This window comes from Camelus ferus, chromosome 1, assembly GCF_009834535.1.
Source record: "Camelus ferus isolate YT-003-E chromosome 1, BCGSAC_Cfer_1.0, whole genome shotgun sequence".
NCBI classification, from domain to species: Eukaryota; Metazoa; Chordata; class Mammalia; order Artiodactyla; family Camelidae; genus Camelus; species Camelus ferus.
The window spans coordinates 52,667,759-53,554,799 of NC_045696.1; the positions used below are offsets into that span (position 1 = coordinate 52,667,759).

At 38.3% G+C, this 887,041-nt stretch overlaps 2 protein-coding genes, 2 long non-coding RNA genes, 1 other non-coding gene and 1 pseudogene across 7 annotated transcripts; 2 read left to right on the top strand and 4 right to left on the bottom strand.

Annotated features, from left to right (window-relative positions):
- The first annotated feature begins 13,481 nt into the window (after positions 1 to 13,481).
- On the top strand, positions 13,482 to 105,422 carry GAP43 (growth associated protein 43). The gene is made up of 3 exons (XM_006176531.3): positions 13,482 to 13,707; positions 61,887 to 62,496; positions 104,731 to 105,422. The coding sequence occupies exons 1-3, from the start codon at positions 13,678 to 13,680 to the stop codon at positions 104,817 to 104,819; spliced, it is 729 nt and encodes a 242-aa protein (XP_006176593.1). The 5' UTR covers positions 13,482 to 13,677; the 3' UTR covers positions 104,820 to 105,422.
- Positions 75,619 to 75,690, bottom strand: TRNAS-AGA. Its single transcript has one exon. It is a non-coding gene; the product is annotated as a tRNA-Ser (tRNA).
- LOC116663664 lies at positions 86,468 to 92,344 on the bottom strand. Its single transcript, XR_004319929.1, has 3 exons — positions 91,687 to 92,344; positions 87,029 to 87,034; positions 86,468 to 86,478 (listed from the first exon to the last, which is right to left on the bottom strand). It is a non-coding gene; the product is annotated as an uncharacterized LOC116663664 (long non-coding RNA).
- A 54,023-nt stretch (positions 105,423 to 159,445) lies between the features above and the next one.
- Positions 159,446 to 731,294, bottom strand: LSAMP (limbic system associated membrane protein). 3 transcript variants are annotated; one of them, XM_006176532.3, is made up of 9 exons: positions 730,641 to 731,292; positions 412,239 to 412,471; positions 350,215 to 350,340; positions 204,579 to 204,713; positions 195,445 to 195,565; positions 194,804 to 194,952; positions 188,303 to 188,338; positions 170,696 to 170,728; positions 159,446 to 164,521 (listed from the first exon to the last, which is right to left on the bottom strand). In XM_006176532.3, the coding sequence occupies exons 1-9, from the start codon at positions 730,793 to 730,795 to the stop codon at positions 164,424 to 164,426; spliced, it is 1,086 nt and encodes a 361-aa protein (XP_006176594.1). In that variant the 5' UTR covers positions 730,796 to 731,292; the 3' UTR covers positions 159,446 to 164,423. The 3 variants fall into 3 exon arrangements, with proteins under 3 accessions (XP_006176594.1, XP_006176595.1, XP_032346317.1); XM_006176533.3 differs by lacking the exons at positions 170,696 to 170,728; positions 188,303 to 188,338 and having other exon boundaries at positions 730,641 to 731,291; XM_032490426.1 differs by lacking the exons at positions 159,446 to 164,521; positions 170,696 to 170,728 and having other exon boundaries at positions 187,816 to 188,338; positions 730,641 to 731,294.
- LOC116666608 lies at positions 642,398 to 655,988 on the bottom strand. The gene is made up of 3 exons (XR_004323550.1): positions 654,968 to 655,988; positions 646,369 to 646,371; positions 642,398 to 642,407 (listed from the first exon to the last, which is right to left on the bottom strand). It is a non-coding gene; the product is annotated as an uncharacterized LOC116666608 (long non-coding RNA).
- A 37,931-nt stretch (positions 731,295 to 769,225) lies between the features above and the next one.
- LOC102518636 lies at positions 769,226 to 770,423 on the top strand (annotated as a pseudogene).
- The last annotated feature ends 116,618 nt before the right edge of the window (positions 770,424 to 887,041 follow it).

Sequence of the window (887,041 nt, forward strand, 5' to 3'; positions counted from 1 at the left end):
GAATCATTCAACTCAGTTCTGGCCAGTGAGTCATAGGGCAAATCTGCAGTGAGGATTCTGGGAGAGATGTTATTTTCTAATGAAAGGGACAGATGTCAGCACTGCCCCTTCTTCCTCATACCTGCCTGGAAAGTATCTGTAATATCTGAAGCTGCAGCAGCCATTTTAACACCAGAAGCCATACGTGGAATTGTGGGGAAAAACAGGTAAAGATGGCAGAGAAGAAGAGTGGGCCGAGGTTCCTCATGGTTCCACCCATGAGATGAATGAATGAAACAGTCATCTCTTGTTATAGAATACAGCTCACCTCTTATTTTTAAGTCATGATTAGTTGAGTTTAGTTAGTTATTATAGGTCTAAAATCTTCTTGATTACACCCGTTTTCTCCTTGGTTTTGTATTATACACATACATATACTCCAAAAACTTTTACCCAACAATGATAATTCCTATGTGAATGACAAAGTTGTGTCTGTAGTATTCTTTCTGGGACAGAAGAGTTGGATTTGGAAAAAAATTATTTCTGTTTTCAAAAACTAAAATAAGGAGAAAAAATTTTTATCCCACGAACTAATATGTTTAGTATTGGTGTATTTATCTAAAGTTGAATGTTGAAAATCTGGATGGAGAATATAGACTGTAAAAGTACTGATCCCAAAAAGCCAGCATTAATTCACCAAGAATAAATCATGCTAGTTTCCACATTACTTTCTTTGATTGAGGTATAAAATACTAAATAAGGAAAAGTTACTCATTCTGTGAAAATATAGTGAGTTATCTAGAATGTGCTGGGCCGTGTGCTAAGAAGTGGAGATACAAAGAGAGATAAAATTCAATTCCTTTCCTGAAGAAATTTGTTGGTTTCTTAGTTTCTGTATAATGATGAAAATAGGCAGGTAAATAAATACTGTCACTAATGTGTGGTAAGTGCTGGACAAGGGCCTGGACAAGAAAGAATAGTAACATTGAAAAAATGGTGGCATGAGGAGAGTGGTCATGTTTCACAGAAGAGAGTTTACTTTAGCTGTTACTTGGAAGAGTGAGAATTATTTCACTAAAAAATGGGAAAGTTATTCTGTGAATTGAAGTCAGCAGGTATAAAGGTATGGAGATAATTAAGGCATAGACCTCTTTGGAAAATGCAGTAAATTAGGTGTTTAGGGGTGTCATTGGAGAGATGGGTAGGTAGGCTGTGTGATGGTGAGGAATTTCAACTTCTTCCTGCAGTTAACTGGGAGTTACTGTGGGATAGTAAATAGAGGGGTTTCGTGATCTGGTAAGGTTGTTTTGGAAAGATGACTCTGGCTGTGTGTAGAATATAGATTCAAGAAGGGAGACTGCAGACAGGGGGAGTAATTAAAAACCTATCACAAAAAATTCAAAAGAAATGAGAACCTAAAGTATTAACATCTAGCGGGTTTCATGACATATTGAATGTGGGTGAAGAGGAAGAGAAAGTTTTCCAGCACATTTTTTTTTTTTTTTTTTTTGCCTAAACAAGTGAGTAAGTGGCCAGTCCTACAAACCAGAATAGGGATTACAGGAGGAGGTGCATATTTTGGTGAGAGGATGTAGGGGGAAAGATAAGATGTTCATTTTGGGAGAGTGAATCATGCATATGGAGATCTGCACTTGAAGCATTGTTCCGACAAGTTCTCAGCTGCAAATACGGAACTGGAAGTCAGACAGCAAGATGTGGTGGTGGTGGAAGCCGTGGGCTGTGCTGAGGATGCCCAGACAAGTGGTGACTGAGGAAGGGAAATCTGACAAGAAGAAAGCGAAGGCACTTAGAGATGGAGAAGGAAAACTAGGTGAGTGAAGTGTCGTTGAAACAAAGATAAAAGGAAATTAAAGAAAAAACTAAACAGAAGTGGTTAGTCTTGAAGCTTCAGAGAAGCCTTATAAGGTAAGAAATGAAAAGGTGTGTATGTGTGTGTGTGTGAGAGAGAGAGAGAGAGAGGCAGAGGCAGAGAGGCAGAGGCAGAGAAAGACAGAGAGAGAGGACAACTGTGAGTTTCCTGGTGACCTAATTAAAGCCAATGGATTGGTGAACACAACAGGCAAATTGCCAAGAGCTGAGACTTTGAAGAGGAGATGAAGAAGTGAAGATGGTGGGCAGAGGGACAGTAAGATGCAGAGCTAGGGTTAAAGGAGACTATTTTCTTTATGAAGAGGTGGAAGAAGCTAGAGTCTCTTACAAGAAGAAGCTAATGATTCCGTTGAGAGGAAGACGATGATACAAGAGAAGGAGAGGAGGACTAAGTTCTCTGAGGAATTTTGAGATGGCATTCCAAATAATCAGGGGAAACTTTCACTCTACTTTGCCAGGTTCGGGCGCATATAAGTCTGAATGTGGCAAAACAGCAGATGGGTGGAGTTCCTGCCTGAATGCATCTACTTGCTAAATGAGAGCAAAGACACGGTGTTGGTCATGCTGAAAATAAAGAGAAGAGATGGAATAGTAAGCACAAATAAAGTGGAAAAAATGAAATAGGCAATCTTCCAAATGGAAAAAAAAAAGCAGAGTGGAGAAATGGCACTGTTTATATGCTAGTGGGGTAGATGGAGATTGAAAGACGAAAGGTGGCATAGCTGATGGATCCTGGAGAAAGTGATCAGCTTTGCTTAAGAGAAGTGTCATCTTTTTCTCTGACATGGGAAGGAAGAAGGTGAGGGTTTCTGGACTTAAGTCATACACTTCATAAATAATGTCTTGAAAGTCTTATAGACATGTTGGGAAAATTTGGACTAAATGCAAAGGCAGTTCAGTAGAAAACTACCTCGCTGAATCAATGCTGATTAATAGTTTCATGCTTGTGTGGAGGGAGAATTCTATTTGCATGGCCAAGGATTCTGTCCTTGGCCCTCTCCTGTCAGGCATTTTTTTAAATTCAGTGCCTCAGATAAAGATATATAAGGCTTGCTCATCAGATGTGTAGATGACATGAAGCCAGAAGGGATAAAGATGACAGAAATGTGGGGTGACAGAATTAGGATCTAAAAAATTATTGACAGGGTGAAATGATTGGTTAAGCTTAACAAGACGAAAATAAACAAGACTACATTCATATACAACATTTTACCCAGATGAAAAAGTAAAACCAAAGTTAACAACAGAACTAGACAACTTCTAGACACAGCCTTCAAAAAGTTGTGAAGGGTACTGGGTTTAGTTTAGCAGAATCATACGTAAATGTTTCAAAATTTTAGTTGGAGTAAAGAAGTGGTATGCCAGGTGCCATGTGAGCTTTTGCAAACAGATCGTTAAATTTCCAGGAATTTTGCAAGCCAGTAGTTAAACACAGCATTATTAAAAATTAAACTACTTATAAACTAAAAATTAAACCAATTATATGAAAAACAAATACTCAAAACATATCACTTCCTAATTTTTAAAATGTTTTATTAGTGCACTTGAGATTATTTATGTTTATTTTATCTATATGGTGAAAATACAATACAGTGTTGTTTTGCTGTGCGACTCTCCCCAGCTTTGCACACTGATGCCACACTGCAGTTTGGAAAAGGCCACGGTAGGAATATTTACACCAAGGAAATTGGCAAATGGTGCAAATAATGTTTCCCCCATCCCCAGCCCCTGGAGAATCAGTTGTTAAACATACACCAGCACACCACTGAATAGGCTCACAATTCATTGGTGTGGTGGGACACACACACACCACACACACACAAACACACACACAGCTCTTACAGTTCTTTTATGTTTTAATTGATACTTAACATCTAAAAGTATAATTATTAGTTAGAGATGTTACATTTTAAGGGATATAAACAAATTGTAGTGTTTTGAGGAGATAGAAGTCTAACCAGAATGAAAGGACTCAAAATCTCATTAAGTGAAAAACAGCTTGAGAGATGTTTAGTGTGCAGAAGACTCAGAGAGGATGGATGAATTGTGTTTAAATACTTGCTGAAATAATCTGTGAAAGAGGTATTTGTGGTAGCCCCAGGGACTGCAAACAGGACTACCAGGTGGGCCTTAGAGGGAGACAGATATGAGTTTCTAAAGGAAAGACTATCCCAGCAGTTGTCAAAAGTTGAAAATGAGAAGCTTTGGAAGTAACGTGCTTTCCTTCAAGCACAGAGTGTTTTAACATTTGGAAACATCAAATGGAGAGTTTGGGCCAGATGACATTAAAGGTGTCATCCAGCCTCCCAGGATCTTTGAAGTTCAGGGACAGACAATGCACATGATTGAAGTCATGCAGGGCCTGACATCTGTGAATCTGATTACTTGAAGACTTATTAAGAGGATGCACATAGCCTTATTGTCCAACAGACCATTAAATACGTTTACTCTGATGAAGGCCCAGAAGATGACAATTTGCTAATATGAGGAAAAGAGAGACTCCCAATATATCAGACATCAGGAATGAGGATGTAAAACCTTAATGAGAGATTGCCCCCAGTTTAACAAAAGCAAACAAAACTTTGAGATCATTAGTTAGTGTCAGGGAGACAAACGAGATAACATTCTCGGGCTCCAATTTCAATAATTCTATCTTTCAATGCTGTGTAATCTAAAGAATTGGATTAAAATATGTAAAATAATATAAATATAATCTCACCCTCTAGTATTAAACATTTATATGTGGACTAGGGAGAATGTGGTGTGGCCTGAAGTGTAGTGCACTTGAAGATAGCTTGGGAGAATTACTTGCTAATTTTGTCTGGGAAATTCAGAAAGTGGTATTTCAGTCAATGAAAAATCTTGAAAAGCCTGAATGATGGAATTATTTCGTTGACTTTTAGAGAAATTTGGGATTTTGAAGTCCCAAAAGAAGGAAGAGACAGAGAAATCGGAAGGAGAAAACCAAGTAGTCTGCAGAGGAGTTTGGGAAAATTTTATAGATACTGGGAGGAACTTAAAGGATGATCAGATGAGGATTATTGGGAACATACATTTCAGAACCTTGAGGACAGAGAAGGGGGAAAGTCTGTTCAAGAAAATTCTGTGGATGGAGTGCATTAGACACTGTAGGTGTGCTTTGATAGCTTCATTGTGAAAAAGTTTGATGTAAAGAAGAGTAGACTTGGATTTCAGATAGAAAAGGACCAAGTTTGTTAAGCAAAAAATCTCAGTTCTAAATTTGATGGAATCATAGTGGAGTGAAGAAAAGGAAAGGGGAGAAAACAACCCAAAAGGTTGAATTATAGGATGAGCTGCTTGGTTTGAATGAGAGTTGAAATTGATAATGTTTCAGTTAAACCTATCAATGCTTCAAGCCAAGATGAGCAAATTTAGTAATTTGAAGGTATATATCTGAAATAGCTTTTACTATCCAACTAAAAATTGAATAGTACATGAAACCTCCCAACACTGCCTCTGTCTATATAAGATGGTGCATTTTAGAAGGAGGTGTCATAAAGCATCATAGTAAAAGAGGTATCATGAGTCAGGGGAGAAAATAAACCGCGATTAGTTTTGGGATATCGTCTTTGGGGAAGGACAGCGCCCTGATTCCCCAGGTGATGACAGTTAACATTTAATGGAACCCAGATGGGAAACTTGATGTTTGGAGTTCATCAGGAAGCTGCATTTTGTCATTTCTCCATACCGTGAGCATTCCAGAAGAAAGTTCAGGATGGGACAAATTCAGGATCCACAGGAGTGGAAATGATGAGAAACAAAACCATGTCTGTGTAGAACAAAATAACAATTGCAGGTTGAAATAGTTGGGGATCCTGAAAATCGATGTTTGAAGTTTTCTTCAAACCTCCTTCCTCCCTCCTTTTTTCCCTTCCTCTCTCCCACCCCAGTACTCTTCTGGTACAATTATGCATTCAGGACTCAATGGCTCTGAACTAAAGACTGGAAACCAGAAGCAAATTTACTGAGATGCTAATTCAGATTAAGCTCCAGGGCTCCTCACTTGCATGGGCCCTGGGCCACATGTTTGTGCCTCTGTATAAAGTTTGAGATAGTAAGGTATTTTAATAGCAACCCATTAAGACTCCTACCTCTTTCCACTCAAACTTTCCCTCTGCAGCACTCCTCATATCAGGTTGTGTGGCAGGGCAGTGGGCAATTTTGGGAACCAAGCAAGATGAGGTTGTGTTAGTGCTACATTTATATTGGGTTTAATGGGATATATTTATGTTGCTCCTAGGGACTTCCATGTAGAGTTAAGTTGATGCTAGCCATCCATGGCTACTGGGAATACCAGGTGCTGACTCACAGGACATGGCACCCTGAAGGGCAGGACCAGAAGCTGAATTATAATACAAACAGCACCTGGCCTACATCACGTGCACCTGAGTCATGTGGTAAAGATGAGAAACACAGCTGGAAATGAATGAAGCCAGAAGCTAGTCTGTAGGGAAATGCCTCCAGGCATCAGCTATGTCCATTTTTAAGTGGGAGATTCGGTTCTTACCAAAGCCTGACCAAAACTGAAGTTCTTTTCTGTCAGGAATAAATTTGATAATGGCAAGTAATTCAATTATAAATATATAATACCGATGTCTTCTCTTTCCAACTATTTCAATTATTTGAAATAGAATTTTTCAGAATTCCTGTTTTTGTATCACTGCTAGTGCCCTGCACTAGAAATACATCTGTATTTGGAGTCTCATGTTTTAATCCTCCGACTATCAATCATAAAAACAATTCCAATGAACTGTGTTAGACGAGATTATCCTTTCCAGTCTCCTTTAGAATATTATATACAAAGTCATTGTCGTACAAAGAGATGATCAAAGAACACGTAGTCAAAAAAAGAATTATAGAGATGTTAGTTGTTTCAAAATATTACATTTATTTTTTGAATGTTATGATGTGTGTAGTATATATCAATTTTTGAAATATATAATTTGTGATTTCTTATTCCAAATAAATATTCACTTTCATACTTAGAGGCCCCCCCAAATCATATAAGTTTTAGGTCTCATAAAACCCATATATGCCCCTGCTGGAAACACCAGAAATAAACCAAAAGAAACTCCAAAAAACAAAAAACTAAGAAATAGTGCTTGCCATCCAGAAATGTGCGTTTCAGGGAGAAGACTGGCTGGTAAATGAACAACTCCAATACTTTGAGGGGAACAGAAAAAAGATATGTGGAAAATTCTGTGGTTCCTTTAATGATCAAACTAGATGAAATGTTCTGATTTCAATCTCTGATGGTGGAAGTTTGTGTAATATGATGGAATCTTTCACATCAGCCACTTGATACTCTGAGTAAACCGCTGAGTTAGATTTGGTCACACAGGCAATCTCAGACTTTCTTGGTGGCTGCGTGGCTACTGAGTCTTTGCTCATGGGCTGCATACCTTTCTTCTTCTCTTCCTTTGCCACCAGCACATGGTTCCCTCCCTGAGATATCCTTGTTCTGGGATATTGACTACTCAGCAATTCAAATGGCCTTCAGAGTTTGCTGGAAGGAGAAACTCTTGAGAGGATCTGAGGCAAGTCTGGAAAGATGGATGGAGATTTAGAGGGTCCTAAAAATGATCCAGGTCTTAGCTTCAGACTCTTGTCTGCCTGTGGGAAGCAAGATGAATTCTGGCAATGAGGCTGTACTGAAAAGCTCTCAACCTAATGAATATGGTGACATCATATCACAGAGGCTTGCCTTTCCTTGGAATGGGATGCAGCGTGTCTGCCTGGAAGACTTTGGCAGGCTCCGACAACTTCAGTCTTCTTTCTTACAATCAGGTTCTGTGTTGCACTTGAACATTTCAAAGCCTCCATAAAATGAACATTTTCAGAACTGTCTCATTCCTTACCACACCAGGTCCCTTTCAGGGTGTCCTCACATCTGAGCTTTGTATTCTCATTCTCCAGGCTGCCCAGGTTCAATCTCCAAGCCACTTTCGGTTCTTCCATTTTTCTCTTCCCTCAAGATATTCTTCCATGATGTAAATGAGACAGACCATGTAAAGCATAAAATCTGTGATACATGGAACATACTGGGCGCTCAACAAGTGACAGTTCACTTTCTCTCCCACTGTCCCTTCCTGATCTAGGCATTAGAACAGTTCCATCCTCCTCTCCCTGAGCCCTGCTCTATCTGTCTCTCCATTCCATACTCTGCAACATTGCCTTAGGCATTCTCAAAAATGTTCCTACTCACAAAGCTTCTGTCTGATCCCCTGTAGTAGGTTGACTTGTGTTCCTCAAAAAGCTGTATCCAAGTTCTAGCCCCCAGTACCTGTGAATGTGACCTTACTTGGAAAAAGGGTCTTTGCAGATATGATTAGGTTAAGGAAATGAATATGAGATCCTCCTGGATTTAGCTGGACTCTAGACTCAATAACAGGTGTTCTTATAAGAAGAAGGGAAGACAGAATGAAGATGGAGTTAGAGATTGGAGTGATGCATCTTCAAACCGAGAAATGGTGAGGTTGATTCACAGCCACTGGAAAGTAGGATACAGGAATGGAATGGATTTTTCCCTCAGAACCTCCAGAAGGAACTAATCCAGCCAACACTTGAAGTTTAGACCTACAAAATGTGAGAGAATACATTTCTAGTGTTCTCAGTCCCCGAGTTTGTGGAAATCTGTTTTGGCAGCCCTAGGACACTAATAGACTGTCATTGCCTGACCCTCAAGATCCTTCTTAGTTTGAGTGTAACCATCCATCCCTTCTCAGGTTCTCTCTTCCTACTCTCCTTTCCAGGTCCCCCTCTTCTTCATATTGACTGACAGTCCCTCGATCAGGTGGTGATTATTTATGAATTTTGCCTTTTCTGATATGACCTTTTTCTAAAACTTGTTGCATCCTCTCTACTTGTTCAAATCCTAATTATGAAGTAGAAGACATATCCTAGTCCACAGTGATTTCTTTCCTATTCTGAGTTCTTACAACACACATTTGACATTGAGTTCTATTTTGTTCAAATAGCATTTGTTTTGCTTTTTACATGTGTGTATCTCCCTGAGGGCAGGATGTTTTTGCAACATGGGAAATGCTGAATAAGTGAGTGAAGTCAGAAAGTACTGATGGAGAGTGCAGATGTCAGGGGCTGAATTGTGTCTCCTCAAAAGCCACATGTGGAAGCCCTAACCCCAGGTACCTCAGAATGTGACTGTATTTGGAGATCGGGCCACTAAAGAAGTAATTAAGGTTAAATAGTTTCATATGGTGGGGGCTTCTAATCCAGCTGGGCTGATGTCCTTTAATAAGAGGAAATTTGGATACAGAGAGACACCAGGGTGCACGTGTACAGCGGGACCACTTTGTGAAGAGGCAGTGAGAGGGCAGCCCTCTGCAAGCCAAGGAGAGAGGCCTGGAATAGGCCCTCCCCTTAAGGCCCTCAGGGGAAGCCAACCCTGCCATCACCTTGATCTTGGTCTTCTGGCCTCTAGACCTGTGAGAAAATAAATTTGTGTTGTTCAAGCCACCTGGTCTGTGGTATTTTGTTGTGGCACTGAACACTAATAGAGCAGGTAAAAGACTAAGACTAAAAGTTAAAAGAAAAGAAACTCCTGCAAGGGGGAGAGAAAAGGTGAACATAGTCTGTACGTGATTCAATGACACCTTTCTCTCAAGACCGGTCATAAAGTGGCAGACTATCTGACAGAGCCATTCATAAGGCCTAGTAACTTCTGGGTTTATTATAACAAACAGGGTCATTTTAGTATAAAATTCAAAGAGATCTGAGGCTAGAACTAGGACCTGGCCCTCACCACTCTTCACCTTCTTCTAGAATGATGTTGTTGCCTAACCTGAGGTCAGGAAGTTACCTGTTACAGACCAACAGGTAACTTCTAAACTAAAATTATTTAAGAACTTAAATTTAGGCATCTTCTGGGATTAGGTATAAGTGGATCCACTGAAGAGTTGGCTGGGGATCAGGACAGTACTGGTTATTTTATTTATTTTTATTTTATAAATGTATTTTCTTTTTTGCCAAGATCACATCAGTGTCTACTTTTCTCTTCCTCATTCCTTTGCATTCCTATAACCTCCATTGCTTAGAGGAAAAATCATGCATTGGAATTTATTTCATGTTATTTAAATTAAATTTGGAATCTTGAGCTCCCTTCTGGGAAGTAGTTTTTAAAGGCTCATTGACAGACTGCAGTATGTCCAGAGGGAGACATCCAAAATGGTGAGAACTAGGGGGAGGGTATAGCTCAGTGGTAGAATGAGTGCTTAGCATGCACAAGGTCCTGGGTTCAATCCCTAGTACCTCCACTTAAAAAAAAAAAAAAAAAAGTGGTGAGGACTCTAAACACTGAGGCAGCTGAAGCTGGTTGAAGTAGGTGATGTTTGGTCAGTAACATACAGAGGGCTCTCTGTTGGATTAAAGTATCAGCGTGTTCTTCAAGGCTCTTGAGGTAAATGCTGGGCCTAATAGGTGGACCTTTCAGATCGTGGCTTTCATTTCAACACAAAACTTACACTACGGAGTCTAATCTCCAGAAGTGATGAGGTATAGAAGCCCACTGAATGTACTTTAGTGGTTAACAGGGTTTCAGAGTTGTGGCTTTACCTCCTCTTAGCTCTGTATCCTAGTCTAGGTATTTAATTTTCGTAACGTTAGTATCCCCCTTAAAATGGGATTACTGATTGCACCTACCTCATTTTGAGTATTGGGTGAAATAATGTATGTAAACTGCTGAGGAAATGGATGCTAACACAGGTGGTTTAACATGTTAAGTCACAGAGTTCATCCAGGCCTACGCCTGGTTTGGAGCTCTAGACTCTGGTTTAATTATGCCACGTTGTTTTCAAGTTTCTCTCTGATAAATAAAAGGGTGAAGAAGATATAAATGGGAGGGCTAAGGGGAGTACATTGAAAGGGAAAGGAGTTGGCCTCTTTCCACAGCCAACTGTGTTCCTTAAGTTGGACCACATAGTTGACAAAATGATCTTATGTATGAATCTGTTTTTCCTCCCTTTCCCCCAATACCACCTCACCCACTTCTTCCCTTTCTTTCCAGCCCCCTCAGGCAGGTAGGGCAATCCTAATCCACAACAGGAACGGCTCTGACAAGGTTGCTTCTTACCTATTCTTTGCCCTCTTCTATCACTGACACACATAGATGGCTGTTGTTGAAAGCTTGGCTCTGACTGAGCTTGTTGTAACATTAAAAAAAAAAAATTAAACTCAGAACTTAATTTTTTTTTTTAATCTTTGAGTATGAAAACTAAGAAGCAAACTGAGAGGAATAAAAGACCAAGTAAGACTGGCTCTGAAGCAGGTCATGCTTAGGAAGACCTCTGTGATAATTTATAACTGTTACCTACTGAGTATCTCTCTGAGATAGTGCACTCTGAGGTGAGTGTACCTGGGATTTTGTCAAAATGTATTGAGTACCTATTAAGCTCAGTGATCCTGATAATATGTATGATAATAAGCTGTCTTGTTGACATGTATTAACTGGGCTCATATCAAGAGGGGACTAGAAAGACCATGAGCTGTTTAATTGGGGATGCTTGTCGTCACAATGAACAATAAGAAAGGGTTTGAAGAGTTATTTGAGATACTTACCTGAAAATATCACCAAAATTTCAGAAGAGTACGCTATCTAAGGTAAAGCTGCTATGTATGGAGAATGACTTCATTGTGCTTTGCATACATTATATTGTTCAGTCCTCACAGCATGTTGGCAAGGTTGATATTGTTATCTCTATTTTACAGCTTAGAAAACTAGGTGCAGAGAGGTTCACTAACATCCCCAAGATCACACAGCACTGTATATGGAAAAATTATGTTGTATATACTCTTTTTAAGTCATATTTTCCTCCATCCAAATTATGAAGAACCACAGACAGAATTGAAGAAGTAAAGCTTCATGATATATTTTTTCTTCTGATAACAGATGAGTTTACTTTTATTCTTCTTGCCCAAACTGTAAAATATCATTTTGGGCATGCCAGCTAAAGAATGTCCCTCGCCACCTGGCCCTATAAGGATTATGTCATTAGCCAGTGCAGTTGCTGATCTTCAACACACCCTGAAAGGGGTCGGGTGGAGACTAGGAAGGAGACACTCTGTCCTCTGGGAAAAGTGGCAGAACAGGCCTTCAGATAGGTATTTTCAGGGGAAAATTTTTAAGAACATAGATTTTTGCATCTTCCCATACTTATAAAAGCACTACAAAACAGAAACAGACTCACAGACATAGAAAACAAACTTATGGTTACCAGGAGGGAAAAGGGGTTGGAGGAAAAAATTGGGAGTTTGAGATTTACAGATACTAACTACTACATATAAAATAGATAAACAACAAGTTTATACTGTATAGCACAGAGAACTATATTCAATATCTTGTAGTAACCTGTAATGAAAAGAATATGAAAATGAATATATGTATGTGTATGTATGACTGAAACATTCTATACACCAGAAATTGACACAAAATTGTAAACTCAGTATACTTCAATTAAAAAAAAAAAAAGAAAAGCACTAAAACCATTAACTAAGATATCTGTTCCTCATGATGAGCAGTAACCTTTTTCCAAGATGTGTGCTTGATTGCAACCCCTTCACCAAAATCACATATATGTTGACCTCCCCCTTGCCTCTTCTGAGCAGTTCCTCAGATCTGAGAGGCTATCTCCCAGGCTATAGTCCTCAGTGAGTCCCCAGGTAAAATTGAAACTCAGAGCTCTCACTTTGTACGTTTTTATTTTAGTCGACAGGCACCATTCATATTACACGATTTACTGTTCAAATGTGCTTAGCTTTTTCAGTAAAATTAGAAGAAACTCCAATTTTCAAACAGGTATATGTGCAATAAGAAACAAAAAAACTACCATGTGATTTTAGATACAGATGCTAATTCCTAAACATCATTATTTCTGAACTTGAGTGCTTAGACTGTTTAAAATGCAATATATCTGCATAGATTTTTCGAGGATATTGGAGCATATATGAGATACGTTGTGCACATCTAAGTTTACATATATGTATTTATTTTAGGTTAACTGAATACTGAGCACAGTGTATATACAGGGTATGACATTCACATGTTATTTCATTTTTTGAGAGAAATTAACCCACACAATTATTAACTGTGCATAAAATCTAAATAGCAGATATAACATATTATATAGTTCTGACTACTCAGTCAGAATAGATACTCTTTGCTTTTGTGATATTGGGAAAAGAGTTAATAAAGAAATAGAAGCATTCCTCAAGCCCCTCTTCTCTAAAACATACTCCCTGCAATCTCCAGAATGGCTGGAATATCCTTCTCTGCGCCCACCCCACCACCCTCTCTCAATGCAGTGGGAAAGTCGGTGGGTAATTGGGTCCAGATTGGAGGTGTTTAAATATTCATGAGGCTGGCAGGGGATGGGGAGGGGGTGACTGTCTCGAAAGGGGGTGGGGGCTGGGGGAAGTGATTAGTCATTGAAAGCTAGGGAACAATTCTGAGAAAGGGACCTAGAGACAGGGAAGGAAAAGAGAGATAGGCAGAGAGTGGGTGGGGGTGGGGGTGGGTAGAAAAAAGGTGAAGAGAGGGGAGAGGAGAGAGAGAGGGAGAGAGCATGTGCGGCGAGCTATAGCTGTGGACCTTACAGTTGCTGCTAACTGCCCTGGTGTGTGTGAGGGAGAGAGAGAGAGGGAGGGAGAGAGAGAGCGCGCTAGCGCGAGAGAGCGAGTGAGCAAGCGAGCAGAAAAGAGGTGGAGAGGGGGGGAATAAGAAAGAGAGAGGAGGAAAGGAGAGAAGGCAGGAAGAAGGCAAGGGACGATACAACCATGCTGTGCTGTATGAGAAGAACCAAACAGGTAGACTTAAAGATTTTTACTTCTTGCTGTTGTGAAATGACCAGAGTGCAATATTTCCCTGTAAAGGCAGAAAAAAAATGTTTTAACTGCTTCTTCTCTGGCCATGGTGCTCGCGTTTCCTTAGCATATGGTAACTGATGCTTGCATCCCAGCTTTTATTCTCTTTTTCCACGCTCTGGTTTTGGAATGCTACTGCTAATTAAGATGAGGTTAGAAAAAAAATACGCCTTTTTGGCTAGAAAAAAGATTTTTTTTGGCTATCAGTAAATGTTCAGCATTTTAGGTCTCTGGTTTTGCGTGTGTGGATATAGAGAGGGGTGTTGGGGGAAAGATGTGGGCTCTACCTACAAGATGGGGAGGCAATCCTTTTTTATATATTATTTGCCAAAAGCGGGGTTGAAAGGATAATATCCAGTAATGAGTATTGCTTGTTCTATGGTACTATGTTCTCACATGTGCTGCGGAAGAAGCCTTATTTCCTACATGCATGAGCTTCAGATCGGCGCAGGTATTAATGGAAAAAAACATGTGAAGGTTTAATTATTTATTTTTCAATGAATGAAACTGTGATTTGGGAAGTTTTTAAAAAGAAAATCTAAAGACAACTGGGGCTAGCGGAGAAACTGGCCGTGTAGGAGGGGAAAATCCCCTTCCCAAGCTCCAGTAGCCGATTGTGCACCAGCTGGTTTGAAGAGAGGGTGGACCACGCCCCTAGGAGCTTTGAGCTCCGATGGGATGGCAAAGACCAGCCGAGTATGACCTGTTGGAAATCAGGTCTTTTCTCCCCTTCCTGTGCATCTTTCCTGGAATTGTAGTGACCAAGGACGGACTAACATTCCGGATAATAAGCATAGTGACTCATTTTCATCAGGTAGAGGGACACATACGAGCGAGAATCCGAGTCCCCTCCCTCTCTGCACCCCCGCCCCCCCCCCCCCGCCGCCCGTCTCGGCTCCCCGGCCTTCCCGGCCTCCCCGGCTCAGGTTTTTCTTCCATTTCAAATTCCTCACTTATTTCTTGAAAGACATTTTAGAAACTTGATTGGGGTGAGGGTGGGGAGGAATGGCTAGTACCGTGTTCTGCAGCAACGGACAGCGCCGTGGCATTCTCCAAAATGAGCTTTCAAACACTGATTGGAACACGTTTGAGCGATTTTGGCGAAGGTTAAGGAGAAAAATGGCTGTGGGATATGGGTGAGTGTGTGCTTGTGCGTGTGTGTGCGTTCCCGTGGGTGGGGAGGCAGTCTTGGTCAAAAAAGCCCTTTGCACATTGCTTGCCTTAGGGTGGGGTGCAAGAGATAGGATTTGGGCATCATTCCTGTGCAGGTATTGGATATGGGGCAATTTGTAATACATTCGCTGAATCCAAAGGGGGTGGAGGGGGAAGTGGAGAAGAAACAGGCTGCCAGCTTTGCACATTTAGCCAGCGCCCTGGTAGGGGGATGGGGGTTGGGGTGGAGAGGGTGGGGAGTGGAGTAGTGAGGACTAAGGAGAAGGAAGAGGAAGGGGAAGGGAGACAGAAGCAGAATCTCAGAGCAGTGGGTGGAGAGGGTGGAGAGGCATGACAGAAATAAATAAGTAGATAGATAGATAGATAGATAGATAGATAGATAGATAGATAGATAGTCACAGGCACTAGGGGTTTGTGTGTGGTTTGTATAAGGGTGTTTGGGGAAGAGCATGAGAGCCTTACATGTGCCAGTTCCCTAAACTGCTCTGTGGTTCTAGAGATTGATGCTTCCACTGGCTCATTTTTGAAACCAAGAAATTTCCTCTCCTTGTCTTCCTTCATTCCAATACACAAATGCCATAGATACAGGTGGCTGGGCTAAGCACACTTTCAAGGAAAGTACTGAGGTTGCTCCCCTGGTGAGCTGCAGAAATAAAATTTAGGAGGGCGGAGCCCTAAGGAAGTCAGTGCTACTCATTAAATAAAGCTTTAATGTTGGAAAGAAAAAATATGCTGGTTTACAACTTTTTGCCACCCTATGTATACACATACATGTATACACACGCCCCCCTCCTTGACAAAAGAAGCCAAGCATGATTTTTCGAAAGGGAACTGAGGCTAAAGAAATTCCCTTCCTCAAAAGGGAACAGCTGGCTTCACTTGGGTCCTCTTGCTGACAGCCCCAAGTGTTCACTAGGATATGTGCAAAGTGAAGAAGCTGAAATTGTGTGTTTAGGGAGTTGTAGAAATTCACATGCAAGTGTATATAGTATCTGCATACTTCCCGTACACAGTCATGCATGTGCTCTGTATGGTTTCCACATGCCGGCATGTGTTTTAGCATAATTCATATTCAAGAGAGAAATTTGAATATATACAAATGTTCCTATTTTGCCCATACATTTTATAAGCGTGTACTTGTCTGAAATGTTCAAGTCCCCTATTGACCACAGCTGTATGTCATTCACATAAGTCAGTATTTAGGATGCTGTTAAATCAAACTGAAGGAAATGGTGTATTCAGGGCGTGGGCTCACATTACACTGACTGGCATTTATATAGCCTGGGTACTTAGGTCTCACCCAGGTTTCTTGCTTGTGGGTGAAATGATCCTATATCATTCATGGCAGAATCCGATTGTGATTATCTTTCTTCTGCCATCTATGCATCATCCTAGTCCTTAACAGAGAATAAAACAAGGGCAAAAACCTGCAAAGGTCTAAACTCTGCCACACCCATGAAATCCGGCAGAAATGTGGGAGGGGGCTGGCGGGATTGCACTTCCTTCCTCTTCCACTTGAGCTGCATAAAGATGTGATCCTGGATTTCCGAGTTGTAATACATTGCCAATGGCTGAGAAGAAAGCATAAATGATCTTTATTAGCCATTAATTACCACTATAGATTATTATAGTGGGAAGAAGGCAGTGAGAGTGGGGTAGAAAGGAAAAGATGGTAAAGGAGTGGTCAAAGGAGGAATAAATAAAAGAATCCCTGAGATTTTAGTGGCTTATGATTTTCAAATATCTTGGGGCTAACTTTAAATGGCTTAATTACCATGCATTTTGTAGATGATGAAAAACTTGCAAGATGTGATATGTGTCCACAAAGCAAGAAAACTGTGAGGTGTTTCTTTTGTTTAAAAATAAGGATTAATTTGTAATTGAAGTGTAAAGAATACCAGTGCAAGCAACAAGACCCCCTCGCCTCCACCCCTCAACCCCACCAACATCTGCCTTTCCTCATGGAACAAGTGATTCTTATCTTAGAGAGAGTGATCTGTGGTTCAGAATTCCAACCTGACTGCGCCTTTCCCTTGCAGTGTTGGAAAGGTGTGGAAGGATGCTGCCTTGCTGCTTGGTGCAGAGGAGTCCTCCTGATAAACTAGATTCCTCCTAAATTTCACTGAGCCACACCCAGTGTCACCCAGGGACTAAATGAATTAATTAAATAGAGGCATTCTCTCTTAATATAATTAAAACTGTTCATTTTTTTAAAATGGTGATTTCTACCACACATTTCCAAATTTAAGCAGAAGATATCATTTAAAGGGCAATTTTTTTCCTGCCAAATTATCTAGACTTGCAGAGAATCTTAGAAAATTAATGATGAATCTAGAAATGCATTAATATCTGGTGACTGTAATTCCTTCTAACCCATGCCAGGGTGCGTGCGCAATCATCCCTGCTCTCTCATGCTGACCGTCTGTAACTCAGGTCCCCTCCCTCCTCACCCATGCTAAGGTAATTGGGATAAGAAAATATAGGGTTAATTTTCTCTCTTGCTGAGATGGCAAAACTACAGAAACCTTTCATGTTTTATGCTAAAGGGCAGCGCTCTTGTTCGCTGAGAGGGAGGGTGACTTAGGGTCTCCTTTGCCTCCATCACAGTGAAATTGTCAAGTGTTAAGACTGGGGCTTATTAATCTACATACTTCAGTTTTACCTGGCTCTGAAAGGAAAGGGAGGAGGGTGTCTTTGAGGCAATGATAGAGCATATTAACCAAATGTTTCTCCTTGTCATATTGATAAAGTAAGACAAGTCTGAAATCTTCCTCTAAAAGTAAAGGGACATTTCAAAGGATGCACACGCTCAGGTCTTCTCAAGAGAAGATACAGCATGTAACTAATCACTTCCTTATTAACTCCATAGAAGCATTTGGGCAACCAAGTGTGTCTATTGTTAGTCAAAGAAGTGATTGTGGGCAGGAATTCTCCCTTTAGAGTTTCTCAAGTGTGGCCTGGTTGCCTCTGCAATATCGCATTGATCTTCAGAACATTCTTTGTGGTGCGGGGAAGAGCACTGTGCTGAGAGTCCTTTGTTTATGCCACTTACTGATTCTGTGATCTCAAATGAACTGCATGGTCTTGGGCTTCAGTTTCCTCCCATAGAATGGAGTCTAAAAAACAAAAAATGAAAACAAACAAAAATCCCACCCTGTACCTTAAAGGTTTTTGTAAGGAATCAAACAAAATGTATGTGAAAACAAAGATCAGTACAAATGTAAGAAAAGTTTCAAGGTTTGCATGTGAAGCTTGGCTTAGAAATTGCCAGTCTTTCAAGATTATTAAGTGCCTACTATGCTGCGTTTTTCTGTTAGAGAGTAGTTCCTTCTGCTCATAACTGATTCCTCCTCTTTATCATGCCTCGTTCACTATTACATTTACTTTAATAAGGCTTCCATTCCCATTGAAACATATTCTGAAAAAGACACCATATCCAGTGACTCTTCAGTTCACATTTCATTTGATATCTCTTTGGTATTTTGTACTGTTGTCCATCCCTCTTCCTGAAACTGTCTCCTCACTTGGTCCCATGACAGCTCTCCTCTTTCTCCTCCCTCTTGGATAGGTTCTTTTCTGTCTTCTTTGCTGACTTCTTTCACTCTCTACCTCCCCAAATATCAATTATCTCCTGGTTAATGACCTTGACCTCTTTCTCTTCTCATTGAACACACTAATTCCAGGGTGATCTCATCCATGTCCAGAGTTATAGCCACCTGTGTGATTTCCAAATCTGTAGACTGGGTATCACTCCTGAGCTCTGATCCGTAGATATCTCTGTCTAGATATTTCAGAGACATCCATGCTCGTTATGAACAAAGCCAAACTCAGTGTCTTTCATTTTGTACCATTTGGTCTTCCTCCAAATCCCCACCCTTATTGTTGTTAAACTGTCTATCCAGCTTCCGAAATCTAGGAATCTGAGAGTAATCCTAAAAGAATTCTTCTCTTTTAGGCTCCACATCCAGTTGTGAAGTTCTCTGATTCTAGTTAAAAAGATTTTGAACTCATCCTCTGCTTTTTCAGCTCCACCATGAATAACCTTGTTCTGACTTTCATTACCTCCCATCTGGGCAAAGACAATAGCTTCCTGCAAGGACTCCCCACCTCCATCTTTCTCACCATCAATTCTTGCAGATAACCCTGCTCTTATCTTGACTTAACACAAATCTGGTCATATCATTTCCTTCGTGAAAAATCTTCTTAGGGTTCTCTGTTAATGGAAAGCTAATGTACAAACTCCTCAGCATGGAGGACTTGATCTAGTCTTGCCTGTCTTTCCAGTACCATCTTCAAACACCTGTCCTCTCAGCTTACACCACCATGCCAATATTTTAGGCTGTGGTGTCCTTGCTCACTCTGTACTCTCTGCCCACATTTCACATCCCTCTCAGCCTAGAAAATTTCCCTTCCTCCTGTAAGAGTCAGCTCTTTGAGGCTATTCTTGACCTCCCTGAGATAAGTTTTCTTCTACCTGCTTTGTGACTATGCTATAGTCTGTACAATCACTGTTAGATCACTTGTTACACTATACATATAGCATTTGTTTTTTCGCATACTGGTGTCCATATTGTGAGCTGCTTAAGGGAAAAGGTGGAATCTTAATTACTTTTCTATCTCCAGTGCCTACTACAATGCTTGGCACATAAAATAATGGATTTTAACTGTGAATAATCTATTTGCTAAATTAATATAGAACTAGGTTTACAGTCTTTCCGTAAGTTGTGGCATGTCTAAATGGAGAGAACCACCATGAGATTTTTTTTTTTAATCTATTGTTACCAAATTTTGAAGTGGAGCTAATCATCACTGATTCTTGCTGTTGACCTAGAGATATGAAAGCTATCAGTTTTGAATGAAATCGAGCATAAAATGCAAAATGAGCCCGTTGATACTGTGTTTCTCCAAACTACTTCCTTTTACATCCTCCTCCCCCACGAGCCAGCATCTTAGCCCCACTCTGAAGTTAGCAGAGTCCCAGGTTAGACACGTGGTTACCATAATCCTAGACCTTCTCATGCCCTTCCTTTTAGGCCCTAAGTGCTGACACATGTTACTTTGCTCCACAGCTATTTCAAACAGGCCCTGACTTAATCCCTCACTGCTCTTATTTGATTTATTTCATTGATTACACAAACTTCAAAAAAAATACACATAGCCTTGGCCTTTGCTCAGGGGCTTATGCTCAGAATTAATTTTAGGTTCATTTAGGTTTCTTTTCTTCCCACTGAACTATCCACATAATAATATTTCAAAAAGAGAAATCTTACATGAAGGTAAAAGGAGGTTGAATGGTAAGTAGTCCCTCAAGTGCCTGGTGAATGACTGAGAATCAGATCAAGTTTATCTTACTTAGGTTTGAATAGGTTGAAGAAATTTGGATTCTCAAGTAGGCCAATTGTGGCCAATGTGGGGCACATTGTGACCACAGCTTTATAGGAAAATACTATTGGCCAGACTCTCGGTAGTGCATTTTCTCTGACTGAGTTGGCATGGCCTTGAGAAAACAGTAAGGCAAAATGATCTAGAGATGAAGTTGAGTAGTGTCTCCCAGTCTCCAAACCCTTCTTTTATATCTTGCTCATTGCTCTCAATCTCTTTCAGTCTCTTTCTTTGAGTTTTCTTATTTTTTCTCCTACTTTCAGGTCCAAGTGGAGTTCTTCTGATAAGTAATACCAGCTCATGCTAATGTTAAGTGGGTCAGGCCATAAAGGAGAAATGTAAGAAAAAGTCTATACACTCCAACTTTCTAAATAGGTGTTTTAGACAAAGCAGGTATATTAAGCTATGTCTGGTACATAGTAGCCTCTCAATAAAAAAATATTTATTGAGAGAATAAAAGTAGGAAGGGAGGAATTATTATGATGGACCATTAAGGGATATGGTTTGGTACAGAAGACCATTCCTATGTCCTATGTACCTATTGAGAGCTGGCTCTGTGTAAATGCACACTCAGCTCTTGGTCCTCCTTTCAAGGTGGTTGTGGCCAAAGTTGTAATTTCGTCTCCTGTCTACTTAGAACAGAGTGGCACACTTGCAGTGAGTTCAGGTTGTAAATGAGAGTGTGTCTCTCCAGATTTCCTGTTCTTAATTATTTACAGAACTTATTTCTTTAGATGTTGTTTGTTTAATGTCCTGTTTCATGTCTTTGTAGTGGAATAAACCCTTCCCTGGGTTCTAGACCTGGCTCTGCCAATTGCTTGTCGTGTGATCTTGGGTAAGTAACATAAGCTTCCTGAGCCTCAGTTTATTCATCTATGTAAGTGGGTGCATAAAAAGAATACTCCAAATTCAGGCTTGCCTTTTCTATTGTGTTGGTGTGAGGCTCAAATAAAGTGACAAAAATAAAAGCATTTTGCAAACAATGTGTTTTTCAAGTGTAAAGTGTTGTTGCTTGAGGAATTCCACATATTGAAACTTAAAAGTATCCCTGATTCTCTACAAAAAATTACCCCTGCTCTCTGTAGAATATATGTACATTTCCCTTCCCACCCTTCCTCTCCTATTCTCTATACAGTAAATATTAATCTTGCTAATGGATGGAAACATAGCATATCTTTATCACTTCCTTTGAAAACTTCAATGACAGAATTTAAATAAGCAAATATTCAAAATTGTCATGAGACCCCAAGGATCAGTTCAAAGGGATTAGAAATATCCACTATTTTCCTTTGTTATCTTTTTCTGTTTTAGTCTTTTCTTCACATTGTGATTTCTCTTCTCCATTTGCTAAATTGGCTGTTTCTCCCTCATCTCCATCCCCACCCCCACCTCACTTCCACACTGGGTTCTCAGCACTAAGATTATCAGGCATGCTGTGCTCACATCCATCACATGAGGGCCCAGTCATGCAGAAGAGTAGAGAGGGAATGCACCTTGACTGAGAGACTAAAAATGGGGATGAAGTTTGGTTGGGGAAAGCACAGTTCAATGACCACTTAAGCACCGTTTCCATGCAACCTCGGGGTTCCTCAGTGCATCAGGAACTAACCTTGATCAGAAGTGGTATAAACCCCTGAACCTTTTCCAACTCAGCTGATGCCAGATATAATTTAAACTCTCAAGATCTCTACAAAGGACATTTCAGTTCTCCTGTGTCATTAGTTAATTGGGATAAGTTATCAATTTAATAATACAAATTTTATCAAATTCTCATACAAGCAATAAACTTTTGCAACCCAAAGAATCTGATTTCTTAATTTACGGATACTATTCGAAAATATTTTTAAGTATAATAATTGGATCGTTTTTCCAAGAGATTTGTTTTTCCTAGAAGCCAAAAATCTAACATAGAAAAATTAGTATCGTGGATATTTTGAAAAATACTTTTACAAAGGGGGCTTAAATAGAGTTTGATAGAAAGATACATTAACTGGAAACTTGGGGAAAAGCTGGTCATCCAGAGGGAAGCAATTATTTTTTAAATTTTACCTACGGTTGGTTAATGATCACTTTTAATCTTTCACTCTAGCTACCTCTCCCTGTCTCTGTCTCTCTCTGTCTCTCTCTGAGTGTGTCTCTCTCCACACACACATACACACACACAATCACACACACTTACTTGTATTACTTATGTGTCCTTTGATTGGGTACAAGTAACAGACACCACCTTTAAGGGTCTGTAAAAGGGATCTATTGAAAGGAAGCTAAATGTCACATGAAATTAAGAAGTTAAACAGCCAAGCTTATGGGAATCAGAGTAGATCTGGGAACTTCAACTTAAGGAATTCATAAACTTTCTTTCTGGAGCCCTGCATTTAAAAGACTCAGTTACTAATAACCCCAGCTTCTCTGCCTCTCAATTAAAAATTCTAGCTGAGAGATAGAACTATATCTCTGTATATATACACACACACAGTGAGAGAGTGAGAGAAAGACAATATGAGAGAAAGAATGAGAGTAAATGAATCTGATTGGTCCTTCTTGAGTCAGCTAGTTACCAACAGAACAATCATCTCTGTCTGGAGGAGGGACCAGGTCACATGGTTTAGACAATGTTTTGAAACCCACACCTGCAATTTAGTGAGAATAAATTGGCTGAGAGTCTCCTACATATATACTTGTATGTCCACAATAGGGTAGCTCACCAGATTAGGAGGGACTGACCTCAGATGTGGTAGACCACTATTTTCCCTTTGACAGTTTTCATTTTGGCCTGTATTGCATATTCTTATTATTGGTAAGGTTATCATCACTGGTGATTCTTAAAGGAAACTTAACCACACTGATCTCATGAGCTTTTGTATCTAAAAAAGAAAGTTGGGGCAAATCTCCACACCTAGAGTTGACGGGCACTGGATGTTCCCTGTTTTCCAGAAGCTGAACTCTGCCGGGTACCACCTGGCTAAGAGGAATATCAGCTACCATATATTCTTGCTATTTTTATGTGGCATAGCTTTGATCTGACTTTTCTTATTTTGGTTTGTGGGATTCATTTCTGCTACAGGATTGGGCAATAATGGGTGTAAAACATCTCCCTTGGATTTATATCAGAGAAATGCTATTCCTTGATATTAGTCATCTCATTTTGAATGTCCTTGAATTAATTCCAGCAGTAATCATCATATTTATCTATTTTTAGGAAATTGGCACTTTCTAAAATATTGAGCTGTTGGCTCCATATACACCAGTTTGCTCTAAATGTAGGCTTTTGGTAATTAGCTTTACATCCACTATTTGTAATCCCAATTCCAAAAACTATTCAGTGTTATTTTTAAGTGAAAATTTGAAAGATCCTAATGTCTTCCCATTAATGACTACATAAAAGAGCTAGATGAGGCAAGAAAAAAATAAACGAAATGATCTCCAAAAGTTAAGCAAACTCAGAAGTTAGCTGCTTTTCCAAATGGTTTCAGAACCTCTTGGTCAGCATGACTAGCCTAGGAACTAGCCTAGACTAGGGGCTGTTAAAATGCAAATCCTCTTCCCACTCTTACTTGCTTTTTGGTTCAGAAACCAATTTACCAGTTTGGAATAAAAACTGAGAAGTAAAAGTTCCTCTTAATTGCCAAACTAGATCCTCAACAGCTATTCCAAAAGATGCATTCCACAGTTCTACTCAAACCCCAGTGGAGGCAATTGTCTCCCTTATTTACTGAAGAGGGGGGAAAATCAAGGCAGAATTTCTTTAAAGAGAAATTATTGGCTTCTAAATAATTAACTTGCAATTGGATTTCTAGACACATACTGTATCGAGGGCAGCCCACTTTGGCTATCAGACTCTTACAGGGTTCTAATGAGGGAAGGAAATAAGTGTTGAGGCTGTTTAGGGCAAACATTGCATTTCAAAGTCCCATTTCTTTAAATATATATATAAAAAAAGTAATGTTTTATTTGAGAGATGTAAAGGAATAGTGAGACATTATAAGTAATCCATTGCAAATGTCCCCCATTTCATTTTCACCATTAGGCATTTGGAGAATTTTTCTTCCAATGTTTTTTTGGATTAATATTTCTAAAAATTTCTGAGATTTTCTAAAGGAAGGGAAGAATATTATCTCACTTAAAAAATATTGGCTCTTACTTAGTTAGATCTGACCTAGGGGGTTGATTTATTCAAATGTAGTTTTTTTTTGTTTGTTTGTTGGTTGGTTTTTTTTTTTTTTTTTTGAAGATTAGGTACCATTTGCAATCTTCCCTTAACCATTGCATCTTAAGGACTTATTTACTCCAATGAAAGAGGAGGTGATTCTGTTTATCACCTTGGAAATCTACCCTGGAGAAATCAGGTTGGTATTTAGTATTCATCTGAATAAATCTTTCACGCTAATTTAAATTCAGTGTTCCTCATGGCTTTGATTGCCTTTGATTGAGAACACAGAGTGATAGCTTTTGGTAATATCCAGATTTGTCCTCCATACTGATGGACAGTTGACTGGAGAGCTGTATAGAAAACGTCAACAAGATCTAGTTTCTTGCATACTTTCTTCCATCTTGAACTGCATACTTTACACCAGCGGAGTGAAACCAATATAGAAGAGGAAATGGAGATTACTATCCTTGAAAAGGGAGGAAGAGTTATAAAATAGAATTACTGTTTGGAATTGGGCCATTACCCTCTAGTGAAAACTGTCAGGGGAGCATTAATGACCACAGATAGTTCAGACTTCACTTCTGAACATCGTATGGAAGATACAGTAAGCCCAAGAACAAAAATATTGAGAAAAGAATCCAAGAAGTTTGGGCACTAGTATACTTAAGCATACTTAGGGCCGAATTCATTTTTTATCCTTACTTAATTAAAAAGAAACTTGATTCTTGGCTAAAAAAAGACGATGTATCTTTCGGTAATTTTGGGTTTTCCTATAGGCTCTGTAATTCCCCAATATTCTCATTCTAGTGTCATTGGAAACGGATTGGCTCATGTACAAACTGAAGTTTATTTTACTAAGTATATCTTATCATAATTGTTGCTTTTACTGAACATGGGTGTATTGTAAAACTCCATTCATTAAGAACCAGACTATAAGAACCACAGGAAACCAATAGAAAAATAAAATTTCCCATAATCCAAGATTTTTAGATATTAAAACATTATTATTTTTCCTTTTATTTTTTGTTGTTAACCTTAGAAAGTGTACCTTTTAAGTTAATTATCTTCTCCGTAGATTAGACCTCCCTGACAATATCTTTTTAGAGATACCAGCCATTCCAGATTATCCAGCTCATAATATGGAAATAACTACTCTTTCCTCCATCATTAAGGCCGTACTATCAGTTACCAAATTCTATTTGCAATGTCTTTTACATCTGTCTTTTCCCTCTTCTGCCAGCCTTCCTCAACCAGCATTCTAGCAGAGAACCAAGCCCTAATACCCTAAGGCCCTGAAGCCCATAAATGTACTCAATGAATTAACCTCTTTCCCATGCATCTAGACCAGTACTAGTTGTGTACCATCCTTGGCGGAATGAAGAAAACACTCAAATCATTTTTATATATGTTCTGTGGTTCAAATGAGAAGCCTCTAAAGAGAAAGGCTGGATAGTCACCAAAATTCCTCGCTTTTGGCATTACTTTTGTACACTGCCTGGTGGTTAATCTTACTTTTCACTCCCCTTTTCCTCTGAATTGCAATGATTTCTCTTTTTTTAGAAGGTTAATTCTAATTTGTATTTATTTATGATTGTTTTTCAAGGCTTCTTAGAATCTGGTACCAATCTCCTATTCTTGCCTTACTTCCTCCTGGCTCTGCCCTTGACTAAGCTTATGAAATGTAATCTCTCTGGGTTATCATTTCCTCCATATAAAATAAGAGTAGTGAACTAATTTGTCTCTAAGGCTTTCCAACTTCTAAAATAACATGTTCTATAGCAAAGCTCCTCCTCCACTTTGGCATTTTATCTCAGCCAGACTTAGTATGAATTTAAGGATTAGTTTCCCTGTACTTTTGTTTATTGTCATTTCCGCTACTTGGAAAGTCCCCTTTTTGCCTCTAGTTCAGTTTCACCCAACCTCTGAAGGCTGAGTCAAGAGTTATCTCATTTGTGAAGGCTTTCTTGACGACCACAGTTCTCCGTGACTTCTTACCCGCTTAGATCTTCAGTAGCATATACTGCCTGTCCTGTTTCTTCATCATTCATTAAACAGAACACTACTTGGTTATCCATTTGTATTTGTATGTACCTGATTTCCCCAAACTTGTTTCCAAACTCTTTGAAGGTAAGATACCGAGTTCAGTGCTGGCTCCAGAAACACATATTGATTGTTTTTGAGGGAGTGCTCAAGACAAATAGAAGGCTCTGTAAACTCTCAGAAAGGCAAGTGGAGCTGTGCATGACCTCTCTGGGACATTTGAAACCATGATACATGCCTTCTCTTTACTTCCTTGGCTTTTGTAACACCCATTTCTGCTGGGTTTTCCCTTCTTTATCTTTGGTTTCACATCCTTTCTGCCCCACGTCCACCCCCAACTTGGCTCCCCTTTCTCTGCGAACCTCTGAAAAGTAGATGTTACCCAGGCTTTTGTCCTTATTCTTGCATGTTCTTGCTCAACAGAAGCTCCAAAAGTAATCTGTACCCACAATTCCTACCTGACTAATGGGTTTCAAACTCTCCTAGCTCTCTAACCAAATCTTCTTCCTGGGCTCTGTATACCTCACTGTCCATCAGAAATCTTGTTCTGATGACCCACAGGAGCCCAATCTCAACATGTCCTAAAAATAAAGCTTCATCTCTTGTTCCCAAATCTTTTTTTCCCTTCTCCTCTAGTCATCTAAATGGAAATGGAACCCTGATTCATTTCCCCAGTCTTCCTTTTATCTTTAGATGCTACTACTTTTTCTAGTTTCTATAAGTAAAAAACAAAACATCCTTTCATTCTTTGCCAGCCCTCTCTACCTCAAAAATACGCCTTGTCTCTCTTCCCTTTTCTTCATCTCCACTATTGTCTCTAACCCAGTTGTCTCTCATGGAGACTAACACAATAGCTTTTCCTTCTAATCTGCTTTCTTTTACCCTCAACCCCTTACGATCATTCTCCTCTCAGGAAAAAGAGTGATCTTTTAAAAAGTATCTATCCCATCATGTGTTTCCACCATTTAAAAACCTTTGATAGTGTCCTATTCCATGTAGGACCAAAACCAAACTCATTATTACCAAGGCCTATAATATTCTACTTGATCCAGGACTTGCCTCCTTCTCTGAATTCTTCTCATAACCATACCCCTCCTGCTCACCAAGTCTACTGGCCTCCTTTTAGTTTTTAAAACACACCAGGCACATTGCCTCTTCAAAACCTTTGCATGTGTTACTCTCTCTACCCAGAGTGCTCTTTCTCTGACTCTTTACTTAAGAGGCTTCTGGGACAAATCCATTTAAATGGGGTCCAGGTCACTTTCTAACACATTACTTCACTTCCTTTATTTTCTTTAAGGATAGCTCTCAGTCTGATTTTTTTAAAAATTCACTTGTTAATTTTCTGGTCCCTGCTTATCTCTTCAAACTTGAAAATATACTGCTCGTCACATCCCACACTCCAATGCAACTGTGCAGTAACTCATGTTATTTCATCCTTTCCCCCTTTCTAAACACTATTCCTTTTGCCTGGAATATCTTCTTTTCCCGTCTTTTCCACATAATACATTTCTAACTTATTTCCACAGTATGGCTAGAGTTGTATTTTTCTTTGTGGAGACTTCCTGATCCTCCAGGCACATATGTTCATATTCCCTTTGTGCCATCATTGTATCTAGTGCCTGTCTATACTACAACATACAACAGACTTTATTATAAGTACTCATTTACATGTCTGTCTCTTTTGCTATATTATAAGCTCCTTTAGGGTAGAAATCATATTTTATTTATTGTCTCATGTATATAGCCCTAGTTCAATGTTTTGCATATAATAGGCTCCCATTAAATAGAAGTTGCATAAATGAAGCCCACACAAATGAACAAGTATCAGTGTCTAATGAGTAGTACGTGATGGCAAAATTTGGTTAAGTCTAAAGCAAAGGTTGCCCAATTCCCACCAATTAATCATGGGGCCTGCCCACTCTGGCACACTTTATAGTTAGGCACCTGATAGATCTCTCACTGCACAGAGCTGAAACCGCACAGACCTGGATTTCACCCACGTGGTACCAGCTTGTTGCTTCAGCAAATAACTGTCCCCATTTTGTAGAGAGATTCTTCAACACAGACAGAAAGATAGCCATACTTGACACTATAAACTTATGATCTGGGCTAAGGATGACAGCAGCTTAAAATATTATCGCTATAGCCTTTTTAACCCATTAATATGCCTTCCAAGCTTGGTGCTAAATGTTCAGTCTTTTCATTATATCTAAAACTGGTGCCTTCTGAAACCCGTCTCACAGGAGACATGGTCAAGTTCATATACTTCCTCTTTGTTAATGGTAACGACTGCATGTACACACTCACTCCTTTTAAGTTCTTTAATTTCTAGTTTGAAAAAATATGCACTATGATGTTTAGTTGTTGTTGTTTTCTGGTGCCTGTATATGTGCTGTGGAAGTATCCATCTGTCTGATGTTGTTGTATGTATCCCCAAACTGATAAACAAAAGGAAAGATTTTCCTACAGGGGAATAAAGAAACAAATGGCCAGGTAATCATTGACTTAACAACACCTACCATATGTCTGTTACACACAAAAGTAGGATTCCTTCTGGGGAGTGGAGCCAAAAAGGAAGATACGTTCTTCAGTGTAGTCTATTTCCTTTTCAAGAATACGTATGAGAATAAAGAAAGGAGAAGAATGGTTCATGATCACTAGGTAGCTGGGTCCCTCTGAACTAAAGCTATATAACATAGAGATTGAAAATACTTTTTTGGTTTGGATGGAGACTTAAACACTCCTGTAGATTTATTTCTTCAGGAAATGATATTCTAAGTTTCAAGCTGCTAACTTGCAAGGCAAACTTTGGAAACATCTCATTTATAGGTTGGGGTAATGCTCACTCCAAAATCAAATTTAAGAAGCACCAAAAGAATATAATTTTCCTGTTTAGGGAATGGATGAGCATAAGGAAGGCAAGCTGAAGCAGACTTCAGCTGAAAAAAAATGAGTCATTTTTCTCAGTTGTACATTTTTTATTTCGGTAATTATGTGGGAGGTGGAGAAGATACATGAGGAGTTTAGGTTGCTGAGAAAGTAGATGAGAGAAGCAAGTATTTGACATTGGAGAGGTTGGATTGATGGGATATGGCAGAACTCTGAAAGACCCAGCAGACATGGGAGGAACTCTTGGAGCCATTTCAGAAAGAGAATTCATTTTTCATCCCACTGATCTAGCCATACATTCTTTTGTTTCCACTTTCCACAGACTTTTCCATAGGTTATTTTCTCCACAGAACCCTTTAAAGAGTGGAAAACCATTTTCCCATGAAAGTTCTTGACTTCTCAATTGATACATACTCAGAGACACCGCAGTGTCAGGCCACCATAAATTTAAAGCTGCCAATAATCCCATCATACTCCAAGAATAGCCAACAAATCTGGGTTGTTCAGATTAAACGAAATTTGAGCCAAATTCTCTGGAACTAAGGAGGGAGCTTTCTTAGGATTCCAGTACAGGGTCAATAGGTTAGACCTAAGTTGGTACAAACAGATTAGAGAACAGACTACTTAGACTAGGGGATAACAAAATCTACCAGGCACTCACTAAATATACGTTTTTATTACCTCTGAACTAACATTAAGTGCTGCTGTCTTCTCCACCTGAATGTTTTCTTTCCTCCATCTGCCAAACTATGTTCTGCCTCCAAAAATTCTGCCGAAAAATCAACTCTTTTATAGAATCATTCCAGACATTTCCTCATTCTCCATCTGTATCCATACTGCAGTCACTGTAGTCACCTCCTTAGTGATTCCTCTTCCCCCATATCATTTTTGTGTGTGTGTATATGTTGCACATATATATGTATACACACATAGAGAGAAAGAAAGGAGAGAGGGCATATTTATATATGTTTTCTACCTATTATCCTTTCCTGTTTCCCCAGGCACTGCTTAACTTTCAGCACTGGGTTCTCCGCTGTTTTATTTTATTTTTGTTATTTGTAGTGTTTCTTTGTTTTGTTTTTAAGGATTTTTTTTTTCTTTTGATTGATGTATAGTCAGTTTACAATGTTGTGTCCACTATTTTATTTTTATTTATTTATTTTAATTTTTATTTCTTTTTTGAGGGGATAATTAGGTTTGTTTACCTATCTATTTATTTTTAACAGAGGTACTGGGGATTAAACCCAGGACCTTGTGTATTTATTCTAAGCACTCACTCAACCACAGAGGTATATCCTCCCTCCCATCCACTGTTTTAGATTTCACAAACCCGTGTACAATGCTTACTACTAACTGCCTTCTTATTTAATCTCCCAGGGAAAAGCTGTCATCCTCTTTCACTGTATGCCTGATGGTAATAATTATCATTGATTAGTAGAGCTAAAGGTATCTTAGAGATTATCTAGCTTTTATTTTTTTTTTCTTGACTTCTTTTTAGCCACAGAACTTTTGGTCACAGATAATTCTCAGAATCCAAATACATAAGATAGATAAGAGGCTCTGTTTGGCTACAGCAGAGTTCGGTGGCCCAGACTTCTGTCTTGTCAGCCCCCCCTTCTCTCCCCTGATGCCCCACTAAGGAAGCCCAGGGAGCAGAGTTTAGGAAGCACTGACCTATGTGCAATCTATCATGGTGTAGATGGTGGAAAGTGAAGGTCATTCAGCTCAGAAAGGGACTGAGCTGGACTTCCTTCCTATATCACTGCTACTTCTTTCAGAGGGGTCCATATCCCTGTACTCTGGACATGCATATCCCTAAATATTCTAAATTTGTGAAGTCAGCATTTATGTGGTTCATCAGTGGACAGGGTTCTTTTCTCAACAGAACCCTTTAAGGAGTAGAAAACCATTTTCCCATGAAGGTTCTGGACTTCTCAATTGATACATACCCAGAGACACCACAATGTCAGGCTGCCATAAATTTCAAGCTGCCAATAATCCCATCATACTCCAAGAATAGCCATCAAATGAAGACTCGAAGTTTTTGTGTTTTCCACTTTTTGACTCATTTATCTTATTTTTCAATTCTCTTTGTCATCAGGACTAATATTGGGAGAAAATATTTTCCTCAAATGGTATATGGAAGTCATTTATTCATTCAATAAACATTTATTAATCATCTACTGAGCCAGAAATTTTGCAGAGTACTGAAAATATAGGAATAATTTTCTTTTAAAAAGAAAGACTCTCTACCCTACGGCAGCTCACAGTATAGTGCGGTAGAGATACCTGTGTCTATTTAAAAGTATGTATTCTAGGATGTGCTCCTGGATAATTTTATTACTCTCAGGTGTGTTTTCCTAATTGTTCAGGGATGTTTTCACTGTAGGAATACACCAGTGTTTCTTCTCATGTAGCTGTGACTATCTAATCTGACTTGGAGGCCTGGAGGGTGAGTTTTATGAATAAGAGAACATTGATAGGTATTAAGACTTAAAGAATACAACTCCAAAGGATTTTTAATGTATGTACAGTACCTAGATCTGTACCTGGCATGTGGTGAGGACTCAGTGTTAGCTATTGCTTGTTACTGATGTTGGTGATGATGATGCTGCTGTGTCAGTGGTGAGTGAATCATATGTCAAGATATCTTTAGGTAGGAAATCCTCAAGGACTAGTTTCTGAATCTTGGGTAGTGTGTGTGTGTATATACATGTCTGAGGTTTAATGAACATACAGTCAGTTAACTGAGAAATGAGATATCAATGTCACTGATTTAAATTTTGTACACCCTGTGCTCTCAATGGCCTTTAGGGATAATATACATCGATTATTGGACATTGGAACTCAGAGATATAATTAGCTATCTCACAGATGTGGCCAATAAAATAGAAATAGAAATTTGAGGCTGCCTTGCACGTGGAAGCTGGAGAGGCTCATCACTTCCAGGCAACTGGAATGCGAGCATCTCAAGACCTAGACTCAGCCACTTTCAGTCTTCAAGGAGTGATGCAAAGATGCAATGGCAGTTATAAACTATCCTCCGTGATGGTGGCATTTGGGGTCTAGTGTCTATGGTGCCCACAAACTGATGTCCTAACCAGTCAGTGGTTTCGTCTTGACTGTTTCCTGGGTCTAGCTTGTATTCCTTGGTTCCTTCCTATTTTTTGAGCCTTGTTCTCTGGCCTTCCCATCAATAATGTGAGCTCTGATGTTATCTTAATTTAGTCTAGTTTCTATGCTTTCGAGTAAAAATCTGACTCATAGAATCCAATACTTAAAAAATCAGACCAAAGCTACTAATATGTTTCATGCATATTATTGCAGCAGCCCCAGGGCTTTTGCACTCACTATTCCTTCTGCCTGAAATGCTTTGTTCACACTTGTTCTCGTGACTTGCACCCATACTTGCTCAGGGCTCTGCTGAAATCTCACCTGGGTAGATCTCATCAAGGAGGCTTTCTCTTATCATCCTATATAAAGCAGACCCCACCCCACACTCCCTTTCTCTCCCATTTTATTCGCTTTCATTCTTCTCACTAGCCCTTGTATCCACCCAAGATATTTATTTACTATTATCTGCTAACACCAGTGGCATGTAAACTTCATGGGGGTTCCCTGACTCTTTTAATCACTGATATTTCCTGACACCTAGTGGAGTGGCTGGCAATATGAGATGATCAATAAATAGTTCCTGAATGAATAAACGACTTTAAATTCTGCTCAGATGTAATAATAACAATAAGCTAAAAATATGCTATCACTAATACATTCATTCCACCTTCTTCCATGTTCTTGACTTCTGTCCCTTAATCTCGACCAGCAGCATCCCGTATATTTCTTTTTGCCTGTCTGTCAGTATAAATATGTGATAGAGTAGATTTGCTAAGAGTAATGAAAGAGGAATTTGGTCCTGCCTCACCACTACAAAATGCTTGTTTATCTCTCCTTTTACATTTTAATTGTTTAAATATTTGGGGAGGATTTTCCTGCTGTGGTAAATTTATACTCATTAAATTGTCAGATGCGATGATATTATTTATTTATTTGTTGCAGGCACTGTAAGGGGAAATGCTCGCTTTTGCCATTGGCACCATCTGGCTTTGACTGATTATTGTATTTTACCTGATAGTCTTTGGACAGGACTATCAGGGTGATGAATGGGTGAGAGTGGGAGGAGTTCAAACACTGGTTGAGAAAGGATAACAAACCTGTAGCAATAAGTCAGACACCAGGAGGCATTCTAAAACATTGAATAAGATAGACCATCCATCGCTCCGTCATTTGCATTCCAGGTTAATCTTCAAAGAGCCAACATGGCAAAAACATTCCAAGATAAAAACAGCAAGATCTTCTAGAAAAGATTTCAGTTACAAGGCAAAAAGAAAAATCCTTTATGGTTACTGAGTATGCCAGTATTCCACATGGTTGTGGTTGCAGCTAGAATTCTGCATATATCTTTCCTCAGCATCAGTAACTTACAATCTCATGAAGATTTCAATAAAAATGAACCTTCTCAAGACATTCGAACATTCTAAGAGAAAATATGATTTGTGGGAATTAAAGAATAGAATGTACATTAGCAAAGAATAGCCAATGGCCAGGCACTGGATTCTGTGGTTACAACCTGACCTGAACCAAAACCTAATCCCCCTGGCATCCTTGAAGCCTGAGCTTCATCAGAGGCTTTGTTCCAGACAGAAGTGAGGTGATAGCTTAGCTGATGTGGGGCGTCTTCAGCGTGCCTGGATCCATCTGACAGTCTTGTTGAGGCAGAAAGCCTAAAAAAGCTACTCCAACCTTTCATCTTTCCCAGGAGAGAGACAGCTTTAACGTCTGTGTGTGGCCAGCCCCCATGTCATTTTGGTTTATCAGCTGGTCATCTATCACTTTCATAGTATCTCTGAGTTAAAAGAAATGTTAGAAGTCACCTTGTCTAGGCATCATTTATTTATGCATTAGGAAATATTTATTAAGTACCTACTAGCAACTAAAAGATACAGACTGAAAATCTATATGTATCACATATGATTGTCTCCTCTATAGGATGCATTAACTCCTCTTCATGACATCCTTGTTCAGTTGGAGATCAGCCGTCCCTGAAGTAGCTCCAACATTTTGTGTGTTGTTGCTATTCATTGACAAGCCTCCTTAAACAAGAGAAAGCAGGGTAACCTCACTTCAAAGGGTAGTAGGGCCCAACCAAAACTTTGCTTCCCCCTCATCATTCAAAAAGTCAGATGCAGAATCCTTGAAATCCAAGTCCAACACTTGAAAATCTGAACAGTTCATTTAGTGAACTCTTTTCACCTTTGTCTTCTTGTCTTGAGCCCTGTCTGACTTCACTGTGCCTGGCCATTCTCCCTGATCCTCCAGAGATGTGAGCTGAATACCAAGTTGGGATATTTGTAACCCAATGAGTTTCAGTCTCTTGTTGCCACAAGAAATATTCCCAAACCTCTTAATGTGTTTCAGAACACTTTCCCTCCTTCATCAGTGAAGCCTCATCAGCTTGGTTTAGTTCCATTTGCACAGAAAAATCAAGCTTTGGAATAAATCTACAGTGTTAAAACAAAGTTCCTACATTTGTAAGATGCTTTGAAATATCTCAAGAAAAACATTTCTTGAGGCTTTCAGCATTTGGCATTGGCAAGAATTTAGGTATTAAGAGTTCCCACAAAATAAAAATTAAAATGGCATGCAAATATATAGATATACACACAAAACCTAAACTATGGAATTTTAAGGATTTTTGAGATTTCTAGAATGGTCAGTTGTCACTTAGAACTGTGATACCACTCTTACATGGAATCTTAAAAAAAAAGACACAAATGAACTTATTTACACAACAGAAACAGACCCACAGACATAGGAAACAAACTTGTGGTTACCGGGGGGTAAGAGGGTGGGAAGCGATTAACTGGGAGTTCAAGATTTGCATATACTAACTACTATATATAAAATAGATAAACAACAACATCCTACTGTATAGCACAGGGAACTATATTCAACATCTTGTAACCTATAATGAAAAAGAGTATGAAAACAAATATATGTATGTATATGTATGACTGAAACATTCTGTACACTAGAAATTGACACAACATTGTAAACTGACTACACTTCCATAAAATAATAATAATAATAATTATAAGAAATTGAACACTAAACTAACTAAAAATGTGCTACTAAAATCAAAACATACTAGATTATGCCTTTTGATAAGAATATTCTTAAACCATGATTTAAGATTCTCCTAATATTCCCTCACTGTCAGGGTCCAGAAACTCAGAGCCAAGGGTAAGTCAGCCTTGGATAAACAGATTGTCTGGCCTAGGCCACCAATCTGTCCAACATTTGTGACCTATAAAGATTCTTCCTGCAAGCATCTCTGCTTACGCCAACTGTTTATATGCACAGTGGAAACTTCCAAAGCTTCTGTTCCCAGGTTTGCTTTGCTTATACAACTAACTGTTACTGTACTGGGACATTGCTTTTTCCTTTTTTTCTTTCTTCCTTTTTCCCTTTCTTCCTTTCTTCCTTTCAGAGCCAAGAAAGGCTCAATTAACCCATATCTTTGATCAAGGATAGAGGTTGAAGCACAAGACCTGAAGGTTATAGCATTTACACTTTGCACAGTGTCTTGATGATGGAGCAAAGACTCAGGGTTGGCTACTATAGGTGGAGATTCAGAAAGGGTCTGATGGAAGAGCATGAGAAGGAGATCACACATATGCTTCAAATCACTCTGAAGAAATGGAAGAAAATATAAATAATCTAAGACAAAGGAGGGGAAGCTCTCTACAGGTATTCTGAATTAAACGTGGCCCCTCAGAAATATTTGCAGTGTCCTAAGTTAGTAGATTGCTGTTTCTTACAGAGAAGATATAATCAGGAAAGATCTCAATCACCAGAGACCTCTCCTTTGAGAATAATTTGCAACTAGGTGCCATATTGTATGTCAGAAGCCCTTTTCTCATCCTGTTTTATATGCTAAGTGCCTGTTTCCAGGAAACTACACAACTAACTTATATTTCCTGAACCCCTACTGTGGACCTAACTCTGTTACTAACACGTACCATGGGACATATTGTGATGGGAAGGGGAATATAAACCCCACCATCAACAAGGGGAAAGAAGACTGATGTTTAAGAAATACATATGAACTAAAGAATAACACGCATGAAAACAAAACAAGGAAGTCTGTAATTAAAGGATATGGGTGCTGTAAGAGATTAGTGAGGGGTCACTGGAGGAGGCAGAGGAGCATGAGGGCTTTAAGGGTGGGGAAGGCAGGAGAGTGTTTAAGATGAGGAGAAAAGACAGTATTCTAGCTAAGTGGGACGACCCAGGCTTGTGGGGCCTTGAGGGGACCATCCTGAAGAAAGTGAGTGTTCGATGGTAAGAGATAGGGGCAAAATAGGAGTGCAGATGAGGCTTAGCCAAAAAAAAAAAATTAGCCTGCTGTGGTAAGAAATTTGTGCCTTTAGCAGATTTTGACTAAGGGAGTGACATAATGAGAGAGGTCTTTATGGTACGTACTTGGTATTTGTGCAGGATTGCATGGGGAGACTGGAGACAGGAAGGCAAGGTAAGTGGTTATTTTTAACAAAATAAGAATGAACAAATAAAGCCTTGAACTAGGGAGTTTACAACTGGCATTGAAATGTAAAGCTAATTACAGAACTTTTGACAAAAATGGAGCATTCTCAGTGCCTATGGGACATGAAGAAAAGTCTCTGGATACATGTGCTCTGCAGCCCTTCTCATTTCTCTGACCAAGTGATGTGTGGTATGGGCAGTATGACAAGCAAGTCATAAAGCAGTCCTGGTTTTAGGCAATTACTACCAGTCCTGCTGCAGATCTATTTGCTTTTCATTTTCATTGCCCTGGTTCTTGGAGTGCTAGCTCTCTAGCCCACCCTTATTTTCTACTTCTGACCCCTTCAGGTGGACCTTATCAAGTATTCCCCCTTGGCCTCTGAGATGGGGGATCCCTAGCCACTGGGCTCTCAGGCCTGCCCTCCTCTCTAGTCTCAGACATCACCTCTAGCATGGAACTCCTACATCATTCCATTTCAAACCCAATGAACTCTACAAGCCATGCCAATCCCCCCAGTTTGCTCTGTGATAGGTAGAGAAATGAAATATGATTGTAAGAGTTCCAGCTTAGATAGTGGAGTGGAAGTCCCCTTGGCAGAATGAACACACTTGAAAGGAAGAGCTGGTTTGATAAGGAAGGCAATGGTTTTAATTTCCATTGTGATCAGTATGAATGAGGCATCCAGAAAGAAATGCCTAATGGAAGATTTGGAAGTGGCGGGAGAGAGACCAGGTGCAAGTGACTCAGAGCATGGCTGAAAGCTTAGTCATTTTCCTGGGCTTCAGTCGAGGGGGAGTTTGAAAGCGAAGCATTGAAGGGAGGGTTTACGCACCCTTCAATGGCAGAAGATACTTCATTAAAAGAAACAGAAAGATCAACTAGGAAAAGAACTAGCATAGAGAATCAGAGAAGCCGGTCAGGAGAAATCTTCAAAACAGAATGGTGAACGCTAGTAAAGCAGAGTGATAAGACAGATGAGAATAGAGAATAGACCACTGAATGTAGGATGACCATCAGTAACCTCCCGGTGAACAACTTAGTAGAGTGATGAGGATGAAAGCCAGTTTGCAGGGGTTTAGGAGGTACTGAGGTGGAGAAATGCAGACAGTTGGCAGAAACCACACATTTAAAAATTGGGGCACTGAATAAAAGAAGTGAGACTGTAGCAAAAGGGTGCTATTTTTCAAGCTAGGGAGAGACCTGTGTTAAGCAGAGGGAAGAATTGAGAAGGGTAGGTGGAAAGGCTAAAGGGGGAAATAAATGTTCACATTAGTGAGAGGATGGGTTCAAATTAGATTTCAAGAGGGTTCCTTGTGGAAAAATAATATCCCTTTGAAATAGAAAGGAGAAAGAAATGGATGAGAGGTTTGTTGAATTGGGATGGTATGTTTAGGAGATCTTGCCCAAATTTTGAACCCCCTTCCCTTTTTTTTCTCAGTGAAGAACTTTGGTCAGCTGCTCAGAGTGAAAACGGAGAAACAAACACCTTCAGGGGAGTTTACTAAGCAGCAAAAGCAGCACATTCCCAAGCGGGTTATGGATCACCTAGAGGGGCTTTTAAAAATGAAGGCTTCCAGTGGCAAGACCTCTTTTACAAGCTCCTCACATGATACTTATGCCTGCGAATGCAGGAGCCAGGGCCTTATTGGGAAGTGCAGCCATCCTGAAAATACTGTCTAATTGAGGAAACTAGTAAGAAGCTCCAATGTCTCTCATCCTGTGGCCATTTTAATCTTCACGCCCCTCCCAGTGCCCTCTTCACGAGGTATATTTCTGTGAGAAAGAGAGTAAAACTCATGCCAGCATAAACGTGCAAGAGCTTGTGGTTAGATCCATAATATCTGGGAAAGCATTAAGATATGCCTGTAACCAAAAAGGAAACCTCAATACTGATCACGTGCTGACGTGAAGTTTACAAGTTGATGTAAACCACTTATTTTTTCCACTTACTTTTCTTCCAGTCCATTAAGAGTTTGCTTCAGGAAGGCATCTGGGCGCCCCTTTCTTTCTTTGGGTCCCCTTTCTTTTCCCTTCCCCACACCCACTTTCTCCCCTTTCGTCCCCCCCTCCCCCGCCCAGTTCCAACCTGGACCTCAGGCGGGACGTTAGATCTTTATGGTTCCGTGCATTGCACCGTGTTCTGTTCTAGAAGATCAGCTTTAGAAGCTTCAGAGATTTGGTCCCTAAAGCTTTCAAAAGCTGTACCTACAGAAGAGCAATTGACATTTGCTTGCTAGCCTTGACTACCTCTTGTAACCTAACTTTGATACATTGTTATGTATCAAAAATAGTCACTGTTTCTTAATCTAGCCTTACTCCTCATGAAGAGTAAAGGGGAAATAAAGAGTGTAGAAGAAACTAAAATCCAATTCTGCCACACTGGGATACCTTTTATTATTTGGGACTCATATATCGAGAAGCCCGCAATAGGGAAGCATAGGCCTAAGTGATGGAGTTCGGTCAACTGTAGCACTGAGTTTCCTGCCAGGTGAAGGCTCAGTTCCTCTGTCTCTCCCTCTCTCCTGCTCACATACACACACACAGAGGCATACTCACAAAAGAGCTGTTGTTTTATTTTGTTTGAAAAGTTAGGCTTGGTATTGAAAATTATCTAATTAGTTTTTAGTTTGTTTTATTGTTTGGGTTTTTTGGTTTGTTTGGCAAAAAAAAAATATATATATATGTATGTGTGTATATATATAAAAAAATATATATATATATATATGTATATATGTATGTGTGTATATATATGTAAAATATATATATTATTACCAGTTACCCAGGGTGAGAAGGAGTCCGCACTGAGTGCCACAGCATTGAATCAGACACTGTCAAGAGTAAACATATCCTAAGCTCATTTCATATGTAAATTGTGTATTTTTCTCTCCATTCCACTTTATTTACCAAAGCAGAAATGGAAGGTTTTAGTTTCTCTCTTTCCTTCTACCAGTATATGATATATTCAAAAGACCATAGTAATTTTCTCCATTTTTATCTGGCCTTGCTTTTTTTTAAGCACATGTACTCGGTACCCCCTCCCCTGCAGTGACCTCTTCATTTCCATTTCCAAAGTCCTTTTCTCAGTCTTCACTTAACATTTTAACCTAGTTGGACTCTGCTGGACACCCCTTTTTGGTACCAATTCTCTCTTCTCTTGGTTCCTACTCTGGCCCCTTTCAATTCTTACTCCTTGTCTAGGCTAGCTTTCACTAGATCAACCTTCTAATTTTGTCTTCTAAATGCAGATATTCCCCAGAACAAGAGCTTAATCTTTCTGACCTTTTACCTCTAATTTTAATTAGAAATCTTCTCCACCTTTATAGCTTCAACTATCAACTTTCCATGAATATAACTCTCAGGTTATATTTCCTGTACAAAATGCTTCTTACTGGATATCGCTAGTTGGATTCCCCCTTCCAAATGTTTATAATTGAAAGTGAGCCATCACCTTTCTCTAAATCCATCTTTCCTTTTGAACTTCCCCCTTTCTGTTGATTCTTCCAGTCTCGGTGATGATTGTCTCATCTTAATTTCTAAAGTGCACATTAACTGTACTATGCATTTAATTCTGAATATATGCTAGTTTGTTACCTATGTAATCCTCTAATTTTATTTCTTGTTACCATGCATAAATCATAGATATTTTGAAGGCAACAACTGCATTTTTTACATCTCTGTATTTCTGATTACTACCCAGTGTTCAATAAATGATTTTTAATGTTAAGATGTTTCAACTAAGTTGATAATATTTTGCATCTATCTCTCTCATTGTGATCATTTTTTTTAAGAGTTGACAAATTTTGATGAAAATTAGTAGATATGAAGATTTCATTATGGTTCAGACCACTATCTGAAGCAAGACGGCTGCTAATAAATTTACTGATAGGAGGTTTTCTCTAATATTACTAATAGTGGGTTCTGTACAATTTTATACATGTTTGCACTGAATGTGTCCTGCTATTAGGAGCCCTTGATAGAGCAAGTGACCAGTCAAAAACTTTATGAGGCAAGTTGAAGGATCTAGAGTCAGGTTAGGTTATGCAGATACCCCAAGGAAAGGTAAGGGTGAGCTAAAAATCAAAAACTGGACATCTACACCCCATTTGGGAGAATACTTATGTCAGGGAGTATGTAGTTTCTTACTTTTTATTGACCAAAACATAATGCAGCTTTTCCATTGTCAAGAAAAAGATTTGAAGAATAGTTTCTGCTCTTACTTTGTGTTTTATGCCATTAGTTCACCAAGATAACTTCTGCTTCTTAAACTCCTATTTCTCCCAGGACAAGGCTTACAGATTCTTAGAATTAATGAGCTGGAAAGAACTTGACCATCTGGTTGAAACCTTTTGTTTAGAGATATGCAAGTTGCTTCCTCTGGGCCTTATCCCTGAAGTCCCGACTTTGTACTGGCCCTAGAGTTTGGTAATTCCATCCAAATGGAAATGTTGCCATTATAGTATAAAATAACAGTTTTTGCCCTGTTCATGTTTAATATATTTTTCCCATGAAAAACTAGATTCACTTTTTACTTTTTAGACATTTTTCCCATAAAAAAAGATTGATTTCTCACTTTTCAGACACTTAACATTTGAAATTTTAAAATTAGCCCTGAAGAATAGTTTCCAAAATATACAGAACGATAGTAGGGAGGAAATACCACTCTCCATTTCTCCCCTGTCGGTTCTTCCCTCTACCCCACATCTACTACATTTAAGCATGGATGCATTGCTTCCACAATAAGAGAATCCTGCCACTCTTAAGGCTGGAAAACTCAGTTCAAAACTCATTAGTTTGAAGTGATTTGCTCTGATGTAAAATAGTCTATCTCTCATGTATTCATTGTTTTAGTGTATCAGTTGGCCACTATCTGTACAAAGCAGAATGGGTGCTCAGAGCAAAGTACAAAGTCATTTGAACACTGACTGTTACATTCGTTTTTAGTATGACTTTAAGCAAGTCATATACTTGTCCACTTATCCACCTACAGTGGATGAAACAGTAAATTACAAGAGTTTATCTGAAAAGTTCTTCTCTAGAGAAAGACACTTAGGAAATATAAACTCTCCTTACTGAAGAGCCCAGCTCTTCCCAGGATGATCTGAGAAAATGACCACAAATCCAATACTACTTCAGCACATCTCTCTCCTAGTCTTTTTTTTTTTTTTTTTTTTTTAAGCCCTGTTTTATTTGAATACTACGTTCTGGAGTCAAAAGAGTGCTTCAGCAAAATCTGCCTTCCTGGGGGCAAAAGCAGTCTCACACAGTCACACACTCTCAGAAAGGCAGATACTGCTGAACGCTGACTGGACAGAAGATGGTTTTCTTTTTCCTCCAGCAAAAAATTGCTCAAATTACTTGAGGAAGAGACACAATATGATGTTTATTCCTGTTTACAGATGTTTAACCACTGCCCCTTCAGAGGGTCATGTGTCTACAAACAGCATCATGGTAATTATATCCATTGCTGCAAAGAACAGATGTGGAAATTGGTGGTTTCTTGGGGGAAAATAATACCAAGTCCACTTTCCAGAAATGCATACAGTGCAACACAGCTGTACCATTCTGTGCTTACATTTAAAGAATATGGGAGTTCAGTGGTTCCTTATTTTAAAAGCCTGTGTTACCTTAGATGTAACAAAAAGAATGAGATGAAATAATTTCTACTAATGAATTTATTGTATTAAAAATACTTGCTTTTCCTCAGGATGTAAATTTATGTGAATATATGGAAATCAATATTATCCTTGAAAATTAAAACAAAGCAACACTAACCAAACAAGCTAAGCTTATTGTCTTGAAAGAGTTTATTGAACAGGTCTGTATTCCAAGTATATATATAGCACTATAAACTTCACTACCTTTTCTCTGTATAAATGTTCTTTTCCTCTTAAACTGTGTCAAATATTGTGTGCAGAACCCTGTACAGAGATCCAGTATGTGCCTACAGGATGAGATTTCTCCTGGACCAAGGCTATCTGTGCCTTCACATGTTCCAAAACTTTACAGAAGACAATACACATCCTATAACTTAGTCATTGTGATAAAATAGTGGAAGTTAATTTGTGTTTACATTGCATATAATAGTATGCAATGACATTATGCCTAATTTGGGAATTTTGCTTCTGGGGCAAAGAAAAAAAATGTAATCTTCTTTTTCCAGGCTATGCTTTTCTGCTTTTCATGATTCCACACAAACTTCCCAGCAGCACCAAACCCACTGTCTATGATTGAAATGTAACAGAGGAGCAATCTAGTCTGCTAATCTGGGTCTTTCAGGCCCAGAATGGAAGGATAATAAAGAGACCTCCAAGTGCCTTTGGCCAGAGCAGGCCTTTTGACACTCCTGATCTAATTCAGCTCTCTACTTTGTCCCGATTTCAGCCTGCTCATTGTCTGTGGCCTAGGGACTCAAAGGAAAACACAGGAGGTGAGGAGGTCTAGCACCCACTCTATCACTGGTTATCTCACTCTCCAGGTCTTGGTTTCCATGGCTACGAAAGGTCATGGTGTGATGATCTCTTCCCGGTCTCACGTCTTGGGTTGATCATGTCTGTGCATTTTGGAATTTGAGAAAGGGATTCTTGGTCATATGTGTGGGATAGCCCCAATTATCTCCAAACTCAGGAGGCAGTGGGGTAAAAATAGAAGATTCTGACGGTTGCTTGACATAGACATTCTCTTCTCTTTTCTTTTCTTTTCTTTTCTTTTCTTTTCTTTTCTTTTCTTTCCTTTCCTTTCCTTTCCTTTCCTTTTCTTTTCTTTCCTTTCTTTTCTTCCTTTTCTTTCTTTTGATATAGACAGTTTCAATAAAATCAAGGAAGCTCTTTGGAAAACAGGAACAGGAATGTGCCTCAGTTTATCATCCTCATTGTGGTCTAAACCCACTAGGATGCTTATTAAAATGCATTTCAGGCCCTCTGCAGCCCTACGCCAGACTTCCTCGGTCAGCATCATAGGAGGCAGGGCCATGAATCTGATTTACACAAGCACCCTAGTGGTAAATACATACACTGAGGTTGGAAAGCCTTCATCTAGGTGAATGAGAACTTTTTCTGCCAGTCTGTAATTTGATTGGGAGAAAGTCATTAGTCTATGCTAAATTTCAGTTTTGTAATAATGGAAACTTTATCTGTCTTTCCCATTTCCAAGAAAGTGTTAGTATCATAATAGGACAGCCTCTTAGAAAACAGATTCTTTTAAGGGCAAGCAATTTCTCAGCTACAAATGGCTTGCTTTTAAAAAGTAAATAAACTTGAAACTTAAAAATGTTTTTTGCCAGAGAAACAACATAAAATGGTGTTAATGTTTCCAGAGCTGCCTATAAAATTAGGCTGATCCAAAATGTAGTGGAATTTTTACATTTGCAGTGAAAACGTAGGAGAAAACAGTATCATTATTCAGTCTGGGGAAGTAACAGAACCAGTTCTTTATATCTAATTTCACACACACCTCCCCTAAAACTTCCCTTTTCTGATCTATAGCTGTTATGTCAGCCCTATTCAACAGTAGTCAGAATGGACATTATAGCACAATTCCTGTTTATTAGGTAACTTTGGGTCATGATAGGATTCTCAAAAGGAATGAAAAGACGGATTGATAAAAAGGAAATTTCCCATGCTGATTCGGCAAAAGTTTGAAGAAATGCCATTGTGGGGAGGTGAAGTCAGGGCAAGGGGAAGACAGAGAATAAAGGAGAGGAGATTAGAGAGGAAATGAGCGGTTTATGTGATGGTTTAGGTGATGACCTGAGTGGAAGTGTAGGAGAGGTGAGTTGCTTAGGTCTAAGGAGAAGATGTATGGTCACCCCCGAGGCAGAAGAAAGGAACACTGGGTAAGAGATTTTATCAGTTACCCATAGTTTCCACCAGATGGCGCAATTGATCCCAGGGCCTCTTGCTTCCTGGTCAGTTTATCAGGAAAAGGGGAGAAGAATTATGTGCGTCACTTATGTCAACTGAAATAAAATAACACAACGTGAGAGTTGTGGGTTAAGTTTTATCTGGGGCAAAATGAGGACGATAGCCCAGGAGACAGTATCCTAGAAAGCTCTGAGAAACTGTTCCAAAGAGGCAGGGGGAGAACTCAGTATTATATATGATTTCAGTGAAGGGGGTACATTCAGCAAAGCACACGATTTCAGTGAAGGGGGTACATTCAGCCAGGCACACATTTAGGCAGAGGCTTGCTGCTAGTCACAAGGAGCAGATGTCACCGTTAATGATTTTAGTGCTTTTCTAGATGTGAAGAGACACAAGAATTGGGCTCACAAAATCTTCTCCTGAAAATATCTATCTGAAGGCCTATTCAGCCAGTTTTCCCAGAATATAGAGCTCCTCATTCCTGACCTCCATCCTGAACTCTTTTCGGGGAGTGTTGGAGGTCAGCGGCTCATTATTTAATCTGAGCAAAGGTAGATGGCAAGTACCAACGTGATCCAACCCTTGTAGAGGCAGATGGCTAGTGCCAATTTTTAGTTAGCACTTGGTAATTCATTCATTTATTCCACAAATACTGAGTGCCCACTATGTCTCATGAACTATGCTAGGAACGGATGTTGAAATGGCCAATCCGACAAAGTCCCTCAGTTAACTTACAGTTGGGTAGAGATCCAAACAGGCACAAAAATGGCTCTAGAATATTAGTTAATATTCTTCTTACAAGGGGATGTACAGGCTTTCCCCTCTGGTGACCTGCCTCAAGGTCAACCTAGACAAAACTAAAGACAGACAAAGCCAGTACTTTTTCTCCACGAACCCGCCCACAGCTGGGTGACTGCCTCCCAGCTTCTCCTCCACCCTCTTGATCATTCATGATCCAGCCTTCAGTCGTCCCTCAAATAAGAATGTACTAGCCTCTGGCCTCTTGCCTTCAAAGTGTTTATTTTGGCTAGGTGACCGGTATTAATTTGATTAACCAAGAGGGGAGATGTTACAAAACTCCTCTCCTCTGCTGTCATACGCAGTTTAGGTGGGTTTGTTGGGTTTTGGTGTTTTGGGTTTTTTTGTTTGTTTGTTTGCTTCTTTTCACAGTGCTTCCCAAGCCTAGTAACATTTAACTTTTTTTGGTGACCTCTGACATTCTTAGAAAAGCTATGGACATTCAACAGTACAATAATCATATACTTGAACTACAAGGCATACTACTTCAGATTCAGGGACATCCTGAAGCCTGTTCCTAGACCATCTCAGGCATTTTTTAAAACATCTATCTCTTTCTATGTATCTATCATCTCATTCCAAAAAACTGACACAAATGTGGGAGCTTGTGGGACATGTTGGGGAGCAGAGGAAAGGTTTTAAGCAAACTTTAAAATTTTTTCCTAAGCAGGATTGGTTCTGATTGGTGTCTCTCTCCTGTTTCTGTCCAGTGCATACAACTGACAGCTAGGTCTCTCTTCCCCAAGTCACTCAGCCTTTGTTTCCCGGCCCCCTCCCCCAGCATTCTGACTCGGGTTTCCATCCCAAGGTCCCTCTTCCGACTCATTTTCTGCCTCCTTTAGGCGTTGCCTCCGGTCTCTCTTCAGGGTGATCTCATCCCTTTGTTTCTCCTGGGCTGCCACCAGTCAGCTCCTCCCTACGCCCGCGTCCCCGGCTGCGGGCGTGGTCCGGCCGCCGGACCCGAGGGACCGCAGGGCGTGGCTCGGACCGCCGCCCTCGGAGCCCCTCCTCCAAGGCCCCAAACCTCGGGGGAGGCTTCCTGCGCTCCCGGAACACCGAGGAGTTCAGTTTTATCTTAACGAACCTGCACGGACTCTCGTTTGGAAGATAATTGCTCCTTTCAGTGGCTCGGACAACAAAAGCATCAGCCCGTGCCCCAGGGCTGTCCGTGGTAGAGCATCATCGGAGCGCGGTGCACGGGCCCCTCCCTCGCCCTCATCAGTCCGCCTGCCTTCGCCTCCCCGCGGCGGCAGCACAGCCGCAGCCTCCCCCCGGCGACTGAGGCCCCTGTCGCGTCAAGGTTACACAGTGGGTGGGGAAGGAAGAGGAGAGAAAGCTGGTTCAATTGCAAGTCGCATTCTTGTCACTCCCAGTTTTTCCTTGCTTGGGGGCTGCAAAGAGCACATTAGCTTTGCTCCGGCTGTTGGCGCGTGTTTCTCTATCAGAAGCAGGGGAGACGCTGAGCAGCGGGCAGGCAGGGAGGTTGCTGTACGTCAGCAAGAAAAGCCCTCTGGATACCATAAAGGAATGGCCTTGTCATTAGGGTACATCAGAGGCGAGAAAATCAGCTAAGGTCAGGGCCGCAGACAATGACCCTTTATCACTGGAAAAAAAAAAAAAAGTTATCCAGGCTTCTTCGTTTGAGCTTTCCATTTCCCAGGATGAAATACAGGCTCCATAGACAATTGCAAACGAGTTTCTGGGGGGTGGCGGTGGGGAGGGTAAGCGGAGCAGGTGGAAGAAGTGCAATGACTTCTGTAGATGTGGCCAAAGTTACACTGCGTGTGAGATTCTCTCTTAGCCTGGAAACATGGCACCAGCATACATTTGCCATTCATTCAGTAATATTGTTAAAAATTATTACAGAAGATAATTTAATGATACAAACAAACTTTATTTAACACTTCATGAAGACAGCGGTGTCTGGTCTCAAGGGTCCAGACAACTGCAAAACTGGATAGAAGGCAGGATGCTTCTAAGGGGTGAAGAATAAGGACCAAAGATTTAAGTATAGAGCCCAGAGTTGGCTCGTTGTTTGGGGACTGGTTACAATGTGTTCCTGGTCAAACGGATCATTTACAGGGACCAGAAAATTAGCTAAGTTTCAATTGGCTGACATAGTGCCCTGGCTATTTCTTGAGTGAGTCCATCTTGACCTGGGAGAATGGAGGAGCTGCAGAGGAAGGAAGGTCAACCCCATTTGCAAGTGATGAGGGTTAGGCAGCTGACAGGAGTTAGAGCTTTCTCGCCCTGTGTTCTGACCTCTTTTTCTGGTTTAAATAGGTTGAAGCTGACTGTGGCAGAGGATGAGTGATTTGCATGTCTTATTTATTTATTTTTAGCAGTCTTGCTTTTTTCCACCCCTCCCCCCAACTAGGACGGGAGGTTTCATTCAGATTTTCCATACAGACTGACAAGTTGGCTTTAAAAATTGTCGAGTAAGGCGTTCCTTCACTCTCCTGCAAAGGTTTTGGGGAAGGTACAGCTTTTTGCTGACTGATGAATGATGTGTCCCTGCATCCTGAGAGGGTTGGAATTAGATGCTTAAAGGAAGGTGGTTTCTGCTTTCCTAATGAGGTGGGTCATTTGCTAGCTTGCAGAAGCATAGAAGTAAAGGCAACTTGAACTATGCAGAGTCAAGAGTCTCTGCGCAGAGGAGGCTGGCCAGCGGATATATCCTGTGTGTACTCAGTAATCCTTCCCGGGGACTGGCACATTTGAGAAAGATCTTAGTCTCATGATATGTTCAATGTACTACGTAACTAATTATAGAAGGTAAGTCACAGTAGAGGTTAAAGTTTGGGGAAGAGACCCTGTCCATTCTGAGTAGGATTAGGTCACAGTCAGCTTCTTTGATGCTTGCTTTTTTCAGGAAAGAAGAAAACAGAACATATATACATTCGCACACAATTAGGACTTTGATACTTTGAATGTTTGAATCTTAAATCTCCTCATCAATTCCCCCAGGGTACAGACACAGAAACCGAGGCCCAGAGAAGTGAAGAGACTTCCATGAGGTTGGGTTGGGATGGGATGTGTCAGATTTACAACCGTGGTCTCCTGATTGCCCATCCTGGGCTTTTGCTAATTTACCTGCTGCTTCTTATTTCTCTAAATTTCATAATAGAGGCACATCTGAAATTGTACTCTGGTTTAAGGAGATACTCAAAAGGAACTGAGGATCTCCCAGGACAGGTGTGTTTAGTCTGAGTGTTACAGGCCAGTACATTTTATGCTGTGATGTGTAAAAGATTTGTGAAAATGCAGATCCTGAGCAGTGGATCTGGGGCAGGGTGAGAGGGCCTTGCTGTCCAGCTGTGGGAGGTACAGATGCTGCTGCTCCGTATCTGAGCAGCAAAACTGTGGACACCATCTTTCCTCCTCGCCTTTCTTTTCTCACTGATAGAACAACCTGGGGATTTAAGGAGCCCTTGTTTTTTCTGTTACCAGGTCCCTGTGCTCCCTCAGCTAATCTAGCTGCCTTCCCCTGCTCTGTCTCACCCAGACCCGAGGCTGTCAGAAACAGTCCCTAGAGACAGGGTTCTTGAGCTGGAGGGTGTGATCTTTTGTCTAGTGACTTAGCACCATCTCACTTGCTTCCACAAAACCTTTTGCACATAAGCAACTCACTCAACTCTGATGGTTAAAAAAAAAAGTCCTTTTTCTGTCGCACAAGTGTCCTCCCAGCTGCAGCTCATTTCTCTCCTTCTGGGAGTGCAGCTGGCACGCTGTGAGCTCACAGGCCTAGCCCTGCCCCTGGGGCTCAGCAGGGCTCTCTGTGCATCTTCCCAGGGTCACTTGGGTCCTGCACTTCTTCTCCAGCTGCGTGTGATACCCGGATGCAGGTCTGAGTGCCTCTGTGCAGTGTCTGAGTTAAGCGAACAGCTGGGCAGTGACAGGGCAGGGCCCTTGGAAGGCAGGGGAGCTTCAGTGGCACCCATTTCTCACTTCTCTGAAGACTGCCTGCCTCCCAGTGCTCTGCCCGGCCTCTTTCAGTTGCTCTGTGAGCTCTTTTTCAGTCTTTCTTGTTAGAAGCTGTTCTCAGGAAAGAAGCAATTTAATCCCAACTGTAACACACGTTCACCAGGCTTTTATTAAATCCTTAGTATGTGAAACAGTGATAGAGGCTATCACTCTATACATGTGTCTATATGGCGTGTATATATGGTAGAGAGGGTGAGCTCTGCGGTCTGCCTAAATAATCAAATCATAGCTCTACTCTTACTAAATATAGAACCTCCCCAAGTATTGTTTTGTCATCTGTGAAAATAATAATGCCGCTACCTCATACATTATTATATTTATCGTCATACCTACCTCATATGTTTGTTATGAGATTTTCCTGCAAAACATTTGGCTCATGCCTTAGCAAAGTGATCAGTAAATGTTAGCGTCTTAAAATTAGAGTCCTGAACCTTTTATAGAATAGGTTCTTGCCTTGCCCAGAAAAAGAATTCTGTCTCACTCAGAAGGGGAAGCAGCTTAGGAGATACACACTGCACAGCAGAATGTGGGCCATCTCAGAAAGGTGAAAGAAAGAGAGACTGAGAGGTGGGAGGATGTCTAGTTTAAAGTAAAGGAAGATACACACTCCATAGACAGAAAGCGGGGCCGTCTCAGAAGACGAGAGAACGCGACCGCGACCACGAGGTGCGGAGTTGTTAGGTTTTATGGGCTTGGTAATTTTATATGCTAATGAGTAGGGTTATTACAACTACTTTGGACAAGGGGTAAGGATATCTGGGAAACAGACTCCCCCCGCCCCCCGCCTACTTTTTGACCTTTTAAGTTCAGCCTAGGAACTGTCACAGTGCCTGTGGGTGTGCCATGAGGCTCAAGGTCTACTGGAAGTCAAATCTTCTGCCATCTTGGTCCTAACCAGTTTGTCCTGTCCTCAATTGCTGCCATTCCTTCAGTGGTTGTGTCCTGCCCCCTTTCCTCCTATTTCAAACCCAGTGCCATGTGGCGGTGGGGAGAGGGGCATACCACACTACCAGCAATTCTCCAGACATCAGCTAGGTGTCCTACAATTCATATCAGTTCCACCATTATCTACCCAGAGACAGCAGATTCCACTGGTAAAGTGCTCAGTCCTGCAAGACGCCCTCCACTTCAGACACCAATCGCAAGCTCTGATTGTTACCTGTGATTCTGACTGGCTACAAATTGGAGGTTCTGACAACCCTCTCCAACTCAGGATGCCAACTGCAAGGCTACGTTATTACCTGTTCCTCTGAAAATGGCTGTAAGTCAGAGGTTCCCATGACCCCCTCCTCGGGTTTGATTAATTTGCTAAAGCAGCTCACAGAACTCAGGAAACTCATTTACTCGCTAGTTCACTGGTTTATAACAGGATAGAACTCAAGAACAGCCACATAGAAGAGATGCTTAGGCCAGGGTATGGGGAAAGAGTGCAGAGCTTCCATGCTTTCTCTGAGCACGCCACACTCCTCAAATCTCCACATGTTCACCAACCTGGAAGCTCTCCAAACCCTGTGCTTCTGGGTTTGTACAGAGGCTTCATTACACAGTCATTGGCCATTGGCCATTGGTGATTAATTCAATCTCCCGGCCTCTCTCCTCCCAGGAGGTCAGAGGGTGGGACTGAAAGTTCTCCTGGCAACCAGCCCCTCCACCCCATCACCTCATTAACATAACAAAACACTTTTATTGCTCTCATGACCAGAAATTCCAAGGGTTTTAGGAGCTCTTTGCCAAAAATGAGGATGAAGATCAATATATATTTTTTATTATAAATCACAATGTCACAGTCTCTATTATTAATAAGACAATATTCCTGTCCTCAAAGAGTTTATGGAGTAATGAGGAGTTCGAAGAATAGCTAACGTCAATAACTACAATGCAAAGATAGAGAGGCAGATGGATAGATAAGCAGAGGGAGATGTTTGAGGAGGACCAAATTGTAAGTGAGGTCACAGAACTCAGGGAATGAGGAGCAGTTTTCAGTGAGCAGCATGTGGAGTTTAACATAGATGTAAACCCTGTCCCAGGGACTGGCAAACTACCCCTTCAGGCTATGAGTGGTTTTTACATTTTTTTAATGGCTTCCAGAAAATCAAGAGTAATGATATTTCATGATCCCTTACAATTATGTAAAATTCAAATTTCACTGTTCATAAATACAGTTTTATTGAAACACAGTCATGTTCACTCATTTATGTTGCAGCTAAGCTTATTTCACTCCACAACAGCAGAGTTGAACAACCAGAACCATGTGGCTCAGAAGGCCAAAAGTATTTACTCCCTGGCCCTTTGCAGAAAAAGTTTGCTGACCTCTAGGCTGCCCAAGGAGGAGGATGTGAGAAAACTCTCCAACCAAGACGTGAGGATTGGGATGGGTTGTGAAGGGTGTGTGGGGTTCCAGCCAACACAAAACACAGAAAGGTGTTTGTGGAGAGCCAACCTGTAAGTGAGTTCACAGAACCCTCGGAATGAGGAGCGTGTTCAATGAGCAACATGTGGATTTGCTTGGCTAAAGTAAAGAATGTGCTCATGAGAGAAGCAAGAAGGACAGGCTGGGTCCATCCTATAAATTGCTCAAATGCTAAAGCAATTCATAACTTCTTAGCCTACTAAGCAAAGGGAATATTTAAAAATTTTTGGAGTGGGTGGGGAGTTGGGCACCTTATGATAAAACCCTAAGTATTTTAGCTTAATCTGATAAAATATGTAGCCTAGAAGGGAAGACAAACCAGTTTAGAGAGCTTCTATAGTGTTAGCTTTCAGTGTCTGTTTTAAACCTTAAAATAAGGGAATGATGGTGAAATTTCAGACAATTGGTAAAAGGAGAATCTTTGTCTAAGTCTCTTTTGCACACCCCCTCCACCACTGCCACCAGTACCTCCTTGTTACCTTGATTCTCCACAGTGATTTAAATCATCTGTTGTGTGTTTCTGGGGTGATTCTCTGCATTGCCACAGGCAGGCTGATGTGCACGCATTTACTAGAGATGCAGAGGTACCAGGCTTTGACATAGCTTTTGCTATGAGTTCAGCCTGGGGAGAAACTAGCAAATTATTCTAACCTGGAGTCACTGAGTTGCCCCAACCGTTGGGAGAGGAATCCCCTAGGAATCTTTTATTCCTATTCTTGGGTCTAGTCCTGAACTGACACAGGAGGATGAAGAAATCATTGACTTGAGTAAATCCAAATTGTGGGCAGAGTGGTTGCATCATCCTGTCTTCCTGGAACTCTGGAGTTCGGAACAGTCTCCAAGGCTTCCCTGTGTTATAACCTGTCATTTTTTGGAGTTTCACAGTGCTGGACACAGACGTCGTGTTCTGTGTGGCACTTGAGTCACACAAGAGGCTTATGACACATCTCATAGTTGTCAAGAGGAAAAGAAAATAATTTTCATTGACTTCAAGAACTCAGAATCAGGCTTAATACCTCCTTATTTTTACCCAATGAACCTAATGGCTCTGGCTCGGAGATCAGGTTATCATAAATCCTTGGAAAGCAGGTTCATCTGGATTAATCTAGAAGGGGTAGAATTTGCTTGACTGGTTTCAAAAACAGAAAGGAGAGAATTTTCTCTTCAATAGCTCCAAAGGGTGCACTGTTTTCTCCTGGCAGAGCCACAAAGCTGGTTCTTGGTGCCGTGATGAACACTGTCACTAAACTCTTCCAAGGAGCTGTGTGGCATAAGTAGTATGCCACTTGGGGGGGGGGGGGTTGGATATAATCAGAGCAACAAAAATGGCATCCATGGAATGGTTCTAAATAGATTTCCCTATCTACCTCCACACAACTGTGAAACAAACAACAGGAATAGTTGGTTCAAGAAAAAGGTTTTGTTTAGTTCAGGCACTCTGGCTGGATTTGAGTCCTCAGACCCAGGAATAAATCATAAAACCAGCTCTTTGCCACCAGCTCAGCCCCCGCCCCCTGGTAAAAATAAGGGTGCCTCCACTTTATTCATCTGCTTTTCTCATTTAATTAAATAGCAGTAATTCCTGACCTGAGGCCCTCCTCTCACACTTCCCCCAGTGTTGCTCTCTTTGCTCTGGATATGTTCTCTCTCCTGCTTTCAGAATTAATAGGAACCTAGTCTCTGGGCTATTCTCAGCCTCTCAAGTGTGAATCTTCCCTGTCAAAATCTTCACGAGGAAAATGAGTCACAGCATCACCTGGATGATGAGGTCATGTTACCACAGCCCCTGCTCTGAAAATGTATTTGTACTTTTCGATTGTAAAGGGATTTTGACAGGGGAAGATGAAATCGGGCTGACAGCTCTGAAGCCAGTTCCTTTAGACACTGGTAACTAGCTCAGCAGTGGCAGGCACTGAATGTGACCAAGCCGTGCTCCGGATTCTCCCAGCCTGCACTCCGCTTGTCACCTAGCCTGGGAGCCGGGAGGAGAATCCTGCAGAGAGTGGACCAGCTCTGTCTTCCTAGGGTCATTTGCCCTCACGTGGAACCTGTACAAAGTATTCTGAGTCCAAATCCTGGCTCTGCTACTTACTAGCTATGTGATTTTGAGCAAGTTATTTAATGTCCTTGTGCTTAAGTCCCTTCACCTGTAAAATAATAGTACCCATTAAAGGCCTTATTAGAGCTAAATTTAATAAATATATTCGTGTGTGCATATATATATATATATATATATATATATATATATGATATAATAAAGTGCTTGGAAGAGTACTTGGCACATAGTACTGTATAATTTTTCAATTTGTTATTAGAATTATTTTCTGCAAAGACCTGAGGCTATTTTAGAGTACCTTTAAAGAGTTTTGTTTTTTTTTTTGAGAAGAGCATTTATTAATTTTATGAAATATTCATAGTCCTGAAAAATTCCTTCATGAGCTATCAGAGAGAGAAAACCATAAAATATTGATCAAATAATGCACCCAATCCCTAGTCTCCAGAAAGTAGCAATTTTCACTTCATTTGTATTGTTTTCTCTCAGGCAATTATTTATAGAGTTTTTTAAGTACCAGGCATTTTACAAATACTATTTTCTTTCATCCTCAAAAGATTCTGCACAGTAAGTATGAGTTTCCCGACATGAGGGAGGAAGAAACTGAATTCTAACGAAATTAAGGATTTACGTCAGGTCATATATTTGAGCCATGGCTGAAGCAGGATTTGAACTTAGATCATTTGAGCCAAAAGCCCTGCCAGGGAGCATGTCGTCAGTGTGACAGTGCCAGATGACCTAGAGAGAGCTGGGTGCCAAAAACAAAGGGAGGGACAAGAGAAAAAGAATGACAGGAGTAACAAATAGCATTAGCAAACTTAGACTTTCTAGAGTCTTGTGTGTTTGTCCTTAAACTATCCAGCAGCTTGGGGATAGAAATCCAGTTGATTAAAGTCTGTCCGGACCCTGTATGCTATTTACCTGACATTCCCAACAAAAGTTCAATCAGTTTTTCCACACATGGAAGAATACAGCAACATATCTTCTAGAATCAGAAAGAAAACAACTTTTCAGAAACAAAGAAATTTTTTTTCTTTGTATTTCTCAACTACTGTTTGAAATGGGCACTTACCTGGTGATCGATACAGAACATGAAAGCGCGTGCAAATGACCGTTGCAGATAGCAATGCCCCTGCCGAAGCATCCTGCCGTCCGCCTCACAGAAATAAGCACACTGTACAAGGCAGTATGCTTGCTGTCCAAGTGCAGTTTCAAGCAAAATCACCTGTTCCCCTCTTCCGAACGTGTTCCTGCCCCTAATCCCTTCTATATAGGGATTCTGGAGCCACCTCTGTTATAAGCCCTGAAATGTAGACCAATTCTATTCATTAAAAAGTACTTTAATTCGTCTTAGTGCTGATACTAGAATTGCTACTTATTCAGGGACACTTTCTGAATGTTTAGTGTTAAATTCTCAGATTGAATTCTCTGTTAGTTTCCTTAAAATGTCAGTGATTGGGGGCCTAGGTTTAAGACCTGTTTCCTCATTTGTGGGGCTTTCCACAACCTGTTTCAGTTTCTTCATTTTATAAAGGGGATTAGCACAATTGCTCAGCCTACTTCACTGTAATTCATTGGGGAAATTTCTATGAGGTTGCAAGTGCTATGTAAATATAAAAATTCAAGTTACTATCATTTATTTTTCCAAGTAAATAACGTCTTGAGTTTATTTCCATCTCACATCATCGCCAGGATTGCTGGTATCCCCACCCAGGCAGGGAGAGTCCAGTACCTTAACGCTACAGAATGGGGCTTCCTTTCTTGAATATCTAAGGAACTAGTCATCTCTAGCCTACAGCCTTAGGCCATGGGGTTTGTTATAAAGATTAAGTCAAAATAGAGGGAAGGAGAGAGTCTCCAACAATCCTCCATGAATATTTTCACTTGTTTAACTTATGAAAAAGCAGAAATATATATTTGAAAAATAATACACTTGATATGATTCCAGCCAACTCACAGATGAGTATGTTAGGTGTTTTATCTTAGATTTATTTCCTTTTCTAAGTGCTTTTAAAATTATTATTTTAAATGTCATTTCTGTAGTTTTATATCTTCTCTCCTTGTCTGACCTCTTTCATTTCTATAGTTGTTTTCTTTGTTCAGCCTCACTGTATAAAGTCAGTTATTCGGTTAGGTGCTGGCGAAACCTATGCCTGTCTTTGCCACGTGCTCTTGAAATCCATCACTGGGAAGTGAAAGATTTTAAAAGTTGACAAGGTGGGATTCCAGATTAATTTTCCTGTCATCATTTTTCTTAAATGGAACTAATTGTGAGGTTCAAATTTTGGATTTATTCCACAAAATTAATTTAGCATCTACTGTATGCCAGGCACCATTCTAGAAACTGGAGATTCAGCTGTGAGCAAAATAGGAAAAGTCTTTCGTGTGCTGTTTTTTTTTTTTTTTGTCTGTTAGAGGGTACCAATTATAGTGTGCTCTTTGCCTTTTCTCCATCTATCTTTGCAGGACAAATAGAGTTATGAATATACAGAATAAAATAAACGATAACTCTTTTGAATGGAAACAGAGTTCCCCATCAGTAGTGCCTTATACTGTGTTGAATATGCCACCTCATACTGTTTAGAAAGTAGCTGGGCTGCACATGTTAAATAATTACTATATGAAAAAAATTACTATATGAAAGTGAGCTGAAGACCCATTATCTTATTCTCTTATTTCTGATCTTGGACTAGATTTAAATCAAGTACAGAAGCTCCACTGATAATTTCTTTAATACTTGGGCATTTTCCCTAAATTATATGCTATCAACTATGATCAAATCAACTATGCTGAAAAATAGAAATATTCTTACATGAATTTCACCCCCATAAATTATTCATAAATATAGAGTGAGCTGCAAGTAGGTATTTGTTAGATTCATACATACCCATCCGCACTTTATTCTGGTTCTTTCATGGGCTGCAAAAGATTCCGATAGGCATGAAAACTGTAGTGTGTTAGAGAAAAGTTTGCTTAGGGTATCTCTGGCCCTTCAGTGTTGCTTCCTGGAAATATCTTTTGCTCAGTCAGATGGAAAATATTTTGGTTTACTAAAAATGTTCCTAGCAAGAAGAACTGGTCCACATCAGTGATTTTTTTTAAAGCATTTAAAATTCAGTCCTCTTCGTGAGAAAATTTGAAATATTATCATAGTAGTACTTAGAGCTAGTGGAAGTAGATTCAGGGTCAAATTCCTCTATGCTTGGAAGATTGAAGTATTCCTATGATAATTAGAAAAAAATAAATGAATCGAAGTGTCCCAATTGGAGGGATGATGTTATTTTAGTCTTGAAAGTTAGGCATTTATAGATTTTTGCCTAAAGCTCTTTTGTAACATAATGAATGCAAATGTTTGGACATCTTAGACTGAATCCTATGTTGTCCACTTCCTCTTCCCCCAGAGGAAAAGGAAACTATTAACCAGAGCAACAATGTTGGGTATTAAATAACTACCTCTTACACTTAGCTTTCTTATCCGTGATTCTTAAATATTGATGAAAATTACTGCCCTTTTACTTAATGGATTTTAAAATTTGACTAGATCCCAACAAGTTAGTATAAAGATACCCTTCATATTCTTCAAACCAATATTCAGCCAAGATTTTAATCTTGGTTGAAAAGTTAAAAATTCCCATGCCTTGGTTTCCTCTAAGATTTTAGAAATTACAGGACTCCCAAACAAACTGGTCAGTAAAGACTCTAAAAAGATTCTAAACTATAGCCATGAAGATTTCTGACAAATTATGGTGACTCTTCCTACATATAAGGAACTGTGTCGGCACGTCCACCTTTGTTAATTAACATATAGCAACAATTCCATGCAGAAATGAAAGAATTTCATCAGAGCTCAGCATAAAACTTATTTGTGGCAAGATTGAGTTTAAAAAATAAATCTATCTTAATGAGATTATAAACTGACTCTTTAGCCATTAAATACCAGGATCGCCTTTTTCTGGACCTTCTGCATCCATAACTGACGTATTGACACTTGGCCTTACTTTATAAGATGGGTGTAATGCCATCTCATCAGGTGTCTCCTTGAATTCCTGGGAAATTATTGATTATAAATACTGTGAGGTTACTTTTTAAAGTGTATTATAAAAGGAATCCTGTGTGGATAGATCCCTTTCTCTCTGTTCACTAGGGTTTCTCTAGTGCCTGGCAGAGGCACTCAGTATTGTTAAATGAATAGGTGAATGAGGATGTTGACACGATGCTTTATGGATAATCTGCTGCAAGAAAGACTAAGCTATTCCAGGTCACTAATGCAATAGAATTGGACTTGGGGTTGATTGGCTGGGGAGAAGACCTGAGTTCAACTACAAGCTGGGCCACTGACAGACTCACTCACTCTATCAATTGAGGCAAGTGACTTAACTTTTCAGGGCATGGCTTTTCCATTTAGAAGCTGAAAGTGTTGTGCTGAATGTACCAGGTGATCTCTGCTATCTCTGGGCTCAAATATTCTTTGTTTTAAGGAAGCACTTCTTGTTTGTGTGTATATATTATATACATAATAATATATATATTATAATAAAAATGTATATTTTTATTGAAGCATAGCCAGTTTACAATGTTGTGTCAATTTCTGGTGTATAGCATAATACTTCAGTCATACATGAACATACATATATTCACTTTCATATTCTTTTTCACCATAGGTTACTACAAGATATTGAATATTGTTTCCTGTGCTGTACAGTATGAACTTGCTGTTTATCTATTTTTAAGGAAGCACTTCTATTTCCAGTTGGGAAAAGATCTATGTGGTCTGACACCTTGGGGGTACCCTAGCAGCCAGTCTTGGAAAATGTTCTCGTCCTTCTTGTCTCCTCTCTCAGCAAGATACACTCCTAGTGCAATTACCCCCAGTACTGTGAAAGGAATTTTACCAGAAAATGCCTGTAGTTTAAGCCATATTTATGGAGTCAATTATAGGTACAAAAAGAAAGAAACACACACAATCTGGCATTGTCTAGCTCTAGATCCAATTTTTACTTAAAATACTTTCCTTTCTGGGTACCTCTGTTCAATCATTTAAGTTTGAGCTCATCTTAGGCTGGTTTTTCCCTCCCTCCCCCTCCTTTCTCCCCATTCTCCTTCTCCCCTTCCCCCTCCATCCCTGTCTCTCTGTCGCTCTGAAAAAATTTGTATTAGTTGTCTATTTCCAACCTATCCCTAAAATCTAGTTCCCCTAAGTTTCTGATGATATTAAGTGGGCCAGCATTCCTCCAGGAGGAGCTGCATCATGCCTGTGGGGTACTTGCAGCACCTCTTTGGGTGTGTCCACCTACTAGGGTACTCTGCTCTTCTTACAGGATTGTCTCACCTCTCTCTTAACTATGGTCTTTCATGATTCTCTCCCTTCTTGCCCACCCCTTCCTCTCTTGTGACCCTTACACTCCTGAATTGTTCAGGTGAGCCTGATCCCACAGTCTTGGCACCCAAATCTAGTCTGAGCCTTTCTAAACAGTCATTTTAACATAGAGCCTGTGCACAGAAGTTTAAGTCCTGATCATTTGGAAAGTTAAAGTGGCAGATGATCTGAGAAACAGAGAGAAAGAGGGAGAGACAGAGATGGCTTGGGGGTGGGGTGGAAAGAATTGAGAGGGGCACTTCCTTTCCATGTAAAGTATCTTCTTCATGTCATTCAGACTCTCAGATTCCTTCTTTTTATGGTTTCCAGGCTTTTCAAGGGTTTTATCCCCTTTCCTCTGTGCTGTTAAAGAGAAAAGAGTGATGTGTTTTTTCTTGAGTCACTGGAGATCTTTTCTGCTCACCTGCCCACTCTGAAATAATTGGTTTGTTCACATTCATGAGGAGCAGTATTTGTGTTAAAGAACCACTTGGCATCAGTACCCAACTGCAGATGTCTTATCATATAAGATGGTGCCTCATTCAGAAAACTCAAGATAGAGTAAAATAAATTAACAACATTTTGGCTGCATGCTTCATTCACAACTGTTAATTTAACAGGGTTATGCATCCATCTCTGAGCAGAGAGCTCCTGGCAGGGACAGCTGCTCCCGTGCCCCAGATTGTGCTGTGTGCGTCCCAGTAGGAGTCAGTAAGAGCAGCAGGAGAGCAGGAAGGTGGTAGTGCATCAGTGCATCGGAGCACTGAGCAGTGTGGCAACAGTGGCCGGGGGAGGAGGGAGCAGGATGTGCCCCTCCAAAGTGCTTTCATCACTCCTTCATTCTTTGTATGGGTACATGCACAGTTAACAGAAGAAGAAGAAAAATTTGTCTTGGGTTTTACTGGAAATTTGTCAGTCCTGCTTTTACTCTCACATACAGCTTATTTTCAAAAATACCTTTGTATATCTACTAGCATGTTGATGGACCTAAGCAATACAGACCCATATGCTTGTACAAAGAATGCCAGACAGGTCTACATCATGATGAACAGGATCTGGGTCACTGGGGCAGAGCTGGCATGACAGGTGGAAAACATACCTTGTGTTGGCCTGCTGCAATTTGCATCCTAAACTAGAGCAAAGGCCAAGGTCAAGATTGGGGCCAAGCACAGGACTTGGTACATGATAAGCATCCTTTAATTATTGGTCTTTTGAAGGAAATTTGCTGCATTGTTCACTGCTGTATTTCCCCAGTGCCTAAAACACTTCACTAAAGTTAACTAGACATATTGTGATTTTTTTTGAATATATACAAATATTGAACCACTATGTTACACACCTGAAACCAATATAATGGTTATATGGAAACTATAAGTAACCACATTGGGGTGTCATGGTAGGCAGTGGAGCTATATAGAATTTTGAGTATTTGCCCAGACATTCCTTTTCATGACTGTACCTTCTATTCCTATCCTCTGATTTAATTTCCATGTGGGAAAAAGTTATTTTCAGCCTATGTTATGCTGTAACATGATCAAATAGTAAAGATTTTGTATTCTAGTCTTTGCCTTTAGTACTGGGATGGCTCTATTGATAATATAAAACTCATTTTCAGCTTAAACTGCTTTCGGAATAAGAAATTGTGGTTTAGTGAATATGTGCCACTCTTTCAAAAGTGGAAGCAGTGTTTTCCATTCTTTTTTTAAAACCCAGGAATAATGGCCATTTTCTGAATTCAAATTTTGAAGGTCTGGTATGCTCATTACTGATTTTGGACCACGTACAGAGGAAAGCAGACACCATTTTGTGACCAGCACTCTGAGTTGTCACATTCTGAATGAATCCCTCAAAGGCCTGGACTCATTTGCGTTTCACACAAGACCCTGATGGAATTTGCTGTCTAAACCTTGACTATACTCTTTACCCCAAATTGATTGGTTTCCTCAGACTTGAAATCTTGGGGAAAAAATAGACTTTTCCGTAATATTTTTTTTTAAATCATAAAGTTTTTCACGAAGTCGCGCTCAGAAACCTTAAAAAATCAGTATCTTTCAGAGCACTTTGATCAAGACCTAGGGTGAGTGTGATTTGAATTTTCAAGATACGTCTACAAAAGGGCTGATTTAAGTTTGACAATGGAGGGACACTGAGCTGGGGAAAGAAATACGTATAAAACCATGCCAGTGATTCTGGAAGGCCAAAAGGACATTAATTTCCCCATAAAATGGTGTGTTCTCTCCTAAGTTCTTCACCTGGGAAAGAGGGGGCTTGGTCTGAATTTCCAGAGTATTGTTGATTTCTTAACTCCAAGCACAGTGCCTGGCACAAAATAAGTCATTCAACAAATACTTGTTGACTGCTGTGATCTGAAGGAAAAGAACATTATTCCATCTCTCCTTTTTCCCTCCTTCTCTCCATAAAGGTTGAAAAAAATGATGAGGACCAAAAGATTGAACAAGATGGCATCAAACCAGAAGATAAAGCTCATAAGGCCGCGACCAAAATTCAGGCTAGCTTCCGTGGACACATAACGAGGAAAAAGCTCAAAGGAGAGAAGAAGGGTGATGCCCCCGCCGCCGAGGCCGAGGTGAATGAGAAGGATGACGCCGCGGTTGCTGATGGCGCCGAGAAGAAGGAGGGAGACGGTTCCACTCCCGCTGAAGTGGCCTCAGCCACCGGCCCCAAGCCCGAGGAGGCCGGCAAAGCCGGCGAAACTCCTTCCGAGGAGAAGAAGGGGGAGGGCGCCCCCGATGCTGCCACAGAGCAGGCAGCCCCCCAGGCTCCTGCCGCCTCGGAGGAGAAGACCGGCTCGGCTGAGACAGAAAGTGCCACTAAAGCTTCCACTGACAACTCGCCGTCCTCCAAGGCCGAAGACGCGCCAGCCAAGGAGGAGCCTAAACAAGCCGACGTGCCTGCTGCTGTCACTGCTGCTGCTGCCGCCACCACCCCTGCTGCAGAGGATGCTGCTGCCAAGGCAGCAGCCCAGCCTCCGACGGAGACTGCGGAGGGCAGCCAAGCCGAGGAGAAGATAGGTGAGCGACCTCCGGGGCAGACGCTGGTGCTGGGTGGGCCAGGGGGCCTGTTCGGAAAGAAGGGCCACCTGCGCCATCAAGGGAGACGGGAAATGTCCAGAAGGTGTTTTCAGGAAATTCAGGGAAGCTTCAGTTAATTCCCAAAGTGGTACGTCTAAGAGTTAACTCTGGCCACTTAAGTTCTCAAATTGTCTTCAAGCCTGAGAGAGAACTCAGGCAGGTCTGTGTAGCAGCCGGTACTAAACAAATCTAGCAATTACCTTCCTAACTGAACTGGCATAAAGAGTAAAACAAGGTAATCCTGGTTTAAAAAATATATATTCTGTGTGCTGGATAGACTTAGTTTCATAAGAAATTACTGAAGCTACGTATATTTTGTGGATGGGAATTAGCTCATGTGATTATTTGGCTCTAGGAAGTGCCTGGTATAAATGCAGCCAACTCCTTACTGATTCAGATGATCTAGTTTGTGAATTGCCGGCAGCAAAAACATAATCTCAGACCACCTTTCCCTAGCCCACAGTATGTTTCCAGGCATTCTCCCCACCGACTGGTGAGCAGTGTGCGTATGTGTACGTTCGCTCAGAGAATGTTAATTGTGACATTAATCGAGGTCAGGCTAATTAGGAAAATAAGTCTGTTGATGTTGCCAAAAACAAAAGAAAAACCCCAAATATAGAACATGTTGTGAAGTCAAACATAAATTATCATTTTATTATTGAAGACACTACTTTCTGCCATATGCATACATAATCGAGTGTTGACTATGATTACAAAAAGGTACTGGATTCTCTTTGGCTTGGAGCTCTAACTTGGAGTGTTTTCACTGTTACTGCCCAAAGAGCCTGTGCAGAATTGGAACAGAGCATTCCCAGTGCAAGATGAATTTAACAGAATTTCACCCCTGGACATTAGACCTTCCCCTCACCCCAACCCATTCATAGTGGTAAAGGAGACTAGCAGTCTCCAAGGTCTTTCTCTGGCCTAGTATGACCCATGAATACCCTTCAGCCCCAAACCTTGAAGATAAAGTTGCTTCTGTGCCAGTTTAAAAGGTTGGGTTTACTCCTTGAGATTTAGTGATTTAACCCACGATGTGTCCAAGGACTCAAATTTGGCCTGGACCACATTGTGCCCTTTGGAAAGGACCTACTCCATGAGAATGGTCTGGGAAATGTCTTGTTATCTGAACATTAGATTGAGAAAGTAGTTATTGGACATTTGCCATGATACCCATTTCTCCAGATTAGGTACTGCAAATTTTAGACATTTTCAGGTCTACTTCTTCCATCTTCCCCCAAAATTCTGTGAGGAAGAAGCCCAATTATATTAATTATTATTGTTATTAGCATTCTCTAGCTTCAGATAAATCACACACCTCTTTCTACCAGTGACTCATTTTAAATCTTTATTCCAACTACATACCTGCCCCAGGGGCCAGACCTTGAGGTTAAGAAGATGGGAATATTTCCCTGGAAAAGGTAAGGCATGTGATAAGAATGGTTTTGGTTTTCATTTACTCAGCAAAACGAATCTTGTTAACGACTCTTCTTAAAGTTTGAGTTCCAGCCTTAGAGATGATGGCTGGAAATCATTTTGCATATGACAGACTACCTTTATGTAATTTCCATAAATCTTAAAAATTAGTCATAATTTTAAATATAGAAAATATTTGGCATTGCTCAGATCATATTTTATGAACTGGGATTTCTGAAATTGTAAGTAGAGACAGAAAGATATAATGTGACTTTAGGTATATGCTCATGATTTGGCTTAACAGAAAGGAAGACAGCTTTAATCAATGAAGTCTAAAAATAATATATTTTAAAGGAAATTCAGTTTTATTATTTCTCAAGTTATGATCATTCAAATGAATTAATAAAATATTTTATGTAGTACATGCTCAATAAGTGATGAATGAATGAAAATCGGACAGATTTAATTTATAGATAATAATTTGTTTACTCATTCATAGATTCTTCCTGCAGTCTTGCTTATTCCATTCAGTTATTTGATTAAAAATGTGTCTGGTCAGTGGAAGCAAATAGAGATTGTGCTCTGTACTAAACAATACTGATTCCGACTGAAAAATGTCTCAATTAGTCTGAGTTTAATATGTACACTGAAAGGTAATTGAAACGTGTAGATGAAGTTCAACTTGAAGGTAATCACAAAGGGCGGTTTATTTTACATTGTCTCTGAGCTTGGGTAGGTATTGTCCTCTTGGATAGATTTTGAAGTGCTGCCTGTAGTCTGTTTCTGGACTGATGTAACTATTATCTTTGTCTGCTGTATGTGACAAGCACAAATTACCCAGGTATGGTGAGTCTCATGGAATCACAGAAACTGGAGGTGACAAGATCTATTACAACATCTCAAGCCCAAATTCCCAGCGGTCCTGTACCACATTTTCCTCTATCTCCTACTGAATTTCATTCTAATCCATGTTAAAATAACAATATTTCCGGTTGAGCTCTACTATTTGGGAATGAAAGGGTCCTGTGATTGCCTGGAGGGGTGTAGAGAGACATTCTGAGAAGGTGGAGTGGGTTGAGGGCAGAACAAGCCAAAAGAGAGAATTCAGGACAAAAACTGCTGTCAGTAAGAGGATCCAAAACTTTGGACCAAATCTGATCACTACTGTAATACAAATGGGAATTCTTTGTAAATTACACACATTTTGTTTATTTTACTTCCTTTACTATTAATGGGTTTATTAAAGGTGGATGCCATTTGCATTAGGACCTTTGGAATTTTTTTTTTTTTTTGCCTTCTTTTTTTTAATCCTCCAACCATATCTCCTTATCTCTGCTTTGCCACTCTGCCTGCCCATATCTCTGTATGTTTATGGCCAAAAGATTTCAGTGCATCTCTGATGATGATTCCTTTATAGGAGGAGGAGTATTTATAGCATCTTCAGCACACGGCCTCCTTTCAGCTATGAGGAGAGAACTTCCAAGCCTCTTTTAGCGATCATGTGTTTGGTGTCTCCTGCTGGATAGTGTCACTGTGCTCACTGGGCTCCCAGTGAAAGAATTCTCTGCTCTGTCTCTTCTCCATGATAACCTGTTGACTTTCCCCAGTGGAGAACTCTAAAGTTTCTGCCATGGCTATATTCAGTGATGTAGTATTACCAAAGTAACACATCCAGGAGGCTAGAAATCAGCGATGTTGATGAGTGGCTTCCACAGAATACTCCACTAATACTAGTAAGAAGTGTAGCTCTGGGTTACCCTAGATTTTCTGTATGTTGATTTTATTTTCATGGTCTCTTTACTTCTTTCTAATTGGGGTCATCAATAATGATCTGGGAAAGAGATGAGTTCTATTTATCATTCCTCTGAATAGAAAAACAGTAACTCAGTGTCTCTCTACCTCTTTTCCTTCTTTTTCTGCCTCCTTCCTCCCTCCCTCCCCACATCCCTCTCTCCTTCTCTTCCTCGCTCCCTTTGTTCCTTCCTTTTCCCCTTCCAAATAAAATAAAATATAAATATATTAACTTTCTACCATGCTAGGCTTTAGGGTCACAGAACTGAAGATACGGTCACTGCCCTTAAGGAGTTGGGAGTGGGAGTGGGATGAAATGCAGGCAGTGGATGTTGAAAACAATCACAGTAATAACCTCAACTCAATTAAATTCTACAAAGAGATATGGGGTACCTCTATATGCCAGTGCATTCTGGAACAAAATATTGATGAGACAGTTCTTCAAGCAATTTGATATGTGCTAAAAAGGTTTTTATATAATATGTGTTTCTAGAGCCAAATTATTTAGCAAAAAGAATAAATGCAGTTTCTGGAATGCTAATTATGTGTTTAAAAAAAAAAGAAAGAAAGAAATTCCCAGCCCATGTTCCTGGAGTTGGAAAAATTCTTTACACTCCCCAGAACAAAATTTTCCTAAGGCCCAAGTAATCATCCATATTTTTAGCCCTCCAAAGGACAGATCCACTTCTACTGCTCTCTGTGTCATGTGTGAGATTTCCCAAGGATATTTACACTTATTTGGCAGGGTGCCTCATAAGCGGTTTTGATTTGATATGTGGTTTCAACCACTTCCCAAATTTATACACAACTCATAAAGAGTGAAAATTTGGGTTATGAAAGTCCATAAATGCTGTCCATAAAACATGGGCACCCTGTCAGCTACTCAGTGGCATGCTGCTTAAATACTGTTGATTATTAAGCATTTATGGAAACATTTTTATATTGCTAGAGTAATCATTTTTATTGGCTTTCCTTGACAACAATCCAGTGGCATTTGATAATATTTTCCTTTCCGCCTTTACATTCTGAGAATTAAGGCAAAGTAAATGGATATTCTGCCCACAGACAGTGACAACAGGGGTCAACTGATAGATTCCTAAAACCTCACCTTCACCTTAGCCTTGCAGTTATTTACCTTCCTTTTAAGGTGCTATGTTTTATCCCAGTTCCTGCATTTCCTCTTTATCAGTTTCTGATTATTGTCAGGAAACACCAACCAGGTCCTAGGACATTCTCTGTCCTGCACACCTACTAAAATAATGCCAAGGAAAGAATGTTGGACTCAGATAAGGAGACCAGGATCCTAACCTCAATATTTTTATTAATCAGATGTGGATCTTAGGAACGTCATTGGTTCTCTCTGAACTTCAGTTATCTCATCTTTAAGACGAGGACTAGGATAGTTGGTTTTTAAGTATTTTTCATTGTTGAAAATACACAGTTTCTAAAAAAATTACATAGTTTCTATAATAAGTAGCACTTAACTGAGCATGTGTTAAGTGTCAGACCCTGTGCTGAGTGCTATGTGGAGATTATCCCATTTGATCATCAGAACCATACTGTGGTGTAAGTGCTGTAATTTCCTGTCCTGTTTTACAGATGAGGAATCTGAGGTTTAGCGAGATGGAGGCACCTAAACTTCAACAGCTGGCAAGTAGCTAAATCAAGAGCTGAACTCTGACAGCCTGATTACAGAGGTCATGTATTTAACCCTGACAGCCAGGAAGAAATGAGATGAGCGGGATGTCTAAGAACATCCCCTCATCCGTATGATCGGGTACTCCAGACTCTTGTCTGGGAATCACTAGCGATCGTATTTACAGACAGGTATCCAGTAACGAAGCATACTCCTTGGTCATAGTTTCCTCACAGCCCCATCACTCCAGAATTATTGGGAATATTAAACTAGTTCTGAAACTTGAGCTCTCAGTTTGAACATCCTTCAAATATTGTTTATTAGACTAAGAGAGCTATGAAGATCAGTTAGAATTAGTTGTTTTTAACGGGATCACTGCTGGCTCCATTAAACATGTCGGGAGAACAGAAATTTAGAAACTGAAATTTTCGGAGCTTAATCAGCTGAAAGTGATTTCATGTATTCTAGACAATTCCTGTCCTCAACTTAGCTTATCAGAATTAGGATCTTTTAAGTTTCTAGTTTATATCTTGTTCCTCCTTTTTGGTGAGTGCATTTTCAAAGGACCCTGATACCTTTACATTTGTAACTAAAATAATGTAAAGAACTTAATCAGTAGGGCAGTGTGGAGAGCAATCACTATCTCGTCAAACAAAAACATTTAAGCAGACAATAGAGAAGAAGAGATGTGTTTTAGAGTCAAGAAATTCATACTGTGAGGCCTTTTATCCATTCTTTCATTACTCATGTTTAATAACTACTGTCACCTTATAAACCAATAAACAGGCATGTAAGTAACACCTCTGATTTTAAATGCTGAAACTACATTTGGAATTGAAAATCAAACAGTATTTCTTAAAATGTGGAATATTTTTCAGGTACTAATGCATATTCATCAAATTTTTTTCTCTTTTTTCTCTACATACATACATGCACACACACACACACACACACACACACACACACACACATACATATACACATAATTCCAAAAGGATTAAAAGGAGGAGGAGGAAGAACCAAGAGTAGCCAGAGTTACAGAAAGTCAGTGCATTTCGCTAAACATGGAGACAAAGCAGAGCACTTGATGTAATGGACTAGAAAGCACTGAGTGGTCATTCCTCTTATTTTGTTCCTGACAATCATAGCTTCATTAAATAAAGAATGAAAAGCTTTCTGTAACCATTCATAAAAGGAAGGGAAGAAGGAAACCAGTAGTGCTGCTTAAAGCTACAAGACCGGAGCCCTTGACGATCTCCCAGGGCTGTGTGGTTTACAGCATGCGTAAAGAGGAGGGAGAGGTTTGAAAAGATGTGTAAGTTTTGCCAGCCCTCTTAGTCATGTTTGGATTTTGTGCCATAAGAAAGTGACTGGATCAGGTGCTGAACCTCAGAGCAATTCATATCATCAAGAAAATTTGAATCACTGCCTTCTTCAAAAAATCTTCAGCATTAATCTCACAGCTTGGCTTTCTAAGCAAATAATTTACTTCGAGGCTTATTTACAAGAATTTCCCATAAATAATTTTCACAACGATGATGAATAGCATCATGTTTTTAATAGATCCAGTATCTTATAGGAAGTACATAGTGCAAATGTTCTGTATTTTCAGCATAACAGACCAAACACTGCCTAAAATCAAGGGACCTAGGTTCTTGTTCAGATTCTGCTAATGATGTCAGGACAGCTCTTGGCACTCTGAGCCTAGTTCTAGCACCTGCCAAGTAAGTGTATTCAACTAGGTCTTCTCTGACTTCTAGCTTCAAAAGGCAAGTATGCAATGGTAGACGAGAGAGGGATTTTGAAGAGGGGGTATGTGGCCTCTTACTCAACCATTTTCACTTTCCCGTAGTCTCTTATTTTATAAACTATTAAATAGTGGGCTTAAGGGACAGGGCAGATAGTACAGAAGCCTGGATAGATAGGCAAAGATTTCAGGAAGAGACAGCACTAAGAAAGTTGACGGTTACAATGGAGGGTCAGGAGACTGCAAGGAAATCTCAATGAAATTTGCTAACCCAGCTTACACTTGAGATTTAAAATAAACAGTTGACAGTGATATTTTCTGATATGATTAGACACTTGCTTTTAACCTCCCTGGGATGGAAAACTACAGCAAGTGGTGGCTGTAATTTACTGTCAATAGTTATACTTTCTTCTTAGACTTAATTTATTATTAATTTATTTTTATACCTATCTTATTTCATGAAAATAATTAAAACAACTTCAACAGTATATAAAGCCTTGGATTCTTGTGTAGAGCAATAGATGCCTTTGGCAGACAATTGTGGTTGATAAGCTTTTTAAAAGATTTTGTCAGGAGACCATCATTAAAGTGTAAGAATTATATAAATAGGCCTAATCCTCCAATTCTCTTATTCACTCTACAGTCATAGGAATTGGCTCTTTGACCACCAGTGAAATTGGCTACCAGGCCTACGTGTCGGAATTGGGCTGCTGTACATCCCAGGAACAGGTGGTGTGAATGGTGCACAAGTTAGGTGCGATCGCTCAGCAGTTCTCACACATATTTTCAATCTTCAGACCACAAATTAAAGGATTTTGGAAGATAAATAATTATTTTTTGGGGGAAAAAATATACAGCTTTATTAAGATATCAATCACAGAACATGCAGTTCGCCTATTAAAAAATGTACAGTTCAATAGTTTTTAGTATATTTGCAGAGTTGTACAACCATCGCAACAATTTGAGAACATTTTTATTATCCCCGCAAAGGAACTCTGTACCCACTAGCAATCAGTCACTTACTTTTCTTTCTTCCACCCCTATCTTAACCCCAGGCATTACTAATGTAACAGATGAAATACGTTAGTTCAATCATCTCACACCATTCTGTTCGGAATGGAAACTGCAGTATCTTCAGGGGAAAAGAAAGGACCCTAGGAGGGCTATTTGCCTTTCCTTATAAATCATGTTCAATATTAATGTTCTTTCCTGGAGGCATATATATGGTCAAGTAAGTCCGGAGGCTAGTTTTTTGTTAATATTTTTTTCCCAGTATGAGTTGGTAGAATATTTTGGATTTTGGAATAGAAACTAGAAACCACTCATCTAAATGGTCCCATCTGTGTGTGTGTCTCTCAGAGTGGAGACAATCATGCTTACAGCCCTGCAAGAATATTCTGTTTGCCTTGGGGTATGAAGAAGTGAAGAATATGATTCAGATATGCTCAAGCACTGTATCCGTGCCTATAGCGTACTTTTCTGCCAACTCACAAACACATATGGACACATACAAACACACACACACAGACTCAGTATGTAGCGAAAGGCCTGTCTAGGAGTTCAGGCCATCGGAGAAAGTCTGGAAGAACAATGAACTTCATGCTTTTTTCACTCTTCAGGTCAACAAGAAGTGAGGTGGGGAGTGGCTCCAGGCACCTCTCTCTGTCTCTTGGAGGGTGTGTGTGAACACTAACTGCTCCTTTCGCTGCTGGTTGTGTTATTGAGATGTGTTTGTGGATCTACAGCGAGATGGAAAGAGTGAGGGGTTAGGACTAAGGCTACCTGTGATGAAATCTATAGTGGATGAAAATCAAAGCCTGCTTAGGCTAATTAAGGGGAGATAGTCCAGGAAGACTTCTTGGTGTAGTTACTGAGTCTTGAAGGACAAGATGTATCTAATAAAAAACGGTGTCTTTTATTTTTTAAAAAAAAGTTGAGAAACCACCTTTCATTCAAATTAACACTGAAATATAAATAATTTCATTCAAGTTGTAATTCAGCAGTAGCTTTTGAAGATTAACCCAGAGTGGGAAAAGCAGCGCCAGCATATGTGTTGTTTATTGTGGAATCCCCCGCGCCTTTTTCAGTGGGAAACAGAAGGCAACCAGTAAGTACTTGATGAATGAGTTAAGGATGAATGAACAATGTTATCACAGTAGAGAAAAATCCTAAGCTGACTTAAAAGACTAGATTCTAACCTTAATCTAATTCTAACTTTGGGCACGTAAATTATTTGAATTCTTTGAGCGTAAGCAGACCCTTTCATGAAACAAACATGTTGGACAGAGGATTTCAGAATCACTGCTATTTCTAAAGTAGCTCGACAGTGCCGTTACGACACATCCCAACCTTTCTGCTGATTCTAAGTGACAGGGGGAGGCAGACACTGGCTCAGGCAGAAAGCTGTGCTGCTGCCAACCTTTCTTCTGTTTTGGAAGCTGAATACGGAAGCTCATTGGGAAGTTCTGTGGTTACTCAGGGGCACACGTCACCCCCGAGGTAGCCAGAATTCAAACCACTGAGGGCTTCAGAGACCACGGTGAGCATTTTGCATTCTGTTCAGAAACATATTGAGAACTAGAGGAAACCAAAGCTGCTCCCTTCTGAAAGCAGGTGATTAATTTCATTTCAGCCCCACGAGTGACCTGTGTGTGGCTCTTGCCAGTGTGTGACAGGTACACCCAGGGAAGGAATGCTCTGCCAGGCTTCTTGGCTCCTTTTCCTCATCTGACATGTTTAAGTAATCTCTGCAAGGTGTTCCGAGTCTGCTGAACCTGCTGAGCCCCACTATAGGATGAATTGTTAATATGTTCCCAAACCCATGGTGTTGGGACAGAGACCAGAAAACAGGCTTTCCCTCTCCTGCTGCCCGTTCTCCTTTTCCGCAGTAGTGCAAACAGCATGCGTGTACAGCTTGTGAGCCGTTCACACGGCAGGCCACAGGGGACGTTGGGCTGGGAGACTGAATAGACTTCTCCCCACATATAAACTGTAACTTGAAGCAACTCTCACGGATTTGATAAAAAGACAGAAAGGACTCCACTTTGTGAAACTGTGTCCAGTTCAATTTAAAGGGCTACGCAAGGCCAGGGTTTAGCAGTGTGGTTGCAGCCCTCTCCCCTCTGGTGTAATCAGATCCTCAGAGAGAGAAAAGCAGCCGTGAAAGATGCTTGTCTCCCTCCTTCCTTCTCCTTTAGTGCAGATGGTTTAACTGTAGTAGGTGGGAGAGGAGAACCTGGCTTCTATTGGAAGACAGAAGCCAGTTTCCTCTTTCTAGCCAGTTTTTTTAAAAAAAGAAAAACAGAAGGTAAAAACCAAAGCAAAACCCTGTCACATTCTGATTAGCTGTTTGGGTATGCTTCCTTCCCAGTAGAAAAGTAGACACTTGAGGTGTACCAGTGTGTTTGTAGTGCTCTGAGAGTGGTCTGGCTAGAAGTTGGGTGCGGTTGTCAAATTACATACTGCTTTTGGAAAATCTATGAGGGGAAACCCTTCTCTGTTTTCCCAACATCCTGATAAAGCAGGTTTTTGCAAGAGTACCACACAATAAATGAAAAAATTGTTTTTCACATTCAGAACTAATCTGGATTTCTGGTTACATGCTTATCACATCAGGAGTCTCCACCAAAAGTTACATTTGACATTTGAGTTAGAACAAGCATTTATCACAGTTTGGGCATTATTAAATAATATTTCTCTTTCCCATTCTCTCCCTATATTTGTTTTGGTCATTGCCTGACCATTTGCCTTGAGGTATATGATGATTGTGACTATACATGGATACATATTGCAATTTTTAAAAAAGCGTAAAAGATAAATCATTTGAGGTTGGTGGTATGGTTTTAATCAGATGTCTCCAGTGATGTGCTGGTAAACTGGCTCTCAACAAACAAACAAACAAACAAAAACCTACAAAACCCCAATTCAGAAAGCCCTGATTTGTAATGTTTGTTGTAAACACTCCCATCACGGCTGATTTCAGGCTACCAGTGTATTGTCACTGAACTCACAGTTGGGAAGTGATGCTAACGACTTGCTCTCAGTAGCCAACAGGAGTCAGCTCCATTGTATCCCAAATCAATATATTTTAATAATTTAATACACTTTACTTTTGGTAACTAAAATACCAGAACAATAATTATCAGTACCCAAACACATAAATACCAATTTATAACACCCACTTATATACATATATGGATGCCTTTAGAACTAGTTTTAATATCTGTAGTGATTTCTGTTGTGCATCGTACACTTATATAAAGGTTAAGAAAAAGGGTAAAGTTTAGAATTGTAAAAATTAGTACTGAAGGGATGGATGGATATCGCCTCAAAAGTGTGATCTGAGCTGCATCTTTTTAATGAATTGAAAGGCCTTTTATCTTTTCAGAGATGAGTGCAGCATTCAGACTGAATTGCTGGCCATGGCTGGCTTTTCTAACTTCTAATGCAGAGGAGGGGTGACCTCTTTCCTTTCCTCAACGTAATTTTCAGTGAAATGATGCTTTTAATTCTAAGTGGAACATTGTGAAATGATGAATTGACAGGCAGTAGAATCAGATTAGTAATTATTAAAAAGTAAAGTTTTTAAAATTTTTAGCCTGGGCATCATTTGTTCAAGTAAGTCTCAAATATACATACTGAACCCTGGGCAGAGCTGAACTGTTTGAGAATGGTGGGGGAATGGAGATGCCTGGAGAGGCCCAGAAGTCCTTTTAACTCTGCTTCTATCCCTCGCCTCTAAATGGACCTTCTCTGGGCTCTGAAGGATAGTTTGAAATATACAAATTTAAGAAACTTCTCTTACTGACTTATTTCCACATGTGGCCAGAGAAATGGTCAAGTTGGACCTGAACCTGTCAGTCTCACTCACTGAAGCTGGTCTTCACAGTGAGTGTGGCTGACTACAGCCACGCTGATTAAGTAGTAAATTATGTATACTATTTAGAAGGTCAAAAAACTCCCCATCCCCATATTATAGTCCAATTGTTCGTCATAGATAGGTTTGGTCTGAGTAACCTCTAGGCACAGTGTCAGGTACATTAAACTATGTTCTATTTTATTTTGGTTCCAAGTAGTATGGAGGTCATGCAAAATTTATTTTATAAATAATATACTTTGTATATATTATTTATTTCTAAATAGCTTTATTTTATTTTTATTAGTAAAATTTTATTTTCTAAAGCCTTGTTTTAAAACCCTACATCAGTGAATGTTGGGTTGTTTTCCTTGGAGCCCTTAAATTTCCAGGGAGTAGCACCACGGAAGTGGTTTCTGGGAACTGGGTTGTCTTACAGAGGCCAGGTTGGTGGAGCTCTGGGTCCTCCACCATCCCATAATCCCCTATTCCTCCACTGACTATTTCTGGATCTTAGGAAAACTCTGGCATTTTAACTGATAATAATTGAAAATTATGTTGTAAACTTAAGGCCAACCTCAAAAGTCCTTGAGTTGTGGCGTGATTAAAACTCAACTGGGCGTGATTCAGAACTCAGCTTTTCATTCAGGCATCCACTCTATGCTCTGATTGAATTGTTCGTCTTACTAACTGATGATCTTCCCAGACATATTATAGGACTTGTCTAAATTCTGATTGTTCAAATTCAAGTAGAAATTGTTCGGATGGTTCATATTCTATAATCATTGATTTATAGTGCAAATTGTTTTAAAAAGAAAAAGAAGAAAGGAAGTTAGGTGACTCACCCAGGATTACTAACCAAGGCTAAATAAAATGACGACATCCATAGCTTCTGGGTCTTTAAGCAAAAGAAACAGATTAACAATGCAACAATATTTTTTATTTCTACTCCAATTGGCAACATAATTGTATAAACAAAACATTCTACTCTGATGAGCTACCACTTAAGGAATTCCATCTATGTAATTTTGAAATATCCACAAAAATAAGATTTCTAGAAAGCTAAAGCCTAAAATCTGTCTCAAGAATTCTAAAAAATCCATCACCTTTCCTTCTTCCACTCACTCTGCAACCCCAGTGAATAATAGCTGTCTGTGCCTCTGTCTAAGAGGATACCAAAAAGGAAACACCGTGTGCAATAGAGTCAGAGATTAACATCCTAAATGTCACTTGAATGATTAATATCATGTCAAGAAACAGCCCACCTGGGTGAAAGGAGTAGATCCAATAACGGCACAATAATCTCAGGCTTAGGGTTAGAAAGGCTTTGACTTCTTATAATTTCCAACAGACTGCTTGAAGACCACTCATACAAAGTTACAGACTTATACCTATGCATACAAATACCCTATGCAAAACCTTTAAGCGCTTACCTTTGGAATGAAATCTCAATTATAACCATGGCCTACAAGGCCGCATTGACCCAACTTCGGCTTCTCTCTCTGATCATGTGTCCTACTCTTCTTCTCTCTTCCCCAGCGAGCCCACATTTCTTTTAATGTTTTCTTTTTTTTTTTTTAATGGGGTGGGGGTAGGTAATTAGGTTTATTTATTTAATGGAGGTACTGGTAATTGAACCCAGGACCTCGTGCATTCTAGGCATGCACTCTGCCACTGAGCTATACCCTCCCCTCCTCAGCCACATTTCTTAGGGTCTCCTGAACACACAGCTTGTTCCTATCTCAGGGCCATTGCATTTGCTTTCTCCCTTGGTCTTCCCATGGCTGCCTCTTAGCCCTGAGGTCTCCATTTGCATACCGTTTCCTCAGAGAAGGCGTTCTTGACCATTTGACCAGAACAGCACCACCCCTGCCAGCCCCAACAGTTCTACCACGTTATCCAATTTGTGTTCTTTGTATTACTCTTAGTGCCTAAAGTGATGTATTTATCAATCTTTCACTAGACTTTCCGTTTCCTGAAGGCAGGGGCTTGGCATCCTTCAGCAGGGTATTCCCAGTGCTCAGAATGGACCCCAGCACAGAGATAGTCCTTAATGGACATCACCGATTAACTCATAATGTGAATTTCCTCTGTGGAGGGACTTCTTTTCATATGTAGTTTGGGAATGTTGCCGCAAAACCGGCCTCTGCACCCCGAAGACGGATTGAGACTCGGAGGCCGAGTTTTGGGAGGATTAGAAAAGAACAGCTGTATTGCTTTGCCAGGCAGAGGGATGTCACAGCGGGCCCGTGCCTTAGAGGCTGGGGATCCATCCTGGAGTGGGAGGTCTTGAAGTCTTACAGAAAAAAACTGGATGGAACAGAAAAGGTGATAATCAGGTGCTTCGCAGGGTGCTGCTACATTCCGCTTAACCTCCATGAATCTCTCTGGTCCTGGGGGAACTGCAGAGGGTCTGTCCATTCTTCTGAGATTATCGTCCCATTACCTTCTTCCCCGGGCATAGCCTCTGGGTTAAAACTATTGTATTGAAGTTCGGAGGTTACTTAGCACAAAAGCAGTGAGGGGGAAAAAGCAAACTTCAGGGTTTCTTAGAAGGAATCAGCAGTTTTAGCATCAGGGAAGTTAGTTTGTTTCTTACTCCTTCAAGAAGTGGAATCATTTTATTTTTCAAATGTGAAGACCCACCAAAAAAGCTAAGAATTTTTTAGACAGGAGTATGATTTTATTGCTTACAGCCCAACTCTCATAGACTTTAAGTAAATCAGCAACCTCTTTTCCATGACCTATCACCCAGGCACCCAGACACCCAGACACTCTGCATCTGGGGGAGGCTGTTTGGCTCAGAAGGGAAACTGGTCAGAGTGTTAGAAGTTCGGGTCCCTAGGAAGCACCAGGTGGGGCGTGGGTGGCGGCTTTTTACTGAATAAAGAGGAAAGGTGAAAGAGAAGGGATGAAGAATGGAGTAGAAAATGGGAGAGGGAAACGGAAGAGGAAAAGTAGAAGAGGACAAGACGTGGAAGCTTCAGAGGAGGGAGAAAGAATAAAAAGAAGTAAGGAAAGAAGAGAAGGCAGAGAAGAGAAAGAAGCAGGAGCCTGAAGCCTGGGGAAAGCAGGACTGGCGGGGTGGTGACGGGGGCAGAGGAGAGGCACTGAGCACTGAGTGATGTGGGGTCCCTCTGCGGCTAGCATCCCCTGTGGAGTGAGCAGGACACTCTTACCTTCTTCTCTGGTAAGAGGGTAAGGTTTTCAGGTGTCCAGCACTCTATTCTTGACTTCACAAATAGCAGGCCCTAAAGGACTCCCTGGCAAGTGGATTTTCTGTCTCCGAGCAGATCTAAGTGGCAGATGGAGCCCGGCTCCCCAAGGAGAAGACACCCCCCACTACACACTCCACTCACTGTTGCTGGAACCCTTCTGCAGCATCAGTCCCCCAGCCAGTGCAGCCTCAGCAAAGCCACGGGCCCTGCCTCTGCTGGCACCCAGGCACAGAAAGAAGAGGCGAGGTGCGCTTCACTGCCCCACAAGTTTAAAAGGAGGCTTCTTTTCATCCTAATCATTCTGTATTCCAAGGCAGGTTTCAGAAACATTTTTTACTTTGAACGCATCCTAGGGAAAGAGTTTTGGAGTCACAGCATCCTGGGTTCTCCCCATGTGCCTTTCATGATTTGTTTAACTCCCCAGTCTCTTTATGCATAAGATGGAGATAATAACATTGCCCTCAATAGTTGTTGTGAGGATTTAATAATGTAACGTATTAAAAGAACCTGATGCAGAGTAGGTCTTCAGAGAACATCATTCTGCTTTACCATTTTTTCTGATAACCTGAAATACTCCCCTCTTCCCATATGGAAATCCTCTGGACAGCTCTCCAAATTGGAGATAGTAAAAGCAGGGATCTTCTGTCATATTTTCATGCGTAAAATAGTTGGTGGAAAAGATTCTTTTGTCCAGTAAATAAATAACCACTTTTTTCTCTTTTTTTTTGGTGAACTAAAGTAACATATATCAGAGCATAAAGTACTACAAAAGAAAAGTGCATTACTTAATGGATACTGCAAGAGTTGACAGAGAATTGCAACAGCTGAGGATTTAGGCAGCTTCCTTCCTTGGAGGACTGCAGTGCAAGGGGAAGATCATAGACGTTGGCACTGGACTGCGTACGTCTGAATCAAAGGCTTTATACTACTAGCTCAGCATCAGTTTTGTCATCTGTGAAATCATATAGTATCTTTGCTGCTGAACTTGGTAGTTGCTGGTACTAAGTAGACCCCATGTAACGTGCCTACTATGATATTTTATTGAACACATAGTAAGATAGTAAGTGTCTAATAGAAAGTCACCATTGTTTCTGGTTTCTTTCAACAGAAGCTGTTGGGAAACTTTTTTTTCCCTTGGCACTACACCTCTGATTTTATAAAGAAAATGAATGGGCAAATAGGACATGTTTTATGGCCGGCAAGAGAGACACATAATGATTTGCAGTCTCTTCTGGGAGTCTGAGACTTTTCTATTTGTCTTACCTTGTAGCTCAGAAAGATTACAGGTCCTCACATTATCAGTAATGATGGAGCTTGGAAGTCAGCCAAGGCCACCAGGTAGTGATGTTAAGATTAATTTAGGCTCCATGTAATTGGTCCCTGAGAAACTGCCATCTAGGGATTCAATAGAAAATCTTGGGGTCCCTTAAGGGATATAGCTAATACACTTTTTCTAGGTAGATATCAGCTATAAATTGTTACATCTTGGATTTCAATCTTACAAACTTAGACCTACGAGGGAACTTAAAAATCTCCTATACCTGGGAACTGGGTGGTCTTCAGAAGAGGCCTTTAAACCTCTGAAATTATTTGCAACATGTTATACTGTGAGTGAACATGGATGATATTCCCATGACCTTGTCTTTCATCAGATACTCAGCTGGGACCATGACACACAAAGATTAAGATCCACTGTCCTCGAACACTCTCCAGGAGATGTTGTATTGTTGTGTATTTTAACGTAAGAGGAAACACGCTCTGGGATTCAGTTTGCATGGTCTGTCCGTGGTCACATAATGAGTTAGCTGCAGAAAAAAGGAGATAAACCTAGATGTCCCAAGACTGTCTTTACTTATTAATATGCATAACTTCCATACTGCACTAGGCACTGTGGGGGATACAGACACATAATAGTGAATACCTGTTGTCATGGAAGTTGCAATCTGGCTGAGAAAAAAAATAGGAATCTTAAAAAAAATACAAGACCAGTCAAGACCAATATAAGTAAGTGCATGCTTGCAGGCTGCAAATTGTGATTGCAAAGAAGGAATTCAGAGGTCAGGATGATGGGTAGGGGCCAAAGGAAAGAAATGAACATCATTATGGAGTGTTGGTGAAGATTCTGGTCCAGTCACTCATGTCAGTGTGGGAAGGTGGGTTATACTGGGCCTGCTTATTAAAAAGCCTTAACGTGGTTAGAGGACTTCATTCTTCGTGCAGCAGTTAATAGAGGGAGAATCGAGGGTGACTGAAGTTTTTACTTTATTGTAATATTTTTGCTCCAAGAATGCTCTGATGTTTCTACAAGGTCTACGCAAAGCAGTCTACACTTACTGATTCAGTTCAAAGACCAATAACAATTTTAGTTTATGCGTTAAAAGTGGCTTCAGTGAACAGCACTTAGACTGAGCTTTTAATCATTGCTAAAGGACGGAAAAAGAAAAAAAATGTCAGGACAGCTTAAAAGTAGAACCAATCACAGTAGGTTGTTCCAACCCTATTGCATCGCTCTGTCCCTTGCCCACAGCCGTTTCTTCCTGGAGAGCGTCCTGACTTTGCCTTCCACCCAGGCTCCACGGCTGGGAACGGAATTACGCTGGTGCCCTCTGCTGGGGGGAGATGGGAAGTTCAGCAGGAAACAATGGTGTCCTGGTCTTTGCACCTAGGGGCTGAATAGGTGCTTCTGGGCCCACAGCAGCCTCCAGGCTGGATTCATTTAGTGCTATTTACGGGGCATACCAGTCAGGTATGGTCTGGCACCATGCCCAAATTCATTAACCAGAAGGAGTAATCAGATTTTTATTGTAAGGAGATTGTCAGCTAATTTTTAAAAGTAGTCCAAGGAAACACTCCCCTTTGACAGTTTGAGAGCTGGACACTCCTTTCACTGAACACAGTGCCATGACTCATGGTGGGTGGTCGCCATCGTGCTACCAAACAATACCTCCTGAGAGGCCAGTGAGACTCTGAGGCCATTTTTTAATCCTGTTCAATTATTATTTATTTATTTATTTTAATGACAGGAAAAGCACATTGATATTCATCACTGAATTCTTGGCTCAGCTAATCAGAATGAATGCCGTGGTGTTAAATTAGATTCTGAGCGTCTATTCGGGTGTTCCTGTAGTACCCTGCTCAGCTGACTTTTTGCTAGAGGTGAAAAAACATTCAGTTGTAATTAAGAAAGGGGTAGGGGAGTGCTGAGAAGGAGACCAAAGGAGAGAAGAGTTGTGAATTCTCCTGTGTGCAAATTGGAGGTGAACTTCTAAAATAAAATGATGGGGTGGGGGAGGAGAGCATGGATTATTTCCATCACACTATTATTTTATTTTATTTAGGATCAATAGCATGGACATGGAGGTCTGCCTCTGGTTTCCATAACAACCTGGCTTATTGAAAGACTGCCGGCTCCACAAATCCCCAATTATCAGCCTTGCAGGGCTTATTAATGGAGCTGAGGATCCCAGTGAGGCAGGCAGCTCATTGCTGGCACGTGCTTGGTGGGCCGGCGGGAGGGTGGAGGAGATGGGAAGGGGCTTTTGTGGTGAGACAGCAGCCATTTGTCCCCCTGTCACTGAGTGGGGTGCAAGGCATTCAGGAGACCATGTGAGCGTCTCCTGAAGCCTTGAGTGGCAGGGACAGCTGTTGTAGGCAGCCCAGAAATCGAAGTGGAGATTGTTATTTCCAGGCCCACCCCGAAGCCATTCATCTGGAATAAATCCATATGAATGTATCACACGCCCCGTATGTTTATTGAGCTCCTATAATTAATTGAGGCTTCCTCACAAAGACAATGGTGACTCTATATTTCTAATATTAACTCAAGCTTTAATTAACATGTGAAGCCAACCTAATGCATATTAGATAGCTTTGAATTACTCAGTCTTTGGTCTGGTGTTGGCTTATTAAGTCCTCACCATTGAATAACTGCAATAGCAACAATCATACTGACGATGATAACAATATAAACACCATTTACTTGTCTTGTGCCAGGCTCTCTGCTAAATGCTCTACGTAGGGTTTCTTGTTTAAGCCTCATAATAACCCAATGATGAGCAGCTTCATTGTCCCTTTTACTGAAGTAAGGGAACTTAGAGGACTTCTCTCAGGCCACATGGCTAGTGAGTGTGAATACATCGGAGTCTCATTTCTGCTCCCTGCATATAACTTCTTTTATTTTCCTCTTATTATTTAATTTGGATGGCCTCGAGACAGGAAAGGAATAGCATGTTTATAGTAAATTCTGTGTTCTCCAATGTGATTGGAGAATGGAACATTCTGGTTAATCAAATGTTTTGATTAATAATTGCCATCTGTGTCATTATTGAATTTCCAATTGGGAAAGGTTTGGGATATAATAAAATACAGACATTACAAGTATAGTAATCATAGTCATAAAATGCTTTAGGACTATTATACAGATGTCAATTTTTATTGTGATGCAAACATGTTCATTGATAAATATGTCTGTTTGACAGAATGCCAGATTTTTTTTTTTTGTAGCAGAGAAAGAGCAATGCCTGAACACTATGAATTTTATATATTTCAAAGTACTTTATGTGAACCACCACTGAAGTGCCATGTGATCAGAAAAAAATCTTTTGGGGTCTTTCAGAGTTAAAGGATATCAGTGCTTGGAAAACTTCAAACTCATTAAATACTCTGGATCCCTAGACTGTGTTTTTATTAAACCAGAACCTTACACTATGGAAAATGAAATACGATGCTCCCTTGAGGTGGTTCAATCCAAATCTGTCATAAAGCACTATGACAGGAAATCCAGGTTGGCCGAATTTTCATCATAGCTGCTCAAACGATTTTTTTTATGCTTTTAGTCTCCAAAACCAACAATAGAACTTGTTCACAAGGACCCTGTCTTATCAAGGATTAAGAGAAGGGCTGTTTTATTTCGTACTTACTGAGCGTATCATCTAAGCTTTTTAGGCGTCTCATACTTCATAACACCTCTGTGAGGTAGGTACTATCTCTACTCTATAGATGGAGAAATTGAGGTGCAGAGAGCTTATACAACAGGCTCAGAGCATCCCCTCTGGGACATGGTGGGTTCTCAGTGTGAACTCAGGTTGTCCAGCCCTGAGTCTGTATTTCTAACCAGAGCTGTCTATATTCAGTGTGTCAAATCTGCGTCTTCCTAGTCTCTCTTAAATTCACAGCAGTCACACCTACCCTCCCAACTTTCTGCTGAAACAAATTTTGCCAAAGTCACAAATGACTTCCTCGTTGCTAAAATCCAGCACTCAGTTCTGTGGCCGCATCTTCTTTGACTTACCGTAGCATTTCATAGTTGATCATTTTCTACTCTTTGAAATATTTTAGTTACTGCTCTTCCAGCCTATTACTTATTCTTGACTTTTCTCCTGACACATTGACCATTCTCTTCCAGTGTCCCTTGCCCTTGCTTCTTCATCTCCTGTTTTCTAATTATTGGAGTCCCCACAGCTCAGTCTGGGGCTTCCTATTCTCTGTTACGTCTGGTCCTTTGGTGATCTCTCCCAGGTCACGGCTTCCAATACCGCCTACCACCTGGTGAACCCGTGTTCCACCTGTGGCCCAGACCTCTTTCCCCACTCCTGACAGCAGCTTACTCAACTTGTGTATCTAATAGGCACCTCAGACTAAACATTTTGAAACCAAAACTCCTGTCTTTTCTCCCTAAACCTGCTCCTTCTTGATTCTTCCTCGTCTCAGGAGATGGCAAGGCTGTCTTTTCCTGAGGCTCAGATCACATCTCTTGGAATTATCACCGACTTCTTTCTTTTCCAGTATTAAATCTGTCAGCAAATCTTGTTGGCTCCATGTTCAGTGTCTGTATCTAGAATCTGAGCACAATTCACTTTCTCTTGCACTCATCTGATGTCAATAAAAGCCAAGTTCTTAAAATGGCCACCAAGCCCTCCATGACTAACACACACATGGGTCCCCACTTGGAGTTCATCTTCTCCCTTTCTTGCTCTCTTCTAGCAATACTGTCTGTGCTACAGCTCCACCAACCACAAGTGCTCACGTCCAGGGCACTTGTACTACTGACCCTCTGCCTAGAAACATCTCCCCTTTCAATGCTCATATAGTTCACCCTCTAACCTTCTTCAGCTCCTGTTCACACATCACCTCCTCAACGAGACTTTCTCTCATTCTCTCGTCTCCTTCCTGACCACCACCTAACATGCTATATATTTTACCTATTTATTTATAGAATATTTTAAGTCCCGTGACACATGAACAGGGTATTTTTTGTTTGTTTGTTTGTTTTATTGTTCTTTTGTGCACGGCTATATCCCCAGCAACTAGAACAGGTACAGAATACTCAATAGATGTGTGAGAAGGAAGATGCCTGCTTAGTCAAGCAGAGTAGCTGAGTCAGTCTCCACTCAGCACTTAGGTGGCAAAGATGCCCCTAAGCCACTCTCACATTCAGTTGGTTTTCTCCTCCTTGCCACTGAAAAAGCTTCCCCTCTGCCACCCGGACAGACATTCCCCCATCTTCCTTCGCCTTTGCAGTTCCTTGGTGACTCCTGTGGTTCTCACATGTAATGCCGTCCCTCCTAATGATTAGAAGATATTGGCAGCTGAGCAATGACTGTAACTGGGCACCAGGGGACCAGATCTGTGTCCTAGTCTTCCTGCTTTATAGTCACTCCCTACATGGAGCACAAGACATAGGGAAGAAAGTGGTTTCATCTCCCCATACAGAGGATGCATTTCTAAAAGAGAACCATTTTAGCAATTCCAAACCCCTGGGAATTCTGCCCTGACTGGAAATAGGTGATACAGACACATCTTTGCTTAGGAGTGAGCTGACTTTCTTCCAAGTTAAGTCATTAAATCAAGATCATAGAAGCTTTAATGTCTAATAAAGAATTTCTGGTGGATTAAAATGTTCTATTTACAAATTATAGTTAACTCAGTATTTACCTATTTGTCGCCCTTTTTGAGTATGTTGAATTTGCCTGCATGTTGATTGTAGCTCAACAGGATTGGAACATTTTTTCATACAAGAGCATTTCTTTGGAGGAACCACTGCATAAAAAATTACAGAATAAATACATGTGCATATATATGAATATATATGTGTGTGTATCTGTTGTTTTGATCACTCAGAGTCCAAGGATTAACTCTCATACCATCTATTAGCTTTGCACAATTAGAAAACAGTTTTATGACCCAGATAATGCCAATAAAACCAGCAGGTCCTCTGTTAGATTCTAGCTGTGGTGGGTAAGATTGCCTGAGTAAAGGCAAAACACTGTGAGACACACAATAAATCTAATTTGCATAGTTGTAGACAAACTTTGGTGAGAAAGGGCTGCTCTGCACTACCAAAGGGCCTGGAGGTCCCTGGGGGTGTATTTGGGTGTGGTGGTACTTGGTCAAGGAAGTGGAGTGGACAGATGTAGGTAGGGGGTGGGAGTGGGCACAAAATTAGGTGATGGGGAGTGGGGGGTTGGGGTGCCAGTGCTACTTAAAAATTCCCATCCAAAAGAAATGTGTGGTGGAAAGGGACCATGGATATGGCAAGCAACTGAAAAGCTTTAAAATCTATGGATTGGAAACCTCTGATGCCAGGCATCTGTGTATGAAAACAGCTAAGTCTGCATGGTGGATGAAGTGGCCCTGAACTGCTATCTCTTCATTTCTCACTCACTGTGCCCACCACCAGCCTCCTTTGTTTGAACCCGCAGCCCAACCCTCGCCGATGACAAGGGGAAGGGGGAGCAGCAGGAAGGGCGAACGCTTCAGGTACGAAGAGCTGTGATTAGTCTGCATTGCTGGGCGCCTGCGAAGGTGGCAGCCATTCTTGGGGACTGGAATTTCCCACTCCCGAGACTTCCTCGGGCAGTTGTTGATGGCGTGTGTTTACTGTGGAAAGCTTTGGTTGACTGAGGAAGTGCCTTGGCACCAGCAGGAGGCTGATGGGAATATAATCATTCCAGCTCAGCTATTCATCTTCAGCAACCTGTGTCCCGACACCTGCCGGGAATGGCAGATTTGTACCTTGTCACCACGTGTGGAATGTGCATGAGAAAAATGGTAACGAGGTTAATGCTCCCCTTCGCAGAGAGTTCTGTTTTCTCTCGTTCACTCCGGTGTTACTCTGACACTCTCTGCCATTACTCCCAACCTTCCTTCCTCTACCCCCCACCGCCAAGCTCCCACCAGGATCTCCTGAGAGTCGTTACTCCTCAGCCCATCAGCCAAAGTTGTGGGTTTCCATGGTTACCCGGCAGCTGGTGTCTAGACACTGAGAGATGCCTTGCAATTGAGCTTCGGATCTAGCTTCTGTCACACACACCCTCTCCTCCCACCTCCTCTTTCCTCCCATTTCCGCTGCATTTACAGCAGGCACTAATGCCAGCACAGGATGGAATTTCCTCTTGACAGGCCATTAAAGGAAGGAGGGGAAGAGAGAGGGTGAGAAACCCAAACTTGCTGTCCCGTCATATCAGTGAAGTGAGAAAACAACTGAAGTGACAGACCCAATGCGGCACGTTCTTTCCTCCTTAGGAAGGATTTTATTTAATTAAAATATTTTAGATTAGGAAACAGTGCCACTAGTCCTTTGGGAGCCATAAGCATCTTTAATAGCCAGTAAAAGCCTTTCAGGATATGGCTTCAGTGATGACACAGGGCTGGGGTAGAATCTGTTCACCATCTCTGAGCAATCAGTGTAATTTCTCTTTCCACGCTCTGGGGAGTCGCCCGCTCATACGCATTACTAGCTGGAGAGCTCTGGAGTGGGATACAGGCATATCCAAGGAAGGGCCTTCACAGTGACACCTCAGGTCTAGAAAAGGCAAGTTTAATCTCTCCCCTGTTTCTCCCGCAGCCAGGAGCTGGCCTGGCACTTGGAGATAGGCCTTAGTATTCTCCTGTTAACAGAAGCAGTTTCGTAGAACACCAGTGTCAGACTTCGTGTGATGGTTCAAGACACAGGACCGCCATAGTCACATCCGAACACAGACGAAGTATGGACATTGTCTAAACCACAAGTTGGCCAGATATTTCCCTAGCCTGGCTATATGAATGGTGATGCTTACCTCCGTCTTCCTTCTAGATAATATTTATTGAGATGCCCAGCCATAAAAGGACACCTGTTTCATTACAGCATCCAGTAAAGATTAAAGCTCTGCTTCCTTGACTCCACCTCTGCATCCCTTAGCACAAGCCTTTCTAAGCTAATTGGTCCTTTCTAACCCCCTCCGACTGCCGTGCCTCGCGGTTCCCATGGTGTGTGCTCTTCCTGCTGTTAGTAAACCCAGCTCTGTTCAACTATGGGTAGGTAGTCTTTTGCTAGACTTTACCATATAAAATTTCTTTCTACATTGTAATTTACACTCAAATTAGCTTCAGTAAAAAATTAATTTTCTCCCACATTTTCTGAATATTTTCAGTACATCATCCCCACATTTATCACAGTTCTCCCTGAGTTCACCAATACTCCGTCTAAGCTCCCATAAAAATCTACCCTAGAAAACAAAATTAACTCCAATTTGTTTTTCCTGTCCCTAGTCTTTTCTAGTTTTTGGTCTCAGTATCTCGACAAGATGGCCCAGGTCCTTGGATGAGTTTAAAAGCCTCTGTACTACTCTTTGGGAATTCTGTGACCTTGGTCAGCAGTGATGGCAAAGACACGTGGGTCAAACAGACAGAAGACAACACACGTCCAAGCAAAATTATAGTGAGACTATGACAAATTTTTTTTATTTAGTACACTTTCATTTAAGTCACAAGGAAAGTCATGTTCCCTGTTTCAGACTCAGTGATGTCAGATCATTTGTTGGGGCAGCAACCATCTCCTCTCCCTTTTTGCATTATCATCTGTAGGCTTTCAATAACTATTAGAGCTACCACTATCAATGACAGAGAAGGAGCTTGCAAGAGGGCCACTTTGGAAGCAGAAAGATGTGTTCAGAGATGACTACACTGGTTCAGACATTAGTGTCTCCACCATCCACTGAAGGGCCAGCTGGGTGCACCGTATGTCTCTCTAGGCCACACCAATGAGGTCACTTACCATCTTTCTTTCGGGCTGAGTTCTATGTCTGGTTCTGGAATCAATGTCATTCTCATTCCTAGGCTATAAAGAAAGAACTCTACACACAGTTGACTCAGCATCAAGTCAGCTTATGCCCAAACACCAATAGTTGGCCTCTCACTTGGGAGCAGTTCTATTAACTAGACTTGAGCTTGGATTGCTTTACCTAAGTCCCTGTCTCATGCATCTCATGTGTACTCTGCTTTACCTGAGACTGAAGCCCTGCCTTATTCTCATCCATTCTCCTAGAAATGGACATCTTGTTCTTGGTCCCATGATTAAGGCTGAGAACATGTCCATGGTCCATCGATACTGGCCTCTTTCTAGACACTGTGTTCTACCAGCCTCCACTGCTTGTTGGCTAGTCCTGCTATTTACCTTCTGTTTGACTCTTGCCCTTAACCATGAACTTCAGGTATCGTGTTAGTCTTACCCACCTGTTCTTCCTTCTACTGCTTACTGGCTTCATGCCCAGGCTGTGGTAGGATGGCTACTGTCCCCTTTGGGTTTGGCACATTTTTCATCAAGTGTTATCAGTACTTTTTAAAATTTGTTCTTTCTGTTTCATGGCCTCAACTAGAAATATGTGTTGCTGAGAAAGGAGAATGAATAGATTTAGATGGTGCACATGGAGAGAGAAGATTTTAAACTTGGGTCACTGAAAGAATGATAAGACCAAACTCATTATATTTGTAGTGATAGTGGTGGCATGATGTCCAGTATACATTGAGATACAGGTTTGGAGCCAGGAGGAGTAGAGTCAAGGATGTAGAGAAATATTTGCAGTCGAAATTCGAATTTGATATGTATGAGGCCAGGAATCATTAAAGCCTGTGTTAAAGAAAGTAATATGCTTACAGTGATGTATAGGGATTCATATTGTGACAGTGATAATATAAATGTGGTTACTTGGTTATGGGGTCAGGGTTGAAGCCATTAGAAAGAATGAGTTATTTGATGCAGAGCCTGCAAAGAGAATGTAGAATTGAATCTTGGATTGTGTCATGTTAGGGAATAGGGAGTAAAAACTGGACCCAGAATGGAAAAAGAAAAGCTAGGAAACAGCAAACATAAATCCAGAACCTAGTCTTCAGTGAAGGTAAGAAAAAGGGACTCTTTCAAGAAGATGTCAAAAACAAAAATACAGCAACGATGAAGAAGATGATTTTATTCAGGCTATCGCAGTAGGGACCCCAGCTCCCACAATCTTGGCAGGAGGCTTTCTCTTAGACTTTTATAGGGGGAGTAGACAAGTTACAGTTGGGGTGATTTACAACTGGGGTTATTTTGCAATCAGGGAAATTCTGGTCAGTACGTTGAACAAGACTTGTTTATTTCTGTGTCTACCTTGTTTCAAAGGCACAAACAATTCTAATCTCAGCTACTCATTCATGAAACAAAGAATAGAAAATTCAAGGATCTGCGCCTGATTTTGTCAGTAGGTTCTGGCAAAGGAGGAAAGATCTGTGTTTGGCCTTGTGACAGGTGAACAAGGGAGTCACGCATGAGTCTTCTGGAGTCACGAGAAAGAGTGGACAGCAGATCACATGGAGAAGGCTGCTTTACAGTAAGCCCTTTCCTGGAGCATAAAAGGGTGGGGAGACTTAAGAAAACAAAAGGTTGGGGGAATTTCTTCACTGCCACTGTTCTCTGGAGCATAAAGCTCAACATGTCCAAAGAAGTAGTCAGAAAAAGATGAAGAGCAATGGTAAATGAGAAAAGGCCTTAAGATTTGGTATATATATATATATTTTTTTTTGGGGGGGGTGAATTTGAGGACAGCACTGTTAGAAAAATGGTAGGTTAAAGTCACCTCTTAGAGAACTAAGGGAGGGGAGATGAGGGAAAGATGGCATAATTACAGCTTATTCTTTCATGAAGTTTGTTGATGGAAGGGAGAAAGAACAGCTTTGTTAAGCTTTGCTGTTAGCTTTGCATTTTTGAACTGTCTTGTACCAAAGAAAACATATTGAGGATATATTTTGTTCTGTTGTTATTCTAGAAGAAGGAACTCCATAAAAGCTTAAGGGAGGTAGATTTTAGATGAATATCAGGAATAATTTACAAGTAGAGCCGGAGGGGCCTGTAGAAGTAGAGCTGTCCACCTGCTAGGAGGATGCTGGGAGATTCCTCCACTGGACGAGTTGTTGCGGGTGGGTCTCCAGAGCCCCTTTCAATGCTCAGGTTTCTGTATATAGTCTCATTAGTTTCAAATAAATAGGATTTTGAAAGAAGGAAGACAGTAGGAGGTAGATTCTAGACATAAGGCGTGTCTCAGAAAATGGCTTTATTAGAGAAAAAACACTGGGTGGAGAAAAGAGAGAAAGCCTTCTGCAGGGTGATTGTTCAAATGGCAGCAGGAGATGATGGACAGAACATACATGATTCCACAGTTCTGTCTCAGGTGAGCTACAGACTCACCATGAATCTTTATTTTTTAACTTCTTATTGTCCCAATGTCCCAAAATAGCTGAGGATATTACATTTTTTTTTTTTTTGCCACTAAATGTAAGTAAAAAGCTTTGAGATCTTTGACTAAAAAGAGAGAAATCAGTACAAATATGAATATTACTTTTTCAATATAGTTCTGGTTGTGTTCCAGTAAATGCTATTGATTCTTAAAGCAATTTTTCACTCGAAGGCAGTGCCATAATTGGACAGGCCCCAGGAAGCCAAAACACACAATGAGTGCAAAATGAATTGTCCCGGTGAGAGACAGGGATTGCTTCTGTTTACCCGCAAGCAAGCATATAACACAAACACCTTTTATGTGGCTTTCTTGTTGCAATAATACTTTTGAATTAATTTCAAAATGGAGTTAAACCTCAGATGGCTTTTTAACACTCTGCTTTCATTGGGAAGGGGAGGGGCTGTAGATGGCGGAGTGACATGCACTTTTATTTCCTCTCCTCAGGACATAGTACTGATCTCTTACGGATTCCTAAGGATGACAGCATTTGTAGCCATTTAAGCTACTTCTGGATTTTCGTTATCCAGTAACTGTTTAGTCATTTAGTTTATGTAACCTACCATAGTCAGTAATAACTATTAAGCCTAAGCCACTCGTTTTAGAGGTCCTCATTTTTCCCTCTCTTTGCATAGAATACCCACTTCTCAGAACATACCTCTGTGCATAATGTGTTGAAGTTTGATACAACAGTAATCCTCAATCCTGGTTCTGCAAGCCTCCAGAGAACTTGAAATTACTTCTAGTAGACCTTAAAGGAAAATTATATTGAGTTTACCTTTTATTTCACAAAGTAGAAAAGGAATGGAAGCATTGAAGAAGAGTGGTGGGGGAGAGAGGGAAGGGGGAGGGAGAGAGGGAAGGAAGGAAGGGAGTGAGGAAGAGAAGGAGGGAGGGAGAAAGGGAAGGGAGAATGAATAGATTTACACAGTGCATTTAGGACTACTGGGGAGAAATGCAAGTTAAAATCAAGCAGTAGAATTCATCATCTCCAAAGGTTGCGAGTGGCATTATGGTATTATGGGAGGGTCACTGAATTCTAATTAGCTGTGAGACTTTGGGCAAGTCACAGAACTCTCTATATTCAGTTTTTTTCAGAGGGAGTGAGGGGACTGAGATCAGATAATCTCTAACATCTTCTTTAGCTTTCATTATTCTGTAATTTTACAAATAATTATAAGCTCACTCTATGACAATATATACAGATTTTGTATTTTTGTCCTGAATTATGTGGTTTAATCCTTTTTCTTTGATAAAATTAGCAAGACAACTGCCAAGTCTGTAGTTTTCCTTGTGCTATGTAAATACAGCCATAAGGGAAAATTAAACAACACAGATAAATAGCTGTCTAGCTAATCTCAAGTACTACCCAAACATATCATGGTGAGAAATGGCAAGGCATGAGCTGAATATGACTCATAAATGTAGTAGTTTATTTTAAAATTTAAATGTTACCCAAGCAATAGATATTCCTAAGTAAGAAAATTTTTTAGGCAGCTGTAGTCGCTATGGGAGTGACCCTTTCAGAGTTAGAATTATTTCCAGTTTGGGTTTCTGTATTTTAATTGTGGAATCAAATCACTTAATCAAATATCAGATCTTGAGACTGGGCAAATCTAGGTCTGTTCTTGCTTTCAAACACAAATGTTGAAAATACAAACTTTGTAATAAGACATATTAATATGTTGATTTAATGTATGTTAAAACATTACAAGTCATTAGTTGAATTTTTAAGTGAAAACCAATATAACCTGGAAAATAGTTCACAAACTTTCTCAAGGTCTAACAGACACAAATTACTATACTTTTGTAACTGATCACTAGATAAGATCGAGGATGTCCCATTGTTGAAAACAATGAGTATAACAGAAATACCTAAGGAAATGCAATCTTTTGAAATGGCAGATACAATATCTAAGCAGCCTGTTTCAGTAAGTGTGAAAAACTTCAAGAAAGAATAACTAAGAGAGCAGATTCCATGAAAAATGACCAACAAATGCTGTTAGCCTGTTAGATATTTCCTCACCTCCTAAGTATGGACCTAAATAATTAACATCAAATACATGCGGTTTGATTTTTGGAAAATTATTAACTTCCTCCAAAATGCAGGAGGAGGAATTATAGATAATCTTTAGGGGGAATAATGCTAACTTCAGTTATGTTTGATCAAGATTCTGAAAGAAGTATGGCATTTTTTGCCTGATTTTTTTTTTTTTTAGAAAGCGGCCACTTCCTACTCCATCTTTAACTCTTTATTTTTCAAAATTTGCTGGAATTCCCTGCTTGAGAAGTCCCAGAAATAAGAGTATTGTAGATAGGCAGAAAGAATAATCCCATCAGAGCAGGCTTCCTCAGGGCCAGTAGGGATTTTCTCCCCCTAAATATGCCCTGTCAACATGAATGCAAGCCTTCCTGGAAATGTAAAGGTCTTTCTCATAATAAAGCTGAAAAGTCTCACTGTATCTGATCATTTTCCTTAAGGTTAAGGGACAAGAATTCATAGGTTTCTTTCAAGTTTTGAATTCAATAATTGATACTGAATCAGGGAATTAAAAAAATTGGATATACTGTCTTTAGCTTGGAGAATTGTCATCCCCTCTGTAAGTTGCCTACTGGACACAAGATTTACTGCACATTTGCAAGCAGGAGGTTCTGGCGCATTCAGTATATAGTAAATGTACTTTTCCTAAAAACTTGTAGGGAATCAAATGGAGCTAAGCCCAAGGATGAGGTTGTTTCCCTTGAAATCAACTGACTGATATTCTTTAGATATGAAATAGAGAAGATCATCCTGTTCTTTTTTTTTTTTTGCCTTTAAATATAGATATTTGTTTTATTTTATTTATTTTTTAACATTTTTTATTGAGTTATAGTGATTATACAATGTTGTGTCAATTTCCAGTGTAGAGCACAATTTTTCAGTTATACATGAACATACATATATTCATTGTGGCATTTTTTTCACTGTGAGCTACCACAAGATCTTGTATATATTTCCCTGTGCTATACAGTATAATCTTGTTTATCTATTCTACATATGCCTGTCAGTATCTACAAATTTGAACTCCCAGTCTGTCCCTTCCCATCCCCCTCCCCCTTGGCAACCACAAGTTTATATTCTATGAGTCTGTTTCTGTTTTATATTTATGTTCTTTTCTTTTTTTTTTTTTAGATTCCACATATGAGTGAATCTCATATGGTATTTTTCTTTCTCTTTCTGGCTTACTTCATTTAGAATGACGTTCTCCAAAGACATCCATGTTGCTGCAAATGGTGTTATGTTGTTTTTTATGGCTGAATAGTATTCCACTGTATAAATATACCACCTCTTCTTTATCCAGTCATCTTTAAATGGACATTTAGGCTGTTTCCATGTCTTGGCTATTGTAAATAGTGCTGCTATGAACATTGGGGTGCAGGTGTATTTTTGAAGTAGGGTTCCTTCTGGATATATGCCCAGGACCAGGATTCCTGGGTCATATGGTAAGTCTACGCCTAGTCTTCTGAGAAATCTCCCTACTGTTTTCCACAGTGGCTGCACCAAACTGCATTCCCACCAGCAGTATAGGAGGGTTCCCTTTTCTCCACAGCCTCTCCAGCATTTGTCACTTGTGGACTTTTGAATGATGGCCATTCTGACTGGTGTGAGGTGATAGATACCTCATTGTAGTTTTGATTTGCATTTCTCTGATAATTAGTGATATTGAGCATTTTTTCATGTGCCTATTGATCATTTGTATTTCTTCCTTGGAGAATTGCTTGTTTAGGTCTTCTGCCCATTTTGGGATTGGGTTGTTTGTTTTTTTCTTATTAAGTCTGCTTATATATATTCTGGAGATCAAGCCTTTGTCAGTTTCATCTTTTGCAAAAATTTTCTCCCATTCTGTATGTTGTTGTTTTATTTTGCTTATGGTTTCCTTTGCTGTGCAGAAACGTGTAAGTTTAATTAGGTCCCATTTGTTTATTCTTGCTTTTATTTCTATTGCTTGGGTAGACTGCCCTAGGAGAGCATTTTTGAGATGTATGTGAGATGATGTTTTGCCTATGTTTTCTTCTAGGAGGTTTATTGTATCTTGTCTTATGTTTAAGTCTTTGACCCATTTTGAGTTTATTTTCATGTATGGTGTAAGGGAGTGTTCTAGCTTCATTGATTTACATGCTGCTGTCCAGGTTTCCCAACATCATTTGCTGAAGAGACTGTCTTTATTCCATTGTATATTCTTGCCTCCATTGTCAAAGGTTAGTTGACCAAAAGTTTTTGGGTTCATTTCTGGGCTCTCTATTCTGTTCCATTGGTCCACATGTCTGTTTTTGTACCAATACCATACTATTTTGATTACTGTAGCTCTATAGTATTGTCTAAAGTCTGGGAGAGTTATTCCTCCAGCCTCTTTCTTTTTCTTCAGTAATGCTTTGGCAATTCTAGGTCTTTTGTGGTTCCATATAAATTTTATTATGATTTGTTCTCATTCTGTGAAATATGTAAGATCATCCTGTTCTTAAGTAGAGTCCATAGCAGAGAAGTTCTTGCCTTTTGAGACATTACTGTTTAGCAGCCTTGATTCTTGCATTATAGAATCATGCCTCTCAAGTTTGGTCAATGGTCAGCTTTGCCTTGCAATCATTTTTGGATGTCAGCCCTTGACTTTGAAGCCTTTTTTCAAAATTTTTTCTTTCTTTCTTTCTTTCTTTCTTTCTTTCTTTCTTTCTTTCTTTCTTTCTTTCTTTCTTTCTTTCTTTCTTTCTTTCTGTTTTTTAACTTTACAAGCAAAAACTTCATAAGGCACAGACTTTTCCTTTCTTGGAGTACTTGAAGACAGTTTCTCTTTGGCTATGGCCTAAGGATAAATAAGCATGAATTAATGGAAAGAGAGAGAGAAGATAACTCATTTTTTAGACACATAGGTGAGCAAGGTAGTGGCACTGTGTTAGTTTGGTTTTTTCCTCTCATTTAGTGCTCACCACAAATCTATGAGGTAGATACTATTATTATTCCCAGTTTATTGATGAAAAAATAGGAAATCAGAGATGATATATATTAAATACCAATATGTGAGAGCCCTTAGCACAATGCTTGGCACAAGGTAAACTTTAAATCAGTGTTAGTACCCTTCCAGTCACTTAATAATAATAGTCAATATTTATTGAGCAGTTACTGAAACATGCCATTCATTATTAATTACTTTAAACAATTAACACATTTGAATGTTATAACAACCCAGTGAGGTGGGTACCAATGTTAACACCAATCACAGGTAAGGAAAATGAGGCAATAAGAGGTTAAGTAACTTACTCCAAGTTATTGTTAAGTGTCAGGGATAGAATTTAAATTCAAGCAGGCTGACTAGAAACAGCTCTCTTAACCACTACTCTGTGCCATCTAAAAATAGTTAATGCTTATAATAGGTATCTATTTTTTACATTTAGGTTTTCTATATCTGAATAGTTTGTTATAAAATTAGAAAACATAAAATTAAAATTAGCCCCAAAATGGGAAATGATGGAATAATGCTTTCCATTCCAATAAACCAGGATAATATTAGGGCTTCTTTTTATAATCCAATATTTTGAAATTCAGACAAATATCTGATATTTGGTCATGATAATAATACAGCTCCACAATTTTTATGCTTGAGGCAATTAAGGCTTTATCTACATGACACAAAGCATATTTGAAATTGTCCCCTTTTTCCATCACTTTCTTCTCTCCTATAAATATTAAATGTCAATCTTGTGATAAGCATGAATCCAGGAGTTGATGTTACTGTGGATGCCTTGATTCATTAAAAATATATATATTTGCCAGGTACTTTTCTAGGTATTTGGGATTCATCGCTAAACAAAATTAAAAATCTCTTCCTTTGTGGAGTTTAGATTCTTGCAAATGTATCAGACTTCTCATTTGAGAAGTTAGTTCACAGTCAAGAAGACCAGAAAAAATACCACAAACTATCATATAATGCAAGGGATATAATTTACTTACCAATGAAGAGAAGGAAGTGATTAATTCTGCCCAGGATAGGTTTGGAGGTGTGGAAACAACATTTAAGCTGGGTCCTGAGGGCTGACTAAGCAGCAAACCCAAAGGATTCAAACCTTGAAGACTTGCTATGTACACTGACTAAGGAAATTGACTGGCCTGCCTCCCAACTCCAGTCCTTAATTTTTGGTTAAAGGATTAACTTTGGTCCCATTCCCCAGAATTAGAGCCTGAGAAGAGACTCTTGTGCAAATACTTTATTGGTGAAAATCTGTAAGGAAATGAAGAGAGAAGAGAGGCCAGGGGAAGAAACCAGGCAAAGTGGATTCAGGAAGTGGATTCAGGAAAGTGTGGTCTCAGCCTGGTCCCATGGAGAGCACTGAAACACAAGTTGCATCACAGACAGAAACTGTGTCTGGAGTCATAGGGAGCAGTGGGGGCATGGCCTCTCAGGCACCTCAGGTTGAGGTGGTTCAATTTACATCCCCTGCCCAAGGAGCAGGTGCGGGCTCAACACCTCCAGCAGCTGGGAGATGGGGACATGGGTCTGGTAAAGGGGATCTGAGAATGTTGCCAACAGCATCTGTAACAAGGAGCATAGGACATCTGGAAGGCATGGGTAGGGATGTAGAGGTGTTGAGAATATTTGAACAGCAATTGAGGAGAGAGATAATATTGAGAACTGGACTTTTTTGGTATCACTTTTTGCTTTGGCAGGCCATTTATAAAACCTCAAATAGTCATTATTTAATTTTTACTTCATTCACTAAAAAATCTTGAGATGTGAATATTTTTGTTTTATTTTTATTTATATTTTTTATTGAGTTATAGTCAGTTTACAATGTGTGCCAATTTCTGGTGTACAGCACAATTTTTCAGTCGTACAAGAATATACATATATTCATTTTCATATTCTTTTTCACCGTGAGCTACTACAAGATCTTTAATATATTTCCCTGTGTTATACAGTATAAACTTGTTTACCTGTTCTATATATACCTTGTCAGTATCTACAGATCTCGAACTCCCAGTCTGTACCTTCCCGCCACCTTCCCCACTGACAACCACAAATTTGAGATGTGAGTAATTTAAATTTAGCAAAATGGAAAAGATCACACTGTTACTTAGGGCTCCTGATTTGGACTTCTTTCTTGAAGACAAATACAGTATGACTATCTTTTATTCTGACTAAAGGGAACCTCTTCCATAAGTCAGACTCCAGAAATGTATCTTCCTGATATAATTTAAGAGTCTTACTCCAGACACTCTGCTTTCTTTCACTTTTCCAGCGATTGTGTTAAAATTCTAAAATGCCTTTAGGCAGTGCCTGCTCTCTCTAATTCTCCATGGACCCCACCACTGGATTTACCTATGGCCAGATTTACACATTAATATTATCTGCCTGACTTCTTAGACATTGAGTTTGCAAAGGCTGGAGAGATGCAACTGAGATCTCTCCTAGCTAGATTCTCCTCACCTGAGATACTGTGAAATGGAAGGGGAGATGCAGAGTTAATCTCTGGTCAGATGGGATTTTGAACTTTTTAGAGAGATATATAGCCTACAGAAAAGCGGAAAACAATTTCTAGGCTGAACTGCTTCTGATAGTCACTGTTAGCAACACTCGATATCACAATATCACTTTTCGATCCCTGACACGGCCCTTCTCAAAATCTCTCAGTGTCATAGGAGCCGTCGTTGTTTATACTGACTCCTCATCCTTCCACTCCTCCCACATATTAACTGGAAGCAATGCCTCCACAGATCTACAGATTCAGCTGCCAGCTCGGCTTAATTTAGCTGGGGGAGGGATGAGGGAGTGAGTCTACCTGACTATGACGCTAGAGTGGAAATATTCCCAAATTTTTATTTTGATACTCAGCCTTTAAAAGTTGATTTATTCATTGTAATAATGGTAAGAAAATAGTGTTAACATCATTTAATTTTATTTATTTATCCCATCTTGTTCTAAAAATAATTTAGGGCAACTATGCAAGCCAGCTAAAGTGTAATTTTTGACCTTTCTGCATATTTCTAACAGGGGAAGAAGACAGGACACTCATTTTTCATGATTTGATAAACATTTTGTATAGGGGGTGTTTAAGAAATTTTCAAGGCCAGTCAACTTGTACCTTCCTTGACTTTTGTTTTAATTTAATAAAAAAATCTCCAGGTCATTTCTGTTTCAGAAAAAAAAAAAAAAAAAACCCCACTAAGTTTCGTTCCAAAAGTTAAAAATCTTAGATTCTTTCCCAATTTTTTGTAACACTAGTTCTATTTAATTAATAAATCACTGTGTCCTTATTTTCTGATCAAAGTCAGAGACTTTACAGGAACATTCTAGGGGAGAAGCCCTCTAAATTATTTACCTTGGAAAGATTTTTTTTTCCTTTGGGAGATTGCCTTTTTTCTCCTGGGGTGTGAAAGTTACACTTGATGGGTATTTTTTTTACCCAAATCCCACATGTTAGATTAAAATCTCAGCATACTATATTCTTCACTTTAAATTGTAAAGTACTTCTAAATATCTTCCTTTAGTCTCCAAACAACCTGCAGTAAGTTGGGGCAGTCATGATTAGCCATATTTTTTATAGATTAGGAAACTGAGGCAAAGGAAAAGTAACCCCTCTGAGGTCATACGACTAATTGGTAGCAAGGCTAGATACAAATCAGCTTGGTTCTGGGCCTAAACTTTGAGAGAAGTAGACATGTATATGTATGTTTCAAATATCACTGGGGCCCCACCATGCGGCGCTGCCTCTGAATTTTCTCCAAGGTTAGGTTTTTGTTACTCTTTGAAATCCTTAAGTGAGTAATGTGATAAGCAGTAGGATTATTCTCTCTCAAAGGCTCAGAAAGCAAGGAGTTGGGGGCATAGGGGATATTTGCCCTATTCTGCTGACACCAAAATGGTGCATACTGGCTCAGCGCTTTGAAAAGAACTTAAAATGTAAAACATGGCAAAAACAAAAAAAGAGCAAAATGTGACCACCCAATGCCAGTACCATGCTCCAGACTGGCATCTGGTGCACAGCTTAAGAGGAGGGCCATGTAAGTAACAAAAGGACATGTGTGACTTAGCTACAGAATTTTTTAAAAATTACTTTTACTTTGAGCCTTTGCGGTGATGATGCTTAATATTCAAGAAAAGTGAAAATAAAAAGGGAAAGGAAGTAAACACGCTAGCCCAGTGGTGATTGGTTGAGTAATTGTGGGCGTGGCCCCAGGATGATCGCAGCTTCTATTTAATCAATGTTGACAAGGCTGGGGAGAGCTGGGCAAGTCCCAAGAGGTAATGTTTTACTCGGAAATCCACTCAACCTAATTTCAGTAATGTAGGGCTGTGGAGGGGCCTGGACGGGAGCCAGTAAACAGGGCCATTAGAGCTCAGTGTAGGCGATGGCAGCTGGGAACACCGCCATCCCTCCAGCAGCACTGCGGCCGGGCTGCCTGGCTGAGCGCACACGCAGCGGCTGCTGCATATGCTCCTGGTATTTGCTCACCAACAGAAGGCACAGACGTGCTATTCTCACCCTCTCGAGGAAATGAATGGATGCATAAAGGCAAGAGCTGCTTCCAGAATTGATTTCAGCAAGAATCAGAGAGCCAGTTGGACATACATCTTTCAAGGCCCACCGTGGAGTCATCCACCCGGGTCCCCTTACTCTTTTAAAGACACCACCACACTTTTTCAAATGGAGATCGAAATGATTTCCATCTTTATCACTATCTTAATGTGGTCTTGATCTTTCTTAGGATTTTGTGGTTGCAGGTCAAGAATGTGAAAACTACTAGAGTTCTCCATATTTCACAATTTACCAGATTCATTAGCACTACTCAACTTTGCAAATCCAGAAATGGCCCAGGAGAAAGAACGCTCTTTAGGACCCAGCTGTTCTGACCTAGCTATTACTTTTCCCCTCACTACCCCTTCTCCCACAAACAATACACATGACAGTAATCACTAGCATGTAAGTTCCAAGAATGCAGAGATTTTTGCTTGGTGTTTTCATTCCTCTATCACCATTGCATTGCATGACACAGTGTGTGGTACGTAATTAAGGCCCGGGACCTTTTCCTGAATAAATAAATGAGTGAATGAATGAGTACATTTTCTCTTCCCTTTTGAAGCATCCTTCAACTCTAGAGCATGAAGAATACATGGCTTTACTGTCCATGATGAACGTTCTCTTTTTAAGGTAACACAGACCAGTTTTTAGACTGCACGGTCTCTAGGCCTGCACACCCGTGGATCCCCTGCTCTGAGCCCACTGGGCAAAGGGGCGGGCAAAGAGAGCAATCTAAAACAGACACCACCTGGATGTTCTGTCCTAGGTTGAAATTCACTGCTGCCCTTCATGAACAGTGTGGCCTTAGATATGTTACTTTATCTTATTGTGCATCAGCCTCTCCAGCTGTGAAATGGGATGATTAAGGTAGCTGTGAGGATTAATGAAATGACACAAGTGTGCTTAGAACTGTTCTAAACATATAGTAAGGGCACAAGTATGTTAGCTACAGCTAAACACTTTATACAAGGGGTTGGGAAAGCCATCATGCATGGTTCTTTCCGGGCAGTGAGCCTGCTGAATAGAACAAGCAGGAAAATGTAGATGTATAACCATATGCTCAACATGATTTATTAGCTGCCCTGACTTGTCTAGAGTTGACACTAATGGAACAGGGAGCAAGTTAGCAATATCCAGAAGCTCTCTCTGGCATCCAGTCTCCATTGGACCAATTTATACATAACTAAGATTGTGTTCATAAAAAGTTCCCCTTTGTCTGAGGTTAAAACTTACCCCAAATTCAAGTGTGGTCTCCCATCAGAGTAGATCTAGCTAGAGCAGGTGTGTGGTCCACATCTGATGACTGTCTCCTTCATTTGTATGTAAGTTTTTGGTTTTTTTTAAATATTATGATGAGTTCTTAGCTTACTTTACTTTTGTGGTTGTGAAAGCTTGTTACTTTAGATTGTTTCCTCCTTCTATATTTTTCCCTCCCCATGAATTTCCTGGTGGCCTATAAAAATTTCACTGATTTCATGGACTTGACGTATCTTACTTATAGTAACTAATCACCCCTCCATCTAACACAAAGATGATCCTTTGTTCAATACTCAGTAACATCAAACAAGTAGGAAATTACTCTTATCTCATGTAAAATACAATGTATGTATAACTGTACATGGTCAGCTGACCCGAGTTCCAGCCAACTGATTGATATGTTTCCTTATGGAGTCATCTAATTGAATCTTATCAGTTTTAAATTTTACATTTTGGAGCCAACAATTTGGGGGTTTTTTAATTATATTTTTTCAGCATTCAATTTTTTATTTTAGTTTAGTTTTTCTTTTTTTTTTACATTATTTGTGGTTTGTGGTTTTATTGGTGGGGAGAGGTAATTAGGTTTATTTATTTATTTACTTGCTTATTTATATAGTTATTTATTTAAAAATGGCAGTGCTGGGGGTTGAACCCAGGCCCTTGTGCATGCTAAGCTTGCACTCTACCACTGAGCTGTACCTTCCTCCCCAATTTGTTTTTAGTCTCAGAAGTTTTGTCGTTTTGTAGACTCTAGCTACCCAGTTTTAGTGCTGAAATGAATAAAACAGATTTGACCTTGACCTCCTCTGGGTGAATTTGGCCATCTCATATAATGGGGCGATCTGGGCAAGTAGAAGACCTGGATTTTAGTCCTGGCTTGTCGTGAGCCAACTGTGTGATTTAGGGAAAATCTCTTTATGTATCTGAACTTCAGTTTCCTCATCTATAGAATGAGGATGTCTATTCATTCTTTCATTCAGCAAATATTTATTGAGGGGCCTTTCTTGCATGGGGTTCTGTGCTGGACGTGGGGGGTTCAGAGTTGAGCAAGAGTAGACACTGTCATTACCTTTGAAGAGTTATGGTTTAGTGACTGGGTGATCTTAGAGGTTCCTCTCATTACTAATTCCCTCTAATTAATGGATTTCACTGTCTATTAAAGGTATATAATGAAAGGCTTAAACACAAGCAAGGATATTTGCTGGGTTTGTTTTTTTTTTTTTCACTTTTCTTCTCAATACCTAGAAGAATGTCTGGCACATTGCAGGAGATCAATAACAATTTATTAAACAACTAAATGCATAAATAATTATATTTCAAATACTTTGAAGCATTTGAAAGAATATGTAGCTATTGGAGCTCTTTTAATGGTGAATAGAGAGCAGTGACTTCCTGTCACAATAAACAGATGCATGTGAGGTCTCACCTCTTCTCCTGGGGCCACGCAAAGGATGACAAGAGAAAGTGAGGGAATTTGAAAGAATTTAACCATATTCCACTCGAACAGGTGATAGAAAGTGTGCTGCTTCTCAGAATTATCTGGATCTTTATTCTTTTGTTTTCCCCTTTTGAATTATGTTCCCTATTCCATAGGTATGTCTTTATTCTCACCTTACCCACCCTACTTTCACCTTTTCACTTGAGTTTCCTAATCTCTTTCAAATCATACATAATAGCTCCCAAGTTTTTATTTTAGTAAGAGAGGTTTGAAGTCTCCTCTTGCTCCTGCAAGCTAATCCTTCTGTATTCTTCTGGATAGTTGAAATTAATATTCTGTTTCTTTTGCAGTTTGAAGAAGGCACTAAATCTGTTGTTTCTTGGAACTGGTAAGGATGGTAAACCACCTTGGGCATACTTGTAGTAGCCAAAGGTTTGGGCAGGGATAGGGAACTAAATAAATTATCTGGAAGAATTCTAAATTACTATAAAAAGATCTAGCTGAGATAAATCTGGAACTTTTCTTCTGGTAGAAAATTAAATGATTCATTAGTGTATCAAAGTTCTGTAATCATGAGAAACACTGCTGGTACATAACATATTACAAAGACCAGCATTGAGTTAGTTTCATCCAAAAATTTTTTTTGGAAAACGTGATCAGTGTGCTGGTTCTTCAAGAGTTAATAATGGTCACCTTGGAGGGCTAAAGCCTTAAAAAAAATCTTTATAGGTAGGAGATAGCCTCACTAGAATAACTACATTTTGTAAATAACTTATAGTTAGTTGCAAACCCCACATAATAAATCAGACTTTACAAAACTTTGGTCAAAAGCAAGTCATTGTAAGATAAAATGACAAGTCACTGTAAGATAAAATCATAGTTGCTACCTTACCAGACTAGCTTCATTTGATTCTAAAAACATACTTCTATTTTCAAAAAATAAACATTTCCTGCTACTGAAGAGATTTAAAAGAGTATTATTAGATAGGTGTTCCAAAGAAGGAATTCCAAAAAATAGATTTAGCAACAATGGTCTTGATTAGATATAAATTTTTAGCTTTATCTGAGTATAAATATATAGCTGACTGATTTTAAAGAGACGTACATTTTTATGAGCTCTTCTGATGGTCTCCTAAAAGCCCCCCCATTTCTCTTATCTCAATATCTCTCAATTCTTAGAAATACTTGTTTGAAAAATTGACCCTGGGCTGGCATCTGGGATCTTTGATTTTGAGAGGGTTCTCACCATTCCCTAAGAGTGTTCAATGTGCCTAAACTCTTTGGGCAAATGGTGTGGTTTATGCTGGACACTCGTTTTCCTCCTGGGAGTCTGGATTTGGTACGTGCTAGATAGAGGGTGCCTACAGGACCAGCTTCCAGTAAAAACCCTGGGTTTGTGAGTTCTGGTGCGCTTCCCCCGTATATGACATCTCTCACGTGGCACAATTCATCGCTGGAGGAATTAAGCACATCTTATACAACTCCACGGGGAGAGGACTCTTGGAAGCTTGTTCCTGATTTCCTCCAGACTTCACCCTGTACAACTTCTCCCGTAGCTTTTTTTTTTTTTCTTTATATCCTTTCACTGTAGTAAATTGTAGCCATGAGTAGGACTATATCCTGAGTCCTGTGAGTCCTCCTGGCAAATCACTGAACCTGGCGGTAGTTTGGGGACCACGACGCAGGAAGTTTAGGTTAGTAACTGATGTGATATCAGGGCAAATGAACTGTTTTTACATTAGCAGGCATATTAGTAAGCTGTCTATAGTATGAAGTCAGCTGACTGAGTTCTATCAGGAAACCAGGCAGATGAGTAATTAGAAAGTCACCTCTTTCCTGAGAGGAAAAAATAATCCTTTAAAAAGACACAAAGTCTTTCTTATTAAGCAAAACACACTTGCTTTATGGATAAGTGTATTTATTTGGAGTGTTTTTCACGGCAAGAAACTAAAAACTCCTACAGTGGCTTAAAGAAGTTAGTTATTTGTCTCACTTTAATAAGAACAAGTCTGAGGAAAAGTGTCCGGAGTAACGAGGTCGATCACAAGCAGGTCTTTTCCTATCTTTCTGCTTCGCCATCCTTAGGGTATAGTTTTTGTCTTCATGGTCACAAGGTGGCTGCTACATGACCAGGCATTGTTCGATGTCACAGTCATTAGGAACAGGAGAAAGTAAAGGGCAAACACGTCCTCAGGGGACCTCCCCGGGGAACTGTCTCTCCGGCTGATTGGCCGTCACTGTGTGAAATGGACATCACCAGCTCCAGCGGGAGCTGGAAAAGCAAGTACTTCACTTTCCAGTGTTTACAATGCTGGAAATAAGGGGTGAGAGAGTTGGAATGGATGTGGAATGATCCACGTAAAGTGTCTGTCACAATTAGTCTGACACTGATGGAAAAGAGACACAAGATCGTTGTGGATTCCCTACATTAGGAGCCTGTGTGTGGATACCCTAATGGTAAGGCTGAGGGATTGAAGACCATGACAGTTTCTCTTTAGTGGACTTCTTGCTCACGTCAGAGCTTTGTTCCTGAGCAATTTCCTGCATGTCACTGAACAACCTTCTGGGGGCAAATGCTTCTGAACCTGGAAATTATATTACTGAGGTAGCAATAAACTCTTTTTAGCTTAAGTCTTTTATGAAGTGGTATCAAAAGAAGAAATACTTTGCTCTAAAATCTGAACAAATAAGACAAAACACTAACTCTCCTCCCCCCACCCCCCACCCCATCTGTTTCCTTCCTCAGAAGCTGTAGATGAAACCAAACCTAAGGAAAGTGCCCGGCAGGATGAGGGTAAAGGAGAAGAACGCGAGGCGGACCAAGAACATGCCTGAACTTTACGAAATGGCTTTCCACACCCCCACCCTCCCCTCTCCTGAGCCCTGTCTCTCCCCGCCCTCTTCTCGGCTCCACTCTGAAGTTCCCCTTCCCGTCCTGCTCACGTCTGTGAGTCTGTCCTCTCCCACCCACTAGCCCTCTTTCTCTCTGTGTGGCAAACATTTAAAAAAAAAAAAAAAAAAAGCAGGAAAGATCCCAAGTCAAACAGTGTGGCTTAAACATTTTTTGTTTCTTGGTGTTGTTATGGCGAGTTTTTGGTAATGATGATCCAGTCATTTGGGAAATTCTTGCACTGTATCCAAGTTTTTTGATCTGGTGCGTGTGGCCCTGTGGGAGTCCACTTTCCTCTCTCTCTCTCTCTGTTCCAAGTGTGTGTGCAATGTTCCGTTTATCTGAGGAGTCCAAAATATTGAGTGAATTCAAAACCATTTTTCTTTTCCTCCTCTTCAATGTGATGGAATGAACAAAAAGGAAAAAAATTCAAAAACCCAGTTTGTTTTGAAAATAAATAAATAAAGCAAATGTGCCAATTAGCGTAACTTGCGGCTCTAAGGCTCCTTTTTCAATCTGAATATTAATAAACCATGAGAGTAATCAAACTCCAGCGGCTCTGTGTTTCTGTCCCACCTTCTCATTAGCGTTGGTTTGACACATTAAAGCACCTATGTTTTGTCTCTTTTCTGGCCTCACAGTCTGACACCAACAACCTTGACCAAGAGAAGACGGATGAAGCCAAAAGCTTGGGTCAGAACTAATGGCTTAGGTCCCTGCTGGCCCTCCTGGAGCTATTTTATTTTGCTAGGGCTGCTTAACAAGGCACCACAGACTGGCGGCTTAAACAATGCCAGAAATTTATTTCCGAACAGTTCTGGAGGCTTGAAGTCTAAGGTCAAGTTGTTGGCAGGATAGGTCTTTCTCAGGATTGAGAGGGAAGAATCTGTTCCCAGCCTCTCTTCCTGGCCATCTTCTTCCTATGTCTCTTCACATCACCTGTGGGTATCTCTATAGCTGAATTTTCCTTTTTTGCCATATTGGGTTAAGGCTCACCCTAATGACATCACCTTAACTTTATTACTCCAATCAAGACCCTATCTCCAAATGAGGTCGCATCCAAAGGTATTTGGGTTTAGGATTTCAACATATGAATTAAATCAGGAAGGACACAATTCAACCCACAACAGGCACTAAGACTTGCCTCTACAAAAATCACCTCAGAGTATTTTCGTGACTCAGAATTACTCAGTGGAAGGTTATTCTAAGTTTTGCTAAGTTAAATAATGTAGAGACATGTATAACTCTTAGAAACCCAGGCTTTTGTTTAGATAATTTATTTTAACCCAAGTATTGACCTGGTCCATTTGATTTTTTTTTTTTTCAGTTTATTAACTTTTATTAGATCCCCACACAAGGCAGCTGACAGGCTTTTGATTAGTTACAATTTTTGTTCCTGCCAATGGTGATAGTATACAGAGAAAAGGTTTACACTGAGCACATCCATCCTTTTCAAATTTCCTTCCAATTTCTGTTTTCTAAATACCCTCTATTAGAAGGTAAACAATTCCCATAAGAAACAAAGCAATGCTGCCAGATCTTGAAGCATCTGATGCTGTTCCTTTCCCCTCTAAATTCCTAAGTTGATTCTGATAAAAATTCTGGACAAGTCATACTCTGCCCTGATCCTGGTTTTCATAGATGAGCTTTGCCAGCTGACTCTTTAGTGTTATGCATTCACTTGCATATAGAATTTTCTAGCAAGGAAGAGAAAATTGTATCAAAGCCTTCAAAATAATGAAGATCATGGAAATAAGTGATCTTAGGAGATACAACCTACACCTTGGTAAGTCTGCTCAGGTATGTGTGCAGCTGCTTTCCACAAGAAAAAGGTCTATAAGGAAATGCATAAAAAAGTCAAAAGGAAAGCATCAACAACATATAAAAAAATGTAAGCAGTTTTAATTTATTCTGAGTTGGCCTAAGTCCCACAGAAGACTTTGCAAATATCTGGGACTCAGTCTTGTTCTGATTATGTTCTCATCAGATGTGAGATAAGGTGTTGGAAAAAGGTCATCCAGGTTGGAAACATATTGGCAGGATATTACTTTAGGAATTCTGTTTTACCCCAAAGATTTTTTTGGTAAGATAAATGCTTTAATTTCTTTCCCAGATCTATGCTTCAAAGCAACATGCCTATGATCTGATACTGACTGTACCAGAATACTTTGAAGAAGTTAAATATAGGGATTACTGTTTAAAAAATAAAAAACTAGGTTGAGGACACATTAAAAAGGCTTTGACCTTGACAAATGATTCTTTCAAGTGGTAATAAGATCATATTCTGGGAATTAGGCCCAATATGCAATTGACAGCAAAACCACAGCCATGTCTGCATGAAGTAAATTCTTTTGACCGAGCTGTAATATTTGGATCTAACATGTTCAGTCATGATGTAATACAATTTGATCTCTTTGAAGATGAAGGGTTTCTAGAATAGAACGTTTTGTTCCCACCATCCTACTCACACTTTGCTCATGCTTCAGTCTTTTCTGCCATCATCCACCCAGTGGTTTTGTTCAGAAATCTAGAAAGCACCCTGCTTCCTCTTTTTCTCATGTAGCATTTAATTCATAAGCAAACCTGCGGATGTGGATTCCAGAAGAGAATAAGGATAAAACTTGTGTCTGCTCCTCTGACCAAGCCTACACTTTCCTTAGGCATTTTGAGGCGATCTAAGGTGTTTCCCCCCTCCCCCATAGTGGTCTCTTTCCATATTTGGCTCAAAAGATAGATCAAGGAGGGATTGCCAAACTCTCTGTCTCAACTCCCTAGGGAAAAGCACATTGGAGCTCTCAAAAATGCATTATTTCCAATCTCAGCCAGCCCCAGGAAGGCAGGTTCTGCAGCTGGCATGAAAGCCTGAGCAACAGGAAAATCAGATTAATGAATGATTTCCATACAGCATTCCTAAGATCACCACAAATTCCATTAACTTTTTTTTTTTTTACCTTCCATACATTGTCTGTTGTCATGGAAACACAGCTTCTGCTAAGCCACCTATAAAAATAATTTAATGATTGGTGACCCTTCTAGCTAAACGTTAGCTAATGAACATTAAAAATGTGGGCTTTTTTCATTTCAAAAAACCTCACTTTTTTCCCCCTAAGTGATTGAAACTCAAGCCTGCCTATCATGTAGGAAAAGCCTGCATCCACACTCACCACCTCTTTCGGTCACATATCTACTCCTCCTGTGTAATTGTGATTTTGCCCTTCCCTCCTGGAAAGAAATTCACAGTCATTGTGAATGAGGACAAGATTACAGCTACGAGAATGAGGAGTCATTAAATGTTCTTGATGAGTTCTAGTAAAGTGGCGAGGATGTTTTGAACGTGCATTTTCTAGCAGATTGGCTACCTGATTTCTTTTCTTATAGGTATATTGTTGATAATTATAGCATATTTAGTGTCACAGATGATACCTTACTAAGTACATTTTTGATGAAGCAAGATGCCTCCATACAAAGAAGAATGTTGCTGGTTATTATTACATCACATATAATCAGGCTATGAAGGCACGTGGGATTGTCACAAGAACATTAAAGTAATTTTATTGTTTCATTATCCAAAGAATACTCTTTCATTGTAGAAGAGTAGAAAATAGGAAAAAAGAAATTAAAACGAATCTACAGTTTACCACCTGGAATCGAGCATTTTAACATTTAGAGATAGAAATTCATATAGTCTGCCTGCCTGCTTATCTGCCGCCCTCCCTTCCCATATACTATCCACTTATCTATCCGTCTATATTCACATGTGTATATTGATATATACTTAAAACTAAAGTAGGCTCGTGCGTACATACTATTTTGTAAACTGCTTTCCACACTGCAGACACTTTCATACAGACGGCTAAGTAAGAGAGGACTTTAGAATTCATGGTTCACATTGCTGCTTCAGTGAAGCCTGAGATAAAAGGGAAAATGTGCAATTCTGTATACACTTATTAAAACATCATCCTGTATTTTGAACCAAATGGGAAGGTTAATAACAGCTCTATGATTAAAAAAAAAAAACTATATGGAAAGTGCCACTCTACCTGACCAATTGGCACACCAGCACCAGTTAGCCCTCACAAACCTACCTGCTGATAGGGCCAGAATGCTGAGGGCTGATGGGAAAGGGCTGGCACTATTGGGCAATCATGCAGGGTCCTGAAACAAACAAACAGCAAAAACAAACAAACAACATGTTTTTTAATTTGAAATTTTGATATTTCATTTATCATAGACACTTTTTACATTCATTTTGATTTTTAAAATATTACATTAATTTTGATTTTAAAATATTTCAAAATAAAAAATATTTAAAATATTAAAAGTTCAATATTATTTACCTTGATTACTAATTTTTTGAGTCACCTCACTCACCTCACCCTAACCCGGCCCTGGTGTTCCCAAAGGGAATGCTAGAATTGTGTTCTCTAGATGAACATTTTCTAATGACAGTTGGACAGCTGTGATTATGTGAGGTCTTTGTGATCCCCAGGGAATGCAAGACTAGAGAGTGGGTTGGTGCCTGAGGACCTGGGAATTAAGGGTCTAATATTCCTAGAAGTTTCCTTGCTTTCAAGAGAAGGTATAGATGATGAAACATCTGGATGTAGACAAGGTGGAGTGGTTCCAAGCTGATTGGGGCTGGGGCGAACTGGACAATTCATGACCTATCTAAACATTCTGAAAATAAATTAAATAGTAAACAAGAATAACCCTGGGCTGCCAAACCGAGCCACCAGTTTGCGATATCTGGTGGGTTTTATCACCTGTCGGACCTGCATTTGTCTGGGAAGAGCATGTTATGAAGCAAGACTCCATCACTACAAAGCTTGTGTTCATGAAGGGCTCACTGATGACCACACCGTGGGTACAAATTTGTTTTTAAACTATAGATAAGGCAAAGACGGATATTTCATTTCATACATCAAAGTAAAAAGAAGGTAGCTCTCTCTTTTGGAATTTTTTTTTTAAGCACGTAGAGAAGAATTATGCTTCTTAAAAATTTCTTTTCCACCGTGTTGGGAAAGAAAGACGCAGGGTGGAAACAAGTGGAGGAAATTTTGTATGTGTCTTTCTTTGTTTTTCTACCCATTTGGTCCTCCCCTCTTCTTCTTTACTAGGTAAAGACAGGGCCTAGAGGGCCTGGAGGGGGATGTTCAGTGGCACTTGAGGGGGTGGGGTGGGGTCCCTGGGTCCCAGCTCTCACAGCAGCAAGAGTCAGACTCTAACCATCACCTCCACCTGGCGGGGAACGGGCCTCCAACTTAGTGTAGAGGGATCACGACAGAGCTCTGCAAGGCTGCTCCTGCTGACTTTCTGACCTCCCGCCAGTCTGGATTTAAGAACCCTGCCTTCCCCTCCCTGACATAGCCCACCCTGTCTGCATGGACAGCTCCTGCCAGGCTGTAAACGGCTTAGATGAGGGATTTTTGTCCTGCTTAGTCTTGTACTCTAGTTACCCAAGTGTCCGGAAATAGCAGGCAGATATGAAATAAATGCTTCAAGAACGCATGAATAGATTGCATGCATAGATGACTGAATAATGAATGAAAGGGCTTTGACTCTTGCCTGTCACTCTACCTCCTTTTCCCTTCCTTTGGTTTTTGCAAAATTCGCATGGGAGCTCCAAGTTGCAACCAGGCCCCTTGTCCAAGAAGAGGATGAAGTATTTCCCTGAGAACCTAGCAGTCTCAAGGATCAGACCCAATGATGAACTTGAGTAGCAATGGCCAAATGACTTTCACAAGTTTGGACTCTGTCCCTAAATGGTGGCTGAATGACTCCAGTCACATCTCATTGTCCCTCCTTGCTCCACTCTTTGCAGCTTGGTCCTCCATTGCTGCTTCTGCCCTCTCTGCTCCCTCTGTTCGGAATGCTCTTCCCTATATGCCCACATGGCTCTTTCAGGTCTTTTCTCAACTGTCACCTGCTCATCAAAGCCTTCCATGACCAGCTTGCCCAGTATTTTCTATCACTCTTTCCTATGAGAGTATTTCAAGTAGAGATAAGTCTCGTCTCCAATAAAATTTCACCCAATTGCTTTATTCTCCTGTCTTACATCACTAGACATAAGTTTCATGAAATTAAGAGCTTTCCCTGTTTTGTTTCAGTCTCCAGCTGTTAAAACACTGCTGATATCAAGCAAGATCTCAATAAGTGGCAAATAAATAAATCTCAAAATAGTAATTACACATTTTACTTTAAGCCTTTTACTCGGTTCTTGAATTTGGTACATACTTTTTGATCTTCTCACTTTTAAAACTAGTCCCTCCTAACAACAGCGTTATCCATGGACCACTGTCTCATAACATTACTTAGCAGTGGGTGTCTTCTTCCTGCCCACCCAGTGTCCCTTCACAGTCCTCTGGCAACAGGCAACCTCTTTCTTATGTTGAATCAATGCTGTTTAGTCTCAGTGGAGCTGACCCTGAATCTTTTCTTCTCTTCTGCAACATAGAATAGACACAAGAAGCAGGCCTGGCCAATCAGACTGTACATCTCCTGGACACAGTGGTTTGTTTAATTACAGGTTTGTGACTTAAAATCAGTCCTCCTGTGGAATCTTTTCCAGAGCTAGCAGGAAAAAAACCTATTTCCTGGTAGGATGCCTAGACAAGTGATGCATTTCACAGAAGATGACTGTTTTCTCACTAACTGGAGAGAGCCTGCTCCCAAAATGGAAAGAGACAGAATCCTGGTAACATTGTTTGGTCATCTAGTTTTAACAACACCTGAAGCAAGTACTATTATTCTTGGGCTTTTCAGTTACGTGTGTTAATACCCTTTTTTGCTTAAGCTAGTTTGAATTGCGCTTCTGTGGGGTACAATTTAAAAGATTCGTGATATATCAGACCCTCCATCCTTGTCCCAGCCCAGATAACCTCCCACCCAGCTGGTCCTGGTTTCTTGCCCCCTGGACTTTTTCACACTATCAATGGCATAAGCATGGTGATCTGCTGCCCAGTGTGTATAGCATATCCTCATCCTTTCCCCACACGTTGGTCAGATATTTTCAAGATTTAATGCACAAACTGAAAACGCTGAGAGATGACACCATTATGTCTACTGAGGAGAAAAACATGATAATATCTGGCTAAGGTCGGAAGTGAGGTTCAGTGAGGTCAGTGATACTTTCCTCATCTCAAAGCTCTGAGTGAAAGTCATAACGATGTTATATGTTTAGAAGAACGGGATACTGGCTGTGATCTAATCTTGAAACCATAGGTATCTCCCTCAGAAATTGAACCTTGCTTTACATCAGAACAGCATATGGTATGAAAGTAATTATACATCTTAATTAACACAAATCATTTCCTACTAGCAAACTATGTTGAACAAATATTTTTAAATATTTACTCTCGGCATATTACTGTTGTGCTCCAATAGAGTGGGTGTTTAACGAAGTAAAAATTAGTATAACTTTTTTTTTGCCTAGAGTAGAAAACACTATATATGCACAAATATATGTATATATGCATATGCACATATATGTATACATACATATTTAATATGCACATGGTACATATATATACATGTATATAATAATTTGATAAGGCTGTAGAAAGGGAGATAAGAGGTAAAAATTGAAAACAAAAATGAAAACAAAAACCTCACCTTAACAGCTATAACACAGAACCAATTGTCACTAATATCTATCCTGGATCTTTTCCAAAGGAATTAGCATCTAGGAAGAGCTCATTTTACCAGGGCATCACTTAAAGCAGGGATGATGAGCCAGCACCCCAGGCCTGCTCTGGAAAGGGGCTTTACTGTTTTCCTGAGCAGGCAAAGTCGTGTTGTTCTTTCCTCTCCTTCTTGCTGGTCTTTTCTCCAAACAGTCTGTGAGGCATACGTTGACGCTGTTGCATTATGTTGTGTATTAATAAGTTCAAGTCCTTATCTGCTACTTCCAAGCCATTACCAGGGCAACTGAAATGAACTCACTTTTCCTACTTACACATGCTCAATTTTTGTTTTCTGACTACTCCACAGGAGCCTAGAAGCTACTACAGGTTCAAACCATCATCAATTGATGCCACAGAAATGTATCACACATTTGTTCTGCCCTAAACGCAGGAGGCAGCACAAGAAATAAGACACGGTCCATGCCGATAAAGGACACTGACGTGAGATGAGGGCAGCGCAGGCTTGTGAGGGCTGCCGCAGAGGAATCAGCGTGCTGTGAGAACCAGCTGCAGGTGTGCCTAAACTGTGCGGAGACAGAGAAAGGCTTCCTGGAGAAGGAGAAATCAGAGGTGTTTAGTCTTAAGCAATGAGGAAGCATGTTGGATGAAGAAGTAGGAGAAAAATATTCCAGCCAGAGAGACCACCCTTACACCGACCTAACGACACAAAATAATTTGATAGAACTGTAAATGATAAGAGGTCTGTATGTCTGAAGATTAGATTACAAGGGTGATTCTGAACGCAAAAGAGGCTGGGAAAAGTGCTGGAGCTATTTGTAAAACGTTTAGAAAACTGACTAAGGAGTTTGGACTGTATCATATAAATAATTGGTTTATAGGGACTCGACTATTAAAATCCATCTGGGATGGAATTCAAGGGGTTTGTAAACTTATACACGGAAAATAAAATATATCCTTATTTTACTGATTATTATGTGAAACCTAGTGTATCCTTCCTTCTGTCTTTGTCTCCTTGGACTGCTAAAACAGCATGCCAGAGGCTGAATGGCTTAAACAACATTTCTCGTAGATCTGGAGGCTGGGAAGTCCAAGGTCAAGGTGACAGCAGATTTGATTCTTGGTGAGGGCCCTCTTCCTGACTTAGAGCTGGCTACCTTCTTGCTGTATTCCCACACGGCAGAGAAAGAGGGAGCTCTGCTGTCTCTTCCTCATCTTATAAGGGCACTAATCCCACTGCAGGGGCTTCTCCCTCATAATCTCATTCAAATCTATTTGCCTTCCATAGGCCCAACTTTTGATACTGTAATGTTGTGGGTTAGGGCTTCAGCATATGAATTTGGAGGGGAAACAAATACTGTGTCATAACACCTTCTATTATTAATGTAGCTAACAAAATACAGTAGTACTGGCAATATCTGTGACCCTGTCATCAAAAGAAATCATCAAAAGAAAATTTCATATTACACTTGTTACAGATATCTTAAAAAATGTTTATGCTAATCACATCTTCAAAATTTTGGCAATGAGATCTACTGCTACATCTTGTTATTAACAAAGGAACACATTGATAATTGTATCACAAATTTTAGAAAAAGTTCAATAATGTATTTCACAATAATTTGTGCCTTAAGTGCATGCACATTATTTTATTATTTTTTGACAATAGTTTGAGAAGGGGAGTAAAGGGTGCTTATACTTAACAGCTGACAAAGGAGCTATGGAACAAAAAGGGCTAAGGACTTTATATTAGAGATGGAGACTGAATTTGTGGTTTAAAAAGGAAACTGACAATACTGCAGAACACAGGGAAGCTGTGAAGCTGTGAAGCTGTGAAGATGAAGACTTTATTTATGAGGCTAAAGGTATTGTTTAGGTGAGAAGTGATGGGGAATGAACAGAAACGCAGGAGGTAAGAGTGAGAAGAAGGAAGCTGCAGGAAGAAGTGAGGAGGAGAGGATGAGGCAGTGGAACCAGCAAGTACAAAGGCCTGAAGTTCTAGTCCATGTTCTAGGAAACAGAAACAGAGGAGTCTGGCTAGTGGTGATGAGCAGAGGGGAGGGTGGGACAGTGTGAAACCGTCAGGGTAGAATGGGCCAGGTCATTAGGTCATTGTAGCCTCGATAAGGAGATTGTACCTGACACTAAGGAGAGTGGGTAAACACTTAAGGAAGTCGAAGTCAGGGGAGTCAATGTGATTTGATGTATCTTATAAAAAGGGAACATAATTATGTAAAGGGAAGGGAGAATGGCAGGCAAAAAAGAATGGAAGTGGGAGGCCAAGTGAAAGATGATGGTGGCTGGGACAGGGGAATTGGTGGTGGAGAAGGAGGGGAGAGGTTAAATGTGGTGTGATGGTTTAACTGTATGTGTTGACTCGCTGGGCCATAATGTCCGGCTAATTTGACAAACATTATTCTAGGGTTTCCATGAGGGTGTTTTGGGATGAGATTAACATTTACATTGGAGAGCTCTGAGTAAAGCGGGACACCCTTAAAACTGTGGCGGGGCTTCATCCAATCAGTTGAAGGCCCAAATAGAACAAAAATGATTAACCCTTCCCCAAGTAAGAGAGTGTTCTCCAGCGGACAGACTGGACTCAGACTGGAACATTAGCCCTTCTGGGTTTCCAACCTGCCAGCTCACTGCAGATTTTGGACTTGTCAGCTTCCATAATTATGTGAGCCAATCCTTATAATAAATCTCTTTCTCTATGTACATATCCTATTGGCTCAAGTTGTCTGGAGAACACTAACTAATACACGTGGTATGGTTAAGGGTTGACTGAACAAATCTTGCTGATCGACTCCATCTGGAGAGCAGGAGAAAGGGGACTGTTTGAGGATGTTCCTCAAACTTTTGTCGGGAACAACTGGGTCTACAATGATGCAATTCTCTGGGGAAGCAAAGAGTGAGGGAGAAACAGTTTCAAAAATTAAATGAGTTCAGCTTGGATATGTTAATTTTGAGAAGCCAGCATACATTTAATAGGAGATATCCAGAAGGAAGATGCATTTCTGGATTTCTAACAGGGAAGAAATTGCTGAGCTGGAGCTATAAGAGTCATATACTGTAGATAGTATTTCAATCAACCTGGTTAAGCCCTGGGGCGTTCATGGATAGGAGTCAACAAAGCAAACCAAGAGGCAGCACCTAGAAAGTCAGGAGAAAGGCCATGAAAGCGTAAACTTCTTGAAAAAGAAGAGTGTTTCAAGAAGGAAATGGGGTCCAATTATTAAATATAAACTTTAGGGATGTATAATATACATATAATTAGATGCATGTATTTAACTGTGCTTACTCAATAAGCTTTGGCAAATGCATACACCTACCACTCATTAACAATCAAGATATAGACTAGTTTGATTACCCCTCAAAGGTTCCTTTTCTGCCCTTTCCCAGTCCATTTCTAACCCTATCCCAACTCCCCAGCAACCACCAATCTTCCTTCTATCACTATGTATTTGTCTTTTCCAGATTTTCATATAAAAAGAATCATATTGTATGCACTCTTGTGTCTGGCTTCTCTCAAGCAGCATCTTTTTGAGATTCATCCTGGTTGTTTAATGTACCAGTAGCTCATGCCTTTGCACTGCTGACTATTATTCTACTGTGTAAATACACTATAAATTGTTAGCCACTCACCCATTGCTGTGTATTTGGATTATTTCTGGTTTGAGGCTATTGTGAATTAAATTGCTATTAGCATTTATGTACAAGTCTTTGTGTTAACATATGTTTTTTATTTCTTTTGGGTAGTTAAATAACTAAGAGTGACATTGCTGGATCATATAGTAAATGAATATTTAATTTTTTTAAGAAGCTGACAAACTGTTTTCCCAAGTGGTTATATCATTTTTTATTCTAATCAGCAATGTAGCAGAGTCCCACTTGCTCCAAATCATCCCTCACCAATGCACCTGATAATGTCAGTCTTTATAATTTTAAACATTTTAGTGGGTGTGTAGAGGTAGCTCACTGTACGTTTAATTTGCCTTTCGTGGTCAAAATCCCAGCACGTTCTTTAGGGGAAAACTGACAAGTTGATTTTTAAATTTATTTGGAAAGGCAAAAAGACCTAAAATAGGCAATATAATTTTGAGAAAGAATTAGCTTGTACTATGTACTATAAATACAAATGTAAAATTTACTATAAAGCTGCAGTAATCAGGACAGTATGGTATTGCCACGTGGACAAGAACGCTGAATTCAGAAGTAGACCTATAGTTATATGTTCAGCTGATTTTTGATAAAAAGTCAAGATAATTCAATGGGGAAAAGGATAAAGGTTTCAATAAAAGGCACTAGAGAATGAATAACTGAATGGAATAAAATAAATCTCAACTCTTACACCAGATCACATACAAAATTTAACTCAGACTGTATAGTAGATTTAAATGTAAAAGCTAAAATGATAAAACATCTAAAAAAATAAGAGAAAATCTTTGTAGTCTTGGAATAGGCAAAGGTTTCCTACATAGAATACAAAAAGCATGATTTATAAAAGAAAGAATTGGTTGAATGTCATCAAAATTTGAAACATCTGATCTCCAAAGACTGTATAAAGAAAATGAAGAGACAAAGTACAGATTGAGAAAAATATTGAGAGAAAATTCTAACAACTTAGTATTAAGAGTACATTTAAGATATATAAAATATATATAATATATAAATGATCCAATGAAATGCTGGCCAAAAGATTTTAACAGGGATTTCATGCAAATAGCCATCAAAATAGCTCTAAATAACAGCTTCTTTTATAAATAAGTAAATAAGTAAGTAAGTAAATAAAGCAACATTGTCATGTTAGGTACATACTTTACTTGAAAGTGAATCTCATTTTAGAAACATTAACATACGAAAATCCACATTTTAGGAATCAGGAAACATAATATGCCCCTACCCATCTTCAAATCGTCCACCTTTCAGGTTGTCACTGTCCTAGCACTCAGGGAGCCCCTCCCCCTCAGCTCCTCTATAAATCTTTTTCAAATATATTAAAGAGGACCATTTCCTCCCATTTTCTATGTAGATTCAGAACTGATAACTGTTCCTCCTGTTACCCAAGACTCCCTAAAATCACATATTGGAGAATCTTTCAAACATCTCCAACCTAGTTTAGAAGCCGTCTTCCAGGTTTACTGTAATTACTTTGTATTTAGTTAAAATGAAATTGCTTAGAAAACTTGAGTAAATATAATGCCACTTGCAAAATGGTGCCTCCCTCCCTGTCTTTGGCATCCTGCTGGCTGCATGGGTCAGCCCTTACCTGAGAGCATTCTCAAGTTATGTAAAGTAATAGAAAGCTGAATCATGCATCACTGACACAATTTCCAGATCATTTCTAATTGCTTGGTCTTTGTATCATACTTCATCATAAGTAAAGGGAAAAGTAGCTGGATTTTCTGCTGATGATAAAATTTACAATGCTGACGACTGAAAAAAAGAAAAGAACATGTTCTGATTGGTATGACCGGGTTGAACAGTTAAGAGAGTGAGCAGAGCATAAACCCAGAGTCCTCAAAATCTGTATTAATACTCTATCCTTATTCCTTTTTCATCTCTCTCCAATTAAGTTGGCTCATTTAGCAAATGAAAGTGGAAATGTTTTTAAAAAGACAAAAACCTCTCTTACATTTCTGTAAGATGCTTAAAGAAGGAAACATCTGCAAGGAAATGCTGAAGCATCATTATTATAAGTAGGGATTCCTGTACCATTATTCCAGCTCCAGCTTGCACCTTCAGAAACAATCCTTCTTCCTTCTTTCTTAGCCAGCACTAGACAGAGCTAAACCAGCAGTTGCTGAATTTGGGTGAGAGAAATAGCTCTGCCCTATTCCCACAACATAGACTTCAGCTCTGCTGACAATGAGGGGACACGTATATTTCAGTGACTTAAGCATATCAGAGGTCCACAATTACACCAGGCAACATTCCTTTCCTCCAGACAACCACCCTTTTTGAGATTTGGTTATGTAGTGGACTCCTGAGAAATAGGAAGAATTTATCACAAGTGGGTGATAGATTTCCAATGAGAAGTAAAAGGTGAAAAAGAGAAAGAAATTGAGGGTGGCTGTTGGGTTGTGAGTCTGAGAATTTAGGAGGGTGCTGGTGACAAGGAAGACAGATGGAAACGTGTGATCACGGGGACATTTGACATTAGATAAACAACTAGGCTGTTTGCCTCTTTAAGCCCAATTTATTACTACTTAAACTGCATTGATTTTTGCATGGCAAATATTGACTCATCTTTCAAAAGCCCCAGCTAAAATGTCACCTCCGTGGAGAAGCCTTTCAGACACTCCCCAGGCGTTCAGTTGACTCTCCAGGGCCCACGGAGTACACAGTGCATATGCTGCTCATGCTGCCATAATATTTCCCATGTTGTAATTTGCTGCTTAGATATTTTCTCTCTTTGACCAGTGAGTCAGCCTGGCAGGGTGAAAAGAGCACTGCTTTGGAACAGACAGACCTGGTTCCAATCCTAGCTCTGTCACTGTAACATAGGGAACTCAGAGAAAACTAGGTTACATGTGGCATGGGGACACTAGTGATTTTGTGGGATTGTGGTGAAGATTAAATCAGGAATGTACCCAATTTTTGTTGTTGTTGTTGTTGTTTGTTTGTTTGGTAGGAGAGAGGTAATTTGGTTTATTTACTTATTTTTAATGGAGGTACTGGGGATTGAACCCAGGACCTCATGCATGCTAAGCATAAACTTCATCACCACACTATATCCTCCCCTCCAAGAAATGTACCTCAGAGCTTGGCACAAAAGTGGCACTTAATTCATGCTCTTCTGGTCTTTTTCATTATCTTGTCAAGATCACGTGCTGCTTGAAGGCAGGGACTGGATTCTTGGGATCCCTGGTTCCCGACACAGTGTAGGTGCCCGATAAATGTTTCTTGAATGAATAAGCTGCTCCACTGTGTCCCTTAACTCTATGAATGACATTTTCTTGCAGTTACTGTGTAGCCTTTATATGTCCATCTTCACTACACTAGGAGACCCCAAAGGCAGTGGACTGTTAATACCTGTACCGCCAGAACACTCCTCTGTTCAGCAGCTCTTCATGGCTCTCTGCCTTCTGATCATGTGCTAGGATTGTACTTCTTTTGTTTTTTTAATTTTATTTTATTGAGTTATAGTCAATTTATAATGTTGTGTTAATTTCCAGTGTAGAACACAATTTTTCAGTTATACATGATCATACATATATTCATTGTCACATACTTTTTCACCTTGAGGATTGTACTTCTTATTCTCTGAGTCTGGGTCATGTGACTAGTTCTAGCTGTTGAGTTGTAAGTAGTAGTGACTTCCTGGCATAAGCAAATACATGCCCATGTGAGTCTCTCAAATTCTTTCTTTCTGTCTCTGCAACTGGTAGTACTCAAGATGACCAATGTCTGAGTTACTACAGAGCAGAGCTTCCATCTCCCACCTATAATCTGGGAGGGACAAGTTAAGTAATTAAGAATATAACGTAGTTGATTTAAGTCACTGAGATTTGGGGGATGTTCGTTATCACAGCCTAATCTCACCTATCCTGACTGATACAGGCAGCAAAGGATAGAATGTCTAGTATTATATATTCAACAAAAGGCAGTTATCAGTAGGCATATTTAATAAACCAAATTTACACTACTTTACTATTTAAGAAGCAGTTTAGAAGTATTCTATTATTAACATTACATAATCCCATGAAATGGCTGAAAGAGGGGTATCACCTTCAACCCCCATCTTACAGTTGAGGCAACTAAAACTGGCAATTGATATCCATGAGAATTTTAATAAGGCAGGCAGAAATTTTCAGAGGCAAAAGTAGATTCCATGGTTTTGCCTTTCAGATAGGTGACCTTTGACAGAGCCACACAGGAAATATTAGAAATAAATAATTCACATTGATAAAAACTCTTACTCTTGAGAAGCTTACAATTTCACTGGGAGTGAAAAGAATTGAAATCATTGTAAATCATCAATGAAAGCTTTGGCTTTGTTTAAGTTCTAAATTATAGGTATAAGGGAGTGAGCTGTAGGAGATCAAAACTAAGTAAGATTAATTTGCAATAAAAAAGTTTGGCAGGAGCCTTCATAAAAAGATGAGATTTGAGATTAGGTATACACTACTTTATTTGAAAGAATTTGCTCTGATGAAACTACAAATTATGAATTGTATCAGACAATTGGTTAATTCTTACTTATATTTCAGGACTCAGTTTAGATGTGGCCACCTCTGAGAGGTCTTTCCCGACTGTTGCCATCTGCTTTAGGGGCCCTGTTGCCATGACACTTAACTGCTCTGCTAGCACTCCACTATATTAAAACCACCCGTTTAATTGTTAGATGCTAACTTCAGTTGTCTATTAAACTCTAGGACACTAAGGGCTGGGATCAAGTGTTTTTTGCACACCTGCATCTAATACCAAGGTTGACGATTCAGAGGTCACGCAATAATGTTTGTGTTGTGGACTGAAAGTTCGTGTCTCCCCAGATTCATATGTTGAAGCCTAATCCCCAGTGTGATGGTATTATGAGGTGGGGCCTTTGAGAGGTGCTTTGATCATAAGGGTGGAGCCCTCCTGAATGGGATTACTGCCCTTATAAAAGAGGCTCCACAGAGCTCCCGAGTCCTTTCCACCATGTGAGGACACAGGGGGAAGTCAACAGTCTGCAACCAGGAAGGTCTTCACCAGAACCTGACCATGCTGGCACCTTGATCTTGGACTTCCAGTCTCCAGAATTGTGAGAGATAAATTTCCATTGTTCATAAGCCATCCAGTCTGTGATATGCTGTTATAGCAGCCTGAACTTACCAGGACACTATGAGTAGAAATTAAAGTATTTTTCAATGGCACAGAGAAAATTCTATAATCTGGAGAATGTTTTACAGATTGACTGATTCCAGAACATCTTGGTCAGTGCCTCTGCCATCTCTGCCCTTAAGATATTTACACAGAGCCCATCAGTGGGAAAATCGTTCCCATTTCTCCTACTCCAGTAATGTCAGCATTCAAAAGAGACGCCCATTTGAGCTCTGAGTTGATAATGACAAACAGGGATGGTTCTGACAACTCAGAAGTGATTTTTATATATCCTGGAGGTGGCTAAAGGAAGGGAAAGAGAAGAGGTGTATTTCCCCGTCGGACCAGAAAGCAGAAGGTATCGCCTGTTACGCATCTTCTGACTTAACTGGTCCTGACAGCACAGGGGCCATTAATAAAGGCTTTCTAGCCTGTCGCATGCATGTGTGGGCTTAAAAGCCCTGTTCCCCCAGGGCCATTAGAAAGAGGACCAGGTCTGCTGCACATATGCATCTGCCAGGCAGACGCTGGCTGCCAGCCACTGGAAACGCCAGACCTGGCTGATGGGGCCAAGACCGTGCACAGCTGTGGTCTGGAAAGAAGTTGGGAGAGGAAGATAATTTCTATGAATATAGGGGAAAGGACGGAAGAGGAATACATAACAGAAAGAAGAAACATTTATTAAGCGACTCATCTGTGTGCTTTGATTTAGGTGTTTGGCTCATCCCACGACTCTAAAGTGAGTGCTGCATCACCCTCTTCCTGATCCCGCATTTCTTCATCTTGGAGACAACAAGGCAACGCCAGTCAGTGTGAGAGACGGGACTCTTAGACTAGAAAGGCTCATCTTTAACCGCCGTGCAATTTGGCCTCCCGTGCCTTTCGGTGGTGACGGGGCAAGAATGGTGGGTGTCTGACAGGACTTGCCAAGAGAGGCCAGAGGCCGGCGGACAGAGAGCAAATGGAGTCTGTCGAGGTGGGAAGCACTTTATTTCCTGTCTGCCTGTTTCGCTCTGAAATGGCCTCAGTACCTCTGCGCATTTCATTATACAGCTGTCTCCATTTACAGAAGCGTGTTCAAGGTTTAATGGAGTCCCTTGGCTCTGCATTTTGAAATATTCATGGGCCTTTAGCAGTTCCTTTCATGCTCACCTTCTCCTCCATTAGGGAAGAGACCTTGGAGGAGAGAGCTGAGAGGAAGCCAGCGCCCGAGGAGGGATGTGCGCGCGGCGGGTGCTTACCCAGCTCCAGGGGCCGAAAGGAAGTGCTCTTCCCCAGGGAGGGTGCCTGCCTCCCCGGAATCTGAAAGGCAGGGAGGGAGGAATGGCACATTCTGGGAATTGGCCTTGGACTGGTCTCCGCCAGTGTCTGCCCTCCGCACTAGATAAGCGTCTACCACAGCTCAAAAAAAATTATGAAAAGTTGCCTCCCTGAAAGGACTTGGGAAGGGTCAGCAAACAAGAACTACCCTTTGCTTCTCAGAATGGCACCTTCATTGCCGCCCTGGGGCCCCTGCTCCACCTTCAGATCTGCCCACCCAGCTCCTTCCTATTATCATCAGCCTGTTGCCTCTCAACCACAGGAGGAGCACAGCATCACACAGTGATGTAGCAGGGACCCTCAGGGATTTTGATCCTGGCTTACTAAAGTGAAAACAAGAAAAATATGTATATAGCTTGCTTTTAATACCACTGCCTATCTACCAAACACGAGTCCTTTTCTAGAACAAAGTCTAGCTCTTTTAATAGCTGTCCTCGGCAGAGTACCTAGTACATGCTGGGTACCGTAACTATCTTGTCAGGTAAATACAATCCTCTTTGAGAAAGAAGGAAATTGAGGCTCAGAGAAATCAAATGACTTCAAGCCTCTCTTGGATGAGCTGAGATTTGGACCCCACTCTAATTCCAAAGCCCAAACCTTCTTCATTTTCTAGCTCTCTTGCTAAAAGTAGTTTGAGAGTTCCAAGCCTTAATATTACTTTTAAAAATAAACAAAAATATGTTTTTCAAGTAGAATATAGATACTCTAATTTTAAGCTTGGGGGATTCATGAATAACCCCAATTAAGTGAAGAAGTTAAAAATAAATTAAGAGAATAAATTAAATAAAAACCATTAACAACTGCTCATTGTAGGCTTATATAAATATTATGCAATCAGACATAAATCATATTAAATGGAGAAATTCCTCTGGGAAGGAATTATGAAACTGCATTCAAGTGCATAAAGGAAAAGCTAGATAAAAGCAGAGATGCAATAAGCAGGTAAGATAGGAAAAGCATGCCTAGAACAAAAATAGATTGCTTATTAATACTGTTTCTTAGGTCTTAAAAATTGTCCTCCCCTTTCCTAGGAATTCTTCCATTTAACATAAGCTGTAGTCAGATTACATGATATTAATATAACATCTTTTTCTATTCACTGAATATATATTTATTGACCAATGATAACTCATATTTATTAAGTACTTATTATGATCTCAGCCCTGATCTAAGTATTTTATATATATATATATGAAATATATATATATGAAACCACATTTAATACTCACAATGATATGACATTATTTTTATTCTCATTTATAGATGAGCATGCAAAAGCACAGAGAGGTTATAACACTTGCCCAAAGTCACTCAGCCCATGGCAGAAACAGAAACCAAACTCAGGAAGTCTGTTTCCATACTACATAAGATATCTGTGCTAACATTCTTCCCCACATCCATAGATGTGTCTTTTGTAGGAAGTGCATGGCCAGATCCCAGTCTCTAACCCACTACCCTACGCTACTTCTCAGCGAAAGGTTAGGCACTGCACTAGGCCACGAGATGACCAAAGCCCATCTATCCTCTTCCTAAGGAGCTCACAGTCTCAGAGGAAACAAAGCCTGGGATCAGTCATCTCACCCGTGACCTCTGACCCTAGGCTCCCAACTATCCAGCCTTCCGTTGATGTTTCAGTGAAGGCAGGCCCCAGAAACCCAGAAAAAATAAGTCGACTCTCCAATTAGAAGCCAGCATTGAATTGCTATAGAATTAATTATGTAAGAGAGGTCAAATAAGTATAAAAGAGCATTAAAGTGTCTTACACCAGTCTCCTATAACACACTCTCCTGGGGGAGAAAAGGAAAACTTGACATTAGGTCTAAAAATGAGCTCTGATTTTATCTGAGAAACCATTTGGCTCGCTTGCGCTGATACGCTGAAAAGGCAGTTCCGCCTGGCCATGCAAAAATAGAGCCCCCATCCCCGCTCAGCTCTGTAAGGAGCGAGTAGGGCTCCTGCTGTAACTACTGAGATAAGAGAAGCAGAGATGAGAAATGAAACAGCAGGTTAGATGGCGCTGGTGCAGGGCCAGAAGCAGAGTTCCTGTCCCTCATTGCTATGTATTTTTTCCCTTTACGAAAGTTAACTTTTCCAGCCGGGGCTTTAAAAAACACACAATGACGCGATCATCCCAGCTGGGACAGAGGGTGGGTAGTCTTCCTTGCAGCCTCAATTAAGTAGATCACCAGGCAAATTTTCCCCAAAGGTCAAACGGGTAGAATCTTCTAGTTTCCCATCTCTGACGCCTGAGATGGAGCTGAACAGAAGCATCAGGTATCAGCTGTATGCGCCCCTGGTGTTAGGATGTGATAAATGAAGCAGGATTAGTCTGAAAGTGGGCTGTGAGATGGAAATGAAACTGACTCTTGCATGCCACCTCTTCTTTCATAAAACACCTTCTTCTCACAAAATCAGTACATTTACACTTCAATACAATCTCACTGCCAAGCTGGTAATGGCCTCATCTGCTGCTCGTTTAAGTTAAAATATTTATCTGCAAGTTTTGCCTGCAAGCTGTCCCTACACATCATTAGCAACCCATTTTATATCCTCTGGGATCCCTGTGATTCTTTGTTTTCAGTAAAATGTAGCTAATACTACATATTTCCTCAGATTATTGTGACAATTACATGAAATAATATATGTAAAAATGGTAAGTAAATAGATGCCTGGATGTGGTCAGTCTCTTGCAAAAATGGTTGCAGTCCTTGAGCCCATTATGCGGCGTGTCCTTTGTCATATGATTTTAGAGCTTCTCCCCTTAAAAGGTAGAGTCTATTTCCCAGTCTGGGTGAGTACTGGCCTTGTACTTGCTTTGGCTGATAGAATGTGGCAGAAGACATGGTGTGTCTCGTGGGCTTTGGCTCCTTCCATTGTTCCACTGCCTTTGCCATGAATAAGCCTGGACTACCCTGCTGGAGGGATGTAGGAGAGACACGGAGAAGAACCAAATCTGTCCTAAACCAAAAAACAGAAAGCCAACAGCCAGCAGCCCCCAGTCGGAGAGGGAGTCCATCCAACCCCAGCAGAGCCACAGATGCGAGAGTGAAGCCAGCTGAGACCAGAAGAAGTACTCATAGACTTCTGAGCAATAATAAGTGTTTGCTGTTTTAAGCCATTATGTTTTGGGGTGATTTATTGTGAAGTAAGAGTTTAATGATATCTTATAATTTCCTTGATCTCCTGGATCAGAAGACACAGTGGTAGAACCCAGGCTTTTCCAACTTTATAATATCCCAACTCCAGGCTGGTTAAAAAAAATGCACATTTCTAGGCTCTATCCCAGTCCCAAATCAGAAATTAGAGGCACAGGGAACTGGAACTTGTATGTTTAACAAGCTCTCGGGTGATTCTTAATCATTGGTAAGAACCAATGCTCTAAGACAGACTTTTCAAACTTGAAAGTACATGCCACACTTTGAGTGAAATTATCTCTCTCTAGCTACAGTCATAGCACGATGACGTCAAGCTTAGAAATAAAGTCTTTCAACTGAATTAGGAAGGAAAAATGTTACAGCTAAAACGATACAATAGTTTATAAACACACACCTTTACTTATAAAAATTCATGAATTAGATTTTGGCGAGATTGAGTGACAAGGTTCAAAGATCCAGGATGCAGAGCTTGGCTGGTCCCTGGAATCAACTATGGAGCCTTAAAAACTGAGATTGAGTCCAAGCTCCAGAAATTCTAATTTAGTTGGTATACGATGTGGTCTGGACACTGACATTTTTAAAACATCTTCAGACAATTCTAATGGGCAGCCAAGTTTGAGAACAACAACTCTAAATTCTGCTATTTAGCACCATTTCCAGTTAAATGAGAAACAAAATTAAAAATTAAAATAACTCAAACAAAACAGGTGTGTGTAGTGTGGTCATTAAGGCTCCCTGTGACAGCCCAAATTACCTACTCACCAGGAAGCCTTGTAGGTCAGTTGACATCATTTATCAGCAGCTTGTCTTTATCTTAATATAGATTTAGAATCCTGGCATGCAGAAATCTGGCCAAATCCTTTCTAAATTGCTAACATATTAAATTTTCTCATAAGGTTGGATGATTTAGCCATTGAGCTTCCTAACTGTATATTTTTAGAAATATGCACCTTTTCCTGGGAGTATTTTTCATCGTATAAGTGCCTAACATTAAGTGTATTGGCAGTAACTGTGACTGGAGCACAGATTTGAGGAAGTATCTTAGTTTGAATAGAGAGTGATCCTGCCATAGCCTTGAGTGGTTTTAGTCTGGGCTGACAATGGTCCAGCTTTACAAACATCATCATGAGAAGATACTTTGATTACAGTGTCAACATTATCACTAATGCGGTGTGTTGATGTGTTGCTCAGGGCTGTCTCACCCCCTTCCCTTACTACCAGCAGTCTAGATTGATATAATTTCTCAGCATAAGCAAGGATAGGAGGAGAAAGAACATGGCAAACAGGTTGATGCTTAAAATTTTTGCTGACTCATTGTCTGATAACTAAGCACTTTTAAAGCTATGGTTTTAATTAAACAATCAAGCTCAGTCTGAAATAGCTTTTCTTTACTGGGTTGGTTCTTTCCTGCTGAGTCCTGATTGTGAAATAGGAATTTAAAGATATCCATGCTCATAATTGCCTTATCTGTGATGATTAGGACAATATAAAACACCAACAAATACAAGACAATTATTGAACACTTACCATATTCTAGGGACTACACTAAGGTCTTTATAAGCATTAGCTTATTTATGTTAATTCTTACAGTTGCCTTGTAAGGCAGGAGCTATTATTATGATCTGCATTTTATACATGGGGAAACCAAAGCAGGAAAAGTTAAACAACATCCACAAGGTCCCTCAACAAATAAGTAAGTGAATGCAGTGGAGTCGGGATTGGATCTTTGGCTGATAGACTCATTAATCGCTAAACTAAATTGGTATTTGTAGCACGCAATGTACTGTAATGGTACTTACAGAATCAGTGTATGTGTAGAGTTGGATAGAAATTTAGAGCTTATTTCCAAATCCTCTGCTTTATTTTATGGAAGAGAACAAAAATCCCAGAAAGATAAAGTGATTTGTTCCAGGTCATTGTGCAAGTTTCTGGCAGCAATAAAATTAGGATCCATGATTCCTTAGAAAATGTACTGATAGCTCCACATTTTAAAGAAAATTCTTAAATTTTGAATCATTATCCATAAAACCCAAGTTCAGGGATATTTTCATATTCTTCACACATATGCAAAATGATCAGCTTAGTTCCTTGCACACAGTGGGTGCTCAAAAAATATTAGTACTTCCCTTGACATTTTTACTAAGGTGCTTGCTTTCTCTATTAATTATTCAGAAGAATAAAAAAATACTTGATCTCTATCTAGTACACGCTCCTGAAACTCTCTCTTCTTGTCTTCTCCTGATTACTTTCCACCTCTAGAAAGGTCACTTTCAGTCTTCAAGGCTTTTTTCTTCACCTGTTCCTTAACGCTAATGTTTCCAGCTCTTGTCTTCAATTCTCATCTCTTCCCAGTCTATACATCCTCCTTAGGCAATTTCCTCCTTGTCAATTGCTTCATCTATGTAATGTGTGCCAGTGAGTTACAAAACTGTATCTTCAGGTAAGACCTCTCTCCTGAGCTACAGTGCTACAACTTAAACTGCCTACTATATACCTAGATGTCATCCTTTCTGAGATTTAGAGACAATGTGACTCAATGTAGAACATTTGAGAGGAAGGTGGTGATGCCAGATATTTGTCTGGGACAACTGAGGTTTTCAACCCAGTTGTCTGAAATGGATCACCTGCCCTCCCTGACATTTAACATCAAAGCAGACTAATTCAAGACTACAGAGATGTCCAGTGGGCTAGCCTACCCTGCTTACAAGTAGTGTCCAGAACTCATCATTTCAAAGATCTATTTTAAAGCCTCTGTATATTTTAAAATATAAAAGCCTTTTCCTCTTGTTTCATTTTTGCCTAGGCATAACTATATATTCATGTGGGTGTGAAAGTGTATGTGTGCACTATACATGCACACCTCTATACACATATATACTTACGTACATTTATAAACATTCATATGTTCCTCCCTTTCATATACATTTCCCGCCTTCTCATAGCGTGGTGGAAAGGTCGTGAGGTAGGGTGTGGATGGAGGCCACAACACACATATTTATTCATAGCATGAAAACATTCATCTGACCACCTACACACTCTCCAAGAGTGAAATGTTTATCAAAGTGTTCACAGTTTGTGCCATGCTGCTATGAAATCATCCCAGTGTGCCCAGAATCGTCGCAATTACCGGGTATTCATATGCCTCCCACAGATCTTTCGATAGGGGCATGTCACTGACTGAGGCGTCTTGTTTCTGTCTGCCTGCCTTCCGCAGACACAGAGCCATCTGAAGCCAAATCACTTGAGCAGTTGTCTAGGGGAAGTGAGGAGCAGACAGGACGAGGCACTGCCCTGGTGAACCGCACAGTAAACTCCACTGCTGCCCCACGCTTTAGTCCACAGGGCTGGAAATGCTCACTTACAGGTGGCATTCAGCACACAGATTTAGCTTTATATTTTATGACGGCATTATTTCTGAGTCAGATTTTCATTTTCACTCTGTGGTGGTGCATATTCCTAAATTTAATTTCCTATAAGCACAAAATATATTACCTTGGTTTTACCATACTCTGAAGATGGAAAAACATATAAAGGAGGCAGACAATTCTTATTTCTACTTCTCACCTCAATTTATCAACCAACCTCCCCACCCTAAAATAGAAATGTCTTAATATTAGTATTATTTCAAATTTCCCCAGAATATGGATCATTGCCTATACAATTGAGTGCTTAATTAGGGCTATTATTTTATAAAATTCAGAAAACTGCATGTATAAATTCTATAATTAAAGCTCTCCATGAATTAGCATTCGTTATATGTATATAATTAAAACTTCTCTCTTCTTTAGGTTTTCAATTTTCACATATAAAATTTTACATTAATTTTAAAAGCTTGAAATCAGTGCAACATAGTAGGAAGGGTATGAGGCACACAATGTTTGGATTTTAAACTTCTTTTGCATTTGGTAGATATGTGACCTTGGCCAAGTTACTTTCCGTCTTTTAGCTTTAGTTTTCTTACATGGAAATTGGTAATAACAATGCCTACATCTCAGGATTAAGTTAAATACCTTCTAGACGTTAGTTCAGAGCCCCTCACCATCTCTAGGGCACAGGAGCAAGGGTGACGTGGACCCTCATTCTGTTCAGTGTGGCTGGATTACGAGGGAGAGAGAGATGGCTTTTGTGCAGGTGCAGCAGGACCTCAGCCAGTAGGAGTAACAGTCATTTGATTTACTCAGTTCTTCAGATCCCAGCACCACTCAAAATCTCTCCCCTACTAGTCTCTGAAGTTCTCCCATCTGCTGACCCCTCTAGCCCTTCAGTTCCCCACTCTTGGCTGATCCCAATAGCTAACTAATTTTCAAGAATTGTTTTGAATGAAGGTTCAGGCACACCTTTTTACTTTCCCCAGGTGTCCCCCACAGCGGGAGGAAAAGATGATGCAGATACAACCAATTTGTAAGAAACCTGCTAAAGTAGCGGGTCTGTTTTGTTGCAGAAGAGTTTTGTTAATGTGGACGCATTGAAAGCACACAGTCTCTAGACTGTAGCAAGAAAAAGAAGGGACAGCAGGCTGAGCCCCAGTTGTAAATTAGTAACTGAAAAGCTGGCCCTCAGGGAAGGAGGTGTCCAGACTGAGCCCCAGCCTCGCTCAGGTTTCACTCCTGCAGGATGGAGCTGGACGGCGATTTTGCTGGTGGCAAGGCAAAAGTAGAATCAGCTCAGTAGTGGCTCAGCGCACCTTCTCCTTGACCACAAGGCACAAAAATGGTGGATTCTTAAAAGATTTAGGAGGACCAGAGAAGGAAAATCTGCAAAGGAAAGTCTTCTGAAAACAACAACAAGGCCATGGCATAGAACCTGATGTACAAAACTGCTTGTCACTGGTTTAAACTGTCTCCGTAGCACATGGCTTTTTATTCTGGATGAAGTGGGCTGTAGAGAAGCTGATAGGTGACTCACCCACCCTGACAAATTAGAGCTGGGGACTTGGTGTCCTGAGGTAAACCAGAAAAGATAAAAAGATGGGAAAGGTAAGGCCACATTAGTTCACTGCAGGGGCTTAGGTGGAGGGTGGAGGGGGCGGAGATCTCGGTGAATTCTTTTTCTCATGGTAGCCTCTTCTCTCATTGAGCCCCGAGACCAAGGAGCAGACAGATCAGAAAAGCGACTTCTCATCCCACTCTATTCAGCATTAATGGCATAAAATCCCATTAGTGCACTCTAGGGGTTCATTTCACAACAGACAATGGCCTCTGAATCAGTCTGCCATGCATAATCATCTGGCAGTAGGGAAATTACACAATCAAAAATTTCACGAAGCACCGTGAAAGGCAGCTATATGAGGTCAGGCCCATCCCTTCTTTTGTGCAGACCAGAGGAATCACATTAAGGCCAGCAAGATGGATTTTTGCTTCCTGGCCATGGCTGAATTCTCATGATCAGGCCAGGAAAGAAATCTTATATTCTTAAGAAGAGAAAGTACAAGGAAGGAGTTTTGTAATTATTTTATAAATAGGTAAAAATAATTTTACCTCCCCCCCACCCCCGCCCTTAAGAGGCTCCTATGGTCCTTAGCAGCCCTTTTAAAGGAAACCCTCCCACATTCCCCTCTACTGCAATCAGGTCCAGGATGATTGTCCTTCACTCTCTCCTCAGCTCTAGACCGGTTTTTTCAGTAGGTTGTCAGACTTTATCACATGCATTTCCTTGAAATGCTTGTCTGGTAGCAAAATATCATCATGGTGTATCTCATCCTTTATTTTCAGATACATTCATCGCTACATTTATGCAGTTCCTTTCTGTTCTTAACATGAATTCATATAGTACTTTATCTTGATTCCTACAACGAATTCTATCAGGAGTCTCTCAAATCCTTCTTTCTGTTTCTATTCTCACTGCCATCACCTAGCTTAAAATCTTATTATGCCAAGCAAAGGTTATTGCCATCTTTATTCTGGTCTTTGTGTCTTCGGTTTTTTTTTTTTTTTTTTTTTTTTTCCAATTTCTCCTGCTGCTAGAGTAATCTTATAATAGCAACCCTTGGTTTAACACTCTTTTGGTTAAATGGCTTAAATGATTGGCTTAAATAAATGGATTAAATTATTTATCATATTTTAAAAAGCCCTTCAGCCTAGCGTTTACAGCCCTCAATGAAAAAAGCCCCAGTTACTTTTTTTACCTTTGCTTTTATCCATCATTTCCCATCTGCCTCTATACTTCATTCTGTGAAAGCTTTCTGAGGAGTTCACTAAGCCAGATCTTCCTGAGTAGCCCTGGAGCCCCACCCACATGCCCACAGATGATTGGACAAGGGGTAGATAGCTAGACCAATCAGATTCTCTCTGTCCACAGAATTTGGATTTAGGAGACAACTCGGTTGATTATATGATATTCCTGGACTTAGATGGTAACATCCATGCAAGAGTGTGTGGCTGTCATTTTGCCACAGCTATCTGGGGCCTATGGAGGCTAAGAACTGGATGAAAGGAGCCCTCTGCAGAAAGAAGCACATGAATGGAGCCAAAATCCAGAAAACAGCAAAAATAAGAAGCCCAGAGAGAGAGAGAGAGATGAAAAGTAGATGTCTTGGCCCTTGAAGGCACACCTGCTCTTAGTTCTACACAGATATGAGGCTTAGCTGGTCTTCCTGGCTACTCCAGTGCTTAGAATAAATACCCATTAGCTTAAGCTGGTCTGAGTGAATTTCTACTTCTTAAACTAAACAACCCCTGTCTAATATTCCCTAGGGACAGCCTGATTAGCCTTCTTGCCAGGACCAAAATATATCTTGCCATTTCTCACACCATCTGTCAGAAAGGCCCTCAACTTTCCTTTTCTCATTCTTCAGCATTCACTTCAATGCCATTTCTTTCATCCACATGCCCACAATCATCCTCCTTTCAAAGAAAGAACAACTTTCAGCAATTCTGCAATCTGAAAGTTCCAAGAGAATTTCAGGAAATGACTTCTGATCTACTGGGTCTTTCCATAAATTGTTCAGGAAAGAAAAACTAGGACAATCTTCTGTTTTGTTTCAGAAGAAGGGAAAAAACCCTCTGACTCATACTTAGGGACAAACCAATTCAACAAATTAAAAGGCATTTGGGGCATTGAACTAAATCTTCCGGCTTCTGTCCCCAGTTGGCCAGTGCCTTGACCTTACCCCCTGCCTCTCTACCAAGAACTAATTTTTACCTTATTTTAATGATGTCATCCCATGACCCCAGATTAGTGGTGCTAAAGGCCTGCAGTGAAGTAGAGTTTCCCAGATACAACCTCCCCAGGTGGACTGGAGGGGCCAACTCTTCCCACACCTCCTCTGTCTTGTAGCCCAAACCGGCCACTTCTGAGTGCCAGCGCACACTGAATTTGCTGCCACTGTCCCCTCAGGGCCTCTTTCACTGGCTTTAGTGTTCCCTGTGCACCTGCTCGTTGAGTGTGTGTTGCTCTGGATACTTCTCCCAGATGATTCAAGCTGAAACTCATTTCCCCCTGTTTTCACGGTCCTGTTTTGTATTGCAGAACATTTTTCCCCCTCTGATCTTGTGCATTAATGAAGCCTGCTAAATTACAGGCTTCAAGTGTTTGGCCTTGGCTTTGCCCTGGCAGCTTGCAGGTCTAACAGGCACCAGTTTTGAAGCAGGTTGTTGGAGTAATGTCTCCTTCATCAGAGGCCTCAGTTGAAGAAGTCTCGTTTGAGTAGTTTTTTTTTTTAATTGAAGTATAGTCAGTTTGCAATGTTGTGTCAATTTCTGGTGTACAGCACAATGTCCCAGTCTATTGTGAGGCCTTGCTCCCTTCGCAATAACTGAGCCTTGAATCTGAGCTCAACCATTCATCCTTTTTTCTTTAGAGAATTTGAACAGGAGAAGTAGGAGCATCATGATTACATGCCTGTGGGAACAAGTCAGTGGAGAGCAAACATCCGATGAATCAGAGGATAGAAAAGGGAACTTGCTGGTTCAAAGTCTTTGAGTAGACAAGAATGAATAGAATCTAGTCCAATAATAGAGAAACTAGCTTTGGATAGGAGAATAGAACACTCCCTCACACCATGCACAAAAACAAACTCAAAATGGCTTAAAGACTTAAACATAAGACAAGCCACTATAAACCTCTTAGAAGAAAACATAGGCAAAACATTCTCTGACATAAATCTTAGCAATGTTCTCCTAGGGCAGTCTACCCAGGCAATAAAAATGAAAGCAAAAATAAACAAATGGGGTCTAATTAAATTTATAAGCTTTTGCACAATAAAGGAAACCATAAGCAAAACAAAAAGACAACCTATGGAACAGGAGAAAATATTTGCAAAAGATGAAACTGACAGGGGCTTGATTTCCAGAATATGTAAACAGCTCATACAACTTAATAAGAAAAAAATAAACAACTTAATCCAAAAATGGGTAGAAGACCTAAACAAGCAATTCCCCAATGAAGACATACAAATGGCCAATAGGCACGTGAAAAAATACTCAGTATTGCTAATTATCAGAGAAATGCAAATCAAAGAGGTATCAGTGAGGTATCATCTCACACCAGTCAGAATGGCCATAATTAGAAAGTCCTCAAATGATAAATGCTAGAGAGGGTGTGGAGAAAAGGGAACACTTCCCTACTGCTGGTGGGAATGTAGTTTGGTGCAGCCATTATGGAAAACGGTATGGAGATTCCTCAAAAAACTAAAAATAAAGTTACCATATGATCCAGCAATACCACTCTGGGATATGTATCAAGAGGAGACTTTAATTCGAAAAGACACATGCACCCCAGTGTTCACAGTAGCACTATTTACAATAGCCAAGACTTGGAAATAACCTAAATGTCTATCAACAGATGACTGGATAAAGAAGCTGTGGTAGATTTATACAATGGAATACTACTCAGCCACAAAAAATAAAATAATACCATTTGTAGCAACATGGATGCTGAAGATTGCCACTCCAAGTGAAGAGAGCCAGAAAGAGAAATAAAAATACCATATGACATCACTTAAATGTGGTATCAATCTAAAAAAAAAGACAAATGAACTTGTTTACAAAACAGAAACAGATTCACAGACATAGAAAACAAATTTATGGTTACCAGGAGGGGAAGTGGGTGGGAAGGGATAAATTGGGAGTTCGAGATTTGCAGATACAAACTACTATATATAAAATAGATAGACAAAAAGTTTCCTCTGTATAGCACAAGGAATTATATTCAATATCTTATAGTAACCTATAATGAAAAATAATACGAAAATGAATATATGTATGACTGAAACATTATGCTATACACCAGAAATTGACACAACGTTGTAAACTGATGGTACTTAAATTAAAAAAAGAAAAAATAAATATGCAGACCAGAAAAGATAAGAAGAGTATAAGAATACCATGTACTGTGACAGGAGGGAATTGGTGTATGTAGGTATAGATGCCGGTAGATGACAGTGTAGTTGGATATTCACTACTGGTTGTTTCAGCTTTCTCAGGGAGCAGGAAATAAGCCACCACAGGAGGGTAAGAATGGGCAAGAAGACGTTGGAGGTTAGAAAAGATAAAATCTGAGTAGTTGTAGAGGAGGTTGGGAGAGTGAAGTGAACCATACAGTTTGACTGCCTGCCAGTGGTGAGGGCCCACTTGGGATTCAAGATCATAAATTTGAAGTGTGGTTGTGTATTTTTCTCGAGCTCTGTTCAATGACACAGGTGCAGTTTGAACTAAGCAGAGCTAGATTCCACCATGGAATTTAATTACACATGTACAAGGAAGCGAAAGGTGGAGGGTTAAGAAAGTGACTTTGTAATGACTGAAGAACTTAGCCGGAAAAGGAGGAGTGAAGGCATCAGGAGGGCAAGAAACAGTAACAGGTGGTAGGACCCTCCCCCCCCCCCAAAAAAAGCTTCTAGAGGGTCTGCAGTTAGTGTAATGAAAGGTATGTGAGAGTGAGTGATGGAGGCTGGGGCAGAAGGCAATACCTGGAGGGAAGGAGTTTAAAAATCTGAGGTGATTGGAAGGATCATCCAGGTACATACAGAGATCATGAAGAATAAAGGGAATCATATTATTAGAGAGAGTTACAATGAGTCGAAAGTGCAAACAGTCAAGAAATGAGGGGAAAATGGCTTAGATGTTGGTAGCTGTAAAGGACAGTGGAGGATATAACCTAACGTCATCGGATCCAAAGTTGGGCAAGTCTTGGGAAGAAGGAGAGAAGAATGGTCTAAAGGTGGCAATGGGGAACAACCACTCAAAATGAGTAACTGACTAAAGCTTATTGAGCTTATGAATTGCCAGGCACAGTTTTAAGGCACTAATATGTTTCAACACATTTAATCCTCACAACCATTCAAGGAGGTAAATACTATTATTACCCTTGTTTTAAGGGTGAGAAAATCAAGGCACAGATGTGTAACTTGCCAAAGCTCATAGAGGCAGATTGGCTCCAGGGGATGTGCTTTTTTTCTTAAATTTTTTTAAAAAAAACTTTTCGTTTATAAATAATTTTAGGCTTACAAAGGTGCAAAAATAGTACAGAGGGTTTCCATATCCTCTCGACTCAGCTTTCTCTAATGTTAACACCCTGCATAACTATGGTGTACTTATGAAGAACCAGGACATGAATGTTGGATTATTAACCAAACTGCAGACTTTATTAGAATTTTACCAATTTTTACCCTAATGTCCTTTTTATGGTCTAAGATTGAATCCAGGATCACTATTGCCTTTACTAGTTGTGTCTCCTCAGTCTTCTCCAGTCTGTGACAGACCAGCATTCTTTCCTTTCTTTTATTTTTCTCATTTGCTCTTTTTTTAAATTGAAGTGTAGTTAATCTACAATGTTGTGTTTGTTGTGTTAGTTGTGTTAGTTTCAGGTATACAGCAAAGTGAATTCAGTTATGTGTATATATATTCTTTCTCAGACTATTTTCCGTTATAGGTTATTACAAGATAATGAATACCGTTCCCTCTGTTATCAGTAGGTCCTTGTTGTTTATCTGTCTTATGTATAGTAGTGTGTATGTGTTAATCGCAAACTCCTAATTTATCCCTCCCTCCCTCTTCCCTTTCCCTTTGGTAACTGTAAGTTTGTTTTCTATGTTTCTGAGGCTATTTCCGTTTTGTAGATAAATTCATTTGTATCCTTTTTTTTTAGATTCCACATATAATTGATATCATATGATACTTGTCTTTGTCTGACTTACTTCACTTAATACGATAATCTCTAGATCCATCCATGTTGCTGCAAATGACAATATTTCATTCTTTTTTGTGACTGAGTGATATCCATATATATTTTACATGTTTATATATATATATATACACACATACACTATATCTTCTTTATCCAGTCATCTGTTGGACATTTAGGTTGTTTCCATGTCTTGGCCATTGTAAGTAGTGCTACTGTGGACATTGGGGTGCATGTACCTTTTTGAGTTAGAGTTTTCTCCGGATGTATATATTTCCTTTTCTTTCATGATCTTGACACTTTGAAGAGCCCTGGTCAGTTATTTGTAAAATGTCTCCCAATTTTGGCCTGTCTGGTTCTTTCTCACAGGTAAATGAAGGTTATATATTTTGGACGTGACTATCACAGAAGTGGTGCTGTGTCCTTCTCAGTCATCATTTCAGGGCTACCCTATGTCAAGTGTCTTATGACTGGGAATATTAATCTTGAGCACTTGGCTAAGGTGGTGTCTGCTAGGTTTCCCTACCGTAAAACTGCTATTCTTTTCCTTTGTAGTTGATAAATATCTTGGGAGATACACTTTGAGGCTATGCAAATATCTTGTTTCCTCTCCACAAAGGATCTGCTCTTGACTACCATTCTATATTTCCCCTAATCAGAATAATTTCACTGGAGAATCAGGGATATGTGCATAGAAAAGAAAGTATTTAATCTGAATCAGAAAGAAGCTAGATTTTAGTAGGCAGACATGACAGGGAGGAGTGTTCTTGGTTGAAGGAACAGAATCAGCAAAGGCTCAGAAGTCTGAATAGGCAGGTTGCATTCAGTGAGACTGCTGTGTAGGCTGTATGTGTGGAGAAGGTGAGAAATGAGGATTAAAACATATAGGAGCACAGATCATCCACGCCTTGAATTCTCTGCTGAAGAATTGTGACCTTTTCCCACATGCCTCGTATTCCTCAGTTTCCAACAAACTGCAATTTTTTGGCAGGGGTGGAGGAAAAGGAGTCATACTTTTTAGAGCCTATATCTTCATCTGTAAAAGGACATTAGATAATCTCTAAGGCATTTCTCACTCGTGAAACTTTATGATTCTATGAATTGGTAACATATTGATTCTTTCTATACCATTGTATACATAGCTTAGTGGTTTTCAGAAATCTATCCCATGAGGCCACTTTCTCTTCTCCTCTCAGAAAATCACTTTCACAATCTGAGAAGGGCTTCAGCTGAAAAGAACTTATTAGCCAGACTCTCTCCCGTCACCCTCCACCATTGTCTCCAATCAAAAACAGGAAAAGAAAGGGAAGGGTTTATCAGGGAGAACGATGGGCTCCAGTTTGGTCATAGCTGCACGGAAGGGGTAACAAGATTTGTTTTCTTTAATCAGATGCAAAATATAGGATTAGCTGTGAGGATTCCCCCGCTTTACTGTTCAGTCTGCCGTGGATAGGTGGCAATGAAGTTAGAGACTGAAAACAGCTTCCTTCTCTTCGTACCATATTATTCCAAAATGGTGGTAGACTGAAAAGAGGAGAAAAATTTACAGGGGAAAATTGGAAAAGCAGGGAGGGATGTGAATAAACTGACAGGAAATATAAAAAGCATTGGTTCTGCTGTGAATTTAGAAAGGCTTCAGAAAGGTCACCTTGATCCCTTGAGCCTTCCCTTAGGCTTCAGAAAAAACGATAAAGGGGTGCTCAGATCAGCAGTTAACAGGCTTCCTAAATTCACTCAATTCTATTAGCAAACGTGGCTTTGTAGCCAGACCATATTGATAAAAATAATTTTACATTGCCTCCTTTTTATTACTGAGTGCCGTTATGCTTTATAGGAAAGTCCCAGACTGACGTTAAATTCCAGATCAATAAGAGACAAACTATGATGGATTGTCACTCGGTGCTTGGTGTTCTCCGTGAGCTTACTCTGTAATGCCTCTCTGTGTCCTGGGTGGGGCTTTTGATGGCTCCCCGATGTAGAAATCTACAACAGTTTAGAAACCTAGCCAGTTCGCTGGACTTGTGATGTGAGATCACTTATCTCATACTAAAAACTAGTTCATAATTTGTGTGAGTTTAACCATTCTAATTTTTTCAAGTGTATTATCATAAATATCATCACAGTTTTTGCTTTCTGGGTTATAATATTTGGGATACTTTATTTCACATCTGCTTTACTCCAGAAATGATGTAAGATGGCTTCAGGGCACATGCAAACATCAAGATACTGTAAATTAGAAGCAAATGAGAAAGAAAAAGTTAAACAGCGGGTCAGGACAATTAGAATCACAAATGAAAGTGATGCAAAAACAAATTCCTATTCTACGCTTTTTAGTATTCATTTACAGAAATTCTAAGACAAAGGGGCTTAGCAAACAAGTTTTTCTCAGCAAGGAATAGGTTTATTACTTAGACTACAAAAACATTTCTCCTGAGGGTTTTTACGAAAAGGATGCCATACTATCGGGAACAATTTTCTCAACAGCATTTTTCTGTTTGAGGCAATGCATATTGTACAGCTGCTTCTTAAAAGTTCCTCAAAAAAAAAGGCTCATGGTATCATACCAAACACAATTTTGAAAAAGCTACCCTATGGGGCTTCGAAAGGGTTTGGCGATGCAAAATCCATCGTGTTGGCAGCTCTGCTGGCTTGATTTAATCCAGAGGCTGATTTTTACTGTATCTGGAGAAAAGGATGTACTGTAAACCATCACATTTTACCTGCTCTCTCAGCTAAGTTTGTGATGGATATTGGGCAGCGATTCTGCCATGGTCAGGGATACTGCTCATTGGAGGGAACAGAGACCCACATTGCTGGTGCAAGAAAATATTGTAGCGATACAGAGAGGACTCTCATAATTTAAATATAGGAGGTAAAGAACAGCTGGGCTTTGTGGGAAATGTATCTGGGCAGCACAGAAGCAAAAGCTGTGATTTATCTGTCTTCTTCTCTGGGCTTAGCCTGTCGTGTCCACCTCTGTCCTTTTATGTCTGCTGTTTTCTTCTCTCTCGAGAGGCTTTGCCACCGTGGTCCAAAGCAGCCACTCCAGCCCTCAGAATTAACAACTCAGCATCCACAGATGATAAACATCATTTACTTGAATTGCCCAAACCCAAATTCCCAGGAAAGTAACCTGACCCAGCTCTTCCTTTTGACCTGCCGTAGACAGCTGTCCAGCATTAGAGAAATGACCTTTGAATCAAGTGTTTCTTGGTCCAAGGAGCACGTCTAGAGCTGTGGGGACAGTTGGTACAGATCTTAGCTGTGACACTTCAGCATAGGAGTTATACGTGAGGAGAGGCTCCAGATGTGACCAGACTATCACTCCGATGTGGTGTGCTACCCAGCTAGCCACACTTCTTAAGTAAACAGCGATTGCTTGGTCATGCGCGATGTCTGCTAGACTGGACAGATTGGTCCAGACTAATTCAGAATAGTCTCTTGGGGAAAGAAGAGAGATTCATCTGCTGGTTCCTTTCCATCTTGTCTCTCCTTAATCAAAGCTAGCCCCATAGAATACAGACTGCCCCACATTCCAATTTCTGTTACCCACATGCTCCCATGCTCTGCAGCTTCATTTAAGTCCAAAAGTAGTGAGAGTAGCCACAGTCCTAACTGACACCGATTTTTATCACGACTCAGTCCTTAGCCTGTTTTTCCAAACTAGATGCCCTTTTCATTGTCTGGTTGTATAAAGAGAAAGCACCTTACGTCCAAAGGGAATTTGGGTACGGTCTTCGCTCTTCTTATCTTTTTTGCTGTACTTTCTGCCTGGGGTGTGGGTAATAGAGGCGGGGGTGGGAGATAGGCCACAGAGCCGCCATTCCTTTCTCGTCCCTTCTTTTTGGTCATACCAAAATCCAGAACAATTTACTGGAATTTAGTTTAATTGTACATTTTCTAACATTTAGGATTAACCTTTCTATCTATTAAAATATTTTAAAATAAATGTCTATTCACTTAAGCCAGCAGCCTCCAAAGTAGAGTACGTACGAGCTGATTCAACAGAGCATGAAAATACCAGAATTTCTCTTTATGTATAAGTCTTATTTCATCTTTTAAAAAGATTTATTATTTGTGTATGTTTAAAATTATATATGACGCACTAGCACAGAAAGGCAACTGTGCGCATCGCCAGTAAATTACACATGTGTGAGGGCACGTGCTCAGATTGTTTCCTAGACTGGGTACATGAGCTAAAGTTTGGAGCCCACTGGTACTGAAGTCTCGGGGAATACGCATTACATTGCGGTTTTTATTTTGAGAGAAAGATGAATAGCTCTCATTTTGGGCTTGTGACCAGTTCTGACTGTAACTTCCTCATAAAGACCTGGTCCCATGACATATTACATTATTCAGCACATTATACTTTCAGACCTCTCACCCTTTATTTAAATATTTATTGTGTATGAAACACTGGGAGACAGATTAGATTATGGTAATACATTTATGTATTTAATTTTTTTCTTCTTTTTTTTCCTTTTTCAGTTTTATTGTGTAGAATTATTACAGTTTGATTGCACATACACATTATATTGCATGTAAATACACATACACAGTCTACCACACTTTTTTTAGTTTACATATATTTACTAATTATTGTTTCTAAGAACAGATCAGATCTTTAGCTTTTTAATTTTACACAGTTATCATGGAATAAAGCATGTATTTAATTTTGAGTCAGAAGTTTGAAACAACAAGTCCATGATCACCACAGGGTGAGGACCAGCCTCTGAGTGTCAGCTTATATCAGCTTACAGAGTTCCTTGGGATCCTTGTTAAAACAGTGACGTTTTGAACAGGGAACCAGATGTGCAGATGTTTCTTGTGACCACTGAGTTAGATGATATGTACCTTTGGGTTGTATCATATAGGTCCTCCACATGTATTATGATTCTTTCTTCCTTTCGCTCTCTCTCTCTCTTTCTTTTTTATTTATTTATTTTTAAAATAAAGTATAGTCAGTTTACAATGTGTTAATTTCTGTTACACAGCATAGTGATTCAGCTATCTATCTATCTATCTATATGTTCCTTTTCATATTCTTTTTCATTATAGGTTATTGCAGGGTGTTGAATATAGTTTCCTGTGCAGTAGGACCACAGTAGGACCTTGCTGTTTATCTATTTAATATATAGTAGTTAGTGTCTGCAAATACCAAACATCCAATTTATCCCTCCACCACTGTCCCCCACCACCACCTCCACCCCTGGCAACCATAAGTTTATTTTCTATGTCTGTCTGTAACTCTGTTTCTGTTTTGTAAATAAGTTCATTTGTCTCATTTTTTTTAGATTTCACATATAAATGGTATCATGATATTTTTCTTTCTCTTTCTGGCTTACTTCACTTAGTATGACAATCTCTAGGTCCGTCCATGTTTCTGCAAATGGCATTATTTTATTTTTTATGGTTGAGTAGTATTCCATTGCATATATGACTTAAACATAAGGCACTATAAACCTCTTAGAAGAAACATAGGAAAAACATTCTCTAACATAAAGCTTAATAATGTTCTCCTAAGGCAGTCTACCAAGGCAATAGAAATCAAAGCAAAAATAAACAAATGGGACCTAATTAAATTTATAAGCTTCTGCATTGCAAAGGAAACTATAAACAAAATGAAAGGACAACCTACGGAATGGGAGAAAATATTTGCGAACAATATGACAGATAAGGGCTTAATTTCCAGAATATACAAATAGCTCAAACAACTCAATAAAAAAAAAATAAACAACCCAATCAAAAAGTGGGCAGAAGACCTAAACAAACATTTCTCCAATGAAGACATACAAATGGCCAACAGGCACATGAAAAGATGCTCAATATTGCTAACTATTAGAGAAATGCAAATCAAAACAGCGATAAGGTATCACCTCATACCACTCAGAATGGCCATCATTCAAAAGTCCACAAATGACAAATGCTGGAGAGGGTGTGGAGAAAAAGGAACCCTCCCACACTGTTGGTGGGAATGCAGTTTGGTGCGGCCACCATGGAAAACAGTATGGGGAGTCCTTAAAAAACTGAAAATAGACTTACCACATGACCCAGCAATCACACTCCTGGGCATATATTCAGAGGAAATGCTAATTCAAAAATATACATGCACCCCAATGTTCTTAGCAGCACTATTTACAATAGTCAAGTCATGAAAGCAATCTAAATGTCTGTCAACAAAACAATTGGATAAAGAAGATGGGAAGTATATATTTATTTATTTAGATGGAGGTACCGGAGATTGAACTCAGGACTTTGTGCATGCTAAGCACACACTCCTTCATTGAGCTATACCCCATTTCCCCACAATTCTTAATATATGTAGATGGTCAACAATTGTTGAACTGGGTGAGGGGTGAAATTCAAAGATCACTATTTCAGTGGTTAGTAAAGGAATGGAGGAGGAGGACCACGGGTATGGGAAGAATGGAAGGGCACTGATATTTAGGTGAGCATGTTCCATTTTATTCTTACAAAGATCCTATAAACTTGGTGTTACTATCTTCACTAGACAAGTCAGTCCTTCTCTAAGAGCCTCAGGTTTCTCATCAATATCATGTCACCTTGCTTATAAGAGGTAGAGTTAGGATTTGAATTCATGACTTTCTGACTCCAAAGACCATGGACTTTCTGTGGTGGCACCTTTCCTCTCAATAGTTTAGATCTACTCCAGGAACCTCCTGTTGACATCCAGGATAATGCTAATAAATAGAGAGATTACAAACATAATTTCTTAGTGTGATTCATCTATTTTTATTAGCATTCTGGCTGCTGTGCAGAAAGTGGATCAGAAAAGGAAAAATGGAAAACAGGAAGCCAGTTAGAAAATCATAGCAGGAGATCAGGCTTGTGTTATGGTGGTGGCAGTGAGGTTGAAAACATTCAAGATGTATATCGTTGATAGCGTTGACAAAGCTAGTTGATGGAATGAATGAAAGCGAGAAATCAGAGTTTTTGCCTTAAGAAATTGGGTGGATAGAGGGTCAATGTCAGAAATGGAGATGTCTGGGAGAGGGGCACGATGTGAAGGACTAGACTGAAGGACCAAATTAAAAGTACAATTTTCAACATGTTAACCAGCTTCCAGCATCGCTGTTAGTGGCTGGTCTTTTCTGAGTTTGCTGCTTATGCCAGACAGATGAGAATAGGTGATTTTTCTTCACATTTTATTTTCTTTGTAACTCCTGAAGCTGACATTCTATTTATCTTGTAAGCCTTAGTGAACCCCCTTGTCTTATCTTCTGTTGAAAGGCGTGGCTTCTGTGACTCCACCCAAGTCGGCCTATCTGGAGTCCATGGTGCAAAATCACCTACAGCACCATCTTCCTTCCTGGTCTTTGAGTCTCCATAGTCTCCAAATTAGGAAAGTAGTCTGATAAGTAACTAGGAACTATTGGAGGCTATAGATCTGTGATTTATTTTTGAATATTCAAAATACGCAGCCTTCTCGCAAGTAATAAATAGAGTGACTTTAATGCTACAGTCCTGTATGTACAGTGGCTTTGTGCTATGCCTACCTGGCTAAGATGAAACCACATTTCCAAGAATTCCTTTTGTTTCCAGCTTAGGACTGGCCACAGGAGAGATTGTATGAGATCTGGAAGGCAGAAGAGAGGCACCAGCCAGCTTTCTGCTCTGAAGGTGGGTGTAGGTTACAGGTGTGGTTACAGCTCATGCAGGTTGGTTTAGTACAATTTGAGAGTTTAGCACAAAGCTATTTTTTTCCTCTGAGCCACTAGAGAATAAGTTACCAGCACAATACTTCATAATCCCTGACTCCTTTATTGTGTATTTCCCCCAAAATTCTCCTACATAACCACACTACATCATCAAAATCAGGAACTGACACTGATACTTTACTCCCATCCCATTCTCAGATACCATTCAAGTTTCACCAATTACCTTAATAATGGTTCTTACGGCAGAAGGATTTAGTTCAGAACTTGAGTTACATTTAGTGATCACTACCCGATTCCTTCAAACTGGAATAGTTCCTCAGTCTTTCCTGGCTCATGATCTTGACCGTTGTGAAGATTACAGGCCAACTATTTTGTAGAACGTCTCTCAGTATGGGCTCATCTACGTGTCCTCATGGTTATGCATATTACAGAAGTGATGCTGTGTTCCTTCGCCACATCCTGATCCGTAGCCCGTGATTTTGATTTACTCCCTTATGGATGATGGTCGCTTTGATCCCTTGATTAAAGTAGTGTCTTCCTGACTTCACTGCACAGCTCCTCTTTTCCCTTTGTAATTAATGCGTACTTGCTGCACGTGTGGTGGGGGCAGCGGTGGGGTGAGGCTTACCCTGAAACTATGTAAATATCTCCTTTCTCACTGAACTTTCAATTTATTTGTTCACTTATTTATATCAGTATGGACTCATCTATTTTATTCAATGATTTGTAATCTGTTGCGATCATGATTTATTTTAATGTTCAGATCATCTCAAGTTTGGCCAGTGAGGGCCCTTTCAAGCTGGCTGTCTGTCTTTTTCATGTCTCTCTCATTCTTTGAGCTTTTAAAAACATTTTTGACACAATAAAAATGCTCCACGTTTATGTTATATTTTGTATGCCCCGACCCTGGCACCAGTCATCTCTCCAAGGACCCTGGTTCCTTTTATTGGAGATCAGCATCTGAAAGCAAGCTCCGGGAGCTAAGTGAGCTCGTTACTTTGGGGTGTTGCTGCTCTTAGTGGACAGTGCCCAGATGCTGTCTGTGTGCATACACAGACATGTGCATACATTTACATCTGCATTTATCTACTCTCAGCCATCTATCTTTCCATCCTCTACCTATCTGTCATCTTTATTTGTATCTGTATCGAAAATTGAGTTCACACCAATACCTCTGAGTCCATCCTAACACCACAGAGTTCATTCTGTTTTCAGTAGTACCACTTCTGTTCTCTGACAATGGGAAACTTGGCTTTCATCGTCCTCAAGATGCTTGTTTATTCAGTCCGTTCTCCCCCGTGCTACTGCTTTCCCACTGCTGTGCCCACACTGTGGCACTCAGCTTCAGGGCCTCTCACGGGTGTGGACCCCTGTGAATGCTGCAGGTTGTCAGGGGTTCTAGGACCTTCTTAATGGGAAGTGAAAGCCAGGTCATAATCAGGGCTATTTTGCATGTAAGCATTTTTGATAAATTGCCTGAGGAATTCTCAGAAGAAAAGAATCTGAATGTTGAAGCTTTCTAATATTTGTTGGAATCTTTTTTCTCATTCTAAATAAACATTTACTTTCAGCAGCTAGTTTTTTAATAAAAATTGTATATTCTTCTTCTTAGATAAGGTCCTCTAAATTGAATAAATTTAGGAATGCCAAGTTCTGGATTTGCCTGTCTATACTCTGTATTTTAAGTGTATTGTTTGATTTAGATCAGGGCCCATAGTTAACCTCTGAGGCAAGCATTGTGACTGTCAAATAAAGACACTGAACCTCTGACAACCTAGGTCATTTGCTCAAAATCACACAGCTTAGAATTTGAAGCCAGCTTTTCTGATGTCAAGTCCACTGCTCTTTCTAATATATTATACATACGCCCTCATAGAATATAACCTTGATGTGATAATGGCTTGGGGCTGAAGAGCTACTTTTTGAGGGCACAGACAGTTTTTCACACTTGTTGAAACGTGAGAAGGCAAAATATCTTTGCTTCTTCTGGACTAGGACTGGCTAGTTTAGGTCTAGAGGCAGGAAGTGCCTGCAAAGTATACAGATTAGTAGACGCTAGAGAGAAGTTGACAAACTGCAGCCCACAAGCCAAATCTAGGCTGCCTCCTGTTTGTTTTTTGGTTTTTTTTTTCTGTCTGTTTTTGTACAGCCTGCAAGCTAAGAATGGCTTTACATTTTTTAATTGTTGAAAAATAATTTTAAGAGTAATATTTTGCTTCAAGGGAAAATGACAAGAAATTTACATGTCAGTGTTCATGAAGTTTTATTGGGACACAGATGTGCTCATTCCTTTATGTGTCATTTCATGCAATAAAACAGCTGAATAGTTACAACGGAGACTGTATGGCCCACAAAGACTACAATGTATCTACTCTTTGGCCCTTTCTGGAGGAAGTTTGCCAGCCCCTGGCCTGGAACCACACACTCACCTGCACTTAAGACTTGGCTCCGCCATTTACTAGCTGTATGACTGTGAGCATTTTATCTAAATCTCGCAGTCTTATTTTCCTCAGACAGAAAATGAGGGTAACAGTGGTGTCCACTTCAATGGGTTATTACAAGAATCAAATTTAGCGTAAGAAGCCCTCTGTAAATTTTAGTGTTCCAAATATATGGATGTTAAAAAATTACATTTCTTTATTATCTAAGACAAATTAAATGACGGCTCAGCTCCCACATATCAGGATTGGCAGGTAAACTTACTGAGATCATTTTGTGGAGGCGGGGGCCCCTTCCACCTCCCTTGGGATCACTCAAGAATCCCAGGAGCTCCGGAACATCACTAAAATTCCTTGTCAGTGGTCCCTGTTCATCTCCCCCATGCAGCCCACATGGCCCATCCTGCCCATATGGCCCATCCCCAGGTAGGGAGCTCTGCTGGTGTCCCCATCCATTGCCATCACATGGGACCTTCACCAGCTCCTATACCTGGGGCCCCAGGTATCACAACACTCCTTTCCCAAGCTTTGGCACCCCCTGGGCACTGTGTGGAAATAGAGTGCTGATCTATTGGTGACACCCTTTATCAGGCAGTTCTTGCCCGGCTCCGAAATCCAACTCTCCTCAGATCAACCAATCGCTTTCTCTTCCACCGAGGGAGTCTCCTTCTCTGATAGCTCAGTTCTCAATCTCCACAAGCCATGGGTACACCAGGAATCTCACGTTCAGATGTCTCACAAGGCCGTGCAGGTGAAAAGGTAAAAGCTGAGTGTTAAGACAATAGGGCGAGGTGGGTACTGCTGCAAAGCTGACCCTGCTCCTCAGCCCCCACTGATGGTTGCCATTTAGGACCAGTGTCTCCAGATGTTCTACTTGTTCGAGGGAAGCTGTAAATCTGGACAGTTACATGAAAATTTCCATTACAAAAATACATTGTGGAGGAAAACACTCTGGAGGCTTAATCCCACCTAAAGTTTGCTAAATAACCCTAGCTTCTCTAAGAGCAAATAAATAAGGCTTCTAGCTCCTCTGGAGGTAGGAAAACCCCAGACCTAGCTACCTTCTTGGAAGAGAAAAAAAAAAATCTCTCATTGCTCTCAACCTGAAACCAAGGAAATAAGATAGAATTAATTTCTCAGTCAATGTTATTTTGGCATATTTCTATTAGTTATTGTTATTTTACTACTATTCACATAAAAACAGCACGTGCCTAGCACACAGTTATTAGCCCTCAATAAATATTTATTATTACTATTTTATTAATGTTATTTTCCCTGTCTACTCTGTTTGGGAATATGTTAGAGGGAGCAGAATCTCAGCGGGACACCAGGGGAGAGAGACAGACAGACAGAGTGTGTGTGTGTGTGTGTGTGTGTGTGTGGCAGAGGGGCTGACCTAATACAAACACATTCACAGCTGCAGTTCCTGCTAGAAGCCTGCAGCTTGACAGGTAACATTACTGCCACCTGCCGCCCAGTTTGCCAAACTGTCACTGCTCACAGCCGCACCCGCAGGGCAGGGCTGCCCGCCGTTCTGGGCTGCAAATCAATCTTCCCCCCAACAACACACACACTCGGCAGGCCGGCTCCATCGCCGCCTGGCCCCCCGGTGGTCAAACAAACTATCTTTTGCTTCCTGCTGATCCGGCAACAGGGGTGACCTGTCCAACGACCAGGGGAGGGGGACTAGGAGGAGCACGAGCAGGAGCAGGGACTGCAGGGGCCCAGAGTGAGAGCAGCGATCAGGCACGTCGGGTACATGCCCAGCTGCAGCGGGCCCAGCGGGCTCGCCCAGCTTTGCCTCTTTTCTGTCCCTTATCAGAGGAGCAGGACTCCTTTGTCTGAGGAACAGATATCTGTAATAGCCCGAGGCGGAATTCACCCTGCCTGCACTCATAGAGATTCGCTTGTTTATTCGCTGCACCCAGGCGTGCTAGCCCGGGACGCGGGCGGAATCCTTAGGCGGGCTGTCAGCCACTGTGATGGGTGACACCGAACCAGCGTCCTTCCGAGGCTGCCTTCCAAGCGCTCCGGGGTGTGCTTTGCAGTGGCGCGCGGTCGCAGGCGCGCACCTCTGCCCCCTCGTGGCGGGTGCGGGCATCGCAGCAGCGCCCGCACCACCGCCCACTTGCGGCCCCCGCAGCGTCACCTCTGGGTGTTTTTCAAAGGCAGCATTTTTACAGCTCCATTCAACTGCTGGGGATAGGGGATGCGGTTCTCCGGTTAATTACTAATGAATGAGAAAGGGTCGGGGTGTGCGTGTGTGTATGTGAAGGAGGGGGGAGAGAGAGAGCAAGCAACTATAAGAGCATGTTTGTGACAGGATAATGGAGAAGAGAGAAAGGAATAGGAAAAATGGAGGAGATTAAGAAGCACGAGAGGCAAAGTGACAGTGATGAGGGAGTAGAGTGACAGTAAAGGATGCAGAGAGAAGGCAGGGAGCAACAGTTTGATGGGAAATGGGAGGGGACTTATGCATGAGAAAGAGGGGAGGATTTGACATCTGTGAGAGGTAAAGTTTCATTTTGGTGACATGACCCTTGTGAACATTTCAATATACCTCTCTCCTATTTTACATCCCATTTTGTTTGGCAGCTGCTCGAAATGAGTTTCCATTTTTCTGTCTTGTTTTAATATTCGCATGTCTCCCACATCACTAGATCGTTAGAGGCAGAAACAATTACACCATACATTTTGTGTGTCTGACAGAACCCCCGGTGCCCGCTGGCTTATTAACTCCCGCCTCGCCCAGCCGCCGTCAGCCACATCTGCTTTTGTTATCTGATCCAGGTTTCACGCTCACTCTCTCTCCACTGACCTCTATGGGCTAGCTCGTCCTTTGGGAAATAGACCAGTAGCTGCTCAGAATCCAAATATACATGACAGACACTCTCACAAAGGCTTCCGCCACCCAATCATCAACAAATAAACAAAACCAAGCCCAAAAGCAACATACAGCTTCAAAAATGAGTTCTTTTGAATCACATCTCTAACCCTTGACCTAATCATCTTTCCTAGCAGTTGAAAACAAGAAGAGAGATTTTGCCAGGTCTGTGCTAGCTATAGCTGGGTACAAGTGGTGTAAAGGTTGAAAAGGATTTTTCCCTATCCTGGTCTCAGTTACTATTTTGCCAACATTACCCAATCTTGTTCCAGATTTGGGGGAGGCGGAGGTCACATTTAGAAAGCCTGGCTAGGATGATAAAAACTGTTTTGGCAGGAGATAAATCAATGCATATGGGCGTGGGCAGTGATGCCCAAACTCCCTTGCCACAACAAATGGTTTCATGAAAATGTTTTGGTCAATACAGCTTATTTTGCCATATGAGGAGTGGTTGCCTATCTGTGTGATCGAATGGGGAGGGCATGGGCACCTCGTGGTCACTCAGAGGGAGCTCTCAGGGGACTGGCCATCTTGGTGTTTGACCCCTATTCTGGGACAAGCTGGGGATATTCTAGGAATGCAGTTTGGAGATAAAACATTTCTCATCGAGGTTAATGGATTGTGATGCAGATAAGAAATAGGAAGAGAAAAATGTGTTGGACCCTGAAAAAGCAAAGCCTTTTTGTAAATGGGGAGACATATTCCTGTCTCATCTTATGAGGTTCAAAAGACGCTCTGCAGAGCCGAGGCAAGACAACACTGTAGGGGACAAGCGAGTTTGCCACAGGTTTTTCAAAGATGCATCTTCAACTCACAAAATAATTGTTTCATTATCTTCCTAACCTTTGAACATCTGCACTTCACTTCCTCAGTTTCCTTTTCTCTCCTTTTTGATGGTTCTTTCTGCTTGAATCTGCTGGGTGCATTTTCTCTCCCTCCTCCAGCAGAGGCTCAGTCAGGGCATCCAGCCCTCAGCCGGCTTTCCCGGCAGCTGTGGCGGGGGAGTCTGCAGCAGGGGTCAGCGCGCTGCCCCGGCGCGGCTCGGTGCTGTGCCGCAGTGACTGCTCCTCACACGGGGTTCGGAGCGACTGCGGAGCTGTGCTGGGGACTCGCGGTGGGAACCTCTCTAACTGTATTTTCTACTGAGAGTGGAAATGTGGGGTGTGTGCGTGTATGTGTGTGTATAAATTCTCACAGTATGTGCATTAACCACCCCCCACATACATACCTACTAATGTTTCTTACCCTTTGCCACTTTATTGGCCTCAGATGTTCACCTCCAGATCTGTCCCTATAGTAACTGTCACCCTAGGGTTGAAAAGTGGAGACGTTTAGAGAAAGCTCACTTGGACCTGTAAACCTGCCCTCTGTGTGAGACTGATGGGACTGCCGCACCAAAGCACCACAGGCCACGTGGCTGGATTGGCCGAAGTTAATTTCCTCACAGAGCAGGAGGCTGGATGTCTGAGGTCAAAGCGCCAGCGGGGCTGGTTTCTCCTGAGACCTCGCTCCTTGGCTGGCAGATGGCCGCTTAATTGCCACGTCCTGAAGGGTGCTTCCTCTGTGTGTTTGTATCCCTGGTGTCTCTTCTTTTCATAAGGACACCATTCCTGTTGGGTTAGGGCCCCACCCTTACGAACTCATTTAACTTCGATTACCTCTTTACCTCTTTAAAGGCCCTGTCTCCAAACAGAGTCCTAGGCTAAGGTCACAAAGCAGGTGGTTTAGGGCTTCAACTATGAATTTGGAGGGACCACAGTTCAGCCCATCACCCCTCCAAGCAGAGTCTCCTGGGTTACTGAAGTTGGCACTGAATGTCCTCCTCCAGACAGGTTCCACAGGGAGAGAGCTCTGTAGCGGAAACGACACCGACATTAGAGCAGACGGCCTGGGGGTCTGGAGCTGGGGCACCGCTGCTCAGCCAGCTGCATGACCTGGGCCAGGCAGTCAATTTTCTGAGGCTTAGTTTCCTTATCTATGAAACATGGACCAATCCTTAATGTCCCACCATTAATTATTACTGCATTTATGACTACTATTTGGTGCCCTAGGATAATTATGTAGAGGAGTTCTGTGACATGATATGTACCGGTTCAATAAATAGTATTTTTATAGTGAATCTCCCAACTGGTGACTTTCCTTTGTGCTTGGAGATGGTGTGGTTAGTGGTTGAGAGGTACCTGTGGAGACATACAGATCTGAGTGTGGCTTCCAGTCTATTCATGTCCTTTGGGCCATCATTTAACTTTGAAAAATTCAGTTTCTTCCTATACACGTTGGGACCAATAATATAAACAATTGCCTAAAATTCATATGATGATGAGAGAAAATAATACACATGGAATATGTGGGCTTGAAGGTAGCTTATTTATCACCACCATCAACAATGTATTTCTGTAAAGCCTTTCCCACACCACCTTAACCTCCAGACAGAGTTCAGCCCTCCTCCTGACTTGGGGTCCCTATAATCTCCCTGATGCCCTTTTGTGCCAATGACAGCAGCTTATTCTTCTGTAGGTTCTCTCTCCCTGTCCTCCTCTCCCACGACCAGCTTTCAGTGGGGTGGACGATGGAAGAAGTATTCATGAATTTTCCTTGCAGACCCGTCACCTCCTCTCCATTAGAGCAATCCTTTGTCGCATACAGGAGCGTCACAGCCGTCCCCTCCAGGACGCAGTGTTGAGTTGCTGCCATGATTCCATCTCACTTAGCGCTCTGTCAGAACATCCTCTCAACCTGAATCTTGAGGCAGCAGGTAGAGAGGGGGACCGAAAGCCAGGATCGCCGTTCACTTGCAAGGGCCTCCCGGCACCCAGCACTGTGCCAGCAGGTAGTGAGAGCCCACTGATATTTGGGTGCTGAATGAATACATGGATGGTGTGTTGACAAGAGAGTAGCTGAAGCACTAAATCTGTTTTTCAGTGACGGATAACAAATGAGGAAAACTCCAGAAGGGGTAATGATGGAGGATAGCGTGGTGCTTAAGGTGGAGGAAACACTGTGTGTGTGTGTGTGTGTAGGGGTGTGTGTGTGTGTGTATGTGTAGGTGTGCCTGTGTGTGTGAGAGAGAGACAGACAGAGAGAAGCAGGAAATACAGGTCAGAATCAAATAGCTGTTGTTTTTTAATTGAATGAAAGAGTCTTTAAATGCTATAGTGCTTTATAATTTAGTTTCACATGTGATTTTTTATAATCTCGTAATAACCCTCTTTTTCCCTACCCCTATGTTGCCCTGCCCCCATCGCCTCTCCCTAAGAATCAGAGTTTGCAAGGAAAAGGAGCAAGTAGGACCCTGCACATGGTAAAGAGGTCTGAAAAGCTGCCCTTTCTCATCAGCTGTTCACAGCCCTGTCTTTAGGGATCCCAGCTCTTTTGGACCCAGTTCCTGGCATACAGTCTTTTTGGCCCAATAGCAGGGCTCTGAGGTGTCAAGTCTGTCTTCCCAGCCAGATATGAACTCCAGAGGACAGGAATCTGCCCTCGGGGAGCAAGTGACTAACTGAGCATGGTGCCTGGCCCACTGCAGCTTCTTCGCAAAGAGTTGTGAATGAACAAACCAATGAATGAATGAACAGCCCAGTAATTGGCATCTGTGTCTTCACACCTCTCCAGAATTTTTTCCTGCCACCCCCATTGAACGGCTTGTTAACCTTGCATCTGCAGCTGCCACGCCCTTCTGCCTGAGCCTCCCTTTTCAGCTTGAATTTTGCACCTTGTCAACAAATGGTGGTTTTCCCTCACCACCCTGTCTGGCCACGGAGGTCTTGGTTAGCTCTCCTTTCTTCTCATCACTGCATCATGCCCATCTCCAATTAGTTCCTTTGTTATTTATGTGATGATATTTTAAGGGCGTATTTATCTCAAAAAGGATAATATATTTAGCAAATGTTATATATGCAGGAGGTTTTAAGTGGGACTAAATGCAGCGATTAATGCTAATGAGTCTGCTGTTAAAATGTAATATTCTCGGTGTTATAATCATGCATCGCCGGATGTGGAGCCTCAGTGTGTTCAACAGATGCCGATCTTAATGGCCACATTCTCTTCCTGTGGCTAAGTTAGCTTTAGTTAAATGTACCATTAAAAATAACCATCTAAACTGTTAGTGAGGACAGAGACTGTGTCCACCAGGAATTTTTGTTTTAACCTCTGCTTTATTACTTCTCATTTTCAAAAGGACTCCGGGAAGGTGGGAAGCTTATTGCCTATCTAGGGTGCTTTAAACAGGAAGAACAGAAAAGAAAAGCTGAGTTCACTGCAGTTCAGATGCAGTGTATACAAGTGAGGGCAAGAAAAAGGGATTCACGGGGAGGGACGCAGGCTTGTGCTGTTAACACAAACCACACTTGGAAAGTAACTCTCCTGTGTTTTCATCTCTTGTTTCTTCTCAGTATTTGGTATTCGTTTAGGATCTGAAGCAGAGTTGGGTAATTGGGGTTCTTGGCAGTTCAACTAGTTGATATTCAAAAATCTTGTCTTCCTGAAAGTACTGTTATTCTCTCACAAATTAGGATCAAAGAGGGGAAAACACCAGGAAGTGCCAATGTAGGACCAAGGATCTGATCCTTCCCCGACAGCAGGAAGCCTGGTTTGGGTTTTTGCACAGGAAGATGGAGTTTGTATCCCAAAGGATTAATGGCTGCCCAGGGAGGGCTCTGTCCGGTTCTCCATCGCATCTCAAGTCATGCCCTGAGTCCCGTTCTCCAGGTCTCAGAATGGGGCTGCATGACGACTGGAGGTGGGTTCAGGGGTGTCTGTGTCTTGAGAGAGCCCATGTGTATTTAGTGGGTGTGACCCTGGGCCTCCTCTTGGCTCCATGCTTTCTCGGCTACACAACTCTCCAGGGCAGGGATCAGTTCAGGGCCGTGTAACTTGTGAGACTGGGGAAGGGCTGAGTGGGGAGGGACTGGCCAGACCTGGGCCGCATGTTTATGGAGCTTTTTCCAGGGCACAACCCTACTCTCTTGCTTGTAGGAAGTGACTCCATCCAGAAGGAGTGCCCAGTCTTTCCCCCTGGTGAGTCCTCTTGGGTCTGGGAGGTTTTGTTTTCTTTTTTCTTTCAGAATTTACTCAAATAATAATGTACCTGGGTGGACTGACGCTACATGAAGGCTATGCAATCTCAGGATTGCTGGTTCAGTGCTTGGGAGTTTACATATTAAAGCAAAAATTTACTAGTGCAGGTTAGGCTAATTGTCTAGGAGCCAGAAAATAATAAAAGGATGGAGAGACGTGTTCATAGTCCAAGGACTTGGAGTCCAAGTGTTGATACGGGGCAGGTCTATGGATGGAGCCGGTGGTCGCCGTAGCTGAGCATCTGCGGCAGCACTGGTTTCATTGACAATTGCCTGGGAGCTTTTGATGACTCTTAAGCTGGAGCTGCTTGGGAGTACAACTGCTCCATTTCTCTTAACCAGACCAGCATCCTTCCCCTTTCCTGGGTTTCTGATCCAGGTCCACCTCTGGGGCTTGCTCCCGTAAGTAGGAACATCTCCTCCAGGCAGACGGAACCTGGGGTGGAGGTTCTTTGGGAAATAGGAGCCTTTACTACTAGATCAGTGGATGTCTAATTTGATCTGGGAGGCAAGTCAGGGGCAAAGTGAGCAGGTAGAATGATATAAAGATTACATGGCCAGTCAAAACTTCATACTATCTTATGGAATGAAAACTAATGTCTTGCTTTAAAACACGTGCCATGTCAGCCAGCACCTTACTGAGAATGGCTGGGTCTGTAAGAGGTGGTTAAGTTAGAGGACGCACCCCCGCCATGTGCGTTCTCAGACAGTTTCCAGGGTTTGGTGTGGATCCTGAATAGCTTGAGAGTCTTTGGTCAGGAAATAGCTTTGACTGATGGAAAACTACCCCAACTGGCCAGTCACCAGTCTAGGGAGCAGAAGAGAAGAACTTAGCTAGGAAAGTGTAGAGAGGACCTTTTTCTCATTGCAAAGAGCCTTCAATTAATAAAATGTATCAAGATAAATTTCAGATTTATTTTCCTTCCTTCCCCTGTCTGTCCTGTGTAATGCTATAGTGTTTCTACAGAGATTCTGAAAATGTTTTGCGAAGGTAACAGCTCTCAGCAAGAATAGAAAACCAACCGCTTTTTTCATATTAAAAACAGGGTGGCTTTAGAAGGTAATATATGTCCTGCTATCAGGTTGTGTCTTGTTATAACTAAACCTTACAGAGAACCCCTGTTATGGAGACTTTAAAGAAAGAGTATACTCCCTAATGATTTGGCACATCACATCCTAAGGTCTCACTCAAGTGTAATAAGTAAGAATTCTTAACATTTTATCCCAATGGTAATTTTTGCTTATTTCTTATGATCCCTTGAGGAAGAAAAAGAAAAACTTACAGAGAACTCTTTGCTTAGATGAAGACAATTGTTATATTTATTTATTTACTTATTTATTTTTAAATGGAGGTACTGGGGATTGAACCAGGACCTTCTGCATGCAAAGCATGCACTCTACCACTTGAACTATACCCTCCCCCCAAAGGCAATTGTTATAAATACCACATTCCCTTCTGTGACAGAAGGGACTTTGATTGAGGTCCTTCAAGTGATTCCTCAGTGTTTGGTCCACGCTTTCTTCACATAACTTTCATTGTCATTGACTTCATTTCCTATCTCAGTCATGAAAAATTTCCAAGAAACACTAGTCAACCACAAGATCACTGACTCAGGTCAACGAAGACACATCTCCTTTTCACGTTTATTTCATTTTGTTTTAAGATCACAGAAGAGCAGAGCATTCATAAGTGTAAAGTAACAGAAGAGAGAAACAGAATTTAAATATATTTTAAAAGAAAAGGAAAAAAGCTTTTTTTTTTAATTTTCATTTTTTTTTTAACACACACTGCGCTTTTTATTTTCCTTCATAGAGCTAGTATCCAGGGGAAAAAAAAACCACACAATAAACAAAAATGGAAAAATCCTTGAATAACCAAGAACCCAAACAAAAATTGGCCATGAGTTTGTACCATCAAGGAAAGTTCTGTTTATGTCTTTAGGGCTGAAAAAAAAGGAATGTATTTATATATATATATTTATATGCATATGACACCATTAATAAGGGGAAATCTAACCAAAAGCAGGACTTATACAGCTTTCAACAGAGCAGTGGGAAGGACATTGAGGTGTTCTGTGCTTCTCTCCCTTCGGCAAGGTCCTCACTTTACCTCTCCTCCTCCTCCCAGTGAGGAGTTAGGGAGCAGAGCTTGGCCATAATTCCCCAGGGTGAGATTTTTACATTCTCTGGTGAAGAATGAAGATTCAGGGAAGTGAGTTCAAAAAAAGCTCCAGATAGCTTAGAAGGACAGCCACATGCCAGGAAGCTAGTGGTTCCCAGTGATTTTTGTCTTTTGCAAGAAGCAGATTTCTACTCTGTGCCTGGCTTCACGTGGAGAGGGCTTGTGCGAGGAAGAGTGCAGGGGCAGGAGCTGACCCAGGAGCACCTCCCAGAAAGACACACCGCTGAAATCACCCTGGAACTGGGACGTTGTCCTATGGGCATGTCATTCTCCCACGTCAAGAGCTTCATACGTACTCTAAGCACGTGGTATAATCTTATCTACATAAAATGATACTAATTCTGGGAAGCTTTGAGTAACCCCCACTCTTCAGTGTACCAGAGACTTGGATTCTCTCTGTCCTCCTAGGCAGTGCATGAAAAGCTACCACTGGACAGATACACAGATGGGGAGGCTGGGTCAAGACAAGTGCACCTGTGCTCCTTCCATCTGGAACGTGGATGAGATAGTAATTCCTCATGAACCACCTGAGAAACCATCGTCTCTACTTCCCTTCTTTTCTGAGAACTTAACTTTCATACTGATTTTGGCCTTCACCACCACTCATTCATTATATTCAGCCCTGTAACCTGCTGAAATGTGGTTATTTTTGCCCTGTTTTCCACTTGTCTTTTTGAAATGGCGTTGACTTGTACTTTTGGAAAATGAGGTTTGTTTTCACTCCATCCACTTACTTGACTTCATAGTCTGTAAGTCCAGGTTAGGGAGACTTGGGCCATGAGAAATTCCTTCCAAAACAAAATATATAATCTCGCCTGTTTCTCACAGAACAGCCTTTTGAATCTGCCTGGGACCACACGCTCACTGCTGTCAGCGCAGGCAGAGTTTTCAAGGACACCCACTTAATGTAACGAGGCCCTTGGCCCAGGATGAGAAAAAAAAGGATGTTTCCCTTCACGTGCACAAATTCTTTGCTTGGTACCTGCCTAATACCCAACCCGGCCATTGTCTTCCTATGAAAAGTTATCAGAATATAGCTCAACAGTTAGATTTCATAATATTTTAACTAAGGATACAACTGTCTCAGTGCCATCAGCATCATCTGAATGTGTCCCTTCTCTACATTGCTAAGAAGTTTGGATCAGAAGAGAATTACAGAGCCTGTCCAGGGACCCTGTATACTAGAAGTTTTGGCTTTTGAAATGGAGATGATAAAATGAGGGTTCTGAGAAGTGGTGATCAAAGTAGAGGCAACAAATAGCTGCTTAGAATGATTAGCTGGGCACAGCACTACATAAGGATTAAATTCTTATTCAGCATCAGGGAGTCTTAGAGATGTCAGAGGTTTTAGAGATATCATCCAAATTCCTCCCTTCCAGGATGAGAAAACCAGGACTCAGGAAGGTTAGCTAATTTGCCTAAGGTCACAGACCCAGGGCTAGAACCCACTTCTCCCGACTCCCAACTCAGTACGCTTTCCTCCTACCCCACTTCATAAAGTTGTCATTTAGCCTGGGTAGAGGAGTGTACTTTAAGCGTAATATTAATCTAACCTAAATTTCTTTCTATAACAGTCTTTGCAGAAAATTCCTGTGGTCCTGGAAGTCATCCCTTTGATAACACTCTAAGTACCACTTGTTCAGACCACAGAAAACATAGATCTGTCATCCTGTTAAACACATCAGACACTTCAGAAAGACACCAAGAGAGCATGCCTGAGAGAGATACTCCCAATTAAAGTGATTCTGTCCTCACTTGCAATATTCAGGATAGTTATATAGAAAATAGGTCTACCAGATTAAGCAAAAGTAGTTATCTCCTAGGATGATTTAGCAAGACATTTCTCAAGGATATGGCAGTTTTTGTATCCCTCAATTTCTTAGGATCAAGGTGACAAAGAAGCTATCCCGATGTCTTTGTTGGATGGAAAAGAAAAACTGAGTAGTGTTTTACTCATCAAGGTATAGGTGACTTCCTTGGAGCTATTTAAGATAGTAAGTAAGAAGGAATAAAAAGACAGTTCAGAGTGGATGCAACACACACACAAGCCCTTAAAACTCTGCCCTCGGTCTCTGCACTTCCCCTGCTTTGGGGTCAGGTCCCGAAGGAACCTAGAGGAGGCCTCCTGTGACTTGAGCAGGATGTGAACCTTTAACAGTCCCCTGGGTAGGCTTCCTTTTGCTGAAGCAACCTCCTGTTTGCGCCATTAGTCACACTGCTTCCCATTCTGACCTGCAACAGGCTTTGGTTTTTATTTACTTTTATTTGATCTTTTTTTTTTTTTTTTTTTTTCAGATTCGTAGGTTTAGCTGAACTTGGTCCCTGCATGAAAAATGAAGTTTACATAGTTTATGTGATGTACATAAACTACTGATTTACATTGATTTAGACATGATTGGTGCCTAATTTATTAATCAGCACACAGTATGTAAATGTGCTGAAAGGAAATCAAGGTTTTAAAATAAATTTTCCATAATATCCATTAACATTTAGGCTGGTGTAAATGTTAAACCCACACCTACTGTTGACACCAGCCTTCTGGCCAATGGGATGGTCCTGTATGTTACTGGGTGAAGACAAATGTTTTCTTGAAATAGCAGTTGGCGGCATTTGACAACATCGCTCCCTGCAAAAGAGAAGAGTTTATGTCTCTTCCACTGTATGCACATAAATGTAAACTCCATTTTCGCATTTAGTGAGGTTACAGATATTATGCCAGCCATGATGAGAAATGTACATCACTGGAGCTAATGCAGTCTTTGGAGAAGATATATTTTAAACACTTAAGAGAGAAGGAGGCTTCCTAAACTGGATTTGTATTTCTTAACTTAGGGTCTTATCTCACCATTTTTGTGGTATGTTTAATCTTTGACTTCAAAGTATTAATTGTTTTTGTAGGTCAGATAGAGCATTGCACTTATGTTTCTATTTTAAAAAATGAGAGTTATTGAGAACCAAGACTAAATTCAGGCTAAAAGTTTATGAAGTTGAAGAGAAAAATAAGGCCATGGTTAATCCCATGGGACATAGTCTATCAGCAAATTCCTTTTAAACAGCTCATAGCAAGGTGGAAAAAATGGGGCCCCACGTCTTTCTAAATGAAACATAGCTCTTTTCTTTAAACCAAATTTGATACTTTTCTTCCTTTTAAATTTAAATTATTATTGTAGATTTGTCTTATAATACATACAATATTGTAAATATAGCATCTGCAAAGATAAGATTAAAAAAACACATACACATATATATTATTTTTTCACAAATAATTCAAGACTGGCAAAAACAAAATGGGAAATTCTGGGAGACAAGCCAATAGAAACAATCAAACCACAACCAACCTGGGGCTGGGGTCTGCAGCTCTGGACCGGTTAAGCAGCTAATAACTCAGTAGTAACAACTCAGGAACAATTTCATGCTAAGGAGTTTAGTTTTTGTGTGCAAAGGAGGTAAGTCCATTTCTGGAGGAGAAACAGATTTTTGTTTCTGTCCTCCAAGAACATGAAAATCACGAGTACTTTCACAAGGTCTCTAGGAATAGCCCCAATTGTCTGAAGATGTAGTTTAAAAAAATGCTCATGGCAAGGGTGATGTCTGTCTGACTTGGAAGAGAAGGCAAAGTCAATGGGACAATTCTTCCCCATAGAAAATGCTAGGACTTTTCCCTAAGCCTTAGTTCTTTTAGGGCAGAGGGATTTTATGTCTCAAAACCAGTAAGACTGTTCCTCCAACAAAGGCAAAACCTTCTGGTGAACAAAATTGCACAGAGGATGTAAGTCCGTGGTTGTAAAATCTAGGATAGTTTTCATTCTTCAGGAAGTGCCCTTGGTCAACGTCATTTCTGCTTTAGTTAACTGCAAGTCGGGTCTAAGGGTTTTGTTTTGTGAATGGTGGCATTTCATTTTGCATACAAAGGACATTAAATATATTAGCCATTCAGCTTCATTGATGCATTTCACTCTTCTCAGTATATTGTTTCCAACCTGTTGGTTCTTTTCGCTGCAGGGTTTCAAGCTTTGATTATCAATGGGCAAAATTCTTGAAGAGATTTATAGCACTATGATGAACTCAATTCCAAGAAGTCCCACGTTCAGTCTCTTGGTGTCAGTCCTCTGGCTCCTACCTTTCTCCTGACCTTTCTCCAAACAATGTTCTCCTCCACTTTTCACATGGCTTAAAGACATTTTCAAACCTATGAGTTTCTTGGGGGTCAATAATTCCTCTGAAACAGGAGACAGGACAAAATTCCCAGATCCTACCAGCAATATATTCAAACACCACAATATTCAATAAGTGTTTAATTACGTTTAATATATGGACCATTATAATAAAACTCAGGGAACAAATGGTGCTGACATGGCAAAGACATTCCTTTCAATGGAGAATCTCCTTCGGTAAAACCAAGACCTTGTCCTTGTGCTAGAGACAATAAGAAATCTAGGTGTATGATTAAAATCTGTGACATGCCATGGGGATCTGTTCCTGAAACTGACACTAAACTGAATTAACTCCTGTTACTTTTCTCTTTTTATATATCTTTAAATTAGCATGCACTCCTCTAAAGCTTCCACTTAAGGTTGTGGCTGACTCTTCAAAATATGGGGAATATGTATCACCAAGGATGATAAGCTTTTATTCCTGGACTAAGAAGCCTAAACTGTTAGAGAAATCCCTGATTGTCCATAAATTGATGCTGCATAGGAATGTGGCTCACCTTCTCTATATTTTTGTAGCTACCATCTTGGATAAGAATTTTGGTCTTATGCCAGGATCTGCCACAAATACTTTTACCCACTCTCAAGCCCAATGTGTCCTTTCAGTTTCATGTCTAAATTGCAAAATCGTGAGAAGTCTGGTGATAAGCTTTTAAAACAAATGACAGAATCCCCTAGAAGAGCTTAAAAGTACTGCTCATCAACAAGACCTTTCCCTTCGAAGATGAGACTCACTGCAAAGAGCCTTCAGTTAATAAAACGTATCAGGGTAAATTTCAGATTTATTTTCCTTCCTTTCTTCCTCCTCTCTCCCTTCCTTTCTCTCTTTCTCCCTCCTTTTCTTTCTATTTCCTCCTCCCTTCCTTCTTTCCTCCCTTTCTTCCTTCTCCCTTCCTTTTCTGATTTGCAGTTATGAAGTTTCCTGTTGTATATCACGTGACAGCTACGGTCCAGGCCCTAAGACTTGGTGAGGTCCTGTTGGCTCTGCTGAAATACATTCAATGATGATCTCAGTAACAATCCTCTGTCCTTTCATGAACTGAGCCATTTCCAGTGCTTCCCATAGTCTAAGTGAAAGCAATGGTTGGTTTCCTGACAAAGATATTTACACACAGAGAGCCAACACTCTCTGTAAGGTGTGTCCTAAGAAAATCCTTCCGGTGTCATGCTGATGCCAAGCTTCATGGGATGTATACAAATTTTGCCTAAATTATTACAAGTTTCCCAGCTCTTCTGGTTAAGAATGAACTCACATTTCAGTGTTAATGGCAAGATGACTCTTGTGACTGTAAACTTAAACACCGTATCCCCCACTGTCTCTTTTTCAGGAGACTAGAATGAGCAGGAAAGGTGGAATATAATGCCGTTCCTAGTGGCCTGGCCTTGGATAATGATGGACCACTATGAACAGTGGTGCTGTAAACACCACTGGTGGACCAAAAGGGAGACAATGGGGGCAACCAAATAAAGTATTAGCCTAGAACACTAGGACAGAGGTCTGCAAAGGAGCACAAAGAGTGGATTCTTTTTTGTTACGGTCAGTGCTTTGTGCTGGAGCTCTGACAGTATTTATACCGTGAGTAGGGACCCGGGCATCCTGTGTTTCTGCCTTGCTCACTCTCACTGTACTTTATCTGAAATCGGGGGGAAAAAAATCTCTAGTCAGGGAAATCTGTGGGGCAAATGCAGTGTTATCTGAAGATCAGGGAGGGGGCAAAACAGGGCAAAACAGCCACGTGATCTCCATGCAACTCATCACACTTTCCTTAGACGTTAATGCTTGGAGATCTTCCTGCTTCAGGGAATTTACTCAACACATGCTACTCATTCCTGCAGCTGAGCAGGACCAAGTCTGCAAAAAGCCAGGAAATACGTGAATCCCTCAGACTCGTGAAACAAGAGTGAAATCAGAAACCTTCTATCCTAGGTCACCTCATCCACATCACTGATCCTTTCTGCTGTTTGCTCACCCCGTCAATAGTAGGCACTTTCATTTACAGTGATAATCTGAGTGACTCTGGACTGGGTTCTGATGACCGGACTAGGAGGAGTATGAGGTCCTGCCCGGAGGCGGGGCACAGCTCGGTCTGAACACACGCTGATGTCCCGTGAGCGCCGTGATGGGGGAGGGACCCTGCTCCTTGCCTCCTGCCCCACCGCGTGCCCCGGCACCGTGGCACAGCCGCATCTCAAGATCACAAAGAGGGACAGTATCTACAGCACAATGAGTCTATGTACACGTGGACCATTCCCTCGGCATGCTTTACAGAGAGACGCACACGCTCACACGCACACGCACACACACCCACGCTGAGAGCGAGAGACGGCCGGCGCGCGGAGGGGAGAGGTAAAGCGCACGCTTCCTGGCATCTGCGGCGTGGCTGGTGCCCCGGGGGCGGCGGGAGCGAGGGGAAGCGGCGGGGGGCCGTGAGGGCAAAAGGGGCTATCCGGGGCAGCTGTGCGGGAGATAGAATGCCCTGGAGGGAAAGGAGATGGTCTTAGAACTTGGAGAGAGAGTGGAGGCAGGAGAGCCAGCTAAAGGCTCAACGCAGGACTCCAGCATGGATCCCAAAGATGGTCTGAATGGCTACGAGTCAGCTCAAATAAAAAACAATAAAATGAGGATGGAAATACAAACACCAAAGGCAAGACCTTATTTTTTCTTTCCCCACGGATGAAAAAGGATGAAGGAAGGAGTAAGTGTGTGTGTAGGGGGTTCATATCCATCTGGTGCTTCTTATTTTTACAACGCTGGGATCTCCTTACCACGATGGCGTCTGTATACAGTGTACATTTGCTTAGATACACACATACCCTGGGAGAACTTTTCCCACCCTGAATTATACTCCAATTTTTATTGATGGACTGTGAAATCGTTTTAAATGCTGTTTTTTCTCCTTTGTTTTCTTATTTCCCCCTTCATTTACAAACACACAAAGTTGTGAAATAAACAGTCTCCCCCCATCTCGCTCTCTCTGTATCCTGTGTGACGCATTTTTGTGTGTGTGTGTTTTTAATTATTTTTAAATTTTTATTCTATTAACATTTGCTGAGAAGGCAGAGCAGAGATGCTGCCAGCAGCCACAGTGGTACGGCCAGACTGATGGATCCGTTGATTCCTCTCACCGACCCAGGTCCTGCAGTGCAAAAGAGAGAGAGAGAGAAAAGAGAATAGTTACATCCAGCCCACTCTGTGTTACAGCTGACAGTGCAGAGGGAAGACTGGGCCAGGTACCAGCATCTCAATGTCAGGGCACTTATGCACAGCCCAAGAAGGGCTCACGATCTTTTTGAAATCCTTCTCTTTGAGCTATAAGGATCTTAAGGGGTATCTTTGGTTGAAACACTTCCAAATACAAAATGCTTTCGCCGAAGATGGCCCTAAAGCTGGCTGTCACTGAGGTGTGTCATGATGTGGCAGCCTCCTCTTCATCCAGCCTTCTCCTGTGGTGGCTCCACACAGCGGGGCCATGCTGGCTCTGGTTAAAATTCCAAGCACTGGTGAGGGTCCTTCAGCAGCCAGACACGGGCTCCTCCAGCTGATTCATCACAGCATCTCCATTGATAAAACATGGAGCCAGTCTGTGACTCTCATTTCTCAGGGGGGAGTCAGTAGTTATTCATTTGTTAATGGAGAGAAGAATTGTTTCAAAGTAACATTTATGGCTGGGTGGCACCTTAGCTGCAAGGCAGAAAATAAGTCAACTCATTGCGGGGTCTCAAGAAGCAGCAGGGGGTCATCTGGTCCAAACTCTTCATTCGATGCTTTAAAAATAAAAATCAAAGACGACAATAACCACAAAAACAAAACAGCCAACCCAGTGAGGCAGGTCCCAACCAGAAGCAGGACTGAGACTTGGGCTTGGCCAGAGTTCATCCTGGAGGGGCCAGCTGTGGGTTTCCCACTACCTGGGTTTTCCCAGCGTGGGCACAATTTGTGGGATGTGGGTGTGGGAATGGAGAGGAAAGTGGAGAAGAGATTTGTGTGCCAACGGAAAGAGGAGAATTGAGGCAGAAGACGTAGGAGGGAAGAGCTTGTTTCCTATGCTTTGCTTGTTCTGTTGTCTCCTTTTGTATAGTTCTGTTTGTTTAGATCCATTACAAGAAGATATTAGTATTTTTCACAACAAAGACTTTTGGATTTAAGACTGTATGCTTAGACAATGACATTCAAGAAAGAAATTAGTGTGACAATAATTATGGGTCACTTTGAAGTTTTGAGGGCACATATGGAAATCAATGTATGTGTGAGTGTGTGTGTGTGCATGTGTGTGTGTTTAAACCTATGATGGTTTTCAAGTGCAGTGGAATCATCCTCTGGTATGTGAATGTTTCCAAAATTGTCTACCAACATACCAGGTCAGAGGTAAAATAACAGAGAAAATGCTGAATTCAAGAATGTTCTCCTAATCTCTGTTTCATATACATAATAAGAGGAACAGCCACAACCAAACACAACCAAGAAATAATTACACAGCACTTACTACAAGTACTGTTACAAATGCTTCACAGATAGAAGCACATGACCATGCTATGAGGCAGGTACTGAATGAACCCTGTTTCCTAGTGAGATGAGGGGGCACAGCAAGGTTAAGCCCGTCTCATGAGTGCACACAGCCAGTAAGCAGAGGGGCTGGGGCTCACCCCAGTGGCTGGTGCCGGGCCTTTGCCTGTCCGCACTGCATGAGGTGAGGCTACACCGGGAAGGGGTGCTGGTGAGTCTCCTGTCAAACATTCGGCAAATGAAATCTGGGTTTAAAACAGTAGCCAGGACAAACAAAATGACAGGAAGCCATCCATTATCTTTGAAAAAATGATTTTCAGCAGAAGATTTCTTTACTAGATTGTCTTGTTGAGAATATTAAAAAATATGACTTAATATAAAAATATGAATATATACAGAGTTTGAATAGCAGAGTTATGATATAAAATGAGCTTTATTATATGCAAAGCTAGGGAAACACAGAATAAGTAATTTAAATATTCAATCAATTCCTTAATTTTCTGAATGGCTGCAGAACCATATTAATACAAGGCACTGTAGCTGCCCTCAGGTTCATGCTTATCTAGAGGAATTAAGGTTCAGGAAGATCATGCATCCTGCATAAAGCACCTGATTAGTAATTATTGACCAGGCACCGGAATCCAGGTGTCCTGAGTCTTAGCTCAGTGTTCTTCCTAAGCCTTTTTGGCTTTTGGGGAACGTTAAGCTTTTAATGGCAACGTCCCCGGGCTTCCGGCCTGGCGGCAGCGTGTTTCCCTGTGGTCTTAGTTCCTCTAGACGCTTTAGATGTCATGAGCTCTTTGGCACGTTTGTTTGGATTGGTGTGTCCGTGACACTTCTGAAACAGAGAAAGACTGCACACACATTGAAGGGTTAAGCAAGACTGATTTTTGTTTCGCCCCAGGGATACTGTGAAGCAGAAGGTTTTCAGAAGGAGTCAGTTCTGCCTATTTCCTTAATCTCATTTTTAGTGCTGGGACAGGCCAGATTATCTTTCAGACATCTTGGAGTTGAGTGGTACCTGGCGGAATCTGAAAAGTCTAGTCTTATCATTTTATTTGAAGGGTAGTATTTGAAAAAACAAAAACTCCATCATTGAAAAATATGATCTATGCATATATGAACCTAGATATATATGTTCACATATAACGTTCTTGCTGATGTATGTACATACATATATGCAGATAAATATCTTTTATATGCATATTCATATTTACACATATGATATACATACGTTATAGGTCTTTTGATGTACACAATTGAGAATTAACTGTCACTTTCACATGCTAGTCTATGTTATATATATAGGGAATCCCAGTATGACTGTTAATAATCTTTCATTTTATTTTTAATAGAATTATTATTACATATTTGAAATGTATTTAGTGGATCTGTTAAAGCTATTTTCATCTCTATCAATTATTATTTATTAAGTGCTCTCATATAGCTCTTTGATGTGTGTATATGACTTGTTCTTTTCATAAATGGTTTTGGGAGTAAATAAATAGGCTTGAAAAAATACAAAGATAAATGGCTGATAGCTGGGGAATCAACACAAGTGTGTATGCAATTATATATATATATATATATATATATATGAGTGCAGAGGAGGCTACTTCGGTTAATGGCTAGTCCAGGGAAGAATAATCAGCAAAATCATTAATTATGGTTTAGTTCATAGTTATGAAACTTCTGCTTATTTGTGGAAATGCAAATGATAAATCTTATTTCCCACACCAGATGGCCACACTCAGCAAGTGCTTTATATACTGACAGATAGAATGAAAGCAAGAGTCTGCAAACATAAATCAGCCTTAAGAATCAATGGGCAAATAGATCCACAGTTCAAAAATTGCTACATGCTTTTCATATAACAGACAAAAGTCATATCCTGGATTTTAGCCACATCCTATATGTGGGTATGTGTGTTTATCTAGTAAAGGTTCAATAAGTGGTAACATTGTCATTATTATTATTAACTATAGAAGTCTGGATTACAGAAGGGCATGAAATACCCCTGAATCAAAGACATTGGTTTGCGAACGGGGTCAAGGCTTTTAATGTTTGACCTGAGGGTGCAAAATTTAGCCGCAGCAGGATTGGGAATCTTGAATTACCACACCAGGTCCAGGTTCTGAACCCCAGGACGGGATGACAGCTGAGACTCTGTATCCATGTGAACGCTGGACTGACTTTGCTCTGCCAATGCTTATAAAAGGGAATTTGCGATTAAGGGTAAGGTTGATAAAACATCCTGAAATTTCAAAATCTGAGAATTTGGGGGCACGTCTTTACACTTCAAATCTGATGCGGGACGCTAAGCCAATTGATTTGTCGTGAGTAAAATCTCCAAAAAAGGACAAGGTGATTTTTCAACACCTCCTTTAGAGAGCGTGTGCGGGGAGACACTTTGTGATTCAAATCTGGCCAACACATTTCTGTTGCTTCTCCTGAGTGTTTTGGGCTCTTTTCTGGGATTTGGGACTAGATTTATTCAAAATAATCACACCCTCAGTGACGCCTGGGCATTTCTTCCAGCCACTAAAAAAATCCAGCCCATTCGTAATTTTATTCCTGTACATAGTTCAGCCATACAAGAAAAGAAGAAAGGCCAGATGAGTTGAGTTTAAGTTTGAATTCTTCTTAGAGTTATTAAAGGTTGACCAAGTAACTAAAAATAAAACAAAATCATAAACAATATACAAAACAGTTGTCAAGCAAAGGAGAAAAAAATCTCCTAACTGTCTCTCAAGCTCTTATCTAGATGTGCAGACTGAGGCCCGAGTGCCGGGAGCCATGTTTCAAGGGGAAAAGACTGACTTTGGCGCCACCTGCTGTCCATTTTCCACCAGCACAGCTTCCTCTGGGTGAATCAACTGGGAGTAAGAGCCTATAATCTCCAGACTGGAGCCGACTGGAAAGGAGGATATATTGATGTTTTCTTTGAGTAATGTGTCTTAGAGTTAAATCTGGGTTCCTCCTACATAATCTTTATGCATTATCTCCCCCTTCTATAAAGTGAGTCTTGGGTAAGGCTAAAGTATTCTCACAGTAAAATTGGAATTATCACATGTTTTCCATCAAAACAGCATCCAATATTTTGAAATGCAAAATTCTGAGATTTTTAGGTCATTTCTTGGAATTCCTGTGGGCAACACTAGGAATGTTTCTCATTGGTCTTTGAAAAAAAAATCCTATAGCCTATTTTTCCTTACACACCAGAGCTGTGAGGTATCATGTTCTACAAACCCTAGCTACTTAAGATGCAAATATAATTGATAATCATGGCTTTGAAGGGAGAAGAAAGGTTGAAGAGGGCAGTAGTTTATACTTCTTCCTCTCAATAATTTTGTTCCTATGCATACATTTCTGGTTACCTCTTTCCAGCCGCCTTCTGTGAGGACTTGCTAGCGCTGATTGTGAACAAGGTACTGGCCCTTTCCTGGGAGTAACCAACAGAGTGTCCACAATCGCTGTGGCTGGTAGGGTCTACGTACCACAAGAACAGTTTTCACTACTGAGAATGACCTTGGTAGTCTCGTCCCATTTGAGACTCAGGGAAGAAGACATCTTCATATGAGACAATCACCAATCCAAGTGGGTGGCCACTAGGATTTAAGGAAAGTGGTGTCTGCCAGGCAGATTATTCTGTGACTCTGGTCTGGGGACAGACACGGTTAGGAACTTCTGTTGGACTTATAAGATGGCACCTCAGGTTGGGTAACTGCTTGAATCTTAGAGTCCATTTCGTGAAGCTTTGACCTGGTTGCACTGTCTTTGTAGGGGCAAGAATGTGAATTATGTGCCACGTGGCTGAGGGAGGTACGTGGGGGCAGTGGAGGGCACAAAAAGACAATTTCCAGCAGCCCGGGTGGAGTGTAGCAGGGTGAAGTGACAGGAAGACCTGGGGGGATGCTGAGGCAGGAGGGAATAGTAAATGTTCAAGTGCTTCATTTGAGGAGACCCTGCTCTGTTTCCTTCAGTAACATATCTATCTGAATAGCCAACAAGGATGGCAAAGTGGACGCTGTGTTCCTTCTAAGAGCCCTGTCATCAGGCGGCAAACATTTCCAAAAGTCAGCTCTACAAGAATTAACCAAGAACACTTAAGATAAGAAAAGTGGGAGGCGACAGGTACCAGGATGGCCCTCGGTTGCAGTCCAGAGCACTTGCATAGGCTGTCCCTTGCATCATGTTTGTATGGCTGTCAGAGCAGCAGTGCCCTGGTAGAACAGAGCTCATAATCAATTTTTTAACCATCCTTAATATATTATTTCTTACTCTATTGTATCTCAATTTATGCATCTATATATGCACATATGTATAGTGCTTTGTTGTGTGTAGATGTTTGTGGGTGAGAGGAGCATGTGCACATGTTTTAAATCACTGAGTCCATGAGTCAGACATAGCTAAACATCACAATTATCTAGGAACTTTTTAAAAAAAAATGATATACCTTATTTAAATCACTACTAAACCTGTCTCATCTCCCCCATTAACAATAAAAAATTCATATATACCTCAAAAAAAAAAAAAAAAAGAAAAGGAAATTGGGAGGAGGGTATAACTTGCTCAGTTCTGGAGATTCAAGAATAACTGTCAAAAGCAATACAGGGGTCATGGGTTGGATCAGGGGCTTTTTGTGAATGAGAAAGTTCACAATTTGGGAAAAAGAGTGGCAATGTGTTATGGAAATTATTACCACAAATTATTGATATGAAATAAACTCAATGGTATTAGCCCTCGATATATTGCTGTGAAACCTTAATGTTAACATACATAACATAATCAGAAATAAGAATCATACCTTTTTGCTTGAAGTGCACGGTGGTGCCAATTTCTAAAAAGGAAACATTTAGCAAAACAAAACAGGTAAAAAATCCTTTATCAGTTGAGAACAAGCACAAAGGTAGCCCGGTACTCTCCACGGAAAGGAGCATGAGCAGAAAGGCGGCAAGGACGCTCTAAGAGGAACACGTATCAGTAGAGGTTGAAAGAAAGGCACATGGAAGGAGGTTGTTTTGTTGGAACAAATGTTGTGCAGTTGGAGGTGGCAAAAAAACAATGTGCAAATACCAATACTTGATGTGACTTGTTATGTGTGCAGACAGATTCAAGAACTCCGAGTACGACATGTAAAAGTACTCCTGACTGCAATTTAATGTAAAGATAGGATGTCTGGCCCCCACCAACCCCATTCTCCCAACTGTCCGTGTTTGCTCTACTCAAGCCAATTGGCTCTCTTCCTTTTCCTTTCTTCCTTTTCTTCTAACCTACAGTCCAACTTGAAAGCCTTTGCACTCACTGTTTCACCTGCTGGGAATGTGCCTCCCCCAGATCTCTGCACCGCCTACTCGGTCTATGTCACTCAGATTTCTGCTGAAATGTCAACTCAGGAAGGATTTCTCCGATCACCTTATCAAAAATGGTCTCCCCTGTTACTTTCTATTCTTTTCCCCTGATATTAATATTAATAGCATTGACCACTACTTAGCATCATGTTATACACATACTTACTTGCTTGTTCAGCGTTTCTCTCCATCATTAGAACATACTCGCCATGAGGGCACAACAGTTCATGTTTTGTCAACTCTTGCATCCCTGGTGCCTAGATTAGAGCCTGGTATGCAGTATGTATTCAATAAATAATTGTTTATGGGTAAAAAAATCTCAGGGTTGGAAGAGCTTCCATAGGTCAATAGCCTAGACTCTCTTTCAAGTGTCCTTATTAATTAAACCACAGTGCTCTCAGATCTTTAGGAGTAAGTATGGAAAATTTCCAGAGGATACTTTGAATCTCAGAGCCAACTGAATGATTCATCTGCTACAGGAGCCCAAAGCATGGCTGTCGGAAATGGGTTTTCTTCTCTTGGAAGATCAGGATGTAGCCTTGCATCCCTGAATAACATGTTTGCACTTAGGAAGTAGAGTGACCTCTGAAGCCAGAGAGAGCCTTCTGATCCAGACATCCAGTCATCTCACTGTCCTGCTTGAAACTTGCTTATGCTTTCTTGCGGCTTCCGGGATAAAGAGCAGCATGCGGCTCGGCATCCGTGGCTCTGCCCTTTCACCTCCCCCCCCCCCCCAGTGCTGATCATCGCTGCATTCCAGCCAGCAATCCTACCTGGCGCTCCACGCTGCCACTCTTCTCTGTCGGGAGGCCTGTGGCCTAGTGACATCTCTACTAGGGATCCCACTCGTCCTTCGACATTCGTTATAAATTCCACAGAGAAGCCTTCCTTAGTCTCCCTGGTACAGTTAAGTCCCTTTAATATAAACCCTGTCCTCCTTCGTAACACTCATCTCCATTTTAATTTCAAATGCGTTTATCTGAGGTTTTGATTAATGCTTATCTTCACTCCTGGCCTGTGAGTTCCATGGAAGCAGGGGCTGTGTCTGTTACTGTTCCCTTTGTAGCACAGCCAATGCATGAAGGCACCTGAGCACATCACGGGCTAAAAGCGAGGATCCAGAATCACTGAAGTAATGAGAAAAAATAAAGATATGCCAAGCATTCACCTAACAGAGGATCTGAGACTCTGTTAAGACAACAGAGGATCTGAGTAGCTAAACTTTATTCTGATTCAGCCAAAGGGGTCAGATCTTCAGTATCAAGTCTGCAAAGTTTCTGAGGTTCAGTGCGATTTACTAATCCCCTTCCTCAGAGATTTTCCATTTGCCCATCCAAAGGAGATCACAAGGAGAAACTCTCAAACAGCATGTTTTCTAGCATTCTTAAGATGATTATAAGAAAGGCACAACTATCCTAGTGTCTGAAGTCTTGAAAATGTTTGTCTACAATTCAGCATTAGCAAAACTAGTGTCAGCCAGGCTGTTCACAGTGCAAGCTGTGTCTAGGTGTAGGGACAATTCCCCTAAACTAGTCAGATGTGGGGAGGGCGGGGTGGGGAGCCACTGTGAATGTTCTTTTACACCATGATTGCTGGTGGTCCTCCAGATGCACTTCTGAAGATGCTCAAAGTCACTGGCACCTGCCCATCTGCCCGTGAAGAGCTAGTCCATTACGGACAGAAACTTGGAGCAAGAATTCTGCTCCTCTCCTAGCAGAAGCCAGCAACTGATTTCAAGCTCACCTGGGAAGTGAAGCCAGATTCTACCAAGATATAAAACGCCAGTCTCCACTTCTTGACCACACTGATCGTCGGATCACAAACATTTCAATTGTGTATAAAATACACAGGCATCTATTTTCCTTCATAATACTTGTTCTCACAACTTTTCTTTGAAATCAATATATTTCCTTAAAAATTCTTTAAAAAGGCACTGTAGATAATGTGCTCATTATAATCTAAGGAAACTGAGGCCCAGAGAGGCTAATCAATTTCCCTGAGGTCACACAGAAAGCGAGAGGCAGAGCTGAGACTGAAATTCAGGGCCCCCAGCTCTCCAGCCAGAGCTCTGTCCATGATTCCCATTACCCCTCTGGAATTTTTAAGAAAGCAAGGCTGTGTGAGTACAGCCTGTATAACTCTAGGGTCATCACTGAGACATTGAAATTATTCAATATCGACTGGGGAAAGTTTGGTTCTGCTCTTGTGCAAAGTGCAACTTTCCCTTCTTTCTTTGGTTGATCACTCTTTAGAATTTACAAGGACCTCTCAGTCAGAGTGATGCTCTTCACCCAAAAGGGCTTAGATTCCCAAGGGGACCATCTCCATGTAAAGAACACGTAGTTTCTGCTGCTTCATTCCTGGTCTCATGGAATAATTCCAAGCAATTGTTCAGGAACCTGGGCAAGCAGGAAAACCAATAATAGCTCTGCTTAAGCTAGAAGGTATCACTTAACTTCTCTTTGCCTCAGCTTCATCAACCATAAAATAATCTCAATTAAATGCTTCTTATAAATTTATTCTATCAATTAGATAAATCATCATACTACTCATCATATGTATAATATACATCATACTATATTGTCAGGTTTATGGTAACATCCCTTCTAGAGAGGACTGTCAATGAAAGTTTAGTGGAAAAAGGGAAAAATAGATCTTAAAAGTAAGCCATGATGGTATCAAAGAATAAAATTAAAAGCAGTATGGATGAATGAAACAGGATGCTAGCACACTGAAGTGACAGGGAAGCAGACTGACTAGGCAGCATTTTGGTCAGAACAAAACTAGCAGTGGGTCCACCCGTCGCTGGCACAAGCCTGGGTAAGAGTCTGTATGCTCTGAACGGGTATCTTAGGGAACAGACACTCCCCTGCTAATCAATCAGACTTCATTAAAAGAAGAATTTAAAAACATTGCTCAAATGTTACACTCTATGAAGAAAATCTCATAAAAAGTCAGATAAAAATACACATTTGTTTAAAGTATCTTTAAAAAACAAACTAGCTTACCAGGTAAATTTTAGGAAGTCTTCCCTAATGTAATAAATGAACTGGTTTGTGAAACACTAATGATCTTAAGACTTGGAATTCCATTTGTATTTAGGAAAAGAGAATGGAGTGCTTATTTTGTACTGTTACTTCCTACCCACCCTCTTCTGTTGGAACATTCTCTTTTGAGGAGAAAACCTTAATTTTTCCCCTGAGCCTGGCTCTTTGAAAACTTGGTTGTGTGCTGCCATCCTGTGGTCATACTAAGACATGTTCCTAGGTGCCATCGAAAGTAATCACCTTTGTCCACTAGGTGGCAACAGTGAAAAAAATTTTTTTTCAATCAGAGCAGGCATGAAATGTTACTTTTCAAAAACGTGTCTTTTCTACTATAGACAAGAAAGACATATTTTGGTCCTTAACAACTAAAAATTGTTCTCTCTTTTCCAACGTGAAGGTGATCTCAAGTTCTTGGGTAAAATTGCCTTGCCAGGTATATCATTTCTGTAGGGATTCCCTGGACATACTTGTTAGACTATACCTGAAGTCTACCATTTTTATGTTTCTTGGGAAAGCTTCTCTCCACACATTGATCTTGTTTTAGCAAATACACCTAACAAGTGAGCCAGTGCCAGCCTAAATAATAAAGCAGAAAGATAAATCTACTACAGCAATACAGTAAACAGAATTTGGGAGAGGTCTAGTACAGAGAAAGTTCTAGAATTCTGTGGAAGCATCTTGTCATATGTTTAGATCTTAGCTCCTGATGAGGGGGTACAAGGAAGCAATGGGGAAAATAATTTAATACTAGAATAGGCAAGACCTTTGACAACTTTGTTTATGCTAATCTGCCTTTGACTTTCAGATTCTTTGCACCCAAAAAATGTGCAGCATCAAAAATTGCCAATTCAGCCTTTCCTCTTGGCATAGACAATGTCTTCCTTGTCCACTATTGTAGCCTCAGCTATTTCTCTAGCACAGAGTACGTGCTTAATAGATCTGCTGAATAAGTGTTTGAGTCCATAAATGAATGAGTGAATGAGTGAGAGAATCAATCAATCAATCCCTTGAGAGCTGCCTTTGCTGAGATTCTGGGCAGGGGACAGTGTTATTCTTTTGAAATCACCATGCCTTAATGCAAAGGCAAAATCATTGTTGGGAATTCACAGCCATTCGAAAGGCCAAGAGGTCCTTTCATTAGCCCCCAGATCCCTGGCAGGTAGAACATTTTCTGGAGGGTTGAGCTTTATTTAAGAATCTCCTCATGACTCAGGATATTTAAACCTTAAAAATCCAAGCTTTTTGTTGTTGTTGTTGTTCAAAGGCCAGAAGATTTATTCTCACCTCTCATCTCCCATTATGTGGTATGATTAGGCTTATCTGTCTCCAGAATTAAAGTGAGTGGTGTGAAGCTGAGAGATGCTTCATTGGAAACCCTCAGACTTACAGTTCGGTGACTCCCTTAGCACCTGAGGAAATTTCCGCATCTACGTTTATGAGCAGTTTGGGCATTTTGCCTTTTGTGGACTCTATCTGGGAGAGAAGATGAGGGCACAACAAATCCCTGAGGAGGAAAACTGATTTTCAGTCCTTTGACTCCTAACAGTTTACCTCCACTCCTCTGCTTATAAGCATTCATTCCAATCCAGAGGTAGGCCAGGTAGATTCTGGGGTTTCCACGAATGTTCTAACTCCAGTGTGTTTACGTGAACATAAACAGCTCACTTTAACCTGCCGCAGCCATGGGAACAAGGAAACATTCTCTGTTGTGTACAGAACAAGTGTTTCTATGAGGCCAGTCTTCTGAGGGGCCACAGGGTTTGAAAATGACACATTAGTTTGAGGACTTAACATAACTAATTGCATTTTTTTTCAGGGCCAGAATTAATAGGAGTGTATGTTCAGGGGAGAAGGAGGGTCCACATTCAATAGGGATTTTATCCTCTAGTTGCCAGGAAAGGCGAGAGAGGGACAGAGTTAAAACCATTAAGAAATTTAATAAAGGAAATGAATGAGAACATTCGACTTGCAGCTTCGTCCTCCCTCACAGATGCTGAGGACCTGAAGCGTGACGTCTGTAAGTGTCCTCCATGGGAGTTTATGGTTTTTTGTGCTCCTTTGTGTGTGTGTGTTGTTTTGTGATTTTTTTTGGCCACAGTTTGGAAAAATAAAACCTTTATTATTATAGTGGCTTGAAGGGGGGCATTTTTATTAATTCAGTTTTCAAAGCCACACTTTGAAATTGTTCATTTCTTTTTCAAAGGTTTCTCCTCCCTCCTTGGAGGCTTTAGGGATTAGCAGCTTGTCCTTGTAAGCATTATTATTATTTTTCCTTTTGACGTAGAAAAAAAAGCTACGCATACGATTTCTCTTTGGATTGTTAGAGTTTTTTTTTTTTTTCCTTCCAGGAATAGGATTTTAATCTTAATAATACATTATAGCTACAAAATTACTGTTCCACCTTCATACTAAATGTAACTGGAGACTACTAACTGTTCCAATATAGGATTACCTCAGAATTTCTTATGCAAAGGAAAATGAATAGAAAACAAAACAAAAAAAAAATCATTTGAAAAACTCATTTGGATTGTTAGAGTTTTAAATTTTCTCCCATGTACTATATTCATGTTGTATAAACCCTAATGCCTCAGATATCTAGAGTAATGTTCTCTGAGAATCCCAGTAGTCATTCTGGGTCTAGTTTAGGAGCAAAAGCCAAAATACAGAAGTCGGTCTAATCCTCAACCTTAAGGTTATTCCTGTTTTCTTAGTTCATAGGTGGATCATTACCCTGATGAGTAGGACAATACATCAAACTGGCTGGGAAAAGAAAAAGCCTTGGCAGGTCATCAGTGTTTGAGAAAGGAAGTTGGGCTCCCCCTTAGCTGGATGTGGGTCAAAAAGGAATCTTACACTTTAACTTTACTTTCAGATTCTCCTAGGGGCTTTTCCTGGTATAGTTGATCAGTGACCAGGAACGGACTTCAGGTATTCGATGCTGCTTTGGAGTGAGTCAGAGACATGCATGACTTCCCAAGCTTTTTGCCACCCTGGACAGATGGTGATAACTCCTTGCTGAATGAATGAATAAATCCAAACCAAAACTAATGCTGACATACCTTCTCATTATGTGATAAAATAATTGAGACTCACTCCTTATTCTCGTCAATTAATGAACTAACCCTCTTTATAAGCATTCAGTCCAGTCCACAGGCAGGAAATGTAGAGTCTGGGGATTTATATTGTTTGCACGAATGTTCTAATTCCAGGGTCTTTACATAAGCTATGCTTTATACTAAAGAGAATCAGAGAAAATACTTTTTAAAATAAAAGGTCATTTCATTAAAAAAGGACAAATTTGTAAAAGGGAAAATATTAATACATCAATCTACAGAGAGAACGTAAGAGGTCCCCCATCTGAAAGGGGGGAGTCTTACTGGGAATCCTGGAGGGGACACACAGGAGATCTCCTGTGAAGTGAGTCAGGTTTGACTCAGGAGCTGGGAGAGCGGAGTGTTTGCTTGTCCCTGTGGAGAGAGCACTGGCTTGGGGCAGGAGCTGCTCCTGGACCTGCATCTTCTGTGACCTTGAGCAAGTCAGGCCCAGCTTGAGAGAGGGCAGAACATGTAGAACGGGTTAGGTGTTCTAGCCTGAGTATTTCATAGTACACTGACAGCTCAAACTTTCAGACCAAACATTTGTTTATATCATATGAATGGTGTTATCTCTGAGGAGAGAGATTATATATAATCTTTATTTCTTCTTTACAGTTTCATATATTTTCAAATTCTTCCATAATAAGAATGCATAACATTTATTGTCAGAATGGAAAACTATTTATAAAAACAAATCAATGCATTTTTTTAAAAAACTCTATAAATCTGGGGAAAAGAAAATAATCGTTTTCTGATTAGTTAGCTTTGGGTTGACATGATTACAGGGGGACTGAACCCCCCCCCCCCTTTTAGTCGGCTGGTGTCAAATAGTAAAACTAAAGAGAAGGTAAGCTAGGTGAGGCAGAATTTCTATAAGGAACAGTCTTAACAGCACGACATGGCAATGCAATAAAAATGTATTATATGGGTTTATGAGGTCCTTCTGGCTGCAGGCATGAAGCGATAGCCCTGAGAAGCAAGTACAGATGCACGAACTGACTTTAAGTGCTGCTCGGCAGAGATGTGGGTTGTTACAGAAGTGCACACTCACTACGCACCTCCGATGTAAAGAGAAGGCGTCCTTAATCTCCTACAGTAAGTCAGTCTCCTCAAATCCTGCAGGTGTCTTATTTAGCCTTAGAGGTTTAATTTTTAATAATCAGTGAATTAAAATGTTAGAATGCCCAAGGGGCTAAGTTTAATAAAGGAGTTTCCCTGGGCCACTCCACCTAGAAATATGGGTAAGGTAAGTGTGTTTGAATCAGCTGTCAGTCAGGTATTAGGGTCAGTCATGCATTTTCTGTCTTAAAGAAGAAACAAGTGCTTTTGCCCTTGTGCCTAGAACGTGTCTCCACTGCACCTCTGGGTAAAACCCTGGCCTCTGCCCCTTGCTGGAATTCAAGAACAGTCATCTGATTGAATAAAGAGCTACCTCCCAGACCCAAGTCTACTTATTCTTGGGTCAAAGTAGATTACATTTTGTGTTTAAAAACGTACGTTTTATGAATATTTTGAAGCCTGTTGTGCCTTCATGTATTTGACTTGCTAAAAAGGATTTTAAAAGTGCAGGTTTGGGTAGGTCTCTAGTGGTTTTCATCCTTTCTGGTTTTCTTCCTCTCTTTCTATTTCCTAGCCCTAAACTGTGACTTGCAGATCCGTTTTAGAATACATTTTAGATTTAAATTCTAAGGGATTCCAGACCGTCTTTAATCTGCATAATGTGTGTTTTCATTTTGTATGTTTCCGAATCAAAAACATTCAAATACCATGAAGCAAGGTAAGTAGCCTGCGGAATTTGAATGCAGAGATAACAAGTACATTTGCGAGAGATTTCCTGGGGTTTTAAGGCTCTTGGAAATAAGAAGATAAGGGATTTAAAAGTGGTGGTAGGCTCCGAGTTACCCTTGGACCTACGTCTAGGGCAGTAACCACCACAGCGCAGAACTTGGTGAAGGCGGTTCTGCTTTGGACCCTTCGCTGGGACTTTATTACCCAGAGCGCCAGGGGGCCTCAGGGATTTGTCTACAATTCTTGCTGTGCCACTGACTCCAACATGGCATCATCACCAGGCTCTGGAGCAGCTCCTGGAGGACACTGGAGAGTCCGTACAACCTGACCGTGCCTACATCTAAAATAAAAACCCACTCGCAAACCTCCTTGTGGAGAGGCTGAAAGCTTTCTCCTGCTGTTCTGCTAGGTGACAGGCTCTCTGCATCCTCCAGAAGGCCCAGGCGGCTGGATAATGCCGCCCAGCACGCACTAGACGCCGTCCGCACAGCTCTGCGCGGTTACCCCGGCAGGCGCTCTCCTTGTCCTACACGTTTTACAGGAATAGAAATGCTCATCTTCTCTCTTTTAACTCCACTGGTTTTTCTTTTCTTTTCTTTTTTAAACAGATCAGATGCACATAAGGAAAAGTCAGAAACTATTAGGGCAAAAGGTGATTTTTTTTTCCCAGATTTTGAAAATTAATCAGGCAATATTGTTCCATCTGGTTGTAGGCCTCTGCATTTCTGGAATGTTCTGCCTACCTCTCTCTCTTCTCTCCTTTCTGATTTAGTTTTAAATTTCACTTTCACCTGGAAGCCTCCTCTGATCAGTCCAGGACCTAAGGTGCCCTGTTCTGTGCGCTCCAAACCCCACACAGGTGTCCTCAACTTCACCGTTTCTCGGGATTGCTTACTTCACCGGCCACTGCCCCGTCTGGTCTGTCAGCCCTGTTCGCGCACAGGCCCTGTCTGGCTTGTTCTCCACAGCCCTCCCCGAGACCCAGCTCAGAGCTTGGCACGTGGAAAGTACTAGCATGGTATTTTTTTTTTTTTTTTGGAGTGAATGAATAGTGTAATTAAAAATATTGTGCATTGTCAAATAAACTTAATCTAGGCCAGAAACTAGTTGGCACTGCCCATCGAGAATGAAGTTTCTTTCTTGTATTTCTAGTGGTTAGAAATCAGAGGAAAAGAAAACATGAACTTTAAAAGAAATGTTACAAAGCAAAAGCAAGTGGAGAGTACATCTAACGCAGAACAGTAAGAGGAGCTATTCACTTAATGACGATGGGAGGGCTGATCCTTAGGGAAGACCAACCTCCAACGGGTGAGAGCATGCCATCTTGTCCAGCACTGCGACACTAAGCAAGCAGCTTTCAACGATGAACTTACCTGTGTTCTGGAACTCCAGGGAAAAAGGCAGAACAAACCTCCTAAATTACTCTCTAACTTGTGACTCAACAAAGAGAAGTACAAGCGACTGTCCCTCCCTCCCTCCCTCCCTCCCTCCCTTCCTTCCTTCCTTCCTTCTCTCTCTCTCTCTCTTTCTTTCTTTTTTCTTTCTCTTTCTTCCTGCCTTCCTTCCTTTCTTCCTTCCCTTTTCTTCTCTTTTCTTTCTCCCCCTCCTTTATCTTTCTTTTTCTCTCTTTCTCTCTCTCTCTCTCTCTTTTTTTCCTTAGCTGTTTCTGCCCTCCAAACATCCACACATATAATCAGAATGGCCAAGCAACTTTCCAACAGAGAACATGGCTGGGAATGCCTGGTGATGTGTGGGCTGGAGGATGGGATGGTACTCAGGATGGCCGCTCAGCCAAGGCACAGCCATCTCTTACTGCTTTTTTTTTTAAATCACAGGATGTTACTCAGACAATGTCCTCAATGTCCTCTTAGCAGTTTTTAAAAATCCTACTGCAAATGCAAGGTTTAGAAGGTGAGTGGTGAAGTAAGCATCTCCCATGTGAGTATGGCACAGATAAAGCAGAATGGACTGATAGCTGTGATTTATAATAAAGACACTCTGTTAGTGGTCATGTCTAGGTACACATGTGTTACAGAGACGTGGGAAGTGTTTTCTTTCACGACCAGCATTGTGATAAGTAAAACAGTGCACTAAACTATGATGGTGCTCAGCCCCCCAGGGTCCAATTAGGAGTCATGATCCAATTGCAAGGTCTCTCTCCCCACTAACTTGCAGTGGATATAAGCTGACAGTTCTTAGTGGAGTCCTAGTGAGTGGTCTGCCTACCCCCGTCCCATATCTGTGTACAAGTGAACACCTTATACAGGAATTCCAAGCCCACTGTGACAAGCTGTGCTCTTACTTGGCAGGGGAGTTTCTTCACAGCAGTAGACAAGGGGAGATGTGAGGTGGGACCACTTAAGCTGATTTTTCCTCCCTAAGGAAGTGCTTGTTTAGTACAAATGACTTGTGATGATGAAAGACCATTATGGGGACAGAGTGACTGTACAAGGGAAGTTGTTACTAACGTTAATTTGTATCTTGCCTCTTCAGAAGCAGATGTTTCCTCTAGATAGATGGGATAATGGCTGTGTGGTGCATGCATGGCTAGTGTTTAGAAGTGAATGGTAATACTATCAAAACCTTTTCTTTAGTATATATGTATATGTATAACTGAATCACTTTGCCGTACACCTAAAACTAACATTGTAAGTCAACTATGCTTCAGTAAAAAATTAAAAAAAATTTTTTCTTTGGTTTTATTCGAAAGATGTCAAGGATAAACTGTAAACATAATGCAAGGTGAATATGGTAGAAAAGTTAGAGAAAGAGAAAATCAAGAAATTCAGATAACAAGAAAAAAATTTCAGGTGAAAAGGAAAGAGAGAGCCTACGGACAGGCTAAAATGAAAGATCATATTTTTGCAGGGCTATAGTAGGAAATTTGTCAGGGGCTGAGACTGCAGTACGATTTAATTCTTGGAAGAAAACGTATTCTTTCTTTTTGACTTTTAAGTAGGGCCACTTCCTTTAAGAACTCTTGGTCAGTGTAAAGTCTCTGAACCTGGAGCAAAGGTCCCAGAGAAAGCACCTCCTTCCTGGCTACACCCCGTAATGTGCCCTACAGCAGATCTGTACCCTCCTGCTAAACGCCACCCTGATGCAGATACCAAGGCGAGCCCTGCTGGGGGTGTGCTGTGAAGGCCAGGGGGACCCGCATCAGCATTTTCTGTCCGTTCAGGATCCTGGTCTTCTCACCCTTTGGGGCCACCTGCCAACATCTTCTGCCGCAAATCTCACTGAGCTCTTCTTAGGGAGCTTTATTCCTTTTAATTAAAAAGACAAGACTGTCAATTACTTAAACTTAATCCCCAAATGTAATTGTTACTTTGAAAGATATTTTTTCCCCAGAAAGCTCATAGAACAGAAATATTTCCATCAAATTAAAATTTAGTGGGAGCTTGGATTTAAAAAAAAAAAATCATCTTCAGATCCCTGCTGGCTCCAGAAATCTAAATAGCACAGCAAGGCATACGTACGGGGGATCACCAGGAAAGGCTGACTGGTGCAGGCAGACCCAGACTAGGAAAATAGGAAAAGGCATTAAAAACAGTCCCAGGACTAAAGATTCCCTTACCTTTAAATTGATGCTGTAGGGTTTTTAGCCGTTTAGCTTGAAGCTAAATGTAAATTCTGAGAGAGGTAACACTTCCAAGCCTCTGTTGGACATTTGAATAATCGTGTGAATAAATTTCAGATTTATTCTTGATAGAACATTTTAACAGGGAGGGCAAAAGAACTGTTTAGGAAACAGAGCAGAAGGAAGAATGAAAAGGTGAGAAAAGTAACACACAGAAGTAGAGTCAGTGGACAGAAGTGCTTGGTACAACTGGGTCTAATTCAGTGGTTTGGACCACCTATTACGGTGGAGTCTAAATCATTGGACTAGCAGGTGAAGTACTGGTTCTGGGTGAGGTATTGACTGACTACCTGACTTGGGATAAATCGGGAGGAAGTCTGATTCTTATTGCCATTAAAGGAGTTGGGAGATGGTTATCAGGTATTAATGTCAGCTCTCAATTATCTTCATGTGGATTAATCAGGGCCCATGATTTTGGTGTAACTTTGTGCTGACAGGACTGCCTAGCTTCTATCAACAAAAACAAGTCCCTGGTTTCTGCTGGCTAGTGGGGAAGGAGCAATGTACTTAAACACTGAAGCCTTCCCTAGGACATGCTTTACATCTTTGAGCAGGAAAAAGGGGAGGTTCTTGAGGTTGATACTTATGGGTTAGTGTGACAGGTGGTAATGTGCATATGGGCATCCACTGCAAGCGTGTGAGTGTGTGAGTGTGCGCCCCACAGTAGGGAATGGGGCTGCCTGCAGTGCCCCTTAAGTGTAATACTATGATGGTGCTAAAAAACAAGGGAAAGTCTTCTGCATTTGGCCTTGGCATACTTCTGTATTTACACTTGTTAGCAGTCTGGGCATTTCAGACATTCCTAGAATCCCAAATATGTCAAACTATGATGAAGCCACACCAAACTTTTAGCTAACTAATATCCAGGCAACGTGATACAAGTACACCTTTAAATATAAGCACCTTGGAAAATTAAGACATCTGTGTATCTGAATATGATTGTTTTGAACTCAGCAGGTTTTCTTTCTAGGAACTTGAAGCTCTCTTTTATATATTATTTAAAACACCACTTTGAGCTTGCAGGCATGAAAAATGTAATTTCTTTCCCATTTCACAGTTGGAAAAACTGAATTAAAGAGAAGAATTTTAGTAATTATCCATGATTAATAGAGGTGTGTATGTAAATCAGCCTGAATAAGTGTGTGAAATTAGATGTGCTGATGCCAGATAGCTCGGCTTGTGTTTCTGAAAGATGAGTGCTTTCATATAAATCTCTGTATGAGCTGGGCATACATGTCCACGTGTTGAGCACACGTGGAAGTGGACTTTGTAAAAGTGTATGGACATTAAGGTAACTGAATATTATATATTATAAACATAGGTACATAAAATACATAAAATAAATTAGATAAGTATTTAAAATTCATTAGACAAATATATCTAATATGTATCTAATGAGCATCAATGCATACATAATGGTTATTTATAATGTACCATAGAGTTATGTCTGTGCCTGGGTGCACACAAGGAATAGACTGGAATCTGAGTGTACTGTGATGGTGGAGAGTGTGGGAGAAGGTGCATGTTAGTTTCTTAGGGTTCTGGAGATTAATTGGATTTATACGTGCGATACTTGGTTCATGAGATGCCCACTCTTTATGTTAGCTGCTATTATTATTACCATTATTATTATTACTATTAATAATATTACAATCATTAGTAGGTAAGATGAAACTGCTGTCATGATAAGGAGCTGAAAACAAGCATTTTCTCATTGATACCTGGGATAATAGCCTACAGAAATAGATGAGGCTGAAAGGGTTGTCTGGTTATCTTCACAGCATGGGGTATTTTTAGGATTTTTCTCCCAGTTTTCCTCCCATCCCAGTGGAATCTGATTGGAGAACCCATTTCTGGGAGTGCCAGGTGAGGGCGGGTGCATCGCTTCCTCTGTCTGGCTGTTCTGATGCTGGCCCACCTACAGCAGCACCAATCTCCCTGCAGGGGGAAGCAAGCCAGGTGGACTGCAGATTTCTGCAAGCCTGGTTAGTTTGTGGGTTGGGTTTTAATTTTTTTCAAACTTTGATTTGTTTTCAGAGAGAGCTTTAGACAGCTGTATTAATCATGCAAACCCAGCCATGTGCAATGTGTTTTATCAATGGAGAAACAGGAACGGAATGGCAAGCAGCTGTGAACAAACCTAGTGCAGTGCCTGAACTTGGAAGATAATCTCAACATTTCCCAAACCCATTCGCCACATGGGGTTAGTGAATGGAAAGGCTGTTCACTGGGGATAAATAATCAGATGCGAGGCAAACAAGGGAGACAGATTCCAGGGCTGTTAACTTTTTTTTTTTTAAAGTGGCAGTAATCAGAGGATGGGCTGATTGTGGCCAGAAAGCCCCGAGCTCAAGGGAATTCTTCACTTGCAGGTGATAAACACACAACAATGGTGGTTTGTCCTTGTCCTTTTCTCTTCTTTCCCTTCATTTGAACTTCCTGAGGTGGGTGTTGTCACCTCATTCTGCACCTGCGGTCCTAAATGTGAGAGCATCTCTAGTGCACAAGTAAACTTATGGGGAGGAGACAGGCGCAGTGTTACCACTTCTTAGGATTCCAAGGCCTCAGGAAATGATTTGAGCTTAACAAAGTGAGAAAATTTCCCTCAGACATTTAGAGCTGGCTCTTCCGTCATTTTGACAATTCAGTGGATTTTCTGCAGTGATACAGTCAGGGGTAGTTATGCAAATATATGCAATTCAGGACTCATATCAGAATAAATAAACCTAAATTAAAATTAATGGGGAAAAAAACACCTATCAGAAACATAAAAAATGGAACACTATTTGTTTTATTTACTTATATATATGTATATCTTTTAAATTAGGCAGCAGGGAAGCATGGTGGTTTATTTTGTTTGGTTGGTTTGGTTTTGTTTTTGGCATAAAAGGAAAGGACATTTGAAAATTTCTGATTGGCCACAGACAATGTAAATTATCCTTTGGTGTAATTCCAGTATTATTATTATCACTGCAGAAAATCAAGCAATATGATGAAGGAAACCCAAGGGAAAAACATTTGATTTATTGAGCCTTGTTTTTGTTTAATCACAGCTTGAAGGGGTTTAGACGGCATTCCTGCTGCGATTCTGCTGTTTATCCCCAGTCAGCTTGATGAGCCGTAGAGTGGGGGTAGGAGGGGTGACCCGCCAATGAGAGATATTAACAGTGAAGCAGCTGAGATTAAACTTGCGTTTCTGTTAATGGAAAGTAGAAAAGTTCTCTCTTTTTTTTATGATGGGAGGACAGAAGAGGAGCCTTGGGATTTTCAAAACACCTTAAGGAAATTAATTGGCTCAAAAATCCTTCAAGCCATTTGCATCAACCAACTGCCTATAGACACCTTAACACTTCAGGGTGGAATGGTAGGATTCTACATAGATGTTGACAATATATACTATTTAATTAAGTGAAAGTGTTTCATGCTTTAGTTATGACCACAGTGAAGCAGGCATTTTAGATGTTTTGGTACTCCAGGGGCACTATGAAAAAGGTTAAGGATTCCATATGTTGAAAGTTTTTTTTTTTCCATAAGAAACTGCATTTCACATGGGTTGCCAACTTGATTGGAAAGAAGAGGAGAAAAGAGTTTTGATTCTAGAAAGTTAAAGTCCTCGTGAGAAACAGGGAAGTTGAGAGGGCACTGTCTTTCTATAATAACCTCTCACACCAGCTACCCCCAAGTCTCCATGAACAGCTTTTCAATTTCTACTAGCAGAAGCCCTCAGTATTAGTAGTAAGAGAAACTATATTCTCTAAAACTATTGGCTCTAAGGAAGCTATCTACAGTCTATCTACAACACAAAACCAAACGAGGGTCATTCTCCAATCAACAATTCTGTTTGTGGAAAAATATCAAGTTCAACAAAACCCCACATGCTCTGTCCTGATCCAGACTGTTTTTCAATATCAAACAGCTGTCCTTTGTGAACAGTGTGTCTGGCTTCATTTTGTTCAGTGTCTTACATTTCATAAAGACTGATCAGATAAAATATTTGAGTTGTGGCTGCAGAACTGCTCTCACAAAGGACACCCTGAGTCACAGTGACACTCTACAAAGCTCATCTTGGATGGAGCACGACCTCTTTCAAAATGCTATCCACTGGGTACAAATGTGTATGTGTGTGTGTTTGTCACATCAAGATCTCTGCAAGATGTCAACATGATAAAATGGTGTCAATCTCTGCAGCAACACCAGAAGATAAATGTCTTAAAATAATTGTGGCATGTCAGGAATTCAAAATAGGATACTTTCCATGAACACTAAGTTTCATGTCAAGTCTGAAAAACAGGCACATTTTAACAGTCTTATTTTTAGTGGCGGGGATAAGTAACAGATTTCATCAATGTTTCAGGGAAGAATTTTATTCAACAGAGTTCTTCTAAAAATAGTTTGGGCCCTACTTAAAATTTGAAAATAACTTTTATTAAGCTGTCGAGTTCATCCTTGAAACCTTGCACTTCTTATTTCTAATATAATTAAAATAAGTTTGCATATACGTGAATGTATACATATGCAAAACATTGTATTATTGACACTCTGCATATCTACACCCCATTCTGGCCTAATTTTTAGTTTGGACAAGTGTTAATGAAACACGATCTGTCTCCAAACTTATAAAACAGCAGCTTTCTACCTTTAATTCTGAGCGCATTTCCCTTATAGTGTATACAATAATCTTGTTTAATTGGATTTATTTTTTTCCACACTAGGCCCCACATGGCCTACTTCCATTTTTTCTCAGGTCTTTGAGTGTCACTTGCAAATCACTTTTCTTGAACTTAATTTCATTGGTAGGGTTGGTTTTATATCAGATTTTTTTTGTATTGTTTTAATTTTATTTGCCAATTTGCCTTTAAATAGCCTTAAGCCAGAAAGTTGGGGCTGCAACTTGCATCTTAATGTGATGTAGGAGGCAAAATTTAATTTGAGTGTGTAGAAAGTTCTATGATAGGGAATACAGAATGACTACTTTGTTTTTTCATTTGTGTTTTCTAAAATAGTTATGTTGAAAAGGAAAAGCCCCCAAATAGACCAGGATTTTAAGAAAAAGTAATGTCCGCTGTGGTTTAGTTCAACCTTTGGTAGTAGATAAATTCATTTTTACAAGCAATACCAGTGACCTCAGATTTGGATTGTATAAGCCTACAAATGCATGGGTGGTCAGTTAGAGGAGTCATATTTTTATGAGCTACAGACTTTAACTGGCTGTGTTTCAAATATGTGAATTCATGGTTACCTGCAATAAATACTAACTGAACAAAAATTGCTTTCTGAGTTTAGCATTGTCTCCCCAATTACTGGGACCTGTTACCTGCCTCTCAACTAGGGTGAGGGCAATTGATTGACCTTTGGAGGAAGGTTTAAAGAAAAAAAAAATGATTCCTATTGTCCGTGAATTTTGTAAACGTGTTTCCCTTTGTGGGTTTTGCCCATTATAGGTGATGGAGAATGACCCAGCAACAGAGCTACAACGATAAAAATCATACTGACCTTGAATGGGGTGGGGGATTGTGGGTAAAACACGCTCTAAAGGGGAAAAAATAGTAAGCGTCACAGAGAATTTATAAAATAGATATAGATATAGATACACCTTATTCATGTTTAGCTACTCAGGCAATTATAAAACAGACGGATTCTCATGCCTATAGGATCACATCTCCCATAAAGCGTTTCTCTGTCCTTCCTGCCAGCAGTAAATTATCAGAGAGCTATTGGGAAAATTTTAAATCCAGAGCCTTTAAAAAAAATTAGCTAGAGTAGGGGTGACCCTACAAACAGGACCCTACCTTCTTCTGGAAAACCCACCAAAAGTATATATTTCTTGGAGGGGTGTGGGGTTGAGAGTGTTTAAATTAGTAGTGATCAACTTCAGTTCATGCGTCTCGGCCCTGGTTCTGGGCTCCTTCACTGATGACAGATGGACCTATGGCAGCTAAGGACTCTGTTCCTCTCTCTAAGCCCTGCAGCTCATATCAGCTTTAGCCAAGCATACTTCTCTACATTCCTCCCAGTAGCTTGGTTGAAGACCAATGGCAAATGAAAATCAACAAAAATCAAAACCACACCATAAAATGAAAAGCACAGGTGCATATTCCATTCTGATCTGCCTGCCGTCTCGTATCATAAGCTCAGAAGAGTAGATTTTGCCTGGAATTTGGGCACTCCGTGTACCTGGACAGGACGTTTCCTTGCAGAATGAGCTTTCTAGATGAAAGTTATGGCTTAAATGCCAAAGTTTCTTAAGTGCATTAAGATGGAGCTGGTCAATAGCACATTGAAAAATTGTATCTTAGTTACACAAGTGTCAAGGGAAAAAAAATGTTTTAAACCTCCACTGGTTATTTGGTATTAAGTTTCCACTTTGAAAATAGATAGTTAAAACTGCTCTCAGTATTTATATAGCAGTTGGAGACCACTGTCCTGTATTATACTCTATCCTATTTTATTTTTATTATTACTATTATTATTCAGACTGTTTCAGTGATTCAGCTTAGTATTTTCTCATCACACTGTTTGCAGCTGGGTAAATGCACTCTGTCCTCATTTAGACAAGACCATTTATATTGCTAAGCCATCTCACCCACCCTCCTCTCATTGCCTCTTCAACGGCTTCCCAGCTTATTATTACCGTCTTAGCCCCACCCTGTCATCATCATCTTAGCCCCATCACACCCCATTAGTTCCTCTCGTTCTCTTAATTCCATCCGATTGACTTATTCCTCCGATACTTCCCCATCCCAGCTTTTTATCTTTATTCTTCCACCATCATTTCGCTGTATTTTATGTCAGGGTTTGCGGGCTCTGGTAAGAGTACAAAGTGAAGTAAATACCACTTAAAATAAAAAAAGATATTTCCAACTTTTGATATTCAAAGTAGGGGAGACCAGCAACTTTGGTGCTGTGTGCCCTGTCCTTTGGCTGCTAATATTCGAGGAGGTCAATATAGCTTAGCAACCGACTGGGAGGTTTTAGGAACAGAACGCTGAGGTTGACCCCTATACTATCTGCTGTGGCTCTTAGTAAGTCTTAATTCTGCGCTTTAGTTTCTTATCTGCTAAATGGGGTGGGGGTGTTACCGGCTGATTCTGCTGGGATACGGTGAAAAACATTAAAAAAAAAATGTTAAATTGGCATTAACGCATCACAAGAAACCTCTCTGAATTAAAAGCACCTAAATGACACAAGCTGGAGTTGAGGTTAGAGTGTGTCTATAGAGGTAATTTGTTAACTTAGATTTGGTTTTCCTTTATTTTCCAATGGGTATTGCAGGTGTTCAATGTTCTTTCTGGAAGTAGGCATATTCATCGCCTGCTTTTAAAACAAAAATGAGTCTTGCTGCCCATCTATTTCCTACTGTATCCGCAGAGAACCCTTATAAGGATTTGGAAGCCAGTCTTTCAAACTACACGTACATAGTGTTCACATAAGTGCTCAAACTGCTTTATTATGTGGCATCCAGAAGTAGCTGGTTAAGAGGCTTTGCCAAGTCTTAACTAGCATCATCAAGAGTTGTATGTTTAAGTTCTGGGTCCTAAAGATAATGACTTAAATTGGCTTCTGAAGAAGCGGGGAGGCCCTCATTTTAAGGGCTCTCTCCAGGGCTGGGTTGCTTAGGTAGTACTTGAGATTGAATCAACTATAGGTTTATAAGTTCATGATTTTTTAAACTTAAAAAGAAAATTTAAAAACCTCCTACACACTGATGTGGTGTGGCACAGAGCAGATTTCTTTGTATTTTTATTCACTGTACTCGGTAGCCTCAAAACACCTGACCAAGCCACACGTTTCTCTAAAGTAGAAGGTAACTGATCCATACGACTGTCCTTCTTTAACATGTTGACTATTCCCCTCTTAGGGTCAAAAGCTGAGCACCAGGCTGGAACATGTGCTCAAAATCTCAGTGTGCTACAGATAAGCCAACGGTCCGACTAATGGAGTGGACCCAGGCTGATGAGGGGGATGGAAATGGAAGTGGGAGGTGGCAGGAGTGGAGCTCGGGGGTGGGAAGGGAGATAACAATGTCTAGTCAGCGAAAAGACCTCACTGTGGGAGAAAAGGAGAAAGAAGTTTGCCTCTAAACTACAAAATTTACCTCTAACATTTTCCCCACATGTACAAGTCTAGACAATGTGTTAGTCTAGAGCCTGGAGCCTGAAAGGAGATTACCTGAATTAAAATCCCAGCAGCATTACTTAGTTGCACTAGTTACTTAACCTCTTTGTATAACAGAGGAATATGAATACTTAGTGAGGTTGTCCTGATGATTAAACGGGGTCATGTATGTTGTGTCCAGCACATGCGCAGAGCACCTTGTACATACTCACTTGACAAGAAGTAATGACACTGAAATCACCTCCCTTCTTCTTCCTCCCTAACTGTTGCTTTAAAAATAACTCAATGTAAGCAACAAAACAAGATAGGTTTCCTTTGTGGGTGCCTTGCAGTCATCAGTGTGGATACAAGGAATTTGTTATGTTATGACAATGGAACTTCTCTTGGCATCACCAAAATCCAAGTCTTCACCCATGGGATGTATATTCCCACATCTGACAGAAACTAAGGAGCTGAATCCTTGCCCATACACATTGTACCATCGGATTAATGCGTTCAAGAAAAATAATGTAATGTACATTTTGCCTGGGATGAAGAAAAAGATTTAAAAGGCATTACTTGGATATATGGACTAAAGGACTATGGATCCATAACAAACAGAATGCTAGACTGCATGGAGAACAAGACAAATGAGGAAGGAATGCTTCCACTGGCTCAGGGAAAATCTCTGTGAATACAATGCATTCTTGCACTCTCATTCAATTATTTTGACCCCTTTGGAGATCAATATTTGCATAGAAAGTGAAGAAGCATATGTATGTATGTGGTGGAGGACAGGATGTATCGGTGACCGCAAACTGACACTGTGTACAAAGTCAGCACATGTCACTGCGGTGGACACTGAAAATGTGCTGATGCACCAATGAAGCTGGATAATCGTGAACTCTTTGGGGGCTCTGGCTCTGGGTTTCCACCTGCTGCTGCCTCTGGCTGGCAGCAGCTCACCAGCTGCCTTGTCTGCTCTAGACTGGCTGGGTCAGCAGAGCACCCCGCTGCCCACATAGCGCTCTCTGTCACGGGGGCTGGCTGCGGCTGCTCCTCCCAGCATCTCTCCCCTCCTGACCCTGTTCTGTGGAAAAGTACCGCCACCAATAGTGTCTTCCTTCTTCCCATTAAACCGATGTACTTTGGATCAAGGTGATGGGCAATCTATTCACACATGCACTTTCTTTTTTCCTTTATCTTCCCTTTCTCTCCCCTGCCTTCTCTTTCTCTCTCTCTCTCTCTCCCTCTCTCAATTTCTTGCCAGTGGAAAATTGGCTACCATAGGGCCTCATTCCCAAGGATCTGCATTCCCAAGCTTTGAAGCTGTAACGACACATCTCCCAAACCCAAATCCTGGCGGCAGGGCAGGCATGGGGCAACTACCATTCCTGTTATGTAAGGAGCAGAGCTTCCCCCTTAAAATGTCCGCACTTGGGCCTTAGGTCTAAGAAATAGGGCAGTAGATTCACTAATTTGGGGCGATTTTAATAGCTTCTCTTCACCTCAAAGCCCAGTGATCCTTTGTGTTCTATTCTTCTCTAAGTACAACACCTCCTAAGCTTCCCATAAGGTGGGAAAGCGATTGCAAGGTGAATGCTGAGGCTTGCGCTGTCTCTGTGCTGCTCAAGGCAGAGCTGGTGCCTGGGTCAGCTGCTCTGCAGGGGTGGCGTGTGCCCACCGGAAGGAGGCGCACATCATTAATCCTGGCCCCGAGCGCTTCCCAAATAGATAAGGGAGGGTGACTTCTGTAAAATCATCAAGGGCAATGTGATCGTGAAACACTTGCCCAATTTCTTGAGTCTTAGTTTACAAACAGAAATCCTATAAGATTCTTGATATTTCTTAATTTTCCTGGGTAGAGTCCTTTAAGTGGGCTTTTGTGTAGCAGTGGTATTTTAGGGACTGAGACCTTTTACCCCCACGAGCTGACCAGCAGTATCCCTACTATATCTGATCTAGACCAGGCTCTCTCTTCTCCTCACATATTTTCTTTCTCTCTCCTTCCCTTTCTCTTTCTCTCTCTCTTTCGTACTTGTGTGAAACAGGCTACCACAGAGCCTACTCCATCCCCCCTCCACTTCCTCTGTCTCGGCCTATAGGTATCATTTTATTTATTTTTTGAAATATATCACTAGCGCTGTTCTTCTTCTGGGTGGCATAGGAAGAAAAGATACTTTAAATGCAAATTTATAGTTGCTCACTTTCTCTAATCCAATTATATCATTTTCTCTTTTCGAATCCCCAGAAAACCTCTTGTTAAGTGTATGTTGTTCTGTTTAACCAGGTCACCTGAGATTTGTCAAAATCTCAAATTCATAGCTGAGGCTATGTTTTTGCCCCCTATCTATGGAATCCTCAATGTCAGGAGTGAAACAGGTAAGTACATTTCTTAATAAGTATCTTCTCAAGTGTCTTGAGATATTGATGTCTCCAGCTAAAGCAAAGAACACTGATGTTTGGTTTTTGGAGACAAGTAAACAGAGATATGAATTTTAAACTTCACACTGATGCAGCCTTTGTAGTATAGCTGCATCCCGTCCATCACACTTACAGACTGAAGTCAGTGGGAGTCCTAAATGAGAATCTGAAGGCCAAATACACAATAGTTTGTGGCTGATTTTTAATAAGTGGAGTTGGATCTTGAGCAGTTTTAAAATGGCTTTTAATACTACATTTCAAGGAAAAATCTCACCTAAATTGGTTTTTCTCCAAAAATATTTTTTTTATTAAAGACTCATCTAAACTTAAAAGAAGATAGAGCCATTTCTCCTGACCACAGTATTTCTAGATTTTTTCCAACTGAGTGTGTACAGAAAAACAAACAACAAAAACTTCCTAGTGACATTATTGCAAAATAATAATAATAATAATAATAATAATAATAATAATAATAATAATAATAATAATAATAATAATAATAAATTCTTTGGACTTTCTCCTTTAGTCCAAATGAACTTTCTGGCACAGCATGTGCTAGCTTTTTGGCTTGTTTTACTCATTCTGATAAACATTTCCCTTTTCTAAATGTCATCCTTCCCCCTGATCTCACCCATCATGCTCTGTTTCTCAGGAGGCATTTGATTCTATGCTCACAGCTAACAGGCCACCAAGGCAGGGCTCAGATGTCTGACTATCACATGATGCTCAAGAGAAAGGCCCTAAGGTGGGCTCTCCCAGTAACACCAGTAACTTAAAACAACTTGTCCCTCCTTCATCTGCCTTGTGGAGCTTCTTTGGTCTTTGGTAGAAGAAGCTTTGCTCCTCTCTCTTAACATTCTGACCCACCTTCAAAAATATATCAGACAAGCAATGTTTCCTGCTGTCACACAGAAACGTTTCTGCAACCATTTTTCCTCCTTTAGATTTTATATAATGTTTTAATCATTCATTCCACTCTTCCTCTTGTGTAGTTAAAAATACACTTTCTTTTTCTAGTCTCTCTCTTATCCCAGCACCTTAGCCATCCTCACTGAATACCTCTTCCCCAGTCCCTCCCATCACTGCCAGTTTTTAACTGTGATCCCTTTTCTAGGATCTTACATCATCTCTGCTCCTTACAGAGGCCATCACCAAAGAGATTCTGTTCTCTGAATATTCTTATAGTTTAACTAACCATGAAAAAAAAATTAAAGAAACCCAAACATAAACAAACAAACAAACAAACAAAAACAAGGCAGTTATCAAAAGCAAACCAGATAAGGGAGGAAAGGTATTCCAGTTGTAAGTCTCACCTTATGCACAGGGACTGAGAACCTGTGTTTTTGCTTCAGTGGCTACACTCTGATTTTTGTGTAAGTTTACTTGTAAGAGCTAAGGGAATGATTTTTGAGTTTTCCAGGGAAGAACTCCATGGATTTGGTTCTTACAAGCTGGGCCCTGCTTTGGCATACTTACTGAAAAGGACGAGGCTGGCATTGGTGACCCCCAGGTTGTTGGCAGCCACGCAGGTATAGTTGCCATAGTGCTCCTCAGTGACGTTGGTCACCGTCAGGGAGGACTGGCCCTCCGTGCTCTTAATCTCGAGGCCATTGGCACTGTTTATCCTAAGGGTTCAAAGACAGAAGAGTCAAAGGAAACATTGATGAAGATGTGGCATAGTCATTTCCTTCTCATCCTTATATTAGAGAAAAAGAAGAGACAGGAAGTACTTGGAGCTTGTTGTTCCTGCTCACTTCCTCATTTTAATCACACAATCCTGTATGATCTAGAATCAAAGTACATGGATGGAGAAGACTTGGGAATGGATGGATTTTACTGGCTCTGGTTTCTGCCATAGGTGAGAAAGACCCGCAGGTGGGAACTACCCACTGAACCACCTACCTCACTCTCTGCAAGTAACCTGAGTGATTTGGGGCTTCAGTCTAAGAGCTATGGACCCCAAAACACTTGGTAAAAAGCCTTGGAAAAGGAAGAGTCTAATCCTGTAGGCCTACATAATTACTCCCGGGCTTGGTTTTGTCATCAGGGCTTCTGGTCCCCCTTTTCGAGCACGGAGACCTCGTGGAGCGGGAGCGCACAGCAGGTTGGGCCCATACCTGGTGTCATCCCGGTACCACTCAAAGTCGGGCGCGGGCACCGCCGAGGCCTCACATTTGAGGGAAGCTTTTCGCCCTGTGGTGGCTTCATTGCTCTTGGATTCCGTGATAGTGGGAGGATCTGTGGGAAGGACAGGAATACAGTTTGCAGGGACATCAGAGGGTGCTCCAGAATTTCCATGCAAGAAGGAATTAGAAAGGACAATCTGACTGAAGAGGGAGAGGATAGGAACAGTCTTAAAGCTCCATTTACATGAATTTTGTGATCAGCTGAATACGACTGATTACTAGAAAACTAAAAAAAAAAAAAAAAAAAAAGAGAGATTACTGAAACTGTAGACTTGGTTTACTTAAACGAGACACTTAACAGGGTTTTATGGAAATGAAATCTAGGATTTTTTTTCCCTTCCTCCAATAGACCATCCATTATTCCAACCATAGGTGGGAATATGTGTACAGTCTTTTTTTCTTTTCATAAATTAGGTGGTGATTCTAAAAGGGATTTTAAATGTATAATTTGAGATTTTTCTTTTTCACCATCATCATGATTACTGTTGTTACCTTTTGAGATGGCAGTAAGAAGTCTCATGAAAATAACAGAGCGCTCAAGTCCTACCAATCCAAGCTCAGCCTGATACTGTTGCAGGAATTTAGGAAAAGAAGCTAGCAAATATTAGATGGTTACTTCACTTTTTCCCCTCCTCTGTGTTCTGTTATTGCTATCACCCAGGTAAATTTTGTGTTTATGTCTGAGAGTGCAGCCTGAAGTCCAATCTGGTGCATAAACACCTTCCTGGGCTATCAGTCTTCTATTCTCTCTGTCATTTGTGCACTTGATTTTTTTTTTTTGTTGTTGTTGTTGCTTGGAATTAGGCCTTCAAAACTGTAACGGGCTTGAAATGAGCTCAGAAGCACATCTGATGTGCTAATTTGCCATGATTTTTTAAACAATCCTATGGAAAGTGGAACAAATGTTTATAGGTTGACAGGACTGAGCTAGGATGGAAGACTTGAGCTCTTGGCTTGATGATGCTGTGTTTGTGCAGGTTATGGACCTTCGAGGAGAGAAAGAATTTTCTGTCCAATGGTCATTTGCCAGAAAATGGCAACTTGGCTGTGTGAACATGGAAAAAATAGACCCAAGCCATCTGTCTATATTTTATAAAGGAAAAAGTTTATTTAGGTAAATTAGTAAAGCAAAATCTAGTATACAAAATTCATTAACTCGGCTCTTCAGCACCTGGTTCAGCCCCCTTATGTTTGAATTTTTGTCTTCATGTTCAAAACTATTTTCTAAGTTTTCTGCCTATAGCAGACTTGGATCCTCTTAGTTAAAAATGATGTACAAAAGCATCAGATGAGTCTGCAATTTTCTCCCCCATTTCATTTTCACAACAGCTTGGACATCTTCAAATCACTGTCAGAGAGGGGAGGAGTTAGAGCACATTTGGATAAGCACCACCAGCCCGTGTGTGAACAGGTGTGCCAGAGTGGGTGGTGGTGGTTGTTTGGATTTAAACTTACCTGCTTATGTTTGTATAGACACAAAAAGACAACGTGATGAGTGGAAAGAACCCTAGATTGGAAATTAGGAGTCCTGGGATTTAATTTCAGTTTGGTTGTGTGGAATTTCCCATCACACATTTTATCTTTCTGAGCCTTGGTTTTATTATCTATAAAATGAAGGAACCACACATTAATGATCTATATAGCATCCCTTCCAGCTGAAAAAAATCACCAATCCTAGCTAAAACTGCCCATTCTTCACAAATGGGCAGTTAGTAGCATTATGACTCAAGTGTATTTTCATACTCATGGCTTCTTTAATCCTTAACCCTTAAATTGCTGACTTCAAAATTCTAACTCATTTGTCTATTCCATAGGTTGGGAGTCAGGATTGGTAGTCAGAAATAGGACAACTCAGGTCTGATTTTGACTCTTCTCTTAACCAGAACTGTGACCTGGACAAGGGTCTGCATCAGTTTGGCTTTTTCTTTCTCACCCTTTAAGAGAAGAAGTTAGCTTAAAATGATCCACAAGCTTCCATTTAAAATTCTTTCATTCTATGAATGCTTACGTAGCTCATCAGAGCATATTAGTTCAGTGGCTAATGCAGAAATTGGTGGCAGTGGTGTGGATGGGGGAGATATTTGTGGAGAGACGGGGCATCAAATCAAAGTTAAGACCTTGGATTTAAAGTCTGATAGACCTGAGCTCAAATCCAGTCTCTGCTTCTCATTGTCCTCGCTCATTAGAGAGTTCAGTGCTTTGTCTATAGAGTCACATTGCGTCAGTTTCATCATCTATAAAATGCTGGGACCAGAGGCAGAGAGGCCCATTTGGAGACTGCTGAAGGAATCTAGACAGGACTGCACTGGGTTTGTGATAAAGGAGCTGGAAGGGAGTGGACAGATTTGAGACTGAGAGATTCTGAGCCTCAGAATCCACAAGATTAGGTGTGAGAAGTAAGGGAAAGGAGGATGAGTGTCAAAGATAACACCCAGGATTATGGCTTGGGCATCTAAGTGATGCCATCCACTGAATAAATATTAGTTTTCCGTCCTCATCTCTTCACTATATTAGGTTCTTAAACTGCCAATGACTCTTCAATCAGTAGCATGTTGGCTGGAGAGATGATCTTGCTTGTGATTCTATAGATTTGTTCAATTTCTCAATTTGTAAAATGAGTTTTAACAAGCATTTGTGAGTTTCTGAAGCCAAGTGGATAAGAGTGACAAATCTTTAGTGATGACTACTACTTTGCTAAACCAGCCCCAACCTGGGCCAGAGTCCACATCTTCCATCACCTCCACCTCTGGTGCTCAAAGCTGGGGCACCTCAACATAATCCATGAAGAGGGGGGAGGGTACAGCTCAAGTGGTAGAGCACATGCTTAGCATGCACAACGTCCTGGGTTCAATCCCCAGTACCTCCTCTAAAATAAACAAACAAACAGACAGAAAGACAGACAGACAGACCTAATTACCCCCCCACACACACCAAAAACAAAGTTAAAATAAAAAAAAATTCCATGAAGGTCTTGTAGGACCAGGGACACAGGTCCCGGCTGTACAATTTTATGGGAGAGTTCTTCCTTACTCTGGATATTTCCTTCTATGTAATAGAAGACTAGTGAGCCTCCTTGCTCTGGGACCCAGGGAGAAGGAATGATTTTTCTAACTGAAAAATTGGGAATGAACAAACTAGGACAGACTTTCTTTTCCTCACCTCTTCCCCTTCTTCCTTCTGGGACCAAGTCTCTGGTAGGGAACCAGGGTTCTCCAGGGCTGCCATGACTGGAGAGGTCGGTTGGCCACTCTAAGCTCTACCTCTCACTATCTTGATCTCTAACAACGGGTGCAGCTGGGCCTCCCATATGTCTCCTTTACTTAATTTCTCAAGTTGTTTGGAACCTGAATAGCTAAGTAATAAGCTATTTATTAGCTACTCAGAGACGCCAGCATGGGAAGGGTGGCAGTGAACTAGGGTTGAACACTCTTAAGTACATTATTCTTGGGACGGGATGACATTGGTCAATTACAAAGGCCAAACACTTGCTTCTCTCCTTGAAAATCTAGGAATTTCCTCATACCAGGGCAAAGTCAGAGACAATGATAAATGTATGAAGAGCTCGTTGCTTCTAATATTTCTCAAATAACACAATGGTGTAAGTCTGTTCCAGAGCTTATTGGAACGAACATTTCAAAATTTATTTGTAATGAATTCTGTATAGGTGAGGCTAAGAAAAGTTATTACAAGGCATGTTGTGGCAGGCTTACTATAGTTAAAATAATAGACGGCCTTGCTCAAAATATGGTTATAATTAAAACGTGGCTTAATAACAGTGCTGCACAGAGGTCCATTGTTATTCTTTACATGACTTTGGAATAGCTTACAATTGTCAAAGGACTCTTCCAGTTTTTATTACTTTCAAATGCTGGGTTCTGAAAATGTTAGTAAGGGCTTTCCTCTTATATCACCAATAACAAGACTCTTTCAAGTAGAATGAATAGGATAACAATGACAGTGACCTAGCAAACAGAGTATCATTCACTTCATCTTCCTAATGTTCGGAATAATAGTAAAAAGGAACAAAATCCTGAATAAAAGATTCAATTTATAGGTATTTACCATTTGTCAGCACTTTACGAGGCTTTATTTATTCTCTTTATCCAAACAGTAGCCCTAGGATGTAAGGATTATTAACCTCATATTAGGAATGAAAACATAGACCTGCAGAAGGTTAGTAACTTGTCCAAATGCACTCAGCCAGCACGTGATGGAGTCTATATTTGAACCCATGTTCTGAAGCTCATGCTTTCTGCACTTTCATTTGAATGAGTTCCTTTATAGAGAAATTAATTCCTAATAAGGAAAAATACCATTTAGAGGAGCATGCTGGTAGCTTAAAAGGTAAATTTTTTTCCCTGCTATTTCTGCTATTACAGGGTACCAAAAATGGTACAAAATACAGTGGCGTAGTGGATACAGATCCACATTAGAAATCAGGAGATCTGGGCTCAGCTTCTACCTGTGCCACTCAGGTTGTCAGCTCCTGAAGGCGATGTGTTGACCTCCCGCAGCCCATCATCTTTGAATGCTTATGAAAACACCTGCCTACCTGCCTCACAGATTTGATGTAAATATCACATGAAATCTTGTATATGAGAGCACGTTTAACACCTGAAGTGCTTACATTTATTATTTTTATTACTATTACTCACATGGTATCTTGGAAGGAAAGAGGGCCTTGGAGTTAGACCTGAGTTGAGTCCCAGCTCTACCACTCACAGGTTCTTTGATTTTGTGGCAGAAAATGCTTACATTCTCTGAGCTTTGGTTTCACCCTGTGCATGGAGTCAATTTGATTATCTTCCAGGTTAGTGTGTGATGGTGGACCAATGGGGTGAGGACAGAGAACTCAGGCAATAAGAAAGGCATTGTTTCTAGAGAATTTAAAAACAATAATAAAACTAACTAAAAGTTGTATTTTACAAAAAAAAAAAATCACCATGTACCAGCAATACTAAACCAAACATGCTAAACAGTGTCAATGATAAAGTAAATATTCCTCGTACTAGGGCAGGCCAGGCCCCAAACACCTCCCTCGCTGGCTGGCCAGTGTTCGTGTGATGATTACAGTGACTCATACAAAATCTCTAACAGAGTCTTGGTACTCTGAAGGTTCTCAGAAAATGATGGTTTTGTTCAAGTTACAAAGTTATAGTAGAAAATAGCAGTTCCCTGGATTCTTACTGAATATTTCCTCTGATGATCCCATAACAGATTCATAAACATTAGGATGCATCTTTATTGACATCATCCCAAATATAACAGTAAACTAAAGACTGCCATGGAGAATGGAGAGGTGCAGCCACGAACAGCTAGTGAAGGTAGCCCATCTGGTTCCATATTGAGCAGTTATTTTCCTAAAGTTTTATCACTAGGTGATTTTTGAACCAAAGCGTAGAAGAGTCCAGTAAAAATATAGATGTATTACCTGGAAACGACAGATGTCTCCAGTCCTAACTGTGGTTTCTATGGCAGGTAACCTCTGCTTCCTCTAAATGAATGTCTATCACATGTAAGGGTGAGCTTTAGAAATGCCAGTGTCCCATGTCCCCCAGCATCTATGTTGGGTTGGTTAGCTCTGGACACTGGAGCAGAGGCAGAGCGGAATTCAAAGGGACACAAGAAGAGGAAAAAAGAGTCATAAAGAGTGATGATGTGAACCTGGTTGGAGAGATAGCTGTGGGAAAGTATTAGCTGGCCAATGGGGTAGAGGGTAAGCTTGAGAGCTAGGGGTGGCTTTTGAGATGGATTTCTCCAGGAATGGGAGAAACCTCCAATGTAAGAAGAGTCCAAATAAAATTAAGTCCTCATTTATTGAACATTTACTGTGCACTAGACATTGGGGATACTGGACAATAAGATGAGACAAATCCATTAGTAGCTACTTTTAATGCACTGTGAGAAGTAAAATTGAGGAATTACACCTAGAACCTTGAAGTGAAAGGACAGTTGCCCCTAGGGCTGGTATCTGGAAGAAGTTCACAGCTATACTGTAAGATACAAGAAAACAGAAGTCCTGCCTACTGTACAAAATTTTACTAAGCTTATTTACTTGAGGAGGTTTCAGGTCAATAACGCAGCTTCTGTAAACTCCAGGACCCCCTACCACTTAGAAAATAGATGGTGCCTGTCAGCTGGCTATGCACAGTGCTGTAGATCAACTGTGGAGAAGGATTACCCCAGAGAAGTAAACAGGGGAGACTGCAGAATCCAGCTTGTGAGTTAAACAGGAGAAACTCTTCTGTCTCTCTTATTTACTGCCCTAGCTTCTCAGTGCCCTGCAACAAATATTTGTTGGCAGTTGAGTAAATGAATCAATGAAGTGCTAGTAGGAGAAAATTAACAGCACTGAGTTGTTGTTGTTTTTTTTAAGTGGTACTTTGGGTCTGTTCCAAGATGATAATCTATTTAGCCATTATTTATCTTAGCCATCTTGACCCCCTGACCTAATTCCAAACCTTGTGTCTTGAAAAGGAAGAGGAGTCAGCTTAAATAATGGAAAATTTACATAGGAGGCAGGCTTATAGAAAGTGACAAAGGTGATGCCAGATATTTTTCAATTTGCATGACTTTTGCTAGCCAGACCTCGTTCTGTAATTTCATCTCGGACTCTTCATCTACTTAATACAAGTACATTTAAATAGGATGAATTGTTTGAACAGGACAACAGGTGCACTGGCTAGTTGTTTTAATATAATATAAACAGAGCTTACAAAGTGTTAGCAAAAAGGTGATTCCAAAGGAAATTGATTCAGAACATGCTTTCTGATTTGTGACAAATATCATTTGCAAAGTTTGGAGAAATGTTAAGAGGGCAGTTTACCTGTGAGTTTTTCCCGTATTCATTCAGTAAACATTTACTGAGCAATTTTTATAAGGTCAGGCATATGCTGGGTGCTGCTGGTTAGGATACACTGGCTGTTTGACTAAGTCCATTATAGATTTCTATGTAATTTGTTATGACAAGTCTTTTTAGAATCTCAAGGGTCTGTCCATATTCTTCTGTGGTTCACTCATTGTGAGGAAAAGCTCACATTTTTATAAAAGGCTTTTCTTGAAAATTATCAGTATTTTCATCTGTTCTAAGTTACACTTTGGGGACAGTCAAGAAGGAGCAATGTCAGACTAATTGCTCTAATAATAATAGGGCCCAGGCGGCTGGCTTTGATCTTGGGAACCATCTGCAATGCAGACTGCTTTGATGTTTCACACAATGGAAGTATAAATATTTTCTATGTTCTCCATGATTGGACTTTCAGAAATCTAATTAAGATGAAGGTCAATTAAAAGAAAATAAAATCTTAACTCCAAAAGTCAGAGAAGAGGTGGAAGATGATGGCGTGGCTGTGTACACATGAAAGAAGCTAACCAACCTAATTATAAATTTGTATAAACACCCAGAGAAACTGCCTTTCATGTGAAAAAAAGGTCCTAAAGCATTTTATAACATTGAGATCATTAATGTGTCTTTGAAACACACCCAGGACTGGAAAAGAATAGTAATACTGGCATTTCAAAACTCCATTACTTAAGAAATAGCAGACAGCGACGGGATAAAAGCCCTTCGGACCTCATCAAATGCAGCCCCTTGCTTCTTGGAAATGAGCGCCATCAATGCTACTGCAGTATCCTGTCTATTGGATTCTGCTAGATCTGGTGTGAAGGGGATTTCGCTTTCTGTCTCTGAAGGCTGCTAAGCTGGAGAAAGGCCCCAGGAAATACTGCAGCCCAGCACAGACTAGGTCACCAGAGGCAAGTTTCCTCAGCTCTCTTTGCCTCAGTTTACAAAATTTTAAGGTCAGATTAATGATGATCACCTCATGAGTTTAGTGTTGGGACTAATGACAAGTGTTAATCCCTTAATCAGTGCTTGTACATAGTAGGTACTGAAAATTGAAAACTCTCCTTTCAAATTCCTTTCTTTCATAGTTGCTTTCTGTGTCACCTTGGAAAGGCAATTATCTTTCCTTGAGCTTCAGTGTCTCAAACTCTAAAATGGACTCAATTACATCTACTTTGCTAAGGACTTTATACAGAATCTCTGGCACATAGGTTAATGGGCATGGAGGGCTTAAGATAATGGAAAGTAACTTATCGTCCAAAGCATATTTTCAAATACAGATTAAGATGTTTATGCACGTATGTCTGTGCACCTTTGTGCATGTGTGCATGCGTGTTGTATGTGCATACATGTGTATATATATGTGCGGATTTGTGTGTGTGGCTGTGTTAATTGCACCAGAGGGAAGAACTGTCAGGACATCCCTTTGTCCCTATCACTAGCCACAATTATGTGATGTGGAACTTGAATTTGAATGATGTGGAAAGTCACTCCTAACTGAACATTCGAACTGAAATGAATTCTCTTTATTCCTTTGCTGGGTGACACACATCATATGGATCTGCCCCCTCCCCCCATCTTTTGAACTACATCTAAGGATCCTTTCATCTGAGAAGTTCAAAGTATGCCCACTTACCTATGCATCTTAGTGAAATCTTCCTTTCTAATGCCCAGGCTTTAGGACAAATAGATAACCAATATTAACCTATCAGGTGACCCTGGTAGTCATCAGGGACAGATGGTATCTGACCAGAGTGGCTTGAATTTGTTCCCAAGCCCAATTAGTTAAATAGCAGGGGATAAGGTATTATCCTGAATCATTCCCTTTTGACAAACAATGCATTAAGGTGGAAATTCCAGTTAAAGCAGATAAGGAATTGTTGATTTTTCCAAAGTGGTACGATCCTGCTCTCCACAAAGACCAGAATAGTGATCACCAGAAATGCTAGGGCTACCTGATCATGTTTTCTTAATTCTGTAGTCTGAATAAAAGACAGAGCATATTGTTAAATGGATGATGGGTTATATTTAGAGTTGGTAGAGTTGATTTATCACATTCAAAGGCCAAATCCTGCCCTTGAATGTGTCCGATGTACAAATGTGCATCCCTGACCAGAGGGGCATCTGCTTGAAATGCAGTGTTCTTTTGCTCACAGGATTTTCAGAGCTGGCTGAAAGTGGAGGTGGGCTCTGGGCACCTGCTGGCTCCTGCCATACTCACAGTTCACAGTGACCTTGACTTGTTTGACGTCCGCCGAGGAGACCTCATTGGCAGCTTTGCACTCGTATTTGCCTGACTGCTCCCTGGTGATGCCGAGGATCTCCAGATACTCTTCTTCTCCTTCAAACTCTCTTCCTGAAAAACAGAGGTTTGCAAGATTTTTTTTGAGGTTTAAAATATGCAGCAGATGACCTCTTTTTTTCATTTTAGAGGCAATAAATCTACATGGCTTTTCAATAATTTGACAATGTGCTTTGTCTGAGGTCAGGTTCTATACAGGCAACCCCCAGCCAAGACAAAAAATCATGTGAAAATGATAAGGAGGAAGTGTTCTCAGGAGAACCTGGAAAGGGAGTGGGAAAATGGGATTTTTGTTGCTCTCTGTGGGGCAAGACCTGGCATTGCACCACAATCCCTGAGGGAGCTCTGGGGACAGCACAGGTCCCACTTCACCGCTGTCCTGACCAAGCGTCAAGAAGCTGGAGCGTTTATACATCACACTCATCAGCCACTGGTTAAAGGCTCAGAGCAAAGTGGGGGTTGGGAGGAGGTGCACACAAGTTGTGAAGGTCAGCCATTGAAGTGCTGGCATCATCAATTACACCATGCTGCAAAACACTCTCTCAACCAAAGTTGTTATGAGGACAAGTGGCTTCCTTTGAGAAACTGTCATTCTTCTCCACCAGACTATGTGGAATTCTGTTTGCAAATTTCATATTTGAAATCCTGTCTTGCAGTTCAGTGTCAAACTACATCATCAACGAGGCTCTTGGGCCATGGACCAGATCCATGAGAATGTGCTGTTGCTGGTGCATTTTGTTACGTGGGGGTGGAGGGGAAGGGAGCTAAACATCATTGGTTTAATCAGGAGGGATTAGGGGTCTGGAGGTGCTTTTTGGAAAGTTCCACAAAGTTGGATGTGTCAATTTTTGTAAAGAAATCTCAAGATAGGAAAGCTTGTTTAATTCCCTGATTAAATTTCTTTCTTTGGGGGTGGGTGAGGGATGGAGTTGGGGGAAGGAAAAAGGGAAAAAGAAGGTGAAGAGGAAAGGAATCTGGGCTTGGCCAGAAAGGCCTAATGACTGTAGCTAAATTCAACTGCCCTCACCCTCAAGTTACAAGCTGCACTGCTGTGGGGTTAGGACAGAGCACCTGGGAGGGTACTAAACAACACAGTCCTGCCACCATGCAGAAAACTTGCTCCTGGTCATCCTATAGCACTAATTAATAGCTCTGTTCAAATGCCACAAGCTGTTTTCCTTTTCTGGAAATTCCCTCATGGCCAAATCAACGTAACAGCCAGCCAGCATAGAGGCAACGTCCTTGTCTAAATATGTCAGCTAAGCCTGCTAACTAGGCTCCCAATAGAATCTAGATCCTCTTGGATAACATTCTATATAACACGACTGTCAGGAATACTCCAAGTTCAAGTCTTCTGTCAATTGTCATGATTGCTAGTTTTGAGGAAACGTTGCAATCCCAACAACAAAAAGGTGGTAGTTCCATAAAATTATTTGTTTCGGAGTCCTGCACATTATCTAGCACACACTTCTACTGAAAGCTTTTTAGAATTAGTCTATAAGCATATAGCTGCATATTATTATAAAAGTCTATTTTTTCCCTGTCTGTATTTTCCCCTTTTTTTCTTCTCTACACTCATGAAAGTAGTCAGACATGACTTCTCATGCCACAGAAGTAGAATGTGGTAGGAAAGAAAACAGAAATCTTGGAAAGGGTAATAGTCTACTTTATTGGTTTCGGTGGGAAGAATTTGGGCATGGAGGGAAAACAGATCTTTCCTGAATACTTGCACTGTGAACTGAGAGCCATGCCAGCTAATTGATGCTAAGAATCTTCTAGCTGAATATAAATACCCTGAAGACAAGTGGCAACATTGACAACTGGAGGCCAGAATAGGTAGGTGTAAGCTCATTAAAACTCTAGAGTGCAAAGGTGGGATTTACAGTAAGACAGCATTATTGATTTTGAGAAAAAAGAGTTAAAGATGAGTTCAGAATGGTTTAGGATTTCTGCCCTGCCCTGCTTCCCCATCCGTCAACCTCACTCCTATGTGGGTACACAGTTGTTAGCAGAAGAAAGGGAGAAGGAGCATGGGCTTCCTGGCGAGGGTCAACAACACTGACTTCTTCTCACTCCCCATGAAACACCTAGAAATGCTCGATAATGGATTCCTATCTTGCATTTTGAATTTCAATTTGCATTTTGAAAGATATAAGCCAGTACCAGGAGAGGGAAAGATGATTTTTAGCAACAAGCAAGACACTACCCATTTGGGAAGATGGCACCTATGAGAGTAAACATGAAGGTGAACTAAAGGAAATAAAGTAGTATTTATTGGGTTTGGATTTATTCTTACATGAGGACTAAAGTGGGTATTCATCATCTCATTTTTGCCTGATAAGCAGATAAAGAAACAAATTTTCACAGAATGAGTTTTCAAGTCTCTAGAAAGAATTTCCCCCAATACTCCTTGAGGATGAAGGAGGAGTTTCCCCTAAATGCTCCCCACTCCTAAGGCAGACAGGGCGTTTTTGCGTCTCCCATGATCGCTTTCCTTCACTCTGTTGGCCGTCGCTATGTCCAGCACACAACAGACACAGCTGGTTCACTACAGCAGTGGAGTCTCAAGGTGCAAACCAAATACAGGTAAGAAAAACTAGCTAGTCTTCCTTCATCCAACAAGCTTGACAAGAATGTAAAATATTAAACAACACCTCTGGGCCCTTTTTGTCCTTCTCCCTGTATCCCTTGGACCTCTCAGTTGAAACTCTTACACTTCCTGGCACTTCTTGCTAGTCTGTTTTTCTTGTACCCGCAAGAGACTCGGCCCACAACACATAATCTCTCCCGGTTCACTAGAGCATTTCTCACTGATCCACAGTGATGTGAGAGGAAATGGGAGCTTTTCTGTTGCTTGAAAGCAAAAGAACCAGATTGTAAATTTTGGGGGTACCGTGTCTTGCCATATCCCCATGCACAGGGCAGGGTGTGGTGCAGATTAGTTACTCCATAAATTTTTGTTGAGTTGGCTGAGCTGAATTAAGAAACACAAGCAGAAACTAGAGTCTGATTCAACACAATATAGTGCTTAAGAGAATGAAGTGTGGCGTTATAAATCCACTCCCTTTTAATGATCCTAACAAAGTCCCCTTCACTGGGGAAGGGTGGGTGCGCTGAGTACCCTGCTGTGGGAAGGCGGGGTGGGGCCTCTCTGCCCGAGGATGGATCTGCTATGCAGATTTATTAGTTTAGGAAAAGGTGTGGAGACGCCAGCAGAGCCCCAGGTGGAAATGGGCACAATGCCATTCCCTTCATCTGACCAACTGCAGTTTCTTGTTTCAAGGCATGGAGCACACCATGTAAATCTTTGGGTCACAGAATTTTAAAATGCACTCGGATCCTCTTGCTTGTCTCCCTGTGCCCCCGTCTGTCGGTCCCCGTCAGGCACACTTCTCCCATTCTGTCAGTTCCCACTGACTAGCTGCTTTCAACCCAGGGGTCCTGTCACCATCTCCCTATACTCTCGCAACTTTAAGAATCCTCTTAGACCAGAATCTGACACTCAATCTCTTGCTAAATTCTCTGGTGAAATAAAGCCCTTTGGCTAATGGTGGGCCCTTCTCTTGTTCCTCTCTATTATTTTCTGCCCTTGGATAAATGTGTACTTGAAATGCAAATTTTAGTATTTTGGTATTTTAAACATCTCAACCTATTTCCACAATCTTGCTCACATCGCCGAATGTTATATTTATTCTGGGATCCGGTGTTTAGTTTAAACCTCCCTTTGCTTAATGTGCTTTTGTGTCTCCTGGCAATATTCAGCCACCAGGCTAAATAACTCCTCGGCCTCCTCAGTGTATGCATCTTTCAAACTCTTCACGTCATTAGCATATCCCCTCTCAGCCACTGTTTACTCAGGTTGTACATATTAGTTCTTTTAATATTTCTTCCTAAGTCAGAAGGAAGAGCCCGGAGCTAATGGCAAGAGGAAAGTGTTCTCTTCTGTGCTCTCTAATGTAGAGGCAAATCAGTCAGGAGTAACTCCAGTTAAAGCACGCCAGGTGCCACCTTCTGAGTCCAGTGCCTTCAGAGTTCCGTGCTTTGGTGGAATCCCTAGAGTTCACATCCAAAACACTGAGTTATTTAGATTTCCAAGGTCAGCCGGGTGTTTGGAAGAAAGCAGCTACTTGAAATTAAATACATTTCCTTGGTGTTTCTCTCTCTCTTTCTCCCATTCTCTCCTTCTTCTTCTCTCTTCCCCAACTCCTGCCCCCATCCACCCAGGCACATGCATACATTCAAACAGCTATTAATTCACACAGAACCATTCACTCTAACTTTAAAGAAATAGCATATCAATTCACTAACTCCTAAATATTTGCTCATTAAACACAGCAGGTAAGTGTATTCTTGAATATTCTCCAGGATATGACAACAGTGCCCTATTTGGAATTGAAAAAAAAAGACTGCTACCTTAATAATCATTATATCCATCTTTCTCTTCCTTTATTTGAGATACAGAAAGTAAAATTTAGAAAACGTGTTAAATTTGAGTGTTTTATGACTTTAAAAATGTAGAATTTTGAGGATTATTATATGTTGGAAAACAGATGAAGCATTTACCCCCCACTATTCTGAGAAGAGTCTTGAAAGGATAACATTTCTGTAGATCATTCTTTTACAGAAGGGAAGATGGGTTTTAAATGGAGTTGACATTCCCTTTTCTCACCTAAATTTGAATACTGATAAGTAAGTGACTGTAAACACATAGGCTAGAAACACAAGTGCATATATAGATTAATGAAGAACAAAGAAGCAGCCCTTGCAGGGTAGATGTGTACCTACATGTGTGTTCGTGTGGATTTGTGATTGGAAAGGGGAGCGAAGAGGGTGAGCAAAAGCAAGCCATGAAATTCTACGTCTAAAAATAAAAGAAAAAAGGATTGCGAATCAGTGATGCCATTTGAAGTTCTCTGAGCTGACTTCAAATGCTGTAACAAGTTTCTTATGGTACATTTCATGTTTTCTTTCTTTCTTTTAATCCTAAGGACATACTCATCTGTTCCTGGCTTTGCTTCCTTCCCTCCTCTTTTTGCACATCACGTTCTATACAACCACGCTAAGAAAAGGAAGAGAGAAAGAAATATGAGAAATCCAGAAAAAATGCTTGTGATGGGGTTCTGTTTGTATTTCCAGCCATGTCTCTCTCTAGATCCTTTGAAGTTTTTGTTTCTCAGCTTCACATCCCACCTGAGAGATCCTTTAGTGTTGGACAACGTTTCTGTCCAAAGGTGGAAGCCACTTCTCATCCCCACCTCTCATCACCCATCAAGGGAGGGGTGAAGAGTGGTAAATGATCCACGACTGAAAGATGGCAGGGGTGGGTGGCAGACACGGTTACCAGAGCAGCAATCACAGGAGAATACGGAGACACAGGGAAGAACAATGTATTGAAGAGAATGAGGTGGAAAAAACTGAGACGAGTGATATAATGAGCACAATTACAAGGAAGAGTTAGAAGAACAGCAATGGAAGAAGAGAGAGCTCTACAGAGAAAGAGAATTTGACGATGAAGATATTTGAACCTACGTGGAAGGGAAGGGGTTGGTTACTCTGCTGGAGAAATGTTCCCTATTTGAACAGTAAGACACAACAGGGTGTGGATTATGCAAATTGGCCCCATGCCTCCGGTAGCCCCAGAGGGTGTAGTTAGTACCTAGAAATCAGAGGCAAGCACAACGCCAGGAAAGATTCACAACTGGCTTTGGCTGTATGAATGAGCCTGGACCAAATGAAGAAGAACGCCCTGGCATTATGTTTCCTGGCATCCAGAGAGATCCAATTCATTACGGTTTGTGTTTTTGCTTTCACAAACAAAAAATCAGCTAGCTGACATAGTTTGAGCTCAGCATCCAACTGGAAGCTGCCATCCACACATTCTTCTCACATCCTTCCCAGCCCTGGGCCATGGCATTCCGTCATTGTGCTCATACTTAACCGTTACCCTCCACTTGGTGCCAGTTTTCAGAAACTGTTCAGCCTTTCTAAATGCTAGGCTTGGAATCAAGATCCCCCATGTTTCGTTCTCCGAAGGGTAATTGTATTGATAACAGCTGATCTTCCATTGTAGGGACCACATGTGGTTTTGCTCCTCCTTGTACCCCCAGTGCACAGCAGGATGCTGGATGCTGGAGTGCACAAGAAATACTGCAGAGTGCCTGTGGAAAGAGCGGCCACTTAATATACCCAAACTAGGCACTTTGCTAAGTGACTGAGATACTATTTTATTTAATTCATAGTGCCATTAAGATTAGCTTACAGAGGAGGAAACACAGGAACCCAGGTTAGAGAGGACCTTTAAGGAACTTGCCTAAGTTTATGATGTTACTAAGGAAGACCTGAGGTTTGAACCAGGTCTGTGGACCTTTGGAACCTGTGTTCCCAACTAGGCACAACTACTTTTATCATGAGAGATTTTACTTAGCTGAATTCTTAGCTTTCAGAATGTGCTCTATTTCTGTCTTCTGAATATAAAATGTGAGGTTGAGAGTGGGACACTTGGAAAATTTCCAAAATAATACAGCTCAGTTATAGATAAAGAAAGTAAAAAGACAACTTACAGCTTTTATAAGGTTTGTGTACTTAACTTCCTCATCGAGAGAATAAAATAAAGCAGTAAATGAGAAAAAAGCTGGCATTTAAAAGTTTAGCCCCACCTACTTATTTATAGAGGTCCCTCTGAAAGCAATATAAAGCCATTGGTGCACACACATGCCGACAGGACAGGAGCTACAGGAACGCTGTAGACGGCACTTATATTAGGAAAGCCTTCCCTGGAGAAGTGAGTTTTCAGGAAGTTGAAAAACACAAGCGAGAGAATCAGAGCCAGCAAGTTGTAAAAGGGTGTGGCAATCTGGTTTGCCTGCCTGAAATAGAGTTCTCTGCGCAGGAGAAATGAGCAGCATGATGTGACAGCAGGACACAGGCTAGCGTGTGAGGGGTGGTGCGAAGATTCTGGATTCGCTATGTTCAGTGTCTCTGCATCTCAATGAAGATTCGGTGGAGCCTGCTGGCACCCAGAAGGGACTGAGTAAAATGGCATTTAAAAAAATAATTTGTTTTAAGCTTTCCTCCTGCCATCGATCCTTCCTTCCTTTCTTGAGAAAACTTGGTGGATAAGAATGGAATTCCATGGAAATTGTATTTGTTTAAGTCCTTTGTATATCAACTTACTCTTGGTGCCAGTTTCTTGGTACTGAGTCCCAACATGTATTGTGATAATCTGCCCTGTGAATTGCTCTGAAAGTAGAAATGGTTCTTCAAGGTTGTCAAATAGTCATCATCAACTCTGACTAACTGGCAGTGGCTACTTAGAGCACAGTGTTGAGAAGGATGCTGGGGCAGAATCTGGACTCAGTGGGAAAGAGCGGCAACGTCTATGAGGGCAAAAGGGGATGTGTGCCACATCCTTGGACCCGCACCTGCCCTGGGGTCTCTTGTAGTCCACTTGAGTTTTCTTGGATATGAAGAAATGTATCCTAAATACAGCATGTAGGTTGAAATCTAGTGACTTCCTGAGTTTGATTGCCATTAGTACCATTTGGGAAAGTAGGAAAGAATGCTTATTCTGGAGTGAAGATAATGAGTTCCATGCTTGACGTGGTTGGTATCAGGTTGGAACTACCTGGGGAGTGCATTCCACAGGCACTCAGAAATATGCTGCTGCTAACAGACGAGGGCTAAGTGTGGATTAAATGTGTAACATATACATTGGTAGTGATTCAGGCCACTGTTGTAGGGACTATGGGACATTTGTATAATGTAGCATCATGTCATAAAGCAAGGAGTCACTGTCTCACTACTTTCTTGTTATTCTGGGATGAGGGGAAGAAGAGGCAAAGAGGTAAAAGTGGGGAAAAAAAAAAAACCCAAAATACTTAGAAGACTCCTTAGGAATAAAATAGACATAAAAATTCCTGCAGGTGTTGATTGTTTTCTAAATTATTTCCTGAGAAGGGGGCGAGGCAGAGATTAGAGTTGCTGGTCAGAGGCAGCAACAACCACGATCTTTCACCATTGTCATCAGAACTGTGGGGGTCTTCCCAGACCTGTCATTAGCCGACTCTGCCCTGGCCGAGGATTAAGTATGAAGAGAGATGAGAGCACTGGCTGCTGTTTTCAAGAGCCACATAAATCAGTTGGCATTTCGTACGTGAATGTGTTAAACTCAGCAGGGCAGCTGCGCTGTGGAGGGAACGCTCTGCAGAGTTTTGTGGCTGCCACAGAAGACTCTGAAAGGTAATTAAAACAAAGCAGGCGATGACCGTATCTGGCCCTCTGTTCTTTCATCATGGGCCCTGATGTTGCAGTGACCTTACTGGGGTTCACCCCCAAATCCCAGCCTCACTTCTTCAGCTAGCCTCACTGCTGAAGGAGCCATTCCATCCAATGTAGAGAAATGTTCTTGCTAAAAGTCAGTAACAAAGAGAAAAATAGTGGGTAGAGATGGGGGTAGACCAGAAAAGAAAATGGTTTAAGCAGGAAGCCAAGTGATGTTCTTAATATGTTCCCATTTGACATGAGGTGGGCGGCTCATTTAACAAAAGGTGGGCTGCTCAGGAGTCAGCACAGATAATAGTAAGGAGTCTGGCCATGTGCTTCTTGCTTTTAGACCGAAGCACATGAATGAGGAATTACTCCATCAACGTTCAGTTTGGGGTGCAGCCCTCTGTGTACCAGCACCCCTCAATCCTGGCCCGGGTATTTCAGCCTTTCTGTGGAGCAGATGGACTGCGAGGGGTGGGGAGTGAGGGTCCTGGCTGCAGAGTTGGGAGTGGACTGGAGAGGAGAGACCAGGAGGGAGCCCATGCCCGGCCCACTCCTGAACGCAGTCGCCCTCCCAGGCTGGGCCCACGTGCTCCTGGAAGGCTCCGGGGCCAGTGGGCCAAAGCCTAATAGGAAAACAGCAGCGATTTGTCGCCACTGCTATTTATGTTTCAAGCGCATGACAGGCTGTCGGTGTGAGTGAGGGTCGCTAAATTTACTGCCTTTCAGATTACTGCCACGGTCTCTGACTTGACAAGTCACTTCATTTAAAAAGCACCGATGCGGATGTTTCCTCCACTTCTTTTTAAATAAAAACAAAGGGAGAGAGAAAGGCCACCACTGAGGTTTAAAGGACTGAAATGAAGAAAGCCCACAAGACTGCCTTGGCCTGATGGCAGGGCGCTACTTTCACGGACTCCACTCATTAAAGTGGCAAGTGAGGGAAAGGCATGACCCCAGAGGTCTTGGTTTGACTGATTTGTGGACTGGATGATATTTTTATGTGGTGGGAGATGAGTCATAAAATTAGTTGTTATCCCTGTTGAATTTGAATGCTTAGAGGATATTCAAGTGGAGATTCCTTCTAAACAACTGGATATAAATGAAGAATAAAACTACATCTTTTTTGACACTTCATTTCTTTATTGGTGCATTTATTTTCTGAGGTCTTTATAAACAGAAGGTAATTATAGCCAAAAAGAAAGAATTAACCATCAAGGGGGTACTAGGGGATAGAGAAGGGGTACCCCCAGATGCTGAATAAGAGTAACAACTCAAAATACACATTTTTAGTATAAGGAGACCTAAATACTTAAAAATACTATGCAAGTGGACTGTGATCTGAATAGTAGAGCGTGGCTTTCGAGTACAACTGTGTACAGTCATTTGACAAATATGTACTGCTACCATGTGCTGACCAATAACTTAAACAGGAAGTACAAGAAACAGAGGAAGTAGAAGAAAGATACTATCCCTAGCTCTCATGGTATTTACATTCTCATCAGGGACAGACACAATGAAACAGCTCTGGAAGGTCTTGACTTCGTTTCACCTGAGTGGGAAATGGATTAAAGACTTTGGGGATTATATATGCTTGAACTAGTTTCTATTAATCATATTTCCTCAATGATTTTAAATGCTACTCCTAATTATAACTTGGTTTACTTCTTGATTCTGTTTTTTTTTATACCTTTTGACTATTCTTAGGCCAGCCTCCTATTATGTTAATTACCATAGCTTTTAATCAGTTTAATTAAAGATATGAATAGTCATTTATCAGAATTTTCCTTTTCTATCTATTTTTTAAAGTGAACTTTAGAATTATCTTCTAAATCAAACAAAAAAATTAGTATTTGGTCTTTTTGCTGGATTTATATTGGATTTATAGGTTAGTTTAGAAAGATGTATCTCTACAATCTTGATTCTTTCTATGCAAGAACAAGATATCACATTTAAGTCTTCTTTATTCATCCATCAATTGTTTTTTTCTTCCTAAGCCCTAAGAATTTTGAATTAAGCTTATTCTAATATATTTTATGTCTTCTTATTACTAGTGAACAGGGTCCTTTTTGCCATTATCTAACTGATATTAGTCGTATTTAGAAAAAACAGTTTTGTATGTCAATACTGTAACTAGTTCCCTGTTGAATTACCTTTTCCTTATTGTTGCTAGAATGGTGTTGAAACAACAGACTATCCTCATTTTGAAAAAATAAAAAGCCCTTATTTTATTCACCAAAACAAATTTAGATAAATTAAGTTATTCAAAATTAAATTATAAGAATATTAAAAGAAAAAACAATGGTTTGTAATATTGAAGAAAGGACTATACATAAAAAGTAAAAATTTTTCCACAGCACAAAAACTTCATCAACAAAGTTAATACACAAATAACAAGATGAAAAATGTATTCTTAATAGATATGACACAAAAGGGCCAAATTCCTTAAAAAGTTGAATTATCAAAGTCAGCAGGCTGGACTGACAATTTTGGGAGACAGTTTGACAACATCTGCTAAAGCTGAGGACTCGCATATGATCCAGCAAATCCACTACTATGTGCAGTGACAGTCACAGTAGCATTGGAAGCACCCACATGGTGTGGATGGTAAATAACTCATTGCATATTCATATAACAGAATACCATACAGAAAAGCAAATGTAAAGATGACAGTTATGTGTGGCAAATGGACAATCTCCCAAACATAAATCAAAATAAGTGCAGTATAAATCCCCTCATGTGAAAATTAGACAAGCAAAACTAATCCATTTTTTCCATGATCGCTGTATAGTTGTAAAATTATAAAGCAAAGTAAGGAACAGGTTATCACAAAATATTTAGCATTCTTGTATCTAGCATTTATTATGTGCTTACTATGTGTCATGCTTTTTATAAAATGTATTCACTTAAGAAAATTTCATTCATGTAATATATCTATCTAGTCATAAAAAACTATATTGGTTATCAAATACTATGTGTATTATATCTTCTTTGTGTCATAAGAGCTATATATACATAAATGCATATATTCATATATATGCTTTTTAACACACTTGCTTATATACATACATACACTGTGTCTACACAATATTGGTAGCAGTCTGACTTCTGGATAATGGAGTCAGGAGAGCCAGAAGTGTGTGGTCAAGGAAGTTCTCTTCATTTTATGCCCTCTTACACTGCTTGAATTTTTGATATAGATCATATATTACTTTTATATTAAAAGTTTCTTAAAAATGGGATTGGAGTTAATAATTTCAGTACAGGGGAAAGACATACCCACCTTGTGGCTGTATCCTCAGGGAAGGTTTCTTATAATGAAAAAGAAAATCTCTGAGATTTTTCTATTTCTGGCATAAGGAAAGAAGAATTAACAGGAAAATATGACACCAATACCACATGACAGGAGGAATGGTAGCAAGGAAGCTGATATCACATAAAATCAGAGCAGTTCTCTAATTAGTTCAGCAGTGAGGAGTTTTAATGACTGGTCGTGGGCATTGTCTGTTCCACTCTACCTCCCGTACTGTGTCTATTACAGACTTGTGACCTGCAGACCCAATCCGCCCTGAAGCAGTGAGACTCGAGCCTGGCCAATTGTTAGGAGCTCTCTGCCCACTGCTGAGAGGGATCTGGACTTGTGTGCTGACCCTGAAGGTGGCAGGCACCTGTATGCACAGTCAAGTATCTTTTCCCTTCCTATGCTGCATCCACCCTGCATCCCAGTTTGCTTGATTGCTCTTCCATCCTTGTCCCTGGCTCTCAGACTGCACTCCAGTCCCCAGCTGGGACTAAAGTGGGGCTAAACTATGAACTTGACCCATCACCTAGGTGTCAATAACTCCATTCCTCCCAGGCTGGAGGCTTCTAAGGACTCTCTTTCTGTCACTGATTGATAGCCAACCGGCCTTGACGCAGCACTGTTACCCAGAGGTCTTTGTGCCCTGCTAGCATCATAGCCATTGGACCCGAATATTCTAAGAACAATCCCAACCTGATTTTCCACAATGATATGAACTACAAGTCTCCTAGGAAAGGGGAGGAGGTCCGAGGTGTGGGTAGAATAAGCCCTCCTTCATCCTACTGTGTTTCTTCTCTTATATTCCTTCAGCCCAAGCAAAACTTCGCTTATCTTCTTTTCTCACTGGGAACGTCTACGTTCGCTAGTGGCCTAGCCTCCCCCCCCCAACCCCCCACCCAGGGCTTAACAGGCAAGAGCCATAAAATCACTACCTTAAAAGTACACAATTTATAGGGTCTATGCGGAGACCTTTTATGGATGGAGAGAGCAGGTACTAACTAATACCTGTCATGCAAAAATATTAGGTTCAGCATTTTTTTTCACAGTATATAGTACAGAACTTTGTATCTCAACCAAGCACATAAATGTACTCAATCATGTATTTATATCACACAACTTCCCAGCCCTGTGTTGAAGCCATTTCATCTTGCTCTAGGAAGCTGATCTGTCTGTTTAGAAAGCTTTCCTCCCTCACTTCCCATCCCCACCTTACAAGGATCTTAACTGCAATGCACAAAATAACTACAGAGATTCAGTTGCTAACTAATGGATTTCAACCTAGGGCCTGTCAAATGCTTGTTTAAGACACTTGATCATTGTAAGTTATATTGTTATGGACTGAATGCTTGTGTCCACTCAAAATTCATATGTTGAAATCCTACCCTACAGCTATCTATGAACCAAGAAACAGGCTCTCACCAGATACTGAATCTGCTGGTACCTTGATCCTGGACATCTCCACCTCCAGAACTATGGGAAATAAATGTCTGCTGTGTAAGCCGCCCAGGCTATGGAACTTTGCTATAGCAGCCTGAACTGACTGAGATAGCATCTCTACTCAGTATGCTGCTATCCATTTATTTCAGAGTTTCTGGAAATGGAGAAGAAACTGAAAATATGTATGCATGTGTATGTAGGTGGGGAGGGTGTAGCTCAAGTGGCAGAGTGCAGGCTTAGCATGCACAAGGTCCTGGGTTCAATCCCCCATACTTCCACTTTAAAAATAATTAAGTAAATAAACCTAATTACTTCCCCTTCCAAACCACTCCCCCCCCCCCAAAAAATAAAAAAGTATGCATGTGTATGTATAACTGAATTGCTTTGCTGTTCAACTGAAAGCAACATTGTAAATCAACTAAACTTCAATAAAAAAAATAACAAGGGAAAAAAAAAGAGTCTCTGGAATCTACCCAAGGATCACATATTTAGAAAGCAGGTGACCTGGACCATGAGTATTTATGCACTTCCAAGAAATGGCTTCACCAAAGCGAGGCCACGGGCTTTCCTATAAAGACTATTAAAACTTATCCTTTTGAACACATTTTCTGTGTATTTCATAAACTTTAGTCCAATATATTGTCTAGTACATCAATACCCTTGATAAGTGGCCTCTGTGCATTTTTGCAAAAAATTATGTCTCCTCAGATGGATTTTTAAACTTTTCCCACTACTTTGAAATAAAGTAGTTAGGTTAGTCAATGCATTTTCCTTTTTGTTTTCACTTTAGAAAAATTATGTAAATATTGTGCCCGGGAGTAGCAATCAGGTTCCTTATCTCAGGTTCCTGCCAGCATCCATTCCAGCGCTTCCCAATGTGTGATCCACAGATCACCTATGTGAGAACCACACTGGGAGCTTAACATCAAGGCAGATCACTGGGTCCTTCCACAGACTCAATGAGTCAGACCTGCTTGGGGTGAGGCCCAGGAATCCACGTGCTGATAAAGCTCACTAGGTGATGCTTGGGAACACCTACATTTGGGAACCACCCATCTGATCTTAGTCGTCTGACATTCAGAAGCTTATCCCTTTGTTTCTCTCAAGGGACTTCAAATAACTGCAGCTGACAGGTTTAACCTTGGCCTGGGATTGGGAATCAATTCGGTTTTTAGGTCAGGGGAGACTGAAGGAGAAAAGTTAAATTATCAAGAGAAGAATCCATGTTCTGCATTGAACTTGACACTCTAGTCTCATTGCTGAGCTAACAAACCTCTTTGTGTTAGTACCACTTTGTGACACACAGGCTCCTTACATATACTTGTTCATTTATCTATGTGGGCATATTCTTTTTTCTTTATTTACAAATGAAACTACTTAGCTTTAGCAATTTCCCAACATCACACTGATGGTAAATGGCAGAGCTGAGATGTCTGTGTGAACCTAGTGTTGTTAACCATTAATCATAGTTTAACAGTCTCACCTCTATTTCTGGAACTAATCTCCATCTTGCCTGCCTACCTACCTACCAGTACTAGACACTAGACAAAAGCCAATGCTGACTACCTGCTGGCCTTCCTGGAACTCTAAACAGAGCCTGTGTCCCAGTTCCCAATTGTCTGCTGTCCTTAATTTTCCTCTCTGTCCTGCGGTTCACTGTGTTTTGCCTGGCATTGTCACTAGATTTTCACATTGTAAAAATCATCAATAGGTCATTTTTATGCAAAGTTGGACAAGAAAACACAAACTGTCTGTCCTACCTCCCTTAAGCGTGAATTTCATCACAAAAGCACTTGTGATCAGTAGACAAGCTATCTGTGAACTTGCAGAATGGCAGATGGATGGCTCCTGACCTTCTCAAAGATTAGAAGGTCCTTTAAGAGTAAATTTATCTGTAAACAGTTGAGAGATTTTATTTCTTCGGATCATGTTAGGTAGGATTCCGAGCTACCTATCCCACCCTCTTGTGGTCTGGTTGTAGAGCTACACTGAAATTACATGCTGTGGGCAGCATGAGCTGCAGGCAGATGAGGTGATGCAAGGCAGGGGCTGCCTGTGTGGTGAGACTTTACAGGTTGCCAGGCAGGATAAATTGCCTCAAAGATATCAAGCTTTAAAGTTTAATTATTTTCCCATTAAGACTCCATTAACAATGCAAATATTAATGCAAGTGGTTATACCTTTTATCAGAGAATGTCTTAATTTTCAATGAACACCTAAGGGACTTGTCAGCCTGCAGGCAATCAGGGTGGGTACTTGTGGGCAGAAGTTCGGAGGACCTGGAAGAACAGGACAGGAGGAAGAGGACCGCTAGGGAAGGAGGAGGGAGTCACCGTTCAGATGTCACACTGAACGCACTCTGGCTTACTGCATCTAAATGTTGGTGGTGATACTGAGACAGAAAATCAGTCTCACTAATATCTAAGTCTTGGTGTGAAATTAGTTGCAGATATGGATAAAAAGGTCCCGGCTTATGACATATATAAATATGTCAGTCTTGGAATAGGTATAAAACACACTAGGGGGGGTGCGAGATATAACTCAGTGGTAGAGCGTGAGCTGGGCATGCACGAGGTCTTGGGTTCAATCCCCAGTACTTCTGCTAAGGGGAAAAAAAACCCCAAAATCAAACAATGAAAAAAAAATTAAACACAAAAAGTCTTTTGGTGCATTTGAGGTCATGCAAGGTGGGTGGTCTTTTAGGCTTGCTGATCCCTATCTTGATGAGAGCAATAATAGCCAGGTTTTCAGAAGATAATTGGGTAAATTTTGAGCAGGAGGTCTTGGAATGTCTTCAAAAAATCACTACTCTCAAATCTCCTCAGCCTTCCCTTCCCTGGATACTATTCTAAAATACTGTTAGTTTCCAGAAGGCTAAACCTGATTATATCAATATCTCAACATAACGTTTACTGATGAAATTTTAGGTTCCTGGTCTAAAAAACCTCGCAATTTCAAGGTGAAAAAAGTTAAGCACCTCAAATCATTGCCTTTGGACAGATGGTTTCACCTGCTGGCAAACTTAGCCATGGCTCTCGGGCAACACTGTCTGACCTGCTGTGTTCAGGGGCAGAGGAGACCACAGGGAAGGTGGGAAGGCAGAAAACCATGAGGGGGAAGCCCTGCAGCAAACAAGAAGGCAATAGAGAGGGGCACAGGGTGATCATAGGAAGAAATCCAGAGAATCAGACCATGGGGAAGGATAAGAGCAGGAAAAAAATGCTATCAGAATTACAACAGCCTAGAGCAGACTCACAGATACTTACAAAATCAGCCTGCTGGCAGTCAGGGCAGGCAGGTTTATTTTGGTTGGTTGAGCCTAAGCCTATTCACAACACGACTTCATTTGGATATGACATAAAATAACCATGCTAAGAAGTGGTTACCTGTCATTCTACCCATCTGAGAGTAAGTGAATAGATAAGCATATGATTGCATAAGTGGCTGGGTATAGGAAAGCTCAAGGGTCACAAAAGTTTGGAGTGGTCATTTTGGACAACATAGTGATAACCTTTAGTCCTCCTTAAAGGACTGGGAGGGGCTCAAACCATTTTTTTTAACCAGTATCCCTGGTCTTGACATAGTTCCAGGTAGTCTAAGGGCAGGTTATCAAGGCATTGTCTTCACATCGGGGATAATGAAAAACTTGTGTCCCTATTTCAATGCTTATCTAATGGAAAGTCTATCTAGAGAGTTGTCAGGTGCTATCACGGAAGACAGCTATCAGTCACTGGTGTGGGGAATAGGGGCACTGGCCACAGATGAACTGCATGTGCCTCTGACACCTTGGTTAGCACATGACTAGGTTGGATCCATGCTAATCAAAAGAATAAAATTCCAAAATGGTCAGGTGTCTGACTTCCGCTTCCTCTAATCCAATCTGTTCCTCTTTCCATCAAGGAGTCAAAATTGAAATATCTTGTACTGGTTTTTTTTTGTTTTTGTTTTTGTTTTTGTTTTTGTTTTTGTTTTTTTATGAAGGGGAGGTAATTAGGCTTTGTTTCTTCATTGATTTCCACTTGGAGTAGGTACTGGGGATTGGACCCTTGACTTTTCGGGTGCTGAGCATGCACTCTACCACTTGAAGCTATACCCTTCCCCCAAATTGGAATATCTTAAAGTGACTTAAGAATGAGAGGTATTTGGAAGAAAACAGAAGTGTGTGTGTAAAAAAATATGTTTACAGACAACTAGAGAAAGGTAAGTGACAGAATTAGGATTAGCAGGAACATTGAATTATTCCTCAACCTGGCAAAAATATATTTTTCACTAAAGAGTCGAAAATATAAAACTTGAGGCACACATATTTAAATGAAGTTTAGCTGAATGAATGTTTAAAAGTAATTTCACTAAATGTATTCATATAGATTTAATTTATTTTCTGAAAAAGACACTAGTAACTTCTCCAAATTACAATCCAGGACACAGGTCCTCAAAGTTTCCAGGTAGCAGAGCACCAGATAATCGCAGCACTCTTTGTCTAACAATACATGCAATTACAAGAAACTAAAGTTTGATTAGTGACTTTGTGTTTACCCTATATTGGATTGTTAGATTTTAATTTTAAAAAATCATATAGACATCAAAAAATCTGAGAATGTTTTATGGGAAAATCTTCAATCAATAAAATTCAATCTTATTCAGTAATATTTCTCCTCTATGACTCAGTAAAAGAATGCTGATTTCCATTTTAGCAGCAGAACCACTAAGTTTAGTTTCTGGAACATCAGTGTTCATTAGCACACAGTTTGAAAGCCATTGAATGGCTTCAAAAGGACAGATTATTGCAATGGTGCTCAAGAGATAGACTAAAATCAAGTAACATAAAGGGATCTCCTGCCAAACTTCGATAGCCATGAGTGAAAAGCCAAATATGATCAAGAGAAAGAGACTCACATTCTTGGGTTCTTCATAAAGCTGAACTTTCTATTTCCTGCTACAGAGAGAGAGGGAGAGAGTCTACAAATACAGGAAGGGTGGCTCCCGTTTGTAATGAGTATCACCCCCTCAGAATGAAAGGTATAGTAAAGAATTTAATTTGACAACTATTACACATGCAGCACTGGGCTGAGAAGATACAACAAAGCATAAGAAGACAATACTAAAATGTAAAGAGGATGTAACTATTTAGGAAATCATTATATTAATGACAATTAATTAATGATGAGTTAAATTTGCTTTTACTGTTGATATCATTACTTTGGATGTTCTGGTTTCCAACATTCGAGTACAATGACCAGTGCCCAGACACAATCAGCATTCATTAAGAGTTAATTTCTTTTTAGTCTCTTATTCTTTCTGCCACAACCATCTCTAAGTTTTTACCTTTTAGATTCTGCATGATCTGTCCTATATCTGATGTACCACTTATAAAATGTTAAGAGTGAAGATTTAACACAGATGTCTTTTCTGAACAAAAATCTTTTATTGCTGATATATATCTATATCGCGAGATATCTATCTATATCTGCCTATCTATCTATCCTATTATTTCATTGATAATCAAAAATGTTTTTGAAAAAAAGAATTTCCTGAAATTTTGCTTTATGTTTTCCAAGTTTGTCTTAATTTGGAACCAAAAGAGGTGCAGAATAGGGGTTAGCAAACTATGGCCCTTGGGCCAAATTTGACCTGGTACCTGTTTTTGTACAGGACATAATGGTTTTTGCACCATAAAATATTTTTTTAATTAAAACATGAACAATATTTTGTGGCACATGAAAAGTATATGAGATTCAAATCCTAGTGTTCATAAATAAAGTTTTATTGAGATACAGCTGTGCCCATCTATTTACTCGCTGTCTATGACTGCTGTCAGCTACAACAGCAGAGTTTACTTGCAACAAAGACCATATGGCCTGTAAAGCTTAAAATATTTAGTACCTAGTCCTTTACGGAAAAAAATTTTGGCAACCTCTGATATAAAGGAACAAAATCTAACACGCAAGTCCAAAGAACTTCATTTTTCATTGAGCTAATTTTTTTCCCATTTTTTTTAAACTGGGGAATATAGTGGATAATAACAAAGCTGTATTTCAGAATGTCCTATGATCTAGGATCTAAGCAATTATTTTCAAACAATTATAGTATCAGTATTGCTGAGTCCACCTTCATTTTTTGGTCATTCTAAATATCATTCTAAAGCAGCAGTTTCCAAACTAGGAAAAGCCATCCAGGGAACTACTTAAAAAAAGATGATTATCAGGTCCAGCTCCAGAAGTTCTAGTCCAGTAGGTCTGCGGTGAGCCCCAGGAATCTGCATTTTAACACCGTGGGGGTGATTCAGATGTATACTCTCACTGCCAAAGCTTCACAAAGGCGCCCCAGTTCACAGCCTCCTTTGCCCCAGACTCAACAAACCAGCCACAATGTAAAGAAAGCTTTCAAAGCTCTGGCTGTAGGTATGAACTGATGCAAGTCTCAGCTTGCATCCTGAGACTTTCTAGAGAAGAGAGTCCTGCACTTGCCCAGAAGTTGCTCCTGGGAGAAATGCAGTAAGACTTAGAACTGTACTAACAGCCTCATACTTGTTTCTTTCTAAGAAAAGGCCAAAAAGGCCCCAGGAATTTCTTTTGCCTGCTGGAGAGACAGTGATTGCAAACCCATTAGGTGCACAGCATTTGGGTTCTCACAGCAGAGAAAAGCCATTATATGAAATCACACACAAACATCCAACAACAAGATGGGAAAGAAATGCACACAAGAATTGGTCACAGAGCTTTCAAATTATGAAACTAGAAATTATATTTCCAAGAGTTGAAAAGTTTTCCCAAATGAGAGTAGTAGTAACCCCAATTCACAGTAAACCTTTTTCTCATTTCATGCTGCCTGGGAGTTCTTAAAATTGATGGATTCTAGAAGAAATGGCATGACATTCTCATAGGGACTGGCAGCCTGGAATGGCCACACTGTTTAGACCCTGAAACCCAGACATATTCATCCCTCCCACCCTTTTAAATGGTCCTCTTTGCCCTGAGTCAAAGCTCAAGACTAAGGCTAAGTCTATTCAGCAGGGACAGGGAGAGAAAGGCTGCAGGGAATCAGAAGACAGTCATCCTTAGAAAGGTGCAGCCCTGGGAAATCAACCTCACCATCAAAGATCCTCAAAGCCCTACAAGGTCTCGGGGAAGGCAGAGGCTTAAAGAAAAAAAAATATGTATATATATTAGCAGTGTGGTCCTGAAATAAAGAAGGTACAAAGACAGGATATCCCTGTTTAAACAGTTCCAGTGCACAAAGAGCAACTCTACCCGAAGAGAACCAATGTGGAAGCTGTGTGTGTGTGTGTGTGTGTGTGTGTGTGTGAGAGAGAGAGAGAGAGAGAGAGAGAGAGAGAGAGTCTCCAACTTCCTACTCCTTTACATTTTTCTATCTCACCTGAAAGTGCCCTATTGTCTGACTTTCCTGGGATACTGCAGACACTTTGTAAGACTCTAGGAAGAAATAAACATTTATGCGAATGAGCAGAGCAGGAACAGCATCTGCTTTATGCAAGCTAGAAAAAGTATGGCGTTCACCATCAATCCTTTTGCCTCAGGACATAAAGCGATTACCAGCTGGACTCAGAAACATCCCTGTACCACGTAGCAGAGGGCCTTGTGAGAAGGAAGAGTTACAGGCTGCTCAGAACAAGTGTGCAGCTCGGCTGATACAGTTAAGAGGTTGCTGGTTCTAAAAGTATTAAAATGTTCATGCCTAGTTGTTATTTATATCTCAGCATCTCTCTTTTTATGTCCTTTTTTATTTCTTCTTAGATTTCTATTGACTTACATACTCAGTTATTTCTGAAGTCCTGAAAATGAGTGAAGGAAAATTGAATAGAAATAGAAAGCTAAAAGGACTCACAAGAATGAGTGAGGAAGTGATCACATGCATAATTCCTGGGTAGGTTCCTCTGTGTGTGTGTGTGTGTGTGTGTGTGTGTGTGTGTGTGTGTGTACATAGAAATGTGGAAGAAGGGGAAGCAAGAGGACCCTTACTGTTCAGTATTTTTGTTGTTGTTGTCTCCATTCTCCCAAATCAAAGACATCTAAATCATTTATTCTTCAGTGCTTGGAACAGCTTGTGGGACTTCTCCACCTGCCACCTTAGACATCACCTGGTTTCTACTCTAGCTCTTGAAGAGCTGGCAAAGGCAAGGGGAAAGGCATCAGGGATCAAGAAGGGGGACCACCAGGGGGAGAGCAGGGGAATATAGGAAGTAGTAATCTGAGAAAGCAGAGAGGTATGAGTGCCAGGAGAAGGGCAGCAATAGAATGTGGGAAAGAAAACAGAACTGAGATTCTTGAGGATTGAAAAATGAAGAAAAGAATTTAAATGGTGTGTGGAATGCAAATAAGAAAAGGTAGAGGAATAATCACAAGCATTTACTGAATGAAAACTATGTGCTAAGACTCTCACATTAATCACAGTATTTAACTTGAAAACTCTGTAATACAAGTATTATTAAACATACACATAATTTAGAGATGTGTTAAGGCACGGAAAAGATCTGAATCAGTTTTTCAAGATTTTAAAGCTAATACGTGACAGGATCAGGATTTGAATTCAGCTCTGTCCAGCTCTGAAGTCCACGTTTTTGAAACTAGAGCAGAAATTCTATTTCAGAAATAAGGAAAAGGGATTAGCCTGAAAAAAAAAATCAATGACTTGATATAGAAGAAATCTAGAAAATAAAGAAAAAAGAGAGCTGTACTCTAAGACATGAGATATTTGGTGATTAGATCAAATATAGTTAGATTAGATTTTAAAACTTTTTGATATAGCAAGAGATTTAGAAAATTTACCTTAACATTTACATTTGATTTTTTCTGGTCATTCTACCTTATTTCACCTGTTTTGTTTCATTTTGTTTTATAAAATAAGTAAGCCTGTGTGGTATAACAGAATCTTGGAACTGGATTTAGGGAACTTGAGTTTATAGCTTTGCCATTAACTTTGGGAGAGTCATTAAAACTCTTCAAAGTTCACTTTCCTCATCTGTAAAATAGAGGTCATAGTACCTTTCTTGATGACCTTATAATATGGCCAAGAAATCTGAAAGAGATAATATATGCAAATTACCAAGTACTATATATTTATAAGTAAATGCACATAGTTAAATTTCATAGTATTCCTGTCTAGACTACTGAGATCTTTGAGCTGATGCCCCCTTTGTCCCCTTTGTAGATTATCCCAGAATTTGACCTTCCATGTAGGAATCAGTCCACAAAGGTATATGCCCAAAGGAGCTGACCACTACCCATTGCATGTGCCAGAGCCTGCATGTCCTTAGAAATGTTTTACACTCTGAGTTTCTGCCATCTTATGGGTTTATTCTTCCCGCTTGGAGCCTTTCCAGAATTTTTATTGTGTATTTAAATCTAATCAAGACTTGAACATTGCCTCTGACTATTGCAAAACATCAGTTTGTTTTGTTTGCCATAACAGAGTTTGAGCTTTTAGATTTCAGTGTACTGATGAATGCAAACAATACATGCTGTCCCTCTTCCTTCAGAAGGACATTCTCCTCCTCTCTGTCTGGGCTTTTTCTAAGCCAACTCTCAAGAACCAGTCCACATGACATCTCCTTTATGAAATTTTTCTCAGCATCTTTCCCTCTGCCTCTTCCTCTTAATACCTGCTTGAAACTACCCTTATTCTCAGCTCAAGACCTTTTTGGTCTCTCTCTATTCTCCAGTAATTTTGTTCATGCAATTATGGTGGCCTAGATCATGTTGCACTGACATCATCTGTGTACATTTCCGTCTCCCCAACTAGACTATGCAAGTCCTGAAGTTACGTCTCCAAGCCTATTTATCTTTATATCCTTGCCCCTCATTTGTTTATTGATTTGTACATTTATTTATACTTTCAACTAAATGTATTATTGAGTACATGCTACACGTCAGACACTGTGCTGGGTGCAAAAGACACAGAGGTGAATAGAACCAGCCTATTTTCACTTTCATGATCTTGCCTCTCCAATGTGCATGCGTGCATGTGTGTGTGTATGTGATTATTTGATTAAGTCTAAGTTATGACCCTGTTCAGTGCTAAGAAGGCAAAATCATCTAAAAAAAGCCACTTAAATTAGGAGTTTAGGATTAACAGATATACACTACTATATACAAAATTGATAAACAACAAGTACCTACTGTAGCACAGAGAACTATATTAAATGTCTTGTAATAAGCTATAATGGGAAAGAATCTGAAAAAATATATATATATACATATGTATGTATATGTATAACTGAGCCATTTTGCTGTACACCTAAAATCAAACATTGCAAATGAACTACACTTCAATAAAAAATAAAATTAAAAAAATAAAAACACAAAAAAGAAAAAGCCACTTAAGCTGAGATCTCAAGATTAAGTATTTTATTAACAAGTAAGAAGTTCACAGAACATAGTATGTGGTTAAAAAACAAAATGGAAAGCAAATGAAAGCCCTCCTCAAATGAAACAGGTAAGTTTAATAGAAATGACTGTTATTACTACACGGCTCTGCACACACACCTGTAGTATCTCAGGAATTTCTAGGAGAGAATATTATTGCTTTTATTTCTTTTTGTAACAACTTCAAAACAGAGAGATTAAAATCAGAGAGTGAGTGAAATGTAACACGAACGGTCTACTGTCAGTCCAAATCACAAATTATTCTGGAGATCCTCTCCCAAGTATTTTTCTCGGAAGAGATACTATCCTTTTCCTTTACAGCAGGGAAAACAAGTCAAGTAACCTTAATCTACCATTTGAATTTATTTGTTCCAATTGCATTTTTTATCTTCACTTGGCAAATAAGATTTCCTCCTACCCTCTCCAATCTGTACTGAAATATTTAATTGAGTGAAAGATTCGAGTAGGGGTTTTCTAAGTAGTTGCAGTATTTCATTTTAACAAATGTGATGGGTTGTAGCCATATCTCTACAAACAGACACCTATTACCAGAGGGCCCAGAATAATTTAATATTATCCCAAAGATCACTATGCACTATGCCTGTCACATAGTAGATACTCAGTAAATGATGATGCCTTCTTAATGATGAATTGGAAATGATTTTTCTTTGACAAGCCATTGCTGTTGTGACTGAGTAGTTATTCAAGGGTTCACTGCCAGGGTTAAAGACTGTGGTCAAAGGACAAAGTGAAGCTCGCTAGCTTGTGGGACACCGTCCTTGATGTTCTGACCTCATTAGCATCAATCGCAGGGTTCTTGAACCCAGTACCAAAAATAGGCCTTATGACTGCATTAAGGAAAATTTCAGTTCCTCTCTACGGGAGCACGACCCCAGGGAAGACTGCAAATATGCATATAATCTGAAGTAACTTTACACAATGTGACCCTGGATGAGCTTTATACAAGAGTGTTTTTCTTCTAAAGTTCAGGAACAATACTCCTAATTCGTACGACGCCTAACAACAGGCTGATGGTATGTTTACATAAAGGTTAGATGCTCCCCTAACAAACAGGTGATTGATTTTTTTTATTTGAATTCTTGGAGCACTGAAGAATTCCTTTCTGTTCCAAACTACAACGAGGGCTCTTTTTTGGAAGATTTGTCTCTGTAGCTAATTTTTTATGCTAATCAGTCACATGGTTATCTCCACTTTAACACCCCTACTGATCCAGATCTTTTGCACAGATTATCTGCATTAGCCCTATAGAGGATTTCAAGCTTACCCAGGGATGTCTTGAGTTCCTCACTGACTTTTGCTAAAACAAATGGTTCTGATAAAGAAAGCTAATTGTTCTTTGAAGCAACAAATGATACCCAGAATTTCATAGTGCTCATACTCATTAATTTTGCCTTGAGGAGGTCTTATTTTCCATCAGATATTTTACACACACTGACCAATAATGCATTCAGACTCACAGTTAAGAAATAAGCACGTGTTGGCAGTGTTTAACTATGAGGGGGCCCAAGAAGCCAAATGCTTTCTGCCACAGAATATGAAGTTACTATTGATTTCTCTCTTATTCAGTTGCACCACTGATTTGATTTCTGTTGTAATCCTGCCACAGGTCTATTCTTTGGACCAAGACTCCATGATGACAACCGTGTGCAGAGTGGCTTCACCCATGTTCCTGTCATCATGATCTTACTCTTAAGGTCTCACCCAAGACTTTGCAGTTACCAGGTGCTGCTCATTTTCACCACCCCCAGCAGTTTTACTTGGCCCTCTTCCATTCTATTTTTTTCTTCCTTTATCCTTTATTCCTCTGTGGTGATCATAAACATGTGAGGAACAACATGCTGGGATTTCATAAAGTCCCTGAGTTATGAACTGAGAAGACATGGATACTTCCCCAATTATCAGGGGAGCAGTTTTAATTAGCTTTTCTTCTAATAGTTCTTCCTCATTCTGTCCACACTCTCTCCCCTCCCTAACTCACCCCTTTCTCTTTGGAAGCTTTCCAGCAATAAAGCAGAAGGAGGCAGTCTGAGAAAGGTTAGGCAAACACAACAATATTACCGGAATAAGTAACATATTGCTCATTAAACATTTAAAATCAACAGTTGCTCGCTCGATCTGCCAATATTTTGAGAAATGCCAGTTTTACTGCTAGGTGCCACTTGGCTTGAGCTGCTTAATTCATGATTTGTGAACTGACATCCAATAACAAAACCATATTCCAGTTAGTCGAGAGGGAAGCTGAAATATCACAACACAAAGCTCCCTGACTGTTTCCCTCTCCTTCCCACCTCCCTCTTCCTCTCCCTCCCTCCCACCCTCGTGCCTCTGCCTTCATTCCAGAAACAAATGGATGTGTTAAAACAGTGAAATGTGTTTGTGGAAGATAAATAGTTTATCTTAAATATACCGTTGTAGTGTCAAACTGAGTCTCAAATACATGTACATATTTTATTCACAGACATAACATTTCCAAATGAGTAGCTTTTCCCCCCCTTTTCAAACATTTATACATGAACGTGATGTCTACAAAAAATAAGAAAGGAACGACAGTGTAGCTCAGATCTTATCAGTATTATGTGCCAATCTCATCAAGAACATGAGCTCAGACTGTAGTATTTTGTTTCATAAAAGACACCCTTTCCTGACTGGCAGCAGAGAGAAATCTCTAGATTTTTAACACATCTCTCTCCTTCTACCATTTTGAAGTTTTGCTGAATTTTTGTTTTGCTGCCACAAATGTGTCCCTTCATGGCTAAAGCTTCCAATCATATGGTCATGCTCTGTGTTTACTTTAGCAAGGAAATCCTTTGGTCAGTTGGAGCATCAATAACTAAGTTCCAGGACCTGTACTGTTTGAGGGAGAGGAGTTGTAAAAACAAATAAAATGCGGCTCCCACACTTAGGCAGATCATAGACTGTGGGAGAGACAGCTAAGCAAACAAATGATGATGGTGTGCTGTAATCATGCTGTAACAGAGGTGCTCTGATCTTCTGCTACAACTCAGGCTTCTCAACTCAGTGAGACTGGATGTGTGCCATCAGGCCAGTGAGCTCCACGTCCCTGAGCCATACCCACAGGTGCCGTTTTCTACCACAATTATGAGGTGTGTGGTTGCCGATGCTGACGTAGCAAAATGACAATTTTCAACATCCACAGAGTCATGGGGAGATGATCATGATTAGAAGAGAGAACCTCACAGGGAAGTGAGACTCTTCATGAGTGTCCCCTCAGAACAGTAGTGTGTTTCGGCTTGAGAATCTAAGATGGAAGGGAGCAAGGAAGAGATGATGGAGAGCACTTTGCACAAGCCTAATACCATTGGTCATGGGATACCACTGTGTATTGAAAAGATGCAATGATGAAGCATTTTTGTTCTGGTTATAAAGAATGACAAACAAGACAGAGGCAAAAGAATGCATCCTTTGCATTCATTATTAACCAATACAAGATTTACTTGGTACTTTGAGAACACACTACTGTATAATAGAATTGTAATAATAATGATGATGGTGGCACATGTTACCATCTCCAGAAGTAAGTGAGAATTGCTTGGGAATGGATCTACAAGTATGGCAGCTAAAAAAGGATTTGATGAATCCAAATAGCTTTGGTGAATTACAGGGTCAAATTGAGTAGCAGAGACTGATGCTTCTGAAGCCTTGGTATTTGCACCATCTGCAAGTTGAATACATTACTCCAAATCTGCAGTACCCATATCTCAAAATTTTGATGAAAGCTACATGACAGTGTATTTATGATAGGCCCTAAATTACCACTCTCATGCCTTTGGGGCTGCAAGTTCAGTCAAGTTTGCATCATTATTACCATTCCTTGGGCTTATAGAGGGCAAATTTTATGATCCAAGAAGTACAAGTCCAGCCAAGCAGGTAAGTGGGTTCAGATTTATTGTGAAGATGCACTATTCTACACTTTTCTGCTGCCCATGATATAGGTCCACAAGTGAGTGCATTTGACAAAATTAATGGAAACTGTCAAGTTCAAATTACCCAAGCCATTCGATGCTTGGAGTATCATAAATGAGTAAATAAAACCCAAAGATAAAGCTCAAACTTCATATTGCTAAAAATTTCAAATCCTACCTTCATCACTGAGGCATTTATTAGTTACCATTTGGTGGAAAATCTGACAAATATTGGTTTTATATGCCTCTTTTGAGCTTTTACACAGTAATTTACATTGCTACTAATAAACAAAAGCTGACATTAGAAGGTAGGAAGAGGAGATGTCATCCATTCACTCATCCATTCAATAAACACACCATTAGTGCTTGTAATATGCTCCACTAAGCATGGGGCTATACAGATAGAGGGCAGAGCTCCTACCCTTCAGAGGCTCACATTTGAATGACAATTCTAAGAGGAGACAGCAAGCCCTGAACAACTGAGAATTGGCTGATTGGCTAAGCCAATGTGTACATGAGAAATAATGACATCTCATTGAGAAAGAGGCCAACTTTTCAGAAAGGAAGCCCAGGTAAAACTAAGAGCCATTGCATATGAGCACTGGATACCACAAATCTAGTCTTTGTTTTCTGGCCTTTCATTAAAAAAATGTTTTTATGACAACACTTGTATCACAGATCAAATGCTTAATTTAATTTTAAAATGCTAGCATTAAACACAATCTTGGTGCCTATGAATTTAAATTCATTTAATTCTATATTTAAAAAGTCTGAATTAGGTGTAAACATTAAGACCCATTAAAGAAACACGTAAATAAAAATGAATTTAAAAGCTCTTATAGATTTGAATATACTGGTGACCACAGACATCAAGGGAAAAACTCTACTGCTTAAGTCAACATAAACTGAATGGTTGCCTGGACATCAGTGATATTTCTGGTGATCATTTCTGTGTCACTAGCCTCTGGACAGGCTGACTGATCCCAGAGGGAAAAACGACTTAGGCTAGACTAATAAACTCTTCCCTGGAAATGTGAAACTTGAATGGAGTCTCAGAATGAGATGTTTCGTTAATGACATCATGCTACAGAGAACTGTCTCCTGCTTAACAGTTGCTTGTATGTCTTCTGCTCACTTTGTTTATGATCCCACCCATCCAGCTTATGAATCTTGTTGCCTCTACCCTGCCAATGAGGGCTTTACTAAAAGCAAACATTCTTCTACTGCTTCGTGACTTGCTCTGTTCTTGGACTTGGTAGTTGTTTATATTCACTTGCTACTTAAATGGGGGTTCTAAAGTGACACTGATTAAGAAAGATGGGACATGGGTAGTATGATGAATGAACTTAATGGCCATAAAGAAAAATTGGAAAAATATCCAATTCCTATAAAATATGAAGTAGGATCAGATTGGGTCATGCTCATCTTTTTCACTCACCTAATAAATATTTACTGATTACTGAAGTCTATGCTATAGGTAGTCTAGATTCTCTTTCCAGATGGTACAGCTGCTGTGAGAACTATGGGTTGCAGCTTATATTTGTGGCTTTCTTTGGAGAATTTTTGGTGGATGGGAACTAAGATGTCCAGAAACCTTTGCGTTACAAGTTACTTGTTCCCAAGTGATTAAGGATGGACTGTTTCAAAATTAAGCCCAGCCCTTCCAGATGGGACAATCAAGAATTTGTACCTGATATAGGGAGAATAAGGCAAGTTGACTGAATGAGAAAGAGAAGTGAAGTCAACTCCTATTCCACTAAATTCCAAAGGATTATTTACATTTTCAGATCCTAAAACCCTCTTTCATTTATTACCACTGGGAACAAATAGACAACTGGCTAGGGTTTGGGAGTGTCTTTATTAAACAAAGGATTTTGTTACACTATAATCTACTAGAGGAAATTTGGGTAAGAAACAGAGAACTGATTCAAAAGGATGAGAAATATGAAGGTCAGAAGGCAAGAAGATAAATAGAAAGGTAAATGAAAGAAAAAGTGGTCTAGGGAAGAGAGTCCTGGTATGACTGTACTTTGATGGAACCAGGGCTGGGAAATACTCGTAACAAGACTGTGTGGGTATTTGATGGGCAGGGGATGGGCATATGATTGTGCCCATAGTGTAGATGGCATAAGCATTGTATGCCGATAGTGTACATGTAGAAGTTCAGGTACAATGAATAGCTGATTGGGTCCCTAAGCAAGCTGGGGCTCTGTCAGAATCTTAGATCTGAATCAAGTGTAGGGTGGTAATCCTGGGTATTCCCTATTTACTCACTACTAAGCCATTGTTTACATAAAGAAATGAAAAGAAATTATAACTTAGAAGTGAAAAAAAGAATACTATAAAAGGAGAATGAGTCAGGATTGGCACAAATGGTTAAAGCTAAAATGAAGTATTTTTGAAACTTCATGAGGGGATACGAGGGTGGAGAAAATAACTGATGAATGGAGTCAAAAATAAATGAGGGACATGACATTAATGATAAATCCAAATGGCTGAGAGACTCAACTAATTTCTTAAATCTTGTTTTAATAAGAAGACAATTACCGTGTATGAGTAGGATACAATTAACTTTCTGCAAAAAACAGCTCCTAAAAGCAGAGAATGGAGTAATTGGAAAATTTGGACATTAACAAATCAGTGACTCTGGGTATATAATGCCTACAATTGATCTGATAGTTGCATGTCACAGTGACTGAATCTGATTATTGCAAAGGTATGAAGAAAAGAGAGAACTATATATATCCAAAAGATGTAGTAATAATAAATGAATGGAAATAATCTTCATAATGGGTAAAAAGAGAATGATTTTGGAGGCTGATTTAAGCAGTTCTTAAATGGAACAGATGTTTGTAGAGAATCATTTTAAACATCAAGATGACAGGTAAGCAATATTATCTCGAGAAGAACAAATGGTGGACATCTTTTCTGGTTGCTTTATGGTGGACAGAATCATAAGCAAGTAAAAAAGTCACCACAGGACAACTCGTATAGTTGAATTTCAATAAATAAGAAATAGAGAGTAAAGATTTTAATTTGATTCAAATTCAGTCTGAAATTAATGCTATTGTTTTGTCAGTTAGTAAAGATTTATCATGAGTGACCAGAGATCTAGTTCTGGTGATCTCTTTAGAGGCAGTATTATACTGAGTATCATTGTATACAAGAATGACTACAGAGAAATTGCAGATGGCACTAGATTTAAAGATATTGCAAATGTCAGAGAACTGAAAAGAATGCAAGGAATGCCAACACATTTACAAATATAAACAGAAAGCATCTAAAATAAGATTGAACTTGGCAAAAATAAATGTTCTAGCAGAGGAGAAAACAATCTAACAGACACACATATTCAATAAGAATATGAACCTAGAAATCAGCAACACTGAAAAAAGAACAAGCATGAATGATTATAAGAAACACAAGTATATTCTGAGTACAGCAAATATAAACAAAGAGCTCTTCTTTTAGATGCTGATCATAAGGAAGCACTCTTCAAAGGTCACAGAGGTGCTTGCAGATACAATACAGGAAAATTGAATAAAAAATGTTATTTAATACCTAGTATCTGCAAAATACCAAGCAAGACTCAGAAGAAGGTATATGAAACATGGAAAATTCATTGAATATCTTTATGACCCAAATATTAAAAAATTGAAGAAATTTAGTGAAGAGAAGAGCAAGAATTAATGAGATGGATAAACTGTAAGAATGCTGCAAACTCAATTCAACAAATACTCAAATTTAACATCTGCAGTGTGCAGTGCAATGTGCTTGGTGTTAAAAAAAAAAAAAAGCAGAATTTGCATTCATCTGCTCCAGCTCTCCAGTGTTTTATTCTTCTTTGGGAGAGAGATTTAAATACACCAGAACCTGCCTTGTATTCAAGAATTTTAGGAGTTGTAAATGTGGAATAGTGAGAAGGACACTAGAGTGAGCAGAGATCCAAGATCTGTTATGATTATGAGATTATGTGGTTGGGTGAGATGGTCCCAATTCCTTTCTCTATGTTACAATTCCATGGTTTTCAGTTCTGAAGAAAAGACTAGAAGACTAGAGGGGAAGTGAGGCCATATCAACCAAGGAAAGAAAAGAGTGAATTGAAGGAGATAAGCTTAGGGGAGGGTATAGCTCAAGTGGTATAGTGCATGCTTAGCATGCACAAGGCCCTGGGTTCAATCCCCAGCACCTCCTCTAAAAAAATAAATAAACCTAATTACCTCCTCCCCTCAAATTAAACAAAACAAAAATAAAATAAAAAATACAATAATGAAGGAGACAGGCTTAATACCAAAGGAGATAAGCTTAATACCAATTATAGGCATGAGCAGCTGGTCAAAAATCATGCTGTAACCAGCACAGGTCAAGACTGGAAGATAAAAATCACATTTTGGGGAGCAAATATCTGCTATGTAGTGTGAGATACTCCGTTATCTCATTTCAATCAAACTGGATATCGGAAGCAACTTATAAAAGCAAGGCCCAAATTAGCACCAAGAACCATGCAAGCTGATGCTGCCAGGATCTGAAGCAGTACCATGGAGAGCTCCCACTATGTCAGTGGGCCTGAAGCCAGGGTTGCCCTGTCATCACATAAAGTTCCCCATCAAATAGAAAGTGAGCATTTGTGTTCTTAAAGTATCCTCCAAAAAGAGTAATGTCAGAGTTTTCATCTGTAACAGAGCTTTGTCTACCAAATATGGCTTTTAGTGGAGGGCTGGTTTTTCTAAGTCTTTGGCAGAGATTTATTCTTCAAGTCTTTTAGTCTTTGCTGGAAATTTATCCTCTGAGAGTACAGATCTGTTCCAAGTCTTATCTTTTGACTTCTTCTTGGTAAAGGAGCTATTTAAAAGAGCACAAAGGAGTTACTATTCAGCAAGAATAGCAGGATGAATATATAATACCAGCCCATTTCTTCCTTATTTTTATTGAATATTTTATAATTTTACTATGCCCATATATTAAAATGTTAAAATAAAAACTATAAGATAACTTATTAATTTCTATTCTATAACACAAAGTCAAAATTGAGGGAGAGTCTTATTTTAACAAAAGTTAGATAAAATGTTGATAATTCAGATATTTTCTCTTTATGTTTATATGCTTTATGATGTCTTACAGGCATCAATTTTAAAGGTTAGGATGAATAAATGAATGAGGAAAAGTTAAGGTAAAATATTACAAAAGTATATTCAAAAGTCAAAAGAATATTTAATAGAATCACAGAATGTTAATTATGGAAGGGACCTTGGAGATTTAATTTAAAGTCCTTATTTTACATTTGAGATAACTGAGACCAGAAAGATGAAGTTAGTAGTTGACAGTAGCTCCAATTAAAATTTAAATCTGACATCTATTGCTTTGCAGTCTTTTTCTTAAATTACATGCTAATCGTCACTACTATTCAAAATGTAATCTGTGAATTTTTTTACTGGTTCACCAGGTAAGTATGCTTATCCAAATATTTAATCTCAATTTCTATATTTATCTCATAAATATATATATTTATACATGTATAGTGCATATTCATAGGCAGTTAATATTTTACCAACTGGCACTGGTCCATGGACCGCACTTTGAGTAGCAGTGATGTAAATGACAACATGCACCATCTAAAATTATAACAAAGATGGTTACAGAGTGGAAAGATGCTATGTCCAAGTAAATGAAGGTCTACAATTCAACTTTAAATTCTCCCATTTTTCCCTCAGACTTGAAACATTAGTGGCATTCTGTTCCTGGATTTTCCCCAAACAAAACTGTTAATGCTGCTTTCAGTTCTGACTCTCAGTATCTCTAGTCTGTTCTTAATCCCTTTTTGAGTGGTTGTCAGAAACAAAGTGGGCAAATGGTACTGGCTGAATAGGCTAAAGCTTCATCTCCATAAACCCACTTCACTTATGACCCAAGATGAAATGGAGCAGCTGTCTCAGAGGATAGGATAGATATCATTTGCAGGTTAACAATGTGTTATCCTTTCTTATGTATTTTGGAAATTGGAAACCACCTTTAGATAGTAAGTCAACTTTTTTTACTCAAATTGCTGAATGTTTCATTGCTGCCTATGTAAACAGAATTCAGCAATAATGTTCCCTTGGATAAATATGCTCAACTTTAATCATTTTTTAAAAACCATTCTCCTGTGACAGAGACCTCATACAAATGCCAAGCCAGCATCAGCAATAATTAACATACAAGAAATGTTATGTGTTCTTGATATTAGAACAGTAGGTTTTCTTTGAACCACTTTGACCTTAAAACATGGGGCAAAGTAATAACCTACATAAACAGGAATGGCTTTCATTAGAACTCAAATGAATATTTTTATCAAACTTTTAGCAAATTCAATTAGTTTTTAAGTAGCTGTTAATACTTTATAATATTGAATAAATACTCTATGGTAGAGCTGACTATAATTAGAGTGGTGACTATATGAGAGCTGCCTTTCTCCTTTCTATTATGTACATTATTAGTATGGTTTTATTATGTCCATACATTTATGCAACTATCAGACACTATAAGAACAGCTTGTTGACTTTTTAATCTTAGAATATAAATCAAAGTAAAGACAGATCTTATTTTAATAAATAGCAAAAAGCAAAGTTCTACATATATTAAGACCATTTCACTGCTCTTGATAAAATGAATGAAATGTTTTAATAAATATCTGCCATTTATTAATTTCATTTAACTCAGCTCTTCTGGTTTTTCATTAAGTAGAACAATTATATTAAATAAGTTCATGTAGGAAGATAAGTATTTCAAATGATGTTTGACCCAGTCCTTCCAAATTGCAGCCAATTTTGGGGAGTAGGGACAGGGTGTTTTGTGTTTTTCAGAGCCATGGCCAGAAACTGAGGTCACTGTCATTTAATGAATTATCAACTCAGCAAGCATTTGATCTCTATACATATCCATAGTATTTTAAGTGACAAAGGGGAGAGTGGCCAGAAAGTAGGTAGGAATTTAGAGTAGATGACCTCAGAAAGATTGGTGAATTATGTATTCTGCTTTAAAAATTGCAGGTGAACTGAACCTGCTTCATGTGGCTACAGTAAGCTTAATCATGCTCAGAAGCCACAGAAGTGAGGTACTGATTGATATTTCTCAGGCAGTAAGTACCATAGGATACCGTTTTGCCACTGAACCTAAAATCTTGACCTATTTTGTGGGCAGTATGGGAAGCTCCAGCTCTCATGTCTCAAGGCACTTCACTTTACAAGGAGGAAATACCTGGGACCTTAAGGTCCCATGGATCAGAATTTTTTTTGGCTTTGTTTTGCTTACAGCTGCAGTCATCTGATGCTAAGGGGGCTGGGGTAGGGTAAAAAATACTGACTGCTCTTCATTGTTGTTACAAATTTTATTTGAGATGAAGGGCTATGAATCCTCATTGTTTGTAAGGTGACTGAACTAAACCAGAGAAAATCACAATAGCAGATTGGAAATTAGAATGGTGGTTATTAGGCAGTTTACTGAATCAAAGAAATTCTATACTCTATTTAGATTAAAAAGTGGAAATATAAAAAATAAAGCCAATCCTACTAAGAATTTAATAGTAAGTACCAAATATTATTACTTATATTTATAAAGGGTATACAGGTGTACTTCAGAGATGTTGCAGGTCAGCTCCAGACCATCACAATAAAGCAAATAACATAAAAAAAAAAATCATATGATTTTTTTTGGTTTCCCAGTGCATATAAAAGTATTTTTACACTATATTATAGTCTATTTAGTGTGCAATAGCATTATGTCTAAAAAAGCAATGTACATACTTTAATTAAAAATACTTTATTGCTAAAAACTGCTATCATCTGAGACTTCAGCAAGTAGTAATCTTTTTGCAATAGTAACATCAAAAATCACTGACCATAGATCACCATAACAAATACAATAATAATGAAAAAGTTGTAAACATTGTGAGAATTACCAAAATGTGACAGAGACATGAAGTGAGCAAATGCTGTTGGAAAAATGGCACCAACAGACTTGCTTGAAGCAGGTCGCCACAAACCCTCAATTTGTCAAAAATGCAAAAGCGCGAAGCACACTAAAATGAGGCATGCCTGCATTTATGCTTATAAAGACTTTGCTTAATCTATGCTTTGTGATATTCTAAGCACTTTCATCTGTGTAGTCTTCCTGTATTTCAGCTCACTCCCCTAGGCCCCTTCCATTTGCCATGAGAATAACATGTTTTGCCCCTGAAGCCCTGGCTCTGGCACAAACACATGTTAAGTTGACTTGAACCCAAACTGCGGCTGGACGCCAAGCCCCCTGAACTGCAGCCTGATGCATAGTCACACAGCTGGGCCTCGCCTAGATCATATGAGACACAGTTAACCTGAAAATCTATGAATAGGAGAGTGAATGCCTCTTTTTGAAAGTACAGAGTCTGAAGGTGGCTTGTTATGCAACATTATAGAGCCAAGAACTAACTGATACAAGTATTAAGCCTGAATTGACTGAAGCAATCACTGGCTAAATGGTGGATAGTCTCTCAGGAAAATACAGCCACATTCACCTTGTCATTTGATTGGATTTAGATCAGGTGTTGATGAATAAAAAAGAAAATATTTATCCCTTCATATTTTCACTCAAAATACATGTATGTGTGGGGATGTGTATCTGGCTATGTATATACACACACACACACAATTCTGCTGATTTAGAAAGCAGAATAAAAACACTTATTCCATTTTTTTCTCATAAACCATGAACTATCACAGCAAGACTTAAAAGAAGTAAAAGCTCTTAAGTGCCAATTAATTATCTTGTCATTGACTTAGCTGTGCTAAGAGCTGCTTCTCTTAATACATTTGTGTTTATCTTCCCATTACCCCCCTAGGCTTTTTCTGCAGCTTCTAGTCCCATCTGTTCCCGAACTTAGCTTTTATTTAGAATGCAGTTGTTAATTACATCTTTAACACCTCCCTGCTACTCTACACAGCATCTGACCCCACACAACACCCAGTGTATCCTGGTGTAGATCATCCCTTCTGTTGTTCAGAGTTCCAAGTCTCCCCGTTTTCTCTCTCAAATCAAAATCTTCCTAATACATTGAAAGAGAAGCAGGGAATATACTTAAACTGGTTCTAGTCCACTCCAGTCCATGTCCATTGTTCCACTGAAACTCTGCTCTCTTTGAGAATCAGACTTTCACACTTACTGCCTGGTCTCTTGAAGCTCACAACCTTTCTTTTGGGTGTTTTGTAAAATTCAAAGAATGCACAGGTTGAACAGAACTCTGTTTCTTCACAGTCCCTTCTTCTTTACCACCCTTATCTCAGACTGTTGAGAAGTATAAGTTTAGAAAAGAGGAAAGTCAACTATGTGGCACATTTTTTGGAAAGGAAGCCTTGCCTATCCTAACTCATTGGCTGGAAGAAGGGAGTCTGGGAGAACAAGAGACAGCCACTCCACACCAGCCCTCTGAGCACTAAGGATGTCAGCCCCTCTCAGAGCCAGACTCTGCCTTGCAGCCCACAGAGCAATAAACAGGGATTGAAAAGAAGGTTCTCCCCTCCACTCTGCCAACAGTCAGCTGGAATTGAAAGGCTGCTCTTGAGGGTGGGCAACATTCCTTGTGTTGGAAACTGGAATGCAGCAAGCTGTCATTCTACATAATGGACACGTTGCTCTTTTAGAATTAAGTGTAAAATATGAGGTTGCATAGCTGTGTAATCTAAATATCTTTAATGCCAGATGTATTGGTGAATTTTCAGAGTTGTATGCACTGCTAGGGGTATGTGTGTTTGTGTATAGTGTTTACTAAGGAATAAAACTTGGATTCTGGTGCTCAAACTGGGGTTATATTTAGATGAGGTCTAGGACCTTCTGAGGGAGTCAAACTACAAAGTCTGGGAAAAACTGACATTTCAAGTATGAATACATCACTGTATTAAGTCTCAGAAGGCCTGATTTTCAGCTCTGCTTTGGTCTCCAATTAGGTGTAACTCATAAATGGAGATGGTGGCATTAGAGTATCAGTGAAATGGCCATAGAGGGGAAAACGAGAGTGAACTCTAGCAATAGCCGTAGAGATTAATATTCTATAACTCTATTTGATAATCCTATAAGAATAATTTACTTCTTTATTATATCTGAATTCTCTATAAACAATGTAACATTAGTAATTCTGTTTAGGAATCTCTACCAGGCTATTGCCTAAGACATAGTCCTAAAAATTGAACACTATGAGAGAAACCCTGTCCATATCTCCATCACTACTAAAACAATGCAAAAAACATACAAATCATATTAAAAGCATCTTATAATGCATTTAAATATAGTTACAGTGGAAGAGATAATTTTAGGCACTCCCTCAGAACTGGCAAGAACATCCTCTTTCGCATCACTCCCATTTGTTATTGTTTGCAGACATAGTGAGTACCTAACACTTGTTTTATGTAAACAAATAAAAAACTCAATAAACAGTACCTCCCTTCATACTCTGCGGCAGTAAACTTTCATTTTAATGAGATTTGGATTCAATACAGTGATTTCGATTTCTCTTCAAGTTGCTTAAAATAAGATTCTACCTGAATTTCTAAATCTCAAAAGCACCCATAGCTCTACAGACAGGTTCAATGCAGAAAATGTTAATGCGCTCTCTCCCTGAGATGTTCCGCAAATAATTCCCTAAACTTGTACAAGGCATGGAACATCAACCAGGTAAAATTATTAATGACTTTACAGATTAATAGTCACATGACTCTACATGATAATCCAACAAGAACGGTTTACTTTCCCACTATATCTAAACTCTCTGTGAAACAACATGGCACTAGGAGCTCAGGCCAGGCATCTCTTCCAGGGTACATTAGTAGTTTGGCATGAGGACACTGCTCACTTTTCCAGTCAAGGATAAGATGTCACAGGTAGAGAAGACTGAATCCAAATTATGGAGGTAATTTGCTTTTTAAGCCCTCTCACTTCTTCTCTACTGTTTTTTTCCTGTATTTCCAGAGCACATCTCCTGCTCTCGCCTGAGTAAAGCTTTTCACATGTCTATGTGAAATACACAGATGAAAATGAAATTTCAGTAAAAGATGTAGTGATTAAGCCTGTAGAAACTCATGTGTAAATGACTGATGATGCTTATTATACTACATCCCCCCAGAGGTGCTTCCATGTGGAAAGAGTTTCATACCCCAAAGGGATGAGCATCTAGTGAAAGGCTGAGCAGCCTTGGTCCTCTAGTGAAGCTCTTTACAGCCAGTGTGCTGGGTCACACACATGCGACAGGAATTGGTTTCAGGTGTGAAGAGAGATTGAGCCCCTTAGCCCTCAGAGAACCCACTCAGTTTCCCCATCATCATGAGCAGCCCAGTCTAGTCAGCTGTAAAGACATCATCATTTTCCATGAGTTTCTTGATGTGAAAAGAGCTTGTGTGAAGCTCAGTTAGGATGAAGGCAGACTTTTTGGATGGGGAGATAGGTGTTTCCATTGTGACATAAATTATATGATAGTGTGCCCTCTGTATACTTTTCTCATCCAACACTAGCTTACTCTTAAAGACACTCCCAGCTGTGTGTGGAGGGAAGGCAGGGAACCAGAGGTGGATTTACCAGATACTTTATTGTCATGGAATGGTGGCCCCAGTCTTCCTCCTTTCCTTATCCACACTCCTCGCTATGTTGAATGGAATTTTGTAAGCCCCTCCCACTTCTGACTCTGGGCTCAGCCAGATGACTTGCCTTAACTACTGAGATGTTAGACAACATGATGCACCCTGGGGCTTGTTCTGCTCATGTTTTCTGCTACTGCTGTGAGAAGAAACAGGCCTGGATGGGCCTGATGGAGGATGAGGGATATGGTAAGAGCTGAGTCATCTTAAGACATGCCAAAGCCTTCTTAGATCAGTTGATCCCCCCAAAAAACAAGTCATCTCAGCCAAAATCAGCAGAGCCACTTTTGCCAATTACCCCACACACATGAGCAAAATACGCTATTGCTGAATGTCACTGAGTTTGTGGTTGTCTATTATATGGCAGTATTCAAGCAACAGATAATAGATAGTCTAACAAAGCCCATGCTTCATGGTCCCTTACTAACCAAGGATCCTTTCTAAGGCCCTAGGGGAGGCCTTAGCTGTTCAATTTGGTCAGATGTTTTGTAAAATTTGCAAAGTATGATTTTTGATCCCAACGGGTTATAACTGTTGACTTCTTTCACCCCTCTTCTCCATCACACTCTTCCTAGTTGTGGGTGGCATTGTAGTAGCTCCAGTTATCTTGGGACTCCTGCTAAGGGGAAATGGAGTTGGTGCTGCCTATCGTTAGGTCGAATGGGATATGTTTATGAGGTTCACAATTGATTCCTTGAATAGTATATTATTCACACCCTAGTGTAAGAATTACCTTCCTTCCACTGTTTCATCTTATTCAGTATTGTAGGGACAAAAGTTGTAATATGATATGAGCATGTCTTATGTCACTCAACACTAGAATTACGTAAGTAGTGGAGGACAAAGTTTGAAATGTTCAAATCCAAAAGACAGTGAATTATAAATTCTCCCAAACATCAGACCTGTAAAATTTAAGCAGAGTGGTTCAGCTGCTTGTGAAAACTATTTAGCAGAATCTACTGAAGCAGAATATTTGCCTACCCCAGGACCCAGTTCTAAAAGCATAGCCAGCATAACCAATAAGTCCCACTCCTAAAACACAGCCAACAGAAATGAGTTCATGTCTTTATTAAATGACATACAGGAGAGCATTCTCAGTGGCATTATTTACAATAGTCCCAAACTGGAAACTGCCCAATATCCATCAGTAGTAGAATAAATTTTTCTAATCATGGCATATCCGTACATTGGAAAACTCAACAGCGTAAGAATACACTATCTGAACTATGTGTGTGTCACAAACACATTAAGGGAAAGAAACCAAACACAAAAAAAAGTATTATGGGGATTCCATTTATACAAAAGCAGGCAAATAGTGGCTATTCTTATGGGTGCAGTGACTGGAGGAAGGCAAGAGGAGTGCTAACAGTGCTCTATTTCTTGATCTAAACACCTATTTCATGGACGTATATCTGTGAAATCTCACTGAGCCATACGTATATGAAAGGGGCACTTTTCCTGTTTACACTTCAATAAAATATTTGAAAAACTGTAAACAGGATTCAGCTATCACCAAAATGGAAAACTTTTCTTTTCAGGAATATTCTGATCATGTAGTATATATAATCATGAATACTATATATATAAATTATATATATGTATTTTTAATGTAAGCTGGAGCCATTTATCAGCATTCTTCTTTTTAGGAAAGTAGTCTGTCATATTACTACAAATACTGGGTATGGCTGTGTGGGAAGTTATCTGTAAAATCCTGCCATATCTCTGAATCAAGAAATACTTAAATTTCTTGTCAACTTTACACAAAACACTAGAACCAACAAAGATAACATAAAACTCTTAGTTTGCCACTAGAATGAAAACATTGGTCACATTGTGGTTAAAGACTGTTGTCAATTCAAAGAATATTTAAGAGTAGTCACTGTATGGGAAAACTTGAAGTGCTCTTATATCTTATAGCTTAGAAATGAGAGGATCCCAGTGGAATTTCCCTTATCCCCAGTTGACAACATTCCTAAACACTTGTATGATACTGCCAATAACAGCTGTGAAACTTTAAAAATTATCGATACTATAATACAAACTTTGATCATTTGTAGCAAAGGGGAAATTAAATTGCCTTTCTATGTCTGTAGACATAGAAAACAAACTTATGACTACCAGAGGGGAAGGAGGTGGGAAGGGATAAATTGGGAGTTCAAGATTTGCAGATACTGACTGGTATATATAAAATAGATAAACAAGTTTATACTGTACTGTATAAACTGTATTCGATATCCTGTAGTAGTTTACAGTGAAAAAGAACATGAAAACGAATATATATATATATATATATATACTCATCTATGACAAGCATTGTGCTGTGCACCAGAAATTGACACATTGTAAACTGACTATACTTCAATTAAAAAAAATACAAAAATAAATTGCCTTTCTGTATGTTCTGTAGGAAACGTTACAAAAGTGTAGTCTTAAAAAGAAGCCATCATAATATATATAACCCAAAAAAAGTAGGGATAAAAGTATTAGATATATATCAGCAGTTAATTAATAAAGTGATGATATTCTCTTGTTTTTTTATGTTTATAGTATATACCAGTTTTTATAGTTTATAATTTATAGTAACATCTATTTCTACTTTAAATAAAAATTGATTTTTATATCCAAATTGTATTATTTTTTTCAAGAGACCTCCCAAACGATGAAAGTTTCAGGCCCCATCAAACCCATGGCTGGGAACCACCATGCATATTCCACAGTTGTGTGCCCCAATTGCAGGGCTGTCTCCTGCCAGGCAGGTTATCATTGCTTCAAACCCCCTTCCTCCTTCTAACTCCTCTATGTTGTAGGTCAGTCAGGCCTTCTTTTCTCCTTTCTGACTTTCACTTTCTTCTTTTGTTCTTTCTTACTCTTATTTATATAGTCCCAATATGCACTACAATCTGCATTAAAGAAGTATGCATGAATACCTCTTAATCGCACCAGTCCTTGCCCAAGAATTTAGACATCTCTCTTCTAGTGCAATTGGACAACGGTCTGTGATGTAGGGCAATCATATCCAGATCTCTGATTTATCTAGCTGAGTCCTAACATTTTCCTCACTACCTACAACTCATTGCCTCTGGCCACTGTCTATACCCTAACCCCCTTCTGTATTTAGACTTTGCTCCTACTTACATGCAGCATCTAAGAGCAAGGGTGATAAGCTGGGAAATACAGTATGTGCTAAACATACATGAGCTCGTCCAAGACCCTCGGTACCCTCTGGATGAAGGAATATTCTCACATTGAAATGCTATGTGAGTAACGAGAGAATAAGCTCATTCTGAGCTTTCTATGTTTATGCTGGAATTTGGGAAGACGGATAACACAATAAAGTAAAAAGTAAGGGGCTTCTTTGACAGACCATCTTATTTAAAACTACCATCTTCTGGGTTAGGACCACTAACTCAGCATTCAGATTTAATTCACTGTTCATGAAAAATGAAAACCACTGAAACACATTTTTCCCCCCACAAGGAATTCAGAAAAAAGTCTCAAGTCACTGAAAGAAGGATTAATTTGCCTGTAATGAAACTGACACGCAGGAAAAATTTAAAATCAATCTTGTGCTTAAAAGCAGAACAACACTGATGGTGTCTCCATATTTTCTCCCTCTTCCCACTGCTAGCTTGATACCAGTGAACACAAATTATGCATATTACCCACAAATCTTTCCTCTATTTAAATTAAAAAAGGAAACACCATGTTTTTAATCAATCTATTTGCACTTGGCTGTCAAAACTCACAAAGACACTTTGATTTCCTTTCATTATTCTTAAGAGAACCAAATACAGATGAATAAAAAAGAATGAAAAGGAGGGCAAATTAAGGGTTAATGCACCTTGCTAAATTCAGAAAAATGTAAAAAAAAAAAAAAAAGAAAGGAGAACTGTGTTTATTCATGGCCTTGAAAAATCTGTGCTATGCTTTTTCCCAGTGACAATTACCAGAATCATCAGGTATAAATACAGGCTTTTGTTCTTTAACTATCAGGTTTTTCTTCTATGGCTTTTTTTTTCCTGTTTCATAAGCCGCAGCTCTTGACATCAAAACAGTCCAATCCCTTGACTGTGAATTACAGGGTCCTAGTGGCTGGGTAAGACCATCCCTAAGGACTTCAGGGATGTATCATTTTGATCTTGTTTGTCAAAGATCTTCTACCAACAGTCAAGAGACCAAATGCTCATCAAACGACAAGAAAGGTAGAGTGAGATGACTCCTAGAAAGTTCCGGGTCCTGGGAGCAAGGCATCTATGCAGGAACAGCAGAAATTCCATTGGTTACACAAACTGGCTGGTTATTAGAACTTCCTGAGTACAGTTTCCAGATTTAGCAAACAAAAATACAGGATGTGCAGCTAAATTTGAATTTTAGATAAATAACAAATCACTTTTTCATATAACCACCTTTTCTGGAAGTGCATCAAGGGGTGATACGTTTCTTTGACTGGATCTCTGGAATGTGGGAGGAGCAGGTGGATGGAAGTAGCATGAGAAAGGATGCGTGTGTTTAATCCATAATAAGGACATATGACACACTTGTAATTCCCTTTCAGTATCTTTACTCCTGGCAGAATAAAAATCTATCTGTAAGGCCATATTTATCCAAGACTCTTTGGAAACGATTCCTTCCAGACAGCCAAGTTTTTTGTTTGTTTGTTTCCTAATAGCTAGGGAGTGCCATCTTTAAGCAGTAAGATATTTTACATTTTAACTTCTTTGGATGGAAATCTTTCTTAAATGTGTCACACATCTATTCATGCCATTTTAAACAGAAAATATTGCTACTAATTCAACTTTTTTTCTTGAAGATCTAGGGTTATAACTATGAGCATCTATTATTGTAATAGATTTTGATATCTTTAAAATTCATTGAAGGATCTGTTGGACTGTTTGCCCTTTCACTAAATGTCTTTATTCTGCTCTGAGTTTTAAATTTTTCACATCTGCTTTTGTTGTTTTTCTGTCTTCTGGTCAGGCTATTAACTATTATCCTTCCTCTTTTCTAATTTTCCCAAAATTCTTTCTCCCTTTAATTTATTCCTCCTTAACTCCTAAGGTTTAAAAAAGACAGCAAAGCATTAAATTCAGTTCTTAGCACTGTATGATATTTAAAAGAGTCCCATATTAAGGTCCTAGTGGGGTCTCCTGTGAAGAAGGTGCATTAACAGCTTAAAAAATGACTATAAGCTATCAAAATAGTTGCTACATAGATACTCTACTCAAATTGATGGCTAGCTAGTACCAGGGAGATATAGTTCTAAGGTGGGTACTTACCTATCCTAGGTAGGTAAGTAAGATGTAATATACTGCCTCTGGACATACATGGTAGTGTTTGAGTTAAAAATTGTCGTGGTAGAAAGGAGTGTAGAAAAAGATGGGACCAGTAGCTGTAAGGCAGGTGATCCTGGGTCCAGGAGACAGTAGACACAGAGACAGTGTATAGAGAAATCATCTGGTCTGCCATTCCCAACCTTATATGATGTTTGACCATTCATGTATCATCTGGTGCCTTGGTTTCTTCATTTGTAAAATGATGCTGATAATTAATTCCACCTTTAGGAAGAGAGGAATACTCCTGCTGCTGTCATCATTCTAAGCTCATCATAAAGGAAGCAGTGTCTACTATTTTCCCATGTGATACACACCTCATTGGCCTCAATGGAAGGACTTTCTAATCTAATGGAACACAACCTCAGTTCGTTATGGTCATGATTTAAAGGTGCATCGTTTCCTTGCCCTGAAGGTGGTTTTCTGGTCTGCCTGGCACTTTCGTGCTCATGCAGGGGGGGCTCTTGCATTCCCTGGAAACAGATGCTGAGCAAGGCCTGCCATTTGGCTTTGGACCTCCATGTCTGCTTCTATGCCCATTCCTTTCCTGTGCCACTGGTCAGGTAAATGCAGACCTAGACTTTTAGATGTGGTGGGTAGAGTGGGAAGGGAATAATTAAGAAGTCCTACTTATGACTCTAAGTTTAAGCTTCCCACTGGTGCCTCTTACCTGCGAACCCTGAACTGCACAGGGTTGGGCTACAGTGTGTGTAGGGGAAAGAAGGGGTGTCAGAGGGGTATTCCTCAGATGCTTGTCCAGCTACATATAAAGCCACTGATTTGTCTTCTTATTTGTTCAGTGTTACTGTTGCACATAATTTTCTCTATGGCATACTTGGGGAAGGGAGGGCAGAGCAGCACAAATCTAACCCAAGCCCTAGGGATTATGGTGATTACATGATATAAAAGCTTGACACACAGTATGCCCTGGGTAAGAGGGGAGGGACTGAGCAGAGAAGGATAAAATGGTAAAAATGGTAAATCATAGTGTTCTACCTAATAGGGAGGCTGTGAGGAATAACTAATGAATGATTGTAAAGCCTTCTGGAAAGATAAAGTCTATAGAAATGCAAAATAATTATATCAGGGAAGTAGAGATGTCAGTTGAATATAAAAGAGACAGCTTTTATTCCCATACAGATATCTTGGTCACCATCAGCAGCAGTGGAGAAGAAAACAGGGAGAAGAGAATGTGACAGTTTAATAGTGTTTTGTTAAAAATAGGACACATTTTATGAGTGTCTGGACTTTCTTTAAAATGAAAAGATGAGACCTGACTCACTGCTTGCTGGAATAGGTTCAGAAGTGCCTCCGGCAAAAATCACTGGGCTTTCCCACCTCTGATTTCTTACATTAATTAAATTGGGAAGGCATATTTGGTTTATGAGAGGAGCGATGTCAGGAAGCCATGCTGGTAGGCAAAGTATCACTTCATGTGGGAGCAGTTTGTGAGTGTCTGCCTCTGAGCAGCACAGCCTTCCACCCTAGATCCAAATCTCACTCCAGATCCAAATCTCTGGCACATCAAATTCCTCCTAAGGATGTCCTAAGGGTTTAGATAAGCTCAAGGAAGACCACTGGCTTAAGGACTTACATTCAGGAACCTGGGATGAGGGGGAGCTCTTGGCTCTATCTATGAGTGTTTAGAGTTGTTCTGAGGCAGCATTGCCTCAAATTTTGAATGATGATAACTGCCATGCAAAAAATAATTTCTATGGCAAAGTCACTTTGGGAAACACTGGATTAAAAAAAATACAACACCATCAACAGATGATTGGATAAAGAAGTTGTGGTGTATATATATAATGGAATACTACTCAGCCATAAGAAAGAATGAAATAATGCCATTTACAGCAACATGGATGGACCAGAGATTATCATACTAAGTGCAATAAGCCAGAAAGAGAAAGACAAATATCATATGATATCACTTATATGTGGAACCTAAAAAATGACAAATGACACAAATGAACTTATTTACAAAACAGAAACAGACTCAGACATAGAAAACAAACTTATGGTTACCAGGGAGTAAAGGGCAGGGGAGGGATAAATTGAGTCTGGGATTTACAGATACAAACTACTATACACAAAATGGGTAAATAACAAGGTCATACTGTATAGCACAAGAAACCATGTTCAATTTCTTGTAGTAACTTATAGTTAAAAAGAATATGAAAAATATATATGTATGTGTGTGTGTAATTGAATCACTAGGCTGTACACGAGAGACTGAAACTTTGTAAATCAACTATCTTCAATAAAAAAATCTCAGTAAGATATCAAAAAAGGAAAAAAACAGCTTATTTTTAACTCCAAGAGGTTCTAAAACATTTAATATGTTAGCATGTATTGTGAATTTCCAAAAGATAAAGGCAGTATGTTCCCCAAATTTATTTGACCATGGAACTGTCTCCCAGAGTGTTTAGCAGGGCAAGACATGGGGCACACTTTGGGAAATACTGTTCTGGGACCACTTACAGGTTTTTCTTTCTGGCTTAGGCTTCCTCAGGATTTTCTAGAGAGCTGAATTCCCTGAAGAGCCAACAAAGTGAACTTGAGGATTCCGTTTCAGTCTGAACAAGCTATTTAGGTTGCATCTCAGACCAGTTTAGGACCAATATATGATTCTCTAAATTTGTCCTGGAGCCTGCAGTTTGCTGTATACATTTAGGTACTCAAAAGGAAGTTCTTTGAGCTTAACAAGGTGTAATTAGATTGAGACCGACATCGTGATTAGCCAATGGTCCAATCTCCCTCGCTATGCCTGAATCAGGCAGGCCTCACTTAGAAGAAAGCTCAAGACATGGGGAACATGACACTTTCTTATCGGAAGACTGTGAGAAATCTGCAGTGGTGACCACCCCACTAAATAGCCACAAAGGGAACTCAAGCGGGGCAAGAGAGGAACTAGTGTGTGTGAAGTTCCCTTGGCCACTATGAGCGCACTTTGATTGTGGGCTAGAGACCAAGGAGGAGTCGGGAAATGATCATTTGAAGCCATACATCAACATGTAAAGCCATGGGCATCTCAGATGGCACTGTGGTATAAATATTGACAAATTAGTTCCATATCTAGAACTCAAAGGAGAGAACTGTGCTGAAATCATGGAGGAGGATAAAAGAAGCCTCATTTGAATATGTTAAACACACATGCACACAACTAAGGCGGCCAGTCTGAAGCAGAGGCAGATGTATTCAGGGAATAAAGAATAACATTTTTAGCTAGCTCGGCTTCCTTTCAAACAGTCTTTCTCAACAGTGAGAGCTTTCTGAGAAATGCATTTATATAGGTACAAAGCATGTGTCTCTGTGACAGCAGGAGTCTTTATTTGCATCAGATTTACTTTAACACCTGTTTGTTTCAGAGGGCACAGCCTTCCTCGGAAACACTCCAGAAGAGGAATTACATAAGGGAAGGATGCCTTACTTTGGAAAGAAGAGGCAGAGCAGGGCATTCACAGTTCCTATTAATCACTGAGTCTACTTTTCTTGGTGAATATGAGAAAGGTACTTTTAGAAAATTATTATTAGGAGAGCTGTGATTACGCTTGTGGGCATACTGCCTGATGCCTATTTTTAAACCATGTCCTTGGAACACAATGCGTATTCAATAAAAGGTGTAGAGTGAACTATTTCAACAACTCAATCCTGCACATCCACTAAATCTTATTTGTCAAATTGCCATGAAATCTAAATGTGATGCTGTTTTATTCTGTTGATTAGAATGATTTGGTATCTATCTCTATACATAGTCCAAACAACTTTGCACAGTCAGCAACAATCTAGACTTTTAAACATCCGAGAAGGGGACATGGCATCTGGCTCTGCTTTAAATTGTGCTTACTATTGACGACACAATTCCCTAAAAATGGCACTGCAGTCTATATTTATTCACATCTAATTTATTTCAGAGGGACAGACCCAGTTTCCAAACTGAAAGATGGTCTTCCTGATGACCATTAGGAATGTCCTGCTTTCTTAAGATGTGAAAGACAGAAAGATGATGAAGGACCGCTATATATTACAATCTTTTATCTCCTCACAGTGGTGCTCTAAGCATGATAAATAATTTGGATGTAGAATTACGCTTATTTACCCTTAGGATATCAGTTTCATTACTAGTCTTCCCTAAACTGAACAGGTGAGAGAATTTCAGTGTGGGTTGTAGCCTTAGAGATGATTACTTTTTAAACCTAAATGCTACAGATGTGAAAGCTAAAGCAGGAGGAGCTTCATCTAAGCTCAAATTGTTATTTGATATCAGGAGAGCATTTCCCACAAATTCTGACCCTAAGTCTCAAAGACCAGGGATTTGAGGATCACCGACATGTGCTAATTTTCTGCATGGTGATAGGACGGAAGGATAAAAGAGCAGGTATACAACCGAAAGGAGAGAAGTTGGCTGCCCCATTGATTCGATTCCTGTTTTTTGTTTGTTTGTTTGTTTGTTTTCAGTATCAAGGGAAAAGTTGAAAGTAAAATAACAATGGTGAACTAGGGAAAAACGTTATTCTCTTATTAGGTGCTTCCTGGGCCCACGGCACTAATACAGTGGATTCTGCATCAAGGTAAAAACAGCTGATTTTGGCTTATGGCTATAGATCTTGGAGTCAAAAATGTCTAGTCTAGTATAAACTATTGTCTTATTTATTTGGAGGAATTCTTCACTGAGAATTTTATCTCCTGCTTTCCCGATTCTGAGAAGGCAAAAATTTCTGTGTCTCCCACCCACGTATATTCTCCCCACCCTCCTTGTGGTCAACTTTGCCCTAGTCATGAGTAGCAGGCTCCTCTTTAAACACTTAGCAAGAGAAGCTAGAGCAGCAGGAACACATTTATGGACCACTGTTAGCTTCTCTGGACAAGCCTTTGGAGCTTCTGCTACAAGAAACATTCCGGGTCTGAGTCTGGGATTAAACTGTCAGCGATGGCAGCCAACAGCAACTTACATAATCACTGTCTTTTGCCAATTTAGCAGCAAAATACTAGATAGAAAGGCATGTGAAGAAGGCATATGTATAATAATAATACATTTTTATAGGTTTCAAAGGGTGTCCTTGGCTGCCTTCTCTTCTCATCCTCCTTACTTTACTTGGGCTGCAATTACCTCCTCCCAAAATAGTGTTTCAAGGCCAGGCCTCTCTGCTGAGCTACAGATAACATATTTTCAACTATTTTCTACACATATTAACCTGGATGTCGCACTAACATTCCAAAAGCAACATGCCAAAACTCAACGTTTTCGTCCTATTGGCACAAGCCAGTTATCCCCCTGTATTTCCTATCTCAATGTACTGCGTCTAAATCCACTCAATAACCTAAGTCAGAATATTGTTAAATCATCCTACATCTTCAATTTCCATAATATCAACATCCAATTAATTATTAAATAAAATCTTCTAAATATAGTTATAATACATCTTTTCTCTATCATCATGGTCTTACAGCAACTAAAATTAATTTCTAGCAGATAACAGAACATCATACCTAACAAGTGGAGAATACAAATTCTCCTAAATACAAATGGATCACTTACAGAAACTGGCCACGTTCAGGAATAAAAAAGCAAATCTTAATAAACAGGACTGTTGTTTACAGATCACAGTCTCTTGTCAAAATGCAATTAAAATTATAAATTAGCGACAAAATTTAACTAGGAAAAAGTTTTCCATTTAGAAATTCTACATAACTCAAGGGAACAGTATGCATCATAATAAAATAACAATGAACAATAATAAAAATACAACAAACCAACTCCTCTGGGCTTCAGTTAAAACAGTTCTTAGCAGGTGATCTATAACATTAAGTGCTTATGTTATAAAGAAATAGATGTTGAAGATTAAGGCGCTCAGCATGTCCTTTTAGAAGTTATGAAAAGAACAACATAAAAAACTCATAGCAAGTAGGAAGAAAATGATAATATATATAAGACCCTAAACTATTGTAAAATGGAGCAATAGGAAATAAATAACAGAAAAGGTCAATAAAACTATAAGTTCGTTCTTTAAAAAAAATAAAAATTATCAAGTCTCTGTCAAGAATGGTCAAAAAAGAAAAAGAAAAAGAGAAAAGAAGAAAATACTAGGAATAAAAAATTAAAAAGACTATAGGTGCTAGTCAAAAATTGAATTTTCATTATAGATGAAAAAGATGAGGGATTAAACATTTTCAGGATTATTTACTGGGAAATTAGAAAAATTTGTATTAAGTGATTTTTAAAAATTTAGATGAAAATGTCAAATTTCTAAAACAATATGACTTACCAAAATTTATTCAAGAAAGAAAAAAAACTATTTGCAGTTTTACAATCATTTTAGAAATTTATCTGATTCAAATCTTCCTACAAAGAAAATACCATGCTCAGATAAAACTATACAAAAAATTAGAAAAACAATCTAAATTTATCATACTACTTCTATATTCACAAACACAGGAAATGCTTTATAATTCACTTTATTAGACTATAAAAATCTGAAATTTAAATTTCCTAATCTGTGTCCCAGTATACTCTCTCACTTTTCCCAGATCTGTGCTTCATTCTCAGCATGATTTTTCTAAAATGCATATCCAATCATGCCAAACCTTTGGGGATACTCTTTAAGCAGTTTCTCATTACCACCAGGATAAACCATCAAAGCTCCTTCCTCTGGTATCCTGCTTCCTCATTCATCTCTTACCTGCCTTTCCAACTTCATCATTTAACACTCCACATGCATTTTTATTGCACTCTTCCAAAGATGTCATGTTTCTGCACTTCTCTGCTTCTTCACTTAGACAATTAGTTCACATTCTTGTCTTGCAAAACTAGATTTAGTGGTCCCTCCTTTGCACCCCCAGAACAGTTCTGCATGTCTTCTTCACAGCATCTATCCCACCACATTGAACTCTGCTTTTGATAGTAGTTTGTCTCTTTCATGATAATGTGAATTCTTTGAGGGAATTTATTTATGAGAATTCAGCGCTCAGCATAAGACTGGCACATGGTGGGTACATACTATATACAGTTCAGGAATATCGTGGATGAAATGCTTTTCTGTATAGCCTGTTCTGTAATTTAATTAAGTAGACTCTTATTTCTATGGGGAAGTGCATTCCAGGGTACAAAGAACAACCAAAAATGCACTTTTGGAATACAACCCATTTACAGGTTGGGATCTACCTCTATTAGCTATGAAAAGTTTCTCAAAAGTTTAGGACATGGGGAGATAATAAAAGCATCGCCTTCCTCTCCTAGGTACTTCAAGAGACACAAGTTACGGTTGCTTTAATATGAGATACTGATGATATTGGGAAGCATTCTTTAGTGCACAGACACATGGCATCCTGGAAAAAAATCAATGTTTTACTTTACTCCCTGCTGGGTTTCATTTCACAATACAGAGCTATCAATACAAGCCTCCAAAATATACCTGTTCGGTTTTTCATCTGTGAACCACATTACACTGATTTCAATTAAATTCCAAAATAGATACTCCAGAGTCCTCCCTAGAATTTTTAATATTTGGCCTTTAATATAAGCTGATCCTTTGCTATTGAGTCAGTAACACAAAACCAGGAAAAGGCTTTGAGAGTTATTAAACTCCCAGGCTGTGCAGTTGTATAGGACATACTTGAGGACACACGCTGTAGAAAATACAGCCCTACATAGGGAAGTCACATATTTACAAGACATCAAAGGCCTGGCATGAGAACCGAGCAGAAGATGCCGAGATGCTCATCCCCCTCAGCTGCACTGGCACTTGCAGATCCCAGCGAAAGAGAAAGCTTCATCGTGGCTGCCCCTCAGAGCATCTCTCATTCTAGGGTGTCAGCAAGTCAAGAGCCTATAGAATATTTGTGAGGGGCCTCTGGGAGTGAGAAAATACTGGGCATTCCTATTTTGCAAAATGCTAGGGGTGGGGTGGTGAGATGAGGTCAGTGAGAGCCAGAATTCCCAGGTTGTGAGGCTACGGCAGAATTGGAAATAGCAAACACAACTTTTGGCATTCAGTCTGTTCATCTGACCACTGGACCCTGGAAACAGGTGCTGGAAACTTATGGAAAGCAATTAGAGCTCCCATCCAGAATACAGGCTTTTGCCAATGTCAAAAAGAAGAAAGAGCTGATGAGTTACCAGTCCAGGGAATTTTACTCTGTGACTCTTGCCTTCGGTCTTGTGCCAGAAATGCATTCAGTGATGGAGTTCCGCCATTTAGAACATGTGTCACTTTGTCTTTGGGAGAGTGGAGGTAACCAGGTGAAGTTACTTTTATTTATTCCATTTCATCTATCTGAGACCAGCGTTAATTAAGCACGGTACTGAGATTACACTTGATTTCCCCTCAGTTTTCTTTTATAGTTTTTTTTTAAATTTTTTTTATCGAAGTCTTGGGGAAGATAATATTGCTCTGGAGAACAAATGACTTAAATGAATCAGATGTTATCTGGGTGGAGGAATTGCTATGAGATCAACTTTATTATTAGCTGTTATCATAGTTACTGCAACATGTAGCCATCAGCAGAGTAAACCAAACAATAAGCAGTTTACAGCTCTGGAATCCAAAGAGGGAGGAGCATGGAAAAGCAGGACCTTCACTTTGGAATCCCATTTCTTTCTTCTACTGGCTGCATATCCAGGAGTAATTTCACTTCAAACATTAAATCCTTAATTTATTCATCTGTAAAGAAAAGCTAATAGCTTTGTTTGTTGACGGTTTTAAATAAATTACTGTGTATAAAGAGTTTGGCACAGTTTTTGGCACATAGCAGGTGCTTGTTGCATGTTAAGTCCTGTTCCTTATTTTAGACATGCTTTTCCAAAAGAGCTCAAAGATAAGATGTGGTCCCATGATCAGGTATTACATATTAAACTGAATTAGAGAAGGCTAATTATATCTTTGCTAGCTTGATTTCAAAGAATGAGCAAAATAACTTTTGGGGCTTATCCAAATTCTCAGTCAGGTTCTACATAGAAAAACCCAAGAGGTAAACAATAAATCTAATAACTTCACGTGAGCACCAAACCAGAATAATGGGAATATTAAAAACAAACTCCCTTTTCTTCAAAAACTGCACCGGCAGGGTGGTTTCCCATCTCAGCCTCCCGTTGTTAAACAATGCCCACACACCCGAGGGAATTTGCTACCGTCACCCTCAAGTCTCGTTGCTAGCTTCCAGCTCGTTCCCTCTTGGAGCTCCACCTGTTTAGTTTATGACCTTGGCTCTAGTTTACATTCCTGCTTACCTGTATTATATATCCTTCTGATTTTCTGTTCTCCCTCAAGCTTGCTGTAGGCTATTTCCCCAATCAGATCTGCCTGACTACACGGGAAAGAAAACTCATATAGGAAGAGTCAAATAACAAAAGGTAGTTCCCCAGTAATTGGGAACTGGTTTGTGAATATAATATAAACTCAACAGTAAGCAAGTTTTTCAATGAAATTATTTAGCTTGTAACCAAAGCAAAGTCACAGATTTGTATCCGAGGCATTTTGATGAAGAAAAAGAAAGGCATCCGTGGAGCTGCTGCAGAGTTAAGACATGACACCGGGGGTTACTCAAAGCCTTCTTATCCTGAAAAATACCGCGACACTTGCTGGCCAGTTTCCACTCAAACAGCATAGTTTGTCTCATGTCACTGCTGACTTCCACGGTCTACAGATGGATCTTTAATGTTAAAAGAGGGCTAGTGACCTACACTTAATGCATGGGGAGATTTGAAGCCAGCATATGAAACCCTGGTGTTTAACCAAAAGGAGATGATAAAACTTTCCTTATATTTTCTTTAAAAAAAGGAACCACCACTCAAAACCTACCTCCCTACATCTAATCTAATGATTTTAATTCATTCCATACCTTAGAAAATTATGTTGTACCAAGCTTACTCAATTACAGACTTATCCCTTATCTTACTATTGTCTTGCTAACATGAAATCTCTAGTATAATCTGTCTATCTGTAAGGATCAGAATAAAACATTGCAGATGGGCAGATTTGCAGAAACCTGAACACAGGAACCTACCGTGGTATTTAACAAAGTGAAGGATGAGATGGACTCCTATTTAGATCTTCCATATGCCTAATTTTGAAGTTGTTCATATCTTGACTTTTTTTTTCTGTAAATTTTCAGATATTCAGCCTTTGATATTTATATAGAATTTATTCCTACCATGACCAGAGCACAGAAGAGAAATATAAAAAAAAAAGGACAAGAGGTAGCATCACTACTCTGACTGATGTTAATATATCTTTTAGTGCAAAAAAAAATTTGAGTCATCTCAGACATGGAATTTGCAGGAAATAAATCTACATCAGAGCCTTTACAGCCTACTTGCTGAAGTCTTCTCCACTTAAACGGCCAGCTTGTCTTCGTTTCCAACCTACCTGGAAGATCAGCCTTGCCCCAGGCACCGAGTCCCTCCTGCCCTCAGTCAAGAGTGACATAAGGAGCTCTAACTCACTCTTCAGGATTCCAAACCAAGTCACCCTTGCTTTTTGTTTTGTCTCCCATGATCTTGTACTTAAATTTAAATAGTATAACTTTTGCCTTTTTCTGAAAGCCTCAACTTAGACCCTAACTCTAGTTAAAAACTGGGTTCCTGTGTTGTTCTATAGACACTTTCTATATCCTAATGGCCTGTCTAGATTCATTATCCTTTTAGAATCAGGGAGTGAGCTCATTTTAGACAGTCTTCTGGCCTCATCCCTCATTAGCCTAGATCTCTCCTTTACCATCCCAATAATACAGATTTCTGACGCCAACTGTGTTCTGGTATTCCAAGTGTTTTGGTTCTAGTTTTCTGATTCTCTGCCCACTTGCCAGATCTCATATTTCTGCTAGGTCCCCATCTTAGCTTCTCTGAATCTGCACAATCATGACAGTGGTCCTTTTTGTCTTGTCCTTGGAATGACATATGAGTATAAAAAATCATTTGAAAGATCTCCAAATGAATGATTCAAGTGTCAAATGCCTAGGTGTTTATTTTTGTTCCCTCGGTGTAGTCATTCACCCGGCTTACAATAGTACTTGTTTTTTCTTCAGGAGCAATATAAAATTCCCACCACTCCCAACCCTGAAAAATACACCTTGGCTTGGAAACTCCTATTTCTAGGTGTTGACTCAATCTGTAGGTTTCTATGTCCCAACTGTTTGTTTGTTTTTTTTTTAATCAGAAAATGCATCGCTTCTTAGAATGGGCAGTATTGGTTCAATAGGTCGAAGACCTCCATCTGTTCGATTTCGGGGAGATGGTGCACAACAATAAACCTAAAATGTCCTAAACAGCTGAAGAGGTGTCACTGGCGTTCTGTCAGCTCTGGGTCAAAGGTACTAAGAGACTAGTCAAGATAAAGACACTTTAGTGAGAAATTTGCTTTGCTAGAGAGGAGATAATTTTGTTTTCATCTAGCTTGTTCTACATAAATTTATAGTACTTGTGTTTTACTCTTCTAAGAAGCCCACACAGATATATTTATCCTTCTATTTGCACTACAATGTTTAGGTTAGTTATTTTTTAACTTGTTAAGACATATCGAAATCTTTGATACTGTGTGCTTATATGAGTGTTTGCCTTAATAATAAAACTACTTTTCACTTTATAGATACATTTTCTCTCATTGGATCCTTCTTATAACCCTGGAAAGAAAGTAAGATAACATTTTTATTATTCTCCGTTTACAGAAGGTCAGAGAAATTAAGTAAAATATTTAAAGTCCCAGGGCTAGTAATCCAACTATGTCTCTAAATCCTCCTTCTTTCCACCTAGCACTTCTCAAGGCTTTTCACTCAAGTATACTGGGAAATGGAATCATGAAAATTCTTGTTCCCAGGAGTCTGCAATATTGTTTCAAAAGCCTATTGCAAATGTAAACTGTTTTGATGTTTCATGTTTTACAAAAATTCAGGCAAAATACCCATAATATATCAATGTGTGTTTTAATGTAAGCAATGCCTTCTCTAACTTTTCCACCCTCCCATTTGATTTTTTAAATTAAATTTTAAAATTTTGAGTTAATTTTAAACTTCAGATGTAGTTGTAAGAATAAAGCAGAAATCCCTATGAAACTTCTACTTAGTTTTCCCCCAGTGGTGAAAAATATAGCACAATCTCACAGTCAGAATATTGTCACTGATGTAGTTAAAGATACTGATATTTCCATCACCACAAGGATCTCTCACGCTGCTTTTTTATAGCCACAAAACTGCCCACTTGTCCCCACCTCTTGCTTAGCCCCAGAAACCACTAACAAGTTCTTCATTTCTATAATTTTGTCCTCTTAAGTGTTACATAAATAAAAGTATAGGGTATGTAACTTTTGGTATTGGCTCTTTTTCAGTCAGTATAAGTCACTGAAGAATCATCTAGATTGCTGTATCAATAGTTTATTTCTTTTTATTGCTGAGTTGTGTTCCATGGAATGGATATACCACAGTTTAACTATTCACCCACTGAAGGACATCTGGGTTGTTTCTGGTTTGGGGCTATTACAAATAAAGCTGCTATAAACATTTGTGTATAGGTTTTTGTGTGAACGTAACTGTTCATTTCTCTGAGATAAATGCCCAAGAGTATGATCACTGGGGCACATGGTAGTTGTATGTTTAATTTTTAAAGAAAATGTCAAACTTTTTTTCAGAGTGGCTGTATCGTTGCACAATCCCAGTAGCAATTTATTAGTACTTTGGTTTCTCCACATCCTCACTATCGTTTGGTATTGCAGTATTATTTATTTTAGCCATTTTGATAGGTGTATATTGATACCACACTGTGCTTTAATTTGCATTTCCCTAATGGTTAATGATGTTGACCATCTTTTCACGTTTATTTGCCATCTATACACACTCTTCAGTGAAATGTCTATTAATTTATTTTTTTTCATTTTCTGAGTTGGTTTTTTTAATTTGTTTTTTTTACTGTTAAGTATCGAGAGTCCTTTATATTTTCTAGATACCAATCCTTTGTCAAATAAGTAGTTTCTCCCACTCTCTAATTTGTCTTTTCATCCTTTTCAGAGGTTGGTTTCACAGGGCATGTTTTTATTTTTGATAAAGTCAGATTTATCAATTTTTTTCTTTGCATGGATTATGCATTTGGTGTCAAGTCTAAGAAACCTTTGCCTAGCCCGTAGGTTATGAAGTTTTTTTTCCTCAAAAAAGTTTTATATTTTATATTTAAGTCTGTGATCCATTCGGTGTTCATTTTTGTATAAGATATGGGATTTAGGTTGATGTCCAGGTGTTTTGTGTTTGTTTTGTTATTTTGTTATTTTCCATATTTTGGCTTGTGGATGTCCAATTTCTACAGCACCGTTTGTCCCATCTGTCTGACACTAACTGAGCTATGGAATTAGAGGGGCTCACGACTGCTGGGTGAGTGTGGAAGTCCAGGCTCTCCACAAGGACTTCACTGACACCCAGGGAGTAGGGTGGGGATTCATAACTGCCCAGTGGGAGTAAAAATCTCAGCTCCCTATTTGGCCTTCTCTGATGCTACCCTGGCAGGGGTATTGTGGTGCCTCATTACAGCCACATAAGTGTAGAAATCTAGGCTTCATACTTGACCTTTGCTGGCATGAGTAGGGTTGCAGCCAGTTCTTTTTTTTTTTTTTTTTTTTTTGGTTGGTATTTGGCTGGAGTAGAGCATTACTGTCTACAAGTTTTCTGTCTTCCTATTCTGCCCCTTTCTTGGTCCTTTGGCTAGAGAGAGCAGGCTCTTCTTGGGGCTCTTTTGGTCTACACCATTGGCATTTCCAGGTGCCAGTTTCTACAACTCCAAGTCTGGGATATATAAAATAAATAAGCCAAAAAAAAAAAAAAAACCCCACAAAAAAACAAATAAAACAAATAAACAAAAAAATACAGGGAACTTATAATCTGTGTTCTTTGCATCCTGAGGTCCTAACCTAGTTTGCTTCTTCTCTACAACATTTAGAGTCTTCTGTGTTTGTTTTATATGCAATATATAGGGTTATAATTCTATTTTTCTGGAGGAAGAGGGATAAATAAGTCTACTCTATCTTTCCAGAAGCGGATATTCCTCAATTTGACTTTTAAGTAAAACTTGATGGTTTAGAAAATATGTCATGTTTATTCTGGTGGGCAAGGTATATTATTTTAATATGCTCTTCAAAGTCCATAGCACAAGGCTATAGGGAAGACAGATGCTTCAGTAAACTGCAGGATTTTCCTGCTGATGATTTTAAAAATGAGGGAGAACCGACCTTCATCAGCTGTGTAAGCTACGCGCTTAATGACATCCAGGGGAGAGAATATATTTGACACTATTTTTTTTTTCTCTCCGACTTTATACTCCTCTAGACTTCTAGTAACTTGTTTTTCAATGTTTTTCCTCCATCCCACTCAGTTGGTTGTATGGACATCTCCAGCTCACAGGCTGCATGACAAAGGCACATCCTTACTGACCTTCAGGCTTCTGTCAGTCTACAAACATTTAGTGAATGCCCCCAGAGGCAGAGCCTTGTGCTGGGTGCTTAGCAGGCTAGCAGCAGCCAGTGTCCTTTGGCCTTCAGCTTCCCTAGAGCAAGGACTGTCAGACAGCTGAAGGGTGCACAGGTGTTTTTGGTTAAAAAAAACTGCCCTGGAAATGCCTTTCTTCAACAAAACTTCTTTGAAGCTGAGTCTGAGTATTATCTTCAGAAAAGGGAAAAAAAAAAATGTAAACTACCTTTCCATTGATGATGGATCTCTCTTTGACATGGGAATGGAAGAAAAAAGTGAGTAATGCCTTATTAATGTGGGCTCTTCCCTGAAACATCAGTTTTTCCTGAAGGACAGGAGCTGCGTCTTCTTCATGCACGTCTCCTGGCATGGTTCCTGGCACAAAGCAAAGGCTAAAATCCACCTATGTCACATTGAGCCTTAATCTTGTGTAAACCCATGTAAACCTTGAGAAGGGGATGTCCAGGGAACTGAACTCCACAAATCCAAAAGCATTTCAAAAAAAGAGAGAGAGAGAGAGGGAAAGAAAGAAAGAAAGGAAAAAAGGAAGAAAGGAAGGAAGAAAGGAAGGAAGGAAGGAAAGAAGGAAGGAAGATAGAAAGAAAGAAAGGGAAAAGAAGAAAGAGAAAGAAAGAAGAAAGAAAGAAAGAAAGAAAGAAAGAAAGAAAGAAAGAAAGAAAGAAAAGAGGGAGGGAGGAAGGAAGGAAGGAAAGGAGGGAGGGAGGGAGGGAAGAAAGGAGAGAGAATGTAGGAACAAATGACCATTAAACCAGTAAGTTTCACAGGATCACTGTGTGAAATGGCAGTTCTGCAAATATGAGTTAGAATGACTTAAAAAATGAAGGCCCCCAAGGACATAGAACATTCACAGAACTGACAAAGACTCTTGTTATGGAAAAATTATTCATGACACTTATTAAAGGCAGTAAGGCTGACTTTATTCAAGATCACAGAGATAGACGTGGGGACCACTACAATGGTGTTCTGCAGTAGGGGAGAGAGACTGGGCTCAACTCTGAATACAAGAAGGAAAAGTGGGAATTTATAGCCAAGTAGCAGGATGGGGGTCAGTGGATGGAAAATTAGTAAGAGGTAATAGAAAATTCTGGCTAAATCAACCTAACAGAATTCTTGCTGAAGGCAGGCCAGGGTGATCAGACATCACCTGGGAGATGGCGGAGGATGAGGAACCTGATCCATCAGGGATGATCAGATATTGAGGAAGGTGGGGTGGGGATTCTGGCTAAACTGACTTGGCAGGATTCTTGCTATGACTGGACAGTACAGAGATGAACATGAAGGCCCAAAAGTTAGAGCCTTGTCAAAGTATGAGCTCAGAAGAGCTTGACCAAAGTTTGATCACGGAGAGACTCTTTGCCACTCTTTCCTTGACCAAACTTCAGTCAGGTTTCTCTGACACATCTTCTCAACTTGGCCCCAGCCATGGCCTCTGTATGTGCTAGGACTTCATAACCAAGTTTTAGCAAGAAAGTTGCTAAGTCAGTTTAACCAGAATCCCTCTACCCTAATCACCCTCAACATCTGGTCAAATTCCTTATCCTCTTCTATGCCACCCTTGATATCTGGTCATCCTGGCCTGCCTTTAGCAAGAATCAAGGTAGGTCAATTTAAACATTAGGGAATTCCTCTTATTTGTATCATTATTTAAGATTCCACCATTATTTAAGATTTAAGTGGTATCATACGATATTTGTCTTTCTCTGTCTGGCTCACTGCAACAGAAACAGACTCACAGGCAGAGAAAATAAACTTACAGTTACCGAATGGCAAGGGGGCAGGAGGGATAAATAAGGAGTCTGGGATTAGCAGATACAAACTACTATATATATAAAGTAGATAAACAACAAGGTCCTACTGTATAGCACAGGGAACTATATTTAATACCTTGTAATAACCTATAATGAAAAGAATATGAAAAAGAATATATATACATGTATAACTAAACCACTATGCTGTACACCAGAAACTAACACAACATTGTAAATCAACTCTAGGTCAATAAAATAGTTTTAAAAAAGAAATTCCTCTTAGACTTTGATGTTTCCTCTTAGTAATTTTTATCTGCTGACCCTCCCTCCTATCCCCCAATCCTCTGCCCCAGCTTAGTCCTTGGCTATAAATCCCCACTAGTTCTTGTTATATTCAGAGTTGAACTTGGTCTCTCTCCCCTGCTGGGGTAGTCTTGACACCTTTCACAACACTTCCGAATAATGCCTTCCTTACCATTTTAACAATGTCAGAATAAGCCTTTCTTTAACAGAATCTAAAACTAGGGGAGGACTTGAGAGGTAGCTTCTTTTATCCTCCTCTCTCTTATTATATTCCTTTTTATTACTCCCAAGAGTTAGAAAAAATGAAGAAATAAGCATCTCTCTTACAGCTACCCCTAATTCTGTGCTTTGTAGCTGCATAAAACCAGACTCTCTGTGTCAGGAAGAATGGGGCCCTAAATGCTGTCAGGCAGAGACTGGAAACTTCATTCTTCCTAATCTCTTAGGAGTCTTCTGCACTGCTGGCAAGTTGGAGCTGGGAAGTATATTTTTATACTTGAAAGGCCTGTATCCTGGGTTTGACTCAAAAGGGGGTAAGACAACAATCACCTTGAAAGGGGCAGGGTAGGGGGAGCAGTGCAGGAAGTGGGGACTGTTTATTTCTTTTATTTACTGGGAAGCCAGAAAGCAGTGAGAGGCTGGCGCCTTGCTGTGATATAGAAACTGTCTGAAAACGGGTGTCCCCTCACCCTTTGCTTGATGTTATGTAAGTGAAGCTGGTGTTGGGACACCCAGGATTCACTGCACCATTCCATTCCCTGGTTCTTTTTTCTTCAACTGTGACTGAACACCTGAGTGAAAGTTTGATGTTCCTCACCTGGCTGAGGCCACTCCCCCGCTACTAAATATGGCTGATTCAGCTCCCTTACACTGGGCAATGTCTGTTGACGACTCAAGTGATAAATTTAGAAGTGGAGAAATGAGATGGGGTTTCTCTGGTGTCTGCTTGCTTAGTTCTAAGTGGTTTGGCTGACTACAGAATTTTGCTGCTGGAAAAGACCTTTGAGATCAACTAGGTCAGCTCCTCCCTTATTTCATGGATGAGGAAAAAGCAGTTTAGAAGGGTGAAACAATATGACTTAGATCATCCACCTCATTAATGGCCGGGGTGGATCTTGAATCCAAGTTTTCTCACTCCCAGCTTTTTCTTCTCTATCACTGTATGAAAAACTCCTGAGGTCACCTTGCTGCAGCCTTTAAATGTTGGTCTCGGGAAGCGATCTGGCGATGGGATTACTTTGTACTAGAGAAAACCCGTAGAATATTACGCTAACTCTGGCCCAGAAGGGAGGGCGGTTTACATGCAAGTCACCAGAAATGCCTTGGGAAGACCATCCTATTTCCAGTCATTCTCATTTGACAGAGCATGAATGAGATGTGTTATTTCTGGTTTTTTGGTTTGTTTTTACTTTATAGATGAATGAAGCACATCTGAAATGTAGGCTATGAAAGCTTAAGGTCCAACACCAATCATCCAACAGAGAAGTAGATGGGAGTACGTATAAGAGGCCACAGAGGATGCCTGGCCCTGCTTATGGGGATGTCTCCCACCTGCTGCTTCTCTTCAAAACCCACTGCCTAATCAGCAGGGGCTTGAACTGTGTGAGATACAGAATGTAAAAGAAATGGGGAGCTTTTAAAGGGCTCAGCAGCCAAGAGACAAAGTAAATTGATGTTCACCATGAGGAAGCCAGAACATCTGAAACATACGATAAACATGCAGAAATTTAACTTTCTATAACATCTGTCAAATATCTCCACTTCCTCTAAAGTGTAAAAACTCTTCTCATCTAACAGATCTTAATTGTTCTGTATGCCTCAGATCAAGAGCATAAAGGCCATTCAATCATTTATAACACTGGTGTATACGATGTATCAAACTAAGGAAAATCTCTATAGTGTTTAGTGGTAATCTTTTTTACCTTCTCTTACACTGATTTCTAAATCTGATGGAATAGATACTATTCTCATATTGCAGATGGGAAGGAAAACTAAAGCTCTGAGATTGTAAGTCACTTGCCCAAGGACAGAAACTACACCCAAGTCTGTCTGTCATCAAAGCACTATACACACTGCATGTGTATCTTTATATTTCTGGAGACCTGGGGAGGATAAGGATAGAAAGAAATGAGATAGCAAAAAGTGGTAATATTCGCCTTATAAAGGGTAGCTGCACTTTTCTATGAATAAGATTCCCAACGTGTATTCTACTAAAAAGTCTAAGCGAGAGACCCGTAGTTCTGCAAAATACCGAAGAGGGGAACAAGGGCCTTTACTAATGATTTCCTGAAACTTGCCTCAGGCTTGCAGCTGGGAAGAAGGAAATGATTGAATCCCACGGCACACAGTAACTTACCGTGGATGGTTTCAAATATTTCTTAGGTTGGGAATCTCATGGGGAAAATAAAATATTAAGGTGAGGGTTGAACTAGGACATTAAAAAATGCTCAGTAGCCCTGGGCAATCCCTGGACACTTGCTTCCATACTTCTAACTTGCAGCCAAACCTTTGGTTCCACCACTTTAGCTGATTGTTTATTACTTGTCTTGGCTCATATATTGTTGCTGCCTTCTAAAATAAAACACTTCAATTCAGCGGTCGTGGCCACAGGACCAGTCTCTCAGTGATTTCTTCTTCATCACTTTTCCAGAGGTAACTCCCACGTTGGGTTATTATCACTCTCTCTTCCTTCCTGATACTTCTAAAACAGATTTCCCTTTATTTTCTCCCATCCTCAAAAACTGCATAACCCACATTTCTTTGTTTTACACCATCCCTAAATGTCACTATACATTTTTCATATTCTCTTATCCACTTTTTTCATTCCTTCTCATTCAATTAAACACTCTTTCAATTTAATGAACATATTTTTCATGTTCATCATAACTACTAGATATCTGAAAGCTTGCTTTGGATAAGAATAGTTTTCCTGGTAGGAAGAAGGGTTAATTTGGTGTCTGTTGGGTATTCAAAATGGAATGACATTATCTCCACTTTCTCCATTTTTACAATTTGCCTGAAAATTTATAAAACTATTTATTTTATTAAGTACAGTACATTAACCTTGCAAAGATGCTAATGACTAAAAATCTGCTGCCTTGGCAACTTCCCTGAATATAAAAATTAGCTATGTTCATCAAAGAGGTTTTAATTATATATTATTATTTCCTAAGAGCACCTCCTGGTCCAAACTGACGCAGGCTTCAAAATGTAAGTATTGTTCTGTGAAAGCTGCATAAGAAGCCAAGCAGAATCTGCAGCTAACATTGTAGCTGTGGGCAACGGTCAAGTTCAACTGCCCATTCCTATCTGCTAACCTCTACGGCTCTCTGATCATTCAGGTCAGTGGTCATTGACTTTTAGAAGGGGACAAAGAAATGGTTTTATTCTTTGAGTGCCATTTAGACCCAGGTCTGTTTGTGGATTCTTATGTAGGGACATTCCTAGCACAGGTCTAGGATAAGATCACATTATTCCAAGCAATGCAAAGGTTAAGGATTACTCTTCTTGACCATGATAAAAAAAAAATCACCAAGTGACATCAAATGTTCAAAGATTTCTCTCAAAGCTGAGAAATGAATGATGCTATCTGGTATGACATTATGTGTTCCTTTAGTAAAACAAATTCAGATTCAGTCATTCAAGGGACACTTTCTGAGATCATGATAACCATTTCGGATAGCCTGTTAAATTTTGAGGTGTGGAGGAGGGCTTTTTATTTTGCGTCTGGCCAAGACTCCTACCCATGTCAGTCTCCTAATGGTATGGCTGTGATGAAAGGCACAGGAACGGCCCCACAGTCGGCTCAATTACTCCGGCCCTGACTGCGGCTTTGCCTGGGTGATGATGAACTGCCACTCGCAGTGGCTGCTCTGCTCGGAGTAAATCCCCAGATGGCTTTATTTTTAGATTTGGGACAAGATCCAAAAAGACAGCATTTTGTCCGTACTTTCATGGTGCTTAGAGCTCAGAGATGAGGTTGGGGGTGGGCGAGGCTACTCTTAACTGCCTCAAAAGTAGTTTGGAATGAGTTAAATTCGACCAGATTAGATAATAGCTATCGATTATTTAGTGCTTTCTACCTGTCAACCATTGTGTTAAACTCCTTTCTTACACACATTATCTAATTTAATCTCATAATCTTAACACAATCTACACTGTCTCCCAGGATAGGTGAAAAGAGGTAAATTATCTGCTCTACAGGAATTGATGCTCCCCTACTTCCTGTAGCACAGACCACACGGCACCTGAAAAATTCAGCTATTTTTTTCCCCTCAAATGTCCTGCTCAGTGCTGGGTTGTCAATAGGACATTCTAAATTTAACTTCCTGAATCTAGAAATTAAATGCCAACACGATCCATTCAGAGTCACATTTCTATATACCTGGGTTTGTTTAGCCCTGAGGGAAAAAGTTGCAGGTGACCTTTCTTTCTTGTGCTTACTAGACTCAAAAATACATGTGGTTAAAGTAGCTCCACTGGACCAGCTCAGCGAGAAGCACATACCTGCCTCATAACAGGCCAGAGTTCTGCCGGCTAACACTTCGTTTTCCACTACAATTCCAGAGGGCCACTTTGGGTTAAGTGTGCATATGAGGTGTGTGTGTGTGAATGTGTGAGTTCTAGAGGGCTGTTCTGGGTTTTGTGTGTGTGTGTGTGTGTGTGTGTGTGTGCACATGAATATGGATATATGTAGTGTGTGTCTGAATGAGTGTGAATGGGGTGTCTGAAATGTGAATGGTTAGCATCTACTTTGTTTACTTCTTTCTTTCCTGCATCTAGAAATGCTACAGAATAGGTTTTGTTATTTTCCCCACTCACTCAAGTTTCCACAGAAACCTCAGGTTGCAAGAGGTAGGTGTTGATAGATTGAAGTTGGTGGATTCTCTGGAGTAGTTAAATCTGGGGTTGAAAAACTGAATGTACTATAATCATTTATCCTTGAAAAATAAAAATATATCTTTCATATATATTACGTATGTTCTCTCTCGATCTCTATCTCTGTCTCTCTCTACACACACAAACACGAACACAAACACACACATGCACACATTTCAGTTAAGTTTGCTTCAACCTGATGAGTCGGTGATTCTGGAAAAATGCAAACGCCTCAGCCTCAGCGAGGTATATGAGAGGTTTTATAACATACTTTCTGAAAGTCATTTAACGAAAAGAGACGAGAATAGCATAGTAGTCTAAAGCATTCTGGAGGCTAACTGGGTTTAAATCCCAACGTCACCACTTGCTTGCTGTGAGGTCTTATAAAAACTTGGCCTAAGCCTCAGAATTCTCCTCTGCAAAGCTAGAGATAGTAATGGTTATTTGTAGGATCATCGTAAGTATTTTTGGAGTATTGTTAAGTATAAGCACACTGTTGTAGAGCAGATCTCTGGAACATTTCATCTTGCACAACTGAAACTCTATATTCATTGAACAGCAACACTCTCATTTCTCCCTTCCCCAGCCACTAGTAACCATTATTCTACAGTTGACCCTAGAACAACATGGGTTTGAACAGTGTGGGCCCACTTATACACGGACATTTTTCAATACTAAATACTACAATACACATGATCTGCGATTGGTTGAATCTGTGGATGCAGAACCGTTGACACAGGAAGAACCATGTATAGAGAGAACGGACTATAAGTTATAAGTAGATTTTTGACTACATAGAAGTTCAGTGCCCCTAACCCATGAATTGTTCAAGGGTCAACTGGATTTTCTGTTTCCATGGATTTGACTACTTTAGATACCTCATACAACTGGAATAATGCAGTACTTGTTCTTCTGTGACTGGCTTATTTCACAGAGCACAATGTCCTCAAGGTTCAATTATGTTGCAGCATGACAGGATTTCCTTCTTTTTCATGGCTGAATAATATCCCACTTTATGTATATATCACATTTTCTTTATCCATTCAATGACCGACAGACATTTAGATTGTTTCTACCTCTTGTCTATTATGAATATGGCTGCAATGAACATGGGGGTGCAAATATCGCTTAGATACCCTGATTTCAATTCTTTGGATACACACCCAGAAGTGAGATTACTGGGTTATATAGTAGTCCTAGTTCTAATTTTTTGAGAAAACTCACACTGTTTTCTATATTGGCTACACCAATTTACATTTCCACCAACAGTGCACAAGGATTCCAATTTCTCCATATCTTCTCCAACACTTCTTAGTTTCAGTTTTGTTTTGTTTTGTTTATAATAGCCATCCTAATAGGCATGAGGAGCTCCTCACTGTAGTTCTGATTTGCATTTCCCTGATAATTAATAATGCTGAGCATCTTTTCATATACATGTTGGCCATTTGTATGTCTATCTATGTCCATTTAAAATTTTTTTTCTGTTTAGTGAGATCTCAAATTTGTTAAGAGTTGTTTTGTGATCTAACCTGTGATCCATCCTGGAGTGTGTTCTTGTGTGCATGAGAAGAATGTGTATTCTACTCCTGTTAGGTGGAATGTTCTACATGTGTATCTGTTAGGTCATTTGTTCTATAATATTCTTCAACTCTTTTTGTCTCTCTGGATCTTTTGTCTGGATGTTTTATCCATTACTGAAAGTGATATATTGAAATTTGCTACTATTATTGTGTTGCTATCTATTTCTCCACTCAGTTCTAGCAATATATTTGCTTCATATATTTGGGTGCTCTGATGTTGGGTGCTTATGTATTTGTAATTAATATATCTTCCCAGTGAATTGACTCTTTTATCATTATATAATGTTCTTCTTTGTCTCTTTTGACAGTTTTTGACTTAAAGTCTACTTTGTCTAATATAAATAAAACCAGCCTGTTTTCTTTTGATTACCAACTGCATGAAACATATTTTTCCATTCTTTCACTTTCAGTCATATGTGTCCTTAAATCTAAAGCAAGTCTCTCATAGCCAGCATATAATTGAATCTTGCCTCTTTATCCATTCAACCACTCTATGTCTTTTGATTGAAATTTAATCCATTTACACTTAAAGTAATTATTGACAGGGAAGAGCTTACTATTGCCATTTTGTTCATTGTTTTCTGCCTGTTTTGTAGCATTTTTGTCCCTCTTTTACTCTTTTGCTCTTATACTGTAGCTTCTGCCTAGAATGGCCTTTCCTACTCGGTGAACTTCTACTTAGCCTTCTAGAAGAAGTCTGAATGTAATGTTAATTGTAAGTCACCAAAGAAAAACACCCTCTTCTAAAATATTCATAGCATGTTTCACATTTTAACTTTAGAACACTTACCACATACTATTATAATGAGTTTCAGTATTATTTGTCTTGGAAGTTTTTCAGGAGAGGGATACTACCTAAACTGATCTGTGTTTCTATTCCTGACACCTGTCTTCTCTATTTTCTGTCCAGTATCCAGCAAGGTGACTGGCATGAGGTGTTTATTAAATGTTTGCCAATTGAATTATATAGGGTAGCCATGCTGCTTTCCCTGAATCCCTAGGAAACCTGATTCAGTTTTACATTAGCAAGAGATAATAAAGTTTTGTTCTTTCTTAATTTTAATTTTTTGGCCTTGACTAAAATTCTCAGCAAAAAAGAAATGTCAGTGGATTTATTCTGTATGGTTCTATAATAGGGAATTCATAAGCATGGCAAAGAGAATGTTGAAATTAAAAGAAACCTTACTGATTGCCTAAGCATTACTTCTCATTTATTACAGAGGTAAAGCAACTTATCTAAAGTCACTTAGCCTTTTAGGAAGAGTGAAGACATTGCTTCATTTTGGGTTTGGGTGGAAGGTAATTTTGAAAGATTATTTCATTGAACATTACCTAGGCTGATGAAATAGGGCAAATTTTCTGTTGCTGTTGTCCTACGGAATTCTTCATTAAGTCTCTTAGGAAGGCATTATAGGGGAATACAATACCTTTTAAAAAACTACATTAGAAATTATGCATAGATAAACTAGAAACCCATCTTACTTTATTCCATACACTCAAATCCTTCTAAAACATAGTCTTATTTCTCTGTTAGTATTGCACAGCACTTAGGCCCAGGCTAAAGAATCTCCCTGATGTGGGTCTTACCCTTCAGCGGGCCCTGTTCTGGCCCTTTTCTGGCCATTATGCTCTTCATGAGACAAGGAATCCATGGGACTAATGGGACATGCCTTCCCACAGCCAGTATCGATTACCCCACAACCATCTAGACAACGCTCTAGGTATATGGGACCCCAAAACCCCCTGCCCATATGGCTCTTAGTCTGCTCCCAGGCTCTGCCTAGGCTTCCTTCTGCCTGGTTTACCTTCTTTGGAGGGTAGGCCATGTATTAGGTATGTGTATTCTTAAACCCAGGTGGTGGACAAAGGACACCTCTGTATGGGGAGTGTGTATGGATATTGGACACATGGGCCAGGGTGCCACACATGTGTTTGGAAGGCTGTTTGTGCTGTGAGGCAAAGCCAAGTGTGGAAAGAAGAGAGGAATGGGCTATGAGCCAGGACCCAGATTCAGCTCTCAACACCACCACATTCTGGCACAGAACTCTGAGGTATTCAAGAATTTCAAACTTGGCTTCCATACCTTTTAAAAATAATTTTGTAAGTTAGAAGATACAATTTTTAAACTTTTCTTTTAGCTTTAAAATATATATCTATTAGGTTATGGGCCTCCATTTGCATTTTTACTACAGGACCCAGCATTAGGGGATGCCCTACCTGCTTTGGTAAGTATTAAGTATCACAAAAAAGACTAGATTTGTTCTGATAATTGCAACCTGTACAACAATATAGATTAGAGACATTATAAATATTTTTGGAGTGTAGCTAATATGAACTGACCCTGAAACTTACCTTGAAAGTTCTTCCTAATTAAATTCTGTTATTTGCTCATTTATTTCAAATTTTGCTTTTTATTCTAAACATGGAATGCCGCTGATTGAGTGTTCCAGTTAATTGGGTCAATCAACATTTTTCTGAATAACATTATTTATGAACTGATAGAAGATGTTGACATGCATAGTGCAGGAAAACAAGAAGAGGAGAGGCTGAATCAATGGGAGGAATTTTATAAGGCAAACCAGATGCATTTAACCATGCTTCTGGGAAAATAATAGGTTCAAAAGGCAAAATGGTGGAAGAAAACTGAACAACATAAGTGGTAAGCACATAAGATACAAAGAAAATAACAGAAAAGGATCACAGTACATCCTGGAGTGCATTAAAAAGAAAAAACTTGCAAGGGAGTATGTTGAACTATTGTGTGAAATCTATGAAGAAATGTGGAAAACAGGCGCCTGGAGATGAGCCGATGCCTCCAAGACCACAGGCAATGCTGTGTAAATTCTGGGAACTGCACTTTAAAAGGAGTATGAGCACTGGGAGTATGTTTAAATGAGGTGACTGGGATGATAACGAGGGATCAAGAGAAAAGTGCTGTCTTCAAATACCCGAAGGACTGCCACATGCAAGTAAACTTCTTCATAGTCCCAGAAGACATAAGGGCAAAGAACAGGAAGCCACAGGGAAACAGGTTTTGAACAAATATATACATGAACAAGCTCCTAGCATTGGGAGCTCATCTACACAGTTCCACAGGACAGAGAAAAATGTTTGCTGTGTTCACAACTGGATCACAAGTGTAACAGTTCTTAAACCTGGTTGAACAGCTGATGGAACTTTTTGGAAAAACAGGCATACTTAGCTCCCATTACCAGAAATTTGGATTTATGCAATCTTGCAGGGGTATGCTCCCCTGAAGTCTTGAACTGTTCCAGAGGAGTGCTTATGTGTATTATGAGTCAAGAATCCTTGTCCTACTGTGATATAGAAGGCCTAGCACATGCTAAGAGCTTATTCATTTATTGACTCTGAACCTTTGCACTCACTGTCTTCTTTGCTTAGAACATTATTCTCCAGACTTCTGAAAGTTTTGCTCCTTTGCTTCACTCAGATCTAAAATAGGCCCATCTCACATTCTCTCATCACGTCCCTTTGCCTTGCTTTCTTTTTCTTCTTTGTACTTACCCCTTACCTGAAATTCTGTTTGTTTATCTGTCTTTTGGTCTCTTTGCCACTAGAATATAGGTTCCACGAGAACAGCACCTTTGTTTTATTCACTGCTGCATATTCATGGCTTAGAAGCCTGGGGAATCACAAATGCTCAATAAATATCTCTTAAATTATTAAAGAGTAGATAAAAATATTAATGAGGGCTTGTTGATTGGTCTATGGTTTGACTGACAGATTGAGAGACAACCCACCCTCCCTCAGAGGGGAAGTTGTTCAAGCAGAGGCTAGCTGACCAGTTTTTGAGGATGCTTTGGGGGAAATCATGCATCATATGGAAGGTTGATCTCAAAAGTTTCTTCCCAGCCACAAAGATTAGATAGGGGAGGGTGAAGAAGAAGACAAGGAGAGATTCTGGCAAACAAGGCAGCAGAATTAAGAAGGAACTAGAGAGCATTGGAGTGAAACAGCTTGCTGAGAAGCTGGCTACTGCAGCTGACTTGCTGAAATATTCACCACACTCTGAAATAACAGATGCGCACCGAGGGATCCGTGCGAGCATTTGTAATCGGCTGCTTTCTATGCCTTTCTCCTCCTACCTGCTTCCCACACACAGCAGCCTGCTGCCTGTCCGTCCACTCCCAGAAAGCCTTTTTCCTTCTTCCCCAAAGAAAGGACTAGTCTCACCCCACCTAACCACGGTCATATATTATTCCATTCTTGAAGCAAAGGACCTGCACTCCGCCTTCCCTCAACTCATTGTCTTTCTCTCTTTCTTCTCCTACTCCTCACCCTTGCTCACTCTTCTTGGCCTTCTTTAAACACGCGAGGCCTGCCCTGACCTCGGGGCTTCACTCTGGCTGCACTCTTTGCCTAGGAAGACCTTCCTCCAAAGGCCGCTTGACTCCCTCCCTCCCCTGCTTCTCTGTTCAAATCTCACCATCTTAGTGAGTCTGATTTGACAACCCTATTTAAAACAGCAACTCTGCCCTCTCCACAAAGTCCTGAGACCATTTTCTGGCTCCTTATTTTTCACTGTTCCATGTACTTCTTGCTTGGGGTGGGGCTCCAACACCAGCTTCATCCATTTTATACTTGGGTCTGATGCATATTTAATTAAGAAAAAAACCTAATTCAGTCAAAATTGCAGACTTGTTTTTGAGACTCAGAATGCAGCCTTTTAACCTTGTGGCTCCATAGCTAAAAGAAAGAATAAACACCTAATAGGAATCTATCATGGGTCAAGCAGAGGGTTAGGTGCTCTGTTTTCATTCTTTTTATCTGAGCACCTTCTTTAGGAGGGATGCTGGGAGAGTCAAGAGTAATAATATTGCTATTATGTGGTTAACACGCTACCAGAGAAAGGAGGGAATTTCTTAGGGAAGTCTCCCACTAAGTACATTCTTAGGGAGATCAAGCTGGGAAAACCAGGCTACAACAAGGAAAAATATACGAAGGAAGAAAACTCACTCCAGCTGAGTGGGACTAGCATTTATTATCTTTATTTCTTAATTTTGTATCACTGAGAAGCCCACAGACCAATGAACCTTTGTGAATCTTTTGGTTTGAACAGCTTCAAAGCACAGCAGAATATTTCATTGGTGGCCTAGGCCTTTGCATTTTCCACTTTGACAGATGACAGATTAACAGTTACCTCTGTCTTTGGAAGTTTCTCCCCCTAAACACTTTGATATTGTGGGGTTTTTTCCCCTGGCTTTTCCTGTTTTGGGGAGGTCATCTGGTCCTCCATGTCCAGATACGAGGGATGAGGATGTGAGCCTGAAAATCTTGAGGGCATATTCTGTTGCTTTTTTTTTTTTTTTTTGCCTTAAATTTTACAAAGACAGGAAGACAAAACAAATTTTACCTTAAATCAAAGCGAGTCTCAGGTTCTTTAATGAACACTTCTGTTCTTGCAGAAAATGCGATAAGGTCAATGTTGACTGCAGATGATGAGCAACCAAGTTGGGTGTTTATTCTGAATATATCACTGCCAGTACTACCCTTGGCAGAACCTGCTTCCTCCTTTCATCCGGGATTTCCCACCAGATGGGGAGAGAGAGCTCATTACTAACCAGGAGGGGAGAGCTGCTGCTAACACCCACAGCAGCAGTTCAGTCAACCCCTTCATTACTCTTCCTTCTGCCCAAACTCCCGGCAGCCTCCAGTGAAAACCTTGGCCATGGCACGCTGCAAATCCCAGGGCCCCTCAGTAATGCCTCACTTTTCATGGAGGTCATGACTAAGCCAAGCAAGACTTTCTTTGCCTGCCCCCAGCTGAGTGACCTGCTTTCACAGCAGCACGATTTCTCTAATGAGATTGTTTCACAAAGAGAAGAATGAAATCAAATGTCAAAGGTTGGATCAAAGTGATTCTTATACTCTGAGGCACAGGGTCAGACTGCAGGTACAAATCAGCTCTTGGACCAGAGAGGGTCCTGTTGAGAGCACCCGCTGCCCCACCACCCTAATGTCTCTCCTTTCTCCTTGTCATGACCCACCTTTAAAATTGTAGAAAGGATCTCCTATGCAAATACTTCAATTGATTTCAAGAAAGATTCATGGACTATCTAACACATAGCTATTCTTTTGAGCATTTAGCACATCTGACACACATTCCTGTATTCATTCCCACCAGGTAGGAACTATTATTACTCCAGGTTTATTAAAGGAAAAACTGAGGCTCAGAAGTGTTGAGTAATTTGCCCCAAAACACTGTTAGTAAGTAGCAGAGTGGAGATTTTAATCCAGTTTCAACCTTCTCCAAAATTTATGAGCCCAAACCCTAAGACACAGCAAATAATAAAAATCTAGCACTGAGCTGGGCAACAAGGAGGGTGCAGAGAAGAAAGAGACCAGGTTGTGGCTTTGAACATATGACAACGCAGTGGTTGAAATAGATATGAACTTAAATTATAGAAAGACAATATAAGGAAGAATGTGAAAATTGTGGGCCTGAGTCTTCTGACCACAGTGCCCACACTCTTAACGTCTATGTATTCTGACTGACAGGGAACATTTTTATAGAGGAATTGCAATTTTAGCTGGCCCTGAAAGGATATGGTTTTTATAGGAAAAGTTTCTTTGGAAGAAAAGGGTGTAGGTCATTCCAGGCAGTGAGAAAATGTGTACAAAGGCTCAGATGTGGGATAAGATTGCAGGGTGGATTCCAGAATCACTGACTATCATGGATAGAAAGGAGAAACGGTTTGTAGCTAAAGCTAAAGCCTAAAGAACCATTATCCAGATGCTGTTTTGTACACACAGTACAACTTATACATTAGAAAGATCACAGGGTGGTCAATCTGGAGGAAAAATCAAAATACATGGTACAGTTCTGTACATCATCTCTAGATAGTCTATGTTTATCAGTTCTTTGTCTTTTCTAACATGGTAGTCATTTAAAGAATCGTGTCTATATCATTACTTCATTTACTAGGGGAATATTCATCCGATCAAAAATATTTTCTGATTCCTAACAATGTACAAGTCACTGGATAAGTAAGTGAAATGGCCAGGGAATGCACATTCAATTGAAGAAATACAATTCAATTCAAATGAAGAGATAAATCACTGGCACAAACAACATGCTGAACAATGAGCACATAATGAAGATAGGAGGTGATACGGTTGTTAGATGAAAGAGCTGAAACGGAACCAGTCCTTGAGCATCGCTTTAACTGATAATGACTCGGGGGAAGAAAGACAAAACAAAGGAGGGGGATGAGAGTGAGTGAAGTGAGAGCTAGTAGTTGAGGAGGGCCAGAGCACAGAACTCACAAAAGGGAGTGATCTAAGTCTGGACACGGATGAGAAGGTGCTGTCTCTGTCATGCATGCCAAACTGAGTATGGACTCTACTAGGACAGCAGTGGGAAACCACTGAAGGTTGTTCATGGTGTAGTGACAAGAGGAGAGATTCAGAGCATTAGAAAATTTGACTCTGCAGTGCTAACTTTGAATGGTTTGGAGATGGAGAGACTGGAAGTGGGAAAGATCAGTTGCAACTCTACAGCTATTGCTCAAGCAAGTGGTAATGATAGTGACAATGAAAAGGATGGGATGGCTTGAAAGCTGTTACAGAGAGAAGATTAACAGGCTTTGTGGATGACTAAATTTAGGAAACAAAGGAGAAAGAAAAATCAGGATAATGCTAGAAGAGTAGAGAAAGAATTATTAATATTAAGAGAAACTAGTTGTCATGCAAAAAGATCTACTGGCCATGTTGAAACTGAGGTATCTGATAGACACCCAGGTAAAATAATCAGTCAGCAGAGAAATTCAGGTCTAGAGTTCAGAACAGTCTGCTTTTAAACTCTGGACTTTATAGGCATAGAGCAGCTCTGGAAGAACATGTAGGGAGAGATCACTGGCAGAAAAATAAGGAGTATCTATATTCAGGTGACAAGGAGATGAACAGCCAGCTAAAGAGTTAGCAGAACCTTGGCGAAGTGTTACAGGACACGGAGAGGAGTCAACAGTGTCAAAAGCTGCAGTGCTGTTGGTGTTGGTAACTTTCTAGGGAGAAAACAGTAGAGTGTTTGGGACAGCAGTCAGCAAGTAGAATTAATATGGGCCAAGGAAGCAGGGATAGTAAATCTAATCCATCCTTTTCACAATGTTGACACTAAGGAAAAAAGAAAGATGGAGCAGTAGCTTGAGGCACTAGCAGTGTTCCAGGGAAGTTTTACAATGGAATACATAATTCTACCAATGTCTTTTGAATATGGCCTTGGAAATCAAAAGTTTACATTTATTCACCCTAAAATAGTTCTCCCAAATGGTTTCCTTAAATGTGTAGTTTACACTGTGTTCTAAATGTATTATTGAACCAAATAAAAGTCCTATGTAAAATACAAGTGTACTATATTTTATTTGAACCTTTGGACCCTGAGAAGTTGGACAGGGCATTATGTAAACTAGCAGTACTTGATGAACTAATGGTTTGAGCAGATAGAGTATGTGTTCTGACATTAAGTCAAACTGTTTTCTTTTCTGCACAGATTACTTAAGTCTGACTCTGCTTCTATATGTAGAGGAATTTTGTAGGTGATAGTCCCGGGTATGTCACTGACCAGCTCTGTAGCCTGGGACAAATTAATTGGCTTATATGAGCCCCTACACCATTTTCTAAAAATAAAAATTCCAGACTCAATCTCTAAGGTACATAGCAGCTAGAACATGTTATGTTTTCCCTTCCTTGTTCTAGCCATATTTGGGGAATGGTATTGAAAGTGTTATGTACATATGATGGGTAGGATTAGAAAATTGGTCAGGCTTTAAGAGAAAAAATTGCAAAAACTGAGCACTGAATTATGTATTTGGAAATAAGGACAAGGTGTGGATGAGACCAAATATACCAATTTACCAATGGGGAAAAATTCACCAATGGAAAAAAAAATTCATCAATGGGAAAAAAAGAGAATAATAGTTTCTGGAAAGTTAAATGTAATCTTGAAAAAGAAAATAATATAAGAGGATAATTTGATAAACAAAAGATGGAAGCATAAGTCTTTATGTGGTCATACTACACTTCCAGACAAGGGTTTTCTGTTGGTTTAATGAATCAGAATCCCTATGGTAGTCTTCCAATCCATAATAATTTTGCCAGACAGCTGACAGACTCTTTGGCTGTATCCTATTTGGGAAATGGGAAAGGAGAGAAGAGGGAGGAAGGAAACAGAGGAAGTAAATCTCATTTAACAGGCAATTTTGTTACCATGCTCAGTTTCAGATGAAGAAAGTCTTGATTCTGAGGATGATGGATGAGCTGAAAATATGAGAGGCCCAGAGAGATGACTCCTCTGTTTTCCGTGAAAATGATGTGGGATAAAGAGCACCCTGAGAAAGTCAAGTGGAAAGAACCACAAACAATGGCAAACTGTAATCTTGCCTTCATGGTTCTTGGGAGGCGGTGGACAGAGTGTGTGTTATACTTCACATGCTGCTGGTCCCAGCAGAATGGAAATCTTTTAGCCATAGGTGGTGCTATGGTCTGAATGTCATCCCTCCCCTCAAATTATATGCTGAAATCTTAACCCCCAAGGTGATGAAATTTGGAGGTGGGGTCCTTGGGAGGTGATCAGGTCATGAATCAGCCCTTGTTAACATAATTAGTGCCCTTGTAAAAGAGGTACTAGAGAACTCCATTATCCTTTCTGCCATGTGAGGTTGCAGTGAAAAGATAACTATCTAGGAAGCTGGTTCTCATCAGACACTGAATCTGCCAGAGCCTTGATTTTGGACTTTGCAGCCTCCAGAACTGTGAGAAATAAATAAGCCACTCATATTATAGTGTTTTGCTATAGTGACCCAAATGGACTGAGACAGCTGCTCTGCTATTTTCTACCAAGTTATATCTTCATCCCCTCTCCACTGCCCTGGGACAGGATTTCAAAAGGCCTGTGTTATTAGGAGTTGGTTGGGTAGCTGCACTTCATTTCTTTCTGATTTTGAGACATTGCTCTCTCTCTGCTCCTGCTGTATTTTACATGAGAAAAGACTCCCATCTCAGAGTGGCAGAATGGGGGATGTCTTTGGGGAAAGTAGGAAAGGAAGAGACAAGGATTTTTCACATCATGACAATTTCAAGAAACAGCAAAATGTTTTAGTATCTGTAAAAGCTAGCAAGGTGTCATGACACTTCTCAGCTGTAAATAGCACCCTTTCAGAACCCGAAACGTGATTTGGGGTGTCCTGCCAGTCTCCATTCTTTCCTTCTCACCACGCACGCTGTAACATCTGTCCCAGGCAATCCCATCAGCTGTGACTTTGTGATCTGACCAAACCTTCACTATTCTGGTATTAAATTGGATTTGAACTTGGGTCTCAATTCAGTACAGTTCAATTAACATTTATTGAACACCCACCAGGCAAGGTCTTTAACCTTCTCTGTAAGTCACATCCAAACCCCGTTAAACAAGCAAATTGAACTGGAAGTCTGAAAGAATCATACTTTCTTAGCATCCACCTGGTATCTTTCAGTGTTTTGCTGCTTTAAATACCTCAGGTTTGCTTTAGAGAGCAATATTACTCGGTAGCTGAGATTGCTGAGAGGCTACATTTCATGTGGACCTTTACTCAGGTCAGGAAAGTGGGTTCTACCAAAGATCCTGTCTGTCAGATTTAAATGGTAGGTCAAGACGAACATGGTCACAGATTTGAATTGCTGCTACTGGCACTTCAGATATCAAAACAGTGCTTCATGCTTTTATTAATTGGATGCTTCCCCTCTTTACTATTTATTAATCAATTTTGAAAATACAGAGAGAGAGTGAGGTGTCATGGAAAGAGAACCTTTCATCGGCCATAAGATGGTTGTGGAACTCTGGACAAATTACTTGATCTTACCTGTATTCCTATTTCAGTAACATCTATCACAAAATATCTAGCACATTGGATGGTCAATTCTTAAATTTACATGGGTCATTAAATGATGTCCTTTATATATATAAAGAGAAAATCATTAAACTGGTTCTGTCCTCTCTATTCAAATGTGTTTTAAATGTTTAGTTTGTTTGAGAGAGTGATAACATTATTACCACAGCAATATGATTGCCAAAATAATATTTTCTTGATTGAGGGCAGTGGTCAGAAAACCAACAGAGGATATGCTTGACAGCCTCCTTTTGACTTTAGTCTTGATAAAAAATTGGATGTGATGATAAAAGGTAATTTTTGCTCTGGCTTTTCAGAGAGTTGACAAAGACCTATCAGTATTCTGCAGAGTTAAGGAAGATAAGTGAGACTTCTAGGCGATAAGGGAAAACAGCAATCTAGAACACTAGCCTTTGGGAACCAGAGTCAGGGGGTGGATTTTTTAAGCCAGGGAAAAAGTCATGTCCAAAGGTAATTTATTCAACTCATTTATTTATAAAATATTGAGGTCCTACAATATTCTGGGCACAGTTCTAGATGTGGGAAATACATATAACAGATCATACAGTAGAGTGGCCACGCTGAAGTTAGCTAAATTAGGGAACTCCCAACCCCAGGCAGGAAGTTTGAGGAAATGTGCAAACTATATCTGAATAATTTTGGTCTTAGATAAAACTGCAGTTAATAGTTCTCATCATTTAATTAAGTATATAAACTATAATCAGAAATTTTAATAAATTTTGTTTCTCCACATTGTATCTCTTTCATATACTCATGAAATTATACCAAATATACCAAATTATATACAAAATACTCATGAATTATACAAAAGATGGCATGAAGATAACATTTATTGTTAAGATGTTTTAGATCACAAATCACAATGGTACCTGAAAACATGTGCCCTATTAATTTATTTTTAATCTTTTTTATGTCAAATTTTCCTTTGAGGAGAACCTACCACTTTTTCTTCCAAACTATTAACAGCAGCGCCTGGAATCAACTTCTAGAATTTCAGGCACAATTAGTAGACAATATAGTTTAGTGCAATAGACTTTCATGTGAATTGTAATTTAAAAAAAATAAAATGTGGTGGCATCAAAAAGGAATGTCCTGCATTATACACAAATTTTAAAATACAGTGGTGGATCTTTTAATCAGCCTTCACTTTACAACATCTGCCTTACTTAACACTCTACTCTGTGAAAAGGGATGCCCACAGCATGTGGAATGGTATTGGCTAATACTGTATGGTTACCTATTTCTTCCACCTTTAAGTTGTATGCTTACTATGACATGTTTGTGTTTATTACCAAACCTATTTCTCACAGTTGTATAGCAATTGTAATTAAGTAATTTAATATTATATAGACTGCTAAAATACATGTGTGAAATAAAAGGTATTTATTTAGACTATACTCAAGACACTGGAAATATTCACTAACGGAAAGTTGTTCAAAAAGTACTATTGCATTGGATGTGGGCAAGACAATTGTAAAAGAATAAAGGCAACTGTAAAAATGCTACACTCAGGTTATTTTACAAAGGTCTTTAGGTTTTCACTGCACTTAAAAGAATATAAAACAGCAAATTGAGGAGAATTTATTATAGTTGTGGTTTATGAGAGAAAAATGACATTGAACTCTAATGAGCAGACCTACACTCACAAAATACTATGATCCCAAATCAAGAGATAAGGGTAGGGTAACCTATAATGAAAACGAATATATGTTTGTATATGTATGACTGAAACATGATGCTGTACACCAGAAATTGACACAACATTGTAAACTGACTATACTGCAATAAAAAAATACATAAATAAAATTTTAAAAAGAGATAAGGGTATGAATGTATACCTTATTTGTATATATTGAAATACTAAAATATTTATGGGTTTTTTTTTATGATTTCCATGTTTGAATTAACTTTTGCAATGACTAACCATTTAGATTTCCTATTATATTAGGTTCCTTCGGTAATGAGTATCTCCCAACACATTTAACAAAAAGTCAAGAATACTATTATATCAGAGGTGGCATACAAACTACATATAAACTACAAGTGGTATTTATGTTTTCATAACATGGAGGTGCCACTTTAGCTAAGCAAAATGTCAATTCATGCCATATTTGGTAGGATTAGTCCTGAATAATGTTAGTTCAACTATAAAAAGGTTTTCTCTTAAAAAACTTACATAAAATGTAGGAACAAGAAAAGATGCATAACACAAAAATTTAATTGTCTAGATATATCTTACTAAATGTAGACATGTCAGTATAGAAGAATTAATAGTGATTTTTCAGTATGTGAACACTTGCAATCATGTAAGACTGCCAAAACGAACACTTGGACTAACATCCATTCAGACTGAAATACAGTTTTTTTGTTTCTGTGAATATATTCATTATGAGATATTAAATTCATCCATTTCAGAAAGTTGCTTTTTTTAAAAATATCTAGCACCAGGACAGTAGGTATTCCTTAAATATTAATTTATTATAAGAACATATAACTTGACAGTTCTTATTCTATCTGTTTCATTGACTTCCAGATTTTGGGTCAATGAATTTTGGTATATACAGGAACAAAATAACAAAGGGAACATTCTTTGACCTTAAAAGCAGCTATGGAGGTCACAAAATGACTTGATATCTGTCACAAGATGTTTGTTGTATGTGAATACAGATGTCCCACACACAAATAATAAAATAAATTTAACATTGAGATATAGATTTCAATGAAAGCCCCGTCTTAGTTTCTCTATTTTCAAAGGACATAAAATAAAAAGTGAGGAAGAAATACGTAAAATATGTAACCTAAAATAGAACAAAACAAGTAGGCATTAACATCATTTCAGGGTTTAGCATCATGCTCCTTTCTACATCAGATTGCTTCCTGAAGGATACTGTTTTATTTCTTTTAAAAAATTATTTTCTTCTCTTTTCCACTACATTTTCCCTAGTAGTTGTGTAACAACTTGATATTTATTTAATAAACTCTACTAAAAAGAATATATTGCAAATGAGAACCAGTAATCTGGCAAGTTGATGAAAGAAAAAATAGTAGGGTCATGTGGTACAAAGATAGAAATGGAAGGATAGGTTAAGGAAAGATATCAAAGATGCAAATAGCTTTGCAAACAAATTTAGTGTCTCTTGAGCTCCATCGTAAGTGTTGTCCAGCTTCAAGTGTTTGTCTTTATTACTTTCTCCTTTATATGAAAACCTAGCTCTTTAAAAAAAGTACAAGTATTTCCCAACACCAAGGGTCATAATTCTATCAGTATTCAAAGGAGCAAAAGGGTAAAAACTCAGACAAAGCTAGACTATGATGATTGAGTCAGTTTCTCCTCTAAAAGCTGATAATTATCTCACACTGTTACAGAAGTAGTCACGTGGTGGAGAATATGTACTTTAATAAGAATGCAACATTCAGAAAAGTGTTCTACTGTCTTATATACAAAATTTGAACTGCAATATTTCTAGTTTCACTCATATCTTGTTTTTGCTTCATCTTATAATCATCAACATGATGATTCTATCATCTCATTTTCATATGTACTAGAAACTCTCAATATGCCTGTTAAAATGCATATTTCCAGTCCTCTGCCCCCCAAGATTCTGATTCAGTAGGTCTATGGCAAGGCCTAGGAATGAGTATTTTTAAAGCTCTCCAGTAAATTTTCATGCAAATCATCTGCAGACCCCATTTTGGAAACTTGGGAAAAAGACCTAGCTTGAACTTTTAGGTTTATATTAAAGGGGAAAATAGAACTGTACTAGCAGCCATGGCTTTAACAGCCTCCTTGTATATGGTTGTCAACATTTGCTTTCACAGATTGATTTTACAGTCTACAGAAAGGAGATGAGCATAGATTCAAACAAGCATAATACAATGCAATAAAAAAGTACTCAGTGAATTGCATGGATGAACAATGCCAGTTAAGAAGAGCTCAGATGAAGAAAAAAATCATTTTCAGTTGTATGGTTCAAGAGATAAATTCATTTGAAATGAGATTTGAAAGCGAGCATCCATGTTGGGGAGAAAAGCATTTCAGTAATGGAGTAAGTTATGAAAAAAACACCTGGAAGAAGGTTTCACCTGTGGTACAGCAGGGAGTCAGGGGGCAGAAGCCTGGGTGCATGTCAGAGAGTATTGGGGGTTGGGGAGGTTCACAGGGCTAAGAATTAGATTAACTGACTACTCATTCTTCTTTGATTTGGCTCTGACTTTTCTTCAGAACTCTTCAACTGGATTGGCTCCTCCTCTAGACCAGTTGTACATATGCTTCCCTCTTACCCTGGAAAGTCGAAATGAACCCCTAATTGAGGTGACCACCTTTAGTGAAAGAACAAGTCGGATGCTGGTTTCTTACTACTCTGCTTCTGTTGTTAGGTTGTTATCCCCTAAAATCAATCAAACCCTGAGCACCTGACAGGTAGGCTGTCCACTCAATTCCTAGGATTTTACTTCCTTAAGCCCCCTGAGGAGATTTTCCTTGAGAAGAGACAGCTGCTCATCTTGATTAAGTCCTTCTCACTTGCCCAAAAGATGCTATTTTACCTTCTCAGGTCTAACATGATACCTGAGCTGAACTGCACATATGGAGATTTAGAGCTTTCTGTTCTTCATCTGCCCTCATTGCCGCCTCTGGAGAGCCTTTGGAGGGATCTGGGGGTTGTGGTAGCTCTGAGAAGATCCTACTTTGCGAAGAATGTCTGAACCAGCCCTGAAACAAGCCTTTGGGGAAATTCCCAAGTGCCTTCTAACTGCTTGTCTCTTTCCCTAAGGGAGAATGCATCTCCTTCTAACAGACTTATTTAGGAGCAAGTTCCCAGAAGCTATCCTTCTGGTGGCTCAAAATCTAGAGATTCTTTAAGAAGAAAATGATATATAGCCAAATCCATAGATTTCTAGTGTTGTATTAAACACAATCATTAATATCGTTTTCCCACAGTACTTAATGAGGATGACAGCTGGTGGTAATGCTACATTTCTGACTGTTAACTCTTCCCAAGAGCCCTCTGGGGAAGGGAACTGCTGCTGGCTGAGGCATTTAGAGTTTGCACTAACTTCTTCTCAGTAGGAATGCCCTTGTTGATGCTGCTGAGGAGATGAAGGACTGAAGATGAGGTATTAGCTCTCATTGAAAGTAAGAACATATTGATCATAGGCTATTAAAGACAATCTCTTTGGATAGATGCATTGTTATCAATAAAGCGAGTTTTGCCTATTTGAAATTCAGCCTCATGTTTCACACTGAACCCCTGGGTGATTGTCCGTTTGAAACTTTAAAGAGGACTTGATCAACTAAGTTTCAGATCCAGGAACTCCACCCTATTATAGTTTAATTGTTCCTAATGGAAACAAAAAAGGGTGAGTTCAAAGGCTCTGAGACCCCAGTGTACCTCATTCTGCCAATACTGAAATAATCTTAGCTACTACTCATGGAGTGCTTATGTGGCGAATACTTTATAAACTTTCTTAGTAATTGTAATAGCTCTTTGTATTATTATCATTATCCAACTCTTACAAATAAGGAAATTGAAACCCAGAGTTAAGATACTGTTCAAGGACACATATCTTGTAAGTGACAAAATCAGAATTTGAACCCAAGACTATCTAACTCCATAGCCAGACCTTTCGAACTCACTCTGTATTATAGTGCCTCTCTCCAGTCTACTGGGCCCACCCATGTCTCCTCCCACTGTGCATTTCATCAGACTATTTGTGTCACCTGAAGAGTTCTCCATCTGAAGTCCCTTCTTTCCCCATATCTGCCTACCAAAAGAATATATCTTTATTCAATGCTGATCTTAAGTATCATTTTCTCTATAAAGACTATCCCAATTTTCTTTTCCCCTTTTTTACACTCCTCTAACTAGATATGGGCTCCATTTTTTAATACTCTCAGCAGCTTCCTTATAACTGGCTATTTAACTGCAAACTCTCAAATTCTGGCTCACATTCAGCCCTTGAAAGACTTAACTGAATATTTTCCATATGACGGATGTTCAATAAATACTTATGAAATTTAATTTGCTGAAAGCATTTCTATGATTCATCTGGATCATGGCTCAGACTAAGGACCTGTCCTACTAGGTACTCAGATATAGAGGCCTGGAATTATGGGTCTCTGTCTCCCATGTGTAGGTCTGAAGACTGTGATTTAAGTTTCTAGGCTCTACCAGGCTTCAGATATTGTAAAGATGTAGAGGATGAGAGTCAGGACAAAGTATTTACCAAAGGTCATGCAATTTTGAAGCTTTAGAGCCACTGAACTATGACTCATATCACCTTTATACTAGTGCAATATCCTTTTTGCTACATCATGCTGTCTCGAACAGAATAACCAGCAATATTTTAAATATCTTGCCATCATTTTCTCTGGTCCTAGAGTCCAACAACTTCTCTTTTACAATGTGATTGGAAGCTTTAGAAGAAACCAGACCTCAGCTTTGAAGAGAAAATTATATAATAGCTTTAAAAAAACCAGTTTCAATTAATAGAATCTTTGCTGTTAGAGAAACTCTTGCTCAAGTAGATACCCCTCAATTATTCACAGATGGATCAAGAAGAACAAACTTCACTTTCGAGTTCTTATTGACATTCTCACCTATTCAATGCAGCTAAATCCTTTGTTAAGGCAACTTTAGTGTATTCTTCTGCTGAAGTTTTTTTAATACAATGAGAGTTTGAAGAAAAGGCTGTTTTAAAGTCACACTTTTTAAACAGAACATTCTCTGAAAACTCTACTTACATATTTAATACATTTTGATTGAACAAAGCCTCACAAGTCAATGTGAAACTTAATGCTATGGGACTACCCATGTCTATGTATGACAAAGTAGTTGGTATTATATTAGTTCTTCTGTTGAAAAAAATCATAGAAGTTGGATTTTAAAATATCTGACAAAACTCTTCGAATTTATCGGAAAGCAAGGGAGATAGCTGGAAATGTGTGTCGGGGGTAAGATCCCAGAGGGAGGACAGAGATTGAAGTAAGTCCCATATCTGCAGCTATGATTTTTTTTTTTCTTTTTGTCCTTTAGAACATTTGTTGATTCAAAGTATGGGCAAAGAGGCCAAGAGAAAGCAGCAGTCTCTGAAATGGAGATTCATACACACACACATACATACATAGTGCTACCAAAGTAGCTAGGACGTGAGAAGCCATGGTCTTGGGATCTGCAAGGGATTTTCCCTAATGTATATGTCTCCCCCCCAAGATGTATATGCATTGGCAAGATGTCAAGAAACCAGGAAGAAAATAGCTGCTAAGAGAGTAGAAAATCTAAGCAGAGATTTTGTCATTCTCATAGTACTGAGCCATGATAATTAAAGTCCAACTTGGTAAGGGGCCCTTTAAACAGCATAGGCTTCCAGCTGAGAACTTTGAAAGACTATGCCCCAAGTGTAATAACAACCATGAAATAAAGTAACTTTGATTGGGTCAACTTGATCTGCCCATTCTCTAACTGCTACAGATTGAGAAAACAAATCCTACTGGAAGAAGACAGCATCGCTCCAGGCCTCTAAGTAGTATTGTTTATTATAATTTCTGGTATCCAATAAAACATTACCAGACATAACAAGAAACAGGATTCAATGACCAGAGACTAAGACAAAATATATCTAAAAACATTCTACAAAAAAACAGATCAATAGGTGATCTGCGTATTGATGCTATCAGATGTAGAAGTTAACACCTTATAATTAGTGTTTAAGAAAACAGAAGACAACTTGGACAATCTTAAAGCAATGAAATCTTTAAAAAAACAGTAAACTAGAAATCTCAGAATTTGAACTAATCCTCAAAAGACAGATACAACAATGAGTAGGGACACCAGAAGACACGTTGATCCATATTTAAGCAGAGAGAAATTTGTTTCATGAAAGGATATACAGCAATGGGTGTACAAGAGATATGAAACACAATAGAAAGTTTACATAATTCAATTGAAGTTCTCAAAGCAGAGGAGGGAGGGAAAATAGAGCAGAAGCACTATTTAAAGAGATACCAAGAAATTCCCAGCAGGAACAAAAGATAGCAAACTATCAATATAGAAGCTCTATAAACATTAAGAAGTGGGTATTTAAGAAAACCACATCTAATCATTATCATGCTATGACTGCTGAAAATCAAAGGGAAATAGAAAGTTTTAAAACACTTAGCAGGGAAAGACACATTACCTTCATAGGAGCAACAAAAAGACTGACAGATACATTCTAAACAGAAAGCATGGAAGCAGAAGACAATGGAATGTCATCTTTAAAGCACTGAGTACTCAATGCTAAAGAAAAGTACCCATCAATCTAGAACCCTATACCAGTGAAATAACCCATTAAAAGATGAAGGCAAAATGCAATTTTTTTCCAAACTAAACTGAGAAAATTTATCAGCAGGAGAACAACATTACACAAACAAAAAAATACAAGTAAGAGTTCTTCAGTCAGAAGGCAAATGATTCCATACCAAAGCACAGTAGCACTAAAGAAATAAAGAGCATCCTAAAAGATGATGCATGGTCAATTTGAGTATCTACAGTTTAAAACAATAATATCTTGCAATGTTCAAGATATATGTTACATTAAAATATGCTATCAAATTAAGGTGGGAGGTAGGCAAATGTAGTTAAAGGGTTGTTTTGTCTGGGAAGTGGTAAAAATACTAATTTAAAGTAAATTCTGGTAAGCCAAAGATGCACATAGTCAAAGATGCACATTGCCATCTTTATGGTAACCATTATAAGAATATTTTATGAAAGGGTATAGTGAGCAAACTAACAAGTGTGGAATAGTTTTTAAAATACATGATTAATCCAATGAAGGTATGAAAAGAGAAAGGAATAAGACTTAAAAAAAAAAAGATGGGACAAAGAGGAAACTTAATAATATGATGGCATAAAACAACAATAATTATATTAACTATAAAAGTGTGGAATATTGCAACTAGAAGATATAAGATATAAGTCATTTATTACAAAAGCTCTTTGCAATTAGGAATAGAAAGGAATTTTCTCAATCTGATGTCAGGGGGTCAACCAAACATCTACAATAGACATTACAGTTGATGATGAAATATTGAAAGTTTTCCTTTAGAAATAAGAAATGAGACAAGGATTTCTGCTATCCCTTCTAATCATACTATACTGAGGGCCCCAGGTAAGGCAATAAAGCAAGAAAATTGATGAAAGTTATGAGAATGATAAAGGAAGAACTAAAATTGTCATTTGCAGATGACATGATGATGTAAACTGCACATGCACAAAATACTGAGTGAAAGATGCCAAACATGAGAGAGTACATATTATGGCATCCCATTTTATTTAAAAAAGAGAGAGAGAAAAAAACCTCTTTCTGGTAAAAGAAGAAGTCACAACAGTGGTTACTTTTTTTGGGGGATAATACTGAGGAAAGGCACAAGGGAGTCATCTGGGTGTCTGTTAATTTCTGGCAATTATTTCTTGATATGGGATGTGGTAACACTAGTATATTCACCTTGTGGAAAGGCATCAAAATGTGTAAGATTTTTAATCTGTATTGTATGTATATTATAATTCAATTAAAAGTTTATAAAAATAATTTTAAAAATTGCCTAATAACCCATGCCTCTAACAGGCTTATATTCAAACTGACAAGCTGGCAATCACGTATGATACGTGTTTGTGAATGAACTGGTGGGAGAGCAGAATAAACTGAGAGGAGGATGAACTTGTAATGACCCAGCCTCAACTGGTAACATACTACCAGCCACGTTCCTGTGCCTCCTTGTCATCTAATAGCTTACTCAGGAGTCTCCAAGCCTCAAACTGGCTGATGGGAGGGCCACTGTTAGGAGACTGTCCAAGGATTGCACATTTACGAGAGTGTTCTGGAGCAAGCTCAGAGAGAAAGTACATCTATGTGTGGGTGGGGCCTTTGACTGAGCTATGCAGAAGGATGATGTTCATCTTACTGTAGCATTTGAATATGAAACAGAGAAAATCTTGGAGTCAGATAGTCAAGACCAAAAGCATTTCCTTCTTTTATGGAACAGGTCTTAACAATAGAGATAACCTAGTTGAAATGATATGAATTTTAAAATACACATCCTTATTAAGTAACAAATCATATTACAAAGACAAGGTTTTATTGAATGAAGATTTCGTTCATTTGGTTTCCAGTTCATACTCCACCTCCCTTCTCTGCTTATTCAAAGTCTTGGGTGTTCTCTCAGGCTCAGTAGCTTGTTTAGGGCCTGATCTCTTGTGGAACAGATTTAGGAAGAGGATAAGGTGACAGCAAGGTATGTAAATTCAAAAAACAACAGACTAAATGAATTTGAGATATAAAGACAATTATCCTCATAGCAGAAGCCATTACTGGATGCTTATTGTATACTGTCTCTGTGTGAAGTGCTTTATTATTTAATTTAATCTTTACAAAAACACTATGCAAAAAGATTGTTAACCCCATGTTACAGACGAAGAAAGTGGGGGTTAGAGAACTGAAGTAATTTATCCACAGTTATAGAGATGGTTGGTAATTGGTAGAGAGGGGATTGGAACTTCTTTCAATGTGATTAAGAGCCTCTTCTCAACCATGGGAGCTCACCTGTGCTCCAGTAGAGACAGCCATAGGGGATGTCCCTTCTGTTTGATTCTCAGATTGCCTCATTCAATTCGGCCCATTTTTCCCTCATACATTTCTCTTCTACTTAATTTTATCTTTGAAAAAGGAGTGTAATCAACTTCGATTATTGAGTTGATTTTCTAACAAATTTTCACCAAGCCATTTTCTACACATCCCAGTGTATGTATGCAGTGGAATCAGACCAGTGTTAACTAGCAAAACTGATCGGTGAGACAAATTTAATGGGATGAAAGAGTAATGTTGTCTATGTTTATATGTACATGTACCTATGATCAGCCAAATACAAACTCCCTTTTAGCGCAGCACTTTGGGGTTTTCTGCAACACTCTCTCCCATTGTGGTTTCTTTTCCCCCAACCTTTCCCTCATCAGGATAAATGAGCTCAGTGTTTTAGCTAGCAAACTCTGCTAACAGTAGCGGAGCCACCATAAATATGACCTAGAAGAGACTAAACACTTAACAAGGGTAAGGTTGCAAAGAATCCTAATAAAATGGGAAGATGATGAAATATGCATAACTCCTTACCTTGGCCTACAAGTCCTTGCAGCATCTGGCCTCTGCCCACCCTCCAAAGTCTTCTTATGGCAGGTGGCTTCTTCCCAGTGTTTCACCCACATTGTCCAGCTTTCTATTTCTTTAGTCCTTGCCTGCTCTGGGGCCTCCGTTGGTCCTCCTGATCCCCCTGCCTGGAATGCCCTTTGCCTGCTTCTTCCCATGATTGGCCCATTCTTACCTTTTAGGTCTCAGGTCAAATGTCTCCTTCTGTGACAGGGAGTCCCTGAGCTCTTCTGCTAAAGCAATCATTCCTCAGCCCTTGACCTTTTCTTACATCATCCTAGTTATTTCACTTCTTTTGTATCACATCTAATAATCTAAGAATATCTTGTTCTTTTGATTTTTAATTATTTTCTGTCTTATCCTCCAATCCCTCTTTCTTTTTCTCAGCTGACATATTATATTCATAAGGTGCTTGATGAATATTTGTCCTTTCCTTCCTTCCTTCACTTAATTTTCTGAGCCTCCCTGTTTGGAAGATCTGCAACTTCTCCCCATCCATCTCTGGCATCTGGACTGCAGTAGGCAACCAACCTGGGAGCACAGCTTTACTGCAGACAAACCACAATGGGCTTTTGCTGAAGGACAGGGCCTTGCACCTACTCCCCCACCCTCAGGCATTCATGTCCTTAGCTCTGTGAGATAATACAGAAGGGATGAAATGGGCCTGCCTGTTTCTCCAGATATATAGGTATAGGGATACTGCCATGGGAAGCAAGAAAACCAAGTTCTAAATATGCAGGGATGTATTCAGCACAGGGCCAGATAAGTTGAAACGGACAAGACAAATGCAGAGAGAGAGAGAGGACTGGGGAAAATGTTCCTCTTAGACACATCAGCTGCAGCACTGAGATAGAACATGGCTCTAGCTGCACTAAAGCCAAGATCTTTCAATGTCGGGACCAAATATAGACTAGAATATAAGGGCAATGTGTTTTTAATAAAATGCGTGACTTTAAGATGGCTGGCAAAGAAAAGGTATTCTTTTACTAGAGCCCAGCATTTATTAGATGCTCTACCTTTATGACAGTCTCTGATCAAAGAGGAAGACACTGACTCAGTCTTTTAAAGTAGCTCCATAATTCTTCCTCTTCAGTGCATCATATCCTGCTGCCAGATTGGCTTCTGCTGGTTCCTAACTTTATGAATCCACCTGGTCCTTGGTACTTGGTACTTTATTCCGGGCCTTCTGTACTTGATTTTGGCTTTGCTCTTCTACCTGTTTGCTTCTTAATGTTTCTGATATTTTATCTTATAACTGGGTGATAAATCTTGACCTGAAGCTCAATCTTTGCATCTTGAATAGGATTTATCTGTGGGGTTTTTTTTTTTTTTTTGGCTACTTCTCTAGAATTATAATTGTTTTATCTATGTTCCTGGCTTAATCCTAGTAACTTCTTTACTAAAACAGCTCAGTAGACCATGTTTGAATCCTACAAAAATAGAAGTGGTATCAGAATTCATTCATTCCCTTAACCCATCCATTTATAAGTATTCATTAGGCATCTACTGTAGACTAGACACTATATTAACAATGAACAAAAGCAGCATGGTACTTAACCTCAGGGAACTTACAGTTGGGAATGGGAGAAGATATTTTAAAAAGTCATTGTAATATTGTCAGTGGCAGAAGGAGTGCTAACCCAGCAGGCAGGTGTGTGTGTGTGTGTGTGTGTGTGTGTGTGTGTGTGTATGTTATCAGATAAAACTTTCTGGAAAAAATGCTACCTCAGTTGAGATCTGAGGCATATGCTGGAATGAGCCAGGTACTTTGTAAGAACAACTGCAACAAAGGGAAGTCTCTCTTCTTGCTGCTCTGATGGAACCTACATCCTGCCTTCTTGGCTGGACAGGGAGCTTATGTAACTCGAGTTGCCTCCAACACAAATCTCCAACGTGAATCCTACTGATTCTGAAAAGGTGAGTGGCCTCTTTTATTCAACTACTTGAGCAGGTCAAAGGAGCAAAATCCTTGCATAAATCCCCAATACCCTTATTAGACCAGCATCAGACCTTTTTTTCAAGAGTTTTATTAGAAAATTCAAACTACTGCCAAGGAGGAAAAATTAAACTGTGTCATATATCGGGTGTAACTCAGTTCAAATGTTGGCGACAGTGATATACCTTCTTGCCCAGAACTTCACCTGGAGACTTAAGACCCTCTACAATAACTTTCAGGAGGAGCTTGTGACCTCTCCCATGATTATTATCTCCATATAGCTATATTGGAAAACTTACAATCTGACCGGAGGGGAAGATTCAGTAAAGCACTGAAGTATCTGAGATCAGGAGTTTGGAGCCTGCACCTGCATACAGAGTTGTGCAAGAAAGATCTTATGTAGTAGGAGTCCTATCTAAGAATGAGTGACTCTGTCATTATGGAAAAATAACCCTAAAAGAGAGAATCTTCTATTGTAGTTCAGCTAGTCACTTCCAAATGACCTGAATGCACAGAGGAGAAATGCTTCTTAATGTTTGTGATATTTTCAGATCTGGCAATCTGGCTTGCCCGATTGACACAAATGAGTGTCTAACCCTGCTAAATCCACTATTTCTGCACCATAGACTTTACTTGACTCCTGACATCCAGCTGCCTGCCCACCTCTACTCTTAGATAGGAAACATTTTTTGGTAGAAGATACTCGTGTTCTAAAGATATCCCTTATGAAAGATTCACTGAAGATTTGGATTTAGGTCCATGTCAGCTTGCTTCCACGATAGAAGAAATCCAAAAGGCAGAAAGGGAAAGAAAATGTTGGGGACTTATAGTTAAAACCTTTGCAATTCTTTAGCTACTTTCCAATAAAATATATCAATCTAGATTTAACTCTAGCACATAAGAATCTTCAAATGTTCCTTGGATTAAAGATATTCATGCCTTCAGTCCCCAACTCCCCTTACAGACTTCTCAAAGAAGTCAGTCCAATACCCTTCAGATGCCATAAGCCTTCTGGAACTTGTAAACCTACTTTAACTCAGCTTTTTGAGAGGCCCAGTCTGACTGTATCCCTAAGAAACATTTACAATCAAAATTAATATCTTAGACATTTACAATTGTCCAATTTCATTTTGAGTACCCTGAAGCTATCTCCATTTTTTGTGTGTGTTAATATCTTACAGAAACTTAAATTATCTAAGTAATTTATGAGGGATAAAGATACTCATGATGGGCATTAGGTGCCTGACATTTTTATCTGAAGAAGTCTAGTACCCATAAGAGGTCAGAGCTCATATGAGAACACCAGGAAGCTCTACTGACGCAGGATCCATTCCACATGACATTCATTCCCAAGGGATACAAGCGACTGTGTAAATGGCTTATACTGGAAACAGAGCCTGTTTAGGAAATTATTAACTTGAGCACTTTGTGGCCATTGACCCACCTAACATTCAGTGAAACCTTGTCAATTCTATCCTGTCCCCAGACTTCTTCCTAAGTGTCTGGAGGACCTATCACCAATATATTTACTTTTTATTTTTAATCTCTTCTTTGTGAAGACCTAAGCCCAAATACACCTGTGGCAACTGGACAGAACCATCTGACCCTCCCAGGAACACAGGGGACAATAGCTAATTCACCAGTTTTCTTGGTTTTTTTTAATTGAAGTATAGTCAATTTACAATGTTGTGTTAATTTCTGGTGTACAGCATAGTGGACCTAGAGATTACCATACTGAGTGAAGCAAGCTAGAAAGAGAAAGTAAAATACCATATAATTTACCAATATTTTTTGCCATTACATGACAAGTATGTCAAAACTGTGAGTTCTGTGTCAGGACAAAGGGGCTGAGGAATTTTTTTTCATATCAGTTTCAAATGCCTGTGTGGTATAATTTCAATGAACGTAATGATTCAGTTGCTTCTATCTCAAAGCCCTGGTAACATCCTTGTAGCTTAGTGTATATGGCAAGACCATACCTTTTTCTGGAAGACATGGTGACCCTCTTATAGAGGACAGCTTTCAAAAACACTCTCCTAAACTATATGATTTCCAGCTGTAACAATCATCACCTCGTTATGGAAGGTTCTTGCCTACTACCTCTATGTCGCCCCCATCTTTGGTCCAATACTTTCAGGTATGTGGTGCTCAAGTTGCCCAAGAGCAGGGTGAGAGGGGCAGGGAGCTCTTTTGGCCCCTGAAAGGGAGAGGGTAAGGAAAACTCTACTATTGCCAGAGATGTAGTAATAACCATTTCTGAGCCTGTTACACTGTTTTTGAGATGAAAGTAATTACTTTTTGTGTATTCATTCCTATGTATATGTATACATACATACTTTGGATCATTTTATGAAGAATCTGAGGTGTTGTGTTGAGAGTTGATTCTAACAAATCTTATAAATATTTTACAACTAGATAACAAATGACTGAAAGGTAGGAATCTTTTTTTTAAGGATCTTTGTTGGGTTTATAACAGTGATTTTAAAGGGAGGGCACTTAAAAGCTTCAAAGATATTTGTGGAATTCTACACCAACATTGTTAGTATTTTCCTCAGTTTGCTCAGACATTGTAAGTCATGTGTGACAACTGAGCAGGAAATGGAGGGCAGCATGAAGCTGATGCAACTTCCCTGAAGGTCAGCCAGCAAGCTGGGGGGAAGGACAGAATTAGAACTCACACCCCTCCATTTTCCAGGCTGTTGCTTGGCCCACTGAACCCCACTGCCTCTGACTCAGTGCATTAATATAGACTGTGAAACACAGATTGCCTGAACATATGGCAGAGAGGATGAGAAGATAATATTCCGTAGCAGGATTCGTTTCTGCAGACGGGTGGCTGCAAAGGCTGTTTTTCCTGCAGACGATTCAGCAAGTGAAGCGTTAAGCGCTTTTCTTATTTTTATCTCCAAATGAAACAACTTTTCCCCTTGAATGAGATCAATTCCTGGGCGTTCCTACTATCAGGGGAAGCTGGTAGAAGTGAGGCCAGGAGGTGTGCAGGCCTCCCCATGGGCTACAGGGAATAAACGATAAATCCCACACTGAGCACTCAGCGCTAGACCTGGAGGGGTGCCTTATAATTGCTCCCTCTCCTTCCTCAGCAAACCACATCCTGTATTTAGGATACGGGTTCTAGAAAGGTCTCTCGATCTAGATGCTTATATTCTCCTTAGCAATAATCTACAATATTCTATGCTCTTAATTTGGCCTCGCTATTTTATTTCTGTAACTAGATGCCACTAATAATCTAGTTTAAGGGCTGCATAAAATACATTGGGCAAGTTATTATGGATTTTAGCCCCAGAGTCTTTCTTGAGCAAGATACAGACATATAAGTTTTAGAGGGGAGAGAAGGAAATCAGAGCAGATGAGACAGGGTTCAAGGCTTTCAAGGAAGAGATTCCAAAAGTGGAAGGACTTAAGGCATGATCTGGGCTGTGGGGCTGTGGTTTTCAAATGAATAGATACGCCAAGAAGATGGGGAGACAGCATGGACAGGTTCTGTATCCCTCTCCTGACTTATATATTGTATATCTGTGCAATATAATAGAGCTCAATGTAAGAAAAATAGAGGGTTTTGTAATTAGAAGACAGTTTTAAAAGCCTGATTTAGGAAATGGTTTGTCCCATACAAGAAAGTGTAGCAATTAAGAGCATGGCAATTGGTTTAGGCAGAACACAGCTCTGCATCTAACTAACCCTTTGAACTTGGACCAGATACGTAGCCTCTCTGTGCCTTCATTTCCTCATCTATAATAATATGGTGATAATTCTGTCTACCTCATAGGTTTGTAATGAGGCCGAAATGAGATAATACATAGAAGTATTTGGCATTGAGACAGGCACACAATAAACACTTGCTAAAAGGTAGCTGCTGTTACAATTTTATCATTGCTAGTACTATTACTTCTGCTATTATTATAGATCTATTCCAACAAGTTGAACTCATTGCCTTATTGCAGTCTGGAATTTAGGTAGAATGCCATGGGACTCCAATGATCTGACCATGAATGATAGGTCCCCCACTCACAGAGAGAGACACTCCATGAAATGTTCTGGTGGCCACAGAAACAGAAAGAGTATCTACAGGGAGCTAGCGTTTCAGGCTCTAAACCATGCTGACTGGTTAAACATGCCCCACACCAAACTAAAGATTTGTATCCCTTACTGTTTGAGGCTGAATTGTGAGGGGTCTGCACCTGCACCCCCAACCCACTGCCCTGGCAAATTCATATGTTGAAATTCTGACATGCTATACCTCAGAATGTGACTGTATTTGGAAATGGGGTATTTAAAGAGGTAATTAAATTAAAATGATATTAGGGTTGGCCCTAATCCAATATGACTGGTGTCCTTATAAAAAGGAAATGTGGACACAAAACATACAGAGGGAAGGTGAGGTGAAGACACAGGGAGGAAAAAAAAAAAAGCTAAGGAGTGAGGCCTGGAACAGATCCTTCCCTCACAGCCCTCAAGGATCCAGCTCTGCTGATATCCTGATGCAGATTTCTGACCCCCAGAACTGTGAGAAAATAAATTTCTGTGGTTCATATCACCTCGTCTGTGGCACTCTGTGATGGCAGCCTAGTAACCCTTAAAGATTTCGTATTTTAGTTTAATTCTGAAGGGTGGCTTTTCTTTACTAATCCAAATGCAGGGGAAATGGGCGGGGCCTGGTACGCCTTTGGAATTCCAGTTCTACTCTCACTTCTCCTAAGGAGAGTGCTCCCGGCACATGCTGGCTCTTTTAGGCACCCCCCAAATCAGCACTTACCTTTTCCAGCCAGCATGTTTCAGCCAGCTTTCCATCCGGTGTCCCCCACCACCCCCATCCTTTAAGAGACTTCACAGTGCCATTGCCAGCACGTGGTCGGCACTGCTCTCCAGCTGCACCTGACGCCCAGCATATTCACCATCTAGAAGAGGGGCTTAAAGAGTTACCAGCAAGGGTTTAACCAGACAATGTAATGCCTGTCAAAATATTGCCTCAGGAATACCCTAGAATCAACTGTTAATAAAAGGCAAGCAAAGAAAAAAAAAATCATTCTTTTTTCTCCCATAGAGGAAAAAAAAATTTTTTTTTTAAATCCAGCTGCACCCAAAATGAAAGAGCTATCAAAGAAAGCGCCCCCATTCGCTGTCAGTTCACAGCAACTTCAATCAGCTAACGTGCCTGCGCCTGCGGTAACACCTCCCCAGCAGCCTCCTACACGCCAAACTTGACTGCTCTGTGCGAGCCACGTTAAACCTGTCTGCCATCAAGCCCTAGGTCTCCTGTGCAGCAGCAGCTTAACTAGGTGAAGGAGCTGGCATCACCAAGAGGCAGATGATATTTTAGAGGGACCGAGAGGAGCTGAGAGAAGAGCGGTGGTGGAGAAAATCTAGATCTAGGCCATTAAACAACACGGTTTTTCTCCTGAGATCCTCTCGTGTTGTCATTTCCATGCAGATGTGATGTTTTGGAACTTCTTAACATCAGAACATGCAGTGGAAAATGAGCTAGGAAGCACCAAATCACAGTGGGCTGGCCACCCTCGCACTATTTTATCTTATGGAGAAACTGAAGGACACTGTGCCAGTATCTCTCCACGCCCCTCCTAGAGATACAGACCCATGTCCATCTTCCAGGATGGGCCACAGCTTCAGGTTGCGGGCATCTTTCAGAATTCACAGTGAGACACACTAAGAAAAGCATGTTTTCTTTCAGATGGGTCTGACTTGAAGCATATTCACAGTGTATATCACCCCTAAGGAAGCTGATCTAGCTTTGCCCCCATCCACCCCATGCTGCTAATGAAGGAGGCCTCATTTCCAGCAATAGGACCAGAAGGAGAAGCCACTCAGTAACTAAACACAGTCCCTAACCGACTCTGCACTAGCAACCAGAATACCACATGGGGTATCTCTCCTCCTTCACTCCCTTCCTGGAGGCCAGTTTCACAGATTGCTTGAAGACCACAGCAGTGCTGGATCTGGAGAGGCTTCTGGGAATAGAAGCTGAACTTCTATTTGAAATGCCTCCCTCCTGCTGTTCTTAAATAACACTGACAACAATAATAGCCATTTATACCAATAGAGTCCTTCAGAACCTTTATTAAATCCTTCCAAATATACTCTCTTGCTTCTATCCAGCAAAGATAATGTGCTTTGTGACAGGTGCCCAGAAGATGGCTGCATAGCTTTTGGCTACTGGAACTACCCGCTGTCTAAAATAACTCCCTTATTTGTGTCCAGGCTCTGACAAATGCCCAGAAAAGGCACTGGCCTGGAATTTTTTTTGATCCAGTAATGTGGTATGCTATGCTGTTTTAAAACCACAGAAACTCAGCAATGAGACCTTAATAATCCACTTGCCCGATCACGCATTTGAGTGTGTGACATTTGAATACGTGACTTTAGAATTGGCACTGCAATCAAGTAGTCATCCAGTCTGGGCTTGAAGTCCTGGGATGGAGAATATAAAAGTAATAATCTCCTCCATATTGGCTCTCATTGAACACCATTTCCCCCGTAGTATGTTTAAACTCTCTTTTTACTAATTCCATCTAGCAGATTCCTTTCCGCAAAAGCCATGAATATAATGGCAGTTTGTGCAGAAGATGACCAGGGTTGGAATAATATCATTTTCTTCATGTCTTTTATTATATAATTTGGGGTAATTCCCTAATGACACAAACTGGCATAGTGAAGATAGATAAGACCTTGAGTAAGAAGATTCAGGTATGAGTCCCAGCTTGATCAATTACCACCTTGTAAATTGGAAGGCCTATCAATCTATCTATTTATAAAATGGGAATTGAGCGGCGTGTCCTCAAGAGGGTTGTTGAGAGAGTTAAATGGGATAATATATGTGAAAAGAATTTGTAAATGGTAAATTGCTACATATTCATAAACTGTTCATTCCTTTTTCATTTTTTTTTAACTTTTAGGTTACTCCTTGGAAATTTGTGCCAAAGAGGGTAAAGAAGGGAAAAGGGTGAGAATGCAGTGATTTAATTAGATCCACAGGACATTGCCTTCACATGAGTAGTTTGAACCCCCAGCCATTTGGATTTCAGCACATTGAGATGTGGTAACTTAATATGCAAATGAAAGGCCTCAGAGGGCACTCAGTCTCCACATGTGCCAATTAATCAAAGGAAACAGTATCATCCTCTAATTCCACTAATTAGAGGATCATCCATAAGCTACTAGGTTTCTGAGCTACTGAGGTTTGATAAATTTGCAATAAATTATGAGTAATACATTAGCCAGGGACTAAATTGCTACTGAGCAATATGAATGAGAGGAGGATGCAGGTTATCTGTATATTTAAAGGTTTTTTCTTATTTTCCTTTTCATTATTTTCCTCCCTAAAATGACCTGAACACTTTGGTTGTGTGAGGCCAAGGTCCCTATGGTTCACAGTAACAAGGAATCCAGAAATAATACACTTTTAAGTGCAACTATTAAGCAACATGATGTAATCTTAATAATTTTTGCAGATGTATAATTCACACATATGGTTGCTGGCTTTAAAACAGACATGTTGTGAATTTATACACTTGTTCTAATGATACCACCATTGCTAAAAATTAGGGAATTCTTTGAGAATTGCCCTCAAAGACTCATTTATTCACTTGAATTTCCTCAAGGGTGGCAAATTATCACCTGAGGGTAGATTTGAATTTAGAGGCAGCTAAAAGATGTTTGGATATACTCTAGTTACTAAGGTAGGTGATCAAACAGAATGATCTTATTTGTCATCACACGAAGGACCCATCTCATCACCTATATGCTTATTGAATTTGAACTTCATTATAAGACTGGATTTGAGTGAGGGTATATTGGATACGTCTAGTTTCAATCGGTTTAAGAGGCTTTTGGCTTTTAACCTTACTCAGAGTACAGGTGCAAGAGATGGAGGCCTTTGCTCAGGCTGTCCCTATACCTATGACGTCTCTTCCAGTACAAACCCTACTCATTCTTTAATGTTCATCTTATATGCCTTTTCAATTACAAAGGTTTTCCTGATAGTCTCCAATTGGTAGTTTTTGCTCTGTTCTTTGAGCTTTCATTATACCTAAGTGAACCCCTCTTATGGTACCTATTACTCTCTGTGTCTTATTGTATTTGGTTTTTACATAGCTTTTATCACTTCTTATAGATAGTAAACTTCTAGGGGATAGGATTTATGTCTGATTCTTCTTTAAATCTCACAAAATCAGTTAAGTTTTGAATATTATACTTATCAAGCATTAGTTGAATAATGAGTTATGGAGCAGTCTGGAGATTTAATTTATGTCTATGTCTACGTCTATCTATACCTATCTATATATCTAGCAATAACCATACGTAAAGAAGGATGTCCAATTAAGTACCTAATTTACTTACATAAAATAATCACTCTTAATGGTGAAGTGTTAAAAAGTATTTCCTTTAAAATCAAAACAACGGCAAGAATGCCTTCTATCACTACTTCTACTCAGCATTATGGGGAGATCCCAGCTGGCACCACAGGACAACAAGAAAAAGAATGCAGTGATTTAATTAGAAATAGAAATAGAAGGAAAAAAACAAAAATGTCCTGTCTGCACAGAAGATAAAATTGTCTATATGGAAATCCAATAAACTATGTACATTTTGAGAATTAAGAGAGCTTAGAAAATTAGATACTTAAATATGTAGAGAAAGTTATAGATATAGGAATAGAGAACTAGTTCTAAGAAATAAACATTTGTTTATAAGGAAACTTGTAGATGATTGAGCTGGCATTTAAAATTAGCAGGGAAAAGTTAGACTTTTATAAATGTGCTAAGACTGTCTTAATTATCCATGGGGAAATAAATTTATTCCTATTCAAAAACATATAAAAATATCAATTCTAATCCACTAAAATACACATCTACAAAGATAAAGCTTCAAAACTTTTAAAGGAAATTGTAAGACTATCTTATAATCATGAAGTGAGGATTTCTCAAATAAGATATAAAAAGTTTAAATCATAATGGAAAAGACTAGAGGAATTCAACTGTATTAAAGAATTACTTTTATCAAACAATATTTTGGGGAAAAAAGCTAAGATACCAACAAGATTTTTTTTTTTGCCATTTATATAACTGTTGAAGGGTTATTATTCAGAATAAATACAAAGGTCATAAAATCAGTAAGAAGGTAAACAGTATAAAAATGGGAAATACATGAACTGGCAGCTCACAGACAAGGAAATCCAAATGATGAATAAATATATGAAAAGATGAAATTTTAGTATTAATCAGATATACATTTTTAACTGGTATTATAGTTAATATCTGTAATTTTGACAAAAATGTAAAAGTCTGATAATTTTAATTGTGCCAAATATGCAGAGAAACAAAATCTCTCTTAATCTTCAGGTGGGGATATAAATTAGTACAACCGGTGTGTTAGAGACTGCTGAGTATCCCCCAGTATGTCTTTCTTTTCTTTCTCGGTAATAAGAACTCTGTTTCCAGCTGAATCTCTGACTAGTTGGAATATAGACTTCATTTTCCAGTTTCTCTTGTAGCCAGATATGACCATGTAAGTTCTGGCCAAGGGAATACAAGTAAAGAAGTGCTGTGTGCATTTTGCAGGAAGGGGCCATGTATGCACTTCTTGTTTCTTTCTCCTCGCCAGCCAAAATATAGATATTCTAGCTAGAACTTCTAGACCTTGAGATGACCATGTGGATGAAAACTGTACATCTGAGGTGACCGATAAAATGGAAGGAGCCTGGGTCTTCGACACTTTGCCTTACCATTTCTGAACTGGCCACCTCCAGAGTTCCTGAACCTGAGATAAAAATGCATAGCTTTAAATCACTGTGATTCTGGATTTTTAAAATTACTTCACAGCAGTCTACCCTAACCCTAACCAATACTACCTCATTAGGAAAAGGTTTGGCACTATCTCATGAAGCTGAAATGTGCATGAGGCTGTGCATATCCTGGAGCTTAGCAATGTACTCTCCTAAGGATATGCCTTAAAGAATGACATCCTTATGTGCACTGGGAAGCATGTACAGAAATGTTCATAATAACATGACTCTAAGACTAAATATTAGAAATAATCCAAGGGGCCATAAATGAAAAAGATAATTCACTGTAGTGTTTTCTTTCAATAAACTACTAATACACAGCTAGGAATAAACTCAGTCTTTAAGGAAGCCATCAGTATGATATAATTTACAAAATTCAACAGTATGGAAACTTAAACAATATATTCTTTAGGATTACATACATCAATACAATTTACAGGTAAAAGCAATGGAATGAGAAATTCAAATATAGGATAGTCATAGTCTCCAGTGTTGGGGGAGTGGGGCTGCAATCAGGGAAGGGCATCGTGGAAGCTTCAAAATACTGATAAGCTTCTATTTTTTTTAAATGCTAGGTGCTATTTACAAACATATTAATTTTATTATTTTTTAACTTAATTTATGCTTTAGGCATTCTTTTGAATGTACAAAAATTTTTACAATAGCAGTGGGAAAGGGAGTAGGGAGACAAAGCGGTGCTTGATTTTTGAGGGAGGTGTGTGTGTGAAGTAAATCTATCTCTGGGACAAGAAGAAATTTAAGCCAAAAGATTTAGGCTTAAGCAAAATTGCTTTAGCAGAGCATAAATACACAAATGACTATTAGTCCAAATGGACGAAGGTGACCACCCTTCTGGAAAGGAGACAGAAATCTCATGTCTAATCATCACTATCACAGCTGTCTCCACCGTGGCTACCACTCTCTTGATATCACTACTTTGTATTAAGTCTTTCATGTTCCTGGCATTTTACTGGGTGCTTTATATCATTATCTCAATAATCCTCAACAATTCAGTGAGCTAGATATAATTAACCTTTTATAAGATCTACTCGAGGTTAAGCTCAGAGGGATAAATGAACAAGCCTTGTCATAGCTAGTAAATAACTAGTAAATGATAGTGCCTGGGTTCAAATGCAAACCTGTTTTCAAATTGTGTCCTCTCAATCATCATGCTGCTCTCTACAGCCCTTATTTTAAATACATTTAATTATTTATTTTTTTACTGTCACCCCTTCAGTTACAATAATGAGTACCATGGCTCCTCTGAAGCAATATTCATAGAGATGTTTTACAGAATTAACAAAAAAGGAAGAATACAGTGAATATATGACTGATCAATGACAATACTTCTGAGAGGTGGAAAGATGAGACATTGAGAGAAGAGAAGCAGGACATTCTGAAAAACTGAGCGTGGAAGGATGGAGACAGAGTAGGACAAAAACCAGAGAAATAGGCAGAAAAAAAAAAGGATCAGGAGAATGAACAGAAAATAATAAGACCATCCTAAAAAATTTATTTTTTCTTTTCCCCAGAAGCCTCTTTCTTCACCTTGGAATAGGTGTTTCATCTTTTGAAATGAGTTGGATAAATAAGAAGAAAAGGTTGAAAAGTAATTTCAAGTCCACAGAGCAAACCCCAGGATAGATTGTTTTTCCTTCATAAGCCTTTCATCCATAAAACTTTAATGTCTCATGGCTTTGGCAACAATTATAGCAGTAATAATACTACTACTGCCTAGCTGGTGTCTTCCCCTTGGCAGTATGTGTGTACCAATCAGTTTGTCACAATAGTATTTCAAGTTCACACTCTAATTTGCATGAATCCATTTCTTAGTCTACAGAAGTAAGGGCTCTTTCATGCCCTTGGACCTCAGTGTATTTGGTGCCGTCTATTTGGACATCTCTGTTAATGAGGTACTTTTAGGTCAGAACAAAGAAGTTTTTGCCTTAACGTATTATGTATATTTGAATATTTTAGCTATGCACTTAAATGTATACATCACAGATATATGTAGACACTTCTCTGGGGTGTGAAATCTCAGATTGTTAGGGTGAGAGCACGACACTTCATATTTGTAAAAATTCTTTAAAAATAGAACATTTACCTATTATTTAAAAAGGTAATTCTGGCACTGCTGGTTAGCAGGTGGAGTGTAGCAGAGAATCCTTCCTTCTCAAAATTCTGTGATTTTTGTGTTGCCATGAGACCTATTAGCTGTATGTATTATCTGGTTTTTATAGCAATCACTGTACATTATAATTCATTTAATCCTTCTATTTAGTTTAATGATGTTATAGGAGTTGAGGATGTGAGAGAGGAAGAAGGAGATAAAGTAATGGGAACAGCTCATTCAACCTCTCCAAGGCATACCAGGGCCAAAGGTATATTCAGATACTTCTGAGGCTTGAGGATTAATCCTAGGCAGCGTATATGTGCTGGAGGCAAAGCCGTGGAGCAGTGGACCTGGAGTCAGGAAAAGGGTGCCAAACAGGTTTCTTACTCTTCATTATAAAAGGTCAAAATGATGACTATACAATGTTGATGAGATGTACTATTATGATAAAATATGCCTGTTCCCTACCCCCACCAAACAAAAATTTCACAAGAAACAGAGGTCAAAATCCAGTTGATTTTATAAACTAGGACAATGATCTGTTGAGACTGTAATGGTAGGGAAAACTATTGTTAGAATTTCATGATAAAGCTCTTTAAAGTGGCTTTATCTAATCTTCAAAAGCCCTAAAGTGGAATACTTTCTCATTTGCTTTCATATTACTTGCTTTTATGTGAAAAATAGTTCTCATTTTTAATGTACTAATTGACTTAATAGTACTGAAGCTTTAAAATCATTCTGGACATCAAGTCTTGTTTTCCTAATTGTTACTATTTCATTGCTAATGACCAACAATAATATGCTAGACATTATCTTCTTAGCACTTCCTAAAAGTTAATAAAAATATAAAGGTTCTCTACCCTTTTGATGACTCCCAACACTTCATTGTCAAAGTCATTATCACCCTCTGGATTTCCTTTACATACTAGATATGAAGTGAACCAGTTAGAATATCTATCAGAAGGTAGGTTGCTTAAGGAAAAGACTCGTATTTTTCACATAGAAGGTGCTTAATAAATGGCTATTGAATGAAGGAATGGATGGATCACTTATTTGTATAGGTTTAACAGGAATTTAGCTTTCTGAAAAATGGATTCTATGCTTACATTTTCCCTGATGATTTCAGTCTGAATTGTCTTGAAGTATTATTTGAGAAAGTATATTTTCTAGGGCTTTTGGTGGCAATATAACAATATAAATCCTACAAATTCTGTAGATCCATTAGATAAAGATGAAGAAAATAATTTTCAAGAACACAGATTTCATTAGGTTTAGGAAAGTATTGGAAGGATCCAAAGGGAGAAAAACTATTACTGCTGGCTATAATTGCAGACTTAGTTTCTCGTTCTATGAACAAATTGCATCCGTTCATAAAGAAGGATTTCAAGAGTTACTAGACACCAAATTGAAAACATACAGCATTTCCAAAGAAGAGCAGGGTAAAGGAAAGCCAAAAGCTGTTGGAACTAAATCAAACTACTAAGAAGAAGTGCAAAAATAAATCACCTGATTCTAAAGGGAGAAAGTTGGAAAAATAAAGATATAAATGCCAAATTAATAGAAATGCTCACTAAAAAGGGTAAATTTTACTCTTTGTAAATTATACCTTGATAAACCAGACTAAGAAAAAAGCCTTTTTACAGTATCTAATGTCATTATTAAAAAATATCTCCCATTACTATGGCTTCAGTAGAGTCATGGAACTCATTAGCAAAAAGGGTGATTCTAAAATTAAAGATATTTGGATTAAGGTTAAGAATACTGACTTTGAAGTCAGACAAATATGGAAAGCTGAGCTATGTTATGTTACTTTGGGCTAATTTTAAAAACTGATACAAACACTAGCTTATGTATTGGTAAAACTTAGAAAAGGGTAGATATGTCATAGGATTACTGTGAGAATTTGGCATGATAATGTATATGACATACTTAACATATAGCTCCAAAAATTGTGAACTATATATTACTTTCTTCTAGGGCAATCAACAAAGGCCTCACAGAGAAGAGTGTGTAGAAAGGATGTTACTGGCAAATTGAACAGAATGAACAACGGGATTGAGACAGACAGGAAAAACACATGTTGTAGTTTGAATGCAGTGCTGGATCTCTGAGAGGGAGAAATGGAAGAAACATCTAGAAATGTGGGGTATCACCAGATGGTGGATGGTGTTAAATGTTATTTTAAGGAGTTTGGATTTTATTCAATGGGTAATAAAAAGCAATTAAACATTTTGGAATAGTAGAACAACATGATTTAAATTGTATTTTATGAAGATTAATTTGGCAACAATCTATAAACAGATAAGAGATGAGAATGATTAGATATGGGAAGTTGGTCTAGGAAGTGAATACCACACAGAAATGACAATGAGGTCTTGAATTAGAATGGCGGTGGTGGTGATAGTAATAATGTAAAATGTATGGATTTGGGGGATGCTTTGTAGGTGGAACTGATAGGATTTGGACTTGGAAATAGCGGCTAGTAAAGGGCAAGGTAAAGAAATAAGTCAAAGCTGTTTTTTAGGTTTATAACCTGGGCATAGTGGAGTGGTCCTGAGCCATTAAAGAGATTTTATTAGAAGATTATTGGTTCTACTTAGGATACTTCGTGTTTGAGATACAAACATGAGAGACATCCAGGTGGTCTTTTTGGCTCATCTATTGTAAATACAGGTCTGGAATTAATGAAAAAGATTGTGATATAATTTTGGCATTTTTCTTATCTATAAAGATGATTGAAGCAGAGGATTGAGAATAGAGCCTTGGGAGATTATTGGCATTTAGAAAGCAAAAGGAGGAAGCCAATGACTTAGAGAAGAAAATGTTTTCTGAGAACCAACTTCAATAATCTATAAAAGCAGAAGCTTGATTAATGGAAATTCAAGAGTGTGAGAGAGACAGGAGATGATGGTGTACAGATAGAGGACAGAGAAGACTTATTCAAGAGTAAACACTATCTTCTTGACTTCTGTACTTATGTGCCCACCCAGTTATCCTCCTACTTTTCTAACCATAGAGACTTCTAACCACCAAACCACTGACCTTTTCTTGGTTACAGATAAGCTCTCAGTAACCATCCTATTATTGACCTCTTGAAAGTCCTTAACTAATACCTTCTATATAAATAAAGCACAAATCTGTATTTCTAATCCTTGTCTTTCCCCCAAATTCTAGCCTTTCATTTCTAACCATCTTGCAAGTCATTTTCACATGCCTATCTACCTGACATTCAAACTCAGCATGTCCCAATAGTCCCCTCTATCCAAAGCAACTTCTATTCTGGCTTCATTTCACCATTCTCTCAGGTAGGATGGTTAATTTTATGTGTCAACTTAACCGAGCCACCAGGTGCCAGACTTTTGGTCAAACATTATCCTGAGTGTGCCTGTAAGGATGTTTCTGGATAAGACCCATTTGAGTTGGTAGACTCAGTAAGGCAGATGTCCTCCCTAATGTTGATGTGCCTCATTTAATTAACAGAAGAGCTATACAGAACAAAAAGGTGAAGTAAGAGGAAACTTGGCCTCTTCTCTTTTCCTTGGAGTGAAATTTACACCATTGGCTTTCCTTGTTGTCAGGCCTTGGGACTCAGCCTAGAACTACATTACTGGTTCTCCTTGGCCTCCAGCTTACGAACTGCAGATCTTAGGACTTCTCAGCCAATTCCTTATATAAATATATAAATATATAAATATATAAATATATAAATATATAATAGTTCCTTGGTTCTGTTTTTCTGGAATCCTAACTAATATACCAAATCACTACTGTTTGAAATCTTTCAAGGAACTTTGATTTTCTCTTCTCTTTCATGTTAATCATTGCTAAGTTTTTCAGCTTCTGTCATCATTCTTAACACTCTTCTCCATTTCCTTTGATATCACTCCAGGGGGCAATTGAAGTCTTCTTCAAATTGCATTCCTGTTTCTCCTCATTTCAATCTGTTCTACATGTGGCTGCCAGATTAGTCCATCCAAAGAAAATTTTGATCATGTCAAAAATTTTCAGTGGCTTCTCACTCTCTACTTAATTAAATGCAAATTTATTAGCCTTTCAATAAACATTCTCCATAAAATAGCCCCAGTCTGTAAGAGGGAAAAAAAATTCCCTATTTAGATTCAAAACAATTAAGTACACAAGAAAAAGATAAGGGGAGATGGCAAGGAGAAAGGGGTATAAGGAAGAAACTAGTTTAGCAGCCATAAAACCAAGTCAACTTATTTTATTGGAGGCATACTATATATGTGATGAAAAACTCGATCCGATCAAAAGTGGCTAAGCAGAAACAACAAACAAGAAAGGGACTTCCATTTGAACAAAAAGATTTCAGAAGATACTAGAAAAAGATGGTCTCTCAGGGATGGATAATACAGTATTATTTTATCTTGTTTGATCAGGATTCATAGTGAATATGTCATTCAGGGCTTGGTATTATCCTGTAAAATGGATATAGAAAAAATGGAGAACATTCTTAGAAGAGTGAGCGTAATGTTGAATAAAGGAAATGAACTTTATGTTATTAAAGTCCATGTTACATATCATGTTATATGAGATATTGCTGAAGGAACTGGTGATATTTTACGTGAAAATGAGATTTAGAGGGACTGAGATATCTTTTAAATATATAAAGAATAATCAAGAAGAAAGAAAATTTAACTTGTATAATATGACCCAGATGAGCATATTAGGACCAGTGGGTGAAAAGAAGACAGATTTATACTCAATGCAGAAAGAAGTTTCTCATAGTCAGTGCTGCTAAAGGTGCATTGGGTTGCTCCAGGAAAGAGTGTGTTCTGTCATCAAAGGTTTTAAATTTATTCTGAGAAGAATATTACAGGGTTAATTCAAACATCAATAAAAGAGTGTTGAATCCCATGACCTCTAAGGTGTCTTCCAAACCATGGCATCTAAGATTCCATCTTTCTAAAGCAGATTCAGCATAATCCCTTTAAATTTACCATAGGTTCCTGCCAGACATGGTTACTCAGAATCTCTTGTGTTTATTACCTTCCCAACTCAATTCCTTTGCTCAGGTTTTGTCCTTTTCCTGAAATGATCCTTGGCTGATATACTTCACCAGCTTGAATTGTACCTAGATTATTATTCCTTATTGAATGTCTCCCAACTTAAATATCTTCTTCTTTTTGTCCACACTACTAGGTATAATGTTTTTAAATGAAAGAGTGGGAATGAACATAACAGAACATTGAAGAATCTTTATCTCATTTCCTCCCTCTCTCTTTCTTTCTTTCTTTTTCTTCCCTTCTGTTTTTTTCTTTCTTTCAAGGTTAAATATAAATACTTGAATGGGCCAAGTTCCAGTGGTTCCAGTTATGAAGAAAGGAAAGAAGGCCAAACCAAAATAGAAAGAAGACATCATTTTTATAGCCTTGAGGATCTGAATAACTTAAATTCACTTCACGTTATTAATAAATTGGTGGATGTTATGACAGATGCAAGAGCTATCATTTTTGAGTAGTCATGGAAGGTGAAATCCCCAAGGACACAGCTATTGGAGGGGATTTGAAAGGGCACAGTCTCCCGCCTTAAGGCAAGGAAGTTACAGCCGATCCCTCCTTATGGCTGAGGAAAAGCTATACCCCCTGTAAAAGGGAAAGGTAAAGGCCAACTTTGGAAATATGCAGATCTTTTTAACATTGGTTCCCAGTAGGAATATGATGGATTGAAATAGTACTTTATTTAACATATACAGATGTTTTTATGTACAACTTGTCATCTGATGATCACAACAATGAGGTAAGCAGACAGTCTAATCCTTATTTGCAGATAAGGAAATTATCAGGACCTTTAACATCCAGTAATATCCTCCTCCAAATAAAAAATTATTCACCAGTAATTTGCAATGAATTTTTGAAAAACTCTGGCACCAAGCAATAAATTTTCTTCTTTCCTGATAGTGGTAAATTACAAGGAGAAAATAAGCTTGGAAATGTGGTGTTATTATTAATAGTATTCTTATTAAGTAAACAAACTCTGTCTTTTGAAGATCTCAACTAACAAGGTAACAAACAAGCAAATCTCATCCCATTTCACAGATGGGAAAATGAAAAGGAGTCTGTAAATTTTTTTTAAAAAGGTGGTTAGGAAGAAAAAAGAAGAAGAAAAGAAATAAAAAAGAAAAGAAAAGAAATAGGGCTTAGCAGTGGATTGCTGATGGAGGCTTGGTTTTTAAGGAGGAAGGGCCTGTTGAAAGACTGAGTACTACCATAAAACAAGTAGAATTATTATGATGCCAAGGTTTGCTTTTGCAATTAGGAAGAAACTAGTAGTTGCCAAATTTAATTGAAAGCAAAAGAGATAACTAAGGAGATAAAGTCCACTGTTTTGAGAAACCTGGCTGCAAAGAAGAAATTTGTTTATTGGTAGAAAAAGCAACATTGTAAAACAGAAAAAAAAAATCAATAAAACTGAGTCATGCATTTAAGGCAGAAAGCTAAGAAAGAATAGAGAGATACTAAAAAGACAAAAGAAGATCAATACTAGAGGGTTAAAGAAGTCGAATATTTAGAAGATAGGAAAAAGAACACAAAGATGGAGAAGGAGGAAAGACAAGACTAGGCAGCGGGTCTTACTGGAGCTCTTGCATCAGTCTTAGGACACTGTTTAGCTTGTACCTGTTTAGGCTGTACTAGTATTTGCTTTAGGATGGACAGTTTGAAGAGAAGAAAGGGGAGGATGAAAATGCTGATTAAGGAATCAAGCTTATGTGGCAGAAGGAAATGAGAAGAAGCCAAGAATACTGTGGGATTTGCAAGCTTGAAAACAATGGGAAATTCTTGTCATATCTATTATGGAATGTATATGAGATACTTTGAAAGAGTTAGATACAAGTATTTCCTAGCAGCAGCAGCAGCAAGGATTCAGTTGATATAAAACAGTACGGCTTTGATGGTTCTATGATTTTCTTTAGAAGAACCTTTGTGCCCAGGAATATAAACAGAAATTAGATAGTGGCTATTATCCTGATCAGAGGTTTAGAACATAGTTTCCTGATATAACCTTGGAATGAGCTTCCAAGGGAGACTAACAAATCTCCCTTCCCTAAAATCTCCAAGAACAGAATAAACAATGAAGTTCCTTGGAGTACTGTGATTCCATGAATAATAATTTTGATCACCATCCATCAGATTTCTCTCCTCTATACAGATAAAGAAAGGACAGAGATCATTCCTTCTAATCATGGTGTATTTTCCATTAGTCCAAATATTAATCATGCAACAGCTATTTAGTAAATATTTGCTAAATAGTTCTAAGGCTTTGGAGTGACTGAAGCACATTTAATGAAGCTTATGGTTTTTCTGCTTAAAAATACCTTTTCATCACTAGCATATTTGTTTCACTATTTCCTTGCATATTCTACTAAGCTAAATGCATATACTCTTTGGCCCTAAAACCAATGTATATTTCCATTTCAGTAAGACATGGTACCTGTAATTCAATGCACCTCTATTTTAAGTTAAGCTTGTCATATAAAATACATAAGAATCCCTGTTAGATGCAGGTTTTATTATAGACTTGGGAGAGGTTTTGATATTTTAAAAAATTCTCTTCAATATTCAGATTATTAATCCTTTGCCCATTCATTTCCCCCTTAAAAAATTATCACTTCATTTAAACTGTAAATTTGTTATCATTTAGTTTTATAATAATACCAAAAAAAGTAGATTGTAGTTTTTTTTCCTCCTACTGAATTGAGCTGTTGAAATCTTCTCTTATAATTTGGAAATTTTCCACATTTCTTAGAACTTCTGAGTAGATACAGTTTTACAATTCCTCAATTTTTTTCCATGTAAAAGAAAAATAAGCCTTACAGTGATCCTCAGTTCGGAGTTTTTTTATTCAAGGGTAGAAAAAGATAGTCTTAATTTTCACTTTGAGACTACAGATGGAAGGAAACGTTTTCATAATAATTTTCCACACATATTCCATTCAATCCTGATTTTGTAAAAAACATAATGGAAAATATTAGAATACATTAAGGTGGCCGACACATTTTGGAACTCTTAGATAGCCTGAATAATTATTGAGACCTTTGGGTTATTATATGTACCAAGCCTTCTGAGGTTCATCCACCTCTATTTTTCATCTAAAGGAGACGTTGGTCCTTGTGACTTCAGAAAGGACAAGTCCCAAAGTCCCAGTTGTGTTTCCCTTTTATCCCCTAATCTGAGTCATCTCACTCACTTCCTAAGGCCACGTATCTCTTGCTGTTCTCTGTTGCATGAAGTGGCCTTTATGATTCAAAAAATTTAAAGGTCATTTTCCTTTCTTTGAAACCTCACAAGATTTTGTTACTTATAGTGTCAGTTTCAGTAAAAGAAAACAGAGAGGTGAATTGTTATTTTACTGGTGACAACCAGAGCTTTGAGAAGTACCTCTGGGAGCTGTTTTCAATCCTGGGTCACAATGCCAGTGTCCCAGGCTGAGTTCCTTTCCCTTTTAACCATAAACTATAACCCAACAATGGCATGGTATTTCCTGGTGTGAAATGAGAGTTGTTCCATAAGAAACTGCTTCATCGTAGAAAACATTTATAAAGAAGAAAGGAAGTGAGCTCACTGAACAAGCAGTGAAAATTAGGACAGGGCTAAATGACTTTGCCCTCCAAAGCTGAGTTTTTAGAAAGACTCTGGGAAATTAACATCCATTACAGATTTATAGAAAGAGTCTTTCTAAAAGATAAGTCATTAGATATTTACCTAAAGTGGAGCCTTCTGTGCTAAACAGAAAGCAACAGGTATTATGTTATAAATTCCCTTTTATTTGTTTGTTTTGGACTTCTTTTCTACTGTTGATAGTAAGATCTTATTTAAAAAAATTGTATCTTTTCTAAAGCTGCAAAATGCATTTTCCAAGCCTGTTAACCCCATAGCTCTGTAAAACTGCACTCTGATCCATTATTTTATATTCAAACCTGAATGCTGCCTTTCATCCATTTTCTAACATCATCTGGTTACTAATCACATGACATGAATACTGACTGGACGACATGTGTTTGCCATGAATTCTGATTGGCTAGTTGCTCAGAAGTATTACGGTCACTTGCTGAATTGTTTTTGTCCTTTAGTCAATATTGTCGCATGTTCTCTTGCAGACGTGATTTCTGAGAACATTATTTAACAACAACAACGACAACAAATCCACACATCAGAATTCTAACCAAGAGCCCTTGCTTCCTCCCAGCCTCCAAGGCAGAACTTCAGCTATGGAAATTGCATTATTCTTTTTATGGCACTTTTCTAGTGCCATAGGCAGTCACACAAGAAAACTTTCACATAGATATCTAAAGAAGCACAACCTTTGTGTGACTGCGTGTCTAATGGTACAGATGTCACTAATGATGGAAAAGTGTAAATTGGAGGTCCAAAGTGTACTCATTTCAATCACTTTTATGTTCTCAGTGAAGTGTTTGTTCTTTAGAAAAGAAAGGCAATTTGGAAACATCAATGCCTTCACATTTTATTCCTCTTTGAAGGAGAAAGGATCTGGAGAATAAAACTTCCTCATTACTATCAATGTATTCTGCAGATAGGGAAGAGATAGAGTTGAGACATTCTACAGCTTTCATCAACTGCTATTAGTGAACGAAAGTCAGTTAACACCTTTATGCAACTGGTGGCTGTGCACAAAGGGTGAACTGTGTATAAAGAAGAAAACATTTACAGACAGAAAGGCAGGGATGGAGGCAACTGCGGGAAGTGCAGAGGGTATGACTCCTGTTCAGGAGACACATTTGCCAAGTTCTCTAACTTCATATTTTAGGAACTGAGCTCCCAGATCATCTGGTTGCCTACTGCGAGCTCACACTGATTCTGCACTTTGTCTCATAAGAGAGAGATTCTTTATCTAAGTATTTATTTATTTTAAATAGAAGGGGGACAAGTCCTCCAAATTACCCATGATTCTTCTTACAGAAGTTAAGGAAACAACTGAGGAGTGAGATTCCCGGAGGCTCTCTCGATGTCTCAAATTCCCATTTTTCGATACTCTTTAGTTTCTCAGGTCTTCAACCCCTTCCTATGTTCAGTTTTCCCCTTTATTGTTCGCCTCTTTGCTCTTCTTTCCCTCTCTGAGCCTCCATCCCCCATCCTTCCAGCCTCTCCAACTACCAGCAATGCTGATTGTATTTCTCCTCTTTCTCTTTTTATCTTCCTCACAGTCTCAGCCCGGGCTTTTCAGGTACCTGAGATTTTTTATTTTTAACTGCTTCCTCCTTTTCTGTTTATCTGCCTGTCACTGTCTTCGCTTGTCTCAGCCTCCTCCTGTGGGTGAATCGTTATCTCGTTATCTCGTTTCTCTATCTTAGCCAATCATTGCCCATGGAGGTATTTTTCTCTTTTTAAATACAGTCTAAGGCAAAGTATGATGAGTTTGTCAGAGAGGTCATTTGAGATTCTATTTTAAAAAGAAGCTATAGAAAACAAAACTTTTAAATATCCTTTTCTTTTTGCCCCTGCCAAAACCAAAATATAACAAAAAAACAAAGCCCCAACTAAAATTTTGGCTTTCTGAGACACAGAGAGGAAAACAGAGGTAGATCATTTCGATCATTATATAAGGGTCCCAACATCTAAGGTGACGTTTAGCAGTATAAAGTAAGTAATAGCTAAATCACAAAATACAATCTGTTTTTAGGTTTTGTGCTCTTCAGTGTTAAGATTTCTGATGATTATGCACTGAGTCAACATGTATTCACAGAGAGGACTGCCTATAAGCAGGGCTTTCCAGGAGAAGTAGTTAACATTTAGTCAGAGAAAGGGCAATGCAGAGGGAAGGGCAGAGCACGTGAGAGGATGGTATCTTCCAGGGACTGCCAATTATTTGCGGCCTGCCTGGAGAAGGAGGACAGGCAAGAGACATGTCTCTAAACAGGGCAGAACAACAGAGTGTACTCTGTGTCAACAGAAAGGTAATTATGCTAACATGAAGGGTATGAGAAACTACTAACGGTGCTTAAAAACAGAATGGCACATGGCTAATTCATGCTGGAGAACAATCATTTCATAGCTGTGGAGAGAAGGAACTGGAGGCAGGGAAACCAGATAGGAGGCTCTTGAGGTAACCTACACAAGACATCATAAGAAATTGGGGGGAATAGTAGAGAAATAAGAACAGTTCAAGAGATACATATCACAAGCTTAGTGACAAGTTGAGTATAAGGAGTAAGAAAATAGGAAGAGTCTGGGATGACAACTCAAGCTTCTGTCTTGGGCAAACTGTGGTGCCGCTCACAAAGAAAGAACATGCAAGAATAAAAATGGGTATGGAGGGAAAATGTGATGAATGCAATTTTATACATATCAAGTTCAAGCTTATTTTCAAGCTTATTCATGATTTGAATGGAGATTTTTTTAATCAAAGAGTTAGCCATATGACCTAAAAACTCAGGGTAGGGGTCTGGACTAGAGTTCAGTTTTTGGAAGGCATAGAACATAAATGGAGATGTAAATAAATTGATTTACCCAGAGAGAACAGGTACAATTAGAAGAATAAGCCTTATTCATTCATTTTACAAGCACTTATTGAAGGTCTACTAACAGTACAAGATTAGGAAGCTTAGCTTTATGGTAACGATAGAAAGAAGAAGAAGAAAAAATAATCCTTGTCATTGTATTCATATTCACTTCTATATTCAATAAATATTTATTATATGACTACTACTAGGAATTCAACTGCTTCTTGATCCCAAATAGGAGGAGATGGAATTTTAAAAGACTGAATACCAAAAGGCCAATAAAGCCTCTTAGTTGATTAAAGAGACTCAGGGCAGAAATTATATTAAGTGTGGGCCTTCAAGGTAGCTACCGTTAAGTTTAAGGGCGAAGGCTATAGAGCTTAGAAAGCAAAAAGAACAAAACATGTTTGAGCACTAGGTCCCCCAAAGAACATTAAGCATAGTTATTAGCACGTGTTGATGACTCGAAAAAAATAGATCAGAAACCTACTAAGATATTGAGGGAACTACATCACCAAAGAAATCATGAATGCAGGCTGAAAAAAAAACAGAATTTCTGGGGGGGGGGGAGGTAGCTTTAGAATTTGAATTTAATTGAGAAATTGGCTGAAGAATGTCATTGTTAGAAACTTTTTAAAAACCTTGGGCCACCATGAGCAGAAGTTGAGCTGCAAAAGTTGTCTAGTCTCCAAGGAGAACATATTTCCAAATTCTCACTTCAGATTTCATCAAGAAAATGGTGGGTGAGTGATGGCCTCCCCTCTCCACTACAGGGCAGATTTAGGCGCCACTGAGAAAAAAGTGGGCAAGAACACAGAATCAGAGAGGCTCAACAACCACCAGGTTGGGGTGATGGGGCTTTTATAATTTAATACCCAGTGGAATTTTGGAATTGTGTTGGCCCTGTGACCAGTATGTATCTCCCATTCATTCCACTTCCCAGTGAAATGTTCATTGTAGTTATACTACCTCTGCTGCATCACTGTGTATCAGGGGTGCACATGATGGGAGAAGGGAGGAGACAGACAACTTATCTTTTTACTTTCTCACTTGTTGGACTTGGAGGAACAATATTTGGGCCTCATGAGGAAGACTGTGGAATCTGAGGTGGATACAGTGACTAGGTTGTCTCCCTTAGGGAGGGGGTCGTGGTATTCTGCATGAAAAAAGAAGTCTATGACTACCTGGAGGCCAAAGGGCCAACTGTGGCAGAGGAAATGCTTTGTGTTTACTGTATCTCATTTCATTTGCTTCTTCCTGGGCACAAATGAGACCACATTTTTAGCCTTCTCTGCTGTTAGGTAGGGCTGAAGGAGGGTGTTCTGACTGATGAATTGTGAATGGAAGTGAAGTTTGCTTCTTCTGGGCTGAGGCAGTTATGAGCTAGTAGCCTACCCTGTTTTCTCCTCCTTCCCCCATCACAGTGATTTGCAGGCCATGTTTTAGGATGGCAGAGACACAAGGTGGAGAAGAATCATACACATAGGACTGTAATGTGAGGGAGGAATGCATTTTTAATGGGTTAAGCTACCGAGATTTCAGGGACTAGAGTTGCAGCTAGGGTTAATTCTGACTGATTTAGATTCCTTTCTCCTCTCTTCTCCTCCCAACATAAGAATAGTAAAAATGCCTACTAAATAAATAATATTACTAGGATCAACATCCTCAAAGTCTAGGAAATATTAATCATATAGAAAATAGTTTTACAATGTTTCACTTATATAAAGATTTCTTGGATGATTTATGAATCATGTTTATGCTATCATAAGACTATGTATTAGTACCCATTTTATCTGTATATCAAGTTCTGCATCACACCTACAAATGATATTTTGGACATGAGACCTTTAATATATTTTGCAATCAGGAGAAACTGAATACAGAGCTTCTTTCTATTTAAACAATTACATGGAAAGGCTCCCCTATCACTGCGTATGTAAAAATCTTTAAACCCTTGAAAGTCTTCCAGCAAGCCAGAACTTGTACTTTCCTTCTTAGCTTTTCTGGATATAAGGGCAATATAAAATGGTGTCTGTAATTTTTCTAGAGCCAAATATGTATTTCTAATCACTCTCTACTCGGATGACTTCTGTTCTGACCATGTCTATATTGTCCCTTCTCCTCTACAAATATGAGAAGATCCATCTCATCAAAAAGCTTTCTAACTACAAGGAAACCAGATAAATGTAAATCACTACATTGGGTAACTTCTTTATTTCCTGAATTTAGTGTTAACAAAATTACATTGAAATTTCACTTTGAATGCTCCCGAATATTACATGGATAACTTAGTTTCATTCTGAGCTGTTTGTTATATTTCCCTTAAAATGACAGAGTTGATTCTTTTTTATAGCATTTAATTTGGTTCCATGCACATGCGGAAACAACAAACATACCTACAAGAGTAGAGCAAGGCAACAAGTGCTCTCCTAAGTGTGGTTCTGGAACAAGATAAATATTGGTGATCAAAGCAGAGAATAGAATTAGCCCTACCATGAGCCATTCTCGATAGTGATTAACTGTGGGTGGATTTAGCATGAACCCTTTAGAAAGAACATAATCTTCAAAATTGGAGAACTATGCATTTAAATATATATTAGCTTCTTTATATAGTTTTCTGGTTTTCTTTCATCTAAATTAGGAAAACAATATTTCCTATTATCAACATGGCTTATATTGTGTAAACTTGGAGTTGATAAGGGTTCTTGTAGTCGAATTACAAAAAAAAATGTCATCCAGATATCCTGGCTTATTTTCATCAACATCATCTACCTTGTTTTCTTTCCTATGTTGTTATGACAGTCTAAAAGCATGCTTGAAAACAATTAAAAGTCTTTCACCCTTCAGGATGTTTTGATTCCCTTTTTCTTGCAGTTTCCCCTTCTCTCCAATAAAACTACAGCATTTCTCTAAATGAGAGGAGCACAGTGACATCAAACACTGACAATTCATTTCTTAAAGGGCATTCAATTTTCACACTAAATGAGTTGTTCTGAGGATGAGAGCACAGTTCAAGTTATGTGGTAAATAGAGCTGAAGAAAATAAAAGAAATACATAGGGAGAGAAAAGAAGAAAAAAAGGAAAAAGTGAATAGGTTGTGTTCTGTGTTCGATACAAATAGAGAAAATAAATGCTGGCTACATTCTTGGTGATTTTCTGTTTCAAGGAAACCACCACCACCACAATTCTAATTTTCATCATACTTCATACAACATATCCGGCAAGAACTTCTTTCCAAGAAGATATTGGTAATTTGACAAATATCACTATTCAATAAATAGTATAAACAGTTTGTACTAATGACAAAGCTTGATGCTACAGATGAATCTTGATACTGGACACTACATTAGTATTATACCTGGCTACCAACATCCAAAAGTACACATAAATCTTGTCTGAGCTCTTTCTCTATGCTCTTTATCCATCTGTCAATAACTGAAAAGTATTCTATCAAGAAATTAGATTCATTTAATCCTTCTCCTTTACAGTGCTAAAGAAAAAAATCCTTGACTATGTGCTGGGATTTCTGGGTGCAGCCTGGTATATCCTTACTGTCAGTGACCCAGGCATATCGTGCAAGGGTTTGTAGCGTGTTTATTTCCGGGAGGGAACCCCTGTCTTTCTGGCAATGTATTTTGACACCAGAGTTATTTTCTTCAATTCTTAGATGTAAGACAGACTGGATAGGACAGATTATTTCATAGTCCTGATTTTTAGCAGTTAATATTAGTAATGATAAGTGGATCATTACTACAAATCTAGGCTGAGAACTCAACTTGGAGCAAGGTAGAGTGACTCAGAATAAATCCAAGTATCAGATAGAGGAATCTGATATTTAGCAAAATGATCAAAAAGAGTATTTGATACGTCATTCAGGGCTATAATGTAAATGGAGAGAAGTCCTTGAGTAGGATGGACATTTAGGATCAGTGTTAAGATCTGGAGAGGTATCTGAACTGAGTGTGTTGATATGATGCACAAAGAGGTTTGCGTGAAGATCAAGAGAGTCTAGGTCCTAAGCAGCTTCCACACAGGTGACAGTGGTTTTAAAAAACATCCCTTTTTTGATTCCTCCTTGAAACATAATCCAGTCTGTGAGGTAGAAATCTCCTTACACTTGAGTCTTATTTGTCATAATTATGCATCTTTAGGGTTTCATAATGACCAATTTAATCACTTTGCCGTTTAGAGGACTATAACAGCCAATCATGATAATAGGTTTGGTATTTGGTAGGAACCATTTAACGCCCAAGAGCCCTTATTCTGAGCCTCTTGATGCTACTTCAACTTGACAGGCAGCTTTTGATTAGCACACGTTGCAAAACCTTTGGTAAAATGCTCATTTCTTTTAAATAAACTCTGTGACCTAGTAGTAGGCATGTTGTCTTGCAAACAAGGTCACCATGAGAGACAAGTTTTCTCCAAAATGTTTATTCTCTTCCTACTCATCCATTGTAACAGTCTGAATACACTAATCAGCTTCTACTTTCTCAGGAATTCCACCTGTAGCTTGGTTCTGCCTGGCTGCTGATCATGCTCCAGGACTTCTACAACAGGCCCCATCATTGTCATTGAGTGATAATGGGAAAGACAGTGTGCACGCAAACCTTACCAAAGGAATCTTCCAATAACTTGTCACACTAAAATGATGAGAAACAGCAGGAAATCTCAGGGCATTTGTTCTCCACCTTCAGGGGCCATAAGGTACACCCAGAGAGTATGCTTTAAATGTAGACTCTCGGGGCTTATCCTCTGAGGCTCTTATATATTATGTCCAAGATGGCCCTAAGAAACTCCATTTAACATGCATCCAGGTGATCTTCATACAAGTAGGCCTGAATCACATCTTGAGAAATATTGTAAAGCCAATTATTGGTAAACTGGCTACTGTAGGTAAGGATATCTCAGCATTTTATCTAAATAAATTGATAAAAATAGTTTTCTTTAAAATTTCCTTTTCTGCCTATGCCTCCATTTCCTAACTAAATAATTACTTTTCTAAATTATTTTGTAAATGAATGTTTGAGTGCATTTATTTCCTTAGAAAAAAAAGAAGGTTAAAAAAATACAGAGCTTTTGTGTTTACATTTAAAAATGAAGAGAGATTAGACTTTGGAAGGCTTTGCCAAGGTTATAATTCACAATAGAGTGAGATAAGATGTGGGTTCAAGTACCATCTATGGCACTTATTAAATTTTAGTTGACCTTCTAATCTTCAGTATCCTCATCTGTAAAATAGGAATCATGATATATATCCTATAGAACTCCATAAAAATTAAACACAATTATATATGTATATATACATGTAAAGTATACATATATATGTATGTATGTGTGTAACTTAGCAAAGTACTTGACCCAGAGTAATCTTGTATCTTCATTGCAATCATTAAGGGACTAGAAAGAAATGTTAACATCTTTGAATGCCTTTATCTACCTAGGAAAATTAAAAAGTGGCTTCTAACCAATCTCTCTAAGCAAGCCTCCTAGTCTTTCTTAGAAGTAAAAAGAGCAATAAACCAGAGGAGAAAAAAGTGCCACTTAAAGACGGACAGGCTGCAACTCTGGAAGGAATGCCACTGGATGGCATTGCATGTGGCTAAATGTGCTGAGATTGGCGGGGGCCCAGTGGCACCGCCAGAAGCTCAGATGGCAGGAATAGGGCGGTGCAGCGCTTCAGGGTAAAGCAGATCATCTGGAACTGTCTCCTTTTCCCCACCCATGTTTGCTCTTGCATATGCTACCAGATTTTTTTTTTCTTCTCACAAATAGCCCCGTGTCTTGTTCTGAAAAGGGACAGGTGGATAATATAGCTGCAGGAACTAAGTTATTTTCTTCGCCATCAGTACAGTTTGGGAAGAAAATGTGCAGCACACACAATTTTGTTATGACATACTTCACAAAGTGTGTTAGCTGAAGAATAATACTTTTGGTTTGTTTTTCCCAGATTAGATGTCCCCATCCCCCAGCTCCAACTCTGCACCAGCAGCCGTCTAGTGTGACACAGATGGGGACCCGATCAAAATGGCTGCCTAAGCCCTCATTTGCAACGACAGCTGTAGTTAATGAGGGCCAGAAGGTGGGTGCAGGCGATGGAGTGATGATTCACAGAATTGCAACTCTTCCTGGGGTCAGAACTCTTTTCTGCTGCAGTGACTGCTGGTCTTCTTGCTCTATGGTTTTGAAGATAGATGTTTGGGTTCCTGCAAGTGTGTGGGATGATCAAAGACACCCCCTTTCCTCTATTATCAGGATTAAAGTCAGCATGCCAAGCAGACGATGACGCAGAGTGGATGTGGTCATCTGAAACCTTAGAGAAGCATTTTCTCATAGAATGCGAATAAATACTGAAGGATTTATTTTGTAAAATGTTTTCTTCATAGAAAACTTTGCAAAAAATGCATTTATTTTATGTACTGATGGCCCTTCCTTTGTGGAAGTTTATGACATGATGACATAATTCATAAAGATGACTAAAGGGTAACAATGGGATAACTTGAAGTAAAAGTAAATTTATAGCAAGTCACTGCTGTCTTGAGATGGATAATTAAGAGGTTGCCTTGACGTGACTACTCATAAATTTATCTGCCGCCTGGATTAATGCTGTGTGTCAGGTTACCACTGACCTCCTGCAGGGCTCTCTGCCTTTTCAGTCACAGGACTTTGAGAACTTGGTGGCGCCCTCTTTCCTGCTTCTTTTCCTCTCTATCCCTGGATGACGCTTGTTGTATGAAGGGTGACGATTCCTCCAGCACTTGGTTTCAGGTTTCTAAAGCTTGATACGCAAATATCTGGCCTCAAAGCTATGAACGTCTCAGTGTTTTATCCTATAAGCAGGGAATAATTTTACATTTCCCCTGCACACCATATAGGGTTATTCTTATTATTTATAAGTTAACATTTGTAAAGCACAGAGATTCTTGAAACAAAATGATAAATAAATGTTTAGAAAAAGAAACAAACAACAACTCCCTAAATTTATCCAGTGACAGTTTGAATATGTGGCATAAACCTGGGCTCAGCTCCACTGTAAAATCCAATACATCCTTTTGACAGCCTTGAAAATGTTAGGAAAAATTCATATTTTGTTTTTCTTTTCAACTGCTGTGTTACCTATGGACATGAACTCCTCTGATCTGTGGTACACCTAGGAGATGTAGGGAATTTAGCATTCCATAAAAGAATCAATTCCTCAAAATTTCTGACTATATTGCACAGGTTCAGATCATCTGATTAACATTTAATGATTATGTAAACTAAATTCACCTATTCCTCTATTGAAATTTGCTCATGACTTATCTCTTAAAAGTTTTCTAAGTCATGACACTTCGTGCTAATTTAAGTTTTTATTTTCATGACTATTCTCTCTGTGTTCCTAAAGGAACAGACTTTATTTTTCATTACAAAGATTAATATACATTTTTTTTAACCTGTTGCCTGGAAGATTGTGACACTTCTGCCATGGTGACATTTTTAAATTTTTTAATGTAAAAAATGAGGTATCTTTGTAAAATGTAAAATAATCACATTTCTCCCATAATTTTACCTTTTCTTATTTGTATGCAATATTTTTACTCCTGACGAATGAATGAATCAAAGCAAGAATGTTGATTTATCTCAACCAAGGCATGTTATACTTGAAAAGAACAGTGTGGATGGGTCACATGAGTGGAAACTCTTAGAAAAAAATACAGAGATTGTCTTCCAGGTTTGAGTTCTGTTTTGAGAATCTAAAAATTATGAGCTCAAGTCCCAAAGTTTCCATATGGAGGAAGTTGGGACAAATGAACTTTCATTGTTGTTTTTCCTCCCACCCTTGTGATATGAACCTGGCCTTTGGAAATGACCAGTGGCAACTCAGCATTGCAGTAGTGACGATAACAATCAGGAGAGTGACTTCCAGGATGTCAAAGTGACTTCACCTCCCCAGATCTCCTGTTCTTAATGGTGGCACATTACCTTTGATTTCAAGGAAAATCTTCAGGGAATTGATGTTTTCTTTAAACTTTTGCCTCAAGAATTTCAGGATCATTGCCTTATTATAATACTTCAACAATAAAACACATCTACTAAGATTGCATGTAACAGGGATAGATTCAAAGTCCTTTCCCTGACATTAAGAAACAATGATGTAAATTCAAGATGGGAAATAGATGGCTCATTAGACTTGTGTGTGAGACCATTCACAAGCTTTTCATTTGACTGTGATCTCACAGACACTGGTGTGGCCGTAGGCAAAAAAAAAAAAAAAAAAAAAAAAAAAAATTCCACCAAATTAATTATCTTGAGGTTAAATTCCTATAGGATTTTACTTACCCTTTCTTTATTCATTTCTCATTTTACTGTAATTTTCTCAGGAAAGGTCATTTCCTCATCACTCCTTAGGCTTCCTTCAATTTTCAAGAAAAAACAAACTAGGTCTATTCAACCTCCAGGTCAGGATAGATTGGATTCCTGGTAGAGTCATGCTCCAGGCCTTCCTCCCCATCTCCCATCCTCAGACATAAAACCAAAGACCGGATTCCTGGTCTCTTTCTAGCAGGACAGAGGAGAAGTGGGTCTGCTGGCAAGATCCATGTGTAGGCTGGGGAGTAAGCACCTCCCTGGGGGGTCACAGGTGTTAGTTAACCTGTTACCTAGTCTAGTGGAACTCACACTTTTGTGTGTATAGAAATCACAAGGAAAGCTTGTTAAAATTCCTGGACCCCACACTCAAGAGATTGTTTCCGTAAGTCTGAAGTGAGGCTTAGAATTTATATTTTTAAAAATATATAACCAAGAAGATTTAGTGTGTTCATTCATTTGCTAATTAATTCAACATACATTTTTGAGCAGTAAATATGCCCTGGGCACCCGTCTAGGATACAGCAGCATCACTGAGGACATAACTGTGAACAAGATGGACAAAGAGCACATCATCGCGGGATTTATATTCTACTGTAGGGCTACAGATTTAAAATCTCATAAATAAGCAAATAATAAACTTTCAAACAGTGACAGTGCTACCAAGGAAAAAAAAAAAAAAGCACAGTGACAAAATTGTAGCAGAGTGTGTGCTATTTAAGCTAAGGTGATCCGAAAACAGCTTTCCATACATGCTGTATTTGAACTGAGGACTCAGTGATTAAAAAAAAAAAGCAAGTGTGCATGTATGTGTGTGTGTGTGTGTGTGTGTGTGTGATGAGTATGAGGCATAGAATGTACAGCAAGTGCAAAGGCCCTTGAGGTAGGAAGAGCCTTAGTGATCCTGAGTAACAGATAGCAGGTCATTATGGTAGAGCAGGGTTTCTCAAAAGTAGAACTACTGATAGTTTGATTTACACAATTCTTTGTTGTGTGGGGATTCCCTGTGCACTGTACGATTTCAGTAGCATCCCTGGCCTCTACCCACTAGATATCAGTTATACCCACTCAGTTGTGACAACTAAAAATATCTCTAGCCATTGTCAAATGTCCCCTGGGAGGCAAAAATCACCCCTAGTTGAGAACCACCATAGCAGAGCTAGTGGGAGAAGGAGAGTGGTAGGAGAGGGGGTGATGAAGCAGAGAAAGGCTAAATCACATAGAACTGGATAATCCATAATCCCTGGATCTTATTCCAAGAGAGTCTGGAAGTCATTGGAGGGCTTTAATTAGGATTGGGGGAGTGATATAATCAATTTATGTTTTCCAAAGGACACTCTGATGGTAGGTGGGGAATAGAGAAGGTAGAAAGTGGAAGCTGTGACTACTGAAGAAGTACAGCAGACAGATGGTGGGATTGAAATTGTGTTTAGCATCAAGGATGGTAAGAAGACATTGGATTCAGAAAGCATACTGGAAGGAGCCCTAGGAGAACTTTGGGTTGGTGGTAAACCACACTTGGAGAAACAACATTCTTGACCTTTGCTGCTCAAAATGGGATCCACAGATTCCCATGGGCTTCACCTGGGAACTCAGATGTACCACCCCAGGCCCTACCCAAGACATGCTGAGTCAGAATCTACATTTTAGTAAAATCCCCTGGTGATTGCTCTGTATGTCAAAGTCTGAGAAACCAGCTCTAGGCTAGCTTCACATTTTATTTATAAGAAGAGAGATGCTTTGAGAGGAAGAGTGGTCTCAGTTGACAGAGAGAGTCAGGGGCAGTCAGAAGCAAAACCCACTTTTCCCATCTCCTGGTTCTGGGTCCTCTCCAGCAGCCTCTTGGTAGGATAATCTCCTGCTAGAGTCCTTTCTTAGCCAGAAATTGCATAGAACTTAATTCTCATAGATCAAGAAAAAGTCACCCTTCAAAAAATAAAAGATTGAAATTCCTCCAGGGAAGAAGAACGACAGACCCATGGTATCAATTTAAAGCAAGAAAGCGTTTAAAAACCAATTACCAAGCTGTGTTGCTGCTGCTCACAGGGCTGGCATCTTTTCCCTGCTCAGAGTGTTAACATTGCGAATACAAAACAAATCCCTTGAAAAATGATGCCAGGATTGGAGTGTGGGCATTGATGATGTGGCTTTGAGATCAGACCCTGCTCAGAGAGCTGTTCAGCTGGTGTATTGGGTGACGGGAATCTTCCAGATCACAGGCGGCAGAATTTGCAACTTGAACCATGTTTCTTTTCCCTCCATGTCAGTTTGTGTTCCCTTGGTCTTTGTCATCCTCTTCTCTTGCTAGCCCAGACTGGCCACTTCCTCATCCCCAAGGGAAATGGACCATTTGTCAAATTCTCTTCTCCTCAAAACCTAAAGCGCAAAACAACTACTGTCCCTTTTGGCAGCTCCTGCAGAGCTAATATGCTGTGCTTATCCCAATACGTGAGCCCCATCATATCACAAAGTAGAGGGCCTGCTTTTCCGGATGAGCTTGAGGCAAAAGAAGGATAAGAAAAGTAATTCAAATCCTCAAGGCTGCCTTTCATTTGACAAGAGACAGATCTCTATCTCTAAGTCTTCGGAGTGTGAGGGCAGCCCTGCCTCCTTGGAAACCTGGGTATGATTTGGTGAACCCCTTCTGCAGAGGGGCTTTTCCGATTTCCTGGATTTAGCAGGTTTATAAAGGGTAGAACACAGTATGAACACCGTGGTTGGTGGGCAGAGAGATGACCACAGGCTCCCATGGGAAGGAGGACAAACTTGAGTGCCTTTTGAGGGCTGGATGTGATACCCGTACCTCTCTGCAGGGGTCTGGCCCCCGAAGCACACAGCTTCTGTCATGGCACGCTGACTTCTGCTACGAGCAGGTCCTGACAGGGACATGTGGAGTTCCCCAGTGCTTCTCCCTAGAAAATGAAGCCGGGCAGTGATGCAGGGGTGTGTTGTGTGTGTGTGTGTGTGTGTGTGTGTGTGTGTGTGTGTGTGTGTGCTGGGAAGAGACAAAAAAGGAAAAAGAAGAGATTAAATCATGGTTCTGAACACTCAGATATTTACACAGTATAGAGGGAAAAGAGAGTAGGATTTGAGTCAGATTTTCCTTCTGTGATTGGGGACTTTGCCTAAGTCATTTTATGCCCTGGTTTTGTTTCTGTCTCCACCCACTGAGAAGAGCAGAAATCTGTGATTTGTAGATTCCTCAGTAAATGCCCAGCCCTATTCTAGAGCAGGTTGTAAGTGCCACTCACTCTATACTCACAATAACCAGCCAAGACAGGGACCATTCTTCCTTTTTTTGCAGATGAGGAAACTGAGGCTTGAGAAGGTTAAGTAAACTTTTTCCACACCTCAGACAGGGTTAATGGGGCCAGGACTCCACCCCGGGCTGTGTGACTACAGTTACCATGCATCAGCACCAAGCCTCCTCAAACCATGATGCCCACCTCGCCCTACGTACGTCTGGGGTCAGCTGAAGCACAGGCGGGAAAGCATCAGTGTTAGCTGCCGTCATTCAAATAATTCAATATTAACTTACTTAGTCATTGAGTATGTGCTGTGAACTTGGCTCTATTCTACATAGTACAGTTAGCCATCACACATGGAGAAGGGGAGTGAGAAAAGAAGCTATTGGCTCCTCCCTCAAGTAACTTACATTTTATCAAGTGTTGGGAAGAAAAGTAGTGTATCCATATAGCAGGTTCATGACACCAGAAATCAAGGACATCCCACACGCTCACCAAGTGAAACTAAAACAAAGCAATGGCTTATGCAACTGCTGTTCTAGTGGACGTCATTGATGGTGAGTTCTAGCACCAGCATTTAAAAGTAGCTCTTGATAGTCACCGCAAAACCCTTCTATCTCTCATCCTCTCTCTCTCCAGGAAATTTCAAGGCAAACACCTGATACTGGTATTTTAATTCTGAGATAGTATGCAGTATTCCCAATGCTGCAGTTTAACAGATATAGTCTAGGCACTACATCATACTAAATGATGGTTTATCCAGTGTTCATCACGTGGAAATGCTACTACTCGCAGTTGCTTCTGCGCTTCAGTGGTACAATGATAATTGATGTTCACAACGATTACCCTGAGGCTGTGCAAGTTCCTAAAATGCTTTGTAGATCATAAAGGGAAGAAAAGATGAAAAGAAAGGGGAAAAAATGAAGTTTCCATTGGCATATTTTTGCATTATATTTTATCACAATAAAATTCTTTGAATATCAGTAACCAGTAATAAAACACACGATAATATCATGGATCCCAGCACCTCAATTCCCCACTATGCTGAAACAGGTAATTCTGTGCAGACATATGTTTAGTATCTTTTTTGCACCCTAAAACCCTGCATGTCTGGCTATGAACAACTGTAAAGGGTCACTCCATGCATTAGTGTCCTAATACTGCTATAACAAACTGCCACAAGTTTAGTGCCTGGAAACAATAAGCCATTTCTAGAGGTAAGAAGTCTCAAATGGGTCTCACTGGGCTTAAAACCAAAGTGTCAGTAGAGCTTTGTTCCTTCTGGAGACGTTAGGGCAAAATCTGTTTCCTTGCCTTTCCTAGCTTCTAGAAGCTGCCTGCATTCCTTGGCTCATGGCCCCTTCCTCTATCTCCATGCCAGCAGTGTAGTATTTCCAAATTTCACTCTCTGTCTACAATCACTGCTCTTGTCATCACATCTTCTTCACTCTCACCCTCCTGCTTCCCTCTGATAAGGACCTCTATGATTACATTCGATCTGCACAGATAACCCAGACGAATCTCCCCATCTCAAGATTGTAACTTAATCACACCTGCAAAGTCCCTTTGGCTAATTACAATAACATATTCACAGATTCTGAAAATTACAATATAGCTATGGGGGCAGCATTATTCTGTCTACCACATTCCCCTTAACAATAACTCATTTATCACAATGTTTTCTTTCTCTATCATTTCCCTTTACTTTGGCTTTAAATATTTGGAAGCAATAGCTTCTTTCCACATATGATGAGTAGGGTGACCCTGGAATGAAAAATACCAAAGTTCATTAAGATTGAAGGAAGCAAGTTCATACAGAATCTCTATTTATATTTGACCAAGGGGGTCAAAGCCAGCAAGAAAAGGGCAAAGCAGACAATTATCCACTGTACCACATACGGTCTACTGGCCCTTATGCTCCCCAAATGGGAGTTGCTTAGACTTCTGTTGCTTAAACCTTTAACTTAAAGATTAGAACAACTTGGAGTGAGGGCCATCAAAGGAAGGAAGAAAATGATGGAGAATATTTTCCTAGTGCCAGACAGTGGAGAACACAAGAGATCAGGAAGGAGAAATGAGGCAGAAAGCCATGCTGAAAGAAGCTTTGGATGCCATCTGACAGGCCTTTTGAATGTGCAGGTCTGGCTTCCTGCCCAGCTGCACCATGCACCCTTCATCCCTCTGTGCATTGCTAGAGAAATAGAAAAGCACATCCTTGGAAAAAACATCCCAGTGCAGCCAGAGACTAAGGGAAAGTCATAATTAAGGTTACGGGAGAGACACTAGCCAAGGGGTAGTGGAGGTTACAGCTGTTGTGGGCAAACTGTTCATACAGAAAGGAAGTTTGCACAGGTTGAGCCAGATGGGGCTTCTGTTTCTCAGCTGTAGACAAACGTCCTCTCTGCTAACCTTTTGCCCTAAACTCACACTGGCAGCTCGCCTCTGAATCATGTTGCATATTTCTTTTTTTACCTCACATTTGAGTGTTTTATAATTCTTGCTATTTGCAAAACCATGAGGGTTTAAATAGGACATCTAACAGATCCATTATAAGCAATGTCTGAAGGAACAAGATGTATTATTTCACTGTGTTCAAGCCTGGGTAAAACAGAGAGAAAATTGTCTACAGCTAAAGCACTGGGGAAAAGGAAAGATGAAAATGTGTCATGCTTAGCTGGGTTGTTTTTCTTGGTTCTTCCTATAAGCATGGTCACTTGGGAATTGGTGCCTTTGCACACAAACCAGACCTTTTTCCATCAGAAATTTTCATGGAACAACAATACTAGCAACTATCTTTATTAAGAGCTTAAGAGGTCAGGCTCCGTGGGAAGTACCTCATGAACATTATCTCTTTCATTTCCGCAACAATAATGAGAAAGTCATATTATGACCCATTTTTTTAGGTCATCACATGGCTAAAAGAAGTCATTTTGCCACAATCACACAGTTAGCAACTCATATCTAAAACACAAACGCAGGTTAGCCTACTTTCTAATTTTATCCTCTTACTAACAAACATAGCAACGTTTTGTGTTTTTCTATAAAGCCCTTTGTCTTCATAGGTAAATTCAGAGAATTGCACAGTATTTCAAATCTCTTCTCTTCAGATTGCTTGATAATAAAGGAAAGGTCTCATTACATTTAATTTGAATGTGGCAACACTTGGAGATTCCCATACTCTGCCTTTCAAAAGTCATTTAGTTTTGTTCCACTCAAATTTCATTATTCTTTAATTTTTTTTTCCTCTGCAAAGCAGACTGTAGTGGGTTGAATAGTGGCTGCCAAAAAAATATGTTAGAAGTCCTAACTCCCAGAACCAGTGAGTGTGATCTTACTTGGAAAAACAATCTTTGCAGAGGCATTTAATTTAAGGATCTCAAGATGAGATCATTCTAGATTTAGGGTGGACGCTAAATCCAGTGACTGGTGCCCTTATAAAGAGAAAAGAAAGGGAGATTTAAAACATCCAGATACAGAGACACAGAAGGAAACGCCACGTGAGGACACACGCAGAGACTGGAGCTATGCCGCCACGAGCCAAGGGACGTCAGGAGCAACCAGAAACTGGAAGAGGCAAGGAAAGGTCATTCCCTAGAGACTTCAGAGGGAGTGTGGCCCTGATGACACCTTGATTTTGGACTTCTGAATTGCGAAAGAATAAATTTCTGTTGTTTTAAGTCATGATACTTGTGGTAATTCACCGTGGCTGCCCTAGGAAACGCATATACCAATATATTTTGATGATGAAGATATCAGGATAGTTTGGTGAACGTTACAAAGGGAATTGTGTGGTTTGTGACTACAACTGAGTCTCAGGAATGCAGCTTTGTACTTTGGTTTCTTACTGCTGTAAACTGAGACATCACAAGGTATGGGAATATTTATTTTGAAAAACCTAAAAGTTTCAATAATATTAAATTCATATAAATAGTATAAAAATATGTGTATATATGTATATATCTAAATGTATATCTGTATAAGCAAATGTATATAATATGAATAATGTAAATATATACAGCCTTTGTATCACTTGTTATATGTTTGGTTGGTTTCTTATGAAGGGCCAACCAGAAGAAAAATTCACATAGAGACTCTATTAATATCTGGTAGATTTTAATCTGTTCCCGATCAAAGCCACGAATGCTCCTTGGCAATGGTCTCAGGTCCAGTTCTTAATTCCTAAGTTATTGCCCATTGAGCTCTGGGCTTGGGTTGGGAATGGATTCTGAAGATTCATGGACTCATTCATGGGATAATTGGCCAGGAGCTACTATGAACATTAGCAATTACAAATGCTGAATACCTTGGACATGGCTGGCATGGAGTAGAAATTCCAGCATTAACAATAGTGGTTGAAATTAGTGAGGTTGTTACTAGTGACGGCAACAGTAGTAGCAATAATAGTAACAGTAATGGTATGTGTGGTGAGAAAAGATCTAAATTGTCACTTTCATTTGTCCAAATCTTGTGAAACGCTCTCATTTAAGATAGAAGCACCCAAGAAAAAGAACCAGCACCTTGTCTTGGTGTTTCAGTACATACCGAGAATCTGTCCCAACACAGAAAGGTGCTGCCTGAGGCAGCTGAGATTTAAAAAAAAAAAAAAAAAAAAAGGATTTTCTGGCTCTGCTAAAACAACTCTAAGCCTATACCCATAAGAAGACACTATTTAGGATCAGGTCAGAAGCAAGAAGATGTGCTTACAGGCTGGCCATTAGTAGCAGCCCTTTATCCCACCCCCAGTCATCAATCACCCACCCTTACACAGCAAGACAGAATAAGATTGTGGGTCACGGCTGCTGGTAGACACGTTCTTGGCAGAACCACACGGTGGACAAGAAGCAGGTCTGAGTGAAGATTCACATATATACTTAAGGGTGTAGCAACAGGGCACAGTGGGCTCAGCGGAGCCCCTGAGGCACTCTGGCACCCTGCTCTGGACACCTCAGAGTGCTTAAACGTTCCTGGGGAATGAGCTCTAGCAACAGGCAGCGACAGAACTGCCAAAGGCAGATCGTTACAGCTGCTCACACTATAAAGCTGATTCTCCTTTCAGCCTGCCCTGCGTGTGCTACAGGAATGACCAAAAGGGACATGCTTCCTACTGCTTCTTTGGCTTTCTGGAGAAGGTATACTGAGGTTTCTTCTACCCATGGGACATTCGGACTCAGGGAGGAGAGCAAGCACTGCTATTGCCTTCCCATTTGGTCTCTGGATTACGGCTGCACATCCTGAGTCTCAGAGAGGATTTAACTCCAGGATGTATCCAGTCTTAAAGAAACGTGAGAACAGAGGCATTGCAAGTCTGTGACCCAGGATCTCAGAGAAAGACAGATGAGCCTGGAGTCCATATGCTCAGCATCACGAGATCAGACACTATATGCTTCCAACTGAACTGTGTTCCCTGAAAATTCATATGCTGAAGCCCTGCCCCCTGATGTGACCACGCTTGGAGATGGGGCCTTTGGGAGATAATTAGATTTAGATAAATTCATGAGGGCAGGGCCCTCGTGGTGGGATTGGTGGGATTAGTGCTCTCACAGTAAGAAGTACCAGAGAGTTTGCCTGTTTCCTCTCTCTCGGTTGTGCACACACCAAAAGAGGTCTGGTGAGCACACAGTGAGACGCCAATGGTCTACAAGCCAGGAGGAGAGTTCTCACTAGAACCTGACCATGCTGCACCCTGCTCATGGACTTCCTGCCTCCAGAACTGTGAGAAAATAAATATCTATTGTTTAAGGTCCCCAGTCTATGGTATTTTATTATGACAGCCCAAGCTGCATGATATACAATAGTGACAGTTAAAAAAAATAAGTGGGCTGACTTAATTATTTTAAATAAGTGGGCTTGTAGAGGTCATAACAGATGCAGCCAGCAGAGTACCACAAGTATTTACTTCTGTGAAAATAAAAGATGTCCTCCTCTTCTCTCTTCACAAACAAAAGGAATCCACCTGTCTTCTCCCAAATGGCTCCTAAAGTAAGCTGTCTAAATTCCAGAGCTACTCAAAGAACTGCCTACTTCTGTGTCCATACCAAAGGACACTAAGCTGTGGGCAGCCAAGTCCTCAATACCACACATTTTATTTCAAATGACTTTTGTTCTAAGGGGAAAGTGTGAAATTTATAATTTGTTGCAATTGAAAGCAAATTTCTCATGGCTTTATTTATTTATTTATTTTGGGGGTAATGAGGATTTTTAAAAATACAAAATGTATCTTGTATTATCCCATGAAGACTAACTTTCTGTAACTATTTTCCTTTCAAATCCATCATTCCCTGATCCAGACCTGTCTTGCCACAGGCAAAACAGCATAAAGCTTCAGTGACCAGACCAAAAAAATTTTTTAAAAAAGACTGATGTCATTCAAAGACTGACATTTCAGTTTTTATTACCAGAATACCTTGAAGAATTAGATCTGATTTGCATTGATATTTGCCAACTGAATTATTAAAGTTTTTTTTTCTTTTCTTTTCTCTTTCCCTCATCAGATTTTAACACTTTAGTCAACAGCAGACAAAGTCACAGTTTAACAATCATGTGACTTCACTGAGCCTTCTGGGCTTTTGAATTCTTGATCAACTTGAGAAAAATACCTCATTTGATACATAAAATGAAGATGATGGCACATTAAGAAAATGGCAAGTTTTTTTTTGGTAAATAAGTCTGCTTCTCACAAATGTTTAAGTGACATGGGGTAACTGCATTGGCATGTCTTTTGTGAGCAGTGTGACCCCATTTGAGTTATCTATTGAGGTTTTTCCGTTTTATTAGAATTAATTACAGCCTCAATGTGCTGGGAGATTTGAAAATGAACATGTACGCCTAGAGAAGGATGAGGATTGCAGAAATGTATGCACATTTAAACTGATATGTTAGCCTCAAATATTATTAGACTGTAGATGGAAAAAGACAAAGTAGGAATTTCTGTGCATTTGTTACTTCTGAACCTCTTCATCTAAAGTGACAGAAATGCTAACCATAGAGATGTGATAGTGCATTTATACACTGCATAGCTTAAAACACACCATACACACATTAACCAGGTCATCTCAGTGTTTCCTACTGATTTCATGATTACAGAGAATCTCAAATGTTCCTATACTTGTGCTTACTAAAAATAGCACACAATTCTACCTCAAAAAGATGTCTTTTCTTTAGTGCAAGAGTTCTATGAGTTCATGGTGCATCAGAATCATCTGGCAGACTTGTTAAACTATACACAGCCTTGGACACCACTCCTAGAGTTTCTGGTTCATGTGGGTCTGGCCTGGGTTCTGATAATTTGCATTTCTAACAAGTGCTTAGGTGATGTTACTGTTGCTGGTTTGGGGACCACACTCTGAGAAGCACTGCTCTGGTTTTACTGCTTATTTTGGTCAAATGGAGTGCTTCACAGTTCTGCAGTCAGTTTTTCCACTACGTAACCAAAACTGACTGTCATGTAAGTCTATATTTTGCTTTGCATAATCTAAGATAATGGTAACATCAAAAAGCCCTTGGAAACGCTTTATCACTAGTAAGTCACTTTTATGTACGCCATCTCCCTTGAGACAACACAGGAATCCCGCCAGGTAAGCAGGCATTAGATTATTCTTATTTCACAGATGGAAAGTAAAGAGCTTAAAGGCCTTACCCAAAACCCCTGAAAAGTAAATGGTGGACAATAAGACTTGAACTCAGAGTTTCTGACTGGAAATTCTTCACTCTTTCTACCAAGTCATTCTTCTTAATCCCTTAAATTTCGAGACTGCTTTATACTTTTCAAACTACTTTCATATTCATTATCTCATTTGATCCCTCAAAGCAACAGCACAAGGCAGGCAGGGCACATATTATCATCTACATTTTGTAGATAAAGCCATTACAAAAGATGATGAGAAAAGTGGCTACTGTCATTCAGACAGTATTCATACACTCAACTAAAATTTTCCTGCAATATTTAGCAGCTGATGTAGTAGATAAAGCAACGAATGGTTCCCGTTTCCAAGTGATAAATATTCAATGGCCCAGTATTGTAACCCCATCCCTATCCTTACACCTTTTATTTTTTCAGTTTTCTTGGAAAGAATATATTTGGAAGGAAGGCAGGTAGAGATGAAATTTAGGATTGCTACTTTAGTAGGAAAGAGGAGAAAATTCTTCAATTTCTACACTTTAAATACTAAGGAAAACAGCTTTCTCTGCATACAAAGACTCTCATCTCTAACCCAGGGCTTTTCAAAGCTTAATGTGCATACAAATCACTTGGGGATCTTGATAAAATGCAGATTCTAATTCAGTGGGTCTGGAGTGGGGCCCAATATTCTGCATTTCTATAAAGCTCCAAGGTGATGCCAATTCTGTTGATCATGGTTCAACCTTGATAGGCAAGGAGCAATCCTAGTTCTCAAAACTGTAATTATTTTTACTATTCTCTAAACTATCTCTGAATCTCTAGAGTGAAAGAGAGAAATTAAAATATAAAACCCTATAATAATATTTGGTGAATACTATATACATTCTAGGACTTCCCCAGGTGTTCCTTTGGGCTAGGCTATTTATAATATCCCAGGAGCTTCCAACCTATATTGATCTTGAGATCCAGAGATTCAGGCTGAAACTGTGGTCCATGGTCCAGCAGAGCCAACAATATCCGGGTGCTTTTTAGAAAGGCAGAGAATTTCAGGCCCCGTCCCAGACCCACTGAATCAGAATTTGCATTTTAACAAGATTCTCCAATCTGATCACTTCTTTAGATCTTTTTGCTCTTCTGTGCTTACAAAGTCATCATTATGTCATGTGGCTCGTCATCTGACTCACTGAGAGGATTCACTCCCACAGAATCCCAGAATTTACCAAAAGAGATGATTTAAGTGTGGGGTGAGGCAGGGAATCTGTATTTTTTAAAACTTTTGCCTCTAGTTAATTCTGATGATTGGCCAGATATGGAAATCCATTTGATTATCTACTAGTGGAGGTGAAAATTATGCTACAGGTAGCTATAGCCAGAAGGGATGGTTTATAGGCATCACAGGAGATATTATAAAACGTACAGCTCTGTAGTGGAGGTTCTTTTTTAAGGCTGACTCAACCTGTGAACTATTCTCTATGACCAGAAGCAGGGTGGGCCTGACCTCCTGCCACACAACCCCCAACCCCTACTAGAACACTAATTCATTGGTGTGACAGTGTTGAGAGATTTCTTACCACATACTTTTTTTTAAAAAAGTACTTTTCCCAGTTACAGAAAGCTGCAGCAGACATTTTACAGTGTATCTCACAGAAAGACAATGTCCTATATATTTGAGATACATATGATACAGTAAAGCAAAACTACAGTTTTTGAAGATTCTCTTCTTAAAGTCTAAACTTTAAGCAGGTCCTAACAGAGTCTGACATTTATCTAGAGTAAGTAATTCATTTATTAATTCAGTAAAGTTTTACTGAGCACTTGCTCTGTGCTTGGCATGGTAATGGGACTAAGAGCATGTAGGTGCCTGCTTTCATGAGGACAACGGTAAAAAGATAAACAATCAGGGCAATTACTAAACATGATAACTGCTGAGGACAAGAACAATTTCTGATAATAAATTAGTGATAAAGAGAGATAAAGGGGCTGATATAAGAATGTGAGAATTTCAGAGCATTTTCTCTTAGCCCAGTAGATACTGATGAGAGTCCAACAGAAGCAAATCAGCATAACACGGCAACACAAGAAGAAACAGATCTGAACAGGACCTGAAATTTCCAAAACCTTCTCAGTAAGAGAACAACAAAACTATTAGTTGGATAGCCTTAGTTACATGTATCTATTGTATCATTTGCAGTTTGCCTTCTAATCATTCATGCTTTAATGACTTATCAATGAGTATTTAGTTTACATTTCATGATGAGTTATTTCCCACCAATACTATTTTTATAAAGCCCTTAACTGAATAACTCAACTGATTGAGCACTTATAATATGCCAAGCAAAATGCTGAGAATACACACAGAAGTAGGACACAGTTTTTGCATTTTTATGGATCTTATAATCTAGAGATTGCATATAATTAAAATGCAATTTTATTACTTCTATTATATGGCTTCCTGTAGGGAGTGTCATCTTGAAAGTCTTGCAAAAAGAAGTTATACTGGCAAAATGATGATACAAGTCAGATGAGAAATCATGTTTCAAGAAGAAAATCAGGATGTGTAAAGGCCCCAAAGCAAGTGGACAAGGCATATTCTTGAAATATAAATAGTATAATTTACCTACTACATTAAGTTGAGTGATTACAGGAAAATAAGTTGAATGAAGGGCTTTGCTATGCTTATTTTGAACATTATCCCAAAGGCAATGGGAAATTGGGAAATTAAGCAGGAAAATTAACTCCACCACTTCTAAATTTAGAAATAGTATTTTTGTAGTAGGGGTAAATATCTAGCAGCAAGAGGCCCAACTGAAAAATTGGAGACATTGTTGGTTTATCTACATTGTGACAATAACAACATGGAGAGGGGAATGGTGGCTATTAAGAAGGTAGACTCAAAACCATGTGTCAAATGAATCATTGCTGGGGGACAAGAAGAGAAGGAAGCCAGGATCACTCTCAAGTTTCTGATCTAGACAATTTTTATCTCCCTGAGCATCTATTTGAACTTGTTCCCTGTCCCCTTTGCTTCTGACCACCCTAGGAAAGCATCTTTATTCATGGGACCTCGGCTTTTCCCTCTTAGGAAAGGCCTAAGTCAGACCTACTGTGACATCTCATGAGGAAATTTAGGACAAACCTTACCTGACATCCACAGTCAAGTTACCAAAGTTAATTGTGGGAAGTCCACAGGAGTCACACAACCTATCCCTGACTTCTTCACGTCTAAGTGAGCCATAGCAAATACGTTGTGAGTCCCATTGTCTCTTCTATAATGGTTTGTTTGGCTCCCAAGTAAATTAACCTGTACTCACCTTAATTAATTTCATTGTGTTTATATCTGCCTATTTCAACAATTTCACTATCACTTTGATCTTTTTAATATGCTTATTCAAGAAACTATACTTTACTGTCTTCTTCTTCTTTTTTTTTTAAATTTGTATGGTCCTTCTGTTACTGTTCAGTGGCTCACCCCTGAATATTGCAGGTCATTTTTTGGTGTCATGGTACCACCATCATCTGAAACGTCAATTTCATAAAAAATAATAATCATTGAAATTTACAACCTATGGGTTCTCCACAGCTACAGTTTAGTAAAGTATTACCTGTTCCACAGCCAGACTCTGGGAAGACTATCCCCTGGGAGAAGAAGCATAGTCACATAAATAAACCACACTAGAAAAAAATCTCTCCCTAACAAGATGTTGTTGTCATGCCCTTTTGAAATATGAACACCTCAAGTGGGTATGTTGAGATGTGATGCAATATAAGATTTAAAATACTAAGGTTGGTCTTGGTGAGAGCATTTAAAAAATCTCCCTGGTTGCTGTGTTGGAATGAATAAAGATGGCATGGAGGTTGTTTACAATCAGATTATCAGTCTCCTTCAAACTATCACTATAGAAAGCTGATATATGGATAAATAATAATTAAAATAGACGTTAAAATATCAGTAATAGCTAACAGTATGCTAAGAACTTTGCCTACATGTTCTCTTTTAATTCTCATGATAAGCCTTGGCAAATAATTTATTTTTAGACTTACTTTAAAATTAGAAAACACAGACTATTTGGAATAATGGCAAAAATATTTGAAGTCATGAGATGCTGAGAGATGTAGGCTCTATTTCTGTTCTACTAGGCCATGTGCAAAGTTTGTGATTAAGCTATTGCCCCTGCCCCCCAACACTCGAGCTTCCAAAGTGCCCTGCAGCACTTCAGTCCAAGCTAGTCCCCCAAGGACACATCTAGAATGGCTTATATCTCTTCAGGAAGAGTATCTGGGGTTCTGATGACAGATCTGGGAAGGGGTAAGAGTCAGGTGCTGGTGGTGCAAAGGCATTTGCACAACACTCATCAGAATGGCCAGCACATCTGGTGGTGGAAATCCTCCCATGGCTTAAAGGTTGTCAGTGTCAGTTATTGTGAGTCCCTTAAGGATTTTTAAGGTTTAGATGCCAGTAATCACGTGGTTAAATTTTGTAGTTTTCATTTTCTAAATTACCCATTTGTTTTAATGATTAAGTTAGTAAAGAAGACTGCATTTACTTGATTAAGCTATTATGAAATTATATGAATGGGAAAAGAATATGCTTTGCCCTAAATTTAAGAAATTCACACACAAAAATAACTGTCTATATACTTGCGACACTGGGAAAGTGTATATGTGAGTATATAGTACACTGTATATTTAAAACCAATATCCAAGTAAGATTCTGAAAGGAAAGTATGGTGAGACTTATCCTTATTTTTCAGCCCTTTGAAAAGAGAAACCAGGAACGTTAAAAAGTAAAAAGAAATAGTGTGCCCAAAAAAGAGATTTAAACATTTAAAAGAGAAGCAGCATAACTTAACACCAACATCATGGCTTCACAGAAAGATGCTGGCCTGGATTCTTAAATGCAGTATTATCTACACTCTTTCTCTGCTGAGGACACTCTTCCCTCCCCTGTTTTCTTGGTCAGGTCCTATTCATCCTTGAGGTCTTAGAATAAGCTTCCTCAGGGGAGATTTGCTGGCCTTGCAGATTTTGCTATATAGCCCTGTTTTATGGTCTTATTGAATGCTATAATTTTTCTTTACACTGTATAAATCTAATTAAGTGGTTATTCATGCATTTATTAGTTTAATGCTCTGCTTTCTTGTGGCACTGAAAGTTCCCTTTGTGCAGCGACCATATCTGTTTTGCTCCTCATTCTGTCCTTTTCCAGAGTGAGTGTTCTAGAAATACTTCTTGTCAAAAGGGCAAATTATAATCAAGATCAAGATTAATCTAAATATAATTCTGTATTGGTGGGAGATATGTTTTCAAACTAATATACAAGTAAGACAATGAAAAGAAAACATAGCAAGATTTTTCTTTATTTTTCTGCTCATGAGGGATAATGAGAATATTAAAAAATAAAAACTGAAAGAAATAAATAAAAGCAATAAATAGAATAAGTTGTTATTCTTGTATAATTGATCACTATATAGTCAAGACCCTTTATCTGCAAAATGCAGAGGTATGATTCTTTCACATCCTTATACTGCCAACATTGACTTACAGAACCTTCTGGAAGGTCCCAAAGAAGTTCCTAAAACCTCAACTGTAAATCATGTATTCTCTGTGTAAAATGTGAAGTCATGCTAATTCTAACATGCTAACTGAAAAGAGCAGGTGATAGTTACTTGCAACAGGTGCTTCTGGAATTCACTGTAACGAAATAACTTTAGTTTAACATTATATATTTCTCTCCCATGAGGGAAGAGTCTAGACTGGATATGTTAATACCTGGGTGAGTTATAAAGTTAGAAGTAAGACAGACAGTGCTATAGCATTAATGGAGTCTAAGAGTACTATCAGGCAAGGATTCAAACTTGGAAATGAATTGAAAGAGAATGTCTGACCAAGGGGTTAAAACCCAACCTCCAATGAGAAAGGGGATTTCAGACTCTTCAGAGTCCTCTTAGTTCTTCTTAGACCAATGTTTTTCCACTGACCCAATCAAAATAGAAAATATGTCTTTCTTTAATTGAAGTACAGTTGATGTACAGTATTATATAAGTTACAGGTGTACAGTGCAGTGAGCCACAATTTTTAAAGATTATACTCCATTTACAGTTATTATAAAATATTGGCTATATTCCCTATGTTGTCCAATATATCCTGTAGCTTATTTTTTTAATGGAAGTCCTGAGGATTGAACCCAAGACCTCATGCCTGCTCAGCACGCATGCTACCACTGAGCTCTACTCATCCACCACCCGTAGCTTATTTTATACGTAACAGTTTATACCTGTTACTCCCCTACCCCTGTCGTGCCCCTGACTCCTTCTCTCTCCACACTGGTAATCACTAGTCAGTTTCTATATCTGTGAGTCTGTTTCTTTTTTGGTATAGTCAGTAGTTCGTTGTATTTTTTAGATTCCACATATAAGTGATACCATACAATATTTGTCTTTCTCTGCCTGACTTATTTCACTTAGCATAATACCCTCCAAGTCCTCAAGATTTCTATACACAGGGTTGGTGTCAAATCTGGTTTCTGGCTTGGACAAGAGAATTGTACAGCACTTGCTAAATTCTCAGCCTAAGGAGCTAAGTTCTCAGTGTACCTTTTGAATGTTGCAGGTATAAAAGGTTACTGAGGATGTAAAAACCTTTGTAGAAATGAAGTGCATAGAAACTGTGTAACCATGAACAATCCTGACACCACATGAGGCACACTTGAGAAAGGGACTTCTCTGGAATGTAAGAAGAAAGATTTAAAAACAAAGTTAAATGAAGATAGGAGCTGCATTGCTCACAGAAGGGAGATCAAACACTCCATAGAAAATACATGTTACAGTGCAATTGCCCTCTGGGAGTCACAGGATTATGAAAGTCTAACTTAATTAAGGGAGAAAATAGGTCACATTTAACAACTGCATATGTGACACATCATTTTGACTATACAGAGTAAGTGAGGAGGAGAGAAAAATTAAGAAATCAGAAATATAAGGCAGGCAACCATGGGATGCATCAATCTCTTCTCCTCCATCTATGTTGGGTATATGTTTTGATTTTGTATGTATTAAAAAATCCACCATTTTTCTAATTTCCCTCTTTAAAAATATTTGCAGTGTACCTGAAAAAGAAATTTCAGGTGTCAAAATTTCAAAAGAGAAACAAAATGACCCAACCAAAATGTTTTTTTTTAAAGAACTGAATTAAGAGATAATAAATATTCTTCTCAAAAAAACAAAACAAAACAAAACAAAAAAACAACATCTTGCACCTTCTTTCCTTTCTCCCCATCACGTCATCAAGTGACAGGTAATCAGATACTTGTGAACTCTGCATGAGATCTTCCCCCTTTCAGGGCTCAGTGTCCCTGTGGGGTCGAGCTAATTACAGGTACGTTTCCTCAGCAAGGCAGTCACACTCTGTACAGTTGCAGGTACAATTAATAATTGAACAAAGCTAGCTTGAGTTTTTTGCTCGTATGGCCATGGGTTGCAGGTAGCTTTGTTGCCACATGGGGAGCAGAGCCTCTTCTTTGAGTGTCTCCCGAAAAGGCTTTGCATTATAGGCTGAAAAGGATCACTCTCTGCTTGCAAATTTTGAAAAGGGGGAAAAAAACCACACAAAACAAAAATTCTAGTTTCCTATATAGAATAATAAAGACAAATTCTCTCTTCCGTAACCAGGAATATGATTATGATCAGGTGGTTATTTAGGTCAGATGTGAAAGAGATGAAAGAGTAGGCTTGAGAATTAATACCAGGTGTAGGGAGAACTGGAGTCTGCCCTTCAGGCTGTGAATGTAGCAGGGGGCTAGTTTTGCATGTGCCAGAACAGCATTTGACCCACAGAGAGGGCCTAGATAGAGGATTATAGAGGAATGTGTTCCTTCCCTGGAGATGTCTTTAGAAACTTAATGGAGGATATCCCCAAAGCCCCATGGGGTCATAGATGAGGGCAGAAAATCCTTGTCCTGTGCCCCAAGCCACAGTCTTGAGCAGGGGTCTGTAAACGATTCTGTAAAAGGCAAGATAGACAATATTTCAGGCTTTAGGGGCTAAGCCATACCTCTTGCAACTGAATTTTGCTGTTTCATTAAAAAAAAAAAAGCAGCCATAGATAACATGTAAATGAATAAGCATGGCTGTGTTTCACTAAAACTTTATTTATGGGCTTTGAAATTTGAATGTCATATTTTTTGCATGTTACAAAATAGATTTTTTTTTTTTTATTTTTAACTATCTAAAAATTTAACCATTTAACCGTTTAAAAATTACTCTTAGCTTGCAGGTACTAAGAACAGAGGCAGATTGGATTTGGCCCAGGGACTATAGTTTTCTGACCCCTCGCCAGACTACTGGGAATCCCTGTGTGTACATCAATTTCTCTGGTTGATTTCGAAGTCTCTAGGGTTCTCTGAGTGTATGTAAGTGCTGTCTTTATTCTGGAATATCTGGCTTGCCCTTTGGTCTTTCGATGATTTAAAACATCATGGATAACCAGGTTGTTCAGGGGTCAGATCATATGTTTACTTTCATTAGAAAGTTTTCTAGAGTTAGCCATGAAGATCTGAACTCCTAGAACAAGTCTGTGAAGAGTGTCTTGAAACTCTGGTTTGATCTCATTGCTTTTCTGAACTGAGAGGATACAAAAGAATATATTTCTAGGTTCAGTTCACCAACAGCATTTTTCCTGAAAAAAAAAACTATTTGCTAGTCAACAGTGCACCAAAGGAATAAAGTATTTTTATTAATGAAGTTCTTTCCTTGACTATAATTTGAATATAATCTAGCTTCCTTCCTTTCCTTTCTTTTATCTACCACTTATTTCACAAAAATTAAGAAATTATAAATAATCTATTTACAAACTTTTGAATTACTTATAAAAGGTGAAACAATATGAAAGTAATGATAAGAAAACAAGACGGAAGCAAGAATGTGTCTGTATATGGATCTGACGCCCTTAAATCCCACATAGTTTGTTTAAAGTCCATTTCATTAACGTCTAATTTATATATGATTTCCTCTATTTACAGATCAGTCATAAATTTGGCTCTAAGTTTGGTAATCATCAATACAATGAAGGACTCGTGATTATTTGTAAAAATTCATTAGTTCACTTCAAAAAAACAAACCACTGCTTAGAAAAATGACAGTCAAAATATTGAGAACAGAGGAAATTCCTTAAAGGGTCCATTCAGAAGAAACTATGTAATAGAAAGAACAATGTCTCAGAAACATTACAGAAAATGCAGTAATTTTAAAGGGTATCTTGTTAAATAATATATTTAAAGATGTGCCAAAAACTTTAAACCAAATTGTCATTCAGTAAAAGCATTTCTACATGGGACAGGTCTAGGTGGTGTGGGATTGGAGGTTAATATAATTCCATTCAAGTAGAATATGCTCTGGAGGCTTAAGTTAATCCAGGGGAAAGGTATATGGTATCTAGAGGTTCCTACTTCAGATAATCCTGCATGTGTATTTTTCCCATGTGAGGTTTCAAATGGGAATGAGATGATACGCGTTTGAGGTTGATCTCCCAAATAAGTGCCTCATTTATTGCTTTTATATTTTATCAATAAATGATAAGTTGTATGCGTGAACAATAAGAATGAGTTTTGAATGACATTCTCTTAACAAAATAGAAGTCTCTAATAAGAATAGCTGCCTAAATAAAAGCCCATTTCATAGGCTGGTTCAAACTTCACCTGATAAATTAACTTGAGGGCTAATATGAAATAGAGGCCCATATTCTCAGACCACAAAATACAAAAGTATTTAAAGATGCTATAACCAAACACTACCCTGGCCTGGACTTTTAGAAATATCTCAGGATAGCTCCCATTGTATATCTAGCTTTGCACAATAATTTTTCACAGTGTTTATTTCAAAATTAATATGTTATTAACTAAATCTCTAGATATTTATATGAGGAAACTTTAAGAGAATATCAGATATAAATCAGTTAAATATTGGGGGCTATCTACCAAAAAAATGAAATTTTATAAGAATAATTGACCCATTACTCCTCTTTCTGGAAAAACTAAATAGCAGGCCCCATTCTACAAATATTGTGTCATTTTCAAAGGCATCATTTTGTGTATAAAAATGTAATCTGTGGAGTACGGGAGGATGCATGCAATTAATTCTAAAGAATTTGGTAAAATCTTTAAATGAAGCTCAAAAGGCAGCAAGGCCTCAGAACTAAGTTATAGTTATGATGGTGGGAAGGGGTAGAGGAGGATGCAGAAGACATTCCTGGGAAGTGATTTTCTGACTTTTATTGAGTTAGCCTCAATAGATGGGGATCCATGATGGGCTTATGCAGCTTAGTCCCTGACTGGTGCCCCTCCACAGAGCCAAATACTGAGAATAGCATATTAGAAATCACAGACAACAAAAGCGGTCATAGAGGGAACAGATCCTAACATAATAAAAAATATTTTTTATGACAAACCCACAGCCAACATAATACTCAACAGTGAAAAGTTCAAAGCCTTCTTGCTAAAATCTGGACAAATACAAGGATGCCCACTCTCACCACTCTATTCAACACAGTATTGGAAGTCCTAGCCATAGCAATCAGACAAGAAAAAGAAATAAAGGGGATCCAAATTGGAAGAGAAGTAAAATTGTCACTTTATGTGGTTGACATGGTACTATATATAGAAAACCTTAATGACTGCATAAAAACTACTAGAGCTGATAAAAAAAATTTAGCAAGGTAGCAAGATACAAGGTTAACATACAGAAATCTGTTGCATTTCTCTCTACTAATAGTGAAATATCAGAAAAGTAAACAAAACAAAACAAAACAAAAAACCTTCCAAAATCATATAAAAAAAAAAAATTAGGAATAAACCTAACCAAGGAGGTGAAAGACTTATACACAGCAAACTATAAAACACTATCTAAAGAAATTAAAGATGACCTAAATAAATGGAACAATACTGCATGCTCTTGGATTGGAAGAATTAATATTGTTAAAATGGCCATACTACCCAAAACAATCTGCAGATTTAATATAATCTCTATCAAATTTCCCAGGACATTTTTCACAGAATTAGAACAAATAATCCTAAAATTTATATGGAATCACAAAAGACCCAGAACTGCCAAAACAATACTGAAGAAAAAGAATGAAGCTGGAGGAATAACCCTCCCAGACTTCAGATAATACTACAAAGCTACAGTAATCAAAATAGCATGGTATAGAAGTCACAGGCAATTTTGTATTATTCCTAAAAGGTTTCTTCACAAGCTGTTACATATTTGGAAACAATATTTAAAAGCAAAGCAAAATAAAAAGCATACAAAGAACTATTTATATTTAGTCCATACAAAATATTGTCCCAAGTCACGAAAGCACTGACCTGGCATATATTTTAGACATATTATTACATCTTTTAATGCATTTAATGCTTCTATATTTGTTGCCTTGACCCCAAGGCAATATGAAAATGAAATATGATATATATATATATTTCGTTCTACAGCTGTAGACTTTATAGAGATGAACACATTAGAAAAGACCAGAAAGGGACCTAAATAAGTCCTGTGTCACTATTCCATTAGCATTTTAATAACAAGATAGATGCTTTCCTTTCGGGTCCAATGGACTCTCAGAAGCATGAGGGTATTTTAAACAGTTTGTGTCATTTTGGAGACTGGAGGGTTACTTACCAGTTGGTGTAAGGTGTCTCCAGGTGATAACAGGTTCAGGACGGCCATTAGCCATGCAGACCAGGGTCACGTTGCTGCCCTCATTCACAGTGACATCCGAGGATATGTTGGAGATCTTTGGTGGAACTATAAAGAAAAGGCAAATGGAATATGTAAAGAAATAGGCATATCAGTAAAAGCAGGTTTGCAGCCCTGGTCCATGCAACTGAAAGTGGCAAGTTTGAGCTAACTGCTTTTGTGACTTAAATCATTTGAGTTTTTGTTTAAGGAAGCCTGGGTGCTTTATGATCTCCTTAGAGACTTACTGAGCAGATGAAAAGCATGGGTCTTACTATAAAGGTTAGAATCTCCCCATTATGGTCAAGTGCTGTAGGAAGTACACAGAGTAATATAATGAAAATGTCTTAGCTCTCTTCTGATTAGAATGGACCTTTTGTGGTTATTAGAGAAAATGTACATTTATACACATTAAGAATAAATTTTCTTATCACTAAGTGTTACTTGCCTTTATTTTCCTATGTATATAAAATGAATTTAGTCCAATCTTTCCTCCAAATGCCAGGAGAAAAAAAAAACAGTATTATTTAGTATAAGATTGCATAGATATGTTATTAAGATGTGTAATACCTGGTTGCTAATAATCTAGCCACATATCATTTTGGTGTGTGACAGGCCTGATGATGTGACTTAGAGCTTAAAAATTAAATTCCTAAGGCCTATGTCACAGACAAGTAGACACTACAAAAATATTACTGTTACTCCAAATACCATTACCACCATTGTTACTAACACTTTAATAATAGCTAACTTTAATTAAGCATTTATCATACATAAGACCTCATATAGATTATTTTACAAGTATTATCTCAATAACTCCTTATAATAGGGAAATAATATCCTATGTGATTTTACTTACGGGTAGGAAACTAAGCTATAAAGGGGCTAAGTGAGAAGCAGAAACAGATTTGTATCTGAAAAGACTGGGGCCCATGCTCTTCAGCCCTACTTGAACGAAACTTCATCTTCACAATCCAGGTTACCAGATGGCCCAAAATGACAGAAATTACTTTTTGGTGATGTGAGAAATGAGTTCCCAGGGGCTATCTGTACTGCCGTCTGACTTCCTTCATTAGTGTTCAGGGCGGCAACGTGAGATCTCACATTGGTGGGCTTAAGTGGAAAGTGAATTACTTACTCACAAATTTCATCACAGAGGTTATGCACTGATTACAAATTGCAGAGTTTATGCTTTGACTGTGATTTTCTTTTTTTTTCCCCCAAGCTGTTAGTTGCTTATGCTGTCCCTGAGAAAGTGTGTGTCAGGATGAGGGAGGAAGACAAGAAAGCATGAAGGAATTCAATAATTTTAAAAATCTTATTTTTTTCTCACTCTTCTTGCCCCTTACTGACCCTGTGCAGTAACAAATAAAACAGAAATATTTTCTGCTTATAGAGGCAGCTGTCTGACAACCATAGGATCCTTGAAGATCCCTGTTAGCAGTCATTGATGGTCCTTGGGAAACTGACCAGGTCAGAGTGTCACAAAAAGGAAGTGGGAGGAGGATTATCTTGACCTTAGCATTCTTCTCAAAATGACATCTTATATGGCCTCTGGATAGGACCCAGTGATTCCAGATCAAAACCAATGGCAGAAATAGAATGTAGTTGATTCCTGTTATTTAGCAACTGCTATTTGTAGAGTTTCTGTTTCCCCTTTTATCTATTTGGGTTAAGAATAGTTTTCTCATGTTCATACACTGACTTGCCATATACTCTCCCAGACTTTTACAATGAGGACCTGAAAGGTTGTAACCATTTCATAGGGAAGAACATGAGGCACAGAGGGAAATAATGGCTTGTCAAGGGTGATCCAATTAAGAAACAGGGCTAGGCTTAGAACTCAGAGCTCCAGAATATCCAGTTGTTCTACTGTTTAATAGTTACGGTTTCTAATTCCCAGCTGAGTAAGCCAGTCGTTCTGAACAACTCCAAAAACCTACAATACAATATAAATCTATGATGATGCTCGAGAATAGGATTTAGACGTCCTAGGCACCTTCCTCAACAATCTAAAACCTGTAACAAGAAGCTATATAGTAATAATAAGAGCTCATGTCACTCAATTTATAGTTAATTCTGAATTCCAAGACAGGACACAGAGTAGAGAAAAGAAATACAGATGTGTTCTGGTTAAAGAAAAAAAAGGGAGGAAGGGGGAAGGACTCCGTATCTCTAATACATAAACATGCAATTTACAAGACAGAGAAAATCTCCAGTGATCAAGGTCCCAGAGAGTTATTATCTATGATAAAATTTACTCACATTACTTCTCCTTTAGAGGAGGGATACACATGTACTAAGGACTTTGATTTTACATGGTGTGCAAGTGCATTCACTTGCTCAATGATACATAAACAGTTGGTGATAAAATTGGGAATAAAATCTAGAATAATTAACTACAGGGCTATGTTTTGGCCACCAAACTATATTGTTTCTCCATATGAAGGGTGACACATTCAGGTCCTGTATCTCAGATACTGGAGATACAGAAAGTATTTGTGTTGAACAGTTAGAAATGTGATCATGTTGACATTGTATCTCACCTTCCACTGGGTCACTAACCAATAGATTTTAGTCCATTTTTGTCTTCTGACCTTATTGTACTTTGTATCAGCTTCTTCCCATAAGCATATATGATGTAGTCTTTTGCTCTAGAAAGAAATCCCTCCTTAAATCCTGCCTTATCCTCTTACTTACTTTCAACCTCTCTATCTCCAAATTTCTTGAAGGAACTGTTCAATACCATGTCTTCATCTCCCATTCACACCCCAACCTTCAGTGTGATCTGGATTCTCTCATTAACCTCCAAAGAAACTGCTCTCAAGAAACTCACCAATTTGTTTGAACAATGTTGTTTCCGGGTCCAATGGACAATTTTTGTTATTATTCCTATTTTTAATGTATTTGACTTTGTTGACCATAACCTCCTTCTTCCTTTTCTTAGTTTCTTAGTTTCTAGGTCCTAGTTTTTAGGTCACCAAACTCAACAGCTCTTCCTCTTACCCCTCTGGCAAGTCTTCCAAGTTTAACTTCTGGCCTTTTCTTGTCCCTTAAGTATCTGAGGGTTTGGTCACTGCCTTCTTTTTTGTATGAGTCACTGTGAGTGATCTCACCTACTCTCTAGCTTCAGAAGCTAAGGCTGTGTTACTGATGACTCCCAAGTCACCATCTTCAACCCAGATTCTTCTCCTGAATTTTGTATCTTCACTTTCAGTGAACTAACTATTCTACATTTCCATTGACTGTCCCACAGAAATCCAAGATTCAACATGCTCAGAATTGGAGTTATCATCTTCCTTCCCACAGAGCACCTGTAATCTTGTGATCACTTTTTCAGTAATGATGTCACCATGCAAACAGTTGCCCAAACCAAAAAAGAAGTTTATTTCCCTTGTCTTCTCTCTCTCCTTTACTGACCCCTCACATAAAACAGATCCCTAAGTTCCATGGCTTTTGACTTTTAAACATCTCTCACATTAATTTATGACTCTCAATCCCTATTCGCACTAGTCTTGTTCCAGCCATCAACATTTCTTTTTTGTCCTGAATTACTGCAAAAGCATTACAAGTAGTTTCTTTGCCTCTAGGCTTCCTCTCCACAAGCTCACTGTCATTCATTCACCATACTACAATCAGATTTTTTTTGCCCTAAATTGAAATGTGAGTATAGCAGCCCTTGATTAATCTCATTGCCCTCAAGATAAAATCCAAACTTCTTAATATGGCTTAATAGGTCATTCATGGTTAGTCTCTGCTTTTCTATCTAGCTTTATTTCCTATTCCTTCTGCATTGTTGCATCATCCAGTCAGATCAAACAACTTTGGGTTCCTGGCATATACTGTCCTCATTTAATCCCAGGCATTTAATATTCTCTTTTTTCACTCTACATGGAATAAGCCTTAATTCTTCATGTGGTTATCCCCTTTCCTCCTTTAGGTTTCAACTTGTCAGCTTGTTTTCTCTCTTTTTCCAGGAGGACTATCCTGCCATTCCCACCCCCGCCTGGCTCCTGACTCCATACTGGGCACCCTCCTGGGTCCTCACACTGTACCTTGTATTTCTCTGCACAGCACTGAACCATAATTGCTGGATTATTCACCTGTGCCTGTTACTAAACTGAAAGAGGCAGGCAGGAGGGCCTTTGTTTCCTTGACCACTGAATCTTACAGAGCATGGTATTAAGAATACGGTTAGTGCTCACAGAGTGTTTGAAAAAAGAAATGAATGAAAATTTTCTCCCCAATTCTTTTCTGAGCTCAATGAAGTCATTGCATTGAATTTTTGTCAGAAAGGAGCAAGCCTTTATTTTGAACCAGCTTTTATTAATATTTAAATATTTCTTTAGCTACCCATCTAGCCATCTATTTCACTATCAATTTCTCTGACTCAATTAAAAAAAAAATGGGGCAGAAAAATATTTGTATATTTTGGAAACATAGGAACCAAGATAAACTTAGTATCCAACTTTCTCAATTATAGACTTTTCAGGGTTTTCACTTATTTCTCTTCTTTTCTATAAGGAGTCATTTATATATATATATTTGCATGTATATAAATACATATGTAACTCTTTTTGTGTAATGGGTTCATAGTTCCTTCCTAGTTTCCTGTAGCAATTCATCAGTCTACATTTACACCATAACTGATAATATAACATTAAAGTGGCAAATCAAAGTTTTGATTCTGTTACCTCGTAAAACTTTGTAAAGATTCTGGGAAGTAAAAAGTATCCTTATTCTTATTGCCGTTTTACAGATGTGGACATAAGGGACACAGTGGATAAAAAACACATTAGAATTACAGAGCTAGGACCAAAACCAAAGGCTTGTAGATTTGTCAGACTTAACCCTTCCTATAGCTCACATTCACTTTTGCAAAAGTGGTTCCTAATAGTATTTTTTTCACTTTATTTTCATTCTTGGTAAGGATTACTACTTAGGAAATACTGTTTAACATGATATTCTTACTTGCATCAGCAAGTATACGTTGTTCATCAAAATCACTGTAATACTGATTTATGTTCAACTCTTGGGTTGCCACAGTATTCTGGGTAGTTGTTTTTTTTTTCTTTTTTCTGGAATATTTCCTAATAATTTTTATTCATAGTATATCAGTATGATTTTTCATATTTTTCTAAATTTTATGTCATGAACTATTAATGTTTTGAACCTATTCATTTTCAGTGACCTTTCCAATTCATCTGGCTTATTTTATTTTTCTTAGCAATTAATGAAAGCTCCTTATACCATAAGGAATTGACCTTTTGTTGTCATGTTATTTACAATTTCCCCAATTTGTTCCTAACTTCTTAATTTTGTGATCATATTTATTTTGCAGATGCTTTAAATTTTTTTTTTTATCTTTCTTTGTGATTTTTTTTTGTCATTGCTTTGTTCATATTAGGTCCTTTTCTAACATAAGATCAGTTAAATGCTTCTATTTCTTTGTTTTTTCTTTTAATGGTTTGTTTCATTTTTTTTAATTCGACTCTTTACATCACCTGGGATTTATTTATGGTATGAACTATAACTAGATTCTTCCCCTTTTTTTTAGTCAATTTCCCCAATACCATGCGTTAAATAATATAAAATGTATACATCATTTTGGTTTTCAGAATTACCCTATATAGTGCTACCCATCCGGCCAGAGCAATGTTTCTGGGAAACATGTAATTATAAACTTCACTTACTATGCCAAGTACTTTATCAAAATATTTGAAAATATAAGTCACTAATCTTTTGGACCCCACCCTATTATTAGGTGTTGCCAGTTCCAAAATTAACTGTTTATTAGATGAACACCTCCTAAAATGCTGAGTGAAAAATATAACTTAGATACCCTTCTTTCAGGACACTAGCAAAATTTATTATTCAAAGGAATCCTCAGTGTTTCCATTTAAAAAAAATGTAAAATGAATATGCCACACCTAATAGTTCTAATTTTAATTTCTTAATTATTAAATAGGTAATATTCTTTCATTGAAATACACATAAGTTCTGTGTTAAAGAAATGTATGTTGTTTTTTTCTATTCAGTACAACCTGAACGACAGTTTCTAAAATATTACTAACATCTAGCTATCCTGGGATACATGAATTTCTTCAGCTGTGCAATGAGTGAGCATTAAGTAAGATTATGACACAGTCAATCTGGCTCTGGCACCCACAATTTTATTCTCCTTCTTCATCACTCTTTTTGTAATTTTCTCACCCACTATTTTTACCAGATCTCCAGGGTCTACCCTGGATATTTTGGATTCAGAGCTGTCTGTACATGTTTGTACAGCTCTCCAGGTTCCAACTCATCCCTTCTTCTCCTCTGTGTAAGACTAACATCTCTTGTGTATGACCAAAAGTGGAAATGCTGGCAAAGTCAGGAACATGGTGAAGTGTTTTGCCTGCCCAAATTCACGCCTTCTTCTTCTGGTAAGACACCCTAATTTGCCTCTGGAGAACCACTTTTCATCCCACTGCCATTGGTTTGTTGAGATTGTCAATCAGGTGACCCGCTTTCCTTAGCCAAGGAAAGTGACTTAAGTTGGGCAATTCAGACTCTCCTTCCCTGGACCTTGGTTATTATAAGAAATAGCTTAAAAGCAGTTGAAACTGATTGTATTAATAGCTCCAGTTTTCCATTCTTCCCTGTGTCCACAACTTTTGCCATGCCCAGGCCCTCCTATAGTGGATGGTACACATTTTTCCATTCCTGGACTATGTTACCTGTTTTGGCCGAGGATATCAGTATAGGTAACACAAGCAGAGTCCTGGAAAGTGCTGGCACAACTGGACTCACTTGGCATTCTGCCTCTGCCATCAACATAAAAAGAACATGCCCAAATGAGTCTTCTGGTCCCAGGAGAAGAAGGCTGGGAAATGGCAAATAGGATTTCAAATAAAACACAAGGTACTCATTCAAATATGAATTTCAGATAAACAACAAATACTTTTCTTAGTATGAATATGTTCCAGATATTTCATGGGACAGATTTACACCAAAGATTATTATCTAAAATTCAAAGTTAACTGGGCATCCTAGATTTTTATTTTATGAATCTGAAAACCCCAGGAATACGGTCAGCTGCAGCGAAGCCCAGCCTAGAGGTGTGCGGACTTGTACACATAAGAGAAATAAAGAATAATTGTTTTGTGCCCATGAATTTTGGAGTGGTTTGTTCATCAGCAATCATTAGCTAATACATATCATGAAAGGGCAGCCACCGGAAAGGACTATTATTTTTCACTAGGGCCTGCAACTTGCACCCTTAGAGATGTGTGATTTTGTGCTTCCCATGGTAAGATTTTTTTGTTTTCACTTTGATTCTGTGAGCTATTCCATATTCTTCCAATGTATCACCTCCTTCTTACATCAATTAGCCAGTCAATTTCTGTTGCTTAAACCAAAGGATTCTAATTGTTGTGAATTGAGAAGCAGTCATAATAAGGGAAAAAAAAATTGAAGAGGGGTCTTTTCATAGAGGGAAAATTGTCATCTCTGCTTAGGTACTTGTTGGGCTCCCACAAAACCAACTTAGTTGCATGTTTGGCCTTGGTTCTTATCTATCAGTACACATTGCTTTAAAAATAATCCTAGGCTTGCAAGACCATCTAATTCTAGCTGTGAATGTTTTAATGCCTTTATCCTTGGTTTCTGACTGACCAGCCTACAGAAGGAAATAATCAGTTTCAGACTAGGGAAGAAAAGTAGTCAGTTGGCTCATTTCTCTAACCTCAAATAATTAGCAGGTATTACTTGTATTCAATTCAAAATGTCACTCCTAACGGTACAAATTAGCAATGAATTGGTCTCAGTTATTGTTCATATGAAGTTGGGGCAAGGTGCATGTACTACTGCGTGTATGGTGGTGAGGGGGTGTTAAAAAAACAACACTGTCAACTTCCTAATTTCTAACTGTTCTTTCATAAGGCTAGACAAGCTTCAGCACTATCTTTTGCATATGTGACAGACTATGGAACAGTATGGCATGCATATATGAGTTGGGTTCAGAAATCTACAGGATATTTTTTGAACAGCACTTGGCTTTAATGAGCATGATCTAAGAATTCAACCATAGCAATAAAAATATACACTATAAATGCCATCTTGTGAAACATCAAACATCCATCCAGCCTGGCATTTGCTTCTAAAAATGCCACTGAAACATGTTTTGCTGCATGGTGTGGTAGTTTCTAGGATGAATGACAGGACTGGAAAATGTAGCACAGTGAACTAGATTCAGAGCCAGGGGATTTTGACCCTGCCCGGCCACGAGCTCACAAGGCAACCACACAGTCTCTGATGTGTGCTTTTGAATCCCCATCATCAGGCACATTGTAAGAGCTTAACAAATTCTGAATGCATAAATGAACATACTCATGACAGATTATTTCAATCTCTTTTGGTCTTAGTTTCCTCATCTGGTAACTGGAAATTGTGTGCAAAATTGACGTTAGGCAATATTGCAGGATTGCTATTAGGGTCAAAGAAGATAATGCATGTGAACTTGTTCTGTAAATTGAAAGAGGTTCTATAGCATAGCCATTATTTATTGCATGCTAAAACTAGCTAATAAAACAGTATTGGCTTAACTCCTTCTAACATCACGTGATAAAAGAGTTCATACACTTTCATGGTTAATGGCATTCTAGTTATATTTTGGCAGGCACCATTATTGCCAAAAGGTGTATGGAATTATTACAATTCATAATCAATGATTAATATTGGCATTAACAATAAATCACTCCAAAGATATGCACTCAGTTCTTATCTACTAATGAGCAGAGCTACGTCAATGTGTCAGCCTTTTAGTCAATGTCTTAACATTTTATACCTATAATAAAAAGTGATATAAAGATATGAGAGTACAACCATAAGTAAAAAAAGTTCTCCCCAAATTTTTAGAAGCTTAACTCTTTGGCTCCCAAGAAAAAGCTCTCCAAATAAAATTCTGTCACCATTATGTAATTTGTCATTTAAGTCTTAAAGACAACAGATGTTGCCGGTGTTTTGTGTCTGTAATTTAAGTCTCTGAAGCCTTTGCTCTCACAGTAGAATAAAATAACTAGCAATGATAATTCCTCTTCCACGAGTACTAGCTCCCACTCCTATTAGGATCCATTTACAAAGCAAAACACATCAGCCTCCAAAGTAGGTACTTGAAAAGGAGCACCCTACAGGAACATGATTCCTTTCAGATACAAATTTCATGGGTGAGCAGGAAAATATGGAAAATACAGATTCTCTGAGTGTCAGATGAAGCTGAAGGTAGGAGACACTCATTATGAGTATCAGTTACTCAAATTTCTCTGCCAGGAATGATTACAAATGCTGCACTTATGCATGCAGTAAATGATGAACAAAGAAACTTGAGGAAAGAGGAATAAGATGCTAACAATTTAGAGGAAAAGATAAAATGTATGTATAAAACAAAGCAATACCAAGTGCCATATGACTGGTAATGAGGTAAAGCCAGGGAAATTGCACCAGCGAAGCTCAGGAAAATGACATATTAAAACAACGTGCAGTCAAGAAAAAGCCTTTTAATCCTTTATTAATCAGGCAGGAGCAGTTTCTGAACTGTAAGGAAACGTACATGAAACTAAAACTGCCTGAAGCCTCACTCACCACAGTCCTCTGAGATGCAGCTGGCATTTTACTGTGTTGGCCAAAGCTAGTTAAGACACACTCTTCTGGGTCTTTGAGTCCTACATTATCACATTCTCAAGTGGCCCTGCGAGTTCCCCGCACTGTCCGAGGTATTCAGATTGACACCAAAACAGTGCCTACAGATGCATTCAGACAAAAGGGAGGGTTAATTTGAGTCAGACTGCTTTAAATAACTCAAACACAGTAGCCATGGGCCAAAGAAATGCTACGAGCGCACCTCCACACCACCCAGTGGTGGATGTGTACTTAGGTGACATGTATGTGGCGTGGATACCTGCAACTGGTTGAGTCCCCTAGTCTACCTCAAAAGAAAGCCTATTAAATTGGAATTTTTCTGTATTTATTAAACATTCAGAATTATGCTGGAATCTGAGTGCGTGCTGGTTTAAAAAGGGGACAGATTATTCAGCACCGACACTGGCATTCATGACCAGCTAAGGATGTCTATTATTGCTGCTTCAGCAGTAGGGATCCTCTGTGGGATGGCAAATGGCTGTTCCCATGCACGGGTCATTGCCTTGCTAAATAAGAATAAATGGAACTCTCCTGACTCTGCTCACTGAGGCTGCAGTTACCCAGCCAGTCAGCAGCTTCTCCCAAATCTCCTATTCCCAGACCCTTGTTCCAGCTGTTTGGAGATTTATTTTTGCTAATCTGGGAAAACACCCAGAAGCTGATTTAACTGATAGACGGAAGGAATGAATCTCTCTTTCACCTGGGCAAAATTGCTTTCTCATGTCTGGTACTTGCAGAACCGTCTTTAGATGCTGTCCAACCAGAGCAGATGGTTTTGTTACTTGGCAGCAATGGGGTTATTGAGCAGAGGGAAACTCAGAAATATCAGGCTACCTAGGGTAGGTGACAAATAGCTATTGGGTAGATTCCAAGGTCTGAGAAGCATCACCCTGAGACTTTATAAGAGAAAAGAAGACTGTATCTTTTCACCCTTTGCACTCAAAAAGACTTACTTTTCTATGTTAAATGGAGATGTTCGGTATAATTCTTAGAACAGATGAAAATTCAGGCTGTATTCCTGGCATCTACTAAAAACCCACTCCTATTCCACGAAAAGCCTGTAAGATTTAGCCCTAAACTCTGACATATCCTTGAAAGCTACAAAATACTTTATGGGCCACCAATTTTTCTTCTGTGCGCCATTATTTTTCTAAAAAAAATTAAATGTGAGGAAAACATTGCCTGTATCCCATGGATGAATTCTTTAACTATTAAGAGAACATCATAAATAAGACCTTATATCAAAAGCAGAGAGGATTTTAAATCAGAGAGAAAGGAGCTGTAAATGAACAGGGAATAGAAGTATGGAGGGTTCAGAGACCAATCTGTTGTCTATTCTGCTTAAGAATAACACAAACCAACAACATTCATTGAGAGCCTACCGCACGTAAAGGCAGCGTGCAGGGCGTGGGCCGAGGTGAGGAGGGGGATAGAACAAGAACATTATGACCTAGATCACCCAGTTTTTATTGCTTCAGCGAAGTGCCAGTGGAACTTATCACACAAATAGTAAGAACACTCACTCTAACATTTTCAAAATGGCTTACTATTCATCTCATTTCTACATTTCATTTTGGGAATCAGAAATACATAGAGGTAACTATGGTGCTTGTAGAAATTCCTTGCACTTAATGATTTCATGCTCATATTACTAGCCTAAATTCTTTTTTTTTTTCAGTTGCTCAAGGCATTTAATGTTCTTTGCTTGTAGGGAAGGAGGTAGATTCTAATAGAAACCAACTAGGGTGAACTAAAGCATGCCTAGAATACAATGAAAATAATAAAAGTTGTTTCCTGCCACTGCTCAAGGGCCCAGAAGATAGAATATTTAGACAAAGAATAGATTTGACAGGAGGTTTTTAGAATTTCCTTTTTTTGCATTGCCCCTGTTCAAAGCTTACCATAAACCATTACAAACAGAATGTGGAACATTCACATTATTTATTTCTAAACAGAGTTACTATTGTGAATTAATACATTCATGCCAATTATAATTTTTCAAAAATTATATACAGCGGTAGAAAATACAGTAATTGTTGCAAGCATTCAGTGTAGCTAGGAGAGATAAAATACTTTCTGTGGTTATAAGTAGTTTTGAAAATTGCAGAGAGGTAAGTAGGTGTGTAGCATTTGTGGTGGGGAGAAAACACCAAAAACAAAACCTCAAGTTCATGGATATGAGTTAGATCTCCATCTCATCTTTGCTTGCCCTCTGTTGGAGGAGAAAATGAACATCAAATCATGAAAGAAGATACAAAAAAAAATAATAAAGATAACTAATAATAATACTCTCTTAGGTAGTATAATATTATTCAATTTATAAAACAGTGGTCTATACCTTGCCTTTTTTGATCCATACCCTATCCCTGCGTGATAGCTTGACCAATATTATTACCACCATCTCCCACCTAGGTATTGGTTGGATAATTATTGAGCTTGGATCTCAATAGGTTTCATTCTCTTGGCTAAGGTCTCAGAGCTAGAAAGGGGAAGTACTAAATGTATAACCAGCTCTTCTGATTGTGTTAAGACAATCCAGTAAGACCTGGATGTGTCACAGACTAGATTATCTACCACTAAGATGTGAGATGCTGCCATGCTGATTGCATTCAACTGTTGCTATGATAACTAGGCACAACTAGAGATGGGATAATCTGGAGAAGTGGGTAGTTGTGCTGAAATCAGTGACAGGAATGCCACCGACTGTGTAGAGATTCTCGAAGTTTGGTTCACTTAAGTTTGTTCTTTCTGCATTGTTCAAGTCATTAAATGTGATACAGTTAAGAATTTGGCTTTCTGATTTTAAGGCATTTTTTAATAATGCTGATAATATTCACATCAGTAATTTGAAAAAGTTAAACAATTTTACAGTGGAAACTGGAGCCATCCTCACATGCATTAAATACTGCCTGTTTCACATTTCCTTTCCCTCAATTTGGTCAGTGCAAATGGGATTTCTTCTCTCTCTCCTTTTCTTAAAACTCAAGAGGCAGGCATGGCAGTGGCTCTGAGAATGCAATGTTCTGTTCCTGCTTCTACAAATGAATCCCAAACGGTATGAGTCTCATTAATCTTGAGCTAAAAGTGAAGTTAGACATCGAGGCACCTCGGGTCCCACCTGTTTGTTCAGAGCCCTAGGCATGTTATGGAGAAAATGTCAAAATTCTCCTCTTGCCGCTGCACCCTGCTGTGATGTTTTATTCAAACCCCCATGTCCTAAGGAAACAAACACTGCACATCCAAATCTCCCCCACCTGGTTCTCAGTCTCACACATAAACATGCACAATAGCCGTGTTTAGAAGAGCTGATCAATTCCTGCAAAAAACAGTCCACCAGTAACACTCTGTGAGGCGGGAGCACTCTGGCAAATGCTTTCTGAGGCAGCGTGACCCTCCGTGACTGTGTCTGTCTCCATCTTACAACGCTTGTGCTTAGACAACGTGAAGTGTACACTGACCCTGTCTTCCAACAAGGGACGGTTTTACCATGAGTGGAACTCTGGGTTCATCTTGAGAAAAACTGACTGCTGGGACTGACTGCTGGGAAAACAGGGTAGGGTCCAGGGAGAAAGTAAGGTGGACGTGACTGAGGATGGGTAAGAAACAGCAGTGCTCCCATGAAGGCAGCAGGAGGAATCTCTCTCGGCATCAGCTCTGTATTTGGTAATACCCTGGAGGCCAGCAGGGATAGCAGCTTGTCCACTGGGTCTAGGCCAGAATCCTACAGAAATGCATTTGAGTTTCTGTGGAAACTCTACGGAGAGAATGAGTATGGGGGGGTAGTGAGCCGTGCCCACAGTCTCTGTCCATCCTATGTCTGTCACAAGCACATGAGGCAGGTTATGGAGCAGGAATCAGGAAAAGGTGGTCATGCAATTGGATGCACGGTGGTCCAGTCGGTCCTCTGGTCTACCAGCGTCTGACCGACCGCAGGCAGCCAACATGATAGCTGCTTTGTTCTCAATAAGCCACAGGCCTCACGAGGCAGGGATGTGCTGTAGCAGCGAGAGGGATTCTTGTGTTTTCATCCATTTCAGACAGCTCCAGACGGGCTGAGAACCCGGCTTGTTGGCCACCAGAATCATTCTTGAATCTCGGACCACATCTCTCCCTGTTCAGTCTACGGGGAAAGGGCAAGTGCTCCCTCTGTCTGTTACTCTGCTCACCCTCCCCCTGGCCTCAGCCCAATCACTTAACCTCATCTAGAAAGTGACTTGGCCCTGAGAGGCTTTGGCGGCTGAGTATCTGTGATTTCCATGAGTCCAGCTCACCCGTACCTGTCACCCCAGCAGGACACCACAGTGCCCAGCCTGATGTGGCTCCTCATTAATTGTATGCTGAGGGAGGGAAATAAGTTAACTGCCTCTTCAACACTGTGTATAAAATTACAAGGAAACAATACTCAGGGCCACTTGTGATTACTTTGCTCTCTTAGCCGTTTGCTAATGCTTTAATGCTTTCTTCCATTAATTATACAGCCATCACACTTCTCTTGGTGGGGAAGTAGCCCAAGAGGCTCAAGTCCAAATTGCACCTTTTTAGCTACTTGCCCTTCCTCTAATGATTAGAGGCTGTATGAGAGAAGATAATCTTGCCTCTTTTCATGTCTTGTAAATTGACTATATGCCCAGAGTAGCTAAGGTTTAAGTTTAAAAGAAGCTCTTCTCCATCATATTTAACATATATACATGTATATATAGTGTTACCAAAGACAGATACAAGAATGTCAAACACCTCCCCCAGCCACTTTTCATGAAGCTCCACAACACATTATGCTTTACCTTATGCTGGTCCCTCCAATGGCTTTGGGAGTCAGATCAGGTTTTAGCTATAAGCCAGCTGGTGCCATTCATTTAAAGGAAAACAGCCATGTAAGTGAGCAAGATTCTAATCACTAAATCTAATTACAAAGTAAAGTAAATTATTATAAATGTTTTTAGAAGTGTCTTAAAACACTGTAAAAAAGAAAAATTATCCACCAAACAGAAATCTGCTGTGCTGGTGGTTGATAGCATCGTTAGGGATTAGGACATTCACATGTATAAATGTTCTATGCGCTGGCTATTTCTGACACCTGAATCTAGTATGCACACATTAAAAACTTTATCACCTTTCTCTCTCATTCAAACAGTCGCTAAACTGTTCCACTCAAAGTACACCTTAGTTTATAGGTCCTAATGGGAGTAATAGGAACATATCACTTATACTACACTGAAGGGAACTTCAAATCTTCCTGTTAAAATGGTAACAATTAGTCAAGGGAAGGAAAAGGCGGTGGGAAAATGAAGGAGAGACACTTAACATGGATGTTTGTATCTCCCAGTGCAGATCTATTCTCTTCTATTTAACATCTTTCATTAAAGTATTTCAAATGATGCACATTCTCCACACGGTGATGCAAAACCAAAGACAAACACATTAACATTTAATCTTTGGCTTTCAAGCTAGCTGTCTGCCCGTTTCTTACATCAGTTGTGGCTGTACGCTGTCAGGGTGGCATGGATCTCATCCTTTGGTCCATCTGCCTCCTCGAGGGATGGATGTGTGTGCTCATCATGCTCAGAGCTCTTCAGAATGGTGTTCCCAGTTCATTGTCTATTGTGTCCTTGGGAGTTGTAGGGAGGCTCTTTGTGCTCACCAAGTATCTATGTGCTTCTCTGCGTTTTCTAACCTCCTGTGGTTACTTGGGGACCACATAACTCGGCTCTGGCCAATAAAATGTTGAGGAAAGTGAGGTAAGCCACATCTGGGCCCTGGCCCTTAAAAAAAAGCTAGTGTGTCACTCCAGCCTTCCCTGTCATGACAACTGTGGGAATATGTGACCTAGATGGCACAGACGCTATGCAGCAGAGGTTTGCCTGACCTGGACTGGACTTCATAAGCAAAAAATAAGCCTTGAGAGTTCAGCAATATCTGCTGTGGCAGCGAACATTAATTACTCTGATCGAAACATCATTCAGAAGAGCAAACTATACAACTGCTACTTAGAAGTGTTCTGGGCGAAAGCTGGAAACTGCATATGATGCTCTCTCATATTCCCTCCTATTTCGTGATTATGACTGTTGAATGAAAATACTCTTCTCCATTCAGTGAAGACTTTGATTGGCCATTGCTAATGACTACATAATTAATCTTCCAGTCTACTCATCATTTCTTTTTAATTTTATGACCAACTGTAGTCTCCTGTCTGACACTGGTTATCGCCTCCAAGGGGTATAGGAAGCTCTCCTCTGCTCTGTGGTATGGAGGTCACAGTGCAGACTCAGAAATGGTAATCTTTTCCTAATTCTGTGTCTCACTTTTTCTTGCCACCTATCGGAAGTGTTCCACCTGTACACCTACCTCTGATTATAAGCCTTTGGTGTTAAGGACCTGGAAGAGCCTGCTTCCAGGCCTCACATCTGTAAGTCACATATCCTAGAAATTTGGTATTCTCAAGTTTGAACTTCATAATTTTACATCAGATGCATAGTGTGTGAAAACAAGTGCTTTATAAAATCTAAGCAAAGACGGTATAAGGAATATTATTTGAATTAGCAAAATGGTATTTCCTATCATGAGAGTCACATGCTCTATTCACAACTATAGAGATAATGAAATAGTACTGGATATTTCTAGAAATTGCCTGAGGAAATATTGTACTAAAAATGCTTATTTTGTACTCCAGGTACTATAACCAAGTTTCTCTCTATTTGCATATGCTTGCTTGTAAACAGCACAGCTGCCTGGAAAAACATGAGTCCTGGGTTATATTTTTGGCTTTCCCTCTGTCTTGGTATTTTTTGAACCTGCAGTGTTGCATTCTTTTTTTTTTTTTTTTTTCATCCCCCCAGGTAGAGGAGGAGGACAATGCCTTAGGAACTATTTAAGGAAACAGTGTTACATAATCAATGCGAGGACTCCAGGACCTCCGTCTTTATTTCCCTTACTTAAGTACAAAATCATATTTTATCAGAACAAATAAGGTTTCTAACATGGGTGGAGGATGTCCCAGCTTGCCTGTAGTGAAATGGCTCTATATTTGGCATTCTGCAGGCCTCATTATTACACAATCATCTCTTCATAAGGAACACGTAAAGGAAGTTCACTGAGTACATTTCTAGTACAGGAGTTATTTTTAAGGTCAACCAGGGAGAATTTCAGGATGATAGTGAGGGAGACATACTGAAAATGTGTGACTCTGAGTAGAAAATAAGATCTGACCCACATAACAGAGTTACCTAAGAGCAGCTCCATTCACTAAACACCAGGTTTCCAGGAGACCTAGATTTTGAGCATCATACTTCCTCTCAGTCCCAGCAGGACTCCTTCAGGCCACAGAAACTTCTCCATATCTCAGTATATTCATCTCTAAAAATAACATATGCTAATTCTCTAGGTTCCGCGATGGATACAAGGATTAACTAAGTCATTTAGGTAAAGTACATTGGGTATATATGCTTTTTTTTTTAACATTTTTTTATTGATTCATTATCATTTTACAATGTTGTGTCAAATTCCAATGTAGAGCACAATTTTTCAGTTATACATAAACATACATATATTGTCACTTTTTTTTCTTTTTGCTGTGAGCTACCACAAGATCTTGTATATATTTCCCTGTGCTATACAGTATAATCTTGTTTATCTACTCTACAATTTTGAAATCCCAGTCTATCTCTTCCCACCCACCGCCCCCTTGGCAACCACAAGTTTATATTCTATGTCTGTGAGTCTATTTCTGTTTTGTATTTATGCTTTGTTTCTGTTTTTGTTTTTGTTTTTGTTTTTCAGATTCCACATATGAGCAATCTCATATGGTATTTTTCTTTCTCTTTCTGGCTTACTTCACTTAGAATGACATTCTCCAGGAGCATCCATGTTGCTGCAAACGGCATTATGTTGTTGGTTTTTATGGCTGAGTAGTATTCCAATGTATAAATATACCACCTCTTTATGCAGTCATCTGTTGATGGACATTTAGGCTGTCTCCATGTCTTGGCTATTGTAAACAGTGCTGCTATGAACATTGGGGTGCAGGTGTCATCCTGAAGTAGGGTTCCTTCTGGATAGATGCCCAGGAGCGGGATTCCTGGGTCATAGGGTAAGTCTATTCCTAGTCTTTTGAGGAATCTCCATACTGTTTTCCACAGTGGCTGCACCAAACTGCATTCCCACCAGCAGTGAAGGAGGGTTCCCTTTTCTCCACAGTCTCTCCAGGATTTGTCATTTGTGGATTTTTGAATGATGGCCATTCTGACTGGTGTGAGGTGATACCTCATTGTAGTTTTGATTTGCATTTCTCTGATAATTAGTGATACTGAGCATTTTTTCATGTGCCTATTGATCACTTGTATGTCTTCCTTGGAGAATTGCTTGTTTAGGTCTTCTGCCCATTTTTGGATTGCGTTGTTAATTTTTTTCTTATTGAGTCGTATGAGCTGCTTATATATTCTGGAGATGAAGCCTTTGTCGGTTTTCATTTGCAAAAATTTTTCCCATTCCGTAGGTTGTCTTTTTGTTTTACTTATGGTTTCCTTTGCTGTGCAGAACCTTGTAAGTTTCATTAGGTCCCATTTGTTTATTCTTGCTTTTATTTCTTCTAGGAGAAAATTTTTGAGATGTATGTCAGATAATGTTTTGCCTATATTTTCCTCTAGGAGGTTTATTTTATCTTGTCTTATGTTTAAGTCTTTGATCCATTTTGAGTTTATTTTTGTGTATGGTGTAAGGGAGTGTTCTAGCTTCATTGTTTTACATGCTGCTGTCCAGTTTTCCCAACACCATTTGCTGAAGAGACTGTCTTTATTCCAATGTATTTTCTTGCCTTCTTTGTTGAAGATTAGTTGACCAAAAGTTTGTGGGCTCATTTCTGGGCTCTCTATTCTGTTCCATTGGTCTATATGTCTGTTTTTGTACCAATACCATGCTGTCTTGATGACTGTAGCTCTATCGTATTGTCTGAAGTCTGGGAGAGTTATTCCTCCAGCCTCTTTCTTTTCCTTCAGTAATGCTTTGCCAATTCTAGGTCTTTGATGGTTGCATATAAATTTTATTATGATTTGTTCTAGTTCTGTGAAGTATGTCCTGGGTATATAGGCTTAAATACTTTTTTCACCCAGAAATCAGAAAAGGAAGATAAAATTGAGTCAGGATGGTATGGAAATATGACTGATTTTCATGTGGGGGCCATAGAATATGTCCCATGACTTTGTAGTTGTACTTGGCCTAGCACAGGTTATAACACTAATTAGGGACCTAGAGATTGACCTTTATAGTTAGTATAGAGGTCAACAATAGCCTGTATAAAAAGATTCTACCCAGCTTCAGTGGTGTAAGGTTGTTCTGTTGAGAAGATGGTTTTAGAAGCCAACCGGGAGGACTGCTCCTTGAGTTGGACCACATAGCCCTATGGCTCATACATCCGTGTGCCCATGAATATAAGAGGTCAAGAGTCTAATGCCAAAGATGTGGGTGTGATAAATGCTCTGGCCAAAGGAACAATTCAGAAATGTCTGAAGACATACAAGGGTAGGTACCTTCTCTTTCAATATATATTTATAGAGTATAATTTAGTGGCTAGACACTGGGCTCTGAAGCCAGGCAAGATTCCAATCTTCGTTCCTCAAATTACTAGCTGTCAAATCTTGGGGAAATTAGTTAGTCTTTCTTTGACTCAGTTTTCCCATGTGCAGGATAAGAAACTTAACCTGTCTTATAGGATTTTCAAGTATTACATGAGATAATTAACGTGTGCAAAATACTTAACCTATTGCCTGGAATATACTAAGTGCTTATAATAAATGCTGTTGACCTTGGGACATGTTAATGCCACCTGATTAAGATGTTGGGTTCACAGTTTAAAAAAATTGGGGGGAACACGTAAGTGAATAAATGAATGAATGAATGCATGAAGGAAGGACAGAAAACTTCTCTCTAGAAATACACTTTTAGGAGGTTAACGGTGACCAGTAACTTCTATTTACTTTGATCTGAGATGTCTCTGAAGATTAGACTAAATCATCTACGTAGTATTTATTGCCATAATAGCGTGGTATACTGAATATATTTCTTTCTGTTTTTAATATTTTTGCTTTCATATGAATTGAAGCTCAGCTCCCATTTTGAGCTGTGTACTACAATCACTTAACACTGTTGTTTTTAATTGGAAGTAATTCACTTGGTAAGTCTAAAGTAAGATAGAGAAGTGCAAGTGAGAAAGGCAAGGGAGGGCACCAGGCTAGAAATATTGCCCAAATGCTTATTTTCCCGTGTTGTAAGACTAATGACTAAGATCATCTCTTATATCAGTTAAGTGTTACAGTTGATTGGGAAACCACAAATGAATAATTTCTCTTTCGTGCAATTAAAATACCAACCTTAAGGCAACATTAGAATATTCTGCATAACATTTACTTCAGGTTTTCATGAGAGAGGGAAAAAAAAAAAACTTCATTTGATGCAGTTCCAAGGTCTGTCTTTCTTTCCTGCCAGGGTTTGAAATAACCTATATTTAAATGTATAGCAGTGTTTTCAGAGAACCACAGGCATAGAGAATTAGAAGTCTGTAACTGGAAGCATCTTTTGGGGTTGAGAAATGTAAGCTATTGTGAAAGCTCAACAATACATGTTGAAATAATTAAATCTTTTGGAAATGATTGAACTGGATGTTTTCAAATAAACAAATCTACATTTGTCATTCTGAATTCTTTTTTTGGAAAGATGGTGTGTCTCCCTCCTGTTTAGGTAATTAAAAATAGTCACCTGATGATCATTCATTATCAACCATTTTTGCACAGGGGAAAAAATGTTTTGGGGCTGAGACCTTGCTTGCAAAATTTCATCCCTCAAAGGAAGTCTTTCTCTAGAAGCTATTATTCACTATCCAAGTGGGATTAAAAGCATTACTTCACGCCTAAGAATGTGTTCACAGCACAGAGCGTCTCTCCCTTGGTGGCTAGGTTCCAGTGCCTGCATTTTATGTAGATGCCATGCACCAATCTGAAAAGCTGGACAGTTTCCAGTGGCATTAGGGTTTGGGAGAAGAGCTGTTGCTCCTCAGAACTTTACTTCTCTTATGAATGTTATTGTCTCCATTTATTTTAATGCAATGAGTGGGAAAGAAGATGGGAATAAAATACATACACAGAAGCCTCTATCTAACAGTCCTGTTGGTTTGGGCATCACAAAAAAAGGCACAGGAAAACCTTTGAGAGTTTAGAGCCTGCTGCGTGAGAGAGATAAAAGTAGAAACAGCAAATTGGCTCCAATACAAATGGCAGGTGCATTTGTTCACTGGAGGCAAGTTGGCAATTTAGTTTTCAATGACCAGCTTGTCTCTCTAAGGTTCACCTTTTAAAGTCCTCCCTTTTGCCCCCAACTTACATCGCCAAAGCTCTGCGTCATCTTGAGTGCCCATGCTCCAGGTAACAATGACTCTTTACCCTGTTTCTTTTTGGAAAAAAAAAGAAATGTACTGGTCCTCTTTTCTGCTTATTGGGTATTGGAATTCAAAAGAAAGAAATGGAAAATTTGCTGAAGCTAGCACAGTGGAACAGCATACCCAGAGAGAAAGCAAATGTGTGTTATGTATGGATGGTTCTGTTCTATCTCTACAAACACAAACTGATGGGAAGGGAACTCGCCAGCAAAACACTGGGTTTCTGACCTCTCTCCAGCATTTCCATGGAAAGCAGAGAATTCAAAGCCATTGTCCCTGCTGCCAGCATGGGATTTAAGAGATGGAGGTCAAAGGAGAAGGATTCAGAATGGAGAGGCTGATGAGAGCAATCTGTCTTCACTGAAAGGAGATGGAGAGAGGTGACAGTTATCCAACTCCCTGCCTTAGATAAGCAAGGAGAAATGACTGCTTTCTGGGTACAGCTCAGCTGAACAAAAATCCATTCACCTTCTCTTTACATAAAAGCACACGTAACTGAAATATATATGACATACATGCCAACCATTGCTTATTTTTGTACCTACCATTCTTATTGGTTGGTCCTTCATCTCTATGTTTCCATCATTATTAACTAACTCAGAAATTCCTCTTTTGAACATCTTTGGGAGAGATGGAAAAAAATCACAGTAGGCTCTTCCATGAGAACTTCATTTTAGAGATTCTGAAGTGTATGAAGTGAACAAGGTCACATGATTTTAAGGCCTATTCTAGTCAACAAAATAGCAAATTGATCTTGGGCAGAAATCAAAAGAAAAGTGTATAACAAATAAGTGATTTCTGAATTGCACAGTTGTCTTCTAATGAACATCAATTTATCAAATATGCTGTCCTAGGTTTAGCTGGAAATTGATGAAACAAGGCTATCTCAAAACTGTTGCTCCCCTCTACGAAATTAAAGGCCTCTGAGTTTAGGCAGGTGAACAGAACTCCTATTCAAAATTCAGTTTGCAAATAAATGACTGAACTGAGTGTCCCCTGGGATGGGGCTTCTTCTGTCTATTCCTACAGTGGAGGAAGAGGGGACAAAACTTAAATGTTTCACTTTTCCAATGGCATTGATCATGCCGCAGAAATGTGTACCGTAAAGAAGGAAACAGTAGAAATAGCGGTAGAAGCTTACATGGATACCAACAGAGACCTCTCGGTACTCTCAATAGACAAACTCCTGGGATATTTTATTTTAATTCAGCAAGGAGGAAACAAAGGCATGCGTACGTTTTGAGCTCCACAAAAATAAAGTATATGAAAGTGAACTTTGACTTCCAAATGGAATACATTGTTCCATATAGCAAATTGTTCTAAAACTTCATGAATGGGGAGGCATTTTTCTCTATGAATATAGTTGGAGCACTAACCTATGCTTGAAGTAAACTATATTATTTGTTTTTTTCTTGCCATAGACCGCTACACATTGCTACAGTAGAATATACATGTATATATACACACATATTACATATATAATTTAATTAGATTTATTGAAGTTGATTGTATATTAAGTTTAGGGACAATGTTAGGTAATGAACAGGACCTTCACTGCCTAAAAGATGGTGTCAACCATTCTGAAGTGTGTGACTATGAAGTTCACGATTACCTATTCTTCTGTTCCTGCTGTGAGAAGATGTGAAGGGATATGATAACAACACCTAATGTTTACTGAGCACTTACTAAGTGTTTAGCACTCATGAATTCACTGAATCTCTCCCTTCTGGGAGATAGGTGCCATTACTAGTTCCCTTTTATAGATGAGGAAACTGCTTATTAGAGCCATATAAATAGCTAGGTTCCTGCTAGAAGCTCCAGGAGGATAATGTTCCATTGTCTTTCTTCTCAGTCTCTCCCTGATCTGCTTGGAAATGATTTTCTTTCCTACACAACTTTCTAGTGCAGGGCTTCTCGAGCTTGGCATTACTGACATTATGGGCTGGATAACTCTTTTTCTGTGGGAGTTGTCCTATGTATTTATAGAATGTCAAGCAATATCCTGGCCACCATCCACTAAATACTAGTAGTTCCTTCCCCTCCCACCCTCCAGCCAGTTACAAACGCCAAGAATGTCTTCAGACATTGCCAAATATCCCTAGAGGGCAAAGCTACCCTGGGTTGAGAATCACTGCTCTGGAGGGTTGTATTAGATAGACTAGGAAGGGCAATGATCTACCAGGCTGCAGGCAACTGTAGATGGCATCGCCTCTCTTTCTCAAAGACAATGGTAGCTCCCACAACAGAAGGCTTGCCCCTAAAATGAAATCACTCTTGTGTCTCTGGACCAAGTGTAAAATTAGCTATGGAACCAGGTTTGTAAATGGCTCTGAAAAGCTATTAATTTTATTCCTTGGGATGCTGTTCTTCTTAAAAAAAAGTAATAAAAGGATGGTTTCAACTATTTCCATTCCTTTTTACTTTTAAAACATGCATCTCTGGATCTGCATCCTTTTTTAATAACAAATTAATTAACAAATTAAAAATGTAATGTATGTTCTTCCAGAAGGTTCTACGACAGCCTTCTGTTTACCTTCTTCCATGTAGAATGTGAACCGCGAGGATGCTGGCAGGCTAATACATAATTATTAGAGTCAGTTTAATGCCAAAGACATGAAAAGGTTGCTTCTATTTGTCTACTCTGCTTGAGAGAGAAGTGATGCTGATATCCACCTCACTCAGAGCAGATGTCACCTCAGCACAAGGCAACAAAATGATACTTCCTGGGTGGTGAAGCAGCATCACAGTGTGAAATACTATCCAACAAAACTTACCAGGAACACCACTAAGTTATCTTGCTGCTATGCAAAGCAGACCTGCCCATAACACCTGGCCTGTGTACAAATGGCTCTTTAGGATTGGCTGGAAAATGGAAAGAATCCATCCTTAATGTCTTTCTACTTAGGCTTTCAAAGTTTCCTCTACTTTACTTTCCTGACCCCTCTTTACCAACTTAAGACAAATGCCATTCCTCTTTTAATTCCAGTATTCCCAAGTAAGAATGCTTGAGCTACATGGACAGATAGAATGTACTCAGGGGAAATGCTCAGGGTTGCCTACCTGGCAGTGTGTCATGTCCTGCGAGAAATGCTGTTCTGCTTTCAGGATGGAAAGCAATGGGAATAATAATATGTAAATTGATGTATCAAGATTTCTGAAAGCTCAGCATTATTTCCCATTGCCCAAAGATTTCACCTCGCCTTATTAACTATTCTAACAACCCTGCCTTTTTTTTTGTTTGTTTGTGTAATTCTTGTTTCCTCCCATTTAGCACATAGAAAAAAGCATTAGTAACACTCTTGGTTTTAAATGAACCCTATTAATATCCCCCTGTGCAAGGGACTCTGGGATAATTTTGATAAATGTGGCCATGAAGCTGATCTGACAGAGCTGAGTGTGATGTTTGTGTGTTCATGGGGAACTGCTTCATGCACAGAACAAGGACAGACTGAGACAGCAAGTCTGGCAGGTCTCTATTTCTGAGCCACAGCTTAGCAACCTAAAGTAGAAATGTAATTGTACTAAAAAACAAAAAACTAATACAAAACAGAACAAGCGATCTTTATGAAGATAAAACAAACCCCACTACATTCTGATTAGTTCTGATGAGGAGGTTATTCACATACCAGAATCCTCAGTTCTCCCAGCCCTGATTGGCCAGACCAGAAAGCTGCACAGGAGGGTAATGAGAAGAAAACCTGTGTATACAAGGGAAGAGGTGAGCATGCGGGGCTCAGACTCCATTTCTCTCTATGTCCCCTGGCAGTGGAAGTTGCCCCTGAGAGACTACATGCCTTGCAAGTGGGATTATATTTTCTGGATGGAAGGTGGGGAAAAAAAGTCAGGCTGCCATTTCTGAAAAAGCTTAACTATAGATGTCAGAAGTTCTTGGGTATAGGAATTATTTCACATACATGAGTTGCCTGGAGAGAGCCTCACAAAGGTTGTTAGCCTTAAAGCCTTAAAAAAAAATACATAAATAAGTGCTATGGCATCGAAGGATTATAAGCAGCAGAAAGATGGTTATTAATTACGCTAAAGGATCTTCTAGCCTAAGAACAATGAAACCCCAAATATGGGGGCACAGAATAGAAGAGACAAAATTTAACTTCTTTCTACAACTGCCTCCAAGTATTTCTCTTTTTTTCTCTTAAATATTTTATTAATTTTTATTAGGAGATTAGATTCTATTTTGGGAACCAGTGACCATTTTCTCAACACAAAAGTACAGAGATAATCACAATGAGTGAAGAGAACATTGGCAGGAAACAAGCAAGAAGTGAAGGTAATAAAGGTGGTGTTTGGGGATCATATTTTGGCAGGAGATAGCAAACATGATGGGAGAATATGATAACAGTGTAAAAAATGTGTAGAACCACAGACAGCTCAGAATGCTTGTTCTTGGGGAGGACATAAAAAAGGCACAAAAGTAGAAATTCTTCACAAATTGGATATTCCTTAAGTGTTTCAGAGAAGCAGAATGGAATGGTTGATGGCTATCATTTATTGAGTATGTACGATAGTAGCAAGCCTTATTCTTAGAATGTCTTATTTAATTACCAGATTCTTTTTGAGATTAAACTCACTTTACCTATAACTAAACTGAGGCTCAAAGATATTAACCATGCTGCAAAATAAATGGTGTCACACTCAAAAGGCAAAAACCCAGGCTCAAGGATAGGGCTCCCAAAGTCCCATAACCTACAGGGTCCAGGCCTGCCTAAATTCAGAGTAGAAACTCTTTTTCTCCACTTACCCATGTTCTTCACAATTTGACACTTGTATTATAGATGAGAAATAGAAATCCCTTCTGATAGGCTATAAAGTAAGTGTGTTGCTACCCAAGCCATTCTTCATCCATATAATTGTTAGCTTTTAAAGAGTCATACAATGCAACACTATTAACATAACAATCCTCGGAATTTAAAAGACATGACAAAGCTGTCTTTTTTTTTTTTTTTTTTGAAACTGACACAGCTCTTATCCTGGGCTGCATTGCCTTTGGGGTCGATGCAGACCTCCTGTTCTTAACTTGGTTGCTGGGAGTTTGCACCTGGTAGCAGCATTTCCATCTGGAGATTCGATCAGAACCCATTAAGCACTGAGGTAGACTGCCTGGAAGTGGAAAATATGGAGCAGTGAAGCTCAGCTTGGGCTACATGAATTCACCTTCGGAAAAAAAGAAACAGGGAAAAAAAAATACTGCCCAAGAGCAATTGTTCCTGCATAGCAACTCTGGTCTAATTGATTTGGACACCACAGCTAATTTTCCCTCCGACATCTGTTAGTACACATTAGTGGATGTCGTTAGGTAGGAAGGCGCAGATTAGATGTGGAGCAAAGCTCAAAGGCCCTGGTTTGGGAGACTGGAGCAGACGGAGGAATGACAACATATAGAGTCTGCCAGTCCCCCAACAGGGCCAGATACTTCTGTGGTAGCCACTCTGAAAGGAAACAGTAATGGCTGGAAAGCCATGGCAGTTGTGCATAACAGTCTGATCCTTTTTTGTGTTTGCCCAAACAGTAAGTGTTTTTTAAACTTCCAAGGGCAAGAGAAAGGTGCTCCAGACATCAACACAGCCAAAACAAATATGAAATACGGATAAGCACTGTCAATGCTCCTTCTCTCCACAGGTCTATTTCATTCTTGTATTTCAAGCATGGCATTGCGGCGATGACTCCAGGGCTCGCTCATACATGAGTCAGGCAGCTGATAAAATGCTGGTCAGGTCAGACTTGTCCAAATCATCTCCCATTGCAAAGGGCTGAGAAATAAGTCCTGTTTTATTTATTCTTTCTTAGGCAGCGGTTCTCGGATACTTAACTGATGTCAGAATGCAGTTTCTATCCTTTGGGACATGTTTTGCAGTTGAGCAAGTCAGAAAAATCATCTGATGCCCTCAAGGAAATCCTCCTCCACAAGCTGGTCTATACCGATGACTACTTTCGCAATGAATACATTTAAAAGATTATGATCCCCTTTCAGAAGCAGTACAATGTTATGCCTTGCAAATAAGCTAGAGAAAGAAAAGGCTGCATCTCAGTCCAAAACAGAAAAATCCTACATACAGGCAAGTGCTTCTATCAGTAATATAGACAATCTTTCCCTCACAGCTCCTGGCAGCCATTATAACATATGCCTCTAATTATTTCACTCTCTTCTGAAGATCTTTACTCACCCTAGCCTGCAAGATATAGTCAAATATCCTTCACAGCGTGTTTAAAGCTCACACACTCTGTCAGCTGATGATTCCAGCTTCAGCTCCCCAAATTCCAATATTCCTCTGACTCCATTTCAAATGGACCATCCTGAACATCCCAGCCATTTCTTTGCCTGTATGTTTCTTCCTTTTGACTCCCTGGACAACTCTGGCTTTTTTTCAAGGCCCTGCCCCACATCTCCTCCTTAGTGAAACCTTTCTCATGTTCCAGTGAGAGGGTCATTTCCTCTCTGTGTGTCAACTGGACTGTCCTCATGTTTCCATAGATTTTATCACCCATCATACTTTTTTGTTTGCAATTCTATTCTTTCTTCTCCTCAACTTCCCTCCTTGGCATCCACACAAATATCTAGTAGGGCTATGTTATTAGTCACCTTTGAATTTCCAAAATCTGGCATAGGGTAGGTCCTTAATAAATATGTGCTGAAAGGATGAATTTATAAATAAACTTTGCCACTGAATATACTGTTTTGGTAGCAGTTAGTGGAGTGGTTCATCGCTGGAGAAGAGTATCAGTGACAGGACTTCAGAATGACCGGGCATCTTTTACTTGGCAGAGTTGACCAACGTATCCAATATGAAGAACTTTGTTACGTATGAGCACTCTTTACATAAGATGGCAAAGAAAGAATCACCCAGTCACCAGTTTAACAAGGGAGGAGTATTTTGTGCAGTGCAGTTCTGAGGACTAAATTATGGTATCTGAGACCCTGAAAAATGATGAAATAAAGTGGGGTGACAAGAGATAATGCACAAAGTACCTGCAGAAGCATATCTCTGAATAGTGTGACTTAGCTATGGACTGCCCTCCAGAAGAAATATAAAATATACAGAGTTACATTACTTACATGGTGACTAGATCAAACAAATATAAATGTCACAATACTCTTTTCTGTAAGTTGGTTTTGCTTCCACACTACCTTAAGGATGGGACAGGGGAGAACCAAACTGAAGTGGTTACTTAGCACTTATTATATATCAGGCACTATGTCCAGTCCTTTCACGTTGTTTTAGATAAGGTATTATCATCCCCATTTAAAAGGTTAGAAATTGAGGTTTAATGAAATGATAAAATTCATCCAAGTCCCAGATCTAAAGATACAGTACCTAAATCAAACATGGTTTCAAAGCCATGACTCTTTTCACTATGTAATAACTTCCTATTTATTTTCTGCATTATAATATGAGGTAAAATAAAGTGTGACACAGAGAGGACACAGGAATTAAAGATAAAGAAGGCTGAGACACTACTGGAATAGAAAAAGTGAAAGGCAGCGCAGAAATGGATGAGTTGAAATTCTCTGCTGTAAATCTTGTGGGAGCTCAAGTTCAGTTGAGCACAGAGCCTCCTCTTGGTTCACTCTCAGATGATGATTGAGAGACGATAAATTCAGTGTGTGCGTTATAGAGGACTGCAGTGCCCTGCTGGTGCTTGAAGCCAGGGGTGTCCATCTGTCCTAGCTTTAATGGGATTGACCAGGCTTTGCTATCTCTGCTCTCTGCCAGATAGAATCAGAAGGCATCAGTGTTAGTAATTTGGGAGCAGTTTTTGGCTATGTAAGTGGCTGTTAGTAGAATTTATGGACAGTAAAGCTTGATTCAGGGCCAGCCTGTAGCAAAACCTGGGAGCGGACAGTTCATCTTCTCTACATTCATAAGTGTTCCATTCTTCCCAGTGACCATTAGTCAGGAAAGAAAGTATTTGAAACATCCCAGTAATTTGTAGCAAGACATTGATGGCATCTGCTACCTCTCTCCTCCACCCTCTCCCAACAAAAAGGTGTCTGCCTTTTAAAGTCTGTCTTATGTTCTGAGACTGTAAAGTAAAAGAGGTTGCAATAGGGTGCTTACTTCTGTAAGCATCTTCGCTGACTACTCACAAAGCTGTGATGATTATTTTTCCTTTTGTTGACGGGATATGAGGCGCCTCTAGCTGCCTCATCTATTTCCCAACTTCTATTTTCTTGGCTCAATTAACCATTCTTTTTTTTTTTTTTTTCTGAAGAAGGATAATTCTGGATGCATAAAAATGCATTTTTAATATCAATGATCAGCCTTCAGAAATTAGATTAAAATACCAGTGTTTTCACTTTCTATTTCTATGGCATGTATATTTTAACCAACATCAGTTTTTGAACCAAAGCAGACAGCAAGGTAGACTTAGCTACTATATATGTTTTTTATTTGAGGAAAAGTCAAAGGTCCTGCTTATTTATCCTACTTAACAGAGAGTCTGTCTCTTTAAACAAAAGATAAAACGCCCGGTGCAGGTCAGGGATTATTCTTTGCACTGAATAGCTTCCATTTGTACACTCCCTCCCAACCTAGATTCCCTGTGCTCTGTGCCCTGGAAAGCTGACCATATGAATTATGTCAGTGGCATCCTTGCTTCTGGCTTCCAGTTGGTATTGGCCGGTGAGGAACATGGCTGAGAGATTTGAAAGACGGAGGAGACCTCCGTCTAGGCATTTATTGCCCTGGTTCCTGCACCCGTGTCTCCATCTGCTGGCTGCAGTATCCTACCACAGTCCCAGCTCCTGTCAGAGGCTTCCAGCACACAGATCTCTCTTTTTCTGGCCTCTGTTAACTGCTCCTTCCCCATTACCTTTGTCAGACCCCCTGGTGATAACAGTTTCCTGAAGTTACTAGCCCTAGGGCATTGCATTATCCCTGTGATTTCCTTACCCCTGCCTTTTGCCCAAATATTAAAAAAAATTCTCTATTAAACTCCTTTGGAATTATCCAATTGGAGTGTGCCATCTGTTTCCTACAGGGACCCTAACTGATAAAGCTCTATAACTCAGATTTACCTTTAATCTGAAACCTGAGAATGGTCCTTGGGGAAATTAGAAAAAAAAAAAAATGTATCCACTAAGTCACAGGGTTGAAAATGGGCAGTTCAGCCTAGAAAAGCACCAGGAAACCAGACGAATTTCCCATGCCAGATACTCGCCATTATAATGTGGCTCACAGTCACCTACTAAAGCATGCTTCTCAGCCAAGGTTTTAATAGCAAAATAAAAGGTCTGGAGTCGGCTCTGCTCTCCTCAGGCCACGGGCATATTTCCCAGTTAATTCTAAATGACTTCTTTTTTAAAAGATCCAAAATATGAGTTGCTGTGAAATGCTGTCTTTTTTCCAACAGCCATAAAATTTATTCGTATCAGCAGTGTGATCAATGGCATCTTGGGAAAGATACACTATGCCTTGGAAGGCCACAGTGCAGGGCACACTGGAGTGCAGGATTCTCACAGGATACCCTGGAACAATTCCAGAAATTCCAGGAAGGTGTTAAATAATTTTAAAAAGTACACAAGTCCTTGAAATGGTGACAAAAGGAAATCTTCTACGACTGCCTCCAGCAGAGACCTGGTGGGGTAGCAGTAAGGAACATATTTGGGAGCCTCATTTTCCCTTCCCAGGGTATGGGATATGCAACTGGGAAAAATAAAATAAAATAAAGAGCTTCAGCACCTGGCACAGCTCGGAGCTGTGAATCATCAAGGCCAGCCCAGGAGCAGCAAGGTGAATGACAGTGACCTCCCTTGTCAGGTTTTAGCCTCCTATACATTTGGCACGAAAAATGGGGGTTTAAAATAGCTTTCCTGCAGGTTCCATGTGACTTGTCACTGGACCCAGACAGCACAAAAGGGCTGATTAGTGAGGAAAAAAAGAGAATCTTCTCCTGAGATGACTTCCAAAAGCTGCTTCTTGCAGCACAAATCTCCCTTTGAAAATGCAGAACTTGCTGGGAAAGGCAGCAGCATTCTCCCCTCCAAATGACAGAATTTTGCTTGAAAATCCTTTTCTTTTTTATGATGATCACCTTCCAGCTCCAATAGTCTTTACTTGAGGAGGAAATGGAAATTCAAAAGACATACTTTCCCCAAAGCCACTGCCCCAGCCTTCTTTTCCACTGGCCTTCAGCAAAGAATCCAGCCTCTTCTTTGCAGAGAGCTGTGAACAATGACTTCCTGGCCAGCTCTGGCTACCAGCAGAGCCACAGGCAGGTCACTTCTTCTTTGGGTGCCGTGCAGAACTTGACGAAGACCCTGTTCATGTCCGGGCTGCCAGTTGAGAGGCACTGGTAGGTGCTGATCGCTGAAATGGCGCTGGAGGCTGGGGAAGGGAATGATTCCATTTTCCTCACCTGATGAAGTAAAATTGCTCCCTAGGGGGATACAAGTGGGACAGCTGCCGTCCTGCCACCAGCTGCTAGAGAACTGCTCGCACCCATTTGTTCTTTAACGTTGGGCAAAGCATAGGAAAACAAGGGGAAGTGCTGAGATGTGAACTAAGGTAAAGAAAACAGAGGAAGGTGGGATTTAAAAGAAGAAAAAGGGGTGGAAGGGAGAGAAGCCATGAGCTGAGGAGTTGCCACTCCAGGCTGGTCAGTGATCCAAGTACTTCAGGATGGTGGGTAGATGGTCAATAGTGGATGCTTCACAAGGATGCCCTGACTGATAATTTATGATTGTGGACAAAAGCCTCTGTGCACAGAGCTGGCAATGAAGAGAAAGGAGAAGAAGAAGAAGAAGGATAATGAAAGAAGGAGAAGACAAAGAGGAGGAAGAGGAGAGAAAGAAAGACAGAGACAGATGGAGATGGAGATAGAGACAGAAAGAGGTGGGACAGAGATAGAGATAGAGATATAGACAGAGATGGTGAGAGAGATGGGAGGAGGAAGAGGAAAGGGAAAGACAGAACATACATCATAATTAAAAACTTAGAGGAAAATAGAAGAAACATGGCATGTGGCTTTTGTTTTATTTCCCTCTTATTCTATCAAACATCTTGAGTTGTAGCTTTTACAAATAAGTACTTATTTTAAATTAAGGAATTGTTCATATAGAATTTACAGTCTCTGTATAAATTTATTATAAAGTCTTCCTCCCAAGACTTGTACAAAAAACTGAATGGCTTTATATGCCTCTAAGTCTCTGGTAGGTGGACACTATGCCAATGAGGCCAAGAAGTTCAATGTTAAAGGAGGCTGAGGCAACAAGACAAGACATTCTGCAAGAGTTCTAGTGTTGAAACGCCCCTTAAGAAGAAATTATTCACCTGCTAGCTACTAGTTCCCAGGCATTTGGGCTCCATTACCCAGGACATTGTTTTCAGAGAGGGTTCACACTCGTACACTCCGGTAGCAAACAAGTCAGTATGATGTTGTGCCAGATGCTCATGTGCTCCCAGACCTATTTCACATCTCATTGCTTAGCTGGATGGGATTTGATTGTACATGCTCTTTGGCCTCTCTAACCTGGTGGAGGGAATCATCCAGTTCTGAAGCAAAACTCGGTTTCATTAAAGGAAGCAGAGTAGAATGCAGAGTGAAAAGACTGGAAATGAGATCAGGGTAAAGTATCTCTATTTATAAGTCATCTTGGCTCTGACTTAGTGGAGAGGAAAGGAGGACAGTCACTCTGAAGCCCTGTGGCACTGTCCAACATCTGTTGCTCCTTGTCACCAAAAGTAAAAATTCTTAATTTACAACTCCAAGTATTGATCTTCATATTATATTTGAGAACGATATATTCCAGTCCCAGATCTGCAGCCCTGACTACAAAGGTCAAGTGTTCCATTCAATTAGATCATGTTTATTGAGTTTCTAGCTCAAGGCACTTTGAAGAGAAATAGGCAATTTACTCATGATTTTTTCCTACACTCAGTGTTCTTACAATCCAGAGACAGAAACAGGCATATAGACAGTGATATACCAATAAAATCGGTGATGCTATGGAATAAAAACAACAAAATAAAAGAGTTTTGAGGAAGGAGAGATCATTTATGGTTGCTGGAAAAGTCTCTTTGAGGAGATAGCATTTAAGACGAACAGCAACATTGAAGAACATCAAAGGGGAGAAGAGGAAATTCTAGGTTGAGGAACACTTTGTGTAAAGGTTCCAGGGCAGCGAAGTCCAAGAGTTGTCCAGAGACAGTTTTCCAGACAAGTAGTTTGATAAGACTGACATATGGAGATTCTAAGTAAATGTAGTAAGAGACATGATTGGAATGTCAGGTTATAGGAAATTCATGGGAAAGATGAATGTCAGGCTAAAATGTGGTACTTTATTAACAGGTATTAGTCACTAATATGGAGTCATTCAAGTGTTTCTGCATAGAAGAGTAACAGACAGTAGTGTGCTTTTAAAGGCAGCTTGAATAGCGAGATGGATTGGAGGGTTTAGATTAGAGACCATTGCTGAATCTGCTTTTCTTTCAATCCAATGCACTTAATGTTTCATTTTTGAACACTGTGTTCATTTCCTATTGCTGCTATAACAAATTATTATAGACTTGGTGGCTTAAAGCAGCACAAATCCATCTTTTTTACAGTTTTAGAGGTCAGAAGTCCAAAATGGGTCTCACTGGTCTAAAATCAAGGTTGTGGTCCTTCTGGAGGCTCTAGGGAAGAATCCACTCCTGGCCTTTTCCAGCTTCTAGAGGCTGTCCACGTTCCTGCGATCCTGGCCCCGCTTCAGTTTCAGTATCAGCAGCGCAGCATCGTCAAATCTCTCTCTTCTCCGATTGTCTGCTTTCATCATCACATCTCCTCTGACTCATTTACGAACCCTTGTGAGTACACTGGGCCAACTTGGATAATCCAAGATAATCTCATCCCAAAGCCTCAAATTTAATCACTTCTGAAAAGTCCTTTTGGCCTGTGAGAGAACATATCACAGGCTCCCAGGATTAGGATGTGAACATTTTAGAGTAGAGGCATTATTGGCCTACCACAGACATACTTAGCTCAGAGTATAAAGTATAAAAGGAGAGGATGGGGTGTGATGCTCCCAGCATGAACTCCTAAAGACCTGCCCTGGATTGCAGCCAGTGAAACTGGCCCTAACCATAATTTCTCATTGGTGGATCAAAATAGTCTGGGAGGAAAGGGCTTCAATTAAAAAAAACTCTGTTGTCCCACCTATATACTCAAGTCATTTTGCGTTAACATTTCTGATCAACACTGAATAAAGATTTAACAAGAATATAAAAAATGACATTCACATAATGTCATGGAAAAAGTAGAAAAATAATTTTTGCAGAAAAATAGATTACATGTTTGGAAAACCAAGATCATTCCCCTGCTTTTGCCTGAGAAATTAGCAACAAAGAATCTGACGTTTATAGTTATATTATGACCATGTGGTGATGTCCTGTTCCAAGATCATAGAAAAATAGTGCTGTTTCTTTGGGCTACTCCTTTCTAAGATTTGGAGCTCCAAAAAGTTTAGTTATTTTCTTCTTATTCTCTATTATATTTTCCATGTTCCAGGAACATGAAAATATATTCTAAAATATGAGTATAGACAATATAAGAATGTAGTACAAAGATTCGCGGTCTGGGAAACAGGGAAACACTGTAATTGTCCCTGATTTGCTGTATAAATAGGACCAGCCTAATAAACATTACTGTGCCTCAATTTTCCTGAGTGTTACTCAGGTATTAAAAAATACTGGTTCTAGGTATGGTACGGAGATGTTGTGGGATGAAAAGAGATACTGTTTGTGAAAACCCTTTGAGTAAGCTTCAAAGCTAATGGCAGTTACTGTCCATTCATTGACCACATGCAATTGTCATGCACCGTCCCATACTGGGGATACAGAGAGAGTAACGTGGCCAAAGCCAAGAGTAGACGAGCGTGACTTGGAAACAAGTATAGTAAATTGTGATCATTGCCATAAGAGACATATAGAAATTGTGTGTCCACTTACTTTATTTGGTAGCTGAACGGTTAGAGAGGAACATGATAATGTGAGGCATCTATTTAGAATGATGCGGGCAAGTGTTCTCTAGAAATCAAAGGGGTTCCAGCCTTGGGAAGATATCGGTATACTTCACATACAAAACAGTGTAAATGACTGCATTTGGCAGTGTCTTCAGCTCACAGTAACCTAATGGAGAGGAACAGGGCTCTTTGGAACTAACTGCTGACCACATTTCTCAGTCCTGACTCACCCTTGGACCTATTTCAGGCTCAGTCATATTTGTCATTCTTCAAACGCGTGTGGAAGAAGTAAAATGTGGTTGGAGAAAAGTGACAGTAAATTCCATATGCTTCCTTTTAAAATCACTTATATAGCAAATCTGCTTAGTCTACAAGTCAGGAGAAGATTTCTCGAGCTAAGGTTGCAAATTCCATGTAGGTTCTGAAATTCTGCCTGTTCTTACTTCATCATTATTTTCAAAGGGTTTGCAGTAGGAGTACATCTAACATTATAACTAAGCAAAAGATGGAAAAAGAATCCTGTTTTATGTTTTTTTTTCCCCCATAGCTTTCTTGATTTGATAGGACTACTGAAGAAGCAACCACATGAAGCCTGGGGCTTGCCTTTTATAAAACAATATTTCTTATTCCATGATTACAAAGGAGGATGTTAGCTCTCCATCCTCACTCTGATATGGATTTTCTTTTTTATTTTCATCTCTGGGATGTATACCTGCCTCAAGAGGGAGTATAAATTAGAGGACAGAATTGTCATATAATAACAATATCATGTTTTGCATATTAACACAGAGACAGTCTACTTGATTGAATGCGTCACCAGGCTGCGTCTTTCTTATATTGGGAATGAATAAAACTGGATCATCCACATTCCTATCCCTTCTCTTCCATGACCAAATAAACATGTTGAACTAGTCTGGATAAAGTGAAATCTGGTACAGAACTAACCAATTCGGGGAGGAATATAAACCACAACTGAAAATGTGATTCCAACAGATAAAATGACCTAACTAGCCCAGATGTATCATAATTGTACTTATTATTAATAGAAAGCAGAGAGCACAATATACTGTATAATGATATAAATCAGAAGCAAACATTCTTCAAAAAAAGACTAGTTCTAATGAACTCTCTGAGTCTAAAAGTTATTTTTTTAAAAAAAGTTATCTTCAGGTTTAGAAAGGCAACTCTATAAAATATGATTTCTGCATTCCTCGCCTCCACTTGCCATATTTTCTATGCTCTGTCAACGTCTCCTTCATCTGCCAGAGTTCCCAAGTGCTTACAACATCGCTTTTTTTTCCTGTTATTGGAGGAAACGTAACCAAGAAACAAATCCTCACCAAGGCATTAGGGATCTAGATACACCAACCCATGGATAATTCTTATTCATTGATTTGCAGATTCACTAAATGAATCTTCAGTGAGTATCTACTACATTCTGAGCAGTAGCCAAATAGGACATTTATAAAGTGAACAATAGAGAAATAGCCTGATGTGCAATATAAAGGGATGTATAGTAAAACTGAGCTATGAAGACTTCTGGGTGTAGCCTCTATAAAGTTAGTACACATTATTCATACCAAACCCTGAGCTTGGCCACAACACCTGCTGAGACCTCTTCTGAACACATTTCCCACTAAAGGTCAGATCCATTGATAGTCTTTTATTTGTGATGCTGCAAACCCTCTGGGTCCTAGCACTTTGGACACTGTTTTGCTTACTGGCACTTTTATCAATAAAGCAAAGATGAAACAGGCAAGAAACTCCAATAAGTCAACCAGGTACTAGATCATAGGCAAGAGGACTTCAGTACGTAAAAGGCCATTTTGGTATTTTTAGTTATACAGACATATGTGATTTATCTTCACATAGAGTTAGCTTTTACTTTTTATTTGCCTATACTCTTTTCTTTACAGAATTGTACCTACCTGCTGGGGCTACTGTACAACTGATACAGTGTTCGTCATCTGGCTCAAGCTTGCCAGTCAGAACACTGTTTCCCTTAGAGAGAGTGCTTGGTTAACGAGTGGGCATGTGACTGTAACAGGACCAATCAGAGTCTTTCTTTTCATGGCTGAAATGGCTGGAGAGGAAGAAAGAGAAGGAGGGAAGAGGTGAGAGAGAGAGAGAGCGTGCTTGCAGGGTCACTTTTCCATTGTATGTAAAAACCCCGACTAAAAATAAGGTCAGCACTGAAGAAGTCATAGCCAAGAGGTACAGAAACAAATGGAATACTTATGACATCATTTGAACTTCTGGATCCAACCATGCCTGAAGTTAAACCACCCTTGTGTTTCCCAGTTACATGAGTCATACCTTCTCCTTTCTACTTAACTTATTTTGATATGAGTTTTTACCACTGATTTATTCATTATAAAAAATAAAGGACTATGGCTATGGTCTGAACATGAACACACACATACACATACACATATACATATGCATATACACTGATGAGCTGATTTAAATAAAATAGAATTGATTTGACAAAATGAATCTGTTTTGAGGTAAAGGGCATATTGTTTGTACTTACATCTTCCATGTCCTGTGTTAACACATTTATTTGAGAATAAATGACCTTTATACCACTGAAACTGTAATGGGGTAGCATGGTACAGTGGGAACAGAATTCTGCTGGGAGTTAGAAGGGACAAAGTCAGCTGAACCATCTACAGTCAATATGTTTTACTTTTAAAATCAGAAAAAGAATGAAGGCAGATCTATTTTGGAAGTGAATCAAGAAGGTCTGGGTGCTAGATTCAATTCTGCCACAAGCTGGCTCTTTGATTACAGTTTCCTCCTTTCTAAAATGAAGGGTGGGCTGGAGCAGTGGTTTTCACACTAGAGTTGGTGATCCCTAGGCATTTTATGGAGCAACTTGAGGAGTGGAATGTGAGATGGGGCAACAAAGTAGGGCTCCCATACCCTTCCACTTGCTTTCTATAAGAGTTCTAAACATATCTCTTATCTACTAAGCTTGAACATCAGCTTGAACTGAAGAGTTTCTGTGATTTAAAATTTGCAGAGGAAGAGTTAAAAACTACTGGGCTTAATGGTCCCTAAGTTCCTTTTGCTTTTAACACTCACTGAAGTTAATTTCCAAATTAAATTTTCTACCAAAAATGTAGTAACTTACTCACAGAAAATACCCATTTTCTGTAATTGCTTTTACTTAATCCAAGCCTATTGGTCAAATTAGGATCATCAAAATCTTTACCTGTGTAGAGTATGGTATATAGGAGTCAAAAAAGAAAACTTAATATGAGAGTTAAAATTAGTTTTTTAGATCTCTATTCAGATTCTGAGCAGTTAAGGAACAGAGAAAGCATGAATCCAATTTATATCACTGTGACATAAAAGATAAATAAGCTTGATAAAGATAACTAAAGATCAATGACTTATGTGTTTCTAAGACACATACAAGTCTTCAGAGTCTTAGCCACTAAGAAGTAGACTAAACACAGATGAATAGTGGACTAAACACAGATGAACAGTGTTCATAAATTAGTAAAAAGATTTTATTTATTTGTTTGTTGTATTTCTAGCAATACCACTGAATACTGGCTCCATGTCTGCTCTGTCCTGGACACCATGGCAGATAAACATGACAGTAATATACAAAAGGCTATGATATGTTCCCCACTAATTAAGAACAGACATGAGTTTAAACATAAACACAGCTGCAGTGGTGAGTGTCCAAAGATTAAATTTTCTATGTCCAAACAAGAGCATAACTTATTTAGCACCTGGTTAGCTGAAGTTTCAAATGTTTTAGGTTCCACCCTAAAATTTTATTTTACTTTTTTGGTGGACTAAAGAGGTTTTATTAGAGGATGTTTAATATCCTGAAGAGATAAGGCATCAGGAGAAGAACTCACCTTTTGCCTTATCAAATTATCTCCAGCCCCTCATATTTTTGAAGGAACTAAAAGCAAGAAAAATACAGTTAGGAAAAGATGTGTTCCTTCAACTCTGTTACTTTGGATCTGCCTTGGAATTTTGTGACCAAAGTGGAAGAGTTGCAGGAGACGGATCTAGCTCCCGAGCATGCTGAAGATGAAATAAGTACCATCTTTGTTCTACTCTTCTGAGCTATCGTCCCTCTTCCTCCAGCATTTCCTACATCAAACATTATAGTTCACCTGGGGAAAGGCACAGCACAGCCCGAGCAGAGGAGTCAATGGGGTTTGCCTTTACCAGGAAGAGCTAGTGTTTTCTGACATCAGAGTTTTCATTCAAATCTCAGCTGTGATAACCTGAAGTTCTCCTACACTCAAGTAACCAAACAGATGTAAATAAGGTCTTTTAATTAGGTGTCTGGACAGCCATTGACTGACTTGGCTGCACCTCAACTTCAGATGATGAAAAATCACCTGAACCCTCTCTGATGAAATACCCCCTGCCCTGGCAGTGGGTGCTCATATGAATCACCAGGAAGGGTAATAAAGAGCCCTCACTGATCCAGTTGAGCCTGCAGCCTCCTGCTGGAACAACAGCTGCCTTGCCACACCCCTTGAGGTTCTTCCAGAGTCCTGATTCTGGCTCCCAGTTCTGGGCTGAGCACAATTATTCTTTGATTTATGTTACTTAGCAATGCCTCCCAGCAGAAGATGCTGCCAGTTGTTACTTGCTATGGGGGATGGGGAAAATACAAAGGCTTTCTTTGGATTTTTCTCTGCCTCTCTTTTTTCTCCCTTCTCTCCCCTCTGCTTTCATCACCTACCCTCCTTTCCCCTCTCCCTTTCTCTCTTGTCTAAATCCAGCAATTCACTTCTTACTAGTAGTGTTGTGAAAGTAGCAAAATAAAAACTACTAAAAAATTTTCTCTTTCCCTTCCTCTCAAATCAAAGTACAAAGTTGGGAAAATGCACAAATACATCAAATCTTTAAAAGAGCCACTGCAATACTTAGTGAAGCTATAATAGCTAAAGAAACCTGAGCGTTAATGAAAGCTAGTTTCAATCTGAGAGATGGGATCTCTAAAATGTAGGGATATTTTTTAAAAATTTATTCATTCAGTTAACTAAATTTAAATGCTTTCAATATCTAAGTCACTAGGATATAAGAGATACCCAAATAAAAATAAAACTCTACAATGAAAAATAAAGAAATTATAAACTTACAACATTTAGAAGTTTACTTTCTAGTAGACAGGGGTATATAGGAGACCTGAGACTACTCAGTCCCAAAGTGTAAGGGAAATGTAGCCATCGAGAAGAGTTGGACTAGGAGAGAGCCTGGATGCTTAATATACTCACTGTAGTAGTAATGCTTAGTATCTTCTCACAAGAACTTTTTAATATTAATATTTCTATTTTGCAGATGAGTAAAAAGAAACTCTCCCATATTAAGTACATAGTAATTAGCAGTTAGGATATAAATCCAGGTTCCTTGGCTCCAAAGCCCAACTTCTTTCCAGCATATCACAAAGGAAAAAGAACTGTACATAATTCACTTAATGGAATGTAATTTAAAATAAAAGTTATGTAAATAACTATGACAAACTTTTTCCTCAGGAGTTTGAGGGAGCAGCCTGGCATAGTCAGGGCTTACTCTTCCTCTACGTGTGGACGTGGTGCTTGCGTGATACCATCGGGTCTGTGTGGTGAGAGGCGGAGTCAGGTGGCGGTAGTGAGCACATCAGTAGACCCTTGTCTGCTTCAGGTCTTTGCTCAAATGTCACCTGAGTTGGGAGGACTTCTCGGTCACAATACCAAAAACTGCAAACACTGCCCCCCACACCGTCAACCCTCCTTCTTCCTTTTCCTCCTTTTTCTCTGTAGGATTCTCACCATCAGACATACTGTGCATCTTCCTTGTGTTGGCTGTCTCCTTTTCCGGAATCTAAGTGTCATTATAGATTGTTTTATTGTTTTCGTATTCGTTTATATACACTGCTCTATCTAGACGGCATGTAGAACATATTAAACAAATATTTATTGAACGTATTCATCTTTACTAATTTGTAAGCAGTATGTAAAGTAGAAAAAGTTCAAAGATATTATTCCTATTTTCATAATCTATTTTACTTGTTCTCTCAACAAACTGAATGACTATTTGAAATAAGGACTGACCCCAAACTGATGACAGTTGTTTCTTCGGAGGAGAAAATTGGTCCAAGGAGCTTCCAATTTATCTGCATTGTTTGAAATTTTATAAGAAATATACATTCATGAACTACTTATAAAATTAAAAAGAAAAGAAGCAAAAATAAGGCAATGAGATGGAATCAGCTTCATTATGTTACTGTTACTACTGTTTCCCTCAATGAAATTTGCATAGAAATTTCCAACATGTTTTGCATATGTTTGGCATTCAATGAATAAATAAAAGATTTTTCAGTCAATAATAACCAGAGTAGTTTGAGAACCATAAAACTATATTAGAATTAAAAATATAAGAGCAAGAAATATTGAGATAAGGGATTTGTTGGGATACAACATACTATTAATATTTTTACATAGTCCTTCCCTAGAATCCAAATGACATAAATACAGTCTCATTTATTCACCAACACCCAAGACATTGAAAAAAAAATTGTTACTACTTTTCAGAGGGCAATGAAATAATAATAACATAATAGTGATAATGTTGATAGCTAACTCTTATTAAGTGCATATAGTATATGAGGTATGGTACAAATCATATACACATATCCATGGATATACATATATAGCATATGCATCTCTTTTACTTTTGGGCTGTTAATGTTGAAGACCGGGTAAATCTAGCCTATAGTTGATCTGAATCAAGGCTTTGTTACTTTAGTTAACTACAGTACGTCACTGGGGATAAATCCTCCCAATGACAGGCTGACTTGCCTTGGTCTTACAGTGAGATCTGTGGAGTGTAAGCAGAGTTCTCTCACTTTGTCTGCTCTGCCTATGCTCAGGCAGGACTTGTATTCTTTCTCACTGGTATTAGGGGGATGGATCTCAGCTCTCCTGTCCTTCCCTTGGTTGTAGATGGCTACCGATTTATATTCAGTGTGAAGAACAAAGTGCAGAATGGTTTTTTGGTTTGTTTGGCTTATTCCTCAGATAGACTGGCCCTGTGCAAGTGCGCCTGAATTTTTGCTGCTGCTCCTCCCTCAGGGGTAGACTACAGCATACCTAATTTTATTGTGATTTGCTTTACTGCTCTTCACAGATTTTGCATTTTTTACAAACTAAGGGTTTGTGGCAACCTTGCATGGAGCAAATCTATTGGCTTCATTTTTCAACAGTATTTGTTCAGTTTGAGGCTCTCACATTCTGGTAATTCTTGCAATATTTAAACTCTTTCATTATTATTATATTTGTTATGGTGATCTGTGATCAGTAATCTTTGATGTCACTATTGCAAAAAGATTACGACTTGCTGAAGGCTCAGATTATGATTAGCGTTGTTTAGCAATAGATTACTTTTAATTTAATAATTTTTAAATTAAGGTATGGCCATTGTTTTTTAGACATGATATTGCACAGTTAATAGATTACAGTATAGTGTAAACATAGCTTTTCAATGCACTGGAAAATAAAAAAAAATTCATGTGACTTGCTTTATTGTGCTATTTGCTTTATTGTGGTGGTCTGGAATTGAACCTGCAGTATCTCCAAAGTATGTGTGGACAGCCGCCTGGTTTGTGGTATAAAGCCTGACATGCTTTTCCCCAAACAACTCAAGAAACTTAGATTTCTTTAACTAACATCTCTTCATTCTTTTATCTTCCTTGATATCGTTGTATTGTATTAAATAGTTCTCTCTTATTTTTAATTCCCAAATTAGCCATTGTTTTCACTTGAATGCCTTTTTTATAATTACCAAAATGTTTTCTAATAGCTTTGTTCACTATTTCTTGTATTTTACCCCTTCCTTGTAGATTAAACTTTTATCTTACTGAAAAACATCTCCCACCCAGGAGATGTATCGGTGAGGTATGTGAGTGTCATATCCTTGCAGTCGTTATTGGTTTGAAAAAGTTTTTATTTTGCTGTCAATCTTGAGTAATGCTTTTACCAGAGTTGATTCCTAGGTAGCTGACAGTTAGTTTTCCTCAGCCCTTGAAAACAGTTATTCCATTATTTCCTGGACTCCACTGCTACTGAAAGTCTTCAACCAACCTGTTTTTCCTTTGTAAGCAATCTAATTTTACTATGAGTGTTTTGAGATTTTTTTCCTTTGTCTTCCATGTGTTTCAGCTGCATTATAACATGTCTGAATTCGTCCATGTTTTTATCCTTGGTATTTTTGCCTGGATAAGATTATTTAATTTATGATTTATGTTTTAAGTTCTGCAAAAAAAAAAAATTTCACACTCAATTCAACTAATATCTCCTCAATTCCCTCTATTCTCTCCTGAAACTCCTATTAGATGTATTCTGCAATTTATTCAAATGTTCCATGTCTCATAATACTTTATTGTTTCAGATGTTCCATACATTACCAACGTGGGATTCATCATTGGTGATTTATTTTGGTCTATCTTCCAGTTCCTTAACATTCCTTCTGCTATGTCCAACTTAGAACTTAACTGTTTCATAGACTTTTAAAAAAATTTTTTATTATTAATGTATCTCGTCTTTTCTCATGATATCCTGTTCTTCCCTAATGTCTAACTTGTTTGAAAATTTAAATATACTAATTTAAAGTCCTTTTTAAATTGTTCTACAATCAACACTTCCTCAAGTATAATCTAACTATATATTGGGCTTCAGTAATATATTTAATGGCGTCTAATTATCTCATGGGCTTTATGCATTTTTAAATCTTTGAACTCATCTTGAATGGAAATCATCACCTGAAAGAAGAAGCCCTAAGTTGAAGATATCCCTTATGTTGTAGTTTCACAATTGGTTTTGCTAGAGATGTACGATCATTGGTCTTGAATGTTTTTCTTTTTAACATATACTTGAATGAACAATCTCAAAATGTGGTAATCCTGAGCCCAATATGTATTTATTTTTAAAATATTTCTGAATTTAAAATAAGAAAGACCTGTGCAGATATTGGTATATTTCTAGTCTCAGACCCAGGTGTTACTAGAGCTCCTAGTTCTAGTCTAACTCCTTAGACAGGGAGATGGAATTACTACAGACTGGTCCTCGTAGTGACAGGTCTTTTCTGATTCCGAACTTAATGTGTGGAGACCAGTTCCAGCAACTCTCCTCTACAAAGGGTCTCACATCTTACTTAGTTCCAGCCCCCACCTTGACCTTAAAGTCTTTACATCCATGTACCATGATAGAATAAATCCCATTTTATGATCCCTGTATTTTAAAAATCATATAATGGTATTTATTATTTCTACCATTTCTATTCAATTAGATAAGAGAAATGAAAATAGTGGCTATTAATAAAACTAAAGTCATGTGATGTTAAATCCCTCTTCGGGCTAAACAGAAAAATGATAGGAATGTTATTCTTTGATAATTCTCCACAGATGGCACAAAGCTAAACACATATATTTTAGATGGAGCTTTTAAATTAATCGAAGCCATTCATCAGAGAAGGGTATATTTGAGAGCCATAACTAACAGAATAGTCTCCAGATGCCAAAAATTAAGGGAAAACAAACTGAGGTGAACAGAAGTTAAAAGTAGAAGTCTACAGTAGTAGCAGAATTGGTTATGTAAAGTCATGCTTCAAGGGACTGACTCATCAATCCTATGGGAAAAATAAACAGAATAGTTGTATATCTTGCTCTATGAAAGCCCAACATTTCATTGAAAATATGAATGTAAAATAAAAGCTCAATTAGGAAATAAAACATTTTAAATAATTGTAGTTTACGGAAAAAAAATCAAATAAAGGTTATTTAATATAGACCTTACAGTAGGTGTCTATTGAAAAAAAAAAAGGAAGATTAATCTTTCTTCTTCAGAAGGCCCAACATCCTATCAAAACTATTATGTTTCTACTAACCCTCCTTCCATCCAAGTATCTGCTTTCACCTCCCTGCTTCGCAACATACTTTATTTAACCTCCTGTTATTTGCTTTGTTTTTTTGCTGTTTATTTGGTCAAATTCTAGGTAAACACAATGAATGAGTGCTGATGTAGAGGAGTAAATCAATGGATTATAGTCATCTTTTCTTTCTTGTTTAGAGTTTGTTCTCAGAAGAAGAGGATTCTAATCAATCAGTAATTTGGTAAGGCATATTTCATTAATAATTCCTGGAAGGATAACCTCCCCCTTTTCAATATCACAAGTATCTGGCATTTCCTATACAAGATAAATTTTAAAAACTTTCAGAAACTTAGGAATGAATTTGTACTTTTTTTCCCCTATGGAGATCCAGGGCAATGAGGATTTAAAATATTTTTCCTAGTATGAAAAAGCAATGAAGACTAGCACAGATGTGGCTAACATGTTTTCAGAGTAGATAAAAAATTTTTAAATGATAATATCTAATATTAATTGAGCATCTACTATATGTCAGGTAATGTGATAAAGGCTTTAGATCACATTTTCTCTCACTTTTTACATAGGAACACAGACACATACACACATAACTATAAGAGGGTTTCTCTTATAATCTTTTTTTACAGAAAAGGAGCCTTAATCATAAAAGATAATATAATTTGTACCAAATCATGTAGCTAGTAAATGAGTTAGATTGGAAAATCATTCGTATGCTCCAACCTTAGAACCAATGCTCTTAATCCACTATGCACTAAAGTTTGGGCTTTTTGTCAGGTATTTATTCTAAATGTCAGGTTCAAGATAATACATCATCATCATTATCATAATAATAATATAAAAAATTACCATGCATAAGCTGGCTTTTCAGATGGACGTTTTCCTGATGCATAAAAACAGAATTTAGCAGTAGCACTTAGTCAGCTATTACTTTAAAAAATGACACTTTCAAAAAAAAAAAGGAAGGAAGGAAGAAAGAATGAAAGAAAGAAAGAAAAGAAGTATCTCTTATAGATGGATGGATAGCATTCAGTTGGGAGTTTGTGACTAAGCCAGCGAAGGATTCTGTGAGCAGCTGTTCACTAGGACCATATGACCAGTATACTGAGAGTAGGTCCCAGCTACGCCCTTGCCAAGCCAAATAAGAAGAGAAATAATGATGATTAAAAAATAATTCCATTTATATAGCATTTATGGTATCTATTATTTCATGAAATAGTAATATCTCAATACAGTTATATCTATAATTTTTTTAAACAAACCATATATTCAGTTTTGTTTTCTATTTGGTTGACATTTGCAATAACTGTTATTTAGTGTAACTGTCTAGGCAACCAACATGCTGTTCCAGTGACCTGTTCTGTACTAGTAGGTGATATTTGGAATAAATGCAGCCATGTGGATCACCCTTTCAGAATAGTTTGCATGAACTAATTTTCTTATCGTAATCAAGTCATTTATGTATTCCATTCCTCACGTAGAGACTGTATTACCTAACACCACACATTTACAGGTATGCAGAGAACAGACCCAGGAAGTACTTTGTCTAAGCAACATGTCCAGATGGTCATTTCCCTGTCAACTAACTCAAATGTTCCCAGGAGAACTATTCACTGTCTTTTCTTTATATCCTTCCTCTATGTCTAAGGAAGCAGCATGTTAGAAAAACAAGCAAATAAACAAATAAACAAAAATGACTTCTAGAATCAGACAGACCTGAGTTTGAATCTTGGCAGTACCACATATTAGTATGAACTGGGTGAGCTATTCAATCTTTCCTGTCCCCATTATCTCATCTGTAATAGGGCTGATAATATTCATGCTAGAGAATCTGTGTAGAGTTTTAGATAGTAAATGTGAGTGTCTGGTTCATAAAGTAGGTTCTTCAAAATGGGAGCCATTGTATTATCGCAACTCCATGCCACTCTAGTGGAAACATGCTTAGAAGAAGTCTTAGGTTCACTTTTAAACTCTGTTTTTCTGATAAAATTTGAATATTTCTGCTATATATGTATAATCCTAATATGTTTAAAAAAATTGCCCCATCCTCTCCATCCATAAGAATTGTAGTCTAGGTACCTTTTTACTGATACAATATTTTTCAGAAGCTACCTTTCAAAACATCATATTTCAGATTATCTTTTTCATCACTGAAGATCCTGCCCATCATTTTTACCAAATTAATGCCTTTTGACCTTAAGAAATTTTCAATCTCACAGCAAATAAAGACTAAAATTCTCATCAACTACCTTTAAACTTCTTTATAAATAAGAAGTATATCCCCCAGTATATCTCCTCCCAATTACCTACCACTCTCTGTTCCTAAGATCGCTTCACTTCCACATATTCATTGTCTGTTTTATCTGATTCCTGTTTCTTTCAAGCCTTTGTATTTTTTTCCTCCAAAGTCCTCCCTCCCATTTTATATCTGATCTTCCAAACAACTGTGAAAATTCCACCTGTTTCAGAAACCCTATGATATTACCATTTAGAAAGAGAAGTCTTAGCTGAGTTCATATCTACTTTAGTAGAGCAATTCTCATATTCTTAAGTTCTCCCCATCTTAGGGAAAAGCATCAGTAACACATTTCAATGTACAAATCCCACAATTTCCTCTTTAGGCTTCAACTTGACTAAATATATTCATTTAATGTCTTTCTTTCTATCTGTGTATGATAATCTAAATATATTCATTTAATGTCTTTCTTTCTATCTGTGTATGATAACTTAATATCTGAGCTTGTACCCTCCTAGAGAGCACATAATGTGTCTGCCTCAAATGGTAGCCCATGCAGAGAGATGATTCAGAAATATTACTGAAGTTGATGAAGAGGGAGATGAACAGAAATGTGGTATTACTGGCTAACCTGCAAAACACAAAACCCTGAAATTCTAATTTTACCCAAACCAATTCTACTATCCCATGCCCAGAGGCACTCAAGCAGCAAGGCTGCATGGCTTACACACAGTGCTGTGAAATGCAGACCTCATACAGCAGCCGAGGTATATAAATATGCAAATCATAGATGTATACAGACACAGCCTTCCAGTAGAGAACACCAGCTGTCACAGGCAGCAAAATCACTTCGAGGACTTGGCATTGGTGAATTGGCAAATACCCTCTGGTTGTTGCTGCCCCATCAATCATGGGCCATTTGGCCAGGCTGCATTCTTCAACAGGTTTTCTCCCCCTTTTAAACTCAGTTTAACTCAAATAACTTTTTTTTTCTTGAGGTGATGAAATAAGCCACTATAAAGTTATATCTGAGTCACATATACAGAATTTTTTATTCTCTGGACACAACCTTTCCTTTATCTTGCCATTTAAAAAATCTTTTCTCCACCCACACCATCCCCCACCAAAGAAAATAAAATTTAAACGTCAAGCTAATGTTTTGTTTTTCTTTATTAAAGAACTATTACGAAAGATTCTGCTGGGATTTGGGTGATGACCTACATGCAGAGTTAAGCAGTTTGTTCATTTTTTTCAGAGACTATTGAAGACTATCAGCCCATAAAACTCTAGACCAAATTATCACAGGGATTATGAAATGAAAGGAGAATAGGGAGGAGGATGAAAATATACAGACAATATTGACAAACGTTTGGTACCCCCCCAGTCTATGGAAACTCCAGTTTAATGGGGAAATGAACAAGAAACTTACTTCTCAACAAACAACACAGAATGGTTTATAACCATCAAGGCATTCTGAGAGAAGTAAATATGTCATCGATTTTAAATAGCAGTATTATCCAGCAGAGAGCAGATCAATGAAAGTTGCGTAGGTTTTCAGATGCTTCAGGATATTAAAGAACAATCCCATTTCCCCCTCCATAAACCACTCCATCCAGAAGAGTAATTTAAAATGTGGCATAAATCATTATCTGCTCAGCAACCAATCAGCGTTTGGGAAAGATATCTACCCATCTTCTTCTGCCTTGAAATGATCTGAAATGCTCTCATTTTTGTTAACACATAGGCCTGGTACAGTTCTTCTGACTGGATACTTGATAGAAAATAATAAGTTTTCTTTCAGATTTAATATTTTCTCATTATAGCAGACACTAGAAGAGAAACTGATATTTTTCTTTGGAAAAACTAAAGTACTCAATAATTATTAGTTGGGTGATGTTCATTATACCCTTGTAAAGAACTTGATGAGATTTATTGCTGTTTCAAAGATAGAGGGAAGAGGGTACAGATAATTAGAAAGATTTGTTCTTTCCGCACAAAGGTTAAGGTGAGGAAGAATCACAACGAATAAAGACTAGGATTTTCATCAACTGTCAACATTCTTTATATGATTTCATCATCTACTGTGAACCTGGATGTTTCTGTTAGAATGTAAAATCATTAACCCAGTATTTTCTGAACCTTCTATTTTCTGAAGTTCTATGTAGTTTCAAAGAGAAACAAGTCACAATCTGTGCATGCTGGGAACATATACCAGTAGAGAAGGTAAGATGTGTATTCAAATAGCCAGATTATAAAGTAGAATGTAATATTTGTTCAGAGAGAAATAAAGTGCTTCTAGTGTCAAATAAGAAAGGACTTGCTTGTGGATGGTGAGATCAAATGGGCCATGATAAAGAAATCACCTACATAGAATGTGCACAGTGATTTTTTAAAACCTCATTGGGAACCTGTTGTTTCCTAGCTTAAAATCTCCAATTGATTCTATCTCATTTGGAATACCCACACATCCCCCACAAAAAACAAAGTAAAACAAACACCCTAGCATATCTGCAAGGCTCCATGTACTTTGCCACCTCCTCTTGTTTCCCATCCCGCCTTACTCACCATGGTCCAGCTCATTAGTCACATGCCCTAATTCTGCTTGGAATCCCCCTTCTCACATTTCATGCCTGGCTAACTCTATTTTCACAATTTTGGAGAAGAGTTTGATTATCTAGGATACAGAGTATGCATAGAAGGGAAAAATAGCTTATAACAATATATTGGGGAAATTACTCAGAACTAGACTATTCTGTGTGTAGTTGTGAGAAGATGAAAGTTTTTGAGACAAGGAATGTTAATATCAGAGCTATGTTTCACAATTATCTGGAAGTGATATTCAGGCCAATTTAGAACTCAGAAAGGTGAGAGAAAGAGATACATTTTTTGAAAAAAAAAGAGAAAGAGGTAATGAGGGCCCAAATTAGAGAAGGTAAGAAAGTATGATCTACAAAAATGTGTGACTGATTCAATGGAGATGACTGGGGATGAAGAAGTCAGAAATAACACCGATTTCAGGGAGATCAATTATGCCATTATCAGAAGTAAGGTAATCAGAAGGAAGAGGAGAGGATCCTTTGGAGGGAAAAATTAATTTTGACTTGAGAAAAATAAATATGAAGAGAGAAAGAAATATTTATAAGGTATTTCTAGACTAGGATTCCCCTCCCCCCAAAAAAGGCAGGCTGGTAATGGAGACTTGGAATCAAACTGTACAGATGTTATAGTAAAGATGAGATCATCAATGGACAAAATCTGGAAATGAAGCAAGAATAGTTCTCATGAAACATACAAAAATATGAAAATCATACAAGTAAAGGATTTCAAGCTGACATGATCTGAGAGGAAGAAGGAACACTAGAATAGGGCACTATTTCAGGAAATAAGGAAAGAAACTGCAAGAAAAAAGGGAATCCTTAGCAGTCTGCCTAAACAGAAGTTAAAGAGAATAACATGAGAAGGCTGGCTTTTTTAAAAGGGAGGAACAGTGGGAAGCTGTAAATACAAAATAAGGAGAAGACTAGGAAAAGTTGTTTTAAGCAATTGAGATGAAAATCAGTGAGTGATGTATGGAGAAATTTCGAGAAAGCATAAGGAATCCAGGTGAGGTTAGTTAGCATGACTTTGTAGGGTAGTCAATGAAATGTTATGACATCCCATTTCCTATACACCTTTAGATGAGAGGAAGAAAAGAATTACAGAAGTTACTCATCAGTAAGGGCCAGAGAGCTCAAGAGAAGATAAGATCAGAGACTTGAATTTAGGGGGCCAGTAAGGAGGCCACTGAAATGTCAGACTCTGGGCTCTGGCTTGGATAAACAGGCAGATGAAGGAAGTACATGGCTAAAATAGCATCCAAGAAATCCAGATAGAAGGTTTGTTTGTTTGGTTTTGTCCTTTGTTTGGAAATCAGGATGAGACTTAGAAATTATGCTGGAAATTGTTTATTCTACAATTTTATTTGATCTGAGGAAACTGACAAAGTCCTACTCACACAAAATCTGTCTTTGTTCCCCCTCCCTGAGTCTTTGTAATTGGTTGTGTATGTGTGTAGCATTATCTTTAAAATATCTCTTTTAAAAAGAATGTATCTTTGCAAGGTGTAAGAAATTGAGGCCTTATCATTTTAGAATAAATGATTTTATGAGTTTGCTTCCACCATAGAATAAAGAAAAGATAGATGAGCACGTAGATGAGAGAATAATGGAGGGCTGAAGAAGGGAAAAATACATAAAAAGGAAAATAAAATGGAAATAGAAGTTGTCAAAGAGAAATTTTGCTCTCTGAAAATTTTTATGAAAGCCTGTCCTTTCAATAATCATGAGCTTATTATTTTAACAATTTGTAAACTATTTTCCAGATGTAATATAGGCATATACACAATAAAATTTGAAAACTAACTAATGTAATTTTACCTATAAAACAACATTTTAAAAATTATTGTAAAAACTATGTTGGTATATTTTGTTCAATCTTCTTTTCCAATGGATATATGAATGCATATGGTATAAGTGTATATTATAGTCCACAAAATTGAGGTTACAGTTTATACTGTTTTTGTAAACTGCCACTTCAATTAACCATATATTGCAAACACATTTATTATATAATAAAATGTTTTATAAAGCATGATAGTTAATGGCTGCTTAGTTGTATAAATCAGAGTCTTTAATTGGAAGAAACAGGAAACATTTCTGGATCTCTTGTGCATAAAAAGAACTCATTGCAACTGGGAAATCTTTGAAACTAGAATCATGTGCAAAAAGTCTTATGAAGGGGGCATGACTGCTGGTGAACCTAAACATGAGATAACGTGGTTTTCACCACTGTCAGCATGGCCCTAGATCCAGGCCTTGGTGAAACATTACTGATATAGCCATTCTTATACAATAAACTCACTTTGGTTACCACCAAATACCTTGGCCCTGAATTTCCTGTATCAGTAATGTCTATCAACAGTTCTGAGCCTGGGGCAGGTGCAGTGGAGTTTCAAGGCCTGTATTTCGTGTCCAAGTCCTGGTTTTGAGGGTTGAATCTGGATTTTCTTTCAGCTTTACCCTGGGTGGTGATGCCTGCAACCCAACAATACTGAAAGGAGGGAAATTCCTAAGCACAGGGAAGAGGTTTGAATGTTGGGCATTCTAATGCCCATCATAAAAGTATTTCTTCTTATGAAATGACCCCAATTTAACTTCCTCCTTCCTTATTCTGAATATTTCGGGTGTTTTCCATAATTTATTTCAAAGCAATTCTGTGATGATCACTTTGTACACAAATCTATGTGTGCATTTCAGAGGATCTTCTTTCTACACATTTATACAAGTGGAATTACTAGGTCAAATGATCCAAATTTAGTTTAAAACTTTGACAGACATCCCTATATTACCCTAGCAAAGTCTCTTTTAATTTACACTCTCAACAGGGAAATATAAAAGTGTCAGTTTTCCTACTGACTTGCCAATTCTGGCTAGCCACATTTTGTTAACCCTTTCCCATTATTATTAGTTTTAAAAATAATAATTTATTGCTGTTTGCATTTCCTTGATTATTAGTAAAGTTTTACAGTTTTCCAGATGTTTGCTATATTCAAGGATCCTTTTGTGGATTGGCAATTTAAGTCCTTCAACAAATTTTAGTCATGTTTCACCGTATTTTCTGCACTGATTTCTCCTCTTTATTGATATGTTGAAATCTATTCATATACCAATGACATCAAGATTTTATCTATTACATATTTTGTTTTTAAATCACTTTATCCCTTCTCTTAACTTTAGACATTTATATATCTGTAGTCAAATTTATTCATTTTTTTCTTTATGCTTTTTAAACTTATTTTTATGCTAAGAAAGCTTTCCTCACTCTGTTCAGATGCATATGTATTGATGGTTCTTTTAGGCTTTTCCTCTATTTGATAGACATCCCTACCCTAGCAAAGTTTCTACTAATTTACACTCTCAACAGGGAGAAATAAAAGTCTCAGGTTTCTTTTTCCTTTATTTTCTACTTTTAAATCTTTAAGGGATCTGGTATTAATTTTCATGAGTGGTTGTTCAGTAAAAATATCATTTTATTTTTCTTTAATTATTCAAAACCACCTGTTGAATAATCATACTTTCTCCATGATTTTAAATAAACCTGGGTCTTATGTGTGGTGTACACAGTAATGTTTTATGCATTTCATTTATATCCATAAACTTGGGCATTCTTAAAGTAAAAATACACTGTTTTGATAATTTTATCTTTACAAAATATGTTAGTATCTAGAAGTACAGAAGTCTTCCTGCCCCAATAAAACAATAAAAAAAAAAATGTACCGGCTATTCATGCCCATCTATTCTTTATAATTAATTTGATAAACTTAGTATAATTTCAATCAAAAATCTCCCAAAGTAATTTTTAGACGTATAAAAAAATTCTTTTTATCTTGGGAAAAATTGTCATCTTCACATTATTTGTGCTGCCATTCAGGAATGAAATTTTTCCCTTCCAGTAAAACAACAACAGCAACAAAACAGACAGAAAACAAACAAAAAAACACACCAAAAACAAACAAAACCTCTTCCTGCCAGGTAAAGTGATATCAATTTCTGCATTTAGGTTTTCCACATTCTTTATCTGATTTATGCTTAAATGTTGTTTATATTACTGAAGCTTTGTGAATAGACATTCTATAGTATTATTTTATAAGTGTTTTATTATAACTGAATGTAAAAACTCTTAGTTTTACATGTTTCTTCAGATAATTGGACAACTTATCAAATATAACTGCTAATAGTGCTAATATTCTGGTCATTAATTTATGACTTTTTTCCAGTTAGTAATCACTTTAGCTGGAAATATAATTAAGTTTCTTTTCTCCTTTTTCACAACTACATCTTTTTGTTTTATTTTCTTATCTCATTGCATTAACTAGAACCTTCAGAATAATGTTAAATAATAATAATGATTGTTGGTATCCCTGCCTTATTCCTGAATTAATTATTGTTGAGGCTAATCATCTTTTTCATGTTAAAAAAAAGACATCCTCTATACTCAGTTCACTGAATTTGTGAGTATTTAATAAAATCAAAAGAATTGAGGTTGGTTAAATTATATTGTATATATTTTTGTTGGTTACTCAGATTATCTCATGATTTTTCTCCTTTGACATTTTGATGTATTTTATTCATATATTGCTTTATAATGGATTTTGCATTAAAATACTGTGTGATTTTGTTATATTTAATATAATTTTGAATTATATTCACTAGTAATTAATCCTGATACCTACCTTAAATATTATTGTGTCTGTTTTACTTTTATTTTAAAATCATTTCAAATTTACAAAAAAAAAAAAAATTACAGGAATAATACAAAGAACTCCCATATACTCTTCACCCAAAGACTCCATTGAAGTTTTGTCATTGTCCCAATAAAGTCTTTTCTAGCAAAATGGTCCAATGTAGGATTCCATGTCACATCCAATATCATATTACAGTAAACCCTTCAATCTAGGGCAGTTGCTCTATCTCCCCTGACTTTCACAACTTGGACATTTATGAAGATTACAGGGCAGTCAATCCATAGAATGTCCTTCCACTTGGGTATGCCCAATGTCTTCTCATGCTTAGACTCAGGTTTGGATAGAAAAATCACAGAAGTGATGCTGTATTCTGTTCATTGTATCCTATCGTTTGGCACATGATGCTAATTTGTCCCATTACTTATAATGTTAGCTTTGAATGATGTCAGATAGATTTCTCTACACTCCTTGTCTAACAGTTTTTTCACTAAAAAGCAGAAAAGGGGGCTCAATGCCTTTTGCATACTTGATCTGTAACCGAGGCAGATCTAGGATTTGACACATCATAGAGAAAACACAAATCATCTTGTTGTCCAGAAATATGTTACCTATTTAAAGCAAACTGAAAATGATGAAAGTATGCATATACTGAAAAATATATGCCATCTTTCTTGACTTTTAGATATATAAATTCACAAAGTTGCCTTTAAGATTTTTAAGAGTATAAGGATTTTTTCTTTTTTCTTTTTGTTTTTGGTGATGTACAAAAAACAAATGCTACAACTGATGATAATTTATGGTAGCTTACAGAACTAATTAAAAATATTTGAAAGACTAGCTTTCCTTATCTTGATAGGTAAAAGCTCTGTGTAAAAACTAGTGCATCTGTGAGTAGCCACATATGATATCATGTAAATGTAAGTAAAAATAACTGTGGCAGAGACTGGATGTAGCTAAACTATCCAGCAGATGCAGATCCAATATAGAATAAATCCCACTCCAAAATCCTTCCTAATCACCATCAAAATTCTGACCAGAAGGTACTAAAATCCTTACTGGTTTAATGATTCAAGAATATACTGAATCTCTGAATAGAGATGAACATTGGTCTGTAGCTTCAAGTAGCTTTCTTCTTTTCATGGAGTCTGGGTTTTAACACTGAGCCAGCTCAGGGCACTAAAATAACTTTATCTCTCTTCTTTTATTTTTTCTCATCTTCAGAAGAGACAAATGCCCGATAGAGCAGAATGTGGATGTAAATAGTGGATTTATTTTAATAACTGAAAGATGGACTGCAGATACACATAGAGAGCTTGGGGACAGTAATTATATAAATTATGAGTGGATGGGCTTGACTTAAATAAGACTTGAAGTCCTTCCTACAGTGGGAATATCAAATTAAAATTGCATAAGGTAATATTCCCAAATATTTTAGCCCTAAAGTTTCATTTCTTCCCATTACATTAGCTGTGTGATTGCTGATGAGAATAGTGACATCCTTAAAGTCTGAACCTGACCTATTAACAGACAATCAAGAGGCTACTGTCTGAAAAATTAAGCTGAAGAGTAGGAGAATTAGTAGACTTCAGCAGGCAAGATCCAAATGAGAATTCCAGTTACTTAGTAAGATTCTCAATAACCAACAGAATTCACCCTCATATCAAATTCAACTAAAAAAGGTCTCAAATTCTTTATTTTATTAGAACATTTAAAACAAGTAAAGAGCTCCCGGCTAAGTTGAATTGAATGCAGAGGCAAATGTTTTGTATGAAATTTTGTAGGCAATGTTATTGAGTAATCAGTGCAACATGATGCTAATAAGGAAGGGGGAGAAGAAAGATGGAAGGGAAAGGAGAGCAAAGGAAGTAATGAAAGAAAGGAAAGAAGAGAGAGTAAAAGAGATAGAAGAGGTACCTTTTGGAGTTCCAGGTAACAGCTTTTGGTCAGAATTAGGAATGATTAATAGGATTGTAAAATGCATTCTAAGAATTTAAATCCTAGAAACAACAAGTTCTAGACTAATATTTATGAAAAAAATTAAATGTTTCCTAACACTTGAATTTTCAAGTATTGAATTGAAAGAGGATCCACAGACACTACAGTTGTCAGCCAATATGAATATTCTAGGATTAATGAAATACAGGAAATGTGGCGTTTTAAGCATGGGTATCTGAAAAGAAAGACCAAAAGTGTCAGGTCTTAGAAGGAGTCAACTTTCACATTTGTTTTCATAATTATATTGGTTTAATTAAGGTAATTATGCAATATAGTTTCTTATAAGTAATGGAGAGAGTCTCACAATCCAGGTGTGCGATAAATATTATAAGGTATGGTGAATGAGATATTTAAAAATAAGATTCACGTTCTAAAAAATATCACTTCAGGATGTCCCTTGTATTCACAGACACATAGAGATTCTTAACATTACAATTTTAAAAAATCTCATTTTTGAAGTCACTATTCCCAGGGCTCAAGAAGATGAGATTAATCTCTGTTTTTGATGAGTACACAGGTTTATTTTATTTTACTTTTAATTTTTCTATTACAAGACTCTAGTACCTGTTTTGAAGAGTTTTAGATATAATTTGATGCCATGTCATACAGGAAAGGCAGCAGCAAATCCCTCTCATCGATTGCTTTAGTTCTTGGTTTTTCACATGTATCTGAATCACCTGCAGAGCATAATGTATTTGTAAATTTTGGCTGCATTCCCAGGGATTCTTATTTGATTGTTCTGGGAATGGTTCTCAGGATTCTGCATTTTGAAAAATATGATGAACCAAACCATTGATTCTGTTGTAGGTTATGCAAGGATCAGATAAAGAGAAATATTGCCTTAACACAAGTGCCTCCATTTGTGGCATGATCAGAAAAACAAGAAATCACAGCAGGGTAACCTTTGGAGAATAAACGAACATTATTAATGAGAAGGATGACAAAAGAATCTGTTTATTTTATTGAAGTTAAGGGTGACGTTTTCTTAATCTTTGATCTTAGAATCTGTAAAGGAGGTGGTGTAGGAACCAAAATATCTGGCTTTAGAAATGGGTCCCTCCATTTATAAAGTATCTGGAATGTATGTTTAGTTTTGAATAGCCCTGGCTTCAACAGATGTAATATTTAATAACATTAGTCACAAGTGATCCCAAAGGTTATTATTGATTTTTGTATTTGCTGATGCAAAACTCTCACCTGTGTACCTTATGAGGAAGATACGTGGAGATGTCATTTAGCTAAAGATTGAGTTTGGCGAACCATGCAGCATATCTATTTCAACACAGGTTATTTTGTGTGTAATGACCCTCATGAACAGATTAAAAAAAAAACTTACTTTTTTCGTGAAAAATAATCACCAAAATAAGAGAGAAAAACGTTGGAGATGTTGAAAAGTTACTAACATTGTAGGAATATAAAAAAGGAAAGTAAATTTCCAGGGGAAATGGGATGCAGGAGAAATGTGAGGGGGACAAACACTTAAATACTTATGAAGTTGAGATTTTTGAAGTCTAGAGCAGTTTTTATGTCTCAACAATTTTTTTTCAGCTTTGATACCTGAAAATGGATAGTTTGGGGAGAGATTTTCTTTCCACAGGGCTAGGCTAGGTAAGAAGTTTTGGAAGGCCTAAGATGTTATCATAAAAGTTACTTGTCAATCTGCCTTTCTCTGTCTCATGCCCAAGAAGATTAGTATTAGGAATATCTGGGGATGTAACACTATTTGAAATTGAATGAAATTATGCTGGATTATTTCCCCAGATGTTCTCAAGGTACACACTTCTTCTAAAGAAGTGGTTCTCAAAGTGTGGTCCCTGTACCAGCTGCAGCAGCATCACCTGGGAGTGTGTTAGAAGTGCAAATTATCTGGCCTTACCCCCATGCTACCTTATCAGAAATTCAGTGCAGGGGGGGACCAATCTAAAATTGAATTTAATAAATACTCTATGTGCTACTGATGCATGCTGCATGTTCTCTTCAGACATCTTTAATAAATGTAGCTAAGAATTCAGAAGTGATGCTTGTCACTTCTTCACCAAATAACAGCTGAAAGAGCCCCACTGCAAGGGTAACAGACGAATGTGAGTTCTTAAGACTCTAGGCAGCACTCAGGGCAAAGCGAGCCTTATGAGAGATACTAGGGTAGCAGCATCGTGATTGTCATCATAGTGGTTGTCAGCATTGTAGTCGTCAGCGTCATCATCATCATCATCATCATCTTACTGAGTGAGAACACAAAATCTCCAGACACTGGGCTAGGGGCTTACATAGATCATCTAATTTAATCCTTACAACTTATTAAGGAGGGCTTAAAGTTTTAATTTTATCTCTAATTTTCAAATAATAAAACTGAGTCTTAGAGAAATTAAGTCATTTCCCCCAAAAGTTACTTAAGTAGCAAGAAGGAAAGCTGAGATTTGAAGCAGGCAGTGTGACAATAAAGCCCACTTTCTTAACCACTATTCTTTATGCTATTTCATAGCATCTTTGAGTTAATGGTGGCCTTGCTATTGGGCAAAGAAAAATAATAGAGTATTTATTTAATGACTAGTTAAGTGGGATTTGCAGAAACCATGGAGAGTGAGCAAGACAGAACTTGAAAAATTCAAAAGACCCTTATGTTCTGAAGGAAAGTACTATGGGATTGGAGGAAAGAAGGACGCCAGCCATACCTAGAAGCGGAATCTTTGATGTGGTAAAAATATGTAGGGTTGAGGCCTGGAGTAGGAAGCTGTGTGAACAAACAGCATGAAAGGATGGAACCACTGACATAATCATAGAGTTGAACGTCCTAAGGGGAAGTGAATCAGCCATCTGGTGCTAGGTATCAAATGCCAACATCCATATAATTGTCCAAAAATTCCCCCCTTCAAAACTCAGGCTCAAGGAGGAGACAATCCTTTCTTCATCATAAGGGTTCAACAAAGCCTCACAAGTACAGGCTTTGTTGCTCATATTTTCTTTCAGAGTAATATGGTTAAAAGCAAAATACAATAATACCTTGCATCAGACAGATGTGGGTTTGAAACCCTGTCCTAAGCCAAGAGGCAGCCTTAGGCAGGCGTCTTATTGTTTCTGAACTTCAAGCTTTTTCATATTTATAATGAAGTTATTAACACCTATTTAATAATCATATCATTAGAATCAAAAGAGATAATGAATAAGCAGTACCTGACACTTAGTAGGTTCTTCTCCATCCCTTAATATTAAGCCAAATTTAAGTTAATTTCACTGTGCTGACAAGGTATATACAGTATGATCTAACCTAGTTGTAGCTCTCATTCTCTTAAGATTGTTGTGTTTATATCTAAAAAGTACATAGATAAATAAGAAAAAATGAGGAAAAGCTTCAGGCATTTGGCACTAAGAGCTCAGATGAATATAAATCTGATATTAAATCTTAAAGTCATAACAAAAAAATTTCCATCCCAGTAGAAAGTGCTGCAAATTTGATTCCTGGTCTGCTTGGCTCCAAGCTACTCCCTGAACTCTCTGTGTGACCTTTAGCAAGTAACCAAAATTTAATTAACTTCTATTCCTCATCTAGAAACCAAGGAATGTAATACTTAGATTACCCAATTTTATCCCATACAGGAAAATACACATTTTCTAGTTGTGGTCTTTAGTGGCTTTCCCATGACATTAAAGGCTGTGAAGGTATTAAAATTGTGTAGGAATCTCGTAATATAATGTGGAGCTGGTCATTAGATTAAATCTGTTCTAAGGGGCCTCAAGTAAACTAGTTATCTCCTCTCCCTCTGCCTTTAAATGAGGTAGAACTTCTTGTGTCTTGAGGGATATGTGTGTGTGTGTGTGTGTGTGTGTGTGTGAGAGAGAGAGAGAGAGAGAGAGAGAGAGTGCTTGTGTTTTGAGGGAGCTGATAACCTACTTACACATCTACATATCTGTAGTTATGTTTACACACTTATGTGGGCTTCCTGAGATCCAAACCCTGGTGCCTCTTATCATGGACTTCAAACACTCTCCACTAAACTACAAGAAAAGCATTCTACGCTTTGACTGTGATAGGAACTTTGCAAATCAGGAGACATGCCTTTTACAAGCAATAAAATGAAGCTGTCAGCCATTGCAAATGGACCAAGATAGAGGTCACATGACTAAACCACCCCTGCACCAGGCAGTCTCTGATGTATTTCACTCCAGTTTCAATCTATTAATCAGAGGATCTGGGAGAGCAATAATTTAAATGCTGCAATAATCAATTCCATAACACATTAATAGAAGCTACAGTCAAACTTTGCCATACAACTGACTGCATTGGAATCTTGACAGGAGCCCTGGGACCGTGCCTAATTTGCATTCAATTTACATAAAATTGTAAATCAAGAATCCATGAACACAGCCCTAATATTTGTTAGTGCTTAGATCCTCCGTGATAGATGGATTGAAACTGCTGGTAGTTTGACTTCCCTTGCAATAAAATTGTGCAGCTGACCAGTTTTATTCTCATTCTGCAATTATGGGGAAAAGGGACTCAAGAGAGCTATAGTCTGGGGTCTTGTGTATGCCATTCAGGGTTTTCATCCTATAAAACCATGACTCAGATGTGCCCTTGGAAGCCCCCATCTAGAAGCAAATTATCCCCAATGACTCTGCAGATCCTCATCAGTAGAGTTGCTCACAAATAACCTGCCATTAAATGAGGATACAAACTACAAAGACAGCTTGCCAGCTGAGTGAATGGCAATGCTTCTGGAAATTTTTATTTTTCCAAATAACATTTACTATCACAGAAACAGATAATTAGTGACATTCTTTAGACTGAGGACAGCGAAAAATCAAACCTTCAGCAAAGCATACGGTACCTAACAGCGTGCTAAAGTGGATTTCATGTGGTTCTAAGCATTCTGTGTGTTCTTGTGTCCCTGTGGACAAAGCTGTAGCCTCTGCTGTGTGTTTTCACACTCAAGGCTAAGAGAAAACATTCTCCCCAAGGACACTGGCTCACAGTGGCAAGACTCCTTTTTTTTTTTTTCATCTTCATTGCAAAAAGGGTAGCAATTTTATTTTTAATATGTGTAGTTATACTTCCATGTAAAAAATACTCTGTTGCCTATAGCACATGTCAGCAATTATCTCTGCATGGTTTGCCATTGGCAAATTTAATATTTTCTTCTTTTTTTTCCTAAATTTCTTTTGTTTTGTTTTGTTTTTTTTATTGAAGTATAGTCAGTTTATAATGTTGTGTCAATTTCGTGTACAGCATAATAGTTCAGTCATACAAATATATACATGTATTTGTTTTCGTAGTTTTTTCATTATAGGCAACTACTACAAGATAAGACTTCTCTTTCTATATCCTCCTTAGTTCTCTCATTTTAAGTCTATCTTTTAAGAGAGAAAATAGATACTTAAATGCCCTAATGTATTTGGAAGTGTTCTTGGAAGTGCTCTTTTTTTCCAGAAAGGATTATTTGAGTATTTTGTACATCAAGATTATTTTCGGCCTCCCACCTTTCCTTTCCCACCATTTTCTTACCTTGCACGATCAAGTAAACTTGGGAGGTCTTGGGCTCATGCTGTGTCTGCACCGAGCAAGTGTAGGAACCCTCATCATAGACATCCACCTTCTGGATTCGGAGGCTGTATTCCAGAGAATGGCGTTTCTCCAGCTCGACCCGGGGGTCCAGAGACCACTTGTCATGCCCAGCAAAAATGATGCCAGAACGGTTCAACCAGGCCACCTTCGAGTTCTTATCTTCTACAACACACCTGGCAAAGTAGAGTAATGATATTAGAGCCTTGGCCATACCTGTATCTGCATTCATTCTTCACATGATTGGACTCAACAAGACCAATCAAGAGAAATAATTATGTACAGAAAGAATAATGGTCATGCCACTTCTTAGTCCTAAATATTGTCACTATTTCTCCTTTAAGATCTAATTACCATCCAATGGATGGGTGTCATTATATTATACCCAACTTGGCAATAAACAATTGGTATAAGAAATGCAGGCAAAGTTAAATGGGTATTGACTTCCCCCTGGATTATCTTCTTGTCTAGGAAAAGGTCATTCACATGGAACTCCATCTGTTTAAGTAACTTTGAGAATTAGACGATTGATTATGTGGCATATTTACTCAGTTTTGAACTGCACATATTCTTTCATTAGTATTTCCTAAAGTCTTGTGTGATAGCAGATCCAGGATATGTCACACCACTGTAGCAATTAGACTGAATTTCAGAGTTTGCATCTGATCCTTTCAAGCTTGGAATGCCCACTCCCAGGAGTGAGAAGTCTGTGAGCAGGTCCAAGGCTAAGTAGACAGGTGTTGTATCAAGAAAATCAAAGCTAGTATCTTCTTGCCTGAGTCTGACTCCACCTGCTGAAGTCAGCAGGTTGCGTGCTGGCAAGATAGATTGCTACCAGCATTTCTGGGACATCAGAATGAATTCAATCTTTTATGGTAGATGAAAAAAACTAATTTTGTAGTTCCTATTCTAAGAAGGATGAAGGAAAAAATGTCTATTTGAATAACTACTTATTTTAGAAATCTAAAAGGGTCTCTTTCTGAAACTTGAAAGAGGCAAAGAACACGGATTAGTGAGGAAGGGATAAATACTTTATGGAGGAGTGTGGTTTTTCTCCTTCAAGTCCAGCAAGAATCTGGAAATGGAAAAACCAAGCAAAAAAACTCTCTGTATCCCTTTGGCAAGATTTATGTCTGCCCCACAGGGAGACTGTCCCAGACCCTGTTCATAGCTGCAGAGCCAGCTGCTCAGCTCTCTGGGGCATGAGGGATGGACAGAAGGAGCCAGGAGCATGACAGCAGAACAATTAAAACACCGTGTTTCCCCATATTTTCCAGACTGAGTCCAATCCAGGTTTTCTCAGGTCAAAGCAGCCATGCATGGACAGGAGGTCAATGCATAATCCACAGGCTGACCACGGTAAAGATACAGCAGCCAGCTCGTCTTTTCAGGACAAAAGCTGAATCTTTTAAAAAATACCTCACCCATAATACAAAAGGCCTCTTTATCCTATTATTTTCAAGTGAATTGTATATTTTAGGAAACATGAGAATTTTATTTAATCAGTTGGGTGCCATGGTGTGCAGGTCTTTCTTTTCCTTTCTTTTCTTTTCTTCTCTGCCTAATTATTTTCATAAACATAGGTAGATTAAAGTACCATTTAGTATCTCCACTACCCAATACGTGTTTCTCTGCCATGAAGGTATTATTGGGATTAATTATATGTTTGATAATTTAGAACTCCTCTCTAAGGGAAGGCAAAGCTAACTTTGTGGACACCTGATGCTTCTTTCCAGACTCAACGTTCCCTGTTCTATTCTTTGGTGGCATCATGTCTCTGTCCTTGGTGGTATTTGCAGCACTTCTCAACTTAGAATCATTCATGAATCAATTAATAGATTGTTTGCTATCCTACTCTAGATCATAAATAAAGTTGCTGATGTAGGTCTACTGTGTTTATCTTTTCTACTGAGACGAATGGAAATTTATCTCTGTAAATGCATTTTGAATCTTCTATCACATTTATCCTTGTGTTTTTTTTATTTTTTCTCCCCTCATCTGCATAGCACAAAACAGCAGCAACTAGGTATATTACATCGCAGGGGTGTACTCTGAACGCTGTTTAGCCCAGCGAATAAGTTTCCAATATCTTCATCTTGGAAAAAATATAATATATTATAATATATTTTACATAAATATGGCCTATAAATAAAATAACAATGAATTTTGTCTTGTTCATGAAAGTACCTCCAAAAACTAATCTGGTATAAAATAGACACCTGGTAAATGCCTGTTGCATGAACAGTGTCATATATGCAGAAAGAGGACATATGGTTACCATATTCAACTCCCCAATCCCAAGCCCTAACAGCATTGGCTAATGAACTGGGTACACTTCCTAATCAGTATAAGGTATAGTTTCTAAGTAGGGTCTTTAGGGTCCTTTGGATACTTTAGCAATTTTTGTCTGCGGGAATGTTAAAATTACCGCATAGATCATTATTTCAAATTATTATCTGAGAGAGTTCAGATCTATCTTACCTAAAGAAGTAACTGACTACTCGTTATGTGGAAATCTTGCTATGACAGTCTACATAACATCTTATTTTTGCATTGTGTTTCATTTGTATTTACTTTTAAAAATTTATCTTTTACTCCCAAATAAATAAAAGGTATATTAGAATACACACATATACACTTACACTGACACTTTTTACTAATCCAGTATGATTAGCCAGCTCCAAGCAGCAGAGCACAATGGAGTATTTTTAAAAAGGAAACCAATCCTCCAGATATTTAAGGGTTCTTTTTTTAATAGTTCTGAGTAAATGTATTGACTCTATAAACTACAAAATAATCTTTCTACAACATAGCTAAAACTTTCATACTGAAAAATGAGCAAAAAAAATTTTCAGAAATAACTTAACATTAAAAATGCTTAAATCTTGATTTAAGGTGGCAACTATTTTAAACCATAAGAAGTGTACGTAAGAAAAAGATGGCCAGAGTCAAAGTAATAGTCTTGTTTTGTAGAACTCAGTTTGTAGTCTCAGTTTGTAGAACTTTTTGTTTGTTATGTGAAAATAACCAGTCATACAGGAGGCCTAGCTATTGGGAAATGAGGCAATGCTGATTAAACGCGGACCCAGGGTTCCAGCAGGCACTGACTGGCCAGTGAGTATTTTGAGCTTGCATCTGGAAGGTAAGTGGCTTAACTGTGCATCAGTCAGGCCTGTGGAGTTAATGAGAACTCTCATGCCACATCACCATTATATGGTAATGAATTATCCCCCAGTCAGAATGCTGCTTCAATACCAGACGATCCAGTTCACAACTAAATACCTAAGGACTTTATCTTTAAAATCAGCCTTGGCCAAAGCAGGAAAAGTGTAAAGAGATTAATTTATAAAATCTGTAAGTGTTTTGTGGTGTTTGGATTTAATAGAATGTTTCCTCCAGGAACTCAAAATGTGCAATCCATTCCAGGATTTAAAGGGGACTGTGTGGTAGAGAGTAGGTGTTGGTGCCAAGAGGAGAGGGGCAGAGAATGTTCCTCCACCCTAGGTGGGATTTCTGTCAGGCAGCTGAGGATATTGGGATATGATACAAAGTGTCATCTCTCCAGGAAATCCCTTCTCATCAGTATCTCACCCTGTTACTTGGCTCCTTCTTATGCATTATACTCCACGTTGCATTAGACTTATTTTTACTCATCTCTCCTCATAAATTTCTTAATAAGAGTGACCTTCTGAGAATTCACCTATGGCCTTAATGGGACCAATGTCATTAATCCACCATGCACACAGTAGGCACTACTAAAATGTGGAATAAATAAACTGAATTTAACAAACTGCTATTAGATCAATTATCAAATATTTGTTAATTATCTAATAGGTACAGGATAGATGAATAATTATTTTAACTGTTCTTAAGAAACAGTTAAAATTATCAGAAAAATAGGGACAATTTACAGAGAATTATTGAGTGTGGCATTAACATGAAAGCAAAGGAAAGAAAAAAGTGTGCTCAATGTTTCCACTACGAATAAAGATCATCCTTGGGAATTAAATAATCCATATCACATGAAAAACAGTGAAAAGAAGCATAAAGCACTAGACAAACATTTAGTGAGCTGTCCACTTTAACTTTGGACCCACAAATATCAGGTGGGTTACTTAACTATAAACCTATGATTTTTTTAAAGATCAGCTTTAAAAAAAATAACAGGAAAGGCAGGCAAACAAATTTCTATCTTCCCTGTTCAGTATGTCAGAATCCATAAAACTGTCACAAAAAATCAATGCACCCATAAAAATCTCAAGCATTGGATCTCTGCAAATACTTATACCAAGTACATTATGCACACTCATACAAACAGGTACATTGACAGTTCCACTCACACTGCATTAAGTCTGGGGATTACGCTTCCAAAACGATGAATGTAATTGGAGGCAGAAAAGAAATGCTAAATTCGGTTTGTACCAATAGATTGCTTAATGGCATATTTACTGACAGTATAGACATGATGTAAGTGATATACATCTACCAGCCATTAAGCCTGTTCAATTGCTACTAGATACAACTCATTTTTAACAAGCATTACTGGCTGCTAGCAATGTGCCAAGTCAATATTAGAATTTATTCAAACTTTTTTCTACTTCTCAAGAGCATAATCTGGGATTTATTCATTAATAACAAATAAATACAGTTTACTTAATCACTCACTGGTTATCTATCCTCACATTTTTAAATTATAAAGCCTGGGGGAAGAGAAACTTTGTAAGAGAGATTTGTTTTTTAAATTAAAAAAGAACAGCCATTTGCAGCAACGTGGATGGACCTAGAGATTACCATGCTAAGTGAAGTAAGTCAGACAGAGAAAGATTAATATCACATGTTATCACTTATATGTGGAATCTAAAAAATGAGACAAATGAACTTATTTGTAAAACAGAAACAGATTCACAGACATAGAAACAAACTTAAGGTTGCCAAAGGGGAAAGGGGGCAGTGGGGAAGAAGGATAAATTAGTAGTTTGGAATTAGCAGATACACACTACTAAATACAAAATAGATAAACAACAAGGTCCTACTATATAGCACAGGGAACTATATTCAATATCTTGTAATAACCTATAATGGAAAAGAATATGAAAAAGAGTATGTTTACATATGTATGACTCAATCACTATGCTGTACACCAGAAACTAATACAACACTGTAAATCAACTATATTTCAATTAAAAAAATTTTTTTAGAAAGAGAAAGACTAGTTAGATGAGTAGTTCTCAAAGGGAAAAATTTGTGCTTCCAGATGATATTTGGCAATACTTGGAGTCATTTTTTGGTTGTCACAACTGGAAAGGGGAAGTTGCTACTGGCATCTGGTAAGTAGAAGCCAAGGATGCTGCTAAATACCCCACAACATAAAGGACACTGCAGAACAAAGACATATCCCATCTAAAATGCCGGCAGGCTCAAAGCGGAAAAACCCTGAGTTAGACCTCGGTCTCTTGGTTTAAATATCTGGAAGCATAGGTCAAACGCCTATAGTGCAATGGTGTTCTTTCATAAGCATATGCTTCTTACTTTATAAGCTCTTAACTGCCACTAGCAAAGTCCCTGAATTATAAGTCAAGCTCATGACAGAGACACTACAATAAAGACTAGTGATACTCTGGATACAAGTTAGCAGTTAATGAATCATGCCCCTTTGCTGTTGTATTTTAGGATCATAATTATACAACAATATAATCTTGTACATTGTTGATAGTACATGAGAAAGCTGTCACTTAGTTACTTCCTAAATTAATGCTGGAGAAATAATTTAACCTCAGTGTTTTAGTTTTTCCCCCTGTATAAAAAAGGGTCAGTGATACTTAGGACAGGTAAGGGAGAATCAACACAGTTGGGGTAAATTTGATTTTTTTAAGGAAATTATTAGCCTTTATTCATAGGAAAGCTATTTCTAAAAATTAACTTTTATTACTTTTTCACATTTATGATTCTCTCTTTTGTAAGATGTGGAATGATTTAAGATATGGATGGGAAGGAAGTCTTTAGGAACGTGTTGGCCCTTTATTTGGATGCTTTTTGCTTTATAACTTTACTCCTACAAACAAAACCCTTATGAATCAGCAAAACTATGATGGACTCATTTCCCTCTAGAAGGAAAGATACTTGGCCTGCAAATCAATGCTGTACATTCCCAGCATTGAAGTGTGGCATCAGGAAATGTTCTAAGCAGAGGATGCAATGAAGTATCACAGAAATATCCCAAACTCTCTTGAGTCAAAAGTCATTAGTCTGATTTTATTGCATTATTTTAAGTATAATGAAGTCTAGAAACACTTATGCAAACACATTAAAAATAGAAAATTAGTTAAAAACACAAATTCAAAGAATCTTGAATTATTAAATATTTTGGATCATCTCTGCTTTATTTCCATGTTCTAAGATTAAACTCAATTCGAAATAAGAGAACTGAGGGGACTCACTGCTGCCCATCTGGCACTCCTGCTTCCCTTGCCTGCAACAAGAAGTTTCAGTTTTCTGGCTGTCTTGCTCCCATCTCTATTTCTTTCCAGACTTGACTTCTGGCTTTGATCACTGCCTGTTCTCTTGGCTTCATTCTCTTGTTCCTGTGCGTGTCTGCTCTCTTAAACTTGATCTTCTTTAGCTAGAAACTGATCTTAGTTTCATGATGGTTTATTTTTCTAGATTCATCCTGAATTTTAGTCCAAATAACACCAATTAACAATGACAGCATCTAAATGATAGGATCATCTCCCCTACCCTAGGTCCTTCGTACACATGCATGTACAAGACACGGCATGCACATGTGTATATGCACACACAGTAGTGATGGATGTTCAAGAGAGGGTGAGAACACAGAGGTAGTAAACCACAGGAAACTGGTTCATGTGACTCTATTGTTGGTCACAATGATTCAGGATCTGCCTACTGCCAGTGGAGTGTTAGGGTAAAAGACATACACTGTTTAGTTCCTGAAGATAATTGATTTCAGTTCTGGCCTTCAGTCTATTTCCCATTGGAAAACAAGCAAGTCATTTAGCCTTTCTATCTTAGTTGTTTTCATAAGTAAAATGAAGCTAACGATACTTGCCCCGACCTCTCAGAACTGCTCTTAGGGTAGTTCTACAAATAAAATGAGGTGATGTCCATGGAAACATTTCATATGATATAAAACAATATCTATGCTTATATTCATAGTCTCTCATGGTAGAGTATGGTAAATAAAAAGGAAACAGTCATATGCAGGGACAACTATAAGGAAAATAATGACTTATCTAAATCATTCAAAAATTTGATCTCTTTATAGGATGTGATGATAGCCATTAAATATATATTATTACCCAACTCTCAGATCGGTCATGTAGTTCTTTAAATTCTCATTTTGCGTTAGTTATTTGTATGTGTTATACTAACAAAGCAACCTTTCTGCAGTTGGGTTACTACCTATTAGAAAGATTCATCTCCTATAAGAGCAAAACAAGAAATCACAAAGGCAAATAGTAAAGCCAGGATAGTCTGTGTCATTCCTGGAGCAACAAAAAGTCCTCCCTTAGACATATTTTTCACTTCTTACTCTCACTAGGGAGTACCTTGCCCACCCATATATGCATTCTCCTCTATGCACATATAGGATATATGCATTGCTGTATTTTCAGGTTCATATTTTTGAAGAAGCACAAACATATTCCATGCAGATGGTACAGGTGGGGAGAAGGGTAAGAAGAGAAGGAGCAGAACCTCCTAATTAAGAGCTGAGTCCATCTCAACAGTCAATTCTAGGACGGTCTGTGCTCCTCTTGCTGTCACATCAACTGTGTCATCTCTACATTCACATTAAAAAATGAAAAAGAGGAAGATGCAAATTCTAAGGAGAGAGAAAATTTGAGACTGAGACCTGGAGAGAACTGACTTCTAGCCTAGTCACAGCTGGAGTTCAGATCAGTCCCAGGAACATTTATAAGTGGTTAGCAACAGGTCTTCTAGGTTCTTTTGAAGAGTCTTGATCCCATTAGAAAATAAATCATCATCTTAACCCCACCATAATTCAAGATTCCTCATTTTCTTGTCACTGCTGGGGTGGAAAAGTCATGAGTTCTGGAGTTTAGTAGCTTTAGGCAGGTTACTTAGCAAGGAAGGCAGTATGGAGGGTGGTTACAGGTCCAGGCTGAGGGACAAGTTTCCTGCTCTGCATTGCAGCTCCATCACAGACTCACTCTGTGATCTTGGGACATTTGCTTAACCTCTCTGTGCCTGGGTTTTCTCATCTGTAAAATGAAAACTATAATCGTACCTAATTCAGTGGGTCATTATAATGTTTAAATGGGTTAATTTTAAACATATGGAATAGCTCCTGGACCTAAAATGTGTCCACTGTTACTGAAGAGCTTCAAGCATTTTTCTTCAGCAAAACAGGAATAATAATTACTTCCCATATGATTGTGATTATGAAATGGGTTAAGGTATTGAGTACCCAGTGAGCTTTGGAAGAGCCTAACAAATTTTTGTGCCCATCATTTTTATAATTTGAATCTTGGATATTCATTCTGTAGAAATCTCACTTTTGAGCTAAATCCAGCAATCTCCAGATATTGTTGTTTTGTTCAATTCTTTGCTTAATAACAGGTATCTCTAGGGAAACCTCCTTTTAGGGGCCCCAGTTCTCTTATGTCTGGCTTCTCTGGGCAACAGTTGGTTCTCTAAAGCCCATAAGCATGAAATTGAAAGCAGGAGGACGATGTGAGATGATTATAGTGCAGCCGTGTAAACTGAGGCTCTGATGCCGTCTCTGCAACATGTTTAGAGGATCTGTGGCAGATGTGTACACAGGGAGCTCAAGCCTTAAGTCCCTCACCGTTTGTCAGACAGAACCCACACAAGTTTATCTCCTCAGGGTACCCTGGATAGAGGACAACAGTGGGCCCATTGTGTTCTTTGTGATCTTCTGAGATACACTTGGCAGAACTGGGGCTCCTCCTAGGTTAGATGAGGCATACTCTATGCTTTGTGGACCCTCAGTTGCAAGAACAAGGCTCATTCCTTCTCCTTCTCAGAGCCTGAGTGGTAATTATATTCTCACTGAAGCAGCAAAAAAAAAAAAAAAAAAAAAAAAAGGTAGCAAGAATCTATAACCCTTTACTTGCCTTTGAACTATGGATTCTCCTCTTTTCCTCCTCCCTTGTTTGAATGTGGATGAGAAGCAATTTTAAAGTTGGCTTTTGTTTTGATTCTTGCTCTGAGTCTCTATTCTCTGTGAAAAATTTCTCTCATTTAGAAGGAAAAACAAAACTGCCTTTAGTTGTACCTCTGAAAGAGTAAAATTAGTCTTAGAATCCTGGCTTAGATTTCTAGTTAAAAATTTCATTCACTATGCAATTAGAAACAATTTCATAGCTATTTAAAGAAAATGCTGTTACCTTCTGAGTCATTGCAAAGTAAATATCAAAAAAAAAAAAAAAGAAAATGTAAGTTCTCCAAAGAAAACAATCTGCTTTGTACCAGGAAGGGTTTACTCTTTATCTCATTCCAGCAGTAAAGATAAATAAAAGTGCTTACAATAAATTATAATTCACTTAGGATGAGCATTCTGGTGTAGGAGGCATGGCTATAGTCAGCAGACTATTCTCCACAAGTCTCACTTGAAAACCCAGCCCCTTACTTCACAGTCTTATCATACACAGCATTATGTAAATGTTATCACTGGAGCAGGACCATCTTATAATATGACTCATCACATGCATTTAGATATAATTCAGATCAAATTTATACCAAGATATGACCATTAATAGATACAGCATGCATGATATCTGGGATTTAACATATAGTGAGTAAGCATGTAAATAAATAAACAGATAATGACACTGTCTGTCAGGGCTACCATAGAAAAGGGCTCTGCTGTCCACGTTGCCTTTACTCGTAGAGGTAGACATAAAAGAAACAAAGTCAGATAGATACAAAGAAGGAAAGAAGTCTCCATTTTTTAAAGTTGTACTTTGTGGATTCACATGTGAAATAGGGAACTTTAGCAGCTGTAAATTGAAGGAGCAAAGTTATCAAATAGATCCATCTCAGGCAAAAGAAATGCAGTGGTCCCCTCCCCCAGCTGACAAGAAGCCGATACAGATTACTGATGAATGCTTATAAATCATAAGGACAGTTCTTACATGGAGAATTATAATCACGGGGATTTTTCTGACTTTCATGTTTGTTTTTCCATCACACACTTTCCACCCCATCTCAACTCTATGTTTCCTGTCTCCAGAATTATTTTTGTCCCCAGCACTTTCTTCCAAAGGACAGTGGTGTGAGGAGGACTTCACCCTTGTGTGACAAACTATTTTTGTGGTTTTTCTTCTTTCTCTACGCCTCACTTTTCCCCATCATCTAAACCCTTCCTTGAAGGTCTGTCTCTCTCGAACAGCTCAGCAACTGGGACATGAATGGGGCTTGGAATTCGGTGATGAAAAAGAGCTTTGGAAGTTACTGAGGGATTGGGCACAAAGGCAAGAACTGATGAGCTTGAGATGCAAGCCCACCGGGGAGAGAGCTTTTGTATGGAACTCAGCCGACTCAAACCAGAGAATGAAGCCTGCAGCTACAAGCCCCAGCCTAATAAGGCACTGACCCTAGGAGGGCGGCAGAGGTGAGTAGAAGTAACCAGTGTCTGGACTTGGGGGAGAGAAAAAGTCAAAGACCATAACCTTCTGTGCTACTAAATCCACTGTGTCACTTAACTCTGAAATTCCCCAGCCTGCCTGAGTTAAAGAGGGAGCCACAGATGCTTCAAGGTGAAGGTCACGTTCTGAGTTCTAGGAAGATCCTCATGATTCAGAAACACCATCTCTCTAGCCTGAGAGCATCAGTATTCCCTTTTCCCATTATCTCTGCCCTGGGGCACTCTAGTTTTGAGATTGTATTACAGAAGAGGCATCTTCTCTCATAGTGACTCTCAAAATATGGCTGTTAAATGAAAAGACAGGCAGAGAAAGGAAAAGAGCTAAATCCAATAAAGCATTATTTTGAAATTGTTCCTTTATTTCTTCTATATTACTTATCACCATTTATGATCAAAAACTTTTGACATGGCACCAGGAACTGTGCTGAAATCTCTATACGTGCTCAGGAACCTGACCTGAATAGCAGCAAGAAGTATGTTGACTAATTACTAGTTAACATAATGTTGATATTAATTATGTTGATATTTAATCATAATGTTGATATTAATAGTCAGCATTAGGTTGATTAATATCCACTCTCCTTTATGGACACATCACCTTCATCTCTTAGAATGATGCTGTTAATCCACTAATTGCAAAATCCAATGAATTTATTTCAAATATTTGTCCTACTTAATCTCATCATAGCTTTTTAGCACTAGTCACTGTCTATTTACCTGTCTCTCCTCCTAAATCTCCTATTATTTCTTAATTTGCATAATCAGCCCCTCTTTCTTTGCTCACCTTTCATATACTGTTGTTCTCCAGGATTATATTTTTCTTCTTTTCTGGCTTCATGGAGTCGTTTTCATACATTTCATCTTTTTTTTTTTTTTTTTGGCTTTAATTACACTTCATCAGATTGAATTTTAAAATAGCCTATTCAGCTGCTCCCCATAGATACTGGAAGGTACGTCGAATTCAGCATATTTTGAATTAAGACTCATTATCTCCTATCATACTTTTGTCTTCCTTCCGAATTTCCCAATTTTAGTGAACAGAATCACAATCCATCTATGATTACGTAGTCAGTAACCACAGAGTATCCTTGTTTTCTTCTTCTCCTTCATGTCATTTGTGTAATCAAATGTTATTTTTACATTTTTCCCCCTTAGACTGGCCTGTACTCTCCATCCCTCCTGCCACTACTATTGTCCAGGGCCTTCTCATCCATTGTCAGTATCACTTCCAACTAATGGTCTAGTCTCCAGGTTTGCATCTCTTGCCTACAACTATACTGTTCATTCTTCATGCAGAACAGAACATACATAAAGTGGATCATGTGTAAATGCACTTTGTCTTTTTACTCATAAAAGTTCACATAGATTAGTGTAAGTCAGCTCAGCCTACCTTTCTACCTTAACATTAAACTCCCTCCCTGCCATGAATCTTATTCTTTTTTCAGACTCCAATCTCATTCCTCCTAGCTCTGTTTTCCTTTTATCCAAAGTATTTTTGTGACCTTTTCATTTGGCAAGCTCATACTTACTATACAAAATCCATCTCAGATGTACCCTCCCTTGTGAAGCGTTCTCCAATTTCCCTAGTTACTGGCCTGCTTGTGTTAGTATTTTAATTCTTTGTTTTTCTGCCTCTTACCACGATTTTAAGAGTGAAACCAGATCACGTCTTCTCAATCTTTTCATTTCTATTGCTAGAAGAAGTACCTGACACATAAAATCTCTCAATAATCATTTGATGGATGAAAGAATATACCAAGAATCTTTCTCCTCTCATTTCACATTCTTAGAGATGTCTTCTTCCTAATACAGTCTAGAACATGGAAGAATCCTACTATTTCCAATGGTTTTGAAAAAGGAAAAATGAGGCAGGACAATGCCCTTTTGTCTTTTCTAAATCAGTCATCTTATTTCCCTTCATTTGCCACTACTATTTTCTTTGCCTTTTTTTGCCTGGAAGAGATGATAATATCTTTTCAATGATACATCTATGATACACTATAATAAATGTGTAAATATAAAATTCTTAAAATAAATAAATTATATAGTGGAAACTTTGTAATTCGAATAATTTCTGAAAATGTCCCGCATAGCAAAAACATAGAATGTTTCCAAATATAAGTGCCCCTCCTCTTGTCCAGTGATTTGAATATGAAACTTGATATTATTTTGCTGGTGTGTCTTGCCCTAATGTTCACAGTTAAGGATGTAAATGAACATTTTAAATCTATACTCAGATACTTCACTGAGGACCAACCACCTTCAACAACATAACCTAATCTCTATGAGTTGATAGAGGATCTGTGACTGAATCATAACCAATATTCTCACTGTTTATTTCTGGTGAAATAGGTTAATTTGATGTCACAAAACTTAAACAAATTTTTCTATCCTCACTATACTATACTGTGAAATTAGCAAATTTTTTGTTTCCTTCAAGATAACAATATGACCAAGCAGACAAGCAGGAAAGGTGATAAAGAGGTACATTGAGTGGGATTTTCTTCACTGATCCTTTATTGCGTGGGAGGCCACTGATAAAGACATTCTAGAGTCTTCCAGTCAATAGGCAGCACTGTAGTTATTCAGCTAAAATTATGTTCACTCTTTAATATTGATAAATTTTGTCCCACATTTCTTTTCTCTGATAATGACAAGATAGAATATCCTCCTTCTGAATGTCAGTGTCCAAATCAGCAATCAGGATCGAGCAAAACTTTCCAAAAATACAGAACAAGATAAGGATAAGCATTAACAGAAAATTTTAAATGATTTAGAACTGAGCTCGTCTCAGTCAAATGAGTAGTAGTGTATTACTGCTTCTTATATCTTGCCCTTTCTTGTCCAATAAGGACAGATATCCTAACATTGCTATTCTCTTACCCTCAATCACAGTGTTTTCCAAAAGAGCTCTACTAAAGGAGGTAACTGATACAGCTCATCCAGATACGGTCTTATATTCAAACTGCAGGAATGGTGGCATGGATGGCCTTCTTCAGAAGCGGGGTAGCTAGTCTCTTTACTGTCCTAATCACTGTATTCATTCTGTCTTGAGACTAGAATGCAGTCATCTCATACGCATGGTATAAATCATTTATTTTTGTTCATATTTTCTGTGTCACTTCCTCTCATTACATCTTTTTGCCACAGTATTTGCACTGAGAACATGAATCAATCTGAGGAAACAGCTTACTTCTATGTCCTTCCCTTTTGCTCTAATGCACTGCGAGTCCCTTAATCTTTATGAACATTCTCCTGTCTGGGTAAAACCTAGTGCCGTGTCACATGATGCTTCACATTAAAACTATACCTCTGCTAGACGATAAAATTAAGGAAGTCACAGTCCCAAATTTCTCTGTTCTAAGTATACTAGTGCAGAAATGATTTGAGTGCATGAAAATCCTGTGGGTATTTGATAAATAAAATCTAACAATAAAGGTAATTTCAACACCTGAATCACAGATACTGTGATTGATGGTAACGTAGGAACTTTAGAAAATCTGCCATTGAAGGCCAGAATCAGGGCACAAGCCGGCAAAGAACGCATTGCTCAGTAAGTAGATATTTCCCCTCAGTAAGCCTAAGCTGATCTCTTTCTTAGTCACTTAGAACTAATCAGGGCCTCTGTGGCCCCCACAGAACTCAGTGTGAGCACTGGCCAGTGAGTCCAATCTCATCATTTCAAACCCTTTGGCAGTTTCCACTTACAAATTTCTCCTAATCAGAAGCTTTTAGCAGCAACAAAATGGCAAGAGAAAAATAAAGCAAGATCAAAAGGTACATATTCCATGCAAAATAGCTCAGCCTGTTAGCCTCAAGCAACAAATAAGTGGAGAACATTCTCCACTGTATAGTAAAGTGTGTTTCTGGGAGGCTAATGTTAGATGCAAATCTGCCTGAGGCAATGTTAAAAAAAAAAAAAAAAACAAACTCAACAAGCCAACAAGAAGAGCAAACCAGGCCTGCATTTTTCGTTCTTCCACACAGCTCACCTAGTCTTTGCCCATCACGTAGAAAATCTCATATTATTTTACAAGGAAGATTAGAAGAGATTAACAATCTTACATAAACTATTAACCCCTTCTATAACAATATTTTTGGCTAAAAACCCTTCATTTTTAAATAGCATAGAAGGTCTGACACCCCGGTTGCATAAGACAAAGATACTGTAGAAAATGTTTCTTACAGTTCTTGGCAGACCACCCACAAGAGAACTACTGCAAATTTCCCTAAAAATGGTAAAACACAATTAACTCTCTAGTGTTACTCTATAATACTAAACCTCTTCAACCTACCTCTCCAGTGGTTGGTGCCAAAATCTCCCCAAAAGACCTTATAGCTAGCTATACCATCCCTTCTCAATGTCAGATGAAAAGCTGTTAAGAATATACTATAGACCAGAATCATTCTTTTTTTTATAACCATTTTTTTTAATTGAAGTGTAGCTAACTTACAATGTTGTGTTAGTTTCAGGTGTACAGCAAAGTGATTCAGTTATATATATATAAGAATATATATATATTCTTTTCCAGTTTCTTTTCCATTATAGTTTATTACAAGATTTTTAATATAGTTCCCTATGCTATATAGTAGGTCCTTGTTGTTTATCTATTTTATATATAGTAGTGTATGCTAATCCCAAACTTCTAATTTATCCCTCCCCTGCCCCCACCACTTTCCCCTTTGGTAACCATTCTTGACTTATCAAACACAGTTGTACTTGCCATGCTCATAGAATATTACTTACAGCCCTAGAAGGAACTTAGCTATAGGAGAGCTGTTCCCTGGGTGGCCAGGTGCTCTCAGAGCAGATTCCAGTGTTAGAAAGAGGGCAGGAAATGTGCTTGAACACTAGCAGGCATAAACCTAGAAAAGCCATTTCTTCTCTAAAAGATTTCTGAAAGTTTGACTGGGGGTGGGATAGTTAGCAGGTTGAAAGGCTTTATAGGGCTCTTCACGAAGGAAGAGATATTTTCCAACTTAATTGGGGAAACTTTTTTTTGGCCACAGCTCGTGATACACCATACAGGGTAAAAGAACAAGTGTCACCAGCCAATCCTTTGAGACTGTCCCAGCCACAGTAGAAGCATGATGTGAGAGGACTGACTGCCACAAAGACCTCCCTGCTTCTCATGCAGTCTACTAACTGCCACACACATCCCTTTCTCCCAATAGAAACAGTTTGGGAGGTGACTGTAGGGCAGCTGGCTGTGGACTGCTGTACAGCCAAGCAGGCACTGCCAGTTGAGAAACGGTAGCACAGGCTGTAAATATCTTCCTTTGATCAATAAAAAGTTTTATTCTCTTTGATGGGTGCCTAACAGGAGGTAAATCTTGATACTTCTGGATTCATAAATTTGCACTGAGACAGGAGTTAATTCTTCATTTTCATCGATGCCATTAGTGTTCAACGTTTACTTAGAATCACTTAATAAAATGTTGATTTCAAAATGTCCCTACTTTGAAGCTGTAGCTGTAATACCCTAGGTATAAAAGTAGATTCTCATCAAGGGATACAGCTTCCAGTCTTCCTAGTAGTTAGTTCTTCTTCTTTTCCTTCCTTCTCCCCTCACTTTCACCCTCTTTTTTTTTTTTTTTTGCCAAAGGATATGAAAAATTTGTTTCGTATGTTATTTGCACAGATTTGCAAGACTGTTTCCCTTCTGTTTCATTAATTCTGCTAATTTTTCAGTTATTTTGGGTAATGACATTCACTCCCTTTTCTCTACTCTCTTGATAAGACTTTTCTAATGAAAGAGATATATTGGCTGGCTGTTTTAAAATGTGTTCTCAGTGAGGTTGAGGTGCTCCCTGTAATGAATGTTGCTGCAAAATCAAGGGGACTCTAGCAAAAGTCAGCAGCATGTGAAAGCTACTCTACTTCTGCTAACTAGCATTGGACTTTCAGAGGCAGAGATAGGGAGATGAATAGGGGGTTTAGATAATGTAAGACAGCTTCTCCTCCAGTCTGTGAAAGGTAATTACTCAGTAGGATTCACCTGGACAGAAGCCATGTGCTCATGATGAGGCCTGCTTTCTTACAGGAGTAAGACTTCCCTCGCTGGATAACAAAACAGAAAGTTTCATTCCAACATGGATTGCTGAATAGTTAGGACAGAGAAACTGGGTCTACGAATGCTTTTAACAAGAGAATTCAAGATCGGAAAACAGATACCCTGCAGAAATGTGGACCTTGGAACCACAACTGATCAAAGCCAACCACTCTTTTAGTGATAGAGAGTATGCAAATATGTGCACCTTAACAAGGACCCGAATGTATGAGGGAGGGCAGGAGGAAAGAGAAGAACAGAATTCAGCCTGACCACACGTCTAAAACTGCTAGTACATCCTTTCCTTAGAACTCAAAGGAGGGGCATGGGATGGGCAGTAAGCATCCAAATGGCTGTAATAAGAAAATCAATAAAAGATCTAGGAATTAGAATGACTCACAATCTGGGAATCAATCATTCATTTTATAATCAAATGTTATAACCCCTACTCAACCTTTTAGTATGTTAATAGGTGAATCTTTTGATCCATAGTTCATAATATCTTAAGGCTTTTAGAAACCTTGGAATCAGCCTAGGAAGTATGCAATGAGAAAGGCTGGATCTGGTGAAAAGTGGAAGGCAGGTTTGGGAACTTCTGGGAATTGTTAATAATTAGAGAAGGAAGGCAGGAGACAGTTTGGTTTGAGAGAAGAACCATCAGAGGAGTGACCTATTCTGTCTCTCCAGAAAATCTTTCAAACCCTTGAACTAACCCACTCCACAATATCCACACCGTCTATATCTGTATTTCTCTTCCACTCCACACAAGGCCATTTTGATAACAAAAATTTACAGTCTGTTGTATTTACGAATAATTGATTCAAGGGAAATGTTCTTTTTTACATTTTAATCAATCATCATCTAAATGGCTGCCATGACTTTAGCTTTTGGTATTTTCAGTTTGAGTGTCAGTGTTATAGATACCTCCTGACAAATCTGTGGTTCTGAGAGAGGATTCTGAAATGTTTCCTAGCAACTAATGAGTTCAAACTTCCGGAATTCCAGTGTTCAGATGCTTTTTTTTTTTTTTTTTTTTTAGTGTATTCAGGTTAGAACTATGTAACACATAACAAGTAAAACATGACAGAGTGTGCATGAGGCAGAGATAAATGTGCACACAAAAACTCAGCGTGATACAGTATAAGGAACAGAGAGAGAGAGAGAGAGATGGTGAAGAAAAACTATAAGAGAATTAGTCAACTGATCCTATGTCACATCAGTCTAAAGAAATTAAAAATATTTGTATTCAGAAATGTTAAGTCATGTTCTCTCTTCATCTCCAGTCCCACCCTCCACCACTCCTCCCTATAAAACAGCAAACTTGAAAGATCAGTAAATGATGTTGGGTAGAGAAGTCTAGAAATTTAGAACTGTTTCCAATGTATGTTTTGTGATTATAAAATACTTGTTCAGCATCAAAAATTCAGAAAAAAGCCAGTAGAGTATAGATAAAATATAAGCAATCAGAATATTAACAATGCTTATCTCTGGTGATTTATTTTAAAGTCATACTCACACTTCTGTTTAATTGGAATCACACTGAGCATACATTGTATGTATTTATACATATATAAATATATATACTTTTGAACTCTGCTTTTAAAAATAATTGTATTAGACAAGTAGTGCCTGTTAATCATTGGATAATATGATTTCCCTCTTACCTACATACCAAGTAGCTCTTGAAGGTGTTCCATAAAATAGAAATTCTGGAACAACCCACATTAATGCCTGTTCGTTACACCATGTATGAAGCTAGATGGGGATGTTAACTCACTGTGCTCAGTAAAATTAAATTTAGGTAGAGGAGTTGTTTCCCTAAGCCAGCAATGATTGTCCCTCACTGTCACTCTCAGGATTTGTAAGTGATTCCTAGGCTGTCCCTAACTAATGCTGGACTTGTCCCTAAGGTGTGTTTGCTGCTGTGTGGCGTGAGGTTCCAAAGTCAGTTTAGTGTAATTGGCCAGCATAGACTAAGGAAGTTCAAATCTCAGCTCTACAACACATCAGCTAGAATAATTTTGGCAAATTATTTCAACTCTCTGAGTCTCATTATCCCCATAAGATTGTTTTGGGGGCTTAAGAGGTCATGACATGTAAAGATTTTCGATCAATAAAATGATTGAATAATTGTTATATTATTGTCAATGTTGTCACTTTTTATTATATCTATTGCTATTATTATATTTACTAGTCACAAAAATGGAATGAAGAAGGATGGGATGTGAGGCTTTATTTTTGAATCAAGCGGGTCAACAATTGCAAGATTCAAGGGGCAATGAGGAGAGCCCCAGGAACATCCACTCGTGGAGAATGCCGACTGAGGTACAATGTAGTGAGCTGACATTTTAAATTGGAAGAAAGAAAACAGTAGAAGATTACATTAAAAATGTTGACCTTTATCTAAGCCCTGTGTTCCCAGAAAGCAAGAATGATTAGGAAATCCACTCCCCCATCTTTGGGTTCCAGGTAATGGCTAACCACAAAGGACCCTGAGGGTAAGGGTGCCCTCACACAGTCTGAGGTAAGGCTCATCCCCATCCTTCCTCATGGCTTCCATAAGTCTCTGATGAGTCCCTGCCCCCACAAAACCCCAGCTCCCTTACCTCTTCTTATTCTCTTTTAATTGTCTGGTGTCTTTTGTCTCTCACACACGTCATACAGTTCTCCGTGCTGGGTTACCCTTTGGGAGCAGTGCCCAGAGCAATCCTGGACACTGCCTGGGATGGCAGGAAGAAGATAGAGAGGGGAATTTTTATTCTTATTTGGGTGTGAGCCTGTTCATTATACTATCCCTTATTTCACAAAATACATGCATTCCAGAAATGCATTGTTTTCTAGTGCCTAAGGGACTGCTATTAGAAAATCAGAGATCCCTGGGTATCATAAAATTCTGAGATGTAATAAAATCAGACACTTAAGAAAGCAGTAGTACCACTTTTACATTCATATATTTAAGGGAAATAACTCTGTTTTTATAAAACACTAACAGCAATACTCTCAACATTTATAATCTTATGATACCTACCAAATAAGTCACACAATGAAAATACTAAAAGCGAACCCCTCAGGTAGATTGCAGACTCCAGCAGTCCGCCTTCACTTTGGGTCTTTCCTCCACGTGGGTCATAAAGTTAGGAATTTGCCATTCTTTGTCTGTTCAGTTTAGTTATTATGTCAGTGGGGTGCAGAGTCCCAACATTTTATGATGTTTTCTTTTTATTTTATGCCACTGGGTTAACAGTTAAGAATCACCACGTTTAGTATCTAGAATAACTTGCAAATGTAGAGGCTTTTCAACAGTACTTTATGAAGTGGAAGGAATTGTTTTGCTTATTATCCATCTCTTTACAATTGTTTGCAGGTTTTGAAGATTTCTGGAAACACTTTAAATGGAAACTTTGGTCTAATTCAGATTTTATAAACTGATACAGTGAAAACAATTTGGCTTGCATCCTGTTACTTCTCTGCCTCTGTCCTGGGTTTGGGCTCTATTTTCTCTAGTCTTTATCTTCTTTTTCTGTTTATTTATTCATTTTGGTAGAAAACATTCTCCAGTAACTATATGATAAAGATATGTGACATGTAAGTTATTTTATGAATTTTATATCTATCGACCAAATGTAAGTGTAAAAAAACTCAACTTTGTTGAGATCTAGATTAGAAATCATTTTTCTCCAGAATTTTGAAGGTATTTCCCACTGAATTCTAAATCCCGGTTTTGTGACTGAGAAGTCCCAAATCACTTGGATATCTTATTCTTTGAATGTGACTTGCCTTTCCATTCTTTTTCCTACTTGGATGTTTACTGGTTCTTCTCTGTCCTGATGTTCTAAAAGTTCATGGTGAAGTGCCTTGGGGTTGGTCTACTTTCTTCCATTGTGCTCTCAACCCTTTCAGTCTGGAAACTCATATTCTTCAGCTCAGGAAATTTTTATTGAACTCTTTCTTTGATAATTTCTTTCTTTTTGCTCTACTTTCATTTTCTGTAGTTATGACTATTTGGATAGTAGGTCTCCTGGACTTGGTCTGTAATGTAATCTTTCCCCCTCTTCTATTTTCCATCTTTTTGTCTTTTGCCTAAACTTCCTGGAAGATTTTCTCAGCTCTTAATCTGAATACACCTAGTGAGTTTTTCATTTCTACCATCATGTTTTAAATTTCCAAGACCTCTTGCGTATGGGTGCAATACCTTCTCTTGTCTAAGAATATTAATATTTAATAAGTTTTCTCCTGTTCAAATTCTCTCTCCTCCAAGTTGCCTTATCTGTTTGTTTCTTTTGGTTTCTCTCTTTAGTGTTAGAGGCATTCCTTAGGCATCTGGTAATCTTCATTTGCTGTTTGTATTTAAAATGAAGAATACAATGTATGAGTTCTTGGAAGACCATCTCTAGGCGCTTTGTCAGAAGTCTGACTACCATGAGGCTGGCAGGCTAGAGAGTCCATGCATAGGAAATCTGGCCAAGAATTCTAGCTGAGCCCACCTTTCCAGTCATCCTGTCAAGGTGCCAGGCAAGTGAATGAGCCCACCTCACCCCTCCAGACCAGCTCAACTGTGACCTGAATTGCGTGGCACAACCTTAGTCGGTGCCACATGAAACAAAAGAATCACCTAGTCCAGTGCAGGCCAAGTTCCTGGATCTTGAGATACTTTAAGGCTTTTGTTCTTTTAAGCCACTAAGACTTGCATAATTTTTTTAAAAGCAAGGGATGATCAAAACATTAGATTTATATGGACTAACAAGGCAAGGTGATGTCTAAGATACTGGTAAGTTAAAATGAATGCAACTTGTGTAATGACTTAAAAATGGTGATTGGAAATTCTGAGTATATAGGTAGGACTCCTTGAGTAGAAGATTTACTTCAGGGTAAGTCTTTTTTTTTTCCTCCTGATATTTATTTATTTAGTTATTATTTTAAAAATAAGCCTCAGTTTTAGAGCAGTTTTTATATTTACAGAAAAACTGCAAAGTCAGTATAGAATTCCCAAAAGCTTCTACATCAATATCCCCCTATTACTAACATATCGCTTTAGTATCATACATTTGTCACAATTATGGCTAATATTGACACATTATTATTAGCTAAACTTCATACATTATTCATATTTTCTTCATTTTTTGCCTAATATCCTTTTTCTCTTCCAAATCACATGCAGGGCATCACATTAATTGTCATGTCTCTTTAAGCTCTTTTCGGCTGTGACATTTTCCCAGACTTTCCTTGTTTTTGATATTTTTGATATTTTTGAGGAGTATTAGGGATTTTGTAGGATGCCCCACTAATGGGATTTGTCTGATTTTTTTCTCATAAGTAGGCTGGAGTTACGGGTTTGGGGGAGGAAAGTGCCATTTTTATTACTGTATATTAAGAAGGGTACAAACTGTCAACATGACATTGCCACTGTTGACATTGACCTAGATCACCTAAGCAGAGGTAGTGTCTGTCAGCTTTCTCCACTGTACAGTTACTCTTTTTCTTCTCCTTTCCATACTCTTCTCACTGGAAGGAAGTCTCTGAGAGCAGCCGGCACTTCAGGAGTGGGGAGTTATGCTCTGCCTCCCAGACGGCGCAGTATTTACATAGATCACTTAGAGTACTTCTGCATGGGAAATCTGTCTCTTCTCACACATGCTTATTTATTCAATCACTTATTTACATCAGTGTGGACTCATAGATATTTATTATATGAAGCCCTTCCCCCGTTTTTCTTAGATATTTCCTTTTGAGTTAGTTACAGTCCCCAGGAAAGAGCTGTGCAGTGTTCTAAACAGAGGATAAAATTTAACTGTGAATATACTGGAGTCTCAGTGGAAAATCAGGTCTAGGGTTGGGGTTTTGCTATTTAATATGCAAGTGTTATGCACCTGACCCTCAACTGTATTTGCTATACCCTCGCACAAAGACCCTGTTTTAATTTCTCCTGAGAAGTAAACTAAATTCTTTTGCTTAGTGTAGTCAAGGAGAGTCACCCAGGGGCATGGAGAGAGGAGGGGATCTAGGGATTTAACTGACTTTTAAACAACATTCAAACAGTTTTTCTTATTTTAGTTGCTCCTCCACCTCAGCCTTGATCTTTCCCCTACTTTCAGTGATAAACGGTGCTGCCAATTCCTGAACAGTTTGTGGGAAGGATGGGATTGGTTCTCAGCTTTCCTCGTTACTGGTTTAGGCTTCAGTGTTTCCATGTCTGCTAAATCAGTTTCACTCATCCATCTGCTTTATAGCTTCCAAAATTTCTTTTGTTGTGCTCACTTGTCTTGTTCTCCCCATTTCCCCTTGTATATTTGTCTTTAGGCAGAAAAAAAAAAAAAAACTTTACAGTAGGATAAGTAGAGTTTGAGGGAGAGTGAAATTGAAGGTGTGTTCAATCCACCATCTTTTCACAGCTTTGCTCAGGGTTACAGAGTTAGCTCCCTGAGACCAGAGGCTCTGTCTTTTTCATCTTTGTAGCCCCATCAACCCCATACATGCTTGATAAAGAGTAGAAGGTAAATTCTAATTGAGTCTCATAAATGAAAATAGGAAGCAGGCTCAGGACCCAAATACAAATCTAAATCCAAGTTAATTTTGATTTTTTACATTGCACTAAACTTCCACCCCATATCAGTTATAAGGTTTGTATTTTAAGTGTTTAAAATGGAATTTTCCATCCATAAGATCATTCAGATCAATGCTTTTCAAATTTTTATGTGCATACAAATATTGTGGGGATTTCTGAAAGTGAAGATTCTAGATTTAGTAAGTCTGGATGGACTGTCTCTCTGCTGGTCTAAGAACCACAGAACTTGTATCACAAGAATGTTTTGTAATGGATTTATAGCATTATATATTCTGGCATTAGAAAATACTATTTTACATTTTATTTCTATTGTAAAGGTACTATTTGTGTAACAATTTTGTCAAAATCAGGACTTAGACAGAAACAAGTTGAGTTGTCCTGGGGAAAGAAAGGACCAGGAGCTCAAGTCAACCTAATCCAGTACAAACTAGGTTACATCAAATACCCATAAGATTGCTCTCTGTACAGAAATGGCTGGGACTAGAAATTATTAAAACTACATATGTATGTTTTCATATATATTTTTATATCATACCTTATACTTTCCTTATATTAAGCTGATTTAAGATGGCTTAACTATGCATGCTAGTAATATTTATTATGAGAGGCAAGGAAATCAAGGCAAAGAGAAAATGATGATAAGAAAGATAAAATAAAACAAATGTTGAGGTTCAATCACCAAATATATGTCATGGTTTCTGCACATTAATGACAAGGGCATCATAAACATGTCCCTGGGCAGTCAGAATAAAAATGGATACATACACAATTATTTATATACGTCACTATGGCTAAAAGACAATTTCTTTAGGTTACCTTCACAAAGAGGAGGCTATATAACATTCTATACAATATTGTCAAGGACACCCTGAGAGTGGTAGTCTTATATGGCAACCCAGATACTATACATTAGTTCAGGAATAAAATTAGCTACTGGTGATGGAGAGATAAAAACAAACAAAAAACTTTCTTAAGGAGCTCACAGTTTTATGGAGAGACAAAGAAATTTCAAATAAGATGTGTACAACAGAAGTACAAAATTTACTGGTAGCACAAATGAGGAAGAAATTAACTTAGCCAGGGGAAATGATGGGGGGTTTGGACTGGTTTATGGAGTAAGAAATAAAATCATACCTGAATAAATGTATATGACTTGTTGCCAAGATCTCTAAAAATACAAGATCTTAATCTAAGTGGGCTCTGAACTGTTGTCATAAGAAGTGAAAGCAAACAAAGAAAGAAAAGAAATGGAAGAAAATATGCATAACTAGGGAGTTCTAGCAACAAATGTGTGGAAACCCATCTCTGGGAGAATGAAGTTCAAGGAACCCAGTAACTCTTTATTTGCAGTAGAAGTCAGGGGCACAAGCTTCTGGGACCCCAGTATAAGGGCAGTCCGAAAAGCAAGGCTTACCAGAGGCTGACTGCAGTTCCTGGGGCAGTCCAACAGCCTCCATGAGTGGGCCTTAACCAGTTTTGGCTCCCCAACAACTTTGAAAATATGACTAAGGCTGTTGAACCTTTACTTAGAAAAACTCCAAATGTACACACATGCAAAGTGCTAATTTGAGATCAGGAGTTGTAAGGACATCACAGACATTTTTAAGATTTTCTTAGATCCTGAGTAAAAAACAAACTAAATTTGATGGATAGATCAAGCTATCATTTTAACTTGAGTATGGGAGCCATTTAGATATTCTTGGGAATTCCCTTTATTTTAATTCTGTGCTCATCAAGTGACCTTCTGATTACAGAAAATCAACAATATAAGGTGGATGACAGATTCACAAAGCCCATTACGGGAACCTCAGGTTCAGACCACTCAGGCTAAGGGCAATGTGAAGGCCAAGAGTTGCAAAGATCAAAACATCTTCAATTTTTTTTTTAATCCCAATCACATTTCATTGGTGTGCACTTTTCTTATTATTTGAACTCCCTTGAACTCCCTGGCCTTTCTGCAGACCCAGTAATAGTTGCTTCCTGTAAGACCTAAAGCTAAAAACTGAAATATTGCATTCTTGCTTAGCATTGAGACCTCAGTGAGTAAAAGTTAAGTACTTTATTAACGTACAAATATTGGGTCCAGCAACCAGTTTGCCACTTTCGGAACCTCCCCAGGAAATACAACCACAAACTTGAAGGTCATGAAAATCTGTTCTACTGTGAGTCAGTTTAATCCACACAATTTTGACTTTATCTAAACTTATTTTTTAATGAATCACAAACTTCTCCCACAATTAGAATAACAACTGGTAATGTTTGAGTGGCACAGAATATTTCATTCTCTACCAAGTTCCCTAGAACCTAAAAATGGTAGCTCACCAAGAGTGAGATGCCAGGTGGGGCACAGCATACGAGTATTATCTCAATGAAACTTGCCCCAGCAACCCTATGAGGTAGGTACTATCATGATGCTTATTTTAGAGGGGACAAAACTGACAGGTTAAGCATTTGCCTAAGTTCATATGGCTAATAAATGTTAGAGTCACGTCAAAACTCAGGCAGGCTGACTCCAGAACCTGCACTGTTCATTATTTTACCAAACTCTCTCTCTGAGGCCCTCACTGTGCAAAAATAAAAATTAAGGTACCAAAACATTGGATATGTAGAAATAACAGGGGATGCTGGTTAAATAATATGACCTGAATTCAATGGAATTCTATGCTGTCATTAAAATATAGATTACAGAAATACATTTAGTACACTGGGAAAATATTCATTGCTGAATGAATAAAGCAAATATACTGTATAGAAAAATCCATTTATAATACACACACCAACACAGAAACTCACACACACAAATACAAGATATATATCAAAATGTTAACCATGATAATTACCAAATGGTGGGTAAATAGATAGTTTTAATTTATTTTTTCAAGAACTCTCTTCTCCTGATCTTTGCACAGCTGGCTCTTTTTTTGTTTTTCAGAGCTTAGTTCAAATGCCACCTGACCCGTTGGTAAGAAGTAGACAACCACAGATGCTCTTTTTATATTTCCATATAAGAACTATATCACACTACCACACTTCAGTATTTATTAGCTTTCATTAGTAATTTTTACATATGTTTTTACTTTTCTGTCATTTCCACTGAAATTGATCTCCATGTCCTGCTTATTCACTTCTGTATGTTCCCATGATTTAGAAAGTTGTGTGAGTGCTCTGTAAACATCTATTGAATACATGAGCGAATACATGACAAGTGAACAAACAATATATCTACAACTTAACAAACTCTTAAAACATGTCATTTTACGACAGTAAATCTCAACCTCGAATTTAACCAAAGGAAGTTCACAGATTCTCACCATCCACCCACCCCTACATTCACTCATAGAATCACACATAACTGGGTAGCACCGAGCTATCGCAGCCGTGGGAGACACGGAGGAGATGTTTTCTGCTCTTAGATTACATCTAGTGAGTTTGAAAGATTTTTAAACAAGCTGACCCTTGAACAACACAGTCTAGTTATTCTTGAATTTTTTTTTCAATAAATACATAGCATCCCATGGCCCACAGTTGACTGAATCCACGAACGTGGAACCTCGGATATGGAGGGCTGACTATAACATTACAGACGGATTTTCGACTGCATGAAGGGATGGTGCTCCTAACCTCCACTCTGCTCAGGAGTCAACTGTAAATCTGAAATGATGAAAGATACACAAGAAGTAACATAAACTACAGGGGCTCAGAGGAAAAACTAGCTTTTCCTGAGTTACTTTCTGAACAGGAGAAGCTGAAGTAGCTCATCTGTTTTAAAAATTATCACAAAATTACAGAAGCAATTCACATGGAAAATCAATACTAGGAAAACAGCAGTAAAGGGATGGTGTATGATCAGGTCTCCTTTGCCTATTTATAAATAGATACAAGCAAAGGTAAAGTGAGCTACCTTCTCACTTGGATGTGAGCAGAGCTTTGAGAAAGTGGACACCTCCTCTAGTCCTGGAGCACTTCTTTTCCAGATATAGTTTATGCTCCGCATATGTTCTAAACTTAACTTGTACTTCTGACGATGCATATGGAAAGAAATAGCAAAGAAAGTCCAGGTTTTTCAACTTTGATGACATTCCAACAACAGGCAAAGCTATGTCACATGGGAAAGATGATGTGGAGGAAAGCTGGAAGATGAGTGACAATTACTAATTTACCATAGAACTTGAAGAACAAAAGCCCTTCTGCTTTAATTGCTAAGCTGTCTCCTTATCTCCTTCATTAATACCCTTGTGAATCAAAAGTATTCTCTTGGATTTGGTCTTTAGTTTAAATGATTAAGTGTACCCAGGATACTAGGTCTGATATGCTAAACCTTAAATGTAAAAAAGAAAAAATCACTCCATGTGCCAAGATTCTGTTAGCAGAGTAGATACTAGTCAGTTTTACCCAATCCATCTTTGGAATATGTGTTAAGTGTCTTGTTTGTGATGCTATGCAATAGTCCCATAAAATTTTGAGATGATTTAAATTATATTCCAGATAATGTAAGACAATTTGGAGAAAAGATCTATTCACTAAGGAAATACAGGGATACAACTCTGGAACAAGGGGCCACATGCCTTCCTTACTACTAAGGTATGATTTGGAGAAAAATATCTATGAACACAGGAACTATAAGAATGCAAATTTGGGGCAAAGACTTCCTTAGCACCCTACGTGGTCAGACCAGTAGGCATAAAAGCAACAACATGAAATTCTTTTTATGTGTCTTGTGGAAGACACATTTCTCATCTAGAAATCACTCAGCATAGTCCACTGAGGGGCAAAAATGAGAAGTAACCAAGCAACTTAAATGGACAGAGGTCCACGAAGGTTATAAATTTTTATCCACTGAAATATCTGCAGTGTTAAGAGAAGACCTACCACTTCCATATCCCAGAGAACCAAAGACATCATTGCTTCTCACTCATGGAAATTACATGTGGTTTCTGAGGCCTTTGGAGCTGCTCCAGAGTTACACTAAAGTGTTATACTCTTACCTTAAAACTATTCCAGTCTTAAGGAAATTATCCAGGATCCAGGTTTTGTCTCAAATCTTGAACAGTTTGTTTTGATTAAATCATTTGGGAAAACTCAATCTAAATATATTCTTCACATTTAAGCATTTTAAGCTAATTAAATGTAAATAACTTTGAAAACTTTTTAGAGACAACTTACCACCAACCATATTTATAAAAGCAAATTACAGTTGTGAACAAGTTTCTGGCCAAGAGAGATTTGGAAACCCAAAATGAAAATGCAAAAATATGAGGAAAAATAAAGAGAGTCAATATTCTCCATTCAACTTCAAAACTACAGAATGAGTTGAGTTAGGAGTCAGTTAAAGAAATGAAGTTGTTTATAGCAGTTACAGATCGTCATAGACATGAAGATGATCCCTAATATACTTAAAGAAACAGATATAATTGGGGTGAGAAATACTTGGACGTTTCACAAAAATATTCATTTTGCACATGCAAAGGGTTATTGTTTTCATTTGAAAACTTCATACATAATCTTGCTTGTCAAAGAATTGACTGGCTTTTGCTAATTTTGAAAGGACAATTCAGATAGCAGGGTCTGAAGGATGTGGAGATTTTGAGTTTTGAAGAGAGAGAATTAGAAAGAGGAATGCCTCCCTGAAGCAGTCAGGGTCATTTATTTCCTAGGGACCTCTGGCTTAGCCTCCTGTGCTCCCATTGTGTACTGTGTCCCAGCCGCTGGTGTCTCTTTTCCACTTGAAAGCAGAGAATTGTTTCTGTTATAGGGAGCAAGACAGTGGCAAACTCATTTCCATATTGAAAGCCAGCTCTGAAATACCATCATATAATAAAGTTCTTACAAGAACAAAATAAGACTTCATCTGCTTTGTCCCTATTTTTTCCCAACAATAATCAAGAGAGACCATCTTTTGGCATATTCTGTTTGCTTCCCTTTTCTCTACTTCTCTCTCTTTCATAGTTGTTAATTATTTTTTTAAACATTTTTTATTGATTTGTAATCATTTTACAATGTTGTGTCAATTTCCAATGTAGAGGACAATTTTTCAGTTATACATGAACATATATATATATATTCATTGTCACATTTTTTTCTCTATGAGCTAACATAAGATCTTGTATATATTTCCCTGTGCTATACAGTATAACCTTGTTTATCTATTCTACATTTTGAAATTCCAGTCTATCCTTTCCCACCCCCTGCCCCCTTGGCAACCACAAGTTTGTATTCTATGTCTATGTCTGTTTTGTATTTATGCTTTGTTTGGTTTTTTTTTTTTTTTTAGATTCCACATAGTTGTTAATTATTGATTGGAATTTTCTTCCTCTCCTACTTTTTCTCTTTCTTTCAGTGTGTTCCTTTGTCTTTCCTTGGGGTCCATGTTCATTTTTTTTTTGCAGTTCACCTTTCCTTGTTAAGGGTTTTCATCCAGTGGCATCCTCTCGTTCATTCAAACTCCTTCACTGCCTTGACTCTTCTCCCTGCTTTTTCAACACATTTTCCCAACTCTTTTCTTTAACTTTCTTCAACTTGACTTTCCTAAGCTCAACAGGAATTGGTTTCCCACAGGTTGACTGGATTTATTTGCTGCTCAATTTCAGTTGGAAAAACAATAAAATGGAGGATAATTTTGTACCCTAGTTCCTAGGAGTCTTGTTCTGAACTCACCTTCAGTCCACTACTCATAAGAGGCTTTATAAAGTAGGGCAGTTCAATAATAATAGAAAAAATAAACAAACCAAAAAATTTTGGCAGAGTGAAGTTGATGGTGTTCTTCTGGCAACAATGAAAATTGGAATGATTTATAATTAGTAACTAAAAGCGGTAAGACAGTAAGGGGTTAGGGAATTAGGATCGATGGTTGTGCCTGGGCTCGTTGGTCTTTCTCCTTCACACACTAAGAAATATGGAGCTGCGGGGAAAATGTGGATGACAGAATCTGGACTCTAGGTCTTTACCTTCATGCTGCAGCATTTGATAGCCATTTGCAGACAAGATTCTTCTGCAGGCCCCAAGGATGAAGAGAAAGAGTTTATTTGTTTGTTTGTTTGTAGTTTGTTTTGGGAGGGAGGAAGATTGGGAAGTTGAGATAAACATGTGTTTAGACTAAAAATGTGTTTAGACTTTGAATATAGTGATCCAAAGCTCCTACACGTTTGTCTACATGAAAAGAAAAATTATGACAAAAATTGGGAAGCTCAAGCATGCAGCTAACACACCTGGATGTCAAAATGTATTTTCTGTTTAGCAAGGTCTAAACTCAACTTAAACCTCAGACAGATCCATATGAGTCATGACCCATCCTTGCTGCCTCAATGTAACTGGTGAGATTTTGTGGGTATATGGAGGCAGAAAGCCAGAGCACAGGTCCTTCTCAAGAGCATTGCCAATGGACATGCAAGAAGGATAGCAATTCCACTGCCAAATTTCTTTTGGAAATAAAGCAGGGTTGGACCAAGATCTAATGAATGACAGGAAAGAGTAGCATGAATTATGTCCTTCATTTGCATTTGTAAGCATCTACTAGAGTACTATATGGTGTGCTTGCAGATATGAACAGGGTTTATCTATCCCTTAAGGGGTTAATAATCTAGCTGGGGAGATAAGGAAAGTCTGTCAATAAGTCTTACTACTTGCGCATGAGATTTGTCTGGATCTTAACTCTTGCCCTAGGAAATTTAAGGGATTCCGTGATATAGAAACCTAGCAAGAATGAAAGGTGCTGGTTTAGACCTTAATTAATTATTTCTATAAATTTCTCAGATGTCTAGATTCATTTTTGTGACTTATTTACAAGGAATAACTCAAATGATATAGTAGGCATCTCCAGGATTTCCTAAGAATTACAAATAAAATGCAAAATGTACCATTTTTTATTATTTAATTTCCCATATAAAAGTTCAATTGATTTGGATACCATACAAGTCTGGTTTACATGTTGAATTACATAGTGGCTGATCTGATTGTATGAACAACTGTCTGTGGTTACTTAAAATATATCTTTCCTGTGTCTTTTGCATCTATAGACCTCACCCTAGTCACATAGTAAGAGTCAACTAATGTTCTTTTTTTTTTTTTTAAGTGCAGTGAAGGTATTTTTTTAGTGAAATGAAAGGATGCCCAACAGGTGGAAGAAAAAGGAGAAAACATGTTCAAAAGAATACTATTGCAGTACATTCGCAAGTCTTAAATCATTTTCGGGAGATGTGCAAATTCACAAGTACAAAAATACTCACATGTAAAAATAAAAATTGAGAAAGAAAGTTCTTTTTAATATACCTCTTCTCAAAGCGGGAATAGTGTCTCTAGAAAGGCTGAAAGCTGAGTAAGAAAATTTTTTCTTTTCAGTGTTTGTGGATGTTTCTTTGTAGAGACGTTGGCTTGTGAGGCAAAGAGTAGTGAATCTTTTGACTTTCTTTTTTTATAATGGAAACATACTAAAAAATAAGACATTTCTATGTCTGCTTTTTATTCATTAGGAGAGTTAATTTCATTTTAAGAAATATACATTTCCTCTAAAACACTGTTTTTAAAGATCAACTTCATATATCACACTGCTTAGCATCTCTGATAGAAGTTTCAAAGCTTCACTGTCAATTGTCCAACAGGTTCCTCGAGACTTAGTTTCAGCTTCATTATCACAACTGGGCAAAAAAACAGGGTGATCTAGGCCCTTGGACTAGTCTTATTGGATTGCTTTAGTTTTTAATTTGAATCTTTTGGTGTGATTGTCTGTCATTGTCAAATTTGAACATTCACACATTCATTCAATAAACATCTGTGGAATGTTTCCTATGTTTCAGGAAAGGTGGTAAGTTTGGAGGATCGTAGGGGTAAAGATACAATTGTTGCCCTAACAAGATCAAGTGACATATTGATTGAACAACTATGATCAATCAGACCCCTTTTTACAGACACCTCTTCATTTATTTCTCCCAAGGAAACAATGAAGATAGTCAGAGAACTTGGCCAATTTCACACAGCCAGAAAGAAGTAGTAGTGGTGAAACTCAAACACCTGAGTTTCTGACTCCAGAAGTCAGACTCTTCTGCCACTAAATGATGTTCCTGCACGTTGACAGAATAGTTTCTCCCTTTATGCTTAGTGAGTGCACACATTCCCACCATGTTCCTGGGTGAGAGGTGAACTGTATTTGTGTTATTAACCCTCAAAACAAATTCTCATAATTACTTTGTGATCTGCGTCCCATGGTCTAATGGACAAAGTTAGGAAACAGCTGTGCTGCCACCGATTCAGAATGCACACTGCAACACCACTTCCATCTTCCAAAGACAAGTATCACCTAAGTGACCCTCGTCACTGTGTGTGAGGTCCACCCCATCACTGTAATTGCATGAGACATTCCTCCCACTATTTGGCAAGAAAACTTAAGAGATCCAGACGACGTATTTCTTCAGCTTTTGATTGAGAAGTAAAATAAGAACACAATGCAGAAAGAGGGAAATTTTTAATTCTCACTTTCATGTGACCCCTGCAAAGAAAAAGAACATTAAAACAACATGTCACTAATATTTTTGCTCAATGCCATTCATATGTCACCTGAGTTAACTAAACACCTTTCAGCAATGTGACAACATTCCTGGGTATTTGTCAAAAACCAATGTTCAGGCTACTGAGAAATATAAATTCACAAACAGATTGGATTTGGTAGGTTCAGAGATGTGCCTGAAAAGGCAAGACTGTGTAAGATTATGTGACTATATTTATATTACATCCATGATATCCCTTGGAAAGCTTAACAAAATGTGAATTCACAGGACCTTGATATTTGGCAATGAGAAACGCTGATAAAAATTTATTTGGCAATTCAGAGGAGTGTCAGATAATAGACCAGGTACACAATATAATTAGAAATACTGAACTTTCTTTTGCATACACAACAGCCTGTGGAAAAGCTCTGGGTAAATCGTGAACATAAAAATGGAACTGCACTGCATTTCATAGAACATCCTCAGGCCAAAAAAAGACAAATAGGAGAGGTCCTGATTAAATATTTGCTCAGAAAATACCGTCTGATAATATACTGCCAATTTCCTACCTTGGGAAAATAGCATCCCCTTCTTCCAAGGGAAGGAGGTCTCTGCTATATTAGATTTTATTTACAAAAAGGAACTCTGGCCACAAAACACACAGCAGTTACGTGAAGGGTATGGCCCAGTTTGTCTCAAAATATTGTCAGCGTGACCTTTGGCAAGGACCCAGTAGAAAATCACTTTCCCTAAAGGAAACCAACACCTCTTTCCCTATAATCCTGCTAGCACGATACGGTGTTAATGAAGCAAGCCCGGCTTCCAGTGGCCGGAGCACAAATTGCCTCATTTGGCTTGGTCTCTGGAAGGATGAATGCCAGGTGGGGATATGCACACATGAGCATATGCAAGGTTTCCATGGAAATGCCACTGGTTCTGCCTGAACGGCCTTGCAGGAAAGTGCCATCACCTTAAGCAACGCACCAGACTCTGAATTCTTTGTGTTAATCTGGGGGGTGATTAGAGGGATTAGGTTACCAATCTCACTTTCAATATTCACTGTCCTCTCAACACCAATTCCAAAAACAGCAGCCTGAACTCTTTCCTTGCAGAGTCTAAACATAAAGATGACAAGCTTTCCCAAGCATATCAGGGAGCACTCCCCGTAGTCACAAGTACAATAAATACTTTAAGGAGGTAAATATTCTAGGCAACCGTGTCCCAGTCGGTGCTCTATAGCCCATCACACGGCCGGCTGCTCTGTATAGCGGACTTCTTCATTTCCTTCACTTCGTATACCTGCCACTGCCTCCCCTGCCCCTGTTACCTGTCTCCCTTATTTACAAAACTGTTGGTCTATGTTCCAGGGAATCACCTGGAAGGTATTTTGGCTGATGAAGAGTCCTACAAGCTGTTAGGATGATTTAGTACACAAATGCCGAGGTCGACAGCATATGGATAGGAAGTTTGGGTTGACTAAATCTCAACTGTGTCAGTACAAACGTAGGTTGCAAAAGTTCTCATATGAGATATTTTGTCCTTTCAAACACAGCTCAGTTACCAAATGCCTGATTGGAAAAAAAAATTATTTGATACTAAAACATGGACTACAAATGTTTCCATTTTAAAGATAAAGCCTCCAGCTGGCCAAGGGATACTTGTATTTTTTATAGATCATTGAGTATGTCGGAAATATGACTTGAATAGGGGCCTCTTTTCATGACAATGAGGAAACTCAAAAATAATTTCCCCTTACTTTTTATTCTCACTGTCCCTCTTTTTAGTATTTTGTTAATATACTTTTTAAAAATAAAATAAATATTCTTTTAAAAAATAAAACACTTTTAAAAAATAAAATACAGTATGTTTTTTTAATATAAAGTATAGTTGCAGTTTCTTCCACATAAATAATTTATAAATTACCTACAACTCATCATCCAGCTACTATAGTAAATCATCATGGAAAACAACTGGCACCCACACCCATGTGTTCTTCAGAAATGGTACATGAGGAAGGATACATTTCTTCTGTTCACATCATGAAAGTACTGGAGGCTTTATCATGTTCTCCAGGGAAGCTGCAGCACTGCCAGTACTTGAGAGAACTAGGATCAGTACTTTAACTCATTTGGGGGATAAAGGGATATAGAATATTTTTTTAAAAATTTTTGTTAGAGTGTAGTTGATTTATAATGTTAGTTTTAGGTGTGCAGGGGGATGATTCACTTATACATACACACACATATATACATATACATATTTTTTCAGATTCTTTTCCACTGTATGTTGTTGCAGGAGATTGAGTATAATTCCCTGTGCGGTACAGTGGGTCCTTGTTGTTTATCTATTTTATATATAGTAATGTGTATCTGTTAATAGAATTCTTTTAATAACATACCCAAAGTCTTCTCTTCATATTGTGAACCTTTCTGAAACCTTGTTTTAATAATGAGTATACCTGGGTAGCAAGTAATAAAAGCAAATATGTTTACAGGGAAAAAAAATACCTACTTACAAATTCTAAACATATATCTAAGTAAAGATCATGTCTACGTAGATACTTTCCAGACCCCTCCTTTCCTCTTCTCTACCATCCTTCACTCTCCTTTTCAAGCCCTTCCACTTCCTGTACACAATTTTGCTCTAATAAATGTGTGTTGTTCTTTAGCCACTCAAGTTTCATTCACTTCACTTAAGGATCCATGTAAGGATACCCACTTTTATCTCTTTGCCTGTATAGGTTGGCTGAGACCCACTTGCTAACTGGAGGGAGGTTGCCCAGGGCTAAGCCAAGCACTATATCTGTTATTGGTTCAGAAACAAGGATATGACCGAATCAGAGCCAGTAAAATGCAATGAGGAGGTTTGAGATTTTGATTGACTCCCAAGAAAAAGAGGCTTGCTCTCCTCAGAGGACTTAAAGCCCAGAGTATACAAGGCCTAGAGCCACTACAGCCATCCTATGACCATGAGAAGAGAACTTATCTGGAAATAAAGTCAACAGGGAAGCAGACAGGGCAAGACACAGAGCAAGTGGTCAACTGACACTTGCAGCTGGTCCTTCCACTGTATTTCTCACTGAAGTAAACCAATAAACTCCCTCATTGTTTGAGCCAGTTTGTCAGGTTTTCTGTGACTCATAACCAAAAAAGTTCTGAATGATAAACCTACCTTATAAACAATGCCAAATAGGTACACAGAAACCAAGTCTTGTATCAGTAGCCCCCACATTTTCAAGTCCAAGAACCCCTTTGAACAACTGCTGCTCTAATCCTTTGTAGCTTACTCTCAAGGTACCAATACAGATATCTGATGAAGAAAATAGTCCAAATGCTTCAGAACTAATATCCCTGGGGGCCTTGAAAGACAAGCATCTTCAACCTGGCAGCACATATCATTCCTCTTAGGACACTCAGCAGCTGAGATAAACCTCAAGAAGCACCACTTGGCAAGAAGGATGCAGATGAAAAGAATGCAAAAGGTCAGGTTGCCTTCAACTCACTGCTCCACACCTGATGGATGATTTGTAATAAGACACAGTTGTTCATATTTTCTTTGTGAACTAGAGATTTGTGAACTTGAACAAAAATGAAAAGTATAATTTTCTAGAATATATATAGAATATAATGTATTTCTCATGAACTTCTTCTCAAGACTGAAAAGTCCCCAAATTTTTACGAGAAAAAAATCTTTAGGGTGTATTCTCTCTTATTTCGTTCTCCTACAAATGCCCCCTTTTCTTCCTCTCTCCTTTCTTCCCTTAGTTTTCTCCCTTATAATTCTGACAAAAGTTTAGCACTTTTATTTCTCCTTAACGAGAATAATAACAACAAAAATCTTTAATCAATTAGTAATTAAATAACTTGGTATGATTCAGTGAATCAGTTCACGGTTTATTTTAGCATTAGGACGTATAGCTCCTCAACTGCACTTGACTTATCCAGTAAAAGAACCTCCAAACCATCCTTCAACCTATTTCCTATTCCTTCACGACATCTCCTCCACCTCCTCCATGTTGCTATAAATGCAGTATAGGGAAGGGTGCGGCAAAATAGAATGAGATCGTGATCATAAATGGTTCCTCAGATCACTAAACCCAAGTTTCCTGACATAGCCAAACCTCTTCTCTGGGTTTGAATGAGGCCCATTTTTAGAACAGGAAGCCTCAGAATGGAGATTTCAAAGATTAGCATTTGCCTTTTTGTCCAATCAACTTCAGGAAGTGCAGAAGAATACTTAATGAATTCAAATTCCGGTTCTGTTACATAACCTCTGAGAATCTGAGCAGTTGACTGAAACTCAGTGAGTCTCAGTTTCCACATTTAAATTGAGGATGGTAATACCTATCTAATTAATTAATTCAACATATATTTTTTAGCATCTGGCTAGGTGTTATTCTAAGGGCTCATGTTACATTTTGATGAAAATAGTGAAAATCCTACTATAATGGAGTTTATATTTCATTTAATAGCGCTGTCAAATGAACTAAATGATATAATTTAAATAAATCCAAAGCACAGTGCCTAGCGCACAGTAAAATAACAACACATGGTATCCGAGGTGAGTTTTCCTTCTCAATTAGGGCATTCCCAATTCTTTTCTGTTACAAATTCCTCCCATTTCTAAGGTTTTTGAAAACCCTTGGTAGGAGGGTTAGGCTTTGGTATGAGCCAAAATATGATTTGAATAAGCCAGAACATTGCCTTGAATAAAATACTGTGGCTGACTTTTGAGCTGATTTGGTTCAAGCTGATTAAGAGAGGGGCTAATACAGCTTTTTAAAAAAAGACAAATGTTTTTTAGAATAAATTATTTTCAAGTCATCCTTCATTTCTTACTAAAAAATCTGTGAAATTCATCAGCAATCCTACTCCCCAAATATATTCCATGTATATTTCCCTTTCCTTCCTCTCCATTGCTACTGCCCTAGGATACACTTAAGTAATCCTGGTATAAGCTACCACCATCTCTGTCTTCCCAGCAGACAGAATTACCTTTAAAAAGGTAAATCACACCATCCTCACTAGCTCTAAAAATCAGATGCCTTTACGATACATTTAGCATAAAATCCAAATTCTCACCATAACCTATAAAGCTCATATGTGATCTTGCCTCTTACTAACTCTTAGACTTCATATTCTATCAATCCATTCTTGCTCACTTGCTCCAGACACCCTTGCCTTCCTTATCAGGCTAGCTTCTGCCTCAGAGCCTTTGCATTTGCAGTTCCTTTTGCTTAAAATATGGTTACCCTACTCCATATTTACATTGCTTATTCTTTTCTAGTTCGAATTGTACCATTTCAGAGGGTCTGTGCTGACCAATAACCTCTTCCCATTCCCCAATCACTCTCTTTTCACGTCTCTTTCAAATACAGCTTTGTAAGAGTACGAGTCTGTCTTCCCCATCTAGATGATAGGATCCTAGGCAGAGATTTTACTGTCTTGTTCTCTGCATCCCCTCTATTTAGCTATCGGAGGCACTCAATGAATACTTGTTAAGTAAATATATAAAATCTATCAAATTAGTAATTCTCTGGGCATGCACATAGATATTTTGTCAGGCTTTCAATAATCATACAAAATGTTATTGATGATATGCTTATGCTGTGTAAGGCACTACAAGCATATAAAAGAGCATTCAGCATACATTACTGATGTGTATTTTCCATTTGGTCTTTACAACAGCTTTGAGGGGGTGGCATTATTATGTTCATAACCATTTACAGCTTAGGGGACTAAAAAGTCAGAGAAAATAAGTTTATTACTCAAGAATTCATAGGTCACAAGTGGCAGAGTTAGGGTTGAAATCTAACTCTGTCTGACATTAAAACTGGTGTTATTAATCTTACAGACATCACCATCAACTGCATCTTCTCATGCCCAACCAGAAGTGATAACTTGTCAAAACCCACAATGTAAACAGAAAGCATTTACTGTGTGCTTACTACGCATAGGGAATTATCTGGGCTAATTCTCACAACAACCCTAAGATGTAGGTCCCTTGTTCTTCAGTGGAGAAAAAATCAGCTCAAATAAGTCAGATGGAATTCGAATCCAATCTTGTCTGACTCCTGAGACAGCTGTTAACTACTATGGGGTAGCATTTCCCTGACCCAGTGATAGACAGTATTACTTGCCAAGTCACAGATGACAGGAACCACTAGTCTAGGTTTGTGCTACAAGCTAGGTGCAGCCCTACTGCATGGCCAGTACATCCATCTTGGTCAAATGACAGATGCACTGTGTCTCTAACTATGGAAACCAGGAATCACTCTGCTGGCTGGCCACCAACTCTCTGTCAAGCAGGGAAAAACAACCCGAAGCCTAAACTTTCATTATTACATTAGTGGTGCCTCCTTCATTTATTTTATAAGCAATAAGCTCATCTGTTGTTTCAATTAGGAAGTTTCAAATGAGATGGAAGATAAGGCATCCCATCATTTCTACCCTTCCCTGTTTCCCACATTCAGGCAGAGCTTATTCCAGGGTGGAATTTGCACTCTCCTGATTGATGAGGCTAATAAAGTACCTTTATTGTGATATAAATAGCCTTAAAAATGTCCTACAGAGTCAATATTGGTGCTTGATGGCCTCACACAGGCAGGGTCCTTGTCTTAGGGAACACTAAAGCTTGATGAGTTATGTTGTTGAAAAAGTTTGTCATTGAATTTGGATATTGATTTGTGGGGCTACAAGGTGGCAATGCCCACATTAGTGACACAGATGGAGCAAACTACTTATAAACCCCCCATTTCTTTCACACACCTAATATATCAATAACCTAACACCCTGCTGGATCATGCAACTTTGGCCAGGGATTGGACATGCATAGAACAAATCACAAAGGTATTCATTCAACCAGGCCAATGACTATCGCCCTGTTCACACTCGGTTATGAAAGAGACAGCAGACACTTTCAAGAAGGTAAGACTCTGTTTCCAAACTCATTTCTCAGTCACACATTCACTCACACACACACTCACAGATCCAGGTATAATAACAGAAGAAAATGTTACAGCTCTAATGACTTCAAAGCCCTCAGGTTAAACTCTGATTGTTGAATTCAAGGCTAAAGGCTATTGATTGATTTCTTTGTGTATTGGGAATATCTGTAAAGCCAAAGGTCATAGCCCTTTATAAGCACAGCTATTCTAGAGCTTTGTTTCTTGTAAACCTCTGTCTTTTCAGCTTCAAAAGTTGTTTAACGATATTTGCTGTTCTTCTTTCCTGCCATTTCCCCCTACTCTTGGCAGTATCATCGCTTCCTGTAGACGCGTCCACTTTTTACTATGTTCTCCATCTTTATCTGTGTGTGTATGTGACTTGCCTCTTGTGCACACATGTGTGCCTCTACACTTGCAGAAACAGAATTAGAATTTGATATACCAAGTAAGATGAGGGAGTTATAATGTCAAAGCCACTCACTCAGTCAATGCATCACCAGACCATGGATTTATTTATCTCATTTTACCAGTTTTCTAGGGTTGCTATAACAAGTTACTGCAAAATAGGTGGCTTAAAACAACAGAAATGTGTTTTCTCACAGTTCTGGAAGCCAAAAGTCCAAAATCAAGGTGTTAGCAAGGCTCCAACAGATCTAGGGGAGGAGAATCCTTTCTTGCCACTTCCAACTTTTGTTGACTGCTGGCAATTCTGGTATCACTGGTTTTACAGGCAACTCTCCAATCTCCCCTTCCTTCTTCACGTGGCCTTCTTCCCTTTGTCTTCTCCGTTTCTGTCTTTTAAAGAGATATTCACCATTGGATTTAAGGCCCAACCTAATCTAAAATAATCTCATTTTGAGATCCTTATCTTAAATATGTCAGCAAAGACCCTTATTCTAAATAAGGTTACATTGTAAGGATCCGGGTCTTTTGGAGGAGTCACCATTCAACTCACTATACCCATTTATAGATTTTTCAGTTTAATTAATTAAAACATACTGAGGCTGACTCTTTTTTAAAACCAGTAATGCATATTCTACTTGGCAATGATACATACTCTAAGACTAACACGAGTATAAAAATTTGGCTGATGACAAGGAAATCAAGAAACTATCTGCACTAGTTACTTTTCTCTTTATCCTTCCAATAAGGCTGCATATATACATCTTTTGAGAAATGGTCAGTCTTCCATGCTGATATATATATATATATATGTATATCTCAAGATTTAAGTTGATTTTTGCAGCTGTCCCAGTTAATCAATTTATATTGGAATTACTGATTGATCTTCAAAAGAGTTTGTAACAATACAGAAAAATCTTAAGTACTTATAAAATTCTACATTCTAGTGAGGAGACCGCTGTGCTTTATGTTAAAGATAATTGGGTTCATATTAACCTAGATAATGATGCCTTTATCAAAGGATAATGAATACCCACAAAGAGGTGAGGTGTAGGTCTGTGTCTATAGGTAATGAACATAAACAGATCCTCTCTGTCCTTTTCAATTAAAGATCCCACAGGAATCAACATAAAACTGATAAATATATTTATAGGGCAAGAACTTAAGAAAACAAAGTCTGACCATGCTAATAAAGGAACAGGATTTATAGAGAAGCAGAGCTTTCACATATGAAAAACCTGGGGATCTTGTTAAAATACAGATTTTAGTGCAGTAGGTCAGTGGTAGGCCCTGAGATTCTGTATTCTAACAAGCTCCCAGGTAATGACCAAGGACCACACTTTGACTATAACCACGGTTATAGAGAATCAACCTATTCCAACAGGGCTGCAAATACATATAATGTCATACAGGCTAAAGATTACAAGGCTTTTAGTTATTCAGCAGACATTCATTGGGCTCCTACCCTGTGCCAGTCATTACGGTAAATATAAAGATAAATGAAATAAAATTCAGAATCTCAAGAGTTTCTCTATCAGCTAATTGTGGATTCTTTTTTTTAGGCATAAAATTTGACATCTACCTTCTATTTCAACCACTGTTAGGGAAATAAAAGAAATAAAATATTTTATAAATGGGCAAAACATTTATCTAGATTCAGTAATTTTTCTAAAAATTGATGTAATTGGTCTCTCTCCCAAAAGGTACAACCTCTCAGCAGTGAGGGTAGTGCCTTTCCTAAGGACTGTTCTTAGAGAGGGGCCACAGTAGTACAACTCTTGCTGAGATCTGGGGACTAACAATCAGAATGGTACTGTGAGTTCTAGGTTGGAAGCAGATGCAATGATGAGCCGCGATGACTCACAAAGAGATAATAAAACATTCACAGAAGCAAGCATTTAATTTTATAAAAAAAACCAATAGGTTCTTGTTTTTGAATTAATTTAATTCTACACATTGCAAAAGATGCACTAGAGACTAATGGTCCTGGAGGCTGAAGTCTAAATTTACGTTATTGCCTCCTTTTTCATGTTGGCTTGAGTTAAGATGGGGGAGTTCACGGGCGGGCGAGTGGCCAAGGCAATTTATTTATGATTGTTGTTGAGTCAGTTTTGAATGAGAATCCCCCAGAGACTATTCTGATCACATCAGTGGTCCCAACGTTTGCACTGTCAAGTAAGTATACACATACTGAACGTTACACATATATGTGTATATATTAAATACATTATCAGGAGGGTCTTTGGCTTGCTGGGAAACTTGCCCTATGAGGAATCTGCTCATGCTCCCACTGCTGTGGAAGGTCAAGCAGAGACTTCCTGATTGTCTTCAGGTCCGAAGACTCAACGTCAGTTACAATGTCAAACTTTTTCACCAAGCAAAATTCTCCCCAAAGGGCAACAATTATGCTGGCAGTATCACAAACATGCCCTGTCCTCAGTGACCAATTATGAAAGGATGACTGTTCATATTTCAACTTATTTTGATCAGAAACATTCAAGACTACAGAATTTGCAATTTTGATATTAGACATGAATTTTTACCAGTTAGCGGACTGAGGGTTCTGAGGCCAACCTGCCATCACGGCATCAACAAGGATGAAAAATGGCTGTTTCAACTGCCACCACCACGTCTCACAGCAGAAGGTAAAGACTCAGTTCTGTCTTCAAAAAGTTCAACTGCATCGCTTCATCCCCAAAGCCAACACAGTGGATGAAATGTCTGATTTCACTATCTCCAGTGATCAAACAAGCCAGCTAATTTCAAATGCACGCTGCAGGATTTTATGCACAGCTACACTGCTTAAGTCATTCATTATCAACCTATGGGGCTTTCTTTTCCTCCTTAAAGGCCTATCCAGACCAGTTTATTACCGCACATATGGGGCCTATTTTTAGACCTGTAATGCTTCTCCTGGTTCCAGCATCTGGGGAAATGGGGAAGATGCAGGCAGAGATAACACACTGCTTTCTGTTCTCCTGTTGGCCAGGCATTCTATGACTCACTTCAGTACAGAAAGGGGAGCATTGTGCCTGCACACAGAATTTTCTATTATGTTATCTTGCCTTGGGCTCTTATAGAACATATGCCCTACTTTTCATAAACCAGCAAAGGGGCATGATAGAAAAGTGATGGTTTTATCAGTCCAAAATGTTACCAGGATTCCTTCAAGTTTCTACAAGTTACAAACACATGTGATGGAAGACACAGAAGGGGGGACACAAAGGATCCCTGAATACTGGGCTGGATTCTCAGAAGGAGGAATGGTCTTAGGTCTTAGAGTTTTACAGTCTTATAGTGGCACAATGGGAAAGATTTGTGTAATTTTCACTCTGAACTACACTTGGCAAAATAAGATGCGCTGTTTAGTTTCTTAGAGGTTGATTCCTTTCTCCTATAGACATGGATATTGAAAAAAACTTGGGGAAAAGCCAAGTGCAGTAACTCTAATGTACCACCAGGTGACAGTGTTTCTAAAATTAATCTTTGATTGTAGTGCACCCAGGCCTGGTTTTGCAGAGGAGACCACATTTTCACAGAAAGGTGAATGAACGATCACATGATAGTTTTTAAATGGTAAATCAAACCAGTTACTGAATTTCTCTTCCTAATTACAATTATTTTAATATGATGAGATCATACACTCAAGTGGCAGCAGTGGAAGGTTAATCTTGTGCTCAATAGGCCAGAATGACTGGATTATCTTAGAAAAGTGGTTGGGCAGTTTGAAAAGCTGATTTTCAGCCATCCCTCTGAAGCTCAGAATCCACTAAATTGAACTAGAGAGGGCAGAAAAAGGAATTCATGTTTGTTATATAATGGCAACAACACACAATAGGAGACCTTAAAGCAATACATAATCAATTCACAGCCCAAAAAATTCATGTAATTTTCTCCAAAAGACGTATCTGTTCAAAGGCTTATATTTCCTAATACAGATAAAATGAGTATTGGGGATTCCTTTGCTGAAATGGTCATAATTTTAAGGAAGTGAAACTATAGAGGGGAAATGTTTAAACTAACCCAAATAAAGTGGGAAATACAAGTTATTGTAAAGGATAATAGGAGAAAAAGTAGAAAGAAAAAAAAAAATCAATGGTTTTCTCCATAGGCTTGGTACTTGGTAACTAAAAAGGATTTACCTTGGCCTGAATGGAAGAGTCATAAACAGAAGACCCAGTGGAGCTAGTTCAAGCTCTCAGCCATCTCTACATCTAGAAGCAAGGCAGTGCCCAACTGCTAGAGCTGATGGCTTAAATTCCACTCATTTAAAGCATCTCTAATAGTACACTGACTGCCAAGTTGAATGAGATTCTATTTCTAGTTTATTTGAAACTATATATATTTATATTAAAATTTATTTACAGTGACTGGCAGAGCTGTGATGTACCTCTAGACCCCCGATTATGAACAGAGCTCTCATTACATACCATTCAAGTGCTGTCAACTACTTCTATTCTGGGGCAGGTTGAAGAGAGATGAATAGAAGAGGGTGGGAGGAGGGTGAGAAAAAATGGAGGGAGGGATGCTTCCAAAAGGTGTGTTTTAGTAAAGAAGGGTGAAAATATAATTACAGCTAGAAAAAGAAGTAGTAGACTCTCAGGCTTCTATGTCACCTTCCCCTCTTCCTCCCCTCCATTTCCTAGTCTCATTATTACTTCTACACCCTCCTTTTCTCATCACAACTTCCCCAAATCCCAACTTAAATTATGGAACAAGGCAGGAAAAGCAATGACTCTTTAACACTCCTGAATGACTATAGCAATACACATGTCACACGGGAGTCCTCATGTGGTCAGCGTAGTCTACATGCCATAAAAATAAAGACTAAGGAATCATTTTATGTTTTATGTCAGGTTCCCCAAGAAACAATCTCTGGAACTGAGATTTGCTTGCAAAAGCTCTGGAGCTAGAATGGCCTTTCAGAGTTGTGGAGACTTTAAGCAAAGGAAATTTAATACTCCTTATCAACCAGTCATTCAACATGAACTGTCCTCAGGGAGAGGGTGTGATGTTGGCAGTGGCTGCCTTTGGCTGAAAGGAATTCCCAGAGAAGGAATCAGTTAAGAGTCATAAGCCACCAATATTCTCAGCAGCTTAGAACGAGTTCCTTATCCAGAAAAGGGGATCTGGGTGGTGCATATACAACATCCATTACGAAAGCTTAAATTCCCTCCAGCAAATGACTCTCACTACTATAGTAGCAGGTGAATTGGTTGGTTATGACTAAATGAATTCTTTGAGAGTAAAACACGCATAGCATGGGTACTAATGACGGTAGGAATTTAGCACCTTCATTCCATACATTTGAAAGTTGTTAATCTCAGACTGTAGTAGAGATTTATTTTACCTTTGCCTATGGCAAATCACAAGTTAGCACAGGAAAACTATTTTGCAGGCATATTCCATTTATGCAAACCTGGAAAGAAGATACAGTTTTTAAGTTGATAAAATTAAACCTAAAAGGACATCTTGTTCAACATCTCATGTGATGATTTTTGTCCCCTATGGCACAACCTCACTAAGTGACCATCCAGTCTGTTCATGTACACCTCGAAGAGAAGCCACAATCTCCAGGAATAAGTCATTCCATGTCCTGACAGCTCTGACTGCTAGAATTTTTAGTTCAATGTAAAGATAGACTATCTGTCCATCTATAATTTTCAAATATTGGTCTTAGTTCTCTCGCTAGAGAGCCCAATACACATATTTAATTCTCCTTTTGAATGTTATCCCTTCAGACATTTGAAGACAGAACATGACTCCTATAACAAGATTTAAAGTCCCCTCATCATTTTAGTCATTCTCCTTAGAAAACATACAGTCCTCATCTATCACCAAAATGAATATAATGGTGAAAAAATGATAAAAAATTTTAATTTTTCACTTCCTCTTGAATCAGTTTTATCATTTTTTTTCTAAAAATGTCCATTGTATCTAAGTTTTCAAATGTGTTGGCATAAAGTTATTTATGTTACTCTTATGATTTTAAAACTTCTACTATATTTTAATTATGTCTCCTTTTACATCAATCACTGATTTTTCTGCTTCATTTTTTAATCTGATAACCATTGCTTAGATTTTTCTATATTATTAGCCTTTACAAAAGAATTAACTTTTGAATTTGTTCACCTGCTCTATTTCCTTGTTACTTATTTCATAAATTTGTTGCCTTCTTTCCATTTTGGGGGAGCTAACATAGTTCTGCTATACCTACCTTTTATAACTTAATTCTTAGCTGATTAATTTCCAATTTTACTTCTTTAAATTATATTTATTTATAATATACACCAAAATTTCCTTCTCAAATTAGTTTAGCTGTGTCTTAACCTATTTGGTATATAATGTTTTCATTGTTGTTAAGTTCTAAATATTAAGTATCTCCCATTATGAATTATGCTCTGATACATTATTTATTTAGAAGTGTGTTTTTTAGTTTCTTAGGATATCGGATTGGGAAGTGGGGAAGTTATTTCATTGGTATCAGACTTATCTTTTGAGACTTATAATGTGGTCAGTTTTTAAAATGACTCATTTGTGCTTGAAAAAAATTATCCAATTGCTCAGGACAGGGCTCTATAAATGCTCCTATTTAAGCTCCTTAATTGTGCTGTTTAGAATCTCTATATCATCACTTTTTGGGGGGTATTTTTCATCTACAGGTTTACGTGAAGGTATATTAAATTTCCCACCATGTTTATATTTGTCAATGTTTTTGAGTAATTCAGTCAAATTTATCAGAATATAACATCAAACTTTCATTTGGCTACATACCAGCTCAGGTTTATTACATTCTGTTGATAAAAATCTATTTTGTCATGTATTATCATTACTACATCATATTTCTTTTTATTTGAATTTGCCTGTTTTTTCCCGATTATTTTGTTTTCAACCTTTCTATGTTCTAGAAGTGTCCATGTTCTAGAGTGTCCATATATATATATATATATATATATATATATATATATATATATATACACACTCACATATACACACACAAAAATACATACCCAACTGAACTAGTATAGCTGGGTATATAACAATAGAAAAATGATTATTTTATTTTGTCACTTTAAAGATAATAGTTCCATTTCCCTCTGGTCTGTATTGTTGCTGATGAGAAGTCTGCTTCAACTAAACTGATGTTTCTTTTAGGCATTTGGTCTTATTTTGTTTGGTTGCTTTTAAGATTGCATTTTTTCTTTGGTGTTCTTTAGTTTCATTACAAAGTGGCTTTGTGCAAATTTACTTTTGTTTATTCTGCTTGGAGTTTTTTCTTTTAAATCCTTAAGACTTTCTTGTCCATTATTCCTTTGAATATTTCTTTTTCCCAATTTTATCTACATTCTTTTTCTGAAACTTACTAGATCTATTTTGGAATTGTTTTCTGTATTAGGGTTCTTCAGAGAACCAGAAATATATATATCCCTTCAATTACTTGAAGATAGCTTTCATTTCTTTCTCAAGTCTTTGCTAGATAAATAGCTTCGGTTCTTAAAAACTAAATCTCATACATCAACTGTCTTTAAAAAATAGTCTCAAGTGTGGCATCTGCGATTGTGAATGAATTTTTCTCATTGAAATAGTAAACAGAAAAATAGTTTCTTCTGTAACCCAGTACCATTCACCATGTATCTTTATTTCAAAACACATAATGTTATAATGTGATTCTTGGTTTATATACCTCCATCTACTACCAAACTGGTGACCTTAAGAGTAGGAGTTGGCATCTAATTATTCCCTAATATATGGTTGCTTTGAATTTACAAATTTTGAAAAGCTTTAATATTACCAGACCATGAAGCATCTCTATTTCAGTGGACTTGGAACTGGACTATTTACATAAGTAAAAAGGTGAGACATAGCTTAGCAGGTGCTATTATTTGCAGAAACAAAAGGGGCCTTAGAGATCCTAGTTGACAAAAAGTCCAATATGAGTCGATTGTAGGTTATTCCTTTTTAAACAAAATGCCTCCTTGAGTGCAGAGAAAAAGTCTTTTTTTTTCCTTCCATCCCCAATACTAGCACATCAATTGGAACAGTAATTATGTGTTGTATGAATGAATGGCAATCCTAACAACAGAGAAGATGGCGACATGATAGTGTATATTTCACAGGGAAATAGAGTCTGACAAGGGAAAAGGAAGGGAGATTCCCAGATACCTAAAGAGTTGTCAGATAGAAGATGGATTAGGACTTTTCTGTGTGGTTCAAGTAAAAAGGATTATATCTATTTGGTAAAAGTTAAAGACAAATCAATTTGGGTGTAAAAGAAGACATTTGTGACAATTTTAATTATATAAAAATGGAATGGTCTGTTTTTGTCGTGTTGAAGAGACTGAAACACAACTTATTAGAAGTGTTGTTGAGGGAAATCATATGAATCATTAAAAATTTTTCTTGAGCAAGATGACTTTTCAGGGTCATGCCAAATTGTGGATTCCAGTGTTTCATGGTCAAGAGGTGAAGCTGGATCATTATCCCCCTAATTCTAATGTAACCTAAGTTTCCCTTTATCTTTTAACAAAGCTTTGTCAGACTATTGACTTGAATTGAAATTGCAGTCAACTTGACAGCCAATATTTCTTTTACACATACCAAAACAGTAAACTTGACATATAGTCTTACGGTCTTAGTTTCTGAGACTTCTATCATTATTTTAAATTCCTGAAAGCTTTTAAAATTCCAGGTCTACTATTCAGTATGTTATATAGTCTCATCCCCATTTCTGCTACACACCAAATCGTCATGCTTTATATCCTCATATAATCCATTGACAAAAACACTGATGATTACAATAAGCCTTAAGAAATTCCCTCTACTTGAACTCAGCTTTATTATAGCTCTATTCATTTTTCTCCATTCTGTTACCAGTGGTATCATGGCATACAGTCTCCCATGTTTTGCTAACATTCATCTACACTACATACACTCCATTCTTCTAATCAACAGTTTTGTAAAATAGTCAGGAAAGCACATGAGTTCAGTTAGACATAATCTGATTTTTAGTGATCTTATCCTAGCTGATAGAGATCACTATTTTCTTTTCTCACAATTAACTTAGTAATTTGTCTCTAATATTTTCAAAAATTGGTAACAGGTCCTACATTATATGGTTTGGGATATCCATCTTACTTTTTTTCAAAAAATTGAAGCCCAGGTTTTCCATCTCTAAACTTCTGGTCTATTATCTTTGACTTTTCAAAAATTCTCAGTCAGTTTTGTTGATTTTATCAGCAGGCACTGGAGCCCACTTCATCTGACCAAGGACAACTAAACTCAATTAAGATAATTAGATGCTCTCGAGACAGGAGGGAAGGGGGTGGGACACAACCATTAAAGGAATGACACAGCAATTAGCACCAAGATGGCAGAGAATTCAACTCCCAGTAGACCTTGAGGCACAAGATGGCAGGAGATTTGACTTCCAGTAGACCTTGAGCTTCATTATAAGCTCAATATAATATATTTGCATGGTAAGTGGCACTCCCAGAGATGCCAGGACAGTTCTGAGGCTAACCGTAAAGGGTTAAAAAGTGGGCTGTGGCCCAGTTCCTGGGAATCCCAGTCCTTTCCCTTGAAGTAGTTGGAGTAATCCTTCCACTTGTTAGCACATGAAGCTACCAAGCCCATAAAAACTAACAACCCCACAACTCATGGCTGCTCTCCCTTCTGAGTGAGAACTATCCTCTGTGGAGTCCGTAACTACTTTCACTTTAAACTAAACACCCACCCCCACGCCTCATCACCTCTCTGGCCTTCTGAAATGGCCTATACTCTGTCTATGGGATCTGCATCTGTCTGAATAAATCTACCATTACTCAACCATGGCTCGCTCTTGAATTCTTTCCTGCATGAAGCCAAGGACCCTCACTTGGCGGGGCGTGTCCCAGGCACTCTCCTGGGACCTGAGACATGGCCATCCTCTCTTGCCCCATTTTCCTATATCACTCTCATTATTTCTGCATGTTTTGAGCTTCATCTTTCCCAGTTTCCCAAAATCTTTCTCTGTTACCAAACAGCAAATTCAAAATGAGGGGGAAAAAGTGGTTTTATTCTTTTCCTTTTTTTCTGAAACTCTTCTTCATTCTTTAACTTAATTTGAATAAAACAAATATATAATTTTTTTGTCCTACACATTTCTCTCACAGTTCACCTAAGTCTAATTTGAAGACTTCCAAACACTATTCATAGAGGTTTGTGGCATTTTTTTAAGTATTTTTTTTCCTCCATCATGTACTAATCCTTATTTTTCCTGCAAAAATGTATGCTGCTTCTATTCACGAGAAACGGTGTTCAATTTGTGCCCTCAGGGCTGGTTAAAAAAAATGACAACAACACAAAACAAAGAAAAAGGAATTGTCTTTGATTCATTGATTGTTTATTTACATAAAACTACCATTTAGCCAATTTCCTTTAAACAGAACAGGGAGTCCTTGTGCAGACCTGAATTAATGCTTAGATAATGTCACACAGGTGATTCCTACTCACATCTCTGGATTATGAGTATTAGGAAGAGCTCAGGTTAGTACAGTGAGGAGCAATGTAAGAAATTTACTGAATTGGGAGTTCGAAATTTGTATCTCTTGGGGAGTGATGGAACTGTTAGGTATCTTGGCTGTGGTGGTGGTCTCATAGATGTATATACATCTATCAAAATTCATCAAATTGTACATCTGAAATATGTGTAGTTTCCTGCAAAGAAATCATACCACAATAAAGTTGTTTAAAAAAAAGAAACTTACCTTCATTTTCCTACATTTTGAAGTAAAAACCTTACATGTTGCTACAACATAAAGGACTTTGGGTATATTACATTTATAATCACATCCCATTCCAAATAAAAGGAGTTGTTTGAGGGCACAAACTAGTGTTCAAGAAGGAGATACTGAGCATCTAACAAGTTTGAGGCAGTTTCTAGCCATGTGGAAAATTTATGGATATATACGTCCTAGTGAGTTAATGACCCCAGTACATAATGATAAGACATCCAACATCTTTGTTCCACGTAATCTCAGAGAGTAAATTTACTTGCCTTTTAAAAATACATCTGTCAGAGTAATTTAACATGTGATTAGTAAACAGAAAGGGGTCTATTCCAATCTCAGAATAAATGAGTAACTGATACTGGACAAAAGTCCCCAGTATGTTTCAAAAGAAACACAGAAAAGTTTTGGACAACAGTGCCTACTCTCTGCAATCTGCAGTGACAAAAGTCAATAGAGAAAATGGTGCAGGCTATGAAAAGACTAGTTATAATAGGAGGCCCACTGCTATGCTGAGGCACAGCCACAGAGCAAATGATTGCATAAGATCATCTATTCAACGCCTAATGAGCTGTTGTTAGCGTTCTGTTCAGCCTTCCACTAGTCACCAATTACGTTTGCAGTTAGGGGTCTGAGCTACATATTTACTTCTCTGGAGACTGGGTTTATGTGCAGAAATGTGGCAAGTGGATCATGATATGGTCCTCATGCCCTCAAAGTGTAGACTCCAGGAGACTCTGCAGTATAGTTAGATTTGTGCTGGAAGAAAGGGAAAGAAAAGAGGAAGAGAAAACAGTTTGGTGGAAAAGGGCTGGAAAGCAGGGTGGGATAGAGGTGGTGGTTGCATACTGCCTTTGCCGTGCCTAAGAGGAAATTACAGCAAATCCGAAAGGCTTGGCCTGTGACTAAAGAAGCATTTGTTCCCGACCATTAAAGCTGGCTTGCTCACCAGAAGGATTTTACAGTCCCTTTGACCATGTTGAAAATTTGAGGATGGAGATAATCCCTTTCACTCCCGTTTTTGTTGGTCTGCAGAACTGTGTGAGAGATTGAACCTTGGGCATTTGTCAGCAAGGTCTAATGCACGTTTTGCTCTCTTTCAATGAGTATTCAGCAGACTTCAGGTCTACAAAAATTCGATTTAGTCGATGCCTATTTTCTCATCTATGGGGGCTGGGCAGCTCGGCGTTATCTGTGAGGTGCCAGCTGTTGCTATTACAGACAGCATTCAGTGGTTCATTTATCTGAATATGTACTGTTCCTTGGCAAGATCTCAGGGACGGAGACTTTGCCGTGATGGTGATGCACTTCTTTTTTGATAGGGCTCTTGAATAAATATCTTTTTTTCTCAAAGAGGGGGCTCTCTGGGTGACTAGAAGCATTTCTTATACATATACTGCCTTTAGCAGCTGAGAGATATATCCACAACACTACCAAATATACATGTATATATACTGTTGAAACAACTACAGCATTGACTATTACTCAGGGTACGTATAAAACAGCAATAACTACATTCATTAATCTGGCTGCAATTAATATGTGCAATTATTAGATGACTTATAAAATGCTGGAATCAATGTACAATGCTGATTCAAAAGTATACAGACTTCACTAAGGCCACTGAGTGTGCTTTAATTAATAAATTACACTCTTCTGACCTGATGAGTGTGTTAGAATTTCACACACTCGCTTCCACAGCAGGGCCTGAACTTAGTCATCACTTTCAATTAATCTAACACAAGATACCAAGTTTATTGAAGAGTTTATTTAAGTCAACAAATTGCTTTTTAAATTCCCAATGTATAAATAGATCTTTAATTCATAAAATAGCTAGTTATTCTCCTCTAGAAGAGACTAGCTATTGTTTGCTAATTAAGTGTAACATCTGTACCTGTTGACTTAAATATCCTTGGACACTTGGTTTAAAGAACTTTTTATAATCCTCAAGAATAAAGTATTTTTCAGCAGTACTATGTTTTCTTTTCTTTTTCTTTTTCTCTTTCGTTATTTGTTCTTTTTTACTGCTAATGAATGCTTTAGGTGAAATAATTCAAATACCAACTACATGGCAGCAGAAAGAAAAGTGAAAATGGTCCTTCTGTTATCAATAGGAAAGTCAGGCCAAAGAAAAGCTAGAGATGAGAGAAGGGGTCAAAGAGCACTGAGGGCCAAGAAAAGGAGCTTGATGATAAGTGATGCATAGTTACAGAAGTCAGAATGATTAAAGATGTGATTAAAAAAAGCCGTATTGCTATCTACCTCAAGGGCTGGAAAATGCCCTAAGAGAGGTTGGAACAAGCAGTTTTAATTTGACCCCAAAATGTTAGAAGCAAGTTTTAAAATAAAAAGAAAAAATATGAGCATGTAATAGTATAATAAAAATTACTAATTTGGAGAGAAGAGAAACTTGCTGACTGGGTCAAAATCAAATTGCAAAATATAATAAAGAAATGCAATTTCACTACTTGAGCATATGTTAAGTAAACTACTTCTGGCTCATAAATTATTTCCAAGTAGTAGCCTACTGGATCTGCTTTAAGGATTGGAAGAGTCATTCCACAGAATCTCAGATGAGGGAGGGAGCATAGCGATCACAGCCTATTCTCCATTCTTAACTAGTACTTATAGAGTTTCTGCTTGTGATAGCCCATTTTAAACCCTGTTATTTCAAAATCCTTCCTCATATTGAGCAAAGGTAGGTCCTTAGGATACCAAGCTGAAAGTCAAAGTCATTAGCATCAAGAATCTTACAACTACAAACTAACTACTATATAAAAAATAGATAAACAACAAGGTCCTACTATATAGCATGGAAACTATATTCAATACCTTGTAATGGCCTATAATAAAAAATAATATGAAAAGGAATACATATATATGTATAAAAAGAAAAAATAAATTAAAAAGAATCTTACAACTTAATGAGGAAGACAAAAAAAGCAACAGTGGAATTTATGAACATTGCATTAGACTGTGAGGGATACATGCATAAGGTGCTATTGGGTTAGGAAGGAGGATGCTTGTTTATCTAAGCCTGAGCTGAGGTGAAGAGGACATTGTAAGAATGGGTTTCCTAGAGATGGTAACATGTCAGATGAGTTTCTAAAATATATAGGTGTTATCCAAGTATAAGCAATGGAATGGGTATTCCAAGCAAAGGTAATATATTCAAAGGCCTAGAGAATAGAGGGAGATTGGTGTAATTAGGGAGCATATAAAGTTCACTATAACTTTAAATATGGAAGCCAGCTATCCTCTCCGTCTTTAAATTTTTTTTTTAAGTACAAAAATATCTCTTATACCTCTTCTGTGCATCAGTTTAATCTCTTCCCTTTAGGTGCTTAATGTTGGGGGAGGTGGTGAGGGAGAGACAGAATTCTGACTTTGCTATTGAACCTCAGAGTGGACACAGTACCTGCTTTCCTGGGACTTGCCCATGGAGACCAACCTCCAAACTCCAGTTGATCAACTCAACTGAGAAGGAGCAGGTGCCCCAACTTTCTTCATTTGTTCATTATAATGCAGTCTAGAGAACCCCCTTCACTTCCTGACTCCACAAACTCTGCTAGCCACTTGCCTCTAGACACATGGAGAAGGTTGACTAGGTGCATATTCTTTATTAAGTGAGGGGTCCAGAAGTGACATAAGACTCTAGCTATAATGAGATCAGCAATTAGTTGGTGAACAAAGGAATAAGAATTTATATATATATTTCTATTTGGTGTTTTCTTCTTTCCTTTTTAGCTGATTTGACCTCTCTGGACCTGATCTCAAGCCTCCCTGACTATCTGTCACCTCTGGTCTACGAAAATTCTGGGACTTTGTTCTTCCTCACCAAGCTTGTTTGGTTCCTAGTCCAGATCAGGTATGATAAAACTCTTGATACAAAAGTTATTTTATTTTGATTATGTTTAAAAAACAATTTTTTAATGCCAAGACTTTCTTTGGGCTTATTCTCATTCTGTAGACTTGGAATACACACAAGGACTAATTGCAAACACTTACTGAGGGCTTTACTTTGTGGCAGGCACCCTTCTAAGCACTTTCAATGTATAAACTCACTTACTCCTAATAATCACTTCATAATTTATCTACATTTATCACCCATATTCTAATATTTAAACAATAACTTGATGCCAAAGAATGTGCAGAAGGTCCTAGCTGGTAAATGGAGGAGCTGGTGTGTACGTCCAGCAATCTGCCTTCAGGGTCTGCCCCTTTAACCATGACACTGCAGTGCCTCAACGGTGAAATTATGCTACAATGTGCCTGAGCTGTACTAAATTGAGCTTGTCCAACCTCAAAAAGCTACTGATTGCATCTCCACTTAGGTCCTTTATTATAGCAATGATTGGATCAACACACACTGACTGAGCAACCTCTATATGCCAGGTTCACTGTTTTAGGCATCTAGATACACAGAGGGAGAAATCATGTGGTTGACATTCTTATGTAAATGTAAATTAAATTCTAATGGTGGTAATTGGAATTACAGAAGATCATGTGAGGTAGAACCTGCAGGAAGATCCAGATCATAAAGTTCAATTATTTAGAAAAGAAGAAAATAAGACCCACAGTGAAATGCATTATAAATACATACACATGCACACACATAACTTATCTAAAGTTATAAACATATCATTAGAAAAGTGTGGACTAAAACCCAGTCTCGGTATTCCATCCCACTGGTTTTGTCACTTATACACCATGAAGCATTTAAAAAATATCTGTATTATCTTATGGTTACTGGGGAAAGTGGGTGGGGAGGGATAAATTTGGGAGTCTGAGATTTACAGATGTCAGCCACTATATATAAAAATAGATTTTAAAAAGTTTCTGCTGTTAAAAAAAATTCTGTAATAAAGAAGACCTCTACAAATAAATAAATAAATGCTTTAAAAAGATTAGAAGTAAATTTGTCAAAATATTACCAGTGTTTACATTTCCATGATACTATGAATAATTTTTTAAACTGTCTTTTATACTTAAAAAAGGACCTACATTGAAGAAATACAGAGTCAGAAAAATGTTTAAACTGAAACAAAACAAAACAAAACAAAAACCCTCCTCTGAAAAAAGAACTCTGATTGTTTAGAACCACATTAGGAATTGTTGCAAAATTCCTTTAAGTTGGATCTCACATTCTGCACAAGTTCCTCCAAAGCAAAAGCCCCCCTGTTATCTTTCAGCCACTCAAGTCCATCTGAGAACTCAAAGGGATTTCTTATATCGTACCTATGATGACTTAGCTAATGATTCAATCCAACAATGGGAAAATGAGAGTGATTCTGTATTTAGGAGCTCACCTCTGCAGGTTTCTCCTGAATAATGGCTTTAAATTATGCCACATGCTATGGAGGGCTTGCTTTTTCCTAAGAAAAGATGACTTATCAAACTGTGCTATCTCTTTAGTAAATTGACTAGGCAAAAGAACTCAACAAGGATGAAAATAGCTTTGGTGCTGAAGAGGCCACACGCATTTCCTGATAATGATTCCAGTGATTAAGGAGAAAGAATAAGATCAACCTGGAATCCTCAAATTGTTCCACTTTACTAAGTGGACTACAGTCCATTTTCCCAACTCCAGCATAGCGAGGTATATAAATCTTTTTTAAAAATTTTTGTATAGAATAATGGTGATACATAAAACCAATAGTGGATTTAATTTAGAACAACAGAACTTTTATAGGATGGTAACCATAATGTGATTACAAATTCATAGGAAAGTATGGGTGGGCTGTCATATTATTTAGAGGAGAATTGGCATTGGATCAATTAGATTGTCTTTCTCTCAGCTATTGCTAAGGGCTGAGAACCAGTTCCAGAGGCAAACGGGCACTCTACCTAGATACCTCTTAATTCAATCTTGTGAGATTTTTTTAACAGTAGTTTTAACACTTTGCCTTTAACTAAAACCTAGTCCAAATTATAACATTCACAGTACTTAGCAACTGCTGATTCATTACTTTGACTAATGAGATCTAGTAGATTTGCTCTGCAAATGAGAAAAAGAAAAAACAAGATAGATTTTATATAAAATTATGGTCAAATCTTTGTTTCTGGAGCATCAAAACCAATGAATATACTAGAGCTCTAGCAAGCTCAACATTTTAAATCTGTGTCTGCATATTCAAATAAAAATGGAAAGTCTCCCAAAATAGCTCATATCATGGAATAACCTGTAATGGTAACCTATAATATAAGCAGCTTAATGGTTTTCCTGGGCCTATATACCTCCTAGTGCAGTTGTGAGGATTAACAGAGTTATCGTAAGTAAAGCACTTACTTGCTGGTCTATTAAATATTTTCAGACAATAAAGCAATATGCCAAAAGAGATGTGATTCAGATGATGATAGACACTGGATGTTAACTGTCGATCACAAATACATTGGCCCACCTTGAGAAACTGTGAAACCAAAGATTCAGTTCTATGTGTTATGGCACTTGGTACCTTACATACCTTGACTACTTTAGAAAGGCATTTTTAAAAATTCCTTACTTTTCCCAAGGTTTTAATATGAAAAAAATTTAAACATACAGAAAAGTTGGTCTATCCAGTGAACACATATATCCACCACTCAGATTCTACAATTAACATTTTCTTATACTTGTTTAGGAAGCCATATTTGATAGCAAAGTGTGGAACACAAAGTGTATCTTCATACACTTTCATTTATCTTAAGTGACCCATTCACTGACAGAATCAGTTGCTCAAGGTTTAACATGTTATGGTAAAATCTATTGTCCACAATTAGTTAAAATCTTTCAAAACTCAAAAGGAATCTCACCCACTGATTAAACTTTTCACAGCTTCCCATGGGTCTTAGGTTAATGACCTCAGACTTTACTGGGTTCAGCAATGCCCTGTCTGGTCTGGGACCTAAGTTCTTCTTGAGTCTCACCTCACTGCACCCTCTCCCTTTTATCTGCCTTGGGCTCCTTTCAGCTCTTAAATAGGCCTCGTTCCCTCCTCCTTCAAGTGCTTGACACATATTTCCCCCCCACCCCTACTCATTTTGCTTAGTCAGATTATCAACATCCTCAAAGAGGTTTCCAAAGTAAAAGGCACGCACCCTATGAGGAATGAAAGCCATTTCTTTGGGGACAAGAAAAAAAAAAAAACCTTTTATTTCTGTTCACTTTTACCTAACTTAAAGGCAAATTATGCTTTGAAAATATTGAGATATCTATAGATACGAATATACACAGGTACTTCACACATTATAAATGCATATTTGGAGTATAAAAAGTGTTTTCAGGTCATTGCCTCAGATCGCAGCTCCATTATTATCGCGAATGCCTTCCTTTATCAACCAGGTGAACACAAAATCCCCCATGTAGACTCATAGCACGATACACTTCTGTGAAGCACTGTGGTAGCTACAATTTTACATTTATCTCCGAGACGATTTGATCATGTCTGTTCTCATTCACTAGACTCTCTTATGAGGGAAGGCACAGAGGTTTAGTTTTGATGACTTAAAAAAAATAATGCCTAACATGTTGCCTGATTATAAATATGTGATGGACATAAAAGTGTGTGTGCACACACATGTGTGTCTGAAACATATAAATGCACATATATTAAGAACATACAGTACACATTTGAAACATACATGTGCATACATATATAAATCAGCCAAAATCAAAGCCCAAATCAAAGAGAGAGCTGAGGTTTCTTCCTTCTCTACTTATAACCAATAAACCCTTTCTCCATTTCTCTAGTTCTTTTTTCCATTAATTTCAGTGGATTATCTTTGAGTCATGTGTTTATTTGTTACAGACTTGTCAGGACAAAGCTCAAATATCAGCCGGGTTCGTGATGCCCATGGTAATTGCAAAACCATTTGCTGTAAAACAGATTAAGAGGCCCTACTCAGCAAGCACTGAGCCAAGTTCTTCCCTGGCCACTTCAGGAACATGTGGCAGGGCTCTGTAATGTGATGGATAACATATGAAGTGCAGAGGGCTGCCCATATGCCGCTGCAATTTTCCTGTACAGGATGTGCTCTTTGGACTTAATAATGGTGATTTAGGGCACTGGTGAAAATTCCAGTTCTCTTTAGGTCTCCCTCAGAGTTCCCAGGCAGGGGGTGGCAAACCTGTAATTCCACACTGCAGGAAAGAAAATGAAAGAAGGGAAAAGAGACCTCTAGGACTGACTTGCATCCGAAATTATCAGATCCTTTTCTACTACCTGTCATAGGAAGGGAAAGATATCACTGCTGAAAATCCTGAAAGTTGAGTAAAAGAATGCAGGAAGTCACATAAAACCCTTCTAATTTGGGCTGGGCTTCAAGGAAAAATGCTGGAGATATATATATATATGTATGTGTGTGTGTGTGTGTGTGTGTGTGTGTGTGTGTGTGTGTGTATACACAGTGGTGCTTTATATATATATAAAGCAGTGGTGAGATTAGCCAAACACATGTTTGGTGTCTGAGACGGGTAACAATGCACATGAAAGGATGCTGGCTGGCGTTTTGGTGGGCAGGAAGTAAGACGTGATGAGAATATGGTTGTTAAATATTTTAAATTAAATCAGGCTTTACTTATAGATAAAAAATATTTCAGAGTGCTACATTTTTAAGGATACAAGCAAACTGGAACTCTTTCGGAAGAAAGAGACCAGTTATGATGTGATGACACAATATTATACCTAAAATAGAATGGTTACAAAAAACAAGTCGTAATCAGGGATGTAACTGGGGAAAGGGAAGCTCCGGAGGAATGCGATTGCTAGTATCAAGTGGGAAGGTGTGCTTTGTGAAAGGAGTATTATGTGGAGAATTAGGCATATCTCATGTAGCCTTGAAAAGCAGCACTGGGCCCTGTGCGTAGAAGCTTTAAAGACAGGTTCAAGTCCATTTAAGGAAGGGTATTCTTAGTGCTCTGATGATTGGGTAGGCAGCCTCAGGAAGGAGACTGAAAGTGGAACGCTGAAGGTGATCAATCACAGCCCAGATAATGGGTTTCCAAGGCAGCCAGATTATCAGAGTCACCTGGGAACCTCCCAACCATGCCCGGACCCAATGCCAGTGACCCATATGTCTAGGCAAAGTGTAGGACCCCGAGCTACATGAGCATTCTGTGAATTGTGTGACGGTACAGACATAATGCAAGCAGGATGAAGTAGGTAATTTCTAAGAGCCCCTTCATTCCTGAGACACTGATTCCACCTTTCTTTATACTTTCTAGTGATAGTAATAATCAAAGAACCGACAAAAGGAGAAGGACTTCAATGAATATTCAAAGAATTTTATGATTTATGATGTTTTCAGTGAGAATTTTTAGTTTCTTTAGATGTCCTTATGCTTTTTACTTTATTCCCTGGTTATGTTTGCTAATGTAGTCATTGGCAAAAAGAAGAGATGATGATTTTCGCTAGTCACTTCCAACCAAACCATTTAGTAATTATTCTGGTGAAAATTACTTTATGACCCCCTAAAACATGAGGAAGAATATATCTCAGTGAAAAAGAAGGAGAGAAAAATAACAAAACTGAAACAAACAAGGGAGAACTATTTACAATAAAACATATTTGGCAACGTTTTGGTGACGGGTGTGTAAATGTGTCATGGATGTGTAGACATACTCTATGAAGCGTTCGTAAATTTCACTGCAGATAGAGAACATCTGAGAAATTTGTTAACATGCAGGTTTGACGGCTGCATGCCTGAGATTCTGATTCAGTAGATCTTGAATGGGTCAAAAATTTGTGTTTTTAATAAGCAGAAACAGACCACATTTAGAAAAAGAATATTTACAATGCTCTCTGACGGAACTTTCTGCAATGATGGAAATGCTCTATAGACGTGCTTTTCAATGAAGGGTCCCCAGCCACGTGTGGCTGCTGAGGACTTGAAAAGTAGCTAGTGCAGATGAGGAACTGTTGAATTTTATTTTATTAAAACTACTTAAAATTTAAATAGCCAAATGTGGCAGGTGACTCTGTCATATTGGAGAATTCAGCTTTAGAACTATGTACTTTGTTTTGGGACAAGGAACATGCAGTTTTCTTTTGTATTGTACCTACCACAATGAGGAAGCAAGAAATATTATATTGCAATAAAAATAGCATGAAATAATATTTTTGCAGGATGTTTCCATTTAATCTATAAGTTAATATAGTAGTATGATTTTATATTATCAGTATTATGAGAGTAAACATTTTAATTTTTATCCCAGTCTGTAAATAGCAAGTAATGCCATATTCATAAGGTGAACTAAATGAACCATCTGTGGTTAACCCCTTTTATTTGTACTTAACATAATGGAACACTGAGCAGGAAGTATGTCGTTGGACCATGTGACAATCCCACAAGTTAGCTTCATGACTATTCTGCTGCTATCTGACAGGTCAAGTACATAAGCCTTGTCTTGGCATTAGGAATGGCTGCACTGTGGGCTTAAGAAATTCTCCAATCTATCAACCTCTCCTTCCCAAGCAAATGCTAGGAATACTGACTGCCAAGAAAGTCACAACAGAAGCAATTGAGATCCAAGCTATCTTATGGATGGGTTTAGTGCCAAAAAATATTCCAAATCAAAGAGCATTAGGGTGTAGTATTTACACACCAAAAGAGACAATGCAGCAGATTATCCTTCAAAATTAGATGGACTTCTACGTCAGATTTAGCAGGGATGTAAACCTTATCTTTACTGGACCTTTTCTGAGAAACATTTAGATAGAGAAGCTACAAAATGCACACACACAAACACACACAGACTAAATAGATGGGGTTTGGCAGGCGAGGGTGGGGAATAGCGGATTGGGATGCTGGAGTGAGAGTGCATAATCATGTCAAAATAACTCACCCTCAAGCAGAAAAGAAAATAAAAGGGAAGTAGGGCAGAAAAGAAAGAACATTAATGGATCCGCCTCCTTTGCCCCCAGAGACAAAGGTTCTTTCTGCACATTCACATTAGCATTTTGGCATATGAAAATGAATTCTAGTGCTGGTCTACAACAAATTACTGCTCTTCTAAGTAAAAGCTTAGATAATCTTATGGGGCTGGCAATACGTGGTCTTAGAGAATTATTCTTAGAGAGTCTGTGAATGGCAGTACACATGTCTCGTGTATGGATTGGTGTGGGTAATATTCCACTACCTGTGCGGCTTGGTGAAGTAGCCTGGTTCCTGGGAGATCCTTCCCTAGAAAACTAGTTCTGGTCAGAAAATAGAGGGAAGGAGGGATTCTGAAGCCAGTGCCTCTAAATCTTTCCCCAGTGATGCCAGGACATCATGAGGGCTCACTTTGTAATCAGAGTTGGGAAACCTATGCCCTATTATAATGTTTTAAAAAGTTATCCTCTATGTGGCACATCTCAGTTTCCTTTCGTGGGAACCCTCTGTGGTTCAACTTCTTTGATCATCACAATTTCATAGAATTTATATAGATGCAAAAGAGGAAGCTTCTATTGCTAACGGTCATGTAACAAAATCAGCATGTTTGGTTTGGGATTAAAATCCTGATTTTCTGATGTTTAATTTCAGGCACATTTTATAATACCACACTAGCCCCTATCTTAATACCATGTTTCTAAAAAATATTAGCAAAAGGGGTTTACAGGTTTCATTCAAAAGAAATAAGAAGATTGGCATTTACTGGTTGTGTTACTTCTGCACTCACAACTTCGTCTGTCTGTCTGTACAGGTGTGTATGTATGTATGTGTGTATATGTACACATTCCAAGGCTATACTTTTTTTGGATGTCCTGGTCTTGATAAATCTCTGTGACCTACAGTTCTGGCAGCAATTCTAGGCTTTGTCCTCCTTACAAAACTCCCTGCACAAGCTCTCTTAGGGCTGCATGGCTTGGCAGTCAGCCTACCTGTCCCCTTAACCCCTACTCGCCACCACCCGGCCCTAGTCTTCTTGATTTCTGTCCTGCCAAGGAACAATAGATGATTGGAAGTTCCTGGGTCTGTGGATAAGGAAAGGAGCTTGGAGGAGAGGAAAAACAACAAAATAGGAAAAAAAAAAAGCAAGAAGAAAGCCACATGTATATTTTACAGTTTTCAAATGCTTTCATATTTGTTAATAAGAATCACACAGGCATCCTGGGGCGTCTCTGAGTTACCTAAACACATTTGTTGCTAAGGTTAAAGCTTGTTAGGAAAGGTTTCTAAGTATTGCTGAGGGTTTTTGTTTGTTTGCATTTTAAGATTGTTCCTGCTAAAGTCTCAGCTTGAGTTGGGTCCTCTGAATCATGACTATGCCGAATATTTGTGCAAATGTTGGATAATAGCGCATTTTAACTCAATCACACATCATGCGTCTTAAATCCCTGTCCTGTTTACTTAAGCAACAAGCATCTGGGTTTCCACAGTCAGATTATTTAACATCCAACAATGCCCTATTAGGATGGATAGAGCAACAGACAGACTACTTAAATCCTCTGAAATTCTAGAGCCGCTTCTTCCCTGTCACTCCTGACTCCATCACCTAAGACAGTATCAAATAGTAAGGAAAAGTGAGGACAGAGAAGAGATTATAAGGTGAAGATGTTGGTGTGGAGAAGGTATTTTACTGTAATTAATCTTGTCTCATTTGAAATCAACATGGGTTCGCTCACTCACCTAATATACGTGGAGTGCTGTCAGGTTTCAGATCTACTTCTCATCACTTCAGATATAAGTGTGCATATGATGATTCACTGCTCTAAAGGAGCCTCAAAGCTTAGTGAGAACGATACCAGCAGTGTAACTGCTGTGTACATGGCATCAGTGGAACAGGAAGGAGCTCCCTAACTAGTACCTGAGGTATCAGGGAAGGCTTCCTGTAGGAAGACAGCTAATTCTGACTATCGCAAGTGGGCAGCCTTTATCAATGATTGCCTCTCTGTGTCTGTTTCCACACTTATAACTTTTGAAAAGATCCCACACAGCTTTAATATACCAGGGAAGGTAGATATAAACATTCGCTGAATCTACCCTCTGCACGCTGATCACAATGCTTTGTCCAGGCATATGGTTAGTATGAGCAGAGAATGGTCTTAGGTTGAAATTTTGTACACTCAACATATAAATCAAGTTTCCTTCCCTCTGCCCTTTGGATGGGTGCAGAAGCTGGTTCCAGAAGCCTGAGCCGGGCATATCTGCAGACACCACTGACCTCTCTTCAGCAAGAACCCAACTGCACATTTTAGTTGTGCCCCATCACTGCAGCTTTCTCCTCTTGTGCTAAATAAATAGTTTATGACATGTACAAGGGAAAGCTGTACATTTAATTTTGTCCCCTGCAGTGTGATTCCTATCTTGTTTGCTGGCAACATAATGAATGTGTTTGCCCTCCAGACCCCCCGCCCAGTGGAGCAATTGGAGGATAAAGAAAGAGAAAATAGGAAAGTACAATTAGGTAGATGGATTAAAACTGGATTAATCAGAGGCTCAGCTAAAGATGGACATATGCCTTTTGTGTGTGTTTGTATTTTTTTTCCCCAGAAATCTACTAAACAGGAGATGATAATTAAGGAAAATCTGGACTCTATCTGTGCCTTGGAAATGTAAGAGTGGTCCATATAGGTTATTTTTAATTATGATGGAAATCCGAGCAGAACAGACTGGCTGTACTCCCCACAGACCTCAACTGCTGTCACCCCCAACTCCCCTCCGCCCCATTGGCCCCACTACTATGCTACAAAAATGCCAGGTTCCCTATCACCAGGGAGCCTGCACTGCTGATCCCTTGAATGTCTTCCCTTGCTCTATGCATGATTGGCTTCCTCCCATTCTCAGCTGCCTTCTCATCCCATCCAGTTTCTCCTGATGCCTTTAGCCCTGTTGCATAATCTCAAGAGTCTTCATCATATGGAAAAATCTTGCATGTAGAGAGTATATCTATCTCTATCTTATCTATCTATCTATCTATCCTTCTATCTATCTATCTATCCTTCTATCTATCTATCAACATATAGAATATGCATGCATTTTCTTGTTTTTTAATTTGTTTCTCCCACTAGAATATAAGTTTGGTGGGGGCAGGGAATTTGTCTATTTTATTCCCTATGTATTTCTGGTAACCACCATAAATAAAACATATCACATGTCATTGCTCAATGACACACTGAATCAATGAATAAATTATATATCAAGGTAAAAGTTACTCAGGAAAAAAAATTCCAGCACCTTCTGCTATTGTAACAAGACCCCAATTGATACCAACATAGATGCCCTTTATAAAGCATTTACCACATGCCAGGCATTGTTCTTTGTTCTTTGCATACTAACATATTTAATCCTTAGAGAAGACATAGGAGGCAGTCACTATTATTATCCATATCCTTTTAGAGGAGGAAACTTGGGCATAGAGAGCTTCAGTGATTTTCCCATGTTCACAAAGTTACCAAGTAGCAGCACTTGTGTTTGGACTCAGGCAGTTAGACTCCAGGATCCAAGCTCTTAGGTTCTACACTACACTGTCTTTCAATTTACATCATCAGCCTAAGCAACCACAGGTACTCAGCACAAATAAAACAGTAACAACAAAAGGCCAAGTATACATGTGCGTGTTGTGTATGTACATATTTTTTTTGTAATTGTGTTAGACCACAGGCTCCCAAAACATGTAGTCATTGCTACCAGAAAAAAAAATCTAGTGTAAATATTCAGAGTCCATCTGCAGAGTCCTGTGACCTGAAATCACCTCACTGAACCTATTTAAATAGCTTAGAAATTAAGTAACTTATGCAGTTGTATTGCATAGGAGTGAAGACATTTCTCACATCATCATTTGGGCTAAAAGGTTGTTATACAAATCCATTCTTTAGAAAGGATGGAAAGAAAAATGTGTGTGTGTGTGTGTGTGTGTGTGTGTGTGTGTGTGTGTTTGTATGTATAAAAATTATAAAAGGTAATTGAAATGAGAAAGGCCTCAGAATCTTATGAAGCATCATAGCATTTGTACCTGGTCCATATGTCCATGCATCCATCCATCCATCCATCCATCCAATGTCTGCTAGGAGCCCATCGCTGTGTAAGTGATGTAAGCAGTGACAAGGCAGATACTGTTCCTGTCCCCCATGGAGATACTGCTGGCATGTAATGTTGCCAACACTCCCCACCCTACATCTGTATAGAACTATTATGCGGAACCAATTTGTAAACAGGACAGAGAAAAATCTGGGTGTGAGTGTGAAGACCGAAGGCAGAGCAGGAAGAGTGGCACAGACATCAGAAGCAGCAGCACTGGGTAAGGGACGAAGGACTTGTGAGAGGACAGGAGCAAGTAGGAAGCCAGGAGATGAAAGTAAGGGGAGCAGGGGAAGGAACAGAGTCAAAAAAGGAATGACAACCTTGTACTAACAGACTCAGCAGGTTGATCCCATGCACTTAGGATAAGTGGAACTATTCACATTACAGTATTTTTTAAGTATTTTAAGACATAGTAGTGGAAATATAAATCAGTTCAAATTGTTCCTTCTTCTTAGAATACAAAGGACCTCACCAAGCCATCACCTCTGTGTTTGTTTTGGGGACACTATCCTGAGAGTTTTTATTTCTTATTGACCAATGGGTTTGTTAGGGTACAGATTACATCGCTGGAGAGGAGCTCTCTCTGTGCTGTGTGGGCAGCAGAACTATGGCTACATTTCCCAAGAATCAAAGGATATTCATTTACATTTGAAACAAGAAAAAAAAAACTATCATTTTATTGTCAGTTTTATTCCAATCAATCCACCCCTCACTACGACTGCCAAATAGACCTTTGATAGAAACCCAGCCCAGACATAGAATGTAAAATTTTAATGAGAAGATTTTGATGTTTACAACATCTAAGAATGTCCCCCAAAAGTCATGTGGTGGGAGGCATTTTTTTCGTTTTCTGTGCCTGTCTCTGCTCCCTGAGCATCTGACTTATTAGCAAGTCCTGACAGGATTGATTGGCATACCCTTGGCCATGCAAGATGCACGCGCCCCTGTGGTGTAAGCTGACAGGGCTCAGGATGGCCTTGACGACCTGAACATCTCCCCTGCTGATGCCTGAAGTTCCACTATTAGGGATTAATGCTTAGGGGAAATCAAGGAGCCATTGTGGATTAGAAAAGATACTGTAGGTTCAGTTTCTTAATTTAATTACCAGAAAACACAGTACAACTCATTATATACTTCTAAACGTGAAATTGAATTCTGCTTTCATACTGGTATCTCCTTTTAAAAATGGAAATTCCCTTAAAACGGACAGCGATAGCCTCCTTTTAAAACTGATTTGTTCATTAAATCATTTTACTCCCTATACTTAAGAGTCAGGAAAAGGCATATGGGGAAAAACGAAAAGGCAGGAAATATCAAAACTTAAATTGTGTTTTTCTCCCTAAACTGCCTCTGGTAAATCATAGCAGTGGAACAGTTGTTCTTGAAGATCTTTTGCTCTTTTGCAGTTTACTTCCAGACCGGGAACAAAATGAGAGAGACAGGCCTGGGCAAGGGCGGACCACAGGGTCTGAGGTGCCGCCACAGGTTAAGTTTCCAGAGCCTGCTTCCCTCTCATCTCATCCCCGTATGACTCTCTTCCTCCCATGATGAGAGCTGTGGCAGGTGAGCGGCACGGTCCTTGTGCCTGTTTCCAGGAAGCCTGGAGCCCGGCGAGGCCGACACAACACTGCCCACTCTGCAGAGAGAGCCATCACGGTCTAGGAGGACAGCCCTCCAGAAATTAAACTTGTTTTCTATAACCTTGTTTTACATTTTAAAAGTAATTCTCCCCAAAGATAACTTGATGTCTTTATACTCATTCCATTCTTTGTAGGATCAGAAGACCACTGATTATTTCAGCTGAAAAGGTTTTAAAAATCTAATTTATTTTTCTTCCCACTCCTGCTGTTGATTACTGTCAGTGGGTCTTGTGAAACGAGACTCATCTATTTTTAATGCCTGCCACTCAGTATGCTTTTAAAATAAATGGGTGTGAGTTTGAGTAAAGCTTGTGCCTCTTGTTACAGGCTGTAAACACCAACGGTGGGCTGCTGGCAATTTTCTTAGCCAAAGCCCTACTGTTATTAATAATTGATGGGCTTAAACCTCATCTCTGAGAAATCATGATCATACAGCCAGGTCCCCTGCTAGTCTTTAATCCACTTCTTGTGTTTCTTGTGTTTCTTGCGTTTGTCTGTGTGCTCTACCGTAATGTTTAGATTTTTAAGACACCACACATTTTTCAAGTTTCTCTTTAATAAGGGAATGCAATAAAAAGGAACTGGGATTTCAAAATGTAGAATAGAGAAACAAGATTGTACTGTATAGCAGAGGGAAATATATATAGGATCTTATGGTGGCTCACAGCGAAAGAGAATGTGAAAAGGAATGTATGTATGTTCATATATAACTGAAAAATTGTGCTGTACATTGAAATTTGACACAACATTGCAAAATGACTATAACTCAATAAAAATGTATATATTTAAGGTAAGTCATATGCATAACATAACTAAGTAAAAGTCAATTTAAATTTTTTTTCAATTTACATTGAAAATAAGAAAAAGTAAAAAGAAAAAAAAAGAAATTTTAGCTATCAGTTGCCTTAACTTGTAAAAGCCAATCAGAGACCAGTATTTATGATTCAATCTAATTGACTAACAGTATAAGATAAATTGTGTAATGCGCTTGCTAGTGACTGCTTCTTTTACTAATTTAAGAGGCTTTGTAGATAGAGATAGATAGATATTATAAAATGTAAAACTTGCTTTGTGTTACAAGCATTGGATAAAAAGTTTATTGTTGTGGAATAATTAATTTTATGATTGGGAAAGACAGTTTTGCAGAATGTTTAAAAACATGGGTTCTGGAGTCCAATATACTGACCTCTGTCTCTTACTTGCTATATGATTGTGGCAAATTAATCTCTCTAACCCTTAGTCTGAAGAGGGGTATACTAAAACCTATTTGAGGTTGTGAGAATAACATAAGATAGTATGTGTAACACACTTGCTAGGTGACAAGAAGTGGGATTAGCATTCAATATATTAATAACTGCTTGGATGTTTTTGACTATAAAAAAAAGAGAAAATCCTGACATAGGATATAGACAATGCAGATGTTTATTATCTAACATAACAAGAAGGGCAGAGGTAGGGCAGGCTCCGGGGTGGCATGTCAGATCATTGGCTTTGCTTCTCTGAGTTTCCCGACAATTCTCCTCTCTCTGTGTTGGTTCAATTCTCAGGTGCAAGGAAACTCTCTAAGAAATTCCCAGCAATTTTTTTTTCTCACATATCATTGGCCAGCATAGGGTTGTGTACAGAATAAAATATTAGTTAAGAGCAGGAAAACAAAATAGAAAAAGACGGCTTGACTTTGAATTTTAGCATTACAACTCATGCTTGCATGTCTCTGGGCAATTACTTTATTTCTCTGTGCTTCAGATTCTGTATCTATAATATGAGGATGTCAGTACTACCTTCCTCATTGGATTGTCATGATGATTATTTGGGTTAACACAAAGCAAACACTTAGAAAGGTACCTGGCACATAATGAATGTTTAATCAGTATTAGCTATTTTAAATTCTAAACTGATCACTGAGAAGAGGAATGAAATTACTATTATTGGTTTAGATTAATTTATTAGGTGGAAAAAGAGTCGCTTTACATTGAATCATGTGGGAGAATAGAAACTCTAACATAATTGAGTTATATTAGGTAGGTAACCAAGTCTGATCACTACACTCAAAGCACTAATACTCTCACTATTCCTCTTACTTTTTAATAACATCACCATGTTATCTTTCTTCCCAAATGAAAATCCATCAACTGAACTACAGGTGAATCCTATCTGATGATCTGATTTTTTTATCTATCATTTTGAACATAGACCATATTTTTGTCAGCAAGTATTTTTTTTTAAAAATACCTGCACAACTACTTGTTACCCATGATATCACTGAAATAGGACTTCGTTCTAGCCTTGAGTCATGTGAAGTTGGCTGTAGCATCTCTGAGCCCAAAGGGTCTAGAACCTCTGAACCCACTTTCCTCTAAGGAACTGTTCCATTGGTCCTAGTAAGATAAGGTGACATCATAAAGGAAGTACTAGAGGTAGAAGTAGAAGGAGCAGGTGGAGAAGAGGCTCCTAGATGGGAGGGGCAGAGATTATTTATCAGTATTTCTTTGGAGTTTAACACAGTGCCCAGGGCATTGCAGTTCCTCAAAAAATGGCCGATGAACAAAGGAGAGAATGAATGCTCATGTGTGGATTCTTTATGAGGAGAGCATGTATTCACTCAAAAAACACTTTATTTACATACAAAAATAAATTTATTTGGTATACAGTTCTATTAATTTTGGAAAATGCATACAGTCATGTAACTGCCAATACAATAAAGACAGAATAGTTTCATCCTACAGTCCCCCTCAATTTATTTTATAAGCAACAATTGATCTTCTACATCATTGTCAGGTACAGGTATAGGCTGGTAAACAAAGACAAGACCTCCGATGATGTAGCGGTTGTAGCTGGCTGTTTGAATGTCCCCAGTCCTACATAACTTGATGGCAAAAGGTTTAAAATTTCCCCATACAGAACAGGTGAGAAGTAAACCTCGATGTTTATTAGCAATTCCACTGTCTTAAGGTTTTTCTTTCAAATTTTGTTGAAAGCTCTTAAGTTCTTTTAAGCTAATTATCATTGTCTCTAACTTCTGCTAGGTGTAAGAATATTCATAGGAACCAGATATAAATATCTGGAATTTGTTACTGGGGCTTTCAGATCAACTGTATTTATATTTTGCTTAAGCTTTTAACAGAGAAGAGAAAATGCAGTGGGGATAAAGGATAAAGGCAACTTCACACATAAGTTTAAGAGCATTTGAAAACTCCCAAGGAGGATGGTAGCAATATTAAGGCGAGGATATGGGATAGAAATGTAAGCCCCTAGTTACTCTCCATCATTCTCTCAAGCAGGTCCGCTTCTAGAATCATTAGGGTTATCGATGTTGTGAGTCGTGATTCAAGCTTTGCCTAACAACCCGAAAGTGAGGATCAGTTTACTTATACCGGCATTGCTGAGTGAAGCGTTTCTTCCCCTCCACGCCCCACTTTACGAGAGGAGACAGGACAAAATCTCCACACCTACAGTCACCACTGGAAAATAGTGAGAGAAATGATTGTAGGAGAGAAAAGATTTCCACCTTCTCAAATAAGATAGAAAGAGTGAAATAAACTGTCAATAGTGCAAAAATCTTAGCATCTACTTCTTTCAATAGGCATGCATTTTATGTTAGTTAAAAGAGGCAGGTCAGCTGTCCTAAACATTGGTTAAGTAGAGGAAGGCCCTGTTTGGGAAAATCCCACAATATTTATTTTAATTGCTTCTCCTAACTTTGGAGTAACAGAGTGTGATATATATACTGTGGTCTTTTCAGTGCATCAATTAAATGGCTAAACACTGATCAGCGTGTAGATAATAAAGATCCATTAGAAAGACATTAACAGTAAGTCTAGAATTTACAGTCCTGTGCCAAATGTCCGCTAAGAACTCAAGAGTTAAAAGACAGATAAGCTATTTGCCATTACCTTCTATGACCACTTTCTTTACAGCAGGAAGAGGACTATTTAATCTTAAAGATGGAAATCTCTCTGTCTTTCTGTCTGTCTCTATACCTCTCTCTCTGATGTGTATGTTTTTGATCTATCATCAAATATTTTGAAAACCTAGAAATTGGATTATTGAGTTATAAAAGAAGTTTAAAGGCAAGTTTTTTAATTAAAGGTAAAGATAGAGTTTATGTAACAGTTGATGTTATGGCTGGCATGATAGATGAAACAGAGAAAGAGGGAGAAACATTTTCTTTTTCGTAACCATAGGAAAAGTAATCTCTGGTTTTTCTTGCCTTCTTCCTCTCCTTCCATCTTTCTTTGTTCCGAAGATGCATTTCACACAGTTACATTGTTATTGGACAATCTATTTTCTACCCCTTTTGAAAAAGTATCTGCACTTTGATTAAACAGTTTTTGGTCCTCACATTCCCATACTTTCAACTCTGACAGTTTAATTTCCAGACTCAGAACTTTCCCAAATCAGAAAATGCCAGGTTGTACATTGTCACAGGTAAAAATCAAAGTAGTCTCATTTCTTTCCAAAGGCTGTATAGCTGCCTTTGGACATATTTAATATTATTACTCAAAAGATTATTTCTTACAGCTTATGGCTGCAGTACGTATGAGCTACCACTGCAATTAGTTCTTATAAACTTCCCAAGACAACAATAACAACCAACATTGTTATGACTATTGGTAATGATACCTTGCATTTATATGGCACCTTTTATTTGAGCTGATCCCTAAATATTCTACAAGCCATATTCTTGGGTATTAACTCCCCACCTTCAGTTTGCAGCCACCTTAGGGTAAAAAGTAATAGCTGTTTAGTATAGCACTGGCCCACAAAACAACACATTAAGACAATCATTCTCTCTTCAAATCTTCAAGGGGATTTTATAATAATAGCAATCATAATAGCTGTCTTTTATTATGCTCATTCTTTTGCCCTACTCATAGAACAGAGGCATTATTCGGTAAAGAAAACAAGATAACTTCATTAAAAAGCATCAAAAGAATACTCTATGAAATTACTGGCCATCAAATCCAGTCATATTCCATTTTTGTCCCTTCTCCTTCACTTCCACAAGCAGTGATAATGAGCAACTTATTACATCATAGGGGGATTTTGGGGTCCAACTTTCTCATCTTTCTGCTCCTTCTCTACATATAGCTAAGTCTATTTCAAATACAATATTCACTTCATTCAAATCATGTAGAGTGGCTCCCCGCTGTCTATCATATCATATACAAGCTCTACCAATTCCCTTTCCAAATTGCCCATCCACCTCTCTCTTTTTCATTATTGTCTTTGAATTTGACTATATATATCTCCCTTTGCTTAACCCAGTCCCCATCACCTGGTCTTATTTTTTTGTATCTCATCTTTTTGCGTTGGCTAATGCCACCCGTCCTCTGTCCCTCTTCCAAATGGCTTCTCCATCAATGTAAGGACAAGTCTAGACTCCAAGAATTCTTCCTTAATAAATAAATTCACCACTGGAACTTTAGCTTATGTGATGATATTTTCTCATAATGTGTCAAAATTGTCCCAAAACATATGAGATTACCATTCTCCAGATAATTTTTAGGTCTCCTCCATCAGACTATTATGCTCTGCAAGGCCAAGGATATATCCTCCTATTTCTTTGACTCCACCAAAGCATTTGGATCAATCCTGGGAAGCCGGGGAATACTCAATAAATACTGATTAAATGACTGTAGGAGAGGTATATGACCAAGGAATATGAGGAGGAAACAGATTTGCGACAGCACTCATGCATGACCAAACAGAATCCCATATGCACACATCTTAGAATCATGCCCTTTACTTTGGGGTGGGAGTGGGGAGGCTGGGTCAAAGGTGGTGTCCTAGAGGTGCAAGCAGACATCTTTGCATGATGGCTCACAATGAAGGCATTTCTGTGCTAAGAGGCAGAGCCAAGTTTCCTGGCGCTTTAAGTTCAATGCAAAGAACATTGTGCTAATGGTTACAGTAAATCCAATGAAAGCTCAAATTGAAAGATGTAAAAGCCTAACTTCCAAAGGCAGACTTACTTTTTTGTTTATAAAATTGCACCTTTGTGCAATAACACAGAATCATAAAAATGGAGAGGTAGAAGGAGCTTAGAGGTCGCCTGGTTTAACACTTTACGGGGTGCATACATTTCTGATATAATATTCTTGTGAAAAATAGTTCTCCACCGTGATAAAGCTTGGCCTGAGGCTAAAAAAACCTGCAATATTTCAATCACTTTCCTCACCAGTAGAGTCAAAAATGGAGAAATAAAATAACTGGTATTTTCAGACATAATTATTGAGTACCCTATATGTGCAAATAATTGCACTAGAAGCAGTAGGAGATGGAGCAATTCACAGATGGATGAGAGATAACCTTTGCCCTCAAAGAGTTAGGAAGGCAAAAGTCTGCAGAAAAAATGCACAAGAAGAAAATGAAAGAAATACTAAAGCACAGGAGTAGTACAGAAGTAATCATTCTATGTTTAAAATTGGAACACAATGCATCATTGACAAAAATTGTTGAATATCTAAGAACAATTAGCACCATGTCATGATCATGCCCAGTCTCAATACATATACTGCCATGATTTTACCTGTCAAATTAATGAAGGAGGCACCAAAAAACCAACCAAGCAAACAAATAACCCATCAAATAAGGAAGCAAAGTCTCTTCCTCAGTGTCAGAAATGATGGATACCAAAATGTAATCCTACTAGATCATAAGTGGTAACTAAGTCCATTCAGGTTCAGGCTGCTGTAACAAAATACCAGTGACTGTGTGGCTTATACACAATAGAAATGTATTTCTCACAGCTGTGCAGGCTGGACGTCCAAGATCAGGGTGTCAGCATGGTCGGCTGAGGGCCCTCTTTCAGACTGCAGACTTCTCCTTGTATCCTCACACTGAGGAAGGGACTCGGAATCTGTCTGGGGGTCTCTTTCATAAGGGTACTAATCCCATTCCCACCAACTGCCACGCAAAGGCCCTGACTACTAATGGCATCACGTTTGTGAATTAGGATTTTAACACAGGAATTCTGGGGAGACACAGATCCTCACTACAGCAGGAATCATGGGTAATTTTGTTGTATGCTGGAAGTAGTTAGAACTAGCAATATATCTAATATATGGCACATAGAAGAAGTAAATACTAGTTGAATCTTGAACCATATGATGAGGAGGAAGGGAATGTGAAACAAAGCAATAACATTCTGCCTCCATAAGTGACTTTCAGATGGGATGAGTATTAAAAAAAAGTGAGAAATGGGTATCAAAAGCTTCTAATATTTGAAGGATTATTTAAGGTTAGTATCAGTTTTCCATATCTTTGTATTTGTCCCCTAATATGGTTGATTTCACTTTTTTCATTTCTTCAGTTTATTTATTTATTTCTAGAACTGAAGTGAATTTTTAATGCAATGAAATTGATTTCATTTTTTTAACCTTTGGAAATTTTGTTGTTTTGTGAATGCTGTTTTCCAAAGTAAAAATTTGCTTGGAATCCAAGTTATAAAAAATAACAAAAGCAAAGTTGGCAAAAATTGTAGTTTTTTTTTTTTTTTATTAGGAAACGTCTTTAGAAGTACTTTACATGCTGAGAGTCATTGGGACCTGCTTTAAAAGCCACTGCCTCGAAAGCTTTGAGAAGTACACTGCAGTTCCCAGACACAGTGTTGGGCACCTGTGTTGCCGCTGTGTCGGGAGCACTGATTGTAGGAAAGGACAGTAATTCCCAAGGCTGACACTTCTGAATTGTAGTATGTCTCAGAGATTTAGGGTAAAGAATGTTTGGATCCCACGTTTTATAAGTGACAAGAGGAACTTGTCCAAAATCAAAGGGGAGATACCTCACTCTGATCAAAGTTAACAGGAATCCATATAGTATAAAGAATATACACGTAATAAATCTCTCACAGGGCAGGCATGACATAGCCCTCTTGAGATTCAATAATTGTAAAATAGATCTGAAAGTTTTTACAATGTAGCCAAGGGGGTTTGCGTATATTTTACAATATGAAATACTACATTATGAACAAGATCAGGAGCAAGTGTAAATAAAAAAGGGATGTTTGAAAAAAATTTTAAAGTTTCTTCAGAATCATTCAGGGATGAGAAGTATAACAGATCTCATCAAAGGATTTTGTAAAAATTCATTTCTCAGGGAGAAAAAAAGGGGGGTGGTAGTGATAATTTTATCAGTTTTTCTAATGGCCTAGATGAGATCACTCTCAAAATCACTAAAAGTAGTTACCCATTCATTCAGCACCTACTGAGCACGTACTATGTGAAAACTGAAATTGCATCCTACTTTTTCTAGGAATGCGGAAATTGATAAATGCCTCCAACTTGTGGGAGTTCACAATCTACAAAGAGAGGATAACGCTTCCATAACATAGCTACTAGGATGCATGGCAAATCATGCTAGGTTTTATCAGGGAAATTGGAGTTAAATCAATGGAGTTTTGAATGAAGGAGAGAGGAGTTTAGATTTTACATGAAAAAACACTGAAAGCAGGGTAAGTACATAGCGACATCTGTCTTTAAGGGCACTCATTCTGATAGTCCTGTGCGTATGTTGTGTGTTAATGGGAATTTGCACGTACTGCACGTGCATATACATGCATGCAGAAAGGCAGAGGTCAGAGCAGGCAGATCAGCTGGGAGGTGATTATACATTTGGGTCTTATTATCTAAACCAGGGAAATGGTAGAGGATGGATTAGGGGTGCATCCTATGAATGCTAAGAAGGATTATGGTGAATATAGGTTAACAGATATTCTGCTGGCCTAAAGAAGGCTACCAATGAAAAGGAACATGTTCTTGGTACTTGGGAGCCCAAGATAAACCAAATCTATTTCTCTTCTGACTGTCTCTCTTAGCCTTCAAAATAGGTAATGACAAAAACAAATTTAAAAATTAAACAAATTTAAAGATATTAAGGAGGCATTTTGGGATAAAACTGCAAGTTCTCTCTTGATAAAAACCTTCTACCTGAAGCTCCTTCAAATGCAATCTGGTCTTAACTGTCTTTGCTTTCCACTCTTCTCCTCCTGAAGTAGTCTGAATCCCTGGGGTTCTATCAGATTGAGTTTCAATCATTTCATAGTTCGTGAAAAGATGTTGCATCTCAGGGCCTCTGTACAGGTCTCAGCTACTCAATTTCTAAAACTTAAAAAAAAAAAAGTGCCTGTGGACAGCAGTGGCCTCCTCTCATTTTCTGAAGAATGACCCTGATGCTTGCATCCTAGCCTCAATTTCTCCAAGAGTATAGTCAAAGAGGTTGAAAACAAAGACTCACAGATGAAGGCTTCTTCCTGCCTGCTCCTGATGCTTTAGGCTGCAACCTCATTTCCCACAAACCGCAACAACCTTTGCAGTACATCTCCTGGAGACAATTTCATCTGTAATCACTTCCTCACATAATTCCTCAGCTCAGCAAACAAATACACTAGGAAGATCACTGGGGTGCATAACTTCTGTACTTACGCACCTCCCAGGAGAAAACTCTGTCTATGCTTGATACCTGAGGACTGAACAGGAAATTTCAGTAGATGGAAGAGGTTAGAGAGGGAAAAATTGATTAGATGAACATGCTTGATGGCCCCCAAGGATACTAATGTCAGAAAAAATGTGATAAAATTATATCTAACCAATTATGACTAGAAAAAATACTTTTGACCGCTCAGTTTCTTTGTTGATTATTTTTTAAATAGCATGTTTGCACTTGACCAAAGAAATAGTATCTAAGTACATGTATATTTATAAAGACATTATTACAAACAGCTTGGGCTCAGATCTTGAGATGTGTACTCATTTTCAGTCAACCATTTTTTCATATGACAAATGTTTTTTAAGATTATAGCTAATAATTAGTCCCGAGGGCACTAGCAGGATACGTACAATGAACGGATGCTGGGTACCATGCTTTTCTGGGGGACATGTCCCTGGATTAGATGGACATAGTCCCTGCCCTTGAGGAACTTGGAACTCACTTGGAGTAGAAGCCAGACATAAAACAAATAACTGCTTAAATGAACACAAGATTACAACTACAGTAAGGGAAAGACAGGCAACAAACAAGATGCTATGTGAGCTAATTACCAAACTGGAAGATACGAAGATTTGGGTATTTAGATTGCTTGTCCCAGATGTTTTGTATTTTCATACTTCTCTTAAAAGTTAAAGAATTAAATATGGTGCTAAACTAGTTCAATATATACCTTGCTAAGAAAAGAGCTGTTCCATAGGGAAGGCTTCTGGGAGGGCAATTAACATGGGTGGTGTAACTTGAGATTGCTTTCAGCGAGTACAGCAAACAAATGGTCACAAAATCCCCTTAGGATGTAATAAGTTACTCATCGTCATGGTTGAGGAAGTAAAGGAGAAGAAGTAAATAAATACGAAAAAGGATGGGATTTGATGACCAATAGTTTTATGGGCTAATTCTTTTGGTACCTATAAAAGTTATCATGTTTTTGTTACTGAATTATGCTCTGGTATGTAAGTAGGGCAAAGCAACCAGCATAATAAAATGCGTAACTATTATGATCACTATTATTATAAATCCCTTTAAAGACCTGAGAGAGAATAATGTGTCAACGCGCTGTTTTCACTCTTTACACCGAAAGTTTATTAATTATTCACTCTTTGCCCCAAAGGTGGCTGTATCCTGAAGATGGGCGAAGGGATTCTATCAGTACCATTTGTAGAATATTGAGAGATTTTCTCAAACAAAAGACAGCAAATGGTTGCTGCTGAAAATCAGAACAGTTCTAGACACATTTCACGGTGTTTTGTACTCCAAATAATTATTTAAACTTTTTGTCTGACATTTATGTAGATGTTTCCTAGTTAGTCTACTTCATTCAGTTATAACTTATCAGTAAAAATTAGAACACTGCCCAATAACTCAAGCACCCTTATTTGAATCATTATTTTTAACCTTCTTTGGTTCCTGCTTTCACTAGAGCTGTGCTAAAGTAGTTACAAAGGACAGATTTCCAACCCAAAGTGAAAGGTGCTATTCAACACATAGTTCATCAGTTGTCAGCCTCAAATGTAAAAGTTCATGCAAGGGACACTGGTAATGAGTTTTGAACTGGCACAATTGTTGTTAAAATATATGATTTAATGTCCACATAGAAAGTTTATGTCTGTAATGACTTGCAACATACCACATGCACCTCCTCAGTTCCCTAAGCATGCCCATCATTCACAGACTCAAAACCCCTTGCAAATAGTATTGCATAATGATGGCATCAGTATAACTGATGCAAAGTGAAGACATTAGCATACTCCTAAATGCTTGGCATTTGTATTCCCCTCTTACTTTCACAGAGCATTTTCAGACAAATTGTTTTTACTACTCATCACAATATACTGAGGCAGATAGCCATTGTTGTTCATACACCAGACTCCCGAAGTCATAGCCATTGTGAACCAAGACTGTGATTTCCTGCCTATGTATCTGCTTTCCTAAGAAGGTAAGAATATAGAACAGGGGAAAGATGGCTTCTTCAATAAATGATGTTGGGAAAACCACACAGGTGTATGCAAAAGAATCAAACTAGACTTACGCACACCATATTAAAAAAATGTCAGATTGATTAAAGACTTAAATGAAAGACTTGAAACTATAAAACTTCTAGAAGAAAACATATGCAATACACACTTTGACATTGGTCTTAGCATTATTTTTTTGGCTATGTCTCCGCAGGCAAGGGAAACAAAAGCAAAAATAAACAAATGGGACTATATAAAACTAAAGAGCTTTTGCACAGCAAAGGAAAACTATCAACAAAAGGAAAACACCTCCTACTGAATGGGAGAAGATATTTGGAAACAATATGCCTGATAAGGGGTTGATATTCAAAATGCACAAAGAACTCACACAACTCAATATCAAAAACAAACAAACAACCCAATATAAAAATGTGCAGAGGACCTGAATAGACATTTTTCCAAAAAAGACATACAGATGGCCAACAGATACTCAGTATCACTCATCATCAGGGTCATGCCAACCAACACCGCAGTGAAATACCACTTCACACCTGCCAGAATGGCTATCCGTAGAAAGATAACAAATAACAAGTGTTGGTGAGGATGTGGAGAAAAGAGAACCCTCAGGCACTGTAGGTGGGAAAGTAAACTGGTGCAGCCACTATTAAAAACAGTATAGAGGTTCCTCAAAAAATTAAAAATAGAACTCCCATATGATCTATCAATTGCACTTCTGGGTATTTTTCCAAAGAAAACAAAGACACAAATCAAACAAAAACCAATTCAAAGAGATATATGCACCCTTGCATTCACTGCAGCATTATTCACTAGAGCCATGATATAGAAGCAACCTCAGTGCTCATGGATAGATGAATAGATAAAGAAGATGTGGTATGTATATATATATATATATGTATATACAATGTAATATTACTCAACCAAAAAATAATGAAATGTTGCTATTTGCAGCAACATGCATAGACTTGGAGGGCATTATGCTAAGTGAAATAAATCAGACAGACAAAGACTAATACTGTATGATTTCACTTATCTGTAGAATATTAAAAAAATAACAACAAATGAGCAAACAACACAAAACAGAAAATTAGTCATAGATGCAGAGAACAGATAGTTGCCAGAAGGGAGGAGGATGGGGTAATAAGCGAAATAGATGAGGAAAACTAAGAGGAAAAACTTCAATGAGTCACGAGGATGAAATGTAAAGCATGGGGAATGTAGTCAACAATAATGCAATATGTCTGTATGCAGTACGGTGACAGATGGTAACTAGACTTACCGTGATGATCATTTTGTAGTGTATAGAAATATCGAATCACTATGTTGTGTGCCAGGAACCAACATAGTATTGTAGGTCAATTATGCTACAAACAACAAACAAACTCAAAGGAAAAAAAGATCAGATTTGTGGTACCAGAGCCAGGGAGTGGGATGAGGAAGAATTGGATGAAGGTAGTCAACAGGTACAAACTTCCAGTTATAAGGTACATAAAAGAATGTATTGCACAACATGATTAGTATAATTAACACTGCTGCATATTACATACCAAAGTTGTTAAAAGAGTAAATCCTAAGAGTTTTCATCACAAAGGAAAATATTTTTAAATTTTTTTCTTTTATTTTCTATCTATATAAGGTGATGGATGCTTACTACGATCATTGTAGTAATCATTTCATGTTGTATATAAGTCAAATAATTATGCTGTATACCTTACAGCTTATACAGTGCTGTAAGTCAATTGTATCTCAATAAAACTGGAAAGAAAAAACACTTAGATTTACAGATCCTACCACAGACTTCCCAAATGAAAGTCTCCTTGTGTGGGACCTAGGGATCTATATTTGTGTAAAGTTCCCCCAGGTGTCTGTGTTTTAGTCTATGCAATGATTGTATTTAGGAACCATTGTTGTGGAATAGTCATGGGAAAAAATGAAATATAAGTTATAAATTTTATTAAAAATGAGTAGACCATGTGTTTCAGCTTCAGTGAGAATTGCCATCCTGCTCTGCATAGGTAGGACCCAAATGTGTTTTATTTGAAATTTATTTTTCCCATGGAAATAACCTGGTAGATACTAGTCAACTCCAAGAACATTCAATGAAACCTCTGTAGCCAGTGATGTAGTCAAACACCAGTGCCATGAGTTATACTTCAGTTATTCCTTAAGTTCTTTTCATAAAATGTATTTTCTGCAGGAAAAGAGATACCACCTTCTAGGAATTAATTGCCTCATATATTTGTTCATTAAAACATTCTATTTAAAAGACTTCATATAAGTCAGAAGGAGAAAGAAAAATACCATATGATATCACTTATATGTGTAATCAAAAAAAAAAAAAAAGAAAAGAAAAAAGAGGACACCAGTGAAAACAAGTAATTCGAGTAAAGTATCTTAAGTGCTATGACACATAGTAAACAATCTTATGGTTACTGGGGGAAAGGGGGTCAGAAGGGATAGATTTGGAAGTTTGAGATTTGAAAATGTTAGCCACTATATATAAAAATAGATAAAAACAAGTTTCTTCTGTATAGCACAGGGAACTATATTCAATATTTTATAATAACCTTAAATGAAAAAGAACATGAAAACAAATATATGTATGTATATGCATGACTGGGACATTCTGCTGTACACTAGAAATTGACACACTGTAACTGACTGTACTTCAATAAATAAATATATAAAATTAAATAAAATAAAAAATTAAGTGCTATGACAAAATGCTATGGAAATGCCTAGGGATGGCACCGGATTCTTCAGCATAGGTGTGTTTGTGTGCGTGAAGAAGTAGGAGAAAAGTTAGAGAAAACAAGGAAATCACCTGAAGCATATCTTGCCTGATCTCAATTTTAAACAGAATGAGGATAAAAGGCACTGAAGTGTCACCTGGGGTTTTGTTGTTGTTATTTGTTTGTTTGCTAATAGAGATGTCTGAGCCCCCATATTAGAGTTCTGGGAGAGGGCATTGAGCCTGGCAGTGTGTATTTTTACATATTCTAATTATAAACCATAAAATATATTCCTTGAGTTTTTCTTATATACCAGGCACTGTGCTCTACATTGGTAATACAAAGAGGAAAGGCTCAGCCCTTACTATCACGATGACTTTTGCGGATTTGCTGAGAGAGATCTATAAATAGACAACACAGGATGGGGTAGGGTCCATAGGTACTATCAATCATAAATATAATTGTTGGTCTCTGAATGTTTATAAGCATATAAAATATAACACTTCTTTTGATCAGTATCTCCCTTGAGTTTCCATATTTGACTCCAGAACTGGACTTTAGACTAAGGTAAATGTGTGCTATTAATTTTGATTATTTTGAAGTTGGGGACTATGTATATGTGACTTCTAGGCTAAGAATGATTGAGTCAGTGGGGGTAAAAGTAAACTCATAAGTAGATTCCCTCTTTAAGGAGGCCCCTGAGTTTAAGACTGAAAAAACACAATATAGTTGCTTCCTACACTTCCAGCATGGCCATGCCCACTTTTGACTTGACCAGGGAAAGTCAATTCACTTCATCATGATCACATGCTTCTTGTGCAGAAGGCACAACATGGAGTGTTACAACACAGGTACAGGTAAGACACTGACCTTGGGAAGATTTTAATTTAGGGTAATAGAGAAGAGTTTTGAATGGGAAATTAATACATGCACAGGGGTCAGGGCAGTGTAATGTGTTAGTGAGGGCATATGTGGGCTCTGGACTCACGTAAAACTGAGTCTCCCCAACTTTCTGGTTGAGTGATTTTGAACAAGTTACTCTGCACTATAGAGCATATGTTCCCATATCTCTAAAATTGTGTTAATGATAGTTATTACTTTATAAGACAGAGTTTCTGGTACACTGTTAGCATTCAATTAATAAATGATAGTTGCAGATTTCAGTATTAATATTGGGACAATCTTTAGATTTTAGTGAATGGACAATATTTCTGACCAGAAGATCTGAAAAGAATTATAATAGACAAAGATTAGATAGAAAAGTATCCCTGATAATAACAACAGAAAAGAGAAGAAGGGATATCAAAATCTAGGACACATTTGGGAAAGAATAAGTAGGTCACTGGGATGGGAAAGGAAATGGACATGTAAGCAGAAAGAAAGTATAGTATAGGATACTGGGTTGATGGGATCCTAATAGAAGAGGACCTTAAATACGGTATTAATAGGAATAAGAGCCATTTTGTAAGCCATAAGGCTTTGAGCAGGAGGGAAAACATCAGATATGCCTGTAGGATGCCAACTCTGAAAGAAGCATGAAGGCTAAACGTGAGAGAATAGACTGTGGAATCTGGGGGACCCATTAGAAGACTGTGAAAGATGAGAAGGCTCTGAAATCAACATCTTCACCATCATTAACATTTCTATAATTACAACTGAATTTATTGAGCATTGCATGTGCCAACTAATTTAAACTTGAACACAATCCTGTGGTATGGTTTACTATATGTCTAGTTCACAGATGAGAAAACTGAAGCACAGTGAGGCAACTTGTCCACGATCATAGATGCAGTTAGTAGAAAGACAGGGATATAAAAGCCAAGGATATGCAACCAGTCAACTCTAGAGCTTGCAGTGTTGATCACCACATTATACTAAATCTTAGAGGGACAGAGGAAAAGAGAAGTAAAGGGTGGTGTCAAGATGATAGAATCAATATGACCAGGTAACTAAATTGGGTATGGGGAAATAGGAAAAAGGAGATGCCAAAAATAGAGCAGATGTTTAGAGCTGGGGTAACTGGGATTTGGAGGTACCTTTAAAATATGAAATTTGGGGTGACAGTTTCTTTTTTGGTGGGAGGTTTGAAGAACCTGTTGCAGGTACCTGCTGGGGCATCCACGTAGATGTAAATGTGTGGTATTCGGAAACATTTGAAAATATAGATCTGTATGTTAGACAAGAGGGGAGAAGTAAAGGATGGGGTGGGAATGTGTGTGCATGTGTGTGTAAGAAAGAGGGAGAGGGTATGGACTACATATTTCTTGCAAAGCTAAGCTAAATAATTTTGGTTCCCAAGCTCTTTTTCTGTTAGCCTTCCACATTCCCTGAAACACCACCACCACCTTGCCACTAAAAAGCTAGGGAGGTGTCCAATATTATTGTCTAATTTAGTAATTTATAGCATAAATTAAAGGCTGGAAATTGAAGAAGGGGCTGCCATAGGACAGGAAGAAGAACATAAAATATTCTTACTTGTTAATGAGTCCTTATCACTTTCACAAAATGTGTATTTGAAGCTTCATAGTGTTGGTGATCTGACCTCTTCATAAGTTTCCCCTATACCTTTGCCAGTTCAAGCCCCGCAACAACGAAAGTGAAATCCTGTGCCAGTAGAAAATATTTTTCAGGTGACACAGGTGCCGAAGAATAGAATGTGAGAAGGCATGGTTTACAACCTCACAGTAAAGTCTGAACATTTAAATTTTCCTCTTCCCCCTAAAATCCATTTGGAACTATCATTCTTGAATACATAAATATCCTTTTTATACTATGCACTTGTTTAGGATCTACCACTTCTAGACTGAAAAGTTCTACGAATTTAAAATTCTACCAAGGTGGAGCATCTTTTCATTTGTCGCCCAAATAACCTTTCTCAGTTTTCTGGGAATGTCCCATAATGCCAGAATATCATGCTGTATTAACAAATGGTGTCCTCACTAAGCACTTTCATGGTTTGATCCGATAAGCTCTCCTCTGAGTCCCACTCTTTCCCGGGTGGGATCCCATCCCTTTGGTCCTTTAAATTATTTACTCTCCACTTTCTGTGGCTCTACTTTGTCAAGTGCAGTTCAGCTGAACAACAGCAGTGTTATGTTGTGTTTAGTTTTGAATTCCCATCTGATGTCACCCAAATTTGGATCATTTTACTGAAATCAAATTCAGACAGTATCAGTAGAAAATACCATATAATGGCTTCCAGATGCCCTGTTATACTTTTGTTGACCCCTCACACTTGCCTATATGGAGTCTCACCTGTCCCTTCACTGACCAATCACAGCTTCTCTTGAGAGCTTCTTTCAGTTTATTCCCTTTGAGGTGGCATTTCACAGCCCTGGAAAGGCTGGCACTCACTATTTGGGAGAATTTACTAATTATTCCCTCTTTTGGATTTTTCACAAAAAGTATAATGTGTATAAATTTGTATTGAGCCAATTTTTTATGTTATCTTTATGTTTCATTCCCTATTTTCAAGTAGGATCCTGGTCCATATCAAAGGGACAAAATATTTTTCCAGTATGAATTTTCAAAGATTTTTTATGTGGTAAGTTAGAGAAATCCTAGTGGTTTTGCTATAAATTATTTCCATTTGTAGAAGCTGTACTACCTTTCCCCCAACAAAGGAGGATTTTTAAACAGTTGAGTCTTTTCATTTTCATGGCACCAGTAAGACCAATATGGAAGTAAGATAGCCAGTGATGTTGTCGTTATTTTATTTATTACTCTAAATGGAACACTAGTGCTGCTCAGAGATTTATTGACCTGTTTTATGAATAAAGGAAACCAATATTTCAATCAGCTTTTCTGATCTTCCTGTTTTTTTCCTCCTAATTCCACTATTCTTACACTGACCTTCAAATGATACTTCAGGTTCCCTAAAAAAGTCTGTGTCTTGGAGTATAGGTCTAGTTGAGCCCCAGGCAGGTGTCTAACAAGGACTAGGCCATCTGACTGAGAGACATTTTTACTATTATATTTTGAGTATCTCTCATGGGATCCTCCTAACGTTGATTTCCTGAACGTTTGGTGCTTGCTCTAGTTTGTTGATTGTCTAGTTCTTCTAATTGTTTTTCTCCCTCCCAAAGGTGTTTTGCTGTTGTTGTTGTCTTTCCTTCTAACAAAACACTCTTTCACTTGGCTCGTTATTCAGACAGCTTTTTTTCCCTTCACCAGCTCTTGGTCTTTTGATCCTCAAAAACCATCTATCCTGAATTTCCAATGAGGTATTTTAAATATTTTTGGGTTTCTTGTAGTTTATCTAACTTTGCAGATCTTCTATTTAATTTTTTTTTCAATTCCCGGATTTTGGCAGTTTCCTCTCCTAGAGTTTTAATATCTGGGTGAGAGATTTCTTTGTTTTTCTCCTCTTCCTTTAGAAGTGTGTGTGTGTTTGTTCTGTTTTGTTTTCATACATTACACATATATCTCCAGCATCAGTTCTTATACAAATCTAAGGATCATCTCCAGACATTTCTTTTCCATGTGAGTTCTAAACACCTGTTGTAGAAGTAGTCCTTTATCCTATCTTATCATTTCCTATTTTTCCCCAATGTGTGTATTTAGACACTCCATATCCGGCCAACTCTTATCCCTTAGCATTGTTACTCATCCTTCTTTTATAGATTCTCTGTGTCCCTCCATATTTTAAAGTCACGCTTATTATTTTGGAGAGAAAACCTAGAGTGTGTGTCATATTTTATTATTTGAGTATTTTCAAGCACAGGGATTCTCTTGTATTGCTGTTTCCTTTGTACTATAGAGGGTTTCTACTCTGTTTCTGTTTACCTTCCTTCATACACGATTCTTCAGACCTCTCTCTGTGACCTTACAGATTCCAAAGACTATAAGCATCATACATTATTGGTTATCTTTCCTCCTCAGCACCCCCTGGTTTTAAAAACAGCTATCTCAACCAGTGTTTAACAGATGTTGAACATAGGGCAGTGCTTTAAAACAGTCTAATTATCTTTTGTCATTGCTTAGCAGTAAATGAATGTTCGAACTTTCTGATTCACTGTAGCGGCATTACTCCTTTCTAGGAACAATCATTTCTCTAGCCCACTCTTGCACTACACCCAAATCTTATTTCTTAGCGCCTGAAAATGGAAGAGTTGTGGTGAAGGGTGAGAAAGGGGAAAAGGAAGCAGAAAAATCTCTCTAGTTTCTCCTTTAAAGAAAAGTAATGATTTTCTCCCAGAAGGAAATCAAAGACTGCACGAAATGTCTACCCCTTTAAAAAATGTAAGCTGATTTATTTTAATGCCAGGAACTTTTATCCTTATAGCTTAAAGGCAAAGAATGAATGAAACGTAGAAAATGAAGAACATGTGACAGCATCAAAGAAGCAAAGCAAAGCTGGAGAATGTGTGTCTGGCTATGTCAGGCCAGGGTGGGCCTTTCTAGCAGACCATTAAGGCAATCTGGCTGCCAGCTGAAGTCTTTATGAAAGGGCAGAAAAGATCTATAAAGTCTTTTTGATGTTTTAAAGGAACCTCTCCTTTATACTTCCCCCTCCCTTTTCCCCTCATCATCCTGTCCCCACCAATGCCATCCCACTTGCAAGGCAAACCACAACCATCTGTAGAAGTGTTTTATGTTTTAGAGCATTTGGGTCTTGGCTTGATCTCTATCGTGAGGGATACTGGGGCATTTCTCATTTCTGAGGGGAGAAAATGGTGAACTGCTTGGGAGAACGGGTAAATGCTTCTAGGAGATATTGAGAGGTGGTGGTTAATCAGAGTGGAATTAATCAAGTCCTATTTACCTAATCAAGATAAGGATTATCTCTTGAATAGACTTAATTACATCCCGTCGGCACCATTAGGATATCATGACAAATCCCTCATTTTATAAAGAGGTAATCGAGCTTCAAGGACTCACAGTTAGTCCAATGAAATTATAAGACTGCAATCCATTTCTCCACATTCTCGCTTCTCATGCAGTATTCTCTCTCTCTTTACTGGCAGAAGACCACAGTTACCATCTCTATTCCTGCCTGCTCTTCCTCAGTATTTGACTTCCTCCGTCTGGAAAAACTGTTTGGCCAGCAGGGTTTGCATCAGCTGGATATGCCTCTAAGCATTCAAGGCTGTGGCTTTGAACAGAGCTGGGTTAGCACAGCAGGAAGATTCTATCATCCATGAAAGTATTGCTGGGGTGGGGGAAGAAGGGCAACTTTGGGTGAAAGGATGTTTGTAACTAACAATGTCCCCTGGGACAATAAAAGCCACAATGGAGTGTGAGGGGGTTAGCATGCCCTTACCCTGACCTCTGATTTCTCATAGTTCTAAATGTCTTCAACCCTGCTACCTTCTAGATCTACATCAACTCCTTGGGCCATTTCCCACTTTCTCTGTATTGCACTTGGTATGTAGGCAGTACCATGCTGGTTTAGCTGGACATCCTGGTGAAGTACAGTGAAAAAGTGAACTGGCTTAGGGGAAACCCAAAACCTCCTGGATTCAAGCCCTAACTGCCAGTATTCATCTCTGAAGCTCTGAGCACCTTACAGATAGAAATCTTGGCTAAGAAAGATGAAGTAAAATGGAAAGATTAGATTTCAGAACTTTAAAAGTATTTTTCGGTACAAATTTTCTTTAAAAACCAGGAGGTGGGGAAGGCAGCCTTTCCTTCCTTCTTTGCCTGGTGCCTACCCCCACTCTTCTTGCTCAGTTATTGTCTATTGTTTCAAAATGTCAACAGTGCATTTTTCAAAGTATCAAGGACTCAGCAGAAAATGAAAGTTTTGTATTCCTCCTATTCCCGTCCCTCTTGCGAGGAAATCTTCCTCCAGAGTTATTACACTGTAAGTTACTGAGTTATGAAACTTCCCTCTGACTCATTCAGCATCTTTCTTTCCCCAGTACACAGCTTCCCTTTAGTCCCTCCACACACACACCAAAGGTACATCACACCAGGACTTTTTCTTGTATAGTTACAGAAGTCACACTCTTACCTTTGCACACATTTTTCTATGCAAATCATCCTAAGACATAAAAACAAGAGCCTCGGTGTGTTGGAGTTCCTTGTTGAAGTCAAACATCATACCCTCACATCTATAAATGCTCTCCTTGCCTTGGACACTTATTAGGGGACACGTTTGCCTCATTAATTACCCAGCTATGTACAAGGAAAGCAGATGTGGAACATCTATTGCCTCAGTAGGATCTCCTGTCAGATTCCCCAGGAATAGTTAACTCTGAGATTATCATAGGAGGTTCAATTGATTTGAGGTCTAATATGACACCCTAGAACATATTTAGGAATGCTTGACATCTGCATGTTTCCTGGGGCTCCCACGGGAGCCATTAATCTGTTCATCCTTACAGGATTTTAGCTGTTTCTCACTGGCAGCTGACAAAATTCACTCCATCCCATGACTTTCTAGGCCCCCTCCAGTCTGTCTGTGGAGTAAAATACAGTCTCTTTATCAGCTCTCAAATTCTTGCTTGCCTTGATAGATGCACAAGGACCCTTTTACTCTAACCTACAAATTTCTTACTAACCCTCCCTAACAGACAGAAAATTTTAAAAAATAGAAAATATGCTGAGTTCATGCTCTCGGTCTGATCTATTTATTGAGTTTCTACTCTATTCCAGGCATGGGGAATTCAAAAGTAAATGAGAAATAGCACCCTCCCTCCAAGAGGCTCCTAGTCTAACAGACAAAACTCACATATACTCAACAGAGACTATGATAAAAAGATGAAAGCAGAATGGGGAAGACAGTTGAATGGACAGTTCCTATTATATTTAAAGCCAAAAATATTACAGAATTGAACACAGTGTTTGCAGTCTTTATCTACTGACTGATTAATCATATATTTTATTTATTAATTCAATAGTCATTTCTGAAAATTTACTACATGCCAGCTTTATTCTAGGTACTGGAGGTAAATAATGAAGAAAACCAACTAATTTCCTAGTTTATCTTCTGGTGGAAGAAACTAATAATAAACAAATCAACATATAGTTTCAAGTCATGATAAGTGCTATGAAGAAAAAGTGGATCCAAAAAAGAATAAAATAATGTCATTTGCAGCAACATGGATGGATCTGGAGATCATCATTCTAAGTGATGTAGGCCAGAAAGAGAAAGAAAAATACCATATGATATCGCTTATATCTGGAATCTAAAAAAAGAAAACACAAATGAACTTATTTACAAAATAGAAACAGACTCACAGACATAGGAAAAAAACTTATGGCTACCCGGTGGGGGAAAGGGGGGTGTCAAGGGATAAATTGGAAGTTTGAGATTTGCAAATATTAACTACTATATATAAAATAGATAAACAATAAGTTTTTCTATATAGCACAAGGAACTATATTCAATATCTTGTAGGAACCTTTAATAAAAAGGAATATGAAAAATATATGTAAATATATGTATGACTGAAACATTATGCTGTACACCAGAAATTGACACATTGTAAACTGACTATACTTCAATTAAGGAAAAAAAAAAAAGAAAAAAGAAAAAGTGGATCCAAATTGCTGTCTGGTCCGTGAAGTCTTCTTTGAGGAGACGACGTTATAGTGGAGGCCTAATGAAGTACAGTAGAGAGAGTGAGGGGCTGGTACAAGAGGAGAATTTTCCTGGTATAAGGAGGAACAATAGTCACATTTCTGAGGTGAGGATGATGTTGGCTGTTTGAGGATTATGAAGAAATCCTGAGTGGATTGAGCAGAGCCTCTTGATTGGCCACGATGGGAGTATTAAACCATGGAAACTGGCCAACGCTGTAAGTCAGGGTTTCCCTGGTATGGGGCTACATTCAGGAAACATGCTGTCTGGGCACTGCCACAGATCCGGAGCAGAAGCCTACTTCTCAGACCTCCAGAACCATCTCTGTTCCAGAGAAAATCTCCAACAGAGATGGACAGTCACAGAGCCTCAGCTCTGTAACCACAATGCCTGGAAACTTCTAAAGCTGTTTTGGTCCATGGTAGAAGGAAAAAATAGAAAAAGCCCTCAGAGGCATTTTGATACAGGTTTTTAAATGGCCTATATATTTTAGAAGGAGACATGACAACCCCCTTTTTATCAATGCAGAACCGCAGTTTGCCTTCTCTATTTTTTGTTCAATGAGGTTACATCAGATACACTGCATGTAAATATTAAATACAAGAGAGAGGACACAAAGAAACTGAACAGAGGACAAAATAATTATTTCATGGTTTAAAATACTGAGAAGGGTTCCTAGAGACAATGAGTATCAAGCAATGCGAGATTAAAAAAACCAAACACCAGGATGAGCCTCAGGTGCAATCATAGAAGCATACACACACACACACACACACACAAAATGCATTAAAAGATCTCTACTTTATAAATCTTCGTAAGTCGGCTAGATGATCTCCCTACCCACAACTCAGATTCCTAGGACTATGCAACTGTCACCCAAGAGACTGAAACAATTATATATGATACCTAATTAAACATCCATACTTCCAGTGACTGGCAGATTTACCTTCTTTTTCCCCCTTTATATTAGAGGCAGCCCAGAGATAAAACCTTCAAGTTATGAGTAATTATACCCTGCTGAGAAAAGTGATGGAGTGCTACACTCAGAAGGACTTATCAAGCCCTGAAATTGTGGAGTCAACACTTAAGACTTTTTTTTTTTATTATTATTTTCCCCCACACTAACAGTTTCTCAGCTTGTTCCCAGAGGGAGATAAACAAACAGTGTGTACCTGCATTTTAATGGAAATTAACAGGACTGGCTCATTGACTTTTTACTGCACTGGCTTCATATTTCCAAACCAGAGGGATACGTGAAAAGTACATGTGTCATGGACAGTGGAAAGCTACAAGGCAGGTAATATTTTCTGTTATTATGGGGGGGGGGTGGCATAACTGAGATCATAACATTTTGTAAACAGAACTTAACAGCTAGAATACTCTTTTAGAAGGTGCTAGATAATGGGCAAGCTGCTAGATGCCTTCTGAGGCTCATATTAAATTAGATGCCTTCCTACCTTGGGTACCTTCAGTGGAGAAAAACACAAGAACCAAGCACCACTGGCCTTCCATGAGCAGTGCTCATCCTAGCTTCAATATGGGCTACCTGGCAGCATTGCTTAAGGCTGGAACAGGATGGCTGAGTTTATTTTTCTAAGATAGAATGTTTTTCCTGGGCTCAATGGAAATTTAAACCATAGATTCTTAAACTTGAGACTGCATAAGAATCAGCCATTGGACTTGTTAAAATGCAAATTCCTAGACTCCATACACAGAGACTGTTTTGATGGGTTTGGGATGAGAATCAGGAATCTGCATTTTAATAAGCCAGCACTCTAGTTCTGATGAACTGGTCTAAGGGGCACACACTGAGAAACAGTATATAAACAGGTTTTAGGAAGTCTGTGAATTCCTGATAGTGAATGAAATAGTTATTGTGTGAATTCTCATGACCACACATTTTGGGGGGATTCCTAAATAGGTCTGCAGTCCAAGGAAGGTTAACAACCTTGGGGAGACAAAATGATTTGAGCAGCTGGGGATACCACTTAAATTCTGGATACCAACCAGCCTCACTGAGTCCCATGGTCAACCAGGCAGCTTAGCTTGAGAAATGGAACCGATGTCTCCATGGTCTGGTTTCTTGTTTTAGCTACTCTGGTCTGAACCTGGCTTTCTGCGTTGTCTCATTTTCCCAACATTCCTGCGGGATATTTCTCTAAGTAGCCAATGACATATTTCAGGGCTTTTCAGGGGCCTCTAAGGACGTATTTTCTAAACTATGAAAATTTTTAGAAAGTATGGTAAATGTTAAAAATGTTCAAACCACGTCTCTGGATCCTGTTCAGTCATACCCTGATTATTTGGTTCAGGAATCAGGTTTAACTCCTGCATCACTTACTTATACATTATGAACTTGCTGTGTGATATCCAGTTGCATAATATCCACAGGCCCTAGCTTTTTTAATCTGTAAAACAGAGTCAAAAATATCTGTTTAATTTCTGAATCACTGTGAGGAAAGATGAGATGACAGACATGAACTTAAATTTTTAAAAAATATTCTATTATGGGAAGATTTTTTGGGGGGTGGGTAACAAAAACATGAGCATGGCTTCCACGACTTGATGACTGTTAGAACTATGAGAACACATGACATTAGATGAAGTATTAATATGATAATTCATGAACTAAACAAAGGCTTTATCAGAGACTTTCTGATTGTTCCTCTCAGTGAGAGGTGGCTTAAGAAACACCTTTTCGCTATGGTGGTAACACAGGGATGAACCTCGGTTGGAAGGAAATGGAACAAGAGTATGTATAGGATGAAATATCAGATATCTGTTCCAGACCCTAGCATCCAATCTTCTTCTTTTTAATCATCAGCCTCTCTACCCAGCCACCCTCATCACTTCTCTAAAATTTTCAAACATTTCCAGTAAACCTTTCCTTCCTTTTCATCTCTTTGCCTGAGGTTTTTTTGTTTGTTTGTTTGTTTGTTTTCAATTTCACTCTCTTTATCTTTATTTCTCAATATGTTGGGGGGTGAAATTGGAGAGAATGAGTTGGAAAAGACGAAGGCATATGAAAATATTGCCAATAAGTGACACCTGGAAAGATGGAAAATTAAAGAAGAGAATTAAGTGCATGAGTCAGCAAGAGCAGGCAAATGAACAGTTTCTCTCCTCCATCATTTCCAGCATTTCTGCTACAACTTTGGTAATGGTTCTGTGTCATTCTCCTCTGGTTTTCAGGGGTGTTTGTTTGTTTATGAAGCAATCAAGATACTGGAATAGGTGATCATTAAGAACCGTTTCAGCTCTGAAAGCCTGGCTGATGAACAAAGCTGTCTCAGCCAGAGACTAATTTCCAGCCTACTTTCTTTTACCTAGTAAATGTAATAGGTAAACTAAATGTTATACTAGTATTAGAAGTGTTTCCACTACCATTTAATTCGATAACTTTTGTAGTGATATGCCAACCACCGCACTGTGACAGAATAAACCCCATGGTATAGTTTCTTGTGCAATTAGAATTGAGGGTGAGGGTGATGTTAAAATCTTTTTATCTTTATAATGTTTTAGTGTTTGTAAAGCACTTCCACACACATGAACTCAGGAAGTCCTTATTAAAATCATGAGCTATGGACACTATTTTCGCATTTTACAAAATAAGACTTCTGAGCTTGCAATCATTTGATTTGTTCTAGTTTGACCAGAAATTATAAGGCAGTCTTCTATCTCCCATAAAAAAGTGATGTGACTCTTGATTGTCTCATTTTTTCCCTCTGTTGTTCAGGTTAAGGGGAGGATTTGAACTCAGACAGTCTCTTCCTCAAAGTTTCCATCTCTGGAGTTACTTATCACAGAGGCATAAGGCTTGGAGTCTTTAATTGTGTTGGAAAAGCAGGGCATCATTTGTCTTATAATGTGATGGTTTCTCAGATTTAAATGAAATGCTCCTCATCTGAGAGACCTGATAACTCTTGTAAAAAGATTTTATATTTACAAAAAGAAAGGAAAAGAAAAGGAAAGGATGCTTACTGCAAGTCAGACACTGCTAGATAAAGGCTGATGCCCTTTTGCAACAATATAATTCATTTGTGGATTGGAACTTGATCAAATTCATATTAAAAACAAAAGCTGGAGAAGACTTGAAAGCCTGGCCAACAGAACATAGGAAAATACACCTAAACCTTTCCACTCTTCAGCCTACACCATCCAACCATTAAGGTGAAAGGAAAAATACAAAACCATAAAAGCTAAACATTAAAACCCTGGCTAAAACAAGTTAGTAACAGTAACATTCTTTAGGAGTTGAATTAAATGCCGTACTATCACTAGCTGCACAGTCTTCTCTTTACTGACCCCAGTTCAGTCCTACATCTACTCTTTTGTGGTGCACAGTGTTTCCTTTTATAACAAAGTCATGCTGAGTTTCAGACAGAAACCTGAAAGCCTTTAGTAGCTGCATTCAGTTTGTAATGGGAACTGGCCATTCCTAAAGCAAGACCCCTCCCACTGGCAAGAAAGAAGTCAGCATGAAAAAAAAAAAAAAACTGCATCATAATAGGAAGAAGCTGGGGACGTGAGAGAGAGAAAGGGTGAGAAGTGATAATAGCTTGGCCGTTAGGAAATGGATACAAGATCTTTCTGCCTAAACCAGAGTGTATTGAGCTACAGATGGCCAAACGCACGTGGCCTCCACATGACATCTAGAGAGAAATGCAGAGAGCAGTCTACAGTGCTGACAGTGGAACGGACATGCAGAGAAAAGCTATTTTCTTTCTTAGCTCCTGTGGATCTCAAGCACCACAGTGTCAAGGCACTCAGACTGCAGTGCTGATGTGGGGCGTTCCTTGAGGGACTCCTCCCAACCTCCCCTCCACCTTGCTTTATACTCAGCGAGTCATTGTTTACGGTTCAGACGTGGGACAACATAAAAGGGCTGTGTAAAGAATACCACAGACAATCCATGTTCTTGGTTTAAAGTAGATCTGCGGGAATACACACCTCGCTGCCAGTTCTTGGCTCTCCTTACTCTGTTAAATTAATTAAACAAGGAGGCTATTAGACTGAGACGGCTTTAATACCAAGGCATTTGAGTTTAGTTTGGTGACAAATCAAAATCTAAGGCTGTAAATACTTCAAGGTTAGGAACCTAAAACCTAAGGACAGCCAATCACAAATAACCAAGTAGGTTTTAAACTACAGTCAATCAATAATTTCCTTGCTTTGCTTCCACTTTTTCTCCACAAAATTTTTTCCCCAGCTCTGTCAGATGGAACGCTTCTAATCACTTCTGGTGTGGCATGGCCCAATTCCGATCAACTTTTGCTCAGATAAATTCTTAAAATCTTTTAATATGCCTCAGTTTATCTGTTAACAACCCTAAGAGCCATTCCTCACTCTCCCCTTCTCTTCTGAGTCACTGTGAGTGACTGGTACAGGCTGCGTTTCCCAGGCTCCCCTGTCAGCTACGTTCCCTCATTCAGTGAGAAGCACTGGCAGAAAATGAGAGGACAGGGGCATGGGAGAGGCCAGGGTGTCTCTCTCCCTTTGTCTCTGCTCTGCTCACCATCTTTGGCTGTGGCTACATCTCCTCTGGAGATCAGTCCCTTGGCTCTGGTAACCCTAATCCTTCTCATTGTCTCCAAAGTTAATGCTAATCTCTGGGTTGCCTCAGTGCCCTCTGATTGGCTTCTCACAATTCTATCACCTGTGTAACACATCTTTTGGATTTAATTTCCTTTATTTAAATGCTTTGAGAGTTTTATGTTTCCCTGGTTGTGCCTTCACTGATTCAACTATCTTTTTTCAGACTTTCTAATATTAAAATCTATTTTAATATTTCCAATCAAATCATTTTGTCATATTAGTGTTAATTAATTTAACACTGAATATAATTAAATTAGGTAGCCAAAAATATGCAATCTAACTATATCTTTAAACAGTTTTGCTGCTAGTAAGTACTCCAGGAGAAAAGTTCCATCCTTAGCTATGGTGGTGTTAGGTTCCATTCTGTTTTATCGACTAGAACATAATTTCTGGCTCTAGTAAGTCCTCTGCAAATATTTGATTGTGATGTTGTCTTATTCATCTCCTTTATCTAAAGACTCTAATACTGCGTCCAACTATCAATAAGTTGGACATGAATTGAATTGACAATAGTTCTACTAAACCCATTTATTTCATGCAAATTTACCAGTGGCAGATGGAAATATTTGAGTCCTATCTCAAGTAGATCATAATTAATAAGAGCATTCATTGTATTTCTCCCCAGTATACTACCTAAGTGATCATATTCATTTTCAGGGACTTCCATTTCAGCTATCATTGCCAGAATAAAATTTCAATTTTTGATGAAAATTGTATTGGGTCAGGAAGAGAATTTTAGGAACAAAAACATAGCAGGAGTTTTTCCTTTTTAGAAATCTGACTTACCATATGTAGCCAAAATAAAAGGCAGTGCTTGCCTTGGGTAAAATTTCAAAGGGGATGATGTATCTTCCTTCCTCTCCCTTTTTTCATTCCTTCTTTCCAGCAGTCTTCTTTCTCCTTTGGATCAGCCTCTCTCCAGGCACTCCCTCATTCAAGATCTCACCTCCTTCTTGGGCTCCCATACCCTTTTTGGCCACATCCCTGCTAATGTTGATTAACTCGGAAAGCCTTCCATTGCCTGGGTTTTTCATTGCCATGGTCTCTCCTTCTGTTATTCTCTTCCCTTATGGGTCAAGCTGTATGCTTCCTAAGAGGTCCATTAAATTAAAGGAAGACTAGAGGCCGTGCATCTCTATTCCAAATAACAAGTACTCTTAAGCAGTGGTCGCTGATAAATAGGGTCCTTTGGCCAGCCCTGAAACAAAAGTAACTCCCCCTCTGACACACACACATACACACATACACACACACTCCATCTGGGTTCCATCACCCACCCCTCGATGCTACCCTTGTCTCTGTTTGCCCTTTCCATCCTGGAAAAACCAGGATGGCTTTGGGAGAGATGCAAACAGACTGCAAGAATGTAGACTCTAAGCATAGAATTTATAACTTTGTCCTTGTTACTCCTTCGAAATGCCTCACCTCCAATATTCACGTAGAGCCAGCTGCTTCAAGATGCAGACAATATCATTTTTTTTAAACTACAGTGCCAGGCAATCATGGTTTACAAACTAGTATGAAGTATACAAACTCACCTTACTCAGCTAGATTGGATAAGTTACAACTCTACAGACTCAGAGTATTAAACTAAAGATTGCTTAAAGCACTGCGCCAACTCTTCAAAGCCTTCCCTATTTCACTCTCTAGACAGGGCAGCAGATTTTGTATCCAAATCATTTGGATTGGTCTCTTTTCTTAGTACAATCTTAATTCTTCTGTTCCAATATTAAGCCATCGATTTCAGATTATTCTTAATAATGAGAACCTCTGGTTCTTCAGAAGAACACTAGGAAACTGAGAGCCAGAGGAACCATACTTTCATTCTACAGATGAGCTTTTGGGCCTCTCCTGAGCAGTAGTACAAGACCCAGGCCTTCCCTCAAGTGGATGCAGTCTAGTGGGCAGGACACACACATGGCCAGCTTTATTATAAAATGGTGCATGTTACTGTTTTAATATATAAAGCTGGATAAATTAAAGTATATCTATCTCTATTTTTATATCTGTCTGTCTGTCTGTCTATCTATCTATCTGCCTAGAAAGTACTTAATCCTTCCTAGAGAATTATAGTAAGATGGCATTTAAACTGGAGCACGAAGAATAAATTAAATTTCATCAGTCAGAGAAAGGGAGGAGGTTGTTACACAAGAAGGAACACTGAGAAATGGCTTGTAGATACGGACAAAAATAACTTATGCAGGTAAGCAGAAGCCATCTGGTACGGGTGACGTGCAAGATAGGAATGAAAGAATGAGGGGAGATGATGTTGAAAAGAAAAGGATGAGGAATAAAATGTCAAAAAAAAATGCACGGACCTTCCTTTGTAAGCATTTCTGTGAGACTAAATTCAGGCAGATCGGACGGGAAGTCGTCACTATTCATAATAAGATATGGTGACGATCACGGCTGTGGGGCTACGAAGGAGAAAACAGATTTGATGTTCCTTTGGGAGATAGAATTTCTAGAAGTTGGTGACCAATGTGTTGTGTAGTTTGAAGCAGAAGAATGAGAACCTCAAAATGCCTCCATGGTTTCAAGTTTCATTGACTGAATGAAAGAGTCTATTATTAACTTGGATTGGACACTCTAGCCAAAAGGAAGATATGTGGGCAGGGGTAATATTTAGGTGTGCTATCTAGAGAAGGAAATTTAGAGACGTTTCCACCAAGAAGTTAGAAATCTGGATGGGGATTTCTATTAGAAAGTCAAAGCTCATTAGAAATTACTGTTGAGGTGTATATCATCAGTGTTTTTCCAGGGTTAAAGCTATAGGAAGTCTGGAGCTGAGTGGGAAGAAGGCTGAGCAGGAAAACTTGGGCAACATCTATTTTTATGAGACACTTGGTCAACTTGCTCTTAAAATTTTTAAATTCAACTCAGTTGTCACTTCTTTCAAGATGCTTTCCTGATACTTAACCCCACCAGATACCTGTGCTTTCTCTCTGCCTCCAATCATATTTGTACTATCATTACACTTAACTGGCTACATGATGCTAATTCATTTGCATTTATTTTATCTCCATTGACATAAAGTTTCCTTAAAGCTGGGACTGGGTCTTCAAAATCTTGTAGTCCCAGAATATATCACAATTCTTAGCATAGAGTAGAAATCTAATGCATGTTTACTAGAATAAATGAATGAAGGAATGAGTGAATAAATGGATAAACAGAATGAAGAACAGTGAGAAAGAGAATCATCAGACAGATGAGTTGAAGGCAAGCCAAAGTTTCAAGAAGGCTAACAGTGTGAAATGCTATAGAGCAATCAAGCAGAGTGAGATCGAAGGACTTGATTAGCCTGGGCAAATAATATTGAATTGTGTGTTTGGCTTTTTTTTTTTAAGAAAATTATTTCAGGGAGCAGAGATCAGAATTCTATTCTTTGAGGAATGTATGGAAGGGAGGAAGTGGTTCCAGCAACCACTGATGATACTCAGAAATTTAGAGAATTAAGGGAAAGTGAGAGTATGGATGTTGATGTTGGGTGACAGGGATTGTACTTTTAGAAAGAGGAATCTTGGAAAAATGATAGAGCTTTCCACGTGAGGGAAACTGAAAAGGTGTGTATAAGGAGCCAGAAATAAGGGCTATGGTGATAGAATAATTAACAATTAGGAGAAAGACACCTTATATTTTTACTGCTATTCAGTCTCACTTTCCAACTTTCTCTTCTCACTCACACACACGCTCAGCTAAATGCATAGTAAGTATTTTCTGATCACCAGTTGATCCACTCATGAAAGGCTGAACAGTTAATAAATGCCAGGAATTTATTATGAGAGTGGGCATCATTTCCTACTGATACTTTGACATTTGGAAAAGCCTCAACCACACTGCTGGGAGAAGGGAAATATTCACAGTCATATATGGGGATTTTAGCAAAGGATATTTAAAAAACTATTTCTGGCAAGGTAAGAGGGTTTCTTTTTGGCCACGTGCTCAAGCTGGGCACAGCATCATCTGGGTACTATTCTCCTAGGAACAGAAATGTGGAGTCTGCTATTTCCAGTTGAGAATCTGATGCATCATATCTAGTTTCCTAATGACAGTGGACTTTTCAAAGGAAAGTAACTGTGACATTCTCATCTACTGTGCATTTTGGTTTACTGAAGACAAAGTCCAGCCTTCTGGCCTTGCTTCTCTGTAGCTACAAGACAATCAGCTCGTGACCTCAAACAGGAAACACAGATTGGCTTCAAATGTTGTCATGAAATTGCCTAGTCCCCTTTAAAATCTGCCCAAAGACTTGATTCCATGGCCTTTTGCAGTAGCAATTCAACAGGTTATCTCTATATCTTGTGAAAAGTGTTCATTTGTTCTAAATTTACCACCCGCTAATGCTGTGGAATGACCCTTTGTTCTCCTGTGAAACAACCGAGGAAAAGCAAGAAAATCAGCAGCACAGGTCAGGTAAGGCTGATGCTGCAGTGTTTTCCCTTCTCTTGTTCCTCTATTTGTAGGTAAATAAGCATCCAAGCTCCTGTCTATAAAATTCAGTCCAAGCTCCCACCACCTTGTCAGACTTTTCAAGGGAAACATTATTGCCTTAATTGCTTAAACCCAATTTGCATAATATGGAGTTCTGACAGCCACAAAAACAGGGATGCAAGAAGGAGATTAACAAGGGAGGTGCACGCTCAGCTAAGCCTGTGCCAGTTTGGAAACGAGAGCAGAGAATTCACCGGATGGGTGGGTTCGCTGTTTCATCTGCTCTCTGTCCCTCCCTGCTGCACCTCCTTCTCGCCATCCCACCTTCAGGTTTGTTTGTTTTTCATTTGCATGCACTGGCTCCTGGCGTGTGCCTAGACTGTTAATTGCCATTCCCAACAGAGCCTCCTTCAGGCCCCAGTAAAGCTCAGGCGGCACCAGCAAGTACAGATTTAAAAACAGCCTTGCCTCCCTCTTTATATCAAGCTTGTCCAAACATTCAAAATGTTAACACTTCTCGGGAAGGCAGGGACTGTGTCCTCATTTTTGTGCCTTAGTGTCTTTTCACAAAGGTAAATTGATTTCTCTTTGGAAGAGTCATGGACAGTCAACTCCCCTCTGTGATTCCTATCAGGACCCTCCTCTCTGCACAGCTGCCAGAGTGCCCCAGCCCCCAGGGCGGAAGGCTGGCTGTGCCATTCTCTTCTTGGAGCACTACAGTGCCTTCTGTTGCCTACAGGTTAACAGACCCTTTAAAATGGCTTTTAATCTAGATCTAGTCACCCCACATTACTTTTGTAAGAGGAAAATGTTCCATTGACTAAGGCACTTGCCCAGGAGATACAGAAACCAAATGCTGCTTCACTGCAACTCATCTAACCAACTGAAACTGTTAAAGCACCGTGAACTTTAAGGGACTCCTTTCCCCCAACCCCCAGAGCTTTACCGGACCAAATGAAGACTCATTTCTGACCAATGAAAAGTGGAACTTATTTTAATCAAATTTGTAGAGCCTGATGGACTCATTTTATCTTATCCATGGTCCTAGCTTTTCATCCTCAATTAGCATAAACACCATGAATCCCCAACTTCCATTACTTATAAACACCTAACATTTCCCTTCAGTGACCTACTCAGTGAATTTCTTTGCTGGTGTTGCCTAGCAAGCCAATAAACTCACCTCCTTCCCTGAGGCCTCTGATCATTCCCTGACACTTGTAATTCTGTGTTGGCCCTAGTCTCCACCTCTTTATTACATATCACTTCAGCCAAGACTACCCTGCTCCCATCCATTCATATCCTTTCCTTGGCTCATTCCCACCCATACTGAAAACTAGTTCCAGTAACTCCTGCTGCTCTTTCGTGCTCCCAAATAAACTCCTCTACATGCTGCTCCTTTTGCCTTCTGCCCTGGAATCCTCATCACTTTGCAAGTTAAGCATCCAGGCCCTAGTCATTGTATGCAAGTACCACTAAAGCTACCTGAGGAGAAGAAATACAGAAATGTGTTCTTTGTGCCGAAGTATACAAACACAATTGATTTTTATATATTGATTTTGTATCCAACCACTTTCCTACATTATTTTATAGTTCTGATAGTATATAAATCCTCCTGTTTTATGTAGACGATCATATTTTCTACAAATAATAAGAGCTTTATTTCTCACTTTCCAATCTTCACGCCTTTTATTCTCTTTCTTGTCTTATAGGACTAACTATGATGCTTTCAATGTGATGTGGTATCTGGAATCTTTGTGTCATTACTGACTTTCAAGTCAATACTTCACCATTGAGTACTTTGCTATATTTTCAGTAGATTTCTTTTATGAGGTTAAAAAGTTCCTTTTTAATCCTAGTTTACCAAATGTTTTATTATGAATGTATATAAAATTTTCTCAAATATTTTTCTCAATTATTTTTATATAAATACTCTCTCCAAATTCTACTCTATGTTTAGAAGCATGTGTATTTTTATTCGTTTTTTCCCCCATGCATATAGTTTTCCAGTTTTTTTTTTTAATACACATGTGATTATTTAAAGTAGTAAGGTTCAAACTGAGTTGTCCTTTGCATGCACTGTGGCTTCAGTGTGTGTGTATATGTTTATACATATTTGTGGGGGGAGGGACTTTAATTCTGGAGAACTGAGAAGAGTTCAGGTGGAGCCCAAAGAACAGCAAACAGGGAGGGATCAATGAGTCCTTAGTCTCGAGTCTCAAATTGAACAAATCGATTTTGGGATTTTTTTTTTTGACTATCCACTTAATAGGAAACTGTTTAGAAATAAGTGATACATATCAGGCTTTAGTGTCCCATGTTTTATATGTGATGGTGATGTTGATGATGATGATTTGCCAACATAAATTCATGGTATAGATCAGTAGTAGAGACAACTTCTAAATATGGATGAAAAGTCCAAGACAGATTATCAAAAAGAAATAACCAGGATTGTACTAAGTGAGATTGACTTTAGACTCTGCCAACCCCCAAACATGGGAAAGCCAAAGGCTTTTAGGGTATTTAAAATAAATATACCAGAAATTGACACGAGATTGTAAACTGACTATACTTCAATGTAAATATATATGAAAAATTAAATTTCTTTTTAAATACTGAGAATTTGAAAAGAGAATAATATGGGCTGATTCACTATCCACAGCTGAAATACGGTAGTGGGCAGCAATGTGCTGATTTTATGTGTATATGACAGTTCTTATTAGATGTCCCAGATTTGGGTCCTGGACTTGAATGAACTAATCAATCTGGCATAACAATGATAAGTAACTTGGGGACAGAATTTATCTTGAAGAAAGAGGTCCATAACCCTTTTTGTTTAATGAGGACTCTGCTGCCTACCAGCCCTTATCTTTAGACAAAACAAAATGTGAAGGATAAGGGGAGAGGGTTCACAGCAGGAGCCCTTGGTTTTATGGGTTAAAGTTTGTGTCACTATTCTGATTGTGCTTCATCACGTGTAATAGAAGAGAGAAGTCAGGTTACAGTTGGATTCTGATTGTGATAAAGACTATGAAAAGAATGCCAAGGAAGGAGGCTTTTACCCAATCCAGTGACGCAGGATTTTATTGCTTGACACAGATTGTTGAGCAGCCATGAGGCAATTCACAGTCTAGTACTTCTGGGAAATAATGAACCGTGTGTGTTGTGATATCAAATAAATGGAAGTTGGAATTGAAAGAATGCTTATGATCAACCATTTGGAAAGATGCACAGAAGTTCAGTTTTAGGTGCAAAATGATTCAGGAGTGATGAGAAAGCTACCCTCTGAGCAAATTTTTAAGATGCTAAAGGTGAAGGTTTTCTTTCTGTTTATGACAGTACCATAATATTCCCTGATAAAAATCAGAACAGAAGGAAAACCCAATTTTAAACAGCATAGAGAAGGAGGTAATTGAGAAACTAATCCATACAGACTGAAGTTCTTCTAAGCATATTCACTATGCAATTTCACTTTTACCATTTACCCTATTAAGGCAGAGATTTAATTTAGAGAATTTTGTTTCGAGACAAAATAAAACTTCAAAGAAACTACAGAAGTAAAATGAACTTCAAAGATACCATTCTGAGTTGATTAGATACTACAAATGTTTACTTAAGCATTTAATAACCTTCTAACTAATGTTTAAAGCTTATAAAAGTCATGGAAACAGGTTTCAGAGTTACAAGTTTATATAAATGCTAGTTCCTTGTAGCATTCTTCCCTCTTCATCAGTTGGGTGAGTGTAACCCCCAGGTACCTTTACTGGTGAGCAGTAAGTTGCAAGGAACCTAATTTGTCCCTTTAAGCACCAAAAATCTGCACTAATGGTGAACCTGTGTGAAACTGTGTGTGAAAATGTAAAGATTTAAAGGCTCATCAGTAAGCTAGAAGTAATATGAGCATTTTCAGTGGATCACTTTACAATTTGCGTATTTTTAAACTATATTCAAAGATTCTGAAGTTTCACTGTCTTATTACCAATTTTCTTTTTAGAAGAATTGTGGGACATTAATTTTAAAGTACAGAAACTTTACACTGAAAAAAGATGCTGTTAAAATTATTGATAGATCAAGGGCTCCAAATTTTAAACATATGGATTTATCCTTTAACTTTTAATGGAATCAATGGCAAATTATGATTCAAAATACAGTTGTTTGGTTTCTGAAAAGCAAAATTTACTATTATAAAAAGGAAAAAAATAAAGCAACAAACCCCCAAGTAAATAATTCTGAGAGGTGGCTCTGGGCAACCATGGGATATTCTCCAACACCCATTCTCCCTTTCATCTATAATTAAGTTTTAGCTGGTCAGTGGGCACTCTGTTCCCTAGTCTTCCTTACAGTCGGTGTAACCATGAGACTAAATTCTGGTTAATGCAATTTGAGTGAAGGTGATATGTACAACTTCCAAGTTTGCACTTTAAATTATTGAGCAAGCACTGCCTTGGCTCTTTCCCAAGAGCCTGCTGCTGTAAGAAGGTGAGAAGGGGAAACACTGCCTGGGCCAGAGAGATGGAAGCCACTTACTAAACATGCAGAACCACCCTCATCAAGACTGCCTACTTCTGAGCTGTTACCCGAGAGAGAAATGACCTTCTTTTGCATTTCTGCCACTGCTTTTGCGTTTGTTTTTTTCCTGGTATACTTGTTATAGACCCTTAGCCTAAACCTTCAGTAAGTTAGCTGCTAAGCAACGAGAGAGGTGAATTTAATTACAGGACTCTCTGAGTTGACTTTCAGGGAGATGATGGGCATGAATTGTCCAGGAGTGGATATGTCTGTGCAGTGGCACAGCAATAGGGATAAACTATGGCAGGTGGGAAACTGACTGGATTAAAGCAAAAAGGGTTCACTAAGTGACAAATAGCAACCAGGATGTCCTTTAGTTGGTGAATGGGTAAATTAACTGGGGAACATCTAGACAATAGAACATCATTCAGCACTAAAAAGAAATGAGCTATCAAGTCATGAAAAGACATGGAAGAACCTTAAATGAATATTACTAAGTGAAAGAAGCCAATCTGAAAAGGGTACATAGTGTTTGAGTCCAACTGTATAATATTCTAGAAAAAGCAAAACTATGGAGACAGGATAAATATCAGTGCTTGCCAGGGTTGGCAGAAGAGAATGGTAGGAAGAGAACAGAGGGTATATAAGGCAGTGAAAATAGTTTGTATACTACAGTGATGGATATATGTCATCATACATTTGTCTAATCTCATAGAAAGTATACCAAGAGTGAGCCCTAAGGTAAACTATGGACTCTGGGTGATTATGCGTTAATGTGGGTTCAACTGTAACAAATTTACCACTCTAGTGGGGAGGGCTTATAGTGGGCGAAGCCATGTATGTGTGAGAACAGGGGGTGCATGGAAAAATCTCTGTACCTCTCAATTTTGCGATCAGCCTAAAAGTGCACTAAAAAAGCCTTAAAAAGTTTCAATGTCCATTTAAATTGGGTGATTTTTATATGTAAATTACACCTCAATAAAGCTATTTAAGAAACAAACAGAAAATGTAAAAGATAGAAAATGGTGAATAACAAGGCTCAAATATTGAAGAATCACAGCCATTTAACATTGCAGGTAATCCAAGTGGTCACATGGTCTATTTCCTTTCTCTATACCTGAATATATCCTAAAAAATTTAGACTGAGTATCCATATACCAGCTTCTTATACAGGGAATCCACTACCTCAACAAAGGTGCTTATCCCTTTTTATACAGATCAAACATCAGAAAATTCTTCCTTGGCTAGTACTGAAATCCAACTAACCTTAGTCTCCAGTCAGTGGTTCAAGTTTTATTTCTGCAAGTGACAAAAAAGTTTAATCCTCCTACCATGTAACATTCCTTTAACGTCTTCCTTTAGTCTCTTTATTTTCAACTAAACTCCCGCTAGGTTTTTAATTTGTCTCTGACCTCCCATGACTTTCAGGCCCATTGCCATCTGGATCACTCTGTAATGGATCTGCTTCAGTTTTCTGATGTCCTTTAAATGTGGCCAGAATTGAATGTGCTACTCTAGGTATGCCCTGATGAGGACAGAGAAGAAAAGTGACATTCACTGCATTTGTTTTGGGCACTGTACATTTTGTAATAGAGCAAAGGATCAAATTCTTTTTTCTTTTTTTTTTTTCTGGGAGCCCTGCTTTATTATCTAAAACCAATTATTCTTCCATCTTGTCTGAGATGGTAGGAGCATGGGAGAATCTAGAAGCAGGGAAAGAGAGAAAAAAAAGATTTTTGTAATAATCTAAAGCATGAGATGAAGAGGAAGAAAGAGATATAAGAAACTGTTTAGAACAAATTAGTAGGCATAGTAATGAATTAGATGAATAATTTTAAAAAAGAAAAAGAAAAGAAAAGCAACTGTACTGATGTAACTACGAGTGCAGGAGTAGAGATTTAGGAAGGAAAGGGCTGGGCAGGAGGTACTAGAAAGAGGTGAAGAAGATTCTTTCAATTCTGTGAAAATGTTCACAGCTAGTTTCTGCCTTTTATGATGGGGAAGGGAGAAAAATAAGCTACTTTGGAAATAGATCGTGTTCAGATGCAAAATGGGACAGAGAGAGGAACGCTTGTCCTTATGTAGCGTTTAGAACCATGACGGGAGAACAGATGGTTTGGTGGTTAAGATAAGCACTTTAAGTGAGGCTGTTCTTATCCTAAACTTATTCCAAACACCCAAGTTTCGTGAATCTGCTATATGACATTGGAAATATCACAATCAGGAAGACTTTAAATGAGATTTTCTGGCATTTCCTGAGGCAGTTGTATTCTCCAAAGACTGTTTTAATTAAGACTCAGGAGATGAATTCTCACTGCTGGTGGCTGTTGTGGTATGAGCCCACACCTTCACCAAACAGATAAATTCATGTAGGCAACTGAGCCAAAACACTTTAACATCAAGTCCCAAGGATTTATGGCTGTTTTCTTCACCAAGCCTATAAAGCTCAAGGAATCGTGCCTGAAAAAGTAAGGGCTAACCTTTCACAAAGTAAAGAAACGAAAGAAAGCATTTATGTTATAGAACACTGACTAGAAGCATATAATAAAATACATCTGGCCTCAATTCCAGCTCTTTTAACAATGGCTGACTTTAGGCAAGTTATTTAATCTTCTGACCTCTAGTTTTATGATTTGTTCATAAGTATATGCATTCTTGTACTCGTTACTTCCAAATTAATTAAATGCCTACTATGTTCTGCACAGATATTAAGACAAGTCTGTGCTCCAAAGAGTTTATATCTAGTGGAAAGAAGAACATTGGATTATAGTTTTTTCTTTATTTGTTTTAAAACAATGTCATGTACAAAGTAGTACGTAAAACATTTTACATAGTATATTGGTTAATTTATTTTGCACAAAAGCTTTATAAAGATATTAGTATCTTCAATTACAAATGAGAAAATTGAGGATTAAAAAGTTTAAGTAATTCACCTAGTTAATTATTGAAATCAAGTGTTTCTAATCCTGGTGCTTTTGTTCCTAACCTCTGTACCACACTACTTACATCTGCTTAAGTGCTGGGTGGGGGATAAGAGAGGGCTGTGGGAACCCATCACAGACCATAACCCAAGGGGTAGTAATATTTAGTTCACAGGGTTTGGGAAAGGCTTTTATTCCCATTGTGGTTCAGGTGAAAGGATGGCACACTTTAAAACTGGGTACAAAATGTGTAGTCTTAAATTCTTTCAGCATGTGAAGATGCTACTGAACAATCTGACAATGCAAGAAAGAATAGGGGATATGGGTCATATGGTCCTGGTGCTCAGGAGTGGGAGGCAAGTGTAGGGAGTAGGGAGGGAGGAGGAAGAGGAGTGGGAATCTGTCCTTCTATGTAGTCATCTTCCAAGAGCAGTAGGGCCCATGAGATGTTGGAAAAGACAGAATTATAGACTGGATTTAGGAGAAAGAAGATGCAGGCTGATGATGCAGTTCATCCCAGGAGGGAAAAACATGGATCAAATATCAACATATTACCTGTGGAGTGCAACGGAGCATAACAAACAGGCTTTATCTGGTAAACTTTGTCTTAGAAGGTGCAGAAAGAGTAGGTTTCTCCTAATTATTTGTTATCAGAACATATGCACAATTTTACAGTTTAACTTAAAAACAACTTAAAACAACCACTGCATATCCTCCTTGCCACCACTGCATATCCCTTATCCTACCACATCCCCTACCTGCCAATGCTTTTGACATAAATTTGCCAAATTGCCTTCCTAATTTTTACAGCAATGAGGTCTTCTCTGTACCCAGAAGTAATGCGTGTAGTTCTCTGATAACCTCCCACAACCAGGCACTTCTTCGACGTGGGCTGCCTCCCTCCCGCTTCTGCTTTCATTTTTAATACCGTGTAATCAGTCTTCAGCTTTTTAACTTTATTCTGAGTGGGTTCAAATTGTGTATTGGTAACAGTTTATGCTTCTGCCCTTGAGCCCTAGTAGCAAAAGAACTGCATACATTTTAATGAAGTGTTTTGTCATTTTGTCCTGGCATTTGCATATATGCATGTGTGTATATGTGTATGCATATATGTATATATACAATATGTATTATGTGTAATACACACACGCACACATGCACACACATACAAGATAGTTCTAAAAGGAACAAAGAACCAGAGGAAGAGGGGCAATGACTAGAGATGAAAGGAGTTGAGGTTGGAACAGAAGCTAAATGTGGGCAAATGCATAATAAAGGATAATTTATCAGTCATTGGCAAAGAGAATATTGAGGCTTAGGGACATTTTTGTCCTGCCAAGCATTAGAGGAGGCGGACAGTGTGAGACACCAATTTCTTATTCCCATCAGGTGTCGGGATTTGTTGTGTTATGGAGCAGCCGTTATGGATTCTCAGGCATCATAACTTCAGGAGTTTCAGGATTTGTTACCTATCAAACTGGAACCGAGGAATGAGATAAGGGATTTGGGGGCCACATAGCTACAGCCACAATCCAACACCATGGATAGGAAACAACTCTGACAAGGGCAGGAGAAGCAATCACTCTGTAGTCAGAAGAGTATTAAATGGGATTCAGGAAGCATGGTTCCAGCCCTGACCCTGAGACTAAGAAAAAGGGAAACAACAAAAATAATCCAAACACTGTTTCTCAAAAACTAAAATTACCTATGTGTGTGTGTATATATATATATATATATATATATATATATATATATACGTACACATACACATATTCCTTCATTTTCTCTGAAAACTGACCTATATAAAAATGTAATTATCCCATTTATAAACAAGAAAATTGACTCAGCAAGTTAAATCACTGGCCCAAGTTAACAAATCTGATAAATTAATGGAGGCAGGTTTTGGACCAAGAACCTCAGGATGCCAAATGACGGCCCTCTGCACTCTCCCACTTTACCTGGTAACTAATTAGGGAGTCACTCAGCCAATCCCTGGAGCCATTCTGAGCCTCCAGGGGTTTGCCTGTAAAATTAGATAGCTCATATACATCAGTGGTTTCCAAATGTGCGTATGTATATATGTATGTATGTACGCATGTGTGTCTATGTGTGTGAGAGAGGCAGAACCTTCATGGTCACAAAATCTTACGAAGACCTTTGCTGTATGTAGTAGACACTGGCAGAGCTGTGCCAATTAAAGACCCTGCCCCCACCCCCACCCCCACTGTGACCCTGAAGAGATGTCAAGGAGCACACAACTTTGCAGAGAACAGTTTGAAAACCTCCGTGTAACATGCTGTGAACAACCGTGTGTGTGTGTAGGTGGGAGGTGGTAAACACACCGACATGACCTTTTTCTATTGCTCTTCCTCAAAAGACTTTTTGGTCACTGTTTCACAGTGTTGAAATTCATTCAAAAGATAATTTTGAAGCATCTACTAAGAGTGGAGTCTGAGAAGCCTGTCTCACCTCATCGGGCTCACCTCCATCCCTGGGAATTGGCAGCTGCTTCTCTTTCTGGAAGAATGAGCCATAAAGATGGAGCTGAACAAACCCCCGACCTGGGTTCTAGCTCCGGCTCCAACACGGAGCTGCGTGATTTCAGGAACCTCGTCACTCTCTGGACATAGTTCCTCATTTATAAAATGAGGGTGATCTCTAAGACCCCTTCCAGCTCTGACATTCTAGAATGTTATGGCTATTTTAAGACTTCAAAAAAACAATTAGATACTTTTTTTGATTTCCATAGTGCTACATCCTATGGGCTGACAGTCGCCTGCCATGGATGAAATTACTTTTTAATAACTACTTATTTGGTGCTCATTTTAAATTTTTAAAGTATCCCCTTCCGGGCATAAACACATTTCTATATCTAGCTATTTAAATGTGAGGTAGGAAAAGGCTTAAACTCATAATTTTGCATTCTAATTTTGTAGGTTGGACTTTTGGTCTGGGTGTGGAATCTGTGTAATAAAAGCAATGCTTGAGAGCCGCGTGCTGTGAGTAGTGGGGCCTGGGGCCTGAGGAAAGGACGAGGAAGAGGAAGAAAGACAATGTGCCCCATTTAGAGAAGCCAGGGATGGGTTCTGGGAAGGAATTTAGCATCTTCCTTACCTCAGCTGCTCTTTTTTCTCACCTTTCATCTCCTCACCCATTTTTGAGTAGACTTCTGTGGTTTTCCCAAAAAATCCTCTTTTCAAAATACATAAACTGCACACAGGGTAAGATATCCTTTTTTAGTGTAACAGACACAATGCAATGCATGCAACCAAAAGGAAGTATTAACCTAGATTCATTTTAAAATGTTTAACAGGGTAACAAATACTGAAGGGGTTGAAAGTAAAAGGTATTCCCACAATTTGATGACACTGTAAAATATACCACCATTTGGATAAGTAATTGAAATTACAAAATCAGGATGAAATTCCTATTAATGCTAGCCAAGAAAGTATAAAAATAGTATTCATCTCTTCACCCAAATACTTATTAAGCACTTGGATTATACCAAAAATTATTTAAATTTGTCAAAAAATAATTGAAATGTATCCATAGAAATAAAAAATTAGAACCAATATAAATGTCCAAATACAGGAGATCCATTGTAGCATATCAATTCATTCAAATATTATAAAGCCACTTAATGTTAAACTACGTAAACCATTTAACATTAAGATCTACACAGAACGTGAAAACTACTGAAGATGTTTAGGCTATCACATCAAATGGAAAAAACAAATTATAAAATGGTTTGCACACTATTATCTCAAACCATGTAAAATGTGTATTCCTATGGTGAGCAATTTGAAAGAAATATGAAAAAGTGAAAACTGAGTTTTTATTAAAGTAGTGATATTGTGCAAGATCCTTTTAAAGATGGTATTGAATGATGATATTATAGTACCTTTGCCTAAAAATAAAAAGGGGCTGCATTCCCTAATGACACATTGTGTGACTGTGATAGTATTTAACTGCATGAGAGACTGCTTAAGGTCCACAGTGATTTCTAGTTCCACGATGTGGCCGCCCGAGGTCTGACCATTTGTGTGCATCAGCGTCACAGAAGATTGTGTAACCCTTTGGAAACTGCTGATATTTTCACAGCTCTAATTCTTTCTCTAGGGGAAGATCTGAAAGTGGCTCCTTTGCAGATTTCATAAATTTTCATTTTCAAACTTTCCCCCTCAGTCTCTTTCTAATGAACTTTCTTTAAAAAAAAAATCCTTCCTGAAGTTTCATCCTGTAGTCCTACCTGTGGGTGATTCCCCATATGAAGACGTCAAATTTAATTAGATTGTGCTCTCTGTTACTTAATGACTCAACTAGGCTTGCAAGTCCAAGATCATAACCTCCCTACCAGGCTGCCGAGTTAGCTATTTCAAGAAACAACTATTCATGTTATCCAACCATAATTATTTTAAACCATGCCTAGAAAATAATAAAAACAGTAATGCTCACTTAATTAGATCCTTCACCTGAGGATACTCAAACATTTTACAAGATTTCTTCACTCAGTGTTAGGCATAACCCAGCCAAGAAACAGGTGAGCAATATTAAAACTAATACTTCTAAGGGCTTTAAAAAAAAAAAAAAAAGAGAGAGACATTCTTGATTCCTTCCTTTTCTTCTTCTGAGAATTTTCAACTCACTGGCAGATTCCAGTAAAATCTGACAAAAGGATACAGAATCCAGAAGTATATACACAACAAGCATTTTTTTAAGGCAAACAGATAAAGAGGATATATTTTCCTGGGTCCAAAAGTGTTCTTTTTCTTCTGAAAATCTTCACAACCTGTTCACATTCTAGCTCTTCATTGATCATTCTGGTCTATAAAGTGCCTATAAACATGTAACCAGTGAAACAACACATGCAAAAATGTCAAGACTTCAGTAAAATCTTTGTCAACTCTATAGGAGTCAAAAGGCACAAAGGAAAAGGCAACCTCTTATATCCTGCATGAGAGCCATGCTCCTTCAGTCCATCTGGCTTGAAACAACATTTGGGAGATCATGTTGCTCTGTGACAGTGCTGTCAGCCCTAGAATGATCTTCCGAGTGACCCCCTGTCTGTTTTGCTCACCACTGTTTACCCAGCGTGGGTTTTGTTTATAGTAAGTGCTTAGTATAAATCCATACTTGTTAAATAAATGAATCTACATTAATTTTGATTTATTGATTGGAAACAAATTTTCACAGCATGTAATTTAAATACTTTGCCCAATGAATGGACTTTGATAATAATTTCAACAAACCAGCTGTAAAGAGTATTCTACAAAACATTTCGAGGAAATGTGAATATGGACCATATAGAGGATACAGCAGTGGCCCCCAAAAGGTACGTCCGAGTCCTAATTTCCAGTACCAGTGAAGGTGATGTTTTATGGAAATAGGTTCTCTGCAGATGTAATTAAGAAACTCAAGATGAGATCATCCTCAATTTAGGGTGGCCCCTAAATACAATGACTGATTTCCTTATCAGAGAAGACACTGATGGGAAAAGAAACCACAGGGAGATACAGCTGAAAAGGCCCTTTGCTGACAGAGACAGGGATTGGACCTACACAGCCACAAGCCAAGGGATGCCTGGAGCTACCCAGAAGCTGGAAGAAGCAGAAAAGGATTTCCTCTAGAGCCTTCAGAGGAAGTGCATCCCTCCAACACTGTGACGTTAGACTTCTGGTCTCCAGAATTTGAGAGAATAAATTTTTATTGCTTTAAGTCACCTAGTTCATGATAATTTGTTGTGGCAGTCTTAGGAAACTAATAAAGGCCTTATAGTGGATGGTATTAAAGAATAAAGGAATTACTGCTTTCTGTGTTAGGTGCAATGACGGTAGGCTTGAGGCTATGTAGAAGAATATGTTTTGAAATTAATAATAAATAATTGTCATTATTTAGAGGTGAAATATCATGATATCTTTAATTGACTTTAAGTACATCATCCTTTAATTACTTTAAGTACATATCATACTCTATACAAATAGAGATGATCTGATAAAATGAGAACAATTATTGAAACTAGGAATTAAATATCTGGATATTTACTATATTATTCTATTATTTCCTGTGTACTTGAAAAAAAGTTAGATAAAATGCTGAAAATAAACACTGCCCTAAGCTGTCTTATATTTTGATATTTGGTTCTTTAAAACAACAGTTTTCCAAATAGACACTCAATTTTACAAATCATCTCCCAGTGTTAAAAAGAAAAGCTCTAATCTCCATAATTTTTTCTTCTATGCTGTGTGACTGGCTTATTTAATCTTTCCACACTGTGCTCTATGCATCGAGCTGTCCAGCTGTCAAAATCAAATTGAACACTCTTCATGGTACATCTTCAAATCATCCTTTTTCTCAGGTGAAAACTATTGATTTAACCAGTGAACAGTCAACAGGTTTCTCTCACAGTCTATCTCTAATTCTCCCAAACGTCATAAGCTTCTATACAAAACAGCGACCACGAATCTCCACACCCCCTTCTTCCATTCTCCTGATCATGAGGTGCCAGGCTGGTACTCATGCTTAGCGGTGAAGTCCCCTCCTCAAGATGATAGGCTGCCTCCTCACCTTCTGAAAATACCTGATTGTCTATCCTAGAGGGATGAGATCAGTCTGACAAATTGCCATTTATTTTGCTTCTACTCGAAGGTGATCCCAAGCAAATGAAATTCTCTTTCTAGTATTCCTTGGTTCTCTTCCATACCATTGCTGATCTTTGCTAGAAGGATAGAGCAGTCCATTTGCTCTATTTTATCACCAGAGGCTGTTCTCTTAATTGTCTCTCAAAGACATCCTCTGGCCTACAGAAGGTTTCTTTTGATCACTGGGATATCACTTAAGGCCCCAGTAACACCACAGGCATGCCCTTGTCTAGTCAGTGATATCTCATACTGGCTTTTCTTTTTCTTTTCCTTTTCCTTTTCCTTTTCCTTTTCCTTTCCTTTCCTTTCCTTTCCTTTCCTTTCCTTTCCTTTCCTTTCCTTTCCTTTCCTTTCCTTTCCTTTCCTTTTCTTTTCTCTTTTCTTTTCTTTTCTTTTCTTTTCTTTTCTTTTCTTTTCAAGTACTGGTGATTCTTCATCCCTTTTTGGTTTATTTTCCTGCAGAATTAAACATTAGATGGCTTAATCCTTTGAAGGATTATTGTTCTCTCTTTTTTGGGGGGTAGTATAGACATGTCCCATGTGGGCTTTGTAAAGGATGGCTGACATTATTATAATGAGAAGACTAGCTCTTCCAACCTCTCTTGCAGTGGATTCTGAAGAACCAGGCTCCATGAATTTCCCTTCCCACAGCACGTCACACACGCTACCACTTAATTGTCTTTTGCAGCCCTTCCTTCTTTCTCCCTCCACTCTGTTACAAATTTAAGTCATGGATTTTTTTTCCCCCAGAAATATGTAACCGGTGCTTTACCCTGATGACTGCTACCTTCTACCCTATCACCAACGTATTAAAAGGGTCTTCCTTGAGAGTAAACCATGGGTTTGCCAATCTGCTCCAAGTACTTCTAAAACCAACCCCCTTCCTAGTGAGGCATCTAAATTATCACAGAGTCTCTTGTTTAGGATTCATGAGATGACTTTACCTTATGAACACTTTCCAGTAGAACCCGTGCGTATGCTTGTAAATGACACCTATGTAGCTTCTATGTATGCACTGCTCTTCACTTTTCATCTTTTTGGTCTCAATTTCATCACTCTTTGGAGTACTTTTACCTGATCACCCAATCTAAGAAATCTACCAGGCATATTTTCATTGGAGCACCAATTAAAATATACATTTATCCAGTATTTGCACATTAAAATTTACTTCCCTTACTTGGCTACAAGCTCCATGTCCATTTTCTTCATCACCATAAACCTAGCACAGTACCAGATACTTATCAGATGGTTAAATGGAGTATAAAATACATTCAAAGTCCGCCTTTACCCTGTTTGACTGATGTCTGATACATATTTTTAGGTCCAAGATTTTCTTCTAGAATAGGATTTTCCCTTCTCTCCTCCTCTATTCTTCTTTTTCCTCTCATATCTCTCTCTCCTCTAATTTCTCTTTTGATCATCTCACCCACTCTCCTTTCCTCTTTTCCTCTCTCTTCTCCACCCCTTTATTTATGAATTTCATGGGTGACAGCTCACATATGGGAGATATAGCCCCACTTAGTATCTATGAGGTAATGAACAACAAAAATGAGAGTTGATTCATATTTTAAAGGGTCATAATTTTCAATCACATAATTTTGCCTAGCATCTCAACAGCTGTGATTTTAAAAGTCTTATCAAAATTCAGTCATACTGGTATTGGTTTAAAAGAGACTGAATATAAAGCATTCTAGATTCTACTAATTCATATTAATCATATATAATGTGCATCTATCTAAACACATTGATATATGTTTGTATATAGAAAGCACAAACTGTTTTTTTTTTTTAAGTAGTGTAAGCCAGGCCTAAAATGTAAAATATAGGACGTTCAAAATAAGTCAAGGCTGCCTTCAAAAGAGAAAAAAACATTATTTGTGTTGGTTTCTCTGGATTTATTTAGTTGTTTTCATTCCTCCTTATTGTATGTGAGCCATAGTTTTTCTTACACTCATCAAAACTCTTCTTGAAGAGGTTGCAGTGATTCAAGATATCCCTTCATAACGTCTGCTGGGATAGTATTTGATGATAAATCAATGTTGTCAAGGCTAAACAACATATTAATCATTCTTAAAGGATATGCAAATGTGGAAGAGACACACTCAAATGTATAATTTCACCGTTAGCATCACTAGAATAGTTATAACTTGGGCTCTGGAATCAGACACACCTAGGTTTGAGTTCAGGTTTCACCCTTACTAATCATGTCACTTTGGGCAAAGCATTCGACCCTCTGAGTCTCACTTATATGTAAAATAAGGACAATAATAATATGTAGTTAATATACTGATTAAAACTATATGGGCCTGACAGTTGATCACTGTAATACAGAAGTTTGTATATGGAGTAAGTACGTAGTTAAATGATAGCTACTACTATTCTGGTGATTTTCATCAGTATTGCTTCATTGTTGCGGCAGTGGTGGTGAGCACCTTCTTCTTGTTAAATGTGAAAAGAACACGGCCAAATAAGGGAAGCCAGTTCTAAGTGGTGTCATACGAAAAACATGCCAAGTAAAGCAAATGAGGGCACTCTAAGGAAACTAGCCTGGACCCTAAAAGGAGATTAATATTAATCCTTCTTTACTCATGAAGGAAAATGGGGGCATTAGGGCAAGCAGATAGTCTATTCAATATCTCATCTAGAATTTCCTACAGGCTCTTTCAAATGATAATATGAGGAACCATTTGGATAAGATCAGCTCCAGCACGTTGCTCTAGGGATCAGTGAACACATCTGGAATAAAAAAGCAGTAAAAATGTTTGACAAATTTAAATTCAAGTAAATGTCATGTTTCATAACAATCTGAACAAATTCAGCAATTAATTTTCTCTAAATTTGTTTTCATTGTTTGTTTGTAAGCTAGCTTTCTCATGGAAATTTCACAAACAGAAGATACCAAAATTTCTTTTGAAAGTATTCTCTTAGGGGGAATTATACTCTTATTCTACCAAATTAAGATATTCAGAGAAAAATGAACAGAAATATGTGCCTTTCTCTCATATCCTTAAATAAGAACACAAGATTCATTTACTTATTTAAGGAAAATAAAAGGAAATCTAGAAGAAATATAGAGGCATATATTCTCAGAGTAGCTACAGAAAAAAATCTAAATTCAGATCAATGTTAATACCACAGACCTAAAATTAGCTGGAAATTCCTGCTTATTTTAAATTTTTATAGGCTAGACATAAAATTGCTATAAGGATATCACTGAATTACACTTCTGAATACCAATATCTACAGGCAATTGCCAATACACAAAGCACACATTTCAAAATTTCATTTATAACTCAGTTGTTTGGAACTGGCCACAAGCTTTTCCCATAGAAATACTTATAATATGTGGTTAAGTTTCTATATCAGGGCACGCATGCTACCTTTCCATGAAATTATTATAAAATATTTCTACCTATGGAAAGAAACTAATTAATATATACTCTTTCAATAATAAAATGTAAAATAATAAAATAAAATAAAACTTTAAACTGGAATAAAAATTATTTTATATTTAGTCAAATTTTACGCACTGGAGAAAGGAATGGCAAAACTCAAAAGGGAAGAGAGGTGTGGTGTCTTTGGTAGAGTTTCCAAAGAAGGCTTAAGGACATCTTCAAGGCCTGAAGAAGTTATTAGGCCAAATTCTCTTTTTCCCTAAATAATTTCAGATTTTACAGATGGTAAAGGTAGATTATCAGAACTATACTTAAATATTAACAGTTACTGACTAAAAAACATAATGGAGAGAGAAAAAGAAAGAATAACTGAATTGCAAGAAGATATGGGTGAGGTCGGGGGAGGAAGGTTTCAAATAGGCATGCAGAAATGTCTGGAAACAAAGGAGATTGCCTGGGAGGAGCTATATGCAGAGAATGACAGAGGTACAGGGTTGTGTATAATCCTTTTGTGGCAGATTAAGGAAGTGCTGGGGCAGAATTAGGGGCCCACTTGCTCCAAGAGGTGCCTACAAAGTGGCAGAGGTGTTTCTTCCTGACATCTTTGTTGCCAGAGAATGCGTGCAAGTGGCAAGAAGGTAAACACAGGAGGCTCCGCTGTGATGTACTTACTGAGCCTTTCATGCTAGGGGATAAAACACTTTTGCTTGTCTTTACCACGTTAATATGCAAACCCTATGATCTTAGAAACACTCAACGTTGGCCAGTTCCCTCTAGCCATGTATTAGGTATTGGGTTTCAGCTTTTTAGCACATAGTGATACTGCTTCTTACTTAGTGGAGCAAAAACTAAATGGGTGGTAGAAAAAAGGGCATTTGATATAGTCACACATCCTGCAGTGCTATGCTATTGCATCTATTTTCATATATTTCAAAATTGGTTTGATTTCTGGGTTTCCACCCGACAGTAGACCCAGGGAGACTCTGTACGAATAACCTTTTCCCTGTAACGTGACAGTGTTGTCCCTGGTCTGTAGGCTATGTCACCTTCAATTAAACAGTGGCTCAATCAGTGTGAAGACAGCCTTCGTATTGTTACCAGAGAAAGGCTTCTCCTTTGTGACTGAGCCTTTTCCAGCTGTTGAGATGTTCACCAGTTGCTGCCTCAGCTCCTTGGAACCCACTTGGCTTGCGAGCAACGATGCATTTACTGTACTAGTAATTAATGCCGTTAGCTTTGTAATTAAAAAAAAAAACTTTTTGCCTTTATACTCAGGGTGATAATGCTGCAAGTAAAAATTAATTAAAATGAGATGAATTGCCTTCAGTTAAACGAAATGGAAAGAGACAGGGAGGGGTAAAGGGAGGGAGGGACCTGACGAAGTTTGTAGTCTTATTAATGAAGCAAACTGAGGAGGTCGGGCTTCTAATTTTCTCCTGATTCTTTTTCCTTTGTGTTACAGCCTGGGTTAATGGAGCCAAAAACCATCAGTTGGAGAGGGAATACAGAGAATTTCCACTGTTACTCGACTTAGCTATGTGTCACTATGAAGACCACAAACATGAATGCCCATGTTTGTCAAGTCCCCCTTCAATTTTCCTGTATCGGTCTGTTTGAAGTAATGGGCTGTGAAATTGGCTTTTATATTATTATTAATTAGATCTGATGCTTGATATTTTTTAACACTTGATGTAGTGAGAAGATATGGTTCTTTTTACAGGATAAAGTCCTGATAAATTCAATCACTGACTATAACCAAGTTGGAGTGAGAAAGTCTAACTTCTTCCCAACCTGAAAGCAGGCCTGGTGACAGCCAACTTTTTCATCTTCCACGCTCCTAATTTTTCTGAATTTAGCCTCCCAATTCTGTCTGTGGGACACAGCTCTTTTAAATTAGTTTAATGCACCAGCATTCGAAATTTCATACAGGAACAACAGTCAATTAATCAATAAACATGTGCTTAATGAAATCCTTGTGTGTACCTGAGGGTTATGTCAGTGCTTCAGGGAATACAGAAACAGTGAAATAACAACACTTGTCTTCAAAGAATTGATACACTAGGAAAACAACAACTAAGTTGCATAAACCTCTTACAAGTGGGCAATTAAAGCCTAAAGGCTCTGACACTCTGAAATGAAATGTGTTTGTGTACAAGAAGGGACACCATGGTCTGGAGAAGTCAGCAACGACTTCATAGGGAGAATGAGCCAATGGAAAAGAGCAGAAAAAAGGACATAGTTAAGGAAGAATTTTCATTACAGCTCAGAACATAAAATTTATATACATCTCAGTCACTGGTCAAGAAGGGAAAAAATACTGTCAGCAGGTAAATAGTCGTGGAATATCTCTAGTGCTCCCTGAATCTTCTTTTTATACTCTAAAAATAACTGGCAGACTCCTTTGGCTCTGTTTGGAGTTCTATAGATTGTCACACATTGGACATTCTACCCTTGTAAGCTTTGAATCTCTAATATGTCTTCCTTACATTTTCAGCCAGAAACATTCCCAAGGCTTATAGTTGGGAATCTCTATACACTTCATCTTTCAAAGTTAGGCCTCTAATTTTGATGCACGAACTGAGCGCCTTTAGAAAAATATACATTGAACCAACAGCTCTCTGTGTGGGTTTAGAAATCCATACAAGGGATACTGGGGAGCCTTCAGATCATCTCTTAGAAGTACTAAACATAGCTCTTCAAATTCCACAGTTTTATCATGTTTGGGGCCATTTCACTAGCATCGCCAGGTTATAGCTTTCCAAGAAAATGGTAGTAAGTGTGACCATATGACTTACTTCTTCAACGTCTGTTCTCAGATATTACAGATTGTAAAATTAGATTCCTTAGATTTAAGGACAAAGTTGATACTCTCTTTACGAAGCCGTCTGCATTTCTGCAAAGGGAATTTCTAAAAGTCCCTTCAACTGAAGACATTTAGAGAAAAATGTTCACTTGGTCCACTCCACATTAGATGGAAAGCCTGCTGACAGTCTGTTGAGCCCTACAGAAGATGCTCAGATGCTTTATAAAGGTCGTGGCTTGGCTGCAGAGCACCTACAGTTTCCTACCTCCAGCTAGTGTCGCCTGAGAAAGAGACAGTTTGAGAAGATTTTTTTTTTTTTTTTAAGCAGCAGGGTTGATTTTCTGCCTGAGGCAAGGAAGGTCCTGGGTCTCAGATGAGCACAGGTCTTAAACACCGAGAAAGCAGAGCTATTAGGTTAAATGAACCTAGCCGGCCTTTGATGGGTGTCAGATGGGCTTCTGAGCAGCTGCTGAACTATTCAAACTAGGGAGAGGCCTGCAATTGGAAGCATCCTTTTGCTACATTAGTCAGAAATTAGCAAGCAAGGGAAATGTATTTAAAGCCCTGCTTCCTGCCTGCCTTTATGATGTGTGACAATGTACTATCAAGTTGTGTGGCACTGACAAAACTAAAACACACAGTTGATTCCTTTTCCAGCTTCTTTTAATCACTCCTTGGAGCCTTATAGAAAAAGAAATTGTAGTTTAGAACGTCTGAGAACTTGCAAGAAAAACATGTGCAGCCCCATTTTTAATTAAGACATGAACTAGATTATACTTATGACACAAGAGAAGACAGACCTTGAAGTAATGAAGCAGTGTGGAGGGAAATGGGCCAGAATAGAAACGATAGTATATTACCAGTTCAAGGCGAATTACGGATTTTCTGTGACCTCTGTGAAACCCACTGCAGTTCAACGGGTAATGGTCACATGGTTTACTTGAGTCTCTCCTGCTAGTTCCAGAAGGCACAGCAACGCGCTCCACGAACAGCAGAAGACTCTCCTGCTGACTGGTTCATAGACGCTCCACTTGAAGTGCTGGACTTACAATCTGGTTCGAGGAAAGAATTGCTGACTGACAGCTGGCACCTGCACAACCACTGGCTCGCGTACTTTCAGGCTTGGCTCGTAGAAACAAACACAGTGAGGTCTGGGATCTTGGAGCTGGCTGCCCAGGACACAGCCTCTCTGTACACACTCTTCCTGTGATAGTGCAGTCTTCTTCTGCCGCGTATGTTGAATAGGGGCTTCTCTTAGGTTTTCACAGGTCTGATCACAGATCCCATGGATTGGAGAATGCAGGCACATTCATTTTTCATTTCAACTTCTCTTGGGATATGAATGTTAGAAGAAAGAAGAAAAATTGAAAGGGCATACACAGAGAATAATTTATGAAATGACCAAATGCTGCCCGATAGATAAAAAAGTGGAATTTGGCAAAAGACAGACATAGCAAAGGACACTGCAGTCAGCTTCAAGACTTCATTCATCCTACTGCTGTCTGTCTATCTACCTACCTACCTACCTAATTATCTATCTAAATAAGAAATCCTATTCAACCAAAGGAAAATGATTTCTTGTTTAAAATTCAACCATAAAATTAGCATCCAAGCTGACTGCATTAGTCCTGATAGAGTAGTTTATTAGAAAAGAAAGAAACTTTCTTCTAAATGTGTTAACTGAAAGATAACAAAGACAAGCCCTCTTCTGAAAAATGAAATTTATCTTTCTTTCCACATTCCAATTTTTAATTCTCTGCTCTTGTATTGAGGACATGAGTACTTGTTTTTCTTGATACTGAAAATGAAAACAGCCATTTTTTACAGAACTTTTTTCTATCAGTTGCAATTCTGAAGTAGAATGTACATTCAAATATGATGTTTCATGGAATTGTGGGTTGTTTGGGAAATGTTTGATATGTTGTAGATAATAATATGCTTTTTTAGAAATTTACAGCCCATATAAACATACTAAAGGCTCTGAGAAGTCCTGTAAAAAAGACTTTAAATCAGAATCCACCAAACTTTTCGACCATGAACATATATCTTTTCAATGTAACACAATTAGTATTTCTGCAGAACAAATACTCCAAAAGACATGATTTGGGACATGCCATTATAATGCAAAGACAAGACTGTTATGCAATAGCAAAAGTAATGTTGTGTATTAGTAAAGAAAAAGGAAGTACTTGAATGTCTACTATGTGTCACTCACCCTTAAAAGGTACATTATATATGTTATTTCATAAAATTATAAAAATGTTAATTGCAAAAAGTATATTTTCTCTGAAAACATCAGGGTAAATCCAATCTATACATATGGCCTTACTAGGTATAGAAACTAATATACCTACACAATCCCTGTCACTTTTATAGTCTGTTCTTACATTTGGATTAAATAAAGGACTAAAGAATAAATCTTGTCTGTATTATTCTAATCCAGATACTGGGATGTGACTGAGACTAAACTGAGTCTTTTTAGCATGTATGTATGTACATATGTATGTATATATGTATGTATGTATGTATGTATGTATGTATGTATGTATGTATGTATTATTTATGATTGTGTTTCTCCACTCTGTGTTGGTTATCATCAAAAAGCTAAGGACAAGACACAATGGAGCCTGGGTCACTGGTAACTAGAAAAAAGAAACACTTGGTTGGTATCAGTTGTATCTTCTCTTTCATTTCTGATTTTATTTATCTGGGCCTTCTCTCTTTTTTCTTGATGAGTCTGGCTAAAGGTTTATCAATTTTGTTTATCTTTTCAAAGAAATAGCTCTGAGTGTCCTTTATCTTTCTGTTTCTGTGGTTTTTTGTTTGTTTGTTTTTGTCCTTATTTCATTTATTTCTACTCTAATTCTTATTACTTCCTTCTCCTACTAACTTTGGTCTTTGGTTGTTCCTTTTTCTATTTTCTAGTGTAAAGTTAATTTTTTTTTAAATTTAAGAGTTTCTCATTTCTTGAGGTAGGCCTATATCACTATGAATTTTTCTCTTAGAACTGCTTTGGATTTGTTGCATAGATTTTGGTAGTTGTGTTTCCATTTTCATTTGTCTCAAGGAATTTTTTATTTCCTTTTTGATAGCATCTTTGACTCATTGGTTGTTCAGCTGAATTTTGTTTATTCTCCAGGTGTTTGTGTTTTTTCCAGTTTTCTTCTTAAAATTGATTTCCAGTTTTATACTATTGTGATTGGAAAAGATACTTGGTATGATTTCAATCTTCTTAAATTTACTGAGACTTGTTTTGTGGCCTAACATGTAATCTATCCTGGAGAACATTTCATGTGCATTTGAATGGGTATTCTGCAATTGTTGAACAGAATGTTCTATAGAGACAGAGGAAGAGAGTCATTCTACAGTTTTATTTATACAACCAGTGAAGGACATGTCCTTAGAATACCAGCTTTAATCCTTTTCAAACATACTAATATAAGAAGCCAAATTGTAATGACACAGCAAGTGAGGCCACTGGCATTAATACAGGTAGCAAGGGTCCACATCTGGGTGGTACTGACATCGGGGAAATTTCCAAAACTTGTTGCTTTCTTGTGGTTGCTACTGACAAAAGCTTGAAATAACTTACATTTGCAGGGGGTACTGGCATTGCTGCATGTCATAATTGGGACCTCTTGCAACAATTCAACAAGGAATACAGCAACACACGAATGTAGAAAATGTGATTCATGAAACATAAATAGCAGACGGTTCTCCATATTGTTGCACTATTTGATCATGAGTAAACTTCACAAATGCATCATACTGTTCTACAAATTTTGTGTTCATTATTTCTTCATTCTCTTCCCAAATGTTTTATATATAAAGTCCATCTGATCTAATGTGTTGATTAATGCCAATATTCCCTTATTAACTTTTTGTCTACATTATCTATCCATTCATCTAAGTGGAGTAGTTAAAGTCCCCTGCTATTATTGTCTTACTGTCAACTTCTCTCTTATGTCTGTTAACATTTGCTTTATATATTAGGGGCTCCTATGTTGGGTGTATTAATATTTTTAAATGTTACATTCTCTTCTAGGATTGACCTCTTTATTATTATGTAATCCCTTTCTTTGTCTTCTTTTTTATAGTGTTTGTTTTAAACTCTGTTTTGTCTAATATAAGTATTGCTACCCCAGCTTTGTTTTTAATTTCTATTTCCATGGCATATCCGTTCTCATCCCTTTGATAATCCTATGTCTTTTGATTGGAACATTTAGTCCATTTATATTTAAAGTGATTATTGATTGGTATGTACTTATTGCCATTTTGTTGATTGTTTTCTGGTTGGTTTTGTAGTTGTCTGTTTTTTCCTTCTCTTACCCTATTGTTTGATGATCTTCTTTAGTACTGTTTGTGTTCCTTTCTCTTTATACTTTGTATATATTGTAGGATTTTGGTTTGTGGTAACCAAGAGGTTCATATATATTGATCTATTGTAAATATATGTATATACATTTATTTTAAGCTGATAGTTGCTTAAATATGAATATTTTCTAAAAAATGCTGTGTGTGCCAGCATTTTTACTCCTCACCTCATGTTTTATGCTTTTGATGTCATATTTTATATCTTTTTTATATTGTATATCATTTAATTTGTTATTGTAGAATAGTTGATTGCACAACTTTTGTCTTTTTAACATTCATAGTAAATGGCTGATCCACTGCCTTTCCTATATACCTGCCTTTGCCAGTAAGATTTTTTTCTTTCATATATTTTCTTAGTTCTGATCATGACCTTTTCTTTTCTGCTTAAAGAAGACATTTTAACATTTCTTGTAAGGTAAGTTTTTGTGGTGATGAACTCTTTTTGTTTTTGCTTTATCTCTCTTTCAATTCTGAATGATAACCTTGCCAAGTAGGATATTCTTGGTTGTAAGATTTACCCTTTTAGCACTTTAAATGCCTCGTCACTGCTTTTGGTCTGCAAAGTTCCTGCTGAAACATCATCCTTAAAATGTAAGACACTAAGATAGTCTTATAGGGATTCCTTTGTATGTGACTAATTTGTTTTTTCTTGCTGCCTTTAAAATTAATGTTTATATTTTGCCATTTTACTTATGATGTATCTTGGTAGGATCTCTTTGGGTTCATCTTATTTTGAACACTCTGTAGTTTCTGGACCCGAACTGTGGGAACCCATGATTGAGTTAACAAATTGTAACAGATCCCAGCTGCTTATCTCCTTTAAAGATGTGCTTAGTAACTGTCTTGAGGTTTTAGCAACAACCCAGGCCCTTGGCTATAAACACTGGGCATACCTGCTGTTAAATAGTCTTCTATCCCCAAAACAGCTTTGGGCTGAAATGGTAAACAAGTTATAAAAAGCTGCAGACTCAGAGGTGAGAAGGCTGGTTAGCCAATGACAGGTGAGTCCAAGAAAAATGTTATTAAGCAGCTGATTCTCATACATTCTGCCCTGATAAGCTGAAAGGCTCAACAGAAACATGATTCACCAGAAAGGGTCTTCTGACCTTGAACCAAACACCAACAATAAACAAAGCCTTTGTACTCATTGTGATCCCACCCTGTCCTTCCCTAAATTCCTGTATTCCTCCTTTGACTGTACACAATAAATATGGGAGCATTTGAGAGGCACATGGAGTTGGCTCCTGACTCCCTCTCACTCTCTTGACTTTTTCCAGAGTCTTGAATAATTCGTTCCATCTCAGTGGGACTTCTGCTGGCCAGAACCCACAACTGGTGACAAACCCACACTGAACATCTGTTTCCTTCCCCAGGTTAGGGAATTTTTCAGCCATTAATGTTTTCAAATAAATTTTCTGCCCCTTTTTCTCTCTTCTCCTTCTTGGACCCTATAATGTGGATGTTAGTATGCTTAATGTTGTCCCAGAAGTTTCTTAAGCTATTCTCATTTTTTTCCCATCCTGTTTTCTTTTTGATATTCTGATTGGGTGATTTCCATTATTCCGTTTTCCATGTTGTGTATGTGTTCTTTTGTATAACCTAATCTGTTATTGATACCCTATAGGGCTTTTTAAAATTTTTAAAATTTTAATTTTTAAAATTCCACAGCTCTGATTGGTTCTATATTATATTTTTAACTCTTTTTTGAGATTCTCTCTGTGTTCCTCCATTCTTCTACCAAGTTTGGTGAGCATCTTTATAACCATTATTTTGAACTCTTTATCAGGTAAATCACTTGTCTCCATATCGTTACGGTTATTTTCCCTCAGGTTTTATCTTGTTCTTTCATTTGGAAAATATTCATATGTATCCTCATTTTGTTTGACTTTCTGTTTCTATGAACTAGGCAAAACAGTTTTCCTCCTAGTCTTGAAGTTCCAGACTTATGTAGGAGCAACCCCTGCGTGTGCCAGCAGCTTTGGCAGGATGGCTGGACCTGGAGAAGCATGGGACAGGGGTGTCTCAGGGCATGCCACTTTGGGGCTGCTCTAGCAAAAAGACTGGAACTGGAGCGAGTGCAGACTACAAAGTCCCAGATTATAGTCTCAGGGCTGCCATAGTGGTACAGCCAGAGATGAAGTGGACATAGGCTACAGGGGTCCTGGCATATGCTATGCCAGGGCAACCTTAGTGGGACAACTAGTGCTGGGCTGGGTGTGGGAGGAGGGCTGGGGGACACTGCCCCAGGGCTACCTTGGCTGGAACTGGTGTGGGTGCAGTGGGCAGCCTTGGCAGGCCAGCTAGAATACCTGGATTATCTTCCTACTGCACTATCAAAGTAGAGGGGAAATGAAAAAAAAAAAAAAAAAAAAAGGCATTCTGGTGCCTCTGACCCTGGAGAGAGTTCTAGCAGTTCTCTGCAGACACTTTAGGATTAGTAAATGTATTTTCTTTATATATTGTCTAGGTACCCTTTAAACCACTGTACAACCTATTCAATCAGCCCTCAAGTCTTCTTTTTTTTTTTTAATTTTTTGGGGGGTAGGTAATCAGGTTTATTTATGTATTTATTTATTTTTAATGGAGGGACAGGGGATTGAACGCAGGCCCTTGCGCACGCTAAGCAGACACTCTACCACTGAGCTATAACCTCCCCCACCCCCCAGCCCTCAATTCTTCTTTAGGAGGAATTGCTCTATATGTATGTATAGATTCAGTGTGCCTGTGCAAGGAGGTGAGTTCAGAGTCTTCCTATGTTGTCATCTTGGTCCATTTTCAAATTTTTTTGTAGATTCTTTGTGAAGCAAAAGAGGTATACTAGATGATTTATAAGATCATATCCTACTCCAAAAACACTATGTCTCTACAATTAGTATATATTTTCAGACATAATATTCTCCATTTAAAATAAATCATTTAAAAATCAGGAATGTAAAATGGAGGACACTAAGATTAGTTTCTGATGGTGATGTCAAAAACATGCCTGGATAAGTATAATTTAGTTGGAGCACAATGTTAGTCCTATCTTAACATGATATTAAAATCCACTTCCCAATTGCTATACTTTTCACAAAGAGTCAAGCAAAGGTGAGCCTAATGTTAGTATCAGTAACAACATATAGATCCTGTAAGTATTGTGTTCCTTTTATCTTAATAAGCACGACTCATTGTTCAGTGTGCTAAAAAGAGTTGTAACATTCAAGGAATTAGTTATTTGTCAATTTCATTCTTTTTTTCCCCCTCTCTTCTTTTGCTAAGTCTCTATGGCTGCAATATTCTTGTTGGTAAATGAGCAAAGCAGAAAAAAAGAAGAGTAAGAAGCTTTGCCATTATATACAAGGCAATGAAGTAAGGAACGGACACCTAACACAGTACATGAGCTTCACACCTGTCTCCTAACCCAACTGATACAGAGGTATTATAATACAGGATATCTACTTCCATCTTCTTCATTTATTTTCACCATCATTTACTAAATATTCACACAGCATTCAGTCCTCACAAGAAACCTTAGAGACACTGTTAGCTCTATTTTATATATGAAGAAACTGATGTTTAAGGAGAATTCTAAATGGCCAGAAGTCATACAACTCACTGACTGGGACTCAAACCCAAGCCATTTGTTTCTGAAGCTTGTGCTTTTACTATTGAATAATTCAGCAACACACTAAACCAAGTTCTCCGGTGTGTCTTAGAAAGCTGTGCGATGGAGAGAGAGAGAATCAGTGGGCTGACATATAAAGGCCAGTCCAAATAAATTCCTCAAGCAGGGTTTCTCAGCCTTGGCACTACTGACATTTTGGGAAAGAATAATACTTTAATATGAGGACAGCCCTGTGCATTCTGGGAGTAGAAGCATCTCTGGCTTCAACTGACTATATGTTACTAGCATCCATCCCTTCCCCCACCAAGATGGGACAATCAAAACTGTCTCTAGTTATTGCTAACTGTTTATCTGGGTTGAGGGGTATAAAATCACCACAGGTTGAGAAGCTCCATTCTAGAGGAATGATACTTTACCATGACCACCTGAGTCACCAATTCCTGTATTTATCACAGGCCTTCTGGGGCTTGGACCTTCCTGGTTGTCTCCTAAGGGATTGACTCCCTCAAAGGTTCACTAAACAGTACAATCCTTTTGGCTCTATCTAGGCTAATCAAGGTTTTTTGGTCACTGCATCATTATTTTTATCCTGCCTGGCATTTCTGAAAAATGGTGAAGATTCTAGAATAGAAGCATAAATTAGCTACAATTTTGAAAACATTATTTTCTCTGATCTTTTTACTATCCCTGCATAATTGTGATCTGCTTAAATACTTGCCCTGACTGCGAGAGGTGGTCACTCATATATGGGCACATGGCTAAGCAGACGACATTTCTTGAGTCCATCTGTCTAGCATGGTTACTCCCTGGCCCATAACTCATGTGCAAGGTATCCAGGAAGGAAAGTCATGAAGAAGTGGAAGAAGATAACTGTGTCTAATGCCTTTATTCAAAACCTATTTAATGGATGGTACTAGAGCTCCTTCCCCCCATGTTATCATGTCAGTTTTCTAATCTCTCCTCCCTTTGCCCAGTATAATCAGCCTATAATATTCTGGTCCACCTTCCCCTCCTCTAAAATTAGCTAAGAAAATATAAACCTGATATCAAGGCATTCCATATGCATTGGCATTTGCTGACTTCAGTAGAAAATGTGCTTAATATAAAAATGAAGTGATGACATGACTATCTTTTTTGGGGGGAAGTACCAATGCTAAACCACTCTCCCTGCAGTCTAAAAAACAGACTGAGTTTTGTGCTTTTATTTTTCCTCTCACCCCATGCATCTTCAGCATTACATTCTATAGTCATAATCCCACTGACAAGGTTTTGATGATTCACAAGGTGAGAGTGAATTTAGCTCAGTTCTCCCTATGTGGCTAGGTATCGCTATGCTGTTACAAACTATGAGTAGTAGACTTGCGTTTGTGTCATGTCACCTGTGACAGTCCAAGTCTGGAATAAAGGGAATCTATTCCAGTTCTTCTTCTGTGAGGGTTGCTGACCTCACCACAGGATTGTGAAATAGACAGTCCTCTGTGGAGAGTAAAGTGGATGACTTGGGTTTCCAATCATGATATTCTGCTGAATAAATGTCCAGGTGGGAACACACAAGCACGCATATAGGCATAGGTCTCTGTCTTGATCAAGTTCACTTAAACTATAGAAAATTAAAGCAACCTCCTGGTTTACTAGGCTTTAGAATTATAACTTGAGTTCCAAAAATCCTAGAATACATGACCCAGAATGTACGTTTTTTAGAAAGGGGGAAAAAAGATTGGTAAAATCAAGAAGACCTATTGAAAGCCAGGAATCCTATTCTTAAATTCCTGATTAAATTTAAGGCAAGATACTATATTAAGGAATGTGTTGTTTGAGTCATTGTATAAATTAACATGTACTATAAATTAAAAAATGATTTAAATCTTTAAATGATTGAAGCAGAGAAGATAAACTAATTTGCAGAACAATCAGGAGGGACCCGAAGGGTGTGTGTGTGTGTGCGTGTGTCTGTGCGTGCATGCACATCTTCCAATTAGTGGTGGAATACAAGATATATAATAGTCACATAAGAGAGTCACCACATTTTAGATTTAGAATAATTTTCAAAATGTAGTTCTTATTTTCCCCACATGTAGAATACACTTAACAGGTTTTCTAACTAATGGTCATCTAACCTCAACTTGAACTCTTCTAGAGATAGAGAGTTCACAATTTAAAAGATCTATAGTCTGCTGTTGGATGGATTTACTTGCTTTAAGTCAGTCTGATATTAATCTGACATCTTTCTACCCTACTCCTTCCACATATATCATTCTCACTACCCCTAGTTCTGACTAGGCAGAATTAGCTCCACTAATTCAGAACTAATATACCCCTTCTTCCCATGCCAGTCCTCCCTGAATTGGAGAGAGACATGTCTGTACACTCTTCTCTAGGTTAGATTTAATCATATAGGTTATATTCCATGCTTCCATGCCTCCTTGTATAAACAAGTTTATGATCTACAAACTCTGACATTTGAGGTCCCCTCAATTAGACATACTCTAGTTGCTATTGCTCTCTTCAATTTTTTTTTTTCATTTTTGTGATCAGTGTATATTTATGTTACACACAGGCCACTAAGCACCGTAAGTATTTTTCATGTTTTTAAAAACATATTTTATGTTTTTAGAGCAGTTTTAGGTTTACAAGAAAATTGAGAGGGAGGTACAGAAATTTCCCACATACACTCTGCCCTTACTCACGCATAGCTTTCTCCATCATCAACATCACACCAGAATGGTACTTTTTTTAACCTACACTGACATATCACAACCAGCCAAAGTCCACAGTTTACCTTAGGGTTCACTCTTGATGTTGAACATTTTATGAGTTTCGATAAATATATAATTATATGTAGCCATAATTATACTGCTATACAAAGTATTTTCACTGCCCTAAAAATCCTCTGTGCTCTGCCTATTCATCTTATCACCCTCCTCTGGCAACCATTAATTTTTCTATTGTCTCCATAGTTTTGCCTTTTCCAGAATGTCATATAGTTGGAATTATATAGTATGTAGCCTTTTCAGACTGACTTCTTTCACTTACTAATTGCATTTAAGATTCCTCCATGTCTTTTCATTGCTTGATAGCTCATTTCTTTTTAGCACCAAATAATATTCTATTGTCTAGATATACCACAGTTTATTTATCCATTCAAGTACAAAATGACATCTTGGTTGCTTCCAAGTTTTGGCAATTATGAATAAAGCTGCTATAAACATCTATGTGCAGGTTTTTGTGTGAATATGAATTTTTACTCTTTTGGGTAAATACCAGGGAGCACGACTGCTGGATCATATGGTAAGAGTACATTTAGTTTTGTAAGAAACCACCAAACTGTCTTCCAAAATGGCTGTACTGTTTTGCATTCCCACCAGTTATGTATGAGAGTTACTGTTGCTCCACATCCTTGTCAGCATTTGGTGTTGTTAGTGTTCAGGATTTTGGTCATTCTAATAGGTGAATAGCTGTATTGCTATTGGTTTTAGTTTGTAGTTCCCTGATGACATATGATGTGGAGCATTATCTCATAAGCTTATTTGCCATCTGTATATCTTCTTTGGTGAAATGTCTGTTAATGTCTTTGGTGCATTTTTCAGTTAGGTTGTTTGTTTTCTTATTGTTGAGTTTTAAGAGTTCTTTGTATACTTTGGGTAACAGTCCTCTATCAAATGTGTCTTTTACAAACATTTTTTTCAGTCTGTGGTTTGTCTTCTAATTCTCTTGATATTATTTTTTGCAGAGCTTAAATATTTTAATTTTAATAGAGACTAGCTTATCATTTTTTTCATGAACTGTATCTTTAATGTTTTGTCTAAAAAGCCATCATCATACGCAAAGTCATCTAAGTTTTCTCCTTACATTATTTTCTAGGAGTTTTATAGTTTTGTGTTTTACATTTATGTCTATGATCCATTTTGAATTAAATTTTGTGAGGGGTGTAAGGTTTCTGTGTCTATCCTTTTTATTTTTTTAATGTGGATGATCAGTTGTTGTAGCACCATTTGTTAAAGAGACTATCTAAGCTCCACTGTATTACCTTTGCTACTTACTTAAAGATCAGTTGACTTTATTTATGTGCGTCTATTTCTGGGTTCTCTATTCTGTTCCAGTGGTTTATTTATATATTCTTTCTCCAATACCATATTGTCTTGATTATTGTAACTTTATAGTAAATTCTGAAGTTGGTCAGTGTTAGTCCTCCCAATCTGTTCTTCAATATTGTATTGGATATTCTCAGTCTCTTGCCACTTCATATAAACTTTAGAATTAGTTTGTTGATATACATAAAATAACTCTCTGGGATTATTTTTTCGTGTTTTTAAAGATCTTCATAATGTAGAAAAATTCTCAAATTATATAATTAATAGTTGTTTAAAGAAGTGTGTTCTGAGAACAAGTTGAACAGCTCTACAAAAACAGATAACCTCTAATGTTCTTCTTACAAAGAAAATATCCATGAGTGAGAATGCTTGATTGAAAAATATCTATCATGAATGATATTTATAAGTGGGGTCCAGATGTCCTGAAGCTTCTATAAGACCAATAAGTTTCCATAAGGCCTTTCATTAGACCTTAATGAGAAAACCGCATCACTGGACCTGGATCTGCTGTTTTGGGGATATCAAAATAAAACCTTGCCACTTAGCTCCAGGTAGGACAGGGCTTGGAGCAGGGAGAATTCACAGTAGCAAGACTCAGAAAAAGATGTATAGTAAGTAGAATGCTATATTATTAAGTTACATTGAGAAATATATCTGCCAAGTAAACCAAAACATTTATACTACACCTGGCTGGCACAATCGTTCCCCTAGAGAAAACACTATAGAAGAAGGAAAATTGAAATTAGAAGTTCACTTGATGAGCAAGAGATTAAAGCCAAAAGGAAAAACGATCTGTAGAGCTAGCAGCACCAATTACAGAAGTTGCATCAAGTATTTTTAACTCATGTCTATGGACTCTTAGGCTTTAAGGCATTTGTGAAACCCAAGATATTGTAAGCAAAAAAAGCATGTTTATATGCAAGAGTTTATTTTCCAGGAGTGAAAAGGCAATAGGTTCATCAGATCCTCAAGAGAATCCATAAAACAATGTTAAGCACTAAATAATATGCCACACCAAGTAAACAGGAAATCTTTTGTCATCTGTACAAAAATTTCTTTTCTTAACACAACATGCAGACACACACGTTTCTCTTTTACTCACTTTGTTCCATGTTTTTTGCAGACTACCCTTTTTGTTAATAAACTCTTTATATAGACAATTTCTTAATGTATGCTCTTCTTTATAATAAAAGCTGTCTATAAAATATGTAAAATTACGACACAAATCATAGCACTTGGGGTATAATTTGGGGTATAATTGATGTTGGGAGTGCAATTCTACCCACAGAACAGCAGATTTGGATTCATCACCTTTTATCTCAATATATCACCTTTGGTAACTTGACAGCCTGGAAATTTGACACAACTATACACCTACCATAAAAGTAGGACTTTGTCTTTAGATCCAACTTAACCATATGGGTAGGCCTTCTCTTCATCTTTCAAATGTTCAGACTGCACAATCCTTCCCCTGTATTAATTTGCTCAAAAGCTTCTTTCTCTGTGGAATACAGGAGCAGAAAACTACCAAAGACAGAGGAGTAAAATAAAACAAACTGCCAAGGAAAAATATCCAAAAACTCATCACAGGGAGAAGGGAAAAATTGAGGTCTCCACAGATGAGTGCTTTTAATTAGGAAGAGGGCTGAACGGCAAAGAGCTTATGCTAATAAGCAGCCTCTTTTAATCAGCTTATTAAAAAGAAACATTTTTAACAGCCAAAATAGTTTCAAAAATGGTAATTATTAGAAAAGCATTAGCAGGCTGATGGTGGGGGAAGGAAAGAGCTGGTCCTGAACTGAAATTAACAAGCTCTTTGGACACTCTGGGCAGGCTCAGTGGTCCTGAAGAAGTGGGACGGCACCGGTGCGGGCACGTTGTGCCAGCTTCGTCTCTTCTTTTCTAAATGACTGTCTCTTTTCTTCTGCACGTCCCCTGCTTTTCCATTTTGCCTTCTTTCTTTTGGTTTTTTTTTTTTTTTTCACTTGCTGCCCTTTACTCATTTCTAATGTTTTCCTCAATACTTTTCCTGTATTTTTTTGTTGTTGTTCCAAGGCTTTGGTTCCACTTTCTTTCCCCTTATAAACATGCTTTCCTTGTGTACTGATCTTTGCAGTCCAAACTTGTTCAACCTTGCTAACTTGAATATTAACATGAAAAAAAATCTATTAAGGTTTGGCTTCCAAAAAATATTTCCAGCACTTTCACTCTGTTCTGCATCTAGTTAGAAAAATACTTCCAAATAGTTACTGAATTATATTCTAATATGGATTAAAATATCAGGATATCTTACCCTGAAACGAGCTCCTAACTTTACTGTTAGTCAAGGTATAAGCAAAAAACATAATCCTCTATGAGTGTTTAAAAGAAAAGGAAATTAATGTAGAGTCTTGACAAACAGATGATGGAAGAGACTGAGAAGCCAACCAGGGGACACTGAGTGATTAGTAACACTAGTTATAAAGTCAGAGTTTAGTTCAATTGCTTGAACCCAGGGGCAAAGATCAAAACTATGCAGGTCTGTCCCAGGGATCTGGAACCACTGAAGAGACTCAGCAGCTGCCCCAAGATAACCAACTGAAGCAAAGAGAAGAGGAAGGGAATACGTTAGCTGTTCCCTTTCTCTTGCTCTCCAGTTTCTCACCATGCCCTCCACCGGCTGAGTCCAGCAAGAGGCCAACTTAACAGGGGAGCCTTGGAACCAAAGCTTGTGGAGGTCAGACTCCTGATAGAAAGAGAAGGCAGGGGACTGTGAGGACTGGATCTGTGGAGCAACTGCCTTGGGGCCAGCACACTCCAGCTCTTTAGCATAGGGAGGAAATAGATGATTCTTTTTTTTTTTTTTTTCATTTTGCATCCCCCATATGTAAGCAAATTGTCAATGCCTGTGTTGAAATAGAATTCAAATATCTATGAGACTCAAGTCTGAAATATTTGGAACTTTCTTAAGTTCTCAAAGTCTTAAGTACTTAATGCATGTTTTAGCTTTGAACTAGCTATTTTGACACAGTAAGAGTTCAAGAACTACCCTGCTTGTAGAAAGAAATTTCCCCCTTTATCCACATGGGATGAGAAAGGCAACTTTTTGAGAAAACAACTTTTGCTTTTCTGAATTGCTGCCTAGGCATTTTACAGTATAATAACTCTGCTCACACCCAGAATCTGGGTATTTAGATAAGGACTGAGTCTAGGATGCCCGCCATAAGTTCCTGCTTTTTTCTGGGCACTTTTTAAAGTAATCATTAATAGTTAAGCCCACAAAAATTTAGTAACCTCCCCCTCAGCCACCTTAATAAGCAATGGGTGCTTGCTACCCTGCTCTTTATCTCCTGCTCGCTTAAGACCTGGAAACAACTGCCCTCCTCCCAGCTCACTGCACCCCCTCACTTCTGGTAATATATCTTGTGACTACTTCCTTTCTGTGGGTATCCAGTATTGAAGACGTATTTTCAATCAAAACAATCCCAATCCCGTGTTTCACTTCCCCAAAGTGGGAGCTTGGATGCTGAGGGAGCTACCTGCTGCCCTTGGGTGGGTATCTCCTCTAGATCTCCTCATTTAGCAGGTCATATCGGGATTATGGCAACTGACAACCAGGAGGATGGGATTGTGGACATAGTTTGTATCCCCTTGCAATGCCTTAGAGCTGTGAATGGCTCACTCACTTCCTCTCCCAGACTTCTCAGTCTCCCTGGGAAGGAACCGCTGCTTGCTGGTGCTGCTGTGTATTGTTGCTTCAGATGCTGTGAATCCCCGCCCTAAATTATTATTGCTATGAAAGGTCAGACTCCCCTGCAGAGACCAACTGGCAGGCCTCAGTCTGAGATGGGTATGTTTCCTATTAATCTCTAAGTGAGACCCTGCTGGGTGTCTGGTCTGTACGTGATGGCTATAATCTTATGCAAAAGTCGCTGCACTGAGCCCAGGTGAGCTAACCAGGACAGTAGGGCTCTGCCTCCATTCCCCCAGGCAGGGACTAGGGGTGTGGGCCATCAGATCTTGGGAGCCAAGGAGAGCTCTCCTAGATTAGTGTCAGTAAGGGGAGGCTAGCTGCTGGCTCCAAAGTGTCCCCAGGATCCTGATCTTGGGGAGACAGCCCTAACCCAACACAATCATCCATCACAGTCATTACGGCTAAGGCTCATTTCCAGGGAGCAACCCCAGATGAAGTGTGCCTTCTCTTAGTGGAATTGGGATGGCTCAGTGGGTATATCGTTTTGCTGAGCATCATGGTCCCACAGACACCACCCCCCCAAACCAGAGGAGGCGCCCTTGGGACCAGAATCTAAGGAGTTCTTAAAGGGCATCCCCCAACTATAGGATGCTGTTACAATTCATAGAAGTGTCAAATACAGTACAACAGGCATTAGACTGCATCAATGCTGGAGCTAAACGTGAAAAAGAGCATTTTCCTGAAGCCCAAATCTTGTTTGTTGGTAAAGGTGAACGGCCCTGCTGCCTCCCCAGCCAGGAACCCAAAGGACAGGATCTAAAGGCTATGAAAGCTTCTAGGCCCCTTACTGGTTCTCGCCAGCTCCTTCCCTCATGGGATAACCTTCAGGCCTCTCTACTGGCAGCTCCAGAGATCTGAATCCCTAATGACTTAATCTCAGGACAGCCTGAGCTAAGGTAGAAGCCTTCATTCAGGTGCTGTAGGCTCTTTAGAAAACTACACACCATGGTGAGGGCAGATGAAGTCACCTCTCAGAATGACCCAGTCCTGGCGGCAGGATCCGGAATCCCAGATCCCATTCCCTGAACTTGGAGAAGGGCAGCCTCCAAGGCCCCTGCCCTAGGGACCCAGTTTCCTGGAGCTTGTCTCTCCTCCAAGAGACACTCCCCCATACAACTCTAATTATCCACTGGGACACACAAAATAGACAACACTTTACTGCTCTCACTGACACTGGAGCCCAAATTTCAGTGCTTCCCAGGAACCCCTCAAATATAAGCAAGAGGCAATCTAAATGACAAGGCATAGTGGGTAGAATAGTAGCAGGCTTTCGCTGGATGCCACTCTTGGAACAATCTTTATTAAAAATCCTTTAGTGGCGGTGGCCCTGTCCTCCCTACCCTTCCTTGTTATAGGTGTGGATCTTTGTTGCACTGCCATGCCATCTGGAATAAACCCTGATTCCTGGCCTTCCTGGTGGGAGCTGCACATTAGGAGCTCATAAGACTGCCACTCCTGATTAAGACAGTAAATATGCCCCAATGTCACTTGTGACAGGGGACTGAAGGACTGTGGCCCATAATTCAAGATTTATTAAATGAAGGAGTCATTAAACACACCATTTCTCCTTTCAGTTCCCCCGTTTGGCTGGTATTAAAGCCCTCTACTAATGAGTGGTGCAACAGTTGACTGCCGAAATTTAAGTACTCAGGTGCCCCCTATTAAGGCTCCCTTTCTCAACATTGTCCTGTTAATTGAGAACATCCAAAGGGCTCCAGGGGCTACTTTGCCATGATCGATCTAACTAATATGTCCTATTCAGTATTGATCACAGAGGAGTCCCAGCTGCAATTCGCCTTCTTATTTGAAGGCACTCAATATACCTTTACCTGACTGCCTCTGGGCTATCTTAACAGCCAGGCTATTGCCCACAGTCTTTGCCAGCAAGACTTGGACGCCCTTACATTGTCCCCATTACACCGTCTGGCACTATATGGATGACATTCTAACGCAGGGGTCCTCGGAGGATGCAGTGTGTGAGGCCCTAACACAGCTGACGATGCACCTACAACACAGAGACTGGGCTGCTGCCCCACATAAAATTCAAGGGCCCATCACCACTGTTAAACTTCTAAGCATTTTTTAAATTCTCTGAAGGCCAGGAAGTCCCACTTGCAGTTAAATATCAATTGTTAACTATTCAGCCTCCTCCCTTGGCAAGCCCAACAAGTCTTAGGCCTCTTCATGTTTTGCAGGCAATGCATACTGCACTTACCCACCATTCTTAGACCCATTTATGCCATCGCACGTAAATCCTCCACATTTTACTGCGGGGAGGCTCAACAGTAAGCCTTAGAGCTGGCACGAAGGTCAGTCCATCAAGCCCTCTCTCTTGGCCCCCCAGGTCCTCCTTCCAGGTTGAGACACTGGCTGCAAGGGACTATGGGTCCTGGAGCATATGGACTAAACACAGTTCTCCTGGCTGCCTGTGGGCTTCTGGCACAGATGGTGGCCCTTCAGAGCTTCTTGCTATACCCCCTTAGAGTGTTAGATTCTGGCTGCTTCTTGGTATTTGTTAGAAACAGAGGCACTCACAAGAATGGAGCCTCTTCTCTTGAGTACCCACATTCCCATTAGGCCATGGATAGGGGATGTCTCCTGAGAGCAGCTCAGCACAGCTATAACTGCCACTTTGCTGAATGGAAATGGTACCTTCAGGAGCGGCATTGACAGCTGTACTGATGTCATGGGTCTTTTCCAATTGCAGAAGGATGTGGCTTCCCCACTCCTCAGCCCCCTGCCCATGAGCCTTGAGGGACTAGTGATGGCAGCCCCATTGCCTAAAACTCTAGAGACCTGGGGTAGCCCCTGGGAAGAGCTTATGGAGAGGCAGGAATTTTGTGGATCTTGGACGTCAGCACCACCACGTAAGTCACCAGCCAGGTCACCAGCCTCTTGGGGCTCTCAACCACTGACTCTTTACCAACAGCTCTGCGAGGTCCACCCACCATGAAACCATGGCTTCTCCCACCCTCACCCCATCAATCAGTCCTCGGCTCCACCAATCTGGCCTCTCTTAGTCACTACTTCCATACTCCTTATCCTCTGGCACAATGATCCCATATCTCTTTGGGTTATGGGGAGCTGCTGCCACTTGGGCCTGGGGCAGAAGTGTTTTGTTTATGGCACATCTTAAAAAATGCATGGTTTTGAATTGCAAAGTATGCTCCCAAACCAAACACTGGAAACTGCCCTCTCATGTTTTGGTTCTGCAAGGGAACCACTCTTTTATTGCCAGTAGATGTAACCGGCATCCAGGTTCTTGTCCCGTTCCAGAAGGAATTCAGAGACAAGACACAGAAGTTAAGAAGAGTAAAGTGGGAATTTATTAAGGGATAGACAGTACACTCCCAAGGGGAGAGCAGGCTGGCTCAGGTGAGCAGCTGCCCTGAGGTTTTTTAGCAAGTTGGTCACATAGAGTGTAAAAATGAATGGGTAGAATATTCATTGGGGAGGGTGGGGTTTGGGGTCATAGTCCCTCCATCCCAACTCCACCTTCCAGAAGGGAGGGGGGATTTTTGTCCTTATTTAGTCTGTATCGGAAGTGTCATGGTGTCGGTGCATGATGGATACTTCTAATCTGCAAGGCTAACTTTATTGAAATGAGGGCATAATGAGCAAAAGGTTACATTTGGACACTCGAGATTCCTGCCTGTTCCCAGTTTTCTTTGTCAGCCCCCAGGCTGCACATCACCCCAAAGAGTGTGGCCACTTATCAGCCCAAAGGTTCTTGCTTTTCTTTCTCTGCCCAGGGACCCCTGGTGTTTACATGATGTATGGTTTCCTGTATTCGGCCTGTGCGCCCTCCTTTCTGCCCAATTCCTGCCATTTGGCCTGTGTCCCCCTTTCTCTGCTCATAGCTAGCTATCTGTCTGCTCTAACACTTCTGGCCCTTTGATTTCATGAAGCTGCTTCCTTAGTCAGCAGGCACTATCCATTTTGATATTACATGTGCAGATATTTCTACTTGCTTACTGCTTGCTACACTCACCAGGAATATTTCTGTGGAACAGGTAATCTCTTTCTTTTCTAAGTGTATCCTTCCCCATTGGGCCCTCCTGACATCACTGACTCAGATAAAGTATCTTATTGTACCCACATAACACAGCACTGGTCTCTCCAACGGGGCATCTAATGGAACTTTCATATCCCATACAAGCCACAGGCCTCTGGCATTACTGAACTCCACTATGGTCTCATAAAAGTCTTTTCCTTAAGTTACAGGGTTATAAGTGAACTCCCAAATGGACTTCCTTGTTGCCAGGAGCACTTACCACTTTAAACTCTAAGCCACGCGGTCACCACTCTCCTCATACTAAACTCGTCCAGCCTGTGACTGTTATCACAGGGGAATCTGGTACCTTCACCTTGTGGGACAATATCATTTACATATTTCCCCAGTACATTTTTTTTTTTGCCTCTTACAGATTTAAAATGTCAATCATCTCACTTTCCAATGAGTCCCACAACCTTACAGGGGCCCCTTTAAACACTTCACTTAGCTGCTTGCCTTCACATGCATTAGCCTGGACTATGTCATGTGTCCTACTGGGAGTTAATGAACTTAATTTCTGTTGGGAGGACCCTTCCTTGGCTGTGAATGCTGCTACCACAGTATCCCACCCCTTATACCCTCCAGGACCACAGCAGCAAAATTACCTCCCTCCACTGCCCCAAGGGTGCCATTCCCCACCAACACCCTGTAGGGCTCCACAATCTTCTCACTCAAGACCTCTGATAATCTTAATATTTTTATACAATAGGCAGAAATCAGAGCTCACATTTTGGGCTGCTGTAATTGCTGGGCATGTTACTGGACTCAACAAAGGCTGTTTCCTAAGTTAGTGGCCTAATCAGCTGACTTACTGACCCTGCCCCATTTGCCCAACAGAAGGCACCCCATGTGTCCCTGTGACTTGCCTGGCCACTCTCTATGGTGCTCAACTGATCCCATGCAGGATACTTTTTAATACAATATGTCGCACCCAGAAGGAGCCCCCACAGTTTTGGGCCAAGTGACACAGTCATCTGGAAGGAATCACAATTTATTCTGGCTTCCCTGATCAAGCAGTTGGTGTCCACTGTGGGTCCAGTGCCCTAGGCCCGTCACATATATGTGTCTCTCCTTACGTGCACTTCTTCTTCCCTCGACCTCCAATGTATTAGCCTTTTTGCCGGCCCCTGGGGAGTGCTATCTGTCCATACCAATGTGCTTTAGTCTCCCAGGGACTATCCTTACAAATCACTGAACAGGCACCTCACCGAGCTGTTAGACCAAACCCTAGCCTTAATGCAACAACAACATGATTCTTTTGCACAGATGGTCTTGAATAACCATTTAGCTCTAGATCACTTATTGAGCCAGGAAGGACGTATACCTGCTGCATGTGTATTAATAATTCTGCACATATTTAAAGACACTTACAAAAGATGGCTCAACAAGTATTCCATAATCCCACCCAAGTGTTTAATCAAATACCTACTTTAACCTTACCTGAGGGCTTTTATTTATTTTCTTCAGGGGACCTCAACAAATGGTGGGATGGTAATGAACAGGATTTCAAACTGTTGTTTGCCTACTCATATTATTTGGCATTTTTGCTTTGCTTAAATGTTTCATGCACTGGGTGACCAAAACCCTGCCAGTGGTTTTTAATATCTCCACTATCCAGACAGTGCCTATGATTTTCCCTAAAGATTAATGCCTAGGCATCATGGGGTCAATTGTAATGAAAAAAAACAACTTTTGAGAAAAATAACTTCTGTTCTTCTGAGTTGCTGCCTAGGTATGTTACAGTATGATAACCCTGCTCTCACCTGGAGCCCGGACATAGATAAGGACTTGAGTTTAGGATGCCTGCCGTAAGTCCCTGCTTAACTTTTCCTGGGGCACTTTTAAAACTAACCACTTAGAGTTAAAGCTTGCAAAAAGTTAGTGACCTCTGTCTCATTCACCTTATAAGCAATAGGTTCTTGCTACCATTCTCTCTACCTCCTGCTCTCTTGTGACCTAGGATGGAGGACTGCCTTTCCCCAGACTCATTGTGCCCCCTCGCTTTTGGGATCTGTAATTACAAATCTACTTCCTTTCTGTGGTGTACAGTATTGAAACTGTGTCTTTAATCAAAACCACCCTGTGGGTTTCACTGCCCACAAGTGGGAGCTTGGATACTGATGGAACTCCCTGCTGCCCCTGTGCAGGTATCTTGTGTCTCCTCATTCAGCAAGTCTGAATCTGCTGAATTCAATACACCAGCTCTAGCTTAGGACATCATACAATTTGGGGAAAGTCAGGGCTAGGAAAAGATAGGGTATCCGTGCAGCTGTAACCTCCACTTATTTCACAAATCATATGCTGCTACCAAACTAAATGTGTACAGGGATGTGATAAGCAGATATGGAGGAGTAGATGGAAATAAAATTTATGGCAAGTACTTTTTACTCAAATGTCAAACAGTCTATCATAAATTATCTGAAGACTCAATTGTGAAATTTGTATTTCTATATTATTAATATGGTTAATGACAGAAAAAGCAGAATCAAGTAGTCTAATTTCAGTGGAATGGTCTATGTTGCTTGGCAACTTTTTTCAGTTTGTCCCCCATGGGTTCTCTTGTGCACGAACTCCTTACGGTTGAGTTACTAAATTTTTACCACTCTACTTTAAAATCCACATTCCAAACACTTTAAAAATAAATTCCTCTAGATGAGATATGCCTCAGTTTCCCTTATTTGTTTTAACATTTACAGGTTTATTCATCTCTACTTAATTCCTGTCGCAAGAGGAGAACTCTGGTCCCTTCTCCCTGGAGTCCTACATTACCCTGGTCCATAGGTCCTATCCTCTCAACTCTTCTGGCAATTGTTTATATCAGTTAGGTTCCTTCTTTGAAATTGTCTCCTTTATCTCTTTCTCAACCACAATCATTACGTCAGTTTTCCTCTACAATTTGGTTATTCCCCAACCTGTACCCACTGATCTCTTACCATGTAACCAGATGTATATCTAACTACCTACCAGACAAATCCACGTTTTCACCCCTGACATGTCCTCCATGAAGTCATTATCCCTTCCAAAAATTGTTTCCTTTATTCTCATCTATTGAAATTCAAAAATAGATGTCCATCCCTGTGTCTGGAATATTATTCTTCCTAATCTCTATGTGTCTGAATCTTTCCTGTAATTCTCCTCTTTGCTTCAATGAGAATTTCCTAATCCATCAACTGAAAACAGCTGCCCTGTTGCTCTGACACAGCATCGCATGTTAATGATCTCCAAAGCACCACCATCACAGGATATCATTCGTTTGTTCATATATTGTCTATCCCCTCCCCCTTAGAAAAAAGCTCGTAGAAAACAAGGATTCAGTCTGATTTATTGCTGACACATTATAGGCATTCAATAAATATTTAATACATGAATTAGTAAGCAATGACCTCCTGATTCCATTAGATATACAATCAGGAATCAAATTTTCTTGATCCCACCCCAGAAATATTCTTCCCCTTTTCATTCAGATTCTTAGCATTTTTCTCCCGGGCTACTTCAGGTGGTCTGAGATGCCAGTCTCTCTTCAGGTAAAACATCTTCTAAATTACTATCAGCATCATAACTATTACAAAACAAGTGATCTGATCATGATACTTCATTTTGCACATAAAAAGCTCTATTGTTTCTCTATTTTTTAAAAGCTAAAAATCCAAATTTTTTAGACAGGAATATAAAGCCTTCAAAATCTGGCCCATATTTTCCTCTTAGCTTTTAATTCCTACCTTTTTCATCTAGAGCCTATATTCAGGCCATATAAAATTTCTCATTTTTCTCCAAACATGTTGGACCTTTTCATGACCCTTAGTCTTAGTATATACTGTTTCCTTTGCATACAGTATTTTTTCCTTCTTCGTTGGAGAAATTATAGCAATTTCTCTAACACCCAACCCTAAATTTAGTGACAGTTTCCCCATATCTTTTTAGCAAAATTAGTGCCCTGTGTTTTATTTTAGCACTTTTACTACATCATGCTTCAAATATATATGTACGCAGCATGCCTCTTGCTGGACTGCCGATTACTGTAGGGCAGGGAACTATCCTAACCATCACTGTATCCCTACAGCCCAGCACCTGCCTCCAATAGGGTTTGTTGAATAAATGAATACATGAATTTGTTTCTTCAAACACGTGAGAAACTATAGCCATTTTCTTGGGAGTTGTCTATTCTCTCAAAGGAAATCAAAATTGAGGCACAGAAGGTTTGATTCTATGGGAAGAGAGAGGAAGAAAAGGATGAAAAGTTGAATATATTTCAGATATAAAATGCAAACTGAGTCTTGAGGCCATTTTCATTGTGTTCTCTCTTTTCCTTTTATTGTTCTTTAAACTAAACAACTAAATAAATAAATAATTTTAAAAGCACACACTAAGGCCAAGAGGTAGGTAGGTGGCCTACATTATTGTTTCATTAGTTTGCATAGAAATAGCAAATCAAAGAAAATTAGAAAGAGGAAAAAAAATCTTAGTAATCACCCAGTCCAAACTCCCCACTTTCCCAATGAGAAAAACTGTAAGTCAAATAGGTTTGAGCTATTTAAAATCACCCAGTTAATAAGTAGTATAACCTTAATTTGAGTTTTCTAAAACAAAGATTAATGATCCCTTTACCACTTCATATTTTTCTTTCAGACATTTGTTAGTTCGCAGAATTTAAAACACATTTGTATTCTTTCTGCCATCATTTTTATTTCTATTTGTCTCAAACATACTCTACATGCTTAAATGTAATTTTCTGATATATCACTACCCAAGAACATTTATGGAAATACATAGGACGGTAAATAGAAAAAAGCTCAGTCATATACAGAATTTTGCTTAATAAAGAATGTCAGAAGTTCAGCTGTGTCATATGAACACACAGGAGCTTATGGCACTCAAATGCACATAATTTAAAATCTCAATACCTTTTCCAGAAAAGTACCTTATTTTCATTGTTATGTTTTGATGTGGATGACTACAGCAGGCAAATGCCAGTGTTCACAGCCCTAGTCCTAGTTTGTCTGAGGAAATTATGCCAAGCGTGCAGTGCCATCTGCTCCTGTAGCGATGCCATCCTTCCCTTTTTCAGCATGGTGATAAACAACCCAACTGCACATCATTCTCTGAGCTCCATAAGCACCTCGGGGCAGAAGTGGGGAGGGGATGTGGGCCCCCTATGTCACATCCAAAGTGATGCATGTGAAACAGAACCAGACTTTCAGATACAGAGAACAAACTAGTGGTTACCACTGGGGAAAGGGATCGGGGGAGGGACAAGATAAGGGCAGGGGATTATGAGGTACAAACTACTGTGTATAAAATAAATAAGATACAAGGGTATGTTGTACAGCACAAGGCATATAGACAGTATTTTATAATAACTTTAAATGGAGTATAATCTATGAAAATGTTGAATCACTATCTTGTATACCCAAAACTAATATAAAATTATAAATCAACTATACTTTAATAAAAGAAAAGTGATACAAATGGCAGGGCGGGGGAAGGAAGAGGCAATGAGTAAACATTAAAAATGTTGAATGGGAGGGCAGTCCTAGAAACACTAAAAGAGCCACAGGAATGAAAGATTCTCTCTTACTTTACAAATGTCCTGGTAGTGATGATGAAAGGGCAGAAGGGAGATAGAGTAGGGATGGGGGCGATGATCATTTCAGAACATTTTGAAATCAACAAGCCTCATATCAACTTTTCTATTCTCAATTTTTTTTGTGATTGTGGTCATTTTTCTTATGAATAAAGAAATGGTCAGGGAATGGATATGTAATTAGAAAACAAGCTGGCAAAATTCTATAGAATGGTGTGGTGTTAACAATTCATGCAGGGCTCACGTACCATTTTCAGTGAGACATAGAAGTGAAGTCACAGAAGTCTGATATCAACAAAATGACATGAAAGATGAGAGAACTGTAAGTCTGGGAGTGATCATCATCTAACATTTAAATTGCTTCTGCAATTTCCCTACCTCTGTATTGAGCTGCCTTCTGTTTGTCCACAGTCAGTGACAGGAAACTCATTACGTTACTCTCCCAGACCAGAACCTTTCTATATACACTCCAGACTTTCCAGATCTTTTTCAATATGTATCTGCTACACAGTCTCTTAGTTTATGAATACAGCAAATTGTTATATGGCATCAGTGTCATCCTCTAAGGCACTAATATATAACTGGAATAAGTATTTAAGAAAGTTAACGTGATATTTTGATGGTTTAAGAATAAAAATCCTATAAATATGACACAGAGAAACAAAAGTGTGGGATATTTGGAGATGTTTTTGGAGAAATTGTGGCAACAAAGTATACCATAACATTTTGAAAAGGAAGAAGTTCAGGGACTAGGGTAAGCTTATGGCTGTACTCAGGCGAAAAGTGTTTCTATGGATAGAAACCAGGAAGAAATATCAAACTGAATTTTGGCCTGGAACCAAGTATGGACTCCAGAAAGAAGAGACTTTAGTAACTAATCTCTGTACCTAGTCTTTGACTACTTAAAGTAAAGGTGAATTATGTAGTTAAACCTAAGGTGACAACACAAACCAGCCAACAGGAATTTTTTTGTCAGGCCAAATTGATCCATCTGAGAGAGTTTAATGTGATTTACTTATTCTACCCTCAGAGTATAATGACATAGCACGTGTGCACCTAGAGACCTACAGAACATGGTGAGTTTGAGTCCACATAGTATAGAAGAGAAATCACAGAAGAATAAACAAAAAGAATGCTGACCTTAAGGATATATTCTCAAAGGCATATTCTTTAAAAGTGATACTTTTAACTACTTGGTTAGTGACAGTTACCAAACTCTGTGCCAGGTAATGTGCGAGGTTCTGAAGATACAATGATGAAGCAGACCAATGTCCTATCTCTAGAAAGAAGCTCATAGATTAGAATTTGATGTACACACAAAGCCCCTTTAGATCATGCTTAGTCAAAATTATCAACCAGTATACTACTCCGTAGCATAAATTTAGTAGTATTACTATAGTTTTACCAATGATAGTATCATACTTTCAATAACCTCTGCCAATAAAATGATTATTTATAATTTACAAACAATACTTAAGTGCATTATCTTATTGAAGTCTCCTATGAGCCATAAGATGAGAATTATTATGAACCTCATATTATAAACAAGTAGGCTGGGATCCAGAGGAATAATTGACTTGCCCCAGATCACTTAGCTATTTGGTAGCAGAGCCTAGAAAAACAAAAAACAAACAAACAAAAAAAAAACAGAGATGTTCTTCTTCCAAGTCCTATGCCTTTTATTGCCCCAGAATGACCTGTGTCATTCTGTGCCACATAGAATCAAAATCAATAGCATGAATAATAGTGTGCTTGGCAATGAAATCCATGCTGTATTTCCTTCCCAAACTTAAACAGAGATATCATGGTTTTGTTATTTTGCAATGAATACTTGTTTCAAATGAGGGAACATCTACTTTGCTGCCTGAGACATGATGTCAATTGCAGAGTACCAGTACTGTCAGGAACATTCTACTGACTCTAAAAGAGTGCAGTCTACTACTGACTATGCATTTAGTTATGCTTCCCTTACTAAAGAGTTGGCTCCTTCACTCTGACTTCCATTCATTTTCAATTCATCCTCCCCAAGAAAACATCTAAGAAAGAACCATATCTGTTAGAGATTAAACGTAAATTGTTATCAACACTGGAGCATCCATTTCCTACCTCATCCTTTGGATGAAAAAAAGAAAAAGAAACAAAGATAGAAAAAAAGAAAAAAGAAAGAAAAAGGAAAAGCAAAGAGAGCCAGAAAAGCAAAGAAAGGGAAAAGGAAGCTCATTGCTGTCAGTGTGCCTACTTCTATGTTAGAGGTGGGACAAACATATTCAAGCAGAGAATGCATGACCAGCTCATTCTTTTGGTAGGATTCCTTCAAGGGACAAGTTTGTTGTCCCCGTGCCCACCTCCATCTTGTTGCCATATGTAGATGCCTCCTTGCTAAGACACATTACTCCCTTTCGAAAACACGTGGTCCTGAGCAACAGTTTCCATTTTTATAAAATATGCCCCTGCCATTTACATGGGTCAGCTGAAACAATAAACTATTGGAAAAAATTATTGTTCATTTAAGGTTAGAAACTTCTGACTCGAGCATCAATTTGACTTATAATTTCTTTGATGAAATCCTCATTCAAATTTTATAAATTCTAGACTCTAAAATTACCAATTCAGCCACAAAGTATAGTTTTAATTTTTTGAGGAAGGCATGGATAGTACAAAAGGTAGAGATGAGAAGGAGGCAGCAAACACCAGAATATCATGAAAACCTTTCTAACAGTTGTGGTGTCATGGGGGCCAAAGCCACCCAGCAGGTGCTTTACCCGTAAAGGCAATCACACAGAATTCAGGTGACTCCATTAGCAAAGGAGGGGTCACAGATACAGACACAGGCAGGTGAGATGAGATAGTTCAAGTCTGGCAGGTCATTCCTTTTATTTCAAGGCTGCAGAGTGCAGCTCCTTTAAAGAAACTGAGTAAGTCGGGCAAAATGTTCAAGCAAGAATAGATAGCTGACCCATTCCTCAGGAGGGATTCCTGTAAGGCGTCAGAGCTCAGGCCAAACAACATTTAAGAACAATTCCAGGGCTAAGATTCTATGAAAGATTTCAATTTGTAAATACCTTAATTTCATCTTGTGGAAGCCTTATTTTTTTTTTGAACCAAAATTCAGAGCTTATTACTTAAATCATGTTGTACCTTTAAATTTAAATGGATGGATGGTAAACAGCATTATTTGTTAAGCCTGAAGTCCTCAAAGCTGAAAAACTCATTCTGCATCTCATACATTTGACCAATAGTGACAAATCACCAGCTGTAGGCAGCCCAAGCGGCCAATGTTTATTAAATGTCTCAGTCAACCCCAAACCTCATGAATTGTTTAACATACAAGAGAGACAAAAAGCCAGTATTTTTCCTTGTGTCAGCTCTCGTTAGGAGCGTCTCTGCTCTGCTCCTCTCCCTGCTGGCTAGTGACATTAACATTCATTGTTCTTAAACACATGGGGGCTTTGGGGGCCTCTGTATACACAGCCAATCCTGTGCCAAGTGTCTACAAATGCACACACAGTCTCCAAGCACAAAGAGGCAAATATGAGGGCCACACTGATGGTACACACTTAGGAGGGCAGGGCAGTTGGTAGAATGTTCTGCCACCTTTGGGGGCAATTCAGATGTTCTAGAGAAAGAGCTCAGTAATTTCACACCAAGAAGAAAACCTCATGAAATCAATAAAATGAGACTTTTCAGCTCATCCACTTAAAGTTAGCCAGAACGGAAGTGGATTTAGGTAGCTGGTGGCCTACAAGACAGAGACTTTTATCCAGCCTTGGGAAGCACTAGAGAATTTCACCATTGTTGCATTTTTCCCCATGCTGCTTCCCTCCATTGTGGGGAAAAATTGGAAGGCACACTGTAGGGGTGGTAGGTGGTTCATTTGAAAAATCTCTAGAGGCACTATAATCACAAGTCCCTGTGATTCTAAGTAGCTAAACATTTTTAATAAATAACTTGGATTTTTCTTTGAGAAGTAAATATTTTAGCATTATAGATGTGAACAGTTCAAGGAAAACTTGACTACAGTAGGTGCCTACTTAACAGGCATTCAGTGCTACCATTTCTATAAATAGGTTTTAGCTGGCCCCACACATGACCATAAAGTCAACCTTAATGGATTTTTTTTTTCTACAGCTTTGCAACAGCCTCCAGGAAGGCTGATTCTATGACACCCATCATTAAGAATTAGGGGATAAATCAAGTGAATTGGAGAATTTTTTAATACTTGACCATATTAAAAAAGGGCCCTAACCATTGAATAAGTCTTTTTCTTTCTAGAGTTCTTTGATCTATATGATCTTGAACTAAGCCAGCAGTCCCAGAGCAGTTCCAGATTTCCCTCCTCTTTTTTCCTAAAGGGAGACCTAGGGATCTGATACACTACTATTGCACAGGGGTCTAAGAAATGGATACATTTTGCAAATCGAATAAACACAGAAATAAAACAATTCACCATCTGCACATACCGACTGGCCACATAATGTAATTTGCAGTAATCAGAGTTCATCCATGGAAATATAGAAAATAGGAAGTAGCATTTTCCATCAGTGGCATCCAATCCCCAAACAAGGAGTTTCTGCAATGATTGTAAACATCAGCTAAACTCCCTGGAGACACAGATTTTTCTAGAACATTGTATGCATGTGATACATACAGCATGTTTTTCTTACTATTATTTGTCTTTTATCTTCCACATATCTTTGCAGATGACAATTCACAGAAACCCAAGATAAGACTGCGAAGGCAAGGGGGAAAGACAGCCCTAGATAATGCTAAATGTAATAAACATTCTCTCTTGTTTGTTCACAAACTGAAGCTAGTCTTCAGGAGGGCCTATGTAGGTTCTTTTTGCAATATGGAAGTTTCTCTCTCTCTCTTTTTGTCCTACATTGGACACCCACAGCTGTTGTGCTTCTGGGAACTCAGAAGTTTTAAGTAGCAAGAAAAAAAAAATTAACAAAGTTAGAAATTTAAGAGTGGAGGACAATGCCAGAGAAACAGAGTGGAATGGCATGATTCAAGCTGCTGTGTGAGTCAGGATGATAACTCTCCTTTCTCAAATAGGCCTGACGAGATCATTCTCATTCTCTAATCCTCATAACATTTTATGAAGTGCAGATTTATTTTCAGACCATCAAGTTCTTCCCAACTGAAATGCCATGTGCTTCCTCCCACTACTTCCTCTCCCTAGAGTTCCAAGATGATCCTCCACCTTCTGAAGTCCAGCAGCTCTGCCTGTGCCTGTCCTTCATGGGGGACATTTAATATGATAACGTGTACAGAGTGGTTTCTCTTTCAATATATCCTGAAAATACATGGGATATTCCCTAAAAACTGAGGCCATGATACATTTCTTAGAATCTCCAATCCTTCAACATTGAGAAGGAGGTAAAGAAGTATCTGTTGATGATAAAAGTTCCTGTATCCATTTTATAACCAGCAGTCTGTCCATTATTTACAGCTGGATTCAAAAAGTCTTCTACTCATTCATGCAGCAAATAGATTTATACAGAATTTTACTCACCACTGCCTACTTGCTTATCAGAGAAGGACAATGACTTAGAGTGGCCAGAGCAAGAATGAGAAGGAAATAGACTATTAAAAACAGAGAAAAAGATTAATAAGAGAAGGAAGCCCAACATGCCATGGTAAAAATGACTGTTACCTCCATCTCTGCCTCTTCCAGGTAAACAAACCCAGTTCTCCTCCTGACATCTCTGTTCAGCAATGCCATAGCATAATCCTGCTGGGACTTAAGCTTTAAGCAAGTGCCATAACTTCATCAGGGCTAGAAAAAAGCCAACCAGTGGCTTTATACACATCTTTAACTGCAATTTGTTTAGTGGCCGATTTTGTTAGTTTCAATCATTTTGGAAGAAACTCTTAACAGTTGGCACTGTTTCCCAAGAAATTTCTCAGAATCCCAAAATCACCCCATAATGTATTTTTCTACAAACCTCTCTAGATAAAAACTCATAATTTTGCCAAGAATATTCACTTTTGCACTGGGTGTTGTCCAGTCTCTCAGACCTCCCCTTTCTGTCGCCTTGGAGAGAATTTCTGATAGGAAATTTACTCCAATGCTTCTTCAGATTGGAGGGGGCTCTTCACCAATTGCTGAGGTTGGAATTTGGCAAAACACCTTTCTCCTTGGCAATTTGGTCTTAGCTGTTTTTATTTATTTATTTATTTATTTATTTATTTATTTATTTATTTATTTATTTATTTATTTATTTATTTATTTTAATGGCAGTATTGGGGATTGGACCCAGGATCTTATGCATGCTAAGCATGTGTTCTACCACTGAGCTATATTCCTCTCCCCTCAGTTTGGTCTTAATGAGTCTTTCTTTACACAGTACCTCTGTGTGAAACTGCATTTTTTGTTTCCATCTCATTTTAGAGAATAGCTCTATTCTAGATTTTTCCATGCATGATCTTCCTCTTCATGATCCACCCAGCAATCACTGGTGGTGATGATGTTTGTTTCAGTAACATACTTACATACTGACATGACAGTTTTGGAACAGAATGAAAAAACTGAACAACTCAGTGCCCTAGATTTTTGAAGAATATCTAGAAGTGTAACTATATTTTAGCACATAAGTTACGAAAAGAAAGATTGGCCAGAGACATGCAAAAGAATATAAGAGAGGGAAAGGGTATGATGCTTTAAACATGAATTTATTGATAAGATTGCTACAGGGTAAGTCTTTAGTTTGAGCAGAGACAGTGTAGGAGTCCACATGCTAAAACAGTTTGATTACGTGCCAGAGTCTTTCAACAGACACTATGAAACATGTATATTTATAGACAAAGAGAACCATAAAAATTGCTTATGGTCTTCTGACCGCTTGAGCACTTAACTTCAGAGAAGTGAAGTGGAAGCCAATTTAATCTTTATTCCCTCATTTTTTAATACTTTGGTGGCACAGCATTACACCTACAGTTACATTTGCTACTCTTAGTTAAGTTCCTGAAGGCCATGCTCTGAGATTCCTAAGACTAGAGCTGAAGGATGTAGAAGAGGAAGGGTTGAGCTTCCATGAAAATTAAATAAGAAGTCTCTCTAGGAATCCAAATCAGCTTGGACTTAAGGGGAAAAAAAAAAATTTATGCTTTCAGGAAAAAAGAAGAAATTTATCACTAACATAGCCTAGGGGTAAAACCATACTTAAATAGGAGGTGCTGTTTGAGAGCTTTGTGTGTTTATTTTATTTATTTTTTAGGTGACACATTAAATCATAATGAAAACAGTCAGACACCAAGAGGTTGTTTACACTGTGATCATTTTTCTTCTTTTTCCAGTTTTCCTTTTTCTTGCTGGTGCTTCCCTGTTTATCCGATCTAATGCAATAAAATGCATAATTAATTTCTAAACGCTTCTGTTGAGCGGTGCAATTTGTCAAGTCGAGTTGTTAATAGAATTAAGCTTTTTATCAGCGATTAGCAAAAGAAGGTAAAAAAAATTAATTACGGAATTGTATGCCTCCCTGGTTCAAAGCCAGGTTTTGGATTAAATGTTCAGTAAGGGTTTCCTGACACGTTATAAAACATTTAACAAAAGCTACTTTCCCCTAGTGTGTTTAGAACCTGTCACTGTGCAAAACCAACCAGCAAGGAAAGAACATTTGGGGAGACCTTTGTGCACACCAGTGTGGGGAGACAGCAAATCAATTTTACACAACCTATTGAAAAGGAAAAGATATTTGCAAACCTCATATCCAATAAGGGGTTAATACCTAAAATACAGAAAGAACTCATACAACTCAACAAAGCAGCAAAAACCAACCTTGCCCAGTTAAAAAATGGGCAGAGGATCTGAAACAAACATTTTTCCAAAGAAGACGTACAGATGGCCAATAGGCACATGAAATCAGAGACGTTCAACATCACTAATTATTAGGAAAATGCAAGTTGAATCACAATGGGCTAACACTTCACACCTGTTAGAATGACTATCATCAAAAAGACAAGAAACAACAAGTGTTGGAGAGGATGTGGAGAATCCTCGTACATTGTTGGGTGGAATGAAACTGGTGCAGCCACTACAGAAACCAGTACAGAGATTCCTCAAAAAATTAAGAATGGAACTACCATATGATCCAGCAATTCCATTTCTGGGTATTTATCCAAAGAATTTGAAAATACAGATTCAAAAAGTTATGTGCACCCCTATGTTCACTGCAGTATTATTTATAATAGCCAAGATATGGGAACAACCTAAGTGCCCATCAGTGGATAAATGGATAAAAAAGATAGAGTACACACACATACACACACAAGAGGAATACTACTCAGCCATAAAAAAGAATATAATTGTGCTATTTGTGACCACCCAGATAGACCTTGCAGATATTACATTAAGTGAAATAAGTCAAAGAGAGAAATACAAACAACATGTTATTTCATTCATACATGAAATCTAAAAACAAAATAAGTGAACAAACAGAACACAACAGAAACAAATTCATAGATACAGAGAAAAGATTGGTGATTACCAGAGGGGGAGAGGGCTGATGTGTGGACAAATTGGGTGAAGGAGTAACTGTATGGTAATGGATGGCAAGTAGCCCTTTGGTGGTAATCACTTTGCAGTATATACAGATGTTGTATTATTATGTGGTACACCTGAAACTTACATAATTCTATACACCAATTTTATTTCAATAAAAACAATCACTTTTACAAAATACTAAGGAAAACACTGGTTTCCCTCATACTGCTCAAGAGAAGGAACAAGCTATGACCATACAGGTGTAAAGATCAAAATTAAATCTTTAATTTTTGATGGTATGATTTGCAGCTTCAGCAAAGCTGAAGAACTGGCTGGAGCGAGTAACAGAACAATGCATTGATGACATGATTAATATAATATGCCTTCACTTGTAATTATATACCACATATCCACAAAGGTTATTATGTATAGGGTTCAGAGTGAAGAGCTGAAAGGCAACTCAAAATATCTATTATCTCTAAATCTCTAGCATAGTTTATCCACTTCTCCTCTGCTTGATACTCTCTTCTCTCTCCTGTGCCCTTGTCACCTCATTTTCCTGTAAAATCAAATAATTCAATCAATATCATCCTCTCAGTTTCTCCAGTCCAAGCAAGGACAGAAAGGATGAATCTGATGGGTTAGACTCTGATAAACACTGAGTCATTTTTCATGAGTGGTACAAGCTACTGCTCCCCAGTAGTGGGAAACAAGTTTCATTTTACCTTTATTCAACTGCTTGTACTCAGGTGCAGCAAGCCCTTCTTGCCTGCTCTTCCACATCTGGGGCTACCGAGCTTGTGCTGTCTGCTTCCAAATCCCACCTTGGGGGCACTTTAGGGTAAGGCCCAAAGCATGGTTTCCATAGGAACACTTGTGCTCCTCAAAGAAGGCACACTCATGTGTAAATCCCAAGTTCAAAATTTTGGATGGGAAGTCAGAAGTTGCCCTGCAGCCTCAGAGTCATGTTCTCTAATGCTTCCTATCATAGCAGAGAGACAAGCACTGGAGTTACAGGGAAATTTTACAGACTAAAAGAATGCACACTCATTTACAAATGGAGTATATGCCATCTAGGCATATGTACACCATCCTTCAGAAACCTGGGAGAAGTGAGTGGCAGTCACCAAATACACAATATGTAAAGCAGTCTTCTTCTACCATGGGTTCCATCTTAGTTCAGGCTGTGATAACAAAAACAAAAACAACTATTACTCACTATTCTGGAGGCTGGGAAGTCCAAGATCAAGGCACCAGCAGATTTGGTGTCTGGTGAGAGCCTGCATCCTGGTTCAAAGTTAGTTGTCTTCACATGGTATCCTCACGTGACAGAAAGGCTGAGAGAGCTCTCTGAGGTCTCTTTCTTATAAGGGCACTAATCCCATTCATGAAGGTTTCATCCCTATGAACTAATCACCTCCCAAAGGCCCCACCTCCTATACCATTACACGGAGTTTAGAAACACAAAGTATGAACTAAGAAGGGTGTAGTAATACATTCAGCCCATAACAACTGTTTACTCTTTTCTTCTATTTTCTTAGTCCTCTTTCTTTCCCTTTAGTCTTTTCTCTACTTTCTGCTTTCCAATATTCTTTGGATAATTTCTTGAGCAATCACAAAGGACTCAATTGGTAAGAAACATTTGGAGTAGCATAGTACGACTACCTTAGGTAACAACTTTGAATTGTGTGAGACAGTGGTATTATACTTTCCTATATAAATTATAGATTTGTTCTAGATGTCTGCTGCTAATTATAAAATAAACAACAATAACAACAAAACAGAAGACAAAATCAGCTTAGCTATCTGGTTGAGAATTGTAATGAGCGATGTGTTTTTTCTGGTTGTTGGAATTTGAGCTCCATGAACTCTGGGGACATTTTTAGTCTTGCTTATTATCACTATAACTTAATTTCCCAGAGTTTCTGACACATAGTAGGTAACTCATAAATATCAGTTAAATCAAGGAATAATTAAGTGACTGTTTGTGTCTTTTTTCTTATTTCAACTCTTCTACTGAAATTTTTTTAAAAAGTGTTCCTTTGCTTGCTTCTTCAGTAAACATGAAGACATACTCTGACTTCTTTAATGACTCAGAATTTTGCAGTTCCTCATTAAGTATGAGTAATATTAATTAGCACTATAAAATTAATAACCTGACAATTATCAGGTAACATGGGAAGAATTCAAACAGATCCTCATTGACCCTAACTTGTTAGCTTGCTTTTTGACTGATTCTTTGATTCCAGCTTGCTTTCTTGTCCTTTATCTCATTCTCATAAAAGAATGACGAAAGTGTAATTCTATGGCCTCCTGAACTAAATTTAACACAGTTGCCTTTTACAAAATTAATGAGTAAATCTAAGGATGACTGTATCTTCTCCCAAATTGTTTTCCAACCCTCATTATAATCTTTCTTACCATTTGTATGTCTCCTTTGAATTTTCAGTAGCTTTAAAATGTTCTTTATTAGCTAAGCATTAACAGTAACTTAAACATGAAAGCTTTACTCCACTCTCCTTTTTTTGTTTTAATTGAGTAAGAATCCTTTCCATTTTAAAAATTAGTATTTTTGAGAACCTTCATCTTTAAAGTACTAAACAGTGTCAGGGACAATTTTTTCCAACCTTTTCTTTTTTTATGAAAATTTAATAGAATTCTAGAAGAAAGCAACATTGTAAAAAATCTCATACTATAATTAGGTGATGTAAATCTCTTTTACAGAAATGTATCACATTCTAAGCAACTTGTAGGGCCATAGTTTGAATTAAGAAAGCAACAATTGCAAATAGGAAAATGATAAGAAAATATCACACCTTAGCTTTTGCTTCCTGAAAGTGAAGCACTTCTGCCTAACAGTAAAACAGTTACTCTGTTCAGGTGAGCGCATGCTTCTGCAGTCATCTCTTATTGCATGTGTAATAAGGGACCACTCAAAAGGAAAAAAGAGAGAAACAGAGTGGCATTTATGCATAAATTTGTACTTTCTTAGCAAATGGTTTACATGTAACACTCTGAAAACTATTGGAATGATATTCTTTATTAATAAAATTTTGTTTTTTTAAAACACACACTGTACTTATTTAATCTAATCTGTAGGTGTTTGAATTTAGCTTGACCCTGTACAAGGATTCTCTCTCTCTTTTTTTTTAAACCAAAACACATCAGTTCCTTGGTGCTCTAACACTGTTCAGCATATTTAGTAATCAGAACAACAGAAATTCAAAATTCTGCAAAATTGTGCAGTTGCTAAACATTCAGCTGATAAATTTTCACAGTGTACATTTAGCTATCCAATAACATGTCAATCTTAAAATACCATTACTATCTTACCAGCAATGCATATGCCTGTATCAACTGTATTAACTCAAAAACATTTATTGTAACTTATTCATGACACATTGGTCCACAAACAGAAGTTAAAAACACTCAAATAAAATATGCTTTGTATATTATAATTCTGTTCTATGAGTATAAGATGGTATTCAATAGCTGTATTTGCTCACAAACGGTAAAGAATTTAGATTGGCTCATTTTCACCCCGACCATCTACATTATAAACTAAAATTAGAAAACCTTGCCACAGCTTTTTCACATGTCCATTGTTCCTTAAAACTATATCTGCATTTTTCCATTTTAAGGCTTATACCACTTTGACAGATTACTTTTCTATCTTTCACAACTAGAAGCCAATACGATAGTGCTATGCATGGAACTGGTCATTAACTTAGAAAGCACTGCCTAAACTTGTGTATTTGTGGTGCTGGTGGGGCTGGTAGTGACGTGCAGTGATGTGGCAGTGTCACTGGCAGTAACTCCTTATCCCCCAGTGATTGAGTGTAAAGGTGACTGGGAAATTGTTTTGGTAACAAACACCCTCAGACGTAAGTGAGTGTTTGATTCTCCTACTTCTTCACTCCCAGCCACCACAACTACTAGCCTCACGCTCTGTAATATCTGTGTATTGCTGTGTGCTCTATCCTTTTTCTCATTTTGCTTCCTCCCACAACACAACCTTTTTCTGTCGTTTTTCTCCTCAGTTTTCTACCTGCAATTTCCCAGCTACGGATTGGTGCTTGAGAGGGTATATTTTCAAGCGTAAGACTCCTCACTCTGTTCCCATTTTCTCTGACCTGAGCCAGATAAACACTTGTGAGGCTTAAGAGTAGTGGAAGCCCTGATGCCTCTGTGCCTTGGGGAGTTAGAACCTGGGCCCAAGGCCCAAAGTCCAAGGCAGCATCTTCATGCAGGAGATTCGGCCTTCAGGGTAGCGCTTCTCCTTGAGTGCTGGTGGGGGTAGAAGTGCACGTGGAGACAGTGCATCATTCGGGGGAGGACACACCTGATTAACATTCTGGGCGTGTGAAGCAGTCTGTGCACAGTTAACTTTTCTGAAGTGTATTTTGGAGCTTTCAGATTACGTTTTACATAGTGTAATTCTATCCTCTTACCCTTAGCCACAGACACCTTGGTATCACAGTACTGTAAGGTATTGCTTTGCCTCAGAGTTTACAACTTTCTGATATAACACTTATATGATCATGCATATTCCATCCTAGTTACCACAGTGAAACTAGAGCTATTTTATTCTTCTAATCTTTCTTCATGAGTCCTAAAATTCTTTAACAATCTTTGTTGTTGGTTTCTTCTTTCATTTCCAGTTATCAGTATCTTTCTGATCCTGAGGCACTCAGACTTAGAAGGAGAATGCCAGCTAGAGTCTCACCTTACCATATACATAGTAGCTACAGGCTACAGCTTTCCTGCTCTGTGACAGCATTTGTCTGTTTATGAAGCCAGTGCTCTTACATATGTTTATTATCTTAGCATCAGGTTGAATTATCAGCATGTCACCTTGCCATTTAGAAAGCTGTCATCTGAGTCCCTCTTCTTCATGGCATCCTTAGACTTTAGCTCAGTCTTTATCATAGATTTGAATTCCATTTTTTTCCAGGTTTTCTTTGCTCAATGCTGAGTAATCTGTGTTTTGCCCCATTTCCTGTTTAAAAGACAATTGCCTACCTAGGAAACCAGCATGGTATCCTTCATCCAATCTCTCTGAAGACTAGACTCTTCAGAGAAGTCTTAGCCAACCGTGAGCAGGCTTGCAGAAAGTACTGATCTTGAAAATCTCCTTCCCAAAATGTGCTAACTTCAGTCTCTTTGCCACTAGAATGTGCTGCCATTCTGCATCCCCATACCTACATTTCACATATTTTTCTAAATTAAAGGAAGAGAGGGTTAAGCAAATATTTTAATACTTGGGTTGATGTACACAACAGAAGGATAATCAGAGAATGTAATAAATACTAAATTACTTCCCAAATGAGCCTAATGAATCCTCTTCTTACCATTTTCTTATTATTTTTCTGACCCAAATTGAGGTAGAAATACACATACTTTATTTGCTAATTTAGGTGTCTTTCATCCAAGTGTAAAGACTTCTGCTTAAAAAAAAAAAAAGAAAAAGAAAAAAGACATTCCAACATTTCCCACTGGCTATGCAAACAATCAATGATTACCAACTGCTGTTATGCCTTTCACTTAGTGCTACTGAATCTGAAATTTGATTTTAACCATCAGGAAGTAGTAATCATAAACTATAGGTCCTACATTGTAGTGTGAGAAGAAGATTTCAGATTCTTGAGCTTCTAGATTTTGAGGGATAAGTGATTTAAATGCTGATAAATTTCCTTCCTGACTCCATATTGAGGTCTTGAATCCTCCCATAAATGCATCTTTTTATGTTAACGTTTTGGCCACTTTTGACTCATCAAAATGTTCAAGGTCCTTTAAGTACAGAGGTCGTGAAATGTGAGCTTGTATTTATAAGACTCAATACAATTAATGACTTATGCCACTAATATCACTAACATTTCTCTACATAGAAAAATGTATTACCTTGTTGCATCCTCTGACTTCTAAGAAATTATGACAGCATGATTTTGAAGCCAGTTTTCTTACTGAAAGCGGAAGGAAAGCATCTGTGGCTTAACTCCGATGGGAATGGAACACACTCCGTTGTTTGGGAGAATTGGGGGTGGAGGGATAAATTGGGAGTTTAGAATTTGCACATACTAACTACAATATGTAAAATAGATAAGCAGCAAGGTCCTACTGTATAGCATAGGGAACTATATTCAATACTTCAAAAAGAGCCTATAATGAAAAAGAATACAAAAAGGAATATATATATATATCTGAATCACTATGCTGTATGCCAGAAATTAACACAACACTGTAAACCGACTACACTTCAATTTTTAAAAAAATTTTTAAAAAGAAGCAAGTGCAAAGTGCAGATCAGTTCCAAGAGGCTCCCTCTGAAAACGATGCTGTGTTGCTACCAGGCAGGATGGCAATGGAGCATGTCTGGATATCAGCCTGCACTTGGCTATTACCACCTGCCTGTCTTTAAAGGGAAGTACCACCTTTTAATATTAAGTCATTTGCTAGTTCTGCAGAATGCCAGTCAGGTATACTAGCTCAGCAAATTACAGCAGAAGATGGTAAGCATTCTGCTACCTCCCTGGTCTCTTCCTCTGTATCTGGTAGAACCCTAAAAATTCACTCTTCTGGGATGAAGAGATAAGAAAGTTCTTCCTCTATCTTTCCTTCAGATTGCATTCTTGATCTGGAACTTAATCTGGACTTCCTTTTGGGCCAAGATGGAGAGTAATCTGGAACTGACTACCTGCCAAAATGGCCTTGTGATATTTCCCAAATTGGGAAAAGCATTGGCTTTCAAGACACCAAATCACAGCTCTAGTGCAGTCCAGCTAAATGCTGACACAGTTCAGCTTCTGAGGTCAGACTCTCTGAGAGGCTCATGGGAGCTAAGGGGAATTGTTCAGTGTTTCTGCTTTACTATGAATAACAAGGGATAAATAAGTGTTAGAGAAGATAAGATGGTGGTAGGAATGGGTAAACATTAAACTAATCAGCCCTACTCTATGTTTGATCCACCCATTTTCCAAATTTGTTTTATAGTCATCTATTTCTTTGACAATCTCCCTAGTGGCTTGACAACTGTTTACTAATGTCCATGTACTATATGTGTAGTGCTCTATATATTACTATATGTAGTACTCTATATATTGACTTTCAGTTGAAGGAGGCTGGTTCAAGATTAGGCTCTCATTTTAAACAGATTTATAATGTTGCACGTACTTTACTGAAAACCATCTTTGGCATGAAGAAGTATATACTCAAGAGTACCAGAGCTGTCAATTTTCCCCTTCCTGAGAAAGGGTCACCTGCAGAAAAGCTAAAGTTTGCGTTGAAAAAAAATTTTTCAGTTGAGAATTGGGCACTTGCTTGTGGTAGTTATGACTTCCAAGGGATTACAGGACTGCACTGCTATTAAGGTCCAAGATGGAACTGCATTTGGTGCTTTATATCATAATATGTTTACATCTGTCTTTTTGATGACATAGTAACTTTTCAAATCCACATATAGGTGGCTCATAGCTCTGCCATCTGCTTCCCCATCAGAAGAAACACAATAGTTTATACTCTGCCAAAATGTGGCTTTAGTTTCTATGCCCTGCTGCTCTGGCCACAGTAATTTAAATAACTGTTCCAGGGTGATAGAGTCTTTAAAGAGGAGATATTTCTGCCCCTAATGCCTTGCCTCACATCAGTGTCATGACAACTGTCCAGAGAAGGGGTACATCATCTTTCCCACAGGTGAGAAGAAAGTATTACAGCCAACAGTGTATCTAACTTGGTCATTCTTTGGCGTTTACATATGGGCCTCCTCAAATGTTTCCATGCTGAACAATTAAGGCCCAATTAAGGTTCCTTTGTCAGCTTGTGATGTGGGCAGTTATTTTCTCCTTGTCCAATTCCCCTGACCCAGGCTGGCGCCGTAATAGACGTTGTGTTCTCAGATCCAAATCAAACACAATAAACATTTTTATCTTTGGTTTAAATTTTTTTTAAGGTTTTACTTTCAAATAACTATCAACATGAATGGGGAGAAGGAGAGTTTGGCCTGTTTTTTTGTTTGTTTGTTTTTTGTTTTTTAACATAAGGGAAGTATTTTATTTTCTCCCCTTGAGAGTTTGATAGTTGTTTTGTCTCCAGGGTCACAACTAATTAAAACTTTAAGACTTAGCTTTACACCCTTTACCATCGCTAGCCAATCTCTTCCCTCTTTTTTTCCCCACACAAGGGTAAACTGCAGAGAAATACTACTTAATTATCACACCACGTAACTAATTAAAAGCAGGATGTTTGTGTATGGTATGCTAATGAGCCATTAGAGATCCAACGTGCTTTAGTGACAAGGCGTGGGTTCCTATTCTACCCGTCACCTAGCTGTGGATTTCTCGTTCGTTGACAGTTAGTGATGATGAGATGGGAATTTATTATGCCGCTTACGAGCCAAGAACTTGGGGGAGAGGGCAGGGAGGTCAAGCAACAAAGTCACTCAGAGGAAGCAACACCTGAGCTGAAACCAAGAGACAAAAAAATTCCCCTGAAGATTAGATTTATAGCAAACCATGGAATGTGTAGCTTGCACGGCAGAAGGTATTCAATAAACAGGGAAATTTCACTATTATCTTTGTTGGGCCCTGCAAGGGAAGATGAGCATAACAGAAGTGAACTATTGATTAGCTACTTGTATGCCATCTGTCCAGATTTGAGCATATCAGTTTATACGTCCTCCAAAGACAATGTAAAAAGATTGGCATTTCACGTTGAGGTGAGGGCAGAAATGTGCCGAGAAGTGTCTAGAGAGGAAAGAAGGAAGACGGGAGACAAGATAGAAAAGGGAAAGAATAACTATTTATAATCACTTTTGTCTGATTGTGAGAAAAAAGATTACAAATGGAAGGAGCAGGGATGTTAGCAAGAATCAAGAAGATGGCCACACTAATGCTAACAATAATGATAATCAACCCCGGACATTCCTTACCAGTAGGCAGGTACCTGCTAAGCACTTTAAATGCATTATTTCACAGATACCCCATCCTAGAGAGGGCTATAAGATCAGTGTAGGGTTCTGAAGCAAAGTGTCACTATCTCTAAATAGAGTTTCAAAACTAAGAACTTCTGCAATACATCAAGGAGAATGGACTCCCACCATGTACACTGAGCTGGGGTGCAAGGTAGGTGCTGCACCTTTTAAAGTGTCCACATCCTCTGCGTCCAGAGTATAATAGGTACTCATTTAAGTGGAAATAAACAGTAGAATGTTAACAATGTAAGTGAACTTTGAAGAGATCCATCCCTTTTTGTTAACAAACAGTAATGAAGGTTAGAGATGAAAAAATGGCTTTCGTGAGTTGATGCTGGTGCCGCCATGTATTCTGGCTCTGTTACTTAACCTCTATTAAGAAATATGCATTTCAAAGTAATAGAATTAACACAATAAGGAATTTTATTTTGTGCCCACCCCCATATGTTTGAACAATATTCCTGATGTGCTTCTGTTTTCCTTAAGTCAGGAAGACCTACTCCCTTTCTCCCTAAGTCTAATTATCAACTGAAAGAAGGAAAGCAGCCGTCAGAATTTATGGGGAAGTCTTTTACTTGCAAAGGGGAGAAGACACCATGCCAAGCCATCTCTGCCCTCCTGGAAACCCCAGAGTGAAGATAGCAGAGTCACTGTCACTACAGCAGCAACTCCCACAGTGAAGTGTTCATTAGGTGAGCAACCTCTATTTTCTTGCCATCATGTGCATTTCAATAATAAAAAAGTAATCTCTGTGTTCTCCACAATATTTATTCTTCCCTTCTTACTCCATCAGAGAACATCTGTATTATTGGCAATGAGTTCAGCTAAAAACCTCCATTTTGCAGCCTCCCTTGTAGATGGAGTTGCCCCATGAGATGTAAGTCAGTCAATGGATAGAGGCTCCAGAACATTCCATGAAGGAGAAATGGTCATGTAATGGCTGGACCCCCAAAATGTCCTTGAATCTTGAGGATGGAGGCCATATATTTAAGATGGCAAAGTCAAATAATAGGTTCAGGGCAGTTCTGATCTAATTTCAGCCCTGGATATCTCCTCTGGACTATTTTACATTACAGAAAGCTAAAAGCCCTCATTTGTTTAATCTCCTTTTTTGAGCTTTCTGTAATATGCAACTAAATCTAACCCAAACTGATGCATCCTTTTCCCAGTCTCCTCCTAATATTCCTAGACTATTAATAATAGCTATTGCAAATGTTTCCCTCTTCTGATTTAGATAAGACACCACCACCCCTTGTTAATCTAGTTTAGAAAAGGAACTCCTTTTGGTGGGCGAAGCTGTCATGTTGGCTACAAATGCCTCTCTCGCTTGGCTAATCAAAATTCCTTTTCATTGCTATAATTCAAAGACTGGGCTTAAATCCATACCCTATCTTTCATGTTAGGCATGAAATTTTTTTTTCTTCTTTCCTTCTTAGCTATATCTGAGGAATTCGTGGGGGTAGGTGGAAGTTTAGAAAGAAAAGACAATCAGCTTCTTGATATGTTGGTATTGACAAGTGGGAGCCTAGGGTTTCATGGCACCTCTCCTTTAACATCCTTAGGGCTCTGCAAATTTGTGGGGCATCAGAAAGAAGCACTGCTTTTTGGAAAACCTGACAAGTGTAAAATCCCTCTGTTTTTGGTTTGACCTCAAAATTTGGGGTGTGTTTCAGGATTTCTAAAGTTCTTTCATTTTTCTCTCACTGTTTTTTCTATTTTCTTTCATTTTTGTTTTTGTTTCTTTTGGACTTCACTCATGAATTTAGAAACTCTTGCACATTTAAAGGAATATTCTTCTTTTGATGGCTAAATAAAGGACAGGGTTGATAAGAGAGTAAGGATTTCCGTTGAGTTAAAAAAAGTGGGAAGTAACTTTTTTGGGGGTGAGGAGGGAGGGAGTTGAAAAGTAAATGAAATGCAGTCCAACCCAATTCAAGAATCTATGTAACAACAGATCTTTCAGTGGGCTGGATAGCCATGCTATGCTATCCCTGTTAAGGGTAGCTACATGGGTTCGAATTTCCCTGGTAGAACCAAGACAAGCCTTCCCACTGGATGGTCCCAAAAGCTCCGAAAGCTGCTGTGTTGAGAAGGGCTCTACCCATTCCTTTTTCATCATCATCTCTGTCCATTCTGTCCCATATACTAAGCACAAGGTTTGTTCATGCGTCTCTCAATTAAGCCTAAATTAAGGTAAAAATGATGGAGGGACAAGTACACAATTTTAATAATGAGTGGCTATAAATTTCAGCTTTTGCATATATGATCTATGTAGTAAGCAAGACATGAAACCTCAGCAAAACCATTCCCTCATTTATACAATGTGAATTGCAAACTCTCTTATTAAATGAGATGCACAACACACATACTATATACATTGCCCACTTACAAATCACGTTTGGATCTTTGGTATCCTCTACACAATGCTCAATAAATTGCTCAAAAATATTTATTGACACACAATGCCCAAAGAATACTTGCTTGAGTTTGAATAATACATAATGAACAAATGGATGAATGTCCCACTGGCACTGCTTTGAGTCCTGGCTGAATTTTTTGTAATGCCATTCTGTTCAGTCTGACATTGAGCATATTCCATTGTGCAGCAACCCTAACAATAAGGTGAGCATGTTATCCAAACCAGGACACTTTTGAGAATGAAGGGAGGCACTATTCATGATTACTTCAGAATAAGGATGTAAATTGCGATCGTCCTGGGTAAATAGGACATATATATGGTCATCGTCTTAAAAAGCACATAGCTCTTTAATCCTTGGTCAGGATCACAATTAATTTATGGGGAAGGAGCTTTAGGACGGCAGAAGAGAAGGATGCAGAGCTCACCTTCTCCCACAAATACATCAAAAGTACATCTACATGTGAAACAAATCTCACAGAATACCTACTGAACTCTGGCAGAAGATTCTGTACAACTGGAACTATAAGGAAAATCATCACAAAACAGGATAAACAACAAGGTTCTATTGTATGTCATAGAGAACTATATTCAAATACCTTATAATGACCTGTAATAAAAAATAATATGAAAAGAAATATATATATGTGTGTGTATATAAATGAATCACTATGCTGTACATCAGAAATTAACACATAAATCGACTATTCTTCAATTTAAAAAATGAATTTGTAATTGTGAAAGTATGCACAGGTATGCTTTTCTTAATGCTTAAGCCAAGAGAAGTACTCAAATATTGTACAAGTATGCCTTACTCTGGGCGATGGATTGCTTCCTGAACAACTGTTTATTGGATTTTTAGTAAATGAAGGTATATATACATTCCCATGGGCACTCTATAAAGAATCTCAGTACTGAACCATTTTTAAAGTGACAAAATTCTAAAATCTGAATAATCAACCCGCCGACTGGGAACTCTGATACCTAATTTATTTGCTTATAAATTAAAGTTTGTTTTGTTTCATTTTATATTGAGTTTTCCAAAGCATGATAGACCTTTAGGACAGAGTCCTGTATGAAACATGTCCTAATAATATGTGATTGGTCAATTACTCACCTAGGATACTTTTAGTCATACAAAACTGTCACTGTAATGAAAGTTGTTACCTTAATGCGGTGATACACAGAAACGGTAGAGGACTGTCACTGAGCAACGTGAAATGGCAATTTCCCTTCAACTTAGCACCCCATGTTCCTGGATAGCCACAAAATTAGCATCCTTCTGCCCCATGAAACTCAAGCAGGGTTGCCTGCAATTGAGTTTGCGGGTTTAGATGGACCACAAAGCTTCTTCACTGCATTTGAGATCTAGATTGTGATTGTTTTAGCAGTTAAGTTTGTCAGAATGGCTTCAGTAATACCAGAGATGGGTCTGGTGCCATGAGCAGCAGTCTTGGCCCTTCAGTGGCCAACAAGGACTGATTAAGAAGTGAAACATTGGTTAAGTTTCTCTCAATTAGGCGTAAGATAATGTCTTCCTGGAAGCACCTACTCACTGTAATTGCTAGACCCTGGATAAATTTGACTTGCTAAGGGAGCTTTAATGTTTAACACATGTTAAAGAGTTACAGAAAATCTTTTAGCTGTGACTTTCATAAGTGCTCCCTGTTTATCCTGTTTGAGTTGCAAACACAGAACGCCACTTTACAGACCATGTTGAGTAATATCTTAAAGTGCTAAACCCAGCCCTTCTATACCTATCCAAACATCCAACTTGAATAGCTTTATTATAATAAGCAGTATCATATAGTTCTATCATAATAAGTAATATCGTAATTTAAAGGCATGAACATTTAAAGTGCAGTCCAGGTTTTGTTAGTCACTAGTTCTGAGATCTAGATAAAGAATACTTATTCAAACTTTAATTACTCCATATGTAAAATTAGAGGATGGGACCATATGTACTATAGGCTCCTTTTGTAAGTAACATTTTAGGAATGACTCCTTGAAGCCTCAAATAGACAGAAAACTACGATGTTATAGGATGATATAATGAGGTTCCATGGTTCCAGTATAAAGAGTTGATGACCAAGAAGTGAATTAACTCGAAACTTAAGCCACTGAAAAACAGAATTCAGGTTTTCTGATATGATACAGATTATTTTCAGTAGATAAACATAAGATATGCTATAATTACCATGATATTCTTTTCAACTTAAAAATCAATCTCTAATACATAACTTGATTGTACTCATTTTACAGAAGAGAAAACAGACTCAGAGGAGTTAAATATTTCCCCCAAGTTTGCTAGAACTTGAAATAGCCTAGATTTGCTTATTCCCAGTTAGTTTGTTTCATATTTTAGGGTCTATTCAGGTGGAAAATAACAAAAGAACTGGATTTTGTTAGCAAGCAGTTGGTTCTAGGTGCTCTAGGATTATTAAACAAGAATATTCTACTTCACTAACAGGAGGAAACAAATGGAGACATTTGATTATACTCATCTTGTACCACAGAAGTAAAATCTACTTTGTGGACAGAGAATAAAATGCAATTCACTGAGGGATAATGAACCAAGTTGTGGTTAGTCTAAAAGAGAAGCTGGACTTTCACTACTGTTTTGTGGGAGAAGTCTTCCTGAATAATGATACTCAAACTCATTACTGAATTCCTTTCTGCTGCGGAGAAGGACAGCTAAAAACTAAGGAGAGAAATAAGAAAGTACAATGGAATATATATTCTATGTAAATTGAGTATGGGGGGGATATGGGCTGGGATGCAATCGTGAAAGGGAAAAAAAACAGTGATAAAATGGAGATTGGATTTTAGAAAAGCAAAAGCAGAGTGAAAGAGGAGATGGATGTAAAGATGAAAGGAATTATTGAAGTGCATTTTCTCTCTTTGTCTTTGACAATGTCAACCACCTATTTATGCATATGTCTTGTGAATTACAGAACCACAAATGAACATGCATATAACAAAAACAAATAGAGAAACCATACATGTGTTCATAACTGTTCTGTCTAGTGATGCATTTTTGCATAGACAGAGGCCTGATCATGAGTCCCATTATATCATGGAAACTGAAGCCACTAATTAAGTGTTTGGAGAAAGGCAAAAATAACACTAAAAAAACAAAAACTAAAACCTACAACATCAAGACTTTGAACTGATATTCTTCTACTGGGAAAGATAAGTTCCTCTGTTTGATGTAAAGACCATCTAGATTAGTCTTCTTGCATTCACTAAATAATTATTCCCAAGCTAACTGACAGTGATTACAGTTAGCAGTTCAGCACACATCCTCAGATTTGTCATATGGTACTGCTAATGAGGGGATGTATTTTCCTGATAAAGAATTAACCTAATTGTTGTTGGCTCCCTATTTTGAAGCAAAGACCCTGAACTACCTTGATGTTTTATGTTTCTCTTTTTCATGGTGTTTTCTTCTTTTTGTTGTGTTTTGATTCAAAGTCAGCAGGAATAACTGTTCATCTGCCAGTGGAGCCATTCTTTTCTGTATGACTTTAGCCTCCACAGATGCAAGGCACATACATATAATGTCATCCTTAATGTGTAAGAATCTATTCTAAATAGGTGCTAGATGTCAATTAATATGGAGGGGAAAAGCCAAAAATGTTGGTTTGCTATTTGATTTAAATGTCTTAGCCATAATAAACAAACTTTTTTTGTTGTTTAGTTTTCTCCTCTTCCATGGAAGCAGCACTTTCTAGAATCAGGTAAATTATTTCTAGGGCTTTATGACATGCTAATGTGTTCCCTTGGATTTCATGAGTCCTTCTGGTGTTATTAAGTGCTGTCATTCATTGTTTGAACACTACTTAGAGTTGCACACTGTTCCCCCAAAGGTCATTAAAGCACTTAATTTTAGAAAGAGATAAGCAGGACAGAAGACCTTATCTATATATCAAATGTGAGTTCATGTGTGACCTGCTACACCAGACAAACTGCTGTCCCTATCAATCCTCCCTCCACCTCACCCTATCCTTGACTAACATGGCTTCCCATTCTCATCCTGGCTTCTAAATTGATTTGCTGTGTAACCTCTGATCAGTCACCGATAGAAACCTACCCTCATGTTGATGTAAAAAGGAAACTGAGAGAAGTAGAATATTCAAGTAAAATGAATTTGGGGAGAGATAATCAGCACTCTCGTCTATAAAATAAAAATTATTAACTCCAAAAATTTTGGAAGGTTTGTAATTTCAGTCCCAGATAGAAATTAATGACTGCTCACTGTCTTGGAGAAATCTATCTCAGAATGTGCAATTACAACTTTATAATTTTGAGTTACATATATGTGTAATGCATTCTCTTTCTGTCTCTGTCTCTCTCTGACTCTGTCTGTGTGTGTCTGTCTCTCTCTCCAGATGAGCCTAGATGACCACGACCTACCATGGACATGTAAAATGTGTTTGACCATGGGCTAGAAGAGTAGCCCCAGATAACAAAGATTCCTTCTAAATTTAAGATCCTCCTCTGGCTCTTCTCTGTCATTTGCTATCAACTCACTTTCTGTTTTCTCATCAAACTTCACCTCTTCATTGTGAATCATCTCAGAAGAAGTTTTCTGCTTGATCTGCCTCACATTTAGTATATTATTTTCAAAATTTACATTTTCCCTTCTGACTGCCTTTGAACTTTGCTCTGAGTTTCCATACTTAGTCCATGTATTAGAATTTGAAAGGCATGGAGGTTATATTGGAATATGATTAAAAATAAGTTGCTATTGTACTGTGTAGTTTGTAGTTCTTTGTTTTTTCAGTATTATCTTGCTGCTCTGTTAACTATGATTAGGCAATGGAAGAATAAAGAAATGTTAGGAGCTATTAAGAACTGGGGATATAAAGGAAATGATGTTAATAAAATTGATGCTTTTCTATGTATTAAATGTTATCTGACTGAAATCTTGACCATTGTTTTGTTTTTTTAACTTTTTAAACATTTTTTTCTTATGCTATTTTATGCTTAAAATGTTGACCTACATGAAATAAATATCCTCAGTCCATGTGCTATAATTTCAGTAATTAATTTAAAATGTACTTACTGAGCACTTACTGGGTGCTGAACAAATAGGTTTTTCCCATACCTCAAGCTACTTAAAATCATAGCCTATATGAGGTTGGAACTGATGAAGCAGTAAAGCAAAAGATACTTGCCACTAGAGTTGGTAAAGAAGTTTTTGTTTGTTTGCTTGTTCAATTTTTGTTTTCATCATTTTCCAAGTAAAATATTTTTGTAGGAAAGGATGAAATGTATTTGCATGCTGTAGTCTTTTTTCTTAGCATTAACAAATTAAATGTGCAAAATTTAGTTAACTCACCAGATACCAACATTTATATCTATACCTATATCTATATTTGCACATGAGTGTATCTCTATGATAAACAGGAATAATGGCAGGTTATAGCATCCAAGAAACTGTTGTCCACAGCACAGGCTTTTCTTTTTGAACTGCTTAAGACATTTTTTGGTTCTTTTATAAACATGATCATGAAGTAATTTTTGTTTCACTTCTTCATAATATAACATCTGAAAACCACCTTTGTTTAATCACCTCGGTTATTTTTCTGAAAAAATTCTGTGTGTCTGCAGGTGGGGATGGAGGGAGGGTTTACAAGTTAAAGAAACGTTACTTATCTAAGTATTAAACATGAAAACAATAGAAAAAAATCACACAGGTTGTCATTCCACTTTCTATTTTTTTCACCTCTTTTTTTTTTAGGCTTTTAGACTAATGCAGAAAAATCATTAAGGCAAAATAACAGTCTTCCCAGACTTTTGAAATGGGATTGTGGGTAAAAGTTCAAAATCTGTTTCTTAAGAGGTTTAAAACATCATTGGCAACAATGAGGTAGTAAATTCTTCCCCCTCGCTTTCTCTATATACATGTCTCTTACTTTTACCTGCATTCTTCCAAACCGGGACCTATATACCAATTAATTTTATTATCATAACAGAGAAACAGGAGGAAGCCAGTATAAGCTGTAGGATCATTCTTCATTTAACTGAATAAAACCAAACTGGGGAAATGCATAAAGATGAAATTGTGTGAATTTTAAGTATTTGAACTATTTATAAGCACATGCATAAGGAGATAAGAAAAAAAAAAAAAAACCCTGAAGACTAAAGATTTTAAGGCCAACCAGACTTAGGGCTGTATTAGAGCTAATTGATCTGATGGATTCAAAAAACTATTCCTTGGAAACGTAAGTAATGGTTATCTCCAGGGAAACATTTCTTTATACAGTCAGCCCTCGTATCTCTTGGTTCTACCACGGTTGCAAATTCAACCAACCACAAATCAAAAATATTTGGGAAAAAGTTCCAGAAAGTTCCAAACAGCAAAAGTTGAATTTGCCACATGCTAGCAATGATTTACATAGCATTACATTGTATTAGGTATTGTAAGTCATCGAGGGCTGATTTAAAGTATACAGAGGAATTACATAGGTTAAATGCAAATACTACAACATTTTATATAAGGGACTTTTGCATCTTGGACTTTGGTATTTTAGGGAGAGTCTGGAACCAAACCCCCATGGAAATGAGGAACAACTGTATAGTATATACAAATTTAGTAGATCCTCTCTATTGTTTAGGACTTCTTTTAATCTTGAGAGGAGGTGGTACAAAGAGTGTTATCTATAACTAGGAAATATCTGGATTAGAAAGTAAATGCATCTACCTGCTTCCTTTATGTTAGGGTTGGATGTACCTCGTAGAGCCCTCAAAAAGATACATTTGAGATTTTTTTTTTAAAATATGTTACTTTATGCATGATTACACAACGTAAGAATTTAGGGATTACTTTAAGAGTTAGTTTAGACTGGAAATAAACATACCTCAAAAGAGAGTTAAGAAGTTTCATGGGTAACAGATAGACAAGGTATTTTTAAAAGAGGGTCTTTGTGGTAGATATTAAGCTTGAAGACTGAAGTCTGTAAAGAAATCCCATGAGGAACAGAATATGAATTCAAACACTCAGAGCTGACTCAGTGGGGCAATTCTTATTCAGAACATCCTAGACAACCTGCTGAGAGGCAGCCAGGCCGAGTGTCCAATATTGAATGGGCTGACCAACAAAGACCACCAAGGAGGAACTCTGGAATGAACAGGACTCCAATGCACTCATGCTTCTCACATTTGCTAATGGTCACGGTTATGGCAGATGCTGTTCACCCACAGGTCAGTACATATGCAACAGAAGACACAGAGTTAGATGAATCAAAAGAAAAGCCAGTAGTGGCGGGAGGGTTTACAGTTTTTGATTCTTGGTTTGAGCATCAATGAATGTGTAATAGAATGATCATCAAGCAAATTGCAATAGAACACTGTCCCTGATAAGGAAGATCAAACAATATTAGATCTATAAACATAAATGAACCTTAATACACTAGCGGAAAGTTTTGTATGGTTAACTTGTGCCTAATGTTGTGAGTCAATACTTGTTGATTCAGATAGTATACTGAACTTTCTAAGGAGGTAGCATCATTCTAGATACAAGAATTTCCAGGGCTACTTTTGTCCCAATAGTTATTCAACATTTGCTTTAAACATAGTGATTCATTTGTTCTTCTTGTGTCAGTTTTTATACATCCACAAAAGAATGAAACCACAATCTGTCTACCCCTGTATACATATGTCAGATCTCTAATGGTCACCTCAAACGTCCCAGGATTGATATCCCGGTTGACATGATGAATTCAGCCTCTTCTTATTTTCATCACACAAAAGATGTTTATTGCTTAATATAATAAGTTGTCCTATCTTTTGGACACCTAAATGATATTGGCACCATGATGTACAAGATTTCACTTGCTATGTTTAATAATCACTGTAGCCCCATTTAATGTTATTTATCTGTATGAGATACTATGCTGACAAAACTGCACATTTAAAAGAGGGGCTGAAAGCAATAATCCTATAAAGTGAAGTGTATTAAAGATGGAAAGCACTATTACCACAGGTAAAATCCTTTGAGGGCACTGAACGTTTCCCTTATTTATAATTTAGTCCCAGCAGGACAATCCTTCTGTGTGCTGATTATCAGAGCAATTCTAGCTTTGGGGAGCAAAAAAAGTCACACACACACCCAGAAGCTGAAATAAGCTTTTCCCTTCATGTGATTTAAGAGCTATTGTCGCTCTGTGGAACTCTGAAAATTATTCCATTTGAAAATAATTCAGCTCCTAGATTATATATTGTCTAGGTTTCCTCTTCCCGCTCTTTACTACTGAGGATATTTAAATGAAACTATTAGCTGATTTTTTTTTTTACTGCTTATTCTCCACCTGAAGCTATTATCCTCAATTCATGATATCATACTCATCTGCAAAGCAACCAAACAGGAATATGAATTCAGTGGAGGGAAATAAACAAGATGAATGGAGGGATTTGTAAAACAGAAAGAGCCACGAGGAGAGGGGTCTCTGGGGAGACATGGGCACACATATAACTCTTTTCACCTCTGAGTTGCTGATTTAATTTTACCTGGGTTCAAAGTTACTAAGAGTTTCTTCTATTGTGACCTAATAGTGGCCATGATAAAGCAAGAAACCCATTTTCTGTTGAATAAGTATCTACCAAAATTAGCTCCTAGGAAGACAATGTTGCCCACGTTTGATGTGAATCAAGTTACAAGTCAACACTCAACACCTGGCCTAGCAAATGGCTGTTTCTCAATACATTTGTACTGAATAGATATTTGATAAATACATCTTTATTTAATTAGAATGTATATCTGTCAAACCGAATGCTTCGTTAATCTTTTTGTGTTAACTATCTGCCTCAAACAAGATGGATGGCTCTTTGGGTCAAGGGTCACCCTCCAGGACAGCTGAGGAAACCTCTGTTCTGCCAGTGCCCTGGGAAAGTGCATGTGATGCTTCATTCTGCAAGACTGTCAGCCAGTCTTTGCACCTGGTTTTTTCCTTTTACTGTAGGAGAGTTTTCATTAAGATTCTTTTTGCTAGTACCTGCCACTTGAATAAAATTCAGACATGAGTCACAAGAATAGATTCATCATTTTTTGGCCTGTATTTTAAAATGATATTAAATTGTATGTGTCCTTGGGAAAAGAGAGGTATAGAAGAAACCCCGAGAGAGTGGGAGAGCCCTCTGCCTTGCCCTCAAACAGACACATGTCACCCCTTGGTAAATTACCAGTCACAAGAAGTCCGCCTTCCAGAGAAAGCAGAATTACACAAGAGCACCACCTAAAGCAGAATGGTCTCCTTCTCACAAAAGACCTGATTTCTAGCCTGGTTTTTCCCAAATGATGGCCTCCCTGAAACTAGCTTTCATGGCTGCCCAGAAAGTATACTTCCCTCCCCAGACAAATGTCTCTTCTTTAGTTTAATTACGGTCTCTGACAAAAACCAGGTGTAGAAGTGAAGGAAGCTTATTTTTTTTTAATTGAAGTATAGTTGATTTACAATGTTGTGTTAATTTCTAGTATACAGCATAGTGATTCATTTATTTATATATATTCTTTTCTTATTCTTTTTCACTATAGACCATTACAAGGTATTGAATATAGTTCCCTGTGCTATACAGTAGGATCTCGTTTATTTATTATACAGTAGTCAGTATCTACAAATTGTGTCCATGTCACGTGAAAAATTCTCTGTGCTGATTTTTGCCTGTGCTAGTCTCAAATCTAGGAAAATTATATAAATGTTTCATATTTTTAAAAAGAATTATGGGCTTGCCTAAAGAAAATATATTCTTGGTTATTATATTTTATTGCTTGTAATTACTGAAGAAATAAAATTATGTTCAATAATACTGCTACTTGTATATTGCTGACTGCTGAGTATATATTATCTGTATTGAATTTTGGAAATCTGTTATACATGAAGCACATGAAGATTTCACCTAAAAATAGTAAGCATTTCTGGAGACACATTTTCCCCAAATTCCACAAGTTAATGATGATTGAACTCTGTTGTAAATGAGTTTTGCATATACTTTGATAGATTAGCTGCATTTACCCTTTTTCCAAAATCATCTGTTCTGGTAGATGTCAGGAATACATTCCAAACATTTACTGCTATTTAAAACCGGCCCTGGTTAGGAAAAAGATCACTTGAAAATCAGTTTGGGCCAAATATGAAGCCTATAATACAGGTGTTTACAGGGGATTTTTTTTTTTTTATATTTAAAGAACTAAAAACACTGGTGGCTTCAATTACTGATAATCTTTACAAACTTTCTGTTTTGGTGCAACTTAAAACAAAGCAGAATCTGACAAGAAACATTTATACCATAGAAGACAAAACAAAAGTGATAATGGTATTACATTAACACATGACAACTTTTTAAATTTCACATATTTCACCTAATTCATATCTGTTCTCCACCATGACAACAGAGTGAAGAAAGAACAGATATTTTTACTTTAGAGATGAAGACATAGAGGCTTTGAGAAGGGAAGCATCTCAGGGTCACATGATCAACGACTGGTCCCGAAGGGAACTGGCTCCAACTTCCCGAGCCTCAGTTCTCTGCTTTAGTCCCTGTACTAAACTATAAAGAGGGGGCATTTTCAGGACTTGGTGACTGGAACTTTCAATTTATATGTGCCGAATTGTTCTCCCTTCCTACAGTAGCTTGGCTGTTGGTCAGGATTCAATAGACTGAAAAAAAAGACCCCGTATTGGCATCCAGTTCCATGGTGCTGGCCAGGAATTTTTTTAAAATGCTGTGTTACTGGATGATGCTTAGGGGCTGGGGCTTCTAAACAAACTTGCATAGACTTGGAAATAAACATATTTTGAGAATGTGGTTCACATACCAGAGGAGGCAACTGACAGCCTTTGCTAGGTGACTGGCTCTTATCCTGTAGCCCCTCTATCTTGCCAAAAGTCTTGTCTCTGTCCCTCATGATTCTGGACTCTGTTTATTCCCTTCTAGCCAGGGGAAGAGATCACTCAGCACAGATTTAAAGAATGGAATAAGAATGATAGGCTGCCTCTTGTGAAAAGCCCAGGAGGGAATTTTTTTTTCCTGACAAAATATCTTGGCTAATAAGTAAAATAAATTATTCCATCCTCAAGAAGCTAAAAGACCCTGAACACACAAATGGAAATGAAAGGGAAGGAGAAAGGGAAAGGGAAATGGAGGGAAGGAAAATGCAGGTGGTGGAATCAATATTAAAGAAAAACCAGCAGTCACAGCTTTGAAATGAAATAGTCCTGAGACTTACGGGATTCCTGAAATGAGGGAAAATGAAAAGTAGAGGAAGTTAGACTGAAAAGACTTTGAGGAGAATTTTTAAGGAGGTCTGAAGAAGGAAAAAGGATATCAATGATGCATGGAAGTGGAGTAGAGGCAGGGGAAGACGTCTTGTACCTCCTTTGAAACTCTTACAATCTATTTTTCAAGCTTCACATGAGCTGACATCTTGCTGTTTTCAAAGAAAAGTGTACGTTAGGAAAGTTGGTGAGACAGTCCATTTCTTTTAGTGTTCATGATAATTACCCACTTTGTAATTCAATGAGAAAGAATGACAGCCATGGTAATTATAAATGTAAACAGAAGAGTCATACAATGGCCAGATTCAACATGTCAGTTAGAGTGTGTATTAAATACTGTTTGAAAAACAAGTGCAATAACACTATCTTACAGGACTCTTGTGAGGACTAAACTTGCATATGAAACTATGCTGTAAAATATAAGATGCCACACAAATAATAAAATGCTATTACTGCTCTTATTTTTAGCATGAATGCAGTTCCAAGGACCCATGGACCCTCTCTTCATGTAGGATAGATGCTCTGTTAAGTCTGAAGATACTAGCTCCATCTTTTGAGAGGAAGATGATTTCATTTAAAGCACCACTGTGATTTGGAGCATATTTTTCCCACACCATAGAACTTTGAATTTTCTGTGGCTATTGGGTATCTCCCCACATTGTCTATGTCATATTTTAGTACTAATCAATAAACATAGGTTATACTTATGTCTGAAAGGTGTCAATCTGAAAAGAAAAGATACTTTTCCACATTAACAGTCTTATTAATTAATCTTCTGACACTGCCAGTAAGAAGGTTCAGGGTTGTATAGGAAAGGGGTGCTAGTTAAGTGATTATGCATGTGTTGCTGTTGTATTTTCTATAAGGAAATCAAGATGGTCTTTAAAAGCATCTTCATTCTCTACTAAAAGTGAGGGATAAGTTTGATACATTTCCATGCTCAGGAAGTGGACTAGGCTCATGCTGAGCAGGACTTAATTGCAATAGTGACAATTTGGTTTGATTTAACTAGGGAAAGAGGATGAGATGTAGAGAGAAAGGGTTAGAGGGGAGAATCAGCCTGTTGCTTCTGGTTTCTCCCATCCATCCTCAATTTTACAAGAAGGAAAATATCAGGTAATATCGAAAGTATCTCTTGGAGAGTCAGCCTCTGGAAACAAACTACAGTTTGGGGATTTACAAGAAACAAAAACAAAATCCCACAATTCTGTTGTTTTAGCCAGTGGTAGAGATAAAGCTCTTCTTAAAAGTTATTTAATTGGTATCAGTCTGTCACTGTAACATTCTTTTTCCTCCTAATTGTTCTTTCTTTATTCCTTATGAACTAGGAAGTTATGATATTACTTCCTTAACGGCTTCAGTTTAGCAGGAATGAGGTTTACATCTTACCTGTATCATACATAGCTGTGCTATGAAGTCTGTTCCCATGTTCCTTAATCTGTACATATGTCCTTAATCTGTACTTATGTATGCTTCCAGGCCCTAAAACCTACATCTTCTGGCATGTGGGCAGGTGGGTTTTAACTATGCACTACTCAGACAATATAGAACAACCACAACAACAACAAAAATGTTCTGGAATGTAACTAAGCCAAGGATGTTGTGTTAAATACATATATATATGTTATGTATTTGCCAAACAGAAGACTTACTATTAACTCAGGGACTGCAATTATATTTCTGTGAAGGAAATATGAGAAGCAAACATATCTGGCCCACTTCACAGTTGACACTGAGATCTAAACTGAAGCCAGTACCCTTCTTCCAAGAAAGACAAACCTCAAGCAAACTCATGGAAATGTTTGGTTTGGACTCCTTGCCAGTTTCCATTTCAAGGCTTCTTAATCTCTCTTCTACTTCCCCTCTTCCAACAAGCTCCTCATTGCCCTCATCCTGCTTTTGGCTCCCATGGCCTCATTGATATTCTATAATAATTTGCTCTTCCTTGACAACTGGCCATCTCTGGATGCGTCTCCCTGCTCTCCTCCCACAAGAGTGTAGTAGCAGTGATGGTGGTAGTCTAACAATAGCAGTAGCAGTAGAGTCACAACAATTTACAGCTGATGAACACTTTACGCTTGTATTGCCCTTAAACAATCATTGTTTTACTGAATCAATATGACAAGCTTGTAAGAGGGATATTTCTGACCACATTTTGCAAAAGAGTAAATTAAAATTCAGAGAAGTTATATCTTGCACTACTGGCAAAAAAATCTTACAGGTGTTGAGCGGGGAAATGGAAGTGGTTCAAGCTTGGGTTTTCTGACTCTAATTCAAAGCAAATGCTCTCTTATGCTGGACTTTCAAAAACCTTATAAGTTATTATTAGAGGTGAAGGTAGAGGAAGACAGTTATTAAAAAGCATAAAGGCCTTCTGAGCTATTAAATTATGCCACAATGACAAACTGCCTATAAACAAAACCATGCATACTCAGGTTCTCTATTCAGGTAGATTGGGTGAAATAAAATAAATATTTTCCAAGTATTTGGAAAAATTTAAGCTGATAAAAATTAAAGCATATGCCAGGCTCCTCAAGAAATGAAGCAGTAAGAAGGCCAACTTCCTAGGTGATATTAATAAAGATACAGCCTGCCACATGTTATACGAGATGTTGAGAATATTACAATGTAAGGTTTGGTGGAGAGAGATATCAAATACCAAATGGATTTCATTTCAGAAAAAAAAAAAAGTGGTAGGCTAGAAGACTTTTAAACCACTCACCAACATAAATACATACACACACACAAAACATAAAAGGTTTGAAAGCTAAAGCATATGAAAAGAGAAACTCTTCAGAATAACCTTTGCTATGATCACTGTTCCCCACTGATTGATGGCTCCCCAGTCTTTCCAAGAGAGGTTTCAACAAGACTCTCTGGGAGCGTTTATGCAGTAAGGGGTGACAGGGGACTTGCATCTGACTTTCATCTGAACATTCAGAGGGGCAAGAGATAGGCTGTAAGTGGAGCCAAGATGAAGTCATTTATATTATTTGGTCTAGCATTTACAGGAATCTTTGGGTGTTCCTTATGTACTAACATGTAACCCACATGGCAGAAAGCCAGGATGAGGTCCTCTAGGTTCTTTTCAATAGGGTAACCTGTAGAGGAAGGTAGAATTAAGCAAAAAACAACTGAAGTTATTTAACTTGATTAGTAGGGCTTTAAAAAGAGTCAATTATCATTAGAAAGGGAGGATGTGTGGTCAAAAGAGCTGCAGGTGAGTACTTTTCAGAGATGGATAGTGTCTCCCAAGAATCCTCTAAGGTATCCATTAGAGAGTTAGCTGAAACTTTTTCCAGCATTAGAGAATGCAAAACTGTCTTATGACAGTACCCACAAGGTCAGATATTTCTTGTTTTCCTTACTCTTCTTCCCTCCCCAAAGCCCAATCCCAGACAAATAAAGAGGTAAAAAAGAAAAAAAAAAAGAATAGAATACTGACTGAATGGGAAAGGAGGAGAAAAGAAGCTGGTACTCCCTTTTTCCCAACTGAAATAGACCCTATCTTGAGATGAGGGAGAAATGTTTGAAAAAAGATTAAATTGTTGACTAATTAATAGGGATTGACAGTTTATCTTTAACCAAATCTATGCTTTGTACTTAAAGTTACCTTAGGGCTTTGGATTATCTGAGTGACCAGCAGTCTTGGTCAGGAATAGAGAAAAAAAATATCCCCGGGAATAAATTTAGAAAAAATACTGGGAATCAAAAAATAAGGTTGGTTTATAATGAAACTCATGAGACTTGCTTTTTCAAAGTCCAGATAAAGGGTGTGATGCTCTGAGGAGTCTACCCAACAGGAGACCACATTCCCTCCTTAGTCTTCTCTAGTTTTTCTTTTGCTTCTCATTATGACGGGTCTAACTTAGTCAAAACATTTATTTTTATATAGGCTTGTGATTTTATATATGGTGAAAAGGTAAAAAAAAAAATGGGACATTTTTATTATTGGTGTTTTCCAAAAATAAAGATGGAAAGGGTGATTGGAAGTCTGATTTTAGAGCTCCATCACTGGAAAGGCCAATTTGTTTCATGCCTGAAATTGCTTCTTTATCATCATATTTCCTCTTGTGGAATAATTCACTACCTGGTCCCTTAACTCAGATTTCTGTAATTCCCCCTTCCAAAAAAAATGTTCATTTTTATATGTATTGATCCTCCAAAGCTATCAGTTTAAAGATTCCTCTTTTTTTTTTTTTAAGTAACTTTTTTCCCTAGGAGAGACATATACATACCTTAGGACTCAATAGGACCTAGAAGGCATACAATTTGCTAACAATGCATTTGCACGTTTCTGGTTCAACAATTTAATATTAAATTTTATTTTCTCCAAGGCTAGTACATCATGGAACCCATAGACCATTTCTGAGAAATTCAGCCTATGTTCTTTCTTAGCATCACATGAGATTTTTATAGCATTTCATTCTTGACTCCAGCATAAGGCATTGCTAGGGTGGTACTGAAAAAAGGGTAACTACTGAGTTTAATTCCTTGGTGGCTGTCACTCTGCTGTATATGAGACAGCCCATCAGCAGCATCGCTTCTTTCTCATGGACTCCTAATACAAAGAACCCACAGGATAGTTTCCAAACTATCCCCCTAAAATGATCAACTTTATCTAAAATCCAAATACCTGATGTCTGAAATGATCAAGTCCATCCATAATCCCAAATTATCTGCTCATTGATGCTATTTGAAGACATGTAATGACATATATTATGAAAATATAATAAATCAGGACAAGTATATATCCCCCAAATTCCTCACCCTGTAGTAAAGTACCTTTGCTTAGTAAATGGTTGAATGATCTAGCTGCTTTCAAAGAGAGACACCAGAAGGAACAAAGAGAGTAAAGGTTTTGATCTCAAAGTTGAGACCAAAATCCTGATCCCTGCACTGGGCTTGAACTTTAGGGTTGGCTCAGCCCCAAAATGGCTCTGTGGTTTGGGACACTCTCTTCAATTTCCTGACCCTAAATTGTACCAAGGTACTTTTTAAAATGCAAATTATCTCATGTCACTCTTCTGCAATGCCGTCCCATTACCTATGAAATAAAATCCCAACACCTTACTGACAGATGGCTTTACAGGAGGAGATCATCACTTGCCACCAGCTTTATTCTTCTTCTTCTAGGTATACTGGCAACCCAAGCTTTTCAATGCTGTTGCCATTTCTTCTCCCTGGAATGCTTTGCTTCCAGACTTCTGCATGGTTCACCCCCTCTTATTTTAGAACTGTGCTCTAGTGTAACTGCTCCTGAGAAATATGTATTTAAAAAAATAGGGTACACTTCCTAAAATATCCACCATCCCTGCTTCAGTTTTCTTCCTAGAATATACATAAAAACCAGGTGATTTTTTTTTTTTTGGTATTATGAGGATTTTATTGTCTTATCTCACTAAAATCTAAGAGTCCTGAAAATAGTGACTGCTGTGACACCATGGCGTTCCCTGCATCTAGAATAACCGGGTGTGTAGTAAGTGCCCATTCGATGTCAATGAAAGGTAAAAATGAACGTCCCCTTTCTTTCTATCCTTCTCGTCCCCATACTAACAAACACTGGCTGGAAAACCCTTAAAAGAGAAAGTGCTTGTGCATTTGTGTGAGTCTACCAACGGGAATCTGGGAGCTAGAGAGGTTCTGTGCCACTCCAGAGTAGTTTCCTTGGAGAAAAGAGCTGAAAGGAGGCAGAACTCCTTTAAAGAAAAAGGGAAAGCAGGCTTCATCTCTGGGGCTTAAAAAAAGGAGGGCAAAGACTACAAGGGAGCCAGCCTAGGTCTAAGACATGACCCAGAGGACTTAACTAGAATGTGTCATGCGGTTCACAGCAGTCCAAGCCCATACTTTGAAATTCCAAGAGGAGAAAAGGGCATTTGAGGCAATGTCCTCTTCGTGTCCTAGGAAACAGGGAGCTGAACAATGCATATGGAAAATACAGCAGCCCTGGCAGACATCCTGCCTTGGGAATGACTTTCTTACTTCAGCCAAAGACCTTGAAATGGAGACCTCATGTGTAAATATGTGCAAATGTTGAACTAAATTTATCCCATAAAATTTTTAGGAAACAACCTTGCCATGGATACAAGCTGTTGAATACATTATCTACTGGGGTTAACAGGGTTTCCTTCGGCAGAAATAAATAAATTAAAAGAAAGCACTGAAGGGTTCACTACTCCAGATTTGTCTTTAATAGCATTCCATTAAAAATGACGGAAAGGCACTGTCTCACAGTAATTCAGGCTCAGAGTGATGCTGTTCTCTTTCAGGCTCATGTCCTCAGATGAAGCTTCTGTGGTTTTAATCACTGCTCTTCCTCGAACTCACCCTCCTTCAGTCCCCCTTTTTTTTCCCTTTCATTTTTTGTTCTGTCTTTCCATCTATCTGACCATGGTTCATTTACCTTGATTAGCAGAGGAACTAGTATCACATTTTTCAGTAAGAACTAGTGATTTTTAAACTATTTAGACCAAAAATAACATAAATCATCTCTCCCATGCAAAAACAGGAATCTGGGATTTAAAAAATGTGTTTAGCATCTAAATAGTTTTTATCAGTACAAGAACCTAATGTTGAATATTAATGCCAGAGACTCTTCCCTGCTCTGCATTTCCCACTTTGATACCATGTCTCTCATCCCTAAAGTTAAAAAACCAAAAGGCAGCTGGGGCCTAAAAGGTCTATAAAAAGACACTGTCCTCACCAGCTGTGAGTACCTTGTTCCTTTATATCTATGCCCATCTAGATATAAGATGAACTGTTCCATTCTAGCTTCTCACTGCTTGTCTCATAATGGTCATTTAGAGATATAACCAGAATTGGCCAAAGTCTGTAATGTTTTCTTAAATGTTTATGTGTAATTTGTTCTTAAAAAGTTACCCATTTATGGGTTGGTGATGTGTATGTGTCTCTGTGTGTGTGTGTGTACATTGCACACATGTGCGCAGAGAGCGGGGCTGGTGTCACATGCAGAGCACCAGAATTCATCTTTGCAGATAAGACATTGGTATGGGATTGTTTGCATTCTGGAGGTGAGGTCAGAAGTACTGAGCATACCTCCATGATTTTCTCACCTAAAGCTCTCACACCATGACCCTGTAATAGGAGAAGATGCACTCCCAAGCATGAAGCCTTAATTTACAATCCACCCAAATCCCTCTGTCAAAGTGGGTTGAGGGCGTAATCAGCAGGCTTTCGTACGGTACCTATCTGCTTGTGCACATGGGGGAAGAGAGGCTGCCTGTGAAATGTTTATTTTTTTCAGTATGCATTATATCTGGCTCCATCACTCCCTGCAGCTTGACGGATTTAACAGTTTCCAAAGACAGAAAAGGTAAAGATTTAAAATACTAAGGACTTTGAAAGCAAAATCTGTTTTCAATAGAAAAATGAACCTGAAAAGAAAAGAATGTTGGAGAGGGGAGAAATTTTAAAACACTTTCCTTATCAGATGAAGAAGATGGGAATGGAAAGCAATGGCCATTTATCTAACTTCACCATTCTCATCATCAGCATGTCCCAGAGTCCTACCTCCCATCTCATCAATTCCTGCTCCTATCACTAACCCCACGATGCAGGTTTTCCCACCTGCTCTTATAGAGCTCTTAGTTTGCCCTCAGCCACAAGCATTAATAGGCAGCTTCCCTGACAAAGAACCCTGCACAAGCCTCAGACTTTATATAATTCCAAACCAGCTAGCTTAGACTCGGGAATTGTGATGCCTCCTCTTCATTTCTAATAACTTTGACTTTGGAAGTGAACAGACAGTGCTGCCTCCCCAGAAGAGAGACAGGAGAAAATTATGTAGGAGACTATGGCCATATGAAAAAAGGACAGGGTATGTTTCTTTTCTTTATTTTAGGGAAAGGAGGTGGAGCTTATAATCCTGGTGTCTTTGGTGATGTTGTCTGTACGAGGTAGAGGGAATGGGGAAAGGAGTAGGACAAAAATGCCAATGAAGGCACATGGGGGAGGGGGCATACGATGCCCTCTTGGGGGTGGATGAAAACCACTATTGAGCGCCATCTCTATCATCCTGCCCCCTTTCACCTGCTGCTTCTCCTGATCTCCTCTCTGCATGGATTCCCCAAAGAAAAGACAGGTGGGAGGAGGCATGTTGAAATGTGGGCAGTACAGTTCAGTTGTTGGAAAAATGGCGGAAGTACCATTCATCCTGTGCCCTCTTCCCCACCATGACCATTACAAGCAGGGAATTAAAATATGTATTAATTGGTGCACATGGGGTTAGTCTCATATTGCTGATTCCTCACTGGGGACCTGGAGACTACAGGCTCAAGAAATTTCTAATTCTCTAAACTTTAAAAAGCCAATTGAAAACAGTTCTCCGTTTTGGTGTTCTCTCACAAAGTCTGAAGGTTTTCTTGTGATGAGGCTCTAAAAATACTGAGAGTTTCAATTCGCCAACTTCCCCATACATATACCAGCTGAATTTTTTTTTTCAACCCGCTCTGATCTCTTGGGTCTTCCACACAGCACTATTCATTTTCTTGGTGTAAGGCAGTGAGAAATTTATTTTGCTCCCCAATTACCTGGTAGAATATTTTTCATTAAGTGGACCTCAAACAAGAACTGGGCTTTCACATGAACCACCCTAGTATTTAAGACATGTCAAGACCAAGAAGAGACAAACAAACAAATAGTAGTTCAATTCATCTGAGAATAAATGAAGTGGAGTTAAGTTCAATTTTCTATAAAAGTTTAAGGCATTTCCCACATAGTAAAAAGAGACCTGTGCTTTTCCAGTTTTGAATCCCATGGGCTTATAGGTTGGCTTGAAACGATTTACTCTAAAATACAGAGCATGCTTAGAGATGGAAACTAAACTTATAGAACCCTGAGGTTTTTTTGTTTGTTTATCTGTTTTTATAAAATTCCATGAAAGAAACAATCAGTAGCATCTACAGCAAATTAGAGAAGGCCTAACACAAAAGACAACAGCCCAATTTACAAGAGACAGGAACAAATCAACTGGCGTTTCCCTGAGATATAAATAAACAGTTCTCAAAAATTTAGATTAGGGATTTCCACTGCCAAATATTTGAAAATCACTGCACATTGCACCATATTTTAAGATATTCACAATGAACACCTAAAAGTCTCTGAAAAGTCTCACTTTCCCAAAACCTATTTAATTTGGTTAAGCCGTTTAAACCAAAATTCCTATCTGTATTTAACTTAGAATAGATTTTTTTTTTCAGGAAAATGGAACACCTGCAAACATTTATAGGATGCCCTAGTTTGTCACAACTCACTTAGGAAAATGGTCAGTTAGGTCAACAGCCAAACGATACAGAAAGGTTGCAGACGATCCATTGACTGTGTGATCAGTTTCTCCTTACTTTCCTCTCTGTTCCTTTTATATATGCTATTTCCCTACTGCAGGCCCAGCGACAGCATCTGTTTGACTTTTTTGAGCTCAGAGTAGCTCAATGATAATTTCCTGTAAGTCAAATACACTGTCTAGTGGTCATGTGGTGGCTCACTCTAGTGGAAATCTTATTCCACTGTCTCCAACAGAAATCTCACTTATTAAATTTTTAATTGTCAACTTGGTGATGTAAGAATTAGCTTAGTATCCTTATCAATTGGCTGCAAAGAATGGAGACTCATCGAGGCTACCTTAAGAAAAGAGGATTTACTGTAAAGATGTGTACCTTGAAGCTAAACCGGAGCTGAAAGTCTATCACAGTATAAGCAAGGCAGCTGTGTGAACTAGTTACTGGCCCCGTTACTCGCTAGCTTTGGATTTCTTCTACCTTCCCTTTTTGATTACCCACAGGTTCATCCTCTCATATTTCCTAAGACAAATACCAGGAGCAGTGACTTATTTGATTGATTAGCAAGCCATGAATTACCCTATTGTGCAGAGTTCTCTGTACCAGTGGATCTCATGCACTCTAGAGGTGGTACCTGTGGGTTGGGTGTACAACTCCTCTCAGTCAAAAAGGCCTCTGTTCAAGCAGCCCAAAGTGACATTCATAAGAAGGAATTGGGTTAGTGCATTTTAATTCAAAAGAGACATCATATGTGGCAATTTCCTTAAATACCATGTCCCTGTACACTGCCCCTTGCTAAACTGATGTGGAGGAAACAGTAAATTTCACTGTGCTGTACTACATTATTCAAAAGTAAGTGGGTATCAAAAACTGGCACCTGTATATTGAAGAATTTCCTTTCATCTTCCCCAAGATACATGTAAAATAATCTAGACATAAAAATGTTTTCCTACTTGGCCTTTGTGCCTATAAGTTCTTCCTGATATAATCAATCCTATTTGCTGCTATTGCATTAATCTAATTGATAATGGTTAGGACAAGCCATTGCTCTCTTCAAAAATCTACAGGATTTCTCCTTGCACTCAGAATCCCACCTAAACTCTGAAATTTCACTAGACTCTCTAAATATCCTGATCTTGAACTATGTCTCTACATTGATGTGTTCCTTTAGTTTAACAGGGAAATGTTAGTCTTTGCACTGGCTCTAAGGACACCAGCCAAATTATCACATTTATGTCTTTTCTCAGGTCATTCTCCCTGCTGGGCATGTTTCTTTCTGCCTCTTTACCCTAATTTAGCCTACCTACTCTTCTGCACATACATGGTCTAAATTATAAGCTTGCACCTTACTAATTAGGGTTGACATATAGGGGTAGGTCAATTAGAAACAAAACCAAAAAGGAAACAATGACCAGTTTAGATTTTCTGGGGGCAGAACCAGATCTTTGAGGACCCTGCCATATGGCTTGACCATATGGACAGACTATATTGAATCTGACCAAAAGCACTGGCCCAGTAGTCATGGGATCTGGGCTCCAATCCCAGATACGGCACTAACAAGCTATTTAACCTTGGGCAAAATGCTTAACCTCCTTGGGTTTCAGTATCTTCATCTGCAAAATAAGTGATCTGGCCTAGATGATACCTGGAGTGTTTTCAATTCCTCATATTCTATGATGTCTTGATAATGTTTTCATTCTAATAAGAGTTGGCTTCATTGGTTTGCCACAGCTAACATTAGGTTAGGAAATGACCTGGGTTGGAATTGGGGGACAGGGATTTATCCAAAGCCTCATTTCAGATATACAGCTAAGCTTTGGTGGTTTCCTTCTTTCCTGCTGTAAAGCTCAGATATTTTTCATGTCCTCCTGCAACTTCCTGTGCCCACCATGGCTTCAGACAGACTCGGGTACCTGAAACTTTGGCAGAGTTCCCCAGTTGTGAAATAGACACAACCACTCGCAGACCAGACTTCAGGAGCTGCATTAATCTACAGTTTTCTTGGGAAAAATAGTCCTTGGCCAATGTATGAAAGTACCTGGCAGAGCTCCCACTGTTATGAAGAAATCTGCCAGGCAACAGTTCTTTGGAGTTTTTCTCCTTATCTCTCTTCTTACTCTTTTCCACATCTCTACAAATTTCCCCAGCTCTAAGGTCACTCAGCAATCTTTTTCCAAAATACATTATGTAACAGCAACTCTAGTTTGGAAAAAAAAAATTCCTGGAAAGACTTACAGTGTGTCACCTTTGGAAACATACCCTTTTTGGTAACACCATCCATGTAAAAAGACATCCCTCACAAAAAAATTGTACAGGAAAAGATATTTTCTCTCTTGACCTGCAGAGTAGTGTGTTAATTTAAAATTTATCTTTGGTATTCTCCTTTAATTCTTTTATTTATTTCATTTCTGCAGTTCAGGTGGAATGTACATTTTATAATTAAATACATGTAGGAAATAATATCACACTGACAAAGCTCCTAATCTCTCCAAGATATTAATAGTCAGTACATCAAGGAACTCATCTTTAATACTGGGTCTTGCTCTGCAAAAGCAGCAACTAAGAATCATGAAAAGAAGATGAGGTCAACTTTAACTTCTCAAATGGTGGTGACAGAAGATCAACTGTGTGTATGTGATGGAAATAAATTGTGAATATGGAAAAGACACCATGTGCCTATGTGTTGTCTACCTCAAAGGGCAAATGAAAAAAAAAAAAATTCCACTAGGAAAGAAGAAATCAGGTTTCTAATCTCAGCCCAGCCATTATTTAATTACAAGATCTTGGGCAAATGCACCAGTGCATTTCCCAGGGTTTCCTGAAAAATCAATAAGGCAAGGCCAACATTTGAGTTTATAATTTGTAGTGTGATTTACAAATGTGAGATATCATTCATAGATCCTCTTCTCAACCTCAGTGTATCTTGATCTAGCCTCCTGACTTCTGATGCATAGTATAAAATTTACAGCAAAAAATGACTTCACAAACGATCATGTTCCCCACCTTCATTTTCCAGAAGAGATAACCAAAACTCACAAGGTTAAATGGTTTGCTCACATAGTTCCTCTGTTGTCCTGAAAGTGTTTATTTACAAGACAGTGAACCTAAGGGCAAGTGAGGGTAAAGCTCAAAATAATATAAATGTGCAATAATCCAAAGGCTATCACATTAACGTTTTAAAGTCCTTATCCTACGGGAGGGTTACCTCTTGAACCCTCTGGTGTCAACGTTAACAAAAGAAAGCAAAAACTATTTCTTTCTCCATTTATTTTCTTTCTTTGTCATGAACAAACACCAACCCAGAGGCCTTCATTTGTAATACCTTCACTCTTTTATACCCATCATCATTTTCTTCAAAGAGTGTTCATGTTATCTTTTTTTTCCTTTTATTCTGTGAGGCTGGGATATCTCCTCTGAATGTCCCTTATTACTGGCACTGCCACCAAGGTGATTTCTCTTTCAAAGGACTCAATATTCAGTACCAACATCAGATTGTAATCACATAAGGAAACCTTATGAAGGATGTGGCTAATACCCATATATGGATACTCCTTCATTTCAAATTCTAATAAAGGCTATCAGTAGTCCTAAAGATAACCTCCCAAGCCTGAACATTTTGCAGACTATGAGGCTTACCCAAATACAAGACAATAACACTTTATTTCCTATTTTTATGAAAAAAATATTTTTAAGGTAGGAAGCAAGCTAGAGTGATGGGCAAAAATGCAAGTGTTCTTAACTTACAAAATAGGGGTTAAGAAATACTGTCTCTGCTTCATGGAACAAAAAAAAATGAAGTTTTAAATCTGGCTGTAAACAGTTCATACAGAAGTGACTAGAAAGAGAACTGAGAATAGATGTATAAGCATATTGAGTTGGGAAAATTAGGGGATGGTTTGAATGACCAGAAGTGTTAACTATTACAACATGAAGCTAATATGTAATATCTAAAATTGATATATCTATTTACAGCATTATGAGGTATATGATGCTAATGAACATAATAATTAAAACAAACAGTAAAAGCAGGAAGTAGGATTTGTGGGCGGATAAGGAAGGAGATTGTTCTTACTTAAATATTTTTAGCTATGTGCATGTATTATTTGAAAGCACACACACACTAGAAAACACACTTTTATTCTCTGCAGGTGACCTACAACATAAAACCAGTGCCATGTACAATGATCTCAGTAGATGTTGGTGGGTTACTTCACTAGTTGTTTAGTTGTCTAGCTTAGGGGGTTGAATGGATGACTAATTGCATATATGATGGAAGGAATCATCACCATCATCATCATCATCTTGAACCTATACCCACTGCACACATACCTGCTAACTCCAGGGTGTAAGAATCTAGACCATGGTAGGTAGCTGGAGTATAACCACTTGACATTGAGCAATGGTTATGACCAGTCCATACAGTGGATTCTTTGCATAAAGATTACCAACTATTCATGGTTGAATTTCATAAAATTGGCTGGAAAGACAATGTTTGGGGAACAATATTTCTATGCAATTTTGAGTCCTGATTTTACTACAATTATTTCAAATGTTGATTGCTGAGTCTTATAGTCTACCAAAGCATTTGAATATTCTAGGATTAAGAAATAAGGAGCAAAGCAAACAATCACTTCTATTTCAGAAAAGTCATTTATATGAAATGAATAAAAGCATGTGGAAATCAATGTGAAGTAAAAAGAAAACCTTAATAGACTCTTTATAACATAGAATAGGTTTTTTTTTTTTTTGGTTACCATAGTGGCAGTGATTTTTAAATACTATTCACACAGATTCAGCATTATAGTAATCAATGTTTCCTATTGTGATTCAAGGTATTAAAAATAATATACAACATTAAAAGCTTAGATTGCCATTTAAATTTAAATATTGAGAAATGTTATGAATCAAAGGTTAATTTATATGTTCTCTGGATAATACTTGATGTGGGATATAATCAGGCCAGCCATTTCACCATTAACATCAAACAACATAAGTAACCTGCACTTAACATTCAAGCCTGTAGTGACTGGACATGGTGGGTAGTCAGGAAGGGTGACAGAGGGTGTAAAAATTCTATTTGTTGCCAACAGAACTCACAGCATTTATACCAAATACAGGCCAAATCAGAGGAGCTGGAGCTATTACTCAGTCCTTCCTGCATTCTTTTCCCAAAGCTCAATGAAAAATTCATTGGCAAGGGAGGGAGAAATTAATAGGACACATTTTACCTCCTGGCCTTAGGGGGTACAAGAATTCCCCTGTGTGGAATGCAAAAGACTGATAAAATACTAGAGGGAGGAGGGTGATAAAAGACGACATGAAAATCATATCCTGTAGTTGAGGGAAAAAGAGAAAGTGGCCACAATTGATATCACACAATTGTCCTACTCTCAAGGATTCATACATCTGGCCAACACTAGAGGAATTTTTAATCCTGAATAAAAGTAATGCTGAGGGGAACCTCCTTTCCTTGGTTTCTGTTTTCCACCTGGAAGAACTTCCAGTATAGGGATGCCTCAGTCTCTGACTCTCTAAGATTGAATTACTTGGATATCAGGCAACATTCATAAATCTACATTTCTTGACTGGATAGAGCTAAGCTCCACTTAAAGGCAAGCTATGGAAATGTATTTATTCTTTCTCTATCTTGAAAAGCATAAATCTATAATTCTAGGTAAGTGTGACCATTCTATAGAGGTAAACTTTCTATTATATGACCTGTTACAGGGTCTAGACACCAGGGACAGAGGAACCTGGAAAGGGACAGAGGGGACAGAAAGCATTAGCACGACCTTTTGGTCACAGTTCCGGAGCTTTAATCTCCAGTGGATTTTCCCGGTAATAAAGAAATCACCATCTTATCATACTAGAGGATATACTTGTCTTCTGCGTTAACTGGATCAGAACTCAGAAGAACAACAAAGGGATATTATGTACTGACCCCCAGAGCCCCTAGAAAGAAGAGCCTATGAATATTTTACTATAAAAATTGTACCAATGAGACACGATAAGAGGAAACAGAACATAATCCTAAAGTTTCAGGCCTCAGATTAAGAAGAGGGCGAAAGCATTTGTGCATGTGTATGCCTTTAGAATAGCACACTAGGAAACCTACACACTTGTGTACAGAAATTTGGATGGGACATTAAGATCTAGTTTAGAAGCAGAGGCCACCCACCCTGAGCTTACAGGGTCCATGCCTGTGGGCACTAGATACATTGAGCTACTCTGGCCACATTATGCAATGGGTATGGGTATGAGTATAGTCACTGCAGACAAAACACATACAAACAAACCCAATCAACTGCTATAGAGCCTGAAATGGACAGATATTGCATCTGCTATCTGTTCCCTTATTTAATTATCTACTGAACTTTGAATATAAAGAAGACTTTCTTCTTAGATATTGAACATGACAAAACTGCTATGCTTTATGGATTATTTAAATCCTAAAGGCTTCACTTTGGTGGTAAATATCCTACACTAAAGGGAAGTTGATGAGAATAGCTCAGAACAACATTGTTTCACTACAGCAGTTTTTGCTTTGTCCAATTGAAGTAGTTTCACGTCCAGGGAGTTCACCAGGTGTTAGGTTTATGTCAGAATAAGGATTTTTTAAGAAAGCCATAAATAGCTATCAATAACCCATCCCCATAGGTACATACATTAGACTAAGCATTGTGGTGGATTCCAAAAAATGGAAGACATAGCCCTTATGCCATGGAGGTCCCTAAAATCTATAACTAAAAGAACCTGGAAAAATAGTCCAAGTTTTTCATTTTACAGATATAACCTCAAATGACAAGAGTCCAGAGTACTTAAATGACAAGCCCCAGATCCCACAGCCAGCAGAGCAGATCTGAACTAAAAGCCACATGTCCTAAATGCCTTCACATAATTCATATCTGTTGTCTTTGCTTGTAGATGTGGAAAATATAGCAAGAAAAACATCAGGATTCTGAGCACCATGTTTTATCCTCTTTCCAAATTACCTGCAAAATCTACAAACCAAACAAAATGTTGTGACTGGATTTTGTATGGATCTTAGTGAAGAGACTGAATTCTGTATCTAAATTGAAAGTGTGTGAAAGAGATGAGAAGACACACAGACAGAAAACACAGAGGCAAAGAAAACTATAAGATTAAGTCCATAGGAGTTTTTAATGTTCTTCTAATCTAAATCACTAAAATCTTGGGGAGACTACCAAATTTCCTTGGGATTCAATACCATTAGCACAGTCAAAGAAATCTGCCCTGGGTAACAGAGGGTGATGAGTCCCTCTAGCTGACATCAGAGATATGAAATAATATTTCATCTGTTAAAGAAAATACTGCTTGATAATTTTTAAAAATAAACTGTATTTCACCTAGTATGACAATCTCCAGGTCCATCTCTGTTGCTGCAAATGGCATTATTTCATTCTTTGTTTATGGATAAGTAGTATTCCATCGTGTGCGTGCGTGCATACGTGTGTGTGTGTGTGTGTGTGTGTGTGTGTATACAGATATCTCACAACTTCTTTATCCAATCATCAGTCGAGGGGCATTTAGGTTGCTGATGCAAATGAGCTTATTTACAAAACAGAAACAGACTCACAGACATAAAAAACAAATTTATGGTTACGAGAGGGGAAAGGAAGTAGGGAGGGATAAATTGGGAGTTTGAAATTTGCAGATACTAACTCCTATATATAAAATAGATAAACAAGGTCCTACTCTACAGAACAGGAAACTATATTCAATGCCTTGGACTAGCCTATAGTGGAAAAGAATATGAAATGGAATATATATATATACACACACACATAAATATGTACAACTGAATCACTATGCTGTACACCAGAAATTAACACAACATTATAAATCGACTATATTTCAACTTAAAAAAAAAAAAAAACTCTATTTGATACATAAAGTCTTCATGTTATTCCTTAGGGGCCAAAACCAAAAATTTTTCTTGTATAGGTGATGATGTTGCCTATGGTTCTGTCTACTGATTTACCTAAAATCTAAATGCTAAGTTTGGGTCTGACCATGTATCACGCTACATTTCAATCTCTTTAACTTATTCTTTTCAGCCTTATCCTGGGAAATGTCTTTATCGATAGACTAAGAGTAAAAACCATTATAGCAGGACACACTAAACAAATTGATAAAGTCAACAAACTTATCTGTATATTGGTTTCTTTATCCTTAATACAAGAGCTAAAAATTATCTTTTTTGAAAAAAGTATCCTTTAAGCTCACAGGAGGGGGAAAAAGCATAGTATCTCAGTTTGGCTAGTGTTTTCTAATTTTATCTTCATTATTCTTCTTTGGTGATACCCCTACTATTCCTTTTCTCTTCTTCCAGAATCCACCAACGCTGTAGTCATAATAGATTTCCAGCTTATTGGCTCTATCTCCTTTATCTTCTTTATGTGTGGCATCTCTGGCAGTCAAATAATCTTCCAAAGGCATTCTGTGACACAATTCCTCAATGTACGTTCTATTTCTCTTTATCACCCATCTAGGTATCTATCTATAAATCCATCTAGCTTTCCATTGTGCTTTTGTTGCAGACGCAGCTACCTAAAATATAACGCAACAATTGACTTACTATCTCTTGGAAGCGAAAGAAACCTCCTGTCTGATTCTTCTCTTCTGGCTCCAACAGAAATCCCTGCAGAGCCATGGACAGAAGGGAGAGACTCTCCTTCTGTTCCTCTCTCTAATTTTCTGCTCAAAATCATGCCCAGTTTTAGCAAATAAATCATGGACTTAAAACCAGCAGCTTTATATCTGCTCACTCCAACATGTCTGAATATGTTTGAGAAATGTGTGTGTTCAGAAGTGAAAAAAAACTAGGAGTTAGGAGGCTTTTCTCTGATTTCTGGGATTTGCAAGAGAAAGAGGGGGTTGGAAGAAAGAACAGTGGCACAAAGAAATCAAGGCAGTATTATTCAGTAGAAAATGTATTTAAGTGTTCTCAATCTGTAAAGATGCAGTTATTAATCTATGATTTTGGGGAAAACAAACCTGGCTCCATAAAATTATTTCCTTATCTAATAATTCAAGTATGTTACATGTGTTCTGAGAAGTAATTTCAAGGCACAGTTTCACTTTATTTTTTGTTCTTCCTCATGCTGGAGACAGAAATGATTTTCAAGTCAGGCTTAATTAAGCAGTTAGAATTTTTAAATCTGCAAGAGGCTGTTTAGTGTTACTGGTTTATTTCCCACTCCCAGCAGCTTCCCCTCCTGTGTCACAGTCTTGGTGCAAGAAGCAGAAACAGATACAACTTATCTTTCTAGAGGTTTTCAAAATTGAACAGCATGTCCCCTTACATTGTGGTGTATATCTGTTGATCACTTAGGGACTTTGGAAGAAAAGTGTATGGGGAGCAAAGAGAGAATGGAACCAAAACTTTTTTTTTTTTTTTCAATTTTAACCAGCAAGAGTGACAGGATAATACAGCCTTATTCAAAGACTGAGAGTACAGTCTTGCTAAGTAACAGACTGTAGATTGCATTGTGTTTTGACCATCCAAGAATTCTGCCCTTTAGTATTCCTAGGGAATGACTACCCACAAGCCCCTTGGACTGGTGGAGTGGGAGAAGTAAATACAATGACCGAATTCTTCCAAATTTTTTCCCAAATAGCAGCTGTGGGTGGAGAAGGATTCCTATTAACATGCTGAAAGGTCACTGATATATAATCTGTGACAAGTAGAGTCTACAAGAGACAGCATGTCACATACTGGGAATAGTATTGATGGAGAGCAAATTCTTAGCAGATATTATGAAAACACTATATTATGAAAGGGCTGTGCAGAACCACACAGGACCATGACCATTCTTTCAATATCCATTTGATTGAGAAATTACATAGTGATGAGAATTGCTATAAATTCAGAAATATTTTAAATGAATTTCAATTTTACTAACCATCACATATAGTAGTTACACTGGGAAATAATAGTAATACTTACATGAGTTGAGCCTGCTCTTTATTCTACTTAAAGATGTTTCTTGATATGCATATGTTTTTGAGACTCAGCAATATTTCTCTGGCTCTCCAGGTATTTTGAACCACCAGACCACTGGACCAGCTCAGCCTTGGGGCAGAGATTCAGGGATCTCCACTGTGGCTAGCTGTGCATGAGGCAGGCAGTGTTATGAAGCAGCCTACAGCTCAGAAAAGAAACAAATGATCTGTGGAGAAGTCCAGTCCTGCTCTGGGAAGGCCTAGAGAGATTGGGCCATTAGAATATCTCAGAAAACCAAAAGCCAGCGGGGAAGCCAACAGCTTGCTGCATCTACAGCCATAAGTCAAGTAAGCACTGAGCCCGACAGCTCAGGAAAATGACCCACTTCTTGCCAACTCAGACAAAAAGACTTCACTTAGGCCCAGGGAGAGTGTCTCTAATAAGGCCATCCGTTAGCTGCGTCGCCTGAGTCCCTCTCAGCAATTCTTCATTCCCTCCCTTCTTACCTCCCACCCTGAAGCCAGCCATTAATGCAGCGGAGACTGACGAAAATGAAGCTGTTGGGCCCAGTAAATATTACTGAGCTCCACAAGGAAACGCAGCCCCATTATTTAGGTTCCCGTGTCTAAGGCACACTTTGATCACATCCATTTAGCAGAGAGGTGAAGGGAGAGAGCAGGCTGGCTGTGCAGCAGCCCTCGGTCATCCATCCCCTTGAACAGACGAAGCCAGGAGACAGAGAGCAAAAGAGCGAGCTTGGCCACAGACCCCGAGGGCCTGAGCCCAGAGCGCACAGGACAGGAGGGACCACACTACCACGTGGAGGGGGCTCTGGGCAAATGTTCAGGGGTCTTGGAATTTATACAAGAGGAAAGTAAATTGTCTGCTGATTTACAAGACCATACCTCTTCCCCAAAATGGTTTCTTGAGAAAGCTGTCCACCCCGAAGGGTTTGGGAGGTATTCCCAATACTGTCCTGAGATTTATGCATTTCACTGGATGAGTCACTTGCAATGTGACTGGGCCTCATTCCTTATACATATATTCATAATAAAAATATTCCTGCTGAACCTTGCAATGAAGGCTTTATAAAGTGAATGAAAAAATTACAATACAAGTATAAAATTATAATTTTAGAACTTACAAAGATAGATAGCAAGCAAAATATTTCCTTGATCCAAAGCTATCCTGACAGAACTGGCAATTGGATCCTAATTGGTATTTCTCTCCTCCCCAGTGAAAAGCTTTCCTAAAGAAAAATGGTGAGGATTCACCCAGATTTCCACTACCTAGAGCAGCTCAAGTGGACGAGGACAGGTATATCCTCCAGTTCAGTCTCTTCTTTGTAACAGACCAGTGGTTCCACATATTAATTCCATGCTCACATATTGTAGAGACCATGGCACTCTGTCAAGAAGAAAGAAATGTGTTCTGAAACGAAGGCTCTGATAACTGTGACCCAATAGTGGAACAAAAGAGGTCCACTTGTGATGGTAATTGCCAGCAGCATTCTCAATAATGTGTTCAGTTTGTTTATCATGGCACATTTTCAGAAAAATGTTTCTTTCCAAATGAGCATGCCTAGGCTAGCATTAGGCAAAATTGTATATAAGTAACTTTTTTCCCCTGTAATTCACTACCCCTCTGTAAGTATACTCATTTTATCTGCTCCTTCTTCTATTACCTAGTTCTCAGCCTTCACCTTTCTAAGCCCCTAAAATAAATTTTTCCCCAACAGTTATTTTTAACAGCAATCACCTCTAAAAACTCCTCCTTACATAATCCAGTTTATGTAAAGACCCCCTCCATTCTGCGAACTTTCTACAACAGGCAGGACAGCACATCAATGCTTAATGTATTGCCTGACATATCAGAGGTACTTCATAACTTTTCGTGGGCTGTTGAATACATACCTCTCACTAAAAATATGAATACTATTCAATTTATAAGCCTGAATGGCTATCATGTTTTACCATGTGTTTGCTATGATAAAATATAACAGCCATTTGAACTTAACAGGTCTGTTTTTTTTTTTTTCTTAAAGTGATTCTTCTAAAATGCCTTTCATCCATGAAACACAGTAGGAGATAAATGAGTAGTTGTGGGATAAAATGAATATTTATATGGATGGATGGTTAGATGGACAGCCAATAGCACCGTAGGGAGAAAGCTGACACTTTGGTAACAACAATCTCCCAGTGTTTCCATTAGAATATACAAGATGGGAAGGATGCATTTACGAGTTAGTCATATATATATTTGTCGATCTATCAAGTAAACGTACAATTTTTCTAAATCTGAGAATTGAGAATTCTGAACTATTTTGACATCTGGCTCTCAGTGGTCCTAAGTTCTAAGTTATATATACTCTGAGTTAGTTTTTGTTTTTACCTTCATTTTTTCATGAACTCTAGAATTAATGTGTGCCCATGAACACTGAAAATAAAACAATTAAAGAGGCGTTCTTAGTCTCATGCAAATGCCTGGTTTCATCTTGAGAGACAGTAAATAGTAAGTGAAGGGCTAAGCTGTCTCTGGCTTGAAACAAGTAAACTACAGAAGTCATGCCTCTTGTAGAAGAGATATTTGAGAGAAAAAAATAATATTTTGAGAAAATTTCCAAATGTCATCATATGTCATTAAAGTTTAAAACATACGTGAAAGATATGCATCATTTTGCTTATTTCACATTTAAAACACTGAAGAAGTAGACTTTAAAGGGACTGGCTAACCTGGCACCAAAGGATTGAATATGTGTCTATAAATAGACAAATTTTGGCATATAGGCAGAGTATAACATAACTAATCTCTAATGGATTTTCCTTTCCTTTTTTTTTTTTTTGATTTGTAATTCAATGTCTATTATATCTGAGATAAAAACAAATAAAACTAGAAAAATATGCCATCTTGACTCTCCTTGAATTTGAAGAGTGCTGAATTATTCCACACTAGTAAAAACTATATCAACAGATATCCAGCAACATATCAGTGATTCAGGGCATCTTCTTGATCCGAACATGGCCCAGAGTAAGTGCTTGTGAAGTGTACAGAGAGGTTAATCAAAAATGTTACAGTCACTAACTCTGCAAGCGAATAATCTGTATGTGCAGACTGGCACAAGCATACCCAGAGCACAACAGATTTAACAACTGGATGCACAGAGCAATCTTTTACACAGTGTGTGATATTTGGGTTGTTATCTCTTCTATCATTGTGAGAAGCAAGTGTGAAATGATGGAAGTGTTAAAACAGCCAAAAGAATTTAAGGGCTGGCATCACTTGAAAGTGGGTGAAAGGTCACTAAATGACAGGACTAGGGTAATACCTATGAAGGAGTGAGATCAGGGGCAAAGCAGATATCAAACTTCCCAAGAATAATTGTGAACAGGTCATAAATAATTTTTACCTTGTTAAATGTGGCATGGTTAATAACATATGTGTTCTCTCATTGGCTGTGCTAAGTCAGCTTGGTCTGCCTATCTAGTAGGTTGTTCTTATGCAGTTCAACAAAGATATTGAGCTACTGTTATGTGCCACATCCTGAGGACCTAAGGACCAATAAGAGCCTCAGAGAGTCAAGAGTAAATTGAGAAGAAACAGATGAGTAAATGGTTCAACATAATATACTTATAACCACAGAAAAACAGATAAGATACAAAGGTATACAGAAAAGGGGTAAGTAGTGATGTGCCTGGGGTTGGAAGGGACGTTCATAATCAGGGAAGCTTTCTTAGTAAGTGAAAGCCAATTGAACATTCAGACATGAAGAAGAATTCACAGGCAACAGAAACTACAGGAAAACACTGTGAAACAACATGGAGTCCAAGAGAAAATAAGTGAGTCACATGAGCTAAGAGGTGGGTTGGGGAACTATGGGAGAGAAAACTGAGCAGGGAGGCATGGGTCTGTATGACATGCTTGTAATCATCCAAAATGAAGACAAGACAAAGGATATTAAGCAGGTGAACGAGAAGGTCAGATGTAGGCTTTATAAAGAGTTCTCTAACAGCAGTTAGGAGAAATGAATTTTGGTATGAGTCTAGGGGATGGAGAACATTAGGGATCCTAATATAGTAGTCCTGATGATTGCTGATAAGGACCTAAAATAAGGCAATGGTGTTGATGGTACCTAAAGGTGGATGTCCATATGATGCTGAAGCAGAATGAACAGAAATGTACACTCGGATGTTATTGGTGGGGACGGCAGATAATGGAAGGCAAAGAGCAAAATGTGACTTTTCTGCTTCTGAATGATTTTCTCCTGGAGAAGGAGAAGACAGTCACAAGCTAAGTAATAGCATCCAGGATGAAGATCAAGGACAGAGGGTAAAGTCATCAACTTACAGTGTTATTAAGACTCCAAGATGGTACTAGATATTTACAGTTAATATGATATAAGCAGCTTGTCTTTTAAAGAAAAGCCAAAAACAAGGCAGCCTCCTTTTGCTTGAGCACATTGTTCTAATGTCCTTCCCTACTTCTATGGTAGGACCAAAGAATTACAGATGGGCACGATTTATCATAGTTCCCTCATAATATATCCCAATTATAGTTCATAGTATTTATTGTAACAGCAGAAAGATTTCACTTCAGGACTAGCTCTTTTACACTAAAGTTCAATAAAATAAAACAGAATTATTGGTTAAGAAAGGAAATGAGAGCAAGAGGCAGCCATAAACTTTCTATGGTTCTAAAATCTAGGAATACAGCTTTGTGTGGTCTACCCTATCCCAACTCATTTCGTCTTGAATAAGGAAGTCCTATTACTATATACAAAACAGATAAACAGCAAGGACCTACTGTATAGCACAGTGAACTATATTTGATATCTTGTAATAACACATAATGGAAAATAATCTGAAAAGAAAATATATATTTATGTACATATACATATAATTGAATCACTTTACTATGCACCTGAAACTAACATTGTAAATCAACTACACTTCAATAAACAATTTTTAAAAAGAAGTCCTAGAAAACCCCAAAGCCTGAGCTAATATGTCCTTATATCAAAAAGAATCTGACTCAAGCATAATCTACTACCTCTAGTCTCATTTCCCATTTTCTCATTTCCTTCTTATTCTTCATCTCCTTCAGGTTAAAATAATATATAGGGCAGCTCACAGGAAAAAAAGGAAGGAGGGGTGAAGAAAAATATAATACCGTTATGAAGGTGCAAACATCAAACTCTAATGAAACAAAATGCTTCTTAATTTCACAAAAATAATTATATTATTTATTTTAATCATAGGTCCGCATGTACTCTCAGAGTACCCTCATAAGACTCATTCTGTAATAGGATACTGAAAAATGAAATTATCTAACCTACTGAATGTAACAGAAGGAAACGGCTTTCCAGAAGAAGCTGAAGTTAGAGTAGTCTGAAGTAGGACCATAAATAAAAAACTCTCATCCCTCAGTTTGAGGGAATTCGATCTTCTGAAGAATATTTTCCCTTTCTCTCTCACATGAGCTCATTTCTTCAGTGTGTTTTAATCATATGTTTATTTTTTTCTTTAGTATTTGGAGTTTTCATTCTGTGCCCAGCACATGTCTAAGTTTCCATATTGGACTATTTTGGAGTAAAATTCTTTTCTTTATTTATTCAACAAATATTTATAGACAGACTGTCATACACCAGGATTTGTGCTAGACCCTGGGGAAACAACAGCATGTGAATGCAGACACACTCCTTATATACCTCAAAGGGGAGGCGGGTAGGGAGAGGTGAAGGGAAGGGATTATCCTTAGACAGAAGGTGCACACCATACCCTCCTGCCTCCACTTCAACAGGAAATGGGGTGTTGAAGGGATACATGAGGGTGTAGTAGGATTAGAACATTTAAAATCAGGAAGTGGAGAATGGTCCCATATGCAAAAATCTACTTAACAGATGATCACTGGCTGAGTGAGCTGGGGAGGGCAGGGTCAGAATCTTTTATTCACGTGTACATTATGGGCAACTGGTAGCACAAAACTAGTGCTTCTGAAATGGTGACTGTGTAGAGAGTTTTTTTAATGGGAATGAAGGAATGACGAATTAAATGAATGATTCTGTTGTACTTGTACCTAAAGGACCTGACTGGTCAAAAGTTCATAAGGGCTGCAGAAGTGTCTTTCAAAGCAGATATGACTAGGTCTGTAAGCTGGGAGTCATCCCTGGGTGTAGTGGAAGAAACGTCCAGAAGTTTTTACTGTCCAGACTTCATAGCTGCAGGGAAATAGATGAGTTGGAGAAGAGAGCTATAAAGCAACACTTATAATACACGATAATAGGATCATTGTTTTCTGCATGTCTCTTGTTCTATTTTCTGAAAGCAGGCACATTTTGAGTGAAAACAGGTTTTATGTCCCAATAATAAAGAGGTATAACTATAAAAATATATGTCGTATCAGCAGGCATGTCTCTAAATAGAATGTTTTGCCAAGTTTCCCAAGAGGCATCTGAGGCCCTTTAAATTATAGGGTATATGAGCTTCCCTGCAGGGCAGCCTTTGAACTACAACTCATTGTCAGTCTAAAGCAGGGGCAGGAAATGAACCTTTCGGAAATGAAGAGTGTGTTCTTCGCTCAGCATTTCTAGGTTTCTCCCTTAAAATGGATGCATGCCATTGCCAAGCAAGAAAAGAGATGCATAGTCACTATGGGTCAAGTGAAGCTTAGTCATTTTAATTGCCTTCATTTAGGGCAAAAAAAAAATTCTCACATCTTAACCTAAACCTTCACATTTCTCTCTGCCAAGTCTGACTTAGGGCAAAGCAATCAAAAACTGCCAGCACTCACTTAAATGGACAGAGCAATGTAATAAGTAATTCAGAAGAGCAGATCATTCAAAGATCACCTCTATTTCGGTTTATAATAACATTTTCAGCTGATTTTCTATCTTAATTATATTTTGCTTAGGTTAATATTAAAAGTAACTTACAACCCTTCAGAATAAACTAACTGGGCAGCAGAGGCCTGGAAATATCCACTCTTCAGAAGGAGCCAACTTGGGTTGTTCAATAATACACCGAGGATAATTCCCAAAGAGAATAAGCCCAAATAGAGTATATTTAGTGTGTGCTCTAACCTTCAAGGAACGCTCTCACTCTTGGTGATGGTACTAAATAAATCTCACAGGGCTTTCTCCTTTAGGTTGGGCCTGTGAAGAAAATTCTGATTCACAAAAATAGTTGTGCACTGTTATTCAAAACAGTAAAAAAGTGGAGGCAATTTAATGCCCGACAATAAAGGACTAGTTAAACAAATTATAATACATCAATAAGATGGGTTCTCGTACTATTAAAATAGCATTTATAGAGAATTTTAATGACTTGCGAAACAGCTTATCATATACCATAAAAGGGAAGAAAAATCAGGTTATAAAACTGACTCCACAGTATTATCACCACTATGCGGTTAAGGGCACAACTGCTGGAATCCGGCTGTGTACATTTTGTTCCTGATTGTATTAGCTATTAAATATTTAACCTAGAGTAAATTACTTCACCTTTCTAAGCCTCAGTTTCTTTATTTGTAAAATACAGATAATAACAGTACCTATCTTGTAGTGTTGTTACGAGGATGAAGAGATGCTTAATACATTTATAAAATGCCTGAAACATAGTAAGCACAATTAAGAATGCTATTTTTATTTGTTTCAAATCAACATAACTTTGCTCATGCTGTTTATTCTACTTAGAAATGCTTCCCCTTTTAAATTGTAACCTCTTAGCTCTTCACTTTCCCTCTAAGGTCCAGCTCACATGTCACCCATACAGAGAATGGAGCATTTTCCCATGACCTTCCTGCTCTAGACAGAATTAATCACCCCTTCCTTTTTAATGCCAGGACATTTTGTAATAAACTCGACCCCAGCATCTATGCTTCAGGATGGTAATCAGTGTGTATCTCTTTCCCCATCAGAACGTGGGCTTGTCAAGATTAGAGGCATGTCTCCTTCCCCCACGCATCCTCAGAGCCTAGCCAAGTGCCTGGCACACAAGAAGTACTCAATTCACGTCGGACTAATGAATGAAGGGATGCAAGCTAAGTTGCGAGAGGGAAGCAGGCAGGAAGGAAAGGTGAAACAGCACTTTCTTTCCCTGTGACTTCCAAAGGACACCTGAGGTGTCTTGTTTTTGGAAGAATGAGGAACATCTTCAGTCTGTACTTCAGGACTCCAAAGCTTTAATATTTCTATTCTCTTTCTATTGTTGCATTTCCTAAAATATAACACTTGTCCTGATAACTCAAAAGGTGGTAATACAGAATCAAAAATGACCTTAGGAGTCAAAAGCCTGAGTTCTATCGCTGACACTCAAATCGTATGACCTTGAACAAATAACTTAACTTCTTTGAAGGTAAAATAGGGATGACAATATATACCCTGCCCCTGTCTACTTCACAGGGTTATTTTAACTGCCAATTAGAGAATGCATGTGAGAGCATTTGGAAAGGCAGCATACAAATATATCATCATTGGTTCTTTTGCTGGTAAAGCTTAGCTCATTCTGAAGTTCACAGTTAATATCAACATTTTACGTATTTACAGTAGAATGTAATTTTTTGACAAGATTAAAGATGACCTTTCAGTATTTCCCTTTGCCTCATTTTACAGAGAATTTGTTGGAAAGATGGACAGGTTTAAAATTGTTAAATAGAATTCCTACGGAACACATTCAAAATGAGGAATGTGATTCACATTAATATTTAAATATACACTCTTCTTTGTTCTATTTATAAAGCATCAATTAGCAATAATATTTAAATTCCCACATAATTCCAATTTGACAGCATCTTTCTCCCATCTCATAGACAAACTGAGGCACAGCTGGGCCTAAGTGTGTTACTGCAGATTACCACATATGATCTGGCAAAGGAGTTGAAAATTCCTTTCTAACCCAGAGCTGCAAATAGAACTTTCTGTGATAATAGAAATGCTTGATAATATGCACAATTCAGCATGGTAGCCACTAGTCATATGTGACTTTTTAGCACTTGAAATTTGATTTATATGACTAAGGAGCTTAGTTTTTAATTTAGTTTAATTTTAATTAATTTAAATTTAAATAGCTATATGCGACTAGTGGTACTTACTACACTACACAGTGCAGTTTTAACCAGTCACTGTATTTAGCGTTAGATTTGCTCACTTGTCAAATGGACACTTAAAAAAGAGTAACAATTTATTACTTTACAATGTAAAAGAAAACTCCCTCACAGACTGTCAGCATGGCCAGCGTCTCTTCATTGCTGAAGAACACTACGATCAGAGGTTGGGTTAGGGGGCATAGAATCAGACTAAGAAGGATGATTAAAAGATTCAAACACTTAATGGCATCCAGTTACAATAACCTGGCCAACACAAAAAACCGGTCTTATTGCTAGAATACTTAGTCCACCAGCCAAGGTTTTCCTTAGATATTGCTTTGGCGGGTATCGCTGCCCTCGCTCTGGTGACGCTCCTTTCCCTGGCCATCTCCCTTTCTGATTGACAAGTCCATCCTTCTCTTTTTCTCCAAACTCAAACTTGATGTGTACTGGCAGAGAGAAGAGTTTGTCCCATCTCTTTGGCTTTGCTTCCCCGTAACTCTCAGTCCAACACACAGATCTCCCCTTTTATCAGCCAGAGAAATGCTGGGAGGCAACAGAAGGAGCAGAATATTTATTTTAACCCTTCTGATAAGGAAAGAACTCAACCTGTCTGGGAACAGCCATTGCTGCTTTTCCTTCAGATATACCATCAAGAGCATCTTAAGGTCAGACTGTAAATCATGTAAAGTATCTTTATCTTTTCAAGGCAGTTTTTCGCCTATATTATAATCAAGGACAAGAGAGGTCACAGAATTCCGACATTTCAAGTCCTTGCAGTGGTAGGTGGGAGTGAAACTTTTAGCTATTTAAACTGCTCTCACAGAATTAAGCCAGGTTCTGGGAGGGGCTCATTCTCAGCCAAGATGAGGTCCTTGCCTTCCCAACTTGGTATGTAAGAGATTCTGATATTCATTAAAATGACAAGCTGACAGAGTGAGGCATAGGCAACCTTAACCCACTCATCAGCTGTCCAATCCTGAAAGCTCTGGACTATTTCAATCCTCTAGGCTTTCTGTATATATAGCTTTTCAGACACAAGCCTCAAATCTGCCCAGCAAGATCCCTGGTTATTCCAGAGCTGACCTTTGGAGTAGTGATTCTATTTACTGAATTATGAAGAAGTTTCCCAGTGAGAAAGAAGAATGTCTCAAGATAACTGAGTACCGATGGACGACAGTCCAAGGTCTTCATTTCATGGATTTTCACAACTTTGAGTTTACTTAGTTTATTTACCAACACCCTTATTACATAGATGGGAAATTTGGGGTCAGAGAGGTGAAGTGATTTGACCAAGAACATACAAATAGTGTCTAAGCAAAAAATGCTCATAGCTGTAACTTAAAATAATGATGATGGTGATGATGATAAATTGTGTTTTTTTTAAATTTTCACAGATTAACTAGATTACTGGAATAAGTAAACTATAAGGTTAGAACATCAAATTATGGTACTGAAGTACATCAGCTTAGGTGCACTTTAAAAGATAAGATCTATTCAAGCCAGTAAGGGTTAGGCTAGTCATTTACAGAATTAGTAGGTGCTAGTCTAAAGCTACTGACAACTATCTTTCCAAAAATCATGGTATGATTTCTAAGACCAGAGGGCCCTGGAAATTATAAAGCCAACTAAACAGCCTCAAACAGGTTCCCACAATCTCCATTTCCCCTGGTTGGATCTATTTTACTCCTTCTCATAGGACACAGTAATATTGCCTTGGCTATCAAGGATTAATAGCCGTTATCAAAGTTGCCCAGGCTTTGGAATCAATGGAGATTTTTACATTTTGTCTTTTTAAATTACAGATTCCTTGGTCCCAACCCTTGCTTGATTGCCATCTGGAATCTATATTTTCAATAAATTCTTCAAGTAGTAATGATGCATCATTTGAGAATCACTGTTCAGAACATTCAATACCATTTACACTGAATTAGAGTTATTTCTATACCTGTTTTTTTTCATCCACTAAATTTTAAAGTAAGAGACAAGGCTTAATTTTGTTTATTTATTTATTTGTTGGTCTGGCCCTAATCCTATTTCTTGCATAGTGATCTATACAATGGTTTAGAATCAGACACATTTCAGAATTCACCTCTTTGAATTCCAGCCCTGTCATTACTAATTACATGACCTTGAGAAAATTAAAATATTTCTATAAGCCTTAGGTGCTTGCATACATATGTTAAAGGTTCGTTGTAAAATATAAATAAGATGGCATGCCAAGCAGGTAAACCATAGCAATATGGGGTTTTGATCAGTGGTAACGAGTGGTTGTAGTAGTGGAGGAGAATGTTACTAGCAGTAACAGTAGTAGTAGTGATAGCATTAGTAGCACTTGCTCAATAAATACCTTTTAATTTAACTAAGGAAGAAACTAAAACAATATATATTAATAATCTAGAAGAAATAACACCCTGGGCAACAACTAAGGTCTATATGAGGAGAAAAAACCCCAAGTCATTTAATTTTCATCTTTGAGTGGCAAGCCACGTAGAAAAGGGAAAGTGATAAATGCAATCTATCAATTAGTAATGGTATTGATTCACTTCCATTTGGTGTTCTCATTAATAAGACAGTAAAATGTGGTCTAGAACTGTGCAGCTAAAATCCTTTTGCTTCATCACTATAAATCCCCCTGTACTTTCCCTTTCCTCTCTCTTCACCATCCTCCAAGAAAAATAAAAATCGGGAGAAAAAAAAGCCATTGTGCCAGATCATGAAAGATGTCTTTATATGGGGACTGGGTACAGATGGCAGTCGAGGGAGTAGGTCAGACAAAAAGTGCTCCTTTGAAATATTGGCTCAGTAACTCTCATGGTCTCTGGACTTCTCTTTGGTCTCTCTAGAGGATATGACAGAACATGGGAGTATTAACATCCTAACATCCAGTCTAGGAACCTGGACAGAGTCAGTACCCATGTAACACCAAACATGACTGCTGGCACTTGCCTCTCCTGGACCACGCTCACCCCCTTCTCTTTCCCTCTTTTCTACTCTGAGATAGAATCTCCTCTCTCTCCTGCTTCCTTGCAGTTTTAAAAACTAATTAGTTTGTTTATTTATTTATTTTTATTATTTACTGTATAGTCAGTTTACAATGTGTCAATTTCTGGTGTACAGCATAATGCTTCAGACATACATATACATATATATTCATTTTCATATTATTTTTCATTATAGGTTACTACAAGATATTGAATATAGTTTCCTGTGATATTACAGAAGAAACTTGTTGTTTATCTATTTTTCACGTAGTACTTAGTATCTGCAAATCTCAAGCTCCCAGTTTATCCCTTCTGTTTTCTCTTTTCCATGTTTTTCTCCCATTTTCTGTACCTTTTAACCTACCCACAGTTCTCACAAGCATTTCTTGGGTACACCAGAGCACACAGGGCCTAGCAGCTGTCCATATTCACCAAAAGAAGGAGTAGAGGTCCCGAGCCTCACACATACACACATCAGAGGATTCCCCTCAGGAACCTGCAGTCAACTGAAAGGATGAAGGAAGTCACAATAATATCACAATAAGAGAATAATAAGGTTATTATTCCAATGATCTTAAAAAAAAACAAACACCTAACAGGTGTCTCTGCAAGCACGTGTGCGTATACCTTTTGCTCTGCAGGCACACAGCTGACTCACAGAATACATGCATGTCACTCATGCCATTTCTCCCCAGCACAACTTTATCTAAAATATGATTTTCCACCTTATTTTGCAGTGTGAACCTTAGTCAGTTATTAAGAACTCAGTAACAAAAATTCAGCCTCTGAGCTCTTTGAAAGAAAAACATATTCTAGAGAAGACCCCACAGCTAAAAATAACTTTGTGAGTATTTTTTCCTAACATCTCAGGTGTACTCCTTAATCTACCAGTTTGCTTAACCCATAGCGGCCTGGCCATGGATACAACATACCACTCCATGACTTTCTGACTTGTCCTTCAGCGAATCACTGCAGCTTTACAGCACTTAGCAGTGCTCTGCTGGAGTCACAGGAAACAAAATGTGCCCTTCTGCTGACGAAACTAGGCTGTCTGTGGCGATATTTTAGCCTGCGGCCTGGATGACTACACGTGCAATTCACATTAGAGATCTATGTGACTTGAGGCGGGTGCATCTGGCCTGGCCACATGGGGCCCTGCACCGATGTGATGGCCCCTCGCCATGATCGGTCACAGAAGTGGCAGCTGTAATAACCTCACCCAGTTCTGCCTTCTCCGTAATCATCTGGTGCCGCTGGTGTTTGCCCTCCTTCAAGTGAGGGCAAGCACCTTCCGGCCCATGGGGGCTGGGCACAGATTGAGCCCGGATGTCATGTGCCTTAGAAATGTCAAGGTTGGTTCACAGGCCTCTCAGGGCAAAGAAGGGTAAGAAAGAAAGGGAAACTAGAATTTAGAAAAACTTAGAAAGTAGCAGGCCTTGTGCTGAGCACTTTCACACATGTCATGTAACTTAATTCTCACAATAACCCAGTAAAGAAATGAGGTTCAAAGAAGTTAAGATAATTGCCCAAGGTCACCTAGCTGGTTCCAAGCAGACCTGGGACTAGAGAGCAGGTTTTCTCATTCCCTACCCAATGTTCTTTCTACCAAAATGTGCATAGTAGTATTTGTTCCATTTATTCATACATTCAATCAACAGAGACTCATTTTTGTAAGGTGTGATATTTCAGAGCCAGGCTCTGGAATTAGATTGAGTTCAAATCCTACCTCTAACATCTTCTAATTATACTACCTGGATAATTTCCTTACCTTCTCTATACCTCAGTTCCTTATTTGTAAAGTGCGATTAATAATAGTATCCACCTCATAGAATTGTTATGAAGGCCAATACATTATCCATATAAAGCCCTTAACACAATGCCCTAAACACGGCAAGAAACTCCTGATAGACCCCTAGGCTGCTGGGGAAGACAGACACATACACAGATAAATTACACTGCAACAGGTCAAATACTAAAATAAAGTTTAAAAGAAAGTACCCTGGGATCTAAGCCAAGAATCCCTGCCTAGCACCTCCCACTCTGTGAAATGTGAAATGAGTTCACTAGAATAAAAGAAAAACAAAATTCACAATGGTGTCTATGGAAACTGGCTGTGCCAGAAAACAGTTATGGGTTTGACTGGTAGTTCCAGGGGCCATTTTGTACTCAGAACTCTGCCTCCTGGTTCTCGAAGCCCTCTGGGGTTGCTGTATCAAAAGCTTAGGTGACCATTAGTATTGCTGTTTTCAGAACTGTCAACATTTATATAAAGCTGAACTCATCTTATTCAAACATGCCATCTATAAGACCTAAGAATGAATCATTTTCGCTTAAAAACAGAAGTCTCACAAATCACCAAAAATGGAAAGCAATATAAATGTCTAGTTTGTTTTTGTTGTTTAATCTACTAAATGATGACATTTAAGAATATAAATCAGATAAAAATATAATTGATCCTTAAACAGAGTGGCCTTCGAGTATTCCAATTTCCTAATTTTCTCTCTAATATGGTGCTACACCAGCTAAACTGAATGATTTGTAATTTCCTTAAACAGATCTCCATGCTTCCTGGCCTCCAGACTGCTCATTCCAGCCTCTCCAACTGGCTTGATCTTAACCATATCCTAATCTCTATCCCTCAAGTGCTATTTACCAAGCCCCCAAGATTCACCCAGATGCCTACTCCTTCCTGAAGCCCTCTTAAGGAATCCAAAAGGTCCCTAGATATAATAGGGGCCCAGTCTCATGCACATTGTCTTTTTCCAAAGCTGCCTGGTCCTGTACTAGTTCTAGATAGCCTCTTAAACTAAGACCCACAGCATGTGGCATATATTTTTAAAAGTTGAGGAGGCAAATCTATCTATCTATGTTGGGGGCAGAGACAGAGTCAAATGAAAAAAAAAAAAGCTGTTAAAATACCTCAGTCAGTCAATATAGTATCTGTTAAAGGACAAGCACCACAGACAGTTCTCTTGCTGGCTACAGAAGGAAAATAGAGTATCTCTGACTTTCAAGAATTTATGCTTAAAGAAATGAGATGTATATCCAAAGAATAGTTAATTTCAATTGTAAATATAAAATAAAAGTAGCATCTAACATTTTGCTGAGTGTTTACTATGTTTTAAGAACTGTTCAAAGTGATGAAGTGATATCTCTCCATGTATCTATCTACCTATTTTTCTATCAGTCTATCATTTGTCTACTTACCTATCTCCTCATTTTATCCTCTGCATAACTCTAGGAAGTTGGTACTATTATTACCTCCATTTTATTGAGGAGAAAATAGAAGCATGAAGCCATTGCTCAATTGGGAAATGATAAAACACTGACTCCAAAATTTATGTCCTTGATGCACTGTCCCTGGTATATTACAAATAGTTAAATTTTGAAATTCTGAATGCATGTTCAGAAACAAATGGTATTCAGAGGGGAAAAAGTCAGTGTAGTGTGTTCAATAAGAATCCAAGTGTTCAGAGAGAGAGGAATTAAAACAAAGTACTGCTTGAATGAACAGTTGGAGAAATTTAAGTGTAACATTTGAGATGGAGGGAGAAATTTCAACAAAGTCACAGAGATGAGAGCTACTATGGTTTGTATGGAGAGACCGAATGACAAATAAGGACCAGCAGGTGAAAAAAGGACACCTGATGCAGGGCCTTGACCACAGGTTAAAGAGCTGACATGTGATAACTCAAGTACCATGGAGTCACCATAGGTCTCCTAGTGAAGCAGCAGGATTGGAACTACTGGTCATTTGGAATCACATACTTGTAACTGGGATTTCACAATGGATCACACAATTCTACATTTTTTACAAGAGTTTGTCCTTGTAATGCTTTACAGGTTGTTTTAGAAATCATTTATCATTCATTAATGTAACTTCCATGCCTAGTGAAATCCCTGGAAAATGACAAGTGATCATAAATGGTTGTTAAGTGAATGTATGAAAAGAAAGTTGGGAGAAAATAGGATCAAGCAGTATGGAAAGGCAAGAAAAATAAGTGTGTGCTTCAAACATGAGGCGATACGCGTAAGAGTTAATGCCAAAATGAAATAAAAGAGGATGTAAGCAGAGAAGAGGTCATTCAGTTTGGCTGGAGGGGTATCTAGGTGATTTTCAAGGATATTGTTCTAGTGACAGAAAGAGCCCAGCCTAGTCTACATGATGTTAAAGGAGAAAATGAAGGCAACAGGTAGAATCCATAATTACTGTCTTTGGTTAGTGGCAGGAAAGGAAATTTGTAAGTGCACAGTTGGATCAAAAACCCATTTATTTTAAGAAACCAGAAGTCTCTTCATTTAACCTGTGAATGCAAATGTCTTCTGTGAACTCAGTGATAAAACATACCCTCTTACCTCTGATGGCTGTAAAGTTGCATCAGATACTTGGAGTCCCCTGGATGACCTACATGACACTAATTTAAAGTTGGGGTTTTGATGACAGATTGTATGAACCAGACATTGAGAAACTAAATTATTCATCTAAAGAATTCTTAACAAGTCACAGACAGATGTAGAACCTCGTCTCCACACCAGGAGAAGAAAGGGACTGGGCACCTCCATTCCTGAAGCTCTTCCAGTCTCACATCCTCTAAGTCTACACGGATTCTCTCTCCTCACTGCCGTCCTTTACCCAGTCAGCCTTCTGCTTCTCCCAAGTCAACTGCCAACCTGACCTTTATAAGCGATCTTTGGTTGTCTAATTAGCTGCAAGAGAGATTTCTATTATCCCACAGTTATAATTTGAACTAACTCAAAATTATAAGAAAAGTTAAATAACAAAAGTAATTAAACATAATGCAGTTAGCATTCAATGTACACATAGAATTAGTACCAATACCCATGTGAAGGCAAACTTCATGAAAACAAAACTCAATGCAATATATTCTATTCAGATACTCTAAAAAAGTCTTCTTTAAATATTTTCTCTGAAAGTGGAGCATTTTGAGATAATAAAGATAATTAAATGCTGCAAGAGTAGTGATCCATTTGACAGAGAGAATTAAAGCTGTGAATGATTTCTAATAGAAACGTGAACTCCCAGCCTTTATTCTATCAGGCTGACACTCTTTCCACGAGAGGCAGGAGGAATGGAGGATGGGGAAAGCTGAAAGGAGTGAAAGTCTCAGTTTCACACTCAACATTTTATGTCCTAAGCTGGTTATAGGCAAGTTCCTTTGCTGAGACAAAATTGTGTCCTACAGATTTGGTAGTAGGGGAGGATTAGGGGATAATGCAAACAGTAATTTGTAAACTGAATTCATGGATGATGGCCCATTTTTCTTTAAACTGTGATATTCATTTAATGCCACCAGAATATACATGTTTTACAGAAAAGTCATATGCAAATTAGACTAAATTTACTATGCTCCTTTTCCTCTATAAAAAAGTGAACAGATTAAAGATTGAGATTTCCCTGCAATTTGGGCATACCTATTCCCAGTTTCAAGTAGTATTTTGTCAGCCGTGTTGGAGTGATTAGTTTCACCATGTCAGACATCACCACGGATTCCTCATTCAGTAGAGTCGTGTATGGAGCTGGACATGTGATTTCTCTTCCTATTTTATCTGTTAAATCAGCACCATCACCATTCATATTATACACAGAAATCCAACCATACCGCCAGCAAGGCACTGGGAAGGATTTGCATGCACCTAGCCAATTTATGAAGCACAAACATTAAGGAACAAAGATTATTTTTAAATCAAATGACTTTTCCCATTTAAACAAATATAAAAAGAAGAATATTATTGGAGAGTGTGTGCATGAGAAAGAAAAACGATGTGTGTTAAATTCCTCATCTCCCTCTGGGTCAGCACCCCTCTAAAGGTCAACTCACTAGCCTCAGGTTTAATTCTCTCTCTTGCTGCTACTGTTCAGAGTGTAAATGCTTGCTTTTTATTAAAAAATCAAAAGCACAGGAGCTTGTAATCCTCTAGACTCAAAGTTTGCTTTTTTTTTTTTTAATAAAAATGGAAAGTTTAGCTCAAAGCAATAGCAGCTAAAATTAGAGTGAAATCAGCAGCTGCTCCCCAGGGAAAATGAAAAACCAAACAATGGTTTGGGTTTTTTTTTTTCTACAATTTATGTTGCATTTTTTTTCTCCTCTAAATTTGGGAGACTTTCCCAACATTTGCATGTGCCAGTAAAACAATATTTTATGTTTGTAATCCCCAACCTCTACACCTCCCAAATAATGTCAGATGCCGGACTTTCAGGTAAAACGTACAAGAAAATTGCTATTGTATTTTCAATGCCACAGCCCTTGGAAACAATGGCAGCAATGAATAGTATTAGCAAGGCATTCATCTGCACTGCCAGCTAAACTTCTCTGCATTTTTCCCTTTGTACAGTCACGTCAGTGTACATGGCAGTTGGCACAAACCAGAAGCACTAGGTTCTCTGAGGATGCTATGGCATCTAGCTGGTTGTGTTGCTCAGAAATCACGGTCAGAGTGGGTCAAGAATCAAATACTGAGACAAAGTTTAAATGTCATTTATCCTTACTCTCACTGGCTTCTCTCTATCCTGTTCTCTGCTTCATTTTTCCCACTGTTCTCTTGACACTGGATGTTACCTAAACTGACTGTGGTAATCATTTTGCAATAAATACATATATCAAATTAAAATATTATCCACCTAAAACTAATACAATGTTATACATCAATTATATCTTAATAAAAATGAGGCTTTTTCTCTCCCTCTCACCCAACCCTTATTATGGTGGCAGTGCCAACACATGCCTGGCATAGTGTAAGCAAGCAGTAAATGGACTCCCACCCTGGGCTCAACTTACTCTCAGCATTTTTTTCCTTCATCTGCCTTCAGGGATTTCTTTTCCTGCCTTCAGCATCATGGTGAGGGCATCTGGGATGTGCATTTTTCTTCCAACCTTCTTTCATGCAAGAGCTTCCATAGCCCAAGCCTGCCCCCTTTCACCTCTGAACAATTCCTTTGTGAGGATGACTTTCCATAGGAGACATTAAAAGAGGAAATCTCTCTCTCTACTTATAGGAGCAGGTTTAATCACTGTGACTACAGAAAGGATAGCCACGATTATTATTAGCGATTTACCTTTTCTAGGTGCTTATTATGTGCCAAGTTCCATGGGAGGGATTTTTCAGACTCTTTCTCACAACTACTCCAAGAGGAAAGTACTATTATTGAGGTTTTACTGTTGAGGAAACCATGTGAAGTATTAATTAGCTAAGATCAGACAGCTAGTAAGTGATGGAACCTGGGTTCAAATTTAAGTAACTTTGACTTTCACTCTTTCTTATCAGTGTTAATGTTTCAGAGCTCCTCTCTTACACACACACACACACACACACACACACACACACACACACTCTCTCACACACCACACTCACACACACTCACACACACACACAAACAATTTTTGGGCCTGGAGAGAAGAGAGTAAATGGCTTCTACAACTCTCTTACCTAAAACCAACCACTTGGGTCAAGTCTGGGGTAGTAGTAAGAGAGGGTTTGGAGTCTGAATTTGGCCCATTATTTTCAACAAGTTTCCCTGATCTGAAGTCTAGGTCATTTTTAATAGCTGTTTTGTAAAATTCATTCATTCTATATAGGATTAGTGATGTTCACTTAATATGTGAAATAATGACACTAGAAAATAATTTGAGAAAGATACACAATGACTATAATACTATTTCAAGGGAAGACATAGTATTTATAGTATAATAAAGGAGATCTGTAGTTACATTACCCACTGAAGCAAAGCTGTGTTGGAAGGGTCATCAACCCATATGTTTTATAACATAAACTGATCAACAGGAAAGGGTTAGGAGAATATTTCCCTTGGCCAGTACAGTTTGGGATAATTAGACACATTTGAGGGATTTTACACCTTTCTCAGTTACATCCTACATTAGCCATTCTGAAAAATGATAAACTATTGGCCACTTCTGGTATAGTAATTTTATGGTCCAATATAAAAATAAATTTTATTGTATTATTGAAGTGGCTATAACCGTCCTATTGAGTTGTTATATGGAAATATGCCTGCCTTCTTTATATGAATTCAACCAGGGGTATCCAGATATTTTTTAAAATATATTATTGGGCCCTGTAAGTAGGCTTATGATTTTTTCTTTAAAAAAAAAAGGAAATATGAATAGTAGCTGGATTCTCAGTACACAAGTCACATGCAAACACCACCCCTGTCTTAACACCATTTGAGTATGTTTATTTTATGTAATACTTGGCGACATATTGTTTACCCAGAAGATTTAGGCCTTATATATTTGGACATGCAAAATTTTTTTGAAATTGACTATCGTATTTCTTTTGATAGATGGTAACTTTAAAAGACTTATTGTAGGTCAACAAACCTCCTTAACCTCCAAACTCACTTATGAGAATTTGCTAACTATTTATTGGACCATATTCTTCCTATCCAAATTTTTCAATTTTTTAATCGTTATTTTTTTCAGTCTTCTTTTCCCCTCCTTTTCTCTCTCTATTCCTTCCTCCCACCCTCTGTTTCCCCGCCCTCCTTTATCTGTCCCTCTCTCACCCACCCCCATTCTCTGGAAACTGAATTAGAGTAAAAAGAGTATAGCATTCATATTTTTCAAATCATGATTAGAATCAACTTTATTAGTTGTGTGTGAACAATGGGTATTCAATGAATAGAATGTTCACCTAAAACTGAGGCTGTGACAAGGAAAACTGGCTGCTTGGTCATCAGATGGGCTTTGATCTCTATACTTTGGTCATAGAGTAGGTTTACCACAAAGAATAGGGTCTTACTGTAAAGATATGCTGTCCAGTGAGTCAGGAAAGACTGAAAACTCTAAAACTCAGTAAGAGCAGGAATTAGAGTAAGGTTGCAGGAAGAACAGGAACTGGCTGATATTTGTCTACCATAAATGTGACTTAGCTACTCTCTACAAATCTCCATCTCTGAATGTCCACTTCTTCCTAGTGCCAGCTGGACTGTGAATTCTTTCCCCTTATTTTGGTGCATCTTTTTTCTCAACTTCATAGCTTCTGGTTAATCACAGGTTCTGTTTTCTCACAACTCAACCTTCTTATGGCAATTAACTTATGGATTCTCTGTATGATGAAGCTTCAGTTTCCTTTGTTAACTAAGCTATTTTGTAGTAACACTCCAATTCAAAGTCCAGAGTAAATCTCTTTAGCCCAGTTTATTATTTTACAGGGACTATAGCTTAGGCCATTATACAGATTCACTTCCTAGTTGGCAGACATCCACTTCATTCAGTGAACTGCTGAATGGTCGAAATGAGACTAGTTTGGGCAGGAGGGCAAACATCTGATATCTTAGACAGTTTCTCAGCACAGGCTGTAGGTGAAGGGTAGGGCAGTTGCCTTCAGATGGGGTTGTGTTCATTGCAGGCATCATGGTGGAAACTTCTAATTGAAACATCATAAGCCAACTATGGAGAGAAAGCAATATTGTTCTACCACCCTTTTCCTTGGATCATCTATCTGGGTATTTCTGTACCTCTATAGATTTTCTTCCTCTTTGGTAACTTTCCTTATTTCTACCATCAGTAAAGGGCAGAGCTGTTTAGCTCAGATTCTTAGGTCTCTGGAAAAGTAGAATCTTCTTCCACCTAAGATCTATTCCACTATATATTTAGGTTGATAACAACTCTTCCAACAGGTACATAGACTTACTTGCAGGCTCTGATCATGGCCCTTAGATATTTTTAGAACATACTGCCCTGCTGCTTTCTGAGCACAGAGACAACTCAGCTGCCTCATTTAGAACATTCTCTCAGCTTCATCAACTTCACTTACTGCTTATGAAGATGTGAGAATTGAAGATGCAGAACAATCTTCAACCCTTCTTCCCACGGTCAAATTGCAATTGTTCGAATCATTACATGGCCTTTGGGCTGAGATATAGTTTCTTTTCACAGAACACTAACACAGTTCAACCAATAATGATTTATCTGCATTAAGGTCGCTTGATTCTTGTAAATGCCAGGAGAACTGAAATCCTGCAAATAATATTAGAGGAGGTGTTCTGATATTGTTTACTTGATTATTTTTTTTTTGTATGTTTGTCTTGTAGGGAATTGCTACTGGAAAGTTGACATAATTGATGATAGTTCTTTCAGAAGTTTTTTGTTTGTTTGTTTTCATTTTTTTTTTTTAAATAAAAGGGACAGTTTTCTTTCTAGAGATCATGGAAGAGTATCTTTCTCCTAGAGGCAATAACAAATGTGAGGGTGTCATCTACTGTGGTCCTTAAATTCTTCAATTTTCTGTCTATTGCTGGTTATAAATTACAGTGATACAACACTATTTCTCACCTCCCTAACAATCTCAAATCATCGGACTTTACTCCACTCACTCAGCAAGTACTGGTTGAGTGCCTACTCCTGGGTCAGGAATTGTGGATACAGAAAGATACAGTTCCCATTCCTGACCTCACAGAACTTAGTAGCACAGACTGCCTGTTTTTCTTCTTCTCCTCTTAAAATATCAATAGCTATCCTATCTTATTTTGCCTAAAGTATCACTAATCTCCAAAGTCACCTTGAAAAGTAGTGGGATCACCATTCTATTGGTGAAAAAAAGTGAGACTCAGCAAAGGTACCAATTAGCTTAAGCCCATAGGGCTGGAGTGTTGCTGAGACTGGATTCAAACCAGTCTGTCTGGCCTTAGAGACCACCCTTTTTTCAATTCATTGCACAGCCTTCAAGATCGGTGAGCATCTATCATTTGCATACATGCTAAGAATTAGGGTTCTAAAGAGGCATAAATAGTTGGCTCCTATCTTAATGTATTTTACAATCTAATTGAAAAAAAATAGCCTATATAAAAAGTATGTTATCCCTTATACTGTTATTTATGTAAATGTCATTTGAGTGATTGAGACAAAAGTGTTGCTTTAAGTCAAATGTCATTTTTGAACCAACACTGTGAATCACTACTCAGGGTTACTACTGTCAGGATTAAAATGCTTATACTTGACTTCGGCAAGTCAGTGGGGCTACCTGTGGAATGAGTAATGAAACATTTTGGTGCTCTTGAAAAAGAATCATAAAAATAGAATATAATCTCATTAAATTAATTTCATCCTTTAACAAACAAGTACATATTTAGCAACTATGATCATTAAATACAATTCTGTTTCTTAAGTTAACAATTCTTTATTAAGCAACTATGTGCTATATAGCACATAGCACTATATTAAACTTAAAGACAATTCTTTGAACTCTGATGGGACAGAAACCAGTCTTTCAAGAGCTACAAAAGTCTAGACATGGTTTTTGTTGTGCTTAAGAAACATCACAATTCCAGAAGACAGAGACACATGACCTTCACAGACACATAAGAAAGAGTAGGCAATTTCCATTTTTGAGAGACAGAGAGTTAGATGGAAAGAGAGAGAAATTATTCTCCTTAAATTAAGAATTTTCCCATGTTAGCAAATTATTCTTTACTCTCTGATCTGCATATTCTGCAATAAGTGAGGTATTCTGCTGTATGTATGTATGTTGCTGATGTAGTCTGGCTTCTTATCAAGGGTCTCAAATGACACCTCAATGAGGCCTTCCCAGACCACCCCACATAAGCAGTCTATTCTCATCTGATCTAAGCAATGAGTCTCTATAATGCCATCTTATTCCCTTCCTTCATAGGAATTTTGCCATCTTAAATAATCCTGCTTGGCATTTGTTTCTGTTTTTATTGGTCTTTCTCTACTGGTCTGTAAGTTCCATGAGTACAATGGATGGGGTCTGTGGTGACAAGTGTGTCTTTAGCACTCAGAACATTCCCTGATCCTTTACTTGGCATTTTATTGTTATTTACAGAATGAGTGAACATATAAATGAGTGAGTGAATGAATGAATGAATGAATGTAGGCAATGATAAACAAGCTGACACCTCAGCTCATATTCTAGGGCTTTCCCCATTTTTCGTAATTGTTATAAACAAGTCAAAGTATAGGATCCAACTGGTGTATTCAATTTATCTACTAAAGTTGTGACAAGGGGCTTATCACCACCATATGCTCAGCTTTGGGCTAAAACTTCCCTTTCTGCTTATTTCTGTCTCAGGCTATTCAGGCTATTCAGGTCTTTCTAAACTTCAAGTTTTGCCTTGGAATTAAGCAGACAGAAGCAGTCCACAAATAATGAATTTTAGTTTTTACTTGAGATCAGACCCCAGAAATTTGAGTTTTAGATTACACTGCCAGATCAATATAGACATCTACATAGTATGTAGTTAATAAAACTTTTCATGAATAACGTGAGTGTCATCGTCTATTCATTCTCAGCTCTTAGATACCTGAACCATAACAAACAAAACTTTGTTTTCCCCTGCATGTTCTTACCTTGGTTTCCTTGAAATGATCTTTTTGCTACAGGTCATTTGGGATGCCCACAGCCCCTGTGTGAACAGCATTTCCCCTTGCATTGAGAGAAATTCCTTTTCTCTTCTGCAGCTTGCCTTCTCTAAGCTGGCCCACACCAACCAGTGTGTTTCAGCATTATCTAAAGCATTGAAGATTTTACATTCCCTCTTAACTGCCTCTTCTTTTTCAAAGACTGTCCAGATTGTAATGTTTTGGCCCTTCCAGGGCTAGATTGAGCCCTCAGCCTCTTACACTCCTTCTATTGCCCTTCTTCATAACCTCTCCTGCTAGCTATTCCTGTTGATAAACACCTATGTGTTGCTGACATAGTCCAAGATGGGAACTTTTTTTTTTAATGGTTCTTGGCCATTTCTAGAAGATCTGATCCCAGATGACTCTGTTAACCACATTAGCCAGCTAGTTTAAGTAATTTTTACCTAGGAGTCACTACTTCTCTCTTCCAGCTGTCCTCTGCTCTAATCCAACCTCATCTTAGTCACACACATTGACCCCCTGTCTTAGTGGTGTTCCTATGCTTATGAAGTGAGTGGCAAGGAAAGAAGGGCAAGTCACATATTTCCCTTAAAAGCTAACATCATTGATTTCAATGAAGGCATACAGGTCCCTCAAAATCTTGAAATAAATGAAGATTTTATTTCCAATGGGAAGCAGAATTTCCAAGGCTGAAAAAAATATCGGATATACAGTAGAAATAAACTGAAGATCAAATCATCATATTTCTACTTGCTTAGCCTCACCTCTCAGATAGCATCTTTTCCCTCTGTGGTTTCTGCTTTCTGAATTTCTCACAGTTTTTTTCTCTTCATATGCATACAACATGCAGAGTTTTAGGGTTCACGCACCACTGTTTGCCTCTGAGCTGAAGGTGCCAAAGAATGAATATAGAGGGATTTTGAACCCTCAATGATCAAAGCATTATTTGGGGACCACCACAGCAGAGCAACACTTCTATCTTGGTGATAAAAATTTCTGCTTTCTCTCTATCAGCCAAAGAGAGGTTTAGAACCTCCAAACTCTGAAAGGAAATAGAGTGAAGAGAACACAAGCATGTCAAAAGACACTCTTCACTTTTTCCATAGATCCCTTATCCCCACTTTCAATTGATTATCACAGGTTGAATAATTGGGGAGTGGGAAATTCTACTCTACCCACATTTGAACATTCAGACATATCTCTGTAGAATCTTTATTTTGAATTTAACTATATAAGTAATGCTCGATCTCAATTTAATCAAGCAAATCATCTATGTAAGACATTTCGATTCAATCATGATGAATTGCAAACCTTAGACCGGCCACTATTCAGCAGAGCGGTTTCACCGTAAAGTCATGGTCTTTTGTACTCCTGAGTAGGTAAAAAGGAAAGCAAGCCAACTTTCATCAGAATTTGATTCCTATTCTTAATTAGAATTAATCGAAAATTAATTTAAAAATTTTTCCTGGCTCTGTTCTGCCTCCCTTGGTAACTGCTTAAAGAGTAAAAAGAATCACATTGTATAACATTTAATTGAATCCTAATTCCTTTGAACAGGAGAACACAGCCATCCCCCAATGGACTTCTGCTCTGAGTATCTCCCAACTCCTAGTGTCCTTAGATCCTCTGTTGTAAAATGATGCTAGAACACAGTGCAGCAATAGGGACCAGCCAGGTTGGGGCTCCATGAGCTTCTGAGCTAGGAGAGCAGCTCAAAGAGGAAGGATCATTGAACTTCATATTAGAAAAGCTGGGTTTAGTCCCTATTTTGCTTCTTCCTCAGTCATGTGACATTTAACAATTTAAATCACTCATCTCAATTCTTTCATCTGCAAAATGAGGAAATCGATCATGATAGCATAGAGTTAACATGAGGAAAATGTATGTCAAAAATTGACAATCTTGATGCAGTGAAAGAATATTAGTTGTTAACATTAGCCTTCAAGATTTTCCATAGTGTCCTTGCTAAGTTCCTTTAACCCTCATCTACCCAAGGCTTTCCATGCCCCGGTTTTCAATGATATGGGGTTGGGGGTGGGGTAGTGTTCACTGAAGCCAAGCAGCAGAAAGCAAGAGTTCAAGGACCTACATGGAACTTGAAGCTACCACTCTTGGTGAAAAAGGAAAAGAGAAAGGTAGCAACTGGCTGATAAAGAACTTCTGGTCCCTCAGCTTCCAGTTTTCTTTAGGTCTGTCCAAATCTGCTTTTTGTGCTTTATTGTGCAAACAAATCACTGGGGAACCTTGTTAAAATCCAGATTTTGATGTAGTAGGTTTGGCTAGAGGAGTTGCATTTCCTACAAGCTCCAGCCAAGGCCAATGCTGAGGGCTGTGGATAACACTTGGAGTAACAAGATCCTACACTACCCTCTGTGATTTGTTGCCTGCCTCTCCCACCACATGTCCTGAAAATTACCTTCTAGGAAGACCAAACTGTTGTTTCCAGGCATACTCTAGTGGTTTCTTACTCTATACTTTAGCTCATCCTAATTTCTATGTTTAGAATGTTCTTTTTACATTTCTTTTAGTCTCTACCAAAAGATTATCATCTCCAGGATTTTGTCCTGTATACCTCCAATCTTACTCGTTGTCTGGTTCTCCATTCTATGGTACCTTCATATCAAGGTTTACATTTATGTGGCTATTCCTTCCCACTAGACCCTGAAGTTGTCAAGAACAAGAACTCCATCTGAGTTTCTATAGCACTCAGCTTTAGCACTCATTGTGGTATACAAGAGAACCTTGTAAATATTTCCTCAACTAAGCAGGGAATAAAGAACACACTGAATTTTAGAGCCACACCTGACTGACCAGGGAGTTGTGGATCAGGTAGTATGTCACTCCCTATTTGCAGCTTCTTACTATGAAATAACACCCAGTCAGCAATGCATGTGACTGTGACAGATGTCGACAAAAAGAAAAAAACAAGAAAATGTGTCTTTAAAAAGTTTAACTGGCAGAGTGGATTAGGTTAGTGTCTGTGTGATATGCCTAGAGGACATCAGTGAGTCTCTCACACCTATCCTATTTGTGCTGAGACCTTACAAAGGTCAGGACACTTGAGGTATGGTTGTGCAGCCAGGTTCCATCAGTTACTCAGTTCTGTTCCTTATTTCTGGGGCACTGATTCCCTCACCTCCCTTCATCTCGTATTTTCCTTTCCAATGCTTTCTCGATGGTCCTCTTGATGCTTATTAGCCGAGAATCAAAGGGTCCAGGCCTACTTCTCTGTTCTCATCTGCCTTTCTCAAAGCTGGGTAGAAGGAAAAGTGATAATCTATCAAACAAAGGAAGTGGTCTCTCACAGTCACTGGGGCACTAAAGAGATGCCAGACCGAGGATAGTTCCCTTCATCACATTTCCTCTTTGTCCATTAGGAATTTCAGCTACTCTTCTCTGGCCTGAGAGATCTTTCCTGCAAGCTTGACACTACTAATGGAAAATGAGATTTAAAATTCCTCACTGATATATAATAGACATAAGATTGAGAAGAGATGTAGAGGTGTATTTGTGTTTCTACTGTGACTTCTAAATAGCACATTCTATTCCCAGAATACGAAAGAAACTCAAATTTGAGATTAACATTATAGGTGATCTATTTTGGCATTATGTGTCTAATATGCTTTTGTAATCATTAATTATTAGGATTGTCATGTAAAATAAGAACCATTTGTTAACATTTAATATACTGAACATGCAGGGAATCAGAAGTAATAAATGAAGGTGGTTAGGATCTAATGAGAAGAGCTGAAGAGTGACGGAGGCATCGCCATTACTACCTTGTCAACAGAGAAGACCCATCTGCACGCCAACACAGCCAAGCAAAGTGGGGAAGCGATGATGCTGTTACTCATGGCCAAGAAAGTAAGCTAACTGTCTTTCTTCAAAGATAGCCCAAGTTCATCTGATTAAGATATTTTATTTTAAAAACTAATACATATTTTCCATATGCTTATTGTGGAAAATTAAGAGTATATTATTCTTACTATTTAAGATTGAAGTCAACCTACTTGACTCTACAATATAGGACTACAGCTTGATGTATGTAGAAATAAAAGCAAATGAGTTTTAATTTCCAAATCTTTATAATGCAGAATTTCATTGTCATCAAGATGGTTTCATAATTATGAATAATGTAAAATGTCACCCAATTCAGAGTAATGCGGGCAAGGAACTTCTGGCTTACAAAAATGTATGAATTATAGGGTAGTTCTCAATCAGCATAGACTATTGCATGTAGGTAGAATTTAATACATATTATGAACTTGTCTGTTTAATTAATAATTAGAAATATGTATCTAACTTTAATAAGCTCTATGCTAATAACTGAATGTACATTTTCTAATTTAGTTCTCATAACATCCCAATGAATTTGATTCATCTCTTATTCCTATTTTAGGGTTAAAGAAACTAAAGCACAGTCACCCAAGGCGTATCAGCTGTAAGTGAAGAAATCGACACACAATGTTATTTAACACATTTTTTTCCCAAGAATATTGTTATATCAAAATAATTCTAGTTGTTTCTGGCTTAGTGAAATTCATTGAGATTAAAATAGATTTCACTATTAAGAATAAGACTAAAAAGTGTTAGCAGAAAAAAACATTTTTAATAAATATGACTTCTGGATTTTGGCTTCTTCATCTAAAAAGTAAATGTTTTAGCCAAATCTAAAATTCTGTGGTGCTATATATGCAAATGCTTAACTATCAAAGAAAAAAAGTCACAAATGTAGTGGTGTCCAAATTTTCAAGAATCAACAACAATTCTGCCAGCACCAAGTGTTCATACATTTTCCAAATATTATGGAGGAGGACTCTACGACTTAATGGCAAAGACTAGACTAGAACAAATAAACCATTTAACTTCACTTCAAATGTTAGATGGCATTACATCTAAATACTTTTCCAATCACCTCCATTTTATTTTCAGTGATTTATTTGGTGGTGGTGGGGGCAATTAGTGTTGTGCATAATAAATGAGCAGTAAGAATCTGGTTAACTTATTTACAATGATACTTTTTTATATAATATAAAGCCTATTTGCATTGAATTAAACAAAATTCTGAATGTCAATTCCTAACACAGTGCCTGGCACATACCAGGTACTGAGTAGTTACTACTCTCCATTTCTTTTTACTGTATCACTCTTACAAGCAATTTAGCCAAAAGGGCTATTAACTCACATGCACAGTGATCATTTATTAAAGCACATCACACAGTTAATTCGATATCTGTTAGGTGTTTACATTGATTAGAATGTTATACAGCCTCTATTGGCTCTTCCAGGGCTGAAGAAATTTAGTAGTCATTTGGACAAGCAATTTTCCTGGGTTCAAATATAGAAAATGGTCTCTAACTTTTATTCAAAAACCAAAGAGTCATTTTTACTGTATTCAGCACTATAGGTAGCCCTGTCCTTTAGAATGTTTGCTGACCTAATGGCTAATTAATATCAAAGAAGACGCTGACTACTTCATAAAGGTCAAACACTTAACACCATCAAACTTCAAAAGACCCTCCTAGGGCCCGTAGGTCCCCTTGAGGGACAAGGACAGAGAAAGAGTGTGTGCTTGTTAATAAAGACTTTTGCAACACCCTTGCTGGCTCCCCCAACATTGGCAATGTCAGGATCTAGGTTAATACCTCTTCAACTTGAGTGTCTTTCAGAGTCATTGAGAAACTTGTTATTAATTGTGATTCAGGGTCCCACCCCTAGATTTTCTGACTCAGCAGATCTAAGGTGGGTTCTAGATATGTTCATTTTTCATAACACTCCTAAGGGATTTGGATGCAGACTGTTCAAGAAATACACTTTTGAAGATACAGATAGTTGGACCCAGTATAAAATAACCAAAAAAGAGAAAAAGGAAGGAAAAATGTTACCTGGTTGCCTCTTACCCTCCACAACTTTACTCCACTCCTACAGAGGCTATAACATGGTTTTCATTGGTTTTTGCTTGTTTTATCTACTTTTTCTAAAAACTCTCACCACTGTGAAGGATTTGAAGAACATGCTTCTAACTGATCATATCTCTTTAAGCTCCTTCAGATATAGTTATGAGGCAGTGGCTGAGATTTTGGAAGACTGTGGTCCAGTAAGCTTAGCAAGCTGAGTTTGACGTTCCTGCCCAATGGATGAATGCTGTGGGGTTCTCTTCACAGTCTCTGCAGTTGAATTGCAGGTCAATCTCCTTGGTAACCAGGCCCTTGCTCAAGATAACTACCAAGTGACCTCCAGCCTTAAAGCTACAGAAAGCTCTTCTTGCAAGCACTCTTTCCTCAAATCTCTTCATCCTCCCCAGCAGGTCCTTTATAGTCTCTTCTCTCCCTCTCCATGCATGGATAGTAGATGTGTGAGACTCCCGACAATCTGAAGACTGGGCACCAGGAAGGTAAAACAGAAGCATCCTTTCTCTTTCATTTTTAGTTGAAGCAGTGCTCAGATTCCCTCTGGGAGGACTGGTTGCTGATGCAGCTGTGAGATACGATGTCTAAGGGGGGAAAGAGTTAATAGATTTTATCAGCCATTTCTCCTGAGGTATAGACTGCCACACTCCTCTGGTTCTAAACCTCAGGGAAAAAAATGCTGAAGGAAGCTGGCAAGGCTCTTTGAAGATGTTTTCATTGGAGTTGGAGCTGCTGCAGTGGCACCCCTAAGGGGCACTTGTGCACATACCAAGTTATAAATATGCAAATCAAATCACTGGGTGCTTCTGGCCCAACCATTCACAGTAGAGTGATTATCAACTGACAGCTTTAAGTTGGTACACCCCTTGCTGTGATCGCTTCAGCACAGATTATGCTTAAAGTCCTGTCATCCATCCCTGATGAGATGGGGAAAGGAGCTCCCAGGATTCCTTCTGCAAATGTAGAGGTGGTATTTTGTAGGGCTTCAGGGGCCTCTCCAAGGCAGGGAGGAGAGGTGAGAATGACAAACAAGCAGCCATAATAGCAGAGGTCAAGGAGTTCACCAGGTTGGGACAGCCCTACCAAGAGTGGGTCTGGCTGCCAGCTTTTGGGAACATCTCCACCTACAGAGGCTGTGCAAGTAAATGTTAGTGCTTAGTTAGGCCTGCTGTCTAAGAATCACCAGAAGTTTGGTAGAACTACAGATTCCCAAGCTCATCTCCCTGAGATTTTGTTTCAGAATACTTGGAGTAGAGTCCAAAACTTGATAGGTTTATTGTGCTTCCCAATGATGATGACTTGCAGCCCTTGTTCAGAATCACAGTAAAGAAACCAAAGCCACAAGAGAGTTCTTCAAGAATCCACATCAAATTTGAATTATAAAAGTTTTAAACATGTCTGAAAATTGATACTTCCCAAGGAGAAGTGGGGTCTACATCCTCTCCCCTTAAACCCAGGCTAACTTAGGGAACAGTTGACCAATAGAGCACAGAGGGATTGACACAAATGATCTCCCAAGTGTAGATCCAAAAAAGATGATACAATTTCTTTCTGATTCCCTAAGACACTTGTCTTCAGAGCCTTGATCCACCAGGTGACAAGTCTCAGGCTGTCATGCTCCACAGAAAGGCATCATTATAGGCGCTTTGGATGACTGTCCCAGCTGAGGAACCAGTCAATAGCCAGCATCAGCGGCCATATACCTAGGTGAAGATGTCTCCAGATATGGAGTCACTCCAAGCCATTGAGTCCCCACAGCTTTGCGTCTTCCCAGTTAAGTCCCAGATATCATGAAGCAGAAAAAAGCGGTCCTCGTGAGGCCCCATCCACCCATCCAAATTCTTGACCCACAGAGTCTTGAGCATTGTGGGGTAGAACATGCCTCATGACCAGAAATCATGCAAGGTACTGTGGGTGGAACAAGGATTAGAGAATCAGATCCTTCCGGCTTTGTCATTCAGTTAAAACCTGTGTGACTTTGGTAATCTGCTCATGCTCTCAGAAGACCAGATTTACAGAAATGTAAATTGGAGAGAAGAGCATATCTCAGTGTTGTGGTAGATTAAAAGCAGCAATGTGTAAGAATGTGCCTGGTATAATGCCTATAGCATAGAGAGGATTTAATAATTATTGCTACTATCTTTGTTATTGCTATAACTAAATATCAAAGATCCCTAGATATTTCAGTGGAGGTCAAAGCCATTAATCCTAAAGATTGAGGGAAATCAACAGAATACATCCAAGTCACGGCAGATAGATCTTATGATAGAAAAAAGGATTCCAGAATCTGTCCTTCCCAATACACTCCTTGTACAGACGAGACATTGCATTGAAATATTTTTTCCAGATCAGTGTACCCAACATTTTCCAACATGAGAACTTTTTTTTTTAAATGTTATAATGACCACTGGAAACTCATATGATAGCAGTATTCATGTTAGGAAAAAAAAATGTATATTTTGTTACTAACCATAACTTCTACATATATATTTAAAATAGTAGTGTATATCTGCCACATAGCCTACAGATAATACTCTGCAAATAGAGAACCAAGACTCTATCAGAATAATTGTCTTCACTGCTCAGTAAAGCTTAGAACCCTGGAATTCTTTTTTTTTAAACATTTTTTATTGATTTATAATCATTTTACAATGTTGTGTCAAATTCCAGTGTTCATCACAATTTTTCAGTTATACATGAACATATATACATTCATTGTCACATTTTTTTCTCTGTGAGCTACCATAAGATTTTGTGTATATTTCCCTGTGCTATACAGTATAATCTTGTTCATCTATTCTACAATTTTGAAATCCCATCTATCCCTTCCCACCCTCCGCCCCCTTGGCAACCACAAGTTTGTATTCTATGTCTATGAGTCTATTTCTGTTTTGTATTTATGCTTTGTTTCTGTTTTTGTTTTTGTTTTTTAGATTCCACATATGAGCAATCTCATATGGTATTTTTCTTTCTCTTTCTGGCTTACTTCACTTAGAATGACATTCTCCAGGAGCATCCATGTTGCTGCAAATGGCGTTATGTTGTCAGTTTTTATGGCTGAGTAGTATTCCATTGTATAAATATACCACATCTTCTTTATCCAGTCACTTGTTGATGGACATTTAGGCTGTTTCCATGTTTTGACTATTGTAAATAGTGCTGCTATGAACATTGGAGTGCAGGTATCATCCTGAAGTAGGGTTCCTTCTGGATTTAAGCCCAGGAGTGGGATTCCTGGGTCATATGGTAAGTCTATTCCTAGTCTTTTGAGGAATCTCCACACTGTTTTCCATAGTGGCTGCACCAAACTGCATTCCCACCAGCAGTGTAGGAGAGAACCCTGGAATTCTTATGGCGAGTCAACATCCTTTTTCAATTCCCCAAGTCTAGACTCTCCAAAAGTCATCCTACATAAGCACACCCAATTAGGAAGTCTTTGGCTCTTCCAACTTAACAGAAGGGAAATATTTCTGATAAGCTCTGTGTACATCACCAGTCCTCCTATAAGAGGAGAAGGTGATGTGATTACTTATGTGGCATATGGAGGAAAGAGAAGCTAAACAATCCTTTAGGAATCCAGATGGCCTCCAAGTAACAGAGATAACGACATTAAACAATTTGAACAGTGATTTTTATTTTAACAAGTCCAAATCATGCATAGGTAAAATATAGTCTCCATGAAAATACATATTAGCAAACTCTCAAGAATCTCCATTAAGAAAATAATTGCAATTAATTCACATAACTCAAAATGAAAAGGAGTAGAAAGAACATCCTTGTTATGTATGAAAATAGTGCTAAATAGTATTTTTCTTGTTGGGGTATTCTTAGCTCAGGTCCTAATAAATCTCTTTAAAAATGACCTGGAAGAAGGGTTATTTTCATTATGCTAATGATCTCCTGGGTAAGAAAAAAGTAGAAATAGCTCATTAATGGGACTTGCAGGTGATAATAAGTTAAGATGTATGGCAGGCACCACTGAAGTTCCTAAAATGTTATATAAATGGACCTAGGGAGGGTAGGGATATGACTCAAAGATAACAAAATGAGACTCAGCTTAGAAAAATGAAAACCAATACATCTTGAACACAATAATTCAATGGACAGGAGAAACCTGGAGAGTAGTAACCCTGATGGAGACCTAGAGCTAATAATAGAGGACAAATGAGATATCAGCTTGCAATAGGATACGGCTGCCAAAAGGGCTGATGCTATTTTGAACTGAATGCAATGATCCATTATGTTGGGGCAGAAGAAAACACAGAGAAATGATTCCCACCCTCCTTGATTCTGGTTAGGCTAACCTACAGCGCGAGGCCTCTCGTCACTTGAAATACGTTGAGAAATTGGGGGAAGTACAGAGGATAGCACAAAATGACTGAAGAAATCAAATGATGTGTTTGTGGGAAAAAATTAAACCAACTACATGTGTATTGTCTGGATAAGTAGTAAACAGAGCTAGGACTGCACCAAGTCAGTACTTGAAAGGTATAATTCCCTCAGGTGAAAGGGCTATGTAAATGTAAAAATATAACAATGGTATTACAACAGCGTAAAAAAGCGTCTAAGTAGGTTGGCAGTCTTAGCACATGGTTAGTGGTTGAGATCACTTCTTGACATCACCCATACTGATAACAGTCCTTTCTGCTGCCATGCTGTTGGAGAACACTGAAGATCCTCTTCCCAATCTCATGGTAGAGAAACTCGAGCAGTTGGGAGTTGTTACTGAGAACAATTAAATTCTGTGTACTATGGTTTTAGTGCCTTTCTTATTAACACTGGTCTCCATTACCAGGCTCTTCGGTCAAAAGTTAATTTCCTCATCCTTGTTTCTAGAACCCACATCAAATCTTGCTTTTCATTATTAAGCTCTAGGAACTTTCTCCTTCTAAGTGAAACAATAGGGGAAAGAAATTGGAGGATCTGAACCAATTTATACCAAGACGCCAGGATGTGAGATAACAGTTTAATATGTCTCAAATATATGCATAAGGGACAATATCCTCTTCCTCACAAAGAGGTCTCTGCCCAGTAGATGAAGAACATGTTTTGATTTGGACCACCTCTGTGTCCTTCAAATCACATTTTCTAAGCCTTCAAGTGGCAAATGCTCATTATTTGGAAGTGCCCCCTGCACCATTTCAAGCTGCTAAAATAGCAGCAGCATAGTCTTAGAGATTGAATGGCCTCAATTTAATGGATGTTTGGAGTTCTGCATTAAAACCCTAAACATCAAGAGCATGTGACATGCTTTACGACATATAGAAGCTGCATGGGGGAAATTTTCATGCAGCTACAATGAGCCAGGACATGCTCTATTGGAAGTACTGGATGCAAGAGAAATATAACTTTGCTCCCTTCCAGCTCCAACATTCTATGACGCTATAATTCAGTGACTGTAGGATCATTTTCATGATTCAAGAGTCAATATTGATGGATTCCTTCCAAAGTGAAAATGTGAGAAAGAAAGTGAAGGAGAGATGAAAAGTAGTTCCATTATGGGTTAAGCATTTACAATACCAGGGAGATACAATTTGGGAACAAAGTAAGTGATGAAGTATGTAGGATTAACAAACAAAAGTGGGGAAATCAGAGGGGAAAAAAAAAAAAAGAACTGCAGTGACCATCCATCACTGATCCCTGGAGTGGAAGGCAAGAAAATGTGAAATTCTTGTACCTCCTTGTGATGTATTTGGAAAGACAGAATATCTTGCTCAGGGGAAACTTTAAAGAGTCAGACATCTGCTGTAGAGCAAACACAGTGAAACATGGGTCACTAAAGAGCCCCTATGATACCGAGAGGACAGGTTTGTGACCCTGAAAGTAGGCAATGCATGCAGAGCAAAAACCTACCCCAGATCTGCCACTGACTGGCCCGAAGGGATTGATGGAGAATGTGAAAGCAATAAAATAATCACCAGGGTCCACTTGTTATTTATATTCTAATAGTAAAGAAAATAGCTTCTTAGGTTTCAGGTAATTTCCTAATACAAGTGTTTTAATGGAAACAGGATAGTCCCCTGAGGCAGCCAGTTTAGCCAAACATGGTCAGTAGAATGCATTGTGCTGTGTATAAAGTGACCTGTGATGCTGGCCTCAGGCAGTCTTTATGATAGATTCAGGTCACTCAGGGTTTACTGATAGCGTGGCTCTCTGTGTTGATTATTAGTGGCCAAGCATAAGAACTATGCTTTCCATGCCTCATAAATGTCTTCAGCTTCCAAGAGGCACAGCCTGGATCAACACAACAGGAGCTGAAGACAGAATGCAGGTCACCCTGAACTGCACAGAGAGTCAGGATGAGCCGGCCTGCAGAGTCTGTTTTGGTTTCAAGCACATCCAGGTAGGGATTCTTCGGCCACAAGATCTTCAAATGAACCTGGGTAGTTTTCAATTATAGCATCACTGTATAGACATTGTGAGAGAGTAAGTTTATTATTCATAAGTTTGAGGGAAGCTACATAATATGTGAAAATCTCCCTGCCACAATCTTAAGGTAATAGTTGTGCAAAAGGCAACATTTTAAGAAATACATGGATTTAAACTATAGCTCGATAAGCTCACCAATGTAGCTTATCACCAAAAAGAATTAAACAAAAAAATTAGCAGGAATGTGTGATCACATCAGAGTAGCGATACTACCACGCCTCACTAAATGCCAGGTAGTTTTGCCATATGGATTGGCTACAAGTATTAGGTCATAAGTGCACTGTACTTCCGCTTTTAGTCCAACCCAGCTGTTACTTTATAGATGCAGACAAGAGACGTGCATAAAGATTTGAGTGGAAAAAAGACTGTAAAATTCTAAAAGGAAAAGCAAATCACCCAGAATTCCCCTAGTCATTTATGGCTTGTGGGACAAGATAAGTCTAACACAAAGTGGAATAACTGATATCAATCAGTCATTTGGCTATCAAGCCAAAGCAGAGTTGAGGGGAGAAAACATTATGTAGCAACTCAATGCAAATTTGCAAAGATATTTGAGAAGCCCTTCAACAGAGGAGATTTTATTTAACCATATCCTGTTTCTAAAGAAATCTCTACCTCCAGCCTTTTCCATTCCACCTCCTATAATCATCATATCTGACACTCACTTAATGCCAACATCTGGAACTTCCCCCCCATTGACTCCAACTCTAATTCTCATGCAAGCTCTATAATAATTGAATAATGACTATGTATCAAGACACAAAATGTATCAGGTGTATAAGTATATTTAACCCATACGACAACCTTAAGAGGTAAGCATTATTATTCTTATGTTAAAGAGGAGAAAACTAGGAAGATACATATTTATGTAGTCAGTTTAATACTCAAGGTTCAAAGCTAGATCTGGCTAACTCAACATTTCCAGCAGCGAAACAATGAAAAAGAGAAAAATAGGTTTCCTTAAATTCATTTAGACCTCACTCTCTGAGTTCTATATATTTAAGGAACTGCAGACATTTGTTAAAACTTGCTTTAATTTCTTTTAGGCTATAAACAAGTAGACTGTGTTTCCTGTGTCTGTGTGTCTGTGTATACACACGTGCATGTACGTATTTTATTTGTTCAACAAATATCTTTTGGACACATGATTCTGTGCTAGGCACTGTGCCAAGTACTATGGATAAAAACGACAGATATGGTCTCTGCTCTCATAAAGATTGCCACCTAACTGCCTGCTCTGCTTGATGAGGTAAAGCTATTTAAAACCAAATAGCAGCCTGTGCATTAAAATATGGAGGAAGTTGATTCGCAGTGATTTATAAAGGGAAATATGTAGCTGTGTGTGGGATCAATCATATGTGAGAGATCAACCGTATGTGAAAGATCAACGGTCTCATACTATTGTTGACATCCTCATCATTACTAGAGTTATAAAATAATTTTATTATTGTAAAATTGGAGAAATCAGAATTCTGTAGGGCTGTCAACCCCTAGAGCAGGGGTCACTTGAAGAAATGAGAGGAACTAGACACCTGTCCCCAGGTTCAGGACTTAGGGTATGTCAATCTTCTCTTTTCTGTAAATGAGCAGAGAATTAATTACCTTATTTTAATGACAATCATTGAAACGGGATGTCTCCAGTGACTTCCAGAAACAGGCAAACTGGGATGGATACTTAATCATATTCAGTAATAAACTGTGCTCAAGATTTCACTGATTTCCATAATTTCAGTTTTTAGATTTTTATGTTTCCCCTAATTTCCAAATAATGTTACATTTTAGAACATCTTTTTTTTTTCCTGTGATTGATCTGAGGGAGAAAAAAACATTTTGTTAATACCTAGATAATACCCCAGGAAGTAGTATCTAGTAAGTGTTCCCTAGCATTCAGCATGGCAGTGTCAGCCGCTGGTCCTGTACTAAGCCTAGATGAGCTGATGTAACTAGATGATGAAAAAACAAGAAGTAAAACAAAACAGAGACACACAAAACAGAATTAGGGATAGTTTTAAAACCACTGACTGCTCCCTCCTGGAGTGTTCCTTTACTATGAATGCCATACTTGGTGAATAAATAAATATGGTATGCTATACACATAATCTAAAGGAAGAATGCATTTTGAAATGAGATGAAGAAGCCAAGAAGTATTCTAAACATTAAGAAGTCAGAGTGTAAATTATTAAAATTAACACACATCCTAAAAGAGTTAGACTCTGGAACCTCAGGCAAAACTTATGAAAAAGAAAATTACCTTTTAATTGCAAATAACCATATTGCCACAGATAAGCATTTCATGAAGATGGGTACTACTTTGCATTGTTAGATGTTCCTATTAATGAGATTTTTAAATTTTATGTGCACCATGTATGCCCAATGAGTTTTTCCCCTTACAACCAGAACAAATGATTTATTTCTCAAGGGCTGGCTGTGTCTCATCAGATAGAGTTCTAATACCTCTCTATAGTTTGCCTGGGTATCTGTGGGCTTTTGGAGCCAATTCCTATTTCTATTTTCATTGTTATTAATTATCAATATGAATCACAGAATTTTAGAGATGAAACAATCCATACAGATCATTATCCTCCATCTTACAAAGGAGGTTACTGAAAACCAGAGAGGCTATATGTGTTGCCACTTGTCACTCAGGTATTTCAGGCAGGCTTTGGAAATTATTCATTCAACAAATATTCAATAAGTACCTACCATGTGCTGGTTTGAGTTCTACATCTATCTATCCTAGAATAGTGGTCTCCTGACACATCCTCCAGAGTCTCCTTCCCTCTCCCAATACCTTTAAATCTGTATGTTCATTTATTCACCAGAATAAGAATAAATAGTACAACAAATCCCTCTACCCCTAAAATCAGGCCCTGGACTTGGTAGATAAACTAATATAGATGATTTATTTGTGTACAGTTTTGAAAAATATCCAGAGATGTTCTTAATTTATGTTAAAAGCAATAACACAGAAAATCAGCTTTCCGCAACATCAGAAAAAACCCAAAGTATTGCTCGAAGAATGCAGGGCAAGTGCATTTTCCAGTTTTGCTGAGAGCTATGCACTGAGCATTAAAGTGCTGATCATTTTATAATTACAAGATAGAACAAAGTGATCATAATAATAATCCTCCCTTCTACTCACTCTTCATGAAATGAGCCTTGATGATGAAGGTCAATCACTGGCTGTCATGTACACAACTTGCCTCTTCTTCCCTATCCCCATCCTTAACTTGAAGAAGCATTTTCACAGTTGGTAGGTCAGTCAAATAATTGCTTCAGAAAACAAATATTGGCTCTCTTTAGACTAACAGGCAAATTCATTAAGGTCTAGTTTAACGTGGTCAGGCAGTAACAATGTATGTGTAGAGAACTGACACTCACTGCAGTTGAAGGATTTGATCATTTACATCAGGGTAGCATTCCCATTCTTTCTTCCTTGTACTATCTAGCCCAGCCTCTGCCTTTTGCCCTCTCCCCTTCTTGGTCTCTCTCTATCTCTCTGTCTTTAGAATATTCAGATATATTTCTTTTCATGAATTTCAAGAGTTCCTATCTTAAAAATAACCCACACAATGGATTTTAAGAACACAAACTGAAGCTAATGGAACAGTACCAAAGGGCAAGTATACGGTCAAAACTAAGAGGACAGGATCATTGCTCCATTGTGTACCCATACTAGAACCCGGGAAATTTGCAGTGGATTTCAGGTTTTCTTTTTCTCCTATTTATAATCTTAACAATTAGAAACAGAAATACTGTATTTTGAAGATGAAGAAATATAGCAATGTGAAAAATGGAGAAAAAAGCAAATGAGAGATGGAAAGAGGGGCAGAGCATGATAGCTATAAAGAACTAAACAAGATGAAAAATATTACTGTGCAGCACTTACTCAATTTTTTTTTAACACTTCCAGACTTGGAAGTATGTATATGGGAGAAGTAGAAAATGAAGGTCTTGGATATGTAGAGTGATCACACATCTCAGCTTGCCTGGCACACCTGTTCCCAAAGCATAATTATTGGTAGTGCTCCTTCCACTCTCAAAAGTGTCACAGTTCAAACCATAAATTATATAGTCACTCTAAGGACAGAAATTACTCACATAGGTTGGTAATTTTACAAATTAATAAGATCTATCTCATTCCTCATTTATAGCCCATTGTTTATTATATAGACAAAGGATAATGTTCTCCTCATGCCTGAATACAGTGAATTTCATTCCAGTCAGAATAAACTTAGCCACAATTGTGTTCTTGGCAACCTCTTGATGGTGGACAAGGCGAATCCCTAGCCCAGCACCAACATACAAATAGCCCAGCGTACTTGGTATTATGACTTCACTGTCTTGTGTTCAGCTTCCTTTCTCTTTAACAAGGCACCTGACATTCAAAGTTTGGTTCATCCTAGCCTACATAAGGGAAAGGGCAGTAGTAATTAGAAACAGCTCCATTGCTAGGAATAGGTGTTCTCCCTGTGTTCTTAATAGTAAATTAAAAGTACATGACTGTGAAACCAAGAATTACCCTTCACTCCATTGCATTGAAGGCATTAGTTATAGGCATTTTCTACTGGTGAAGCAATCTAACCACCAGTATTCATTCCCAGTCACAGAACTAATCCTTACTAGAAGCTGTTTCCAAAAACAGCTTTTTTTAACCTACTTCTTCCATGAAAATTTTTAAATCAATCAAATGACATTTGAAAACATCAAAAATTCCCTGATGAGGATGAGGGACCACTCAGTCACTGCTTGTGATAGTCTGAACTCTAAAACCTGTTTGGAAATTAATTGGAGTAACTGTTACATTTAAAACATGTACTGCTTTTGACAAGCAAATCCCACTTTTGTAATCAGCATAATGGTTAGGAGAGCAGGCTCTGGATACTGACTGCTGGTGTTTGAATCGTGGCTCAGCCTTGTAGCAGAAGTGTGACTTTGGGCAAGTTATTTAAACTCCCTGGACCTCAGTTCCCTCCGCTGTATCCCACTATATTGGGATAAAAACTAAACCTACTGTATAGGACTGTGGGAAATAAACATAACATGCTTAGAAAAGTTCTGACCTAAAAGCAGTCAAAAACAGCTATTATTATCATGATTTAGAAATAAAAGCAGCAACACACAAGGATTATATTGAAAGTGTATTATATTGTTTCCCAGTGGGAAAAAAAGGAACTACTGGATGTCCATCAAGATGAGGATGGTTAAATACATAATCCATACTGTGGAACATGATATACTAATTTTTTTTAATGAGTTAGATATGTATCTATTGTCTTTGCTTGGGTTGTTCAGTATGAAAAGCAAACTATAGACTTATTTTCTCAGTATCATTTCACTATTTAAAAACCAAAATAGAGTGTAAAGGTTATAGCTCAATGGTAGAGTGTCTGCTCAGCATGCACAAGGTCCTGGGTTCAATCCCCAGTCCCTCCACTAAAAAATAAATAAGTAATAAATAAACCTAATTACTTCCCTCCCCAAAAGAAAAAAAATTAAAAACAAAAGAAAATAACCAAATAATTGTTCTACAAATAATTTTGGAGCACTGACGGCCAGACACTATTATAGCACTGAATTACAGTGGTAATAAAAACAGACACAAAATGTGACCCTCAAGAAGCTTACATTCTAGTGGAGAGGGGCCCACAAAAAAACAAAACATATAGTATGTCTGATGATGATAAATGCTGGAGGGAAAAAAAAATCAAGCAGTGTGGTTACACATTGGGAGCACCTTAGGAGGCAATGGTGGTTGGAGGAATCCTAATTTTAAATAGGGTGATTAGGACATATCTCTCAGGGGAAAAAGAGATATTTGAGCAGAATCCTAAAAAGAGGTGAAAAGTAAAGTATATTTCTATGTTTTCTGATCATGTGTATATGTTTGTATATTTTGTATGAACATGAAGAAACATAATAGAGAATATACCACAGTATTAAGTTCAATAACTTCAGGAAGGATCGAGATGGGGAGGGGTCAAGGGTAAGGAAGGTTATGAAAGTCTTCTTTTCATATTTTATTGGTACAAATGTTACTTTTGACATTAAAATTAAGCAAATTAGAGCAAAGAAGAAGTAAATGGAGGGATGGGAAATACCAAAATTCAGATTAATATATTTCCTGACACCGCACATAGTAGGTGCTCAGTAAACACAGGCGGAACTGAAATATTAACGTGTCCAGGTATCACACAAGTACTCTCCAGGGTTTGGCAGATAAGGCAACTGAGGCCAACAGAGGTCAAATGTTGGTTGAGGGCACACACATTTTAATTGCCGACAATGCATACTGGACACCAATTTGTATTCAATGAATTTACCTAAAGAACATGCTCAGTACTTTTTGTAAAGATGTTTCCTCTTTAGACCTGAAGCCTGCCTGAGAGTCTGTGGAAACAGTTCCATAAAGGAAGGAAGGATGTGGGAGTTGGCTTGGGGGAGGAGAGTATAAAAAAGAGCCACAGTACTGACAGTGAAGGCAGCACACCTGCCGTGTCCTTCACACCATACAATTGATGATTAGTTTGAAATGTGCCTTTGTTTCTTCTCTGTACCCCACCCTCCAGTGGAGGTGCTGTGAAACAGGCAAATGATCAAAAGCTAAACATCTGAAGGGAGAAGAAACAGAATGAGGACACCTCAGAGGCCTCAGCCTCTGAATAATGGAAAGCTGGCTTCAGCACCTGACAAGGGAAATGCAGAAAGGGTTGGCCTTTGCTGTGTCAGGAAGGGATCCTAAAGAATTTTCCAGAGTCAGCACCATATTCACATGTGTACCCGTCCATCCCTAGCTCTCACATGATGTGTGATTATGCCCTTTCTCAACTGCATAGAAACAAAGCTCCTCAGCCTGGACTAAATGGACATTTTCTATTGATTAGAAGAATACGCCACTGAAAACTAAGAATGGGTGGCAGTGATGAACTCATTAGATAAATAGAAGCACAGCCCCCAAAGCTGTGGTCTTTTTATCTGCGTTGCTGCTGAAAACGTGAAAGATGCTACTGCTGTCCGGTACCATTCCCTCCTAACTGGCCGCTCCGGCTCACTCGGGATTTAGGTACATACATGTGGAGCTCTTGAAATGTTCAAAAGCAGTACTAACCAGAAGCCAAACAAAGACATTATCTCATTTCTTCTCAGGGACAAACACCAACTAGCTCCTTATTTCAATATACCAATATCGGCAACATGTGGATATTATCTTCTTTCAGGTAACAGAGCATGAAAATATGGGCGATGAAGTCAGAGGCGATTTTAGCTAACCCTTTAGACCTCACAACATGATTTTTCATCAGTGCTGTAATTTGCTTAAAAGGTTAATCAGGCTTCCCCAGATGTACACTCAGAGAATGCAGACCTCTACTCTAGGTATTTAAGCAAAAAGTTCCACCTGTCCTAAAAGATCCTGACTTCTCTGACATTTCCACCATTAAGGTTAATTTTCAACAGAGGGGACTCTTTAAAAACCACTTAACATGAATGTGGAGTTGGTTATCAAAATATCTGGATGAGAATAAGGTTCTGATAATGTGTACAGAGAGAGCTGGGATGGGAAAGGAGGTGAGACAGTTTCAGAGCACAAGACTTTTCAGTCAAGGCCAAGTGGAATGGGAGTGTTTGGTGGGGAGCCAGGGGCCCCTCGTGGAGGGCAGTGCAAAGAGAAACTGAGAACCAGCAACAGAGGCACAGGTGAGGACAGGAGTGGGAAAAGGCGAACCAGCCTTGTTTATAATGTGAGCTAGAGACAGCTCTAACGGTGGGTCATTAAATAAATCTCCTTTGACGTTTTAAGGTCTAATATGGAAATATTCTGTTAAATAAAAATACAGACTTCCTTTACCTCGCTTCTCCAGAGACTGTGGTTTGCCTGAAAGTAAAACATTCAAATAACTATCTCTTTAATCACTAACACGTGCTTTCGTTTTAATAGTTTTTCTTGTAACTAATTATAAAATACATCAATTAATTATTTTTTTAGTCCACAAATATTCCATTCCAGCAAGCATCAACTGTTTTGCTGCCTTATACGATGCAGTAAAAGGACTTTCATGGGGTCTCTTAGTGTATATACATAGGTTATTTGTCCCAGTGAGGACTGACTCAAACCCTGTCCTAAGTTTGTTTAGTTTTTTCCCTTTGTCATTAGTTACACACAGAAATGCTTGCACCTTTTTATAGGATTTGGAATAATTTCATTTCCAACCCGGTTAAGATTATGAATATAGTTCACTTTCTAAAATTCATTCAGCCGGGCTCTGTACCCTCAGAGTCTTGACTACTTGTTATTGTGGTCAAAATACTTTCTGGATGGTGGTGATTAGTTCTAGTCTGACCTCTGGTTAACCTGGGTATGATACTTCAGTGAAAACATAAGGCTACTGAGACAGAGATGTAGCTGCAGGCAAACCAGAGGAAATGAGGATTAATAATGCCATACGCCTGGGAATGTGATTAAGTTATAAAAAGGGTTGGGTGACCTAACTGGGAAAATTAAGACAAAGATAAATTATATTCCTCTACTCTTGCTGAATTATTCAAAATGATCAATTAACTCAGGCTAGTTCTGCCCATAAGAGTTAGAGTTTGAACCATATAATTATGGTACTTGATGATATTTAATTTAGCACTTTATTATAAACTGTCTTGGTATTGTTATTTAATTGCTTCATGGTCACAAGTTTTATTTCCTTAACAGGACTGTACACACCTTGAAGGCAGGGATCAAGTCTTCCCACAATGTGGGTTTTTCCACAGCTCCTTAGACAATCCAGTGCATGTAGAGGACACTACAATTTGGCACTAAATTGCATTGTTATATATGAATCTTTAAAATTAAGCTGAAATTAGAATAAAACATACCTCCTTCTGCTACTATCCAGCCCAGTGACAATACAAAGATGGGAGAAGAGGAAACGCGGATAAGTGTGGGTATCGGGACATTATGTAATAAGTCATAAAATTCATTTTCCATGCCATATTTTAATACAATGGAATGTCTTAGTTATGTAAATTCCATTGAAAGTTTACAGATAAGTGCATATTCACATAAGCAGTGGATTATACATGATGAGACCCACTTCAGGAAATAATAATTTGAGACTATTAACCAAATGATTCAATTAGGAGAAAGTTCATAAAAATCACTGTAGAAGAGCTTCTAAAATACCTCAACTGCAGATCCATTCAATGGTTTATTTTTTTCTGAACTTAACAGCTAGAATATCACTAACAGAGTTCAGCTGAAAACAGTATTATCAGGATCTGCTAGAACTCTTCCCACCTTTCCTTTTAACCTTTAAGCTGGAACCACTTAACACCAACATTTACATTTAACACTGGCCAGGGAACATTCCAAGGAATCTGAGCTAACAGAATAGTTGGTCTTGCTTCACCTTCATACCCAAATTCTGAAATTAAGTGATTATTCTGTCCCTCCCAGTCATACATCCCGGATCCTTTCTAAGACCATCCTTGGATCAAAATCCAAAGCAGACATGCCTAGGATCAAATACCTGGATGCAACCTGCAGACTTTGCTGACGCTACCTGCCTCTCAGCCCGTATCCTATTGTAACCGCCTTTTCAGAAACACATTGACCAGGAGCTCTAGCCATTCCAGGCATAGCTGTCTCCACTCCTGTCTGAGCCACAGTTCTGCTAATTATCAAATATCTTGCTATGAGTTAGCCTTTGTTGGGTTGATAGAATCATAGCTCCCGTGGCTCTTCCTTGGCAATGAAGGTGCTTAAACATTTCCTTGTACCTAGATCACAGAATGATAAAATAAAATGTTAGCGCTCAGAGGGCTTGAAAAGATCCTACAAGTTTAAAGCTGAATTGAGCATTTCATGGGCATGCATAATTTTACAGTGGTTGCCTTAGGGTCTGCCAGAGGAAATATATCTAGTATCCATGCATTCTCCAAGGAAATGGAGCCCTGTAGACACTGAGGGCACCATCAATGGTCTTGTAATTCTGTAAGGGAAGATGGGGAAAGAAAGCCACAGACTTCTAAGGCTTCAGGAAAAGTGCTCTGTGTATGTGTGTCTGTGTAATATTTCTTGAGGAAGAGAGGATTCAGAAGACTGAGTAAATGCACATAAGACTTACATCTAAATGTGACTAATTTCTCAGCATTCCACTGTGGATGTTGTTGGTTTCTCATGTAATAATATATAACTGGCTTCTATATTAATTCAAATAAGTAGCTGACTCTACTAGCTATTGATTTTATAAAATGAAATACACTGTATAAAGATAACTTGGGTTCAGCACAGATTTGTTTTCCACATGTATATGTGCATGTAGATTCTGAATTTTAAGATCTGAGTAACAGCTGCAATGAGAAAACAAGCAAATTCATATAGTCTGCTTTGCATTTTCTTTTAAGATAATTCTTGTTTTGAAAAAAAAATAAGTATTCCTTCTGATTAGGACTTACTATATGAAAATATATTTTTAAATTTTATTTCCATAGAAAGTCAGTTTCTTATGATTATAGACCTAATCAATTAGGCCTTTATGTAACCTCACAGCAACATCATCAAATTGCCAAACATGATCACTAGGTCTGACTACTCGATATTACTTTTTAGAGTTAATGCTGAAAACTGTAATTTTATAATGAGATAAAAGCAGATTTCACTCATTTAATTAATCTCTGTGTAATTAAATGGAAAAATTGGTTATATTTTATTAAAAAGTAATTCTTTTCAACATTTTCCCTGAAAAGTAAATTACCAGAATTTTCTTTGACAAATACGAATCTTTTGTGAAATCACTGGAGACTTCATGAAATCAAAGTCTTTTCAAGTTCAGAAAAGACAATGAGTATCCTGCTGAGATTACTCCAAATATTCATAATGGACAACACTTACAGGTTTAAGGAATAAAGCAGATAATCCCAAACCATGTAAAGTGGTAACTAAATCATTCAGAAAAGCCCAATCTAGCAATTTAAAAACATAATTCACCCAGTACACTACAAGACAATAAAATGAAATGTTCCTGTACCAAGTACAATCATCAAAGAGATGGTCAAGTTGCAAACTGGATGGGTTTTTTTAAAAGACCAATTTTATATATATGTTGCATGGATTTTTAGATAAGCTTTACAACTACTGGGCCCAATGATCTTGTTCCAAAGTTAATATAAATAAATAATAAATAAACCCTGAAAACACAATCTAAAAAAATTTTTATATCAGTTTACGTTCTTCGTTGAAAGCAACAGAAAATTTCCACTAGGGGTAACATAAGGGGGAAAGAAAAATAGAACTGACTGGCTTCACAAGATAAGACAGAGAATTAAAAAAAAAAAAAGTTGAACACCCAGGCCTCAAGGAAAGTAAAATACTAAGGAAGCTTCAGAGAATGTGCAGGCAGAAACCCATGGAGGGTCTCCTTAGGTCTCTCCAGGATGCATGAGTTCCAATCACTTCCCATCCTGCTCCATACTCCTGCGCTGCCAGCATACTCCATATTCAAAACGCTGAGAAGAGTTGTTGGGTCCAGTCCCCCTAATCAAGACTGAGAAGGCTCCATGTTTCACAGCCTAAATAGCAACAGGTGGAATGCAGGGGTGACAATTCCCCAAAGAGAAAGCTAGCCGTTTTTACAAGAATGAAGAAAAATGGATGCTGGCAGGCCAAATCCCTTCATTCGGTGTGGGTCTGCATTCAGTTGTAGGTATTTGCTGGACTCCAGCAGGGAGCTCATGTGTGAGGATATATGACTATAGGAGGGTTGTTGGATGATAAGGGTCTAGATGCCTTAAGAATAAGACACTAATCTCAATCACAAGGATACACAAAAGAAACGGCACAGAAGCCTAAGATCGTCCCCACATTTGGAAGGAAAGTCAGCCTCGTTATGCCAAGTTACATCTGATGGGAGAATAAAAAAAATGAAGCCCATTAGTTATGCTCAGTGCTAGAATACAATAATAAATTCACCAGCTGGAATGCTTTTTTAAACTCTGACAAGAGTGATGTATTAGATGAAAGACATTCTGTCTTTATGCAGACTTGTTTCTATACAAAAATGTTGACTGAATAAAAGTTCCTACTATGAAATAAAAATGTGAGGCGTTCACATATTATATTTTAATGATAGGTGCTATGGCTTCGGTATAATTTTAAAACTAGTAATATGTTCAAATATAAAGCTAAGAATTGTTAATAAAACAAACAGGGATTTGAAAAATGTATTTGGTAATTATTCTTCCCCACCAGAGAGTACTTCTGTAGTTATGTAGGATGTAAAGAAGTAAATAGTCCAGTTATAGACTTTGGATTATGTTCAAATATCTGCCCATCTGCCTTTGATATCTTACCATGTATAAAATTTCTTTTGCCATACTAAAGAAAATTTAGCTTCCATGAAAGAAATTTTGGTTTATTTGAGCCTTTCAATGGTAGTTACTATAAAATATCACATTTCAAGTTATATTTTAAAATTTTTGAGAACAGAGACTATGATACATAATACTTTCGAGTTTAGTAGTTCTCTTCTTTGCTAAAGTACATTTACATTATGTATAAAATACATTTTAATTAGTTAATTAATTAATCCATCAATTATTGTGTAAAGAACATTTCCCCTTGAACTAATGGGTCCTAAAAGAATATAATTTTTGGTATGATATAAACACAAAGAATCAAGAGGCTAAAGCTTTTCTAATGGCAAAAATAATAAAGAGACCTCTTGGGGAGTGATGGAAATGTTAGCTATCTTGACTGTGGTGGTGGTTTCATAGGTGTATACATCTATCAAAATTCAGCAAATTGTATATCTGAAATATGTGTGGTTTACTGTATAGGAATTATACCACAATAAAGGTATTAAAAAATAATAAAGATATATAGTTTTGGCCTCTCTTCAACACAGCACCATGGGATCACCCTGTGTCAGACCAATCATATCGTCTTGGTAATACAGAACAGGTGTCAGAGGTCGACCTAGCTCTAAGTACCTACATTGTATAAACACTACATAGCTATGCTCTTAAGCAGCTTTGGGGTGGGACTTGAACACTTAGGCCTTAGGAAAGTAAAACACTAGGGAATAGAACTTGGAGGCAGGAATTCAATGAGAGTCTCCTTAGATTCAGTCCTTAGGATGGTGAGTTCTAAGACAATATCCTGCAGAATAAACCTGCAGTTTACTTGAAGTAAACTTTTTCTTAATTGAAGTATAGTTGATTTACAATGTTGTATTAGTTTCTGGTATATAGTATAGTGATTCAGTTATATATGTATTATATATTCTTTTTCATATTCTTTTTCATTATAGGTTATTACAAACTATTGAATATAATTCCCTGTCCCATACAGTAGGACCCTGGTGGGGGGGGAATATTACTCAGCCATAAAAAATGAAATAATGCCATTTGCAGCAACATGGATGGACCTAGATATTATCATACTAAGTGAAGTAACATAGACAGAGAAAGACAAATATCATACAGTATCACTTACATGTGGAATCTTAAAAAAAAATGACACAAATGAACTTATTTACAAAACAGAAATGGACTCATGGACATAGAAAACAAACGTTTGGTTTTCAAAGGGGAAAAGGGGAGGGGACGGATAAATTAGGAGTTTGGGATTAGCAGATACAAACTACTTAGTACAAAATAGATAAACAACAAGGTCCTACTGTGGTAAACTTTTTTTTCATTGTTGTTTTTCTAATGAAGTGGGCCAAGACAGACTGGATTTCCTTGAGGTCAGAATCTCACTTCTGTGAAAAGCATCTCTTTCTACAACTTGTCAACTTTTCATGAAGGTGAAGACTAGGATTGACAAGCAATGAGAATCAGTGTATTTTTCCAGCAATAGTTTTTGACACTGACTACTCAGACTATTTATCACTGTGTCTTTAAATGGCCATTCATATTTATCTGCACATAGAATTGTCATTCAATATCTTCCTACATATGTTTTTACATAAATGAATAAAAAGTTTTAAGAAAACATGGAGGAAAGCTTCAAAGGATCAAAGAAATCCAGGCATATAATCTCCAAGAAGGTTTGGATGAAGTACCTGAGAAGCAATGCATTTCCTCATTTATTAATTTAGAAAAACATTTATTGATACATAGCTACTTGGTGTTAAGGGCTAGAAGTTCAGAAATGGTAGATCGATTCTGTGCTTATAAGGTTTACCCTCCCTGCTTGGCCTTAATAATGGTGGTTGGGATTAGGGAATAATTCTAGGTACCAAAGTCAAATACCTATTTGCTTTGTCATATCATAATATATTTTGAATCTTTCTTATCAATTACACCACACCTTGTCTCCTTGAGTCATTGCCTAGCCCATCACAAAAATAAGAATGTGGGGGAGGGGTGGATTGATTTGATCTGCCAGACTTTGGGAATAAGGCAGCTGGCACATCTTGTACCTGAAACAATTACTCCTATGTCTTACCTAACATTTCCAACTGGCACATTAGATGTTAACAACCTGTTCACTAGCAACTGATTAGATTAAGAGTAAGATAATTGTATCCTTTCATTATTAGAATCAAAGGTAAGGGCATAGCCCAATAAAATCCTGTATTTCTTGAATATGTGTATCTGAGGACTTAAACTAGAGAAATCAAAACCACTGGCATCTTCAATATAGTGCCATTGATCTATTTCCCAAGCTGGACATGGGGTATAAGTGTGCTAAATACATCATAAATCACAAAAAGAGAAATCAGACAACCATCCATTACAAAGACATTAAGATTTAACTATATCTTATGTCTATGTATCCATTTTATTTCCTCACTTTCTATCAAATCTATTTCTTTCTGACATAAGTTTCTTCATCTCTGAACACGGTATTTCTTTCCCTTTTTTTTTTTTTTTTACAATTATCCCTTTTCTTACCTTTCCTGTTATTTCATATGAAACCCTACTGCTTACAAGCTAGAGTAATTACTCTCTGTTTCTCTTATCTTTGTTTCCTCACACATTCCTTCCAGGCTTAATGACTGTGACTATATGCCATCTCAGAATATGCTGGTCTGTAAGTACAAATGCACATTCTCTTAACCTAAGGACATGAGTGGCATGTGAGTGAGTGGGAGCAAAATTGCTTTTGGTAAATGCAGGTGGGTGGAAAATATTAAGTTGCTTGATAGCTTCATTTAAATGCTGTAATAATATTTCTCATTTAATTGATAGTGTGAGAAGAGCACTGGTAAAGGCTCAGAGGGATGCCTACAGTGTTCTTCTGCAGTTGTGCACAGAGGAGGTGGAGAACCTCTCCTGACAAGTTAAAACCATGCTAATACACAGCAAAACAGAACTGAAGGCAACTTTACACTCATAACTCCAAAAGAGGTGATTGCCAAGAGTGGGCAGGAATCATGTTGACTCTTCTGTAAGCCCCTCAAAAACTCTTTTGTTAATACTTATGTAGCTCACTCGTATCTCAGAGGACATGTATATTTTTAAATACAGAAAAAAATGGAGTGGAAATTATAACAAATCTCTGTAACTGACAGTGATTATCTAGATTCTAGTCAAAGTAAGAGACCAACTAGAGGGAAATTAATTTAGGTTTGTTCAATAAAACATGCTCAAAGTTAGGTAAACAGTATTTAGCCTGGTTCTGAATGTACTTTATAAGCTTCCTGTAAAAGATGAATAGTTTAGAGAAGGTGGCTCTAGTCAAATAGGCTTCTTAGCACTCAAATCTAAAGGAAAAACAATGCCTACGATCATGTTGGACACTTTTAATAGGATTTACTACCTGTGAGTATTGCACAGTAAAGGAACCATTAGTGACTGAATGCCTCATCAAGACAGGTCAGTACTTCTATTAATTGTGGGGTTGTTTTTCAGAGAAGTAGCAAAAGCTTTGGTCATCACAAACAGAAGTCAGAACATTAAAAATGGGATTATTCCTAGAAAACCAATTGTATTTTCAAGACTTATGTAATATATATGTATAATTGTATGTATGTGTGTATATACACACATATATGCATTCATATATCCATGTTATATGTGTACACATGTAGGTAAATATGTTTATGTGTATATCTCTATATATGATTTAATTGAAAAAAATCATCCAAGGTTGGCCACAAATCTTCCCTAAATTTCAAAAACAGATAGTATTTTAAAAGATGAAACATAAATTCATGGCCAACTAGAATTTTACCTCATCAGAAAAGAATGCTTATTTTTTTGATAAACCTAGGTAGCTATAAGATCAACAAAAACCATTCTAGAACTCGATATAAAGTAATATGTGCTAACGGAAGTACATAGGTAGTGTTTAAGGACAAATTCAAGAACAAAGCTTAAGATCTAATGTGTAAAATTTAGCCTGAAGTTTTGAAGAAGAAATAATTTTACGAAGTCTTTAACACTGAAGGAAATTCACAGCTTTTCCATGAGCGTAAAGAAGATAGCTAGGAAAAAGAAGATAGATCCTATGATATGAAGGTTTTCACTTAGAGGTTGTGAGGAATACAATAATAAAGACAGAGCCTTGCCTACGAAGACCTTACAACCTACAGGTTGAGGCAGACAGATGCAGTAAATAATTTTAATAAAGCTCTGGATGTGATACACACAGAGCAGTTGGAAGAAAAATATTATTTACAACACTGGCTGCAATTTGAACCACAAGGATAGAGGCACTCATTCCAAGGAGAAAATTACTCTCACCTTCTGGCAAATATTTTTCTGGAACTCTCTGGTTGTATTCCCTCTCCCACCCTGGTAAGTCTATCAAAAGAAGGGAGATCAAGAAGTAATGACATACAGGGACATGGGCTTGCCCTCTAGCAGCTCTACAATGACCAAGAGTTTTATGGAGCAGCACAGGGATCTAGAGAAAATGATGAGGGAAAGGTCACAGGAGGAACTTAAAGGTAGTCTGGGATCTTAGGGGAAATAGATTGTTATGGGTTGAACTGTGTCCACCCAAAATCCACAGGTTGAAGTTCCAAACCACGTACCTCAGAATGTAATTATTTTTGGAGATTAGGGCGTTTAAAGAAGTGATTATATTTAAATGAGGCTTTTAGAGTGGGTCCCTAACCAATATGATTGGAGTCCTTATATAAGAAGAGAAAAAGACACCAGGGGCTGGTGCACACAGAGAAATGACAAGGTGAAGAGAGAGCAGGAAGGCAGCCATGTGCAAGCCAAGAAGAGAGGCCTCAGCACCTTGCTCATAGATTCCCAGCCTCCAGAACCATAAAATAAACTTTAAGACACCTAGCCTATGGTATTTTGTTATGGTAGCTCTACCGAACTAGTACATAGAATTAGTGAAGTGAGGATGAAAAAAGAAAATTAAAATGAAAAAAAAAAGTAACTTTAAATGTTTTTATTATGTCCTATATTCCATGCCTCTTTATTATAATCTAGCCTTTTAAAAAACTCTATTTACATAAAGCTTTTGCACTTGTAGTACATTTTGGGGAATAGAAGAGTTGCTTGAGGAAACACAGGGCAGAGAGAGCCATCAGCTAAAATGAGGGAGTCTACAAATACACAATGAAGAAATCAACAAGAGCAGGAATTTAGTATGAAAGCCATCAGAAGGCCAGGAGGATTCTGGGAAGAAAGTGGAATAGGAAGCATCAGAAATCTGTCTTCTCCACCCAGACAACAATTGCCCAGGCAGAATCTAGCTGATGTAACTCTTTTGGAACTCTGGAGTCTATTGAAGGCTTGCAACTTCCAGAAGAAGGCTTGGAAATGAACTGTGGTTAATTTTGGTCAATTTCAGCTCTTAACACAGTAGCAGCTACCCATTCTCCACCTCTCAGGCTTGACAGGCAGCTGTGTGTGTGTTGCTGGAACAGCCTGCACCCAGCTTGCGGAAGCCAGGGTGAGGAAAAAGCACCCTGTGCTCCAAAGGTCACAGATCTGTGCTCTGATTGCTTCACAACACAGATGTGAAGAGAAAGAGGATGAGGCCACTGTTCTTCCGCCTCCTCCCATTATTGCAAACTCCTCCTCCGGCTGGAGTAAATTTGAGAGGATTTTAAAAGTGGACTCATTTATCTAATTTTTTTCCTCTTTTTGGAGCAAGGCATTGAAGACTAAAATATTTAAGTGCAACCACATATATGAGGGACATTAGAAAATCACTGCATATGCTTGAGGAAGACACAGGCTCAGAAAAGACATCAGAACAACGTAAGTTTATCCCTCAGATTCATCCCCTCAATATCACAGAGAAACTCTATAATAATAATAAAAATTCTCCAATCAAAAGGCAGACCAGCAGAATGGGTTAAAAAGATGACCCAAATATATGCTATCTATAAAAGATTCACTTTAAATCAAAAGATACAAATTGGTTGAAAGTAAAAGGGTGGAAAGTGATACTCCATGCAAATAGTAAAGAAAGGCCAACAGAGGTGGCTACACTAACATGAAACAAAATAGATTCCAAATCAAAAAAGGTTCCAAGACAAAAAGAGGGTATTATATATTAATAAAAGTTTCAAAAGAGCAAAAAGATACAATAAACATTTACAAACCTAATAACAGACTTTCAAAATATATGAAGCAAAAATTAACAGAAACAAAGAAAAATAAAAACTTCTGCAATAATAGTTGGAGACTTCAATATCGCACTTTCATTACTGTATACAAAAACCATACAGAAGATTAGTAACGAAGAAGAGGACATAATAAAACAAATCAAATAGATCTAATAGACATATACAGAACACTTTACCCACCAACAAATACATACTCAGAAAAGGCATTTGACAAAACATAATTTTTCGTGATAAGAATATTTAACAATTATGAATAGGAAAGTACCTACATAATATAGCCACATATGAAAAACCTACCACAAACACCATATTTCATGATGAAAGACTGAAAACTTTTCCTCTAAAATGAGGAAGAATGCAAGGATACACGCTTTAGCCACCTTTACTCAACACAGTACTGGAAGTTGTAGCCAGAGCACTTAGATAAGAGAAATAGACAAAATAAGCATCCAAAATAGAAAGACATAAAATTCTGTTTGATAATGATATGATCTTATATGCAGAAAATCCTAAAGATTTCACCCCCCCAAAAAAATTAGAACTAATAAATGAATTCAGCAAAGTAGAAAGATAAAAATTAATGCATTTCTCTTCACTAATGAACAACCCAAAAAGAAAATTAAGAATACAATTAAGAATACAATTTACAAGAGCATCAGAAAGAATAAAATGCTTAAAAATATCTTAACAAAGAAGGTGAAAGACTTGAACAATGAAAAACACAAAACATTTCTGAAACAAATTAAAGAAGGTGAAAGACTTGAACAATGAAAAACACAAAACATTTCTGAAACAAATTAAAGAAGATAAAAATAAATGGAAAGACATTTCATGTTCAGGGACTGGAAGACTTAATGTTGTTAACATGTCAATACTATCCAAAGCAATCTGCAGATTTTATGCAATCCCTATCAAAATCCCAATGACATTATTTGCAAATATAGAAAAACCCACTCAAAAATTCAGATGGAATCTCAAGGGACCCTGAGTAGATCTTTCTCTCAAAAAATAATCCTGAAAAAGATGAACAAAACTAGAGAATTCACATTTCCTGATTTCAAAACTTGCTACAAAGATACAGTAATCAAAACAGTGTGGTACTGGCAAACAGACAGACATACAGCTCAATGAAATAGAGGGTCCAGAAACAAATCTTTACATATAAATCAAACGATTTTGACAAGGATGCAAAGCTATTCAATGGGAAAACAAACAAACAAACAAAACTGTCTTTAAAAAAGGGTGCTGAGAAAACTGGATATCCACATGTGAATGAATAGAGGTGGACACTTACCTAACACCATATATAAAAATTAAGTCAAAATGGATCCATGACCTAAATGTAAGATCTAAAACTATAAAACTCTTCAAAGAAAGAGTAAAAGCTTCACATCAGATTTGGTAATGATTTCTTAGATATGACAACAAAGGCCTACATAAAAGAAAAAATAGACAAATTGAACTTCATAATTGTTTAAATTCATACATCAAAAAGTACTATCAATAGACTAAAAATGCAACCCACACAATGGGATAAAATATTTACAAATCATATATTTGATAAGGGATTAATATCTAAAATATATAGAGCACTCCTAAAACTTGACAACAACAAAGATATATGACCCAGTTCAGAAATGGGCAAAGGGCATGAATAGACAATACTCCAAAGAAGGTATACAAATGAACAATAAGCGTATGACATGATGCTGAAGATCTCTAGTCATTATGGAAATGTAAATCAAAGCCACAATGAGTCACTTACCTCACGCTCTCAAAAGAACAGAAAATAACAAGTGTTAGTGAGGATGTTGGGAAATTAGAACCCTTGCACACTGTTGGTAGGAATGTAAAATGCTACATCTGCTTTGGAAAACAGAATGGCAACTTATTTAAAAATTAAAAATAGAATTACCATATGATTTAGGTATATACCCCCCAAAGTTGAAAGCAAAGCCTTGAAGAGATGTTTGTTTACTCATATGCATAGCAGCATTATTCATAATAGCTAAATTGTGGAAGCAACCCAAATGTCCACTGATAGATAAATGAATAAGCAGAAGGTGATACATACATATAATGGAATATTATTCAGTCTTTAAAAAGGGAGTTCTGACATATCCTAAAAACATAGATGAAACTTGAGGATATTATGCTAGGTGAAATAAGCCAGTCACCAAAAGACAAATGCTATATGATTCCACTTATATTAGGCACTTAGAGTAGTCAAAATCATTGAGACAGAACACAGAAGGCTGTTGCCAAGAGCTGGGGGAGGAGGAGTTTAGAGTTTCAGTTTTACAAGACAAAAAGAGTTCCAAATATGGATGATGGTGACAGCTCCACAATATAAATGTACTTTAATATGACTGAACTGTAGACTTAGTGTGGTTAAGAAAGTAAATTTTATGTTACATGTACTTTACTATAATAAAATATTGGGAAAAAAGTTACCAGAAACATATAATTTCCCCAATTCTCCCCATGTTTTCTCCAGGTAACACTCTAGATATTTTCAGAAATGTTGAGGATGCCTTCTGAATTTCTTCCGCTAAAAGGAATTTGTGTTGAACAATTCTGAATATTGTAGAAAAAGGGATTCTTATAAACTGGATAAACATCACCTAGATTATCACACACTCTAAAACAGGATTGTATAATCAATATTGAGGTCTTGTGGAGTAGTTGACTTTGAATTGGTTTCTCATATGTTAAAGATGATGAAGAAGAACATTCTAGATGGAGTAGGCCAACATGTTCAAAGACAGTATCTGCAAACCTCTTAAGAATCCCAGAGTGTGGTGACACAAAACAAGAGAGAAGACTCACATTTTATTATAGTGACCTTTTCAGGATCCTCCACTTAATGTCTAGTTCAATGTTTTATCTTTAATGTTGTATATGAAAGAAAGTGTCATCTATATAGTATTCAAATTATATGATAAGATTGGTCAGCAGTAAAGAGATTGGACTGTGGAATTCACTTATGATCACTTTAAAATAAATGGTTGATGCCTTGTAGGACAATGAAAATTTCTCTATTCTGCTGACGATAGCAATAGTTTCCTAGTCATTTTCAATAAACTATATTAAGTTGTAATAAAGTAAGAAGCTAGTCTTGTATTGCATTCAAGAGAAGAACTTATTCTTTGTATGGAGGGATTTGATTTTCATGAAAAGCTTTTAGGAAACTGGTAGGCATTTGTCATTCCATGGGTATAATGCCACTTGGCACCTGGTATCTACCTTCTAAGAGTCTTAATAAGCTTGACAGTTAAGCACACTTTTTTCGAGGTGAATTGAGATAGGAGGATGTTAAGTGTCTGACCCCATGTCACCAAAGAAGTCACCATAGAGATAAAAACAAAACTCTGCTCATCTAATCTTAAGCTAATAGATTTCTGGTCATATTTTGATCTATTATCCCTGGATTATACAAAACTTTCTCAAAAAAAAAAACAAAAACAAAAATACAACAAGAGAGGATGACCAGAAAATTCTTGTTGTTGGCAATCACTTTTTACTTTTCAAAGCCACTATACTATTAACATTTCATTTACTGATGCATTTTTGGTGTCACCCAAACTACAATCAGCCTACAAATTTCTCCACAGGCTTTGCAACTGATGTAGACTTGAGTACTGGGAGGTCACAAGTTGAGCTCTTCTATGACTGCTATCAGTGGAAGTTCTAAGAACCAGGAAGTGGTGATGTCTATACAATCATCCCTTGGTATCCATGGGGAATTGGTTCCAGGACCCCTCTCGGATACCAAATCCTTGGACGCTCAAGTCCGTTATATAAGATTGTGTTGTGTGTACTCCATAGCTGAATAAATAATGGTTCAGCCAAGATGCAAGATGCCGCCCCTGCCAGCTGTATAGCTCCCTTAATCCTTCTCCTGCCTTAGGCCCAGCCACAAAAATGGATGACTCCCTCTGGTAAGTAAGTCATCTACTTCAATGAGTTGGTATCACAAGAAATGAATGAGTAAATTTATGTGAAAATTGCTTTGAAATGCATGTTATGCTTTCAAAATTCATGCTACTTTGTCTTCCTTGCCTATCATCACTATCATGATCATCATTACACTATTACTAAGAGAAGAAAGGGAAGCTATTTCAACCACTGTTGGGGAAAAGAACTCTAAACTGTGTTCCAAGCTGAATGGTTTTGGGTTGCTGTTTGTTGCTAGGACGGCATTTGAAAAAAAGAAATAAAAAAATTAAAATAAAGCTTTCATCATTAAAAAACAATTTAAAAATATTTTTAAAAGATAAATGCATTAAGTTTAGGAAATTTATAATACACCTAAACCAAATAAAAACTCTTAGTCCTATCATAAATGCTAAACACTACTAACACTTACTATTGCTCCTGTAAGGATTTTTTTGTTTTTTGCACAAGTTTGGTTTTTGTTTCATATTGTGAATATCACAGTAGACATAAAATGTTGCATCTTTCCCTTTTTCTCTTCTCTTTTTATCAAAAGCATTTTTGTTATTTATAATAACAACAGTGCTTAATGGTAGATTTCATTTGTAATATTTTTAAGGTGTTTTCTTAACTTTTAAAGTTGAGGTTTATAATATCCTGAAATTAAATACTGAAAAGAAACTGAATGTAAAGAACAAATTTACTTTGGGAGCATTCCAGGTTATTACTTTGGTCACCAAATCCTCTAGTGTTTTCAGGAGTAAAATCCCAACACACTATTCTATATGCTAAATTCTCATTTTCTTTAAAATACTTCAAAATGTAGACATTTATGTGAACTGTTTATTTATGACTACTTTCTTTATAAGACAATAATTATTCTACATATTTTTACTATGTATAAATTCACTTTTTAAATTTTTATCTGACTGCAACAATACACTTAGTTCATTAATATTCAGGAAGTTTTGCTACTAATATAACAGGATTTACTCTTCAGAACTTTAGAATAATTAGAATAATGCTTGCCAACAAACTTCTGGAACACAATCTGCAAACTGGAGAGGTGCTGCCATTAAATGCAGTGTGTCTTATCAATTCCTTATAAGAAATACTCTGAATTCTGATAAATACAATCATAATGAGGTAAAACACCCACTGGGGAGATTAATTTTAAATACTGAATGATGGGCTATTCTTGCATCTAATTACCTGGTTCCTCAAATACAAAATATATCGTGTCTCCCATTTTGGATAAAATACGTGATGAAAAAGAATTCCTTCCTACTACAATGACGAAACATTTTCTTTTCACAGGCCTCACCAGAGCTTGATCTGATGTTTCAAAAACAAAAGACAAAACAAAGAGTAACAACACCACCTCTTACATCAGGAGATTGCACTGGGATTGGAGTTTTATCCTTGAAACTACACAAATACTTCATGAAAACTGTATTTTTTTCTGTTAATGGGTCTTTGGATTCATGCAAAGCAAGAACATTTCTAAGCCATCAGTCAATGTCTTTAAGAATTTTTTTTCCGATTGCAGTTCTTGTATTAAACTAACAAGAGCAGTGTTTTGATTTATATGTCCAGATATTTCCAGATTACGTATTTTAACTGATGCCAAAGTAAAACTTAGAGGAAATTGAAGAAAAACACATTTCAGAGATGTATCTATGGGGTCAATTAGCACCTATAAATATTTATATAATCCATCACTTAATGCTAAATCAATTTTTCTAAAACATTTTTTGTCAATCAGTTCCACGTTCAATAACTTCTCCACAGATATTAAATACAACCCAACTCTTGAGCCCTGTATTTTAAGACAGCCATCAACATAATTTGTCTTATCTACTAGTACTACCACGAAGAAAACAACTCTAAACCTTTTACCTGGTGTTCTTCCTTTCTTCACCCTACCAGTTCAAATACTATTTCCCCTACCACATGCAGTCTTACTATTGAATTTATTGGCCACTATCCTACATTTTCTTCAAAGTCATAGCCCATTCACCTTTTTTATTTTCATGATTTCTGTGGCTGCTAATAATATTTAAAATTTGTAGTACTCTTTCTACTCAATGACACAAATGAACTTATTCATAAAGAATATGTGTATCTATAAAACACACACAATACTTATATATTAGAAAAATACCAGTAGTCCCTTTTAACCAATAAGAAAACAGGGAATGCAGTTGGCTTGAAAATAACCAGTTAATTGGGAGCCAGAATCAGAGCCAGCAACTCAGTTTAGCACATCTCTCTGAGTGTCATGCCTCAGGTGTCAACACCACTTGCTCTTCCACCCCAAGCCCCAGAAAGCAGAAATCTGTGCCTGGGGTGAGGGTGCTAAACTTTGGAGGGCCTTTATGATAACTTTTGTTTCTGTCTTAGGTCTAAAAACAGCCAGAGCTGTTTCTCCCATCCACAGTGCCCTCTAAACCTCTGCTCTGTATAGGGTTAACCACATGTCATAAAGAGCACCGAGGCTCATGTCCATGGAGTCAACCTAGGGGTCCCACCATCAGACCCAGTTCTGGGTGAGTGGCCAGGTTAGTGAATTGCTCCTGGTGGCTGATGTGATATTTCTTTCAAGGGACTATATGAAATTAGACAACCAGATGGTGCTGAGTCACTAACTTGTGGAGGCCTTTTCATAGTCACAACAATAGGGTTTTCCACAAAAAATATTTTTCTAGTTACCCACTCACACTAGGGGTGGTGTTCCTTCTGTGGGTATGAAGAAGAATGAGAAGAGGTTACAACAGTATAGAGAATGATTTAATACTATACACTTGTAGTGCACTTTAGAATTCCTAACATTTGATCCTTATAAGAACTAAAGAAATTAATCAACTCAATAAATATTTATCAAGTGTCTTCCATTTTCATTCACTGACACTGCATTTCAGTTGCCACTCATTCGCACTGAATTAAATGGTGAGGATTCATAAACTTACCAGATAGATAGTAACTCTGTTGTCTTGAGACTTACAGTCTATTGGCATGGACAAAAAATTAAACTAATTACAGCAATAAATAATTGTCACGTACAGTTGTAAGGTTGACATGAGAACCTCCCCACCCCCTCAATTAGAGGACCACCTCACCTAGTCTGTATGGTAGATATAGCCATAAGATAAATAGTATCAATTTAATTTTACAGCTGACTGAATTGAATTTGACCAAGTTAAATTAACCTTGGTCAAGGTCACATAATGTGTAGGTAGCAGAAGTAACATACACAGCAGGACTTAAGCCTGGTCTATTCTTTTTACTATCAGTGATTGCTTAGACTGAGTTCATTCTTGCTGAGAAGAGCATTTGTGCATTTGCAGGCATTCCAAATGTTGCTATTACATAAAGTAGAGTTTAAAGATGTAAAAGTCACCAGCAGTGAACAATTTAATTGTATTATTGACTATACATTTAATTGCTATGGTAATTATAAATAAAAAAGATGATCAGTTTTAATTGATCTAACCAAGGATATGTCCTTAAATGTTCTCAGTTTCATACTGGAAGTAAAACAGACTGTTCAGATAGAAAGTGATTAGGGGGCCAGAGAAACCTCCCTAAGAAGGTGAAAAAGACAAGAAAGACCCAGACTCAGAGATCCAGATATGAGTATTTCAACAAGTGAGTCCAGCTTGTCTGAGTCATGGAGAATAAAGTATATGTTTTTGGAAATTAAGAAAAGGCTAGATCACATTTGCAGCAACATGGATGAACCTAGAGATTATCATACTGTCAGACACAGAAAAAGACAAATATCATATATCACTTACATGTCAAATCTAAAAAAAATGACACAAATGAACTTATTTACCAAACAGAAACAGACTCAGACATAGAAAACAAACTTATGGTTATCAATGGGGAAAAAGTGGGGAGAGTGATAAATTGGGAGTTTGGGATTAGCAGATACAAACTAATATATACAAAACAGATAAACAACAAGGTCCTACTGTATAGCACAGAAAACTATACTCAATGGCTTGTAATAACCTACAATAAAAAAGAATATGAAAAAGAATATATAAATATATACATATATGTATAACTGAATCACTATGCTATACACCAAAAACTAACACAACATTGTAAATCAACTATACTTCAATAATAAAAAAGAAGAGGAAGAAAAGGTCAGATCATGTGTGGCCTTTGCAGGCAGGGAAGGGAATTTAGATTTTATTTTAAAAGCTATGGGAAGACTATGATGAGTTCCAAGCAGAGATGATATGATGTCACTTGCATCTTCTAGAAGATTGTTCAGATCAAAGTCTCTTGGGATCAAGTACACATTTGGAAAGAAAATAAAAATTGGTCCAACTGGAAATGGTACTTAAGAATCCTTTAAAGGAAGTCAGAGGGTATAGAAGGGAGAAAAAAAAAAACCCACCAGAGGTAGAAGACATGAGAATCACCACAATTAAAAATACTTGTGATAAACAGAGTAATCAGGATTAGGAGAAATATTTTGACAAGCAAGGAAAATAGTCATACCTGGATAACCTTATGCAATGTCATGATCTGGATTCACACACAGGCAAATGGTTAATTAAAAGATGGAAACTTTGTCATAAACTGTGGGTTGCTGGTTCAGTATTCTGTAAGTCACTGGCTTTCCCGTGTGTGAAACTCTATACACTCGGAGCATTTTTAGGGCACCACCACACACTTTGCATGAGAGGAACCCTTTGCTGAGAATAAGGGCTTTTTAGATTTAGACCACAGGATTATGAGCAACTGCTTCAATCTCACGATCCATGGTCTTCTCATTGCTAAATTGAGTTGATTAATAGCAGCTGCCTCCTGGGTTGCTCCTAGGGTTGCTCTGGGTAGAAAAAAGCCAATCCGTATGAAATGCTGAGCACAGTATTTGAACTACACAAAACTGCAGTTAGCAATTAATAATATTATTACTTACATGTCAGATTCAAGTTATAAAATCTATGATTATTATCATATAAATATATTAAATCAATGTTTCTTATATTTTGATTGGCATATAATTTATATATAGCTTATTAAATGGTTTTATCTGTTTAAAACTAATGATATACTTATGTAATTATGCCTTTTATTTCCTTTATCTTTGTGCTTTTGCCTATCTTTATTTTCTTTGTTAACTTGATAAATAAAGAAAAGTTTCATAATCTCTACCCAACTTTGCCTGCCTCCCCCATTGGTACCCTCCTGAGGCAACCAATTTTAATAGCCAGGATGCATGTCTGTTCTCATACACCTCCGGCGCTCATATAAACCTATCTACCTATTGTGGGGGTCATGTTTACAAAGTGGGGCCACACTATATAAAGGACTCTGTGACTTAACAATGCATCATGGACATTTTTCGATACTAACAGATTCAGATCTAACTTATTGTTACCAGTGACTGCGAAATAGTTCATAATATGAATATACCAAATCATGTTCAAGCATTCTTCTATTGATGGATATCTGGACTGATTATAGCTTTTCTCTCTCTTTTTTTTTTTTTTTTGGTTTGTTTTTATCTGTTACAATTATTGTTACAGTAAACAAACAGTGTGGACTTACATTCTTAAGACTGATAGGCTTAATTCATCAAATTCATCAAAATCACAATGCAAAATCAAATGCTGCTTCCTACCTTATATTCTTTATTGGACAGTATATGTACCATATGTACATTGAAGTGAATTCTGACAAAATGTACTGAGGTTTTCAGTCTTCATTCAGCACTCATATGGAAAGGGATGTTTGCTTTATTTTAAAAGAGACGTTTATTCCCTTTTTGTTTGTTTCTCCCTTTTGTTTTCATCACATCTAAATGAGTGAAGGATATTAGTAAGTTGGTGAGTTCTTTCCTATAAATCATTTCTTTTTGTCTCTCTCTACTAAGGATTCTCTATTGCAGATGGACAAGTTCTATGGATCACTGGGATACTTGATGAAACAGGTATTAACTACGTGACAAATCTGGTCTTGTGGGTTTTGCATGTACACATGAATGTGCGCACTGTATGTGTACAAAAGTTCGTGCATATTGGTCATCTCTTGACTAACTTTTCTCACTGAGGATTGTATAGGAGAACAAAGTGATAGAAACTGTTCATTACTGAAAATGAAAAAAAAATACTAGTATTATAAATGGCATACTCTTCATTATGTCTTACAATAAAATATTTTTTCCAGGGAAAGCCATCAGTGAAGTTATATGGGGAAGGGAAGGGGAAAAAAAAATTCACTCTGCAAATTTTAAATTTAGTGCCACTTTTCAAAAACACATCAGTTGTATAAACTGGAGATTGCCTGGACAACAACCTATATCTGGAGCCCAAAGAGATTTTGACAGAATTTGAAAATCTGCTATTCAAGATTTCATGTTGCTTACTGGAGAATTGATTCTTTCTATGAAATGGGTCTTGTTTTCAATGGTTGTCAAGTTGACTACCAAAGCAATTATCTTGTAGATACCAGTTTAATGAATCTGGATGTTATTGTCCCTGTTCTGAGCACCCACATGTGAACATCCATGTTCCCGTTAGCCTAAGTGCATCAGAAGTACACAACATGGGCATGACTCCAAGGCAAGAGCTGGCAAACAATGATCCAAGGCATAAATCTGGCCCATGATCTATCACTTGTTTATTTAAAGTCTACAAGAAAAAAAAATTTTTACACTTGTAAAAAGTTGCAATTAAAGAAAAAACACAACAGTATGTGACAGAGAATCTTTGTGGCCTACAGAATAACATACTTACTCTCTATTCCTTTATAGAAAAAGTTTGCTGGTCTTTGCTTTAAGGTAATGTTTAAATATTTATTTTAAATTTAAAAAAATCCAAATTTATGATTTGTTATAGCTTTTGCCTCTTATAGGAGTAAAAAGTGCACTTCCCTCTCAGTTTGAGTTGAAGGTGGAAAAGGACATAGTTCCTTCTATGCTGAGTTGAATTTGCTAAAAAATTAACACACACACACACACGGGAACAGTCTTGAAGAAAAAATTGCTTAAAAAGGAAATGCATAATGCAAACTCACTTTGACTATAAATGCTATTAATCTCCCTTTGCCTGCTTCCCATCAACAAAGATAGTTATTATCTGCCCCAACTATCTCACAGGGATGTTAAAACTAAGATGAGAAGAGATCTGAGCTCTTCACTACATGCTTATACTGATCCAAGGCATTGCTATGATAATGCATTATTTAAGAGATTATTAATGAAAAGGTTTTCCATGAGAATAACTAACCTAGGAGAAAGTTTGGAGGTGGCAGTGTCACCTTGTTATGTACTTCGTACTATGTTTTCACATATGAAGCTCAATTTTCTCCTTCCTCCACTAAATATCCAAAGCAGGTGAACTCCATTTCCTATGCAATTGATTACACGTAGGTACCTTGTTTACTAGGTGTCCCATCAAATGTGTTCAAAAATGAGTCATCATGATGATAAATAAATAATAAAAATGGAAGCTGTGGACACAAACATAGAGCTGACATGCAAGGGAAATCCAGAATTCTATCATTTTAAAGCAAGAAGGACATTATCGCTTACCTAATTCCTTTATTATGACTTATCTGGTCCCTTTATTCCTATACTTAAGGAAACAGATGCAGAGAGATGAAATGGCTTCCCTTACAATAGAAGCAAGGTTAGATCTTAGGGCTCTTGAGTTCCCATCCAGTATTTTTGCAATAAAAAAGAAAAAGGAAATAGCAAGAAAAGATGAAACATGGAGCTTGGAAAACAGGAAAAAAGGAAAACGAAGCATATAAGCACATATTTCAAATGATACAGAACATGACATATAGGATCTCTATGTGAGGAGAAGTAAGAAAATAGACTCAAAGTGGCAACATATGTTCTCACTCACCATTGCCAGGACCCTGCCAGTGAACTTGGGCCAAACTGCCATGACAATAATTAGCTCCAGTACTTTGACAGATCGTTATGAAAACATTAGCAGGGCATTAGGGAGAATTACCCATTTTTCACACATTGATTACATGCCACAGTTGGCTCATTAGTGTATTGGTGCCTAATAGCTGCATTTGAACTAGCACTTCCCTCCTCTATCTGAGATCTAAACCCACTAACCCCAAACCAAGCCATGTAAAGGGAATTTGTTAAGTAAGCACAAATCCATTTCACCTCTTTAGGAAGAAACTCATTAATCAAACGAGAGGATTACTTGGCCCATCTCTGCTCAGCAATACATGGTAATCTATCATCTTTCTCTTTATAATGACGCATCATGTGTTTTGAGAAGACACGGCAGCACCATCCTCCACAATTACCCTGGTTACTTCCTAGGCTGCTGCTGCTATCTCAGGTCTCAACTCAGGAAGAGGTGGCCTCTCATTTTATTGTCTTTATTCTGAGGAATATTTCTACATTTCATCCCATTCAGCAATCGCCTTGGCTTATGGAACCATTAAATTAGTTGTCCTCAGCAGTCTGTGCATTAGAATCACCTGGAAAGATTTCAAAGCAATACTGACGTATGGTCCACATCCCAGACCAAATGACTCAGAATTTCTGGAAGTGGGAGCTGGGCATCTGTGTTGGGTTGTTTGTGTTAAGCTTACAAGGTGAGTCTGATGCACAGTGGGGGCTGGGAGTCGCTGCATTCTCAAATATATATTTAGGTTCATTAACGACGAGTACCGGGTGCTGTGGGATATACAGGGTGATAAAGTTAACAAATCAGTTGGATTACTCCCAATATTGATGACAGATGGTGCATTGTTCTCAGTGTATGTGAACAATATAAAAATCCTAAGCAGCGAAAAGGTAACTTTGAGGGGGCGTTTCGTGATTTTTTTCCCCTTTCCTTGCATATCACCACCTGTCCACCCACACAGAAAACACATTTAATTTTGAGTCATATATTTTAGAAAGTGCAATTCTCTCACATGATTTTATAAGTAATTATGCTTTGCTAATTTGAAGAAGTCCAGCATGGATACCCAGGGCAAAACTCCCTCCCCCACCACTTTCCTTCCCTTCCCTTTCAAAAGCTGTATGTCAAAACAACACTGTCTAGAATATGTGAAATGAATTATTAAGATGCTTGGAGCTAAGCAGTCTCTGAGGCTGGTTGGATTATAGGACAAGCAAGGGTACGTGTAAGTCAGTGAGCTGCTCTCAGTCACGGGGTCAGAATCTGGATCCACTTACATCCACAAGAAACTCAAGAAGGAGGAATAATAAAAGATAAAACCAAAGAAAAAGAAGATGAAGGGAAAATACTGTGCTTATATGACTATCTCTCTAATAGTCTAACAAGGAAGATGGAAATTAAGGAGAATTGAAATGAGGGGCACCCTTGGCCTAGATATTTCCCATCTCCTGGATTCAGTTTCCTTATCTGCCCCCATGAAAAAGTTGATTAAAATCCTTTTAATTCTCAGCAAGCAGTAAACTGTTATGATTCTATGAGATGACTTTACTTAGAGTCCCAAACAGTAGGGTACACATAAGCTGACTTCAGCCATGCAAGGTAGATCTTTGCATCCAAGGATTTATTTCTATAGTCCTCACTGCTTGAGAGCACTCCTAAAGGTGCAAGGAATAGAATAAAATGTGAGTTAGCTAGGGCCAGGTTGAACCTCAAGTCCAAAGAGGCCTGAGCCTCAGTGGGTGTTCCTAGTCTCTATTCGTCTGTTTGTTTTTTCGGGGGGAGGTAATTAGGTTTATTCATTTATTCATTTATTTATTTATTTTAATGGCAGTACTGGGGACTGAACCCAGGACCTTGTGCATGCTAAGGATGCACTCTACCACTGACCCCTGGGAGGGGTCCCAGCTTCTACTCACCTTTGCAAACTTAAGGATTCACAAGGATCTCAGGCTGTCTGTCATACTTAATGTGGTTGCCCATTTCAAAAGATCACCCTGTCTAGTTACCATTTGGGGCACTGCATAGAGAAGGTCACTTAAAAGATAATGAATGCCTTGGAAACTGCTGCGGGTGTGTATTCGTATACTAGAGCTGCTATAACATACAAACTGGTTAACTTCTTAAACAGCAGAAATTATCTTTCCCACAGTTCTGGAGGCTAAAAGCCTAAGATCAAGATGCTGGCAGGGTTGGCTCCTCTGACGGCTGTGAGGGCAAGATCTGATCCAGGCCTCTCTCTTTGGCATGTGGATGGCCACCTTCTCCTTGTCTTCATATCACCATTCCTCTGTTCCATCTGTATCCAAATTTCCTCTTCTTATAAGGATAACAGTCATATTGGATTAAGATCTACCATATTGGCCACATTTTAACTTGATTACCTCTATACCCTATCTCCAAATAAGGTCACATCCTGAAGCACTGGGGGTTAGAACCTGAACACAGGAGGGTTTTTTTTTTTTTTTTTTTTTAGGACAGGGACACAATTTAGCCCATAACAACAAGTGTTTTATACAAGCAAAGAATGCCTTAGCAGTGGGTGATTTTAGTAGGTATATGTACACTGATCTTGCTGAAATGTGAATTAAAGAAATCAAGCAAAAATATTATCATCATTGATATTAATATTAATACTACTACCAACAGATACCAATTACTGAATATGTACCATTGGCTGGAAATGTACTAATTACCTTACATGTATTATTTTATTTAATCCTCAAAAGAATTTTGTGAAATTCTTAATATTAATATTATTTTCCTCATTCTAGAGATAAGAAAACTAACTCTGAAAGAGGCCCAGGGTCACAGGGTCAGTAAAGCAGTGGAGGCAGGTTTATAATCCAGATTTTACATCTCTTACATCCTAAATTCAACTCTCTTGAGCAGACATTCAAGGTAACCCACCATCTGGTTATAATCTACATTGCCACTCTTAATGCCCACTAACTTTCCACAGTCTTTCCAGTATAGTCATGTGGCATATATTATTTTTCACTTACCTAAAAGGTCATCTTCCCTCCTGAAGCCTCCAGATACTGTGATCAGGGGAGTCTTGGTGGAAAAAGTAACATTTATACTGGATCTTGAAGGCTGACTAGAATTTTGACAGGTGGAAGCTGGACTTTTGGAGGAAAGGTGGTGAACATTTGAGAAGAATAGGTATGAAAAAAGGATGTCGTAGTAGAGTAAATGTTGCAGAAGCATCAAGAAAACAAGTCAGGCCACTCGATTAAGAAATTAGGAAGTCATTTGGAAGTTTCATATATTGACTCTATTTTTCAGAATTTCAAGTAACTTTTCGGTCAGTTCACCTGAAGGTAAAGGTAAAGGAACAGTTGAGTATTTTTTCATTCAGCTTTTGATTCTCAATAACTCTTGCCATTTTTCATCTCTGGGCAATTTACACCAACAGCCATCTCTATTGCCCATAAGATACATTACTTTGCAATTGGCTGGGTCTAACAAAAGGACTTTTCTACTTTTGCAAATCTTTTTAAAAATGAAAATAAGAGTTCTTTTTACTAGATGCCAACAGAAAGCTCTCAGAAAGAGAAGGCAGACAGAATATACATATTCTAAATATGACATCTTTTTACCTCTCTTACAAAGTGGTGGCCCAACAATCTGGGAAATATGTTAATTTTCAGCTTCACTGTCTTCTCTCTCTGCCCCTGATCTCCAATAAACAAAGTAAAGAGATGGAAGCGTACAAAATTTTCCTTTGCAGATGATGCCAAAGTGATTTGGCAAAAGACAACTGTAGATCTTTCACTAGCCCTAATGTTCATTGGGACCACAGCTCTGAAAGTTCTGAGCACAAACACATTTGAAGGTATATCAAGGCTGACAGCAGTCACTTTTTAAAAAAAAAAAAAAAAAAAGATAAGCCTAATAGAAAACACATTGAGATGAAGAAACAGGAGGCCAGGCTACAAAAAGAAGAGGTGCTCCTATGAATTTCCAGCAGAGGGTTGCTGAGTAATAGCCAGAGGAACCAGTCAAGGGACCCAGGTTCTAACTGCAGGTGTTACATTCCAGTCTTGCAGGGATGAGGAAGAGGTTTTCAACCGTCAAACAGGATGCTGAGACTTCTCTCCTGACCTGGGGCCAAGACAATCTGCTTTTTAACTAGAGGCAACTGCAATCCATTCTGTGAACAGATGGCATAGAGGAAAAAAATGCAAACACAGGTTCTCTAGTATCTATTCCAAAAGCTAGCCAACTTCCAGCTGTGGTAGGATAGGCAAGGGATGATATAGATCCTAGTGGGTGGAGGAGAGTTGAGTAAAGAGCAGAAAAGACACTTTTTAACAGTGAAGGATGACATGCAGATAGAGCCTGCTTTGGTTAGTGATGCGGGATACATTCACATTTTAATCACTTTTATACCAATTATACTTCATAATTCTTCTAGATCATCCATGATTTCTGCCTTTACAACAGGTCTGTGTCCTGTCCAAATTGTACATTCTTTATCCCTCTGAATATAACATAACACCCATTCATTATTATTTATTTTTCATTTTCTCTTCACATTAAACTAGTGAAAGCCAGAAACTGTATTGCTAAAGTTTGGTCATATGATTTACAAATGCATAACAGGGTCACAGGAAAAGATTCAGCAAGAGGAGACCCTTTCCTTGACATTATCAGAGGGGAAACACACAAGCAAGAGAGAATGTCCATAAAATGTAGTGGGACAGGTCAACTTTACACATGAGATTAATATCTGTTCTGTGTTGATATTCTCTACTGGCATCTCAACCTGGAAACTGTTGAGCATCAACACAACTGCTACTAGTTCTATGAAAATTTTATTTAAAGTACTAAAAAAGGAATTTCAGGCACAATACCAACTCTAATGACTAAGAGAAGAATGTGGAGGTTTTGACCCCAAGAAGAAAGCATCCCCACAGCTGATTATTACTACTGTATCCTGCCTAAACAAAAGGTAACAGTTTTAGCTAAAACATTACTTAAAAATAAACAGGCCAAATATCCACTGGTGTGGATACAATACATAGAGATCTTTATAATAGGTGGAAACTTGGTTTGATTACCTCAAAAGGACCCCCCAAGTCAAAAACTCAATGTGTCTCCTACATGCAATTTTTTAAATATTCATTTAGTTGCATTCAGCAACATTCACTGATACTAACCATATGCCAGACATGGACCAAGGGTTCTAGGTTTTCAGAGATTTAAAAAAATGTAGATAACATAACCTAAGTAAGCAGTCATACAAATTAAAAATTACAGTCCAGTGGAATGTGCCCCATGCTAGAGAATAAAGGCACTACAGTTTTATGATGAAATAAGAACACATAAATTCCTCCAGGTTCAGTTAGAGAAGACCTCACATAAAAGGTAAAGCTTGAGTAGGGTCTTCAAGGACAGGGCAAGAGATTATCAGCCAATCGAAGGAACAAGGTTAGTTATGGGGATTCAGAGAGGGAAAGCCATGCACCAAGACAAGGAAACATAAACCAACATGGTGCATTTGAGATAATGGCAGCAGCTCTGTTAAGTTGGAAAGGAACAGGGGAGGAAAATGGGGAAAAGAGCAAAGACCATGCTAAGAAGTTAATGACAATATCCACGTTTTGCAGCAACAGGGAGCCTGTGAAATGCCATTTCCTCTGCAGTAGACTCTGTCAGTGCTCTGCCCATATCCCTTCGTATCCCCTACCATTTTCATGAATATTGTCTCCCAGTGAAGTGCACTTAGAACAGCCAGCACCTGAGGCCCTTTGTCAGTGGGCTGTCCTCAGGCTGCTAGAGATTTTTTGCCAAAACATACAGAGTTCTTGAAATGCCCAGGAATTCTCTCCCCACCACCCCCACCTCCCTGCATAAAGCCATTAACCAATGATTTCAGGTGCTGAAATATAAACACTGAATCAGGACAGATTGGAGGTCTGCCTCATCCATTGTGGGATTCCGCATTATATTGTACTCTCACTCTCACTTCTGCATTATATTGTACTCTTCTCCTCCAGTCCCCACTTTCCTACTCCTCTTCTGGTTTTACCTGTGAAAGGTTTCCTGTAAGTCACTTTGGCACAATTCCTCAGTTCAGGGTCTACTTCTTGGGGAGTCCAACCTAAGAGATCCTTTTCATTTACAGCTGTGAGTTATTAAAGTGATTCTGTAGAAAAACAATCTCATTGATGAACTAAATATAAAGCCATGATGAAACGGGAAATCTGTTTCTAATTAACTTAAGATGTATTGCAAGGTTGGCGGCATTAAGAATACATGAGCTTATACATTTATACATTTGCGTGGAACAGCAAGGAAGCGAGGCTTTAGTTGTTTCATTTGCAAAGGAGCCCTGTTTCGTGAATGTGTCCTAGGTGGGAGCTGATGCTGTTACGGCTGGAGGACTAGTGAATCTGGTCCTCTGACTCCAGGTGCTTAGGGCTCTCTACATGCCTGTTATGCAAATGTCTTTGTTTCCATTCCATATTCCTCTCTTTTTTGGGGAAAAGTTAATTTTAATCCCACATATATCAGGTTAGAGGACAATCAAATAAAGAGGAACCTTATTACAGGTGACAAACATCCAGGTTCTGTATACATCAGTAGCATCTTCCTGGTCCCAATCCACTTTTTATCTTATGGTTATTTCACTGTCAGCCAGAAGAGGCTCAAATTCCTCAAGCATGAGAGGCAACTAAATGATAATTAATTTTTGATATATGAACACAACATTATCCATGATTATAATAATAACATTGAGAATAACCATCACAGAGTCCATTAATGCACCTAAATCCTGTGTTCCCTCTGCTACTCCTGGCCTGGGGCCCATGACCAATTCTGTCAATACACCCTAAACTTTAGTAGTGTTCTCCCCTGAAAAATGATACCTTGACACCCCCGCCCCCCACCGCCACATACACACAAATGCTTCCGTGTAACGGATGCCAGCCTGCTGTAATTTTGACTCATTAGAGCATGACTCAGACCAGCCCCCTCATTATGCTCACTTTCTAATTACCAGGACTGGACAATTTTAGACAGAAAGAAAAACCACATACTGAGATCTGTGATGCCTGACATTGAGCGACTTTTTATTCTGCTTGTGACTCTTTCCTCCTTGCAACTCCTCACCCTGTTCCAGCTTTCTCAATTTTTTTGAAACAGTATGTTTTTCTTCCCAAATCCATAGCAAGAAGACATAATTCCTCAGCAAGATTTAATATGTAAAATCGTTCCCCCTCATTCCTCATCCTTTCCTTCATCATTAGCTCTCCTAAGCTCAGTGGCTGCCAACACACAGTTGCATTTTCATTGACTGACAATGACTTAGCAAGGAGATCTCAAATCCACATATCACCAAATATTATTGAGAGTTATGTACCATCTAACCAAGCAGGCCATCTCTGTCCTTTTCGAATTTCTAGAGTTCCTTTCCTCTTACAATCACTATTCCCCTCTATTTTCTATTCCTTCTGACATTCTTTTTTTTTTTCTCTCCTTTTACCCTCACTTCTACCCTGCTTCACATGTAGTGACTTGCACATTCATCTCCTTTCCCGAAAATAAAATAAGAACTTCAAAGAGGCATGAATGATCTCTCCTGTTTTAATAATTAAAGATGAATCCACCACAAAGCTGGCTCTGCTGTTCCCAGTGTTCATATTAGATCAGAAATGGCATTTTTTAGCCCCAAAAGAAATATATCAGAGTACTTCCCACCCTGAAATACATGGCACGAAGCCCAGCTTTTCCCCAGAACCAGCGTGTTACCGATGGGTCTGTTTCAAAGGAAGTGTAGTCGGAATATGGGAAGGAGGATTTTATAGTGTTTGATAATTCACAATTTAACAGCTAAGGAAAGGCGGTTTATTATTAAATGCAAATAAAATGAAATGAAGTCCAGCTGTCTGGGTGCAGATAGAAATTACACAAAGCCCATAAGCCACTCTGGAGATCTTAACTACTAGACAGAACAGAGCTCCGGGAGCTGCCAGCAAGCACAAATCCCTTCTTTGAAGGGGCTTGCACCCTGTATTATCTCCAGAGAAAGACTCAGATTAGACAGTCGGCTTGGAAAATGAAGGTGTGACTAGAAACAGGGCAAATACAGCCACTTCACAGAAGGCAAACATGTTTTGAGTTTTAAAGTATTTTAACCTCCTGAGTTCCTACTGTTAGCTTCCCCTTCTGCCGGATGGTTTTTACTGGCCAATGGAAAAATGTCTATTTTCTTACAGGGTGGAAAGACAGCCTGTCTAGAGCAAAAAGATACATATTGCCCCAGACTATCCAAATTCATAACGTTAATATGACCACTTCCTAATGGTCATAAGTATAAACTTGAGAACATGATAATAATTTCATATAAATTGTACTTATATACCTGTTAGGTCTATTCATATTTTAAAACAGTGGAAGTGTTCCAAAGCTATGGAATTAGATATATCTTTTCTTTATCAACTAGGCTTCAGGGCTCTGATGGCCAATATTTTGGAGGAAGTACTAAAGCTGGATTTGCAAACCTGTATAAATTCAATGTGGCTACCAGACTCATTTACTGAAAGCAGTGCGTTGCATATGTTATTCACTAACTCAAAAATGTCTAGGGATACTTTTTACCAGATCAAGTTCACATTACTTCTTAAGTCGTTCTATATTTTGTAACCTAATGTGGGATTTCCATACATACATCCTAGACAGGTGGAAAGAGCTCATCTGTGTTTCAAGAGTTTCGTGTTGTTCCCACTTCCTACCTTCTGAGCCTAGGATACTTCTCCCCTTTGTAACCACTAAAATTCAACATAAGCTTCAAGGTCACTTCAGACTCTGTTGTCTCTCTGGACACTTCCCTGAATGTACATCTACCTTCTCTAGGAATTAATGCCACAATTCGCACCAGCACTTAGTTTGGTACTCACATACTTTGTAAATATAGTGTATCTACTACTTTGTATTGTTTGTTAATTATTTTTATAGATCTATCATGTCCAGCCAGTAGATTATACATTTCTAGAAGGCAAAGATGGTATTTTAGAGCTACTTTCTATTTCCTGTAATATCTGTCATCACATCCAACATATCTCCATCCTCAGCATCCCCCACTGGACTCGAGACTTCTTTATACATCCATCTACGCAACACCTTCCCTTGGAAGTCTAACAGGTGATCACAATATATCCAAAACAAAACTCTCTATCTCTTCCCTTTAAATTCTGCCCCTCATGTTGTTTTCTTTATCTCAATTTTTAGAAGTCCATCCTTCCAGTTGTTTATTCCAAAACACCTTGAATTCGTCTTTCTATCACACTCCATGCCTCATCCATCATGAAATCGTATCACTTCTAGCATCAGAACAAATTCAAAGTATGATCACTTCTTCTACTTCCATTGCTATCACTTTTGCCCAGCCATCACCATCTCTTTACTGTTACAATACTATTACAATAGGCAAATCGGTCTCCTTGCTTCTTTCCTGCACACCGCAACTCATTCTCAACACAGGAGCCAGGAGGTCCTTTGGGAACATAAGTCAGATTATATCACTCATCTTTCCAAATCCCTCCAATGCCTCACATGTCAGAGTTAGCATCAAAGTCTTAACGGTGACCTATAAAGCCCTGCAAACCTGGCATTATTCCATTATTTCTTTGACCTCATCTCCTTCTCTTTCTACCACTCCTTCCCTCCAGCACGTTGACCTCCTTGCTATTCTTGGATCTAGGCAAGCTTCTGCCTCAGGGCCTTTTCATGTGCTGTCCCTTCAGCCCGGAGTGCTTTTCTCTATTTAAATTGCATCCATATACACCTTTGGCAATACACTCTTGAATACCCTTTCCACTGAATTCTTGTTTCATAGTACTTACCACTAACTAACATACTAAAATGTTTACTTATTTATTTCTATTATTATCTGTCTCCCTCCACTAGAACATAAACTTCTTGTGGGCAAGTATTTCTGTGCTCTGTTGCCCAATGCTAGAATATTTCCATCATTATTCTGATGAAGACATGGATGAATGAATAAACAGGCAGGAAATACTGTCTTGCTAAATGTCTAAGTTCTTAATAAATGAGTACAGTATGAAATAAATGGGAATTGCTCTGAAAAATATCTCAGAGAAAGATACCACTCAAAGAAAGTGCATTTCTCCTCTGGCATGGATAGTTGCATGTGTCCCATCATGACTGAGAGTGGAAGGCTCCAGGCCAAACTCAGGTACTGGTTACCTACAGAACCTTAGGAAAGGCCTGAAACTCTTCCTGCCTTGGGTAGACATCCACAAATTAGTTATGATGCCTGCCTTTGACCTGAGTGCTTTATTAATTGTTTTGTAAATTTTTCTCATGCTGTCTTCTCTGTGAATATTGAAGTTCCAAAATAGAGTTGAATGAAAAAAATTTTTTTAATAAAATAGAACTGAATATCACTTTTACATAACATTCTATAACCTGGTAGTGGACCTATGATAGAGAATTCATAAATAAAATAATCTTTATTATCCCAAACTTTACAATCTGATATAGAAAAACAAGTAAAGAACTGTGAACCATAAATGCAACACACAAAATAAAGGCACAATTAGCCTTTATAATGCTACATTACAATCCTGAGTTTGACAATTTTGTCCTCAATATAGTAACACTGACTCATTCATAGCATTTGCTCAATAGATGTTCACTGAGCAAAAAGACAGTAAAAAAAAAAAAAACATAAAACTTACTGTTCAGAGTGAGTGCTCATTCAGGAGGAGACAAATGAAAAGGAAGATGCTATGAAATGTGATCAGGGACATTGCATCTCTTACTGACTTGCCTCATTATCTCATAAGGTTCCATGAAGGATACAGAGATTTAAGATTTTTTGTTTATTAAAAAAAAAAAAAAGACAGAGAGAAGAGAGATGGTCCATGGATCGTGTAATCTTTAGATTACATAGGAAAATCAACAAGAGAATGAATGTGTTTAAAGAAACTTTAGAAATGTGTACTTATGAAGGGTGAACAACATTTGGTAACTGCTAAAATCATAGAGGAGGTCTTTAATTTAGAAGGTAACTATCTTGAATACCTCAGAATAAAAGGAGAATTCACGTCTTAAGTACTTATATACCAGCCTTGGTGCTAGATGCTAGAGGTGAATGAAACATCACTGTTCTCAACAAATTGGCAACCTTTAGAGGGAGAAGCGTAATGAAATAAATGAATCCAACAGACAGTGTTGATAAGGTTACCTAACCAAGACTACTGGTGGGTCAGGGAAGGCTTCCCTGAGGGAGTAAAAGCTGGGATAGAGGCTGAAGGAAGAGCTGGAGTTGGACAGAGTAAGGAGTGGAAAAAGAACTGTGAGACAGAAAATGGCACGTTGAAGGACACAGCAGAGGTCAGTGTAGTTGAATTTCAAATGGATTGGAAAGCAAGAGGGAAGCAGAAGAGAAAGAAGAAGGTAGGCAGAAGATATTTAAAATGAAGCTGGGGAAGTAGATAAGTAGGGGCAAGATTACAAAGAATTGGTTTGCCTTTGGAAGAAATTCTAATTTTATTCCAAGAATAATAAGGAGCAATTGAAGTATTATAAGAAAAGCAATGATATAATTAAAGTAGAATCTGCATTTAGAAAGCTCTGCCTGCAGTATGTAGAATAGATTAGGGAGACAATAATGAGCACTGAAGCCAGTTGGAGTCTCTTTCAACAACACAAGCAAGAAATAATATAGGCCTGCATTATGGGTAGTGATGACAGGGGAGGAAAACAAGGGGGACAGATTTTAGAGATATTACAAAAGTGAAACTGGTGAAACACTGCAGAAAACATTGTAAAAGAGAGAAAAGGTAATGGGGCAAAGTGGTTAAGAGAGGAGCAGCATCAGAAATGGACAATCCAGCAAAACTTCAGTCGAGGTCTGGCGATAAAACGGAGGCTTTGTCAATATGGAGGGGAAAAATAAAATAGCTACTTATGAGAAATAGGTGCCTGGGTTTTCCCTTCTGACTCTGTGAATTGAAGTCACATGCTCTGTGGAGTCATGGAGAGAAAGAATTCCTTTTGATCCACAAGTTTATACCTCATCGAACAAAATCTACTGACCAGCAGCCCAACATCTATGTGAATTACCATCTCTGACACCTCATTGCACTTCATGTCCAAACTCTGTCTTGGGCTCATTTATGTAGAAAGAATTGGCAAGATACAGCAAGAGACTGTGTATTTAGAGTGCTGAGTGTATGTGTTCCTTGATGGCCAGAAATCAAGAAAGGAAATAGAGAAGCAAATAAAAAATGCAAAATTTAAGTATTAAAGCTGAATTCTAGCTCAAATTATTTTTTTATGTTTTATTCCTTCTGAACTACTCAGGAAAATTTGTGGACTGAAGATTAAGGCTAGACTAATACTTTCCACAAATTTCAAAAGAGCTCTTCAATTTCTTTGCTTTCCCCATATATTCCAGAAGAAACTAGAAGGCTAATTAATTTTGTTCTCACTTTGCATTGCTGGCATATAATCTTCTGATGAGAAGATTTCTCTTTCCTCCAACAGCCTTAGTTCACCATTGGAGATGTGTCAACATTTGGCATTGTCATTAAGCATCCCAAAAGTTGGGTTCTCTTCCATGCTTGGCTTGCCAACATCTGCACCACTCTTAGCCACTTCTGACCTTGTTTCTTTTAAACACCACTTTTTTTCTGAGTGCATTTTTTTTAACATCCTTTTTGACTCCTTCAATAATTTGTTTTTCTTTAGATCTCTGCAAGGCTTGATCCTATTGCTATAGTCACCTGTGCATATGCACTAAGTGCCACAGGATGGATCTACAAGCAAAGAGTGTCCCATCTCCTCACCTTCTCCTTTAGAAAGGAATTATGTAAGTATAGATCCCCCAAGAGAATGCTCACTGATGGTAGAGCTGTAGTTCTGCTCTAGCCTTGTATTTTCCTGGGACAACCCCAGCCTGCAGGACATCTGGGACATGAGCAAGGTAAGGATTTATAATTAATTATTGGTCACTTAATATTCGTCTGCAGTTTATTTTTACCACATGCTAAATATCTCAGAGCTTCCATCTAAAATCCAGGAAAAAAAGGTTAGGTGAAAGCTTGTTGCTGTATTCTGTATTCTACATCTTTATATCACTCTAACCCTCCCTCGCTGACTTGATCATCCCTTTTAATCTTTCAAGTCTCATGTCTAATCCTCTCTTGCAATTATACCTAACCAGGTCCTGACTCTTCTTTTGTGCAGAATTAGGGTTTTCTGCCATGTAATATCATATACACATACATATAGAGATTTAAACACATTTATTAAGTTATGCAAGTCTGTTCACTCTGTAGACTGTGATCTTGAGATCAAAGGATCAGTCTTATTTTTGTGTCCTCATTACCTAGCACTATACATGACATGTAGTAGGTAGTTAATTTTTTTATGGAAAGAATTAAAACACTTTCTACCCCATGAAGAATCTTATTTCATGCTTCCATTGCCCAATATAGAAAACCAAAATAGAAATTCAACCACTGTCATTTTTCAATAATACACTTCACTCTGTCATTGTGGAAAACATTTGGTGACTCATAGCCTAAATATACTGTAAAAACAGCTGATATGATGCTATTTTAAAGTGATAATTATATATTTTATTTGTGATGGCACATGTTAGGGCTAAAAAACAAAATTAAGCTAAATGTCTAAATAGCAAATAGACATTAACACATCCATTCATTAAGGTACTGTTTGCATTTCTATCAGGATGAATAATCATTTTTCATTTAAGAAAGATCTTGACTTTTTCTGAGAACTGTCATTCTGTGGAACTGCTGACTGAGGACAGGCCTGGCTAGGAAAAGCAAAATGTGTGCACGTTACTTATACCACTCTAATTTAAAAACAGCTTATCTTAATACTTCAATGACTAGAAGAAACATTTTTTAAAAATACAAATAAAGCATCCCTAGGATCTTTGTTTAAAGAAAAAAGTCATTTTAGTTGCTTAGAGAAACATAAACATAACCATGATCCTAAATTAGTTTTTAAATAATTAGATTACTATTTATGGACATTAAATCAAATTGAAGATATATGGGTGTGTACATACACGATATATTTTATTGACTGGGTTGATTTATTTATAGTATGCACCATGATACGATTAGTTTTAAAAGGCAAATCTATAATATGAAATACTAGATACTATAAAACCCCATCTAATGCTTATTGTGCATCTACTGAGCATTCCTTGTATATGCCTTGCACTCTGTCCTGACATAGTGGACATACGTGTGTTTCTCTTGGGCATTAAGCACATCTTTATGTTTTTCAACTGCTTCTTGCCTTCAAGGAATGCTTCTTTCTCATCCACTCATGTTTCATGTGGAACCTGCCAATCACATTACTCCAAGTATACGGCCCCAAATGTTAGCATACGAGCCAGATATGGCTAATCACTGTACCTCATTCCTCTGATCACAGTGATTACTCCAGAAAGGACATGAAACCTAAACCAAGTTCATCAGTCTCCTCTAAAGAAGGGTGATTAAATAATTTATTGTCAAAACTGGACTTACGAGAGTACAAGAGAGTGTTATTAATAGTTATGCTGAAATGAGAGGCTTGCAGACAGTTTCCTGGACAACAGAGACTAATGGCAACCTTCTTCCCAGAGATTTTCTAGTTAGTGTTGGAATAGAAAGTTTTCTCTCCTTTGTGGCCATAACTCTATAATTATGGGTGTAAGCCCAGCACTGCAGCAACCCTGTGGTCCTCCGATATGTACAAAAAGCCAATGAGTAGCCCAGAAGAAAAAAGCCCAAAATGAGAAAAGGTAAAGATAGGAGGCAGGAGAGAGAAAATAAGAGACAGTGCAAGCAAGTAAGAAAGTTAGATCCCACTGCATCCTGAAGCCATTTTCATTCATATCTCTAGAGACAACTATTTTTTCTTAAGCTAGTAGGAGTTGGGTTTTGTTACCTGCCAAACTCTAAAGAAAAGGGGTATTGTAGGCCATCTAGCTTATCTTTTATTTTAAAGATAAGGAGACTAGGGCCCACACAGGTTAAGTAATTATCCAAGGGTCCCAAATATTTACAAGTAGGCATATAACTCAGGTCTTTGTATTTTTTTCTTTTTCTCTTTATATAACATTTTCCCTATATTACTCCAAATTATGATTTTATTATTTCATATTGTGCATATAGTCATCATTCTAATAGAAATCTGTCTCCTTAAAGAAAACTTCTTTACACACTTCCTATAGCCCTAATCCAATGAAAACTTAATAAATGCTTCTAGAATTAATAACCAATGAATGAAATTCAGCACTTCATGGCCTGCCTCTGAGTCTCCTTTGTAACGACAAAAATGGACAAAAAACCAATAATTTCTATGCATGTACACCAATGGGTAAATTTTCATTATAAAGTTTGAGTGCCTCCAAATACATACGTCTACAAGTATTAACTATGTGCATATGTGAATGATTATGAAATTATAACAAGGACAACCAGTCTCTTAGAGATAACGGTGCTCATTTGGGAGATGAAACACATTTTACCTACAGGATAGCAACTTAGGAAAGTTTTAGAGAATAAGACATGTAACAGAATGAAATCTCCATGAGGATAGATACCATTTCCATCTCAATAACATATGTCAGGAAAGGCAGAAATGAGGGCTGGAGAACTCCAATTTCACGAATGGTGACAACAAGAGCAGCCAGGTGAGTTAACATGGAGAGCGAAAATGAAACCAAATAAAGGGAAATTTAAACCTGTATCAGAGTCAGGGCAGCCACTCAGAGCCAGTGGGCAGTTCAACCGGGGGTGAGGGATTGGTAAAGAGGATGCTGAAGAGTTACAATGAACAATGGATTTTAACTTCCATAAAAATCACTACAAGTGCATTTAGACACCTAGATATGCACCCTAGAATTTGTTTTTATAATTCATGTTTATTGAACACTTATATGTCAACCACTGATGTTAAATTAATCTGGGAAATATTGTTCATTTTCAAAAGCTATTAAAAAAAAATCCCTTGGCCCAAATATAATCAATCTACAGTTTGGAAAGCATTCATTAACCAAGTCTACATTAATAAAATTTAGTTAAAACTGATTGAAATTATTCTATGTGCTCTCAAAAAATTTGTGCTGAATACACATGGGTTTATTATTTTACATATTTTCTCAAGATTGATGCAGTGAATGTCTCTCATGCATGACTGATTAAACACATGAAAAATTTCAAAACTTAAGTTTGGCTTAGAATCATTTACATGTTACAAGGAGATTTAATAGAAAAATGTTTTTCTCCCAAAGTTTTAATTCACAGTAGAAGAAATAAAAAAACAGATGGCAAAGTTTCACCACTTGAAATGTTATTGTGGATTTTTAATAGCAAGAAAGGTTATGGATATTCTATCCATGATTATACTGATTGCACATTTTAGATCAATGCCTACAAAATCAAAGTTAAGTGTCTAATTCTTATGATTTAATGGTGAAAGTTGGAATTCCTTCTTTTATTTTATGTCTCAGACAATATTAACTTCTGCCTGTCCTGTTGAATTTCTATTAAAGTAAAAATAAATTAATGATTACTAGACCCAACTGGGTTGAGCAGAGAAGTCAATGTAAACTACTTGAGATCAGTTCCAGGTTCCTTATATTGTGCCTCATGTATGCACAAAAAACATATGTGAAATTAATTGATGGATGGATAATGGGTGGATGAATGCAAATAAGCTGTACAGTCAAAGGAAAATACTCTATCATTATTACAATGATGGTGATGATGATGATGAAATGATGAAGATGATAGTGAGTACAACTACTCTGTATCTCTACAGATTACAAAAGAAGTACTCTGATTTAGCTGGATAAACTATACTTTTTTTCTTCTTATCAGCTGACCTCAGATAGATCACATGATTCCAATGAAGGGGACAAAATTGTTTTTGTTGGATTAAATATCAAAAGCCATGCTCAGAATTTACAGGAGAAATATAGATCATACTTTTTAGTAGATATTTTCTTCTTGTCTTGTACATAATATTTAAACATATGCCAATTCTATTTCTCTCCATCTTACTGTTTCATTCTCTAGTATCCAAGATTGATGTAATAATGCAACTTGAGACTTTAGATATGTTAACACTGTACAAAAGAGGGATTTGTTAAGATAATAAATTAATGGGAAATGGTAATAGAAATAGCCCCAAACACTGAATTCAGAGGCCAAGAGTTTTTATGCAAATTGAACTATCTACAAGGTAGATTTTTTTTTTAAATACCGTATTTACTTCCTAGAGGTAGGCAGCTCAAAAGACTCAAAGAACAAGCAAAGATGAGTGGTGCTGACCACGCTATTTCTGTGAGTAGGAGACCAGAGTAATTTACCACTCTTCACAACAGGGTTGCCTGGGTTGCAGTTTGGGGGTGCCTAATATCCTATTGTATTACACCATCAAAATTGCAGGAATGGCAGATGCTATGTTATTACCTTCCAGACAGACAAGCTACTAAATTATTTGTATGGGGAAGATGAGCCATTTACTTATCTTCCTGATATGAGCAGAAGATAGGTGGGGACTGTCTGGGAGACAGACAGTGGTGGGGACTCCTCTGTCTGGGTTTTAAAAAATGCCACTCGTTGAGATGTTCTGACTGATACACCGATAGTAACAAACACCATCAGCAATATGAAATATTTCCAATATGATAAATTGTTAGAGGTGACATTACATCTTGACTTTAAATGAACAAAGCAAAGAACATGCAAAACTCTATTTAAATGAGCACTTTTTCTGATCAACGAGAATGCTAAGTATAAAATAAGAGGAGAGCTTTTTTAATGAGTCTCAAATATTTAGGTCTAGAAGGCTCATTAAAGGTGGTACAGATTAATCTTTCTTTTACCCACAGGTAAAAATACTGAGTCTGCAGATGTGAGACCTGCACAAGGTCCTGTAGTTCCTTAATAACTAAGAAGGAGTAGAATCCACCCTTCTGATCTGTCAGGAAGGACGTCCACGTGAATCAGAGTGGGGAGAACAGAAAGAAATATATGAAGTTGGACAAACTAGAAACAAGCAAAATGTGAGTATCTTATTAGCGTCTGAGCCTAAAAAATTATCTGAACTCTCAGGCACCAGATAATTTATGAGGTTTTCCCTGCATTCACTTTGCTGCAAATTCAAATGATACCATTTTCTCATGGCAGATAATTTCTATCTCTTTTTATATTCTTTTTTAGTTCTGGTTAAAATCGGGAAGTGTATATCTGTCCAAAAAAATGAAAGGTCAAGAAACAACATGGTATCCAAAATCCTTTCCTACTTGGAACAGTCATTTATTTGAGGTTTGGGGGACTCTCGGGATGTACTGCATGAAGCAGTACAGGGCGTAAATACCAATGATGAATAAATTAACATACAAAGAGATGAATACAAACACCCAACTCTCTCTATACCTTGGAAATCACATTATGGACATAGGTTAGAGTTTACAATATAAAGCAGAGCCTAGAATCAGTAAGTGGCATCGAATAGTTATTAGCTTTAAATTCTTGGCGGCACAGCTGTCTTTTAGGAGGAATGATACTGATATCATGAATCCGTTTTGGCTCCTTCTTGATTAATAAGCCTCACTGCACCCCCTCTATTACTCTGCTGCCCTCTATTACTCTGCTGGCATACATTAGCTTCCTGACTTTCCTATTTATTATTGATATTTAAATCAAATAATTCCATTTTAACTTCCCACTTCTCTGCATCTTCTCATTCTTTGATGAGGAGTTAGTTAGAAAATGCTTACTATTGCAAGAGGGAGGAAAAATGGGAAATTTAGAAAGCACTCTTATTTCTTCTCTAGAAGCCTACCTCTTGTTCTTCCACTCTGCACCCCCACAATAAAAAGCAAAAAGTAAAATAAATAGCCATTTTTTGGACAGACATTAGGTGGAAAAAAAATTAGGAGAGAAACAGAGAGATTGGAAGTAAAGATTAGTAAATAGAGCAGTAGAATATATAAGTGTAAAGAAAAGAAAGACAAAGGCTAGAAAGAGGTGGAAAAGGGAGGGGGAAGCAAAGTTAGGAAAAAATATGAAAAAGGATATAAGGAAAGAAAAAAGACAAGTGATGGCTCTTTTTAGTAATTCTTAAGCCACCTGTCTTTGATTCTCAAAGCATCTGCTGTGAGAGTACGAAGAAAATTTAACTTTCTGCCTTCACCAATTGAATTTTTTTAATTTAAATTTCAAGTTCTTTAAGAAGATTGATTTAAAAAATAGCCAAGCATATCTGTCAGTGAAGGGAACATACAGTACATTCCCATCAGTTCATCAACCATTCATGTATCCCTCTCTCTATTCATCTTCCATCTGCTTGTCCATACTAGTGTATCATTTATGTATGTAGCTTTCCAACCATGCATCCATCAAACACCTTTGTGAAGCAGAGACAGAGGGGAGGCTATTTTGAACAAAGCAGAAAAAGCTTTGTTATTACACTCAAAGATGTGAAGGTAATGAAAATTAAAGTCAAATTCAGAAGAATCTTAATCAACAGCAACTGATGACCCTTAGCTGAATCTGAAGACTGATTATTATAAATCTTAAGTAATATTGATTCACAATGGTAGTAAGCCTTTGAATAACCCCCATGCCACTTAGTTTTGTTGAGTTTTGCTTTCGCTTTTTTTCCAATAAGGATAAAGAAAGTTATATTCCCTATCTTCAGGCTTTTGCAGCAAATGTTTATGTTATGAGGAAGGTGTAAGTATAGCCTGAGGGTTTGCACAAAGCAAATGGTAACATGGAGGCAGGCCTGGGCTAGTTCAATCTTAGGATATTGTTGTTTATTGTTCACATATCACTCTTCATGACTGTTGTGCATGATTTGCATGCTTGATTTGCCCTGTCATGTAAAATGATGAATTTGCATCCTAGGATCTGTAAATTGAGCATGACAGGAGCAATCCAGAGGCCAGTACTTACTTAAGCCCAGCTTCCCAGATAGCCACTGACGGTATTTGTTCTTAACTCCAGGTCTAACTATCAGTCAGCAGGGGGGCCCATTCTAGTGATACTCTACCAAGCATAAGCTTCTAGGAACACAATTAGACTCTAAATAAGTTTTGTTATATTTTATATGGTATTAAAATACACTATTACATGAACCATGGTGATTAAGAAGTTAACATAAGAAACTGATATAAATTTATTGGGGAGTAGTCACTGAGGTAACCATCAAATTTCCTGTCATAATACTTCTTATGAATGAATTAGGGCCAAAACATGGACTCTTCAAGAAATATGTTCATGGAAGAAATCTTAAAAGAAATTTTCCTGCTTTACACAGATTCATGTCATTTCAATTTCATATAATGAGTATATATTGTTTATAATTAAGAAATGTGATTTCTGTTAAAAGTTATACTTAGAAAGTGGTAAAAGTTAGTGTAAATAAGTAAATGGATGAATGAGATTATGTGTTTGTTCCACAAGTGCAGAAAGAATGTTTGTTTCTTCCTTTGAAGAAATTCACTAAACTAGAGTATTTATTTGAAATGGGCAAACCTACAGTGTGTAACTTCATAAAATGAAATCTGAATGAGGAAGGATATTTAGCATCCTTCCATATTTGGCATTTTATATTGATAAGAAGCAGTGGGTATTAAATTGAGTTTTCCTGCCCAGGAATTTAATCACACCTGAACGACTGGTACAAACTTTATATTTATGTTCAACGCATTCACAAACATCCAATCTTGACTATGGGCATAGTAAAAATAGGCATGTAATTCTTGTAGCCACCAGGTGTGATAGATAGTATTTCCCCCATTTTATTGGCTCAGAGAGGTTAGAGAGATTGCACAATGTCTCACAGCTAGTTAAGAAGCTAAGTCTATCTGACTCCAAAGCCAGTGGTGTGGTCTTTCTATCACACCAGAAGCATAACTGCAAAAAAGCATAACAACTGGCAGTGTGCAAATGAGTTAGCTTACTGATACCACGATTCACAACGACTATAAAAGCATAAATCCTTCTTTGTTTTACTTGCAAATAGAGTCTTTCTCACAGAAAATTCCTCATTAAGTATGTAGTCCAGTGCCTACCCAGACAGACTATAGTCAGGAAACAAATGTTCTATTCCCAGGACTGCTGCTGAGTCATTGTGTGGGAACAAAAAACGCATTTTTGCCCTTCTATGCCAGTTTCCGCATCTGTACACCAGAGATCACAGCTGCCTCCTAGTTCCCGTGGAGGAATGTTGGGAGTGTTAAGTTATCATTATGTGAAGTTCTCCAAGTTTCTTAGATGAGAGATGCTTTAGGTTATCATTGACATTGTTACGGGACTCAGTAAAAGCTTAACCACCAGTTGTTTATTTAGCATTTTCCCTCTGGGTTACTCAAGCACAATGTAAGACAGGTGTGGACAACACATAACTCTCAGGCCAAATTTGGTGCAAAGGAACTTTATAGTGACCTCAGTCACCTTCTTTTTCACTGGTGAGAAATATCTCATTTTGTAGTCTTTCTATTTTCCTTTTCTTTTCTTTTTTTTTTTTGGATCAGTGCTTGGAAGTTGCTTTGCATGATGGATGGGGTCTGTAGTTTTCACTCATCACACATCCCTTTTAAAAATGAAAGGTAAAGTCATCTGTTCCAATTTATACCTGTAGAAAGCTGTCCTGGTAACCTGGAGAAGTAAAGGCAACAAGTAGAACCAGCCCCCTACATTCTATCCTTTAGAAATAGCGCTAATTAAGACTGGAAGGGTGAGCAATAAATCCATTGTTATGCTGATGCCAGTGGCCAGCTCTGAGGCACTTTTCCTGCCATCGTTTAATTACTACATATTAATGTATAAATACAGGGAGACAACCAAAGATGAGGTAGGCAGAGAAGGAGCTGGGCTTATTTAGTTAATTATTAATTACTAGGAATTTTCAACAGTGGGACATTAACCACTTGCCCTTCTAAATGGTAGTAAATAGCAGACATATGTCTAATTAAGGAGTTGTAAATGCTCTGGAGGAGCTGAATGGAAGGAGAAAAACACTTATTTACAGACCTATACTGAATGAAAACGAGAATTATTGGTGCATTTAAAGCCAGCTCTCATATTGGTGTCCGCTCAGATTCCTACCTCTCTCTGCTTTCTCTGCCAGGGCGTCTCTCACCGAGGCTGGTGCCAAGGTAAAGAGGATTCCGTGATTCTTTAAATGGTCTTCTTCAAGGACAGTCTCTTGGTGAATCTCACTTGCCAATCCTTCCTAAGTTTTCATTATTAGGATACGATTCTCATCACATTAAGACAATTTCTGCTGCATCTGTTGCTAAATCTCCAAATAGCACCGAATTCCTAACTCTAATAGGGTTCTTAGCACTCTTCATAGACTGTTATACCGAACAAGCACAGAATTTTTTTTTATTAGACCCTTCATTCTTAGCCCCCACCAACAGGGGCTTAGTTAAATATGGAAGGGCCAAGAAGAGATCATAAAAGGGAGTTTCACACAAAGACCTCCAGTGTCATGTTAGTCCAGTGGACTCTGGCAAAGCTGAAGGACACTGCAGAGTGTTAGAGGAAGCTCTTTGAACCTTTCTTCATCACCTGCTGGAGTTCACCTGTAAAAGTGTCTGCTGGTTTGTAAAATCTGTAGGATTACCGAATTAGTCAGTTTTTTCTGAACTTGGCACAAATTTCCTTTGCTTTCTTCTATTTCTAGCTTCTGTTTTGAAACACCTTTCTTAACTGCTTTTTATACCAAAACTTTTCGTAGCAAAATTCAGGCCACAACAAAATGACACGTGATCAGACAAGTGCACAAAGGGTTGTCATTTTGTCTATCTGGAGAATTCTGTGTCGACTCGCTATCCACATCAGCTCTCCTCTCTTCACTCCACACTTTCCAAGCTTGGTAACTCTGCCAGAAGAGATGGCATTTTCTCAAGTCCTCCCTTCTCTGGTCTAACTTGTATTTATTTCCAAAGCGTGAGCAGCAAATGCTATATGACGACTTTCACAATTTACCACAGGGCCTTCCTTCTCGAAGTGGTCCCCTCTCCCCTAAAGCAGCTCTGTCCCTTTAGGCCATGAGTGGCTGCCTATAAAGTTATATTACTGAGACCGTTATTACCACTGTATCTGCCCTCCTGCAGCTATTCCCACGGATGCACTCAGCTAGAAGTCCTAGCTGTTCATACATGATCATACTACCCAACGGCCAGGATGGAGATGAAAACACAAAATGAACAGGGAGGCAAGGTGATAGATTACATTAAGTTAAAAAGACCCCCTCTCTAGGAAAAGTCACAGAGGATTTTCTTGGCTCTGCCTGCCTAGAACTCCCTTACGACATACAGTACTAATATCGCAGGCTCCCACATCAAGGGCGTTACAAACACGTGCTTTACTGATGACTGTTTCTACATGTCTGGCAACTCACTTGAACTCTCTTCCCCCTTTATAAGAAACATTTTGAGAAACCAAGGACCTATCTCAAATGGGTTTTTGATGAGAACATAACCTACTATCAAGCAAGAAGTAAACAAGCACTGACAGCAAGTTCCTAGTGTAGTAGCATCTTTAGAAACCACTAATTACATTACAATTTGGCTTGGATCAAAAGAAGCAGTCACACCATTAAGAACCTAAGGGGTAAGAAATACCCAAATTAAAAAAGCATGGGGAATTTTATCATTTAACATTATTATTTTTTGTACAGTTTTCTCAAGATCTAATTGACATATAGCTAACATCATTATTTAACATTGTTATGAGTTAGTCACTTTCAAAACATTACAGAAAATGAGATAAACCTAAATATCAGGGGAACATGAAACAGTCTTTTATTATTCTCAACATGAAGGGACAAACCTGAGAATAAATCTAAGGTGCAGACACTTAACAAAGTGCTGGTGAGGAAGTAGAAATTCACTCTTTGAAGTTAATACGAAAATCTTTGCCATGTACTAGGTAGGAAAAATTAAAGTAGCTGCATATCAGAGGTTGTTTGCCATCAGCATTTGACTGTAGCAGTGATTCTCAAAATGTGGTTTCCTGGACAGCCACCTCAGCTTCACCTGGGAACTCGTGAGAAAGGCAAATCATTGGGCTCCACCCAGAGTGGCTGAATCAATCTGTATTTCAGCACATCCTCCAGGTGGTTCTGAGGCAACCTAAAGTTTGAGAATCACTACAGTGGCTTTGGAGACCCTAGGTCTATCGCGTTATAACTCCTAATTACTAATAAGTCTATAATTGACTTCAAAATAACAATGCTTTTGGGGAGAAAAGCACAATTTTAATATGTGGGTATGTGTGTAAATAACATATAATATAATATATAAAATGTTAGAAAACTACAAAATCACATTTCTGTATTTCACATACAAAAAATTAGGTTCTTCCAAAGAATAAACAATTTACTTGGAACACCTGAAAACTATTTTAATGCTTAATAAAATTTCTTTAAAACACACTTTCTCATGTATGGAGCACCTAAATTATATTAGGCACGGTCCTAGTCTTTACAGATATTCTATATCATTCTTAAAATATTTACACAAGAGAGTCAAGTGTTCTCCCCACGTGGTTATGTGCCCTCTTACTTGCTTGCCATGAAGGATGGAGAGGTTTGTAATCTGATTGTTCATAGATTAGACATTCACTGAACCAAATAATTCTGTCACCATGAGCAAGGTCACTATACTTCAAGTTGGATCAGCATGGATGTCCTACACTTTCTCCTCCCCTGCTTCCTGTACCCATGTTGCAGATTGGAAGAGACTACTCTGCACCAAAGAATGCTGGTACAAGTCATCCACAGAAAAAGTCTCAGACATCAATTGTGGTTCAGGATATCCTAGCAGAGTAAAACAGAGAAAAATTCAAGAGAAAAAATGTCCAATGAAAGAAGCAAAGGCCTCCCTAGCAAACTGGGAGCTCTTGGTCAGGCTATGGAAAGGACAGAAAAGCTTTTTGGAAACAGTCACTTACAAATCTCACAGAAAAGGAAAAAGAAAATTATGAAACTGGTTTTGGAAATGATCCCTTTTTGTTCCTTTATATTACATTCATGTCTCTAATATTTAATCAATTCTAAGGAGGTGAAAAGGGAATTATGTAGGGAAAGGGATTGGGGTAAAAAAAATGCCCAATAAAGGAATATACATTATTCTTTTTAAAGAGAACTTTCTTCATTTTAAGCTGACTGTTGTACACTGTCAGATCATCACACCAATTCTTATTCTGGGGAATTTATATTTTTGGAGGGTGAATTTTATAGCTCATCTGGGGACTGTTATTACTGTTTGATATGACACAGTGAAAGCAGAAGTGGCAGAAGTATTCACCGCAGGAAAAGTCAGTGGAATTTTTATCTTTCCCTAAAACACCCCCTACTCCCTTAGTAGCAGGTTTCTCAAAATGTTCTACCCTGCAGTATAGTGGATTTCAATGCATCCATCCTCTGTGATTTGCTACACAATTCCTTCAGCATTTCACAATGCTGCCTGACCTGTGCCTTCCAAGTTAGTTCATTCATTCATTCACTCAATCATCAGATGTGTATTAAAAATATAGGCCTGATTTCAAAGACCTTACATTTCAAATATTTAGAACAAATAGGGCAATCATCCAAACCTGCGTCCCTCTCATCTCACTGGGAATCATATTGCAGCTGAAACTCAACTAGCTTACAAGAAAGTCTGACTAGACTCTTTAGTGTGCCTTGAGGTGCCAGAAGGAGAGTCTGGCAGGAGTCAAACTAGGATTGTTGGATCCTATTTCTATTGACTCACAGAACTTCAGAGAGTTCAGTGAGTTCTACTCTGTGGTCTTCTGCAATCGCCTTGCATATGCAGCACCATTTAATTCCCACAGTATCCTCAACAGTAGTGATCAGAGGTCCACAACTGCCCATTTCTTGCCCTTTGTCTTTTTCTGACCCATCTTTAGTCAAGTTTCTTTCCTTCCTATAGGCCCCTGAGTTCTGCCTATTCTCAAGCCTGAGTAGCACTGAAATAGCAGACCTTGCCCCCTATCAGTTTTTCCTGGGAACTTACTGACCATGGAGAGATACCTTCCTGCCAGGCCCCAGTGGTCATCTCCCCTTACCTGTCCAGCTTCTTCTCCAGAGATTCTGCCTATCTCTCCTTGCTCCTCCATTACCCTATAAAAGAAAATCTTTTTCTGTTTGATTTTTGAAACATCTGCGGATTTCTGAGACCAGAGTGTTCACCGTTATTGTGATAGCCTTGCTTTCTAATTAAAGTCTCTCCCTATCTAAATCCAGATTGATTTTTATTTGGCAATAGTTATTATTATGCCCATTTTACAGTGAAGAAAGTGAAGCTCACAGAGGTGGCCTAGGTCATAGGATGGTCATCTGAGGTCATAAATGACAGACAGAGTAAGAAATTATAGAGAGATGTGTTCAAAAAATGGTTGTTGAACAAGGTAAAGACATATATTTCCTGCTTCACAAGGTAAAGACAAATATTGATGAGGGAGGGCTACAGACACATTAGCCCAACCTGACAGAGGTCGGGGGACAAAGTTAAATCTGCTATAACAAATACAGGTAGGTCAATGGGCTTGAGACCAAGAAATAGGTTTCTTGGTGCTTTTCAATATGTGTAACAAAATGAATGGGGTAGGGGATTGTTCTCTTCCGAACGGTGCAGGAAGAGTTGCCCAGATAGCCTTATTTTCTTCTTCCGTGGAGAGAGAGCTGACGTGCCCTCAATTATGTGTATAGATGATTACTGCAGACTGGCATGATGCAGGCATTTGAAACTTCCCACAGGTAAAGTGTAAACTCAAAGCATCATAATAAATAACAATAGTGCTTTACCCTTCATGCTGCATTGTAATGCTGCTGATGTCAAATTAACATAGGCCCTTGCGGGAGAATGCAAATGAAAGACTCTGAAATATGTCAACAGGGCTTTGGGCAAAGGATGGGGTGAAAAGCAGGCAGAGGAGGAAGACAAGTAGTCTAGCAGGGGGTGGGGTGAAAGGAGCAGGGCTGGGGCAAAGTATTGTGTATATTTGGAAATTTTAAAATACAGTGTTTATTCCAAGTCAAACACTTTCCTTAAAGCAATGACATTCACAAAGGCTTCCCTATATATTCCTGCAATTCTAAGCATAGAAATCATACATAAATTCAAAGAAGCAGAGTTATAATTCACGTGGACTTTATTTCCATAGATTATAACTTTATTTTATTTTGTAAAACCAAGGTGGTGGGGGAAATCGTTCTCAACCATTTGCCTTCAATCAGCATTATTGCAACAAATGATTCAACAAGCACTGACTACTTCTAGGTCAGAAACTGTGCCAGGGGACTGGGGTCACAAAGCTGGACACGACAAGGTCTCAAGAAACTCACATTTTTGGTTGTTTTCTTTGTCCTTCCTCCTCCTGGACTAGCCTTCACTGCTTTTCCAGACTCACTTCCCTCTGCTCTTCCAGTACTCACCCCACCTAACTGCTTGTTCTCCAAACCATGCAGAGATCCTCTCTGGTGGGTACCTAGCCTTGTTTTACCCCAGGACTGGAATAAAACAAGGACTGAGGCATTTTTACTTCACAACTGTAGTGACCTGTGACTGTTAAAACGAGAGTTTAAAGGAATCACTGGGATTAGAGCTGGAAGACATTGAACACTGGGTCACTGGTTTGAGACCCTACATTTGGAAAGAGGTAGAGAAACAAAATGACAATAAGCAAACAGTGGCGCTGAGAGAATGAAGGTAGCAAGGCAGGTGGTGGTGGTGTCTCTGCTGCGCGTTTCAAGGTGGCATCCATGCTGACTTTGACACTGCTGGCTAGTGGGGCTGCACTGCAGTGGACACACTGCCTCCAGTACACCATGCTCTTTCTGCACACGTTAACTTTTCTTAGGAATACTCCTTTCCTTGCCCTTCTGGTGAACACCTAGCCATCCTTCAAAACTCAGGACAAACCTGCTCTCTTACATAAAGCCTCCCCAGTTTCCCCTTGTTCCCAGCGCACATGGTGCTTTGTTACGGACTTCTTACATGGCTGTTCTGTGATTTGTCTACCTCCTGGGTCCCCTGCTAAGTTGAAGGCATGTCCCTGATGCACTTTGCTTGGTCTTCTTTATCTCCTCAGCATTCACAGAGCATCTTAATAATAAACAATACATACTGTTAAACAGAATCAAAGAGGGAGATTAGAAGGAGGCAAGAAGAAGCAGGCAGGAAGGAAAGACGAGAGTGGGGAAGGAAAAGGCAAAAGGAAGGAGGGAGAGGAGAGGCCAGAGGAAAAGTGAGAGAATGAAGTACCCTCCCCCACCCACCGCCACTTACATTTGAGCAGTCTTGTAAATATTTGCTCTTCTATTTTCACTTTTTAAAATCCTATTTGTTCTGTCTCCCATATTTTTTCTACCACAAAATGTGTGATCCTTCAATTCTTGAAGTTCGAAAGGGAAATGCCTCCTTTTCTTTTTTTTTTCTTTTTTTTCTTTTTTGTCTCAACTAAAAACTCAGAACAGAAACACTTTTATTCCTTTATTCTGAGTACCATAAACTAAGCCCAGAATCGGGCCTTCCACTACAGTAGATTTCACAATAGAGGTAGGCAAGCCAGAGTTTCATTTCTTTCTGCTCAGAAGGAAGAGATTCTACTGCACTGTTAACATGGCTATCATCCTGAGCCAGCCCCTGCCGTGCATAAACCCATCTGGGATGAGGCCAAGGGGCTGTGCTATCCACACTGGAGGAGGGCTCCACCAGAGTCAGAGCAGAGATTAATCAGTCCAAGACAACATCTGTCAGGATATTGAGTCTGGCTCTTGTTATCAGCCACCTGCACTTCAGGGGCTGTGTAATATTCAATTTGATTATCTCTCACCTGCAAAGAGTAAGCTTCTCTTTTTGCTTAAAAATCACTGGGACTAGCTGAAGAGGAATCGATCTGTTGGAGAAAATGCTGACAAGAAAACACAAATCAGAAATAGGACAAAGGGATGAGAAAGGAAGGGGAAGAGAGTTTGGCTTACATCCTGACCTTTTTTTTTTAAATCAACTGGCTTGGTTTCCTGTTGCTTTAAGGGAATGAGCCTCTTTGTTTCACTTGTCAGTCCTGATTATGATAAATAAATGAGGACAAGAAGGTAACACAACTCTTTTGTATTTCTTTGAGGTTCCATTAGTAAAATAGTTTTCCCCTTTGTCACTGAGTACCAGGACCCTGCAGGTCTTGTGGATTTACTGCTGGAGGGATCACAGCAAGGACTCATGGTACTTTTGCGTATTGGGGAAGAAAATATTACAACCTGGAGAGATAGGAGTGACCAATTTGAGACTAATCAAAGTGACTTAACAACCTAAACTCCCTTGAGATCTCACTGATGCAATCTTGAAAAGCTGTACCATCTCTAGAGAATTTGTTTCATAAATATGTGTTTATGCTATATGTTTCTCACTGGTACCCGGATTTTCACTTGGTCATTTTCCTGTACAACCGCAATGAAATCCATGCATTTTTATGCCATTTATGTTTATTTTAAAGTACTATTCTTTCTTCCATCACATTGTGGAAAACTTCCCAATCCAGTCTTCACCACCCATCTCACTTATGAGATTTAGTCATTTACCTTAGTTGACTAGCAGAAAAGCTCCATAGATATTTTCATGTCATCTAAAACTCAGCAGGTCTGAAAAGCTATTTTATCACCTTTTCCTCACCCAAAATGCTCCTTTTTCTTAATTTTCTATTACTTGCAAGCTTGAAACTTCAATGACATCTTTGACTCCTCACTCATCTTTGCCACATTAAGTCAACCAGCCACAAATGCTTTTGATCATTTATTAAGAACATTTCTTATGTCTTATTAGTTATTTCAGTACCACACTGACTACTCTAGCTACCCCTTCATTGTCAAGCATGTACTGCTTCAATACACTTCTAGATGATGCCCCTATGGCCAGCCTCTCCCCACCTTCAAACTACCTCACAGGCCACAACTATAGCAATGTGAGTTACCCAATCACTTCCCCTTGCCTGAAAAAACTGAAATTAAATTCAGACTCCTAAACATAGTATTCATGGTGACTCACACTGATACATTCCACATTTCCAAATGTATCTACCTTCTCTTTGCAGTCTTCCTACTTGCCCAACAAAGATTCACCATTTCCTAAAATCACCTTGTACTCCATTGCTCATGCTTATCTTATATTCATACTGTGCTTCTTCCTTACCAACCCACTTTCAATGCCCTGAATTCTCCAAACACCTTTAAGTGTCTCTGCCTTTGCACATGTTATTTCCTCATCCAGAAAATCTGTCCTTCCTTCTGATCATTATGGGTTAACTTTTAATTGAATGTTAAATATTCTATATTGATGTCATCTTTCTAACAGTGTTTCCCATTGTCTCCCATTCTGTGTAGATGACTCACAAGTATTCTCCAAAAGCACTCCGTGCTTTCTCTCTCTTGCATTATACTTGGTGATGAATGAATGGATGAATGAATAAATAAATGAAACTACACTGTCTGGAGTTGCCTACTTTTCTGTTCTTCCGACATCTGCACAAAGTTAATCATACTTCAAGGATCTTCATTTGGCACATATTTTGAAGTCTTTGTTGACCATGCCAGATACAAGTGATTCCCTTTTTAAATTCCCTGAATGCTTATTAAATAAATCATTTACTGCTTTTATTTAGAAGTTATAGGAATTAGATTATTTCTTGTGTTTCTGGAAGGTTCGAGGAATAGGTTAATGAGATTTTAAGTTACATTAGTTTTATAATTATTTAAATCTCTTTCCTAGAAAATGAGTGCTCTGGGTTTTTGGTCTAGACAACAATACTAGTAAAATAGGAAAGGAGTAAAGTGATGCAGATTGGGTCAAGATTCAGAGTGTGAAGACAAGTAGGATCTCAAAGACATTTATTTAGGATAAAACAGTACCTTTTAAATAATCCAAAATAGGCATCAATAGGAGCAGGACAGACTAGTGGAAACCCAGGAGTGTAAATTAGCAGGATGGAAACAAACAACATTAAGGCAAAATGAGCCAATTTGGACCTGAAAAGATATGGTAAGTTGCTTATCTTCCAACATGAAGATGGCTGTAACTCTCTGTATTCATCTACTTGTAATAGCTATTTAAAAATTAGAGCAAAGCATTTTGAATTCACAATTGAACAACTGGTAATATATTTATCATCATGGCTTTTATTAAAATAACTCCCATATGTCAGCTTCTTTTGACTTAAAAATTTTGTTTTTTTCATTTTGCTCTTTATAACATCTAAAAGTGACACTGTACCTACTTTTATTGATATGTATGCTAATGCATATATATCATTCCTGTATTAAAAACTTTTTGAGAATAAAAAAAGTACTCTTATCTCCCATACATAATACAGTCCATACTAAATGAAAGAATTGTATCTTGTACATCTTTTAGAAAACCAGGCAGTAACAGGCATGGAAAACTACAGATTTCATGCATGCCATGGCAATGACTGATCTAGGAACAAGCTAACAAATTTCAGCTTCGTGGGCCTTTATTCCCTACTGATTCAGAGTAATTTAAAAATAAACAGATTGTCAAAGTGCAAAATCAATTCTATAGATATAGGATAGTCTTTTTAATAAATGGTTCTCTACCAAGTGGATATTCATAATGAAAAAAAATTAATTTAGAATCTACCTCATACCATTCACAGAAATGAATGAAAAGTGAATCATAGACCTAAATGTAGGAACTAAAACTACAAAAATTTTAGAAAAAAAAAAAAAACTTGGAATAAATCTTTGTAACTTTGGCCTAGGTGAAAAGTTTTTAAATCTGATACCAAAAGCGCAATTCATAAGAGAAAGAACTTGATAAACTGGACTTACCAAAATTAAAAAAAAAAAAAAACTTCTGTACTTCAAAATAAGCTGAAATGATGAGCTATAGGGTATAAGAACATATTTGTAAGTGTATATATCTGATAAAGGGCTTACATTCAGAATATATAAAAAAGTTTTACAATGCAATTATAAAATGAACATCCCAATTAAAAATGGGGCATATTATCAAAAAAGATATGCAAATGGCTAAAAAGCACTTGAAAAAGTCAACATTAGGTTTTTAGGTAAGTACAAAGTAAAGCACAGGATACAACTACATACTGACATAAATGGCTATATCAAAAATACAAACATCAATAAATGTTGGCAAGGCTTGGAGAAATTGGAACTGTATATATTGCTGGTGAGAATGTAAAATAGTATACCTACATTGGAAAAGAGTGCAATAATTTCTTAGAAGTTAAATATAAATTTTGTATACAATCCAGCAATTCTAATCCTAGGTATCTAGAGAAGATAATGAAAACACATGTTAACACAAAGAATGGTTCACGAATGTTCACACCACCATTGTTCATAACAGCAGAAAAGTGTACATCAACTGGTGAAATGATTAAACATACTGTATGGTTTTTCCATATGATGGAATACCATTCTGTCAAAAAAAAGAGTAAAATACTAAAGCATGCTACAATACGAATGATCCTCAAAAACATGCTAAGTGAAAGAAGGCAAATGCAAAAGACCACATACTGTACAGTTCTATTTATATGAAATGTACACAAAAAGCAAGTATATACAGACAGAAAGTAGACTGGTGACTGTCCAGAGTCCAGAGTGGGAATGGGGATTAACTAAAACGGGAATGAGGGATCATTTAGGGATGATGGAAATGTTCAAAAACTACCTTGTGGTGATGTTTACACAACTCTGCACCTTTACTAATAATCACTAAATTCTATGACATATAAGTTCCACGCCATTAAAACTGCTAAAAATAAATAAATAGTGCTGACTAGCTTATGTAAGCAGCTTTTACATCTTAGCTTCAATATTACCCCTTCAGAGGGCCTTACCTGGAAACATTAACCAAAGTAGCCCCTTTAGAGTTTCTGTTATTATATCCTGTGGATTTTCAAGTATAGCACTAACACAGACTATAACTCTTATATATGCACTGGAATATTTGTTTATTGCCTTTTCCTCAATTGGAATGTAAGTCCCATGAGGGCAGGGACTTTATTTCTCTCATTTACCATTTTATTTCCACAACTTAGGACAGGACCTGGTACAAAGACATGTTTACCAGCCATTTGTCAAATACATGAATAAATAAATGAATGGACAAATAGATACATGGCTGAGTAAGTGGCTGACCCATATTTTCTAAGCAAATCAGTTTTATGTATTTTTTAGGAGACACAGAAAATAACCTGCCATTCTGAGAGAAAAAAAAGTGCAAAAGAAGGGAAGCTGTATTTCCTCATGATCAGGAAAGCAGAATCCCTTCCCCAAATCAGGCATCTGAGACTTTATTCCCAAAGAGGACAAACTGCCAGAACTGAGCACAGCCAACTTCCACCTCTCTTTTTCTTTAACCATCCCATTAACAAAGTGATTTCCTCTAGAGTCTAGATCCAATTAAGGGCAAGGGCAGCAGAGAGGAGAACACTGAGTGAAGCAATGTTAAAGAGGTTTACGCACATCCCTCTGGGGGATAGAGGAAGCTTTATTGGCATTCCTCCCCCTCCTTCTCTTTCACCCTCCATCCCCCGCCTCTTAAAACTCCTTTGCAGAAGGCATCAGGACAAAGAAGCACCCAGCATTCAGCTCAGGAACAGAAAATAAATACACTGGGAATACTCCATGGTCCCTGGCTGAATACAAAGCAGTGATTTAGCAAAGAAGCTGTAGCCTCAATGAGAACAGAGAGCCTGCACTGAACACAGCACCAGGAACAGAAAGAGAGAAAGAGAGAGAGAAAAGCTGAATGTCTTCACCATCTTTCCCTCTTGTGATGTTTCCCACAATAATGAGTTTAAATGCAATTGTAAGTGAAAGAAGAAAGGGAAGAGGAAATGGACTGATAACAATACTGCACAAAAGAATGAAGATTATACCAAGATTAAAAAAAAAACCATCAGTTTTCTTTAAAATGTAAAATGAGAATGAACTAGGGTCTAAAACAGGTGGCAGAAACAGATGATTTTAAAAGTGAAAATAGAGAAAAATAAGAATATCATTTATCAGTTAGATCAGAATGAATCAGGAATCGATGTTCCATTCATGTTCTGTGGCCACTGACTTCAATTATCTTGTTTGAAGAGTCTGTGCTTCCTTTCCCGTGTATGTGGTGGGGATAATGTTCCCGTCCTCCTTTCCTTCTGCACTAGGGTCTGGGGAGTACTAATTAGGCAAAGTACGTGACGTCTTTAGAACTTTAGAGTGCTAGATAAACAGAATGTGGTTTTGAAGAGGCTATACGTTCTTGGTGCTGAATAAACATTAAATCGCACTAAAGTTTTGGGGCCGAGGAAGAGAGAGCAGTTTATAGTTCATTGGGGAAAGATTTAAATTTCATTCCAGTGTTTCTAAGCTAGTGACAAAACATTACTAATTTTCCATAGCCCTGACTTCTCTGAGGGGCAATTATCTGTGGAGAAGAAAAAAATCCGAGAAAGCTCCTACTAATGAAAGCTGAGTGTTTTATACTAGAGTGAGGGACACAGGATGCTGTAGAGTACAGTGGTATGCAGGTGAAAGGTGGAACTCAGGAGAAGTACGAGGCAGAAATTGTAAGAACTAGCTAGAGGTTCTCCATAGAGGTTCAGTCTTACACAGGACAACAGAGGAGGTATTGCAGATAAAGTATCACGTTATTCATCCAGTAAAATCTGCAGAACCTAGTATGTCAAATGCCTTAAAAAGAGTCTTAGAAATCCAGGCTTTCCATTCTTCTGATTGATGAAACTCTGTATGCAGCAAATAAGGCTGAGTGCCAGGTTAATACTCCACATATTAAGAAAACTTTGGGGAGTGTGCCATTTTATTATAATTTCATTTCTCCTGTATGCAGACTTCCATTTTTCTTGCCTTTCAAGTAGATTAAATACTGTAAATCACAGCTTTATTGATAGGAAAGGAGGTATTTGCATTACTCTTGAAAATGCTATCCCCAAGAGGCCAACTTCGCTAATGAAAAGAAAGAGAATGGAGTTTGCCAAGCCAAATAAATTGCCTACTGTGGGGGGCTGCGCACTGAGATCTGGTGGTGACAATAGATGTCTACAGCTAAAAGCTTCTGTCAGGTCATCAACTCTAGAAATGCAATTATCACCCCAAATCAGCATGAAAGTAATTTCAAACGAATTGCTCACCTTTGTTATTTTCATTGGCCCTACAGGTTTTGCCACCCTGTATTTACTCACGTCAAGGGACAAATAGGTGTCCTGTTGTCACTCCCTTCCTTTGGTCATATACGAGGCACAGAATAGAACATAGCAACAAACATACTCCACTCTGTAGCTAGTATTAAAATAAATCATTGAGCACTTTCTACTTGTTCAGCTCTGTTCCAGGCATTACACAGGGAATAGAAAACAAGGCTTCATGGAAATAGCAGTGATCCAGGCCAGGATCTGCTAATTACTAGTTACTCGACCATAAGAAAGTCATTTATTTTCCCTGGAGTTTTATTTCCTCTTCTTTAAAATGCAAAGAATGTGATATACTTGAGTAAGTGCATCAACACAAGCACTGAAGAGGAGAATACCAGGACCAAGGCATTTGTATAGTCTCCAACCTTTCCTGAGTCTGTGATTTAGGGAGTTTGCATTCTTGTTGAGGATACAAAGCTAAAATACACAAAACCGTTGGCAAATACTGAAGCACAAAATTGTTTGGTACTACCTAGAAGTTCCAAAATAAATAAACAAACAAATAAATAAGGAAAAATAGTTAAGGATAGAATAATTAATGGTTTCTTAAAGGAGGAAGAGCTTAAGGACTAGAATTTATGCAAATTGAGGGGAAAAAAAATAAACTATACATCCTGAAGGAAAAGAAAACATTAATACAAAAAAGTAAATGAAGGCATGTGATATCAGGAAACATTGCTGACAAAAAGAGAGGATGAGTATTACAGAGAGATACACTAAGCCCTGAAGGTTAGATACACTAAAGCCTTTAAAATTGAGGCTGATGGGACATTCACTGAAAGCCAACAATTGCTTATGGAGAAAGGAAAGGAACTGCTGAAGAGCTGTGTTTGCAGAAGAATCCACAGTGGTGAAAATCTAGAATGTTAGACTATAAGCTCCATAGTATTCACTGCCCATTGCTGGTACTCAACCCAGTGCCCAGCATAAGTAAGTAAGAACGCAATGCATGCAAAGGCTGAAGTCAGTTATGCGCTGATAAAAGTTTCGAGTAGAGTGGTAGCGGTGAGAATAAAGACGTCCCTTTGCTTAGAGACAGCTCATTAAATTTACCAAGTATAAAGAAAAATAAAAGAAACAAATAATAATAATAATAAATACTGTAACAGCACTGCAGCACAATTGGGAAACCAATTCTGAAATGTATATAGACCTTCTGGGACTGCTCTGTGTCTCCTGTCTTCTTTCTGAGCCCAGGAATCATCATCACCACATTCCTAAATTTAAAGCAACATAGAGCTATCAACATCCTAGTAAGGCTGTATCTTGTAGTGAAGAATGATGAGCCAAATGAGTCCACAGTACAGTGGGGTATGATTGCAATTACTAATCCACCTCGAGTAAAGAGGTGTGCCAAAAGTTTGAAAACAAAGATCCCTTGGGGTTTTTCTTCCAGCACAACCTGAGCTCGGTTTACCCTATTCATTGTGCCTTCATCTCTTTACTGAAAAGCCTTTCTATTTTTTTCTCTCTATCCTCATTCAAGTTTCACCACAACCCTTAAGACTCAGCTTTTTCATTAAAAATGTCCATAGTAACACATCAGCCCACAGCAATTCTTGAAGGGCCATCTGAGCCACCATTAGTAACATACTGCTTTCACTGTTACTTAATTTCTCATATGTACAAGTCCCTTGATGGGCTAAAACAGTATGATTCCAGATTTTTGTGGAGCCTGAAATGTATGTAGTATAATCTTTCTTTTAAAAAAAATGATAAATGAAGAACTAAAGACAAAGCTTCAGAGTAGTCAGCCCGTGCAAGCCAGGAGCCCTAAAGCTTAAGCTTCACTGTAAACTACTTCTATTGGACATTTATTTAATCTCCATAGAATATCTAGCACAGAGTTATGCATACTAACTACCCATGTTACACTCTTTCCCTTAGCAATTTCATCCAAACTATAGTTTACACTATTCCCTAATAGGAAAACAGTTGATGGTCCTAAGTAACTCAGATCGTTTTCTGAACACCAGATTCTCAGATTAACTTGCCAGTGGGCAACTCTCCTTGAATGTAAGTGGACCTGATGTAGAATGGCCTGCAAACTTTCTAAATAAGAAGATCCTTTTATCATCAAATTTTCTTACCTCTTTGTAATTGAGGAATTGTCCAGTAAAAAAAAAAAAAAAAATACATTCAGAAAATCTTTAACACATTTTGCATTATAATAGAGTCTACTGAAAAACAGTAGTTTATTTACATGTGAGATATAGAATGTCTACACATAATCCTTAAGTAATGCATGGACATTTGGACACTGTGCAATGATTCTGTTGCTGCCTAAGAGACTCGGGCTTGGGAACTCAGTGCCTAAACCTTTCCTCTTGGGAATAAGATTGAATGAAATTGAGACTTTATCCACAAGGAATTAACTCTGACATATTTAGGACTTCATTGGATAATTCTTCGGATCACTGGTCATTATCTTTTAACAAGCTCCATTTTTATTTTAGCATCCACAGATTTTCCGTTGGGAAACTGTGACATTCTTGGGAATATTTTCAGCTTTACACACAGATAACCCACTTTGAAATGGGGCTATCTGTGTTTTACTGAAATCCTGACACCCGATCCTTCCCTAGTCTGCTTGCCCCTAAGCTGTTTCTGTCTTTTTCCTTTCTCCCTTTCTGTTTGCTTGGATTTTCTGAGCTCTTTCAAAAATACTACCCAAAATGCCACATTATATACGGACAAGTCACCTGGTTCCACAGACAAAGCTGTGCATCAATGCCCCTTTCACTGTAAATACTGCTAAGGCAATGACAAAGTAATTGGCTAAGTACTGCCAGCCCCACAGGAAAGAGGCTGGTTTCATACCCTGGTAATTGCTATTTATAAATTTTAACAGTTGAACTTTTAGGTTAATTTAAGTCATTTTACAAAAAAAAAAAAAAGATGAAATAAGGAAACATACATACAAAAACTAAGATAGCAAAAATGCTGAAGTTAGTGAAAGAGACTGGGTTCAGCAGGAGGTGGAAGCTTGGTTTACCTACATACACTGATGGATGTCATTTGTTGGTTGATGTCATATTAAGTGGCAGCAGAGGCTATCTGAATTGTAAGAGCAGAAAATCAGACATTTACGTTCTGCTGCTTCATTATTTATGGAGAAGGCACTTGATATGAAAAGTAAGGGAATGATACAAACAAACCATTCCTCAATTTAACTGCATTCCCACCAGCAGTGTAGGAGGGTTCCCCTTTATCCACAGCCTCTTCAGCATTTATTGTTTGTGGACTTTTAAATGATGGCCATTCTGACTGGTGTGAGGTGATACCTCATTATAGTTTTTGATTTGCATTTCTCTGATAATTAGTGATATTGAGCATTTTTTCATGTGCCTATTGGTCATTTGTATGTCTTCATTGGAGAATTGTTTGCTTAGGTCTTCTGCTCATTTTTGGATTGGGTTGTTGGCTTTTTTCTTATTAAGTTGAATGAGCTACTTATATATTCTGGAAATTAAGCCCTTGTCAGTCCCACCTTTTGTAAATATTTTCTCCCATTCTGTAGGTTGTTTTTTTTGTTTTGCTTATGGTTTCCTTTGCTATGCAAAAGCTTATAAGTTTAATTAGGTCCCATTAGTTTATTTTTGCTTTTATTTCTATTGCTTGGGTAGACTGCCCTAGGTGAACATTGCTGAAATGTATGTTGGATAATGTTTTGCCTCTGTTTTCTTCTAAAAGGTTTATAGTATCCTGTCTTATGTTTAAGTTTGGTGCAGCCATACTGGAAAACAGTACGGAGATTCTTCAAAAGACTAAAAATAGACTTACTGTATGATCCAGCAATCCCACTCCTGGGCATATATCCAGAGGGAACCTTAATTCAAAAAGATACATGCACCCCAATTTTCATAGCAGCACTATTTACAATAGTCAAGACATGGAAACAACCTAAATGTCAATTGACAGATGACTGGATAAAGAAGCTGTGGTATATTTATACAATAGAATAATACCCAGCCATAAAAAATAATAAAATAATGCCATTTGCAGCAACATGGTTGGACTTGGAGAATGTCATTCTAAGTGAAGTAAGCCAGAAAGAGAAAGAAAAATACCATATTATATCACTTATCCTGGAATCTTAAAAAAAAAGACAAACTTATTTTCAAAACAGAAACAGACTCACAGACATAGAAAGCAAACTTATGGTTACCAGGGAGGGAAAGGGGTGGAAAGGGATAGATTGGGAGTTTGAGATTTGCAGATACTAACTACTATATATAAAACAGATAAACAATAAGTTTATACTGTATAGCACAGGGAACTATATTCAGTATCTTGTGGTAACTTATGGTTAAAAAGAATATGAAAACTAATACATGTATGTTCTTATATGACTGAAGTATTGTGCTGTACACCAGAAATTGACATAACATTGTAAACTGACTATATTTCAATAAAAATATATTAAAAAAAAAGAATAACTGACTCACCCATAAGCAAAGTCCACAGCCACTGCTACTCACTCCCTTTCTACTGAAGACAAGCAGAGAGGAGGTTCTTACATCAAATAGGTGGGGAGATGACTGAGACTTTTCAGAGCTCAGAGGGAGCCGGGACTGGAGAGATTCAAGGGCTGGGATACCTAAGGCCTCGATATAGGAGGAGAGCCACAATATGGATTTGGAGGTAGCATCATGTTTTACTCAAGTAAACAAGGTAACAATTTGAGCCATGCCGACCAAGAATTTGAGGATGAAGATTTGAAGGTTAACATAAAAATTCTTATTTTCATAATTTTCAAATTCAGATGGCAGAAGATAGCCACAGGGTGAACTTCAGGCAGAATTTTGTTAACATGTGTGCTGAAGTAACAGAGGTGGTTGGGAGATGTAAACAGTGAGGCCACCATTTGACTTGATCAAACTTCTATCTCCATGAAGCTGGATGAATATAAAAAAGTATCTTTTCTGAGACCAGATTTTATTTTGATATTCTCCCATATAGAAAGCTACAACACCTAAATAGATATTCTGTTTTAATGAAACACAGCCCCTCTCTTTTGACATGTTTGAAAATTTTCCAGTGGGAAGAAAGTAGTAAAGCTATGAATGTTAAAACTCATTGAAAAATGATTAGAGAATCCATTTCTGAATGGAATTCTTTACAAGCAATCAAAGTTATAAAGGAACACCAGCAAAAAAATAAACATACACAAAATAAACTAGAGTAGAAATTCAGAATATCACACATAGAATATTTATGGTAACAGAATATGAGAAATCAGCTTCAACCTTCTACTACACAAAGCATTCTTCTTTTTAACAACTTTTCTCAGTAGTGGTTACCTGGACCCTGCTTAAATACTAAAATGACTAAAACTTTACTTCTTTACAAGGAAATCTATTCCACTCGGCAGAAAAGAAAATGACATTTATAAAATAAATACACATATACCTATAGATATGCATATACAGTGGACCCCTCAATGTGTTTGAACTGCATGGGTCCATTATACTTGGATTTTTTCAATAGTGAACAGTACAGTACTACATGATTCTTGGTTGATTGAATCTGCAGGTGCAGATACAGAGGAACCATGTACAAAGAGGCAGGTTTTCTATGGAGCTGAGGTTCAGCGCCCCCAACACACTGTTCAGTGGTCAACTGTATATAGTCATTCCTAGGTATCCACAGAGAATTGGTTCCAGGACCCCCCACAAGTACCAAAATCCACAGATATTCAAGTTCCTTATATAAAATGGTGTAATATTTGCATGTAACCCACAGACATGTTCCCATATATTTTAAATCATCTATAGATTACTTAGAATACCTAATACTATGTAAATAGTTGTAAATACAATGTAAATGCTATGTAAATAGTTGTCATGCTCTGGTAAATTCAAGTTCTGCTTTTTAGAAATTTTTTCTGGAATTTTTTAAAAAATATTTTCAATCCACAATAAGTTGAATCCATGGATGCAGAACACACCAATATGGAGAGCCAACTAGAATTGTAGATTCTTTTTATTTCATTCTTGTAATAACCTTCTGGGATAAGAAGGTAAATAATATAATTACCATTCTTATTTTATAAATAAAGATGTTGAGGCCCAGTAGGGACAAGCGATTTGCCCATCTTTCCAAAGCTGGTAATTGGTAGAGGTAATTTTTGGAGCTAGGTTTCCTGGCTCAGAAGCTGTGTGATTTCCGTTATGCCATTAAAATATATGTTCATCTTTGTAAAATCATTCAAGCTGATCTGCTTATTTAAATTACATTCTGTTTAAATTATAAACTACCATAAGTTCTTTGCTTTTCTTTTTTCTTTTTTTTTTCATTTTTCTTTTTCTTTTCTTTCTTTTTATTTTTGGAATGAAGTAGGGTATAAACACACAAATCTATGAATAACATTCCTTTATATAGAGAGCTGCAATTTGCCTCCCTATAGCTTGCACCAATTTTCATCTTATAATCTTGTCAACAAAGAAAATCCTTTTATCTTGTGTCATGTACTTGGTAGAAAGTTTGCTTCCTGTGTTTTTATTCAAATATTGAAGATGGCCAAAGATAGACAGAGAATCCTCTACTACCATCAATCGGTTTCTTCAGCATGATGATTCAATCAACTGAAAAAATTCTAGCTCATTATGGACCAATAAATCTATCAGGAGAAACCTGTCAAAATACAGATACTTAGAATGAATGGCATTTCCCTGATCTACCAGTTTGGAATTTTGTTTGTTTTAAAGAAATGTATTTACCATGCTATAGTTTGTTCCCAGGGAACCCCTGTTGTGGGTGATCACTGCTTGTTTTGTAAATATTCTAGCATTTATATTTTTGTTGTTGGTGGTGGTGATTTAATATTATTTTCCCCTTTTATTTATAACTAGGACAATATTGTGTGCCACCAATACTGTGAAAAAGTTTGTTTTCTACAGATATTCAAATGTTAGCAATAGTATTTCTATAATCACTCTATCAAGTTATTTTTATTTTAGTGACCTAGGTTTCATACATATGAGACTTATAATTGAACTTGTTTCTATTACCCTAATCATTTCCTCACATGCCTTGAGTCTTTAACATTGAAAAGGGTACAAAAGCATAATTATGATCATTTTATTTGATAAACAAATTGAAATTTAATTTAAATTCTTATTCTTCCCTTACAGTGGCCAGTTTCTCATTTTCTTTATGAAGGCTTGTTAACAAATCAATAGATCTTTTGGTGACTGAGAATGAAAGAAAACAGAAATTTAGTCTAGAATTGAGATCACAAATACAAAGAATTAACTTTAATTTTTTAAAGTTATTTCTCACTTAGCTAAGATTAATTTCTAACCTTTAATACAAGTAGAAAAATATAAGATTTTACTTTACTTTTTAGGGACTATATGATAACCAATATATAATAGAAACAAGAAATAGTAAGTCTGATTTCTCTTACAAATAATCTTAGCATTTGCGTAATGATTAATTAAAAATAAAACATATTAACTAAAATCAGTTAAGAAAGTCATCATGTGATGCTTCTTCTATATTTTATATGTTCACATCCTTGATAACCTAGAAAATCTGGTTTTCTGCAATAAACTTCCCTGATCATTAGTGCATCAAATTAATTAGGTTCTTATTAAAGTGTGCTGTGACCCAAGTTCACAATAATATTCACATTTTGTGTATGGAAAATTTATGTACGTATAAAATGCAAATGCATCCTTTTAATTTTTTATATAATTATAAATATATCCTGAATAAATCAAAAATAAAATAAAAATCTTGTGTTTAAGCACATCTAAACAATATAGATTAAGTACATTTGTGAAACAAATTGTTCACACAACAGGTTCTATATAAATAAATACTCTTTTTTTTTAGAAGAACTATATTTTGAGTTGTTTTATTTTTATACAAGGATTAAGGGATTAATGCAGAAATATTTTTGTTTCCTATGGTATGACATTTATAAGATAATGTAGGAGTTTTTTTTTTAATTTGAGCATATCATCAACCCATTTATAGCAGCATGCATTCCTTCTGATGCACTCAACTATATTCAAAAACACAGTATCACTTTACCAGGCCAACTTCTTTGTTTAAGAGGCAAGTAGGAATTATACCCATTTTAGAGTTGAGACTATGCGAGCTAATTCCCAACTTTTTACAGACAACAGTTTTAATGGCATTGAAGTCTAAATCTCTTGATATTCAGTCTAGAAATTTCTGTAATCTAGTAACATTCTATAGACTTTAGGCAGTTCCTGGTCATAGTGATGATATTAGATATTAGTTCATCAGATTAGAGTCACCAGAGAGAGACAGAAGAATAGAGGTCAAAAAGAGAGTCCAAGAAAAATCCATTCATCTGCTAAGTTAATGATTCAGCAATAGAAAATGCTGATCCTAAGATATGCTCATGCAAATGCATCATGAACATACAGAAGATGACAGCAATCTTCGGTTATCCTAAAATGAAGATCAGCCATAAACTGGTAGCCATATGTGACTCAAACCCCATAAAATAAACAGCCTTGATATAGATATACCAGCATGAGGTCAGACCAAAGAAGCACAAAAATTGAAAATAAGGAAACTGATTATTTTTCCCAATCAGTGTTTTCACATGTAGACATTTGGCTATTCATGACACAATGTTGAACCGCATCACTTTCGCTGGTATCTTTTGCTCCTTAGTAGTGCGGCAAAATAGTAGCATGACTAAAGCACAAATTTAGAAAGGATGTCGTCAGCTTTAGATAACTTTACAATATAGACATTCAATATAGAAATGCATCATCAAAAATCATAATGGAATAAATATTAATGCATTATTGTGTGACAAGCTGGGTTGCATTTTTCCTCTGACATAATATCAATAATGCCTTTGTGTATTACTGCAAGACATACAAAAGGGAATTTGGGATTATTACAAAGGGCACTATACATTCAACTTGGAATTTCTCTGGACTCAGTAATGAATCCTACACTGCAAAACTCAGGTAGGCATCATTGTTCAGTGTGTATAAGTACTTTGAGTCAAATGCATGTGAGTGATCTGCCCCTTGCTTCATTCCACAAGAAAGTAGAACAGATGATGTGAATATACCTGTGCCACAAAAACAATCCTGCTCCCAAATCACCAACTTAGTCCCTGAAAGCCCACGGCCACCACTAGAGGGAGAAAGCCTCAGCAGCTCCCTGGAGGTATATCCCTTCCCTTACAGCTACCTGCAAGGCTGAGCTCTTCATACACTGGAAATGCCTCGGAAATGCCTCACTTTAGGAGCACTGAGTGACTCTTAGCTCTGTCAGAAACTGCTAATCTATCCGAGGAAGGAGTATACTTTGTATGGGCCCCTGGGACTGAAGTTTTGGGATTATCTTAAAATTTGTCTGTCCCTAGAAAGCTGTGCTTGAAAAGAGTAGCTACAATGAGAAATGATGTATTTCTAGCCAGTATTTCTACCCAGATACCCTCATTCACCCCACCAATGATCAGAAAAGAATCAATCTCTAATTTTACCACTATGCCTTCTTCACCACATTCACAGTAACTCCAGGGGTGGTTGATTTTACTACTAACATATCTTGCATGATTCATCCATGTCTCCTTCAAATTTGTTTCCTCTTTTAAAAATCAACTTATCCTCTGCTTGATTTATAGTATGACCTGTTCAGTCATCTGTTCAGTTCAGTCTCTCAGCAAATATTTATCTGAGCATCTATCAGTACTAAGCTACATTCTGGGATGAAAATGTAAAGTAGATAAGGCCTTTGATGGGCTAATAGTACATCTGAAGCAATGTGAATATAATTTTTTAAGTGTAGTAAATGCTACATTGAGGTATGCATATACTGCAGTAATCCCACTTCTGGGTATATATCTGAAGGAAATGGAATCAGTATCTCCAAGAGATATCTGTGCTCTTGTATTCTTAGCAGCACTGCTCAAAATAGCCAAGATATGGAAACAACCTAAGCATTCACTGATCTATAAACGGATAAAGAAAATGTGAGACCTATATCTATTTACACTCACAATGGAATATTATTCAGCTATAAAAAAGAAAATGCTGCCATTTGTGATATTGTGGATGAACCTGGAGGACATTATGCCAAATGAAAAGCTAGACAGAGAAAGACAAATTCTGCATGCTCTCACTTATATGCAGAATCTAAAAAAGTCAAAGTCATAGAGGCAGAAAGTAGAATGGTGATTACCAAGGGCTTGAGTGGTGGCAGAAATGGGGAGATGTTGGTCAAAGGGTACAAACTTTCAGTTATAAGATGACTAAGTTCTGGGGATCGCAAGTATAGCATGGTGACTACAGTTAATAACGTTGCCTTGTATATTTGAAAGTTAGCTAGGAGGAGAGTAAATCTGGGTGTTCTCACTACACACACAAAAAGATAACGATGTGAGATGAATGTGTTAATTAACTTGATTTTAGTATTGATTTCACAACGTATACATATATCAAAGCTTCTCATTGTACACCCTAAGTATATAAATTTTTGTTTGTCAACTATATCTAAATTAAGCTTTGGGGTGGGGTTGGGAGGAAGGGATGCAGAGGGGCTATTAGCAACAATAAATAGGGTACTTAGCCCATTCTGGGAAAATTAGGAAAGATTACCTGAATTAGCACCAGAACTAGCCTTGAACCTAGGAAGTAGCCTAGCAAAGAAGTATGGTGGGAGGGGTGCAGTGGAAGAAGAGGAGGTTCCAGGGAGAGAAAGCACCATGAAGAAAGGTAAGAGCCAGCACTGTGTGCACGCACACACTCACTCACATGCTCATGAGCACAGGCTATAAGTGGCTCTGAATTAGTGGACACAATGAGGTAGCAGATCATGGAGAGTTTTCCAAGCTAAGGACCTCTGGCTTTATGTTGCAGATGATGGGAAGCCTTTGAAGGATCTGGCAACACTTCTAGATTGATACTGGAAAAAACAATAGGCCTGGGACAGTCAGGTGAGCTCGGGTCCATGGTTCTGCTAACTACCTGGAATCTGGAAGGTCTAAGTAGACTAAAGATGCAATCCAGTAACGTTATCTATAGCAGAAAGAAGCAAGTAGTATCCATTTCTACTTCATTCCAGACCTTTGTCTCCATGTTTACCACACAAAGCTGGACCAGGTTTAGTGATCCTGAACTTATACAGCAAGAGTTTTAAAAGATGGGGCTCAGTGCTCTGAGATGTATCTCCATGTCACCCCTTAGTTACAATAGCTTTGACACAGGGCTTCAGTTCGAGAAATTATATCCCTGTCTTTTACTCCTTGACTAAGTTACCTATCTTGGTAATATGTCTGGGGAATAGCCTTTATTACTAAGGACTCTGCCCTGCGTAAGCCAGCCCTTAGCCCAAAGACTGTGTTCTTTCTTTGAGCCTCAGCCTTGAGACTGAGTCTTTACCATGAGCTGAAAGACCGCCCGGTAAAACCTGCCTGCCTCCCTGTGGGACCCACTGAAAGCCACTGATCTGTTACTTTCCCCTCACTGTGCTCTGCCCTTTACTTGGTGTAACATGTTGTAGCTACCTTGGCTCCACCACCCACTTGCTAAGAAAGCTTCATGAGGCCTTGTTCTGCATGTCCCACCAGAAACTCCCCAGGCACCTGCCACAGGGCTTATCATGTTGTGTCTCCACCATTCCAAGAGACATGGATAGATCTATGTCCAGTTCCTTCCAGTTTACCACCATCAGTCCCAACTGTCAGACCAAAGTAATGTTTGTACAAATTAGAAAATAAAATTCTACCTTCCTCAAAGACTTGTATACAATTTGCAGTGTCTTCCATGTGCAGAGTGCCCTTTCAGTCTGTGCAAAGGAAAGTCTGCCAACTGAAAGCAGAGATTTGGCCCACAACCTCACTGTAGCCATCCTGGTCAGGGTCTCTAAAAGGGACAACTCATAGGAGACTTGACCAGGCAGAAGGTCATAAGTAACAATTAGAAGGCAGCAGAGTTTCAGGACCCAAGACCAGTACTGACTGGGTCAAAGGGCTGAGAATTCAGACAAGAAATCTAACAGAAGAGGTATCAGAAGCAAGAGGGAAAGTAATTAAAAACAAACAAACAAAAAGTTGTTGAGGCCAGGAGATCCCTGCCAAATACAAAAATGGCTTTGCGAATATGATACGATGGAGGCTGCAAGTAAAGAAAAGAAAATCCATTTGGTTAAGACAGTGAACATGGGAAAGATACAGCAGTTCCCAAAAAAAGTCTTCCTTGATCAGCACTACCTGGATGATCCTCCACAGGTAAGTTCAGCTTTGATTTGCAGGGATGAGAAAGAGGAGAGGAGAGGAATGAGAGAGGAGAGAAGAAGAGATGAGAGAAGAGAAGAAAAGGGGAAGGATGGGGAAAGAGGGGAAGAGAGGAAGAGAGGTGAAGGGAGAGGGAGAGACATATTTAGCATCATTTTGGGGGGCGGGGTAAAACGTGGCACATCATGGTATAACATCAACAAATGATTTCAGTGGTCCTCTGGAATAAAGACTTCCACAGGAATGAGAATTAAGAGACATGAATTCTAGTTTTCAAATTGTCACTCACATCTTGAGACAACCAATTAAATGTTTTTCTTCTCAGTTATATCCCTTTAAAATGAGATGGCAGACTGCTTAATCTCCAAGATCTTTCCTAGTCTAAATTTCTACAAATTTATTCTATAGTAATTCACAAAATCTGAAGCAAAATGCTTTCTTCTGTGAAGGTTAATCACTCATTAACTAGAGATTGTTTTGATTACAGGTGACTACAAAAAAGTGTTCGCTCACCCTGCACTCCTGATAACAAACTCAGCTATACTCTAAGATATGGATGACTTTAAAGGACTTGAAATAAAATGGTACAAACATCTTAGAGCAAATGACCAACCTTGACCACAGAAATAAAAATAAAAAGGCTTATTTTATTAAGTCTTCTAATTTTCTAAAAGTTATTTCCTACTGTGAATGCAATGACAATAATCTTATTAAGAGCTTGCATTTTATACCATTTTATAGTTTACAGAACACTTGGATGCATAATATCTCATTTGATCATAAAAAGAACTTGTGTAGTAGGCCAACTAACTGTCAGTTATACTGATTTAATAGATCAGTTTATTTCAAGCTATTTAGATCTTGGTCTTCTAAGTCAGTCCTCTGTATCAACCAACTGCAGACTGAAAATATTTGGAAGAAAAATTCCAGAAAGTTCCAAAAAGCAAAGCTTGAATTTGCCAGAGCACTGGCAACTGTTTACATAGCATTTACATTTTATTTACAACTATTTACATAGCATTTACATTGTATTAGGTATTCTAAGTAATCGAGAGATGATTTAAAGTATACTGGGGCATATGCATATGTTATATGCAAATACTACGCCATTTTATATAAGGGATTTGAGCATCTGCAGATTTTGGTATTTAAGGAGGGGCTTGGAACCAATCCCCCGCAGATACTGAGGGAAGACTACTTGTTGAACATTCTGAACTTATTATATCCTTGATAAAAAACTCTCTGACATAAACACTTGTCTATAAGTTTTAGCTAAAGACTGATCACCATGTAAAGCTGAGATGAATTCTACAACAATGTAGCTATTATTTTCTAAATCATTTTTGTGGCAAATATGACAACATAAGTACACAGAAGTAAGCCTGTTTGAAAAAGACTGAAGACATTTTCGTTGCCTAAATATAGTCTGTTTTTTCCCATCAAAAAAAATACCTACCTAAAACTGTTTTGTATCTTTTGTGTCTTGTTTAATATAAATGAAAGAGAGAACACAAGACAACAGGAATAAAAAAAATTGAGCTTTAATGCTATTCCAATAGATATTATGTAAATATGCATCCATATTAAAATAAAGTCACTCCATTACCCATGACATTGGAGAGATGAGATTGTGTAGTAAAGAAATAGATCTATGATGATCGCTTTTCTCTCTTCCAATTGAATTTGTACATCTTTGCTGTTGAAATATTTCCCAAACCACACAACCTGACTATAATTTTTTAGTACCTATCAAGTAAGCGTTGCCCCTGAACAAGGTTTGTAAAAGAGATTTTTCAACAAGTAAAGCAGCAGTTCACAACTCTGTACATATCAGAATCATTTTTTTAAACACCTATGTCCAAGCCCAACCCCAAACTAATTAAATCAGGATACTGAAAGTAGGGATATGTAGCTTCATTAGTTTTTAAAAGGTCCCCTGTAGAGAGTAATGTGTGGCCATGGCTGTGGACTCTCTAAAGCAGCATTTCTCCAACTTCAGTATGTTTATGAATCACTTGGGATCTTGTTAAAATGCAGATTCTGATTCAGTAGGTCTGGAACAGACCCTGAGATTTTGGATTTTAACAAGTGACTCTACAATACTGAAGATGCTCATCTGCAGAACACACTTATGGAAGCAAGAGACAGTGGTTCTCAAAGTGTGGCCCCATACCTCAGCATGAGCACCATCTGAGGACTTGCCACAAATGCAAACTTCAGCCCCTAGCAGAGAACTACTGAATCAGAAACTCTGAAGACAAGGGCCAAGTAACCTGTTTTTTAATGAGCACTCCAGGTAATTTGGATATACCTTCAAGTTTGAGAAACACTGTCTGAAAAAAAGAGCTCCCTAAAGTCTAAACAACTGGCTACATGTGGTTGGAAAACCACTAACACTTTATGCTTGTGTAGCAGTTTACAGTTCACCAAACGGAACTACTTTATCTCTTGTGAGCTCTTTAAAACAACCCCACAGAGTAACTACAATAGGTAACTTTATCATTTTTGAACAAAACTAAAGCTCAAAATATTTCAGAGATTTTCTCAAAGTCATGTAGCATGCAAGGATAGATCCAAAATTAGAGCCCAGCTCTTCTAAGTTGTACAAACTAACAGGTAGGACATTCACAAACGAACAGGGCAAAGGGCTATAAGCCTTAAGTAGTGGCCTGAAAGGGAGGGCTCTCTAGGGCTCAAGTGATGACAGCGAGGGGGACCAGCACACAGACAACTTCCCATCAGGTGAAGCCCCAGCTACTTGTACTTGGAGCTCTCAGAGACCACAGCAAAATGCACTAATCCTTCTTTTGCCTGAGTTTACTATTATGTTGAAGCAGCTTCAAGAAACACAGATGTTTAACTCTCACCAACTGATTTAGTAGATGAGTCAGTCATCTTTGGTTGTTTGCTACACAATTTGACAAATAAGTCATTCAAAGTCAAATTACATAGAACCACTCTAATATGTGCTGTAAGTGTGTACGTGTTTCATACTTACAGAAACACCAATCATCACAGTTTGTATTTGTCACATGAGACTGGTCTGTTCTGTTCCCCAGGACATAAATGACAGCAAGTGATACAAGTGCATAAACATCTTTCAAAAATGGATATAATATGTCATATTCCTAGACAATATATAGCATGCTTTACTCCATTATTCACCAAATATATTTGATAAAGAATTTAATGGGTAATGAATGATCTTTAAAGTATCAGTCATTACCTATAAATTCTGATTACCTTTACTGATTTAATTACAGAAAAAGAAAACTTCATAACTGTCACAAACTCTCCCTGTAGACTACCATGCCCACAAAGTTTGTTTTCAAATAGTAAGTTATAAGTGGTAGAAAAACACATATTGTGTCAGGAGTTTGTCCGATTGTTGACAGTTCCTTTGTGAATGTAGGCGTGCCAGATGCTTTATAGAAAAGAAGCCATTTTTCCTTTGAAACTTGCACAAAATTTTTACATTTTACTGTCAAATAATCATAGTTTTTGTATTGTTTCTTCTTTTTCCCCTACTGTAGAAACAAATAAGGAAATAAAGACCAAGAATTTTTGAAAAACTAAAAATTTAACTGTTTTAAACTTAGGTATTTAGTTTCTTATACCTAACACTTCTTAGGTACATTTACACTTAAATGGGAAAAATGTTATCACTATAAAAGGTATTACAATATCCTGAAAACATCAAATAGGGTCAGAATTGTGAAATAAATGCAATTTCAATACCTCAAATTTAAAATATTTAAAGTTACAACACAGGTGTGGAGCCTCTGCATTTTATCTTATATGCACTTAAGCAGCATGTCCAAATAGGCATATATATGTAATTTTTACAAAGTTACTTTATGAGCAGATATATTGGGATCGATTATTTTATAAATATTTTTTCCAGACATTTGCTGCTCATATTGAAAATATCGTCAGTGAGACTGTTAAAAATGAAATTTTAAAGGTTGGATTGGAACACTGTTTCCACTTTTCCCTTAACTTATCAGTAGAGCAATGCGGTTTCAACCTGCCAAGATTAACCAGGAAGTGAATCTCTATGGGAGCTCATGTACAAGGATAGAGGGTTGGAAGGACCAGTGCTAGAAACCTGCCCAGTGACTGATGAACTCCTACACTTGGTGGAGTAGGGGAGTGGCAGTGAGGCAGGTGGGCCCTGTTCAGAAAAGCAACTGAGTCTTCCTTGCAAGTAAAGTCCTGTGGTTAGATGTGTCTCATACTTCACGGTGTTACAAATGTAAATACAGGTTCTGGTTCTATAGATTTAGGAAGATGCCCCAGGTGCTGCTGCTGCTGCCACTGGTCTATGAATCACACTGCTCTTTTGCCTTTGAGATGGAAGATGGTGCTGCAGTTTCCTTTATCTTTTAAAGAATCTCATAAAGGAGCTCGTAAACATCTAGGATCTCTTCTGGGAAACAACAGGGTTAGGTTGGGACACATGAGATTCTCTTTCCATCTAGTTTTGTCACCTTCAGTCTATAGTCTTTCTTTTTTTCCCCAAAAGACAGAAATTACAGAGCAAGACCCCAAGGCTAGTATACTCTCTCCTCTCAAGATGCACACTTACATGAACGACCATAATTACCCAAAAGTAAGAATCAATTGCCCCCCAAAAAACACTTGTTTCATGGAACCTACATGGTGAAGGTAAATGTTTTGGGGACAGTTAGTCAAAGTCCCATCACTGGAGCACCAGAATTTCAAATCCCCCTTGCCTCTTGTTGCCATTTCAGATCATTCAGGCCACAGACTCACTGAGGGAGGATCTTTTCCCCCTTGCCATTTCACTTTCTCAGTGCCAAAGAGCTACTGTGGCTTCCAAAGAATCAAATTCTCCTTCCTCTCCTCCCCTGGAAGCTCATGCTCCCAGTGAAATGTCACAAATAAAGTGGAAGCAAGCCTTTCCCAGGCTAGACTTGTAAACAGACAGCAAGAGTGCCATTCTTCACCAGGAAACTGACCCACAGAGCTTACTGGACTCAGTTAAAGAGATTGAGAAGAAGGTCAGCTAAGAAAACAAAGGGAACTCTTTTCATAGTTACTCCTGATAGAGCTCCACCAACCCAGAAGCAAAGACTTGTCCAAGGCAAAGGAAGTAAAAAAGAGGGCACATTAGGTGAGGTCCAGGAAAGCAATGGACTCTCACAGGTGACTTCTTTGCATGCTCTGTTTGTCTATCTTCTTTCCCAGAGAATAACTGTTTCTGTATTTATTCTCTATTCTTACTACCTGCCCCCTCTATTTCCACCCTGAAATGTCTACTAAAAAGTAATGCTTTAAAAACTCCATTTCTTTTGAGCCACAAACACAAAGAAGCATGCATATATCATAGAGATATACGGGTAATAAGAGTGCCTCTCATAGACATAGACTTCTGTGCATATAAAGTGTGAAAATATAAGAATACCTTTTTCCTTCTGAATTAACATTTAGATACTTATCTAACCCTTTGATGACTATAGCTTAAGATATAGGTGATGCTGACTTAGAAAGGCCTTACAAAGTTCGTGAACATTGACACAGAAACTTATACACCCCAGGTACTCACTTTTCCCATATTCAGTCTTATAGTCAGTGAAAACAAATCTTTCCAGGGATAGCATAAATTTACATAGAGTGCTTCACTTGCAAAGGGTTAATGGTGTTAGGGAATGTGAATGCTAGCAGTTGAGATGGCATGCTTATGTGTTTGAAAAAACATTTTCTGCATCATGTCCAAATCTGTTTGCAAACAGATAAATTACTCTATAAATCTTATTACTCCATGTGGATAAATCACACATGCAGGTTTTACAGGGCTGGAGACCTAGGAGGGAAAATATACTTTGGATAGTAGGATTTAGGGGTTCACAATACTAAGGAAATGAAGAAAGGAGTACTTACACATTAGGATTTTCTTGGTTTTTACAGTCCACAGAAACACACACACACACACCACAACACGCACAACACACACACATTCCTCTCTAACAAGGCAAGAGATCCCAAAGCAGGACACTGTGACAGCCAACCAAATTTATTTCTGAGAAAAGGAAAGAAAACTTTGCTGCTGTAGGCAGCTCTGCTACAGAACTGCTCCCTGATGCCCCAGGGTTTATGCACTATCAGCTCCTTGCACACAGATTAGAGGTTTACCTTCTATTGGACACTGCTTTTTATTGCCACAACAAGCAATATTAGCTAGATAGACAGACTGACACTAGGTCATTTTATTTGGATGGAATGAGATTTTAAAGGCTCTCCAAGGAGAACATTTTCTCTTCTTCTATTCATTTATTTATTTAAGTACCTGATAGAAATTCAGGAAAGCTCTAAAAAAAAGGACAAGGGGTACATACAATGGGTGGAGAGGGGAGAGGAAGAAGATACACAGAAAAACAAGCTTGGAGCTTTTGAGAAATAGAATCACAGCTAGGTTTCATCTGAGTTTCTCCAGCTCACTGTCCCTTATAGGGGTCAAACTCCCAAGGACTTGGTACTCTTCCTTTCCAAATTTCAATCCCAAATTACATTTCAGAGTTTGGCAGAGCTGCACAGAGATAAAATTTTGAGGTCAATAATCAATTTGAAATATCCATTTTATGCCAGGTTAATGCTTTCCTAACCTCTGTGCTTAACACTCCTATTCTTAAATATCAGTGATTTGGCAAATTCCTTTTTTTCCCCCCTTCTCTTCATTCTTGTGTTAATTTCTATCCACATTCCAGAAAAGGCTCAGTAGCCAACCAAAGTTCTAAGATTGATTTATTGCCCTGGATGTCAATTAGAAAATCCTTACTGAAAGTCTCCTATCCGAACCACTGCTGGGGCAGAGTGAGAGCCTTGATGTGCGTAGGTATTCTCACACACACACACACACACACACCCCAAGGAGAATGCAATACTGTGTACCACTCTCTGAGAGCCATAATTTAACAACTCTTCTTTCCCAAGTTAAGGAACCCCAACAAAACTCTTAAGTGCAAAGCATCTGCGATTACAAAAGCAAGAACACTGCCCAAATGTCACCAACATAGATGAAGTTAGGCTTTCTCAGTAAGAAAAACAAGACCCCAAGATCCAAACAACGTTTAACCAACCCTGCTGATCCCTGACAGGGAACAAAATCCCCTTGAAATTTGTTGGCAGATACCTTGGCCAGTCGGCGGTAAAAGGCATATGCGCGCGCGTGTACACACACACACACACACACACACACACGCACGCACGCACACACACCACAAGCCTGTAGCATCAGGAGCTGGAGTTCAAGGAGATCACTCACTCACACACACACACACACACACACACACACACACACACAATCGCGCGCAGCAGAAAAGTTGCCCGAAAGCCCTACCTGAGGATGGCCGTGTCCCCCTGCCTCACGGTGATGTTGTCGGTGCCTCGGTTAAAATCCACGCTGCGAACGGGCAGTCCTGTGGGAAGAAGGCAGAGCAATCTCAGTAGGACCAGCGGCAACTGTTTCCGATCGGGCTGAACTCTAGCGACCATGGTGGCCACGCCGAGGTGCGGGTCGCGGGCGACTCTGGAGGGTGTGCGCGTGCTGCTCGCGCCGAGAGGGCTTTACAAACAGAGGGCTTTCATCCACGGCAAAGGCAGAACGGGCTTTGCCAATTTGCGGTCCTTTCCACTTGGCCTCTCTCTTTGCCTGGCTCAGCCTCTTTTCCCTCTTAAGACTTAACAAAGCCCTCGTAAAACCCGAGCAGAGATGGGAAAAAGTCAAAGGAACAAAATTTCAAAGAAGAGAGTACAAATATAAAAAACCCTCTAGAAAAAGGTGACGAGAAGCCGGCAAAAAGGAAGGTGTTCTCTGGTCCCTCGGTGGCTGGATGCTCCTTTGCCAGTGTCTGAGCTGAGCCTCTTCCCTCTGTAACCCACTTTCCCAGGCAGGCGGGCGAGGGAGCCGGCACTCAGCCTGCCAGCGAGTGTAACGAAACCCACAAGGCAGCGGCGGCAGCCCAGAGTCTCTCTCCCCCTCCTCCCTTTCCTGTTTCTCCTTCCAGTCCCTCCCTCCCTCAGCTCAGCACCTCCCCCCGCCCCCACGGGTTTCAGCAGCCCCTCCACGTCATCCCTCCGCCCTCCCCTCAGCGTGGCCCCTCGCTTTGCACAACTGCCCCCTTCAGCAGCAGCCAGCCTCAATGAAAGCCTGATGTGCCTTTAGGTTGTCAGGACAACAGCTCCATCTGAGGCCTGGCTGATTTCCTTAAGAGGGGATGGAGTTTGGAGGCACTGTGCACGAAAAAAATGGGAGAAGGAGAGAGACTCAAGCTATAAAAGAACAGGAGAAAGAGTCCAGGGAAGGAGAGGCAGAGAGTGAAGAAATCAGGAAAAGGAGATGAGAAGGAGAGAAGACAAACCCTGACAGACAAGGGAGTGAAACAGAGGACAGGAAAGCACGGGGTGTCAGTCGGATCACAGCTGAAAGATGGGATGAGGAATGCAAAGCAGAGAAGAAACTTGACAGTGGAGTAGAAGATTAAAAGCCAAAGTCTATTTCCAAACTAAATATTCCTGGCAACTGGCTTTTCATGCTCACATCTTGTTCGTTCTTTCCTCTCTCCTGCACTTTCTTTCACAGGCTTAAAAAGGTTTACTTTCTCTCCTTCTTTTATCCCCTCCCCCACTTGGAGCCCCCTTATGAAAGATGGATTGGAGACAATGCTGGTATTGAGTGGTCTGGGGTGTGAATGCTTGGTTTGTCTTTTCCAAGTGCTAGCCTCAGCAGCTGATCCCTGATCCCTAAATCAACCTCACTCTCCAGGAAATCCTTATTCAGTCCTACACATGAGGAATGTTATTAAGGATCACTGTTTCAGCATCACATTGCTGTTGCTTCCCAGGTTTCTACTGGGACTTGCTTCTGGAAATATCCATATACAAGGAAGATGATTTGTGTATCAGAAAGCTTGTCACTTTCAGGGTGACGCTAAGGCTGTCTATAGCACTGTGGTGAATGGAAGACAGGTTACTATCATTTGTCATTCCTTCTGCTCCATGAGTCAAGCCAAGTGATAAGGGCCATAAGGGGCTAACATTGTTGGTCACCCATGTGAGAGCCCCGAACTGTTAGAGACATCGCCCTCAGGACCGATGCTGAGGATAAAAGATAGGAGTGGACCAACCCAAAACTTTTTTTTTTCTTTTCTTTTTGTTTTTTTTGAATAGTTAAAGTATTCACATGGTGCAAAAATCAAGTGGTACAGAATGCTGTAGAGGGAACTGTAATTATCTTTCCTCTCCCTGTCTTTGGGCAACCCATATCTCCTATTTGGAGGCAACAAATATTTCCAGGTTCTTATACATTTTTCCCTAAATATCCCATGTGCATACAAGTAAATGCACACACACAAAAATTATGCCCACCCTTCTTATTTACACAAACAATTAGCCATGGACATTTGAAAAAGAAAAAAAAAAAGACATATGTTTAGGATTCCTTATCAAGCCCTACCAGAGTACAAGCCTAAGGAGGCACTTACTGTGCTGACACCTGCCTTGTCCTCCCAGAATATTCAAAGATATTTATCTGCCACATTTTATCAGCTTAAAAGGTAGATTCACACTTATAGATAAGTGAAGAAAGGAAGGAATATCTTTTGTTTTTTAAGAAAAGAACTGAAGGATTGGAATCCAAAATGTCACAAATTCAAGATTGGTAGAGTTCAATTAATTTTGCTTGTACTATGCATTACATTTATCTAAATCAAGTTGTCCTATATTGAGGCTGATAAAGAGTCCCCAGATAATACACCAATAATGTTCTATCACTAATTTGTAACTTAGCTGTTAAAAACTTGGAATCCACTTTGCCACAGAAAAAAAATGGTTATGTCAAGTGCTGGCTGAACTACAAAAAATATAATCCCGTGGTTCCCAGTAGCAATGGGAAAATAAGCTTCAAGTGCCAAATGGAGATGGAAGGATTACATAAGTCTATGTGAAGAGTCCAAGGAAAATAGCACCCACCACACCCCCCACTGCTGCCAGCAAGCTTCACAATCCTTGGCAGGATTCTTCTGAGCTTTTAGAGATGAAGGGTTGGCCTAGACAAGCACTTATATATATAGCATTTCTTGGGGTGGGTGGTTTTTCTCCATTGTCAGGAGGAATAAAAGAAAGACATAAAGGACTGGGGCTACTTGAATGTCTATTTCCACTGATGATGGTAGGTGAATGGTTTGACTCTTTGTAGGAGAACTAGATACTGAGGAGAAGGATCAGACATATCAAGAGTATGAAAATTCTCTTGTATCAGTGGACTACATTTTGAGTGAAGAAAGGAAGGGGTTTTACCAGGGCAAGGAGAAAGTATGGTGGGGTTGTGGCATATTGTTTGCAGTAGATGCCTATACTTGGTTGTTGACTATACAAGTAATCTCAAGTTACCAGTAGGACTCGTCTGGTCCTAGGATGAAGCATAAAGTTTAACACACTGGGGTACGAATTAACTCACACCAAAGTACTAGGAATTTGTAGCAAGTCAATCAGATCTTGAGTTTGTCTCTATACTCACTCTGAGAAAAGGAAGAATTAAATTCATCCAGATTATAATCAGGATCGTAATAGACCTATGCCTAGCTTACCCAAGAGGATAAAATTAGAAGTACATATCTATATAGAGAAAATCATACAATGTAATTAAAGTCTTTTAAAAATAATTTCATTATTTAAAAGTCCATTTCTTGGCAACTTTTGTTGAACTAAATTGACTTACTATGTTCACTGGAAGTAAAACACAAAAAGAAGACTACAGTTTCAAAATTCTCTAATATAGACTGATAGTGCAGATTGGATTTCTGAACAATTTCAAAATCATGAAGGTTATTATGTAAATTAATTGTTTGGTATTTATCATTTATGTCAAGGTGGTGCTTCAAATACAACTTTCTAACCCAACCCTTGGCTTAATGAGAACAGTCTGTAATTGATGAATATAAGAAAAAAGGGATGTTGGGGTGTCCAAGCCCACTCACGTGGGTAATCTCACCATTTACATGATAATGACTCTATTTGTGGGTATACTACACTTCTTTTTCAACTTTATGTTCTCTCAGAGTCCTTCCCCTTTTCATTCCCTCATAGACTCCTTCTGGTTTTCTCTCCTCTGTGATCTCTCACTAAGATCTAATACATTCCAATAAATCTAACAGTCAACATCCATTGAGTAACTTATCTCATCTTAATAGTCACTCCCTCAAATCGACTGCAACATTAATTCCTCTGCTTGCTTTCCTACAAAATGTAGAGTAGGAAACAAAGAGTTGAGTTACTGAAATTTATACAAGCTATTTTCCTGTAAACTACTATATACATTCTTCCAAAAGGGCTGGCAAAATGATCATTCTTCCAGGTTATTTATGAGGCAAGTATGGCTGTTAGCCATGTGACACAGTCATCATCACCCAAGTAAGATGATCTTAACTACTACTTTAAAGTAACATAGTGCTTTTCTGAAAAAGGCTTTGGAAGATTTTGGCACTCTCCGGGTACAAAAGCTGCAGGGAAAACAAAAACTAGCTAACATCTGAGTACCCTAAGAGGCATGAAAGGTTTATTCTTCTTTTTAGCTTTGTAAAGTAATAAGCTCACAGGAAATCCAGATGCAGCCTGGAATGTACAACTAATTTAGCTACATCGGTTGCATTTTATGCTAAACATGTCTTTAATATTATTAATATACCACTCTGCATTTCTACAGTTGTATGGTCTTAATCATAATAACGCCATGCCTGTACTTTATTTACATAAGTAGAATTAGCATTTCCATATGAACCAGAAATTCAGAATTGTTAATACTTCTCCTTAGGATTCCTGCTATGACATTCTCGATGATTTCATCATAATTTAGCAATATTCAAGTCTCTCGGTTTATGCTCATAAGCATGGCACTATCTTGTGTGAATTTCCTTTGGAATGTGGATACTTTGAATACAATAGCTTCATTCCCATGTGTCTCATTGCCTAACAAAATCAATCAGCTTCAAGTCAGTTAAACATTGTTCAGATCCTTACTATAGAACCCTCAGTGATGTAAAGCATTCAGTCTACACTCTGCACAATTAAAAACTGCTCTTTCATGGTTTGTTTTTAGTTCACTGTTACCATGTTGGTCTTCTGCCTCAGATCTGTCCAAGCTTTCACAAAGTCTTCGAGATTCTTGAGCAGCTGCTTGGGTCCTCCCCCACCATCCACCTTACTGTCATAGTAGACCACCATTTCACAGACATGTATGCACTAGTCCTTGGACTTTCCTCTTTTTTAGATTGTCCACTCTGCCACCAAGTACAAAGAGGTGGCAACTGCCAAGTCATGCTGATCTGCAATGCTGCTGCTCTTTTTGATCTACCCCTCACATATGGGAAGAGCAGTGCAACATCTGGAAAGATGGTGGTGGCAGCACCTTCAGCATAGCAAGATGTTAGCACAAGCAGGTAATCAGGCAAGTATATCCTCTATTTGTGGTTGCTGTAATGACTTGATTTCCTATCATCAGAAAACAGGCCAAGGAGAAAGGAGGAAGAGTGAGTGGGGGCAAGTGTGAAATTCCATATACTGACATGCCTGGTAAGTTTATGACTCATTCACTCAATACACTTTCATTGATACGGGAGTGAATCAAGACAGACCAAGACTCTGTTCTCATAGAACTTACATCCTTAATGCAGAAACACACACTAGACAGGTAAATACACATTAATGTTATTTTGGAGAGTAAATCCCATGGAGAAAAATATGTGTGATACAGAGAAAATGGGCTGCAGGTGTGGGGAGGGAAATGTATGTCCTGAAATTTAAGGTGGCAGTCATGCAAATATCAGCAAAAAGATCTTTCCAGATAAAAGAAATGGCATGTGCAAAGGGCCTGAAGCAGGAATGGGTATGTCATACCCCAAAAACCAAGCCAACAATAAATCTAAAAAGTAGTTTGTGTGTACGTTGTGGGAAATAGTTGGAAAAAGCAGATAAGATTAGAAATTGAGGAGGGGTCATAATGAAGAGATTCTGAGGTAAGAAATTTAGATTTTATTCTAGTGACTTGACTGGCCGGTAAAAGTTTTTAAGCAAGGGACTGACATGATCTTTTTTACTTTTTAGAATGGTTGCTCTGAATAACATACAGACGATGGACTGTAGAAGGACAACAGTGGAAGCAAGGAGATAAACAGAAGGAAATCTTAGTCAACCTAGTGTGGCAACTGGCTTGGAGTGGGGGGTAGCAATGGAAATGGAGAGAAAATTGAGTTAACTAGTTTTGTTCATGATGGGAAGACCCTCCACATTTAGGCCATGTTCTATCACAAGTGATCAGTGTTTTCCACATCCCAGCCCTCTCCCTTACTATACTAGTTCAATTCTGGTGTTCCCTTGCAGGAAGCCACCAGTCATCCAGTAAGAGCTAACAGAATACCAAGTAGATAGTTTATGCTAGCTGGTCAGGAAAAAAAAAAAAAAAAAAAAAACCCAGAACAAAACAACCAAACAAAACAAAAACCTGTGTCCCAGTTGGTGCTTTTCTTCAGGTATGAACTTTGCTTACCCTTCATACAGTTATCACATGTTGACTAAATGTCAGTATAAGGAAGAGTTTTGTTATAGATTAGAAGTACCTAACAAGATGAGCCGATGCTATTTAACTGCTAAACTTCACTAAATATTTTCTTACATACCTAATATCTATATTTATTTAGCAGGCAATAGCTATCCTACTAAATCTAAACAGAATGCCTAGTTAAATATCTTGAGGCTATAAATCATGTAAATAACACTAATATGTTTTCTCAAGAGTTTCTGACAATATTGAGCTTCAGGGCAAGTCTAGTGTTAGGTCGTTACATTATTCAAAGGGTCCAAGAAGTTTGCCTGCTTAAAAGTATCTTCCTTTCATACCTATAAATCTCATTCTCAGCCCTCTCTGCTTTTACCAGTGAATGCAGAACTGCCTCTACTAATGCTAGGAAGAGGATTCACAAGTGTCTAATCAGACGTGTTACCATGTATAAAGCAATTCAAAGCAACTGATTAAAATAATTAATATTTTTGAGGCTTACCATATGACAGGCACTGTGCTAAGTGCTGGAGAAGTAACAAAGTACAGAATTGACACCTGGCCCTAATGCAATTGAATGAAAGGTATGCCACTGAAAGCCCTTCCCAGAGAGGGGCTAAACATCATCACTGTACAATTATAAAGCAGGCCTTTCAAACCTGTGCTCCATTATAAAGCAGGACCAAAATCAATTACTACATATGTCCAACCCTCTCTGGTGCTGAGAAATACTGCAAAATAATAAAATTCGGAATTCTTACCTTCAAGGAACCCAGGAACTCAAACCAAGATGGAGAAGTAAGGTGAATACAGATGAAACAGAGACTAAGATGGACCAGTGAGGAATAGAAGACTAAGCTGTAAGGGAGCAGAATCAAAACACATGGTGGCTCAGAAAAGGTGATCAAGAAAGAGGCTTCTTGGAGAGAATGGTATATTAGGTAACCCATAGCAAATATGTAAGAGGAGGATGGAGGAAGGCAACATCTTGTGCAAAGGATAGCCCAGAGAACCGGCCTGAAGCAAAGAATGGAACTGGAGGAAGACTTGTTTGAATAGCAGGGAAAAGGAGAGAGAGAAGGTTGGCATGAGAAACAGCATAATGAAGAATCCTGAATGAAGACCCACACTTCATCGCATCATCTCATACCTAGAAGGTTACTTTAGATTGTGGAGAAGTGAGATGAGACATTGGTCTCTTAGATTATTTTGGCAATGGGAAATTAGAGGTCAGAAGGAAGATGAAGTAGAGAAGCTAGTTCGGAGACAGGTTAATAGGAAAATTGTTGGTGACATGATGAGAAAGAGATAAACATTACTGATTATATTTATACTATTACTTTCTAATAATGATGAGGAATGAAGTCCTCCCCTCAGAGATTTTTGTGTTAGCGGGAAAGGTAAGTTGTAGGAAAGTATGTGGGGGTAGAAATGGAAAAACGTTAGAATGAAAAATGACTGGGTTTTGTAAGCTGGGGTCAGTAAGGGTCTTGACAGGCATGATAATGAGTGTGGCTTTACTCTATATGCAAAACAGAGCCATTAAAAGCTTTGAGTAAGCGAGTGACGATAACCAGACCTGTGTTTTAAGAAGACGATGGTCAGTGGAGTGGAAGATGGACTGGAACAAGTCAAAGTCAGGAAGACCAGTTCTAAGCTTTCTGAAAGAGAACAGGCAAGAGATAATAAAAGCTGGCCACAGGGCAATGACAGCAGAAAGAGAAAAAAGGGGAAGACTTGTAGAGGAATTTCACAGAGGGACTGATGGGACTTGTCAACTAATTGGATATGGAAGTTGAGGAAACAGGAAAGGCAAAAGTATCCTCTACTTTTTTCTAATTATTGTTCGACATTCAGGCTGATAAAATGGGAAGCTTGAGGTTAAGAAGCTAGTTTTGGAGGAAATTTGGAAATTCTACTTTTAGAATTCTGGATTGGTTCCTAAACTGGTACTCAAATAGCTTGTACCTCCAGATGGACATGCTCAGGAAGTTGTCACAGGAATGACATTCTTCATAAGGAGGGTAGTCTCCAAGTTCTGTGATACACTAAGCCCACAAAATCAAGATTTCTCCCCTATTTTTTCTTGTTTTCTCTTTCCTTCTCTCATGTTTTTGTAACTTAAATATGTAAATATAGCACTGAGAAAGTGGCATGTTCTCCAGTAATATGAATCTCATTTTTATTTTTGAAAACATGTACACATAGCAGTTAACTGATTCTGTCTCAAGAAGAAATATAATCTGAACTTGTCTCCCTCTGCTGGTTGTACATTGAGGTATCAAGGGTCTTTTTAAACCAGACTAATAGTAGAAAGAAAAATACCCAATAATAAGTTGTTATGCGCAAGTATGGGACTTTGCAGTTCACGATGCATAGAGACACACACAGTTTTATGTTTTATTTTTCTTCAACCCTATGAGATACACAGCACAAGTATTATTACCCCACTTGTCAGAAAAACACTTTGAGATTTCAAGTCATTAAGCTCTCAAGTGAAATTAGAGATATCAGAGGAAAATCAGGAAGTACACATAATTAAAATAATTGCATAATGTTAAAGCTGCAAAAGACCCAGTAGATCTTCTTGCACAGTCTCCCTATTTTACAGCTGAAACGCAGAAACTTATGAGTTTACACGGTTATTTAGGATCACTGAGATTAGTATTCAGAGAGCACAACTCTCAAAAAGTGCTTTCTATTGTACTGTGCTGCCTGACTAATAGTGTCAGGATGTTAATCCTTTACATCATAGCTGAAACATCTGCACAAGTAGATTAGATTAGAAATGCCTGTTTCTCTAAGGCAAGCTATACACTGCATCAGAACAATCCACAGCTAGGTTAAACTCATAAGCAAGTAAGAAACAAAAGCAATGTACATCAGTTGGACAGATAATAAGGCAAAGACCAATCCTCAATTTGCTGTTTGAATTGATTTGTGCTCTGTCCAGCCCGGGGCTCTAGAACCATGGGCAAGGCTTGAGATGACTTTTAGGGATGCCAGAGTATTACAGATTGTGTCAGCGTAAGAACTGGAGTGGAATTCCTTACCAACTGGCTTCCTGGGGCAGTCTTTTCTTCTTTATATGCCCTCCATAGACAGTCTACTGTAGCTCTTTGGCAACTGACATCCTACTCTCCAAAGTTAACTCCATTCTTAACAGATATTCCTATTCTCTCTTGTCAGAGAAGAAAAAGCTAATTAAAATAATTTATACTTGTGTGTAAGTGACTGCAGAATTCCAGCCTCTGAAGGGATATGATACAAGGAGGGTTTCCTAAACCCAGTAAATCTTTAATAGGTGAAATAAATAGAGAAAATATGTTTAAATGGCAGAGTAGTTTCATAACTCTTGTTTCTTACTGGTAAGAGATAAAGACCAACAACTGTGAAAGTACCTTAAGAAATCTAAAATTAAAAAAATAATAATAATCTATATGATCTTAACCCATTAAATCACAATGTCCCTCCAACAGAGAGAAAAAAACTTAGCTTAGACCATCAATTTTGTGCCTACTAAATCAGTTTTTTATACAGGTAATAAATATTGGTCAGGAATAGAGAAATAATTATATAGCAAAATTTTATATAATAGACATATAAGACATAAACAAATGTAGACAATACAGACAATTCCAAAATAAAGACAATTTCCAATGCAGTTAGTAAATATCCCCAATATCCATATCCAACAATGATTTATCACATAATATTTTATGCAGCCTTTTTTTTCAATAGCAAAATCAAAACTAGAGTCTCTTATTCCTTCAATGGTGTTCTCTTTTTCTACTGTAAGAAAGCGTGAGTATTGATGTTAGGATAGAATCAGGCTGAATAGTGGCTGTAGAAGCCTTTTCTGATGTTTAGAAGCAATGAGAATGAGCTGATACCAGTAATATCTGCTGTTTCAGGAAAAATAGATTATAGGTAGAGATTTGATCTAGGAAATATCCAACTTGGATGTAAGGACTAAGTTTGGGTAGGTAGGACAGTAGAGAAAATGATAAGCAGGTGTGAGGATTTGGATTGTGACAACCCTAAGTAAACAAGAGGGAGTATGAGCCAGCATAAGCAATAAGGAAATGTACAAGGAAGTAAAGGGAAACTTGTAATGTGATCAATTATCTCTTAAAATAGGACATTTTTACTCATCAGCTGATGTGATACATTCTAATGCTGGTACCTGTTTTAATGTGTAAACCAACAGAGTAAAATTATTTTTCTTGGGATAAAAAAATGATCATCTTGCTATTAAGGAGCAATATTAAGTGATAATTCATAACTTCTTTGCATCTCTACCAATTTGGGTTACATTATTTTGGGTTGATAATATTACTAGCAATAATTTTTTGGTTATTTAATTAAATAAGAATTTATTGATCACCAACTATGTAAGTGGGTACTCTGAAAGATCTATGGAAACATTCAGCATGGACTATATGATAAGATCCTTTTGTAAAAAGAAATTTTCCACCCTGTTGGGAAAAGGTCAACAAATAGATTGGTCAATGATTCAAAAATAGTTTATAATTAAGTCTTAAATTTTAAGAAAAGTGCCCTAAATGCAAAGAAACTCAAAACATATGGAGATCACTTCAACCTTCTATGTGTCAGTCAGGATACTATGCACTGAGGTCACAAAGAAGAACAGGATAAGATTCTTGCTTTCAAAGAGTGAACAGCCTGGAAAGATACAGATAGTTAAGCAATGACAGTAAGTATGAACTGTGCACTATGTCCAAGTAAAGGACGCCACCTAATCCAGACTGGAGGGAAAGCTTTCTAAAGAAGGTGGTAACCGAGCTGTTTCCTAAAAGGGGAAGGTAGGACAGGGGGATGGGGTCCTCAAGGATATTTGGGATGTTAACAATTGTAAATTAGTGTAAAGTTCAGGAGGGCCAACCAAAGGGTAAGTGCCAAGTTAGAAGCTAATATCACAGAGCAAGGGAATAGGGCAGGGAAGAAAGTGTTCCCAGCCAGAGAGAATCCATGCTGGGGGAATGGCAGGAAACTCAGTTAGAAAGGAGGGCAGAGATGGATTATAAAGATCTTAAAAGACAGAAAAGGAGAAATCTAAACTTAATGCATTAGTAAACAAGAAGCATTTTATTTGCGGGGAGTGGGGGGCAAATTCTTGAAAGTGCATTTGGTGTAGCAGTTGTATAAAATGGAGGACCCAGCTGGGACTGTCTCAGAAACTCAGGCTTGAAAGGTAAAGACCTTTCAGTGAGGGTGGAGAAGAATAAACGTAAGAGCTCTAAAGGAAGAATCAAAAGGAATCACTGAGTAACTGGATATATGAAATGGATAAGAGGAAGGTATTCAAGATGAGACCCATGAGCCCCTCTGAGTTTCTGGAGAATGGGGTCATCATTGATGGAGATCAGGGAGTTGAAAAAGCAGAGTGGAGTGTGCTGGGGACAGGAGTGGGTGAAGGGACTAATTCCTCCTAACCATCCCTCCTAACCCTGTCATTTGGTTAGCTGCTGCTACTGGAGGCAGTGTGCTCCTTAGTGGATTTGGCTGCATCACCTCAATTGGTAAGAGTTTCCCAGACTTGCATAATTAAGAAAGGAAAAATTCCAAAAAGAAAACATACAATCCTTTTGGTATTAATGCTCATATTTATTATTGCTCATAAATAAAATGACATTAATTATTCTCTAATGTCCACTCTAAAAATGTGATATGCACTTTGGAACATATCTGAAATACACATAACACCTGAAGTGGCTGAAATGGACCTTACTCACTGAAGCTTGATTACCCTAAATTTGTTTACTATAATCCTACTTTTTCCTAGTAGTTCTCACTAGATTTCACTCTTGAATTCTTAATCGGAAACAGTCCAGCATATTCTATGCTCACTGAATTTGATTGTTCATCATAATCCTTTGCCTTTGATCTCCTTATATCTTTCTTTATTCTAATCTATTTCTAACTGGGGCCAGGCCATTCAGAAAAAATCTGTACTTCTGAAATGCATTTTGAATATCAAATAAAGTTACAGAATAGTTTTTTTTAATGATAAATAAATAATGACCTTTATGTTGGGAATGCTAGATTGTTTAAATATTAAAGAAGAAACTTACAAAAGACAGCTGTAAGTATGGAGCAGGGCTTTAAGAAAGAATCCAGTAGTGAAACACAGATTGGGGACTGATCAGGATAAAGGTGAGAGTTGAAATGCATGTGCACGTGTGTGTGAGAAGAAAAAGAAGAGTGGAGTCTGAGAGCTGCAACTTGGATACGATTTGCCATGTTGGAACAAGAAAACAGGGAAGAAGCGAGCAAAGTTGTTCCTGGAAAACAGCAGGTCCAGAGGGACTCTCCTTTCATCTGTAGAGCACAAAGTGCTTTCACATTCATTTGTCTTCACTTGACACCCTATTGCACTCCAGAGAGCTCTTTGGAAGAAAGATATTATAAATGGCAGGTATTAAGATAATAAACATAAAAACAATAATAGATACTTAAGACCTTTAAATAGAAGGAGAGTGCTGGCTGTATTCATCACTAAGTGGTTTGGATCAATATCAAAGGATAAGAACTCAGGGTAGAGAAAGGACATTCCTATGTATGTAATGAAGTGATAAACACCCTGAAGGAGAGGGGTGGTCTCCTCTCCAAATGTTCCCTTCTGTCTTATCCGGAGTTACATTAGACCTGCCACTAATTCAACAGATGATTAGAGACATTCATCAACAGATGAATAGAGAGATGATTGCCACGTGTATAATGGGACTTCCATGTTCCCAAGAGAAATTCCAACATTATAGGCCCTAACTTCATCATTAGCAGATGATGAACCTTTATGAAAAGAATGACCTAAATACAAGTTTGATGTTTTTTTTTTCCTAGTAAACAACTGACATGGAATCTATTTCCTAGAATGCCATTTTACAATAGTTACTCCAATGTGCAAATAAGCTTTGAGATTCTGATATTGTCCGAGCATTTGACAAGTGAAAAAGCTTACCTTTGGTAACTAGCACTAAATTATTGCTTTCCCCCCAAAACACTTCAGCCCAACTTGAAAAGCTATGGAACATTATACACCACCATATAGAGGCACACATGCAAAAATATGCCCACCAAAGATATATTAAAAACTGGACAGTTGGTGACTTCATACCCAGTTAGTTATTTGTCTAGTAACTCATTATTAATTCATCTAAAATATAACTATGTAATTGGCAGAATTTAAATTTCAAGTTTGCTTCTTAGAGTTGCCACTAAGTTGCTCAGTTGCCTCCAGATGGGACAAATGAGATACCAGAGAATTGAAGATTGAAACCTTGAGCCCAAGTCTTGGAGAGATGTTTGCAGAAGGAAGGATAATATGTCTGGTGCTATCTTTGGTATAATATGTGGTTTCTGAGCTCAAGTTTTCATATTTGACAAATGCAAATCCTACAGATAGTCAGATATGAGCATGAGATTTGGTATATCCTCACTGTATTTCCAGCCATTTAATTCTAGCTGTCACCTGGACTTGGGGCTATGTACAGCACTGATTCTTTATCATCTCCACTTGCCTAGGCAGAGCCAGACAGAGTGTTATAATGTACTATATGTCAATGGCCCAGCTCTGAGGAGTGCCTGTCCTTACCTGAATTTTAAGAAAAAAAGTTTCCTTAATTTTTAAAGAAAAATATCAAATTTATAGTCTAAGATTTCTGTGTTATCACATGGTAAAGAATTTCAAAGCAAAGAAAAATTTAATTTGCATTCTTTCCTACTGATGAGAATCTAAAATATTTTCCTTTATATGAAACAAAAAAGAGTCTATCTAAGATCATTTCTCTTAAACTATTCTTATATTTCCTAAATCATAAATTTAAATCAAAGAGGTTTAGCTGTACCTCCCATTTTTTTCCTACTGGATGGGGCTATAGCCAGTGTGAAATCTAGCCCTTTCATTTTACAAATGGAATAACTGGATACTTTAAAGGTCTTGCTCGAGGTCACACAATAGATCCTAGCAGAGCCAGAATGGGAACGCATTTCTTCTTATTCTCAGTTCAGAACTCTGATTGAACTATGGTAACAGTCAAGCAAAGGGGAACATATATGAGTATGTGCATAAGTGTGTATTTGTATCTGCATGTCATTTTGTTTAGTCTGTTTCCTTGGGTAGAATATCCCTACCCCCCTCCCCTACTCCTTGCTTCCAACTTTTCTTTATGCAGCAAATCCTTACTCCTAAATCAAGACCCAGTTCAAACACCATCTCTTTCTGCCTTCTTGCTCCATCTCAGTCAGTGCCCATCGCTTTATCCTCCTGGTAAGCACTTAAGTCATTTGGGTAGCACAATTGTCAAACATCAGAATTCTTTGCAAATACTTCTGTCTACTTCATCGGAGTAGATTATGATCTATTATCATTATATCATGAACTCTTTAAGGATAGGAACTATATTTGTCTTTGAATGCATGGTGCCTAGAGGAGTGCTTAATGATGGTGAGAGTTCCATAGGGGATTGTAGAAATGGCTCAATTTAATTTAGACCAATTGAGGAAAGCCTTGATCTTCAGAGTGATTACTCAAACTAAGAATTATACTGTTACTGTAGGCATCACAAAGCACTTCATTTTACTCAAGTGTAAGGACCTAACTTTAATAAGTACTTTGTGGGTGCTGGGGGGTGGGGTCAGGTATTGTTTTTTTCAGAAGCAACATTGGTCTATTACTAATTTGATAACCTAGATGAAATGGACCACGTCCGTGAAAAACAGAAACAACATTGGCATTTACATTTCCCATGAAATCTTATTCTGAAAAAGCAGTACCTGTAACTTCTTATAACCTACTGAAATCTTCTGTGTGAAGATATTTCTCAGCCATTTATAGCTATTCCATTAAAGTCATCAGAGATAACCTGAAATTTCAGGCCTCATCTTAAGTGGGTGATGCTTCAGTTAATGATCTGTTCACTAGCCTGAAGAGTTGCTACTGGGGAATATCTGAACTATCATATCTATTTCTCTAAGACCTAAATAGATTATTTAGAGAAGGCTACAATTTTGGAATGTAGGAATGAGACCTTTGAGGATAAGGCAAAGAAGAGCCAGCCATCTAGCTCAGCTGTGTCTCCAGCGAATGACTGTGGAAGCTCGTTCAACCTGAGCTATATGTCCAGATTTCCCCAGGCTGAAATATGACAGATTTTGAACAGGGAGAATTATGAGATCACTCACACACTTTTCCCTGTTTTAACATGTAACATCATCCCTATCTTTCTTTTTGTCTGTTTCTACCTTCTCTCCCACCTTCCCTACTCTTCTGATTCATATTTGGTTTAGTCTCTATTCCTAAAATGTCCCTTCTTTGCACCCTTCTATCTTTTTTTAGGACTATATCATTTTTTCCGTTTATCTTCACCCTTTACCTCATGTCCTACACTGGGCCATGAAAAAGGGAGTTGAAAGTTCAAAATGTATCTAATATGTGTACTGAACACAGTTTTCTGTTGTTTTGTTGTTGTTGTTCTTAATTTTCCTTTCAGCTTTGAGTTCTCAAGCACTCTTGATTAGGAGTGTTTGAAGATGAAAACAGTAAACTAACCCTAAGTATTTACTTCTGACAAAAGGAATAAAAAAGGAGCCAGACACTATGCTAAGGGCTCTGGGCAGCGGGGGGCAGGGTGTGAATTTGAGAAAGACAAAGTCCTTTTCCTTGAGAACATCATACTGCAGTAGATAAGGCAGACATACACACAAATTGCTTTTTGCTTATGTGTGATCTTAAGATTGAATTTCAGATTTTTGTTCTATAAGTCACTGGTGTGTGAAAATTCAAGGATTCCCACTCTGCATTTTGAAATATTAAGTGAGACAAAGAATGGAATATTAAATAGGAATACTAAATTGGGAACATAAGGTAATCCTTCTAGACCTTTATTAAAATTGGCATGGACTTTGAAGGTTTGAGACTTTAATGAAAAGGAGGAGATTTGGAGAGGTTCTAAAAAAGAGCCCCCAAAATGATTAAAGCAGTTAGAAAAGTTAGCAGATGCCCGTCAGTTTGGAGCCAAGCAGACATTGTTGCTGGATCAAGTCAGAATCTGCCCAGAGGCCTTAGGAAAATAATTCTGTAAAGTTAATGTTTTTAAACCATGAATGTCACCACAACTTCATTTTATTGACACTGCCTTAATCAGCTCCAGGCCACTCAATCCTCTTCTAAGTTCCCTTCTAGAAGGTCAGGCTTGCCTCATTCCTAATGCCATCTCAGCAGAGGAAGGATGTAATCATTGGTTTTTACTGCCATTCCTTCACCCTCTAGACTCAGTAGCCCAGCCATCATAAAACCCTATCCCCTCTCCCTGCTTTATACTCTCAGCAGTTTCCCTGACAGCTAGCCAGTCCTAAAATCCAGCATATCAAGGGCAGAAGCCAATTAATCAGCAAGTAATTAGATGCTCCAAGTCTTCTATAAGACAGATTTCTCACAATATTGTGTGTGTGTGTTTATATATATATATATATACACAAAACACATATAACATATGTAAATAGTACTAAAGTAATATATAGAGCATATAATATTACTATATATAGTGTATGTTTATACCACTATAGTGGTATATATAGAATATACTATTACCATACATGTAAATATATATCTAGGTGCCAGATACTTTGCCAGATGCTGGAGATCACATACACTCCACACATATACACACTTCATTTTCTTTCCAGATTACTGAGATACAATATTATTTATTTGTCCAAATTAAATATTCATTTTAGGGTCTGGCTCAGTTCTACCCACATAAAGAACTTAAAATAATAAAAAGTAGAATTGAAATGCTTCCTTCTATTTTCTCCCCAAATCTCTAAGCCTAGTATCTATTCTTTTCTTCTCTCAAATCACTTCCTACTACATACAAGTGCGCGCACACACACACACACACACAGATTTAGGAAAGTCAAAGGGAGCCCCCAAAAAGTAGAGGACTGAAAAAAATGGAAAGAGACTAGATATGAGGCCTTCAACTGCTTAGAGAAGAAGGAGCTGAAAAAAAAATTGTAATTCCAGTTCCTCTTTTTAGCCATAAAATAAGATGACTCTCCAGGATCATCAAGCATATCAAGTGAGATTTCAGCCAAATGTGTGACTTACAACCCTTAGTGAGGGCATCTGGATCTGAGATCCAACAAAAGTGGGTGCTACAGAAACTTTCAAAATTAAAAAAAAAATTGTTTTAACATGAAATTTCATGGGCTTGTTACTGCATCAACAATATACAGATGAGAGGTGTAAGAAGACCCTCATGTAAATGCATTTTCCCACCCACCCAATGCTGCATTTCTCCATTTCTTCTTTCAACTCTGTAGCCCATTTGACAGCACCTTTACAGACCACTGGGCTAATTCAAACTTGGAAATTGAGAGTTCAGGCTTAAAGTAAAAGTGAAATGTTCAGGATTTTCCAAAAACTTTAAAATCCCAAACAACAGCAATCCTATTATGAAACTCAAAAAAGAGCTGTGTGAACTTTTTTTTTTTTTGTAAAAGCACTGCTGATTAGCATTTTGCAAAAAAAAAAAAAAATTGGTAAAGAATGATGACTTCATTGGAAAGGCAGGAGGCTCCCTCCCTACCTAGCCTCCACACCTACCTTTACTTGTGCCAAAAGATTCAATGAACCTGGTCAGAGGTAATTAAGGTGCCTCTTACTAGGAATGGGCCATGCACTCAGTATTTCCATATATAAACATCACTGAATTATTGGGGAAAGGGGGATAGCATGAAACAAAGTAGTCCAAATAACACCTGGCAAAGATAAAATCCCTGACAACCTTTTGCTGGGATGTGTTGGGGTGTTTGTCCCTCTGGGTTGCAAAGTTGATCAGACTGCATAGGGTATCAAGGAATATGGAAAGTTCAGTCTTCTGAGCCAGGTTATTTTCACTCAATACTGTCACAGCTCGTCTTCTTACTCTACTTATATAACTGTTTCTTAAAATACTATCGATTTGGGGAAGACTACTTCCTCATGAAATCATCTTTCTTTTATGGTGAATATTATTTCTTAATGTTTGTTTCCAAACCAGTCAGTCAACAATAAGCTTAATCAATGATCAGCCACCTTTTCCATCAGAGTCAACCTTTAACATCCATTTAGATTCCCTTCTTAAGGGAATTCAAACTTCTCTGGGAATGTCTGAATCTCAAAAGTAAGAATGATACTATTAGAAAGACCATTAGATGCTATCCAGTTCCCAGGTTTTCAAACTACTTCCCTCCAAATTCTTGGATTTTTTAACAGTGTGGAGTGGGAGTAAAGAGAATGCCAAAAAAGATTTCAACAAAAGAAACAAAACTCTAAGCTACTTTTATACACTGAGGTTCCACTTTCAATTTCATTTGATAGAAGATATTTTTGTTAGTGGTGGAGAAGTTCCAGTCTAAGAGAGATTCAGTAGCTTGCTTCAGATCACTCAGCTAGTGCCAGAGCCAGGATTAGACCCAGGTCTCCAGAGCTTTCATCTACTGCGTATCTTTTCTGCCACTCCACACCCGACTCTTCTAATTCCTCTTTCCATCCTGCTGACATCTACTTATTCTCTTTTAATAATTATTCCATTCTACTGTCTTCTTCCACAACTTTACAATTGTGTCTAGGGCAGTCTTCATTTCTCTGTTTATTTTATTCAACATTACTTTTATATCAATTCTGAGAGCAGTAGTCCACTGCCAAAAGACAAAAGGGACCATTTACATCACAAGTAATATTATCATCCTTTACACTGACAAAATTTTATTTAGAGACATTCAACCTTCATAGATTTACACATTAACTATATTGGTGTAATCTCAAATATCCTTATGAAGTACACAAAAAGGGTAACAAAAAAAGACCCAGAAATGAGAAACAACATGCCCAAAGCACAAGCAAGGCTAGAGTCCTGTTTCCCAGTCTCCACTCTTTCCACTTGACCACTCCAAATGAAGAGAAGGATTGGATGGGGGGGGGGGGGTTAAATTTCCACCTGCATGGGAAATTCATCTGTTTTCCCTTGACATTTCAAATGACTTGATTCCTTATTAAATCAGTCATGTATAAACTTACAAATTACTCCTTCACCTTGCCAACCTCACCACCAACCTGCTGAAGCAAGACCAAAGAGCTGTAAGCTCCTTCATAAACTTTTCTTCACAATCTACATGGTTGATTGCTCTTTCTAGGCATTTTTTCAGCCTTTAAATTTTGACAGTATTTTCAACATAACCAATCCCCTTTGGAACTCTCATCAGTCCTACATTTTCTTTTCCATTGGGTTTTTACTCATGTACTCATTCTACTTAGAATATTTCATTTGGGGGATAATCTGTGTAATAAGCTACACTACCCAAGATTCCTCAAAAAATTAAAAATAGAACTACTATATGATCTAGTAATTCTGAGTATTTATCTGAAAAAAAAATGAAAACACTAATTCAAAAAGATACTTGCATCCCAAAGTTTCATAGCAGCATTATTTACAATTGCCAAGATATGGAAACAACCTAAGTGTCCATCAACAGATGAAGAGAGAAAGAAGATTCCATATATACAATGGAATATCACTCAGCCATAAAAAAGAATGAAATCTTGCTATTTGCAGTAACATGCAGACGTGGAGGGCATTATGCTAACTGAAATAAGTCAAGCAGAGAAAAACAAAAACTGTATGATCCCTCTTATATGTGGAATCTAATCTCCAAGTTCATAGACACAGAGAATAGACTGGTGGTTGCCAGAGGTGGGAGGTGGGGTGGAGGGGGTGGGAAAAATTGATGAACTGTTTTTTTCTTCTTGTAGTTTAAATGAATTGGATCTTTTTAAGTGCTACGAAATTAAAGATGAATGAACCACAAATGGTATAAAATGCCTTTTTCAAATTAAGTTTCTGATGTTATAAGTGTTTTTTTAAAGTAACAATGGAAGGAGACAGCAAATACCTGAGCATTGGCATATGCATAACACCAAGGTAACATGTGCATATATCCAATTAGATATATAAAAGATGCAGATATATTAAATAAATCCCATGCAGGCTCTGAACCCCTACCTCCTCCACAATATAATGGAATGGAGAGACCAGAAAATATCCCAAGGTAGAGTGAGTAATATATACTCACCACTGCTATAATTTTCATCAAAATCTAAAGATTTGCAAAGAATTGCCTTCATTTCCTGTATCCTCTAGCCAAGGGGAGGCACTCAAATGGTAGTGATACTAATAAACCCTGATCTAAAGCTCATGCTTTTTGCCCTAACAGGCAGTAGGGAGGTTAAAGGTATCAATTTGAACACCTGCTGAAGGGTAAGGAACTTCTTTATGGTATCAGCAATTCAACTTTCTGTTGAAAACCAGCATCCTTTAAAAGTTATGGTAACAGGCACTTCTGGATCAGTCATGGCAAAATAGTTACAATCATATCTATTGCTTGATGCCCTGTAACCATCAGCTTATTTGAGCTGTCATCTCATACCTGATACCAATTGTGCTGAGTGTTCCTATACCCAGTTTGGAAAACCAGTTAAAGACAAAAGGTGGTTTTCTTTCTCTACTATAAAGAGTTTTGGGTCATGGTTGGTTGCCTTCTCACTCCGCTTTTAAAAGAAGAGAGAAAATGCCTTCAGTTTGCTGGGAGCAAAAAATATGTTCTTTTTCATCTGAAACCATTCCTTGTGTCTTACTAAATATTACTGAGCATCCATAAGTAGCTTCTCATCTCTATTTGCAACAGCAAACTGAATGTATTAGGAAAACCTTTTCAGACTGGTAGAGCCTAGCAGCCCAGGAAGCTTTGGGGAATAAAATATCTGAGAGCAGGTGGCCTAGATAGCCCAGCTGTAAGGCTGTTGATAGGAACTGCCACTTATCAAGTTAGGGCAGCTTGTTCCTGTAGCTTGTGAGGAGTTAGACACAATTCTATGCCCTTTAGACACTCTGGGTGGCAACAAAAAAAGCAGGCATTTCACCATGTCCTGTGCCTCCTTTTTCATGTGATTTCTTTATACTTGGACAGAACAGTTTCAAGTGCAGGAGTGAAAACTTCAGTACCAGGAGACAAGAGACTATTGACCCAGAGTCCATATGTCAGTAGTCTCCTTCCCCTTTGGGACTGGTCAGTTACCATAGTAACCAACAGCCAAGGTTTATCAGTGCTTGTTAGTGTTTAAAAGATGATTTATAAACATATAAATAATTGGCAGCTCATTAACAGGTGGGGCTCCTGAACTCAGCTGCCTTCGGGAATTATCTACAGGATTTGAGAGTTGTGCTCCTGTCCTCTGCAGCTGCCTGCCTATCTGGCTTAGAGAGTATCAGCCTTGAAAACAAGGCAAAGAGGAAACAATCCATCAGTGGGGCAGGTGTACCAGGCTGTGTGACCAACGGTGGTTGCTCACCTAGCAGAGTGCACAGGGACAGATGGGAGGAGTACAGATTGCCCACTTTCAATTACTTGTTCAGAAAATGTACGTACTGTATCCTGAAAAAATACCTTTATTTCTTGGCAAATTCATTAGGAATGGAGCCAGACTGACATATAAGTTGTTTATATTGGAAAAGCCCCTTAGCTAAAAATACCTCCCTGAACTAGCAGGCACAGAATCTGAAAGTGCATTAGAATAGATGTATTGCATTACTTTTAGCTGTGTGTGTGTGTGTGTGTGTGTGTGTGTGTGTGTGTGTGTGTGTAAGACAGAGTACAGAGACAGAGAGAGACAAAGAGAGAGAGATTGAGACTTGAGTGTTGTTAAGGGGTCTTAGAGGAGAATGAGGCTGAGAGATAAATGGAGTAGTTCAATATTCCCAACAGTAGTAAACATGGTAACCCTGCAGCTGATCATATTTTTAACAACTGGAGAGACTCAGGACAGCCTGAGATGACCTAAGAAACCAGAGCTGTGAATGTCAGGAATTGCAAGAGTTTATGGATCAGAGCCACACTTTTTCCAAATTGCAATTTTAACAGGCTAGATCTGACTTAGATGATTCTAAGGTTTGGGATTTCCAGTTTTGTTTTTAATTTTTAAGGACCTCTTTCAATAGGTAATATTTTTCTATAGTTTTTGGAGTCCTGAATAATTATAACTAAGAAAATATATTCATTGAAGAAGAGAATGCATTCATTTCTCTAAAAAGTAATATAGTGATTATTACTATTATTATTGTTGTAATTTTGGCTTGGAATAGAAGAAAGGAGAGAGAAATAAGAAGATAATTGGAGGATACCACAAAGAAATAGAGAGACTTTGAGAGGGAAAGACTTTAGAGAGAGACTAAGAAGAGGGAAAAACTGGAGGCTAAAAAGATGTCTCATTTGGTTTCTGCAGCTTATTTCTTTCATTTATGGAGAATCTCAGGAGCCTAGAACTAGGCATAGTCAGGCCGTGCTGTATGAGGGACGGCATAAGGAAAGGCAAGAGTATCAGCTGCGCACTGCTCTGCAGGGTATTCCACCAACCCCAGGAGGTATGCAGCCCAGCAATGATGACAGGTATCTATCTCAAAGCCAGAGTGGCTGATTAATCCTTCAATTATTTTAATTTCTGTAACAGCATATTTTGTCCCCGACTCAACTAAGTACCTAATTCCACTGACAAAGCACCTAACTCGCCAGCAACTAGAAAGTGTTATTCAGGTTGATTAAACACAATGCTATTTATAGAAATACCTCTTTTGTTTTAATAATTGGTAGTTGTTTTTAATTCTACCCTCTACAAAGTGGGGGGTAATTATCTTAATCCTCTCTCCATCTTGCTGAGACTTTTTAAATATATTCCATGCTCTTGGAACAAAAGCTCTATTCCAAATAAAAATAAAAATAACAAGAGTTTGTATAGTTTTTACTGTTTCCAGAGTCATCCTAAGTACTTTACGTATAATAATAACTCATTTAATCCTCTCAAAAACTTTATAAGTTAGGCACCATTATTGTCTTTTTACATTTGAGAAAATAGAGATGTTAAAAAAAAAAAAACTTGCTCAAGAATACAGCAAGAAGCAGATTAGAAACAGATCTAGAATTTGAAAACCCAACACATGAGAGACTGCCCTCCTGCTTCCCTCCATTCCATCAACACATGCACTGAGTGATGGTTCCACCTCCACTGATGAAGTAGGAGGGTGTAAGAGAGTGTAACTCTCACCATAACAACAAAGCAACTCAGGTACAAAATCGGGTTTCCTGAATCCCTCAGAGATGTCACATTTCAAAGAATCTCTAAATAAACTGAACTCCAGTGATGAACACTTCATAGAAGAGAAAACATACAAAGCTGCTCTCCCCTCTGGCTGACGAGGAAATCAGCCAGACAGGAAATCAGCAGAATCTTTTAACAAAATTTTAAGGCCTGTGCGTGGGCTGCCAGGAAGGATTTGAATTCTGAGCCCCTAGTGGCAGAGTAAATCTGCATCCACACCAAATCTATTGCCTGGGTCTTTACTGAGTGTTCCAGGGAAGTTTTCCAAAGGCTTGAAAGCAGGAGAGGAGAGCTGAGAGGGAGCGATTTAAACTCAGGATTTCAGCTTCTATGAGTTGGAGACAGATGGGAGTTCTGAGAGAGAGTGCTCTGAGCATCCTGGGAGGAAAGGATTGTAAGCATTGTAGGACTGGAGGAGAGGAAAGAAAACCCCTACAAAACACAAAGAGCTGGACGCCAGGCTGTAAGAACTGAGAGCTCTCCATGTTTTAGAAAGCTAGTAGAAACGCAAAGACATCTATGGAGCTCACTAGTGCTCAGATCCCAAACCTACCAGACGTAAATTCTAATTCCACTCTCAAAAAATTCCAAGCCTACAGCCAAACTAAAGTTGCAACCAAGTTCAAACATATCTCAACTAGAGAACAGATTTATTTAGCTCTCTATTCTACAATTTTTCTAGAAATAAGTAATATTCACATCTGTTTTTATACAACATGTCTTTAATGCTGTAAAATTTATGACAAAAAAAGAAGAAAACATAAATCATGGTCCTGAGAGAATATATGAAGAGGGAAGACCCAGAGGTGACCCCGACAGCGGAATTATCAGACTTCAAATAAAAATAAAAAATCTAAAGGATAGAGTAGAAAAACCAGGCAACGTGAGTGAAGAGATAGGGGATTTTATCAGAGATAGGAATACTACACTAAACAAAACTCTATTGAAAAGTTTCAGAAAAAATTCAGTATCATGAATGAAGAGTTCATTAGATGGATTTAATAGCAGACTGGAGTCAGAAATGAGAAAAAGTACCCTTGAAGACCAATCAATAGCACAGCTGTTGCCGCTTGTGCACTCCTTAGGTAAGGACCTGGTACCTCTTTTGTGAAGCAGCCGTTGAGAATTCAGTACTTGCCATGGCTGAAGAAAAGCCCAAGGAGGAGTCAAGACTGAGAACAATGATCATACTAATTTGAAGCCGCAGGCCTAGATGGTTCTGTGGTGCAGTTTAAGATTAAGATACATAACAGCACTTAGTAAACTAATGAACGCCTAGTATGAATGACAGGGTTTGTCAATTAGGCAAACCAGATTCCAAACTGATGGGCAGCCAGTCAATGAAGCAAATACACCTGCCCCGTTGGAAATGAAAGGTGAAAATGCAACTGGTATGTTCTGGGAGCAGAAAGGAAGTGTCTACTAAAAAAAAAGGAACCTGTTACTTTACTCCAGAACTCTTCCTCCATACCATGAAGACATTCTCAATTAGAAAACCCAATTTGGTCCTAACACATCCTGACTACTACAGTACAGTTTTTTCTATTCTTTCATGTTCCTCTTTCCCATTTCTTGACGGTACAAAGTTACTGGTGTCCATACTGAAGCACATTGCATTTTTTAAAAAACCAAATGGCCAGTGGTATACTTTGATCAACACCAAATGAAGATGGGTTGGGGGAAATACTACTTCTGTGAAAATACCTCCCTTTCTCCATTAGTGGCATGCTCATTTAGCTCTTTTTTTTTTTTTTTAAATGAGGGGAGGCAATTTTATGCTTATTTATTTATTTATGTAAAAGGAGGCACTGGGAATTGAACACAGGGCCTTGTGTAAGCTAGGCATGCGCTTCACTCAGCTCTTTTCTTTATATTCCAGTACGTTATTTTGTACTCACTGTTTAACAGAAAAATCCTTGCATACTTTGTTCAATTGGAGAATTTTAATGTTTTTCATTTATCATTGTAAAACCAAGGGCAATTTTATACCTTTTTTGCATGTAGAACAATCTGCCTTTAAATGGAAATAAATTACTCTAAAAGAGTTTTTTTTAACAAAACAGAGACTCACAGACATAGAAAATAAACTTAGGGTTACCAGGGATGGGGGGTAGGGAGAGATAAATTAGGAATTTGGGATTTGCAGATATTAACTATTATAAATAAAATAGATAAAAAACAAGGTCCTACTGTTTAGCACAGGGAACTATATTCAATATCCTGTAATAACCTATAATGAAAAGATATGAAAAACAACATATATATGTATAACTGAATCACTTTGCTGTACATCAGAAACTAACACAACATTGTAAATCAACTATACTTCAATAAAAAGATTTAAATATTTAAAAAAACCTAAATGTAATAGTAGAAACATGATCTGGAGAGTGGTAGATGTGATTAGTGAGGTAGGCAATGAATCATACAGCTGGTTTTTATAATCACAGATCAGTACTGTCATTACTGTGTTAATATCCTGACTTGTGAAATAACAATAGTTTAAAAAAAAAGAAATGAATAATAGTTTTCCCTTCAAGTCAAGCATCTTGTTTTTTAAATAAACTTCTTGTTTAAAATGAAAAAAAAAAAAAAGTCAATAGAAGGCATCCAAACTGAAGCAAAAATAGTGAAAAAAAAAAGAGAAATGTTTGAATCCTATGGGACAATATCAAACCTACCATGAGTAGAAAGATAGAACATGTGGTAGAAAAAATATTTAAAGAAATAGTGCAGAGAATGATTCAAAGTGACTGAGAAACATTATCCAAGATACTCAGTGTACCCCAAGCATAGTACAACAAAGCAAAACACACATAAGTTCTTCACAGTCAAATTGTTGAAAACAAAATATAAAGAAAATAACTTAAAAGCAGTCAGTAACAATAGATATATCACCTGGAATGGAACAATATGCACAATGGCTGATTTCCCACTAAAAATAATAAAACAATATATTATTAGACAAAGCAATGCTTTATATTATAAAGTGCTTTTTTTAAAAGTCAATCTAAGAGTATTATATACAGATCTGTTTATCTACCTGTATATCTGTCTATCTTTAGCTATCTCTCCTTAAAAAAAAAAGGGCAAATAAAATCATTTCAAAGAACAAAAGCTTAGGGAATTTGCCCTCCAGCAACTTCTATACTACAGGACATGCTAAAAGTGGGTGTTTAGGCTGAAGAGAAATGATACCAAATGAAACCCCAGAGCTGTAGGAATGAATAAAAGGCACTTTCTAAATATATATTGTCCAATAGGGTAGTTAGTAGCTACATGTCGGTATTTAAATTTAGGTAGAAAATTAAATTAAATAAAATTAAAAACTCAGTTCCTAAATTGCACTAGCCACATTTCAAGTGTTAAATAGCTACATGTGTCTAGTGTCTACTATGCCAGTTGAACACACAGAGAATATTTCCATCTTTGAAGAAAGATATTTTAGACAACACTGCTCTGGTAAACCACTAAAATATAACACAAACACATTCATCTAAATGTTAAAAATAGAAGTAAAAAATGAAATGCACAAAAATGTGATTTACCTCAAAGAAGGCAGAAAAGAAAAACAAACAAATAATAATGAGATAGACAGAAACCAAAATGAAATCAGATTTAATCTGAACTATATCAATAATTATATTAAATGGTAATGAACTAAACATTCCATGTAAGACACAGATAAGATTGAACAAAAAAGAAAAACATAATTTTATAGATTTTGTGTAAAGATAGAGAAGTTTAAAGTAAATGTGTAAAAATGTATACCACTTAAACACTAAGATTAAAAAATCTTATTTTTAAGGTTAAGATTGTTGTGTTAAATATGCCATTTAAAACTAGGGTTAAAAAAATGGTGTGGCTATCTTAGTATCAGACTAAGTAGACCTCAAGGGAAAGAATACTACTAGAGAAACAGAGGAACATTCCATAATTATAGAGGAGTTAATTCATCCAGAAGTCATAACAATTCTAAATGTGTATGCAACCAATAACAGTATTTAAAAACACATGAAACAAAATCTGACAGATTAAAAGGAAGAGTAGAGAAATTCACATTTGTAGTCAGAGATTTTATATACCACTATCCAATAACTGTGTGTATATAATTCTACCCCCAAACTATACACAGCCTTCACATGTACACATGAATCATTCACCAAAATAGACTATATACTAGGCCATAAAATAGTCTCAAAATATTACAAAATCAAAAATCATCATTTTATATATTGTTTGGAATATAATTCTCCAGAGTAATTTGACACAATGACTCAAATTAGGAATTAATTTTTAAAAGCTATACAGAAAAAATCCTAAAATATTTGGGATTTAATAACCAATTTCTAAATAACCTATGGATCAGAGAAGAAATCACAAGGGAAATTAGAAAATATTACAAAATTAATTATAATAGAAACACACTATACTATATCAAAATCTCTGTGATTCAGCTAAAGCTGCCCTAGAGGAACATTTAGAATTTAAATGTTTAGAGTAGAAAATATGAGTAATTTAAAATAAATGATTGAAACTTCTACTTCAGAAGCTAGACAAAACAGAATAAATTAAGCCCCAAAATAAATAGAAAAAAGAAATAATGAAGATAAAAGCAGAAATCAATCAAATATAAAACAACAGATAATCGGAATGTCAAAAGTGGAATCACTAAAAAGATTAATAAACTTAACAGATTTCTAGCAAGATTTATCAAGAAAAAGGAGAGAAAATAAAAATCACCAACATTAGGAATGGAAAGAGGACTTCACTAGAGAGTCTACAGAAAATAAAAAGATAAACAAACAACTTCATGCCATTAAATTCTATGATAGATTAAATGGACAAAATCCTTGAGTAATAAAGTATCTAAACTGTCAAAATGAGAATAGACAACCTAATATAGCCCCATAAATATAAAATAAATTGAGTTCATAACCAATAATTTTCCTACAAAAGTACTCCTGGCTCAGAAGGCCTTCACTGAAATTTTATCAAGTATTTAAGTAAGGAATAATACCAATGCTACATAAATTGTCTCAGAAAATAAAGAAGGAAAATATACAATTTACCCGTATAGTTTCATACCAAAATTTGGCAAAGATACTATAAGAAAAAAATTACAGACTAATATCTATTATGATCACAGATGCAAAATTCTTTAAAACAATAGAAACAAATTGAGTATACACATACACAGTGATACAGAGTGATGCACCATGAATAGATGAATTTTATCTCAGTTATGCAAATGTGGTTCAACTTTTTTTTCCAAAAATCAATTAATTCAATATACTAAGAGTGAAGCAGAAAAAATACATAATCATCTAAATTGATGGAGAAAACTACATTTGAGAAAATTGAATATACATTCTGAATAAAAACTCAGCAAATTAAGAATAGAAGGAAACCTCCTCAACTTGATCAAAGAGAACTAAAATAATCCTAAAGCTACTATAACCCCTAATTGCAAAATTTTATATGTTTTACCCATACTCTCTCAAAGAGGGTAAGAATGCCCTCTCTCATTATTTCTATTTAATATTTTCCTATGCAATAAAACAGGAAAAAATAAAAGCTTAAAGATCTAAAAGAAAGGAAAGTGTGTTATGTGCAGATAATTAATTATATATGTAGAAAACTTCATAGAATCCACAAAAAGGGGCTAGAAGTAAGTAAATTTAGTGAAACTGCAGGATTCAAAGTCAATTAACAAAAAATTAGTGTTTCTATACACAGTAATAAAAAATTAGAAAAACAAAATCATTTACAGTATCATCAAAATATTAAATATATAGGGGCAAAATCTATTAAAAATATGCAAGATCACCACAATGAAACTACAAAACATTGCTGAGAAATTTAAAAGGATCAAATAAATGGGGAGCTATACCTATGTTCATTGACACAACTTGATATCTTAAAGATGTTTTTTCTCCCTTAATTGACCTGTAATATTTAATGTAATTCCCATCAAGCTTCCAACAAGACATTTAAAGATACTAGGCAAGCTGATTCTAAAATTTGAGTAGAAATAAGAAGTATCTGGTGTAGCCAAAGCAATATTTTAATGAAAGCGAGAGAACTTAACACTATCTACTTTAAGATTTACTATAAAGCTACAGTAAACAACGTGCAATCACGGACTAAAAGACATACTGATCAATGGAAAATAGCACAGTCCAGAAATAGATCCATACACAAGTCAACTGATCTTCAGATAAAGTATCAAGTTCATTCAATGAGGAAAGGAAAGTCTTTTTAAGAAATGGTGCTGAAACAACTCAACTCTTATACTCCATAAACAAAATATTAATTTGAGATAAATCTTAGACTTAAATTTACAAAGCACAGAAGAAAAATAAGAACAGTATCTTTGTAACCTTGGAAGTTTCCAATAGGTCACAAAGTAACTCTAAAAGAAAAAAAATGATAAATTGAACTTCATAAAAATTAAAATTTACATCTCATTAAAAGAAACATTAAGAAAACTAATAAGCAAAATCAGATTGGGAGAAAGTATTCATAATACATATATTTGGCAAAGAATACATATCTAGAATATATAGAGAACTCCTACAAGGCAATAATAAAAAGGCAAACAATCCAATTATAAAATGGGTAATGACTTGAACAGATGCATAACAAAGAAGAAATACAAATGACCATTAAGTATATGAAAATATGTTCAAAATGCTTCCCACAAAATTGTAAAGAGTGTTCATAGCGACTGTCATATTCATGATTACACACATATCTATCAACAGGAGAATGCATAAACAAAATGTGTTACTGTCATGCAATAAAATGCTACTAGATAAAATAAAAGGAAAAACTACTGATACATACAAAATCATGAATTAGTTTCTAAAACATTATGAGTAAAATTAATCAGTCACAAAAATATACTGACTGAATTATTTGATTTATCTAATTTCCAAGAAAAGATAATACTAATCTCTGGCAATAGAAATCAGAAAGTGATCACTTCTGTGGATGGGCAGAATGAAGGGTAGATTGACCATAAAATGGCATGAGGAAATTTTCTAGGGCAGTGTAAATGACATCACTAGGAAAAAGAGTAAGCGAGCCACAGACTGGCCACAGAATATGTATACCTGAAAAAGGACTCATACATAGAATAGTTGAATTCTGTACATGGTGATATATATATACATATATATACATATATATGTATATATAATTGCTAAAGTTAATCGAACTGAATGCTTAAGATACGTGCATATATTGTATGTAAATTACATTATATATATATGTGTGTGTGTGTATATATACATATATTTTTTTTTTTTTTAACCACCTACCAGGTTCTAGATTCTGCATCACTCTCTGGAGATATAATGATGAACAAGACACTACTCATAAAATAAGAATATCCAGTAACTGGCCTTTTTTTTAGGCTACTCAAGGACTTAGAACTCAATTATATCTTTCTCTTCATTGTCAACATAATCAACTATTTTTTTTTCTCAAAATATAATATAGTGAAAATGTGCTACATAAAGAAATCAGGAGACCTGAGTTTTACTCACATTTCTGTCCTTGACTATCTTTGTGACTTTGAGTAACCTATTTATCATTAATATCCTTATCTGCAAAAAAAGGTTATCAGTCCAATATCCTATAAGCTCTACATCTTTACTGACTTCAATTCTTATTACATATACTAATGATGATATCATCTATTTACCATGAAGCTACAAACTTGGGGGGAAAACTGTTTATTGTGGGAGGAGACAGCCTTAATTTATTGACCATAATATGACAACTGCCATCACTTGCTATTCAATGGTACTCCCACTGAGCCATTTCTTGCGAGTTAAACGAAGAATTTGGAGATACTGAGATCTTGGAGAAACTCAGTTCTGCTTAGCCTTGCCTTTATTTAAATTCTAATTATTTTTAAATGGGTTTTTAAAGTATGTTAATTTTGAGAAAGAGTGACCAACCCAGAACTCAAATCTTCAAATAAAAGGCCCTAGTCGTAGAAAAGCCTTTTTAATTTGCCAGGTGTTGAACGTCATTTTGTTTAAGTGAATTAGTTAAGACTCAGAGATGGGAAAGAATCTAAAATCTGTATGCCCGTAAAACATTCTCTCTTGTAAACATTTAGAGAACATGCAAGAATAAATTGCTCTTTTATGAGGCCTGCAGAGAAACATAATACATAATGTGCTTTTGTTGTGATTTTTTTGAATTTTGCCTTCCTCCAAAATTGCTTAAACACTCTTTGGTTAGAGGAAATAAACCTCAATATCGCCAAAACTTTACACAAAGATCCCTTTTCACACGCCATTCTCGTCACTTTCTCTTGGAACCCGTGACCTCTCCTTTCATATCCACCCCATGTTTTTCCTTTCTTTCTGTGCAGTCTTCAGTTTACTTCCATCAGTTTACTTCTATCAGTATAGGCTGATAGTCCTTTTCTCTATCAGCCTATACTAATAACTCCTTAACCTTTTGCGTCATTCTCAACACCTCTTTCCAATATCATTAATTCACTTATTGATTTATTCCATAAAAACTTCTTGAAGAACAAATAATATATTCAAGATGCTATCTAAGTGCCAGGGAGACAGGGGTGAAGAACGTCCCTGCCATCCTGGAGTTATAGTCTAAGAGACACTAAGAAAAGAATTGTAAGTGTGATTGTTTTTCTTTATTAAGTCCTCTTGCAACCTTTTAATTTGGTCTGTGAGTGTGTGCTTATGTTTACTTTTCAAGGGTCCTTGATTCAAGGTATCAAAGTATACCAAGTTTCTTTCAAAACTGCCAATCTTCTGATTCACATGCTTCTTGCTTAGGAAATGGTTTCTCAGCATTCTAAAAATATACCTCCCTAGGTACTCCTTAAGTAGCAAAAAGAAAACAACTGGTGAAAAAAGGAAGGACAGGTATGGTCACTGTTATGTTCCTTTTGTGGGTCTCTGCTTCTAACCTTTTGCCTTTCATTTTCCCATTCATATATTTGCTTAATGATTCATTGATTTACAGATTTATTTACAAATATGTATTTAGTGCTCACTATGAGCCAGGGACTATGTTGGACAAGTAACATCTAACCCATGTCATGGAGGAGCTCAATCATAATTATGTTTTGGTAGAAAAAACATAACTGCCATTGCCAAGCAAAAAAGTGGATTTTTCACACTCTGTCCAAATAAATGTTTTTACAGTTGATTAAAAAAAAAACTTAAAGATTAAAAAAAGACATTTTTATTGGTGAGATATTCTACTAAATAGCATTTGATGTCTGTGTATGTATGTATATATATTTAAATTTTTCTTAGTATCACATTTCTACAGAGGTCTCTTCAAACTACCTTTGATGTAAACTGCAACTGCATTCTAAAACAACCTTTAAAATACACAAAAGATGATAGTTAGAAAATCATTCTTAGACAATTGATATTGCATGAAAATTTTAAAGCACAGATTTAAAAGATCTTCATCACATCCTCCAAAAAAACCAAAATTCAAATAATGAAAACAGACACACCTTCATTCAATTTAGAAGGTAGCAATATTTTTTATTTAATTCATATAAGAAATGATTATCTTATTGTTATTAATAGCAAGAGCTATTCCTGTTCCTCAATATGTATGTATGTTTGAAGCTCCTTTAGGGTGAAACTCATTTGATCAACACTACTCTTAAGATCTAGTTACTGGTATTATCTATACCTTATAGGTAAGAAATCTAAGGAAAATAGAGGTTAAAAAAACTTCACTTATTAACTACTGAGTAAAAATATCATACAAGATAATAAAATCTGACAGAAAAGACACATGATCTGCCTAAAAGGATCTTTAAAAATAGACAATTATTTTAAAATAATGAATTGTAGTAAAAAGTTATGGAATGCTGTTTAAAGGACATGTTTTTTTTTTTTTTTTTTTTTTGACTAAAACATGCCTTGGAGAAATTATCTCCTGTCTTCATCCTCCTATTGGCATTTTACCAATTCTGAATTTCCCCTTGTTTTCCTCCTTCTCTTCTGCAATTGAAAAGTTTTAAACCTCTGCTGAGGAGCCCATCTGTAGTCAGAAGGGTTCAAATGCAGCATTTTAAACTTTAAAAAGCCCCCTTGCCTCTTGTGAGAAATACAGCATGCTGTGCTCATTTGGAAGCAAAAAAGGGTCCACTTTTTCACTTTTCTGTGATTATAAACAGTTCTCTATTTTTCATGATTAACTGAATGTACAAAAGACTTTAAAATTATAACAGTCTCAGCTATATTCTTATAAAGCCCCATACCATCTCTTTGTGCCTTCCTGAGATTTCTGCCGTGTGTTGTTCTGCGGAGATTCCTTCTGCCCTTTCTCATTTTTCCATGGTGTCCTTATCTACTTATGCTCTGCACTTCCTTCTCCTAATCCTCTTCTTATACCCATTATTTTTCAATATTATTAGCCTGGATTCTTTTGACACAAAGGCTTAAAAGCCGCTGCCTACTTTTGTCTGTGTTGCCAACTTTTCATGTCCCTGTCATAGTGACACCTTAAATCTCTGACAGCAAATGTCAAAATCTCCCAAACCGCACTGTGAACCAGCTTCAGCTGAATTTACTGAAGTATTGGGTAGTTCTGATTAAAACAATTGGTACCTCTGGGAATAAATTACATTGATGAGGTCTAAATCCAAGATACTGGCTATCTCAAAATATTGGCCTGACTTTGCATATCATGTTCAAAACAAATTAGTTAAGTCCTTCTTACGTTTTGACCAATGATTTTAGTGGCTGCTTACAGGTGAACAGGGGGTAAGCTTGAGTCAGCGCTCCTAAAAATTTAAGTATTTTCCATAGTTGTATCGCAAATAATAGAGCTGTGAAATAAAATAGACAAGATTAGAATTTTAGAAGTAGATAAAATGCTACCTAGTCTCATTCTTACCAATTACCTACAAACTTTACACTTTTAATTTCTAATCTGGATATACCTACCTTGGAGGCAATGCTCTCATCTCTCCTGTATTTTATTCCTGCATTTAAAAATATTCTCTCTTTCTTTTTAATTACTAGTAAATACTGAATAAATTTCCTTTTGGAATAGGGATCACAGCAGATTTGTACAACTTAGTTAAAAAATCTCAAAACAATCTTTTAAAATGTTTTCTGAACCTTGGTTCAAAAATAGAGTTTTCTCTTCTTAACCTTTAAAAATAGTTTGAAGTATAAAAGGACAAAGCAATTCTTAAACACAGTCAGTGACATCCGCCAAAAGCTAAAAATATCTCACTGGTTTAACAGGCCAAATGTGCAGCCACTATGAAGTCCTAATGTTATTGTGAATGCCCTGTGATGGGTTACATGGGTAAAGTAATATGTTTGTAGAATTGCACGGTAACTCAAAGAGACACTGATAAGCTCAATTTTGCACTTTTGTTCCAGATGCAGGAAGGAAACATTTACTCCATCTGATTTGATCCAGAAAACTCTCTTAATGATATTTGGAAGGACTTAATCACATTTTCCTTGGTTTTAGCTCTACTGTTCAGCCATACTTCATCTTATATGATTAGGATTTGCCTTTGCAGACATAGTCATAGTGCCTAATCCGTCAAGTTCATGTTTAAAATGCAAAAAGTTGAATTTTGTAAAGTACTCTTTCCCAATAATTGTATAATTAATTAATTACATAATAGTTCCTTCTCTGCTCTCTGCTGGTCCCTGATCTGTGAAGCAGTTGCTTAGGTAGGGGATATCAGACTTGACTCACCCTAGGATTGTTCGAACTGCTTTCATCTCCCAATTCCTACTATGATTCACAGGTTACCAGATGCTGAATAAAGTAACAAAGGCATAAGGATATAGGATGCAGTGGTTGCAAAGCAAGTAAAAGGAGGCCATAAACAGAGCACTGGATGCATAATGAGGCAGTGTTATGAGAGGAAAGGTTTTCCCTCAAAATTCATCTGTTGAAGTCCTAGCCTCCAGTACCTCAAATGTGACCATATTTATGAATAGGGTCATTGCAGATATAATTATGTAAGGTGATGTCATTGGGGGAGGGGCCCTAATCCAACGTGACAGGTGTCCTTATAAAAAGGGAGGATTTGAAACAGATACGTACACAGGAAGACCATCACGTGAAGATGAAGGCAGTAATTGAGGTGATGCTGCTAAAAGCAAAGGAATGACAAAGATTTCCAGAAAGCCATTAGAAGCTAGAGACAATGCATGGAACATTCTCCCTCATAGCCAGAGGAATCAGCCCTGCTGACACCACGATCTCAGACTTCTGCCCTTCAGAAATACAGAACAATCTATTCTGCTGTTTAAGCCACTCAGTCTGTGGTACTTTGTTAGAGCAGCCCTAGCAGACTAACACAGACAACCAACTTGAAAGATGGCTTGTAGACAAGTGGCACAGGTGCAGATGTCAGAGGAGAAGGACAGCCTGATATAAAAGTCAAACAAATGGCAAGTGCCATGGCAGGGACCGAGACATGCTGACTGACCTTTCTTCCCTGCGCCAGGGAAAAGACGGGATCCCAATTACCAGAAAGCAAGGAGCTACAAGGTGGGAACAAAGGCTCAGACATGGGCAAGTTGACATAATGTGGAGAGACACTAAGAGAAGAAAGCAAAAGCAGCTGGTATCTACGAGAAGTGGAGGCCAGTAAGACAGCAAAGCAAGATTGTTACTCTACAGTCTCAAATCCATCACTGAGCCTCATTATGTAGGCAGTGGGGATCACTGGGGAAAGTCAGTAAGGAGTTAAATACTCATCAAAGCAGTATGTAAGAAGGTTTCTCTGGCAACTGTGTGCAAAACTGGTAAATTTTGGAGATAAGATGCAGAAATGTTTCGACCTTGAGCTTACTACTTAATACTTAACTCCAGTTTCCTTATCTGAAAAATGGAACCAAACATGTAATCATTGGATTTTTGCAAGAATTAAATGAGATAATACATACATAAAGCCTGATACAGTAAGCCCTTCCATAAATGTCAGAGGCTGAGTCAGATATGTACCCAGCTATAATTCACACATTTCCTCAAATTAAGTGTGGACACTAAGATTTCTTGTCCCTCTCTGACTATCACATCCTTGAAAACAGTACCTGTAACTCAGGCTTAATTTTATCTCAGGCAACACTTACCCAGTTATTACGTATAATGAAGAAATCAACACGAGACATGGGTGGATTATAAATGATGGGGAAGAGAGAGGGTGCCTGCTAAGTTCCCTCTGCCATTCTCCAACAACTGCCATCCTCTCAACCTAAATCTGAGCTCCAGGCTGAAACCATCACAAGAGAGTTAAAAATTTGCACGCTTGTAAATTTGGGCCTCATTTGCTCTAATGAGATCTTGCTTCTCCTCAATTTCTAAGGAAATACAAAGCACTGAATGACATGATTCAGAGGAAAGATAACACCTCTTTAGTATCTCTCCACACACTGACCTATTTCAATATGGTGTACTTCTCAGGGTTGGAAAGCTATGCAAAATCTGGAAGAAAAATACCTGAGAGGCCATGTCCTCCTGGGAATGTTTCAGCTTTTCAAGATTCTAAATCATCCCTCTCCCTGATATTTTGAGTTCATTCCCACTAGGAGAGCAATCTGTTCATATAGTTAAAAAAAATTATTGTTCATCTACAATCTAGTAGAAACTGTATTTTTTAAAAAGCCTCATATGGAGTTTGTCTTTTTAAATTTCACCAAGTAAGAGTAAGGGGCATTAATTTAAGGTAATTTGATTAATTTTGAGTTAAATAACTGAGCCACCTCCTGAGAAAGGCAGCATTTAACTGTTTACAAATGGCCAGAGAAACTGAATGTTGTTGACAACATTCGTCAGGGATGCATAAGTTTGTTTACGGACTGAGAGGCATCCTTTGGTTATAGGGAGACTAACCAGGAAGCATTCCTGACCTCTGGTGGCCTAGTAACTTCCTATTACAAAGAATGGTGCTCCCCGGAAATGACTGGGTAGGACTTTCATAATGACCTGCCTTCAAGAGTCAGGGAACCTCCTCTTGGTAAGCATATCAGGAAGCCATACAGGAAAACATGCACTGAGACTTGTTAAGATCAGATGCATGTTCCCTTTGCAGAAATGACAGAGATGTGTCTTCATGTGAAATGAGTGACTAACCACAGGTAGGATTTCTGGAGATAAGAAATTCTTTCCCTAAATTAGCTTGTCTTTCAGGCATTTCAAGCTCTAATCCCAAGTAAGTCTCTATGACTCTCAATCTTGCCACACTTCTGCAGAAAATGCACAAGTTTCCTGGAATGAGGGCTTATGTTCTCCAGGCTGTGGCCTCAATAAAACCACTACTCAGGAGACGTCTGTACAATTTTTAAAGTTTTGAAGAACAAAGCAGTTTCAATATGTGGCCTCAAGACTAGCCATAAAGCCGTCTTCCTCCATTTAGTTTTCTTTCCCAATTTCTCTCTAATTGGAGTGTAAGAATGTGTGCTGTGTCTTCCTATGCAGGTGTCTTTGTATCCAGGTGTGTAAGTGTTGGATTTGTATACTTGGTGTGTGTATGTGTGTGTATGCACCTGTGTCTATGAACAGTATCATTGGCTCTTTCCAGACAGAATTTCCATGGAGGGTACTGCTTTTTTCTAAACCATGATGTGACAAGAGATGATTCCTGATAGCTGTCTGCATCTAACATTTTGAAATGTTTTAATAACTACCTTCTTACCCCCTGTTGCCCCATCACAGAGGCATAGCAGGGCACGGAATTAATTTAGAAACTGAGATTATTTATGACACCACTTACCTCATTTTAAAAACACTTCCAACAGTTACCATTCTGGCCATTTGGTTTTCTGGAGGGCCTAGAGTTCTTTTAAAATGAGGGAGACTTGACTTCAGGGCAGCTCACAGAACATGTTATCAATCAGCATGTACCAATGCACACAAATGTGAAAGCTAGTTTGCAAATCAAGAGCAATTGCTGTGATTATCTGTGTATTCCCACCGCTGTGCAGAACGCTGCACAAATAGCAGGGATACAATCACTGTTCATCTAAATACAAAGTTTCACAGATAAAACTGGAAGAATCTTCCATTAGAACAGTAAGGCTAACTTCCTAAAAGATCAAATGGCTCTAGGAAGACTGGATGTGACAGCTAGACCAAACTGGAAAACTTGTTGCTTCACAAGAGTCTATATTTCTCATCTCCACAAAGAGATCTGGAGCAGAAAGAAACCACTTCAAGGTAGATGAATGCTGAAACAAACCTACTGTGGTAGGGTTCTCAAGAAGTGAGGCGGTCTGGTAGGGCACATCAAAATATACAAGTGATATCAAGGGACCCTGGATATGAAATATCCTGCAAAAAAGAGTGGAGGAGTAAAGTTCTAAGTAGCAGAAAATGACAACAGAACCTCCATTATTGCTTCCTCTGGAAGAACAGTCCAAAGGCATCTACTATGCACAGCTGGAGGATGACACTGCAGCCAAGCCTAACTACCTGTGTACCATGAAGAATTGGCAATCCAGCAGCCCGCAGAGGACTGGATGATCCTGGAGTTCTCCCAGCTGGGCTTCATTGGGAAGATGTTCAAGTGGCTGGACCTGAGCCTAAACGTGGAGTTCATCCTCATGTTCTGTGGGGACAAGCCTGTCGACTGGCTCCTGGACCATACCCTGCGGGAGGTCTGCAACCTGAGAAGGACTGGGACCCACAGAAGGCCAACCTGAGGATCTGCCTCAAGCTATCCCTCTTCCAGGATGTGGGCCCTCACTCCTCACCGGCTGGTGGGCAATAACCAGAAACTGAAGGATAAGGACTGTGGGAAGCAGGTGCAGCGGAAAAGGAACGTGAACCAGCTGGTCGAGGTGAGCGCCGGCCTGGAGACGTACCAGCACTTACCCCCGGACAAGGCCCACCTGCGTGAGGATTCTTCTCGGCCTTCGCGCAGGCTGCTGGGGCCTCCATCCGCTTCCGCTTCTTCCCGCAGCGGCGTCTCAAGCGGTTGGACGTCCGCACGGGGAGCTGGGCTCTCCCTAGGACAAGCCCTCAGTGGACGTGCTGCTGTCTGCTAACCCAGTCGGACCAGGAGGCGCTGAAGGAGGGTCGCTCTGTCACCCCACAGTACCTTCGCAGCCCTGACGGCACCCCCAGGGCCGCCCCTCCAGCAGAGTGCAGTGACAGCAGGAGAAGTGGCCCCCTGGAAGCACGGCGCCTCTCCAGTCAGCCAGCCTCGCTGGTGGGGGTTATTTTAATCCAAACCTCCCTGGAAACAGCCCGCTAACCTAGAGGGCTTCTGAGGACGAGCTTCGCTGGCCCTGAAGCCCATGAGACCTGGAAGGTCGTGGCTGCTGCCTCCGAGGGCCAGGCAGGGCTGCCCCAGCTGGACAGGTTCTGCCTGGCGCCCCCCTCAGCGACCTGGGGTTCCCGCGGGCCCCAGGCCCAGAACTGAGTGCTGCCTCGCGCGCCGGCCAGGCTGTGAGGGGCCGGGACGCCCCGACGCGGTGCCCCCGGAAGCAGAAACCTTCGCACCCGCCCCGGAACCAGGCCGCCCACTGGAGAAGATTTTTTCGCCGGGTTCCTCGCCGTCTTCTCGAACGCTGAAGTGCGCATCTGACTGGACATACTTTGGTTTTGGTTCGTGCATACATTTCATTCTTTCAGGTAAGTCCACATATACTTCTATAAAAGCATGACTTATAATCGGTTAATGAAGAAAAAAGCATATTGTGCATAGAAGTAAAATCTTACATAAAGTATGGAAGATTTATCTAGAGTCTAAGGCTTGTTTAAGTCCTGGGGTCTCAGGATGATATCGTTCTTGGTCTGTGGACTACTTAAAGGAGAACAAAAGCTATATTTAAAATGGGAGGTTACATCTTGCTGAATCTAAGGTTTTTCAGCCATTATCCTGTTTTTCTTAATCTCCATCTATTTCTGTTGGCTTCTCAAGTCATTTTAAAAAGAATATTGAATATTGCTTTTTAAAAAGCTTTAAGTTCCGAAAGGTAGAAGCTATGCATGTGTTGATTAAAGTATTTGCATTGTGTGTGTACATTTTAATTATGTTTACCATATTACACGTCTCAAATACCATAGGTAATTGTGGATTACAGTATTTTCCGGACGGAGTTCATTTTAAGTCTCTTTTTTAACGTAAGTATAGTTGATTTATAGCATTGCATTAATTTCAGATGTACAGCATTGTGATTCAGTATTTTGCAGATTATATTCCATTATAGGTCATTACAAGATATTGCAACATTGATACTCTGTTTTCATTTCCTTTAGGCATATATCCAGAAGTAGAATTGCTGTATTATATGGTAGATCTATTTTAAATTGTTTGAGGAACCTCCATGTTGTTTTCCGCAGTAGTTGAATCAACTTGCATTCCTACAGCAATGTTGCCTTTTCACCACAGCCTCACCAGCACCTGTTGTCTCTTGTCTTCCTGTTGATAGTCATTCTAACAGGTGTGAGGTGATATCTCATTGTAGTTTTGGTTTACATTTCCTGATGATTAGTGATGTTGAGCAGCTTTTTATGTGTCTGTTGGACATTTTGATGTTCTCTTTGGAGAAATGTCTCATTAGTTCTGCCATGTTTTAATCAGGTTGGTTTTTTAGATTGTTGTTTTTGTTTTTGAATTGACTGAGTTCTTTATATATTTTGAATATTAACCCCCTTTCCTATACATGGTTTGCAAAAATTTTTTCTCTGTGGGTTGTATTCATTTTTTTAATTGTTTCTTTTGCTGTACAGAAGCTTTTGAGTTTGATGTAGTCTCATTTATTGATTTTATTTTTGTGTTTGTGCTTTTGACATCATAAAAATTATTACCAAGACCAATTTTGATGAGCTGCTTCCTTATGTTTCCTTTTAGGAGTTTTATTATATAAGGTCTTATATATAAGTCTTTGATCCATTTTGAGTAAAATTTTTAAGTAGTGTGAGATAGGAGTCCAGTATCGTTGTTCTGCGTGTGTTTCTCCAGTTTTCTGCACCACTTATTGAAGAGACTATCCTTTACTTGTTATTGGTCTGTTCAGATTTTCTAGTCCTTCCTCCTTCAATCTTAGTAGGTTGTGTGTTTAAGAAATGTACCATTTCTTCTAGATTATGTAATTTATTGGCATATGGTTAGTCATAAGTCTCTTATGATTGTAGGTATTTGTATCATCAGTTGTACTGTCTACACTTTTATTTCTAATTTTGAGTCTTCTGGTTTTCTGTTTAGTTGAGCTGAAGATTTCTCAATTTTAACTTTTTGAGGAACGATATCTTAGTTTTGTTGAGTTTTTCCTGTTGTTTTTCTAGTCTCCATTTCATTTATTTCCACTCTGGGCCTTATTGTTTCCTTCCTTCTGCTAACTTTGGACTTAATTTATTCTTTTTCTAGTTTCTTGACGTATAAAATTAGGATATTTATTTGAGGTATTTCAAATTTCTTAATATATGCATTTATTGCAATAAACTTTCAGAACTGCTTTTGCTGCAATGAACCATATTTGACATGTTGTGTTTTCATATTCAGTTGTGATAAGTTTTTATTTTACTTTTAATTTCTTTGACCCAGTTGTTTAGAAATGTGTTTTAATTTTCACATATTTGTGAATCTTCTCAATTTCCTCTTGTTGATTTCTGGTTTCATACCATTGTGGTCAGAGAAGATGGTATGATTTCAGTCTTCTAGAATTTACTGAGATTTGTTTGGTGGTCTGTCATGTGATCTAACCTGGCTCATGTTCCATATGCTCTTGAGAAAAATGTATATTCTGCTACTGTTGGGTGGAATGTATATGTCTATTAAGTTTATTCCAAAGTGTGGTTCAATTTCAATGTTTCTTTGTTAATTTTCTGTCTGGATGATCTATTCATTACTGAAGTGGGTTACTGACGTCCCCTAAAATTATTGTATTTTTGTCTATTTATCCCTTAATATCAGTTATTAATTGCTTAATATATCTCAGTGATTGGGTGTTGGGAGCATATACGCTTATGATTATTATATCTTCTTGATATCCTGACCCCCTTATCATTATATAATGACCTTCCTTGTTTCTCATTACCCTTTTTGTCTTGAATCTATTTTGTCTGATAAAGATATGGTTATACCACCTTCTTTTCATTTCCATTTGCTAAGAATACCATCTTCCATCTTTCACAGTGGGCTTATGTGTGTCTTTAGAGCTGAAAGTAGTCTCCTGTAGGCAGGTATATTGGGTCTTGGTTTTAAAATCCATCTAGCCATTCTGTGCCTTATAATTAGTCACTTCAATCTGCTTACCTTTAGGGTGATTATTAATATGTAAGGATTACTACTACCATTTAATCTTTTGTCATTTTATTATTTTGTCTCTCTGTTGTTTCTTTTTTTCTTCTGTTTTTGTCTACCTTGGTAAGTTGGTGTTTATCCATGGTGATTTGCTCAGTCTCCTCCCTTTTTGTTTCATATCTCTGTTCTAGATTTTTGCTTTGTGGTTACCATAAGGTTTACATAAAACACCTAATAGATAAAATAGTCCTTTTAATGCTGATAGCAGTTTATCTTCATTTCCCTTTAAAGGATCGATATACGTATACTTCTTTTAATGGAGCATAGTTGATTTACAATGTTATGTTAGTTTCAGATATACAGCATAATGATTCATTTTTTGCAGATTATATTCATTTATAGGCTATTAAAAGATATTGTGTATAATTCCTGTGCTATACAGTAAACCCTTAATGCTTAAATCTATTTTATGTATAGTAGTTTGCATCTGTTACTCCCATATTCCTCATTTGTTGCTCCAGAGGTCTCAGTCTCCTTTGGTAACTATGAGTTTGGTTTCCATATCTGTGAGTGTGTTTCTGTTTTGTATATAGATTCGATTATATTTTTTAGCATTCCAAATATAAGTGATATCATATAATATTTGTCTTTCTCTGTCTGACTTAATCAATTAGCATAGAAGTTGTTAGGTACATCCACATTGCTGCAAATGGCAAAGTTTCATTCTTTGTTATGGCTGAAAAATATTCCATTGTGTGTGTGTATGTATATAAATAAAACATATTCTTAATCCAATCATCTGTCTTTTGGTACTTGAGTTGCTTCCATGTAGCTATTATAAATAGTGCTGCTGTGAACATTGGGAGAGCATGTATTTTTCAAATTAGTTTTTTTTTTTTTTTTCCCAGATATAAACCCAGCGGTGGAATTCCTGGGTCATATGGTGGATGTAGTTTTAATTTTTTAAGAACCTCCATACTGTTTTTCATAGTGGCTGCACCAGTGTACATTCCCACCACAGTGTGTCCCTCTTTGTCCACAGCCTTTCCAACATTTGTTATTTGCAGACTATTTCATGGTAGCCATTCTGACAGGTCTGAGGTGATATCTCATTGTAGTTTTGATTTGTGTTTCTCTAATGGCAACCTTGAGCATCTTTTCATGTGCCTGTTAGCCATCTGTCATCTTGGAAAAATGTATACTCAAGTCTTCTGCCTGTTTTTTCACTGGATTGTTTGTTTTGATATTGAGTATGAGCTGTTTGTATATTTTGGATGTTAACAGTTTGTTGGTCACATCATTTGCAAATATGTTCTCCCATTCAGTAGGTTGTCTTTTCTTATTGTTGGTAATTTCCTTTGCTGTACAAAAGCTTTTAAGTTTAATTAGGTTCCACTTATTTATTTTTGCTTCTATTTCCACTGTTTTGTGAGGTTGATCTAAGAAAATATTGCTATGATTTATGTCAGAGAATGTTTGGCCTATGTTCTCTTCTAGAATTTTTACTGTGTCACGTCTTTTATTTAGGTTGTTGTGGGTTTATTTTTGTATATAGTGTGCAAGAATGTTCTAATTTCATTGATTAACATGGAGCTGCTTGTCTTTCCCAACACTGCTTACTGAAGAGGCTGTCTTTTCTCCATTGCATATTCTAGCCTCCTTTGTCATAGATTGATCATAGGTTTATGGGTTTATTTCTGTGTCTCTATTCTGTTCCATTGATCTATGCATCTCTTTTTGCACCAGTACTATGCTGTTTTGATTACTGTAGCGTTGTAGCATGGTATGAAATCTGGAAGGGTTATACCACCAGCTTTGTTCTTTTTTCTCAGGATTGCTTTAGAAATTTTTGGTTTTTTGTGGTTTCATATAAATTTTAGGGTCATTTGTTTTAATTCTGTGAAAAACATCCTGAGTACTTTGATAGGGATTACATTAAATCTGTGGATTGCTTTGGGTAGTATGGTCATTTTAATCATACTGATTATTTCAATCCAAGAGCACAAGAGATCTTTCCATTTTTTGAGTCATTTTCAGTTTCCTTTATGAGTGTTTTATAGTTTCCAGAGTATAGATGTTTCACCTATTTGGTTGTTTATTCCTAGGTATTTTATATTTTTGACAAAAGTTCAAGTGGGATTCTTTTTTACTTTCTCTTTACAATATTTTATTATTAGTGTAAAGAAATGAAACAGATTTCTTAATATCTTGTATCCTGCTACATTGTTGAATTCATTTACTAGTTCTAATAGTTTTTTTGTGTGGAGCCTTCAGGGTTCTCTATATAGAGTACCATGTCATTTGCAAATGGTGACAGTTTTACCTCTTCCCCTCCAATTTCTATAACCTATCTGATTGCTGTGGCTAGGACTTCCAATACTATGTTAAGCAGTGGTGGTGAGAGTGGGCATCCTTATCTTTTTCTTGAATTTAGCAGGAATGTTTTCAGCTTTTCACTGTTGAGTATTATGTTGGCTGTGAATTTGTCATAAATGGCCTTAATTATGTTGAGATCTGTTTTCTCTATACCCACTTTGGTGAGAGTTTTTCTCATGAATGGATGCTGAATTTCATCAAGTGCTTTTTCTTCATCTATGGAGATGATCATGTGTTTTTCATCTTCCTTTTTTAATATGGTGTATTACATTGATTTTTTTTTATTTGAACCATCTGAGTGACTCTGGAATGAATCCAATTTGATCATAGCCTATGATCCTTTTTATGTGTTATTGAACTCTGTTAATATTTTGTTGAGGACTGTTTCATCTATATTTGTCAAAGATATTGTCCTATAATTTTCTTTTTTATAGTGTCTTTGTTTGATTTTTGTATCAGGCTACTTGTGGCTTTGTAAAATAAATTTTAAAGTGTTACCTCCTCTTCAACTTTTTCAGCAAGTTGGAGAAGGCTGCTTAGAAGTTCTTTACATGTTTGGTAGAATTCCTCAGTGAAGCCGTCCTGTCCTGGACTTGCAGGGAGATTTCTTTTTTTTTTTTTTAACAGATTCTATTTCATGTCTAGTGATTGGTCTGTTCAAATTGTCTGTTACTTCTTGACTCAGTCTTGGCAGGCTGTATATGTCCAGATATGTGTCCATTTCTCATAGGTTGTCCAGTTTGTTGGCATATAACTGTTCATAGTATTCTCTAATGATTTATTGTTTCTCTGTGATACTGGTTATTATTTTTCCTCTTTCATTTCTCATGTTGTTTATTTAGATTCTCTCTCTTTTCTTCTTGGTGAGCTTGGCAAAGTTTGTCAAATTTGTTGACCTTTTCAAAAGACCAGCTCTTGGTTTCATTGATCTTTTTCTATTTTTTTAAAAAGTTTATTTGTTTCCTCTATGATTTTTATTATTTCCTTCCTTATGCTGACTTTGGGCTTCATTTGTTTTTCTGCTTCTAATTATTTCAGGTGGTAGGTTAGATTTTCATTTGAGAATTTTCCTGTTTCCTGAAGGTGTGTATTGTTGTGAAAATCTCTTTAGAGATACTTTTGTTGCATACCATAGAATTTTGTAAAGTTGTTTTCATTTGTCTCGAGGTATTTTCTGGTTTCCTCTTACATTTCATTGTTAACCCATTGATTTTTTTAATAGCATGCTATTTAGTCTTCATGCGTTTGTTATTTTCCCATTTTTCTTTCTGTGGTTGGTTTCATGTTTCATGCTGTTGTGATCAGAAAATGTGCTTGAAATAGTTTCTGTCCTTAAATTTGTTGAGGATTGTTTTGTGACCTAGTATGTGTTCTATCCAGGAGAATGTTTTATCTTGAAAAAAACATATGTATTCTTCTGCTTTATTTGGATGTGATATCCTGTAGATGTCAATTAAGTCCAACTGGTCTACTATGCCATTTAAAACCTCTGTTGCTTTACTGATTTTTCTTTTTGGATGATCTGTCTATTGATGTCAGTGGGGTGTTAAAAGTCTCCTACTATTGTTATTATTGTCAATTTCTCCCTTTAAGTTTCTTAGTGTTTGCTTTATATAGAGGGAGGCTCCTGTATTGGGTGTATATATGATAACAAGTGTAACAACCTCTTCTTGTATTGATCTCTTTATTATTATATGATATCATTCTCTGTCTTTTGTTATAGCCTTTATTTTAAAGTCTAATTTGTTTTATATGAGTATTGCTACCCCTGCTTTCTTATTCTTTGTTTGCATGAAGTATCTTTTTCTATCGCTTCACTTTCAGTCTGTCTTTTGCTGTGAACTGTCTCTTAAATTCACTGTTTTGAAGGGTATTTTTTCATCCAATCAGCCACCCTCTGTCTTGATTTGAACATTTAGTCCATTGACATTCAGAGTAATTATTGAGAGGTATGCACTTATTTCCATTTTGTTTCTTCTTTTCCAACTGTTTTTATAGATTTACTTTCTTTTTGTTTTTCCTATTGTGTTTTAATGATTTTCTTTTGTAGTCCGCTTGAGTTCCTTTTTGTTTTCTGTGCATCTGTTGTAGGCTTTTGATTTGTGGTTACCATAGGGTTAATGAATATTGACCAATAATTATAACTACTTGCTTTAAACTAATAATCATTCAAGTTCAAACAACTTCTAAAAGATCTACATTTTTTACTCCAATTCCCCACATTTTGTGTTTTAATGTCCTATTTTACATCTTAATGCTTATCTTTTTACTGTTTATTGTAGTTAGTTAGTTTTACATTTGTGCATGTGTGGTTTTTAAACTACATACTGGCTTACTTAAGTAATCTTCAATCCTTACTGTATATTTGCCTGTCCTGTTGGAACTTTCCCATTTCTATAGATTGTTGCTTCTCTTCTATTTAGAGAACACCCTTCAACATTTCTTTTAATATAGGTTTAGTATTGCTGAATTCTTTTAGTTGTTGCTTGTTTGAGAAATTCTTTATCTCTCCTTCTATTCTTAATGTCTTTCTGGGTAGCAGAACCTTTCCTAGGCTGCAGGTTTTTCCTTTCAGGAATTTGAATATATCATGCCACTTCCTTCTGACCAGCAAAGTTTCTGCAGAGAAATCAGCTGACAGCCTTATGGAGATTTATATAACTCTTTGTTTTTCTCCTGCTGCCTTTAGAATCCTCCCTTTACTTTTCTTTCACTTTTTTGCCATTTTTATTGTGGTATATCTTAATGCAGTTCTGTTCAGGTTCCTCTTGTTTGAAACTCTCTGCTTCCTGTACCTGGATATCTGTTTCCTTCTTTACGTTTAGGAATTTATCAGTCATAATTTCTTCAAATACATTTTCAATTCTCTTCTATCTCTCTTCTCCATCTGGAACTCCTATTATGTGTAGGCTGGCACATTTTATATTGGCCCATAGATCTTATATATTGCTTTCTTTATTTATATATTTGTCTTTCTATCTGCTGTTCTGATTGGGTGATTTCTATTATTTTGTCTTCCAGATTTCTTACTCATTCTTCTGGTATTTAGTCTGCTATTCATTGCTTCTAGATTGCTTTTTATCTCAGTAATTGAATTATCAATTTTTGTTTGGGTCATCTTTATAGCTTCTGGTTCTTTGTTAAAATATTTTACATCTATATTGATAATTTTTGTTAATTCAGGTAGCATTTCTATTACCACCTTTTAAAATTTGTTTGCTGGTGGACTAATGATCTCTGTTTCATTGTTTTTTTCAGGGGTTTTCTCTTGCCCTTTCAGTTGGGAGTAGTCCCTCTGCCTTTTTATTTTCATTAACTTTCTCTGTCTATGAATTTAGGAGAAAACATTATCCTCTGTCGTTTTGATAGGGTGTTTTTAATGTGAGAGCATTCCTATATAGAGTGTATCTACCCAGTGTGTTTGGTACAAGGATTGGTTTTGATGGGAACACCAGTTATGTCTTTCCTGAGGATGTGCTGGCTGATATCACCTTGATAGGGGATGTAGTTAGTGTATAGGCTCTAAAGCCTGCACAGGATATGAGGCAGGACTTTCACCCTGCTTTGTGACCTGTCACCATCCTGTCAGCTGTAGGGTCTGCTCCCTAGTTGCTGGAGCAGAAGCCCTGCGGGTGGGGCTCAAGATGGCTGTGTTCCCTTTAAGTGTGTGTTTTTCCTTCTCTCCATACTGTGGCCTTTGCCTCAAAGGAGGGAAGTGCTGAACTGAGACTTGTGCACTCAAAAGAGTTCCTGTGAGCTGCCTGTATAGGTGTCTGCAGCTCACCTCAGAAGCAACCCAAGGTCACATTCCCTTCCTCTGTTGTAATCATCCCAGATCTAGTGCAGTGCTGTGGTGTCGAATGGCTGGGGCAGGGGGCCACATTGTTGTGGCTACAGGTATTAAGGTGGCTCTTGTTTTGCCAGAGATCTGGGCTGCCTCTGTGGCAGACTTCCCCCAGGACCTGTCTGCCTCTGATCTAGGGCTAAGCTTCTATGTGGAATGGGCTGGGCTGGGGTGCATGGGAAACCTGGTGGTTCATGAGAGTGCTGATAGTGGCTGCCATCACTCCACCCAGATCTGTCTCTGCATAACTAGTTGAGTCTTTTCCTAGGGCCCTGTTGGCCCAGATCCTGAGCCTAGCTGTGGTATGGAATGTGTGGACCTGGGGCTTTCATCCCACTTAAATTTGGGAGCTTAGTGAAGTGCAGAACTCTCTCCACCGTTTGTTGGCAAGCCAGTATCCACGCATTCTTTGAGAGTGGAATCTAGGCTTCTCCAGCCTTTCTGCCTGTCCCAGAAGTTCTCTCAGAAGTCAAGGGGGTTTGTCCGTTTCACATAGGACTCCAGGACTGGGATGCCCATGCTGTGGCTCAACCCACTTGCTCAATAGTACAAAAGCCTTCCCATGAGGACCTTATGTTCCCTTCAGATCCCTCCCAGGGAGGTCCTAACCCTGTGCCTTTTTTCCATTGTACTTGGTTATGTGGAAATCTTTCTTGCAGCTTTGATTGCATAGGAGGTTTGTTTGTTTGTTTGTTTGCCAGTTTCTCGTTTGTTTTCCAGGAGAATTTTTCACATGTAGATGTATTTTTGATGTGTTTATAGGGGTAGGTGAGTTTCACATTCTCCTACTCCACCATCTTGATCCGACCTCCCCAGAATTATTTATTCTACCTCAGCTCTGCTCAGTGCTAGCTTGTGATTGAGCAAGTCCTAGTCTCAGTTTAGTCAGACAGTTGTGCTTGTGTGTTTATGTGTATGTCTTTTTCTTTCTCAGAAAGATTGGAGAGGGGTCAGGAAGATAAGAAAACTTTTAATTGGTGCATTCAGCCAAGCAGTTCAGCAACAGAACATTAATTTTTATTTTAATAATGTGATTTTAATTGAATACATTGCTGGTGCTGCACTAAATTGGGTCTGTTATTTAAAATTACATTAAGAAAGATCATCCCCCCTCTACAACTAATACCACCCACACTCCCAAATAACATATTATCCATTTGGGAACAGGCAGGATTTAAATTACTATTCCTTGAGGGATTCTTCAGCAAAATAGAGTAAGTATCAATAGAGTAGAAAGTTACTGTTTTAGAGTAAACAGAAATACAATAGAAATACACACTGTGGCAGTGATCTCTCACTGTCTATTGAATTCCATTATATTTTCTCCTTCAGTAATAGGATTGTAACTAGGAACCTCCCCTTGTAGCTAAGTGTATCTGTATGACTTTGTCTTGCCAATAGATATGAGCAAATGCTATGTGGGTCACTGTAAGACTAAGGCTATTATACAATGTGGTGCTTCTCCTCCATGATTGCATTTTTTATTTCTCTGGCTAGGTATTTATGATGACATGGCTCTATGGGATGGTGAAACTACAAGATAGAAGGAACTTGGTCCCTTAATGAATATTTGGAGTAGAATGTTTCTGCTCATATGAATACCTATCCAGGCATGTCTAGTCTGTTAAACTATTGCTATTACAGTCTAACATGCCCTACCTATTACACACCCATCTTTAGTTGGGTTATAGTTCTTAATAAGTGTAAAAAGCAGTAAATAACCATTGATGGGTTGTCTGTTTCTTCTGACATTTTCAGGAAGGGCCAGCTTTGTATAGAGAATGTGTATCAGCAGTCTAATATTCTGATAGTGAGTAGAAGTTCAAGATTTTGACAGTTAGAATCTTTTCATGCTCATAACCACTTTTTGAAAATGCCAAGTATTTTGACGAAAAGAAAGTGCTATATAAAATATGTCACCTTCGGAAAGCTCTTTGACCTCTTCAGTTCCTTCCTCAATAGCACCACCTCACATGTAAAAAGAACATAATGCAGGTTCACAAATAGCAAATTAATCAAAAAAATGAATGAGTAGGATGATAGATGGACAGACAGGTAAAAAGAGAAGTCTAGGATGTAGGTGAGGATGCAAGCTGTTTTCTCAACTTAGAAGTTTGAATGATGCAATAATGGTGCATCTTCCCATGGAACAGTAAGAAGAGTATAGAATTTAGTGTCAGACAGATGGATAATGACATTTGTTGAAAAAGCACAATGTGTCATGCACTGTACTACGTATCTCCACATACAGTCTTGTACTGTCATGTGCATGGTTTCATAAAAACCCTGCAGGGGAAAACTGTTATTCCCTTTTTATGGTGAGAAACGACTGAGGCTCAGTTTCACCGTCCCTGAATTGTATTCACAGTATGTGTCTGGGCTAGAATTAGAGTTCAGTATTTCTAAGTTAAGGGCTTGTGTTACCCAAATTTTATTATTTATGGGGACTTGATAGGCAATTAACATTAACTTAATAACATATATGTATTTACCTGTATTGTTAAAATTCAAAGTGATTATTGTCATCAATACACTAAATTTTACTATAATTTAGAAACATCAGGTCTCCTGTGTTTCATAAGAGTATTTTGGATTAGGCAATACTGCTTGGATTTCAAGAAAAGTAGAGAGAGCAGAGAATAGGAAGGAAAGTAAATCTGCACTCTAGACACCCTGGCCTTGCTGAGTTTCCACAGCTCAGTTGCTGCACTTGCCTCCAAGTCCTGTTCTCTTCCACTCTCACTCATGTTCTTGACTTTCTGTGTCCTTCAGCCTCATCTTTTTATCATGTTTGTCTGCTTTTTAATATTACTTTGTGTTCAAAAGTGAGGTAAAAATCAGCTATTACAACAAATTAAACCACATTAGTTGGATGATATTGTATTACTATTCAACGCAGTGTCTTTAGTGTATTTAGATGCAGTGTCTTAAGCCTAAGCATTATAATAAAGAAGATATTTCAGGTACTAATGAGGGTTTTAGGGAACATGTTTTGGGACTACAATGCTGGCTATAGTTAATAATAAGTGTAGCTATTATGTATTAAGCACCTAACATGCACCAGCCTTGTACTAAGTGTCTTATAGCATTGTCTCATTTAATGAAAGTAATAAACATGAGGTGGTGCTAATGAGGAAGGAACTGGAGAGGTCAAGGAACTTTTCCAAGGTGACATATTTTATACACAGCAGTGGTGAATATTCAGTTCAGTCTGTGTCCCCAAACTGAGCTCTTAACCACCATGCTTTATTGTATCTTCTGTGGGTAAACTATCTAAGGGTAATTTTCTAGGTGTTGGGATTAAAAATAGGCCTTCCAAATACTTTGAGCATAGAGAAACACTAGTTTGGGTGGGAAAGGGAGGGGAGGACTTGGCCATAGAATCTTAAATCCAACAAATGAACCTTAAATAGCAATAATATATTGGTGCTAAAGTGTCTGCATCCTAAGAACTTCTGTGAAATTCAATAAGATGTCCAAGGGGACAACAGTAAGAAATGTGTGGATTCATTAATGAAATTTAAAGACATACCAAATCTTCAAGATGTAGCTGCCAAAATGTAGGAGCAATACTGTGGTCTGAGGGAGTGGGACCTTGTGGTTACTTATTAAACATAAACAGAAACATTGCCTACTAAAGGAACAAAAATGCCCACTGGAGTTGGGATGCAAGGTCAATGAACTGTATTTTTTAGGCTTCTACATGTGCAGACTATTTGCAGCAGGGAATACATGGGTGAACCTTTGAAAGTAAAAACAAACCAAACACCCTGCACATTATTTTTTTTCTAATTGAAGGGTAGTTGGTGTGCAATATTATGTTTCAGGTATACAACAAAGTGACTCTCAATTTGTAAAGGTTATATTTAATTATTATAAAATATTGGATATATTCCCTGTGTTGTACAATGTATCCTTGAATCTTATTTATTTTATGCATAGTAGTTTATACCTCTTAATCCCCTACGCTATCCTGCTCCTCCCCTCTTTCCTCTCCCCACTGCTAACCACTAGTTTGTTCTCTCAATCTTAGAGTCTGTTTCTTTATTCACCAGTTAGATTTTTTTTTTTGATTCCACATATAAGTGGTATCATACAGTATTTGTCTTTCTCTGTCTGACTTAATATTTACTTAGCATAGTACACTCCAAGTCCATCCATGTTGTTGCAAATGGCAATTTTTTAATGGCTGAGTAGTATGCTATTGTGTATGTATATTACAACTTCTTTATCCATTTATCTGTCGATGGACACTTAGGTTGCTTCCATATCTTGGCAATTGTAAATAATGCTACTATGAACATTGGGGTGCATGTATCTTTTCAAAATATTGTTTTCTTTTTGGGGGTGGGTATAAATACCCAGGAGTGGAATTGCTGGGTCATATGATAGTTCTATTTTTAGTTTTTTGGGAGAAATTTCCATACTGTTTTCCATAGTGGCTATACCAGTTTGCATTTTCATCAGCAGTGAAAAAGGGTTCCCTGTTCTCCAGGGTGCTCTTTTTGATGATAGCCATTCTGACAAAGGTGAAGTCTTATTTCATTGTGGTATTAATTAGCCTTTCTCCCACATTTAACCACATTGAGCATCTTTTTCATGTGCTTATTGGCCATCTTTATGTCTTGGAAAAGTTTCTATTCAGGTCTTCTGCCCATTTATTATTCAGATTGTTTTTCTTTTTAATGTTGAATTGTACATGCTGTTTGTATATTTTGCATATTAACCCGTTATCAGTCACATCATTCACAAAAATTTCCTCCTATAGAGTATGTCTTTAGTTTTGTTGATGGTTTGCTGTGCAAAAGCTCTTGCGTTTAATTAGGCCCCATTTGTTTATTTTGGTTTTTTTTCTGCCTTAGGAGATAGGCCCCTCCAAAATATTGTTACAATTAATGTCAAAGAGTGTTCTGCCTATGTTTTCTTCTATTTATGGTTTCTGTTATTACATTTAGGTCCTTAAATTATTTTGAGTTTCTTTTTATATGTATTGTTAGAGAATGTTTGAGTTTTCTTTCTTTTATATGTAGCTGTCCAGTTTTCCCAGCACCACTTAATGAAGAGACTGTGTTTACTCCACTCTATATTCTTACTTCCTTTTTTTTAGATTAGTTGACAATAAGGGTGTAGGTTTATTTCTGGGTTCTCTAGTCTATTCTACTGATCTATGTGTCTGTTTTTGTGCTAATACCACACTGTTTTGATTCCTATAGCATCTGTCTGAAATCAGGTAGCATGATTTCTTCAGCTCTGTTCTTCTTTCTCAAGATTGTCTTGGCTATTTGGGGTCTTTTGTGATTCCATACAAATTTTTAAATTATTTGTTTAAGTTCTGTGAACAGTGTCCTTGGTATTTTAATAGGGATTGCATTGAATCTGTAGATTCCCTTGGTAGTGTGGTCATTTTAACATATTAATGTATCTTTCTATCTATTTGTGTCATCTTTAATTTCTCTCATCAGTGTCTTAAAGTTTTTCAAGCACAGGTCTTTTACTTTGCTAAATAGGTTTATTCATACATACTTTATAATACTTTTTGATGGGATGGTAAATGGGGTTGTTTCATAATTTCTCTTTCTCATAATTTGTTAGTGTATAGAAATGCCACAGATTTCTGTAGGTTAATTTTGTGTCTTGCAAGTTCATCTAATTCACTGATGAGCTACAGGAGTTTTTTGGTGGTGCCTTTAGGATTTTCTAAATATAGTACCAAATCATCTGCAAACATTGACAGTTTTACTTCTTTCTTTCCAATTTGAATGCTTTTTATTTCTTTTGTCTAATTTCTGTGGTTAGGACTTCCAATACTATGTTGAATGAAAGTGGTGAGAATGGCCATCCTTGTCTTTTTCCCTATCATAGAGGAAATACTTTGTTTTTCACCACTATGATGTTAGCTGTAGGCCTGTCATATGTGGCCTTTATTATGTTGAGTCATGTTTCCTCTATGCCCACTTTCTGGAGAGTTTTTATCATAAATGGATGTTGAATTTGTCAGAAGCTTTTTCTGCATCTATTAAGATGATAATAAGATTTTTATTTTTCAACTTATCAATGTGGTATAGCATGTTGATTTGCAGATATTGAAAAACTCTTGCATCACTGGGATAAATTTCACTTGATCATAGTGTGTGATCATTTTGATGTTTTGCTGGATTCAGTTTGCTTATATTTTGTTGAGGATTTTTGCATCTATTTTTATCAGTGGTATCTGCCAGCAATTTTCTTTTTTTGTGATATCTTTGTCTGGTTTTGGTATCAGGCTGATGCTGGCCTTGTAAAATGAATTCAGAAGCATTCTTTCCTCTGACAATTTTTGGAATAGTTTAAGAGGGATAGGTGTTAACTCTTCTCTAAATGTTTGGTAGAATTTACCTATGAAGCCATCTGGTCCTTTCATTTGTTGGGAGTTTTTGAATTACTGGTTCAATTTTAGTAGTGATAATTGGTCTGTTCATATTTTCTGTTTTTTCCTTGTTCAGTCTTGAGAGATTGTACCTTTCTGAGAATTTGTCCATTTCTTCTAGGTTGTCCATTTTATTACTATATAGTTGCTCATAGTGGTCTCTTATCCTTTGTATTTCTATGGTGTTGGTTTTAACTTCTCCTTTTTCATTTCTGATTTTATTGATTTGAGCCCTCTCCCTTCTTTTCTTGATGATTCTGGCTGAATGTTTATCAATTTTGTTTATCTTTTCGAAGAGCCAGCTTTTAGTTTAATTGACCTTTTCTACTTTTTTGTTTCTATTTCATTTTTTTTCCCTGCTCTGATCTTTGTTCTTTCCTTCTGCTAATTTTGAGTTTTGTTCTTCTTTCTCTAGTTCATTAAGGCATAAGGTCATGTTGTTTATTTTAGACTTTTCTAATTTCCTGAGGTAAGTTTGTATCACTATAAATGTCTCTGTTAGAACTTCTTTTGCTGCATCCCATAGGTTTTGGATCATTGTGTTTTCATTTTAATTTGTCTCCAGGTATTTTGATTTCTTCACAGGTTCATTGGTTTTTAGCAGCATATTGTTTAGCCTCCACGTGTTTGTATTGTTTACCGTTTTTTTCTTGTAGTTTATTTCTAGTCTAATAGCATTGTGGTTGGAAAAGATGCTTGATATGATTTCAGTTCTCTTAAATTTACCAACATTTGTCTTGTGGCTTACCATGTGATCTATCCTGGTGTCCATGTGCACTTGAAAAGAATATGTATTCTGCTGCTTCTGAATGAACTGTCCTATATGTATTTACTAAGTCCATTTGGTCTAATGTGTCATTTAAGGCCAGTGTTTCATTATTAGTTCTCTGTCTGGATGATCTGTTCACTGATGTAAGTGGGGTGTTAAATTCCCCTTTTATTGTTTTACTGTTGATTTCCCCCTGTATTTCTGTTAATATTTGCTTTTTGCATTCAGCTGCTCCTATGTTGGGTACATATAGATTTAGAATTATTTTATTTTCTTCCTGGATTGATCCCTTGTTCATCATGTAATGTCTTTTTTTTTTTTTTGTCAGTTATAACAGTCTTTATTTTAATGTCTATTTTGTGTGATATGAGTATTGCTACCCTGGCTTTCCTTTGATTTCCATTTGCATGGAATACCTTTTTGTGCCTCTTCATTTTCAGTCTGTGTGTGTCTTTAGATCTGAAGTGAGTTTCTTGTAGGCAGCATGCATGTGGGTCTTATTTTTGTATCCATTCATTTACTGTAAGTCTTTTGATTAGAGCATTTCATTTATTTACATTTACAGTAATTGCTGATATGAATGTTCTTATTGCCATTTTGTTAATTGTTTTGGGGTTGTTTTTGTAGATCTTTCCCCCCTTTCTTTTATTCTTTTCTCTATTGATTTGATGCTGTGTTTGGATTCCTTTGTGTGTGGTATATATCTGTTATAGATTAATGGTTTATGCTTACAGTGAGGAGTGTTTGTGTGTTACTGTTTTAAGTTGATTTCTTAATTTCAAATGCATTTTAACAGCCCTGCATTTATACTCTCCTCTTCTCATGATTATTGTTTTTGATATTTTATTTTACATCAAAATGTTTTGTGTATGCCTTAACTACTTATTGTGGATATACTTGATTTTACTATTTTTGTCTTTTAACCTTCCTACCAGCTTTGTGAATGGATGTTTTCCTACCTTATTATATGTTTGCCTTTACCAATGACCTTTTTCCTTTCATTATTTTCTTATCTCTCCTTGTATCCTCTTCTTTTTTGCTTAGAGAAGTTCCTTTAACATTTCTTGTAAAGGTGGTTTAGTGGTGCTGAACTCTTTTAGCTTTTGTGTCTCTCTGAAGCTTTTGATCTCACCATCAAATCTGAATGAGAGCCTTGCTGGGTAGAGTATTGTAGATTGTAGATTTTTCAGTTTTATCATTTTAAATATGTGGTGCTACTCCCTTCTGGCCTGCAAAATTTCTGCTAAAAAGGTAGCTGATTTTCTTCTGGGAGTTTCCTTGTAGGTATCATGTTGCTTTTCCATTGTTGCTTTTAATATTCTCTCTTTATCTTTAATTTTTGTCATCTTAATTACCATGTGTCTTGGTGTGTTCCTCTTTGGATTGATCCTGTTTGGATCTATCTCTCTGTGCTTCCTGAACTTGGATGTTTGTTTCTTTTCCCACGTTAGGGAAGTTTTCAGCTAATATGTCTTCAGTTATGTTCTCTGCCCCTTTATCTCTCTCCTCCTTTTGGGGCCCTGATAATGTTAATGTTAGTGTGCTTGATGTTGTCCCAGAGGTCTCTTAAAGTGTCCTCTTTACTTTTCATTATTTTTTGTTGTTGTTCATCATTAGTGATTTCTGCTACTCTGTCTTCCAGCTCACTGATCCATTCTTTTGTATCATTTAGTGTAGTGTTGATTCCTTCTAGTATATTTTTCATTTAGTTATAGTATTCTTTATCTCTGTTTGGTTGTTCTTTATATTTTATAACTTTATTACAAAAAGTTAAAAGCTTCTAACTTCTCTCTTTGTGTATCCTTCTCCTGATTTATTTGGTCATCTTTATGATCATTACCCTGAACTCTTTCTCAGGTAGATTGACTCTCCACTTCACTTCATTCTTCTTCTGTGGTTTTATCTTGTTCCTTCAATTGAAACATGTTTGTTTTACATTTCACTTTGCTGAACTTCCTGTTTTTACTTTTATATATCTGGTGGATTGGTTATGCTTACCGATCTTGAGGAAATGGTCTTTTTTAAGAGACAACCTATGTGTCCCAGAAGTGCACTCCTCTATCTTCACTAGAGCTATATACAGTAGGAGTTCCACCTATGAGGGCTATGTGGGTCTTTCTGTTGTGATGGGCTGACTATATGTGTAGTCTGGTAGGCTTGGGTGGCCCCAGTCTATTTGGTTGCCAGGTCCTGCCTTGTATGAAGTTTGTCAGCCACTGGTTGGTGGGACTGGGTAACAAGGTGGCTGACTGTGGAACTCTGAGGCTAGTTCAGGATTACTAGTAGGTAGAGTCTGTGTCCAGGAGACCCCAGGCCTGTTGCCTTCCCACTGGTGGAGTGAAAGCAGGTCTACAGGCTATTGCTAGCCTAGAGCAGGCAGAGTTGTGTCCTGGGGTCTGGTTGCAGGCTCAAGTGTCCCAGAGCAGATCTCAGAGCAGTAGTGAGTGAGGTTGGTTCCTGACAGTTTACTGTTGGGCCCCGGGTGTCCTGAAGCTTGTATTGGCCTGTTAGTGGGTAGATCCTGAGCCTAGCATGTGCCAGGGCAAAGTCTGGCTTGCTGGTGGGTCAGGCTGGATCTGTAGAATTCAAGACTACAGTTTTCTTGTTGTTGGCCCGCTGGTAGGTGGAGCTGGGCCCAAAGCTAGAGCAGACTCACTGGTGGATGGGGCTGGAGTTCTGTGGATTCTGGGGCTGGTACATGCCCAGTGGCAGATAGAGTTGGGTCCTGTGGTCTCTGGCTGTATCATGTCTAGTGCCTGTGCACTGACACGTGGGGCTGGGTCCTGGATGCTCTGGTGAGCAAGGCCATTTCCAGAGGTGGCTGTGGGCTCAGGGGTCTTAAAACAGCCTGTCTGCTGGTTGTTTGGGCTGTGTTCATGCCCAGTTAGTTGCTTGGCCTGAGGCTTCCCTGCCCTAGCCCCAGGATGGGGCTGGGCTCTGGAATTAATAAGCTAGAGGGAGGATTCCAAAATGGTGCTTGCCAGCACCAGTGTCCATGTGGTAGAACGAGCTCCACAAAATGGCTTCCACCAGTATCTGTGTCCCCAGGATGAGCTGGGGTTGTCTCCTGCCTCTCGGGGAGATGCTAAGATCAGCAGGTAGGTCTAACCTAGGTACCTATCAAATTACTGCCACTGCCCTGGGTTACAGAGGATGTAAGGTTTTGTGTGCAGCCTTTAAGAGTGAAGTCTCTATTTCCCTCAACCATCTAGGACTCCCAAAAGTAAGTCCCGCTGGCCTTCAAAGCCAAATGCTCTGAAAGCTTGTTTTGTAGGTCAGGACCCCTGGGCTGGGAATAATAATGCCGGGGCTCAGACCTCTCACCCCTGTGGGAGAGCCTCTGCAGTTTCAGTTATTCTCCTGTTTGTGACTCACCCACCTAGGGGTATGGGATTTGAGTATATCACAATACCCCTCCTCTTACCCATCTCATTGTGGTTCCTTCTTTATATCTTAATTTGTAGGAGATCTTTTCTCATAGGATTTGGTCTTTTTTATTGATGGGTGTTCTGGAAATAATTATGATTTTGGTGTGCCTGTGAGAGGAGGTAAGTTCAGGGTCTTTCTACTCCACGATATTGTGCAGTAATCCAGGAATAAATATTTTTGATAGTGTGCTGTGTGTCTATAAAAAAGACCTCAAGTTTGCCCATAGAAACAGGCATTGGAAGTGTTGCAGCTCCATGTTCTTTTGGAGTCCACCCTGTACATTTTTGTTTGATTTGCATAACAGGTGTTGGTGTCTTTTGGGCTCTCAGCATATGTACAGAATGGAAATACAGTACTTAGATTAAAATAGAAAGTAAAAGCAGTCCTTGAAAGGATGGGACAAAGGACTATAAACCTCTGGGCTAGAAATGACAAATCAAAAATAAAACTTCGTATTTTTAAGACTGTTTTGATGGATAATAATACAGTTTTTGACTATAGTAGAAAGCAAACACTATTTAAGAACTATCAGTAATAGCAATGTCTTTTTATTATTGGTTCAGTTTCATATTATGACATTTTCCCTCTTACCTGCAAAGGTGGCTAATATTTAAGATATAAGCATATTAAATTTGCACAGTGGTTCTTATGATTCTCCATTTTATGATTCTTCTTTCCATGAAAAAAATTTATTCTCATTATTTCTATAGGACCTAGAGTTCAAGTATAAAGTAATTTCAATACTGTGTGTGTGTGTATATATATACATATACATACATATATGGTTGTGGGATGCTGGACAGTCATACCACTAGAGATAATTAAGGGCAGGTTCAGCACAGAGAACCAGGTTAGTATTAGGAGCTGGTAACCTGAGCCAAGAATAACCTAATGATTAATTGGAAAATATCAATCATCTCTGTTTTGCAAGTGAACAAAGACATAGGGGCTATTCAGATAGGACACTAAAACATGATAGAAAGATAATAAACTAATAATTATAAATATACAGTGATTCCTCCCACACAATTGTAAGCACCTTGAGGGCAGGCATGCCATGTTACTTATGTATGTGACTGAGCATCTGCTTCATAGGAGTCAAATTCTTGCACTGGATAGGAACTTGATAATGGGAGTGGGAGTGGTAATATAGGATGATGATGTGAGGCTGACTTACCCCCAGGGAAGGAAATTTGATCCATCATGAAGGAAACAGAACTATTACAGATGAAATAGAAATAAATACCCCTGGCTAACCCATAGAGTAGAACTAGTCCCTCCAGCAGGTCAGGTAAATTAAATAGGAAAAAGGGCAATGAGCCAGGGCTTCTAAGTATAGAGAACCAAAGGAGAGCTGATAGTTTGGTGTTAAGAAAATAAAGATCAGTAAGGTCAAGGCCAGGCAAAACTCATGCACTTCCACCTAACCTAGAGTGAAAGAGATAACCCTGGAGTCCCTGCCTATAGATGAAAATGTAATCTAGGTTATGAGTGAGGCTGAAGAGCAAAATCCTTCTTGTTAAACCGAATTAACCTTGTGGTAGCTGTTTGAGGGTCTCAGTCAACTGTGTAATCTTCTACCTTAAGTTCTTGTATAGTTGAGATAAGGGAAAAAACAACTTTCTCAACCAGGCCAAGTCTATTTTTAGCTAATCATTCAGATCTGAAATCTTTGTTCTTTATATCTACTCATTGCCATTATATATTGTTTTCATTTAAACTTACTTTTCTATTCAGGTAAAGCCTAGTCATATTTTAGTTAAATGCTAAGAAACTATTTTCCCACACACTATTTAGGATCTATAGTGGGATCAATGGGCCCGTAAAAGTCAGATATGGTAGTATCCATGGGAAGGAAGGGACATTTAACCTGGGCAGAGTACAAAGAATCAAGGAAGGGAGATGTCTGAACATTTCTAAAACTTAACTGAAAACAACTAGAAGGCACTCAAAAGAAGGGTGACAAGTCACTGGGAAGGAAAACACTGTTGAGAGCAAGGCACCAGGAAAAAGAAGCAACCCCCATTTTTCTGCAGTTGGTATCTAAGCATCATAGACTGTCACTTTCTCTTTATATTATACATTAAAATGTGCTTCAGATGAACTGATTGTGTTTAAGAAGATGCATTCAAGAAGGATAAAACTCCAAAGAGGAGAGATTTATTAGGACTGTAAAATTTGTAATTAGTAGAACAACTTAAGCTAGATTTGTGCAGTCTTTATTGAAGAACTAATGCATGGCACACAACCAGTGTTGATTGATAGAAGTCTAACACTTCTGTAAACAAACACAGATCTATATACTTTCAATCATCACTTATTTAAATTAATGATCAAATCACCACCATCATAATATGCAGTAGATAATAGATATTAACTAAACACAAGTATAGAAAACAAGTACTTCTTTATCTTACTCAACACTGTTATGGACTGAATGTTTGTGTCTCCCCACCCCCAAATTCATATGTTGAAACCTAACCTCTAATGTGAAGGTATTAGGAAGTAGGGCCTTTGGGAGGTAATTAGGTCATAAGGGTCATGAGCCCTCATGAATGGGCTTAGTGCCTTCATCAAAGGGGCTCCACACCGCTCACCTTTTTGCCATGTGAGAATACAATGAGAAGGTGGCAGTATGCAACCCAGAAGAGGGTTCTCTGGCTCTCACCAGAACCCAACCATTCTAGCACCCTAATCTAGCACTGTGGTCTCCAGAACTGTGAGAAATACATTTCTGCGGTTTATAAACCACTCAGTGTATAATAGCAGCCTGAACTAAGACATTAACTGTATAAAATTTTTTTTGTAGTATAGGCAAATTAATTAGAGTCCCAAATTATATGTGTATATATGCATATTATATATACACAGCAGTATTAAATTCAACAAACATATTAAAAACCACTTTAAAATTTAGAAAAATTAATGTCTTTTTTGCAAAATATGTTTCAGCCACGTGAAAAATTCCCTACCTACCATCCTTGGATAAATTCTTTTTCTTTCGTGGGTTCTCTTGCCACATTTTCTTTACCTCTCCTTGCAACTGCCAGCACATTTAAATGAATATAAAAACGGATGAAATGTAAGTTCTCAGAGCCACTTACTCAAACTAAATCCTTTTTAAAGTACCTTTCTCTTGTCTTAGTCTCTCCACTGTGCTGGCCTGATCTTATTAGCTCTGCATCACACATCTTTCCCCTATTCTCTTTCCTACCAAATGCTGCCCAATTAATCTATGAAATTAAATCCCTTGCTTAAAAATCTTCCATAGCTTTCATTGTCTCTGGAAGTACCTAAACCTGCCGTTCAAGGTCCTCCTAATCTACCTTCACTTTTCTCAGTTTTAAGTCTTACCTCACCTGTACCCTTTCCCTGCATACGAAGCTATTCATTAATACAGTTTCACCTTTGCCACTTGGTTCCATTAATGCACATTCCCATTCTCCAAGTTCATGTCCCCACTTACGCCATTCCTTTTGCCTGGAATTCCAGTTTCTATTCCATACATCTGTATCTGTTAAACATATACTTTAAAACTCACTTCAGTGCCATCTCCTCTAGGACTGCTTCTCATCCCTACAGCTAGAGATGATTTCTTTCTGTTTTTTTTTTAACTTTATGGATTATAATGTTGATAATGTTATTTGAATAATGCTTATCACAAGTTGCCTTGTACAACAGTTCTTACTGCATTTGTTCTATTTCTTTAACTGGTTTACAACTGACTTGAGAGCAGTAATTTTAATTTCTCATTTGACCTTGGCAAATTACACGAGAGATACTTAACAGACATTTATTTAATGAATGAATGGATCTTTGTAATCTCCAATTGTGTGTAAGACATGGTGTCTGACACCCAGTAGTTATTAAAAATTTAATTGAAACTTGGAAGTAAACTGAGTGGGAGACCCTCCAGAAAACAAAAATCTGTGTTCATTTTTCTCTTGTAAAATTAAGAACTATGAAAACAGATGCCTTAAAACTATTGTATGCAAATATGCCTTCTATTTCTCATATTGCTCTAGTGATCTAACTTTGCGTGTCTGTGCAATGTACACAATACAGATCATGTTATAGTGCAATGAGATATATTAGACTAGTGACCAGATAGAACTTTCCTATTCTTTAGTCAATGCTTATTATAATTTTAAATATATTTCATATTTTTATCTTTTCATGTTAAATTTTTCTTGCTCCACAATTTAATTCACCTATAATGGTATATGGAGGCAAATGTAGGATTTCTCAGTTTCTCTAGTTTTGTATCATTAAGATTAGTAAAGTCAATGATTGCCTTTCCTGTTTAATCGTAAGAGAAAATAATCAGTGGTGGAAAGGGGAATGAGTGAGTGTTTATCAACATTTACAATATACTTGATTTAATACTTTTTTACTTGGTTGTTCAACTGCTAAGACTTAATGATCTAAAAGATTTCCATCAGTTGACTGTTAGCATTTATTGCATTCTTAGTAAGTACTGAACTTAGTTCACTAATTCAGCAAATCAGAAGAATGAATATATTAGTTTCATGCCCTCAAGAAGCTTATGATTATCTATTTGGGACATTTGTAAGAGTGTCTCTCTAAATATTACTATATATTTTGCTACCTTATTTACCATATATAAGATTCAGCAAAACTTCATTTTTTAAAAACTGAAGTATAGCTGATTTAAATTTAGCATTATTTTCAGGTGTATAGCAGTGATTTAGTTTAGTTTTTTTTTCAGAATATATTCCATTATTGGTTATTACAAGTTATTAGACATAAGTCCCTGTGCTATACAGTAAATGCTTTTACTTATCTATTTTATGTATAGTAGTTTATATCTATTAATTCCATGCTTGTAATTTGTCCATCCTTCCCTCCCTCTCCCCTCTGGTAATCCTAAATTTGTATTCTGTATCTGTGAGACTCTTTCTGTTTGCTATATAGATTCATTTTTAAAGTATTTTTTAGATTCTGCATATGTGATGTTATTTAGTATTTGTCTTTCTCTGTCTGTCTGTCTTTACTGAGCATAATATTCTTTGGGTTCATCCATGATGCTACAAATGGAAATATTTCATTCTTTCATTATGACTGAGTAATATTCCACTGTGTATATCTGTCTATCTATACCACATTTAAAGCCAATTATCTGTTGATGGGCACTGGACTATTTCTAGGTCTTGGCTATTATAAGTAGCACTGCTGTGAACATTGAGGTGGATATATCTTTTCAAAATTAGAGTTCTTGTCTTTTTTGGATATATACCCAAGAGTGGGGTTGCTGGGTCATCTGGTAGCTCTAGTTTTATTTTTTTAAGGAAACTCCATGTTGTTTTCCATAGTGGCTGCACTAATTTACATTCCTATCAAAAGTGTATACGAATTCCTTTTTCTCCACACCCTCGCCAGCATTTATTATTTGTAGACTTTTTGATGATAGCCATTCTAACGTGATACCTCGTTGTGGTTTTGATATGCATTTCTCTAAAAATTATCAACATCGAGCATCTTTTCATGTGCCTCTTGGCCATCTGCATGCCTTCTTTGGAAAAATATCTATTCAGATCCTCTATTTTTGGATTGGGTTGTTTTGAGTTTTTGGTATTGGGTTGTATGAGCTGTTGTATATTTTGGATATTAACCCTTCGTTGGTCGCATCATTTGTAAATACTTTCTCCCATTCAGTATGTTGTCTTTTCATTTTGTTGATGATTTCCTTTCATATGAAAAATATTTTAAGTTTGATTAGAGCCCATTTGTTTATTTTTGCTTTTATTTATTTTGCCTTGGGAGATAAGAAAATATTGTTACGATTTATGACAAAGAATGGTGTGCCTATTTTCTCTTCTAGGAGTTTTATGGTGTTGTGTCTTACATTTAAGTCTTTTACCCATTTTGCGTCTACCTTTGTATATAATGTGAAGGAATGTACTAATTTTATTTACATGAAGCTGTCCAGCTTTCCCAACATTTGTTTTAGAGACTGTCTTTTTGCAATTGTATATTATTAACCACTTTGCTGTAGGTTAATTGACCATAGGTGCATGGGTTTAATTCTAGGCTCTCTATTCTCTTCCATTAACCTATATGTCTGTTTTTGTGTCAATACCATGCTGCTTTGATTACTGTACTTTGTAGTATAGTATGAGATCTGGGAGGGTTATACCTCCAGCTTTGTTTTTTTATCTCAGGATTTCATTGGCAATTCTTGTTCTTTTGTGGTTTCCTATAAATTTTAGGATTACTGTGGTTCTGTGAAAAATGTCATGGGCATTTTGATAGGGATTTCATTAAATCTGTAGATTTCTTTGGGTGGTATGGCTTTTTAAACAATATTACCTCCACTCCAAGAGCACAGGATATCTTCCTATTGTTTTTGAAATCATCTTCAATTTCCTTTATCAATGTTTTTATAGTTATATAGTATAGGTTTTTCACATATTTGGTTAAATTTATTCTTAGGTATTTTATTTTTTCTGACACAAATTTAAACTTTGTTTACTTTCTATTTTTGATATTTCATTGTTATTATAAAGAAATGTAACACATTTCTATACATTAATCTTGTATCCTGCTACCTTGCAGAATTCATTTATTCTGATGCTTTTGTGTGTAAACGTCAGGGTTCTCTGTATACAGTATTATGTTCTCTGCAAACAGTGACAGTTTAACCTCTTCCTTTCCAATCTGAATACCTTTCATTTCTTCTTGTATGATTGTGGTGGCTAAGACATCCAAAACTATGTTGAATAGAAATGGTCAGAGTGGGCATCCTTGTCTTATTCCTGATTTAGCAAGAAGACTTTCAGCTTTTCACTGTTGAATTTTGTGTTGGTTGTGTGTTTGTCATAAATGGCCTTTATCATGTTGAGATATGTTCCCTCTGTACCCACTTTGGTGAGAGTTTTTCTCATGAATAGATGTTGAAATTTCATCAAATGTTTTTTCTTCATCTATTGAAGTGATCGTGTGGTTTTTGTCTTTCTTTTTGTTTGTGTGGTATATCACATTGATAGTTTTTTGTTTGTTTTTGGGTTTTTTTTGTATATTGAACTATCCTGGTGACCCTGGAATGAATCCAGCTTGATCATGGTATATGATCCTTTTTTTGTACTGTTTGATTCAGTTTGCTAATATTTTGTTGATGATTTTTGCATCTGTAGTGATCAAATATATTGGTCTGAATTTTCCTTTCAGAATGTGTCTATGTCTGATTTTGGTGTCAGGGTAATGGTGGCCTTATAGAATGAATTTGGGAGTATTCCCTCCTTTTTAATATTTTGGAGTAGTTTGAGAAGGATGGGTATAAGTTCTCCTTTATGTTTGGTAGAATTACCCAGTGAAGCTGTCCTGTCCTAGACTTTAGTTTCCAGGGAGTTTTCCTAGATTTTTGTTTGCAAGGAGTTGTTGTTGTTGTTGTTGTTACAGATTCTATTTCACCTAGTGGTCAGTCTGTTCAAATTATCTGTTTCTTCTTGACTCAGTTTTGGCAGGCTGTATGTTTCTAGAAACTTGTCTGTTTCTTCTAGGTTGTCCAGTTTGTTGGCATAAAACTGTTCACAGTATTATTCTCTAATGATTTTTTTGTATCTCTGTGGTATATTGGTTGATATTTTTTCCACTTTCATTTCTTATTTTGTTTATTTGGCTTCTCTCTCTCTTCTTTTCGGAGAACCTGGCTAGAGGTTTGTAAATTTTATCTTTTCAATAAAAAGCTCTTAAATATAATGATTTAAAAATTTTTTTTATTTTATGTGTTTATTCTCTAATCATTATTTCTTTTTTCTTTTTTCTTTTGCTAACTTTGGTCTTTGTTCTTTTTCTAATTCTTTTAGGTGGTAGGCTAGGTTGTTCAGTTGAGATTATTCTAGTTTCTTGAGGAAGGTCTGTATTGCTAGGAACTGCCCCCTTAGAACTGCTTTTGTTGCATTCTACAAATTTTGTAGAGATGTGTTTTCATTTTCACTTGTATTGATGTATTTTCTGATATATCCTTTGATTTCAGTGTTCACCCCTTGGCTTTTAGTAGCATGCTGTATATTCTTCACCTGTTCAGTCTTTTCCCCTTTTTCTTTCTGTAGTTAGTTTCTAGTTTCACACCATTGTGGTCAGAAAAGATGCTTGAAGTAATTTCTATCCTCAGATTTGTTTTGTTACCTAGTATTTGGTCTATCTTAGAGGAAGTTCCACACTTGCTTAAAAATATGTATTCTGGGGTTTTTTGGATGTAGTATCCTGTAGATATCAGTTAAATACAACTGGCATATTGTTTCATTTAGGATCACTATTGCCTTACTGAATTTCCATCTGGATGATCTGTCAATTGATGTCAGTGGGGTTTTAAATTATCCTACTATTGTTGTATTATCACTTTCACTGTTCATGTCTGCTATTAGTTTTATATCTTTAGATTCTCCTATATTGGATATGTATATATTAACAAGAATAATAACTTCTTGTATTGATACTTTTATCATTACATAATGACCTTTTCCCCTCTTTATGACTTTTGTTTTAAAGTCTGTTTTGTCTGATAAGAGTGTTTCTACCCGGGCTTTCTGTTGTTTCTATTTGCATGAAATATCTTTTTCTTCTTTTCACCTTCAGTCTGTGTGTGCCTTTCATCCTCAAGTTAGTCTCTTATGGGCAGAATATTGAGGTTCTTGTGGGGGTTGTTTGTTTTTATCCTATCTGCCACTCTATCTTTTGATCAGAGCACTTAGTCTCTTGACTATAAGTAGTCATTGAGAAGTATGTACTTACTGTACTTTAACTCTTGTTTTCCATTTTCATTTTTGTTTGTTTCTCCTTTTGTTTTTGTTGTGGTTTGACGATTTTTTTGTAGTCTGCTTAAGTTCCTTTCTTTTTTGTTTTTTGAATCTATTGTGTGGTTTTGATTTGTGGTTAGTATGTAGTTCAAGTATGTCTATACTATATTTATTTGCTTTAAACTGATGGTCATTCTCTAAAAGATCTCCATTTTCATACTCACACTCACCTACATTTTGCGATTTTGCTGTCCTATTTTATATATTAATGCTTATCCTTTAACTGTTTATTTTAGTTATCACTTTTATGATTTCTTTTGATTAGTTTCTTTTGATTGTTTTTAATCTATGTACTGACTTTGTAAAAGTGATCTTCAATCCTTACTATATATAAGCCTTTTCTATTGTGATGTTTTTCTTTCCCATAGATACTTGCTTCTTTTCTATTTAGAGAAGACCTTTCAATGTTTCTTCTAGGGTAGATTTAATACTGCTGAATTCTTTTAGTTTTTCTTGTCTGAGAAATTCTTTATTTCTCCTTTTATTCTTAATGATAATCTTGCTGGGTAGAATATCCTAGGTTACAGCTTTTTCCTTTTCAGAACTTTTAACTATGATATGCCACTCATTCCCTCTGGCCTACAAAGTTCTGCAGAGAAAGCAACTGATAGTCTTCTGGGGGTTCCCTTGTACATAGCTCTTTGTTTTGCTCCTGCTGCCTTTGGAATTCTGCCTTTCACTTTTGCCATTTTTATTGTGATATGTCTTGGGGTATGTCTCTTGGGATCATCATGTTTGGGACCCTCTGTGCTTCCTGTATCTGGATATCTGTTTCCTTTTTTAGGTTTGGGAAGTTTTCAGCCATAAATTCTTCAAATACATTTTCTATCTCCTTCTGATTTTTTCTGGAATCCCTATTATATATAGGTTGGCACATTTTATATTTTCTTATAGATCTCATATGTTGCTTCTTTTTTTTTTTTCAGTCTTTCTGTCTCCTGTTCTGATTGGGTGATTTCCATTATTCTATTTTCCAGATCACTTACTCATTATGCTGTGTCATTTCATCAGCTATGTGTTGCTTCTAGTTTGCTTTTTATCTCAGTAGTTGAATTATGTTTTTGATTGGTTCAGTTTATATTTTCTACTTCCTTGTTACAGTCATCTGCATTTCCATTAATAATTGTTCCTAATTCAATTGGCCTTTTTATTACTACCTTTTTGAACTTAGGGTCTGTTAGGCTGCTGAGCTCTATTTCATCATCTGTTCTTTCAGGGGATTTCTCTTGGTCTTTTAATTAGGAATAGTTTCTCTGCATTTTCATTTTTCTTTATCTGTCTTTATGAATTTACGAGAAACAATTATTTACCGTGGTCTTTAAGAAGTGTTCTATATAGAATTGTCACTATGTAGACTGTGTGTCCAGTGTCTTTGGTGTGAGGGCTGGTTTTGATGCTAGGCCTTTTTTCTGTCCTACTCAGTTACATGGAGATCTTTCTTGCAGCTTTGGTTGTATAGGAGCTCTTCTGCCAATTTTCAGTTAGTTTTTCATGAGAGTTGTTTCATGTGTAGATGTATTTTTGATGTGTTTGTTGGGGGAGGTGAATTCCACATCCTCCTACTCTGCCATCTTAATCAAGTCTTCTTTAATGCAGGCAATTATTTCATATCTACCTCTCCACATCATTTTTTAAATTTATCATTGGTGTCAGGTTATCCAGTGACAGGTCCACTTGGAAACAGCTTGGCACTAACAATTATTAATATTAAGAGTGGCCAGGTGGCTTTCCAACAGAGAAAGTTTGTTTAAAATAGTTAATAAAGTCAAAGCTCCAGAGACCAATTAAGAGAAACAATTTTCTGACGTTCAAGAGAACCTGAAGACAGTTTGCTTGGAGACCTGGATTCCTATGTTTTTATCTCTTCTATTCAAATGGAATTAAGTATTCAAATGATAGACATCACTGTACTGGGGAAGAACAAGTGTGCCAAGGAAAATAAAGAGGCTGTGAATTGCAGAAAGGAGTAAAATAGAAGATAACATATGGTAATAACAGTAAAATCTTGAATGGCATCCTATTAAAGTGTCCTGATAAGGATTAAAAACAGGGACAGTTTTCAGGATAAGTGAAGAAACCAGTGTATTAAAAATTAATCAAGAAAAAGTGTTTTTCATCTTATGGGTAGTTCACTACACATACCCTCGCCCCACCCTACCCCATTCTCCAGCCAATAACTGTTTAAAAGCTATGGCAGGAATAAGAAAGGTGATGGAAAAAAGTTACAGACAAATGTTATATTCTCATGGAAATGAAAATAAAATTCACATTACTAAATCTTTTTTTAATGTATAAACTGACTGCATAATAATGTTGGATTCAAGAGAGAATACTTCTCTACATGTACCACGGCATTTGAAATTTTAACTAGCACTTCAGATTCTTCTGTTTATGAAATATCAATAACATTTCCTGGCCAGAAAACATTGGATTTATAAAAGCTATCTTCCCATTGAATCATAGCTTAAGGCTATGGCAGAGAAACTTTTTTTTTTTTTTAGCTAATAAATGTTTTTGACTTCTCAGGCCATAGGGTCTCTGTCCCAACTGCTCTGCTGTGGCAGCACATAGTTAGCCATGTGCAATATGTAAATGAATGAGTAGACCTGTATCCCAATAAAACTTTATTTACAAAAACAGGTGGTGGGCCAGATTTGGCCCATGGGCTATATTTTGCTTTCCCCTGTCTAAAGCAAACAGTGAATAAGATTTTAATAACAGTATCACACATTATTGTCTTTGCTATGTTAAAAAAAATGAACTCTCTGCTTTTTAGTACAATGAATAAATAATTTAGTTCAGACTTACTCATTTTGTATAAAGAAATATGTTTCCATATTTGGCTTTACAGCTTACCTGTAACGAAGCCCTTTACATGATCCATGGTCATGAAATTGTTAGCTAACTTTGAAAAACTTACTAAAGAAAGCAGTCATGAATACCACTTCCTGAAGATACTTGAACTTTTGCTGAGTTTAAGACTTCAGGAATTAATGAATTTGTAACATTCAACAAAATTGTAAACTACAATGTATGCACTTCTGACATAATAAGCTTCCCTGTCCATCAGATATTGTACAAGGTCAGACTGTGAGATTCCAAATAGTGGCAGATTGATTGTTTTGTTAACTAGTTTGTAAAAAATAAATCAGGAAAAGTTTAAATTTAAAACTTTAAAACTGGTGGCACCTATCTTCAATGATTTTACAGAATGAACATATCACAGTATGCCAGAGTTAGAAATGTCCTTAGTAAAGGAAACTTATGGCACCTTGTCTAGAGGTCTCTTTCTACAACTAGCTTCATCAAGGTTTCTTTTCTTTTATAGAATGGGGACTTGTTCCACTGGTCCAGAAGAAACCACAGGCAGGTTTAGGCATGGCCTCTTGGAGGTTCCTATGCTAATCCAGTTTGGGAACTTGAGAGAAAGCTTCTCATTATTTTATAAACAAACAAATAACAACAACAACAACAAAAGAATAGTCATGACCCTAAGATCAGCTAAATGTCAGGTACTCTCTTAGACACTGCAGAAGGCATTTAGACCTTGGCTACAATGTGTAAATAGTGTATGAAAAACTGGGGACAGTTGTTTCTTTATAATCAGGAAACTTTCTGTTTGGCACAAGTTAATGTAAACACTATTGAACTCAATGCTAAGGAAAAGCCATCACATCTTCTTGTGGTTACTCTAAGGTGTCACACCCTGATGGTAGTCATGAAATTATAGCTATTACTCATCAACCTCAGCTTAAGTGACTTGTTTCTTACTACTTTTCAAAGGACTTATTTTCAAAATACAGCCATGATAGGCAGTACATCCTATACCTGTTGACAAACAAGTTCAATTTATTAATCACACCAAACTTGCTTGTTTCATCTCGCTTTTCTTCATAAGAGTTAAAACTATTAAATGTGGAAACATAAGCAAAACTTGATAACTTTTAAACTGTACTTGTACTTGCCCTTCATTTTTCCTCCTTTTTAATATTTCTGTACTTTATAGTCATTTATATTTGATTTATGTTTCTCTTAATAGAGGAAGAACTTTTAGATTTTAGCTAGAGTGGAGGGAAAGGATTGTGATTGATTGAAGATCAGAGAGGGTGAGGGTAAGCTGGAAGCTCTGCTATTAACGGATAGTGTCACCTAAACTCTCCAAGCCCTGGATTTTTTATCTGTAAAATAAAGCCTCTTAATGACTTATACTTCAGAGTGATATGAAATACTTTTGATATTGGAATTCTTGAAGTTTCACATGGAGTGATGCTCAAGAAAAGTTAAAGTAATCTCTCTATATATCCCCTTCCCCACCCCCAATCTCTCTGTCTGTCTCTCTGACACACACTCAGACACACAAGGTCCTGTAATAGAATCTGCAGGAATTCAGTTGCCCTGCCTCTTTAGAGCTTGTACCAAAGATAATGCCAAATTTGTTGGGTTCCGAAACTTGTACATTATATACTATATTATGCATTGTATGTATACTTACACATTACTCAGGATTGATAGATGATACCTAGGTCTATAAATAGATGATGAATGCATTAGATAGACATTGATAAAGGAAGGAAGGGGAGAAGGGAGGAAATGGAAAACAGGGAAGGTCAAAGAGACTGGTGATTTGGGTACTAGACCTCTTCCACCCATGATGTTACATAAATGGCAACCTCTCCATGATGGCTCTTCTGTGAATCCAAGAGATCGCTGCTTCAAATTTAGTAGTTCAGCACTTATGCAGAAGTGGGTAGATGAAGCCAAAAAGCTGTTCTACTACTAAGACTTTAAACGGCTCTACTGTATGTCCAGAATACTTTCTGACTATGCTGACATAGAGAAGATGATAAAGATGATCTTTTATGTCAATTAATGTCAATGATTAGTTGTAGGATAAGCACAGAATCCCTTGGTACATTTTGCAAATTCTGAGATGTTGGTATTGACAGTCAGAGATTAGACTTATGCACCAAGAAAACTGGAAACTAAAACTGGAATGAGGTGCAGCAAACAAATACATCTTTGTTGTCTGTTCTAAGAGGAACAAGGATGTAATAAATAATGGGGCAAAAAATCCTCCTTAGAGACTGGGGGAAACTCTTTAAAAGAAAAAAACCCCACAGAGTTATAATAATAACTAATATTTTTTAACTAACAAAACCATAAACAGTAGGCCTTGGTGAGTTACTTTTGCTACTAAATTTCACTAATTTGAAGTAGATTGAAAGTATCTAAAGCCCTTGAAAACAATCCGTCTTAGCCATTTCCATTTGTCTCAGGTAAGGAAGTACTTTCTCCATTATGTAAGTATTTCTTTGGCTGTGCTACAGTTTTATGATCACAATTGAACAGAGCACTACTATTAGCTCATCAGTGATGCACTGTGAGATAAAATTCTACTGCATTCTGAGTATACGTCCAGGGTCTTTAATCTGTAACATTTGTGTAGATTGAGCCTAAGTATGTTAACAATTGTAACTTTATTTTCCTTTTATATTGTAACAAACAACCACAACAACAAAAAAGGCATAGCTAATTGTGTCTAGATTAGACCAGGGTGTAGGGGGTAGGTAATTTTTCACAGAGATCCCAATCTTCCCCACCTGGTATAATAAGGTAGCTGTTGGATTTTCATAATAACAAACACAAATTACTTGTTTAACTTGGTTCATTCTCTTGTGTACTTTCTTTGCTTTTTTTTTTCCCCCTTATTTTTATTCTTTATACTGTGCATCTCTCTAATGGTTGCACAGTCATCTGGAAAATATGATGAAAGGGGGAAAAAGCTTCTGCCACATCAAAGGTAAATGAGGTTAAACCACCTAGGGAAACAAAATAATAAAATCATGCACTAGATAAGACCTTGGAAGATATTAATTTAGAAGGGCTACTGCTCTTCAAATTACACCTAAAACATTTCTAGACTAGTAATACTTAGGATTTTGCAAACCTTGTAGAAACAAAATGGAGGCCTACAACCTCTTCAAGTGTTTAACATTTTTAGAAAATGATAATGTATTTCAGCTTGATAACAGTCCTTGGTGTCAAGACAGTTTTCCTTATGTTCAATTCTACTCTGACAGTATGTTTTCACGTTCTTAGTAAAGCCAGGGTATATTTAGAATTAATACTTTGGGCTATATGTGATTTTCATAGTGTCTCCTATCCTGTAGGAGCAGAAGAGAAAAGCCAGAGAAGACTTTTCTCCCTTTCAAATATATGAAGGAAGACATTCACTGCCTTAAGAGGAAGAAAAGGTGGTGAAGCCTGGGATTTCGTGGGTCTCTGGGTAGTCAAGACTCTTTGACTCCACCTCTTCACGGGGAGTATGAACAGTCAAGGGCTGTGTTCATCAGACTTAACCATGGTTGATAGACTGTGTGAAGGTTTACCTCATATCTGATTTTGGATTCAGTGTTCTTTGTAGCTTCAGAATCTCAAGAAGAACTGATATTTTAGTCCATAATAATTCTTGGGACCCAAACGAAGGGAATAAAATTAGAAAGATGCTTTCTAGGGAGAACTTCCAAAAAATAGGCTAATGGGCTGGTTGAAAGGTGACAGTTAATGACAGTGCCTTCCTTTGGGGAAAAAAATGTATCAGTGGATTGATTATATTTTAAGAAACAAGATGCAGTGTTGATATTTTGTTTCTCTAACAGTGTTGTTTTTGTAATAGTTCTAGTTGTTTCATGTTCATTACATTTCACCATCTATGTGTGCTGATTAGCCCATGACCTGGCACCTAGTGTTGTACTACTTCTCTCTCCTGACTATGCTTAATCCTCAGATAAGGCCATCGGTCTCTAGGCTTTAACTGCTACCTAATGGATCCCAAATGCATATGTCCACACAACACCTCTTCCTTTATCTAGAATCTTCTAGCTGCCTAACTCTACATGGTTGTCCAACAGGCATTTTAAAAGTAATGTGGCCCAGACAGAACTCTTCATTTCAACCCCTACCACCATTCAATCTGATCTTTCCCTGGTTTTCCCAATCTCATTTGTTATTCTAGTTGCTTGTGTTAAAAACAATGGAGTAATTCTTGAGTCATATTGTTCTTTTACACCCTGTGTTCCACCCATGCACAGAATATTGTCCCTTCCCTCAAAATATGTCCCCAAACTGCCCACTTCTTACAACCACCATAGCTACAGACCTTGTCTTAGACATTATCTTACTTGTCTGGACTGTTGTGAATTCCCTAGCCCAGAGTCTTATTTTCTACTCAACAGCCAGAGAACATCCTTTACAAACGTGTCAAGTCTCATCACTCTGTTTAAAAATACCCCTTGGTTTCCCATTTCAGACAAAGTACCGTATTATCCACCTCCTGCTTACCTCTCTCTGACCTTATTTCCTATTAATTTTCTTTCACTTAGTCTCTTCTGAGAAACACTGGCCTCTCTGCTAGGCATCGTATTCTGCCTCAAAGGCAGTTTTACCCACTGTTTTCTCTCTCTGAAAAATTCTTCCCAGGAATCTTGAAGGGCTTGTTTCTGTACTTTCTTTAGAGCTCAACTAACTTATCAAAAAACCATCCCTGAACATCTTACTTTACATTTGCTACACCTTCACTCTCTCTCTTATTCCACTCTATTCAGAACACTTTTCACTACATGCCATTTCATTTAAAATCTGTGAACATTTTAAGGCAGGAATTTTTGGAATTTGTTTACTACTATATATCCCAGCACCAAGAACAACTCTTGAATGAGTGAAATGGTATTTGTGAGATCTACTCAGGCAAGTTTCCTCTAGAACAGAAATGGCTGGTTTCTGGGCTGTAGTTATGACAAAGTATTCTGCAAAATTAATAGCTTATTTTCAAATAACAAATGAATCCCATAGCCTAAACTTGTATTTTAGAAGTTTGGAGAAAGGATATTAAAAGTGGCCAGGTTTCTCTGTTGCATGCACTAGTGAAATCATTTGTTTGTTCATTCATTCACTCATTTGAGAAGTGTTTCTTGAATTCCACTCTTACAAAATTACTTGCTCTGGAATAACGTAAAGTTGAGTCAGCAATCGATCAAGACGGTAGAGTAGGAGGACATGGAACTCACTCCCCCCCATGAACACATCAAAAATACATCTACATGTGAAAGAATTCTTACTGAAAACTAACTGGAAACTGGCAGAAAGACTCCTGTACAACTAAAACTGTAAGAAAGATCCACACATAATTGGGGAAGAACAGAAGAAAAACAATCAGGTCAGGACCTGTGTCCCTGAGGGGGGACTCAGAGGAAAGAAAAGGGCAAATACACAGGTGGAGACTCTCTCTGGGGAGTGAGCGGTGAGCACCACAGATTGGGTGCCCCAGTCCTGGGGTCCCATACAGGGGGACGTGAGCCCCCTTGGCTGGTTGAAGGAATGCTGGGAGTAAGAAGAGGGCTTTGGGAGCCCTCCTCTCATGAGGCGTGTGCCTGCAGTGACTTGCCCCCAAGGCAAGGCACAGAGAGCAGATTGAAGACTGCTCCAGTGGTGGCCGAGGGTCCTGCAACCCTCTTGGTGTGCCCCAGCCCAGCTCTGCTTACTCCAGTATCACCACACAGCACTGGAGCTAGGGCTGCCACAACTGGAGAGAAGACTTTGATTTGGGGACACAGAGGCTGCCCTGTGGACTCTGGGTGTTGTGGTGGCAGCCATTGTTGGCACTTACTTAAGCAGCTCATAACTCTAACAGTGGCCACTCCACCACAGCTCAACCTCCCACCCCAGCCCCTTGCCATATACACTGAGAGTCCCCACGGGCCCTCCAACCCTGTGGCATGACTCCACAACAGGGTGGTGGAGGTAGAAGCTGGGCCAGTGATCAGCTGAAAGGGACAAAGGGGACTTACACCCAAGGCTGCATCTGCGCAGAATGAGGGAAACAGTTGCTGGTTCCTGCACAGGCAGTGCATTGGAGACAATTCAGACCAAGACACATGATTAAAATGGCAAAAGTTAAAGAGAATGCTAAAGGCAGCAAGAGAAAAACAGAATCATATACAGTGTAATCCCTATAAGGCTATCAGCTAGAAACTGGAGCTGAAAGCCTTTCCTCTAAATTCAGGAACAGGACACTGCTATATAACAAAAAGTCATCCAGATTGGGAAGGAATAAGTAAAACTGTCATTATTTGCAGATTACATGCTATTTACAGAAAACCCCAAGTTCTTCACCCCTCCCCAAATAAAACTATTAGAACTAATAAATGAATGCAGAATGTTGCAGGATATAAGATTAATATACAAAAATCTGTTGTTCTTCTATGCAATAATAATGAACTATCAGAAAGAGATCTTTTTAAAAAAAAAAGCTTAAAATCACATCAAAATGAATAAAATACCTAATTTAACCAAAGAAATAAAAGAGCTATACTCTGAAAATTAGAAAACATTGAGGAAGGAAACTGAAGAAAATGGAAAGATACCTTGTGCTCTTGGATTAGAAGAATTGATGTTGTTAAAGTGGCCATATGACCCAAAGCAATCTTGAGAAAAAAGAACAGAACTGGAATTGTCACCCTCCTTGATTTCACACTATACAACAAAACTACAGTAATCAAAAAAGCATGGAAGTGGCACAGAAACAGACACATTGAACAGAACAGAATAGAGAGCCCGAAAATAAACACACACACTTGCATTCAATTAATCTACAGCAAAGGAGGCAAGAAACTATAATGGAGAAGGCAGTCTCTTCAATAAGTGGTACTGGGAAAACTGGACAGCTACATGTAAAACAATGAGATTAGAACATTTTCTCACACCACATACAAAAATAAACTTAAAATGGATTAAAGACCTAAATATATCTGAAACCACAAAACTCCTAGAAGAGAACATAGGCAGAACACACTTTGACATAAATCATTGCAATACTTTTTTTGGATCTGTTTCCTAAAGCAAAAGAAATAAAAGCAAAAATAAACAAATAGAACCTAATTAAATTTAACTGCTTTTGCACAGCAAAGGAAACCATTAACAAAATGTAAGGACAACCTGTGGAATGTGAGGAAAATTGTGCAAACAGTATGACCAACAAGAAGTTAATATCCAAAATATATAAACAGCTCAATCAAAAAAACACCCAATCCAGAAATGGATAGAAGACATGATTTTTTTCAAAGAAGACATAAAGAGGGCCAACAGGCTCATGAAAAGATGCTCAACATGGCAAGATGCTCAACATGGCTAACTACTAGAAAAATGCAAATCAAAACAACAATGAGCGATCACCTTACACCTGTCAGAATGGCTATCATCAAAAAGTCTATAAATAACAAATGTTGGTGAGGATGTGGAGTAAAGGGAGCCCTTGTACACTGTTGGTGGAAATGTAAAGTGGTGCAGCCACTGTGGAAAACAATATGGAGGTTTCCTAAAAAACTAAAAATGGAACTACCGTATATAATCCAGCAATTCCACTCCTGGGTATATATCTGGAAAAAAAATGAAAGCAGTAATTTGAAAAGATACATGCACCCAGTGTTTACAGCAGCACTATTAACAAGATATGGAACTAATCTTGTGTCCATCAACAGATGAATGCATAAGGAAGATGTGGTATATATGTATATACAATGGCATATTACTAACCATAGAAAATAATGAAATTCTGCCATTTGCAGCAACATGGATGGTCCTACAGAATATTACGCTTAATGAAATAAGTCAGAGAAAGACAAATACTGTATATCACTTATGGAATCTGGAAAACAGATAAATACATATAGCAAAACAAATAGACTCAGACACAAGAAACAAATTAGTGGTTACTAGTGGGGAGAGGGAAGGGGTGGGACAAGTTAGTGGGATTAAGAGATACAAACTACTATATAAACTAGATAAGCAACAAGGATCTATTATATAGCACAAGGAATTAATAGCCATTATTGTGTAATAACTTTTAATGGCATATAACCTATGAAAATATTGAATCACTATGCTGTACACCTGAGATTAATACAGTATTGTAAATCAACTATGCTGTTAATACAATTAAGTAAATTAAATAATATGTAACAGGAAAAAATAAAGAATTCAGAATTTTCTTCAGCTTATTCAGCTAAAACAAAGGTTGTAATTTGCAATAATCTGGTTTCATTTCAGAATGGCTACTTATTTTCGAGACATTCCTAATACAAGTCAGTGCTCCAGAAACAATGAAAACCCGGACACGAGGCCAAGCTGGCGGAGTAGTAGGATGCTCATAGCTCACCCTCTCCCACAGATAAACCAAGACTCATATCCACGGACCCACTCAGCCAACCAGAGCACCTGTGGAATTCTGACAGAACATTGTCCTCTTCAAAAGACAAAGATGCCAAAAATCTGGTAGCAGAAAGGAAAAAAAGACGAAAAGGCAAAACTGCAGGACGGGTCCCACGGGGATGGAGCGGCAAAGGAGGACTGGCGCTCGTTCGCTGGGTCTCCCCCTCTCCAACGGAGAGGCCAGAGGGACGGAGGGGGAGCCTCCGAGGCTCGAATCTGTACAGAGCAGCCCTTGACCAACAGAACTGGGTGGACTGGGCACAGAGGGTTCCTGCGACACCCAGACTGCGACCCGAGCCGGGAGCTGCGGGCAGGGCCAGGCTGCCTGAGCTGGGTGGAGGACAGGGACGGCTGCACTGAGGCAGCCCCGGGAGACCGCAGGGTGCTGCACAACGTGGATAAGTGGCTGCACAGGGCAGAACAATATAAGCCCTGCATAAAACAGCAGGGCTGATGTGCCCTGAGGGGAAGGGTGCATACCCCCATCTCTGAAAACCCGCGGAAGGTTTTTGGTGAGGCGAGGTGGGGCTCAGACACAGCCACCATATCCTCCGCGCTTGGCACCCAGGTGGGGGCAGGGCAAAACCTGAATCCGTGCCTGGGGGCTCAGCAGCCTCAAAGGCCAGACAGTGATTTGTTTGCAGCCCCAGTCAGATAGGATCCTTCCACCCTAGTGCCTTGCAAAGTTCGGCCACCAGGACAAACAAGGAGCTGAGTTTGAACAAGGAGCAGGGGCGGGCCTGTTCCGCGCGGTCTTCCCGGGCCTGCCTGTGGAGCTCTGACTCAGGGCAGCGCCCGTGGCCGCAAGGAGCTGCAGAGTGACCGGTGCCAGGAGAGGGCGGGTGGCCCCCCGCCTTTCTGACAGGAACACTGTGCTGGGAGGGGGCGCGATCTGCTTGCTGACAGGCACTGGGAGCAGCACAGATGAGGGCCTCTGGAAACAGCAAGCTGAGTTCGCGAAACACAGCAAAGACGAACACTTCTCATTAAGAGGACACAGTCTCCAGGAGAACACACCCCCCCCCCTCTTTTTTAAAATCTGTTTTTACCTGTTGTATTTTCTAGTACCTTTTTAATTTTTACTCTTTAAAATTATATATCCTCCCAGTTTTAATCCTTTTTAAATTTTTCTTTTAAAATAGTTTTAAAAATCCACGTCATTTTTATCTCTTGGTTTTGATCTCCTGTTATTGATTATACACAGGTTTCAACTATATTTTTTCCCTCTTTTCTCCTTTTTTAAAGGTTTTTAAGAGATGTCTCAACCCGATTGCTATTCTGCTTCAACTTGCTCTTCAATTATTCATTATACACTGTTTTCAAACCTTTTTTTCTCCCCTTTTTGAAAATTATCTCTTTATCATATCTTTTTTAATCTGTTCTATATTTTTTATTTCCTTTTGAATTTCTACTTTCTAAACAATTGTATATGCTTCTAGTTTAAATTCCTTTAAAGTTTTTTCTTTTAAAGTAGTTATATTATTTTTTTAAAAATCCACTTGATTTCACTTTTATTTCTTCTGGGTTTGATCTCCTGTTATTGATTATAAATAGTTTTCAAATATCATTTTTTAATCTTTTTTTTTCTTTTTTAAGGGTTTTTAAAAAGATGTCTCAAGTCGAATGCTAGTCTGATTCAAATTGTGCTTCTATAATTGATTATACACTGCTTTCAAACCTTTTTTTCTCCCTTCTTTTAAAATTCTTTCTCACTCTCTCCGTTTTTATTTTTTAAGTTTTATTCCTACATAGGCATCAGATAGATAAGTAAACTCCTTTAAGGACCTACAATAGATAACTGATACCCCATAAGCCACAGTGCCAGAGAGATACGAGCAAGATGAAGAAGCAGAGAAACCATTCCAAATTAAAAGAACAAGAGAAATCCCCTGAAAGAACAATCAATGAAATAGACATTGATAGCCTACTAGATCAAGATTTCAAAAAATGAGTGATCAAAGTATTGAAGGAACTAAAAGAGATAGTGTTTGTTTAGAGATATAAAATATGTCAAAAATGAAATCAAAGCTATAAAGAAGAGCCAAGTAGAATTGGTAAACTCATTGACTGAGATGAGAATGGATCTAAAGGCTGTGCAAAGCAGACTAGATAATGCAGAGGAACAAATTAGTGACCTAGAAGACAGACAACAGAAAGCACCCAATCAGAACAACTGCAAGATAAACAAATTAAAACAAATGAAAGCAACATAAGGGACCGATGGGATAATATAAAGCATGCCAATCTTTGCATAATAGAGGTCCCAGAAGGGGAAGAAAGATCAAAGGGGAATGAAAAGGTTTTTTGAAGAAATCATGACTGAAAACTTCCCAAACCTAAAGAAGGAAATCAATCAGATATCCAAGTACAGGAAGTTCAAAGGGTCCCAAACAGGAAGAACCCAAACAGACTCACACCAAGACATTTCATAATCAAGATGGCCAGAGTCAAGGATAAAGAAATGATCCTAAAGGCAGCAAGAGAAGATCAAAGAGTGAGTTACAAGGGAACCCCCATAAGGCTCTCAGCTGATTTCTCTACACAAACACTACAGGCCAGAAGGGAGTGGCAAGATATATTCAAAGTCCTGAATGAAAAAAAGATGCAGCCTAGGACACTCTATCCAGCAAGGCTATCCTTTAGGATAGAAGGAAAGATAAAGAATTTCACAGACAAGCAAAAACTAAGAGTTTAGCAACACTATAAGCCCATGTTAAAAGAAATACTGAAAGGTCTACTCTAAATAGAAAAGCAGCAGGATGCTACAGAAATGAGAAACTCATAACTGGAAAGGTGATAACTCATGAATTACAAATAAAATAAACACGAAATTGTAAAAGAAGACATCGAAATCATTAAGAGTGGGAGAGGGAAGAAAGAAAATAGAGTATTTTTTTTCTTTCTTTTTTAAATTTTTGTTTTTGGTAGGATGGGTTTGAGATATAGTAATGGGCTAACAGACTTACAGAAAAGGGTAACCACAAGCCAAAAACTTAGAAGGAAGTCACAAAAACTAAATAAAATCCATGATAATACAAAGGAAGATTACCAAACCACAAAAGGAAGAAGAAAGGAACAAAGAGGAACTGCAAAGGTAAGTTCAAAATGGCAATAAACACAAATAAACACACATCTATCATTAATTACTGTAAATGTTAATGGACTAAATGCTCCAGTCAAAAGACATAGAGTGGCAGACTGGATAATAAAGCAAGAACCTTCAATATGCTGCATACAAGAGACCCACTTTAGGGAGAAAGACACATATAGATTGAGAGTGAAAGGATGGAAAAGGATAGTCCATGCAAATGGAAAAGCCAAAAAAGCAGGTGTTGCAGTATTGATTTCAGACAAAATAGACTTTAAAGCAAAGGCCATAAAGGTAAGAAGGACATTTTATAATGATTAAATGAGTGACACAAGATGAGGATATTACACTCGTTAATATATATGCACCCAATATAGGAGCACCTAAGCACATAAAACAATTACTGACAGAGATAAAGGGGGATATTGATGGGAATACAATCATAGTTGGAGATTTTAACACCACATTAACATCACTAGACAGATCTTCCAGACAGAAAATAAACAAGGCAACAGAGAAATTAAATAATACAATAGAAAAATTAGATTTGGTGGATATTTTCAGAGCATTACACCCCCACCAAAATAGGATAGACATTCTTTTCAAATGCACATGGAACACTTTCCAGGATTGATCATGTATTTGGGCACAAAAGAAACCTCAGCAATTTTAAGAAGATTGAAATTATCTCAAGCATCTTTACTGACCACAATGCCATGAAACTGGAAATCAACAACAGAGAAACAAAGGAGAACAAAAGGTAGGCATGGCGATTAAACAATATGTTATTAAAAAACCAATGGGTCAATGAGGAAATCAAAGCTGAAATTAAAAAATACCTTGAGACAAATGACAATGAAAGCACAACCACACAAAATTTATGGGACACAGCAAAGGCAGTGCTAAGAGGGAAGTTTATAGTGATACAGGCCTTCCTCAAAAAATAACAATCTCAAATAAACAATTTAACCCACCAGCTGAATGAACTAGAAAAAGAAGAACAAAAAACCCCAAAAGGCAGCAGAAGGAAGGAAATTATAAAGATTAGGGAGGAAATAAATAAAATAGAGATTAAAAAGACCATAGGAAAAAAATCAATCAAACCAAAAGCTGGTTTTTTGAAAAAGTAAATAAAATCGACAAACCTCTGGCCAAACTCACAAAGAAGAAAAAAGAGACAGCAAAAATTAGCAAAATAAGAAAGGAAAATGGAGAAATTACAACAAATAAAATAGAAATACAGAATATCATATGAGAATATTATGAAAAACTATATGGAACCAAACTGGATAACCTAGAGGAAATGGACAAGTTTCTGGAAACATACTGTCCACCAAGACTGAATCAAGAAGAAACTGACCACTTGAACAAACTGATCACTAGAAATGAAATCAAAATAGCAATTAAAAAACCTCCCTACAAATAAAAGTCCAGGACTGGACAGCTTCACCGGGGAATTCTACCAAACATACAAAGAAGAACTCATACGACTCCTTCTCAAACTCTTCCAGACGATTGAAAAAGAGGGAATACTCCCAAGCTCATTATATGAAACCACCATCGCCCTGATACCAAAACCAGGCAAAGACATTACCGAAAAAGAGAATTATAGGCCAATATCACTGATGAACATAGACGCCAAAATCCTCACCAAAATATTAGCAAATAGAATCCAACAACACATAAAAAAGATTATACCTCATGACCAAATGGGGTTCATCCCAGGGACACAAGGGTGGTTCAGCATATGCAAATCTATCAATGTAATACATCACATCAACAAGAGAAAGGACAAAAACCACATGATCATCTCAATCAATGCAGAAAAAGCATTTGATAAAATTCAACACCCATTTATGATAAAAACTCTTACCAAAGTGGGTATAGAGGGAACATATCTCAACATAATAAAAGCTATATATGACAAACCTACAGCCAGCATAGTACTCAACAGTGAAAAATTGAAAAGCTTCCCACTAAAACCTAGGACAAGACAAGGATGCCCACTATCACCACTCCTATTCAACGTAGTCTTGGAAGTCCTAGCCACAGCAGTCAGACAAGAGAGAAATAAAAGGGATCCAAATTGGAAAAGAAGAGATAAAAGTGTCAGTATATGCCGACGACATGTTACTATATATAGAAAACCCTAAAAGGTCCACACAAAAAAACTACTGGAAGAATTCAGCAAGGTAGCAGGTTACTAGATTAACATTCAAAAATCGGTTGCATTTCTTTACACCAACGATGAATCAACAGAAAAAGAAAGTAAAGAAACAATCCCCTTTAAAATAGCACCCAAAGTAATAAAATATCTGGGAATAAATCTAACCAAGGAGGTGAAAGAATTATACACAGAAAACTATAAACCATTGATGAAGGAAATTAAAGAAGACTTTAAAAAATGGAAAGATATTCCATGCTCTTGGATTGGAAGAATCAATATTGTGAAAATGGTCATACTGCCCAAGGCAATCTACAGATTTAATGCAATCCCTATCAAATTACCCAGGACATACTTCACAGAACTAGAACAAATCATAATAAAACTTATATGGAACCATCAAAGACCTAGAATTGCCAAACCATTACTGAAGAGAAAGAAAGAGGCTGGAGGAATAACTCTCCCAGACTTTAGACAATACTATAGAGCTACAGTCATCAAGACAGCACGGTATTGGTACAAAAACAGACATACAGACCAATGGAACAGAATAGAGCGCCCAGAAATGAACCCACAAACTTTTGGTCAATTCATCTTCGACAAAGGAGGCAAGAATATACAATGGAGTAAAGACAGTCTCTTCAGCAAATGGTGTTGGGAAAACTGAACAGCAGCATGTAAAACAATGAAGCTAGAACACTCCCTTACACCATACACAAAAATAAACTCAAAATGGATCAAAGACTTAAACATAAGACAAGATACAATAAACCTCCTAGAAGAAAATATAGGCAAAACATTATCTAACATACATCTCAAAAATGTTCTCCTAGAACAGTCTCCTCAAGCAATAGAAATAAAAGCAAGAATAAACAAATGGGACCTAATTAAACTTACAAGCTTCTGCACAGGAAAGGAAACCATAAGTAAAACAAAAAGACAACCTACGGAACGGGAGAAAATTTTTGCAAATGAAACCGACAAAGGCTTGATCTCCAGAATATAAAAGCAGCTCATACGACTTAATAAGAAACAACCAAACAACCCAATCCAAAAATGGGCAGAAGACCTAAACAAGCAATTCTCCAAGGAAGACATACAAATGATTAATAGGCACATGAAAAAAATGCTCAATATCACTAATTATCAGAGAAATGCAAAGCAGAACTACAATGAGGTATCACCTCACACCAGTCAGAATGGCCATCATTCAAAAATCCACAAATGACAAATGCTGAAGAGGCTGTGGAGAAAGGGGAACCCTCCTACACTGCTGGTGGGAATGCAGTTTGGTGCAGCCACTGTGGAAAACAGTATGGAGATTCCTCAAAAGACTAGGAATAGACTTACCCTATGACCCAGGAATCCCGCTCCTGGGCATATATCCAGAAGGAACCCTACTTCAGGATGACACCTGCACCCCAATGTTCATAGCAGCACTATTTACAATAGCCAAGACATGGAGACAGCCTAAATGTCCATCAACGGATGACTGGATAAAGAAAAGGTGGTATATTTATACAATGGAATACTACTCAGCCATAAAAATCAACAACATAACGCCATTTGCAGCAACATGGATGCTTCTGGAGAATGTCATTCTAAGTGAAGTAAGCCAGAAAGAGAAAAATACCATATGAGATCGCTCATATGTGGAATCTAAAAACAAAAACAAAAACAAACGAAGCATAAATACAAAACAGAAACATACTCAAAGACATATAATACAAACTTGTGGTTGCCAAGGGGGTAGAGGGTGGGAAGGGATAGACAGGATTTCAAAATTGTAGAACAGATAAACAAGATTATACTGTATAGCACAGGGAAATATACACAAGGATCTTGTGGTAGTTCAGAGAGAAAAAATTGTGACAATGAATATATGTATGTTCATGTATAACTGAAAAATTGTGCTCTACACTGGAATTTGACACAACATTGTAAAATGATTATAAATCAATAAAAAAAGTTAAAAAATAATGAAAACCCAACACATTTCATTAGAAAATAATATCAACAATAAAACTATCAAGCAGATTGGAATTCAAAAGTGCCAAAAAGCCCAAGCCTTAATATGTACTTTGCCTAGACTCCCAGAATGATGACATGCCTTGAAATTGCTTAGTATTTTTATTTACCATTTACTAATTAAAATCTGAGAATTGTATCAAATGCATAATATATAATATTAGTGTTGATTACATTTATATAAATTATCATGCTTTGTAATTTTGGTCTAATTGAGAAGCTTAACTACTACAAGATCACTACACCTTTAAGAACTAAATCCAGCAATGATGAATGCCACGTCTGCAGTTTGTCATTGTACTATAGGACATCAATACCAAAATTATGTTACTTAGTAATGAGTTAATCGTTAAAATGTAGGAATTTATATTTCAAAATCAGCCCAAAACACAATGAACATTGCAGAAGTAGGCCAAATAAATTTGAATTATAAAAATAAAAAAGATGAATAGATTAGAGATGGAAATCATATCTAATAAATAAACCATTTAGAGAGATGTGACCACTGAAACATACTAAATGGCGATTAAAACAAGATAAATATTTATTAAATGTGACTGATTAGGCTATGTTGGACTAAACAAATGTAATTTGATATCTTACTCATATCTCATTCTGATACAGACTTCATTAAATCTGAAGTCTTAGATTTGAAGGGATATCATATGTTCCCTTCAGTTTTTAATCTCTTTGAAATATCAGTTTGATTCTTGAGAAGGCTCTGTAAGTCACAGACTGAAGTCTCTTGATTATCAATGAGGCTGTTCTGTTTTCCAGTACTGGCTGGAGAAGACAACCTGTCACGAGGAATATCGACCTCTATAAAGGCAGAGATCTTCATCATTAGAATAGATGCACCTAGAATACTGCATGGCACATGGTGAGGACTCAGTCAATAATATTTTTATCTACGTCTGAATTACCTCTTAATTTCTTCATCTGTAAAATGATCTAATCATACAAATTTTTCCCAAAATGTGATGTAAGTTTCAACAGTTAGATATTAAAAAGCATTATCTAAAAATATATTACATGTCTCAAATACCTTTGGGAAACAATGGGCTAAACAAAATTAATAGGATTTCTTTACTGAAGGACTCTTTAGGACTTTTATGTATAAATATGCATTGCAAATATCCAAGAGAAGAAAAGCATGTGTAACGTTTCTCAAATCTTTCTTTTTCCTACAAAGCATCTAAAAATTACAATACATAAATTACCATATTTCCCCCATCCATTGACTTAAAAAAATGGTCTCTGCTCATTGTTCAGTATTGTTCCATTCAAAAATACTAAACTTGTTCTTCCCTAACCTCCTCTGCAGCTACCTGAATTACCTAGCAAAAGAAAACTTGTTGTTCTGTTCTTAACAACATGGACAGATTAAAGCTAGGATTTGAAACAATATTTGAAGTAAATTTAATGCAAAACCTCATGAAAAGCAATGGGCTTAATGCCCCATGCTAAGTAAACATCCCGCACCTTAGTTGTCTTACCCTCCTAGAAATGAGTCCACAACTCAGAAACAATCCAGGGTTGAGGAAAATGGAAGACCTAGGCTCAATGAAGGATCTATTCTTAATTTGCTGATGATTCCTGGGAAATCCATTCATAAGATACTAAACAAGCATGGACAGATATCATCTTTTTACTTAGTTGCTACAAAAGGTTTTCTTGAATATCTAACTTTGATACCTAGATTCAAGCCATTCCTGTTGCAATACTCATCTTTCTTGGGTTCCTGGGAAATAACTTCTTTGGTAATGTTTGAAATTCTGGAAGTGTTGGAACCCAACATTTTTCTTTCCTCAGACCCAGCTATTGAAGAGTTACAGATTCTTCTTGCTCTTCCCTCATCTTCTAATGAGCTGCCCATCAGCCACATTCTCCTGGCTCCCTGAATATGAGGGCTCTTTTCAGACTGTTGGTTCTGGGAATCTGTCTGTCTGAGTAAAAATTATAACTCTACCATTTACCCTATGACAACTAATTTTTCTGCCTCAGTTATAAGGAGGGACAGTTACATTTTTGCCTTAAAATAATGGCATAAAGTGGGCTTAGTAGTGAGGTTAGCACTGAGTGAGATTTCAATGAATGCTTATTATTAATAAAATCATCTATAATAGTCCTTGTACTCTCCAACTCTACGTTGACCTCCACCCCCAAGGACCTATCCTCTTAACCTACTTCTTTCTAAGATTCTGACTGATACTGCCTTACCTAAATTAGATAGAGGCAAGTGCCATTTCTTCCTTAACACTTAGCTATAGTGTTTACCATATAAGCAAACTGACAGCTTTGGTACCTGCCAAAGAGAGCATATATTCAGATGTGTGAAGAGGAGAATTGCTGGGGAAGGGAGAGCAAAGAGGGTGGTAGGTGATGAGAAATGCTGAATTTTCCACACTGGTGGTTAACACTTAGTCACCATTTAATTACTCAGCAATATATTTCACTTTGAGTCTATAAACTCAAATTTTTGCTATGTTTATATGACATGCCTAATCTGCAGCACCATAGTTGATTCTTTTTCTTCCCTTCTTTTCCTCTGCCATATTAGCAAGTGATAGCCAAACAATTAATCACAGCTAGACAACGGTGCTCTAAACAAGCTGTCAAAGAAGCTAAAATAACTAGACCAGCTATGGCACAATCTGCTTATTTTCAGTTGTCTAAGCATGGCCTGAATCTCTCATTCCATTTAGTTCTTTGTTAACTCTTACCTTCCTGAAATGTAGTTTTCCTGTTTTTATTGAATAAGTAGGGGATGGCAAAAGAAACAAGAGTATAGAAAAGTTAAGTACAGTTACTTGCTAGAATTGTATGGCAGATGCTTAGGTGACATGACAACTAGTTGTGTCCAAGCAAACACACAAAGGACTAGCCCTGTCCCTCAGACTCATGATCAAAAACTTCTAGGTGCATTAATGAGGTGTCTGGCTTAAGTATTCAGTGTGTCAGCACATCATCCTTTCCTTTATTATTTCTTTTCTTTTCCCAGGAAATAGCAAAGGAAAGGCTGCTCACCTCCACAGGGATCATGTATGACAAATTTTATTCTAAAGGTAAATTTACAAGGAAAATGTGTGACACCAAATATGTAGAGAGACTTGGAAAGCAAGCAGTGTGTCAGCCCAAATGGTAACGAAGTACCTAATGAGCAGCAGCTTTCTAATGAGTAAAACCAAAGTGACAAAAGTACACGAGGACTGGGCTGAAAATGGAATGGTAATCAAGTTAGCAAAAATAGAATAATACTAATCCTAATTTATAGAGAATCCAGAATAAAAAGTAGGGAGCTTTGCTATTAGTAGATGTATTAAATAATGTTCTTTTTCCCTCCTCAAATTCTTCTCATAGTGAGAGGCCATCATGGTCATAGGAGTCAGAGACATTGCCTGATCAGTGTCATCAAAGGTGGTGTTTTACATATCACCCACTTCCCACTTAAGAAGTATCCATGAAGATGCTTTTTTTCAGAAAAGTGTTCTTCCTGCCATAATGGCTTATTTTATCCTTTTCATATTTGGAATCTCATTTTGATTTATAGGTCCATCTTATTTTGACTTTTCCAAGAAACACCCTCTGAGACAAGGATTAGAGTAAAAATAAAGTATTCAGAAAGGGCAGACAACACTGGCAAAGAAGTGGTGAAGGGATTTAGAAAATGGAAGGAGATGAACAAGTTGCCACAGTAGGCTACTGAAACTTAATCTCACAGAGAGACTCTGGGAAATGAGGAAAACCCATGCCTTAGAACAGTCATTCCCAAGTGATGGGGGAGTAGGGATATTTGTATACCAGCCATTGCTTGTCTTTGGTTGAGGCTGCTCTGGGGTGTTAAGTTCTCAGCATTTCTATCTGCTTTCCGAAATTCTAGGGGAAAGAGTCCTAGACCCAGACGTAGGTATGGTCACCAGCATGCTGGCTGGAACGTATTGAAAGGTTTAGGCAACGTGGGCAGAGCACTGATAGCACCTACTCCAGTATTACTAGTTTGGTTTTGACATCAATAAGGGAAGAATAAAAAAAGAGGATAATATCTAACAACTGTAGAACAGCACATGTATTTTTGTACACTTGTCTTACCCTTTGTCCACTTACCTTTGTTCCCGTTTTCTCCTTACCTTATTTTTATACATTTTATATTTGTATCCATTTGTATAAGTTTCCCTGTATCATTTTTAGAAAGAGACTGAGTGCAAACTAACAAAAAGGCTCAGTGATTAATTCAGCAGTTATATATTAAATACCTACTATGTGCCAGGCACTGTTATTGGCACTGAAGACAAAGCAGTTGCCAAAATACGTAGAACATCCTCCTTATAGTCTATTTGGTCTCCCCGAAGAACTAGAATTATGTAATTCAATTAAATAAAATCTATAAAAGATCTGATAATCTTCCCAGTATCTTCTAGGAAGGAGATTCTGAAAGTTGCATTACTTTTATTTCCTCTTGGTAGTTCCACCAGTTAGCATATAAAGCTTACATGAGATTTTAAATATGAAGAACAGATTAGATATCTACAGTCCATTCAGATTCATTATAGAAAGCATTGGCTAATTGTGTTTTTAGTTGTAGCCTTTTGGTACTGTTTTTTAATTAATTTAAAAAGTATGAGAACCTACTTTGTGCCTTGTATTACATTACACTCTGGGAATAGAAAGATGAACAATACATGATTTCTTCCTTCAGGGAGCTTACAAGCTGTCTGGAAGAATGACAAGCAAAGAGACAAGAATAACAAGAGCAGCGCCAGAGCGAGGGTATGGAGCATCGTGGTACATGACCTACATTGTTGCTTACATAGCATCAGGTATTATTTCTGTCAGTCCAAATTTAGGGAGGCAGTATTTTAAAAGCAGAGATCTTTCCTACTTTAACTGTGGCTGAATTGAGCTAACTATGACTGTGTTCAAAATGATATGGTCCTGTCAGAATAGTATTTGATAACCTCCTTTAAACATCTATCTGTCTAATACAGATATAACAACTTGTCCCCACCCCGGTTTCACAAAAAAATGGACTCAAAACTACCATAGCCCTGCAGCCTTACCACGAATCATTCTCCCTAACAAGTTTCTGACATGGCACTTAGATATAGAAAGGTTGGGTAAAGCTGTTTGTTGTTACACATTCAATGAAAACTACTTTATAATCTTCATTTAGAGAGTCTTAGGTAGGTCAAAGACTGATAATGCCAGAAACTCAACAAAAGCACAGCACTTTAATTAGAAACAACTCTGTTCCACCAGTGTCACTTGTGGATACCTAGAAAAGGACCATGCCCTCCCCATAAAAACAGAGTTTACTGTGTTTTAAGAAGTTCAAAATAGATACTGGGATCAGTTTTTAGGCCTCCTTGCAGAATGTGGCTAATTATGGGACATACGCATTACAGAACACTTACCCTAATTGGTCATATTTGTTTAAGTTCTGGGGTCCCTAGATAAAATTTAACAAAAACCTCTTAATATTTATATAGACCTGAAGTGGAAATGGTTGCCTCCCTTTAGAATCTCAAAATGAGTATATAAATACTGGTTTTCAAAATAGACACAGGAGTTGGAGGAGTAAGGAGAAACTAAGCTCAGGGTGAGGTCAGCATTATGGTGCCATGAATAAGTTCCCTTTTTCTCTCATTCGATGTACAGTTAATGGACATCCATAACCAAACCAAAAGCCACCTCTGCACACCATATTAGGACACTCAAGAGATCCATCCATGGGTGCATCTGAAACTGGGTGGATTAGACCATGGAGGAGGCAGCAGAGTGAGGTAAGTGGCACCAGCTGGGGCGGTGATGCCACAGAAGGTAGTGGCTGGTCACTAGCAGCGCTACCTCCTCTAGCAGTGAGCCAGTGAGCAGGGGGAGGGGGCGGGGGAGGAGACTGCTAGAAAGTAAAGAAAGTTTCCAAAAGCCAAAAGTTGGTTGAGAAGGTTATCAAAATCGATATAGCCCTAGAGGTTATCACCAAAAATCCTATACACAAAAATGATGGTAACAACAAACAACAAATTAAATAACTTAGATGAAATGGTCAAATGTATTAGAAGTACAGTTTATCAAAATCAGCACTATGTTGTTATCAAAAACCTTTTTTCCTAAAAGAAAACTCCAGATACTAGTAGTTTCACTAATGAATTCTATCAGACACACTAGAAAGAAAAAAAATTTTCTTACACATATTTTTCCAGAGAATGGAGATGGAATAAACACTTGTTTAATGAGGCCAGTATAAACCTAACACTAAAATCTGGCAAAGACATAGTGAACAAAAAACTTACAGGCTGATGTCACTCATAAATATAGATGTAAAATTTTTTAACAAAATATTAGAAAATTAAGTCATATATATAGCAGGTATAGATGTTAACATATGAGTAAGTGAGGTTTATTACAGAAATGTAAAGTGGAAACACTTGAAAAATCAAAGTGATCTACCATATTAACAGTAGAAAGCAGAAAGTTTCAGAAAGAAGCACTATCCCTACTTGCAGTTGGTATGACTGTTTTCATAGACAGTTCCAAGAAATCTATGAAATAATTTCTAAAATAAATAAATTTAGCAGTATCATAGCGCTCACAGTTAATGTAAAAAACAATTGTATTCTTGTAAATTAAGAACAGACATGGGAAAGTAACTTGCTTTTAAAATTCCATTTACAATAGCACTAAAAACAAACAAACCAAAAAAGCATACACTTAGAAATGTGTTCCACCTTTCTCTACAGACAAAACTACAAAACATTTCTTTGAGAAATTATAGATCCAAATTATAGAGAAATCTACCATGTTCATTGACTTAAAGACTCATGTTTTTTAAGATAGCAGTTTTCCCCAAATCTCCCTTTAGAGTTGACACCATCTCCATAAAAATTCCAGAGATTTTTTGGGTAGAAGTTGACAAGTCAATTCTAAAATTTAGATGGAAATACAATGGACCTAGGAAAGCAGAACAATTTTTAAAAAGAACTATAATTAAGGACATGCTGAACTTCATTTCAAAACTAATTGTAAGGCTAATGGTCATCAACAGTTTGATATTTGTGAAAAGAAGGACGTATATAATAATGGCACAGAATAGAGTGCAGAAGTGAATCCACACATACATAATAAAATGATTTTCCTCAAAGATGCCAAAGCAGTTCTGATAGGGGAAGATACGTCTTTTCAACAAATGGTGAGGGAACAGCTGGGTATCTATATAGGAGAAAACAATTAACTCTTACTTCAAATCATCTACAAAAATTAACTTGAAATGGATCATAGCCCTAAATATAAAATTTAAAACCATAAAACTTTTAAATATAAATAAAAGTGATAGGCTTTGTGACCTTGGAGTAGTTTAAAGTATCTTACATAGACCACAAAAAGCATAAAACATGAAATAAAACTTGGTACATTGAACTTTACTGAAATTGGAAACTTATTCTTCAAAAAATTCCATTAAGAGACAGAAGATGCAAGCCCTAGATTGGGAAAGATATTTACAGGCAAAGAAATTGTACATGGAATAGATAAAGGAATCTTACAACTCGATAAGATGAGCACACTAAAACATGGACAAAATATTTAAACGTAGCCATTAAGCACATAAACATTTACTCAACATCATTAGTCAACTGCAAATTAAACCCACAATGAGATATCACTACACACTTTCTGGAATTGGCCAGAATGTGGAGCAACTGGAATTTTCATATGCTGGTGGGTGAAATACAAAATGCTAAAACAATTTTGAAAAATGCTGTAGTAGTTTCTTAGAAAGTTAAACATATAATTCTTTTATGATCCTCTCATTCTACACATAGGTATTTTACCCAAGAAAAATGAAAACATATGTCTACATAAAGCCTTGTGCATCAGTATTCATAGCCGCTTAATTTGTAATAGCTTAAAACTGGACACAACCCAAATTTCCATCAAGAGGTGACTAAATGAATAGATTATATTATATTTATGCATGTAATACTACTCAGAAATAAAATTTATTCCTGTATACAAAAATTCAGCATCATTATGTTGAGTAGAAAAAGCCAGACAAAAAGAATACATCCTGGATGAATCCATTTAGATAAATTTCTGAAAAAGAAATTAGCAGATCAGTGGTTGCCTAAGGATAGGGGTTAGAACAGGAATGCATTACAAATGAGCAGGAGGAAACTTGGAGGTGATGGAAAGGTTATTTTGATCGTAGTGATGGTTTCGTAGGTGTATACACATATGTCAAACCCCAGCAAATTGTACACTTTAAATATGTAGTGTATTAAAAATCAGTTAGACTCAATAAAGTCCATATGAATGTCCAGAATCAATATTAATTTTTTGCTGAAGTTAAAATACACTTGTGCCATTTTCTAAATAAGTTTCATGCTCTCAAAAAATTTTTGTCAAGGCACGCCCAAATACTGTGGCATTATTTCCATTTTTACAAATCAAGTATATATTTTATAGCAATTTTAAAATACAAGCCAAATTTAAGTTTCCAAGGGGACACTTGGACTTCAAAAGAATCATACATACAAATTTGCATTTTTTCTTACCAATTGTAAAACATTTATTTTAACAACCCTGGCCATCCATCAACTCATAAATAGACATTGATGAGAATACTACCCCTCAAAATTTATCTAAAATGTGTAGTGACATCAACCTCTACCTCTCTCAACTTCTGGGCCACAGGCATCAAAACCTCAAGTGGCTTCTCTGACTGCTGAGTTTTACTTTCTTCTTATAGGGGATTATTCTGCTTATCCTCTGATCCATTAAGAGCCAGGTAGGAACACTAGTCAGCAAGAAACACAGAAATAGGATAGAGAAATATGAAGACACTCAGAAAATTATTTAGGGAGAACTGGGAAATGTCAAGGAACTAAATAAATCCTAGGCATTTCTGACCTGTGCTTCTGAGGTTTTATGGTGTTGTCTTTAGCACACACTGGAGACCCTAATGGTATTACCCACGTACTTCTGCCAAAAGTAGTAGCTATAAAAGCTTCCCTAGGCCTGGGTTTCTCCCTTTTTTTCCCTTATTTACTCTATAGTTTTCATAAATACGTATCTATTTTTTCTGATTATGAAAGTTATATATAGTTTATATGAATGTGTTATGCATATATATTTATTTATTATAAATACATGATATAGACATATGATAGGGAAAATTTAAACCCCCTGTAATTTCATTAATTATTTGGTATGTATCTCTTCATTTTTAATGCAATTTTCTGTTTTTGTAAAACAATGTATACACACATATGCACCCTACACACACTTTATCCTTTTTAAAAAATTTTATAAGATAAGACTATACCTTCTCTTCTTTGCTTCTTTTCACTTAACAGTACATCTTGGAGATTTGTCCATATATGGATATAGATTCATCTTATTTTTTATATCAAGTATATACTAGCCTATTATATGCATATTCCAAAATTGATCTAATTAATCCTTTATTAATTGAGATTATTTATAATTTTTTGCTATTGTGATGAATGCTGGAATGAGTACTTTATGTATGTGTGTGTATCATCATATACCTCTATGACTATTTCTGTGTGAATGTTACATAACAAGAATTGCTGAATCAAAGAAAATCTATTTTAAATTTTAATAAGTATATTTAATTTGTTTTAAAAATGATTGTACCAATTTTTACATTTCTCCCCATATTAGAAGAAAATTTTCCATATCATTGTCTGATTGTTTAGGTGTACATTGGACAGCTAAGTCACTGTCCTCCTTTACGGCTCTTCCACAAAATTTAAAGTAAAGCAACTCTTCAGCTAAAATGTTCATTGCATTGCACACTTGTGAACTCTACAGAATCCACAAGTGGTTATGCTAATATTCAAAGTATACCATACATGACCTGAGATGTGAGTGGATCTCCTCTGCACAGTCAGTTCTAGAACACAAAATGACCTTTATCATGTTGCTTCTTTTTTTTTTTTTAAGTCTATTTCATATACCAATATGTAGAAGAACCACCAAATTCCATATTTCACAGAAAAGTACACAGGAACACTCAGTTGCCTTGAACTTTCATCCTAACACCTTTGGACACACACACAAAAAGAAAGGATTCAAGTACTGTTACTTCATCAGCTTCTCTGCTGGACAAAGGTGTCTTTGCTGATGAAGTGGAAACGCTTTGCCAGCCCATACTCCATTGTCTTCAGAAGCTATTCTGAATGGGAGCCACTGCCATTATGTGAATAAGTCATGCATGATCCCTGGATATATTATCAGCCCCTTGTGGAACATTTTTACCAGTGATGAAATGTTATTGTTGTCAGTGTCAGACATTCAGTCTTTATCAGTCTCTTTCATGACAGCCCTCGTTACTCAGGCAGACTTGGGACAACTTCAAGGTGAGAACTTTCAATACAAGGTCAAGTGGACCAAGTTTCTTTCCTATCCACTGCTCAACCATTTCCTTTCCCTTTCGTCATGACTCACAGATAAGCCCCTCTTATCTGCACTGGGAGGAGTGCAATGGTAACGTCATTCTGCTGTGATCCTAGAACCATCTAAATAATAGAAATTTACAATTCCTCACTGTGTCTTCCCTAATGACTTTAATTATGTCCATAAATGTTGACAGACATCCACAGAATTCCTGTGGAAGCAGTGTTGCACATTAACAACACTCAATGGCTTTAGAACCATAAATATTTTTTTTTCAGATTTGAACTATATGAACTTTGGCCAACTACTTAACACCTCTGGGCCAGAACGCTCATCTCCAAAATGATCAAATGCAACCTTCCTTGCAAAACTTTTATGAGATTTAAATGTGATAATGTATATACAAATACCTTGTTCATTATCTGGATCATTAATTGGAGTCAAACAAATGTTTGCTTTTTGCTTCTGTTCCATTCTTACAGTGCTTTGTGGCAAATACTGCCACAACATCTTTATGATTATCTTGACCCAAAATTAATGGTATCTTTGGGAATGGAAAAAAAAATCTTTATCCAGGTGTTTCTTATAGTTTACTAAAACCTGAAGCATTCATATCAGAGCTAAGACCCCCAGTATAATTGCTCCTTTGTCCCTCACTCCTAACTTTTTTTTGCCCATCTGGTTCTGACTCACAGCTCTTTATGGATCACAATAGGGTGCTGAGAGGTGCTCTTAGGGTTTAGAGGACTGCCTGGAATACACACATGAACATGCCAGAATGTCAGCTCTCCACATTTAAACTGGCAGACTGGACATGCATTATGTGTAATTAGGCAACTATCAGAATGATGATGACAGCCCTTCAGTCTCAGAGGAGCAAGGCAGAATTGATGGAGTTCACAAACTCACTGTGGGACTGAATGGGAACAGCTCTTCGATGGCAACAGATCCTTCATGGGAAAACACAAGACCAAAGGAAACATCTTCTCACATAGTGTATGTGATCTACCATTTTCTACTCTTAATCACAAATAAATGCATACATCATAAAGTAAGGGTGCTCAGGACTGAATTCTCTGTAAGAAGCTTCTGATCAATGAACTGATACATATACCAATGAAATGCCATATGATAGAAAATATTTCAGGTTAACACTAGTCAGATTTAGTTGCTAGCAGTATGTATTTAAGGGCATACTGACTGTGAGTGAAAAGATTAAGTGACTATAAAAGCAGTTACTGTTACTATTGCTGAAGAGTGGTTTATAGAGTATAATGTCATGCTGACTGTGCGGGTAGAGTAGCGAGCACTTTACATGGATTATTTCATGTAATGCTCAGAACAGCTCTTTGAAGTAGCTACTATGACAATTTGAATGGAAGATGAGGAAACTGAGTCTGGTGGAAATTGTCCATTATTACGCAGTTAGCAGGCATGCACTTTGAATCTACACCTAAATGATTACAAAGGACTTTTAAAAATTTTTGTTAAATGTGTACACATGATACAATTAATGTTGCAACAACTGTCGTGTTATCTGAGGAGGAAAAAGAGGTAGGTTTCTTAAACTGTGAAATCACTCACATAATGCAAAAAAATACTGTTACTTATGGAATTCATTCATTCCTGAAAAAATTATTGAGTATCTACTATACAAAAAACCCTGATAGACATCTCTGAATTAGGGTCAGAAAAAAATCCAAGATTAACAACTACAGAGACCCGAGAGAAGGCATAAACAAAATATTCTTAATGTTCAGGTATTTAGGTTTTGCCATGTGTTATTCATTGAAAAAAACCCCAAATATTTGTTACGGTAAATATCACTATTAACTATTCCATGATGATAACTACTTTATAAATGGAGCCCTCAGAAATTTATCACATAGAAACAATTATCTGGGACTCAACAATCTAGCAACAAAGTTAGAAACAGTATTAAGTGACTCACTTCTCCCACGGTGGGGAAAAAAAATGAATTCTTATATCACTTAAAGCTATTAGTATAAAGAATACATTCTCTCTGGATATATGCCCAGGAGTGGGATTGCTGGAACTCTAATTTGAAAAGACACATGAACCCCAATGTTCATAGCAGCACTATTTACAATAGTCAAGACATGGAAACAACCTAAATGTCCATCAACAGATGATTGGATAAAGAAGCTGTGGTATATGTATACAGTGGACTACTACTTGGCCATAAACAATAATAAAATAATGCCATTTGCAGCAACATGGATGAAACTGGAGAATGTCATTCTAAGTGAAGTAAGTTAGAAAGAGAAAGAAAAATACCATATGATATCACTCATATGAGGAATCTGAAAAAGGAAAAAAAGTGGACACTAATGAACTCATCTACAAAACAGACTAGCAGACATAGTAAGCAATATTATGTTTACTGGGAGGAAGAGGGTGGGAAGGGGTAAAATGAAAGTTTGAGATATGCAAATATTAACTAGCATATATAAAATAGATAAAACAACAAGTTTCTCTTGTATAGCACAGGGAACTATATTCAATATCTTGTAATAACCTTTAGTGAAAAATAATATGAAAACAAATATATGTATGTATATGCATGCCTGGGACATTGTGCTGTACATCAGAAGTTATTAACACAGTGTAACTGACTGTACTTTAATTAAAAAAAAAAGAATATATTCTCAACTATGTCACAAGAAAGTGAGCTGAGCATAGGGGTCACTAAATGATTAAAAGCCCAGGATCTAAAACTAGGTGCTCTGGATTTGAATCCTGATGAGACCTTAGGCAAGTTATTCAACCTTTCTGGGCTTCTGTGAAGGTTGCTGAGAGGATCAAAAAATTTAATAGATTTAAAGTGCTTAGAAAACACTTTAAATAATGGGCACATGGGAAAAACACATAGATGGTAGCTGTTGTTATTACATTGTTACTATTATTATTATTACTTTAAATTATTTTCTTGCTACGGTTCAGATTATTGCTTTTCATTATAAAATACCCCTTCTAGTTCTGATTTTAAAAAGAGAGAGCAAACTAAAGACATATTCCAAATGTAATATCTATTGAAGTGTAGGATCACTAAATAAGTAAAACCTTCCGAAGGCATGTGTTCATTAATTAGCTAGCATTTTCAAAAGAAGGTAAATAATCATATGACAAAAGACAAATCAGTAACAATTATTTATATAATTTTCTTAAAGCCTCTTGTTAGTTGACTGAAATTTGTTAACCAACAACAATGACAAAAAATAGAATAATGATGAAAGGAGGCATATGTAGGTAAAATAAAGATAGAAAATAAACCAATTACACATTTGACAAAAAAATACAGTGGACTTACCCAGATAGCTTTGTTGTGTCCCAATTTAACTACTGTTATTATAAGTTCTGGAATACAGGGTGAACAGTGAAATTTCAGGTTTACAGGTATCCCTGAGCTCTTAAGGGTATATTAAAATGCAGAAAGATCTTAAAGACTGTGTATTGATTTTACACACACACACACACACACACACACACACACATACAGTTGCTGATAAATAACTTCTTCCTGACCATGTTCAAATACCTTTAGGAAAAAAATTTTCAGAAGGACAGTACAGGCCTTTCATTAAGTGTAAGCCTAACAAGTACAATCTAGAAAGGGATGTGGGAATTTGTCCTGATTCATCCTTGAAAAATCTGAACTAGTGTGTCTGTAGGATAAAAACGTAAGCAGCAGGAGAATGATCTTCATTAGGAAGAGAATAGAAATAAAATCCAAATCATAATTTTATATATAACACAGTCATACTTTTTTTCTCACTTAAAATGGCATACTTAATTCTGTCATCTTTTCTCAAGAAATGAAACATGGACCTGAATGGTTAAAATTGTCCAGAGGATGGCAGCAAGTACTGATACGCGCATTGTCATGGCAGACCCAACTCTAAGAACTTCTCATGCAGCCAAGATAAGGTAGGAGGGATCTGAGCCCCAAACCAGTGAAAGTCAGGAACTGGATGAAAGTGACCTTACCCACAAAATCCCATTATGATAAAATAAAGCCTCCTCTTTGGGGCTTGACGTAGTTTGTTTTTGAACTAGTTAAAGGAAGCGCTACCTTACAGAAGGGGTAGTAAACATTCCAACTTATTTCCCTAGGAGATAGAGGATGGAGACTAGTTTAGATAAATAACGAATGACAGGTTCATAAGTGTTTTGAAGAGGGAGTTGCAGGTATTTAGAGCACATCTCTCACACTTTGAAGCAAACATGATTAAAGACACTATTATATTCTTCCACCTAAGTGCACCCCTCATATCTTCTTTTAACTACCATTCAAAAGCACTGAGATAACAATTTTATCCACTGTGGCATCATTTGTTATATTCCATTCCTAGCTTGTTCACTCGTACACCAACCCATTTGAAATACTTGCTATCCGTAAGCCACCATGCTAACCACAGAGATGACAAGAAGAAATGGACAAATACCTGTTCTCTAGAACCACACATATTAGTGGAAGAGAGAAATGGAAAAATAAGTTTCAAAATGATGATAAGTATTAACACAGAAGTATGGTAAATGTGGCATAGGATTATATTAAACACGTTTGTACTTTTTTTGAGTATAGAAGTAGAAGAGATATTCACCATGTTGTATAATCAAAGTAGGGTTAAGGAGGATGAAACATGGAAAGAAACCTCTAGCAGTGTCTCTATGCAATAGCGAGAGGGTTGGATGACTGGTCAGCTGAACCTTTGTCAGTATTATTACTCGTCATGAGAACAAGAGCTAAATAACTCAGTTACTTTGTAAAGTCTTAGTGGAGAACTTTTTTAAGGCTGTTATTGAATTCAGGTATAAATTATTGGACTATATTTTAATTGCAGGGTAAATGGCATCCATATTCATGACCTATAAGTAGAAAGCAAATGAATGATATAGGACAACATTTGCATATCGTTAAGTCCAGGCTCTGACAATATCTTCCTATTTAAAACAAATATAAACTGAGGGAACTGTGAAAAGCCCGACACTTACAGCATCTTTTCTTCTGGGTTTGCTGTTCTCTTTTGGTTATTATGGTGTTTTCTGTAATATCAGTTCAAACTTTCCTTCAAGTGGAGATTCATTTCTAATAAAGCTTCATGTCTCAAAAAAGAGTGTGCTTGATAAAGTTGAGAATTGGAAAAAAAAAAAAAAACTAACCTTTTTTTCCCAAAATGATCTGATGACTTACTCCTTTGACACCAGAATTCAAAAGACCAAATCCACAGCTTTGAAGAGGAAGGAAAAGACTGAGGAAATTAGAGAAGGCCTAAAATTTTTTTTGGCCACTTTATCACTTTAAATAAGATGGCTGTTTATAAAAGATTTACTATATAGTGTTAAATATTAATAGAGGCATGGGAGCTTAAATATACATGTACAGGGTTTCTATTCAGCAAGTATACCAACAGTCTTAGAGGCTATTAGAATATTCAGTCACTTCCATATAGGTAGGTAAATAACCACTGTTCTGAGGTTCTCAAACGCCATACCTCTCAAGAACCACTAGAGCCCAGCCCAGGGGCCGTAGGTGTGCACTTCCAGGGCGCCACACTGTTGCTTATTAATCCTTCCTGCCCTCCAGCCAGCCAGCTGCTGATGGGATCAACAGAACTCCTGGAGGTGCCTAGTATCCTAGTGGGCAAGTATTTGATGCTCATCTGCCCATCTCTGAAGGACTTGGGCTTTGGAAAAGCCAAGGAAGGAGAGAACAGGAGAAAAGGAACAATGTGAGCTTCTGTAGGCACTGACCTGGTGTTTCAAACACTATTATAAGGGGCAATGGGCAACATCTCAGCAACAGAAAGAAGCAGAAGGGGCTAGATGGGACTGGTGAGAGTCTGGTCCACTGGGGACGAGTGGAAGCCCCATGTGAGAGTATTTCACCATCCCTGTTGAATATAGATAAGGAAACTGAGACAAAGAAGTATTCAGAGCTTAAACAGCAGAGCAAGAATTTTAGTCCAAGAAACCTAGCAACAGATCTTAGTGCTTACTGTCCTGCTGTACCTCTTCATGTCTAAACTGAAAGAACAGGTACCATCTACTCAAATCTAGCTTTCCAATAAGTGATGCTTATGATTGAGTCAATAATAAATGTGTTTACTGTATTTCTAAAATATCAAATATTATATTAAGGGCTAGAATATTTTTACTGTAATTTTTGTTAGGTGAGCAGAAGCTCAAAGTGAATTAAGTGGCATTGACGATATAATTGATGGTAAACAGAACTCTCCAAACTCTTCAACCCCAGTCACCCAGTGACTATCAGATAGATAGAAGTATCACTGGGGCAGTTTGATGGGGCTTGCCCCGTCAAGTCATGATGCAGAGTGAAGCATCATTCCCTTGCTGGCAGTAGTATCAAATAAAAGATCACACCTGAGAGAGCAGAGGAACCCAATTATCTGCATAATCAAAATTTTGCACCATGGCTGGTATTCCTTGGTAAACAGATTTGTAATATATGCAATTGAATATGGTTAGAAAATAAAGTGGAATCTAAAAACGTTGCACTTACAAGTTTATATATTAATTTTTATTGACACAGTGATTGTTAAATAGTATTAATAGCATTGAGTCATATATGCAAAGATAAAAGATGAGAAACTATATACCATAATGTTAAAACTGATTCTATCTGGGTGTTGAAATTAGATATATATTTTGCATATACATCAATGCACATGTATTATTAGTATAAGCAGGAAAATAAGTATTTTAAAATACTGCTTTTATCCAGGCTATTCTTTTTTTCCTCAATAACTGAGAAATCATTTATGCTTTAGTGTTAAATTAAGCTTATTCTTAAATAGTGCACAGGCCAGACAATAAGTTATCATGAGATTTTGTAAACAGGTTCTTTTAACCCACTGTATTTACCACCTTCCTTAACCCAGTTTTACCTCAGAGGTCTTAGTCACACCTGGAATTGTAACACAAACGTGGAACAATTGAGATGACTTTTTCGGAACACTTTTAATTGTCCTGTTTCCTCCCTTTCTCTGCTAATACTTTTCCTGAACCACCCATTCATATATACACAAGGATCAAGTAACCAAGGAAAGAAAGAAAAAGATCTGTTTCAAAGAGATCTTGGTGAGCAGAATATTCCACAGTGTGATTAGCCAGAGGAGGACAAAATAGTTCTTGGGAAGAGGATCTTCTCAGAAGATCGCCACTTAAGAGGTCACCTTGGATTCAGTTTTATGTCTGACTGGTAGCATGTTCTCATTCTCTCCAATTAGAATCATAACATATTCAAATGGCCTGAATTGTCATCCCTGTTTTCCCTAGAAAATTGTGAACTGACCTGAGGAGACAGCAGGGGAGAGATAAGGTTATATATTACCTTTCCATCCCAACCTAACAGAGCGCTTGTCTAACCACCCCTGTTTATTCCCAATAGAGAAAATCTTGATGTCTCCATTTGCCCAGGACACAAGGGTACAGGTAATTAAAAGGTAACACTTACACAGTATTCATTACATGCCAGGCACTGTTTTAAGTACTTCATCGTTATTCACACATTTAATCCTCACACAAACCAATGATATGGCTCCACTCCCTACACCTGAGTAACTTGCTCAAGGCCATATTCTAGTAAATGACATAACTGGGATTCAACTGCAAGCAGTCCAGTCCCAGTCTTTAACCATTATGCTATAGCGAAATGGGCCTGGGAAGAAGGCCAGGTCACATGGAAGAACCTAGATCCAATCTGAACCCATTTCATTGCTGGGAGGGTCCCTAGCTGAGAGAATTGTAAAGCATGCCTTGACTCTCACGTAATTTCTGGTTTCAGTGAACCAAAGCTTTGCTCTCATCTCAATATTGAGAAATTCCTTAGGAATTTGGCAACCAAGCTTTCCCCTACCTTTAAGTACCTGTAATAAAGAGGATATTAATAAAAAACTTCTTCAGGGTAATATAAGAATTCACTGAGACCTTGGAATTAGATATCTAACTATCTCATGGTGGCTGAAATATAATAGGTGTCTGTAAATGGTTATTAGACACAAAAACAAGTTGGATGATGGCACAAAGTTAAGCACTGAGGCACCACAGAATGTGATAAATGGTACCAGCCCTTAAGAAATTCATAGTCTCACAAATCTGAGCAAAGTCAGGCAGAGAACAAACCTCTTGAAAGCTAGAGAAATAATTCTCAAATAGAATCAGAATGATATGGCAGCTATCTTGAGAAAAGGCTTCTAACCACACCTCTATATTAGCTCTCTCTTCTGTATTGTATATATCCAAGGATTACATTATCCTGTTGATTCATTGTGGGTTACCATGACTTCAAATGCCATTTTCAGACTTCACCAATTGGTGGGTGCCCCAACTCATTCTTGTGAGAGCTTACACTTCTCATATTAGCTACAGCCATTTTCAGATGGATTTCTTATCCACAACAAGCTATCTTTTAATTATGCTTAATTCAAATTTATATAGAACCTTTCATAAATTACACACATACAAAGGTGATTACTACTAGTAGCAATTATAAGTATTGTACTCTGACAATTCCAAATGGTGTATATTTGCAAGTTCATTCACATTACTATATCAGTGTTAATAAATACAGTATATTTTATATATATATATATATATATATATATATATTTTATTTTCTAAATTTTTTTTATTATATACCTTTCTTGGGTTTCTAATTTATTTTTCTTCCTTTTAAGCATCTTGCCCATGTATGAAGCAGCAGGATAGTGAGTGAAAAAAAACCACCTTTAAGTGATTGATGATGAAAATTTCTGGTTACTAGCACACTCAAGTTTGGGAGGGAAAAAAAAAAGGACTGTATCATTTGGGTCTTTAACACCTAAGGAATTTGCTAGTGAACTGGTGCTCATATTATTACTTCCAATGAAAATCTACTTTCTTCCTCCAGGGCTTTTCAGTGGATTTTGTAGAATAGGGGTTTCCTAGTCATTCCCATTTGTGAAAGATACTGTACTGATAAGATTTCCATGATGAATTCTCCCACTTCTGAGTTCTGAGTGATTTCTAACACCCTGATAGGGAAATGAAGCAAGCAAGTGAGGAAGAATTTTGAAAAAAGGTTATGGAAATAGCTGGGAGTCTTCCTGCTGAGCCATCCTAGAACTGGAGTTTTGAATAATGCATGTTCCATAAATCTCTGTGTCCCACTATGCCACATTTTAGAACAGGGAGAAAAAATAATAGCTACTGTCCACACTTATCACCAATAATAAATTGCAGGGCTCCTGTGTGTGGTGGCGATTAATGCAAAATGCAACCCAAAACACATAACTAAATAAATAGATAGTTTGACTTTCATGGGGGTTATCTCTCTTCTTCCTTTCTCTCTCTCCTCTTTAAATAGAAAATACATTTTTTAAAAAATCTCTGGAACACCTCCCCTGTTCTCTTTGAGACAGACAAATGGGCTCCTTTTTTTTCTTTTTTTTTTTTTCCAGGCAAGGGCAGGTGAGTATGTGTGTGTGTGTGTGGCAGAAGAGAGTTTGTATGAGAAAGAAAGAGGGAAGGGGAGATAAACAGAGACAGAGAGACACAGAGGCTGAGATTCACTGGCAGGGAGGTGCAGTACTGCAGAAGTCACATGCCCTGGTGGGATACAAAGGGAGAGTGGTAATCGGCAGAGTGGCTGCACGGCTTTGGGACTCAAGCATAGGCATACAACAAGTAAATTTTTAAAGGATGAATTTGCAAAGGAGTGTAGGGTGTGACTGCTTTCAGTCAGATTTTGAAATAGTTTTCATAAAAAACAACCCTACTAAATTCTTCAGAGATTAAAAATATATTAAAATGTACACGAAAATTAGATACTGATCCGGCATCTAGATAATGAAAACCCTTTCAGAAAGTGAGAAATTAAGGTCCGTCATAAATAATTGTTATCAGTTTATACAGAACCCCCTGAGTACCGTGATGCCCCAGATGGAGCCATTATTTACTGACATCCTTCCATTAGCAGGCATTTTACACATAATTCATATTATTAGCTTACTTAATCTTCTCCCCAACCTTGTGATAGTTTAGTACTGTTCTCTCTGTTCAAAGGAAGAAACAGGCTCAGAGACTCAAGTAAATTTCCAATGGCACTCATCTGCTAAGTAGCAGAGGTGAGATTTGAATTCCTCTTCTGCTAAATAACAAGACCTATTCTCTTTTCACTCATTATATATGGGATTGCCAGATAAAATAAGGCCATCCAGTTAAAACTGAATTCCAGATGAACAACAGATAATTTTTTAGCATATGTCCCAAGTATTGCATGTAATATACTTATACTAAAAATATACCATTATTTATCCAAAATTCAAATTTGGATATTTTCTATTTTTATTTGCTAAACCTGGCAACCCTTGCCAAATGTCTTCTTTGGATCCACCTGTCCATCTTTGAGAGGGAGTGAAACAATGAAAAAGAAAGCCATTCTTTATGGGAGAGAGGAGGGAGTATTGAGGCATCTGTCTCACTGAGTGTTAGCATGTTCCCACGAGAAAGGATTTCAATCTAAAGTGGAACCAGAGGATATGAAATGGAGAATCTCCACATGCATCCTCAGAAGAATGGAACGAAAGAGCTTAGATACTGATTTCCATCAAATGCCTGATTTACAGAAGACCAAGACTCATCTCTTGACCAATGAACATCTGCCAAGAATCTCTCCCCATACTCAAGCCAGTGAACTTATTGCTTGGACTCTGGCTGGACTTCCCCATCTTCGCATAAATACAGCCCACCCCAAAACCCTCAAGGACTGGCCTGTAGCTTGCTACAGAGTATGTTCCTAAATTGCAGTTCCTCTGGTATTCCTGAACAAAAGCAATTTCTAGTAATTTTAGCTTGCCTCCATTTATATTATTTAGGTTGACACCTGCAAGGTACCTTGTGCTCTTGGGAAGATTATTAGAGTTTGCAGGATAATGTCTGACATCTAGGGCAGCAAAAGTATTGCAGTTACACTGAGTTGGGGCGGGGGGTACCTACTGAGTTGACAAGAATAACCCTGGATTTCAAACCTGCCAGTCACTAGAGGGAACTGAGTGTTCTATAAGCTCTAACATTGTCTTACCTTCTTTACTACTTGACTGATATAGTAAGTTAAAAAATAAATTTATACCCAAAGAATAGTTTGTTTCCACCCTATCCCACCCGTTCAGGACATGACTAATGTCCCAGCTCCTCATTCATGGGAAAGAAAAATGGTAGAACTGTGGGAAAATTCCTGGAACTGCTTCCTAGATAAACATTCTTGGGTATTTGAATGCAACATGGCTACATGGTTGAGATTGAAGTACTGCCCTTGCCCATGCCCCCTGCCCCAGGTATCACTGCCTCTCTTGGCCTGCGATAGCCCATAAGGTGTCGATCATTCTTACCAGTTTTCTTCTCTCCAAATTCTACCAGTCATAACCTCTTTGTCCTCCACCTCACTGGCCTACCGTTTAGCCTTTTTGATCTCTGCTAGGGAACTGATAAGTATAATATGAGCTAATGCGTTAATGACCATCAAAGGGTTTATCCCTTCCAGATAACATCTGCTGCCTTAAATGCTGTGACACCAAGGCATATGTAGTCTGGTAGCAGAAATATTTTAGATCAAGGAGATGCTTTCTGATTTCACTTACATATTACATCAAATCAATGATGCCCCAACCTCCACGCCTACCTCATGCAATTTATAACCACGGTATCTGTTTCCCTCACTCCATCACACTCATCAATTTATTTAAGCGTGGTATATTAGGAAAATCAGTTTTTTTCCCTTCATAATTGATGTGTAGTTGATTGAATGGAAGAAACGAAATCTGCTGTACAGAAGCCTTGCTTAGTAAAATGAGAAATCATTAACAAAAATAACTATCAGGAAAGTAAGTTGCTGGTTCTTTCTCCTCACTCCCCCACCGTCATTCATATATATGTATATGAATGTATACTATGTATATATATAAAATCAATTCAGGTTTATCACCCTCTAGGATACCTTTTCTTACTTGCCTCATTTATATCCCTGTTGTATCCCATGTATCTTTCCATCCACTGTGGTTAAACTTACGAACTCAGGAGCTAAACTGCCTAGGTGCAAATTCTGACACCAACATTTAATAGCTCTGTGACCTGGGACAAGTTAACTTCATCTCTCTTTGCCTAAATTTCTTAACTGTGCAATGAGATAATAATGTTTCCTTCCTTATAAGGCTGCTCTGAGCAATACTCGAAGATAATACATATGGGGGAGAAGCTAGATAGATAGATATATAAAGTACACAGAATGGGGTCTGGCACACTGCAAGCATGGCATACGTGCTTACTGTTATTTTATATATATATATGTATATATATATATATATATTTACACATCTGCCTTCCAAAACTATGAGGTTTTGGAGGCAGGAAATTTGTGCAGTTCCTGTATAGTATTCAGTGCCCTGCCCATTGTCAGCCCTCAGTAAATGCTTGGGTAACAGATACAGCCACATGTAGGTTCTAATGAACAATGTGACAATATGTTTGGGCTCTTTTCTGAATTTAGAATGCCAAGCAACTGGCAACAGAACTCAAAAATAACATTTTTTCCTGTAAAAGTCTCAAGGGCTGTGGAGACCTCCAGACTCCAAGAATGAAAAATGGTTGTTTAGCTGATTAATTTGCTTATTTATCTATGCACATATAGTGTCTAGCCTGAAATGGCTCATTTTGACTGTGAACCACTTTGCTTCTATACAGAAAATCCTTCTCTGATCAAGAATTCTCTCCAAGTTATCATTTATTTTCAGTTAAATTCTCACCTATTCAAAGAAAAATATTTAGAACTACTCATTACCTATGCCTGTGTGCTTTACAAATGTATCGATTACATGTTATATATATGCATGTGTGTCTATATATGATATATATACATGTAGCTATAAAATAGTCTTTCTCTGACTCATGTTTTCTCAATATTTACTGTAAAAAACTTTATAAAAGACTCAAAGTTCTATATTCCCCAAAACTAAGTCCCAAAGATGCTTGCCTGAGGTATAATTAAAAAGTAGGTCACATCTGTTTTCCCTGCTCCCTTTGTAGCCAGACTTGGTACCAGTGGGCATCCACAGCCTTCATGTTTTCTTTCTCTTTCCCAAGTCCCTTTGCCTGCCAGCTGTCTCAGCCACCACTGCAGTAGTCCAAGACCATGATCTTTTTTGCTCTACTCTTTGAGGGTTACTCTTTATCAGAAATCTAACCTACTATTGTGAGCTAATGTGTAATGACTGACGCTAACTTAGTCTTCCCAGATAAGGGCCACGTTAAAGTTTATGTAACATCCAATCACACTCCCATCACAAAGTGGCATTAGGTTTCTCACCCTGAGATGGGAGGAAAGGGAGGAGTAAGAAGGGAGATGAAAGGCCTCTTAAATTCCCCTACATCTCAGCAAATCAGTTTAAATTCAACATACATGTTTGTGTTCTGCACAATGAGAAGCAGAGATGGTTCCCTACTCTCCAGTTGGGCACCCAGTGGAAACCCATGGCCCTGACCTGGTCTATTCAGGAAGCTGTTTAGCTCCAACCCAGAGTGAATGATACCACATAAATGTCTGCAACCCAGGGATTCACACTCACATCTAAGCATCCTAATGTACCTGTTACTCTCAATGGGGGACAGTGGCAGAGGGCAAGGACAGACATGGGTACAATGTGAAACCCTGGGATATTTCTTTTATGAATGTCAAGTGTCATCTATATCAATATTTCCTAGCTTTAACTCTATCCTCCAAGGTCAGAAAATTGAATAAATCACTGCAAGTACTTACATCCGCCTCCCCCAGAACAGTACCCTTTGAATTCATGATAAAGACCTAATTTGGTTGCCCAAACTGGTGCTGTCATTCATGCCCCATCTCAGTCTTTCCTGACTCCAGGACGCTCCTCTTTGTAGGACAGAATGATGCACAGTGCCCTACTCATCACCACCACAGAGAAAGATTTTGTTCTGCTGTAAAAACCCAGGTGAACGTTACACTGTCTTTTCTTTTCCAGTGAATAGTAATGAAGAATTAATTCACTCTTTGTGATTTTTGTGGGGTGGGGGGCTTTGGCGAGATAAAATGAATAATGAATATCTTTCATTATAAAGGACTAGTAATAGCTTACTCCAGGAAAAAAGAATCAGCAGTGGATGAGCAAATATATAAATTTCCAAAACCTAACAACAAGAAAAGGATTATATGAGAAAAGATTCAATATAAAGGGGAAACCAAAGAACTCTCAGCCTGTTGTCATATTTCTCAGTGAGCTGTCTATAGATAATTATGCTGGATCCTAAACACATTTTATACTCCTGATTTAATCTCAGTCTCGGCAAACTTCAGCAGTTTTACTTATGATTACAGAAACCTGGTATTTCCTGACACCTGGCTCAGGAAGCACAGGAGAAAAATTCCAACATCCCGTTTAATCCTGAAATACTTTGAGCCATTTCCAGGTAAGTGAGCAAACAACCCAAGAGTTATCAGTGAGATTTTCTTCTCTCCAGCAAGAGCCCATTCTTCTTTTCTGGTTCATGTACTGTAATCAAAGACACCACTCAACAGTGCATGGTGTGTGGAGAAGGAGACAGAAGATGGGAGGAGCATGAATGTGAGCACTTTCTTAAACATTCTGCCCAAGAGAAATATAAAGTCATTTGTCACACCAGTGGTTTTGCACTGTCATATGCTGTGACTGCCAAGAAACACACACACACGCGCACACACGCACATACTCGCACACACGCACTGTTCCATAGTGGAGTATGTAGAAGTAGCAGGAGGCGAGTGACTGAATGACTGTGGTTAATCACAAGCATTTGCTAGCATGGCATCTTCATTTATATTAGTAGTACATCAGCTTTACGTTAAGTAGATCAAGAATGAAGGAGGTCATGGAAACTGAAAGGCAAGATTGAGAGAGAGGGAGAGACAGACACTGCAAGAAACAGAGAAAAATACAGAGATTTGAGAATTTACAGTATGCACGTGTATATTGTTTTAAAAATTTTCTACTATAGACTGCATTTGTGAGCAGGGCAATATGTGGTACCGACTGCCCTATGGATGTACAGTTACCTCTATTTTTCACTTAGAAGATGCAAATCTATATGGATGCTATCAGTGCCAATAGTAATATAGCACTAGTATATAACTCATATGACATATTTTGGCTGCATTATTGAAAGTATTACTAGTTATTTTAACACTGGAAAGTGTAGGTGGCATTTAAAAAAAATATTTACTGGGAAAGTCCCCTCAGGTGTGCTGATATTTTCACTCTGATTTGAGTGGGCAAAAGGAGGAAGACAGCCCTTCACTCGCGGGCTACTGCAGCCATCGGAAAACTTCACTAGCCTTCACGTTAAAAGCCCATTGTATTAAACAATAGTAGGACATCAGCAAAGTAAATTAGAATCTAGAGCTCTTTAATATGACCCTTCACTTGAAAAAAAAATGGAATGTGGAGAATTCGTCTTTTTAGAGAAAGTCTCTCGTGGTGGGCGGGAACGATTTGCAGCTGATGACAGATGGTGTTTACATTTATAATCTCCTTATTTTTCATGTTTGGGAATAGAATCAAAGGGAAGAAGGATCAGGCAACAGTTGCAGCCCCAGATATCATTTATGGCCTCTTTCCTGGACATGTTAAATGCACTTGCAGAACAATCACCCTGCTCATTGGTGAAATGAGGTCATTCAAGGGCAGAAGCGAGAATGCTGGGGGCAGTAGCCCAATGCTTTGGTCAATAGTCTCTGTAACCCACCCTCTCTGCGGCTTCATCCTCTTAAGTAAATACCATGTGTAATGTGACTATTGCTCACTGGGTCATTCCATGAAATAAAAGCTGTAAATCCTAGATACAAAGCTGGCTAATAGAATTGCATATGGAGAAATAAACAATTTTGGGAAGAATGCAATATTTTGAACTTAAGAACAAATGCTACGTGTTTTGAAAAGATCAGTGAGGTTTGTTTCTTCCTCTTCCTCTTCCTCTTCCTCCTCTTTCCCTCTCCCTCTCCTTCTTCTTCTTCCAGTGTTATAATCTTCAGAGTCCTAAGCATCCAACACCTCTAAACATCTGTTCAACCTCCTAGTGACTAGATTATTTGACACTCAAGTGCTGTCCTCTGGCAATAAAACTCAGACTATACCCTGCTGACCCTGTGAAAAAGGGAAATCTGATGGCTGCTCTCCAGTGTAACCTGAGGTAAACAGATGCACACTTGGACCACACTGCTGCTACCCTACCTGCCTGGGACCTTACGGACTCCCTTTCTTTCTTCTGATTTGTGGCAAGGGATATAACTCTCTGAGGACTCTTGGCTTCCTTAACATTAGCACATGTGCCCTAGACTGGACAGAAACTATAAGCCCTAATGTCAATTAAGACGAAAGTTCCTCCACTTCCTTTCCAGTGGAACAAGGATGCCAGGAGACAGCATTGAAACATGTAGTGTTTTTTTAATTTTTCCATTTCCTGTGAGTAAATGTCTCAGTGCAAACAGCCATTTATCTAAACTGAAAATAACTTTTCCTAAGCTCCATTTTTAAAGTTTTTTTATAGCATAGAATACATACCATACAATCCACCCACTTAAAAGATACACTTTAGTAGGTTTTAATGTATGCAAAGATGTGTGCATCCATCACCACAGAGAAACCGTATAAACTTTAGCCATCACACCCTGTCTCCAATTCCCACTCCAGCGTTAAGCAATCAACTTTCTGTCTCTGTAGTATTGCCTATTGCCTATTCTGGACACTCCATTTAAATGGAATGACATAATATGAGTTATTTTGTAACTAGCTTTTTTCACTGAGCATGTTTACAAAGTTGATGATGTAGCATACATTACTGATAGATCTACATTATATAGCATATGTACATCATATATATATTAGGCACTTCATTATTTTTTATGACCCAATAATTCATTGTATGGCTAAATGGTATCTTGCTTATCCAGTCATTCACTGATGGATATTTGGGCTGTTTCCATATTTTAGATATTGAAAATAGTGCTGCTCTGAACACTCATGTACAAGTTTTCGTTTGAATACCTGTTTTCACTTCTTTGAGGCATATACCTAGGAGTGGAAATATTGGGCCATGTGTAATTCTATGTTTAACTTTTTAAGGAACTACCAAACGGTACCACTGTACATTCCCACCATAAGCACCATTTTGAGACTAGTAACTTAGCCTTTATTCGTATCAATGCATGTAAGTTTAAAATACTGGCTTTTCCCTTTTCCAGTTAAGGCGTTAGTAAGCAAATGATTTTCATGGATTCTGATGTCTTTCTGGCAAGGAAAATATTTATCTTTACATAGAAAGCTTAAGTTACAGTTTTGGGGACCAAGGGAGGGTCCAGGACTTTCAGGCTATCTAATGGAATAGAATGGAATACAGGACCAGGGTAATAATGGAGGCAGCAGCACAGTTACCACACTAGATAATTTACTATTACCCTGGAAATGGTTCAGAAATGGAACAAATGAAAGAAATTATAGAAAGCAGTGATTATAGGGATATGATAATGAAGAATGTAAATACAGTGTCTATTTAGTAAATGATATTACCATATTTAATAAGAATAATACACAACTATGAACCAGTGTCCTTTTTTGATACCTTAATGCTACAAATGGCCAAATGCCTGCACCCAGTGCTGATACACTGTTTTGAATGTTTAACATCTAAACAATGAATATAGTTTATTGGGACTAAAATACAGTTTTAATGGAAATCAGAGTATCATCACTATCAAATCTTTTTTGATAATCTTGTTTCATCTATGCATTCCCTCCATTGCCTCCTAGAATTGTGCTAGGTGATTTGGGGACTCAAGGGAAATGGAAATGCTGAAAGGTTTTTAGTTTAGGTGGTACACAGAGGAAGTAATTATATAATAACTCAATAGAGAAAATAATTAGCTGATAGAATGAATGATAAAGGCATGAGTTATGGGATTACTCTGAGAAGTCCTGGTAGAGCTTCATAGAAGAGGAAGAAGGGCTTATGTTCAATATTTACAAGCAAAGGGGAAGAAGTAGGGAATTCAGACCCAGAGCACACCATGAGCAAAAGGCAGGGGATGAGGATGGAAGGTCCAGGAGACAGTCCACAGAACACTCTATCCAGAAAGAAGGACTCATGTGGAAAATTAATAAAATGAAAGAGGCTGTGGTCAGACAAATTTGGGCCTTAAATTTCAGGTTAAAGCTTCCTACCAAAAGAAGAGATCTGAAAAGCTTTAAGTGAGGGTGAATTATCGTCAAAATGTGTTTTTAAAATGCCATTTATCTGTCGGGAGCAGGACAGATTGAAGACCACATTAAAAAGAGAAAGAGACAGGCCACTGTAATTATTCAGGACTCTGGTGGTGAGGACCTACTTTATGGAGACAGAAATGAAAAGGATGGAGGAGGAGCAGTTGGTGGGTAGATCAGACATGGGTAGAAACAGAAGTCAAGTTAACTCAAATTTCAATAATGATTAGTAAGAACAATATTGTGGTTACTTTGAAATTGTTATAGAGTAGAATAAAATTGATCACAAGTCATCAAAGAGATAGCATCACTGCAAAAGTGTTTCATGAACTAGTGGCATGAAAAAATTAGTTTTTAAAAGCATCTCTTTGCTATGTATATCTGAAATGTTTAAGCAAAAACCCCGAAAGAGAAAGGATAGGGTATAAACCATGTCAGATTAAATTTTGATGCCAAAAAAAAAGATAGTTTTTCCCTTTAAATCCTGAGTACATAAAACATGTGTACATTTCTGTAAGACATAAGGTAAATAATGACTTCAATGTCCTGAAGTTCTCAAACAAGTCACATAATACTTCTCTGTAGATCTACTTAGAATAATGTCAGTGTCCCTCAGCAATTCTTTGGGGACTTTATTTTATTTTTCCTTTTCAAGTCTTTTGGCAAGTCTTCAGAAAATACTATGACATTACTGGGAGGCTGGAATTTTACCAGAAGTCTGAGAGTATCTGGAACCATTTTTTTTCTTCACACATTGGCTGTGGGCTTTAGTAATGCCTTGTTTAAATCCACTCCAGCTCTGAAGCTAATAAAGGGACTGTGGTTAAGAAGGAGGAATCAACATCAATTTTTTTAAATTCAAAATTGGAAAAAAAAAGAGATTAGTCTTCAGGGACATTTTCCACCTTTTCTATGTCACATAGGTGCTTCCTGTGTATTCACTCACATTCATCACAAGCCAAAAGAAAGGTCAGTCGAGGTGGGTTTCAAGGAATGAGAAGGGGTGGAATTTAGAGATGTCTTGGAAAGCTTTAGAGTGGGGAGGACAACTTTAGCCAGCGTCCTGGTGCAATAAGGTCTAAGCAGGTTCACTCTCAGCTTCACTGAAATACCTGACAGGAGGTGGGAGGATGCACTTTTCTCTTTAGCGGCATTGTGGGAGGCTATTTTATTTTCCCTTCCTATAAAGGGCAGAACTGGTTTAAGTGTTTGATACATTAAATAGCAGCAGAGTTTATGAATGCCTACCAGTGGTACAGTAATTGTGATCACTTGAATACCTTGAATTAAGTTTCATAATCCAGTGTTACTTAACACTGTGAATGCAATTATAAAATATCTAAGCTTTTTTTCCTCTCTTTTTTTTCGGTTCTGAATTCAAACTGAGTAAAGTTATCTGATTTTAAAATTGTTGTATGTTGAATATTTAGGGATTTATGTAATTGTACTACCTTCTATCTTTTTTTCATCTTAAAAGTATTTTTATAACTGTAGGAACTAATACTGAATAGTGTGTCCAACTGAGATTCTTCTCTAAGTAACTGCATGTCAAATTAGCCAAATTAACTTCTATTGCATCTTTGTCTACCTTTATTTTCCATTCTTCTAGACAACTCTAAACTAATTGGGGAAAAAACCACACTCTTTTACAAAATATGCACTTTTTTTTTTTTAACATGCACTTTCAAACTTTTTTTGCTAAAGGGTATTTAGCGCTAAATCTAAAGTCATGTAGTGTGTGACTGCTTTTGCTTCAGGACCAAGGAGAGAGATACAGTGCTGTCATTCCCAGTTGTTCTGGACAGGCAGACTATCAGAAAAGCTTCCATATTGGTGAGAATTTGGCACAGTGCCAAAAGGAAGGAGGCAATGTTCCAGATTTTTCCTCATCCCTAAAAATTTCTGCTACCTCAGAAGTAAATACTATTTGAAAGCAGCCTCAGAATACACTGGGCTATTGTAAGAACCCTGATACCTATTTTAGTCCATCAAGGATATAAACACATTAAGTATGGATTTAAGGGGAGTTATTAAAATTAATGTTTCCTTCTTGCTGGATCTGAGAGGAAAGTTCATGTTGAATCCAGTGGTCTACCAAGTCCCACCGTGAAAGAACCTCTCCAGCCACAACTCAATCTATCATGAAGGCAGTCTGTCTGTATGGCCTTTAGTTTGCCAGATTAAATCCAGTTTGGAGATTTCCAGGACCTATAACTATTTGGGGCTCTCAAGATCCCCCTAGGTACTGGAGATAGCTGGAGCTTTAGCAGAGGTCCTTCATAAGTTCTTGAGAGAAAATTTAATTTTTCACCCCCAAGAAAGGGAAATTGCCTCTGGTGAACTTTAAAGTGATATAGCATCAATCTTAAGAAAATTAGAATAGGAAACATAGGAGCTAGTTCTATTTCAGAATCCTAACACACACACATACGTGTGTGTGTATAAAATGAAGATTATGTAGAAAAGGAAGGGTGAGAAATAGTGTTTCTTTTTTAAATCATTAAACTACCTTGGATTCTTTCAACACGGGTACTGTATTAGTTAGAAGCAGAAAGTACTATTATATCATAACATTTTAAGGTGGCTTTGTCATTGTTATGCCAGTGGGAAATTTTAGTTAGTTGGAAATCTGGATTGATTCTATTCATAAGTGTGGGGGGGGAGTAAATGCAGATGAAGTATTACTTTACTAAGCATATTTTTAAAATGTTTTCTTTTTTAGGTACTTTTTAAAATATTGTCTTCTGCCAGCTGAAAGGGCCTCTGTGTCAGTGCCAGGAGGAGACTGGTCATGATTAATTGATTGAGCTGTCAGACTGAGGCAGTGTGTGTATAAGCAGGAGAACAGTACGGGGGCACAGGCCATGGTTTTATGGGGAAACTTTGGGGCCCCTTCATAATAAAGAAGGGATGGGCGGGTGATGAAGGAGGGAGAAATGACTATACAAATGACTGTGTCCACAAAGAAATGCATTATTCAGGGAGGTTTGAAGTTTCCAAATATCCCTGATCCTTATATATGTAAGCACAAATTCCCTGTACCTTTTAAAGATTATTTCTTAGCTAATTACTAGAAAACTTACAGTGTATCAGTTTATATTCTGACACTGTCCATTGAATCTTTCTCTGCCTCAGCTGTCCTATGAGTTTAGGAAAGTTACTAGGGTTGCTATACTCTGATTTTTCTGAAAATGGAAGTAAAACCTATCCCAGAGGTGTGCTATGAAGAAACACACAAGCAATAGTCTGATGTAAAAATAATAAGCAGCCATGCTACAGTGGGGACTATGTGAGATTTTATTCTCACATTGTGTGGAGGAAGAGCTTCATAACACATAAGACTCCACAGTGCATCAGGCTTGGAGTTGTTCAACCTTCTCGACCTAGTGGACATTTAAAATGATGGAAGATGTATCTTGCTCTGTCTTTGTTAGTTCAGTCCCTAGAACTTATTAATAAGATTTCTAATGAAACCATGTTAAAATACTGAATTTTCTTCCCCTAAATATAACTTTGGTATTAAAAGTTTAAATGCACATTCTACTGATATGCTGAATCTCTTGGATTTATGAAAAGAACCATTCTTATTTATTTTCCAGGGGCCAGGGTGAGGAAAGGGAAGAATTCGAACAAATCTTAAGTCTAATGTTTTCTACAGCTATGGTCATAATTCAGGAGTCTTATCAACTTAAGAGGAGCATTCAGAGCAGTCAAATCTTAACAGAGTATTCAAACTTTAAATCACATATGAAACTAAGTCGACTTGCATGTGTCTACGTTCACACAGAAGTCAGTTCATCATGCATATCCACTGACAATGGAAAGAGTGGTATTGCTTGAATTTAACCTTTTCTTTTAATATATTGATGAACTATGAATCTGGAACCTTACCAAGTACTTAATCAGTGAAAAATTAAAACAGAAAACATCTACTTCTTATATTTAATGTCATGAAAAAGTAGTTTATCGTTATTTTATTGCATCATAGTCACTGTATCTGACTGAATTTTTCTGTACTGAAGATACTACTTTCTTAAAAGTACAAATTACATGCAATAATAAATTGGTGTACAGTGAGAAAATGACATATATATGACTATCAAATGTATAGGTGCATGAATTTCTAGTAGCAACTAGTTCTATGGATTTAGTCCTCATGAATTTTGCTAATTTAAACTGCTAAGATAAGGGTCATTGCTTCCCCTAATGAACCTGGATCTTATCTACCCTAATGATGATAATAGTTAACATTTATTCAGCAGTTACTTATGCCAAACATTTAAGCTTGGGATATTTAAGCCTCATAGCAGTAGGTTTAATCTTCCATGTAAGGAAACTGAGTTTAAGAAAGGATACACAAATTTCCTAAAGCTACACGACAAGTTGCTGAACCACAATTAGAAACCAAGTAGATCTGATCCTAAAGTCCATCCTATACCATCTCCTGCCCCAGACACTCTTCCAATTTTGCTCTGATTTCTGCTTTAAGTCTAGTGTTCTGCGAGCAAACACAGCTGAAGGCTTTTCTGCTTGTGTCACTCAGACGCTTTGCATAGATGATAGAAATTACTAAAGTGTACTACATGTGCCTTCCAGGAGATATGCTTCATTTAATGTTCTTTGCTCTTTATGTTTTCATTTTCTTTTCTAATTTATTGTTAGAGTTTTCTTATCAGTTTTGGATTTATGTGCTTGGTACTCTTTCTTTATTTGATTCCCCATTCAACAACTCTATATCATTTTTATACATGACTTTAAATTTTAATAAAATCAGTAAACACAAAAACAGAAAACTTTGGACAGTTCCAGTGTATTAGAAACTAGACTGGAAAGTTGGGATAAAGGACTTACTAAAGTGCAGTCCATAAAGTAACTAAGTCAAAAGGAGACAGGCATGTAAACAAATAAATTAGAACACAGGTAATAAATACAATGGTAGGAACATGAGTTAAGTTGTGGACAATACTTTGAGAACTGATTAACTTTATGGAGGTGGATGTAGAGGTGGAGGAACAAAAAATTAGAAAGCGACACCTGAGTTGAGTTTTGAAATATGAATAAGAATTTGCCTGCTGGAGAAGTGAAGGCTTGAGATGGTTATGGGAGGAGGAAGCAATTCTGGGCAGAGGGTAGATATATCATGAGTGATCCAGCTACCCAGAGGATAAGTTTGAATTACAGTTTCCTAGAGATAACTCTAAAAATGTGCCTCACTCCAAAGTCCATCATCCCGAAAATGCCAATGCTCGTTTAAACACATCCTTCGTGGCAGGAGCTCAGAATACTGTAGTGGCGATTTAAACACTAGTTACACTTACACTTTGTAGGTCCTGTATGCTCTCCGAAGATCTTATTCGATCTTAGTATTCATATTTTGTTATTTTGTAGACTAGCATTCCTGGATCTGCATATATTAACAGGATCAATCATTAATACCCTTAGACAGAAAAAGGAGCATGAGACTCTGCATTATTATTTCTTTAAAATTTAAGGAATTATTATTTCTTTATTAATAAAGGTCCAAAGCAGAGTGTGATTATCCTAGCCATCAAAGATGGAAGTTGAAAAATATCCCACTGGGCTATAGTGCTTAGGGGCAAGATATATGGGCAAATACCTTTTAGCAATTCTTGTAGGCCAGGCTTTTTTCTAATAAGTGTTTTATAGCATTAATTCAATTTAATCTTTACAACATCCCTGTGAGGTGGACATTATTGCAATTTCCATATTACAAATGTGTGAACTGAGGCACAGAGAGATTCAGTGTCTTGGCCAGATGACACAGCTCATAAGTGTAGAGTTCAGATTCGCACTCAAGCAGTTTGACTCCAAAGAGCATGTTCCTAACCACTGACCATATTAGGCTGTTTACCAAATAGAATAGAAGAATCTCGTTTCTTTTAAGGTCATTCGTCAAATTAGTAGTTAGTATCTACTACATATGCTGCTCAACTTTTTTAGTGTTGTACACTATACAGACATAAGAATAGAAGTCGAAGTCTCTGCCCTAAAGGAGCTTACAACTTTTCTTTAAAGATAATATCCAAAGCAATTGGACTGTACAGCAAGATAAATTGCAGAAGCACTAGCAAGAAGGCAAAATAATAATAATAATACAAAAAAATAATAAAATAAAATAACTGACTTCATTATTTCATTTTGTGAAGACAATTTAGGTTACCCATTGAGTGTAGAGATTTACAAAAAAGTTAACAATCCACAATTTCAGGGGGTTTATAATCTAGCTAGGGGGCTTTCCTACACCTATGTGAAAAACAGTGACACAAGGAATATAGCCTTAGGAAAGTGAGAGAAGAATTAGTTAAGAAATGGTCCTCACATGCCTATTAACGTATATAATTCTATGCCAGGCACAGCAAAATACAAAAACATTTTGTAAACAAGGTTAGTATTTTACTAATTATATTATACTAAAATACTAATTATAAAGCATTACTTTGTAATTTAACAGGAAAAAAAACACGCGGAATTCCTTGAGAAAGACTGCTAGGGAGCAAAGCAGTCAAGGAAAGCTGGCTGCCAGCTATGTTGATACGTAAAGTAAAAGGACATAAAGTAGAAGAACGTGTGTAAAGATACATGACAATCTCCAGAAACACTTCCAGGTAGGTGAGAGGTTTGAGCCACTCAGAGGGAAATGAAGCCCATGTGTTGGCAGGGTGCTGACAGGACCGTCTGTACAAGTGCTCCAGCACACCGTGAAGGGAGTGAGCCAGCGGTCTGCGGGGGTGTGAGGCAACAGGCCTTGGCCAGAATTGAAGTGGGCCAGAAATAAGGGTACCGAGCGATGCCACTGGGGAAGAATGGTGTGGACCCTTGACAGGGTGTCTTGAATTCTGGGTTTGGAGCGAAAATGTGACTCAGATGTTCAAGAACCCTTTTGGTGGGTTGGGGTAGAGGCAAAGAAAAGATTGAAAACTGTAAAGCATGAATTGTATGTAGGAGAGACTCAAGTCAACAACGCGAAGTGAATAGACCCCTAGACTAAGGCAGAGGCTGAAGGGTCAGAGATGGAGCTGAATTTGAGAGAGATGGAAAGAGAACTGAAGCAAGGGACTGATTAGAAGTTATTAAGTCCATCCCAAACTCACTTTTTGAAGTAACTTTTAATTTTTTTTAATAATAAGTCCAAGGGAAAAGAAAGTTGTTAGAAAAGGAGATAAAGGAAGTGTAGAAGGAAGAGAAAAATGAGGAGAGTAGGTTAAAAAAGGAAGAGGACTATGACTGTGTGTGTGTGTGTGTTGTGAGTTCATCTAAAAGTATCACCATACTCATAAGTAGTGTCAGTAAATCAATTCTACAACATTTTCTTTTATCTTTCAATTACTACAGTAGTAGTGGCTTAATATCTATGGTGCATCGAAGGATATTCAGTAATGATAAGCATGTCTCTCTCATTGCTGGCAGCATCACAGGATGTATGTTGTACCGGTACAATCCAGGTGCTATCAATAACTTGGCTTTATGCAATAAGATATCATTTCTACTGCACATATTTGCTTCCATAATATCAAGAATATGCGGATTTTTTCTCAAGGTATTGCAGAGATATATTTTGAACTACGTGTTGCCTGCACTTAGCATTTCTCATGAATATTTCTGATACTCATTCACAATGCATGCAGGTGTTAACTACAGCTTAACAAATGCACCAGTGGTTATGAACACATTGTTTATAAATTGTAACCTTTGTAGAATGCCTACATTTTTCCAGGCCCTGTAGCACTGAACTCGAGGCAGGGCCCACTCTGCTCTATCCATCTCTTGACAATGCATCCAAGAAAAATAGAAAATGATGGCCTCCCAAATCTGCACATTAGTGAACACAAACTCAGCCCCACAGTGACATCTTTCTCCTTAAAAATAATGATGCAGGCTGTCTCCATTACTTAAGGAAGCCAGAGCTCACACTGAAAGGTGTCAAAAAACACTGTATTATCCCACTTTGCCTGGAGCTGCCTTGACAGCACCTTTCCTGCCATAAAAGTAGATTACAGGCAGGGTAATAATCAGCCAAGAAGTTAGTAAAAAAAAAAAAAAAAAAGGGTTCTTTTAAGAGCAGGGTGTGAACCTGTGAACATCATAAAAAGAGTTTACCACCACACCAACTAAGGGAACAATTAGCTCCCTGCTGCCTTAAACTAACCAGGAACAGCATGGCCCCTCCCTACAGGTTGAAGGGCAGCAGGGAGTTAATTAGTCCTTTGATGAAGACAATGATGAATGCTCTGCAAAACCTACCAAGTAACAACTGTGCTGAGCTCTAAGGATCTCTGGTGAAAGGTGGCGCAGGAATGTGTAGAGACAAACCAATATGGGAAGAAGCGAGAGACAGATGGGAAATAAAGAAGGGAGAGAGACAGGAGACGAACTAGGTGATACTCAGACAGGCAACAGAAGGAGCAAGCAAGTGTCAAAGACAAAACAGAAGAGACGTCAAACCGAATTCAGAGTTGAGTTCAACAAATTTAACGCACTCCAGTTCAGCAGGACTTCTCTAAGATGTTCACCAACTGTGCACAATTACAACAAAGGATGATCCCCAGGTGAGCACTAAAGAGGTCCCCTAAGGGAACCACAATAGCAAGTATTCTATTATTTCTCTTGGTTTTCCTCTTGCCCCCCTAATTAACTCAGTGGACTCTCACCAGACAACACTGAGATTCTAATGAGACGCGGAACTCAATACAGACCCTAGATTAAGGAGAGCCAATGTGTTCATGTAAATCATTGAAAATGTTGTGAGGGGAAGAAAACCCATGTAGGAAAAGAGCCACAATTGGAACTCTTGTCTGTTCCCTTGAGTTAGATTTGCCTGTCTCTAGGAGACCAGTAGATTTCCTCTGAGTTCTCCAACTGGAGGAAGACTGTCACCACCATGTTGGTCTCCAGGTTATTATGTTCTTCTTTATATTGATGTGCCTTTATGGCACAAATAATGATGATAGCGCTGTTTATTGAAATCTTAATACATGCCACTCATGCTAGATGCCAAAACCATGATCTTTAATCCTCAGCGATGGTCCTATAAGGAATTATTATTGGCTTCATTATTGAGAATTTGGTGCTGAGAGCTCAGAGAAGTTAAGTACATTTCCCATGCCCAGGTCAACAAAAAAACCTGATGTTCAAGCCCACGTATGTGGATCCCAAAGTTAAATCTGTTTTACTCATCTGCTTTTACCTCTTACTTTTTAATAACTGAAAGTTGGAATTTTACTAAGCAGCATACTCTTTTATAGCCAGTATAAAAGTAGATTAAAATTTTTGATTTGCCAAGCAGAGAGTTCATAAAACAGTGTGGACTGGGATCATCAGTGTGGCTGGATAAAGATACTAATTCACCAAATCTCAAGACATCTCCCTATTCAATTTCAACTGGTTACATTTTTCAGTGGTACATTCACTATTAGGCACACAGGCTGTTCTCACTCTTGAGGGAGATTCTGCTTCTTAATCCATAGTTGTAAGCTAGAATCTCTGCCCAGATGGGGAATCCTTCTGAGCGTCTTCACCAGAGGTCCCAGACATTGATATCTTCTTGTTTCTAAATTCTATTCCTTCCTAGGACTTTCTGTTAATTTTATGTTTCCTATCTAAGAAATGCCCCTAGATACCAGCTCAGTTGTATAACAAACATGATTGGCATCCCTAGAGAACAGTAAATTCTTTTAAAAAAACTGGGTTATATACAGCTTTTTGTTCTGAAGGACTAGAACTTTGGAATATGCCAAGAATCTGACCACTTCTCATCACCTGCACTGCCAGGACCCCACCCATTAGTCAAAGTCACCATTGTCTCTTACATGGATGATTCCAACAGCTTCCTACCATGTTGTTCTGCTTTCATCACTGGTTCCCTATTGTCTATTCTCCACCAAGTGGAGAACAGCTAGAATGATCCTTTGACATTGTATATCAAGATCATGTCCGTCCTCTGCTCAGTACCTCCCCTGGCTTTCCTTCTCACTCAGAGTAAAATCTAAATTCTTTACAATGGCCTAGAAAGCCTTATAGAGTCTGCTCCTTGCCTATTCCCCTCCAGCTACATTGGCCTGCTTTCTGTTCCTCAAATATGAGCATTCAAAGCATGTCCCCACCTCTGGAACTTTGCATCTTCTTGCCCTTATGTTTAAATTTCTTCCGCCAATAGTCATACATCTCTCACCCTCAATTCCCTTGAGTCTCTGCTTAAATATCACTTTTTCAGGAAAGTCTTTCCTGACAACCCACCAAAAATACTATTTCTCTGATTTAAGATGACCTTTCTTTCTTTTTTTTTTTAACTTTAACATCTCTGCAAATTACATGTATCTTACAATTGATGGCACTGTACCATTACAATTGGAAGCTTTCCTGTCCTTCTTGTTGGTGGATAAATATAGGTGCATATTTGCAAATACTCATGTCTTTGGTTTGATGAATTAGAGTAATACAGCCCTGCCTGCTCGCTCCCACATCACTGCTTTTCATGCCCCATTTTATTTCTCCTCTGTATCACCCTGCGGTATGCTATATAGTAGCTTAATTATTTGGGTTTCTTTTTCCTTTTTCAACTAGAATATAAGCCATGAAAGGAGGAGCTTTGTTGCTTTGAGTCACAATTATACTCACACAGCCAGAACCCTGCTTCACGTGTATTAGATGCTCCAAAGAATACTTGTGGAATCAGAGTTCCTCTCTGATATTTCATTCAGATGTGAGCCCCGCCATCTTGCCCATCACCACCATATCCCTTAAATTGAGGAATAGTTAATAGAGAGACACCCGATTCCCGTGGACGGTAACGGGGATATAGCTTCTCTCAAAGCCATATGCACAAAAAAGTGGAAGCAAACCACTAACTATCCAGTGAAAAAAACATAAGAATATTTTAAAATAATAAAATCTTAAAACATCTTTATAGCCCAAATGAAGAAAAAGTAAACATCTATCAAACACCCTAATAACAGTACGAGCTAACGACTCTGTACTGGAGAAGGATCTCGGTCAGGTCGTGGAAAACATTTGTTCCAGAACTGTTTCTAAGGTCATTCATTTAGAAATTTGAAGAACAACTCCACTTTAACAACTGATCTCCATTTTCCACGTGTTCCTACGGATACCCCAACTCAGACAGCATCCGTGACGGAGCACTGTTCCTCCTGTGTGTGTGTGGCTACTGAGAGGCAGGAGGAGCTGCTAAAACCCTGAAGCTGCCCAAATGCATCCATTAGTGGAGGATGCACATATTTCCTAATTTCCAAAAGGTGTGAAATATTTTATGCTATTTATATTTTATGGGTTTTTAAGAGTTTTTTGTTGTAAGCCCCTGTAAATAAATGATTTACCAGTGTAGCCGCTGAACCACAAGATCATTCCCTTTGTTTTGGTAACTCAGTGAAAACTTTAAAATTCTATGACTGGGGACCCCCAGGGAGCAGCTCCCAATTTGTTCAAACAAATGAATCTACAGCAAATTCCATGAACTCATCTCTTAACAGCCACCAAAAGTTGATGTTTCACATGCTCTTCTGTGGACGTGAGCATTTCAGTGCTTTGTGGACAACAGACTTGCCTGTGGAAATACAGTTGCTTTGAGTGGCACATGTCCCTGTCAATGTATCTCCCTCACTAAGGTTATATTTTCTATCTTCTAACTTAATAGCCAGACCAATTTTAAGGAAAATTGGATTGAGAGAAATATTCTGAGACTGAAGCTTTCTGTGTCAAATACTGCAGCCTGGGGCCAATTTATACAGCGGGAGGAGACTGGGCACTGAATATGACGACTGACAGACCCGCAGGAACGCGAGTGCTTTCGGGTGTCACAGTCAACTTCATATATTTTGTCTTGGCTTCAGAGACCCGTAAATAGACACTACCCCCACTCAAAATAACGTACTCGTGGCGATTCCAGAAGACACCACTCTCCTTTAAAAATAAAAACAGAAACCATACTCCTGTCTTTCAACTCTGGGTCCGAGCTTTCTGGCATTTTCACTTGAAAGTTTCCCAAAACCTTTGTAGTGAGAGAGTTGAGATTTTTCTGGCTGCTTAGAGTACATGGTTCACTAGATCTCAATGTTCCTAGGACGGCTGATTTTTCTCCTGTCCTTTCAGTCACAGGACAAGCTCCTGTGTTACCACGCAGTACCATGTCAGAGAGATACTGCTCCAGTGACCCCTTTCCTCCTGCTCACTGGCTGTTCAGAATATGGTCAGACCTGGAAGAAAGCTTCTTTTGACTCGTCTCTCTCTTATGGTCCATAGGAGGGATGCTGGAAATGTCTGCTTTTTAAAATAAACATCACTGCACATTTATTAAAGTTCTTTCAGGGAAAATGAAGAGTATTAGAAATCAGGCTACAAGTGAAGCAACTAGTCATCCAAAAAAAGAAAAAAAAAAAAGCAGCTCCATGGAGCAGCTGGGTTTGTTTGTATTACTGGTTGATTCCAGGAAAGGTGTTATATAAACCAAGACAAAAAAATGTCATTTAACGCTCAACTAGGAAAAGAGCCCTTTAATGAAGCGATGATTTCTCTGTGCTTCACAGCTCATCTACTCCTCCATGCGGGGTGCACACAAACTTCTCCAGGTTGATGTTATGCTCATCCTTCATAGTCAGCACTCTTTTGAGCAAACTGGCCCTGACATCCCTCATGAGAAATACCTACTAGTGTATAAAACTCTCTGTAAGATAGTATAGAGTGGGATCGATAATTAACTCCAGAGCAATGGACATCAAACCATAGTGCTTATAAGTCAACCAAGGAACTTGTTAGAGCAACCGAATCGGAATCTCTGTGTGGGGCCTGGGAGTCTGAATTCTGATCATACACGTTGGATGATTCGGATACAAATGCACTGTTGGCCAGATCCTTAGAAGTCCTGGCTCACAGGGGTGACCTCTCCATGGGAAGTTTATAAGGAAGAACCCTACTCACTTAAAGGCATCTTTCCCCTTAGCCTTATCATATTATCTAATAGACTATTTTTCTAGAGGTACCGGGAGGTACTGTCTATTAGAATATGAATATATTTACCTAGAAAATAAGTATATTTAATATATCACAGACTGGTAGTATACTGAGCATAGAAAACACTTCAACCACGAGCAGCAGTCTGAGTGGCTGGAACAGGGACGAATTAATGGGCCGGCAGAAACACCTGGAATGAGTCACTGTGGCAGGTGCTCAAGCACACTAGGGAAACAGTAGGAGGTTGAGGGAGAGCAGGGAGTGAGATTTCTAGATGTGACTAAAAATAATACATTCGTCATATCTTTGCATCGCCTTCCAGTTTCCAGAATGTTTTCATGTACACTTTTCATTTAATGCATTTCTAACCACTGTTGTAAAGAAATTCGTAGTATCTTGTAGATTAGCAAAACGTGTCTAAAGTCAAATTTTCTGCGTTTAAATGTTTCACTGCTTTCTAGCTTTGTGAGTTCAGTCAGAAAATCTGACCTTTCTGTGTCTCAGTGCCCTCATCTGTGTAACAGGAACGATACTGATGCCTACCTCATGAGGCTGTAACAAAGCTCAGTAAGATGAACACGGATTTAGTCATCACAGTGTCTGACACTTAGCAAGAGATCAAATGTAAACTTTTCTCATTTTTCACTGGAAAAAGAAACTGAGACTGAAAATTAAGTGGGTCAAAATATCTTGCTAAGTAGTCTATCGAAGCCTTTCTGCTATGCATACAGAGAATATATGTGTATATATATTCTAATTAAAAGAAGAAAAAACAGTGGCAATGTTATCTGTTTATGCCCAATCAGAATGTACAGACTCCACAGCAGTTTGTGATGAAAAATGCCACAGACCTACAGACATCCCCTGACTCCATAGCAACTGTCCCCTCAACACTCACGCCAAGTAGGACACTCCCTAATGCACCGGCCAGTGACATCTACTACCTTTCCCGTAGGGAATACGCTATAATAGGAGTAAATCACCTCCAGCCACTCCTGCAAAAGTAAAATGTGCCAAAGTTGTGATTTCCTTAAAGCTTTTGCTCTAAGTGTTAAACAGCAACGGTTAGAAGGCATAACGCGAGATCTCCCTTCTCTCACCCTCCTAAGTATTGAACTCCCAATTACCCAGTTAGCACTTGGAGCGTGTGCCCTACATTATGTATGGAGGAGAAATACTGACAGTGAGTGCACTTAACTAAGCCCACCCCATGCTCCGAGGTTAAAGCCAGAGAGTATCTGTGATCAATGCCCTCATGGAGCTGTTAAAAAGTCAGTGGGTACAAGACTCTGTTCTCCAGATGAGCCCCACAACACGCTTATTAAGTAGAAAAACCACTGGACTAATATGTATCAAGTGGCTAGGTGCAAAGGGAACCTGATCTGGAAAGGATTTTAACCTCTGGTCTGCAGTGTCCCTTCCCTTTTTGTCCTGTAGCTTTTTAGATAAAAGCTTTCACCCATAAGCACTGCAAGTTATCTTTTTTTTTTTTTTAAACTACGTACACAGTTTTGTTTTTCCTTCAGCTTTGTTTTAGATTCGCAATTTAGAATTCCCATTAATCTCATGCTATTTGTACAAAAGTCATTATACCCAGCACTGCTGACGGTTGACGACGTGAGTAGAGAAGCAGGGGTGTTAAGTTTAAACTTCAGGCCCCCAAACAAAACTCTGCCGAGGACTTACACCCCTCAAACTGTAGTCCTCAGGATAAGCATAGGACATTTCCTGCCTTAAACCACAGGACACTGCAAAATTTCAGTGCAGCATGTATTCTGTGACCCTTAATCTCATGCTAGTTGAATTTTTTTCCTCTATAACATTAACTTCAACTCTCAGTGTTTCTAACAAAAGTAATTCTAATGTCTAGCTACAGACATAGTCCTGCTCACTCCGGCTGAACACTCCCCTGCTACACCTCTCCTGGCTCTGACTTCAGATCACCATGAAAAGTGCTCTCCTGTTGGTTGTCTTTTAGAGTATGGTGCTGATGAAGTTAAAGAGGGCTCACGCCTGATCCGGAATACTAGTGGTGACATCATGTTAAGAACCAGGTGGGACAGGATTAGCAGGTCCGGATTCCACTGATAGGACAGCCAGGCCACAGCTAAGCCAGCTTCTGGTGTGGCTTGTGGTGTGATGACATTTTAGCTATATTCTGCAAACCTTGGAGAAGACAAACTAGTTTCTGAAGTTCATTGTAATTTCAAATTTGTGTATTTGACAGTATCCTCATAATTTCAAGTGAGAGAATCCCAACTCAGACTAGATTAAGAAAAAAAAAATCTTGGCAATAAAAGATCTAGATCCAAATAGAGATCTAGAATCAACTACAGCTGGGTCCAGCTCCTCAAAAGATTAATAATAGATTAATAATCCATCTCTCTGTCTCTCCTTTTGTCCCTCTCGCTCTCCTTCCTTCCATCCCTCAGCTTTATTTTTCTCTCCACTAGCTTTATTCTCAGGCACATTTTCTTTCCAGATGGAAAGTCTGTTATGTGCAGCTCTCGGAAGCATTTTCACCCCCATCGCTTTCAGAAGTAACCCAGTGAGGACTCTGAGTCATCAGGCTGGGTCCCATCACCACTCCTGAACCACTCGCTGTGTGGTCAGAGTCAGGTGAGTTGTTCTCATTGGCTAGTCACGAGTCAGATACCTCCTCCTGGGCCTCTAGGGGCTAGCAGAGTGAGAAGAATGGGAGATGATGTTCTTCAAAGAAAGGGATGGTTGACAAGCAAAAAAAATTACATTTCACTTTATCAGGCATGGTCCGTCCATTTAGAATTGTCCAGCACTCAGCCTAGGTTTGTATCTCAAATAGGGACACTGCTTTGGATCACTTTTCTCTTTAAAGCAGGTTACTGTCCAACCTCCATTTTCTTCATTGTGCATTGAGGCAGTCTCCTTGTTCTCCTGTTATGGTGCAGGGACACTACTGAAGACATCTTTTGTCTACAGACTCCTCTGGTGAAATGTCTCAAGGATTTCTAATGCTGTTCATAACCATACTGAGCTAAAAAGGTTTCCAACTGCACAGGGAATGTGTTCTTGTGTTGTCCTCCAGGCTTCCTGTGGCCTGCAGCACAATGGTATGAGTACTAGCATACTAATGGGTCTACTGTGGCAGGGTTCCACTTGACCAATTATGGGGACACGGCAGGCTGGGCACCAACAGTGCTGAACGAAAACCCATCAGGTAGGCCTGGCAAGTTTCTTGGGGACAACAAAGCTTGTAGGAGAGCAAGCTGTAGTTTTCTGGGTCTTCTAAAGGTCTCTGAACTTTTTAAAGTGAATTAGTAGAGTGGGTTAGTCCTTCCATTTGTCTGCCATTGACATTTAGAAAAAAATCACAGAGTAAACTGTAGCCAAAGCCATTCTGTTATTCCATGGGTTTCTGACAACTGATGTCCTCCAGAAGTTTGTAAGGATGCCAGCCAGGATTTCCCACAATATCCAAAATAGGATATGATTTTAATCAAATTAGTGTACTAGACCAAACTAGTCAGATGTTGTTTTGGTGTTGGTGATTGAAATGAAAAGGTAAAGCTGTTCTAATATTACACGCCTTCAGCTTTGGGAAATTTTTGGTATTTTTTCCTATTTGTGAATCAGATTGCTAACAGTTCACTTTTCATAGAATTGAATATCCAAATATTTTGAGACAAGTAGGACCATGCATGTCTATACTTCTCACCAAGAACTCTAGAAGTGGGCATGTCGTAGTCTCACATCTTTGTAACGTCAAAGCTCAAGCTGCACCCAGTGTCATTCCTACCACTCTACACCAATGAGGAGACTGATGAAAAGGGAACCAGAGAAATAAACTTTGGACCTCCAGGAAATATAGATAGATGGTTTTTCCTGTTCCAAACATCTCTCTACACATTTTCCCCCCTAGCTGTCCTCTCCTTTGAATACTAGCTCTTCCTCAAAACCATCTTTTAAAGCATATCACTAGAGCAGAAACCATATCATATGAGCATCATACACTGACCACGTGGATGCTACTGCGTTTACCTCTGTGGATACAGATAGACACTGTCAAACGCAGGGGTAAATGCAGTGAGATATGAAAAGTGTGGTTCCATTACCTTCATCAAATGTGCACAAAAATTTTATGTACACAAGTTAGCAAACCTGTAAGAAACACAATTCCAGTTCTTGCCATACTTACAGACGCAACTAAGATCAGCTGCCTGCATGGGAGTCACAGTTGCTGATTTGCTGTGTTTTCATCATTTATAATTCCCCCTGATACAACTACTAATTAGCTACTGCTGGTAAACTTACATGTGTGCACAAGTCAATGCTTTGCTGATCTGATTCCTCCTATTTTCTGACGTATCAGGGGGAAAAGAACCAAAATATGGTTTGGATGGTTTCTATTCCAAGAAGCTAAATATTCCTCAATTACAGTAACTAATTAGAAAAGCCAGTTTAACACCAAATGCAGTCATCCTGTTTGAGAACTGGCATATTTCGGTAAATAGAAATGTTTTACACACGCCGGATGTTGGTGATTGAAGCCTCAATATAAAGAAAATATGGGTGCCAGATTGGGGAAAATAATTCACTTTTAAAGTATTTCACTGAGGTTTTACTTTGTGGCAGTTTATTAGTCTACTAGTCAATTGTCTGATTTTCTTTTTCTCTTTCTTACTTAAAAAGCCCAAATTAGGTTCAGAGCAGCATTGTGCTTAGGTTTAAAACTCTTTTCAGTCCCTTTTGCATTAAGAGATAGCTGTAGTATCTTTTTTCTTGTCAGTGAGATGGAAGTGGATATCTGCTGGAGGTTCCTGGGAAAGCTTTATTTTACTGATGAAAGAATATCTGTGTCTGTATCTTCTTTCTGCCCTGAGTAGGACTCAGCATCTGAAGTTGAGGCCCTCGTCCTACAGTCATAAAAGGAAGTCCAGGAATATTGCAGATACGTTAGTCCTGGCAGCAGTGAGGTACTGAACCAAGAGCTAGAGTCGACTACGTCTAGGCTGCTTGATTTATGAGAAAAATAAACCCTTATTTTAAAAATCACTACAAAGTGGGTTTTTTGTTACATGCAACTGAACCCATTAAACTGACACGTGAACTTCATTGCCCCTTACGCTGTTCCAGAGCACCGCGGCAGTCTCTAACCACCAGATGAAAAGGCTCAGTGTCAGTCAAGACAGTCACAACACAGCCCCTGAATTCCATTCACCTCAAACCCATCACAGTTACATGAACGTCTGAAGTACACTTTTCAGGGAGTTTTCTGATAGCCATTGTACACTTGCTGATTGTTTACTTAATATTTGCAAGCTGTAATTAACCTCTTTTTCTAAGTAAAGGAAACTAAGGGTCAGAGAGGACAAGCACTGTTTTTAAGGACACAGAGCTCAAACATGACTAAGCCCAGACTGAAGCTCAATTTTTCGGATTCCAGGTCTGGTTTTACTCTGTAACACACTGCACCTGGGTCAGAGAGGAATGACCACTAGAATGCAGTCCAGACTTCAGTACCAGCAGTGGAAAATTCTGCCTATTTCAAAACTGTAGGTAATGCAAGTTGCATGTAAGACTGGCTGAAATAAGAGGGCTAGGATCTAGGTAGGGGTGCACGTGTGTGTGTATAGGTGGTGGGGAACAAGCTCAAGTTAGAGCTCTGGGAAATCTGAGTCTTGGTGGTTCCATACAGTGAAACTTTCCAGCAGTGTGATCTCTTTCATGTGTGAACGCCCTGCTCATCAGGGCAGCACAGGAAACACCACTGACGGTCCATCTCACTTATAACTTGAGCTGAAAAATATGCTCCCTATTTCTCAGTTGCTTTTCTTTTTGGCCATTATTTGTTATTTAAAAGTTAACTGTCTTTTTGAATTCTGGGAAGCAGTTGAGAGAGCCACTTTACATAAATGGATAAATAAATTAGACTGAGATACAAGTTACATTAGACTTTTCTAGCATTTGTGACCAAAATCAAAAGATCTTAGAGAGCACTTATTGTGAGCAGCAGGCAAGTGCTATAAGCTAGGTACTCCTGTCATGCCCAGAGGTTTTGAAATTATGACTCTTGATTTATAATACCTGTGCTTCTATGTACAACAGCCAAGACATGGAAGCAACCTAAATGTCCATCTACAGATGACTGGGTAAAGAAGATGCGGGGTGTGTGTGTGTGTGTGTGTGTGTGTGTGTGTGTGTGTATGAATACTACTCAGCCATTAAAAAAAAGAATGAAATAATGCCATTTGCAGCAACATGGATGGACCTGAAGATCGTCATACTAAGTGAAGTAAGCCAGAAAGAGAAAGAAAAATACCGTATGATATCACTTATATGTGGAATCTAAAGAAATGGCACAAATGAACTTATGTACAAAACAGAAACAGACTTACAGACATAGAAAACAAACTTGTGGTTACCAGGGGGGAAAGGGGGTTGGGATGGAGGGATAAATTGGGAGTTTAGGATTTGCAGATACTAACTACTATATATAAAATTGATAAACAACAAGGTCCTACTGCATAGCACAAGGAACTATATTCAATACCTTATAATAGCCTATAATGAAAAATAATATGAAAAGAAATATATACGTATAACTGAGCCACTATGCTGTACACCAGAAATTAACGCAACATTGTAAACCGACTATACTTCAATTAAAGAAAAACAAACCTGTGCTTTATGCCAGAGACAAGTGACAGTCTAAGAACATTCAGTACGTTGTGCAACCCAGTGGCTCTTCCAAAGAGAAATCACTAGGAGCCATGTCATCTCTCTCTCTCTCTCTTTTTTTTTTTTAAAGTGTGCTCACCTCACTCATAGGCCAGCCTTGTGACCTCAGCCGCATACAGTTTGGAGAACACTCTCCCATTGTAAACTGGTACTGTCATGCAACAAATAATAGTACCATTAGCTATTTCCATCACAAACATTTCTCTGGAGAAGGACAGCATCTCATAACTCTTTGCATCTTCCATAACCTTCCCCCCGGGGTCTTGCACAGTGTAGGTCCTAAGTAACAGGAGAAAGCCAAACCACAGGCAGGAGATAACTATAGGGAGAAACCAAAGATTATCTTCAGACTTCAACTACTTACAGTTTTGCCTAAGGTTAACCTGGGCTGGGAAAAAACACAAAGGCAGCTCAATGAGCCATTCCAGTCCTGCATTTCGCCTGAGGCACAATGAGATAACTGTTCTTCTCTTTGTAAGGCAGTGACCTTTGTGTGTGTGTGGCATTGACCTGAAGGCATAACAAGGCTGTCAGGGATGGTGCCTCTCTTGTCGAATCACATCTCTTGGTTAAAAGAGAGGATGCCTGAAGGTAGTCGAGTGATGAGAATGAAGACAACAGAGCTGCAGCACCCAGGAAAATATCTTGCTGCAGACATTTTCCTATCCATCTATTTACTGCCCCTTCTGGTCCACTTGTCCTGTCCTGAGAGAGAAAACAGTTGTGCTCCAGGAGGAGGGTTCCAGAGTATTAGCCAAATCCCAGTTTGAATGCTTAACAACTTAGTGTTTATTAAAAATACTCCATTTGCTACACAGAAGCACATTCATTAGACACCTGCTGGTGATGTCACCCCAAATGTCTGTTGTGGGGTCCACAGACATCTGGCAGATGCCTGCTCCAAAGCCCCACAAGTGTCCATATGCTGCCCTTTAAAGACAACAAAAAACATTCCTTTCTTAATAACCTACCTGCCTAAGCTGAACTAACTACTCTAGACAATGATCAACCTTATGACCAGAAACCCAGTCACAACCCCCTAACAAAATCCCTAGCCCTACCCTTACACGACCCCCTCCCCTCCCTGTTACGTCCACTAAACCAATCAGAGAATTGTGAACGAGCTGATCACATACCCAGTGACCCCTTGGTACCTGACGTACCAAATTTTCTGACATATTTCATACCTCTCTCTCACTGCTGCCCTTGGAATCCTGATTTTCATTCTGTTCTTCAAATGCACCCGCCTCTTTAGGATTTTTGTGTCTATCCTCTCCATGGCAGCTCGATTATCAGGTCTCAATCCAGCTGATAGTTTACGTGAGAGGCCCTCCTTGAATGCCTGATCTGACTACCCCCTGCACCCCTCAGGCACTCAGTTTCTCAGGCTTCCCTTAGTGTCTGTTGTTGTCTTCAAAGCACTTAGTACAAGCTGCCCTGTTCGTTGTCTGTTCACCACTGTGCTATTTATCTTTCTCTTTGGGATCTAAGCTTCTTGAGAGCAGTGTGTCATTGAACACTGTATCCCCTACATCTGGTTTCTAGCTAAAACAATGCTTTGTAATTTGGGTACTCCATAAATATTTTTCAGATGAAGTAACAAACAAGTTGACACAACTAGTTCAACTTCTCGCACTGAAAGATCGGTAACTTCCCTGAATTACTGTAGCTCTAAGAGGTTGGCCGTATGCCATACTACGAGTTAAGTGGGTAATTGTACCAACCCCTCAGTTATTTTTGCCAATGTCCAGAGCGCGAGCTGCAGTATTTGCTAGTACCAGCGTGCTGCATCAAGAGATTAGCTTTTGAGCACCATCGCACATCTCACAATCACTCCTTTAATAAACCTCAATGTAAAAGTTTTGGGCCACAAAATAAGAAGTGAATTCACAACATAACCTCCAGTGGAAAAATATTTAAGGACTACAGTGTGAAAGCCCTGTTAAAATAACTATTCTTAACACCTTTGGAAATAAAAATCTTGACATTTCTCCATGATTATGACATTCTTGTTTTATCTAGTAATTGTTAGTTGAGGAAGAAACACTAGACCTTGGGATCTGATTCAAAGGTTCAGTGTTTAATCTGAAAGAGGGGAGGCAGATAAAGAGGAAAATACAAGAAACACTCAAAAGGTTTAATACAAATACAGTGAGTGGTAACTGAATCAGGCTGAAGAAAAAGTGAAAGAAGAAAGGGAAGTCAAAGAGGGCAGAGAGAAAATCAACACTATTAATAAATTATGAACAAAATGAATTATCAGAAAATGTGAGTTAATTATGCTTGAAACTGCTAGTGAGATATACAGAAAATAAATGAAGTTCATACTAAATGTACTCATTGATACTGGTGATGATGCCCCTTTGATATTGTGTTCTCACTGTTTCTTCAATCTCTAGAATAACTAGGAAGAGTATAATCTTGTAAAAGAGGATGCTGCTAACATAAAATGGATTAGATGTGATAATATCTCAAGTTCCTCTCAACTCTACAATGTAGAGTTTGGAAACATCTGATCTCTGCAAAATCCAAGGCAAAAATGATGCATTCCACAATCTCATCATCTTTCTTAAAGAGTAATCACATTAAAATCATTAGCAGGGCAGTTAAAACACACACACACACACAAACACACACAGCCTAGAAGTCACATGTACACGTGAAGACTCCAACAGATGCTACAGGGTATTCCATCACTGGTGACCTGAGATGGATGCATAACAGTAACACTATTTTGGATTGTTTCCTCTTAATTATTATTTTATCTTATAACTTCAAAAGGATTTTTCAAAGCCAAACTTTGTTGTCACACCATTGTAATGTTTTCTTTCTGAAGAGAAGGCTTTGCTGAGCCTAAGACTAGTGTACATAATAGATTCCTTTTGAGGGGTGCCCTTCATCTACCTCTCAAAGTCCTCTGAGAGGAAATGAAACTAGATTCCCTCTAGTTCTCCTAGATGCTGACGGCATCACAAATGTGAGGCAATGTGCGACTTGGCCGGTCAGGATTGTTAATCCTCACAGTGATACAAGATGTAAAGTGAGTTCCTAGCACATGGGGGTCCCTCGGAGCAGAGAGAGCCATCTGGTCGCTTACCTTGAGTGAAAAATTGGATTTGGAGCTGGAAGAGAAAAGGGGGTCCCTGGAGGAAGGAATGACCTGGGAATGAGGCATTTGTCCACATACCCGCTCATGCCCTTCTGGGAGCCTCACTTGGGTCGTAGCAGCACAAGGGGAGAAGATGAGGGAGCACACGCACGACCCGTGGGAACACTATCCCAGAGGGAAAGAAGGAGTCCAGAGACAGCACCCGGGAAAGGCAGCTGGTGGCATGTGAAAGGAAGATTTTAAAGGGGCTTATTTAAAAGGGGATCTTAAGGTAATGAAAAAAACCTCCTAGCCTACCTTGCCACTGCCAAGGATTTAGGGCTCATTCCTTGGAAATTTAGCTCTTCTATTCCTTTCAAAAATGTTTTTTAAAATAATTTCAAACAAAAAAAAATTTACAATCTAAGAATAGACCTTTTGTATACCCTGTCCCAGTTTTCCCAATATACACCACTTTGCCACTTTTTCTGTCATTAAGTTAAATAATTTAATGTTGATATATAGTATATATTAAATGTATACATATGCATACCTTAAATTCACAAAATTTAACAATAATACAATGCTTATTTAATCCAGAGCATATATTCCAGTTGTATTAAATGACCTAGTTAGGGGCTTTTTAGCACTTTCTCCATCCAGTATAAGATCCAGCAGTTCCTGGTTATTTACTGCATTTAGTTGGCACATCTGCTATTTCCTCTTATTTCCATTGAAGTAATATATGCCCAGTTGGAATACTTCATAAGTGATGTGTCCTTCTTAGGGTGTCATATCTGAAGGCACCTTGTCCATCCACCATTTATTGGTGGTGTTAATTCTCATCACCAAATCAAGGAGTTGTCTATTTTTTCCACTGTGTTGTAACTAACTTTTCTTCTTGCAACTAATAAGCAATCTATGGGGAAGCAACAGGGGATTATGCAAATATTCTGTTTCTCATCAAACTCTTCCTTTAGATTTCATATCCACTGATAATTCTTGCCTAAAATAATTTGTTCTCTGATGGTTGCAAATACTGTTTTCCCCAAATCACTATTCTCTCCACAATAATCAGTTGGCATCAGTTAGGAAGAGCCTTTCTTTCTTCCTCATTTATTTGTTTATTTACCTATTATTTATCAGTATGCATTCATTGGTTCCTATGTTATTCACTGTGTTATAATACATGACACTTCTTAATTTTGGATGCTGAAATTTCCCCACATGCCTATAATGGGAGCCCCTTCAATCTGTCTCCTTTTTTTTTTTTTTTTTTTGAGTACTTCCTAAACATTAAGATGTTCCAGGCTCATCTTATATCTTCCCTGCCCCAGTCTTGGACTCAGCCATGTATTCGGTTAGCCCCAGTTCTTTTCAGTGGAGAATGACATTCAGAAACCAACATCTAGGCTTTAAGTGTGCTCATTATTCCCGAAGCATCACTGCTTCTGTGCTTTCAATAGAAATATATGTTCTTAGATACCTCCAGCTCCAGTCTAACCCCAAAATGTTCTTACTTGCCTTCCCTTATTCCATATTCCCTTTTACCACCAACATCACCACATTTACTCATTTCTTCAGTCCCACAATGCATACAGATTACTTCCAGAATTGGTACATCCACACCACTACCAAAGACAAACAACCAAAAGGGTAAATAAGAGTTTAAGATTTGTTTGCAGTTTTTCCCTCTAGATTGAGGGAAGTCAAGGTACTGTTCACAAGACAGGTGTAGACAGTTAAAATGGGAAATTTTATTGAATGTAAATTATATCCTGATAAGTATATAATTATATTAAAATATTTGGATTAGTTCTTTGTGTTTTTTCCTTTAAGACTGTGTTCTTCATCTAAAATGGATGGGATTATTTATTTTTGATTGTAGCCAGTTATCAGTTTTCATCTTCCTATTCTTATTTTTTATTTTTGAATATTTAGAACATTAACAAACTTCCAAAAGCCCAAACTGTGCAAAAAATTATATTCAGAGAACTGTCACTTTGTCCCCTACCTCTTCTACTTTGCTGTTCTTACCAATGCCTTGTGGAATATAAAGAATTCCTTAATTATTTGGGTTGTATCTATTGTATTTCTCTTGTAAAAGTAAGCAGATACATGCATATTTTCTTATTTCCTCTTTTTCCTTACACAAAATTTAGCATGTGATATATATGCTTTTATAGTAACCTACCTGTAAATAAGACAAAAGACCAAAAAAATACAAAAGATATCCTACTATGCAGGGTTTTTTACAGATACCCATTGCCTACATTAGATGAATAAAAATACAAGATGATGAGAGTTCTTATTGACTATTCTTTAATTCTGGAGATTTCTATCCAGTTTCCCAACTCAAGTATATTTGTAGATTATTTTCTTAATTGTTAGATAAGCAGGCTATATGTTACTTTTCAGTTTTATCTTCAACTACAGTTGCTCAAAATCTTCCCAGTTTCATTAAAGCAATGGTCTTTAATTTTCCCCATCACTTTTTTTTTTACCCTCCAACAAAAAATGCAATCCTGCATTGTTCCTGTTGACTTAAGTTCTATAGAACCTTCTCTTTACTCTTTACCCCTTTCTCTTGAATAACAGATTTGTCCTACTGCTGGTGGGAATGCAGTTTGGTGCAGCCACTATGGAAAACAGTGTGGAGATTCCTCAAAACACGAGGAATAGACTTACCATATGACCCAGGAATCCCACTCCTGGGCTTGTATCCAGAAGGAACCCTACTTCAGGATGACACCTACACCCCAATGTTCATAGCAGCAGTATTTACAATAGTCAAAACATGGAAACAGCCTAAATGTCCATCAACAGGTGACTGGATGAAGAAGATGTGGTATATTTATACAATGGACTACTACTCAGCCATAAAAACCGACAACATAATGCCATTTGCAGGAACATGGATGCTCCTGGAGAAAGTCATTCTAAGTGAAGTAAGCCAGAAAGAGAAAGAAAAATACCATATGAGATCACTCATATGTAGAATCTAAAAAACCAAAACAAAAACAAACAAACAAACAAACAAAAACAAAGCATAAATACAGGACAGAAATAGACTCATAGACAGAGAATACAGACTTGTGGTTGCCAGGGGGGTGGAGGGTGGGAAGGGATAGACTGGGATTTCAAAATTGTAGAACAGACTACACTGTATAGCACAGGGAAATATACACAAAATGTTATGATAACTCACAGAGAAAAAAATGTGACAATGAGTGTGTATATGTCCATGAATGACTGAAAAATTGTGCTGAACACTGGAATTTGACACAACATTGTAAAATGATTATAAATCAATAAAAAATGTTAAAAAAATAACAGATTTGTCCTGATTTATTAGGCTCTTGCCTTCACTTGGAGGAGGTCACAGTATGCAGATTAAGGCTTCCAGTCCACAATCAATAATCACCCCTCTATTGCCCTATAAACTTTATATTTCTCAAGATATTTTACTGTAACAGCACTATAAAGCAGAATTCATATTCTAGTAAACATTTTGGGTGGTATGTTTGGACAAGGAACCAGGAAATATTTCCCTGAGATCCAGTTCTTTCCTTGAAGTTATTTGAACTTCCTTAAAACAAATCTGCAATTTGGGCTATGCATGCATGTGTAGTATTTGTTCTTAGCTAAAGAGGGGTCTAGCCATTGTCATAGCTCCTAGGAGGTGATCTCTGAATCCATGGAATTTCCTGAGTGACAGGTGTGTCTTTGTTATTGATAGTAGGTCCCTCAACCACACCTGATAGTATTTTGTGTTAACAAGGTGACTCATAATGGGTACCTAGATAGTTTATGACTCAAGATGAGGGCTAGCCACCCTAGAATGACCAACTATGTGATTGAAGGCTTCATGTAGGGAGTAGAGGTGAGAGGTTGGAGACTGAGTTCAACTACATAAGCAATAATTCAATTAATCATGACTATGTAATGAAATCCCAATAAAAAGACGCCAGACACCAGCACTTGTGTCAGCTTCCCTGGTTGTGATTCTCCGTGTATTGCTGTGTATTGATGCTGAGTGGGTAACATGTCCCTGAGGACAACAGAAACTTCACAATTTGAAATGTACAATTCCTCCCTACACAGTTCTTCCTTTGAGTGGAACTTTATATTTGTTTAGTGTAATAAAACTGTAATCATAAGTATAACACTTTCCAGAGTTATGTGAGCCATTCTAGTAAGTTATCAAACTTGAGGTTGGTCACAGGAATCCCTGACCTTGCAGCCAGCTGGTCTGAAATGAGAGTGACCCTGAGGACCCTTGAACTATGGCTAGTGTCTTCAGTGATGGCAGTATCATCACTCAGGGGAAAGACTGCATTTTGCCTATTTGTAATATATAAAAAAGGAATTAAAATATGACCTTTAAGCTGTTTTACACGCCTAAAATTCCAATTATGTGCTACTTTCCATTTAGATTCCCATTTTCCCAATTGCTTGCTTCATCTGGAACCCGAGGAAAACAACCGATTGAAATACATACATACATACATTTGCAAATAAACAAAATAAACAGAATGCCCATAAAGCACCATTTTGCTAATCGAGATAGAATGTACCCCCAACAATGAAACAAAGAGTCAGAGAAAAGATGCTTTGCTTCCAAATTATGTTGATGGTTTATGAGTGATATAAAATGATAAAACACATGCCTTTCAAGCATGCACCTCCCGGTATATGTGTTTCTATTAAATGACATCACCACCGCTCTTCCAAAATTATGAGCCTTTAATTATCCCTATCCTAAAAGCAAGGGTCCATTTTCTGTCTAGTTATGACCTGCCTGTGTTAAACACTGCCCAGGACCATACTCCGTTCTGCATAATTACCTCACAGTGAAAAGTTAGCAGATAACAACAGAGAGATCTGCTTTTCTCCAAGCAATTCAAAACCTGAAAATTAAATGTCAGCATTCACTCAGACCCAGCTCTGTTTGCTGGAATGCAGTAATTACTAAATGTAAAAAAAAAAAAAAAAAAAAAAATTAATCCAATGCATTTTTTATTCACTGCCTCATACCTTTTCTAAACTAGTCCATCACCCAGGCAAAGAAATAAAGCACAAAATGGGAATATGTACTAGAGAGTAGGTAGTAGCTATACTAGAAAAGCTCCTTGCTAATTCCATCCCCTGCCCCAAAGTAAACCTTGCTGAGATGCTTCCAGGTGGCTCCATCAGGTGGAGCACATGTCAGGACTTCTAGGATGGCAGCCACCTCCAGGAAAAGAGGCTGTGTAAAGGAAGCGGCAGGCTGTGGGAGAAGCATCACTGAATATCACAGCAAACACTCCATAAAATAATTTTTCCTTAAAAAGGCTATCACTACAGTAAGGTTCATGCTAATTACTAACCTTTTTCAGGTTAATGTCAGTTCTAGGACTGAGGATGAAAATGACCAGCCAGCGTACTGGTCAGTACTTTTCTGAAGCTCATTCATTCATTTTTCCTTTCACTTATTCTATGATATTTATCGAATATTTACTATATTCTAAGCACTGTTTTAAACACTAACGATACATAATGTTTAACTAGATAGACATGTTAACACCTCCCAACTATGTAACTAGCTTATGGATTATAGAAGGTATGAGCACCCCATAAGTCAACAGGTCTGGGGAAAAGGAAACGAACAGTTGACCCTCAAAATTCCCCTGGAAATTGAAGGGTACAGAACTTTGGTTTCATGTGTAATCTCAGAGAATTGACAAGGAACTTGTGATTTCAGTGTCTTAGAGGGTCTGTATCACACTGATTTCCTTGCATCAGATGTCCTCAGTATGCACAGGCATAGTAAAAAAGCTTGAGGAATATTTCTCTACCCCTATATTTACTTAAAAAGCAAAGGGTCTTTATGGCCTCCTAGAAGGAACAATACAGGTGTTACTGATTTTTTACTTTTGAGTGTTTCTGATACAGTCTGTTCTGAAAGCAGTCATGAAGGTGGAGACAAGTCTATCTTATTCACTGTGTTATGCCCAGTGCCAAATAAAATGGCAGGAATGCATCAGAAGCTCAATGACCTCTTGTGGAATGAATGAATGGTAAAGGAGATTTAGAGGAAGGACCTGGCACATACAAAAAGGAGAAAAAAAAACTGTATTACCTAAAATAAAGTCATTATATGTCTTTTCTCATAGCAGCTGAAGCAGCAGCTACTTCCCATGAGCCACATTATACTAAGTAGGACTTACAGGCACTAATAAATTCAAGGCATCTTATCACAGACCTTAAGAGGAAGATGAGAGCACCGTCACTTGCAGAAGTGTCTTTGTGCAGACTCACAGGGCTGACCGAGGGGTCTGCATTTTCCCAGAGCAGCTCTCCAGGGCTGACGCTGTGCCTCCCAGGACTCATCAGACCCACCATTTGCCGCCCACTCTGTTGGCTCAAGTGAGAACAAATGGTTGAGCCAGAGGAACCCTGGGCTGTGTATCTTCAGCAACTTTGACCTTGGACAAGTCATTTCCTACTTTCCAGGCTTTTTTCCTCTGATTTTCAAAATGAAGAGCACAGATGCCAGTGGTATTTAGGGTCCCTTCAAGAACCTCAATTCTATCATTCTAACACCTGAGTAGAAATTTTGGATGTAAGTGGAATTTTCATCTTAAGATTATCGTTTTGAAGAAATTTTTAAATGTAGACATTCAAAGTGACGATTACTCTGAGGTGTTTCAAAGGAAAACATATCAAATGGTAGCTTTTAATGCCAAAAATACAGATTTCTAGAAAGTATACTGTACATACCACAGAGGGGAAGAATCCCTGGCAGAAGACGTGAAATCTTAAGAGGATGGAAAAGAATGCTCATACAACATCAAATACAAAAGAGAACTACAGAGCTGATAGAGAAAGGAGGGGAAAAAAAAGTATGTGTGGGTTGCAGGGTGGGGGGTGCTTTTCATTCTGAGTCTCCAAGACTAAAAAATGACAAACTTATGACTTAAGACATTGTAAATCAATGCACAAATTGTGGAAAATTAAAAGTGATCTTGGACTTTTAAATAGAAGGATTTAAATATGATCTCAGTTTTCAGGAAATAGCACCTGTGGTGAGAATACAGAAATGCAAGGGAAATTTTGTGGCAACATGGTAGCAAGTATTTTGTTGAAAACAAGATGATTATTTGAAGCAGTATTACGCATATATCTCTATTATGGCATATATTACATTGCCATGTAGTGACTGTTCAAATATATTTCCTCCACTAGATCACAAGCTTCATGAGAACTGAAACTTTTTTCTCAGGACATACCATAGTTGCTAGAACAGAGTAACCCAATTTTTGTGGAATTAATGCTAAGCCAGTATTAACTACATATCAACTACTTGAATAAAAACACAAAATAGAGACAAAATACTATGTGATTCCACTTATCTGAAGTATCTGAAGTAGTCAAACTCATAGGACAGAAAACAGAATGGTGGTTGCCAGGGGCTGGAGGAAGGGGTAAATGCGAAGCTGTTTTTTCAGTGGGTATCGAGTTTCAGTTTTGCAAGATGAAAAAGTTCTGGAGATCTGTTGCATAACAATTTGACTTTATTTAACACTGTTGAACTGTACACTTAAAAATGGTTAAAATGATAAATTCTGTATTATGTTTTTCAATCATAGTTAAAATTATTTTAATTATTCTCTTTAAAAACACAGAACATAATCTATAATAAAGCTACTTGACCAAAGCTATCTAAATATGTTACAGATGCAGACAGACAGCTGGTCTTAGAAGCCAGGGAAGCAATTATTTACTCAGAAAGCCCATATACTTTTTACTGCAACCACTAGAGGAGCAAATGTTTAAAGAGTGAGTAGCATTTGGCTACCTGGACTCTCATATTCATCCTGGAAGCACAGCTCCAGTGCCTCCCTGCTCAAGGACCCCTGTCATCTGACCCCATCTAAGGAGGATGGACAATCTCTGTGAATAATGCTCTTCTCATCCTCTACTACACCAGCCTCCAAGGCCATGAAGGACAGTGTGTCCCTTTATAATTCCCTTGTGACAACCGGACTCCCATGTGTGAACCAAACTGAAACTCAATTAAAGAGGCTGTGGCACCTTCAATGGTTCACTAAGCCCTCTGGCAGCAAACACAGCTGTAGACATTCCTTCTTTCTTCTCCCTGAGAAGCACCTCCTGGGTTTTAATTCTGAATGGGGAGAAACGTAGGGGATTCTTCGGAATTCTTTGGAATTCGGTCCAGAAAAGTAACTTCTCAGTGAAATTCAGAAAATGTCAGTAAACAACCTCTTGTTCTTGCAGGAAGATGAGGAAGAATGGATCTGATTGCATTTCCTATCGATACCGTCAAGGAGAAGGAGGGGCATAAGGGAGGTGGGAAGTTTGACAGTAATAGTTTCCAGCAGCTCTGACAAGCCCAGAAACTTCATCCGGTCATCACACTTTTCCCTCTCTGCTGATCTGAAATGCAAGCCCCTTACTTCAAGCCTGACTGACTTCTCTCTTGATTCAGAGTAATTGGGGTCCTCAGAGGCTTCCCAGAAGGAAACATTTGCTGGTTGTATGGTCTCTGAGTGTTAACACTAGATAGCGGTTTGGCTTATGTTCAGTATTTTCGGGTATCACCTTAGGGACTGAGAGTGTTGGGCTGCTGAAACCCAAAAAGCCCACAACGGGAGAAAAAGTCACAATAGCATCTTCTCCTCTCTTACCTAGATCCTCACCCATTTCAATTACATCGCATAATAGAAACCATGGTACAGTCTGAAATCTTAAGAGATCAAAACCGTCCTGAAATATTTCCAACCTCTCCTAAACCCTGCTACATGTATGTATGTGTTGAAATAGGAAGGCATTAAGCACATATTGCAATCACATTGATTACTACTTGTCATCATTACAGATGGGCCTGAAGAAGTCTAGGGTTTTAATGAGCCAGTATGGATTTCATGTTCTACTTTTGGTCTGAGAGACAGCAGTAGCTTCTTTCAGTGGGGACTGATTCCAAGTCTGAAATTTTTAAGGTCAGCTTGCTTCCCTTTGGATGGGATGCTTATCAGATCTTTAGGGTAAAGTAGAAGGAAGAAAAGAAAAATTTTCTAGGGAATCTGATTTATTAGAGAGCTGGCATGGATAATTCAGGGCGCTTTCATCAAGAACTTTCAACGTCAGCTGCTTCAGCTCTTCTCTTCACTGTCTCTATAAAATTCTGGAAGAAGTATTACTTATGATATCTTCCAGTCTCTAGGATGCATTTTCTTTGAACTTATCAGAATGCTTTTCTTTTCTCTTCACTTATCTGATTGCATTATTTTCACAGTACTATTCATACGGATTATCACTGTGTATATTTGATGGGAGAAAATTTTGTGGAGGTGAAAAACTCATCGTTTTTGCGTTTGTCCAGTGGCTCTAAAAGTCAAGGCCCTGAGCAATGCCCACATGGTGTGACTGCCCTCTCTCACTACTCCTTCCTTTTTTTCCGTAAGTAGTTTAGTAGAATGGACTAATATGTCCTTATCCCTACAGTGTTACTGTAAGCGTGAAGCTTGGAAATTTTTGAGTTGAGGAAGGAGCACTTGATAAAGTTAACTCTGCAGCTGTAGATCACGTGAGCACACAGGCGTGGAATTGTGTATCTTTTCTCGAAAAATGGTCCATAGATGAAATGGTGTAAATTTCAGTTTTTCAGGAGCCTGGGTGAATTTAACTTTGACTGTGAGCCAGTAATCCCCAACCATTTGCATCTCCCTGGCACTAGCATACTGGAATCTGGGAAAGAAGAGTTTTGTACTATGGGTGCAATTGTCACAGGAATGGATCCATCAAGAGGCTATTCTTTTTCTCTAGAGCAATAAAAAGGGATATGAAATTTCTGAGTGAACATAGGAGCAGCTGAGATTTGAAAACAGAAAGCCTGTATCAGTCAGAATAGTCCTGTAGCTTTTGGACAAAGCTTACATACCCTTGTATTCTGTTTCCTTTTGGCTTTCGGAATCACCGTGTGTTTTGATTTTTGCCTCTACTGTCAAGTCAATTGGTTTCTTTTTTTAAAATGTATTCTCTTAACTAAAATGAGCTCTTCTTGCCTTTTCCTTACCCCTCCCATTTTCCAAGCACCATTTTAATTAAGGTGGAGATGGATAGAAATACCACATCTCTTATAGAAGCCATGGAAAGAGGAGATGCAAAATAAAAGCCCTCAAGACACGAGTGTTCTTATCAATAAGCTTCAGAGACTGTCAGAAAAAAATGACTTAGAGAAACAGTTATAATAGTTTATTTCCTATTTCACCTTTGAGTCAGAATAGGAGACAAAGGGTTCCATTTGACAGCAAAATAATATTTTCCCTCCTAACTGATGATCTGGCTTTTGGAATGGAGTTTTTAATAAAAGTTCAGCGGAAGAATTTGGGGTGACGGCTAGTGAAGAGATAAGGGTAGCAATAATGTTGATTTCATCATCTCTAACCATGAAAGGAGAGTGGGTGTGTGCGTGCATGCACGTGCTCACAGTGTGTGGTGAATGCGTGTCTGTATCTGAGACAGAAGGAGCGGATGGAATAGAACTGACAACTGTAAAAACATATCTCAGTAAGTGTTGATTTCCTACCGTCAATATGTTTGTGATCTCCTATTCCAACCTGATTTCAGAACTCTGAAGTAGGCATATTTCTCCTTGCATTACTCTCCTATCTCTATAGGAACTTTCTTCTTCCCTTCATTGCTTACAGAGCCCCCATCTCAGCCTCTAATTCAGGCCCAATCTTACCTGGCCATGGTAAACACTCTACAGAGTTCAGCACCTTTGCGTGAATATTTGCTTTTCCATTGTCTCATGCATGTGTTCCTGTTTTCCAAGGCAAGTTTTGCCCCCCCCCCAAATAAGCTAGATTATAAAGTACAAAATATCACAAGGAAATAAGCTAGATCTAGATGAAGTTGCTTAAATAGACAGCGTAGTTTTCACCACCTGCCTAGATCATCACCAGAATTTCAGATGAAATCTGAATCTGTACTCAACCACAGCAACACTGATGGTGAATTGTATTAAATACGGTGAATGTACAAACAGGCCAAGAATGTGTCGTGGCTTGCTTGGAAGTGTAATATTACTAATTTGCATATTTTGCAAGTTATCACTGAGATCTGATGATTTGTCCAAGTAAAGTGCTTAAAAATATAAAAGTGTAATGGGTTCATTGTCCATTGCACTCTGACATTGCCTGTTGACACATCCTAGTGTATTTTAATGCTTTTTCACGCTTGACATAGCACTACTGTACAGTAATTAAGTTCCCATGAATATGTTCAGTAATGATTGCTATTTAAACTGATTAACCATTGATTCATTCCTATCAACTCAATGACAAGTCTGCTTCGCAAATTAAACAAGTCAACAAGATTATGACAGTCTTAACTTACATCATTTAATTTGAAGAAGAACCATAAGAATAAGACTAGACTAGGAAAATATGTTTGGCACTGATCACTGTAAATTCACTTTTAATGACTTGCATTTCATTCAGTGTGTGTACTGAAGTTTTCTTACAAGGATGAAAGATAGGGATTCGTGTGAAAAGTACTCAATTCACAAAATGTCCCTAGGAATCCAGAAATAAATTGTAAAATAAATGTGCAGGGCTTATCACACAGATTTACTTCATCTCAGACTATTTACTTTGGCTAAGCAGATCAGATGGGCTTCTGCTGTTGCACAGGTACATAACTCTTAAAATTTAAAAAAAAAAAAAAAAGTAAGTATTCTGCCCGAAAACATTCCCTAACTGCTTCCCTTCTCTTTGAATTCTTCTGAAAATGCTGCTTTCCCTCAGATTTCTGTGTAGCCTAGGAATGTATCCAAACTACATAACCTGGTGTTTGGAGACCCACATATTTCGTTTTCCAACCTTGTCATTGACTTCTCTCCAGCATGAGCTCTCTTTCAGAGGATTTCGTCTACTAACCCTCCTACAAACAAATACTTCCCAGAATCTCCTGCACAGCTCTCTCTAGTCGCTGATTCCTTTACCTTGATCTCTCTAAGAAATAAACATTTTGCAATTTTTAAAAAAACACTGGCTATTTTTTTTTCCTTTCTGCTTGTCCTTCTTCTACATTAGAGTGTAAATTACTCAGAAATGGTTTCCTTCCAGCCTAAACTGTCACAAATAGTCATACACATTTTGTGCTGCATGGCACTAGGAAACCGTACCCACACTGACCACAGTGTAAACCATGGGCCCCAAGGTCTGCCTGCCTCCATAGACTTTGTCAGCATATCAGCAAGCAGCTGAGCCAGCAGTGGACACACATCCAATCCTAGGCGATAACAAACCTGGGCATCAGTTTAAAAAGCAGAAATGAGAAGAAGAGAATGAAGGAAGGAAATCTTGACTCTGCCCATGCAGGAGGCAGAGAACCAGAGAACCGAAACCGGGACCTGTTGCCTAGACTTCTTTAAAGGTTCAAAATTAACCTGTAGTTGGCCTTAGTGATACTTCTGCTTGAGTGATGGAAAAAGCCACCCTGAAGGAACAGAAAGCCCTGTCCTAGACCTACTCCACAGTGACCGCAGTGTTTAAGGGTCTCGCTCACTCGATCTAGCTCCACCACGTTGTTTAAGGGCCCCTGGTCACCGAATCTTGTTCTGGCAGAGTGTTTGTTCCACAGAGCAGAACAAACTGGAAAGCAAGCGGGAAAGGAGCAGCCAATGGAAAGAGATCAAGAAACATCAAAGAAATAGATAAAAGGACCTAGCTGAGACCCCCAAAAGTAGGAGTTCTTACAGCAAGACACCTGCCCTTACAACTCCCTGACCCAAGTGTCTTTTCACTTGAGTGTCTTTTCCTCTTTTTCTCTTTTGAGCAATAAAGCAGCTTTCACTTTGCCCCTTTGTCTCCCCTGTGAATTCTTTCATGGCCGGAAGACAAGAACCTACTCTGGGGTTCTCCTCCTTTTAGGGGGTTCCCCATCTGCTAACAAATACTAACACACAGGTCAGAGAATTTCCTTATCTTCATGTCCAACTGCTCTATTTCAAATGTTGCAAATGGTGAGCCTGGTTGATGGGTCAAAACACAGGGAGTTTAGGGGTTAGATCTTCTTGACCCGGGGGAGGTACCTTGCAACTGGGAATTTGGCCTCAGTTACCTTTCTAGACTTCTGCATTATCGACAGCCTCATGCCAACCGCTTTTGTTGGTTATTGTTAAACAATAAAAATTGATTTCTCTTTTCTAATACTCCTGATAAAAACTCATGAACTTGTTTATGAAACCTTTTTCCTATTTTGGCCTCTGACTTCCTGTGACACTGTTCCCCCTGCCCCTGCCCCTCATCCCTTGGTCACTCTTTCCTCTGCTCTTTTTCATTAATATTCCTTTTCTGATTTCTTTCCTCTTTTTGTTCCTTCAGTGGTCATCCTTTAAGGTTCATTATCCATGCTCTGTTTTTCTCTCTGTACTCTGTCTCAAGACACCTCATACAGTTATTACATTTCCTCATCGTCTCTATGTGGAAGATGGATAATAATACCAATTTATTCATATATTTCTGACCTTTTCTCAAGCTTTGCACCCATATTTCCAATGCTCTACTGAACATGATCAACGGGATATGCTGCCATCCAATAAAATTTAATGTGTCTAAACAAAACCTTCCTCCAGGAAATTCTTCCTTCTCTGTATCTGTTAATGTACTATCAGTCTTCCCACCAAGGATTGAAACCTTGAAGCTATCTTTTTTATTTCCTTTTACTTATCTCCTATAACCTCCTAAACTGTCAGTAATCAAGGGATGCTAATAATTCATTGTAAATTACCTCCCACATCTGGCACTTTCATTACATTCCCATCATTACCACAGTGCATGTCCTTACTACTTTACATCTGGATTCAGATTAAGATACAGGAATTATTTAGTGAGCACCTGCTAGGTGCCAGATAGTGCTAACAGCTTTCACAAAAACTGAATGTTTCTCTAGATTTTCTCTCTTTTAAACTACGCTCAACCCAAATTTTACCTTAATAGTCATAAAACCTTTAGTCATCTCTTTTTCCCCCAGGCAAAATCCTTCTAGTGGCAAGTGTATTTCTTCACTTCTTTTCAACATTAACTCTACTCGACTGAAGCTACATCTTTACTTACTGCTCTATACATTATGATATATTGAAAACAATGGCCATAGACTTTTCCCATCCTCAGATGAATACCACTTTGCGAGGTGAATCTGTAGTTCCTCCAATCAAAATGCGGCTTCTAATTTTCCATGTTGTCTCGTGGCCAGCTTTGGCCAATGGGACAATAGGAAACATGACTCAGCAGAGACTTGAAAAGTGAACTTGCATCAGGACTTCCCCATTCTTGTTGCACTTGGAACCTTAAGAACAACATGTTCATGCACCTAAGCCAGCATGATGGAGGAGCACTCCAGCTTACAGTGAAGAATGACCAGACACAGAAAAGAGGCCTTCCTTAATTAACAGCCATCAGCCAACCCCCCAGCTTCCTACATGTGCATGAGAGACTCTGTAGAAGTCAGCAAAACCAGCATGAACTAGAACAACTATTCAGTCACCCACAAAATTGTAAACTAAATAAACTAGTTGTTTTAAAGCACTACATTTTGGTGGGGGTTGTTATGCAGCAAAAGGTAACAAATCCCTTGGTCTAGTTGCCCTCTTTTTGACACCCTTCTTAAATACTCTGGTTCCACGATGCTGTCTCTCTCTTTTCGGAGATTTTATGGCATTCTGACTACACCAATAGTTTCAGGAGATCCTGTGGTTTTCTTATGCAATGCCACCAGTGTCTCTTTCATGGGAACAGCTGGTCTATACCACTGTTTTTTCTCTTTTGTGTCTAATGGGCTTTATCCATAAACCTTGGATAAACTATAACCTTGGCATTTAACCATATCCTGTCTTACTGTTAACATCGTTTGAGCCTAAGTCTGTTTTCTCTAAGTAGGTCACAAATCTGACCTACTGCCTTAGAACTTTGGTATCACTTCAGAACTGATCAGCATTCCGTGGCCAAAGTAGGCATTCAATAAATATTGATTAGATGAAAGATCGCTCTACAATTAAAAAAAATGAAAAAAATATTAAAACATTTTAGTACAAAAACTGGTTGATAGTTTACAAGACTGAAAAGACCATATTCAACTAGGTTGTACGTTTGAGCACAGTTCTCCTCTCTGCCCTCTTCCTGTGCTCATCTCAGAAATCTGACTTAAGAATGCCCTGCCCAGAGAGATACACAAGAGGAAAACACGGGAAAGAGTAAGACCCCGGCTGGCCTTTCATATATTTTTTTAATCCTTCGTAATAAGTAGTAAGATGAAAATGGTTTACCTCATTTATCTTTCAGCTTTATGTCAAATGTACACTGTGATATGCACAGGATACACAATGAAGCTGAGATTTTTCTTTTGCAGGACCATTAAGTTAGAAATTTCTGGCTTTTATTTTCTGGAGTGCCTACAGCATTTTTACTTCAGTGCTGCATTAAAGTAATTTTTACATTTAATATGGAATAAAGGCAAAGCTGTCTCACAATGCCCTAACCACAGGTACGTGGGCGAACAGTTGTCTACAGATTATAGCTTGGAAATGGATTCAAAGTAAAGCTAAGAAAGGCAAAACAACTCAATTTGGAATATGAATCAGCCTTGGAATTGGCATGCTTCAGCGAGAATGGTGTGTTCTCTTTCCTGCTTCAGAGTTGGTTCCCCAATAATTCTGCTTCCAAGTTATAAAGGGTATAGCATTCCAATCTGGAGAGGTTTTGAGGCTCCTTCAGCACAGAATTAAAAAAAAAAAAAGCATAGCATATGCATTTTCCATCAACCTGCTATTAAAAATAAAAGCCTACATATAGTTACCATCTCCAGGTATTTTATCTCCTGTGTACCTGTCGCCTACCATACCTTACAGTCCTGGTCCATAAAAGTCCAGAAATGGGGAACTTTAACTATAGCATCTGAATAAAACTATAATAGTTGTAATACGTTTGCAATTATTTATGATGGCTGTATGTCTGGCTTGTTTTTATCTTTCATGTCTAATGGGCTTCATCCATATATTCTTCAAGGAAAAGAGTGTGATAATAGAGCCTTCTTTGTTCTTAGATTTCTGATGAATTCTAGGCTATGTACAATAATTCTGCAAAATTTTTTCACTTCAAAAGCTACACTCCTCAGTGACAAGTAGTTGGAAATAAATTCCCAGTTAGGCAGGCATGGGTTGTCAAGGAAGGAAGAGGTAGCCGATAAGGTGAGGTTGAAATAAATGAAAGGACTTAGGTTATTTCCCTTTTCTAAATCTTTAAACCTGAGGACGTGGTTTTCCTCACTCAATCCCATATTCCATTCTTTCATTGACAAAAAATGTGTCAAAAACTTGAAGCAACAAGATGTTTCTTCATAAGTGAATAAAGAAACTGTGGTATGGCCTTACAAGGGAATATTATTGAGCAATAAAAAGGAATGAGTGGTCAAGCCACAAAAAGACATGGATGAATCTTAAATGCATATTGCTAAGTGAAAGAAGCTGTCTGAAATGCTACATACTGTGTGATTCCAATTATATGACGTTCTGGGAAATGGAAAACTATGGAAATAATAAAAAGATGAGTGGTTTTCAGGGACTCCAGGGCTGGATGGAGGAAGGCGAATAGGTGAAGCATGCATTTCTCAGGATGGTGAAACTACTCTGTATGATATTGCAATAGTGGATACATGACATCATGAATTTGTTAAAACTCATAGAACTTTAAATCACAAAAGTGAATCTTTAGTGCATGCAAATTAAAAAAGTATTTATGAGGTCAAGGACTATAAAAAAATGAACTATATCACAAAGGTATGAAACCACCTTATTGAAGAGGGTGGGGGAAAGGTGATGACCTATTACTTTGAAGGTTAATAAATTTGCTTCTCGTTGGGGTACAAGTTAACAATTCTCAAATTGCTACATATATATAGTGGAGTTAATGGGAAATTTCATGCAAGATAAATGGAAACTTTCTATACTATCTTCACAATTTTTCTGTAAATCTAAAGCTCTTCTAAAAATAAGTTTATTATAAATATTGTGCGTTTCCTTTTTATGTGCTATTCTAGACTAAAAAGAAGAAACTAGAAATGTCTAGTTTAATGAAAAGGACATGGTAGAGCAGTGAGGTTTATCAAAAATCTAATATATTTTTATAGATGCTATATGATTTAAACCACAATGTTATCAGCTCCATTTTACAGATAATGGATGTGAGTCTTAAGTAAATTACATAATTTTCCAAACGCCAAATAGCCAAGACTGAGACTAAAAACCTACATTACTCAAAGCTCATGCTTCTTGCACTATTAAGAGTTCTTTTCACCTAAATAGATAGGATACAAGTTCAGATCATGGAATTCCAAACAGCTGTTATCAAGTGCCATGAATATAACAAAAAGTTAGTGCCGGTTCAAGGAGGGCGAGATCTACTGGGCTTCATGGCAGAAGGAGCTTTTGAGTTGGGCATTAAGTGGCAAGTAAGATTTTGATAAGTGAGGCGAGGGGAAAGTCATTTCATGAGAAAACAGATGGAGCTGAAGCCCCATGAGGTAGGGTCTTAGGAATGAGAGCTGCTCTAGTGTGGACAGGAGGTAGTGTTCACCTATGCAAATACTGGGACAAAACCAGTGAAAAAAGGTTTCTCCCCTTCACTGTCTTTCTTCCTCAAAATCCAGACTGAGTCTCAGTAAAACATTGTAACTTGGAGATCCCTTAAAATTCCTCAGCGAACACAGCTAGGTCCTTTATGAAACACCGAGCTGATACACATTGAGTTTCTATCAGGAGAAAAGTGAAAGTGGCCATTTATGAAACCTTATTACTGTTAGGCTTATACCAGGTCCTTTTAAGTTCATCTAGCAGGTGCCTACTCTAAACCAGGCATGATTCTGGGTGATGAGAAACTACAGACATAGTCTCTTCTCTTTCTCATGGTAATATGATTGTTGGTTTACATGTCTACTTTTCCTGATAGATTATGAAT

Coding starts and splice junctions, on each gene's coding strand:
- GAP43 (XM_006176531.3), top strand. CDS start 13,678: ATGCTGTGCTGTATGAGAAGAACCAAACAG. Junction 13,708..61,886: donor GTATGAGAAGAACCAAACAG/GTAGACTTAAAG, acceptor CTCTCCATAAAG/GTTGAAAAAAATGATGAGGA. Junction 62,497..104,730: donor CCAAGCCGAGGAGAAGATAG/GTGAGCGACCTC, acceptor TTCCTTCCTCAG/AAGCTGTAGATGAAACCAAA.
- LSAMP (XM_032490426.1), bottom strand. CDS start 730,795: ATGGTCGCTAGAGTTCAGCCCGATCGGAAACAGTTGCCGCTGGTCCTA. Junction 350,341..412,238: donor AGTTTACTTGATCGTGCAAG/GTAAGAAAATGG, acceptor TTTTCTTTATAG/TTCCACCAAAGATCTCCAAC. Junction 194,953..195,444: donor TGGTACCGGGATGACACCAG/GTATGGGCCCAA, acceptor TTGAACCCTTAG/GATAAACAGTGCCAATGGCC.